Here is a 936,922-nt window from a genome sequence, read left to right as displayed (position 1 = left end):
ACTGATTTTTATTTTGCTTTTGACTGATTAAACTAGACTTGCGATATTACAACTGACTTTTATTAAAAATCTCTAAATTCACTTTGCTTTTCTTCTTTTAAAATGTCAACTCCATTGGACATTTTTTAAATGATGTGTCCCATATATTACATGTACATCTCCTATCTGGTTGTACTTCAGATCATTTAAAAATATGTGTTATTTGGGAGCCAGAGACGATAACAGTTCTAGTAGGAATTCCTGTCACAAATCTGTATTTGCTTTCCCATGAGCCATCTTTAGATTTTATGTCAATTTGATAGGAAATCTCTAAAATTTTTTTCCCTGTGTTTATGAACTCTAAATACTTAATGACAAACAAATGTACCCTCGCCTCAACATGTGAAAGCAAGAGAAACTCCAGAGAGAGCAACAAATCCTTAGCTGAGCCTGTTAAGTCTAGACTCCAGATAACATAGTAATTTTACTGGAAATCTATAACCACAGCAGGCAATACAAGTCCAGTGTTTCTTAAAATGTTTGCAAAGTAAGATTTAAGAGTAGTTTAGCACTCGGAAAACTAAGTCGTTTCACTAATAATCATGGGAAAAGCATTTCTAAAATTCAGGTGTCATTTTGAACCTTAATCTTTAACTTTCCATGCCAGCGATTGCTAGTTGTAGTATTTCACAGATTTGTCAAATAAAATGTTGGCAGATCCTTGCGAGCCAGGACTTCTGGTCATTGAGAAAGTAGTTTGAAATGATACTTATTGATCTTAAGTATTTCAGAAGGTTGTGGCCTTAATTTGCCATAAAACTACAAATAAATTGAACAGTCTTCATCTCTTTTACAAGAATCCATTGAATGCACCAGGTGCAGAAGTAGTCAATCTTTTCTTCTTATTCTAAGATTAGAGAGTCAACCTAGAAGTTCATCCTACAATACTGGTTTGGGAATTAGGAAGAAAGGAAATATTTACTCAGAATATACTGTGCACCAGGCCGTAAATTACCTAATAATAAGACCTTAGCATAGTCCCTCAGGGTGTAGGCTGCCATGGTCTAAACATTTGTGTCTCCCCCTCCTCTGCCATACGTTAAAACCTGAATCCCAAGGTGATGGTATTAGGAGGTGAGGCCTTTGGGAAGTGATGAGGTTATAAGAGCAGAGCCCTCAATACTGGAATTAGTGCTCTTATAAAAGAGACCCCAGAGGGCTCCCTGACTCCTTTCCATCATGTGGAGACACAGTGAGAAGTCAGCAGTCTGCAACCAGGAAGAGGACCTTTGTTGGAACCCACCCATGCTGGCACCTGGATCTTGGGCTTCCATTCTCCAGGATGGTGAGAAGTAAATTTCTGTTGTTTATAAGACACCTAGTTTGTGGTGTTTTCTTACAGTAGCTTGAGTGGTCTAAGACAGTGGCCCTTGTTCATGCGCAATGAACAAGATACCAAAGTGAGATTCCCACCCAAGCATGTGATACCAGAGCCTTGCTATATACAAGACCACGTGCACCTTTCTGCAAACTCAGATCATACTACAGAAACAAATTATCGTAATTCAGTCTTAGAGTCGAGGTGCCATACAATTTCTAGGTGGTGGGGGTTTTGCCATCTTCAACAATTGGAAAAAATTTGAAGAAAATATGGACCTGGTATTACATGGGAGACCAAACAGCACTTCTAATCTTAGACGTGACCCAACTATGGAAACCTATCACTTGGAAGACCCCTGAACATCTCTGCATTTCAATACTGCAGTAAAAGGGGCCATTAATTATTCCTAACAAATTCCACAGCAATTTGTATTTTTTCTTTCTTTTGTTTCAAGTTTTTATTTAAAATTGTAGTTAGTTAACGTATTGTGTGTAATATTGGTTTCAGGAGCAGAATTTGGTGATTCATCACTTACATACGGCACCCAGTGCTCAACCCAACAAGTGCCGTCCTTAATGCCCGTCACCCATTTAGCACATCCTCCCACCCCACCTCCCTCCAGCGACCCTCAGTTTGTTCTCCGTCATTTAGAGTCTCTTATGGTTTGCTTCCCTCTCTTTTTTTTCTTCCTCCTCTTATATCTATCCATTTTGTTTCTTAAATTCCACCTAATGAATGAAACCATATGGTATTTGTTTTTCTCTGACTGATTCCACTTAGCATTATACTCTAGCTCCATCCATATCATTGCAAATGGCAAGATTCCAGTCTTTTTGATGGCCGAGTAATATTCCAGTGTGTGTGTGTGTGTGTGTGTGTGTGTGTGTGTGTGTGTGTGTGTGTACACCACATCTTCTTTATCCATACATGGCAATTTTTAAATGTCTCTATAATAAGTTGTGTGTTAAAAAGAGGTATGTCCATAGTCGATATTGACAACAGTTGTACAAAAAGCCCTACCAGAGGATCCTGACCTACCTATGCACTTTATTTCAAGGTAACTTTATAACACCATCAAGATATCCCTTCTGTACGAGGCTCTCTGGTATGTGGGGTGGAATCTCTCATGCCATAGGGGCGCACCTCGTGTCCTAAAGGAGTCCTGCAGCTATCCTCAGAGGAGATCCAGAGCAGAATATAGCATAACTATATTCTGGACCATAATTCTGTAAGTTACATCACATCTGGTATCTCTTAGAATTGACACATTCAGGGACTCAGGGGAGCCTGGCCTCTGAGGACCTGCCCTAGTAGACGTGCATTTCCCTACACCCAGACACCCCTGGGGCGCTGACTGGTTCCTTGCGCCTGGAGCATGGCCCCTCCCCTACATACCTTTCTCTCTCACATTCCACCATGTGCACTGGTAATGTGGGTTGGGGTAAAGAACTTACCCCAGTTTTGCCAGACTTGCCCTGTTTTAAAACAGAAAGTCCCATGTCTTGGAACACCCGCAGTCAAGGGCAAACCAGGGCTGTTGGTCATTCGAGCTTTTGTGCTCGTGCTAAATTTCAGCGGCAGATCTCAGGCATTACACAGGGCCAGTTTAGCCCATGGAAATGTTGGGCTTGGGGAGCAGTGTTTTCCCTGATATACAGTGGTCCTTTTAGAAGAGATGCACACTCGACAGTCTGAAGAATCTTCACCACTCTCTATGGCTCTCACACCCAACCGTCTCCACTCATTCCCTGGTGCGGAAGCATGTGAGTGATTTAAACCAACTGCAGACTTCCTTTTACATCTTCAAACATGACTTAAGGTACGTATGCCTTTCTCTGAAATAGTCTTATGCATAATACACTTTTTGAGAGGATTTTTTTTAAGTTTATTTATTTATGTTGAGAGAGCATGTACGAGCGGGGAAGGGGCAAAGAGAGGGAGAGAAAGAAAATCCCAAGCAGGCTCCACACTGTCAGCAAAGAGCCCAACGTGGGGCTCGATCCCACGAACCATGAGATCATGACCTGAGCCAAAACCTAGAGTCAGACGCTAAAAGGACTGAGCCACCCAGGCACCCCGGGTGGATTTTTTAAAAGGGAAATTCCTAAATTTTAAAAATCTTTTAATGTATCGGAGCCCCACAGGACCGTGGAGGAAATAACGTGATCATCTCTCTCTTACCTGTTTATAAATCCACATAGTCAAAGTTGGGGGCAACCCCAGCTGTTCCGGATCTCCAGGTATCAGGGCTTTCAGTTCTGGTTACAGAAAAAAAAGCCTTACCCAATCACCTTGGCATCCTTTGGGGCTGGCGTGATTCGTAATCCCACCCTCCTATCACCCCCTCCTCCCGCACAACATTGCAGTCTAATCCATCTTTTTAAAAATTGGACGGGAGGTCACAGTTCAGGATGACAATCACGTCCTGCTTTGCAGGAAATTTAGACCTCCTGAGAAATTCTGTCAGGCTATGCAACAGCAAGGTAACAGATGCTTTACAGTTGGTGCCACCGAGAAGTACCCCACCAGATTCTTCTACTTAATCTGTAGTGCAAGAACAGTACAAAGGGGCAGAGAGAGGTCATGCTCGCCTGGTACAGCCTCCCTCTGCTGAGCTTGTCTACAAGTAAGATGATAACATTCTTCATTGTTCAGTCTCCCACTCGAAACTGCTGGTGAACAAATAAATGAAGATGGCCACTACCATGAAACTGGACAGTTTTCGTCTTTGTCCTTTAGACTGACAGCTCATGACTTTATGTTCACCAAACATGTCCCAGCTGCCACAACTTAAAAATCAAAGCAGCTTGTGGACAGTTAATCAAAACCTATGATGAGAAACTCCAGAAGCTGTTATGAATCCCCAGGAGACCCCATTCGCTTTAAACAATAACGGGGGAATGATTTTAAATTCAAGCGTGATTATGCATTTTTACGTAAATGTAAAACATCTGTCCCTATTAACGAATCCCAAAATTCTTGTGTGTTCTTAGTGGTGTGTAATAAAATGCCAGGATGTACTTGTCAATCCAGATTTGAGCTGTTGGACTTTGGATGAAAGGTAATGTTCTTGTTTGGGATTTTTTTTAATAGTTGAATAAAATAGAGTAAAAAATAGGTTTAGATAAAAAATACTGCTTCCTGGGCACTGCAAAATAACATAAAGACTGTATGTACTAAACTCCATAATGTTTGCAAGCTCCTTGATTTGTTTTATGGGTTAAGAGGTCAAGAAGCAAGTTGCTAGGTCAACAGAGTCCAGGGAAATAAAAAATGAGTGCACTAGTTAAGAACAGAAATTTTGTCAGAATGGTAATATTTTTATTGATAGCAAGAGATTGAGAGTGTAGCTTCCATTTAAGGAAGATGAATAGGGAACTACAATTCTTTCTGAGACCAAGCCTATAAATTATCCCTAATACCCATTCTCTCTTTCTTCCCTTCATAAATAGAACCATCAAGTTTTGGCTGGACACATGACCACCTAACTAGGAACTAAATTCCCCAGTCTTCCTGTGATACATTCATTATAAAAAAGGGTCCCAATTCTCAATCCTTCTAGTATCCACATTTTTACAGCTTCTTCCATGAAGAAATGGAGTCTTTTTTTTTTTTTTTTTTTTTTTTTTTTTTTTTTTTTTTTTCACCGCTTAAATCAGAGCTGGCCTCATGACTTGCTTTGGCCAGTAGACTTTAGTGGAAATGATCTTATGCTAGTTTCAAGCCTGGGCCTCCAGAAGCCATGTGCACTTCCCAGCTCTCTTGGAACCCATCCATGCCCTGAGAGTAAGTCCCAGGCTAGGCTGCCAGGAGACGAGAGACCATGTGGAGACGAGCTGAGATAATCCTAGACCAGCCCATCCACCAATATCCCAGGTTGTCCAGGCAAGATCAGCAGAACCGTATACTCGGGGCTGACAGCAATTGCATCCATCAACCCAACTAAGACCAGATAGCTGCCCACCTGATCCTTCTACTTGTGAGCAATAATAAATGGTATCGATTCCAGCCACTTAGTTTTGAAGTGTTCTGTTATACAGCAGTAATTAATGCCAATGCCAAAGGAAGTGAGCAGAAGCGACAGGAGCAAATTCCAGATCTCGTCCTGTAGGAGGGAGCTGCTCACCCTCCACTGCCTCTTTGCACTTTCCGTGGTCTGGAGTGGAGGTGTGCTAGTGAGCCAGCTGTGACCATGTCAACAAGGGCCACACCCAAGAGAGTATGGAGCAGGCAACAAGCAGAAGCTCAGTTTGGAACATGTTGAGACTGGAGTGCCTCGGATACATCCAACTAGAAATGTCTGGCCTTCGGACACGTGAGGCTCACATTGAGGAAAGCTGAGTGTCCCGGATGTAGCTATAAAGTTGGGAATCCTTGTATGTGACTCTAGAAGAGGATGATACCGCTCAGAATGAGTGTAAAATAAGAGAAAGAATGCCAGAAACAAACTTGGTGGATGAACCACGCGGCTTACCAACCGCCCTGACCCAAACGTCCAGAGATGACACTTTAACACATTTACTTTAAAACATTTATTTTTGGGGGGGGTGGGAGGCCGGGGAGGGTGGGTGATGGGTATTGAGGAGGGCACCTTTTGGGATGAGCACTGGGTGTTGTATGGAAACCAATTCGACAATAAATTTCATATACTGGAAAAAATAAAATAAAATAATTTTTTTTTTTAATTTTTAAAAAAGTTTATTTTTTGGGGGGTGGGAGGCCAGGGAGGGTGGGTGATGGGTATTGAGGAGGGCACCTTTTGGGATGAGCACTGGGTGTTGTATGGAAACCAATTTGACAATAAATTTCATATATTGAAAATAAAAATAAAATAAAACGTTTATTTTTAAAACAACATCTATACTACTGGTGGAAAGAAAAAAAATGCCATCGGCAGACGAAATATTCCGAGGTTGACAGAGCAGCTGGAATTATTGATGGACGATAAGCAGAAGTATAGGCAAAGTAGAACTCACACAAGGGAAAACTCTACAGGGTAAGAGCCATTCCCGAGTTCGACTTCCTTCCTGCTGCTGAAATACAAGAACCGGGGCTGCTACCATAGCCTACGAGAGGATGGGGCCACGGGATGGTGGAGCCTGTACCGTAGAGCACTGGAGGACAGTGGACGTCCTGCCAGACTTTCATGCAGACAGAAGTCAATTTTTATCTTCTTTAAGCCCTGCCGTGTCCGGGTTTCTGATGCTTGCAGCTGATCCGAGCCTAAAAACATGCACACCAACCTCATGCTGATGGCTGCCTTTGAGGAAGGGAAGGAACAACGCTGGGGAGACAGACGAGACTTCAGTTTTACTTCTCATGTTATGGTTCTTTTTTGTATGGAGCTAGAGAGCCAATAACTAGGACAAATGTTAACACACGTTGGGTGGTTGAAAACAGGGTGTTTGTTACAGCATCATCTGTACTTTGCTATATGTAAATATTTTTCCGAATTAAAAAAATTAATGTGAAAAACAGATTGTAAGTAAGCTTTACATAAGAGGGGATAAGTGTAATATATTTTGGTAAGTTTAAGTTTTTTATAGTGGTATTGCCGTTGAAATCAGAAGGAAAATAAAGACATAACAAAGGAGAGAAGAGTTGGAATGGGTATCGGCAGCCTAGGTAGAAAATCCCTTCAATAAGAATTGTTTTGAAAAGATAAAGAGGGGCACCCGGGTGGCTCAGTCGGTTGAGTGTCCGACCTCAGCTCAGGTCATGATCTCATGGTTTGGTTTGTGGATCCGAGCCCCGCGTCGGGCTCTGTGCTGACAGCTCAGAGCCTGGAGCCTGCTTCGCATTCTGTGACTCCCTCACTCTCTGCCCCTCCCCCTCTCGTGCTCTGTCTCTTTCTGTCTCAAAAATAAATACGCGTTTAAAAAAATTTAGAAAGTAGAAAAAATGGGATGGTAGTGTGAGAGAGAGGTTTGATCAATGGAAGGGATTTGAAAATGAAAGATGCCAGAGCCTCCTTATGATGATGAAAATGACCAGAAAAAGAATGAAGGGAGAAGAATTTAGTCTTGCTACTCCAAGCACTGGCAGCACCTGAGAGCTTGTGAGATATGCAGAATCTCAGGCCCAGACCTGCTGGATGTGACAAGTTCCCCAGGTGGTCCACGTGCACACTGAAACAGAAGCAACGCTGAGCGCAGGGGGACAGCCTGTGGCAGGAAGGGCACTTGGTCATAGCGGGGGAGGATCCCAGGGGCTGGTGCGGACGAGGGAAGATCATGGGTTTGGCAATGGGGAGGTGAGGGAGTCCCCACCTGACAGCTTCTATTTTCCGAGTAGAGAATGAAGCAGAATCACCTAGGAGGCAGAAAGGGACCGTGGGAGGTTTGAGAGGAGAGAAACCCTGAAAGGGTCATCTCAGAAAGGAGAAAGTGACCAACCAGTGTGGAGCACCGCCCACGTAGAGATGGGAGCTCTGAGCTAAAAGAAACCAAAACGACTAGTCGTCCAGCCCGGATGGCTTTCTCCAGCACCGTTCAGGAACGGGAGGCAGACAGGCAACCAAGAATGGACTGTGCTGGGCCATGTAGGCAGGAGGGAGAGGGAAAGGCCAGAGAATTAAGGGCACTCACAGGGAACTGATTAAATGATGGACCCTGACATCCATCCTGACAGTGGGGTCAAAGGCAAGGGAAGGATGGAAAGTGGTGATTACGTATTAGTAACGGGCAGTGTGGCACTGAGACATGTCACCGTGTGACTAGTCTCTGAGGTTAGTTATGAACCACATAGTCAAGTTACTGTAACTGGAACAGATCTCCTGTTTTGAATGCAGGGGTTTGCCTTCCACATGATTCGCGTTTTGTGGGCAGTTTGGATATGCGTGTCACTTTCTGTCGGCTAGTGTCGAAAATGGCAGTAATCTGTATTCTGGGTTTACTGGTAACGATAACATCAGGTGCCCTACGAAGGGGAGGAGAAGAAGTATATGTTCTACTCACACCTCTATCCCTAAGATAAGCCCTATAGGAGAGGCATAATCACCCCCAGTTTACAGGTGAGGAAACAGACACAGAATGTTTATGTAACTTGCCCAAAGGTCACCCAGCGAGGAAGTAACCTTGTCAGGATTCTGAACCCTTCCTCTCACACCTTCCTGCCTCTCCCTGTAAGAAGAGTGACTTTGTTGGTGATCACGTGTTCAAACAGGTGCACCCGGCCCAGCGCACACGTTCCATGGTTCTTGCCACATTTTGTTCAACTAACAAAGTAACAAGAAACCCTGGGCAGTACATTCTTGGGTGATGATGTGACTTGCTGAAGGTGGGGGTTCTCAAGAATATGGTAACATTTCTTATTTGTAGATTTTTTTTTTAAGTTGGCATTGCGATTAGGGGTGAAACTGTTTTAAAAGTACTAATGTCAGAGGCTTGAAATTCTAGAAAGCTGAAGACTGTGTACCTTTGGGCAACAAAAGTAGATTTCTGTGGCAGGATATTTCGGGCTGCTTTTTCTGCTCTTTTGGCTTATTTTTGCTTTATGTTTAATGAATAAAAAGGGTAATCTATTGGGACAAGAGTCTGTATTACTATTACCATCATCATTGTAATTATTACTAACACCATAATCACTACCAGAATCACCACTATGCAAATATTCAGCACAGGGCATGGAACACACTATATAAATATATATGTATGTATGTGTATACATATAATCTCATTTAACCCTTTCTACAATCCCCTGAAGTGTGTATTATCTTCATCATATGGGTGTGGAAATTGAGACCCAGAGGTTTTAATAGATGCAAACACATATTTGCTGCTCTCAAGCCCGGATGAGTGTGGCTGCAAAGCTCATGGGCTAAACTACTGTGTGATCCGATCTCCCAATCCAAGGCAATTTGAGAGCGAAGCATTGGTGGTTCAGTGGTAGAATTCTCGCCTCCCAAGGCAACTTGGTATGTACATAATTACAAGTTCACTAGTTGATGATGTAGGAAATTACTGGGTTTATACAACCAAAACCCAGGTAAAGCAAAATATTGCATGCAGCTCCGTTGAGTTTAATAGCCCCTTAAGTGGAAAGCAAGGAGAACAAAGCAGGAGGAAATGTGAGTGATCCTTATAGTCTGGGGTATTTGGAAGAAGGCAACGGAAATCCGTTCCAGAGAGCACGGAGTCACCCCTGCGCTTCACAAGCCCACCAAAGAGCACTGTGGCCATTTATTCTCTTCCCTCTGGCAGGAAGTTTCTACTTTTCCTCTTTTCTTTTTTTTTTTTTTTTTTTTCCTTCCAATCCCCGTGGGAAGATTTCTACTCGTTTTATAGCTGAATTCAGTAGAAAAATAATGTTTATTCACTTCACAGCCAATTTGGGCAGCACACATCTCTATTCCGTAACATAATGCATTGATACGTTTATGATTCAGAACTGCAGGCACATTCCTTGCGTTTCAGGCTGGATAAAATTAAAATATCACTTTCCTCTTTCTTTCCCGTGGATTCACTTGAGGTGCCCTCATTAGGCAGAACTGGTGCACTTGGGAGAAATGCCAGGCTTCAGAATAGAGGCTGGTAAATCCAACCTCATAAAGTTGCAGCAGGCCAAAAACGAGACACGAGGTGAACATGAACACTAACTGGGCTTCTCTGGCTCCCTCGTCCTTCTGCCCGCCTCTCTCTCACACACAGTCTGGCTTCCTTCCTGCCACTTTCCCCACTCACCCGAATGTCACTGCTCATCAGAGCCAATGGTGTCTTCTCAAAGCCCATCCTCAGGCTCCAGATAGCACACTCCATGTGGGCACCCTCCTTGCCGAACTTCTTTTCTCCTTGGCTCAGGTTTGAATCCCACAGGCCCCGATGGCAGGCTTTCACTCACTGAATGTATCTGATCCCTGATTTTCTGTCCTTTCTTCTCGCCTCCCCGCCTCGTTGGATCATCTCATGTGTTCTGGTGACTTCTAAGTCCCTCCCCTGGGGTCTCTCACAAATGTCAGCTCCAAATCGGCTACTTCCCACTAAAACTGGGAATCCCAGCAGCACAGCAAATTCTGTATGTTTTTGAGTTGAACTCATGCACTCAGTATGCCTTCATCACATCCCTAGACGACGTACGGCAGCAGGAGGACCGCAGACGCAGACACAGCACATCCTGCAAAGGACCAGATGTGCCCGTACCATGCTTATCTGTTCCCCCAGGGGAGTCACGGGACTGACCTGCCTCAGCTCCTGCTCCAGGAGGAAGCACGTTCGAGAAAGCTCCGGAACCGTACAAGCTGGGACTTAGGCAAGTTATGTAACCTCCCGCACTGCTGCGTGCCTGTCCACAGACTGGAAATAAAACTCCCGCCTCGTGAGGTTATATTTTCAAATGCCTGTCCAACAGTGAGTGCTGGATACATGCTGTTACCCACCTTCTATCCCTTCCCGAAACGTCATCCTGCCAAAATCACTGGGTTGTGCAGCCAGAATCTGCTGTATGAGCCAAAGGTATGGCCGAAGCTGCCTCCCTTCCCCCTAGCCTGGATTCTTAACCCAGGGACACAAAAGGGTTAAAATTTAATTAAAAGAGGAAGAGAAAAGAAAGAATGTGAGCTAAATAGGAGGCGGTGTAGAAACACTAGATCAGGGGAGATTGAGTGGTTTTTCCCAAAGTTATTAATTCCAGCGAAATTTGTTTCAGGTATTTCATCGGTGCTCATGGTTAAGCTACACTCCACCTGCATATCTCTAGAAGGATACCTGAGAAACAGTAACAGCAGTTGTCTCTAGGGAGGGAATTTGGGATATTATAAATTAGAATTATAACTTTTTATCACTTCCTTTAATTTTTTAAATGTTTTTTAACGTTTATTTATTTTTGGGACAGAGCATGAACAGGGGAGGGGCAGAGAGAGGGAGACACAGAATCTGAAACAGGCTCCAGGCTCCGAGCTGTCAGCACAGAGCCCGACGCGGGGCTCGAACTCACGGACCGTGAGATCGTGACCTGAGCCGAAGTCGGACGCTTAGCCGACCGAGCCACCCAGGCGCCCCAGGTACTTTTAGCATTATGTGAATTTTAGCCATATGTAACTAAAAAAAAGTTACCAACATGACAAACAAAATTCTCTCCAGCAAACAGTTTGAGGGTAATTAAGAGAAATGTCTTCACCCAAAATGTACCTTTCTCTTTTGATAACAGCAAACCAAAACTAATAAAGACGCATGACGGCCAAAGAGTGTGAAAATACCTGGCTTGTCCTCGTCATCCACAAGTCGGAGCTCAGTTGCAATGCAAACCCACTTTTGATCGAATGCAGGATGCGAAGAAATAGGCCCTAGCCCTGGGCGTTGAGACTCCAGAGTACCGAAGGGTTAACTAAACTCACGAGGCACTGGGAGGTCAGAGGATCCGGTTCCAGCCTTGGCCCTGGCACTGACCAGCCTTCACCTCTCCCTGTCTCCTTGTTCTCTTCTATAAAATGTGATTTGTAAGGTCGCCGTGATCTGTGGTGCCGCAGCAGAGTAGTTAGACCTTGTCCTCCTGCGCAAGCCCCAGCAGACCACGCTCGTCTCTGCTCCCACCCCATTAAAGTGCCTGAAATCCCCGTGCGGAGAGTGCCTTCTGAGCTTCCCATGTTTCTAGAAAGGCCTCCCAGACCCTATCCAGATGAGATGTATGTGTTTCCCTCAGCCAGAGGGACACGAAAATGATTTGGGGCAGTATCATGACAAACACTTGTTGTAATAGTCACATACTTGTCTTTATTATACCGTCTGTGTTTAGACGTGTGAATTCCATGTATGACGCTTACTATTAACTCCCCTATGCTGTGTGACATTAGGTGTCCACTATGGTCTTAGATGAAGATACAAGAGGTAACAGTATAGGTGGCATATTATTCATGAGAACAGTCGCAAGGTGGTTTAAAAAATGACTAAAGTTTGAAGAACACTGCTAGGGGTTGAATTGTTTTCTCCCAAAACTCATATGTTAGAGTCCTAACCGGTGCCTCCGAATGTGACCTTATGTGGAAATAGGGTCGTTGCAGTTGCAGTTTGTTAAAATGAGGCCAGACTGGAGGAGGGAGGCCCCCTTGTCCAGGGTGACTGGTGTCCTTATAAAAATGGGAAATGTGGACACAGACACGCACACAGGGAGAACGGAGTATGAAGACATAGCCACAGGCCCAGGAACCTCCAGAAACGAGGAGACAGGCCTGGAACATGGCCTCTCCTAGGGCCTTCAGAGGGGGCACAGGCCTGCCCACACCTTGATCTCAGACTTCCAGCCTCCGGAGCTGTGAGACGATAAATTTCTGTCGTTTAAACCACGTCATTTATGGCACTTCATCCTGGCAGGCCTTGGAGACGAATACAGTCACGCAGAGCATTGCACGGCCCTGGGGAAATGCAACACAAGAAAGATGTGCAGGCTGAACCACCTTCAGGAGTGTGGGGTATGAGGTAGGGCTTGGAGATGTCCCCACACCGCCAGACATCCTACCTGCCTTGGTGACCGCAGCCCCAGTGAGGGCGTCTATGTCCAGGATTGGAGAAAGCTGCTCGCTGCAGGGGTCTCACAAGATGTTGCTCCTCCTCTGGGTTTGATTTCAGGACGGTGCACCTCCAGGCGGGCTTACTACCACCCTAAAGAAGCTTTCTCAAGTTTCCTTTCCAGGAACTGCTGTGGTAGGCCTAAACTGGAGTTCTTTTTTTTTTTTTTTTTAAGTGTATTTATTTATTTTGAGAGAGAGAGAGAGAGAGGCTGCGTGCACGCAAGCAAGCAGGGAAGGGGCAGAGAGAGAGAGAGAGAGAGAGAATCCCAAGCAGGCTCCGTGCTGTCAGCGCAGATCCTGACGCGGGGCTCGATCTCACAAACCTCGAGACCATGACCTGACCTGAGCCGAAATCAAGAGTCGGATGCCCAACCGACTGAGACACCCAGGCGCCCCCTCAACTGGAATTCTTTAGAAACTTTTTTGCCGCATCCCTAACTTTGCCAGGACCTCACATCGAGAACCATTCACCGTTTTGAAAAGCGTTTGACTAAGCTAACGACAACTGCCCATGGACGTGAGGTCTGTGACCGTGCTCTTTTCTCGCGGTGATCACTTTTAGATGCCTTTAACCTCAGCACTGCCTTCCCCAATCTGAGTTACTACCGAACACCAGGACAGCATCCTCCCTCATTAGTGCCTGGATGATGCAGAGAAGGAAGCCTGGCCGGGGGGGCTCATGCTGGCTGTGGGACTTTGTACAATCCTCCCTCTCTGTACTCGGTCTCTTCATCTATCACAAGCAGGTCAGGTCCCTTTAGTGCCTCAAATTGGTGCTGTGAGGATCTATGGAGATTTTCTACATGAAAGGGGCTTTGAAATTTTAAAAACAGTAAGAGACCTTCACCAAACACTTGTTGAGGACTTCCTAAGTGGATGGCAGGGAGGGGAACCCAAGAGTGCTTAAAATCCTTCCCCTCTTGCAACATTCCCCATTGAAGGTAACACCTGTCAAAAACAACCACCAAAGATTTATGTGTGTTGAACAAAGTCAAGTTGAATAAAGAGCTAGAACATTGAGACAAGGGAGGAGTCACCGCAGGCTAGAGGGTCAGGGGAGGCTCCCTGGCCTCATGACAGGGCGGGAATGGGTAAGAGCGTTTCATATAAAGAGACTACTGTGACCAAAGAGTCAGAGCTGGGTAAGGCCAGGCATGAGCCTGAACCACGAGAATTCCAGGTCAGCAAGAACGGGGAAAAAACCAGATTGAGAAGAAGCCTGGATATCAGCAGGAGGAGTCTAAACACAGCAGATTTGGAGGCGGTGGGACTGGAGGCACCATAACCTTGAGAACGCAGAACCCACCGGGAAACCACTGAAGATGCCCGGGTGAGAGACGGCAGGGCCTGCCCTCGGCAATGCTGGAAGATGCCGGCAACTAGAGGGGGCCTCGGTACCAGGACTGATGGAACCCAGAGGCCAGGGTGTGGGGGTGTCTGAGGAGGAGGGACAGACGAGGTCAGGTCACCGGGAAATGTGAATGGGGACACCACTGAGCACGTGAAAGCTTCGATGAATGCCCTTAAAATTGCTCAGGGAAGAAGAGGAACCTTACACTTGTTCGCCAGTTACTGAGAGCTTTGTGGGCTAACATGGGCCCGTTTAATGTTCACAACACTTGTGAGGTAAGTACTGTTTTTGCCGCTGGTGAGAAAACGGAGGCTAAGGGAGGATAATTACCTCGCCTGCGTCCTCCAGCTGGGACCCAGTTCTGGAGCCAGAATTCGAACCTAGACCCTCCAACCCCAAAGCCTGTAAAGTTTATCCAAAGACATTTAATAACCATTTAATGTAAGGTGCTCTTGAATTCTTTTTTTTTTTCCCGCTTATTTCAAACATTCTTAAACATGCAATGAAAATGCACAGATCTTGGATGTTGAAGTTGATGAATTTTGACAATTACACACATCTGTATAACCACCATCCAAAACAAGATACAGAACATTTCATTCATACCAGAAAATTCCTTTATGCTTCTTTCCTGTCAATTCCCGCCCCGACCCCCGGGGAACACATTCTGATTTCTATCTCCGTGGACTGGTCTGCCTGTTCTAAATTCCATATAAATGGAGTATGTGTTCTGTTGTGTCTGGCTTCTTTCACTCAGCATCTTTTGGGCATCCAGCCGTGTTGTGTGTATCAATAATTCAAAGCACTGTTTGGGGCGCCTGGGTGGCGCAGTCGGTTAAGCGGCCGACTTCAGCCAGGTCACGATCTCGCGGTCCGTGAGTTCGAGCCCCGCGTCAGGCTCTGGGCCGATGGCTCGGAGCCTGGAGCCTGTTTCCGATTCTGTGTCTCCCTCTCTCTCTGCCCCTCCCCCGTTCATGCTCTGTCTCTCTCTGTCCTAAAAATAAGTAAAAAACGTTGAAAAAAAAAAAAAAAATTCAAAGCACTGTTTAACTCTGATCCCCTGAGAAACAGGTAAGTACTATGTTGGTAATACTTCGGAAAGTATCGATAGGCTGTTCTCTTTTGGCTTTCCGAGACCCTGACGTTCTCTGGAGTCCACCTGAAGCACCCATTCCCCTGAAAGGAAAGTAGCATCAACTGCTGAAGAAAGTCAAGAGACTTGCCTCATGTAATGACTGTGGAATTAACTTATCGACATAAAACCACAGTTTTGGACGAGGGCTTATTTTTTTCTCTCAGTACAGTAACCTTTAATCCAAAAGCACACTAAATAAATATGTTAAAGGCAGTGATATCTTGACATCCAGGCAGGCAAAAACACACTCGGCAATTTAGTCAATACAGCGGCGTCTTGTCAAAGAAAATCACATGGAACGGATTTGAATTGCATGCCGTGTCTACATGAACCCAGTGTAGAGCAGGCAAGGGACGTGGAGAACCAGCACTTCCTAGGACTTCAGCTGGGACTGTGGCTGTACCAGCAAGCTGTACCCTTGTGCTGTTTCCACGTTTACAAGAACTCTTGTGCTCAGCCTTTATCTTTCCCTAACCATGTTTCTCTGCAGTGCAGCATGAGAGCAAAATACTCGTGAGCCCAAAGGTTGAACACTTAGGAAAACACAAGGAAAGAAGATGTAACCCTCTCTCCCAGCCCTCTTCCATCAACCACTCTTGCGCCCTTGGTGAGTTCAAAACAACCTTTGTTGTGTTACATTTTATGTATAAACTAGATTCATCTACCTTCCTGTTGTTATTACTTGCGCGAACTTAGTTTCATTGTTCAACTGATAAGAGTTTTGTCTGTGAAAACTACCGAGGTATCTGGGGTTGGGAGAAAACACATCATCATCTTTTCATGAGGAAAAAAAAAAAAAAGTGTTTTCATTAAATGACTCGCCCTTTAAATGAGATTGGGCGCATTCAGGGTGGTATGGCCCTGGACTAAATGACTTGTCCAAAATGACTAAATTACTTAGTAGCAAAACTTGCAGGAGTGAATTAGGTTAAGCAGGGATAGGTAGGTTTAGACTTCTAAACTTCAAGAACAGGATTTTTCAGCAAGAAAGCACTCTTGAATCGTCTGCATCCCATTATCACTCCTGTGGTGTATCAGTGGGTGGGGATTTACATAAAAGCAGTCAGGACAGAAAGGGAAACAGAAGAACAGCTGGTCCCTCCACCAGCCCAGAGGGAGGAAGGAAACGGGGAGAGAAGAAAGGTTAAGATGTACAAAAACGGCAATTTCCTCTCACAGGCTTTTGCTGGAAGAAAGTGACAGTGGTTCCAAGCAGAGAGGCCATGTGGGCCTTAGTTCCATTGGAGAAAACCAGGCAGGGCCGGAATCAAGGAGGCCCTTGTGGTCACCCTGAGTCACCCTCAGATGCCATAGCTGGAGCCCGGGGGGCCCGTCTAGAGCCCATGTTGGCAGGACCCCTAGGAGCGTGCTGCCCCAAGCAGGGCCACTGCTGGACCCTGAAGTTTCAGGACACTCAGTTAAAGTGGCCGCAGACCTCTGAGGACATTTCCTCAGCAACCCAGAAGGGGAAGCCCTCACTGTGAGGACCCTGCCTCCAAGGCAAGTCCGCAGACGCTCCACAGAGATCCACAACCTTGCTTGGCCCTTTCTCGGCCCCCAGTCAAAGCCCTTCGAAGCCCAGAGGGGCTTCTCTAACTCGAACCCAAGTGCCAGGGCTAAGGGAGCATGAAAGGAGAGAGGGGGTGTGACCAGCAAAGTACAGGCTCTAGAGACCCTACAGGGCAAGTGACCCAGGTACTTCAACAGAGAGAGACTGGGGGAGGGGGTGGGGGAGATATAAATTAACAGCAGCCCAGGAAACAAACCCACCATTTGCAGTACCTGGACCTTATTCTCATTTTAAACAATCTGTAACCAAGAAATGTCTTAGACATTAAGGACAATTTAATGATTTAAGGAATTGTTCGTTGTCTTTGGTATGATAATAGCATCATGTGGGGGTTTCTTTAACCTTAATCTGTACACCCAACGTGAGGCTCGAACCCATGACCCCGAGATCAAGCATGGCATGCTCTTCCAACTGAGCCAGCCAGGTGCCCCAGTATGATAGTGTGTGTGTGTGTGTGTGTGTGTGTGTGTGTGGTTTGCTTTGTTTTGGTTTTTTTCTTAAAGAATCCTCAGAGACACATCGCGAAACATTCACGCATGAGATGATATAGTATCTGGGATTTGCTGCAAAATGATCCCATGGAGCGGAGTCAATAGAATTCCACTAGCCGTGTGCTCGTATAGTCAAAGCTGGGCAGGTGTCACACAAGGGTCTGTTGTGCTATTTCGTCTACTCTTGAATATGTTTGAGGTTTCCCGTAATAAACTGTTAAAGAAAGGCAGGAAAGAGGGTGGGTGGGAGGGAATGCAAAGCCCGAAGTGGGGGACATCTCATAACCACTGGGGGAAGTGTGTCAGGCCATGAGGGAGATGGTATCTGTTGGGTAGGATTCTGACCACAGCGGGAAGGAAGACAGGGCAGGCTCTCAGGAAGGGAACAGAGCCCATCAAAGGCCTGGGACAGCACGTTTGGGGGCTGGGGGCCCAGGCTGTGGTCAGCTCGGTCCCATTCCATTGGGGTTGGTTCTGGGAGCCGCCTGAGTGCAGGCAGAGCCTTGGAGCTGGGCAGTCATCCCACTGCGAAACACAGGGCTGGGGGGGCGGCGCCGTCCGTTGTCGGTCCCCCTACCTGAATCCGTGCGGCAGTTTGGTCTGAATTACCCACATTATTACGGGCACCTGCTGGTGCCGCCAGAGCCAAACAGATGTAGCCAAAGAAATGAAACAGAGATAAAGATTTACAAGGCCTGCAGGAAAATTAGGTACAACTACAAAGGCTTGGAGAGACTGGGGGCGGGGCAGGAAGGAGGAGAGCGGAAATAGCAGAAGGGTGGTTAATTTCGCTCTGAGGAAACAGCTCCCTTGATGGAAGCACAGAGCCTAGAAGTCAGGGTGTGTTGTTGAAAACTCCCGAATGGACATCTTGCATCTGGATCTGTTTTAAATACAGCCTGATGAGGAGTTGTCCTGTTTTGGTTTCTGCTATTTATAGACTTAAGATTCATTCACTGTTTCTATTAATAGAACAGAGTATTAATGTCAATGATGATCATGATGATGTTCACAAATATGCGAATCATTTAGGCTCCACGGAGTTTTAAATATCAAGATAGCAGAGAAAAAGAAATTAAGGGGGAAATTGTTTTTCCATGTACATTTTATCCAGCCTGAAAATGTACAGCTCAAGAACTTGAGGCTGACAGTGAGAGAAAGTAAGCTTGGGAGACTCCCCCCTGCCAGAGACGTCACAGGCATCCCCTAAACACATGGGAGAGAATTCTTGCAAGAAGGGGGTCTGAGTTCCTAAAGTAATCCTGAGTATCTACTATAGGAAAAGCAGACTTTGCTTTTCTCTGATACCAATTTCCCAATTGCATGATTTTCTTTCTGACGCTTAAAAGAAAGTGACATTTCCCTTAACCTTTGACTTGAAGAGGTGGGCACGTGGCTTTGCCGTGTCTCTGTGCACAGGACCTCACTGACAATGACAGCCCTTCAGTAGCCAAGGGCTTGAGGTGTAGCAGCCTTTCTAAGCTCAGTCCTCTGGGGATTTGAAAATGCGGAGCCCCGAGGCCCTTCTTCTTATTCTTAGGGCCCCAAACCCCCAAGAGAGAGTCCTCACTGGGTTTTAAATTCCGAAAAGCTTTCTAGCTGGCATGGGTTTGGGGTGGCTATTTAACCTCTATGAGTTTACGAGGACTCAGTGAGAAAATTTAGGTTAAACATTTAGCCCAGGGTCGGGCTCATGTTGAGCGCTGGGCAAATGAGATCTACTGTTGTTATTATTACCCGTTGTTATTATTGCTAGCATTATTATTTTATGGGCGAACGAATGAGCTGGCAACACGAGTGCAGACTCCAGCCAGAATTTGACAAGGACAAAATAAAACCGGACCCAGCCACCCCATGAGGGAGCCTGTGCCTGACAGGCCTTAAGAATTCATTCCCCAGCTGCCGCGGGCCTGCCCTCACTGCTCCTCTCCACGGCTTTTGAATAAAGCTGCTTTGAAGCCCGTAACTCACTGCTGTGCCTCAAGGAAGGCACAGCGCCCAAAGGTGTTGTTTCTTAAATTGTTGATGGACAGTCTGCAATATACAAATCAGCCAGACTGTGTTTCTCTCCGGGCTTGCCAAGGAACGCCCGGTTCCGTCCTGTTAAGGAATCGGGTGGTCTTGCGTTGGAGAAGGGGAGCTTACATCAAGGCCAAGCAAGTGGGTGTGAACCTTTCTGCCAGAGTGGGGGAGGAGCCTTTTCTGGAGGTTTGTCACGGGCTGCCATTTTATAAGCGTATAAAGGAGAATCTGGTGGTTTTACTTCACCGAAGCCGGGAAACCAGAGCTGATGGATTGGGGTTGGAGAGGGTGGGGAAAAGGTATAGCTGGATCAAGAGGAAAAACATCTGCCCCTCCTCATATGTCAGGGTGGGCTCAAAGCCACGTGGACATTCGTGCTGCTGCGGCTCTCCACGTGTGGCTGGTGCAAAGGAACTGGGAGTCCGAAGCAGTCAGGAAGGTGTGGGGAGTCTGCCAAAGGTCCCCCCTCGCCCGCTCAGAGGACACTCCTGGGTCCCTCAGGCAGAACACATCTCGGGGCTTAGGAACAACCCAGCCCCAAAGGAGCACATGGGTAGAGCCCACTCCCAGCTGGTGATCATTCAGAGAACATCCCAGGGCCCTAAACCCTAAACTGGCTGCCTCTCCTCAGAGCCAGAGGGAAAAGCCAGACGAAACCTCGTCTTTCTGTGCCACAGTGTTTTAAGAAAACCATCGTTCTAATAATTGGGTTCTGTTCAAAACAAAAAAAAGAGAGAGAGAAAGCGAGAAAGGAGAGAAGCCTGAACACAATTCATGCTGGGAGAACAGGCTCACACTTAGCTTGTTTTAAAGGTGTACAAATACAACTTCTCAAGCAGAAATTTCGGGGGGAAAAAGAAGCTTCTGGCTGCAGCATGCGGTGTGGGGAGGGAGCAACACCAGATAGGAACGGGTGGGTGTAACTCCTGGTGTCCATTCCCCCCACCCCATCGGCCTTCCCCTGCGATCTACCCCGTCAGCCCTTTCCCTGCCATCTGACAGCTCTCCACCTCCTTACCGGGAAGTGAGTTTATTTCATTTCAAGCTCTCACAAATGAAAAGAAACAGGGCTATAACCCTTTTATGGAGTGAGTGAAAAATGTTTTGTGTAGGGTAATTTGAGCACAAACTGGAATTCACCAGGTGATTTTATATCATTTCCATAAACTTTTATTGAATTAAGATAATAGTGTTTTGAATTTACATGTCACATTTCTTTAGAAGGAGCAAAGCACATTCACATATATTTCCTTGCTTTCCAAAAATCCCTGTGAAGTAAGACCTAGCAGGCACTGTCACTCCTATAAAATAAAATCTACATGCACAATGCCTTGGGGCCCCTGGGTGGCTCCGTTGGTTAAGTGTCTGACTCTTGATTTCGGCTCAGGCACGATCCTGGGGTCTTGGGATCAAGCCCCGAGTCAGGCTCGGTATGGAGCCTGCTTGGGGTTCTGTCTCTCCCTCTGTCTCTCTCTGCCCCTACCCCACTCACGCCCTCTCTCCCCAAAAATTAAAAAAAAAAAAAAAAAAGCTTTTGCCTTTCCCTTTACTCCACCAAGATTATGGTTGAGTCCTTTAAGAGATTCTTGCATGCACACAAGGGTCTCCTCATAACAGTCACAAACACTTTTATTTTATGATGTGATACTCTGCTTTATAACTCCTGTACGGCTTCATGAATTCCAGCTTTGAAGCTGCAACTTCTGAAACCCTCCTTTCTCCAGTTAAACATCAGTTTCAAAACTAATCTTTTTGGATATTTAAAAGATCAGAGGAACTGTTTCAACCCCTCTTTAAGGCAGGCGTATGATTGAGTGACAATCCCCTTCTTCAACAGATGCCCCAAACTATAAAAGAAGCTTCTTGCCTTTTTATTATAAAACAGCATTTATTATACACCATTCCAATTATTCCAGTGAGCAATTTAGAAGGCGCAGTGTTTTTCTTCTTTCAGGTTTTGCCAGAGAGGGGGAGAGCATATTATGGAAGACACAGCTATCATCATCATCAAAGACTATGGGAGCCGGGCTGGAAGTTTGAGAGCAAATGTGTTCTTTTTTTTTTTTTTTTTGAATGTTTCTTTATTTTTGAGAGAGAGAGAGAGAGAGAAAGAGAGACAGAATACGAGTGGGGGAGGAGCAGAGAGAGACAGAGACGGAATCCGAAGCGGGCTCCAGGCTCTGAGCTGTCAGCACAGAACCCGACACAGGGCTCAAGCTCACAAGCGGTGAGATCATGACCTGAGCCGAAGTTGGAGGCTCAACCGACTGAGCCACCTAGGTGCCCCGAGTGCAAATGTATTCTTAAAGAGAGTGCCTTTTTAAAATTAAGATACAATCACAGACCATAAAACTCACCTTCTTAAAGTGTGCAATACAGCTGTTTCTAGTATGGAGTTGTACAACCATTGCCAGTAATTCCAGAATATTTTATCACCCCCAAAAGAAACTCCATACTGTTAGCTGTCACTCCCCATCCACCCTTACTCCCAGACCCTGACAATCACGAACCTATTCCCTGTCTCTCTGGATTTGCCGATTATGGCCCTTTCATAGATGGAGAATCATGGAATATGTGGCCCTTTACGTGCAGCTTCTTCCACTTAGCATTTCCATGCTGTAGCATATGTCAGTACTTTCCTTTTTATGCTGAGTAATATTCCATTGTATATTTTAGTTATTCGCCAGTTTGTTATTACGAATAGTGCTGCCTTGAACGTTCACATGTAAGCCCTTGTGTGGACATGTTTTCAGTTCTCTCGGGCACATACCTGAGAGTGGAATTGCTGGGTCATACGCTAACGCTGATTAACTCTTTGAAGAAATTCCAAACCGTCTTCCATAGTGGCTTCACCAATTTACATTTCCACCAGCAACATATGAAGGTTCCAATTTCTCCGCACCCTTGCCGATACGTGTTACCTTGATTTTAGCCGGCCTACTAAGTACAAAGGGTTACCTCATTGTGTAAACAGAGTGCCCGCTACAGGATCATCAATAAAGGTTTGCCAATAGGACGTCATTTTTCTGCCCAGGAGACCAAACAGCTGCTATTTCATGGTTACATAGTCTGTAACTTATTTCTAAATCCTGCATCTTAGCTGAGCGAGATATGTCTCCTGTGTGGGTTTCAGTATGGATGACGACTGAATAATGAGTACTCGATCGCAAGAATGACTGTCCTCTCAGGGACCACCTCCTCTGTTCCCATCTTACCTGCAGCGATAACTAAACTCTGCCAGCCCCATGCACGGACAGCTGTGGCTGTCCCAGGGTGGCCCGGCATGCTCCGCTCCGCTGGTAAGGGCCAGAGTCAGATCAGTGCCCTAGCCTAGGCCCCCCAGCTCGGCTCCACATCAAGCCAACCCTGAGAGCTCGCTATGTCTGCCCCGGGGAGCGAGGGGGCAGAGGGCGGAGGAAACAAAGGCATAATTCAAATCTCTGGTAGTTATTTGACCCTCATCAAGGTTAGGCACTGAGCTCTCTCACCTCTGGGCTTTTTTCTTCTTGTTGCAGTTCCCCTTTGATAGCCCTGCCACACCCCAAGACCTCAACCCCTTCCTAAAGATGTGCTACTGTTCCTCCGCCCACAGACATGGGATCTTAGGTCACCCCAACAGCTTTAAAGGTGAAAAACCCCAGAGTCAGCAAAGATGGAACTGTCTTCGTTTCCGATTAGAACGAACTGAGCTTTTCAGCCCTCATTTCTGCTGAAGGTGGAAAACTTCATCGCATCAATTCAAAACAATTAGTCGCTTCTAATTTAAAAATCATGCCCTTTTGGGTAACCTCGGGGGGACAACCTGAGATTCTCGTGACCCAAGGGCTGGGAGGCTCCATAAAGTGTGCCCGGCTGTCCCCGCTGGCCTCTGGGGGGTGGGACCTGCGTGGCCTTGCCTGCATCTCTTCTGATGTCCTGGCGGTCAGGCGCCTGCCCTCCTTATCCTCCTCTTCCCCTACAGGCCCGGGCTGGCCCACCCCGCCTCTCCCCGAGGAGTGGGAGTTCGAGCTACTCGCCAGTGGCCATACCCGAGCCCTAAGGCCCTGAGACCTCACCTGAGCCCAGCCTTCAGGACACTACCAGGCCCCAGGCTCCAGCATCCTCCAGGAGGGCTCATAATCCGGGCGACACGGGGAAAGGTAGGCAGCTGCAGTCTGCTTTCCAGTCCCCTGACCTCCTTCCACCTCCACCAGCCATTTGGAGCTTGCCCTGAGGCAGAGTCACCCAACACTGGCCATTTCTCGGGGACCCCCTACCTCAAGGCTCTGGTCCTGTCCACTGCAAGTCTTTTTCCTTTCCCCTCAAGTTAGCCTCTCCTCCAAGGCAGAAAAGCTGAGCTTTCTTCCTCACTCGTTCCATGCTCTAGGCCAGCGTTCCGCTCTCTGGACCAGCAGCGGCACCGTCTAAGGACTCAAGAGGTCCATCCCAGACCTGCCGAGGCAGAGGAACGGGTGGTGTCCTGGGACGGCATGGGTTAACCAGCCACCAGCTGCTCCCGGCCAGAGTTTGAGCAAAGCTCTAGTCCCAGTGTCCTTCACCGGCCCATCCAACTGTTGAGAGTGAAAACCACGTGTGGGATTCAGAAGGCTCTTTTCTCTCAGGCACCAGGCTTTCAAAACTTACCTGATTGAAATATTCATAGGCCCACCTGAGAGCTAGCTCAACAGCCACACTTTATTTTTTAACAGCCTGATTGAGAGATAATTGACTGCAATCAAAACTTCATATATATAAAGTGTACCATTTGGTAAGTTTTGACTTAGGTATACATCCGGGAAACCATCGCCACAATCAAGATAATGATCACCACAAGAAGTTTCGTGTTCTGTCAGGATTTGCTTCTGGTTTTGATGGGTTTCTCCTTCCGTGGCAGAACAAGCCTCAGCTTCTCTTGTTTTCGTGGTGAAGGGTTGGGAGGACGGACGGGGCAGGGGGCAGGAGGAGTTGCCAGGGAAGAAGGTCCTCCGGGTGAGAATTTAAAACATTATCTCGCTACAGAGTCACTCTGCACGCCCTATTTTGGAGGGGAGACTAGATTCTGAGCACCAGGCTAGGAGCTAGGGGTACCGGGACGAACGAGACAGACACATCCCTGAGCCCTGAGCTCAGGTCTAGCTAGGAGTCCGGGCATTTGTAACCACTAAGAAGTATCTCAGCAGAGCGTGTGCTGAAGAGAGCCAGCCTGGGAACTGGAGAGCAAGCTGGGCATTTCAACGGAGACCTGCAGTGTAGGTCTGAATGGACGGGGTGAGTTCCAAGCAAAAGAAACTCTGTGTGTGTGTGTGTGTGTGTGTGTGTGTGTGTGTGTCTGCCAGGGGCTGAGCGGCTCGAGGAGGAGGCGCCGGGCCCCTAGGAACTGAGCAGAAAGCCCACTGTCCACTTCTCACCAGGGGACTGAATCTGCCAGGGCCTTGATCTGACTTCCAGCGTCCAGGCCTGTGAGAAAGAAATGTTTGCTGTTTGAGTGTATGGGATTCTGTGAGAGCAGCCTACCAGACTGAGACACTGACGGTGACGTGTGAACTCATCATCAGCGTCAACAGGTCCTTGACTATGGGAGGGCTCTGTCACTCCTGCCCCAAGCGTGGACACGGGGTCTTTGTGAGCCTGGAAACCCAGAGCTTCCTGGCTGCACCCGGGAGCCTCTCCCTGGGGGCCCTGGGGTGAGGAATGGTGGACCCACTCCCCATCTCTCGGACTCTCTCCGTAGGCCAGCCTTTTCCACTCCCTCCATCCCCTTCCCTCTGAGCCGGCTTCTTCTTCGTTACTTCCCCTATTGGCTTCTCCAAGTGAGGGTGAGACGCTGATGCCTGTGTTTCCTGAGGGGCTCCTTCTGTCCTCTCTCCCTCAGCCGGTGCACTATTCTCCATCCCGGCATACCCTCAAAGGGGTGTGGTGCAGCTGGCCTCTCCCCTCAGCTCCCGGGCTCTGTCCTAGTTGCTTCCCCAGGACAGTAACTCCCACGGGCCAGGGGAGAAGCCTGTGGAAAGGTGAATCTTCCACTTCAGGAAAATGGCAACCTCCTTGAAGGATCTCCTTCCTTCCTGCCCTGTGTCTCCTGCAGGCTCCGTGTTGCCCGGGGAGAAGCACTTGTCTTCAGCTGGAAAGGCCTTGAAGGAGGACTTGGGCTGGACACCGCTCGTCTTGCTCTCAGAGCCCCACAAGGAGTGGGAAGTGTGGAAGTCGCTCGTGATCCGCTCGAATCAGAGTATTGGTTGACTTGAAACTCTTACCTGACTTGTATTCAGGGCCGGTCTCTCCATTCCTTGAGGTCCACACATTGGGGTGTCTGTTTTTAGAGAGGAAAACGACTGTACAGTCATAGAAAGATCTTCAGTGTCCGCACAGATAAGCAGTAAGGGGAGTGTGAGTGAGCACCACCCGCTCCCTACCCCGGGGCTCCACCACACACAAGGCCTTCGCTGGGCACGTCCCCAGGCCCTACCCTGTCCCACATTAAGGGTCCACTCACCTCCCTGTGCACCGCTGTGGCTCACACCCCTCCCCACCACTCGCTCTCTAATGGTTATGCCCAAACCCTTTACCCAGCACACTTAATATTTGCAGGAACCAGCCACATGCACGTGAAGGGACTCTGATGAATCCCCCTCTGACTCAGAGTCGTTTAATGGGATCCTTACTGTAATCTGGTTTCCGCCTCCCATTTTACCTAGAAAGAAAGGGTCCAGGGAGACAAAATGGCAGATGGGTCCAGCACGGTGAGCACTTCCCCGCCTGGGGCTCCCGCAGCAGGCTTTGCCAGACCCCTGCCCACAGATGTGGCCAAGTCTGAAGATCAACCAACAGAAGTGTACGGGGCACCGCCTTAGGTGGGGTCCCAGAGGCAGTGAGACCAGGATCATGGACAAGGGATTTACTACCCAAGTGCTCCCAGGAGACGCCTGGAAGGAATGAGGGACCAGGACGGGTGAGGAAACCACACGTCAGGAACTTCCATCCCAGGCAGGCTGTGGGGTGTAAGCTATTCTCAGTGTATCTCACCCCGGGTCAAGGGAGCCAGCCCTCACCTCACCTCCCACGTGGGTCAGTTATTGGGAACAGGCCCCCCAGGGGACATAAACTCCCATGTGGAGGCATAAGGCATAGACGGGCACATCCATGTTCTCTACTGTGTGCTATGTCCCACTATGAGTAGAAAAGAGGCATCTTCAGCTCTCTGTGTATTTGGTAAGGGCTCCAGTGGCCTCTGGACAGTCCCTGAAGAGGATCACAGCTGTCTGATGTCAGCAGCAAATCACATGGACTCCTGGAGTCCAAGGAGCTTGGCGGGTCACCAGCGGGATCACTGCAGTCACTACTGTGGGCCAGCCCTGTTCCAGGTGCTTCCAGACATTGGCCATTTAAGCCTGACAACAGCAACAGAAATGAGAGCACTGAGAAGTTAAATCACTTGCCTAAAATGCTCAGCTAGTGTCAGGAGATTTCCAACGAGAACTCCACTCTAGACTGTCAGCTTCTGGCGACTCAGCAAGTCTCAGGATGGTGCTCTGCGTGTCCCTTTGGTAAAAGAAAACACGTATTTATATGTATGAATGTGTGCATGGGGAGGAGGTAACCAAGCAGTGCTATCTTATACAAAAGAATACTGTGTGTGTGTGTGTGTGTGTGTGTGTGTGTACAAACATTCACTTAAGTAAAGCTCTAGAACAGGCCAAACTAACCTAATCTGTGGTGGGAAAATACCAGCACAGTGGTTGCCTGAAAAGGAAGGCAGGCAGTCTGTGGGTTGATGTTTGTGTTTGGCTTCTTACTTCTGTCAAAACCAGCAAATGTACACGTAAAATCTGTGCATTTCATTGGATATAGATTTTACCTCAAAAGACAAAAAAATGTAAAGAAATCGTAACGTCTAGCTAGTGATTTGCATGCTGAACTATTGGGGGGAAGTATCGAAGAGGAAGTAGGAGGGGGAAAGTGCCGATGTCTGCTGTTTATCCAGAAACACATACTAAAAAGAAGGAAGAAAGATGGATCGATGGGTGGATAGAGGCATGGAAGATGGGCAGAGATGTGATAAAGCAAGAATAGTAAAATGTGAATTGTGGGATGTAGGTTGAGCATACAGGTGCTCGCTGCAAAATCGTTACTTCTAAAGATTTGAACATTTTCATGACAACATGTTGGGGGAAAAACGTAGCCACTCTAGAGAAGCCATGGAGGAGATTATGAGTGGATGGAAGGGGACCTTATTTTACTCGGTATGCTTCTTAATTGTTTCATTAAGCAGGTACTATTTTTGTAACAATTTGTTTTAATTTAAGAACTTAATAAAAAAAGTGCCATGAAATATGATCTTTCCCTCGTGGAGTTTCTGGGAAATGTGATGGGAAATTGAAGACATACACACACCTTTCATTGTATGGCTGTTGCCAAAAGAAATGGCCTTAACAATGCACATGAATTGGTGACCCACCATGAAGGCCAAATGTGCTTTGGTCCTGCTCTGTCATCCACTGGCATTATGACGTGAGCCTCAGTTTCACAGGGTGTAAAACAAGGGGGTTGGTTTGGGTGTCCTGGGGTGCCTTCCAACTCTGCTCAAGACATTCCTAGGAGACGTTTGCACGAATGGTGTCTGTAATGTTTGACGACATCAGAGAAGGAAAACCGCTGAACACAGGAGATTTATAGACTTACACTTTAAAAATAAATGTAATTGTTTGGAAGCAAAAACCTAGGGCAGATTATGCTCTGGGATTACTGTGGAAAGGGATTCTTTGTGCTCTGCCAGCAGAGGCAATTTTACATCAGCCTGTGATTCCACACGATTGTGTCTCAGTGCGACTCTCTACGTGGGGCAGGTAAACTGGGACCCACCACCTGCTTTGTAAATAAAGTTTTTTTAGAGCACAGCTGTGCTCACCTGCTTCTGGATCGTCTCTGTGTGCTTCCTGGTGACAGTGGCAGAACTGAATAGTTGTGACAGAAATACCCTGGCCTGTAAAGCCTAAACCATTAACACTCTGGCCTTTTACAGAAAAAGTTTGCCAACAGCAGCTCTAAACATTCACTTCTCCTCTGCTGTAATTAGCGGTGAGTTTATATTTTTTAGTGCATTTTGCCGAACATTCCTGTGGCTGACAGAGCTGATCTCAGCCCATCACTAAAACGCTGGGGAGGCTGTAGGTGCGCCTGAGCTACGGCTGGGCACGTTGATTTTCTGACTCTTATCACACACAGCCTCTTAAATCTCCAAGCAGAAGCGCGAAGTCACCTCCAGGCAGCTCTGTACATGAACTGTCGCTGAACACGCACAGGAAGCTGGCCTTTGCGCTCCTGGATGGCGCGAACCATAACACCGTGCCGAACAGGTGAGTGTGTTTGCTCCATCCAGACTCCACAGTGGTCAGCGCACCAGCCTTTAAAAATGAAACGGGGGCACCTGGGTGGCTCGGTCGGTTAAGTGGTTAACTTCGGCTCAGGTTCATGGGTTTGAGCCCCACGTCAGGCTCTGTGCTGACAGCTCAGAGCCTGGAGCCTGCTTCAGATTCCGCGTCTCCCTCTAGCTCTCTGACCCTCCCCCTGCTCATGCTGTTTGTCTGTCTCTCTCTCTCAAAAATAAATAAACATTTAAAAAAATGAAATGACATAAAATACTAAGATGGGAGCAGAATGCAGCTGTCTCTTCCTCAGTGGGACAGAAGAAGAGGGCTTCTTCTCTTTCCCTCTCTTCATTTTAAGTGGTTTTTCCATTTGGCTGCTTACATGGTGACCAGGGCTTTGAAAGCCACAGAAATTGCCTCCGTGGCTGGCAGTTCCATTAGTTCTATTAGTGACCGACGGCCCAGGTCAGCAGAGGCTGTGAAGTCAGGAGGGCAGGGTGCAGGGAGGTGGAGACCACACCAGATGCAGCAGCCGCAGAGGGACCGAGGGGACCTCTGGCCAAGGACCACCGGAGGGATCTATCCTCTGTCACCAGTCCTGAAATACTCCCCACACTGAGACCCTGGCCTGAGCCTACAGCACAGCCGTGTGGAAGACCAATGACTCATCTCCCAAATTACCCGCTCTTAACATAAAAAAATAAGGCACAGGGGCACCTGGGTGACTCAGTCGGTTACGAATCTTATTCTTGGTTTCAGCTCAGGTCATGATCTCATGGTTTGTGAGTCTGAGCCCTGCATCGGGCTCTGTGTTCACTGAGCAGAGCCTGCTTCAGATGTTCTGTCTCCCTCTCTCTGGCCCTCTCCTGCTCGCTTTCTGTCTCTCTCTCTCTCTCTCTCTCTCTCTCAAAAATACATAAATGTTAAAAAAAATTTTTTTTTGAAAACAATAAAAATTAAGCACCGACATTTGTCCCGTGTACTACAAGGGGAGACGAGGATCCTGGGCCAGGCGTCCATTTTGTTTCCATTTTGTTGTCCTATTTCCGTGATGGCTTTCTCAGTCTCCCCATAGTCCGTGGGAAGCCACAGAGCTGTGTGTGTATGGAGAAACCACTTGTAATGGGTATGGAGCTCACAGGACCAGGGCTGTCTCCTTCAGTCCTCAGTCTTAGGTGCCTCTGAGGTATTGCCAGAATCTTCTCCCCAAGGTGATAGACAAAGGAGGTGATCGGCCAGAGGAAACACAAATTCAGCTAAACGAATGGGGCTCTTTTGTGGCCGCTTTCTGTTTTCTTTCTTTACACTAGTAACATCGACCGATGATTTCTTATCGAAGCCTCCAAAGACAGAATTGTGAAATAAACTCAATCAGACTTCAGTTCAGTGAAGACTTATTGAGCAAAGTGCAAGTCGGTGGACAACGCAGGACACAGAGGTGCGTAAGATGTGACTCCTGTCCTCAAGCAGGGCACAGTCAAATGTGGGTGGGGGACAGACACTACAGGGGTCTGCTGAGAGCTGTAAGAGGGGTGCATGGTGCTGGGGGCTCCAAAGAAGGAAAGAGTCACAGTCAGTCACAATGAGGGTGTGCGGGAGAGGGCAGAAATGGCTGGGGGAGATGGGCTTTAAGGCAAGGCTGATAAATGATGCCCTGCACACCCCCAAAACTCGTTCACGGGTCTGCAGGTCAGCTTGAGGTTGGCTGATCTCAGATGGCTTGTTTGGGCGGCTCTAATGCATGCTGAGGGCTCTGCTGGGCATGGCTCAGTCTGTTCCACGTTTGTTCAGTCTGGGGCAGTGCTTACACCCTGCTGGAGCTTTAATACTGAATAAGTGAATACCTGAAGTGTTGGCACTGTGACTAACAATACTCTTGGAGACAGTTTCTTTTAGCGTGTAAAGTGCTGTCTGAACTCTTACATGCAGGGAGCTTTTTGATCAACGCTTCATATTACAGTTCAGACGTCCAAGGAAAGCTACCCCAAATGACTTCACTGGGTATGAGGACATGAGTACGTAAAGGCTCCTAGTATGCTTTCCGGATGAAAAGGTTGGGTGCAAAGGGCATAGCCTTTCTTTCTTTGTCCCTTCTTTTGGTTGTGGATGTGAGTGGGATGGCAGGAGCTCTGGTCACCCTTTTGCAACCATGGGGGAAAACCGAAAGGAATCTCAGAGTTACCAATTGTGTCAGTCTAGGTCCTTCAAGAAGCAGGTGCCTATGACTCTTGATTTAGGCTCAGGTTATGAGGTCCGGGTCCGTAGGATTGAGCCCCACACCTGGCTCTGCACTGATAGCACAAAGCCTGCTTGGGATTCTCTCTCTCCCTCTCTCCCTGCCCCTCCCCAGCTCATGTGTATTTGCGCTCTCTCTCTCTCTTTCTCTATCTCTCTCAAAATAAATAAATAAACAAAGTCCAGCAAAGCCATCAGGAAGTCTTCAAACTAAAGTTGGCTGTCAGAGGAGTCCCAGATCCCCCAGAGTGGGTCTGCCTCGGTATCCCTGCTGAGTCATCATTAGTTGCCACGGAAGGCAGAGCTTAGGCACAAACATTGTGATGGATTTTAAAGAGAAACGGTTGGAGCCCTTGTTCAGTTATGCTCCCTGTGGCGGGAGGTCCATGAAGCATACCCCAACACCAATCTTTACACTGATGAACCATAGCCAAAAACTAACCTCCTTGAAGTACTCACTGTCAGAGGAAAAAAGCTATTTGTCTCTCTACACCCTTGCTGTATAACTTGTTGCTGAATGAGTTCCTAACCTGCGCCCTTCACGGGTTAAAGCCCAGCCTCCCACCATTTCCCCTTTCCTCTTTCCTTTTCCTCCTTCTTGTCTCCTCTCCCCGCTTTCCTCCCTTCATCTCCTCATGCAGAGAAGCTTAATTCAGTCTCTTTCATACTTGAACTCATGCCAGCACCCAGGCCGCAAGATCCCACCTTCAACCCCAAGCTGAAGTGGCTTATCAAGTTGTTTTTCCAAAACAAACACATTCTCTCCCTAAAAGGAATTTGGGATCCAGGTGGTAAGGTAAAGATTTTGGCTCAACATGCACACATATGTACATACACGTGCATGCATGTGTGCACCCATACACACACACACACACACACACACACTGACTATTCTCTAGGATAGGTTACTTATCTTCCTCCCTAACGTGTGAACTATTCTAGAACTGATACCTTATCTTTTTATGTATAATTTAGTTTTACTATAAATTATTTTAAAAAAACAGAAAAATATCAAGAATAATACAGCACTCACAAAAACATCCCATGGATTTAACAAATGTTAACACTTTGCCATATTTGCTTTGAGTCTTATTTTAAGCAACAAATTATTACAGATAACAATTATAATAATACTAACACTTTCACAGTGCTGACTATATGCCAGGCCCTGTTCTAAAACTTCGTGTGCATTAACCCCTTTAATCCTCATAAAATCTGTGAAGTAGATATTAATGTTGTCTCTGTTTACATTCAAGGAACCTGGGCACAGAGAGGTTGAGTAACCTGCTAATAAACAGCCAAAATTTGAACCCAGGAAGACTAGACTAGGTACAGTTTTGGATCATATTTGATTTATTCTTATACTTAGCTTGAGTAATAATTACTCAATAGCTATTTGTTAAAGAAAGAAAAGAAAAAGAAAGAAAGGAAAGGAAGGGAAGGAAAGGAAGGAAGGAAGAAAGAAAAAGAAAAGAAAGAAAAGGAAGGAAGAAAAGAAAGAAAAGGAAGGAAGGAAGAAAGAAAAAGAAAAGAAAGAAAAGGAAGGAAGAAAAGAAAGAAAAGGAAGGAAGGAAGGAAGGAAGGAAGGAAGGAAAAGAAAGAAAAGGAAGGAAGAAAAGAAAGAAAAGGAAGGAAGGAAGAAAGAAGAAGAAAAGAAAGAAAAGGAAGGAAGAAAAGAAAGAAAAGGAAGGAAGGAAGGAAGGAAGGAAGGAAGGAAGGAAGGAAGGAAGGAAAATTCATGTAGGGTATAAATAAATACATGACTGACTTGCATTCTGGGAAAACCAAGCTCAATGAGACCACAACTCCTTTCTGAGATATTGTTATCTTGGGTCCTAAAAGTGTTTTTAATTTCCCTGCCTAGTGGCTTCCTACTAGGAAGAGGATAGCTCTTGTATTGGTTACCTATTGCTGCCTGATGACTTACCCAACACAAAATGGCTTAAAACAATACTCACTTATTATCTCACACCGTTGCTGTGGTTCAGGGATTCAGGGCTGGAGATGGCTTGTCCCTGGATCACAAGGTCTGGGGCCGGGCTACAAAGCTCGAAGACCAGAGCTGAGCTCATCAGGTCAATGTTCCTTCACTCACATGTCTGGCTGTTGTCTAAGGACGTCAGCCTGGGAGTCCTTACAACATGGTAGCTGCATTCCAAGGACAAATAACCCAGGGAGGGAGTCAGGCAGAAGCCATATTGCCTTTATGGCCTCAGAAGTCACACAGTGTCACTTTCACCCCATCCTGTTGGTCAAGGCAGTGATGAAGTTTGGCCTGGTTTCGAAGGGAGGAAATACAGATCCTTCCTTTCTTTGGGGGGGTGGGAGGGTGGGGGGGCATGTCAGTGTCCTATTGTGAGGAAACCAAACAGGATGGGGTAAATGTATAATCTACCACAGACCCTAAGAAACAGACATGTAGTAAGTATTCTTTCTATTATGGGGGGACAGTTATTTCTTTTTAGCCAGTTGGATCCCACTAAAATGTATGAGAATGGACTCTACCAATGTGTCCACTATGAAAGCAGAGTGAGACCAAAAATCACTGTGCATGTCAACGATTGTACCAATTACCATATTCTTTTCTTTACCTGTTCCAGTGTTGTCAGCCCTTAAAACACTGAATATGCAAGCACTCTTAAAAATCTAACCATGTCTTAGGGTGCCTGGGTGGCTCAGTCGGTTAAGTGTCCGACTTCAGCTCAGGTCATAATCTCATAGCTCGTGAGTTCGAGCCCCATGTCGGGCTCTGTGCTGACAGCTCAGAGCCTGGACCCTGCTTTGGATTCTGTGACTCCCTCCCTCTCTACTCCTCCCCCACTCACACTCTCTCTCTCTCGAAAATAAACATTAAAAAAAATAAAAAGTAAATAAATAAACATTGAAAAAAAAATTTTTTTTAATCTAGCCACATCTTGGGGCACCTGGATGGCTCAGTCAGTTAAGCGTCGGACTCCTGATTTCGGCTCAGGTCATGATCTCACGGTTTGTGAGTTTGAGCCCCCTGTCAGGCTCTGTGCTGCCAGTGCAGAGCCTGCTTGGGATTCTCTCTCCCTCTCTCTCTCTCTCTACCCCTTCCCCGCTTGCTCTGTCTCTCTCTGTCCCTCAAAAAAAAAAAAAACAAAAAAACTTTAAAAAAATCTAGCCACACATCATTTTCTAAAATTACAAAGTGGGTCAGCTCCTCTCTGTGCCTCACTTTGTCTCATGAACCCACAGTCTACAGGTCAGGAAGTGGCAGTGGGTCCCTTGGCCCCAGCTCCCTCCACAGCAGCACCAGTCAGCTCCCCCAACTCAAAGCAGGTCTGACGAAGGTGAGGGGGTGCTGTGTTATTCCTGCATCCTCGCGGAAGGAACTACAGTGTGGCTGGTTTACATTCCTGGAGCAAAGCAGATGTAATTCATACCTTGAAGACATAAAGGCCAGATCCTATTTGACAGTTCAAATGACTTATTCTCCCATCCTCGTAGAAAATATCTACTCCTAGAACTGAGCAGAAAAATGTAATAAAGTGGAAAAGGCTCGTGAAGAAGAGGTTATGGCATCTTTGCTCTGAAAAAGAATGGCAGGTCACTTTTAACGGTCACATCACACACACCGCGTTCTTCTGAGTGGCGGTAAATCGAGCAAACCCTTAATGTTTTCTTCACTTGTAATAGGAGAAGGTGTGTGAGGTGCTGACTGGAGGCTCCTCTCCTGCTAAGGTTTTCAGTCTCCTGTGTGTGTACCAAACACCAGGGCTTGTGGGCAATTCCTGCCGTTTCCGCAACTGCTCCTAGAGAAAGGGGTGACATGGCCGCGTCTCCAGGACGTTGTTCCTTCTTCTTTGTTATTAAAGAAAATCAGCCTCCTCCCTGTCCTGTGACCACTCAATTTCCACTGTCACTCCATAAATAGCTCTCTGATTTGGGCCATATTTTTTCTAAGGAATGAGTTACTGAAGTCATCTAATTTAATCATCAGGAGATTATCTTCCTACATCGATTTAATAAAGGAAATTAAAATGTGTTTTCTTTTTGTTAGTATCCTCAACTGTCATCTGCTTAAAAATGTGGATATAATCAGCCACTGGAAAGTATAAGAAACAGATCATGGTTACAAAGGAGTTTCTCTCCTTTTAAAAAGCATGTGAATAAAATTTTGAAATCCCCATGAGGAAACAAAACAAAACAAAAAAAATCTGCCAGAATTTTTAGTTGAAAGAGATTTCATTTCATAGCAAGAACTGGTAATGTAAAATGATCCCTCTAAATAGAAACCCATGGCTTCCTGGTAATTGTGTTATTTTTAAGACTAATAAGGTATTTTTTTCTAATTTATTGTTTTCCAGAAACCCTTTTTTTCTTTTTCTTTTCTTTTTTTTTTTTTTTTTTTGCAGTCCCTCTGGTAACACTCAGTGGGACTAAATCGGCCACCTGTTTCCATTGGTTTTCAATCTTACATATCTGGAAAGTCTCTCTAGTCATCTTCCCCAGTGAGGATTATTCTGGAAAAATAAATACTGTTTTTACATTGGTATGAATGTGTTTTGAGTAAGGGGTATTAAGATTGTTTAACTGCTTGCAAGATTGACATTAGTTTTTTATCTTCATCAAGGAAAACATACATTGATTTTTTCTGAACAGCTTTATTGAAATACAATTAATATTCCATGCCATGCACTCAGGTAATATACACAATTCCATTTTGTCAGTACATTCACACGGTTGTATATCTATCATCACAATCTACTCTTAGAACATTTTTGTCCCTCACAAAAAAAAACCCTGTACCTTTAAAGCAGTCACTTTTCATTCTTGCCCCCGACCCGCAGCACGGGTATCCATTAATATACCTTCTCTACTGATTTGCCCTCTCTGGACATTTCCTATGATAAGATTCATTGGAAGGGCACCTGGGTGGCTCAGTGGGTTAAGCGTCCGACCTCAGCTCAGGCCATGATCTCACGTTTTTGAGTTCGAGCTCAGCCCTTGGCTCTGTGCTGACAGCGAGGGGCCTGCTTTGTATTCTCTCTCTCTGCCCCTCCCCAACTCACACTTTCTCTAAGTAAATAAACTTTAAAAAATAAAAATAAAAAGATTCATTGGGGTGCCTGGGTCGCTCAATTGGTTAAGCATCTGACTCTTGATTTCGGCTCAGGTCGTGATCTCATGGTTCATGGGATCAAGCCCCTCTCTCTCTCTGCCCCTCCCCCCCCCCGCTCATGCGTGTGCCCATGCACATGTGCTCTCTCTCTCTCAAAACAAACAAATAAATAAATATTTTAAAAATAATAATAAAAATTAAAGGATTCATATAACATGCAGTCTTGGGTGACCACCTTCTTTTACTTCGCATGATGTTTCTGAGGTTCGTCCAGGTTGTGATAGGTATCAGCACTTCGTTCCTTTTTATTACAGGATAACCTTCCACTGTTCAACTAATCCACGTCTTACTTCTCCACACATCAGTTGATAGACGTTTGGGTTGTTTCTGCCTTTTGGTTATGAGTAATGATGCTATGGAGTATTCATATACAAGTGTTTATGTGAATATATGTTTCAATTTTCTTGGGCATCTAGGAGGGGAATTGCTGGGCCGTATGATAATTCTATATTTAACGTTTCGGGGAACTGCCAAAACATTTTCCATAGTGACCGCGCCATTTTACGCTTCGGCTAGCAATAGGTGAGGGCTCCGATCTCTCCATATACTCACTAACACTTGTTATTGCCTGCGTTTCTCACTACAGCCATCCTAGTGGGTCTGAAGTGGTTGGTGTCTTATTGTGGTTTCCCTAATGACTAATGATATTGATCATGTTTCCATGGGCCTATTGGCCATTCATATATCTTCTTTGGAAAAAGGCCTACTCAAATACTTTTTAATTGGGTTATTTGTCTCTTCATTATTGAGTTGCAAGAGTTCTTTATTTGCTCTTGGAAACAACTCCTTTACCAATGTATGATTTGCAACCATTTTCTCCCATTCTGTAGGTTGTCTTTTCACCTCTACGATAATATTACTACATGCAGTAATGTTTTTAATTTTGATAGACTCCAACCTATTTTTTCTTTTGTTGGTTGTGCTTTGGGTATCATAGCTAAGAAACCAGTACCTAACCCAAGGTCACAAAGATTACCTCTAAGGGTTTTATAATTTTAGCTCCTACATTTAGGTCTAAGATCCATTTGCAGTTCATTTTTGTGTATGGTGTCTAGTAGGGTTCCAAATTCCTCCTTTTGCATAAAGATATCGAGTTATTTTAATACTGCTTGTTGGGAAAGACTCTCCTCTCCTCATTAAATTATGCTGGCCCCCTTATTGGGAATCAATTGATGATAAATGTAAAGATTTACTCATGGATTCTCAAAGCCACTCCATTGATTTATGTTGCTATCCTTATGATGACTGATAAATTACAGTAGTTTTGTAGCAAGCTTTTAAATCCAGAAATGTGAGTCCTCCAGCCTGATCTTCTTTTCCAAGACTCTTTTTTCTGTTCTGGGTCCCTTGCATCTTCGTATGAGTTTTAGGGTCATCTTATCAACTTCTGCAAAAAGCAGCCAGAGTTTTGATAGCAAATGCATTGAATTTGTAAATCGATTCGGGGAGCATAGCCATCTTAGCGATAGTAAGTCTTCCCATCAATGATTTAGACCATTCTGATCCACTAATTTAGGTCTTCAGTTTCTTTCGGCAGTGTTGTGTAGTTTTCAGTATGCAAAGTGTGCATTTCTTTTACATATTTTATTCTTTTTGATGCTATTGTAAGTGGAATTGCTCTTTTTTTTTTGAGAGAGAGAGAGAGAGAGAGAAGTGGGGCTCACCCAAAGCGGAGCTCATGCTAACCTGATATGGGGTTCGAGCTCCCAATCCATGAGATCATGACATGAGCCAAAGTCAGATGCTTAACAACTGAGCCACCCAGATGCCTGGAAATTGCTTTCTTAATTTCAGTTTTGGAATGTTCATTTTTAGTGCATAGAAATAACATTGACTTTTGATGTTCATCTTGCATCCTGTAACCCTGCTGAGCTTGTTTTTTAGGTCTAATGGTTTTTTAGTGAATTCCTTTAGATCTTCTACTATAAGATCATGTCATCTGCAAGTCGAGCTTTAATTCTTCCTTTCTAATATGGATGCTTTATTCTGTTAACAGTATGTATTAAGATGTTAGCTAATCTTGTATTGTTGGTATAAATCCCACTTGCTTGTGGTGTAAAATCATCTTTAGGTGTTCCTGTATTCTGTTTGCTAGTATTTTGTTGAGAATTGTTGTGTCTATATTCATTAGGGATATTGATCTTTAATTTTCTTTTCTTGTGACGTCTTTGTCTAGTTTTGGTATCAGGGAAATACCTCAAAGAAGGAATTAGAAAGTGTTCCCGCCTCTTCTGTTTTTTGGAAAAGTTTGTGAAGAATCAGTGTTACTTCTTCTTTGAATGTTTGATAGAATTCATCAGAAAAGCCAACTGCTCTTGGATTTCCCTTTAAGGGAAGTTTTAAAATGACTAATTTGATCTCTTTGCTTGATATAGCTCTATTCAGATTTTCTGCTGTTTCTTTAGTCAGGTTTGCTAGTTTGTGTCTTCCCAGGAGTTCTTCCATTTCATCTAAGTTATCTAATTTTTTGCCATACTATTTTCAAGGTATTCTCAGAATCCTTTGTAAGATCGGTCCTATGCCCCTTTGTTCATTCCTAATTGTGGTAATTTGAGTCTTCTCTCTCTCTTTTTTTTTTTTTTTTCTTCCTAGTTGATTTAAGCTAGAAGTTTGTCAGTGTTGTCAGTCTTTTCAAATAACCAGCTTCTGGGGGCGCCTGGGTGGCGCAGTCGGTTAAGCGTCCGACTTCAGCCAGGTCACGATCTCGCGGTCCGTGAGTTCGAGCCCCGCGTCAGGCTCTGGGCTGATGGCTCGGAGCCTGGAGCCTGTTTCCGATTCTGTGTCTCCCTCTCTCTCTGCCCCTCCCCCGTTCATGCTCTGTCTCTCTCTGTCCCAAAAATAAATAAAAAACGTTGAAAAAAAAAAAAAAAAAAAAAAAAAAAAAAAAACCAAATAACCAGCTTCTGGTTTCATTGACTTTCTCTGTTGTGTTTCTATTTTATAAATCCCCACGCTAGTTCTTATTGTTTTCTTCCTTCTGCCTGCTTTAGGTTTCGTTTGTTCTTCTCTTCCCAATGTCTTAAGGTAGGAGGTTAGGTTATTGATTTGAGAGCTTTCTTCTTTCTTAATATAAGCATCTACCTATATAAAATTTCCTCTAAACACTGCCTTAGCTGCTCCCAGTGAGTCTTAGTGTGCATGCCTTCATTTCATCTCAGAGAATTTTCCTTTTGATTTCTCTGCCAGCTCAAGTTTACTGTTGAACCCTTCTGAATTTCCCATTTTGGTTTGTACTTTTTAGTCCAGGATTCTATTTCGTTCTTTTTTTTTTTTAATTTAATTTTATTTAAAAAAAACCTTTCTAAATGTTTATTCATTTTTGAGAGACAGAGACAGAGTATGAGTCGGGGAGGGGCTGAGAGAGAGGGAGACCCAGAATCCCAAGCGGGCTCCAGGCTCTGAGCTCTCAGCACAGAGCCCAACACCATCTCAAACTCATGGACCCCAAGATCATGACCTGAGCTGAAGTCGGACACTTAACCGACTGAGCCACCCAGGCACCCCTCTGTTTGGTTCTTTTTAATCGGTTTTCTTTATTGACATTGTCTTTTGGTAAGACGTTGTCATTATACCTTCCTTTAGTGCTTTAAGCATGGTTATCTTTAGTTCTTTAAACATATTTATAATAGCTGTTTTGAAGTCTTTGGCTGCTAGGTCCACTATTTGGACCCTTTCAAAGTCAGTTTCTGTTGTTTGCTTTTTCCCTTGTGTATGGCTCACGTGTTCCCGTTTCTCTGCATGTCTTGTCACTTTTTTTGTGGAAAACTGAACATTTTAGATACTGTTTTGTGGTGACTGGATACTGACGCCACTCTTGGGGGTGTGGGTGGGTTGTTTGTTTAGGGACTTGACTGCAATAATCCTGGGAAGTCTAGTTCCCCCAGTGCACAGCCTCTGACATCCCTGCTCACGTTTCTCTCACCTTGTTCTCTTCTAGCCTGGCCATCTAGGAGTCACTTCGGATGGGTGTAAGCCATTTATTGGTCAAAGGTTGTGCTCAAGCCCCCTTAGCCAGTTAGGTTTTGACCCTTTTCGGTGGCACACGTGTACGGCTTGAAGTTCAGAGTATTTACTTTTTTGTCCCATGTTCTAGTATCTTAGAGTCCTCTGATTGCTCCTGTCTGATTGTTCCCTGGGTGGGTGCAGTCTTGGCCATGCACAGTCTTCCAGATTGTCAGGAATGACTGCAATAACTGTTTTAAAACCTGATCAGGTGTCCTGTGTCAAAGTGACTTAGTTTTCAGTCAGTGCTTGATCAGAGGTTGTATTTAAGCCCCTCCCCGTGCTGCTGGGTCTTTTCGAGACTCGTAGGATGCTTTCAAGTCAGCTCCACTGGCTGCTCTGATCGCTTCATCGGGTTGGAGGTGGGGGAGCAAGGCGGGAGGTGCTAGGCAGCCCCCCCCCGCGCACAGCTTTCCCAACCCCCTGAGTTCACTGTGACCCCAGGAGGGCTCTCCTTGGTGGTCTCTTTCCTGCTTCTCTCTATTAAACTTCTGGCTGCTCTCTGCTTATCGTGTATCAGAATCACCAGCCTCTTCATTTCCACCAAGACCTCCACTGTTTTTGACAACACTTTTAGGGATGGAGCTCTCCACTCTGTTCCCAATAGGCGCCTCAGCTGAGCTACTGAGCTTGTTGTCTTTAGCGCGAGCCTCCACCCTCCCCACTATCCCCCCGACCTCCCCCTCCCCACGGCAGAACTCCTGCACCACTGCATGGGCAGTGCGGTCAGGGACCCGCTCTTCCAAAGGGTGATAAACGCCCCTCTCTATAAGCGTGTACCAGGGGTGGGGGCTGTGACAGTGCCTGGTCGTCCTGGCTTATCTCTGGCACCATGGAACCTCCACCCTCCTAGCCAGGGCACTGGGCCAGGGTTGGGGGTGTCAGGGCCCCAGGACTCTCATCTGGAGTAGAGCTTCTTCCTCAGGAGCAAGCTGGCTATGCTGTCCAGAAGACAGCTTCTGCCCCTGGTGGTGGGGGTCTGGCGGTGGTGCTGAGCCTGCCCCTACAAGAGTGAAACCATAGCCTCAGATGGTTGCTGGGGTAGGAAGGAACCCCCATCTTCTTGGCCACACCTGCCCACAGGAGAGTGCCCAGCGGCACGTCCCTAATCAGGAGCTGGCCTGAAGGGGGTAAGGAAACAGGATGTGACTCAAATACCACAGACACTGGCTGTTCTCCCTCAGGTGTGATCGATTTTCTCGAGTGACTTTTCCTCCATGTGCTGTATACCCTTCAAACAATTTCTGGAGACTTTAAATTCCTGCGTTTTAAATAATGTTTACCAGTTAAATTATGGTTTTGCTAAAGAGGGGGTCTGCTGAGCTCCTACTTCCCCGTTCTGGAAGTCCTGGCCTACACTGATTTTTTGCTTTAAACTCTATATCTAATTGGATTGATGAGCCCTTGACCTCTCCATATGGGAGGCTTGGGATGGGAAAGGATATGACCTGTGGATGTTCCCAGAAAACAGCAGTGGCTTAATGCAAACTCTGGTCGCCTTTTGAAATTGCAAATGATATCCTGCATTTCCTCCTCCTCTCCCTCATAGTTAGCAAGCAGAATGCTGGTAGCTCACTTTCATTTTATATCAGGAATATGAGACAGACTACATTTTCAAGTTGGAAGCAGACCTCAAATAAATGAGGATATAAGTCCCAAGAGAACAGAACCTGCTATTCCAGCTTTCCAATTTTTGTATGAAATAGGAAATGGTAGTCAAACAACAAATGATGTCTTTAAAATGGTATTTTCAAACTGAGTACTGCTTCTGGATGGCACAAATTATTCATAACCCAGCAGGGTCACAGCAAGCTTTATATTCTCTGCAGAATGCATTTTGTTTCCCCAGACACAGGGCCCAATGGACAAAGGGCCGAATTAAGACATTTCCTTACGTCAGCGGCAACTGTGAAGTTTCAGTGTGAAGAAGAAGAATACAGTTTGAGATCTAAGGGCACTCAAATGTGACACTGCAAACTGTTAAGTCTCCACTTAAACAGTTATGTCCTTCCTGTTAAAGAAGAAAATAATCATATTTAGGAAATATTGTGGGAGGGAAACAAAACCACAGCACTCAATAATCTATGCCACGCTTGTTCCACTGAGATAGTGGTGCTTCAGTCTGGTAAGTCGTGAATTAATTTTGTTAAATATTGAAATAACTCTAATAGTGTGCTTTAATATATTTCCATTCACAAGAGGTTCCGGGTTTTTTTTTTTTTTTTTTTTTTGTAATGTTTATTTATTTTTGGGAGACAGAGACAGAGTGTGAGCAGGGGAGGGGCAGAGAGAGAAAGACACAGAATCCGAAGAGGCTCCAGGCTCTGAGCTGTCAGCACAGACCCCGACGCGGGGCTCGAACTCACGGACCGAGAGATCATGACCTGAGCCGAAGTCGGACACCCGACCGACTGAGCCACCCAGGCGCCCCGAGGTTCCGTGTTTCGTTTTGTTTTTTGCCTCGATGAGAGTGTGGTATATAAACATGCTTATAGTTTTACTGAAGATAATTTTAATAATTTTGCCCATCCCCACAGCCCTATGCATGACAGCCACAGGGGTCTGGGTAGCTGTTTTTTGATGCCTTACCAGGATTCTATAATTCACCAGAAATAATAGCATTGTAGGAAATCATAGAGTCCTAAGGTTCTAACCTCCTGGGAAAGAGACACAAAGAAACTGATGCTTCCCGAGACCCGGAGTCAATAGTTGGTAGAGATAAAATGAAAACTCAGGTTCTCTCAAATTCCTGTGAATGCCCTTACCCTGTGTTAAGTGAGCCATTATATTCTGCAGTGATAGGAGAATGCGAGATAGACAACAGGACATTGAATAATGATAATGCCATTTTTTATCTTTTCACTTCATAGAGTTTTCATGTTCCTTTTCAAAACGTTTTCTTCACGTAACCCTTCGAAGTAGAAGGCAGTGGTAGCCGGTGTAGTAGGAAGAGTATTGACAGTCTCCGTGTGAAGAAGAGGAAATTGAGGCTTCTTGTACTGATCTGAGTAACATCGCATAGCCAAGGAGTGGGAGAACCAGGGCATGAACCCAGATCTTTTCATCCAAGTTAACGTTTTAAACACCCCGTGAAAAGTCAGCGGGACTTAACACAAACCAGGGTGTCCCAGGACCCATCAAGATGAACAAGGCCTTGCCCTCAGGCCATTTGCATGCCAAATAGTGGCCCCTCACATTCCTTCCTATTACACACAATGTCTACACCATTAAGGACCTGACTCAATATTGACACCAGGCATCTAGTAGCCTTGGGCGCCTGTGGGGCTGGGTGGTTCGTTTCATTGAGGGTCAGACTCTTGATTTCGGCTCAGGTCATGATCGCACTGTCCATGGGGGTCCGTGGGATTGAGCCCAGCTTCAAATCCCGCATCAGGATCTATGCTATCAGCACAGAACCTGCTTGGGATTCTCTCTCTCTCTCCTTCTCTGCCCCTTCCCCACTGCTCGCTCGCTCGCTCTCTCTCAAAATAAATAAACTTAAAAAAAAAAAAAAAGAATCTAGTAGCCTCCTTGTAGTCTGCCAGTGTTCTGACTTTGAGTAAGTCATTCAACCTCTCTGTACCTTGGTTTTCACTTTAAAAAACAAACAAAATGATGGGGCGCCTGGGTGGCGCAGTCGGTTAAGCGTCCGACTTCAGCCAGGTCACGATCTCACGGTCCGTGAGTTCGAGCCCCCCGTCGGGCTCTGGGCTGATGGCTCGGAGCCTGGAGCCTGTTTCCGATTCCGTGTCTCCCTCTCTCTCTGCCCCTCCCCCGTTCATGCTCTGTCTCTCTCTGTCCCAAAAATAAATAAAAAAAAAAAAGTTGAAAAAAAAAATTAATAAAAAAAAAAAAAAAATGAAACACCTCCCAGTTCTCAATATGATACAGCAAAGGTCAGCTGACTACGTAATAAGTATGAAACTTTATTTATTTTTTATTTTTTTTAATGTTTATTTACTATTGAAAGAGAGAGAGCATGAGCAGGGGAGGGGTAGAGAAAGAGGGAGACACAGAATCCGAAGCAGGCTCCAGGCCCTGAGCTGTCAGCACAGAGCCCGACCCAGGGCTCGAACTCACAAACGTGAAATCATGACCTGAGCAGAAGTCGGACGCCCCTAAATGTGAAACTTTAAAAGCAAAAGTGACATAGGGCGCCTGGGTGGCTCAGTCGGTTAAGCGTCCGCCTTCCACTCGGGTCATGATCTCACGGTTTGTGAGTTCGAGCCCCGGGTCGGGCTCTGTGCTGACAGCTCAGGGCCTGGAGCCTGCTTCGGATTCTGTGTCTCCCTCTTTCTCTGCCCTTCCCCACTTGCGCTCTGTCTCTCTCTCTCAAGAGTAAACATTAAAAGAGAATTTTAAAGCAAAAATGATATGTGGTACTCCCAACGGCACCCTTTCTCCCAAGCATCTTTGTGTAACAATGATTTCCATGTTCTCAGAGATGGACTAAGGGAGCAGCACATTGTTAGTCTAGTTACAACACAAACGTCCCACCCAGTCTTTGTCTGTGTTCCTTGCACCTCCTATATAATCCTCTTACACGGTGTGTACACAGAACACCATTAACTTAAGAATAAAGGCTCGGAGGGCAAGAGAAGACACGAACTGTAAAAAATTTCCCATGCGGCTTCTGTTCTGCAAATCAATTCACCTCTCTTTCATATGAAGGTCATCATTCCCTTTCCTAACATTGAACTGAGAACGGTGATTGGAATAATGGGGAAAATAGTACGAAGAACAGGGGAGGTCTGTCACTGGGAAGAGATGTTTCAGTATTGCTGCATAAAAAACCATCCCCCAAACTTAATGGCTTAAAAGCACCATGCTTGATGATTTCTCACTATTCTGTGGTTTCGCCTGGGGTCACACGTGTTACTGCAAGCAGCTGTTGGCTCGGCTGGGGCAACAGCCCTCCACATGGCTGTTCTCCTCCACATGGCTAGCTTGGGGCTCTGCACCCCATGGTGGGCTCAGGGTTCTTTTTTTTTTTTTTTTTTTTTTTTTCAACGTTTTTTATTTATTTTGGGGACAGAGAAAGACAGAGCATGAACGGGGGAGGGGCAGAGAGAGAGAGGGAGAGTGGGCTCAGGGTTCTAACAGAACAAAAGTGGAAGCGGGGCTCCTGTGGGACAAACCGGCAGGGCATTCCACTGGTCAAAGCAAATCACATGAGTCAACTCAGATTCAAGGGAAGGGCAAGTACACTATGCCTCCTAGTGGGCGAAGGGATGTGCCCATTCAGCAGTGGAAGCGATTGTGGGCGGCCAGTGTGGGAGCAAAGTGCCACCGAGGACGTCAGGGGATCGAAGGCTTGAGACGTGTCTTTGGAAATTCCAGATCTGCAGAAAAGGTGGGTGAAGTAGGAGAAGCCGTGTGGAGTGGTCTGAGGGTCTGAGACAGTTCTGAAGAGATCAGTTCAGTGGTCCAAGTGTGGGGAGGGAGTGATCTGGTCTCACGTCTTCCAGAGACATTCTGCTCTGAGCACACGCCCATATTCCTCCTCCCCTCACCTTTGGGGACCAATCGGGAATTGGGGCAGGGCTGAGGCAGAAGGATTATGCACTGAATTATGTCCTTCTCAAAATTCAGGTCAGAATATGACTGCATTTTGGAGCTAGACAAATTAAAGGGGGTAATTAAGTTAAAATGAGGCCTTTAGGCTGAGCCCTTATCCACTCCAACAGGTGTCCCTACAGAAAGAGATGAGGACACAAAACACACACCAGCTCCTGCACAGTCCACCCTGCACTGAAGGATGACTATGTTTGAATTTTTTATTTATACTTGAGAGACAGAGAGAGAGAGACTGTGAGCGGAGAAGGGGCAGAGAGAGAGAGAGAGAGAGAGATGGAGACAGAATCTGAAACAGGCTTCAAGCTCTGAGCTGTCAGCACAGAGCCCGATACGGGGCTCGAACCCACAAGCCACGAGATCATGACCTGAGCCGAAGTCGGATGCTTAACTGATTGAGCCACCCAGGTGCCCCAGGGTGACCGTGTTTATTTATTTATTTTTTTAATATATGAAATTTACTGTCAAATTGGTTTCCATACAACACCCAGTGCTCATCCCAAAAGGTGCCCTCCTCAATACCCATCACCCACCCTCCCCTCCCTCCCATCCCCCATCAACCCTCAGTTTGTTCTCAGTTTTTAACAGTCTCTTATGCTTTGGCTCTCTCCCACTCTAACCTCTTTTTTTTTTTTTTCCTTCCCCTCCCCCATGGGTTTCTGTTACGTTTCTCAGGATCCACATAAGAGTGAAACCATATGGTATCTGTCTTTCTCTGTATGGCTTATTTCACTTAGCATCACACTCTCCAGTTCCATCCACGTTGCTACAAAGGGCCATATTTCATTCTTTCTCATTGCCACGTAGTATTCCATTGTGTATATAAACCACAATTTCTTTATTTGTCAGTTGATGGACATTTAGGCTCTTTCCGTAATTTGGCTATTGTTGAAAGTGCTGCTAGAAACATTGGGGTACAAGTGCCCCTATGCATCAATACTCCTGTATCCCTTGGGTAAATTCCTAGCAGTGCTATTGCTGGGTCATAGGGTAGGTCAGGATGACCGTGTTTAAAAAGCAGCAGCAAGAGGGCATCTATTTGCAAACCAAAAAGCTGTAGGGTTGGGGTCTGTGGACCCCAAAAGGAGGGGGCCTGTGGACTCCAAAGGAGAGAGGCCTCGGGAAAAACCAATTCTGTGGACACCTTGATCTCAGACCTCCCGCCTCCACAATTCTGAGCAAATAAGTTTCTGCTGTTGAAGCCACCAGGTGTGTGGTATTTTGCAATGGCCGCCGGGGCAAACAACTATAAAGAGGGCAAGCCCGAGACTGCTGAGCTCGGGAAAGTAAACCGCAGTGCTACCTCGAGGCCTCCAACACCAGGAGCAGTGCGGGGAGCCCCCACCAAATCGGAGGCCCCGGAGTTGGGTTCAGACGTGGCTCTGGAGACAGAGAGGCCAAGTCCTGGAGAACCCGCAGCCTGGTTGGTGCCCTGGCCACTTAGCCTCAGGTACGTCTTGTGGAACCCACTGTACCTCTATAGAGATCGTAATTAGCTGCCAACATTTAAAAATCCGGAGGTTTTGCTCTTGAAAGAAAAAAAAAAATAGGGTTTCTAGCTTTTCTTGAAAAATTAGATTTGGCCACACAGCCCCACACGTGTTCACGGTCAGAGGTCAGGGGCTTGGTTTTTCATTTGAATCCTGGTCGTCTAAGCGCATTTCCAACGCGAAGTTTGGTGAATAACAAGTGAGAAAAGGGACAAGCAGTTCTCCCAAATTGCAGCACTTGGAAATGCAGGGATTGAAAGTCTTTATGGTAATTTATGTCTTGTCATTACCGTAAAAAGCGTGTGATTCACCTGCTCGGCTCTGTTCATTGTGATTTACGGTGGAGGAAGTTCTATAATTGGCCGTAACCAGAAGAGGTGGAAACTTCTAATATCCCAGGTAGGGCTTTTAAAGGGTTTTTGTGATCTTAAACTGAGTTTTTATAGGTGTTTCTATTTCCGGAAGACATTGGAAATAGCTTGAAGTGTGCGTGTGTGTTCAAGTAGCTTCTCACTTGACACTCTTAGATAGGCGTTCGCAGCTTGTAAATTCCTGCTTTGGTGTAATGAAAAATCTCGTTATAATTTGCACATCAAACAAGAAGGGCTGGTTACTCTAGCTGGGGGAGACTTGATTGAATTTCTAGGCTTTTGAGAAACTCCAAACGCTCCCAGTTGTTCATGTTCTTTATACATAATATCGGAGACAGAATTAGCAACAGAATTACTGCTCAGATCTGGGTTGCTTTTCTTTCTTGCAAGGCACTTTGCATATTTTAGAGGGTTCTCCCTGTTCCTGTGTTAAATTAGGCACTCAGAGGCTGCAGTCTCTTTCCCTGGGTGCTGGCACTTTATCTCCACTTGGAGCACCTGATTCTAGAACAAGGATGATGCCTGGTTTTTCACACCTGAACCTCATTAGGGCGTGTAGGCACAGCCTCCCCACTGGGATGTGTGAAGAACACCCCCACGTGTCTTTGGCACCCCTGTATCCTCAAATCCTCTTGTAATGACCTCATCTTGCACCCACCACCTCCACAGACCCCAACCCTACAGCTTCTCAGCTGTTCAAAAGGGAACATTGTGCCTCTCTGGAAAAATAACCTTGGTCCAAACTTTCCCCCAGTTCCAGCAGTCATTGTGTTAAAACTGGCTGTTCTCCTCTGGCCAGTCTAGTCCAAGATCCATCAGTGATGTTCCCTCGATACATCAGTAATCATTGTTCTTGTGTCACCTTGTGGAAGTCCCGCTTTAGTCCCCTGTGGCCGGAATCCGTGCGGGTTGGCACAGACAATAGGGTGTGCCTGCTGTGATAATAAACCATAACTAGCCTTTATAGAGGGCTTGCTGTGTTAAGGGTTTTCCAGAGCTAGCTCACTGAACCTTCACCTCTACTTGCTGGGGTAATATTCTTATTCTGTCCATTTTGCCGCCATTGAAACTGAGGCACAGACTCCTACAAAGTTACACAGTGGGAAATAACAAAGCTGTTGAACCCAGACAGCCCGACCCCCAAGCCCTAAAACTCTACTCCTGTATTTTTTAAACGTTTATTTTTGAGAGAGCGTGCGTGCGTGCGAGAGAGATCACAAGAGGGAGAGGGGTAGAGAAAGAATCCTAAGCAAGCTGCACGCTGTCAGCACAGATCCTGGTGTGGGGCTCAAACCACAGAACCACCAGGTAATGACCTGAGCCCCAAGTAAGAGCCATACCCTTAAGCAATTGAACCACCCAGGTGCCCTTCTACTTCTGTTTATATAAATGACAATTATCCAACCCACACCTCGTTCCAGAAAGGATCTATGATAATTTACAGAAGTGTATAAAGAGCAAATAAAGTTTAAAATCGAGGGTGGATCAAATCAGGACGATACAAAGAGAACAGGAAAGAGCAGAGGGAGCCATCAGTGTCTCTGTGCAGAATTAGAGCCTGTGGCATTGTTTCTACACCTCTGGCTGGCAAGTCAGGACCTGCCATCAAAGTCCTCTTGGAGCACATCTCGGCACCACCGACCTAGTGGCTGCTTGAGGGCAGAGTGAGCCATGGCTACAGGACTGTGATAGTGGAGGGTGCATCCTCTGTCTTTGTCCCTTCCATCGTCTTAGTTCATGCAACAAGCTTTTCTACTTCTCCAGCGCCCTGGAAAAGTTGCTCCTAGGAGCCTCCCGCAGGATCCACCCTGAGGAAGAGCAGTCCCACCGACCGCAGGAGGTGATGGAGGTGCCCTGTGAGCCCACATGACCCTGCCGGGTGGGGCCAGCGCTACGAAGGGACCCTGCTCCCCCATGCATTGTCTGGCCCTCCTTGGGCTCTCAATCTTGGTGTTGATGGCTGGAGTCTCTCATCCCCGCAGGCCCTAGTCCTGGGGGTGGGGATGGGGCGCTGGGAGAGGTAGGGATGTGCAGCAGGGGGTGTTGGAAACTGCAGTTCCCCAGCTGTTGGGAGTGCACTTCAGTGAGTATGAATTCAGTGGAAAGTCGTGGCCATTTTGGCTTCAGCTCCAGCTTTTGCGGTAATAGAGTGGACCTTTTGATCACTGACTTGCACATCTGTTTCTCAACTTAGAATGTAGAAGGAAAGAGTCTTTTTTTTTTTTTTTTTTTTTTTTTGACCCTTAAAAATCACTTTGCTTTTGGGGCGCCTGGGTGGCGCAGTCGGTTAAGTGTCCGACTTCAGCCAGGTCACGATCTCGCGGTCCGTGAGTTCGATCCCCGCGTCAGGCTCTGGGCTGATGGCTCGGAGCCTGGAGTCTGTTTCCGATTCTGTGTCTCCCTCTCTCTGCCCCTCCCCCATTCATGCTCTGTCTCTCTCTGTCCCAAAAACTAAATAAAAAACGTTGAAAAAAAAAAATTTAAAAAAAAAAAATCACTTTGCTTTCTCATAATCCTTTCTGTTGTTTTAAAAAAAGAAACAAAATTTAAGGTTTATTTTGGAGAGCGAGAAAGAGAGCCAGAGAGCACAAGCAGGGGAGGGACAGAGAGAGTGGGAGACACAGAATCTGAAATAGGCCCCAGGCTGAGCTGTCAGCACAGAGCCCGACGTGGGGCTCAAACCCATGAACCATGAGATCGTGACCTGAGCTGAAGTCAGATGCTTAACTGACGGAGCCACCCGGTAGCCCCGCATTTCTGCCCTTAGAATAGGGATCTTCAAAGAGTCCGTTAGGAAAGCTTGTGGTAGCAAGTGATGGAAGAAGACTACCATGGCTGCATTTTGGAGGGCTTCTGAGGGGCAGCTGCCAAGACAGGAGTAGAGATGCCAGAAATGGATTGGAGCGGTGCTGGGGGAGGATCAAGAAGAGGGGCCGGAGAAGGTGAGGAAAGACAGGGATGCAGGTCTGATGTGAGCAGGTAAGATGGAACCAGGGAAGGAAGGAGGGGGAGTAGACAGTGTCACACTGCAGGGCAGCTCAGCTTGACGGGGGAGTCCCCGATGCAGTGTTGCCTACTGAAGGGTCCCCACGTCTCTCAGGAGTGAGCCTGTGCCGACCCGGTGGCCTTGTTCAGTCACCGGCCGGGAGTAGCCTGTGGGAAGTGGGCCTCCCAGAAATGTGTTGGTGGATCCAGAAGAGAAGCAGCAAAGCCTTGCATTATGCTCCTTGCAGCGGGAGAGCCGAGTGGTCCTGTTTGATGGCCAGCACGGTGGCTTGACCTAGTAAAGGTTTGAATGAAGGGGGTACCTGCTGGTATCTGGGCTGGTGTCCCTGCTATACCTTGGGTATGCCACGTGGTTTAGAGATCAGTGCAGCACCGCCCCCCCCCACCCCCCAGCTGCCACATCCACAGTCAGCGGGAGAAAGGCGGAGAGGAGCATCACTATCAAGAAAGCCAGATCGTTCCCAAGAGCCTCACAGCAGCCTTGTGCCTCCTGACCAGGGCCAGGTTGTGTGGTCGGGTGGCTTAGAGAAAGGAGTGGGGTCAGCCCCCGCGGTCATATGCCTGCCACAGACCTAATGGTGAGCCCCAGCTGGAAGACCTGAAAGCTGGGTTTGAGTTCCGCGCAAACTCTGTTGGGCAGTTCAACCTGGACCCCGCTGTGCCTCCCATAGAGGCTCCCGGGCGTTTCTGGCCAGTCATGTCTTCATGTCCTCCGTGGAGGGGACCTGGACTGCTTTCTCCTAGCTCATCCTGGTGAGACCAACCCTACAAATGCTAGAGTTCATTTCCCCCCTCATCGGAAGGGGAGGGACTTTTGTTTGGCCACCACCCCACCTGCGTTTGTGTGTGTCCTCTTGTTTTCTCCTCCTGGTGAACTTGTGTGCGAGGTAGATGTTGTTTCAGGTACCAGGGTGTCTCCTTCTGTCTACCCGCCCCCCTCCTGTTGGGTGGCAGCCGAGGGGTTTGGGACGTAGACGCCAAATCCACTGGGTGGTCTGGATTAATCTAGGCCAGTCAGTGCAATCCCCTCCCCCTGTGAATGGTTCAGAAATGGATTTATGACCAGTTTGGCTCTGAGATGCAGGACAAGGTTGCTGGGGCTTCTGGATTTGCCCCCTCCCCTTTGGTTTGGAGAGAAAGCCACAGACCGCCAGTTTGTATCTTCAGCTGGATATGAACAAGAAGACCAGGATTGCCTGTGGCTGTCATTGTGTGTGATGCTGAAGGGAACCCTGTTAGAATGTGCCCAACGCTGAACAGCAGCATGGACTCAGAAAGAGTGGATCCTTGAGGACATGGCTGAAAGGTTGGACCAACCACCCTGAAAACCTCCTAATCTGTAGACTCACTGGTGTCTGAGCCCATAAATTTCCTTATTGTTGAAGCCAATTTGGTTGGCTTTTTTCTGTTACACTGAAAGCAACCTAACTGTTCCAGATGTTACACCCATTTTAGAGATGAGGAAACCTATATCCAGAGGGATTAAGTAACTTGCCCAAGGTTGCACAGCTAGTGTGGCAGAACTGGGCTTGGAACCAAGGTCTGACTCCTGGTTCCACACCCTGCAATTAATCTGGCTTTTCCCCCCCAGATAGCTGATTCAAAGGTTATAAGAACAGCTTAGACATGCTGAACTTAGTTTTAAAAAAAAAAAAGGAACTGGTCTTTGACTTTTTGTTTCCTCGATGAGTCCAGAGCTGGGCTGTTTCCTGTGTAACAGGGATCTCCAGAACATCAAAAGACTTTTATGAATCACACTAAGGCCAAATCAGGCAGATTTATGACCAGTTTTCAGGGTGACATCAATACTTTACCTTCATTTGTTAAAACAGGCTGTACTAATGACAGAGTGTGAAACAAACACATACAGGTAGTGGCTTTTAAGCTTCTCTTATCATAGTTGACAAATGCCCCACACCTGTGGGAACGGTGTGGGTGGAGAGTAGGCACTGAATTGTCACTGAATTTTTATACTGTGGGTAAAAGGACTGTGAATGCAGCAGTCTAATCCACAAGTGTAAGACCCTTCTCTAAAGCAACTTAAAATCTTAGAATTGGGTGGAATTGGGAAGGTATCTGGTCTAGTCTCCCACCCGTGGAAGACAGGAATCCCTTCCTGGATGCCCCCTTTGAAGGGCTTTCCTTTGAAAATGTTTCAGGATGGGAAAGCACTCTTGTCTATTCCCCTTGCTAGGAAGTTCCTAATGCCGCATTGACTTTGTACTTCAGTTTCGTTATAGAACTTTTTCTTGGGAGCATAATGGATACCACCTCCTTAAAAAAACAAATGGTGAAATGGGGCACCTGGGTGGCTCAGTGACACAGCTGACTCTTGATTTCATCTCAGGCCATGATCCCAGGGTCATGGGATCAAGCCCTGTGTCGGGCTCCACACTGAGCGTGGAACCTACTTGGCATTCCCTCTCCCTCGGCTCTTCTCCCCCACTGGCTTGTATGCTTGCTCACTTTCACTCTCTGGCTCTCAAATAAAAAATAATGACAGATGATCTTGGTTACTTCTTTTTATCAAGAAGATATGATGATGGGTCACCAGTAATCTGCCCCCTCAACAGGGTGACCAAACCCACTTAGCCCTTTCTCTCCTAACTTGGGATAAAAGAGAACACCCATCCGGTCTGTGAATTTGACGTAGCCCAAGATAAAGACCAGGGGTAACTTCGAGGTTTTATGTAGCGAAAGGGTGACCTTTGAGAAGGAGGGGTGGATTTGATTTTTGTTCTCAAAGCACACATTCTGGTTTTGAGTTAAATAGCGCTACAAAACTAAAAATCAAACACAGCAGTCTCCTACCCTTCCTATCTTTAAATATTGCTTTCCAGAGGCAAGCGCTTTGAAATCTTGGAGCTATTTCTTAGAGTATTTATACTTGAATGTGTTCCTTTTTTTTTTTTTTTTTTTTTTTTTTCAGTTTTAAGTATCCTTTAGTTCCTATAGCGGAAAATTAGGCCTTAGCGTGGCCACACCTTCCCTTCCCTCCTGGTGCCAACCTCACCACTATTTACACACACGCTCTCCCTCCCCTGTCTTCCCAGTAGGGTTATGTCACAATTGTGGGTTGAGTCAACTTTTAGTTTTGACATTTTTATGACGAAGTAAATCTTGGCGACAGCTGAGCTGTGCATTGAAACCCAGAAAGAATAAAGAAGCATATCGCGACCTCCCTAACGGAACTTGAGTGTGACGCAGGGGTGCCAAAGCCCCTCCGGGAGTGTTCGAGAGCAAATACCCAGGCTGTGGGCAAAGTATGACTGGGAGTTAGTTATCCTGTTTCTACACTGGTTCAGTCAAGACCACCTCCTGAGGTGGCAGGTGAGATTTTCCGCAGCAGAGCGGAAGGATGGAGATAGTGTTCAGAGGCAAAGAGGGCATCCAAGTCAGGAGAACCAAGCTTAAACTACCTTCTACTCATGTGGGAACTTTTTTGAAGAGGTTTTTTTGGTATTTTCTTTGCTGGTTTGTTTTCTTTTGGCCTCTGGAAACATTCCTGTTAGGCATCCTCTTTAAATGCTTTTGTCCTTAGAGTCTGTCCTTTCCAGTTCTTCATAACCATTCAGTGATTCACAAACCACTTTGTGTTGGTTAGGAGTTGGTGTTAAAAGGATGAGCAAGGGACAAGGCGGTCCTGTCCCCACTCCAAAAGCATCTCCTTTTCTTTGAGCATGGCCATCCAGTCACATCTCTTTGATGGTGGTCATCTTGCCTCTGTCCTCCCCTAGCAAGGCTGGGCCCCCAGTGTGGAGAATCCTGGTCACAGGAGCGCTGGGGGGCGCCATTGCATGTAGGGAAGGAGGGGCTTCTGTGTGCCCTCACTCAGGAGGGGGAAAAAAAAACTGTCAAGCTGATTCTGGTTTTTTTTTTTTTTTTAAATGTTGCTACTTTTGCACGGATTGGGAATTGAAATTGAAACTTCACTTTCTCCCAAATAGAATGGAGTCCATCTTTTAAGTCTTTTTTTCTTTTTGCAATGGAACCAATCTCTAAGAAGCTCCCATTTTACTAAACTTCAACGTAGGCATTTATATAATGGCACAGACCATATATCTATTGTTGTCATTTCTGCCGTAAGAATTGTCCTTGTTGTCACAAAGTTTTTAGTCCGCAGTTTCTTAGTGGAGAACAAATCACTTAAGCGACTTTAATTCTCTTTCAGGGGTTATTTTTTAATATCTATAGAGAGGAGCTGAGCCCAGGAAAACCTCATTGCTTTTTTTTTTTTTCCATATTGATGGAAAAGTTCAGATGAGTTACACAAAATCAAATGAACAAGTACCTTAGTGTTCTTCTACTTTTTCAAATGTTCAGCTTCAGTTTCTACTCCACAGAAAGCCCTCCATTTCTGAAACTCTATCAGTTACTTTTCTAAGCAGCTTCATTTGAATGGTTCCCTTCAGCTGCTTTCTTTTATGGGTCTGTAAACTTTTGAAGATTCAGTTATGCAAAAGAGGTTTCAAGTGCTGTCTTCAAAGGAGGGGAAAGCCAGAAATGGATGTGAAAACAGGCATCTGCAGCATTGGGGCTGTTTTTGGAGAAGGACGACCTTCCTCTTCATTAGAGATTAATATTTAGTCACGACCTGTCAGTCTTCCAGCTTAGCCTTTGCAGTTACTTGGGCTGGACCAAAACCCAGCCAGCAGCAGCAGAATCGATTTTTAGATGTCCTTTCAGGCCATGTGATAATCATGGCTAGCAGTGAGATTTTGCAGCCTGCAAAGGGCTTTTACCCTTTTACTGAGAATACTGAAAAACTGGATCCTTAAAACAACTGGGTGGTGGGGAGGATGGTTGGAAAGATTCCCCGAATCGATACTGTGTCACGTCCCGGTTGTGAGTTTTACATGTATCGACTCTTGATCCATAGCCTGGTCTTCTGAGATCAGTATTAGCATCTCCTCTAATCTTCTCAGATGAGAAAACTGAGGTCATGTGGCTAACAAATGGCTGAACAGGGATTTGAACCCAGAGAACCAGTTTCCAGGGTCTATCCTCTTCACCAGTACAGGACCATCTTCCTCCCACCCCACCTCAGTGGGAGATCATCCTGTCCATGTCACAGCTGGGAAAGCAGAGACCCACAGCCTGTCTCCTGAGGCTCACAGCGCTAGTGACAACGGCAGAATAAAGAGCTAAAACTCAGGTGTTCACTTCCAAGTCCTTGGCACATCTAGCGTTACACCACCTCCCTTTGCTGTCCTTCTGACCCAAGCAACTTTGGGGTGGACGGTCTTTCTGGAGGGCCAGGACTAGGGTACACAAAAATTTAAGGGGCCTCTAAAAAAAACCTCAGGAATAATATCTATGAAATATTTTTCAAATAAAAATAGAAAAATCCATGATGAATAATAATTACATGATTGCCAGTTCTAGCCTTTTTCCTGATTCCAATTCCTTCATGCCTTGCTCTTGAAGAAATACTCGAAAGTCTTGAGATAGTACTCATCTATTCCAGGGATATTGATATTTCACACCTCAGGTGTAAAGGAATTAGATGCGGTGAGGATTGCCAGAACTGGAGGAAGGGCTCGACAAGGAAATGGGAGGGACAGGGACGGTCTTGATTTAAAGTGTTGAGACCCGGTTCATGACAGGTTTTTATATTTCTGATGTTTTTCAAGTCGGACTTATTTGATGACTAAGTTGTCTTGAAACCTGTTAAATTTTGTTGCATTTAGTACGGGGACTGGAAACGAGTGAATATGAACAACTTTCAAAACCAGAGGAACAACCAAATAGGAAGTTTCAGTGGCTTGGCAGGAGGGAGCAGGTGTGTAAGGTCGGAGCAATGCTCGGTAGGCTCCCAGAAATAGCTGGACACCTACTTGCATGACCATTCTGTGAAGTAATAAGTGTCTTGTTCAAGGTCAGTAAGTTGCCCAAAGCCAGGCAGCTAGCAAGTGGTGAGCCAAGATTTAAATCTACTTTTTTTTTTTTTTTTTTGGTTGCAAAGCCCTGGACAGCAGTCTTTCTGCAATGAATCTAGAGTGAACAGAGAGCATGGAGGTGGGGAAGAGACTACTCAATGTGTGTTATGAAATGCCATTTGATGGCTTTCAAATAATCAGAAAACTCAAAGGAGACAAAGAGCTTCTTTAGGAATAAATACTACATCAAATAATTTTGAACCTATACCTTAGTCCTTTAACTTGAAGTATCCTTGAGGAATATAAACTGCATATAGTCAAGTATAAAATTTGGTACACATAAACACCTGTGAAAGGAGACCCACATCAAGATAAAACTTTGATCACCTCCCAAAGTTTCCTTGAGCCCTTTTATAATCCATCCCTTCTTCTATCCCTGTCTCCAAGTAGTCACTGCTCTACTTTCTGTCACTGTGGATTTGTTGGCATTTTCCAGTATTCCATATAAATGGGTTCATACGATAGAGTCCCCTTTCATTTGGCTTCTTGCAGTCAGCATAATTGTTTCAAGATTTAGCCCCACTCTTGTGTATATTAATAGTTCACTCCTTTTTACTGCTGAGCAGTGTTTCATTGTGTAAATATAGGACAATTACTTTATCCATTTACCTGCTGATGGTTGTTTGCAGTATCTTAGTTACCTTATGCATACAAGTAGATTTTTAGATGCATTTTAAGTTTTACTTATTTGTAAGTAATCTCTACATCCAATGTGGGGCTCAAACTCACAGTCCCAAGAACAAGAGTCACATCCTCTTCCTGAGCAAGCCAGGAGCCCCTCCCTGAATTCCTAATTACACTGATAGGGGAGGGGCAAGCCTGTGTGTTCACCTAACCGTGCTTCTTTGTGTTCCCTCCTGGTAACGTGAAAATACACTTGGCACCCCTTTGCATGTAGATAGGGTGTTCTGGCTAGCTTGGGCCCAAACAGTGTAAGCAGAGAAGGTGGGTGGTATTTCCCAGTGGGGCAGCAAGAAGCTTCCGTGTGATTATTCAGTTTCTCTTCCCCTTGGGCAGGGAAAGTGGAGGCCATGATTGGCCGATGGAACCACGTGACAGGAACAGGTAGGGCCACTGAGTCACAGGATATAAGCAGCTGCCGTGGGGAGCCCCATGCCCCTACAGTAAACTACATGCCGTGAGAAATAACCTGTTCTGTGACTTGGGGTTGTTTCTGTAGTAGAAGCCTAGCCTGTCCCTACTAGTGCCCTTGAGCTTAGCAAACCTTCCCTTTATAGATATGCCAAGACTCCACTTCTGCCAAGGCTGATGAGAGTTGTACTATTTAGAATTGTCTAAGAAATCAACTAATATTGTACAGCCGCAGACCACCTTTCCCTTCGGTGCCTGGGAAAGAAAGAAACATAATCAGAAGAGGAGCATGGGGGGAGGCGATAAAGAAGGGAAAGAAAAATAAAACCTTTCGCTTCATCGTGTACCAGCAATTGAACTGCTTTAACTTACTTCGTTGTCAAAACTCTAAGGAGATATTTATAGTCCCATTTTTACAAAGGAAAGAAACTTAACAAAGACACAATGAGGTTCCCAAGGATACACAGCTGGTAGGTAGCGGTTCAGGAATTAAAATCTAGGTCTGCCTAGCTCCCAGCTACCTAAGGGCTAGTCCCATCGGGTTGGGAAATGCAGAAAGGTGTGAGGAAAAAGCGCTCCTGCCCAGCATCCGTGCCACCCCCTTGCTAGGTGTGAAGTCTAGGAATGGGTGAGAGGTGGGTGGTCGAGCAGGAACGACCCACAGCCCCAGTGATAGACGGCTGGCCGTAGCACATGGCCAGGGCCGGCCAGCCAAGTTGATGCAGTGACGTAAGGAGGTAGGGTATGGACTGAGCAGGCCTGGAGTCTCAGTTCTGGACCTGAGACCATCTTCCATTGCTGAGGTGCTATGACCTAAGGCAAAGTCCACCTGTTCCGCCTTCACTCCCCAAACGTACAGCAGAGAAGGTCTATGGAAAGCCAATGGCAAACCCTAATGTGCCATATAAGGGTGGGCTTGTCTGAGGCTCTTGACACCCCTCCCGGGTGACACAGCACAGCACCTGCCATACGAGGCCTGTGGTGTGGATAAGGTAAGCCTGAGAGATGGTCTCCCGGCTCCCCCGCAAAAAGCAGTATTGACATGATGTTGCTCTGAAGAAGAGCCTGCTCTCCATTCCAATCACTTGACACGTTCACCTTGTGCAAACATCAGGCCTTCAACTATTACCAATAAAAAATAAATTAAAAAAAACACTTGAGAGAATCTTCCTGGGCACCTGGGGTGGCTCAGTGGGTTATGTATCCAACTCTTGATTGTGACTCAGGCCATGATCTCATGGTTCATGGGATCAAGCCTTGGATTGGGCTCTGCTGGTTGTGGAGACTGCTTGGGATTTTCTGTCTCTCAAAATAATAATGAAAAAAGTATAAGACCTTCAGAGACCGCTTCATCCTAATTCTCAGAAGAGTTTTGTCTCCTGGTTAAACTTCTCTCACAAAGAATGGGAGTCGCAGTTGGGCCAGGTCCGAAGGCCATTCTATATTATCACATACAGTGAAGATTTGTCCATTTTTTTTTTTTTGCAGGTGAAGCACCCCTTAGAGCTTGGGAGGGAGCTTTGTGTTTGTCAGCCATGAAGAAGTCCCAACTCTTCTGCTCTGGGAGGATCCCCAGCCCAGGGTACAGGAGCTGAGCAAAATATGTTATAATTAACAATTAACCATATTGCATTTATGGACTCGAGCCACAGCTGTTTTACATAATATTGAATACATGAAATTGCTGCCTTAGTAGGTTCAGATGGTTCCACCTACTATATTTTATCATTTGACACGTTCCAGGAAGGAGAGGGTTCTCTTGATAACTTTTAACACTTCTTTGTCTGTTTTTCCCTGCTTTTCGTTAAAAGCATCAGGTATGAGCAAAAAGCTAGGTGCAACAAAAATACACCCTTTAAATCTTCATCTTCTTAATAAATGCAATGTTTGGGTTTTTATATTAGGTCTATGGAACTGTGTTAAGAGCTGGATAGGAAAAGGTGCACATCCATAGCACTAAGCCTTTTCTCAAGAAAAGGCGTTGTTTACTACATCTGAAAAAATTATGAGCAACTAAAATTAAGGATGACCTCTTCCCCTCAAATCCCTACTCTGAATTATCTGTAGAATAGAACTAAAGATATTTAATTATGTGATAAAGGTCCTGGTGTTTGGGTATTATTATTGGGTGTTACCCCATAGAAACAAATCATGGGTCAATTACAAATGTACTGAAGCATAAGCTACTTGATTAAGGCTGTGCTTATTCAAGTATGCTTTCTGAAGACGCTGCCACCTTGATAGGTTCATTCTCAGTGCCTTTAACTCCATCCTCCGTGGCGCCTCTAAGCTATGCAAGTAGTTAGCATATCCAAGTACTTAATAACAAATTATTGGATCTATTATATTCTTAAGTCCTTGGCTATGACCATGTAATTAGATCCCTAGGTCCTTTAAAGGAAAGGCACTTCATATAAATAGAGATACAGCAATAAAAGAGCGTTTGGGGGCCTGCCGGCATGTTACATCTACACTACATGTTCCAGAACCCAGCGGGCACTTAAGGGATGCTAGTGTTGATGATGGGGCTTTATTGGATTCACCCAGCCTTGCTATAAATCTGCATAAAAGAATTTCCACTATAAACTGATGACCTTTTAAGAAACTCTGAGGTAAAATAACAGGATAATTTTATATGAGCTGCCATATAAAAATCCTGATCACAAACTCCTAGAGGTAAGGAAAAGGAGGCATCAGACCCAATTACTAAATGGCAAAGAAGGGAGAAAGTAGTGAAACCTTCATAACAGACTGTAGGAAGCAAAGCTATGGGTTACCTGTATGAACAAATGTTAATTAACTACATGAGGTTGAGGCCTACAAGCAGAGAGGTGGCCTTTGGGCTCTGGGTCCCCCTCTATGGCATTGTCATTTCTGGAATCTCACAGTGCTGCCAGGGTACGTCCCCCCTCATCAAGCTTTTCTTCTTCTTCTTCTTCTCCCTCTCCTGTCTCATTTCTTTCCTTCGGTTCCCCACCCCATCCCAATTTCTTAATCATTTAACATCCCGTAACTATTATGAACTGAATTCTATCCAGAAAACCTCAAACTTCATCATGCGTTCTCAAATTTCCATTGCCCTAAGTGATACTTTCTATTTGCTTGAAAACAATTTCTAAACAAACCAGAGTAAAAACCTTAACATGCACCTAAAACGAACAAGCAAATGTTGACATTTTGTCACGAAAAAATAATTAAAAGGAAAAAGAACAAATATTATAGGCCCACTGAAACCCTCCTTCCCTCCCTCCCCAAGGCATGCCTGGTCATCATCTTTGTGTTCTTCTGGTTTTATACTTGACTGTGTGGATATAGGTCATAAACAGAGTACAGAGTTGCTAGGTTATCATTTTGCATGAATGTACATCCTTCCAGAAGCTGCTGTTTTCACTCGGTTGTGAGCTGGAGTCACATGAGCACAAATAGTCTTCCTTCATTTCTGGGGTTGCCTTGCAGGGTTTCATCATGAGCATTCCTTGGTGTATTTATTCCCAACTTGATGTCCAGTCAGGTTGATTCCAATTCTTAGATATTTCAGACTGGCTTGTGATTTCCTACCGCACAGGCGGATTCACCCGTTCTCAGTCTTGGTCAGTTGGCCTGCAGAGTTGCACCGATGAGGTGACTGCCAGGGTGTCAGCACTTCTGTCTTCCTTTCCTACATCCTCTCGCTTGGTTTTCCTCCGACTTGTTGATTGCCACTCATCTGATGGCAGATCTTTGGAGTTGTAAATGTTATTTGTTTCTCTGATAATTTAAGGCGGGAGCATGTCCTTCACTGGAGATGCTGGCCATCCAGACATCCTCTTTTGTGCCCTGCCTGCCCTTGTTTATTGCTGTTTTTCTGTTTGTCCTTTTTTTAAAATAATTTATAGTTCTTTGCATATTCCAAATGTAATCCTTCACCTGCTTGTCTGTTGCAAATATGTTCTAGTCTGCCGTTCATTTATTTTTTTATTTTTATTTTTAAAAATTGTCTTCATTTTTTTTAACGTTTACTTTGAGAGCCAAAGCAAGCAGGCAAGGGGCAGAGAGAGAGGGAGAGAGAATCCTAATCAGCCTCCACACTGTCAGTGCAAAGCCTGATGTGGGTCCCGAATTCATGAACTGTGAGATCATGACCTGAGCCCAAATCAAAAGCCAGACACTTAACTGGCTGAGCCATCCAGGTGCCCCTAAATTTTATTTTTTTGTCTCTGCACCCAACAGGGGCTTGAACCTGCAACCCCGAGATGAAGAGTCGCACTCTCTACTGACTGAGCCAGCCGGGCACCCCTGCTGTTGGTCTTTTAATACTTTTTCATGATGCTGCTGGAGTACAGATGGTTTTCATTTTGATGAACTCAGATGTGTCCGCCTTTTGAGTTCTGCATTTTTGTGTGTCATTGCTAAGAGATCTTTGCTTGTCCCTAAGGTTATGAAAATATTTTAAAGTTTTGCTTTTCGCATACAGGTGTTCGGTCTTCTCAGGATGAGTGAGGTGGAGATCTAATTTCATTTTGTTTTGTTTTTTTCCATTTTTTCCATTTCCATTTTTCTCATTGGGATCGCCAGCTGTCCCAGCATTGCTGATTTATAGAGACATTGCTGTCACAACTTGAGCCCCCAGTGTATCTAGGACAGTTTCCCAGCTCTCTATTTAGTATGCTATTTTGTATCTGTTTCCTACTCATTCCACTCAGTTTACCTACATGGCTGTTGGGATATATTAAGTCTATGAAATGGCTATTCAACTTGATTAAAATTTACTTGGAAAGCCATAAGTATTTTTTTTTTTTTTTGGCCTAATGAACGAGCACTGGTGAAGGCTGAGCCTGACCTTCTGTGTGGATGGAGTTTAGTAAACACTAAATACAACAAGTAACTAGATTAGGAGGGGTTAGGGGTGGGAGAAAAGAACTCAAGTTTGTCAAGCACCTAAAATGTGCCGGTTATAATTCTGGGTTTATAAACTCCTTTCAGATTGTCAATAGCACTTTGACTTAAGTTTTGCACTCATCTTCTAGATGAGGAAAACTGGAAACTCAGAACAGTTTCCTAACTTGGTCAAAGTCACATGGTGAGTGAGCAACAGAGTTAGGACTGACCCTTTTGCCTTTCGGCCTCCAAAGACCTTGACCTCTCCACTTGGCCACAAAGATTAAAGAATTTGTTGCTAGGCCAGGCCACCTCAGTTAGGAGGAGTCCCATCCCCCCATTTCACAAAACCATTTGAGATCAGGGCTGGGACTAAAGCATAATCTTTTGCTAGGTTGCTATTACTATGCATCAGGTCATTTGCGTGCATGATCATCTTATGTTCCATCAATCCTGCACAGTAGGACTTACTCCACAGGTGCAGATGAGAAGCCTGAGCTACAGAAAGGGTGAGCATTTGGGACACCCGGGTGGCTCAGTCAGTTGAGCATCCAACTCTTGATCTTGGCTCAGGTCACTATCTCATAGTTGGGGGTTTGAGCCCCTTGTGGGATTCTACACTGATAGCATGGAGCCTGCTTGGGATTCTCTCTCTGCCTCTCCACTCCCCCTACCGTCTCCCCTCATGCTTTAAGGAAATAAACAAACAAACTTAGAAAAATGGGGTAAGCATTTTCCTAAAGTCACTCTGCTACTAAAATAGACTACCAGGGTTGCTGGCAGGGAGCCTGTATGCCTTTGTGTACATGAGATTAAAATAAAACACAAAAACAAAACAAAACAAAAAAAACGTGCTCTTCCCCTCCCCTCCTTCCCACCCCAGGGTAGACACAGCCCAATGTAAGGAGCTTGGCTGGCAGAGTGCAGGCTGGATCTCAGCCCCAGGAGCCCCTCCACACCATGACCCTGTGCAACTGCAGCCTGCAGATTGGAAGGTGGAGACCCTGAGAAGGGCTTGACCTTGGATGGGTCTGACTCCAACAACCTGCCCTATTTTTCCTATACCCCATTGTTTTAGACTAGTGCTCACCAACTTTCCTGGTTTCAGACCATTTGGCTGAAACAAAGGACTCCAATGCCCCACGCATTTCAAACTCCCTATGAGGCAGCAGCTAGGTAAGAGCAGAAAATTGTTACTTGCACGTAGGTGTATGTTTTATTTAGCTGTGGTTAATTCACGTTTGAACCACAATGCACACTAGGTCATAAAATCTATTCATTAGGAAAAAAATGAGTCAAATTAGTGATGCCAAATGTTGTCATAGCTGGAACTCTTAGGGGAAGACAAAGTATAATTCTCTGCATACTCCAGTATGGTGCTTCTTTTAAGATTATAGATGAACAGTAAATGGCGCTGAGTGGTACATACAGATACAAATCGGTGACAGGAGTTGCACTTTTGGATTAGTTCACAGCCACTAGAGATCTCACTTGGAGAACCACTTCTTTAAACAAAAGTGACATTATGTTGGGTTTATCAAAATTCTCAGACACCCTAGTTTGGGAACCTTCTGCAACATGTATTAGTAATGGCATACCTGAGCCATTCCCCATGCTTAATCCCTGAAGTGTCCACGTGTCGTTTATCTAGGCTCACAAACTGCAGACACAAGTCCAAAATGACAGCAGTCCCTTTGCATATTTAAAAAGAAATAATCCGAACATAGAACTGGAAGGGCCTATGAGGACCAGAATCAAAGTATCCAAGAAGGAAGGATCAAACAATTGTTATAATTGTGCCAGCAATATGATAAGCTAGAAGGAGTGGAGACAAATGACTTTATTGAAGTTCTAGAAGAAAAAAAAATGGTTTCCACGCGTCCTAAATCCAGATATTGTTCTCAGAAGACCATGTTTAACAGCTGAATGAAACAAAGAACAAAGTAATACCCTTTAGGGAGAAATAGAGAAGCCGAAACCAATAGCTGCTTATTCTACATTTATGACTTTTCCTCACCGAGCAGCTATTGGCTCAAACTTAATCAAGTTAAGACATTTGCTTCCACATTTGCTTTTTCCCTGGCCTCATGTCCGCCTCCTTTACTCATTTCTTCAGAACCTGTCCTCCAGGCAACCCTTGAATAAAAAGGGGCGGCGAAATGACAAACTGTGCTTTACCCTTCTGGGAAAGAAGTGACCACTTGATTCGCTTTTTTTGAGATCGCCTCCCACTCTGGTCCACACCAGGAGGAAAGCAAAGCCTGCGGCACCTGAGTTGGGTGATTCAGATGTCCTGTGAAGCTGAATTCAGGCCTCAAAGATTCCCTTCTTTCTGGACTGAGCGCCATCCATTTCGTTCTCAGGAATAAATGTCCCTCTTTCTGGTTCCTTTTGGCTGCTTCTGGTTTTCCTCTGCTCTCATTTTCCAATTCGGTCTCTGTCCCAGCTGTGTTCTCAACAATACCTCAACTGGATGGGACTTGGCACTGACTTCTCTTAGTCACTGGTGTGTTATGAATCAAGCTTGTGAAAGCTGCTTCCTTGAAAATCGTTAACACAGTCTCATTCCACAGGCAGAACGTTGCAGCCCTTTGCTACCCTTACCTACAGTAAGGCAACCGAAGTTCCAAGTGGGCCTTTATTCACCAGTCTGCAGTAAGTTGCCGGCAATGAGGGCTCAAGTTTGCTTATTCCTATTAGCCAGAAGAGTTGGGAGAAAATAAGTCTTTGACTTTGTTCCTACCCCGGAACTTGCCTAACTTGCCAAACTTGCCAAAAGTGGAAAAGAAGTAAAATCTAATTCATTTCTCTTAACCTAGGCGACTAGCAGCTTTACTGTTTTGGCTGAAGAAATCCTCCCATTAAAGAGTAAACAGACCAAATAAGGAAATGATTCATCTTGCCAGGTTCACTGACCATAATTTTGTTGGCAAGCGTTACCTGACATGGAATAATGTAATTTCAACATTGGAAGAGACTTGCGAAGTCCTCTGGTCGAAACGGCCAATGGATGCTCAGATGTCCTTTACGCACCAGTGGCTCCAAAGCCTGGCTGCACATCAGAATAAGTGAAGGCACTTGTTCAAAATAAAACTCATTTAGCCTCCCCCCAGCGAGATTCCGATTCAGTAGGCCCGGGGAGACCTTTTTGAATAACACCACGTGATCCTGATGCGGCCGTGCCACGGAGCCGTGTTCCAGAACCACCCTATGGCATCGCGGTGTTTGGGAGTCGGCCAAGTGACCAAGCCTTTGCCTGGTCTTGTCCCGCACCCGGCCCTCCCTGCTTTCCACGGTAGCTGAATTGGGGCAGCTATGAAGGCTGAAAAATTCTTGCTCGATCTCCCTGCAAATATTTTTCCTCACCACTTCGTCCTCCTACTGTCCTCCTCCCTTAGAGCTACCCAGAATCCATCTGACCACCGCTGAACCTTCAGATATTTGAAAACGGTGTCTGTGGTTTGGCCTGAGCTCGCTTCTCTACACTAAACACCTCTCAGTCCTGTAACAGTTGCTGTGTGGCTTGGTTCTGACCTTCTCCCCACTAGGTTTTCTCTCTTGGGGGGGGGGGGCCTACCTTTGTGCTTTAGAATTCAGTAAAGGTAACTTCTCCTCTCAGCTCTTGCTCTCCCTAGCTGAGTAGTTTGGGCTCTTGGTGATACTTAGCCTTTGTGAACCTGTGCACTTTGTCATCTGGAAAGTGGAGATGATACAGCTCACTGCTCAGGGCGGTTGTGGGGTCAGGCACAGAGCCTGTCACCCGGTTGACCTCAAAGGCAACCCCTCCGCCATGTTGGAAGTAGCACCATCACAGAGAAATGGAATGGGACCATGTCTCTCATTTTAAGTTTTGTGGCAACCACGTGGAAAGAGTATACAAACAGGTGACATTCATTTAAACATTTTTTTTAATGTTTATTTTCGAGAGTGACAGAGACGGAATGTGAGTGGGTTAGAGGCAGAGAGAGGAGGAGACACAGAATCCGAAGCAGGCTCCAGACTCTGAGCTGTCAGCACAGAGCCCAATGTGGGGCTTGAACCCATCAACCATTGAGTGAGATCATGATCTGAGCTGAAGTCAGACACTTAACCAAATGAACCACCCAGGCGCCCCAAGAACCACTGTTTTAAGCTCGCTAACACTTTCCTGTGTTTCAAGTACTGTAGGTAACAAGATGATCAGTCATTCGAAAGCAGGCGAGCCACATGTGGAGATGGGTTTGTATATCGGGGCAAGGAACACAAAGCTTAGCAAGATCACTTTATTGCCGACAAACTCGGATGAGAAGTATTCTTCCTTAATTATGGTTACAGTTAATAATGGTGTTATATTTAATTAACATTCGTTCATTCAGGTAACCCAGAACTTTACTTCCTACAGTCTGTTACAAAGGTTTCACTTTCTTTCTTCTTTACCATTTAGTAACTGCGTCTGACGCCTCCTTTTCCTTGCCTGTAGGAGTTTGTGATCAGGGTTTTTATACCGAGACTGAACACTAGGAGGGTAAGGGTGGAGACAGAGGGAGACACAGCCAAAGCCCGCTCCAGGCTCCGAGCTGTCAGCACAGAGCCTGACGTGGGGTTCGAAGCCATGAACCGTGAGATCATGATCTGAGTCAAAGTGGGACGTTTAACTGACTGAGCCACCCTGGTGCCCCTCTGACACATCTGGTTTATTTTATTTTATTTTTCTAATGTGTTTTGCTTTTGAGAGAGAAAGAGAGTGTGGGAGAGGAGGGGAGGCGCAGAGAGAGAGAGAGGGAGATAGAGGACCCAGAGCAGGCTCTGTGCTGACAGCAGAGAGCCTGATGCGGGGCTTGAACCCACGGACTGGGAGATGCTGACCTGAGCCAAAGTCAGACGCTTAACTGACTTTGCCACCTGGGTACCCCTCACGCATGGGTTTTTAAATCCCAAGCGATTAACTCAGTTCCTCAGTAGCGGCTTGTTGAGCACCAATACCGGCTAAGGGCTTGGGCTGCCGGTTCTTGTCCTCAAAGCACTTGAATCTAGTTAAGAAACATACCCCTACAACTATAAGGTCAAGGCAGCGCTATTATGTCCATAAAGGCATAAATATATTGAGACATTTTATTAACCACTGACAAAACGATTCCTCTTAGAGGTTGTTGGCACTTTGGTCATGTCGACTCCCCCCCCCCCCCTTCACCCATGTTCCCAGGTCTGTAGCGGACCACACCCACAGATGTCTCCTGTGCATCAAATTTTACTTTGGGTGGGTGTTGGGATTCAAAGATGTGGCGAAACCCATGGAGTGCCAGCATGTGCTATGAGGAAGGACCCCCGAGAAAGAGGTGATGGCGAGGACGTGCCCACGTCCCCACCCCTGCCCGAGACGGTTTCAGAACAGAGATCTCACGGGAGGCTCTGGAATTTCCTGAGGCCATGGGACAAGGACGGAGTGACTGTGCTAAGCCAGTGGTTCTCAAACTTTGCTGTGTTTGTGTAGTACAGTCACTTGGGCAGTTTATCGAACTCTCCCTTGTCAAGCTGGCATCTCAGATTATTTCATCACAATCCCTAGGGGCGGGACCCAGAGGTCAACATGTTCTAAAACTCCCTCAAGAGATTGTAGGGCAGCTGAAGTTGGGGACCGGTGATCTTAAGTGCTTCTGAAACTTTCGTGTCTAATACAAGTCATGTGGGAATCTCCTTAAAATGCAGATTCTGAATCAGCAGATCTGGGTGGGGCTAAGATACAGCATTTCTAACCTGCTGCCAGATGAGGTCTATGTTCTTGTCTACAAAACAGCAAGGTCTAGCTTTCAAGGTGCTGGAAGACGCTGCTTTGTTGCTGGGCTAGGTGAAGTTCTCTGAAGTTCAGAGGCTGGAAAGTTGACTGCCTGCTGGGAGGACACGAGCAGGCAGGCCCCGGGGAGAAGAAACGGTAAAGCAGGAACGGGAAGGACAGGTGAGATTTTAAAAGCTGAGAAGGGAAGAAACAGATTTCAACAGGAAAACAACCCTGTCTTGTCCCCAACAAAAGGCCTATGTTTGGGGAAAGGAGCTCCCTGTGCAGGGTAGAAACTAACAAGACAGCCAGAAGGAAGCACTGAGCTAAGACAGTAGGGGTGGGACTCTGGCTTGAGAGGCCCTGGAAAGCTCAAGTTTTTGACTTGGACCACAGCTTTCTGAAAACAACTAGTGACTTATCCGTGCAACTAAAATAGCTAAGGATAGGAATACACCCAGGCAGTCAAGCCCGGAGGGCCTTGCAAACAGCGGACATTTGGGTGTGAAAACGGATTAAGTCGAGCCAGATGGGTTTTGAAAAACACTGAGGTTCTGACTTGAGCTACTGCTCCTAGAGTAGGGTTGAGGAGAAATGGCGACAAACCCAAAGCAGCAAAAATACTAACACTTGCTCTTCTTGGAAAGAAAAATGTAACTTCTCCTGTCTTATCTCCCCTGTTTCGCTATCACCATGTACCAGATCCAAAATCCTCAGCTAACGTGTCTGAGCAATTTGGCAGGCCCCTGAATTAGAGCCCGAGATCTTGTGATTTTCCCCACGTCCCCTGAATATCAGTGCCCCCGCCTTTGAACCTTTGAGCGTTTTTAGGATTAGAGCACCCCATCTTGTTCCAATCCTATCTGCCACCAGCCCTCCATGCTGGCTGTTCTTTGTCATCCAAACAGATCCTGAGCACACAGACCACATCTCCGTCCCTCCTCATGGCCCCCCTGAGGTTGTAAGGCAGGTGCTGGCTCTTTGTAAACCTGTTTTGGCTAACCCTGACATGCACAGCTTCCTTCCACTCTCTGCCCTGCTCGTTCATGCTGGATGCATGTACAACATAAACTCTTAGTCTTTGACTTCGTGGTTTCTTTGGCTGGCTGTTACCCGTATCCCCTTCCCAAGTTTGGGGAATTTGTCACTGTATGTGTCTGGAAGTCCCGAGAGTCCACCTCCCTTGACAGCCAAAAAGGATGAATTCTAAGCTGCCTTCTTGACCCCACTATGCATTTGCGGACACGTAGCTTGACTTAGCAAATCAGATGCCCCTACCCCAGGTCTCCGATTTCAAGGTAGAAGAGAAAGAGGACTTTCTTCTTTCAAAAAATTCCTTTAAGTTGATTAGAGCCGGTTTCCCTTCCTTCTCAGGTCGGGATGTGGCAGGTTTGTGCCAGGAAGGCAGGCAGGCATGGGTGCAGTCCCCAAGTCTGTGTGGTTGTCAAGTTGCCACTGCTCTGTGCCTCCTCTGAGAGCCCACACCAGGGCCACTGGCCATCCTGGTTTTCCTGGGATGGAGGGGGTTTCCCGGCATGTGGGACTGGGGGAGCTAAAACCGGGACGGGCAAAGCTGAATGGTTGGTCAACGCGGTCTGAGCCCTGGGAACCTAAAAGAGTTTGCTGTTCCACTTGCCTGTAACTGAGGATACATCAATATGTCCTGGAGGAAAGAAGGATCCCAAAAACACACTCCCCAGAGAGAGCTTTCTCAAATCCAGGGCTCTCTGCAGGAAGTGCTCAGCGATTTTCTAGAGTGGCTCAAAATATTTGATGGGAGCAGAGGTGGATTTGCCAAGAAGCTACTGAAGCTTGGGCTTCAGAGGCCTTCACTGGCCCTAGGAGGCCCTGGGAGGGACCCAGGGGGCATTCACAGCATATGTTTTGCTGTGTTTCTGTTTTTTCATAAAAGTAAGATTTATTTTTAGTGTCGGCGGTTAAGGTGCCTATCTCTTTCCTTTCTGACTTGCCCTCCTGTCAAGAGCGGGGTGTGGAGGGAGGGTCCACGGTTGTTGTTGGAAATTCTGCCAAGAGGAAGGAAAGCTGAGACACATTTAATTTGGGTGTAGTGGGATGTGTTTATGTAGTCACTGTCACTTCTTGTGTAGTTGAGCTGTTGCTGGCAGAGCTGGTGTGGAAAATGCTTATCACTCATATGGAGAGTTTTATCTGATGCCTTGCCCAAGGTGCTTCTTGAACGCCCAGGAAAGAAGTGTTGAGTTATCCATACCTTCCAAGCCTGGAAGTGGGTGTGGGGAGGGATTAATAGAAAACCCTGAAAAAGAGGAGAACTGCCTTCAAACACAAGCATGGGTCTCTCGTGAAGGAAGAACCAGATGAGCAATAAATGAATTCTGTCTATACAGAGAGGGGCTTTGGGGAGCAGGTGCATTCCTCTCTTGGATGCTTTGTTTTGGACTCGATTGGTTGAACTTGAAACTGCCTCTTAGTTGGGCCATAGAACAAGTCTGGGAGCCTGAGAGTATAACAGGAGCTACATGTGAGATGAAAGTTTGAAGAATGTACACGGTAGGATGCAACATCTCTGATGTCAGAGGTTCTGCTCGCAGAGAAGGCATGCTGCAGTCACGGCAGGTGCCCTCCCCCAAATGAGCTCATGCTTCTAGCACAATGCCCGGTTTACCCCGGCACTGCTGATAAAAAACAGCACCTTCCATAGTTCTGGGTTTTGCCGCCTGGGAACTCCTCAAGGGCAAGGTCTCATTGATGAGGATTCTATCAGCCGCACCTGGCAGGGTGCCTGGATCCCGAAGTAGGCTCTCAAGAAGTGTTTGCTGAATTCGGTGAAAATAACCATGCGACTTCTATGACCGCAACAGCACCCAGTGCCCTGCTAATGAACAAAGGTTAAGAACGTTCAGGTGCTCTTAGAGTGAAAGGATTCCGTAGAAAACCAGCTGAGGGTGTTCTGGCACCACAGGTCCTTTCCCCTCCCAATGCCAGGGAATGTGGACAGACAACTGTATGTGCCCAAGGCTGGGGTCTCTGTGGTCAGGATGGAAGCAAGGGTAGCAGGACTTGCCGCACCCTGGGTAGAAGCCAAAAGAAGAGAGAAAGGTGTTGCGGGAAGTTAGAAGCAAAAGAGGAAAAAGAAAACCATTGCACTGAAATGAAATGCACGTATATTACTGCAATTACACATTTGAGTAAGATGGTACATAAAGATGTAAACACGAAACGATTTTTAAAAATTTCTAATGTTTACTTTTTTTTTTTTTTTTTTTGAGAGAAAGAGACTGAGCACGAGTGGGGGAGGGGGAAGGAGAGGGAGGCACAGAATCCAAAGCAGGCTCCAGGCTCTGAGCTGTCTGTCAGCCCAGAGCCCGACGCGGGCATCAGACTCCCAAACCGCGAGATCCTGACCTGAGGGGAAGTCAGATGCTTACCCAACTGAGCCACCCGGGAGCCCCACTGCATACCAATTTAAAAAAGCTCTTAAATCAGGGCGCCTGGATGGCTCAGCTGGCAAAGTGTTGGAATCTTGGTTTTGGCTCAGGGGATGATCCCACCGTTCATGGGTTCGAGCCCCTCATTGGGCTCTGTACTGTTGGAGCCTGCTTGGGTTTCTCTGTTTCCCGCTCTGCCCCTTGCCTGTGTTCTCATTTTCTCTTTCTCTCTCTCTCTCTCTCTCTCTCTCTCTCTGAAAATAAACTGAAAAAAAAATTTTTTTTTAAAAAAAATCTCTTACAGCTGCGATGCTTAGGTGGGTAGGTGGTGACAGCCTGGTACCATGAACACCTCTGGGTGCACTGCCCGGTTTGAATTAATGTATAAAACCAATTGGGCTACAGCTGAGGACAGACGCTGTTGTGCTACGCTCTTCCAGGTGAAACACTGAGCAGTGAGGGGCCAGAGAAGGGCTCTAGAGCCTGGCATACCTTACTTTGAGCCAGAAGAGGTGTCCAATAATGATCATGTCAACCTGCAAACGGAGAATGGAGTTTCCTGGGACTGGGGACACTTTGCCCAGTGAGCATGAAGGCACCACGAAGGAAGTGAGAAGTTCTGAAGGGCCACGGAGGAAACGTGTGCGATAATTATGTGTGTGAGGAAACCCCCTGAGGAAGGCCATGAGATGGGGTGTACCATGGACAGTTGAGGACCACCCCTTGTTTAAGTCAACATGGTAACTTTCTTGGCTTCCCTGGAGTTTGTGTGTATGTGTGTGTGTGTGTTTCCCCCTCCATTTCCCCCCTTTCACCCTAACTTCAGAAATGATTTCAAATTTTCCGAGACGTTGCAAGAATAGTACCCAGGTTCACCAGTTATTAGGGTTTTGCCACATTTGCATTACCGATCTAAGTACATATGTTTTCTTTCTACATTATTTGAGAGCAAGTTGTAGGCCTCCTGTCTGCTTTACCCTTACATATCTCCACATATTCATCCAGAGATAAAAAACTGTTTTACATAACTATGTTATATGGATCAAAATTAGGAAATTTAATATGGACACATGTTACCCAATATATACCTTGTATTCAAATTTTGACGATTGTCCCAATATGTCCTATATATTTAGCACTGTCCGATGGAAGCTTCTGCCATGATGGAAAAGGCTGTTGGGTGCTTAAAATGGGCTTAGTGTGACTGAGGAAGTCAAATTTTAATTATATTAATAATTAATTATATACAATTTAAATTAGTTTTAATTTAAATAGCCACACGTCCCAGTGGCTAGTGGCTAACATGCAGGTTCCATCGTCCTGGCTTTTAAATGTATAATTCTGAAACCTGAGCACTATCAAGAGAGTTCCCCTTTCTCGGAGATCACAGACTGGGGGTCCACCAGCTGAGTAAGGCCGTCAGATGTGTTTTGTTTAGCCAGCACAGTGCTTTCTTAAAAAAGAAGTTGAATGAGTTGCCTACATTTAAAAGCTCTGCAGTTGCAAAAAAAAAAAAAAAAAAAAAGGTTCTGTAATTGCATACGACATTTGGAATGCCTGGCTTCGCATGAAAAATCAGAAGGCCTAGTGACACGGCACCTCCTTCCTACAGGCCTGCTCCTTTCCGTGGGCCTGTGGGCCTCAAGGTGCCTCCCAGGCCCACCCCAGCAGGGTATCTAGATCCACCTCCCTGGGGTGTGATCCACAGGTGCCTTCGCTGGGACCTCATTGCTCTCCCCAGGGTCCCACCTCAGGGATGAAGGTGGGGGCAGGCTCTGCCAGCCAGACAGAAAACGCTTCTCCGTGGGTGGTACCATTTTCCCTCAGATCTGTTGCATGATAGGGACAACGTCGCATTCCAAAATTCTTTTCTCTGAGGAGTTTCTTCTCCCTTGGGTGAAATTCCAAGGATTCCCTGTGGCATGGGTTTGCCCATTGGAAATGGATGAGAAGTCATGGCTTGACACCTTGAACAGATGAGAGTAGAACTTCTTTTCTGAACCACTGTGAGGTGGTCTGAATTCCACCCCCACAGACTCTGCTCAGAGCCTCAGCTACTCCAGGTGTTTGCCTGGTGGGCCTGCAAGTTTCCCCTCTGAAACACAAGCCCATGCTCTGGAGAGGTGTGTGTGTGTGTGTCATCGTAATGAACTTTTAATTTTTTTAAATGTTTAATTTTGAGAGAGCGTGAGCAGGGGAAGGGCAGAGAGACAGACGGGGACAGAGGATCCAAAGCAGGCTCCTCGCTGACAGCAGTTGGGTCGATATGGGGCTTGAACTCATGAGCAGTGAGATTACGACCTGAGCTGAAGTCGGAAGCTTAACCGACCGAGACGCCCAGGCGCCCCTGAACTTTTAATTTTAAATCATCTAGAACTATTGTGACAGTAGTACAGAGAATTTCCACATACCTGGCACCAACATCCCCCTCAACGTTTTACCTCAGCAGGGTGCAGTGATTACAATTAATATTGATACGTTATTATCAAAAGTTCACACTTGACTCAGATTTCCTTTATTTTTACCTACTTACCTTCTTCCGTCCCAGGATTCCATCCCGGATACCATGTTACTTTCAGTTGTCTGTTTAGGCTTCTCTTGGAAGCGATGATTTCTCAGACTTCGTTTTTTGATAGATTTGAGGAGGGCTGGTCAGGGATCCTGCAGAATATCCCTCGATTGGGATTTGCCTGACGTTTTTCCCACGATTGTACTGTGGTTCTGTGTTGAGGGGGTGAAGACCTCAGAGGTGAAGGGCCATTTTCTCACATCCTATCAAGGTTGTACTGTCAACATGATAGTATTTTGTCATTGTGGTGCCCGGCTTGAGGCAGTGTTTGTCGGGTTCCCCCAACAGTAACGGTAGAGTTACCTTTTCCCCTCCTTTCCATACTATACTTTTTGGAAGGCAGCCACTCTGTGCAGCCCATACTTAAGGAATGGGAGACTATGCTCCAGACCTTCAGGGTAGAGTATTGACATAAAATGGTTGAAATTCCTCCTCATGAAAGATTCTCTATTCTCTCCCATTCATTTATTTATTCAGTCGTTTATTTGTACCAGTACAGACTCATGGATATGTAACTTATGTTTTGGGTAATAAGCCAATAATACTACCGTATTTTCTTAAATTGTTTCAGCTTTGGCCAGTGGGAGCTCTTTCAGTTGGCTCTTGTGTTCATTTGACATCCCCTTCTCCTCACGGGATTGTACAGTTTTGGGTTAGCACTTCCTTACTTTCTGGCCTTCTAGATGTTCCAAGATCATCTTGTATATTTTCGGCCCCAGTCCTAGAAGAACCAAAGGGCTCTAGTTCCTTTTATTGGGGAATAATACTAGAAACCATGATTTGGGGGTGTGGGGGGGGGGCACCTGGGTATCTGGAGCCTGTTTCAGATTCTGTGTCTCTGTCTCCTCTCTCTCTGCCCCTCCCCTCCTCATACTCTGTTTCTCTCCCAAAAGTCAATAAACATGTAAGGAAATTGGAAAAAAAAAAAAAAGAAGAAGAAGAAGAAGAAGAAACCAAGATTTGGGTGCTAGGAGTGTTTGTTGGGACTAGGGTAACTTTGCTTCTAGGCCCTCTTAGCTGACAGAACAAGGAGCAAATATACAAACCTGTGTATCTGTATGAAGCTAAACGTGAGTTCATGCTGTTGTTATCAGCCCTAATCCATTGCTGCATGGAACATTCTAACCTCCCCACTCTGATGGATGGATCCCTCCACCTGCTATCCGCTTACTTAATGTTCAATTCCAATATGCGTGTATGGCAATATATATACATTAACCCATGGTTAACCTATACCCCTCCCCCCCATAGAAACAACCTTATTAGAGAACAGCGCTCATGGACAGTTTCTTTTGCCTTTAGCCTTGCAGACTGCAGTCATTTCCAAAGTTACTTAGGTCCCTCACTCCTTCAGTGGGGTTGTTCATATATTTGTAATATAATTTGTTTTGTTGCATTCTATCGTAGGATTTCCCAGCTTCCTTAAGGGATCTGTTTGCAGCATACATTAAGGTTCATTCTTTGTGCTATAAAGGTCTGTGGGTTTTGACAAATAGTGTCATGTATCCACCACTCTAGTATCATATGGAATGGTTTCGCCCCCCCCAAAAGTCCCCTGTGCTCCACCCATTCAATCCTCCTTTCCTCCTGCTGACCCCTGACAACCACTAATCTTTTTTACTTCTCTATTTTTGCCTTTTCTGGAGTTTAATATAATGGGAGTCCTAAGGGCGCCTGGTTGGCTCACTTGGTGAAGCGTCCAACTTTGTCTCAGGCCATGATCTCTCAGTTCATAAGTTCAAGCACCGTCTGCTATCAGGACAGAACCCACTTCGGATCCTCTGTCCCCCTCTCTCTCCCTCTCTGCCCCTCCCCAGCTCACACTCTCAAAAATACTCAAATAAATCAACTTTTAAAAATGGGAGTGATAAACCATGTGGTCTGTTGAAACTGGCTTTTTTCATTTAACAACATGTACTTAAAAGTCATCCATGCATTCTTGTGGCTTGGTAGCTCGTTATTTATCACTGAGCAATATACGTATACCACAGTTTGCCCATCCGTTCTCATTGTGTGTAGCCTTGTAAGAAACTATCGCTGTCTTCCAAAGTGGCTGTGACATTGTGCAATCCCACCAGTAACAGATGAGAGTTCCATTGCTTCACATCCTTGCCCGCAATTGGTACTGTCCGTTTTTTTTTTTTTTATTTTGGTCACTTGTAAGTTACTTTTTTCACCATTGTAAGTGTACTTTTTAATCCCCATCCCCTATTTCACCATCCCCTCACCCACCTCCCTGCTGGTAACTATCCATGTGTTCGCTATATTTAACAGTCTGTTTCTTGGTTTGTCTCTCTCACTCTTTTTTTCCTTTGCTCATTGGTTGCTTAGATTCCATATATGAGTGAAATCCAATGTATTTGTCTTTCTCTGACTGACTTATTTCACTTAGCACTGTACTCTCTAGCTTGCAAATGGCAAGACCTCATTCTTTTTTTGTGGCCTAATATTCCATTGTGTATATATACCACACCTTTATCCATTCATTTACCGATGGACACTTGGACTGCTTCCATAGTTTGGCTATTGTGAATAATGCTGCTATAAACATAGGGATGCATGCGTCCCTTTGAGTCAGTGTTTTTGCATTTTTGGGGTAAATAGTAGTATGATTGCTGTATCGTAGGGCAGTTCTATTTTTAACTTTTTGAGGAACCTCCACACTGTTGTCCACAGTGGCTGCACCAGTTTGCATTTCCACCAGCAGTTCAAAAGGCTTCCTTTTTCTCCTTCTTGCCAACACTTGTTTCTTGTGTTTTTAATTTTAGGCCCTGTGACAGGCACGAGGTGATATTTCATTATACTTTTGATTCGTATTTCCCTGATGATAAGTGATGTTGAGGGGCACCTTGGTGGCTCAGTCAGTTAAGCATCTGACATCAGCTCAGGTCATAATCTCACAGTTTTTGTGAGTTTAAGCCCTGCACTGGGCTCTGTGCTGACAGCTCAGAGCTTGGAGCCTGCTTCTGATTCTGTGTCTCCCTCTTTCTATGCTCCTCCCCTGCTCACTCACTCTCTGTCTCTCTCTAATATAAATAAACATTGAAAAAGTGATGTTGGTCATTTTTTCTTGTAGACACAAGATGTTGGCCATCTGTAGGCCTTCTTTGGAGATAAGTCTGTTCATATCTTCTGCCCTTTCTTAAATTGGATTATTTGTTTTGTGGGTGTTGTATCAGTTCTTTACATATTTTGGATACTAACCCCTTTATTGGATATGTCATTTGCAAATATCTTCTCCTATTCAGCAAGTTGCCATTTAGTTCTGTTGATTGTTTCCTTCACCGTGCAGAAACTTATAATTTTGAAGTAATACCAATAGCTAACTTTTGCATCTCTTTCTCTTGCCTCCAGAGACCTATCTAGAAAAATCTTGGTACAACCAATGTCAGAGACTTTAGTGCCTGTGCTCTCTTCAAGGATTTTTATGATTTCGGGTCTTACATTTAGGTCTTTAATCCATTTTGAGTTTGTTTTTGTGTATGGTCAGTTTCACTCTTCTGTATGCAGCTGTCCAGTTTTCCCAACACTATTTGTTGAAAAGCCTGTCTTTTTCCCATTGCATATTCTTACCTCCTTTGTGGAAGATTAATTAACCATATAATCATGGGTTTATTTATGGGTTTTCTATTCTGTTCTATTCATCTATGTATCTATTTTTGTGCCAGTATTGTATTATTTTGATAACTACAACTTGTGTATCTTAAAATCTGGGATTCTGATACTTTGTTTTGTTCTTCCTTTTTCAAGGTTGCTTTGGCTATTTGGGGTTGCTTGCGGTTCCTTAGAACTTTTAGGATTATTCTAGTTCTGTGAATCATGCTGTTGGTATTTTGATAGGGATTGCATTAAATGTGCAGATTGCTTTGAGCAATATGGTCATTTTAATAATATTCTTCAGTCCATGAGCATGGAATGTCTTTCCATTTCTTTGTGTCACCTTCAGTTTCTTTCATCAGTGTTTTATAGCTATCAGACTATTGGTCTTTTACCTCTTTGGTTAAGTTTATTCCTAGATATTTTATTGGTTTCGGCCAATTGTAAATGGGATTGTTTTCTTAATCTCTCTTTCTGCTGCTTCATTATTATTGTATTGGAATATACAAATCTCTGTACCCTAATTTTGTATCTGTGACTTTGCATCCTGATAAACTGATTTATTTATTAATACTAGTAGTTTTTTTGTTGGGTTCTTTAGGATTTTCTATATATAGTATCGTGTCATCTGCAAATGGTGAGAGTTGTACTTCTTCCTTACCAGTTTGGATGACTTTTATTTCTTTTTGTTGTCTGACTGCTGCACTAGGACTTCCAATACTGTGTTGAATAAAAGTAGTCAGGGCCACCTAGGTGGCTCAGTTGGTTCAGCATCTGACTTCGGCTCAGGTCATGATCTTGCGGTTCGTGAGTTCAAGCACAGCATTGGGCTTTCGCTGTCAGCACAAAGCCTGCTTTGGATCCTCTGTCCCCTCTCTCTCCACCCCTCCTGTTTGCATGCTCTGTCTATCTCTCTCAAAATAAATAAACTTACACAAAAATTGTTCTTTAAACTAGTGAGAGTGGACAATCTTGTCTTGTTCCTGACCTTATGGGAAGAGCTTTCAGTTTTCCCCCATTGAATATGATGTTAGCTGTCAGGTTTTTCATATAAAGCCTTTATTATGTTGAGATATGTTCTGTTAAGACCTACTTAGCAGAGGGTTTTTATCGTGAATGATGTATGTTGTACCTTGTTGAATGCTTAATCTGCATCTATTAAAATGGTTGTATGGTTTTTATCATTTCTCCTATTGATGTGATGTATCATGTGGGTTGATTTATGAATATAGAACCACCCTTGCATCCTGGGAAGAAAGTCCACTTGATTTTGCTGTATGATTTTTTACTGTATTGTTGGATTCAGTTTGCTGATATTGTGTTGAGAATTTTTGCATCTATATTCATGAGAGATATTGGCCTATAGTCCTCTTTTTGTGGTGTCTTACCTGGTTTGGTATCAGCATGATACTGGCCTCATGGAATGAATTTAGACGTTTTCCTTTCTCTTCTATTTTTAGAATAGTTCGAGAAGAGTAGATATTAAATCTTGTTTAAATGTTTGGCAGAAACCAAATAAATGGTCGGTAGAATTTGCTTGTGAAGCTATCTGGTCCTGGACTTCTGTTTTTGGGGAGTTTTTTGATTACTGATTCAATGTCATTGCTGGTAATCGGTCTGTTCAAATTTTCTATTTCTTCCTGCTTCCATTTTGGTGGAGCTATATGTTTCTAGGACTTTTTCCATTTCTCCTAAGTTGTCTAATCTGTTGACCTATAATTTTTCATAATATTCTAAGTGTATGTCTGGGGTATTGGTTGTTATTTTTCCTCTTTCATTGGTGATTTTATTTGTTGATCTCTCTCTCTCTCTCTCTCTCTCTCTCTCTCTTTTGATGAGTCTGGCTAAAGGTGTATCAATTTTGTTGATCTTTTCAAAGAACCAGCTCCTGGTTTCACTGGTCTGTTTTACTGGGTTTTTTTTAGTTTCTATATCATTTATTTCTGCTCTAATCATTATCCTTTCCCTCCTTTGATAGATTTGGGTTTTGTTCTTCTGACTTGTTTAGTGTAAGGTTAGGTTGTTTGAGATTTTTCTTGCTTCTTGAGGTAGATCTGTATAGCTATAAATTTCCCTCTTGGGACCACTTTTGCTGCATCCCAAAGATTTGGACCATTGTGTATTCATTCTCATTTGTTTGCATGTAATTTTTAATTTATTCTTTGATTTCTTGGTTGACCTATTCATTGTGTAGTAGTATGTTATTTAACCTCCATATATTTGTGCTCTGTCCAGATTCTTTCTTGTGGTTGATTTCTACTTTCATAACATTGTGGTCAGAAAAGTTGCAAATTTTAGTCTCCTAATAGGTGTATAGTGGTAACTTGTTTTAACTGGAGTAATTTTTAAAATGTAGTCCTGTATGCCAAAAAAGGGAGGGAGAGATGGCTCATGATATTAAATCCTATGAAAATAGGTTATAAAAATAATAAGAAAGCAAGTTAAAATGAACAAAAAAAAAACCAGGCATTGCCAAATAGCTGGAGTAGTTTATTTTCTTAAAAAATTTTTTAATGTTTATTTTTGGGAGAGAGAGAGTGCGAGTGGGGAAGGGACAGAGAGAGAGGGAGACACAAAATCCAAACCAGGTTCTGAGCTGTCAGCACAGAGCCCAATGCAGGGCTCAAACTCATGAACTGTGAGATCATGACCTGAGCTGAAGTCAGACACGAGCCACCCAGGCACCCCTGGAGTAGTTTATTATTGTGCTTCTATAGTAAATTTAGCTTTAGATTGTAAACAGTTTCTTTTATACATGAAAAGCAAGCACACACGACTGCTTAGAAAGACAAAATTTTTCCTGCCTCCAAATTTAAGTAGAAATTTATCTTGTGAGTTTTGCATAGGCATTGGATACCATAAAAGACAGTGTTGGCAACCAGTTTTACAACTGTAGCAACTTGCTCCCAGCAGAATTTCCTTATATCTTCCTCCGGTGGAAGCTGAATTCCATCACCCACCTCTTCCAAGAATTACAGTTTGCTGAAATGCATGACCGAGAGCATCATCTGCCGTTCTCTAAAGAATTTTACAACAACAGACGTGGCGATACAGACATATTAAAGCCTGCTAAAAACTTGTGAATTAAATTGAATGAAGACAGTGTAGACACCATCCGATCTGGTGATAGGGGGTTGGTCTGTTGGGTTTCTCCTAGTGGTTCCCAAACCTGTGATGATTCTCCTCTAGTGGCCAATATGAGAATTAAAAAAAAAAAAACAAACCAACAACAACAACCGTACCCTAACCCTGGAAGGTTTCTCTCCATTCCAGCCCTAACTTGGAATTTCTTACTGTTCATTTTGCTATTTTTTAGGTAAGAGTCTTTCAGTACCTTTTCTTAAAGTGTAGTCGTGTTCTTCCACTGGATGGACATACCTAGATTGGAAGGAATCTCTGAAATCGTGATCTCCTCACAGTGGTTTTATTTTGCAAGGGCTGTGTGTGCAAGAGTTATTGCTAAGCAATTACTATTCATCTGACAACTGTGGAATGGAGTCAGGTATTTTAAATGGATCAGTACATTGAGGCATAACTCCTTTACCTGGAATTAAAAGGAGCAAAAAAGGTTCTTGATAATATTTCAAGTTAATTTTCCACAGTATCCCTTGAAGACAAAGCAGCGAAAGGAAATGCAGCGGTCTGTCAGCCCATTTGTCTATCTCAGCTTCGAGATGCAGAGAAGCAGGTGAACTAATACCGCCCCTCACTCTGTTTTTATAAAGCCACTGTGCAGAGTATACTGTCCAAAAAGAAAAAAAAATGGGAAGAACCAAGAGTGTCAGTAGCTATTTAGACGGAAAGACAATAATGCTCTTTCTAGAGTGTCCATTAATGCCAATTTGCTGTGAAACTTTCCAAAGCTAATGAGATATTAAATGTGTTTTGTCAAGGGAAGAAGCTGATTAGTCTTTGGTTTGATTTTTTAAATGTAATTGGCAAGGAAAAGTACATGGCTTAAATTTTGGAAGTAACCTTCATTCAGAGCCCTGTCGAAATATGACTGGACTTATGAAGGAAATGAAGACCCCTTAGCTGGGAACTTGACAGCAGTTATGAAGCATGACTTCTCCTCTGGATGGGGTTGATCATAGGACTTTTCTTGGTATTTGTAGGGATCCCTGAGCCCCTTGTGTAGATGCCTGAACATTTTATCTTCCACGCATCACTGTCATGGCTTTCAAAGACCGTTTCATTCTGAGAAGGGTTTTTAGAACTTAGGGCTTTCCAGATAACCCTTCACACATGGATTAACCCGGTAATCAATAGTCAACCTGTTACAAAACCTACAGATAGCTAATATGGAACACCATGTAGTATAACACACAGATAATGCTCTAGTTGGTGTAAGGCATTTGGTATTATGGAAGCAGGAAATCTTGGAACTGGTGAATTGTTCATTTTTTAAATGTTTATTTTGAGAGCAAGCGTGGAGAAGGGGCAGAGAGAGAGGGCGAGAGAGAATCCCGATCCCAAGATTGGAGAATCTCCAATCTATGCTGTCAGCATAGAGCCAGATGCAAGGCTCGATATCATGAGATCATGACCTACCCTGAAATCAAGAGTCAGACAGCCAACTGACTGAGCCACCCAGGTGCCCCCTGAGTTGTTTATTTTTAAACTGCATCAAACCGAATTCTTATTCTCCTTGGGTGAACTCTTGCTCTCCCTTGGGTGGGGAGACAGTTTGAAGAGTCCAAGCTTGGTTCCACCTGGGTGGGCTTGAAAAGACAACTCCACAAGCTTAAAGAGTACTTTCACACCAGTTTCCCAATATCCAGCCATATTTAAGATTGTTGTATAAGGTATGATAACCTTAAAAATAAAACTGTCAGTTCTTTTACCGGCAAAAACAGGTTTATTTGGGAATAGCAGCTGCAATTTGAGACATGCAAGCTATGACAAAACCATAGGCAAATCTGGAAAGGAAAGGAATATTCTTTTGTGAAAAAAAAAGGAGGTATTGGGAGAGCCTCTTAAGTCCCCTGGAATAAACTGGGAGTACTAAGTTTCATGGCTTTTCATTGGCTGAGCTGTGACGGTCTCTCATTGGCTGGGCTGTTGCCAGGCAAGGAGAAAATCTTTGTTTCTCCTGGTGGGGTAGTGAAGCGTAGATGTGCTACTTCCTGTGGGGAATGCAAGGTCCTTCTCTTCCTGTTGCTTCAGCATTTGAGGACTTGTGGTGGGGTGTGAGGGCTCCCCCTTCTGGCCTCCTGACTCCACTTTAAATGAGGTTTCCTTTTATTCATTTTCACAGGCTAAATATCTTTGTATGTAAAAGTCCCACTTGTGTGGGACAGTAGCTACTTAATCCACACATAGGCTAGGGGCGCCTGGGTGGCTCCATTGGTTGAGCCTCTACCTCTTGATTGGGACTCAGGTCATGATCTCACATTCGTGAGATGGAGCCCTGTGTCAGGCTCTGCACTGACAGTGCGGGGCCAGCTTGGGATTCTCTCTCTCCCCTTCCCTTCCTTGTGTGTGCGCTCGCTTGCTCTCTCTCTCTCCTCTCTCTCTCAAAATAAACTTGAAAAAAAAAAACAAAAAACTGGCTAGATATTCCCCAAGTTCCTGTCTTGTCCTTTAAAATGTAGCTAGAGAGGTAGATTGTTATATAACAGATTAATCAGGTAAAAATAGCCACTGCATCTATGAGAAAATTAAAATACTTTCTCTTTTTTTTTTTTTTTTTTTTTTTTTTTAGCATTTATTTATTTTTGAGACAGAGAGAGACAGAGCATGAATGGGGGAGGGTCAGAGAGAGGGAGACACAGAATCCGAAACAGGCTCCAGGCTCTGAGCTGTCAGCACAGAGCCCGACGCAGGGCTCGAACTCACGGACCGCGAGATCATGACCTGGGCCGAAGTCGGCCGCTCAACCGACTGAACCACCCAGGCGCCCCGAAAATTAAAATACTTTCTAACCAGTGAACATATCTACAAATCCGGAGTGGTTGTAACTATATTGGTAATTACAAATTATAGAATTCAGGTGGAAATACGTAGTGCTTCACATCCAACAAGGTCTTGAAATGGTTAAAGCGGAGAAAAACAGGAAAAGATGTTAAACTCTGGCATTCAAATGTAGGAGAGACAGGCAAAAATCAGATGCACTCTTGAGTGAAACATCAATGTATAAAGTAACAGGGTGAGAAAATAGGAATTAGAATGGGCTAGAAGGGGCTGGCTCAGTGGGTAGAATGTGAGACTCTTGATCTCAGAATTGTAAGTTCGAGTCCCACATTGGCTGTGGAGATCACCTAAAAGATAAAATGTCAAAACCTTGGCAAAAAATTAAAAAAAAAAAAAAAAAAAAAAAAAAAATCACTGCCCAAGACTCCTCTACGGGATGGGTGAGGTCCATGAGCCGCCAGCTGAGACTTTGCGAATAGAGGAATAGGCAGTAAAGTCAAATGATCGGGTGAGGAGTAAAGTCCTGTAGGCCTGTGTTCAAAAAGTAGTTTTGCCACTCCCTGGCCAAGCCACCAAGAGCAAATTACAGGTCTAACAGCGACCCGTCTAGAATTGTGGCTAATACTGATAGCCAAATGATAGTCATTGTGAGGATTACGTGAGAGAATATAGACGAAGCATTTAGGTTAATATCAACAAAAACCAAACTTAGTTGGTGATGTGGAAAAATAAAACTTTATTTTACTCTCTGGTAAAATTCTTCAAGCAGACCGAAGGTGAGGTTTTAAAAAGATGCTGAAAATCTCCGCAGATAGATGACCTTAAGGCTGTGAGGGAGAGAAGCAGAGTATAGCACGAGCTACCCAGGAGTAAACAGACGAAACTTTCCTTCCCTGTCGAAACGGAAGGAAACTCTGAGGCATCCTGAGGCATCTTCCTACTGTTTAGTTTTCAACCAAGGCCTAAGGGTTTACAGCAAACATGTCTCCGGGCTAATTAGCACACCCAGACCTGGCTGGTGCCTCATCGAATCACTTAAAATGTTGCTGATTCAGAAACAAGAGGACCGTTTGTTTGTTCAGTGACGGACGAAAATTGCAAAGGCTTTGTTTTAATATTCATTAAAGTGAAGTTCAGCTAAGACAGGCATCAGAGTTTTTATCAAAAGTCCACCTTTTCGGGGCGCCTGGGTGGCGCAGTCGGTTAAGCGTCCGACTTCAGCCAGGTCACGATCTCGCGGTCCGTGAGTTCGAGCCCCGCGTCAGGCTCTGGGCTGATGGCTCGGAGCCTGGAGCCTGTTTCCGATTCTGTGTCTCCCTCTCACTCTGCCCCTCCCCCGTTCATGCTCTGTCTCTCTCTGTCCCAAAAATAAATAAAAAATGTTAAAAATAAAAAAAAATAAAAAAAATAAAAAAGTCCACCTTTTCGATATTGTTGAGGCAGGTTAAGTTCTATGAGGTTTTGAGCCCCTAAATGATTGTACTTTAATTGTTTTTAAACGATGATTTCTGGAGAATGGTAAAGGGGTCCTTAAGTAGGGGGTACCATTTTACCTAAAAAAGTTGATACGCTGTGTTGTAGGTTAAACTGTGGTGCCCCAAAAAGATACGTTCAAGTCCTAACCACTGGGGCTTGTGAATGTGATCTTGTTTGGAAGTTGGGTCTTTGCAGATGTAATCAAACTGAGATGATGAAGTAGGGTGAACCCTAATCTAGTATGACTGGTGTCCTTCTAAGTACAGAAAAGATACAGATACACAGGGAGAATACCATCTAAGAACAATGGTAGAGATTGGAGTGATATGTATACCAGCTAAGGAATACAAAGGATTGCCAGAAATTCCAGAAACTAAAAAAAATGGATTAGATTCTTCTCTGGAGCATGGCCCTGCCAATAGGATTTCTATGTTCCAGTCTTCAGACAGAGTTTGCTCTGGAGAAGGAAACCTCAGTTTTTGCTTGTAAGGCCTTCAACTGATTGAACGAGGCCCACCTGTTTTATGGAGGGTAATTTGCTTTACCCTGATTTTAAAGGTTAGTCACGCCTAAAATTCTGTCACAGCATCTAGACTGCGGGTCTAGCATCACACAACCGGCCACCCTAGCCTAACCAAGTTGACATATAAAATTAACCAATACGCTTCCACACTTCATGCATTCTCCCTGCTCAGCCTTTCTCTCTGTCTCTGGCACCTTAAAGCCTATGCTTACTCTATTCCCTTTGCCTGTGAGGCTTTCCACCTCTCTCTTCACATGGTGTCCCAGCATATGCAGAAAAGCCCTCTCTGATTCTTCCAACTTAGGACTCCTTAACTGGTATGATCCTACCCAGCTTCCTATATTTTCTTTCCCATTTTTTGGGGTGTGTATGTGTGTGTGTTGCATCTACGTAATTAATCGCTCCATGTCTTCCCTCTTGGCCTGGAAATTCCTTGTGGGATACTTACTGTTCCCACAGTGCTAGGTATAGAGTAGATACTGATGAAAACCTTGTAGACTCTCTGATCGATGTAGAGAACTGGAGGGTACTCAGCTTTGTGTACAGGTGAGGCATCTGATGCCCAGAAAGGTTAAGACTCTTACTAGGGTAAACAGGATTTAGACCCAGGTCATCTTCTGATACTGAGTCAAATCTTCTTTGCACTTGAACCCGCGGCCTCCCATTTCAAGGCAGAACGCCAAGTGTCTCATTCTGAGCTGGCTGACTTCTTCGGTCTTTACTAAGAAAGTCTGCCTCTCTGACTGTGGTTTCCAAATTCGTAAATGAAATCCATGGGAAGAGGATGCTTCTTCTCATGAGCTAATATGGAGAGACCAGTGGGTTGAAGATGGATCCCAAGAGCAACAATCTCATGCCCCGTTATCCCCGACTCCTCCCTGTCTGCTTCTTGGTTTTATGGGAAACTTGGAAGTGTAGATAATAACGAAGGCAACTATGTATGAAATGCTTACTGTAGACCCTGTTCTGTGTGCTTCACGTCCATGTTCTCAGTCAAGCTTTCCCCACCTTTATGCTAGTATTAGTCCCATCCTAGACATGTGGAAAACGAAACACGGGTAGTCTATGTGACTTAACCAGGTCTTGCAGCCAGATAAGGGCAGATCAGGGATTTCAGCCTAAGCCGTCAGGGTCCAGAGCCCATGTTCTCAATCACTCTGCCTTAGGAGAGAGGAGACTTGAATGTCTCTAAAGTAGTGCTTCCAAGGAAACAAAACGTGAACCACAGATAAGAGTCACGTGCGTACTTGTAGTCACCTTTCTAGTAGTCACATTACAGGTCTGAAGCATCTCACTGTCGTCCTGAGTCACTGAGCTACCTGGCCATGCTCTTATTTCCTGTGCATTAGAGTCCCCACTGCCCCAATCGGGAACAGCCAAGTTACACCCACTTGAGAATTCCAGTTGGTTATTGGAATGCATGGGCCTCCCTCTCAACTCAGCCTCCAGGAATAGGAAGGTTACCACCAGCCTCATAAACTGCACGCATCTTTTGCCCTGTAGACAAAAATTCCGATTCCGCAGTCCTCGTCTAGATTGGGTCTGCCTCTGGCTGGGCGGGCCATTCTGTGGGCTCACCCTGAGCCTCTCACTCTGTCTCTACCTGGAGAGGGTCCAGGTTGGTGAGTCAGGGCATGAGTTATGAGTAACCCAGAAGGCCCTGGAACAATTGTCTTCCTGACTAGCTTTTGAATCACCCGATCCTCTCTGGGATCAGATCAAGTTGGGAAAATTGGTTCTGCCCAACCAACCAGGGCTCCCTGCCAAGATTTCTCACATCTGGTCCCTCCTTTCCTTCTTGGCTCCCAGACAGTCCAGGCATTTGGCAGAGAGAGCTTGAATTTTCTGGAATTGCTTTTGCAGGGAATTTGGCATAAGCTAATCAGCCCCTTCACGGGGCTTCCAGTCTCTCAACGTTTACTTTATTGGTTCCCCACCCCCTGTCCCCGCCCCTTTCGTTAAAAAAACAAACAAACAAACAAAAAAACCAAAAACCTTAGCCATTAAAAACATAAGCTAACTCAGGAAGCTGAAGGAGTGGTTTCAATAGGATGAAAAATCGAAAGAAGATTCTGGTTATGGTGTATTAGCAACTTCTCACTTGACTGAAACCAGTCTCCATCCAAATCTTCCCCAGAAAATCCTGCAGGTTCTACTTCAGGCCCCTCTGCCCGGAGATGCTGGCAGAGACTTCTGGACACGGGAGCAAGATTTAAAATGTTTGCAAGAGAAAGAAGTGCTCCAATACTAGAGGGACTCTAATGTTGACACCAAAATATAACAATGCAGCTAATTAGCATGGCATGGCTCACAAACCCCCCTCCAGGGGCTGCTCCTCGGATTTAAATCAGGGCTGTGCAAGATGGAACAGCTCCCGCAGAGAGACCCCTTCTACCAACAGTCCTGCCCGCTGTTTTTCATCCTTCTCCTTTGGCTCTGGGAGGAGCAACAGCTGAGCCTGGATCAGTGGGCAGCATTTACCAGCTGCATGCTAATAGTGCCCGGCCCCAGCTCCTGCCTGGCCTTCCCCTCCACCCTCTGCTTCTGAATTCAGACCTTAACCCTTTACGTTCACACTTAGCCCAGGCCCCAAGAGGCTGCAGGCATTTCCCTGGCGGCCTGTAGGAGAGCTGGGACCAAAAAAGTCCCAGCTCTCCTCTCTCCTAGCCAAAGGAAGGGCATTTCCTGACTGACCCTGGCATTCTTTCGCTCTGATGATGAACTAGATGCTTCATAGATTCCCTGCATGCTCACAACAACCCCACTGGTAGGTATTACAATCCCCATGTTTACAAAGGAGGAAGCAGCCTCCAAGAGATTGCTGTTAATAGGGTTGAACCAGTATATAGGGTAGACCGGAGATTCCAACCCAGATGTGTCTTGCTCCAAAGCCCTATGCCGGGAATACTGTTCCTCGTCTCTCCCCGGGACCCCAGTGGTGGGGATGCCATGCTAATGATGACAGTAATGGTAAAATAGGAGTACAAATACTTGGTGACTGACTGCATCTTGCAAAGATGGACAACTATAAAAATATAATCCAGAAGGTGGTGGTGGAAGGAGCTGCTCTGTGGGAGCTGTTTTGTCTCACACCCAGACCCTGATTGTGATCTGAAGCGTTCTTCAGGGGGTTCAGAGCCACGCAGTGATATGTTCATGTGTATGTATGTACACGTGTTGATACATAAATATACATATACATATACATGTGTACACGTGTGTGTATCTCATCCCGAATATTCTTACAATGAGACTGACATTCCTTCCACTGAGACGGTGGACTGTTTTCCCTCCCCTTGACCCGGGTGGCTTCCCACTGCTCCAAACAGAGGAACCCAGTGGAAGTGATGCTGTGTGGCTCTTGAGTTTTGGTCACACAAAGGACTCAGGCTCTCACACAAGGCTACAAACACCTGCAGGCTTGACTGGAGAAGGGCCCTGGCCCAGCGCACCTATATACCTCAGGACCTTGCTGTTGGCCAGAGACCTCAGTTCCTTGCCCCATGGGCCTCCCACGGGACCACTTACAATGTGGAAGCTTGTTTTCCTCACAAGGGCTCTGAGGCAGAGAGAGATGGAAGTCACAGTCGTCTTGTAACCTAATCTCAGAAGTGACATCCCGTTGCTTTGTCATATTCTATTCGCTAGAAGCTGGTCACCAACTCCCGCCCACGTACAAAGGGAGCAAACAGGGCCTGAACACCAAAAGGGAGATCCCCCTGGGGCCGTTTTAGAGGCTGACTGCCACATCCTCCTTTGTTGATCTTTTGCTGTCTTGGGCACTGCAGGCACGTACACACTTAGGCACATGAGGCTGAGTGCCTTGAATGGGGTTGCACAGGGCTAGCATATTTCCAACTGAATATTCTGGCTGCTCCTGCTTGTCAGGAATTTCAGTTCCAGGACTGACAGGCTGAAAAGAACACGGAATCCCATTCAAGTATTTTAAACTGTGAATAACTTTTCCAAATTAACTTTGCATTTAGTTATAAGGGTCTGTGTTTATAGAGTCCTGAGCCCCACTGTCCTCTCCTCGTTTTGAGGCCATGAAGAACGCTGGTAGAATTTCTGAACTTGGTACTGCTCCTCCTCCCTGTCTGCACTTGAGAATGCTCTGCGGAGGTTTAAAAAGTCCAGTTGCCCAGCCCACACTCCAAGCCTATCCCATCAGAATTGCTAGCGTTGGGCCCCAGGTGCTGAGACGGTCTCTTGAAAGCTCCCCAGATGATTCCGGTACGTAGTCACCCAGGGATCTTGGGAGAATATGGATTCTGATTCAGCAGGTCCGAAGTGGGACCACGCTTTTAACCAGCCCCCAGGTGACGCTGCTGGTCCACGGGCCACATTTTGAGCATCACCAGGTTAGGGCAGTGGTTCTCAATCCTGGCAGCACATCGGCCTCGCGGAAGCCTGAAAAAGGCCGATGGCTGGCTCTGTCCCAGAAATGTTTAGTCGGGCTGGGACAAGGTGCGAGCATCCCGCACCCCCCGAGTGAGTCCAGTGTGCAGCAGTTGCCTGCTGTCCTGACACTCCCGGGGTCTTCTTCCGCGCTTCTCTGTCCCCAGCCCCCCAGCCCCCCAGCCCCCACTCCTAACCGATGTCCTCCCCACCCCCTTTCCTCGCTGATGTCCTTCCTCGTTGAGAGGCTGTCTCCAGTGTGGTTTCAGCCACAGGGAAGGCATCCAGGCTGCCAGACCTGTCTCTGGGTGCACCGGGTTCCACCATCAGGGACTCCTCCCTGCGTGTGGAGCACCACTCTTGCCTTGGAGGTCTTTTAAAAATACAGCATTCATGAGAGTGGTAGCACATTAAATCTCTAATAAATCTCTCCTGGACTTCCTTTTTTTTTTTTTTTTTTTTTAAGTTTATTTATTTTGAAAGGGAGGACAGGAGTGGGGGAGGGGCAGAGAGAGAATCCCAAGCAGGCTCTGCAGTGTCAGCACAGAGCCCGTTGCAGGGCTCACACTCCCGAACCACGGGATCATGACCTGAGCTAGAGTCAAGAGTGGGACACTCAACCAACTGAGCCACCCAGGTGCCCCCAGAAGGCTCTTTCTAAAATGCAAAATCACATTCTACCCTTGGGTACCCTCTCCCATTCTTCCCACTGCTTCCTCTAGGATCCCGTGCCTTTACCAGCTACATTTCTGCTACTGGATTCTCTGCAGTTCCAGAACCTGCCCAGCTCCCCCGGCCTTTGCCCCTGCTCCTCCCTCTGCAGTGCTCAGCTAGTTGGCCCCTCCTGACCCAGCAGTCAAGTGAGAGCACCCCAGGTGACAGTTCTGTGTTCCCCACAAATCTGACCCAGCACCTAGCTGTGCCCACAGCACCTGTGACATAACTACTCACAAAATAGGAAGGAAATAACCTGGGCTCTTGAATGGGTTGGGGTTGGAAGGGCAAGAAATGCCTAAAGGAAGAGAAGAAAAGGGGATGGGCCCTCTGCCCTATATGTATACCTTAGAGTGTAGGGTCACAAGTTTATAGGGTCATTCTATTCCGGGTCTTCAAGGTGGCAGTAGCCAGTAGCTGTGGCCGGGGCTCCAGGTGTCATTGAAGGATTGCTAGAAAGTGGAAGGGTGATTGAACAGGCTTTCTTGACCAAACACATCCTTTCCGTTTGGTAACTCTGAAAGACCCTCGTGCTAATTCAAAAATAATGACTCAGTTTCATAAAGATTGGAAAGGGGTGCCTGGCTGGCTCAGTCGATGGAGCACACGACTTTTGATCTTAGGGATTGTGAGTTCCAGCTCCATGTTGGGCAGGCAGCCTACTTAAAAAAAGGCAGCGGGGAGGGGAGGTTGGTTGGGGGGGGGGGGGGGGTCGGCGCCTGGGCGGCTCAACTGGTTAAGCTTCCAACTCGTGATTTCAGCTCAGGTCATGATCTCACGGTTCCTGAGTTCAAGCCCCCACACTGGGCTCTGTGCTGGCAGGGCGGAGCCTGCTTGGGATTCTCTCTCTCTCCCTCTCACTCTGCCACGCCCCTGCTCCCTTAGTTGCTCTGAAAAATAAACTGGAAAAAAAAGGTTGGAAACCCTTTTCACTGGACACAAACATGCATGTATCCCACTGGGATGGGGAGACCATTGAACCCCGACTTAGGAAGGCTATGTCTCTAAAAGGTGGTCTTTCCGTCAATCGGGAGTTAAATCCCAAAGGAAGATGAAGCGAACACGATTTCTACTGTGACCTTTCTCTCTCCCCTCCTCCTCTCCACTCCCCTTTTCCTCTCCATTCTGCTGGCTGCTTTTCAAAGTGTCTTGGTGTAACTTGACTAAATTGGAGCCCTAGCCCTGTTTTTACACATGACCACAGGTCCAGCTTTGGGAGCCCCCGCCTGGAACACACCCTTGTCCTTTCTAGGTCAGCTTGGTTTTGGCCTGTTTTTCTGCCCAAACCACCGAGATGGAGGAGAGTCTCTATCTTGCCCTCCCACCAGCGCACTCAAGGCTGTGGGCTGATCCTTGTGAGCCTGCTGTCATGCAAGTGAGTGAGAGCAACATTAAAGACCCTCAAATACACAAAAAACAAGCCAGGCTTTTGACAACCACAATGTTTTGATTCTCATTAATAATAAACAACTTGTTGCAATAAAAAAAAAAAAAAAGAATCAAAATGCATCCATGTCGGGGCACCTGGATGCAATTAAGTCTGACTTCGGCACAGGTCATGATCTCCCGATTTCCTGAGTTCAAGCCCTGCATCGGGCTCTCTGCTGTCAACGAGGAGCTGGCTTCGGCTTCTCCGTCCCCCCCCCACTCTGTCCCCCGCTTGCATGTGGCACGCGTCTGTGTGTGTGTCTCTCTCAAAAATGTTTATTTTTTTTTTTAAGGAAACGTTTTTAAAAAATTCATTCACATATTCTAAACCAGAGGCCTCTTAAACTTTAACATGTATACGAAACACCTTTGAAAATGTACTTTAGGGGCACCTGGGTGGCTCAGTCGGTAAAGCAGCCGACTTTAGCTCAGGTCATGATCTTGCGGTCTGTGGGTTCAAGCCCCGCGTCGGGCTCTGTGCTGACAGCTCAGAGCCTGGAACCTGTTTCAGATTGTGTCTCCCTCTCTCTCTGCCCCTCCCCTGTTCATGCTTTGTCTCTCTCTGTCTCAAAAATAAATAAATGTTTAAAAAAAAAAATGTACTTTAATTCTGTACTTCCTTTGGTGAAGAGGATGTTCAGGGACTTAGTGGGGAGAGACATGGCTTTAAAATACAAACATTTTCAAGGTTTTAGTACAAGGTAGGTGGAGGATGTGCTTCCTTATTGCAGAGAATAGTAAGGATTTATTTAATAGAACACCTGATGAAGTGAAAGTAGCAGGGGGCATTTTCCCCAGCTGTCACACACCATTGTCGTCTGTTGGGTTCTTGTCTTACCTATGAGTTCCTTAGAAGGCAGTATAGTGCCTGACACACAGTAGGGGCTCAATAAATGTTTATTGAACTGAATTCCTTGTCTGATGGCTGCGTCAGTGAAGCAGATGTAAAAAGAAATTGCCAGCTCTGAAAACTCCCTTTGGATTTTAGCCAAAACTCTATTTCAGCAAATACTATTAGGATTAAAGATACACTTATTCACAGGAAAAAATAAAATGGGAAGTCACTCTCTTTTTTTCTCATCATGTTAAAAAAAGATCTTTTGAAATCATCCTCTGCCATTTCTTATCCATCAGAATTACATTAACATGATATGTTGCTGTGAAAACGCTTCCCTTAAACACATCAAATGGATTAATGCTGGCACTTTATCAGGTACAATTTCTGTTTCCATAAAACATCTTTAGACACATAAAAACTACTTGAATGAGAAGGAGAAAATCCTTGCCTTCTCACATCATCCAGTCGGCTCTGTGGAAAAAGCTGACATTTCTAGAGGCCCGGCTTTGTTCCCTCCTGCGGGAGCTGTTGCTTTGTGAAGGGGCCAGCCTCTCCCCGGGAACCTGCCTTCTCCTTAAGCCTGTAACAGCCTGGGGAGCCCAGCTGGCTGACTATGGGCTGCAGCCAGCACAGACCAGGTGGAGGAGGGGACCTAGACGGCAAAGAAGGGCACAGGAGCTGAACAAGCTTGACTTCTTGCAAAGCGCATGGAAAATCTTCCTCAGTCCTGTCCCTTGGGGAACAGTGGAGACATAGGACATAGACTTGGGGTCATCATACTGGACATCTCAGAATGCAGCCCAGGACGTCTATGAAAGCCATTGTTGCCCGGAGCCTTCCCTCCCGCCCCTACCCCTCCCTTTCTTAATTTTTATCTTCTGAGGCACTAGGCTTGTGGTTCTCAACCTGTGGCCCCCTCATCCTCAACCAGCAGCATCACCTGGGAACTTGTTGGAAATGCTCATCCTTGGTCTAAGACCTACTGACTCTGCCCTCTGGGTATCAATAAGCCAGCCGGGGAATTCAGACGCATGTTCAAGTTTGAGAATCACTACATTTGGCAAGCCCTGGAAAGGAATCTTTCTCTTTTTCAGCTGGCAAGGATTCCCATCAGTTCTCCAAATTCCCTTCTAAGGTTCCCACCAGCTGAGTGAGGCCTAAACTCATCATTTGTTAGAATTCTGAAGGGTTTTCAAGAGGACGGAAAGAAAATAGCTTTTATTGAGTGCCTGCTATGTACGGACACCGTCACAAACCTGTCAGGTGCCTTGTTTCTTTAATCTTCAAAGCAATCCTTTCAAGTTGATGTTACACCACTATAGGCTGAATCCTGTCGCACCCAAATTCACATGCTGAAGTCCTAGCCCTCAGTACCTCGGAATGTGACTGCATTTGGAGATAGGGTCTTTACAGGAAAAACAAAAAACAAAACGATTGGTTAAAACAATTCCTTTAGGCTGGGCCCTACGCCAGTCTGATTGGTGTCTTTATAAGAGGGGGAGATGACAACCCACAGACCCCAGAGTCGTGTGCACACAGAGGAAAGACGACGTGAGGAGAAGGTCACCATGGATAGGCCTCAGAAGAAATCAAACCTGCCAATACCTTGATCTTGGACTTCCAGTCTCCAGACCATGAAAAATGAATTTCTGTTGTTTAAGCCACCCCGTCTCACCATGCAGTCTGTGGTATTTTGTTAGCCCAAGCAAACTACTAAAATGGGTAACAAAGCGTTTCTCCGGAGAACCCTGACTGATACAAGCATTAAGAACACAACCTGGACGATAAAGATGGCCACACCTGTTACCCCGTACGAGTAGGTACACCGCAGTAGCTCCTTTCATTTTTACAGCGTCCTCCTGTACGTCCCGTCCAAAGCCCCATTCTGCAGATGAGGCACTGACACAAGTGATTTGCCCAAGGTGGCCCAGCTGCGGAATGGCAGAGGCAGGTTCTGAAACCAAGCATTTAGACTCTCGGGTTTATGTGTTAACCACCACTCTCCACAGCCTCCCTGCTCCAGGCCCTGTGGTGAGTGTTTCAAGTTCATTGAAGCCTCACTGGAACGCACGTTATCCCATTCTTTCGGGTGAGAAAACTGAGGCTTACTGAAGATAAAGAGGAGTGCCTAGGGCCATACAGCTAGCCACTTGCAGAGAGGAATTTCAGCCTACGGCTTTGTTCCCTCCAGGGAACTCACTCCCATCAAGGAGGCTTTCTTTTTCCCCAGGCGTTTTGTGTTTCCATTGGAGACCCCCCCCCCCCCCCCCACAAGCCTTTAAGACTCCAGAGAATGCACCTCTGATGGAGAATTTTAACAAGAAGCAGAATATGGCTCTCAGGAATAAAACAAGAACATTGATTATAATGTGTCTTGTGTCTTCTGTGTGCCCATCCTGCTTGAGCCTGGTTCTCTCCCACGATGTTACTTAGACACAAAACAAGCCACTCGCGCAATCTCTACAGCGGTAGAGAGGGGCAGTTAATGATATAAAGGAGCTCAGCTACCAGGCAAATGCTGGCTTCCTGGCTCACTAGCTGAAAGACCTTGGACAAGTTGTACAGCCTCCACATGCCTCAGTTTTTTATCTGTAAGATGGTTGTGACAGTAACAGCTCCCAGGCTTGTCGTAAGGAGCAGCTGAGTTAATACAGGTAAAGCGCTTAGAGTCATGCCTGGCGTGTGGCAAAAGCTTTTGCAAGTGTTTCCTGGTATTGTTATAAAAAAGACTGAAGAGATGCCCTTAGTCCCTTATTGGACAAGTTCTCAGGAGTCTTCATGTCAGCCTTGGGTTGTCTAGGAGAACTGTTTGGTCACTAAGGATGAGCTTTATGAAAGTCTGTGTAAGTTCATTTCTAAGTACTGGGGGAGGGGAACTGTAGAGAAATGGGCTTCGTGACCTACATGGTGTGTCCATGAGTATTTCTTGCCAAACCCAGCCTCGACAATTAGTAAATAGTGTTCTATCGAAATGAAGCCACAAATATCCCCATTTTTTCCCTGCTGCTTTCCTGCCAAGCCACTGTCCTCATGCTCAGTCTCAATAACAGTAGCAATAATAATAATAATGTATATTGCCCAATATGTGTTAAAACCCTAGGCCAAAACAACAGAACAGGTACGTTTTGCGAGCATCGTGAGTGTGTTGGGTTGTAAGAGGTGTTATGGACGTAACTGAGGAACAGATCCAATCTCCCAGGAAAGGGGGACAAGAAGAGAAACTTCAGAGAAATATTTGGACACGCACCAAGACCTAAGTCCAAGGGTATTCATTATCATGGGAGCACTGCCGGCGACCTAAATGCCCAGCAATCTAGGAGTAAATAAAATCACGGTACATCCATACAGTGGAATGAGATGCAGTCAGAGAAAAGAACAGGATGGATGTGATCATGCTGACATGGCACTGAGATAAATGATACATAAGAAAGCAAGGCACGCTTTAAAGGGGTGAATTGTATGGTATGTGAAATACCTCAAGAGAGGTGTTGAACATTTTTTCCTAAAAAGGCGTAGGAGCGCATTGTGTGCTACCATTTGCCTTTTTTAAAGTGCACACAAATACAAATGTGTGCCTCTGTTGACCATCTGGATGGATGCTCCTGACACTGACATTCTTGGAGAGGGGAATGACGGGTAGCAATCAGAGGGAGGGTTTCTTTTCACTGTAATCCATGCCACGCGTGAGTTTAATTTTTTTAAAAATCACGTTCATGGGGCACCTGGGTGGTTCAGTGTGAGACTTCGGCTCAGGTCATGATCTCGCGGTTGATGAATTCGAGCCCCACATCATCGGGCTCTGTGCTCACAGCTCAGAGCCTGGAGCCTGCTTCGGATTCTGTGTCTTTCTGCTCCTTCCCTGCTCACACTGTGTCTCTCTCAGAAATAAATAAAACATTCGATAAATATCATGTTCATGTATTTCCTACTCAATCACTGAAGACAACCTTTTCTAAAACAGAGGAAGGGAAAAGGGAGAAAGAAGTATTTTTTGAATGATACCGTGTGCCAGGCACCGTTCCAAGATATCAGTCCTCATTCTACACTCACGAGACACATACTGTTATTATTCCCATTTCACAGAGGGGTTAAGGACCTTCCCCAAGCTCTCACAGGAAGGGGGTTTGACCAGGGAAGTCTGCTCTGCTGAGCTTCACTAGCCCCCTTCCCCAGCTTCCTTGGATTTCTGAAAGCTTAGAATTTGAGATTTCCCAGGGGAGCCCTGCAGGAGCTTTGTCAAGATCAAACAGGCTGAAGTGTTTTAAAACGTAAAAACAGCTCACAAATAATTCTAAAGCCCCGGGCAAAAAGGTGACCCATCTGCTCGAAACGGGGTTTGCTCAGGAGATGGCGCTCCTGGCCCCAAGAGGTCATCCTCACAGGCTGGGTCTCCCCAGCGCCCCAGGAACTTTGGAGGCAGGGGGGGAGGGGGGGGGAGGGGGGGGGCTGACTCTTCAGAGGAATCTTATCAGACCCACAAAGAAGTTTGCTTGAAAATTGATTGCAGTGATGTGCAGCTAGCCCGGGCTTTCCCCAGGGCTATAAACGGGTGTTTAATTACAAAGCAGGTGGAAAAACTTCAGAATGAGGGGTCAGGCATTCCACTGTTTGTTTAACTTCTTTACATGAGAACCGTGAGATTACACCTCAGATTGGCTGCTCGTCGCGCAATTTACATTTCCTCTGCTAGAGCTCAGTTGCCACAAGGTTGAGAAAGAAGGGACCAGTTTGCTTTTTTTTTTTTTTTTCTCTTGAAAAAGGAAATACCATGGGCCAGAGCTGGCAGTAATTCTGAGAAAGTACAGTTTATCACTCAGTGGTAATGTTTAGAAATTTCTGAAGGAAAAGTATGTACTGAGCTGGGATTATGGAGTTTTAGGGTAATTTTTAGAACAGACGTTCACGTAGGACTTACTATATGTCAAGCGCTTTATATAGAAGTTATGTCATGGGGAGGCTGGGCGGCTCAGTCGGTTAAGCGTCCCACTCTTGGTTTCCATTCAAGTCATGATCTTGAGGTGTGTGAGTTCGAGCCCTGCATCGGGCCCTGCACTACCAGCGCGGAGTTTGCTTGGGATCTCTCTCACCCTCTCTGCCTCAACCTCACTCACTCGCTCTGTCTCTCTCAAATGAACTTTAAACAATTTTGTACTAAAAATATAAGTTATGTCATTTGATCCTCATGCTTGTAGGGAAGTGTTAAGGAAATTGCTGCTTTCTTCAGATAAACCACCTGGGAGTTCCCAGGTTGATTCAGGACAGAGGGGGCACTGCAGTCAGGATTCCTGGCTCATTAGCTATTGTCACCGGTGTCCTGGTATCTTCAGAGGTAGGGGTTCCTCTAACCCTCAACCTTTATTACCCCGTGGCACTGCTGAGACACAGTTGGAATGTTTAAAAAGAATGACGAAGGCTTTGGGGACAACAAAAGGAAAACAGAATAACATGAACACAGAAAACGTGGCTCACAGGGTGCAGTCTCTTTCCTGGAGCTCTTCAGTCCCCTCTCTCCACGTAAGATGCCAGGAAAAGTGATCCCCGTTATATTCCCTTCTGTTTCCCTCTTGGGTGTCCATCTATTCATTCGTGCATTCATTTATTCAGTAGAGAGTTATTAAAGAGCTAAAATGTGCCAGGCACTGACAATACAGCCTTGAATAATTCAAGGAAGCAAGCTCCTGCTCTCCTCGAGCTTTCATTCTGGTGGGGGGATAAGGGTATAAATGTATACATAAAATAATTTCTCATGGTGATAGGTGGTACAGAAACTACGGTAAATAAGGAATCCCCGAAAAGGCTTTATTAGCCACTTAAAGCAATGTCCTCATAAGTATATATAATTATACCCATTTTATACACGAGGAAATCGATGTGTAGGCTAAATGACTTGGCCAAAGTCACAGCGGTAAGGCTGGATTCATGGGCTGTCTCTAGAGCCTACTTTTTCTCACTACATCCTCCTGTAGAGATTGTCTTGTCAAGGTGCATTTGGACTCCTCCAGCTCTGTGGAACACATAGGCTGGATTAGCATATGGTATCTGGTTCATCTATTGTCTTAGTCTATAACCAAATATCACAGACTGGTATTCACAAATATTCTATGACATTCTGCTCCAAGTCACGTTCTTTTGGCACGTGAAATACATTCATTCTGTCCAAACGGCCCCAAAAGCCTTAACTTGTTCCAGTATCAACTCCAAAGTCCAAGTCCAAAGTCTCAGCTAAATATCATCTCAACCAGATTCAGCCTTAACTCCCAATTTGTCCTGAGGCAATTCCTCTCCAGCTGTGCACCTATGAAATCAAACAAGTTATGTGCTTCCAAAATACAATGGTGGGCAGATACAGGATAGACATCCCCGTTCCAAAGGGAGAAATAGGAAAGAAGAAAGGAATGACAGGTTCTGAACAAGTCCAAAGACCAATGAAGCAAACAGCATTAAATCCTGAGGCATGAGAGTAGTCTTCTGTGGCTTGATGCTCTGCCCTCCATGCCCACTGGGGCAGAAGTCTCCCCTTCTGGACCTACTAGGGTAAAGCCCCCCTCCCTGCATCTTTTTCAGGCAGGACTTGGCCCCCATGACTTAACCTAATGGCCCCTCCCCCAGCTCTGTGCCTGGGCATCCTTTGAAATCTGGGTGTCAGTAGCCATGCCCCCACAGCTCACGCATTCTGCAGAAAGTGCCATAGAGACACTGACAAAGTTTGCGGGTTCCTTCTGGAGGGGTGACCACAGTGCCCTAGGTCCACAGGAGCCACGCTCGGGGCAGCTCAGAAACAATAGCACCCCGCCCCCCCATACCCCCACCTAATTTGTGGGAAGCAGAGCTGGTGATCTGAAGCAGCCCCACCAGCAAGACGGAGGTAATGTGAACAGCAGAAGCCGCTCTGGTGACCTGTGAGTTCCCTCAGGTGGTGGTTCTTCCACGTCTCGGATAATAGCTCTAGGCTTCTGTTGAGGTGGCTGATTCATAGTCTCCTTATCAGCTGTGGTTAGGCCACATCCGCAGTGTTCTCTGCCCATCACCCTGCGTCATTTTTTAAAAAATTAATAGGCTGAGAATTTTCCAAATCTTTAACTTCTGCTTCCTCTTTGGTGAACGAGTCCATCTTCAAGTCATTTCTCTCTTCTCGAATTTAATTATAAGCAGTCAGGGGAACGCAGACCTTTCCTTCAACATTTTGCTTAGAAATAGCTTCAGCTGAATATCCAAGTCACCACATGCAGATTCTAACTTCCAGAAAACACTAGAACCTGAGCACAATTCAGCCAAATTCTTTGCCACTTGATAACAAGAATGGCCTTTCCTCCACTGTTCAGTAACATGTTCCTCATCAGAGACCTCACTGGGATGACCTTTAGCCTGCATATTTCTGTGACATTCTGCTCAAGATCACTCAAGTATTCTCTAGCAAGATTGAGGCTTCCTCTCTCGCTCTCTTTTTCTTTCTGAGCTGTCACTAGAATTGCCCTGAAAGCTTCATTCACAGCAGTGTAGGCTTTCTCTAGCACAAGCCTCCAATCTCCTCCAGCCTCTGCCCAATACCCAGTTCCAAAGCCACCTTCACATTCAAGGGGCACCCCACTTCTCAATACAAATCTCTGTCTGTGTGTTTGGGCTGCTATAACACAATACCGTAGACTAAGTGACTTAGAAACAGCAGAAATGTATTTCCCCCAGCCCTGGAGGCTGGGAAGTCCAAGGTCAAGGTCATGACAGACTCATTATTGTTTGGTGAGAGCCATTCTTGGCTCATTGAGGTCGCCCTCCCATGTGTCCTCACATCACAGGAGGGGTGAGGGAACTCTCCGGGGCCTCTTCTGTAAGGTCACTAATCACCTCCCAGAGGCCCCACTTCCTAATACCATCACACTTGAGATTTGGTTTCAACATATAAATTTGGAGGAGACACAAATACTCAATCCGTAGCACCTCGGCACAGTGACATCAAGTCTCTTGTTGGTGGCAACACCTGCTGGAAGCGTGTGCTATCCAAACACTGAAAAGACTGGCAGCAAGACTGAAAAAGTCAGACCCACAGACACAGTAACACAGCTCAATCCAGAGCCTTACCCACAATCCAGGTTCGGTCAAAGCGGTCATGTTGGTATGTTCCCTAACGACAGCCATCCACCTCGTCCCTCCTGCCTCCTAATAACAAAATAACAGATTGTGCTTTCTTCTTCTTACCCTGAGCCCATCACTGCCACCTACAGTGACGTCCAAGGGCAGAAACCCAACCCAGCCTGACATGCCAGATGCTCTCTCCTAGGAATCTGAAATGTGAGTGGTGGTGTCCAAATCTCTAAAGTGGCTGGAATTGTGGGAGGACTGAGAAGTCCTATAGGGCAGGGGGTGGGGTATCCATCGTTCTTGTCCTTGCAGAGGCTGGGGTGGGGGGGGGGGGAGGGGGTGGGCAGTGTTGTTTTTTTTTTAATCATACAAGCTATTCCTCTTTTTATAGTTTAATCAAGGCAGAGAGGTTTTCTGTTGCTTGCAACCAAAAGAGTGCTGAATAATATATAAAGCTATATTCTAGTGGCCCAGCAAGCAGAGAAATCAATATATAATTACAGAATGCGATAAAGTGCCAAAAAAGGGAAGAGTGGAAGCTGGGGGAGACTGACACTGGAGACCAACTTTAGCCTCTGGGGTCAGAGACAGGAGCTTTTGGGAAATTGTATTTAAGTTGGAACCTTAAGGATGGACTCAGCCATATGAAGAGTGGAGGAAAGACCATTTCAGGCAGAAGGAAAGCTTGTGGAAATGCCCGAGAGCAGGGAAGAGCTTAGCACATTCCAGAGACTTAAAGGAAATTAGGGAGGCTGGAGCAAGTGGAGAGAGATGCACTTTATTCTCTGAGTTAAGTCCAGTGCAGTTTTCTTCTTCTTGGTTAGAGTGGTGAATGTCTGTAGTTTCTCCCTCTTGAAAATGGGCAAAATACGTGGTAACATTTAGCTCTACCATTGTGTGTGTGTGTGTGTGTGTGTGTGTGTGTGTGTGTGTGTGCGTGCCATAAAGGGGATTCCATTTGGAATTGACAAGTTTATTCTCTGTTTCACATGATTTTAGCACCTGCTTACAGGATCTGCTAGGCTAAGAACTTGATTCCTTCAGGATTAACTTGGATAGATCAGATCGTAGAAAGTGTACCCTAGGCTTTGGTAGATCCTTTTTTTGTTTGTTTTTTAAAAATGTATTTATTTTAGGAGAGAGAGAGAGCAGGGGAGGGGCAGAGAAAGAGGAAGAGAGAGAGAGAATCCCAAGCAGGCTCCATGCTGTCAGCACCGAGACCAGTGTGGTGCTTGAACCCACGTAGCATGAGATCATGACCTGAGCCTAAATCAAGAGCTCATTGCTCAACTGACTGAGCCACCCAGGAGTCCCTAGGCTTTGGTGCGTGTGCTTTCTCTCACTCTCTCTCTCTCTCTCAGAATAAATAAGTAAACTAAAATTAAAAAAAACAAAAACAAAAGAATCTTTCCTTACGGCTGGCTGCAGGAGTAGGTCTCCATTTTCCCTTGCTGTCACATGGGAACCACTCTCAGCTGCACGAGCCCACCCTCTCTGGCAAGGGCTCACATCGTGGATGTTTGCTTTCTTCCAGGCCAGCAGAGTACATCTCGATGATGTTCTCTTCTGCTACGAGTTGGAGAAGACACTCTGCAGTCACAGGGGTCATGTGACTAGGTTAGAGCCGCAGGGACAATCTGTTCTAAAACCAGTTGATGAGTAGCCTTAACTACAGCTGCAAAATCTCTATGCCCTTCGAAGTAACGGCCACAGGAGAAACACCAGGGAGTGGAGATCATGGCCATCTTAGAGTGCTGCCTGCCACAGGATATCATTGCTGTTTGCCAGCTCGCAGACTCTTTGCACAATGACAGAAGGTTCTGGCCTCCTTGAGTATGCAGTTAAAAAATAATTTCCTTCTGTCTCCTCCAGCCCATCCAAGATGCCAAAAGGAAAGAAGGCTAAGGGGAAGAAGGTGGCCCTGGCCCCTGCTCTCGTGACGAAGTAGGAGGCCGGGGCGCCTGGGTGGCTCAGTCGGTTAAGCGTCCGACTTCGGCTCAGGCCATGATCTCACGGTCTGTGAGTTCGAGCCCCGCATCGGGCTCTGTGCTGACAGCTCAGCGCCTGGAGCCCGTTTCAGATTCTGTGTCTCCCTCTCTCTCTGCCCCTCCCCTGTTCATGCTCTGTCTCTCTCTGTCTCAAAAATAAATAAACGTTAAAAAAAAATTAAAGAAAAAAAAAAGAAGTAGGAGGCCAAGGAAGTATCAATCCGCTGTTTGAGAAAAGACCCAAGAACTTGGCATCAGATCGGACATCCAGATCCAATAGGACGTCACCTGCTTTGTCAAATGGCCCCGCTATATCCAGCTGCAGCAGCAAAGAGCCATTCTTTATAAGTGTCTAAAAGTGCCTCCCACTATTAACCAGTCCACCTGGCCTTGGATCACCAACAGCTAGTCAACTGCTTATGCTGGCCCACAAATACAGACCAGAGTCAGAAGAAGCTGAAATCGTTGGTCCCAGGCTGAGAAGAAAGATGCCAGCAAAGGGGATGTCCCCACGAAGAGGCCGCCTGTCCTTCCAGCTGGGGTTAATACTGTCACCACCTTAGTGGAAAGCAAGAAGGCTCAGCTGGGAGTGTTTGCACGTGCTGTGGATCCCACTGAGCCGGCTGTCTTCCTGACTGCCCTGTGTCGTAACATGGGGTTCCCTCCTGCGTCATCAAGGGGAAGGCCAGTCTGGGGCATCTGGTCCACAGAAAGACCTGCACCACTGTCACCTTCACACAGGTTAACTTGGAAGACAAAGGGGCTCTGGCTGAGCTGGTGGAATCCATCAGAACCAATGACAATGACAAATATGATGAGATCCGCCATCACTGGGGAGGCAGTGTCCTGGGTCCAAAGGCAAAGGCTAAAAAACTGGCCACCAAACTGGGCTAAGTGTATGCTGTTGAATTTTCTGTACATAAAAGTACCAAAACATTCTCTTTCTAGTAGTAACAACAATAATAATAACAATGATAATGATGGATGAGACCCTTCCGCTTTTGAGTGTTCTTTTTGAAGTGTAAAAACAGAATTAGCTACAGGTCTCACCTGCCCTTCTTTTCCCCTTTGATACTTTCCTATCTAAAATAATAATAATAATAATAAGGGATGGGACCCTTCTGCTTTTTTTTTTTAATGTTTATTTTTGAGAGAGACAGTGCGAGCAGGGGAGGGGCAGAGAAAGAGAGAGACGCAAAATCTGAAGCAGGCTCCAGGCGCTGAGCTGTCAGCACAGAGTCCAACGCGGGGCTCAAACTCATAGACCATGAGATCATGGCCTGAGCCGAAGTCAGACACTTGACCGACTGAGCCACCCGGGCACCCAGATCCTTCTGCCTTTGAGTGTTCTTTTTGAAATGCAAAAAGAGTTAGCTATAGGTCTCTCTTGCCTCTTTTTTTTCCCTTTGATATTTGACTATCTAAAAGAGTTATTATTATTATTATTATTATTATTATTATTAGGTGTCAGTAGAGTCACATTTCCTACTCAGACTTTATGGAAGTTCCTTGCCTCACCTGGTGGCGACAAACGTTTCTCAGCTCCTGGCGGCATTACTCTGGTCTCTGCCTTTGTTTTCTCTGTTATCTCTTCATCTGTGTGTGGGTCTGGGTCAGAACTTCTGTCTCACTGTTGGAAGGACACACATGCTTGCATTTAGAGCCCTCCTAGATAATCCAAGGTAGATTCCTCCTCCTTAACTTAATCACATCTTTTGCTGTATAAGATAATATTCACAGGTCTGGGGATTCGCTTGCGGACAAATCTTTGTGAGACCGCTTTTCAACCAATCACACCTTCTGTCTCCATTCCCATGACCTGGGTACCAAGTATCCAATTGTCAGATGACCGGTGTTTATGACATCTTCACCCACTGCTCACACTGGGATGTTAAAGGTGATTTGTTTCAGACTTTGCCATGAACAAAATAAAACATTTAGTACCAGACGTGAGGTGTATGCTCATGGCTACAACTACCTCATCTCGCTGGCAGTTCTGAAGACCGCTGACCTCAGGTTCTAGGTTCTCTGCCTCTAGAGGCTTCATGAAACCTCCATCACCTCCATGGCAGGTTTATACCTGGGCAGCAAACCAGGTGGACCATGCAAGGTCTTCACGAGGTGCCTACATCCCAAAGGGAGACTGGGGGATGGGATGCTTCTGCTTTTGAGCCTTCTTTTTGAAATGCAAAACCAGAGTTAGCTATAAGGTGTCTCCTGCCCCTCCTTTTTTTTTTTTTTTCCTTTGATACTTTCCCATGTAAAGTATCCATTGTGGTTTATGTTTCTTCTGTTTTCAAATTTTTATTTAAATTCTATTTATATTCATAGAATGTATTGTGTTTTAATTTAAAAGCTCTTTCTTAAGAATAAAAAAGCCCTGGGGCACCTGGGTGGCTCCGTTGGTTGGTTGATCAGTTGATCTTGATCGGGTTGATAAGTTGAGTGGGGGACTTTGGCTGCAGTCATGACCTCCTGGCTCATTAGTTGGAGCCCTACATCGGGCTCACTGCTGTCAGTCTGTCAGCTCAGAGCCAGCTTCAGACCCTCTGTCCCCTTCTCTCTGCCCCTCCCCCACTTGTGCTCTCCTAAAAATAAATATATTTTGAAAAAGAATAAAAAAGCCCTAAAATTCAAATGATGCATACAGATTACTTTTCAATTCATCTTACAATATGTGAGTTGTAAGCACTCTTAAAATGTGATGATTCCTGGTTAAATTTGGGATCCGATTATCTTTACCTACAGCTAGAAAGTTTCTGTATAAAAAACTGTTGGAATAATGAGAGAAATGAACCCACATTGATTAATCATCGTGCTCTGTAAAAGCAACAGACTCTCTTTATAAAAGGGATCGCTGCAAGGAATTCTGGAAAGGATGCGGGTATTGTGTGAAATAAGGACAGGGTGGTCTTTAGAAAGAATGTTCTCTGTCAGTAGCAACTGCCTGTCCGTTCATCTGACATGGTATCATTTTCAAAGCTCAAGACATATTTATTTTTATTACAGACTTGAAAATATGGTTTGAGAAACATACAAAAAGTGTATATAATGTATATTGTGCAGCTTAAGATTAATAATAAAATGAACATAAAGCATTCTTTTCAAAGAAAGTAGCAGTACGCGTAGAAAGGCTGAGTATCGCCAGGGTATGAAATATTTGACATTCTATTGTGGAAATGCCAACACACAAATTACCCTTGTTCATTTTTTATTGCCGTAGTTCTATATTTCCCCATATAATGCTGTGCAAACATTTTATCAGAAACGGTGGAGGAGAGAAAACCCATTGTTAACCACCGCCAATAAAGTAATTTGGCTGCTGATATTACAGCCTGTGCAGTTGGATGGTTATGTTGTTTTCTACATTCAACAAGGGGCAAGAATAACATATCGAGGGTGGTTATAAAGAAGCAAAGTGGAAGTTAAAGAGGCAATGTGCCATAATATTTTCACCTCCCTGGCTTCTTCCATTTGAAGCCCATTATGAAAATATTACAGCGGCACAGCCCACGGCTGATCGGCGACTTGAACGCGGTCCGCGAAGCTCCGGGATCCCGCGGCGCTGGAGTGGGCCGGTCACACAGGGAGGCCGCAGACAGGGTTTGGCCCAAGTGCAAATCAGATCCTGAAGCCTCACTGCTTGCAACCTGACGCAGTGTGGGGAAATAAGAGAGCGGGACTAGCTGGCCGTGAAGCCCCACTCTCTGCCCCACGGGGCTCTGTGAACGTGGGAGCATCCTCACCCCTCCTCGGGCCTCGGTGTTTTCACTTGCGGCAAGAGGGGAATAATGAGAGGAGCCTACCTTTGTTGTGAGGATAAAATGAGTTAGATTACGTAAAGCCCCTGAGAGTATCTGGGCCCCAGAGATGCCAGGTCCCTGGATGAATATTATTGCAGGATCCTAGCTCCTTACCGCGGCCTGAGGGACATACCCGCCTGGCCCGAGTGGGCCTCCTGACTTTATTTCCTGCTCTGCTCCCCTGCTCACTGCACTCCTCCTCCTTTTCCTCAGATGCGTGTGCCAACTTTGTCCCTGTTCCCTCAATCTGCAACATACCTCCCTGGCTCCTGGGGCCTGGGTTCAGAGTGGCCCCCTCCACCCTGCTGTCAGCAGAAGCCTCCTCCCAGCCCCCAGCCCCCAGCCCCCACTCAACTGGTATCACATCAGCCTGGTTATTTCCTTCACTCCATTTATCACTATTTGAACTTCAGGTGTTTATTTGTGTACTTGTGAATGGTCCGTCCCCCTGCGTGGGTGACCAACGTGTCCCAATCTGATCAGGCCCTTCCCGATTTTAGCTCTGAAAGCCCCACACCCTGGGAAGCCCTGTGAGGGCAGGGACTCTGCCCTGCACCTCCGTCTCTGACCCCTACACTGCGCCTGGCACGTGGCAGGCCCTCGGTACCTATTTGTGGCGTAAGCGAACGAGTCACCCAGTACCCGGGTGCAGAGGAAGCAGAGTGGCAGAGCCCCACTATAGAGCTACGGTCACCTCGCTGGAGAAAAGAGAGGCCTGGGAATCCTGCTTTCATCATTTACAACACATCCCGACAGAGCCAAATCGGCCCGCCAATGCTTTCCTCCTCAGACAGGCGCCCGCTCCCTGACATCCTCATCGACGTTTATGTTCCTGTCTCCATAGTTACCGAGACGCCTCAAAGGCCAGCAGCTGTTTTGCATCCCAAGATCAACACACACAAGTGTCTGGAGACCCTGGGTGATCAAGGCCAGGTGGAAGTTTTGGAAGCTGACACGGCTGCACATGTCACTTCCTCACGGACTGAATCCCTGGAGGCGGCTTGTCACAGAAGGAGACTTAGCTTGTCGGGGCTCTGAGCTCTCCCTCAGCCTGTAAGCTGCAGATTCAGAAAGAACTTCCAGAATCATTCTAAAGAGCAAGAGAGATCGGAAGGAATAGTCCTGAAGGGAAGAAAACGGAGGCTACCGGATATTTCGCGGGGGGGGGTGGGGGGTGGGGGGGGTGGGGGGGGGTGGATTGCAAAACTAGATTTCTCTTTCCCTATCATGACAAAGAAGTCCCAGCATTTGGCTTTATGGCTAAGAGAAATACACATAGAGGGATGCAAAGGAAGCCTGGAATTCATCCTCTAGCTAAGGAAACCGTGCGAGGATGATCCTGTTAGGATGATCTGGGGAACACATTCTTAGGCTAGGAGTATTTCTCTTCAGTAACTGTGAAAACTGTACTCCATTTCCTCCATTTATTAAGTGGGAATGGTCATTTCTACCTTGACTTCCTCAAGAAGATGTTACATTATTATGTGATAATCAGCCTGATCCTATGGGTTGAATGAAGTAAACTGCTCCCTCTCAGGGGATGTGTTAAGTGGCTCGGGTCATTCCAGTTGAGCGAATAAATCGATTTCACTTGACAGGTTGGTTTGCCGCTGCTCCAAAAGTTTTTGCAATGGGGAGAATTTACATTATCAACAGAGACAGGTGGAGCTCACTACGAAACTACTTGAGATCTTCTAAAGAAACAGCCTAAGGAATCGTGACTGTAACTTAACATCGGTATATGCAAGATTCATCCTTGAAGCTATTGGGGTAAACTGTTTTAGAATCTAGCTTTCCAAATAAGAAAGGAAGGGATGGGCTTTGGGCTATGCCCTGGGAGTCAGAGACCCCACCACCATCTGGGGTCCAGATGGGGACACAGACCAAGATCTGAGTGTTCCTCTGAGGGAGAGCTTCTGAGGTTCTGACTCCTGTTACAAACCCTCCCTCCACAGTTTTGTTCCTCCTGGTGCCTAGATTTTGCTGACCTCCCAGAGGTCATTACTGAAGCCCTTTATGGCCCAGCTCCAATGCTGCCTCCTCCATGAGACACCCCCCTCCCCCAGCCTTTCCTGCCAAGGGACATCTCTCCACATCCCCTGTTCCAGTCGCGGCTACTACTATGCAGGTCCTTAATGGTCTCTTCCCACACTGCAACAATTTGTAGATCTCCTTTCCTTGGAAACAGCAAACTCACTGAAGCTAGACCCTGTGCATTATTAATTATTGTATTCCTCTGGAGCCTAGCATGGTGTGATGAGCACCATAGGGGCTTGATACTTATTAACTGAATTGAGTCCAAGCCCGAGGGAGTCTATGAAATCTACAAGCAACATGTGAGTTTGGGGAGAGACTGTATGAAATCTACAAGCAACATGTGAGTGGGAGCCTGGGTCTGCAGAAAGCTGAGAAGCCGTCCTGTCAGCGATCAGGGGCAGCATTATCAGTGGTTACGTCAACCTTGGTGCTCAGATGAGTGAACTGTGGTTTATGTCAAGACCGTTCTGCACTGATGACCGCATTATGCACGTTTGGTTTTCATGATGTCATTTATCAGGGGATGCAAAATTTTAGCTGGCCAGCGTCCCTTTCAGAAATCTGTCTTCGACCAAGGCCACGCGTGGGTGAGCCTGGTGCCCGTGTCCCGACCAGTGCTCTGGAGCAAGGCCTGCTGTTTCAGTGTCAGGGGAAAGGGAACCAGGAATGAAAGTAAAGAGCCATAAGGATTTGCTTAATCATGAGAAATCAAATGGAGAAAAAGTCTCACATCTCCATGGAAAAACTGACACACTTCTCCAGCCAGCTGTGAGTGGAGGAGTGATGGGGAAATTTGTAATAATTTGCAAGTTTGCCCAGAAGATGAAGTTGTTTCATTTGTCCTGCAACAGTCATGGCTGACAGCATGGAACTCCTTCCTGGATTGAGTTGGTGATTATTCACAAAGATGGCCAATTAGGCTGTGCAAAACCCAAAACGGTGACTGGCCCCAATCTGCTAAAGAGAGATGGAGGTGGAGGGTGGACTGAGTCCCCCAGGCGGCTTTTCTGCACTCTGGCCTCTTTAGTGTTCGATTTCTTCTTTCTGATTCATCCAGCCCTGCTGGCTTCACTGGTTGCTCCCTACTTGCCTGACCTCTTCCCAAACAGTCCTTGGACAGTCCCTTCCGGGGCCTGGGCTGCAGCCCTTCTCTCCCTGCCCCCCGCAGCGCCTTTCCCTCGCAGGCACCTTGGAGACAGATGGTGCAGTAACCCGGGAAACGCGTCCTGGATCCAGCAAAAGGGATGCAGGTTTCAGGTTGGGAGGGATGCTTGCTGTCGTATCATAGACCGCTGGAACCAGCCCTCCCCATGAACCCCCAGTTTTAGAGTGGTTAAATAGCAAGGCTGAAAGAGACTTTCCCCAACCACTGGCAAGCCCACCCTTTCCTAGTGTTTCAGGCAGCTTTTTGTCTGATTCCGTCCCTTTAGGAAAGGCTACGTGAGAGACTTAAAATCTGCCATGTACATGTTGCCTAATGGAGGTGGGAGGAGGTGACTTCTTATTTTCAACTCTTTTTTTTTTTTTCAATGTTTGTTTTTGAGAGAGACCATGCGGGCCAGGGAGGGGCAGAGAGACAGGGAGACAGAGGATCCCAAGCAGGCTCCACACTGGCAAACTCATGAACCACGAGATCGTGACCTGAAACCCAAGTCAGATGCTCAACCGACTGAGGCACCCAGGCATTTTTTCTAGCTCAGGCCCATTTTTACACACAAGTGTTTTCTACGTGATGTGACTCTTGCAAATGTGCCAGAACAGGGTCGCCAGATAAACTATAGGATGCCTAGCTAAATATGTCATTTAAATAAACAATGAACAATTTTTTTAATGTAAGTATTTCCTAAATATTGCATGGGACATACCTATACAAAAAAATTATTTGATGTCCATCTGAAATTTAAATTTATCGAGGGGGATGACACGGACGCAGAGTAAATGAATGAATAACCTTTATTTGCTAAATCTGGCGACCCTAGCCAGGCAGACCATGAGCCTTTTCCTTACTCCCAGCTGTCAGTCATCCATTTATTTATCTGGATGGCAGGCATTTTTAGCGCATGGTATTCAGTTCATTAATGCTGCGAAAACTGCATAACCAACACCTCAAAATTTAGTGGCTTAAAATAACATTTATTCATCTGGATTCTGTGGGTCGGCTGGAGGACAGCTGACCTAGGCTGGGGCGTCTCTGCCCCATGTGTGTCCCATCCCTGTTCTTGAGAACTGTGGGCTGGTTTAGGCTTGTCCCCATTGTTGTGATGGCAGAGGTGCATGAGATCAAGACCCAAGTCGTAGGTACTTTCACGACTTTGGCCACATCACGCATGCGAATGGTCCATTAGCCAAAGCAGCCACGGTCAAATGCAGTAAGAGGACGTGGAAGTGTAAAGAGTGTGGACACAAGGAGAGGTGAGGAATTGGACCAAGCAATCTCTCACACTGAGAAAAGGCACAGTCAGAGGCCAGGTTGGCCTAGGGCCTGACCTCACTTTGCCACCTACTAACTATGAGACCTTGGAAAGGTCTCCGAACTGTTGTTTCCTTTTTAAGACAGGCCTGTGGCACAGGTTGGGGTGATGTGATTGATCACTAAGTGGTAGCTATCGCTGTGGTCAAGAACAGCCATGGTTTCCAGTTTCCAGACGCTCACCCCTAAACTCCTGATTCTGCTCCAGAGTTTCCTTAAGGGGCTACCCTGAGGAACTGTGGCACACGGATCCACGGTGCAGTGAGCCAGGCCCTGTGCCGCGTCCTCTGCCCCTCAGCCCTGGAACCCCCTCAGGCTCATCCCTTACCTCCAGCTCTACCCTGCTGACTTTCTCACCGTTCAGTCTGCATCTGAAATCAGCGTTCTTTCCTTCTCTAGAGAGGGAACTGATTACGGGGACTGACGTCTTCTTTTCTAAGAGCTCTGGCTCTGGGTTCGACTCTAGACTTTTCCGTTTACCAGCTGTGCCTTGGAGACATTATTTAACGCCTCCATAAAACAGAGTAATAGAACCTACCTCCTGGGATGGTCATTTGGAGGACTCAGTGAGTTAATACATACACAGTCCTATTTAGAAGAGGGCCTGTCACATTGTACAGACTTAGTAAATATTGGGGTGGGGGGCAAGGGAATAGTGTCATTTTGTTGTTATAATATATCCTAGTCTTCTTTCATGGTTGTGATATCTGACTTTTTCCATTTGAAGACTTAATTCTTTTTTTTTTTTTAATTCCCTTCTGTTTCCTATTGTTTTGCTTTTTCTGAGTTCTTTCTTTTTGTTTTGGTCTCTTTTTCTTTCTTTTTAAAAATATTTATTTTTGAAAAAAAAAAAAAGATGTTAGAGTGGGAGAGAGCCTAAGCATAAGAGACTGTTAAAAACTGAGAACAAACTGAGGGTTGATGGGGGGTGGGAGGGAGGGGAGGGTGGGTGATGGGTATTGAGGAGGGCACCTTTTGGGATGAGCACTGGGTGTTGTATGGAAACCAATTTGACAATAAATTTCATATATTAAAAAAATATATTTATTTTTGAAAAAGAGAGAGAGAAAGAGAGAGAGAAAGTGAGGGAGGGGCAGAGAGAGATGGAGACACAGAATCCAAAGCAAGCTTCAGGCTCTGAGCTGTCAGCACAGGGCCCGATGCGGGGCTTGAACCCACAAACCTTGAGATCATGATCTGAGCCGAAGCCGGACGCTTGACTGACTGAGCCACCCAGGTGCCCCTTTTTGGTCTCTTTTCAAGTGAAAAGTTTTCCTGGTGATCATCATCTCTATGTTCATATTAAAAAGTGAGACATTTAAAGAGATGAAGGAGATTTAGTGGCCGGCCTTCAAGATGACACCCTGTGGTTCTCACTGCCTGGTATTTGCAACTCCTATGGAGTCCCCTCCTGTATGGAGTAGAGGAACCCGAATCACCAGGATAATACTGCAGAAATGGTGGAGTGTGACTTCCGAGGCGAGGTCATAAAAGACATTGTAGCTTCCACCTGCCGTCTGGGACCACTGGCTCTGGGTAAAGCCAGCAGCCATGTTGTGAGGTTACACAAACAGCTCAGTGGAGAAGTCCATGCGGTGAAAGACACTGCAGCTCCTTGCCCACAAACACTAACTTGCCAGGCATGGGAGTGCGCCGTCCCCATAGGAGGTCGATCCTCCAACACCAGTCAAGTCTTTAGGTGGCCACGGTTCCCACCAGCATCTTGACTGCAACCTCATGAGAGACCCTGAGCCAGAGCCACCCAGCTAAGCCATTCCAGAATTCTTGACTTACAGAAACGGTGAGGTAATAAGTGTTTATTTTTGCCTTAGGCCCCCAGATCATGAGGTATTTCATTATGTAGCCACAGATAACTAATACAGGAAGGGTATTTGGCTGACTGGGTGAGGGAAGGGAATCTGGGTCTAACTGCTCCTCAGTTCAACTTTCAGTCAACTCCTGGGGTTAGCCCCACCCTTTACTCAGTGCTTAGAGGTCCTCCAAATCCTGTGTTCAGCCAAGCAAATATGCCTCCTGATTTATAAGAAATAGGTTTCAATTTCTTTGTTCTGTGAAGGCAGTTATCATCTTTCCATCTGCTTTCACTTTTCTAAGGTTTTATTGATATTGCTCATCTGCTGCCAACTCCTCTTTTGTTCCCCTTTTCTTGTGGCTTTATATTGTTGTTTTTAATTTACTGTCATTTAATAGGATGTGGAGAAAGGGCAGAGTTAATGTGTTTGTTCAATCTGCCACATTTAGTCAGAAGTCAGAGGTGGTCTTTCATTACTTGCAAAACCTCCTTGCCTGCCTCTCATAGCTGGAGACCACAGCTATGGCCACTCCACTTTTAAAAGGTTGGTTGTATGGGCAAATCGAGCTGAGAAAGTGTTTGAAGGACGGAGCAGATCCCAGAAACTTCTGCAGATCCTTGGAGCTATGATAGCGTAGATGATGGCTTGGGGAGGGGAGAGGGGAGGAGGGGGTCTCTGCCAGCCCTTTGAGGAGGAGTCATGTAAGACAACTGAAAGGAAAAGCCTGGGCAGATGCTAAGAACAAAGACCATGTAATCGGAAATGGGTTGAAATGTGCTGTAGAGTATGTGGAATGAGGGTGTGCATGTGATAAAACTCCCATCAATTCCATCCTCAGAATGTTAAATACAAATCAGACCACACCATCCTCTACTTCTACGGATGATAAGGAAGAAAAATGAACTACATATGACATTTTAAGAGTACAGTATTGAAAAGGAGTGATGAGAGGAAGCACCCTTGCCTTGTTCTTTTTTAACGGTTATGTTATTTTTGAGAGAGAGAGAGAGAGAGCATGCGCGCGCAACTGGGGGAGGGACAGAGAGAGAGGGAGACACAGAGTCTGAAGTGGGCTCCAGGCTGCAAGCTGTCAGCACAGAGCCCGACGCAGGCTTGAAGTCGGAAGAACCGGGAGATCATGACCTGAGCTGAAGTCAGATGTTTAACGGACCGAGCCACCCAGGCTGCCTTGTTCTTGATCTTAGCAGGAAAGCTTCTCATTTCTCACCATTAAGTGTGATATTTGTGATATGTTTTTTGTAGATGTTCTTTATCAAGTTAAGTTCCCTCTCCATTCCTAGTTTACTGAGAGTTTTTATGCGTGGGTCTTGGACTTTGTCAAATGTTTTTTCTGCATCCATTAACATGATCATGTGATCTTTCTTCTTTAGCCTGTTGATGTGATGGATTACATTAATTGATTTTCTAATGTTGAACCGGCCTTGCATATGTGGAATAAATCCCACGTGGTTGTGGTGTATAATTCTTTTTATACATTCTTGGATATGATTTGCTTTAATTTAATTATTTCTGCTCTAATTCTTACTATTTCTTTTCCTCTGCTTACTCTGGATTTGATTTTTTGGCTCTTCTTTTTCCAGGTTCCTGAAATGGAAGCTTAGGTGACTGATTTTAGATCTTTTTTTCTTTTTAATATATCCATCGAATGCTATAAATTTCCCTGTAAGCACTGCTTTTGCTGGATTTTTGAGAAATTTTGAGAAGTTGTATTTTCCTTTAACTCACAATATTTTGAAATTTCTCTTAACATTTTTTCTTTGACCTGTGTATTATTTGGAAGTATGTTGTTTAATCTCCAAGTATTTGGGGATTTTTCTTGCTCTCTTTCTGTTATTGATTTCTATTTAATTTCCTTTGTGGTCTGAAAACATACATTGTATGCTTTCCATTCTTTTAAATTTCTTGAGGTGTATTTTATAGCCCAGAATGTGGTGTATCTTGTATATTCCATGTGAGATTAAGTAGAATTTGTATTCTGATGTTTTCGATGAAATCATCTATAGATGTCAATTATATCCAGTTAATCGATGGTGCTATTGAGTTTAGATGTTTTAAATTTTTATAAAGAGAATATATTCGTGGATGGCATGTGATGTTTCCGTAAAATAACAATGCGGCAAAACAAAAACAAGGCATGCAGTTTTTTTCAAAGCAATAATACGCCAGGGCGGAAGGTGTTTGTGGGAGCAACTTTGTCGTCATCGCTGAGGGCTCATCTACTCATTCTGCCAGCCCTGCCAAGTCAGATGAGGGTATGGCAACCATGGCAACCGAGGGTCTGGACCCGCTGCACTGACCACAGTCAGTGGCACAGTCAGTGCCAAGGGATGGGCTTGGGCTGGGGAGAAGATGATGTATCTCTGAACCCCTCCCAAACGCAAGCACAAACTGCTGGTGATAAATGACTGAAGTCCAGCCAAGCCTGTTCAACTGTGATTATAATAAAAGGCACGAAGTTTATGTTCAGGCTCTAGGCTTGTTTATTTGATTAAGCAATTGGAGACTTATGTCATATTTGCCTTCTGTTTGGGGCTGGGCGTGAAGCATGCCAGTTCACAGAAGCAGAGGTACCGACCAGAGAAAAGGAAGGCATCGCAGATGAAATTACAGTTCCAGCCTTTTCTTAGGCAACTGTCACCGAACATGTTACACTTCTTTGTTACACCACTCCTTCTTTCGTAATGGACGTGAACTATAGGGAATCTCAAGTTCAAAAAGAAACCACAGCAACCAAAAAACGTCTAGTAAGCGAATTTGGACACTTGAATGTAAATAGCTAATGTTGCTGCCAGTAATTCTGCCAAAAGTTCTCTCCTTTGTCCCTTTCTTTATGGCAACTCTCGTTCTTCAAATGGAAGAAGTCCTCTTATAAGGAAAGGCTCAGTGCCCTATGAAGTCACAGAGCGGGGTGCTGGAGAAGTATGCGGTGCTATTTTCCAGTTGTTAATATGTTCATCGGATTTTATCGAGGTATTCAAAATTAGTTTCTGGATATCAACCACAGAGAAACTTGATTTTATAAATATAGCAATTGTGACAGGTTAGCTTTAAAACAAACATACGGGGCAGGAGGCAAGGATATAGGCACACTTAGCTAAAAAATCGTGATAAAAGTTCCATTGTCTTAGGCACAGGCAGTTGGAAGTACTGTGAATTTCACAGTATTTCTGGATAATTAATTTTGTGTGTGTTTGTGGGTTTTTTCAAAAGTTTATTAGAATGTAAGATTAGAAAGTAAGAATAGTAGGAAAGCTCTCTTTCCAGAAAGGGGGCATGCGAAAGTGAATGCCCCCGATAATTAATTTTTTTAAGTTAGAATAACCTAAAATACTCTAAAACCTTTTAGCCCAATATCAACCTGTGTGAGAAAGAGCAAGTGATTGTGTCCATGTGTGCATATATGCACGTGTGTATATGTGTATCTTTTTGGAAATATGTTAGTTTACTATGAGATAATGATATCATTGGTAAGGACAAAGCTATAAAGAGAAAGTTTAATTTATATAACTGTTCGTGGAACAAACGGTTGAGCCTCCAACTCTTGATTTTGGCTGAGGTCGTGATCCCAGGGTCGTGGGATGGAGCCCAGCGTCAGGCTTTATGCCCACTGTGGAGATTCTGTCTCTCTCTCTCTCTCTCTCTTTCTCTCTCTGCCCCTCTCCCCAACTTGTGCTCTGTTTCTCTCTCTCTCAAAAACAAAAAAATAAAAATAAAATTATGTACCTTTTTGTAATAAACTCATGGTTCATGGGAAGCAAAAAAAGTTTCATAAATCAGTCTGCCCACCTGTTATATACAAGTTACAGTATTTGGAGGAACAATGGATTTTATTATAGTTGTATGACACTTCTCAGTGAATAAATTTCTCTAATCACTTATAAATGTTAGAGCTTTCAACTTCTAAATTCAAAAGCAATTTCTTTATAGATTCTGTAAAAAAAAAAAAAAGTCAGTGGTTTTAAGAGAAGAGTTCAAACTTCTATGTAATTATTCTGGAGAAGACCAACTTTTTTTTTTTTTTTAAATGGTAGGATATGAGGAATAGTTGTTTTGTGAACCTGCATATAATTTATAGGCTTTCCAAACACATGTTTGCCTGGATCTTAGAAGTAACAGATTAACTTTTTTTTTTTTTTTTTTTTTAAATGCTTATTTGTTTATTTTTGAGAGCAAGAGTGGGAGCAGGGAAGGTGCAGAGAGGGAGGAGAGAGAGAATCCGAAGCAGGCTCCACACCGTCAGGGCGGAGCCCAGTGCAGGCCTCCAACCCACAGACCATGAGGTCAAGACCTAAGCCAAAGTCAGACGCTCAACCCACCGAGCCACCCAGGTGCCCCAGTAACAGGTTAGCTTTTATTGTTCTTCTCATGACCGTGTCCAAGTGCTTACACGTGGCTGCCCAAAGCCAAAGGATGCAATGGGTACATTCCTCAGAGTCCCTGCCTGTATCTAGGTCTACACAGAAGAGTTACAAGACTCCAAATTGTACTTCAACCAGTGCCATGATGCTTCTTTTGGGTAACACACTGTGTTTTCTGGTGTCCTTTTATAAGTCCAAATACGCCTGTGGGAATGGGTAATCAGACTGCTGGCCTCCTAGCCTGCTTTCCTCAGTGACTTCTGGGATGAGGGTGGATAAGTGAAGGTTGCTTCGTGGATAATTGTCAGTGAAAGAAGGAGAAGAGGGAAACTGTAGATTATGTATCAGTCGGGATTAGACTTAGCTGTGTGAAACAGAAGAATCAAAGAATGGCTTAAACGTGATAGAAGCCTATTTCTTCCTTCTACAAAGAAAGTGCAAAGGCAAGCGTCCAAGGATGATGGGATCTAAACTCTGTATTACTGGGGCTCCATCCTGTTTTGTAGCTTCTGTCCTCCAAGTGACCTCAGGGCCCAAGATCAGCTGCTGGGGCTGCAAGCCAGGAGAAGAGAAGTAAAGGCAAGAAGGGGCTCCGCCCTGCTGAGTCAGCTCCCTTCACACTGCCTTGCTGGGCGTCCCGCACAATTTATCTTACTGGTCAGAAGCAAGTCACATAGACACATCTAAAGGCATAGGAGGCTAGGAAATCAGTGTTTTTCTCTTGGTCACAATGTGCCCAGCTAAAAATAGGGGCAAGTAAAGAGGAAGCAAGGAGTAAAGCACAGAAGGGATCCTGGGGGTGGCAACTAGCCATTTCTGCATTTGGCAAGATGTGAAGGTCACGACTGGCCTTGGAACGACGTCTGGGCGGACGTTGTCGTAGGCTCTTAAGAGAATGCCTGTTTTGTCTACACTTGCCTGCTTCATCTAGGCTTTTCCTGGGTGGGGGACAAGCCTAAGGGATGGAGTAGCCTAGTCCTGGCAAGTGTGTGTGCCCAGAGACTTCAGGCCTAAAATCAACACAGATGCAAAGAGATTCGCTGACTACACTCCAAGTGGCCACACTGATGCAGGAGTAACGCCAGGGATGGGGGGCAGATGGTGTGCTGCCCTTCCCCGAGTGGCTTGTAAGATGCGAAGGCAGTTCAGGACACTGCTTCTGAAAGTGCTTCCCCCATGTGTAGCAGACCAATGTGCGGTCTTACTCGATGACCACAGGAGTTCAACAATACCCAACACAGGCCATTCCTTGTTGGAAACGACCAGTCCTCTGATCACACACTTGAGTGTCACCCTGTCAACCTGCTATAAAAGTGCTCTACATGTTTATTCTGGTTCAGGGATGGGAGCTCATCCTGCCGACGCAGCCAACCCACTGAGGCAAGCTGCCTTCTGAGCCTCCTGACTTCATGCCCTCTTTCCCCCACCTCTGGGATTCCATCAATTCCAATAACTCCCCTTCTTGTTTACTTTAGGCAGACTTGGTTTGCATGCTTGCAAACAAGGCCAGTACTGATGCTGTGGGTATTATCCCCATCGTACAGATAAGGAAACCAAGGCCCAGGTTCAGTGACTCTCCTGGGGTTATGGCAGAATGAGGATTAGAACCCAGTCTCAGGGCACCTGCGTGGCTCAGTCAGTTAAGCGGCCGACTTCGGCTCAGGTCATAATCTCACGGTCCGTGAGTTCGAGCCCCACGTCGGGCTCTGGGCTGATGGCTCAGAGCCTGAAGCCTGCTTCCGATTCTGTGTCTCCCTCTCTCTCTGCCCCTCCCCTGCTCATGCTCTGTCTCTCCCTGTCTCAAAAATAAATAAAAACATTTAAAAAATTAAAAAAAAAAAACCCTCAGTCTCAATCCATGCAAAGGGAGAGACAACATCAAGCCTGATTTTGATAACACCAGCATCACTCTTACCCTGTGACTTTGTCTCCCTCCTTGCAGCCAGGGGGCTACATGGCCGCGCTGTCATGAAGAGAAATGCACGGGTCCCTTCCACAGCCCTCTGCTTCCCTTGACAGCATAAACAGGCAGCTTGAGATTGTTGCATCTCAAACCTCTGGCATCTCCGACCTGCCAAATCCTATGTCTACCTCACTCACTTAACCGTTTCTTCAGATCAGAAATGAAAACCCATCCCAGAACGCAGTACAGTCTTGCATGCTTTTCTATGGCTTAGTTGAGCATTGCCTTTAAACCCTGGTTCTGATCTTTGTTCCGTGTTTTCAGAAGTGGGTTCCTTTTATTCCTTTACCCCCCCCCCCCCCCCCGTGGGAATAATCCCTTGGGAATTTAAGCTTTTAAAGAGCAGTTCCTTGGATTACATGAAGGCAGCCTCCTCCTCCTGCAAAGAGGGGTTCTGAGGCTGGCCCGGGGCTGCATGGGGACACACACCTTGAGGCAGCATCGCAGCATGGGGAGGGGCCAGCCCAGGCAACTGGAAGGAAAGGAGTTCTGGCTCTCTGCTCAGATCTGGCCTCTCCCTTCCTCCGGCTTCCCCTCCATTCCATGCCAGTCAGCACCAAGAGCAATCTCGAAAAAGAGGAGGGAGGGACAGAGTGGGTAGAAGAAAATGATGCGGAAGTGTCACCCGCAGCCAGAGAGGGGAAGGACTGTACCATAGTCAGCACACCCAGGGCAGGGCCTCTGTTTCTCAGGATTCCCGGGACATTGAAACGTGAAGACGGCTGAGAGGACTCACCGCCTCCGGCTCCCTCTGCTGTCGCTCAGCTGTTAGGAGGAGGACTGTCAGTGGACAGCCTCGGCTGTCAGCCCCTTCAGGGGTCACCTAGACCAGGGTCACTCCTCCAGAGGTGGTCGACATCCGGTGACCGAGGGCGGCGGATGGTCTAAGGGCCTGGTTGTGTCGGCTCAAATCAGGATAATGCTAAAAGGCGTGGGGTCACCAAGGCTGCTGTTGGGTTGCATCTCAGCTGCCACTTCTCGATGCCCTTTGCTCCCTTCCCCAGTCAGTGGTCCCCGGGGTGATCCCTGATAAACATCCCGCTCACAAACTCTCTCTGAGTCCACGTGGTTCCCAGGGAGCCCAGCCCAGGACGCAGAGACTGTTGACATGCAAGTTAATGTCCCCGACACATGAAAATACTTTGCACCTAGCGCTGACGTCGGCAGCATATATGCTAAAACTGGAACAATACAGACAAGATTCTCCTGGTCCCTGTGCAAATTCATGAAGAGTTCCATATTTTTACAAACCCAACTGCACCACAGTTTTACTTCCGCAGGACGATTGTAAAATCAATCGTTAAAATGTTGATTCACTGCTTACGGCATCAGTGAATTCCATCAGGCTTCGGTGTGCATCTTTGTGTACATTACGTGGAGATAAAAAGTCCTATGAGGTAGTTGCTATTATTATCCCACTTTACAGACGAGGCAAGCAAGGATCAGAGAGGACCAACAATTTGCCCGACGTGGCATAACTCATGGCGGAACCAGAACTTGAACCAAGCAGGCTGGTTCCAGAATCTGTGCTCTCGGGCACCACATTCACTTTCCTCTCAGTACGTTGTCTGTCTCTGGACTATTTCTTCCTATAGGGTTGGGGCATGAGGTCAAGGATTGTGTTTCAATCTCAAAACCTGTCAGGGTCAGGAGGGTAATAATAATAATAATAATAATAATAATAATAATATATTGGGGCGCCTGGGTGGCGCAGTCGGTTAAGCGTCCGACTTCAGCCAGGTCACGATCTCGCGGTCCGTGAGTTCGAGCCCCGCGTCAGGCTCTGGGCTGATGGCTCGGAGCCTGGAGCCTGTTTCCGCTTCTGTGTCTCCCTCTCTCTCTGCCCCTCCCCCGTTCATGCTCTGTCTCTCTCTGTCCCAAAAATAAATAAAAAACGTTGAAAAAAAAAAAAAAATTAAAAAAAAAAAAAATAATATATTGAGGAGGGCACCTTTTGGGATGAGCACTGGGTGTTGTATGGAAACCAATTTGACAGTAAATTTCATATATTAAAAAATTTAAAAAAAATCTTTAAAAAAATAAAAAATAAAATAAATAAAATGTGAAAAAAAAATAATAAGTGTAAGAATACAAGAGAAAAGAATAGCACAAACTTGAACATAAATGACAAATCTCAAAGTAAAATTTTTTAAACTTCAAAATATGATTCTTGGGGTACCTGGGTGGCTCAGTCGGTTAAGCATCCAACTTCAGTTCAGGTCATAATCTCGCGGTTCGTGGGTTCAAGCCCACGTCGGGCTCTGGGCTAACAGGGCGGACACTGCTTGGGATTCCCTCGCTCCCTCTCTCTCTGCCCCTCCCCCGATCACTCTCTCTGTTTCTCTCAATGATAAATAAACTTAAAAAAAATATATATGATTCTCATAGAAATGTGAAAGGAGCATATGCCAAATGTTTGTCTAACTGATCGTATCAGTGTCCTAAGGCTGCTGTAACACATTACCACACACCAGATGGCTTAACCCAACAGAAGTTTGTTTTTCTCACAGTTCCAGGGACCAGACGCCCCATATCACGAGGTCACCAGGGCTACGTGCCCTCAAAGGCTCTAAGGGAGACTCCTTCCTTGCCTCTCAGCTTCCAGTGACTTTCGCATTTTCATAGCCTCCTTGACTTGTGGGCACAAGTCTCTGCTCTCTGCCTCTGTCTTCATTCTGCTGCCTCCTCCTTCTTTTCTCTTCTGTCTCCTGTAAGGACACTTATCTTAAGGCTCACACAGGGGATCCAGGACGACCTCATCTCAAGACCCTTGATTTAATCATACCTGCAAGGACCCTTTTGCCAAATAAGATGACATACACAAAATCAGGGATTTGGGCCTCACCTGTGTTTTTGAGAGCCTCCGTTCAATCCACTACATGCACTAATGAGGGAACCAGCAGGACGGCAATGTAAATTTAAAGAAAAATTTGAGAAACAGGCTTCTCTGGTCAGTCAGTCAAGGCATGCCAAGATAACTTCGCTAAGTTAGAGCGAAAAAAATTGAACAGTTCATGTCTCACAGGGCAATGAAACCGTAACTGTAACCTGGTGTTATCTTTTCCCACAGAAATCTATTTGGACAAAATCTATAAGTTAGCACACGACTTTATAAGTTCACTAATTGATTATAAATGGTCAATTAAGCCAAGTAGATCTCTGAGACCAGCACTCTCTTGACAGAACTTTCTACAGTGATGGAATATTCTTTATCTGGGCTGTCTAATCCAGGAGCCAGTAGACACATGTGGCTAAGGAGCCCCTGAAATGTGGCTAGTGTGGCTGAGAAGCTGAATTTGGAAATTATTTAATTATAATTAAAGCTTAAATAGCCACAGGTGGCTAGAGGCCACAGTATTGGACAGTAAGGCCCTAGAGAACTAAACCCCTGGCAGGGCCTGAGAGGTCATCTTCTCCTGCAACACTGAACGGATATGCTATCACCTTATTTCCAACTTTTCGTAGTTTCTCTTAAGACATTAACAGTTGAGCTTAGACCGAGCAGACTATGGAGAATGGTGGGGACTGGAAAACTGCTCGTTGCATGTCTGTGTAATCAGGAAAGCACATCTATTTAAAGCCCCAATCACGGGGCGCCTGGGTGCATACATCAGTCATTTGAGCGTCTGACTTCAGCTCAAGTCACGATCTCACGGTTTGTGAGTTCAAGCCCTGCATTGGGCTTTCTGCTGACAGCACAGAGCCTGCTTCGGATCCTCTGTCACGCACCCCCCCCACACACAAAATAAATAAACATTTAAAAAAGTAAAGTTCCAATTAATCACTGTCCTGTTGCAAGAACTGTTCCTCTTTAAGGAGAGGCCAGGCATGTGGGTTTTTATGCAAAATCACAGATCAACAAATATTTATAGAGCACCTACTGCATACCAGGGACTGACCGGGAAACAGGTCAGTATAAGAGTGAGTAAGACACTGCCCTTGCTCTCACAGGCTCCTCGTCTGACGGGGACACCGCACAAAGTGCTTTATAAAGTGCATCGTTGGAGGCGAGCATTGGGTGCCCCAGGAGTCAGGGCACACCTGGCTCCAAGTGGGCAGTTAAGGGAGAAGAAGATGGCCACCCAGCTGAACCTTAGGTAGGAGTTGACCAGGTGAGGGGAGATGGAAGGGACATCTTGGGCAGAGGCATCAGCGGGATGAGACGCAAGAAAATGTGGTCCTGGGCACAGTGTGGCATGTGAGGGAAACAGAGCAGTCAGAATCATTAGAGCTTAAAATCTGAGGCCAGAAGTGTCAGGAAGTAAAAGGATAGAGGAAACAAGGGTCAGATCATAGAAGGTATTACAGTCTGTGAAGTGAAGGGCATTTTGACATTGAGTTATCAAGACCATGGGATGGTCGAGCGGATGAATACCATCATTTAGCAAATAGTCTCCAGTAGTTGGCGCTGAAGACACTGGGGATATAGGTAACTAAAATAATGGGGTCTGTCTGCTCATGGGGTTTACATTCTACCTGGGTAAAGCAAATGGTGATAAGGGAATACATACCTAAATAAGATAGAGTTCTAGATAGAATTTTGGCCTGGAAAAGAGGAAACAGAATATGGGGGCGAATGACTGGAAGCTGGGAAGGGGGTAATTAGGTGGCTTCTCTAAGAATCACTTGGTAACATTTTTTGTAGTCAAAGTTTTTAAAGAATCTAAATAGGAAAACAAATGGCATTTGAGAACAGAAGAGAGAAAAATCTCTTGTAATCATACTACCTTAACATCACCTCTTTTTTTGGTTAGAGTGAATTGCATTCAATCTGGACCCACATACATATGTATTTAATATGATTGATCATGATCAAATGTATACACAATTTTGCAGTCAGCTCTTTTTACTTAACTTTATAAACAATTTCTGTGATAACTATAGTCCTGACCATTATAATTTTCAACTTCTGCATTATTGTCTGTCCAGTGGGCCTCACGTGCAGTATTTGTCCTACACATTTAGGTTGTTTTATAAATTTTCATGTTTATGAGCATAAACATCTTTACACATACATATTTTTCCTCTTCTTTTTTCGAATAACTTCCCTAGGGCAAATTTCCTAAAGTGAGAGATTCCTATGTCAGAGGAATCTTAGTCTTAGCCTTAGAGCTTATGATAAAAGTGGCCAAACTGTTGTCCAAAAGGAGTAAGAAGGGAGATAGTGATGGGGATATGTGCGTGCGTGCATGTGACAACATGAGCCATCATGCTCTGTGAGGGTAGCAGCCTGCTTGGCTTGTGACTGGTACACAGTAAGAGCTCGATAATGGGATGAATGACTGACTTCCAAGCTCAGGTTTTGCAGCTCAGGGTTTGCGGCCGAATCTGTCGTTGTGCTCCGAAGGTTAGAGATGTCCCTGTCAGGAATGGATATTTTGCATCACCCTGCTTTCTGTAGCTTTGGCTTTTGATTAACAAAACGAAAACTGGATAGATGTTTATGGAGATTGAGCTACAAAGGCAGACTGAGGACAAGTGTCAGCTTCCCCTTCCAAATTTCTAGAATAGACTTAAAAGATACATATGCCTTATGTTAGATACCCATTTGCGTGCGCACGCGCGTGTGTGTTTACATGTCCCATTCAGGCCCTCCCTGTCCCTGGACCCAACTGTGGTGAACTACAAGATTCACAGAGAGCCCCGCACAGCCTCCACGGGAAGATAGGCACAGTCTTCCGCTGGGTTCTTGTAAACAGCTTCTGAGACAAAGATTTGCGGGAAGCTGATTTATAAGGAAATATTCCCAGGAAGAATGGAGGGGAGAGTGGGGAAGAGGGACCAGGAGGGGAGAGTGGGGAAGTGGCACCAGGAGCAGAGAAGGCCATCCACGGGTGTCGTAGCAAACAAGAGGCCCTCAAGGGATAACTTTGGCCTAATGCAGGGAGCTCTGGAGACAGCACAGGTCAGAACTCAGAGTCGTCCCCATCAAGGAGCGAGGGGCCTGGAGGATTTATCTCTCCTGTACCCATCCGTACAGAAACTGTCCCCAGGGACATTAACTCCCAGGCATTTCTGGCTCTTGGTATGCACTGGCAAAGTGTGGTCCAGCAGGCTGCAGCCTGGCCAGCAACAGAGATGCAGGTGCCCGCTGTTGGGGGTGAAAGCACACAGGAGCCTGTGTAGACAAAAATGGTCAAGAGACCCGAGAGCAGGTGGATGGAGCCCTGCCAGGTCCTGCTTCAAGCTCACAACAGTAATCGCCATGAAAAACAACCCCATGAAAGCAGACATCAAATTTAACAACTAAAAGAGCAAACAGAAGGTGAAGTTAATCAAAAAAGACAGAAGAGGGCTCTAGAATAAGTTTAATCAGTATCCTCGTGGACACAGAAGCAGACAGTGCATCTGCTATATTAAATGGAGGTCCTGAAAATTAACTTTTTGATCACTGACATTAAAAAAAAGTAGACGGGGTGCTTGGGTGGCTCAGTAGGCTAAGCATCTGATTCTTGATTGCAGTTCAGGTCATGATCTCACAATTCATGGGATCGAGTCCCGCACGGGGTTGTGCGCTAACAGCACAGAGCCTGCTTGGGATTCTCTCTCTCTGCCCCTCTTCCACTTGTGTGCACACATGTGCACTCTGTCTCTCTCAAAATAAATAAACGTTAAAAAAAAAAAGTGGATGTATAAAATAGCAGAATGGGAACAGAAGAGGAACAAGTCAGTGGGCTGGAAGATTAAACTAAGGATTTCCCTGAAAAGAGATGAAAAGTATGAAAAACAGTTAGGAACATGGGAAAGAATTCCATAATTATCCACATCTAGCTAATAGCATTTTCAGAATAAGAAGACAAAGAGGAGAGATGGGTGAAAATGCTGAAATGATAATAGAAGAAAATTGCCAAAGTTAATAAAACACATGAGTCCTCAGAACAAAAGTACCCAACAAGACCCAAGCAGGAAAAATGAAAAATGCCACAGGTATAGTGCTGACATCATCGTAAAATTTCCGAACACCAAGGATGAAGAGAAAGTCCTAAATCTTCCTGAGAGAAAAGCAGATTATACACAGGATTAAAAACAAGAAGAATATCACACTGACCTCATACTTCACATCAGCAGTAGGTGACGGTATGGGGGGGGCGGGGCAGGGAAGCTAGAGCTTTAAAATCCTGATGATGGAAAAAGGTTGTGAACATAGACTCAAGTGAAAATATCATTCACATGGGGAACACATCTAGGTAGTTCAGATAAGCAAGAAGATGAAAAGATTCACAAACCCTGTTTGAAAGGATTGCTAGAGAATGTAGTCGACAAAGCAACAGAAATTAATTTTTTTCATTTTTTAGTATGAAATTTGTTGTCAAATTGGTTTCCATACAACACCCAGTGCTCATCCCAACAGGTAACAGAAATTAATTTAAGAAGAGCAGCAGAGAAGCAATAATAAACTAATGAGAAAATAAACTCGTGAAATGTACTGTTAAGAACATTTTATTGAACATTTATTGTGCAAACACTTATAACGTGGGCCACACCATGCGACTTTGCTTGTGATCATCTTCAAAGGAAGTGTCAGGCAACCAACATTTCCAAACTAATAGTCTCTGTAACATCATAATGAACTTCATTGAAAATCGGTAAATGCACGGAGACAGGGCCACCACAGCCATGACCTGAAGACTCAGTTTATATGGGAGTGTGAAACGAAGGTCTGGATGGAGCCTCTTACCTGGGTATTTGTCAACTAGACCAACAGTCTTTGTCCATCGAAAGGGCATCCTGGATGGGGCACCTGGGTGGCTCAGTCGGTTGAGCGACCGACTTCGGCTCAGGTCATGATCTCACGGTTTGTGAGTTTGAGCCCCATGTCGGGCTCTGTGCTGACAGCTCAGAGCCTGGAGCCTCTTCTGATTCTGTGTCTCCCTCTCTCTCTGACCCTCCCCCGCTCATGGTCTGTCTCTCTCTGCCTCAGAAATAAATAAACATAAAAAAATATATAAAAAAATAAAATTTTGAAAGGGCATCCTGGATAATACACACTCCCCGCTGGTTTGTATTCTCTCTTCTCAAACCACAGGTTCTCAAAATGAATTTGTATAATTTGCCCTTCTGTTCTTTCTATTAGAGTGCTTAAATTATTCCACTGAAACCTGCCAAAAGCTTTCAAACCTGTAGCATTGACTGGGGGGTGAAATTGAGTAACAAATGAGCTCAAGTCATCCCGGAGCTCTTGTGCAAAAAGAAAGGACAGAGCTGGGGCGCCTGGGTGGCGCAGTCTGTTAAGCGTCCGACTTCAGCCAGGTCACGATCTCGCGGTCCGTGAGTTCGAGCCCCGCGTCGGGCTCTGGGCTGATGGCTCGGAGCCTGGAGCCTGTTTCCGATTCTGTGTCTCCCTCTCTCTCTGCCCCTCCCCTGTTCATGCTCTGTCTCTCTCTGTCCCAAAAATAAATAAAAAATGTTGAAAAAAAATTTAAAAAAAAAAAAAAAAAGAAAGGACGGAGCTGCCCTTAAATGGTTTTGCTTCAGACCCCCTCACTTATAACACCTCTTAGAAGCTGAGAACTATTTGCTTTTCTTTGATCGACTTGATCCTTTTGGAGTTCTCTCCCTCTTGCAGAGCAGGCTGTGACATGAGGGTGGCTGCCTTTGTTTCATGAGTCCTGTCCACTGGTTCAGACGCTGCATTTTGTTTCCATATCAGGAACTTCAGTGATCTCGCTCTCCTAGGGGATTAGAGATTGTTAATTACTTTCTGTGAAAGAGGGAGCTGGCAGCACTTCAGCTTGGCAGGTTTGCTAAAAATAGAGGCTATAGGTTATTTTTAAAAACCCTCATCGAGAGATCATGACCATGAGTCACATTTATCTCCAGAGTTTGCCGGCTGAAGGAAAACCACATGGCTCTGTAGACATTTAAAACCCTCCCTAAAACACTGCCACCTCGGCAGAGCAAACACTCACACCGACCCACCCAGGAGGAAATGGAGAGGAACTTGTCCACGTGGAATTTTAAGACCCAGTTTAGTCTAAAATAGATATTCCATGCCCCAAGGATGAACACTATTTTCTCAGCACTAACTCTTAACTAATGTGTGCCATGCTGCGGTACAGCTCTTTCCACTTCTTGTTAGCTTTTTTTCTTTTCCTTTCCAAGGAATGTTCATAATCTAATGAAGAAATATTCGCTGCAGAGAAGTTCCATGGCATGGGAGGTATCAGTCTTCTCTGAGACATCAATTTCACTTGCTTACAGAACATTAAAAAGAAATTTTAAGTGATAAATGCATTAATCTACAGCTACTTAGGATTAGGCTGTTCGGGCTAAGACGGAATACATTATCTGTAAGACATCTTTCATACTCCCAAGGCACTTTAAAATAATGAAAACATATAAAATAATATCTAAGTAATTAAAGTAATGGCAAATAAAAACTTAGCGTTATATGGAATTGCCTATTGGAGTAATATATCTCTTTTTATCAGCCCTTTGTGATATTGCTATTAATTTTTAAGTAACAAAATATTGCTTTTGAACCAAAAATGGGATATTAACTAACACACACACTATTAATTGCTTTGCAAATGCAAAGTGCTGAATTCTCATTTATAAAAATGAACCTTTGAGGTTATCTAATAAAATCCATACACAGTGCCCACTTCTGAACCATGAAGGGGTAGAGGAGACTCTGCATATGGAAAGCATAGAAATTGCTTCCTGAGACGCTGTATCTCTTCTGCCACTGATCCGTGCACATCCCAAAGCCTTGTATTATCCCCCCTTTCTTCCCATCTCACACTGTCATTCTGCCTCTTAGCCTAGTGCCTTCCCTGATGACTCAGGCATTATTTTCCCAACCCCTTTCAGCTAATGGGTTTTCTGAGCCACAAGTAGGACACTTCTTAAAACAATGTCAATTCTTGGGGTGCCTGGCTGGCTCAGTCAGTGGAGCGTGCAACTCTTGATCTCGGGGTTGTAGGTTCGAGCCTCATAGTGTGTATAGAGAGAACTTTAAAAAAATAACAAAATTCTTAAAAACAAAACAAAACAAAAAACGATGTCAGTTCTTATAGATGACATTCTGTCCCTAGACCTGCCTGTTCTCTTGGCAACCTCCTGCCATCATGATGTCTCTAGTGCCACATGTCCCGTGGAATTGGACTGATGACCCGTTTTGTCTTTATTGACCACAGTGTGATTGATTCAGGCAACACGTTCTGAGTTACCCCATCCCAGCGGACTCATTTCTCTGGGGACCACACTCCGTGCCCCACTGTACCTACCACTCATCCCACGGACAGGGCAGGAGCTTGGGCTGCATGACTTAAGGAGACACTTACCCTTGGATTCAGGTAAGTGCAGGCTCAGCATGTAACAACCCCAAGAGTGAGTGCCTCCTTCAGTTGTGCCCGAGTGCCTCACTGCTCACCAGAGTCCTGACTTATTCACAGTCCAGCTTTTCCAGCCCCCAAGGTCCAAGTAGGATTCACTGGAAATAGCAAGCAGCAGCAGAGAGGGGAGGAAGTGGAAGATCACTTTACACTGGATACAAGTCCCCCTTTTGCTCAACTTCCCATGCTTCCCAGCTCTCTGCAAGAAACAGTGTGTCCCTGGAACCAAGAGAATGGGCTTCTCAGCTTGTAAAACAGATGATTTCTCACCAGCACCTTCCATAAACACTTAGAGGGAAAACAAATGCTCTGTATGCATAAAATCATGACACTTCCCACCATTTTTCAAAGTTTATTTATTTATTTTGAGAGTGAGAAAGAGAGAGAGAGAGAGAGAGAGAGAGAGAGAGAGAGAGAGAGAGAGAATCCCAAGCAGGCTCCACACTGTCAGCACGGAGCCTGATACGGGAATGAACTGAACAGAAACCAAGAGACAGAACCTTAACCGACTGAGTCACCCAGGCACCCCAGAGTGCAGAGGCACCCCAGGTTCCCCCAGAACCTCATCTGGGGAGTGGGAGGCATCTGTTAGTATCATACAGAGCTAATGTTCTGAAACCATAATGAAGTAGATTATGCTTTGGATTTAATACAGGAGATGTGGATTCAAAGCCTGCTCAGGAGTAATGGTGAATGCTCCATTCACCCTGTCCCAGATCTGTAAATCGAGGGGGTGACCAGATGAACCTTTCTAGCTGCAAGATGCAAGTGTCTTACAGCTTATCACTTCCTGCCTTCACTGGTGACCACTGTCCCTTGCTGGGTCCCAGGGGAAGGATCTTTATACAAAATAGTGTGGGGCCCCAGATTGCCATTCTCAGGTGCAGCCGCTGTTCTCAACGAACAGCTTTGAGGCGGTATTTCAGGAGGATTCAGAAAAGCGGTCTCAACCAGCAAATTTGCTCCCCTTAAATGTGTCAGAAACACTTAGGTAAAATGTAACAATGGGGTCACTGAGTAGGGCCATCCCCTCAGCTTTTTCACAGGCTGAGAAGAAACCCAATGCCAAACAAAAAATACCAAGATTACCAGTAACTGCAACTTCCTAACCCTTTCAATAATTAAAAAAAAAATTTTTTTTCAATGTCTACTTATTTTTGAGAGACAGTGAGAGAACAGGGGAGGGGCAGAGAGAGAGGGAGACACAGAATCCAAAGTGGGCTCCAGGCTCTGAGCTGTCAGCACACAGCCTGACCCGGAGCTCAAACTCACGAACGGTGAGATCATGACCTGAGCTGAAGTCGGACACTGAACCAACTGAGCCACCCAGGAGCTCCTACCCTTTCAATAATTTTTGATAGGTTCCAGGGTTTCAATTCTGCATCAGAGTTTAGGGACTTCAGCTAATGCCAACTTCAAGCTGACTTTGGATGTTAACACTGATTAATTGCCACCCTAATCTTTATTCAAATATATCAATATTTTTAAAACCAACATAAAAACGCAAATATTTGCCCCTTTACTAAAGTAACCAACTTTTAAATAATAAATAGACTTTGCTTGAATCACTAATAACTGTTCTTTATCAATTTCCCCCCACAGTTTTGAGAGATCTTGTATAGCAAACTATATTTACCAAGTAATTAATTTGTTTTCCCTTAAAAAATTAATCCAAAACACATATCACTTGGCTGTCTTCCCAGCCCAAAGCAAAGCCACTTGTTATAGGAGTTATATTTATTTGTTCAGCTTTAAAATTTGTGTTGATTTTGTCTTGCCGTAGTTTATGTTTTAAGTAAATGTACAGAAATTCTGTGATTCTATTTAACAAAATACCTAATGAATACGAGCGAATGCTTGCAGTGCCTGAGCGGCTGCTGACAGGGGCTTTATAGAATGGAGTTCAAGCACATTTTAATTCACCCACTCACTTGCTTTTCAGTGTACAACTGTGGGACCTTTCCTCAGGAGAGTTCGTGTCCCACTGAAATTTCTTATCCTCGATGTAATAAACCTGTCACCAAGATCATAAAAAATTGGTAGGGAGCGCTTATTAAATGCAGATCCGTGGTGCTCGGTGATAACCCTACCCCCAGCACTCCTCGTGCTCGGGGGCGGCGGGGTGGGGGACGGGGGTGCTCCAGGCTCTGCACACAGCATTGCAGACTCCATCCCTGTCTTTCAACTCCCCAGAGGTGAGGGCCCCCCCTTTCCCTAAGGCAGTGGGGTACAGTTTTGACCTCTTGGGGATTCAGGGTTTCCTTTATAAAGAACAGACTCTAATGGGTCTGGTTTACTTTGTCCTAGAACTCACTAAGGATATGTGCAAAGATAAGGAGGCTTAGTCCCTCTTTCCTAGGTGCCCTGCCTTGGAGAAATGAATTTCAGTACCATCAGATTGCGTTAATATTTCTGGGCTAGCCATCTTTATCCCCCTCCCAGTCTTGTTTTCTGCCCACCCCACCCTTTCCCTGGACCAGTTCAAGCCTGTTGAGCAGCTGTGAGCTTATTATCCCAGGGGGTGGATGTTCCTGGGCAGAGCAGAAACAAAGAAAGCTTCACTATTTGATCTCCAGGAGGCCAGAAGCCAGCCAAACATTTGTAGAAGCAAAATGTTAGAGAGAATTGATGTTCGAGGAAAGAGTTCCCAGGGCTAGAGAGAGGAAAGACCGGGGTGCATCTGGGGAGAGAAGCCGTATGTCCTCCCTCCTAGCAGAACCCCAGGTAGGCAGCAAAACCGGAAGGAGGTTTGTTAAGACCTGAGGGCTGGGGGTTCTGCTTCCGCTCAAGCCCCACAAAGGTGGCAGAACCCCGCAGAGGAAATGGGGTTTCTGCTCCATGGGAAGACACAGGAACAGCAGAATGAGGCCTCTGGACCAGCACAGGACCCAGTGCGGCAATTTGGTGTCTTGGAGTGACCCAAGTGAGGGATGACCAAGAAATCAATGATCCCCTCTGATGTGTTGACGATGCATGAGTCGCAAGAGGAGAGATGAACACTTGATTTAGGTTAACCTTCCGCCACCTCAGGAAGAATGGAAACTTAAAAATTAGTGACTTGTTTTAAAAATTGTGTTTCTTTTCTTTTTTTCTAATGTTTATTTTAGAGAGAGAGAGAGAGTGCAAAGGGGAGGGGCAGAGAGAGGGAGAAAGAGAATCCCAAGCAGGCTCCCCACTATCAGCACAGAGCCCCATGCTTGGCTTCATCTCATGGTTTGTGAGATCATGACCTGAACTGACATCAAGAGTCTGACGCTTGACCGACTGAGCCACTCAGGCACCAAACTGTGTTTCTATCAGAGTTCTGGGCTGAGATTTCTATCCACCTCCTGTCCTGGGGAATAAGGGAAAAGTGACCTAGCCCTCCAAGCACAGGCCCCCTGTTCTGAGTTTCCTGCTCTCTTCTCCCCACCCCTCCCACCCACCCCCTCAGCAGTCTTCCCAACTTGGTGAAACTCTTGCTCTCTGAGAAGCCAAATGCTTCCTTCTCCAGAAGGCAGGATCCCGCAAGTGATCGGAGTGAACATCAACCTGAGGCTTGGGAAGAAGGCAGGATAGTCTGACACCAAGGACTAAATTCTAAAGACCATTGGTAAATTGACCGTGAAGGAGACCAACAGGGAGGGGTTCTCCAATCCTGGAGCAAGCTGTTTGGATGAGAGTGTACAAAGGGATAACTGAAGGTGAGGACAGGTGAATGGGGAAGCCTGCCTTTTCCCATTTGCCCAGATTCCTAGTCTTTTTTTCTTTTCTTCAAGTTTCCCGTGGCAACAAATTGAAGGTAACCAAAGAAGAAAGGTTTAATTTGTCCCATCTTTGAACACATTATCCCCCCCACACACACACATTTCCCCTACAAAGATAATAAAAATTATGCACACACACCTACACCCTAATAAAATTTCAAAGTCAAGGAGGCCAAGCTCATCTTTTTCCAGAAATGGAAAAATTAATACTATAATTTCACTAGAATCCAGTACTCAACAGGTCTGTTTTGGCAGACCACTTTTCTTTGGAGAGGAGAGAATACTTTATAAAGCCCAGAGGTCTTAAATTTAAGATTTGGCCTGCATCGTTCCCTGTTGGTTATAGAGCCCCTGCCTGCCATCCTCTCTCTGTGAAACCCACCAATTCTTGAAAGAGTAAAGTGAAGACATGAAGAACAATGGTGTAAAACTTGATAGCTCTGGTGCAAACCTGCCATAAATTGTCAAACTGACCCAACTCCTTGCAATAGAAGTTGACTAGGAGGACCCGATACCAATTCTTTTGGGTTTTTTATTGAATTACCATTAACATACAATATTGTATTAGTTTCAGGTATACAACATAGTGATTCGATATTTTTATATATTACTAAACGATTACTCTGAAAGGTCTAGTTACCATCCGTCACTACACAAAGTTATTGCAATATGACTGAGTATATTCCCTGTGACTTATTTATTCTATAACTGAAACTTTGTACCTCTTAATCCCCTTCACTTGTTTCACTGGTGCCCCCCCCCCCGCCCCCCGGCAACCACCAATTTGTTCTCTATATCTAAAGGTCTGTTTATATTTTGTTTTGTTTTTAATGTGTGTGTTGTTTTTTTTTTTTTACTTTGGTGGGGGGGATGCCAGAGAGAGAGGGAAAGAGAGAATCCCAAGCAGGCTACCAGCTGTCAGTGCAGAGCCCGACGCAGGGCTCCATCCCACAGTTCATGAGATCATGATCTGAGCTGAAATTAAGAGTCTGAACCTTAACCAACTGAGCCATGCTGGTGCCCCAGTTCTTTTCTTTTCTTTTCTTTTCCTTTCTTTTCTTTTCTTTTCTTTTCTTTTCTTTTCTTTTCTTTTCTTTTCTTTTCTTTTCTTTTCTTTTCTTTTTTGGGAGAGAGAGAGAACGCTTGCATGCAAGTGAGGGAGCGGTAGAGGGAGAGAAAGAGAATCTTAAGTATGCTCCACACCCAGCACAGAGCCTGACTTGAAGCTCAATCCCATGACTGTGAGATCATGACCTGAGCCAAAATCGAGAGTTGGATGCTTAACTGACTGAGTCACCCAGGCACCCCTTGTTTGTTCATTTTTATTTACTTGTATATTGGTTTATTTATTTAGATTTCACATATGAGTGAAAACATACAGTATTTGTCTTTCTCTGTCTGATTTATTTCACTCAGCATAAAATCCTCAAGGTCTGCCTATGCTGTTGCAAATTGCAAGATTCCATTTTTTCTGTGCGTGTACCTGAGTAATATTCCATTGTGTGTATAGCACATCTTCTTTATCTATTCATCTGTCCATGGACACTTAGGTTACTTTTCATACCTTGGCTTCTGTAAATAATGCTGCAATAAACATAAGGGTGCACGTATCTTTTAGAATTAGTCTTTCCTTTTTCTTCAGGTAACTACCGAGAAGTGGAATTGCTGGATTACCTGGTATTTCTATTTTCATTTTTTGAGATAATTCCATACTGTTTTCCATAGTGGCTGCACCAATGTACCTTTCTCCCTACAGTGCATGAGGATCCCCTTTTCTCTACAACCTTGCCAACACTTGTTATTTCTTTAGCTTTTTTTGGCAGGGGTTGGGGCGGTGGGGGGCAGATATTAGCCTTTCTGACAGGTGTGAGATGATATCTCATTGTGGTTTTGATTTGCATTTCCCTGATGATCAGCGAAGTTGAGTAACCCTTCATATGTCTGTTGGCCACCTATGTCTTCTTTGGGAAAATGTCTATTCAGATCCTCTGCCCGGTTTTTAATCAGGTTGTTTGTTTCTTTATTATTGAGTTTATGAGTTCTGTATGTATTTTGGATATTAACCTCTTATCAGATACTGTATATCACTTGTAAGTATCTTCTCCCATTCTGTAAGTTGCCTTTTCCCTTTGTTGATGGTTTCCCTCATTGTGCACCAACGTCAATTCTGGTTCTCTGTCTTTTCCAACCCTGACGTCAGCCTTCATCGGGTCCCACTTCCCTCAGGTCATTTAAAAAAGGAAAATTTTCTTCATAAGATCCAACTCTCAATAACCCACCTAGCCAATAAAAAAATGTGTATGTGGAAACCTGAGATAATGCAAATAACTAATTCCGGCCATTAATTTTAGTCTTCTCCCTCCCTAACTAGGAGACTCAAGAGCTGCTGAAACATCAAGAAATAAATTATTGAATTGAGTTTCACTTCTCACAGCTTACCATCTGGTGAAGGTGCTAATGAGCGATGATGTGCCCCACAGGAAGGAAGAAATTAGGGGAAGTAGGAGTGGGGCCCGAGTGCTACATGAGCTATAATCAAGTCCTTGGTGACTCAAGGTTGCCTGGACTTTTAAGCAAATATGGTTTGGGTTTTACTTCTCCAGGTTTTCTTCATCATTAGAAAGGAAAATTAGACTCCTCCAGAAAATATCTCCTGGCCGGCCAGCCTTCCAGCCTGCCTGCCTTCTATCCTTCCTTCCTTCCTTCCTTCCTTCCTTCCTCTTCCTTCCTTCCTTCCTTCCTTCCTTCCTTCCTTCCTTCCTTCCTTCCTTCCTCCTCTCTCTTTTCCTTCCAGTTCAGCAGCAGTGTTGAGTGTTTATAGAGTGCCCATCATACAGCCAGTTTTACACTGGAATGCCAAGGGTCTGAAAGTGGAAATTGCCACCGTTTTCATCACATATTAGAGCTCTGGGCTCAAACTAGATTTCTGGAGGAAAAGACAGCTCAAAACTGGCATAATTTACCTTTATTGGTAACTATTATTAATACACAGGTTTTAACAACCAGAAAGCCTATGTTGTCTCCACTCAAATCTTGATCTTGTCTCTTTCAATATGGTCACTGAAGAACGAGCAAAGTAGGACTGCTTTTTCAAAAAGGTTTTTTTACCTAAACTTTGTGCCCAGCATGGGACCCGAATTCCTGAACCCCACATGCTCTACCACCTGAGCCAGCGAGGTGCCCACAATAAGTGTTTTCCCGAAAACAAAGGTCAGTGAGTGGGAGAGAGGACACTAAATGGAGATTTCTTCAGATGACACCAGCTGAAGGATTCTTCAACCTAAGTTAGGAAGTGCAGAATTATATAAGGCATATGATACAAGGGGCATTTGGCAATTTTGTTCCAGAGTTAATATGCAAGATAATGAGAGATTTGCCTTGCTGTAGAAAAACCCATATACGGCGTTTCCAGCAATATTTTGATTTCCACCCTAGCATTTTATTATCAGCATCTGTAACTCTGAAAATGTGTTAGAGTTTGTTTTGTTTTGTTTTGTTTTGTTTTTTTTTTGCTTAAATGGAATAAAAGCATTGCTTCACTAGAGCATGGGTATAAGAAAAATAAATAAATAATCCTGTCCAGTTTTATAAGCTGAAGCTGTATTAAAGTGATTGATTAATACTCTGCATGTCTTTTTCTGGGCCTCTTGTAACCCTAATAACATTTAAACCATTAACTATTAAGATAATTGCCTTCTGAAAGGAAAGGAAAATGTGAGGACTGTTTGCCTGTCTTATTCAATTCAGTGCCAAATAATAGTATTAGAACTAGGTTCTAGGAGCTACAGCCCTGGAAATATAGAGCCAATGTTAGGTGAAACCAGGAAATGTGTTTCCTATCTCTCTCTCCTTCAAAAATAAATAAACATTAAAAAAAATTTTTTTTAAATATTTGCAAGCTGGTTAAACCTATAAAAATTAGTTGAGGAAAAAAGAACATCAGGCAGCAGAGAAGAAAATCAGCTTCAGGAGTCCGTGAACCTGCATGAGAATCCTAGCTCTACATTTAAATAGCTGTGTGGCCTTGAACAGGCCCTCTAATTTCTCCGAGTCCAAATTATCCCATCTGGAAAATGGAATAATATTATTTATCACATTGGGTTTGTGGTAAGAATTAAATAAGACAATGTCTTTTATATAAGACGTCTGGTTCTTGCTCAGTAAGTGGTTTTCTCTGTTGAGCCCATGTAAGTTAAGGTTTAATAGTTCAATGTGTTGTCACTTTTCATATGTAATTTTTTTGCTTTCACATTTTTATAAGACTTTCTTAGGCATTAACTCAAAAGAGGAAGTCCTGTGGGAATTTCCCCTGTTGTGGCAGATCAATTGGGAAAGACAGACTTGAGACATCAGGCCTTCGGGGAGTGTGCTTACGTGTGCCCAATTACGCCACCAAGATATTATAAGATATAATCCTATATGTGTCCAGGGCTATACGGACCAAAGAACAACTGGTTTCTCTGTTTCTGTCGGTAATGTCATTTGTGCTGTCATTTGGGCAAATGGTGGCCTGAGTCATGGCACTCAGAAATCTAGGGATGAGATGCCTCTGAGATCTAGGCCATGCCCTTCTTGTAACATTCTCACAAATAGGTCAGAGGGTTATGAATACTGGTCTAGGACAGTGCTAGTTCACCCCCGTTGTCCCTGAGTGATTATTAATAGCACCTCCTCCCTTTTTCACTCTTAAAATGATCCCAGTTTGGACGGCAAATTAGATGGCTACCTTAATCAGAGTGAAGTGTATGTGGATAAGAACAATAAATTACAAAAGGGAAAATGATGAGGTACTATACTAATTCATAGACTCTGAGAAGCTTAGATGGCATTAAAGTTTATTTATTTATTTTGAGAGAGAGAGAGTCTGCATGCGCGTGAGTTGGGGAGGTGCAGAGAGAGAGAGGGAGGGAGAGAATCCCAAGTAGGCTCCACACTGTCAGCACGGAGCTTGACATGGGGCTCGAACCCACAAACTGTGAGATCATGACCCTGGCCGAAATAAAGAGTCAGACGCTTACCTGAGTGAGCCACCCATGCGCCCCTAGATGACATCAGGTTAAGACACACTAACATGTCGTGTACCGTTAACAAAGAAAAAAAGCCCACTGTGTTAGTTTCCCAGCACCACCATAACAAAGTACCACAGACTGGGAGGCTTAAACCACAGAGATTTATTGTCTCACCGAGCTGAAGCTAGAAGTTCAAAAATAAGGTGGCTGCTGGGTTGGTTCCTTCTAGAGGCCACTCTCCTTGTTTTGTTTTGGTTTTTAAGTTTATTTATTTATTTGTTTGTTTATTTACTTATTTATTTAGAGTGGTTGGGAAGAGCGTGCAAACAGGGGAGGGGCAGAGAGAGAGGGAGAGAGAGAATCCCAAGCGGGCTCCATACTGTCAGCACACAGCCAGATGTGGGGCTCAAGCCCACGAACTGTGAGATCATGACCTGAGCCAAAATGAAGGGTCAGTCGCTTAACCGATTGAGCCACCCAGGTGCCCCCACTCTCCTTGGTTTGCAGGTGGCTGTTTTCTCTCTGTGTCTTCACAAGCTCTTCTCTCTGTGCCTGTGTGTGTCCTAAGCTCCTCTTCTTCTAAGGATACCAGTCAGATTGAATTAGGGCCCATGGTGAAAATTCTGTTTAACCTCATCACCTCCCTAAAGGCCCTCTCTCCAGGGGTGGCTCCGTTGGTTAGGTGTCTGACTTCGCCTCAGGTCATGATCTCGCGGTTTGTGGGTTCGAGCCCTGCGTCGGGATCTGTGCTGGCAGCTCGGGGCCTGGAGCCTGCTTCGGATTCTGTGTCTCCCTCTCTCTCTGCCCCTCCCCAGGCACACTTTGTCTCTCTCTCAAAAATAAATAGATACACGCATACATACATTCATACCTTATCTCCAAATACAGACACATTCTGAGGTACTGAAGTTAAGACTTCAACACAATTCAGCCCATCACACCCAACAAATGAATTCTGGCATGCCATTAGTTGTTAGATGTATCTTGACGTCAGAGATACGAACGTGTGAACAAGTGTGCGTGTCAGAACCACACGGTTCTAAAATGCGGTCAGTCGGGAAGGGGGACTAGAACCATTCTGTGTGCTTCGGCTAGTGTGAGTGTGGAAATTTATAAACCTCGTCCTCTGAAACCATCGGTATCTCCCCTCCACCCTCCTGAGGGACCCGGGAGAGGAAGGGAGCGCGTAGCTATCCAGATTGTGATCTTGATTGCTTCCCCTCCCTGGTGCCTCACTTCCTGCCAGTTCTCCTTTTGTAACACTGTCCGTGACTGCCCCTTCCTTTCTCCCTGCCCACACCCGCATCAGCCCTTAGCTCATACCTGGACAGTTTCCACAGCTTCTGAACTGGCTCCCCGCCTCCCTCCCCTTCTTTTCCCTCCTAATCCACCCTGACACAAGCATTGGTCTGCAAGGTGACTCTCAAAACTGCAGCCTGGGTCATGCCACACCCCTGAGAGAAAGTCTCAACGGGCCCTTCGTTCCTAAAGAATAAAACCCAAATGTGCTGTAGCCGAATGCTTAGGTCAGGCCCTCCATGCCCAGTTTGGCTCCTAGCCTCCCATCCAGCTGCATCCTGTGACCCTCCACCACGGCCAGCGTTCCCACCTCCTGGCATCTGTACGTTCCGTGCCCCTAGTCTGGCGGGCTCATGCTCTGGGCCTGTCTGAATGCCACCATGTAATTATTACACGTAGTTATTTATGTCTGACTCTCCAACTAATAGCCAGCCAAATTATCAAGACTGTAACGCACTCCATTAACCACATTGGTTGAGAAAGGATTTGTTTCTCCTTGGTTCCTCCAGAAAGAATGAAAAGTATTTCCCCCACCCCCTTCTGTCTCCCTCCCCTGAGAGAAGGTAGCTGGGCCTTTGTGTCCTGGAAGCCTGACTTCCCTCAGCCCCAGGGAGAGTTAACAGCCTTTTTGTGTGTTTTCTGTGGGAAAAAGGGAAGCGGCCTGGTGGGATGGCCTCCCCCTTTGTTTTCTGAGGTCTAGGCCACGGGTTAAAATCGGTGGCTTGGGATATCTTTTATTTGGCCTGGAAGTATTTTCACATGAATTTTAAATATGAGTTGCAATTTTCAAAAAGTAGGAGATTTCCCACGAAAACCTAAATTTCTGGGTTCTTTAAAGCAACGACAACAACCACCACCTCAGATTTCGCATCTCTGGGTCCCTATTTTTACTTGGCAAAAGTTGGCAGGATCCGAGTATTGCTGGTCCCTTTTCGACAGGTCATGTACTTTCCAATTTACCACAATCTCCACCATTCCCCAAGATCTTACACGACTCACATCGTTCCTCTATGTACCTGCCTGTTTTTGTGAGCATCTGAGTTCTCGGCCCCTGCTTAGACCCAACAAGGGTATTCATCTGAAGCATTAAGGGAAAGGAGATGGTGACCATGAGCTTCAAAAGTGAGAGAGAGCACGGACATTCTGTAGGTCTTTAGAACCTATAGAACCTTTAGCCTCTGCTAACCTACCTTCCTTTTTAAAATTTGTATTACGTTTTTAATGTTAATTCCAGTATAGTTATATTAATTTCAGGTGTACAATATAGTCATTCAACAATTCTATGCATGACTGAGTGCTCATCTTGGTAAGTGTGTTCTCAATTCCCACCATTTATTTCACCCATCCCCCCACCCACCCTAACATACTCTCTTGAAGGAGCAGGATGAGGGATAGAGTTGGCTGAGTGGGTGCCTCTGAGGACTGGGCTTTAAATGTTTTCACCTTGAGGGGGCCTGGGTGGCCCAGTCGGTTAAACGCCTGACTCTTGACTCTGGCTCAGGTCATGATCTTATGGCGCGTGAAATGGACCCCCACAAAGGGCTCTGTGCTGACAACACAGCGTCTGCTTGGGATTTTCTCTCTCCCTCTCTCTCTGCCCCTCTCCTGCTGGCACTCTTTCTCAAAATAAATAAACTTTAAAAAAAAATTATTTTCACCTTGACAATGTCAAGACAACCTGCCAGGGCTGAGCTGGGCCTAGAGAAACCAGAGCTACCCTCACAACCACCCACAGAGATACCTGCCTTCAGTGGGCCTGCCCAAGGAGCAGCAGCATCAGGGAGCATATCAACCAAAGAGCTGACGTATCTCGATTTTCCTGCCTAGCATGATCCCCCACAGTTCTTGTGCAGCCTAAGTGGGGTGGGGTTGGGTGGGGTGGAGGGCGTTGCAGTACAAGACAACAACCCTTCATAACCCTACACGTTTTCTATGGAATAATTCCTCCTGTGGTTGTTCAGTGCACAACCTGAGCGAGTGTGTGTGTCTGGGGGGGGGGGGGTGGGTAGCCTCTCGAATTGACATTTGACTTGTCACCAGCCTTGACAGTGAGAGCCCAGAACTTTAATTTAATTTTTTATTGATTGATTATTTTTTTAAGTAATCCCTACACCCAGCATGGGGCTTGATCTCACAACCGCAAGACCGAGAGTCAAATGCTCCACTGACTGAGCCAGCCAGGCATTCCTAATTTAATTTTTTAAACAAATGTAATATGTCTTACTCCTAAGTGTGGTTTAGTGATTGAATTTCGTTACAAAAAATAACTTTCTCGAGAACAGAAAGCATGCTTTGTTCTTCTATACCCCTCCCATAGTGTTTTGCAAAATAAATATCTGTTGACTCAAACTACAGTTCTTAGCACAGAATTTCTCTTCCTGGTAAAACTTAAGTTTCCCATTTTCCTGGGTCGTAGACAAAACTGGCTTTTGTCACCCAAACTCGTTTGAGGCTAAAAGTCACTTCCATGATTTGCAGTGAAAACGTTTTTTTGTTTTGTTATGATTTTTAATTAATTAATTTATTTTTGATAGCACATAGGAAGGGCGGTGGGGGCAGGGAGAGGGAATCCCAAGCAGGCTCCACACTGTCATTGCAGAGCCTTATGCGGGGCTCACATTCATGAACCGTGAGATCATGAGCCAAGCCAAAATCAGGAGTCGGATGCCTAACCAACTGAGCCACCCAGGTGCCCCTGCAAGGAAGAGTTTAAGCAGCATATGAGTTTCCCTTAATATACACCAGCCGGTGTGTAATCTGTCCAGGAGAGAATTCAAACACAGCTCTCTGCCATTAGTACTCTGTCCACAGCCTTAAAATTTTGAGCCCCTCTGGTAAGAAATTTCACTTCTAGGAATTTATGGTAAGAAAATAATCAGGAGATATGAGCCAAAACTTGGGTACGTAGATGTTTATTGCAATATATTAATGACAGTAGCAATGATGGGGAGCAAGCTCAATGTTCCCCCGCTGGGGGGTGATGAAATGACATTCTGATATGGACATTCATATGGTGGGGTACCAGGTAGCCTTTGAAAAGAATGTTCTTGGGTATTAAAGGGAATGAGGAAATGGTTGGTTATATATATTCCTAAGACCTCTAAATACCTCTAAATAGGTTGTTAACATTTGGAAAAGGGTATAACTATTAATAAAAAACACTTACTCTCTTCCCCAGCCCTTGACTGGGGTTCCTGTGAGATTTGTTGTAACTGCCGGGATATAAGCAGACGTGATCCTAGGGGAGGACTGAAAAGCAATTGTGTGATTTGGCTTGCTCTCTTGGGCCTCTCCCACTGCCATGAGAACATACTTAAGCTAGCCCACTGGTTCTAGAGAAGGATGACAGACGTGCACAGCCAAACCCAGCCATCCCAGCTGGGTGCAGTCTGGTTCAGCCAACCCCAGTGAACCCTCGGATCCAAGAGAATGGAGTATGGAGAATCCACTGATGGGCGTTTTGTGGCAATCGTCGACCGATACAGGAAGAAGCTACAGTCCAATGCTAGAAAGCTCTTTTCTCCGGTGATCAAGCATACACAGACTTGCGCAGATAGTCCTCTACTTTTCTCTTCAAGTGCCCGTTTGATCCATACTGGGTCCGCCCGGGTTCAAGGGGAGGGGACATAAACCTCAGTGGGAAGAATATCACATTACAAAAAGAACATGTAGGATGGGAAATAATTTATGGCCTTCTTCGGAAGATAGAATCTAACCATCTAAGATTCTCAGAACGTTGCTTTCTGAGCACTATATATGTGTTAGCTATTTTCATTCAACTAATATTTACTGAACACCTACCCCGTACCAGCTACCGTGCTACAACCTGGAGATGAGCAGTGAACACCTCAGAGGTGGTCCCTGTGTTCACAGGCTACCCAAAGAAAAGCAGCAGGCTGAAACCCATTGTAAGACCCCCCTAGTAACTGACCAGATGAGCTGTTGAGCTGGAGGTAATTTTCTAGTGAGTAGGCCAGCCCCAGAGGACCAGAAAATTATCCTGGCTATAGATGCATTTTGCCTGTGTCTGCTGTGACGGAGCCTTTCCTGGCAGCTTCTCTGAGTGTAGAATGCAGAGGCCAAAGTTCTCAAAGGGCTTAGAGTCCGATTCCATTTCATTCAAGCAGTTACTATAGCTTTAATGCAAAGCAGGTGTCGGGCTTGTTAAAAAAAAAAAAAAAAGGAACTAAAGGCACCTGGCTCAGCTTTGTAGTAGCTTGCAGCTCAAAGTCTGATCTCGGCACAAAGCGTCCTCCAATTGCATGGGCCTCACCTGGGAGTTGTATGGCCCTCTCAGGCCCTGCCCCTGAACTTCTGAATCAGAATCTGCATTTTTAAAAACTTAACTGTGGTAAAATACGCGTGTAAAATTTATCATCTTAACCATTTTTTAAGTTTATTTATTTATTTATTTAGAGATAGAGAGGAGGGAGGAGCAGAGAGAGAGGCAGACAGAGAGAGAATGCCAAACAAGTTCTGCACTGTCAGCACAGAGCCCGACGCGGGGCTCGAACTCACGAACTGTGAGATCATGACCTGAGCCAAAGTCTGACATTTAACTGACTGAGCCGCCCAAGCGCCCCTTCACCACTTTTTTTAAAGTTTTTTTTTTTTTTTAAGCAATCTCGACACCCGTCATGGGGCTTGAGCCCATGACCCCCCAAGATCGCGAGTCACGTCCTTCTGACTGAGCCACCCAGGCGTCCCTCATCTCAAGCGTTTTTAAGACCACGGTATAGTCACATTGAGTACTTTCACACTGCTATGAGCCATCACCACCATCTGTCCGAAGAACTCTACATCTTGCAAAACTGAAACTCTGTACCCATTAAACAGCAGCTGCCCATCCCCTCCCCCCCACTCCTGTCTCTATGAATTTGAATACACCAGGTGCCTCATGTAAGTAGAATCATGCAGTATTTGTCCTTGTGCAACTGGCTTATTTCACTAAGCATAATATCCTCAAGTTCTACCCATGCTGTAGCAGAATCTGCATTTTGTCAAGATCTTCAGGTCATGTGCGTGCACGCGAAGGTTGGAGAAGTCCTCCTCTACTGGATTGCTGGCAGCTGAGACAGGGGAGGAAAGAATGTCCAAGAGGACTGGCCTCGCTGGGATTCAGCTTTCCTTACTCCTCCTCCAGCCAGGAGGGATCATCTTCATAGTCACGTGTCTGAGGGCAACTTCGGATTCCTAAGATCAACCAATTGGGCTCCAATCGGTCAATAAATGGATGGCTAAGCCGGCCTCTGGGCATCAGAAGTTTCTGGCCTACGGGGAGTAGGCTTGTGGAGGTATAACTTGTATATCACTCACAAAATAGCAAGGGCAATTAGATGTCTGTGGCTGGACTGCACAGAGTTACCAGCCCACTTAGATTCCCATTTATGTAATAACACATACACTTATATAGTGCCAGCCACTATTCCAAGTAGTGAGCAAATATTAATACCTTTAGGGCGCCTGGGTGCCTCGGTTGAGCGTCCAACTCTTGATTTTGGCTCAGGTCATGATCTCGTGGTCTGTGGGGATTGAGCCCCACATCAGGCTCTGCACTGACAGCACAGAGCCTGCCTGAGATTCTGTCTCTCCCTCTCTCTCAAACAAATAAATAAACGCTAAAAAAATATATTAATACCTTTAACCCTCAGGGTGCTTGAGTGGCTCAATGAAGCGTCAACTCTTAATTTCAGCTCAGGTCATGATCTCACGGTTTGTGAGTTTGAGCCCCATGTCATGCTCTGCGCTGATAGTGAAGAGCCAGCTTGGGATTTTCTCTCCCTCTCAATTTCTCCGTCTGTCTCTGCCTCTACCCTACTTTCTCCCTAAACAAACAAACAAACAAACAAACAAACAAATGTTTAGCCCTCAGACCAATTCTAGGAGTAGGAACTACTATTATCCCCATGTTACATATGGGGAAACTAAGGCACAGACTGGTTAAGTAACTTTCCAAGGTCCTATGACTGGAAAATGGTGAAGTTGGGGTTTGAACCGTAGAAGTAAGACTCCAGACCTTGATGACTACACTATGCCTCCTCCCTTGTAGTGGTTTGACTGAGTCTTCTGTCAAAACTGAGCACGAGGGGATTATACAGATTGTGGGTGTGTTGTGGGGAGGGGTCTACGTTAGCCACAGGGGTTAGTTTATATGTAAGAAAAAAGCCAGCAGATGCTAGGATGTCTGAAAGTAAGTAGGAAACCTTTGCGAGTTGGTGGATCTTTTTCTCATTAGGGCAGAAGAAAATTTGTGGTTCACGTTCACACTACTAAATACTCAGACTGGCTCCCCTCCTACCACCCTAGCCACTCTTTCTGTGCCTCCTACACAGGCTCCTTCCCCTCCCACATGCTCTCCCTCACCAATCTCAATTGCCCTCTTAGCTTGCAAGCAAATGACCCCCAAATCCATGTTGCCTACTGTGATCTTTCTTCCTGGTTCCAGATCGTATTTCATGCTTTGCGGTGGCTCAGTGAGAATGTCACACTAAGATCTCCAACTCCACCTCTGGGAAGATGAGCCACATTGATTGACAGCTTGGAGATCAGTGAGGAGCCCGATGTCACAGGCAGACTGCTCTCATAGCAACATCCCCAAACAGCACCCATCATCTCGCTGCCCCAGAGCATTCCCCCAGACTCCCAACTCACTGCTGGCCCCACATCATTCTCTCTAAGAAGCTTGAAACCTTGCTCCTCTTCTCCTCCTCTTCCCCAAAACGTAAGGAGTCTCCCTCCTCAATGGGTCTCAAGTCTGTCTTCCGCTTTGCATGTTGTCACCGTCAGAGCTCAAGCCCGGACATCTGCCTCCAGTCTCCCTAGCCCCCTCTGCCCAGCTCCCAGGACCCCACCCTGCACACAGCTGACGGCAGCTTCCCAGAGCACAGCTCAGTGTGTGCCACATCTTGGTACTGCCCTTCGACTCCATCCCTGGAGGGATGGGGGAAATTTGCCGACCGCTCCGCAAAAACAACCTCCTTCTTTGCGCTTTTCAATAGCAATCTCAACCTTACAGAAAAGGTGCAAATACAGTACAAACAGCACCTTTGTTCCTGAACCATTTGAGAGTAAACTGCAGACATGATGCCCTAAAAATTTGAGTATTTACTTCCCCCCAAACAGGGACATCCTCCTACATACAGAGTACACTTTGAAAAGTTAGGAAATTAACATTGATCCCTGGTTACCATCTAATCCCCAAGCCAACTATCCCCGTAACACCATTTTCGTGGCAAAAGTCCAGAATCACACGTGCGTCAGTTGTGGTGTCTCTTTGGGCGACTTCCGTCCAAGCAACTTCTCGTTCTTTCCTTGGTTTTTATGCCTTTGACATTTTTGAGGACTACGGTCCAGACCGGAGTGTGGAGTGTCCCTCGATTTTGTTTTGACTTGATTATCTCCTCTTGATTATAGTCAGGTAGGAAGAGCGCATCTTGGTCAGGAATACTGCAGAAGGGATGCTGGGTTCTGCCCACTGCATCTAACTGCATGTGCACGGTTTCCGTTTGCCCCAGTCCTGGTGATGTTCATGTGGGTCCCTTGACTAGAAAGGCGTCTGCCAGCTTCCTCATCAACAGTGACAGTGACTCTTTTCCCTCTCGTAAGTATTGTGCGGAAACCATTGAAACTATGTAAATATTTCATCCCTCATCAGACTTTCAATTGAGTCATTTCTTTATGAATATCAGAATGGACCAGTGGTTTTCTATCTTGTTCAATGTGTTCTATATAATCTGTTACCGTCCTTATTTTCTTACTCTCTCTCATCCTACTACAACGGCCTACATAAAGAGGTTTTTAGCCATGTTTTTGGCCACAGAGCCTTGTGTTTATCCAAACTGCATGCTTCATTCCTAACAGAGGATGGTTTTTGTTTTTTTTTTGTTTTTTTTTCAACGTTTTTTATTTATTTTTGGGACAGAGAGAGACAGAGCATGAACGGGGGAGGGGCAGAGAGAGAGGGAGACACAGAATCGGAAACAGGCTCCAGGCTCCGAGCCATCAGCCCAGAGCCTGACGCAGGGCTCGAACTCACGGACCGCGAGATCGTGACCTGGCTGAAGTCGGACGCTTAACCGACTGCGCCACCCAGGCGCCCCCAGAGGATGGTTTTTATCTGAGTATTTGTTACCCAAATGCCTACAGTTATGACTTGCTTATGAAGCAAAGTTGTCATAACATGAAACCCACGTGCTAATGGACCATAACACTGTCTACACTCAAATAAAGTCTCTCCCTGTTTCACACTAGCAGACATCCCTACCCATCAACACCTTTGTGGTTTGCAGCAACATCCAAAATTATAATGCAAATTCAATGCAAATAAGTTCATAAGGTGAAACTGCAAATCTTACAGAGCTGCAGGGTTTCCTGAAGTCTGTGAAAATAACTTTGCAGGACTGCTCAAAGCCTTGAGTGAGGCCACTTAGCAGCCACCAAAAACAGAGAAGGGCGAGACAATGTGAATAACGAGGATTTAGAAAAGACCTTAAAAAGATTGGATGGGGGCACCTGGGTGGCTCAGTTGCTTAAGCATCTGACTGCGGCTCAGGTCATGATCTTAGGTTCGTGGGTTCAAGCCCCCTGTCAGGCTCTGTGCTGACAGCTCAGAGCTTGGAGCCTGCTTCGGATTCTGTGTCTCCCTCTCTCTCTTCCCCTCCCCTACTCGTGCTCTGTCTCTCTCTCTCTCTCAAAAATAAATGAACATTAAAAAATTTTTTTAATTGGATGAAGTCATCAAATATTTTGTAACCCTCTTTATGAAAGTGATGTGAAAGTCAAAACTGAAGTAGAGAATACCGTAAGGTTTTATCAGAAAAAAAAGTTTAGATTTTTGTTGTTGTTATTCTCAGGATTAGCACATGGCTGAAGCCACAATCTAAATTTCATTAAAGGGATAAACTTATTGTCATAATTTCGATGTCTTCTTTTTTTTCAGGATAAGATGCTAATCAAGTATTTTCCTCTTTATTTCCTGTAATGTTCCCATCCCTTCCGTAAATGGGTCCCCTTTAAATGGCCTTGTCTTGGTGCCAGTTACTTGCAGGTCACAGCCCCTCCTGCACACACAAAGGAAACTCAAAGCTGCTGTGGCAAGAGTGAGCCTCTGTCCGTTTCGATGCCTCTTACAAGTGTCACCTTGTTTCCCCGTCCTATGAACATCTCCTCTTTCTCTCCCCACCTTGTCTCCCCTGCCCCCATGTTTGTTTTTTTACTTTCTGGTCTCACTCTCTTCATTTATACCACTATTTTTTTTAATTTTTAAAAAAAATTTTTTTATGTTTATTTATTTTTGAGACAGAGAGAAACAGAGCATGAGTTGGGGTAGGGGCAGAGTGAGAGGGAGACACAGAATCCAAAGCAGGCTCCAGGCTCTGAGCTGTCAGCACAGAGCCCGACGTGGGGCTCGAACCCACCAACTGTGAGATCATGACCTGAGCCAAGGTTGGATGCTTAACCAACTGAGTCACCCAGGCGCCCCATCCCACTATTTTTTTTAAATTTTATGTTTATTTTTTAAAGAGAGAGAGAGAGAGAGCAGGGGAGGGGCAGAGAGAGGGGTTACAGAGGATCTGAAACAGGCTCTGGGCTGACAGCAGAGAGCCTGATGCAGGGCTTCAACCTGTGAGGTCATGACCTGAGCAGAAGTCAGGTGCTTAACCGACTGAGCCACCCAGGTGCCCCTGCCACTATTTTTTTTTTTTTTAGATTTATATATTTTGAGAGAGAGTGAAGGAGAGAGAGCAGGGGAGAGGCAAGGAGAGAGGGAGACAGAGAATCCCAAGCAGGCTCCATGCTGGCAGCACAGAGCCTGATGTGTGGCTTAATCCCATGGACCATGAGATCATGACCTGAGCCTAAATCAAGAGTCAGATGCTTAACCAACTGAGCTACCCAGGTGCCCTCACTTTCCTCATCTAGAAAAGAAGAAAATATCTCAGCCTCATCAACTTCACAAAGGGTTGTTCTTATAGTCAATGAGTTCATGGATAATAATAGCAGTCACAACATGTCTTCAACATGTTTATTCTATGTCTGACCATGTGCTAAGAGCTTAACGTCTATTATTACAATGAACTCTCCCCAAACTTGTGAAGGTAGAGGACATTATTATCTTGCATTTTACAGATAAGCAAACCGAGGCTCCAGGAGGTTAAGCGATTTACTGAAGCTTCCTTAGTTATTAAAGGACTGAAGATTTGGGTCCAGTAGTTCAAGCTCTTAACTGCTAGACTATCCTGCTTTGAGGACTGAATGGTGCTCCGTGAATATAGACATCATTATTATTATGTTTCCTGTGTATGCTCTGGACTCTGGAAGGCTTTGAATGATAGAGGAGATATTACCAGAAAGCATTCCTTTTGTGTGTGCCTGGTAGTTTGGGCCCCAAAATACTTCACTACTGGCACCCAGTGGCATCCATTGGCATTGCCTAACCCCACACAGACCAACGAGCCTAATCTATATGCCTTGGAAGACCAATTTGCCTCTGAGTAGCAAAACAGAAGCAGACCAACTCATCCCAAAGGACATTGCCAACCCCCTCCCTCCTCCCAGCAGCTGTGGCAAAGGCTAAACTTGGTCACTCTGCCCTAGCTTTCTTCGGCCTGGCGGGGGGGGGGGGGGTTGGTACCAGGCACAAGGACCTAAAAGGACGTTTGGTTTCTCTTTGATAACAGAGGTATCAAGGTATGCGTGGGGTTCTGTGCTGGGCACCAGAATTTGCTGTTGGCAAATGCAAATAGGCATGAGAAAGACTCTACGCACACCAGTCAGTTCTCAGTACCCCCAGGTAGGATTTACAATCCAGGGTTGTTTCTCTCCTACGGATACCTCCCTTTAGTGGTCCTCCTTCCGCTCAAGCTGTGAGCAACCCACCCCTTGGGATAGAAGTCCCACTGCTGGGCTTTGCTTTTGGTTCTTCCAGCCGGCTTCCGCAGGGGCTCAGGTCAGTGAGTGGGTGCTAATTTGCCTAACAGGCATAGAAGGGGTTTGTGGGTCACCAGTGCTGCAGGGGAAGGAAATTACAATCTGAGCATACCCCGGAGGTGATGGCTCTGACGAGGCAGTAAAACCACCAATTTCACACAGCCGAGGAGACCTGCTGAGGGGAGGGGGAAGGAAGAACTGTATTTGTTGACAAAGGCAGTGGAAGACTGGGAGGAAAGCAAAGATCCCCCCAGACACCAGAGTGTCTTCCCAGTCTAGACTTCTGGTGGGAGGGCAGGCCACTGGGGAGGGTCCTCTTGTCCTACACATGAGGAAGCTGAGACCCAAAAAAGCGTCAGGACTAGAGTAAGTCTGCCCAGATGGTAAAGGACAGAGCTGGTCATCAAACCACGTCTGGACTCTTCCACTCCCGCACACCCTCTACGAGGAAACATCACACAAACCGTGTGAACAAACGTTAACTTGTAAAACAGCTAATGCATATGCGCTTGTGCGGAAGCCTTAGCTTAAGCGTATCAGGCAAGAAAACTTGGGACGATGGGTCTCTTTTAAGATGATTCGGGGTGGGTGTCCGGGACATCTGCCGGTTTCGCCCACTACCAGTGCCACTTACTTACAGTTGTTCAGGTGTCACACTGCATAAGAGCATCCTGCCCAGGGGGAGAGCGGGCTAATATCCAACTTTAGCTCCATTTGCTCAACCGTGTGTCTTGAGCGTGGGGCTACTTTTGCCCCACAGAGGCTGGAAGGTAGGTGCCATCCACTCCCCAAGCAGTGGGCACACAAGGCTGCATCAGCCAGGAGGGGATGCCTGTGTCCAACTCACAAAGGTCCCATATGGGCTAACTACCTCTTTCTCCATCCATTGCCCCTTCTTCTGAAGCTAAAACGCAATTTTCTTTTGTGGAGCCAATCCTGACCTAATCTGAGTCCTGTGTTTCGTGGAGCTGACCCCACTCACGTCTTCAGGTGGACCAGTGACTCAAGCCATAATCAGTTTAAGGATGAGCACCTTACTCAGTGAGAATTCACTTCTAAATTATTGCTGCAGCTATTAGTTATTAAGGCAACACTTTCCCTGGGGTTGTCAATCTTGGGAGAGGGAGAAGGAGAGGACAAGAGGATGGAACTGTTTGAAGCTTTGGAATCTGTCGTGTGACCTGATTCACCCCCACCCCCCCAGCACATTTCCCACTTACAGGAACCAGTTCTCCTTTTTGCTTGGGCTGGGTTGTGTTGAGTTCTGTCCCTTGTGACCAAAAGAATTCTGACCACCACAGGGAGAAAGAGCTTCATCGTTTACATGAAAGCAACTTTACCAGACTGGTCAATAGAACTTGCTGTATCTGAGCCAGTTCTAATCGTGTGTCCCCACCCCACCCAGGGCGTGTTAGAAAGACTGGGGGGGGGGGGGCGTCTATTAACACACACCTGTAATACCTACCCCTTCTCTTCTCCTGGTTCTGGAAGAGCTGAAGCACTTATCCCTCAGGTCACTAATGGTACTGTCAAGCAAAGACCTGCATTTTAAATTCCATTTAAGCTCTTTCTGCAGAGCTGGGTAACCAAATGAGACAGCCATGGAAAATATATGACTTTCATTATTATGACATGGAAAGCAGAGCTGTCTAATTGCTTTTGTCCACTGGTGTATAAAGATTGAGACCAGATGTGTTAAAAAAAAAAAAAAAAAAGGAAAAGAAAGAAAGAAGAAAAGGCTTATGTTGGCCGTTGCTTTGAACAAAGCAGTCTGATTTCCTCTCTCCCTCTCTAAGGGGAGGAGGACATAAAAGTGTTTTAACTGCTTGTAAGTTTTCATAGCCTCGTTGATTTTGCTTTTCACAGAAGATAAAATTGTGAAATTGGCCTTGAAAACTTTATTTTCGCTTTCCTCAGTTCAAAGGGACAATCGTGGTGCTAAAGAACCGAGCTGCGGGTCGGACCCGCGAGCTCCTTTCTCTCCGGGCAGCTGCCGCAGCCGCGGGCGCAGGGGGTCGGGGGAGGAGTGGGTCCTGATCCAGATGAGACCCCACCCCCGCCCTCAGCTGGCTCAGTAGGGGAATAAAGTCTCCACATGGAAATCCACGGGAAGGGATGAGATGGTGATCATCTTTAAATAGAACCACCCAGGGCCCAGCTTCTGCGTTTCATTTTCCACCAGAGCCCCTAAATCTGCTTCAACATTTTTTTTTTAACCTACCCGGTTATTTTTAGCACACCCAGCCAACAGCGCCCAGCAGGCCCATGGAGGTCTTAATGACGTCCCAGAGTTGGGCGGGTGGAGTTAGAATCTCCTTCCGCAAAGGTGCATTTGAAGCATGCAAAAAAAAAAAAAAAAAAAAAAAAAAAAAAAGGAAGAAAGAAAGAAGAAGAAAAAAAAAAAAATAGTGCAGACCCAAAGAAGATAATGATACAGAAGCCAGGCTGCATGGTCCTGAGCCTTCTGGATGGAGCCGGGGTTGCCCACTGGAAATACACTTCATTTAAAGATTATCTCGTTATTTTCAAAATTGATTTTTTTCCTTGAAAAGGAAGAGTGTCTATGGTGAACTGGGAAAAGAGAAGGTTCCCAGAGCGGCCGTTTCTGGAAGGCCCGGGTGCCGTGAATCATGGTGTTGAGCCAAACCTGGGAAATGGGAATGAGCGGAAGGCAGGCTCTTCTGTAAAAACTCAAAGCGGCTCCTTCAGCCCCAGTTCCTGGTAGCCAGCTCATCACTTTCTCATCTCCTAGGGAAAAGGAGGTTGGTGGTTCACTGCTCCCCTAGCGCAGGGATTCTCCTTCCCCTTCCTGGCTCTGAAGCTGTGTAATTGCATTTCCCTTATTTACAGGGATCCCATAACTCCCTGGGGGTCTTTTCCACTCCCTGCTGGAGCCCCCCACAGTTAATCCTCAGTTGGGGAAGATAAATAACATTAATGAATGTCCTTCATATGTTGTATAGGCAACAAGCCCTCAGTGATAATACCCGAAGAGAGAAAAAAAATGATTGAATGAATATGAGATATTTTTGCTGGAGTGGGCAACATTCCCCAGCACTTACATTCACACATCCATCTCTCCTTCCTTACATTTATTCTCATTCCAAATGAGAGCTGCTCTCTTTTCTAAGATGGTGTCCTTGGCTTTCAATTAATTCCAACCTGATTTCCAAAGGGAGTGACTAATGTGTGGCATTAATGAAAACAGCCATTACGGAGAAATTGCAGTGAAGAAGGCTGTGGACTCATTCTGGTGCTGTACTTAGAAGCCAGGTGACCTTGGGCGAGTAATTTAGCTACTATCAGCCTTGATTTCCTCCTCCATGGCAGGCTGGCAGAGCTAAGGACTCCTTGCCTCGTTGTTACAAAGATTAATGAGAAATGCAAGTGCCCCGTGAATGGGACTGCTATTATGATTATATCATTACCAGAGCCTCCCTTATAACACAACCCCAGGATTCCTGCTGTACGTCTCCCCAGAAATGTGGCTGCCTTATAAAAAGGAGCATGACACTTCGATAAATGGAGCAGAATCTCAGGTACAGCATGGAACCTGAGATTCCACCACATTCTTCTCCAAGGGCTCGCACAAGAGATGTCTGCTCAAATATCCTCCTTCTAAGAGAAGTTGTTGCTCCACTAGATCCACCGGAGAGGACCGAAGGAGTAGACGTGGGAGGCTGTGTTCTGACTCATGTGGCTGTGCTGTGCCCCTTCCCCACCGCCTCAAGATCTCCAGTGACTGAACCGGAGAAAGACACCTAACCTGAGATCAGCCTACGCCCAGACTGGCCAACAACCTTTCATTACTTGGAAATTTGATTGGGAAACCTGGAAGGACCTAGGCCATGGTAATGGGATCGTGAGGGCGTGAAGTTGGGAGAAGGGAGACCATGAAAAGCAGGGGCACCTTGAACAAGAACCACGGAGCTGACCTGTCCTCTGGTTCCCTTTCCTGTCCACACGTCTCCTTACCACAAAGGACTTTTCTCCCGGGACAGAAGAAATGAGAGACACTCTATGCCTTGTGTAGTGGGCTGAACTGTGGCTCCGGAAGAAGACATGTGCACATCTTGACCCCTGGAACCTGTGAATAGGACCTCATTTGGAAAAGGGTCTTTGCAGATGTAGTTAAGGATCTTAAGATGATATCATCTTAGATTATCTGGAGGGGGGCGGCTACATCCAATGACAAGCATCCTTCTAAGAGACAGAAAAGGAGAAGACACAGAGAGACATGGGGAGGAAGGCATAGGAGGAGGAGGATGATGGCAGAGATTGCAATTATGCGGCCTTGCGTCAAGAGCCACCAGAAGCTGGAAGAGTCAAGGAAGGATGTTCCCCTAGAGCCTCTGCGGGGAGCACAGGCCCGCCCCCACTTCACTTGTGGACTTCGGGCTTCTAGAGCTGTGAGTCAATTAATTCCTGTTGTTTTAAGTCACCAGGTTTGTGGCAATTTGTAACAGAAGCTACAGGAAACGAATACATCTTGCAAACCAAAACTGCCTGACGACAGACATATCAAAATTACGGGCAAGTTTCTCTTTGAGGGATGACGCCTACTCTAAACAAGTCGGTACCACAGGCTAATAGCTGCTTAGTTCTCATCTTTAAACTTCTTTTTTTTTACTTCTGCCCCTACAATAAAATAATAACAGAAATAGCTACCATCAAATGAGCGCGTACTATGTGCCAGGAAATTTATTGTGCTTTATACTTTAACCCTCACAGTTTTTTCTTTAATCCTCACAGAACATCCTTTCCTTTAAGACTGCCCTAAAGTCATTCCCATTTTGCAGTGAAGGAAACTCAAGTTCAGCAAAGGGAGATAGCCGGGACAGGGAGCCAGACCAAGCCCTCCAGCCCAGAAGAGCAGGAATGTTCTCTGCTTCCACGTCCCCAGTGGCAGAGGCAGAAGAGAAGGAAGGGTGGAAGGAAGCCAGGTGGGAGAGGTCTCGGCAGGCTCAGGCTGGATTAGGTATATACATGAAGGGTCCAGGCCGCGTGGCATCATGGCAGGCCGAAAGAAACTGGCCTGAATTCCAGTCCTAAAACTAGTTCCTAGCTGAGGGACACTGGGCCACTATTTACCCTCTCAGAGCCTCAGTTTCCTTTCCCCAGCCATAGAGATTAGTATGGTCCTTTCTAGCATTAGGATTAAAGTAGAAGAACATTGTGTTCAGCAGGCGGCAGAGTCTCAGGGAAGCTTGAGCTTCTTAGAGAAAGTGTCAGACCCTGAGGCTGATAGTCCTTCCTGAAGCCCCCAGGCGTTTCGGAATTCCTTGAGCTAATACTCAATCCTCCTAAAAGATGCTTACAATCTCTGTCTCTCTCCAGCGGATCCAGTTCCCCCTTTGTCTGTAAAACTATGCCTTTAAAGTATTGCATTCTACAGTTATCTGACCAGGAGACTCACCTGGAGGCTTGTTAAAAATTCACATTCCAGGGTCTCTCCCTAGACTCACTGAATTAATCTTTACTGTGGGGGGCATGGGAAAGTGGATTCTTTAATAACCAGCCACAGATGGTTGTTCAAATTAGAAAAGTTTAGGGGCACCTGGGTGGCTCAGTTGGTTAAGCATCCAGCTTCAGCTCAGGTCATGATCCCACGGTTTGTGAGTTCAAGCCCCATGTCCGGCTCTGTGCTGACAGCTCAGAGCCTGGAACCTGCTTCAGATTCTCTGTCTCCCTCTCTCTCTGCCCCTCCCCCACTCACGCTCTGTCTCTCTCAAATATAAATAAATATTTTTAAAAAATTTTTTTTAATTTTTTTTAAGGGGTGCCTGGGAGCTCAGTCAGTTAAGTGTCTGACTTTAGCTCTGGTCATGATGTCACAATTTGTGAGTTCGAGCCCTGTGTCGGGCTGTCTTCTGTCAGCACAGAGCCCCTCTTGGATCTTCTGTCCCCATCTCTCTCTCTGCCCCTCCCCCATGCTCTCTCTCTCTCTCTTAAAAAAAATGTTTTTAAGTCACATGGCATATGATTCCATTTACATGAAATATTCACAATAGGTAAATCTGTAGATACAGAAAGAAAATTGGTACTTGCCAGGGACTCAGGGGAGAATGGAAATGAGATGTAATGCTTAATGGGTATGAGGTTTTCTTTTGAGATGATGAAAATGTTTTGGAGCTAGATGGAGGTAGGAGTTGCACAACATTGTGAATGTATTACATGTCACTGCATTGTACACTTTTAAATGGTTAATTTTATGTTACGTGAATTTTACCTCAATTCTTAAAAATTGCACTAAGGCTTATGGAAATCTGTATTTAAATACATCTATATACTTCTTTTTCTGAACCATTTATGCCAACCAAATATCTCAGCATGTGTCCCCTCAGAACAAAGACATCTTACATAACTCTGGTAAAATTATCAAATTGAGGAAATTTAACATTAATGCAATACTATTATCTAAGCTACAGTCCACATTCAATTTTTGCCAATTTGCCAACAATGTCATTTACAGCAATTTTCCTCCCAATTGAAGATCTAGGATTGTACAATGCATTTAGTTGTTAAGTCTCTTTATTCTCCTTTAATCTGGAACCGTCTTTCAACCTTTAAATTTCTTTTCCTTTTTCTTTTCTTTTTTTTTTTTTTTTTTTTTTTTCGTTTTGGTCTTTCCTGACATTGCCATTTTCGAAGAGTATAGGCCTGCTGTTTTTTAGACTGTCTCTCAGTTTGGATCTGATGTTTCCTCGTGATTCAGGTTATGCATTTCTGGCAGGAATAGCCCACGAATGATGCTGTCCTTCCAGATGCATCATATCAATTTGTCCCATTACTGATGATGTCCACATTAATCACCTGGTTCAGGCAGTGTCTGCCAGGTTTCTCCACTGTTAAACTACCATTTTTCTCTTTGTATTTAATAATAGCATATGGTGTTTTTAAGGTCTAGCAAAACTAATTCATAAAATCATTTTTTGGTGCCCATTGCTATTTTTGTCACCCATTCATTCAATCTCTACTTAGTCCAGGGAGGATAGATATAGATAGATAGATAGATAGATAGATATAGATATATAGATATATACACATATATATGTTAATATACATTAATATGTATATTATATATATAATTTATGGTATCATATATATATATACATATATATAATTTATGGTATTTTTTCCCAAAGAGCTCATTGTTTTTTTGGGGTGATGGGTTTCAAAGTCCCCAAATTCTGGAATGCTGATTCTGTCCATTATATTAGCTACTTCTTTCATCAGTTTTGTAAGCTGAATGCAAGAGAGAGCGATACGAGAATCAAGGATAGAATATGATCATTTTGACTATGGAAACCAAGCAGTTGTTAAACTCTTACAAACAGTAGAGCTAATGAATCTAGAATATTCAACTGCAGAGAACTGAAATGATATACAGGCTAATGCACAGGTTTTTGTTAGAAAATCTGTTTCAATATTTTGTGCTTTTAAAATGATAATTGTGTGGCACCTGGGTGGCTCAGTCAGTTAAGCGTCCAACTCTTGGTTTCGGCTCAGGCCATGATCTCCCAGTCTATGAGCTCGAGCCCCGAGTCCCGCTCTGCACTGACAATGGCAGGGCCTGCTTCGGATTCTCTCTCTCCCTCTATCTCTGCCCCTCCCTCACGTGTGTGTGCGTGTTCTCTCTCTCTCAAACAAACTTAAAAGAGAGAGGAATAAAATAATAATTGCTTTTTCTTTAGTTGAATATTTTTAATGGACTGATTCTTTGGATTGTCGGAATAAAACTTGAATTAAAAGGAACTGAGAGAGGGTGCCTGGGTGGCTCAGTTGGTTAAGCGTCTGATTTTGGCTCATATCATGATCTCGAGGTTCATGGGTTCCAACCCCGAATCGGACTCTGTGCTGACAGCTCAGAGCCTGGAGCCTGCTTTGAATTCTGTGTGTCTCCCTCTCTCTCTGCCCATCCCCCGCTCACACTCTGTGTCTCTCTCTCTCTCTCAATCAATCAATATTTTAAAAACTTTTTTTTTTTTTTAAAAAGAAACTGGGAGAGTAATGACAAGTAAGTACCCATCCTGGAGGCATAGTTAAACTGTGCTATGTGACTGTGAACTTACTTGTTTCCACTCATTCGCTTTCCCTTATGTGATTAATCTTTATTGTCCCCAGTGTGAATTGTCAAAAAGAGGGGGGGAAAAGACACACGGACAAAAATATATTTCTTGTGTAGCTTCCAAGTATTTATCACACTGTCACTTTATTAATTTTGAGTGCTAGAAAAATGATAAAATATACAGTTAAAGAATAACATGTTTATGGCTCGGATATTTGAAAGGATAATTTCCATTCCATTATTTATTTGATTTTCATAATTTCAGATTGGTTTCACTATTAAAATTACCTATTTTACTACCAGAAAAAATTTTTTAAATACCCAACAGAATGTAGGCTCAGTTTCTCACAGGTTCACAGCAGCTTGGAATAAGTGCACTGACCAATCATGTTTTCAGTACCCTTTTCTAGAAAAGACAGGCCACCATGTACCTGACAAAAACACATGAGTAGGCAGCCTGAGAAGGGTGGTCAGTGGGTGTTTTAGGTCATTGCTTCGCAAATTAAAAAAGAAATAAAGCGTATTTGCTCTCAACCTGCCTTCTCTTAGGTCTGGTTACATTTCTAGATCTGCCTGCTGTGATGTAGTTTTAAAAACAGTTATTATTTTATACTATTTAAGTCATACATGTTCACCCTAAAGAAGGTAGAATATAGCACATTAAAAGCAAAATCCAATGCAGAAATAATTATATATAAATAATTGTGTGTGTGAAATTTTAAGGCATGTTGAGTTCCCTTTTATATGGTGAAATTTATATATATGTAAATTATAAATAAATATATATGTGTGTATATATGTATATATGTGTGTGTGTGTGTATATGTGTGTGTGTACACACACACACATATATACACACACACACATACATGTATATATACATGTATATATGTATGTATATGTATGTATATGTATGTATATATGTATATGTATGTATATGTGTGTATATATGTATGTGTGTGTACATATATACACATATGTGTATATATGTACACACACATATATACACACACACACATATATACATATATACACACACACACACATATATATACACACACACATATATATACACATACATATATATATATATATATATATATATATATATATAAAATACACACAGTTGATATTTAAGCCAAGGTTTTGTAACTGTGCTGTGAAGAAACTAGTGATACCGGGGCACCTGGGTGGCTCAGTCAGTTGAGTGTTCAACTTCGCCTCTGGTCATGATCTCATGGTTCATGAGTTCAAGCCCATATATGGCTAGCTGCTGTCAGCGAAGAGTCCACTTCTGATCCTCTATCCCCCACTCTCTGCCCCTCCCCTGCTTGCTCTCTCTCAAAATTAAGAAACATTTAAAAGAAAGAAAGAAAGAAAGAAAGAAAGAAAGAAAGAAAGAAAGACAATAGTGATACACAGAGCAAAGTAAAGCCCACCTTTACCCTGCTTCTCCCCTTTCCCTGGCCAAACCCCTGTGTGGGTTCTCTAAGGCCAAACCAATGACACGGTCTGTTGTTGGGAAGCAAGGAAACTTTTCCACCCTTTGATTTCCCAGTATGTGGGCTGTTCCCACTGGCCTGTTAGCAGCACCTCCCCCATCTCGAACCCTCGGCAGGCGGAAGCCACCGCTTGCTGGTCACTACCTGGATTTTTGACTTGCTGCATCTCAATTCAACAAGGTGGCAGTGATCTCTTTAAACCTGGGGACAAATAAAAACAAGGTGCAAGGTTCTTCCCTTTAGACCTGCGTATTTGTGCTGAGGTACAAAGCCTCGGGGACTCCCAAGGAAATAAAAGAAATGATGGAACTGTAAACAGAATCCTAGGGCAAAAACTGCTAAGCTGAGTGGCCCCAGTAAAAACGGCCAACATTTCACAAGTGCTGCTACAGGATGCTCGCTCTACTAGCGACCCAACATTTGATGTCATCCATCCTTTCAAGATAAAAGCTGTGATTACACTCACTTTTCAAAATAAAACACGGTGCTCAGAGGGTGCAGCAAACGCTGCCGTTGCGCCTCCCATATCCCCTGAACATTTTGGTGCACCCCAGACTGGCTCCCAAAGGCCAGTATCTTCGTATCTTTGTGAGCCTTTGGGTGCAAAAATCTACTTTGCCCGTCGACGTGACGGGCCAGAGACAACTGAGAGTCAACTGCCCCCTTGGGAGGCTCTTAACATGTGCCTGACATGTGTGGGTTATAAATAACGCAGCTCCCTCCACCTCTTGGCCAGGATGATTTTGAGCTGTGTGCACTATACTGCTTTCTGGACTTCCCCTGCAGGTTGGAGCTTCAGCTGCCCGCTGTGGTAGCTGGCTTAATAATGCACCTTTAGGGGCACCTGGGTGGCTCAGTCAGCGGAGCACTGACTTCGGCTCAGGTCATGAGTGCACAGCTCGTGGGTTCGAGCCCTGCATTGGGCTCTCTGCTGTCAGTGCAGAGCCCACTTTGGATCCTAAGTCACCCTGTCTCTCTGTACCTCCCCTGCTCGTGCTCTCTGAAAAATAAATAAACATTAAAAACATAATATTAATGCACCTTTATTGGCTGCTGCCACAGACTAAATATTGGTGCCCCTTCCCCCCAAATTTATATGTTGAAACCTCATCCCAATGTGATGACATTTTGAGGTGGGGCCTTTGGAGGCATTAGGTCATGAGGATGAAGCCCTCATGAATGGGATCAGTGTCCATATAAAAGAGGACATAGATACAAACGCCCAGGGATAAGAGAAATCAGTCCTAGGCATGTAATATACGGCACGGTTAACAATATAGTCAACAATACTGTGTTGTATATTTAAGAGTTGCTAACAGAGTAGACTTAAAAGTTCTCACCACAAGAAAAAAAAAATTGTTACTATGTATGGTGATGGATGTTAACTAAAATGATTGTGGTAATCACTTTTGCAATATTTATCAAATCTTTACAGGGACGCCTGCATGGCTCAGTTGGTTAAGTGTCCAACTCTTGATTTTGGCTCAGGCCCTGATCCCAGGGTCATGGGATAGAGCCCCTTGCTTGGCTCTGCACTGACCGTGGAGCCTCCTTAAGATTCTCTCTCTCCCCTCTACCCCTCTCTCCCACTCGCATTCTTCCTCTCTTAAAAAAAAAAAAAAATCATGCTCTACAACTAAAAGTAACAGAATGTTATATACCATTTATGTCTCAGTTTAAAGAAAAAAAAAAAGCCCCAAAGAACTTCTTCACCCCTTCTGCCATGTGAGTCCACAGTGAGAAGACAGCCAGCCATCTATGAGCCAAAAGCAGGCTCTCACCAGACACTGAATCTTCAGGCACCTTGATCTTAGGCTTTTCAGCCTCCAGAAACTGTGAAAAATAAGTTTCTGTTGTGTATAAGCCACCGAAAAAAATGGTATCCTGTGATAGCAGCCTGAATGGACCAAGAAAGCTGCCTGCCCTCCCCTTTCTCAGGCCTGTCCCTGTACCTCTCCGAAGCCCTAACTGCCCTGACTCTTCCCCTGAGGGTAGGCTTCTGTGGGGGCAGAAAGAAAAGAAAGTTTGAGCAACTTGCCAGAGGCTACGTGGCGTAGTAACTAACAGAGCCAAGATTGGAAATGCAAGTCTCACCAGAGCCAACTCTCGTCACTTTTAGATGAACTGCCCGCGGAGGGAGCTTGGGGATGCCCACGGGGATCGTCAGCCTTGGGCCAGTGGGATCAAAGAGGTGCAGGGAGGAGGTAGCTTCCTCAGGCACTGTTACAAAGGCCCCACGGCTCAGCCCACAGATTTGCCACCATGTCCCGGCCACCCCAGCAAAGAAGGCACTCCTTATCGGCCCCAGATAAGGGGTCAGACCTCACATTGGTTTAACCTCATTCTACTGTACCGGAATGCCCGGAGTCAGGCAGTCAGACAGAGGGCGTTTGGTGACCTGAGGCGCACGCCTAGGCAGCGCACTGGCTGCTTGAGACAGGCGCAATGGCTGTCTTTGTTCGTAATCAGCGTTCTGTTGCCTTAGGCCGGCAGAAGCCGGGGCTTTGCCCTCCGCGCGGCAGATGGGCAGAAAGTTTGGGCAGTCTGCACGCCTGGCACAAAGCCCCAAAGGACACACAAATGTCTTTGTGGTGGATGCCAGGGCTGAACCGTGCCACAGAGAGCCGTGTGATGTCCTTTTAGAAAGGACAAGGCATCTTTCCTTTCAAAGGAAAACCCATGTTTTGGAACCACTAGGGAGTAAGTAGCCAGACAACATGAAACCATTATCCTTTGTCCCTCTGGGACTGAGTGTGAGGTTGCATATTTCCCAAGGAAAGCATGTGATTCCTCTCTGCAAAGCATGATTCATTCCAGAAAAGTCCACTTTGTTCTCCTGGTGACAGACAATTAGAATCAGTATCTTGCACATATAAACCGAGGAACATCCTCTATGCTCACATAACAAAAAGAATTCAATTTTGTAAGACTGCAAAGTAGGAGGAACGATGGCGTTCAGGGTTTCCTGAACATTACAACCTCAGATTCTGGGAAGAACAATTTTATGTAAACATCTCTGTTTTATGTTAATATCTACCGTAGCCCTCATCCGGAACCCACGGACCATTACCTGGACTCTTGCGGCAGCCAGGAGCCTGACATTAGCTTCATCTCTTTTTCACGGGGGCTCATCTGGATTTGCGGGAAGGACCCAGGTCTGCATGGGGCATCAGCCCTCTCAGAGCCCACGTGCTGCCTGGGAGGTCCTGACCCCGACCCTCTTCAGGATAACCTCTAGGGGTAAGGTACCCAGGCCTTGCTCCTGCAAAGAGGCCTTGTCTCCTTTACTTTGTCCTCAGGGCCCAGCACCTAGACACTTTCCTTTCCTTCCAGCACCCTAGTCTCCACTCCCTGCCTCTCAAGCCTGGAACTGTCTTCTCAGCTCCCCTTTCCTTATCGCTCTTATATTTTAATTAATCAATTAATTAGTTAATTTAGTAAACTCTACCCCCAATGTGGGGCTCAGATTCATGACCCCAAGATCAAGAGTCACATGCTCTATTGACTGAGCCCGCCAGATGCCCCTCCTTATTGCTCTTGTATTGTATTCTATTCTAATTCTATTCTATTCTATTCTATTCTAGTCATGTATTTATTTAGTAAACTCTACCCCCAACATGGGGCTCAAACTCACCACCACAAGATTTAGAGTTGCATGCTCCACCTGCTGAGTCAGCCAGGTGACCCTCCTCATTGTTCTTGTAGACAAGCCCATGCACCCTTTTCACAGGTCGCTTTTACCACTAATTGCGGGGAGACTGACTAGAAGAAAGAATATCAGCAAATATGGGAAAGAAGTCTTTTTTGACAATCACAACATTGCTGAATGGCTATTGTGTGGATTAAACGAGGTCATATAGAAAAAGTATCCAGCCCAAGGAAGAGAAAGAAATGGTAGACTTAGAAACATGGGACATGCTAAGCTGAGCTGTCTCAGTAATAACAGCAATCCCTTAATGTTCTCACACTAAGGGTCTAACTCGGAACTGTCCAGCGGAAATGTAATGCAAACCGTATGTGTAATAGTAAAATTTCTAGCAGTCGTAATTTTAAAAAAGTAAAAGGGGCACCTGGGTGGTTCGGTCGGTACGGCTGCGGCTCAAGTCATGATCTCACGGTTTGTGAGTTTGAGCCCCGCATCAGGCTCTGTGCTAACAGCTTGGAGCCTGGAGCCTGCTTCAGATTCTGTGTCTCCCTCTCTCTCTCTCTGCCCCTCCCCAGCTTGCTCTCTCTGTCTCTCAAGAAATAAAAATAAAATAAAAATAAATTTAAAAAAAAAGTAAAAGGGAAGAGGTGAGCTTCATCTTAATAACATTTTTAAACCACATTAACATTTCAACATGTAATCAATGTGAAAACCTAATGAGATGGTTTGCAATCTTTTTTTTTTTTTTTTTTTTTTTAAAGGAACTCTGAGGGAAGTCTGGGTGGTTCAGTCATTTAAGCGACTCTTCGACTCTTGATTTCAGCTCAGGTCATGATCCCAGGGGGCTGTGGGATCGAGTTCTGGCATTGGTTAGCAACGAATAGAGGTTTTATTATTAAACAGAATCCCATTTGAATCCTGGCTCTGCCACTTCCAACGTCCAGGACCTCTGGCAGCTTGCTTAAAGTCTCCCAGCCTCAATTTCCCCATAACTAGAATAAAAGATAAAATCATACCTACTATTAGAGTGGCTGGAAGGATTAGAGATCAGGTATGTGGAGGCCTACCAAGTGGCTAGCACATCAAAAAAGCTTAATAAATACTGGTTATTCTGGTACAAAGGACTAGGCAGATGTCTCTGCTCAGGAGAAGTGATTACTGCTTCCTTGGGGCTGTGAGCCGAAAATGGGCACTTCCTCCTCTTACCAGTCTTTCCCCTGCACCTTGCACCCTCATGCATCCGGTTGGCGGTCACAGACCCAGACTGCCCAGCCCACCACATTCCTCCCTCTGGAGCCAGGAATCTCTCTCCCCTCCCTGTCTTTTTCCCTGTGAGTTTTGCTTTCTGCTGGGTGATCATTAAGCTGATGGAATCTCCATATGTCTGTGCTAGCTACCTATTACTGCATAAAAATGACCGTAAAACACAGGGGCTTATCACAACATTTATTTTGCTCACAAATCTACAACTTGGGCCTAAATTAAACTGCCAGATTTGAGAGGCGTTTTGCGTGCCTCTTGGGTGCCAGGCGCTATGCAGATTCTGAGGACACAGAAATGAATGTGATTGAGTCCCTGCCTCTCAGGGAGCCAAGAATCTGGGTAGAGTCGTACAGAGGTGCCTGCCTACTCTTTCTCCATCAGCCATTCTACTCCTCAGGGAGATCATGCCTTGGGAGTTCCGTGTCAGTTTGTGGAGCGTAAGTTTTAATCCAGGTAGCATGAGTGTCTTCACCTTTAGGGGCTTTCAAACCCCTTCACCTTTAGGGGCTTTCCCTTTCCCTTCCTAAGGCAGGGAAGACTATAATGTAGATAAGGGTCTGGGTGGGACATCTGTTTCGGAAATGGCCAGAAGGAATTCCCACTACGTAATTTCATTTTAATTCTGAAGGTGGATTTTTTTTTTTTTAAACTTAGAAAAACTTCACTGGGGTTATTTTTCTCTAAAATTGTACTTAAAAAAAAAGTTTACTTATTTATTTTGAGAGAGAGCATGAGCAGGGGAGGGGCTGAGAGAGAGGGAGGGAGAGAGAATCCCAAGCAGGCTCTGGGCTGTCGTCACAGAGCCCCACGTGGGGCTCCATCTCATGAACTGTGAGATTATGACCTGAGCCGAAACCAAGAGTCAGAAGCTTAATGGACTGAGCCATTCAGGTGCCCCACCATAACTGTACTTTTACAAAACCAGTGCTCTAACCCCTTAGCTACAAAGCCAACAGCTATCAATGTACTTTTTTTTTTTTAATGTTTGTTTATTTTTTGAGAGAGAGAGAGCACGCAGGGTTGGGGCAGAAGAGAGGGGGAGAGAAGATCGAAAGTGGCTCTGTGGTGACGGCAGAGAACCCCATGTGAGGCCTGAACTCACCAAGCACAAGATCATGACCTGAGCCAAAGTTGGATGGTTAACCGACTGAGCCACCCAGGCGCCCCTGTAAATTGTACTTTTAAATATTCTGTATTCCACTTTAAGGAAAAACAGTTACATTTGCAAAGTGCAACATCCTTTAGGGGCTTTTGGTTCATGATTGCTGACTAAACATGTGTTTATATCTCACCCCTACCTAAATCCCACTTAAGTGGCGGAAGACATGTAACAATCATATGAACCTTGTGCAGTGTTGGGAGCTGGATGGGGTGCCACCAAGAGATGAGAGCAGAGAGGAATCTTGAGATGAGATGAATTGCAAAATCCTACAAAACTGAAGGACCCAACCTTATATAACCCAAACAAAGTGTCTTCCCCAAAAGTGAAATTTCCCAAAAGAATCATGGACAATCCCCAAGGAAAGAAGACAGCAAGAGCCAGGACAAGGACTGAGCAGTGGATGATCAACTTGATCATTTATTAAAAGGCAGAAAAACTAGGCTTTGCTTGTCAGAGGCTGACTCTGGTTTTCCCCTCAGGAAAGCCTGTCGGAACCTGGTTGTAAAAAGCAAGGTTCCCTGAGGGAAACTACCTGTGAAGGTACAGGACCCACTGGTTCTTGGGTAATGCCCCAGGTAAGCTCTGTTTCCACGAGGAACAGGGAGTTCCATGTCTAGGAGACATTGGAAAGAAAAGGCCACCTGGCTGCATGTGCTACCTCCTGCCCCTCTCACGATGACTAGAGCGAGAACTCACCTTGTCGGAACATGCACTGGCTGGCAGGGATACAGGGAGCGTCCTGTCCAATCTAGGCCATCATCTACAAATATAAACAAAATGCCAAACATTGCCAGATGCTTGAGGAAAATCACAAGCATGAGAGAAAAGAATCTAAATTGATACAAGAAGCAGAAGAAAGCCTTAATTATGTATTGTGAGTCTCCTCAGAGAGTCAAAGTTCGCAGACCAATAACAGACAAGGAGAAAATATTTGAAAGTCATGTAATGAAAGGCTTATTTTCCGTGATATGCAAGGAGATTCTATAAATCAATAAATGAAAAAACAAATATCCTGATACAAAAAGAAACAAAGGATAATAATGGGCCGTTCATTGAAAAATTACAAGCGGTCTCTAAATGGAAACGCTCAGTTTCATTGTTAACTAAGGAAAGACAAATTAAATGAGATGTATTTTTGTTTACCAAATTGGCAAATTTAGAAGGTTGGTTACATACGTTTTTGGCGGAGATGTGCAAAAGCAGGAACTCGCATGATGTGGGCGGCAAAGCTCTCTTTGGAAGGCAATTTGGCAGTACCTACGAAGATTTTAAATGCGCCTGGCCTCTGACCTGGCAGTTCTACCTTAAGTAATCCAACCTGCAGAAATACTCGCGTGTATGCACAGAGGTACACGTAGAAGAAAGTTTCTGGTCTCAGTCTTTTCAGGAGTAAAAAGCAAAAGAATAGAAACCCGAATGTCCTACAAGACAGGCGCGTTTAAGCAGACCACAATGGTAGACACAATGCTGTCATATTCTTTTCTGAGTGGCTAGTCTATATGTTCTGACACAGAAAGATTTCTAAACTGTACGTATGTGGTAGGAAACAAAAACGTCACAACTAAATATATCTAGTGTGGCCGCATTTCTTTCATTCATTCAGCAAATGTGTTTAGCAATGTCTATGTGATGGGCCCTGGAATAGACGCTGGGGATTCCACATAGAAGGTAACCTTCTAGTGGCCATGGTAGACAATAAATAAATACATAACAAGACAATTCAGATTGTGATGAGCCCCATGAACGAATAAAGTGGGGGATGAAAGAGTGATTGGGGAAGAGGTTTCTCAGAAGAGGTGACATTTTTAAAAAATGTTTATTTATTTATTTTGAGACAGAGGATGAGAGAGATGGAGTAAACGGGAGCAGAGAGAGAGAGCGAGAGAGAGAGAGAGAGAGAGTCCTGAAGGGGTACTTGAAGAAATAATAGCTGAGAACTTCCCTGAACTGGGGAAGGAAAAAGGCATTGAAATCCAAGAGGCACAGAGAACGCCCTTCAGACGTAACTTGAATCGATCTTCTGCATGACATATCACAGTGAAACTGGCAAAATACAAGGATAAAGAGAAAATTCTGAAAGCAGCGAGGAATAAACGTGCTCTAACATATAAAGGGAGACCTATAAGACTCGTGACTGATTTCTCTTCTGAAACTTGGCAGGCCAGAAAGGAATGGCAGGAGATCTTCAATGTGATGAAGAGAGAGAGAGAGAGAGAGAGAGAGAGAGAATCCCAAGCAGATTCTGTGCTGTCAGGGCAGAGCCTGAGGTGGGGCTCTGTCTCACGAACTGTGAGATCATGACCGGAGTTGAAATCAAGAGTCGGACGCTTAACCCACTGAGTCACCGGGGCGCCCTGAAGAGGTGACATTAAGAGACACTGAAGGATGGGAATGACCCAGCTCAGTTAGAGGACCTCCTCTTGGGCAGAGGGGAAAATAAGTGCAAAGACCTGGCAGAGGGGAAGGGCTTAGTATATTCAGGCAGGAGACAGAAGTTGCAGAGGGAAAGGAATCATGGTGTGAGAGAGAGGAGGTTGGAGAGGATGTGAGACACTGGTCCAAGAGCAGAGGGTTTGGAATCAGCCTTCGGAGCAGTGATGGTGCTGTCAGCTGAAAGCTGCAAGCAGGGGAGTGGATGGTGGGGAGGGGTGACAAGTCACTGACGAGCCGGGGTACTGAAAGACCCCTGAGGCGCATGCTGCCAGTAGCAAGAAAGAGAACAGGAGTCAAATGGAGAGGAAGACAGTAAGTGGGGAGATTAAATCCTCAATGAATAAAGTGCAGCAAGAAGGCAGCTGGTTGATGGCTGCATGGAGCGATGCCAAGGGGTAGAGAGAGCTGTCAAGACCTTCCAAAGTCATTTAGGTCTTTGAGAGAGAAGGAAGGTAGAATGGTTTGGCAAGAGCTCTGGCAAGCAAAGTGGACCTCCAGTCCCCTTCCTGTCCTCATGCACATGTTTTGGGATGCATAGAGAATGGTCTGGAATGATATCCACCGACCCAGAAATGTGGCTGCTTTGGGTGTGGAACTTTCTCTTTTGACTCATGTGCTTCTGTTTAGTTGGTTGGTTTGTTTTTAATAATGAGTGTCTATGCACCCAAAAATTCATTTGTGGGTGTTTTCAGGGCGCCTGGGTGCCTCAGTGGGTTAAGCATCCGTCTCCTGACTTCGGCTCAGGTCACGATATCACAGTTCATGAGTTCGAGCCCTGCTTAGGATTCTGTCTCCCAATTGCTCTGCCCCTCTCCTCCTTGCTCTCTATCTCCCTCTCAAAATAAATAAAAGTAAACCTTAAAAAATGCATTTGTGAGGTTTTTAAGTAGTGAAAATGAAGGATGGGATTAATGGGGGGGGGGGAGGGGGAGCCAACATAAACATTATACGATCCCCAGCACAGCTATTAACAGAATAATTTTCACAGACAATGTGTCTCGGGGTATACAGGTTGGCATTACAGGGCTCCCCAGATCGTATAAAATCAGCCACTAGACTTCTCTGATGGAGGAGTTATGCTCACCTTCCTATCACTGTTCTAATACCAGAAATGAGCAATAAGAAACCATAATGGGTCCAAAGGGGCCATTATAATTGATTGGATAGTCCAAGATATTCTCAAATTTTAAAAGGAGGTGTCATTATGAATTTATCATCCTAAAACTTATCTTGACAAGAGTAAAAAGAATGATCTCTTAAAGCTGATCATCAAAAACAGGAGAGTTTGTGAAATGTTGGGTTCTTCCCAGTCAGTCTCTATTTAAAGTGCAATTTCTTTTGGGGGGCACCTGGGTGGCTCAGCTGGTTAAGTGTCCAACTTCGGCTCAGGTCATGGTCTTGCGGTTTGTGAGTTCAAGCCCCGTGTCGGGCTCTGTGCTTCCGATTCTGTGTCTCCCCCTCTCTCTCCCCCTACCCTGTTCACGCTCTGTCTCTTAACAATAAATAAACATTAAAAAAAAATTTTTTTTAAAGTGCAATTTCTTTGGGTGTTTGCTCCTCCTCAATCCCCTATCTGCCCTCCTTTCTGGTGAGATTCCTTTCTTGCTTCCCAGAACATTCTAAGAACTGTCTGAAGTCACAGTCTTTGAGGAGATGCTGTGTCATGGCAGCATTTGTGGGTTTTAAATGGGGATGGTTCTTGCCTGCAGGTGGTTTACAGTCTAGCAATGTCCCTCAGGAGGAGGCTAACTCACCTGCTTCCAGAGTGGCTTTACAAGGCCACTCTCAGCTTCTCCCCAAATGTAATGAATTAGGATCTTTGGGGGTGGGGCCTGGAAATCTGCAGACTTTTAACAAGATTCTCCTGGTGATTTTTTTTTTTTTTTTAAGTAGGCTTCATGTCCAGTGTGGAACCCAACACAAGGCTTAAACTCATGACCCTGAGATCAAGACCCGAGCTGAAATCAAAAGTCAGGGGCCAACCGACTGAGCCATCCAGGCACCCCCCACCAAGGTGTTTCTTTTCTGCTTAGTGAAGTTTGACAAATACTGATGTAGGGGCTTGACTGAAGTAATGAAGGGTCATTCCAGAGGCATAACCATCAACACACTTGCAGGTCATGAAATACCTTCCCTCCTTCTTCTTGATCATGTAGCCTGACACATGCCATTCATGAAATTGAGCTATGCAGTTAATAAGTATAAAGATGTAAAAGAAACCGTCAGGCCAAACTTGTTGCATTGTCATCGAAGTTACACTTTTTTTTTTTTAAAGTAAGCTAAACTGAAACACGGCACATCTATTATGTTGAATTTTACATGAAATAATGGATTTTCAATTCTTTTTTGAAGTCGAGAAAAGTCATCTCTCAAATCTTTGAATGTTCTGAACCCTGGCATTTAATCTTTATACCCTGTAACCTGTCTCGAAGTCCAGTTGAAACCTGAAAAAACAATGCCAGATGTTCTCCGGTATACTCACTTATGATATTTGTCCCTCCTTAAAATAAGCCAAGAAACTTGAGGCACACGAGGCAGAATCAGATCTCAGCAATTACACAGCCTTGTTTGTGGAGCAAATGAAAAAAATCATTACATGTTTTATTGCACCTCAGAATCTATTTACAACTGCCTAGTCATTCTGAGTTTAGATTTTTCTTTGAAATGAAAAGCCCTGTAATAAAAAATAATAGAGAGGGATACTATATTGGAAAACTAGTAATGGAACTGTAAAAAAGAAAAATAAATTATACCATTGCTGTTCTTTAAGATTCACTCAATAGTCACTAAAAAACAAAATGTAGGATCCAGCCAATGCTCTAGACACTCAACAACAAGCAGTGAATGAAACCAAACAGGCATGTTTGTTCTTATGGAGTTTTTATTCTGGTTGGGAAGGAGACAAATAAATAAATATAGAGAGCATCTTGTGGTGAGAGATGCTGTGAAGACGATTAAGGCAGGGCTAGAAGGTACAAAGTGGGAGAAGGTTTTGGGGGTTTTTTTCACAGGGAGAGGGTATAACTAATTTAGATGCAGTCAAGGGAGGCCAAAGTGATGTTTAAGCAGAAACCTGAAGAGAGGGAATAAGACAAGCAGCTAGACAAGGAGCAGGGCGGGGAGGCTGGAGGTGGGAGCATGTGGATATGTTCTGGCAGAGAGAACAGCAAGAGCAAAGGCCCTGAGGCAGAAGTGTGCTGGGTACATTTAAGGAACAGCTAGGAGGCCAGTGTGGCCAGAGTAGAGGAAGCGAGGGGAAAAGTAACATGGGATGAAATCAGAAAGGTGACTGGGAATGTCAGCTCATATAGGACCTTGTGGATTTATTTTGATTCAGATTTTGATCAGAGCTGGAAAGCCATTGGAGGGTTTGAAGCAGAGAAGTGACCTGATGTGATTTTTGATTTGTAGATGCAGAATGCTAAGAGGTCACAGGTGGAAGCAGAGAGGCTAATTAGGAGGTCACAGCAGGAATCCAGGTGAGAGGTGAGGACAGTTGACTGGGAAGGTAGCTGTGAAGGTGGTGAGAAGTGCTTCCTCTTGGTTGCCAACAGAAGAGCTGACTGGGAAAAGATTTCTCTGTAAACACATGACCTGGAGCAAGCCCATGTTTACCGAGCCCCCTTCTGGTCAGGTGTGCCCTCTGCCCTGTCCGATTTAGCTCTTCACTAGTCCTTCCAAGAGAAGTCTCTGGGTGGTGAGAATCATGCTCATTCCCAGCCATTCTTGCCAAGGGAAACAAGGTCACCTCCAAAGACCTTTCACTGGGAAGATTCCATTGACCCTTCTACTCTCTATTCCTTGGGCTTGTAAAGGCAAAATCTCCTTGAGAAAAGAGCCTTGATGAAGACATGATATTTGAATATATGAAAGGACAGAGAACTCAGACAGCTGATTTACCTAGAATATTATTGACTGTGGCAAACTGTAGGAAAACTCTTTCCTAAAATCCCAGCGTCAGCATATTTGCAAAGGCTGTTAAATGAAACAGGTAGTCCTCCCAGGGATGCTTGTTTTAGCGAATACATCCCCTGGGGCACCTGGGTGGCTCAGTCTGTTAAGCATTTGACTCTTGATTCTGGCTCAGGTCATGATCCCACGGTTTGTGAGTTTGAGCCCTACTCTGTGCTCTGTGCTGGCAAAGCGAAGCCTGCTTGAGATTCTCTCTCTTCCTCTCTCTGCCCCTTCCCCCCTCTCTGAATGAATGAATGAATGAATGAATAAATAAATAAATGCAAAAAAAAATACACCCTCTGAAGACTGCTGTAAAGAAATAATCTCATGGTAGAACCTGAAGCATAGAGAGGACATGTTTGGGGCCAAGGTGGGAGTGAAAGGAGATATTCGATTTATATTATTAGGCAGCCGTCCATCTTCTCCGCTGATTCATTTATTCATTCGTTAACTCATTAATTGATCCATTCATTCATCCATCAGATTTACTGGATACCTACTATGTGCCAGGCATAGTTCTGAGCACCGGGGTACAGAGACTTAAAAAAAAAAAAAAGCAAAACAAAACCAGATAATTCCAACTGTGAAGGAGTTTGCACAGCTGGGATGTCACCTGTTATTCTGTGTCCCAGCATGGATGTGCGTCCTCTGCAGGGCCCCAAAGCCACTGAACCCTGGCAGTCTCCTTCATCTGTCTTCACCCCCCCAACAAGGCTTTCTCTCCAACACACGGGTCTACCACTGAAATCAGCTTCAGTGCACAAGGCACAGTGCACAGTGCACAGTGTGAAGCTTCCGCTTCACAGGGCAGTTTTAATCTTAATTCTTAAGTTCCAGTGGAAGGAATCAAAACTAGATGGAAAGAACTTTCTGATCCAGAGACTGAGCCCTGGAAAGCAGCTTGTGTATTCGCTGGTTTAAAGTATTTTAAACAGGCCCACCATGTAAATATGAAGAGAAAAAATTCAGAATGCAAATACATACAGATAGAATGATCCCTATTTGGTAAAAAAAAAAAAAAAAAAAAAGTATATTTATACATACACACACATGTGAAGAGAAAATACGGAAAGGAAACACAACTGAATGTTTCTTGGGTTACCTCAGGATAGTGGATTCACAGGAGAATTTTTGTGTTTCCTTTACCTTTTCTTCATTTCCCAAATTTCCCATACTGAGTATTATTATTCAAAAGGAACTTTTTGTAAATTAGTTTTTAATTATTGCTACCGCTTATGGAGTGTCGTTTACTCAAACTTCAAAAAGCCTCTAGAGACCTTTGTAAAGCGGCTGGTAAAGTTCCTTGAATGCTCAGCGATGTTCTTCAGCCCATCTTCATTTTACTGATGAGCAACTGAGCCTCAGGAAGGTAAACATCAGGTCCCGGGAGGCTCAGAATGAGAACGCACGCTCGGGGCAGCAATATCAGTGGTAAATCCTGAGCAGGACTAGAATGCATGCACCCATCACCCTTGCTAAGGTGCAGATTAGCACACGTGCCTGGTGCTGCTGGTCCACAGACCACACAGGAGGAGGCAGGGTCTGGAGTCCGAGGCCTGTGTTAGGTTCCTGGCTCTATGACTGATTAGCTGGGAGGTGCCTTACCTCTCAGTGTCTCCGTTTCCTCGTCTGTCAGTGAGTCACGAATGCTAGCGTCTACTTTGACAGGTGGTTATGAAAGTAAAATGAAAAGATGTTATCTGTGGAGCATTTAGCACGGTGCCTGGTCCACACGAGTGCTGAGTAAATGTTAGACATTTTTCACAAACCCAGTCCTCGTTCCCCGAGTTACACCACCCTTACTTAGTCTTCAATATCCGCTAGCCTTACTGGAATCTATCAATGCCTCTCTTATTCCAACTGCCCCAAGCACAGTCTCAACTCACCCACACATAGATGTAAATATTGTCTAAGGGGCCTCTGTTTGCAAGAAGGCCCAAGAAAATACTAGGTCTTTCTTTGCTACAGAAATTTGCACTTTTTTTTAAAAGGTAAGGGATCTTTGGTTGAAATGTTTGCTTGGGGGCTGAGTATTAAAATTTATGTTCCTGAACCCACCAAAATAATTTTCTGTGAAAATTTCAGTTTTAAAAATTAGTGCAAAGAACCTTGAAGGAAGAAAAGGGGGGGGGGTCGGTTTGTTTGTTTCACAGATACTTCAAACGGTTTCCTCTTAACACAGATGGAAGGAGAGGGTGGTGACAGGGAGCAAAGAGCAAAGGGGGAGGAGAGAGTAGGGGGAAGTAAAGAAGACCCACGAAAGAAGCCCTGTTCCACTGACGCACTTTCTGCCTCATTACGTTAATTCTCTGAGATCCCCCAGCGTCAGAGGAGCAGAGCTTCCTAGGCGAATGCTGATTGTCTCACTTGCTCAGGTAAAGATCAACAAAGAGGAAGAGACTAATTAGGATGGATCAGAGACCAGTCACCTGAATTTTGTTTTCCTCTTCTTTGCCCCCATAAAGGATGGATGAGGAGGGAGAGGTGGGACACTGCCTCCTGATGGTTACTGAAACGTGCCCACCTGGCCACGTGCTCAAGCCCAGCTCTTTTGTAAGTGATGACTGTCTCCAGGGTGACTGAATGGCTTAATTCTATTATCTGGCTGTTGGCTGTCAGTCTAGACAGAGTCTTGGCCAAAGCGTGGCAATGGCTGCGATGGAGATAAAGAAGAGCAAGGAGATTCCAAAGGTTTCCGGGGGCTTCCAGGGGCCTTTTCTTGGATTCCCTGAGGGTGTGCTGTGGCTGCTGGCCTTCCTTGCTCCATAGGTCCACCCATGGGAGCCTGGCTTCATGAAAGTCCTTCTCTGGCTATAGTTTGTTTTGTTCTGGTGGGGGGCATCAGGGACCCCTGAATTCTTTCCACAACACCACCCTTCTCGTACAGCACATTTAGGTCCCCCCACCGACTAGATGAACACAATAAATAGCAGGGGCCAATAAATGCCCCATGATGACAGCACCAGAAAGCACTGTACAGTTCACAGAGCCCCACCCCATGTGACCTTGTTTGATCCTTAGGACAACCCGTGAGGTATGACTTAAGAGCATCATTTTATAATTGAGAAAACAAGGATCAAAGATTAGGTGACTGGACCCAATCCCACAGAATGTGAAGTGTTGACTAATAGTGAGGCAACCAAGTACGAAATCGGAAGTAAATAATATATATCTAACACAGAATACATAAATGTTCCCCAACTGAACGGTGAAGTTTGGTGAGATTTACCTTCTGGTCAAGCTGAGGCTATTTTGGGCAAACAGCTTACTATTTATGCACCTCTGTGTACTTTTCCATCTGTGACTGGTTTGACAGCTGTTTGTTCATTCACTCATTCATTCATTTATTCATTCAACAAATATTTATTGATTGGCTGCTGGGTGAAACCCCAGAGGATGGGAAAGAAGACGCACTGACCACCAGAGCTTTGAAGGGGAGGCAGAAAGGGGAGGGATGCCAGAGCGGCTGTGAGAGTCTTTGAGAAGAATGTCCACAGGCTGTTCAGGAGGGTGGGGAGGAGAGCCTTCCCCCCGCCCTCCCCCCACCGGGGAGTGGTGAGAATCTTCTTCTGCTGCTGGTGAGGAAATGTGACTCTGGGTCCCCGCTTCGAAAGCTGCGTTTTGCGATCCCGTTTCTCTTGTTGGATTGTTCGAGGTTCGGCGCAAAGCATTCTACTCGGTTACGAGTTTGCACGTTCTTAGGGTTTGAAATTCAGCTGAGGAAAATTGCAGTCATTATTTCTTGTCATCTAGTGATAGCTGGGGAGGTTGGGCTCTGGAGTCAGTCCTGAGTTTAAATTCTGGCTCGGCCACCTAACATCTGTGTAACTGCTCACAGTTACTTACCTCTTTGTAAGACTACATTTTCTCATCTGTAAGTAGGTGATAATAAATGCAGCTACCTTAAAGAGCTGTTGCAGATATTAAATGGAATCATGCAAGTAAAGCGCTTAAGACATAGTAAGCAATCCATACATTTTTCCCCCCCAAAAGATCATCTTTAGGAACTTTGGAGTGGAAATAGGTTATGTGAGATTTTTGAGAGGTCATCTTTTTCTTTTTAAAATTTTTAAAATATTTATTTATTTCTGAGACAGAGAGAGACAGAGCGTGAGCAGGGGAGGGGCAGAGAGAGAGGGAGACACAGAATCGGAAGCAGGCTCCAGGCTCTGAGCTGTCAGCACAGAGCCCGACTCCGGGCTCCAACTCACAGACCGTGAGATCGTGACCTGAGCTGAAGTCGGACGCTCAACGGACTGAGCCACCCGGGTGCCCTGAAATCATCTTTTTCTTTTTAGTACCATCCAGGTATGTTAAAAGACAATTATACCTTTTTGATTTTTTGATATAGTTACCTTACCACTGTTTGCTATAATTTTGGTGTCCCTCCCCCACATTGGGTTCATGTATATATTTTTAAATCTATTTCAAAGATCTTACTGGCTTTTATGTAAATATAATAAATATTTCCAGGGTGAAAATTATTGCAGCTACCAAATAACATTTTGTATCTCTGGGGTGCCTGACTGGCTCAGTCAGAGGAGTGTGTGACTCTTGATGTCGGCGTTGTGGGTTTGAGCCCCATGTTGGGTGTAGAGATTAGTAAAAATAAACAAACTTTAAAAAAAATAAACATTTTGTTATATCTGATATTTGAAGCAGAATGGAAAGGCAGGGGAAAAACCTCCTAGTGACTTGAGTGGCAAAGATGTTTTGAGGAGTACACTCAGTTTACATAGCTATCTTTATTGTGTGCAGACATAAAACATGATGGGTCTCGTGTTGAGCGTTCTGGGGGTTAGAAGGCTGTTTGCCAAATGTGATTTCACACCTTGGAGAGGACAGATGCTCATCTGAAAGGTTTCACTCAGAGGACTCACTGATGGCCGTGCCTCTTAAAGGTAGCCTTAATCATAGCCTTTAAAAAAGAAATCATATGGTCATTATGTTTGGGTATGTTTGGGTATGTTTGGGTATATTTGGGACCAACTAACTCTCTTGATTCAAAAACGCTGAGAAAACCAAAACATTTCTTTTCTTTTCTTTTTTTCTTTTTCTTTTCTTTTTTTTTTTTTACAGAAACAGCAGAACAGATCCTTCCGGAAGCTACATGGTCTGTTAATATTGTTTTAGGACCAAGTAAGTGAAGCTATTTGGAAATCAATATTTAAACATTCTTATGAAGTGAGCCATATGTCAAGTAAAATGGGACAAAACGAGTAGAATCGTAAAAAAGAAAATACAGAATATCTGTTTATGGTGTTACTTCATATGTCTATTTCCCTCTAGGCAAAGTTTTTTATTATTGTTGATGTGATTCCTTTTATTCTGTTGTCAGTACCACCAGAGCAGGTAAGTAATAAATGATTCTGATTGTTGTTTTATATCCATATTGTACATCTTCCCCTGTAAATGCCTATTCATTTCGTGGATATGAAAGTGACAGAATAACATCAGTGAAAGTCTGAAAAAAGAAAAAGAAAAAAACAAAACCAGAAAACATCCTCTCAGTCTCCTAACACAACGACTGGTATTTCTGTGTTGATACTTCTGTGTAGTACTCACGGTGATTTCCTGCCCAGGCTCTGCGGTCAGGGGGGTGGAGCTTGCGTCCCTCCTCCTCCTCCTCGTAACAGTGGTTTGACCTGTGCCAAATCGCTTCACTCTCTGTGCTCAGTCTCCTCACCTGCACAATAGAAATGCTAATAATAATGCCTACCTCTTGTGGTTAGCATGAGGATTAACCGGAACAGTAAATGGAAAACTCTTGCATGGGGCTTGACATAGTGATTGCTCAATAAATGGTAGTTATTCGTGCTGTTACCATTATTTTCTCCTGTGGTCCTTACCATAACCCTGTGAAGTTAGAGAGTCAGTATTGGTGTTATCTCTCATAAGAGAACTGAGGATCTGAGAGGGTAAATGACATTCACAGTTCTGGTCCAGTGGTGTTTTTTAAGACAAACGTGAAATGGTACATGTTTCTGCTTCTCAAGAGATTCCTTTTAAGGGACGAGTTCACTGCCTCCTGATGTGATGCAACGGGAGGTACAGTGTCACCTGTGACTTCCTTGACTATCTTGCCAAAAAGGTTTAACTGGAATGAATCACATCTTTCTATGACACCTCAAACTTACCGGGCATACAAACGGTAGAGGGGTTATATTAAATGGTACTATGAAGAAAAACAGTCAAGCAAATGCATAATGTGGAACATTCTACAATACAAACTGGCATGTCTTTTCAATGACTCAATGAAAATGCCACAAGGAATAAAAAGGGAAAAGAGGTGAAACAGTTGGGGGATTGTTCTAAATTAAAAAAAGACAAAGCAGGGGTGCCCGGGTGGCTCAGTCAGTTAAGCCTCTGACTTCAGCTCAGGTCATGATCTCATGGTCCATGAGTTCGAGCCCCGCATGGGTCTCTCTGCTCTCAGCACAGAGCCTGGTTCAGATCCTCTGTACTCCTCCTCTTTCTCTGCCCCTCCCCTGCTTGCATGTTTTCTCTCTCTCTTTCTCAAAAATAAATAAACATTAAAAAAATGAAATGCGGGGCGCCTGGGTGGCACAGTCGGTTAAGCGTCCGACTTCAGCCAGGTCACGATCTCGCGGTGTGTGAGTTCGAGCCCCGCGTCAGGCTCTGGGCTGATGGCTCGGAGCCTGGAGCCTGTTTCCGATTCTGTGTCTCCCTCTCTCTGCACCTCCCCCGTTCATGCTCTGTCTCTCTCTGTCCCAAAAATAAATAAACGTTGAAAAAAAAAAATTTTTAAATAAAAAAAAAAAAAAAAAAAATGAAATGAAATCTATAAAAATAAAATAAAATAAATAAATAAAAGAGACAGAAGAAACGAAAGCACTTTAATGGTCTTTAGTAGAATACTGATTTGAACCTAAAAGGAAATTAGAGGATTGAATATGTATGGAATATTTAGACAATAGCGGGGAACTATTGCTAGTTTTGTCAGGTGTGATAGTGGTATATAGTTATTTTTTGAAGAAGCAAGTTGAAGGATTTAGGGGCAAATTGTCTTGCTGTCTGTCATTGTAAATGATATAGCAAAAAAAAAAAAAAAGATAAAGTAAATATGACAAATATTATCAATTCTTGAATGTGAGTGATATGGTGGGTATATGGGGATCTTTGCACTATTCTTTCTCTTTTTATGAATGTTTGAAATTTTTCCTAATAAAAAGTAAACAAATAAAACAAAAGGAGACTTTTTAGAAAGCAGAAGCTGTAGGGGCACCTGAGAGGCTCAGTCAGTTGAGCTTCCACCTCTTGATTTGGGCTCAGGTCATGATCTCACGGTTTGTGGGTTCCAGCCCCATGGTGGGCTCCGTGCTGACAGCATGGAGTCTGCTTGGGATTCTTTCCCTCTGTCTCTCTGCCTCTTCTCAGCCCCTCTCCCACACACACTCTCTCTCTCTTTCTCAACATAAAGAACTAAACGTAAAAAAAAAAAAAAAAAAAAAAAGCAGAAGTATTAAAGTATTAAAGTTGTTCTGGAGTGCCTGGCTGGCTCAGTGGATAGAGCATGTAACTCTTGGCTTGTGGTGGTGACTTCAAGCCCCACATCAGGGGTGGAGTTAAACAAACAAACAAACAATCAAAGTTGTTTCAGAGACAGCACAGTACCACATCCAAATGTCCTCTCAGGGACAGTAACATATGGCACAGCTTTGCCTTCACATCTTACACAACTGGGAATTTCATGTATGTTTCATAAGGAAACAGCCAAAAATCCTCTATTAAAAACAAAACAAAACAAAACAAAACAAAACAAAACAAAACCACCTTACACTCGTAAGGAAATCCTTGCTAGCCATTCCTATAGAGGGCCAAACCTGAATTATCTAGTTTGGGCCCTATATAACATTTAGATGTGCAATAAATAAACAATGGGATGCCTTCAATAATAGTGTGTTTATAATATAAACACACTGGAGCTGTATGCAGATTTTCTTTTTAAGAAGAGGATGGTTGGTGATTTGGGGAAAGATCAATCCATACACAGGGACAGAGCTAAGAAAAACCTATAGAATTGGAATTCCATATTCTGGGCTCTGGGCTTTCTAAGTCACTCATTTGCAAATGAGACAGTTTGAGGAGAGTAAATGTATTCACCTCCAAGTTCATAAAATCTGTATTTTATTTTCAAACCAAGTTCAAAGGAATATCACAAGTTTTCATTTCATTCTCTAGCAGTTTCTAAAAATAACATCTTAAATATATACCTCTTAGACCAACCCACTAACCCAAGGATTTATTTTAAGCTAAGACACAACTGGAACTAAATAAACTCTAAATATTGGAATGTAAAACTCCTAATCTCCCCACCTATATTGCTCAAGGACACAGTGGTGCCAAGGAGTGACCCAGAGCTGTGCATAAGTGGCAATATTCGAGGGTTTCTGACTATAAATCTTTATGTAATTATATGAAAAAATTGTTTTCATAGACAAGTTATGGCTCTCAATCCCTGAATATAATAAAAATTTAGATCTCTAAGAAAAGGACAAATATCCCCTCAAATCGTGCAGTTCTAAATCTTGCCCCTAGAATGGACTTAAAAACCTGAGCCGATGTTGCAGAAAATGACTTTTTCAAACAAGAAGTGATTGCGATAGTTTTATTCCTTCTGGGAGTCCAGTGTGCAAATCTTATAGGGGAAAATAATCATGTTAAGGAGCCTAAACATTTTCACCAACATTTTCCACACTTGCCCACACTGTGGTTGACAGATTTCCCAGAGAGGTTCTTCGTGTTTTAAACTTCTTTGGAAATCCCAACCTGTCCACAGCCAGTTTTCTTTTAGATCTCTTCATTTAACACTTTTAAGAGGTTGGACTAACCATCCATCTAAAGAGAAAGGGAATTCCGTGTAATAGACACAAATCCTCTGAAACGACCCTTCACCTGACAGTTTTCCAAACAATTTAAGTGAAAGTGTCACATACTTGGGCCATTCTGACTCACTCATTTAGAGAGCAACATTTCTGTGCAAAACCCAGATGTTTTCTGACTTACTTGTTTGTTCATGCTCTTTCGGAGGCTCTTGCCACGGTAACGATCAATCAACAGGTGGTTACTCAGCTCCAAGAGCTTGGCATTGGGCTGGAGCTGGAATAGAGCAAGGGTCCTCCCCTCCCTTTGCTTACGGTTTCTTAACTGAAAGAAAACAATACAAAATAGTATATAACTGAGGTTTATCTGCATCTACTCTTCTAGTTTATTTATTTATTTTTTCTTCTAGTTTATTAACTCTGGAACAGCCAAAGAAAGTCTGCAGTCGCTGAATTGAGCCTCGAAAAATACATTAGATTCAACTGATGATAGCTACCATTTATTGGGCACTTGGGCCATGCCAGGCACCTGGACTAAGCATTTTACAGACATTTCTCACTTAACCTTCAAAAGATCCTATGAAGTGAGCTTTATTATTTCAGTTTTACATATGCAACAACAAAGGTTCAGCAGATTGAGGAACTTTCCAGAGGTCATGCTAGTAAGTGGCAGTGCAGGTATAGAAACAGGTCTGTTCAATCTCTTAACTGCCCTGAACCATGCTCGTCCCTTAGATGGGGAAGTAGGGAAGAATGAAGCAGTGGGAAAACGGGGCAAGGATGTTCTCCAACTTTCAGCCCAGGTTGGGAGACAACCTGTGGGAAGCCAGTGCTGATGGGTGTAACCTCAGCCACAAAGCCAAAGTGGTCATGCCCCACCATTTTCCTGTTTTTCCTCTTCACCAAGATCTAAAAAGACTTCTCAAGGTGAGTAAAGTCAGGGATAAAGAAGGGGATATAGGAATCTCCACTTCTATTCTTACAATCACACTGGGCAAATATCTGTCACCATTGCACTGTAAGATTCAGGATTGCTTTCAATTCAGTGAGTAATTTAGGAAGCAAGAGGGGTGTGTGTGTGTGTGTGTGTGTGTGTGTGTGTGTGTGTGTGTTTGAGTAGTAAATCTGGGTCCAGTCTAATATACAATGTGGAATGGATATCAAAGATTCTGACACAGCCCAGAGCCATAGAAAGCAGTGCTGTGTAGACAGAACATGAGCATGCTTGCCTTCATAGGCGTTACCTCTGGCTTCTGTGGCCTCTGTCAGTTGCTCCATGTTTGAGCGGTAGACATGTAGATTCTATAAGTTTCCACAGTCCACTTGGATTCTTCCAAGGAAAAGGGCTTCGTTCTGCTGCTAATTAGTTGCCTGATTTCCAAAAACTCATCTCGCATCTCTGGTGTTCAGTTGCCTCATCTGTCAATAGAACAGGGCACATCTCATGATCTCAGAGCTCTTCCAGTTTGGAATTCTGTAACTCTGATGTCAACACTGTATTCCTGTCCGCCCTTGGGGCCTGGGAGTCACTTTAGGCCTCGCCCTCGGGTCACTTCCCCTGGGAACAGCCACACAGACTCCACATGCCCCAGTAGACCGCTGGGTAGTGTAATCATACATATGTGAATGATGGAACATCACAGGAGGTGGGAAAAGGGAAAATAGTACTGTTAGAGACAAGGATGGTTTTCTTCCCATACCTCAGTTAATCTTTTATTGTGTGTCTACTAAGTGCTAAGCATTGTACTACATAGTTCTAAGCAGACATAGTTTCTGCTATCACGGGACTTACATTCACAGAGTTTTAAACAGTGATTAATTAAAGTAAGCTCAGAGAATTAGGAATTTGGAGCTGCTTCCTTACGCCTGTACTCTTCAATAGCTTCCTCCTGGTTTCCCTGACTCCTTTCTCTCCTTTCTGGCTTTTCTATCAAACTAATCTTCTTAAAATACCCCTTAGGCTAAAATGTCTCTAATGTCTTTCCCTGGTACCTTTTTATCCTGTAATGAAATCCAGGCTTCTTAGCTCCCCATGAAGCCCCTCTGCAAAGTCAAGGTACCCACTTTTCATTCTTCTGTCATCCAATCAACTTTTCTGAGTCCTTCAACCAAACTAGCTTATTTGTGGGCTCCCCAATCACTTCTTGGGGTTTTCTGCTTCCCCATATATTTTTGTTCTTTTAAAGATTTAGTGGGTAGGCGTGCCTGGGTGGCTCAGTCAGTTAAGCATCCAGCTTCAGCTCAGGTCATGAGTTCGCCATTCATGAGTTCGAGCCCCGCGTCAGGCTCTGTGCTGACAGCTCAGAGCCTGGAGCCTGCTTCTGATTCTGTGTCTCCCTCTCTCTCTCTGCCCCTCTCCCGCTCACACTCTGTCTCTTTCTTTCAAAAATAAATAAATATTTAAAAAAATTTTTAAAGATTTAGTGGTTAGATTTAAAATGTACTTGGGGCGCCTGGGTGGCTCAGTTGGTTAAACATCCGACTTCAGCTCAGGTCACGATCTCACGGTCCGTGAGTTCGAGCCCCGCGTTGGGCTCTGGGCTGATGGCTCAGAGCCTGGAGCCTGCTTCTGATTCTGTGTCTCCCTCTCTCTCTGACCCTCCCCCATTCATGCTCTGTCTCTCTCTGTCTCAAAAATAAATAAACGTTAAAAAAAATTTTTTTAAATGTACTAAAGTAATGCACACTTATTTTAAGAAATAAAACAATACAGATATGAAATGCATTAGTAATTTCTTCATCCCCCTCCATTTCATTCCCTCTGACAGAAGCACATTATTGTTTCTCTAAATTTAAAGAAAATCATACAAGTAATAAAGAAAACATCCATACACCCTTTACCCAGATTCACTAATTTGTAACATTTTGGCACATTGGTTCTGTTCCCTCCCTCCCTCTCTCTCTCCACCTCCACCCCAGCACACATTGTTAATTTTTTTCTGAGTTATTTAAATAGTTTACACACATCATGCCTCTTTACCCCTTAATGTCCCAGTGTGTGTTTCCTAAAAACAAAAATATCCTCAGTATAATTATCAGTTTCAGGAAATTTAACGTTGATACAACACTTTTATCTAACTTCCATACTCTATTTTTTTCAATGGATTCAATTCTGTCTTTTACAAATTTTTTTGCCCCATCCTGTACAGAATCTGGTCTAGGATCACATATTACATTTAGCTCTCATGCTTCTTTAGTCTCCTTTAATCTGGAATCTTGTTTTTCTTTGTCCTTCATGCCAGTGACATTTCTGAAGAATGAAGTCCAGTTTCATTATTTTATAAGTTTTTAATAATAAAATATTTTCTACTCTATGATTTATATATATATTTATATTTTAATAATAAAGTATTTGGAGTCTGGTGTTTTCTCTCTCTTTTTATTTTTATTATTTTTTTAAAGTTTATTTATTTTTGAGACAGAGAGAGAGCATGGGTGCAACAGAGGGAGGGGGAGGGGCATCGAGAGGGGGACAGAGGATCCATGGAGGGCTGGGACTCACAAACCCTAAGATCAGGACATGAGCCAAAGTCTGACCTGGCTTAACCAACTGAACCACCCAGGGGCCCCTCCCTCTAACTTTTTAAATGTCATTTCCATCCCTGTGAATGCCTCTTTATCCACCCAAGTCCTACTTGTCCTTCAAGGCTTAGTTATAATCCCTTTTCCCCTGGCCCTTGCTGGAGGCCAGAGAGTACCTCTTAGACTTCTTTACATCTGCCAAGACACCCAGCACTGTGCTTAGTACACACAGGGCAATTAATAAATATTTGTTGATTAATTGATTTGTGGCTGACACATGAGTACTGTCCTCTGCAAAGACAGAACTTTTCATGTAGGCTTAGCAAGTCAAGATTGGTATCTTTGCTGCCTCTTGCTTCTGGGGTTTTGCAATTATTGAGGTAAGTTTTGGATTCAAAACTGGATCCTTGGCTATAGATTTGGCTACACCATGGAACTGCGGGGGAAATGATGTTTAAAAAGTTTCTCAATAGATAATTAACAGCATGAAATAAAAGTAATTTTCCCTACTATTTCATTCCTCCCAAATTTTAGTAAACTGAAAAAGTGGTAAGTTAAAAAATGTTTTTAATGGTTATTTATTTTTGAGAGAGAGAGAGAGAGAGAGAGCGCGTGCGCACGCGTCAGGGAGGGGCAGAGAGAGAGGAGGAGACACAGAATCCAAAGCAGGCTCCAGGCTCTGAGCTGTCAGCACAGAGCCCGATGAGGGACTCAAACCCACGAACTGTGAGATCATGACCTGAGCCGAAGTCGGATGCTTAACCGACTGAGCCATCCAGGTGCCCCATGAAAAAGTGATAAGTTTTGAAAAAGGTTTCATAGATCAATGAACCAAAACTGGTTGAATTGCAATCCAGTATATTTCAATATAGTCTGTCCTTATGGTATCAATGTATAGGAGGTTGAAGAAGGCTGGTTTATTTAGAGAATAGGCTGTACAGAGGAGATAATAAATTATAAATTGAGAGAATGCTTTCCTACTAAGCGCTATCTATTTGCCAACATCATACAAATCTTTTTGCCCTTGCCTGAGAAAGCACTAGACTCTTATCAAGTCTTGGTAAATTTTGAAAATCACATGGTTGTTCAATGCCTCCATGTGGTAGAAAAAAATAATTTAGCTCTTTCCAGCTTCCTGTGATAGCAACCTTTAAGACCAGTAAAGTCTAACAATGCTTAGGGTCCTTCAAAGGGATCAGTGTTTTTTTAAAAAAAGACCTACAGAAAAATGGCCCAAATTGAAGATAAAAGACCCAGATCTCATTAGGCTTCATGGAATTGACCCTTCTTTTTGAACCTTCCTTATCTTTCTGTATAAGAAATGGTATTTTTCAGGCAAAGGAGCATCATAAAAGAAAACAAGTGGCCTGAAATCTGCAGTGAGTCCATCTTTTCAGAAAGTCTTTATAGAAATTCTTTTTAAATTCCAAACATAAGATTTTTTTTTCTTTTGACAGAAAAAGGAAATCCTTTCTATCCAGCCACAAGGTAAGTTGAAAACCCCTTATTAACAAGTGTTAATTTGTTTGACGATTCTTTAGATATGAAATTGGCCAAAGAGAATGGTCAGCTTTATGAAAGACTTGAAGTTCAATTTAAGCAACAAGCCAAAAATAGGAGTGCTCAAAAGTTAGACAGGGTCTCTTTCTTTTGAATCAATGATATCATTTCACCTACTAGGGATCAGTCAGCACCTTGATCTTCAAGTGCTTCTACTTAAAAGTACTTAATACTCTAAAGATGGCTTGAAGAAGAGAGTTGGATTATTCTGAGAATCAGGAATAGGCATTAGTAAAAACTGAAGCCTACTTTCTCAAAGCTCGGGGATATCACGGTGTTGCACCACTTGGGCTTCGGTAACTGGATGCATCTTTTAAATGTAAATTGAGCATTCCTATCAAAGCATCCAATGTATATGTATGCATTTGCTTGTGTTAGCATAGCCAACCATAGAGCTGGGGGGGGGGGAGGGCAGAGGGATATTTTCCAGGTGTACCTTTAGATTTCTTTAGAACATTATAGCATGAGAATGTATTACCTGTTTAAGATGCATCCATAAATATGAAATAAACAAACAAGAAGGATTTTTCTGAGAATGGGGAGATGGGAACTTTGGTGGTGGTCATTATTTGGCTTAAGTAAATGTTATAAAAGCAGTGATTCTTTAACTTGTTCCCTTTTTTTCACTTTCCCGATTGTCTTGATTGTTAATATGGTCTTGAAAATATTATCTGACTTTTTTTAAGATTTTATTTTTAAGTAATCTGTACTCCCAACGTGGGGCTTAAACCTACAACCCTGAGATCAGGAGTCACACACTCCACCGACTGAGCCAGCCAGGTGCCCATAGAGTTCTTTTATATTTAATACATATATTGTATATTAACATATATATTAATATATAATGTATACATTATATTTAATACATATGTTAATATATACTGTAATGTTTGTTTAAAATTTTTTTAATGTTTGTTTAAAATTTTTGAAAGAGAGAATGAGAGACAGAGCACAAGTAGGGGAGGGGCAGAGAAAGAGAGGGAGACACAGAATCCAAAGCAGGCTCCAGGCTCTGAGCTTTCAGCACAGAGCCCAACGGGAGGCTAGAACTCCCGAACCGGTGAGGTCATGACCTGAGACAAAGTTGGATGCTTAACCAACTGAGCCACCCAGGTGCCCCAATACACATTTTTTAACTGAGGCTTCCCCCTCTACCACCGCCCCTCCCCCCCCCGCCCCCAAATTGCCAAAACTGACAAAATCATCTGCAGTCAGCATGAGCCATAAACCACAATTTTGCCACCGACTTGCTGCATGACCTTGAACAAGACCTACAGGCTTTGTCTTAATTTCTTCACCTAGAACATGAGGAATTTGAACTTGATTATATCTTAGGCCCCTTCTAGTAAACAAAATTCTATTATTCCTTGACTCTTTCTTTCTCTTAGGAGGTTTTTTATATTTGTCATCAATTCTAAGTCCTAAAGACTCAATGTCCTAACAAATTCCTGAGAATTAGTATCAGGGTGGGATTATTAATAATTTACTTTGCATAACAGCTAACAAACCATCCTTATTTTAAATACACATTGTTTTTTCTAACAACTCTGCCAGTGGGTACAGCACAGGTAGTCTTTCTCTTTATAGATGATGTAACTGAGGCTCACAGAGGTCAATTTAACTCTTTAGGCCTTGTAGTTAATATGTAAAACTGGAAGGTTGCAAATGAACTTTTAGTTTTTTTATGATTCAGACAACTGTATATTTCAAATGAGCTGATGTAATGATTAGTCTTTGAGAGCAGTGAATTCTTTTCTAAACATTTTGGGGTTTTTAATTCCCCCTCAGTAGGTCATTCTCAAACCATAAAGCACTAGCCAGGGTTAGAGATAAGGACTAGTAACACAAAAGAGGGCTAGTATCCCTCTACGACTGGTGGTTGGGAAAACACTTACAGAGAAGGAGCCCTTCAATTACATGATTTATTTCCCCAGGGTCCAACCCAAGCATCAACAGTGAAACACCAACTATCGTTTTCAGGTTTTTTGGTTTTTTTCTTTAAATATTATTATATTTAGTATCCAAGTATATGATATATGCAAACAAAAAATAAAGAAAAAATTCACCCACTGTCCTAGCCATATCAATGAATCAAACATTTTATTTTCCTGTCTTCACTGCCAGCTCTCTTCTTTAAAAAAAATTTTTTTTAATGTTTATTTTTGAGAAAGACAGAGACACAGCACAAGCGGGGAAGGAGCAAGAGAGAGAGGGAGACACAGAATTGGAAACAGGCTCCAGGCTCTGAGCTGTCAGCACAGAGCCCAATGAGGGGCTCGAACTCACAAACCCTGAGATCATGACCTGAGCCAAAGCCGGACACTCAACTGACTGAGCCACCCAGGCGCCCCTCTCTTTTTTATACATATATATTTTTTTACTGGTTGTACTCATAGTGTGTACATGGATTTTAAAGTATCAGAAACTCAAATTTTTGTAAGAGGAAGTCTCAATTTTAATAACTGTTTTTAGATTATTTCCTTCATCCCAACTCAGTTGGGATGAAAATTTCACATTTGCTTATTGTTTTCCTCTGAATTTATGTATTTTTCATCAGAAGCACAAAATATATACAACCTGGTTTTAGAAAGATTTTTTTGGTTGCTGTTTTCAAATAACATAGAACAGGGAATGTCATTTCAAAAACTATATATATTCTACCAGGACTCCTTAAACCAAACACATGTGTGGGGATCTTTCAAAATTTCTATGTATTTGAGTGACTGAGGGATAGCTCTGTCTGAAGGTAGGAGGCTAGAGGCTGAAATGATGACTTACAGATTTTTCCCACATTTTGGACTTCTTGATTCTATGACAATTCCTGGTAGATACAGGTTTCCTGGTAAGGGTTAAGAAGCATGCACATATTACTTTATGAATCATGATAAAGTTGGAGTTTTAAAGTTGAGGACTAGAAAGGCTTTAGGTGGGTGGTAAGAAGGCTTGTTTTCCAGGTTAGTGGATATGCCCTAAGCTTTATCACCTTGTTGTGTTTCCCTGTGGTAACTGAAGTCACTGTTGCCATGATAAAGGACGGCAATTTGAATGAGATCATTTAGAATGGCTCCTGGAAATCTGACATGGTGGTCTCCTTAATGTACCAGACCTTATATGTGTGGCATTGTATATACATCTTCAGTTTCCTTCAACTGAAATGACAGTGAGAAACGAATCATAATTTGAGGGGTTAATCTTTTTTTTTTTTTTTTTTTGGAGGGGTGGCTTAATCTTAAAAAAATTAATCTTGGTAAAAATACTAAGCAGGAATAGTTAAGAATTACTGATTGCTTATTCTAAAGATACAAAGATTAGCTGAATAGCATTTGTATTGTTGAAGCAGGTACTGGAGTTCCAAAACTTTTGATTTAAAATTTCCAAAAAATGAAACTTTCTATTTGAAGTAAGCTGACACCAAAAATTCTAAATCCAGTTTAATTCAGTAGTAAAGGGTTTATTCCCAGTGATTTCTCACATTTGTAAGCCTGTTACACGTTGGTTTTACCTGTCATGAATCCTTTCTATCACTTTTATAAAACACCACCACTTTTTATAAAAAGTGACCAGAAGAATATAAAATTGTAAAATTGCACGTGCCTGAGCAGAAAACTCCTACTTTTGAGATTTTTTTCACAGGCGTGCCTAAACCGACCTGTGCTCTTAGCAGGTAAATTGCCAGAGGGAGAAGCCAGTGTCAGCTCAAAGGAAAACCCTGTTGTGGGATTTCTTTTTCCCCCTTAAACCGATCACTTTTTAGGGGGCGTTTCCACTGCATTCTCTAGTCCAAAGTCCTTCCCACCAAATTACTACTTTCCCCACCAATTTGTCACCCCCCCCCTTTCCCAAAGCCCTTATTGGAAAGAACTTCCTCTCGTGGCCACCCTATTCCATACAGTTCCCAGCGCCCCCCATCTCGGAACGGCTTCCCCTCTCCAACCCAGGATCCAGGTCCCCAAGCCACTTGAGAGAAAATTCCCACCTCTCGCCCCCTTCCTTGGCGTCCCGAGGCGGCGGCGGTGTGGGGGAGTGGGTGGGGAGGGGCAGGGTTTCCCGGGGTCCCCTGTGTCCTCCTCGCGCCCCCCCGGAGGTGTGCAGGGGGAGGGGAGCGCGGGTGGGTGGGACCGGGCCGGGTGGGGGAGGGGTAAGGGCGAGGAGGAGGAGGAGGAGAAGGAGGAGGAGGAGGAGTGTGTGCGAGCGTGTGTGGCTGGGGGAAGCCATTGCCTGTTTAATAGTTGCTGTTGCTGCACTTCCGCTTCTCTCCCAGCGAGAGAGAGACACGAGTGGCCAGGCCCAGCCGCAGCCGCAGCAGCAGCCGCCGCGGCGGCACGGAGGAGCCAGACACAAAGAGAGGTACGGGGATCCCCCCCGCCTCCCGCCGCCCCCCGGCCGCGTCGCCGGGCCTCGGGGACACCCCTCGCCGCCTCCCCGGACCCGCTCCGCCCGGACCGCCGGGCACGGGGCTGAGGGGGGGCGGAGAGGGGCCGAGGAGCCCCAGGGGTCCGGGGCCCGCCCGCGGGGGATGGGTAGGGACCCCGGGCCGCGTGGGGTGCGGGGGCCGCCCGCGTCGGGGGTGGGGGGGGGCATTGTGGCTCGAACTGTCAGCGCTGCCCTGGGAGCCCCCCACTGGCCGCTGAGGGGGCCGGGAGCGGGGGAGGGGGAGGCGGGGGAGCCCCGTTTTCCCCAGGGGCGGGGGCCCGCGGGGATTAACCCCTCCGGGGCGGAAGGGCCCATTGTTATTCCTCCGCTGTGGAGGCCGAGCCCCCCCCTCGCACCCTCGCCCCACCCCCACCAGGGGTGGCAGTCGGGCGTGTGCTCGGGACCCCCGCCCCAGCCCCTCAGCCCGAGCCGGGCGGCCGAGACACCGGCCTTCGGGGAGAGGCGTCGGGGCGCGGCGCCGGGGGGCCTCGGGCCTCGTCGTCCCTGCCCCCCCGCCGGCCTCTCCCTTCCCCCACCGGGCACCCGCTCCCCGCCTCCGTCCCCCCGTTTCGGCTTCCTCTCTTACTCTTCTCCGCCCCTCCTCTCTTCCCGATCTCGCCGAACTCCACTCCTGGCCCCCGCTGTCTCGCTTTGGCCACCCGCCCTCCGCGACCCCCGAAAAGCCGACAGAAACAGCCCCGAGGCCGGCACACCGCCGGGACCTTCCCTCCTTGCCCCGCCGAGGCTCTCCGCGCCCCCGCCCTGCCCTCCTCCGGCTGCTCGGCATCTCCCCTCCCAGCCCCGAGGGGAGCCCCGGGGGGCGCGGGAGGGGCCGCTCGCCTTGCTCCGGACCGTTTTCCCACCGCGTCCCCCACTTGGGGCCAAAAATAAACAAGCCGCGTCCGATTTGCAAAAGCCTTAATGGGCCTGTAGACTTTGAGAAACGAGTGGAGGGCGGTGGGCAGCCGGGTGCACCCCTGGCCGAAGCCCTCCTGACAGCACCCGATTTCCTTATTTATACTGACTGCATGGTTTGTGTGTTTCTGTTTTGTTTCCCTCCCCTTGCAGGGGCTGTTTGCGGGGTGGGGTGGGGGGTTCGCTATGTCGGATGACGATTCGAGGGCCAGCACCAGCTCCTCCTCATCTTCGTCCTCTAACCAGCAAACCGAGAAAGAAACAAACACCCCCAAGAAGAAGGAGAGTAAAGTCAGCATGAGCAAAAACTCCAAACTCCTCTCTACCAGCGCCAAGAGGTACCGTACTCCACCCCCATCCCCCTAGGCTTCCTATTTTCCGAACTGCCTCTTGCTGCAATTGGTCTGTCTCCCAATGAGGGGTCGCTTGAATGCTCCTCATGGTTTGTGTGTTCTTAAAAATGAAAAAAGGGTCTTGGAAGTTTTAATTATTTTACTCTATTGCTTCTGTTTGTTTTTTTTTTTTTTCTTTTAATCGTTGTCCACGTGCAGCTGTTGTGGCTTGCCTCTCCCATTTCTGGCTGAAGTTTGTAAGAATCCTTGTTACTTTTATTAGTGACCCCCAAATCTGATTTCAGATTACTTGTCCTGTTAATCACTAGCTTGTGACCCTTGTCAAGGCTGTCATCCTACTTAATTACTAATACTTGCCCGGACGATTCTATCAAAATGAATTCTATTACCATCTTGTCTCCTCACCTGTTGCACGTATGATCTTTTTTTGAGTAGAGCTTTCTTCACAAACTGCATAAGGAATAAATAATTCCTATTAATGGAGTAAAAAATTTAATAGGTGGAGACAGATGTTTTCAGATGGAATTTAAAGAGGTTCTTCTGATTGGGAGAGTTGAGGCAATAAATGATGTAAAATGGGTATTCTAGGTTATTTGGGGGATTTTTTTTTCTCTTCTAAAACTTCCAATTTGCCAGATTTTAGGGAGACTCATTTTTTTCCATGCTATTTCCTCTCTTATGCTGTAAAAATCTTTGGTTCTTTTTCCAAGCTGAAGTCAACCAGTGACTCTTCTTTACTCTTTTCCTCTTATGTCTCTAGAAGAAGCTACTTTTTTACCTCGAGCATCCTTCAATAATATTCTCTGATCCCCATGACCCTTAAAATAATCTATAGCATATTCCTGGGAACCCGTGTGCCCTTTCATAAATCCTGCTGCTCTCAGGTGGACAGTCATTAAACTTTAAAGTGGCAAACCAGAAAGATAGTAAGGAATACAAATGGTGGGTTAAATAGGGGTATCTTTCTTAAATGAATGTAAAATAAAATGGAATATGAGTCTTTAGATGTCTCCACTGAGTAGTGAGCCTATGGAACTCAGAGTTTGAAAGTTTGCTCTTTCTCCCAGAAATCTGAAAAGTTGGTGAAGTGCTTTGGTGACCTAATCATGGGGGGGAGGGTGAAAGAGTGATTTTAGCTTAAATAGTGTAGAGGTCTAGGGTTAAATGGCAAAATTGCCTTAGCAGGATTGTTCTTATTTTCAGAGTGGTGGTTTGAGTGCAGGTCAGCTTCCCAGGAGTTCTAACTGGCCCTCATTGATGAGCCCGTGCTGGTTCTCCCAGAACCTGTCATCTACCCTGCCCACTTTAGATGGGGCTTTCCTTAATCTCCCCAACTTCCTACCCCTTTCCACCCCCATCTGCAGTAGCTGTGCTCCCTGATCCATGCTGGAGCAGCTTTTGACCTGACCTAAGGCAGGATATTTGCTTTAGGTCATTAGTATTTTTTGTGCACCAGGATATCCCTGGCACACATGAATATATTTGGGGGTAAAAGCACAGGTGTCAGATAAAAAATAGCCTCCTTTGTGTCAGCAGATTACTGAGGTGTATTTTTCATTAGACACAACTTGTCCATTTATTCTAAGTAAGTTAAGTTTTTTGGAATTGCCTGGGAAAGAGATAGTAGGTGTTAAAAAAAAAAAAAAAGGTGAAAAGCTACAAAGGGTTATTTTACCTGTAAAGTTAACATCAATTTTAGCTCCCTGGACATCTTGCTGAAGGAGTGTTAAAGCAGAGCTAAGATTAATAGTACAGGCAAAAAATGGAGAGGAACAGTGTATCCAGGAAAAAATAAGGGGGAAATTAATGTTAGTAGGACCCTGTAGAAGCTGCTCTGTGAAATACATTGACTTGGAAGGTGAGTGTTGCCTGTGGACTTGGAAGGGGCACTATAGCAGGAGATAGAATAAAAAAGAAGCCTGAATTGGCAGACGTAAAGTTACTTAACTACATATTTGATGGAAAGTGGTTTCGTTTCTAGTCCACAGGTAGAGGAAATGCCCCCACTGAGAGTGGTCTGGACAAGAATTATTCTGTGGAACATATATGAGTTACTTCACAAATCTTGTGCCAGTAATTCTGGAAATGGTGCAAATGTTTGTTGCGGGGGTGAATTGGTAAAGCTGTTGGTATTATGCTTTTTAGGTATTAAAGAAGTAACTATTCAGTAAATATTTTATGGTAGAGTTGGTATTGACAAGGAGAAGTGAGGTCAGTAAGTATTTTTATACAAGTTGTGCTCAGGTGGAGGTTATTTTTGCCTATATACCTAGGTCTTAACATACAGTCATTTCAATAGACGCAGATAAAGAATCAGGAAACTGGAATTTCAAAGTTTTAGTCTAACATACAACGAGTCAAACAGTAGGGGTGTTTGGGAAGGTCTCAGAACTGAAATGCTTACTGGTAGCAAAAGAATTTAGCAGGACGCAGATAAGTAGATGTCCCTAAAGACAGTGAGCAAACAGCTTCCTAAAACTGACCAGATTTGTAGGGGACAGGAAATGTCCTCCAATAGGAAGGTTTAAAGAACTTCCCCAATCACCACCCTTAATTTCTCTTTACTTACACTTGGAAAAAACACTACCTTCTAAAACCTATTCTCCATTGCATCTAGCCAGCTCAGAAAACCTTTGGAAAGAGAAAAGTTATTCATTGCGATTTCTGATCGCCTTTAGAATGTGTGTTTAGTTTTTTATTACTGTGCTGCCTCCGTGTGATTCTTAAGTTGTAACATAGCCCTTTAGGGTTTTACGTGATAGGAGCAAGAAAGGTTATAAAAATAGAAGGCACCATTTAGTAGATGGAAGACACTTAAAGGCCTCAAACTTTGTCGTATTAATTGATGCTCTAAGCACCTAGGTAAGCAGAAGACAAAGGCCAGGGCTTGGTGTGAACTGCCTGGTGGCGTCGGCCTAGGAGTGGGGGATGGGGCTCTTTGTGAAGTCGTGGGTTGGTGAGGAGATAGAAGGGGGGGGGGGGCGGAGGGGTCCCGGGTTCCGTGTCCGTGGTGGGATGGAGAAGGAAGAGAAGGAAGGGGACAGACCTAAGGAAAATTAGAGGATGTCCGGGAAAAAGCAGGTCCGGAAAGGGGGAGCCGAGAGACCGAGCGGTGTGCGGGACAGAGGCCGGGTGCACCTGTGCGGGCCGGCTGCTGGTGTCTGGCCTAGCTGGAGGGGTCGGCGGGGGTGTTAGCGCCCTAGGCTGCGCGCGCGGCGTCGGGGCTGGAGATCCCGGGACGCGGTGGAGGCGAGCCAGGGAGTCGCGGAGAGCCCCGGCGCGGGCTCTCCCCACCCCTGGCCCGCAACTTCACCCGCTGGGCTGGGGTGCGCCGCCCGAGTCGTCGGGCGCGCGGGGACTAGGGGCGGGAAGCCCGGGGGGCGGCGGCCCGGGGCGGCCCAGCGGAGAGGGCGGCCTTGTGGCGCACGGCCTGCGCCGCGCCGGCACCCCGCGACGCGGGGCAGGTCAGTCAGGGCCCGAGGGGCCTCGCGGGGAGCGGCCATGTTGGCTTCGTCACTGAGAACGCGGGGCGGCCTGGCGGGGGCGCCCTGCCAGGGCGGGCCGGAGGGCGCTCGAGGTGCCTGGGTGACCCGGGCAGAGACCGGGGAGGGGGGGGGGCGGGGGGAGACGGGCGGGCGGGGGCGAGCCCTTCCCACCCGCGCGGCGGCTTGCGTTTGTCGGTCCAGGGGAGAAGACATGCAGCGCAGAAGTGAATGTGTCCCGGCACATTCTAATGCAACTTAGAAAACGAGTCGGCGAGTGAGAAGCTTTACAATTATTTCCTAAATGGAAAACCCCGAGAAAAATAACTGCTTTAGTGTGCGAGGCAAGACTGGAACCGAAACATTTTAGATGATCACAAGAGACCCCGGACCGCCAGCTCACTGCGGTGGGAAAAAAGTTTTTTCTAAACTACGGACCTGAAGCTTTTGATGTGTACTTTCCTCCTCCCTCGGTAGAACCCAGTTATCATGGCAGGCAGTTAGAACACAACCCAGTTATCTGCCAGACCTGTGCATGACCAGTGGGAGGCTACCAACGCCTTCATGTTTCTTGTGTTTCTCTCTCACTTCCCTGACTCCAGGATTCAGAAGGAACTGGCAGACATCACTTTAGACCCTCCACCTAACTGCAGGTGAGCTTCCTTTCACATTTTTTTCTTTTTAAAATTCTTCTAATCTTTATCTTGGGAGTTTTCTTTTTGTTATTAAAAATTTCTGCTTTTATTTTTTGGTTAATGCTTATTTTGGTGCTACCATCAAGTAACCGCTGAAATTGATTAACCTGAGAGTAATGTTTTGATGAGTCTCTGACAGTTTCAGGGCTATGCTGAAGAGAAGTAATGGATTTATCTGGCGTGAACGCTTTTACATATATAAAACAGAACTGTAAAATGAATTTAAAGATGTACTTTTGCCTAATGGTGGATTTTGGATATGTCATTAAGGATGATGTAAAACCTTTTTAGATACTCAGGTACATTTTGTTTTAGAAAATTGCTTTGTTGTCGCAATCTGTTATTCAAGCTCTCTATTAAGCTAATATAGCATAGAGTTAAATCTCACAGTGGATCCCCAAACTTATTTCATTGTATATACAAATTTTGTGTTGGACTTTGGCAGACCAGGAAATAATTTGCGGCTTTGATTAAAAAGGTTTTTTAAAAAATTTGATAGATTTAACTCTTTGGTAGGGGTGTTTTTTCTCAAAATTGCTTCAGACTGTATACATATGTGTGTTTCAGTTTGGAAACAATTTGATACCAGCTTTTCAGAGCCTTGTTAGTCACTTCATTTTATTTAGAATAGCCATTGTGATACTGTTGAGGCAAGGTGGAAGACTTGAATTTTATTAAATCAACAGTGACTTGAGGAAGGACTTACTATATGTTGTAGTAGAGTCATGTATTTAAGGGGGATTAATTCAATTCTATTACTCCCATAGTTTAAAAAATTAAGTATAGCAATCTAATTCTCAGTTCTCAGGATTAGTACTGGAATAGGATGTGACATTTCAGCAGTGTTCTAAACTTAAAGGTAGAAGTAGAAGAAGTTACCAACAAGAAAATATTCAGTGGCCACACACAGTTTAAAAGAAGTATGTGGAGATATCAAGTTGAAAACTAAATGTAATGTTTTGCTTATTAATGCTGAACTTTCTAATGTATGGTTAATGGAAACTTTAATATTGGCATTTTGGTTGTATATGTTCTTAATGTTGGTCAGGTGTGGGATATTTGGTAAAATTTTGTCCTGTTAGTAAAGAAAGTCGTGACTCTTAAACTGTTTGTAACTGAACTACTTAATTATTCTTAACACTTTCTCTCATGGCTTTTAAGAATCTTTTCACACTGTTGAGAAAGTGGAGAAATGGGTAAGGGTTAGGGCTGTGACATCTTTTTATTTTAGTGGACTCGTTCAGATTGAAGCCTAAGGTTCCCTTTGGTTGGTTGTGTTGAATCCTTGGGCATTCCCCATGGTAGGTGTGTGCTGTTGTGGTTACTGCTCCTGTTTGGTATCATGTCTCTTCCAAGTGTGTGTGTTTCTTGTGAGTTCAGACGACTTTAGCTGATGAAATTACAAGGTTTTTAAAGCATGATTTCAAAACTAATAACATTTATCAAAACATATGGATTTCTGGGGCGCCTGGGTGGCTTAGTCGGTTAAGCTGAGACCCAGGTCGTGATCTCACGGTTCGTGGGTTCGAGAGTCGTGTCGGGCTCTGTGCTGACAGCTTGGAGCCTGGAGACTGCTTCGGATTCTGTGTGTCCCTCTCTTTCTGTTCCTTCCCTGCTAGTGGTCTGTCTGTCTTTCTCTCAAAAATAAAGATTAAAATTGTTAAAAAACAAACAATGGCTTTGTAAGCAATTTGAGGGTTTTCGTGGGATTAATAACTTTTAAAACATAAGATAGATATACTTTAGTTTCACACCATTTTAGCTGAGTTCTGTGTGATTTGTGCTGCTGAACATGTAGAACTTTTATCCTTAGAAACCACCCTAATTACCCCTTTAGGGTGAAACCTGTGAGTGTTGCGGGTACTCTGGTGAAGCACCAAACTGGATGACTGTTTTATGAAAAAAAAATTGCTGAATTTCATAGAAAACACCGGCAACTTTAATTTGTGAGAGAATGTATATTATGTTGACTTTTAAGAATAAAGGTGGCTTTATTTCCTGAAAAACTTTTTTAGAGTGGCTGCTTCTGTTATATGAATTACAGTTTTTCCTTTGTCTTGGCTTACTAGAGTTAGTGACTAAATGTTACACAGTAGTCTCAATATTCAGCTACTTGAAATAAATTTGGTTTTGTTTTTGTGTTGGTACCTTATGGGATTGAAGTATTTAATATTTTAATGTACATTATTTGAGATGGAAAATGATAATTTAGTTTGGGGATACTTTTTGAAGTTAAAAATACGTGAATTAAATGACCTTGAATGCATGTGTTTATTTATTTATTTTTTTTTAATTTTTTTTTCAACGTTTTTTATTTATTTTTGGGACAGAGAGAGACAGAGCATGAACGGGGGAGGGGCAGAGAGAGAGGGAGACACAGAATCGGAAACAGGCTCCAGGCTCCGAGCCATCAGCCCAGAGCCTGACGCGGGGCTCGAACTCATGGACCACGAGATCGTGACCTGGCTGAAGTCGGACGCTCAACCGACTGCGCCACCCAGGCGCCCCAACATGTGTTTATTTTTAATAAATTTTTCCAATAATTACTCTCAGCATGAGAGCTCAATAGCTTGGTTCTTCTGAAATTGTGGTTTCATCAACTATAAATTATATTTTGAGTGAGTTAAACAATTGACTTTCAATTAATGTGTGAGTGAGGGGCAGAGAAGACAGAGGGGCGGAGGATCCGAAGCAGGCTTTGTGCTGACAGCAGAGCCTGATGCAGGGCTGGAACTCACAAACTGTGAGATCGTGATCTGAGCCGAAATCAAGAATCAGATCTTAACCAGATGCTTAACTGACCGAGCCACCCAGGCACTCCTCAATTGATGTATCTTGTATATTAATCCTTTATAGGACTCCCTTTCTTCAGTCAGTATTCAGCCTGTGGTTTTAAATTTAAACCATATTTATTAAAATATAGCAGTGGCAGAAAGTAATCTCTGCAATAATCAACTGTGTATTGAGATCAGTGGAAGAATTGCTTCCCTTGAAGGTGCACTGCTTGCATTCCAGTAATTTTTAGCACTTTACTTGGCAAACTTCAAAGTTACTGAACTTAAACTTGTGTGAAATGCAATTGCTAAATATGTTGTAACGTGTGAGCACATAAAGTTAAATCCTCAATGTTGTATATTGTGTCGAGTAGATTTTTTTTTTTTTTTTAGAACACTGCAGATTATATTCAGTGTCCAGGTGAGAAGTATTTTAACTGAATATTTTAAAATTTCTCTATGTTGCTGTATAAATCAAATTCTTTGGTATTTCTGAACTATTTGGTTATTTTTATATATACAGATGAAGTAATGGTCTCCGAACTCATGTATTGTGCATTTGGTTGGATTTTTTTTCCCTGCAGTTTGTCTGTCTGTTTAGGAAAAAATACTGTCTTAAGTACTGTAATGATTTCTTAAAGCATGCCCTATTTTGGATTGTAAAATTATGCCTTTTATTTTTTTGAGTTTTAAATGAAATTATGCCTTTCAGATAGCTGGTGAACTCTGAGCCACTAGACTCAGTTTTGCACCTGCTGTTCATAGCCTAGGGCTCAAGCTTTGCTGAATTGACTAGTTACAGCTATATAATCTGTAGACATTAATGTCTGTAAACAGTATGGTTACATATAATAAATGAAATTTTGTCCAAGTCCTTTAAACTTCAGATTTTATTTTAAGAAAATACTGGTGTTTTGAGTAAACTATTCATACAGCGACTTGAAACTTAAAAATTCAAATTGTTTTAGAGCCAGTATGTTAAGATAAAATGTCTTCAAGAAGTCATTAAGCATTTCAAGCATGGTGAAGAATAAAAAAGTAGGTTTTTGTTTTATATAACTTTATTGCATTTTGATGATTATTTTTGTGTTTCTTAAATATGTAAGCCCAACTAAGTAGATACTTTTTATTTTTGAGAGAACTGTGTAATCAGATACAGTTGATTTTATTTTATTTTTTAATTTTTTTTTAATGTTTATTTTTGAGAGAGGGAGGGAGAGGGGCAGAGAGAGAGAGAGAGAGAGAGGGAGACACAGAACCTGAAGCAGGCTCCAGGCTCTGGGATATCAGTACAGGGCGGGGCCCATCGAGGGGCTCAAACTCTGGAGAGGTGAGATCATGACCTGAGCCAAAGTCTGATGCTTAACTGGCTGAGCCACTTAGGGGCCCCCAGATACAGTTGATTTTGAAGTTTTACAGCTAAACCTTACCTTTTAAAAGATAATTTTAAAGCTGAAGTGAAGAGCATGTAAAAAATATAATGCAGTTGTTGGAAGAGGTTAACATTTTTTTAACCTTTTTTCTCATTTACTAAAACGGCCAACCATCTGACTTGCCTAACTCCTAGTATTGTAAAGTTGAAATGAGATTAGAGTTTTCTGTATGTATTGTTAGAGTTGCCCATTTAGCTCCTTTTAATAGCTAATATTTTTCTCTTTACTAACATTGCCTTTTATTGCTTGCATTTTAAGTACAGTTTTAAGCCATTATACAACAACATAAGAGTGAATGTTTTTGAAAAGTTGAGATGTAGAAGTTGTGTAGTAAAACGTGAAAAATTCTCCTCATGATCTGTTCTGATGCTACCCCTTTGCACAGAGATGCTCCGTACTCCAAGCTAGCTTGCACTTTGTGTGTATCCTTCTGGATAGTTTCAGAGAATTTACTGAATATTGTGGTGTTTCTTTGGTTTTACAAAATCTGGATTTGGTGGTAATAATGAGATGTCAATTTAGAAATCCCAGGCTGCTAACCTTGGAATGAAGAGATCTTTTCCTTGCAATAGTCAAGGCCTCTACATCTTGTCCAAGTTCAGCATGCTTTAGATGGTTGTTTGGGTGTAAGAAATGGTTTCAGCAGAAGTCATCCTTTACAAAATCCTGTATCTCACCTGAAAAAACTCTTTTTATGTATCTTTCATTCATCTGGTGTTACTAAATGCATTAAAGCTAAATGTGACCAGCATCTGAACAAGTTTTCATTTGGAGAGTTACCAGTTAAGTGTGCTTGCCTTTAAGTGCATAAAGGCAGTATTGAAAGATAGTGAGAACCAGGAGACTGGAATGTCAAGACAATCAAAATAGCCTCTGAACCAGGGTCAGGTTCCTGGAAATTAAGATCATTAGCTGGGGCCTTGAGAAGGTAGGAAGGAAGGAAGTCTATCCAGAAGTGAATTGCTTACTAAGGGAGTAGGAACTTTTGTGGCTGTTGTGTTTACCAAAAGACCCTGTTTCTGGATTGTAAAACTATACTGCTGTTGTTCCTCAGAAAGCTAACCAGAATTATCATATGACCCAGCAGTTACACTCCTAGGTATATACCTGATTGAAACAGGATTGAAAACAGGGAGTCATGCAGATTCTTGTCAGTCAGTGTTTATAGCTGTTCATAATAGCCCCAAAGGGGAAACAACCCAAGTATCCATCAATAGATGAATACATAAACAGAATGGGGCATTTACAATGGAATATTATTCAGCCATAAAAGAGAATGAAGTTCTGCTGTGTGCTACAGCATGAATGAACCTTGAAAATGTTACACTAAATAAAATAAGCCAGACACAAAAGGACAAATACTGTGATTGCAGTTACATAAAATACCTAGAATAGATAACTTCATAGAGACAGAAGATGAGAGGTTTCCAGGGCTGGTGTGGGGGAAGGGGAAAATGAGGAATTATTTCTTAATTGGCATAGAATTTCTTTTTGGGGTGATGAAAATTTTGGAAATAGTGGTGATGATTGTACCACATTGTGAATATAATTAATGGCCTCGAGTCTTACCCTTAAAAATGGTTAAAATGGCATAGTTTTTTAAAGTGTTTATTTTTGAGAGGGAGAGAGAGAGAGCAAGCAGAAGAGCGGCAGAGAGAGGGAGATAGAGGGTCTGAAGCAGGTTCTGGGCTGATGGCAGAGAGCCCAGTGTGGACTGAAACTCACAAACTGTGAGATCATTACCTGGGCTGACGTTGGATGCTTAACCAACAGAGCCAGCCAGGCACCCCTAAGATGGCAAATTTTACACATTTTACCACAAAAGAGTTAGGAAAACCCCTGTACCAGTGTTAAAATGTATCTTGAGTGTTAAAAATGCTTTTAGCTTACAAGACACATTTCAGTTTTTAGGGATTCTTGTGAAAGATACTAGTATTAAATACTTGTCACTTCCCTTGAGTCCCTGTTACACATGAAAGCTGCCTTCAAGGAGTTCATTGTCTAGTAAGGGTGGTAAGAAATGCATGTACAGATTTTGGATAGTACTTGGAAACATGAATATTATTTGGGAAGTAGTAAATGCACAGTATGTGTTATGAAGGTTCAGAGCAGCGAGAGATTGCTTTGACCTGGGTGTGAGAAGTAGTGTCTGCAGCACTTCGAGCTCTGGGAAAGCTTCATGGAGGAAATGAGAAGTGGGGTAGAAGAGTAAGAGGCATCTGTAGCAGAGGAAAGGCCAAGAGGGCGCCGTTGGGCACTAGTGAAACCTACGACTAGAGAGGAAAGAGTGGGAGAATAAGCAGTAAGAGATAAAGTTTATGTTCCTCAGTGTCAGGCTGAGGCTTTGAATATCATTATACAGTTACTGGAGAATCTTTGAAACTCTTGAGCTGGAAGTATAATCCAGCTAGAGCTGAGTGTCTGGAAAGACACAAAGCAAGAGTTGAGTGGAGTTGTGTGGGAACCGAAAGACTTGGGAGAGCTGCAGTAGTCCAGGAGGGAGACCAGGTTAGCAGGGAGGCAGGCAGCAGCATCGAAGTGGAGAGGAAAGAGAGATGCAAAGCAGTAGGATCTGGAGAACTCCGTCACTGATTTTAGAGATGCGGGACTTGAAAGGAGTCAGAGCTTCTCTGGGTATTGGGGGAAATTGTGGTGCCATTAACAGAAATCAGTAAGGCTGAAGATGAACTAGTTTGAGAAAGCAGAGGGATTAGATAGATCCTCCTTCCAAGGTTTAAATATTTGTCTCGTTGACCGAATACAATGCTCAGTGTATTGCTGCCACTTAGTAGGCTCAGTAAATATTTGCAATTTGATCATATATTTAAGTTTATTATTAATTGGTCATTGAACTCTCACATCTACCTGGTCTAAGATTAGATTAGATTAGACAAATGGATTATAAACTTCTTAAAAGGCAGGAAGCATGATTTTTCTCTTTGATTCTGATCTTATGTGTTTTTTCCCCCAACTTTTTTAGTTTACAGAATTTCAAAGCTTATAGAAAAGCTGAAAGAATAATACAGGAACATCCATCTAAGCCATCAGCTGTTAAAATTTCACCACATTTGCTTTGTCTCTCTTTTAAAAATGTCTAAATATTTATTTTGCAGAAGCTTTTGGGAGTGTGCTGCAGGCATCATGACACATCCATGTGTTTAGGGTACATGCACTGAACCTGAGGTGGGCTGGCAGGGATGCTGAGGCTGGAACTGGCTTTGGGGGAGTACACGTTAGATTTGAAAGTTTGGATGATGGTTGAAGTATGCCTGATGGCCAAGGGGAAGAGAATTGAGAATTGTGCCCTGTGGGATGTCTACAAAGGAAGGATGAGGGGAAATAACAAGGACCTGGAGAACAAAGAAGCAATGTAGGTAGTGAGCTGCAAGCTCTAGGGGAGGTCAAGGAAATTTTTTCATTAGCCTTTAAAGTGTAGAGTTAAGAGTGTGCTCTCTAGGCTGAGAAGAAGTAGAAAAAAAAATGAAAATGGCAAGGAGGGAGATACTGTAATGTTTTTAAAACATGATTGTAGAGAAGGTGATAGAATATAGAACTGAGATCATAAGTGGAAAGCATATATTTAGAAAGGTCGGAAGCCTGGAACTTTATGATACAGTGACAGTTTCTAGAGGATTGGAAGCATTTTTTTGTCCTTGAATAACACTCCAGCTACTTGCATAGAACAGAAAGAAGCAACGTCTGTCCCCAGTGTTCTTTGGTTCTTTCTGGATAGACTTTAAGTTCCTTGAGAGCAGGAATTCTGTCTTTGCCATCCCTACCTTGTCCAAGAAAGAGTAGATAAACAGTACATATTTGTTAAATTAAAACACCGACACAAAAACCTAATTTGAGTCTGAAGGCTTAATGGAATATCTTCATTACCCTCTTCAGAAAATAATGGAAAGAGCTGTGGAAATTGCTGTCACATTTTACAGCTGTCTGTTGCTGGCAGTCTTTCTGAGTTGGCACCTGAGCAGTTTTGGCAATTTTCACCTTCTCGGAATCACGGAGGAGCTCTGGACCACAGTGTTCTACAAAAGACAGGATCAGTGCTGTGGGCTAGATTGAGAAGACATATAAAGAAAATACCAGTACCTTCGATTACCATGTTTTGACTTGATAAGATTAGTGTTTGCCAACAAGTAAGCGTGGGTTTAGGGGTGCTAAGTAAATTGGACTTCCTAGCGATGTTCCCCCAAATCCTAAAGCTATTCCAGATAGTTAGGTTAGAGATGCTGGCACCCGCCTGAGACATCTGACACATTCCCCATCATCAGTGGAGTGAAACAGGGTTTCATAATAAGCCCATTCTTATTCAGCCTCTCTTAATGCAGCCATGCTGTAAAGTGAAACAAAAGACCCAGTAACTAGTGTCAGAATATGGCTCTAATCCTCTGGGAAACTTCCTATTCTATGGGCTGAGAAGCTCATCAAAGCTCTTTGCTTGAAAATTGTAATCCAGGAATTGCTGTATGCTCGTGGGTTTTTTTCTTGTAACATACATGCGAGTGATTATGGATTACTTTGTAGAGTCTGTGCTGCGCTGCACTGCATAGATGATAAACCTGTGGAAGGCAAGGTGGTGGCTCAGCCCAGTCAGCAAAGGCTTAGGAAGCCAACAGTTTTCGTATGCAGAACGTAATTGAAAGTTGTCACTGGGTTTTGTTACTTGGGGTAGCATACTATTCACTAATATGTCAATTAACAAAGTAGTCAGAAACAATTCTGTCTCTTTCTTCTTTTTTTTCCTGTCTGCTTTCTAAAGAACCTGAATAGGACAGAGGGAAATGCCAGGCCACAATAAAGGGACTGTATTATGAAGTTCTTAAATAGCACTCAACATTGCATTTGCTACAGGTGTCACATCTGACTTATCTCTAGTACTGACTTGTGTCAGCATTAAATTTTATTTTTTATTATTTTTTTATTAAAAGTTTTTAACATGTTTTAGAGAGAGAGAGAGAGAGAGAGAGAGAGAGAGAGCGCGCGCGCACGCAAGCAAGCAAGGGTGACGCAGAGAGAGAAGGAGACACAATCCGAAGCAGGCTCTAGTCTCTGAGCCGTCAGCCCAGAGCCCGATGTGGAGCTCGAACTCCAGAACAATGAGATCATGACCTGAGCCGAAGTCAGGTGCTCAACTGACTGGGCCACCCAGGTGCCCTTTTTATTTTTTAAGTTTATTTATTTTTGAGAGAGAAAGCATGAGTGGGGGAGGGGCAGAGAGAGAAAATCCCAAGCAGGCTCCTTACTGTCAGCATGGAGCCCAATGCAAGGCTCGAATCCACGAACCATAGAGATCATGACCTGAGTCGAAGCTGGACCAAATGAGCCACCCAGGCGCCCCTAAGTTTTAAATACTAATAATTGATGGAGGCTCAGTAGGGTTTACCAGTATTGAAATGATGATCATTATGTGTAATACCAGGAGGACACTGGGTATTTGTATCTATTTTAATTGATGGAAAATTGATGTGGGATAGATCTTAATAAGTTCTGTAAGAAAAGACATAAAGCACATTTTCAGATAGGAACAGAGCAGTTTAGAATGATTTTACTTAGAAGTTTTAGGTAGGATACAGGTCAAAAGGTCAGGATTGGGGTGCCAGGGTGGCTTAGTTGGTAGAGTGTCTGACTCTGGATTTTGGCTCGGGTCGTGATCCCAGGGTTGTAGGATTGAACCCTACATTGAGTTCCTCACTGAGTGTGGAGCCTGCTTAAGTTTCTTTATCTCTCCCTCTGTCCCTCTCCCCTGCTTACGCTCTCTCTCCCTCAAATAAAAAAAATAGTCAAGATTATAATCAGGAAGCAGTGTTGTACAAGAGTGACAACAGCCTGAGTAAATCAAGTCATATTCATTTAAAATATTAGAGTCCTCTGTGCTATGTAGGTGACTAAAACAGACCTGGCCTCTGATTTGTGGAATTTGAGTTTTATTTTATTTTATTTACTTATTTTTATTTTTATTTATTTTTCTTATATACTTAAAATTTTTTTTTTTTTTTAATTTACATCCAAGTTAGCATATACCGCAACCATGATTTCTGGAGTAGATTCCTTAATGCCCCTTACCCATTTAGCCCACCCCCCCACACAACCCCTCCAGTAACCCTCTGTTTGTTCTCCATATTTATGAGTTTCTTAGGTTTTGTCCCCCTCCCTGTTTTTATATTATTTTTGCTTCCCGTCCCTTGTGTTCATCTGTCCTGTGTCTTCAAGTCCTCATATGAGTGAAGTCGTATGATATTTGTCTTTCTCTGACTAATTTCACTTAGCATAATGCCCTCTAGTTTCATCCACATAGTTGCAAATGGCAACATTTCATTCTTTTTTTTTTCTTTTTAAATTTTTTTTTCAACGCTTTTTATTTATTTTTGGGACAGAGAGAGACAGAGCATGAACGGGGGAGGGGCAGAGAGAGAGGGACACACAGAATCGGAAACAGGCTCCAGGCTCCGAGCCATCAGCCCAGAGCCCGACGCGGGGCTCGAACTCACGGACCGCGAGATCGTGACCTGGCTGAAGTCGGACGCTTAACCGACTGCGCCACCCAGGCGCCCCAACATTTCATTCTTTTTGATTGCTGAGTAATATTCCATTGTGTGTGTGGGATATGTGTGTGTGTGGAAGATGTGAAGACCACATCTTCTTTATCCATTCATCCATCGATGGACATTTGGGCTCTTTCCATACTTTGGCTATTGTGGATAGTGCTGCTATAAACATTGGGGTGCATGTGCCCCTTCAAAACAGCATACCTGTATCCCTTGGATAAATACCTAGTAGTGCAGTTGCTGAGTCGTAGGGTAGTTCTATTTTTAATTTTTTGAGGAACCTCCATACTGTTTTTCCAGAGTGGCTGCACCAGTTTGCGTTCTCACCAGCAGTGCGAAAGAGATCCTCTTTCTCTGCATCCTCGCCAACATCTGAGGATGTTGCCTGAGTTGTTAATGTTAGCCATTCTGACAGGTGTGAGGTGGTATCTCATTGTGGTTTTGATTTTTATTTCCTGGATGATGAGTGATATTGAATATTTTTTCATGTGTCAGTTGGCCATCTGGATGTCTTCTTTGGAGAAGTGTCTATTCATGTCTTTTGCCCATTTCTTCACTGTATTTGTTTTTTGGGTATTGAGTTCGATAACTTCTTTATAGATTTCGGATACTAACCCTTTATCTGATATGTCGTTTGCAAATATCTTCTCCCATTCTGTCGGTTGCCTTTTAGTTTTGCTGACTGTTTCCTTCACTGTGCAGAAGCTTCTTATTTTGATGAGGTCCCAATAGTTCATGTTTGCTTTTGTTTCCCTTGCCTCAGGAGACGTGTTGAGTAAGAAGTTGCTGCGGCCAAGATCAAAGAGGTTTTTGCCTGCTTTCTCCTCGAGCATTTTGATGGCTTCCTGTCTTACATTTAGGTCCTTCATCCATTTTGAATTTATTTTTGTGTATGGTGTAAGAAAGTGGTCCAAGTTCATTCTTCTGAATGTCGCTGTCCAGTTTTCCCAGCACCACTTGCTGAAGAGACGTATTCCATTGGATATTCTTTCCTGCTTTGTCAAAGATTAGTTGGGGAGACATTTGTGGGTCCATTTCTGGGTTCTCTATTCTGTTCCATTGATCTGAGTGTTCTTGTGCCCGTACCATATTGTCTTGATGATTACAGCTTGAAGTCCGGTATTACTGTTTTTATTTAGTGTTTTTTTTTTTTTTGAGGGGGGGAGGGTGGAGAGAATGAGTGGGGGAGGGGCAGAGAGAGAGGGAGACCCAGAATGTGAAGCAGGCTCCAGGCTCTGAGCTGTCAGCACAGAGCCTGATGTGCAGCTCAAACCCATGAACTGTGAGATCGTGACCTGAGCCGAAGTCGGAGGCTCAACTGACTGAGACACCCAGGCACCCCTACTTACTTATTTTTAAAATCACTTTCTGTAATATGTCAATACATATGTAAATACATGAGACTCGAAAGCAAGAAAGCACTCAGTCCCCGAGTTGGTAGTTTAGGGGAAATTCATGACAACGAGCCTTTCCAGTCTCCCAGGGAAAGAAGGGGTTGAGAGGACACAGTATCACTAGGCCTCTGGTGAACTCAGTGCTGGGGCCACGCATGGCCTAGTTCTCCACCAAGTTTGGAAAGTACTAATTGTCCTGGTCCTGCTCCTACTCCTACACGTGGCCTCCAGCTTCCAGAATGGCCTCTTCCTTTAGTTCTGTGGCATTTTCACTCGGGAGAAGACCGCTTACCCTGTTGTGGTGTCAGAGTTCTGGAGGACTTGTCATCTAATAGGATGATGAAGGGAGATCTCGTTAGTACCTTGCCATTCGCTTTCCATCTGTGGTACTTAGAACCTCAAGATCGGGGCACCTGGGTGGCTCAGTTGGTTGCGTATCCATCTCTTGATTTTGGCTTAGGTCATGATCTCGCAGTTCATGAGCTGTAATCCTTTTTTGGGCTTCCTACTGACCTGTGAAGCCTCCTTGGCATTCTTTCTCCCGCTCTCTGCCCCTCCATGACTTGTGCTCGCGCATGCGCATGCATGTGTGAGTGCGCACGTGCTCTCTCTCTGTCTCTCTCTCTAAGTAAATAAACATTAGAAAGAAAAAAAAAAAAACTAATGGTCGAGGAGTCTCAGGGTCTCTCAAGGGTTCGTCTGAGCCCTGGCTGGCCATGGGGATTTCTGAGGGCTGTCCTGCTTCCGCCTTGGAGAACACCTCCTCTCCCTCTGACTCTCAGATGGCATCTGGTTCTCAAGGGAAAACTGGGTGCCCAGAGGGATGTCCAATTCAGAAGATGAAATTGCCTGTAAGGGCAGAACAGGCTCCGGGGGAAGATTTGATTTGGGGGCTTCAGTCTCAAATACTTCACTCAGCTGTTTCACCACTGGGCTTGGGGTCTCTCTGCTGCTGGTCTTCAAGGTGTCTGCAAGGCTGAGGATAGGAGAGCAGGGATCTGATCAGAACCTTCCAACTGCTCCCCTGTTGGTAGGTTTGGCTGTGGAGAGCTCTCCGCCTGGATGGGAGTGTGTAGGATGCTGACACTAGGTAAATGGGAATCTGCCTCCAGGGCCAGAAGCTTGTGCAGTGGAGGTCGTGCTGGAGTGACTGGGGTGCTCTTTGCAGAGCCCCGCCTGGGGCAAGGAGGGGATGCTGGGCCCCTCCTCCTCTTTTGGGTGCCCAGCAGCTGGAGCCTCATCTGAAACAGCCCATGCTGTTTCAAACTTCCCTGAAACTTGAATTTTAGTAGGCAGTACAGACAGTAACCGGTAGAAGGATAGATAACTACAGGTTGAGTCCGCTTGTAAGAGAAATTAACAGCGCATTGATGGAGAATAATTGGGGTAGGGAGGTTATTTGGAGAAGGTTTTAAAAACACATTTAGGCAAAGACCTAAAAAATGAGAAGGAAGGAGGAGTCCTTGTGAAAAGTACAGGAAGAACGTCCCAGACTGAAACACAAACACGGAGGCCCTGAGGTGGGGAGAACCATGTGATGCAGGATCATGTAGACCAAGATAGAGAGTTTGGATTTTCATTCTAAGAAGAGTGGGAAGCCATTCAAGGTTGTGAAGCAAGACAGTGATATTATTTCAGTAGTGATTTTCCTACCCTACTTGCTGTGTGGAAGATCACTGGGGAGGAAGGCACAAGTGGAAGAAAGGAGACCAGAAAGGAGGGTATTGGTGTATTCTAGGCAACTGGTGATGGCAGTTAGTATTAAGATGGTGGCAGTGAAGATGGGATTAGATCACCTGGACCTGTTGATGGATGGATTGCATGTGGGAGATGAGAGAAAGGACCAAGAACGGCTCCAAGTTTCTGTGGTCTTAGATGACGGCCTCATTTTACTGAGAGGAACAAAACTGGAATAGGATCTCTATGTGTTTTGGGATGAGGACAGCATAGAAAATGAGTCTTTGGGGCGCCTGGGTGGCTCGGTCAGTTAAATGTCTGACTCTTGATCTCCACTCAGGTCATGATCTCACAGTTTGTGGGTTCAAGCCCCACGTTGGGCTCTGTTCTGACAACACAGAGCCTGCTTGGGATTCTGTCTCTCCCTCTCTGCCCCTTCCCCACCCAACTTCTCTCCATCTCTTTCTCTCAAAATAAGTAAATAAACTTAAAAAAAAAAAAATGTGTCGTAACATTTCTGGGGGGGGGAAGAAAAAAATGAGTCCTTCTTTGTGGGTATGTTAGGTTTCAGGTAGATACTAATGAGGCATCCAAATGAAGGTGTCAAACAGAAGTTAGATATAAGAGGGGCGCCTGGATGGCTCAGTCGGTTGAGCGACTGACTTCGGTTCAGGTCATGATCCGCGGTCTGTGAGTTCGAGCCCCACATCGGGCTCTGTGCTGGCAGCTCAGAGCCTGGAACCTGCTTAGGATTCTGTGTCTCCCTCTCGCTCTGCCCCTCCCCTGCTCATGCTCATGCTCTGTCTCTGTCTCTCTCTCTCTCTCTCTCTCTCTCTGTCAAAAATAAATAAACATTAAAAAATTTTTAAAAAGTTAGATATAAGTAATTGGAACTTAGAGGAATGTTTTGAACTCAAGATAGACACATGAGCTTGAGCTACATGTACATTTGGGAGACGTCCAATATGTAGAAGCTCTTATCTGGCGAATGCCTCAAGCTCACCTAGAGAAGAAAGGTTTAGTGGGAAGAGGGCCCGGGATGCAGACTTAAACCTGTAGCATTTAGAGGTTGTATGGCCTGAAGGAGAAGCGAGCAAAGGGGACTGACAGCAGGAAAATCGAGCGCGTAGTGAGTGGAAAGCATTTTGAGGTAGAGTGGTCATCAGCTCTGAAATAACACTGTGAGGTCAGGAAAGATGAGCAAGTAACCTGGATTTTACAATTTCAAATTTTTGGTGACCTTTACAAGACAGATCTAATGTAAGAGATGTGACACAAAAGAGGGGATGATTTTCAAGAAGGAAAAGATGTTTGTGTTTTTCTTTCCAGTTAGAAGATTTCATGGTGTTTATTCAGGGGAGGTACATTAGTATTATCAGATTTTTATACTTTAGGGCAGAACTTTTTTTAACATCATGTAATTGTTTTCTTTGGGAGAGTGTTTCTCATTTTTGGTGTATTCTCAAAGGATTTTTGAGATTTGGGGCGGGGAAGGTTCCTCTCGCCACCCCACTAGAAAAAAGTTAACTTCCTATTTTAGTAGATTCAAGTTCTTTGTGATCTTTATGGCTTCCATTGTAGTATGGATATCATATGTAAGTAGTGCTGGGTCCGTGTATCACATGTTGATGAATACCCTTAGCAGGGCTTACTTTGAAAATACTAGGGAGTGGATTGAAAATACTAGGGAGTGGATTAATTGGAAAATCAGTAAATTGCTGCTGCCATCCTTAAATTTTTTTTACACGCTTTGATTTGTGTCGACCTTTTGTATACTTGTGGATGCATGAGAATGAGTGGGCACATGTGTATACTTTTAACACAGTGTAAATTGTTCATCACACTCAATTTTTTCATCCTTTTAAGATTGGCTGTTTTGTTCAAGCTTTACATTGAAGTTACCTGGAATTCTTAAAGCATCATCGTATAAGCATCCTCATTCCAATCATTTACCAACCACATTTTATTTATTATTTTGTTTTATATTATCCAGGTAGTCTTGGTCCTGTGTAACATGATAATTAAAGTTGTCCCTTTTTCTGAGAGTGGTCTTCTAAGACACATGCTTGTAAAGTACACGTAGGAAGCCAGGCAACAGTAGGACAACTAGAGTCATTGTTAAATGTGGGTAGTAATAGTTTCATATAAGGAAATGTCATGATGGAAATGTTTATCTTCGGACTTCTCATTAGAACAGTATGTGTACAAAGTAGCTTGTGTGTAAAAATTCAGATGCCAGATTCCCATTCAAATGTGGGTGTGAGGGGTTTGGGGGAAGTGATAACGGTAGACATTCTAAGTGGCTAGTTGTGGTGTCCTTTTACTCATGTCATCACGAAAATTACCAGTCAAGTACTTTACTACACTTTTAGTCTTAAAAACATAGTATATCTCATTGACGTTAGCTTTGTTTAAAAGTGGGTTCTTAGCGTTATGATTGATACTTTTCACATTTTCTAACCATTAGAGGTTCTCTTCTAGTGTGCTTGTACAGTAAATGAGTATTTGGAGGAGAAATTATTTGTGGTGTGTCTTATTCAGATAACTTTGACAAATTTCTAAATTAAAATCGATGACCTAGAGAAATGGTTTTTATTTGTATAACATGAAGCTTCAGGCTCAAATCCTGGTACTGGAGGTCACTGGGCAAGATGAAGGCAGCCTGATTGTGCTGCTTGGTGAGGTCAGTGACTCGGATTGTCTTATAGAGGGATACAGAGTTCTGGGAGCATTGAGGGTAGACTTCAGAAGTTTTCGGGATTGGAAGACATTCTTACAGTTCAGATTGTTAGTTGGGATCACACAAACGTTAGTAGGCACTGCCAGAGGGAATTGATGATAACTTGTGGAGCCACAAGTGTTTGGCTATATAGGAAGTTTGTTCCGCCAAAAACCTAAGTTTCTCCTTCCTCCTCTATGGGAATACGTCTCAGCTTTTCAAGGTAACTTATTGGAATTGGCTTTATAAAATTTTATTTCTTAGTAGACTTTGCTGGAGCACATTTATCCTAAAGAAAGAGATGTTGAATTGGTATACATCAAAGACTGTAAAAGAAAACATTTGTTTTATAACAAGCACCCAGGAGGATATTCTTCTAAACATGAAAGATAACTTTCCTCTAACCTAAGTAAATATTTCAAACCAAATGTATGTTAAGTGATTATAGTAATGTGTGAGCAGAGACTAGCAGTAAAGATAGCAATATCATACATTACTTAATAGTATGTGATACTTCTTTGGCTTTGGTCCTTTTTCTGAGCGATTGTTTCTATGAGAGTCCTCAGGATGCATAGATTCATTTTTCAGCTAGACTGGTAGCCTTCCCAGAAAATGTTTCTTCTCTGTAGTTTAGTATCCTGAGATGTTTTCACATCTGAAGTGTTTATTACATAGTAAACACTGTCAAGTGATATGGACCAGTCCTAAAATAAACCATATGCTGAGGACACAATTCTTGTTAGAACTGAAATTGGAAATTGGTTTCTATTTTCTCTGGCAGTACTGCTAGATTCTATGTAGATGCAGGGGGTTGTACTACTACTTTTACTGCAGCAAGTTCACATTTACGTATATTGGGAGGAAATTCTATATTGTAGTACCTGCAAGTTAAAACACTGTGACTGTGGGGGTGGGGGAAGCTATTAAGATCTTGGAGTCCAAATTAATGTTTGTGATGGAAATTTTATAGCTAAATGGATTGGCTGCTCCCTTCTCTGTACTCTTCTCTTGTGTCCTAATTATTATGTGGTGTGTATTGATAAACAAATTTTTATCCATTCTCCATTCTGTTGCTAGATTACTGCTATGTTCTTCTTTTTCCAGAGCCGTTCTTGAAACCTTTCTACGTGGGTGTTTGTTACACTCCAACTCTCACTGCTTTCCAAAGACTTAGACTCCCCAGCCTTTTCAGTAAGCCCCTCCAAAACAGTTGTCTTCAGTTCTGAAGCTTCTCTGATCTCTGGCAAGCCTCTATCTACTGTAGTGTGTGGTTTGTGTGTGTGGATAACATATACACATTGTCTTTGACCTGGAGATTCATAAAAAGAAATGCTATCTTGAGGCGCTTGGGTGGCTTAGTCGGTTGGATGTCCGACTTCAGCTCAGGTCGTGATCTCACGGTCCGTGAGTTTGAGACCCCCGTCGGGCTCTGTGCTGACAGCTCAGAGCCTGGAGCCTGTTTCAGATTCTGTGATTCTGTGTCTCCCTCTCTCTCTCTGCCCCCCGCCCCCCATGCTCTGTCTCTGTCTCTCTCAAAAGTAAATAAACATTAAAAATTAAAAAACAAAAAAGATGCTATCTTGTTTAAGGGGGTAAGTCAAATCTCAGGATACCTAATGACATTACTGCAGGCTTAATTTGCATTTTCCTTTCTGGATAAACTCTTTGTCAGTTAACTCTTGCATTTTTGGCTTTCTTACACCCAGGTGTGCCCCCTTCCCTTACTGCCCCTTCTAGAAAAAAAGGATTAACAACTTGGGTGAAGTTTTCTCAGAAATTTCTTCTGGACATACTCACTTGAGTAAAAAAAAAAAAAAAACAGTTTGTAGACACTTGACTTTTTGAGGGAGAGATACAATTGGGTACATCCAGACTATATCTATGAATTGTTACTGGCCTAACTTTGAAGGTATGATTCATTCCGTAACAGGTATTTATATGGAGTCTAGTAGGGCACTAGTTATGTTCCTCGAATGAGTTTTTAAAATATGTAACCTACTGAACACACATTATTTGCATCATGAGAATTGTCTGTACTTATTAATAACAACAGATTTTTGTTTGTTCCAGCTAAGTCTTCGTACTAGTTTTGCAAGTGTATCGAGGCCTGGCAGGGTTATCTGTGACTCAGCCGGGGTGGGCGGGGCAGTCTCCTACCTGCTCCATCTGTGTTCTCTGCCTGTTTAACTGTGAGCCAGGCTGAGTAGTTCGCATCATTGAGCGGACTGCCAATGCTTAGGTCTCTGCCTGACCTGGCCTGTTCCATCGTAGAGCCCTTTGACTTAAGATATAGCTGTAACCAGCTGCTCCTCACCGTATTCAGTTCATTCTAACATTTACTGAGCATTTCCGGTTGTGCCAGGTCCTGGAGATAGAGCAGTAAAAAAGACAATGTCCCTTTCCTAACGGGCCTTACATTCATATGGAGGGAGGGACGATTTAAAAATGTACAAAAGTAATTTCAGTACTAAGGAATTAAAACGGGGTAATGGCATAGTGAGCGACTAAGCTGATTGGGTCACTGTTTTAGGGAGGTGGCCATGAATGATGACCAGGACTTAGGCATGAGAAAAACATTTTAGGCAGAAAGCCAGAAAATAGGTGCTGCGTGGGGGAAGGCCAGCGCGGCTGGATGTTGTGCATAAGGATGAGAGTGGTAGGAGATGAGGTAGGCGAGAGTCAGATGATACTAATTTCAGTAGAAAGCCATTGGAGAGTTTTAAGTAAAGGAATGATATACCACCACACTTAGCCTGTGCTTGAATATTTCACATAAAACTTCCAACTTATAAAAAGCTTTTGGAGGTATTCTTTGTAAATATCTTTTTCTTTTTAACGTTTATTTATTTTTGAGACAGAGAGAGACAGAGCATGAACGGGGGAGGGTCAGAGAGAGGGAGACACAGAATCAGAAGCAGGCTCCGGGCTCTGAGCGGTCAGCACAGAGCCCTACGCGGGGCTCGAACTCAAGGACTGCGAGATCATCCCCTGAGCTGAAGTCGGCCGCTTAACCGACTGAGCCACCCAGGCGCCCCGTAAATATCTTTTTTTAATGGATGGATTTACTGACATTTTCTTACGTAGAGTTTCTTTTACATCTGGATATAATTGATATGTCTTCATACCCATTATGTCTAGATATCTGTATCTATTATATCTAGAAATTGTATAAAAATTAGAGACCTGCTACCCCCAATTTGTGTCTAAACCTGTGAAGGGAAGTAGAACAGTACTTAGCGCGTCTTGACGTAATGGATGGGTGAAAGTGTGAATGCTCTGTAATGCACACGTAGCGTTCAGAGCCAACAAAAGCAGCTTGTCAGTCGTCTTTGTAATCTCTTCACCTGGCTTCCTCATTGTCCGTTTGACGTGCAGATAGCCTCAGTAGGCCAGTGTGGAAGCATCAAGAGTTTGGCCTTGTATCTCTTTAAAAGCAGGAACAGCAAATGAGAGCTTGAGGAAGCAATGAAGAACCCTCAGTAGTCTGGGAGGCAGCTTGCCAGATTTCTTCTAGTCCCCACATGGTTATCTGTGATACTGAAAAGCTTTATCTATGCATTGGGAAGTCCCAAATCTTTGTGATATGACCATATAGAGAGAGTGCTTTCCAGTTTCTTTGATTTGGTAAATGCTTTTATGGAATAATAATTTTGTCGTAATTTTTAGTTACAGTAGCCGAGATATTTGGAGTAAAGAGGACATGTAGGCCAGACACAGGTTAAGGCTATAAAACAGATTGATAATGATATAAACGTTTTTAGATGTGTATTTGAAATTTCAGTTAGAAAAAAATAAAACAAAAAACAAATTCTGTTACTGCAACTCTTTTGATTAGTTTTTATGCTATAAAATGACTTATAAAATGAAATGTAATTCCAGGGTATCTTAATAAACAATTACAGGGGGTTTGGGGTTACATTGATAAGAAATTCAATCATTTCATGATGAAGGTAATTTTTCTTACTGAAAGACCCGTTTTTTTGTGATTATTTTTTCCCCTGAGCTAATAATAAACAGCTAAGAGAGAGGCCCTTAGGAAAATTGTTTTTCACTTATCCATTATAGAAAAAAATTACACACGTCATTCTCAGAATTCTTGAGGGGACGAAATTTCAGTGCAAACATGATGTAGGAGTTTACTTAAAGGGAAACAGCACCAATAATACAAAATAATTAAAATGCAAAAAAACTTTAATTTGAATTAGACTTTGAAATGAATTTTGGTAATTATATTGTAAAATGATATGAATATGTTCAGTACTCTGGGTATTCACTTTATACAAAATACTGAATAATGGAAAGCCTGATTTGTGATATTTTGGACAACTCCTTAGACTTACAGTACAAATCTTAGCTGCTTCTTGCTTCATATTCTGTGTTGTAGAGATTCTAAAAATAGAATAAAACTTTAATAAAAATGATAGCAGCTAACCTTAATGTGAATATGATTGTTCTCATTTTACAGATAAGGAAAAGAGAAGCTTAAAATGGTTAATTAAGTAGCTTGCCTAAGGGCACTCTGCTCTTGAGTGGTGAAGCTGGTACTTAGATCCTGGCCTTCAAAGCCTTTATGCCTAACCATGATACTCTCCTGCCTCTTACAGTACCTCTGTGAATTGTAGGCCTTACATCGAGTTGTTTATTGCTTGTTAAATTTTATTCAGCAGAAATGTATGTAAATTTGAAAAAGTAAGGGGCACCTAGGTGGCTCAGTCGGTTGAACAGGCAACTTTTGATTTTGGCTCAGGTCCGTAATCCCAGGATTGTGGGATTGAGCCCTGTGTCAGGCTCCTCACTGAGTTTGCAGCCTGTTTAAGATATTCATTCATTCTTTCTCCCCCTCTCTCCCTCCCTCTCTCTCCCTCCCTCCCTCTCTCTCCCTCTCTCTCCCTCCCTCCCTCTCTCTCTCTTCCTCTCCCTTTCCCTCCCTCTGCTCCTCTCCCCAGCTGGAGAGCACACTGTCTACAAAAAACAAACAAACAAACAAAAAAACTCTTTAAAAAGGTAGGCTTATTTCACATCATAGCTACTGAGTTGCTGATGCTGTTTCATCAGGCTGGCCATTTACTTCTACATGTTCTCTGGCGTAGGTTTGATCATCATGGTATTCCTCTTTAAAAAATTTCAGGCCTCCAGTTGCCTTTAGAATGAAGTGTCTGAAATTGCCTTTTATGAGATATAAACTTCTTAACAACCTGATTTTAGTCTACTGTATTCCTATCTTATTGTTTAACCTCCCATTATTTACTATATTCCATCTACTCCTTGGAATATTCCCTCTCCCAGTTTCTATCCTTATTATCCTTCAAGACTCAGATAAGACTGATTCACTCCACACTGTCTCATCTGTGTCTCATGACATGTACTTCTTTATAACATTTACCTATTCATTTATAGTCATTTGTGACTGTCACTGCAACAGATTAAGTTCTTTAAAATGTGATTGTTCTATTTCTTGCACCCAACATCAGGAGATAACCTAAAAAATTTGAAGGATTACTGAAACAAATTACAGTATTTGATTAGTACAGTAGTTGTGTAAATGTTATCAGGGCAGTTCTTTAGATGTTAACGTCAGTCACTGAGAAGGTATAGTCAAGTTGAAGTGACTAAACCATAGAGTCAGTTTTAATTTCTTGTTGGTAAAAAAAAAAACCAAAACCATTTCTGTTCTTTTATGTTAAATATAATATTTATCCTTAAGATTTTAAATATAGGTTTAATTTTTAAGAAAATACAGTATGTATACCTAGTGATTTAAAATTTAGATCAGCTTTACAAAATGAGAAAATGGGATCTTTATTTAGATATTTGCTTATGTTACTTGAAACATTTGCTAGTAAAGGCAATGGAATTGCTGTTATAGATAGACATAAGTTACTTTTGCAATAAAATATTAGAGTAATAGCTACCATCAGGAAAAAAGACTTGAAAATTTTTGACCGAAATTAGAAGTTGAACATCTATGTATCTGCGTGCATAGTACTGAATTAGAATGTGTGGAGATAGAAAAGTGTCATAGATGCTCTCAACATAGAATGACAAAGAGTGAACAAGACACTGTGCATTAAAGCTTATTAGTGACTAAGATATAAATTTATGATTTTTATTATTTTCTTTCATCTAAACTTTTTGTCATGTGATTGCTCTGACTTCCAGTCCTGTCCCTGTCCCAGCACTCATGTGAAGAGAGAAAAGCCCACTTATAACTGGGGTTTACTAGTGGTTGGAGGGAGGGGAAGAGAGGTTCCTGAATTTGCCTGGGGGGGGGGGGTTGGACCCTCCAGCAATTATGGCAAGCCCAAGAAAGGGGTTGAGAGTAGCAGCCCCTGCCTCTTTTCCTTGAGGTGAAATGTGGGAAAGAAGTAAAACGGGGGAGGGTTTATACAGATTGAGGGAGCAAAAGGGAAAGGTTAGAGGCCTTTGGAAGAACTGAACTGAGCTAATGAGAGAAGGCAAAGGAAAAAGAACTGAAGAGAGAAAAAGGGTCTAGAGAGAGCTTACATATTTCTTGAGGTTAGAAATGGGGTTGTGTGTGTGTTTCTCCCCCCAGGCTTAATTTGGTACCTTGTACAGATAAGAAGTATCTGAAAGAGAAACAGAAAAGGAAAGGAGATACCTCTCTCCAGAGAGTTTGAGACCGTTAGCGTGGATTGGTTGGCTCTGCTGGTCCTGGGTTCCTAAGACAGCAGCCCCCCAGAGTTGGCCATTGTTTCAAAATGTCTGTAGAGAGGCCCTGGAGTTTGTTAGAATATTAACATGCTACATGTTCTCCTTCTTTCTCGTTTCCTTTTTATTACTTAGCTTGCTACACACCTGGAATTTTGGCTCCAGAATAATTTAAAAGATGATTTGCTAAGAAAATATCTTTGGAAAAAAATCATGCCTATACAATTCTTTTAAAACTACTCCCTGGGCCTTTGGAGGACCCTCTATTTCTTCTTTTTAAATTTTTTTTTAATTATTATTTTTTTTTAATGTTTATTTTTGAGAGAGAGGGAGACACCAAGTCTGAAGCAGGCTTCAGGCTCTGAGCTATCAGCACAGAGCCTGATGAGGGGCTCAAACTTGCGAACCAGGAGATCATGACCTGAGCCAAAGTCAGATGCTCAACTGACTGAGCCACCCAGGTGCCCTTCTTTTTTTTTAGTGTTTATTTATTTTGAGAGAGAGGGAGTGCTTGCGCATGTGAGGGAGAGGGGGCAGGGGGGTGGGTGGAGAGAGAGAGAATGAGAATGCAAATGAATCCCAAGCAGGCTCCATCCATGCTGTCAGATCAGGGCCTGACTTGGGGCTTGGTCTCACAAACCGTGAGATTGTGATCTGAGCCAAAATCAAGAGTTGGACACTCAACTGACTGAGCCGTGCAGGCACCCCTCTTTTTTTTTTTTTAATTGAGGTATAATTGGTATATTCTATTAGTCAGGTGTACAACATAGTGATTCAGCGTTCATGTAGTTGACCCTTGAAAAACACAGGTCTGAAATGTTGTGGGTCCACTCGTGTGTGTGTGTGTGTGTGTGTGTGTGTGTGTGTGTGTTTTACTGTACTGGTAAATATATTTTCTTGTTCTTATGATACTCTTTTTTTTATGTTTACTTTTGAGAGAGAGAGCATGAGTGGGGGACAGGCAGAGAGAGGGAGACAGAGACTGAAGCAGGCTCGAGGCTCTGAGCCGTCAGTACAGTCTAACACAAGGCTTGAACCCATGAACAGTGAGATGATGACCTGAGCCGAAGTCAGACACTTAACTGACTGAGTCACCCAGGCACCCCTTCCTTATGAGATTCTTAATAACATGTTCTTTTCTCTAGATTACTTTATTTGTGAGACTACAGTATATAATACATGGAAATGTACAAAATAGGTGTTAAGCAACTGTTGAGGTTATCAGTAAGGCTTCCAGTTAACAGTAGGCTATTAGTAGTTAAGTTTTGGGAAAGTGAAAATTTATATGTGGATTTTCAGTTGTGTGTGGGAGTGGGGAGGTAGATATCCCTCACCCTTATGTTTAAGGGTCAACTCTGTTAAATGATCACCACCGTAGGTAGTTACCATCTGCCCACCATGACAATTCATTACAGAATTTTTTTTCCAGGTACCTCTTTGAGGGCTACGTTCAAAACTTGCTCACCTACTATTTGTTAGTTTATCTGTTTGGTAGCCATAAAAATACCTACATTGACTACCCTACTGGGAAGTCAGCAGAACCAAAAAAACTCTTTGTTCCAAGGAGACGTCATCTCTACTTTATTCACGGTTTCTATTACACCTGGTACCGCTGGGCTAGACAGACAGCACCTCAAGCATATGTTGACAGTGCTTTTACGCTGTTCTACAATCTACAAAGATATGAGATATAATGAAATCACCTTACATCTGATCCTTTAATTGCTCTTGCGTCTTTCTTTACCCTTTCCTATTCTCAATTGTCCTAAATTCATCTCAGTTGCTATTTCTTTTTTTTTTTTTTTTTTTTTTTTTAAATTTTTTTTTTCAACGTTTTTTATTTATTTTTGGGACAGAGAGAGACAGAGCATGAACGGGGGAGGGGCAGAGAGAGAGGGAGACACAGAATCGGAAACAGGCTCCAGGCTCCGAGCCATCAGCCCAGAGCCTGACGCGGGGCTCGAACTCACGGACCGCGAGATCGTGACCTGGCTGAAGTCGGACGCTTAACCGACTGCGCCACCCAGGCGCCCCCCTCAGGCAATTCTTAAACACACTAACTTAACATCTTTCCATGAAATAGCAACTGAGGGGCGCCTGGGGGGCGCAGTCGGTTAAGCGTCCGACTTCAGCCAGGTCACGATCTCGCGGTCCGTGAGTTCGAGCCCCGCGTCAGGCTCTGGGCTGATGGCTCGGAGCCTGGAGCCTGTTTCCGATTCTGTGTCTCCCTCTCTCTCTGCCCCTCCCCCGTTCATGCTCTGTCTCTCTCTGTCCCAAAAATAAATTAAAAAAAAAAAAAAAAAGTTGAGAAAAAAAAAGAATTGCCTGAGAACTTTCAAAAAGCGTAAATTACAATGAAACATCCACCTGTAATAAATTACTGAATCTTCATACACTGATTTTAGTTGTGTGTGTGTGTTAGTATACTTTGCATATACTTTGAATGATACAATGACTATATTTTAAGAAATGTTTATTTTTACAATATCTATTTTTATGTGTGTGTGTGTGTGTGTGTGTGTGTGTGTGTATTATTGTCTCTTGGTGTCACTGTCTTTAACCCCTTTAATAACAGAACCCATAGAGATGGACACATATCCCAGTCCTCTTGTGCAGTGGATGTTGTTACATGACTAAGTTTGAGTTAAAAAGATGTGAAGAGAAATGATGCATGTAACTTCCAGGTCATGTCCTTCAAAAGGAAGCTCTGTATACTGAAATTTCCTTTCCCACTGCTGAGAATTTGTGACAGTGTGAACAGAGGTAGAAGCAATATGATGAGAATTGAGGACCACCTTGGCAGAGCATCTCTGGATGTCCTCCCTGTTCTGAGCCACGTGCCTTCCTGGAGATAAACATAGATCTTTTACCAAGCAGCTGAATTTATAGGGTTTTTGTTTTAGAACATCTTAGCCCATTACCTCAGAATACAACATGGTATCTATAATTTCTTATGGAACAGAAAAGCATTAAATTAGCACCTACAAGAAATGCCATTCCTTGAATAATAAAAACAGCAATCAATATTCCTCTCTACCCCATGCCTGGTCCCAAGGTAGGTGGTGGAGATGCTGTTGAAGTGAGAAAAATTGCTCTCTTGAAGCTCCAGACATTTTTTTTTTATAATGAGATATAATTGATGTAACATTAGTTTCAGGTGTATAGCATAATGATTCAGTATTTGTATTACATTGTGGAATGATCACATAAATCTAGTAGCATCCATCACCACTTGGTTATAAATATTTATGTGTGTGATTGGAACTTCTAAGATCTGCTTTTTTAGCAACTTTTGGTTACATAACACGGTACTGTTAACTGAGTCACCGTGCTATTACATTACCAGGGCTGACTTATTTTATAACTGAAGTTTGTACCTTTTAACTTCCCACCCCCTGCCACTGGCAACCACTAGTGAGTTCAATTTTGTTTTTTTTAATTCCACATGTAAGTAAGATCAAATGGTATTTGTCTTTCTCTGACTTAGTTCTCTCAGTATATAATGCCTTTAAGGTCCACTAATTGTTGTTGCCCATGGCAAGATTTCATTCTTTATTACAGTTGAATAATATTTCTTTTTTTTTTTAAACATTTATTTAATTTGAGAGAGGGCTTGCCAGAGAGGGACAGAGAGAGAATTCAAAGCAGGCTCTGTGCTGTTAGCACAGAGCTCAGCATGGGGCTTGATCCCATGAACGGTGAGACCTGAGCTGAAATCCAAAGCGGGGACGCTTAACTGACTGAGCCATCTAGGCCCCCCGAATAATATTTCATTGTACACACACACACACACACACACACACACCATTTTCTTTATCCATTCGTCCTGTGATGGACACAGTGTTTCTGTGTCTTGGGTGTCACAAATAGCACTGCAATGAACACGTGGTACAGGTATCTTTTTTGAGGTAGTGTTTTCGTTTTCTTTGCGTAAATATTCCATGTGTTGGCTGTTGTAAACAATGCTATGGTGAACATAACGTCTTTTCAGATTGGTGTTTTCATTTTCTTTGGATAAATACCCAGAAGTGGAATTCCTGGATCATATGATACTTTAATTTTAATATTTTAAGAAACCTCCATACTGTTTTCCACGGTGGCTGTACCAGTTTGCATTCCCACCCACAGTGTACAAGGTAGAGCCCTCTATTTCGTAAATGCTTGATCTTAAGTGCTGGGTCTCTGGGCCACGCTTGGTCCTCATTCAGTAATAAGCCTTTCAGGATGATGTTCAAATCTATTCTAAATCTTTTATATGAAGTCTTCTACTATCTCCTTGATAGGACCATTGGTCATTATCATATAAATAGGTTTAGGATTGGGTGCCTGGGTGGTTCAGTAGGTTAAGTGTCCGACTTTGGCTCGGGTCATGATCTCGTGGTTTGTGAGTTCAAGTGCCACTTCGGATTCTCTGTCTCCCTCTCTGCCTGTTCCTCCCCCACTCGCACTCTGTCTCACTGTCTCTCTCCAAAAAGTAAGAAAAAAATTTTGTTAATAAGTTAAGTTTAGGATTCACAAATGTCGGCCTTCTTTGTCCAATCCCCATTAAACATAAAAATCTAAATCACAAATAATGGAGAATTGTAATGTTTATAACAGCAGTTTTTCTTGACAAGCTGAAATCCGTTGAATCTAAAAACGTGCAAAAATATTTCGGTTTAGAAAAGCAGAACAGAGTAAGGAGCACTGTGAGTGAATCTTGGAGTGGGGCAGCTTTGGAGTTTTGGACATACAGAAGCTCTTCCTGAGAGACCAGCGCAGTGCTTGGAGCAGTGGGTTAGCTGCTGCTTTTTCTCGTGCCCTTACTTGTGACCTCTTCTCCATTCACCGAGATGTGGAACCTCTCGCTGCCTGCGAGTGATGGTTGCTCTCTCTCCCTGTGTCCTGCAGTAGGGAATGGGTGGAGCCAGATGACCGCTCACAGTTGGAGCACCTAAGTCCCAGCGTTAGATCCCCCGCGGAGGTGTTGGTCATGGAACCACAAAAGCAGTAATAGCGGACTCCCAACTTCTAGGCTGTTCCTGTGGGTCAGGCTTTGTTATAAGGGCTTTAAATGTAGAAACTGATGTAAAATTTAAACCATTCCTATTAGTGGGTAGTACTCTCACCATTTTACAGTGATGAAATGCGGTCATAGGTGATATATATAGCTAGTAAATGGAAGAATTCAGAGAGGATCCCAGCCAGTCTTGCTCTTCTAGGGCCTGTGGCTCTCAACCCCCTGCTTTGGGGAGAGTTAGGGAGTTTATAGTCTGATAGCACTTTTGTTATTAAGTAAGATGATGTTGCAAGTAACAGAACTGTAATTCTAACTCATTTAAATAAGAAGAGGAGATCATTATAAGGGTATCCAAGGATGTGACTGATCACTCAGAACTGAAATGTTCTGGGTACCAGAAACAGCAGAAGCCAGGGATTTCTCTCTCCTGTTTCTGTCTGCAAGTATGTATTATTTTTCTCACAATGCAGACTGCTGCTAGCTGTGCCCCACAGCCTGACTGGAGGAAAAGGCAGTTACCAGAGAGGGACAACCAACTTTTTTTTTTTTTTTTTGCCGGTTCTAAAATTTCTGGGTATGGGGCCAGTTAGTAAGTTAGTACACCTTGATAGATTCTAGACCAACCCCAGCTAGTTTGGTAACTAAAGTAAAAGGGTCCAAATGATACTAGTGTTGATAGTTACTTTAACAAAATAGATATTGGTTTCTGATAAAAGAAACCTATTCACTTAGCTTTTAATTACTGGCTGTTTGATTTTCTTCAGTACTTTAAGCTCTTGAGGGTATACACCATGCCAGCCACCTAGCACAGTGCTTGGAAAATGGCAGCTGCTCAAATGTTTACCGAATAAATGAAGGAATAAATGAATAATTTTCCTCAAGAAGGAATACTTAGAAAAGTAGAATTCAGTTTTCTGGTCATTGTCCAAGAAATAGCATAGATACAAATAGTCTGTTGGAATAAAACCTACATTTTTTAGCAAGGAGAAGGGACTGTATTTTTCCTGTGGTGTGGAAACCTATAAGGGAAAATATAAAATATTAAAGTTAATTTTAACTATATAGTACGACATCTCCTTTTGTTGTTTTGCTTTTTTTCCTCCCCTTTTTCCTCAATGTCTTATGTTTGTCTTTCGGAACTTCCTTTGTGTATAACTCCTTTATCTCTCTCAGCAGAGTATAAAATGGAGGGGTTTTTTTTAAGTTTTTTTTTTTTTTTTAAAGTTTATTTATTTTGAGAGAGAGCGAGAGAGAAGAGAGCAAGCGGGGTAGGGGCATTGAACTCATGAACCATGAGATCATGACCTGAGCCAAAGTTGGATGGACACTCAGCTGACTGAGCCACCCAGGTGCCCCTATTTTGTATTTTTAAAATATAAGTTCTGTGCTTCTTGTTCCTAACCTAGAAAAATGAGTGGTATATGGTGTGTGCCTTCCTTGAATGTGAACCATTCAATAGTCATATATAAGAAAGTGAGAATTTAATAGACTATCCCACTGGGGAAGATTTGTTTCCTAGACACCTTTGGAAGCAGCTACATTAATGAATTTAATTTGGTTTATTATTTTAGATAATAAATTGTTTCCCCCCATTTTTAGAATATTAATACAGAGTTAGGTTGGAAGATACAAATAAACAGTGATTCAGAAAGCCACATGAGGTCTGAAAGCCATCCTGAAGCAGTACTTAACAAAGGATTAAATTTAATGCATTAGAGAGTATGTTGGAAAGCAATGACAACATTAGCAAAGCAGGAGGGAAAGTAATTTATTGTATTTTCAGCAGATTTTGTTGTCTGTATAAAGAAAATTATAGGCATGACAAGAAGAAAGAAGTTGTTTAAGACGCCAGAAGTTTTATATCCAAAAACTTCAACTTTTGATAGATGACTTAACAAATTAACTCTTGGTCCACATGCAGACATTTTTTGAAATGTCCTAGGGTAAGGCCTTTACAACTTCTTCATGAGGCCCACAAGCTTAATTATTACGTAGCTGTGCAGTTATCTTTGCTATAATAAAAGCTTGATTTTGAGTATCACAAATGTGAATTCAGATCTTCACTCTGATTCTGACTCCTACTGCTACTGCGGCTGCCGCTGCTGCTGCTGCAACCTTGGGCAGATCCCTTCACCACTCCCTGTATTTCCTCATCTGATTAGGGATAATAACCCTCATCAGATTCTTCCTTCCCATAGCTCTTCTTTTTTATTTTATTTTATTTTATTTTGTTTTGTTTTATTTTTTAATTTTCTAATTTTTTAATTTTTTAATTTTTATTTTTTTGAAATATGAAATTTATTGTCAAATTTGTTTCCACACAACGCCCAGTGCTCATTTCAACAGGTGCCCTCCTCAATGCCCATCACCTACCCTCCCCATAGCTCTTCTTTGTTTCCCACAGTGTCCTGTTCCCTTTGAGATTAGAAATTGGATCTTTGTCTTCCTACAAGTTTACTCTGTAAATGTTTTTTAAATTAAAATAATATAATGGGAGCTTCCACTTAGGGGAAAATTTCTTTAAATATGATAAACTCAGTTTGGGAGCAGGTAATAATGGTTAGATACAGTTATTGGTTTTACATTTCCTTATAAAGTCATCTTTGATTGCTGCCCAGTCTCTTAAAGTCTTTAAAAAAGTAATGCACGGTCCCTTTTCTCTTCTCTTAAGTTAATGGAATTTCTTTTTAAAATTAAAAGGACTTTATATTGAATTTTAAGACTTGGGGTATTCCCTGTAACGTATATACAAATCAGAGTGAGGAATCACTGCACCAACTGGTCATATTTAAAATTCAGAAAAAGAACAGAAGACTGGACTAGTTGTACAGTGTTTTAGCCTTTTTAAGGTTTTGCATATTGAGTTATTTAGTTGAAATAATCACTTACAGCAGTCTTGCAATGCGTGTTTTATGTTTAGTGCAGTGGTTCTAGACCTTGATTGCTGTTTCAATTATATATAGTTTAAAAAAAATAACAGATGCCAGCGCCCACCCCATTGAATCATCTTCAGGGGAATCTCAGGCATCTGCATTAAAATAAAATGCAGAAGCCAGGGAAGTAATGCGTATTTTGCATATTGTATACTTCTGGTCAATTGCTGTTTTTTTTATGACATCATCATAAATTATTAAAGAAGACAAAACAGTCATTCAATTTTGGAAACTTTAATTTTCCAGATTTTTAGAAGGAAAATCTCAGGGTCAAAATAAGTATAGCTTTGAAGAACTTTGGTGAATTGCGACTGCATTAAATTTCAGTGTGTTCTGTGCATAATCTTCAGAAATCCTCAAAATAAAAGGTTCATTTCAACATGTAATGGCTTTATACTTAAAGGCATTAGGAAGAAAGGGAGGGAAGGGTTCAGCATCTGTTTCTTCTGAGTTTTAAGCTATTTCTAATACCTCTTTTCAGCTGCTGCTTTTATGATTTAGTTGTGTAGGAAATACCAGATAGATATCTCAGAAAAAACTTTTGAGCTTTTACTACAGATGCTGAGGTTACTTTTTACGTTACATGGGCCTTCTGGAATAAGAGCTATTTAGGATATAGGTGAAATACGTGGAAACAGTCAAGAACTAAAGCATTTCAAAGTCTTGTGAATTCACAAGTGTTTCAAGCACAATTTTTATAACTAAAGTAAATAGGAATATCCAAAATGAGTATTCAGGTAATAAAATTAGCAATTCATTCATGGAATTTAGGCAACAGCTGATTTACAGTACTACATAAAAAAATAGGTTCTCATTTCACTTATTGCTTACAAGTTTTCAACTATAATGCATTCACTTGTTTAACATCAGATACCTTTCACATGTCAGGAACTGTACTGGGGGATATGTGTAAACAAGACAGACTAGGGGCGCCTGGATGGCTCAGTCGGTCAAGCTTCCGACTTCGGCTCAGGTCATGATCTCACGGTTCATGGGTCCAGCCCCCACGTCGAGCCTGGAGCCTGTTGTGGATTCTGTCTCCCTCTCTGCCTCACCCCCACCTGCGTGCACGTGTTCTCCCTCCCTCCCTCTCTCTCTCTCAAAAATGAATAAATGTTAAAAACAAAACAAACTCCAAAAACAAGACAGACTATGTCCAGTCCTTATTGGAGCTCTTAGTCTGGGAGAGCAAGAGATTTTAAACAAATAAAGGGGCTCTACATGTTACTCTGAAAACTACAAAGTGCTTCTGTTCTGGTCAAAGGCAGTTCTCTGGTTCTTTCTCCAAAAGAGCAATATTGGCTTTTCTTGGAAATTTTAGAGCTGAAAGGGAACTTAGATTTACTTCACTTCTTCATTTTATAGATGAGAACACTCAGATCTAGGGAGGTGATGTGACTTTCGTAAAATGGCACAGCTGAAGACTGGTATGGTTGGGGATAGAACACCAGTCTTCTGATTACTGCCCATGCAAGAGTAAGTGACATGTGGCAAACAAGATCATGCACAGAATCTATTCATTGATCTGCTTTATGTTGTCTTTGCGCTAGATTGCTGAGATTACTCAAAATGAAGAAGATAAAGTTTTATAATTAAGTAGTTCACATTCTAGAGTGAAAGGCAGTTTTGGAAAGAAAAACATCCGTGAGGGAGTTACTTGTTTGTTACTTGTTTAGTGTATGGATTAAGATGACAGGTCCTGGGGACGCCTAGGGTGACTCAGTTGAGCATCTGACTTCAGGTCATGATCTCCTGGTTAGTGAGTTTGAGCCCCACGTTGGGCTCGTTGCTGTCAGTGCAGAGCCTGCTTTACATCCTCTGTCGGTCCCCTTCCCCATCTCATGCTCTGTCTCTTTCTCAACAATAAATAAACATAAAAATAAAAATGATAACACATCCTGGAATCAGATGGAGTTAAGAGTCATAGCTCTCTCCTTAATAGATAAGTAAATTTGAGAGGACCACAAATCTTTACCTCAGTTTTCTTATCTGTAAAACGGAATTAAGAATGCTTACTTTGTTCATGCTCTGTCTCTCTCTGTCCCAAAAATAAATAAAAAACGTTGAAAAAAAAAAAAAAAAAAAAAAGAATGCTTACCTTGGGGAGCCTGAGTGGCTCAGTTGGTTAAGCCTCCAGCTCTTGATTTCAGCTCAGGTCATGATCTCACAGTTTGTGGGTTTGAACCCCATATTCGAACTCTTACAGTGCAGAGTTTGCTTGGGATTCTCTCCCTCCCCATCCACCCCTCTATTTGTGTGCATGCTCTCTCTGTCTCAAGTACATAAGCCTAAAAAAAAAGCGTCATTATAAAATGTGTGTGTGTGTGTGTGTGTGTATACATATATATAAATAAAATAACTTGGAGGAACAATGCCCTCATCATTTTAAGTACTCCATACCTAATAACTGTTATTACTGTAAAAAGCATTCTTCAAAAAAAATTACACTATTATTTTCTCCTTCTGTTTTACATATGAGGAGGTTGAAGCATAAAGAAGTAAATTAATTTGTCCATGATCACACAGCTAGAAAGTTTGGGAGCCAGGATTTAAAAGCAGGTGCTCTGTTTAGATTTAGGGGGCTGAGCCAGAGAGTGTATTTCAAACCTACTACCAGTTCTAGGAAAGCTCTCAAAATTCTAAGCATCCCAAGATATTGGTGTCAGACAGATAGTAAAATGTTAATTATAAAATATTTGTTGGTATATTGCTTTCTTCTCAAGAAAGGAGGGACTAAATTTTGGAATGTTGCCCACTACATCCAAGGCCCACTTACTCTGTATTTTTATTTTTAGCATTGGCTGATCGTACCTTGAAATTTAAAGCTTAAATAATATTTGAGTGAAAATTGTTTGATAAGCACCATTTTTATCAACCTCAGTCTTTTGAAGAACTTTGGGCATAGAGGGAATTAAGCAATATGTGATGTATACTGTCTTTTTTTTCTTTCTTTTTTTAACATTTTTTTAACATTTATTTATCATTGAGAGACAGAGAGACACAGAGCATGAGCAGGGGAGGGGCAGAGAGACAGGGAGGCGGGGATACGGGGAGACACAGAATCTGAAGCAGGCTCCAGGCTCCGAACTGTCAGCGCAGAGCCTGATGTGGGGCTCGAACTCACAAACCATGAGATCATGACCTGAGCCAAAGTCAGTCACCTAACCAACTGAGCCACCCAGGTGCCCCTTTTTTTTCTTTTTTTATGAAAGAGAGAGAGAGAGTGTGTGAGCAAGCAGGGGAAGGGCAGAGGGAAAGAGAGAGAGGATCTTATGCAAGCTCCAACGTGGGACTTGATCCCAGGACCAGACTGTGATATCAGTGCCTGAGCTGACATAGGAGTTGGATGCTTAACCAGCTGAGCCACCCAGGCACTCCACTATATACTTTAAAGAGAAGATAGACTCTGGTAACTTGGAGAATTGAAAATCTTTATGATTTTGTTGGAAATTTCCCCTTCTGGGGCATCTGGGTGGCTCAGTCAGTTAAGCGTCTGACTTCATTCAGCTCAGGTCACGATCTCCCAGTTCATGAGTTCAAGCCCTGAGTTGGGCTGTCTACTGACAGCTCAGAGCCTGGAGCCTGCTTTGGATTCTGTGTCTCCCTCTTTCTCTCTTTCTCTCTTTCTCTCCCTCTCTCTCTCTCTCTGTCTCTCTCTCGCTCTCGGCCTCTCCCCTGCTCATTCATTCTCTCCCTCTCCCCTTCCCTCTCCCAAAAATAAATAAAACATTAAAAAAATTTTTTTAAGTTGCCCTTTCTTTCCTTGGTATTGCTTTATTCTATAAGTTGATAGTTTCTGTTTTGTTTTTATTTTTTTAAGTTTATTTATTTTGAGAGAGAGACAACACGAGCAGGGAAGGGGCAGAGAGAGAGAGGGAGAATCCCAAGCAGGCTCACGGGGCTCAAGCTCACAAACTGTGAGATCATGACCTGAGCTGAAACCAGGAGTTGGACGATTAACCGAATGAGCCACCCAGGTGCCCCTCAAGTTGATAGTTTTAAGTTCCTGTAGGAGAAGCTTTTCATACTGATTAGTGATTTGTTAAGTGATAGCTGGTACATGCCATTTTAAATATTTAATATGGGTTTTATTGTTGTTTTTTTAAGCAGCGTATAGTTGGGACTTGCTCTTTTCCAATCTGACAGTCTGTCTTTAAATTGGAATGTTTCAGTCATTTACATTTAATGTTACTGTTGATGTGATTAGATTTAAATTTTCTGTCTCTACTATTTGTTTCTGACTGTTCCATCTGTTCTTTATACGCTGTTTCCTTTTTTCACACTTTTTTTGGGGTTCAGGTTTGTTTGTATAGTCCTTTTTGTTTTATTGGATTAGTAACTATAACTTTTTTGTTTTTTTAGTAGTTGGTATAGAGTTTATAGAATACGTCTTTGACCTATCGCACCTTCAAGTGATATTATGCCCCTTCCTTATAGTACAGGATCCTTCAAATTTCTTTCTCTCAGCCAAGGTGCTTTTGTTGTCATAAATTTTGTTTTGTGTTTTAAACACTACAGTATTTTGTTACCGTTTTTGTTTTAGACACTTATCCTTTTTTTTTTTTTTTTTTTTTAAGTTTTATTTAAGAGAGCGAGTGAGCACAAGTGGGGCAGGGGCAGGGGCAGAGGGAGAGAGAGAGAATCCCAAGCAGGCCCCTCGCAGAGCCCAGTGCAGGGCTCAACCTTGCCAACCAGCAGATCATGACCTGAACCTAAATCAAGACTCTGATGCTTAACTGACTGAGCCACCCACCCCTTAAACATTTATCTTTTAAAGAGATTTAAGAAATAAATAAAAATTTATGTTTCTTTAAATTTAATACTACTTCTGGTGTTCTTTATTCTTTTATGTAATTCCATATATATATACACCTCAGTTTGTTCCACTTGAGAGACTGCCTTGGACATTTCTTATAATCAGGTTTGGTGATGAATTCTTTCAGTTTTGTATGCCTGAAAATTTTTTTTATTTTACTTTTGGTTTTGAAACATTTTTGCTGGGTATAAAATTCTAGGATGACAATTTTTTTCTTTCAGTACTTAATGATGTTGCTTAACTGTCCTCTGGCTTAGATTGTTTGCTGGGAGAAGACGTGTGTGTGTGTGTGTGTGTGTGTGTGTGTGTGTGTGTGAGAGAGAGAGAGAGAGAGAGAGAGAGAGAGAGAGAGAGAGAGGGAGGGAGGGAGGGAGGGAGACAGGGTGCAAGTGAGTGAAGGGCAGAGAGAGGGAGGGAGAAGGAGGGCTCGTGTTTTACTTGTGCTCACCTGTTGTGGGACTTGAACTCACAAACTGTGTGTGTGAGAAAGAGGGAGAAGCGGGGCTCATGTTTTACTCATGTTCACCTGATGTGGGATTTGAACTCTAAAACTGTGAGATCATGACCTGAGCCAAAGTCGCACACTTAACCATCTGAGCCACCCAGGCGCCTCCTTCATGTATTTTTTCTGTCCTTCTCCCTTTGTATGTTTAGGCTGTTTGAAGTTGTTCCACAGCTCACTGATGCTCAGTTCCAACATTTTTTTTTTTTTGTCTGTTTTGAGTAATTTCTGTTCTGTATTGCATGTTTATTCATCTTTTTTTTTGCAGTGTGTAACATACTGTTAATACCATCCAGTGTATTTTTCACCTCAGATGTTGTATTTTTCATCTAAAGGTTTGATTTGGGTGTTTTTATAATATCCGTGACTGTACCTAACACATTCAGGCGTTTGTCTATCATTTTGAACTTAACTAATAGTTACAACAGCAGTTTACTGTCTTTATTGTTTCTGGATCTTTTTATGTTGATCGGTTTTTCTCCTCACATTTTTAAACTCCTTTCTATATCTGGGAATTTTTTATTGAATACCATACCTTGTGAATCTTGGTGTGACTAATGTTTGAATTTTTATTTTATGGGTTTTTTTTTTTTTTAGAGGAATTTAGCTGATTTAAAAAAAAAAAAAAAGTATTCTGAAAGAGCAAGCAGTGGAGGGGCAGAGAGAGAGAGGGAGAGAGAGAATCCCAAGCAGGCTCTGTGCTGTCAGCATGGAGCCTGACACAAGGCCCGAACCCATGAACCGTGAAACCCGTGACCTGAGCCAAGACCAAGAATTGGAAGCTTAAGCAACTGAGCTGCCCAGGTGCCCCTGTATTTTTAAATATATTCTTGAGCTTTGCAGTTAAGTTCAGATGGATTTAAGTTACTTGGAAATAGTCTGATTCTTTTGAGACCTGCTTTTAAGCTTTGTTAAGAGTGATCAGAACAGTAATGAAAGCTAACTCTTCACGTCTCCTGAGGCAGTACCAATCTGAGTATTTTACCCGATGCCCTGGGAATAGTGAGATTTTTCTTCTGTAACAAGTAAGAACACAAACTATTCTTAACCCTGAGGTAGCCCTGGAACTTGTTCTCACTATTCCTGCTGGGTATTCTTTCCCTGGCATTGGATAGTGTTGTGTCTTCTCATGCATGTACTGATCAGTACTTAGCCAGATACTTTAGGGGGGAACCCTTTAAGATCTCTGGAGTCCTCTTGTTGTGCAGCCATTTTAATTTTGTTTATTTTTAAAATTTATTTATTTTTTTAAGCAGATTTCATGCCCAGCGCAGAACCCACCAGTGGGCTTGATCTCACGGCCCTGAACTCAAGACCTGAGCATGAGATCTAGAGTGGGAGCAGCTGCACAACTGACTGTGCCATCCAGGCACCCTTATGCAGCTCTTGCTTTTCCAGTACTTGTGAGCTCTAGGCACTGTGGTTGCCCTTCCCTGTACTGCAGGGGCAATTGTAGGTCTCCCTGTGTTTGGTTTTCTTTCTCAGTAATCACTGGCCCGAGTTGAGCTTCTTTATGGCCACTGTCTACAAACTATTGTTTTATGTATTTTGGGTTTTTAAACTCTTTTTTTTTAACGTTTATTTATCCTTGACAGAGAGAGAGAGACCGAGCATGAGGCGGGGAGGGGCAGAGAGAGAGGGAGACACAGAATCCGAAGCAGGTTCCAGGCTCTGAACTGCCAGCACAGAGCCCGACGTGGGGCTTGAACTCACAGGCCGCGAGATCATGACCTGAGCCAAAGTTGGACGCTCAACTGACTGAGCCACCCAGGCGCCCCTACGTTTTGAGTTTTTATGGTTTCTTTTTATTTTGTTGTTTTAAGGTAGTAAGGTAAATTTGTTCCCTGTTATTCCATCTTGGCCAGAAGCTGAAATAACTAAAAAGACCCATGACATTTTTTTGTAAATAAAAATCAGTCATTAGAAAACAGTATTTTTGTGTTATTCTAGCTTTTATACATTTATAATGATAATATTTACTTTCAGAAATGTTGGCAAACTGAAAAGATTGAAAGGATATAAGGAGTTACTGGATTCTTGCTATAATGAGTGTGGGCAGGAATTAAACTCAAATGTTTATGTTTCACATTTTATGTGCTATAAATGAGTAAGATTTTATTTAAAATTCACGTTGACATTTGGTGACTGATAACTATTTGTGGCCATATCAACTGCACTTTGTAGTTAGAATTTTTAATTGTTTTAGTCTTGATTTTTTTTTTAATCCCTCTACTCATACTGGTTTAGGATTAGATGTGTGTTGAGTACATATTCTAATATGATATAGGTCAAGCCACATTAAAAGAATATATTGTGTTTGTTGATTATAGTAGGGTTTAAATGGCTACATTGTTACAGATTACGTTTCTACTTCAAATCTCTGTTGGATTTGCAAATCTATTTTAAATCTAATAATTTTTTCATTTCTAAAAATTGCCTTTTCTAAACCAATGCCATTCAGTTCTGGGATTCTGGAGCCACCATTTATAGTCACCATTAACCAAAAAAGCCATATGACTGAGTCTTTTGAACACAGTGTTGCCCTGTACCATTCAGACACAAATTTGAAATCTTACGGGTTGGTGAGCGAAAATACCACGTGCAGCTGCAAGTGCCAGTTTTCTGTCATTGTCCTGGATCTTTTTGGTTTGTGAAAATGTGTTTGGGTGATAGTGGTTTGGAGTTCTGGTAGGAGAGGAGTGAGGTGGGTGGTGAGGGGGTGCTGTTGGAAGGTAAAAAAGAATGTAACTTTTAGTTTGACTTAGTTAAATGGGTGGTAAATCTCACATATCATAGGCTGTATGTTAGGGTCAGGTAAGAAGGTAGATTTGAACTGTTTCATGGCCCACTGAGGTTTTTTTGGTCTTGCGGTGCTTTTTTAGAATAGATCTTTTCATTTCAATTATCTTGTATCTCCTTTAAATATTCCCAAATTCTTTTATAATAATTTGAGACAGGCAAATGATGTTTTAGGCCACTTTTGTTACATAAACTGAATTCAGAGCTTGAGGAAATAAATGTGAGTCTATTCTTATATATAGTTCTGTATCAAAATCTAATAGTAGATTTGCGATATGAAATCTCATTACCATGAGTTACAATTGTATTTTTAGATTTTTAAAATTCTGACCTTTTAGGTTATACATAAGATGTTACACTTTTTGAGAGAATGGAAATTCCTCATTTTGGGGCACTAAATGGGATAGACATTTTATAAACTTCGACTCTTTTGGAATAGATACTCACATGCTCATATTTCCTTATTTGATATCTAACTTTGACCTCTGAGGAGAGCAGTGCCTTATTTTATTTAAGTGAGAACCATATAAAAGTATAGTTATGGTATAAGTTTACCATCTACTATTATTGTATTGTTTATATACTGTTTATATAAAAGTATGTATATATAGGGGCACCTGGGTGGCTCAGTCGATTAAGCATCTAACTTTGGCTCAGGTCATGATCTCATGGTTCATGAGTTTGAGCCCTGTGTTGGGGCTGTGCTGACAGCTCAGAGCCTGGAGCCTGCTTCGAATTCTGTGACACCCTCTCTGTCCCTCCCCTGCTCACGTACTCTCTCTCTCTCTCTCAAAAATAAATAAACATTAAAAAAAATTTTTTAACAGCATATGTAATACCATTTACTAACGTAATATACCACAGTATATACACTATATATTCTATATAAATGAATATTTAGAAATATATCTTATAGCAGTATATAGTATGATCTAAAGCTGTTTTTCTGGCAAGAACATAGTTTGAAGACAACTTCCTTCAGATTTCTAAGATTAAAAAAAATTTTTTTTTAACGTTTTATTTATTTTTGAGACAGGGAGAGACAGAGCATGAACAGGCAGGGGAGGGTCAGAGAGAGGGCGACACAGAATCTGAAACAGGCTCCAGGCTCTGAGCTGTCAGCACAGAGCTCGACACGGGGCTCGAACTCACGGACCGCGAGATCATGACCTGAGCCGAAGTCGGCCGCTTAACCGACTGAGCCACCCAGGCGCCCCCAGATTTCTAAGATTAAAATGGACTTTGGGAAGCCATCTATCGCGTCAGACTAGGTTTTGTTTGGGGGTAAAGAGAGGGACAGGGGAGGTTACCATAATACCTTGATTTGGTCTGTGTAATTATGAGGTTGATACCAGTCTTGTTGACTACAGGATATGCAATTCTGCTAAATATTTATTTATGGACATTCTGAACTGTGCACAGCATTGTGCTGTTAATAAAAATGAGAGGGCCACTGAATTGCACAACTCTCTGGAGCACCATTCACATAATGACCCTATAAATTTTCTCAGGTTTTTTTTTTTTTTTAAGTTTATTTATTTTGAGAGAAAGAAAGTAAGCCAGGGAGGGACAGAGAGAGGGGGAGAGAGAATCCCAAGCAGGCTCTACACGCTCAGCACAGAGCCCGATGCGGATCCCGAACTCACGAACCTGAGAACATGACCTGAGCTGAAGTTGGACGCTTAACCGACTGAGCCACCAGGCACCCCAACACATAGTCTCCTTTCAATAAATGAGAGCTATAATGATTTACTGCATATCTTCTCCACTCTTCCCTTCTAGTCATTTTTATCTCTGCTTCCTGTTAGTTTATTTGGTCTTAAATCAGCATCTTTCCACTTTCCCTAGAGCATTCATGTCATTAGCACCTCGTACATCTTCCATGCCACGTCACCTTTAATAAATATGTGGCATTTGCAACGGTGGACAATCTAGATGACTCTCATATCTATCTACAACCATCCTCGACTGCTCTCTGGAGTCAGTGTTGTCAACCAAACACTGGAACTTAACAACAAAACATGTCTAAAGCCTAGTTCCCTTACCCAAATGCTTTTCTTGTGTTCATCTCTTTAATGGTCATCGTAATGCCATCTTTATCATGCTTTCTGGTTGTACCAGTTCAAGATGTCTTCTTGATATTTCTTTCACTGTTTATAATTTTTTTATGCTTAGGACTCTTTTAATGTTAGATGTAAAACTGGAGTATATAAAAATAATCAGTGGTAGAGCTGTGTGTGTGTGTGTGTGTGTGTGTGTGTGTGTGTGTCTGAAAGGAGGGGGGGGGTCTCTCCAAGGCTACAGTGGCTAGGTTGGTGTTTGTTAGTGGTACCTCTACCAAAAAATAAAAATTGAGACTTCGTGTAAACCAGCTTCCTTTTTCTCCTTTTTCCTACTTACTCCATTTTATCCTCATTTTCCATTCCAATTAACCCCCAAAGCACTCATTCTAATGTGTTTCTATAAGTTATTTATATGGGTTCTTTCCAGTGTATTTAGTGTATTTGTATTTTTAACTTCTAGAAGTGATGTTATCTCATTTTGTTTCCCACTTTTTTACTCAACACTGTGTTTTAAGCTCTCCCTGTTGCTCTGCAAAAGTCTAATTCATTGCTGTGAACTGCTACACAATATTCCATGAGGTATACATCCATTCTGTCTGCAGAAGTCTGGGCTGCTTCCAGCCCTCCATCACCACTGGCAAAGCAACAGGGAGTATTCTAGCATATGTTCTTTTATGGACCTCTAAGAATTTAGCCAGATTTTAGGGAGTCATAGAGTGCACCTAAGTTTAATTGTATTTAAGTTGTGCCGCATACTTCTCCAGAATGGTTGTATTCTTCTCTGTGCCTACTAGTTGCAGGGCATGAGAGTTCTTGTATCTCTCTATCTCCTTAGCACGGTCTGATGTTCAACTTTTTATCATTCTGTAGGTATAAAGTGGTATCTTTATAATTTGATTTGTATTTCTTGGATTATACCGCTTGTTATGTTAGTCTCTTATACTTGTTAGATTCTTATGTATCCTATTCTGTATATTGCCTAATCAGATCATTTGCCTACTGTTTCTACCAAAGTTCTATTTGGATATGTTACATATTTGTTCTAGATTTTGCATATATCTTCTCCCTCTCTGACCACTATCTGCTAAGCTTATAGTGTATAGGTAGATGGTATTAATTCTTTGTTATAAATTTAATTCAATTCCAATCTAAATTCCAGTTGGGTTTTATTTTTTGAGGCAACTCTATAAACCATTTCCAAATTTAGGTCTGGAGAATGTGTTCGGGAACAGCTAGGTCAGTCTTAAAAAAAGAAGAGTAAGTTAAGAGGGAGTGATTGTTGCATTACCAGATATGAAGTTGTGCCCCAGTAGTACACTTTTTATTGCCCTGGCCTTGTAGTAAGATAGACAAATGAGGTAGATTTCAGATTTCAAATGAGGTAGAGTGCTCAGAGATAGACACATGTTAATTTGGATTTTAATATATTACCATGGTACCAGTAAAACAGTGGGGGAAAGGATACATTGTTTAATAGATGGTGTAGGGAAACTGACTCACTAATGTGGAGGTATTCCTACCCTATGTGGAGGATTCCTACTCTAATAACCATATATGAAGAAAGTTCTAGATAGATTAAAGGTCTCCATGTGAAAGGTAAACTACAAAGTTAAAAAAGAAAACGGTGTCTTTTTGGTAGGGGAGGTTTGATGTTAAAAAAGAAAATGTGACCCATAGGCTAGGAAGGACTTTTTAAGCGTATCTTCAAAAACACAAATCTTAAGGTAAAATGAAATTAATTTATCACATGAAATTAAAGTGTTCTGCGGTGCCTGGGTGGCTCAGTTGGTTAAGTGTCCGACTTAGGCTCAGGTCATGATCTCGCGGTTTGTGAGTTCGAGCCCCGCGTAGGGCTCTGTGCTGACCGCTCAGAGCCTGGAGGCTGCTTCAGATTCTGTGTCTCCCTCTCTCTCTGACCCTCCCCCACTTACCCTCTGTCTCTCTCTCTCTCAAAAATAAACATTAAAACAAGAAAAAGAAAATACTATTTTCTTTCAACTTTACCAGTTACTGAAGAAATGTAAAATTTGCCATCCTTAGCTTGTTGACTGAACAAAACAAGCAGTGGGCCTGATTCGCCCCATGTGAGTCATAGTTTACCAGCCCTGCTCCAGAATGTCCCTTAGTTAAGTGAAGTTTGAAAATCAGTGCTCCAGATTATCTGATATAATTGTTCTCTGTGTAATTTTGGGAAATTTCTTGATTTATAATAAAAAACTTCCAGTACTTACAAGAGAAAGTAGTTCTCGATGATCAAGAAGGAATGATTAAATAAATGTCTTACAGTCTAATGTAACATTTGACTTTTTAATTGCTTAAATATGTTCAAGAATGGATAATGAAAAGGGAAACTGGAGTATTTAAGTTATATTTACTATATCCTGAAAAATACCACTTAAGATGGAATTGTTAGAGTTGAAAGATAGAAGTGGCCTTTTTTTTTTTTCTATTTAAGGTAACAGTAGTGCAGTGTCTGCTTGTTGCTGCTGCTGTTGTTTTGTTTTTTTCTTTTGCAATGATTTATCAGGATGAACAAATAACTACCAATTTGAAGTACTCTGAGGGCAGGGGCCAGGTGTGCTGTGTGAGGTCAAAATGTTAGTCATGTTTTTATACCCTTCTTGGTACTTCCAAAGGAGGAATTTGCTATAAAAAATTGTCATACTTTTTTCCCTCAGTTGATGGAATGGTTCTCCTGATTGATGTTCCAAGAAGCATAAAGCTCTTTTCCCTTTGGTCCATTAGTAGAGGGACCATATAATTATCATTGGTAATTATGCCAGGACAGTAGGCATAAAGCAGGATTTTGGGCAGACCAGATGTGTAGTCACTTCGTTCACCAAGCACATACAATACTAATTAACATAAAGGTTGGTGAGTCTTTTAATTTCCTACATGAAAAGAAGACATTCAGTAAATTAGTGTCATGTTTCAGTAGAACATGATGTCAAAATAAGCACTTTCAAAGAAAGTAAGGGTGGTGATAAATATTAGTAGGATAATTACAACTGAAATGAAGTTCTTACCTTAATATTTTAAAAATGTATTTCATACATCTGTATGTGTTTGGGTATGTATACATGTAATTTTTTAAAGTTTTATTTTGGGGGCACCCAGGTGGCTCAGTCAGTTGAGCATCCTCTTGATTTTGTCTCAGGTCATGAGCCCTGTGTCGGGCTCCTTGCTGAGTGAGTGTGGAACCTGCTTAAGATTCTCCCCTCTTCCCCTCTCCCCTGCTCACACGCGTGCGCTCTCTCTCTCTCTCTCTCTCTCTTTCTAAAATAAAAACTAAAGGGGCTCCTGGGTGGCTCAGTCAGTTAAGCATCTGACTTGGGCTTGGGTCATGGTGTTCTTATTGGTGAGTTTGAGCCCCACGTCAGGCTCAGTGCTGACAGCTCAGAGCCTGGACCTTACTTTGGATTCTGTGTCTCCTCTCTCTTCCCATTTCCTGCTTGTGCGCCCTCTCTCTCCTCTCTCTCTCTCTCTCTCTCTCTCGCTCTGAAAAATAAAAATAAATGCTAAAAATAAAAATTAAAAAAATAAATTTTTAGAACTAGTGATGGCACATGATAGACAATTCAAACAGTAGAAAAGGGTAAAGAGAAAAATAAGTTTTCCTGTTTCCAGCCTGAAAGGCAATTGCTGTTGTCAATTTGCTGTGCAAGTTACTTTAGGTATATTTAATCTGTAGAAACACAGACACACACCCCATCATCCCCTACCTCCATTTTTCTATCAACACAGTTTGTAATATGTTAGAGACACTGTTCCACACCTTGCTTTTTTAACTTAAGGTATCTTGAACTTTTCCTTCTGTTTTTACAACAGGCCTTTATAGTAGTAGCATGATTTATACGTGAAGAAACTCAAGCTCAGACTTTAAAACTTGTTTTAAGGGGCACCTGGGTGGCTCAGTCAGTTAAAGTATCTGACTTCGGCTCAGCCATGATCTCACGGTTTGTGAGTTCAAGCCCTGCATCAGGATCTGTGTTGACAGCTCAGAGTCTGGAGCCTGTTTCGGATTCTGTGTCTCTCTCTCTCTGTGCCCCTCCCCAGCTCGTGCTCTCTCTCTCTCTCTCTCAATAATAAATAAACTCAAAAAATTATTTAAAAAAACCTTGTTTTAAGGTAATGTATATTAAGTATTTAGCCAAGCAGATACCTACTAAAATGTTAGGTCTCATCATGTTCTCTTGCCCCAAGTATATCTTTATCCTTACAGAGCTCAGAGGAGGGTAATCACAACACATCTTCAAGAAAAATAACAGGACAGTTAATTAAATGCCCAAATATGTGATAAGATCACTAACTGCCCTGGCAGGTCACACATGAGAGAAATAAAAGTGCAGTCAGAGAAAATTTTATAGACCTTTAGGAAGATTGGGGAAGGATTTAAACGGAAGGCCAAAAGGGGATGACATTTTGAGGAATTGCAAAACTGTTTTCCATAGTGGATACACTATTTTGTGTTTCCATCTAGCCAACACCTTGTTATTATCTGTGTTTTAGTATAGCCAGCTAGTGGGTGCAAAGTGGTGTCTCATTGTAGCTTTGATTTGCGTTTTTCTAATAGCTATGATGTTGAGCATCTTTTTATGTGCTTATTAGCTATTGTATATCTTCTTGGGAGGAATGTCTATATCCTTTGCTCATTTGAAAATTTGCCTTTTTATGACTGAGATTGAAAAATTCTTTATATTCCATATAAAAGTCCCTTTCAGGAACATGATTTGCAAATATTTTCTACCATTCTGTGTGTTGTCATTTAAAAAAAATTTTTTTTAATGTTTATTTTTGAAAGAGAGAGAGAGACAGAATGTGAGTGGGGGAAGGGCAGAGAGAGAGGGAGACGCAGAATCTGAAGCAGTCTCCAGGCTCTGTGCTGTCCGTACAGAGCCCGACACGGGACTTGAACTCATGAACCGTGAGGTCATGACCTGAGCCAAAGTCAGTCATGTAACTGACTGAGCCACCCAGGCGCCCGTCTCTTCATTTTTTTTTGACGGTATTGTTTGCAGCCCAAAAGTTTGTGATTTTGATGAAGTCCCAATTTATCTATTTTTTCTTCTGTTGCATGTGCTTTTGAGTTGTAGCTGAGATACCATTATCTGACCCCAAATCACAAATATTTGCTCCTGTTTTCTTCTAAGAGTTTTATACTTTTAGTTCTTACATTTAAGTCAGTGATCTATTTTGAGTTTGTTTTTGTGCGTGGTATGAGGAAGGGATCCAGCTTCCCTTCATTCTTTAGCATGTGGCTTCCTGGGCCAGCACCATTTGGTAAAAAGACTGTTGTTTCCCCACTCAGTTGCCTTGGCAGTCTTGTTGACAGTCAGTTTACCGTAAGTGTGGGGGTTTATCAAAAGCAAAAATGAACTACTGGGACCTCATCAAAATAAAAAGCTTCTGCACAGTGAAGGAAACAGCAAAACTAAAAGGCAACCGACAGAATGGGAGAAGATATTTGCAATGGACATATCAGATAAAGGGTTAGTGTCCAAAATCTGTAAAGAACTTATCAAACTCAACCCCCAAAAAACAAATAATCTAGTGAAGAAATGGGCAAAAGACATGAATGGACACTTCTCCAAAGACATCCAGATGGCCAACCGACACATGAAAAAATGCTTAACATCACGCATCATCAGGGAAATACAACTTAAACCCACAATGAGATACCACCTTACACCTGTCAGAATGGCTAACATGAACAACTCAGGCAACAACAGATGTTGGCGAGGATGCGGAGAAAGAGGATCTCTTTTGCATTGTTGGTGAGAATGCAAGCTGGTGCAGCCACTCTGGAAAACAGTATGGAGGTTCCTCAAAAAATTAAAAATACAAGGCCGCCTGGGTGGCTCAGTCAGTTAGGCGTCCGACTTTGGCTTAGGTCATGATCTCACAGCCCATGAGTTCGAGCCCCGCATCAGGCTCTGTGCTGACAGCTCAGAGCCTGGAGCCTGTTGCAGATTCTGTGTCTCCCTCTCTCTCTGACCCTCCCCCGTTCATGTTCTGTCTCTGTCTCAGAAATGAATAAACGTTAAAAAAAAAAAAAAATTAAAAAATTAAAAATAGAACTACCCTACGACCCAGTAATTGCACTACTAGGTATGTATCCAAGGGATACAGGTGTGCTGTTTTGAAGGGACATATGCACCCCAGTGTTTATAGCGGCACTATCAATAGCCAAAGTATGCAAAGAGCCCAGATTTCCATCAATGGGTGAATGGATAAAGAAGATGTGCTATATATATACAATGGAGTTTTACTTGGCAATCAAAAAGAATGAAATCTTGCCATTTGCAACTATGTGGATGGAACCAGAGGGTATTATGCTAAGTGAAATTAGAGAAAGACAAATATCATATGACTTCACTCATATGAGGACTTTAAGTTACAAGACAGATGAACATAAGGGAAGGGAAACAAAAATAATACAAAAACAGGGAGGGGGACAAAACATAAGAGACTCTTAAATATGGAGAACAAACAGAGGCTGTGGGAGGGGGGGATGGGCTAAATGGGTAAGGGGCACTAAGGAATCTACTCCTGAAATCACTGTTGCACTGTATGCTAGCTAATTTGGATGTAAATTAAAAAAAAATTTAAAAAAAGTAAATGTGGGGGTTTATTTCTCTCAGTTCTCTCCCATTGAACTGTATGTATAGCCTTAGGCTAGTACCACCCTGCCTTAGTGTCTGTGGCTTTGTAATAAGTTTTGAAACTGAGACATATGAGTCTTCAAACTTAACTCTTTTTTGAGATCGTTTTGGCAATTCTGGGTCCCTGCATTTTCATATAAATTTTAGCATCTGCTCATCAATTTCTGTAAAAAAAAAATCCAGCTGGAATTTTTATAGGGATTGCATTGAGTCTGTGGAACAATTTGGGAGATACTTCTATCTTAATACTGAATTTTGATCTGAAAACCTGGGGTGTCATTTCAGTTCTATTTAGATCTTGTTTAATTTCTTTCAATGCTGTTTTGTAGTTTCCAGTGTACACATTTTGCACTTCTTTTGTTCTTTCTTTGTGATGGAATTATAAATGGAATTAAAATTTTTTTATTTTGCCATTATTCATTGGTAAAATGGTACATGTGGTAAAACCAGCCTTTTTCTTTTCTAATGTTTATTCATTTTTGAAAGAGAGAAAGAATGCGAGTAGGTGAGGGGCAGAGAGGGAGACCAGTAATGCCAAGAAGCCTACATGCTGTTAGCACAGAGCCTGACACAAGGCTTGAACTCATGAATTCATGAGATCATGACCTGAGCCAAAACCAAGAGTCAGAGGCTTAACCAACTGAGCCATCCAGGTGCCTCTATAGTCAGCTTTTGTATATTTTGATTTTGTACCCTAAAACCTTTATCAGCTCCTTTATTAGTCTAATAGTTTTTTAGTGGATCACTTAGGATTTTCTCTCTACAAGATCATGTTATCTGTAAATAGAGATGGCTTTACTTCTTTTCTGATCTGAATGCTTTTTACTTCGTTTTCTTGTCTAATTGTATTGGCTAGAACTTCCAGTACAGTATTGAAGAGAAGTAGCAACAGTGGACGTGTTCGTCTTGATCTTGGGGGGAGAGCACTCAGTGTCTCACCCATAACATACGATGTCAGATGTGGGTTTCTCAATACTGTCTTTTTAAGAGCTAATCTAAATTTTTTAAATATTTATTCTTTTTTTTGAGAGAGAGAGAGAGAGACTGAGTGCAAGCTGGGGAGGGGCAGAGAGAGACGGAGACGTAGGATCTAGAGTGGGCTTCAGGCTCCAAGCTGTCCGCACAGAGCCCGACACGGGGCTTGAACTCACAAACTTTGAGATCATGACCTGAGCCGAAGTCGGCCACTTAACCTACTGAGCCACCCAGGTGCCCCTAAACTTTTCCATTTTTATGAAGTTCAGTTTGTTGGCTTTTTTTCTTGTATAGTTCATACTTTTCTTGTCCTAGGAATTCTTTTCCTACCCCATGATTATAAAGATTTTCTCCTGTGCTTTCTTCTTGAAGTTTTACAATGTTAACTATTAAATTTCAGTCTGTTACACATTTGTGTTCATGATTCTGCTTTTAAGATTAAATGGGTAGAGTAGAGTTGGCAGGGGAAAGGAAGCATTTGTCAGTGTAACTACTTGTTTCTTGATAAGGAGTAAGTTATTGAGAAAAACTGCATGTAAACCTGTAGTAGTCCTGCTTTGTATAAGTTTTGCATTTGATAGTCTGTCAGTGCTCCTCAGAAATCCCTGGTGGTAGTTTTTGAGGAACACTACCCCATGGCCAACATAGTTATTTGTTCACCTAACATCCCATTAGGGTACCAACACCCCTCATTTTATAATGACCCTTTTCATTCCATCAAGAGTCTCCCCTGGGGTGCCTGGGTGGCTCAGTCAGTTGAGCGTCCACCTCTTGATTTCAGCTCAGGTCATGATCCCAGCATTGTGAGTTTGAGCCCCATGTCAGGCTCTGCACTGAGCATGGAGCTTGCTTGAGATTCTCTCTCTTTTCGCCTCCATCTTTCCCCCACCCCCACTCAATGTGCTTCTCTCAAAAAAAAAAAAAAAAAAAAAAAAAAGTCTCTCCTGACTCCAAGAGTGGTACATGACTCAAGCCCAGCCCACCAGAGCTTCTACCAACAGTGATCATTTTCAAGCAGTGCATTTAACCTAATGGCAGTAGTATTGAGGAGGGCTCTTCAAAAAGGGAAGGAAAAGCTACCCTTTTCCTGAGGTAGCTGTGCGTTGTGTATGAGTCTTAAATTCCTCATGTCTGTCTTTTCTAAGCCATCATGTATGGATAGCCAACCCATAGTTGAGATGGTGAACTCTTAATGACACTATTTATTCCTTTCGGCCCTCCCTTGGTGTTTTTTATTTTTATTTTTATTTTATTTATTTATTTTTTTAACGTTTATTTATTTTTGAGACAGAGAGAGACAGAGCATGAACAGGGGAGGGTCAGAGAGAGAGGGAGACACAGAACCCGAAACAGGCTCCAGGCTCTGAGCAGTCAGCACAGAGCCCGATGCGGGGCTCGAACCCACGGACGGTGAGATCGTGACCTGAGCCGAAGTCGGCCGCTTAACCGACTGAGCCACCCAGGCGCCCCAAGGTGTTTTTTAAATTATGTGGGCCAATAAATCCTTCTTTTGGCTCAGGCTCATTTATGGTAGGTATCTGCGCTTCTAACTGAAAAGATCCTAACTAATAAGCTATTAACCTTCTCAATTAAAGGTCTACATAGGAATTTCAAGTAAGTTAGGATCTATTTCATTAATAGCTAGTAAAAGAATAATAACTTTTATGTGTGTTCTGTGGAAGGAAGCAGCACCTCGTGGCTTTTACAAAAGCTAGGAAATTCTGTTAAATACCTAGGATCATGATACTGCTTTTAAATGAGATTTACTAAGAAGTAAATTTTTAAATGCCTCCTTTTAATATGTGGATTAATTACTCCTCTAACTTCTTGGTGGTATTTTATGGGAAAGTTAAATGCATGATAGAGGCTCCACATTTATGAAAGCAAATTGTTCTCTGAACCAGGTTAGGATTTTCAAGTATAATTTTTATTACTTTAGAGTAATTATTTGTGAGACTATAGCTTTGAAATTAAATTGAGGAATATTTTTTCAACTCACAGATTCACAGAGCAGGTATGTATCCAATACAGAAATATAGAATCCACTGTGTAGTGGTGAAATTAAAGCATTCTTAAAACAGTCTGGGCTTAAAAAGGTAGATCTCTAAAATGTCTCTTAGTAAGGGTTACAGATTTGCAGTCTTCTGTAGGAAGCACTTCCACCATTCTTACAAGTTTATGTTTTTAAATTTTAAATTTTATTAAATCAGTCCATACCTTAGTAATTGATATGATTTTAATGTTTTTATTTGATGTCAGTATAATACCTTCGTTAGCTTTCTGGAAGGAATTTTGCCATATTAATTTGATCTTTAAAATGAAAAGATTAACTTGATTATTAGAAAGCCAAAATGTAGCTTTAGATTTCTGTGATAGCTGTTATTAATACTCAAATAAGCCATCATTACTTCTCTGGAACATTTAGCACTTATTGCTTTAAAAATAATTGCGTGGGTTAAATAGTGCTGTAGGGCTCAAAGCCACTTTACTTGCTTTGCTTTTTCACAGTTCAGTGAGGTGGTGTGAGGATATTACTGGCTACACTTTCCACATGAGGAAACTGAGGGTTGAACTGGAATTTATTTGTACGCTGTTCTTATTTTCAGGTTCCTTGTGTGTTTAGTTTTATCATACTATTAAGTGTACTTTGAAAGGTTTTGAAAGCATTATGACCCTTTCTTAAAACAGATTTCAGGGAAATGAAGCATTTAAAATGTCACACAGCCTTATTCCTCCATCTGGAGTATGGTTTGAAAGTCACTGCTTTGTAGCAGACATTATTTTTCTAGTGCATTGTCAAGGTCTAAATAACTGTTTAGATGCTAAGCTAAGATTACCTACTAAACTTGTATCAGATTCTGACTTTGCCTTCTCCCTTTCTCCTTCCATTGTCCCTTAAGGCCACTCTGGACCTCACACATATCCAAACCTTCCCATAAAATACAGCTCTCTCTTTTTATTAATTTTTTTTTTTTTTTTTTTTTTTTTTTTTTTAAAGCAAGGGAGAGAAAACATGAGAAGGGGAAGCGCAGTGAGAGAGGGAAAGAATCCCAAACAGGCTTTATGCTGTCAGCGCAGAGCTTGATGCAGGACTCCATCCCACAAACCGTGAGATCATGGCCTGAGCAGAAGGGGCAGGGATTTGTCTCTGTGCTCTGACAGATTAATAGGGAGAGGCTTTAAAAAGGGGAGAGGGAAGTTCAGAGGTACAAGGGGAATTAAGCTGAAAATCAGAGAATTAAGGTCATGATTGGCAAGTTTTAGGAAGTGTTCTTGATAAAAAGGCTGATGAAGGAAGTCAGAAGTGCCATTTGATTTTGAGATTGGAACGTCATTGGTACCTTTAAGAGAACAGTTGATTGGAATATTGAGGTAAAGCAGGATTGAACCTCAGGTGCAAGGGTTTGTATGTAGATAGAAGCAGAAAGTTACCTCTAAAAGGCAGGAGAAAGCTGGACTGGCAGCTTGAAGGGGTAGAGGTATTTGGGAGTGTATTTAGGAGGAGACTCTGTTTAGTTGTGTTTCTCTTTGCATGGCAGAGTTTGAACTTTTTATAACCAAATGCTAGATTCGTTGATAAAGTGGGAGAGGAATTTGGTGGACCACATTTGTCTTGGAAAGATGTACATCTAAAATGAAGGGGGGAAAGAAGGAAAAAGGAATTGAAGATAGAAATTTTCATGTGGGAGAATTGAAGTTTGGGGGAGGAAGGGATGCCAAGGTAAATAAAATGACACATTCTGTGTTTTAAGACGTTCTTTCCAAAACGTGTACCTTGTTGGTTGCCCATCAGACTGGAGATGTGTTCCAGCCAAGACAAAGTTACACCGGATTTATTTAGGAAATAGTTTGGCACAAAGAGGTTTCACTGCACCTGCCACTTGGGAGGAACTTGTCTCTCATCAGTGCGGTGTCTGGTGAGAGAGTCGGGACCTGCTTGTGGTTTGGAAGCAACTTGTGACCCTTCTCTGCACACGGAAGCTGCCGCCAGTGTGTGTTCCTCTCAGGGACGGGTGTGCGTGCTAGAGGGGCCAGTGGGATGTGGGAGGGTGACAGCAGCCTTGCCTGGGTTCTCTGGAGAGAGGCTGGGAGCCTGAGGACACTTGCGAGGTGCTGGGCTAGCTGAGCCCCAGACTTGGGACCAGTCCTTTTCTCTGTGGAAATGCTGGGGCAGATACCACCCAGGGCTACAGGCAAAAGCTGTTAGTACAGTAATAAATTTGGAATCTCAACCCACAGGGGGCTGATACAGGGTTGCTAATTTTATTTTGTCTTGCAAGGACGTTGAAAACAAAATCACCATCTACTATCATCAGCAGTTCACAAAAGGAAGGATAATTTTATCACAAAATAGGAAGAACTTGATCATCAAAACCGACAGGACTTTTTATTAAATAAATTAAAGTTTATGAAAAGCAAATACTGTACCCTTTTCCCCTTATTCTTTACATTTTGGTGGAAGCTTGGTTTTGGACTTGTAAGAATCACTGACCTACTTCACTGAGGCTGTTCATTTTGGGAAATGTGTTCTAAATACTTGTCCTCTTTTCTCCCACTTCACCTCACAAGTGAAAGAAAGGGAGCTCTTGTGGTTGAAAGCTGGCATGTTTGCATGCGTGTGCAAGAGGGAAGGGAAGAAAGAGGATTTCCCATTAAGTTCATTTTGGCCCATTTTGAAGCCACCCTCACTGGAGTTCACACCTGTACCACTTCCCTTTTATCCTTCTAACAATCCGCCTTGTATTCTAATCATTTGTTGTTGACCCTCATCTTAGAGGGGAGTTTTAGGAGGATAGTTAGTAACTTGTACTGTGTTTGTGAATCTTGTAAGAATTTTCTACAGAGCGTAATGTTGAACAGAAGTGTGAGTGGATTTTTTTAATTGGCTTATTGTAGTATCCTAAAACACGTGTAGATTTATTTTATATGCTACTTTCACTCTTCCGTGTCCATCAGCCACAACCGCCAGAGCCACTGAAATTTTCCTTTACTTTCCTTTGAGGAGGTGATTCTTCTCCAGAACCATGTCCTGTGTGTACATTTTGTACAAAGCAGATGTGTAAGTGTCCCTTGAAGTGAAGGATGGCTCTGATTAACATTATTCTTGCTGACGGACGAAGGCTTTTTGCTCTACCAGACTGGAACTCAGGCGCATTCCTGTGTCAGCCTGCCCGCTCTAGCAGCTGTCTGCTCCTTGGCTTCCGGGTGCTTTCACCTTGGCCGCGCGGATGAACGTTCTGTCCTCTGATCAGGTTTCTGGGGGGTTGGTGCTGCAGCTGCTCCTCCTCCGTGCTGGTGACTGTGCCTCACTGACGGTGTTGTTTTGCTAAACAAATCTTGACCGCTCTGATTTTGTTTTATCACTTTGGCCCTGTCTTAGTTAGTACGCCTCCTCGTGGCTCTGTGTGGCGCACAGTGTAAGCGCACGTTAACAAAACACTAAAATGGCTAAATATTGACAATGCTTTTAGTTAACTAAATTCTGGTAGAGGTGTAATTAGTGGTTAAAAATCCACTGGATTTTAGTGGCTCGCCTGAGTTTATGTTGGAATTCATTTTACCTCATGCTTATGTGTCGTTGAATGTGCTTGTTTGTGAGTCTTTATAAACTGTGAGCCCTGGTTCTTTTTTTTTCTCTTTTTTCTTTTTTCTTTTCTTTTCTTTTCTTTTCTTTTCTTTTCTTTTCTTTTCTTTTCTTTTCTTTTCTTCTTTTCTTTTCTTTTTTTTCTCTTCTCTTCTCTTTTCCTTTTCCTTTTCCTTTTCCTTTTCCTTTTCCTTTTCCTTTTCCTTTTCCTTTTCCGCCCTGGTTCTTAAAAGAAGCACAATCCCAGGGGCACCTGGGTGGCTCAGGAGGTTAAGCATCTGACTTCGGCTTACTTCATGATTCCAAGGTTCATGGGTTTGAGCCCCGCTTCAGATTTTGTGTCTCCCTCTTTGCCCCTCCCCCACTCATGTGCGCGCACACCCTCTCTCTCTCAAAAATAAACAAAGAAAGAAAGAAAGAAAAGAAAAGAAAGAAGCAGCACCACTCAACCAAGCTGCCAGATAAACCGATTGGGAGATAGGTTTCTTTCTAAAATACTTCCATCTTTATTTGCTATAAGGCCTAAATCCATTTAAATAAAGCCATAAACCTATTTAAATGGTGTTTTTCAAAAGAATATTAAGCCTAATATTTTTAACTTCTTAAAGAAACCTAGACAGTACCTAAAATAGCATGTACATTATATTTTTTAACTACTGCATATAACAACAAATACCAGTTAAGCATATAACTAATGATAAATATTTTCTGAACTAAAATCGGGGTAGTCAGTTTGATAGTTTTTTGTAATGTTAATACTATGTTAAACGTGCAAGATTATGTACATAAGCTCACATTTTGTTTATTTAGCAAATGAAAACTAAGTGCTACATTTATGGTGCTGTTTGGCATATCTGGTTGATGATACTGCTGGGAGATTAGCCAGGCCACAGAGAGACCCCTCTGGTCTCTTCCTGCTCATCGAGAATTGGATGTAGGCATCTTATTTGTGTATGTATTGATGTCAGAAGATCTTTATTGATAACCCTTGAGGATTGTGACCGTGAAGTACTTATGATTTCCTCCTGGATAATTTTGTTTTTACTGTCCCTGCTCTAATAATCCAGGTTGTTGGATTTCTATAGTACCCTAATTAGGCTCTCTGCCTCTGCCTCAGGCATTGAAGATTGCGTTTGTAGTTTCCTATTTCTGAATAGGTTGATGTTTTGGTATTTAGAGTTGTCTACTTTTTTTTTTTTTTTTTTTTTTTTTTTTTTACATTTATTTTTGAGAGGCATAGAGTGTGAGCAGGGGAAGGGGCAGAGGGAGAGGGAGAGGGAGACACAGTATCCGAAGCAGGCTCCATCCTCTGAGCTGTCAGCACAGAGCTGCCCGACATAGGGCTCAAACCCACGTACTGTGAGATCATGATCTGAGCTGATCGGATGCTTAACTGACTGAGCCACTCAGGCGCCCCTAAAGTTGTCTACTTCTTAAATCAGTGACTGTTTCTTCGCTTCACTCCTGTAGCTGCAAAGCTGCTAAAATCTAAATGGTTTGGTAGGCATTTAAGGCCCTTTGTGATTTATTCCCATTTAGTCTTTCCAGTTCCATTTTCAGCTACATTCCTGCAGAAGACACCCATGTCCGTAACAGAAAAATTGTGTGTTTTCTCTATTTTTTTTTTAACCTTTTTTTCTACTTTTTTGGGGAGATTTCAACTTTACCCTTCATTGTATTTTTGAAAAATTTTTTGTTCATGGTGTAATTGAAGTATTGTTGATAAAATGTTAATTGCAGATGTAGATTAGTGATTCCAGTTCTATACATTATGTAGTGTTTACTGTAAATGTAGTTACCATACGAAGTTATTAAAATATTATTGAATATATTCCCTTTGCTGCACTTATCTCTGTTACTTGTCTTATAATTGGAAGTTTGTACCTTTTAATCCCCTTTGCCTATTTTGCCTATCCTCTACTCCCCTCCCTTGTGGCAACTACCAGTTTTTTTTTCTTTTCTTCTGTATCTATGAGTCTGTTTTCTGTTGGTTCACTCATTTGCTTTGTTTTTAAAGGTTTCACATATAAGTAAAATCATACAATAATTGTCTTTCTCAGTCTGACTTATTTTACTTGGTGTAATACCCCCTAGGTCCATCTGTGTTGCCACAGATGGCGAGATTGCATTCTTTTTTATGGCCGAGTAATATTCCGTTGTGTGTATGTGTGTGTGTACACACACACACACACACACACACACACACACACACACACTCCTTTATATATATACCACTTCTTTATCCGTTCATCTGTCAGTGGACACTTAGGTTCTTTCTGTGTCTTGGCTGTTGTAAATAATGCTTCAGTAAACATTGGGGTGCATGTATCTTTGCAAATTAGTGCTTTCTTTTTCTCTGGTAAATACCCAGAAGGGGAATTACTGGATCATTGAGTATTTCTAATTTTTGAGGAACCTGTGTACTGTTTTCCACAGCGGTCACACCAGTGTACATTCTCACTTACAGTGCAGAAGAGTTTCCTTTTCTCTACATCCTTGCCAACATTTGTTATTTCTTGTCTTTTTGATGATAGACATTTGACTGGGGTGAGGTTGTATCTCATTGTGCTTTTGATTTGCATTTCCCTGATGATGAGTGATACTGAGCATCTTTTCATGTCTCTGTTAGCCCATCTCTCTGTCTTTGGAGAAATATCTATTCAGGTCCTCTGCTCATTTTCAAATCAGATTATTAAATTTTTTGGTATTGATTTGTATGCATTCGTAAATAATTTGGATATTAACCCCTTTGGATAATCATTTGCAAATGTCTTCTCATTCTGTACTTTGCCTTTTCATTTTGTTGATAGTTTTCCTTCGCTGTGTAGAAGCTTTGTATTTTGGTGTAGTTATATATATTTTTTTTCTTTTTTATTATTTATTTTTATTAATTTTTGCGTTTGTTTCCTTTGCCTGGGGAGACATATCCAGAAAACTGTTGCTAAGGCTGACATCCAAGAGATTACTGCCTATGTTTTCTTTGAGTTTTATGGTTTGTTTCTGATCCTTACAGTTAGGTCTTTAATCCATTTTGAGTTTATTTTTGTGTATGGTGTAAGAAAGTGGTCCAGTTTCATTCTTCTGCATGTAGCTGTCCAGTTTTCCCAACACCATTTATTGACAAGACTTTCTTCCCCCTTTATATATGCTTGCCTCCTTTGTTGTAGATTAATTCACTCGTGGGTTTATTTCGGGGTTCTCTATTCTGTTCCATTGATCTATGTGTATATTTTTGTCCCAGTACCATACTGTTTTTGTTACTACAGCTTTGGAATATAGTTTGAAATCTGGGACTATGATACCTCCAGCTTTGTTCTTTTTTCTCAAGATTGCTTTGGCTGTCCACAATCTTTCGTGTTTCCGTACAAATTTTAGGATTATTTGTTCTAGCTCTGTGAAAAATACTCTTGATATGTTGATAGGGATTGCATTGAATCTGTATATTGCTTTGGGTAGTATGGGCATTTTAGCAGTATTCTTCCAGTCCAGGAACATTGTGTGTTTTTCTGTTTGTGTCATCTTCAATTTCTTTCATCAGTGTCTTATAGTTTTCAGAGTATAGGTCTTTTCACCTCATTGGTTAAATTTATTGCTGATATTTCATTATTTTTGGTATAATTGTAAAAGAGATTTTTTTCCTAAGTTCTTTTTCTGCTACTTCATTATTAGTGTATAGACGTGCAATAGATTTTTATGTATTTACTAATTTTGTATCCTGCAGCTTTACTAAATTCATTTATTCTGTGACGGTTTTTTGGTGGAGTCTGTAGGGTATTGTATATATAGTATTATGCCATCTGTGGGTAGTCCGTTTTACTTCTTTCTTAACAATTGGATTCTTTTTATTTCTTTTTCTTCTCTAATTGTGGCGAGGACTTTAGTACTATGTTGAATAAAATGGTGAGAGTGGATATTGAGACCCTCATCTTTTTCCTGATCTTAGAGAAAAAGCTTTCAGTTGTTCACCATAGAGTATGATGTTAGCTGTAGGTTTGTCACACGTGGCCTTTATTATGTTGAAATATGTTTGCTTTCATTTTTAGTTGCTAAAAGCTCCTCTCCCCCCCCCCCATTCTATTGAGATATAATTATAACATTGTATTCGTTTAAGGTGTAGAACATAATGATTTATGTATATATTGCATAATGACTTTACCACAATAAATTTAGTTAACATCTATCACCAGACATTGAATTTTTTTGTGTGTGAAGAGAACTTTTAAGATCTACTCTGGTAGCAGCTTTCAAATATGTGATACAGTGTTAACTGTTGCCACCATGCTGTATATTACATCCCCGGAACTTATTTATCTTACACCTGGAAGTTTGTACCTTTTGGCCACCTTCACCCACCCCCCTTCATCCCACTTCACCCCACCTCCTTTTCTTTTCTGAATACTGTTTTGTTTTGGCCATATTCTTGTTTCATTAGTGCAGTATCTTCTGTCTCTCTGGATATTAGTAATTCAGTTTATTTTAAAATCTTCTTTGTAATTTGTTTTCTCTAATTGACTGTCTTGTAGTTTGTTTTGATCTTTGCTGTTTTAGAGAAGAACCATGTTTCTTGGTTATCTGTTACATAGGGGGCCTTTAATATAAGTTTACTGAGGTCTTTCCTCTGAGCTGTTAACATTCCCCAAAGGAGACTGACTGCCCAGAGGGTGAAGGCCAGGCTTTGTTCTGGGCGCTGAGGAAGAAAACTGGGGATCTTATTGTTGGGCATGCGTAAGCTCATTGTCAGTACAGCACCTCTGCCCTCATCCATATTAATGTCCCCTGGTTCAGAGACCCCAGTTTTAAACCTCTCCAGAAAATAAACCCCAGTCTGGCAGGATTTCTATTGCTGTGTAACAACCCACCACAACTTTAGCAGTTCAAAACAATACCCACATTTAGAACGTACAGTTCACATGGGCTAGGAGTTGGGGTGCAGCTTAGACCTCTGTTCAGCGTCTTTTCAGGGCCAAAGTGAAGGAACCAGCTAGCCTGTGCGCTCCTCTGTCGCTCAGGGTTCTCTTCTGAGCTAATGTAGTTGTGACATGGAGTTCCTTTCCCTGCAGCTGTAGGACTGAAGTCAGTTGCTCTTAGGGGCCCTGGCAGTTCTCTGGCCCTCTCCACGGGCAATGTGTATCATAGCTGCTTGCTCCCTTTTCTCTCTTTCTCTCTGTGGTCAGCTAAGACTGAGTCTTCTAGAACATAACATTTTACAGAAAACGTAACCTGATTCAGGGAGTGGGGTCCTATCAACTTTGCCTTTTTCTGTTGGTGAGAAGCAAGTTACAGCTTCCGCCCATGCTCACGTGGAGATGATTTAGGGGGGAGATCATCATGCTGCCCATCCTAAAATTCTGCCTGTCACACAGGGTCTTGGAATTGGACTTTTCACCAGTCCTTATTTTAGAACCTTCCCCTTCCTGATTCTCAACTTCCACAGCACCATAAATTCCTGTCTTTGGGAGGGTTATATGGTGTATCTGGCTTGATTTTGGCTTTCTTCACAACCAGTTTATGACTCGGTGTCTTCAGTGTGTTGGATGTTGAGTCCTTTAACCATTTGCTCATTTGCCTCCCAGCTTCTGAACTCGTGTTGATATTGTCTCCTTTCCTTTTCTTCTCATCTTTGTAGGTTTATGCCTTAAAATATCTTCAATGTCATGTCAGAGTTTGCAGAAGGAGTAAAAAAAAAGTTGGCATATGTATTCAATCTGTCATGTTTATGTATGTGTTTGGAGATAGTTGTCTTTCCCCTCTGGTCCAATACTTAAATCAGGGTTGGGTTTTGTTGTTGTTGTTGTTGTTCTAAGAAGGGGGAAAATCAGAGATTAAAGTTTCCCCACTTACTTCATTATTCGTATCCTCTTTTTTAACCTTATTTTCCAAGCATGTATGTGGGCTGTTAGCCACATTTTGTACCCCTCAGCCAGACTCCTCACCTGAGGCTTGGAACAACTGCCCCCTCCTCTCTTCATGAGAACTTTTCTTGCCTTTTGGCTTTTCCCATAAAACTTACCCTGAATAGGTGTATACCTTAGCTGTTCTTGGCGAGCGTTTTTCATGTTTTACAAGCTAGAATGATAGCTGGTCAGTGGCCACTGGAGAAGGTCATGTGTGTCTGCTTACCAGTGCTAGGAGTAGACTTGTTAGACTTGGGCAGCTGGGAGATGTCACATGGGAGTGCTCCACCTTGGGCCTCTTTAGCAGCTGCTGCAGCACCTAGCTTTGTTAAAACCGCTGTCTCCACTCCTCAGCTAGAAGGCTGTGTGTAGACAGCAGGACGGAGATTTGGTGAGGAGATTTAGCAGGGAACAAGGAGCCAGAGCAGACCCTCCCCTCCAAGCGTAGCCTGCATTGGACACACAGGGCATAGCCTCCCTCATTCACACGCTCAGCCCTTTGCAAATATAAACAGCCTTCTCTTTTCTCTCCTGGCCAGCTGGGGCCAAGAAAGAAGGCAGTGACTCTCCAAGTGCAGTAAATAGCTCTCCTCACCTCCTGACCCTGTTATTTCCTGGTGGTTCTGCGCTGTAGATCCTGCGATGGAGAGGGAGGGAACCAAGAGGTTGCAGAGGCCTCGGCTTCACAGAGCATTGAGCAGTGGGTGATATTGTATCCTCAGGCAGGGGTTGACCTCCATTTCAGTGCAGGTCATTCCAGTGATGGCTGGACCTCCCAGTGCCACTGTGGACTAGAACGGAATGGAGTGGAGTGGACCACTGTGACTTATTAGCTGGGGAAGTTGGTGTCATGTTTTATACCTCCTTTTTAGCCTGTTTTTTTTTCTCTTAGCAAACACTTGGTATTCGGTGGATATGTCTGCCAAGTAGGCTACCAGATCCCTCTGCCTTGTTTTGAAAAATATTTGTATGCTGTTGTTGCAGTAAACGAGCCCCCTTTTTAAAAAGTTTGTTCTTTTTTTAATTGTGTTTCTTGTTCTTTTTGCAGTTTAAGAGCATAACATTTGGGCTCTTATTCAGTTGAACTGATGCTTGTTTCCCAAAACCCATCTTTGGTTTTCATTAAGCTTGGGGTTCTCATCATTTTTGCAGTTATCACATTATAATTAAATCCCCTCTCTTCCACACTAAGTCGTACTCTGTGTGGTATGTATTTTCAGTTAATTCATTTCTACAAAAAAAAACTGAATTAATTTTTAAGAAGTTTTAATAACACCTCTTAGCAGGTCACAAGATTTTCTTGTTTCTGTTTAATCCCAGTTTCCATCCAAATGTAAAAGAGAAACGGAATAATGAGGTGGGAAAGGCGGAATAGTAAATGTGATTAAACAAAATTGGTGGGGAGTCCGAAGGCAGATAATATTATTGGAAACTCTTTGGATGTATTGGAAAAAAATCTCACTATAGGAAAGCCTGGATTGTATTGGCTAGAAGTGTGATTCCCTAGATTTAGGACTTTGTTACAAACCTACCACTTAACCTCCTGAATGTGTCCTCATCTTTAAAATTGAAATAATGTTACCTCTCCTGATATAAAGGATTTGGGTAAAGATTAAAAAATTCATTTGTTTAAAAAAAAATTGGTTTTTTGATGTTTATTTATCTTTGAGACAGAGGGAGACATAGCACAAGTAGGGGAGGGGCAGAGAGAGAGGGAGACACAGAATCCGAAGCCGGCTCCAGGCTCTGAGCTGTCAGCACAGAGCCTGATGTGGGGCTTGAACCCACGAACCGTGAGATCATGACCTGAGCCGGACGCTCAACTAACTGAGCCACCCAGGCACCCCTAAAAAATTCATTTATGAAACAACTATTAAAAATGATTTATTTCTCTGGGGTGGCTCAGTTGGTTAAGCATCCAACTTCAGTTCAGGGGCATGATCTCGCCATTCACAAGTTTGAGCCCCGTGCAGGACTCTGTGCTGACAGCTCAGAGCCTGGACCTTGCTTTGGATTCTCTGTCTCCCTCTCTCTCTGCCCTTCCCCCATTCACACACTGTCTCTCTGTCTCTCAAAAATGAATAAATGTTATAAAAAAAAAAAAAAAAGATTGATTTCTCTGCAAATTTCTCTGCTGTATCTACTTTTTCTCTGCAAATTTCTCTGCTGTATCTACTTTTTTAAAAAGTTTATTTTGAGGGGCTCCTGGGTGGCTCAGTCGGTTGGGCGGCTGACTTTGGCTCAGGTCATGATCTCGCGGTCCGTGAGTTCGAGCCCCGCATCCGGCTCTGTGCTGACCGCTCAGAGCCTGGAGCCCGTTTCAGATTCTGTGTCTCCCTCTCTCTGACCTTCCCCCGTTCATGCTGTGTCTCTCTCTGTCTCAAAAATAAATAAACGTTAAAAAAAATTAAAAAAAACAGTTTATTTTGAGAGAGAGAGAGGAGGTGAGTGTGCGCACAAGTGGAGGAAGAGTAGAGAGAGAGGAAATCCTAAGCAGACTCCATGCTGTCATTATGGGGCTGGAACTCACGAACCATGAGATCATGACCTGAGCTGAAATCAAGAGTTGGATGCTTAAACTGACATGAGTCACCCAGGCACCCCTGCTTTATCTACTTTTAAGGCACAATTTACCTACAGTTAAATTCACCCACTTCAAATCTTTTCATGTTTTAACTATTAGATAAATTGACTATTAGGTATCTAGACTATTTAGATAAATTGAACAGATCATCTTAGCAAACAGTTGGTATTCTGTCTGCTGAGTAGGCTTTCAGATCCCTCTGCCTTGTTTGTATGCTGTCGTTGGAGTAAACTTGAGCCCCCTTGATTTACACTGTTGGAGGATTTGCAGTCTCTTCCTGGATTCACTCTGTCTCTCAGCACCATATCTGGGAGCATGGTAGAAAAGGAGGTTAGGAAAGAGAATCTGAACTGAAGAGAGACGAGAGGAAGTGGCAGGACAGGGCAATAGTCAGTAGAAGCTTTTATATAGTAGTAGGGCCCAAACTGTCCTTTAATGTGGCCACAGGACACCTTAAACCCCACATAGTTACTAGTGGCTTTCACAGAGCTGTAAGTTGGGGATGGGAGCAGTATTGCATTGTATACTATTGTATGGTTGTACCACAGTTTAACCTATCTCCTATTGATAATTTAGCTCATTGCAGAGATTTTTGCATTATACATAAGGTTCTTATAAATATCCTTATAGCCTTGTGCAAGTGTCTACTTATTTCTTTGGAGTAAGTTTTGAGAAGCAGAATTTCTGTGTCAAAGGGTATTTATATTTATATAAGTTTTATATTTGAATACATTATACCTAATCACAATCTAGGATTACTAATTTACTCTCCCACCAGCAGTGGAAAAGAATGCCTATTTCATCACACAGTTAGACCCCAAAGATTTTCAGTCTTTTACATTTTTGCCAGTCTGATAGGTAAATGTGCCTCTGTGTTTAATTTGCATTTCTTTGAGTCTGAGTAAGATTGAGAATTTGCTAACTGGCCATACAAGTTTCTTTTGAGGAATGCCCAAGTCCTTTATCTATTATTGTTAGTCTGTTTAAAGTTTTTTCGTAGTCAAGATATTAACCTTTAATCATGTACTGCAGTTGTCTTTTCTCTACCCTTTTGTAATCTCTTTGTCTTCCTCCTACAGATTTTCAGTTTTTATGTAATCATATCTGTTCATCTTTTCCTTTGTGTGTGTTTTACTTCACTGGTGTCTCAGCTTTGCCTTCCCCAGAAGGAGACCCTTAAGTTGAGAATTCTAATACAGGTTTTTAGTGGTATAAGGAACAGAAGTAGTGATGGGAAATAAAACAAGGTAGGAAAGACTGTCAGTAAAGGATGCCTTTTATTAAGCCAGGTTCCCACAGTGAAAGTTGCCTAAGGTGAACTCTGGGGAACTGGACAAAGCCCTTGCCTCAGAATTGTCCCACCCCACCATCAGCTGTTGGTTGAAGGCTGTTCTCGGGGAGTGTTCCCATTCTTTATTGCTGCCTTACAGAACGTCCTAAACTAAGTGGTGTAAAATAGCAACCACCATTTATCATAACCTCTGGTATATTTGAGGGCTGACTAGGGCTGGGCTCTCGTGCATTTACACAGGCTGGGCCTGGAATTATCTGAAGGCTTTACTCACATTTCTGGTACCTTGGGTGGAGAAGACTTAAATGACTAAGGGCTAGAACACCTGGGGCTTCTCATTCATCTCTCACTTTTCATTTAGTCTTTCCACATGGTCTCTCCTATATAGGTAGTCTTCAGGGTAGTCCGACTTCTTACATGGTATTTAGGGTTTCCAAGGTGTGGGGACTTGGGGGGACAGGGTGATGAATAGCTTCTAGTTCCTGTTTAAAACTTTGTTTTGTTTTTTAATATCTGATGGGAATAAGAGTAGAACACTTTTTAAAATCGTTGGCTAGTTATGCTAATATTGTTTTAAAATAACCTGCCCAGCCATTCTCAAACCTTTTTTGTTTCAGGACCCCATCGTGTACTCTTAAAAATGATGGGCGCCTAAGAGCTTTTGTTGATACTGTTAATTATTATGGATTTTTACTGTATTCAAAATTAAAGCTGAAACATTAAAAAGATTTATAATTTGGGGCACCTGGGTGGCTCAGTTGGTCGAGCGTCTGACTCGATTTTGACTCTGGTCATGATTCAGGGTCATGGGATTGAGCCCCACATCGGGCTATGCACTGAGCGTGGAGCCTGCTTGGGATTCTCTCTCCCCACCCCGCCCCTCTCCCCCGCTAGCAGGCTCTCTCTAAAATATATATATTTCATTTTAAAATAACAAAAACAAGGGCGCCTGGGTGGTTCAGTCGATAAAGCGTCCAACTCTTGATTTTGGCTCAGGTCATGATCTCACACTTAGTGGGTTCCAGCATCAGGCTCTGCACAAACAGCACCAAGCCTGCTTGGGATATTCATTCATTCATTCATTCATTCATTCTCTCTCCCTCCCTCCCTCCCTCCCTCCCTCCCTCCCTGCCCCTTGCACACGGCACTCACTGGCTCTCTGAAAATAAAGAAACTTAAAAAAAAAAATAAGCATGTTAACATATTTTTTAATGAAAATAGCTTGTTTTCCAAAACTAAAACACTTAGAAGAGTGGCACTATTTTACATATTTGCAAATTGCTCTAATGTCTGACTTAAGACAGCTGGATTTTCTTATCTGCTTCTGCATTATCTGCTCTCCTATCTCATATAAAGCTCAAGAAAACTTCACAGTGCAAATGTGACAGAAAGAGTTAAAAAGGCAAGTACTGTTTAGAATTATGAAAGTAGTTTTGACCTGTGGGCTTGCTGAAAGGGTCTTAGAATTGCTGATCTCACCTTTCCTGGATGTGAATACCAGCTCTAGCACAAAACGTCTTTATCCTCCAAATCCATGTGAGTTCTGTACTGAGGGAAGTTGTAGGGAGCTGAACCTAGGATGAGAGATCCTTGCTTGGGGTGTCTAGTCAAATCCCTGGAAGGACGATGCAGCTTGAGGACGAAGAATCTGTAAAATTGCTAGAATTGAGAGATTGGCAGGGAGGTTCCAAGCTGATTGGGCAGTGCAAGAAGGTGTTCTGAGATGCCCTCATAAACAGGTTAACCATATAACATCCAAGTTGGAATATTTTTAGGAGCAAAATGGGGCAGTAAAAAAACCTTAATTTTTTGTATTAAATAAAAGCTTTATCAAATAACAAAATAGGGAATTCGTACCACATATTAAATGACCCCAAAAATCACGGCAGCAAGGTAGTGCAAGCAGCTTTCTCTGCTCTGTGGCAAGATGTTGAACCTCTGTTTCTTGTGCATTTACATTTGTCACTTCTCACCTTTCTGCCTAACCACACACACCACCCTCTGCTTGCCTCACCTGCAGTCTGAGATTGGTAGCAGTTGCAGTATGGAGGCTGTGCAGGTGAGTGTGAGTGACTAGGAAACCTTCGATGGTCATTTCATGGTCAAAGACACGCTCTAGAATCATCTTAGAATTGAGTTAAAACCTGATAAATTCATTTTTGAGAATTTTGGTATCCCTTAAATAGCTTTCCTTGGGACACTGTTGCTTTTGAGAATCAGCACTAAATGTGTGCAGTGTTTATTTGTTACCACCTGTACCATATTCCTTCCAAAAGTCTATACAAGAGATTCTGTTTTCCCCCATTACTCACTTACCACAGTACAACCAACGATCATTCCAATAGAAGAGTTGGTTGTGCTTTGTAGGCCCTGTGAACTGATTAGTGTAAGAACCAGACACTAATAATTGATTTCTATTTACTCATTTAGATACCAGTTTTATATTCACTAATATAAGCATTGTGCTAAAAAATCAGGACTCTACCGCTTGACTCTTAGGCAGATAACCTGCTCTGGATTATTTTAGTGGCAGTAGAGGAGTAATCACCGTAGCCTTACACTTGACTCTATTCCGACCCTGTTTTTCTAACTTCTCTGGGGAAAGAGCAAATTAGAATTGTTCTTAGGGGATGCCTGGGTGGCTCAGTCAGTTAAGCATCCAACTCTTGATCTCAGCTCAGGTCTTAATTCCAGGGTCATGAGTTCAAGCCTCATATTGGGCTCTGTGCTGGGTGTGAAGCCTACTTTAAAAAAAAAAAAAAAGGAATTGTTCTTAAGCTTGTGTAGCTTCTATATAACCTAATATAGGAAAACTAATTTTTGAGACAAAAGAGATACCGATCTCTTACTTAATTCTCTCTAATCATTTCTATGGGCCTTTCTCTACCCTTCCCTGCCCCTGTTTCTTTTAGGCCCTTGACATTTGACTAGTTTGCATTTCACTTGCTTGGTACCTTACCCCCCACTTGTATATCTTGTATATCAATAGTCCAGAAGTTAAAGTGGGATTCTTAGCTTAGTTACCAAACACTCTCATTACTCAGCCATCCCTCCTTACTAGTAAGGACCCATTGATGTCCAGTTTTCTAGGCCTGCTGTTTCACTATCCCTATTGTTGCTCTTGAAAGTAGTTTTCATTTTAAAATTGTGTCCTTACTCTGTGCACATCTAATTTTTTTTTTAAAGATGGGATTGTAGATTTCCAGAAGGCTGGATTATTTTCTAAAGCAACAACATATAAGGTAAAACTACAACTGAGTGGCTAGCTGAGTAAGAGCTTTTGTGGTGTTTTGTTATTTTACCTAATTGGAAACACTGTTGTGTAATTCTAAACAGTGGTACATATTTTGGCCAGCTAATTAAATAATGTTAATTACTGGGGCGCCTGAGTGGCTCAGTCGGTTAAGCATCTGACGTTGGCTCAGGTCATGATCTCACGGTTTGCGAGTTTGAGCCCCACGTCAGGCTCTGGGCTGACTGCTCAGAGCCTAGAGCCCGCTTCAGATTCTGTGTGTCTCCTTCTGTCTCCTTCTCCACTGATTGCACTCTGTCTCTCGCATTGTCTCAAAAATAAACATTAAAAACAAATTTAAAAAATAAAAAAAATACTCCCACATAGTATGTTAGAAAATCACTGTTCTCTAGAGACTTAAAATCTGATCTAAGAGAGATGATATATCCACATGGCTGTAGCAGTTTGTGTAAAATACCTACAACTATGTTCTTTCTGGTTTGGAACACATTTCAAAAATGCACTCTAGGTCTTCCATAGGCCAAAAATCAGCCTTGTGTTTCTTGAAAAGTTGCATCAAATCCCTTTGAAGATATATCCCCTTTCTTCTGGAGGAAGACAGCACACACCATTTCCTTAATGTTGTTATAATACGATTTGGGGGGACTTTGTGAGAATGCCACTGTTTGTGAACACGGATCATGTTGTTTTAGGTCTAGAGTGTCTGAGCCAGTTTTCCTCCCATTTGTAGGGAAATGTAACCCCCTAATTTGGGCCCACACTGTTCCCAAGTAACTGTTTAGATACACTGGATACCACTGATGTGAATTCTTATGTAGGCACCAGCTGTTTTGGGGAGTCCTTTAGGTTGGCCCTTGAACTGTAAGTCCTTTCCACAGAATGGTGACCTGAATGGCACCTCCCTAGCAGTACCACCTTGTAGGAGGAGGCCTCTCTTTGTTATTAGAGTGGCTGACTCACTTTTCAGTAGCCATGTCACTTCACCAAGCCATGTAACTAATCTGTTAGTCAACTTACTGAGGTTTTCTGATTTTTCAAGTTGCTCCTGCTACTCACTTCTAGGTTACAGATGGCTACCGTTTTCTGAAGGGATGGGAGGACAAGAAGCTTTTTACTTTTTATAAAATTTACTCTCCGTGTGCTGTGTAGATGTCATGGCGAAGACAGCTTTCGTTCCCTGGAGAGCGTGTCTGTTGGGTGATGATTGTGGGAGAGGAGGATTCCTTCAGGTAGATTGCAGCATTCATACTCTCTTTGAATTTATTAGCAGAATAAATTAAGAATGGATTTTGAATAGTATGTTGTAGGGAATATAGATTTGATTGTGGATCTCTTCCTATAAGCATTTCCTAAGTTCTCTGGTTATTGTTTTTATAGTCTTAACACAACTAAGCATTACCAGGGTTGATACTTGTATCTTACTGCAAAGAATTATAGGCAGTGAAGGAGAGAGCTAGATAATGTAAATGGTAATTTAAATCTAGAAGTTTAAAAGGTAGAGTTGGTATTCATTTGCCACTTAATGTCTTCTATAGCTAGCTTTGCAAATTCTGATGTATTAGGTGTGGGGGAGAGTCTAAGTCTACTTTTCTAACAAACTTCCAGAAGATGCTGATGTTATTTTTATTCTGTCCAGGGACCATACTTTGAGTAGCAAGAGTATAGAACAGTTAGGGCAGGGGCGCCTGGGTGGCTCAGTCGGTTGGGCGTCCGACTTCGGCTCAGGTCACGATCTCGCGGTCCGTGAGTTCGAGCCCCGCGTCGGGCTCTGGGTTGATGGCTCAGAGCCTGGAGCCTGCTTCCGATTCTGTGTCTCCCTCTCTCTCTGCCCCTCCCCCGTTCATGCTCTGTCTCTGTCTCAAAAATAAATAAATGTTAAAAAAAAATTTTTTTTTTAAATTAAAAAAAAAAAAAAAGAACAGTTAGGGCATATGCAAATGTAACTTTTAATAACAATAACCCTGTATATTGAATGTTTTTTCTGTACCAGGCACAGAGCAGTAAAAGAAAGATAAGAGGATTGGCACTAGATAGAGTCTGACAACAGGGATTCAAACTGTGAAGCTCTCTTACCTTTACTAGCTCAACCTTGGGGTTGAGGGAATTCTTTGGTGTAGAAGGCTGTCTGGTACTTTGATAATGTTTACTTAGCAGCACTCCTGGCCTCGACCCCCTAGGTACCAGTAGCACACTCCCTCCGAGTTGTGACATCTAAAAATATCTCCAGACATTGCCAAATGTCTCCCTGGGGGACAAAATCATCCTCTATTGAGAACTGCTCTAAGGCTACAATTATAATGTGTGAATTGCAGGGATTTTAGGCTATTAATACACCTTCTATAAGCAACCGGTTTGCTTTATTGTGAAGCTTCTACAAAGACAAGACATGGACTAGCCAATCAACTGTATTTGCCAGTGCTTTATTTTTAGGAAGCATTAGTCATTGTACCGTGGGAAACTATCAGAGATTACTTGGGATTTTTAGGTGGGTAGAATGAGCTTCTAACTGAATTCATCATGAGTTCCTACTTTTTTTGAAATATGCTGGCACGTTTGCTAACTGTCCCATTTTCACTTACTTCATGCTGTTGCTATTCAAATGTTTGTAGTGTACTTCTTATCTTTTCATCTTTCCAACCTCTTACTCTCAACGTTTTCCTCTAGGATATGAGAGCAGATAACCAAGGTTTTTAGAATTAAGCCTAAAATAAGACCTGAATTATGGCTTCTGTGTTTGTAAACAAGGGTCATCTCTCCCAATAATAATGTGAAAAACTGATCAGATAGAAATATAATCTTTAAAAGCACTGATTATAATTTCACCTTGCTTCCAGGATGTTCTTTAAAAATTGAAATGCATCTTCAGTTGCTGTTGAAATGGAAGAGCAGTAGTCTATATAGTAAGTTAGTATTGAGGATGGGAATGGGGGAGGACTTAAAAAACATGATTTTAAAACAAAGTAAGGGGAGCTTGGGTGGCTCAGTTAGATAAGCGTCTGACTTGATTTCACGTCAGGTCATAATTTCATGGTCGTGAGATCGAGCCCTGCCATTAGGCTTTGCCTTCAGTGTGGAGTCTGCTTGGGATTCTGTCCTTGCCCCTTCCCCACTCTCTCTCTCAAAATAAATACACATCAAAGAAAAAAAAAATGAAGCTTAAACATTGCTTATGTGATTGTCTTAAGTCAGTCCAGAGAGCACATCAAATTATACATAAGACTGCTCTAATGACATTTTTTTCTAATTGGGTTTATTTTTTAAGGTTAAATGGCTTGTATTGATTGATTCCATTTTATGCTGTTCAAATTCTGTTAAATTACCAATTTAGTCTTTATAAGGCACAAGAACTATGATCTGTAGCTGCCTTGTCCCATGGTCACTGGAGGGAACATGGGTTTCAAGGATCAAGGGAAAGGCCGGTGGAGATGAGAGTCCTTGTCATTGAGTTACTTACTCAAGGGGTATGGTGCCCATCAGTCAGCAGGCACCTGTACTGTCACAAGAGTGTTATGATTCATGACAATCCCTGCCACTAACGTGAATGTGTCTGACGTCAGAAACCATTACAGAAATAAGAAAATACTGTGTCAAGAGTAGAAATGACTATTTTTCTTTTTTTAAAGTAAGCTCTATACCCAATATGGAACTTGAACTCACAACCCTGAGATCAAGGGTCGCAAGCTCTACCGACTGAGCAAGCCAGGCACCCCGATTATATTCCTCAAAATGTTTGCAACAGCTCTATTTATTTTGACTAGAAGGAAAAAAGACTGAATCAAGGGCAGAATTTTTTTTTTCTTTTTGCCTCATATAAGAGTTCTGTGTATTATACATTTATTTTGAAAAGTGTTTTTGTTACAAATGAACATTAATTTTCTAACAATCTGAAAGGCATGGTCTCCTTTCACCTTCTCAGTCTCAGCCTCATGCCAAGATTCTAATCACAGTCATGTTGCAACATGTTCAGACGGGGACCTGTATTTTTTGTTTGTTTCCATCTCACCTTAATTTCAACTCCATCTCCCATACTTTCTAATTACTTAAATTGATTAATAATTTAAATCACGTGCCATTCTCAAGGGCAGTTCAACCAGTGTTAGAAACTGAAGTCCTATTTTTTTTTTTTTTTTAAATTTTTTTTTCAACGTTTTTTATTTATTTTTGGGACAGAGAGAGACAGAGCATGAACGGGGGAGGGGCAGAAAGAGAGGGAGACACAGAATCGGAAACAGGCTCCAGGCTCCGAGCCATCAGCCCAGAGCCTGACGCGGGGCTCGAACTCACGGACTGCGAGATCGTGACCTGGCTGAAGTCGGACGCTTAACCGACTGCGCCACCCAGGCGCCCCTGAAGTCCTATTTCTTACTGTGGAACTAAATAGTATCTTATAAGGGTGGGGACACAAGGTTGATAAAAGAATATACTGACCTGAGGGTAAAGCTAGTTAGTCATTTTATAGAGAAAAGGGTGGGGTGCTGGAACAGACCTTTCCCTGTACACGTGTCTCACGCATTCTCTGGCTCCCAGTTCTTCACAGTGGCCCTCTGAGAGTTGTAAACCACTCTCTCTACTGTAGGTCTCTCTACCCACCTTCCAGACCAGCAGGTCTAACTTTTCAAGTGAGAACCTGGAAGGGAAAAAAAAGGCAAAGGACTTGCAGGCCCCTGTAATTTTTGTTTCATTCTATGGTTAATAAAATGCTTATGACAAAAAGTTACATGAATTCCTCCAGTAACAGCTTTAAAGTAAGTATCTAAGGTGTTTATTAGGCAGCAATGCTTCGTCCTTCCAGTGGATGCTCAGATCCTTCACTAGACCCACCAAGTCCCCTGGTTGAGGACCTAGAGGTTAGGGATCCATACTTGTTTACTCTTCTCCAGGGTTCCTGTTGCATGCTTTACCATTTTATGGTATAAGTAAATATGGGGAAAGGGATAAATTAACATCTCAACTGTAATATTTAGAGAACCTGATTATAGAATTTTATATATTGAAATGCAAATTGAGTAACTTGTCATTGGATACATTGTCATTCTTGTGCTCCTCCCACTCAACATGGTTTATAATGTGAAAAGTACTGCAATCCGTCGGACTCCTTTTAGGGTAAGATTATGGAAATAGAGCAAGGAACAAGAACCCCCATCAGTGGGTCAGAAATGAAACTTTGCGCTTAAACTGGTCATCAGAAATTACTAGCTATGAACAAAAACAACTAATATTTCACTAATTTAATTCTGTGTGCTGAAAAGTGTTTCTTTTTAAAGTATCATTTACATTTTTTATGATGTATTGAGGAGAGGGTTGAGAATTGAGGAATTTATTGTTTATCCACAGCCTAAGTAGGCTTAGAATGGTTTAAACATTCTTTATCATTCCATTTACTTGACCTAAGGCTGATGGGTTTGTTGCAGTCCAGAATCAGACTGTCCGAAAGACACTTCTGTTTGGTGGAGGGAATCCACACATTAAAACAAAAAGGAAGAGAAGAGGTCATCTTTTTTCCTTAAATATCCTCTAAAATTTGGATGGTGCCATACTATCTGCTTACCTTTTGATGTATTATTTCACAGTGCTGGTCCCAAAGGCGATAACATCTATGAATGGAGATCAACCATTCTAGGGCCTCCAGGATCCGTGTATGAGGGGGGTGTATTCTTCCTTGATATCACTTTTACACCTGAATACCCCTTCAAGCCTCCAAAGGTAAGAATTTCCTGATTTATATTCAAATTTACATATTCCCATGAGAAACTATTGAAGTGTTTAAAATTGAGTTTTAATCACAAAAGAGATTTCTGTTGTATCTTAATGAATCTCTAAGTACATTAGGATGGACACAAAACACTGCGTGGGGGGGGGGGCAGCTTCGACACTTGGCAGAGACCATTTCTAGAAGTATGTGCTTTGTTTTGATGGTGCTTAAAATCCTGCTGTTTATAGTGACATAGCAACTCAGAATTAATTTCGTTTTCCACTCAACAGAAAAGAAGTTACTGTCAAAGTATCCATGTTTCTCGTCACATTCTTAATCTCCAGGCTTCAGTTTTCTCATCTAGGATCCTATCTCCCGTGACACTCTATAATCTATGATTCTCATTTACTAAATGATAATTTTTACTTTGGAATTAGGAAACCAAAAAAAGCAATCCAGGCTCCCCTGGCTTGTGTTGATTTGTCTACTGCTGTGATCCTTGCCCAATTCTGGCTCCTCACCTGTTGAGACTCCATTATAGTGAATTCTGTGACCTAGGTAGACAGGATATATGCAGGATATAATGTAAAAGTCAGAAAAAGCAGAAGTAAATCTCATCTTCAGTTTTCTTAACAGCCTTTACAGCTAAGAATTTTGTTTATGTTCCCACTATGTTGTCCCTCAGTTTGAATTTATTATACAAAGCTTACTTTGAGGCCATGTAGTACTACCAGCTAACACAAGAGGTCAGCAAACAGCTATTTCAAACTTGAAAAGTTAGGAAAATATTTAAAACACTGAAACTGCTAAAGATGAATTTGGAAAATATTGAAATTACCTTTTTGTTGATTAACTTTTGACCTGACTGTGATTGTATCAATGAACACTCTCTAATCTCAGATTTATTAGTCTTTTAATGTATCTTCTCAGCTTTAAACTCTTTATTCGTCTTTTTAAAAACGTCTGTTTCTTTAAAAAAATTTTAATTAGGGCCACTCAACTGAAAAAGTAATTTAGTAAAAATTTTCATTCTTTGCTGTTTAAATTTTAACACGGTTTTATTTTTTAGGTCACATTTCGGACAAGAATCTATCACTGTAATATTAACAGCCAAGGAGTTATTTGCTTGGACATATTAAAAGATAATTGGAGTCCAGCACTAACCATTTCTAAAGTTCTTCTTTCTATCTGCTCCCTTCTTACAGACTGTAATCCTGGTAAGGTTAATAATTTTTTATTGTTTTTCTTCCTCACCTGAAAAATACTTGTTTTTGATAAAGTTTAAAGAGCTTTCAAGGGACAAAAACTGATCTTTTTTCAAAAAATGTTTAATGTTTATTTATTTTTGAGAGAGACAGAGCATGAGCAGGGGAGGGGCAGAGAGAGAGGGAGACACTGAATCCAAAGTAGGCTGTCAGCATATAACCCCATTCGGGGCTCGAACTCACAAACTGTGAGAGCCCAAGCCAAAATCAAAAGCTTAACCTGCTGAGCCACTCAGGCGCCCCTGATTTGTGTTTTCAAAGAAAGTTTTAATCAAGAGAAGTTCAGTCTAGGGGCACCTGGGTGGTTCAGTTGGTTAGGCCACTGACTTCAGCTCAGGTCATGATCTCACAGTTTATGAGTTCGAGCCCCGCGTCAGGTTCTGTGCTTACAGCTCAGAGCCTGGAGCCTGCTTTGGATTCTGTGTCTCTCCCTCTCTGTCCCCTCCCCTGCTCACACTCTGTGCGTCTCCTGTCTCTCAATAATAAACGTTAAAAAAAAAAAAAAAGTTCAGTCTAAGAGTGGAAAAAGGCAACCCTTCTATGCTGTAGGAATGAGGCATTTTAAAATTAAGATTTATATAAGTTTGCCCTTGGTTTTCACATTTTTCATACAGTTCTCTTAAACTACATACTTTTAAATGTTGAGTCACCTGCCTCACCTCTCCTGTGCCTTTTGGTTCACTGAGTTCACTTGCTCCGTAGCTGGTGTTCAATTTTGAAAGTGCTACTTTGCTTAAATAATTCTTATCAGACTGATTTGGGTGGGGGGAGGGGCTTAATTTCCTTTTATTAAAGATTCTATTTAGGTTTCAAAGCAACATTACACGTGTTGAGGTCCACGTTGTGACCTGGCAACCTGGTTTTTTCCGGGTAACGTGTTACACTGCAACAGCCCAGAGGACCACAGTATTGCCCTGAAGGAATAGTCATGTGAACACAGCTGGATGTTCGTCTTAGCCTTGAACTTTCCAGTTTTTATTGACCTTCCCCTAACACATAAGAGCAAAAGCACTTCCAATTAGGTGGTGGTTATTGGGAGAAAAATACAATGAACTAAGAAGGTAAAGCCATACTGGTACTAAAAGCCTGAGCATTCTGTTTTGTTAAGAAGTCCCCTCCCCCCGCTCCACCCCCGCAATAATGGCTTTTAGAAGAAGTACCCAGGATGATGGAATGGCATTTCAAAACTGTATTTGTTTCCAAGCTGTCACTAATTTATTTGCTAAATTTTAAAACTTTCTTTCCCTTTCTCCAAAGTAATCTACATTCTTTTCTTCCAGCTGACCCTTTGGTGGGAAGTATTGCCACTCAGTATATGACCAACAGAGCAGAACATGACAGAATGGCCAGACAGTGGACCAAGAGATACGCTACATAAATTGGGTCTTCACAATTCTTACATTATTTGTCTGTCACAGAGAGAGCTGCTTATGATTTTGAAGGGGTGGGGGAGGGTGGGAGTTGGTAAAGAGTAGGGTATTTCTATAACAGATATTATTCAGTCTTATTTCCTAAGATTTTGTTGTAACTTAAGGTATCTTGCTACAGTAGACAGAATTGGTAATAGCAACTTCTAAAACTGTCATTAGTTCTGCAATATTAGCTGAAATGTAGTACAGAGAATAGACATTTGGGTTCAGTTGCTTGTAGTCTGTAAATTTAAAATAGCTTAATTTTGTACAGGTTATACACATGGCCATTTATGTAAAGTCCTTCCAAGACTACACATTTTTTGTTCAAAAAAATTGGAATTTGTTTTTCCTTCTTGGGAGGGAACATCGATATTTAACAGTTTTTAGAGACTGTCATCTCATATATATAAAATGGATATGTGGCTATAAGACACCATATAGGAAATGAGTAGTTATGTATTTTATTTTATATACCAATCTACTTTATTGTGACAAGATGAGAGGTTTGAATCACGACTTGTGAAAACCTGTAGTAAAATACCTTAAGCTGTTAACTGTAAGGTGTGGAATAGGAGTTGCTCAGTGGATTGGTTATATGTTGTGGACTGCTTAAGTCTGCATTTGTTACTGTGCTAATAAACAATATTAAAACCACCACCTAACACTGCTGTATTCATTTACTTTATCTTGTCTGTCCGTGGTTTGCAGACTTAAGTTTGTTTATCTCGAAGAGGGGTAGGGGTGGGAGAGAGAATCCCAAGCAGGCTCCATGTTGTCAGAGCAGAGCCCAAAGTGGTGCTTGATCTCAAGGACTGTGAGATCATGATTTGAGCCAAGATCAAGAGTCGGACACTTAACCAACTGAGCTACTCAGGCACCCCACGCAGATTCAAGAGCTTTGCTACTAAACAACCTACAAGGAATGCAGACTGCATCATTATCAAGGACCTAGGTTAGGATTGGTATGCTGTCAGCCTTGCGAGATAGATTTTTGCGTGGGCAGGGGGAAGGGGGGGTGGTGTTTTAGAAAAGGTTAACTGAACTCCCCATCTTTTGAAGATGGATCCTCATGGCTAACTTAATGCAGCTCCCTTAGAGGGCAGTTTGGTACCGAAGTGTACATACATCCAGCAGTTGTTTCTCTGCATCTACTGCAGAGAAATGCTATTTTTAAATCACTGTAAAAGTATCCATCTATGTAAAAATACACAGGAAAAAAGCGAGCAAATCAGCCTTACTGGGAAAGAAAACGGGCAATGGCTAAACCATTATCTGAATAATTTTTTGGCAAAAAAAAAAAAAAAAAACAAACACATTTGTGATAAGGAATTTTAACTAGTAGCAACACTAGCTGGTTTACAAGTTTTGTATCTTTTATATGCAGTTCTTGGCTTGAACTCACAGAAATGAACCAACTGACTTTAAGTTCACTGAGCCCAGCCTTAGAAGTATTCCACTTAACAAGTTACAGTTCATGGGTATCTGGCTGGCTGTCAGTAGAGCATGAGACTTGATCTTGGGGTCTTCGGCTTGTGAGTTCAAGCCCCACAGTGGGGATAGAGTTTTGTTTTTTTGTTTTTTTTTTAAGTTACAGTTTACTAGATGTGTTAATGCTGAACAGCTTATTTCATATTTTACATTTTTTTTAAGTTTACTTTGAGAGAGAGAAGAACAAGGGAGCATGGGAGGGGCAGAAAGAGAAGGAAAGAGGGAATTCCAAGCAGACTCTGTGCTGCCAGGGTGGAACCCCATGCAGGGCTTGAACTCAAAAACCATGACATCATGACCTGAGCCAAAATCAAGGGTTGGACCCTCAACCCACTGAACCACTCAGGTGCCCCTCATATTTTACACTGAAATCAAATAGCTGCTTTCCCAGTCAAAACAATAGCTTGCTTCCTACTTTTAAAATTAGTTACAATATTGCCAACTTGCAAAATACAGTTAGTCCCAATGCTCGGATATTGCCAGAATTTTCAAAGAATAACACAGCACACATTCAGCTATCTAACCAGAAGACTACCTGCAGTCCAATATTTTTATGATACATTCTATTCCACATGACTAAGTATCCAGAGCATGACTGCAGAAGGGACAGCATTACTTGTGGAAAATGGAAGCTTGAGTGTCCTTAAGTGCTTATTAGCAGTTTTCTAAAGAAAGCAAACACTTTAAACATACTTACACCACCCCCTACCTCAAGTCATGCTAAACATATAATTTGAACAAAGCTAAATCACAGGTAGGTTTTGTTACAGTTAGCAAGGTCTCCACAAGATAAAATTTAGTTTAACACCCAAGTTTACTGTTTGATCTAAAAATGTCATTTTATGTTTCTAGACATTAGAAGATTAATGACCTTAAAAACAAAGTTCTGTTTGAGCTAAGAAGTGTGCATAAAGTTACACAGAAAAATGGCTTCTGAAACAAGTTAGGGGTAGCGGAGCTACTCCTATCTGCATACTACCCAAACTTTATTTTTCTACTGTTTTGACAAGTGCAACAAAAATATAAATACAAAGGTGCTAATTTCAGGGACAAGTTTCAAGCAATGACAATGCAAATATTTCCTATCAGACAATAAACTTAGCCCAAATGATTTAATTGTAACCTAAAGTGCATTAAATTAATTCCTTAAAGGTTGCCTAAGAGCCAAAGGTAGATGCAAATGGCCTATTTTAAATATGTTCACAAACACTTAAAGGCAATCACTATCCAACAATTGTAGCATTATTGATTTTTAGTTCTCAGAGCTAGAGTTCCCTTTGTTTTTCCTCCCAGGCAAAGGAAAGCTTGATTTGCTCTGGGGCTGGGAAAGTTTGCTGGCTAACAGAGTGAATGGTTCAATCAGAGTTTTCCGATCCGTAACCGTTACCTCCCACAGTCGCACTTTCTCACTTCTTGCCCATTGCTGTGCCACCTCAGCATCTACTTGTCTCTGCTCAGAAAGGTCGATTTTGTTTCCTAACACAACAATCGCTACCTGAAAGGAAAATATTAAGATTACACTTTGCCAACATGCGTTGCCAGACAAAAGAGAGAAATCAAGAAAACTCCCACTGAACAGAATGCTTCTTCAAAACATCCTCAGATGTGACTTGAATCATCAAGTTAGTCAGGTATTAACCTCACTCTGCCTTAATGCATTTTGGTTAAAAACGCAGGTGCTCTACAGCCTGCCAACTATGAAACATTTTAAAGGAACAGTGGGTGAAAGTTACTCAAGTCAGGTATGAATGGAAGCTAGACTTGGGGATATTACTATCTAAAACTCCAGGGGCACCTCGGTGGATCAGTCCGTTGAGTGTCTGACTTCAGCTCAGGTCATGATCTCACAGTTGGTGAGTTCGAGCCCCTCACCGGGCTCTCTGCTGTCCATGCAGAGCCCACTTCGGATCCTCTGACCTCTCTCTCTGCCCCTCACCCATGTTGTCTCTCTCCCTCTCTCAAAAGTAAACATTAAAAATAAATTTTAAAAATACAGGTAATAATTTGAAATGTGTCTGCATTTCAGTGGTTATACCTGCTGTTTAGGAAATCAGCATTACATGTTTTAAAAACTACGGACTCTTGGAGCTGTGAGAGTTCACCCCTAGAACCTAAATTCCATGAGAACAGGAACTGTTATTCTGTTCACATTATTTCTGATCTTAGACAAGTGCCTGATGCAAGCACTAAATAATCTGTTGAATATATGGACCAATGGGAGCATTTTACACTAAATGTAAGGCAGTCAATCATGCACTTAAGCTTTAAATGCTTAATGCACACCATGCAATTTCAGACCACCAGTACACAGCAGTCGCAAGGCAGTCAAAGCACAGTGGGGAGGGGAAGGGAGATAATATCCAATTTTCAGACCCTTGACTGTAAAGACAATAAAACAAGATAATGAAAGGTAGAAGAGGAGCAGTAAGAACTGTTAGAGAAGGTACCTCTAAGGAACAGCTTTGAACTAGGACATTTAAGCCACTGCTGTGTTTCTGCCTCAAAGCTGAGTGGGCTCCCTGCGCTCCAGTTAGACTATGCCTTCCTGGTAGGATGGAACAGCAGGCCCTAGAGCTTTGGGGTTTTGGCAAGTCTCCTACTCCTTCATTTCTCAACAGGATCTGTCCCTTCAGGCCCTCCTGTCATTCTTCATCACCCAGATTTTCATCTTCACATGTATCTCCTAGTCTGATCTCCCATCTCCCTCTCCTGTCCAGTTGTAGAAACTGTTGCATGTCGCCCCGGATTTTAACGAAGTCTCCTTCCTCCATTCCCATCTCTGCTTTCAATGTTCCCGTCACCCTGCCTACTTGAAACAGTACTCTCACCACCACGGGGGGCACAGGGGATGTAAAGGGTATCCTCCTTATCCCTCACTGCTGTCTCCAATAATGTCCTTCCCGAAGAACCCTGAAAGTGAAGGCTGGTGTTATTAGTCTGTACTATCGACTGCCTGTTTCCCACCCCCACCTTGTTGCTACTCATTACAGAACTGGTCCACTGTCACTCCCACACTACTTTTATCGTAATTCCTAGTGACTCACTAGCCACATGGATGACCCTTCCAGTAACCTTTTCTCTCCATTCCTTGACTTCTCCAAATAGCCTAACCATCCTCCTGACTTTGGCCATCCACTCCTCTACACATCCTAGCTCTTGCCATTATAATCACTCCCCTTCGTGGTCTTTAATTCCAGGAATCCCAATCCCACTCTACCTTTCTAGTTCGTGCCTTACACCCTAAACTGCAACAATCCTAAACACCAGAAGGATCTACAGTCCACTGGCTCTCCTACCTTTATCACTGTTCTTCAACACTTCTGTCCTCAGTTCCCGGCCCAGCTTACATCATCATCCCATTGTATTCTCTTGGTCACCAACCCCCCATCCTAAATGTAAATTTTTTAAAGTTTTTTTTTTTTTTTTAATGTTTATTTATTTTTGAGAGAAACAGAGAGAGAAGGGGAGGGGCAGAGAAAAAGGGAGACAGAGCGTGAGCAGGGGAGGCGCAGAGAGAGGGGGAGACACAGAATCCAAAACAGGCTCCAGGCTCTGAACTGTCAGCACAGAGCCCAATGCGAGGCTCAGACTCACAAGCCATGAGATCATGACCTGAGCCGAAGTCGGATGCTCCACCAACTGAGCTACCCAGACGCCCCTAAATGTAACTCTTAACTGAACTGTGCCTATACCACTTACTGAACATGGAGAGAAAAAGCAGCTCTGCTGACTGGTCCCAATTCATAACCACTGACTTTAAGTGAGCTAGTGTTCTCTAGTAAATACATTAATATTCCATCCATATATTCTGTAACTAGACAACAGCTCCTACCTTGGCTCTCTTCTCCAACCTCCAACATCTCTGCCTTCCCACACCTTACTCTCAGCTGATGTCTATACTATTTCAGTAAGAAGATAGAAGCAATTAAAGGAACTTTCACTTGCCTCCACCAACACATCCAATAACCTACCATCTAGACTCCATCCTCTTTACCCTGGACAAGATGTCACTACAGCAATTAACCCCCTCTCCTATATCATCCATTTTCTCCTCTCTATTGAAGCATTCCATTGGCATATGAACACTAGCTCTCATCTGGGGAGGGGGGAAAAAGCCCTCTTTTACACATCCTTCTCCAGCTCCTCTGTACCCCTTTGTAGGACAATATATTTACCCTTGACTAAAAATTCTCAAAGAGCTATCTTTGCTGTGCCCAGTTCTTATATCCAGTCCAATCAAACTTCATCTGTTTTGCTGTAACTGTTAAGACGTCCCAAGTTAACTAAGGGCTGGCCACTTCTGTGTCTTCAGCTTTTCTGACCTATCTGCACCATGACATAGTTTCATCACTCCCTACTTTTTGTTTAATTTATTTTGTTTACTACTTATTTTGAGAGAGGGAGAGCATGAACTGGGGAGGGGCAGAGAGACGGAGACAGAATCACAAGCAGAGTCCCAAGCAGGCTCTGCGCTGTCAGTGCAGAGCCTGAAGCAGGGCCTGAACTCCTGACGATGAGTTCATGACCTGAGCCGAGATCAAGAGTTGGACACTTAACTGACTGAGACACCCAGGCAACCCTCCCTACTTTTTAAAGTGCTGACTTTCCCTTGCCTTCTGAGACATCACATCTCTTGGTTTTTCTATCTCACTGGCCACTTCTTAGGCTCCTTTGTTGGTTTCTTCTCAACTCTCCAACTGGTAACTGTTTTAAGTGCTCCAGAACAATTCCATTTCACAAAACTTGCTTCTCACCTTGTCCCCTATGTCGTCTACTGTCAACACAGCAGCCAAAGTGAATATTTTAAAACAAGTCAAAAGATGCTTAGCCTTCCTTATTCATATTAAGGAAAATGAAATAAAGTACCATCTTCACCCAGGAGTTTTTTTTCAAAGTTTATTTATTTTGAGAGAGAGAAAGAGAGCAAATATCCCAAGCAGGACCTGCACTATCAGTGGCACAGGGCTCAAACTCATGAACTGTGAGATCATGACTTGAGCTGAAATCAAGAGTTAGATGCTTAACTGACTGAGCCACCCAGTGCCTCTCACCCAGAAGATTCACAGGATCCACAAGCACACACTGTTGTCAAGACTGCAAAACCGGCATTTCGATACCATTGATATGGAAAGTAATTTAGCAATGTATCTTTTGATTCAAGAGCTCCATTTCAGCTGATCTTACAACTATACCCTAAAGCATACAAACTAATAAACGTGAGACATTGTTCACTGTACCATAGTTCATAATAGCAAATGATTATAAAATAGCCCCAAGTGTCCACCAATTTGGAACTGGTTAAATAAGTATGATGTATCACACAATGAGTATCCATCAGTTTAAAAAAAAAAAAAAAAAAAAAAAAAAAAAAGGAATCTTGAGTACTGATATGGAAAGGACTCCAAGATACATTACATGAAAAATGCAAGGTGCAGAACATTATGCTATCTTTGGTGTAAGAAAGTCGGGGAGGGGATTATATGTATATTCCTATTTACTTGTATTTATATAAAGAAACGTTGAGGGGCACCTGGGTGGCTCAGTGGGTTAAGCATCTGACTTCAGCTCAGGTCTGCTCTCGTGGTCTGTGAGTTTAAGCCCTGCATGAGGCTCTGTGCTGACAACTCAGAGCCTGGAGCCTGCTTCAGATTTGTGTCTCCCCCTCTCTCTCTCTGTCCCTCTCCCGCTCACACTCGGTTTCTCTCTCTCTCAAAAATAAACAATGAAACATTAAAAAAAGAAAGAAAAAAGAAATGCTAGAATAAAGCCCCAAAACAAGTGGTAAAATATTGAAAAAGCATACTTGAGGGATGCCTGGCTGGCTCAGTGGAGCATGCGACTCTTGATCTCGGGGTCATGAGTTCAAGCCACCCATTGGGCATAGAGTTTATTCATTATTCAATGAATGAATGAATGAATGAAGAGAATGCTTGAGATAAAGAAACTTGATGATTGAGGACAGAAGTGGGAAACTAGAGCTCACAATGGCCCTTTTTATAGATCATTTTTATTTCTGAGCCATGAGCAAACGTGACCTATTCAATTTTTTAAATCAAACATGAAAATAAATAAATGCAACCTAAGCGAGATAGGTCTTTCCTTTGCTCAAAACCAATGGCTTGTGATGCTAAGTGTTGCCCTCATCTCCTCCCATACTCCTCCTAGCCCACTCTGGCCTCACAGCTGTTCCTGAACATGACATGCAAACTTCTCCAGACCCTAGCCCCAGCTAGTGGCTCCACCTGGAGCACTCCTCCTCCAGATGGGCTTGGCTTCCTCTCTCACTTCCTTCAAATCTCTGCTAAAAGTCACCTTATCAGGGAGGCCTTCCCAGATCACCTTACAGAAAATAGTACCCCTTGGGGCGCCTGGGTGGCTCAGTCAGTTAAGCGTCCGACTTCGGCTCAGGTCATGATCTCGCGGTCCGTGAGTTCGAGCCCCGCGTCGGCTCTGTGCTGACAGCTCAGAGCCTGGAGCCTGTTTCAGATTCTGTGTCTCCCTCTCTCTCTGACCCTCCCCCGTTCATGCTCTCTGTCTCAAAAATAAATAAACGTTAAAAAAAAAAAAAAAAGAAAACAGTACCCTTGCATCTCGCTCTACTTTACTTTTCTACACAGCATCACTCTTCATAATATATATTCACTCACTGTCTTTCTCTCTCCCACTCCCAAATCAGAAGGTTTATGGGAACAGGAACTCTATTTTGCTGCCTATTGTATTCCCTGCGCCTTACCTAAAACAATGCCAGGCACACAGTAGTTGTTCAATAAGCATTCACTGAATGAATGTCTTTTAAGTTTATTTATTGAGACAGAGGTAGTGCCAGTGGGGGAGGGGCAGAGAGAGAGGAAGACAGAGAATCCCAGGCAGGCTCACACTGTCAGCCAGTGCAGAGGCCAAAAGGCAGGGGACTCAAACTCACAAAACCCTGAGATCACGACCTGAGCTGAAACCAAGCGTCAGATCTTTAACCGATTGTACCACGCAGGTGCCCCTGTATGTGTTTCTTAAAGCTCCCTAACAACCATCTGAGAAAGGTACTATTATTATCCCTATTTTATGGTTAAGGAAACTGAGGCAGTAAGTTGAGAAGCAGAGCCAAGATTCAAGTATCAAATAGGAGTGCACATTGAGCCACTCTTTCAACTTTCGGAGGGCAGGGAGGAGAATATGAAGGATACCGCAGAAAAAAAGTAACAGAATTTATCTGTTTAGATGGGAAAAATGGGAAACAGGTGTGAGGACAGCATTCATTAGATGCCTCTATGTCTTTTGAAAACTGAACCTAGTGATTATGATCTATTCACAAAGCAAATAAGTATTCAAAACAATAAAATATCAACCCAGGTGTCCTTCAACAAGTGAATGGTTAAACACACTTTGGTACATAAACACCCTGGAACATCACTCAGCAATAAGAAGGAATGAACTACTTACTGATACATGCAATAACTTGGACGACCCTCCAAGAGAACTATGCTGAGTGAAAAAGGCTGATACCAAAAAGTTACATACATATCATTCCATCTATGTTAACACTCTTAAAATGACAAGGTTATAGAAATGGAAAACAGATTAGTCAGGGATTAAGAGGGGGTGGGGATGGGAAGAAAGTGGGTGTGACAAAAAAGGATAACAGGAGGGATCCTTGCAGTGATGCAAATGTTCTGTATCTTGACTGCATAAACGGTAACTAGTTTTTGGGAATGCAAGCTGGTGCAGCCACTCGGAAAATAGTACGGAGGTTCCTCAAAGAACTAAAAGTAGAACTACCCTATGACCCAGCCATTGCACTACCAGGTATTTATCCAAGGGATACAGGGGTGCTGTTTCGAAGGGACACGTGCACCCCCATGTTTATAGCAGCACTATCAACAATACCCAAAGTATGGAAAGAGCCCATATGTCCGTCGACAGATGAATGGATAAAGGTGTGGTATATATATATATACAATGGAGTATTACTCAGCAATCAAAAATAATGAAATCTTGCCATTTGCAACTACGTGGATGGAACTGGAGGGTATTATGCTAAGTGCAAACAGACAAAGACAAAAATCATATGACTTCACTCATATGAAGACTTTAAGAGACAAAACAGATGAACATAAGGGAAGGGAAACAAAAATAATATAAAAACAGGGAGGGGAACAAAACAGAAGAGACTCATAAATAGGAGAACAAACAGAGGGTTACTGGAGGGGGTGTGGGAGGGGGGATGGGCTAAATGGGTAAGGGGCACTAAGGAATCTACTCCTGAAATCACTGTTGCACTATATGCTAACTAATTTGGATGTAAATTTTAAAAAATAAATAAATGAATGCTAACTAGTTTTATACAACGTTAGCATTAGGGGAACTGTGTAAGGGATCTCTATAATTTTGGGTTTTTTTTGTTTTCAATTTCTTTTTAATGTTTATTTATTTTTGAGAGAGAGAGCACAAACGGGGGAGAGGCAGAGAGACAGAGAGGGAGACACAGAATCTGAAGGAGGCTCTAGGCTCTGAGTTGTCAGCACAGAGCTTGACATGGGGCTCGAACTCACGGACCACGATCATGACCTGAGCTGAAGTTGGATGCTCAGCTAACTAAGCCACCCAGATGCCCTGGATCTCTATTATTTCTTAAAATTTCTAGGTTAAGAACATCTAGCCAGTGCTGCTAACATTATATGGTTCCTTAGATGATAAGGAGTCAGCTAAGTGAAGATATGGAGAAAAATCTACCTGCAGATAAGAGTTCCAGGGAGGGGAACCAGCAACTGATTAACAAGGACTTAACAGAGAAACAAAATCATCATGTGGAAAAAAACAAAAAGTAGACCAGTGTCCCCGGAGTGCAGTAACAGGAACAAAATGATAAAGATGCAAAGGATACACGTAAGCCAGACCTTGATAAGGATCTTACTCTAAACAGTAAATGAGTAGAATCCAATCTTTTTTTTCCATTTCTTTCTTCTTCCTTTTTTTTTTTTTTTTTTTTTGTTTTAGTGTTTTTTTTTCTTTTTGTAAGGCAGAAACCAAGAATCCTATTTAGCCAATGAGACAAAGAGAGCCCTAGGAAACAGTGATTCCAAACAATATGAAGTGAACTATGTAGTACTTGAGATATAGTGTCACTAAAATTCAGCCTGCACACAGTAACATGCAAAAGCAGAAAGTCAAATGCAGGTCCTGAATGAACTCATTTAATCCCATATTTTCTGGGCCAAGAAAAAATATTATGACAATTACAGATACTATGAATACAATTTTATACTATTAAAATATTTTAACTGCCCAAATGTCCAAGCTACAATTTAAATAGTATTGCAATTCATAGTTAACATTTTTAACAAAACTACTTACCTCTTTTTTGTCTTTAAACTTATCAATTTCTTTCTTCAGAAGCTCCACTCTTTGAAAAGATTCAAGGTTATTCACACTGTACACAAGAACAAAGCCATCAGCAAATGAAAAATAATGCTTTGGGAGCTCCACACCTTCCTGTAAGCCTCTGGTATCATAAAGATGTAACTGTTCCTTTACTCCCCGATCCGTTTCCACTGAAGCCATATATACATCTTCCATCGTTTCACAATCTTCCATTCCTAGGATTAAAAAGAAATCACTCTTTTATTGAACCATTATACTGTACACCTGAAATTAACAAAGCATTAAGTCCAATATACCTCAATAAAGAAAAAATTATTCTTTTTGGAGAACTCAGTACCAATTGGGTATTTTCTTATACTTTTATTAGTTGGCTTTTTAGAAGTTTCCCTATTTACTATATGTAAGAATCATATTTCCATTTACTAACTTCTTTAAAAGTAAAAGGTAGTTGTTATACTGAATGGACAAAGAGGTATTAAAAAATATTTCTTCTGTATAGAAATATAACTAGAAATAAAAATTTGGCAATGACATTATTCTGTATTTTAATTTTTTTAATTTAAATTTATTTTTTTAATTATTATTTTTTAAATTTACATCCAAATTAGCATATAGTGTGACAATGATTTCAGGAGTAGATTCCTTAGTGTCCCTTACCCATTTAGCCCATCCCCCCCTCCTACACCCCCTCCAGTAACCATTTGTTCTATTTATGAGTCTCTTCTGTTTTGTTCCCCTCCCTGTTTTTATATTATTTTTGTTTCCCTTCCCTTATGTCCATCTGTTTTGTCTCTTAAAGTCCTCATATCAGTCAAGTCATATGCCTTTTGTCTTTCTCCAATTTCACTTAGCATAATACCCTCCAGTTCCATCCATGTAGTTGCAAATGGCAACATTTCATTCTTTTTGATTGCCGAGTAATACTCCGTTGTATATATATACCACATCTTCTTTATCCATTCATCCATCGATGGACATTTGGGCTCTTTGCATACTTTGGCTACTGTTGATAGTGCTGCTATAAACATGGGGGTGCATGTGTCCCTTCGAAACAGCACACCTGTATCCCTTGGATAAATGCCTAGTAGTGCAATTGCTGGGTCGTAGGGTAGTTCTACTTTTAGTTTTTTGAGGAACCTCCATACTGTTTTCCAGAGTGGCTGCACCAGCTAGCATTCCCATATATTTATTTTTAACTTTTATTTATTTTAGAGAAAGAGAATGTGGCGGGGGGGGGGGGGGGAGGGAGAGAGAGAGAGAGAGAGAATATCCCAAGCAGGCTCCACACTCAGTATGGAGCCTGATATGGAGCTCAATTCCACAACCCTGGGATCAAGACCTGAGCCAAAATCAAGAGTTGGATGCTCAACAGACTGAACCACCCAGGTGCCCCACAATTATGTACTTTTTTCTTTTTAATGTTTATTTATTTTTGAGAGAGAGACAGAGCACGAACAGGGGAGGGGCAGAGAAAGAGGAGACATAGAATCTGAAGCAGGCTCCAGGCTCCAAGCTGTCAGCACAGAGCCTGATGCAGGGATTGAACCCACAAACCTCGAGATTATGACCTGAGCCAAAGTCGGATGCTTAACCAACTGAACCACCCAGGGGCCCCCACAATTACATATTTTTAAAAACTAACTGTTGGGGCGCCTGGGTGGCTCAGTCAGTTAAGTGGCCGACTTCGGCTCAGGTCATGATCTCGCAGTTTGTGAGTTGGAACCCCGCGTCGGGCTCTGTGCTGACAGCTCAGAGCCTGGAGCCTGTTTCAGATTCTGTGTCTCCCTCTCTCTGACCCTCCCCCATTCATGCTCTGTCTCTGTCTCAAAAATAAAAAAATAAAGTAACTGTTACCAAAGAACTTAGTACCAAAATTGGAGAATTTAAATGATGATTTTATTTATTTAAAAAAAAATTTTTTTAATGTTTATTTTTGAGAGCAAGAGAGACAAAGCATGAGCAGGGACAGAGAGAGAGAGGGAGACACAGAATCCGAAGCAGGCTCCAGGCTCTGAGCCATCAGCACGGAGCCTGACGCGGGGCTCAAACTCACGAACTACAAGATCATGACCTAAGCTAAAGTCAGTTGCTTAACCGACTGAGCCGCCCAGGTGCCCCTAAATGCTGATTTTAAAAATAGCTTGAACAACTAAGTAGCTCCATTTTCTTCCCCATCAGAGCCAAAGACTGGACCTGGGGTAACTGTGCTGCCTTTTTTCTGTAAAACTTCCAGTATTTCCAGGGTCTGTTTAAGGGACTCAAAAATTGACATGTCCAGTCTAGGCCTGAGCACCAGGCTTTAGTTCCCAAATACGGAGTGGGCATTTATATGTGAATGTTATGCAAGTACTTCAAACTAACAAAACTTATCTTTCCTCCCCATACCTGTTCCTCCTCCTTGCTTTCTTCCCTTGATCCCATCCACCTGGGCAGTCTTCAGAGTTCTCACTTACCAAGGAAAGTGGGTGAAAGTTATTAAAAAAAAATTAGCCACTCTCTGCCTAAACACCTGCTTAATCGGTTGCCTCCTTCATTCCCATTGATTTATCTTCATCTGAACTACTAAGCTCAATAAACACCTGGTAAAAGACCTTGTATCCTTCCTAGACTTCATTGAAATGTCTAATCTGTGGATCTCTTCCTGATTATCCCCTTCCCAACTTTCTGTTTCTGCTGGGCCTTGTGACTTTATACTTAAATCTTTCCTTATCTGTCTCCTCAAAAGCTCACAGAGTGTAAACTCTTTGAAAGCCAGGACTGGGGCTAATCTGTCTTTATAGCTCTGAGGACGAACAAAATTGACTTATAGAAAGCCCTTAGTAAATGTTTGCTGAATGAATGAACTCATTTCATAACTGATGTCCTACTTTCTGTTCTCTTCTGGCCTGAGTGATCCATTCATTCATTCATTTTTTTAAATGTTTTATTTTTGGAGAGAGAGAGAGGGAGAAAGCAAAAGCACACATGAATAAGTGGGGGAAGGGCAGGGAGAGGGGGACAGAGGATCTGAAGCGGACTCTGCACTGACAGGCTGACAGCAACGAGCCCAATGCAGGCTCGAACTCATGAACCATGAGATCATGACCTGAGCTGAAGTCGGATGCTCAATGTACTGGGCCATCCAGGTGCCCTAATCATTTATTTATTTTTAAGTAGGCTTCACACCCAACATGAACCTTGAACTCCCAACCCTGAAATCAAGAGTCCAATGCTCTACTGAATGAGCCAGTACCCCTGGCCTGAGTGATCCTTTTAAAATGCAATTTCCGGGGCGCCTGGGTGGCGCAGTCGGTTAAGCGTCCGACTTCAGCCAGGTCACGATCTCGCGGTCCGTGAGTTCGAGCCCCGCGTCAGGCTCTGGGTTGACGGCTCGGAGCCTGGAGCCTGTTTCCGATTCTGTGTCTCCCTCTCTCTCTGCCCCTTCCCCGTTCATGCTCTGTCTCTCTCTGTCCCAAAAATAAATAAAAAACGTTGAAAAAAAAATTTTTTAAAAATAAATAAATAAATAAAATGCAATTTCCTTCACTCCATTTGTGCAAGTTTTGTCTCTTCCAGTAGCCTAGGACATCCTTGAGAGAAACGAACCATTCTGTGTACACAGTCAGTATTCAAGAATCATTTGTTGATAAGGGAACTAAGGGAAGATAATACTTTGTATGTTAATGAATAGTAGAAAGGCTTTTAGGGTAGGTATGGTAGGGTCCCAGGAACTATCTTCATATTTAAATATGAACTATATCCATAAATAAAATCATGTAGATAACATCCTATCCCAATAAAACATACATACATTACAGACATATCCTGGAAATATTGCTGGTTCCATTCCAGACCAATAAATAAAGTTGGTATCACAGTGGTGCCTGGGTGGCTCAGTTGGTTAAGCTCAGTCTTGGTTTCAGCTTAGGTCAATTATGTCAGTTTCAGGAGTTCTGCCCTGCATCAGGCTCTGTGATGACACCATGAAGCCTGCTTGGGATTCTCAGTCTCTCTCTCTGCCTCTCCCCAACTCTCTCTCAAAATAAATAAATCAACTTAAAATAAAAATTTGAAGGGAAGGGCACCTGGGTGGCTCAGTCAGTTACACGTCCGACTTCGGCTCAGGTCATGATCTCGTGGTTCGTGGGTTCGAGCCCCACATCAGGCTCTGTGCTGACAGCTCAGGGCCTGGAGACTGTTTCAGATTATGTGTCTCCCTCTCTCTCTGCCCCTCCACTGCTAGTGCTCTCTGTCTCAAAAATAAATAAACATTAAAAAAATTTGAAGGGAAAAAAATAAAGTGAGTATCACAATAAAGTCAGTCTCATTAATTTTTTGGATTCCCCAGGGCATATAAAAGTTATGTTACATTATTGTGTGAACCAGACTAATGCCATCTTGGACAAATCTATCACGACCATTCTGTGATCTGAAGCCTTCTAGAGCAGTCTCCCTACCTCATTCTTTTTGCTGAGCCACACGCTTCACACCTAAGTACACCCTTGGGTCATAACAACCTGGATCTGCTCTGGAGACATGATTCTCAAAACATTTCTTCCCAGGTGGTCTCCCAGCCTCTACTCCTCAGCCTTTAGGACTATAAAAGCAGGTCTTATGGAAGGTGGAGATGCAGAAATCTATTTGTCTTAGAGCCACCGAAGAGGGACTACTCTTCAGAAGTCCCTTTAATAAACCATTTTTTGTCAAGCTGGACTTGTTGGCCTTTTTCTTCGGTCTTATGGCTCCGCTAGCCTTTGGAGATCATTTTGCATATATACTTCCCTTTCATAGAACAATTGGCAAGCCAGCCAGGAGCAGCCCAGAGACCGAAAAATGGGCAAGGAATGAAGTTTTTGTTGGGGGAAACCCTGGGGTGGGCAACCACATCGACGTGGGAAGGCATAATTGGTTTGCTTGATGCCTGTGGACTGTTGAAGGAATACAGGGACACCCTGAAAATGCCAAATGGATTAGAGCTATTAGAAAGTCACATGACCCACTGAGGTAAGGAAGGCCACCAAGCAGTGGCTGTGGTGGGTTGGCCACTCCTCTGGGTCCTTCGGGGTGGCCAACAATGCCTAGCTAGTGGCAGAAAGGAAATAAGGCAGTTGGAAAAAGAATTACAATTGGAAAAGGAAAGGAGACTATCCACATCCCTTTTGGCTTCTAACTTGGTAGATAATATCTAAACCCAGGATACACAAATCAAGCCTTCACTGTTATCACTTTGTGTGTCTTATGGGGCATAAAATGCAGTGACCTAAGATTATAGCCATCATTTGAAGCCAGACTGGGATGCTAAACCACGGAACTCATGGGAAACATTTTTGTATGCCAGTAACGTAGGATGTGTTTTCAGTAGAAGGTATGAGAAATGGAGACGCTTTTTTGTTGGAGAATAAAAAAGTAATTTTGTCCTAAAAAGCATCTAATGGTCTCAAGAGAAAAAAATGACAAAATCATAATGTAGAAAGTTGTAGAAGGTTTGTGGAAAAGAATATTTGACAAGGAATTGTGTGGTCAAGCTGGCTAAGACTAAAATGAATTTACTTTAATATCAAAAGCTGGTGCAAAATTAGAATTTGGTTTTCTCGCTGTTAAAAGGACATACAAATCTTGTGGCACCTGGGTGGCTCAGTCGGTTAAGTGTCCAACTCTTGATCTCTGATCAGGTCTTGATCTCAGGGTCTTGATCTCAGATTTCTGAGTTCAAGCCCCAAATTGGGCTTCATGCTCAGCCCATGAAGCTGAATGAACAAATAAATAGACATACAAATCTTAAGTGTCTTCTCCAAATATAAGTGGAAAAAGTTTAAGCCATCTAGACAGGTTACCTTACCTTATTCTATCTACCAAAAAATAAATTTACCTCCTAGATTTATGAGTGAGTTTTGTACCTATTTCATGACAGTCATTTTAAAACAGAAGCTATAAAGTCTCTGTGTGTATTCACATGTATCTATATGTATGTGTTATGTGCTATTTTCCACCTCTGGAGAGTATTGCTAAAATTTGTTAAAAAAAAAAAGTTTTAAGTTAGTTGGCTTAATTACAACAGGCATATCCTTAGAGTTTTCAACATCAAAAAATTTAAATAATCAAATTTACTAGTTAAGTTCATGTTTATCTACTGTAGTTTGTCAGCAAAAATGACTTAGAATGATGGTTGATTTTGTCTGATGTCTCATGAAATTTTCACAGGTAATCTAGACATAATTGGTAAGAACAGACAGACTGAGTAGATAAAAAAAATTTTAGGTAGGGGTGCCTAGGTGGTTCAGTTGGTTAAGTATCCAACTTTTGATCTCGGCTCTCATGATCTCACAGTTCGTGGGTTTGAGCCCTGTGTTGGGCTCTCCACTGACAACAGGGAGCCTGCTTGGGATTTTTGTCTCTCACTCTCTCTGACCCTCCCCCGCTTGCTCGCTCTCTCAAAATAAATGAATAAACTTAAGAAAAAAAAAGTTTTAGGTAAACTTTTTAATTAGTTTCCCAAATCCACTTGGTACCTTGAAACCTTAAAGTTTTGCTAAGTGATGAATTAAGTTAATTTCATCAAATATCTAGATCATTTGCTAATAAAATAATGAAACATTACTAAACACAGGTTTATCTACTTCTGGCTTATTCCAGAGGAACTAAAAGATGTGTTAATGCTATATTGAAAAGCTTAAAAGGCACAAGCTTCCAGAAATTATAAAATCATAAATTTAAATTTATATCATAAATTTAAAGAATGCTGGTATAACAGCTCACAATTGCTTACTTCTTAAGTTTTTATTAGAAATTAAGGTTTCCGAGGGTTAAAAATTCTAAATAATATATGCAATTAAACTTATCAGAAATAAGAAGGTAGGGGCGCCTGGGTGGCTCAGTTGGCTAAGCATCCGACTTCAGCTCAGGTCATGATCTCACAATTTGCGAGTTCGAGTTCCCCGTCAGGCTCTGCTGACAGCTTGGAGCCTGCTTCAGATTCTGTGTCTCCCTCTCTCTCTCTGCCCCTCCCCTGCTCACACTGTCTCTCCCTCTCTCTCTCTCTCTCTCTAAAACAAATAAACATTAAAAAAATAAATGAAAAAAAAATAAGGTTAATCTAAAACAAAGGCACCATTAGGGTAACCCAAAAGCAAACGTGGCATGACCTACAGGCAGTGGGCATAAACCGAGAAAAGACTGCCAACCAAATGACGTTCTAGTGGCTTTATGGAAGAAATTTACTCCTGCTGAGCAATTTAGGCCATTGCCCTCCATGCCACCTCTGGAAGAAAAAAAAAAAAAAACTAAGCCATAGGTGACCTTTTTAAATTTAAGTTTATTTATTTACTTATTTTGAGAAAGAGAGCATACCCATGCACTCACTCCCAGGAGAGGGGCACAAAGAGAGAATCCCAAGCAAGCTCCACACTGTCAGTGTGGAGCCTGATGCAAGGCTCAAACTCACAAAGTGTGAGATCATGACCTGGGCCAAAATCAAGAGTCGGATGGTCAAATTACTGAGCCACCCAGGTGTCTGGCCACAGGTGACTTCTTACAGGGGCTGGGAACACCCCTGCCTGAGAGACCAGGGTTGGGACCAAGATTGCTTCCATGTGAGAGCCTAGGGGGCAACCAGAGGCCCCAAGTATAGTTCACAACTTCGTGGACACCAAAAAATAAGCAAAAAGCCATGGCCTCAGTGGATATCAGAGCAGAATGCACCCTAATTTGTGGCAATCCAGAATGTCACTCAGGGACCTAGGCAGTCACTGATAATTATAGAGGGAAAAGCGTAAGGGTGATGGGCACAAGAGTGCGCTTGAGAATATAAGCACAACTGCTCCATATGAGGTTTTCAGTTTTGCAATCAATACTGGAGACCAGATTCGGCATAGATATTCTCCTGGGAAAAAACACTACAAAACTCCATAGGAGAATTTCACTTTCGAATCAGGGTAATTGAAACTGTCTTAAAGGGAAATTCAAATTGGGATCCTGTGTTACCCCCTCCCCAAGTTGTCAATGTAAAGCAATACTGGTTGTTAGGAGGATTTGAGGATATACCTACCACTAAATAATCAAGCCAGCACGAAATCCCTATTATAGGGCTGTATGGCTTGTGAAGAAACCAGATGGCACCTAGAGAATGACCACTGATTATAAAGAACTAAATACATGCTGCTATCCCTAATATTACCCAAATCGCTGAATGGTATACGGTGTAGGCTCTTACCATATGGCTTTGGATTCAGCCAACACTTTTTTTGGTTGTTTATTTTTAAATGTTATATTTGAGAGACAGAGAGACAGACAGACAGCACAAGTGGGGGAGGGGCAGACAGAGAGAGGGAGACACAGAATCCTAAGTAGGCTCTAGGCTCTGAGCTGTCAGCACAGAGCCCGACAAGGGGCTTGAACCCATGAACTGTGAAATCATGACCTAAGCCAAAGTCAGATGCTTAATCAGACTGAGCCACTCAGGCACCCCTATTTATTTTTTAGACAGAAAGAGAGAGAGAGAGAGAGATCACACAAGTGGGGGAGAGGCAGAGAGAAGGAGAGACAGAATCCTAAGCAGGCTCCACACATCAGTGCAGAGCCCGATGTAGGGCTCCATCCAACTCACAAACCACGAGATCATGACCTGAGCTGAGATCAAGAGTCAGATACTTAACCAAATGCAGCAGTCAGGCGCCCTAGCCAACACTTTTAGTATTCCTTCACATCCCGAGTCACATGGGACGGTTGACGATGGGCATTCCGGGTATTGCCACAGGATATTTGTACAGCCCCACCATCTGTCATGGTAAAACTGCTCATATTTTGTCTTTATATCGACCACTATTCACAGTTAAAAGGTTTCATTGTATGAACGATATCACTCTAACTCCTGAAAACTTCTGTTAGTCTTACCTGAACAATCTCTACACTCATGTGAACAAGCAAGGATGTGCCATCAATCCACAGAAAAAGTACAAGGCCCTGGACCAGCAGTAAAGTTCTGGCAGGTTACTTGGTCAGGTTAAGGCTTCTTATACTGGGCTCTGTGACTGACAAGATTCAATAATTTCCCATCTCTAAGACATTAAGCAACTGCAAGTGTTCCCAGTGGGGTACTGGAGGGCCTCTAGCCCAATTTAGCAAAATGCCTGCACTCTCTATACCATCTGGTAAAAAAGGAAGCCCACTGGCATCGGGTAGAACATCAAGCTGGCTTTGACCAAGCTCTTAGTTGTTCAAGCACAGGCCACAAGAAATTACTTTACTAGTATTTCCATGCCCCTAAACGTGACCACTAAATGGGATGAGTTGGGCATTTTGGCAGCATGGGAAGTTAACCGTTGAACTTTGGGTCACAACTCTGCAAGGGAATAAAGATACAATATTTTCCTATTGAACAACAAGTATGGGGGGGGGTTGTCTATAAGGCCCTTCAGCAAGTAGAGCCCTTAACTGCCACTCTTCCAGTAACTGTCCAACTGGGTTGCCTATAAAGGGAGGCTAGATGGTACATTCACAAGAATGAAACTGCCGTAACACAAGCCCCTACATTGCAAAAATGGCATGCTTACCTACAACAACAGAGTGTCCACCCCACTAGTCCCCTAGGAGCTGAATCACATGGTATCATGGAGCCAGTAGAATATGAAACCTTTAATGATCCCCCAAGAGCCTCCTACAGAGAGACCGCCAGACAAGTAAAGGAAAGCACAAAATTTATTCCTGAAGCTGTTTGGTGTATGGGTGGCTCCCCTACAAGGAATCCTAGTCACTGAGCTACGGTAGCAATCCAACCCGACTGATACTATCCTGTTTGAGACTGGAGATAATAAAGGCAGCCAATGGGCTGAACTGACAGCTGCCTGGATGGTATGTATGCATGAATCTTGACCCCTTACCCTCTGCATGGATAGCCGGGCTGTCTATAAAGGCTCAATGAGCTCGGGATGAATGGAAAATTTTATAGAAACCATTATGGCGGGGGTTATGGAAGGATATGTGGAATATAGGACCCTGTTGCCTCCCAAACTATTTTCCATGTCTCAGCACATAGGCCTGTCTCACCCACTAGGAATACTGAGGCAGACACCTCAGCAAAAACCAGGGGCCTTACCTCCATACAAAGTTCAGAATTGGCCCTATGTATTTATAAACACACTGGGCATTGCAGTGCTAAGGTGGGTTGGAACCTAGCAAAGGGAGCTGGCATGCCCCTTTGCTATATTGACATACTAGCAGCCATCAGTAACTGACTGATCTGCTCCCATGAGACCTAGGACAGTTCCACACACAGGACACATACATCATGTGATCCAAGTGGTTTTAGACTGCCAAATTGGTTATATTAGCTGTCTACCCATGAATCAAGGGAAAAACAACACTCTAACTTGTGTGGATACAGCCACTGGACTCAGGTAAGCCCTTCCCTATAAAAGGGCCAATCAAAATGCCACCATCAGGGGTGCCTGGGTGGTTCAGTTGGTTGAGTGTCTGAACTCAGCTCAGGTCATGATCTCACTGTGAGTTGGAGCCCTCACATTAGGCTCACTGCTGTCAGCAGAGAGCCCACTTGGGATCCCTCCCTCTCTCTGCCCCTCCCACGCTCACACTCTCTCTCAAATATAAAAAATAAACATTTTTTTTAATGCCACCATCAATGCCCTAGAACTCAGTGTCATGTACAGATATCCTCAAAGGATAGATTGTGATAGGGGAACACATTTCACTGGACATGATATGTAGGACTGGGCTTATGAAAATATACATTGAAAAGATGCTCAACATCGCTCCTCATCAGGGAAATTCAAATCAAAACCACACTGAGATACCACTTCATGCCAGTCAGAGTGGCTAAAATGAACAAATCAGGAGACTATAGATGCTGGAGAGGATGTGGAGAAACAAGAACCCTCTTGCACTGTTGGTGGGAATACTGGTGCAGCCGCTCTGGAAAACAGTGTGGAGGTTCCTCAAAAAATTAAAAATACACCTACCCTTTGACCCAGCAATAGCACTACTACAAATTTACCCAAGGGATACAGGAGTGCTGATGCATAGGGGCACATGTACCCCAATGTTTATAGCAGCACTTTCAACAATAGCCAACTTATGGAAAGAGCCTAAATGTCCATCAACTGATGAATGGATAAAGAAGTTGTGGTTTATATACACAATGGAATACTACTTGGCAATGAGAAAGAATGAAATATGGCCTCTTGTAGCAACGTGGATGGAACTGGAGAGTGTGATGCTAAGTGAAATAAGTCATACAGAGAAAGACAGACACCTTATGTTTTCACTCTTATGTGGATCATGAGAAACTTAACAGAAGACCATGGGTGAGGGGAAGGGGGTGGGGAGAAAGAGAGGGAGGGAGGCAAACCATAAGAGACTCTTAAAATCTGATACTGAGAGTTGATGGGGGGTGGGAGGGAGGGGAGGGTGGGTGATGGGCATTGAGGAGGGCACCTGCTGGAATGAGCACTGGGTGTTGTATGCAAACCAATTTGACAATAAATTTCATATTTAAAAATAAATAAATAAATAAATTAGGTTAAAAAAATATATATACATTGGTGGTTTCATTTACCCTACAATCCACATACCACCAGGCTAACTGAAAGAAGAATGGCTTTTTTTTTTAAAGTAGGCTCCATGCCTGGCACAGAGCCTAACGCAAGGCTTAAACTCACAACCCTTAGATCAAGACCTGGCCGAAGTCGAGAGTCACATGGTCAGATGCTTAAGTGACTGAGCCACCCAGGCACCCCTTGAATGGCATTCTTAAAGCTCAACTCAGAACTCTCTTACAGATACCACAGTTGCATGGATGGACAAGCCTTGCCAGAAGCTACACACTTGTTAAATTTGACAGAGACTAGCTGTAGCACCACCCCATACTCATGGTTAGGTACCAAAACCAGCATGCCTAGGGCTAGTGCCATCCAGAAAATGAGGCCTGAGAGGCTGGTTGCTGAGTTCACAGCAGCCCAGAGACAACTGTGGCTCCAGACTGCTCAGCCCATCCTCCTGGGCAAAGGGACACTTGAACGGGGTTAGAATGACAACTTTCCCCAGAATGGATAGGCTATTTCTTATTAGAGTGTGGGAAATGTCTCAGACAGCTGAAGTGGTCCCTGTTGATCCTACTGGAGCTGGGGCCAAAACAGTCAACATAACAAATTCCAGACAGGCACTATTACCGAAAGGCACTCTAGTTAGTTACCTAACATGGTTGTTTGCAGCACCTTGAATTTTACATGTACAGATAGACTCTTTGGCCCTTGGGCAACATGTCTGATAGGTCCCTCCTGTTCATGTACCTCAGGCCACCTCTGTGCTCCTGACAGAGGGCAAAGGTACTAGAATCTTCTCAATAGAGGGAGAGGATCTCCCCAGACAAGTACCTACTAAACATTTATTCTTTTATCCTTATCCTGCTGCTTCTCTTGTCCTGGTGAAGGAAACCCTTTTCTACAATGGACATGGACATACATGGACGGTTTACAATGGGATTCATGCTATATACGTGGTTTGCTCCCCTTTCATAGGTCTCTTCTGTTGCTGTTTGCTGCTGTGGTTTAGGTCTTCAACTTGAACACAGTCTGGTAAAGAAACCTACTGCCAAGAGCCCCTCTCTGATGGCTCAGGGAATACTGCAAAAGAGGTGGGCATGGGAGATTATAAGAGCCAGACTGGAGAGGCGCAAGGTGTGAACCAAATTAACACCATCTTGGACAAATCTGCCATGATGACCGCTCTGTGATCTGAAGCCTTCTTAAGCACAGTCCTCCCCACCCCCCACGCACACTTTTTCTATTTAACCATATCCTTGGGGCATAACATCCTTGATCTACTCTGGAGATACTACTACGATTCTCAAACATTTCTTCCCAGGTGGTCTCCCAGCCTGTACTCCTCAGCCGCTAGGGCTGTAAAAGCAGGTCTTATGGGAGGTGGGGTTGCAGAGACCTACTTGTAGCTACCCAAGACACATTTCTGTCTGCTAGTCCCTTTAGTAAACAATTTCTTGTCAAGCTGAACTTGTTGGCCTTTTGCTTCAGTCTTCTGTCTCCTTTGGCCTTTGGAGATCATTGTGCATATACAGTTCTCTCCCTTTCAGAGAACTGTACAATGGTCAATTAAGTGTGCAATAGCATTATGTCTAAAAAAAGTTTACACTTTAAAAAATACTTTCTGGCCAAAAAATGCTAACCATCACCATTATAGCTCAGGGAGCTGTAATCTTTTTGCTGGTGGAGTGTTTTGCCTCAATGTTTATGGCTGCTGACTGATCAGTGTGCTAAAGGCTGGGGTGGCTGTGACAATTTCTTGAAATAAGACAACAATGAAGTATACCACATCAAATGGCTCTTCCTTTCACAAAGAGTTTTTCTGTAGCATGCGATGCTGTTTGATAGCATTTTACCCACAGCAGAACTTCTTACAAAAATTGGAGTCAGTCTGGGGCACCTGGCTGGCCCAGTTGGTAGAGCATGCGACTCTTGATAGCAGGATTGTAGGTTCGAGCCCCATGTTGGGTACAGAGATTACATAAAAATAAAATCTTAAAAAAAAAAAAAAAGGAGACAGACACACACACAAATTGGATTCATTCCCCTCAAACCTTGTTTTTAAGCTGTGTTTTGTTTTTAAAATTTTAACATTTATTTGTGAAGGGAAGAGAGACAGACAGACAGACAGACAGATAGTACATGAGCCGGGGAGGGACAGAGAGAGAGGGAGATACAGAATCCAAAGCAGGCTCCAAGCTGTCCGCATGGAGCCTGACACAGGACTCGAACTCACGAGCTGTGAGATCATGACCTGAGCCGAAGTGGGACACACAACCGACTGAGCTACCCAGGTGCCCCTGGTTTTGTTTGTTTAGTAATCTCTACACCCAATGTGGGGCTAAACCCACAATGCTCAGATCAAAAGTCACACACTCTTCCAAATGAGCCAGCCAGGTGCCCCCTTGCTGCTGCTTCTATCAGCTCAGTTTATGTGATACTCTTAAATCCTTTGTTGTTATTTCAACAATCTTCACAGCACATTCACAGAAGTAGATTCTATCTCAAGAAACCACTTTCTTTGCTCATTCAGAAGAAGCAAATTCTCATCAGTAAAGTTTTACCATGAGATTGCAACAATTCAGCCCCATCTTCAGGTTCCACTCCTAATTCTAGTTCTCTTGCTCTATCACATCCAGAGTTACTTCTCCCACTGAAGTCTCAAACCCCTCAAAGGCATTCTTGAGGGTTGGAATCAACTTCTTCCAAACTCCTGTTAAAGTTGGTATTTTGACCTCTTCCCATGAATCATAAATGTTCTTAATGGCATTTAGAATGGTAAATCCTTTCCAGAAAGTTTCAACCTATACTCTGCCCAGATCCATCAGAGGAATCATGACCTATGGTAGCTATAACCTTACAAAATAAATATATTTCTTAAATAGTAAGACTTAAAAGTCAAAATGACTCCTTGATCCATGAGCTACAGGATGAATATTGTATTAGCAGGTATAAAAGCATTAATCTTGTTGTACATTTCCATCAGATCTCTTGGGTGACTGGTCAATGAATAGTCAATGAATAATATTTTAAAAGGAGTCTTTATTTTCTGAGCAGGTCTTAACAGTGAACTTAAATTATTCAGTAAACCATGTTGTAAACAAATATGCTCTCATCTAGGCTTTGTTTTTCCATTTATAGATTACAAGCAGAGTAGATTTAGCCTAATTCTTAAGGGCCCTAGGATTTTCAGAATGGTTAATGAACATTGGCTTCAACATAAAGGCCCCAGCCACATTAGTCCCTAATGAGAGTCAACCTGTCCTTTGAAAACTTTGATGTCAGGCATTGACTTCTTCTCTCTAACTATGAAACTCTTAGACGGCATCTTCTCCCAACATAGGGCTGTTTCATCTACGCTGAAAATCTATTGTTTTTTTTTTTTTTAATTTTTTTCATGTTTATTTATTTTTGACAGAGAGAGAGACAGAGCATGAGTGGGGGAGGGACAGAGAGAGAGGGAGACACAGAATCCGAACCAGGCTCCGGGCTGTCAGCACAGAGCCCGACACGGGGCTCAGACTCACAAACCGTGAGATCATGACCTGAGCCGAAGTCAGACGCTCAACCGACTGAGCCACCTAGGTGCCCCTGAAAATCTATTGTTTAGTGTAGCCACCTTCATTAGTTACCTTAGCAAGATCTTCTGGATAATTTGCTACAGCTTCTAGAACCACACTTGATACTTCACTTTGCACTTTTATGTTATAAAGATGGCTTCTTTAACTTCTTGAACCAACAACCTCTGCTAGCTTCAAACTTTTCTTCTGCAGCCCCCTCACCTTTTCTGTCTTCACAGAATTGAAGAGTTAGGGCTTTGCTCTGTATTAGGCTTTGGCTTAAGGGAATGCTGTATGGCTACTTTGATCTTCTATCCAGACCACTAAAACTTTCCCCATATCAGCACTAAGGCAATGAGCGTGTTCACTGAAGCAGCAGGTTTTTTTTTTTTTTTTCACGTTTACTTTTGAGACAGACAGAGTATGAACACGAGAAGGGGAGGTGAAAAGGGGAGTCAGAATCTGAAGCAGCCTCCAGGTTCTGAGCTGTCAGTACAGAGCCTGATGCAGGGATAGAACTCACAAGCTGTGAGATCATGACCTGAGCTGAAGTTGGACACTCAACCAACTGAGCCACACAGGCACCCCAGCACTTTTTTTAAAAGTTTACTTATTTTGAGAAGAAAGAGAGAGTGCAGAGGAGGGGCAGGCAGAGAGAGAGAGAGAGAGAGAGAGAGAGAGAGAGAGAGAGAGAGAGAGATGAAGAAGAAGAAGAAGAAGAAGAAGAAGAAGAAGAAGAAGAAGAGTAGGAGGGGGGAGGGGGAGGGGGAGGGGGAAGAGGAGGAGGAGAGAAAATCCCAAGCAGGCTCCACCCTGTCAGTGCAAAGCCCAACACAGAGCTCAGTCCCAAGAACCTTTGAGATTATTACCTGAACCGGGATCACGACTTGGCACACTTAACCAACTGAGGCATCAAGGTGCCCCTGGAGCAGCACTTTTAATTTTCTTCAAGAACTTTCCTTTGCATTCATAATTTGACTAACTAGTGCAAGAGGTCTAGCTTTCAGCCTGTCTCAGCTACCGCATGCCTTCCTCACTCAGCTTCATCATTTCTAGCTTTTAATTTAAAGTGACAGATGTGCAACTCTTCCTTTCATACGAACACTTGGAGACCACTGTAGGGTTATTAAGTGGCCTAATTTCAATGGTGTTGTGTCTCAGAGAATAGGGAAGTCTGAGGAGAGGGCAAGAGATGGGGTAACAGCCTATTTGGTGGAACAGTCAGACCACACACAACATTTATCTATTTAGTTCACTGTCTTATATGGGCACCGTTCATGAAGTACCAAAACAATTATAATAGTAACATCAAACACCACTGATTGTACATCAAGATAACAAAAATAATAATAATGAAAAAGTTTGAACTATTGTGAGAATTACCAAAATGTGACACACAGACACAAAGCGAGCAAATGCTGTTGGAAAAAATGGCACCGATGGACTTGCTCAGGGTCACTACAAACCTCAAATTTGTAAACAACACGGTATCAGCAGAACATGTCATCACAAAATGAGGTGTGCTTGTATAGGTTTTTGAAAACTCTTGCTATAGTTTTCCTAAACAACCTAAATACTGTTGAGTGATTTGTTAAAGGTTCCTTACATAAAATGTCTGTAAGTATTAAAAAATCCATCAAGTATTAGATTGAAAGGAATATCAAATAATGATAAACAGATTGGAACAGGAGAAACCAAATACTTTTATCACTATCATTATTTTTTTCTTAGTTTATTTATTTATTTTGGGAGGGAGAAAGCTCAAGGGGAAAGGGGCAAAGAGAGAGAGAGAGGGAGACACAGAATCCTAAGCAGGTTCCACACCACCCTAAGCCACCCAGGCATCCCACTATAATTCTTTATATTAAGGAATGTGTTTAAAGTTTAATAAGGAAAAATTATTCATAGCTTAGAGTATATGTACAATCCTGTGATAAATTAAGCTACCTTAGGGAAATTAAAGGTTATTCTATTAAGACACAAACTTATTGGGCTTTGATTATAAAAAAATTTAACGGCAAACTTACCCAGACTTTTGTCATGGTGGATGTTTTATCCACCAAAAGTCAGGCTGGTCCTCCTCCCCCACCCTCCACCTTCAAATTTAAGCCTTTTAATATTTTGTACTTTATAAATCAACTGAAGCCATAACTCTTCCATCCACTCGATCTCCTCTCCCACTCTATGCTACTGCGCAACTACCCGTCCCCCCACACCAGCAGAAGACTAAGGGAGCAATCTCTGGAGAAGGTGAAACAGAGTATGCCTGGACTGTAGGATAGAGGGTATTAGTTCCATAGTGAAAACGGGGCAGTTGAGTAACATGCTCCCTTTACTCCCAAAATATTGGCAGTCAGGTCTTTATTCTTTAGGTACAAGAATATGGCCAGTAAAAAAGGAAAATACCTAAATATACTAATATCCAGGGTTCCCCGAGCAAATGCGCCACCCAGATCACCTTATAGTGAAGCTCCAAGTCATAACCCTATCCACACACTTAGAGCTTTCATTTAGCTTTTTAGTTCTCCATTCTTAATTAAGAGCAGATAACCAAGAATTACCAGACACTCCAGGAAAAAAAGACCAAAAATCAGAAAAGAGCACCCTAGGGGTGCCTGGGTGTTGGGTGTCTGACTGTGGCTTAGGTCATGATCTCGGTTTATGGGTTCAAGCCCTGTGTTGGGCTCTGTGCTGACAGCTGGGAACCTAGAGCCTGCTTCAGATTCTGTGTTTCCCTCTCTCTCTGCCACTCCCCAACTTTTGAGTGTTTTCTTTCTCTTTCTCAAAAGTAAACAAACATAAAGAAAGAAAGAAAGAAAGAAAGAAAGAAAGAAAGAAAGAAAGAAAGAAAGAAAGAAAGAGCAGAACACCTTAGAGGGAAAAGACTATGCAAAGAAAACAAAAACACTACCCAGTATTTACTAAAAGGGATAAGACAGGGCATCCATGAAATAAGAACAGGATTCTAAGAAGTGCAAATTCAACAGAAGGGCTGCAATATAAAGATGAGGAATATTCAAAAAGTGAAACAAAATATTGAGAGATGGAAGACAGAAGAGAAACTTAAAAGTTAGAGAACCGGAAGGTCCAGCATCCAAAAGAGAGTTCCAGAAAAGAGAACATAGAGGAGGGAAAGCCTCCAAAAATAATTCAGAACTTAAGAACATCCATTTCCATGTTGCAAGTACCCACTGAGTGCCCAGTACCATTGGTGAAAGGTAATTTGATACACTACTGTGAATTTCACAACACAAAAAAAGGGCCACAAAAGCTTCCACATCCAAAGCGTCAAGAATCACAATGGCTCCCAGCTTCTCAAAAGCAACACTGGAAGCAAGAAGAGAATCTGGTAAAATTGAAAACACACATCCTCTATGAACCAGCAATTTCACTCCTACATATATAAGCCAGGAACTGTCTATATAATAGCTGGGATAAGTGTACCAGACTGTTTATAATGGCATTATTTCTAATAGCCCCAAACTATAATTAATCAAAATGTTCACCAAAATAGAAGAGATAAATTTACGGATACTCATATAATAAAATACCATAATTTATGAAGTTTAAACTACAGCTACCTACAACAGTACGGATGTATCTTACAAATATAATGCTGAGCAAAAGAAGACAAAAACTGAAGAATTGTATACAGTATGATTCCACTGACAAAGTAAACAACTGGCAAAAATAAACTATATCGTTTAGTGATACATATATAGATGGAAAAACTATAAAGAAAATAAGGAAATGATTAACCAAAAATCAAGGGAAGGGCTGAGTTGTGACTGGAGAGAGAAACATGGGCAGCTACTGAAGTGCCTCAATATTCTACTTTTTGACCTGCATGGAAATTACAAAGATTTGTTTGATAATTATTAAGCCATACATATGTTTTATGAATTGTTCTATGTGTATGATGAATTTTATAATAAAAGAAGAAAGATGATAATGGAGCAATGCTTGCAAAATTCTGAATGGAAATTATTCTCAGTTTGGAATTCTATATCCATCAAAATTATAATTTTGAGAGTAAAAGGCATTTTCAAACATATGAAGACTAAAAAAACGTATCATGTATGTTTCCTCAGGTAACTATTTGAAGAGGCTTTCCATCAACATTAGCGCATAATCATAAAGAGGAAGACATCAGATCTAGAAAACAGACCCTAACACAGAGGTACAGGAAATCACACGGACAACAGTAAATATCATTATTCAGAAGCCCCAGGATTACTACCATGTACCAGGCATAGAGGGCATTTTAAGGGCTGTCATGACCCGATGCTCCATTCCTTCGTACAACCTCTAAAACCCATATAAAGTCCTGAAAGATATGCTTCACCAAAACGGCATAAACCCAAAGAAGATGACAAGATACCTAAGAAACAGGAACTCAAACCCAGGAAGAAAGAAAGGTAAAGAAAAGCTCCACAGTGATAGCTGTGTAATAGGCCTGGATAAGAGGATCACTAGCTCCTGGAAGGATATGGCCAAGGGGAAAAAAAGAGAATATCTGGTATAGCTGACTTTGTAAAAACTGAGAAACATCTACACATGTAGAAGAATTAGCAAAAAGTATAAACAAAACTAAAGAAATAACAAAGCAAATATTAGCCTCCAGAATAACAAAAACAAAGAAAAGAAACAATCATAGTACAGAACATTGCTCAGCTAAGAATATTTACATGTGCCAGCAGCTCTTGAACTATGGTCTGAAGATCACTTGATGTCTCCTTTCAGGGAATCCATGTGGGCAAAACTATTTTCATAATGATCTAAGACATTTTTCTTTTCCACTGTGTTGACATTTGCACTGATGATGCAAAAGCAATGGTAGATAAAACTGCTGGCACCTTAATACAAATCAAGGAAGAGCACCAACTGTATTAGTTGTATTTTTCACCACATTTGCACTTTGGAAAAAAAAAGCCAATTTCACTTACGAATGCCCTTCATGAAGCATGAAGGGACTGAGCCCTGCATCAGGCTCTGTGCGTGGAGCCTGCTTAAGATTCTTGCGCTCTCTCTCTCTCTCTGCCCCTCTCCCCTGCTCATGTGCTCTCTCTCTTAAATAAAAAAAGAAGAAGAAGAACAAGAAGAAGAAGAGGAAAGAAGAAGAAAGAAGAAGAAGAAGGAATGACAGGAAAACTATGTTATTTGGGGGTATTTAATAGACATTTTCTCAAAAATGAATTAAGGAAGGGGCACCTGGGTGGCTCAGGTTGAGTGACTGACTCTTGATTTCAGCTCGGGTTCAAGCCCCAAGTCAGGCTCTGCACTGACAGGATGGAGCCTGCTTGGGATATTCTCTCTCTCTCTCTCTCTCTCTCTCTCTACCCCTGCCCCCAAAAATAAACATTTTTTTTAATAATTAAAAAAAAGAATTAAGGGAGCCTATGGTTTTCAAGGAAAATAACTGACACTATTTGTTGTCAATGATGAAATGTGAGCTTTCAAGAAGGTGAAAATAAGAACTGTATCTATCCCCATGAACTCAGTAGCTTCCCAGTACTGATAAGACTGGTGATGATATTAATAAATGTTACCTGGAAGATCCGCTTATCTCAGTCAGCCAGGATTTTTCAAATGGCCCATTTATGATGTTAAAAAACCACTGTTGGGTAAAAATCCCATTCATTGGGGTGCCTGGGTGGCTCAGTCGGTTAACTGTCCGACTTCAGCTCAGGTCATGATCTCACAGTCTGTGAGCCCCCACAGCAGGCCCTGTGCTCTGCAGCCTGCTTCGGATTCTGTGTCTCCCTCTCTCTCTGCCCCTCCCCCGCTCATGCTCTCTGTCTCAAAAATAATAAAAACATTAAAAAAAATTTTTTTTAATTCCATTCATAGTCCAAGATAGATCAATGAGATTTTAATGTAAGAGTGGGGATAGTTCACTGATGTGGTTTCGGATTCCATATTGCAATAACCTTTGAGTAACCACCACGTGTTGAGTTTTAGTGAAATACCAAAAAAGAATATCCACGATAATCTGGAAAGGCTATTAACATACTACCTCTTCCAATGATTTATCTGTATGAGGCCAGGTTTTCTTCATATATTTCAACTAAAAAAACATACCACAACTGATTAAATACAAAAGCTAGTAGACATAAATCAGCTGCCTTCTAGTAAGCTGGACATTAGATTTTCAAAAAATGTAAATCAGGGGCGCCTGGGTGGCTCAGTCGGTTAAGTGTCCGACTTCGGCTCAGGTCGTGATCTCACGGTCCGTGAGTTCGAGCCCCACGTCAGGCTCTGTGCTGACAGCTTGGAACCTAGAGCCTGCTTCTGATTCTGCGTCTCCCTCTCTCTCTGACCCTCCCCCCCCGTTCATGCTCTGTCTCTCTCTGTGTCAAAAATAAACGTTAAAAAAATTTTTTAAAAAAATGTAAATCAATGCTCATCCTCACACCAAATATTTGAAATATAATTTTTCACAAAAATGTTATCTTAGCATGTAATAAATGTATTATCTAAGAAATTTTAAAATTTCTCAGTTTTATTTCTAACACAGTAAAAATATTGAACAATAAAACCTAAACAAAACCTGTTTGGGTTTTTTTTTTTTTTTTTTTAAATGTTTATTTATTCTTGAGACAGAGACAGGGTGTAAACAGGGGAGGGGCAGAGAGAGAGGGAGACACAGAATCTGAAACAGGCTCCAGGCTCTGAGCTGTCAGCACAGAGCCTGACGCGGGGCCGGAACTCACGAACTGTAAGATCATGACCTGAGCCGAAGTCAGACGCTCAACCTAGTCACCCAGACGCCCCCTGTTTGGGGTTTTAAGAGGGTCAAGGGATTTTCTCCACCAGACATAATTTATTTTGGCACAGGCATAAATTAGAATCAGGAGGTAAAATATTAAGACTCAACAGCGCAGCATTTGTGGCAGGAGAGATTCTGAAACCAAAGGGTTTCAGAACTGCTGGCACCAGCATCATAATAAAACCAAAATTGTTAAATATTATTTTGGGAAGGTAGAAGAGAAGCAGAGCTCATCAAAATGGTTAATAAAAGTACGATAGAAATGTGCTCTGGGGCACCTGGGGGGCTCAGTTGGTTGAGTGTCCAACTCTCAATTTCAACTCAGGTCATGATCCCAGGGTTGTGGAATTGAGCCCCACATCAGGCTCTGAGTGTGGAGCCTGCTTAAGATTCTCTTTCTTTCTCTCTCTCTCTCCCCCCCCTCCCCTGTTTGCATGTGCTTGCTGTCTAAATTAAAAAAAAGTTTTTTTAATTAAAATAAAAAATGAAATAAAAAAAGCCAGGGATACTGTCCTTTTCACCTCTGTACCCTCACAAAGCCTCATCACAGCCGTATTTAGTAATCATTTAACTCAATGAATGCATAAATGAATGACATAACCCAATTCACAAAATTAGGTCATATTAGAGCAAACAGCTATTTCTCCCATTTTTACAACTTATACAACAGTACTGGGAAGTCATGTTTGAAACCTGAATGAGAGATCATTCAGTCTGTTCTCAAGTCAGTGATTCTATGACTCTGAGACAACTATTCATTACGTAAATACACAGGAAACCACATATATAAAAGGTTACACACACACACACACATTTGTTTTCTTACCTGTTGTAACTTACAGCAAATACTCTTGAATTTCAATAACTAAGATTTTTTTTCTCTCCCCTATTTCCCCCCATTCCCCTGGCTTTCAATCTCTGTTGACTTCTACTACCCTTTACGTCCTTCTGGATTACACCTCACTTTCGTGTACCATCATGCACCTTTAGGTTAGCACGACCAACAAAAGACACCAAGCAGTTCCAAGAACCTACAGAGAAACCAGACAAAAAAAGTCTTACCAATAGTATGATTCCCATAAAGGAGCTGCTCCAAAATTGCTGTTTTCCCCACAGATAACAAGCCACAAACCACAACCTTGCAGCCCTTTCCCATCTTCTCTCAGGATGTCACTGTGAAGAGAAGAGAAGATCTGTGAAACTGTATACTGTTCAAATCAACCTTTTTCTTTCTATGTTTAAATAAGTCATACATACAGAGGGGGGAATTTCAAAAATAAATATATATATACATATATATACATATATATATATGTATATATATATATATATACACACATACAGTAAAGCATATGCTTCCAAACCCCACTCCTAGTCTGCCATTTGCTCCTTTAGAACAATCAGTTACCAGTTTCTTAAATATTTTTGCAGAGCTAATCTAGATAAACACAAGAATACATGTAGATATAAATACATGTTTATTTTTTTAAAAACCCACATTTTATACAAAGAATACTTCAACATTGATTATGTCTACAGGAATCTGAGTCAAATCCTAGATGAAACCAGTTCTTGAAAGATACTTCCTGCTCATCAAGATTTACCTGGAAAAATCAACATTTAAGCAAAACTTTAAGGAGACATGAAGACAAAAATTTGGATAGAGAATGATCCTAATTTTTTAGAGAAACATTAATGCTATTAAGTTCATCAATTTTTATGAAGAGAGTGAGAAACTGGATTTTGGTAGCCACTTGGTCATACTACTTTTTGAGTCACACTTCTTAATGCTAGAAAAATTGCTCGGGCACTTTAAACCAGAAAGAAAATGAAAAGTCCTTTCTCCTAGCTTCTTGACATATCCAAGGAACAGCAAGACCAGGTAATATTTTCTTCATTCTCCTCAAAGCTTTGGTTTCCCAGAAGTCAAGGCATCAGAAGCCAGGGCAGAAAGGGAAAAAAAAAAGTTCACTGAATACAACAGAGTAACTTGAGAAAGGAATTAAAATTTCCACACTGCCTTCTGCCATCTCCACCACCTTATTTCTCCCAATTCTCTTGTTAAGAAGTACAGAACATGCAGTAACTCAGACTAAAAGGGATGCCACGACTCCTTCAAGGCAGAAACAACTACGCCAAGAAAGTACACGTGAGCATTCAAAGGGTTGCCAGGTACCTTTCTGCGTGTGCATGTGTGTTGCGCATCACTATCGTGTGTGTGTGTGTGTGTGTTGTTGTTGTGTTTTACCAACACAATATTAAGCAACAAATATTAAGCAACAAATGAACTTCCTATAACTCTTCTCTATTTTCTCAGGTCTATAATACTTTATGACCCAAATCAGCCACGACACTAATCTGCTGACAGGAACAATTTTAATGCTACGATTATTGTAGCAGTGTAATAACACAGCACTCATTTCCAGAGCAGTCCATTACATTTTACTGGTAGAGAAATAATCATCACTTATGCGATGCAACCGTTATTTCCTAGGTGGCATGCTTGGGATCCTTCCAAATCTTCCCAAGAATATTTATCACTTGTTTCCACAAGAACTATGTCTCTTAAGGGACTTTTTTTTTTTTAATGTTTATTTATTGGGGGGGGGGGGAGATGAGAGGGGGAGGGACAAAGAGAGAAGGACACAGAGAATCCCAAGCAGACTGTGCTGTCAGTGCAGAGTCTGACGTGGGGCTTGAATTTAACAGCCCAAGATCAAGAACTGCATGCTCTACCAAGGTAGTCAGCCAGACGCCCCTCTTTTTTATAAATATGTTTTCAACAAAACTGCAATAGAAAAATTCTCAGCCTTTATTTGTAATTGGAGAGCTTTGTGTAATATAGATCATCTATGGTAGGTATCTCCTATGTCAGCAACTATGGCCTATTGTAAAACATTTTTTACACATACCTCTAAATTTATGACTAATCTAATATCATCTCATTTATCATAGGATTCTACACTTTCTGTATATTGTGGTCTCCTCTAAGTTATGATGCCACTGAATCTTTAACGTTTTTTAATAAAGGTTTTTAGTGATAATAGTGAAAATTCAAAGGGAGTTGCCACTTGACCACATGTCACCAAAAGGATAAAAAATAAATCTGACAGAAGATAAGAAAAATGATGGCAGTATCTCCACAACAATTCTGTTGTCAGAAAAGGTTGCTGTTGGAATCTAAATTCTAATTTTTCTATTATTATTTCTCTTCCTCTAAAAATGTCTCAGTCCCAGCAGAATTTCTAAATACCAATACTTACCTTCTCTCCTCTTCCTGTTCAATATGAAAATGTCCCTTTACCACACATTATATCAATCTTCAAACAAATACAAGTTGTTTAAAAAGGCAGGTACATACTGTAGTTAAGTGAACCAGGCAGTTAAAAGGAAAAAAAAATTATTAATAGCAACAGACCTCCCCACCCATCCCCCCCACAACACACACACTCCGTAAAATGGAGGCTAATCCAAGTTCTGGGGACTGTATCAAACTGGGAAAATGCTGAAACCAACAGAATCCTGAGAAATTCAGAAATTAAATATATCAGTCTTTGGAAGTGGTTTTAATATATCTGCTTTAATTTTTTTTAATGTTTATTTTTGAGAGAGAAAAAGAGCATTAGCGGGGGAGGGGCAGAAAGAGAGAGGGAGACACAGAATCTGAAGCAGGCTCCAGACACTGAGCTGTCAGCACAGAGCCCCACGAGGTGCTCAAACTCAAGAACCAGGAGATCATGACGTGAGCCAAATTCAGACACTTAAGTGACTGAGCCACCCAGGTGCCCCAATATATCTGCTTTAAGAGTGGCATACTACAATTGTACTTTCATCACTCATTGATATTAGGATTAATGGATGAAGTGTGTTAAAAATACCCATTAGTTTGAATTTCTGTGTGTGTGTGTGTGTGTGTGTGTGTGTAAATAAACTGGGGAAGTTGTTTAGGTATATCAGAGAATCTCCATCAAGGGCAAACAGTACAAATAACTGAATAGAGGTTACTCAAACACTAGGTATGGATTTTAAGATATTTTACAAGGAAGGAAACAAGATAAAACAGAGTAAACCATGTTAAATATACCATACCATGAAAAACAAAACAAAGATGAAAGAATAGATGTCATTAATCAAAGCATAGCTGAAACATTCTAAGTTCTTCAAGTGACCTGCTACCATCAAGTATGAATTTATAAAACAAAATAACATTCGTATTTAATGTAAGGCTTTGAACAAATAACATTAAACATTCACACAAAAACGATTTTCTATATATGATCATGATGGTGGGGACTTACATTACATGTATGGAAGTGGTTCTCACACTTTTATATACTCAGATTTACAAATGAAAAACTACTAGCAGCTTAGTTCTTTAAGTATTATAATGTATCACAATTCCCAAACATAATAAATATGCACCATTTCCTTCCAACACAAAAAGGAGGTCATCTGCAGTACCCTGAATGGGCAGTAAATCACATGAATAGATCCTGGGGGTGGCCAAGCCTCCTTTGTAAATATAGGTTTCAAGTGTTTGAAAGGCTCCAGAGCAGATGGATGACCATTAAAGTTCCTTTCAACACTCTGAAGCTATGACAGCAGAAATTGCTTACCCAGAAACTGCATCTGAGATAATTAATACTGAGATTAGTACAAAAGCACTAGTTAGAACTACTTGGTACAGTCCACACCCTAAGTAACTGCTGGACAATAAAATTCAGTCTGTGACCTATTCATCTTCATCTGATACAAATGACTGGAGAGAACATGCTTAACAGGCAAAATTCAATGCAGTCTTAACTACTGCTTTGCTTTCCAGGCTAATCAATAATGTTGCTAGAGAATAAAAACATGACCTGATCCATTCCTGTGTAAAACACTGAGCTTGGTCAATATTCCCTTTAAAGAGCTGTCAGAAACCACTGCCCCAAACTGTCAGTACTTGCGTTTTTCTAGGGAGATCATTCTACTTTTGTAAGTAAAACACAAGTTTTTTCATGCTACCAAAATAATATTAATACTGAAACAAGATCATACATGTTATAGATCATATTATGAAGCTTCATGTAGGGAAAGCATCTACACTATGTATTTATCTATGCAAACATCATGTACTGTGTGCAACACTTTTACTTACCCACATATGAAAGCATTTCACATAAACATACATTAAAGTTTTGTAAACAATATTGCAAATAAAATATAATAAGCAGATTCCAGCCTTCCATTCTTTTATTCATTCAGTAAATATTTACTGAAGTCTTACCAAAATGCCAGGCATGAGGGACAAACTAGGGGGCAAAACCAGAAATGATACCTGCCCTCAGGAATCTTAAAATCAATTGGAAAATACCAGTCCAAATCTTGCAAAACTGCTAGGAAACAAATTAAGAAACAAAACTGCAAAAGCTAATTAAGAAATTAGCGATTATTTGCATTGCCAGAACTTCTTTCCAAATAATTCAACCAACTTTGTAGTCTAACATGGCACTCAAATTCATGACCAGGAGATCAAGGGTCACATGCTCTACAGACTGAGCCCTTTTTTATTTTTATTTTATTTTATTTTTTTTCAACGTTTTTTATTTATTTTTGGGACAGAGAGAGACAGAGCACGAACGGGGGAGGGGCAGAGAGAGAGAGGGAGACACAGAATCGGAAACAGGCTCCAGGCTCCGAGCCATCAGCCCAGAGCCTGACGCGGGGCTCGAACTCACGGACCGCGAGATCGTGACCTGGCTGAAGTCGGACGCTTAACCGACTGCGCCACCCAGGCACCCCTCCTTTTTTTATTTTTTTATTAAAATTTTTTATAATCATTCTTTTTTTTTTTTTTTTTTAGAGAGAGAGAGAGAGAGAAAGTACATGTCATTAAGGGGCAGAGAGATGGGGGGAGAAGAGAGAGAAAAAGAGAATCCCAAGCCGGCTCCTCACTCTCAGCAGAGAGCCTAAAGCTGGGCCCAAACCCAGCAACCGTGAGATCACACCCTGAGCCAAGGTCAGATGCTTAACTAATGAGGCACCCAGGCCCTTATAATCAGTCATTCTTGACTCATTTTTCTCACACCCCACATCTGCTCCATCAGTAAATCCTCTACCTTTGAAACACATCCAGTGGTCAGAGGCACTATCTTCCCTTACCTGGTCTCTCAATGATGCCTATGTCATAATCCCCAACACCTGCGAGTATTTTATTTTACACAGTAGAAGGTACTTTGTGGCTGTGATTAAATTAAGAACCTCAAAATGGGAGATTATCCTGGATTATCTAGGTGGACCCAGTATAATCACATGTGTCTTTTAACAGGGAGAGAAGTTTGTCAGAGAGAAACAAAGATACGAAGATTCTAGGGGCGCCTGGGTGGCTCAGTCGGTTAAGCGGCTGACTTCGGCTCAGGTCATGATCTCCCGGTCCGTGAGTTCCAGCCCCGAGTCGGGCTCTGTGCTGACAGCTCAGAGCCTGGAGCCTGTTTCAGGTTCTGTGTCTCCCTCTCTCTGACCCTCCCCTGTTCATAATCTGTCTCTCCCTGTCTCAAAAACAAATGTTAAAAAAAAAAAAAAAAAAAGATATGAAGATTCTATCCTGCTGGCTTTGAAAATGAAGGGGTCAGGAGCCAAAGAATGCAGGTGGCCTCTAAAAACTGGAAAACTTGGGCAAATGGATTCTCCCCTAGTTTCTCTAAAAGGAACACAGCAGGGCACCTAGGGGCTCAGTCCCTTAAACCCTGACTCTTGATCTCAGCTCAGGTCATAATCTCAAGGGGTTGTGAGACAGAGCCCAGGGGCGACTGAGCCCCTGCATTGGCTCTGTGCCAACAGTGTGGAGCCTGCCTGGGATTCTCTTTTGTCATCACTCTCTGGCCCTCCCCTATTCGTCCACGCCCTTTCAAAATAAATAAATGAACTTAAAAAAATACATAAAAGGAACGCAGCAATCTGATTTTAGCCTAGGGAGATATCTGACCTGTGTAAGAGAACAAATTTGTGTTGTCTTAGCCAGTATATTTTCTGTAATTAGCACAAGGAAACTAATACAACCTCCTAGTCTCTCTGCTTCAACTTTTTCCCCTCTTTTGGCCTCAGAGCTGCAATCCAAATAATCCTTTAAAAAATGTAAATCACAAGAAGTCACCCGTCTGCTTGAAATCTTCCAATAGTTTTTGGGTGCCTGGCTGGCTCAGTCAAAAGAACAGGTGACTCTTCATCTTCAGCTCCTGAGTTCCAGCCCCATGTTGGGTGTAGAGATGAATAAACTTAAAATCTTCCAATAGTTTTTGAATTCAGACAGTGTGAAAACCCAAAGTCCTCCTAAGAACCTTCACCTCATATCATAGGCTAGTTTCCCTTGTGGCAGATTGCTGTTTTTGTATGAATCCAGGCATGCTCTAGCCTCCAGCACTTTTCCTTTTGACTAAAATCAGTCCCCACATCTCTAAGGCTTACATCCTTCAGGTCTTTTTTCCCAAATGTTATTTTTCAGGAAGACTTATCCTGAATATTCCTTCCAAAAATTTTGACGCCCACACTTACTATCCCTTCCCTCCCTTAAATGTTTCTTTAGTACTTAGCACCGAATATAATACATATCTGATTTACGTTTATTGCCCATTTCCAAGAAAGCTAGAATTTTCACGTTGACTACTGCTGCATCCCCAGAAGCTGGGACACTACCTGGCACGTATTAACCACTTCATCAATATTTGCTGACTGAATCAATGACCCATGTGAGGATTCTTGGAATGGTAAAGCTACGATTAATAAACAAACAAAAAGGTAATAAGGGGGGGAAATAACCCAAACAGATATTAAAAGGTAAACTACGTGACTGCATCAAAAATGAAAATATTCTGGAGACGCAAAAAACTGGTAAACAATTTTTCAACAAAGAACGCAGCAAAATGCATTTTTCTCGGCATTTCTTCCCGAAACGCTCGCACCTGCCAAGCAGGTCTTGGCAAATAAATATTTTGCCTTTCTATAAAAACTATGATTCTGACGTAGCAAATCTGGGAGAAAGTCGGTACAGAGGAAAGGCACGGTCATGGAAAGGCGCCCAGCCGTCCGTGCTCCCCTCCCTAGCCCCCCAGTTCCCCACCCTCCCACCGTCTTTAGGGCAAAATCCCTCCGAACCGGGGCCTGCGGAGGCTGAGGCCGGAAGGCGAGACGCGCGCCCCCACCCGCGAAGCCCTGACACCCCGAACGTCTTATTTGGTGGCTGGGGCAGCGTCGTGGGGGTCTGCCACAGAGCCTCGGGCAGCGCCGCGAGGGTCTGTCACACAGCCTCGGGGCTCAGGCTAGAGGGAAAAAGGGCACGGACAGCGCCGCACTGGGGAACTCGCCCCGGATCTCAAGTGGAAAGGCTACGGTGCGTGAGGCGGTCGCTCGGACCTCAAGGCACAGACCTGTACACCTCCGCAGACTCCAAAAGCAGCGGCGCTCGGACAGCGCGGCTCCACCACTGGCTTCGGCCACCAGAGCCCCGCCCCCAACTTGCCCCCTCCCGGCTGCAGCACGGTCACGGACACTCGCCGGCAGAGGCCCAGCCACGGACTCTCGCCCCTTGAGCTGCCCCTGCCTCTCAAACTCAAACCCTGAGGCACAGGGGGCGGGACAATAGGGGAGGCTGCGCCCAATCCCGACCGAACTCCGCCCACTAGGCTCGCTGCCGGAACTACATGTCCCATAAGGCCACGGCTTTTCACCGGAAAGAGGCTCGCCGATGTGGGGGAGGAGCCCAAAAAGGACTGTGGGAGAAAGGCTCTTTCCTTTCCGTCTGGCGGCAGCCATCAGGTAGGCTGTGTTGGTGGTATTCGCTGTTTCATCCGCCGCTGATCTCCCTTCGACTCGGCCATCCAGACTCGGGGACCCTGCGTCCTCGGAGCTCCTCCTGTCTTCTGTGTGGCGCGAGTTCGATCAGGATGCGGGGCTGCGCGGGCGTGGAGAGGCGGCCCCCGGAATGGGCTGGGGCGATGATGTGATGGCGGCGCGAATTCGAGCGGGGCCTGGAGCGTGAAGGGAAAGGAAGCATGGGGCTGAGGGATGGGAGGCCGGGCCTAGAGGGTCTTAAAGCGAGGCCTGCGGGTTGGGTGGAGTAAGGGCTTTTTCCTCAAGAGTTAACCTTGGAGGCAGCGGCTATAGCACTTTTCCCTGTCGTGTCTGCGAGCTCTCTTTGCAGGCCAAGCCCTCGGGGACGCCGCCTGCCGCAGCCCTCAGCCCCCATCAATGCCCAAGCCTAATGCCATTCATGTGTCCAACAAAAATGTACCGATTACCTCTCTGCGCTGCTCCGTGCTGGAGTCGCAGAGGTGACAGCGCTGCTTTCCTTGAGCGCGGAAGTGGGGGTTGGGCTGGCTAGCCTTTGCATTTCTTGCATAGCCATTTTCAGCCAACGTGGTTTCCTTCTGGCCGGTGGGGAACTAAGATGGACGCAATCTTGCCATATTTTAAATGCATGATGTTTTTTAGTTCAAAGGTAAGCCAAGATGGGCGCTTACAAGTACATCCAGGAGCTATGGAGGAAGAAGCAGTCCGACGTAATGCGCTTTCTTCTCAGGGTGCGCTGCTGGCAGTATCGCCAGCTTTCTGCGCTCCACAGGGCCCCCCGCCCAACCCGGCCCGATAAAGCGCGTAGACTGGGTTACAAGGCCAAGCAAGGTGAGCGGACTCTGCGTGGATGCTTAAATAAAGTTTGTTCTTGGGGAAATTCTAGAAACCGGTAGTTAGAGGTATATGCCCCAGTGCCTTCCATCACTTAAGGCTTTGCTGGTAACTGCCTTCGGCTTAGCAAAAAGCCCGGAAGTTGCTGACGGGTAAACCCTGGACAGAGTCGTCTAAAGTAGCGAGAGTGTCTTAGATTACAAATCTGTAGGAGTCTGGACTGAAGCAAAACAACAGCATAAAGTGGGAATGAGAAGTTAATCTCCCTGTGTGATCAACGTAGAGTACTTTGAAAAACCCTGGAATGTGTTCATTTTTAGAATAAGTCTTAGATGGGTATTTGTTTTACTTTCATCGGATACATATGCGGCTTATGATCTGAAATACATTTGATGTTGCAGCATTTAGTGGCAAGTCATGGAGTCTTCCATTCTTACGTCTTTTACAAGGCCACTGTAAATTTGTTTTTACAGGTTATGTCATATATCGGATTCGTGTGCGACGTGGTGGCCGCAAACGCCCAGTTCCTAAGGGTGCTACCTATGGCAAGCCTGTCCATCACGGTGTCAACCAGCTGAAGTTTGCCCGAAGCCTCCAGTCTGTTGCAGAGGTAAGTGGATCTTTCAGTAGCAGTTGTATCGATCACCTGGAGATAGTGGAGGACTCTGATTGATAACTTGAGCCCCGTTGTGTTTAAAACGCGGTTTGTGATTTTTACTTCAGTCTTGGTAAAGTGTTGCTGTCCCAAGAGTCTTTGTTAACTAACCTGTCTTTGTGTATAACGGAAAGTGTTTTATGATTAGCGTGAACCTTGGAACCTGAGCTTTTGAAAGGCGGTAAACTTTTGTCTTAAAGAGCACATTTCCCAGATGAGTTTAAGCTGTGCATTTATTGATATGGCTAATTTTCTATGTTCCGGTCATAAGTTGTCTTTCTCGGTTAGTAAATGAAGCTGTACTCTGTCCCAGAGGTTGACCTAACAAGGGCCTTGTTGCCCTCTGTAAGCTAAAAATGTTTTATTTTTGTTTTTAAAAGAAAAGGCAAAAACGACCTACACTCGAGACCATTGTGGCCTGCGAAGCCTAAAATAATAGGCTAAATATTAAGTTTCACATGAAAGGTTTGCTGATCCCTCAGTTGTGTTAGGAAAAGATAAGGTTCCTAAATTTTGTTGGCCATGTATCGGAGAGGGGGATAATAGACAACAGTTTCAAATCTTAAGAATGTTTACATGGGTTAATTTTAGTAAGTCTTCCTTATACCTTGGGTCCTAGCCTCTGGGGAGATGCTTAGTAAAATACTTGACTGCTTAAGTGAACAGCCCATGCCTTTGTCTAGTGTGTAAATTAAAGAGACTTCTTCCTAATTTCCTACTATGGGAAATGGAAGGCTGACCTTGGGTCTTTTTTTCCTATTCTAGGAGCGAGCTGGACGCCACTGTGGGGCTCTGAGAGTCTTGAATTCTTACTGGGTTGGCGAAGATTCCACATACAAATTCTTTGAGGTTATCCTTATCGATCCATTCCATAAAGCTATCAGAAGAAACCCTGACACCCAGTGGATCACCAAACCAGTCCACAAGCACAGGGAGATGCGAGGGCTGACATCTGCAGGCCGCAAGAGCCGTGGCCTCGGAAAGGGTCACAAGTTCCACCACACTATTGGTGGTTCTCGCCGTGCGGCTTGGAGAAGACGCAATACTCTCCAGCTCCACCGTTACCGTTAATACAAGTAATGTTTGTAAAATTCTTACCTAATAAACAATTTAGGACAGTCATGTCTGCTTAAAAGTGTTCTTTAATTTGTCTGTTAAAATTAGTTGTCTGCAGATTGTTCCATGAATGCATTGTCAAATGATGAAAGTTAAAGTGCAATAATGTTTGAAGACTATAAGTGATGGTGTATCTTGTTTCTAATAAGATAAACACTTGTGTCTTTTGCTTTATCTTATTAGGGAGTTTATATGTCAGTGTTTAAATGCTGTTTGGTATAATAGGTGTAAAATAAATTCTGTAAAAGTGGAATGCAGAAGCTAGCCATGTAGATTTGTTGGTGCATGTAATGAAACCTACAGCTTCATTGGGGTGATGTTATGCTCTGCTGGTTTACTCTCAAATGTTTGTTCTTAGGGGGTTGGTAAGAACAAGCTTTTTAAATTGGATTTTGCTTGGAAACGTGAAGAATATCCTAATCTTTTATCGTGATGATATGCAGAAAAATGTTAACTGGGAACCACATTTTTAGGTTGAGTCCAATATCCGATTCACATAACTGCTGCTTCTGAAAGAATAGTTAAAAATGCCACCATTTTTAGGTGAATTGAATAAACCTGTTGCAAGAGGATTCTCTTAGAAATGAAAATAAATCCTGCTTAACCAAAGCAAAATTGCCTTGGTCTACACAGTACCATTGAGTGAGTATCACATAAAAGGTGGAGGCTCCTGGTTCTATTCCATGACTCCATGGGATCTGTAGAATACTGAATTTCCTACAAAGCAGTCATTAATGGTATTTACGCTGATTTACATTAAAACTGGTGGAAATTGATCATTGGGTAAATGAGAAGACTTTACCTTGAGATTTGTAAGCTAGTAACCCATCTAATGCTAGGATTGGGAAACTGGTGGCCATCATAACCTTTTAAGTGTGAGGGTAAAAAAGTTGGCTTAGATCAGTTTTAAATGCTTTATCATTTAAATGGTGTTAATTGGTGTTCGTGACCATTTTGAACCCATTAGCAAAGTATGTTCTCTTGGGTTAACCCTCCTTACCCACTCCCACAGGCTACTGAGAAAAGTCCTGTAGTTGGTGTCAGTACAAGTTTATAGTTTACAATCTCATCCTTAATGTGTTGTCCACAGTCACTTCTCATCTTTGCTCTAACCCCTCGAAATCATTGTCATTCCATAAACACGCCAAGCCATCATTTATGCCCAGCTTGATGTTAAGCATACCACATTCTTGTCTTCCAGTAGATGAAATTTGTTTCCCAGGGTGAGCTTGAGTGTGTAGCAAAGAGGAATTGCCCCAGTTCTAAGTTTGTTGATTGAATCTAGTATGATTTCAAAATCTAATTGCTGGTTGTCTTCGAACCAGTTTTTATTTTTTTTCAAGGGTTTAAGGCTGAGGTGATTTCCAGAAAACAGGCTTAAAACCCCTTGAGATCTGAATTTTTTTCACTCAGAAAGAGATCCTAAACCATACCTAACTTTATGTGTAGAGGTGGTTCGACTAAAGGAATAAATGTTTATTAAACTAACAAATGGACCTGTTATCTTTTGTCACCTAATAATACACTTAAAAGGAAACCAAGTACCGTAATCTACCAGAAATTGTAATGGCAGAAACAGTCAATTTGAGAGGAAATAAAATGTATAGTATTTAGTCTTGAGAATTTTTTTCTCTTGGTTCTTTGGTCCTTGCATGAATTAGAAGAACATTTTTAAAAATGTTTTTTAAACTCTGGATGCTAATTTGGGAAGGAGAGGGAGGGTTCAAGCTAAATATTGGTGTGACAATCTCTAAAACGGGCTGGCTTCTATTTTGCTATGCTACGGTTTTCTTTCCATACTGTACCTAGAGGGATCTTGTTAAGTGTCATTCCAGTGCTGGAAGCAGCTGGAAGCTGGAAGTTTCCATGATCTTCCTACTCTTCGCACCACTGGACTGCTGTGCAGCTGCTGTCTTCCTTTGGTATTGCAGCTTCCGTGTTCTTTAGAGAAGCCAAGCACTCTCCTAAAGCCTTTATGATGAGAAAACTCCCAGGTACTAAATGTCACCTTAGAGGCTTTCCCTGACCAACAAGCTGTTCCTGTTGGCTTTAATATTTCTAGATCAGTGTGATTAAAACATACCCAAATCAATTATAATTTCCTTTAGAAATAGAGCAATTGGTTTCTCAACCCTGCAAGTGCAGGCACTAATAACTCCCTTTTGCTAATGGACACACCGAGACTGAAAGCTGAAGCAACTTGTCAAGGTCACACAGTGGCAGTCTGAATTCATACCCTCCCAATAAACTTAAAATTTTGAATAGGTAATATATTGACATGACTAAAAATTCAAAACGTTACAATAGGGTTTGCAGTAAAGATATCCCCCCTCAGTTCCCCTTCTGGAGGCAATGCGATTGGTTTTGTTGGTTTGTTTGTTTTATCAGGAGATTCTTTCATATGTGTGTAAGCAATACATATTTTTTTTATCCAAATATTAAAATGTTCTACATATTGGGGATTTTTTTCATTTAGTTGTGTATCACAGAGCCTATTCTATATCACTTCATGAAGAGCTTCCTTATACTTTTTTATGACTGCATGGTATTCCATTGTATGGATACATCATAATTTGATGCAGCCCCTTCTGATGAACATTCAAGATTTCCAATCCACCCCTTTTACAAAAAATGTTTGCATATATCTTAGTTCATCTATAGGATAAATTCCTATAAGTGGAATTGGCAGAGATTCTGCTCTGATAGGCAAAATAGTATTGTTATCTAGCTTCATTTTTGAACTTCTGAGTGTGGGAGAGGCAACACCATGGCCTTTTTTATTTTCCCCTGGACACACACCTAGATTGTGTTTTCCTGATCCTTTATACATTTAGGTAGGAGCCTAACAACTTATTCTTGCCAGCATAATGGGAACACAAGTGACATATTACTTCCTCCAAGGCAGTCAAGGGTTGCTATGCCAGAGGAGACCAGTGATCCAAATAGCATAGCTACAAGATGGAAGAAAGCTATTCAACCCTTATCAGACTGGGCAAGTGAGAAAACTTTGTTTTAAGCTGTTAGTTGTGTTCTTTTTTTTTTGTTAAGTTTTTTATTTATTACTTATTTTTGAGAAGGGGTGCAAGCAGGGGAGGGGCTGAGAGAGAGGGAGAATCTCAAGTAGGCTCCATGCTGTCAGCGTAGAGCCCAACGTCAGGTTCAAACTCACTAAATTAAGAGCATGACATGAGCCAAAATCAAGAATCAGATGCGCTCACTGACTGAGCCACCCAGGCACCCCTTAGTTGTATTCATTCGTATGGCAGCCTAGCTTGACCTTAACTAATTTAATAAGTAAAGTCAAACTATTATTTGTATGTCTAAGAGTCTCATGTTTGCTTTACAGTGACCTTTCATTATAATCCTTTGTCCATTTTTCTATCAGAATCCATACACTCTAAGTACCATGCTGTATTAAATGGAGGGTGGCTACTACCTCATTTTTACTAACCATAACTTCTCTGCTCTTAAGATTCTTATACCTGGACCACTTTCTTACACTGTACACAAAAGCAAACTCAAAATGGATTAAAGACCTATATGTGAGACCTGAAACCATGAAAATTGTAGAAGAGGGCACAGGCAGTGATTTCTCTGACATTGGCCATAGCAATATTTATCTACTCAGGCAAGGGAGACAAAGGCAAAAATAAACTCCTGGGGGGCGCCTGGGTGGCTCAGTCGGTTGAGCGGCCGACTTCGGCTCAGGTCATGATCTCGCGGTCCGTGAGTTCGAGTCCCGCATCGGGCTCTGTGCTGGCAGCTCAGAAGCCTGGAGCCTGTTTCGGATTCTGTGTCTCCCTCTCTCTGTCCCTCCCCCATTCATGTTCTGTCTCTGTCTCAAAAATACATAAACGTTAAAAAAAATTTTTTTTAATAAATAAATAAACTACTGGTACTATAGCAAAAGAAAAACAAAAAACAAAAACTGCGCAGCAAAAGAAACAATCAGCAAAACTAAAAGACAACCTGTGGAATGGAAGAAGTTATTTCCAAGTGATATATTGAATAAGGAGTTAGTATCTAAAATATATAAAGAACTTATACAACTCAACATCAAAAAACAAAATAATCCAATTAAAAATGGGCAGAAGACATGAACAAACATTTCTCCAAAGGACACAGACATATGGCCAAAAGACACATGAAAAAGAGGCTCAGCATCACTCATTATCAAGTAAATGCAAATCGAAACCACAATGAGATACCTCCTCATATCTATCAGAATGGCTAAAATAAAAAACACAGAAAACAAGAAGTGTTGAGGAGGATGTGGAAAAAAGGGAACCCTCAAGCGCTGCCGGTGGGAATGCAAACTGATGCAGCAAACTGGTGGAAAATAGTATAGAGGTCCTCAAACACTTAAAAATGCAATTACCATATGATCCAGAAATTCCACTCCTGAGTATTTACCTAAAGAAAAACGAAAATGCTAATTTTTGTATATGCACTGCTATGTTTATTGCAGCATTATTTACAATAGCCAAGTTAGGGAAGCAACCCAAGTGTCCATTGATGGATAAAGAAGGGGTGGTATATAAATAAACACAATAGAATATTATTAGGCCATAAAAAAGAATGAAATCTTTCATTTGCAACCACACGGATAGAGCTAGAGGGTATAATGCTAAGTGAAATAAGTCAGTCAGAGAAAGACAAATACCGTGTGATTTTACTCATATGTAGAATTTAAGACATAAAACAAATGAAATAAGAAAAAAGAGAGAGAGAGAGGCAAAACAAGAAACAGACTCTTAACTATAGAGAACAAATTTGTGGTTACCAGAGGGAATGGGTGAAATAGATGAAGGGAATTAAGAGTACACTTCTCATGATGAGTACTGAGTAATGTATAGAATTGTTGAATCACTATGTTGTACATCTGAAACTAATATAGCACGCATGTTAACTATACTGGAATTAACATAAAAAAAAAACAAAAGCCATTCACTGTTTTATTTATTTTTTTCTTAAAAAATTTTTTTTAATGTTTATTTATTTTTGAGAGAGAGAGACAGAGTGCAAGCAGGAGAGGGACAGAGAGAGAGAGAGAGGGAGACACAGAATCCGAAGTAGGCTCTAGGCTCCAAAGTGTCAGCACAGAGCCAGACGCAAGGCTTGACCTCAAGAGCCTTGAGATCATGACCTGAGCTGAAGTAGGATGCTTAACCGACTGAGCCCCCCAGGCACCCCGCCACTGACTTTTTAAATAAAACAAAAGTTTAATCTCAAGGGCTTGTAGATTTGGAACAATTTCTTCTTTTTTTTTTTTGTTTTTAATATGTATTTATTTTCGAGAGAGAGAGCATGTGAGGGGGCGGGGGGGCAGCGAGAGAGGGGGACAGAGGATCTGAAGCAGGCCCTGTACTGGCAGCAGCGAGCCTGACATGGGGCTTGAACTCATAAACCTTGAGATCATGACCTGAGCTGAAGTCAGACACTTAACCAACCCAGCAACCTAGGTGCCCCAGATTTGGAACAATTTCCAAGTGGGATTGGGTTAGCTAGACTATTCAAAATTCCCTTGACCTTCTCATAGTGGTCACCACTGCCACCACCATGACCTCCCCTTAATACTCTGTAGTGTAGCTGGGACCAGGGGAAACTATTTAAAGAGGATTTTAGAAGAATTGAGAAGGTAACAGGAAGGAAAAAACTAGGCTCACATCCAACGAGATAATCTAGTTTTGGGGGTGCCTGGTTGGCTCAGTTGGAAGAGCATGCGACTCTTGATCTCAAGGTTGTGAGTCTGAGCCTCAGTGGATGTAGAGATTACTAAAAATAAGTAAATAAATAAACAAAAAAATTACGTAATGTTTAAAAAAATAGGTAAGCTAGTTTTTACTGTTTGGGACTCACTCTGATGCCTCAGGCAAGCTTCTTAGTCTCTCTTGTGCTTGTATCTCCTATTATAAACATGAGAGAGGATGCTGTGTGTTAGTGGAGTAATACTTAAAGACAAGGATGCTGGAGTACGATTGCTGGAGTTCAAACTCCTGTACTCCCATCTCCTGGCAGAGATCATTTGGAGCAAGACAGTGGCTTCAAGTTCATATGTAAAATGGGTAAAACAATAAATCCAGACTTTTGTCAGTATTTTTCCTATTCTACCTGGGGGAAGGAGTACTCTGAGAGTCTTGATGTCTAGTTCAGACTTTTTAGAGAGAAATATTTCTGTAGTGGAACACAGGGATCTACCAGCTCATGATGGTTTGAGGGACATTTCTCTTAAGAGCCAATTTCCTGCTCTCTAATTCTCCATTTCCCCAAGCAACCACTTAATCAATAATTTGGTGTTCCAACTGGGCCAGGAACAGCTCTTTCTCTGCAGACCCTAGGTCCGGATTGTCAGTTTATATATCACTCCTATAAATGGTCTTAATTGAATACTATTAGTGTTCATTAACCTTTAGGTCCCTAATAATTCCTTAGTGAACTAATAATATTAAGTTTCTGAATATATAAACTATATTTAATTCCAATGTAGGTCATATTTGATTTGTATATAAAAATAAATCCTGTTGGGGCGCCTGGGTGGCGCAGTCGGTTAAGCGTCCGACTTCAGCCAGGTCACAATCTCATGGTCCGTGAGTTCGAGCCCCGCGTCAGGCTCTGGGCTGATGGCTCGGAGCCTGGAGCCTGTTTCCGATTCTGTGTCTCCCTCTCTCTCTGCCCCTCCCCCGTTCATGCTCTGTCTCTCTCTGTCCCAAAAATAAATAAAAAACGTTTAAAAAATAAAATAAAATAAATAAATAAATAAAATAAATCCTGTTGCTTCCTGACATGATGCAGGAAAAAAAATTTTTTTTTTTAATTTTAGAGAGAGAGAGTGAGCAGGGGAGAGAGGCAGAGGGAGAGGGAGAGAGAGAGAGAGAGAGAGAGAGAGAATCCCAAGCATGGAGCCCAATGTAGGCTCAATCCCATGATCCCAGGATCATGACCTGATCAGAAATCAAGAGTGAGATACTCAACCTAATGAGCCATCCAGGTGCCCCTAGAAAAAAAATTTTTTTAATTAAAAAAAATTAGTGTTTATTTATTTTTGAGAGAGAGAGAGAGAGAGAGAGAGAGAGAGAGAGAACACTAGAGCACTAGTGGGGGAGGGGCAGAGATAGAGGGAGACACAGAATCCAAAGAAGACTCCAGGCTCTGAACTGTCAGCACAGAGCCCGACGTGGGGCTCAAACTCACTAGCCATGAGATCATTACCTGAGTCAAAGTCAGATGTTTAAACACCTGAGCCATCCAGGTGTTCCTAGAAAAAAATTTTATACTATTTTTTTTTTTCCTAGAGATGTTGTAATTTGAGATAATGATACGTATAGAAACCGACTCCAAATCAGGGATTCCTGTGCTGGTGGTTTATCGCACAAGTCCTTTTAGGAGAATACTGGCGAGTATTCAGAGTTTGTTCCAACTCCCGGCAAAGAAACAGGGCTTTCACATTCCTTGTATTAGTTGGGCTTCAGGTCACCGGAGGAGAGTGTGAACTCCCAGGCACTGGAATGTAAACTAGCAGGCAAGTGGCACCTGTAGTTCAAGGACACAGGTGCAGGCCCTTAGACACAAAAGCACTCAGCCGAGGAGGGCGGGCGACATAGAAGAAGTGAAAACATCTGAAATGTTCTGGCTGAGCACTGACGTCTGTCTTACAAAATTACAGCGATTTCGTGATCTTCTCTCTAGTTTTTTTTTTTTTTCTCTTGAACGCATTTTCATTATCAATAATTTCTTCAGCCAACATTTCAAGTATAATAAAATCAAGGAACAATTTTGCATGAGTAACTTAGCCCTCAATGTTTTGGAACTGTTCTTAAAACGTAACCAGTTTTAGATAAATATTTAAATGTGGTGTTCCAAAATACATTTGTGCTTTCAGGGGAGGCATAATTATTTAATTATATGTAGTATCTTCTATCTACAGTGATTTTCTTTATATATATATGTATATATATATAAACGTTTATTCATTTTTTGAGAGATGGAGAGAGACACAGAGTGAGCGGGGGGGAGGGGCAGAGAAAGGGAGACACAGAATCCAAAGCAGGCTCTAGGCTCTGAGCTGTCAGCACAGAGCCTGAAGCCGGGCTCAAACTCACAAACCTGTGAGAACATGACCTGAGCTGAAATTGGCCACTTAAGTGACTGAGCCACCCAGGCGCCCCTGATATTCTTTTTTTTTTTTTTAAGTTTTATTTATTTAAGTAATCTCTACACCCAGTGTGGGGCTCAAACTCATGACCCTGAGATCAAGAGTTTCATGCTCTTCCAACTGAGCCTGCCAGGTGCCCCCAATGATTTTCTAATAACTAAATATTGTAATTTCTAGGCCAAGTATGTTTCAAAATTTTCACATATCTTAAAAAATAAATGAGAGCGTTCTTAACAAGCTTACCCTAAATCACTTTTAATTTTAATTAGTAAACATGTGTTTGACTTATTGGCTATTCAGGTGTTCAGAGTATTGCAAGGAATAGCAACTTTAACTTTTTCACATCATTTAAAGTCATGTTTAAAATGTACATTAAAATTAACTCTAAAAATCACCTTCTAGACTATCTATACAAATTATTTCTATTTTTTTAAGTGTTTAAAAAAAATTTTTTTTAATGTTTATTTATTTTTGAGACAGAGAGAGACACAGCATGAGCAGGGAAGGGGCAGGGAGAGAGGGAGACACAGAATGTGAAGCAGGCTCCAGGCTCTAAACTGTCAGCACAGGGCCCAATGCGAGGCTCAAACTCACAAGCCATGAGGTCATGACATGAGCCGAAGTCGGACGCTTAACCGACTGAGCCACCCAGGCGCCCCTCTATTTTTTTAAGTTTATTTATTTTGAGAGAGTGCAAATGAGGAAGGGGCAGAGAGAATCTCAAGCAGCCTCTGCAACCTGGTGTGGGGTTTGAACTCACAAACTGTGAGATCATGACCTGAGCTGAAGTCAGTTGCTTAATTGACTGAGCTATACAGGTGCCCCAAATTATTTCTATTTTTAAGCATGCTTAGAATGTGTGGGTCTCTCTCTCTCTCTTTTTTTAATGTTTATTTATTTATTTTGAGAGAGAGAGAGAGAGAGCACGAGCAGGGGAGGGGCAGAGAGAAAGGGAGAGAGAATCCCAAGCAGGGAGGGCAGAACTCGACGTGGGGCTTGAGCCCACAGACTGTGAGATCATGACCAAACTGAAATCAAGAGTCAGATGCTTAATCAGCTGAGCCACCCAGGCGCCCCCACCGTGGGACTCTTTTTCTTTAAAGTAATCACAGGGTGGGGCGCCTGGGTGGCGCAGTCGGTTAAGCGTCCGACCTCAGCCAGGTCACGATCTCGCAGTCCGTGAGTTCGAGCCCCGCGTCGGGCTCTGGGCTGATGGCTCGGAGCCTGGAGCCTGTTTCCGATTCTGTGTCTCCCTCTCTCTCTGCCCCTCCCCCGTTCATGCTCTGTCTCTCTCTGTCCCAAAAATAAATTAAAAACGTTGAAAAAAAAAAGAAAGAAGAAAAAATGAAAAAAAAAAGAAGTAAAGTAATCACAGGGTGATTTGGTGGCTCAGTCAGTTAAGCCTCTGACTCCTGATTTTGACTCATGTCATGATCTCACGGTTTGTGAGTCTGAGCCCCCCATTGGGCTCTGCACTGACAGTGTGGAGACTACTTGGGATTTTCTCCCTCCCTCACTCTCTGCCTCTCCCCAGCTCTCAGTCTCTCTCTCTCTCTCTCTCTCTCTCTGTCAAAATAAATAAGTAAACTTAAAAAAAAATAATCTCTTCACCCAACATGGGGCTCAAACTCACAACCCCAAGATCAAGGGTTATATGCTCTACTTACTGAGCCAGCCAGGTGCCCTGTACTTTCAAACTTCTTTAAACATAATGCTAACAAGCAAAAAGTCTCTTTTTTTTTTTTTTTGTAATTACAGAAAATTGGAAAACACAAAACATTAAAAAAAATTTTTTTTTAATGTTTAGTTTTGAGAGAGACAGAGACAGAATGAGAGTGGGTTAGGGGCATTCTCCATGTTTTACTTATTTATTTATTGTTTATCTTGGTCACCTTCCACCTCCAGAAATCTTTTTTTTTTTTTCTCATTTTTATTTGAGAGAGAGAGATTGAGAGTGAGCAGGGGAGAGGAAAGGAGAGAGAGAATCTTAAGCAGGTTCCATGCTCAGCACTGAGCCCGACCTGGGGTCGGTCCCATGACCCTGGGATCATGACCTGAGCCAAAATCAAGAATCAGATGCTCAACTGAGCCACCCAGGTGCCCCACCCCCAGAAATCTTAAGTCAGTCAGGTTTCTGTCTGTTTTGTCTACTGCAATTTTCAATAAATAGCAATGAAAGGGAGGGAAAAGTAAGGGGAAAAGGAAAACAAAGGTAAAGGAAGGAGAGGGAGGGAGTGAGGGAGGGAAATAGGGAACCAGAGTGGGATTCCAAAAGTTGCAAAGGGGTATAAGACTCAGATCTGTCTTCTTGCCCTCTACTAACCAGTGAGTTCAGAAGTGCATTGGCTGTTGCTCTCTTGCCCCAAAGACTGTCTCAATTTTCCTTTTTCTGAGCTGGACAGACACAGAGTTTTCTATCTGGTCTTTATCTGGTGCTATGATACTAGTTATTACTCAGTGCAGCCTACCCGTGTTTTTTAAAGTTTTTGTAAATTGAGAGGTTAATTTTGAGGTGAGAGTTGGTGAGAACCTCTATAAGCCATATTACTCTGAAGCCAATAGACTATACAGATGGTTGGAAACGAACATGGCTTGGAGCCTGTGATCTCTTTATAATGTGGTACATTTATGAAACCCAAAAACTCACAACTAAACGGAAACATCAAAAGTGATTATGGATACAGAAGACTTTTCAAGGGATTTTTTAGTCACAGGAAGCAGGCTTTAATAACAGCTATTGTGAGCATGCCTATAAAATAGGGCTAAATAAACAGATGTTCAATAAACAAAGATAACACACTGTGAAATTCTAGTCATTTGTATAAATGGCTATACCAGCTGATATCTGGAGGTCTCTGTCTTCACCAGTGATTTCATGAGCTGACGTATACACCTTTAACAAAACAATCCCACATAAGGACTATATATTATTACCTACCACAAAATAACTTCCATCGTTTAGAAAAAAACAGGGAAGATTGCAGGTGCCTCTCCTTGGAAACAGAAGGAACTGGTAGTATGTTCCACTTTTGTTGTTCTGAAACAGGTTTTGTTTCATTTTTTTCCCCTATGGTACAAGTCAGTAATACGAACATTAATGGGATCATTCCATATGTATTTGTAGTAGGCAGAATAATGGCCCCTCCAAAGATGGCCATGTCCTTATACCTGAATTCTGTGGATATGGTAAGTTACAAACCAAAGGGGAAATAAGGTTGCAGGTGGATTTAAGCAGCCGACCTCGAGATGGGGAGATTATCTGGCGGGCCCAGTGTAATCACCAGGGTTCTTTAAATATGAGAGGGAGGCAGGAGAACATGAGTATCAGAGAGATGGCCACATGAGGAGGATTCACGTTGACATTATTGGCTTTGAAAATGGAAGGGGAGGACAATCCAAAGAATGTGGGCAGCCTCCTAATGCTTTCAGCAAAGGCAAGAAAGCTGATTCTCCCCAAGAGCCTCCAGAGAGGAACACAGCCCTGTTAACACCTTACTTTAGTCTAGTGAGACCTGTAGAACTATTAGATAATAAGCGTGTCTTGTGTTAAAGCACTACATTTGTGGTAATTTGTTACAGCAGCCATAAGAAACTAATACAGTATTCTGCTGTCTGCATTTGTCATTTAACCTCACCCACAGAAGTTACTCTCTGCTACCCCACAACTCCAGAGTTATAGTTCTTCTTCCTATTTTCAGTTTTAAATCACTCTATGCTAGTGGTTCTCAATGGGGGCAATTTTGCAACCCCACCCCCGGGGACATTTGGTAATGTCTGGAGACAGTTTTGGTTGTCACAACGGGGGGGCTGGGAGGTTTGGTACAGGCATCCAGTGGCTAGAAGCCAGGGATGCTGCTAAACATGTCCTGTAATGCACAGGACAGCCCCCCCCAACAGACGATTATCCAGCCCCAAATGTCAATTGCACCACTCTTGGGAAAGCCCTGCTCTGCACACATACCAACTTATACAATATATGGGGTTGAGGGACAATTGCCTATATTCAATCAGTTCTTATATCCCCCCTTCCCACTTTTCCTCCCTTCTCCTTTACTCTTTTCCCAGGCACCCCAGCCCTCACTTTTCTTGGTCTTCCTTTCTTTCCACCATGAATTCTCAAAAGGATGCCCCCTGAAATGTGAAAATTGTTTTTTAAGGGGCAAAAATACAGATATTACAATAGTTTGTGGCCCTTAAAAACTCAACCCCACCTGAATGAATCTAATGAACAAATGTTTTTGCAAGCTCATAAAATAATTTTTAAGTTTGCATCCTTGTGAATTTTTAAAAATGTACTTTATAATGATGTACAGGGGCGCCTGGGTGGCGCAGTCGGTTAAGCGTCCGACTTCAGCCAGGTCACGATCTCGCGGTCCGTGAGTTCGAGCCCCGCGTCAGGCTCTGGGCTGATGGCTCGGAGCCTGGAGCCCGTTTCCGATTCTGTGTCTCCCTCTCTCTCTGCCCCTCCCCCATTCATGCTCTGTCTCTCTCTGTCCCAAAAATAAATAAAATACGTTGAAAAAAAAATTAAAAAAAAAAATGATGTACAAAATTACGGTTCGACTGCTACCACCTGCTTTAGGATGTTTTGCTCTGTTTGCTTCATTTTTCCTAGAACAGATCATTAATTTGAAGAAGGAAAATCTAGTTGTGTGCCACAGTCATGAATATATAACCACAAGTAATAGAAATTCTAAAATAAAATATGTGCTGGGCTCCTGGGTGGCTCATTTGGTTAAGTGTCTGACTTAGGCTCAGGTCATGATCTCACAGGTTCATGAGTTCAAGCCTCGCATGGGGCTTGGGGCTGGTAGCACAGAGCCTGCTTGGGATTCTCTCTCTCTCTCTCTCTCTCTCTGTCTCTCAAAAAAAAAAAAAAAAAAAAGGAATGTTTAGTTTCACACTAATGTAATGCTTTTTAGGTTTTGTTAAGCAATACTTCCAAGTGGTTAATAAGGTGTCTACTAGAAGCCTAACATTTGTATGAGAGTGCCATTTTTTGCCTTTTGAAATTTACATATTTATATTATGAATATTAACAATGTTTATGAGAGATTTCTAAATCTAGCTCATCCAAGAATGGCAAAGTAAAGACCTGACTTTGATATTAATCCCAAAGAAATGGGGAGGGTTTGTGTATGTGTTTATCATTGGCTCCTTCCTTCCTTCCTTCCACCATTTATGCGCAGAAATTTTTTTTCCACAAAGAAAAACTAAACATCTTCTCACCTTTCCTCACCCCCAAACAAAGCACTCCAATAAACCCAAACCAAGCACCAAATGTAATTGTATCCTTATGTTTTGTCCTGGGTGTAAAGTAAGAAAGAAACATCCATCCTAGGCAGCTGTGGGTCATGCTGTCATAATGACATGTCTTTTAGGATATTGGTTCTTTGAATGATTAAACGATCATTCGGTTATTTGAATGATGTCATTCTGTTGCAGTTCCTCTGGCTATTTTGCTTTCATACTGCAAATGTGTTAAAAATTTAAGTCCCAGCTTGAACTTTTATTTATGCTGAGATCAGCCGTGTGGATTGCCTCATTATACAGTGCCTCCAGGGTGGCTCTTCTGGGCGGGCAGCCAGCACTCTCGGGTCAGCAGGAACTATTTCAGCTCAATTTATAAAGCAAAAGAAAGGGATCTTGTTGACCTATAAGGATCAACTCCATGAGAATTAATGCTAACCACAATGGGGATTATTCACAGCTTGCCCATCTTCCTGAGAAAATAAAACATTATTCAGAGATTTTTTTTCTCTCCTTTAAATGAAAGCATCCATTCTTTCTCTCTAGTTTGGAAAAAAAAAAAATCCAGAGAAAAGCGGAAGACTTATTATCTAATAGGTTTTTTAGAATCTATAAAAGATTGCTTAAGGGCCCCATGTAATAAATGATTTCTAATTCCTGAAAGGAGGACAAGGTAAAACAGTGGTGATTACTCAGCAGTCTCCTTTCCAATCTCTTTCACCCACTCTTTCTCTTTGTACTTTGAAGGTGATCTTAAAGATGTCTCTGTTGTTCAGGTTATTTTCACATGTTATGCAAACACAGATGAACTGTGTGAATTCAGCATTCCAAGAGAGGAATTCAGCCTCTCCACTTTTACCAAACTTTTCTATCCACCAGTCTGTAAACTCAAACTACCAGGGAGCTTTGTTTTTCCTTTACGCATTTTACCTGAGTGACTTTTGTGGTGTCTATATTTGTCCTCAATTGCTTCAAGTTACCACAGATATAGTGTCCTATCACAACTTTTATTAACATACAGGTCTGGATGTCAGAAGTCCAAACTGGGTCCCTCTGGGTTAAAATCCGGGCACCACTAGGGCTGGATTCTTCTAGAGTTTGCCCACATTTCCTGTCCTGTGGCCACCCTTCCATCTTCAAAGCCAGCAAAGGCCTTCATGGTTTTTCTCAGCCTGCATCACACTGACGCTGACTTTCTGCCCAGCTCTTTTACATTTAGAGGACCATTGTGATTACATTGAGCCCACCTGGCTAATCTCTTTATTTTAAGGTCAGCTAAATAACAACCTTAACCATCTGCACCTCAATTCTCCCTTTTCACGTAATGTAAGATGACCTCAGGTTCTGGGGAATCTCGTCACAGAATGCGGACATCTTTGGGGGGCATTATTTTGCTTATCATAGTGTCTTTGTCAGGCGGTAATGAAATAACTCAGGTTTCAACCATATTGATCTCCTCCTTCCTCAGGAGGAGATCATTTCTTCCTTTCTCTCTCTCTCTCTTTTTTTTTTTTTTATTAAATTTTTTTTTTCAACGTTTCTTATTTATTTTTGGGACAGAGAGAGACAGAGCATGAACGGGTGAGGGGCAGAGAGAGAGGGAGACACAGAATCGGAAACGGGCTCCAGGCTCCGAGCCATCAGCCCAGAGCCTGATGCGGGGCTCGAACTCACAGACTGCGAGATCGTGACCTGGCTGAAGTCGGACGCTTAACCGACTGCGCCACCCAGGCGCCCCTCTCTCTCTTTCTTTCTTTTCTTTCTTTCTTTCTTTCTTTCTTTCTTTCTCTCTCTCTCTCTCTCTCTCTCTCTCTCTCTCTTTCTTCCTTTCTTTCTTTCTTTCTTTCTTTCTCCTCTGCACAGACTTCATCTTTTAGGATCTCTTGTGCCTTCATTTCATCTCCATTCTTCCACTTGGCCCCCTTCTTAACTGCCTGCTCTGTACCATCTGAATTTCTACTCATCTTCCAGACAAAACCTACCTTTGTAGCGATGGCATTTCTGAACCTTCCAAGACACATGTATTCTAGCTCTTCCTACACATCATTCATTCATTTCACAAATATTTATTGAGGAACAGCCATGTGTCAGGCAAATGGAAGACACCACTGAACGTAATGGATAGGGTCTCTGCTTCCATGTATTCCATATTTTAGCAGAGGGGACAGCAGACAAGTAAACGAATAAAATTATTTCAGAGAGTGACATGAAATTGTGGGGCAAGGATAGAAAGGCATTAATGGGGATCAGGGAAATCTCCAGAAGGAAATAGAGATAAAATGTGGATAAAATGTGGCTCCATGTGATGATCTGAGGGAAAAGCATCCCAGGGAAGAAGGAACAGCAAATGTAAAGGCTCTGAGCTGGGAGGCTGGAGGAAAAGGAAGGAGGCCGGTGAAGCAGGAGTAGAAGTTTAGGCCGGGAGAGAATGGAGGGAGATTAGGTTGGAGACAGAGGCAGGGACCGGGTCAGGTGGCATCCTCTAAGCCATGGGGAAGCCTTGGGTTTTATTCTATATGAAATGAACAGGTATTAGAGAGCTTTAAGCAGAGAGGTGACATAATTTTAGATTTTTAAAAAGATGACTTAGAATGGATTGTTGAGGGGCCAGATTGGAGGCTTGAGGTCAGGATGGAGAAAAATGAGGTGGACCAGGGAAGTGGTTAGAGGTGATGCAGCACTGTAGTTATCTGCTTAGTGGCCAAGTCTTAAATATCTACTATGGCAAAAGATTAAATATATCCAATTTAGCCAATGCATTAAGTATATCCAATTTAAGGAGCATATTATGAAGACTATAATAGTCCTTCTCCTTCATTAGATGCCCTGGAGTTTTTAGGGGTAGAGACTAGCATTTTTTCATCCCCAGGACTTACAGTGCTTGATATACAGTAAGTATTTTAAAAAATTAAAAAAAAAAATTTTAATATTTATTTATTCTTGAGAGAGAGAAAGAGAGACAGAACGTGAGTGAAGGAAGAGGCAGAGAGAGAGGGAGACACAGAATTCAAAGCAGGCTCCAGGCTCTGAGCTGTCAGCACAGAGCCTGATGCAGGGCTCCAACGCAGGAACAGTGAGATCATGACCTGAGCCGAAGTCGGACGTCCAACTGGTTGAGCCACCCAGGCACTCCTAAAGTAGGTATTTAAAAGTGATGATGATAAATATTATCTTGTCATTTCTAGTTATTTGATTTTTATGAAGCAGGACACTTTCATTGGGCATTTACTTTTTTGCTTGATCAGCAGCTTGGAGACGAGGTTCAAAATGAGAATAACGATTAGTACGTTTGTTCAAGATTGGAGTGGCCCAGTCATGAGCTTTGTACCAATACTGAAATATCTGAGGAGAATTTATGACATTCTTTCATGAGTTAGATTTTTTAAAAAAATCAGAAACCACCAGGTTTAAAAAAATCAACTGACAATGACTAAAACTAAACATGGTAAGATTTGTTGTTGACTCAAAAATAACAGAATTAAATCCTGGCAAATTGAAAATCTGCAAAATTTGATAAGGCAGATGGACTTGGAAGAAATAAGTTCTTGATATAAAGCCTAATGGTTGAAGCTCTGAGTGGCAAAATAAAAAAAGAAAAAAGAAAAAGAGAAAAGGAAAGTAAGAAAGAAAGAAAGAAAGAGAGAAAGAAAGAAAGAAAATTGATAAACAAATCAGCCCTTTTCTATAAAAATTTGAGGGAAAAGTTTGATATTTGTGAAAATAATTCCAACAAACCAAAATAAAAATGGGAACTACTTGAAATAGTTTAACTTTACTGTGTAAAAAAAAAAAATCATTTATTGATCTGTTCAACAATAAATTTTTCAAGTCAAGTTGGCCTAATGGTTTTCCTAGTTAACATTTTTTTTTTTGCTGAAAATTTATCACTGTTGGGATAATTATGGCTAAAAGGTTTGTGTTCATAAACTTGTCAGAGTCAACTATCTACAGATTTGAAATCACTGGCATTAAAAAATTCACTGAGTAAAAACAATAAGGCCAAGTTGGCAGCATCAAAATGGTAAAGTCCAAAAACATTTTAACATAAATATTAATTTTAATTCATATTTTCAGGTATTTTCATTACAATATTAATACAAAAATATTAAAATCTTTTTGGTAATACACAAAGTAAAAGAAAAAATATCATCTATAATATCATCATTGAGACAAAACCATTGTAAAGCCTTTTCATGTATTCTTCCAATCTTTTTTTTCCTAATGCATAGAATTAAAAATATAATTGTAATATTACTTCATATGCAATTTTCCATACTGATTTTTTTGCTTAACATTAGATTATCAACATTTTCATATAATTGCTTCTTCCTCATAAATATTCTTCTTGCTTAAAAAAAATTTTTTTTTGGTAATGTTTATTTATTTTTGAGGGAGACAGAGGGTGAGTGGGGGAAGGGCAGAGAGAGGAGGAGACACAGAATCGGAAGCAGGCTCCAGGCTCTGAGCTGTCAGCACAGAACCTGCTGTGGGGGTCGAACCCACAGACCACGAGATTGCGACCTGAGCTAATGTCGGATGCTTAACCAACTGAGCCATCCAGGTGCCCAGAATGATTTTTTGCTTTTAAAGTAATTTTTATTTTCATCAAACTGATAAATTCACACAATTTTTTTTAACATTTTTTTTTTTTTTAACGTTTATTTATTTTTGAGACAGAGCATGAACAGGGGAGGGCCAGAGAGAGAGGGAGACACAGAATCGGAAGCAGGCTCCAGGCTCTGAGCCGTCAGCCCAGAGCCTGATGCCGGGCTCAAACTCACAGACCGCGAGATCATGACCTGAGCTGAAGTCGGACGCTTAACCGACTGAGCCACCCAGGCGCCCTGGAAAATGAGAATTTAAATAACACTTCCCTGTCACACACATTCCTTTTTCATATGTGTAAGTGTGTCTGCACACCTGCATGCTTGTGCACACATACACACATAACAAGCACATTTCTCTTCCCTCTATTTTCCTATGTTATAGCACCTTAGTGAGTTTCTAAGAAAAGAAGTGTAGAAGGGGAGTTGTTTGGACACTGTCTGAAAATATCTCTATCCTACCTTTGCACTTGACTAATGGTTTGGCTGAGTTCTGAGATTAGGGCAAAATATTTTTATCTCAGAATTTGGAAGGCATTCCTGAGACATTCGGTGTGGCGATTAAGAAGTCTGATGAGGGGCACCTGGGTGGCTCAGTCAGTTCAGTGTCTGACTTCGGCTCAGGTCATGATCTCACAGTCCGTGGGTTCGAGCCCCACGCTGGGCTCTGTGTTGTCAGCACAGAGCCTGCTTGGGATTCTTTCTTTTCCTCTTTCTGCTCCTTGCCACCCCTCCCCCATGCTCTCTCTCTCTCAAAATAAATAAACTTTTAAAAAAAGAAAAAAGAAAAAAACCCCAATCACTTCTAATGTCCATCTTTTCGTTCTGCTTAATGGTGATTTCTTTGACTTCTAATGCTTTTTTTTAAGGTTTATTTATTTATTTATTTTGAGAGGGAAAGAGCTCAATAGGGGAAGGGGCAGAGAGAGAGAGAGAGAGAGAGAGATAGAGAATTGCAAGCAGGCTCTATGCAATCAGTGCAGAGCCCAATGTGGGGCTCTATCCCATGAACTACAAGATCATGACCTGAGCCAAAACCAAGAGTCAGAGGCTAAACTGACTGAGCCCCACAGGTGCCCCAACTTCTAAATTTTCTAATACTTTTAAAATTTTGTATACGGCCTTTAATTTTCTTTCTTTTTTTTTTTTTTCAACGTTTTTTATTTATTTTTGGGACAGAGAGAGACAGAGCATGAACGGGGGAGGGGCAGAGAGAGAGGGAGACACAGAATCGGAAACAGGCTCCAGGCTCCGAGCCGTCAGCCCAGAGCCTGACGTGGGGCTCGAACTCACGGACCGCGAGATCGTGACCTGGCTGAAGTCGGACGCTTAACCGACTGCGCCACCCAGGCGCCCCAAGGCCTTTAATTTTCAAAAACTCTTCCATGTTCTGTTCCTTTTTTGTAGCATCCTGCTTTCATGGGTGCTATGTCTTCTCTTATCTTTCCAATAATAAAGAGTATTTTTCTTGCTTCTTGTATTGTTTCTTAGTTACTATTTTCTTTCCATTGTGGTAGAATCTTCCCTCAAAAGTCTAGTGATCCATTGCTATCTGTTTATATTAGAGTGAAGCATTAAAAAAGCTGATTAGAGGGTCACTTGGGTTGTTCAGTCAGTTGAGCGTTAGACTCTTGATTTCAGCTCAGGTCATGATCCCAGGATCATGAGATCAAGCCCCGTGTCTGGCTCTGTGTTGAGTGTGGAGCCTGCTGGAGATTCTCTGTCTGTATCCCTCTCCCCAGCTTGTCCTCTCTCTCTCTAATAAAAAAAAAAAAAAAGCTGATTAGATACTGTGTGTGTGTGTGTGTGTGTGTGTGTGTGTGTGTGTGTTGGGGAGCTCTGGGGAGCCCCTTGACTTCAAAGTTTCACCGTTGCTGGGTGGGACCTGCTGTTTCACTTATGCCAATTTTCAATCAGTCCCACTGTTTTCAGTCTCACTGTTCATCTTGGACTCAAAGAAAATCTCTTTTCCTAGGTATTTACTCTGCCTAGGTAGTGTTTATCTAACCATCTGTTAGGTCCCTGTGACTTCAGGGGAGTCTGGATGATATTGAATTTTTGATGTTACTGATCTGCTGGGTCCCACTCGTTATTAGTCATTCGTTGCCGAATAACAAACTATCCTAAAACCTAATGACTTAAAACAACATTTGTTACTTCACAGTTCCATCTGTGGGTCAGAAATCTGCATGCAGTTTAGATGGGTTCTCTTCTTCAGTGTCTCTCAACCAAGGTGTTGGGTGCGGCTGAGGGAGTCTCAAGGCTCAGCCGGGGAAAGATCCACTTCCAGGTTCATGCATGTGCTTATTGGCAGGATCCTGTCCCTTGCAGGCTGCTGCAGTTCTTCAGGGCAGCTAAACCACACCGCAGCTTGCTTGATCAAGGTAAGCACGTAAGAAGAGCCAGAGAGTATGAGCAAGATATGTGGCAGTCTTTTATAACATAATCTCAAAAGTGACATCCCATCACTTTTGCCATATTCTATTTTGAGAGGTAATTCATAGGCCCAGTTCACCCTCAAGGAGAGGGGATTCTACAAGGGAGTGAATATCAGGAGACAAGCGGGGACATCTTGACAAGGCCGTCTACCACATTCCTCCAGAGAACACTCCTGTTGCAAAGCCTCTGTCTCCCTCATACAGTAGAGCTGGGCTTCTCAAACTTCTTTGTGCAGATAGGTCACCTGGAGCTCTTGTTCCATGCAGATTTTGATTCACTAGGGTGGGGCTTGTGATTCTGGCTCCCAGGTAACCCTAATGCTACTGGTCCAGGACCACACTTTTTTCAACGTTTTTTTTTTTAATTTATTTTATTTTTATTTATTTTTGGGACAGAGAGAGACAGAGCAGAGCCTGACGCGGGGCTCGAACTCACGGACCGCGAGATCGTGACCTGGCTGAAGTCGGACGCTTAACCGACTGCGCCACCCAGGCGCCCCAAGGACCACACTTTTGAATAGTGAGGCAGTAAACCACCAATGTGCCTCTTGGCTTCATCTTTAAAAAAATTACATGTGGCTTCTCTTCTAAGACTGAGAGAAGACGCATACATAAAAGATCATCATTAGTTCAAAAGTCTAATATGTCAGTCACAAATTGTAAAGTCTCTGGACCTCCCAACACATTGCCTTAAAACAATGGAATCCAGACATAATGAAAAATCAGTATGCAGTCTGTTGGTTATGCTATAAGTGGTAAGGTATTCCTTCTCCAGTTTTCTTTTTAAAAAAAAAAAAAATTTTTTTTTTTAACATTTATTCATCTTTGAGAGATAGAGAAAGACAGAGTAGGGGAGGAGGAGAGAGAGAGAGGGAGACACAGCATCTGAAGCAGGCCCCAGGCTGCCAGCCGAGCCCGACGTGGGGCTCAAACTCATGGACCGTGCGATCATGACCTGAGCCAAAGTTGGAAGCCCAACCAACTGAGCCACCCAGGCGCCCCTCCAATTTTCTTTCACAGAACTGCATCAGGAGGAGGAGGAATGAGTTTTTATATGAATTTAGAAGGTAAGAGATGGTCCTGGATGTTCACTAAGGTTTAAATGGCAATCTTATTGTTATCATTATTAAAACATTTTGTTTTTTCTGCACAGCCAGAAAGAAGGGTCTATGCTTTAGGAATATATTTTCTAGAATATAGATAAGTAAATTTATAGGTAATTAGTAAGGACTTGCTAGCAATAAGCATACCAATTAATGAGAAGAGCAGCTTACTCCTAGAGTCTGTGGGCCGAAATTCACCCAGGCCTGTAGGAAGAACTGAAATCCAAAGCCCAGGCAATGTGGGCTTTGTGTTTAGAATCCTACCCTGCCGTATTACATCCTGTCATATTATATACAGATTACAGGATACAAATCCTGCTCGCTTGGAAGCATGGTGCAGAAAATCTGGAAAGAGGCAGGCGCTAGCCTCATACACTTAGTCACAGGGTCCTATAGCCCTGAAATACAGGACTAACCAACTCTCTGGCGGTGGCTGATACTGGCTTTGTAGGCAGTGTTTTCAAACTTGAGAGCATCAAAATCACCCGAAGGGTTTGTTAAGACACGAATCGCTGGCAGCACCTGCGGTGTTTCTGGTTCATTAGGTCTGAGATGGAGCTCGAGAAATTGCATTCTAACAAGTTCCTAGGTGCTGCTGCTGCTGGTCTAGTGACCACACTGAGAATCACTGGTCTGGGTTAAAGGGAGACACCTGAGTCTCTAAGGTCCCTTTGAGTGTTGGTGACAACTGGGGATAGAGAACCTAGAGGAGATTGTTCAGTTAATGGGGCTCACACTAGGACAGATTCCATTGCTGGGAGGGATTCTCAATTTGATGAGTTTTCAAAAGTAGGAAGATTGGATGGGAAGATTAGTGAGAAAGTCAGCAATATGTATTATTCCTTTAGTGAGATAACATGGCCTGTTGTTAGGGCTAGCTTTTTTTTTGTTTTTTAAGTTTACTTGTTTTTGAGAGAGAAAACACACGAGTGGGGGAGGGAGGGAGAGAAAATCCCAAGCAGGCCCCACACTGTCAGCGCAGAGCCCGATGAGGGGCTCGAACTCACGCAACTAACTACGAGATCACGATCTGAGCTGAAGTCAGACACTTAACGGACCCAGCCACCCAGGCACCCCTGGGCTAGCTTTTTGTATTTGACGTTTTTGTCTTCTTATTTCCCCCCCGAGGAAGAAGTATTGCAGATTTCTTTTTCAAGCTGTGATGAAGAGTACTGAAGATAATCAAGCATTTCTTACAGTATTTTAATTTATTGAAGAGCCAAGCAACTTGTTCTTCTTTATTTCCATTCTTACTCCCTCCCCCCTCCCCCCCCCCCCCCCCACATTTCTGTTTAGTGTGTTAACTAAGTGGAGCAATGAAATTCAACCAGGGCTTCCAACTTGCATTGGATATTTTCCCACCCTGTTCAATGAGGCATCTTGGCTAGATGGTTTCTGTTGTGGATTGTCCTGGATTTTTGTGTCATGTTGTATAGATTGTACTCATTACGTGTAGACATAACCCTTTTCCCTACTAGATTCTCCTCTGAGGGAGCGGTCCCATTCCAGTGCCATAAGATATTATTGAGGTTGGAAAATAAAGGACTAAGAACAGACAAGAGACTGGGTCTGTATTTGAAATGTCATTCTATTGACCTTCAGCTGCACAGAGAATAAACTAATACAACGGAGTGGAACCATTCTGTGGACTGCGGGCCCTTCTGTACCCACTTGTTAGCTGACTCATTCCTTCCTCTAGAGCATCCTTTCTCCTTACACCAACACTTAGAAGATGCTACCAGGCAGACGGGATGAAAATGTTTACCTTGAGAAGTACATCTTAGATCTTTGATACTATCACACGGTATTCAGAGTAAGGTGGATTGCGTATGTGTGTTATTCTTGAAAACTGTTCTGTGTCCAAACAATCGTAGCTGAAACAATATAGTCCATCTTACATGCTATTCAAAATATGATCTTGATACTCCTCTTATGAAGAGATGAGGTCTATGTGCCCTATATTCCAATCTGGGGATGCTTGTTTAACTCCCTGGCTGCAAACCAATAATGCAGCAAAATTGATGCTGCCTGACTTCGGAAGTTTGGTCAAAGAAAAAGTGATGCAACTTTTGCCTTAGTCCCTGGAACGCTTGTACTGGAGTCCTGGCCTACTCTAATAAGCAGTCTGACTGCCCTGAGGTCAACATGCTGTGTGGCACCCCAGAGTAGCCTATCTCCAGAGACGATATGGAAAAGCTCTGCAACTACTGAAGAGAGAGAAAGGCTGGGCTGGCCCCTCGCTGCTCCAGCCCCTGCTGTTCTCACTCTGCCCACTGTCTAATTGCCAGTGTTGAGAGACTCTGAGCCAGAAATGCCCAGCCAGGGGCTCCCCAAATTCCCGACCCATAGAAACCACCAGAGATAGCAAAATGATTGCTGCTATTTTCTTTTTTCTAAGTTTATTTATTTATTTTGAGAGAGAGTGCATGTGTGTGAACAGGGGAGGGGCAGAAAGAGGGGGGGGGGAGAGAGAGAGAGAGAGAGAGAGAGAGAGAGAGAGAGAGAGAGAGAGAGAATCTCAAGCAGGCTCCTGTGTTGTCAGTGAAGAGCCCAATGCAGGGCTTGAACTAATTGTGAGTTTATGACCTGAGCTGAAGTCAAGATTTGGATGCTTAACCGACTGAGCCACCCACGTGCCCCTATTTTATTTGATTTTTAAGTAATCTCTTCACCCAGCGTGGGCTCGAACTCACAACCCCAAGATCAAGAGTTGGATGCTCCACCAGCTGAGCCAGCCAGGTGCCCCATGATTGCTGCTCTTTTAAATCACAAAGTTTTGGGGTAACTTGTTACACTGCATGAGTAACTGGAGTATTCCCTATAATAGGTCAGTAAGAGTAAAATCAGTTGTACCAGTGATGTTTCTTTAGTTATAAGAGAAACTGGCTCTGGCCAACTGAAAGCACAATTGATGTGATAAATGTCCAAATTGAGAGGTTAGAAAAATCACATTAAAAGTGAATGGGAGAAGGGAGATCAAGATAAAGAGTAGAAATTTGTGAAGTTGGAAACAAAAATAATGCATCAATAAAGCCAAAAATTCAATCTTTGAAGAAGCTAATAGATACATCTCTAGTAGGACTAATTAAAGAAAAGTACCAGTAAAATTAAGAATGAGAAACTATAGAATTGACAGAGATTAAAGAGATAATAAGTGAATATGAACACTTCTGCTTCAAAACATTTAAAAACTTATGCAAGATGGGCAGACTCCTAGAATGGTAATTTATCACAGTGACTCAGAAAGAGGAAGAAAGGCTCTAAATCTGTAAAGATCCAATATGGTTGCTGTTAGTTATATGTGACTTTTGACACTTGAAACATGGCTAGTGCAACTGAGGGGTTAAATTTAAATTTTATGTCATTAAAAATTTGTATCTAATTTTAACTAATTTAAATTTTAAAACTGGAACAGTGTAAAAATATTTTTCTGTTAAACAAAGCTGACTCTTTTGGTAGGACTATATTTCACTTTAACCATTGTATCTTGTAAGATATTGTTATTGTATACTAGTGCGTACTGGATGTGTGCATTGTCTCTATATTGCACATAAACACATCCCTGATCTTGACATTTTTTCATGCACAGATAGAATATTTATTTGAATATTTTATGAAGACATAAAATGAGAAGATAGGATTCACCTAGTGATACATATGCAAGGCATAATTGGTATTTAAGTTGAATGTTTATTATTTAGTTATAATGTAATTAAGTTACTTTTCTAGTTAAAAAATAAGTATAGACAAATTTTTGAATTTAGAGTAAATGCACACTTTGATACAGAATTGAGGGACAATACAGAAGCTTTGACCGGGATGGTAAAGAAAAAAAGAGCCTGGAAGAAAGTACATCACAAATATCACGATCCCTAGCAATCGCAATTTGCTGTGGCAGAGGAAACCGCCAAAGTTGTTGACACGTGATGATGCCACTGCTCTGTGACATGTATGCTGTGTATGCTTGTGTTTTAAGCATTTGTTTTGATTTCTAATAGGTGAATATGGATAAATGTACCCCTACAAAAAAGCCCTTTGTGGTCTTCAGTCATTGTAAGAGTGTAAATCAAAATGTTTGAGAACTCCTGAACCAGGACATAGAGGAGGTGAAGTGGAATGTTATTATGGTTTGGGAACTTGCAGTATTCTTTAGAACATTTTATTTATTATTTATTTATTTATATAAAGTTTATTTATTTTCGAGAGAGGGTGAGCACAGGAGAGAGAGAGAGAGAGAGAGAGAGAGCGCACACATGCGGGAGGGGCAGAGTGAGAGAGATAGAGAATCCCAAATAGGTTCCGCTGTGTCAGCACAGAGCCCCAGACCCAGGGGGGGGGGGGGGGGGGGGTTGGGCTCAAACAAGAGCCTAAAACAAGAGTCGGATGCTTAACTGACTGAGACATCCAGGTGCCCCATCATTAGAACATTTTAGAATTAGGAATGACCTTAAACATTTTTAACCGGCTTTAACTTAGGGCGCCTGGGTGGCTCAGTCCAGTCACTTGATTGTCCAACTCTTGATTTCGGTTCAGGTCATGATCTCAAGGTTGTGGGATAGAGCCCTGAGTCAGGTTGCTTGCACGAGCACGCACTCTCTCGCTCTAAAACTAATTAGTTAATTAACTGGCCTTAACTTAAAAAAATTCCATCTGTTTTTTCCTCATAACTCTCCTTCATCAAGGTCCTCATACTGTAGTACTTCACTTGGTCTGTATTACTGGATCTTGGGACTAGAGGATTCTAATATTTAGGCTCTTCTCTTCCCTCTCCACGTCCAGATTGACCTATCCTGTGTTTAGTTTCCTAGGACCCTGGTGATAGTGGACTATAAGGATTAATGAGGAAGCTTTCACAGGAAATAACTTGCATTTTTAAAAAAGAGTCTAGGGGCGCCTGGGTGGCGCAGTCGGTTAAGCGTCCGACTTCAGCCAGGTCACGATTTCGCGGTCCGTGAGTTTGAGCCCCGCGTCAGGCTCTGGGCTGATGGCTTGGAGCCTGGAGCCTGTTTACGATTCTGCGTCTCCCTCTCTCTCTGCCCCTCCCCCGTTCATGCTCTGTCTCTGTCTGTCCCAAAAATTAAAAAAAAAAAAAAAAGAGTCTATATTTTAAAATTTTTAATGTTTTTATTTATTTTTGAAACAGAGAGAGACAGAGCATGAGCAGGGGAGGGGCAGAGAGAGAGGGAGACACAGAATCCAAAGCAGGCTCCAGGTTCTGAGCTGTCAGCACAGAGCCCGACGCAGGGCTCGAACTCACAGACCATGAGATCATGACCTGAGCCGAATTGGACGCTCAGACTGAGCCACCCAGGTGCCCCAAAGATTTTATTTTTTTAAGTAATCTCTCTCCCCAACATGGGAATCTACAACCCTGAGATCAAGAGTTGCATGCTCCATTGACTGAGCCAGCCAGGTGCCCCCCCAGTTTGCATTTTGAATACAATTTTGAAGACACAGTTACTTCATTCAGCAGAATTATTATTTTGGTCAGAGGAATGAGGAAGGTGAAGTAGGTAGAAATCTAGGAATAGTCTGAGAATCCCTACAGACTGAGCCACAGACTCCACAGGGTTAATAAGTAAGTTTCCTTGGAATGACAGTAGCTAAAGGCAATTTCCACTGCAGCTACAGCACTCTGGGGACTGCCCAACCCGGATGCTGTTCAGCATCCTCCTCTGGCACTGACAAACCTAATGTTTCCCGTGGCCAGTGGTGTGGCCGGTGACTGACCAGGGTTATAGCTTTATAACCTCTGATAGTTACCCACAGTGCCTCACAGGAAAGAGGTAGCCGTTTGAAAACATGAGGCTCATACACAAAGATTTTATCTCATAGACATTATGGAAGACAGGGTCTTATTTCCTTTGCAATAGCTTATTTTCAATTCCATTCTTCTCCTTTTCAAATTTAAATGGTAGTATTCTCTCTCTCTCTTTTAAAATGGGCTTTATTTTTTAGAGCAGTTTTACATTCACAGCAAAAGTAAACAGAAAGTACAGAGAGTTTTCATATCTATTCTGTCTTCATGAACACACACAGCCCCCACTAGTAATATCCCACACCACAGGGGTACAATTGTTACCACTGATGAACATATATTGACACCTCATAATCATCCAAAGTCCATAGCTTATATCAGTGTTTACTCTTGGTTGTACATTTAACATGTATCCACCACTGTAGTATCATACAGAACAGTTTCACTGCCCTAAAAATCCCTCTGTGCTCTGCCTTTTCATCCCTCTGCCTCCCCAACCCCTGGCAATGAATGATGTTTTCACTCTCTCCATTGCTTTGCCTTCTCCAGAATGTCATATAGTTGGAACCATACAGTATGTAGGCTTTTCAGAGAGATATCCTCTTTTATGATTTCTTTTCTTCCTTCTAGATTGCTCATATTGGCCACAGAAACAGATGGTGGTTGATAAATAAAATGAAAAAGCAAGCTACAAAGTGTAGCCTGGGGAACTCTTGCATCAGCATCACATACAGTGATAAAGCCCTGAGGTGGGGAAGAAAATAGACCTTTGTAGTTAGAAAACAGCATTTAGAAGCTGGCAGGCGAACCTTCCAAAGAGAAGCAGGGCCTACAGTTTGTGCAGGGCTTTGCAAGTCAGGCTAAGGCAATGGAGTTTCTTCAAAGTGCGATAGGAAGCTTTTAGGAGGGTTTTGAGCAGAAAATGATCTCACTTCCTTTTTTTTAAATTAAAAAATTCTTTTTAATGTTTATTTCCGAGAGAGATGGGGTGTGGGGGGGGAGGGGCAGAGAGAGAGGGAGACATAGAATCTGAAGCTGCCTCTAGGCTTTAAGCTGTCAGCCCAGAGCCCAACACCAGGCTCGAACCCATGAACCATGAGATCATGACATGAGCCAAAGTCGAATGCTTAACTGACTGAGCCACCCAGGCACCCGGATCTCATTTTCATTTAAAAAATAACACTTTGAGAGGCAGAAGTGACTGTAGGTGGATACAAGGAACAGTCCCGCTCCCTGGTAGGGAATTATTACAGAGGCCCAGGCAAGAGATGATGGTGGTTCGGTCTAGAGTAATGCTATTAGTAATGCTGCTGGTGAGAAGCATAGAAATTGAAGACATATTATGAAGGTAGAATAGCTCAGATTTGTTAAAGGATTGAACAGGGTATAGAAGGCAGAGTGGGGGGTGGGGAGAGTATGGAAGAAATGCAATTTGCTGGTTTCAGGGACTGGAAGATTTACCAAAATAGTAAAGACTGAGATGGGGGAAGAAACAAGCATGTGTGAGTATGCAGTGGATGAGGGGGAAGAAGAAGGAGTGCTGCACACGTAAAAATGTTTTACACATTACATTTCCCCCAACATTTTATACTGAGCTTTTTTTTTTTTTTTTTTTTTTTTTTAATTTGAGAGAGAGAGAGAAAGGGGCAGAGGGAGAGAGAGCAAGAGAGAATCTCAAGCAGGCTCCATGCAGGTTTCAAAACCCCCCCATGCCGGCATCATGACCTGCACCCAAACCAGGAGTTGGACGCTCAACCCACTGAGCCATCCAGGCGCCCTTTACTGAACATTTTCAAACAGCAAACTGGAAAACAATTTTACAGGGATTACCCATATATAACATCTACAATTAACATCTTAATATACGTCTATACATTTTATCTATGCCTCCATCCGTCAGCCCATCTTACTGTTGTAATACATTTCAATTGCAGACTTCAATGCGCCTCCCTCTGCATACTTCAGCACACATGTCATCTATTTCCAGTTTCTTCTTTTGACATAAAATTTACATACAAGGTGAAATGCACAAATCATAAGTGTGCATTGAGTTCTGACACATGCATACACCTGTCCACACCTTAAATTTAAGATGCTTAAGGAACATCAAGCTGGCATAATCAAATGGGTCGCTGAAAGTAGAAATCTGGAGCTCAGAGAGGTCTCGGTTTGAAGTGTAAATCTGGCAATCCTCAGAACACAGGTCCATTTAAGCCATGCGATTGGAAGAAATAACCCAGGGGGTGCAGAGTGAAGAAAAATGGGATCTACCCTCAAAGACTCCAGCGTTTAACGGGCTGTCGGGTGAGAGAGCAGGACCTGTAGGGAGGTGAGGCCCCGGGTCCGGAAAGGCCGGTCTGTTCCGCGCCTCCGGGCGGTCCTTGGTAGCAATCGGAGGTGACCCGAAGTGTCATGTGGGGGGTTAGGAGGGGGACGTAACGGGGGGGTGCTCCCAACCCGTGGCGGGAAGGTCAGCCTGGAGGAGAGGGAAGAGGGGAAAGAAGAGAAAGGATTTGGGGAGGGAAATGGGGAAGGGGGGTAGGGGGACGAAGGAAAGAAGCGAGAAACGAGGGAAGGCGAGAGCAGGCGGCAGCGAGGGGGCGGAGTCGCCGCTGCGGCCGGCAGAGGGGCGGGCGGAGGGAGGGGGTGTGTGCGCGGGTCACATGGTCGCAGCTGCCCTCCCCGTCAGCCGCCCTCGCCGCCGCGGTGCGCTGGCTGCAGGAAGCCGCCGCGCCGCCGCTTTTGTTGTCAGGGACTCCGCGAGGAGCGCCGCTCGCCGGCCGCCGCCGCCCTTTCTCACTGCAGCCCGCTCTCCGGCCGCGGGGCCCGGGTTCCGGGCGTCCCGACCGCCCTGCCCATGAGGGGGCTCCGCGACCACCGCTGCCTCCAGCCCGGGGCGGCGCGGCGCTGAGGCGGAGGCGGCGCTGCCACCTCTGCGGGAAGCGGGCAGCTTCTGTCCCCTCCCGGAGGGCACCATGGAGGTGAATGCGGGTAAGAGCAGGACTGCGGAGGTTGGGGGCACGGCGGAAGGGGCGATCGGACCCCGCTGGGGCACTTCGGGGGACGGCGGCAGGGGTGGCCCCAGGGCTGGTAGGGTGGGCTGCTGCGCGGTGCGTACTGGCTCGCGCCCGGTCCCCGCGTCGCCCCCGGGGCCGCTCCACGGCCGCCCTCCTAGCTCCCTGCAACGCCGCAGCGCGGCCCGGCGGCGCCGGCCCGGCCCCCCCCTCACATGGCCCGGCCGCGCGAGCCACGTGCGCGCTGTGTTTACGTTCGGCGGCGCGCGGGCGCCGGTTGGCTGGGCGGGCGCGTGACGCGGCATTACATAATGGGCGCTGAGGCGGCGGCGGCGGGCGGGGACACGTGAGGCCGCTCGGCTCGGTGACCCACATTCCCCGGGGCCGCAGGGACACGTGGGGGCGGGTGCGCGCGCGCGCCGGCGGGGAGTGCCGCAGCCTTCCGGGAGGCCCCGCCCCCTTGGAACCCTCCGGGCTGTGACGTGGCCGCGATTCCCTCCTCCCCCGCGGGGTTGCACACTGCGGAGGAGGCCGCGCGTGCGCGTGCGGTGAACCTCGCGCCCGGGCGGTCCCGAGGCGGGCGCGGACGCCGCAGTGCCCCCGCTGCCGCTTTCGCGTCGGGGAGGTGACCCCGACGCGCGGAGCCGGGGCCGGGCAGACGCACCCGCAGCAGACCTTGCGGATGCTGAGGAAGAAGTGCGGGGTCAGGGCGCTCCGTTGGCCGAGAAAGGTTCCTCGGGGAAGGCTTCGTGCTTCCCAACGCGAGACGCCTTAAAGGAGCTCTGAGGTGCTTCGATGTCGAGCAACGCCGTGCACTTGGAACGACACTCGCCCTTGTGGTGCTGCTTCACTATTTCCAAGAAAAATGGTTTGCTCTAGGACGTGACCTATCTTACACACCCTAAGTCATAAAAATGTCTCGAAGATCCCCTAGGGCTGGGAGCCTATAGATCACACCCATAGCTTATCATTCAGATCACGTAGGGTCAGGATGACTCAGGTGATCCTAAGTGAGTCCCAGACTTTATGAAAGGCTCGTCATTGTTTATTTCAGTTAATTTTTTTAAACCCATTGGTTGCCGACCTTTGTTGAACCTGAGAAACAGAATTTGGCTTTATCAGTATTTTGGTTACATTTCCTGTTACAATGCCAGAGAACAATACCGTATTCCCTTCTGGCCTTGTGTCTGCCCTCAATGATGACCCTCACGCCTGAAGCCGGTGAGGTTACAGAAGAAGCCAGTTTATATTTTTTAAGTTATGTGCGCTAAAACCCATGCCTCGAAGACCAACGTGTTTTGAGTTTTCCACCAACAGTAGAAATAAAGTGTTTTCTGTGTTTTAATTACCTCTGAGTCTGCTTACCTTTTGAGGATATTTTTTTAAAAATTGGGTAACTCAATGGAATTCAGTGTTTGCTTGATAAGAATTTAGAAACTACCAGATTGAATTTATTTTAAGCCAGCCTTTAGCCTGAATGAATTTTTCCAGCTTTGCAGCCTCATAAGGTGGGCTCGCTCAGGTGACTAGAAAGTTTTTGTCTGGTTTGAACCTTCCTGGAACAGAATCACTGATTTGAATCTTGCCTTTCAGAGCTACAAATAAAACTTCCTTTGGGTGACTGTTGAACATACCAACCACCCCAGTCAACATACCACCCCACTCGTTCCGTTTTCAGTTCTCATTACTTGGTCCTTGCTCTGTGTTGTTTTGATCATCATCCTTGTTGCCCTTTGGGCTGTAGCACCCAGTAGTGAATAGCCTCCTGCGGAAACGGTTGGAACGTTACCAAGTTCCGAGTTTTGGATTCTGCTGCAAATGAATTCTCTGGCAGGCTGAGCTTTTGTGGCTTATTCGCTTTGCTGACTCACAGTAACCTTGCAGTAAACTAGAACCTTTTCACGCGAACTGTTTTGAAGCTAGGTTTCCTCCGTTGTGCAGATAATTGACCTGAAGTTGAGGAATTTGCAGTGACCTTATTTTCTCTTGTTCCTTTTGGCTTCATGTTCAACCTTTCTCAAGGTATTATCCAGTATACTAACGATTTCTGCCATATATCTGTTAGAGGGAGAATTGATAAGTTTTCCCTTTAACTTCCTTCAGGTTGTAAATGTTGACCAGGGCTGAGCCAAATCGAGTGCTGTGTGGCACACCTCTGACCCATCCCTTTTTGACATGATCGTATCAGTACAATACACATTCAACTAGTGACCATTTCATCTAACTGTCCTATAATTCATAACATAGTGTGTCCCTGTCTTATCCATGACTAATGTAGATGTGAAATAGTGAAGTGGCGGAAATTGACTCCATACGTTTTTGTCACAGATCCTGAGTGAGTATACCAGGTTTAAATAACTCACTGCACAAACTTCATAACCTTGGCTGTAGCTCACATTTTAAGAATTAGGAAAACATTCCCACATGGTTCATTCTTGTTTTTACAAATCTGTATTTCTCCTAAGTTAGAAAGAAAATGTCAGAGAGAGGTAATGGGAAAGAAGTCACTTGGAGAGAGAAAAATCAAGATCATGGGAAGACTCGGAAGTAGGAGGTTGCTTGACTAGTCAACGGAGTTAAGGGATTCTGAAGGTAGTGTAGAAATAACCTACAGGGAAACCACTGGGTCCGTATACCACATTCAGAATTAAAGGAAGGAAGAAAGGATAGGGAGGGTTAGTTTTCTTTGAACACTTCTGATTGAACTCTTCAGTATGATGGTAAAATAATAATCACCAGTAAATGTCAAGTACATACTATGTGCCAAGTCCTTTACGTATGTTACTACTTTGACACCTCATGTTAATTTTATAAAGGTACTGTTGTCACCATTTGAAGATGAAGGGCTAAGTCGATTGTAGTTAATTAACTTATCCAGGCAAGTGATGGAGCCAGATTTTGAATCCAGAAAGTCCACTTGGGGAGCACAAGCTACTTTATGCCTTATTAGGTTTAAGTCCACATAGCATTTGATGGTATATGCACAACTTGGTGGTCCTGTCCTCTTGGGGGTGAAGGAGATGGATCCACTTGGTTTGTAATGGTAGAGGGTCATCGCTGGTGGAAAATTCAAGACCCTACTTATTGTCCCCTAGCTTTGTTTGCCCCTCTTGATCTTTGCCTTCTGTGGTACTCTTGTGTGATCCTCAGTGGTTCACAGTTATTTATATGAAACAGTGCTCTCACATTGCACTGGAATGAATGGTTAACACAGCTCTTTCTTCAGTTGGTCTACAGGGCTTTTTAGGGAAGGGACCATGCTGTTCTCTGGAGCCCTGACACTCAGGACACAATGGGAAGTTTAGTGCTTCAATTAGATCTATTTTACCATCCTGTGAGTAGAAATTGTTAGTAACCTACTTTTAAAATGAGAAAACTAAAACTTCTTGATGGTTTCATTCTAAGTCACAAGGCACAGTCAGGAGTTGAACCCAAGCATACTTTCCAGGATGGTGGGCAGTGGGAGTGGGAGGATTTTGGTGATGGGCAAGCCTAGAATTGGGGTAAGAAAACCCCAATATATGGCCAACAGTAAGTGCTTCCCAGCAGTATAAAATTAGATATTGACTTCTAGCTTGTCTGAAGTTGACCACTGGGTAAGCCCTTGCCTGGGAACCTGGCTCAGCTCCAGGGATTTTTTTTTTTTTTTTTTCCCAGCTAAAAATAGAGAAGACTGTCTCAGCTAATTTTAGCTTGAGGCATCTAAGAAGTACATTCTGCCTGTTTCTGGAAGTGTTGGGACTTGCTGGTTCGGGGATTTTACCTTTCTTGCATTATCATCAAAAACCTTATGTGTAAAAACCACTTTAATAATCACCTTGTATGAACACTACACTTCATTTTAATCTTGTAATAAAGCTGGCAGATATGCCCATTTATATAGAAGGTAACTCAGATTTAGAGACAACGAAAGTGACTTGCTTGCCCAGGTCTTCACAGTAAGAAATGATAGTCTGTATTTTGGCCTGGGTCTCTACTCCTGGCTCTGCCACTTAGCAGCTGTATTTATATTACACCTTTCTGAGTTCTAAGTTCCTCATGTGAAAAATGGGATAATGGAAGTTAATTCTTGGGAGGTTGAAATGTGACATGAAATTGTGTCATTTTATTCTTGGCATTTGGTAGGTACTTTGTGACTTGTAGTTTTCACTTCCCTTCATTAGGCTGAGGAAGTATTAGATTAGTATTACTCTCTTGGAAATTAAAATGTAACCCATTTGGGTTACTAACCATCTGGACAGTAGGTTGGTGTCTGGTAGCAAGAGTAGATGCTAAGACAGCTAAATCAGTGTCAAAGGTCTTGCTAGGAGAATGTAGCTGCTTCTAGATGGGTCATCTTTGATACCATGGTGCCTGGCACAAATGCTTGTCGTAAATGATTGTTAAACTCCCTAAAGATAGGAATTGGATATTAACTGGATCGATACTAGCTCAGTAATTTTTCTTAGGTTTGACTTTGGAGGTTTTGAAAGGAAGGTGCATTTTGTGTAGTTAATAACAATACCTTCCCAGTCAGTGCTTTAATACCTTCCATTGCCCAGCCATTAGGGATAGCTCTGATTTCTGCAAATTTATTTCTAAGGTGAGGTAATCAGAAGACCTTGTGAACATACAAGGCTCTCTCAAATGCTGGCCCCAAGAAAGTCTTACTTTAAGGAAAACTATTAGTTTCTCATCTTGCATCATTTTTAGATGTAAGGAAGTGAATTTACCACCTAAAGTGGTAGTACTTTAAATAAGACAAATAGCTTTGAGACCTTCCTCTGGGAATTTATTGAAGACTAATATTTTCCTTTGGATTTAATTCTGGGTGTACACACGTGAAAAAAGTAGCAGTTTGCTAACACTTGGAATTTCGGATATGAACTTCTAAAGTTTTATGAAAACATGGTTTTACCCAGTAATACGACATTTGCTAGCTTTCCAAGTTAAAATTGTTTCTCTCTGGATTCACAATGTATTAAGGGTATTTAGGCAGTTACGTCAATGAAAACATCAACTTTAAAAACTATGAACCAATTTGTGCTTTAATTCAGTGATTGTAGCTATTCCTAAACTTCAACATTGAAACAAATTACCTAGGGAACTTGTTAAAAATTAAAAATGCTCATTCCTGAGGGGTCTTCTCTAGTTTCTGCAGGGCCTTGGAAACATGTATTTTGAAAAAGCACCAGGTTGTTCTGATGATACATATTTTACATATGAGTTTATGAGACTAAACTCAGAGTTAGGAAGCTTTCCTCCTTTATATTTGGTTTCTTAGGAGCTTTCAAAATTAGCAGTAGATGAAATTTCTCTTACTAAGATTACCCTTGGTTGTATTTTCTTCCACTGAGCACAGGTAAAGACAATGGCTTGTGACAGTCCCAGTTTTAGTGTGTAACAGCTTTATTGTGTATCAGTATCACCAAGAGGGTGATTAAAGTTTCTGATCGAGTAGATCTGGAGTGGGACATGAGAACTTGGATTTCTAACAGATTTGTAGGTGATGCTGAAGCCCTTCGTCCAGGGATCACACTTTGAGAATGACTGGTTTATAGGTGGGGAACACATTGCAGCTCTAATAGTAATCATAAAGCTCTGGTTTCACTCTGGAAAGATAAGCACATGCCAAGAGAACATCTGGGAGGTGGGTTAGTCTAGAAAGAACAGTCACTCCTCCAACTTCAAGACTCATGGCAGGCATGTGCTTAGTGAATGGAAAAGTGGATGGAATTCTCCACATTATTTATATTTTTGTCTTTAAAATTCAAGTACATTTAGTTGCATTTGTGTATAGTAAACTCTTCTGTTTTTCCTGGCATAGTAGGTACCATTTTAACTTCTCTTTTGGGTTGTGACCAAAATCCCTAAGAGTAATGGTTTTGCTTTACTTCTCAGGAGCTTCCCATTCTGGATATGTTTAATTGGTACTTAACTACACGTCTGGTACCTTATTTCAACACGACAGACTAAAAGTGACTCAATATTCCTCTGCCCATTTTTAAATTTTCTGTAAATGGAAATGTCTTTGTCTTTGGAATTGGTTTGGCCTCAGCATATTGTGTGTGTGTGTGTGTGTGTGTGTGTGTGTGTGTGTGTGTGTGTGTTTTGACTTATAAAGTGTGGCTGTTATCTAAAAATAAAAAGATCGGGGAATCACATCTCAGAGAAGGTTTTTATTTCAGAGTGAGTACTTAAATTGCAGTTGTTACTTAGGTAATGTGTAGAACTCTCCACTTATTACTCTGTATAGTTAGATTGTTGTCAGAAATGCCTTGTTTTGCTTATGACTTCCTAGTAATGCTTTATGCTGTTTGGGATCTGTCCATGTTATTAAATGTGGGCTTCAGAAAGGCAGAGAAGTAGGTCTTAAAAATATCTATGGCAGGCTTATTACCTGTAAAGCATGTATAGAGAATTAAGAGACACTGTGTACCTGCACCTAGGTGCTTATGGTCTAGGTGAGAAAGAGATGGAAACAGGTAAACAGTAGGTTTGTTTAAGAGTTCAAGACAGTGATAGAAGAGATAATTTTACCTTTATATCATAATGAAAAAGCCCATAAATGTTTGTTGATGATAGAGGAAAGAGGAAAAGAAACCACAGATCTTGGCAGAAGAGATAAGAATTAGTTGTTTGGCCTGCGACTTGGAAAAATAATATATTTGGCTATGAGATTACTCTTGCAGCACTTTGCATCTTTGAAGGAAGATGTTTGAAATTATACCCTAAAAAGAATTTTAAATCTTATTTCTTAACGTGGGAGGTTTACAGTCTCTAAGCGGGCAAGGCCAGTTTTCACAGGGGTTGTGGAGGTTATATTGGTGAAATTGTGAATGGTATTTTGAGAGTAGCTCTGTGGAGAGAGAATTAGCATCAGCCTTAATGTTATTCTCTTATAGCATGCATTCTTTCAGCCTCTTTAACATTTATTGTAAGTAGCGAGTCAGAAGAACAAGTGGCGAGTCTGGATTCCTTAAGAGCTGTTTACAGGTAAGTGTGTCTGCAAATCTAGTGGCAGAAACAGGTGGAGAAGGGACAGCGTGAAACTGGTGATCAGTGGCTAGTGGTAGAAGTCTTCATCAAAACAAAGATTCTGGTAGCAAAAGGATGAAAAGTTTCCCATTTTGACATAAATTATCTGGAGTTCCAAGTATTACATCTGTTTTTGGTTAACCTGTGTTTTAGCCAAGTGCTGGGGGAGGCAAATGCTGAAGTCATTGTTTCTAGGGTTGTGTCACACAAAGGTATAATGAAGGAGGCAAAGAGAGGACCAGAAATAGATTTCTTCATGGATGAAACAGATTGTTCACTCTAACCTGTGTAGTCACTCAGGAAGGTTTTTCATTCCTTTTAGAAAAAAAACTGGAAAATGAAAAGCTTTAGGTTCAGATCTTTCTGTGTTCAGAATAACTAAGCCAGTGAGAGCCTTTTCATTTTTTGAATCCGTGGAAGTGATACGTTCTTTGAACTTTGTGGAAGCAGGAAGAATTAATAGTAGGTAATAAGGAAATAAGTTACTTTCTCCTTTTTGGGTCAACTGACATTTAGTCAGCAACCTGTTTCTAAGGTTAGTGATTTTACTGTTCAGATTTCAAAAAGGAGAAAACATATGTGTATCTAATTAATCTGAATTCTCCCATCTTTTTCTAGGAGGTGTGATTGCCTATATCAGCTCTTCCAGCTCAGCCTCTAGTCCTGCCTCTTGTCACAGTGAGGGTTCTGAGAACAGTTTCCAGTCCTCCTCCTCTTCTGTCCCATCTTCTCCGAATAGCTCTAATTCTGATAACAACGGAAATCCCAAAAATGGTGATCTCTCCAGTATTGAAGGCATCCTGAAGAATGATCGAATAGATTGTTCTATGAAAACAACCAAGTCGAGTGCACCGGGGATGACAAAGAGTCACAGTGGAGTGACAAGTAAGTTACTTTAGTTTTCAAGGGTTGGTGCCATTAATTGCAGGTGGGGCTTATTTGATCAGTTTTTCATTTGAGTGTAATTTCACCCTCTTTTGGGTAATCATAGTTTAGTAGTTAGAGAAGAAATCAGTGATGATTTTAAACGTTACAGCCTAGGGCTGTCATAATTTGTTCTTGACACAGAACAAGGTACGTGGTTATGCACTCTGCCTGTGTTTCCTCGAGGGTAGTTCCTTTTACCACATTTTCACAGTTGCCTTTCTTCTGGACTCTTGGTACTGAATCCGGTTTCTAGAACAGAGTACTTACTCGTTGTAGGAAGGGGTTTGCTTTCATGAAGTTGGAGCTAGGAACATTTGGAATTAGAAAACAAAGCAGCATTGGGATAACCAAATGAGTGGTGGAATTTGGACCCCTGAGTGAGTGTGGAGGTAAGACTGGCTGATACAGGGGAGGAATGTTGCCTGTAAGGTGAATCGAACTTAGTATTGTACAGCAGCCTGTGGAGACATCTGTTCGCACCTTCTGCTAATTGACTTTTTGTATGACTTTTTAATTCTTACTGAGGAGAATTGTTTTTAGTTCTGGTTGCATATATGGTGTAAAAGTAACTCTACCCTTAACAAAATTTCAGTGTATGCTTAAAATCATCAGGAAAGGAAAAAACTAGCTCTCCGATATTTCTGGCAGTCCCATAAATTGTGTTTTATTTAAATTTTATTTATTTATTTTGAGACAGAGCGATTGGGGTGGGGGCAGAGAGGGGAGGAGAGAGAATCCTAAGCAGGCTCCACACTATCAGAGGCAGAAGCTGACACGGGGCTCCATCTCATGAACTGTGAGATCATGACCTGAGCTGAAACCAAGAGTGGGATGCTTAACCGACTGAGCTAGGTGCCCCCCATAAACTGTGATTTAAAAGAACACTAAGATTTCTTTTGGTGATTTAGTGTAAAGATATTTTTGCATTATAAAAGTAGATTTTGCATCTTTTTAAAGTACTTACAAATTGAATAAAATAAACTGGAATCAGTTGGAAAGAAAGCAAACGGTTGAAGTTTTTCTTCCAGCTTTATACTTTTATATCTGTTTGTGTCTTAGAATTTAGTGGCATGGTTCTACTGTGTAAAGTCTGTGGGGATGTGGCATCAGGATTCCACTATGGAGTTCATGCTTGTGAAGGCTGTAAGGTAAGCTACTGATTCTGGGAATAAAGAAATTGGAGTTAGGTTTGTCAGTTTCCACAGTTGATAACCTGGGATGATGAGAGAAGTCAGCAGCTACTCTTACAGTTTTAAGCATTTTAGGTAGTATATGAACATAACTTGTTTTGAAAAATATATTCAGCAGTAAAAGTATTTCTTTTTTCTTTAGGATTTTGATCCAAATAAATTTGCTCTTTCACTTAGTTAGGTTATGAAACCGAGTACACAAATTGTGTATTCTCTAATGCATCAGGCACTGTTCCAGGTGGTGGGGAAATAGGGAGCAAAACAGACAAGGCACTGCTTGTTGGAACTGAGTTTAAACCAAGCTTTGAATAGGTCTCCTCAAATATGATGACATTCTGATAGGTCAGATATTAGCAGTTGGGAATAACTCCTACAATACTTGTAAAAATGTGGTATCTTGAGAAGTAATGCCAAATGACTAAAAGAATCTTGAATATAAATTGATTACTTGGGAAACCTCATTTTTAAGTTCAAGTGAATATTTCTTGGTTAGAGTGTCAGCTAATTCCAAGTGAGATAGTTTATACCTCCTACTTATATCCAGGGAATCTTTCCCTCTTTTTTGAAAATCTGGCCCAGTTCTTTCTCCTGAGTATCAAAAATTAATATGACCGAGACATTTGCTCTTGCCAGAAGCAAGAATCCAATTTGGCAAGATATGATGGGTGAGCAAGATAATGAATATACGTGATGGAAGAAGATATATTTTCTAGCGTGGCTCTGAATGAATTGTGAGTTTGGTAGCCCTTAATGGCTGGGTCATTTCACAAGACTAGTCAGTATTTTATATAGAAGTAGCATTTTTCCACTGCTTTAAACATTCTGTAAATACTGTTTTACTCTTCTTAAAATTTTTATAACAATGTGAAATAATTGTAGAGCAGTCATTGTTCTCACTTTACGGCTAGAGAAAACGTACAAGCAAATGAGTCTGTGTATCTTTGATAAATACACATAATTGTTCCACACCCTTTTAGAGATTTGTCTAGTTCAGATATTCTGGTATCCAAGTATAATATTGAAGTAATAAAGTGTAAAAATGTTGTATTTCAAAATTACTAACAGATTCATGAAATGTGTGGTTAATTATGATACTCAAGGAAACTGCAATTTAAAATCTTGGTAATTGTGTTCTTGACTTTTCTGTTCTTCCTGGGAACATGAAGCTGGAGATCTTGGGAGACCTATCACAGAGCATGTGCTTAAACTGTGTTCTTCCTGGGAACATGAAGCTGGAGATCTTGGGAGACCTATCACAGAGCATGTGCTTAAATTGTTTGTGTAGTAAAGATAGTTATTTGTAGCCATATAGCTGGGAACGGTCTTTCCTTGGATCATTAGTTGCTCTGTGGGTGGTGTGGTGTCACACTTACCTATTGCTAACAAGTTGCCAGAAATATCTGGCACTTGTAAGTAGACTTTGCTGGTGTCATCAGGTAATGATCCAGGAAAGACCCAGCTCTACTAAGTAATCCTTGGTAGTGAGGGAATTACACCTGTGGAACACGTTTCTCTGTCAACTCTTTAAAAATCAGTCATTCATGTTTTAAGAGTTTTGGGATTTGTATGTAATTAAAGTTTGGGCTGGAAAATGTGGTTTGTGGCAGGGGCTGGTAACAGCATAAAGTGTAGTAAAGAGGTGCTTGGCAAGCTCCAAGATTCTCCAAAGGGAAGGAGCAGAAGAGTTTTATTGGGCTAGTAGGCATAGGTGCTTACTAATACCAGTAAGAATCCAGTTAAATTCTGTGTGTCAGTGTTCTATACCCCTGTGTTCTAAGCGCAAATTATTTCCCAGGTAGCTAGTGAAATACTTGTTAGTTGTGAGGGGGTGTGCGTACAAGGAGCCCATCTGGATGTTTTTAAATGAATGAATACATCTCCTTTGTTCCTAGGGTTTCTTTCGGAGAAGCATTCAGCAAAACATCCAGTACAAGAAGTGCCTCAAGAATGAAAACTGTTCTATAATGAGAATGAATAGAAACAGATGTCAGCAGTGTCGCTTCAAGAAGTGTCTGTCTGTTGGAATGTCGAGAGATGGTATGTTCCCACTTTAATGAGTGCTCTTCTTAAAACATATGGAGCTAGGCTTTTTACTCCTCAGCATAAACCAGACCTGTAGGCCAGTTACCAGTGGCCTTCTTGTGCTTAGAGTGAAGCAGATTTTAGAAAAACACATTTTGATACCTTGTAAGATGCCAAATTCATTAAAGTCAAATTTTAGCATTATCACCCTGGAAACAGCTTTTGGCTCTCTTTTTGGGGCTTCTTATAAAAGACTTTTTTGTATACAGTTTGAATACTTTTTTCCTAAAAAAGAATTCGTTTTTCTTGGTATAGGAATCCTTGGCTCTTTCTCCTTGATTTTTTAGCATTTCTGAGGAACCCATTTCTCCTATGTGAATTAGCTCTATGACTTTCTCAGCCCTAAGATGATAATGTGCTTTTAGGGACAGGTCTAAATATATTGAAAGGAGATGGAAAATTGAAAGAAACAGTAGGGTCTGGAGTGGAGGTGGTTGCTAAATTCTGGCATGATCCATTCCCATAAAAAATAAAAGTTAATTTGCAGGACTATTAGTATTTTCTGTGGATGACATCACTGGGAAATTTGACTCTTATGCTTAGGGAAATGGATAGTCTCATTCAGTTCTAAGAAACATAATAGAAGAGTATGAGGTTTTCCCAGGGACTAGTTTAGTAGGATTAATTAAGAATTGCAAAGAATGAACCTGATATTTATCTAGGGAAGGGTCACTTAAGCAATCCCTTAGGTTACTCTAATACATTACACAAATACTGTTTGTAATAAGGAGCTTCATGAGTAATGGATTTCAGCAATTGATGTTTTGGATTTAATTTGCCTAAAAATTTTTTTTATATTACTGGAAATATTAATGCAAAGTTGGTGGATATTGTGATTTCCTCAAAAGAATAAAAATGGCAATCATTTGTGAAGGAGGGAGTAGAGGTAGAGCGTTGAACATGATAAAACTGTCCACTATAGCAATAATGTCAGAGGCTACAATTAGATTAGGAAGGCTTTCTTGCCGGGTGGATATATTGGATTTTTATTATCTCTGTATAAATATTAGACTAGAAAGCTTTTCTGTTCTACTCCTCAGGGATAGGAATGTTGGAGACACGACACATTTTAAGACTCACCTCTAAAATAGTGGAGGATGCATTATTTAATTTTTATTTATTTTATTGATTTCAATTAAAGTCCAAGTTTTCAATAACTGCCTTTCTCTTGATTGTGTTTTTTTTTTTTAAATTTTTTTTTTTTTTCAACGTTTTTAATTTATTTTTGGGACAGAGAGACACAGAGCATGAACGGGGGAGGGGCAGAGAGAGGGAGACACAGAATCGGAAACAGGCTCCAGGCTCCGAGCCATCGGCCCAGAGCCCGACGCGGGGCTCGAACTCACGGACCGCGAGATCGTGACCTGGCTGAAGTCGGACGCTTAACCGACTGCGCCACCCAGGCGCCCCGATTGTGTTTTTTTTAATTAAAAAAAATTTTTTTTAAAGATTTTCTTTTTTAAGAAGCTGGAAAAGGAGAACAAACCATTTAATAGTTGGGTCTTGAGAATAGGGTTACAGAATGAATTGACAAAGGTCAGGTGTTCAAGGAATGCTTGTACCTACTAGGTTTCATTAACATTAATGTCTGGGTAGCTGAATGCCATGTGCCTTCTTAAAAACAGAGCCTTCAGCCTTATTAATAGGTGCTGTGTAGTAATGCTGACTGCTTCAATGTGATTTTCATTAGTTAATTTCAGATTTCTTAGATTGCTTATAAAATACCCAGGACCTAATAGATCTTCTCTTAGCTTTGTTTTGGGAGAAAAATGGAAAAAATTTCCCCTCTATTTCTTATGGTGTATCAAAAACATAACCAGCAAGTTTAGAATAATTTGGGCCAGAGACATACAGATACTCTTTACTTGTATCACTAGAGGCCATAGCTATTAGAGACAGTTTTGTGCTATTCTTTTGTATAAACAGGTCTTATTTAGAATATAGACCTTAAATATTTTTTTCTTCAATAGCTGTTCGGTTTGGTCGTATTCCTAAGCGCGAAAAACAGAGGATGCTAATTGAAATGCAAAGTGCGATGAAGACCATGATGAACAGCCAGTTCAGTGGTCATTTGCAGAATGATACATTAGAACATCATGAACAGACAGCCTTACCAGCCCAGGAACAGCTGCGACCCAAGCCCCAGCTGGAACAAGAAAACATCAAAAGCTCTTCTCCCTCTTCTGATTTTGCAAAGGATGAAGTGATTGGCATGGTGACCAGAGCGCACAAGGATACCTTTATGTATAATCAAGAGCAGCGAGAAAACTCAGCAGACACCATGCAGCCTCAGAGAGAACGGATTCCCAAGAGCATGGAGCAATATAATTTAAATCATGACCATTGTGGCAGTGGGCTTAGCAGTCATTTTCCATGTAGTGAGAGCCAACAGCACCTCAATGGACAGTACAAAGGGAGGAACATAATGCATTACCCAAATGGGCATGCCATTTGTATTGCAAATGGACATTGTATGAACTTCTCCAATGCTTATACTCAACGAGTATGTGATAGAGTTTTGATAGATGGATTTTCTCAGAATGAGAACAAGAATAGTTACCTGTGCAACACTGGAGGGAGAATGCATCTGGTATAGTGAAATCTGTTTGTTTGTTTGTTTGTTTGTTTTTTTGCCCTATTTGCATCAAGGAAAGCTTTGAAGGTTTTCTTTTATTTTGGGGGGAATATATCAACTTGAGGGGCAGAGGTGGTGTCAGAGAACCTGAGATTTATACAATCAATTTTGTGTAGTATTTTAGTTCAAATAGTTCTAATAAACATCATTTGTTGAATGACCTAATTTCACACAGAACTAGGTACAGGCATGTGATTTGATTGATACGAGGATTGGGATTAGGATTTTATGTAAACTGTGGGTCATGTAGAATTGGCCCTTTTTTTTTTTTAATTTTTAATGTTTATTTATTTTTGAGAGAGAGAGAGAGAGAGAGACAGAGAGAGAGAGACAGACAGAGTGTGAGTAGGGGTGGGGCAGAGAGAGAGGGAGACACAGAATCCAAAGCAGGCTTCAGGCTCCGAGCTGTCAGCACAGAGCCTAACTCCAGGCTCGAACTCCCGGATCTCAAGATCATGACCTGAGCCAAAGTCAGAAGCTCAACCGACTGAGCCACCCAGGTGCCCTTAGAATTGTTCCTTTAATTCTTAGAAATACCTTTCAAAATTTAAGTGTTCTGATTAATCACTACCCTACTAGCTTTGGGATTTTCTCAAAGGGGAGATCAATTTAGCTTGCTAAAGTTAGTAATCCTTTGATTTCGTTTTTTTTTTTTTATTCAAAAAAATTTTTTTTCTTCTAAGTTTATTCATTTTTGAGAGAGAGAGAGAGACAGAGCATGAGCAGGGGAGGGGTGGAGAGAGAGAGAAGGAGACAAAGAATTCAAAGCAGGCTCTAGGCTCTGAGCTGCACGGAGCCCAATGTGGGGCTCAAACTCCCAAACCGCAAGATCATGACCTGAGCTGAAGTCGGACACTTAACCGACTGAGCCATCTAGGTGCCCCAGTAATCCTTTGATTTTTATGGAAGAAGTTTTCTTTAACCATTATAGTACAAAAAGTTTTGAGTATAGGACATGGATAGGTGTTTTACTGTTTGAAAATTTAGGAATATTTTAATTTAATACACTGGTTTCTGTGGATTTTCTCAGACTTTATCTTAGGAAATGAGTTAGTGTTACTTAGGAGATGATTTAATGTTATTTATAAAATTCAAGTTTTTTTAAATTTTAATAAAATACAACAGTTTACATGAAAGTACAGTATTTATATTCAGCCAAAATTTCATCAAAAACAGAAGTACCACACCATTTCCAGTTTAAACCATTAGGTCCTTTGATATAGGCTTGGTATTTTCTATCCAGGTAATTAAAGTCTTCTTTTTTCATTTTCAAAATAGCTGACTCTACCCCAATTCTTTTGTTAGAATTTTCTTGTCACTTGCAGTTATTTGATTCCATGGATCTTAAAAGTGACCTTATATTTTATTAGACTTACGGGCTGCCTTAGGAGGGAAACATCTGTAAGCATTTAGGTTCTAATTTTGTGGTGTTCTCCATGGTTATAGAATCATCCCATTCCTGGATTGCCTATGGATTTCGCAAAAATTTAAAGGCTGATTTTACTAATAGATTATGCAATGAATTTCATAATCTTTTTATTTTATTTATTGTTTTCCTATTTTTTAAAGTTTACCTTGTTTTATTTTTTTAAATTTACGTCCAAATTAGTTACCATATAGTGCAACAATGATTTCAGTAGATTCCTTAGTGCCCTTTACCTGTTTAGCCCGTCCCCCCTCCCACAACCCCTCCCATAACCCTCAGTTTGTTCTCTATGAGTCTCTTCTGTTTTGTCCCCCTCCCTGTTTTTATATTATTTTTGTTTCCCTTCCCTTATGTTCATCTGTTTTGTCTCTTAAAGTCCTCATATGAGTGAAGTCATATGATTTTTGTCTTTTTCTGACTAACTTCACTTAGCATAATACCCTCCAGTTCCATCCACATAGTTGCAAATGGCAAGATTTCATTCTTTTTGATTGCCGAGTAATACTCCGTTGTATATATATACCACATCTTCTTTATCCATTCATCCATCGATGGACATTTGGGCTCTTTGCATACTTTGGCTACTGTTGATAGTGCTGCTATAAACATGGGGGTGCATGTGTCCCTTCGAAACAGCACACCTGTATCCCTTGGATAAATGCCTAGTAGTGCAATTGCTGGGTCGTAGGGTAGTTCTATTTTTAGTTTTTTGAGGAATCTCCATACTGTTTTCCAGAATGGCTGCACTAGCTTGCATTCCCATCATAATCTTTTTAGTGTTCTTCTCTTTGGCTTCCCAGTTTTTCCTCACCAATCCTTATTTAGAAGGTGCCCTTTGTGTCTCTCATCATTGTTTTCTAGTTGAACAAGTGGGGGCCAGTAGTCATACCAGTGTTTATGAAATAAATGGTCAATGACCTTTTTAAAAAAGTGAGGCATCTCACTATTTTCCCTTCTTTGAAATTATAACATTGTAATTGTGTGATTTAGAAAAAAGTGAGTTTGAAATATTAAGTAAATGTCGGGCTTGGGTTCTAGGCCTGTGACTTCTAGCTGTATTCGGATAAATCATTAAACCGCTTAGAGTCTCATTTCCTCATCTAAGAAATGGTAATTATATTATCTGCTATCACTAATGAATAGGATTGACAATCAAGTATGTGTGAATTTGTTTGAAAATCATAAAACCAGCATAAGGTGGCAGCAGTGTTACAAAATAAAGTTTTAAACTTGTGCAACAGGTTTTTTGAAATAGCTTAGGCTGCCTCTTTTATGGTAAGTTAATTGCTACTTAAACCAGGTTGCCATGAGGCTTTCTCACATAAGGCAAGTAGCAAGAAGAGAAAATGTTAATATTCGTAGATAGCACCTGTGTCTGAGAGTTCTTTTCAAATTGGGGTTTCCAAAGATTGAGATGCTACTTTTGAAATTTCTTTACCACCTCTCACAATTGAAGAAGTTTCCTGTTTTGTGCATACTAGGTTTGTCCAATGAGTAAGTCTCCATATGTGGATCCTCATAAATCTGGGCATGAAATCTGGGAGGAATTTTCAATGAGCTTCACCCCAGCAGTGAAAGAAGTTGTGGAGTTCGCAAAGCGTATTCCTGGATTCAGAGATCTCTCTCAGCATGACCAGGTCAACCTTTTAAAGGCTGGGACTTTTGAGGTAGGTTTATTTATCTGGAATATCGATGCAGGGTGTAGGTGGTATTTTATTCTCATGGACATTTTCATTCTTTTCTAAATAAGTATTTATAGTTTAGAGGCTGAAGGTGCCAACAAAAGAATAACAATCTCAGGATCTTGGGAAGAGATGAGATAAATACAGAGTTTCTTAGGACTTGAGATAAAACTGCTCTGTATTCCCGGAATACAGACTTCATCCAGTATTACTTTCAAGCGTGGACTGCAGGCAGGTTCTGCAGAGTGTTACTAGATACCTACTCCGAGCCTAGCCCGGTGTTTCAGCACAGAATACAAGGAGTAAATAGGATGTGGTTTTTCTCTTTTAGGAGATCGTAGAATATTTGGGGGATGGGTGAAACATGTCTTAGGTGCTATTTCATACCCTCTCCACCTCATCCAGAATCTGTGGCTACTTTTTCTACTCCAGTTTCTCTTGCTGTGATGTATTCTGCCCAGGCGCGGGGCAGCCACTGTTGCCAACTGGAGTAGGACAGAGTGCCTTTCTTTGTGCTGAGTTAGATGCCTCTGACCTGTCTTCCTCAGGGCTTTCCCAGTGCTGCTGAGGTGTGAAGAGCCTCAGGACTTCCTCAGAGCTTCCCTAAGCATTATTCCAAAATGTAGAGTGGTGGGTGGGAAGGTGGTGTCTAGTGGGCTGAATCTAATTAGTGGGTAAGAGACCCAGGGGATATATTTTGTCTCTTCCCTGCTGGTCCCATAAGACTGAGCTATCAGTTGTTAACGATATTGAGTGGTGGCCAGCTCAGTAATACATCCTCTGATATTTTCTCTCTTTCCTTCCTAGTCTTACTTCCTTTTTCCTCAGTTCTCTTTTCACATGGGGTAGTGCACACCCCACATAAACTTCTGCCTTAGGTCCTATTTTCTGGGGCACCTGGACTGGAATGGAGGAGCCATACTCATTAATAAAATAGCTATGGTATAGTTTAAAAGTAAAACCATTAGGTTAGGATTTTTGGAAAACATTAGAGTTAAGATTTAAACTCTGAATCTTAGAGGGATGTCAGTGATGAAGTTCAGTTTACTCATTTTTGAGGTTAGGTGACTATGGCTCAGAGAGGTGAAGAGATTTTTCTTGGATTACCAATAAATTCCTAACACAGGACCAGAACACAGATCCCAGACTCCAAGACTAGTGTTCTTTCCACCTTGTGATTTGTTTTGGGATTGCTGTATTCTAGAGTTAGAGCTGTCTTGGGATGCTTGGGTGGCTTAGTGGCTTAAACACCTGACTCTTGGTTTTGGCTCAGGTCATGATCTCACAGTTCGTGGGTTTGAGCCCCACCACGTTGGTCTCCGTGCTGATGGTGCAAAGCCTGCTTAGGATTCTCTCTCTCCCCCTTTCCCTCTGCCCCTCCCCTGCTTGTTTGCTCTCTCTTTCAAAGTAAGTAAATAAAAACTTAAAAAAATAGAATTAGAGCCATCTTCATAAAAGGTTCATTCTCTTTTGGATTGTCTTGAGTAAAACAGGTCTTTGGGGGATTTGCAAAGGGGAGGTATTTGTTCAGTATCCCTCTGGTTTTGAGAGAAGTATGTGGCATAGATGCCACCATTTACTGTAGGGGAGGGAGTGCTGTAGGTAAGCAGTTGTTGACTGATTTGTTTTGGGTTTGAATTACGACTTGGTGTCTGGAACACTTCTGTTATAGTTTTGTGTATTGTCTCTTTGGGTTATGGTTTCTTGAAATAGTCTAATTAGAGTGTATCTGCTACATTTGCCTTGGCTGCATTTGGTGTTTTGATGTCCCCAAGTGTTGCATTAAAATATTGTTCTTTTTACTTATGATTTAGGTACCATGTGATATACTTGGTAGTTTAAAAAGTTTAATGCCTTTGGCCAAGGCCCAGTTTCAGATTTCTTGGCATTATTGCCTACTTTAATTTTGTATTTGCATTTCAGAATTTTTATTAATAGAGTTTCAGAGTATCACAGGACTGAAGTGTTTTGCCACTAGTGGCTGGAATTTTTTTGATGTGCTTCTTCGGATATTTATTGCTTTGGTAGAGAATTTGCCTTAAGGAAATGGTTTTGGGTAAAAATAAGCTAAGTTTTTCTTTTACAACCTTGTTTTATATGTAGGCTGTTTTTTTCATTAAAAAAAATTTTTTTTTAACATTTGTTTATTTCTGAGAGAGAGAGACAGAGTGCGAGCTGGGGAGGGGCAGAGAGAGAGGGAGACACAGAATCCAAAGCAGGCTCCAGGCTCTGAGCTGTCAGCACAGGGCCCGATGTGGGCTTCGAACCCACGAACTGTGAGATCATGACCTGAGCCGAAGATGGATGCTTAACCAACTGAACCACCCAGGCACCCTGTATGTAGGATGTTTCTTAACTGACTTGAATACTGAATTACTTCTTAGTACTCCTTCAAATACACTTAAGTCTTTTTCTTTTTCCAGGTTTTAATGGTACGGTTTGCATCATTATTTGATGCAAAGGAGCGTACTGTCACCTTTTTAAGTGGAAAGAAATATAGTGTCGATGATTTACACTCAATGGGAGCAGGGGATCTGCTAAACTCTATGTTTGAATTTAGTGAGAAGCTAAATGCCCTCCAACTTAGTGATGAAGAGATGAGTTTGTTTACAGCTGTTGTCCTGGTATCTGCAGGTAAGCAAGCTGGTTCAAAATTGTGCCACAACTAGAATACAGTGACCTAGTGGGGAGAAGGTGGAACTACATTCCAGCAAGCTCTATAGAAGGCAGGAGGGACTTAAGACGTTTACTGTGTGAATCTGTTATTTTTGCATAATTAATTTTTTAATCATGACATTAGAAGTCAAAAGTGCTATATAGTAATAAAATGATGTTTAGATCGAGGCCTCACATTTACCACAAGTCTTAGTCTTTAGCTTTTTGTAACTGTTTTGCAAGTCTAAACTGTTATTTTTGTGGATTTAATTTTTAGATTAGTAGGTTTTTCTGATAGGAATCTATGTTTTAATCAAAATATGTGTTACTTGAAAATGTTAAAAGTAGCAAGATACATTGTGGTTTGTAACAAAAACTGATGAATTATGAGTAGGCTTTTCCCCTGCTTTGCCACTGAATTTTCTCTGTGATTGCGTAAATAATTCTATTCTTTTGGGTCTTGGTTTCCTCATCCTGTGAAAGCAAGGGATTGTACCATGTGAACCAGCCTGGAGTCTGGCACAGAATAGGTATTTAGTTACTATTTGAATGAGTGATCAAGATTTTTGAGTTCCTAACATTTAATGTTTGTTTATATGAGTCATTGATGATTTCCAATTTCCCTGCAACCCTGCATTTATATTATAGTTATTTCTGACCGAAGTATTTCAATTTCAATAATAGCTATTAAGATAATAGCAAATGGGAAATTGATACACAATGACTTTCCTGGAGATGTGTAAGTACCAGCCATTTTTTGGTATCCACTGACTATTTTAAAACATTTGTTGAGAATTTTAAAGTATTTTGATAGGAGTTAACTGTAAGTTTCCCATTTGCTTCCTACTGTGTAAAAGCCATTCTGTCAGGCACTATGAGGGTTATGATCCCTGTTTATGAAGCTAAACTGTATATCAGTAACTCCTAAGGAGAGTAAGTTCTTTGTATATCTTAAAGGGCCTATACATCAGTGGTATAAATAAAGATTTATGCCATTTGGAAGCATAACGTGGCTACCTTTTCTGATCAGCTCTACCTGGGTAGCTAAAAATGCCTTTATGATATGGGATAGTATGAAAGTACCATGTTAATAAGGGATACCTATTTTCTTAGTAACCTTGTAATTAATGTCTCTTGCACTTTACCTACCATTTCACAGTCTCTTGAGAAGTAATTATTAATGGTTTGAGTTGACATCAGATTAATAAACCTATTATTGTGAAACTAAAGTAATCCATGCTTGTTTCTTTATCTGATAAATATGCCTTATGTGCTAGGGGAGACAGAACAGGCATTAAGACACAAGCTTGCTTTCTAAGCATTTGTGTTCCATTTGGAGAGATAAGACTGACACAAAAAGCTTATGGTACTAAGCTGTGTGGTTCTGACTGAGGTAAGTAGGAGTTATAGGAAGGAAGATGAAATTACCTGAGCAAACTTTGTGGGGAAGCTGGAAGTGGAGCTGAAGTTTGAAAGATGGGTTATTAGGTTTTCCCAGCAAAAAAGTGATGGAGCAGTTTGGGAGAGCACAAGATAGGGCAGGGGCAGGTGGCTGAAGCCTGATACGTTATGTACATCGAGGAGGAAAGGGACCGAAGGCTTGTGAGTTAAAGGAACACCGGGTTATGGAATGGCCACCATGAGAAGAAATATGGGACAGTGGAAAGTGAGTGTAGGGGAGTGATCAGGCATGAACAAAGTGATGGTTTAACGTTAGGTCTACATTTTTATCTTGGGTAGATTAGATAAGTGAGTCATTAGAGCTGGAGCGTCAGGTTGAGAGGCTGTTGAAATCACTTCAGGTTTGAGGCACTGGAGTGAACTCTCCTGAAATAGGTGTGGTAGTGGAGGTGGAGAAGGAGGGACTGTGTCCCAGAGATGGTTCAAAGGAAGAAATGATGTGAGGGGAATGAGGGGAGCTCTATGCCAGGAATTGTGCTACTTCATTTATATTTTCTACCAAGAACATGATTCTTTTTAATTAAGCTTTTTTTTTTTTTTTTTTAATTTTTAAAATTTATTTATTTGGGAGAGACAGCACACAGGGGAAAGGCAGAGAGAAAGGAGAGAGGGAATCCCAAGCACGCTCGATGCTGTTAGCTCAGTTCTTTGCAAAAGTAGACAATATTAAGATGAAAATAAAGATAATATCATTACCAAAAAAGATCACTATCAACATTGGTGGGGGGGTCTCTATCTATTCAATTGTCCATCCATTTACCGTTTCCTGCTTATTGATTTATGGTACATAAAAAAATGTTTGACATACTAAGTCAAAAAGACTGATTACAGAAGAATATAATGCATTCTTATTTTTGTTATGTCTGTACATATGAAGAAGGTACACAAACAACACATATACATATGTAATTTCATATATTTTTTAAAAGTATGTTGCTTTCACTTAAACATATGATAGTGTTCACTGAAGACTTATATCTTTACCACCTAAAAAAGGACTATTGTTATTTTTAAAGCAGTATTTAGACCAGAAAATAAAAAGTCTTCCTTCTCCCAGCCTACTCTCCAGAGAACTCTCCAGAGATTTCTAACCGTCTTTCTTTTTAATTTTTCTGATAGTTGCCCACCCAACTCTAAATACTGTGTAGAGTTGGACTTTTTATTGAGTGGATACAACTGATTAAAGTATCTTCTTACTTTTTATAAGTTTTATTCTTATAGTTTGATTTAAAATTTTAATATGCTCACATTCTTTGATCTTTCCGTTTTACATAAATCTCTCAGATAGTTTAGATAGAATCTTTTCCTTAGACAGGGACACAGTATCCTTTTACTCTATATCCTGGCTTCTTTTGCTATACCATTTCTTTTACATTGTCAAGAATGAAAATATTTACATTCTGTTCTATAGGTGTGATTAGTTTCTGTCCTTTATCAGATAATTCTAAATATTGAAAAGCAAAAATTCTACATTTACAGTATTATGATTAGGTAAATAGTGCTCACAGTACTCACACAGTGGGGTTGAAATTGTAGACAAGGCAGTGTAAATCGTGCCCTAAACCTGTGCCACCCAAGGGGAGAATGTTCCAAGTATCAGATAACAAATGGATTATATATATATTCATTATTAAATTGCTTAGAATAAGGCAACATTATAGTTTGCATTATATTTAAAATCACTTTGTTTTTCTTGGAACCTACACTTGCCATCTGGGTTTTGGTTGTCAGAAGAAATGCTAGTTAGTTTCTAGATCTCATTATATAATTTTATCCTCACAACAGACCTCTGATGTGAGCCAGGACACAGAGAGGTTAAATAATTTGCCCAAGGTTGTGCATTTTTAAAAATTGGCTGAGCATGCATTTGAACTCCTATTAAGTCTCTGAAGCTTCAAAGCCTTTCTGTTGTATTACTTGTTAACAGAATAGCTCTAGCTGCTAAGGGAGAGAGAAATCTCAAACATGATACTTGCCTGTGAGGTTGGAAAACTCTTGATACCACGGAGAAAAAGGGAATTATAACTGAAAGGTAAAATTTTCTTGAGATTGTGTGAAATGGCAGCAGTCACTTGCAGTTGAAGATGAGGGATGGGCATATAACTGTGAGACCACAGTTCATCTAGAAATAGATTTCAGTTGTCTGTGGAAGGAATTTAACTTCCATCTTGTAGGAAGTGAATATGAAGAGAAATTAGGTGAGGAGCACAGGCTTCGGAGAGGGATGAAGAACCAGCTAAGAAAGTAGAGCACAGATGTAGCATGAATTAAACTATACAAGTAGTGTATAGCATTTAGTAAATCATTTAGAAGAGAAATTTCCATTTCAGTCTGTACATTCTATTGTTACAATTTCTAGAGCATTATTGTTTATGATCCAGCTAGATTTGTAGATAGGTTATTTGGCCTTGAAATCATGAAACCATGGTTTTAGAAATTGAGATTTTAGAAAAATTTAATACACTTTACATTTTTAGTTATAGGAATCCCTTCCCTCAAGCTCTGAGTTGTGTAGAAGTGCGTAGGTCATCCCAACACAAAATACTCACTGAAGGACTTCTAATGTAAATATCTTCATTGCCTGTGTGTTTCTTTCTTTGCCTATTTAGATTATTTTGTTTGTGGGGCTATCATTCTTAACCGGTTGTTGGTATTGTAAATTACTGACGATATGATGTCAACCAGGTATTCTGCTTATAATAAGGGCTCTCTAAAGGAAGGAATTTTGGTTTATGTTCACTGCTAATTACCTAGCACCTATTACAGTAGCCACACACATTCAGTAAGTGTTTGGTGAGGGAATTAATAAATTGCAAGGATGCTGAAGAAAACAATTACTTGAGGGGCGCCTGGGTGGCTCAGTCGGTTAAGCGTCCGACTTCAGCTCAGGTCACGATCTCACGGTCCGTGAGTTCAGGCCCCGCGTCGGGCTCTGGGCTGATGGCTCAGAGCCTGGAGCCTGCTTCCGATTCTGTGTCTCCCTCTCTCTCTGCCCCTCCCCCGTTCATGCTCTGTCTCTCTCTGTCCCAAAAATAAAAAAAAAAAAAATAATAAATGTTGAAAAAAAAATTAATTAAAAAACTTAGTGGCTTTTTATCTCACAGTTTCTGAGGGTTAGGAATATGGTGCGGCTTTGATGGGTGCCTCTGGCTCAAGGTTTCTTAGGAGATTGTAGTCAGACTTGGAGCAGGGCTGTGGTCAACTATGAAGGCTCAACTAGGTAAGGATCTGCTGCTTCTAGGCTTATTCATGTGGTTGTTGACAGGATACATTTCCTTGCAAGATGTTGGACTGAGTGCCTCAGTTCTTTGCTGGCTGTTGGCTAGAGACCACCGTCAGTTCCTTAGCACCTGGGCCACTTCCATAGGCAGTTCACAACGTGGCATCTGGCTTTTCTCAGAGTAAGTGAGCAAAAGTATGCTAAAGATGGAAGTCAAGTGGTTTTTTTTTTTGTTTTTGTTTTTGTAATCGAATATTTTATTCATTAGTAGTGAATCAGTAAATCTAGCCCACTCAAGGGGAAAGGGATACACAAGGGCACGGATACCAGGATGAGGAAATCATTGGTGGCTGTTTTAGAGGTTGCTTGCCACACGTGGTAACATACAAATGTGGATATATTCCAAATGAAGTAAAATTATATTTGTAAACTACATGATTCATTTTATTTTCTCAATGAGAAGCAATTGAAATTAGCAGATGGCATCTAATTGTAAAAATCAGAACCTTTAGTTTTGTGAACAAAATACTAAGCACTAAAGAGTTTTGATTTATCAAGTATACTGTGTGATATACATCTTTATAATATAATCAACCGATACAAAAATTTGCCATTGGGATTTATAAAATTTTGTCAAATATTTATTGCCTTTGTTCCAATGTATAAAACCTTGTTTTAAATTCATTAATGAGATTGATGAGCAAGAATTATATTTCTAGTTAATGTTTTCTCTTAATTGATAATGTTAATAACATGTCCTCTCATTCATGTCTCTCTCTTCCTTACTATTAGATCGATCTGGAATAGAAAATGTCAACTCTGTTGAGGCTTTGCAGGAAACTCTCATCCGTGCACTAAGGACCTTAATAATGAAAAACCATCCAAACGAGGCCTCTATTTTTACAAAACTTCTTCTAAAGTTGCCAGATCTTCGATCTTTAAACAACATGCACTCTGAGGAGCTCTTGGCCTTTAAAGTTCACCCCTAAGGCCTTTGTTAACTTAAACATGAACTGACTCATGCTAACTGTACATTTTGTGCTAATATGCTTATTTATATGTGTATACCATATGTGGAGATAGAAAAGACCTTTAAGACAATACAAGATTGTAGGCTGTCTCTGTAATCATGCGGTAGCTGTTTGGATTGAGGTTTCTCCAGCCATGGTTAGACATTGACCGCATTTCCCCTATAGACCAATCAGCTGTGTCGCACTTAAACTGGAGAAGTTACACTGAATTATAGTCACACTGAATGTTAGACTTTTCATCTGCCAAAACCAAAAACCATTTTGATCTCCCTGTGGTATAAATATAACGCACAATCACAAGTATATGAGGACTTAAAAATTAACCTTTTGTGGTAGAAATTTTGTTTCTATGACGAAAACTTGATTTCACCACAAGCCATTGGATCTGGTAATTGGAGACACTGCAAGTTGGGTGATCTCCACGTGTGTATTTTGCTCTACTACCACTGTTAAAGTGTATGATCCTGGGCAGGGTTTGTTGGTTGTAGAAAATGAAAATTGATAGTGCTCTCAGTGTCCCACCTCACAGATACTAAAAAATGTCTATAAAGCATATTTACCTCTTGGGAGATAGGCACTATGTAAATAAGGTAACATTTTTGTTATTATAATTTTCATAATAATACTCTTTTCTTATTTCTAAGCATTTCTGAGAAATCATTTCATAGTCCACGCCAACCTATTATTCAGGGTTCCTGCATATGTGTGGGTATCCTCTTGGCACACACATATTCAAAGTTTATGGGTACATCAGATACATAGTATGTGTACATAATATCTCTGTGAACATAGTTATACATAAACACATTTCTTCACAATATTTTAAACTGTGAAGAACTTTATCATTCAATAAACTTAAAACAAGAGGTGTCAAAGACTCAAGTTAGGTGCGTTTTACCTGTTGATGACATAACCATTGCTTTAAATGTTTAGACAGTAGAATATTGAATTTATGCTCTCTTTTTATTTAAGCAGCATTTAATGTAAAAGTACAACAGGCAAGGGAGTCCAAATTTCAAAAAATAATGTGTTTTAGAGTTCATCTTTGGTAAGATCTTAAGTTCAGGGTACTAGTTGTTTAAAAGTTCATTCAGATTCTTACCTTGTACTAAAAAAGGTTACAATGCCCCTTAAACACATGCTGCAGCTTGATGAAAAATATTTTGATCCTTTTTGGAGAACCAATCAATGTTTAAGAAAACTGTTTAATATGTTGGCTGTGCGTGTGTGTGTATGCATGTGTGCGCAAGTGTGTTCTGAGTCCACTATTTTTTTTTTTTCCTAAGTAACACTACAGGGATTTTGTCAGATTAGATTAGATTTAATCTAGAATTTGAAAAAAAAATCATTTAGTGTGTGATCTACAGGCTTAGAAATGGTACAGAGACATTTCATCCACATTTCTAATATTGGGCTTTATTAAATAGAGAAAATCAGCCTCTGTTGATGGCAGTGGGAGAAATAGCCAAAGTTGAGGATTTTATGTGTCTTTCTGTTTCCCTGGAAAATTACAATTAATTGGAATTTTTTTGGAAAAGATTGCCTTCTGTATAATTTTGGGATTATATAAAACTTCAAGAATGGAAAGAGCCTGCTTTACTATACTCAGCCTGTTACTTTAATGATATGTGAGCAGAATGCCTTATTTTGTAATCTTGTTTAACTTGTTGCTACTGGGACTTGAATTTCTGTGGCACTTGTTAAGTAAGTTAAAAAAAGAAGTTAAATCCTCTCATTATTAAAGAGGAAAGGTGATGGTGATGTCTGTAATACAATATAAACCATAATTGTGATTTACCTTACATTGGTAAGACTTTTATGGGATATACAGTATAGTTTTTGTGAATTATTTACACGATAGCATTATCTTTTTATAATTTTTTTCCTATGATAAATGCATAGTTTTCTTCTATGGGGGATAGAAATGGCTTTTTGAAGTAATCCTGAAAACCTCAAAGATCATGTTTATTCTTAATTTTTGCCTTTTGCATAATCCTCTTTATATAACATGTTATCTTCAAAACAATTACTGTCTTTAGGAATGTGTAACGAGAAGTATGTTAGTATTGCTTATAAAACTTTAGTTAGGTTCAATATATACATGTATACATCTATATATAGGTATGTAGGTTTGCATTTTGTCTTGTAAAATTTTATTTGAACAAATTCTTCCTGTAGGTAATGGGAAACAAAATTAATAGTTCATATGCCACTTGTAGCATCTCTGTATTTGAAAATAGCCCAGTATTAAAACTTCTAAAATTAAACCAGCAGCCTATTATAAGCACATTCTTTGATTGAGTCATTGGTTATAAACTTACTACATGTGGAGAAGACAACCAGTTTGGGAAACTTCTGAGTCGGTGGGACACTGGCGATTAATTGATAATGTACTGTATGAATTAAGTGATGCTTTAACTCTGATTTTACATTTTAAACTTCAAATGTGGGCATTATGTCAGCAAACTTAAGGGCATTATGTCAGCAAGCTAAAACGTTTTTTTTTTTTTTTTTCCTCTGTGCTTTTAATGTATCTCTTTACATGATCTGAGAGAGGATTCAAGCTTTTCAGAGAGAAATACCTGAGGGAAAGGGGAAACATCTTCTTGAGTTGAAGCTTTTCCTTCATGGCGATGGTTAATTACAGATGAAACTAGAAGGCAATTTCAGTGGATTAAGTGTATAGCTTTTGTATCTGCATTTCAAGAAATTACCATTGTAACTTGATAAGAAATGATTTATTTTATGTAAACATCATTGCAAAGCAAGGTGTAGAAGCTCAGCTAGATTTATTACTGTGCACGAGAGTAAATACCTATCTCAATTATTCTTTTTCTTTTTCCAATATAAAGTTTGCTGAATGTACAAGAAGAGTTTATCACTTAGGATATAGAATTTTTTTTAGGGGTTGGGGGGATGGGATCTGTCAGGAAATCACCTATAAACAAAGATTGTCTTGATTTGATTCAAAATGTAAAACTTGAAGCTATTCTTGAACTAACGTGGAAAAATGGCTATTGTTTTAAAAATGATAGAAATATATTGTCAAGATATGAATTACGTTTATTTTCTACAAACTGTTATTGATGAGGACATGGGTAATATCTTCATGTTTCTGAAAAGTAATCTGTACATGGGGGGAGGGGATAATAAATATTATTTCTAACCAACTGTGGTTTTGGTATCTTTCTGTCTTGATGTTTTTGTAAGACTCTAATTTAACTTTACTACTTTCCCCTGAGCACAGCAGGATGTCTTACCTAAATTTCTGATTCAGCATAGGGGAACATATATATGCAGGGCTCTTTTTAAAAGATTTTAGGGGTGCCTAGGTGGCTCAGTCAGTTAAGAGTCTGACTCTTGATGATTTTGGCTCAGGTCAGGATGTCACGGTTCATGGGTTCAAGCCCTGCATTGGGCTCTGTGCTGACAGTAGAGAGCCTGCTTGGGATTCTCTCTCTCCCTCTCTCTCTCTGCTCCTCCCCCCCACAAAAATAAACTTAAAAAAAATAATAATAAAAGATTTTAGTTTGTTTAGAGAGTCCAGCAAAGATTGTTGCTGTTTTCTATAATGCCAGATGAATAGTAGTTTGCTGTATCTGGTAAGGTAATCTTTCTTAGACGGAGATGGTAGAGAGGAAAGGGGTGCTTGATCTAGCCAAGACAGCCTTGGCCGTGAATGGGATAGAGTGCCTCAGCAAGACCACTACCCCTTTCCTAGGGTGTGTAGCCATGCTGGCAAAGTTGAGGCAGTTACTGAAATCACTCCCTGCAGTTGTTTTCCAGACCAGCAATATCTACTACTTTTCTATGGATGTTAATTGATATTAGGTGGGAGAAATGGGCTCATTGATTAAATAAACTTGGAAATGCTGGGTTAACAAGGTTACTGAGATGTCTTTGTCAGTCCTGTTCTCTAATGAGCAAGTGTGTATCGTGAGTTTTTCGAGGAAGTGTTGGTGTGGGATGCAGTTTTTTCCAAACTTCCTCTGCCAAGTAGGCTCTCCCTGACCTTTTTTTATGTGTTGAGCACTTGTTGGGACTCCTTGGAAGGTGTGATTGCAGGAGAAAAAACCTTGTTAACCCACTTTGGGTGTTGATAAGGATATTGATCACATTCTGTGGATTATTGTACAGATTTGTAATTTGCCCTCTTTTTTGCACAGTACAAGAAACAGCTCTAAATAAATGTGTGGTTGGGGGCGCCTGGGTGGCTCAGTCGGTTAAGCGTCTGACTTCAGCTCAGGTCACGATCTCACGGTCCTTGAGTTCAAGCCCCACGTCGGGCTCTGGACTGTTGGCTCAGAGCCTGAAGCCTGCTTCCGATTCTGTGTCTCCCTCTTTCTCTGCCCCTCCCCCGTTCATGCTCTATCTCTCTCTGTCTCAAAAATAAATTAAAAAAAATAATAAATAAATGTGTGGCTGATGGAAAACAATAGATTAAATTCCTTTTGAATGTTGGAAGTGTTGCATGTGAATAAATGAGTAAAGACAGCCAATTCATGGATCTGGTTTTAGTTTTCACATTCACTTGGGCCCGTTAAAATTTGTCACATTTGCTTTTCTTCATTCTTGGTCTGTCTAAATAAAGGTTTAGCAACAACTATGGCCTCTGTTCCAGTAGCCACATCAGAGTTGCTCTTCACAATGTCAAAGTTGGTGGAGGAATCATAAGGGCAGTCTCAGAGGAACTCACCTCTCCAGAATGTTTTCTACGGGGGCACGGTCGTAAGAACGAAAAGATGTTCTCAAAATTAGCATTTCCCCTACATTTTAATATAAATTACTAAAGAGGATGAGATCAGTGGTTTAAATAAGACTCAAATACCTGGGACAAAAATGGTGTTTTTAAATGTTTTTTTCTGTTTTCCTACTGGTGTCCAGAGAATTGAATATGATTTCTAATAAGTCTCTAAGGTAAGTTCTGTGTTTTCTACAGTTTCATTTTTCTCTCAATTCTCCTTATCCTTAGTCCTCCTGCCCCAGTACTTTGTTGCTTTGCTTGTAAATTTTCATTTATTTCCCCCGCCCCCAATAGCCATTTCATTTCCTGTTCAGGTTCTGCAGTTAAATGCAACTCAGGTAGTTTCCAGAGTGGAAAGCACCTACCCTTTCATGCTCCCTTGATCGTCTTTTTGTTCTCTACAGTTAGGCTGCTCTCTTTCTAAGCTGTTTTATCCAACAAGACTTTTGAGGAATAAACTGATGGTGTAGTTATTCATTACTTAAACACATTTACTGAACATGTATGTCTCAGGAATTTTTAAAAAATCCAAATGCAAAAAAAAAAAAAAATCCAAATGCAAAATGAGTTTCTTGAAAATCCAGGGCACTAATCCAGACAGTGTTGTGGAAATTGTGCACACATGGAGCAAATGGCCACCAATCATAGCATCTTAAGTAGTAATTGCCAGCAAATGCTGTTCCAGCCATGGTGTGCTGGGGTCAGCTTATAAGGTCCCTTGAGGTCTCACTGTTACACTTCCAGGAATTTACAGAGCTGGTTGTTAGAAACAGCCATTATATAAGCTTGCAATTGAGTTTTATTGGAGAAGATAATACTCAGAACTCTTCACTTCCTAATTATTTTACGTTTTACTGTTATTTATGCTTTTGAGGCTCAGTACCTTTATTTTTATGGATATGGCGGCAATACTTTATAATGGCATGTGCCTGCATATCTCTACCCAACTGCCTAAGTGATGGCACATTGGTAGCTCAAAATTGGCTGTGGTAGGATTATTTATACGATGGAAAGCTCCAAATGCTATGAATCAGAGCTTGATTTATTGTTTTTTTTTTTTTTTGATTGTCTAGATTTAGGAAAGTGATGGAGAAAGTGAATACAAATTACACTTACAAGTGCCCCATGCCTGTAGCCATTAAACATTGCAAATAGAAAATTGACAAAATGGTCCAGTATTTGAAAATTATTACCTGATTCAGCAAAGAAGTTGTTCGCATCATTGGTAAACCAATCAAGTTCTGACTTAATTTTTGTTTCATTGTTGTTTCACGAATACACTTAAAAATCTCACCATTCATGTCAGAACTGTACTTGTTTGTCAGTTGCAACTTCAGCAAAAATAATGGAATGCATTCTGTGAAAGATTAATTGGTTATATGGAACTTAGGGTAAAGAGTTGTACATTTTATAAGTTGTAAAATTAATACTACATATGTACACACGGCATTCATACATACATTCAGCAAAAATAATAAATACATACAGACACACACCTTCATAAGGTATTTTCCCCCAGAGTGGTAGTTAAATGTTTACCACTACTAACGCCCAAGAAGTAATTGTTCCCTAGATAAAGGAAACCACGGCTCAGAGAGTGTAAGTAATTTGCTCGAGGTCACACCGCTACCGAGTGAAGAGTTGGAATGTAAAACCCAGATGTCTGGGCAGAGGGTTTGTTCCACGCGTAACAGAGGAGCACTGGGTCTCCTTGGCAGAGCGGTTTTAGTAAGTCTACTCTGATCTGTATATACATGCAGCGCTTCCGTTCACGGGTTTGGGGGTGGGTGGAGGGGAAGCTCTTGAATCAAGGATTCAATGCAGAATAGGAGTTTACTGTTATCCTCCAGCCCCTACACGAATTTGTCTCTTACGTGTAAGAAGCATAAACTGCTTCAAGTGGTTGCAAGACTAAACGAGCTGTCAACAGTGAGCTGCAAACAGTGAAGTCCTATGCAGACGCGAGGTCATTGTTTTTCCTTAGGAAATGCAGGAAGTCGTCTCCTGGGGGGTAGCGAGTGCGGAAAGCAGGGCCCTGGACGAGGTTCTCCCTGGGTCAGTGTCTGGGGTGCCGTCCCTCACGGGCCACTCAGGGCTGTGAGGTGGCAGTTTCCAATGTAGGCCTGTCTCCGCGGAGGACTGCTCTGACAGTTAAGACCGTGGTGACCTCGACCTTCAGACACCGATTTCCAGTAACTTCCTCAGGAGAGGCTAAACAAGCGACAAACGATGACCACGTCGGCATCCCATATCCAAGCCCCCAGACGAGAATGCGGTCGTTCTCCCTTACCCGCAGTTTAGCTTCCCGTGATTTCAATTACCCGCCCTCAGCCGCCGCCGGAAGCCAGGGACCCTCCTGAAGGAGGTAGGAGCCCAATGCTACGTCACAAGGCCCGCCCACCACGTTCGCGCCACGTCACCACGTGGCTTTTTGTGTGTCGGTCCTCGCGGGGAGAAGGGTGAGTACGGTGCAGGGAGGTGTTTTCAGAGAGCACGTTCATATACCTTTTATTATAGTATATTGTTGTATTGTTCTTTGTTATTAATCTCTCACTCCGCCTAATTTATAAATTAAGCTCCGTCATCGGTTTGTATGTCCAGGAAAAGTCACGGCATATATCTAGGGTTCCGTTCTTCCACGCCTTCAAGCATCCACTGGGGATCTTGGAATGTTTCTCCCTACAGCTAAGGGACACTGCTATGTATAAGGAAGGTCTTTAGTATTCTGGTGGATGCTATCATCGTTTAAGGTGTACATCTATCACAAAGGACAGGAATAATCGGGTCAATGTCCCTTCATAGTAAAAATAACAAGGAATTCCATGTCTTTGAGTTTTGAATATTCTCACCCTTTATTCTGGATTGAGGATACCTTTGTGGTTGCGGTTCTGCTCTTCAGTGATCTTGAGAAGATCCGTTCACCTTCTGAGTTCAGCTCCCCTCTGTAAAGTGAGGGAATTTAGCTATGTGCCCTCCCAGGGCTAACATACAATGTGACACAATGATCGATAAACAAGAGAGTTAAAAAAGAAAAGAAAGCCAGAGGGTGAAAAATTAATTGCGTGTGGGGGGAGGGGAGGGGAGAGCAGAGACACAGAAACATGGTTCCTGTAGCTAAAGATTGACAGATCACACTTGTCTTAACCTGATGTGACATTGCACCCTGCTGGCCATCTGTCCATGGTCCTTGTGTGACTCCTTGCTCCCTCATGCCTTCCTCAGTGCTCAGTGGTCACAATACCCTTAGCTCAGAGTCATCTCTCAATGTCAGGAACAGGAAGTGTGCTGGGGGAAGGCGGGGGTGAGTGTCGAGGAATTTCATATCCCCTAGGGTTCCCAATGCCCAGTGGAAAGGGCAACTGAAACTGGAGAAAAGCACAAAGCACAAGGAACGCCAGAAACCCCCTGGCCCAGTGGCTGCGCTCTAGTAGGTCCTGAGTTTTTAGGTGAAAGTTTCTATTCAAGCTGAGACCTTTCCTGCATCGCAGCACTTCCCAGTTTTTGATCACAACAAAAATGTAAGTCTTTGTAGTTCAAGTCTGAAAGAGTATAAAGTTTTTTTTGTAGTTGATGATTCTGTCTCTTCCCCTAGATCCTCTTAATTTTATTCCAGCCCTCAAGGTAGTCAGGAAAATGTTCACCATAGAAAACCAGAACTTCAACTTATTGTCACTTTCCAACACTCTTAGCTGGAAAAATCAAAATTTTATAGTGAACACCCAAACACCTGCCACCTATATTTCATCTTTCACATTTTATTGTACTTGTGAATTACAGAGCTATCTATCCTTCCATCCATCAATCCATCTTGGGATTTCTTAAAATGCATTTCAAAGTAAATTAAAGTCCTCAATAAACTTCCCCCTAAATTTTTCATCTTGTATATTATTTAGTAGAATTAAATATTGACTTATAGTTTTTTTTTTTTTTTTGATATACAATTTATAGACAATGAAATGCACAAGTCTTTAGGGTATATCTGCCACTTTATTTGCACAAATGCATTCTCACTGTGTAACCCAAAACCTCTCTGGAGATATAGAAAATTAGCATCATCTCAGAAGGTTCCCCCATGCCCCTTTCTAGGCAGTTCCCACCCCTCAGAGACAATAGTTATTGTTTTGATTTTTTTCCACTGTAGGTTAGATTAACCTATTCTATAACTTTTTTTAAATGTTTATTTTTATTTTTGAGAGAGAGAGGGAGTGAGAGAGAGTGAGCGAGCATGAGTGGGGGAGGGGCAGAGAGAGAGGGAGACACAGAATCAGAAGCTGTCAGCACAGAGCCCGATGTGGGGCTTGAACTCAGGGACTGCGAGATCGTGACCTGAGCTCAAGTTGGATGCTCAACCCACTGAGCCACCCAGGCACCCCTAACGTATTCTATAACTTTATATAAATGGTGTCATTGCCATATGTACTCTTATATAATAAGGCTTCATCACTCAGCATAGTGTGTTTGAGATTTATATGTCATGATTTTATTCTTTTTATTGCTGAATAGTATTCCTTTGTATGGATGTACCACAGTTTATCCTATCAGTGGGTTTCTGGGTTCTTTCCAGTTTTGGGTTATTATGAGTAAAGCTGTTAGGAATACTCCTTTGTGATTGAGTTCCGGAAGATGGCGGCGTAGGAGGACGCTGGGCTCACCGCGCGTCCTGCTGATCACTTAGATTCCACCTATACCTGCCTAAATAACCCAGAAAACCGCCAGAGGATTAGCAGAACGGAGTCTCCGGAGCCAAGCGCAGACGAGAGGCCCACGGAAGAGGGTAGGAAGGGCGGCGAGGCGGTGCGCCCTCCACGGACTGGCGGGAGGGAGCCGGGGCGGAGGGGCGGCTCGCCGGCCAAGCAGAGCCCCCGAGTCGGGCTGGCAAAAGCGGAGGGGCCGGACGGACTGTGTTCCGACAGCAAGCGCGACTTAGCGTCTGGGAGGTCATAAGTTAACAGCTCTGCTCAGAAAGCGGGAAGGCTGGAGGACAAAGGGAGGGAGAGCTGCTGAGCCCCCGGACGGCAGAGCTCAGCTTGGCGGGGAACAAAGGCGCTCGCCAGCACCATCTCCCCCGCCCATCCCCCAGCCAAAATCCCAAAGAGAACCAGTTCCTGCCAGAGAACTTGCTCGCTCCGCGCAAACACCCAACTCTGTGCTTCTGCGGAGCCAAACCTCCGGCAGTGGATCTGACTCCCTCCCGCTGCCACAGGGCGCCTCCTGAAGTGGATCACCTAAGGAGAAGCGAGCTAAGCCTGCCCCTCCCGCCCCCGTGCACCTTGCCTAACCACCCCAGCTAATACGCCAGCTCCCCAGCACCACAAGCCTGGCAGTGTGCAAGTAGACCAGACGGGCCACACCACCCCACAGTGAATCCCGCCCCTAGGAGAGGGGAAGAGAAGGCACACACCAGTCTGACTGTGGCCCCAGCGGTGGGCTGGGGGCAGACATCAGGTCGGACTGCGGCCCCGCCCACCAACTCCAGTTATACACCACAGCACGGGGGAAGTGCCCTGCAGGTCCTCACCGCTCCAGGGACTATCCAAAATGACCAAACGGAAGAATTCCCCTCAGAAGAATCTCCAGGAAATAACAACAGCTAATGAACTGATCAAAAAGGATTTAAATAATATAACAGAAAGTGAATTTAGAATAATAGTCATAAAATTAATCGCTGGGCTTGAAAACAGTATACAGGACAGCAGAGAATCTCTTGCTACAGAGATCAAGGGACTAAGGCACAGTCACGAGGAGCTGAAAAACGCTTTAAACGAAATGCAAAACAAAATGGAAACCACGACGGCTCGGATTGAAGAGGCAGAGGAGAGAATAGGTGAACTAGAAGATAAAGTTATGGAGAAAGAGGAAGCTGAAAGAAAGAGAGATAAAAAAATCCAGGAGTATGAGGGGAAAATTAGAGAACTAAGTGATACACTAAAAAGAAATAATATACGCGTAATTGGTATCCCAGAGGAGGAAGAGAGAGGGAAAGGTGCTGAAGGGGTACTTGAAGAAATTATAGCTGAGAACTTCCCTGAACTGGGGAAGGAAAAAGGCATTGAAATCCAAGAGGCACAGAGAACTCCCTTCAGACGTAACTTGAATCGATCTTCTGCACGACATATCATAGTGAAACTGGCAAAATACAAGGATAAAGAGAAAATTCTGAAAGCAGCAAGGGATAAACGTGCCCTCACATATAAAGGGAGACCTTTAAGACTCGTGACTGATCTCTCTTTTGAAACTTGGCAGGCCAGAAAGGCTTGGCACGATATCTTCAGTGTGCTAAACAGAAAAAATATGCAGCCGAGAATCCTTTATCCAGCAAGTCTGTCATTTAGAATAGAAGGAGAGATAAAGGTCTTCCCAAACAAACAAAAACTGAAGGAATTTGTCACCACGAAACCAGCCCTACAAGAGATCCTAAGGGGGATCCTGTGAGACAAAGTACCAGAGACATCACTACAAGCATAAAACATACAGACATCACAATGACTCTAAACCCGTATCTTTCTATAATAACACTGAATGTAACTGGATTAAATGCACCAACCAAAAGACATAGGGTATCAGAATGGATAAAAAAACAAGACCCATCTATTTGCTGTCTACAAGAGACTCATTTGAGATCTGAGGACACCTTTAGATTGAGAGTGAGGGGATGGAGAACTATTTATCATGCTACTGGAAGCCAAAAGAAAGCTGGAGTAGCCATACTTATATCAGACAAACTAGACTTTAAATTAAAGGCTGTAACAAGAGATGAAGAAGGGCATTATATAATAATTACAGGGTCTATCCATCAGGAAGAGCTAACAATTATAAATGTCTATGCGCCAAATACCGGAGCCCCCAGATATATAAAACAGTTACTCATAAACATAAGCAACCTTATTGATAAGAATGTGGTCATTGCAGGGGACTTTAACACCCCACTTACAGAAATGGATAGATCATCTAGACACACAGTCAATAAAGAAACAAGGGCCCTGAATGATACATTGGATCAGATGGACTTGACAGATATATTTAGAACTCTGCATCCCAAAGCAACAGAATATACTTTCTTCTCGAGTGCACATGGAACATTCTCCAAGATAGATCATATACTGGGTCACAAAACAGCCCTTCATAAGTTTACAAGAATTGAAATTATACCATGCATACTTTCAGACCACAATGCTATGAAGCTTGAAATCAACCACAGGAAAAAGTCTGGAAAACCTCCAAAAGCATGGAGGTTAAAGAACACCCTACTAACGAATGAGTGGGTCAACCAGGCAATTAGAGAAGAAATTAAAAAATATATGGAAACAAACGAAAATGAAAATACAACAATCCAAACGCTTTGGGATGCAGCGAAGGCAGTCCTGAGAGGAAAATACATTGCAATCCAGGCCTATCTCAAGAAACAAGAAAAATCCCAAATACAAAATCTAACAGCACACCTAAAGGAAATAGAAGCAGAACAGCAAAGGCAGCCTAAACCCAGCAGAAGAAGAGAAATCATAAAGATCAGAGCAGAAATAAATAATATAGAATCTAAAAAAACTGTAGAGCAGATCAACGAAACCAAGAGTTGGTTTTTTGAAAAAATAAACAAAATTGACAAACCTCTAGCCAGGCTTCTCAAAAAGAAAAGGGAGATGACCCAAATAGATAAAATCATGAATGAAAATGGAATGATTACAACCAATCCCTCAGAGATACAAACAATTATCAGGGAATACTATGAAAAATTATATGCCAACAAATTGGACAACCTTGAAGAAATGGACAAATTCCTAAACACCCACACTCTTCCAAAACTCAATCAGGAGGAAATAGAAAGCTTGAACAGACCCATAACCAGCGAAGAAATTGAATCGGTTATCAAAAATCTCCCAACAAATAAGAGTCCAGGACCAGATGGCTTCCCAGGGGAGTTCTACCAGACATTTAAAGCAGAGATAATACCTATCCTTCTCAAGCTATTCCAAGAAATAGAAAGGGAAGGAAAACTTCCAGACTCATTCTATGAAGCCAGTATTACTTTGATTCCTAAACCAGACAGAGACCCAGTAAAAAAAGAGAACTACAGGCCAATATCCCTGATGAATATGGATGCAAAAATTCTCAATAAGATACTAGCAAATCGAATTCAACAGCATATAAAAAGGATTATTCACCATGATCAAGTGGGATTCATTCCTGGGATGCAGGGCTGGTTCAACATTCGCAAATCGATCAACGTGATACATCACATTAACAAAAAAAAAGAGAAGAACCATATGATCCTGTCAATCGATGCAGAAAAGGCCTTTGACAAAATCCAGCACCCTTTCTTAATAAAAACCCTTGAGAAAGTCGGGATAGAAGGAACATACTTAAAGATCATAAAAGCCATTTATGAAAAGCCCACAGCTAACATCATCCTCAATGGGGAAAAACTGAGAGCTTTTTCCCTGAGATCAGGAACACGACAGGGATGCCCACTCTCACCGCTGTTGTTTAATATAGTGCTGGAAGTTCTAGCATCAGCAATCAGACAACAAAAAGAAATCAAAGGCATCCAAATTGGCAAAGATGAAGTCAAGCTTTCGCTTTTTGCAGATGACATGATATTATACATGGAAAATCCGATAGACTCCACCAAAAGTCTGCTAGAACTGATACATGAATTCAGCAAAGTTGCAGGATACAAAATCAATGTACAGAAATCAGTTGCATTCTTATACACTAACAATGAAGCCACAGAAAGACAAATAAAGAAACTGATCCCATTCACAATTGCACCAAGAAGCATAAAATACCTAGGAATAAATCTAACCAAAGATGTAAAAGATCTGTATGCTGAAAACTATAGAAAGCTTATGCAGGTAATTGAAGAAGATATAAAGAAATGGAAAGACATTCCCTGCTCATGGATTGGAAGAATAAATATTGTCAAAATGTCAATACTACCCAAAGCTATTTACACATTCAATGCAATCCCAATCAAAATTGCACCAGCATTCTTCTTGAAACTAGAACAAGCCATCCTAAAATTCATATGGAACCACAAAAGGCCCCAAATAGCCAAAGTAATTTTGAAGAAGAAGACCAAAGCAGGAGGCATCACAATCCCAGACTTTAGCCTCTACTACAAAGCTGTAATCATCAAGACAGCATGGTATTGGCATAAAAACAGACACATAGACCAATGGAATCGAATAGAAACCCCAGAACTAGACCCACAAACGTATGGCCAACTCATTTTTGACAAAGCAGGAAAGAACATCCAATGGAAAAAAGACAGTCTCTTTAACAAATGGTGCTGGGAGAACTGGACAGCAACATGCAGAAGGTTGAAACTAGACCACTTTCTCACACCATTCACAAAAATAAACTCAAAATGGATAAAGGACCTGAATGTGAGACAGGAAACCATCAAAACCTTAGAGGAGAAAGCAGGAAAAGACCTCTCTGACCTCGGCCGTAGCAATCTCTTACTCGGCACATCCCCAAAGGCAAGGGAATTAAAAGCAAAAGTGAATTACTGGGACCTTATGAAGATAAAAAGCTTCTGCACAGCAAAGGAAACAACCAACAAAACTAAAAGGCAACCAACGGAATGGGAAAAGATATTTGCAAATGACACATCGGACAAAGGGCTAGTATCCAAAATCTATAAAGAGCTCATCAAACTCCACACCCGAAAAACAAATAACCCAGTGAAGAAATGGGCAGAAAACATGAATAGACACTTCTCTAAAGAAGACATCCGGATGGCCAACAGGCACATGAAAAGATGTTCAACGTCGCTCCTCATCAGGGAAATACAAATCAAAACCACACTCAGATACCACCTCACGCCAGTCAGAGTGGCCAAAATGAAGAAATCAGGAGACTATAGATGCTGGAGAGGATGTGGAGAAATGGGAACCCTCTTGCACTGTTGGTGGGAATGCAAATTGGTGCAGCCGCTCTGGAAAGCAGTGTGGAGGTTCCTCAGAAAATTAAAAATAGACCTACCCTATGACCCAGCAATAGCACTGCTAGGAATTTATCCAAGGGATACAGGAGTACTGATGCATAGGGGCACTTGTACCCCAATGTTTATAGCAGCACTCTCAACAATAGCCAAATTATGGAAAGAGCCTAAATGTCCATCAACTGATGAATGGATAAAGAAATTGTGGTTTATATACACAATGGAATATTACGTGGCAATGAGAAAAAATGAAATATGGCCTTTTGTAGCAACATGGATGGAACTGGAGAGTGTGATGCTAAGTGAAATAAGCCATACAGAGAAAGACAGATACCATATGGTTTCACTCTTATGTGGATCCTGAGAAACGTAACAGAAACCCATGGGGGAGGGGAAGGGAAAAAAAAAAAAAAAGAGGTTAGAGTGGGAGAGAGCCAAAGCATAAGAGACTGTTAAAAACTGAGAACAAACTGAGGGTTGATGGGGGGTGGGAGGGAGGGCAGGGTGGGTGATGGGTATTGAGGAGGGCACCTTTTGGGATGAGCACTGGGTGTTGTATGGAAACCAATTTGACAGTAAATTTCATATATTAAAAAAAAATAAATTAATTAAAAAAAAAAAAAAAAAAAAAAAAAAAGGAATACTCCTTTGTATTTGCTCTTGCACTATAGCGTGACTTGACCCTGGGGTAGAATTTGTGTTGGGTTCCAAGAGCTGAAGAAGCAGAGTATAATGTAAATCATGAGAAACAGAGAATTAAATCTTAATCCTTTCTGCTTGAGGTGTTACAGAAAAAGCAGCTCATCAGTTAGAAGAAGCTTAAGAGCTAGTTAAAAGGGAGTTTAACAGTAAGAATACTTATTACTTATTTCCTGCATACAACCTCTAGGAGCAGGGCAATTCCAGGCTTGTTCAGTAGCTCCAAATGCTATTAAGAACCCAGGAGCTCGCCTCATACCCATTAGATTGGCCATTATTGAATGAACCACAAAAGAAAGTAACAAGTGTTGGTGAAGATGTGGGAAAATTGAGATAATTGTGCACTTGTGGTGGGAATGTGAAATGGCAGTTTTGTGGAAAACAGTATGGTGCTTCCTTAAAAAAATTAAAATTCAAATTACCATATAATCCAGCAATTCCACTTCTGGGTATATACCCAAAAGAATTGAGGGGCGCCTGGGTGGCGCAGTCGGTTAAGCGTCCGACTTCAGCCAGGTCACGATCTCGTGGTCCGTGAGTTCGAGCCCCGCGTCAGGCTCTGGGCTGATGGCTCGGAGCCTGGAGCCTGTTTCCGATTCTGTGTCTCCCTCTCTCTCTGCCCCTCCCCCATTCATGCTCTGTCTCTCTCTGTCCCAAAAATAAATAAAAAACGTTGAAAAAAAAATTAAAAAAAAAAAAAAGAATTGAAAACAGGGTCTTGAAGAGAAATCTGTACATCCATGTTATAGCAGTATTTTCATAATAGCCAAATGTTGGAAGCAACATTTGGAGTCCACTGATGGATGCAAAGCGTGTGGTTGATACATACAATGGGATATTATTCAAACTTAAAAAGGAAGGAACTTCTGACACCTGCTACAACATGGATGAACCTTGTGCTAAGTGAAATAAGCCAGTCACAAAAAGGCAAATACTGTATGATTCCACTTATATGAAGTACCTAGAGTAGTCACATTCATTGAAAATAGAGTGGTACTTTCTTGGGGATGGCAGGGGAGTGGTGGGGGGGTGTGTTTCAGAGTTTTAGTTTTGCAAGATGAAAAAGTTCTGGAGATTCGTTGCACAATAATGTGATTGTACTTAAACACTACTGAACTTGGTACACTTAAAAATAGTTCAGCTGGTAAATTCTATGTTATATGGATTTTACCACAATTTAATAAAAAAAAAAAAAACCCAACCCAGTCGCTTCTGATCCTTCTTTGTCATCTTGTGCATAATGTTTTCTCTTATGGTTGCAAGGTGGTGCCACTGTTACGCATCATAGAAGGACTGTGTCCAGAGAAGAAGACAGACCTTCGTTTTGTTTATTAGGGAGAAACCTTTCTCTGGTGGCCCTAACAAACTTCACCTCTGAGCTCCCATTGGCCAGATTATGTCTCATGCTACAAGGGAGCTTGGAAAGCGAGTATATACCATTTTCCAGCCTTTGTAGAGAGCAGCAGGCTCTTCCAGAAAGAACAAGTGGTTGGGGAATGGCTTTTGGGTAGGCAACCAACAATATTATCTTCTGAATGGAATATGTTAGGGAGAATGGGTCCTTCTTTGTGAGCTCAGCATTGATGGCCACTCTCAGTGGTGATCAGAGCAAATCTTGGTTGATACAGGGATTGGCTTACCTTTAATATATGCAGGGCCAGGGCAAGAATACAAATGAAGACCACCAGCTTGCCCTTGTTCTTTTCCCACTCCTGCTTTTGTCCCATAGTATGAAGGACTTCCCTCCCCCTCCAGGAATTTTGTGAGCCAGTTGACTTCATATTGGTATCTTGAAGTTGGCCACAGTGGGAATATTAATACTATGGAACTCAGTAAATACCACAGACTAGGGTTCTTTCCACCCCAAGTATCAGTGCCCTGCTGAACCTTTCACACAAGCTCGTGGACACTCCAGCTCTTTGGTCCAAGCTCTGTTCACCCCTTCTCTTTTACCATCCCTTGGGCCACATTCTGTGCATGCTGGCAATGTGGTCTGGCTGTGGGAGAACCGAGGAAAGAGCCTTGTGCAGGCATGGAAGCAGGCCCAGGGTCATTGGGCAGGGAGTTCAGGTACTGGGGCAATGTCTGGAACAGGGTATAGATTCTGGGCATATTTGGCCTGAGGAGAGGGGCGCAGCTTTAGGTTTGGAACTTCTAAAGTGTGACTTTAGGGCAGGGGGCCAATAGTGTAGGGTGGGGAAGAGAGGGAAATACTTTTGTCCACTCTCCCCAATCTTCTGCCTTTGCCTGGATGGGAGAGAACCCCCCTATCCTTTATATACCTGTCTAACTTCTCATTGAAGGGAGAATTGGATATCTAATTTTTCGGAGCCCAGTACTCATTCATGGGCTATGTTTTAGTAGTGGACGGGGCTTCTGTGTCTTGAAGTTCAGGATTTTCATAAGACGCAACTTTTGTCATTTTGTAACCGCTGGGCACCTCACCTGTGATGCACCTGGGTGTGAAGCTCAGGTTGGAATCCTTTCCATTTTAGATTCAGGAAGGAAGGAGAAAGGCCTCTTCACTTGAGTCTGTTAGGGTCAGATATGCAGCCTCTATCTTCAATTTGTACCCCCTAGAACAGTATTTCTCAAGAGGTAGTGCTCAGACCAGCAGCAACAACATCACCTGAGAACTTACTAGAAACGCAGATTCTAGGGTCCCTCCCCACACCTCCTGGATCAGAAATTCTGGAGGTGGGGCCCAGTAGTGTTTTAATAAGTCCTCCAGGTGACTCTGATGCAGCTGAAAGATCGAGAACCACTACTCCAGAAGAATAGAGCTTCGGGTAATCATTTGCCAGGGCGGCCGGAACAAAGTACCACAGACTAGGTGGCAGGCAACAGAAATTTACTTCTCACAGTTCTGGAGGCTGGAAGTCTGAGATCAAAGCGTTGGCAGGGTTGCGTCCTTCTGAGGGCCACGACAGAAAGCTCTGTTCCGGGCTTCTCTCCTTGACTTGTAGATGGCTGTGTTCTCCCTGTGTCTTCTCATCATGTTCCCTCTGTACGTGTCTGTGTCCAAATTTCCTCTTCTTATAAGGACACCGGGCTGATTGGATTAGGACTGACCGTAATGACCTTGGTTTAATTTAGTGACCTCTTTAAAGACCATATCTCCAAATATGGTTACATTCTGAGGTACTGCGTGTTAGGACTAAAACATATGGATTCTTTGGAGGATACAATTCAGTCTGTAACACTTGGGAAAACTGGCCATATAATTTATGTGTCTTTCTCCCCATTCCCCAGTTGTGAGCTTATAGAGGTCAGAGACTGGGTCTTCCTTGTTTTTGTAGCTTTAGTGTCTTACACGATGCCCAACAATCTTTCAATAAATTTAAATTAATTGGCTGTGGATGGAAGAGCTTTTTGATGTTTTATTGGGGTTATAATCTTAAAACACTTTTGTGTGTGTGTATCTGCAAAGCACACATCTCCATGCTTATGGTCTCAGGCCTTTTTTCAAGGAAGTCTGATGTAAGACTGGCTGAGGTTTTACTACCTCATGTTGCTATAGATTTTTGAGTTGCTTAATCCTGCTTTCTCCTTTTGTATGTGTGTATATGCATAGTGGAAGCATTCCTCTGGGCCCATAGATGAGGCTGACATCTAAACTCTCTCAGAAACTTGTTTGTTTTCTTCTCTTCTGCCTGAGAGCTTTTGAAAAGAAAAGAAAATGTTAGCCCCGCTTCAATCAAATATAGCAGAGGATTCTAGGTGTTTGTAGTTTTAAGAACTCAAAACCAGACTGTGATAAACAGATAATTATCATTGAGAGGTATCCCACTTTATTTGCTAGGGATTTTCTATTGTTGCTTTTCAATTTAGTAGACAGTAGAATTACAAGTTGCTATGGCAACCTACCCATTGCCCAAGTTGCCTGGGCCTTAAAGACACAGAAACCACGTTTGGTTTTATTCCATAGAGCTGACATTGTTGTAAAACAGAGCACAGCAGAGTGAATACGGAATTAGAGCAGACATCCTGCCCCCACTTCTTTTCCCTTCCCTCCCCTCTTGTGGTTTCTGTGTTTACCAGGCCCCTGAATAGCCCAGTGTTAGAAATTGTATAATTTGGTCTCTGGAGTTTTTTCAAGAAAACAACCGCATTGCTGTGTCCCATGCAGTTTTGCTACCTTTGTTGGTGACAAACTATGGGAGTTAAGAAGGTTTGGGGATGGTGGGCATATATGTAGTTAAACTCCCACTTTAATACAGTGTTTGACAAATGATAGATTTCTGTCATTTCTGGGACTACCCTTCTTTCCTTCAGGTGGGACATCCAAAGACCACTCCAAAGAAACTGAAGACTGGTTCTCGAGGCATTTCCAACTTGAAGAAAAAGCCTGGCAGATCTGGGGACCCATTCTTGGTTACGCCCAGAAGTAGAATTAACTGGCTAAGCTTGAGAAAACACTGGAACTCTGGCAACTGTTCTAAATGAGTTTTCTCATTCCTCTGAGCTTTGCCCATAGCCACTGTATGCATTTGTTGCAAAACTAATTATAAAAGATCTTGAGAGCCAAGGGAAGACTGATTCATCTGATAAGCTAATATGAGAGCATACCTTGGGCCTGGGTTGTAGTATACTTCCAGGAGGCATGATTGAGAAGTTAAAGAATAAAGGAAAACTCCTCAATAAAATAAAACTTCCCCTTGCCTACAGGAATTGCAATTACCCGAAGTTTGCTAGCTATGAAAGTTTAGATTTTACTGGGATGTATTTATTTTCAGTCTTGTTTAATTTCTTTTCAGGCCGTAAGCCATCATTCAGTACTGATTTTTATGGCTACTTGTAAGGGACCAAAGAGGGACCTCCTTTTTTGCTATAGGAAGTACTTTATTTGGAAAGTAGGATTCACTTATGAAAGTTACCTACCCAGTTACTGGGGCAGTTTTGGCTTTACCCTACGACTTCTTTGAGCACTCAGGGCAATCATAGACCTTGCCAGTTACCCACGCTTATGAACAATAGCAGGAATTTAGACTGGGGAGGTCATCTGCTGCAACAGTTCTCAACTTTTCTCTCATCAGGACACATATAATGGGTGTTTTAGTTTGGGTCCTCCCAAAAGCAGACTGGAGGACAGGAAGTTGGGTGCTGGACACGAGGAAGCAGAGGTGAGGGAGGAAGAGCTGGAGAGAGAAGGGAGAAAAGCCAGTACAGGAGGTGTTAATGAGCTGGCTGCTGCTGAGGCCAAGTGGCGCTTTGTCATGTTGGGCACCACTCTGACATGCCTCAGAACTGTCCTGCCAAGGGCTGAGGAGGTTGAGTATTATCCACTGATTCTGTTATTGGTTGCCGCTGAGGGCCGAGCTCTTCCCACATTACAGAGAAAGCCCTCAGGCTGAGAAACAGAGGCCTGGGCCCCTGAAGTGAGTCGTTGTCGGCAATCACAGGAACTGTCCTCGGTAGTTATAGGTGAACTCGGACACGGGCAGGGCAGCAATAGTGTCTGCTTCTCTCTGTGTGAGTATCTGTCATTGTGGTGGTGGTTTTAGAATCTCATCCTCAAATTCTTGACATGCTTCCCATTCAGAGATGGGGATCTATGGCTTTTTTTTCATGAATATAGGCAAGCTTGGGACTGCTTTGACCAGCAGGATATGATAAAAGTGATCTTACGTGACTTTCAAAGTTAGGTCATAAAAAGCCACACAGATTCGACCTTTGTTGCTGGGGTACTTGCATTTATTTGGAGCTTTGACCTGCTATGTAAGAAGTACAGTTACCGTGAGACTGCCACAATGCAGACTGCCACCCCCAAGTGAGAACTGTCCAGTCAAGCACTGTCTGAATGCCTGAACTTCAGAATCTATGAAAAAGATAAAATGATTGTTCTACACTTTTACACTTGGAGAACTTTGTTATGCAGTCATAGTAACTGCAACACTTACCCTGGGGAAACTGGTGGTATTGAGGAAATGCTCACAGAACACCTTTTGGGGTAGGGGTAGCCTGCCATTTTCCAGAGAAGTCACTGGAAGCCCAGGGAGGTAAAAATATTCACCTGAGTTCACATTAGCATTCCCCCCCGCCCCCCCCCCCCCCAGCTGTGGCATTATCAGTTCCTCATCTGCTGTCTGAGGATGCGGTATTACTGGAAGATGATATTTTGAAAAGGGCTTTGTGAAGAGTCTGGGAGCACCTTCCACTCAGACTGTGTGCCTTTTCTTTCCTTACTTTGGAATTCAGCAGTAAGATTGCACTGACTGCTGCTTCATAAAGAAACCATCTCATCCTCTTTATCCAGAGCAGTTAGAATCAAGGACAAAGGAAGGAAGGAGAATGACTTGTTTAACCAATCTAGAAATCTTTCCATCATGTGAATATTTTAAATTTGGACAAAAACTCTTAAAAACTTGGTGTTCCAGTGAGGAGTCATGAGTGTGGTTTACAAATGCTGGGACTCTTTGAGGGCTGGGAGAAGAAAGTTCTCTAAAATTTTAGCCTCAGAATCATATGAACTTGGAAGTCACTCCTACAAAAGGGAATGTCAGTGTTACACAGTGTCATTGCACTGTAATGAATGGAGTGTAAATGCATTCATTCAACAGCACATGGATTCCATTTTCCTTGATGATACACTTGGATTTAGAAATGAAGGAGAAAAGCCTTCAGAAAATAGGTTTTTGGTTTTTAACATATGTAATATTAAAAAGAATTTCAAAGCACCAAACTGTTCTTGACACCAGATGAACCCAAACCTCTGTCATATTTATGCATTTCTAGTTCAAACCCCCAAGGCTGATTTATTACCAGCCTCTTAGAGAAGTTGATCATAATCCTTCTTTATGTCAATGGGAATAGAAAATTTGAGATAAAAAATGGCCCTTCTGATGGCTTTCCCTGACTCTGTGTGTTATAGAGACTGTATGGCTGGGTTTCAGAGACTGTTAAAATGGCCCTAAAAATTTTTAACTGAAAAGTGATCAATTCACAGACTGCATATAGATAAATCTTCATCACAGCTGCTTTTTTTTTTTCTTTAATGTTTTTTTATTTTGAGAGAGAGAGAGAGCACAAGCTGGGAGAGGGGCAGAGAGAGAGGAGAGAGAGAATCCCAAGCAGCCTCCACTCTGTCAGCCCGAGCCCGACTTGAGGCTCAAGCCTACAAACAATGAGATTGTGAGATCATGACCTGAGCTGAAATCGAGTTGGATGCTTAACCGACTGAGCCACCCAGTTGCCCCTCTTCATCATAGGTTCTAAAGTGGCTAGACTTCAGCATTCCTCAGGATCCCTGAAATGCAACCTTATGTCTTCTGTTTACAGAACACAGAACATTGCTGGGACAATGATTTGATTTCTATTTTTTTTTTTTAAAGACTAATTTACGTTTTAGGCACAGTAAGGAGAACTGCTGGGAAAATGTGTACCCAAGGTTCTCAGGACATTCTGCAACTTAAAACACTAAAATAACAGTGTAAATTAATATGTGTGTAGAGTGAGCATAAGTGTATGCTTATTTGTTTATACCTGCCTCATCACCAAACAGAAGTCAGCTTGTTTTTTGTTTTTTTTTTAATCCCGTCTATTTCCTGTAAACTGGAAATTATTTCTAAAGACTTGATTAGATTCAAGTTAATTATTTATGGCTATAGTGCACTGTAGGTGATGTTGTGGTTTCATATAGCATCATAGCTATTTATTTAGCTCATGCTCCCGTAGGTTATTCTTTAATTTGGGCGAGCTCAGCTGGGAAGAGCTAGTCTAGGGTGGGCTTGGTTAGTCTTGGCTGGGTTTACTCTTGCATCTGGTCAGCTGGTGGTTTGTCTGGGTTGACTGGCTTATGTAGGCACACCTCGTTTTATTGTACTTTGCAAATATTGCGTTTTTTACAAATTGAAGGTTTGTGTCACCCCTCGGTCAAGCAGGTCTCTTGGTGCCATTTGTCTAACAGCTTTTACTCCCTTTGTGTCTCTCTGTCACATTTTGGGAATCCTTGCAATATTTCAAATTTTTTCATCATTATGCTTGTTACGGTGATCTGTGATCAGTGATCTTTGATGTTACTATTGTAATTGTTTTGGGGTGCCATGAACCGCACCCATATAATAAGGATGAACCTAATTGATAAAATATTGTCTGTGTTCTAACTGCTTCACCAACCAGCCATTCCCCTGTCTTTCTCCCTCTTTGTGGACCTCCCTGTTTCCTGAGACACAATATTGAAATTAAGCCAATTAATAACTCTACAATGGCAATGAAGTGTTCAAGTGAAAGGAAGAGTCAATTGATGTGGCAAACTTCATTGTTCTCTTATTTTAAGAAATTGCCACAGCCACCCCAAACTTTGGCAATCCTCACCCTGATCAGTCAGCAGCCATTAACATGGAGGAAAGACCATCAGCAAAAAGATTACAACTTGCTGAAAGCTCAGATGATGGTTAGCATATTTTAGCAATAAAGTATTTTTTTAAACTTTATTTATTTATTTTGAGAGAGAGAGAGAGAGAGCATAAGTGAGGGAGGGGCAGAGAGACAGGGAGAGAAAATTCCAAGCAGGCTCCACATTGTCAGTGTGGAGCCCGATGTGGGGCTCAAACTCATGAACTGTGAGGTCATGACCCAAGCCAAAACCAAGAGTTGGACGCTTAACTGACTGAGCCACCCATGCACCCTGCAATATTTTAAAATTAAGGTGTGTCCATTGTTTTTTAGACGTAATGCTATTGCAGACTTTATTAGACGATAGTGTAGGGTAAATGTAACTTTTATACGCACTGAGACACTAAAAAAACCTATTTAATTTGCTTTATTGTGCTATTCACTTTATTGAGGTGGTCTGGAACCAAACCTGCAATATCTTTGAGTTATGCCTGTAATGGATTCAGCTTGGATGGCGCAGATGAACGAGACCTATCTCCAGGTGCTCACTTGTCCTTTTCCTTTAGCATGATATTTTGGACTTATTCACATGGCAACTCAGGGTTCCAAGAGTGAAATCAAGAACACACAAAGCCTCCTGAGGCATGGGTTCTGACCTTGTACAGTATCATTTCCGTAAGAGAAAATCTCAACGCCAGCCCACAAGTGGAGAAAAAGACTACTTGATGGAAGAAACTACAGCATGACATTGCTAGGGCATAGGTACAAGGAGAAAAAGAATTTATGGTCATTTTTTCAATCTACCACACGGGGTTTGTGTTTTTCACAAATGGGCCAACTAGCGGGAAAATTTCCCAGGCTACTGTTGAAAATGTAAGTTTTTGAGAAACCGGGTATTATGAATGTGTCCGAGTAACAGAGAAGCCCTGAAAATGAGAATTTTGAGTTCAGTGTAGATGGCAAATCAGCAGTTGGTGAGGAGTTTTTTCTAAAAACTATTGTGGCAAAAACTTGCTGTGGCGTATATGTGTATATATGTATATGTGTGTATATGTGTGTGTGTGTATATATGTATATGTATATGTGTATGTATATGTATAAAATTTTGCCTCAGTGTCTCAACTATAGAATAGGGATATCCAGTTAGCTCGCTTGAAAGTGTAAGTACCAGGAAATAAAACCTGTAGGGTATAGAATATACTATGGACGGTTGCAAGACATAATAGTGCTGTGTAGAGTAGGATCACTTTAGAACAAAGTACCGTAGACTGAGTTGCTAAGGCAACAGAAATTTATTTCTTGCAGTCTAGAGGCAGTAAGTCTGAGGTCAGGGTGCAGCAGCGTTGGGTTTTTGGTGAAGGCTCTCTTCATGGCTTGCAGACTCTGCCTTCTTGCTGGAGAGGGGGAAGATTGAGAGAAAGGCGGCGGGGAGGGGAGAGAAAGCTCTCTTACCTCTTCTTAAAAGGGCACTGATCCTATCATGAGGACTCCACCCTCATGACCTCATCTAAACCTAATTACCTCCCAAAGGCCCCCCACCCCCAAATATCATCATCTTGGGGGGCGCAGCTTCAACATAGAATTTTGAGTGACGCATTTAGTCCATAACAAGTTGCACGCACAATCACATTTTCCTGGGTTATATTTAATGGAAAGCAAGCAGCAGTTTGAATGTTTAGGTAGATATGGTAGGATATTTCCAATATTTAAAGGGCTCACGTGTGGAAAAGTAATTAAATCTTGTGGTGTCTCAGAAGTAGAATTGGGAATTGCAGATAAAAGCTATGAGGATTATAGAAAGCTGACTTCGGTTTATTATAAGAAAGTCCATTGGAAGTATTTGGGCTCGCTGTAATGGGGGAAATAGCCTGCCATATGAGGTCACAGGTTCTATATCTTTGGTTCAGAGAAAGGTCCTGCTTCACTTCACTGGTTGTCAGTTCTATTCTACACGGGGCATTTTGTTAAGTATTTGGTAGATGGTGGGTTTTATTTTACTGTGGTGTAGTTTTGTTAGGGATAAGTATAGGGACTTCTGCAGGGTATTGAGAAGAGGGACTCTCAAGAATATGACACTTGTTGTTCGTGAAGAATCTGTACATCGGATGAGAAAATGGCCTCTCCAATCCAATAATTTTATCCTTTGCTGAACCAAAGGCTGTGTGACCTGCTAATCCTCATTTTCTCAGCAGGCGGCGCTCTAGCACCAGGGATTGCGTAAAAAGTATCACTTGAGCGAAACAAGGACTTTTTTGGTTAATGTTTGTTTTTCAGGCAAAAAAGGAAAGCTGTTAGGAAAAATAAACAGTTTATCAGGCATTCCGACAAAGACACTTCAGAGGGAAGACAAGCTGTCGCTTCAAGGACAGGAAGAAAAATCCCTGCGTTTGTAGAAGCATCAGACGCTGCGTTGAGTGCCTTGCAAGGAAAAAAAAATCGTAAAATGAGGAAGAAAAAACAGCAGAGATAATAGAGAAGATTAAGAAAATAGAAAACAATTGAAATCATCTGCAAGCAAGCATGGAAGAGTAGAGCCTTGGGAGAGAGATGTGGAGGAGTAGCATAGCCTTTGGAAAAAATGAGAACTACTTTAATATAATTGAGAATTATTCTAAGTATTCAGATGTACCATTTACTTTAGATGCCATATCTCCTGCATGATTGGTTTCAGCTGCCCAGCCCACATCCCTTTCTTGTTTTAAAGCTTTCAGTGTTTTCGAGGTCTTCAAGCACATAAATTTTTGCACCTAATGACAAGTGCGTGATTTCTGGATCGAAGTCACTTCACTGTTTTCCAGATTTTCAAGCTGGGAAAAGAGTAGATGAGTTAGGAACCCAGATTTAATGAAAGGGATTGGGGCAGGAAGAGTTAAATTAAAAGGAAATTGTGAAATTGGTTGGATTTCTGAAGTGCCATCTATGCTTACCTCTTCCTGGGATAAGGGAAGATGCTCCCAATTTAGTCTTCACTTCCTCTAGTTGGCCACTTAAGTGAATTTTCTCAGGAAGAACTTCTTGACATTTATCTTTTTGTATCAAATCAATAGCTTAGAGAATCTCTTTTTGTAAGGTGTTTAATGCAACATCATTTCACTTGGTTTACTCTTTCGCATAGCGAGGTTTAATCAGCAGAGTACATTACAGTAACCTGAAAATAATGCATAAAACCAAAGGATAGCCATTGTGAGATTGTTATTATGATCTACCCATGGTCTCTGTAATATTTGAGTGAAATTAATGTGATGGCAGAACTATTATATACCTGGTTCTGAAACTTTGGTGTGCATCAAAATCACCTGAGGGCTCCTTAAAATAGAGACAGCTGGGCCCTACTCAGAGTTCCTCATTCAGTAGGTCTGGAGTGGAGTCAGAAAATGTAAATTTCTAACAAATTTCAGCTGGTGTTGATTTGCTTGGTCCAGGGACCTCACTTTCGGAACCACTGACACATTTGCTGAAAGGTTCTATTTGATTTTGTTGTAACTTTGGTTCCCCACTCCCAACGTGATGTAAGCTCAGATCAGATATTTACTTAACAAAGAAGGAGGAGGACAGAGTGTGAGAGTGTGCCTTGTTGAATACCTCCTATGCTCCTACCCCTATTTTGAGTTCTTTTTTTTAAAAAAAATTTTTTTTTTTAACGTTTATTTATTTTGAGACAGAGAGAGACAGAGCATGCACAGGGGAGGGGCAGAGAGAGAGGGAGACACAGAACCGGAAGCAGGCTCCAGGCTCTGAGCCATCAGCCCAGAGCCCGACGTGGGGCTCGAACTCACGGACCGTGAGATCGTGACCTGAGCTGAAGTTGGACGCTTAACCGACTGAGCCACCCAGGCGCCCCAGTTTACATTCTTAATCTTCTCAGTTGATCTTCCCTATGATCATAAAAAGAGGGATTTACTCTTCCCCCTGAACATATGTAGAATCTAAGTCTTCAAGAGCTGAGGAACTTTCCAAAGGCTGTCAGCTAGCAAGTAGCTGAACTGGAATTTGGAGTCTGGTTGTGCTTGACTACAAAGGCTGCATTATGCAAGAGGACTTCAAAAGCATTCATCAAAGTTTGATTCATTGAATTTTTGCAGATTGCAGTTCAAACTGTCTGTACACGATTGACCACAGACAGACTCCTTAATTTCTGGACCTAAGTGTTTCCATTTCTAAGGAGATAAGTATCTCTCAGGCTAGTATGAGGATTAAGTGAAACAACGTATGTCAGAGTGCCTAGTATAGTATCTGGCATACAGTAAGTGCTCCTTAAGGCTGAACTCCCTTTCCTTTCCTTAGAAATGCATGTATTTAATCCAAGTTCATCTTAGAAATGAGTGAGAAAGCTTTGACTAGAATAGAGGCGCTCAGATTCCAACTTGTCCCAGGGAACTTGAAGTGCCTTAGTGGGGACGGAAGGCAGCCATTCTTTTGACAGTAGGCAAGACCGACCTGGGTCTTCTAGATTTCTCCAGATGGAGCCTACCTCTACATTTGCTTCTGATGATAGTGGGTGTCTGTCACAAATACCCTGTTCTCAGCAGTGCAAGCAAAAGGAACTGGACAGTCTCCAGGTGAGTTGTCCAGAAGCCCTGTGTATTCCACCCACTCTCTTGGTTTGGATTCCATCCCCTTCCCGCGTACCTTCACTTGGTAATCCCATTATCCTTGTTATTTCTGAGTCTGTTTCTTTTGACTAATCTTTCTCCTGGATGTGGATCATATTTTCCTGCTTCTTTCCATGTCTAGTAATTTTTTAGATGTTGACCTTATAAATGTTATTTTGTTGGGTGTTTAGTTTTTTTTTGTCTAAATAGAATGTTGATGTTTATTTTGGTAGGCAATCAGCTTACTTGCAGATCAGTTGATCCTTTCTATGCTTGTTTTTAAGTTTTGTTAGGACTGGTCTGGAGTACCCTTCACTCTGCTACTAAGGCATGACAATTCTGGAATTGCTTTGAATTTCCTCTATTTAATGAGTTGTCTCCACTCTGGCTAGGGGGACCTAAACATCTCCTAGGCTCTGGGAATTGTTCAGCTGCTTGCAGTTGTCCTGTTTTTGGCTTTGTGGAGTTTTTTTTTTTTTTTCTTTTTTAATGTTTATTTATTTATTTATTTTTTAATATATGAAATTTACTGTCAAATTGGTTTCCATACAACACCCAGTGCTCATCCCAAAAGGTGCCCTCCTCAATACCCATCACCCACCCTACCCTCCCTCCCACCCCCCATCAACCCTCAGTTTTTCTCAGTTTTTAACAGTCTCTTATGCTTTGGCTCTCTCCCACTCTAACCTCTTTTTTTTTTTTTTTTTTCCTTCCCCTCCCCCATGGGTTTCTGTTAAGTTTCTCAGGATCCACATAAGAGTGAAACAATATGGTATCTGTCTTTCTCTGTATGGCTTATTTCACTTAGCATCACACTCTCCAGTTCCATCCATGTTGCTACAAAAGGCCATATTTCATTTTTTCTCATTGCCACGTAGTATTCCATTGTGTATATAAACCACAATTTCTTTATCCATTCATCAGTTGATGGACATTTAGGCTCTTTCCATAATTTGGCTATTGTTGAGAGTGCTGCTATAAACATTGGGGTACAAGTGCCCCTATGCATCAGTACTCCTGTATCCCTTGGATAAATTCCTAGCAGTGCTATTGCTGGGTCATAGGGTAGGTCTATTTTTAATTTTCTGAGGAACCTCCACACTGCTTTCCAGAGCGGCTGCACCAATTTGCATTCCCACCAACAGTGCAAGAGGGTTCCCGTTTCTCCACATCCTCTCCAGCATCTATAGTCTCCTGATTTGTTCGTTTTGGCCACTCTGACTGGCGTGAGGTGATATCTGAGTGTGGTTTTGATTTGTATTTCCCTGATAAGGAGCGACGTTGAACATCTTTTCATGTGCCTGTTGGCCATCTGGATGTCTTCTTTAGAGAAGTGTCTATTCATGTTTTCTGCCCATTTCTTCACTGGGTTATTTGTTTTTCGGGTGTGGAGTTTGGTGAGCTCTTTATAGATTTTGGATATTAGCCCTTTGTCCGATATGTCATTTGCAAATATCTTTTCCCATTCCGTTGGTTACCTTTTAGTTTTGTTGGTTGTTTCCTTTGCTGTGCAGAAGCTTTTTATCTTCATAAGGTCCCAGTAATTCACTTTTGCTTTTAATTCCCTTGCCTTTGGGGATGTGCCGAGTAAGAGATTGCTACGGCCGAGGTCAGAGAGGTCTTTTCCTGCTTTCTCCTCTAAGGTTTTGACGGTTTCCTGTCTCACATTCAGGTCCTTTATCCATTTTGAGTTTATTTTTGTGAATGGTGTGAGAAAGTGGTCTAGTTTCAACCTTCTGCATGTTGCTGTCCAGTTCTCCCAGCACCATTTGTTAAAGAGACTGTCTTTTTTCCATTGGATGTTCTTTCCTGCTTTGTCAAAGATGAGTTGGCCATACGTTTGTGGGTCTAGTTCTGGGGTTTCTATTCTATCCCATTGGTCTATGTGTCTGTTTTTATGCCAATACCATGCTGTCTTGATGATGACAGCTTTGTAGTAGAGGCTAAAGTCTGGGATTGTGATGCCTCCTGCTTTGGTCTTCTTCTTCAAAATTACTTTGGCTATTTGGGGCCTTTTGTGGTTCCATATGAATTTTAGGATTGCTTGTTCTAGTTTCGAGAAGAATGCTGGTGCAATTTTGATTGGGATTGCATTGAATGTGTAGATAGCTTTGGGTAGTATTGACATTTTGACGATATTTATTCTTCCAATCCATGAGCAGGGAATGTCTTTCCATTTCTTTATATCTTCTTCAATTACCTTCATAAGCTTTCTATAGTTTTCAGCATACAGATCTTTTACATCTTTGGTTAGATTTATTCCTAGGTATTTTATGCTTCTTGGTGCAATTGTGAATGGGATCAGTTTCTTTCTTTGTCTTTCTGTTGCTTCATTGTTAGTGTATAAGAATGCAACTGATTTCTGTACATTGATTTTGTATCCTGCAACTTTGCTGAATTCATGTATCAGTTCTAGGAGACTTTTGGTGGAGTCTATCGGATTTTCCATGTATAATATCATGTCATCTGCAAAAAGCGAAAGCTTGACTTCATCTTTGCCAATTTTGATGCCTTTGATTTCCTTTTGTTGTCTGATTGCTGATGCTAGAACTTCCAGCACTATGTTAAACAACAGCGGTGAGAGTGGGCATCCCTGTCGTGTTCCTGATCTTAGGGAAAAAGCTCTCAGTTTTTCCCCGTTGAGGATGATGTTAGCTGTGGGCTTTTCATAAATGGCTTTTATGATCTTTAAGTATGTTCCTTCTGTCCCGACTTTCTCCAGGGTTTTTATTAAGAAAGGGTGCTGGATTTTGTCAAAGGCCTTTTCTGCATCGATTGACAGGATCATATGGTTCTTCTCTTTTTTTTTGTTAATGTGATGTATCACGTTGATTGATTTGCGAATGTTGAACCAGCCCTGCATCCCAGGAATGAATCCCACTTGATCATGGTGAATAATTCTGTTTATATGCTGTTGAATTCGATTTGCTAGTATCTTATTGAGAATTTTTGCATCCATATTCATCAGGGATATTGGCCTGTAGTTATCTTTTTTTACTGGGTCTCTGTCTGGTTTAGGAATCAAAGTAATACTGGCTTCATAGAATGAGTCTGGAAGTTTTCCTTCCCTTTCTATTTCTTGGAATAGCTTGAGAAGGATAGGTATTATCTCTGCTTTAAACGTCTGGTAGAACTCCCCTGGGAAGCCATCTGGTCCTGGACTCTTATTTGTTGGGAGATTTTTGATAACCGATTCAATTTCTTCTCTGGTGATGGGTCTGTTCAAGCTTTCTATTTCCTTCTGATTGAGTTTTGGAAGAGTGTGGGTGTTTAGGAATTTGTCCATTTCTTCCAGGTTGTCCAATTTGTTGGCATATAATTTTTCATAGTATTCCCTGATAATTGTTTGTATCTCTGAGGGATTGGTTGTAATAATTCCATTTTCATTCATGATTTTATCTATTTGGGTCATCTCCCTTTTCTTTTTGAGAAGCCTGGCTAGAGGTTTGTCAATTTTGTTTATTTTTTCAAAAAACCAACTCTTGGTTTCGTTGATCTGCTCTACAGTTTTTTTTAGATTCTATATTGTTTATTTCTGCTCTGATCTTTATTATTTCTCTTCTTCTGCTGGGTTTAGGCTGCCTTTGCTGTTCTGCTTCTATTTCCTTTAGGTGTGCTGTTAGATTTTGTATTTGGGATTTTTCTTGTTTCTTGAGATAGGCCTGGATTGCAATGTATTTTCCTCTCAGGACTGCCTTTGCTGCGTCCCAAAGCGTTTGGATTGTTGTATTTTCATTTTCGTTTGTTTCCATATATTTTTTTAATTTCTTCTCTAATTGCCTGGTTGACCCACTCATTCATTAGTAGGGTGTTCTTTAACCTCCATGCTTTTGGAGGTTTTCCAGACTTTTTCCTGTGGTTGATTTCAAGCTTCATAGCATTGTGGTCTGAAAGTATGCATGGTGTAATTTCAATTCTTGTAAACTTATGAAGGGCTGTTTTGTGACCCAGTATATGATCTATCTTGGAGAATGTTCCATGTGCACTCGAGAAGAAAATATATTCTATTGCTTTGGGATGCAGAGTTCTAAATATATCTGTCAAGTCCATCTGATCCAATGTATCATTCAGGGCCCTTGTTTCTTTATTGACCGTGTGTCTAGATGATCTATCCATTTCTGTAAGTGGGGTGTTAAAGTCCCCTGCAATGACCTCATTCTTATCAATAAGGTTGCTTATGTTTGTGAGTAATTGTTTTATATATTTGGGGGCTCCGGTATTCGGCGCATAGACATTTATAATTGTTAGCGCTTCCTGATGGATAGACCCTGTAATTATTATATAATGCCCTTCTTCATCTCTTGTTACAGTCTTTAATTTAAAGTCTAGTTTGTCTGATATAAGTATGGCTACTCCAGCTTTCTTTTGGCTTCCAGTAGCATGATAAATAGCTCTCCATCCCCTCACTCTCAATCTAAAGGTGTCCTCAGATCTAAAATGAGTCTCTTGTAGACAGCAAATAGATGGGTCTTATTTTTTTATCCATTCTGATACCCTATGTCTTTTGGTTGGCGCATTTAATCCATTTACATTCAGTGTTATTATAGAAAGATACGGGTTTAGAGTCATTGTGATGTCTGTATGTTTTATGCTTGTAGTGATGTCTCTGGTACTTTGTCTCACAGGATCCCCCTTAGGATCTCTTGTAGGGCTGGTTTCGTGGTGACAAATTCCTTCAGTTTTTGTTTGTTTGGGAAGACCTTTATCTCTCCTTCTATTCTAAATGACAGACTTGCTGGATAAAGGATTCTCGGCTGCATATTTTTTTCTGTTTAGCACACTGAAGATATCGTGCCAATCCTTTCTGGCCTGCCAAGTTTCAAAAGAGAGATCAGTCACGAGTCTTATAGGTCTCCCTCTATATGTGAGGGCACGTTTATCCCTTGCTGCTTTCAGAATTTTCTCTTTATCCTTGTATTTTGCCAGTTCACTATGATATGTTGTGCAGAAGATCGATTCAAGTTACGTCTGAACGGAGTTCTCTGTGCCTCTTGGATTTCAATGCCTTTTTCCTTCCCCAGTTCAGGGAAGTTCTCAGCTATAATTTCCTCAAGTACCCCTTCAGCACCTTTCCCTCTCTCTTCCTCCTCTGGGATACCAATTATGCGTATATTATTTCTTTTCAGTGTATCACTTAGTTCTCTAATTTTTCCCTCATACTCCTGGATTTTTTAATCTCTCTCTCAGCTTCCTCTTTTTCCATAACTTTATCTTCTAGTTCACCTATTCTCTCCTCTGCCTCTTCAATCCGAGCTGTCGTTTCCATTTTGTTTTGCATTTCGTTTAAAGCGCTTTTCAGCTCCTCGTGACTGTTCCTTAGTCCCTTGATCTCTGTGGCAAGAGATTCTCTGCTGTCCTCTATACTGTTTTCAAGCCCAGCGATTAATTTTATGACTATTATTCTAAATTCACTTTCTGTTATATTATTTAAATCCTTTTTGATCAGTTCATTAGCTGTTGTTATTTCCTGGAGATTCTTCTGAGGGGAATTCTTCCGTTTGGTCATTTTGGATAGTCCCTGGAGTGGTGAGGACCTGCAGGGCACTTCCCCCGTGCTGTGGTGTATAACTGGAGTTGGTGGGCGGGGCCGCAGTCCGACCTGATGTCTGCCCCCAGCCCACCGCTGGGGCCACAGTCAGACTGGTGTGTGCCTTCTCTTCCCCTCTCCTAGGGGCGGGATTCCCTGTGGGGTGGCGTGGCCTGTCTGGGCTACTTGCACACTGCCCGGCTTGTGGTGCTGGGGATCTGGCGTATTAGCTGGGGTGGGTAGGCAAGGTGCACGGGGACAGGAGGGGCAGGCTTAGCTCGCTTCTCCTTAGGTGATCCACTTCAGGAGGGGCCCTGTGGCAGCGAGGGAATCAGATCCGCTGCCGGCGGTTTGGCTCCGCAGAAGCACAGAGTTGGGTGTTTGTGCGGAGCGAGCAAGTTCCCTGGCAGGAACTGGTTCCCTTTGGGATTTTGGCTGGGGGATGGGCGGGGGAGATGGCGCTGGCGAGCGCCTTTGTTCCCCGCCAAGCTGAGCTCTGTCATCCGGGGGCTCAGCAACTCTCCCTCCCTTTGTCCTCCAGCCTTCCTGCTTTCTGAGCAGAGCTGTTAACTTATGACCTCCCAGACGCTAAGTCATGCTTGCTGTCAGAACACAGTCCGTCCGGCCCCTTCGCTTTTGCCAGCCTGACTCGGGGGCTCCGCTTGACCGGGGAGCCGCCCCTCCGCCCCGGCTCCCTCCCGCCGGTCCGTGGAGCGCGCACCGCCTCGCCGCCCTTCCTCCCCTCTTCCGTGGGCCTCTCGTCTGCGCTTGGCTCTGGAGACTCCGTTCTGCTAATCCTCTGGCGGTTTTCTGGGTTCTTTAGGCAGGTGTAGGTGGAATCTAAGTGATCAGCAGGACGCGCAGTGAGCCCAGCGTCCTCCTGCGCCGCCATCTTCCCTGAATCGGCTTTGTGGAGCTTTATGGAAGTCTTTATAGATTAGTATTCAGTTGAAGACTTGAGGAGACCCCATGCAGATTTCTTGAAAACTTTTTCTGCATATGAATTCCAGCTATTTTAGCCTCCCAAAGGGCCTGGCTTTGTATCCTTAACTCAAGTGAGTCTGCCAGGTTCTGTCTGGGTTCCCTTCCCTGTACCAAAATCCAGAAATTACTTCTAGGCAGAAAACCAGGTCAATTGTAGGAAGGGTTCACCTTACTTATTTCCTTTCTCTCAGAGATTACAGTCCTTCTCTGCCTGATGTCAACTGTTTCATATATTTTGTCCAGTTTTCTAGTTGTCTACAGTGTGAAGTTATGTCCTGTACCTTACTACTCCAGGAATGGATGTAACAATCTGTGCACCTTCACTTGGTGGATTCCTACTTGGCTCAGTTCTAAGGCTCAGTTCAGCCACCATCTCTCTTGGGAAACCTTCTGGATTCCTATCAGTTTGACTTAGGTGCTACATATTCACCTGCTGTTTATTTTTCCATCTGCCCCCACTCCCAAGGCTATGAGCTTCTTAGAGCATGGGTTGCAATATCTCAGCATCTTTAGCCCCGAGCATGGCACTTAGAACATAGTAAGTGCTCAATAAATGCCCAATGGCTAAATGAATAAATTACATTGATTTGTATTTTTTGACTTTAAGTTTTGCTAAGAGTGCTCCTCATTCATCCTTTATTTGTAAGGCTCTTCTTCCCTGGTCTTTCAAACTCGAGAACATGTTGCTATAAACAACCCGTGTCCTGCACAGGAAATATGGGGGAAGTCTGCTCTAAGTCGTTTGTATCCTATGGCATAAATGACTAACTGTACATCAAAATGTGTGACCTCTGCATAGATAGGGTTAGATAGTACCCCTGGGATAGGGTTGCTAGGTTTAGCAAGGAAGCAAGCAAGCAATTGTGAAAAACAAGACACCTAGTTATGTTTGACTTTCAAGTATAATATTTGGGACATACTTATACTAAAAAATTATTCTTTTTTTTTTTTTTCTTCCAAAATTCAACTTTAGCTATGCATCCTTTTTTATCTGGCAGCACTACTCTAGGAAGTAGGTGCTCAGTGGGGGCTCTATTCTTACCAGTGAAACATAGTGAGATGTGATGTGTAATTCATGGTATGTGTCACTGCCTGGTTAAGGTTGTTGAGGTGTGTGTTCCCCACTCTGTTTCCCCTTCTGCCTGAATGCAGAGGCCTAGGATGCCTGAGGGGAGGAGCAGGCCACAAGTAGGGAGAAACCTGTGTGCCTGCATTGCATATGAACGGGAGCTTCTCACAACCTGCTTTCGACTGCTCCGTGAATGAGAAATGAACTTCAGTTGTGGTGAGTCAGTAAAGCCGTGGGGTTTGTTTGTTAGTAGCAGCTAATATGGTTCTACTTCATGTTCTGTAGAAGAAGTGACATGTGACTATTTTCCCTAAGGTTCTATCTACACTGCCTACTTGGAAGCTGCAGTTGCATATCTCAAGATACCTCGAACTCTGTATGTTCGTTCAGACCTGAATTTGTGATTTCTCCAGCACCAAACTAACTGGTCCTGTGCTCTTTATCTTCTGTGAATGGCATAACCATCCACCCATTCTTTTTTTTTTTTTTTAACTGTTTATTTTTGAGAGAGAGAGCGAGCGAGAGAGCAAGAGTGAGCCTGTGGGCGAGCGGGGGAGGGGCAGAGAGGAGGGGCAGCGAGAGAGGGGGACAGAGGACCCAAAGCAGGTTCTGCGCTGACAGCCTCGAGGCTTGAACTTGCAAACTGTGAGATCAGGACCTGAGCTAAAGTTGGACGCTTTCTTGTGCCACCCAGGTGCCCTATCATCTACCTACCCTTGATGCCTCCTTTTCTCCCATCCTCAGTATCCAATCCACCATCAATCATGTACATTTTACCTTTTAAATAGGTAATCAGCACACCTCTTTCTATTTTTGTTGCTACCACTCTAGTCCAAACAATTCATATCTTTTGTATGGACTACTGCTGTCGCCTACATTTTGTTTATCGCCTGACCCAGTACAGCCTCTCAGACAATCCATGTGTCTGCTTTGCAGCCAGACGTGATCTTTTCAAAACCCAAATCTCCTCTTGTCACTCCTCTGGCTAAAACTCTCAAGGTATTCCATTGCTCTTAGGACAGCACCTCTAATGTGACCTCCCAGGCCCTGCAGGATCCGGCCTCATGCTCCCTTCTCTTTTCTAAATTCTAGTCCTCATAGCCCACCCCTGCTTCTTTGAATGCTCTATACATTCTTCTCCACAAGCCTTTGTACAGCTGTGCCCTTTGCTAGGTATGTTGCCTTCCAGCCTTTTGCTGAGCGAATCCTTAGTTTTTTCTTCAGATCTCAGGACTAAGTTCAGTCAGTTCCTTTCAGGGAAGCCTATCCTGACTTTCCTAAACTAATTACTTCTCTTCTGAGTTTTCATAACAGAAAGTAGCACTTAAAATTTTTTTTTTTTAAATTTTATTTTAGAGAGAGAGAGAGCATGAGTGGGGAAAAGGGACAGAGAGAGAGAGAAAATAAATTTCAAGCAGGCTTCCTGCTGAGTGTAGAGCCCGATGTGGGGCTCTATCCAATGACCCTGGGATCATGAGCTGAGCTGAAATCAAGAGACACTCAACTGACTGAGACGCCCAGGTGCCCCAGAAAGTAGCACCTTTTTTGTAGCCCTTACAACGATAGTGACTTTTATTTATATGCATGGTTCTTTGATTTAATACCTGTTTTCTTACCCGTTAGCTCTGCCACAACAGAAAATATTTCTTTTTGTGCTTATCACTCGATCTTAAGTATTTGTGTCAGGTAGAGATCCAACTTAAATGTTTTCTAATTTAGTTTCCAGTTGTCCCTAAAACACTTCTTAAATAATCCTTCTTTTTCCTACTGGTTTTAAATATTATATTTATCTAAATGTATTCTGACCCATAATGAGTCTCTTATAATTTCCTATTCTCTTTCATCTCTCTATTATTACACTAGTGACACCTTAAAGATCTTTTGATATTTGGTGGATTAAGTCCCTGTATTGCTCTTATTTTTAAAGCATTGCTTGACTGTTCTTGAATATTTTCTCATTCAGAGGGTATTCATAATCAGTTTGTCAAATTTCACCAAGGAATCATATTGGGATTTTGGAGCATTTGCATTGTGAATTTATGGGTTGATGTAGGAAGGACATAATGAGTTTTACAATAATGAATCTTCATACCCAGGGGCATGGAATGTCTCTCCCTTTATTCAGATCACATTTTATCATCTGGAGAAAATTTTTATAGTTTTATTCATGTATAAGTTTTGTACGTTTCTTTTCAAGTATGTACTTAAGCATTTTATAATTTTTTGTTGCTACAGTGAGTGGAATTTTGTCTCAGTATCAGTAAATTTTTATATATTCATTGTATTTTACCAGGATAAGAGAAGGGAAAAGGTTAGCATGTGTGTTACAAAATGGTAGCAAATAGGAAAGGAAGTACCTGGCATAGCAATACCAACCATCAAATAAACATGCCCCAGTGATGGGGTCTCTAAAGCCCAAGAGGGCTCAGTCTCCCGCAGTTCAGAAATGAGGGGAAGGGATCAGGGAAAGAGCAGAGAGGTACACACTTTTTTCTCCCCAGTAAATTCAAGATTTCACCCAAAGCTTTGGTTTCTAGTGGTAAACATGCATGGAGCTACATTTATCTATCTCCTATTAAACAGTCTTGTGGCCACTTTGACATAAGTTTCTTGCACCTGTATAAAATCCCTAATTGACTTGGATATACATTCATCTTCCTTTCTTGGTCTGTCCCTGCTCTCTACATGGAAGTCCCCCTTCTTGCTTCTACTTCTCTCTACTCTAGGTTTAGAAATTAAGGTAGGTTTGAGCCATCCAAATACAAGTGTGTTAGTATGAATCACATCAAAGAATAGTCTTGACACAGGAGATTGGGAACCAGGGATGAAATGTTCTTAGCTTCTTCAGGATTTTTGCATAAGTCATTTATGAGTCGTGGAGATACCCCAAATTAAATTGTATGTGTGTGGGCTTTTTTTGGGGGGGGGGGGAGAAAAAAGTGGGGTTAGGGTGAGAGTCAAGTTTTTAGGGCAGGAGATCTGGCCCAAAATGGGAAATAGGGGAAGAGGAACACAGAAGAAAAGATTGGGTAAGACTCCCACACTTTAAGAAGAGAGGTCATTGAGCTATGCTCCAGTTTCTTTTGCCTGGCACAGAAAATTTTGTCAAAGATGCTTTGGCTGTTTTTCTCAATATAAAAAAAGAGGTGTGTAAACAACAAAACCCCAAAAGAACATGGAGAAGACCAACACATGATATTTACACAAACTAAGCCACCTAACAGCCACCCAATCAGCTACTCATGCAGTCCTACAAATCCCAGACAAATAGGATAACTAGAGGTTGGCAGAGATTAGGGAAGACAGGGACTCAGGATCAGACATACATCACCCAGTGTGTTCTATTGCATTTGCCCCATTTCATCACGTATGTAAGTATTGTTTACATCTACATATCAATAATTTTTAAAAAATATTTATTTTTGAGAGAGACAGAACACAAGTAGGGGAGGGTCAGAGAGAGAAGGAGACTCAGAATCTGAAGCAGGTTCCAGGGTCTGAGCGCTCAGCACAGAGCCTGAGGCGGGGCTCAAACTCCTGAACCTTGAGATCATGACCTGAGCTGAAGCCGGATGCATAACCGACTGAACCACCCAGGTGTCCCCTACATGTACATATTGTTTAGTGCTGAACTGTAACTAAGGTTACAGTTCCTTTCTTTATTTCATTTTTTTAATCACGATCCCGAATAGCATTTTATGAATTTTGTAATTATTTTACAAAATCTAGTGCTCCACTATGGAGAGACAGTTTTTGTTCCTATTGCATTGAAGTTATTGTTTATATTGCTAGGAAAGTATTTTAATACTCCTTATATAGATTATGTGCGTTTCTTTCTTTTTTTTAAATTGACTTGCTTTATTTTTTTAAATTCACATCCAAATTAGTTAGCATATAGTGCAACAATGATTTCAGGAGTAGATTCCTTCGTGCCCCTTACCCATTTAGCTCATCCCCCCTCCCACAACCCCCCCTGTAACCGTCAGTTTGTTCTCCATATTTATGAGTCTCTTCTGTTTTGTCCCCCTCCCTGTTTTTATATTATTTTTGTTTCCCTTCCCTTATGTTCATCTGTTTTGTCTCTTAAAGTCCTCATATGAGTGAAGTCATACGATTTTTGTCTTTCTCTGACTGACTAATTTCACTTAGCATAATACCCTCCAGTTCCATCCATGTAGTTGCAAATGGCAAGATTTCATTCTTTTTGATTGCCGAGTAATACTCCATTGTATATATATACCACATCTTTATCCGTTCATCCATCGACCGAAATTTGGGCTCTTTCCATACTTTGGCTATTGTTGATAGTTGCTATAAACATGGGGGTGCATGTGTCCCTTCGAAACAGCACACCTGGATCCCTTGGATAAATGCCTAGTAGTGCAATTGCTGGGTTGTAGGGTGCTTCTATTGTTAGTTTTTTGAGGAACCTCCATACTGTTTTCCAGAGTGGCTGCACCAGCTTGCATTCCCAGGTTACACTTCCTTTCATTTTACTTTTTCCAGAGTTGTTAATCACATCTGTTTATTTTGCTTAGTTTTCTTCGTACCTCTTGCTAATTTATCCCACACCATCTGGCAGATAATTTACCAATCCCAACCTCCTGCCTTCCCGTATCTCCCTCCTGGAGTTCACCTTTCTGCTCAAGTCTGGACTCTGTGCTCCTGGGCCTGCTGTCCTCCTGGGACTTCTCCTCTTAGAAGTTTTCTGTCCTCTCTTCTCTGTTGGGTTCAGTTTCCTAGATTCTGTGCCTTCTTCTGCCTCGGTTATTTTCCTCCATTTCTCTCCGGGAGCTTTTAAAATCTCTTCTTTATTCCTGGTGTTCTGAAATTCCACAATGATGTATTGTGGAGTGTGTCTTCAATTTAATTGTGGTGGGTTATAAATGGCTGATTTCTATCCAGAGAGTCACATGCTCCAGTTCTGGAAGTTTTCTTTTTTTTATTTTTTAAAGTCCTTTTTCCCATCGCCTCCTCCCCCCCATCTTCATTTCTGGATCTCCCCATATTTGAATAGTGAATCTCGCAGATTGAACTTCTAATTATCTTACTCTTTTCTTTCCTCTTATTTTATGTTCTTTTATTTATCATCTGGGGGATCTCTTTTGTTGACTTTTCTAAACTTCCTATTGAATTTTCAATTGTGTCTGTCACAGGTTTAGCTTCCAGGGGCTCTTTCTCTCTCTTGTTCTTGATGCTTTTTAAAAATAGCAGCCTGCATTTGGTTCGTGGATGTGACAGTGTCTCCTAGGACTCTGTGTGTATTCATTTTAAGTGGTTTTTTTTCCCTACAAGTTGCTTTTTTTAACGTCCTGCGTAGCTCAATTTCTTCCAGTTCCTTTTCCTATTTATTTGCTTTGCTCTCTGTTTTCTGTTCAAGGCTTCCTTTAAATGTCAGGTATTGGTGAGACATGGGTCTGTTAGAATGAAGAGTGGGGCACAGAAAACTGGCAGATGTGTGTGTGTGTGGGCGGAGGGGGGGCAGGCTCTCTCACTGCTGGCCTCTATCCTAGGGTGGCCGAGTGGTGAACTGGCTTTTTCACTGGGAGATCCTGAGATTTTAGTATCTGTATGTCTTTTCTCTGGGGCTGTGCAGTTTCTCCAGAGAAGGATCTGCCTATCCTGTGCTTGGGGGTTTCCCCACCATGGTTATAGAAGTTCTGGGAGCTTGTCTGGGAAAGGGAGGGAGGCAGAGCTCTCACCATTCGGGAGGCAGAATTTCACTAAATCCACCACTTTTAATTCAGCACCTCACCTTAACTTCCCACTATTCCTGATGTTCCAGAGTCTGGGGCTTCCCTGAGACATTTCTCCAGAGGGTAGAACATTCTTGTCCTGCAATGGTCAGGGAGGGGTAGGACTGCGATTTGACTTTCAGTCAAAACCTGTCTTTCAGTCTGTGATGTACATGTTGAGGTGCCAGATCTCCCTTCAAGGAAGGACTTGCTGCCCCAGCTGCTGTCAGCAGGTAGCCTTCAGTTGTCATCCCCCTCGTGTGTTTTCGCTTCAGCTCAAGGTCATGCCCTTCTCTGGTGGCCCACATGCAATGATGGGTGGAGGTGAGACCTGAAGGCTGGGCCATGTTAGCTCTACATGGGACAACTCTGATGGGCCATCTTAGGTCCAGAGCTCCTCATGGGGTTGGCCAAGGTTATTTATTGGGCCTTCTTGACTTCTTCTTCTTCTGCCTGATCCCTTCCATAGCTGTTGATCCCAAAGAGGCTTCCTAATGTACATCCTGCCCTCTCAACACCATCTTGGACTCTGTTCCTGGGGATGCAAACTGGTGACAACAGCCTAGACTTAATCTCCTCCTCCTCGATCCTCTGCAGGAGCTGTGGCAATCCCTGAAGGGGCTGGCAGCTTGAGGCATTCTCAGCAGCTGGGCAGTAGGTCCTTCTGTGAAGGGGCATCTGGAAGGCACGTCCTCATGTCACACTGCCACATTTGATTCTCTCTACCCAGTTCATTGGGCTGGGGGGTGTTTTGTTTGTTAAATTAAAAAAAAATATATATATATATATTTTAATTTCCACACTGCCAGCACAGAGCCCGATGCAGGGCTCAATGTAGGACTTGATGTGGGGCTCAAACCCACGAACCACAAGATCATGACCTGTGCTGAAATCAACAGTCAGACACCTAACCCACTGAGCCACTCAGGTGCCCCGGCTGGGGGCAGTTTAACTAAGGATCCCATTCTCAGTGGTGGAACAGGGAGTGGCCTATTATAGGAGGAGTGGGATAGGTTTTGGAAACCAAAGGGCTGGATTTGTATAACTCCTGATGGGTCAACTGTGATTTTAGACAAGTTGCTTCACTTTTCTGGATTTTATTTTCTCTTGTGCAAAATGTGGAAAATAATGCCTATCTCTTAATAATGCCTACCTAGACCTGTTGTGAGGGTTAGAGTCAGTAACTCATGAAAAGTTCCTAGACCCTTTTGCTGCCATCACTGAAGTGCCACGGGCCAAAATGAAGTTCAATCCCTTTGTGACTTCTGACCGGAGCAAGAACCGTAAAAGGCATTTCAATGCACCTTCCCACATTTGCAGGAAGATTATGTCTTCCCCTCTTTCCAAAGAGCTGAGACAGAAGTGCAACATTCGATCCATGCCCATGTGAAAGGATGATAAAGTACAGGTTGTGCAAGGACACTACAAAGGTCAGCAAATTGGCAAAGTAGTCCAGGTTTACAGGAAGAAGTACATCATCTACATTGACTGAGTACAGTGAGAGAAGGCGTATGGCACAACTGTCCACGTGGGCCTTCGCCCTAGGAAGGTGGCTGTCACTAGACTAAAACTGGACAGAGACCACAAAAGGATCCTTGAAGGAGAGGAAAAGGGCAAATATAAAGAAGAAGATTATATTGAGAAGATGTAGGAATAAAGTAATCTCATACACAGCTTTAAATAAAGGCTGTTTGGGGGGCGCCTGGGTGGCGCAGTCGGTTAAGCGTCTGACTTCAGCCAGGTCACGATCTCGCGGTCCGTGAGTTTGAGCCCCGCATCGGGCTCTGTGTTGACAGCCTAGAGCCTGGAGCCTGCTTCCGATTCTGTGTCTCCCTCTCTCTCTGCCCCTCCCCCGTTCATGCTCTGTCTCTCTCTGTCCCAAAAATAAATAAATAAAAAACGTTGAAAAAAAAAAAAATAAATAAAGGCTGTTTGGGAGTTCCTGGATGGCTCAGTCGGTTAAGGTTCTGACTTTGGTTCAGATCATGATCTCACGGTTCATGGGTTGGAGCCCTGCGTTGGGTTCTGTGCTGACAGTGTGGAGCCTGCTTGGGATCCTCTCCTTCCGTCTCTCTCTGTTTCTCCCCCATTTGCATTTTCTCTCTCTCTCAAAGTAAATAAATTAAAAAAAAAAAAAAGGCTGTTAAAATGAAAAAAGAACAAAAAGAAAGAAAAGTTCCTAAGGCAGTGCTTGGCACATAATGAAAAAAAAATTTTTTTTTTCCCTATCTGGATGATCTTCCTTTCCCAGTCTGTGATTCCAGAATCTTCCCAGGGAAAGTATGAAGACCAAAGGAATGGTGGCATATCTGGCTTAAGGTAGATATCAGTATATGAAATGTAATGGGCCAGTCTGTAGGAATGTTTCTGGCAGCATGTCACAGAGCTCTGTCTTTGTCCCCAAAACATTTTTATTATTTTTAAAAAAGTTCTTAAAAATTTTCACAAACTATGGGGCGCCTGGGTGGCGCAGTCGGTTAAGCGTCCGACTTCAGCCAGGTCACGATCTCGCGGTCCGTGAGTTCGAGCCCCGCGTCGGGCTCTGGGCTGATGGCTCGGAGCCTGGAGCCTGTTTCCGATTCTGTGTCTCCCTCTCTCTCTGTCCCTCCCCCGTTCATGCTCTGTCTCTCTCTGTCCCAAAAATAAATAAATAAACGTTGAAAAAAAAAAATTTAAAAAAAAAAAAAAAAAAAAAAATTTTCACAAACTATAGAAGAAGATATTCTCATTATATATGTATGTATTTCGGCAGATAAAGCTAAAATTACTCCTGATCATCTCCCAGAGGTGATGACTGTTACCAGTTTGACGTGCTGTTTAGTTGTTTATTGATTTCTTTATCCATCCATCCACCTCTTGATCTATTTTACCTCAGAATTTCTTTACTAAAGGACATGTTTCACTGGTGTGGGAGGTGATTTTAGGTGGTACATCAACCCAACATAAAATAACTTTGAATCACAGAGTGAGAGTTATTCTCTTTTTTTTTTAATTTTTTTTTTTTTTGGTACAACATTTAAGTTCTCTGGTAGCAAATTTCAATTATACAATACAGTGTTTTCAACTATAGTCACCATGTTTTACATTTGATGCTCAGATCCTATGTCTTATAGTTGAAAGTTTGTACCCTTTTACTAACCGTTTCCTATTTACTCTATCCCCCTAGCCCCTGGCAACCATTTTTCAGATTCCACATGTAAGTGACATCACACAGTATTTGTCTTTTTTGGTCTAGCTTATTTCATTTAGCATAATGTTCTCAATTGTAGCACGTGGTAGGATTTCTTTCTTTCTCATGGTTGAATAATATTCCATTATGTGTGGCAGGTCTTCTTTATGGCTCTTTAAAAAATGCATTTATGTAATATACGGATATATAGAAATACATAGTTTTTGCTTTTACAAATATGCTATCACACCGTACATGTTCTGAAAATTGCTTTGTGCTCTTAAGTCAAGCTCATATTAAAGAAAAAACCCGTCCCTCCCTTTCTCCTTCCTCCTTTTCCTTCTCCTCTCTTCCCCTCCCCTCCCCTTTATTTCCCCCTTTTGCTTCTCCTAGGGGAGGCAATAGGGGAATCATGCCTGTTGTTTCCTCTACCACAAACAGAGCTCTGATGATTCTCTTTATTCCTGCCATCTTGTGGACACGTGCCAGTGCTTCTCTGGTGTGGGTCTTGAGTAATGGGATTGCTGGATCAAAGGATAAGCTCATCTCAAGTGTCAGTGCGTTCTGCAAAATGGCCTCACCAACAGTCTGTAATCTCACTAGAGTGGCGAGTTTGCCCCATCCTCTCCAACATTCAATATTATAAAACTTTTCGGATTTTGCTAATCAGACAGACGGGCCTCAAATGGATTCTCATTGTTATTTAATCTGCATTTTCCTGATTACTAGTGAAATTCAGTGCATTTTCATATGGCTATTTCTCATTTGTTGCTCTACTTCTGTGAATGGTCAGTTCATTTATCATTTTCCTGTTAGGTCATTCCTTTTATTTATCTGTAGAAATCCTTAGTATATTCTGGATATTACTCTTTTTTTATAAACGTTGTAAGTAGTTTCTATAATCAGTTTCTGTTTAAACTTAATTATGGTGTTTTTGTGGCATAGAAATGTAAAGTTTTTATGTAGTTAAATTTATTAATATTTTACTTTCCAATTTTTATTTTTTATTTCAGTATAATTGATATGTAACATTGTATGAGTTTCAGGTGTACAACATAATGATGTGATCTTTGTATATACTATGAAATGATAATCACAATAAATGTACCATCTGTCACCATACATAGTTACAAAAATCTTTTTTTTTTTTGTGATAAGGACTTTTAAAATTTACCCAGCAACTTTCTTTCTTTTTTTTTTACTTTATTTATTTATTTATTTTTTTAATATATGAAATTTATTGTCAAATTGGTTTCCATACGACACCCAGTGCTCATCCCAAAAGGTGCCCTCCTCAATACCCATCACCCACCCTCCCCTCCCTCCCACCCCCCATCAACCCTCAGTTTGTTCTCAGTTTTTAAGAGTCTCTTATGCTTTGGCTCTCTCCCACTCTAACCTCTTTTTTTTTTTTCCTTCCCCTCCCCCATGGGTTTCTGTTACGTTTCTCAGGATCCACATAAGAGTGAAACCATATGGTGTCTGTCTTTCTCTGTATGGCTTATTTCACTTAGCATCACACTCTCCAGTTCCATCCATGTTGCTACAAAAGGCCATATTTCATTCTTTCTCATTGCCACATTGTACTCCATTGTGTATATAAACCACAATTTCTTTATCCATTCATCAGTTGATGGACATTTAGGCTCTTTCCATAATTTGGCTATTGTTGAGAGTGCTGCTATAAACATTGGGGTACAAGTGCCCTATGCATCAGTACTCCTGTATCCCTTGGATAAATTCCTAGCAGTGCTATTGCTACCCAGCAACTTTCAAACATGCAATACAGTAGTATTAATTATAGTCACCATGTTGCACATTACATTCCCATAATTTATTCATTTTATAACTGGAAGTTTGTACCTTTTGACACCCTTCACCCATTTCACTCACTCCCCAACCCCTATCTCTGGCAACAACCAATCTGTTCTCTGTATTATGAACTTTTTTTCTGTTCAGTTTCCATGTAAAAGTGAGATCACATGGTATTTGGCTTTCTCTGACTTACTTCATTCCAAATTTTAGTATTTATCTAAGAATTTTGTTTAAAAGAGTCTTTTTGAATTTAAGATTATCAACACATTCTAAATTTTCTTCTTTTTCATGTTTTTTAACTTAAAATCTTTAATCCATGTGGAATTTATTTTTGTGAATGGCAGGAAATCTAATTACTTTCTTCCAAATTGGTAGTCATTTGTTCTAAAAATTATTTATTACATACTTCATTTTTTATCCAATGATTCAATATACCACACCAATACAATCATACACCAAATCCCTATTATATGTGTAGGTACGTTTAGGGTTTTTCTCTTTTTGTACTATTTATTTGTCTATTTCTGCTCCAATGCCCCCTTTAAAAATTTTACTGAAAGCTTTATAATATATATTTGACAATTAGTATGGCAAATACCCTTTCAGTGCTCTTTTTCAAGATTGTCTAGGACATTTTCTTTCTTTCTTTCTTTCTTTCTTTCTTTCTTTCTTTCTTTCTTTTTTTGTTTTTTTTTTATAAATAAAGTTTATTTATTTCTTCTGAGAGAGAAAAAGAGAGAGTGCAGGAGGGACAGAGAGAGAGAGAAAGAGAGAAAATCCCAAGCATGCTCCTTGCTGTCAGCGCAGGGCCTGATGTGGGGCTTGAACTCGTGAACTGTGAGATAATGACCTGAGCTGAAATCAAGAATCAGACGCTTAACCAACTGAGCCACCCACGCACCCCAAACATTTTTTATCCTAATAAAGAAAGAAAGAAACAAAGAAAGAAAGAAAGAAAAGAAAGAAAGAAAGATGTTTTTCTTTATAGAATTTGCTTGGGGATTTTAATTGAGATTTCTTTGAATTTGTAAATTAATTTGGGGAGATATGTTAAGGACTGCTTTTATGCAATAAATTCAGTAAATTTTTAGAGGTTTCTTTATGGAGATATTATATATTTCCTGTTTATAGTGATAATAGTTTTCATTGCTATTGTATATGGGATATTTCTTTTTTTCCCAATTCATTATTATTGGTTTATAGTAGAGCTGTTAATTTTTGTATATTGATCTTGTATTCAGCTACCTTGTTGCAGCTTTCGGTCAATTAATTCTCAAGGTTTTTCCTGTTACATATTTATAATACCTATAGAGCTTTTTTCTTTTACATTACTTACTGAATTGGCAAGGTCCTCTACTATAGTTTTAAATAGTAGCAGTGATAACAGGCATCCTTGAATTGTACCTGATTTGAATGGGAAAGATTCTAATTTTTGCCACTAAGTATAATTTTTGCTTTGAGTTTTGATGTTTCCTTCTGTTCTAGCTTGCTGATTTTTTTTAATGCATTGGATATTAACTTTTATCACCAACTTTTCTATCATCTATTGAAATATTTGTGTGTTTTCTTCTTTGATCTGTTAATGTAATTCAGTATATAAGATTTAAAAAAATGTAATCTAACATTGAATTCCTGGAATCAATAATATTTTTTCATTATTTAAATATTCTCCTATGTAAACATTTTTCATATATGTTCATACATGAGATAGATAGGCCTATATATTTTTTTCCTTGTGTATTCTTTTTCTGGTTTTGATATCAATATTATGTTAACTTCATAGTGTTAATTAAAAATCTTAAATTAAAAAAAATTTATTTTAGAGAGAAAGAGTATGTGAGTGGGGGAGAAGGGCAGAGGGAGAGAGAGAGAGAGAATCATAAGCAGGCTCCATACTCAGGGCGGAGCCTGATGTGGGGCTTGATCCCATGACCCTCTGATCACTACCTGAGCCAGAATCAAGAGTTGGATGCTCAACCAACTGAGCCACCCAACAGGTGCCCTTAATTAAAATATTTTAAACCTTTTTCTGTGATCTGGGCTTGTTTATGTAACTTAGAAGTTAAAAAAATTTTTTTTTAATGTTTATTTATTTTTTATTTTGAAATTATTTTAATTTACAAATACAAAACATTTTGGAAGACACAAAAAGAAAGAAAAATACAAAGCATATAGACAGATTTTTACTCCATGAGCTTCTCAAATCCTCACTTATTCACCAATCCCCAAGATGAAAAACCCTTCTAAAAGGGTATTCAGCCACCAACAATGATGTTATTAATAGGGATATGGATCAATTTCACAAAAAAGCCAATGAATCCCATTATAGCAAATCCTATTGCTGTTGCCATGGCAATCTTCTGGAATTCTTTCCTATCAGGTTTAGTGCACCTTTTGACCAGGTGAATTGAGTCCTTCACAAATTTCCGACTCAGCTCAACGAACTGCATTACCTGATCCATGATGCCTGCCCGCCAACCTCTCAGACGCCCTTAATGTTTATTTTTGAGAGTGAGAGAGAGAGAGAGTGGGGGAGGCGTAGAGAGAGGGAGATACAGAATCTGAAGCAGGTTCCAGGCTCTGAGCTGTCAGCACAGAGCCTGACACAGAGCTTGAACCTACAAACCATGAGATCATGGCCTAAGCTGAAGTCCAGCGCTTAACCAGCTGAGCCCCCCAGGTGCCCTGTGTAACTTGGAAAATTTAACCTTGAAAGCTTGATAGAACTCACCTACAAAATCAAATGGACCTGATACAATTTCAGGAAGGAGACATTTGATTATCTTTTATATTTCTTTTATGGTTAGTGTTATACTTAGGTTTATAATTTCCTTTTTTTTTTCTTTTACCCAGACATTTTTTGAGTTCACATTCACATTGAGGGGTTGGGAGGAAGTGACTATCAATTGTTTTGTTTTGTGAATTTTAAATTATGTTACAATATGATCTGCATGATGTTTGCGTTTTGAATAATTTCAGGTTTTCTTTGTGGCCTGATACATGGTTTTTATAAATGTGATGTGTGTTTGCTTACAAATTATTGACTGCAAAATTTTCTTTTTGTATCTTTAGTTCAAGTCTGATGGTTATTTTATTCAGATCTGCCATATTATTAATTATGTTATATCTATTTGTAGATTTCTAAGTAAGGTATCTAAAAGGCTTTTGTTGAATTGATTATGTTTTCCTTGTCTCCTTTCCCTGTAATGTCTTGGAACTTACCTGTCCTGCTTCATTTCTTCTGGAGGTTATCTTTACGTTGAAAATAATTGATTTAATTTACTTTTTTTAGAGCTACAGCCCACATGGTCCAGAACTATCTTTAGAGCCAGATGCTCTGACCCTGTATACTCTGGATGATTGTGACAGGAATAATTGAGTTCCACAAACCTTTATTTTCATTTTTTATTTTTAAAACTTATTTATTTATTTTGAGAGACAGAGAGAGACAGTGCAAATGGGGAAAGGGCAGAGAGAGAGGGAGAGACAGAGAATCCCAAGCAGGCTTCTGCCAGCACAGAGCCTGATGCAGGGCTCGAACTCACGAAACTGTGAGATCGACCTGAGCCGAAACCAAGAGTCGGACGCTCAACCAACTGAGCCTTGCAGGTGCCCCTCCACAAACCTTTAGTAAGAACCTGCTATGTGCTAGGACTTGAGCCAGGCACTGTGGCTATGAAAGATGAGTGAGTTGGTTCTTGCCCTCATGACATTCATAGTCTAGTGAGGAGGCTGACAAGTAAACAAATTATAACATCATGTGACAAGTGATAATAGAGGCATAAACAGAATAATGGAGTGTATGGAGGGTGAATGTCACAATGATGCTCCCTGTGAGTCATCCCTTCCAGTTTTGTGTAGTCCCTTCCACCTTGAATCTGGGCTGGGTAACCAACCTGTGATTCATTTCTTACCAAGAGAATGCAGCAGAAATGACACCGACTTTCATTTCATATTTTTAATCCCCTTGAAAAATTGTGCTGTATTCTGAATTTCTTGGCTTATTAACTGCTCCCCAGCTGCACCTATTGTGCTCTTTATTTTTATTGTTTTCAAGATCTAACTGGTTCTTTTCCCAATACTTCTTTTAATGTTTCTACCTGTTGGTTCCATTAACTTTGTTTCCTTGGGTGTTAGTTCTGTTTGTTGAGTTTAATACCTCCTTTTCCTGCTGTTAGTTTCATACAAATATTAGAACATTATTGCTTTTGTACTCATCTGGATAGTTGAGATTTCCTGTTGTATGCCCTATTGCCTGTAATGGAGAGACAGTTGACATGGTGCTGGTAGGATGCGAGTATCCAGTTATCTGATGGTGAGAATCCATGTTACGTCTGAGTTTCCCCAGCTACCCCAGGCACTGTATGGCCTCTTTCCTCCAAGCATCCATCCCTCTGCTTCATTCTGCTTGGCATAAATGGCATGGGATAAACCACCTGGCTGCATTACCTGTTAATGTCACCAGGCATGTGGGCGATTGCCTCTCCCCTCCCCTTTGTGTACCTTTTTTTGACATTTCCAAGCTTGGGCCTCTTTTGGGGCAGCTCCCACCTTCACAGAAGCCCTGTCCCGTTCATGGATTGTGCTGGGGTTTTCTCCTTTGACCTGACTACATCTGCTTTCTGTCTTTGTTCCTGGGATGTTCATCTTTAAGAAAAATGACTTGGGATAAAAATATAACCTGGGATTGAGAGCTGGCATGACAGATAGGAAATTATGATTGTTCATTTCAGCCTAGAATTTAGACCTGTTAAGATCATTTTGAAATTTGAGTGTAATATAAATAACAACTTGGAATTTAGCTTCAAAAGGGCAATTATACCAGGATAGAATGGAGAAAACCCAGTTTGGTATTAATTTGTGAAGAAAATTATAGGGCATCTGGTTTATTACAAGCATTAAAAGGTATGATACAAGGCTGTGGATGTGATTACTAAAAAAGCCAATGCAGGACGTCCTAAGATGGTGAAGTAGAAAACCCTGCTTCTGTCCCCCAGCAAAGATCAACAGTTTAGGCAGCTCTCCATGAACAAATACAGTTCTAGGAGAGATCAGGATTCCACTTAAACTTCAGCAACACAGTGAAACCAAAAGCCTGAGAAACACGTATCTCGATAAAGCTGGAAAAAAAACATAAACAAAAATGGCAATGCAACTTTAGGTTTTATTTATTTATTTTTTATTTTATTTTATTAAAAAAATTTTTTTAAAACATTTATTTATTTTTGAGAGACAGAGAGAGACAGAGAACAAACAGGGGAGGCGCAGAGAGAGAGGGATATATGGAATCTGAAGCAAGTGCCAGGTTCTGAGCTGTCAGCACAGAGCCCGATGCCTGGCTTGAACTCATAAGCTGTGAGATCATGACCTGAGCTGAAGTGGGCTGTTCAACCGACTGAGCCACCCACGTGCCCCAAGGTTTTATTTTTAAATGTGAAACATTTTTTTTTTTTTTTAAATTTTTTTTTTTCAACGTTTTTTATTTATTTTTGGGACAGAGAGAGACAGAGCATGAACGGGGGAGGGGCAGAGAGAGAGGGAGACACAGAATCGGAAACAGGCTCCAGGCTCCGAGCCATCAGCCCAGAGCCTGACGCGGGGCTCGAACTCACGGACCGCGAGATCGTGACCTGGCTGAAGTCGGACGCTTAACCGACTGCGCCACCCAGGCGCCCCTAAATGTGAAACATTTTTAAAAGAGATGTTTCACAACATTGATATATAATTTTTTTTACAAAGAAATATTTGTTTGTATCTTCTTCCCTTATTTTATTGGGATGTGATATTAAACTATTTTATGTTGATTTGTGAGGGCTTTATATGTATTGCCTCTTTGAAGTCACATATATTGTGTATGTTTTTCTAGTTGTGATTTCACATTTTGTGTATGATAACTTTGCTTCTTTTTTTTAAAATAGTTTTTAACCTTTATTTATTTTTGAGACAGAGAGAGAGCATGAATGGGGGAGGGTCAGAGAGAGAGGGAGACACAGAATCCGAAACAGGCTCCAGGCTCTGAGCTGTTAGCACAGAGCCCCACGCGGGGTTCGAATTCACGGACCACGAGATCATGACCTGAGCTGAAGTCGGATCCTTAACCGACTGAGCCACCCAGGTGCCCCAACTTTTGCCTCTTAAATGTTTAAAATTTTGATTAGTTTTTAAATCTGAATATTTTGCATCATGTTTAAAAGTGTCTTCCTCCTCTAAGATTATAAAATATCCTTCTGTATTTTCTTCTAGTGTTTTTGTAGTTTTATTTTTATATTGAAAGCTTTGATCCACTTGAAATTTATTTTTGGTCATGTGAAATCTGAAGTCCTATCGTTATTCTTTTCTTAATTTTTAACTAACTGCTCCAATGTCATTAGGATTTTTGTGTCGATATTTGTAGTTGAGATTCTTTTGTATGCCACCTTTGTCAGGATTGTGCTAACCTTAAAAAATGAATGGAGAGGATTTTTATGGAAAGTACAAAGGAAAATATACTCTGAAACAGAGTGACATGATATAAATCTTTCACAGTTCTCTGCTTAAAATCAGTGGTATTCCCATGCCCTTAGGATAAGCCAGCATTTCCTGGCTAGGCTTCAAGGCCCTTTGTATCTGGCCCCTTTTTCCCTGAAGCCTCTCTGCTTCCTCTCTGCTCTGTCTTGCCTCCTTCCTTCCACCAGGGTAGTCAGCATTGTGAAGGTCAGGATTTTTGTGGTGTTTTGCTTTCTGCTGTACCTCCAGCACTCAGAAAAATGCCTGGCACATTGTAAATGCTGGTAATATTAGTTATAGGAAAAACTTGCAATTCCTGGAAAAAGCCACTGTATCCTCCAAACTTCCATGTGAACTCACCTCTCTTTTGGGTACCTTCTCCCCATACTTCGTGTTTAGATAAACGTGTCCTTTACGACTCAACTTAGATATTACCTACTCTGCAAAAACCATCTCGAGCCTGGGTTAGGTACCCATGGAGCATCAGTATTGTGCTGCTAATCATGCTGTATTTTAATAGGAATTTCCTATGTATGGGGAGGAGGCTGGGAGGGACTCCCTGTCTAAAACTATCAATAGGGTCCATTTGGGGGTTGAACGTGATGCTAAGTCTCTCACAGTGTGCGGAGAGCTACCAATATTGGGTCTAAAAGCCACTCCAGGGCCTTCTGAGGAAGAGCTGACTCGGAAATGATGCCATCAGGCACATCGTTCTAGGTGCCAAATGACTTGGAAGGCTAGAAGGGGTCCATTTTCAGAATCGCAGGTGGTCAGCCTGGCAGGAAATGCTGTGGCTCTTTCCCACCCTTTCCCATGTTTGCTCTCTTTTTTTCCCTAAGCCAAGTGAAGATGCAACTCGAAGAGACTTGAATTCAGGGGCTGGAGGCATCTGCAAGAATGGGAGTGTGGCATCCCATTCCTCAGATGGAATACTGCTGAGGCAGTGGATTGGGATCTGGCAAAGGAGAACTGGAGAGAGATGGTGGTGTGACCTGAAGCAACTAGCCGGTATCCAGGGCAAAAGGAGTGCCTGCTGGGCAGTGGGACTCCAGCCGGAAGCTGCTGTGGGAGCACCGTCAGGGGCAGGAGCTAAAGAGGGGACCTGAAAGAGCTTGACTAGGGCTGGACCTCCCCTCAGGAACCCTGCGGTGCAGACGCCTCCCAGGGCTCCTGAAGGTAGCCTGACCTGGGGGAGAAGAGGGAACATTTATGTCAGAGTTTAAACATGGAATTTTAATAGCTAAAAGTGACCAGAAAGCTACAAGATCTGCCTGAGATGTGAGGGGAAAGAGTGATATAACACAACCGGGGAGAGTATTTGGAAACAAAGAAAACCATTTCATCTTTGTACTCTACTTGGTTCACAGGATTCAGTGAACTGGTTATACTTGTTCTCACGCTTGTCCCTATCTTGCTTTGGTTTGTAAGCTCCTCGCAGGTGAGACTTTGTAGCCTGGTACCTGTTACATAGTAGGTATTTCATAAATATTTGTTGAATGAATGAATAAATAAATGAGTGCATGAGTGAATATAGCAAGGTGGCTAAGGAAAGTGAGTCATCCCAGATAAAGAATTATTTTACATACTGATGTACTAAAACGTATTGAGGGATAAATTGGTCTGGATTCAGTAAAGGGAAAGAAACCATACAGCAATTTGAGCAGGGAAAGTTTAATATAGAGAATTATTAGCTATGACAGAGGATTGTGTAATGAAGCATTGGTAAGAAGTAGATCTCTAAATAATATAGGACCAGCAGGTATATGGAGCAGCTCCCACCCCTAGGGCTGAGGTCAAGTGCCCAAGGAAGAATTCATCCCCTTCAGCGCTGAGCTCCAGACCTTGCTGGAGAGGCCCAGGCCGTGGCTCACTGAACAGTTGACAGGTTGCTATGAGCTCTTCTGGTGGAATTTGCTGGAAATCTGCCAGGGAAATCTGTTCGTGGGGAGGTGTCTCACAGAAGGTACGCAGCTACAAAACTGCCTGGGGGGTAAAAGGGGAAGCTGGCTGCCAGGAGTTGGGGAAACCATTTATACTCTAGGAGCTATATTTGTAGTGCTAGAAAAGTGGCTCCTGCTGCAGGAGCCAGGTGCTGGATCTTCAAGAGAACACACACCAGGATGCAAGCTCCTTCCTGTAATCTTTCCAGTGCCCTCTACTGACAAAACTTAACATTTAGTCAGTAGACGAAGGAAAAATGTTTAAAGGGCCCAGATCCATTTTCATAGAGCAGGCAGGGAAGAGTAAATTTGGATCTGAAAGGCAACAGCTTGCTAAAAAATATGGGGGAATTTATATACATAAAGTGTGCTGGCCTGCTCTCTGAAGTAGAAGCTTGTGTACATAACTCTTTTCTTTTATATCCTCCCTTCCTCCCTTCCTTCCTTCCTTCCTTCCTTCCTTCCTTCCTTCCTTCCTCCCACCCTCCTTCCCTCCCTCCTTCCCTTCTTTCTTCCTTCCTTCCTTCTCCCCTCCCTTCCTTCCCCCCACTTCCTTCCTTCCTTCCTTCCTTCCTTGCAGTTGAGGTCATTGGCAGTACTTTTCTGCAATTTCTGTACTTCCTAATTTCCTGAATTCTAGCGGCAGCTTTCCCTACCTTTACTCCCTCAATACTTCCAATATCTAGAATGATTTGTTTTCCTGAACAAAATCATGGCTGACAAATTCATAACTTTGCTTTTGTTAATTACTTAGGAACATGGCTAAGAATGTACATTGCTGAGCAATAAGGTTATATTTTAAGTTTTACATCCTTACTTTAACACCAGGTTATTAGTCATCTTTTCTCCTGCCTTGAAAAACACTTGCAGCCTTCTTCCTGTGGCCTGAGAAAGCCAAGCCAGTTCACTGAGCTCTTTTGAAAGGCACTTCCACATACCTTATCTCGTTTGATCCTCAAAATGGCCTTGTGGCAGGCAGGAAGGCAATAATTTATGGATCTATCCATCTGTCTATGCATTCAGTAAATACTTATTGAAACACTATGGATGTACCAACTCTAATGGGATTAGAGAATTAAAAGATAAACCGCTTGCCTCCAAAGATGTGCAGTCAAAAAAGAAACTTAGTGTGATATGATAAGTATGATATGATAAGTGGTGAGATGTATTCTGGGAGCCCATATAGAAAAAAGAGACTAATTTTGTTTCCATCTTCAACCACAAGTGAATATTTGTAATACAATAGAAGGTCTGTATTTTGGTGCAGATATCTTAATTTTTCCCCTGGGTGTTCTTAGACTCCCTCAAGTAAATTTTCAGTGGTGTTCCTAGAGTCTGACTTAGGCAAAGTTGAGCTTAGAGGAAATTGGGCTTTATTTATGAAGCTTTTGGTTTTATATAAGCGAGAGATCTCATGCAACTGTCACAATCACCCTGTGATTTGAGCATTGTGACCCTACTCCATCTTTTATAGTTGGACAAACTAAGGCTCCAGAGAGACTAAATTTGCTCAACTGGACACACAGCTAGGACTAAGTGTCAGGGCTGGATAAGAACCTGACCTATTTCGGGGTGCCTTGGGTGACTCAGTTGGTCAAGCGTCTGATTCGATTTCAGCTGAAGTAATGATCTTGCTCATGAGTTCAAGCCCTGCATGGAGCTCTGCACTGGCCGTGTAGAGCCTGCCTGGAGTTCCCTCTTTTTCCTTCTCTCTCTGCCCCTCCTGGCTTGTGTTCTCTCTCTCTCTCAAAATAAATAAACTTTAAAAAAAAAAAAAAAAAAGAACCTGACCTGTTTCTACAGGCTTGAAGCATGTTTGCTGATGCCACAGGATCTCTTAGATGCTGCAAAGCCTTTTTTTTTTTTTTTTTTTTTTTTAAGAAGGAAACTTTGAAACTTAGTTTAGGCAAATAAGTGGCAAGTGATTTTGGATTGCTGATCTTACTTTTTTTGCTTTACATTCTTTTTCTTATTTTTGGCATGACTGCTTTTCTCATCAAGAAGAGGTTATCCTGTTTTTAGGTTTGACTCTTGAGCTAAGCTGAGGTGCTTCTTTGTCAGGCTGTGGTGCCTGGCCTGACGGCCTGCTAAATAGCTTTCTACCTAGGATCCTCCTTACTACAGATCTAAGAAGGCCTGAATTTGCCTAGAAAAAAAAAAAAAATATATATATATATATACGCATGCATATATATGCATGTATATTAAATATATTAAACATATTAAAATATATCAAATATATTAAAATCTATAATAAAATATTAAATGCATATATTAAATAAATATAAATATAAATATAAATATAAATATAAATATATGTAAATGCATGGAGATACTTGCTACGAGTGTGAAAAGGAATTGGACATTAATTAACTTTGGCTGGATTATGAGAACAGGAAACCACTTGAGAATAGAATAAGCCATTGTTAATCTGGTGAAACAGAAGAAGAGGTCCTGTGTTCCGAAGGAGGCATTTTCCTTGGTGTCAAGTAGATACTGAATGTCTTCCTTTTCAAAAAAGTTGCTAAAGCAAGACAAGAACCCTCCCTTTTGCCCACTGCGCACTGAATATAAAGTCTGCAGAGTGGAATTCTGCCTAATCAGCCTTGCTTTCTAAGCTTTCACACAATCAGTAATGTTGGCTTGTTCTGAGGTTTCATTTTAATCTTCATGGATTTTTGAAAACTGAAGCTTTGCCCAGACTGAGACAAGCAACCCTACTACCCTTTCGAACATTAATTTATTTCTTATTTTGGGTTGACTATTTCCAAACATAGACCACTTTCTGTACTGCTTGTCCTCGTAGAAGAGTTTATAATTCTCTCATAGAGTGTTTTACATGAAAATGCCCATATGTTATAGTTTTAGAAAAAAAATATTTCGAGCAGTGAAACAAGAATGGGTTATATCCAAATCCTGTCGCCGTCTGAGAATTCTAGTTTTAAAATGTGTATTAGAGTGGCTAAAAGTGTGGGGTCTTGTTAAGAAGACCTGAGTTTGGATCTCATTTTTGTTAATTCATTTTTTTATTAATCTTTACTGAGTTACTTTTCCTCCCTATGCCCAATTTTATTATGTGGAAAAGGGGGATGTAGCTGGTATCTTCTGTTGGTCTTGTTGATCTATGTTTTACCATAAGGTAAAAATTATTTTACAGACTCAGTGGCTTTCAGCACCTTTCCCCCTCCCTGGGAAAAGTTGCCTTGGCTGGTTCCTATTTGCCTTGCTAGATGGATTCTTCATTTGTCTCCTCCCTGCTGTGTGCTGTGGGGCCGAACCTTAGGGACTGTCTCCACCAGCAGGAGCAACACATGTTTTTGGGGATATGACATCGGCATATTAATACTCACTTTGCAGAGTGGTTGAATGAGATGATAAATGGAAAGCACTTGGTTTCCACAAGTTTACCATGGCCAGGAACCGTGTTCTTATGTCAGAATACGGTGACAAGTGTCAGATGTCAGAAGGTGACATTCCCCTCCTCCAATTTTCTCAGTCTTTTTTGTTTTCCCCCATGATATACGCTAGTCAGGGCATTTCTCTGTTCCCAGGAGTGGGTGATATATAGGTTTTCTCTCCTCCTCTTTCTCAATCCCAACATATAGTCCACAACCTCCATCCTTGTCCCAGCTTCCAAGACTCAAAAACATGTCTGCCAGAAACTAAGTAAGACATCTGTCTGTGGTAGTGGGGGGACACATTAATCCTGCTGTCATTCATTGGTGCCTGCTTTCGCCTAGACACTGTGCTGACATGCCTGATTTGCGTTTCATGATTGCACTATTTTATACATGTGAATTAAGTTGCCACAGACTGTACTATATTTCCAGCTTGTTACTTTAAGCTGGAAGGATATCCTAAAAAAGCTGGTGAAATATACTCAGAAGAATATTAATAAGTTTAGGAGAGATCATGATTAGTTAATAAAAGAAGACAACAAAGGAGAGGAGAGGAAATGGATTTCAACCTGAGTTAGACAAGGGACAGAAAAAACACATTTTGAACCTTGTGTACGTTCATTTTTGGCTAGAATTTTTAATGTTGTTTTTATAGTGATTATTTTGTTGTTTTATTTCCTAGAAGTTTTTGGGTGGATTGGATGATACATTATGAATCAAGAAAATGGAACCCAAGTATTGTTTGGACAGTTGATGCTTAAGAAGCTGATTTTTGTTGTTTTAAACTTTGTCTGAAGCACATTTTTACAACTGAATGAGGTACCTGTGGGGATTGATAGAAAACATTTGCAAAGTGTTTTGTTCTTAGAGCAAAGACTTTTTATTTGTGGAGGAGTTGGCATTAATGCACCTTTGTGTAAGACCTTAGTTTGGACCCATTACCTTAATATTGACCTCAGAATCTGTCATATGCTGGAATCTCCAGTAGCTTTTACACCAGGAATATTGGGCTTAATGAGCTTTTAACAAACCAGGCAGCATTCAGAGATGAAGAAATGTCCCTTGGCCCTTTGACATTTTCCCCAGGAGGCCTGGGCAGCACTGAATTCACCCATTCCTTAGCACTCAAAGCATTTCCAGCCTGCAGTAGCATTTTTAGTGCTCTGCTTTGAGCTCTAAAGTACAGTGGCCCATGTGTGGACTTTGGAATTAACAGTCTTGGCTTTAAATGTTGGTTCTTCCATTTACGAGCCGTGTGATCCTAAGAGGTCTCCTTAATCTCCTTGAGCTTTGGTTTACTCATTTGCAGTAAGAGGATAATAATGGCAACTTGGGAGCCTTGTTTTATTTTTATCTTTAAGATTAAAATATATATACAAATAATACTTTTATAAATATAATATGTATATTCGTTGTGTATATATATGTATATACATACATATGGAATGTGATTTTAATTCAAATATAGTTAACATACTGTGTTTATATTCATTTCAGGTACACAATATAGTGATTTAAGCAATTCCATATATTACTCAGTGCTCATCATGGATAAGTGTGCTCTTATTCCCCTTCACCTATTTTGCCCATCCCCCACCCACCTCCCCTTTGGTAACCACCAGTTTGTTCTCTATAGTTAGGAGTCTGTTTTTGGTTAGCGTCTTTTCTTTCCCTTTTTCATTTGTTTCGTAAATTCCACACGTGAGTGAAATCATATATTTGTCTTTCTCTGACTGACTTATTTCCCTTAGCATAATACTCTCTAGCTCCATCCATATTGTTGCAAATGGCAAAATTTCATTCTTTTTGGTGGATGGCTGAGTAATATTTGACTGTATATATGTATCATGTCTTCTTTATCCATTCATCAATTGATGGATTCTTGGGCTGCTTCCATAATCTGACTGTTGTAAATAATGCTGGAATAAACATAGGGGTACATATAACCCTTTGAATTAGTGTTTTTGTATTCTTTGGGTAAATACTCAGTAGTGCAGTTACTGGATCATATGGTAGTTCTGTTTTTAATTTTTGAGGAATTTTCCATAGAGGCTGTACCAATTTGTATTCCCACCAACAGTGCATAAGGGACCCTATTTCTCTACATCCTCACCAACACCTGTTGCTTGTGTTTTTGATTTTAGTCATTCTGTCAGGTGTGAGGTAATATCTCATTGTGGTTTTGATTTGCACTTCCCTGATGATGAGTGATGTTGAACATCCTTTCATGTGTCTGTTGGCCATCTGGATGTCTTCTTTGGAGAAATGACTGTTCGTGTGTTCTGCTCATTTTTAAATTGGATTATTTGGTTTTTGGATGTTGAGTTGTATACTTTATTTATATGTTTTGAATACCCTTTAATTGTTTATCAGATGTGTCATTTGTGAATATCTTCTCCCATTCAGTCGGTTGTCTTTTAATTTTGTTGTTTCCTTTGCTACACGGAAGCTTTTTATTTTCATGTAGTCACAATAGTTTGTTTTAGCTTTTGTTTCCCTTGCCTCAGGGACATATCTAGAAGACATATCTAGAAAGGTCTTGTTATGGCCAGTATCAGATAAATTATTCCCTATGCTCTCTTCTAGGATTGTAATCGTTTCAGGTCTCACATTTAGGTCCTTAATCCATTAATTTTTTAAAAATATCTATTTATTTTTGAGAGAGTGACAGAGCCTGAGTGGGGGAGGGGCAGAGAGGGAGAAGGAGACACAGAATGTGAAGCAGGCTCCAGGCTCCGAGCTGTCAGCACAGAGCCCGATGTGGGACCTGAACTCAATAACTGTGAGATCATGACCTGAGCTGAAGTCGGACACTTAGCCGACTGAGCCTTGGATATGGTGTAAGAAAGTAGTCTGGTTTCACTCTTTTGCTTGTAGCTGTCCAGTTTTCCCAGCACCATTTGTTGAAGAGACTTTTTCCCGTTGCATGGTCTTGCCTCCTTTGTCAAAGATTAATTGACCATATAATCATAGGTTTGTCTCTGGGCTTTCTATTCTGTTCTGTTGATCTATGTGTCTGTTTTGTGCCAGTACCATACTGTGTTAATCACTACAGCTTTGTAGTATGTCTTGAAATCAGATTGTGATACCTCCAGTTTTGTTCTTTCTCAAGATTTATTTGGCTATTTGGGGTTTTTGTAGTTCCAGACAAATTTTAGGATTGTTTGCTCTAGTTCTGTTTGAAAATGCTGCTTATATTTTGATAGGGATTGCATTAAATGTGTCTGTTGCTTTGGGTGATATATAGACATTTTACCAATGTTTGTTCTTCCAATTCATGAGCATGGAATGCCTTTCCATTTCTTTGTGTTGTCTTTAATTTTTTTTATCAATGTTTTATAGCTTTTAGAATATAGGTCTTTCACTTTGTATTTTTGTATTGTCTTCTACGCATTTATAGTGTTGCTTTTATCATAGAAGTCTTTAATTGAACTAGAATTGATTTTTGTGTTCATTGTGAAGTAGTAACCCAATTTCATTTTGTTCATTTGAATTTATTTCCAGCAACATTTATTAAAATAATTCATTCTTTACCCACTGACCTGCATGGGTCTATTTCTAGTCTTCATTCTGTTTCATTGATTTATTGGTCCAACCTGTTCCACCAGGGATAGAGGTGATACACATTTTATATTATACTGACCTTAGGTAATACATAGTTGCTGTTATAAACCCTTATTAATTTGAACAGTTTAGATGTAGATGGATGTTGAATTTTACTGGATGATTTTGTATGATTTTTATGCATCTACTGAGACAAACATATGGTTTTTCTTCTTTTATATTATAGCATGGAAAATTCTATTAATTTAACTTTCTAATATTAAACCAACTTTGCATCCTGGCATATATTCAGTTTGTACACTGTTGAATTTGAATTATTAATTTCATGTAGGATTGTAGTATCTAGTTAGATAATTTTTCCTTTTTTTATTGTCCTTATCAGATTTCTACATCAAGGATACACAAGTCTCTAAAAAGTGAGTTGTGGGGAATTCCCTCTTTCTCCTTTCTGAAAAATTTTATGTAAGATTTCAATGATCTATTCTTTAAGATATAAAAGAATTAAAAAAAAAAGGTTTTTGGGCCTGATGTTTTCTTCACAGGAAATTAAAAAAATAGGTTTAGGGGCGCCTGGGTGGTTCAGTTAGGTAAGTGTCCAACTTCAGCTCAGGTCATGATCTCATGGTTTGTGAGTTCGAGCCCCACGTGGGGCTCTGTGCTGACAGCTCAGAGCCTGCAGCCTGCTTCAGATTCTGTGTCTCCTTCTCTCTCTGCCCCTCCCCCACTTGTGCTCTGTCTCTCTCTATCAAAAATAAATAAATGTAAAAAAAAACATTAAAAAAATAGGTTTATAGGAGATCTTTTAGGGTTTCTAGTTCTTGTGGGTTAGTTTTTGTAAGTTTTATCATCTTAACTTTAAAATGTACTGGCATAGAATTGTTGACAATATCCTCTTAATCTGTTTAATTTCGGTAGCATCTGTAGTTAGGTGTTCTGTTTCATTCTTGACATTATTTATCTGTGCCTTCTTTCTTCTTGGCTAGGCTTGACAGACGTATGTTTAGTATCTTTTCAAAGAACTGATTTTTTTAGCTTTGTTGATTCTCTCTCTCTTTCTCTATGGGACAAAAGTAGAAAAAGTTATATATAGAGAGAGAGATATAAATATATATCTCTCTAAGATAGAAATATATATCTCTATATATATCTTTAGATATATAAATACATATCTCTCTATCTATATCTATCTATCTACCTATCTGTCTATCTCACGTTTCCTTATTTCATTTCCCTCCCTGCTGTGTCAGAGTCCTGTATTTTTGTCTATTACTTTGGTGGCTACCATTTATATTTTAACATGCCTATTTAATGAAGTCTAAAGTTTATACGTTTGGCTTCCTTCCTAACAGCACATTGACCATAGAATATTATACTTCTGATCATCCTCTATTATTTTATGTTACTGTATTTTTGCTATTTTAGTTCTATCCTGACTTCCCTCCCATCACTCATTATTGTTTTAAACCACTAATATTTATTATTTATTTACTCTCACCACTGTTATAGTATTGGAAGCCCTAGCCTCAGCAGTCAGACAACACAAAGAAATAAAAGGCATCCAAACTGGCAAGGAGGAAGTCAAACTTTCACTCTTCACAGATGACATGGTACTCTATGTGGAAAAAAACAAAAGACTCCACCAAAAAACTGCTAGAACTGATACATGAATTCAGCAAAGTCATAGGATATAAAATCAATGTACAGAAATCAGTTGCATTTCTATACACCAATAATGAAGCAGCAGAAAGAGAAATCAAGGAATTGGTCCTATTCACAATTGCACCAAAAACCATAAAATACCTAGGAATAAACCGAACCAAAGAGGGAAAAATCTATACACTGAAAACTATAGAAAGCTTATGAAAGAAATTGAAGACAACACAAAAAAATGGAAACATTCCATGCTCATGGTTTGGAAGAACAAATATCATTAAAATGTTGATACTACCCAAAGCAATCTACATATTCAATGCAATCCCTATCAAAAATAACACCACAGTCTTCACAGAACTAGGACAAATAATCCTAAAATTTGTATGGATCCAGAAAAGACCCCAAATGGCCAAAGCAATCCTGAAAAAGAAATCCAAAGCTGGAGGCATCACAATTCTGGACTTCAATCTGTATTACAAAGCTGTAATCATCAAGACAGTATGGTACTGGCACAAAAACAGACATATAGATCAATGGAACAGAATAGAGAGCCCAGAAATGGACCCACAAATGTATGGCCAACTAATGTTTGACAAAGCAGGAAAGAGTATCCAAGGAAAAAAGACAGTCTCTTTATCAAATGGTGCTGGGAAAACTGGACAGTGACATGCAGAAGAATGAACCTGGACCACTTTCTTACACCATACACAAAAATAAACTCAAAATGGGTGAAAGACCTAAATATAAGACAGGAAGGCATCAAAATCCTAGAGGAGAAAACAGGCAACAACATTTTTTACCTCAGCTGCAGCAACTTCTTACTTGACATGTCTCCAGAGGCAAGGGAAACAAAAGCAAAAATGAACTGTTGGGACCTCATCAAGATAAAAAGCTTCTGCACAGTAAAGGAAATAATAAGCAAAATTAAAAGGCAACCTACTGAATGGGAGAAGATATTTGCAAATGACATATCAGATAAAGGGTTAGTATCCAAAATCTGTAAAGAACTGATCAAACTCAACACCCAAAAAACAAATATTCCAGTGAAGAAATGGGCAAAAGCCATGAACAAGTACTTCTCCAAAGAAGACATCCAGATGGCCAACCGACACATGAAAAAATGCCCAACATCACTCATCATCAGGGAAATACGAATCAAAACCACAGTGAGATACCACCTCACATCAGTCAGAATGGGTAAAATGAACAACTCAGGCAACAACAGATGTTGTTGAGGATGCGGAGAAAGGGGAACGCTTTTGCACTGCTGGTGGGAATGCAAACTGGTGGAGCCACTCTGGAAAGCAGTATGGAGGTTCCTCAAAAAATTAAAAATAGCACTAACCCTACGACCCAGCAATTGCACTGCTAGGTGTTTATCCAAAGGATACAAAGATGCTGATTTGAAGGGACACATGCACCCCAATGTTTATAGCAGCACTATCAACAATAGCCAAAGTATGGAAAGAGCACAACTGCCCATCGACTGATGAATGGATAAAAAAGCTGTGGCATATATATTCAATGAAATATTACTTGATGACCAAAAAGAATGAAATCTTGCCATTTGCAACAACATGGATGGATCTAGAGTGTATTATGCTAAGAGAAATAAGTCAGACAGAGAAAGACAAATATCATATGATTTCACTCATAAATAGAATTTAAGATGCAAAATAGATGAACATAAGGGAAGGGAAGCAAAAATAGTATAAAAACAGAGAGGAAGACAAACCATAAGAAACTTCTAAATACAGAGAACAAACTGAGGGTTGGTGGGGGGAAGGGCTAAAGGGGTGAGGGGCATTAAGGAGGACACTGGTTGGAATGAGCACTGTTATATGTAAGTGATGAATTACTAGATTGTATTCCTAAAAAAGAGGAAAATTTAACTGGGCTTCATAGATACATTGATATTTATGGTACACAGAATTTGCAGAAACCACATACGTTCACACCCAGTAACAATTCCATGTTCTCTAGCTGCTTTTGTTTCTTCTTGTGTCATATGTATTTCCTATGGTTTTTGACCTTCTTTGTTTTCAAATAAAAATATTAACGCTATAAAAAATAAACAGTTAATATTTGTTTAGATTTCCTCATATATTTGCTAATATCTTTGACCACTATCTTTCTTGAATTTTCAGATTTTTCATCAGGGTTATTTTTCCTTAGTCCTGAAGTACATCCTTTAACATTTCTGTATCGAAGGCCTATTGGTGGTAAATTCATTCTGTTTTTGATTTTAATTCTTTCAAGAAATTGACTTTAATTATTCCTTGTTCTTGTTAAACCTTGTTCCTGGTTTCTCAAAGAAACCCAAGTTTCTTTGGGTACACACATCTAAAATGACAGTTATTTTCTGTGTGCACATGAAAGATATCACTTCACTGTCTTTTGGCTTTCATTTTTTGCTTCTGTGAATTCAGCTCTAATTGCCATTCCTATGCAGATGATCTTGTTTCTCCCTTTTAATGATTTTCTCTTTTTCTTTAGTGTTCTGAAGATTCACTGATTTGTCTCAGGGAAACGAAACCACCTTGACATGAAGATTGCTATCTTTCACCAATTCCAGAAAATTCTCAGCCATGGTTTCCTTGAATAACGCCTCTTCCCCATTCTATTGTTTCCTCCTGAAATTCCAATTGGACACAACTTGGATGCTCTTAATGTTATTCTATATGATTTCAAACTTCTATTTTACATTTCTATTTCTTTGTCACTTTGGGATGCATTCTGGCTCACATTTTCAAAGTTGTCTTTTTCTTTAAACACATAGAACATTGTTATTTTTCATTTTGTACTGTACAATTCTGGTATCTGAAGTCTTTGTGGGATTGACTATATTAGTCTATTGTTTTCCTAGCTCTCGCTCACGGTACATTGTTTCTCTGTGTTTTGTACTTTTATATGTAAACTGTTGGTTGTCGTTGGAACTTTATCTGTGAGAGTTTTCTGAGGCTTGGGATGATGATATTACTCCAATGAGGATTTCTGTTTGCTTCTGCCATTTACCTTGGCATATTGCTAACACAGGCATAGCTTTAAATTAAATTCTGTACTTGAGGGTGTGTGTGTGTGTGTGTGTGTGTGTGTGTGTGTGTGTGTGTTTATTATGTAGCTATCATGAATTTGGACCACAAATTTATGTGAGAGCTGTTCTGTGGTAGTGAAATTAAAAAAAAAAAACACCAACAACTTTTTCCTTTCAGGCAGTGCTAAGGATGAAATAGGCAAGTTTACTTTATTCTCCTTGTTTATGTTTCATTTACCGTTCCTCTGAAGGGCGTAGTCAGACTTTTCAGCTTGGGTGGCCCTACAATTTTCCTCCCTTGTCTGTATCCCTATAGCCCTGAGTACCAAAACTTCCTTTCCATTTAGGCCATTTTGCTTCAGTTCAAATATTTATTACCTTTTTCTGGCACTACTATAATAGCGACTTTGTTTCTTGGTCTCCAAGCCTTTCCCCCGTTTTTATTTTTATACTGCCATTTGAGTGATCTTTCTAAAAAATGAAATGGAGAATAAGATATTCGTACAGACAGAGAAGAAACATCTGGCGTTCCAGGAGCTTCTAAATTGTTTGTAGACTGCAGGTGGAGTCTCACCTCATCCACAGCAAAATCCCCAGCCACTCTCCTTACCCTCTGTATTCTATACTTAAGCCATACTAGATTATTCATCATTTTCCGAATACTCTTTAGCATCATCTTGTCTTTACACATGCTGTGAACCCTTCTAGGATACCTCTGGATCTCATGATTGGGACTAAGGTGAGGCAAGTGAAGTATCTAGGGTGCGGGATGTGAAGAGGCTCCTGGGTTTATGCAAGTGCTTTACTGCCTCTGCCTAGTGAACTGCCTAATGCAAATGTCAAAGCCAAGCTATTAGCTTACCTGTGCTCCTTCCTAAAAAAGGAATGTAGATTATGTTCAGTACCGTATCCACGAAGATGGGGACTATGTCTGTTTGGCACTGTATCACCAGTGTCTGGAATAGTACCTGCCACATGGCAGGTGCTCAATAAATATTTGGTGAATGAATGAATGAATGAATAGTTCTGAGTTTCTTGATGGCAGAAAATAAGTCATATTCTTCAGTTCCCTTCCATCTCATCATTTGTTCATACTAGATCTGAAAAGATGTTTGCTTGTTAATTGAATAACTAAAAGGGAGTTCTTTGTGGTCCTATCCAGGCCTGGGAAGTTTCTGGGTGAAGCTTACTCCTGTTACTCATGTGTTGCCTACTTCGTTACAGCCCCTGTCTTTTGATGCTTTATGGTGGGGTGTGGGTGCAGTTAGGCCGAGACTATCAAAGCTGGCTGGCCATCAAATCACCTGGAAGATTCTAATATACACATGAATTCTTGAATCCCTCTTACAGAGACTGTGGTTCCATTTTTTTGAGGCAAAATTCAGGAATCTGCATTTTTACAGAATCCCTTGGTTGTTTTTTTTTTTTTTTAATTTTTTTGATGTTTATTTATTTTTGACAGAGGGAGAGAGACAGCATGAGTGGGGGAGGGGCAGAGAGAGAGGGAGACACAGAATCTGAAGCAGGCTCCAGGCTCTGAGCTGTCAGCACAGAGCCCGACGTGGGGCTCAGACTCACAGACCATGAGATCATGACCTGAGCTGAAGTTGGACGCTCGACCGACTGAGCCACCCAGGCGCCCCTCCATTGGTTGTTTTGATAATCAGTCAGGTTTGGGGACCAAGCCACCCTGGTACCACCAATATAATTTTAATTTTCTATATATTTACATGAATGTTAAGAGAATAGTAATTGCCATAATGATTCCAGAATCCTGAGTGTTTTAAAAATACTTGCACATCTGCGAATATTTCTTTTTTTAAAAAAAAGTTTATTTTATTTTTTTTAGAGAGAGAGAGAGAGAGAGAGAGCGCACATGAGCAGGGAAGGAGCAAAGAGAGTGGGAGACACAGAACCCAAAGCAGGCTCTAGGCTCTGAGCTGTCAGCACAGAGCCTGACGTGGGGCTTGAACTCACAAATTGCGAGATCTTGACCTGAACTGAAGTCGGACACTTAACCGACTGAGCCACCCAGGTGCCCCATTTGCAAATATTTCTTAAACGTGCCACAGGTCATTCTGAAAGCATGGAGTAGGAGGAGAAGATGCAGCCACGAAGGTAGTATTTATATGGCTCATATCTGATCTCCACTTATTTTCCATCTTCGGGAAGATTCTAACACCATCCCAGATGATACCCTCCTAAATGGATGGACTGGAGAGTGTTGACCAGTGAAGAAGGCAGAAAGGAGGAAAAAGTCAAAATAATTCCAGTGTCTACAGAAAATCACTTTCTCATCAGAGAATGAATTCCATAAATAATTGAGATAGCTGATGGAACATTTTAAATAGCTGAAGGAAAAACAGACACATTCATTGTGAACCTCAAGCTGTTCCTCAATTCTTCAATGATATTTAGATCTGAGAAGTACATTGCAGGCACTTGGAAATAATGGATGTCATGGAGGCGTGATGTTCAAAGACATTAAAAATAATCCACTCCCTTAGAAATAAACACCTAACCTAAGCCATTAGGAATTCTCAGTGAGAGACAGAAATAGCTTCTGTAGTCCCCATTGCTCTCTAATTTCTATTTCTACCATTTCATTATTCATCATTCTGTGCAGTTCACTTTGTCTATTTATTTAAAATGTGATTCCAGACGACAGGCAACAGTCCCAGTGTTCTCTGTCTTACACAGCCCTTTCCGCCCCGAGAAACAGAAATTATATAACTTGTTTTCAATTGTGCAGCCCTGGGAGGATTCACATGTTCGGTTTGGTGAGCTTCCAGGAAATAATTTTAAAGTGTTTATCTGAAGTTTATCCAGACTTTCTTGATCTAGAAGTTAGACAGAAACCTAGCAGAGAATGGAAAGAAAGCAGGCTGTGAAGAGAGGGAACTCTAAGTGTAGCCAGAAGGACTGTGAGCTGTGACACCCCTTGGTATTCACACTTTGGAAGCAGGAGGCACCGTTCTAGGGCCTATGTGCTTGAGAAGCGGCATTAATATGAATATCTGCTGCCATTTACTATTGTTCATTGTTGTAGTTGCTATTGCCACATAACAAGCTACCCCAATATGTCATGGTATAACTGTTTTATTTTGCTCCTGGTTTTGTGGTCCAGGAATCTGCAAAGGGCTCAGCCGGTGGCTCTTGTATAGGTTACAGTCACATGTTCATTATCTGGAGGTTTTACTGAACTCGATGTCCCAACTGTGGCTCACTCATGTGGTTGGCAGTCTGTTAGCTGTCCAAGGGGGAGCTCAGCTGGGGCTGTTACCTGGAGCATCTGTATGTGGCCTCTCCATTATGGTGAGCTTAGGCTAGTCAGACTTCTTACATGGGAGCTGTTTCTCCCAGAGCAAGCATGCCAAGAGCACCAGACAGAACCTGTGTGGCTTTTCCTGACCTAGCCACGGAGGTCTTGTCCACTGTACTCTATTGTTCGAAGCAGTCTAAAGTTCACCCAGACTCAGTGGGAGAGGACATGTACTTCACCTCTCATTGGGAGTAGTGGGAAGGAATTTGTGGCCATTAACAAACAAAAATATATATGGATTATTTGTGGATAACGTCCTAGACTCCAGAGATAAGAGTGATGAACTAGCAGGACATCGTTGCCTTCATGGAGTTTACAGCCTAGATTGCGGGGTGCGGTGGCGGGGAGGGGCGGGGGAAGCCGCTAAATTAATCACACAAATAATTACTTAATTACCACAGTGATTAGTTTGGGCAGAGATTTATAGTTGCCCCCACCCCATCCACTTTCCTTTTTCAGTAATGGAATCTCCTGGAGTAGAAGCAGACATGGGGCTATAAACTACATTTCCCAGCCTCCCTTGCAGTTAGGAGGAGCCATGGGAGTCAGTTCAGGCTAATAAAAGTGATGTGTGTCACTTCCTTGTCTCACCCTTAAAATGAAAATTAGTTACCCTATACCTTTTCCCCACCTCCTCCTGGCCCACTGACAGGTGAATAGTAACTGAGTAGTACCTTGGACCTAGACAGACATGGAAGTTATCCATTAAAGATAGCCTTGCCAGAGGGAATTAAAAGCAAAAGTGAATTACTGGGACCTTATGAAGATAAAAAGCTTCTGCACAGCAAAGGAAACAACCAACAAAACTAAAAGGCAACCAACGGAATGGGAAAAGATATTTGCAAATGACATATCGGACAAAGGGCTAGTATCCAAAATCTATAAAGAGCTCACCAAACTCCACACCCGAAAAACAAATAACCCAGTGAAGAAATGGGCAGAACACATGAATAGACACTTCTCTAAAGAAGACATCCGGATGGCCAACAGGCACATGAAAAGATGTTCAACGTCGCTCCTTATCAGGGAAATACAAATCAAAACCACACTCAGATATCACCTCACGCCAGTCAGAGTGGCCAAAATGAACAAATCAGGAGACTATAGATGCTGGCGAGGATGTGGAGAAACGGGAACCCTCTTGCACTGTTGGTGGGAATGCAAACTGGTGCAGCCGCTCTGGAAAGCAGTGTGGAGGTTCCTCAGAAAATTAAAAATAGACCTACCCTATGACCCAGCAATAGCACTGCTAGGAATTTATCCAAGGGATACAGGAGTACTGATGCATAGGGCACTTGTACCCCAATGTTTATAGCAGCACTCTCAACAACAGCCAAATTATGGAAAGAGCCTAAATGTCCATCAACTGATGAATGGATAAAGAAATTGTGGTTTATATACACAATGGAATACTACGTGGCAATGAGAAAAAATGAAATATGGCCTTTTGTAGCAACGTGGATGGAACTGGAGAGTGTGATGCTAAGTGAAATAAGCCATACAGAGAAAGACAGATGCCATATGGTTTCACTCTTATGTGGATCCTGAGAAACGTAACAGAAACCCATGGGGGAGGGGAAGGAGAAAAAAAAAAAAAAAGAGGTTAGAGTGGGAGAGAGCCAAAGCATAAGAGACTGTTAAAAACTGAGGGTTGATGGGGGGTGGGAGGGAGGGGAGGGTGGGTGATGGGTATTGAGGAGGGCACCTTTTGGGATGAGCACTGGGTGTTGTATGGAAACCAATTTGACAGTAAATTTCATATATTAAAAAATAAAAAATAAAAAAAAAAATTAAAAAAAAAAAGATAGCCTTGCCAGTTTTTACCCCCTGTTGTCATTAAGATAGATTAACTTTTACCTTAAGATAATACAACAGGACTCATGAAAAAGTATAATGTGAGACAACAAGGAGATACCACAACACACCTATTAGAATGGGCAAAATCCAGAACACTGACAACACCAAGTGCTTGCGAGAATGTAGAGCAACAGGAATTCTTGTTCATTGCCAGTGGGAATGCAAAATGGTACGGCCACTTTGGAAGATAGTTTGGCGGTTTCTTACAAAACTAAATATATTTTACTCTATGATCCAGCAATCATATGTTGCTATTTATGAAAAGGAGTTGAAAACTTATATCCACACACAAACCTGCTCACAGATGTTTATAGCAGCTTTATTCCTAATTGCCAAAACTTGGAAGCAACGAAGAGGTCCTTCAGTAGGTAAATAGATAAATTGTGGCACATTCAGACAATGGAATAGTATTCATGTGCTAAAAAGAAATGAGTTATCAAGACATGAAAAGACATGGAGTAAACTTAAATGCATATTACTAAGTGAAAGAAGCCAACCTGAAAAAGGCTATGTACTGTATGATTCCAAGTATATGACATTCTGAAAAGAGAAAACTGGAGACAGTGAAAACATTAGTGGAGGGAAACATAGATGGACGATTTTTATGGTAGTGAAACTATTTTGTATGATACTATAATGATGGGTATATGTTATTATACATTTGTCCAAATCAATTCACCAAGAATGAACCATAATATATGCTGTGGACTTTGGGTGATAATGATGTGTCAGTAGAGGTCCGTAAGTTGTAACAAAGGTACAACTTTGGTGGAGGATGTTGATAATAGGGGAGACATACACGTGGGGGCAGAAGGTATATGGGAAGTCTCTGTACCTTCTGTTCAATTTTGCTGTGAACCTAAAAATGTTCTAAAAAGTAAAGTTTATTAAAAAAAAGTGTAGTGTGCTATACAAACATATAACAAGGAAGGCTCCCTGATTAAGGGTGAGAATGAACAAGTTTTGTCCTCTAATGGAAACAAATAAAAAGAGTTGGCAGAATAGGCAAAGCATAGTTTTTGTTTTTATTACTGCTTGCTTTAAAGATATCCTCTGGCTAAAGCCCTTTTCTTGCAGACCAAAAAGAGAGAGAGGGGGAGAGAGAAAACAAAACAAAACAAACAAAACAAAAAAAACAAAACCTGGGATTAGTGTTGCCAGATAAAATACAGGATGCCCAGTTAAATTTGAATTTCAGACAAACAATGAATACTTTTTTAGTATAAATGTTCCATGCAATATTTGGGACATACCTATACTAAATTTTTTTTCCTTTGTTTATCTGAGTTCAAATTTAACTCGGCATCCTGTATTTTTATTTGCTAAGCCTGGCAACTCCAGCCTAGATTCAAATCCCTGTGGGACTTGAGTAGCTAACTTCTTTCTTCTTAAGATTTATTCGTGTTTATATCCACAATTCCTGGCATATAGTAGGAGCTCAATAAATAATTAATTTTAGCCTCTGAGATGAACAGTTATAAATCACTAAAGATCATCTGAAATGTGAAACCAATAAAGGATCTGATTGTGCTTTCAAAGGTTTTAATTTGCCATGATCAAAGATACGTAGAGCTTTGATTTGTCCACACTTTGTCTGAGATTGTCAGTTCAGATGATCTTAAAAAATGGATTAAAATTCCAGTAAAGCTCATAATCAACCAGTATTATCCAGGGAATGAAAGATTGCACAAACGTTAGTTTCACAGATGATGAAAGCTTAATTCTTTTTAATGCCTTCAATTTAAATGTATACCTCTTAAAAAATAAAAATCTTAAAAAAATTTGCTTCTTGATTTTCTGCCTTCTTAAAGTAGAATGAATGAAGCGTCAGGAAAATTGGTTGACTAGATCAAAGCTCATGATTGTTTGGGGAGGTCATCCTGAGGTTGTGACCGCCAGTTAACTTCTGAGCTAGACCTAGGCCATCAGAGGTTCCTCACCTCCTTACCTGTCCTTGGAATGTTCTGTCCACAGTTCCCACAGTGGGAGCTGTTTCAAGGATGCAGCCTTGAGACAGTAAGGTGTTGCTGAGACCATCTGGATGGTACACATGACTGAACCCAGTTAAGGCTTCTATATTAAACTTTTCAGATTCTGGTAGGCGGGTGTGGAGATCTACTTGTCTTGCAGCTGCCCAAGACAAGCGTTGTATGTAACTTCTCTTGCTTATTAAACCTGCCACCTACCAATCTGGAATGGCCTGCCTCTTTCTTCTGTCTCTCCTTGCTTTCTGATTATGGGGATCAGTTTATGAACCAACAATGATCTTTCTCCTTGACCAGCCTTCTGCCATAATCTTTTGGTGATTTCGGCATTCTTTTTGGTGGCCCTTTTCACCATGAAGCCTCAACTCTATGTCTTATATCCCTATACTCTCAAGGGCAATCTCATCATCGCTTGAAATGGATTCATCCCTAGGATCTAAATCTTGACATTTTTCTCTTAATCATGGCTTCCTTTTCACTTCCCTCACTTCTGCTGGCTTTTTTTTGCATCCTCATTGTGACTTCTTCATCTTTGGATCTTTCCTGCTTTATTAGCCCATGATCTTTCTACCACTGTACCAAGTCAGCCATTTCACTGATATCACCATGCCCAGGCCTAGCTCCCTCCATTGCTGGCTTTGTCGGAAAGGGATATGAGACACACAGATTGGTTGCACTGTAGATGGTTACCTTCTGTGTTCTGGGGAGTTTGCTGGTCCAGCAGTCTACCACAGATGTCTTCTTGATGTCATATTGTATTATCCCCAGTGGCTTTAACAGACTTTTCCTAATTTCTGTGGTCATCCTTCAAAAGTTTGTCTTGACCTCCTTCTCTCTACCTTCTCCCTTCAATACCTACAACTCTTCAACATCAACTACTACTTCTAAGCAAATGGCCCTTAAATTTTCTGTTATTGGCTTCAGTCTTTTTTCTGAGATGCCAGCTCATGTTCACCATCTTTTTTCTTTTTTCACCCCCAAAACCAGCTACTTCTCCTTACTTCCCAATTTGTTAACTAATGTGTTGAATGGGCAGCACTTGTGGAGTATAAACTTAAGGCTTATTTCATTACTTAATGTTCCTTTCAACCCCTTTTGAAGGGGTGGTCCATCTTCTGCCAGGGGGTAAGGGAGATTGATAAGTCTTCTATGCATTCTTAGTAGAAAGCCCTAAGTTATAAAACACAGTTTGCTTTGGATTTTAGAATATCTAGTTATGGACACATCAGTTTTCATTCAAGCATTTCTTCCCCAGTGAGGGCCAGCTATAGGGGGGCCATATGCCTTTGGGGGTAGGGGTCACTATAAGCTTCTTTTCTCAGTTGTCTCCATCAAGTCTCACTAGCTATTGTTTCTCAATCCACCAGAATTGAAAGAGACTGGAAAGGAGAGTAAGAGAACAGTAACATTTTTACTTAATAGGTGTGCCGTGAGATGGCCTCATGCTTTCTGGGTGGGCAGATGTTTACATTTGGTTCTTTTTCTTGCAGGCATTTCTGTGGGCCCTTACATCCTGTTCTGGGCCCCTTCGTTACGCTGTGTGTGAATGGTGCCTCTCCATCAGTTGGCAGCTGCTGATCTGCTCTTGACTTCTGCCTCAGTATAAATTCTTCAGCCAAGTATTGTTGGGCTTCTTTGGCCTGGAAAGCCATCCTATAGGGCAAGATCCCTTTTTATAATGGCTCCAGGCTCATGTTCTTGCTGTGGTCCCCGGGATTCATGTATATATATATTTTTTAATCTAAGGAAGTTCCATCACTATCCAGCTGTAACTCTACTCTGAATGCTCTAGTTTTCCCCGGGAGAATCCAAACCCTGTGCCCTGTGTCTTTTACCTGCCAGGAATACATGTCAAACTGAGTGATGCCTTTAAAGCCCTTCTCACTGGGCTTAGGATAAAGGGAAAGCACTTCCTATCCCTTCCCTTAAATGTATGTCTGTGTTACAGTTGAGCTGGAAAACCAGATAAATCCTCACAAATTCTCAAATCTCCTTACTCTTGAGTCTTTTATATTCTTAAAAAAATTTTTTTTTAATGTTTACTTATTTTTGAGACAGAAAGAGAGCACGAGCAGGGGAGGGGCAGAGAGAGAGGGAGACACAGAATCTGAAACAGGTTCCAGGCTCTGAGCTGTCAGCAGAGCCCGATGCGGGGCTTGAACTCACAAACGGTGAGATCATGACCTGAGCTGAAGTCGGACACTCAACTGACTGAGCAACCCAGGCACCCTGAGTCTTTTATGTTCTTGATCTGAATGAGGATCCCCAACAGTTGCATTACTGATTCTTGGGTATTTTCTTTGAAAATTTGTATGTAGTCAGTCTACCTCACATATCTCTCCTTGGCATCTGATATCTCTCATTAGCTCAGGGCCTCAAAACTTGTAATTTAACATCTAGTTTCATATGCTTCCCCCTGTCATGCTGGTTTGAAATCTGAGTCATTTGTGAGTCACCCTTTTTTCTTAACTCCCACATTCTATTAGTGAATACATTCTACTGATTTACTTTTCAAACCCCCTGTCCCCTCTCACTGTGAACACTCCACCCCAGGGTTTCATTGTCTCTTGTTGCACTTTGGCTAGTGGAGAGGAGGCAGTGTGATCTGGGAGGTGTTTGTGCTCTGGGCCCAGATTAACTAGGTTTGAATTGTAGCCCTAATACTTGTTAGCTGAGTAACTTCTACTAAAGTTACTGAATTTCTCTGAACCTCAGTTTTCTCATCTGAAAAATGGGGATAACTGATGAATGGATAAAGAAGATGTTTATATATACAATGGAATATATTGGCAATGAGAAAGAATGAAATATGGCCTTTTGTAGCAACGTGGATGGAACTGGAGAGTGTTATGCTTAGTGAAATAAGTCAGGCAGAGAAAGACAGATATGTTTTCACTCTTATGTGGATCCTGAGAAACTTAACAGAAGACCATGGGGGAGGGAAAGGGGGAAAAAAAGAGTTAGAGAGGGAGAGAGGCAAACCATAAGAGACTCTTAAAAACTGAGAATAAACTGAGGGTTGATGGCGGTGGGGGAGAGGGGAAAGTGGGTGATGGGCATTAAGGAGGGCACCTGTTGGGATGAGCACTGGTGTTGTATGAAAACCAATTTGACAATAAATTATATATATACAAAAATAAAACTGGGGAAAAAATGAAAAAAAAAAGAAAAATGGGGATAATATTAACTACTTCATAGGGATGTGTGAGAATTACATGTGATAAAAAATGTAGAGTTCCTTGAACATAAAAAGGCTCAATAATTGTTAGGGAATGTGATTCTTGTTATAATTGTCTTTGAATTCTTGTCTCCGTGTTCAGTCTTACTCCTTTAGTTCATCTCACACAGTACTATCAATGGTATAATATTTGTAAAATTGCAAGCAAAATTCCCATCCCTGTCTCTAGGCTGTGAGTAGTCTCTGGGCTTGGCTACGTGACTTGCTTTGGCCAATGAGACAATAGCAAATGTGCCACAAGCAGAGATTTGAAAAATGTTTGCTTATCTCTTGCTACTAGGACCGTTCCTGCTACCATGGGGAAAAGCTTGGCTAGAATGTTGTAGACACATAATTCAGTGGGCATGCCAGCACCAACCACCAGAGGCAGGCCAATCTAGACCAATCAGCATATGCAGCTGATTGCAGCCACAGGAGTGAGCCTAGGCAAGAACACAAAAGAATTACCCAACCGAGTGCAGCCCAGATTGCCAACTCATTGAATTCTGAACTAATGAATTATTGCTGTTTTAAGCCACTGCATTTGAGATAGTTTGTCACATAGCAACAGGTAATTAATATAGTACCATGTTCATTATTTTAAAGAACAGCTCTGATTGTCTTTCTGTTCAGGTGACTATTCTGGTTGACATGTGATAGTCTTAATTTATATCTGATGTCCTTGCATTAATAATACCCTCTTTAACTCTTGAAATTGCTATTTATTTTTTAAAAATTTTTTATAATCTTTCATTTTTGGGGGAGAAAGAGAGTGCACGTTCATTTGAGTGAGTGCAGGAGGGGCAGGGGAAGAGGGGGAGAGAGAATTGCAAGCAGTTTCCATGCCCAGTGTGAAGCCTGATACAGGGCTCATCACCCTCATGACTGTGAGACCATGACCTGAAGCAAAATCAAGAGTTGGATGCTTAACTGAGTGAGCCACAGGTGCCCCTCAAAATGGCTAGTTTGGATGACACACTAAATAGTCACTCTACTTCTCAAAATTATTCCTATTGCCTGTTGTTTTAAGTGAACTCCTTGGATTAGTGTTCAACAACTTCCGTTAGCTGGTTTCAACTTATGTCTCAAGCAAAGTCTTTCTCCCTATTCCAAGCTTCAGACAAATTGGGCTACAGTTGGATCTCCAACATAACCTGTACTTTCCATTCCTGCAGCTATTACCTTCCTTATATTGTTTCCCATGTTTGCTGTTTTCTTCATGCATCTGAAACTCCTAGTACATCCTTGAAACTCCTTGTGAAGCGTAACTTCCATGACACCATGTTCATTTCCTTTAGTTGGATGTTGGATGGCTGACCCAATATCCATTCCTAGTACCCTCTCCCAAGCCATCTACATTGGTGGCTACAATGAACCTCATCTGATAATACCTTGGCAAGTTTATTCTCTCTTTGGGTAGTTTTAATCACCTTGTGCAGCACGATAGCAACTATAGACATTATGTAAATTGTCAGATCCTTGAAGGCAGAGAGTGTATCTTACTCGTCTTGTCATCTCCAACAGTGCCTAGTGGCCTAGTGTAGTACTAGAAATATAGGTAATCAATAAATGTTTATTGAGTTGATGGCAGTTTTGCTTAAGGATTGAGGCCAACATCAACTGCCGTGTTTCTCTGTACAAAGTCTTAGATCGAATTCCTTAGATTGGACACTGAGATGGGAATAGTTGCATACAGAAGATTGCTTTTGGGTGACACTCCTGAAAGGAAGTGAGGATGACAGGATTAGACAGAGGGAGTAGCTGACCTGAACATGGTTGCAGTCAAGCTTCAGTTAATCCTATGTGAGCTCTTGAGCAGGGTTGGCTTTTCAGAGTTGTCTACTTTTGAGGCAAAGGGATTTCCTAAGCCCACTTCTTTGATGGATTAATTTTAGGGACTCCTTTTAAGTTCTTTGGTCTTCTTCCTAGGTATCAGGCCAATAGTCTACTGCCCACTGAGGTTGGCATTCCTACCTTTTGGATATCTTCTCCCCACCATCTTTTGCTGCTTACAATCTGCTGTGGGTTGAAAAATATTATTTCTCATCTTAGAATCTGGTCTAACTTAGGAGTTGGCAAACTTTCAATGTAAAGGCCGAAGGCATTGTGGACCATACAATTTCTGTTGCAGCTACTCAACTCTGCTGGTATGTGCAATAGACAATATGTGAACAAGTGAGCATAGCTGTGTTCTAATAAAACTTTATTTACAAAAACAGGTGGCAGACTAGATTTATCCATAGGTTCTAGTTTGCGGACTCCTGGTCTAAATTAAGACTAAGTCAATTCCAAGTGATAACTTATTTCCCATAAATAAAGTGCAGTGTTTTTAGTGCATGGAGTTTGGGAATAAGTTTTTTGTTTCTCTGAGGGGTCGAGAGACTTCCTTCTCGAATTCTTTGTTCAGAATAGTTAAGATTACTGATGAAGCGACTTATCTCTAAAGAAGAAATGTAATTCTTTAATGTGTTTTATTTTTGTGCCTCTGCTTTTGTTTGGTGACAATGTTTCATAAAAACTTTTTTCTTCATTATTTTAACATTATTTTTTTTCATCTAAAGAGTAGTATTAGAATGTGTTTGCAACCTGAATATGAGTAAAAAATGATAATGATTTGTATTCAAGGTTGGTTCTAAACTTTCCTCTTTTTTATTCTTTTGTGAAAACACGAAGTCCTTTATTTGTGAAAAGCAAATTCATAGTTGGAATATTTCTTCGGGAAAGAAAGTCAGTTGTTCAACTCAGTAATTCCATGTTTAAAATCCAGTTACTGAAATGAAAGTTACACTTCCTGAAATGGGAATAAGGGTTCATTGCCTGGGGGGCTTCAGTGATGGGAATAGAAGAAAGAGGATGGAGCTTAAGCAAGCACATGATCATGGTTGACTGTTGATAAATGGAAACATCAGAGAAAAGTGCATCCTTAAGTCTTTCCCTTATGAGGACAATAAAACTACTTTCAAAAAATCACTAGATAAAAATAATTTGAAAAATCAATAGCCTATGCTATGAATGTGGCCACCTTGAAAGGCCACATAAGCAGAACTTTGATAGCTTTGGAGTCATTTTCTAAGGAGATTCTGCCTTTTATGGCTTTTCACTGCACAGTTTTGAAAATAATTTCCTGGCTTTTTTGAGTTGTACAACTTTTATTTGATTGTACAATATCCAACCATTCACTCTTCCTCTATTATATTGTAAGATATACATGAATTAAAAATTTGTTAAGAAAACTCTAGTACATCATTAGGTCAAGATTTTGTGGTTCACTTTCTAGTATGTTGAAGACATTGAATGGGTTATGTTTCTCAAAAAGGCTGTCTAGAGTAGTTTTTCTTAAGCTTTTTGTCTTAGGAACACTTTGTACTCAAAAATCATTAAGAATTTCAAAGAGTTCTTGTTTATGTTTATGTTGTATCTATCAATACATATTGTACTTGAAATTAAAGTTGAGAAAATTATATTTCTTTATTAATCCATTTAAAAATAACAATAAATAGGGGCGCCTGGGTGGCGCAGTCGGTTAAGCGGCCGACTTCAGCCAGGTCACGATCTCGTGGTCCGTGAGTTCGAGCCCCGCGTCAGGCTCTGGGCTGATGGCTCAGAGCCTGGAGCCTGTTTCAGATTCTGTGTCTCCCTCTCTCTCTGCCCCTCCCCCGTTCATGCTCTGTCTCTCTCTGTCCCAAAAATAAATTAAAAAAAAAAATTAAAAAATAAATAAAAATAACAAATAAATCTAATGTTAACATAAATAGCTTTTATAAAGGCAATATAGCTATATTTTTCCAAACAAAAACATGTGAAAAAATTTTTTTTAATGTTTTAACTTATTTTTGTGAGAGAGAGAGAGAGACAGAACACAAGCAGGGGAGGGGCAGAGAGAGAGGGAGACACAGAATCTGAAGCAGTCTCCAGGCTCTGAGCTGTCAGCACAGAGCCCTGTATGGGGCTTGAACTTGTGAACTGCAAGATCATGACCTGAGCTGAAGTTGGACACTTAACCGACTGAGCTACTCAGATGCCCCCCAAACAAAAACATTTAATGAGGGGAATGGCATTGTTTTACATATTTTCAGATATCTTCAATATTTTAATGGAAGACAGATGGATTCTTACTTCAGTTTCTATGTTGAGTCTGTTGTGATATTATATGTTAGATAGTTTGGAAAACTACATTCATGAGAGAATGAAGGTGAAAAAGGCAAGTAATGTAATATTATTATGAAAATAGTTGTGACTTTGAGGACCCCCTCTGAAAGGGTCTGAGGGATCCTGAGAGCTCCCTGGACCACACTTGAAGAATCATTGGCCTAGAGGGAAATTACTAGATCCCAGTGTTGCATGTTCTTTATTGCAGGGATGCTTCTCAGGTTCCCACTAAGAAGCCATTTAACCTTATTTCATATATAATCTCAACATACTTGATTATTTTGTTCTGGAGTCCCTGACAGATTAGAAGCTAGAGGATGTGGAGTTCTAACATCCTAGATCCTGAGGAGTGGTAGAGGACAGCAAGGAAAGAGACAGAAATACTTCAAAAACAGGCACTTAAAAACCCAACAGGCATAATATACTCTGTATAAGAAGGAAAAACAGGGGCACCTGGGTGGCTCAGTTGGTTGTGTTGTCAGACTCTTGATTTGGGCTCAGGTCTCTGAGCCCCACATCGGGCTTCAGATTCTCTCTCTCTGCCCCTCCCTCCCCTGCTGGCAGGCATGTGCACTTTCTCTTCTGTCTCTCTCAAAATAAATAAACTTCTTATAAAAATATAATTTATTGGCAAGTTGGCTAACATGCAGTGTATTCAGTGTGCTCTTGGTTTTGGGGGTAGATTCCTGTGATTCATTGCCTACATAAAACACCCAGTGCTCATCCCAACAAGTGCCCTCCTCAATGCCCATCACTCGTTTTCCCCTCTCCCCCACTGCCCCCATCAACCCTCCATTTGTTCTCTGTAATAAACAAACTTTTTTTTTTTTTTTAAAAGGAAGGAAAAACAATTACCTTGTTTGGGGAAGACTGCAGAGAGAAGTTTCTTCCTGAATAATCCCGCAGACCCTTCGTAGATTTCATGGCATTAAAGTTTCTGGAACTGGGGGTTCCTTCTCCTCCTAGCAGATGGTACTGGACATAAGCACGATTTCCTTAAGGCCTCCAGGTGCCGGGCAGCTGATTGCTTATGCCAGCTTTCCCCCAAGGGTGGCATCTAGACTCAGTTTGTCCCCATCACAAGACTGTTCCGTAGTTCCTCTGTAAAAGGTAAAGTAATGAAGGTCTGGAGCCCATAGCACAGCCTCAAGCTGTGTTCACTGTGCTTGGCCCAGGCTGTACCATGGGCTGTTGAGCAAATGAGAAACGGTGTATTACTTACCCTTCTGCTCGTGAATTCCAGTTGACACCAGGTGATGTCACTGGTGTTTGCTAGAGCCCTTTGCTCCATACACTGGGGTTGGAGGCAGCCAAAGCAGTATTCCATGGACTTTTAACTTAGGTGGAATTTTTCATGTTTCAAGGATCCTGGATAAATGAAGGATAGTAATATATTCTGTTGCTTAACTGGAGTAGAAAATCTCAAAAGCTAATGACTTGGACATTTAAACACATTGATTGCAAGTATTTGAAGAGTTCTTTTTCCAATACCCTCTTCCAGTCCACCAAATAAATTGGTGGTTAGATAAGAGGGGTAAAAGGAATAAGAGGTTCCAACACTTATATTTAATAGTTAAGAAAACATCTTATGCTTTTGAAACATTTTCAAAGTAATTTTTTTTTTCCTCTGGCTTCTAGACAGTTTTTCAGAATACAAAGTCCCAGCATGAAGTGCCTGTGCTTAGTAATGTTGCTGTGTACCTATTTAAAAATCTGTCCCAATCATGTTTGTCCTAGGTCAGAACTAAACCAAGTAGATTTCCAGCAATTCCCTACCTCTAGGTTTTCTGAAGTGTGCTCTATAATTTTTGATAAATAGCTCTAATTTCAGTGCTGCACTAGCCTAAAAATAGTGTTTAATCTTTTTTTAAATGTTTATTTATTTTTGGGAGACAGAGGGAGACACAGTGTGAGCAGGGGGAGGGGTAGAGAGAGGGAGACACAGAATATGATGCATGCTCCAGGCTCTGAGCTGTCAGCGCAGAGCCCGACATGGGGCTCAAACTTGCAGACCATTAGATCATGACCTGCGCCCAAGTCAGACATTTAGCTGACTGAGCCACCCAGGTGCCCCTCAAGCATTTTATTTCTAATGCATAATTTCTTAAGGAGGTATACCAAAATGAGGGTGGAAACCAAGACATGGAATCCAGGAAATGTGGGCTTCAGTATAGCAAATAAATAAAGAAAGGAACTCCTACTTTTACAAATAATGGGGTGTTAAGATGGTGGCTGTACATTAGGCCTGGAGAGCGACCAGTACATTTTGGAGCAGGAGGATATGGAAGACTTGAGGAGGTAAGTTTCTAGAGAAAATAGAATGGAACGAATAGTTAACTGTATTCATATGACCATGTGGAAAATAGTATTGAAAGGAGTCTTATAAATTTACTTGGGAGTTTGAGGGAGAACTAATGATAGGATATAGAAAATATAAAATGAAAAATTAGCCAATAAGCCAAAACTCTGTAAGTGGTACATGAAAGGGACTAAGTACAATGATTGGCTCGGTACAAATCAATGTTCACATAACTCTCAAAGGAAACAGTCAATGTTGATTTAACTGTATATTTGTTGTTAATATATTGTATGGGAGAAAGGAAAGGAATGAGTTATGTAAGAGATTGTCAAGGCAGGAAAGTTTAAAGAGCTAAAAATCTTACCAATCATAATAGAAATTCAATAGAATAGAGCTAAAATGGATAAATTCATTGATATCAACATGGGCATATCATTTGTAAAGATTGAGGTAAATAACAAGGAATTGCTGAAAGTGTTTAAAATGTTTCTTTGGGGGTGCAGGATTAAAGAATGAATGGGGTGCGACTGATGTCTCCTGCTTTATCTTATTTTAAAGCCAATTTCTGATAACTGATATCTGGATCATCTGTTGGTCTGTTTCTATCATCTGTTTTTTGCTCTCTTGAGCCTGTCTCTTGGCTTACATGAAAATTTTTGATTAACTGACAGACATTGTGTATGAAAAATTATAGTCACTTGGGTGTTGTTATCTTTGCCAAAAGAAGGTTTTAAAAGTTTCTGTGGAGCACCTGGGTGGCTCAGTCGGTTAAGCGGCCAACTTCGGCTCAGGTCATGATCTTGCGGTCAGTGAGTTCAAGCCCCGCGTCGGGCTCTGTGCTGACAGCTCAGAGCCTGGAGCCTGTTTTGGATTCTGTGTCTCCCTCTCTCTGACCCTCCCCTGTTCATGCTCTGTCTCTCTCTGTCTCAAAAGTAAATAAACGTTAAAAAAAAAAAATTAAAAGTTTCTGTCATGCAGTTAAAGTACATTGTTTTAATTCACTCACTGAGTTGATTTGAGATTGGGTGTCAGTTTGTGAAGTCTGGGCTATTTAAATTCAACCCTACTTTTAGGCTACAATCTTTTAGAGGTCCAAATTAAATCTGGGGATATTTACTCAAGCCCTTCCACCTTGATAGTTGTGAATTCCAGGTTTTTTGAGATCATTGATATCTCATTCCCCCCCTTCCCCCACCCCCCCACTCTCTTACGGGTTTCTCCTAGGAGAATTTTCTTAATAAGGAACCTACACCTGAATTTTTGGCAGAGGTTCTGCCTCTGGAAAATAAGACAGAAGTAAGACTTATGGACAAGTAAACCCATCTCTCCTTGAAAAAAAAAATTTTTTTTTGATATTTTTATTTATTTTTGAGACAGAGAGAAATAATGAACTGGGGAGGGGCAGAGAGAGAGGGAGACAGGACCCAAAATGGGCCCCACATTTTGAGCAGAGAGCCCGATGCGGGGCTCAAATTCATGAGCAATGAGGCCATGACCTGAGGTGAAGTCAGATGCTTAGCTGACTGAGCCACCCAGGTGCCCCTAAACCCATCTCTTGATTATACTCAGACCAAAACAACTCCCACATTTCTGTTTCTATCTTGAAGGCCATGAGAAACTAAACTTCATTTTATTTTACTTGTATGGTTTATTTTATAGCTTCCCATTTATTTCTGATTAAGCAGAAGTTGGGAAAGAAGTAAAGGAAGAAATGCAGGCTTAGATCAATTGTCAGATACTTTGGTTTCCCCTGTTTGGCTTAGCCTAACTCTGTTATGAGAAAGCCACAGTTAGGGCTTTCCATCTAAGTGTTTTCCTAAAGACACTGACTCCAAAACATTTGTACTTTTTACTCATAAGTTTTCAGTATGCTGTGCATATCTGGAATTTGCTTTTACATCCATGTAATTTTTTCTTCTTCATTTGGGCACAGCTCATCTGTTAGTGGGTTTCCTGGAGGGTATGAGACTCACTGATCATGATCTTGGAGCAATACTGGGGATCCTGTAAGTTCCAGGATATTTTTTGTATTATCCTTAGAGACATAATAATAATAATAATAATAATAATAATAATATAATATATGTATATAATATACATATTATATATATATTATGTATATATTATGTATGTAATATGTATATATAATATACATATTATATATATTATTATATATATTATATACATATATTATATATATATTAGAGAGTGCGTGCATAAGTGCACAAGAGCAAGAAAGGGGTAGAGGGAGAGGGAGAGAATATTTTTTTAAGGTTTTTATTTATTTCTTTTGAGAGAGAGGAGAGAGTACATGTGTATGGGGGAGAGTCAGAGAAGAGAGGGAGAGAATCTTAAGCAAGCTCCATGCTCAGCACAGAGTCTGATGTGACTCAGGGCTTGATCTCAATGACCATCAGATCAAGACCTGAACAGAATCAAGAGTCAGATGCTTAACCAACTGAGTCACACAGGCACCCTAGAGACAAAATAATTTTAGTGACTGTTTTCCTTCTACTTGCATTTTGATCTCAAGAAAAGCAAAATTATTTTCCTGACGATCCCTTACTCTATATTCATTGAAAGAGATTTAGCACAGAATATCAATAAAAGAGATTTAAAATAAATGTTGAGGGTGCCTGCGTGGCTCAATTGGTTAACTGTCTGACTCTTTTTTTTTTTTTTTTTTTTTTTTTTTTTTTTAAATTTTTTTTTCAACATTTTTTATTTATTTTTGGGACAGAGAGAGACAGAGCATGAACGGGGGAGGGGCAGAGAGAGAGGGAGACACAGAATCAGAAACAGGCTCCAGGCTCCGAGCCATCAGCCCAGAGCCTGACGCGGGGCTCGAACTCACGGACCGCGAGATCGTGACCTGACTGAAGTCGGACGCCTAACCGACTGCGCCACCCAGGCGCCCCAACTGTCTGACTCTTGATATGGGCTCAGGTCACGATCTTGCAGTTGTGGGATCCAGCCCTGCATCAGGCTCTGTGCTGGCAGTGTGGAGCCTACTTGGAATTCTCTCTCCCTCTCTCTCTGCCCCTCCTCCACTCGCTCGTGCACTTTCTCTCTCTCAAAATAAGTAAATTTTAAAAAATGTTGCACAAAAAATGTAGGTGGGATTCTATAGAATCAGCGCTTCACAGTTTACAGTGACTTCTCATTTATGGCTTTGGGACAACTTATTTTTGTAACCGTTTGCAGATGAGGAAACTTGGTTCAGAGAGTCACTCAAGCATTTGCCTATGGAAAAGCTGTGCCTGGAGGCCAGGGTTTACTGACATTTAATCTAGCTCTTTCTACCACTCATAAGCTAAGTGTGGAGGTGGTGTTGTAGATTTAGTGGCTAGAATCTGGGCTCTGAAATAATTCTGCATGGCTTCAGATGCCACCCCATAACACACTAATCATGGAGTCTTGGGAAAATTATGAAGACTCCCCAAATGTTAGTTTCCTAACCTTTAAATTAGGATTGATCTAAAATTCATATAGAAGATAAAATATAAATACTGGGCAGCATACTTAAAGATGTTGGAGATAGGGATTTGGTCTATCTGATAGTAAGTCTACTTAAAAAAATATTATATTAGTTTAGTATTAGCCTGAGGAGAGACCACCAAACTAAAAAAGCAGAATATACAGTCTAGAAACAGACCCACAATATGTGGGTACTTGCGATAAATCAAAGGTAGCATTACAAATCAGTGGGGAACACATAGATGGAGTAGTTAGTTAAGGGGGATCAGATAATTCACTGTCCATGTTGGATAAGATCATATTAGATAAGATACTTTACACTGTATATGAAGATAAATTCCAGGTATACTAAACCTTCAATGTGGAAAGAAAACATTTTGAAGAAAATACAGAAAATTATTGTGATACTGAGGTAGAGAAAGGTTTCTTATACAAAGTATAAAAAGGACACACATACATGGAAGGATTAATATAAATTTATTATTATTTTTAAAGCATGTATATTTATTATTTTTTTAATGTTTATTTTTGAGAGAGAGAGAGAGAGAGAGAGAGAGAGAGAGAGAGCACGAATGGGGGAGGAGCAGAGAGAGAGGGAGACACAGAATCCAAAGCAGGCTCCAGGCTCTCAGCTGTCAGTACAGAGCCCGATGTGGGGCTCAAACCCACAAACTGTGAGATTATGACCTGCACTGAAGTCGGATGCTCAACTCACTGAACCACCCAGGCACCCCTAAAGCATGTATATTTAAAAACAAAAACTTCTGTTCAATGAATGATACTATAAGGAGAGACAAGCTCATACTAGAAGATATTTACAGTACATATAACCGACAGAGGAATAGAATTAGAATGTATAAAGAACACAAATTAAGAAAAAGGCAAACAACTCAGTGGAAAAGTAGGCAAAAATATGAACAGGCATGTTTGAGAAGTCTAAATAGCCAATATGCATATGAAAAATATATAGACACATTTGCAGTTAGACTTATGAAAAATGAAACACTGTTTTTTTTTTTTATCGTTTATTTATTTTTGAGACAGAGAGAGACACAGCATGAACGGGGGAAGGGCAGAGAGAGAGGGAGACACAGAATCGGAAGCAAGCTCCAGGCTCTGAGCCATCAGCCCAGAGCCCGACGCGGGGCTCGAACTCGCGGACCGTGAGATCGTGACCTGGCTGAAGTCGGACGCTTAACCGACTGAGCCACCCAGGCGCCCCTGAAACACTGTTTTCATACCCATCAGATTGACCAAAAATTAAGAAGTTAGATAATACCAAGTGTTGACAGGAATGTGGAGAAACATTGCTCATGGGAGTGTAAACAGGTATCACTACGCAAATGATGGCCCCTAGGCTAAATCTGGCCCCCTGCCAGTTTTTATAAATACACATATAAATATAAACATATATATACACATATAAATAAATTTATAAATAATTTTTTATCAGAATGTGATGCTCATTCATTTATATATTTCTTATGGATGTTTTTGTTTGACAGCAGCAGAATAGCTGCAACAGAGACCACATGGCCTACAAAGCCTAAAATACTTCCTGTCTGGCCCTTCACAGAAAAATTTTTATGATCCTTGCTCTAGACTTCAGAGAAATTCATTTATATATACACAGAAACATGCATAAAATATGCTCCTTAGTTGTTTTTAATAAAAATTTGACATATCCTTTTTTTTCACCAATAAAGAATAGATAAATAAAATGTGTTTTCTTTATGTAAAAGCAAGTTTTAAAATACATCCATTTTTATAACCACTTACACCCCACTTAAGCCCTGTGAAATAATTATTTCATGCAATGATCATCAGTGAATGGAAACATCAGGTGAATATGGATGGAAACGATCACTATCTGAGTGTCATTGTAAATGGGACCACCAGACACTGGGTACCTCCTGATGTAATGCTTTGTAAAATACATTTCATCTATGAACTATTCTTAAATTTTTTTTTAACGTTTATTTATTTTTGAGACAGAGAGAGACAGAGCATGAACAGGGGAGGGGCAGAGAGAGAGGGAGACACAGAATCTGAAACAGGCTCCAGGCTCTGAGCTGTCAGCACAGAGCCCGACGCGGGGCTCGAACTCACGGACCGTGAGATCATGACCTGAGCCGAAGTCGGACGCTTAACTGACCAAGCCACCCAGGCGCCCCTCATCTATGAACTATTCTTTTTTTTTTTTTTTTTTTTTAACGTTTTTTTTTTTTTTATTTATTTTTGGGACAGAGAGAGACAAAGCATGAACGGGGCAGGGGCAGAGAGAGGGAGACACAGAATCTGAAACAGGCTCCAGGCTCCGAGCCATCAGCCCAGAGCCTGACGTGGGGCTCGAACTCACGGACCACGAGATCGTGACCTGGCCGAAGTCGGACGCCCAACCGACTGCGCCACCCAGGCGCCCCTATGAACTATTCTTGACAAAAAAGGATAAAACAGTCTAACCAAGCTCCTAGAATTAACTTCCAATTACAGAAAATAAAGGTGATAGAGGAATGAGTTCATGACACTAGAGGGGGAACAAATGGACCCAGTAGGGATGTGGGGCATTCTAGAGAACAGCTATAGTTACTATGGTTTGGTTTTTGCAAATCACAGGGAAAAGTCAAAGGGGAAAAAAGGTGAGTTCGTGCGTGTGTGTGTTTGTGTGTGTGTGTGTGTGTGTGTGTGTGTGTGTGTGTGTGTGTATGGCTCCTTTAGATGAAAAGAAACTCAAGAAAAATAACCAAATAACCAAAGTAACCAAAATAACAATAACCAAATGCAGTATATTGACCTTGATTATACCCTGATTCAAACCAACTATAAAAGGAATTTTTAAGACAGCTAGGGAAGTTGGATTATGGTCTGAGTTGATACAAAAGAGTTCTAGAGAATTTTCTTAGATGTGATGATGTAATTATATTTGTGTAAGAAATGCTCATATTTTTAAAGAAATGTATATTGTATGAAATTTGTAGCAGTGAAATGATATGATGTGTAAGATTTGCTTTAAAACACTTCAGAAAAAAAAAGCTGGTTATGCAAATGTGGCAGAATCCTGATAATTGCTGAATCTGGGTGATGGATTTATGGGAATTTTCTGTGTTATTCTCCCTGCTTTTATAATGTTTGTAAATTTTCATAATGAAAAAGGGCCTATCTAAAATCTGACCACTTTCTCATTCTTTGTGCTACTGTTATCCTGGTCCAAGCCACCCTCCTTTCTCTCTTGCAGTAGTCTTCCGTCATGTTTTCCTGCTTCTGCCCCTATCTCCCTATAGTCTCACCTCAGTACAGCAGCAAGAGCCATCCTTCCAAATGTCAGTCAGACCGTGACATTCCTCTGCACTAAACCCTCCAGAGGGTCTCATCTCAGAGAAATGTCTTATTGAAGCCATACTTGTTCTTCACCCTATGGCCAGCAGCACTCTCCCTCAGTACTTCACTGCCTTCACCCCATAGTCCTCTCCCAGTGGCTTACTCTGCATTAGCTCTGGCCTCCTTGTTATTCCTGGGACCCATCTAGCACCTCTTACTTCAGGGTCTTTGCACTTCCTGTTCCCTTTCTCTGGATTGCTTTTTTGCGGATGTAGGGGTGTCTTCCTTTCCTACCTCCCCTGATCTTTACTCAAGTTGTCACTTTCTCAATGAGGCCAACCCAGGCTATCATTTTTGTTTTTTAAAATGTTTATTTTTTATTTATTTTTGAGTGTGTGAGAGAGAGAGAGAGAGAGAGGTGGGAGGGAGGGACAAAGAGAGAGGGAGAGAGAGAATCCCAAGCTAACAGCACAGAGCCTGATGAGGGGCTCAAACCCACGAACCATGAGATCATGAGCTGAGCTAAAGTTGTAAGCTTAACTGACTGAGTCACCAAGGTGCCCCCAGGCTATAATTTTTAAAACTGTACTCTGTCCGCCCTTCCGGGGCACACTCCTTCCCCTTTCCCTGCCTTAATTTTCTTTATGGTACTCCCACCATTTGACATACTGTGTATTTTACTTATCTATTCTTTTGTTGACTTCACCCTCAAGAATGAGAAGAGAGAGAGAGATTTTGTGTGTTTTGCTCTTGACATTATCTTTGGAGCTTAGACTGTTGTCTGACACCTATGAGGTGTTTGATATTTTAAAAATCTTGTTGATTGAATCTGATTTATTTAATTTATTTTTTTATCATTAATGCAAGGTAGGATTGCCTAGGGCAAGAGAAGCGGTCTTTTTTTAAGATTTTATTTTTTTAAGTAATCTCTACACCCAAAAATGGGGCTCAGATTCACAATCCCAAGATCAAGAGTCGCATGCTCGACCAACTGAGGCGGCCAGGCATCCCAGGAGAAGGGGTCTTGATCCAGAGTGGCTTGGTTTGAATTTCAGATCTGCTGTTACCTAGCTAGAAATGTTATCTTAGACAACCATTTGTTTTTTCTGAGCCTCAATTTGTTCATCTCCAAAGTGGAGAGGACACTCGTTGCATCTACATCCATGATTATTATTAGGATCAAAGTGAAAATTACTATTCAAGTGTTAGGAATCATTACTAACAATTATATAGTGATACTTATCATATATTGGACATATAATATGCTCTAGGCATTGTGCCGATAGTTTATTTAATATATAGAGTTTACATATAAAATTTCATTTAATTGTTACAACAACTATGAGCTGAGCTTTTTTTTTCTAATTTAAATTTTATAGATAAGGAAACTGAGACTCACAGGATTTATGAGTGGTTTGTTCAAGGTCACTGAGGCAGGTTACTGTCAGATCAGGTATTTTTTGTAGGGAGACACTAAAAAATTTTTTTAAATGATTTTATTTATTTATTTATTTATTTTTTTCAACGTTTTTTATTTATTTTTGGGACAGAGAGAGACAGAGCATGAACGGGGGAGGGGCAGAGAGAGAGGGAGACACAGAATCGGAAACAGGCTCCAGGCTCCGAGCCATCAGCCCAGAGCCTGACGCGGGGCTCGAACTCACGGACCGCAAGATCGTGACCTGGCTGAAGTCGGATGCTTAACCGACTGCGCCACCCAGGCGCCCCGATTTTATTTATTTTTAAGAGAGAGACAAAGCATAAGCAAGGGAGGGGCAGAGAGAGGGAAACACAGAATCTGAAGCAGGCTCTAGGCTCTGAGCTGTCAGCACAGAGCCCAACGTTCAAGCCCACAGGGACTTGAACTTGTGAACCACAAGACTATAACCGGAGCCGAAGTTGCACACCTAACCGACTGAGCCACCCAGTTGCCCCAGGGAGATAGTAACTTTAAATCTGTTTTTGATGTAGATGGTATTATTAAATCCAGGTTTTTATGTCTCTGAAAGACAAGTGTTTCCCCTCTAACCAGCAAGCTGCTACTGTTTAATTCTACTTTTACTAAAAAAACAATTCAGCAGTCTTAGTATTAAAGTGACAAAGCCTTTCTCTTAGTGCCAGAGGACTAGTTCTCAAATATAAACATTTGAAGAAAAGAAGTGGTCAAAGGTGGAATGGTGACAAAGCTTCTTTTTGGCAATTCTTCTTAAAGCGTATTTAAATGTACCCTAACAGCAAGGACAGAGGGAAGTTCAAGGCCAGAGATGCTTCTCCAAAAAGAAATGTTCTCTTCTAGAACCAGAGTTCAATTTTAAGCGTGCAAGTAGATTTTGAGGTTTGGAAAATAGCAATGGTTTCATTCTTGCTGTAGCTGAAGACGGTCATTTATAGAAATCTGTTTCCCACCCCCTTCACTCTCTCCCATCAACTGGCTATGAGTCAGGTTATGGAAGATGACCAGAAATATGAAAGATACTTCTGTACCTGAGGAGACCTCATGTTTTCCCTGTCAAAATACTCTCTGTTGGAGCACAGGTGTGATTATCTTGCTCAGATTAAGAAAGCAAATCAAAGTCATCCTTCCCCCAGGAACAACCTTTTGCTTCATGGCAGGTGGGTGGGGAAAAAAGTGGACGACAGTGAGAAGAACAACGGATAGAAATGGCAGGAATCCAAAGAAATTTCACTATAGGTTATTGCTGCCTAACTCAAACTGTTTAGGCCAAAGGAGGAATACATTAAAAGGCATGTGTGCCCTGAGAAAGAGGCCTCAGGGTGAGGCCATGGCTCAGAAACTAGAGCCAGGGCCCTAAATGCCATCAGGGCATGCATTTCTCTAGCTCTCAGATTGACTTCCCCTACGTGGCTGGAGACAAGGCCACCAGCCTCGGCACGCCATGCCACATCTCACAGCTTCAGCTCCAGAGAGGGGTACGCTTATCTTTCCCCTCCAGCTTTTGAGGTGTAATTGTCATATAACAGCTATGTAAGTTTAAGGTGTGTGACTTGATGATTTGATACACATACATTTGTGAAATCACTATAACAATAAAGATAGTTAACACAGCTGTCACCTCATATAGTTACACTTGTTTTTTTTTTTCTTTAGTGAGAACTACTCTCTTAACAACTTTCAAGTATATGATACAGTGCTGTTAACTATAACCTCCATGGTGTACATTAGAGCCTCAGAACTTGTTCATCTTATAACTGAAAGTTTGTACCCTTTGACCCACGTCTCCCCACTTCTCGCTCCCCCTCACTCCCGGAAGCCACCATTTTTGCTGTCTGTTTCTATGAGTTTAGCTTTGTTTTTGTTTTTTAGATTCCACATATAAGTGAGATCATACGGTATTTGTGTCTCTGTCAGACTTATTTCACTTAACATAATGCCTTCAAAGCCCATTCATATTGTTGCAAATGTCAGAATTTCCTTTTTTTGGTTGAATAATAATATTCCATTGTGTATGTGTCACATACCCCATCTTCTTTATTCATTTGTCAATGGATGCTTAGGTTGTTTCCATGTCTTGGCTATTGTAAATAATGTTGTAGTGAACATGTAGGGTGTAGACATCTCTTTGAGATAGTTATTTCATTTCCTTTGTGTATATACCTGGTAGTGGGATTTCTGGATCATCTGGTAGTTCTATTTTTAATTTTTGAGGAATTTCCATACTCTTTTCCACAATGGCTGCCCAATTTACATTCCCACCAGTAGTGTACCAGGGTTCTCTTTTTCCCACATCCTTATTGGCATTTGTTATCTCTTGTCTGTTTGAAAGTAGCCACTCTAACAAGTGTGAGGTGTTATCTCATTGTGGGTTTGATTTGCATTTTTTTGATGGCTAGTGATGTTGAGCATCTTTTTATGTACATCTTCGCCTTCTTTGAAAAAACGTCTATTCAGGTTTTCTGCCCATTTTGAAATTGGATTACTTGTTCTTTTGCTATTGAGTTGTATGAGTTCCTTATATATTTTGGTTATTAACCCATCATCAGATATATGGTTTGCAAATATTTTCTCCCATTCCATAGGTTCTTTCCACTTTGTTGATTGTTCATACATTGTTTTCTTGATTTTGCTTAGTTTTCTATCTATGCTCACTTGTATTTTGTTGTTTCTTTAAGATGATTATTTTGGGGGTGCCTGGGGGGGTCAGTCAGCTGAGCATCTGACTTTGGTTCAGGTGGTGATCTCACAGCTTGTGAGTTCGAGCCCCATGTCGGGCTCTGTGCTGACAGCTCAGAGCCTGCTTCGGATTCTGTGTCTCCCTCTCTCTCTCTGCCCCTTCCCTGCTTGTGCCATGTCTCTCTCTGTCTCTCAAAAATAAATAAACATTAAAAAAAATTAAAGATGACTATTTTGAATGCTTTGGCAGATAATTTATGGATCTGCGCTTCTTTGGGGTCATTTACTGGAGCTTTATTAGTTTCCTTTGGTCGTGTCATATTTGCCTAGTTCTTTGTGACCCATGTAGCATTACATTAGTGTTTGTACATTTTGAAGGGACAGATACCACTTCCAGTCTCTACAGACTGGCTCCAGAAGGTAAAGACTTGCTCCTGTCAGTGCCCTGGGCTAATGGGATTACCTCCAGAATAACAGTTGTACTGGGTAGGAGTGGGTTTCTAGGCTGTTGGCTGGGTTTGCCGTGGGGTCTGCTGTTGGTGGGCTTATAACAAGTTGCTTGGGTAGGTGTGGATCCTCTCTGGTCCCTGGGTGGATGGTACTGCTTCTGGTAACTTGCTTAGTAGAGTCGCACTGGGATAAGCTTCTGTTCAGGGTTCACAGTTGGGTCCTCTTGAAGCCTGCTTACTACCAGTTACACAGCAGGTGGGGCTCCCATCTGGTCCCTGGAGGGCTATTGTCTGGTTACTGCAGGGGTTTCTGTGTAGGCAGCACTGCCCCTGGACGGTGGCTGAGAGGGGCTGGAACTCAGGCTCAGGGTTCTTGCAGGATCTACAGCCAAGTTTGAGGTCTGCAGACCTGGCTCTGAAGGCACAGGTGGGTGTGTCTCCTGCCAGATCTCTGGATATGCGAGACAGGTACCTGACCTGGAGGGGCCGGCACTTAGTAGAGGGCCTTTTCGGGATCTCTGTGGGTACAGATGTGAGTAGCTCCTTCCCGACCCCTGTGCCAACAGACTAACTAGTGGACTATAGCTGGGAAAGGCTGATGCCTAGTACAGGGCCCCTTCAGAATCTATAGTCTGTCAAAATTTGGCAGGCTTACTTCTGGGGACTCCCAGACCTCAGCTGAAAGGAGCTAGAGCTGGTTCATGGATCACTTCAGGGTCCACAGCAAGACCAAGATTCCTATGTCTGTTAATCATTGCAATGAAGGCAGGACATGTGTGTGTGTGAGAGGTACGACTCCTCCTAGGTCCCTTGGCATATGGTGCTTGTGATAGGACTGCACCAGACCAGGGTGTAGCTGAATATTCATGGGTACAGAGCTGTGTTTTGTTCTATAACCAGGACCTGAGACAGGGGAGTGTCTTCTGCTGGGTCCCTGTGCTAGCAAGAATATTTGCTGATTGTGGCTGGGATGGGCTAGAGCCTGGTTACTGGGCCCTTTCAGAATCTATAGTCGGATCGAGTTTGGTGGCTTTATCTCAAGGGGTGCTTGGATTATGGCTGAGAGGGGCTGGAGTCAGTTCACAGACTATTTCAGTATCCACAGCCAGGACTGAGGTCTGAATGTCTATTACCCATTGCTCAGGTGGGCGTGACTCCTCCCCATTTCCTTGGCATATGGTTATGGTGGCAGACCCAAAGCCAAATGGAGCTGTAGCCAAGGTCTCAGGTATAGAGTAGTTTCTGTTTCTGAAGCTGGGACCACCATCGTTGAGTCAACAGCCTGGGTGCAAGCCTGCCTTCTCAAAACAGCTCTCCTGGGCCTTGGATTGCACTGAGGTCTCACAGTTTCCTACCTGGATCCCAACATTTGCAGGAAGGTACTTTTACCCATGAGTGGATGGCAAATTATTGTTGCTGAGTGGGAATTACATGCAAGGGGCATCTTATTTAGCCATTTTGCTTATGTCATTCTGAGGGATGCTCTTCTTTCCCCTGGCCCAGTTTGAAAACTCCCAGGGAAAAGCCCTTATGTGGGAAGTCACATGCCCACCATCAGAACAACTGCTATGTGCTATAATTAATTGGTGGCATTTGAACTAGAATTACATGGTTGGAGTCGGGAGAGGGGCAACTTCGTCATAGAAGGAGGAGTTACACCCAAACCAGGAAAGGATACTGAGACATTAGTAAGGTGTTCCTTATAGAGCACGCAGTGCAGCCGTGCATGTGGTTTATTGATGTCATAACATATATTACTATCTTTGGATAGTCAGTTGCTTTCATTTATATAGCCGTTCGTTGTTTCCAGAGACTTTTTATAATTTTATCTCATTTGAACCTGTATCATTCTCTGAATTAGGTGGGGCAGCCATGAGTCTGGAGTGATTTGTCCAAGGCCATCTGTCAAGGTACAGGGTTTAGATCATTCCTGCTACCTTTGATCCATTCACTCAAAGGAAGTGAGCACCAGTCCACCAATGTTGCTCCAGGAATCCATTCTGAATTAATACTCATGTAATGCAGTGTTGTTCATGATAGCAAAAAAATTACAAACTCTCTCAGAGCTCATTAATAGGAGAATGGCTATTCTAGTAATAATATATGCTACACCCATTTGATGAAACACTATGCATATGTACTGATATGGAAGGATCTCCAATATAAGTTTTATTTATTTATTTATTTATTTATTTATTTATTTATTTAGAGAGCAATAGAGCATGAGAGCACGTAAGCAGGGTAGGGGCACAGGGGGAGGGAGGGAGGGAGGGAGAGAGAGAGAGAGAGAGAGAGAGAGAGAGAGAGAGAGAGAAAGAATCATAAGCAGGCTCTGTGCTCAGCATGGAGTCCAATGTGGGGCTCGATCTCACGATCCTGAGATCATGACCTGAGCCAAAATCAAGAGTCAGATGCTCAGCCAACTGAACCACCCAGGCGCCCCTCCAAGATATGTTTTTAAGTGAAAAAACAAGTTTCGAGGTGCCTGGGTGGCTCAGTTGGTTTAGCGGCTGACTTGGCTCAGGTCATGATTTCATGGTTCATGAGTGTGAGCCTGCATTGGGCTCTGCACTGTTAGCTCAGAGCCTGCTTGGGATTTCTCTCTCCCTCTCTCTCTGCCCCTCCGGGGCTTGCTCTCTCTCTGTCTCTTTCTCAAAATAAATACATAAATGAATAAACAAACGGATAAACAAAAATTTTTAAAAAGCAAGTTTTTCAGAACAGTGAATAAAGCATAATCTCATTTACGTAAAAAAAGACAAACTCTACACATGTATGGAAATATATCAAAAAGGGGTAAAACAGTACACTTTATCCTATAATGACTTACACTGGGGAGGGATATAAAAAGAGGAAGGAAATTTGGAGGTCTTTCATATTTTACTCTGTATAGTTATGTGTTGTCTGATGTTTTTACAAGGGTGAGTACAAGTACTACATACGTAATAAACAGTAAAATCCAAAGCATCCTCCAATGGACCCATTGAGCTAGGAGGAAATTTCTCTAGGTCACTATTCCATTTAAAACTTTGTGCATCCCTTATGGGTTAGCTCTAATCCCATTCAGTTTAGAGCAAATTTTCCTGTGCTCTAAAGGGAGCAGATTTAGTGGGAGGTCACTTAAAACATCCATGCCCCCGTTCTTTCTAAATATCTCCTACACACAGATCTGTGTAGCAAATGAGGTATAAAAGAAGTTTAAGGAGGGGGTCTCTGTTCTCAGAGAGTATACAATTGGGAAGGCAAAATATAGAATACAAAATAAATATTAATGTACTTGAAGGAGGTCTTAGCGCTGAAACTTTACCAGCCTTCTTTTCCACTGTGTAAAATGTAGAAGTTGGACAAAGATGATCTCTGAGGGGCCTTTCGTTCAGATATTTTAGAATTCTGTGATTTTTTTGTATGCTGTTCAAGATTAAAAAAAGAAAAAGTCGCAAGGGGCTATCTATATTGTATTCCAAGCCACAGGGACCCAGGACAGAATTCAGTATCCTTTTGCATTACTTGGAAAATATTTCTGTAAATACAGAAGACACTTGTATCCCCTTTGAATATAAGATTAAGGAAGTTGGAAAACTGCATTTTTGTATAATCCTCAGTTAAAAGCAGAAAGTACCAATGGAGAAAGAAAAGGAACAAAAACCAATCAGTAAACTCTGGAAAGCTTATGTACAATGAAGGCAAATGGACTCTTTGCTCACAATAGGACTCTCAATCCTTGGCCAAATACTTAAACAAACACTTGAGAGAAACTCAGAACCAGTTGCAAGATAAATGATAGAGAAGGCTTTTTGCCCACTCAGTTGAGCTAAAAGCTTTTGGACGAGTGCTCAAGGCTTAGAGATGAGAGAAAAGCAAGAGAGGGGGCCATGTTGGGCAATAGTTAAAAGCTGAGGCAGGGAGTAAACATGTTTTCAACAAGACACTCTTTATTGTTGAAAAGCCACTCAAAGCAAACCCTGCTTTTCACCTCCAAATCTCTGCTGCAGGAAGCTTTGGGAAATGAATAGGACCAGCAAATGTAAACACTGAACCACAGCACCTTTCACATAAGGGAATTGTGCACCCATTCCCTTCTTGCCATGATGTTTTAATCTGCAAGGGATATGCTAAAAAGATGAAAATAATGGACCCCTTCCCCATTATACGGTAGTACAAACTTGAAGAAATATCTTTGGAAGAGGCAGAACAGCAAAGGAGTTAAGGTCTGAAAGCAGGCAGGCCAATTGTGTACCCTGGGACATATAACTTAATCTCTGAGCCTCAGTTTTTTCATCTGTGAAATGGAGATAGTAATAGTAAGTAGTTTGTAGGGTTGTTATGATTCATGACAAGTGAAAATAATTCACTGGAAGTGTTTAGTGCCAGACATTGTAAATAAACTGAGTCAACAATAGATGTTATTATCATTATTTATTTTATTTTTATTTTGAAGACTGCTTTGGTGTAGAAATACAAGACAACTCTGTTTCAACAATTGCAGAGAATAATTTTTGGTTGCTTCTGTGACTTTGGGAATCTTTATTTGTTTACCTAAAAAAATTGTTTTTAATGTTTATTCTGTTTTGAGAGACAGAGAGCGCGAGCAGGGGAGGGGCAGAGAGAGAGAGGGAGAGACATAATCCAAAGCAGGCTCCAGGCTCTGAGCTGTCAGCACAGCGCCCGATGCAGGGCTCAAACTCACGAACCATGAGATCATGACCTGAGCCAGAGTCGGCCACTTAACCGACTGAGCCACCCTGGTGCCCCAGCTTTGGGAATCTTTACATGCAGTTAGAAAATCACCCCAGGAAGGACTAACTCAGGGAGGGCTCTTCCCTGCACCTGTGTCTCCTTTAAGGGCAGCCAGCCTCCTCACCTGTTTATAAGGGGACCATTTCCTTCAGCACCCCTCAGCCAGGATAGGCTATCCCCTTTTCTTTCAAAGCCCTTTGCACAATCATAATTAGGTGGTTATTGGCGTCATTATTTGTTGAATGTATAAAGAGTATACTTTTTGAAAAGTTAGAAACATGATTTTTGTCCAAATGTATATTGAATACATGTAGAAGATTTATTTAACTTAGGAGAGTAGCCGGATGACTGGCTGGTTCACAGAGTGTCAGTGGGGAAAGGCATTCTGAGACACGTTTGCTACATTACAGGTAGAAGACAATGCCCTAAGGGCAATAAAACTATAACCTTTGGGGTTACTTTTTGTACTAGACAAGAATCATTTGCATCTCTACCAGACAAAAGTCTAGAGTCTACAAGTTAACATGTAACTACACTGAAGCTCTTCCTGTATCAATGGTAATAAATCAAAAAAGGTACATTCTATTAGAGAATAGAACAGTTCCTGGAATTGGGTAAGGGCTGTTCAATAAAGCTTTGGTATGAAGTCATCCTTACGCCTTATTTCTGAAATTTGGTTTATTTTTCTTAACGGATGTCTATCTCCTCCCCCCCGCCTTTTTAAAACAATTTACTATTTATTTATTTATTTATTTATTTATTTATTTATTTAGAGACAGGATGAGCAGGAGAAAGGGGCAGAGGGAGAGAGAAAGAGAATCTTAAGCAGGCTCTGTACTGTCAGCACAGAGTCCAATGTGGGGCTTGATCTCAGGACCCTGGGATCATGACCTGAGCCAAAACCCAGAGTCAAATGCTCAACCTACTGAGCCACCCAGGCGCCCCTGCTCATTACTTTTAGTGGTAAAGCATTTCTCATCACAACCAAGAACAAGAAAGCCCATTTGCATATTACTGTTTAGAAGTTTTGGCCAATGAAATAAGATAAAAAAGAAAGCCTACATCAAGCCTCTGGGTTTGGGTGAAGCCTGTCATGTCTTTGTAGTGTTGTTGGCTGTACCCTCTGGGATTTGCCTTCTCCTCCTTACTGGAACCAATTCCCACTGCAGACTAGGTCCTCTAAACTCACATATTGTGTCCTAGATTTTATTTTGGATTTTTGTATTTATGTTCAAAAGCAAGAATGAGTTATTATTTAGTTTTTTCACGGCCACTTTAGGTTGTATGACCCAAACCACATTTACCTCCTAAAAACAAATTGCATGCAGTTTTCTATATTTCTAAAGTACCCAATACTTGGGGTAACAACAAGGGAGTACGTTGTATTTTGGAAACTTAAGACACTACTTTAGAGACTCCATTAATACCCTTTGTAAAAAACAAAGGGACAAAATTTTTATAAGTGTCTGTATTTCTTCTGTGACTAGCCTATTGTGTTGGTCTGTTTATGTTCTTTATTTTGTGATTTCTTGCTTTATTATTTCATACTTCAGCAGTTATCTATAGAGTACTGATAATGATAATTACTAATACATCATTTGGAGTATCATCCTTACCTTAAAACAGTCATTTCTATTCATTGCCAATATATTTCGTCTCACCCCACATTTTACTATTTTTAACAAATTTGTTTCTTCATTCTTTTTTGGGGGAGAATTGGGATTTGATTTTATAGTTTTTTGTCTTCCTCATTAATCTAGAAAAGTAAGTGTTCTTCTAAGCACTGCTTTGTGAGCACTCCATCAGTGTTAATATGGAAATATCATTTCAAAATATTCTGTTATATAGGGAATTTTTGTTTTGATGTAGAAAGTATTGAAGCACTTAACATTTTTATGGGATGTGGAGCTTTAAAATTCTGCCTGCATTTAAGAACTCTAGTTCATTGAGATATGATTTATATATAATAAAATTTACCCCCTTTCAACCATAAAATTTAATGAGTATTGACAAGTATATACAATTATGTGACAACCACCACAATCAAGATATAAGCCATTTCTATTATCCTAAAAACTTTCCCATGCTTCTTTGTATCCAGTTCCATATCCTACCCCCTGTTCCTGGGAAGTGCTGTTTTCTGTTGCTATAGTTTTGCCTCTTATAAAATTGCTATATAAATGCAATCAGCAGTATTAGTCATTTGTGTCTGGCTTTTTTTTGCTGAGAATATTTTTTAGATTCATCCATGTGTTGTGTGGATCAACAGAATGCTCATTTTTTTAAATTTTATTTTTAATTAAAAAAAAATTTACACCCAAATTAGTTAGCATATAGTGTAACAATGATTTCAGGAGTAGATTCCTTCGTGCCCCTTACCCATTTAGCCCATCCCCCCTCCCACAACCCCTCCCGTAACCCTTAGTTTGTTCTCCATATTTATGAGTCTCTTCTGTTTTGTCCCCCTCCCTGTTTTTATGTTATTTTTGTTTCCCTTCCCTTATGTTCATCTGTTTTGTCTCTCAAAATCTTCATATGAGTGAAGTCATATGATTTTTGTCTTTCTCTGACTGACTAATTTCACTTAGCATAAAACCCTCCAGTTCCATCCACATAGTAGCAAATGGCAAGATTTCATTCTTTTTGATTGCCGAGTAATACTCCATTGTATATATATACCACATCTTCTTTATCCATTCATTCATTGATGGACATTTGGGCTCTTTCCATACAGTGGCTATTGTTTTGTTTTGTTTTTTTTTCAGTATATGAAATTGATTGTCAAATTGGTTTCCATACAACACCCACTGCTCATCCCAAAAGGTGCCCTCCTCAATACCCATCACCCACCCTCCCCTCCCTCCCACCCCCCATCAACCCTCAGTTTGTTCTGAGTTTTTAAGAGTCTCTTATGCTTTGGCTCTCTCCCACTCTAACCTTTATTTTTTATTTTTTTTCTTCCCCTCCCCCATGGATTTCTGTTAAGTTTCTCAGGATCCACATAAGAGTGAAAACATATGGTATCTGTCTTTCTCTGTATGGCTTATTTCACTTAGTATAACACTCTCCAGTTCCATCCATGTTGCTACAAAGGGCCATATTTCATTCTTTCTCATTGCCACGTAGTACTCCATTGTGTATATAAACCACAATTTCTTTATCCATTCATTCATTGATGGGCATTTGGGCTCTTTCCATACTGTGGCTATTGCTGATAGTGCTGCTATAAACATGGGGGTGCATGTGTCCCTTCGGAACAGCACACCTGGATCCCTTGGATAAATGCCTAGTAGTGCAATTGCTGGGTCGTAGGGTAGTTCTATTTTTAGTTTTTTGAGGAACCTCCATACCATTTTCCAGAGTGGCTGCACCAGCTTGCATTCCCCCAGAATGCTCATTTCTATTGTTGAGCGGTCCTTCATTATGTGGATGCACCACAGGTTGCTTATCTATTCGCCAGTTAGTGACATTTGGGTTGTTAGTTTCTAGCTTTCATGAATAAAGCTGATAAGAATTTTGCTTGCACTTCTAATTTCATATTTTTAATATTGTGGAATATCAGATATTCTGGTTTCTTTTTGTCTTCATATAATGCGTTTTTATGAGACCTTTATATAAAATAATTTATTCTTTTATCTTTTGCGTCTCTCCATTGTCTATCTAATTGATGCTGCTGATCAGTTATGCAGTTTCTTTTATTAATTTGTTATTTACTGATTACTCATCTTCTGATTATTTCAGATTGAGAGGCAACATAACTAGGAGTACATTAGAATATGAGCTCTGGAGCTAGATAGACTCAAGTCTGAGTTGCAGCTTCACCTCTTATTAAATAGGTGGGTTTTCTTGGCAAAGACACTCAACTTCATTAAGTCCTACTTTCCTCATCTATAAAATAGGAGAACTAAAATATCACCTACCTCATGGAATTAATTCATGTGAGAATTAAGTGAGATAATGTATGCAGAGTGCTCAGCACAGAATCCTAGACACTTAGAAAAAGTCAGTAAGTGGTAGGTTTTGCTATTTTTATAGTGGAATAATTAGCTCTCTAATTTCAATTTATTTATGACTTTTCTTAAATTTACATTTTTTATTGCTATGTTCAGCTGTTGTTAGGGACATATAAATTCAGTACTGTTGGATTTTTATTCTTTAATTTATAGTTTACTATTTTCATTTAATGACTAGCTCCTCTCTTGAAGCTTTTTACTATGATACTGATATTAACTAAGTACTTTTTGTGATTATGATTATATTCTTTAGTGTTACCATTATGCTTTTGTAATTGCTGCCCTTATGATGTTCTCACAGGGTTAAGTATCCTCCAAATCAAATGCCTACAGAGAACCCACATACAGTGTAATTATGGGATGTAGACCAAGAGTAAGGCTGTCAGTGCTCAGCTACTTGCCTTGATTCCAAGCACATCACCTGACTTGCTGCGCTGCCTTTTAAGCAATGTGCCCATAGTCCACAGTCTGCATCTGTCACAACCTGACCAATCTCTGCACACCTGCCTCAGATCTTCCCCCTGAGTGTTGCCTGTCAATTAAAATATTTTTTAGTCATGTGCGTTTTAAATAGCCAACTGTTGAATTTATTATTTCATGCAGCCTACATGTAGGAGTGTGCTTGTTTATATTTATTGTTATAATTAACCCTTTTGTAGTATAAGTCAGTTGTCACTAAGTTTAGCTTAACTGTTGTTAGTATCTAGTTTTACTTCTACTTTATGTGTTTTTTGTAGTGTATTTTTTTATTTTTTATTAAAAAAAATTTTTTTTTAACGTTTATTTATTTTTGACAGAGAGAGAGAGAGAAAGAGAGAGCATGAGGGGGGGAGGGGCAAAGAGAGGGAGACACAGAATCCGAAACAGGCTCCAGGCTCGGAGCTGTCGCACAGAGCCTGACGCGGGGCTCTAACCCACGGACTGTGAGATCATGACCTGAGCCGAAGTCGGCCGCTCAACCGACTGAGCCACCCAGGCGCCCCTGTAGTGTATTTTTTTTTTTTTAATCTATGTGTTAGGGACGTTTTTTAAAATTGCACAAATAATACAAGGGTATATTACCATTGCAAAAGATTCTGTACAGAAAATTGTAAGAAGCCTAGAGCCTGAAACATATGCGAATCTCCATCATCTCCTTTCCTCCACCATTCTCACTCCTTTCCCTAGAGAAAATCACTGTCAGTAGTCTAGAGCCATATCTCTGCTCCTCTGTCCTATACATTTTAAAACATTTCTCTATATAACTATACCTATATATATAAATATTTAAACAATAAATTATATATTTTATACTGTGCTATGATACCCTTTTAAAAAATACTTAAAACTATGTCTTATATTGTTATACAGCTCATTATGTTTTAGAAGGTATGCAGATTTTTTTTTTAACTTTTAATGTTTGTTTATTTTTGAGAGAGAGAGAGAGAGAGAGAGAGAGAGAGCGCACGTGCGCAAGCAGGGGAGGGACAGAGAGAGAGAGGGAGACATAGAATCCGAAGCAGGCTCCAGGCTCTGAGTCGTCAGCACAGAGCCTGATGGGGGCTCCATCCCATGGACCACGTGATCATGACATGAGCCAAAGTTGGATGCCAACCAAGTGAACTACCCAGGTGCCCTGGTATGCAGAATTTCATAATAGGAATGTTCCCAAGTTTATTTTGTTTGGTTGGGAATTGGCATTGTTTCCAATTTTCTGGTATTACAGATTAGACTCTGTAGACAGCCTTGTGCCTGCCTCTTTATGCAGGAAGAACAGGTACCTACAAGTGGAAATGATTGGTGAAGTGGTGTGCACATGTAAACACAATGATACTGCCAATTACTCTTCAAGAAGGCTGAACCCATTGGTGCAAACACTAATATGCACATGAGAGTACGCAATTCCCACACGATCCTAAAATATTTATTTTTTTCTATTTTTATGATTTTCTAATCTGATGGGTAAAAACTGATATGTCACCATTGCTTTAGTTTGTATTCCCCTAAATATTAGTAACTAGGTCCTTTTCCATGTTTACTGGCTATTTGGGGGCCTGCAGTATGCATTAAAATTTTTTTCAAGTGTAATTTATGATGGGAAGGGGCATAGATCATAAATGTGCCACTTGATAACATTTCAACAACTGAACACACCCCCCAAACCATCACCCAGATTAAGAAGTAAAATATTTACCAGCATCTGGCTTGTGCACACTCCTACTCAACATCCCCATCGTGCATTGCTTCTTTTGTACTTTACATAAATGACATCAAACGGTATGTACCCTGTAGTGTCTGGCTTCTTTTGCTCAACACGGTTTAAGGGATTCTCCCACATGATTGAACATAGTTGCAGATCATTCTTGCTCATTATAGTCTAGTATGCCACAGTATGAATGTACCAAAATTTACTTATCCATACTGCTGTTGGTGGACAGTTGGGTTATGTCCCCTATTATGACCAGTGCTGCAGTAAACACTGACACACAGGTGTTAGGTGAACTTCTTCATTTCTTTTGGGTAACTGCTTACCAGTGAGATTGCTGGATCGAACGGTAAGTGTGTGTTTAACTTTATAAAGAACCAGCAAATTGTTTTCCAAAGAGTCTTTACTATTTGCATCCCCATCATCATTGCATGAGCAGCATCTGTTCAGCGTTTGCTATTGTACTTTTAAATTTCATCTACGCTAGTAAGTATGCTGTGGTATCTTGTGATTTTAATTTTCATTTCTTAATGCCTAAAAAAGTAGAATATCTTTACATGTACCTATTTGCCTTCTGCATAGCCTCTTTGTTAAAGTGTTAGTTAAGTAATTTACTTTTTTTTCCATTAAAAAATTTTTTTAATGTTTATGTATTTTTGAGACAGAGAGACAAGAGACAGAGTGTGAGCAGAGGAAGGACAGAGAGAGAGACACAGAATCTGAAGCAGGCTCCAAGCTCCAAGCTGTCAGCACAGAGCCTGATGTGGGGCTTGAACCCTTGAACTGTAAGATCATGACCTGAGCCGAAGTTGGACATTCAACAGACTGAGCCACCCAGGCACCCCCATTTTTCCACTTTTTTAAAAAAGATTTTGTTTTTAAGTAATCTCTGCACCCAAAATGGGGCTCAAACTTACAAGAGTCACGTGCTCTCTTGATTGAGCCAGCCAGGTGCCCCAGTAATTTGCTCATTAAAATTTGGGTTGTTTGGTTTCTTACTGTTGATTTCTGAGGGTTCTTTATATATTCTTGATATAAATTGTTTGTTGGATGTATGATTTGCAAATATTTTCTCCTAGGGTGAAGCTTGTCTGATTCTTGCTATTTTAACACTGTTCATGGTTTATTTGTGCACAAGAGTTTTAAATTTTTATTTATACAAATTGTCAGTCTGCTTTTTTAATATCTCTTGTTAGTGTATTTCTTAAGAAGGATTATTGAAGTTACATCCACTTTCCTTTCTACCCTTGGAAAAATAATATTAAAAACCATCAATGTACATATTAAATTCTACATTTTTCCTATCTGATATCTGCTCCTTTCTCTCAAAAACTGAAATAACTTAGCATGTCTTCACTGCTTTCTCTCCTTTCCTCATGTTGTGAGGTAATTCCAGACTGCTATCTCATATCATCTTTTAGGTTCATTTTTGGTTCTTGTTTTTATTTTCCTTGAGGCATGTTGTCTAGATATTTTTTTCCCGAGAGAGTTCATAGGTTACAAACTTTCTGAGTTCTTGAATATTACAAAATTTTTCCCCCTCATTCTTTTTTTGAAATTTTATTTATTTAATTATTTTTTTGAATATGAAATTGATTGTCAAATTGGTTCCCATACAACACACAGTGCTCATCCCAAAAGGTGCCCTCCTCAATACCCATCACCCACCCACCCTCCCCTCCCTCCCATCCCCCATCAACCCTCAGTTTGTTCTCAGTTTTTAAGAGTCTCTTATGCTTTGGCTCTCTCCCTCTCTAACCTCTTTTTTTTCTTCCCCTCCCCCATAGACATCTGTTAAGTTTCTCAGGATCCACATAAGAGTGAAAACATATGGTATCTGTCTTTCTCTGTATGACTTATTTCACTTAGCATCACACTCTCCAGTTCCATCCATGTTCTACAAAGGGCCAAATTTCATTCTTTCTTATTGCCATATAGTATTCCATTGTGTATATAAACCACAATTTCTTTATCCATTTGTCAGTTGATGGACATTTAGGCTCTTTCCATAATTTGGCTCCTATTGAGAGTGCTGCTATAAACATTGGGGTACAAGTGCCCCTGTGCATCAGTAGGTCCTGTGTCCCTTGGGTAAATTCCTAGCAGTGCTATTGCTGGGTCATCGGTAGGTCTATTTTTAATTTTCTGAGGAACCTCCACACTGCTTTCCAGAGCGGCTGCACCAGTTTGCATTCCCACCAACAGTGCAAGAGGGTTCCCGTTTCTCCACATCCTCTCCAGAATCTATAATTTCCTGATTTGTTCATTTTAGCCACTCTGACTGACATGAGGTGATATCTGAGTGTGGTTTTGATTTGTATTTCCCTGATGAGGAGCGACATTGAGCATCTTTTCATGTGCCTGTTGGCCATCTGGATGTCTTCTTTAGAGAAGTGTCTATTCATGTGTTCTGCCCATTTCTTCACTGGATTATTTGTTTTTCGGGTGTGGAGTTTGGTGAGCTCTTTATAGATTTTGGATACTAGCCCTTTGTCCGATATGTCATTTGCAAATATCTTTTCCCATTCTGTTGGTTGCCTTTTAGTTTTGTTGATTGTTTCCTTGGCTGTGCAGAAGCTTTTTATCTTCATGAGGTCCCATTAGTTCATTTTTGCTTTTAATTCCCTTGCCCTTGGGGATGTGTCAAGTAAGAATTTGCCGCGGCTGAGGTCAGAGAGGTTTTTTCCTGCTTTCTCCTCTAGGGTTTTGATGGTTTCCTGTCTCACATTCAGGTCCTTTATCCATTTTGAGTTCGTTTTTGTGAATGGTGTAAGAAAGTGGTCTAGTTTCATCCTTCTGCATGTTGCTGTCCAGTTCTCCCAGCACCATTTGTTAAAGAGACTGTCTTTTTTCCATTGGATATTCTTTCCTGCTTTGTCAAAGATTAGTTGGCCATACTTTTGTGGGTCCAATTCTGGAGTCTCTATTCTCTTCCATTGGTCGATGTGTCTGTTTTTGTGCCAATACGATGCTGTCTTGATGATTATAGCTTTGTAATAGAGGCTAAAGTCTGGGATTGTGATGCCTCCTGCTCTGGTTTTCTTCAATATTACTTTGGCTATTCAGGGTCTTTTTTAATTCCATACAAAATAAGGATCACTTGTTCTAGCTTTGAGAAGAATGCTGGTGCAATTTTGATTGGGATTGCATTGAATGTGTAGATAGCTTTGGGTAGTATTGACATTTTAGCAATATTTATTCTTCCAACCCATGAGCACGGAATGTTTTTCCATTTCTTTATATCTTCTTCAATTTCCTTCATGAGCTTTCTATAGTTTTCAGAATACAGATCTTTTACATCTTTGGTTAGGTTTATTCCTAGGTATTTTATGCTTCTTGGTGCAATTGTGAATGGAATCAGTTTCTTTCTTTGTCTTTCTGTTGCTTCATTATTAGTGTATAAGAATGCAGCTAATTTCTGTACATTGATTTTGTATCCTGCGACTTTGCTGAATTCATGTATCAGTTCTAGCAGACTTTTGGTGGAGTCTATCGGATTTTCCATGTATAATATCATGTCATCTGCAAAAAGTGAAAGCTTAACTTCATCTTTGCCAATTTTGATGCCTTTGATTTCCTTTTGTTGTCTGATTGCTGATGCTAGAACTTCCAACACTATGTTAAACAACAGCAGTGAGAGTGGACATCCCTGTCGTGTTCCTGATCGCAGGGAGAAAGCTCTCAGTTTTTCCCCATTGAGGATGATATTAGCTGTGGGCTTTTCATAAATGGCTTTTATGATGTTTAAATATGTTCCTTCTATCCCAACTTTCTCGAGCGTTTTTATTAAGAAAGGGTGCTGAATTTTGTCAAATGCTTTTTCTGCATTGATTGACAGGATCATATGGTTCTTATCTTTTCTTTTATTAATGTGATGTATCACACTGATTGATTTGTGAATGCTGAACCAGCCCTACATCCCAGGAATGAATCCCACTTGATCATGGTGAATAATTCTTTTTATATGCTGTTGAATTTGATTTGCTAGTATATTACTGAGAATTTTTGCATCCATATTCATCAGGGATATTGGCCTGTAGTTCTCTTTTTTTACTGGGTCTCTGTCTGGTTTAGGAATGAAAGTAATGCTGGCTTCATTGAATGAGTCTGGAAGTTTTCCTTCCCTTTCTGTTTTTTGGAATAGCTTGCGAAGGATAGGTATTATTTCTGCTTTAAATGTCTGGTAGAATTCCCCTGGGAAGCCATCTGGTCCTGGACTCTTATTTGTTGGGAGTTTTTTGATAACTGATTCAATTTCTTCACTGGTTATGGGTCTGTTCAAACTTTCTATTTCTTCCTGTTTGAGTTTTGGGAGTGTGTGGGTGTTTAGGAATTTGTCCATTTTTTCCAGGTTGTCTAGTTTGTTGGCATATAATTTTTCATAGTCTTCCCTGATAATTGCTTGTATTTCTGAAGGATTGGTTGTAATAATTCCATTTCCATTCATGATTTTATCTATTTGGGTCACCTCCCTTTTCTTTTTGAGAAGCCTGGCTAGAGGTTTATCAATTTTGTTTATTTTTTCAAAAAACCAACTCTTGGTTTCGTTGATCTGCTCTACTGTTTTTTTAGATTCTATATTGTTAATTTTTCTCTGATCTTTATTATTCCTCTTCTTCTACTGGGTTTGGGGTGTCTTTGCTGTTCTGCTTCTATTTCCTTTAGGTGTACTGTTAGATTTTGTATTTGGGATTTTTCTTGCCTCTTGAGATAGGCCTGGACTGCAGTATATTTTCCTCTAAGGACTGCCTTCACTGTATCCCACAGCATTTGGATTGTTGTATTTTCATTTTCATTTGTTTCCATATATTTCTTAATTTCTTCTCTAATTGCCTGGTTGACCCATTCATTCTTTAGTAGGGTGTTCTTTAACCTCCATGCTTTTGGAGGTTTTCCAGACTTTTTCCTGTGGTTGATTTCAAGCTTCATAGCATTGTGGTCTGAAAGTATGCATGGTATAATTTCAATACTTGTAAACTTATGAAGGGCTGTTTTGTGACCCAGTATATGATCTATCTTGGAGAATGTTCCATGTGCACTCGAGAAGAAAGTATATTCTGTTGCTTTGGGATGCAGAGTTCTAAATATATCTGTCAAGTCCATCTGATCCAATGTATCATTCAGGGCCCTTGTTTCTTTATTGATCCTGTGTCTAGATGATCTATCCATTGTTGTAAGTGGAGTATTAAAGTCCCTTGCATTTACCACATTTTTATCAATAAGGTTCCTTATGTTTGTGATTAATTGTTTTATATATTTGGGGGCTTCTGTATTTGGCTCATAGACATTTATAATTGTTAGCTCTTCCTGATGGATAGACCCTGTAATTATTATATAATGCCCTTCTTCATCTCTTGTTACACCCTTTAAAGTCTAGTTTGTCTGATATAAGTATGGCTACTCCAGCTTTCTTTTGACTTCCAGTAGCATGATAGATAGTTCTCCATCCCCTCACTTTCAATCTGAAGGTGTCCTCAGGTCTACAATGAGTCTCTTGTAGACAGCAAATAGATGGGTCTTGTTTTTTTATCCATTCTGATACCCTTTGTCTTTTGGTTGGCGCATTTAGTCCATTTACATTCAGTGTTATTATAGAAAGATATGGGTTTAGAGTCATTGTGATGTCTGTAGGTTTCATGCTTGTAGTGATGTCTCTGGTACCTTGTCTCACAGGATCCCCCTTAGGATCTCTTGGAGGGCTGGTTTAGTGGTGACGAATTCCTTCAGTTTTCGTTTGTTTGGGAGGACCTTTATCTCTACTTCTATTCTAAATGACAGACTTGCTGGATAAAGGATTCTTGGCTGCATATTTTTTCTGTTCATCACATTGAAGATTTCCTGCCATTCCTTTCGGGCCTGCCAAGTTTCAGTAGATTAATCCATCACTAGTCATATCAGTCTCCCTATATATGTTAGAGCATGTTTATCCCTAGCTGCTTTCAGAATTTTCTCTTTATCCTTGTATTTTGCCAGTTTGATTACGATATGTCGTGCAGAAGATCGATTCAAGTTATGTCTGAAGGGAGTTCTCTGTGCCTCTTGGATTTCAATACCTTTTTCCTTCCCCAGATCAGGGAAGTTCTCAGCTATTACTTCTTCAAGTACGCCTTCAGCACCTTTCCCTCTCTCTTCCTCCTCTGGAATCCCAATTATGCGTATGTTACTACGTTTAATTGTGTCACTTAGTTCTCTAATTCTTCCGTCATGCTCCCAGGGTTTTTTTATCTCTTTTTCTCAGCTGCCTCTTTTTCCATAATTTTATCTTCTAATTCACCTATTCTCTCTTCTGCCTCTTCAATCCAAGCTGTGGTCACCTCCATTTTATTTTGTAGCTCATTTATAGCATTTTTTAGCTCCTCCTGAGTGTTTCTTAGTCCCTTGATCTCTGTAGTAATAGATTCTCTGCTGTTCTCTATACTTTTTTCAAGCCCAGTGATTAATTTTATGACTATTATTTTAAATTCATTTTCTGTTACATTGCAAAATCATTTTTGATCAGTTTGTTAGCTGTCGCTACTTCCTGGAGTTTCTTTTTTTTTTTTTTAATTTATTTTTGGGACAGAGAGAGACAGAGCATGAACGGGGGAGGGGCAGAGAGAGAGGGAGACACAGAATCGGAAACAGGCTCCAGGCTCCGAGCCATCAGCCCAGAGCCGGACGCGGGGCTCGAACTCACGGACCGCGAGATCGTGACCTGGCTGAAGTCGGACACTTAACTGACTGCACCACCCAGGCGCCCCTGGAGTTTCTTTTGAGGAGAATTCTTCCATTTCTTCATTTTGGATAGTCCCTGGAGTGACGTGGAACTGCAGGGCTCTTCCTCTGTGCTGTCTGGAGTAACTTGTGTTGGTGGGCGGGGCCGCGGTCAGACCTGATGTCTGTCCCCAGCCCACCGCTGGGGCCACAGTCAGACTGGTGTGTACCTTACCTTCCCCTCTCCCAGGGGCAGGACTCACTGGGGAGTGGTGTGGCCCCTGTCTGTGCTACTTGCACACTGCCAGGCTTGTGGTGCTGCTTCGATGGGATCTGGTGTATTAGCTGGGGTGGATCCGCAAGGTGCACAGAGTCGGGAGGGGCAGGTTCAGCTCGCTTTGCCTTCGGTGGTCCGCTTCGGGTCCCCTCATTCTTAAAAGACTAGATAATTATTACAGGTCAAAAATAATTCCAAAATATTGTTCCATTGTCTTCTGCACTCAGTATTACAGTGAAGGATGCAATACCATCTGATTGATATGTACTGACTTATCTGTTTATTTTCTTTGAAAGTTTTAAGATTTTCTTTTTATCTTTGGGTTTCTTAAATGTCACCACAATATTCTAGGTGTTGGTCTTTAAAAACATTATTTTATTTTATGTATTTATTTATATATTTGAAATTTTTAAAAAATTTCCCTTGTGACAGTTTGTGTCTCCTTTCAATTAAAAAACCCTTAGAGAGAGCCAAAGCATGAGAGACTCTTAAAAACTGAGAACAAACTGAGGGTTGATGGGGGGTGGGAGGGAGGGGAGGGTGGGTGATGGGTATTGAGGAGGGCACCTTTTGGGATGAGCACTGGGTGTTTGGAAACCTATTTGACAATAAATTTCATATATTGAAAAAAACCCATATATTCTTGGAAACCTTATTCTGTTTATTTCTTGAAGTCAGTTATCTTTCTAATTCAATATTTTTCATATCTGCAACTCCTGTTATATGGGTATTGATTATTATGTTGCCTCTGAAATCCCCAGTTTTTAAATTTTTGCATATAAAAATGGCATCCAGCTCTTTTAGGTCCGTAAAATCTATAGGCAAGAAGGCTATAGGCTATTGTCATGGGTGTCCTTATAAATTAAGTGGGCTAATGGAACAAATAAAAAGAAAGCTTTAGTCTAATGATTTTGACAACATAGACAGTGTTAAGGTAACTGTCTAATACTATGGCTCTAACACTTGTTAAGTGATATAACTACTGAAATTATCTTCCTTAGTAAATTTAAGTTTTGTAACAATTGAGACCAAAAGACTTTTTTGGAGGATAGGGTAGAGTTGATGTGGAAGTCTGTTTAGATTTCTCAATTTTATGCTTTTTTTCTTTTCTTTTCTTTTCTTTCTTTCTTTCTTTCTTTCTTTCTTTCTTTCTTTCTTTCTCTTTTCTTTTTTTTTAAGTCTCCAAATAGGACTTCCACACTAAAGAAATTGCCTGGGGCAGGTTACTTATACATTTTCCTCACCACTAAAGTGAGCATTACTGGACTAGTGTGAAGTGAAAATTGGATAATAAGAGTATTTTTTAAATTGAAGTATATTTTTAATTTTTAATTTGGTTATTCCATTTTATGAACAAGGAGAATTTCTCAGTCTTTTCGTGAATTTATTCTCTGATACCATGATCAAATATCATCAGAATGCAGTCCCCTAGCTAAAAGAGGAAGGAATTGTGATCAGGCACTGACTTTTGGTATAGCTTTAAGTCAACAATTTACTGTGCATTTATAGTTTTTACCAGGTCTCAGTGGATTGCCTTTAGTATTAGCCTGATCCATGTAAGCCTCCTCAGTGAATATGCTGAGAACCTTAGACTCCTAGAAATGATTATAATAGCCAGAGTTTATTGAACATCAACAATATCCCAGATAAAGCACTAATAACTATGTATCCATTGTCTCAATAATCTTGATAACCCTATGATGAAGATAGTATATTTTACCCATTTTCAAGATGAGGAAAGTAAGGACCTTGCACAGGGCCCTATTTATTTTACACAGCAGTTAGGAATCGAACTCAGATAGTTTGCAGCGTCCGTACTCTTTAACATTATGCTGTGCTGACAGGCATTGATAATATAAGAAACAGTTTTTGAAATGAATATATATCATTTGCACAAAAACGTGAAGCTCTATTTATAATTCCTCAGGATGCTGGCAGTTCATCCTATATAGCATTTGAAAGCCCTTCAAAACAACAACTTTATAATTTGGCTTCATCCCACATATATTTTTTAATATTTATTTATTTATTTATTTATTTATTTATTTATTAATGTTTATTAGTTTTGAGATAGAGACAGAGAGCAAGCAGGGAAGGGGCAGAGAGAGAGGGAGACACAGAATGCGAAGTAGGCTCCAGGCTCTGAGCTGTCAGCACAGAGCCTGTTGTGGGGCTCAAAACCACAGACCACGAGATCATGACCTGAGCTGAAGTTGGATGTTTAACTGACTGAGCCACCCAGGCGCCCACCACATATATTTTTTAAAGTCTACTTATTTTGAGAGAGCGAGCAAGAGCACGTGAGCGTGGGTGGGGGAGGACGGAGAGAGAGAACCTCAAGCAGGCTCCACGCTGGCAGTGTGGTGCCAGATCCCATGAACTGTGAGATCATGACCGAGCGGATACTAAGAGTCAGAGGCTTAACTGACTGAGTCATCCAGGGGCCCCCTCATCCCGCGTATTTGCACGGTATTCCCAATGCTCCCCAGAATGCACCCTTTCTGTATTGTTGGGAATCTTTTCTGACATTCAACATATGATATGCTCTGTTGGCCACAGTGCATGTGAATCATCATTGTAGGTGATATGACAACTCGGGTTGCTTTTAGGCTACATGTGGATGAATTTGAATGGGACACTTTCTTGAGGGGATTTTTCTAATAGAATCTACTCTGAATACGTGACATGCGTATGTGGCCCATAGTTCCTGCGTGAGTTGGTATGTGTTTCCTTTGCTTGCTGATCCTGCAACGACATCTCACAGAAAACATTACAATTGCTCCTTTGGCTTCTCTGATTTAAAGCAGTTTTCTTCCATAGGGTACTGTGTATATTAAGCTTAGTTAAGAGGTCTGTTGGAAGAATATTCTTAGGCCTCTACTTTGTTTGCTTCAAGATAGGATAGAAGCCTTCGTTGGCACGAGTTCTGTGAAGACTTGCTAACTGATGGGAGCTGTGGTAAGCAAAAAAGTCCACTCAGTTTCTGGGGTGGAGACTGGATTAACTGCTTGTCAGGAGTTCTTGAGAAAGAATGGGTCACATACAGTTCATTTTTGTCATTAGAGAAGAGACTTAGGAGCCACTAACTTTTTAAAAAAGTTTTTTAAATGTTTTTATTTAGTTTTGAGACAGAGAGAGACAGGGCATGAGCAGGGGAGGGGCAGAGAGAGAGGGAGACACAGAATCTGAAGCAGGCTCCAGGCTCTGAGCTGTCAGCACAGAGCCCGACGTGGGGCTTAAACTCAAACCATGAGATCATGACCTGAGCCAAACTCGGACACTTAAGTGATTGAGCCACCCAGGCGCCCCTGGAGCCACTAACTTTTGACTGTTCTTCAGGGGTACTCAACACAAGGCCTTAATTGGTACAAAGCTTCTCTGTGATCCCTCCTTTGTCTGGTTGTCAATATGTGGATGATGAGATTACAGGACCCCAAAATTCTAAAACTAGTGAGTACTAATCCATAGGATACTCTGGAATGTGGGGTGACATGGTTAAACAGGAACATAATGATTATGTGCAGAAGGGGATGCCAATGAAGGTGGCAAGCTCATGGCTGACAGTAATCGGTCAGGGTTCTTCTGGTAGAAAAGTATTGTGATTTTCTTTTCTTGTCTCCTCACTTAATGTAGGTTAAGTTCAGAAATGGGGGAGGGAGTCCTGAGCTGTTGCCTGGCTTCTGATCTATCCTGTTGGCTCTTCTTCTCGCTCATGGGCTCTTATCTTTGTGTCTACTTGATTTACTCCTTATTTTGTGCTGCTTCCAAGCTCTTTGATGGTGGTTGCATTTAACATGTATAGAAAAAAAATGAGTAAATAAATGAGAAGAGGAGAGGATTTTGCTGGTCACTACCCTACAATCAGGGGTTCTTGGTCTGAGGACACATAGGTGGTTCAGCCTGTGGATGTTTTCAGTCATGAGCAGGTCAGGACTCCAGTCCAGACCAACTGATTCAGAAACTGGGTGGGGCTACGGCCTCTGCAGTTTTGAAATGGTCTCCAGGTGATTCTGATGTTCACGTCTGATTGGAAACAGCTGCCCTAGATCCATGGTTCTCAAACTTGGTTTTGCATCAGAATCACCTGGTAGGTTTGTTAAACCACAGATTTTGGGGCTTCACCCCCAGAATTTCAACAGACCTGAGGTGGAGCCCAGGAATTAGGTTTCTGACCAGTTCCCACGTGATACTGACCCTGCCGGTCTGGGGCCCCCACTCTGAGGACCATTGCCCAAGATTTTTGTAACAGCTATGATGAGAAGTTGTGTATTAACAGTACTCAGTAGTTAGCTGCACATTAAATCAAAATACTGATGCCTGAGTCTTACTCTCTAATCACAACTGAAATTCCATGGGAAGCGCCAGGGCGTCTTTTGTTTGTAAAATTTCCCCAGCTGATTAAGCACAGTGAGGTGTGAGAAATACTACTCTAGACCTTTGCTGCTCTGAGCGTGGGACCAGTAGCACTGGCATCATCATCACTTGGGAGCTTGTTAGGAATGTAGAACCTCATTCCTCCACTTGGACCTACAAAATTTGCATTTTGATAAGATACATGTAGACACATTAAAGATTGAGAAGCACTGCTCTAGAGAACTACTGTTCATCTTCGATGCTCATGGAATAATTTGTTTCTTATCTCTGAAGCTGGAATGCAAGTTCCCTAAGGGTTGGCTTCTTGGCTAATTCATCCTCAGCCCAGAGTACCTAGCATAGTGGGTTTTTTTGTTTTGTTTTTGTTTTTGTTTTGCACATGGAGCTGCTCAATAAATACTTTCGAATAAATGAATTTTCCTTTTGTTGGAATTTGACACCCATCCTCATCTACAAAGTGCAACCACACTCTTTCTACTGCGGGCTATGCTTTTGCCCACCTCTCAGATAAGGGCCCTCGCATTGTCATATCATTTTAATTGCCCCCAAATATCATAGTATTGAGAAAAACCTCATGGGCAGGAGTCATTTCAGACATTCCTGAAGCTTTAAGAAAAAGCAACTGGGATGCTTCCACACAGACTCCACACATTGTGACCCAGAGGTTCACTTTGTGGGCCAAAGTGAACCTTTGCTCTCACATAAACTAACATTCTTCTTGGAATTCCCATAACTGCACACAGTTACATGTACTGAGTGTCTTCCCTTAGAATTTCAGGAGTGCTCCTCTGATCACTTTTTCTGATAATGTGTGGAACTTGAAACAAATTTAAAGATAATTTATCACTTGGCACTGTTCATTCTCCTTATCTTGGCAGAGATTTCACATTTAGAAAAATTTTAACCTGGGAAATGGTCACACTGAACGACTTTAAAAATTACCAAATCTTGGGAGGTTTCTCCAAGTAGAGTGTGGTAGGAGAATAATGCCCCACCCCAAAGTCCTAATTGGTCTAGGTCATAATCCCCACCTGTGTAAACACGTGAATATGTCACTTTACGTGGTAAAAGGGTCTTTGCAGATATGATTAAAGACCTTAAGATGGGGAGATAATCCCAACTTATCCCTGAGAACTGAATGTGATCACATGAGGCTTTAAAAGCAGGCAACCTTCTGGCTACAAGGAACTAGAGAGATAGCAGTGTAAGAACTTGACCATCCAAAAATGAAAAAAAGGGGCCATGAGCCAAGAAATGCAGGTGGTTTCTAGAACCTGGAAAAGTAAGGAAACACATCCTCTCCTCGAGCCTCCAGAAAGGGACACAGACCTGCTGACACCTTGATTTTAGCCTGCTGAGACCAGTGCTGGACATTTGACCCACAGAGCTATATGATACTAAGTTTCATTTTTAAGGTACCAAATTCATGGTAACTTGTTACAGCAGAAATAGGAAACTAGTACAAAGAGTAAGACACTGTTTTCATTTCTAGGTATGTTAGGAGGTACAGACCAGGGTACAGGCATGTAATAAAGAGTCTGTTACATTCCTCTGAGTCATCTAAATCTTCCCAGTTATCAGAAAATACTTTTATATTTTGGCATAAACTCTATTTCTATTTCCATTTCCTTCCTTCCCCTCCCCTAATGTGAAGTTCAGAAGATTGGAAGAGGATAGATGCGGTCCCATGTCCTCAAACACCTACTGCCAATCCAGGTCTCAAATTTCCATTATTAGAGACCCATGGCTTACATCTCCTTCAGTTTTCACGTGTTCCCTTCTGTCCCAAGCACTTAGACCTCCAGAGAGGTACCAGCTGTAAACTCTTCTGGGAGAATATGATGACTTTATCACTGCATGTGGGAGTGATAGATTATGTGGGAAAAGTGAAGAGACGTAAAGGAGCAACCTCACTGTCATCACAATTTTGTCAAGAGCTATTTACCTAAAATAGTTAAAGAAATTTAAATGAGATGCTAAAGGGAAAATGTTTTTGTGCGTATTTATTTAGTGCCCACCCTGTGCCGTGTGCTTTATTTCGGTGATCTCATTTAATCTTTCAACAACCCTGTGAATTGTCACATGTGGGGTTTTATTTTACCCAGCTTTCAAGCCAGTAAGTTAATCTATTAATGTTGAAACTAGATTTTCCAGTGAGTTTTAGTCTCTTATTTCGGATGTTGGTAGATGAGACCTCTAGGTGAGAGACAAAGGATTTTACTACTCACGTTGCAGCAAACAGCATGAGCACCAGCATTTTGTGCCAGATCCCTTTGTGACCCAAGGTCCAGCGGGGCAAGCCAGTAGGGGTCCAGATGGATACTATGCCCACGGTATTTTTTTATCATAGCTGGGGAACCCTGAGCTCTAGGAATCTACCACTTTTATAGGAAGTAGTGAGTGAGTAATCATGCTCTTTGTTCCTGAGGGAGACACCTCCTCACCCCTCAAAGGTGCTTGCTGCAAATACAACCATGAGAAATTGCCTGGGTGAAGAAACAAGTTAGGGCCCAGCATTTTTGGTATACCCTACATGCCAGCTGTGAGCACGAGAGACTCATGGAGAATTGTCTTTTCCAACACAAAATTTGTATTATTATCCCCATCTCACAAACAAGACATTTGAGGTGAAAGAAAGTTGAACAGCTTGTCTAAGGACACAGATGTAGTGAGGACAAGATTCAAATTCATATCTATAGTCAAAAGCCCATGATCTTCCCATTATATGCTGCTGTCCACTGGGAAGACTACTGGAAAAATAATTACACCACAGAATTTTTTAAAATAATTTAAAAAAATGTTTACTTAATTCTCAGAGAGAGAGAGAGAGAGAGAGAGAAAGCAGGGGAGAGGCAGAGAGAGACACACATACAGAATCCAAAGCAGGCTCCAGGCTCTGAGCTCTCAGCACAGAGCCCAATGCGGGACTTGAACTCATGGACCACGAGATCATGACCTGAGCCAAAGTTGGATGCTTAACCGAGTGAGCCACCCAGGCACCCCACACCACAATATGTTTTAATCATGAATTAATAAGATAACAAAAGCAAACAATATTAAAAAAAAAAGACTACAAGGTAGTAGGATTTTTGCTGGACATGTAAATAAATTTATTCATTCTTTTACAAACATTACTAAAAACTTTCTGTGTATCTTCTCTGTGGTAGGAAAGGATGGAGAGCATGAAGAGAAAGCAGGAGAAAAATGAGGAAAAAGGAATGTTCTGGTAAGTGGAATGCCTCAGCACCACTTTGCACGATAGTGTTCTGAATTGCTGAACTCAAAACTCGAGACTGTAGAACTTCGACATCCAGAAAGGTTGCTTTTTCTGAACTCCTAATCACTTTAAATTGAAAGTCACTTCAGTCTCCTTCCTGTGGCTTCTCTGGATCTTTCGCTTCATTGAAGTGTAACCTGGGGAGTGTCTGTGGAAATTTATCACGGCATTAAACAAGAAGATACATTTGATTCAGAAATACCGAATCTTCTGTTTAAAGTCCAAATGTTAAAAGACACTTAGAATAAATTTTAATGTGAGTCGTTGGAAGGATTCTTTCCATTTGAACTCTGTACTCATGCAAAAGGACAAACTCATTAAGTTCTCAAAAGTCTCCAAGGAAGATGGTGATAATTGAGCGCTAAACTGTGGCACTTCCAGGTTTCTGTTAAAAGCTGAGAATGTAAAAACTATTTGATCCTTTGACATCACTTATCTGAACACATTATTATCATAAACAATTATGGTTGTAGACATTGGAGCAGAGAAATTCTCAGCTTTTGGAAAGCCTAGGGAAAATGTTAAGTGTGACGTCTTCTACCTACCCGGTTCCTGTCTTTTCTATTGACCTCATCTTTTGATTTTATATTCCTTTAGGCTTAACTCCTAGAGATCTTTGTCTGGAATCCAGTCTACATTGAAAGTCAAAAAAGCAAATAACATGCTTGTGTATCTGTGTGTATACAAATGTCTACAAGGATATTTATCTACCCAAATGTTAGCTCTTGGGTGTCACCGGGTCGTGGGGTCACAGGCATTCTTAGTGTCCTCAGCTGAGGTTGGGTTGCCTGCCATGGAGAAGGACTTTTCTCCTTGCCTCTGGCTTTCCATTTTGCAGTTTGCTTCACCCTGTGTTGTGTTCTTTCGTCCCACATACAGCACATGAGCGCCTCTTCCTCAGTGCTGATGTGTGGGTGTTTGGTGGTGAGAGAGGAAGGGAAAGGTGGGCATGTGAAAGCAACTGGGGGTGCCAGCCTGGGCAGGAGACCTTCCCTTACATCTCTTAGGGTGTTCGAAGGCGTAGGGCTGTCGTTTCTTTTGGCCTGCAGGCCTTTCTTTCTGTTAATTCATTTGACAGTAATTTACTGAGTGATCTCATATGCCAAGTACTTCCTAGGTACTAGGGATCTAGCAGCAAACAAAGCAAATTTCCTTCTTCCATGGAGTTTACATTCTAGCAGACAATCGAAAAATTTAAAACCCTAAAATATGATATGTCACATTATGATAAATGATGGGGAAGAAAAATAAAATGGGGTGAAGCAGATGGAAAGTGAGGGGGGGTGAAGGTGAAGGAGCTGTTTTCTATCGTGAAGAGGAAGAGCCTCTCTGATGAGGGGTTGAGTAAAGACCCGAAGGAAACAAGGGAAGGAGCTGCTATTCCAGGCTGAGGGAACAGCATACAAGGTCGCAAGGTGTGTATGTCCTTTGGCTCTTTAAGGAGCAGAAGATACGTTGATGTATCAGGGTAGAGTGAGTGTGCTGGGCAGTGTCGAAGAGGACGGAGTGGTATCTGGGTCTCAGGCCACGTGCAGCCTTGCTGTCCACAGTGTGGTGATCTATAGATTTTACTTGAGTGACAAAGAAAGCCACTGAGGAATTTTCCGAGGTGGGGTGGGGGAAGTGACCTGGTACACTTTAGAAGAACCATTTGCTATCTTGTCTACTACTATTTATTTGAATATGCTAGACAGTGAGTTCCAACACTTAATGACCTCTTTTTTATTAAGTGTTGAAGAAATACATCTTTTTTTTTTTTTTTTTTTAACGTTTATTTATTTTTGAGACAGAGAGAGACAGAGCATGAATGGGGGAGGGTCAGAGAGAGGGAGACACAGAATCTGAAATAGGCTCCGGGCTCTGAGCTGTCAGCACAGGCGCCCGACGCGGGGCTCGAACTCACAGACCGCGAGATTGTGACCTGAGCCGAAGTCGGCGCTCAACCAACTGAGCCACCCAGGCGCCCCAAGAAATACATCTTTAATATGTTACTGGGTGTATTTGAGAATTATATTCAGTGTTGCATCAGGAAGTGATGCTTTCCGAAGCAGAAAATAACCAGAGAGATGAAGGAGGCCATTGGCCCTTATCTAACTGATGGACACAAATCTTAGTTCTGAGTACAGGTGTGTGGGAAAGGTAACTATTTTCCTATAAGTATATGATAAACATACTCCTAGTATGATCTCCCTAATGCTGGGAGTTTCCTTTTATATCTGGGTCTCACATAAGTTGGAGGGTTAGGATGCATCATAGCAGCGATTCTCTGAGTGTGGTCGCCAGAGCAGCGATATCAACATCACCTGAGAACTTGTTAGAAATGTAGATTCTTAGTCCCCACCCCAGAGTTGCTGAACCTGAATCTGTATGCCAGCAGGCTTTCCAAGCGAACTCTAATGCACTTGAAAATTTGAGAATAACCCCATTATGTTGTCACGTCATGGGTAGGGCTTCTGGTCTGTGTTGTCATCAGTCCACAGGGGCATCACTGAGCCCTCTGGTGTTCTGTTGTGGATGCACGTGGGGCCCAGCTTTGTCCCTCATTCCTTCCTGACCTCACGCTCTTTCCAATCAAGTTCTTCCTCTCTCGGCTAATTTCTGTGCCGTTCTTAGGTACACTGCCTGCAAGGATTCTACTGCTGCTATCTCAGATTTGGCTATGGGAAATTTCGTGGTGTTATTGAAACTCAGGCTACTTAGGGGTCTCTCATCTTCACAAAATTATCCTGCCACTCCCTTTTTACTTTGTGTCTTGGGGAACTGGTCCCCACATGTCCATTTTTCTTAAGGAGTCTTGGTGTTTTCATAGCCTCAGCCCAAGAAGGGGAGTCCAAGTTTTCTCTATTCTCAGATTGCCCAAACTTAGCTGAATTTTGTGTTCCTGCAGTGGGCTCCTAGATGGGACACCTTCAGGATTTCGTCTCAGGATCCACTAGTGTCTGAGCTCATTTCACTTGCCATCTCCCCTTAGTAGTTGAGGAAATGCTTCCTAGGTTCAGGCAAGAAAATTTGCCTTGCTTTAGAAGTAACTCATCTAGGAGCTCCTGGGTGGTTCAGTCGGTTAAGCATCTGACTCTTGATTTTGGCTTAGGTCATGATCTCATGGTTCATGAGTTGGGGCCCCACATGGGGCTCTGTGTTGACCGTGCAGAGCCTGCTTGGGATTCTCTGTCTCTCTTTCTCTTCCCCTCCCCTGCTTTTTCACTCTTTCTCAAAAATAAATAAATGAACATTAAAAAAAAAAAAAAAGTAACTCACCTATAGTACAGGCCATCCATCATCAAAGTAGAAAAAGAGACTTTGTGGGGCGCCTGGGTGGCTCAGCCGGTTGAGCGTCTGACTTTAGCTCAGGTCATGATCTCACGGTCTATGAGTTCGAACCCTGTGTCGGTCTCTGTGCTGACAGCTCAGAGCCTGGACCTTGCTTCGGATTCTGTGTCTCCTTCTCTCTCTGCACCTCTCCTGCTCACACTCTGTCTCTCTCTCTCAAAAATAAATGAACGTTAAAAAAAATTTTTTTTTAAAGAAAAAGGGACTTTAGGAAAAGATTGCAAACAGGATTTTCTCTCCATCTTCACGGGTCCAGTGAACCATGATGCTGCCCTTTGTGTTCTGACTGCTTTATTTATTTATTTATTTATTTATTTATTTATTATAAATTTTTTAAAATGTTCATTTATTTCTGAGAGAGACAGAGAGTGAGTGTGCGCCTGTGAGTGGGGGAGGGGCAGAGAGAGAGGGAGACACAGAATCTGAAGCAGGTCCCAGGCTCTGAGCTGTCAGCACAGAGCCTGACGTGAGGCTCTAACTCACGAACTGTGAGATCATGTCCTGAGACAAAGTTGGATCTTCAACTGACTGAGCCATCTAGGTGCCCCAGGAATCCCATCATTTATATAGTAAGTCTGCTTTTTTGGGGTCCTCATTAGTTTGCAACAGTTAAAGTATATTAGGTATTGTAAGTATAAAGGCCTTGTTAACATGAATACAAATGAATGAATGAAATTTTGTATTTTGTTTTGAGCTGATCTGGATGATCAAAAATGATTTATGATAAGTTTTAAAATTAACTTTGCAACGAAGCCAAAAATTTAAAAAAAATAATAAAAATTTTGTTTACCTCTGAGAATAAATTTCAGAACCCTCAAGGGATTCTTGGGATCAACTTAAGAATTTATTTTTCTTTCGGGCACCTGGGTGGCTCAGTTGGTTGAGCGTCCAACTTTGGCTCAGATCATGATCTTGTGGTTGACGAGTTCCAGCCCTGTGTGGGGCCCTGTGCTGACAGCTCAGAGCCTGGAGCCTGCTCTGGATTCTGTGTCTCCCTCTCTCTCTGCCCCTCCCCCAACTCATGCTTTGTCTCTCTCTGTCTCAAAAATAAACACTTAAAAAAATTAAAAAAAGGAATTTACTTTGTTTGAATTTCTGGGGCCAGTAGTTTTATTAAAAAAAAATTTTTTTTAATGTTAATCTTTGAGAGAGAGAGACAGAGTGTGAGTGGGGGAGGGGCAGAGAGAGAGGGAGACACAGAATCCCAAGCAGGCTCCAGGCTCTGAGCTGTCAGCACAGAACCAGACGCAGGGCTCAAACTCATGAACGTTGAAATCATGACCTGAGCTGAAGTCGGATGCTTAACCGACTGAGCCACCCAGGAGCCCCTCAGTAGTTTTGCTTTTATGTGCCACGGAACCACATTCTCTAGAGCTGTGGCACTGCCTGCCCCTCCTCCCACCCCATTTTTCCTGTCTGTATGAAACGTATTTGTGCATTTTTTTTTCCAGGGGGAGAGTATAGTCTTATTTCTGGAAGGAAAGGAGCTTGTAGTTGGATGTGAAATGAAAGGGCTCCTAGGGAGGATGAGGCTGATTGAAGTTGAAAGCTTTTTATGACAAGTTGGATGTCATTAATCCTTGTAAATATGTGATTTGTAATCACTATTTTGGAGGAAAAAGTTACACCAGCTCATTTTTAGTCTTGCTGTAATCCATGGTAATTTGGAGTGGTCAGAATCTAATCATGTCCACTTCTGATAGACTTTCAAAATAAGGCATCTTCTTAGCTCTCAAGCCTCACGAGGCCCCCACGTAGAAGGAGCTGGGAACGTACAACACAACCTCAAAATACAAGTCCCCGTTCTGTCATAAGGCACCGGACTGCCCCATAATGTACTTTTTATTCTCCAGATACCTTTCCACAGTGGACAACCAGGACTTTCGCTAACATGAAAGCTGATTAAAAGTGTTTTGAAATGTAGGAGAGGGATTAATTCCTTGCAAAATATTTTTTAAAAGTTCTGTTCTTTTCTAATCTATGAATTGTTGGAGAAGCTTCTCAGACTGTCTCCTGGCTATGGGTTGTGTGTGTGTGTGTGTGTGTGTGTGTGTGTGTGTGTGTGTTTTGGCTACATCATTACTCAAGCCAAGCTGATTAAGACTAATTTTGGTTAAAATAAATTCATGCCTGGGCAGACAACCAATGTGCAGAGTCTCAACCAGAGGCAATTAAAGTGAGATTCATGTTATGATGGAGACTTAATAATAACAGCTGCAGTATTTGACATAATTGTGATGAACCAATGGCAACATAATGTTCCCAGTGTGTCAGACCATCCTAGAATTTATTTGCTATATTTTATCTCACTTTAGAGTTGCTCTTTGATTCTGACACATCATGCTCCCTGGTAATGGTTTCAGATCAGCCTGTCTGATTCATGGCAGCACGGAGAAGGTTTTCTCAGGAGCTAGTAGGATGATAGCTGAAAAAAAACACGGAGAGACAGATGGTAGGCTTTATTTTACTGGCTTATCTACTTTTGTGGAGAAGGATTATACATTAAAAGTAAGCAGCACCAGAAGTCACATCTAACTGAGGTTCATCTCACATATTTCCCTGTGGGGAACTTAAAATACAGCATGAGGGACAGCCTAAAACCAGAGCAGGTAGGGGGAATAGACCCCCGAGGATGTGTTCATGATGTGACGTGGGGCTGAAGTGGCTCTGAGAGGTCATTTGCTTTGACACATCTAGCCTTCTTGCTACCTTGTCGTCAGAGAAGAGTTTAGTCTTTGCTTAAGCACCTTAGGTGATAGGGAACTCTCTATTTCTACTTCTAGACAGTGTAACCGTGGCATAATTCTTCCTTCTTTTGAGCTGATATTGACTTCTGAGTAATTTCATTCATTAATCCTGGCTAGGCTCTTTGGAAATAACAGAGAACAAATTGATTTCCTGTTCTACCTGGCAAGTATCTTGAATCTGAGCTAGAATGACATGTCTTCCACAAGCTAAATGTTCCTTGGATCATTCCCCATATCAAATGATTGGGTCCTGGCTCATAAGCCCTCTGAATTAGAGGAACTTGGAAGAGACAGAAATAGTTGAGTTTAAATTTGCTTAACCCACTTACATGGCACAAACATTTTGAATATTCAATACCAGGCTGATAAAAATAAGAGTCTTGTTAACTTGGTTTTAAAGGATAAAGAAGGAGTAGGGGCAGCAAAAGGCCATCTCCCCCTTCTTGTCACAGGCAGCACAGCCTTAGGTCTGGGGCCCGTCTCTGCAGAACTTGACTAATACTCAGGAGTCTCAGTGGTTCTATCCTGACCTTTTAATTGAAGTTGACCCACCCATTTATCACTCCAGGCCAGGCTTATAAATGCAAACATTTCTAGAAGAGAGGTTTCCAGAACTCTGATGGAGGTTTAGTGATCTGTCAATCTATTGAGACAAGGATTTGCTTGGGGACTTTGGGGTGGGTGTGTGGGTAGACCAATTCAGCCCGAGCCTTTTCTCTCCTTTCTTAACATGTTGGAGTTTCACATTTGATATTACTGATTGGAAAAATGCTTCTGCAACTGGAAGACTGTTTTACCAACCAGGATGGTCTACCTCTTTCTTTTCTTCCCCTCGTCATCTTCAAGCCCTTTTTAAAATTTCATCTTTCTGGTTCTGAGGCGGTAGATTATGTCCCTCACCAGAATTCCATTATCTGATCATAGAAGGCCCATTATCACATAGGGGTGACTCAGAGAAGAGATAATAAAAAGATGATTAAAACCTGTCAGGTTTTATGAGGACCGCAGGTAGAGGGGCTTGAAGTAAGCTCCTCATTTCATGAGGGTTAAAATCATCAGCCTGTCATAGCCGTTCTCCTGTTTTATTTCAGTTTTGCTTCCTCATCTTTTCTACATGGGCACCCAATCAAATGTGCTTGATACGCGTGGGTGATAGGGGTCCTTGGTTATGTGTGACCCCATGTAAGACATACAGTGTTTCCTTTATGTGTGTTTGGAGTTTACATACATAGTATGGTGTTACAGGCCTTGTTTTGTTTCTTAAGTGTTTCGGTATGTAAATCTAGTCCAGTGTTTCTGATGCTGCAGTGATCCCATGATGGGCAGCCCTCCACCCAATATTCTTCTCCTCTTTCCTAGCCTGAACTCAACTCTTTGTAGGATGAGCATGCCTATAGATGTGTGTGAGTTTGGGGGTGTTCCTGGGAATGGAATCCTGGTTGTGTAGAGTCATCAGGTATAGGCAAGATGCTGTGAACCAGTTTGCACCCTAATTAGCAGGAGATGAGGTACTTGTCTCCTTACATTTTTGCTAACACTTGTTCTTTTCTGGCTGCCTAATTTTTGAGTATGAAGTGGTATCACTTTTCCCATTTCTGATTATAAGCGAGGTGGGGCATCTCTTTACGTACCTGTCAGCCATTTGGGCTTCTCCTGTGAATAGTCTGCTTTTTAATTGGATTTCTTGTCCTTTCCTTGTTGGTTTGGAAAGCCTGGCTGTATAGTCCTCATATGAATCCTGTGACATTTCAGACATTGCAAATATGGTAAAAAATTTCCATCTAATATATCTGGGTTTGGTTGCTAATGTTTTAAGATGTTTGCTGTCTTCCTTTAACTACAAGTGAGAGTGAAGTTTGGGTAAGAGAGGGGAGCCTGGCTGGCTTACTTGGAAGAACGTGCAGCTGTTGATCTTGGGTTGTGGGTTCAAGCCCCACATTGGATGTAGAGATTACTAAAAAAAAAAAAAAACAACCAAAAACTAAAAAAAAAAAAAAAAAAAAAGTTGGGTAAGAGAGGCTCTTATTGCCTTCCTGTGGAAAGTTCCACAGGGACCTTCAGTTTACTAATTTATCCCCATGCCTATGTGCAGTCTTAAGTAAATGTGTCTACCAGATGTCAGCTAAAGCCCCCTCCTCAGAGCTAGGTGAAATTGCTTTAAAAAAACTCCTCTCTCAATTTTTTGAAACCAGATAAAGTAAGACTCAGAATTCTATGAATTGTTGAATAATTATATTATCAAGATCCTCTTTGCTTTGGGGCTCTCCTGCTTCATGGCAACACGGTATGTTGAATGTCCCTTTTTATTTGTTTCCACAAGAAATTTGTCTTACTGTACATTTGTCAACTTCAAGTCGATTATCCGGCATTGAGGGAGTGATAGTGGCGGTGTCACATCTTGAAAGTTAAGTGCCTCTGTTACTTTGTTTCCTTGTCCTTTCCCCACACTTCCTCTCCCAACCTCTGTTGCTGTAAATTCTTTTCCTTCTGTTGTGCAGAGCAGTTTGGCTCTCCCCAAACCTACCTGCTTACACCCTGAAATGTTAGCAAAACAAAAATTTCCACCTGCCAGTTAGGTTATAAATAGGTCCTGTAAAGAGAAATTACTCTTCAATACTGTAACACCAACAAGTGGTTTTGCAACAGATAAACCTAATGATAGGTGAGGTAGCCTTTCTTCAACAGGCACAATTTTTTGGCATTAGGGCAGGTGAGCCTTTTGGGGAGGGGAATGGTAAACATTTCCAGAGTGGAGTTGCCATTTCTTTTTCTTCAGGGCCTAAAAGTTTGTCTTAGTAGTGCAGCTTGTAAAAAGAACATGGATCTTGGGACCCTATGTGCTCTGACATTTGCCAACTGTTAAATGTTGGAGAAGTTGCTTATTCACACTGAGCATCCTTTCTCCCATTGTCAGACGAAACTAATACCTACTTTACAGGTTTGTTTGGAGGGTTAGAGGTAATGTAGAGGGACTAATATGATTCCTGGCACAGAGTAGGTGTTCATTACAAAGTGGGCCATAACTGCGCGCTCCAGTGTGACAGTGAAGGAGTCTGGACAACAGCACAAACTGGTACGTCCTTTGGGATGGCTGCTGGGACTCTTGAGTGCCAGGTAACTGAGGAGTGGTGCTTTTGTCAGAGTGCTGGGGAAAATGAAAGTGAATTTTCTAAAATGTTCAATTGGATTCTCACAAGCTTACTTACCAATGAATGATCCTTTGTGGTCTTGGGTTCTTTATCTTATCATATAATTTATTGTTACAAAGATTCTATTTGGCTTTCACTTTAGGTAGTGCTCAAGACATTCTAAAAGCTCTGTTAGGGGCACGTGGGTGGCTCAGTCGGTTGAGTCTCTGACTTCTGCTCAGGTCATGATCTCACGGTCCGTGAGTTCGAGCCCCGCGTCAGGCTCTGTGCTGACCGCTCAGAGCCTGGAGCCTGTGTCGGATTCTGTGTCTCCCTCTCTCTCTGACCCTCCCCCGTTCATGCTCTGTCTCTCTCTCTGTCTCAAAAATAAATAAACGTTAAAAAAAAATTAAAAGCTCTGTTACAGGTTAAACATGCCTACAGGAAAAATCATAAAATCCTTAGAATTCAGAGATATCTGAATATCTGTAACAAATAAGATTGCAGTATCCTTCTAGGACTCAGGGTAAAACTGATGAGTAAACTTTCTTCTTTCTTTCTTTCTTTCTTTCTTGCTTTCTTGCTTTCTTGCTTTCTTGCTTTCTTTCTTCCCTCCTTCTTTTCTTTCTTCCTTCCTTCCTTTTTTAAATATTTATTTTGAGAGAGAGAGAGAGAGAGAGAGAGAGAGCACTCAAGTGGGGGAAGGGCAGAGAGAGAGAGAGAGAGAGAGAGAGAGAGAGAGAGCGGGAGGGAGAATCCCAAGCAGGCTCCACGCTCAGTGCTTAACCTGCTGTGGGGCTCAGTTTCACACCTGAGAGATCATGACTTGAGCTGATATCAAGAGTTGGATGCTTAACCAACTGAGCCACCCAGGTGCCCTGAGGAGTGTTTTTCAAATCTCCATGTCCTTTGGGATTTGTGGGCATAAGAATATTCAAATTTGCTAAACTTGAAGGTTTATTCTATATGCATTTGCCTCCCTCATTGCTATTAGTGTTATATGCAAGAAAGTTAAAAGAAAATAGAGGATATTATCAGTCTGTCTTGAAACTGAAGAAGAGTATTCATTGCAACTTCATCTGAGTGACGTTCTATATGAAAAAAATTAAAAATTCCATTGGCTTCTATAAAATTTTCAGCTAGATATTTATTTTAAAAGTTTATTTATTTTGATAGAAAGTGTGTGTACTTGTGCGCATCTGCGAGCAGGGGAGGGACAGAAGGAGAGGGAGAGAGAGAATTCCAAGCAGGCTCCATGCTCAGCACAGAGTCTGATGTGGGGCTCAATTGCACAACCGTGAGATCATGATCTGAGCTGAAATCAAGAGTTGGTTGCTGAACTGACTGAGCTCTCCGGGTGTCCCTCAGCTAGATATTTATACAGAAGAAAATTTGCCCTTGAAATGAGCCACCTGTAAAACAAACAAAAAACAAAAAAACCAACAACAACTGATAGAGTGTAATGAGAAGAGCAGTCTCTACACGTTTTTCAACCTCTGTAAGAAAATAGAGCCAAGTAGACAATTTATGTGCCAGTTTGTATTAAATTAAAAGCCTCTATACACACAAGTTCATGATATAGTGAAATACAGCTTCAATTTGTTGGTTGAGCTTCATGATTTTCTTTGGAACTTGAAAGGCTATGCTGTTTCTCCAGATAATCAGAACTCATTGGCTGGAGGCACCCGTGTCAGATCACTGACGATCCTCTAAGCTCCATTTATCTTTCCAGGGCCAGGATGACTTCTTCTACCCCATTCACCACCTGGTCTACCACCCTGGGCTCTGCCCAGCTGTTGGAGCGGACACTACTTTTCCCCACTTGGGGGATTGCTTTTGCTCCTCCAGCATGAGAGACCACAGGACCTGCTCTGTGGCCAGGCATATACAGTGCAGAAGGAGAGGGGTGTCAGTGCCAATTTTGATAATGGGAGATGAGTACCAGTAGATCATTTCTTATTTCCCCACTCTCAGATGAACTGTCCTGAGATCCCGTAGTTCATCTGCCCCCTTAGAAACTAGTCTTGCGTGACTGAGTATTCTGTTGTGCTTGGTGTGGCCAGCGCAGCAATGTGCCCGTGTATTTACTCTCTTCCCTACCCTGCCTCATGCTTTTTCTTCTCCACTCTTGTTTCCTGGGGGGCTACGATCTCTAATAGAACTGTAGCACATAAACTCTGCTTTCTGGGGAACTAGCTAACACAGCTTTCTTAATATAAAATACAGGCAATGCCATTTTACCAACAGACTTCACTTACTCATCTGTATATGGTGTAAATGGATTCTGCCCTTCAAGACTAAGAACATTTTTTGTTAGGTAGCCCATGTATTTTCAGAGATACACACTCAAAGGATATCTGTAACACTTGACATTTCAGTAGTTTTACTGACTTTTGCTTTGGTTCGAATAACATTTAATGAGTCAGATCTTGTGTACATGAACCCAATGACAATTCCACTTATTTACAAAGCTATCATGCCCCAAGAAGCTAAATATGAAACCAGAATGATCTGTCATCTTGAGGTAGGGAAGCAAACTAACGTCGTACTCTGTCTTCTCTTCTTTCTGGATTATTAGAATGCTCCAGGTTTTTGACATGACACCAGCTCCATAGCCCAAATCAAACTATTAGATATCACATTAATATCACTATTAGATATCACATTAGCTTTGCCTGTGTAAAGGGGTTAAGAGCTGAACCTAGCTGGAATATATATGTAAAGAACTCCCCAAAAGAAAAGGAATAAAGTAATTTTTGGGGGGAGGGAAATGTGTTCACTAGGGTGGAGTTGAAAGGTACATAATGTAGAAAAGAGAGAAATATAAGAGGTATACAGTCATTTGAATAGAGCTGGTGGGACTCAGGAAATGGTACTCTGAACTGATCTAGCCCAGGGAAATAATAAATGCTTGCTCCATCTTACCTGGACTGGCCTCCTTCATGAGCCAGCTAGGATATAATCAGACACTTTGTTTGGAAACTATTTATTTGGTTTATGTCCTGGCCAAATTGTGCTGAGCTTCCTCTGTGTTAAGGAGACTCCATTGTCCTACTGAAAATGGATGTACTTTAAGTCTTAACTATTGCTGTGAACATTTTGCTGCTTTTGCTTCCTTGCTGTTCCTTCCCACTTTTTATAGTAGCAAGACAGAATTTTCTTTGAGGCATCATCCTTGACCCAGCTGTCAGTCCATAGTGTAGACAGGACTGATTATCTTTTCCCCCACCCACTTCCAGGATTTTAGAGGACAAAGCTAATTAGCATGTATGTCCTCCTCAGCACAGTGATTGGCTCAGGAATGGCATTTGATTGGATTTGGGACAATGAGGGTCAGGCTCAGGATTTTTACTGGAACTGCTAGGGAAAAGAAACACTATTTCTGTTGGTTTGAAGATTTATGGCTAATCTTGGAGGTAATGCAGGCCACCATAAGATAAAAGGCTGTGTGAGCAGGAAATCTACATGGACGATATTTCTATAGAGGAAAATCTACACAGAGATATGAAAAGGGGTATCTCCTGACAATACTGATTGAGCACTCAGATCCAGCCATGCCTGAAGCCTGAAGTTTTCAGATACAGTAAATAAATTCCATTTATGCTTCAGCCAGTTTGATTTAGCTTTTTGTTACGCATCATAGAAATAGTCCTAATTAACATGTGTTCAGAGTAATGGGGATAGAGACCTATGTTGATAGCTGAGATTAGTATAATTCCATTAATAATATTTTGGAACATTTTGAGGTAAGATGAATATAGTCCTTGAGCTGCAAAAATTTATTTCTTCCCTCCTTACAGCATCTTTGTGGCCCCTTCAGAAAAGGCACTCCCCCATCTTCTCCCTCCTACCTCCATGCCCTCCTCCCAAGGAAATCTGTTTTTTTCTAGTAGGTGTTTATGAAATAAATGCCCTCATATCCCTGTTTTCTTCCCTTTGGAAGCAGCTGAGGTGAGAAGAGCTGGCAACCCTGTGTCTATTTAGAAAATAATATTTAAAGAAAGAGACAGGCACGTATATCGTTGTAAGCTTTTTCTTTTTTTCTTTTTTAGAATTGAAGCTTATGAGTTTATCTATGCCCACTATATTCATAATTACAATTTAATATCTGCATACAAAAGCTATGTAAAAATTCATTTTTCCCAAATATACAAATTTTCTTTTTGGATAGTTTAAAACATTTTGATCACAGATTTTAACAGAGTTTTAGGCTGAAAAAAATATTACCAACCTAGCAATATCACTTAACACTGTTTGCAAAACACATTATCTTCCAATGACTGTAAATCTTTTCCTATTCTGTAGCATTTTTCTGATTCTCAGGGCATGAAAACATTATGGGGGGGGCAGGAAACGTGTTTTCTCTGGAGAAAGCATAGAGGAATAACTTGGCCGTGTAACCAAATGAAAAATGCCAAGTTAATTAGGAAGAACCAAAATAAAGGAGTAATGTCAGTTCATTTATGCCCTTACATCTTTTATATCAATAATACCTGTGTAATTAAATAAAGTGTCTTTTGTCTTACGTTGTGCTCCGTAATTTACATGAGTATTGTCTGCATCCTGAGGAGGACAGATTTATATTTGATTGTCTTGTGCATAAGGTGGGTCAGCTTTAACTGTGCAACAGAAAGCCACAAACAGCGTTTTACCTGCACGATATTGCTCTTGAAGGCGGCATTAATTAATGTGGAAACACACTAGAAATGCACACTTTTTGCGTTTGCAAACATTTATACAGCACAGTAAAAATTCCGTGATAAGGCCAAACCTTTTTTCCCCCTAGTCTGGTTTTTTTTTTGTGTGTGTGTGTTTTTAATGTTTTTTTTTTTTTTTTTTTTTTTTTTTTTAAAGATTAAAGTAAAATGTTTCAATTGTAAAAAATACACACCGGGCAAATCCTTACCTGGATAATAAATATCTACATCACAGTACAATAAAATTTCTTCTCTATAAAATTTAAATATGGATTATAGTCTATCACTATCAAAAGAAACACTATGCTAATATTTCCATATTATTAAAATAACAGGAAAAATTACAAGCTTATTTTAGAACCTGATGCCGTAGCTGTTGGAAAGGGCAAAGAGATTCAAATGTCTGTAAGCACTCTCCTTCTGGAGAATAACTGCGGCTTGGTTATTCACTTAAATTCCGTTTGTGAAAAAGGTTTAGCCTTACAAACGCTGGCTACATTTCAAAAACCATAAGACCGATTTCATAATTTATGACTCATGCATCAGAAGGTCAATATGACACGAATAGGTTAGAGTTCCATAGAAGAAAAGTGTATCACTGACAATGACATGCTTTGAGGGTGCTCAGCAGTTCCATGGAGGCTGAGTCTGTTGGGGGCTTAGTGTGGTGGAGGGGCCAAGACTTAGGCACCTGTCCACAGAAGAGCAATTGAGAATGGCGTTGCTGGAGCAGAGCCGAGCCTGGCGGTCCACTCCGATGACTGACGACTGCACTGCCAACGGAAGAGGTGTCGTGTAGGGCAGGGGTGAAGGGGGGTATCACTGGGCTGAGGCATCAACACGGCAAGCACGTCATTGAGGACCGAGGCTCATTTGACTAGAAAAAGCTCTGAGGCAGCACGTAGTGTGTTCAGCAGAATCATAAAGAAGAAAAGATCTTATTTTTTTTTTCACTATTTCTGGAAATACTGCACATCTAAATTGAAGAGTAAAGTACACTTGAGGATTACAAACACACACACACGACCACCCACCCACACACACACCCCACACCACTCATCCCCCCGAAATTAAATGATTCATAAATAAGAATCCCAGTTATACAGATGTGTTCTCCTTCACTGGGATGTCTCCCCTCCGTGAGGGGTTTCAATCAGGTTCACACTTGATTTGAAAGCCCGGACAATATAAGAAAAATGTTTAAAAAAAAATCCAGAGTAAATCCCTCCTGATTGAGTTTTATGAGATGGAGTCTTGAGATGCACTAAGTACCTCAACCAGTTACAGAAGAAATGAATCATTTTGACCCCAGGGTCATGATCCTTAGAGTCCTTACAGCCTTTCCCTTCAAACTGAAGTACTTTAAGGAGCGTCCTGCTCAACACAAAGTATTCAGTCTTCAACAAGAGTTTCAGATCAGTAGTTTGCCTTTTTAAGGCAATCATTTTAGGAACTGAGGATCAAACATAAATTTACTTGGAGCTAGCTGGATTACTGTAGATACACTGTCCCATTTGGCCAATGCCCAGCCATGGTTAATCCCCAAAGCATTCAGATTTAGCCTTAGATCTGGCTCTGTACTTGTATTTGAGTCTGGGTGTATCTCATATACTTCAGAATCTCTGTCAAACAAATTGAGGAAGCTGTCCCCAGAGGGCTTGATGCCCAAGGGGTCTGTGAACCCTCCAGTACCCTTCCTATTTGCCTTCCTCCCATTCCCTTCTGAGAGAAAACTTGCCCCTCACCACAGAGCTTCTCAGAGTTACCCTGGAGCATAGAAGGTGATTCAGCAGTGTTTCAAAGAGTACTTCTCCAAGGAGAGTCAACAGAGGGAGCTGAATTGCTAACAAAGCAAGGGCTTCGGGAGACTGGCTAGCGACTGGCTTAGAGAAAAAACAAAACAAAACAAAACAAAACAAAACAGTCTGTAGATAAAGACAAACTTTATCCTCCCCTACTTCCTTTCTTTGCTTAGCTAGTTCCATAGTGATAGTCTTGTTTCCTCTTCCTGGGATGCCAGTAGCTTTCACACGTTAAACATATATTTTTCCTTCCAGATTATTCCCAGTCACACTAAGGTTTTTCAGTGCTGCTCCTCTCCTTTTTCCAAGGCCATCCGGCTTTTCTCTACATACTTGATGAGTAGTATGTCAAATTTGTATTTTGACTCAATACCAAATATGCATTCCCTAACTGTTAAAGGGCCGTAATTTCTAATAAAGCTAAAAATTTGAATTATGAAAGAAACCATCAAAAAGGAATAGATTTTCCCCCCCAGAAATCAGTACACTAGTAAGGATGGGAAGGATTTTAAAGTTCATGACTTTCTCTCAGCTGAGAAAACCAAGACCCAAGGTTACAAAACCACCAGTTTGACAGAGCACAAACTAGAACTCAGGTGTCCTGACTTCTGGGCAAGTTAAAAAAGAATTAGTCCACTTGGTTTTCACAGTGACTTGCATTCCTTTGTTTTTTTAGGTAAATCTCACTGATATGGCTTATTTTCCCCAATATTTCCAGGATAAGGCAGTTCAAGGCAGGTGAAGGAATAGTTTGTGTCTACTATGCCAGTGAAGAACAAGATACATTCAGTTGCCTGGGTACATTCTTTGCCCATTTTTTGAAGTTGAAATGATCAGGGATCACCATGGGTTTTCTGGGCACAACCTACTCCAGCATTTGTCATCAGGGAGGAGGGCTAGGTAGGGAAGGTGAGTGAGGTTCGTGTATGTGGGCTGCAGGTATTTTCTGTGAGATATCTGTCAGGGCAATGCTGTAAGAGAGGCAGAGTGGGTCGGTCTCCAGACCAGGCTTTGATCAGTGATAGTCAAGCCTGAGAGAGGGAAAAGGGCCTTGGAAACATTTGTGTGTAGAGCAAAGAGCTTGAGGATCTAAGACCAAAAGGAACCATCAGTACATGAAGAGACTCTCAGAACACTGCACTTCCTTCAACTCAGAATGTACGACACTAATCTTGCCTCAGAATTCCTCCAGAACAAGGCTCAAAATTCAGCTTGTTATCTCTCCTTGATTAGAAGATTTAATCCGTAGGGAAATCTGTTGTCAGCTCAGCAAAGATGCAATCAGGATTAAATAACTTCAGGAGTTTGGGAGATGACAGATCAGATGTCATTGAAAAGTGACAACACTCTGTAAATAGGTTTGATTTCTGTGGAAATTTTCTCTGAGCCTTAACTGTAAAGAAGCCTTCCTTACTATGAGGTAAGACTATGTGAATTTTTGGAAACTGTTGAGTCACTGACATTAGTTAAGTAAAGTTTTCTAATTTCTTTGGGCTCACTGAGGAAAATTGTTTCCCTTGTTGGCCTCAGTCAGTCAAATACCTGCATATCTTTGAGTCACACCCTTGTATAACTTGAATTAAATCATAGGATTATAAAAATTATAGTGAAAGGACAGCTGATTTTTCAGGAACAAATATTCCTATACATTCCAGGTTATGCTGCCAGGAGAGAATGAAGGGTGAGGAAAACAGCGTGCTCTTGAATAGATAAAAATAAGTTCAGATCTTTCCCTAGAAAGCTGAAAGCCACATCTAACCAAAGTTGGTCTGTGCCGTGCTAATTTGAGCCCTGCAAAACTCAGGGCTGGATCAAGATGACCATATTATCTTGGTTTTAAGGCTTCATTAGTCTTCTGCCACGCCATTTTGCTTGCTTGAGTCTCTGACCAGGGACAGATGGGAGCTGGTGATGGCTTGGTGCTGGTGAATTAATGATTGTCCCCACCCCACCTCCACAACTGTAAAACCTTCAAAGCATTCACATCAAAGGACTGGAGAACAAAATGCAATAGTTACAAGTACCCGCATTCAAGGGGCAATTTCATCCATGTCTATGCTAAGGACTACCTCCCTTTACCCCCAGTCTCTCCCAACACAAAGAAACAAAGGAACAAACAAAAAAGAGCTAGGCAATGGAATGAAATGACACCCAGTAGTGCTGTAGGAATTATGAGAATGAAGTCAGTCAGTCTAATCCTCGAACACTTCCAAGAACAATGGGGGAAAGAGTTCCGTGGGGCATTCCACCTTCATGTGCAGGAAGCGGCTGGCATGGCAGGCTCCAATCATCCTCAGGTCTGTCACCTTCATCAGGAGCTTTGGCCAAAAGTGTGTCACATGATGTTTTCGGTAATTGATATAGTGTTCAAAGGCCAGCAGGAAACTATCTTGGTATTTTTCTATTCTTTCAACACAGGCGAGCCCTGGGCGGTCTGAGGGGAAGCAAGAAGATGGATGTTAATTCAGAAATGGAAAGGAGAAGGTTTGCTTTGTCCATTTCAAGCCCTTTAGTGTGAAGTGGACAGATCTGGGGACCTATCAACTCCTAGGAATGAGCATGGATATAACATGAACTCTGGGGCATTAAGAACCAATGGTACCAGGGAAGTGTCACAATTTACATAAAAGGAGTCGATGCTTTGTTCAGATAAATATCTCTGGGTTAGCCACATCACCTCCTTGGTTGGAAATGGCTATGCCTCCCTCATAGGAGAAGCCTCACCTACAGAGTTGAAATATTGTGCATAATAAGGGAAAAATTTTGAGTTTCCACTGACTTCCTGGCAGAGAGGGGAAGACAAGCATGGACATGCAGAGAAGGGGAGATGTGAGAAGAGATTGGAAACATTGCAGGAGGCCTGAATGCCAAAGGAAGAGTGTCAGATAATAAATTCTCATGAAGACAAAGAAGTACAATCTCCAATTTTAGTTGTTTACCTCCTGTAATGAAACACTCCTTCCCTTCTCTAATACAGTTAATAAAACTGCTACCTGTAGCAGCCTTGTGTTGGGGTGTTTTGGGGAATTAAATGAAAAGAAAAGAAGCTAGCATTGCCCCGTGCGGAGTAAGGAAGAATTACATTGGGAAGTTGGAGCTAGAGGAGACCATGACCATGTAATGACCAAGAAATCTTCCCAAGTCTTGGGAGGACTGCTGGCCTTCCATAATATGTGGGGAAGGGACTCAAGGCAATTTCACACAAAAGATAAAGGGATGTCATGAGAAGGCTAGATGACTGGGGAACATCCAGGCTACAAACACCTAGGTTACAAAAGTGGGTACAGAGGGAATGTACCTTAACATACTAAAGGCCATGTATGACAAGCCCACAGCTAACATCATATTCAACAGTGAAAGCCTTAAAGCTTTTCCTCTAAGATCAGGAACAAGCAAGGATTCCCACCCTCACCTCTATATTCCACATGGTATTGGAAGTTCTAGTCAGAACAAGTAAGCAAGAAAAAGAGATAAAAGGCATCCAAACTGGAAAGGAAAAAGTAAAACTGTCGCTATTTGCAGATGACATGATATTATATAGAGAAAACCAAGACTTCACCAAAAAACTGTTAGAATTATAAATAAATTCAGTAGAGTTGCAGGATACAAGATCAATATACAAAAATCTGTTTTCTTTCTATAAGCTAATAATGAATTATCAGGAAGAGAAATGAAGGAACACAATCCCATTTACAATAGCGTCAAAAAGAATGAAATACATAGCAATAAAATTAACCAGGGAAGTAAAATACCTATACTGTGAATACTGTAAGACATTGATAAAAGAAATGGAAGGAGACACAAATAAATGGAAAGATATTCTGTATGCATGGATTGGAATAATTAATATTGTTAAAATGTCCATACTACCCAAAGCTGTCTATAGATTCAGTGCAATCCCTATCAAAATTTCAATGACATTTTTCAATTCCTATTTCACAGAAATAGGACAAACAATCCTAAAATTTGTATGGAGACACAAAAGACCCAGAAAAACCAAAGCATTGTTGAGAAAAAAGAACAAAGCTGGAGGCATCATGCTGTCTGATTTCAAACTATATTACAAAGCTATAGTAATCAAACCAGTATGGTACTGGTATAAAAACAGACACAAAGTTCAATGGAATGGAATAGATAGCCCAGAAATACACTCCTTAATATATGGCCAATTAATTTATGACAAAGGAACCAAGAATACACAATGAAGAAAGCATAGTCTCTTTAGTAAATGAGTAAGAAGTAAGTAAGAAGAGTAGATAGCCATAAGCAAAAGAATGAAACTAGACTCCTATCTTACACCGTATACAAAAATTAACTCAAAACAGAATAAAGACTTGAATGTAAGACCTAAAATGATAAAATTCCTGGAGGAAAACATAGATGGTAAGCTGCTTTACATTAGTCTTGGTGATGATTTTTTTGGATCTGACTCCAACAGTAAAGGCAACAAAAGCAAAAATAAAGTGGGACTACATCAAATGAAAAACCTGCAGAGCAAAGGAAACCATCAACAAAATGAAAAGGAACCTATGGAATGGGAGAAAGTATTTTCAAACCATATATATGATAAGGGGTTAATATCCAAAATATAAAAAGAACCCCTACAACTCAATAGCAAAAAACCCCCACAATTGATTAAAAACTGGGCAGAGGATCTGAAGAGACATTTTTCTGAAGAAGACATACAGATGGCCAACAGGCAAATCTAAAGTTGTTCAAGATCACTAATCATCAGGGAAATGCAAATCAAAATTGCAATGAGATATCACTTCACACCTGTTAGAATAGCCATTTATCAAAAAGATGAGAGATAACAAATGTGCACTATTGCTAGGAAAGCAAATTGGTGCAGCCAGTCTGGACAACAGTATGGAGTTTCCTCAAAAAAAAAAAAAATTAAAAATAGAATTACCATATGATCCAGTAATTCCACTACTGGGTATTTATCCAAAGAAAACAAAGCACGAACTTGGAAAGATATATGTACCTCATGTTCATTGTAGCATTATTTACAATAGCCAAGATATGGAAAGAACCTAAGTGTCCATTGGTGGAAAAATGGATATAAAAGATGTGATATAGATATAGATATAGATATATAGATATAGGTATAGACATAGATATAGATATAGCTATATCTATATCTATCTATCTATCTATCTATCTATCTATATCTCACATCTAATGGAATACTATTCAGCCATAAAAAATGAATGAAATCTTGCCATTTGCAACAACATTGATGGACCCTGAGGACATTATGCTAAGGGAAGTAAGTTAGAGAAAGACAAATACTGTATCATCTTATATGTGAAGTCTAAAAACAAACAAACAAACAAACAAAACCAAGCTCGTAGAAACAGCACAGATTGGAGGTTGCCAGAGGGTGTGGGCTGGGCTGGGCTTAATGGGTGAAGGGAGTCTAAACGTACAAACTTCTAGTTATAAGTCATGGAAGTGTAATGTACAGTATGATGACTATAGTTAATGATACTCTATTGCATACTTAAAAGTTGCTTAGAGAGTAGATCTTAAAAGTCCTAATCACAGGAGAGGGGTGCCTGAATAGTTCAGTCAGTTGAGTGTCCAACTATTAACTTTGGCTCAGGTCATGATCTCACAGTTCATGGGATCGAGCCCCATGTTGGGCCCTGTGCTGTTGGTATGGAGCCTACTTGCTATTCTTTCTCTTCCTCTATCTCTGCCCCTTTCCTGCTCACACACACTCCCTCTCTCTCAAAATAAATAAATAATCTTAAAAAAACTATTAAAAAAAAGCCTTCCACAGTAGAAAAAATTTTGTAACCATACATGGGGACAGATGTTATCCAGACTTACTGTGATCATTTGGCAATGTATACAAAGATCAAATCATTCTGTTGTACATCTGAAACTAGTACAATGTTGTATGTCAATTATAACTCAATAAAAAATGTTAAAAAATAATTTATAAACCAGGATGGATTCCTCATATAGCTCCAGGGAGCCCTACCGCCCTGCTGCCCAGTTCTTTCCAGTTTTCTCTTTGTGGCTCTGATCGAGTAAGTTCACAGTTTAAGTGTCCAGTTATTGAAGTATTTGTATTAGTAAAAATCAAAACAGGATTCTGCTTAATCTGAAAGGAAGGCTCAGCACTAGTGTCTCAATCCACTTCTGTGTTTAAACAAAATACATGGGCTTTTGGAATCCCCTATTTGGCTTGAAATGCAATCTGTGCATTTTTATTTTGTATCTTTTGTATTTGACGATGCTGCTTTGTGGATCTCCTCAATCTCTCTCTCTCTCTCTCTCTCACCCCTGTCTTCTCTCTTTCTTTGAGTATGCCAGAAGAATTCTCCACAGGATCCTTTACCTTTTGATCCAAGTAGAAAAGCAACATAATACTGCTCTGGATGTACTCCTTCAAAGGGAAAAAAATAACCCGGGTTTTGTGGCCTTAAAATTCTGTCCTTTGATAAGAGATAAAGATAAGGTGGTCATGTAATTGACACAGAGAAAATGAATGGACATTTTGATCATGTTCAAGTGGTATTAAGCATGTTTTTGAAGGAATATTTTAAAGGTCAAAGAGTGTCTTTAACTCTTTAAGACAGAATTTCTCAAAGCTGTGTCCTTGGGATCATGTCCATTTTAGCTCTCCGCTCATCACTGGAGGACCAAAGAACTTAGTGGTAGCAGCTCCTGGAGAAGGCTTTGTGGAAAAGCCCTAAGATACTGTGTCATTGTAATGCCAGACAAAACAATGGGGCTTAGAAGACAATACTGAGGACGGCTGGAGCCGTGGAGCACAGATATGTAGCTATCATTTGCCAACTGGAAAGTGTCTTGTAATATTTTTCTGGTGTTGGCAGTATTAATGAAAAGTTCCCAGGCCATTAGGGTGGAGAAGATTTTTAAAAGGTTTTTAAGTATGTCACGTGGCTCTCCAGCAGTGACAGCATCATCAGAATCAGAGGATGGGGAAGAATCGCCCAGTTAAGTGTTTGACAGGGTTTGGTATCACAATTTTTGCCTTCTCAAATACTCCCTTTATTTACTTTACTGAGATTATTTGTTTAACAATCTGTTAAAATTAACTCATTACAGGGGAAACATATTATTCAGTAAATAAAAATCCATTTGCCGTACTTAGAAGATAGCCGTAAAAACAGAGTGTGTGACAGAAACCTTTATTAAACTTATTTATTAATTATTTTTGTAATGTTTATTTATTTTTGAGAGAGACAGAGCATGAGCAGGGGAGGGGCAGAGAGAGAGGGAGACACAGAATCCGAAGCAGGCTCTAGGTTTTGAGCTGTCAGTGGAGGTGCCCCACCTTTATTAAACTTTAGCTAAAGATTCTTGCCGAAGACTGAGATCCGCTCTGTTATACAGGGAGGTCAGTAAGTGTTAGGCATTCGGGATAGACTGGCACCAAAATGAATCTCTCTCCTTGCTTTATTTAGAAGGAGATATAACTAGAAAGAAAACTGTAAAAGAAATAGCTTTCTCACTATGTGGCTCAATGTTATTTAAAATTCTTTGTACCACTACAATTTCACTAACAATTACCTTGAATCCCTCTCCAGAATATAATTCCCACTTATTTAGTTCAATTTCCTTATTTTAAGGGACACTGAAACCCAAAGGAAAGGGGTTACCCATTTTCTTTCTTTAAAAAAATTTTTTTTGTTGATTTATTTTGAGAGAGAGAGGGAGAGAGAGAGAGAGAGAGGGAGCATCTGCGAGCAAGTGGGGGAGGGAAAGAGAGAGAGGGAGAGAGAAAGAGAGAAAGAATCCCAAGCAGGCTCTGAACTGTCAGTATGGAGCTCAGTGTGGGGCTCGACTCACAAACCTCGAGATCATGAGTCAAAATCAAGAGTCGGATGCTTAACTGACTGAGACACCCAGGTGCCCCATCCATTTTATTTCTTTAGGACAAAGGGCCTGGGCTTCTCACTGGCTGTTGACTAGAGACTTCCCTCAGCTCCGAGAGGCCACAAGCAGGTCCCTGTCATGTGAGCTTTCCCAGCATGGCAGCTTACTTCATCTAGGCAGCAAGGAGAGTCTCTAGGGCAAGCCTGTTAGCCAGAGGGAATCTTTTATAACATAATGTAACCGAATTACATGGGGGTGACAGTGAATTCATTGTATTCTGTTGAAGCAAGTCACAGGTTCTGTGCACACTCAGTGGGAGGGGATTGTACAAGGGTGTAAACATCAGAAGGTGGGGGTCATGGGGGGCACCCTAGAGCTTGTCCACCACAGCATACAGCAGGGTTCGTTATGCTATTCTTTTCTTTTCTTTTTTTTTTTTTTTTAAATGTTTATTTATTTATTTGAGAGAGAGAGAGGCAGAGAGAGAAGGAGACAGAGAGTCCCAAGCGGGGCTTGGGAATCCTGATGCGGGGCTCGATCCAATGAACTGTGAGATCATGACTGGAGCCAAAGTCAAGAGTTGGATGCTTAACCTACTGAGCCACCCAGGTGCCCCCATTATGCTATTCTATACTTATGTTTATGTTTGAGATTTTCCATAATAAAAAGAATTTAAAAAAAAAAGTCTGCCATACCTAAATTTTTTGTAGCAAATAAATTTCAAGATGAGCTTCAAAAAAGAAAAAAGGAATTCTACTGAGTTAACTAGGAAGCATGGACTCTATAAAGGGTTCTCATGGTACTTGTGACTGATAATTTACCCATCTATTTAGTCATTTATCCCATAAACATTTTTCAAATTCTACTGAACACTGGCCTAATTGTAATTAGACATATTTCTGTCTTCAAGAAATAAACAGTCCAGAGGGAGATATGGATAAGTTAAGCTGACAGCTGTCGTGCAGAGTGACCCTCAGCTTAACTGAGGATGCTCTGAAAATGCACAGGGTGCCTCTGAAACTACCTTCTATTTAAAGACTAGCTTCCTTTGAAGAGTTTGCTGTATTTTGCATTTCTTATTTATTATGGCATGATCTCTGAAGAAAAAAAAAAGTCTCAGCATTATCATCTACTCTTTGTGGAAGGAGTCTGAGGCCTTGATCATGAGCTCTAGGCAGGTTAGAGCTGGTTGTAGATTCTTTGCCGTTCCTCCCATCTAGAGGTGGGCTCTTGACTCTGGACTGGTGCTGGGCCTTGTTTGGACCAACAGAATGCGGCAGAAGTGATGCTATATGACTTAAACCTGGGACTTAAGACGTCTGCAGTTTCTGCTTTCGTGTGCTTGGAGCTCTCCTTGGAATCCTCTAGCCATGTAGGAGTTCAGCTAGCTTGCCAGTGGAGAGGATACATGGAGGCCTACAGCTGTGTTTGATGTCTCAGCCCCAACCTCAGCCATCTTGGATGCTTGAAGCCACTAAATTTTCGGGTAATATGCTATATAGCAATAAACTTAAGCTGTAGCTAAGCCATAAACAAATTTTCCTCAACCAGAACTTAATACAGAATGGTGTAGTCACTCATACCCATACCCTGTGTAATAAACCAGAAGGAGGCAGAGTTGGCCAACTACCATAGGTCAGGCTGGGTAGCGTCTGTTGAAGGTGGATCATCTCATAGAGTCTTTAAAAGGACTCATTTGGGTCCTTCTACTACGCTGGGAGATTGCAGGAAGCATCAGATACCTGACACCCTCCTTCAGTTTCCAGTTCATTGGCAAATCCCTAATTGCTGAAAGAGAAAAAGCTATGATTTTGCAGCTAAAGCAGCGGTGGGGACGGGGCGGGGGGCGGGAGGGGGAAGGACTGGAAACTCATCAAGTGATTTGAATTAGCACCAGATAAGCAAAAGCTCTTTTGTTGCTCAATAATGAGTCTGGGAGTACTCACCTGAAGACATTAGGAGGACAGCCTGAAGGAGAGCTACTTCTGTGTCATCCAGGTTGAAAGAAGACAGTGACATGCCCAGGTCAAAGATGGCGTCCGACACCACCCCAAGACCCCCATTCTTCAGCTGGCCCCGCGTCACTGCCATTTCCCCATTCAAGGTTAAAGTCTCACTTTCTGGGTCATAGCGCACAGCAGCGCGAAGGGACATGATCTCCATGCAGCAGCCTTTGAGGAGGATTATCTGGTCTTCACATGGCAGCTGAAAAAAACCAGCCCACGTCAGCAAGAACAAGTGCACAAATGTCAGTAAGGAATAACATGCAGTATTTTAATAGCAACAGGGACAACATCCTGCGATCAATGTCGCTCCTGCACTCTTTGAGGCTATGGCTTTTCCCTTCCTACTTGGCTGCAGACTTTCAACAACCATTCTTCACACTCCAAATTGGTCACCAACTTTAACCTCAGTAGTTTGCGTTTCTTTTGTGATGGATATAGATCTCTAACTGGGATTACGGTCATGTGTGAGATTGTGCTCATAATCCCTTACTCTGGAGGTTTGTATCGTAACACCAACTGATAACTGCTTGAGAACACGGTTTATGTTAAACTTACCTAATTTTCTCATAGTTCTAACAAGCCAACAGCAGACTCTACTCTTTAGCTGGATTTGATTTTTGAAGCAAGTTTGCTCCTTGTAGGTCTCTCAAAAGGCACAAAAGGAAAAGGTTGCTTATAGATGCATGTTACCCCTGAGGCCCAGAGATGTAAAAGCTTTGCCCAATTTCTTATTTGACACATCCCCAAAGGCAAGGGAATTAAAAGCAAAAATGAACTAATGGGACCTCATGAAGATAAAAAGCTTCTGCACAGCAAAGGAAGCAACCAACAAAACTAAAAGGCAACCAACGGAATGGGAAAAGATATTTGCAAATGACATATCGGACAAAGGGCTAGTATCCAAAATCTATAAAGATCTCACCAAACTCCACACCCGAAAAACAAGTAACCCAGTGAAGAAATGGGCAGAAGACATGAATAGACACTTCTCTAAAGAAGACATCCGGATGGCCAACAGGCACATGAAAAGATGCTCAACGTCGCTCCTCATCAGGGAAATACAAATCGAAACCACACTCAGATATCACCTCACGCCAGTCAGAGTGGCCAAAATGAACAAATCAGGAGACTATAGATGCTGGAGAGGATGTGGAGAAACGGGAACCCTCTTGCACTGTTGATGGGAATGCAAACTGGTGCAGCCACTCTGGAAAACAGTGTGGAGGTTCCTCAAAAAATTAAAAATAGACCTACCCTATGACCCAGCAATAGCACTGCTAGGAATTGACCCAAGGGATACAGGAGTATTGATGCATAGGGGCACTTGTACCCCAATGTTTATAGCAGCACTCTCAACAATAGCCAAATTGTGGAAAGAGCCTAAATGTCCATCAACTGATGAATGGGTAAAGAAATTGTGGTTTACATACACAATGGAGTACTACGTGGCAATGAGAAAACATGAAATATGGCCCTTTGTAGCAACGTGGATGGAACTGGCGAGTGTGATGCTAAGTGAAATAAGCCATACAGAGAAAGACAGATACCATATGGTTTCACTCTTATGTGGATCCTGAGAAACGTAACAGAAACCCATGGGGGAGGGGAAGGAAAAAAAAAAAGAGGTTAGAGTGGGAGAGAGCCAAAGCATAAGAGACTCTTAAAAACTGAGAACAAACTGAGGGTTGATGGGGGGTGGGAGGGAGGGGAGGGCGGGTGACGGGTATTGAGGAGGGCACCTTTTGGGATGAGCACTGGGTGTTGTATGGAAACCAACTTGACAATAAACTTCATATATTGAAAAAAAAAAAGTTTTGCCCAAAGTCACCCAGTGAATTAGGGGTAGAGGTGGAACTAGAATTCAGACCTCATGGCTCCCAGGGGTGTATTCTCAGTACCTCAGGCACTGGAGTTACTCCACACACTGGAGTTCCCTGCCCGTTCTGTAATCTCATTTTAAGCATATTTGGTTGTCTTGTTAATTAGGATTTGTGATGATGTGATAGCATTTATAACAAACTTAAAAAGAAAAAGAACTTTGTTAGCAAAATAACAAAAAATCAGAATTTTACTTTCTGGCAGGAGAGAATGTTGAATTAAAAGCCACCATCAAAGTAGCTTGAAAGGCTATTAGTTAATGGATATTTTTGATGCACTGGGCATCATGCTAAGATTGACAGGTGTCATCTTATTTAATTGTCACAGCAATACCGCGAAGTGAATATTCTAATTTCAATTTCATTCATAAAAGTGGAAATCCAGGCACCGAGAGGTTGAGTAACATGCTAAGGGGTCACATGAGTATTTTGTGGGTGAGGCTAGGACTTGAAGCTAGATCTTTCAGAATCCAGTGCAAAGAAAGAAGAGAACACACTCTTTCGAAATACTTGGGATATGACTAAGCTACCATAAGCAATGAATGTGTAAATCACACATAATTTTTATCTTTTCATTAAATCAGGTACGAACTCTTTTGGGGCAATACTCTTGGCAACACTTGACTAGTTCAATTTAGGTTGTTACATAAAACTGAAGGTAATACTACTGAATTATATTTAAAATGTTGGGCATTTCATATTTTTTGTTAAGTCAGCCTAGCCACCTTACCATTTAACTTCAAATTACTTAGCTTTTTCTACAGAATAAAAGTCATTTCATATTTGGTTCTGGAATATATATACATGGGAATTCTCTCCTTCCACTCATTAAAAAAAAATGACTGTGATTTACTTTTATTTAGGTTCTAATTTGTATTCCTGGCCCAAGATCATGGTAGGCAATGGGAAACCCTGAGCTTGGATAGATCCTCCACCAGTAAGATGGAGAATTGGTCCAAGTGGGCACAGGCTGGCTTTAATGCCCACGGGAAATGTCAGCTTCATCAGGGTCACCTGAGGGCTTGTTAAATACATTGCTGGTTCCACCCTCCGAGTTTCTGCATTCTCCAAGCTCCCAGAGGATGCTCATGCTGCTGGTTCAGGGACCCCGCTCTTGAGAACCACTGGCATAGGATGGCAAAGAGAAATTGCTGATCAGATCAAACCACTTATTTTTTTAATCTGTCATAAAGAATGCAAACTTGGGCAGGCCGCGTCTTTGTAGCCAAGTCTGAATCTAGATGAAGTAGGTTTCTTTTTATAACTTCCTGTTAATTGGTTCAGATTTAAATAAAAGTTGAATAAGTATTTGTTAAGAATCAACCAACGGTTTAGAAACTAGGCCAGATGCCTTTTCCTTTTAGAAACATCTGTAGGTTGGGCGCCTGGGTGGCTGAGTCTGTTAAGTGTCCGACTCTTGAATTTGGCTTAGGTCATGATCTCAGGGTCGTGAGATCGAGAGCCCTGTGTTGGGCTCTATGCTGGGCGTGGAGTCTGCTTAAGATTCTGTCTGTCTGTCTGCCTCTGTCCCTTCCCCGCTTGTGCTCTTGTGTGCTCTCTCTCTCTCTCAAAAAAAAGAAGGGTTTGTAGGATGATGGTAAGATTTGTTTCAACATGTGGGCAAATAACCTCAGTCACCTGCCCCAATACTTTCATTGAGAGGCAGCTGCAAGAGGGCATGGCAGGCAGAGTTGCAGGGGCATTCCCAAAGACTCTCTGTCACCTTAGGAAAGCAGCACTCGGGCTGATTGCAAAGATGTCCGTGCCCTGCATCCCAGAAGTAATTCTTTTCTTTTTTATGTTTATTTATTTATTTATTTAGAGAGAGAGAAAGATTGTGAGTAGGGGAGGGGCAGAGAGAGAGGAGAGAAAATCCCAAGCAGGCTCCATATTGTCAACTCAGAGCCCAGTGCCGGGCTTGATTCCACGAACGCTGAGATCATGACCTGGGCCAAAATCAAGAGTCGGATGTTTAACAGACTTAGCCACGCAGGACCCTCAGAAGTGATTCTTAATGTGTGTTTTGGCAGCTTTGTCAGCAATGATTTTAGATCTTTTGAAGCCCTGGGTGTCCACCAACCTTGCTGGTGGATTGGCACGGATCTTAGCACAGAATTACTGTGCGCAGAATTTGAACAGCACATGCACCAAAATGCCTCTGGCAGGAAAGCTCTGGCTCTCCAGACCACCTGGGATCTCCAGCCCACTCCACAGGAAGCTAACGGGCCCACACAGTTCATTTCCTTCTTTGGGGTTCTAAAGAGAATGAGAAAGGGCTAAAAGTCCTCAGGAGGCCACCAACACCAGAAACAGATGTGTGTCGGCTGTTAAAGTAGCCCCTCCCCACCTTTTTTTTTTTTTTTTTTTTTTTGCAATTTGGAGACTACAAGAATCAGGGTTGGAGGAGAGATGGAATCATGACTTTGAGGCAGGATTAAGCTTCTGAGAGAACTTGGAGAAGCTTGCCACAGCTGTGCTTGAAAAGTTCCATGTGGACCCCTCACTCTTGCCATGGACACAAGTGTTTGTTACTAGCGGTGGAGATGGCTTCTTCCCCTTCTTCTTTCACTGAAATATCTCTCCATGGTTGGTGTACGTCCTTTTTACATTTTTCTAAGAAACATTTTTGGTGGGTATTCAAAAGGGAACATGTGACTAACAAGCTAGTTCGAGTTGTAGGGGTAGTGTACTCAGTAGGGTTTGTCTTCACACACCAAGGATGGGGGACAAAGGACACAGCCCAGAGAGAGAGAGAGGACCAAGAAAGGAAAACGAACTCAACCCTATGAACCAAAAAGAAAGATGACGCGCAGAGTCAGAGGAAACCAGCAGCCTTGGAACAGCTCTACACCCTTCTTGAGAGCAATTTGGCAACACATATCACAAGCCTTGAGAGGTGTATATACCCTACTCCTTAGACTCTACTTCTAAGATTTGCCCTTAGGAAACAGCGCAGTGAGCGGGGCATTGGCACCAGGATGCTTATTGTAGAATGTTTATATCAGTGAAGAATGGGAAATGAGCTGAAGATCAGTCAAAACAGGTGACCTAAATTCTGTAGATCTCTTCTTTAGTTTGTGGTCATTAAAACTTCGTCTGTGAAAAAACATTTAAATGATGTGTTCTGTGGCTGAAGGTAAAACGTTTGGTTTAACAGGGTGATGGCAACATTTCTTTCTTTCTTTTTTTTTTCTTTTTTTTAATGTTTATTTATTTTTGAGAGAGACACAGAGTGCGAGCAGGGGAGGGGCAGAGAGAGAGGGAGACACAGAATCTGAAGCAGGCTCCAGGCTCTGAGCTATGAGCACACAGCCTGATGCGGGGCTTGAACTTATGAACTGCGAGATCATGACCTGAGCTGAAGTTGGACTCTTACCCGACTGAGCCACCCAGGTGCCCCTATAACGTTCTGTTTCTTTATTTCAGTGTTAATTACATGGGTGTGTTGAGTATGTGAAAATTCATTGGGCTGCACCTTTATATGTGCCTTTTACTCTTTAACAAAAAGTAAAAACATAGTTTCATAAGTAGGAAGTACAATAAGGTAGATAAATATGTTTCATACTTCATATATATGTGGGTACATGTGCGCGCGCGCACACACACACACACACACACACACACACACACACACATAACTGAAAAAAGACTCAAATAGGCTCCAGAATGTCAGCAGCTTATCTTTAAGTGGTGTTATTATGAATCAATGTCTTGAATATGTTATTGTTAATAACCTTCCAAACTTTAATAAGTAATTTTTTAAAAAGATGGTCAGAGACATGGAAAGCTCCATACCAATACAGACACAAGTCAAAATCCCTTCTCTAGGACTCACCAGCTCCTCTGAGTATGAATAGCTCCCACTGCAGCCAGCATGTCAGGTACCCTGGCCCCATCACAGTGGGGGGATAAAGGGGAGGGAGAAGAGGGAGGCACGCACTCTTCCTCAGCTAAGTCTGGGGATCAGATATCTGCCTCCTGAAGCCCACTGCTCTGTCCTTCTACATATGGCTCTTGTGGAGGCTCAAAATAGGCAATGAGAAGCATCCGCATCAGTGTCTGAGGTCTCCAGCTGGGCTCCCACTATTGCAAACTCAAAGGCACAAATGAGCTGGAAGCCAAGGCATGATGGAATCATTCCAGGCGAGGAGACGGCTTCTTTCTAGGTGAGGCTAGGTTCACTTATCACTTGGGTAGCTTACCCCAGAGGCTCACAGCAGTATGTGGACTTCTCTATCTGATATCTCTCTGGGTCCCCTTGGAGGTGGGAAGAGCAATAGATTGGCACCTGATGGGGGTTTTCAAAGGGCAAAATTTTCCACTTGATTTAAAAAAGGCTAGAGACAGGATGGTAATGTGATAGAGGAAGTAGCAGCAGCATTAACAGCTAAAATTTATGGATATGCTTAGGACCAGGCACTATCCAAACACTTTATGTATGTGATCCCATTTAAACCTTGCCACAGCTCTGAGAGGTAAATACTATTATGATTCCCATTTTAAAGATGAGATAAGCAAGAGTTGGAGACACCAAATAACTTATGTAGGATTCTCGCCCATTCAGCTGACTGCAGGTCCCATGCCCCCAGGTACCACATAGTAAGACTCTGCTAAAGATGAGGTGCGCAAAAGGGAAAGCCTATGAGCTCTGTTGGGTGTGCTCTTCAGGGTGCCCTGAACATGGGGCAAGAAAGGGCGAGATTATAGGAAAAGGGAGGAGACTTAAGGAGTTATTAAGATCCTTGCTCTGTGAGGGAGCTCCTTATTGTTGAGGAGGAAACAACCACACAACTGTTTTTGCTGTGATGTGTAATGGAAAGCATATCGACTTCGACTCAAGCCATCGCTGTTTGCATAACTTCATGTCATCTCTTTGATGTTAGTTTTCCCCAATCACAAAATGGGCTTAATTAAAGCTACCCTGCAAATCGGTTACAAGGTTTGGATGTAATGTGGGCAGACTTGGGCATGGTAACTGGGACATCATAGGTGCTGAATGAATAGAAGTTATTGCTGTCCTATTTCCCTATGCCTGGAGTCAGTGGAAGGAGAGAATCTTCAGCCTCATGTGGACAAGCTAATGAATGATGACTGAATAGAGAAGGTAGGGAAATAAAAAATGAAACAGTGCATTTTCATTTTGTACTGACATTGCCTTCACGTGACCTAAGTCCCTACTAATTAATATTAAATTATAAATAATAGTCAGTATTCCTGGAAATTGATGGAACTATAACGAAAAATAATGCAGAAGGAAAAACAGTTTCCTCACCTCACAAAACATAGGCAACTTTTTGGCAAAATCCACCACTCTGGTAATTGCTGGTGTGATGATTTTTGTAAAATGGCTGAAGGCTTCCAAGTCAACCTTTCCACCTTCTGGGGCATTTACTATTGGTGCTTGTCCAATATCTTCTGGCTAAGGAGGAGAAACAAGAAAGATTTAAATGAAAAACCTGGAGGATCTTGATTTATCATAGTTCTCGTGTGGCAGAAAATCTCTTCTGAATTGACATACTATACAATTTCTAGTTTTCACTTTGCTTATTAACAAACTATGCAGTTTCACATGGTTCAGTTCTCTGAGCAAAGATATAGGTGTTGGCCATTGCTTTGAAAGCCGCCAGTGATAATGTTGACAGGAATGTTGCCGCAGAAATAAAGAGAGAGAAAACAAGTGAGAGAAGAAGGGAGCCAGAGAGAAACAACAGGAATTTGGGTTCTGCTTCTGAATGCGCAAAGGATGCCGGGTGACATATGTGCTTGGGGCTCTGGGGTAGCATTTTCAGAGCACTGAACATTCTGGCGTGTGTAGACCGTGATGAATGGGATGGGATGAGATGGGATGTCCTGGCGAGTAGCACCCTGTGGATTCATTCTTGCTTTTGACCCAGCTGCTGGGGCTCAAAGTTCCTGTCTGCTCTACAGACTCCAGTAGGAGGAGGTCTCAGTGGGCTGAGGGGAAAGACCTCTAAGTCACCTACAGGAACTGAATTGTGTAAACTTGGCAAACTTTGGGCAGAGTGGGTCATTTGCCAGTGTTTAGTGTCTCTGGAGCACTTCTGTGTCATTGACTTGCCCAAGAACAATCCATAGCCTTGCTACTCAAAGGGTGGTGTGGCAGGTTGGGTGTCACCTGGACACTTGTTAGAAACCCCCCCTCCCCAGACCTAATGGTGCAGAATCAGCATTTTAGCAAGCCTCCCAGGTGGTTGTGCTTGTGTTAGCCACCCAGTTGTCCATTGGCACCCCCTAGCTCCTTAGCAGGGCGCTCAAAGACCATCACGGTCTCATGTATCTGCTCTTGTCACCTGTGTTTCCTGCTAGTAATAGTCCTCTCTGTTGTCTTTTCTTGTTGTGATAATCATGACCACTATTTATCTGTGGCCAAGCAAGCCAGCCCCTTTTGAGGGAGCGCATTATCTCAAGCAGTCCTTACACAATCCTGATTGGCAGATAAGCAAACAAAGGGCTCAAGGAGGTTAAGAACAATCCCCTGAGGCCAGGACTGGGATATCGGTCACCCAGACTCCACACAGCAATCTGCCAGGAGCCCCACATCTACCCCCTACTTTGAAGTTTTAATAACCTGTACACTTTTGACACCAGGGGGCAAAATTCTACTCCTCTTAATATTCCCCTTACTAGCCTCTCCCACTGCCTTCCTGGAAGTTGTGAAGGTCATCAAAGGGATTAGAGATTCACGCCTACCCCACGACCATCTCTGTCTAGAGCCACAGTGAACAGACTAGAACCAGTCACCCAAGGTTGGGAGGTGTGAGACAGTGGGCAGAGGTGGGCAGGAGGAACGGGCACTATGAGTGAGTCAAGCAAAGCTGAATCCCTCACTTGCAGAGTGGTGGGGGCACATCACTTGTGACAAGACTGTGGCCTACCTACTGCCGTGGTCCTCAAACATCCCTGTATCAGAATCATTGGGTTGGGCTCCTGTGTCCAGAGTTTCTGATGCAGTAGATCAGGGGTAGAGTCTGGGAATAACCTGAATTTCTAGCAACTTCCTGGAGCAATGGTGCTGGTCTGGGACCACACTTTGAGAACCACCGGGCTGGCAGTAACTGCATCCAGCTCAGAGTAATCCAGTTACCATTTTCTTTTCACACGTCCCCAGTCATTGCTCACATCTAATTTTTAGCACAAAGAAAAGCAAAGGGTGATTCTTTTACTGACTTGTTTCCAGGGCACGAGGGTCAACAGGAGCAGCCCAGGGTTGCTTGGGTTATCCAGTAGGTTCTCTGTTTATTTTATTTTACTTTTTTGGGAGGAGGGTGGTTTGCTTTGCAGGCAGCAAGTGGGTGGGAAAGGGACCTAGTCTGTCATGTTATCACAGTCAGTGATGATGTTTTGGGGCAACTGTTGGCATGGGGAACCCATGGAAGGTTACTGTTCTGCTGGCTTTCTGGATGCAGACAGAATTGATGGAATAACCACACGTACAGCTTCTCTCTCTCTTTCTCTCTGTGTTTCTCACATAGACTGAGCTAAGGGAAAAGGCACATTTGGGCACTGCTGTTCCTCGTATTCTTCACCTCGTCGGTCTTTGTAATTTCTCCCACCCCAGAAATGAGGCTCATCTCACCTGCTTTGTCTGTCTTATGACTCTGTCATGAAGATCGACTGATAAGAGGGACATGGTCACACATGAAAAAAGAAACGGCGTTTTATACACATACACACACATGGGGTGAAGTTTTTTAGAAGTAACAATAAAAATATGTTAATATTTTTAATAGTTTGGCCTGGTTGATTCCAAATGTCTTGTCATTGAACATGATAGATCTAATCTGATTTTATTGAATGGCATTCAGTGTCCTTTGAAAGGTGTGAGTCAATACTGATGTTAAAAATTTCCATTTAATCTGTGAGTTCACGGGGTATTCGAATCATGCCTGTGATACCTCTAAAGGTTTGAGAAAAGGGGGGAAATTATACAAGGAAATACAGCAATTTTAATTAAAATTAACCCCCCAAATGTAACCACCTCACAAGCTTTTCTGTTGAAAAATAAATATCAGGATAGGAAAAAAAATGTATTTTTAAGTCTTTGAGTATTTAATGGAAAATACAATTGCTAGAAGTAAAATCATATACAAAGTAAAAAGCTTTTTATTATTATCAAGGGTTATCCCCATAATGGATCTTGGATACCGGAAAATATACATGGATAGATGGATAGATAAGTAGACAGACAGACAGACATAGTCTATGAATTGACCTGAGTTCACCCATCAGGTATGAAAAATTAAGGTTGAGCCATGTAAATTTGTCTGTGACATCCCTAAAGGTTTTTCACCCATATGGACAACAGATCATTTGCTGCAATATTTGGGAGATGTTAAAAACAGGAGTACAAATATTTGACATCAGCTGTATCTCATCAGCTATGTTAATATAGCTGGTAGCCTTGTAATCCATGACGTGAGTTATATTTGCTCACAAGCACACACGTGTCTGCACTGAGAGCAAACTCAGGTACTGATGATAAGCCTCGGGCTTGCAGCTTCACCAGCGTAGGCTGTGGGCAAAGCCTGGTTTTTGCCCGTGTGGCACACACTGCCTTAGCTTGCTCATAGGGTTGTTGCCAGTTCACCTTCTGACTGTCTTCCTCCTCGCCTGCCCTCATGGACCTCTTGTGCCAGCTGAGCCCACCTCTCGCCATCTGCTCCCCAGGTGGCTTTGCACTGCTGTGGTTTGGAGCTGCCTTTCCTCTGACTTGTACTTTCTCTGAAGTCCCTGCTTCCATCTTATCTTGGCCAATTCCCAATCCCACCCCACTCAAATTCTATTTTCTCCTTAAAGTCTTCCCAGATCACCTGTGTGAAATGATGCCTTCCTCACTGGAAAACATACGGTAGCTCATGTACATCACTCATATGGCATTTAGGCATTTATTACTATTATATTGCAGGTATATAGGCTCACAGCTAAGATATGGATTTCTTGGGTGGGGTGCATAAGCCCTTAAGTATCTTTGTCTCCTTTGTGGAAAGCATTGGGCTAAAAGGTGGAGGACAGAATGCTTGTTGGTTGGTTGAGTGAATAAATGTAGGTTTATACTCGTTCAACTATGCAGCCAGGCCTAGTTCTAGATGCTAAGTTACATCAGTAAACAATGCATCCTTAAGGAACTTTCACTGTAATTGAGGGAAGACAGGCAATAAACAAAAACAGTACTCTCACAGAAGAATTTCTGTCTGTGATTAGACGGAAGGTGACATGATGGTATGTAGGGGTCAGGAAGCAGATGGGCAGCCCAGGGTGAGAAGTGACGTGTGAGCTTTAACTGGAAGACAGCCCTCCACAGATCCAGGGGAAGAGCATTTAAGGCAAAAGGAAAACCAGTGCCAAGTCCCAAGGCCAGAAAGGAGGCCTGTGTGCTCAGAGCCCAGAGATTGCACGAGATGAAGGACAGAGGCAGGTAAGGGTCCTGTGATGCTGGGCCTTGTGGGCTGTGGGGAGGAGACAGGGTTGTGTAGTGCAGCTCCACTGAAAGGCTTCAAGTAGGGGTGCAGTGGGATGAGAGTTTGGGTTATGATGCAGAATAGGGATACGGGAAGCCAGAGGAAGAAATGGGCTGGCAGCAACAGCCTTTTGGGTAGGAGATGAAGTGGGCTGGACTACAGGGCAGCAGTAGAGATGGAGAGAAGCAGAAGAACTCCAACCTCTTCTGGGAGCCGGACACAGGGATTTCTGATGGACTGGATGTGGGGTGTGAGACAATGAGGAATCCAGAGTGTCTCTTCTTGGGCAGTGGAGGAGGTGGGGGGCCCAAAGAGAGAGATTCAGGGGTGTGCAGGGGTGAGCTTCAACTAGCTCAGTGCTAGAGCAGGCTGGTGATGCCCCAATGGAGACTAAGTGCCTTTCTGCTTGGACTGTTCATCAGTATTGTTCAGGTGAGTGGCAGATGCTGCCAGTTGACCTCTTTGCAATGGCTGGCCAGAGCTGAGGACCTCTTGGCTTGAACCTGCAAACTCTCTGGCACATGCAGAGTGGGATGGGGCCAGACAAGACTCCCCTTTCTCTGCTGATCACAGCGTGTCTTTTGCACCTTTGTAAGGAGGGGCAGGAAGACCCAGACAAATGGTGATTAAAGGTCCCTGGGCTTTGAGATATTACTACAGGCTCTCCATTTTCCTGGGATGAGCAGGGATGGGATGTGAGGACGGGGGTGGTAGGGATAATGCACATAGGCACCACTAATGTGGTTGTTTATGATATGCCAAGCACGTATATCTATAACTTTTATACCGTGTGGTGTAAAGTCACTTGAGCCATAGAGGTGAAGTAACTTGCCCAAAGTCACATAATTAAAAAGCAGCAAGCATATACATATAAAGCGACAGAGGCAAGCACTGAACTCAGGCTGTCTGGTTCCAATCTCCATGCACATTACTAGACAACCCTGCCTTCTTCTGATGTAGTTATCATAATCTCAGGTGTGACAGAAGCCTTTCTGACTTGAGTGCTCTTGTCTACATAGACCACATGTGGCCAGATCACTCATCCTGCCTGACCCTTCCGCTTATGCCACTTTTCTAAGGCTTTCCCAGTCATGCATGTGAAATCAGAGAGTAGCTCTGCCAGGGAAAAATAGGGCAGGCCTGCCCTGGTTCTAATGGTCACACTTTATACTTGTGTGGAAAATCCCTCCAAAGTCACATCTTTGCATGTGAATGAAGGGTGCAGAATAATAACACAATGTCAACAGAAAATATTGTTGCTGGTATGGGGTTTACTCCAAACCAAGTGTCTTCCCACTCTTGGGAGGTGTAGAAGTGAGTTACCCTTGGTGAAGAGACACTGCTTCCCTTGTTTGTCATAAGATGCCCCTTGTTCCCTTTTCAGTGCACTTTTTTTAAAAATGTTTATTTATTTTTGAGAGAGAGAGAGCACAAGCAGAGAGAGAGGTGAACAGAGGATCTGAAGTGGGCTCTGTGTTGACAGCAGCGAGCCTGATGTAGGGCTTGAACTCACGAACCGCAAGATCATGACCAGAGCCAAAGTTGGATGCTCAACTGAGTCTCCCAGGTGCCCCCACGCAGTGCACTTCTATATTTCGTCATTATTGTCATCACACCCAAAGGGTTATTACTTTGGGCACTTTTGTACCATTAGGGATTTGAGTGGATTGGAGAAAACCAGAAAATTATGATTTATTTAAAAAAAAATTTTTTTTTTAAGTTTATTTATTTTTGAGACAGAGAGAGACAGAGCATGAACGAGGGAGGGGCAGAGAGAGAGGGAGACACAGAACCGGAAGCAGGCTCCAGGCTCTGAGCCATCAGCCCAGAGCCCGACGCGGGGCACGAACCCACAGACCGCGAGATCGTGACCTGAGCCGAAGTCGGACGCTTAACCGACTGAGCCACCCAGGCGCCCCCAGAAAATTATGATTTAAATGCTTTTGGAAGTAGTTTTAAAGAATGGCTTTGAATTATTATGAAAATATGCATGGCTATTTAAGAAGTTTCTTATTTGCCAGTGACTGTCATTTTCACAGACATAAATATAGATTTGAAACCCAGGTCAAACCACCAGTCTCTATTTCTGACTTGAGTCCTGGTGTCAGGGTAAAAAATGATGAAGAAGTTTTTTTTGGGGAATAAATTACTTTCCTGCTCCAGATAAATGAATACTTCCAGCTTTTATGACAACATATAATTTTTAGTCCCTTATGATATATTACTATATACCATTTAATAGTCTCCTCAAATTCTTTTTCAAAATAAGATGGGCCATCATCACATACAAATAAGTGAAATAGTATATGTAGCAGTGTTGTAAGCAGAATAAAGGCCATAAGCCACACAGAACACAAATCCTAACATGTAGAAGCCTATTCAGACATGGATATCATTTAATGTCTTTAATGAAGGATTCGTAATGTCCTTGCAGGAATAATTTACCACTCAGTGAAATTTTTTTTCCTGAGCATAAATACTCAATTGGAGGCACTCTTCTGCAAGAGGTGTGTGTAAATATGTAAACTGGCTGAGACACAGGGCTTAACTGTACTGTCTCTGAGGATGGGCCAGTGGAACTGTACATTCTGTTTAACAAATATTTATTGAGTTCTGTTCTGGTTATCTACGCTGTGTAACAAACTACCCTAAAACTTACTGGCTTAAAACAACAAATTTTTACTGATGCTCAAAGTTGATGGGCTCAGCTGGGTGGTTCTCACTTGGGGTCCCTCATACAGTTGTCCTCAGATGGCAGCAGAGGCTGGTGTCATCTACTGGCTTTTTTACTCATGTTTCTGGTGTCTGGTTTGGCACTGGATTTGGCCTTAAAAGTCACTGTGCTAAAATCTGTTGCCCCCTTAAAAAAAAAAAAAATATATATATATATATATATATAAATATATATATAATACATATTATATATTTTATTATATATAATATATATTATAAAATATATAAAATATATTTCATATAAAATAAAATATTTAATAATATTGTATTTTAAATAATTTATATAAATATTTTAAATATTTTAAATATAATAACAATTTATATAAATATTTTAAATAATTTGTATAAATATTTTAAAAATGTTTATATAAAATAAAATATATAAAATATATTTTATTATATATATATTATATATATATAATAAAATATATATAATATATATATATATTTTTTTAAGTTTATTTATTTATTTTGAGAGAGACAGAGACAGCACAAGTGGGGGAGGGACAAAGAGAGAGGGAGAGAGAGACAATCCTAAGCAGGCTGTGCACCATCAGCATGGAGCCCGATGCGGGGCTCGAACTCACAAAACCATGAGATCATGACCTGAGCCAAAACCAAGAGTTGGACGCTTAACTGACTGAGCCACCCAGGTGCCCCTAAATACCGTTGCTTAAAGGAATCACACACCAGCCCCCATTCAATGAGAGAGAAGAATGGACTCCACATCTCCATGGGAGAGAATGAGCTGTATATATAGTCAAGAAAGACTCTAATGGCAGCCATCTTTAAGAAAAGCTACCGTACATCTCAACCATACGTGTGATAGACACTGAAGTCACAGTACTGAATGGAACGTGGTCCTTCCGCTGAGGAGATGTGGGGGTGATCCCAGGCACAGAAGAGGATTGGATGATAGAAATGAAGCTCATTGTAGAGACAAATGGGACTGTGGAGGTGTTCTGATCTACCCCAGCACCCCTGTGAAAAAAAAAAAAGGCCTAGAGAAGCAGTTCTTTATATTTGGACCAAGAGGGGCAATTTCTTGAACAGAACAAGGATCTACAAAATATACATTTCATGTCAGCTCCACAGCAGGAGGGAGATTGTTGGGTAAAACAGTTGCTCTGTAAATGTTAACTTCCTGAAGAAAACTCTTGTTCCTGGATAACCTCATGGCCCTGACAAAAAACTAATGGCAAATCATTTTGTGCCATACTTTCTTTGGTTCCTTCTGTAGACTGATGAAAAGCATAAGGAGCCTTTGAGCTAAAAGTGCAGACCTCACTGTTTTTAATCATTAGCAATCATGCCATCTTTGCTAAAGAGACCATGAGACACGAAGAGATCTGAGTGTATTTTACCCTACAGAGTTTGTTTGTTTCTTTTTTTAATGTTTATTTTTGAGAGAGAGAGAGCATGAGAGAGGGGCAGAGAGAAAGGGAGACAGAGGATCCAAAGCGGGCTCCACGCTGACAGCAGGGAACCTGACGAGGGACTCAAACTCACCGACCATGAGATCATGACCTGAGCCCAAATCAGACACTTAACTGACTGAGCCATCCAGGTGCCCCTACAGTTTGTTTCTTGGCTTTCAGATACAGCTTGTGTAACCTCCTCAGCGAGACCTTTCTGACCACCCTGTTGGGAGAAGTGAAGTCTCTCTCCACTTCCAATTCTCAATCACTCTGTCCCATCAGGATGTTTATTTCCCTCATTGCACATGCCACCACCTGCATTTATCTTTTTGGTTAATCCTTACTGTCTTTCTCCCTCCATCGGAATAGAGCTGACTTATTCACTTCCTGGCACACAGTAGCTGCTCAATAAATGTTTTTTAAAGTAAAAGAACAGATCTTTAGAGTCTGGAAAAAGCACCCTAGTGACCATGGAAACGGTTTAATTAGGCTGGTATTCATTCTCTTTTTGGAGTAGAGAAAATTGAAATGCAAAATTCCCCAGAAGTCCAGATGTGCCCCAAATCTTCCACTAAATTTACTTAGTCACTACTCTGAAATCAGGCCTGGAAGTGGTTTTCACAATCTCCTTTTATGGCTGACACATTTGGGGAGATGACAGATTTAGGATTGGAGTAGGCAGGACTATCTCTTGTAATGCCCTAAATATATTGGATTAGAATTGATCTATCTATCCAGAATTCATATTTTCTCATTCCTGGCAGATATACCAGAGTAGTCCTGAGGATTTAAGATCAAGGCACCAAGAGGTGGCCCCTCCAAAGACATGTCTCTTTCTTTTTTTTTTTTTTTTTTTTTTTTTTAAATTTTTTTTTTCCAACGTTTTTTATTTATTTTTGGGACAGAGAGAGACAGAGCATGAACGGGGGAGGGGCAGAGAGAGAGGGAGACACAGAATCGGAAACAGGCTCCAGGCTCCGAGCCATCAGCCCAGAGCCTGACGCGGGGCTCGAACTCACGGACCGTGAGATCGTGACCTGGCTGAAGTCGGACGCTTAACCGACTGCGCCACCCAGGCGCCCCAAGACATGTCTCTTTCAAAGGCTCTTTGGGTTTGGATAGGTGACCAGGTTGTACAGTGTGGTGATTAAGAGCATGGATCCTGGAGCTGGGCAGGATCCATCACCACTACGTACCTTAAAAGGAGCTTTGTAAGTTTCCTTTTAATTTTTTCTGCCTCAATTCTCTGCTTGGGAAAATGGAGATTTTACCCACATTTACCTACATGGTTGGCATAGGTTAATGTACAGCAAGCAGTTAGAATCGTACCTGGCACTTGGTAAGAGCCATCTAAGTGTTTGCTAAATTACTGTTCATGGATGCCATCAACAGAGTATGTGAGAACCTGCTCATGACAACAGTGAAAGTAATTGAGGGCAGGTAGCTTATGGGTAAGATTTTTCTTTTCAGTTATTTTTATACTGTTTTCATAAAAAGACTATCTCCTTATAATGGTGATGTTGAGGTATGAGGACAATTATACACTATACCTTCTTGTTCAGATGGGAAGGAATGCTAATGTAACCTGGAGATACAAATAGACCACAGAATATCTGCTGCCGGGGCTCAGTGAGGTGCTCATAAAGGGTTCACATTATAAATTAAGGGCAAGGTCAGACTCTGAGATGGTCAAACACCAGCTGATGGTGGTGGGGGCAGTCCATTTGGTGAGGTGGGTGGACAGCCTGGACTTCTGGGCCTGGCTGCCACTTCCTAGTAGTGTGATCTTGGGTGAACCAAATAAGGCCTTTGGCTTGGTTTGCACATCTCTAAAATGGGGATAGTAATTCTAGCCCAACCCAAAGCATTTTGAGGTCCAAAGGAGAAATGAATGAGAAGGACTTTCACAATGGTTAGTTTTTATAAAAACATCAAACACTGATCTTCCAAGGGTCTGGAGATGCCTGTGTTCTCTCTATATCCCCACTCCCAAACCCTCTCCTTACCCCCATTCCCTTTCTCTTCCTGGACTTGAGTTCTTTTATTTTAAGCTAAACATCTTGACTTCTACTGCCATACACATATATTTGAGATATAGGACACTTCATTCTAGGGGTTATTCTTTTTTTTTTTTTTTTTAATTTTTTTAATGTTTATTTATTTTTCTGACAGAGAGAGACAGAGCATGAATGGGGGAGGGTCAGAGAGAGGGAGACACAGAATCTGAAACAGGCTCCAGGCTCTGAGCTGTCAGCACAGAGCCTGACGCGGGGCTCAAACTCACGGACCGCGAGATCATGACCTGAGCCGAAGTCGGCCGCTTAACCAACTGAGCCACCCAGGCGCCCCTCTAGGGGTTATTCTAAAGGGGATATTCTAAAGGGTGAGTTTAGGAGACTAACTGTATTACATGGGCATCTGAGAGAAGAAATGGGTTTAAGAAGGGAAAGCTGGCAGGTAAAGAATGTTACTGATGAGTTGATTCAAGGCTGGCCTTATTACCAGCAAAAGCAAACAGATAATGTGCACTAAGAAACTGCTTTAGAATTTAGTGACTCACAAGCCATCGATCATAGGAATGACCTTTGTTCTCAGACAGACCTGGGTTCCAATTCTGACTCTGCAAGTCGCTTGACTTCTTGGAACTGCAGTTTCCAAGAAGAAACTGCACCAGCATCCCAGGGTAATGAGGACTGAGTTGAGCAGAAAACGCCAAGCACGCGCCTGATATTTAGCTGTGTGGGGGAGCCTTACCAGGAATTTCCGTTTCTGCTTCCAGTGGCTGCCTTGGGCATTGGTGGCCACGTGGGCTTCCGTGACAGTTTTGATGAGCTCCCACTCCTCGTCTGTGGGCTCTGGCTTGTGCCCGATGGATTTCTGCAGCTCTTCCCGTCGTCTCTTCTCCCGGTTCTCCTCAATCAGTTTCCTCTTCGCCAGCCTCTTGCTGTCATCCAGTACCACTGGGAGAGGAGGAAAGATGAGACAAAACACACGGACACTCCCAGACACATGGCAGACTGCGTGTGCACCCAGGAGCCTCAGGGGCGGGGACCACTCATGCATAGATGGCTTAGCGGGTCCTGCAGAGTGGGTCGTGTTGGGGTATTTTCTCCCCCCAGCAGCAAACTGCCATCAACTAGCTTGTCTCTGACACGAGACCTAGGGCCAGACTCCCAATGGCTGGCCGGCTTTTCAAGAAAAAGCTCTGGGGGGAGTTGGACACTGGGCATCCCAACTCCACAGAAGGTGAGCCTAAATAAGAATGAAGCAGAGGGAGGTAAAATCTGTTCTATCCACGGCTTCACAGATAAGTCCGTCTAGCCATTTATCTGACTTCACTCTTAGGGTCTCTCTGTTCCTCCTTTCTTTGCCTCAAGTGGCTCTTAGTAAAAAGAACTTCCTATTAAAGAAAAGTTCTGGAGCAGTAAACAGGAGGCTAATGATCCCCTTCCTCAGATAAATAGGGCTTTCTTAAAAATATATTTTTTTAGTGTTTATTTTTGAAGGAGAGAAAGACAGAGTGTGAGCAGGGGAGAGGCAGAAAGAGAGGGAGACAGAGTCCAAAGCAGGCTCCAGGCTCTGAGCTGTCAGCACAGAAGCCCGACGCAGGGCTCAAACCCACAGGCTGTGAGATCATGGCCTGAGCCAAGGTCAGACGCTTAACTGACTGAGCCACCCAGGCACCCCTCTTTGTTAGCTCTCTTAAGTGCTAATTGAAATGTGGCTCAACCTATCTCAGGCTGCACAGGTACTCACTCTGCTCTAGTCTCTACCTGGTCTATCCTCAATGGTGGTTAAAGAGCCCAGGCTTTGGAATCTAGAAAGAGCTGGGTCTGAATCCCGAGACTACCACATTCTAGCTGTGTGACCTCTGGCAAGTTGCTCAGGCTCTTGGAGCTTTTTCATTTCTTCCTGTATAAAACAGGCTCAATAATTCCCACTTCAGAGGGTGTTCAGTGTGATAATGCACTACATGTGGTCAGTAAATATAGCCATGACTTTTACCATTTGTGCAATGGGGAAATAAGAAGGGCAGGAAAAAGAAGCCTATATTTCTGGGGTTAATTTCCAAAACGAAGCCATTTCACCAGACTCTTAGTAACTATCAGTAGAATGGAAAGGCTCAGGTTTTATGCTACAGAGTCATAGTATTTAGAACTGGAAAGAACCTTAGGTATTATCTAGCCCAACTCCCTCCTGTCACAGAGGAGGAAGTTGATCCAGAGAGATCATGACTTGCCTAAAGTCACAGAGCAAGTTCATGGCAGAGCCAAGGCAAGACCCAGGACTCCTGATTCCAGTTCTACAACATCACTGTCCTAGAGCCATTTCTTGATGAAGGTGTGACCTGGTAGGAAAAGAAAAAAAGCAAACATAGCAGGAAGAAGAGAACCAAAAGTACTCAGCTAATCCACAAACAGAATAACGAATCCCAGATCATCTAGACTTGATTGGATCGTCAAAGTCAGGTGAGCAATGGCAAATGTGGGAAATGGGAATGAGCCCTGTTTAGTCATTTAGGTTCCCTTATTAAAGGGATTGTTCCCTTTAATAAATGGGCTGTACTCATAGCCCCATTTCCCAAATGCTTCCTCTGTGCTGGGGATTGTTGCATTTAACATGCATTATCTAATTTAATCCTGAAAACAACTTGCAAGGTAGGCAATAAATTTCACAGAAGGGAAACCTGAGGTTAACTCTGATGGTCACACAGCTAGTAAGTGGCAGATATGGGACTCCAACAGTTTTTCTGATTATAAAGCCTGAGCTCTTATAATGCTTCATAGGGTGCATTCAAAATTAATTTCCACCTAGTCCAGATTAACACTGAGCTTTTTTTTAACCTTGTAAATATTCATATCTTTAACTTCTCAATAAAACAATGAAATGGATACTCAATAGTAACAGTTCCTTATAGTGGCACATCTAAATATTTGGTTCTAGGTCAATCATTTCACATATCCCTATCAGGCATATTGTTGGCCGTGGCTAAAGTCTTTAAAAGATAAAGACAAAGAACACACTCAGCCCGAGGTGGGGATTAACCCAGGATTTCCAGCCTAAAGCTGTCACACAACCCTCCTCCTTTTTAAAGATTCCCCATTCTGTCTTCTCTAATGGGAAAACCAGGACATTTCACAGATTTTTTTGTTCTAGTGGAGGGAACCCTTTTTATCACATAAATGTGAGCCATGATTATTTCCTCTTTCATGAGGAAAATCCTCACTGCATTTTTTTCTTTCTTTCTCTCTCTCTTTTTTTTTTTTTTTGGTTTTCTTTCTTTTTCTTCTCTTTTTTAAAACTAAAAGTTAGAGACTTTCATTGAGGTGCAAACATTTGTGCCAATAGAAGTCATTAACCCTGACGCCTGGCAAAATGGAGGCCACACATTCTGAGTGACACAATTCTTATTTTATTATTAGATTAATTAAAAGAACTGGTGTAAATCCCTTGCACAGTGCGAGAAGAAGAGACTCCAATGGCTAATCTCACTGCCATATGCTGTGGCACTTTGAAAACTGGGTAGGAGGACTGGAGCTTAGAATGTTTTTATGGCTAAAAATATAACAAACACCCAACTGCAGGATGACTCATGCTATATAGCACTCAACCTCACATTCTTCAGAAATTACTGAACACAATGTTTTCTGCCAGTGCCCCATCTCCAAAAATGTCCACAAAATAAATTCTTGTCTCTTCTTTTGAAAAATATTAGGACTAGTCCACAAGGCTCTCACCACATGAATGTTGTGTGTAATACCACACCTCATCCAGGTGAATGGACAAGACCACTCATTCATACTCTCTTGCAAACAGAGTATTGCTAATAGTCCTGCAGATGTGCTAGGGATAATTCACTCACTTTCCCTTACCTGTCGTCTAGATACTTTGAGAGTTAGGAGTTGATAGGGAAGGGGTAGGATGGAAAGCACCCAGCAATGACTGGGAGTGAGGGGTCGCTGGGAGTGCTACAGGTCTTCCCTCTGTCCACATGAGCCTCTATTTCTTTTCTGCCCAGTTGATCTCCTTGAACCAAACCTTTCCCCAATCAACACTCCTTGAATACGAAAAAGAGGAAAAAGATTACTTACAATCTGTTGCCATGCCAACATAGATGCATTTTTTAAAGCGACATTCCTGGCACTGATTTCGCGTAACTTTGTCTATGACACATTTTCCTTCATATTTACAGGAATAGGATGGATGGAGATTTTTCTGAATGGTTCTCCTAAAGAAACCCTACATGAAAAAGAAAGACCAAAGACAACAGTTTCATATTTCCTAGAAATAAATGACTTCAGAATTTTGTGTCCACATAACTGTGATGGATTGTTTTTGACCTTTCCTATGCATGGGCTTGTACCTTTACCTATTCACATATAGGACAGTTAGCCCAAACTGAATCTAAAGAATTCTATATCTGAGCTGAAGGAAATGTCCAGGACTATAGAGTCAATATCTTTTTGGCATTTAGTAAGGAAAAGAGGTTAATGGGGAAATCTAGTGTTCATTTTTATTTTTTCTAAACATTGAGTAATAAAAATAAATCATATTCTTTCCTTTCATAGAGTGTCATAATTATGTTGTTAAATTAAGCTGTGAAGAACCTTGCTACACTTTGCGCTGGAGAATAAGAGCGCTGGATACTTGTTATACTCTATTAATTAATAATTTAATCATTTGGTGATTAAATGGATGCATTAAATGACCTTCAGAGATTTAGTTTAATTCTTGTTTTTGACTCTTGCAATGTCCATTACCAGCTCAGATAACCCTTGAAATAACAGTACTTGGGGAATAGAAAATTCCAGATTCTCTACCCAGATTTTCTCAGAGCTTAATGCATTGGGGTTTTTCCTTTCATAGTACTCTTTTTCTCCAGTATCAGTAGACATATACCCTGAAGATCAGTAGGTGTCTTCCTTTCTTAAGATATGGGAGAGTGCCACCATAAAGGCTGCTGAGCATGCCATTTAGTCCAGGTTTAGGTGACACAAATATCCTCAAGACGTGTTATAGTAGAACTTTCCTGGACATGATACTCCAGTCTTGGCAATGGAGTTTCTGTATTGTAGGCATTAATGGTGGTGGAGGGCACTTATCATGAGGGGTACATTGCAAAGGGCTGTAGACACCTTCCATATCCTTCTGTCTCTTCTAACAACCTTATGAAGTAGGTACTCTTAATATCTCCATGGTAGGGATTAAAAAACTAAGCCTCGAATAGGTTAAATCACTTGCCCCAAATCATGTGGTAAGTACGTTGTAGAACTTGGCCTAGAGCTCAGGAGTCAGACTCTAAGTCTTATTTACTTAACTGCTTATATGATATAAACTGAGTTCAGTTTTACTGTATTATTTAAATGAACAGATGAACAGATTATAAATAGTACCCCCCTTGCCTTCATTTTATCCGTTTTAGTAGACTAGCAAAGCAGAAACACATTTTGAAGGATATTATCTACTAAAGCTTAAAGGGACCTCTAATTTTGTTACGTAAATAGTGGGACTGAAATACCAGCTGACCTAGATTAAGCCCAAATTTGAATTATCCTGGTTAACTTTCCTTGGCTTTGATTATGTATACATACTCCTTGCATATTCATTATTCAGACATAAGAGCCCTTCCTTGTAATGAAAAGGTCAAAGGTAGAATTTTATATCGGACGAGACAGAATACAATGGAAAAATGACAACAATAACCGAAACTAATGGACTTGATTTTGGGGTATGTGTGCAAAATCCCTTATCATTTCTATTGCTCAAGTCTCAACAGGAAAACTGTCACATAGTTGGGTTTTGTGTCCTTAAACACTTGAATCCATTAGTTTGAATGATGTTGATATACACTGATATACTCTTATCTTATATAAGATTCACTCAATCACACATGGGCAGCTGTTTGACATGTCAGCAGTATCTCCCTGGGTATTCAAGGTGGGCAAATTCTGCGAAAGCATGAATTCCCTGGGCATGTCACAGAACTGAAAAACCAGCTCCCCTGTGAACCTCCCTATTCCACCTCTGCTACCCTCTGTCCAATCCACCCTTCAAGGGTTACGCCTGCCTGCAGAGCAAAAGAGACCTGGAGATTCCTGGCAAGAAGACATGTGTCACAGACAGGGAGGAGAGGGACTGGGTGGCATACCTCCTTCTGGAGGAGGCAAGGTCTCCCCAGAGGTGGCAGCACCAAAGTCCAGGGCATCTGGGGAGAATGATGCTCTAAAGATAGGAAACTTGGTACTCTGAAGTTAGGGAGACCCTTTTCTCACACACTGTGACATTGTCTCGTGTTTTAGAGGGAGGACAGCATACTGAGGAGTCAGATAATGCTAAGGAGAGGATCAGGTGTGGTGTCCCAGACACAGGGGTGACATTCATTTTTCCAAAAAAAGCTACTTTGTGAACTTTTAAATGGAGCGAATGAAATAATTTATACACTGCTTATTTTGGGAAAAGTGTTGGGGTAGCAGGCTCTGCTTTTCCTAGTGACATCTTCCCTGTGGCTTATCTCTGATGGCTTTTCTTGGGCTCTTCGTAGACCAGATCTCTTTAAGACCCCTAAGCTATAATGAAAGCATATTTGACACAGGATGAAGGGCCACTGGAGTGGAGTCAATGTAAATGTAAAGGTACTAGGTCCTTTAATTTTAAAAAGGGACAAAAACTAACTTCTGCAAGTGAACTGAATACAGAATGTTTAATGTAGTCTACCTGTAAAAAATCTTTTTAGAGGTGAACTAACAAAAGACGTGCCCCAGGGACTAGATAAGGACATACATGTCATTGATGATTTATTGGCGAGATGGGGTTTTGCTTTTAGAAGTCAACATCAGACGTGTTTCTCTCCATTTTGAGAAGGACTAGATCCTCTTATTAGTGGTCTGATATGATGCACTAATTAGTGTGATAAGGAGCTAAGTGTCATTCTGCTGGTTCAATATTTGGGCAACTTATAATAGCTGTGAATCTTTCTCAGAAAAATAATTTGTTGTGGGGAAGTATCACCATTCCTTCTGTAAGAGATTCATAAAAACTGGTTCATCAAGGGGCGCCTGGGTGGCTTGGTCGGTTAAGCGTCCGACTTCGGCTCAGGTCATGATCTCACGGTCTGTGAGTTCGAGCCCCGAGTCGGGCTCTGTGCTGACAGCTCAGAGCCTGGAGCCTGTTTCAGATTCTGTGTCTCCCTCTCTCTCTGACCCTCCCCCGTTCATGCTCTGTCTCTCTCTGTCTCAAAAAATAAATAAACATTAAAAAAAAAATTTTTTTTTTAAATTAAAAAAAAAAAAACAAAAAAAAAACTGGTTCATCAAGACAGACACAACAGCTCCAAAAGATTTTTACTGTCTTCAGGGGAAAAATGGGCAAAAAAAGTTTCTCCCCATATACACTGCAAGTATGGGGTAGAAATATTTTAAAGTTGTAGGTTTGAATAAACAGAATGTGAAGCATGACCTTTTTCATCTTTGGCCACTCTTAAAAACTGTTTCATTCAAAAAACTGTTGCCTTTTTCCAAGATACTTTGTCCTTACATTAAATGCATGATCACCCCAGGAGAGCTGCTTTCTGGTTTTATGATGGAGGCCATCCTAGAAACAGGATTCTGATCTGAGATAAAGGCATAGAAGCTGAAAAATCTAGCTTTTTGCTACATGATTTCTTTTAAGTAAACCTCAGTTGAATCAGGCTCTAAACATCCTGTGATCTTGGCAAAAGAGGCTAGTGGATTTCTTGATCATCATGAAGACATACATAAAGCAGGGACACAGGTTAATAGGCTTGATTCTCCCTTTGTTTAGGTCAATCACTAATAAGCATTAAGTTCTCTGCAAGGCACATTTAGAGTCACTTTGGGAGTTGAGTATTAAATGGAATTTTCATTAGAGTCTCTTCCAGAATTCAGAATTTACCATTAGTAACTGATTTTTGAAAGAGTCTCAATGCTGCATAATCAGATAGGCAAAGCTTTATGAATTGGGGCTAATTTAGAAAAAAGGCCTGTTTGAATTACTGAGCTTTCAGAATGAGAGAATATATTTAGACTAATGCAGTTTTATTACTTTCAAATCAAGCCAATAACAGTGTGCTTTCAAGAGACAGTCTGCAAGTCCCCCAAATTAATAAATAGTCAGGACTTATTTGTAATCAGTTCCGTTAAACTCCTTAAGACATTATTTTCATAGATGTAATAGCAATCTTTAGCATTGTCTTTGTTAAAAGGTACACATTCTAGATCAAAGGGGTCGGAGTGAATGAAAGCACACTACATCACATTACAAAAAACAGCCTTGCAGATATAAGGCCTTGGGAACTTAGAAATGCCTGATTCCAATGGATATATCATTTCATCACTTTAAGCAGGCTTCCGCTAAGGGTTTCCTAATTTTATGGATAAAAAATAGGGAATTTTCATGGAAGATCTTCCACTAGGGAAATGGGGCACCTTATCTTGAAACCAAGCTAACATGCTGATTTTAGGGGTTTTGGGTCAAAGGTTAGGAGAAAAGGGGGGGTTAGTTGGAGGAAGGGAAGAGAGAAGAGGGGAGGTGGGCAACATAGGAGGGAGGACCGAATTATTTTAGACAGTTTAATATAATCTTTGCCTTAGGGTTTACATCCTGTGATCATCTGGTTTTAAATACAAAAGTAAATAAAACATTCTACAAGAAAAAATTTAAGAAGTCTTTCCCTGACTTATTATACTTCCTCATTTATAAAACATTAGCTGAACGTTGGATGTAGCCCTGGGTTAAGCTTTATTTATTTTACAGTGGATTTTATTTTCGAGGCTAGGTTGTTGGACCAAAAGATATTTGCCAAAAAGCTCATCTTAATTTTGATGATGAAGAGTATAAGTAGGCAAATTTAGGCTCACTTTCGGGAAGTGAAGTGTTCATCACTGGTGTATTCTTGTCAGGTATTTCCTGAAGATGGGACTGTAGAGCATAAAATTAGCTGATGGATGCCCAGAATTTACTTATTGGCTGAAGGCTGTGCAGAAAGCCAATGTGAGTAATTTCAGAACACAATTGACTGTAAGTAGCCTCAAAGATATTCCTTAATGGAACCCTTAAAAGTGAACATATTTACTCAGATTAACAGCCTGGAGTAGAGCAAATCCTGTCTCTTCAACTACTGCTGATAAAAGAGGAGGAGAAATGGTCATTTCTTGGGAAAATATATTATAAAATATCTATGCATTTTTAAACTCAAAGTGAGAATATTATTAATTTCTTTTCATCTTTAAAAAATTTTTTAACGTTTATTTATTTTTCAGAGAGAGAGAGAGGGAGAGAGGGAGCACAAGTGGGGGAGGGGCAGAGAGAGAGGGAGACATAGAATCTGAAGCAGGCCCCAGGCTTTGAGCTGTCAGCCCAGAGCCTGACATGGGGCTTGAACCCACAGACTGGGAGATCATGACCTGAGCCGAAGTTGGACACCCAACCGACTGAGCCACCCAGGCGCCCCTAATTTCTTTTCATCTTATGAGTTCTCTCCCTGTCTTCAAAGCCAGACATTATACTCTTGCAAAACTTTATTTAGTTGTTTTTGATTTGAAAAAAAAAAAATAAATTCGTTTCTTGAAACTGCCAAAAAATGAGGAGGACAACCAGACACTTGGATGGTAACAGGCTGTGAATGTTGGAATTTGGTTCTAATTTCAACTTAAACTTCTTGTTGCATTCTGTTGGAATCCTGGGAGGGGACAGGAGCTGGGCTGGGTGCTGAGCTCACTGGTCCAAGGGCAGTTACCTTGCAGCCTTCACACGTGATGCAGCGGTAGTGATACCCCGTGGCTTTGTCACCACACACTACACATAGCTCGTCCTTGTCTAAGTAACTGGGGATGTACCCTGTGACAAGGAGAAAAAAGGAACGTGAGAAAACAATATCATGTTAAAGTCAAAGACACACCCTAGCTTGGAGGAGTGGAGGAGGATAAAAAGAGGACAGGAGGTAAGGTGTGGCAGGGAGGAGGCAGGATCAAACTGTTTCATACATTTGAATACAACTTTTGTATTGGGGTTTATATCTTGTGATCATTTAGTTTTAAATGTAAAAGGTAAATAAAACATTTAATGAGAAAAAATTTAAAGTCTTTCCCTGATGTAATATACTTGCTCAGTATCTTATACTTATCCACTATCTTATCTCACACATATAGAGTTGATACTAGGCCCAGGATTTCTGAATGCCTTAGAAATAGGTGTGACCACTCTTGCTGTGCAGGTAGGAATATATCTGAAGTCTGTTGGATCCAATAAATCATGCAGAGAGGGCAAGATTTGAGATGTCTGGAATGCTCTGGGTTCTGGAGAACACAATCTCTTTTGTAAGGCTTATTTCAGAACTTTTTCTTAGAAGACTGGATCGACTTTGGACTCAAGGTACCATGCAATAAATTCAGAAAACTTCATAGCTTGGAGATCGTCAAGTACTCTTGAGGTGAACACGTTTTCAGAAGTTTGCTTGGCCTTCCTAGGGGTCACACTAGAAATTAAAGCATAGATCTTCTAGCCAGATCTCCTAACTTCTAGTATAAGTGATGATGATCTTTTTCTAAAAATAGACAGTTAACTTTAAGTAGAATGAACAAGCCATCTAAAATTTTTATTTTTGGTTAGGGGCGCCTGGGTGGCGCAGTCGGTTAAGCGTCCGACTTCAGCCAGGTCACGATCTCGCAGTCCGTGAGTTCGAGCCCCGCGTCAGGCTCTGGGCTGATGGCTCAGAGCCTGGAGCCTGTTTCCACTTCTGTGCCTCCCTCTCTCTCTGCCCCTCCCCCGTTCATGCTCTGTCTCTCTCTGTCCCAAAAATAAATAAAAAACGTTGAAAAAAAAAATTTTTATTTTTGGTTAAACTTGTGACATTATGACACAAAACCCAACAACACTGGGTAGTGTGAAATAATAGAAGCTCTATTTATTAAGAAAAAAAGAAAGTCCATGGGGCACCTCGGTGGCTCAGTCAGTTAATCCTCTGACTTCTGCTCAGGTCATGAGCAGTTTGTGAGTTGGAGACCCGCGTCTGTACTGACAGCTCAGAACCTGGAGCCTGCTTCGGATTCTGTGTCTCCTCCTCTCTCTGCTCCTCCCATGCTCATGCTGTCTCTCTCTCTGTCTCTTAATAATAAAGAGACGTTAAAAAAAAGTTAAAAAAAATAAAGTCCAATTATGGTAACTGTCTTTGTTAGTGTCCTGTTGGTTTATTAGTTTAAATTCCTTGGCCCAGGAAACTAAAGTTTAAAAACACAGACAGAAGCAGCCCACTTCCCACTGGTCTTCGCCTCTTCCCCTTCACTTGTAGACAGTGTCCAAACACAAGAAACTGATTCTGAAGGGCAAATTCAGTTTCGTTTGGTATCAGTGGTTTACCACAGATGCACACAGCTTTAGATAAGTGCAAAAAGTCAAAATAAGGTCTGCTTTGTTGGGACGTGGAGAAGGGAGGGGCTGAGATAACAAAATAATTCCTTCCTTTGATCACGGCACCTTGTGAAGTTCTTTGACTTGGTAAACTCTTATTGGTTTCAATAAAGATTAGCCAGGTTGAAATGACAGATGACTTACTGTATGTTTTACCATGACATTTCATAGATTCTTTATTAAACTAGGTCCGAGAGGGCTTACTTTTCAGAAAAAATATCCATAAAGAAAACAGAAGAAAATGAGTCCTTTTCACAATTTCATAGAAATTACTTTGCTCAGATTTTATTTTAGAAAGATGGTCCCTCTTGGGAAGGAGACAAATGACTTCAGAGTAATCTGGTAATGTACAGGGTTATCTTCTTAAATATCACAGCTTTTCTTAGTTTACTTTTACATCATGCCAACCATGAGTCATCTGTTGAATTCACTTCAAGAGTTTGAAAAATCTCATCAGACATTTCTAAAAAGAGAATTCTGGGAGGGATCTTCGCAGACAAAAAGGGGGCTGGAATGAGGGATGTGCTTATTCAATCATTCATCTATTCATTAATTCAGAAAACAGTTATTTACCATCTACTAGGTGCTTAGCACAATGGTTGGTGCTAAGAATATAAAAACAAATTAAGACATGGTTTCTTCCTTTGGTAAGCATAAGTGTAAAAGACTGTGTTAAATTTCCAGTCCTGGTCATTCTTTGGTGTGAACAGAAAAGGTGAAAATGAAGGAAAGAACATGAAAGACGCTGAACATCACCGTACAGGAATACAGAGCCCAAACTACAATGAGACACCATGTAACATCCTTGAGGATGGTCATAATAAAAATGACAGACAATAACAAATGTTGATGAGGATATGGAGAAATTTGAACCCTTATATGTTGCTGGTAGGAATGTAAAATGTGCTTTAGAAGAGTTTGGCAGTTCCTGAAAAGGTGAAACATAACCTTACATATGACCCAGCAATTCCGCTCCTGCATATATACCCAAGAGAACTGATAATAGGTGTCCACACACAAACCTATTCATGAATGTTCAAAGTAGCATTATTTACAATATCCAAAGTTTGGAAACAACCCAAATGTCCATCAAATGGTGAGTGGATAAACAAAAGGTAGTATATTCATACAGTGGAATACTATTCAGCTGGAAGAAAGACTAAAGTACTGATACATGCTACAACATGGATGGAACGTGAAAACATTATGCTAAATGAAAGAAGCCAGACATGAAAGGCCACATATTGTATGATTTCATTTATATGAAATGTCTAAAGCAGGCAAGTCATAGTCAGGAAGAAGGCCTGGAGGGACAATGGGAAGTTACCTGCTAACAGGTACAGAGTTTCTTTTCAGGGTGATGAAAATGTTCTAGAATTGTATAGTGTTGTTGGTTCCACAACTCTGAATATACTAAAAACCACTAGAAACAATGGTTTTTCATGGATACGTTTTGTACACTTTAAATGTGTGAATTTTATTGGTATGTGAAATGTGTTTCAATAAAGCTGTTATTACAAAAACAAAGAAATGAAGTAAAAGAGAACAGTTCCATTTGACAAATATTTATGTGGGTATACAATGTGCTAGGCAATGTGCTAAGGGTCTAAAGATAGGCTAAATTTTAATTCTTTCAGATCAATAACAGATCATCTGCATATAATGTCATAGGCACTGGGTTAGGGCTATGTCCAGAATCACAAAGGGGAAACTCTTTGAGGAGCCTTCCTGTCTACCCCCCAGCTCAGGTCAAACTTGGTGCTCCCATAAACTCCTTGTGCTTCCTCGATAGTAGTCCTTTATAATCTACATTATAACTACCTTTGAGTTTTTTCTTCTCTTTGACCACAATCCTTGATTCACTATACGTTTGTACAGTTCCAGCTAGAGGGCAGGGATCAGAACATTCATGCTGAAACCCCACTGTCTATCTAGCACCTGCTTCCTCTGACAGATGGCATCATGGCTTTCAAGATCTCTGCCACTGACCAATGGCGGAGAAAGTAAGGAGGAGGGATGTATCTGGAACTTGCAGATGAGCAGACTTGAAGCCTGGAGGTATGCCTGAGAAAGCTAAAAGATCTCAGAAAAGATTTCTCAAAGAGGTGATAATGCAGAGGCAGGAGCCCAAATGTCAGGCCTAATGAAAAGTTCATTAGAAAGTTTGATTTTTGGTAAAGAAAATGAGATTCTACTCATTAAAACTAAGACATCCAGATTGACACTCATCCAACACTTAGTGATCTGGGGGATGCATGCCCACTAATCAACTGGACTTGGTCCTGCTTTCTTTGCTCTGATCACTAGGTTCCGTACAGTGAGACAGGACTAAAGAGAGCTTAAGGGCAATACCATTTTCTCACAATAGAGAAATGAAAATCACTATGACCAGGCATTAAGATGCCATCACCAAAAGAAGAGATTTGCAGTCTGAATTTTATATGATGTGCTCCACTTTCTACTTGGGGCTATATAAACCACTATCCATTAACTCAAGAGTGTTTTGCTTCTGGGTAAGTTTCCCCTTCCCCTTTACACAATCATTAACCTTAAGTCCCAAGGTTGTATATACCACTGTCTGCTAGGTAACTGATGGTGCAGTGGCTCAAATTTAATAAGAAATCTAACAAAATCTACAGGAAGACTCACTAGGTGTTGATTTATTCCAAACACAGTTTTGGGAGTCCCTCCATAGAAAGAAATAACACAAAATATTCCAACAGAGCTCTGTGCCCAGAGAAATAACTAGTTACCAAATGTGGGAGGGGGAGAGTCCTAGGGAAAATGGCTAGAGATAGTCTGGACTTAACTAACACCAATGGAATTCAATGGTCACTCTTTAGGAATCAAAAGCAACGTGTGTATAGTTTCTCATAAATTTTCTTTTTACATAAAAATTATACAAGTAGTGCAGTTCATGATAGAAAAAGTAAAAGACAAAAATGAACAAAAAGCAAATTTACCTATCAACTCTCCACCACAGTGATAAGAACTGTAGCATTTTGATATTTCTTCATCTTGGACTAGTATGTGTGACAGTGTGTGGCATGTGCTTGTGTGTGCACAGAAACACAAACTTCTAAAACACAAAGTAATGTTTAAACAACAAAGTAACCCAATTATTAAAACACACAGTCTCTTTAACAAATGGTGCTGGGAGAACTGGACAGCAACATGCAGAAGAATGAAACTAGACCACTTTCTTACACCATTCACAAAAATAAACTCAAAATGGATAAAGGACCTGAATGTGAGACAGGAAACCATCAAAACCCTAGAGGAGAAAGCAGGAAAAAAACCTCTCTGACCTCAGCCGCAGGAATTTCTTACTTGACACATCTCCAAAGGCAAGGGAATTAAAAGAAAAAATGAACTATTGGGACCTCATGAAGATAAAAAGCTTCTGCACTGCAAAGGAAGCAACCAACAAAACTAAAAGGCAACCGACGGAATGGGAAAAGATATTTGCAAATGACATATTGGACAAAGGGCTAGTATCCAAAATCTATAAAGAACTCGCCAGACTCCACACCCAAAAAACAAATAATCCAGTGAAGAAATGGGCAGAAGACATGAATAGACACTTTTCTACAGAAGACATCCAGATGGCCAACAGGTACATGAAAAGATGTTCAATGTCACTCCTCATCAGGGAAGTACAAATCAACACCACACTGAGATATCACCTCACACCAGTCAGAGTGGCTAAAATGAACAAATCAGGAGACTATAGATGCTGGAGAGGATGTGGAAAAATGGGAACCCTCTTGCACTGTTGGTGGGACTGCCAACTGGTGCAGCCACTCTGGAAAACAGTGTGGAGGTTCCTCAAAAAATTAATAATAGATCTACCTTATGACCCAGCAATAGCACTGCTAGGAATTTACTCAAGGGATATAGGAGTGCTGATGCATAGGGGCACTTGTACCCCAATGTTTATAGCAGCACTTTCAACAATAGCCAAATTATGGAAAGAGCCTAAATGTCCATCAACTGACGAATGGATAAAGAAGATGTGGTTTATATATACAATGGAATACTACTTGGCAATGAGAAAGAATGAAATCTGGTCATTTGTAGCAACATGGATGGAACTGGAGAGTGTTATGCTAGGTGAAATAAGTCAGGCAGAGAAAGACAGATACCATATGTTTTCACTTATATGTGGATCCTGAGAAACTCAACAGAAGACCAGGGGGGAGAACAAGGGGGGGGGGGAAGTTACAGAGAGGGAAGGAGGCAAACCATAAGAGACTCTTAAATACTGAGAATAAACTGAGGGTTGATGGGGGGGTGGGAAGGAGGGAAGGGTGGGTGATGGGTATTAAGGAAGGCATCTGTTGGGATGAGCACTGGGTGTTGTATGGAAACCATTTTGTCAATAAATTTCATATTAAAAAAACAAAAAAAACCCCCACTATGTTTGTTATTACTAATGTGTAAGTCCAAGACCATAGCTTTAGAATCACAAATTTATGGAAATAAACACATAAAGATAAATAAGCAAATAAATGAGAAAATCATAAAAAAAATAAAACACACAGCTTCCTGGAAAAGGTGGATGGAGTAAATATATCCATTTAGGAAAGCTATCTCCTGTTCTCTTATAGTAGAGGTTATGTACAGTTGATCAGAATGAAGACTTTGCAGTTCTTGGTATCAGGTGCACATGGTAGAGATAAAGGAGAAAGAGGCACAGGCCACTTGCTTCTCATGTTCAGGAACCAACTGTAATACAGTTGGACTCTGTGTTGCTTGTGGGACATGCCTTGGGGTGGGGCAGGGAATATTAACCAGAGTTAAGATGTAGGTCCCTCACCATTTCTCACTCTACCTCATGATTTGCCTGCTCTATCTTCTGGTGTTGGCAGTAGGATACTGAAAACTTCTCCCTCCCTATAAATTGTTGAATTATCATTCAGCAATTTATGTACATAGTTGAACTGTTTGACCTTTAGGTTTTTGTGAATCCTGGAACCCAATGATAATTCAATCTGTGAGTGGAATGGGCGTCTTCCATTTTCTGACTCTAGTCTGATAGGTGATTTGATTTGTTCTCTTATTTCTCCTAGATTATGTTTTTGGTGGGTAGATGAATAGGTGATTGAATATGTCTTTAGTAAAATCATCACGACTTTTACAGAAATTAAGTTGGTAGCAGTTGTTCACATGGTCATACCCGTGTACCCCACCCGTCTTTCTTTTCTCTAAAATATAACTCAGAACCATAATCTTTACCCAAAACAGCCACCACAGGCAATGATACATCAATTATTATGCATAAGTCCATTGTTCATCATTAGATAACTTCCATCAGGGAGTAACATCCCACACATAATTAATAGGTAGGTGAGGTTCTCTTAAGATTAGAGTATAGTTGACAACATCACATGCTAACTAATTCTCCCAGGGAACTTACCATTTCTTGCTCTCCTATTTCCATGTTCCCATCTTTTTACTTTTCCATGCTTATCAAATAACCCACGTGCTGGCCACTATGCCCTGCTAAGGAAAATGCACATGTAGTGCAAATTTTGTCACCAGGAATGGACACTAAATAGATGTCCGTATTTGGTTCTGTCTAGAAACAAATATGAGAAACTGAACCCTGGAAGCCATGCTGCTCATTTGAGAACTGCATCTGCACATTATCCCAAGTGACTGTTGAAAAACATGGTTACCAAACACCCCATAAAACAAGACCAATATGTGGTAATCCAAGGGTGATATGTTTTCCTCAGCTCTTACATGCTCAGATGTATTATTTTTTTAGACTAATAAACTATGCTGCCACTTTATCAAGCATATTATTATGAAAGCAAACTCCATCTGTTTGTTCAACAAAGACTTAGAGATTTTTTTTTTTTTTAGTTGACACTTGGCAATGTCTGCTTAATTGCCAAGTATTATCCTGCATGTAGAATAGGTTGACATGGTAAAATATTACTAACATTTTCAACCTATTTTGTTAGCAGCTTCATTAAGATCTAATTCACATACCATAAAATTCAATGGCTTTTTATATATTCATAGAGTTGTGAAATCATCTCCACAATCAACTTTAGAACAATTTCCTCATCCCCCAAAGAAACCCTGTACCTTTAGATGTCACCTCCATTCCTCCTATCCCTTTCACCCCCTCTACTCTAAGCAACCGCAAATCTATGTTCTGTTTCTACAGATGTCCCTCTTCTAGATATTTTTTACAAGTGAAATGATACATTTTGTGGCTTGTGTGACTGGCTTTTAACTTAGCCTAAGGTTTTCAAGGTTTAACCATGTTGTAACTAACATTAATTTCAAAAACTCGATTCTCAGAGGGACTTGGTGTGTGAAAAGGCAAAGTTGTGTATATTTATGCTGGAAATCATGCAACAGGCAGTAAGCCTGGCTTCTTGGTTTGCACTAGATTCAAGCCTTTCCCATGTATGAGTAAAATCAGAAGGCTGTCTAGTTTAATTCTCTTGAGTAAATTATAGCATCTCAGGTCCTTGGAGGAGAAACACACAACCCTTAGGGAATAGAACATAAGGCAGATTAATCTTAATGGCACAAGGTGCTGCCTGGGAAGGTAGATCTCACAGAAGGGAGAGGAGCAGAGTTCAGAAACCATTCCCCATCTGGCCAATTTTACCTTTGGTATAGGACCCTTTGCCAAGCAAAACTGTCTAAAAGGAGCAGTGGTTATCATTGGTGGTGGGAAATAATTTGGACAGTTTAGAGAGGTCCATGTTGCTGATTCATCTTGTGGAACTATCAACTTAAAACCATCGAAAGATCCTAACTAGTTTGGGTCAGGTTATCAAATAAGACTATATATTAACACCCCTAAGGAAGCTAAGTCTTTGGCAAGTTGAGTCATTCTTTAAATTTTATTTTATTTTATTTTAGTTATTTATTTTAGAGAGGGGGGAAGAGCAGAAGGAGAGAGAGAGAGAGAGAGAGAGAGAGAGAGAGAGAGAGAATCTCAAGCAGGCTCCATCTCATGAGATCATGACCTGAGTTGAAATCAAAAGTTGGATAAGTTGGATGGTTTACTGACTGAGCCACCCAGGAGCCCCCAATTCTTTCAATTTTATATTGAACCTTCTCACTTCATCCCACAGCTCAAATCCTTCTGATTTAAGCTTTTTCCCCCACTAGCACCTTCTTCCCCATGTCATTTCTTTATATACGTAAAAAATCTTGAATGGCTTATCTCTTCATCTTTTCCCAACATACTAATGCTGATCCTTTTACATTTAATTTTTAGTATTAAGCACCAAGTTTTGCATCATGTTTATTTTGACTCTCTGATAAACACAATATTAATCCATCTGTCCAGCCAGCCAGCCAGCCATTTATTTATTTAACAAACATGCATGGGCCTAGTGGGTAAGACACTGGGTACAAACATGAAATGGCATTAACTTTAAAGATATTCTTTCATTGCAGTCTGCACACTTCCAGCAGAGTTGCCCCAGAAATTCCCATTTCACCAAATCTTTCCCCAGAACAGCAACCACCTTTCCATGTTCCCCACTACCCTGATGGGATCCTTGAACATCTTTGCTTTCCTCCTTACCCTCTGGCTGGCTAGGCCCTTGCTACTGGGGGATGGATAACATGGAGTCCTAAGTCTTCCAACTCTAAACCACCGTGGGGAGAGAAGGGAAAAGGAAGCAGGAGGAGGACCAGATAGAAGTTGTTGATTCAGAAAAGGGGAGAAGACATGATGACGAGGGACTCTGGGATCCCACCGTCTGGAAATCTTAGCACAGAAAAGGGGCAAAGCAAGTTTCAGATTATTTCTTCTGACTCACAAATTCCTGAAACTAAAAAATATCCATTTTTAGGACCAAGTTTCATAGTCCAGTTTCATGTACAAGTCTCTAGCTAAACTTTCTTGTCCCTGTCTCTGAAGACTCAAGTAAAGTAGCTGACATAACCTTTTGATCCATAATCAGAGCTAAAACACTTGACGATGCAAATCACTAGGAAAGGGAATAGATTGGTATAATGAGTTTCAGTCAAGATTTTAATCAAAGGGGCACACACACTGGCAGTCCACAGTGTTTGGATTGTGGAGCGTTCAAAAATCTCAGCTAATTTTTAAAACCAGAACATTTCAGATGACATCCAGATTTCCTGCTTCATGTGCAAAATCAGAAGATCTGGCAATACTGAGTCCAAATTCGCACAGGGTGATGATCAACTAAACTGAGAAGGGCAGTCCATCTCTGAAGAAAGAGATATACTTTCTAGTTCATCACAGTCCACACCACTCCCTGTTACACCCCAACCCTGAGGCTATTTATGTTTATAAATGCCATTTGTGCTTATTGTATCTTTTTATAGGTAAAGAAATATTTCACACAGTTTTAATTTTTGTCAAAAATGGGAAGACAAAAGTAATTCAAGGAAAAGGAGAGAGAGTATATTTCTTTGTGAAATTTAAAAATATTTTTATCATATAACATACACAATATGTATATTGGTTAAAATTTTAAGTTCAGCAGTCTTTATAAAACAACTGTGCCTTTCTCTCATTAATATCAACTCTCTGGCACTTGTAGGCACTGGAGTTTTAGAACTCCCATACTAATGTGGTCTTTTCCCATTTTAAAAGAGGGGATGGGTTAGAAAATAGGAAGGTGTAATGTATTAGAAGAGTGGGAGGGGAGGAGAGCAGAAAGGGTCACCAGAAATGGGCACTAGTTGCCTCTGATTTTATACTGAGAGTTAATCTATGGCATTGGGCTTCCACAGTTATTTCAGGTCCTGCATGTTTGAGAAAAATGGGTGCCTTTTCTTCATCTGGAAATTGATTCAGAATGAGATTCAAGGTTATGGCTCTAAAAATGTGGACTATCAGCTCTTCAGACTGATGTTTAATCAAGAGGAATGAGTGGTTGCATTTGTCATCAGGATAACATCATTGTTGTGTAAACTCTACTGGTCTCCCTGCAGGTATGCCTCGGAGTCATGATAGATGTGTACTTCACAGAGTGTGAAGTAAAGGAGGTTATTGCCCTCATGGTGCCAATGATCTAGATAGAGTTATAAACAAGCGTATATGATGAAGAGAACCCAAATCCAGACTATAGGAATGAACTTTAACACATATATGTAAGTAGCATGTTGCCTATATATATGTATATATATGCATATATATGTATATATGTTCAAGTGTAATCCATTTTGAAACAACTCGGTGTACAAAAATCTAGACTTTTCAATATGAAAACTGAGGAGAGATTTTTACATTACAAAAAGATCCTTTTACTGCAGATATTCTCTAAATGTTATGTCCTTTAGTGCAGTGGTTCTCAACCAGGAGTGATTTTGCCCCAGAGGGACATTTGGCAATATCTGGACACACTGTTGGTTGTCACAACAAGGCGTGAGCAGTTGTATGCTACTGGAATGTCATATATAGAGGCAGGAATGCTGCTAAACATCCTACAAGGCATGGGTCAGCCCTACAACAATGATTGAATGCCAAATGTCCATAGTGCCAAGGTTGAGAAACTCTGGTCTAATATGTATTATGTAATTTTAAAAAAAAGTTATTTATTTATTTATTTATTTTTCCAACGTTTTTTATTTATTTTTGGGACAGAGAGAGACAGAGCATGAACGGGGGAGGGGCAGAGAGAGAGGGAGACACAGAATCGGAAACAGGCTCCGGGCTCCGAGCCATCGGCCCAGAGCCCGACGCGGGGCTCGAACTCACGGACCGCGAGATCGTGACCCGGCTGAAGTCGGACGCTTAACCGACTGCACCACCCAGGCGCCCCAAAGTTATTTATTTTTAAGAGAGAGAGCACGAGCAGGGGAGGGGTAGAGATAGGGACAGTGGATCCGAAGCGGGATCTGTGCTTTCAGCCCAGAGCCTGACGCAGGGCTTGAACCCATGAACCATGAGATCATGACCTGAGCCAAAGTCAGAAGCTTAACTGACTGAGCCACCCAGGTGCACCTATATAAAAACAAATTTAAAGGTGGTTTAGACAAATGATGCAGCACTATTGTATAAAACAAGGGATACCTGCCTTTGAAGCCAGGGCCAGTTGGGAGCTGGGGTATTGAAGAAATGTGGTGCTGGTTAGGTAGAAGAAGCTTATGGGCTGTGAGCTGAGTTAGCGACCTGAAGTGATGCAGGCTGAGAATGGCAGGGCACATACCGGGGTATGGGTGACAGTGGCTGGTAGCTGGGAAAAGACCATCATTGGTTTGGGGACGGATGGCAGAGAGAAGGATCCGTGGAGAAACTGGCCAAGATTTCTGGAGAAGAGGGTGTGGATAGAAGCACAAGAGCCAGAATCAAAATTTCCCTTTAGGGCAGGGAAGCCAGAATCTTCCCTGTGGGGAGGGAGGAGTTGGTGGAGTTAGTGTTGATCTAATAAGGCATGGAAAAGGGTTTGGAACTTTGAGGAGGAGCCTCTTGGTGGTTGTAGAGAGCAAGGAATCGTTGCCAGTGAGTGGCTGGAAGCAGAAGGCTTTGAGAAGGCCGGTGAACGTGGAGAGAAGATGACAGGGCAACATGGCAGGAGGTATCTGCAGATGAAGAAGTGGGGGGAGGGCGGGGTGACCACTCAAAAGCACATGTGTCCAGGAGAACAGGCAATTCTCTAAAGCAGCCAGGACAGTACAGAGGGAGTGGAGATGAGGGTAGTACCAAGGACAGCGCACGGAAGCTCAGCAGTCATGAAGATCTGGAAAAGGAAGAATATAGACACTAAGTGAGCACTGGTACTTAGTATCAGTATAAGAAGATGAAAGGTCGTATCATACAAGCTAGACCAGAGCAGGTGGTAGAGTAGAAGGCAACGGGACCTCAGGCTCAATGCACCGGAATGCTAAGAGCTGAGAAAAAAACTTTGAGTTTGTGGGAAAGTGTTTATAGAGGGATGCAAGGTGGTGGACATTTCCATATGCAGGAAATGAACAGCACCAATAGTTTCTCACAAGCCTGTCCATCATCTGACATCAGTTTCTCATAATGCCTTGGATTCCTGCTATTAGCTTTCATCGTGAGCAATCACAGTGGTTGCTGTAGGATGAGGTTAGGGCATCCGGTGAAACTTCTGAAGGACATGGCTTTTGACAAGACAGTTATCTAATTCTTGGCAAAGAAGGGAAAGGAAAGAAGAGTCAGCTCATGCTTTTGTCTGCACTTGGACTAGGTCTAGAAATTACTACTCTTCTTTACTTTGCTTCCAGTTCTAGACACTGAGAAGAGGCACTTTTATTTAACCTTTTTAACAGCAAATGTGCTTTGCGTTAAAAAACAAAATAGTAGTTCTATTGTTTTCTAGACCGGTGGTGTCTCTTAATAGTATACGGGTAGCAGTGCCTAATTTGAAATGCTAACCTTATGTCAACACCCCTACATTACATAAGCATTATAGAAAAATCTGAAGCATTAACTTCTTAAGTAATATGTTTTAAAGACATGATATCTCCAACACTTGTTGCACTGGGTGGACTAATCATATGTGTTTAAATTAAACAAATTAAACTAGTGGGGGAGAGAAGGGAGGAAAGAGAGGGGCAGCAAAAGAGAGAGTGAGGGAGAGGTAAAGGGGAAGTTGGGAGCAGGGGAGACAGAGAGGAGGTAGAGGGGCAGGAAGGGAAGGAGAGGGAAATGTTGAGAAAGAAATGGAAATAGTGTATGATCATCTCACATTCAGGTTTGTGGTTGGGAGTGATGATGTGGTTGGGAGACTCATGAATCTTCCCCTTGTTTGGTTTCCTTTCCTGCTTGCCTTTCCAGAGACTGAGTGTGATTCTAGGGCTTAAGGGTACCTGTTTCTCATGGAACATTTTTTTTTTTCTGGGCAGACTTTGGAATCTCCCCATGTCCACTCTACTGTATAGCAATCCTTCTCTAACTTTAAAAGAGGCCAAGGAAATTCTAATTAGAGATCATATTTCTTTGGGGCTTAACTCTTCTTTTTAATCCAGTCCTCTTGATGTGGGTCACTTCAAACATCCCCCACCTTACCATTTAATTTCCATTTCTAATGCCTACACAATTATTCACATGAAGTCAGAAGAACTACAGGACATGAAAAAAGGTTTAGATTCCTATCCCTGAGACAGAGGGGCTATGAAAACAGAATCAGAAAGGACAGTTCTATGTACAGTTTCTGCTTCAGTTATTAATTTTTTTCTGCAACACCAATATTATGACTTTACAACAAGAGCATGTGCAATCAAAAGCAAAACTGAACAGGACAAAAATACTCCATCTCTTTGATCCTGGCTCAAAACCAGGAATTTCTTATCCTCTTGGACATGATAACCAACTCTGATGCAAACACACCGGCAAATTTTCAGATATACAATGCCTGTAAAGATGGCACATAGAATGTCAAGCAAAGAATCCTGTGGAAGGGGTTGCACAGGACAGACACTCCAGGGAATGACTCTATTTAAACAGACCCAGAGTCTGACTGTGCTCCCCACAGGGCACCCAGACTCAAGCTGTTTGGGTACTTAGGAATGTAAGTGGAATTTCTGGTGGAAACAGCCAGCGACCCACACCCCCTTCCCCCAAAAGACAAGAAAAGATATCGACTTTTAATTATGCTGAAACCCTGGTCGCAAAGGAGAAGGCACAACACCCTGGTTGCCAGTTCCCTTCCCCTCTGGCTGATTTCCAAACCTACTTTTCCCTTCCTCTTGGGCTAGGGGCTAGGGTGAAGTGTGTGATCAGAACTGGCTGTGAAGGCTGATTTTAACATAACAAATCAAGGCTATGTTACTCGAAAGTCAAAAAAAAAAAAAAAAAAAGGAGCTGGTATCTTCTGTGATTGCTAGGGTTCTTATTGTCTCTAACTTTTAAAAAGTAAAAATGTATTTTCTCATATTCTTTACGAAAAATAAGACAGACATTACATTCTGCATTTCAGCCTTCCTCAATGTGAAAATGATATGGCTCTGCCCCCCGCCCCAATTCTTAAAGTTTTATTTAAAAAAACTTTTTTTCAACGTTTTTTATTTATTTTTGGGACAGAGAGAGACAGAGCATGAACGGGGGAGGGGCAGAGAGAGAGGGAGACACAGAATCGGAAACAGGCTCCAGGCTCCGAGCCGTCAGCCCAGAGCCGTCAGCCCAGAGCCGTCAGCCCAGAGCCGTCAGCCCAGAGCCTGACGCCGGGCTCGAACCCACGGACCGTGAGATCGTGACCTGGCTGAAGTCGGACGCTTAACCGACTGCGCCACCCAGGCGCCCCTTAAAGTTTTATTTTAAATTTGATTCAAGGAACTGAATTCTGACTCTTCCTTAGTTCATGTCTTCCATGCTTCAGGAGCTTGATAACGTTTCCCCCTCTTGGCTATAAATGTAAAAACAAAAACAACACAAAAAGAACTAAAAGTCATTCTGAAGCGTACCACTAAGATAACTAGTCTTGACATTGGGTTCTGTAGCCTTCCTTTATTTCATCTATGGGTACTTATAGTAAATTTTTTTTACAAGATTATGATCATTTTCTATTTACTAGAAACACAATTAAAGGCTAAAGAATAAGCCATCCTTAAAAAAAAATGAAAAAGTTAAGACAGCTGTGCTATTGAGTTTGTAGTGCTGTAGTGACAGAAAGAAACCCAGATGAAACAATTATGAATTTCATGAAAATAGATAAAAATCCAGTTGGAATAATGAGCTGTGCCCCACCGAACACCTGTTTATACTCTTAATTTTGCCTTAAGGAGATACTACTGATGTCCTCCAACAACAACAAAAATCAATAATGGATCAATATGGATAAACATGTTGGGCACGACCTTTTGTCCTAAGAGACAGTTAACAGCTGGGTTCAGTTTTACTGGGATTTACTTAAAGACTTGTAACAGTAAATAATGGCGCATTTAAGAATATTTGCCTGCTTTGATTTAGTGAGTTTGGCAGGTGGCAGTGGCCTTTCAATGGCATATGGCTTTGGGAAATTACATCAATATATGCATACAATGTGTCTTAGCCTCTAGTTCAAGCATCAAATTAATTAGCAAAGAATCTCTGGTTTAACGTTTTATGAGCAAATATTCTCCAGCACTGCTTGAAGAACACACTGTGAAAAGACAAAAGAAAACAGAGTAAAAGAGCCTGAAAAGTTTTGCAGGAATTTTTAAGAATAGCAGAATGCCCAAATAGAGGGGCAGACACCCTATTGTCTTGCGCTCCTACAACCTTATGAGAGGCATTTCCAGGCATGTCTAATGAGGCAGTGTTAACTTCTTTTCAAAGATAAGTTACTTATAAGTGTAATACTAAATGAAATAGAAAGCACACAATCAATCTATCTCAAATGTTCCCATTAGGGGACTTACGTGGTGTGCCCTTTGTAATCGGTGAGAAATTTGGGCATCCTTACAGGGGATATTAAGGATATCCTTGAAATTAAATGAAAATGGCAGACAATTACTCTGAAAATGTTTTATGTTGCAATTCCCTTTATATTTCATATTTGGAAGTTAGAGAACAGCACAGAAAATCCGAACTCAGTGTATGGTAAAAACTAAACAGGGGTTTGAGTTTGAGGTTTTTGTTTTTTAGATTTTGTTTTCAAAACAGTCCACTTTTAATTACGGAGTCACATTAAGAAAAGCAAATGATAATTTTTGTAGTAGCCATAATCAGCTAAGCCATATTCTGTTCTAAGATAATTTTGCAAAGAAATTCACCTTTGAGGATCAATGGGCATCATATTTTTGCTAATTACAGAAACCTGTAAATTTGATTTCCTATGCAATATCCTGTAGGTCATACACAGGGAAAAAACAGTTTCTGGCATATTTGTGCTAGAATTTAAGCTATTTCCAAAATATCTGGCAGAGGCCACTACTTTCCCTGAGTACTACCTGTTTGCTTCTTTTATTTTATTTTTTGGTGTGCAAGAAATGTTCTATTGATAGAAAATTAAGCAGCATTGTAAAGCCACAGTGTCTATTAAAATAACTAGATATTGCACTTGTCTTAACTTTGGATATTTTGAAGGATATTACACTTGCTTTCATGTAGAGAATTCATTTGACATGATTCCAGACATGTGAAACTTTAGGGACAAAGTGGCAATAGAAAGTGTATTAGTTCCTTTCTGAGTTTTATGCTCTTATGGCTTACTGTGGTCACAAGTGGGTTCTTTATAGCTTAACATGGGTAAGTAAATATACTAAGATGAACATTTATAAATCCCAACATATCAGTGTTATACTATTATCAAAAGTCACTAAAATATTTTATTAGTTAACTATAATAAACTTTGAATATGAAATACCAAGAAAAAAAAATTAAATGAGCTTTTAAACTGAACCTGAACTGGGGAGAATTAGCCTACTTCAAAAGCCAGAGTGCCTATCCACCAAGGGGAAGCCTTTTACATATTCTCTTTAGCAAAGAAACTGACCATATTCATTTTGAGATACATATATATATAGACACACTCACACACACTATACACACACACACACACAGCTTAAAAAATCAGCTCGATCCAGCTTTCATATATGCTTGGAAAAAAAGTGCTTGGAAATCTTTGTTGCTCACAGACCCCTCTCAAATCACCTAGCAACCTCTCTCTTTACTGCTGTTTTTAATTTCGAACATTCAGCGTTCAGAGTCAAAGATTTGACAGAGCTGATGCAAACTGTAACTTTAAAGCACAACAGAAACAGACGTGGAAACTTTTAACAAATTCAAGTAAAACGGTCCCTACCTTTTTTTTGAGAGTACGATGGCGACTGCACTTGAGAAAAAGTAGGCTTTTCTTCAGTGAAATATTCAGGTTGGCTGTATTGATTCAGGGCCATGTCCAAGTCAGAGTCCTTGCTTTTCAGCATGTTTCCAGGGTAACTACAGGTATAAGGCTGATTCACTGCCCAGGCCTGTTCCATATATATGTTGTTACTGGGCACAGCCTGAGCGTTGCAACCACTGTAACCCGGACTATCTTCGAAATACGTGTAATAATCAGTGGCCTGCATGTAGCAGTTGCTGCCGGCAGCCGAGTGCACTTCATATACCTCTTGCATGCAGTAGTTCATTTTGTTACCCCGCTTCAGTTTCTACTTTACATAGACACACACTCTACGCATGCATTCACCAGCCCCATACACCCTGAGAGCCGGGCATATACACCGAGAAGCGTCCATCCATACGCATGAAATGAGAAGGGAAGATGAATAAACACCACCACCAACACAGCAACTCAGCTTGCTTTACTTTGGAATAGCACCTGATGTGCTAAAATCCTATTTAGGTTGAGGTGTCTTTTGAGCTCTCCTGCCATTCAAACATATTGGAAAGCAGCTTTCTGACTATCAAAGGTCTTAAGCAGAGAATGCAGCTAATTCCTGGGGAAGATGGCACACAGGTAGGGATGACCGTCACTCAGCTGGAAGAGTGACAGCAAGAACGCTCCTGTTATTCCGAAGCTGGGAAGATCCATTTTATACGCTTGTTTTTAACCGCTTTTAACGCGATTAGAAAATGATTACTCATTGTGATGTCATTTTGGTTGACAACTTAAGCATGAAACATCATAAAGACATCTTAGAGAATATCCTTGGATACGCACAAAATCCTAAAATCAATAATCCAGTTTATTAGCACGACCCAGAGAAAATCCCAGTAGTAACGAGATGACTGACTCCAAAACATTAATCTAGTCATGCAAGTGCTACTGGTTAAATCTGTTGGATGTAACGGATGGGCTTTTAATAGCAGGATCCAACCATCTTCCTAATGACACGCAGGCCCTACAGGTTGTAGAAACATGCCAAGGAAAGCCACTTCTGAAAATGCTTTTCACGGGTGTCTGTGAATGAGTTCTGTTTTGTTCCTTGCAGCTGATGATTTTCTACGTCATTAGCACTAATCTACATGAGACCTAAAGCTTAAATTAGCTTTGCTCATTCTGCTTTTATGTTTTGTTTATGAGCACGAGGGAGAGTCTGTGCTGGTGCCCTTAAATGAAGAGCCTCTGCTCTAATAGCACTGTCCCCCCCCCCCCCCCCGTCCCCTCCCTAGTTTGTACAACAGCAGTCTTGGAAGTAGTGTGTAGATAGCTGTGTACATCTATCATTTTATTCCAGTCAAATCTGCTTTTGAGATTATTTTCGAGCTTAATTGTGATTTAAGTCATATTCACGTGCTTGAGGTTTAAAGACAGCGATCAAAAGAGAAAAAGCATTTTCTATAAGAATCACCACATCTTTTAACTGAGATGCTAACAAATATCGAATTACACCCTAAATGCTTGCTGAGATGATTACTAAGGGTTTTTCTCCAGGTGGATAAGCATGTGTATGTCCACCGTATGTGTGTGTTCTAGGTCATGATTCAGTAAGGGCCAAAGCTGCTTTCTTTTCTCTTTCTTCCAGAGACTCAGTGTGCAGGGCTGGGACTCAGGTGGTGACATTTACACCTTGTTTTATGACCTTGTTGGTATTTCCCTCCTAAGGGACCACAGACACTGCAATATTGTAATACTCAATAGTGAGACCTCCTCTTTGGACATGAAGTTCTAGTCAACTGCAACATGGGATTCTGGGACAGGGCTGTGTGACAGCCATTCAGCAAACACCTATGGGGTGTCTGTTAAGTGCACAGCAGGGAGGTGGCTGTGGCGGGGGTGGGGGGGAGAGCAGAGATGGTTGTCCCCAAATTTGATCCCACCCCTGCCACTAAGTAGCTTAGTAGCACATGTATTCAATATACAGACTGATACTCAAGGGAGTCTTTAAGCACTGGTGATTTTATAAACAAAGTAAAGGAGCCATTGATTCAAGGGAAGAGAATAAGCAAAAGGTGAGACAGAACAAGGGAAGAAACCCAGGCAGAGCTCATGGATGTTTCCTACTAAGACTCCTGGAGAGAAACTGCAACTGAACTATAAGACAAGCAAAGGAATTTTCTCCAAATTGATACATTTGAGTCAGGAAAGTGAACTGCAGTGTCCTAGACAGCAGGAAAATTACCATAAGGAACAACAAACATAGCTAACATTTTAATAGTGTTTTTACTCTCTGATTACTCTTAAAACGAATAAAAGATTTATTTGCAAGTGTTTTTAAGAACACATACACATAACATTACAATTAACATTTTCTCCCTACTGAAAATGTCAAAACACTTCATTGGAAGCAGTGACTGTTTTCCGAAAACCCCAGGAAAAAGGATCCGGGCCTTATGTGTTTTGTCTGATTTCATTTATTTATCTCAAATTTCCCCACACTAATCTGAAAATTAACCTTTCAGTAAAGCAGTTTTCTTTCCTGGCAAACATGCATGTTCTAAGTCCTCTCTCTTCTGGTAAGGAGCCGCATGTCAGATCCATCCAATTCCACAGTTTTGCCCACTACATTTCCTGGCTCCCTTTCTATTTCACCGAAGGCACAAATCCAAGCAATTTCTTGCTTTTCACCAGTAACGGTATCAACCAAAGCCAGAGCCTCAACTTTCATTTCAAAGGAACACTTAAAAACACCTTCCAGAAATCTCCAAATGTGCTTAGACAGATGAGTGTCACTCTGCCCCAGAACTGGATACACATACTGCAGAGAAAAAGGAAGGAATGGTTCTGGCAACGTTTTCTTCCTCGAGTTTTACAAGACACGTAGAAGACTTCCGAGAGTCAATGGCATTTTTACTGAATCAAAACAATCCTGAGTTGCCTCAGAAATCTCTGAATAGGAAATGAAAGTTCCAGACCATATTTAAGAGAACTCACTTTCTCACTAACTGTTATCTTTTGGAGAACACAGTACAAAATTTTCTTGAATGCACTCCTTGCTCCAAGTGGGGGATATTCTTTACGTGTAATAGGTGCACGAAACTCTCATTACCGTGAGTTGAAAATGGAGTCCAGCGCTCACGCTGAATTTGAAATATGGCCCCTCACACCCTGAGGAAAGCAATCACAGTGCTGTCACTTGTGATCGATCTGGCATGCTTCTTTGTGAAGTCGATAAAGCAATTTAAACATATTATGTGTCACAAATGAGGTGAGCTTTGGTAAGATTGTTTTCTTATTTCCCAGGCTGACTACTCTAATTTAGTTACTTAAAGGGAAGCTTAAATAAGACTTATTTGACCCATAGTGCATCAAACTGCCTGAAATAAACTTGGGAGGGCTTTAATAATTCTCATTAGAAGCGTTTCAATCAATAATAATTTATTATGTAAATACATCTCTGTCTTCAGCTGGAAGGAAATAACCTAAAAGGAAAAGACTAATAATATTGCTTGGAAAACCTCATAGGTAAACAACAAACCCTCAAGGTCTCTGAAGGAGGAAAGCTGCTTCCTTCGGTCTCTTTTCCTCTGTTGTCATCTGTGTTGATTCTCAAATAAGGCTGCACATTGGCGTCACCCAAACACTAAAAAACATTGATGCCTATGTGCCACGCTCAGAAATTCTGATTTGATCAGTGTGGGGTGAAACGTGAGCATCAAGATTTGTTTTAAGCTTATTTATATATTTTGAGAGAGAGAGAGAGCAGGGGAGGGGAAGAGAGAATCCCACGTAGACTCCACACTGTCAGTGCAGAGCCTGGTGTGGGGCTCGAACTCACGAAGTGTGAGATCATGCCCTGAGCTGAAATCAAGAGTCGGATGCTCCACTGACTGAACCGCCCAGGCGCCCGAGCATCAAGATTTTTTAAAGTTCCTCAGGTTATTTTCACAGGCAGCAAAATTTGAGAACTGCTGTTCTACTGGGTGTTCAACCATAGCCCCTTTACCACGTGCCAGAGCATCCTTCATACTTCTTTTGCGCATCTGCAGTTTTGCTACATATTTCCCTTAGTTCTTAAAAATTTACCGTCCACACCTCGACCTGACTCCACCTGTCCTTGAGTTCCCTGGACAAGCAGGGGCCACAGGCCAAGGAGACATACCAAGAAAGAACTAAATCCAAGGAAATGTGATAGCTGTTACATGGGAACGCGGGAACAATCTGCCTAGCGAGTTGGGCAGAACGTTATGGAAGAGGTGACCTGTGAACTGGCTTTTGAAGAGTACACAGGATTTCAACAACAGACGCCAGAAATACAAGACAGCTGAGGAGAAATGTCTTAGGGAGACTGTTAGCAACTACACTTGCAAAAAAGCACATGAAGATAATTAATAAACCTGAAAGCAATGTTAATGCTAGCTTAATAATTTTTCTTTCTTTCTGCTTTAGTAAGAGAATATCTAAATTTTAGTTGTGCAGTGGCCTTCGGGAAGAAACTTTTGTTTCCTAGTCTCCCTCACACATCGACGTGTCCGTGGGAATAACTTCTGGCCAATGAGATGTGGTAGAAGAAATGTTGTAAGGCAGTTTCTAGGAAACTTAAGAAACAACTGGTGCATCTCATTTGCTTCTTCCAACTATTGGAATGTGGACATGATGTCTGTAGCCCCAGCCATGATTTTGGCCCATTAGAATGACAGCTGTACTCCAGATGATAGAAGAATGAACTGGAAGGAATCTAGGTTGATGAACCTAGCACTTTCACAGAACTGCCATACTAGTCTAGATTGTGAGCCTCGCGACTTTTGTTTGTTTTTTTTCTCCACAGGAGACAGAAGTGAACATTTCATTTAGGTAGCTGCTTTCTCCTTTGGAAAATAGTGATAATCTTCACGATAACTGATGAGGTGGGTACCATTAAGAGTCAATGTAAGGAAAGCATTAACTTTTTTAATTAAAAAAAGTTTTCATTTATTTTTGAGAGGGAGTATGAGAGCGTGAGTGGGGGAGGAGTGCAGAGCCTGACACGGGGCTTGAACTCACAAACTGTGAGATCGTGACCTGAGCCGAGATCAAGAGTTGATTGCTTAACTGAGTGAGCTACCCCTAAGTAAAGCATTTAGAACAGTGACTGGCATGGTAAGTGATAGAATTATGTGTACGTGATAATTATTATTATCGGAGTGCTTTAGGCTCTGTCTTAGACTTCCTCTTCTCAGTTGACATTTTCACTGTAGGTTAGGAGTCAGCAAGCTTTGGCCAATGGGACAAATTTGGGTCACTACCTGTTTTGCAAATAAAGTTTTATTGAAACACAGTCACACTCATTCATTTACATATTGTCTATGGCTGCTTCTATATCTACTCTGCTACAGTGGCAGAATTGAATAGTTGTAACAGAGACCATATGGCTTGCTAAAAGTATTTAGTATGTTTTATTTTATTTATTTATTTTTCAGTATATGAAATTTATTGTCAAATTGGTTTCCATACAGCACCCAGTGCTCATCCCAAAAGGTGCCCTCCTCAATATAGTGTGTTTTAGAGAAAAAGTTTGCCATCGTCTGCTGTGGGTGATTGAACTCATCTTGTTTGATGGCTTTTAAAAAACAGGTAAATGCTAATGACATCCAAATGTATGTCTCCTCCCAGATGTCTCTCCTAAAACCAGAATCTGCTATCCAGCTGTCAGCTTGACATGTCCATTGGCACAACGAATAGGCATCTACAGTTTCATTCTTTCTAAAATCTGTTCCTCCTGCAGTCTTTCCATCTAGGTACCACCATCCACCTGGGGGTTTAAGCACAAAGCCTTGGTGCCTCCTTGACTCCTTACTTGCCCTCACTATCTACATCCAACCTATGAGCAAGTTCATTGTTTCTTCCTCCAAAATATATCCTGCCTTGGAGGGAGAGAGAAAATTAAGGGGATTTGTTCCAGGCCTGGGATTTGACATTCCCACCTCAAGAATTATAAAAAGACTTTGAGTTGATAGGTTCATGCCCAAGTCAGACCGTTTTGGAACTTTTTACTTCCTCAGTCCCAGGTACGTTAATTAGCATGAATCACTCTCCCCTTGAATATTTTTTACTTAAAAAATTTTTTTTTATGTTTATTTATTTTTGAGAGAGAGCACGAGCAGGGGAGGGGCAGAAAGGGAGGGAGACACAGAATGTGAAGCAGGCTCCAGGCTCTGAGCTGTCAGCACAGAACCGGACGTGGGGCTCGAACTCACGAACCATGAGATCATGACCTGAGCGGAAGTTGGACACTTGACTGAACCACCCATCTGCCCCTCCCTTGATTATTTTAATTGTGTGATCCTGACTAACTGGAAACCATGGCACTGGATTAACAGTCAGATGATGTTCCCAAAGTGATCCACAATACCACACAGTGTCCCAAGAGATGCTTTGAAGAAAAAGCAGTAACAAGGGGTTCTGTGGTCAAATGAGTTTGGGAAATAATGCATTGTATATCCCTCTTTTAGAGATTTGGAAAAGAAAAGTGCCAAACTTTGTATGACTTCACGTAACTCAGTATTTCCCAAACACATCTGATCATAGAACCCCATGTATCTGGTAACATCTGCTACAAGTGTTCCATGAAACCTATTTTGAGAAACACAGAATTCTGTTCTATGAATATATTGCTGGAAGCAAGACCATCTATAAGGATACATCACCTGGAAGAGCGGTCTTTTTTCCCAGATTGCACCGAGGGCAGACATGTTTTTGGTTTTTACAAAGGAGGAAAGCGACCAGCCAGAAGAGGTGGGCAGGACACAAGGTCATGCAAATCCCAAGTGGCCACAGAACAAGACTGGGGCCTTTAGGCTCTGGGATTGAGTCTGTTTGGCAGGAATAGAAGCTCAAAGCCCTCCTCTTTTAAAACAACTTGTACTCTTTGTTTCTAATTTTGCTTTTTTTCTCTGTTAGTATTTGAGAAAAACTTTTTTGATAGTTCCAGCCTGTTACAGCTCTTTACTAAAAGATACTAAGGGGAGGCTTTTGTTTGCAATCCATCACCAAGAACAATTTGCTTTTGCAAAAATGTGCTTGAAAAAGCAACAACATGGTTTACTAGCATAAAGGGAATGGATTCTGATCTGGTGTGGATTCTGATCTGGGAGAGAGGGCTCTGATGAGAACACTGAGGTGGGAACAACACACTCCTGGGGCCCAAGACGTCAAAAGCAGCCCCAGTAACTGAATTGAGAGCTGTCCAAGGATATGGAGGTTCTCAGAAGGCAGTCCTGGTGGCCTCCCCAACTTGGATGCTCTTTCCAAGCCCAAGGTCTGGAGATTGTGTTTTATTTCATTAAGGTGGAGCGGTTTCCCTAGCGTAGTCATGCAAAAGATACCACAAACACGGTTACAACAGCCTTCTACTAGATGAAATGTGTCAGTTTATAGACTGAGTGAGGTAAGCCCTTTGTAGTTCCACAAAGATTGGGTCAGGCCTTAGGCCAGTGGTTCCTGAACCAGCAGCATTGGTATCTCCTGGAACTTCTTATAAATGCAAATTCTCTAGTCCCACAGAGACTTTGTGGGGTGAGGCCAGGGATTCTAATGCAGGCTAAAGTTTGAGAACCAGGACCTAGACCAAATGAAAAACGTATATATGCAGAAGCGAATACAGACTAGCACCTGTAAGGCTGGGAGTTGAAAGAAAAGAAAAGCTTTTGAAAGATATTTTAGACCAATGTTATCAGCACTGATTCTTCTCTCTTCTAAGCCAACAGTGGAATGTTTGCTCTTTTCCACGAATGAACATTTGATTCAAAAGCAAACCTTTAATGGCTGATATAGTCTGACGAAGCTTGGGCATCATAGTCCAGAAAACATACAATAAAGCTTCAGTTTGGTGTGACTTTACTTAGAACCCTGGCTAAATTTATTATTTAGCCATAATTATTTAGCCTCACTATTATTGGTGAGGTCTACCACATGTTATTTTCATAACCAAACAATAAGACTGGTAGGCAAGTATTTCCATTCACTTTACAGAGTGGAAACTGAGAGGTTGGTTTTCTCACCCTTACGTAGCTTTTGGCTCTTGATTTGCTATTTTAGAACTTGCTTGTCCCACTTCTCCGCACTGCTTTCCTAAGAAGAAAATTATTTCAATGTTTTGAAAGTTCTGGGCCACTAATTATATGTTTCAACATAAATTCAAGGTCACTAAAATGACTTATCCGTTTTTCCATACAGGAGCCTAATTTAATGCCTCTTCGTATATTTATTTTGATCAATGTTTTCCTCTATCTCTAGAAAGAAAACCTCTTCAATATTTCACATTTTTATGAATATACTTTATGCTTAGCATGAATATCACATAGGCATTTATTATTATGTACTCTTTAATTAATGAAAGAAAGTAGATCCCTTTTGACTTAGCTTAATGTGCTAAGATGATGATTTCATTGAAACTCACATGGATGGACTTGATTTGAAAAGTTGAGTGGTCGTTTGAGTGGGGTGGTTTTGACATTTAACAGCTATCATAAACTTTCTTTATTGCAGAATAGCATGTCACAGGTTAATTTTAAAACAAATTTCCCTAATAATAGGAATAATGAATGAATGAATGAGGAATGATCGAGTCACCTGCATTTACTTTGCTTTTTCACCTTTAAGAACAACTAGTGCAAAATCTAGGCTCTGCCACAATTGATGTGGTTTTCGAAAGATTTATTCTTTGTTCTTTAAAGGCTCCATTCTTTCACTTGTATTTAAAAATGTTATGGAGGATAATTTAAAGGTTCAGACGGAGTAGTGATCCCTGCTACAGTGTGGATGGACCTAAGTGGAAGCGGACCCAGTCCGTTTGCATGCTTCCATTTCTGTGCAGCTCAGTAAAGGCACATCTATAGGGGCAGGAAGTAGATGAGTTGTGGCCAGGGACTGGGTACAGGAGTGAAGAGTAACTGTAAATCGGTTCAAAGTTTCTTTGGGGTGATGGAAATGTTCTAAAATAAGATTTTGGTGATGATTGCAAAACTCTGCAAATATACTCCCAATTATGGAACTCTACACTTAAAACAGAGGAATTTTATGATATGTAAATTATATCTAAATAAAGCCTTATAAAAATAGATGTGGGGTTACAAATAGCTTGAGCTAATTAAAACTGATCATCAAATAAACAGAGTTAAAAGTTCGAACCATTTATATATCAATATCATGTGTAGGAGGAAGACGTAGCCTTCCTCTGAAAATTGCAACCCAACTAAAAAGACATATCAACAAGCAGAAAACAGTATCTGATGCACGGAATGCTTCGTGTGTTAAGTGAACGTGGAGTGAAGTGGAATTATTACTTCTGAAACAACACCGGTTACACTCTTTCTTCCTCTTCTCTAAGACAAATGCCAGTCATCCGGTAGAGTATTGATTATAGCTTGGTCGTCAACACAGTTGCTGCTCATCTCCAGTCTAGACACAAAGCTCACCCAGCACGTCTAATTGGAAACCCCATGCTGGTCTCAGTGAACTTTTTATTCTCAACACATGGCACAGCGCTGGGCACACAGAATATGCTTAGGAACATTTTTGGGGTCAATCAAGATGATCCGAATCTGGTGAATTACCCAGGCATGTTCAGAAGCTGTAATAAGAGGTGGTGCATGCACCGTAAGTGCTCTAGTAACATCTCATGACAGCGCAAGGAAATAAATGATTCGTTCCGAGGGGGAATGGAGAAATAAGCAGAAAGGAAGTGATATTGGGGCTGGCCTTCAAGGAAGCAGTGAATAAAAGAGGCTTTGTAGAAGAGTTTTCAAAACTTGGATCTACCTCATGTTGGTACGCGGAGAGCCAAATCTAGAAATGGTTCTTCATTTTATTTCAAATACCAGAGTAGCCTAGAAAGATACATAGTTGCTATCAAGATTAACCTAAGATACATTCCAATCTTATTGTTTTGCAATGTAATAGGACTGGCCTGTGGAAAGAAAAGAATGTCCAGTTAAAGCATGAGAAGAGAATAAAGAGGCAGCATCTGTATCTGCTATCTTCAGAGATCTTCAGACTGCAGAGAATCTGCTTTCTGTCCCTACCACAAAGAAACGTGTCCCCCAGGTATCATACTGTCATGCCAACTTTAAAAATGTCATAAGTGACAGAGAAGCAAATAACTTTTACTCTTGAGAAGTTCATCTGTAGCGTATTGAATGGATGCTTAATAAGAGGGCTTCTAGAAAATACACTTCCTTCCAACCCAATGAGATAATGTACAAGCTTGTCAATAATGATGGAAACCTCTTCACATGAAGATGAAGGAGGTTTGGAAAAGTGGGAACTATTTCTGAATGACACACTTAAATTTTTATAGGAACAAACATCACATGGTACAGGTTTTTTGGTTTTTTTTTTTGTAGCATTTTGGTCAAAAGTACAGAATCTGATTCTAATCATGAGGAAACATCAGTCAAACCCAAACTGAGGGACGTCCTACAAAATCATAGGCCTGTACTTCAAACATGTCAATGCCACAAAAAAACACAGAAAGGCTGTTAAACCATTACAGATTAAAGCAGATAAAAGAGACACAAAAGCTAGATGAAATACATAATCCTGGCCTGAATCCCGGACCAGAAACAAAACTGGAATAAAGAACAATTGATCGTAGCCTGGATCAGCCCTGTCAGGAGGCTAAAGGAGTAGCATGGCTTGCTAAAAGAGCAAACCCACGAAAGCCTCCAGAGACAATCCTTTCTCCAGTCCTGGTCTCAGTCTCTACCCCCACTCCTGGGAGGGAAGAGAGGTGGGCACATTTTATGAAATTTACATAAAGTCTATAGATTAGATAATAGTATGCATCAATATTACATTTCCTGATTTTGAGCACTGCAATGTAAGTTTTCTTTTTTTTTTTTTTTTTTTTTTTAATTTTTTTTTCAACGTTTTTTATTTATTTTTGGGACAGAGAGAGACACAGCATGAACGGGGGAGGGGCAGAGAGAGAGGGAGACACAGAATCGGAAACAGGCTCCAGGCTCCGAGCCATCAGCCCAGAGCCTGACGCGGGGCTCGAACTCACGGACCGCGAGATCGTGACCTGGCTGAAGTCGGACGCTTAACCGACTGCGCCACCCAGGCGCCCCTCTTTTTTTTTTTTTAATAATTCTTTTTAAATGTTTATTTATTTTTGAGAGAAAGACAGAGTGCAAGTAGGGGAGGGGCAGAGAGAGGAGGGAGACACAGAATCCGAAGCAGGCTCCAGGCTCTGAGCTGTCAGCACAGAGCCCGACGCGGGGCCCAAACCCACGAACTGTGAGATCATGACCTGAGAACCAAAGTCAGATGCCCAACTGACTGAGCCACCCCAGGTGCCCCGTAATGTAAATTTTCCAGGAGAATTTCTTTGATTTTAGGGGGCGCTCTGAAGTATTTAGAGTTCAAGGGGTGGGTATGATGTCTGCAAGTTACTCTTGCCTGATTCTGACAAATACAAACAAACACATACATATATTCTCACACACACTATGGTAAGGTAAATGTGGTATAATGGTAACAACTGGTGAGTCCAGATAAAGGTTAAATGGGAGTTCTCTGCACTATCCAACATTTCAGCTGAGAGTACTTTAAAATCACACATAAAATTGAATTTATAGGTTTGCCTTAGCAGATCTTCCAAGAAAACATGCGACTCACTCATACTTGAAGATGGTCATTTTCTACCAGTTTTGTTTTTCCAATTGAACTCTTAAAAACTCTTTAAAAAAAGTAATCAAATTTGCAATAAAACAACAATCAAATAGCCTTCCATTCATCTAGGAAAAGTGTGTCATATTAATTATATATATATGTATGTATGTACATGTATATATATATATATATATATATATATATATATAGTGATTGCCAGTCTTATATTATTGATATTGCAAAACTTTTTTTTTTAAATCATAGAATGGGCATTTGTTTTCTTTGTTTGGGGAAGAGATAAGACTCAGACATAGAATGATCACTTCAAAGGAAAGTTAAGAATGAGCATATCATGTGTAACCAGAAAGGGATAACAAGAAAGCACTATTCCCTATGTTTGACCATAAATATTAAATAGGACGAACTCCTTGCAGATACCTGTTTCCCTGGAAACCCATTCAATTGAAAATCCTGCAAAAATTAACATGTATTTTTTTTTCTCCCTTAAACGGCAGGAACATCTTTTACTGACACATTTTTGACCTTTAGTTTTATATCATAGGCTTAGTATAAGAAGTTCTTTCCAGATCTAAGCAAACAAAGAGCCAAATAAATATCTTTTCATTAATTCTGAGGCTGGGCTTAAGATAGTAGGACCTGTATAAGCTGCAACGTGAGTAGTTGAGGTAAAATTTGCCACTCATCAAGTATTGCCATCTAGACTAATAGACCATCAACCTCCCCCCCACCCAACACTCTTAACTCAAATGCCAAGTAACCTAACAGAATAGATAATTGAATTAAATAGTCATACTTGCAGTACCATTCTATGTTTTCAGAGGCAGTAAAGTTCAATAAAGTCAAGTCCCTTGTATAAGTCAATACTGACAAATGTCATGGGGATAGAGGTTCACCAAAAATAACTCTGTTTCAGTCAATGCCATGGAGAATGGCTTTTGACCATGGAGGATTTCTGATTCTCATTTCCAAAGCCCAGTTGATTTTGGATTTCTGGTGTCTCTCTAGTGTGGATGGAGAAGTGGGATCCTATTTATTTCAGTCCAAGTTAAGGAGGATGAATTGGTCCGGAACTTGAAAAGCTGATCTCTAAATAGAACTCCTCAGTGGCATCAGCCACAGAGTAGACTAACTACGGAGAGAAACCATCCCTGTGTCAATATGGGTCGTAAGTACAGGTGAAATGGTTTCCCAATATCACTCTTGCCTATTTTGTCTGCAGTGTCACTATAATGCAGGCTACCTTTGGTGCAGAGTCTCTGCATTTCCAGGGGCTGTACTCAAACCCAAAGCCTCTGCCCTGGAGAGGTAAGGATATACTGGCCACCGATCCTTTCAGAGAATAGATTTATTATGGAGCATGAGTATGTCTTTTAGAAACTGACGGGGTAAAAGCCCAGACTTACTGGGGAATTGAGAATGGGCGTCTACGTAGACTGAACACTTCTGTGCTCCTCTCCAAGGGAGGTAAGACCACTGAAAGTGACGGTGCAAAGCAATTGATTGCCTAATTTGTCCTGGAGTTGCTATGTTTTTCTGGTAATCACAGTTTAGGTTTTGGGGGTTAGTACTGATTTAGTGTATTTTGTCCTGTTTTCCCCACAAGGGGAAATATGGTTATTGTATTGGAGTAGCAGATTAATGGTGCAGATTAATGTCCTTGGTTCTTTATGGTCAATCAATCTCTGATTATATTCTTTGCTGGAGAGAATTAGTGATTTGTCCAAGGTTAAATACCTGGTAAATGTCATACCTAAGAGCCAAACCATGGTCTTCTGTTCTCAATATTCCCTATGCGCCTACCAAATGCTGGGGAACATTCCTAAGATTTAATGCAGTAGGCCAGCTAAGTAATTTGAAGATTCTTGAAATAAGAATTTTTTTTTTCAGGGTTATTGAGGTACAATTGACAAATAAAATTGTAAGGTATTTAAAGTATACATTGTGGTGATTTGCTGTACACATACATCATGATGGATTTCTTCCATCTGGGTGATTTAACACATCCGTCACCTCAAATATTTTATATACATTTTTACATGCAATTGTATATAAATGTACACAATATTGTCTATATATAAATATATACAATGTATAGATACACATATACTTGTTGAGAACATTTAAATTCTCTTCTTTTAGCAAATTTCCTTAGGCATTACAGTGCTATCAATCTTGGAATATCTTGATAGCCCCAGATCAACATGCCATTCAAACATTTGTCCAAATTTTACTGGAACCTCTGTGTTCAGTGTCTTTTTTGGCAAGAGGTGATACAGGTGATGCGGTTCTTTAGAGCACTGCGTCACAGACTGAACCGTGGGTAAATGCCACCTCTACCGCCCAGCACACAACCTGAAAGCATGCACATGACAGTCCTGCTCCTTATTTTCTCCCTCTCTCATCCATTCCCTGCTATCCTCACCCCTTCATGGCTCCTTCCAGTCCATTCCTTCCATTGCCGTTATTGGATCCTGTCAAGGGAGAAAGGAATCCTACCCAGTTCATCCACTTGGAGACACTAGTGACTTGATAAGATATCCAGCCAGGAGGTTTGCATTTGGAAAGACCACAGGGAATTCAGGACAACCTGTGGGAAATGTCTGGAGCAGGGAGATTCCAGTGGTCACCTATGATGTCTTTGTAAGACTGACTCTCCCAACAGTACCTTTTCAACTTCAGTGCAAGCTCTACAAGTTAACCATCCACATTGTACATTATCTTGTTTGAAAACTACCCGTGGGAAGCATCCAGGGATTTGGCTGTTGTATCTGTTCCCCTTGTATCCATAGTATCCTCAGCATTAGAAACTTCAATTCTGTCATTATCTACTTAGCGGTTGTTCTCACATTGCGTTCTACATCCGTAACATCCAGTCTGCTTCGGGTCTTTCTAAGCTTCATTATAAAAATAATACACACAGAATCCCACAGTTCTGGGAGATAGGATCCCCGTTTTACAGATGAGGAGACTGAGACTAAGAGATTCACTCAAGGCTCAGTGGCTGATTAACAGTAGCACCAGAATCTGACCTTGGACTGTAGGACTAGATATGTGCTGAACCCCTCTGCTCCTGTCACGCTAGGTCTGACTGCCCTGCACCTTCCCCTGCATGTAGGCCAGTGTTTTCTCTGTGGCTTAGATTCTTTCCTTGGGCTGCCAGCAGTTTCTTTGCCTTTTTGTGTCATAAGGAAGTATAATGATGAAGAACTCTGGTGCTGGAGCCAGACTGCCAGAATTAAAATTCCAGTTCAGCTCCTTCATACTTTTCTTGGTTTCTTATTTAAATGAAAAAAAAATTTTTTTAAGTAGACTTCCCACTGGGCACAGAGTCCAATGTGGGGCTTGAACTCATGACCCTGAGATCATGACCTGAGCTGCGATCAAGGGTCAGATGCTTAACTAATCGAGCCACCCAGACACCCCTGAATTTTTAATTTTTGAAAGAGATTGAAAAATATCTTGGCTGTTGCTTAGACTCTTCTTTCAATTGTTGGTGCCTCTACTGTAGCTGTGTATGTGATGTTTTGTTTTGCTTCTCTTCATTTATGTTTATATGGTTGTCAATGTATTTCAAAGTCAGAAAGGGGAACAAAACTGGAAAAGGGGAGCCCGAGGCTGAAAGAATGTTTCTGTTCCAAGAATAGTTATGTAGTCTCTACTAAATGGCAGGTGCTATGCTGGGTGGTTTATACACATTAACTTTCATCTTTACAACAAATCTGAAAGCCAGATATTATGAGCCCGTTTAAAAGTAAGTAGACTGAGGGTCAGAGAGGTTAAAAAAATCTGCCCTGCAGTGGTAAATTTAAGAGCAAGAAGTTTACCTAAGTCTGTCTGACTATAAGCATATGATCTTAACTTTTAAAGAAAACGGTACAAGTTATTCATTAATGCATTCCTACTGTAAAAAAATCTTGAATGCAGTTGTATGTGGAGTTAGTATTAGCACCCTCCTTTGCTCTACTCTTTCCTTTTTAAGGTGCCTAGTGTCACTGGTTGATGTGTATCCAGGACCTTTTTCTGTGCACATTTGTGCACTCACAATGATACAGACTTTTAAAACTCTAAATGGGATCCGACTATACTTAATGTGTGGTTGCTTCTCTATTATGTATTCCTAAAAGGACCTCTTTTAAAGAATCTGTTTAGGGGCGCCTGCGTGGCTCAGTTGATTGGGTGACCGACTTCGGCTCAGGTCATGATCTCACAGTTTGTGAGTTCGAGCCCCGCGTTGGGCTCTGTGCTGACAGCTCAGAGCCTGGAGCCTGCTTCGGATTCTGTGTCTCTGGTCTCTCTACCCATCCCTTACTCACACTCTGAGTCTTTCTGTCTCTCAATAATAAATAAATGTTAAAAAATTTTTTTAAAAAAATCTGTTTATTTTTCTAGTGGATACTTTAGATATGCCATAATTTATTTGAGCATTCCCCTGTGGACGGACATTTGGATTGTTATTAATTTTCAACAACAACAACAACAACAACAACAAAAACAACAGAGGGGCAAAGAAAACAGGGTGAACACAGATCTTGGTCCGCTGTGAGTATTTCTATGGGATAGAGTATTGTCAGACGGACAGCTGGGTCAAACCATGTATGCATTTTATGCTGTGATAGACACTGCTAAATTGGCCTTGGAAAGCCTGTGGTCTATCCACTGCTCTGTGCTGTATCTCAATGAAAACTGAAGTTGGATGAAAGAGCCTTGAACTTCTGATGTTTCCCTTCTTTGCTATTGCCCTGTTTCCAGTTTTTTCCCCCTCCACTCCAGCTGATGGCTTTCCTTTCTTCTCTTGCCCTCTATTTCTGTCTGTCCTGATCTACTTACGGGGTGCTCTTTCCTGCACTTGAAGTATCAAGTCCCACAACTCCCCTGCACATACCAGAAGCTGGTAGGGAGCACTTATTCTCATGCTGATGGCTAAGGCTCCTAGAGTGCACTTGAGGTATATGAATCACACTGTGCTCTCAGCTGGGACTGCACACATGATGTATGGTGAGTAGGGGCAGAGTGGAGAGTGGAGATGGATGGAACAGATGGTCGTACTAGTGGAAGGGCTCAAGCTTTTTCATCCCCTAACTTCTAAAATACTCATTTACCTGAAGATGTCCTTGTATTTTACTTAAGGACAAAGATAGCGATCACCCGCTGAAAATGTGAATGTCTAACTTGAAGGATTATAATGCATACAATGGCTCTCATTTTTAGAACACTTTGTTATTTTCGTAAATGAGAATTATATATCATTTAAAACTGTCATCATTGATTTGATTCATTTTTTTCCCCTTATGAAGAGCATGAGTTAATAGTCTGGCCCTTTGCTGACATAAGATACTGTTTTAAAAATTACTTTAACTTGTCTAAATCTTGGGGACTGGCTTAAAAAATTAGGGTATATCTATAAGCAAGAATAATTTATAGCCAATAAAAGTCAGAATTCAGAGCAATACTTAATGACAAAGGAAAATGTTCATGATGTGTTGTTAAACATTAAAAGCTGGTTAAAAAATGGTATGCCAGTATGATCCCGTGTTTAGAAAAAATAGAGATGCATAGAAAAAAGAGATATACTGAAGATTTTAACACTGCTTGTCTTTGGAAGATGGAGTTAAAAGATTTATAAAAATTATTTTTGTTGAAATTTTCAACTTTGTACATGAACATGGGAGGATTTTATGATGAGAGAAAATAACTTGTTTGTAAAATTATTTTAACTCTTTTTTTCTTGTCTTCCTCCAATCTAAGACTCAACTCTTTTGATATTAAACATAGAATTGACCTACAGAGAACATTCAGTGAGATCACCAGATTGCTGTTCACTTTCTTCTGACGCAGCAGGGGAGGTGGGTCAGTCCTTGCCTCTCTCCTCCTACTGGGAGGTCCCTGACTGACATTGACCACAAACATCTAAGGATGGAGGTCTGATTGTCTGGATCCAAACCCTGCTGGATCCAGCTACAGGAGTGCACACATCCATCTGGGACTCATCCTTGTGGGACTGGTGAGACCCTGTGGTTCTGAAGAGAAGTTCAGGAAGGCATGAGAGGTCTGCGTGAAGAAGCCTTCTAAGTACTTAGAGGAGGATCAGGGCCCCAGCCAAACAGAGTGGGATTCTCTGAAGGGTTCAAGTCCCAGAGGGATGTGTTACCAGGCTGAGTGATTAAATAGAACATCCAGTTGGCAATTAAGACAAACCAGGCCCAGGGGCGCCTGGATGGCTCAGTTGGTTGGGCGACTGACTTTGACTCCGGTCATGATCTTGAGGTTCGTGAGTTCTAGCCCTGCGTCGGGCTCTGCACTGACAGACAGTTTAGAGCCTGGAGCCTGCTCTGTGTCTCCCTCTCTCTCTGCCCCTCCCCCGCATGTGCACGCTCTCTCTCTCTCTCTTTCTCAGAAATAAAAATAAATATTAAAAGAAATTTGGAAAAAAAAAAAAAAGCTAAACCAGGCCTAAAGGAAGTATTATCAAAAACAGTGACGTAGGTGGCTCTCCAGTCCCAGTCAAGAAAGGGAAGAAAAATGCACATTCCCTAAATGTCCACTAGGTGGCAGGACCTCTCCTATACTAAGAGTTTAAGAGTATGCATTCTTAGGCATTTCCTCCTGATTGTTTTTAACAATCACCCAGAGGGCTGGCTAAAAAACAGATTCTTGGGCCTCTTTTCAAAGCTTCCAATTCAGCAGTCTGGATTGAGGCCCGAGATTCTGCATTTCTGACAAGCTCCTGGTGTAGTTAGTGCCACTGGTTGGTGCACTTTGAGCACCACCGAATGTATCATCTCAGACTCTGGGAAGGAAGGAGGTGGGCAGGAGTAGGATGTGGTCCTTGTGCCTAATCAATCAGTTCAGATTGTGACAAAAACTCCAGGGAGGTGTAGTGTGGAGACAGAAGGGTGGCTTGGGGAAGGGAATGGGGTCGCTTGCTTCTGGTTGGAAATAGCTTCTGGTACTAGAGCAGGTTTGAATTGTGGGCTTTGCAGCAGAATGTTAGGTTGCCAGAGTTCTCATTCTAGTTAAATGTGTTACCAATTAATTTCTTTAGAAGGACTGTAGCGGATAGAAACACAGGTATATGCAGATGAAAATGAAACCGGTGTTCAGACCAAAATGAAAACCAAGACATTGAATATGTACCATAAATAAGCGACAAGAAAAACATCAATAATTCTATAAAGCATAATTATTTGAACCGAAGGACCATTTAAAAAATATCTGGTCCATTATAGCTCAATACGTGGTTATACTGCACACGACTGTGACATAGCTGTGGCCATGCATGGCTGACCAGGCAAGTTTGACAATTCCTGACTGGTCCAGTCTCTGTTCGGTGATGTGAAACCACTGATCATGCATTTGAAAGTCAGTGGTAATGTCAAATTGCTAGAAAAGTTTCTAATGCTTACTGTTAGTCTGTATTTGCATCAATAGAGAGTAACGGTGACAATTTGTAGAAGGGCACTCATCCACAAACCACCCTTGGAGATGCACTGATCTAGATGGGCTACTTACTGACCTGAGAGACAGGCTTATTGTGTAACTCAAGCAGGCAATTTGTTCTTTTGGCTCTTGCACTGTAGATCCTTAACTTTTTGTATCCTTCGGGACCATTTAGTTCTTGTTAATTCCATTTGGGGTCCTTGAAACGGGGCTCTTTGGATATACTTTCGGTCTTGATGCTATTTTTCATACTCAGACATCAAGGGTAATGTCCTACATATAGCAGGCACTTAATAAACACTGATGGGATAAACGCATGGAATTTTAGCCCAGGACTGAGATATCAAGCATGCTTGGGGGCTGGAAAGAGATAGCCAGGAAATAAATATCCAGCATAAATGGATATTAAAACAGAACTCTCCTCACAGTGATTTTATACAGATGGCAGACGGGCAGAGCAGAGGAAGAAGAACCAACTCCAAGAAGAAAAGAGCGACTAATCAAGTTGTTTCTCTGGCCTCACAGGTGCCTCCCTAAATAGAGTTGTCCACTGTGAATGAGTAAAATTCAGTTTATACGGTTCATGGGCCATGACAACATTGGCCTTCCTGTGGCATTTTCATGCTCAGCCAAGCCATTGACTCATGTTCATGCCAAGGTGAACCCTGCTGGTTACTGTAGAAACTACCAGAGATTTTTCCTTAGTTGTTTTCCTTTTTTTTTTTTATTTCTTATTTTTTATTTTTATTTTTTTATTTTTTAATATGAAATTTATTGTCAAATTGGTTTCCATACAACACCCAGTGCTCATCCCAACAGGTGCCCTCCTCAATGCCCATCGCCCACCCTCCCCTCCCTCCCACTCCCCATCAACCCTCAGTTTATTCTCAGTTTTTAACAGTCTCTTATGCTTTGGCTCCCTCCCTCTCTAACTTTTTTTTTTCCTTCCCCTCCCCCATGGTCTTCTGTTAAGTTTGTCAGGATCCACATAAGAGTGAAAAACATATGATATCTGTCTTTCTCTATATGACTTATTTCACTTAGCATAACACTCTCCAGTTCCATCCACGTTGCTAGTAGCTGTTTTCCTTTTAATACTAGAATCTTGGGGAAGGACTTTAATGTAATAATTTAATTATATTTTCTTATTAAATAGCTCTCTGACTTTCAGCAAAGGAGAGCTTAATGAATGCAAAATGGGTTATCAACCCTAATCCCCCCGATACGTCATGCCTTACCCCACACTCATCTGTCCTATTCTCCTTCTCCATACCTTACTAGGCACACAGTGGAGCACAAGGAATTTATGTGATTTAATGGTGCATAGCTAATAATACTGGTCACAGTAATAATGATAGCTGTCATTTAGAGAGCACTTATGAGAGGTACTATGCTAAATGCTTAAATATATTATCTTATTTAATTCTATCAACAATCACATAAACTTGCTCAAGGACAGAGCAGAAGGGCTAGAATTCTAGCCCAAACTTGTGACTTTAACCACTGTACCATAGTTACCGCCTTGGATCCAAATAGAGACTGTTTCCTTTTGCTTTTAAGGTATAACTACAAACTGAAAACTACAGTATTGGGAACTCTGGGTACCCAAGGCCAAGATTTTTTGTCAATGATGGAGACATAGATGGAGCCTATGAATGAATAAATGAGTGACTGACTGAATGAATGAGTATGGGTACCAACTGTGAATGAATCAAATTAGTTTGTGAGGTTCTTAGATGACGAGGATACTACAATTTCATGTTGGCATTTCACTGTAAACCAAGGAGTGACATGGTTTTGATGCCAGCTCATAAATTCTGAAGACACACTCTGGTTGCAAATTCTAAGACTAAATCTCAATTATTTCTCAAACAAATTTGTGTGACCATGCACACACACAGACACACATTCTTGTCCTATATGCTCTTTCAAAAAAAACCTTATTTTGTTCTTTTTCTAAATACCCATTCAGTTTCTCAAATCCCCAAATAATAGAGAGGCAGTTCAAACACAAATCTTCCCATTCAGAACATGTATAGTTTTGACTACACTCAAATCAGAGCTCATACCACTATTTTATTATTCTTAGATAATTCTATTTTCAGTTGAAACAATGTACACACTCAACTTCCCAGGTCAACTGGTAGTTCTAAGGAGATTATCATGTGTTCTCTGAAAAGCTAAAAGACCAGCCGTTTTTTGATAGAATGATCATGTATTTATCTTCAAGTTAAAACGGTATGTAAAAGTCTTTCATGGCTCATATAGAAGAGCCTTTACAGACTTTCATTAATATATCTTGCTGAGTGATTGCCAGATTTCCAAACACACAATCTAAAACTTAGTCATGAGTCAAAGTCCTTAAAGAAGAACCAAAAAGATCTTTTTTCCCCCTACATGCTAAATTGAAAAAGAATGGAAAGTCACATGAACGTGGACATTTAAAAGCACAAATGAATTTACAAAGCACACATTTTGGGGAACCCTAAGACAATAAAGCGATCAGCACAAAGACATCTGTCAGGGTGGAGGCAACCTGAGGTAAAGACCAGTTAAATCTAATGCAATCAGGAACTTAAGGCCAGTTTAACACTTTTTTTATGAGGTGACAACCTCCTAACACCATAATCTTGCCTTTCAGGAAGATGACACAAGGATTTAATGAGTAAAAGAAAACAACTTAAAACCTCTCTTTTGAGCATGAATTGTCTATTTGGGTTAAAGGTAGTCTTTGAGATCCCATTAGCCATTGGGAAAAGAAACACACACACACGTGCGCGCGCGTATCAAAGGCAAGTAGTTATAGAACGATAGCAATGTCTATTTCCACTCAGATTCAAAAGCAGAGTTAAAGCCAAAGCTAACAACCCATCTGCTAATTAGAGAAATAAAAATGTCTTCTCCTCAAGTGTCCAACACAACATGAAACTGAAATTAACTGCTTTCCTTTGGGACTCATTTATTTATGTTCAAAGGAAGATTTGGGGATAAAGAAACCCTGCAACGGAACAGTTGGGGAAAACACATGGACACTGTGCATTGGGATAAATGGAGCTGAGCACACATTTACAACAGAGATTTTTCTCTGCTTGTTGAAGAAACACTTGGTAGGGTCTAATAAAAATCAGGTTACCTTTACATTTCTTCTCTTCTGTTTGGAAGGTCTGGGCACTTGGGACACTCTGATCATTCACATCGTCATGGTCCAGATGGAATATTGAGCTAGTCCAAGTGGCCTGGATGAGATGTGGTGATGTCTGTTCATTTTTCAATGCGCTGCGCCTCTCCGCATGGCTCTTCCTATGTAGGCAGGCTTCAGACATTCCTACTAGCTTCCAGTCGTGTTCTCGGTCTGGACAGTGCTTTGGTTTGTCCCAGGCTGGAAGGCCATTTTCTGGAGGGTTGAAAAACACGAGATGACGAGCTGTTGGCATTGTCAAGATTTTGTTGAGATGCAGTTTTGGAAGGCAAGTTGTTTCTCAATTCTTTGGGGCTGACAGTATTCACATGCACCTCCACTTGACGGCAGTGATAAGATGCAGAATTTGTCAGCCTTGGGCATTTAGCCACCGCAGTTGGATTGCCTGTCGGAGTAATCAACACATTCCCCCTTATTTTTAGTGCCTAGAGAGACATTAGTTCCTCCATGGAAAGGCTGTGCTTTCGCCAGCCAGGCTTCCACAGCAATAGCCCAAGAGCAAGTTTACGCCAATTTATGTTACTACTTAGACGATCGTTTGAGGTCTTGAGGGTCAGGGCTGGCCATGTACACTTTTCAGATCCTTAGGACATAAAACATCCAGGATTCAGCCTTGTTTGACTTTGGTTTCATCACAGGCTGACCTGAGGGGCACCCTTGTTACTTAAGTGGGACATGCTCACGTGGTTCCTCAAAGAGTGACAACTCGGTCCTCCCTACCACCTTCTTCCCTAACAGCCTGATAAAAGGGACTGGATCTTCAAATGGATATTTGTAAATGTAGTCCCAAATAGGCAATGAGATCCAATGAAGGAAAGCAGACAGCGCTTTAGTTGTGGGGCCGATTAGCAGCCCTAATGATAGAATAAGCTCCGGATCTCTTTGGCTGAGGCAGAGGCAGTGAATTACTTATGTATATGGTGTTGTTCTTCCTATTTAATTTATAGGGACTTGAAAATCTACCCTCTAGAAAATAGGAAGAAGTGGAATAACATAATGAAAACTTTCTCACACTGATCTTCCCCGGTGGCAAACTTTACCTCCTTGAATATCTTTACTGTACATGGATATAAGGTAGTAAAAATGAACAGGCTAATGTATGTATTTGTATATACAAAAAATTAAAAAACATAACCCATCTGGTCATCCATATTTCTAGAAATTCTTAGGCTACTGTCAAAATGAGAAAAATACAATATAGAGTTATACTTTTAAATTGATCATATACAGTGATTGAAAGACTGTAATTTATAAGTGAATTTTCCTTTATGCAGAAATTACCAAAGGAGCAAAGATATCCATATTAGAGAGAAGAGTCCATCCTGATCTGTGCGTAGTATTGGGAGGTTTTTTTCTTTTTTTTAATGTTTATTTATTTTTCAGATACAGAGAGGGAGACAGAGTGTGAGCAGGGGAAGGGCAGAGAGAGAGGGAGACACAGAATGCGAAGCAAGCTCCAGGCTCTGAGCTGTCAGCACAGAGCCTGACACGGGGCTCGAACTCACAGACCGCAAGATCATGGCCTGAGCCAAAGTCGGACATTTAACCCACCGAGGCTCCCCAGTATTGGGAGTATTAAGTAAGCTGCCTTTCTCACATTTAAAACGACTTTTAAATTATTTAACGCAAGGGTTAAAAATGCTTTAGGTTTTCATAAGCACCCTCTCTAAAGGGCTAAACGTCTTCAGTTGTTGTTAGGATGGTTTCTCTAAAAGTGTGACCTACTCTCAGTCACTTTGGAGGCCGCATTTACCCTGTGAGATCTCAGGTTACTATGTGGAAATTCTAACACATGTACACTCTCTTTCTACTCCAGGAGGCGACTGTGAACATTGACAACAAATAATCAACACATGATTTCTTTGTCACAGTAAATGGAAATGCTGTGGCTTGAAATAACAAGGCCAGTAAGCAATAAGTCCTTGCAAAAAAAAAAAGAAAAATTCTACTGTGACAGCTTTTGGATACAACATTTGATCTTATTCAGAGAAGAGCCCTGAAAATTCACTGTATGCAAACGACCGTGCTAGGCATTGTGTGAGATCATGAGTCCTTTCTCTTTAGAGATTACGTGGCCTTATTCAATGCATGGTGAATCAAGAAATCTGGACTCAACCACAGCCAGCTACTGTGCAATTACAGGTACCTATTCTCACTATCCATTAAAAGAAAACAACAGATTAAAATCGTGAGAGATTGTATTGCATTCAAATTAAACATATCTATGTAGAATCCATTCAAGTTTATTATCCGGGAGGGTTTGAGGTTTTCATGAGCTAAATATAAAGCTACTGAATGCAAGGGTTAATTCTGGGCCTAAAGAGATTGATTTTATTTCTACATAGATAAAAAGGCTTCTGACCAATGCATGTTTCTATATGTCTTCTTTGTTTTCAGGGACTCTCTAAATCCTTGGTAAATTGCATCCTGTAAAGCTCCATGTTAAGTAATGCTAAAGTTATCACACTATTTTGTAAAGCCTCCAACATTTGATTTTTCTGCAGAAATTCTTAAAATTTGGTATCAATTTCCCTGATCAAACAGAAATTAAGAAATTCAGCCAAAGTGAGTAGTTACTGCTCCCTAGTGAAGGGAGCTAGTGACCACGCTTGGATGAGAGATGCTGAAAGGGACTCCACCCAAGGGGACATTCCTCCTTAAGCACAGCCTATTAAAGCTTGCTCAGCATGTCCCCTGGGCCAGCAAGAGCAGGGATTTCTTCTAAGCAAGGGAGGTTATGTTTGGGGTGAGGCAAGGGATAAGATTGCCATCCATTTTCCTAAGAAAAGAAGTTGAGATGGTTGGGGGAAAGGGCTTCATTCATGGGAGGCATTTACGGGCTCGTAAATTACTGTCTGTAATTACATTCATGATAATGATATTCAGCCGCTTAATTGGCAAGTTTATTGGTTGGGGCACCTGCTGGGAAACCTGGGGACTGAGAACTCTTGGTTGGGTCATGGGAAAATTTGAGAGGATTCTATTTAAGGAGGATTCTTGATTCTTATCCTTCCATGAACAGGGCAACACATACAAGTCCTATTCCATTCCAAAGGAGGGATAAGATACCCACTACACCGAGCTCCTTAAATTCTGTCCATAAGTTACCTCACGTGTGTTTGCTTGGCAGTGCTGGTGTTCAGGGGTACCCTGCTATTTCTATGTCTAACGCTCGTATCCTTTGGTTCCCCCCAAACTCAAATCAATGAGCCATATCTTCGTAGAGGGACTGAAATAGCAACAGATTAAGTCAACCATTCTCAAACCTTCGTGAGTGACAATCACCTGAGGCACTACTAAAGAACACAGAAGACCAGGCCTATTGAAGTGGGATGGGGCCAGGGCGTTTGTTTATTTGCTAAGTTCTCCAGATGATTCTGATACCCAAAAGAGTTGGAGATCCACAGAGTTCAGAAAACTGAAGGCAGGAAAACAAATTACTGGCAGGTTCCAGGTAAGGACATAGTCTCCATCTCACACCCTGATGTTTTTACACAGCCTTGAAGTAAATTTGCTTTATAATTAAACAATTCATCAACTGTTTTGGGATCAGCTGTGTGAAGCTTTAAAAGTCAGATGTTATGAAACTATTCTCAGTGCCATAATCATCAGGGAAATGCAAATCAAAAGCACAATGAGATATCACCTCACATTTGTCAGAAGGGCTAGAATCAAAAACACAAGGAACAATAAGTGTTGGTGTGGATGTGGAGAAATAGGAACCCTGGGGCACCACTGGTGAGAATTTAAATTGGTGCAGCCACTGTGGAAAACAATATGGAGACTCCTCCAAAATTTAAAAATAGAACTACCCTATGATTCTCTAATTCCACTACTGGGTACTTACCAAACAAAACAGAAACACTGATTTAAAAAGATATATGTATAATATATGACTTACAATAGGCAAGGTAGGGAAGTAACATAAGTGTTCATTGATAGATGAATGGATAAAGAGGTGCTGTACAAACACACACACACACACAGAAAAATTACACAACCATAAAAAAGGATGAGATGTTGCCATTTGCAATAATGTAGATGGACCTAAAGAGTATTATGCTAAGTGAAATAGACTGAGAAAGAAATACTATCTGATTTCACTTATATGTAGGTAAAATCTAAAAAACAAAATGAATGAACAAACAAAAAGCAGAAGCAGATAGATAAATACAAAGAACAAACTGATGGTTGCCAGAGGAGAGGAGGGTACAGGGTGGGTAAAATGGGTGAAGGGAAGTGGGAGACACAGGCTTCCAGACATGAATGAAGAAGTCATGGGGGTAAAAGGTACAGCACAGGGAATACAGTCAATGGTATAATAATAACGTATGGTGACAGATGGTAGCTACCTGTGGTGAGCACAGCATATTGTATAAACTTGTAAAATCACTATTTGTACACCTGAAACTAATGTGACATTGTGTGTCAACTATATTTCAATAAAAGGTCAGATATTAATTGGATATTATCTTATAGATGGTGGGTGCGGATGTAAATAAATATTCCCCTGAAAAGTCTGTTGCTCTGGGCATTAATTATCTGGGACATGATGTGAACAATAGCAGCAATACACTAAAATTTTTTTAATGTTTATTTATTTTTGAGAGAGAGAGAGAGCAAGCAGGGGAGGGGCAGAGAGAAAGGGGGACAGAAGATCCAAAGCAGGCTGTCTGCTGTCAGCAGAGAGCCCAGTGTGGGGTTCGAACCCACAAACCATCAGGTCATGACCTGAGCTGAAGTCAGATGCTTAATCAACTGAGCCACTCAGCTGCCCCGAAATACATTAAAAAAAATTTTTTTTTGTTAATGTTTTTATTTATTTTTGAGACAGAGACAGAGCATGAGCAGGGGAGGGGCAGAGAGAGAGAGGGAGACACAGAATCCGAAACAGGCTCCAGGCTCTGAGCTGTCAGCACAGAGCCCGACACGGGGCTCAAACTCACAGACTGTGAGATCATGACCTGAGCTGAAGTCGGACGCTTAACCAACCGAGCCACCCAGGAGCCCCACATTTTTTTTAAAGGAGGATTCTAGGAATGACCATATCTTGTTAGTCACATGCAGTGTGAATCCTTTGCTCTTTAATGGATTCTAGCTAATACCTGGCTTTTAATACTTCATATTCTAGACATCAAGACAATTAACCAATTTAATTTATCCAAGAAGAATTGGAGAAAATAAGTAGATAGGAGCATGTGAACTGCTACTTAAATAACCAGGCACACATTGGCCTGTGTTTCTCAAGAGCGTATAGATCGAGTGGCTGAATTTGTGTTAGATGTCTACAATTCTTGTGACTTTGAATGACACAACACCAGTCTAAAACGTTATTTTGTAGAAAGAAACAAATCTAAATCTCATTAATATAACTACCTACAGCCTATCTCAGGAAATTTCATTAAATAGGATCAGAAATAAATCTGTCCATCAAAAAAGGGAGAATTACATGGAAATATTCAAGTATTTCAGGACACAAAATCAAGCTGATACATTAGAAAAGCACTAAGGCAAAGGAAATAGGATTATGACAACGTGGTCAGTGAGGGTCAGCTGAGTAGGCTGGGATTTCATGGCACTCATTATAAGAGTGTTTGGTTTGCATTCAAGGCCATCAGTATTAGGCATTGAGACCCCAACCCATACTCTGTGGTAGGGGAATGTGTATACAGTGTGCTTTGCAAACCCAGGCAGTGTGTTGAATTATCACGTATAGCTCAGGATATTAAGTATGATGTCTCTAATTTCCATTCTAATTTTTTACTCGAGCCCATTAAGTTTTAGCTTTGCCTAATTCTCATACTATGTACATATCAATTGATTTTTATTTGTGGAGTCCGGTAGAACAGGAGACTAATGTTTGGCTGAGCATTTACTAAGGGCCAAGTATGGAACTAGGCATTCTTACTCATCTTCATGAACATCCAGGGAGGTACACAGTGACACTGCTTGATTTAAGAGGAACATTACATTCAGAGAAGCACTTCATCTGCTCTTTCATACCTTTGTGCTGTTAACAGATAATATTATCATTATTTGCCTTAGTTTGATGAGTAGCCATTAGCGTATTAATAGTTATCATTTTTTTAACAGGAGTAATTTATTTTATTTTTAAAAAATTTTTTTGAGAGAGAGGACACGAGAGAGGAGCAGAGAGAGGGAGACAGAGAATCCCATGAAGAGCAGAGAGAGGGAGAGAAAGTGGGGCTCACACGAAATGGGGCTTGAACTCACTAAGTGGAGCTTGAACTTACGAACTATGAGATCATGACCTGAGCTGAAGTCAGATGCTTTACCCACTGAGCCACCCAGGTGCCCTAATAGTTGTCATTTTATTCTTTCAAAGTTCTTTATCAACTATGTTTATTATTCAATTTTCTCAGTTACTCATTTTAATTTTTTTTAATGTTTTTTTTTTTATTTATTTTTGAGAGAGAGAGAGAGAGCAAGAGTTGAGGAGGGGTAGAGAGAGAGGGAGACACAGAATCTGAAGCAGGCTCCAGGCTCTGAGTTGTCAGCACACAGCCCAACATGGGGCTTGAACCCACGGACCCCGAGATCATGACCTGAGCTGAAGTCAGATGCTTGACTGAGCCACCCAGGCGTCCCTCAGTTACTTATTTATATTCACAACTCTGCCTGCTTTCATTCTAAGCCACCTACAGCCCACTGTTCACAGAGCAGGCAGAGTGAGCTTTCAAAAATATACACTACAGCCAGAAAGACTCCAAGAGATTTACCCTTGTCTATCCCACCGAGCTGCTCCCCTGTGGCGTTGGCCCCTTGCCTTTTGTCTTCTGGCCGTGTGGGCTTTTTCTAACATGTGATGCTTGCTCCCACCACAGAGTCAGCTCCTTAATCCTGGAGTGCCCTTTCCAACTCCATACATCACCTCCTCTTGATGTATTGAGAACAATTACTGGGATCACCAACCCCTGCCCCTTTTACATGAAGGTTGGATTTTCCCTTTTAAAGAACCTACCAGGGTTGCATTTCTCAAGGAAGATAATCGAAAGTAAAACCTAATGGTTTGGGGGTGCCTGGGTGGTTCAGTTTGTTAAGAATCTGACTCTTGATCTCAGCTCAGGTCATGATCTCACGGTTAGTGAGTTCGAGCCCCACATGGGACTCTGCACTGATGGCCTGGAGCTTGCTTGGGATTCTGTCTCTCCCTCTCTCTGCCCCTCCCCCACTCTTTCTCAAAACAAACAAACAAACAAACAAACAAACAAACAAACCCTGAACGGTTGGATCCCCATATCCACCTGGAGGCGACTCTGTTTTAGTGAACAGAGGAGAGAGGGAAGTTGGAAATCTGAGTCCCACTCTTTTAGTGGCTGAAGGGTCCAATTTTGGAAATCACTGCCACTTTCTAAGCCTCAGTTCTTTCCATTTGTAAACTGACCATATAATGTTGCTTATAGGATTTGATCTGTTCTCAGCCTTCAAAGCCTAGATCTATTCAGGTTTTCTTGAACCATCCCATCCACCCTCCAAACTTCATTAACACTTTCCATGTATCTTTCTCTGTCCATGTGCTACTTCATAACTCATGATTTATGGGGAAATAGGTTCTACTTACATAAATGGGTTAGAAAGAAGCTTAGGGCGGAAAGCTGTGACCACGGGGCAAAAGCGCCCGAGGTTAGCTAGCGAGATAGTGTAATGGAATCACGAGTAACTTGTTATATCACCTGCAGGAACTTACTTTCCATCTGAAGCCAATGTACTATTGTATTTTGATCACAAACTCCACTTGCCCCCGCTTTGGTTCTTCAACACACAAGTTAATAATTACTATCTGATTGTTTTCTCCACGTTCACGTGTGTAAGATCTTGTTTTCTTCACGTTCACCACGTGGGTAATATCTTGTGAGCTCAATAAATATGGAGATGAAAGGACAGTTCGGGCTCTTGTCTCCTCCGGGATGTTAGCGTTTTTTTTATAGTGAATTCTCTGTTTCCTTGCTGGCCAAAGCGAAAACTCCAGACTCATAGTCTGGGACAATGATTTAATCGTTTACTTTTTTTAAAAGAATTTGTTGAACGCGGTGCCTGGCACGATGCCTTAATTACCATCGTAACAATCTGGTAACTTTGCAAAGAGAAAACTATTTCCTAGGCACAGACTTCTTGCCTGTTTTCTTATCTAAAAGTCACTAATAAGTCCCAAGGAAGACTCAAAACTATGAAAACCACTTCAATGCAGATTTTCTACTGCCAATACGATCTTCTCCAGACTGCTGAGAAAATGAAAACTGTCTTGCTTTGTAGCGGTGGGGTGCCTGGGTGGCTGGGTCGGTTAAGCGTCTGACTTCAGCTCAGGTCACGATCTTACAGTTTGTGGGTTTGAGCCCTGCATCGGGCTCTGTGCTGACAGTTCAGAGCCTGGAGCCCGCTTCAGATTCTGTCTGTTTCTCCCTCACTCACGTTCTGTCTGTCTCTTTCTCTCAAAAAAAAAAAAAAAAAAAAAAAAAAAAGTTGCTTTTTAGAAGTAGGGTATAATAGTGGTTAAGAATCTGCACTCTGCTGATTAAGTTCAAATTCTGGCTTTGGCATTTATCAGCCGTGTGACTTTGGGCCAATTGCTCTACCTTTTGGATCTCTCTTGAATGTCTATAATCCTTGTCTGTCTCTCCTCCGTAAGGCAAGAACTTAGCATGTTTTCCCTGTATTACGGCAATGGGATCCATACTTCCCCTCCCCCCTCTATTGGACTCTGATCAACTTCTCCATCTCTCAGCTCCCACAGCACCAAGCACAGTGCTTTAACACGACAGGACCTGAATGAATATTATTTGGAAATAATTTAACATAATAGAGACAGGTCCAGATACTTCAGAAGCCTAACAGCACACAAAGACTTGCATCTATCCAGGGATCTTCTGCACTGAGCCATCACGCGCTCTGTGTGAGAGCTAGTCAGCCAGAGCTGGTTTGCATCAATGTTCTGCAACAAAAGGTAGCTTGCCCGTAATCAGATGCATGTCAGCCTTTGATTCATTCTGTGCACGGAGAAGACAGAAAGGGAAGCTAGACTCTGCTTGTCCCAGTCCTCAGACTGGGTGAACTTCCTGTTTTTACGTTGGAATTTGCTTAAGACAGGTGTAGCTTGTTTGCTGCCCAGACAAGTGGTGGAGAGCTTCACAAGGGACACCAGAGCACGGCTGCAGGTGTCAGTGCTATCTTATCAGGACCTCTGACCTAGGACTATCGTCTCATCATCTGGGATGGGTGGGCCAGTTACCAGAGGGCAGGCTGCTGGCTTGTTTGCCAGTGTCCTTGGATCCATCTAGGGTGGCTTTGCTTGGCCTGGAAATCTCAACGAGTATCCTAAGCTGTAGTGCCTGGCTCACCACGTTTTATGAAGGGCTTTGGGGGCAGTGCTTCATCAGCGGAATCTGTAAGACTTGTGTATTTGGAGTATTTGGGCAAGGGAGGGAGACTTCCCCGAAATGAGAGAAAAGTCAAATTGTTGATGGTTGTTTTTTCTGAATTTTTAATGCCTATTTTTGAAGGAGACAGAGTGTGAGTGGGGGAGGGGCAGAGAGACACACACACACAGAATCCGAAGCAGGCTCCAGGCTTTGAGCTGTCAGTACAGAGCCCGACACAGGGCTTAAACTCCCAAACCGCAAGATCGTGACCTGAGCTGAAGTCGGACGCTCAACCGACTGAGCCCCACCCAGGCGCCCCCAAATTGTTGACAGTTTTTAAGGGAAATTCACCATTACTCCTTTCAAGAATTGTGAGGAAAGGGTTACATGACTGCTGAGTCTTATTAGGAAACTGGGTGAGAATCCCTTGGCATTGGTGTTACGATTACACGAGCTAACGTATGTACAAGGTCTACCATTGAGCAGAAATATAATCAGTTTTTGAAGTGTTGCCTTCCTATTTTACACTGATAACTACAGAGAACAAGTCCATAATTCTCAGTGGGTGGGAAGGAACCTGGAGGCTCCATTCTCCTCCCTCCTCTTAACCCACAAAAACATAAGTCATCCCCTTCCCCTCCTCTGGGACTGCTATTCCAGTCAGTGGTGAGTTCCTCTTCCTTTGAAAAACATGTTACTTGTTCTAGTAACGTGTAATCATGTGTTGCTTCTGAGATCCCTCGGTGCATGTTAGCATTCCCAGTATGAGGAATGGCCCTTGACATTGTGACCAGCTATCGTTTGGTATTCTCCACAACTTATACCTGCAAAATGGAGTGGAATATTCTGGTCATTGTGGGACACGTGGGGGCATGGGTTACAGCTTGTGGGATAGTTTCCAGGCCACTGGCTTCTACAGGAATTGTGACTAAGGAGGATTAGAAAGGGAGGAAACCACATTTATTATCTACAGGGTACTTCATGTGTATGATAATAGTCATAAAATTCACTGAGGACTTACTATATGCCAGGCTACGAGAGTAGGCACCACAGATAAAAATTACTATTAGCTGAGTACCTATGTGCCAGGTAGCATTTCAAGCATTTTTCCTACAGTATCTAACTTGCATTCCGATGCGGAGAGATGGGTATTGTCTGCCACGTTAACCAATGAGGAAATAAACGTGGAGGGAAGTTACCAGATTCCTGTGTTTCTATTCTGAAGGCATTATAGTAATGCAATTATGAGTTCACTTGTTTAGACTGATGATGTCCTTGATAGTGGGGACCATGGCTTGTTTGATTTGTGCCCCAACATGTAGCAGGGGGCCTGGCACATTAATGAATGCTCATTACCTTGTGTGGAATTGAACTAAACTCATCCGCTCTCTATGGCTCCCTCCTGCTCCTCCACAGGCCAGTGGGGAATACGAAATGAGAGAATCCTTCTCCCCTTTGTGCTTTCTCACCCTCCTCCTGCTTAGCTAAGTGCTATTTCTCATGATCTTTTCTTGATCCCTAGACTGTTTCTTCAGAATTTCTCTTCCTTCACCTCCACCCTTTCCAAGTGCTAGATGTCTATGGATATTTCAAGATCTGGAGCAGAGGTCAGAAGGGAAAGACTCTGGGGTTTAAGACAATGATGACCTTTCACTTATACTTTCTTTGAAAAATTTTTAAAGGAAGTGAAATGTTAACATCGTATTTATGCATGTATAGAATGAAAGACACAGGACCATGAAATGTGCTCAAATATTCCAACTAGGGTGTACTCAATCTGGGCAATATCTGGTGCTTCACTCCTGAAACTTTATAAATGAGGATCTGCTGAGGCTGTTGCTTAGCCTTTGGTTACATGAAATGCATCCTCAGGAATATCATCTTGTAGGCGAAGTCTTGCAAAATCAGGCTCTTTGTTCAGATAGGCTGCCTTCCATTGCTATATGGTTTTATCTTTCATTTACGGAGCACCTGCCTATTGATTTTTCTTTGTGTTGAGACTGGACTTCTCTGCCCCTGTGTGCAGGTGAATTGAAGTTTGCTATCACTGTGGGTTTCTCGTGTTTCATTGGCAGGGATTCTCAGTCCATTAAGTGAGTGAGATCTGGGAGCTGCTAAGAGAAACAAATCTTTTTCTTATCTGGCTGCTTTTGCTTCTCCAGTTTTCCTGTATATTTCATTAGGCCATCATTATCCAAATGAAAAACAATCATCATAGCTATAGAAACCTCACATAGTTATTCTGAAACTAGAAACTACAATGATAACCTCTTGATAATGAGTTAAAACCATTAAATTTTCTTAAAGTGTGTTTAGAACCTTTTAAATGGGGTTCACATTAATCCATTTGGAAGTTTAGCTGAAACCAAGTTAAAAACAGCACAACAAAATGAGGTGTGTTCAAAGACCACAGTGGAATCTCCACGTGAAGTTTAACTGCATGGAAATGTGTCGGTGGCCATCTCACAATTATTTAACCACATAGGAACAAGCTGCCCTCTGGGGCACTGGCAGAGGCCCTAGAGACTTGGAAGGTACTTTCCAGAGGACATAGTGGAATCCTCCCCTAGGAACGGTCATTTGATTTTTCCATAATTCATCCTGGATTTAATCAGAATCCTCAGGTCGGATGACTTAAACTTTGAGGTGTAATTACTCTAAAGGCTACAGCGATTCCATTTAGGATATTAGAAAAGCTACAGCTGTTGCAAAAACATTCCTATTAAAGAGCCACAAATGCACATAAAAGGGAACAGATGTTTACTGCCAGGATTAGATTTCCCCTGTATGAAAGTTCAGATCATAATGTTTGTTCTCGTTGCCAGTCCGAACCCACACTGCTGAAAAAAACATAAGGTAGTCTGTAAGACTGTCCCCATTTTATGTTTCCAAACTCGAAATACCCCTTCCCAGGGTAGGAAATACCCGTGAATCCTTTCTAACTTTGCAAGCTAGGGCTGGGGTATAATTTGTGGATAAAGAACAAACCGAGATTTACAATTTCTCAAATAAAAAGGTAAAATGTGCCTCTTGGGTAATCAGCAAAATAGATGCTGGGGTTAAAAAGTAGAATAACACATAGAGCTGTGGATCCATCCTTCTCTGGGTTTTCATAGAATCTATCATTGTCCATATTTCTCTGTGAAAAGAAGCAACTAGGATCGAGATCAATGTAGATCTTTCCCTTATTTAGGGGGAAGCATTTCAACCTGGAGAACTTTGGTTTTCCCTTTTGTTCAGGGATAGAGGCCCTGCCGTGGTACTTGCCCCTTCCTTACTCTTGGTTATGCTAGCAGGCGAGATGTTTTAGATAGGACTCCTTGAAAGCAGATGCTTTGGGGATGTTTTCAGGCTCTCTGACCACTGTTAAATACTTAAATCCATTTCATTAAATGGGCCCCAGTGGTATGACACAGCTCTGCAGGGTACGTAATGTTCCCTGGGAGGGTCTGGCTGAGCACCTGTTCTTCCTGAGTGGAAATGGAGGGGAGAATTAAATGGCTTTCTACCTGCCTGTCTTGTGGAAGATAATTTAGCACTGCAGATGGGTCAAACCGCTTGGTGCAATCTGTTCTACAATGTTTTTTTACAGTGCAGGAAAACCAAGAGAAGTGGGTGGGATTTCTAACGTCTTCCTCACACCTTTTTGGTTTTTCTTAAGCTTTTCAGTTGCTTAAAACAGAGCTGGAGAGGGTGTGGGGCAATGAGGGTCTGCAGGCCCGCCCCTCTCTAGCCTGTGTGCCCCCAATGAGGGCCACGTGTGCCGCCACGACCCTTCCGTCCTCAGGTGGCTTGTGAATATCTGTAAGTGTGACCGAGGATCACACCGCATCTGCATCACCCAGGAGCTCGTTAGAAATGTGGGATTCTGGCCCCAGAATTGATGAATCAGAATCTGCATATTAACAAGATCCTTGTGCGATTCCCAACCACACTGATGTTTGAGACACTGTTCTAGGGGCACAGTCCCCATGTAAAGTACATAGAATTTGTTAAATGTGTGGTTACCCAATTTAAACTTTGGTAAGACTTAATATTTACTATGTAGAGATAAGGTTTCCTATTCACGAATCAGAGGGGGAAGATCTATTTGGTTACAGGCTAGGGCAATTAAAGGGAAGTGTGTCTAATGTCTTTATTTCCTAAATGGTTAGTTGGTAAATGTAGTACATGAGGTGGCAAAATCCAGACACCAAGATTCCCAGTTATAATTTCACCTTTGTCAGGTTTCTTTTCTAGAGACCGCCAACAAAATAATAAAAGTAATAGCTAACCTACACGCCGGGCACCTCTTCTGAGAATTTTACATTTATTCTTTAACTCGAGGAGATAAAAATATCCTCATTTTTCAGGTGAGGAAACTGGGGCACAGAGAGGTTAAACAACTTGCCCAAGGTCATACAGTCATAAAGAATAGAGTCAGGATCCACACCCAGCCAGCAGGTCTAGCTGACTCAGCCACACTTCCACCTGTTAATGGCAAGCCAGCACCAAATGCTTTAGATGATCACCACAGGCCAAAGAACTCCATTCTGTCCACTAAAATATACACAGTTAGAAGTTTGAAATAAACTAAAGCTCAGACTTGTTCAAGGTCCCCCAAATGGGGGAAGAACTAGGATGGGTCTTCTGATTCTTCCTCCCATGATCTTTTAGTTGAAAACATGTTTTTAAGTATACAACAATGATTTATTGCTCAATCTCCATGCTGTTTTGAATTCTGACATTTTCACTCTATACCTCAACCATTAAGAGCTGTTTTTCTAATTAAAAAAATTTTTTTCCAGCAAATCTACCAAATAAGAGACAGCTGTGCACTAAGGGATTCTGTTTCTCTTGCTGCTGCTGACTGTTCAAAAAGTTCGTGTTTATGATGCTGTGGGCTGTTCCTCCAAGTGGCCAAAAAACATAGAAGGCAAAAACCAAGCAACCAACCAAGTGAAATGACCAAGATAAGGAAGAATTGGTTTGTTTCCTAGCTGCCCGTCTGGAAAGCTAAAAGGCCACCAAATAACTGAGAACTGACAAAAGGATAATTTCACTTTGAGTTTATGATCTTGAGAGCTAACCCTGGGAGAAGGCCTGCTACATGCCAGGGGAAGGCACATGCTGTGTTTGATTTACTCCTTACAGTGATGCAGTGGGGGAGCTGGGGTTTATCAGCCCCATTTCACAGATGAGGAATCTGTAGCTGAGAGAACTAAAGATGTTGCCCGCAGTTACAGAACGCGAATGGAAGCTGTTCCCATAACCTCGATGCTACATTCCACAGATAAGGCCAGTACAGGCCAGAGAAGTAGAACCTTGGCCCACAGTCACAAAGCTGTGCCTGGAATCCTGCTCAGGATGGGCCAACCTGGCCTGATGACAGGTGAGAAATCCTATGGAATTACTGTGGACCTCCATCTCTTAGCATGAATATTCCTTCGAGAGAGGTTCATCTACTTTAGGAAACGAAATCTCTCCTCAAAAAGGATGGAGTCAAAAGGCATATTTCTTAAGTGTAGGAAGGACATTATGTTCAAATGAACAGGCTTGTCTGATTTCAGCCATGGAACAACAGTGCTGGAGAACGCTGATGCTTGGGAACTTGAAAGGCATGATTTTGGGGGGAAAAAGTCACAGTTTGAGATACAAACATCTCCAGCTTTATGAAAGTCTGGCTTGTGATACTTTCTGACCAAATAACCAAAAGGAGAGAAAATAATGTTCTGTAGGCAATTATCCTGTTTGTCTGGCATCTGTCTAGAGGTGACAGCTTCTTGAAGAGACAACAGTTCTACCAAAATGGCAGTGTCACAGCAGTCCACAACCTACACATGGGATGTTCTCTTGGGTATTCTCACTGTTACATTTAAGACACTGTGGCTGGCACATTAAGTGGCAGGTGTCACAAAATGATTCAAACTTACTACCTCAAGCAAAATGGGCACTTTACTTCCTGCCTTAATTCTAGAAATAAGTTTGCCTGGGAAGATGAGCACAGTGGGGAAGAGGAAGAAGTTGCCGAAGTGAGGAAGCTGTTCTGGAACAAAAATCCCACATGTCTTGCACATGACGGTTGTCTGAGGGTTATTAGGTGGATCCATATACGGACTCAGAAAGAGAGCCGGAAGTTACCGCGAGTGCTTAGAGGCTGCCCCTAGGCTGGCGGTCCTCACCTGGGCTATTTGCTTCCCTGAGGACAGTAGTCAATGTCTGGAGACACTTTTAGCAGTCACAACTTGGAGTGTGCACACTGCCAGCATCTCGTGGATATAGGCCAGGGATGCCGCTACAGTTTTTACAATCCCAGGATAGCCTTCTGCAGCAAGAATTATCCACCTCTAACGTCGACAGTGCTGAGGCCAGGAAACCCTGCCTGCAAAACTGCAAAGTGTGAGTGCGTTTTCTTGATAGCCTCTGATTCAGGGTGCTCTTACACTGACCCTGCCATTGTCTCCTCCCCACCAATCTGTTCACTGACTCCAGGAGGAGGGAAAGTCTGATTGAATTAATACACGCTAAGGTGTGAATGACTGATAGCACTAGCAGGAACACCTGTATTTTTATTTTTTTGTGGGTGTCAATTTTTTTTTTTTTTAATTTTTTTAACGTTTATTTATTTTTGGAACAGAGAGAGACAGAGCATGAACTGGGGAGGGGCAGAGAGAGAGGGAGACACAGAATCGGAAGCAGGCTTCAGGCTCTGAGCCATCAGCCCAGAGCCTGACGCGGGGCTCGAACTCATGGACCGCGAGATCGTGACCTGAGCTGAAGTCGGACGCTCAACCGACTGAGCCACCCAGGCGCCCCTGTGGGTGTCAATTTTTGAGAGCACAAGAATGGAGCCTGGAGGGTGGGGCAGAGGGAGACACAGAGTCTGAAGCAGGCTCTAGGCTCTGAGCGCTTAGCACATAGCCTGACGTGGGGCTCGAACTCACGAGGCATGAGCTCATGACCTGAGCCGAAGTCAGATGCTTTACTGACAGAACCACCCAGGCCCCCTGAAACACCTGTGTTTTAAGTGGCATGAATTTAATCTAAATGTACCTCCAGTCTGCGAAATTTTAGCGAGGGTGCCTTAATAACATGGACACTTATTTTTAGTGGATGGGGAAGATGGTGAAATTTATAAAGCACCGCTCACCTTCTAAAGTCATATACACATAAGCAAACCTGTGATGCGATGCCACTGGAATATAGTCATGAATACTTTATTACAAGCAACTATTTGCACTTAGTATTGATTTCCAGCAAGGGAAGAAACACTAGAAGAAACTTGCTGTGCCCCCAAACAAACCTTATTTACTTTCTCTTCACGGCTAATATTGACCTGTGGGTTTTGATGTGATAGAGCCCCTTTTTGTTAGGTATTTGAAATGTCCCTGTTCCCATAAATCCCAGGCTGTCTTCTCTCTGGGCTGCTGTGGATCTATATTTGGAGGGCATGCTGTATAGGCTTGTATTTAAAGCTAGTGAAGCAAACGCAACATGAGTAAAATAATTAGCAGTAGGGATGAGCTTCAGAGTCCCTTATTGGAAGGCTTAGAAATGGAAGGTTTTACTTTTCTCTATGCCAGTGTATGAGTGTATCACTTTATGCCAAAGTGATCCTACCTTGGCAAACTGGGGTGACTCCATGAATTGCTTTACTTTGTTCTCCAGACTCTGTTCTCCTGAACATCAGCCAGGGCCACGTGTGGTAGGTTGATGTGCAGCAATTTGCCGAGTTCCGGGCAAATTAACTGGCTCAACTGGGCTTTATCCAGTGGGCTCAGAGCAGCAAAATTCACAGAATAGTTGGGGCTCGAAGGGACCTTGGAGCTCACACCAGCCCAAAAACCTCTGGACAGTTACAACAAAACCATGCCTGACTGCTGCCCTTCCCCCTCCAAAGTGTGCATGTGATGTGGGCAGTGCTGAGACAGTCCGGGGCGAAACTGGGTGAAGGCAGATGGCCCTCATCCAAATGAAGCAACCTCCTTGTTTCTAGGACTCGCAGGCCCTGTCTTCCGTAGCTCTAACCCGGGCTCAGGATTAGGGCAGCTGTTGATTATTTAGGATGACCTCATACCGGCCGATGCATTCAGGTGGCTCCTTGTGTCAAGATAACTGGTTGACTTTGTCAACCAGTGCACCCCTAGGGACTGGCAAACGATAGTATTCTATAGGGCGGGGGCAACTCTGGCAACGTGATGTGATGTGCACAAAGTGGGTGGGGGACAGTGGTGAGAAGCTTTAAGAGTGCCAAACAGACCAGACCCGTAGATGGCAAGAGTTCCTGAGAGAGAAGCGGGGGGAGGAGGGGGGTGGTGGTGGTGAAGAGAGAGAGTTGCGGATGAAGTATGGTAAAATTATCACCGGCCCTGGGCCAACCCGTCCCAGGCCCAGGAGCTCCATACTCTGGCCAATTCAACTCCTGTCCTTTTGGCTGGTGCATGTGGAGATCAAAGGCGTTTCTTCAATGAATCTGTGGCACACGGAAAATTCCTGTGAAGGGTTGGGGCCTGATAGGGTCAGGAAGCACAGTGTATTCTTCATCTTGGAAATATTGAATCTTAAAGCAGGTCTCTAGTAATCCAACTTGCTCTGGACTGTTAGTTTGAAAGGAGAGGGAATCTACCATGGCTATAACTGCCCCTGCCTGGAAACAATTAGGCTCATCCCAAGCCTGGTCAATATTTCCTGGGCTCCTTTAAGACCAGGGATTGCATAAGAACCATGCGCAAAAGGATCTTTAGGAAATCCTCATCTGGAAAGTAGGGAGCAAGGCAGTTGGATGTATTCTAGAGGCAGGCCAGCAGCAAAAGGATGCTAGAATATTTAGGAATAGATTTTCAGTGGTGTCTCGTTCCTTGAAAACTGTCCATTCATTTAAGATATCCCTTCAGGATGTTTCTGGATCGCTGCTGGAAAGGACTGGGGGACCCATTTCTGACTCCCACCTATGATTCTTTACTTCTTGCACTGTGGAAAGGGCTGTTCAAGAGAGCTGGATGGCATTTGGTTGTGGGATGTATCAGATCCATCCTCTAATGTGTTTGAAGCAAGATAATAGGACAGTTGCATCCCCCCTAAGCCTTCCTGGCAGGAGTGTGGTGTATTTGGCTTGGAGATAGTGACTGGTAGTAGATGGTGGAGATAGCTACTGGTGGTGGTGACGGTATCTGTCATTTATTACTTGAGGCTCACGATGTTTCAGTCCTACTGCTAAGCATGTGACAGGATTTCTTTTTGACCCTTAACACTAATATTGAGATAAATAATGACCCTTTCCATTTCACAGATGAAGACAGTGCGTATTGAGAAAGGGAAAACAACTTGCCGTAGGTCACAGCGGAAGAGGCAAAGCCACACTGGATCCTAGGTGGATTTGCCCACAGGCCTGTGCGCTCGACCCCTCTATTGCGTTTTAATGGGTCAGCCATACGCATATGGTTTGGGGCAAGATGGTGTATACTTTCCTGGGTTAGAGACCTATTGTCCTCATTATTTGCCTGCTCCCCCCATCCTATTCTGCACTTAAAGAGATAAAAGCAAATAAAGAGAAGCAAAACAAGAACTGAGAGACCAGGAGTCCAGGAGGGCCAGAGGGGGAGGCTTCACCCCAGGTTGGGTGTCTGGAGAGAGCCTCAGCAAGAAGGCAAAGCCCTTGGCCATGACTGTGTGCAGATACCGTCCTCTTCCTTCTCTTGGGGGGGCCTTGCACGCTCTTCCTGACCTGTCAGCCAGCGGGAGGGGCCGCTATAGCCTTACCACTATGTGCCCTCAGGGACCTGGTCACCTCCCCAGAAGACCCTCCTTCTCTGGCTTGTAAAAGATGCTTTGCAACATAAAGGCCACCAGCCTTTGAAGAGGGCTCTCTGTTTGAGGAAACCTGTTGAAACTGAACAAATATTTGTAGCCCAAATCATTATATTTTAAGCCCTTGCTTTGTAACATGCTTCCTAGAATTCTCACCCTGTCAATTCACTTCCAAACGACAGGAACAAGTGAAACACTTTCCACTTGACCTCTCCATCTCTCAGATGCATTATTATTTATTAATGTATTCTATCTGGAATTTTGAGGGATAAACCTGTCTTCATAGCTTAGATGCACAGGGCCAAAAACAAATAACAAATTTGCAGAGTGTGCCGAGGAGGGTCCGAAGCCAGATCACTTCACGTTCATGGAGTGCCTGCTGGTGACAATGACTGTGCACATACTATTTATTGATCTAGACTCAGTGCTCTCCCCTTAATTGCTGCTGTTTCCTTAGAGTATACCCGCAAGACTTGTCACACAGGGGGCTCTCAATAGATGTTTGCTGACCGATTTAACTAGGTTATTGCTACAACTCCAGGATCCTTTCTGCTGTCTTTTTAAGCAACTTGCTCAAATTCACCAGGTCAGTAACTGGAAAACTGGGGATTTGAACCCAAGGACACATGACTCCAAAGTCTATGTTCTTTTCACTATATCATCATGCAAACTCCAAAAGCATCTAGAAGTGGTCAAAATAGATCATCCTAGCCCTGTCTGGAGATGCTGATATTACCTGGGAAAGGTTTAGAGGACTGTCCCAAACATCTTTAAACAAAAAGATGACTTCAGGGGTGCCTGGGTGGCTCAGTCAGTTAAGGGTCCGACTTCAGCTCCAGTCATGATCCCACGGTTCATGGGTTCAAGCCTTGGGTTGGGCTCTCTGCTGACAGCTTGGAGCCTGGAGCTGCTTCAGGTTCTGTGTCCCACCCCCCCACCCTCCCCGCCTCTCCCCTGCTTGTGCTCTGTCTCTTTCTCTCTCTCTCTCTCTCTCTCTCTCTCTCTCTCTCTCTCTCTCTCTCTCTCTCTCTTTCAAAAATAAACATTAACAAAAATGACTTCAATATAAAAATCCGGTCTTTCCTGACCTCACCTACTTCCATAATATTTTCATGCATTTGTATAGCCCTTTGTGGCACAGACTCATCATCGAAATCTGTGCTCTCTACTTCCTGGGCACATGCTAGGCTGCATTTCTCAGCCTCCCTTCTAGTCACACGTGGCCATGTGACTGAGTTCAAGCCAGTGGAGTGAATAAGAACATTGGGCACCACTTCCAGGCCTGGCCCGGCCCATAAAACAAGTCCATATATCCTTTCATTTTTCTTTTCTCCCTCTCCTGTTGAATAGAGAAAATTATGAAGTCCTAGAAGTGAATGGGCATGTAAGGAGGAAGGAGCCTGGGCCCTCAAATGACCGTGGGGAATGTTATCCATCCACCAACAATGTGTGGCACTGGATTTAACATGAATCAGATATAAAATTTTGTTGTATGAAGTCACTGAGATTTTGGGGTTCTCCTTGTGGTAGTAGAGAGCATCATTTTACACTTCATAGGATTCCAAATTGTTTTTTTAATCTTCTCCTAAAACTTTCACAAATGGAATCAGAGCCGATGGAAGCTCAAAGGAGGAGAGGTGTGAAGAATCATTTATGAGAAGATCTGAGACACCTGCACGGTACATTGCTGCATGGCTGTAAGCACATTACTTTGAGTTCATGGGCTTTGTTTCCCCACCTGTAACTTCAGGAGGTTGGAACAGATGGTCTGTAAGATTCCTTCTAGTTCTAAACCTCTGTAAGTCTTTTGAGTTGTTAAAAAATCGGTATTGATGTGTTCAGAAACTGTGATCTCTTGACTGTGAGCTTCTCCAAGGTAAGAACTATTTCTTATGTTTCTATGTCTAGAGTCTAATATCTTAGATGCTGTAATGTTAAATTTAATTAGAATTTTCTATTGAAAAAACTCAGACTTTGCTAATGTTCTGATTTATGGCAATGCTTTCTTGATCTAATTTGGAGCACAGTATCAAATGATTGAAATTCTCATGAATATTTTCATTATGCATTACTGAGTATGGTAGGCTATTTCATATTCATTTACATAGACTTAATCTTTGAAGAATGATTTTATAATAATACTGAAAGACTTTTTTGATTAAAGTTAGTGCCAGCAGTAATTGGTATTCTGATGGCTTCATTTATAGTTCTATTTAGCTAAATAATATAGGAGTATAATTCCTACTTAGAGTTGAGAAAATTGGAGTGCAGAATATTCACTTAACTTGAGGTCCACAAAAGTAGTATTGGGAAAGTATGAACAATCTCTAAAGTTCAGAAAGGCCCAAGGGAGACGATACAATATGAAACAGCCTATGCTACTGTCATGAAAAATCTTATGCCTTCTGGTTTTTCACAATTTTTTTTTTTTTGTATCTGTGTAGTGTGGGATCATTATTCATTTTATTCTCGTCAACAATATTCTATTACATACGTTTTGATCATTAAAAGCACGCAATGAATTCTATTTAATAAATGCTGTTTGGCAGGTAAAATATTTGGAAGCATAGGGTTCAAGGGAGATATGTGTGCGGAAGTCACAAGAGGGTCTTGGCAGAAAAGCGGGAACCACAATTTGATACTATAAACGTGGAAAGAAATATAATGATGGGAAACCCATCTTTGTTTGCTCTTTCTTTGTATTGGCAGCTGCAAAGGGTATGTGTCTCCCCCTCTTGTTTTCTGCTGTCACTTCCTCCTTATGTGCTTATGTTCTATATCCTGGGGAACGCGAAGCATGCAGGAAGATACTGTATTAGTGTGGCCCCTTGGTCTTGGGTGGCATAGGAACCTATGCCTATTAAGACAATGAAGTAATAATACCAGCAAGTGTTTTAAGATGCTTATTTTATCAAGGATTATAGAAAGGAAGAGCTTGTATTAAAAACTATGTACTTCCTTTTGTGCGAATTGTTTGCTTCAAATGTTATGTTTAGATTATTGCTTCATTAAAAATGTCTTTCCATAAGATAAGGAATGACAGAGGCATTTCTTGTCTCTCCTGTTTTAAAAAAAAAAAAAAAAAAGGCCTGTTGTATAGAAAAGTCTTTCAGGAAATCCTAAATAGGATGCTGAATTTGAATGAGACACTAAAGAGAAAACATGAATTATGGGAGTGAGCTAAACAAAGTGATAACACGTAAGCTTACCTGAAAAACAAACAAAAAAACTGAAAACATTTGTTTACATCTGTTTTTTACCCCCTATTGTAGTTCAGTTAATTATATGGGCCATTTTTCACAATTAACATTAGTGACGCCTATTATGTACCTGGCTCTCCCTCAGAATGTCTATGTTGTGTCCCAATGTGCCACACCCTGTGTTAAATGATTTCTATAAATCTAATACCCTCACCACAATCTTTTGAGAAAAGTTCAGTATTTTCAGCATGGGGATTTTTTTTAAGCTCTCCCAGTGAGCAGTCCAGACTGAGCACCATAACCCATAGATCCTGCTCACCAGAAAGCTACCTTCTTCTGAGGGCCCACATGGAAGTCCTTTAATTTTCTTTAAACAACCACCACCACCACCACCCTCCCAGGAAGAAAGTCCTTTCTTAACCGAATGTACCTTACAACTTTTAAACGACCCACTAAAGAAGAATGTCCAGTAAAGATCCATTTTTCTTTTTTTATGAAAAATGCTGCCCTAGGAGTGCACTCCTGAAGGACATTGTGATCTTTTAAACTGGAGAGGTTGCTACCCTAATGGACTTTTTAGATAAATGCCAATGATGGCACCCACCAGCCAAATGCATGGTTGCAGGGACGTGGGTCTGTTGTTCATGGGTGACAGTAATGGAGCACACCCAGGTAGTCATTGGGAGTAAAGCATCTTTAACTACATTTCTGTTTGTCATCGCGGCCAGGTTAAGCCTAGATTCACTGGTGACATCTTTGTGTGTGTGTGTGTGTGTGTGTGCGCGCGCGCATTTATTTATTAAAAATGTTTGTTTTTGAGAGAGAATCTGAAGCAGGCTCTGAGCTGTCAGCGCTGAGCCCAACATGGGGCTGACCCCATGAGCCATGAGATCATGACCTGAGGTGAAGTCAGACACTGAACCGACTGTGCCACCCAAGTGCCCCTTAACCGGTGATATTTTAGATGTCTTTTGTAGGTACTCAGATGAAGTGTTAGAATGAATGTTAGAAAATAAACATTTCCCAAAATATTTCCAATATGGAAGACAAAAACCCTCTAGATCAGTGGTTCTTAAACTTGTGTGTATCAGAATCATCTGGAGAGCTCAGAGAATCCAGAAGCTCAGGTATGTGCTGTTAGGTTGGATGGTAGTATAGAGCTTGTTTGGCCTTTTTTTTTTTTTTTTTCTTTTTTAAGCCAAAATTTCCAGTGATGTGGATACCTCACCACCAAGTTGAGAGACAACTGCTCTTTTCTCAACACTAGATGCACATCAGAATCACTTGATTTAAAGCAAACAAAAAACCCCCCCAAAACAAAAAAAAACCCAAAAACAAAAAACAAAGAAACAAAACCACTTGCCCAAGTAGAGTGGTTTAAAAAAAAAAAAAAAAAAAAAAAAAAAAAGAGGCTCCACCCTAGACCAAGCCAATTGGAATCTTCCAGAGTGGGTCACAGACACTGATATTTTTAAATAGTTCCCTAGTTTGACTGTATTGGGCAGCCTGGGCTGAGAATTTGTCCACCTTATGGCTTTCAGAATGGGTTGTGCAATGGAATCACCTAGACAGTTTTACAAGAATGCTGAGTCTTGTGTCTACCTAGAGATTCTGATTTAACTGGTCTGGGGTGACATGGGCATAATCAGGATTTTAAAAAGCTCCCAGGATAGAGGCACCTGGGTGGCTCAGTCGGTTAAGTGGCTGACTTTGGCTCAGGTCATGATCTCACAGTTTGTGGGTTTAAGCCCTGCATTGGGCTCTGTGCTGACAGCTCAGAGCCTGGAGTCTGAATTGGATTCTGTGTCTCCCTCTCTCTCTACCCTGCCCTGCTCACGTGCTCTCTCAAAAAATAAACATTAAAAAAAGGATAAAGGCTTCTGGGTGGCTCAGTTGGATGAGCATCTGACTCTTGACTTCGGCTCAAGTCATGATCCCCAGGGTCATGGGATTGATCCCTGTGCTGGGTGTGGAGCTTAAGATTCTCTCTCCCCCTCCCCCTCCCCCTCCCCCTCCCCAACTTCTGTGCCTGTGCACATGTGCATGTGCACGTGTGCTCTCTAAACAAAACAAAACAAAAATTAAAAACCTCACAAGATGATTCTAATGTACTGGCAAGTTTGAGCAGGTGAAGGCTAGGTCATCCATCAAAGAGGGGGTTCTGCTTTAATCAGTTGAGGAAAGACTGCTCACCTTACCTCCCTTGGCGGTGAGCATGAGGAAGACTAACAAAAAAAATGAGACCTATCACTACTTAAAGTCACTTAGCCCACAAACCATGAGATCACGACCTGAGCTGAAATCCAGAGTCAGACCCTTAACCAACTGAGCCCTTCAGGCATCCCCAAAAGAAAACTCTTGACTCACTGCAAACAAAATAACATCACATATTCATTAGGGACTCAATTTTTGTTGGGAAAAATTATTTTCAATTCTTCTGAAGGGTCTTGCACCTGCCAATGTGCCACTGCGCCGGACCTTCAGTGGCATTTGGGGGAATAGAGAGGAGGATAGTCCCAACACAGCAGAACCCTGCTAGGTTACGTTTGTTATTTGTTATTATGTTGTTTGTTAGCAGGAGCCAAGTAAAGATGTGCGGGGTGATTCTTGGTTACGGCAACCTTGAAAGAGGTAGAGATGAGTTTATCAGACTGATGACGGCTTGATTGGGGTGGTTGAAGAAACGGTAATGATGATGATGGTGATGCTGAGAATGGGCGCAGAGTGGGGAGCAGGGACGGTGGGGCTGGGGGTTAGGGCAGACCTCTAGAAACAGCCAAACAGTGTAAAGGAATTCTTCTTGAAAGAATACAGGGGTTAGTGATAAAGAAATTTTTTTCTTTATCTTGTACTTCCATCATTCATTCTCTGTAAAGCCCTGTCCCTTTGACATTTCAACTTCTTGATCACTTGGCTGCAGCTCAAACTTGGAAGGTGAAGTTGTTCTAGAATTTTGGGGGAAATTTTTCACTAATCTGGCTGGATTTGGTGAGATTTCATTACTCTCTTTCAGAAAGTTCCACACTTTTCAGTAGGAAATCTATCTTCCAGGAGAAGTTCAGGATGTTAAAGAGGTGAGAGATGGGAGGACAGAGGCCATCAGATTACAACAGGGCCAGGTTTTCTTTAGCTAGGATATGTGGCAAGGTCCGGCCCCCTTTACCCATTTGTATTGTGCAAAAGGTCACTGTGCATTCTGTTTACTGAGAAAAAAGTATTTGCTTTTGTGTCAAAGGGTGATGTGTTATTTGCACAGGAATTTGCGCTCCCTTTTTGTGGTTTTCTTGACTTCTCCCTTGTTCTGGTGGAAACGGGAGAAAATCTTGAACTGAAGTTCTGGGTTCCTTTCTTCCCCAGACAGGACACTATGGAGTGACTCGCTTCTACCAATTTGTGTGTGATGGGAGTTGGGGGGGGGGGGGTATAAAATTATAAGCATTTACGACTTTCCCCTCTCCTGCCTTCTAAGGTGAGTTCCTTAGAAAGGAAGATCTATTTATTCTGCTGAGTGGGGCCTTAAAACGGGATGTAAGTGGGAGAGGGGAGAGAAGGGACCCACAGCCTTCAGAGGAAAAGAGAAGATGGAGTTATGGGCTGGGGAGGAGGGAGGAGAAGAGGGAAGAGAATCCTGACTGACCTGGGGGAGGGGAAGCAGTGTGTTTAGAGCCACCACACCAGGATTTTTGGCCTTAGCGGGGAGATCGAGAAGAGGACAAGACATTTCAGCAGTTACCATTAGTAGTGATCGGTGGGAGAGCTGTCTGTGGAGGAGTTGAAAGATTTTCTGTGTGATGTGGGTACAGCAGCCTCCCTTCTGCCCTCAAGGCATTTCAGAGAAGACTGATGTTTCCTTTCTAGCCTTTCAGTGAGATTTTTGTTTCTTGTAGAAGTGACACCAAGCCGAGGAGGGAGCAAAACGGCCCCCATTGTTTCATGTGGTTAAATGCCCAAGAAATAAAACCAAAGGTCCTTTTTGTAATTGGCTCCACCAACGGGAGAGCTAGCTATTTGGGCGAGTTGGTATTTTTCCTTCTCCAGAACTATTTGTGGCAACGTTTGTCATGTGCGTAGCTGGCTCCATGAAATCCCAGGCCATGTTTTATTTTTGGCCACCACCAGGGAAACAGGAACTTGGAAGAATGTGAAAGAAGCCTCTAGATGCTCTTTCGGAAGAATTATGCCAGGAGTGCATAAATCAATATAACCTCTCCCAGCTCCTGTAGCAATATGGGGAAGGATGCAGAGCATCGTGTCTGGCTTCTATGGTTGTGTCCTTTGCAGAGGTAACCAGTACAAAGACTTGGGGTTTGGCAGGCCTGACTTGGGGAAGAAGGGACAGAAGGGCCTCCAGCACTGGCAGGCTCTCCCTCCCTGCCATCAAAGGCTCTGGTACTTTGGGTGGATGGTTGGTGCATAAAGGATAAATAAGAGAGGGTGTTTGTTGAGAAAATTGTCAACTGTGACCAGTCATCCTTGTCTCCTTAACGAGAACTACATGTTGAAATAGTAATGCTAACTCATTGCAAAGAACTCCTTGAGCTGTGTGTCCCTCAGTCCTCACCAGAAGACATTTCTAAGCTTGACAAAATCAAGCTTAGACCAGCAAAGGCATAAATCACAAAATGACACCTCAGTAGAGCTCACTGTGTAGAACCTAAAAACTTGTAAACATGATGGCATGGTATTTGTTGACGTATACAACTTATTTGTAAATGGTTCAAAATAAAAATTACATAGAGACATAGCAACAGGGACAGAGAGACCTAGAGAGTGGGGAAAAGAATTAAGCAAATGTGATAAAGTGTTGACATTTGAGGACTCTGAATCGAGGGTAGCTAGGGCTTCTTGGAACCAATCTTGCAGACTTTTCTGTTAGTATGGAATTATTTCAAAAGAAGAAAAAGAGAAATTTAAAAAGTTCAAATATTGCCAAAATGAAAAGAGACATATACTAAAATTGGAAAATAAGATAAAAACAGAGAGGAAGGCAACCCATAAGAGACTCTTAAATACAGAGACCAAACTGTGAGGGTTGCTGGAGGGGAGGGGATGGGGGTGATGGGCATTAAGGAGGGCAATTATTGGGATGGGCACTGGACGTTCTATGTAAGCGATGAATCACTAAATTCTCTTGAAACCAATGCTACACCGTATATTAACCAACCTGAGTTTAAATCAAGTTTTTAAAAAGAATAAAACAAAATTGGAAAATGTTTATAACATCAATCATTGACAATGAATTATTTTCTTAATGTGTGAATCATAAGAAAAAGATAGATGACACAACAGGAAAAGTTAAATGAGCAGGTAAGTTATAAAAGTCTTTTAAGTGGTCAGTGTGTGTGTGTAGCCAAATTATCAGTAAGAAAAATATAAAGTTTTAAAAAGGTGTGATAAAATTTTGTCTAATACTCAAAAATTAATTACCAAAAAGCTCCAAACTTGGAGGATTTATGATTAAATGCGTGCTGTACTGCTGATCGGTATCTCAATCCGTCTAATAATCTGGTGACAATTTGGCAACAGAAAAGGTTTTTAAAGATATTCAGTCCCTTTAACTTAGCATTTCCTTTTGTTTCCTTGAGATTAAACTCTACTATTAGAGCTGTGAAGGCATATACAGCGCAGTTGGTACTAACATTACTTAAGTCACATTATATTAAAAGTCTGGGGGCATTTGGGTGACTTGGTCATTAAGCATCTGACTCTGGATTTCGGCTCCGGTCATGTCACACAGTTCCTGACATCGAGCCTGGTGTGAGGCTCTGCGCTGATGGTGTGGAGCATGCTTGGAATTCTCTCTCTCCTTCTCTCTGCTCCTCCCCTGCTTGTGCATGTGCTGTTTCTCTCAAAATAGACCTTTTTTTTTTTTTTTTTAAAGTATAACATCAAGGGCCGTATCAGTGAATGATTACTAAGAAACCATGACCAAAATCCTATTTCAGAAGAGTATTGACAGCGGGATATGTTAACAGTAACACTGTTAACATTATCTTTGGATAGTGTCCTAATTTTGCTGTGAACAACCTCCTGATTCCGTGATGATGGTCTACTTAGGCTGTGGGACATAAACACAATGGTGATGATTCCCTTTCTAAAGGAATGAAACAGTTATAAGGAACATTTGAAAAGCCTAAGGAACACGTGGAGAGCCACCCCCTGGAAAATGCCATGGGCTCACAATAAATGACTGTTTTCCCAGCTTAAATGTTTGGTTTGACTCTGAAAAACCTGTTCATTAGGATAGTCTTAAAACACAGAAAACACTGCTCCGGGAATCCCTTTTTCTTCCAACCATCAATGTACCCATGCTCTACTTTATGAAAATGTGATTTATAAACGTTTACATGTGAAGTATAACCTAATTGTAAATGTAGAAGGAGAATTAGAGATGAACTAGGCTCCTCTTCTCATTTAATAAGGAATTAAAGATCTAGGGACATTAGGTGACATGCTTGGTTACTATCCTTAATATATAATAAACTTCTATAAACCTCGAGAAAAACAAAATCCACAATGAGCAAGTGGACCATAAATATGAAGTGAGTTACGGATGAAGAAATACAAGTGGCCAAGAAGCATGTAAAAAAAGGTCAACCTGAGCAGTAATGAGAAATGTAAATTAAGCAAAATGAAGAATTACATAGGTTTTTTTTTTTTTTTTTTTTTTTTTTTTTTTTTTTTTAAACAAATGACCCCATCCCCAAACATGCAAACAATCTGAAGATCATACAGTGGAACATTGGAGCAACAACTGAGAGCTGTCCTATCCTTGCTAACATCCCTCCCCTCGTGCCTGGGATACACTCAAGAGTAATAGTGAGAAAGAAAAAGAAAAGGGCAAACATCACAAGGATGTTTCTTTTTGACCAAGGCCAAAAGCCTCTAACTTTGGTATTTGAACTTTTAGGTATGTATTCACATTTTGGAACAAACTTTGCTGTGAATCATGGCTTTATGCAAAATAGAGCTCATTATAATGCCATAAATGTTAGCGGAATTCTCCTCAGATTACTTAGGAAGCAGTGCTTAATGCCAGATTAACAAAATACCATATTAAGGCACTTTCTGACTATCTCCATTAAGAGTCAGTATCTTTCAATGAGTGATTTCATATAGTCCTAATTTCAAATTAGGTAAAGCAACCAGAAAATTTTGGCAAGACTGGACTCCACTGTAGCTGATATTAAATAACCCTAGAAAATAAACAAATTTCCATGCAAGCTAATGCAAAAATAAATTTACTAAGCATTCTGGCTGAAAGAGATTGCATACCATCAACATGACTCTTATATGAAAATGTTGGTCTTTTTGCTTTTAGGAAAATAAATTCAATGTTCTTATTCCTTTTCATTTAAAGAATGGTTTTATTTTCAAAGAGATTAATTGATTTCCTGTACTGCATAACAGTAATATTGCCTATTATGTTTTTCAAAGAAGAAAATAATGTCTATTTGCCCTTTAAATTATGCTCCTAAAGCAAGCACTTAACTCCGATGACTTACATACAACTTTACTATGGTCTCCCACAATAAAACTCTTTAGATTTTTTAAAATAAACACATAGCCTGAGACCATAGCAAAAAAGCAAGGGGAAAGGATACTTTTTTATTTCATCCACAAACAAGAGTCTAAAGCGATAATTCTCTCAGCTGAGTCCATTAACATGCAGTAAACGTGTGTATGGAGTAGATTTCTTTTGCAAATAGTACTGTCAGTTTCTACACTATGAAACAAATGCCAGGAAGCAAAAACTCCCTCCTCCACTGGGAGGCACCTGGGGTTCCAGCTCAGTCTGCAAGAAAAGCATCTTGACTTCAAGATCAGCTGAAAAGCTGGCTCAATCTAGAATTGTCCTGGAGTGAGCCTAGATTCATCGCTCTGTCCTGGAGATGACCTGAGTTGACCTTGGGGGTTTTGCTCAACAATAAGATGGTCTGGACTCTATTGGACTCTAGACCAAGAGTTCACAAACTACAGTCCTTGGGCCAAAGCTGGCCTGCTGCCTGTTTAGTAAATAAAGTTGTGTTGAAACATGTTTATGTATACTCCATGGCTTTTTGTGCTACAACGGCAGAACTGAGTAGTCTGCAATGCCAGAGATATTGACCATCTGGCTCTTTAAAAAAAAAAAAAAAAAAAAATGCTAGCCCTGCTCCATAGAAACCTGGGATGGATGGCCACTTCTGGACTCTATCTGGAACCAACCTCGTAGCAATGGACATCCACTAAATTACCCACTTTTCTACCAAGTTTTGCCATTTTCATGTCTCAAAAGGTTACATGAGACTATCTTTGAGACTATCTTTGGAGTATTTTTCTAGTGGGCAAGTTATGGAGTATAGAGCCACTCATGTCACACTTGATCTTGCACTATCCTGTATCAGAGGGGGACACTTTCCCTAGGCTTTGCAGTGTGGCTACCTGTTGCTTGATATCTACGTGTTCACACATGCCTGTGCCTGCAAAGATTTATACTTCATTCCTTCCAGTTGAAATTCCCACACATAGGTAAACACAAAGGAGATCGCTAAGGTTGATGTGTGCCAATTTTCCACTGAATGACCGAGTTTATGACACAGAACAGGTGCAATTTAAGTGGGGAAGAATTTTGCCTTGTTGGAAGTGGAATAAAAATGGAGTGGATATGTTCTGATGACTGTTAGTGAGCAAAAAAAAAAAAAAAAAAAAAAATAGGAAATGGTGAGATGTGGTTCTGAGGCCCTCACTTCTTACTGGTGTGAATCGTTCTGGTCTGTTCAGGCACTCCATCTTTTTGCTGCCCCAGGAGCTCCAGGGTAGGTGGGTATAAAGGGAGGGCAGTGATGCTGAGGGAGGCAGTGTTATGGTCATTAGGAGGTCCCCAAACTTACAGAAGGCTGACTGGCAACTTTAAGTCGCTTCAGTTTCTCAGGTCTACTGGGGAATGGCTTCTTGGAGTACTTGTCCTGTATGTTTAGTTTGTCACTAGGGAGGTGACATGAATGGACTATCAAAGGTCAAGCTGTACCCATGACTCCCAGAGGTCTAGGAGTATCTGCCCTGCTGTCGTGGTAACCACAAGAACACGTGTGGGCTTGGTGCTAGGCTGGAAGGTAGACAGCAGAGATTATAAACTGGTAGCCCATGGGGTTGATTCCAGTCAGCAGACATATTTTGACTGGCCCGGGAGTCTTTGGTACTCTATTAAGTTAATTGTTAATATTTATGAGTGGCAATACTTCATTTAAAATCTGGATTTCCAACTTCTTTTGAAAAGTTGAAGTCTTTGGGCATTCTGGGCTTCTTCCCTACTGTATGTCCGTGATCACCTAGAGTGGAAGAATGGCTTCTCTTCAGAGAACCTGAGTACTCCAGTTTTGTTTGTTGTTTTCTCTTACACCCAACCTGTTCCCACGTTGGTGTCCTCTGCCTGGCCCCTGGGGCCTTTGAGTTTGCAACCCCTGCTCTGTGTGTTGCACAAAGAATTCACACTGTTGCCACCTTATGTTCCTTGGGGGTCATTCTGCCTCCTGTGTCCCTTGCAAGAGTTTCTACCTCACTCACCTGATGCGATCTAATCATATTCCATCCCAACTGTACTGCTAACTGGAATAAACAGCCCATTTTGGAGAAGTATGTAGAGCCATTTCTTATATTGACCTGAATGAATATAAAGAGTCAATGTGTCTCACGTGCAAGGGTTATCTTAGGACGGCTAAAACCAAGCCTTTCACTGTGAATTATCATTTCTTCACGATAGGTTTCTGCGTCTCATAGCTTCTGAAGATGAGCAAAACTCACTGGTAGGGATGTATTCCTAGGATATATCTGCATTTAGTCTTAGTTGATGGTTTGGAAAATAATGTTGTGAAGACTCTTACGTTGGTCTTCTAGAAACCCTGTATTTCTCTTCAGGTGGAACAAAAATGGAGACATGCAAAGAGAATTTTAAAAAAGAGATACCTGTCATACTGTTGGGAGTCATAGGTTAGTAATCATTCTGGACCTTTTTTTTCACTGACACCTCCTACAAAGAAAAAGACAAGAAAGAATACCCCAGGTTATAACCTGTATCTTCCGTAAGGTTTTTGTTTCAAACAATATCATGTGCATTAATTAGCTTGAGGCAATTTGTTTCTCTCAACTCACACCTAGGGAACTTGAAGCAGCCGTGGACTCTGTGACATGTGTCAATTTACAAGATGTTTCATTCTTAATCTCAGGGTTCCTTCCATAAATATGTATTGAACATATTTTATTCAAGATCACGTCTCTTTTTCCATCTCAAGTTTCAAGAACACTACCAGCACACTGACTTGCTGCTTTTCCCAAGAGTGGCGAAGATGTACTAGCATCTTTAGTCCAGATCTTTGCTTCTCAAAGTGAGAAGCATTAATCTCACATTTGTGCAGTGGCCTCCAATCCCTGCTTCCAGTTCTCCCTGAGACCAAGCTGTGTCCCTCCTGCCCCTTCAAGGGTTTGGTTCCTCAGTCCTTCCTGAGCAAAACTGTCCCTGTGTTTACATAAGCTGGTTCAAGTCCGGTTTCTGTCACTTGCAACCAAGAGTCTGGACTGATAACACTGACATTAAAATATAACATTAACACAAATGTGTGAAAATAGTTTTGTGTCCTTTGTATGATCTCAAAGATGAAACTATAAAATCTCAGTCATGTTCTTGCTATACCATCACTTAAAAATATCTTTATTTTCACAACTATATGGTCAACTAATCTTTGCAAAGCAGGAAAGAATATCCAATGGAAAAAGACAGTCACTTTAACAAGTGTTGGTGTTGGGAAAATTGGATGGCAATATGTATAAGAATGAAACTAGACTGCTTTCTTATACCATACATAAGAATAGATTGAGAATGGTTGAAAGACCTAAATGTGAGACCAGAAACCATCAAAATCCTAGAGGAGAATACAGGCAGCAACTTCTTTGACTTCAGCCATAGCAACTTCTTACTAGATGCATTGCAGAACGCAAGGGAAACAAAAGCAAACATGAACTGTTGGGATTTCATCAAGATCAAAAGCTTCTGCACAGCAGAGGAAACAATTAACAAAACTAAAAGGCAACTCATGGAATGGGAGAAGATATTTGCAAGTGACATACCTGATAAAGGGTATCCAAAATCTATATAGAATGTATCAAACTCAGCACCCAAAAAGAATGAAATCTTGCCATTTGCACCGATGTGGATGGAGGTAGAATGAATTATGCTAAGCAAAATAAATCAGAGAAAGACAAATACCATGATTTCACCTCCTATGTGGAATTTAAGAAACAAAACAGATAAACACATGGGAGGGGAAAACAGAAATAAACCACAAGAGACTCTTAATGATAGAAAACAAACTGAGGGTTGATGGAGGGGAAGTGGGTGTGGGGATGGGCTAGATGGGTGATGGGTACTAAGGAGGGCACTTGTGATGAACACTGAGTGTTGTATGTGAGTGATGAATCACTGAATTCTCCTGGAACCAATATTGCGCTGTATGTTAACTAAATAAAATTTAAATTAAAAAAAATCTTTGTTTTCAAAATTCTAATTGAATAGGCATACGAACTACAGAAAGGTGTATTGTGTGTGAAGTAGAAAGTATGAACCAGAAAAAAATCTTATTAAGGCTTTGTAAATATTGTCAGCACAAAAGTTAGTACTAATTTTCATACTTAGTACTGTTTTCCTTTAGTATTACCATTACTATACGATTGCCATTACTATAGCGTGAATGGTATGCTAGAGTTACTATTACTATAGTACTTCGGCATATGGTGATGTTTAGTGCTATTTTCCTTCAGTGACCTCTAGAGTCTTACAATGTAATTGCAGGAAAGTCTAAGAACCCTCTAGAGTAGACGGGTGTCTGGGGCCTCCTTTCCTGGCAGTCCTATGCTATAGCGTGGGGTCAGCGGAGTGCCCTGTACTTGAGTGGACACACGGAAGGTCTCCGAGAGCCTGGGGCTCACCAGCTGGTCATGGGGTCAAAGGAAAAAATGAAGTCCAAAGAGCTTAAGAATAAAGAAAGCTGCGGGTTTTTTGTTTGTTTTGTTTTTTTTGTTGTTGTTGTCAGGAAGGAAAACAAACTTGGTGAGGAGTGTTATGAGCAGGTGAGTGAGGAGGAAGGTCAGGTGGTGCTGTGTGGGAGAAGGCGTAGCTAATGAAGGACTGGCAAGCTGCTCTCTGTCCAGGAGGGGCTGAGTCACAGTCTGTATCATTCATTAAACAAGTCCCACCACTCACAGGGGAGGGAAGAGTCTTCAGTTAGACTGTGAGGGTTTGTGTCCTGAGGGTCTCAAAGTTGAAGGTCCTCTCACACCAACAGAGGGGAGAAGGACATTCAGTTTAGACACACCTAGGCGAGTGCTACTTGAATGAAGAACATTCCTTTTACGTGAATCATTCATTTGTTCGGTTGGTCAGTCCAGAAGCCTTGATTGAGGGCCTACTCTGCTCAGGCAGTCCCCCAGGCTTTGCCCAAAGACAACACCTTGGCCTCTCCATAAGGGGTTTCTTATCCAACAGGGAGAGAATAATGCAAAAGTGGATGCGGGTTTCCCCTTAAGTGTCTCTTCAGAGCTGACTGGGACACAAAGGAAGCAGAGGTCACTTCTACCTGGGGCTATCTGGAAGGCTTAATGGAGGGGACTCTGGACCTAAAGGGTCTTGTTTTTAAGAGGTCTCACCTTAGGTCATGATTTAATGCTTTGTTTTCATGCTTGTGCTTGAGGCACAGGGACTACTTTGGGTAACTCTTTTAAATTACGCAGGTTTAAGTGGGGGAGTGTTACTATCCAGCTTGGGTTTTTCTTAAATATTTATTTTTGAGCGAGAGAAAGCACACTCGCATGGGACCTATACCGTAGATTTCCTTAGATTGTGCTGATGGCACAGAGCCTGATGTGGAGCTCAAACCCGTGAACCGTGAGATCATGACTTGAGCCAAAACCAAGAGTCAGCTGCTTAACTGACTGAGCCACCCAGGCGCCCCTAGCCAACTTGAGTTTTTAAAGCTTCACAGCTACTGAGTCAAAGCAGACCAGTCAGAGGGCTATGGCAGGTGGAGGGGAGAGATGAAGGTGGCCAGAACTAGGGGGGTGGCAGCAGAGGATGAGGGACTCAAGTGACATTAAGGAAGCAGAAATAATAAGACACTGTGATGAATGTGATATGAGCAAACACTAGGGATACAAATAGGTTAAGACTAGAAGGCTCTTGGCTCTCAAGGGCTTTACAATCCATTTAACAAGCTGGCTGGGAAGGTGGAGCCCACTGGCCAGGAGCAGCTAAATATATAAGTCAGATGTGTGGTGTGCCAAGAGGCAGTGTGGAAAATCACTCAGGGCCGTGCCTTTTTCTGCCCACTTATTCTCAGTCCAATGCCATGTCCCTTAGGGAAAACCTATTCCCCATGGAAGAATGGAAAAGTGGGCATTCACCTCCAAAGCACTGAAAAATACATTTATATTTAAAAAAAATACAAATGATGGAGAAATGTATTGAGTTCTCAGAAACTGGAAAGTAAAAGGAATTAGGACAAACATGTAGGAAGTAGGTCTAGGGACTCTGGGAGATATTGGGCTCTATGCATCCCACCGTGAACTCAAAGACCATCTTGGGTGCATGGATGGAAGCATGGCCTATAGGACACGCCAGGCCATGTTTGGACTGCTACATTTTAAGAGAAAGACTCATGTAGAATGTCCAGGTTGATGGAAATCACGTTAAGGAACTGTTGAAGGGAACCTAGAAAAGGGAGCAGTCACATGAAGGTTAGATAAAGGTCTTCGAACATCTGAGGAGCTGTCATGTGGAGTTAAGTGTGTCAGTGGACAGGATGGCTGGAGAGATGCTGTGGGTGACCTTAGGTGGAAGAAGATGCACATTTCCAAGCAGTGTACCTTCTCCAGACCTTGGGCTGCATTTTGTTCTCAGGATAGATTAAGCCTCTCCTGAGAAGACCAGCGTCTTTATCCTGCAAGAAAGCAGGTGCCAGGTGTGTGATATGGTTCTGGGGACATGTTAAAGCCCTGCTCCATGCTTCCCCTTAAAATTCTTCTCTAACGCTTTATGCCTTTACCTCAGTGGATCTCAACTGTTTCGGGGGGCGGGGGGGGGGGCGGTCCAGTCTCCTCAAAGAATATAATGGAAGTTACAGGCCTCTCCCCTTGAAAGATGGGTAGAAGGGGATTCACAGACACCCTCCCACCCCCCCCCCCACACACACACACACACACTAAATCTGTGGGTGCCATATTAAGCTTTGGCTGCAGGTTCTGATCACTGTTAAAATGCAAAAGCTGATGGAAAAAACCACAAATTGATATAGATACAATCTATTGAAAAAAATGAAAAAGGGATGTGCAAGCTATTTTTGGTCAGTGGCAAAAAAGAACAGGACCTACAAGCAGTAGATCCCTTTGTGGGTAGAAGGAAGGTAAGTTTTGGAGAAGCAAGGCGGGAGGCTAAAGAAGAATCCTCCAATGCAAGGTCTGGGGCCACTCTAGTTAAGACATCAAGCCACCATTGCAACTCTGGATCATTTGAGATGAATTATGCATGTTGTCTGCCCCTAGGGGGCTTAGGTGATGAACAACTTGTACCTTCTGGGCAGAAGAATTGACTGGAGGGATAAGAGATCTCTTTTGAGGCACTGAGGAGAGTGTGATTAATTTTATCTGTATGAGGAGGACCCACGGTGATATTTGAGCTTGACTTCGAAAAATGAGTCAGGATATTTTCCAGCTGGAGAATAAAAACAGTATGGCTCATGAACAACAAAAGAACAAAAGGTATAGCATCTTGTGACAGGGTACGTGATTTGGGATGGGAGAAGAAAGAACATGGCCAAGAATGAAGCTGCGAATGTAGTTTGGGGCCACATGGTGAAGGGTCTTGAAAGGTTTGCCGTGGACTTCAGACTTTATCCTACGGGAAATAGGAAGCTAGGGAAGGTCTTTAAGAAGAGGACCCACCCAATTTAAGAGCGAGAACTCTGCTGCAGTGTGGAGGACGAATCCTCAGGAGGCTAACCCCTTTGGTGGCACCTCTTTGTGCGGGATCATTGCTATTTTCCTGTCTTAGTGTTCAAGCTAGAGTAGGGTCAGAGAGAACACCCCTACTTCGACCTTGTAAAACTCCAGTGCATTTCCCCAGATCGCACACCTCTTTGTCCTCTTGTGTTTCCTTTCCCCTACTAGAAACTACAACATTGAAGGGACAACTGTAAAAATCGCCCCTTGAAAAATCTTCCCATATGGACCCAGTGAGTCATTGCTTATACAGCCTGTACATAAATTAACACGAAATGCCATATCCCCCTCATGTCTTTACATCAAGGGTACCAGAGTATCCTGCATCCTGATGCATCAGAACTGTAAGATACACAGGGCTTATGTGCTAACACTTGAATAGGTACTTCATGGGCAGCCCGAGGAAGCCATGAGTGCACTGGGGGGGGGGGGGGGGTGGGGGGGTGGGCCGGGGTGGGTTGGGGCTAACCTTCATAAGCAAATCTCTTGATTCAGTTTAAAAGATCAGATGTCCAAGTGTTAGGTTGCCATAGGCTCTTAAGCTGAGACCATTAACATCAAGAAGGCTCTCAAAGGAGGACAGACCCACCCTCTTACCTGGCATCCAACCGACATAGATAATCTACTCTTCCTAAATAAAAGGGTTTTAGAGGTCATGGCAATAAGAGCGGAGGGCAATGCTTGGGGATGTGCCTTAAAGTTGTGTTTACATAGCAAGAAGCTGTTTTGACTAAGTTTAGTTGGTATTGTGGGGCATTGTGCACTGCTGGAGTTTATGGGATGGAGCTAGGGGTTCTGTCTGCACTTTGGCCTTACCACTACTCTGTCTCTGGCATCTGGAAACACATCCGGGTGAGGGCAAATGGCTGCCCTTGAAAGTGGGCCGCACCTCGTGCAAGGAGGGCAGTGAGGTTGTGGATCTCCATCAGGTGCCTTGTACCCCCCACTTCGAACATCCTCTCTCTCCTGGAGTTTCCCCTTCTGTCTCCTTCCCCTCGTGGGCAAGGGCCCATTTCCATCAAAACTTGGACTCTGACATTTGGGAAACATTTTTAAGAACAACTTCAAGACCAGGTATAGAGGAAGGACTCCAGGACCTGGCATCATTCTAGATGGTTCAGAGTCTCAACTCAGTAGGCCATCTCAGATAGGCGCCTCACCTCTCTGAGTCTCATTTGTAAAATGCTGTCATAATTCCTACCCTTCAGGGTTATGATGAGGACCGAGGGGATTTGAAAATGCTTTGTAGATTTAAAAGTAAGACATCAGCATAAGGTATTGGTAGGCTTTGTCATTATTGTAGTCACCATTCTTATGGTCTTCTCATCTCCTGGCCAGGCCCAGTCAACTCTAAGACGTGGGAAATTGGACCTATTATCTGGCGTTTACTTTGAGATACTGTGAGGTGGTAAAAAGACTCCTAATAACACAGAAGTCCACCTCCCTAGACCCCATCATCACCAAGATAAAATGGAGGTGAAATTTCTCCTCTCTCCTACCTGCCATTCTCCTCTTTGCAGACTTAATTTTAGTTTTGGGGATTTTTTTTTTTTCCCTCTCAAGGTTACCTTTCACATACATTTAAATTCGTTATGGAGAACAATGAAGGTTGGGTACCCAGGTGAATTTGTCCCTAGTTCTATAACTTCCTAACTGTCTTGAGGTCTTTGCATTTTAATAGTAAATCTTAGTATCCAATGAAGTGAATATATAATGGTCAAATTTATGATTATAATAATAAAAACTGAAATAGAAGAGAACAGAGGCAAGGTGTATTCAAATCATACCATGCTGTGATCCACTTTTTCCACTTGGTAAAGCTAACCCTATTGGGTAGTGTTATGTTAAAAAAATAAATAAATAAAAAATCAGTAAGAGGAAATAATTTAAAAAGCCAGCACTGTTAGACCGGGAATGGGGCTAGTTAAAAAGGAACACAAGGCTGTGATAAAGATGTGGAAAAACAGAAGCTCACCCTTGTGCTCTAGCCCAGATGTTCGTCTGAGTGGATCACCTCTAGGTGCAGAAGGCAGGGTCAGATTCCTCTGCTGGATATGGTGGGCCACTAGGGCTCCACACAGGAGACATCAGCAAATGACTGTTGAATGGCTAAAGCTCTAACTTCCGCTTGAGGCTTTCAGCAGTAGCCCTGTTTTGCCTTTGGGGAGTGAGACAATACAACCAGGATCTGTGACTGAGCTTGATTTGCTGTGGCTGATTTTGTTGTTGTTCTTGGTAAAATAATTAGCCTTTGTTTCCACCCCACCGACCCCTTTTCATTCAAATCCAGTAATCGTTGTGAGGCTCATTTCTGCTCTTCATTTTAACCTATGTCCTTGCCAAATCCTTGTCCCCCTCTCTTCCTCTTCTACTCTCTTTCTCCTTCTCTCTCAAAGTCCCCATGCATGGAAAGCATGTGGGCCCTGCCACTTACCCACAGAAGGACACAGGGGATGTTCAAAGTCAAGAGTCAATGTTCTCAGTGTGGGGACAAGGTCATCCACCTCACAATGGAATGTGACGCATGGTAATATTCTTCCCTCCTTGTGGCTAGGTTCTGGGGCCACAGCCTGAGTAAAATCCTGTTTCTGCTTTGAGGTCTGGGTTGGCAGTGATAGGAGTGGGGTTCTTGGGGTCAGACTGGGCTTTAAAACAAACAGAAAAGCCCCCTGTGAATCTCAAACCATCTGCTGTATTTACTTTATTGTCCCCCTGAATGGAACTTGGAACAATTTGTAACCACATAATGTAGTGATAGAAAAGTCACCAAGAAGAAACCCGCCAGTAAAAGTTTTATGAGAATCAACCTGACTGCCTGCTATGGTTACAGAGCACTTTCCTCTAAGCTACCTTTCTCTGCTGGCAGACCATCCTCTCCGAACGCTTCTAAGAATGGAAGCTAGTCTCTTAGGAGGAGGCAGACGGGTGGTTTGAGGAAACGTCTGACACAGCAGGAGAAACAACTTCAACAGAGACACTGTTGGCCAAAGCAAGCCGTTAAAACTGCCTCTACTGACACCTGGTGGAGAGTGGGGTCGCTTCCCTGTGCCAAGGAAAATAAAGTACGTGTGCACGCCTGTGTGTGTGTTGAGGGGGCTGGAAACAAACTCCTCACAGCAGGGGGATTAAATAACTCCTGAGGAATGAGGGTACCATGCAGAACCGCCAGATGCTCGAATATGTAATTGTGGTTAGGTGACTCACTGAGACACATGCATGAAAAACAACAAACGAGAATGTGAAAATAAAACATTAGGACTGAAGCAAACGATATTATTGATTTCTTAAAAGTGTTTGATGATGAATAAGACGACAACATCAAACAAGAACCCACTTCCTCTCCCCTCCCCCACCCCCCCATGTTGGATAGCTTTTGACACAGGGAGCATCTACACCCCAGGGGGATGGCATTACACAGACAGAGCTCACGCTCTGTCTCTGGAGTCTGCAGTGAGCTCTCTGCATGTGTTTAACACCCAGGGAAAAAGAACCATCTTCTAGGGCTGCCTGGGTGGCTCAGTCGATTGAGCATCTGTCCAACTCTTTATTTTAGCTCAGGTCGTGATTCCAGGGTGTGGGATCGAGCCCTGTGTTGGGCTCAGCGCTGAGCATGGAACCTGCCTAAGATATTCATTCTCTCTCTCTCTCTCTCTCTCTCTCTCTCTCTCTCTCTCTCTCAAATAAGAAAGAAGAACCATCTTCCCTAAGGGGGTATTATGAAGATGGATTTGCCTGTAGAATTCTTTGAAGATGAGAACAAAATTCTCCTAACAAATACCATTATAAACTGTTTACTACTTTTTAAAAAACATTTTTAATGTTTGTTTTTGAGAAAGAGTGAGTGTGTGTGTGTGTGTGTGGGGGGGGTTGGGCAGAGAGAGAGAGGGACACACAGAATCTGAAGCAGGCTCCAGGCTCCAAGCTGTCTGCATGGAGCCCGACGTGGGGCTTGATACCTGTGAGATCATGACTTGAGCTGAAGTCCAACGCTTAAGCGACTGAGTCACCCAGGGGCCCCTGTTGACTACTTCTTAAATTGCCAAATGGAGGGGGAGGGGAACTACATTACAAAGTTCCTACAGAAATATACTTCATAAACTTATTGTCTTCATTCTCCCCTTCGTTGGGTTCTTCTTGTTTTTTTTTCCAACGTTTTTTTTTTTTTTTTTTTTTTTTTTTTTTTTTTGGGACAGAGAGAGACAGAGCATGAACGGGGGAGGGGCAGAGAGAGAGGGAGACACAGAATCGGAAACAGGCTCCAGGCTCCGAGCCATCGGCCCAGAGCCTGATGCGGGGCTCGAACTCACGGACCGCGAGATCGTGACCTGGCTGAAGTCGGACGCTTAACCGACTGCGCCACCCAGGCGCCCCGGGTTCTTCTTGTTTGATACGACTCCATGAAGGTCTTTTTGGGTAACTTTATTGGTAAAGTCAATGGTTTCTTGTGAGGTGTCATGCACATAGTATAGGACACACACGGCTGGATTTTGTCTTTAACAATCTGTTTTAAAGGGGATTTTCAGGAATGCACAAGAGCGATTATTAGTTCAAATCTGTAAGAACGAATCCATGATGCTCAAGTCATAAAGGAAGGGCTGGGGCACTGAATGAGAATTTAGGTTGGTATTTCAAAAAAAACTACAGAAACCCTAGTTAAGGATTGAATTAAAATGGGCAGATCTAGGTAGGAAGGTAAGAAAGAAAAGCCCCGGAGAGATTCCAAGTAGTTATACTTTTCTTACGTTTTTTTTATTCCCTGATATTTAACTTACATGTAGAAGGTACATCTCCTTAAATGTGCTGGCTCAAATGTATGATTCTGACCAGAAAGGGTAGAGTCTGAATACACCTCCTCCTGGAGTCAGTGACTCTAGGACATAGTTTCCAACTTTCTCAGTTCGTGGCACCTTCAGTGTTTTGGTAATTTTTTTCATCATGACCCCAGGTCAAAACATAGAAAGTTTTATTGTATTTATAAGTAATTAGGTCCACCCTAATTAGTACTATTTGCATGGTTGTGGCTGTGTTTCCCTTGAAAATTCAAGTTACCCGTTGTGTAGGACCATAGGTCTGTCCTAGCACTCCCAGGATGCCTTGGTACAGTTTGGGAACCCTGGTGGTAACAGTTTCAGGAATCAGTGAAAAGTTCAAGGCTGTGGTTTATACGATCCCTTTTTACCCCTCACTCTTTGTGAGACCATGGCCACGTAATTTGACCTTTCATTTTAATGCTGCTAAGCAGGTCAGTCTGGCTTACTATCGTGGAGTAGAGAAGAAGAGAATGAGACCTAGGGTGAAGCCTTTGCAGGATTTAAGCCAGAGCTGGGAATAAATAAGATCTGACCAACACTAGTGTTTCCCGAGCCCCTGTCATAGGGGAGGTTATGATGAGGGGAGGTCACTCTAAAAAGTGAAAGAACACAGCCCTTGTATCATTTAAGAAGGGCAATGAAATAAGTCACATTTTCACTGGGAATTAGAGGGATGCCAAAGGTAGCTGAGAAGCTGGCCAGGTCCTAAGTCCTTAGGTGAAAATCTGACAGATGGGCATGAAATGTTAAACATGTTGGAACAGTTGTCTGCGTATCTCAATAGATCTATAGATGGCAGGCTGCCTGCTTTTCCATCCTGTTCTGTTTCTGAGTTACACGTGTCGGTGAAGCTACATACGAACGAAACTAGTGGTTCTCAGACTTTGGGGAGCACCTGGAGGGCTTCTCAAAATGGATCGCTGGGCTCCACCCCCAAAATTTCTGACTTAGCCAGTCTTGGGTGTGGGTCTGAGGGTCTGCATTTCTAACAAGTTCCCAGGTGATCTGACTATACTATCCAGGGATCGCACGTTGGGTGCCCCCAGCCTGCACCGTTTGGGAACATGTGAGAGAAATCGAGGTGCTACCTTGGGAGGCTGCCCAGACAGTGGGCAGGCAACCCCACTTCTCCATTCCTGACCGCGCAGTCAGCCTTGTCTAGAGCACTACCAGTGACAGGTGCTTACCAAGGCACCCAGCTCTGAGGGTAGAGAGTTACTGTCTGTGGAGGCTACTTGCGTTGGAAGTGGGCGCCCTTGAATCAGAGACACTCAAGGCTTGTAGTAATAAAGTGGCGACAAGACCTGGTACATGAAGGAGCTTTCCAAAGAGGTTGGCTTTGTCCTCTTGCTTGCGTTAAGGACAGGAAGTATGCACAGGCTTGGAGGCTGCAGGGGAAGTGGTTCTTAATCTCAAGAAGGGGATTCACCGCAGAGTCGGCTGAGAAGCCTTGCTCGCCGTCTCCGTGGCTGGGCCCAGGCGCGTGTACCTAGACGAGGCTTCCCGGCTGATTCTGCTGAGAATTTCTGCTCAGGAAAGAAGGGCTTGAGTATGAGCACAGCCGTGGTGGGAGCCCACCCTACTGTCACCCTCTTACTCCTGTAGCCATTTGCCTGCTGCTGTGAACTCACATGCATGCTCGTTGATTAGGAGTCACAGACGCACCCCTGCTGCAGTATGTCCTGTTTGACTTCACAGGCCCGCAGGGAACTCTCTACCCGTGCCTCTTACCTCCCTTCCCAGTGGTGGCAACATCACGGCCGGTGTGGTTTATCCAAAGCACCCTGCTAATCAAAACCCATCAGCTACGTACTAGAGGACACATTCAACGAGTGGGAACAAATTGCACCTTACGGGTGGGGCTTCTGCACTCAACCCACACTCCCCCTCTTCTCTCGGCCCATGTGCTTGTTTCCTTAGGTTCTCAAAGTGTGGCTCCCAGATCGGCAGCCTCAGCATCACCTGGGAACTCATGAGACTGTAGATGCTCAGGCTTTACCCCAGACTTCCTGAATCCGAAACTCTGAGGGTGGGGCCAGCAGTCTTGTTTTAACAGGTCCTCCAGGTGATGAGCCTGGTGCATGCAGGGGTTTAAGAATCACTCCCTGCTTTACAGAATCTCTGTACCTCCCTCCCCACGACCCCAGATTAGAAGTTAAGAGGGAGAGCCCACTCTCCTTCCTCTCCCTACCAGCTGACCCAGGGATCAGCACATAGCACACCCTCCAGAAGCATTTGTTAGCTACTGAAGCTAGGGCAGCTCACTTCCTGATCATAAGAGTGAATAAACACTCCCTTGGCGTGCCCCCCCCCCCCCCCCCCCCGAGAGGAAGCCAACGCTGCATCTAAATCATCTCGTGTTTCTTATGGGCTGTATTTTCCATATTTATAAATCAACTTTCCCTGAATTCTCTCCCAAGATTTTTACATTCCTTTCAGCTCAGGAAGCCAAAAACAAGATGCCATGTTTTAGCCAGTCAGTTTCCTGCTGGGGAAGGGGAGGGGGGCGGGGGGGGGGGAAGGGCATGTCTGCATGATTGTTAAATTCCATACTCCCAGCATTGTGATTATTTTCTGAACAATAGAATGGGATTGCTGATTCATGCTCAGCTCACGGCTCCAGGCATCTTTTTTTCCTGCTGTACTTGTGCCGATGCAACACAATAATGTTCTATTCATCCCTCTGAATTAGAAATGCCAACAGCTCAGATATGCAACCGAGGAGGAGTCCTCCCTCTGCTTATTTAAAGGCTTCCCACAAATAACACATTTTGAAAGATTATATGGCATTCACTTTGAGCAATTTGGCTTGGGCAAGGATGGTTAGACCTTATCTTTTTATCAGCTGCCCCTTGCACAATGCCTGGAACACTGTAATGGTAATTCTCAAAATATGCTTGTGGAGTGAATCACATACTCACTTCCGGAGGTTCAAGCACTATCCTTCTATTCTGCCCTGATAGGTGACAATAAGCCCTCTGTCAAGTGCAGGGAGAAAGCCCAGGTCTCACATTCAGGCTCGTGTTTGGATCCAGTCGAAGAATGGGACTGATGGGTCCAGGTGGGCTTCCTGCAGCCTCATCCTGGTCTGCACGCTGTCTGCTGTTCCAGTTCTGGCCCTCCTGTCGCAGTGAGCTCTCTGGTCCCCTCTCAGCACAGCTTTGCCAGTAGTGGCCAGGGCCAGTTGAGGGTTTTTGTTTCCCGGCTGCAAAGTTGAACCCGTGAGACTGCTTAGCACTCCTAAAACCCTAATGGTCAACCTGAGCCGTGTATCGAATCACCTGGGTGGCTTTGCAAAGTCCTGGTGCCCAGGCTGAATCCTAAACCAATTAGTGTTGTGACTCAGGCCTCAGCTTTGTAAAGCTGCCCGGGGGTGGTTCAGATGCGCAGCCAAGGTTGAGAACCACTGCTCTAAAGTGGCCTCTGAAATAGTGTCTGGGAGGCCTCCCTGTTCCGCTCTTGCTTTCTTTGGATTGCCTCTCAACATGGCAGTCAGAGTGGTCCCTTGAGAATATGTCAGCGGGCGAGCTCTGTGCTCAGAACCCCACTGTAGCGCCCATAATCTACCCCATTTGCCTCTCTGTCGTGGTCTCCTACTTCCCTCCCTATCTCGGCTTCATCAACCTCCTTGTTGTTCCTGGAACCTGTTGTCCATGCCCCCACCAGAAAGCCTTTGCCCTGGGATTGTTCCTCTGCCCGAAATGCCGATCCCCTGGACACCTGCTCAGGTCCCTCCTTCACTCCCACGAAGTCTTGCAAACCTTAACTTCTCAGGATGCCTACCTTGGCCACTCCAGTCCCTGCTGTAATCTTCCCCGTCCCTGTGCACTGCCTTCCCAATCCCCTTGTCCCGCTCCACTCTTGCTTTTCCCACAGTAGGTAGCCTGTCTTACCACGCGGCACAGTTCGCTTCTTTTTTTCTTGTGGGTGCTTATTCTGTCTCCCTGTGCTAGGAGGTCAGCTCCTTGAGGCCAGGGGTCTTTGTCTTGTTCACCGATTACCCCAAGTACTCAGACAGTGTGTGGCACACTGCAGGCCCTGGACACATGTGTAATGAAGAACGATTTTCTCCTCTGTAGGTGGTGGTGGAGACGGGGGCTGAATGAAGGAGGGAAGGCTCAGTGATGCATGAAGAAAATGAATTTTCTCAAAAATGACAGATTTTGAGGGAACACTTATCATTTGATTCTAATTATAAGTCAAGGGAAGGGACTGCCAGGCGATGTCTAGGTTAAAAAAAAATCACACAGATAGAAAGCGGATGAATAGTTATCTCGAGCTGGGCAGTGGGGGTGTGTGGCAGGTGTTGCAGGGATGGGAATGATTGCTAATGGGAACAAGTGATGGGTGATGGAGATGCCCTAAGATGAGATTAGGGTGATCGCTGCACAATTCTGTAAAAATACCAAAATCCACCGAATTGTACACTTTCAGTGGGTGGTGAAGTTTGTTGTGTGAATTATGTCTCAATAAAACTGTCAAAAATGTACACTTAACTGAAGCATCATACAGTGTCAAATCTAAATCCAAATAGGCCATTATTATTTCTTATCAGTCACCTGGAGTTTCTCTGGGTTGGAATTTCTCTGGGTTTGGAATCGGAGCTGGGAGAGGCTTCTTTAGCCCTCATTTGCTGCCTGAGAGATCTATTATTAAAGAAACATAACAACATTTTTGATCAAGGTTTAACTCAAGAGTGGTTTATTGGGGTTAAGTGCCTTTCCCTTAATAACTTCCACACCTATCCAAATTCTGGTCTTTTTTTGGGGACCAGTAGTTTTGGAAAACAAGCAGCCACTTTGTGTGAAACACAGCTTTGTATAGATTTGACACTCTTGAACTTATAATGCCAAGAAAAACTCTAGCCATGGTGACATTTACCATCTACTGATGGCCAGTTGTGCCACACATCACAGAGTTCTATTTTTCTTCAGCTGTGAACTGAGATGCTGCTTGGCTGGCAGTCTTATGAACCTTCCTTCAACTCTCTGACATCCTGGTTATCTAGTAACATGTATGGAACAATGACAGCACGTTACGATTTAAATCGTGGGTAGCAACAGCTCAATGAAGACCATTCTCCCTCCCCCAGGGAGCTCAAAAGCACACCTTGTTAGCCTATGAAAGGGGAAACCTTCCTTCTGCTCAGGGTTCTGGCTTTAACCAATTCACTAGGCAGTCCCTCAGATGGGAGCAACGCTGTGACATAGGAAGATTCTTGGGGACTACTGTGTCTCCAGGAAATTCCTAAGCACACAGCCAATATCTCATCAATAGGCAAACTGTTCAAAGGAAGAGACGCTCATAGGTGTTTTCTGCTCATTGATGAAACAGAGGGCTAGAGGGACAGAGAAACTCACCCTGTATCTCCCGGGTGGTGAGAGGAGTTGGGATGCAACCCAGAGCCAGTGTTCTTGATTGCTGAGACATATTGCTTTCCACCCGCCATATGCACATCACTCAGCTGGGTGCCAGCTGATGGGCACAGGGATGACTAAGCCCTTCTTGTTCCCTCTGCTAGCACTGCCCAGTAGAGATGACAGAACATACCAATATTAATTAGAGGATGTTGTATTTGGTACTCTAGCGGAAGTGCAAAGGGCCATGGAAGTGTGTGGGAGATAGAGTAACCAAAAAAACCCAACTCTCCAAAACAAAGATGCTCTGCAAGTCATTACACCATCCTTGTGATGGGGGTCATGCCAGTGTTCCTGGTCAATATCCAGCTGTGAACTGAGGGTCCTCCAGAATGTGGGTTGTACAAAGGGTGGGTGATTGGGCTAAAATCATGCTGACCATGCAACCTGGGTGCTTGGACAGAATATCTACATCAGCTTGTTTTAGTATCACTTGTACGTTTGTCCTATAGGAAAAAGCCAGTATGTCTCTTGAAGAAATGTTATGAAGGCTAAATGAGTTCGTACAAGAAAAGTGCTTAGGACAGTGCCTTACCCATAGTAAATGCTCAATAAATGTGAGTTGTTCTTGTTCTGCCTTGTTAATTATAGACTCTAGAGAACTGAGTACTCGCTACTAGGGACTTAACTGCATAGGGTCCTCGTTATTTTGTTGCACCATGAGAGGAGCTGGCATGTTAAGCTGTGGTCTCTTCCTGAGGTAGCTGAGATGGGCAGCAGGCGGTAAGGGAGTAGAGAGTTCATTAAGTGTCATTGTTGTCTGTTGAGAACTTGATTTACTCCATGTAGGGTCATAGTTTATAAAAAGGGCATGGTATTAGACATAGTATGTGTCAGGGCACAACAATTATTTTACGAAGTAGTTGATAATAGGGGTGCCTGGGTGGCTCAGTCGGTTAGGCATCCGACTTGATTTCGGCTCAGGTCTCGATCTTAGTTTGTGAGTTCGAGCCCCACATCGGGCTCTGTGCTGACAGTGAGGAGCAAGCTTGGGATTCTGTCTCCTTCTCTCTCTACCCCTCTCCCACTTGCTTTCTGTCTCTCTCTCTCTCAAAATAAAAAATTAAAATCAAAAAATCAAAACAAAACAAAGTAGTTGATAACATAGGAAAGCATGGGATTTCCATTCTCTAGCCTGATACTGTAAAAGATTTGATGAGAGGGTAACCTACTTCTGTGGAGACAGCAGCATTTGCAAAACAGACTCTTTTAAGCAGTGTTGAAATGACTAATGAGTACCATTTGGGTCTTCTCTGTTGGGACTTCAACTAATGCTTTGTTTGTGACAGAACATTTAAATCAATATTTTTCGCCGTATCTACTGTCCCTCAAAAACACAATTTGGTCTAAAAATAATAGTTCTAACGGGTGTGATTGTACCATCTCTAGAATGATGAAAAATCATGATTTATTGTAAACAAGACCCACTTGCCTATCCATTTTCTCATATGAAAATGAAAGACCATGGGCCTTGGTCATCAACTTGTATTGTTGATTTTATCTGCCATAGATGGAAATGAATTACATAATTTTTCAGGAGAAATAAATTCAAGTGATTTGAAAACAAAGATTTCAAAAAAAAAAAAAAACCAGTTTCTAAAACACCAGATAAATAATGAGATCCCGCATGAAATGCAGGAATGTGTACCAAAAAGTTATCAGGAGCTCTTCTTAGCTTCGATGCAAAGGCCAGCTAGACCAAACGTGAGCCTGGGCTTTATAGTGAAGTTGACAACAAATATAGTTTCTATTTGTGTTCAATGAAATTGGGTAGAGAAAACATATATTCACGTTAACATGTTAATATGTGAATCACCATAAACCTGCACATGTGTGTATGCTTCCCTAAAAAGTAAGGGTAATAATAAAGGCAGTAACGGTGAAAGTGTGTAACATTTATTGAGTGCTTACTACGTGCTTGCCATTCTGTGAAGTGTCCCACATATATCCTATATATACTGCCTCCTTTATTATTCTCAACAATTTACGATATAGGTGGTCCCATTCCTATTCTACAGTCAGGGGATCTAAAGAGATGTGACTCCTTTGCCCAAAGTCATAAAGGTTTTTAAATGGGAGAGCCCGGAATTGGACTCAGGTCTTGTAGATCCAGACTTTATGCTATGAACCATTGTAGTTGTCTGCCCTTTGCAAGAATAATAACGTTTACATGTATTCATAGCTCCTTTTTACCATTGGTTATATGATCTGGTGTTCACAACCCTCATTTTCTTATATCTTTTACAAACGAGGATGCTGAGGCTCAGATGTTAAATGTCTAAAGGTAAATACCGGCTTATGGGGAAGTCAGGACTCAAAGTTATGCCCCCTGACCCCTAAGCCAAGTTCATTTTTGAAGAATTTGAGCTGAAATCTTTTCTAAATGGGAGGTCCTGACAACAAATTGTCACTAGGGCTACCTATGAAGTCAAAAGCTAAGTAACCATTGCACCCGTGGGGTATTTTTTTAAAAACATAAAATTCCTAGCTCCGAATATTGGGTAGCTCAAATTGTAATATATAGAACACAGGGTTGGGACGGGTTGACACAAATGATTTGCAAAGTTCCCTCGTGATGAGTCTGAATCTCTCTCACATGCCCAGCACAGCATCAGTGAGATACATTTTACCAGAGTGGCAGGCAGACGTTTCTTGGTAGATGTGAGACGTTTTCTGAGTTCAGTGAAGGTTACGTGGTTGTTCAGACAATTAGAAGTTCTATTAATAATCGCTGCTCCTTTTGATTGAGGATATTGTTCCTATTATTCTGTGGTTGAGTTCAGGAGAATAAGCCTCGCAAGTATACCAGCCGGGTAAGAGTGTGTATAAATGAACTGCCCTTGAGTCCTGAACCCTCATATGCTGCCACACTCAGTCCCATGTTGCAGCTGCCAGAAAAGTTTATAAAGGGGTCGCCAATGAATAGCTCCTTAATAAAGGAAAGGTGCTTTTCATGAAATGCAAAGAGATATCTGGAAATGGGACATCAGTGGTCGTTCAAAGGGAAAGTTTGGCACAGTTCAATGAGCAAAGCAGGCTGAGTGGTCCTTGCAAAACCGCGGACTTTCCAACCCAAAAGCTGAGTGCCAGTCGGTTACCAGTTGCCCCTCAGCTCCGAACTCACCCTTCTATCCTCTGCTCTGTGATTCCCAGGCTGGGACTTGGCTGACTCTTTCTCATGGTCCCTTGCCAGAGGACGTTCTATTTGATTCTGCCGATAGGAGGCACTAGAGGGAGGGTGGAAGGTGAGAGGAGAGAAGGCACTTCCTTCTTTTTCATGCCCCTCCACGCCCGGGAGCATGTGCCAGCAGTGGCCATTGGCTGGACCCTCCTATGTCTTTTAGCGTTTCCAGAAGCAGTGTCTTTGTATTCCACAGAGGTTCTCGAAACAGCTGCTTGGAGCCCTTTCTTAGCACTCTGAGTGCCAGCTCCACAGGACTGCTCCTCTGAGTGGGATCCTAGTAACCCTGTATCTAGGGGGACAGCTGCTTTTTGCAGCTGGGTTACTCCAGTGTTCTTTTCTTGCTCTTGTGGTGCTCCCGTGCCAGTGCAATAACCAGCTCCTTGTACCAGATCCTTCTGTTTGAATTACCTAGTGTGGTTTTGTTTTCCTGCCTGTACCCTGACAGCTGCATGTCGACGGCATCCTTGCGGCATGCCCATGCCGGCAGTACGTGCAGTGCCCCCACAACAATGTAGTTCCGGAACCGGCAGCATTGACTGAACTCAACCCTGCTCCCGCTGAGGGTGAGAAATTATTATTTCCGGCCAAGAACTGAGCATGTGTGAGAAATTATAACCCACCCACCCCCCCCCCCCCCAGCTGAAGGGTAGTTAGAGTGGAAGACTTCAAAGGATTAAATGTCTTAAACTTTTTTTCTTAAGCATAAGAATAATACCTCTTCACGTGGAAATGTTTGCAAACACAAAGTATAAAGGAGAAAATAAAAATGAAAACCTGTCCTAGCGTTAACCACTGATATTTTGACATGTTCTTTCTGGTCTTCCCCCATGCTGCTACATATTTTAAAAGAACTGTTATTTTTAACTAACACTTGGTCTCTAGTATTTTCACATGACAACATGAGGAGCTCAACTCTCAGGGGAATGTGACTTTGCTTCATCACAAGGACAACTTGTCTTTTCTGCTTTGGGACTGGGTCTCTCCGGCAGAGGCTGTTTACCTCTGACCCAGAAACTAGACAATGGCCAGGGCCACAGGCTCCCGACTCCGGTATGTCTGTTTTGCCTTCTCAGTCAGGATCATAAAGTAAATAAGAAATCTGTACACATTCAGGAGGAATGCTTGTATATTATGAGCTGGCTCCTGGGGTGAGTCAGTGAGCAGTTTTGAAGGAATATGGAACGCAACAGTCTCTTCTATAAGGAGCGGCATGTTTGGACAGACAGGCAGGACAAATGCTGGTACTAATTATCCTGGCCTGTAATTTAGTATTTTGGTACTTCTGTATCCATGCATCCATCCACCCACGCATGCATCCATCCATGCTTCCATCCACAAGTACTTCCCAAGTGTTCACCAAGGACAAGGGCAGAGCACTGTACTAGCTGCTGGATATATACGCATGACACAATTGCTGCCCTTTCTCATAAATTCATAGCAAGAAGAATCAAACTCCAGGAAGAAGGGATTAAAATACCAAGCACATATATCCTCATGCCACTTTTCCTAATTAATAAAGCGTCTTATTATTACATGCATTTGTCTGTGGCTTACTCACAAGTACACCTGTCACCAACTCCCTACCCATGGAAAGTCTTTGGTTTGGAGATTTGCTTTGATAAACTGGGGATGGTATTAACCACTTGTTGGTCCAATGTTTCAGTGTCCATCTGCCTTCAAATTATTTGGTAGAAAATCTAACCATCAAGAATCTTTAGGCTTTACATAATAGCACTGAAAGTCATGAAGTTAAAAACTGCATAAAGTTTTTATAATTATAAAAAAGTGACCATTGTTAGGTGATGAATCTTCTCCAAAGTCGAAATAAGTAGAAATACTAGAGACAGAATAATGTTTCCATTATTGTTTTTTGTCCATTGTCTATTGTATTATTGTCCATTAATGTTTCCATTAATGTTCCATTAATGTTTCTAAGTTGCAATCAACTTAGAAATGCAAAAAAGAGGGGCGCCAGGGTGGCTCAGTTGGTTGAGCATCTTACTCTTGATTTTGGCTCAGGTCATGATCCCAGAGTTGTGGGATTGAGCCGCACGTCAGGCTCCATGCTGGGTGTGGAGCCTGCTTAAGATATTCATTCTCTCTCTCTCTCTCTCTCTCTCTCTCTCTCTGCCCCTGTCCTCTGTTCATGCTCTCCCTCTCCCTAAAAGGAAAACAATTTTTTAAAGAAATCTAAAAAAGAAAAACAGACCTATACAAAAAGAAAAACTGCAAATGATTGAAAACCAAGAAAGTCCTCCCCTAAATAATTCAAGAGGATATAATCATTGCAAATATATATGCACCCCACATCAGAATGCCTAAATATATAAAGCAAGTTTAACAGAATTGAAGAAATTAACAGTAACATGGTAATAGGGGAATTTACTACTCCACTTTCATCAATGAATAGATCACCCAGACAAGAAATCAAGAAAGAAAATTTCTCAACTATGTGGAAGTTAAACAATATGTTCCTGAACAACCAATCGGTCAAAGAAGAAACCAAAAGGGAAATAAAAAAGTACACTGAGATAAGCAGAAATGGAAATACACATATCAAAAACTTATAGCCTGTAGCAAAAGCAGTTCTGAGATAGAAGTTTAGAGTGATAAATGCCTACATTAAGAACAAGGAAAAAGCTCAATAAACAACCTAACTTTATGCCTCAAGGAAAAAGAAAAAGAAAAAACTAAGTTCAAAGTTAGCATGAAAGAAAGAAATAGTAAAGAGCAGAAGTAAATGAAGTAGAGAATAAAAAGACAATAGAAAAATCAACAAAACTAAGAACTGATTTTTAGACGAGATAAACAAAATTGGCAGAACTTTAAGTAGATTAAACAGAGGACTCAAAGTTATAAATGAAAAAAGAGACATTGTACCTAATATCACAGAAAGACAAAGGATAACAAGAGGCTACTATAAACAATTATATACCAACGAATTGGGTAGCTTAGAAGAAACTAATACTTTTTTAGATACTTACAACCTACCAAGACTAGATCATAAAGGAACAGAAAATCTGAACATATCAATAATGAGTAAGGGGATTGAAGCAGTGCTTAAAAACCTCCCAATAAAGAAAAGCCCAGGACCAGAGAGCTTCACTGGTGAATTATACCAAATATTTCAAGAATTAATATTCTTTGAAAATTGTCCCAAGAATTGAAGAGGAGGGGATACTCCAAAATTCATTTTATGAGGCCATTATTACCCTGATACCAAAGCCAGACAAGGACACCACAAGAAAAGAAAATTGCAGGCCTATATCCCCAATGAACATGAATGCAAAAATTCTCGACAAACTACTAGCAAGTTGAATTCAACAGCACATTAAAAATATCATATGCTATGACCAAATGGGATTTATCCCTGAGATGTATGGATGGCTTGAAACGTGCAAGTCAATAAATGTGATATATCACATTAAGGGAATGAAACAAAATCATATGATCATCTCAATTCAGTCAGAAAAAGCATGTGGCAAATTTCAATATTTTTTTATAATTAAAAACGCTCAACAACTTAGTAAAAAAGGAATGTATCTCAACATAACCATGCCATGTATGATTAGCTCATAGCTAAAATCATAGTCAACAGTCAATGGTGAAAAGCTGAAAGCTTTTCCTCTAAGATCAGGAACAAGACAATGGTATCCATTCTCACCACTTCTATTTAATACAGTACTGAAAATCCTAGTCAGAGCCATTATGCAAGAAAAAGAAATAAAAGGCATCCAGATTGGAAAATAAGAAGTTAAATTGTTTATATTTGCAGATGACATGATCTTATGTATAGACAACCCAAAAGATTCCACCAAAAAACAAAACAAAACAAACCTGTTAAAACTAATCAATGAATTCAGTAAGTTGCAGGATTCAAAGCAATATATAAAAATCTGTTATATTTCTATACACTCACAGCAACTATCTGAAAAAGGAGTTAAGAAAACAATGTGGTTTATAATACTATCAAAAGAATAAGATAGGAATAAATTTAACCAAAGGAGATGAGAGAGCTCTACACAGAAAACTAAAACATTCATGAAATAAGTTGAAGACACAAGTGGAAAGATATCCTATGTTCATGGATCAGAAGAATTAAAATTGTTAAAATGTTCATACTACTCAAAGCCATCTGTAGATTCAATGCAATCCCTATAAAAATTCCAATGGCATTTTTCACAGAAATAGGAAAAAAATCCTAAAATTCATATGGAATCACAAACGACTCCAAATAGCTAATGCATTGCGTTTCCTGATTTCTAAGTACATTACAAAGCCATAATAATCAAAATTAGCATGGTATCGCATAATGAAATCGACTGATTGGCTCCCAACTCCGGTATGTCTGTTATGCCTTCTCAGGATCATAAAGTAAATAAGAAATCTGTACGCATTCAGGAGGAATGCTTAGTATGTTAAGAGCTGGCTCCTGGGGTGCGTCAGTGAATAGTTTTGAAGGAATATAGAACACAACAGTCTCTTCTGTAAGGAGCAGCATGTTTGGACAGACAGGCAGGACAAATGCTGGTACTAATCATCCTGGCCTGTAATTTAGTATTTTGGTACTTCTGCATCCATCCATCCATCCATTTACAGTTTTTAATTGACTAATGGAATAGAATGGAGAGCTCAGAAATAACCCCACACATACATAGTCAACTAAAATTTGACAAAGGTGCCAAAAATACACAGTGGGGAAAGGACAGTCTTTTCAATAAATGGTGCTAGGAAAACTGGATATCCATATGAAAAAGAATGAAATTGGGCTCTTATGTCATTCACAAAAATTAGCCTGAAATGGGTTAAGACTTGAACCTGGGAAACTCCTAGGAGAAAACATAGGGAGAAGCTCCTTGACATTAATCTTGACCATCATTTTTTGGATGTGACGGCAAAACCACAGGCAACAAAAGCAAAAATCAACAAGTGGGACTATATCAAAATAAAAATCTTCTGTACAGCTCAGGAAACCATCAACAAAATGGAAAGGAAACCCATTGAATGTGAGAAAATATTTGTAAACCATGTATCTGATAAGGGGTTAATATCCAAAATATATGAGGAACTCCTACAACTCAACAGCAAAAACAAAAAAGAAAACAAAACAAAACAAACAAACAAAACCCCCCCAAATAATCCAATTTAAAAATGGGCAGAAGATTTAAAAGACATTTTTTCAAAGAAGGCATACAAACGACCAACAGGTACATGAAAAGATGCTCAGCATCACTAATCATGAGAGAAATGCAAATCAAAAGCACAATGAGATACCACCTCACAGCTCTTAAGAATGGTTATTTAGGGGCGCCTGGGTGGCGCAGTCGGTTAGGCGTCCGACTTCAGCCAGGTCACGATCTCGCGGTCCGTGAGTTCGAGCCCCGCGTCAGGCTCTGGGCTGATGGCTCGGAGCCTGGAGCCTGTTTCTGATTCTGTGTCTCCCTCTCTCTCTGCCCCTCCCCCGTTCATGCTCTGTCTCTCTCTGTCCCAAAAATAAATAAAAAATGTTGAAAAAAAAATAAAAAAAAAAAAAAAAAAAAAAAAGAATGGTTATTTAAAAAAAAAAAAACAAACAACTAGGTAACAAATGCTGGTGAGGATGTGGAGAAAAAGGAAACCTGGTACACTGTTGGTGGGAATGTAAACTGGTATAGCAATTATGGAAAAGAGTTTGGAGTTTCCTGAAAAAATTAGAACTGCCATATAATCCAGTAATATCACTTCCAAGTATATATCCAAAGATTATGAAGTTGATATCATTTTTTTCTTTTTTAATACTTATTTACAGAGAGAGAGGGAGAAGGAGGAGCAGTGAGAGAGGGAGAGAGAATCTCAAGCTGCATTTGAGAGAATCTGCACTGTCAGCAAGGAGCCCGATGCAGGGCTTGATCCCAGGAACTTTGAGATCAGATGCGCTGAGTCAGACACTTAACCAACTGAGTCACCCCACTGCCCCAATGAATCGATATCTTGGAGTATCTGCACTCCAATGTTTATTGCAGCATTATTTACAATAGCCAAGATATGGAGACAACCTAAGTGACCATCAATAGATGAACAGATAAAGAGAATGTGGCATGTGCACAATGGAATAGTATTCAGCATAAAAGAGAAAATCTTGCCATTTGTGACAACATGGATGATACCTGAAAGACATTACGTTAAATGAAATAAGCCAGACATAGAAAGCCAAATATTGCAAATCTCACTTATATGTGGGATCTAAAAAACTCATTAGAATCGGAGAGTAGAACGGTGGTTGCCAGTGGTAAAGAATGCGGAGCAGGGAAGATGTTGCCCAGTGGGTACAAATTTTCAGTTATAAGATAAATAATTTCTGGAGCTCTAATGTACAGCATGGTAATTATAGTTAATAATACTATATTGTATACTTGACATTTGCTAAGGGAACAGAACATAAGTGTTCTCACTGTACACACACATACACACACAGATGATAACCATATGAGGTGATAGATACGTTAATTAACTTGATTGTGGTAATCATTTCATACTGTGTGTGTGTGTGTGTATATACATATATATATATAGTCATAACATTGTACACCTTAAAGATCATATACAACATATGTATATGTAATTTTTACTTATCAATCATACCTCAATTAAGTTGAAAAAAAACCCCCAACATAAATACATCATGTATTTAACATTAAGTATGTTAGAAAAAGAACACACAGCAAAGAGAAGCTGAAAGAAGTCAGAAAGCTTATTGAGTTAGAAAATATCTTAACAGAACTGATGAATAAAGACATCCAAAAGTTAATTCTTAGGAAAAAACAAAGACAAGACAATAAGTAAATGAAGTATCAGCTGACCTAATTTGAAAAAGAGAGAAATAATAAATTCACAAAATTAGGAATAGAAAAAAGAATTCGTTACGGATGTTGAGGATGAGAACAATTATAATAGATGACTTAGAATGTCTTTCTGCAAATAAGTTGAGAACCTTGATTAGTTCCTTTTCTTGAAAAATGTAAAGTAACAAAAAAAAGTCAAGTCCATGCAGACTAATAATCATGGGAAAAAATTAAACACTGTCAAAGAATTCCCCTACCCTTCCCTGAAAGTACGAAATCCAGATGATTTCATGTGTGGATTATTCACTGCTTGTTCCTGAAAACTCAAAAACCTACAAGGAAGGAAGAATATATGAATATTATCTTGACATAATATTAAATATGTGCAAAATGATAGGGTTTTGTACCCTATAGTATATTAAAAATACTATGATTAATGTATAATGCATTTATGATTAAGACAGTGCAATATTGGGGTGCTTGGGTGGTTCAGTTGTTTAAGCATCAGACTGTTCATCTCAGCTCAGGTCTTGATCCCAGGATCGTGAGTTCAAGCCCCACACTGGCCTCCACGCTGGATGTGGAGCCTACTTAAAAAAAACAAAAACAAAAACAAAAAACTCTTTAAAACAATGTGGTATTAGTGATGATGAATAGATAATATAGCATGAATAGATAATAGATTAATGCAACAGGACAGAAGTTCAGAAATAGACCTTACTATGTATGGAAACCGAGAATATGATAAAGCTGACTTATTCAAGTCATGGAGATGGGGCAACCAATAAACCATCTAAGAAAAAAGTCAATGTTGAATCCATAACTCATACTTTATACCTTATAAGACAGCTTGGTTAAATACCAAGGAGATGAAAGATTTAAACGTAGCAAATGAAAGTCTTAGAGAAGTCCATGGGAGATTCCTTTCATAGCTTTTAAGTAGGGAGACTTTCTAATTGTGGTGCAAAATATAGACTACCACAATGTTACTTTTTAAACACCTGTAACACTCATATCTTAAACACTTATAAAAGGACACATGCAAAACATAAATATCCATCAACAGGGACCAGGTAAGTAAAGATTTGATAGTCACCCAATAGAATGCGATAGAAGTTAAAAAAAAAAATGATGGAACCCCTTATGAATTGACATTGAATAAACTGTAAAAAATACTGTTAAATGAGAAAAGCAACGTGCATAATGGTGTCTATAGTATGAAACATCTATGAATACAAAAAGAAAGAATATATAAATGTGTATGCAAAGAATATCTATGCATGGACACCCAAGAAATGAGCACCATTGTTGGCTGCCTTAATTAAGGGATGGGGGTTGGAGAGAGACTTCACTGCAGTCTTTTTATTATATTTTATGTACAGAATTTAGTTTGTGTTCAGAAGAATGAAATGCTACAGTACAACGGAGTAAATACAATAGAAAGGTAGAAAAACTTGAGGGAAGATTCAGAGATAACGCACATTTTACAATATTGTTGTGGAGAAGAGTAATTACAACACCATAGTGGCATAAATGAAAGGTATACATGGTAAAAAAAATGCTCTTGATTTTATACCTAAAATCTTCTTGTTTGCTAAGTATGACTGCAGAGGAGGAGTTGTAAATGGAGTGCCCACAGGGGCTAGACGTTTGTTCATTCACTCAGCAGATAGGCCTGAGAGCCAGCTCTGCCCCAGACACTGAGGATACGGCCGAGAACAAACACAGGAAAAAAATCCCTGCCCTCAAGAGCTTTCAATCTAGAGAGAGATGGCATGGGCAATTAAATAAACAAATGTCCTATAGAACAATAAACAGTGGAGGGGGTGGGGGTGCATCATAATTAGTAAGGCCAGGGCAGTGAGGGACGCAGGCCTGGCTGTTTGTTTTCTTTCTTTATAAAGAAGGAGGCAGGTATCTGGATCCAGGAGGGGATTGGCACGTAGTATTGTGGGGAGAGTTTTGCCAAATCTTTAGATTTTCCGGAGGACATCAGAAATCCAAATTTGTACTTGAAATCTCTTGATTTTTTAATCTTGACTTGATTTTTAAAGAAAACCAGCACATCGTCCAAATAAAACACATCTTGCTGGCCAAGGCTGGCCTGGGGTATGGCCAGTTCAAATCTCTAAAGAGATGAGATTGAGTTTTAAAACAAACACATCAGAACTTGTAAGCCCTGTCATCTGATGAAGCTATGTGTGTTTTCCATTTCTTCAAATATTTCTGGAAACTCCTCATTGAGAACCAGTTGGCTCTTTAGATCCATTTTTTTCATTCCTCACATAAGAAAATCTGTATAGTTTTGGATTTAAATCTTATTTGGATCAAATGCTATTACTCAGCTTGATCCCTGATTTTATTCACCAGATTTGATTCTTCATAACTTTGGATTTTTCTAAAAATCACATTCACTCTCAGAAGGTTGAGGATGTATTTAATAATATACTCTTGGCCTTGAAGGCAGTCCCAAAATATTCAGAGTAAGGGCAGTACCACTAAAATAAATATGTTCCCTTCTAAGGTAACTGTTGAAGAGGACTGTGCTTAAGTGTGTAGGGATCAACATAAATGTTCCACTCTCCTAGGCATCTAGGAAAAGGCTCAATAATTTGGATTCAGTTGATTGCTATAGGGTGTTGATTTGTTTCAGTAAGGGCTCAGTTCTTTGGACCTGACTGAATGCTATAAGGCAGTTCATTCTAGGGATCCTTGGCATGCATATCCGCCCAAACAAAGGCTTTGTGCCAAACACAACCAGCACACGCACCATTTTTATTTTCCTATGACCAATGGCTTAGTTTCTGTGGTTGGCTAATGATATTAGTCATGTAGAATCACAGTGAAGAAGAATGCAGAGCTTTTAGGAGCCCGTGACAGCTTGGATTTTCCTCCCTAACAACATGTATGAATCAGAAGCCACAAGTTTGCATTTTAGAAATATTTGTGGTAGTTAAGAAACACACACTGCACTTGTTATTATTATTATTATTATATTCCCATAGGAATAGTGTGTCCCTGGGAAGAGTGTAAAAGTGGTATGGACGTGTCCACCATGACAGTGACTCCAGCGAACCCATTGTTGTCAAGTGGTTATGTTTCCTTTGCTCTTAGTTAATGGAAAATTTGCACACTTTTCATCCCATCAGCCTGGGGCCTATGCTAAAGTGCATCTAAGATCTTTCTAAGATCAAAGATGTCATCACTGTCCATCTATCCACCCTTTCCTTCCTCCCTGTATTCTCTCATGAGGTATTTATTGAGTACCTACGCTGATTATCCACTGCTAGGCCACACAGTATAAAAAAAAAAAAATAATACATGGTATGTGTCCTTATGGTGCTTACTGCTTTTTGGGTGAGAACAGACATTAACCAAGTTAATTATGCAGTTCAATGTAAAATTATAGCTATGTGAAGCGTTATAAGAGGCTAAGATGCAGGCTTGGACTTAGTCAAGGGAATCTTCTTGAAGAAATAATGAGTGGGATGAGATTCCTGGAAATGCCCACAGGGATGTGACCAAAGGGTGAGTAGGAGTTGCCCAGGTGAAGGGGGAGAGAAGGGCAATCTCAAGTACAGCGATAGAGGGTGAATAGGCTCATTCTCTGAGAGGGGAGGGAGCCTGGCCCATGTAAGGGGTGACTAACAGAAGACTTGTGCAGGCTGAAGAGTAAGGGTAGGGAGCCTGGGATGAGATGGGGCCGGGGAGGCTGGCCAGGAGGCTGGCCTGGCAGAGCGTTTTAGGCAACAGACATAATGTTACATTTATCCTAAGTTAGTATAGGTTGAAGTCTCTTAAGTGGAGGAGGTGGAAATGGTTAGATTTGCCTGTCAAAAATCACTGTGGCCCTTTGTGTTGAAAGAATCAGAGGAGGCCTACATTTGTGTATAAATAAATGGCAACTGAAGGCATTGACACGGATGAGATGCTTTAGCATCGCAAATAGAACAAAAAGGGGAGGTATCTACAATCAACATTCTGAGGAACTCTCATATTCCTCCAGGTCCAGGGGAAAAGATGAGCTAATTAGGGAATCTGAGCAGTGGGTGAGCTGGCAGGAGGGTCTGTGAGATACAGAGAAATCCCGGAGAGTTTTGTGTCAAGGAATCTAAAGGAAGAGTATCATGTCCAGAAAGAGAGAGTGATCAGTGATATTGCATGCTGCTGGGAGGTCAAGATGAGGTCTGGAAAATGTTCACTGGATTTAAAGACATGAAGGTCATCTATGACCATAATGAGTGTTATTTGATTGGTGAGAGGGAACCTGAAACCACACAATCAGGTTGAAGAGATGGGACATGAAGACCTAGAGACAGTGCACATTGAGACACTTTTGAGAAGTTTGGCTGCAGATGAGAGAAGAAATAATTGAGAGTTATCTGCAGGGTAATAGGCTTTTAAAACATTTTTTTAATGTTTGGTTTTTTTTTGAGAGAGAGAGAGAGATTGAGCCTGGGCAAGGTAGGGGCAGAGAGGGAGACAGAGGATACAAAACAGGCTCCACGCTGCGCAGAGCCCTATGTGGGTCTCGAACCTATCAACTGTGAGATCATGACCTGAGCCAAAGTTGGATGCTTAACTGACTGAGCCACCCAGACACCCCCCTCCCTTTTTAAATAGGACATGTGAATAAGTTTAAAAACTGTTAAGAAAGGTGCAATATATGAGAGGTGGGGAACAAGAGAGAGAGAAGAGAAGAGGGGAGAGAGAGAAAGAAGGGTTGGTTGATAGAAATTCTTGGGTGGGATCCCATCCAGAGAAGGGGCAAGTCTCCCACCACAAGGGAGGATGAGCACAGACACAGGTGGGTTCATGTGTCTGGTGTCAGGACAGTTCAAGTTTGTGATAAATTTCATTTTTCTCTAGAGCAGGAAGTGAAGTTTTCGGATGAGAACAAAGGAAGACGGGGATGGTAGAAGTTTCTGGAAGATGAAGTCTGAAACCTCCATTACAGAAAGTGGAAGGGTATGTTGAACGGAGACACATAATAGGACTTCGGGGCAATGTTGAGGGCCCATCTGAGGTTGGCTATCTGAATTCATAGGAGCACTGAACAGCTCTTTTCAGTGACTGTTTGTTTGTTTCCTAACAGGGCTGGCAAAAGCCCTGGGCAGGAAGCTAGAAGCCCCAGATTATGGGTTGTGACAGCCATAACTTGCCATGTGACTTCAAGCACAGCCATCTTTAGTTTCCAGTTTCTTCAGCTTATCAAATAGATGAGAAGAACAAAGGCAAAAGAAATGTAGATAAAATTGAATTTCCTTGTAACTTGCAGCCCATTGACAAGTACTTGACATAGGCAGAGTACCACATTCCTCAAAGAGCTCACAACTGTCTTTTTTTTTTTAAGTTTTTTTTTTTCCTAATGTTTATTTATTTTTGAGAGGCAGGGGGGAGGGATGGGGACAGAGAGAGGAGGAGACACAGAATCTGCAGGAAGCTCCAGGCTCTGACCTGTCAGCACAGAGCCCAGCGCGGGGCTTGAACTCACAGACTGCAACATCATGACCTGAGCCGAAGTCAGGTGCTCAACTGACTGAGCCACCCAGGTGCTCCAGAACTCACAGCTATCTTACTGTCAATGCTTTGCTAGAGGCAAAAAGCAACTTTAGCTAGACAATAGCCAGACCTCCAAAATCCTAGAAGTCTTCTTTAACCTACAAAAATCCTTTTGGAAACTTCCTTTATCTCTGCCTCTCCCAACTTAAAAGTATATAATCAATCACTCTTCACAACACAATCCCAGCACTCTTTCTGCTTCATGCTTTAATAAAAACACCTTTTCCCCCTCTTTTAAAGTATGCTCCTCGCCCAGTGTGGAGCTTGAACTCACGACCCTGGGATTAAGAGTTGCATGCTCTAATTACTGAGCCAGCCAGGAGCCCCTAACAGCACCTCTTTTGCACCCAAAATGTCTCAAGAATTCTTTGTCGACCATTTACTCCTGGCCCACATCACATCACATCACATCACATCACATCACATCACATCACATCACATCACATCACATCACATCACATCACAATGATGAGATCAGATGAGATGCTACCTAAAGTCTCTTTCCAGTCCAGCCTCAACATTCATAAAGAGACCTTCATAATTTATCAAGATTTTTCTATTATTATCTTTGGTTTTAATTTAAAAATGAAAAGGATGTTTATAAAATCTGTATAAAATACATGCTTCATAGGAAAAAAATCTAGGCAATTTATTTTGCTATATTCAACGAATCCATCCTATCTGGTGTCTCTACATCTGAATCCGAGGTTGGCAAACCTGATCTGAATGGGTCCAGAAAGTAACTATTTCAGGCTGTGAGGGCCAAATAGTCTCTTTTGCAACTACTCCAGCATACCATGTAGTGTGAAAAAAGCCACAGATGACGCATATGTGAATGAGCATAGCCCAATAGAGCTTTATTTATGAAGACGGGCAGTGGTCTGGACTCACCCTCAGGCTGTGGTTTGCTGACCCCTGATCAAAACAGTGGGCTACTTCAGTTACTTTTATTGGGAAACATTCCATCTTAATTTGCCCCAAGAATGAAGCACTTTGCGTAACCGACATATGTGAATTATACAATGCGTTGAACACACGGAGGAAGCAAGCAAGTGAAGGTACGCTCTTAGGCACAAATGGGGCTTTTTCCCCAGCCATGACCAAGCCTGGGCTGTTAGAGCTGAGCCCCACATTCAGCGGCCGTCCATCCAGCTCCGACACTCTGCGCTAATGTGGCTTGGCATCTCAAACCCAGAGCAATACTTCCAAACCAGCCAGGGCGCCGACACGGAACTGACTGCGTGAAGAACCACGTCAGTAGCTTTCTGAGATCAAATAAACAAAACCCTCTCTTTGTATTAATTTATTTACCACAGGGTTGGAGAGGTGTGTTTTTGAACAGAGCAGAGTGGGAGGAAGAGAAGGTGAAAGGCAGCGTTCTAGGAAGCAGGCTTAGGCCCCAAGACTGGAGCTTACAAATCATCTGGGGAAAGATGGAAAACTTAAGAAGGGCACCCAGCGATGCAAGTGACGCCTGAGAGCCAACGGGGCGGAGGGTCCCGCCAGTCTGAGGCTCCGAGACAGGAAAAAGCTGAAGGGTCTGCTGCTCGCTTAGCTCCCCTGGGTGGGCCTGGTTTCAGAACCAAAGTAAACTTGGTAGAGCCAGAGGGGAGGAAGGAAAGAAACAAACAAACAAGGACAGCTTCAGCTTACGTTTCCTCCCAGCCAGCCGTCCCAGCCCTGAACTCAGCTGCCTGAAACTCACGTTCTCCTGTGTGTTGTCCGAGCCTTTTCTGAACTGTTGCTTTGTACTGTATGGCTAACAATCTCACGTATGCTGGACTAGAAGTGTGCGCTGGGCCGTCTCTGTTGCTTTTGTGTTGAGTTGTGCACAGACACACGGTTACCGTGAATACCAACAGCCTCTACTTTATCGAAGCCCTGTGGTGGTAACTTAACAGGCTGTAGCTAGGCAGCGGGTATGGTTCTTACCCTCTTTTTTGGCTGAAGGTAACTGGGGAAAACGGCGATGCTACAGAATTAGGATGAGGTTACTAGTAAGTAGCAAATCCAGAATTCCAACCAGGTTGTCTTGGCCCAGCTTTTCACCTCTGTGCTCACTGCCTTTTCTAGAGGTTAGAATTAGAAAGAACCCCAGAGATGCTTGATCCAGTCTTTATTTTTAGATGTGGAAATGGAAAATTAAAATGGCTTGTCCAAGGTCACAGAGCCACTGGCTGAAAAGCTGACTTGGCCTCCCGGTGCTTCCTTCATGCTCTGACTGCAAAGTCCTATGCTGCTCAATGAGTATCCAACAACTTCCATAAACATCTATCAAAAAATAGAGGGTGAATGATCAGTCACCCTCCGAATTTATTTTCGGATACTGGAAGACAAGACTGTGTGGTCTTAGGACTCCTCTTACACAAAGACAAATTGGCCAAAGTGAATGATTAAGGAGTCACTTTAAATCAGCAGGAACACGTGGTAAATAAGGGCCAGCATGCTTTAAAACAGAAGCAAGTTACATATTTCAACGATGGTATAAAAAAGAGTGTGCTTCCCTTGGCTTACAGCAAAGAAGATAATGCAAAACAAAGGACACTGGTAATGCTTAGCCATGAAGCTGATGGAAGGCAGTAACGAATATTTTTCTTCACAGCATATGCCCCTTAGAAACCAAAGAGGACTGAATCACCTTAAGACTCCCAGAGCATTTGTTTTGATCTGTCAGAGGATCTAGCCTTGAAAAGTCGAATTAATAGCAGCTTTGAGTCCAACTTTTTCACTGCAGAGTGGGAAATGGTGTTCCTTCTTACTTTCCTCTTTTTTTTAAGAAGGAAAAATAGGGGCGCCTGGGTGGCGCAGTCGGTTAAGCGTCCGACTTCAGCCAGGTCACGATCTCGCGGTCCGTGAGTTCGAGCCCCGCGTCAGGCTCTGGGCCGATGGCTCGGAGCCTGGAGCCTGTTTCCGATTCTGTGTCTCCCTCTCTCTCTGCCCCTCCCCCGTTCATGCTCTGTCTCTCTCTGTCCCAAAAATAAATAAAAAATGTTGAAAAAAAAAAATTAAAAAAGAAGGAAAAATAGCTTAACTCACAGAAGTTATTTTCCATATCAGAGACTAGAATTAAAAAAAAAAACATATCAGAAAGTTCTCAGCATTTGAAGGAAGCTCTTTTACTTGTTTAAAGATAGGTGCAAAAGGATTGAGTTATAGATTTAAATGATTTGGTTAATTTTCATTAACAAGTTCTTGATGTTCATCCATAAAAATAAGTAATTAAATGTGTGGGTGTGCAAATTTTTTTTTAAACAGCCTTCTTGCGATGTAATTCATAACCATATAATTTGCCCATATAAAGTGTACACTTCAGTGGATTATAGTATATTCACAGATACATGCAATCATCACCACAGTCAATTTCAGAACATTTTCATCACCTCAAAAAGAAACACCTTACCCTTTAACTATCACTCCCCTGTTCCGTTTCTCCCTGCCCCAATCAACCACGAATCAACTTTCTGTCTCTATGGGTTTGTCCATTCTGGACCTTTCACATAAATAGAATCATACACCATGTGGTCTTTCGTGACTGGCAGGCTTTTATTTAAATAAGTTTGTCCAAAAAGGAGAATATGGTGCACAGGAGAGTAAATGAAGAAACCGTCCTTTCTGGGCACTGTGGGGACACACTTTTGCTCTGACCAGTTTGCCACCTGACTATCCAGATGTAGCATCTAAGACTCATCAACTGGGAGATGATGGCAAGATTGCAGACACTCCTCTTTCACCAAGTTGTTTTTGGACCTCGAAAATAATGGGTAAGTTGGTCTTCAGGAAACAGTACAGTTTCCATGCTGGAAAGCAGCATTTACCTATAAAGCTGCCTTTATAAGATACTAGTCATTCTATTCATTTCTTCCTCCTGTGGATTTCTCTTGTATCCTATCAACTCCAGATAGGCATGGCCGGAGAAAAAGACACAAATTGACTGTCTCAGTGTAGGCATGTGACCAAGAGCTTCATATGAGTACTTAATATTTCCAGACACTCACCCTGTATTCCCTGGATCGCTCACTCTCCCACTCTCCTAGATAACCATTTCAAACCTTTCCTGTCCCGTCACATTTCCAACAACTTCTCCCTAATCCTCACTCTCCGCTAATGTCCTTTCTTCCTATGTTCCTGAGAAAATAGAAGCAACCAGAGAGAATTTCCCATGCTCCCAGGACCATATTTACTCCCTGACCATCATCTGTATCTATATATTCTGTTACTAAAGACCAGTGGTTCTCAGACTTTACTATGCATCTGAATCACATGGAGAGCTTATTAAAAAAGATTACTTGGCCCCAACCCCAAAGTTTCTGAATCAGGAGGTCTGGGGAAAGGCATGAGGATTTGCATTTCTAATCGTTCCCAAGCGACACCGATGCTATGGGCCTGGGGCCACATGTTGAGAACCACTGCAGTAGATGCTGTGCCATCATCCTCTCTAGGGTCTCTGCTTGTGCATTCCATCCCTAACCCTCCCCCCTCAGGGACATTGCTGCAGCAATTCTCCCCTTTCCTTCCTGCTTCATCACTTGTCCTTTCTTTCTTTTGGGTCAACCCATTGACTAATAAACCTGTTGTTATTTCTTGGGCCTTAAACAATCTCTCTCTCTGGACCCTGCTTCACTCTTCAGCTTCCACTCCATTTCTCTGCTCCCTTTTGCAGCAAAAGAGTTGTCTTTACTCCCTGATTCCAATTCCTCTCTGCCATTTTCTCCAACCAGCCTTGGTCCCTACCACTCCCACAAAATTGTCCTTGTCAAGGCAACCCGTGATAACCCAAATCACAAAATCCTATGGTCAGTTCACAAGCCTGACTTTATTTGATCTGTCAGCATCGTTTGACACAACTGATTACTACCTCCTCTTTGAAACACTTTCTTCTGTTGCCCTCTAGGATAAGACACTTTCCTGATTCTTCTTTTCAGTCTTTTCTGGTACTTTTTCATCTGCCTATTGAAATACTCCAAGACTCATTCCTTGGACATCTTCTTTTCTTTATCTGTATTCACTCCCTTGGTAATCTTGTTCTGTCTCATGGCTATAAATATCACATTTATGGGTATTTTTACACCCTAGACCTCTCTTTGCATATCTAATTGTATGCACTAGTGGACATCTTAATCTTGACAGGCCCGAAACTAGATCATAGACCTTTTCCATACCCCCCCTTAAAAAAAAACCCTCAAACTAACTTGTTTGTGCACTCTCTTTCTCATCATCGTAAATGATTCTCAATGAAAACATTCTTCCTACCTCCATAGTTACTGCCATCATCTCTCCACCCGGATCATCACAGAAGCCTGGTCTTCCTGATCTCATCTCACACACACACACACACACATCATGGAATATTACTCGGTGATAAAAAAAAAAAGAAATTTTGCCATTTGCTGCAATGTGGATGGAGCTAGAGTGTATTATGCTAAGCAAAATAAATCAGAGAAAAACAAATATCATATGATTTCACTCATCTGTGGAATTTAAGGAACAAAACAGGTGAACATAGGGGAAGGGAAGGAAAAATGAGATAAAAACAGAGCAAGAGCCAAACCATAAGAGACTCTTAAAATACAGAGAACAAACTGAGGGTTATTGGAGGGGAGGTGGGTGGGGGGATGGGTTAAATGGATGATGGGCTTTAAAGAGGGCACTTGTTGGGATGAGCACTGAGTGTTATATGTGAATGGTGAATCACCAAATTCTACTCCTGAAACCTACACTACACTATACATTAACTAACTTGGATTTAAATAAATAAATATTTATATAATTATATAAATTTATAAATATATATATTTACGTGTATGTGTGTATATAAATTTATATATGTATACATATATATATATACACACACACACACACACACACACACACACATATTATGTCACATGACTCCACTGGTTGAACTGTATGTCAGTTGATTTCTCCCCTCTGCACAAACTCTGCAATGGTTTTGTTATCACACTCCAGATAGCCAAAGTCCCCATGACCCCAATTTCATTGCTGCTCTTCCTCACTCCACTCCAGGCTAACTGACCTCCTTGCTGTTTCCCAGACATAAAAGGCTTGCTCCTGCAGGACCTTTGAACATGCTTTCGCTGGAAAGTTGCTCCCCCAAATATTCTTAAAGGTCTTACCCCCACCTTTTTAAAGTCTTTGCTCAAATGTTACCTTCTCAATATTATACTTAACCATCTATTTAACGTTATACGCCCCCCCCCAGAACCACTTGCCTTCTTTCTATCCATAGAGATTTTCACTTTCTAATATACTATTTGATTTACTTCTTTATATTACTTATTGCCTATTTCTCCCCCACTAGATTGTAAATGCCTTGACGATAGGATTTCCTCCCTATTTTGTTCATTGGTCTATACAACACCTGCAACAGTGCTGGGCACAGAGCAGTAACCTAACATATTTATTTGTAGAATTTATTTCTTGCAAATCTATTTTTAGCCAATTTAGATGACGGGTTAAAACTGAACACGTTTTCTAGAGCCCAGAACTGGGCCCAGAACTGAAAGACAACAGATATTAGTATAATATAGTGTGGCAAAGCGTTATGTTTTTTAGTTTCAAACATAATAGAAAATGATATTACTCTTCAGCTTTTTTTTTTTTTTTTATGACTTCCAGCCATTTATGTAGAACAACATTAAGAAACTTGGCCATTTTTGGCATTCTGCCAATCTCAACTTGCCTCCTGGACTGGTTCCAATTCTCCTTTCTCTCTTCCTGTTCTTTTTCACTCAGCAGCTGCCATTTACTGAGTGTGTATGCCAGACTCTTTGTACACATTATCTTATTTAATCCTTACAAAATCCCGGCAAATTAGGGAGCATTATCTCTGTTTATCAAGTGACGGGACAGATGTGCAGAGAGGTAAGGTGGCTTTTTCCAGATCACATAGCTAATAAGAGGTCAAAAGGAAATTTGTCATACCCAAAGCGGATGCTTGACTACCTATATGATACCACCAATGTGCATAATAAAACAAACGTACCAATTTCCTAGCACTTAAATTTTGGCATTTTACCTCCAAATTATTTTTGAAAATGACCGTGGGGATGATTTCATGGTAGTCGATTTCATGAGGACTGGGGTAACAGCTTTATCTTTTGCTGATACTTCCTCTGTACCAGCACCAGGGCAGAGTGGGTACTTAATAAATATTTATAGAATAGATTCTTGTTGAATTAAATATAGATGTAGATAATTATATTCATACATAGTTAATTACATTTAGAAACATATCTATTATTCCTAAGTTAAGGATTACCTATAGAAGCATGAAAGAAGGAACTCTGTTGCAAAACAAGACCAGTACTGACTGGCAGTTAACACACATGTAATACATACACAAGTCCTATGTCATCATCCAAAGTGATGTCTCAGATCTTAGGATTTTGTAGTCACCATTCCCGGGAAGGAGAAAAAAAATGATGTTTTTGGCTGAGCATAATTCTTGGACTGGGTTTTACCAAATCATTTCATACCCGGAAGGGCTCTCAACCTCATTTTACATTTGAGGAAACTAAGGTCTAGAGAAGACAAAGAAATCTCTAGATGACGCACAATAATTAGGGTCAGAGTTGAGTCAAGGCCCTTTTGGTGCTTAAAAAAACCTGCATTCAATCTTTTCATTTTTCTCCCCCTGAAAAGTTGCAGACAAACTTGGACACAGAGAGTCAGCTTTATTTAGAAGCTTAGGAAGGTTTTCTTTATATGTGTCAAATTGTCACCTTGTTTTCTCAGCAGACAGTGCTTAAACTAAATGAGCTAATACATGAAAATTCCTTTGCACATTGGTTGGTATTGAGAAAACACTCATGAACTTACTATTATGAAAAACAAGGTCATCTCACATGTTTCAGGTAGATGAAGTTATTCACGTACCTGAAATCAGTAAGTCTCAAATATTTGACAGTTGAAGTACCCCAGAAAACAAGAAGCCTGTGCTTGCAGAAAATGAATCCAATCTTTGTGCTTGTAGTAGCAATATCCTAAAAGTCCACAAGAGGGCAGTCGCCCTCACAGCAGAATGGCACCAGAGCGATAGATGGGTGGAAGGGAATTATGGGTGCAGAGGTAAGCTAATAATAGCATCAAGCAGAACCATTGTTTTATTATTATTTTTTAGAGCCATTATTATGATAATTTTAGGTAATAAGAAGTACTATGAAGAAAATAAAGCAGAGTAATGGAATAGAGAATGACTTGAGGGGAAAGCTAATGGGAACATTAGCTGAGCAGAGAATGAACCCTTGAAGGAGAAAGGGTCAGTGATGAGTAGATTGCGGCAAGAGTGTTACATTTGAAAGAATAGCAAGAGCCAGGTTGGATAAGATCTTGGCTTTCTTTAGAGACAGAAAGAAGGTCAGTGTCATTGGAACATAAAGAAGGAAGTGAAGAGGAAGGAGTGGGGGCAGGATCAGATCATGCAAGTGACACAATCGCAATTAGATCCCAGGTTTTTCTGACCCCAGAGTTTATGTGCTGAATCACTATGCTACTCTGAAAAAGTAGAAAAAGCCAGAGGGCACTGATCAAGACAGGAAAGTGGTACTTTTGGAAAACAATGAAAACAGTTTAGAAAATGCTTCAGTGGCTTTCATTAAATAATTCATTAGAATTCACATGATTCTAGACCTTGAATTTATGAGGAAAAAGCACTAGGATATATATAACTAAATTTATTTTAAAAATTACATCCCAAGAGTTAATCTGGTACAGGCTATCTCTTTATCTCCCTATAACACTTTATAATAACCAAGGTTTATAATGATTATTACTAACATGTTTTAAAGGAAATATATCCAGGGGCACCTGGGTGGCTCAGTTGGTTAAGTGTCCAGCTCTTGATTTTGGCTTAGGTCATGATTTCATGGTTTGTGGGTTTGAGCCCCGCATCAAGATGCACAGTGAGGGCATCATGGAGTCTGCTTGGGATTCTGTCTTTCCTTCTCTCTGCCCCTCCCCCACTCGTGCTCGCGCGCTCCCTCTCTCTCTCTCTCTCTCTCAAAATAAATAAACTTAAAAAAAATAAAGGAAATATATCCAAAGATTTATGCAGAAAGGTGTTCATCCCAGCATTAATATTAATAAAAACTGTAAGTAGCATAAATGTGCAACCATAGGGGATTATTTGAATATATCAGCATGCTTCCAATATCTTATTTGCAAAGAATATTTAAGGCTATGTTAAGTGCTCATAGTGTACTGTTAGAGGCAAAACAAGCAACTAAATAAAAGCCATATATAAAGTATGAATCTAATTTTTAAAACTACATAGATAAGCAAAATACTGAAAGAAAACACACCAAAATGATACGAGAATGAATGTCTATGTGTTCTTTAAAACACTTTCCTATATTTATTTTTTAAAGAATACATTCTTTTACAATCATAAAATCAGTAACAAAAATAAATATTTGGCATGGAACTTTTGATCTTCATTTAAAATTTTTAAAATCTGTGTAGTACTTTTTTTTTTTTTTTTTGGTATAGAAACTGATGTGGTTTTTGAGATGATAGGAGAGATCATTGTATAAAGTTGGATCATAGGGTCTCCCTCCTTCAATACTTAGGAATGAACAAAAACATATATTAAACAAATCCAAGCAAAATATTGCCAGCAGTCACAAAACAAAGTAAGGTATATAACTCCATATCCTCATCTTAGAAAGTATTGGCCACAGGATTAGGGCTAGCTGGACTGAAGCACTATAACTGCACCCTTCCTCTGTGACACTACAGAGGAAAGAAGGTGAATGGGCTGAATCCAGAAAATCTCTAATGACATCTTTAGACTTAGAAAGTAATGTTCTAAGGGAGGTGAAGAGGTAGCCCTGGGATAAGTCAAGAAAAACACCTTAGAAAATAGTAGGTCTTGTGTATGACATGGAATGTTGGCAAAGGCAGGGCTCTGATCCAGATTGGAGAAAGAGCTGCGATGTACAGCCATGGGGTCCACTGGATTTGGTGGAGGAGACCCTGGTTTGGGACATCTAATAGGATTTACAAGAGGGAGCTGAGCCCAGGTTCCAAAGAAAAGCAAACTGCCATATTGGTGCTTCCTCATTTTCATTTTCTTGCTTTAGAAAAGAGGTTGGAAGCCAATAGTCATCCCATAAACTGTACCCAGAGAGGAGGACAAAGGATTTTGGGATGATACGGGGAAAATGTCAACAAAAATTCACCTATGCTCTACTAGAGTAAAAAGAAGGTCTGGACACAGCTTTCCTATCAAGCATGAACAAGGATATGTCCTCCTATGAAAGGAGGGAGGGAGTTAGAGACACAGACACAGACAAAGAAAGGGAGAGAGAGAACAGTTTAGTATATAAAGAAGATATAGCCCATGAAAACTAAGAACATTTTCTGTAAGTATTCAATTTATAAGTGATTAAACAAGATATTAAAACAAATTTATAAAAGACTAGAGTAATTGAAAGGGACACACCAAAGCTAAGAAAACAAACTGAGAACCGAAATGCCATCGTGATAGAAATAAAAATATTGATTGGGGCGCCTGGGTGGCTCAGTCGGTTAAGCGGCCGACTTCGGCTCAGGTCATGATCTCGCGGTCCGTGAGTTTGAGCCCCGCGTCGGGCTCTGTGCTGACAGCTCAGAGCCTGGAGCCTGTTTCGGATTCTGTGTCTCCCTCTCTCTGACCCTCCCCCGTTCATGCTCTGTCTCTCTGTCTCAAAAATAAATAAACGTTAAAAAAAAATTAAAAAAAAAAGAAATAAAAATATTGAAATGGCAAGGATATAAAAATAATGTCAAGAAGAAAGATTTCATAAAAGAGAAGAGTTTGTAGCAGTTTGATAAGTGAATAAAGATAGCCAACAAAGACAATAGAACATAGGGATAATTGGTGCTTCCAGGGACTAGAAATGTAAACAGGAAAGGAACAGAACATTGGAAACTTTTCCTGAAATGAAAGACCTTAATCTTCAGATCAAAGGGACATGCAATGTTCCAGAAAAAACAAAAAACAAAAAACAAAAAAACTGTTCCAGAAAAAAAAAAACCAAACTGATAATGATAGACCACTAGCCATATCTAGTTAAGCTATGAGCTTGAAGGTGAAGAAAATAATTTTTAGTCAACTCAGGAGAAAAAATTCCCTCGAAAGGCAATAGTTTTGGCCGGCCTAAGATTCAATCTCAGAGACATTCAATCTCAGAGACAATGAGGCACTTATTTCCGAAGTACTGAGGAGAATTAGTGGACCCAGCCAACATCAATGAGAGGTAAAAGTCATGCATTCTGAAAGATGTGGGGACTTTGGAAATTAAAGCACCCCGGACTGATTCTTGAAAAACAAAAGCAAAAATACACTTGACACCGTATTCAGCCAAGCATGAGACTAGCATAGAGAAGCCAGGGTAAAAGGACAGTGGGTGAGCACCAGCAGTTTATATACAGGGTATGACAGGACAACTGGTGAAGGCAGAGCTAACTGCAGTCCACCCTGACAAAATACATTGACAAAACATCAATGTATTTGAGCATCGAAAAATTAAACAATGCTTTTTAACTTCTTAGAAATGGGTGGCATTTTCTCAGATTGGGAAGTGGAAAAGAAATATTTTTTAAAAATGTGATCATATAGATCAGCTTTTATATTTTGGAAACAGAAGGTAACAGATGGTTCTGTTGAAAATGGCAAAAAATTTTAAATTGCGACTTAGGCTGTATTGCATCTTTGTTTTTAATAATTTCTCTTACTTCACATTGTTGAAGAGCCAACAGGCCATTAAAAGCATCTATGACATGCTAGACACTTAACCAGGTTTATTACTGATTGGAGTAAAATTTTATTAAACTTTAAACACATTTTAATGAGTACAGGCATAGTTTGTTCCGCAAAACTACAATGAATTACTCACTCCCTGATTCACTTTAAAAACGAAATACAAGTGTCAGGTCAGAGCTGAGCTGGAAGTCCCAACTAATTATCAAAATAACAAGAATGTAAAGGGATCCATGTTGCCGTTTAGTCAAGTGAACCTGCAGTCTTGGGTGCTAACATTATGAGTATCTATCTATAACGCCATTACTCAGGCTGGCTAGAAATTAGATACTCCCCAGCCCTATTAAGCTGGGGCTTAATAGAAGCATTGCCAGCATCCATGCAATTCTTGCAAGGGTCTGCAAAGGAGCTGAGGTAAGCAGCTAACGATGGGTCAATTCATCAGGACACGGAGATTTAAGTCCGATGGTGTTTTGGAAATTGCACTGGATTGGCTGTTAGCAGATGTGAATTCTAGCCTCTGCCTCTGCCCCCAGTTAGCCAGGGGCTCTTTTTGCCTTTTGGATCCCTTTATAAAATGTAGAAGCTTGAATCGGTTATTTCTAAATATTTGTCCTTCTTTAACATCCTTTGGTTCTTAAAAGCATGAATTTTCACCTCATCTTGCACAGAAATGTTTAGAATAAAATGTGGAGAGGAACATAGCTCATAACTGTTTGAGATGGAGGAGGTCCTTGCATGAAGGAAAAGGACACACGGTGACCTCCTTAGCTTGTGGACACTTGTCCATACCTAACGGGAGAATACACTTACATGGAGCTGAAGCATTGCCCTTTATTTTCCTTCTCCCACCGGGCGCCAGTGTTCTGGCTCAATCAATGGTCACACACCAGAACCTTCTGGAATCAAGTGTAAAGTACAAGACAGGCTATCTATATCTTTGTCACACACATTTAGAAGGCTGTAGAGTCAAGTCCTTTAGCAAAATGGTGAAAGGCATAGATGAAAGCAAACTTCTTCCTGGGCTATAATCTGCATGTTAGATTCCCCGCTCACTGCCAGAATGAGTGGTTACCTCTGAGAGACACCCAAGAAGATATGCTTCCACTAAGCCAGTGTTCAAACAGGTATGATTCTAGAGAGACCCAGAATAGCAAGATTTGATCTCTGCTCAGCAGGGACCCAGAGGGGCACCAGCAAAAGGAGAAGTGATCACAACGGATAAGTCTGAAGCACAAATACAATGAAAATGGTAAAGGAGCAGATACTGAGGAGGGTCCATAGAATGCAGGCTACAACAGCAGGAGGGAGAGGGAGGATGGAACCACAGGGGAAAAAGTGCTATGATACTGTACCCTCAGAAAATTCCAATTCTGTATAGGCCAAATGAATTCTGAAGAGTCAAATAATTCTGCTGGCCAACTCTTTAAATCAAAAGACAAAATAGCGGGTGCCTGTAGCTGTCAGTTAAGTGACCAACTTCGGCTAGGGTCATGATCTCTCGGTTCATGGGTTCCAGCCCCACATCTGGCTAACTGCTGTCAACTCAGAGCCTGCTTTGGATCCTCTGTCTCCCTCTCTCTCTGCCCCTCCCCAACTTGCATGCTCTCTCTCTCTCTCTCTCTCTCAAATAAATATTTAAAAACAACAAAGCAAATAAAAAAAACCCTCAAAAGATAAAATGGGAGTTATTTTTAAGTGGGGTGTGGCAGTCAATGCCTTGTCCTCTTCTGCCTACAATCATCCTGGGCCCAATTAAAATCATCTCCTAGACCCCCAAGAGTGAAAAAACCCCCATCTTGAGAACAATGCAACAATATTGTAGATCACACATATTTTGGACTGAAGGAACAACCTCTAGCCTTTTTTAAATGGGGACTCTGACTCTTATCTCTAGTTGCTTTCAAGAAGTTATCACTGTGTTGGTTGTTCTTTGTAATATTTCTAGGCATGGATTTATTTTTATCCAGCTAAGGACTTATGTTTCTCAACTATTCGGGGAATTAACTGTGGTTATCATTTCGAATATTGTGCCTTGCCCATTCCATTTACCTTGCTTTGTTCTTTCTGAAACTGCTGTAACATTTATCTTGGGCCTTGTTATTCTGTTAGCTATAATCCCAATCTTTCATATTTTCCATGTCTTTATTATTCTGTGATAGATTCTTGTGAATTTCCATCTACTTCATAAGCTCCACTGTTTCTATTTAACCCGTCTATTTTGCAAGCTGATTGTAGGAGCCAACTTCAGAATGCCAGTGGCAATTTTCCATTTTTAACGTAAATTCAGCCATACATTAAAAACTTTTTGCTACACTTTACTTAGCTCATCTAGAGTTTCGTGACGTAAGAGTTTCCGTGTTAGCTAACCCTACCAGGTTCCTAGGACGAGAAGCAAGGCTGAGACAGAGAAGCTGAAGGACTCCATAAAAATCTGGGGTTCTTTTGCTCCTTTTCCTGCTTCTATTCTTGCTAGAACCTGCACCCCCACCCGACCTTACACATGTCTTGTAATCAAATAGCTCATGCCTCCTTGGAAGGGACAAGGACCTGATGATTTCTCTAGAATAGATCACATCTAAGAAGGACCAGGTGAAAATGACCAGCGAAATCTATCATATGCCTATTCCAGACCACTGGCACTAGATATCTTGATGCCAAAGTCCCCCGGCTCCAAGGAATAACACCTGGGCCCTCATTCTAACCTCCTGGATGCCTGAGAAGACGTTTACACCAAACCATCATCCTCAGTAAAAACCCCTAGACCCTGAACAAAGACAAGACTCGTGCTCCTTTCCTTTCCGAGTCTCCAGATACTCCATCTGTATCTGCTTTCTCTATATCTTCAATAAACTCTGCTCTCACTTCCTGTTGGATTGTGTTTGATTTCTACCCTACAAGAAGCCAAGAACCCTCCTGGCTGGTCCTGTGGGACCACCCCTGGGTCCCCAGAGCCAGCCTGCTAGCATCAATGCTGTATGTCCGATACTAAGAAAACTTAATGCTTGTATGTATTATAATTCTTGAATTGGCGAATTTTGCTGTGTTTACATTTCTTATTTTATATGTCTTCTTTCTTAATACTCCTCCCTATTTCTTATGTGTTTGTCTCCTGTCCATCTCTTGCATTCCCGTCTCTATCTACTGCTTTCCTCCTGCTCAATAAGTTTATTAAAGGATTTCTGTGGAAGCGACGGTCTTGTTACATGAACAATATTAAGAGGTACTTAGCTTTTAAATGTGGACAAGCACAGATTCCTTGGAAGGAGATAGTATTTGTGAGATATTAAACATTATCAATTAGAAGGTATCTTGTGCACTTACCTAGTTATTAGAGACATATTAAATTATATTTTTGCCTATATACTGAAGATAGTGAGGTGTGTTAGATGTTTGTGTTTAGAGTGCTCTAAATCAGAGGTTGGCAACCTTTTCTATAAAAGGTCAGATAGTAAATATGTTAGACTTTGCGGGCCATACAGTCCCTGTTACAGGTACTCAAATCTGCCATGATAGTGTGAAAGCAGCCATAGACAATATGTAATAATTCTTAGCCTTTATGGTCTTATTTCAAACATCAGTCTTAACAGGATATTTTAGAGCCTCTTTTCACTCAGCATCTTCCTACTAAATTGAATTTTAGATTTCCCAAAGCACCACACCAATTTCTAACACACACCAGAGTATTTAATGCATTTGTTGAATGAATTGATGATTTATAGCTTTAATTACACTTCTATGACAGTATTTTCTTACTTTGGTCTTTTCATATGCAGTCCTTGCTTAAAATAACTTATGTTGTATAATATAAATTCTCTAATTCTTGTGATTGGCAAAACTGAAAGTCTCATTATTTAAGATGTGACACAGTACAAGAAAACAATTGGACAATTAAAATCCCACAAATCTATTGCTGAATGAGCCATTTTAATAACCAGGTAAGAAAATAATGGCAAGTTGAAAAGCTGAGATGAACTGCTCTTGACTTTATGGGTACACTTACTGTCATAAGCAGTGGGAGAAGATGAAAACACTCAACAGAAGAAAATAAATTATAATAATTGGAATTTCTTGCTGTTGGGTATCAGTTACCTTTATGCCAGAGAGCCACAGATTTTTAGTGTTTCATGTGACCAGTGTGGCTGGAGGAGGGCAGTGTGGTGCAGTGGGTGATACATGGGTCAGATGGATCTGGATTACAACCCCACTTTGCCACTTACCGTGGTATAAACTTAGAGTTAATTAACCTTTTTGAATTTCAATTCCCTCAATTCTAAAATGGCAGTTTGTGTGTGTGTGGGGGTGATGACACCAACCTCATAAATTTGTAAGCTGAGTAGTATTTATTGTACAGTGCCTCGCAAATAGTAAATGCTAAGTGAGAGCCATTATGATTACAATAGTCAAAGGGTTGTTATGTTTAGAAGGTAATGGCTACTTACTAATGATTGAGCTCTATAATCTTTGGATGGATGGGATCATGGACCATTTAAAATTTCACTATACACTGGAGTTGGTATGTGCCTGCAGGATTTTGTCTTAGTTCTGAAAAGGACTGCCAATAATTTATGATGTGCTAACATGTTGTCTTTACTTAGAGGATACTGCCTTTCTCTTAGTTGGGGATGATTTCTTTCCTGGCAAAGAATTTTTGCTCATTTAATCACACTTATCAAAACCATACCGATATGAGTCAAGGGAAGACAACCAATTTAACTTCCTTTCTAGAAGTTACACTAGTTTCTTTTTGCCATCACATTTCGTCCAGCTGTAGTCATATTTTGTTGTGATCATGAAAATCAACTCAGATCCTTGGTTGCTAAGCAATTTCTTTTTAAAATTTCACTGAATTTAATTTTACTGAATTATTTCCATTGAATATTTTGCTGTATTCCTGGTCTTTTTTCCTATTAGAGTTGATCGACCTCTCACTTATTTTTAGACCATCTGGGTCCAAAATAGCAAAGGAAATTATTCTATCTTTAAAAAATAACCATCAGTACCAAATACTTATTTCTGTTGACTCAGGAGTTTCAGATGATTCAATATATGACCTCATTATCTTGAATTTTCTCATTCAAATTCTGTTTACAACTAAAGAACCAGTGGGAAGAACTCGTGTGTGTGTGTGTGTGTGTGTGTGTATGGTAGAAACATGTAGCAGATTGCTCTGAATTGAACACATACAAACACATGTACACTGTAACTTAACTCCCTATATCCATGAGCTGTCAGTGATAGTTTTAGTATTTGCATGGGTTTCTAGCTTGCAAATCTTTCATTTATTTAACAAATACTGAGCACCTATATGTGTCAGGCACTCTTTTAAGTGCTTGGGGTATATCAGTGAACAAAACAGACATCCCTGCCCCATAGAGTACATTCTAGCAGGTGACCATGTAGAAATCTCTTCAATAACACTCAAGTGGAAGATGAATTAATATTTCTCATCACCATAGGGTTATGGTTATAAGTGGAGAATTAGAAGAAATTAAATGATCAGAGGCCCAAAACACACTCCATGTGTCATCATTCCTAAACCTGTGCCCGTCAGTGAAGGAATGTTCCCTGCTTCACTGCCAAATGAGAAGATGAGAGCAATACTATGTAATAGATAAGAGCATAATTCCCTATTTGTAATTTCAAAATCCCAAACTGTCAAAAGTGTTTTCGTAACTTATTTGGTGATAAAAACTGACCGGATTTCATATGGGTTTTCTGTCTTTATTGATTCAGCTTAGTGTCAATCAATGTTTCTCTTCAGAAATATTAATGTGCCTCATATGGTATAGGATGTCCCCTCAGATGCCACAATACTATTTCCATACCTTCTATGACCCACTAACTCCCCCCAGATCTGAATTTTGGGACCTGTCTGGCAAGGATTTGGGATAAGGGACTGTTGACCCATATGCATATTTTTCAACCATATTTTCTTGGGAAGCCTATCCCTTCTTTCTGATACTGTCTTTCTTGCTTTTAGGGGTATTAAAATATTCTTTCTTCTATGTGGTGATAGTAGATAGTAAGTGTTGTTTTTTGTTTTCAAGTATCTTTATTTGGCAAAATAGGAGAGCTGGAAGTTCCCTATTTCTTTTTAAACATGATGCTCATCTGTGAAATGTGAAATTTGGGGTGATACTGACCTGGTCTACTGAGCCTGCTTGCTGGTCCTACTCTACCCTCAATCCGTCTGCCCTATTATTTAATTATTATAATTCTTCAAATTGACCCACCTAAAAAAACCTGAATTAAATTTTTTTTCAAAGCAAATATTTTATCACCACTGTAAATGAAAAAAAACCCCACAAACAATACCATTTATCGTAAACTTGAGGTCATTGCAAAATGATAAAAACCCAACAATATCCCTTGGTCCACCAAAAAACACCTGGGGATCTAGCCCATGCTGCTTGAAATGGGTCAGATAGAAAGTATTTTAGGTTTCTTCCTATCTGACTGTCCAACTTCATCTCTCCCATGACAATTTCAATTTCCTTATGTTCTGACTTGTAAGCGTAAATCACCAACCTCCTTCCAAGGATTTCATGTATTCCACAATGCTGATCAAATCCCATCTTGCCTTTTTCCCACTTGGGTGGTTGTGGTTCTACTTTGATCTCCACTGCTCCAGTGTAGCCTTGGGTTTCTATCACCGTACAAGGGTATTGCCCACTGCTTCTCAAACTTTAACATGCACTTGAATCCCCTGAGCACCTTGCTAAAATGCAGACTCAGGAGGTGTGGAGTGGAGTCTGAGATCTGCATCTCTTGCAAGCTCTGGGGTGATGCTGATGCTGCTGGTCTTAGGGTCACACTCTGAGTAGCAATGGTGTCTTTGGCAATGAGAGTGTCGGGACTGGCTGGATGGGTGGCATGGATTAGATTATCATTCTTCTTTGCCCTTTAATTTCAAGGAGTGCTTTTCTAAGAATGATTGGGAGGGCTTTAAGTTATTTTTATTTCCATTCAGTAATTGAGTCTGTGGCAAATTCACTTTTCCCAACCTCTAATTCTCTGCATCTGATGATACTTACACAGGCTTAATGGTATATACTACATTGAAATACTGTTTATATAGACTTCAATTATGGAATGCTCAGAGCAAAAACCAAAGGGATAAACAATTAAGGTTAACTGGGGAAGCAAATTAGTGTTAGTTATTTTAAGGTTTCTATGGATTCATTTGTGTTTTCTTTCTTTGTGGTTTACATACATGCATAATATTATCTTTTTTTTTTTTTAAGCTATCTCATGAAACCAGGAATGAATGTCTGCATAAATAACTTGTGAAGTCTTTGTAATGACCAGTTTTGATGACTCATTCCTTCCCTGTTTTCTTTTCCTCCCGTTCCTTCTTTCCAACTTGTCTATTTCTCTTATTATCACACGCACAGGCACTTATATCCTAATTGTGACATACAGAGCAGTTGACATTCACAGGGCACCTGCCTACAGAAAGTGAAGCAAAACTTCATCATATTTAGTTCACTACAAAAATACCCAGATTGTTGCTGTCTCAGTGAGGGGCTATTAGGTCATTCAGTTTTAAGAAACACGAAGCCTAACATAAAATTGTGCTAGCAGCAAAGGTTCCACTCAAATATCCTGTATTATTTGCTTTTCCATTTATTTTTCACTGAGAGAAGGTTCTTATACTCTGTTTGATTAGGCTTATACTTATAAAGTACAGAATACCTAAACTCTAAATATATGTGTATATATTAGAATTTGGGCATCAGTCTAGTTTTTTCTTTATCCATTCTTTATCGATTGAAGAGAAAAATGGGGGAGAGCAAGTAAGCTTGGGTTCTGGATTCACACGCAGCTTCTTCACTTGGTACAGCAACTGCCATCTCTTTGAGCACCTGCTTACTCATCTGTAACAGCAGAGGACCTACGTTGTTGTGGAATTACAAGATGTAATTCCTACAAAGCACCTGACACACAGCCCAGTTCACGGAGTTCAAGAAAATGATTAATCTTCTAATACTCCATGGGAACAGGTGCTCTTATTTCCTTCAGTGTGTTCTGGGGATTTCTTCTAAGGAAAGTGGGTGTTATTGTTTATAGAATCATGACTTGGATTTGGGGGAATGACTGGCTTAAAAAAATTTTTTTTTTACTGTTTATTTTTAGAGAGAGAGAGCGAGAGAGCAGGGGAGGGGCAGAGAGAGAGGGAGCCACAGAATCTGAAGCAGGCTCCAGGCTCTGAGCTGTCAACACACATCCTGATGCAGGGCTTGAACTCACAAACCGTGAGATCACGACCTGAGCCGAAGTCAGACGCTTAACCAACTGAACTACGCAGGGGCCCCGGGGAACAAATGGATTTTTAAAGGACAGAGTTGGTTTTTAAAATTTTCTTTTTCTCAACTTATATTAAATAACAGTGCAACTTTGGGCATGCCACTTTACCTCTTTTGGTCTAACTTTTTTTTTTTTTTTAATCTATACAGAGAAGGTATTGGACTAGACGATCTATAATAAGTATATATTGCATTGCAACACTCCCAAAAACAAGTTTCGTGAAACTCTACTTTACCTTTCTATGAGAGATGTATTATACAGCTTCTCTTCTAATCTATTGTTTTTCATGAAAAAGACAGGATATGATCCACTTAATTCATTTCATGCTCATTACTGGTTACAACGTGCAGTGTGAATAGCCTGGAGAAGATGATCTCCATGTTCTGCTTTGCCAGCAGGAACAATCTCCAATTCTAGAGTGACTGGAACTCTTTCGAGGACTAAAATAGCCCCAACTCCAGTATTCTTGAACCTGAATTTTAGTGCCAGCTCGACTTTCAGTTCAAGTTGCTCTGTTTGTCCGCTCTCACATAATGTGCTGTTTATGGATTTGAAACCCAAGACTCAAGGAGTCTAAGTGATACACTCTTATCAGAGTATGTGAAATCCTCCCAAGTCTGGTCCTCTGCTTTGCCTAGTAATGCCCTTGGTCCCCAACTGCACTTTCCTCTTCCAAATATGTTTGAAACAAGAAGTTTGCATATTGAGTTTTGAAACAAACATAAATGTTTGTTTGGAAAATGAATATAGAAAGTAATGTGTAACAGTCATTTTACATTCATATAAGGATAAATAAAATGGTTGGGTATAGCCTTGGACAGCTAAAGTTTTTGTTTGTTTTTTAAGTGTATTTTTTGGAGAGAGAGAGAGAGAGAGAGAGAGAGAGAGAGACAGCACCAGTGGGGGAGGGGAGAGAAGGAAAGAGGGAGAGAGAACCCCGAGCAAGTTTTGCGACACCAGCACAGAGACTGACGTCGGGCTCGAACTCACAAATGGTGAGATCATGACCTCACCATTTGGGCTGGAACCAAGAGTCGGATGCTCAACCGACTGAGGAACCCAGGAGCCCCTGGACAGCTAAAGTTGAATTTAAACACTGTGTTTAAAACCTGCTCTGACAGTTTGCCCAAAACATTAATAATCACTTCTAACTTTATGAAACGTTGAAAATTGAACACCACCACTGATCTCACTTTGTTAATCTGTTTAATGAAGGGGCTGAAATGGATAATCTCTGAGGACACGTCTGGCTTTTCTAAAGACTGTTCCCGTTTTGAAAGGCCAGCCTGCAGTTAGGCACCTGTGCTGCTACTTTATCTGCTGCTGAAAACGTTACTGTCTGATAGTTTCTCTTATGAGGAGGGAAAATTCAAGGAAAAAGAAACCGCCAATGATTCTGAGAGCCTTGTTCTATGGGTGTCATGGGGTCAAACTGCTTCGAGGCCACATTTGTATTTCTCCTTGGACTCTGTCTTGAGCAGGGTGGAAATGTGGGTTTTTATTTGGGTTTTTGAGAACAACTGACTGACTCTGACCGACTGTTGTGGGCTTCTTTTCTGTCCCCTTTTTTGGACTTTAGGGACTCCCTGCAAGAAGACAATGACCTGCAGTGGCTCTTGACCTTTGGTGCTCAGTTTAACCACCTGGGGACCTTAAAACACGACTCAAAAGACCAGGCTACGCCCTTTGAGCCTCTGATTCGCCAGGTCCTGCTGGACTGCCTGCAGCCCTCTACATTTTGAAAATGTGCTCTCCAGGTGATCTGATGTATATCAGAGGCTGAATAACTACCAGACTTAGACACATCCGTGGACTTTGTTCTCACCCCTAAACTGCCACTCCCCCAGAAACTGATAGGTCCAGAGACTGCAAAGGAAGAAAGGAGTCTGGGAAACCTCCCTATAGTCTTCTATTTCTTTTGTTAATCTCCTCTTCATGCTCTTACAGACAGCCTTCTGAGTTAAGTCACTATCATTCTTGCAGACTCCAGGCCAAATCTAACTGTGTTTATCGTATATGACTTTTCCAAGTAGTACTGTTTGGGGCAGTCTCTAAACCATTCTTCCAAATGTTGCTGGTTGGTGTATAACAATGGATACGGGCATACCTCAGAGATACGGGGTGTGGTACCAGACCAAAAAGCAACAAAAGGAATATCACAATAAAGCCAGTCGGCTTTTTTTTGGTGCCTGGGTGGCTCAGTGGGTTAAGTGTTCTTACTCTTGGTTTTGGCTCAGGTCGTGATCTCATGGTTTCGTGAGCTCGAGCCCTGCGTTGGGCTCCGTGCTGACAGTGCAGAGCCTGCTTGGGATTCTCTCTCTGCCTCCCCCACTTGTACTGTCTCTCTCAAAGTAGATTAAAGCTTTTTTACAAAGTTATGTTTATAATATACTGTAGTCTTTTAAGTGGGCAATAGCATTCCTGTCTAGAAAAACGATGTACCTACCCTAAAGAAAAACACCTTATTGCAAAAAATTGCTGACCATCATCCGACCTTTCAGTGAGTCGTAATGTCTTTGCTGGTGGTGGGTCTTGCGTCGATATTGACGGGGGCTCACTGGTCAGGGCGGTGGCCGCTGAATGTTAGGGTGGCTGTGGCAATTTCTGAAAATAAGTTTGTTGCATCCATGGACTCTTTCATAAACTATTTCTCTGTAGCTTGTGATGCTGTTGAAGAGCATTTTACCCACAGCAGAACTTCTTCTCCAAGTTGGAGTCCATCCTCTCAAACACTGCCGCTGCTTCAGCAGCTAAGTTTCTGGGATATTGTAAACCCATTGTCGTTTCATCAGTCTTCACAGCATCTGCACCGGGAGCAAATTCATCTCAAGAAAACACTTTCTTTGCTCTTGCAGAAGAAGCGAGTCCTCATCCATTCAAGTTTTAGCAATGGGATTGCAGCTTTTCAGGCTGCACTTGTAATTCCAGTTCCCTTGCTGTTTCCACCACACCTGCAGTGACTTCCTCCACTGAAGTCGTGAACATTCAGTTTGTAAAAAACACAGTATCTGCAAGTGCAATAAAGCGGGGTGCAAGAAAACGAGGTGTGCCAGTGGTACCACAGGTTGATGAGTGAACACTTAGGTAACTCATCTGAAAGCTTTCATCGTTAGCTTTAAATAATCAAGTCAATTATTCATTCATTCATCCGGCATTAAAGAATGAATGCATTTGCTAGACATTCAAGCACTTAAAATAGTGCCGTGATTAATAGCCTGAGATCAAGGTCTCCCTGGGTTCAAATCCAGCTCCATCGTTTCTTAACTTTTTGACCTGGAACAAAGTACCTAGCTCAGTAAATCTCAATTTCCTTTTCGGCAAATGGGAATAATGATTGGGCCTGCCCTATTGGTGGTAGAAGGAGAAAATGAACTTAAAAACATCTAGCACAGTGCCTAGGACATGATGGGTAAGATTAAGGACATGATGGGTAAGATTAGATGATTTAGAGAATAGAAGTAAGGAGTCAAATGCCAATTAATAGATGGAATAAATGTGCAGAGAATACCTGAGTGGATCCAGTGTCTATTGAGGGTAGGTTGGGGAGACAGCAGGGTGTGCTTAGGGAAGCCTCATGACACGATGCCAGAGTAAAGTTCTGAAGAAAGATTAGTAATCAAGCACACTTTATAAAAAAAATTAATTCTTTTTTCTTATTCGATTAATTGCAGACCACTTATAAAAACTATATGGAAACTTTAAAACTAAATATCCTCGAAATGTTTAAGTTTTCAGCAATCATATTTTTGGGGGGTAAGTTTATGAGTTCCGTGGCTTCTAAGGGGAGAAGGGAAAGAAAAGGAAGTATCTGTCCAGAATGCTGTACAGGAGATTCCTGTATCAGGCTTGGAGGGTAACCTAGAGCAGTGGTTCACAACAGGGAATGGATTTGCTCTTCGCACCCCTGCCCAGGGACATGTGGCAATGTCTGAAGACATTTTTGATTGTCATGATGGGGGAGGGGTGCTACTGGCATCTGGGGGGTAGAGACCAGAGATGCTGCACAGGACAGCCCTCCACAACAAAGAATGATCTGGATCAAAATGTTTAGGGTGCCAACCTGATCAGTGATTCTCAAACGAGTGTGCACCAGAATCACTTGGAGAGCTTGTTAAAACCCACATTGCTGGGCCCCACCCCCAGAATTTCTGATTTGGTAGGTTTGGGGTAGGACCCAACCATTTGTATCCCTAAGTTCCCAGGTAATGCTGATGCTGCAGGTTTGGGGGGCCCTACTTTGAGAACCACAGGTCTCTATAACGTCTACATTCATTTTCCAATTTAAAATCTCAGGGTTATGTAAACTTTGTTCATTTATACAAAATCTGGGTTATATTTATGTCATTTACCAACAAGGCCCAGTTTATCATAGAAATGTATAGAATGAAGCCAGTCGTAAAAATTTAAAAGTAGGTCATCAATGTGTTGTCCCAAAATTCAGCTGTTGCCTTCTGGTATCTTTTCCCTCAGTGGCTTTCTTGGCCAAACGTAATGTCACATTTAAGTTCTAGGTATAAAAAACTACTGGAACTTTCTCTAAAATTCAAGTTTGTTACAATAAATCAACCCTTTGGCGTTTACCAAATATATGGTAATGCCATTAATAATCACTTGCTAATAATTATGCTATATATCTGCACCATGAATGGATGCATTTTTATTAAGCTTTATTAAGCTTCTGCCAAGTAGGCAGAAGTCTCCTTCTATTCTTCTCATCTTAAGAGATGTTTAGGAACTTAAGGCTGGTGAAAGGAATCCATAATGATGTTGGAATACAGAAGACAGGCAGAAAAGTTAAAGGGGCTCGAGTTACAGAGCATAAAATAGAGAAGATTCAAGATGCCTTGCAAGTACACTTATTCAACCTTTTACTAATTCACTATGTTCTTATTTGCTAAAATATATGAAGTATATAAAAACTATTATGGTGTCTGGCTAATAATCTCCATTTCAGAACTGACAGAAACAGGCCTGGAGTTATACTATAAAGAAACTGGACAGGAGAAATGAAAAATAATTTGAACACTGTTAAAATTGCTAAGATTTGCTAAGAGAGGTTGTGTAATGTATAAACAATCAGGAGGATTTCATTCTATTAGAGAAGTTCAAGCCCATCTTGCCCAAAGGCAGAGAATTAGAAGACTGCGCATTTCAGCCCTACACAGCATCCCACAAAAAGCCCATTTTTGCTTCTTAAGTAGGCAGCATTATATTATACTGTGTATAGTACATGATGTACAAAAATACATTGTATTTTTCATTTTCCAAGTGAATCCAGAATTATGGGAAAGGGAACATATTATATCGTAACCCTCTATTTGTGTCCCAATGTTTGAGGACAAGTTTTTAAAAATCAGTAGTATAGCTGTCTTGAAAGTCTTTTACTGCCTCTAGATTCTTAACTTCCTGTGGGCAGGAACCTCATCTCGAGTCACTTATAATTCCCACAACCAGCATAGCATCGGATGTGGCCCTTGCTCAGAACCGCTCACAAAATGAATATCCACCACCCCTTTACATTACACCATTTAAATAAGCATTCACAGGACATAATTTAAATGCTCCCTTGATTCTTTAAGTAGAGAACTGGAAATATTTATAATAGGAAGAATGTAAATGTGGACTTGTCTGAGAGAAAACCAACAAACATCTGGAAGCTTCATAAGAGAAAGAAGCTATAGATTTTCCAGTTCCAGTTTGGTTGCTCTCAGGAGCTCTCCGCAGGCATTGCGATGGGCTCTGAGGCTACTTTGCGATCAAGCCAGAACCTTGGACTTCAACCCTACGTTGTCTTGTGAAACAGTAATTGTAATGCACTGAAAATTCTTTTGATTCCATTTGCCTTATCGCTCTTTTTTTTTATGCATCTTCTGGGCTTCAAGTATGTGGGTTTCTTAATCTGTGGTCCATGGACCATGGTCCCCCAAAGGGTCCAGGGGTGAAGCTCTATTTCAGTATAATTAGTTTCCTTTGTAATCCTTTGTATTTCACATCATACAGTAAAAGCAGTATTCTGAGGGGCACCTGGGTGGCTCAGTCGGTTAAGCGTCCGACTTCGGCTCAGGTCATGATCTCAGGTTCATGAGTTGGTGCCCCGCGTCCGGCTCTGTGCTGACAGCTCAGAGCCTGGAGCCTGCTTTGGATTCTGTGTCTCCCTCTCTCCCTGCCCTTCCCCTGCTCACGCTCAGTCTCTCTCTGTCTCAAAAATAAATAAACATTCAAAAAAAATTAAAAGCAGTATTCTGAGAAAGAGTCTATAAGCCAAATTAGATGGCCACATGGGTCCATGGCACAAAACTGGTCCTGGCACAAACACCAGGCTGTCTTTGGTGAAAGGTGCTTTTGTATTACCTTTCTCTCCTCACAAGCTATAGAATCCATTCCTCATGCCACATATATTTTATTTTCTTCCCAGAAGACCATCTCACCTTAATTTCCTGATTATTTCCTAGGTCTCAAGTGGAACTAATATGTCTCAGAAAACAGTACTTCTGCCAGTATTTAAACAATTGCTAAATTATGACCCACAATTAGACTAGAGTAAAAGTAATTTTACATTACGTTGACCTTTAAAGTATGAGGCTTTTTAGAAATTTTTAATGCTCATTGCTAAGGTTATACCTTGTTATGGGATAAAAGTTTGTGTCCCTTCCTCCCCCCCACCACCCCCCCCCCCCCATTCATATGTTGAAGCTCTAAGCCTAAGCCTGGAACCCTCGTAATGGGATGAGTGTCTTTATGAGAAGAGGAAGACAGAGAGATCTCACTCTCTCCAAATGCAGGCACCAAGAAATGGCCATGGGAAGACAGCCATCTGCCTACCAGGAGGAGGGCCCTCCCCCAGAGAGCAAATCCGCTGGCACCTTGATGTTGGACTTCCTAGCTTCTGTAACTGTGAGAAATAAATTTCTGTTGTTTAAGTCCCCAATCCGTGGTATTTTCTTATAGCAGCCCAAGCTAAGACATGCCTCTTCTCATTCACAAGCCTTTATCAACCACGTAGATAGAGCTCACCAGTACCAACACGCTTTTGTAAAAAAAGAGGCAACTTTCTAAAGAAAGCATTTTCTGATATCATTTTTTCGGTGTGGTTCAGTAAGATGCTTACATATGCAAAGAGGGAAGAAATCCTACACAGGCTGTATTTCTTCACAGCTCAACCCTGTTGCGATCACTAGCTAAGAGGCAAGGGAGAAATTCTGTGTACAGCTGACTTAATGCAGATGGTTTAATACTTTAGCCTCAACCTCTAAATATCTCAAAAACCTGCATTTGGACAAATGGCTGGATCGTTTGTAGACATAGGTGAAGCATGTCAACCCACTGTGAGGCTGAGCTCACTTATGTCAGGCTGAATGCATTTCATTAGCAGCTTTGTTTATTTACGTTGAGACCAGAACAGTTTCAAGATTTAAGATGATGGTGTGACTAGAAGAAATAGAAATTTTATACTGAGACAAATTTTTTTCATCGCAACATCTCTGTCTTCTCTTGTAACCACTGTTTTTCACACCTTGTGTTGACCTTTATTTTTCTAGTAAACAACCATGTTTCTATGAGGAAGAAAAATTCGACATTTCTCACACTAGCCAGGGTGGGATGGGATACAGAATCAGGAGGAACACAAGAATGATGGCCCTTCTTACTTCTGACTGCAGTCTGCTCCTGTAAGTTAGGATGTTGAAGGTCAAGTCCAACAGGAGTTGAAGTTGGGTAAATTCCAATAAACAGTATTCAATGTTCATGAGACGCAAGGCACTGAAGCAGCCCCTTAAAGGCCCAGCACTTGTGGTGAAAATCCAGGCTCTTCTGGAGAGTTTCTGGAATGTGCAGTATAACCTGCAGATGGAATGCAAGGGCTTGTACCTTAGCCAGATTTCCTCCTCAAATTCTTTCTTTTGCCCCTGAATACCCCTGCTTGGCTCCCCCCACCTGCTGCCCTTGGGTTAAGCTCCTCTTTTATTTAGATCTAAGTCCTGCACTTTCACCATAAAAAGCAGATACCTAGGGCTATGAGGACTTAAATATACAACTCCTCTCCCCAGATTAGGTCTGGACTGATGGAAAACAGAACACAGCATTTGGACTTTGTCACAGTATTTTTATGTGTATTATCTTATTTGATGGTCATATCTGCTCCACGGGCAATGTGAGCCAACAGTGGTTTCCTAGCTTAGAGAAGCAGAAAATCGGTTGTAGGGCGGTCTCATTTTTATAGTCTCCTGGTTTGTAGGTGAAATGAGAGTCATCTTCAGGGCTTCTGATGCCCTAGTGAATACTCTTCTGACTCTTCTTGCTCCATTTGAAAGACATAAGAAAACCAACTTTCAGTGGGGGGAGATGTCCCGGCTTTCTTCAGAATCCTCAATGATGCCCAAGAATCTTTATCATCAGGAATGTCTCTTGATAGCTTTAAATGTTTTTAAAATTTTTTTTTTTGAGAGAGATTGAGAGAGAGAGAGAATCCCAAAAAGGCTCCATGCTGTCAGCATGGAGCCCGACAGGGAGCTCAATATCACTTCATGAGATTGTGACAAGAGCCGAAATCAAGAGTCTGATGCTTAATCAACTGAGCTATCCAGATGCCTCTTTCTTTCTTTCTTTCTTTCTTTCTTTCTTTCTTTCTTTCTTTCTTTCTTTCTTTCTTTCTTTCTTTCTTTCTTTCTTTCTTTCTTTCTTTCTATCTAATGTTTATTTATTTTTGAGAAAGACAGAGACAGAGTGTGAGTGGGGCAGGCATAGAGAGAGAGGGAGACACAGAATCCAAAGCAGGCACTCCCAGGTGCCCCTTTTAAACCCTTTCTGAATGGTTGGGTAAAGTATGAAGGAAGAACACCGGCAGCGGCCCCTTTGAAGTTAAACTTGGTGTTGCATGGCAGGAAAACAATACAGATTTAGGCTCCTGGACTGATTAGATCTGGTCCACTTTGAGTTGTCCGCTGATAAATTCCCATCTTGCTTTGGCATAAGCTTAAAAAGGAAACATCCTTAGCCCAAGACCAGGAAGAGAAAGGAACATTTCCTCATGTAACTAGTGAAAACTGCCAAACACAGAATTAACTGTGCACTGATCCTGGATTTTCTCTACACTTACAGCTTTCACAAAAGCTGTGGCTGTGAAATTGTACCGAAAAGGATTCTGATTTGGTGGGTTAATACATTGTGGGATCAGAAACACCTAGTAGACTATTTCCTTCAGGTTTTAAGAACATCCTTTAGTTTGTCCCAAATCTAGAAGACAAGTTTTCACTCAGGTGGCCGGGGCAGAACACGTTGTAGCCCAAGGTAGTAAAAGAAAGTCTGGAGGATGGCCAGAAGATGGATGAAGACAGCCAGTGGCTAGAGGTCCCGAGAAGACTCCGTTCCTGGTCCCAACAGGAAACAAGGCATGACTGACAGTCACAGAGCCAGGCTTTCTACCTCAGCATCATGAGTTTCTTCTCCACTGCCTGCATCTGGAATATCTCCATTCCTTACTACCTAGAAAACAGGCTAAACTTTTTTTTTCTTTTTTTTTTTTTTTAGCCAGCTGTACTTGGAACCAAGGTTCTAGAACTGGAGTCTGTGGGATTCCGCCTATCTTCTGAGAGTGCATGGCAGCAATATTTTAACCCCTTGTTATTTTTTGGCCGGGACAGTCTTCCATTAATAGACTTAATACCTGTTTATTCTACTGCTATTAAAGAGGTCTTCTGAGAGCTGCCAAAGGATGTTTTCACCATGTTCCTAGCAATGAATAGTCCTGCCTTTTTCTGTCCATATAAGCAAGCCTGTGATTGACTGCCAAACTTAAAATTCTAGGGCTGAATCAAGTACACTAACACAGTGTTTCTCGAACTGTGGGTCCCAATCCATCAGTGGGTTGTGAAATCAATTTAGTGGGCAGAAAGAAGCATCTTTTAAAAAATTAAATAAAGTCAACTGGAAGTTCACTGCACTTATTAAGAGTAAGGATTGTTTTGTGGAACTTTTGTTTGAGTTTGTAGACACACACCACTTGTAGGCTTGGTAGTTATGTAAAATGTATTTTTTACTGGGGACTGTGGTCATCAGTTTAAAGCCACTGCACCAAAGCAATGCCAGAAACACTGAAAGAAGTGACTTGCTTAAGGAAATAAAGCCCTTCTGATTTCTGACTGTCGTCCAGAGTGCTGGCTAAGAAAAGGGAGGGGAGAGGAGACTCACGAAAAATGGGACAAGAGCCCAGTATGGGGTTTCAAGCCAGAGGCTTACTGGCCAAATGGGAGGGTTGGCAAGTGGACAAACAAGGGCTTTATTACTGCTGCTTATGAGCCACATGAAGACTGGGGAATTTTTAAAGAAATCAAGTACATAAGGATTTAAAACACCAATAAGATCTCCGGGTATGCGACTTCGCTTTGAGAAAGATATTTCATAAACTGTGTGGTTGATGGTTTGCACAAAGTCCTAAATGCTTAGCAAATACAAACAAAAGTTTGTGTGCCTGAAATGCACATTCTATCTGGTTGGAACATAAAACAGTGTAACAATCTGCTCATTTTAATTGCAGTTTTATATGGTTCTGACTTCAAAGGAACTGTATTCTAATTTTTGTTCAGGTAAAACAGCCACTATGTCAGTGTATATTTATTCATTCAACGGTTTTTTGTGGGGAGGATAGGGGCAGGGTGCTAAGGATTAAAATACAACTTGGCCTTTCAGAAGTAATACAAAATTGAAAATATCACTTAACTATTACAATCGCACTTAAAGAAAACCTGATTACCTCTGGGAGTTTGTTTCTTGGTTAAAGGGTATTAAATGTAGCCTAGGCTAAAACATCTATAAAATGACATCTCGGTAAAATAAAATGAAATTAAATATCTCTAAAATATTTTTTTATTTTTAATTTTTTAATTTTTTTAAATTTTATTTATTTATTTTTTTTAGTTTTAGAAAGAGAGAGCATGAGTGGGGGGAGGCAGGGGGCCAGAATCTTAAGCATGCTCTGTGCTCAGCATGGAGCCCAGTATGGGGCTTGATCACATGACCCTGGGATAATGACCTGAGCTGAAATCAAGAGTCAGATGCTCAACCGACTGAGCCACCCAGGAGCCCCTATAATATTTTTAAATACCCTGAGATTGAAATCCGTTTCCTTACACACTAGCATGACTCAAAATTCTCTATCTATATATAAACTCAGAGTATTGGGCTGTTCCTGATCATGCTGACAAATTTAAAACCTCCGCAACTTTACAGATAGATTTCCCCATCTCCAGCAACGACCTCTGGTGTTTTTCCTAAACAACTTCCTTATTTTCAAAGGCAATGCTTAGCTTCCTCCTCCTGAGTTTTAACTGTGGCAGATAGTATTTATTTGTCTGGATACTATTTCCTCGCAGAGAAGAAATAAACTAAGTTGTGCTTCCTTTTTTATTTCCTCAGCCGCCCAGAAAAGTGTCTGCAAGGCAATAAAGTTTTCCATAATGTCTGAGCTAAGAAAACACGAGCCAAGATAAACCCCACAACACTGGCAGAGAGAAAAATATTTGGTGCTTGGTTACGTTTCTTTTTAGATATGCAGGAAGGGAAATAAACCTTCCAGCCAGTTTGCTTTAATTAAACGCAATGCATGCTTCTCTCTTCATGGGTTATGCAGTCTCAGAGTGCTGTTGGTCGTGTCCTGGGCCCTTCTGAAGTGTCTGAACTGACACAAGAGACGTCTTGTAAACAAAATGTTCTTTCAAGTTAGCATCATGTCCTAGGCATGTTCACTATAAACTTCAAAAACTATGTTCAATAGTTTCAAACAGAATGATTATAGATCAAAAAAGTCCTCCGTTGATAATACTCAAAGGACTTAAGTCATTAAAGGTGTGATTTTTTCTTAAGACTTAATTCAGTTCCTGCTCCAAGAGGTATGATGCACCTTTAAGTGGTTAGAATACCCTAATTAACAAGAAATTGAAAAAAATTCTTTCTGATGAGAGGAGCCAGACGTTTCTAGCAATTGTTGATCCTGGGCTGGTGTTCAAATCAGTCACAGCAGCAGAATTGCCTAGTAATGACTAACCTTGAAACATTTTACTTGGAGATCCCAAAGCAGTCATCTAGGCCTAGAAGCTAATATTTTTCTATGCTCTGCCAGGCATGGGATAAAAGATCCTAAAATGATTCTTGAAATTTTTCTGACTAACTTGACCATAGGGAAGTGGCCTAAGTTATCTGAGATGAGATGTCCTGTTCCCACAAATTTCCATACCAAAGAGGAGCAGTTCAGGCAGATTAGTTTTAAACTGAGCTTGGTCTTAGGACTCCCCAGGACTGTGTAAGGACAGGGAGGAGGAGTCACCTGTCCTGGTCACCTGTGATTAATCTCACTTTCCCTCTGGAGAGCCTTACCTAACTAAGAGAGCCACAAAATAGGTTCCTGTTTTCCTTTTCTTCCCGCAACAGAGGATTAGAAGCCAAGTTGTACATGAACCCAAGGTTCAAGGAAACGCTTAAACTAAATTCCTATGACACAGCAGTTTAAAGACTTTAGAAGAAAGACTCTGGAAAAGGGAAGCATTTTGAATAGTGGCTCTGCCATTTTCTTTTATTAGCAAATGACACAGGATTCTGCGAGACCTATCAAATACAAGGTACAGACTTCTTACTTTCAAAGCTCCGTTAGTCACTGTGTGGATGCAAGGGTTATTGTCACATATGTTTCATGTGAAAGAAAATTGTAGCTCTCTTACACACTGTCAATAAAGTACAAATCAGCCCAGGATTTTGGCAATATCTGTCAAAATTCTAAGAGCATATATCCTTTGGCCCTGCAATCCCACCTCTTGGAATTTATCCCACAGACACATTTATTCATATAGATATATTCACTGTGGCCTGTGTAAATGCTCATCAACAGAAGGGGCACATGGGTGGCTCAGTCAGCTAAGTGGCTGACTTCGACTCAGGTCACGATTTTACGGTTCGTGAGTTCAAGACCACGAAGGGCTCTGTGCTGACAGCTCAGATGCTTCAGATTCTGTGTCTCCCTCTCCCTCTCTTTCTCTCTCTCTCTCTCTCTGCCTCTACCCTGCTTGTGTGCTCTCACTCTCCAAAATAAATAAATAAATAAACATTAAAAAAATGTTCATCAACAGAATACCCAGTAAATAAGCTTTGGTACATTAGTTATACTACAGACTAACATGTGGCTGTTAAAAAGAATGACAGGGAGTAAGGGTATACTTACAGTATTGCTTATACAAACAAAATCATAATACCTGTTACTTGTGAAATATAGATTTACAGAGAGGTATGGAAAGTTGTCCAAGTTTTATTATGATATATGGAGTGTGATCCAATTTGTGCAAAAGATATATTTGTGTGTATGTGTGTGTGTAGTATAAATGCTGTGCATACAAAATTCTGGATAAGGCATACAAAAAATTTTACCAGTGGTCACCTGTCGGGAGAAGGGCATTTTACATCTTATTTTACACTCTTTGAGTTTCTCAATGTCATTAAATTTTTTTTTCTTACTATAGGTGTAGCTGGGTGGCTCATTTGGTTAAGTGTCCAACTTTTGGTTTTGGCTCAGGTCATGATCTCAGTTTTGTGAGTTTAAGCCCCATGTCAGGTTCCGTGCTGACAGCGCGGACTCTCTCTCTCCCTTTCTCTCTGCCCTTCCCCTGTTCATACTCTCTGTTTCCCCCATAAATAAGATTAATAAAATACTTTTAAAAGAGTTCCATGGTCACAGTTTCTACAAGGATTATGCCTTTCAGCCCTTGGGGGCATCAGGGACGCAGGTAACCCTAATATTTGTATTTTGGATAGAAATGTCCTTTGAGTTCCCCATACACTGCCTTACGTACACCATGTTGCTGTGTGCCCTTGTCCCTGGGTGGGAGGATAGGCTCCCCTGCTGGGGCAGGAGCCATCTTGCCGTCATTAATGAATCCCTGGTTCTCACCATAGTTCCTGGCAAATATCAGGTAGCCAATGAACCTAGTTGATAAAAGAAAGTTTGTGGCCTCATCTCAACTAGTTGTAACAGAACCATCAAATGTTAGGTTTAGAAATCAATAAAGGAAGGAGAGCAACTTGCTTTTGAGCTATTTGCCAGATGAGCCATAAACCAAAAATTCAGAATGGAGGGGGTAGACTGGAGGCCCTTGAACCCACTCTCGGGTAGACTTAGCAGACTCTTGCTCTCATTTTCACAGTTCCTTCAAAAGCCTTCCCTCTGTCTTGTGTTCAAGGATAGCTACTCCTGTAAAATGTGTTTCGCTGATATTTCAGCCTGCTTGCTGGGGTTTTTCCAGAAATTCTGGAAAAAAGAATTTTGGTGAAACGTTCATTTAGTTTGATTAAATTATTCCCTTTGTTGAATTTGAAGGAGAGGGGAACTGGGGAATGGAGTAATCAGGAGCACACGGTAAATCAACTAAAGAACACAAATGCTCTCTGGAATTGAAAACCAGAAGAATGCTTTAGAACGTGAATGTCTGGCTTGGTAGCCCCAATTCTTCCAGAAGTACTGAGCCTGCTAAGCCAAGGCTCTCCCTGGCCTTTACCTGAGATGCAACATCTTGTAGTGACTTTGAAGTCAGGATATTCTGGGTTCAAATCCAACTCCATTAGTTACTAACTGTGCAACCTCAGGCAGTTCAACCTCTCTCAACCTGTTTCCTTATCAGTAAAATGGGATCACATAGTTCTGTCTCAGAGAGAGGTTGTGAAGGTTGGGGGAGGTATTACCTATAAGACATTTCGCATGGAGTACTATAAGGTCACAAGTGTTGTGAATTTGTGTAAATAATGTCAGTTACACTCTGACAAAACAATACCAGAATACCATAAACACAGGATTCTAGCTGCCAATTTGGACCGGTCCCCCTCTTCCTGGCCCTTTCACTGATCTGTGTCAGCGGCTCTCAGGCTACATAAAACATCCATGTCTCATAAACTACACTGGGGCATTTCAAAGCAAAACTGGAAGTTTGGCCAAAGTTAAATATTTTAATGTATTTAAAGCACACCCTATTTTACCTATTTTCTAAAAGAAACACCATTCAATAGAACTTCTTAGCTGCAAAATTTTTGTTTCTCATAGTTTTTTTTTTTTTTTTTTTTTTTTTTTTTTGTGCCTGCTACCACTCACAGGTCTGTCCCAGAATCAAGTATAAAATATTAGCGGATTTCACCCCAAATGAAGTTCCTTACCTTGAAAGTTCCCTGATGTGTTGTGTTGTGGTGCTCTAAAAGAATATCATGACTTCCAGATACCCTGACACCTGAGTGGATTGGAGAATGTTGAGAACCTGTTGTTAAGTAAGCTAGGCTGGTGAGCTTACCTAGAGTTTGGAACCATTTACACCCGTGTTATGTGGCCACACTGCTGAGCCTGCACTTTCCGTCAAATAATGCAAACGCTATTGATTTGTGACCCCAGTGACAGAGATGAAATGTCCCCTTACACCAGCTGTAGGTTACTTTCTTTCTTTCTTTCTTTCTTTCTTTCTTTCTTTCTTTCTTTCTTTCTTTCTTTCTTTCTTTCTTTCCTTCCTTCCTTCCTTCCTTCCTTCCTTCCTTCCTTCCTTCCTTCCTTCCTTCCTTCCTTCCTTCCTTCCTTCCTTTCTTTCTTTCTTTCTTTCTTTCTTTCTTTCTTTCTTTCTTTCTTTCTTTCTTTCTTTCTTTCTCTGTTGAACAGAGAGAATGGGGACAGGGGAGAGGGGCAGAGGGAGAGAGAGAGAATTGTAAACAGGCTTCACTCTCAGCAAGAAGCCCCACACGGGGATGGATCCCACAACCCTGGGGTCATGACCTGAGCCCAAATCAAGAGTCGGTTGCTCAACTGACTAAGCTACCTAGGTGCCCCAAGCTGTATGTTGCTTAGTAATAACTGACAGGCTCCCAGGAGGGTCATCTAAGGCTCGAAAGGAAACAGGATAGAGATGTTCTCACTCCAAAATAAGAAGATAAATTATCTGCAAATTCAAGAAAATCCCTGTTAGCTTTCTGAAAAACCATGTCCAAAAAATGTCCCTGTACCTATGACCTCGAAACAAATTTCTCACATAATCATATTTTAAATGTTACCCCAGGTCTGAAAATTCACCACTTTGGTTTCTGAAAACCCAATTTAAATATATAAAGAAAGCTGATATTCTTTATGGGAGGGCATACATGGGCACGTCATTATATTATGGAAACCAGCTCAAGATGTAAGAAAGATTTGAACATATGTAAGTATAAAAAACATTTTGAAAAGCCAAATAATTCACATCAGTGTGTAACGTGTGACAGCCCTAACCACAATTACGTATACTTAGAAGATGCAAATGTGAATTTTTTAGAGGGAATATTTTAATATGCAACAATATGTAATTACTAGACAAAGGCAGGCAGTTAAATAGCTACAAGTGTGTGCGTGGAGGTTATTGATTTGCATGCAATTTCCTTACTTCATAGAGTGTTGAGTGATTAGATGATGGTTTTTAAGACCACTTAGTGTTTTAACTTAAGTATGAGTTTTGTTCAGAAGTTTTCCATTTAAGATCACTACTATAACTGAATTTTTTTTTTTTTTTTGAGAGAGAGAGAAAGAGAGAACAAGCAGGAGAGGAGCAGAGGGAGAGAGAGAATCCCAAGCAGGCTCCACATGGTCTGTGCAGAGCCTGACGTGGGGCTCAATGTCACAGCCATGAGATCAAGACTTGAGCTGAATCAAAAATCAGATGCTTAACCAACTGAGCCACTCCGGTGCCCCTGTATGAACTTTTTACTTACAGATTTCTGTAAGTTTGCTGAAGTATAACAGCACTGCATGGCTACTTTGTACTTTTGAATTTAACTAAGATTTCCAGCCTTCTTCATTTGCTTTGACCCACCCAAATTAGGAGTGTAAGTGGGCAAATCTCACAGCATGGAGTGTTGTGAGGCCAGTCTGGGGTTCCTGAGATTTGGGTCCCATGCCTACTCCTGCTGTATGTCCATGGCCAATTTAACCTTTTCCACATGTCAGATTTCCCATCTGAAAAAGGATGGGGTTTATCCAATCATGTCTAATAGGACTTACTGTGATAATGGCAATGCTCTTTATCTGTACTGTCCAAAATGTGGCTATTGAGCACTTGAAATGTGGCTAGTGTGACGGAGGAAATGAATATTTAATTTTGGTTTATTTTATCAATTTGCATTTAAATTAGTCACCTGTGGCTGGTGGCTATAATATGGGACAGTACAGATTGATGATCTACATCCCTTCTTATCTAAACGTTATATACACCTCCTACCCCAACTTATCACACTTCATTTTCTCTTTTGTACATTCACCTCTCCAACTCCATTGTCTTTTTATTTCACTTAGATTAAAGGTCGGACATGCCTCCATCGCTATTCTAGTGTAGACTCGAGTGCTTAGAATTAACCTGCAGCATTAACCCACTACTTGAAATGGAGAAAAGGACCAGGTCTTAAGAGCTTCTTTGATCTTCCATTAGGGACCAGTGGAGACTTAAGGAGTTATTTGGATGGAATGAGAGCTGACATTTATCGAGTCAAAAGGCAGCATTGATGTGGCTTCCTATTTTAGGATAATGTCAGCTTCAGTTAGGAGCTTTACTGTCCAAAACTCCTGCTAATAAATATGGCCACACTGTCAGGATGGGCAATTCATTTGCCAAACATCGTCTACTGTAATTAGGGGGTGTGATTCCTACCATGTGTCAAGGCCTCGGACTAAGCTCTGGGGCTGGGAATTTGCGTGAGGTTCCCTCCTCTTTTAAGAAGAGCCCAGGTTTAACAGAGGAGCATGTCCAGGGCATAAATATTTTCTAACACACGATGACACGTCCTATAATCAGTATGTGAACCGTGTGCTGTGAGAGTACAAGGAGAGAGCAAATCTTCATCCTTAATTCCTGGCAAGCTAGGGGAAGTTTCAGGAAGAAGTCACGATGTGAAGGGTGAACAGGAGTGTATTAAGGCATTGAGGATGGAGGAGTGCATTTCTGAGAGAGAAGCATGGTTCCTTCAGGGATGCCCATTGAACACGGCTATCCAGAAGCTTCATGCTTAAGTTCATGAGAACAAAGTGAGACATCAGAGCTTATTTTCCACCTCTCACTAAAGAATTTATTGGCTAAATTATTTCTCCAATTGACAAAATGTTCCAAACTTTGGGTTCTGAATTTCTGCTTATTTCAAAGGCAACTTCTGCTTCTTTGGTAAATGACAAGACCCCTACCCTTTCCAATCCCACTTGGCTATACCTCTTGGACATAGTAAAGGAAATTCTAAGGCATATCTGAGGAAAGAAGTCTTTTGAAGGTAGTGAGTGCAAGGGAGGACCCATGGGTTAGAGAGGAGGCAAAGAATCAAGAAGTTGTACAAACGCTGAGTACAGTCATCTGGAGCGCTGAGTTCCCAATCAAAATAGAGCCATTTTTCATCATTGGAGTGACTGATCCTTGGAATATGAACCGTACTTGGGACAGTCTAATGCTACCCTCTGTGAAACCTCTTGTTCTCCCAGAAGCATTTGTTTCCTGCATTTTCTTTTCCTATAGTGAAGTCATTAGGGCAGATGAGATATAAAATACTGGAGTCTGCCTCCCTGGTGAGCGGCAGAAAGTAATTTCTGCCTTACTGTGGTTGTCTATTTAGTTGCTGCATTTCATTGCTTGTGCAAGAAGTTATCCCACCCTTGCTCCTGCCATTTAGAAATTTATAGACTAAGAGAAGGATGACGACTCAGACAGCATATTAAGGCCCTATAAACAAATACATACTCATTATAGAAACAGACCATAAATATTTTACTTATGTGAAAGCCACAGGCCAGGGTAAATGGTGGATGGAGGGCTGGCAGATTTGGCTTTCGGCAATTAGATGATGCTGGGGTTCCCTTGGTGTCTTCACTGCTGTTCATAAACACCTACAAGAGCTTTCCAAGCTCCTTCTCTCTGTTTTAGACAGTGGTTCACAGATGCTGTACATTGGAATCATCTGGGGAGCTTTAAAAAATTTGGATGCCCAGAAAAAAAAATATGAATGCTCAGGTCACTCCCCAGACATTAAATCTGAGGATTTGAGGGTAGCTCTGAGGGTAGAATCCATCACTTAACATTTTTTAAACTCCTCGGGTGATTCCAAATTGCAGCAAAGTTTAGGAACCTCTGCTCTAGACTTGAGAGCAGTTTTGGAGTTAAAAAATACAGAATCCTGGGCCCCCACCCCAAAACCAGTGAATCATAATCTCTAGGGGTGGGTAGATCTTGATGTTTACTTTAAAAAAAAAAAAAGTCCAAAGCCAGCCTGATGCCCACCCTCAGTTGAAAAGCCTCTGTTATAAAGCACTGATTTTGATTTCTCCTCTGATGTGTATATGAAGTATGAGAAAGATTAAAATAGAAAAATGAGGTCCATTAAAGACTATATAGAAGATATTTTTGGGGACATCTCTTCTTTTTTTGGTTTCCACTTTTTCTTAAAGTGTAACACACTCATAGACCCATGCAGGGAATGTAAATGTATGAACTACATAACCAGCATGCAGATAAAAACCTGAAGCTTACCAGGCATCCAGGATACTTCCCTTGCAGGCATGACCCAGGCCCCATGGGAACCATAGACCTGATTTCTAATACCACTTCTTCTTTTAATGTTTGTTTTTTTGTTTGTTTTTGAGAGAGAGAAACAGAGAGTGAGTGGGGGAGGGGCATAGAGAGAGGGAGACACAGAATCTGAAGCAGGCTCCAGGCTCTGAGCTGTTATGACAGCACAGAGCCCTATATGGGGCTTGAACTCACGGACTGGGAGATCATGACCTGAGCCAAAGTTGGACGCTTCACTAACTGAGTCACCCAGGCGCCTCATTACTTCTTCTTATTAAAAAGTTGTATTTGTTCCCATGATCACACTGAAGTGTAGTATTTAGATGCAACTCATTACTGAGGGATACTTAATAGGCCAATAGAGTATTTCAAAGACAAATTGCCTAATCTATCTCGTGTTGTTCTTGCGCATGGTTATTGAAAACAAGGAAGAACATGAGAAAGAAATATCGTCCTAAATTTTCATATATTGTTAGTTATTGGGTGCAATTTTCCAGCATTCTGTAATGTTAACCCTAAGTCTTGCAACAACTCTGCAAAAGTAAAAGTTATTGTCATCTCTACTTAACAAATGGAATGACAGAAACTTAGGGAGCACATTGGATCCCTTTTACACAGAAGGTCTTTCCCCCTGTGATGCACACTGTCTCTCACATTCATAACTAATTGAGAGTTTAATCTCCTATAAATATCAGCATGAAAAAAGGTCTCCAAACATTTACGCAATGAAATTCTGATTATGGATTGTAACTTCTTTGGCTGTTTCTTTAAAAATCCACTCCAAAAATACTTTATGAACAGTAATTCTGAAATAACATAGATGAGTTTTTAATTCATGTAGTTGTTTTTTTTTATGTTCACTGTAGAATAAGATAAACATATAGAAGAAACTACGAATCATGCATTTACCCACGTGCTCTTTAAAAATAAGGGCTTTCCAAAAATGAACTATTGGGACCTCATGAAGATAAAAAGCTTCTGCACAGCAAAGGAAACAATCAACAAAACTAAAAGGCAACCAACAGAATGGGAAAAGATATTTGCAAATGACATATCGGACAAAGGGCTACTATCCAAAATCTATAAAGAGCTCACCAAACTCCACACCCGAAAAACAAATAACCCAGTGAAGAAATGGGCAGAAAACATGAATAGACACTTCTCTAAAGAAGACATCCGGATGGCCAACAGGCACATGAAAAGATGCTCAACATCACTCCTCATCAGGGAAATACAAATCAAAACCACACTCAGATATCACCTCACGCCAGTCAGAGTGGCCAAAATGAACAAATCAGGAGACTATAGATGCTGGAGAGGATGTGGAGAAACGGGAACCCTCTTGCACTGTTGGTGGGAATGCAAACTGGTGCAGCCACTCTGGAAAGCAGTGTGGAGGTTCCTCAGAAAATTAAAAATAGACCTACCCTATGACCCAGCAATAGCACTGCTAGGAATTTACCCAAGGGATACAGGAGTACTGATGCGTAGGGGCACTTGTACCCCAATGTTTATAGCAGCACTCTCAACAATAGCCAAATTGTGGAAAAAGCCTAAATGTCCGTCAACTGACGAATGGATAAAGAAATTGTGGTTTATATACACAATGGAGTACTATGTGGCAATGAGAAAGAATGAAATATGGCCCTTTGTAGCAACGTAGATGGAATTGGAGAGTGTGATGCTAAGTGAAATAAGTCATACAGAGAAAGACAGATACCATATGGTTTCACTCTTATGTGGATCCTGAGAAACTTAACAGAAACCCATGGGGGAGGGGAAGGAAAAAAAAGAGGTTAGAGGGTTAGAGTGGGAGAGAGCCAAAGCATAAGAGACTCTTAAAAACTGAGAACAACTGAGGGTTGATGGGGGGTGGGAGGGAGAGGAGGGTAGGTGATGGGCATGGAAGAGGGCATCTTTTGGGATGAGCACTGGGTGTTGTATGGAAACCAACTTGACAATAAATTTCATATATTAAAAAATAAAAAAAATAATAAGAAGGGCTTTCAAGAGCTGGGCAGGGTAGGTCTCCAGGCAGAGTTACTTGATCTTTGGATGCTTTTCAAGAGATTTGATGTGAATAACTTATTTTTGAATATTTCTAAGTATTCTGGAGTTGACACAGACTTGATGCTCCCTGCTACATTTTAAAAAAATGTTTACTTATTTATTTTGATAGAGAGAGAATCCCAAGCAGGATCTGGATTGTCAGCACAGAGCCCAATGTGGGGCTCAAACTCACAAACCATGAGATCACGATCTGAGCCCAAATCGAGTCAGACACTTAACCCACTACTGAGCCCCAGGCGCCCCATGATGCTCCCTACTACATTGTATGCAAACAATTTGAAAGGATCAATAACTATTAGATCTCAGGCTTTCACAGATTACCTGGTGTAACTGCATTTACCCACAATTCTTAAAAAAAAAAATTTTTTTTCCTGTGATAAACACACATGTACACACACACCCCCTTTACTCTTTTTTCTACTTATTAATAGTATTGGCTTAAATTATGGTATTTAGAAATTTATCATCAGTACATCTGAATTCTTAATAGAGATTCCAGGAAGCCTTGAGTTTTCTGGGCAAGTGTGCCTTTTTTTTTTTTTTTTTTAAAGCAAACATACCAGCGTTTATACCTTTAAATGCATGTGGTTTTTTTCTGGAGGAAAAAGCTGTGTACCTTTTTCAATGTGTTCCCATCGCTCAAAATATTCTGGGGGAGTTACAGGAAGCAGCGCCAAGACATCTTTGAGAGGCACATCCCAACACTGGTTCTCAGTTCCTGGACTAAAATGGCACAGAAATGTTCTCACTTACTCAGCAGTGACTCTGTCGAAAGCCACTGATTACATCTCTCTATCTGTCCAGTCAAATCACAAAACCATATCCTCACTACGCCTCAGGGAGAGCAGAACCCAAACACTTTGCTTCTTCTGGAATTTGGCATCTACTCACAGGACCAAGGAGCTTGAGAGGTGTGCAAAGGCGGCCTCCCACCTGAAGCTGACGATCGGAGACTTGGGGCGGCTAGTGACACGTGACTTGGCTCAGCTATATCAAGAATTAGGGAATCAAGAGGTTCATAAAAGATTCCAGCCATTGTGACTCAAAAGAAAGAAATCTTTTCCACTTAAAACCTCAAACATGAATTCTAGCATGATCTACCAATCACTCTGCCCATAATAAAAGCTGAGACTTACACTGTCCATATATTTCTCAAATCTCACATATATGTGTATCCATGGTATTAGGTGCACCACAAGGTTTTTCAGTCATTCCCTGATTGCGGGGCATTCATTTTGTTTCCAGATTCTTCTTTCCTTCACCACAACAATGATGCAGTAATATCCTTGTATATAAAATCTTGCATACTGATGTTTTATTTTTATGGGCTAGTGTCCCAGAAGCTGAGTCATGTAGTATATGATGTGTGTGTGTGTGTGTGTGTGTGTTTGCATCAAGAGTTTGCTAGATTGTTTTTCAAAAATCCACAAGACCACAGCAGTGTATGAGCTCCACCTCTCTCCCATTTCCATCTCTCCATCGATCACAATGGTGAATATTAGCACTCTTTTAAAATGCTTACCAATTTGATAGCAGGCCTAGTATATTGTTGTAATGGGTGAATGGCAGCCCCCACAAAAGATATGTCCATATCCTCATTCCCAGAATCTGCAAATATGACCTCATTGGAAAAAGGGTCTTTGCAAATGTAACTAAGGATATCTTGATGAAATCTCTGTGGATTATCTGATGGACCCTAAATCCAATAAATATCCTTATAAAAGACAGACAAGAAAGACACAGGGAGAAAAGAGCCATATGGAGGAGGTGGAGACTGACATGATGGAACCACCAGCCAAGGAACCTCTGGAGACATCAGACACTGGAAGACCAAAGGGTGTATTGTCCCCTAGAGTCTTCAGGATGAGCATGGCCCTGACCTTGATTTTGGACATCTCACCCTCAGAACTGTGAAAAGAATAAACTGCTATTATTTTAAGCCCCCAAGTTTGTGGTAATTCACTATGGCAACTTCAGGGAACTAATATACTCATGGTTACCATCAACTTGTGTTTTTCTGAAAACTGAGGTTGGACATATTTTCATGTGGTTTTACTGGCCATTTGGATTTGCTTTCATGGGAATTGACTATTCAGATCTTTTCTGCATTTTCCAAAGTTTTTTTTTTTTTTTCCTATTCTTATAACCACTGTAAAAATGCAGATGTGGCCATGTTGCCTGTCACATGTTGTAAGACATCTAGCATATGTCTTTTGAGTTTGTTTATGATATGTTTGGTCATAAAATTAAAACAAATTACGTGACGCAGTACGTTCATCTTTTCCTTTATCCTTTATGACTTAGTTCCCTATTGATTATAAACATTTCCCTGACATCTGGGTTATAAAAATATTCTCCTAAATCTCCTTTAAAATGTTTGTGGTGGGCACTAAATGGTCCCCAAAGATGTCCATGCCCTTCTCCCTGGAACCTGTGAAGATGCTACCTTCCATGGCAGAAGGGACTACAGATGTGATTAAGTGGGGAGACGTGAGATGGGGGAGATTATCCTAGATTATCCAGGGAGCCCAATCTAGTCACACAAATCCTTAAGAGGAGAACCCTTTCCAGGTGTGGTCATAGGGAGATGTGACTACGGAAGTATGCATACCTAGAGAGACGCAACATTGCTGGCTCTGAAGATTGAGGAAGGGGCCACAAGCCAAGGAATGTGGACAACCCTTAGGAATAGCAAGGAACTGGATTCTCCCTCAGAGCCTCAGAAAGGAATGCAACCCTGCTGACACCATAGCCCTGTGAGATCGTTACGTACAGAATTGTTAGGTAATAAATTTATTTTCCTTAAGCCACTAGGTTGGTGATGATTTGTTATGGCAGCAATAGACAACTAATATATATTAATTGCACAGTTAAAACAAATGGGTACTGGGGCTCCTGGGTGGCTCAGTTGGTTAAGCATCTGACTCTTTTTTTTTTATTTTTTTAATTTTTTTTATTTTTTATTTATTTTTGGGACAGAGAGAGACAGAGCATGAACGGGGGAGGGGCAGAGAGAGAGGGAGACACAGAATCGGAAACAGGCTCCAGGCTCCGAGCCATCAGCCCAGAGCCCGACGCGGGGCTCGAACTCACGGACCGCGAGATAGTGACCTGGCTGAAGTCGGACGCTCAACCGACTGCGCCACCCAGGCGCCCCAAGCATCTGACTCTTGATTTTGGCTCAGTTCTCATAGTTAGTGGGATTGAGTGCAGAGCCTGCTTGGGATTCTCTCTCTCTCTCTCTCTCTCTCTCTCTCTCTCTCTCTCTCTCTCTCTCCCCTCTCTGCCCCTCCCCCACTCTCTCTCTCAAAATAAATAAATAAACATTAAAAAAAATATGTACCTTTATCTATAATTTACTTTTGAAGATGTTAGCAAGTCGGGGTACAGCTTTAGTTCTAGATGGACTCTCCAATCAGTATTGATCAGTTAATTGACTCCTTTGCCAATCTCCTGTTATTTTGATAAGGTTGCTTCAGTGTGTTCAAGTATCTGATAGGCAAGTTGACTTCCTCTTTTTTTCTTTTTTTGTTCTTTTGTTTTTTAAAATAGTTTACTTGGGTTTTTATGCAGATAATGTTTTATGCTCCTCAAATGATCATTTCTTGTTAAAGTTTATCCCTAAGTATTGTATAGTTTGTATTGTGATGGTAACGATTCCATCTACCTTTGTAATTGATAACTCTTATAAATCACACCATGTACAACCCCATCTCAAAGCCTTAAACCTTGCTGTTCCCTCTGACCAGAATGGGCTTATTCCAGTTACCTGCAGGGAAGGCTTCCCCATGGCCTTCAAGCCTCTGCTCAGATGCTCACATGTGTAACAGTGAGGGCTTCTCTGATCACCCCATAGAAAACGGCATACCGCAGCCCTCTGCCCACCTACCTGCTAAGCATTTGCTATACTTCGTTGGCTTTCTATTTTTCTCCATAGCAGTTGTCACCATCTGACTTATTATTTAGTCATTTGTGGTTTATTTTCCATTTCCTACAACTGCAATGTCAGCCCCATGAGGAAAAGTGTTTTGTCCCTTTTGTTCATTACTATATCCCCAGGCCCTAGTGAATGCTTGCCATTCATTCAATCAGTGTTCAATAAATATTTGTCAAATGAATGACTGAACAGAAGACCTATTGATTTTTCTACATTTACTTTTTAATCTAACTGCCTTGTCAAATATCATTACTAACTGTAGCAATTTTTTACTGGAGTCTTTTGACTTTTGTAGATATGCTATCGCATCATCAACAAAAAATGATGATATTAATTTTCTGGTTGCAAGAATTATGGCAAATATTTATTCAATACAAATGCACTGGAATGTCTGAAACTATGATGAATAACATTGGTGGAACCAGGGATTCCTATCTTTAGAGGATTACAAAGATGGTCTCAATTATCCCTGTATCCATGCTCTTTGCCATGAAACTTTGTGGTGCCCTCACACCCTGGGTCTAGGCTGAGCCACGTGAGTGCTTCAGTCAGTGGGATGTTAGCAGAGGCCTGAAAAATGCTCTGATGTTGGGCTTCTTCTTATTCCTGCTCCTCTGTCACCACCGTGAGAGCACGCCTGGGCTGGCCTGTTGGAAGGTGAGAACATGTTGTATAGAGTAAAATTTTCCCAGTTGTTCTAGCAGAGGGCATCTTAGATCAGTCCACAGCCAGCCAGCCCCAGACAAGTGCACAAGCCCAGTCATGATCCCAGAGCTGCCTAGATGACCTAGAGCGGACTACAGATACGCACAAAAGCCCAGGCCAGATCCCCTGATCCCCAGGGACTGTGAGTTAGTCATGTTTATTGTCATATGTCCCCAGAGTTTGGTAGTTGTTCTGAGGCATTACTGTGACAACAGCTCATTGGTACCGTCTCTTATACCTCAATTTAATAGAGCCTTAGAGTTTAACCATTTAGAATTTTGTTATTTGTTAGTTTTTGGTGGATAGTCTTTATCATATTTAAGTGAAACAAACAGAAATTAAGGTTAAGGTTATATTTAAGTAAAACAGAAATGGAAAGTAAAGAAGGTTTTTTTTTTTATATATATATTTTTTATATTGCTGAATTTTACAGATGCCTTTTCCACATGTATTGTTGTAATCTTCTTTTCCTTCCTTTAATTTATTGCTGAGACAAATTATGTTGATAGCTCTCCTGATTTTTAATCATGTTTGTACTCCAGGAACACATTCTTCTTGGTCATAAAGTATTATTCTTTTGGGGTCCTTCTGGATTATTTTATTTAGAAGTTAGCACCTACATGTATAAGTGAATTAGCCCATAGTTTTATTTTATTTTTTAATTTATTTATTTTGAGAGAGAGAAAGCACACATTCATGTGTGAGGGAGGGGCAGAGAGACAGGGAGAGAGAATCCCAAGCAGGCTGTACTCTGCCAGCACAGAGCTTGATGGGGGGGTTTGAACTCACAAACTATGAGATCATGACCTGAGCTGAAACCAAGAGTTGGAAGATTAACCAACTGAGCCACCCAGGCACCCCAATCCATAATTTTTTGGCCTCTATTTTGTTCCTTAGGTTTTAGAATAAAGGTAACATTGGCTTTAGGAAATGATTTGGAACTTTCAGAATTCATCAAGGAACCTAAATACAAGAAAGGACATAAAGATTTGAAAAACATAAGCCACATAATCTAACAGATTTCTGCACAGACCTTGCATCATAATGGAATATTAATGGAATAAATAAATCATAAGGCTGAAAAGAAAATTTTAACTTACTTTACAATGTAGATACTTTAATCTTAGATCATAAGCAAATAAAGTTGATATGAAATAATAAAGCAATAGCTACTCAGTTTTAACTACTTGGAAAATAGAAAACATCCATCTCAATAACTCTAAGGTTAATTAGAAAAACAATTTTGACTGTAAACTACCTAGAACCAATGAAGGAGAATATTTATTTCCTACTAAAACTTAGGGAACATAGCTAAAGCTGTATTCCAAGGAAGGTGTATAGCTTATAGTTATGATAGCTTTGTTACTGAGGACTTATAATAAATGAACACAGTGCTGATATCAAGAAACTGAATGAAGAACAAAAAGGATAAACCTAAGTATGAAGAAGGAACTAATAAAAGATAAATACTGAAATGAAGTGGAAAACAAAAATGGTAGAAAGAACAAATAAATTCAAAAGCTGTTTCTTTTATAAAATATAAAAGCATTGCATGACTATGATTAGGGAAAGAAGGGGGGGGGGAAATATGAGGATTGGAGAGAAGAAACACACACAAACATTAATTATAAGAAAATACCACAGTAAATCCTATTGTAATAGATGTGAAATTCTAGATAGAATGGATTATTTCTTAACAAAAATGGGAATTAACCCAAGAATAGCTAGAAAAAATTAAAAGAGATTGAAACAGTGATTAAAATTCTGTCATTTAAAAGGGTGTGTTGGGGCAGGGGGACTACCAGGATGAAATAATTTCACAGCTGGGTTCCAATTAACTTTTAAAGAACATATGATTCCAATGCTATTAAAACTATTCTGGACCATTTACCCAAACGACACAAAAAATACTAATTCGAGGAGCTTGGGTGGCTTGGTCATTTAAGTGTCCAACTCGTGATTTTGGCTCAGGTCTCAGGGTTTGTGAGTTTTAATACCACATTGGGCTCTGCACTAACAGGGCAGAGCCTGCTTGGGATACTCTTTCTCTGCCCCTCCCCTGCTGTCATGTGTGTGCACATGTGCACATGCTCTCTCTCTCTCTCTCTCTCAAATAAACTTAAAAGAAAATGCTTGTTTAAAAAATTACATATTCGAAGGGATATATGCACTCTGATGTTAATAGCAGCACTATCAACAATAGCCAAATTATAGAAAGAGCCCAAATGTCCATCGACTGACGAATGCATAAAGAAAATGTAGTGTATATATATGCAATAGAATATTACTCAGTCATCAAGAAGAATGAAATCTTGCCATTTGCAATGACGTGGATGGAGCTAGAGAGTATTATGCTAAGCAAAATAAGTCAGAGAAAGACAAATACTGTATGATTTTACTCATTTGTGGAATTTAGGAAGCAAAACAAATGAGCAAAGGGGAAAAAGAGAGAGAGGGAGAGAGGAAACCAAGAAACAAACTCTTCACTATAGAGAACAAACTGATGATTACCAGAGGGGAATGGGTGGAGGGATGGTTGAAATAGGTGATGGGCATTAAGGAGGGCACTTGTGACGAGCACCAGGTGTTGTAAGTGATGAATCACTGAACTCGACACCTGAAACTAGTATTACACTTCATGGTACTAATTGGAATTTAAATGAAAACTTGGAGGAACCACTGAAAAAGATGAAAAGCTCCCAAATTCATTTTTGAATTATATAGGTCAGTGGTTCTCAGAGTGGCTTCCTGGACCAGCATCATCAGCAACATCTGGAAACCTGTTAGAAATGCAAATTATCTGGCCCCACCTGGGACCTACTGAATCAGAAGCTCTGGGGGTGACAGTCCAGGCATCCAAGGCCCTTGTGTGATGCGGAAGTTTAAGAAGCACTGGTATCAATGTAGCTGGTATACATTTTACATACCAAAGGCTGCAGGTTGCTTCCTATTCAGGAATATGTCCTCAATTTACCTGCTTTCCTTTCTTTTCCTCAACATCATAATCTATCTTCCAAACACGTTATGTTGAACGAGCTCATAAAATTTTATCCTCCCACTATATATGTACACACACACACACACACACACACTTTTTTTTTTTTTTTTGCAAAACAATTCTCTTACATCTATAGCTACATACAGGCATTCACTTCTATGATTGATTACCTGGAAAATAATTTCTATGGATTGCGGAGGAATACACTAGTGTTGGGGTTTCTGCTGGCAACAGAAGTTGCACGTGTGGGATGAGGTCAAGGGCAATGGTACAGGTATCGAGATTAGTATCTGCTTATAGTGGTAACTGATCCCAAGCTAAGTCCAACATGACCATTTGCATGTTGCATTCTAATTATCAAATGAAAAGGAGTACGTTTTCCTTGTAAGCGCAAACTGATATCAATGGTCTGGAAGAAGAATTTTGATATGCTTTAATCCTGAGATAAAGGGGTATGTGATATGCATACCACAAAAGCCAAGTGTTTCACATCCATTATATCATTTCCCCTATATCACTGTGAAAAGTATTTATTGTGAGCTCCATTGTTTAAATGAGGAAAGAAAGAGTCCGAGAAGTTTGGGAATGAGCCCAGGGACACCGAATTCTATGCAAGATTCAAAATCAGGTTTGCTTTGCTCTGTTCCAGCTTTGGCCCCTCCTATTAAATCTTTTAGAACTTTTTTCTAAGACTGAGTTGGCGCCCAAGAAATCTGAGTCTATCTTGATGATGGACTAACTCCTTCAGAGTCTTTTCCAGCAGATAACATACTTCCTCTCTTTTTCATTTAGATGTGCTTCAAAGTTAAAGACCTTCCATGATGTTTTTATTGCTTTGGGCCGGAGACTAACAAATGGTTACACATAGTATATAAAAGAAACCATTTGAATATTAATAGTCCAGTCATTTGAGGATTAAAGGTTTGGGGTTTGCTTTGGCATGTAAAAGGAATATTAGTTACCTGTAATTCTGGTTTGGGGGAGGCTCATAGCTGTAATAGATAACAGCTCCCTGAATCTAAATTTCCTGGCACATGACAGGCCTTGGATGGAAAGCTCAGATTTCCCTGCCCCTGACCACCCACGGGGAGGAGGCAAGAATCTGTCAACAGTGTGGTCTCTACAAAGCTGCCTTCCACAGGAGGCTCTGGTTCCTCACACTGAGACACAGTGCACAGGCCAAGATGATTAGGTTGTCATAAATACAGACTCTCTGAGAGCAGAAATTATTAATGGGGCTGGGGGACAAAGGAAAACTTCACCAAAACGGAGGATCATAAGTTTCCTTAGTATTTGCCTGTGTGCAGCCTACAAACTTGGAGATGGCTCTACCAACCAATTTTTCTTTTTTTTTTTAATTTTTTTTTTTTATAACGTTTATTTATTTTTGAGACAGAGAGAGACAGAGCATGAACGGGGGAGGGTCAGAGAGAGAGGGAGACACAGAATCGGAAGCAGGCTCCAGGCTCTGGGCCATCATCAGCCCAGAGCCCGACGCGGGGCTCGAACTCACGGACCGTGAGGTCATGACCTGAGCTGAAGTCGGACGCTCAACCGACTGAGCCACCCAGGCGCCCCTACCAACCAATTTTTCAAGGTGATCAGATTGCACCTATCTCATTTTCCTCCCCCAAGGCATAGCTAATGGCTTGACAACTGGATGAAGAAATAAAGTGAAGAAGTAAATAAATTTTGCCAGTCTGTTGCTCGAAGTATTTGAATAGGCACATTTTTCTTGTAGATCCTAATATATAACCTTGTAATCGTGTAGACCTTTAGGACTAATGAAACTTCTAAAGACTTCTAAAATCTGTCTGCATTGTAAGTAGTTTCCTCTTTGCTAAAATTAATTGACAAAACTTAGTAATCAATTGGGGAGGTACATGATTTATTATTAGCTAATTACCCTATTACATCTGGTTCTAAAAAAAAGTCACATTTTTAAAACCAAGTGTGATTACACATCATTCTGTTTTTTTCTCATGATAAAGAATGCACATCTCCTATGAGAGTTCTTGTTTGTTTTTAGATATAGTTGAAATTATATCATAAATCCCAATTTTTATCCTTTTCTACCTAACATTGTAACTTAACCATTTTGCTACACTCTCTTTATATATAAATCTCTATATAAATCTCTTTATAAATAGCCCTTTTAGTGCCTACTCTATCATATAAATATAACAATATATATTTAGTATTCTCCTATGGAGAGGTATTTGGTTGATTTTCAAATACAAAAAAATGCCACAAATAACATTTCTGTGCCAAAATCTATTTCTGAATCCTGGATTATTTCCTTAGGAAACTTTTTAAAAAAGTAGCCCAGAAGAGTCTCAAATAATTGCCTCAAGGAACATGAACATGTAGTGGGCTCTTGATACAATTGCAAATTACTATGTCCCAAACCTTTTGCTGAAAGGATCCTTCAAGAATTTCCCTGAGACTTTGCTCTGTCTATACACACAGCTTTTACTAGATTCCAGTTGCCTTGAGCTAAAGCATGGAATGTTGTCTCCAATTTCCAGACTACTTGCCAATGGCCTGAGATCTCACAGTCACTGCAGTCAAGTTGGGAAGGTGGAGTATGTATTGGCAATCACTGAAATAGCTTTGTTTGCCATTGCTGCAACCTCTCTGAATTCCCTCCATCTGGTGAGGAAAGTGGGAGGTTAAATTTTGAAGACGTTGCAGACTCTAAGTTTTCAGGAAGGCAGGGAAAGGGCTGCTTGAGACTGTAAAAGGAGGTTAAACAGCTGAACTGAGTGAGATAGCAAGGAGATAGAGGGCACTAAAATAATAATGATAAAACCAATAACAACAATAGCAAATTTGTTGCAAACATGGGCATAACTACGATCAAAGTGTTGGCTTTAGAATTTGAGGTTCCGTAAAAGAATTTGGGAGTCTGAACTTGAAAGATTATAGTGTCACAGAGCTCATAAGTCCCTTTGCAAAGCTTTGTTTGAGGTCCTGGAGAAAAAATAACTGTTGGATACAGAACATCTCTATCTTCTGAAATATAGATCAGAGCAGATAATCTAATTCGGCAGAAAGCATTCTGTTACCTAATGGGGCGGTTTGGAGTGAATGAGATCTTTGTTATAAAGTCAAGTGGAGAAAAATAAATTTGGTGCGTGTGGAACAGGATTTTTTTTTAAAAAGGAGAATGGCTGACTTTTATTAATAAATAAATTATAACCTTTGGTCTTTTGTGTACATGTGTGCTTAGAACCCTACTCTTGCTTATCTTTAAATTCACCATCGTGTAATTGTCTGCCATGGTAAAATTTTAATGATTATTTGCTGAATTTTAGTTGAATATGCATTTTCTTCCTGTGAAGAATTTGGGGATTTTCCATGTCTTTGAAGTGAAACCTATCTGTGTTTCTGGAATAGGGTCATGCCTCTCTTTTGTTTTTGTTCTGTAATCAACCAAAAGTTCTAGAATTTTCCTTCCTAAGGAGGAAGGAAACTAATTGTCCATTTTCTTTTCCATTTAGGTTGTCACACCCCAGGTATTCAGGCCCCAAACAGAACATTTGCGCGAGTTATTCCCTTTGTCTGGAAGGCTCATCTACTCTTTGATGCTGGCTTCCTCTCCTCAGAGTGGCCATCGCTGACCACACAACTAATGTTGGTTCTGTCTCCCTGTACTTGACATGTTTTGTTATTTTCTATCTTAGCCTCTTGCCTTCCGTAGCATGCACTATAATTCAAAATCGTTTCACTTATTTCTGTATTTAAAAATTTCACTATTTTTCAAAGTTAAAACACATAATGAGAAACATTTTATATTGGTTCATGCCTTCCCCCACAACTAAAAGAACATTTTGATGAAATAACATGCTTACAAAGTGTGGCAGAATGAAGCCAAGTTTCCTCATTCTATTCTAGTGTGTTCATTAAAGAGACAATCACAAAAGCAGTTTGTGACTCACTAAATTGATCTCATAGGCCACTAATAGGATATGATCCAAAATTTGAAATATTATATTGTTTTCTGCTTCCCCTTGTCCACAAAAAAAAATGCAAGCTTAATGAGGTCAGAATATTTATTTGTCTTATTCACTGGTATGCAGTCGACACTCAATATTTTTTTTAACAAGTCAATACATGAAAAAAATGAATAATGAATGAAATCTTACTAAATTTATCTTACTTATTTTGGCATACATAGTAAGAAAAGAATAATTATTCAGGTGGAACATCATTTTCTTTTCCCATAAAATAATATTTGGAATCCAATCTAACATTCAGAGACCCAGTAGGCGTTTCTTAGAAGACACTGACATCACTGAACTGGTTAGCAACTCACAGAATTTGAAGACACTCTTGAACAATGGAACTTTCCTTCCGAAGTTTTAAAATCTGTAGGATGTGTTACAAAACTGCTACTTAAATAAAGCAGAAAACTCTACTCCCTTATTTAGTGGTGTTTTTGGTGGCAAAGGGGTGAGTGAACAAACAAATGAAAAGCTAAGGAAAAAACGAGGGAAAGTTTTCCCGTACAAGACATCTGCCTTGTCTTTCCAAATGTTAGCAAGTGCTGGGGCAGACAACTGGGCCTGTGGGTCTGAATGGAAGCTCTCTATCAACATTTCTATTCCACTTGCAGCAAGGTTTTCCATGTGCTCATTTATAATCTCATTTTGTCAATCTGATACTGTTTGATCTTTGTGGACTAAGGGGTGGGGAGAAATTCTGTTGAGAACAACAAACTTTTCATGTGGTTAAAAATTGTTGTGTATCTATAAGAATTTCCATGATAGAAGTTTATCAGTTATCTGATATAAAATGATGTACTTTCACTCCCTTTCTTAAAAGAGAAAGGAAAAGGGAAGAGAGAAGACCTTCCTGTATTCAAAATCTTTTCTTACATAAATAATAATTTCTTGTGAAACTTTAGTGACCATTCATTTGTTCTAGATGCATGCTCCCAAACTTTAGTGTATATCTGAATTATCTGACTTTTTAAAAAAATTATTTTATTTTATTTTTTTTGAGAGAGAGAGAGAGAGCACCAGTGGGGAAGGGACAAATGGAAAGGGAGAGAGAATCCCAAGCCGGCCTCATGCCCAGTGTGGAGACCAGACACAGGCTCAATCTCACAACCGGGAGACCATGACCTGAGCTGAAATCAAGAGTTGGACACAACTGACTGAGCCACCCAGGCACCCCCCATCTGGCAGGCTTCTTAAAACAGATTTCTTGGACCCTATATCTCAGTAGGCGTTTCTTTCTCAGTAGGTGCGGGTTGGGGCCTCAAAATTTCCATTTCTAAGGAGTTTCCAGGTGATGCTGATGCTCCTGGTCTGAGCACCACATTTTGAGAACTGCCGCTTTGAAGCAATGATTCTCAAGTAGGGGTGATTTTGTCCCCCCAGGTGGACATTTGGCAATATCTGGAGACATATTTGACTGTCACAATTGGGTGTGTATGTGTGTGGGGGTGTCTCTTACTGGAAACTTGTGGGTAGAGGCCAGAGATACAGCTAAATACCTTACAATGATGCACAGGACAGGTCCCCACAACAAAGAGTTTTCCAGCTCAAAATGTCAATAGTGCCAAGGTGGAGAAACCTTGTTCTAAAGGAACTCTCTGTGTCATTGTTTAATAAGAGTTTTAACAGCACATAAAACAAGAGCTACTCATTTCAGAAGACTTCAGCTAAAGTGAGATGATGTCACAGAAATTAAATTAATTGGATGGTGTCTCAAGCAGATATCTACTGTCATCTTCTTCTGGTCTGTTTCTCCCACATTCACACGTCCATTAAGCTTATAAAACAGCACACAGTCCAGACATTTACTCATCCAAAATGTAAATGAGGGCCTATGTATGGCTGAAGAGGGATGTGAAGCCAGTTGGGATGAGGAAACCCTTTTATTCCCCAAGGGGCTGCAATTGCCTTGTCCACAGCAGGTAAGATTCTGGACACACCTTGACTGTGTGTGTAATGTAAATACCAGGCACCACAGAATCACGGAGTTGGAAGGACCCTGCTAGTACCTAGTAGATCCAATATCCTCTTTAATATCGTTTATTCATGACAGAAGAACTTGCTTAGCATCTTGTCCAGGGCTCAAGCAAAATTAAAGAGGAGTTAAAGATTGTCTTCAGTACCTTCTGGTCTCTCCTCTCCATTTGTCACAGACTTTTCCAAACATCTATTTTCAGTATTTCCAGAGCTCTTACCAGAAAGAAAACCTGCTCTCAGATTAAAAAAAAAAGTATCTCACTATGAGGTATGACTTCTCCCCATCTTTGGGAGCCTCTTTTTTGCACCTGAGTCCCCATCTTAGCAAATGGTACCCTGGAAAGGGTTTCCCATAGTGGAAACATAGGAATTTCCGTTTTTGTTCTTTTCTCACTCACCCCTGTATTATCCAGTCCATCTCCAAAAGTCTTGCGGATTATCTTTGCTACATCTCTTTTCTGGACTTTCCCCGATCATTTATACCTCTATGTTAATTTCTATCAACATCTTTTCTCTTCTGGATTATAGAACAGCCTTTCAATTGGCCTGCCAACATCTGGACTTGCCCTGTCTTCACACTTTATCCAGAGGGAGCTCTCCTAAACACCTATCAGATCTTGACATCCCAGTGCTTAAAACCTTTCGTCTATTACTAATAGGTCCAAAGACCTTATGATGACTTGCAAGGCTCTATAGACACAGGCCAGTGCTTACTTTTCATATCTTGTTCTCTCCCTTCTCCCCACCTTCCTATCATGTTGCAGCAATTCTGGACTTTCTTGGTTTTCATTAAAATGTCACACTCTCCTTTAATACCATCCCTTTGCATGTGCTGTTTCCCCTGCCAAGAATACTTGAATACTTGCCCCTGCCCTCTGCCCCACTATTTCAGGTTTCAGCTAAAATGGCACTTCCCCTGGGAAGCTTTCCTTGACCTCCCGAGTCAGATTTAGGCACTCCACCCTTGTGTTCTCATGGTACCTTGTAAAACTTCGCATTTGTGATTATCTTCTGTTGTAACTGCATCTCTCGGTAGCTTGAAAGCACTAAGAAGGTAGAGTCTCATGTCTTTTTAAAATATTGTTATAGGGGCGCCTGGGTGGCGCAGCCGGTTGAGCGTCCGAGTTCAGCCAGGTCACGATCTCGCGGTCCGTGAGTTCGAGCCCCGCGTCAGGCTCTGGGCTGATGGCTCGGAGCCTGGAGCCTGTTTCTGATTCTGTGTCTCCCTCTCTCTCTGCCCCTCCCCCGTTCATGCTCTGTCTCTCTCCGTCCCAAAAATAAATAAAAAACGTTGAAAAAAAAATTAAAAAAAAAATAAAATAAAATATTGTTATAGCTACTGTACCTAGCACAGTACGTGGTCCACAGTAAATACTGGCTGTACTTCTTGGCGGGAATTAAAAATATACATATTACCCTGAAAAGAATTTAATGAAGCTCGTGGGGGAAATAAATGTCGTGATACAAAGGGAGCATTCCACGAGAGTCCTTGAAATGGAATCATGCCGCTGACAGTTTCTGCTTTATATGCCCACATTTGTGCGGCAGGATCATAAAACCAAGCTCCCCTGCTAATTTTGAGAAGTGATCTCCTTGGATAACCTTCAGCAATTTTCACATTAGTTTTTTTCTGTTGTACATCTGACTGGATCAAAGCATCAGAGGGAGGCACTGTGGCTGGGCCATGGCGAAGAATGGAGGTGAGAGCAGTGAGGCTGGGCCACGTCCCGCAGGGCCCAGTTCGCCATGGTGAGGAGTGAAGACTTTATTTTTAGCCCAATGGGAACATATTTGAGACTTTCAATCGTGGCAGTGACTTTCTCACTCTGGCTGCTTTGTGGCAGATGGGTTTGACGACGGGCCAAAAGCAGAAAGAGGGACCAGTTAACAGACTACTGAGGTGTGTCAGAGGGCTGATGGTGGCCCGGCCCAGGACAGTGGCAATGGAGATGGTGGCAGTGGGCTGACTCAAGATAGATGTTGCAGGTAGAAGATGAAGGAGTTGTTGGGAGTTTGGATTCTGGGGTGAGGGAAAGAGGAAGCAAGAACGGTTTTCAGGTTTTGGGACTGAATGCCAACAAACAATGGTGCCATCATTTACCAAGATGGGAAGACAAACTCCTACAAATCCTCATGGCACCACTCGGTTCTCACCTCCTCCTTGAAGCCTGTCATCGACTTCAAAACTCTCCTTCCTTTCCTCTCCACAACTTGGGAAATCAACACCTGCACCGCTCATCCTTTGAGGAGCATGTGCTGAGCTCCCCGAATCAGCGTATGTTCCTCGAAGGTGAGGGATCCCCCGCTTCACGTCCAGTGATGCCCATAGGAGCGCCACACAAATTTGCCGGTTGGTGAATGAAACACGCTTCACACTGTGGCCAATGCTCTGGAGCTGTTCCCTGAAGCTGTCAGCGGCTAAGAATATCCTGCCACCCATGGGACTAAATGTTTATATCCTCCAATCCATGCCCCAATTGGACATTTTAAAAAGCCCATTACAGGGGCGCTTGGGTGGCTCAGTCTGTTGAGCATCTGACTTCGGCTCAGGTCACGATCTCACAGTCTGTGGGCTCGAGCCCCGCGTCGGGCTCTGTGCTGACGGCTCGGAGCCTGGAGCCTGCTTCGGATTCTGTGTCTCCCTCTCTCTCTGCCCCTCCCCTGCTCATGCTCTGTCTCACTCTCTGTCAAAAATAAGTAAATATTAAAAAAAAAATTTAAAAAGCCCATTACCAAAAGCCTTTGAAAATTGTGTTCCTTTCTAGAATCTTAAAGACAGGCATTTAACTTCTATTGTATGCTCTATGATTATTTAGTATTATCACTTTTCACTTGATATATAGTTACTTTTCTTTCCTGTTATTAAGTATTACCTTAAAGTGCTACCTCATTTCCTCTTCTGTTAAATAGAAATTCAGAATAAGTTTCTCCTCACTGAGAACACGTTGAGTTATTTCAAGAACATTTCATTTCTACAATGCTTGTTCACACTTTGGTTAGAATGTTTTTTCAAAAAATAAAATTTGAAGATACCATAATATCACCTTTCAATTCAGTTTTAAAAGTTTTTTTTAATATAAATCTGGTGCATATTTGGAGTTACACATTTATTGTAACTTCCCACACAAAGCTCGAATGCTGTCTATAATATTCTTAGCAGTAAAAAAGGAACATAATTATGAGGAACTCATGCAGAGGCAGGAATTAGGCTTTTTCTTGTCCTTCCTTTAAACACATGATCTGTGGGGCGCCTGGGTGGCGCAGTCGGTTAAGCGTCCAACTTCAGCCAGGTCACGATCTCGCGGTCCGTGAGTTCGAGCCCCGTGTCAGGCTCTGGGCTGATGGCTCGGAGCCTGGAGCCTGTTTCCGATTCTGTGTCTCCCTCTCTCTCTGCCCCTCCCCCGCTCATGCTCTGTCTCTCTCTGTCCCAAAAATAAATTAAAAACTTTGAAAAAAAAATTTTTTTTTAAATAAAATAAACACATGATCTGTGAGAATTACTTAGAGAAGTTAACTTTTGTTCATCATCTTCCTCTAGTACTAGGATAGGCATTTTATACACCTTTTATCGTTGGATCATTCCAACCACCCTGTGATGAGTTGTGACCTCCATTTCCCAGTGGCATGAAGGGATATTTAGCAGGTTAAATAGTAACCCTGAGGATCCACGGCTGGAAGCATCAGTTCCTGCACTCAGATCCAGCTTTTGGTGAGTCTAAGGCTCACACGACCATTCGCTCAGGGCCCAGTGACGGGGGAGAGAATCTCCTTTTGAAAAACCCAGTTCTGTTGTAGCACTTGCCAAACCATCAGAGAATTCTTCCTGAGATCGAGCCAAGTCCTGAAATTCTCATTCACTCTCAGTCTTCCCATCCAAAACAGGAGTTCCTTACATGGACTTCATAAGGATCCATGAAATCCCTGATAGTGTGTGCTAATTTTGTGTTTATATAAATGCAATTTCTGGGGAGTAAGTCTAAGTTTGTTTTTTTATTATTTTTTTATTTTATTTTCATTTTAGAGAGAGAGTGTGTGGGGTGGGGAAGGAGCAGAGGGGGAGAGAGAGAGAGAGAAGGAGAGAGGGAGTCTTAAGCATGCTAAGTGTGGAGCCCAACGCGGAGCTTGATCCCACGACCCTGGGATCATGACCTGATCCAAAATCAAGAGTTGGATACTCAACCGACTGAGCCACCCAAGTGCCCCACTTTGTTTGTTTGTTATCAGTCCGAGTGTCAGAGTTCTGTTATCTTCCTTCCCAAAGGATAGATAGATTTCCCTTTTTCCTGGGGAAATACAGAGCAAATAGTCTCCTTACTCTGTATTTCAGTCCTTCCCACCTTTCTTGTGTAACATGGAAACATCTCCAAAGCCTCAGCCTCTATGGAATGTACTGTGGTTTTTCCTTCAAGCATGGCACTTGGAGGAACTCAATGCCCCTCAGAGTTTAGCACTGGGAACTGATTACAACTTTCTATTCCTCTATCCACTCAGTATTTTAAGAATAAGATGATTAATTTATTTTCCTCTTACAAGTCTCCTTTAAACTTTTCAAGTTTATAGAATTGTTGAATCAATATATTATACACTTGGAACTGATATTAAATGGTAAGTCAATTATACTTCCATAATCGGTTTTGTCAAGTTCAGAAAACACAGGATTATAATCTAAATCCCTTTATCATATCCCTCATTTCCCACTAAAAAAGTCTGAAATACAGGAGTTATATTCTCTTTGCTGTGTCTTTCAACTTCAATTCAGGAAGCATGAGTAATACTGGAAAAGCACATATGTGCAATCTCACCCTTAGCAATGATACATTAGGATTTTAAGAAAAGTTGGCCACTGGAAGCCCATGTCCTGAATATGGACAGGTGTTGACCCACACGTTAATTGTAACAAAATCTCTCTTAGTGTTCAGAGAAAGAGCATCACGGGGCTTGTCAGGCACTCACCTGGTTGTCCTGCCAGCCTCCAGGACTTGCTGACATCGCCACACCTTCCGCACGAGCCGCTCCTACTCTACTTCCAAGTCAGGTAGAAGGAAGACTTTATAAGCAAATAAACTGCCTGGGACCCAGCACCAACGTCCTGCGCTTACGTGGCTGAGCAATCCCAATTACACGTTCTGGAGATGCATCTTAGATGCCTGCGTTGACTGACACTGGGCTGGCGTCATGATGGACGGACTTGACCACATAACACACTCCCCAGACAAACAGCTCACGACTCCAGACTGCTTTTGCCCTGGGATTCCACACCATGCCTCCCGCCTGCTACCAGCAGCCAGTCTTGCAGCAGGAAGATGAGCAAAGCTTGTGGAAACCGAAACCCCTAGTGAAATGGGACTCCGATAACACCAGGAGGCTGCCTGGACAGCTAACGCCTGACATGCTACCTTATATCCACGTCCTCAGGCCCTGGGACGATGAGAACTTTTACTCTCGCCCTCCTCTACCTGGCCTCCTCATCATAATTGCAGAGAGAAATCATTCGCTCCGCTGATTACACTACTCAAAACTGGCCAAGAGGACGGGAATCATTTAGTTGGCTTGGGATAGGGTGCATGATTCGCACATAATTGAAGCTTCCTTGGATTTGAAGCCATCAAGGTTCGGGCTGGTGGGTCAATTTCACATGTCCTCCTCCTCCTCCTTAATCGCCTGCTTCTCCTCCTCCTCCTCCTTCTTTTAAAGAAAGGCATTATTCTGAAAATGTCCCATATAGCAGCACTCATTTGCTGCCAGGGTGCTTAGCAATGAACTTAGTTTGTTTTATTGCGCTCTTCAGATAACATGTTTCTGCTGGTGTATTAGGTCTGGAAGCTGTCTGCATGCCAAGGCAATGCCCCTTAAATGAAGTCTTACATAAGCCTCACAAATTATCTTCAGATAGAAGGAATCTCAATGAGCTATTACAGAGCCATGAAAATAGCTGCTGGTGACCCACCAAAACAAAAGCTGGCTGAGCAAATACATCAAAAAGCCTCAGTCATATGGGGATCTTGCCAGTAACATTTCACCATGAGATTTTTTTAAGGTCCTGGCACATTTTGTTTTCTTGCCTCCTCCTATGCTTTCCCCCCTTCTTCCTCCCTCCCTCCCTTCCTTTCAGCAGACACCATTCTCTCTCTCACTTTTTCCCCATTCCTTCCACCTTCCCTCCCTCCTGCTCTCACCTGTCTGTCCCCTCCCCTGCATGTCCCTTCTCTGCATGCTATGGTTCAGACTCTATATTTTATTGTTGCCCACCTGCTACTCCTAGATCACAAGAACCCTGCATGGCTAACTTTCACCCTCTCTTAGACTATAGCAAAGAGGATGGTTTATCACCTCTCTCGTCAACTTAACAACACCCAACAGCTTCTTACTCGTTCCAAGATGAAGCCCTACTCTTCAGCCTGCATCCAAGACCCCCCCCCCCCCAAAGCAGCACTGACTGCCACACTTCACCGGTCCTCACTCCCACATTTGCCACAGCACATCTTAACACCTTGCACCCCGCAAGCACACCTGACACATCCCAGACGTGCTTTGCCTTGTCCTAACTCCGAAGGCTGCCCCTTCTGTTTATTCCTTTTCACCAAAGCCTGAGCGTGTCTTTAAGGCTCAAGCCCTTGCACGAGTTCCTCAGGCAGTCAGTTACTTTCCTCCCTGGGTTAACATTGCATTGCAAAGTTTTGGGTTTTTTGTTTTTTTTTTTTTTTTCCTGTCTCCTCAAATAGGTTAAGAGTTCCTGGGGCAAAGGCGTTGCTGACTCACCCGCTAGGCAGTTACTCAATACATGTTTGTTGAATGAACTTTATTTCCCCGAATTTCTCCTGGATATTTCACAAGGGTGAAGAAGCAGCAGAGTGTAGTGTTTACAAGAATGAATGTGTGGGTTCAAATCCCAGCGGTGACTTGAGCCAGTTACTTAACCTCGTGCTGTCCCAGCTCCTCCACCTGCAAAGTGGGACTAATATCATCTAACTCTAGGTGAGTCGCTATGTGTAATGTAGTTAGAACCCTGCCCGGAAAATGGAAAGAGGTACGTGCTCCATGAGTGTTTGCTAACTACAGTGGTAGTAATTCTGATACCCCATGGCTGCCTCGGCTGTGCTTTAGGGAGAAAGTTTCAGATGTTATCAGGACTGACTTGATTTTAGATGAGTAGATCCTTTATGGGGAGTGTGAATATCTGCCTCGCTCCTCCAATCCATGAAAAGGACAGCTGCTAACACCAAGAATCAAAGTGCCTTCCGCAAGAAGACTCTCAGGGGGTTATGCCATGCCCGGGGCTATGCCATGCCCAGGGCTTGGGTCTGGATGGCATATCATAAAACACTTTGTTAAGAAAATACAATCCTTAGACCACTCCCTATGAGAAAATACACAGTGATTGCAAACTGTTTAACAGAAGATACGTTCGTGATAAAAAGTTAGAAAGAAGTTCAACCTCACGCAATTTAACATCAAAGAGTGAGTAAAAGTCAAAAGTCAGAGACAACAGCCAGAGAAAGTCTTGCTTCCTTTTGTTTGCAGGTACACCGAGAAGGAGATTTTCTAGGCTGAACTTTTGCAAAAGGTATTTTCACCAAGTACACCCTGCACAGTATGGCCTTGCAGACAATGGCTGTATCACTTGCAGGTGGCCTCCCGCATGAGCCTTGACGGGCTTCTGCCTGGGCAATCCTGGAAATACCCACACTGAGGTTACCTCCATGCCTTTTCATTGTGGCTGCCTTCCTTGCCTGGGATGCCCTCCCTTTGCTTTCTGGGTCATCACACTTCCTGGGAAGACTTCCCTTGCTGTCTCCAAGCACCTTTGCTCTGGGCCTCAAAGCCCCCTGAACATATACATTTCTCAAGGCGCTAAACATACTGCATCACACTTGTATGCTCACTTTTCTGTCTCCCTCACTAAATTGTGAGCCTTCCAAGAAGGGACTGTGTCCCTATGTCCCTGTTGCTTCCTCAAGGCTCAGCACGGTGCCTGGAACAAAGGAGGTGCTCAATAAATGCTCACTGGGCACTCATTGAACAGGCAGGCTGCTCCATGCCCGATGGCACAAGCCCATTGCCAGATGTCTGTGGCAGCAATGCTGGGTGCCCCCTGTGCACTGCTGATCCGGGCCACACCCTGGGGATATCGCATTAGGGGTGCCGTTGAGAAATTTTCACATCTAGCAAAGCTGGAATGATTGCACAATTAGGCATCAAGTCTCTTGTGAAGGAGAATAGGATTTCTGAAAAGGGTTAATAACTATTGCATATAGTATAGCCAGAGAGAAGAATTTAAAGCCTTCTTGGGACACCTGGGTGGCTCAGTTGGTTAAACGTCCGGCTTTGGCTCAAGTCGTGACCTCACGGTTCATGGGTTTGAGCCTCGCATCAGGTTCTGCGCTGACAGCTTGGAGCCTGGAGCCTGCTTCAGATTCTGTGCCTCCCTCTTTTTGCCCCTCCCCTGCTCACGCTCTCTCTCTCTCTCTCTCTCTCTCCCCCCCTCAAGAAAATAAACATTAAAACAATAAAAAATAAATAAAACCTTCTTGATGAACTTCGACGATTTTTATGACGCACTTATTTTAGGTGAAAATGTACATGAAAGCCACAGCAATACACTATGACAGAGCCATCAGAATGACCACATTCATAAAAGACTGCCATTCCGAGTGTTGGAGGGGGTAAGGAGCAGCTCGAACGCTCTTGCTGTGTTGGTGGCGGTGTCAGTTACACAACCCCTCTGGAGAGCTATTTGGAAGTTTCTAATAAAGTTAAACATACACTTACCCTCTGACCTAGCATTGCTCCTCCTAGATACACATCCAAGGGAAATGCATATGCTCACCAAATGACAGCCCAAACTGGAAATGACCCAAATGTCTGTCGACAGGAGAACGAATAAACAAGGGGTAGTATATTCACATAATCTCTGCTATTGCGATAACAAGAATAAAATACTGGTATGTGTTATTCTTACAGCTGATATATTGAGCAAAATGTGTCAGATACTAAAGAGTACATATCATGCAATTTTGTGCTTAAAGAGTTCAAAAACAGGCAAAAAACACGAATCAGTGGTGATGGAAATCGGAATAGTGGTACCCCTGGGATAAGTGTTAGGTTCTGATGGAGGATGTGGGGAGGGGGGCATGAGAGAACATTCTAGGAAGGTGAACGTGATTTCTTTTTTAAAACTTTTTTTCAAGTTTAATTTATTTATTTTGAGGGGGGGGGGCAGAGAGAAAGGGAGAGAAAGAACCCCAAGCACACTCCACGCTGTCAGCACAAAGCCTGACATGGGGCTCAAACCCACAAGATCCGTGAGACCACGACCTGACCTGATATCAAGAGTCAGATGCTCAACTGACTGAGCCACCCAGACACCCCCAGAAGTGTTTTCTATTTACTTCTGATTAGTGATTACATGTGGGTACACCTGTTTAAAAAATTAATCAAGTCTTACATTAGCATATGTGTGTTATACCTCACTAAAGTGTTATAGATAGATTGATTGATCCATGGATCGATCACCAGAAATCTAGATGCGTGGAAGGGAGGAAACAGTCCATCATTCATACAAAACTCCGAGAATGGATTGCATAACCCCTCTGTGGTTCAGTGAAAGAGATCATCACTGAACAATACCCAAGAAACATCTCAGCTCAACTGGCTTGGTTGTGGGACAGAGCATTACGGTAAACTCAATTTGTTCTGACAAGTAAGATCAAGGATGTGCCATTCCCAAGAGGTTACACCTATAGCATAACTGCCTTTTGGGGCTGGGTGAATCAAAAGTTCAGGTGAACTCACTATTGTGGGATTTTTGCAACACAGACCTTTTCTCAGGTACAAACCTTAAATCAACTCCTCACCTTGGGGTCACCCTGTCTGAAGGTGATTTCATAAAAATAAAGTTATGAAAACTTTATTTTTTCATAATGAAGTCAAAACTCTTTGGAGAGTGTAAGCATATGAATAACCAGAGAAGGGGAAATAAAGTCATTCTCTATAAAGTCTTTTTGCAAAGCTTTGCAGAAATGTGAGATAAGCCAAAGGTGATCAGAAACCTCAAATCTTTGGAAAACACAAAATGAAGCCTCAAATCCATAAAATCTATGTCTGCCACACCTGTCCAACCAAAAGGAAATAGATGCCCCAGGAAAATGCATTTTCCCTTTATTACAAAACAGGACTTTGCCCCCAAACCCAAGCTGTACCTGATCACATGACATGGGGACCTATAGAATGGCCATTACTCCTTCAGCATTTCTCAGCTAGGGTTTTACAGCGTTTGGGGCTACTTGTTGAAATATTTTGGATATTGAGTTGTGTAAAATATAATATTAAAATAAATTTCAAGGGGCACCTGGATGGCTCAGTCAGTTACGTTGTCTGATTTCGGCTCAGGTCATGATCTCACGGTTCGTAAGTTCAAGTCCCATGTCAAGCTATGTGCTGACAGCTCAGAGCCTGGAACCTGCTTTAGATTCTGTGTCTCTTTCTTTCTCTGCCCCTCCCCGACTTGCGCGCGCGCGCTCTCTCTCTCTCTCTCAAAAATAAATGAACATTAAAAAAATAAAATAAATTTCACCCATTTTATTTTTTAATGTCACTGCCAGAAAATTTAAAATTACCCATGTGACTTGCATTTGTGGCTCACATTACATTTTCAGTGGACAATACTACGTTACAGTATAAGGGCAGGAAAAATAAATTAGATCTCAGAAGTCCATGAGAAATTACAACTATGAATACTGCATAATATATTCATATTTCATATATATTTCATAATATATTTCATACATTTATAAAGCGTATTACCAAGCAAGACATGAATTTGAGGAAAAAAGTAAACTTTTGTAAAATGCTGATTTCCAGAGAAATAATGATATAAGTATAAATTTCACTTAATCATTTAGCCAAAATCATTTAACCAGTATTAGAAGTTGAACGTGGGGCGCCTGGGTGGCTCAGTCTGTTAAGCGTCCGACTTTGGCTCAGGTCATGATCTCGCGGTCAGTGATTTCGAGTTCCGCGTCAGGCTCTTTGCTGACTGCTCGGAGCCTCGAGCCTGTTTCGGATTCTGTGTCTCCCTCTCTCTCTGACCCTCCCCCGTTCATGCTCTGTCTCTCTCTGTCTCAAAAATAAATAAACGTTAAAAAAAATTTTTTTTAAAAAGAAGTTGAATGCTTTTTATCTTTTTAGATTAAAACCATAGTTTCCATAGGTTCAAACAGGATTTTTAAGCTCCTGGGAAAAGTAGGTAAGTGTGTTAAATGTCATTTTTTGTTGTTGTTGTTAATCTAATCTACATGCATCAAATCACAAAGAGTTTATTGTATTATTTGCCTTGGGCCGGGTCCAGCTTCCACCTCTGTCTTATGACCCCTCCTAGAGGTAATTAGAGTATATAAAGTGCTTTATACACTCCCTTTCTTTGCCAGGAGCTTCAGGAAGGCAGTTTTGGACTTTGGGTGGTCACATCTTGGGGGCGTCAGAGTCTCTCTTCAGCTTTTCTCTTTGATCTGAAAAGCTAATTGCTTCAGGGTATAGCTGTCTGCGTCCAAAGAAATATTACTGATTCCCCCCCCCCCCCGCCCCTACTGTTATTATCAAGGTTTCGATTCATCTAGAACATTCTACCAAAAGACATGTATTCCTTGTAGGAATTTGATGTTCTTTGCTGAACAATATCTGGGTATAATCTCATGTTCATTTTCTTACATAGTCCTTCCCCTAATCTATGACAGAAGAGATCCAAGCTGTTCACTCCACCTCATCTTCCTAATCTCCCTGCACCTTTTGCAATGCAAACACTGGGTGCTGATTAATGGGGCATTCTTGGTTGGCAGAGATACGGAACTCAAGGGGGAATTTCGCCCTAAGAGCATTTTTCTCGTGAGCATAGCTTTCATGCCCACTCATCTCCCCTTTGCTCCACTTCCTGTTCCCATCCCCAAACTTTAAAAAGGACTCCTACTGGTGTCCAAGATTTTCATAAAATCATGCCATTCATTTTGATGAGTGTTAAGAGGCCCACAGATAAAGTTACCGACATGTTTCCTGCAACAAGCTGACTTGTTCCAACAAACCCAGGCCCCAGGCAACCACAGTTCGTAAGCATATTTTTTGGATCCTGCATTTCTACCCTTTAAAATGGTAACTGCTTCTCTGGCCAAGACAGGAGCCCTTAATGGCTCGGTGTTGTTTTCAAATATTCTTAGGGTGGCAATGTAACACTCATACAATGCTGCAAGCCATTTGGGGTGCAAGGGCACTGAATATGGATTTAGCCTTCTCCCATTTTACTGTGTGTAAGTAAATCTGGGGATCTTTTTAAAAATGTGCAGATTCTGATTTGCTACAGCTAGAGAGACCTCTGTGATTCTGCATTTCTTGTTTTTTTCTTGTCTTTTTTTAAACGTCTATTTTTGAGAGATAGGGAGCAAGGGAGGGGCGGAGAGCGAGGGAGACAGAGGATCCGAAGCAGACTCTGTGCTAACAGCGGACAGTCCGGTGTGGGGCTCGAACTCACGAACCTTGAGATCATGACCTGAGCCAAAGTTGGACACTCAACTGATTGAGCCACCCAGGCACCCCTGAGATCCTGGATTTTTCACAAGCTCCCAATGCCAATGCCATTGACCCTAAAGCACACTTTGAGTAGAAAAGAGATCTCTAGGAAATCTTCCATCTGTAAGATTCTATAACTCTGTGTGATCAGAAAGCAATAGCTGACAAAAGCAGGGGCAGATTCTCCTTAGAACCTTTGCTAGAATACTCCAGAAGTCATAATACCAGTTATAGAAATTTATCTAGCTAGGAGAATTTAGAAATTAAGTCTGACAGTCTATCACCAAGTCATTTTAGAATCTTGCAGTGGATCGAAGCTACTATTAGTTCTTTCAAATGTGTATTCAGCTACTTTGTTCCTAGAATATCTCTCCAAATAAGCCCCTTTACACCCCAGCTGGATCTCTGATTATGCTGGATGCAAAACATCTAAGTTTGTTCAGTGACTAGTTACATAAAGCAGCTATCTTGAATCGTTATGCAAAGAGGGATTTTGCTAAATAAATATTTGCTACTCAATTTATCTATTCTATAAACACAAATGCTACAACATAAGGTTTGCTTAAAATGGAACATCTCTCTCTCGTTCCATATCTGATAAGAATGGGGAAAAAACCCAATTTCTTTTCGTAGCAAACACAAAAACTCACAGATGCTTCAATCACATCAATTGTAAGTAGGTACACCACCGTGTATTTGATGCTGATATTAAATTCCTTTGTGTGGGTAAATTCTAAAAAAATGATGTAGACCAAGTGGAAGTGAAAATGAAACTTACATATGGTCATTTTTATGTATGATTTTTCTGCCTCTCTCGAGTCTAGGCAGATGACCTTTCCCCCACATTAATTGAGTGCTATGCGCACACACTATGCCAAATACTATGCCAGGTGCTGGCAGGTGATGGGAAGGCAGTAGGGGGTGAGAACATAAATAATTCCGGTCTCTCCCCCAGCCGGCTCAACTGAGTAGGGGAAGATAGGCACTGAAGTATTTACAACATAATATGCCTGTAATAGCTGAAGCTAGCAATTATATAGCTCTTTTATCTGTCAAACACTCACCGTTCTAAGCATTTTACATATATTAATTCATTTAATCTTCATAGCAATCCTATGAGGTAGTAGCTCCATTTTATGGCTGAGAAAACAGGCAAAGGCAAGTTAAATGACTTCCTCAGAGTCACATAGAAATACATGGCAGAACTAGGTATGAACCCGGGAAATCTAGCTCGGGACCCACTTTGCCACTCAAAGTGTGGTCTGCTGACCATCATCATGGGCCTTACCCACGAGCTTTGTTAGGAATATGGAATCTCAGACCCGGCCCTAGATCCCTTGATCGAAAATCAGGATTCTAACAAGATTTCTTGGTGAGTGTGTGATTATTAAACCTTGAGATGCACGACTCTAAACTGGCATAATATGCAGCCTCTGATAAAAGACCAACCTCTACCTCACCTTCCACCTTGGCCTGGAAGGCTGATTCTGAGAGATTTCTACAATCCCCCGGCCACCTCAGACACCATTCCTGTGGGCACCTGACCTGCCTCAGTTTCTCCCCATGTTGACCTGAATCAAAAGTAGTTCTTTCTACAACAGACCGACTAGCTTCTTCACTGAGGATCTGAGGAGTCACAGAGAGGGGTCACTTCACTAAACTTAAAGCCTTCTGTCATCTCTCTCCCCCGTCCCCATCCCTGTGTCCCTCCCCTCTCTGGAGTAACGGCCCAAACTTCCCCTTGTCTCCAGCAAAACAGTTCTATTTCCAACCAGATCCCTTGGAGATTTATCATTCTACTTCCAAACACGCTGGTCAAGGCATTTTCCCAATTCACAGTTTCCTTCCTTAGACAAATTTTGTTGCTAGTTGTTATTAGGTATCATTTGCCCATCTTCTTACAGTTACTTCTGTTATAACCTCTTCATAACCTCTATTTTTTTTAATTTATTTTTTTAAATCTATTTTTTTTTTTTAACTTTTATGCATCCTTGAGAGACAGAGAGCATGAGCGGGGCGGGCGGGGGGGGGTGCAGAGAGAGAGGGAGACACAGAATCTGAAGTCGCCTCCAGGCTCTGAGCTGTCAGCACAGAGCCCGATGCGGGGCTCAAACTTGCAGACCGTGAGATCGTGACTTGAGCTGAAGTCGGATGCTTAACCGACTGAGCCACCGGGAGCCCCTTTATAACCTCTATTTTATTACAAAATACAATACACATACAGAAAACTCCATACATGTTAAATTTTACTTTCAACTTCTCTCTTTAAATTTTCATGGAAAAAAAAAAAAACCACTGCTCTCCATTAACAACGTATTAAATAAAAGTATGAACCATATAATTTAGTAAAATGGCCATAATTAGGAGCCCACAGGCCCAGGACACAAACGAACTGAGGCCAAGCTTCAACTAGAAGCCAAAGTCTATATATCCTGTTGGTTGCCAACTGGGATACAGTGGAATGTCTGTCTCTTAATCCCGATTACCAGAAAATCAGGTGGGTAAGTACTGTTAGAATAAATGTATTCCAATGCTGTGTCTACCTTGCTGAAAACTATATATTGTATTAGTTTTGATTAAATGGGAAATGTAAAATATGTATGATAATTGTTTGGATGAAGAGGGAGCATCTAGAGAAGGTGAATAAAATGGATGATTGCAGAGGGCTCCTTTTGAGTCATGGTCCATCTATTCAGACTGTGGATTAAACTCCTGCCTCCTACAACTGGCTGTCTGTCTTTGATCCACTTTCAGGCAGTGAGAAGAAGCAGTAAAAGGGAGAGAAGCCGAATATATAGTTCAGCAGATGAACTCTGTTATTTATTAATTACCCTCACAAAAGGTTTGGTGGAAGAAAAAGGTTATACTCGTTAGTTTTTTTTTTTTTTATTATTAAGCTTATTTATTTTGAGAGAGAGAGAGAGAGAGCGAGCGAGTGAGAGAGAGAGAGAGAAAATCCCAAGCAGGCTCTGCACTGTCATTGCAGACTCCAACAAGGTGTTTGAATTTATGAACCATGAGATCATGACCGGAGCCAAAATCAAGATTCAGAGGCTTAACCAACTGAGCCACCCAAGTGCCCCAGGTTAAACTCATTACTAAGTGGTGGTCTCCAGATGATGTGAGAGTAGCAGCTCCCTCGGATACATGGATAACTATTTGTTGTCATGATACCTGACGCATCGGATGCTTCCTCTTAGCAGAAGAAAACAGCACTGAAAGAAGTGATTGGACCATCCCCAATTCTTTGCAAATGGTTTTAAAAGAGCAGAGAGCATGCCTATTGCTGCCTTATGATCAGTCTAAATATAACTATCCTTGCTATATCTTCCTCACCGATTAGCATCAGCTTCAAAGCTTGGTTAGTGTATCAAATATTGCAAGTAGAAATAAAACCCTGTTTAGACATGTATTAATCCATAGCACAGCAATTGTCCAGTCATGAAACCACCCGTTGCCTACAACAACAGCAACAAGGAAAAACACAGAAAAAGACAAGTGCTGAATGTTGGCAATAGGTTTTAGGACTAGTGACCTCTCTCTTCCTTCCTCCTCCTCTGAAAAAGTCAAATCCTGCTTATTCGTCTAGGCCTAATCAAAATTCTAATCCCTGTAAGTAAAAGTTTCAGAGGTCACTGCAACCACCGTCACGTCTCCTCTTCTTAATATCTTGATGATGGAATCTGCCCCGTTCATTTGGCCAAAAATGTAAATAATCATGAAAAATGAAGATTAGTGTTTACCCCTGCCTGCATATGTATCTCGACTCCCCAGTTAATGTTATGTTTCTTTGGGGAAGTATAATTGGCTGTGCTTTTTGTGACTCCCACTGGCATTAGCATGGTGTTTTGCAGAGAGAAAAGCTTAATAAATATTTGACAACATTTTGCCCAAGGGTGCTGCTAACTAGCTATTCCATCTATTACTAACAGAAAGCACGGTCCCAAACCAGAAATTATTGTGCGTTGGTATGATTTTTGCGTCTCCAGAGAAAGCTGTCTGATCCGTGTGGCCTTCTTAAATGGTTGTCATTGAGGGTCTTCATGAAATGAGTCAACACAACACAGAAAACAACTGTTGCAAAAGCTGGTATTTAAAATAAACTAGGTAATTTGTCCGTTTTGTGAAAGAGATGAACATTGCTTGATAAGCTAATTTCTTCATCCAAGTGAAGGCTAAAGGAAGTCCTCCCCCTTTTTCGACCTCTGATGCATGTACTTAGGAATTAAAAAATTTGAGTTTCACTTCTAGTTCAGCCAAATACTTGCTATAAAACGGTAGGCAAATCCAATGGCAAGGGTTTAAAACATTCATCAGTAGATAATGGAACATTCCAGGTTCCAGTGAACTATTCTAGGTTCTAATGAGACCCTCATGTATGCATTTAGAATAGGATTTAAAAAAAAATTTTTTTTTTAACATTTATTCACTTTGAGAGAGAGAGACTGAGCATGGGGGCAGCGGGGAGAGGGAGACACAGAATCCGAAGCAGGCTTCAGGCTCCAAGCTGTCAGCACAGAGCCCGACACAGGGCTCGAACTCATGGACTGTGAGATCATGACCTGAGCTGAAGTCGGATGCTTAACCGACTGAGCCACCCAGGCACCCATAGAATAGGATTTTTAAAAAGTAAACTACAAACTAATGCCAGAGGGATAAAGCAGTTTAAAAAATGATTTGAAATTGACAGTTCTGGGGCAAAATACCTAGTTAGAGCCTCACCTCACACTATATACTCTAGTGGATCCCAGATGGCTTAAAGAGTAATTCTTTTAAGGAAATTTAAAAAATTCAACAAAATGGAGCAAAACACACAATTGATCTTTACAAGGGGAAAATCTTTAAGCATGAAAATAATGCAAGAGATTGCAAAGGAAAGACTAATAAATTTACATGAATTAAAATTTGAAACTCTAGGACAATAGATACAGGTATAAAAGCAATTAATACTTAGCAGATATTTATTAAGCATCTACTATGTGTCAGACATTATTGTAGATGTTTGAGAGATTGTATGTGTATATATGAACAAAACAGATAAAGGTCTGAATTTCTTTGCGGTCAAGGTACCTACAGTGTAGTGGACAGAGACTGACAATTAACAAAACAAGTGAATTATAGTGTATGTGAAAAGCTGGAAAGTGTTATGGGGAAAAAGTAAAGCCAAGAGTGGGGGGATCAGAAGTGCCAAGGGCTGCGCTTGTTGTGTGGCTGAAGGATTAAATATGGTGGTCAGGGTAGAGCTCAAGAGTGATAAGATTCAAATAAACATTTGCAGGAGGTGACAGAGGGAGCCCAGTAGGTACCTAGAGGGATACTTGAGGGTATTCCGGGCAGAGGGAAGAGTCACCTATTGTTAGAGCAGAGACCAATGAGAAATTGGAAAAACATATTTACAGCATATGCAATTGGCAAGGGATAAAATCCTTGGTAGAAAAAAAGAGTTCTTAAAAATCAGCTTAAAACAATCAATGTCCTATAGGAAATAGACAAATGCCATGAATAGATAAGATAATCTTTGAATAAAGGCCAGCGAAAAGTGAAATATTTCCAACCTGACAAGTAATCAGTAAACATTAAAGCAACTTCACTCTTAGGATATCCAGTTTGTGAAGGTGAAACAATGTTGGTGAAGAGGTGACAAGATAGATTCTCTTGTACAACGCTAATGGAAGCATGAAATGATACAACCTTTTGTAAAATAATCTGGTTATATTTATCAGCAACCTTTATCCTAGAAATATCTCTTATATAAATCATCAGACATTAAGACAAAATTGGTCTATATTTACTCCAGCATTGTTTATGATGATATATTAATGATTAACACCTAGATACCAAACTTAAGTTTCTAGCCCAGGATGTATATTTATGAGCATTCGATGCCTCCATATGAATGTGTCATAAACACTTCCAACTTCGAGTGTCCTAATCAAACTCACCTTCTCCAGCACCTACTCCAGCCCCCAAATTTCCTCCTTCTCTTCTCTTTCTTAGTTAGTGAATGCTTCCAACATACTTCCATTGTGTAAGACACCAAGCCATTTTTCTCTCTTGCTTTCTGAATTCCGACATTCCCATGTTTTGTCAATTCTGCTTTTGTAATATTTCTTGAACCCATCCTATCCTCTTTATTCCCTGTAGAACTGGTTCGGCTCTCATCATTTTACACCTGGGCTAATTAACAGCTGCTTACGTAGCCCGTAGTGGCCAAGTTCACTTCCATCCTATCTGTCACACCCTTGTCATAGGACTCTTTCTAAAATGTTAAACTAGATCAAATCACTACTTTGTTGACTTTTTAAAAATGACTCCCTACTGCTGTCAGATTAAAATTCAAACACCTTAGACAGACTTCCATGACCTGATCATCAGCTCTCTCGCCGTGTCAGCCTGAATTCTTCACTCCATCCGTAACAAGCAACTTACAAATTACATATCATGCCCGTGTCTTTTCATATGCTTTCTTCTGCCTGCCCCTCCCCACTATTACTGTTCCCCAGACAACTTCTTTTCCTTTTTTCAGACTCAGCTGACGTTGCTGCTTTTTGTTTGATTGGTCTAAGTTAGCATGTCTCGAAGTCAAGCGTGCATTGGAATCATCTCTCCAGATGATTGTTAAAGTTTCCTGGGTTCTACCTCCAGTGTTTGTGATTTGGTAGATCTAGGGTGGGGCCTGCATACTTGCATTTTAAAAAGTTCCCAGGTGATATGGATGCTGTTGTGAAGGTTCTAGAGAGTTCTTCATCAAGGCAATTAGAATTTGGTTGGTCACTTTTTCATTCATTAAACAAATGTTTGCTATGTATGTGTCTATTCTGCACTTGGTCTAGGCAAAGTATTCGGCATAGAGGTATAAAGATGGTCTCTCCCTGGTAGGAAGAAGGTAGGACTGACCTATACAATTGTGCAGGTTGGACACTGTGTAAATGGTGCTCACTGGAGTGTTTATAGCTCAGCCAGGGGTAACAGTCCTAGAAGCCTGAGAAACAAACCACTGGTTTACACAATAGCGTGACACATACCATGATACAAATATGCACAATGTTCTCCGAGACATGAGCGGAGCCTTCAAACTCAGATATGAATTGGGGGCAAGGAGACAGGCAAGGCTACCTAGAGGATGTGATACCAATGTTGAGTCTGGAAAGGTGAAGAGGAGTTATTTGGGGAAAGAGTAGAGGGGGGCAGGGAGAAGAAGTAGCACACGCAAAGACAGACACAGAAGGATTCCATGTGATTGTAAGTAGGTCGTTAGGATGGAGTAAAGAATATTGAGGGCTCCAATCACTTTGCCTAAATGAAAGGCATTTGCTGAATTTAAAATTTTTTTAAATTCTAAAATACTACATATATCAAAATGTATACAAAACAGTTATTACGGACACCCCTGTACTCACCATTCAGATTTGCTCTGTTTGCTTTATCCCTCTTTTTAAGGAATGAAACATAACAAAACGCTAATGACCTATCTCCCTTTCTTCCCTCTCCCTCCCTTCTCTTGCCTAGGTAGCCACTGTGTTACAGTTGGTGTGAATTTTTCCCCATGTGTGTTTTTATACTCCTACTCCATAACTGTATAGGCATTTGGTTTTATCTTTATTTATTCTTTATATTTAAAAAAAAAGATTTATGCATTTATTGAAGTCATCTCTGTACCCAATCTGGGACTCGAATTCAGGGCCCGGAGATCAAGAGTTACATGTTCCACTTCCCGGGCCAGCCAGGTGCCCCGGCATTTACTTTTTAACGAGAGATATTTTCCAGGATGTTATAGAAAAAATGACAACTTTGACCTCTGCAGACTTCCTGAGGAGACACCTAGAATGGCAGGCAGCCAGTGCCTCAGCAAACCTGCCCCTTTCCAACATTTGGTGGGGGCAAAGACAGGGTGTACATTAGCTTTACAAAACAGTCAGAGGGGGTTAAAATCAGAAAATCAAGTTATGCCCATTCAATGGGAGCGGATTCAAAAAGCTGAATGAAAACTTATTTTTGTTTTGTAGCCAAAGCTGTCAAAGACACAGGATCAAGAAAACTTGTACTAAGAAACTTGGGCAAAATGTGATGATGACCTGGAAGTTAAATTCTTTCTCATTTGGGAGGTCGTAATGAAAAGCCTATGAAAATATAGTCACCAAAGTTAGATTCTAGTCCTCCTAAAATTAAGGAAAGAAGGACATGGTGGAGGATGGGGGAGGCAGGAGAGAAGGAAGAAAGAAGAGAAGAAAGAAAAGCTGGTGTTCTTCCCCATCCTGACTTTCCCACTTTCTCTAGCTTGGCTTCTCATGGTAACGTCTGAGTCATCCTCACAGCTTTACAATTCCTTCTTCTCTCATTGCTTTTAAAGTCTATTATTTAGTCCCTTTTAATTTTTCCTTTTTCTTTTTTTAGGGATGCCCCCATTTGAAGATCATTGCTACTGGTGTCACAGATCCCTAGAAAAGTTTGTATGGCGTGTCTGCATGTGTGTATTGTATTTATTTATGTATGCATACAGGTAGGCTTTATGCATTGCCGATAGAATGCCTCACTAAATTCCCAACCAGTTTTCTGTATAGACAAACACCATGTAACTTTTTTTCTTTATTCAGATCCAGGTCACTGTTATTTGTATGTATATTCACATGTATATGTATATATATATGTGTATATTCACATGTTTATATATATATGCACACACACATATATAATGCATTTATGCACACACACTCCCCACATACATGTATGTGTATGTGTGTGCGCGTGTGTGTGTGTTTGTTGAAACACAGTTTTGAACTACACAGCTAATTAATGAATACATTCTCCTTGGTCAATTCATTCTTCACTATTCTTTCACATCCATCTTTTCTCTCCTGTCCCTGATGTATCCTCACTAATAACTGAAGTCCTCAAAGCTACTTTTTTATTGCTCCCCCTTTTATGTACTTGGCTAAGATCATTCCTATAAAGAACCACCCTGATCATTTCTCTCCAAAACTGAAAAGCTTCTTATAGTTGCCTAACTGTAACTAGGTCTGCTACGTGCCTTCATGATACTCTTTTACAACAAATCTCATTTTACTTCTGGATAGTAAAGTGCCCAACTACACTTTCCAGCTTCTTTTACAACTAGGAATTGGTAGATGAGACTGTAGGTAAAAATTGTGGCGTGGGAATTCTGGTAAGGCCTCCTAAGGAGGAAAAACATAGCTGGTAATGATAATGAGTGCCTTTCACTTCTCTCTTCCCATCTTTCCTGCTGCCTGGAATTTATATGTGAGGGCTGAAGCTCCAGGAGCCATCTTGAACCAAGAGGTAACTTTAAGGATAGAGTCATGTGCTAAGAATGGAAATACAGAAAGATAGAAGGTACCTGAGTCCCTGATGATTATAGAACTGACCCTGCTGCTGTGGAGAGAAAAATAAACTTTTGTGTGTTTGTCACTGTTATTTGTGGTTTTCTGTTGTGGGCAGGCCCCAAATGGTAGCTTATTCTCTGCACAAATGTAGCTCTTTCTCCAATTCAGCCAATATAATATTTTAATTAGCTTTGATCCATTGCTTCTCTTCTTAAGACAGGGGCTTCCAGATAGAAAGACCTGAGTTCAAGCCCAGCCCTGCCACTGTGACAATGATGTCTTTAGACATTGCTTATGTTCATTTTACCTTCATTTTCTTTTTCTGGAAACCAATAATAATAATAATAATAATAATAATAATAATAATATGCACATTGAAGTATCTTTCATCCTGTTTTCCAGTTATTATCCCAATGGCATCAATAGGAAAAATAACTGAGGGAAGGAAAAGGGGATAAAACTCCAATCAGGATGTTTCTCCAATTTTTTACAGCCCTTATAAGCAGTTGAGTAGTTAAAACTTCAGATTGCTGATTTTTAGAAGTCATTGGGAAAAAATAGATTGGATATATATATATATATATATATATATATATATATATGTTTGTATATATGTGTGTGTGTATATATATTTATATATATATACACATATATAAAGTTTCTATTTATTTATTTCGAGAAAGAGAGAGAGAGAGGTGCAGAGGGAGAGGGAGAATCCCAAACAGGCTCTGTATTGTCATTGTGGAGCCTCACGTGGGATTTGAACTCATGAACCTGTAAGATCGTGACCTAAGCTGAAATCAAGAGTCGGATGCTTAACTGATGCCACTCAGCTGCCCCTAGACTTCAGTGATCGATATTTTACTCTCATTCTCATGAATTACTAAAATCTGACTACATACATGTTACATTGTCCTAAGACCATTTGACCTATAGATTTATGCATATGTATCAATTTTAAGAAAGTTGGCTCCAAGAGAATCACTTTCTCCAAGTCACTGGAATGGAGAAGAGGACACACTTTCTGTCTTGTACTTTCCATTTAGACAAATTGACTTTCCATTTGACAAATTGATGTGAAGAAAGAGTTCCTTTCAAATGGGCATAAAATTGCGAAAAACGCATTTTGCCCCAACTGTTAGATTGTGTAATTTCATTTCTGCTCTTACGCACATTAAACTAAATTGTTTAAATAGAAATCTTGCTCAACTAAATTTGATTCAATTAGGAAATTAGTCTATATATGCAAAGCCTGGAACGTGTGGTTTGAAATATGTTCTAGCTATTTAAAATGTTATTTTTTATGGATGGTTCACTTTTGCCATAGCTTCATTAGTGAACTAAATTTTTATTAATGTGGATCAATCTTGTGGGTTAAATAAACCTTGGCCCTTCACTGGGAAATCGCTCAAGTAGTAGAGTTTTGTCCGCACAGCCTCAAAGGCTAGAATATTTGAGCATCTTCGAATCCTTTCTGCTCTGGCTCCGTGTGACCCTTTCTTACCAGTTGCTAACGCTGTCACCATTTCCTTTTCAAAAACATTTTCCTTGCCCCTTCCAGCTCAGTGTTCTCATCAGGCTCTAAAATGCAGAATTGTCTGCTGGGCCCCCTCTGGCCTGGCCTGTGTCCTTAGCTGCATTTTAACCTAAATAATTACCTTTCATGTTACTGTGGGACTTCTAAAACACACCAATGGAAAAGTTTCAGCAGGGTTGGCTCAAAGTATTTCAGGGAAGGGAAAGTGTTTTCTTCAAGGGTCAAAGTGCCTATTGCAAAGGTATAGGTACAATGCCAGTCATTTGAGAGCACCTGACACACTCCCAAAGTGGAAAGACTGAACCAGGAGTAGCCTGTTGTCTAGGTGGCACTTGAGGTCTGAATTCCAACCTCAGTCATTGGAAGTTCCACTCACCTAAGTTATAGGAAAAGGAATCTTGCATTTTATAGGTGATGAAAAAGCATTGAGATGAGGGGGCAAAGGATTAAAAGATGATGAAGAATTTCTGGAGCATTATCGATAGTACACGTATAGTCCATGTCAAAGTAATGCATGAATCAAGTGCCGTACTCAAGATTTCTATTCCCAGACTGCTCACGTATCACTTTTTAGCCACATTATAAGCTGCAAAACCCCAGAAGGTCTTTTGTGGTTCCACTGTCTATTCTCTGAGAAAATTTTTTTCCCTGTTTTTGTTGATTATTGAACAAAGAAAGTGTTAGAAGGGCAACAGGGTCTCCTGTATTCTGAAACTCTGCATAATGACCTTACACCCCACATAATAAATAGCACACATAGCTTTAAGGAAGTTTACTAGTATTTTCAGTATTTAAGGAAGTTCATCAGTATTTGTGTTTATTAAATGCTGAATTCATTGATTTTTTTTTTTTGGCCTCATTTTCCCTCTTTGTTTTCATTTTTTTAATGGAGGTAGAATTTATATACGGTAAAAAAGCACAGATGAATTCTGACAAATGCTGTGTAGCCTACACTTCTGTAAAGATATATATTTCCATCACCCCAGAAAATCCCCTTAGGCCCCTTCCCAGTCAATCCTCTCTTTTTCTTGGGGTAACTACTATTTCTATCACCTAGATTAGTTTTTCCTTTTCTAGAACTGTATAAAAATGGATTGATACAGTGTGGACTCTTTAATGTCTTAGTGTCTAACGTCTCATGTCTTAAGCGTGTTATAAAAATCGCCTCTTCATTTCCTTGTCTGTAAGCGGAAGGGATCGCCTCCTAAGAATGGTGTGCAAGGATTCTGAGGAGTTGGAGGTATCCTGGCAGGGGTGAGGGGAGCTGAGAAGTCGGGTGAGTGAAGAGGAAGCTGAAGAGTGGAGTTTGCAGCAACCCTTCTCCCATTCAGAAGAACAGCTGTACTTTTCCATGGCTTACAAACTGGGGTTCCCTGGGAGATTTCATCTGGGAAAAGGGTTTTGGTAAAAAAAAAATATTAGCGAGCCACACGTCCAGGTGATCCTTACTGATTCTTTCCCCTTGAACATTCTGTAAACTGCAAATAGTGCTTTCTGATAGGAGAGCTTTGACTGGTTCCCTTGAGGGAGGGCTGGGAGACACAGGCAGCCAGACGGGGGGCCCCCAGGGAGGGCCCGGGCACTGAGCACTGTAATATTAGTAGGAGTTACCATCAGATAGCGCCACCCCAACTGAGGCGCCTAGACAATAAGCCAGAGGCCCTGGGCAAGGGGAGGTACAAAGGCAGCATTCAAAAGACCTGACTCTCACAGCCTGCGAGCGTTTCTATAGAGTCCACCGGACCCTGGCCCAGCCGGAATGTCACCTGACAGCCAGAAAGCCATCTTTCACGGTTAGCTTTTAAACTGCTAAAAATAATAAACACAGAAAGGAAAGTGTGGACACAGTCTTAACTGCAGAGGCAAACGGAAACCGTTGTTATAATAACCTAAACAAACTGGGTTCCAAATTATAACCTAGCCTTCCAAACAGGCTGCTTGATATTACCAAACATCTGGGGACCAGAGGGAGAATTCAGAGGCCTTGCCTGAGAAACAAGGCGATGTGCCCTGCGCCCTACCCCACGTGCTCCAACTCATGGCTTAGCTCCTCCTGACACCTTTTTTAGCACTCCAGGAAATGACAGTCGGAGAGGGCTGCTGGATCTTCCTTGAGCACAATTTCCCCACCTAACACATGAAATACGGCTCTTCCCTCTCATGATCCGATTTTGACTCCTCTCACCCTAAATGAATTCTTGCAGCCTTCCTTTTCTCCATTCTGCTTTTCCAGCCAGCCCATTTAATGTTTTATACTTCTCCCGGATACCTACAGAGGTCAACACTATGTTAAATAGCCACAGCAGCAATGCCACCAATTAGAAGGTAATTCCCCTAGTGCTAAAAGTGACAATTAATCATAAAGACCACGAGTCTGCAAACAGCCGAGTCAAGGCTGACATCTGACCTTCTGATCCATTAAATCACGTGCAGAACTTGGCACCCACACAGGCCGGCCAATGGGAGGAAAACCGCAGATCTGGAAAAAAGGAAATACAAGAAAGTGAATAGACGTGTTTTGTTTTTCTCTTTCTTTCTTCCTCTCTTTCTCTTTCTTTCTTTCTTTCCCTCTCTCTTTCTTTCTTTCTTTGTTTCTAAGTTCCCCAACATTTGCTTAATCTGCAACTGTTCTTCTATGTTTAAATAGGGTCTGGTTTCAGAGTTGTCTCTGATTTTGAATAAATGCAAATGGACTGAGATAAAATCTCATTCCAGATGGTTTCAGAGAAAGGAACTTGAACACAGAAGTTTAGTAACACATTTTAGGCATGGGACAATGTTTGTACATCCCAAAGACCTACTTTGCTGTGGACAGGATTCAGGAGTTTTGGATTGCCAGCCTGGGAAGGTGGCTAAGAGGTCAAGGTGAATCCTAAACAGTTTACAAATTTTGTGCTAAAGAAGGTATGGTTGGTCTCAGAGGACAGTTCCCAGGACAGATCTTAACAAACCGAAGCGCCAGCCATGCCCCGTGGTGAAATGACGGGTTATTCATCAGGGTTATTAAGTATTTGAGCTTGGAACTACGGAGCTGTCTGGATTGTGTTAAGTGTTATTATACTGGGGACACTTCCCACCAGTATAAACAGATGAAAGAGATGGCCAAACAGACTGTGGCATCTACTTGTGCAGCACATGATGGCTTCGAGTGTTTGCACAATAAGTGAGAAGCTGCTTTTCAAGTGACCGTGGCCCCGCATGTTTTCTTGTTGTGGGAGCTTAGAACTCAGAACAGCAGAGCTTCGTAGAACAAATGTCAGGGTTCTCACTGCCTAGAATGGACAAATGCATGATTTTTGTCATATCTTCTTTTTTTTTAAATTAAAAAATAGAGATCATAGATGTAACCTTGATAACCCCGCTTGAAGGCCAGACCACGAATTTGTGTTTTTCTAGTCCACCCTTTTTTTTTTTTTTGCATTTACATACAATATGTGTATCCAGAACAATGAGCAGTGTTTGTGCATATCATCGTAGATGATATGAATCTCTGCATGTGTATCTATCCTTCCACATTTTTGACTCAACATTGTATATGTGTGAACATAACCATGTTGGTCTCTAACATTCCCTGTAGCTGCCACATTGGATGAATATGTGCTCACTCATTTCTTTTCATATCCCACATTTATGGCACCATAAAAGCACTCATCATGTCATTAAAATGATTGTTGGGTGTGTGTGGGTGTGCATATTCATGTGCATATAGGTGCATTTCCTCTGTGATGGATTCTGAGCTCCTGGAGATTCTGGTGCGTCTTGTTTTTCTTTTTTTTAATTTTTTTTTCAACGTTTTTTATTTATTTTTGGGACAGAGAGAGACAGAGCATGAATGGGGGAGGGGCAGAGAGAGAGGGAGACACAGAATCGGAAACAGGCTCCAGGCTCCGAGCCATCAGCCCAGAGCCTGACGCGGGGCTCGAACTCACGGACCGCGAGATCGTGACCTGGCTGAAGTCGGACGCTTAACCGACTGCGCCACCCAGGCGCCCCTGGTGCGTCTTGTTTTAACACTAGCTCCTCTACTCTATGACTCCATGCAGAAGGGACACTCGGTGTGATAAGAGGCAAAACAAAAATGTTAAAAATTGATTTGCTTATGGTTAATTTCCCTTCTTTTTAAAACGACGGAAGACATTGGGTTGTATTTCGGAAGACTTTGGGGTTGTATTTATCTATTTTCATAGTCTCTGTCCAGTGCTCTCATCATACGCTTTAAATCCCAAGCCATCAATGTCGCCTCATTGTTTGCTGGAAAATCAGAAGATCTGACAGTGTGAGTGAGGCTAAATACCAAGATATTTTTAAGAAGCATACTCTAAAAGCTTTCTCAAAGAATAAACTGACAAGGCCAGGAAGAACCCAGTGTTTGTAACTGTTGTGGCTTTATGGTGAACATGAGTAAACAGACACACTCCCCTTGACACTGATATTTAAAAACAAACAGTGCCTTGGGGCGCCTGGGTGGCGCAGTCGGTTGAGCGTCCGACTTCAGCCAGGTCACGATCTCGCGGTCCGTGAGTTCGAGCCCCGCGTCGGGCTCTGGGCTGATGGCTCGGAGCCTGGAGCCTGTTTCCGATTCTGTGTCTCCCTCTCTCTCTGCCCCTCCCCCGTTCATGCTCTGTCTCTCTCTGTCCCAAAAATAAAATAAAAAAAAAAAAAAAAAAAAAGAATATATGTGAACCTGACTCTGTGAAAACAACCTAAAAATTCTCACATAATGATTCATAATAATAAGCATTTTATACATAACCTTTATTCAGCACATTTTCTGGGCTGGGTTGTGCTAATCTTTTACCTAATTTCACTTAGTTTAATCCTCCCAATGATCATCTGAGGTTGGTATTATTAATAAGCTCATTTTACAGATGAGGAAAGGAGAGGCACAGAAAGGTTTACAATTTTTGCCCAAAGTCAAACAGTGAAGAAGCAGTTGGCTAGGAATCTCATCCAGGTAGGAAGATGTCATGGACCTCATTCTGAAGTACTAAGAACAGGCCCAGGTTTTAAGATACAACTGCAGAAAAGAAAATTGAAAAACAGTGTGCCTGCGGTGGCTTCGAAATTTTGCTGTAATACAAACAGACAGTATCCCTCTTATGGTATGCCTCAAACCAAGAACAAACCAAATTAGAGTACTCCAAGGAGACAAATTCAAAGTGATTTCTTAGTGATGAAGGAAATTTAAAGTAGCAAGGTCAAGCCCCAGACCTTTCCAACTTAAACATACCCATTTTTCATTCTTCTTCTCTTTAGAAACCTGGGGGCCATGACTTTGCTCATGGCTCAAAGGAGCCTGCCTGGTTTGTTTACGTAAGATTCAAAGCAAAAATGAGAATCACTCCCTGGGACAACTTTAGCCTAGAATGTGTGTTCTTTACACATTTTTAATTGGGACACAAATATATTAACAGTGTGGTTGTTTTGTATTTTCAAAAGAATCTGTTTTATAACTGATTCATATTTATATTTGGAATATATTTATTTCTAGGCATGAAACAGTTCATTTTGTTGAGCCATGTGACCTGAGGTGAGGTTGGCACAATTTCCCGTGACTGCTCCTATTAATGCAAATTCAAGGTTAAAGATAAATAAAGTTCCTTTATTTATATACTTGGTTTATTAATATGTTATTTATAAATGGCTCTTTTTTTTCAGTCACTAACTATGTACAAATGAGCTCTACAGAACAAATGAGCAAATACACAATTGTATTTTACGGCAAAGTTTTTATTTTAAAAGGGTTAATATGGCAAAAAATTGACATCATCTATCCATCTGTCTGTCTATCTATCTCTTTAGCCTCAGGTCTCCCATCAAACCTTATGAAGTCTGAGATAGACTATATCGCATTATGGCCAACATTCTTCACCCCTCCATGTACCTACCCTTTTGTAACTTTGCACTAAGGAGGCTGTATCTACCTTCCTGTCCCCTTTGAGTCTGGCTTTGGTCATGTGACTTGCTCTGGCCAGTGGAATGTTAGCAGGTGTGCTGCTTGTAGAAGTATGAAAACGCTCTTGCTTTGTTTCTGTGTTTTCTCTTGCTCCTCTGTCATGGCCATGAGAAGAGGCCTCAGCTAGCCTGTCATGGTTGAGAAACATGGAATGAAGTTGACTCACGTCAGTTGTCCCTGCCAAGGCTATGCTGGATCAACCTAGACTAGTCAAGTTGCAGAAGTATGAGAGCCCAGGCAAGATGAGCGGAACCATCCAGCTGACCCAGAGCTGCCACCTATGCAGGAGTGGACCCAGCCGGAAGCTGAAGAACCACCCAGCCAACTGAGACTCAGCTCAGACCCACGAACTTATAAATGCCAACTGTTTCTAACCATTGAATTTTGAGGTAATTTGTTACTATGCCAAGCAACCCCATTCAATGCTAGTGGGTACTAGATAGCTGACCAGGACATTTGCCTGGTTCACTCAAAAAAAAAAAAAAACCCATAGATGCCCACATAGAAGACGGTTTAAAATTAAGTTATTAATATTCAGCAAATATCCACAAAATGTCAGCTGTATCAGTCAAGGTTCAACCAGGAAAATAGAACTCGGTCTGAGTATTTAAACAGAAGGATTGCAATGTAGGAAATTCATTACGCAGGTGAAGGAAAAGATGTAAAGGCAAATGGGAAAAGGAGGCATCCAGGAGGTGAATGACTGCTGGAAATCCTGGAGTTCAATGGAGTGTTAATACTGGAACACAGGGGCCAAGGTCACCCAGCAAAAGCTCAGAGGGCGTCTCTAGTTGGACCTGTGTCTCCCTAGAGGAGAGACACAGCCTTCATCTAAGATACCGTCTGAGGCAGAGAGTGTGGGGAAGAAATACCCTGGCTTCTCTCTTCTTTCAGTCTTCCATTCTCCCTCCAGGGATTTCCAGGGTTGAATCCAATTGGGGGCCAACTGGGACCCAGAAAGCACAACCCTCAGGGGCAGCCTCTCAGTAATATGAGAGAGGGATTTGAAAGCAAAGGGGTAAATACAGCACCATGATGTGCAAGACGTTACACAAGGTGTTACTCAGGGCTGAAGGCTACATCCACAAAGATACTGAGAAGCAGAAAGACTGGGCTTGACGGTTAGAAATGACCTGAATAGGTAAAAGTGAAGGACAGGTAGGAGCGACTGTGGAAGTGAAGTGTAAGAAGTATTGGGGGAAATAGCAGGCATTCTGGTTTGGCTTAGAAGGTTGTGTATTTGGGAAGAGGGGGCAGGGGTGAGGAGGGGACGATGGGGCTACAAATTTGAGAGACTGAACAAGCCTGGATTCCAATGCTGCCGATGGGATTTCTGTTCTAAAGGTGGCAGGAAATTAGATGGTTCTAAGCAGAGAGTAACATAATCTAAATTGTGCGTTAGGAACATTATTCTGATAGAGTTTTGAGGGATGGAGATTGGAGGGAGACTGCTAGACAAGGGGTTATTACTTAGGTATAGACCTCAGGGAATTCCTAACCCTCCGGAACAAACGGCAGAAGTTTGTGTAAGCATTCAGTTTTTTGATAGATGGTATGTAGCTTTCACATGGCTTTCAGCGGAGCCCTTGACCCCGACCCTATCAAAAATAGTAAGCACTCCGGGCACCTGGGTGGCTCAGTCGGTTGAACATCTGACTTCGGCTCGGGTCATGACCTCATGGTCCGTGAGTTCGAGCCCCGCATGGGGCTCTGTGCTGACAGCTCGGAGCCTGGAACCTGCTTCAGATTCTGTGTCTCCCTGTCTCTCTGCCCCTCCTCCACTCATGCTCGCTCTCTCTCTCTCTCTCTCTCTCTCTCTCTCTGTCAAAAATAAACGTTACAAAATTTAAAAAAACATGGTAAGCACCAGCAGCAGGAAGAGATCTAGAAAGCTCCTATAATGAAGATCTTTTAATGAAGACAAAAACTGAGACAGTGGCAGTGGCAATGGAAGGAGTAAACAGACAAACATTTATGAGGGACTATCTAAACAAATAATCCAGATGAGTATGAACAGAAATAAAATGAGAGATGCTAAAAAGGTTTAACTCTGGGCTGTATCTGTCTGCTATTCCTTGCCCTCCCCCTACAAAACAGAGAAAAGCAGTCCATGCTTCCAAGTTACCACCTCTGTTCATCAGAGGTATCACTAATCAAATGTAACCTTTCCTTATTGCTGAGCCCAAACCCCATCTCCAAATCTTTCTCAAATAGCACCCTAGGCACCCACTGCCTTATTCTAGAGCAACTGTTTTTTTTTTTCATTGTATTGACTGTTATATAATTTCAGAAGGATGAAGTACCAACGAATGGATATATTTGGCAGAATGTATTATATACTGATATGATCTGTGTATACATATCATTTGCATATTTCCCACACTCGGGGAAACTTATATACAGTTAGGCCACTAGCTAGATCTTACCCAAGATCATGAGTCTACTTGGTGTTCATTGAAAGCAATGAACACAGATTTAAATAAAGCTGAATTGGGAGGGGCAAAAAAAAACTTTGATACACAAAAACTTATTTTATTATGAAATTATCATCATGAAGTTTTGAAATTAGCATAAGCCATTACAGTCAACTACTAGTAACTTCACTGTTAAATTCTTAACTCCAATCACAGGCAAATAGGTATATAGCATTATCATGAGCCATCCTCTTGTCAAACTCTGGTGACCTTTGGCTTGGTATTTGAATGGCACTATGGTGGTTTTCTCACCTTGGGGTGTTTTCTAGCTGACATTTGAAAAGAGGCATCACTATCAGAGTTGCTTTCTATATAGGACCATAATAAAGAATATTCAGATAAGCCAAATTTTTTTCTACCTGGAGTTTTTGTTTGTTTTTTAATTTTTTTTTTTAACATTTATGTATTTTTGAGACAGAGAGAGACAGAGCATGAATGGGTGAGGGTCAGAGAGAGGGAGACACAGAATCCGAAACAGGCTCCAGGCTCCGAGCTGTCAGCCCAGAGCCTGATGCGGGGCTCGAACTCACGGACTGCGAGATCGTGACCTGAGCCGAAGTCGGCCGCTCAACCGACTGAGCCACCCAGGCGCCCCTGTTTGTTTGTTTTTTAAGGAGATAGAAGTTTATTGAATACACTGCATAGGAACAGCAGGCAGGACAGCAAAGGAGAAACCGTCTGACCTTTTTCTACTTGGAATTTTGATCAGCAAGATTATTACTATCCCTGCCAACATGAAGACTTTCTCTGCTCCACTCAACCCTAAACCCCAAAGTTCTATCTGTTCAATGCCAAACAACTTTTGGAAATTTGCCTATATACAAAAATAGTCTGTCCGGGCACCTGGGTGGTTCAGTTGGTTAAGCGTCCAACTTCGGTGCAGGTCATGACCTCATGGTTCATGAGCTGGAGCCCACTTCGGGCTCTGTGTCTCCCCCTCTCTGCTCTGCCCTTCCCCCGTCATGCTCTCTCTCTCTCTCTCGCTCTCTCTCTCTCTCTCTCTGTCTCAAAAATGAATAAACATTAAAAAACATTAAAAAATACTCCGAGGAAAAAAACCCCATCTCTACATGTAAACATTCCTGGCAGTAATTATTTGACCATGACCCACAATAAAAAGTATGTTTTAATCTGGAACACATGTACATATATAAAGATGTATACGTGTATATCTAACTAAAACAAAAGTTCTACAAAATAATATTCTTACTTGTGTGTTGCATTTGGATATTTTCTATTCCACTCAACTCTTATTCTATTCTACGTTATATACTATTTCATTAAAGAGAAGTTAGTAATGACCTGCTAAATTGATTTCATTGCTCTCCAATAGGGCACAATTCACAGTTTGAAAAGCACTACTGTAGCAAAATGACTAAAGTACTCTAACTTTATTCACCGATGTAAACATATTCACAAAAGACCAACCCTGAGCAACGGCAGGGGAAAAAAAATCTCTTGGCTCTCTCTCTAGTCTCCTGGATGAAGCCAAGGTTTGCTGGGCCAACTTTTGTACTTCGTGGTTGACAATGACTGCAAACTGAAAGGCAGAGATCAAATCCTCACTCTCCTTCTCAACACATCTCTTCCGCTGGGTAAATTATACTGTGCAAGTATCAAGCTATTCAATTTTGCTGTCATTTACTGTTCTTTTTCCAACAGCAATGGAAACACAGGATCGGCTTACTCTTGTCTCTCTTTGGTAGAATTGGATTATTCTCCCTCCTGCCCTCTTAAACAAAGATGGCATTCATCACTCTGAGAACCACCCCCGGAGGATCTCCAAACAAAGCATGGCAGGGAAACCGCTACCCATGAAGGAGCAATAGCAGAATCTGGGCATTGAGGTTGTCAGTCCAGATTATATACCAGAACGAACTTTGTAGCGATTCTTTTGATTGAGTGAACAATTGTAATTGGAGCAACATAATTAACAGTAATAACAAAGAAAGAAACAATAAAAGGCTATATATCTCCAAATCCAGTGGTGTCTACTAAAAGGAAGTTATTTATTAAAAGAAGTAAAATCCATTTTCTCTTTCTAAAAGAAAAAAAAAATACTACAAAATCATCATATCAAAGATCCTTTCGAGGCTTTCTTGCCCGTACTCTGGTATTGGAATATTCTTTCTTCCATGTGACTTCTCTGACATTCATTCACCTTGAAGTTCATCTGCTTACTGTGCACCCTCCCCACACCCTTACCCAGTACTAGTAAAACATTAATGCGTGCGTTAAAAGCCACAGGTTTTTCAGGTTCTTTTATTCAGGAATTCTACTTCTCAGAATTTATCTTAAATAAATGAGTATGGCTGTATACAAAGCTAGAGTGACAAAGATGTTCATGCGGGGTTATCTATAATGGCAAAAGGCTCAAAGGGTACAATTAATTGCCGGAAGTTGTAAACATTGGGTGGGTGGAGTATTGGTGATTTCAATTTTAGTCTGTATGCCCACCTATATTTCCCAAGTTTTCCAAAATATAAATAAAAGAAAAGGTTGAAAGTAACACATCTGTGCTTAAGAGTGAGACACTGATGAATCTCCAGGTAGAAGATCTTCACCAAGCCAAAGAATGCACATGTTTGATCATGCCCTGAGATCAGTTCCTCAATGGTAAAATGGGAATAATAATGCCCAATTCATAAAGTTGTGATGAAGAGTAAAATCAATAAATCAAGTACTAAAATATGTAATGTGCTTCCAGCACTGCCTGGTACATATAAGCACATATAAGTGTTAGCTGGTGTTGTTATTATTTTACTGGTACAAGAAATTGGAAGATATTTCTTTAGTTCCATGTTGAACCTAATACAAAGGACCAGGAAAAGGTGGGTTTGTCCCAAATGCTCTCAAAGTTATGCTCTGCATTTGGGGAATAAAAATGCGGCATAAAGAAACTTTTGGTGGTAGTAGATATGTTAATTACATTGACTGTGGTGATGTTTTATCAGTGCATACATATGTCAAAATCTACCAAACTGTATATTTTAAATACACTTAGTTTATTTTATATCAGTCAGACCTCAATAAATCTGTTTAAAAATGAAGATGAAATTGAGACTTTTTCAGATAAGCAATCCTATGAGAATTTTCCACCAACAGACCAATACTAAAAAAATATGTATATATTAGGGAGAAGGAAAAAAAATCCAGGTGAGAGCTTGGAAATACAGGAAGGAATGATGAGCAATGAAAATGGTAAATATGCAGCAAACATAAATGCATATTAACTCTTTAAACAATAATTGCAATTTCTTGTAGTTTAAAAATGTATATAAAATTGAACTATAAGCAATAATAATACAAAAAGTAGAAGGGATAAATGGGATTAAAACGGTCTAAGTCTCTAAAATTTTCTGGAAAATGGTCAGTCACAATTTGTATTATGCTCTAATAAAATAATAATACAATTTGTAATTTCTAGTATAAGCACTAAAAAAGAGAGGAAAAGAATATATGACTAACAAGCCAATTGAGACAAAATATTTCATTAATTCAAAAAGGAACAAAGGAGAGGTAAAGAAACACTAAAGAGCTGGGGAGGAAAAAAAATCAAATAGTACTATCATAGGTTATAACACAAATATATCAGTACTTTCATAAAATACAAATAGAAGAACACTTCAAGTAATATACATGTACTAAGTTAACAAAATGCTGTTTTAGTGAGACACACTTTGGATATAAGGACACAAAATCTGAACGAGAAAAAGGATTGGAACAATACATATAGCTTATATTAATATCAGACACAGTAAAGTTAATGATAAGAGATATTGCTAGAGAAAAAAGGAAAACTTCATAATGATAAAATCCATAGGAAGACAAAAAATCTAAAATCCGAATGCACCTGAAGCAAGTCTCAAAATCTATAAAGCCAACATTGCTAGAACTAAAAAAAAAGTAAGCAAATCCACAATCTGAGTGGGAGATTTCAAGGTACCTCTCTTGGAATTGGTAGAACATTCTTTTTTAAAATGAATTAGGATAATGTGATTAATAAATTTGCCTTAATCTACTTAGAACATCGTGGCCAACAACTACAGAATGCACAGAATACACATTAAACAATTACCAAAATTAACTATGCTCTGGGCAATAAACAAGTCTGGAAAAATTTCATAGATGAAAAATCATGTAGAATACATTCTCTAACCACAGAGGAATTAAGCTAGAATTAATAATAAGACAATAACAAAAAAATCAAATATGTTTGAAATTATGCAATATACTTCCAATTACCCCATGGGTTAAGGTAAAGCACAATGAAAATTAGGCAATATTATAAACTGAAATATGAAGAAAACATGACATATCAAAATGTGTAAGCTGCAGCTAATAATGTCCTTGGAGGAGAATGTATATACTTAAATGTATCTATTAGAAAAAAAGAAAGCCTGAAAATTAATGACTTAAGTATCTATCTCGTCATAAAAATAACACCAAATTAAAGTCAACAAAGTAGAAGGAAAAAATAATAATTAGAAAATACGATATGGAAAGCACAGATGTAATAGAGAAAGTACCCAAGCCAAAAATGTCTTCTTGGGAAATACCAATAAAATCCATAAGCCTGTATGTAGCCAGGTTAATCAAGAAAGAAAGAAGGAGGCAAAAAATTGCAAATATGAAATTAAAAAGGGAAATCACCATAGGTTCTACAGATCTTAAAAAGATCAGAGGATATATGAACACTTTATGGCAATATTTGAAAATGTTGATGAAGGATAAACACTAATAAACTATTTATCCAAATAGGAAAATAACAATGCAAATGTGAATAGTCGTATCCTTTGAGAAACTGACTTTTGTACTTAAAAATTTCCTCACAAAAAATTCTCCAATCCTGAACTGCTTTATTGGTGAATTTTACCACATACTTAAGGGAATACCACACCAATCTTACATGGTTCATCCATAATACTGAAAAAGAGGGATTATATCTCAATCCATTACATCAAACTCATTTTATGAGGTCAGCTTAGCCTTGATCCCATAACTGACAAGAATGTTATAAGAAAGAACTTTACAAATTAATATCCCATATGAACTTAGGAGAAAAATACTAAACAAAATATTAACAAACTGAATCCTGAGATGTTTTTTAGGTGATACCACATTGTGAGCAAGAGGAATTTATTCTAAAAATAGAATGTTGGTTTAATATTGGAAAATCAGTCAATTTAAAGTATCCTATTAACAGAAAAATGGAAAAAAGCATACGGTTATCTCAATGGATGCAGAAAAAAGCTTTTGCTTTCAAATCTATTCATGACAAAAAACTCTCAGCAAACTAGGAGTGGAAGGAAACTTTCTCAATCTGATAAAACCTATAAAAAACATCTTAATGATAAATATTGAAAGTTTTGCTCCTAGACTAGGAAAAATTCAAAGGTACATTCACCTTCTATAATCATCTTTATTAAATATTATGCTAGAGGTCCTAGCCACTGCAATAAGGAAAAAAAAAAGACCAAAATAAAGAGATATAATCATGTTTATTCTCTGATATAATTTGTGTGAGAAAATACAAAATATCTACAAAGAAATTATGAAAACTAATAATTGAAGTTAACCAGGTCACTGGGTATAAGATCAATATATAAGGGCACCTGGGTGGCTCAGTCGGTGAAGTGTCTGACTTTGGCTCAGGTCATGATCTCACGGTTCATGAGTTCAAGCCCTGTGTCGGGCTCTGGGCTGACAGCTCAGAGCCTGAAGCCTGCTTCAGATTCTGTGCCTCTCCTTCTCTCTCTCTCTCTTTCTGCCCCTCCCCTGATTGTGCTCTCCCTCTCGCTCAAAAATAAATAAACTTAAAGAAAAAAAAAAGATCAACAACATATAAAATTCAATTGGATTGCTGTATAGCAACAACAAACAATTAGTAAATTCAGTGAACTATAACATTTATCTTAGCATAAAAATATAAAATACCTAAAAAGTAAATCTAACAAGAAAACGATACGAGAGACCTCTACACAGAAAACTACACAGGCTTACTGAAAATAAAAAAGAAGGTGGGAAAACATGATCCCAGATTGGAAGAATTAATTTTGTAAAGGTATCAGTTCTCCTCAAATTAGTTAAGGAGAATCCCTATCAAAATCACAGAAGTACTTTTTAATGGAAGTTGGTAAACTAATTTCAAAGTTTATGTGGCAAAGCAATGAGTCAAGAAGGCAATATTGAAAAAGGAAGATGAGAGGACTTAATACTACCAGCGGTAGTATGAAAAATCTCCATTAATTAACATAGCATGCCACTGACACAAGGATAAACAAATAGATCAAAAGAACTCAAGAGAAAGTCTAGAAACAGGCCCATTCATATATTATCATTGATCATTAAAGGTGATACTGCACTGCAGCAAGAAAGGGGTGGCTTCGAATAAATAGAGGGTAGTATCATTGACTTCATATGACACAAAAACATCAATTCCAGGTAGATTATTGGTCTGAATGTAACATAGGTAAATATTTTAATGATGTTTAGGTAACAAAGTGTTCTTAAACAGGACACAGAAACCGCTATCGATAATGGAAAAAAGAGATAAATAAAAAAGAAATGAACAAAAATGGAAATGAACAACAATAAAGGAAAAATAGGTAATTAGATTAAAGTTAGGAATTTCTGTTCACCATTATGAGAATGAAAAGTGCAAACTAGTATTCACAATAGATATGGCTGACAAAGGAATCATATTCAGAATATATATAGAACTACTATAAATCCTTAGGAAAAAGACAGGGCCATCCAATAAAAAATGGCCAAAGGCTTGGTATCCTCACATGAAGACGATATTCAAGTACAAACAGGCATGCAAAAAAAAATGTGCAACCACATCATTTATCAAGGAAATGCAAATTAACAAGGAGATAACTATACCCACCACCAGATAGCTAAAATAAAAAAAATACTGCCAATAATGAGTGTTGAAGAAGATATGGGAAATGGGGAGTCTTACACACTGGTGGTAAAATATATATAAAATCAATTTGTTTGACAGTATCTCCTGAAACTGAATAGATGGTTATGAAGCAGCAATTCCATCCTCAAAGCCAATGCAAGTCTGTATGCATGTTCAGTAATAACCTATACAAAAATGTTCAGAGCTGTACTTTTCTTTATAGCCAAAGGCTGGAAAAAATTAAAATGCTTATCATAGTTGAATGGATAAAAATTAAAATACACATAACAATGGAATGTAAATCCAGAGTGACGGAATGTTTCACAAACATAATATGGAGTAAAATAAGTCGGACACAAGAAATACGTTCTACAGGAGCCTTTTGTATAAAGTTCAAGTTCTAGTTTTAGAACTCAGGAGAGTTTAGCCTTTTGGGGAGAGCTTGGCTAGGGGCATGGGGAGAGTGTCTCCTTCCTGTCAGTGTTCTATTTCATGATCTCACTAGTGGTTATGTGGGTGTACATACTTTGTGAAATTTTATCAAGCAGTATGTTGATGATTAGTATAATTAATTGCAACACATTAATAGTCCACGAAACCATCTTAGTAAGTGACCACCATTTTTAATAGAACGTATGTGTGTGTTTTAATGTATGTTTTAATGGAATGTATGCATGTTCTGCTTCAAAGCATAAGTTTGTTTGTGAAAACTTTAAAAAATACCACATGTGTGTTTATTACTTAGCATTAATAAGGGCACAGACAGACATGGTAAGCAAGTGTGACAGGATGTAAAGCATACATCAGGGGAAATTTCAGACATCCTGTAGAGTGTAGACCAATGGAGTGGAGAAAGGGAGGATGCCAAAAGAAACAGTCTTAAGTTATCAGGGTTTTCTGTAAAGAATTTGTTTAGTATGTTACTCACTTTTTCTCTTTGTGAAGAATAGGGCAAATTGTTTTCCTCATGGGAGATGAGCAGCAAAAATGTGTAATTAACGTTTTCTTTCCTCTCCGTGGTTTCTAGAAAACCCAGCCCTAAAAATGTGCATACCTTTCGGGCAGTGCTTTTCAGATTTTCTTTTACTATGACCGCAATAAGAAATACATTTTACATGCTCAACATCACTCATCATCAGAGAAATACAAACCAAAACCACAATGAGATACCACCTCACACCTGTCAGAATGGCTAACATTAACAACTCAGGCAACCACAGATGTTGGCCAGGATGTGGAGAAAGCGGACCTCTTTTGCACTGCTGGTGGGAATGCAAACTGGTGCAGCCACTCTGGAAAACAGTGTAGAGGTTCCTCAAAAAACTAAAAATAGAACTACCCTACAACCCAGCAATTGCACTATGAGGTATTTATCCAAGGGATACAGGTGTGCTGTTTCGAAGGGACACATGCACCCCCATGTTTATAGCAGCACTATCCACAATAGCCAAAGTATGGAAAGAGCCCAAATGTCCATCGATGGATGAATGGATAAAGAAGATGTGGTATATATTTACAATGGAGTATTACCCAGCAATCAAAAAGAATGAAATCTTGCCATTTGCAACTATGTGGATGGAACTGGAGGGTATTATGCTAAGTGAAATTAGTCAGAGAAAGACAAATATCATATGACTTCACTCATATGATGACTTTAAGATACAAAAAAAGATGAACATAAGAACATGGAGGGGGACAAAACATAAGAGAATCTTAAATATGGAGAACAAACAGAGTTGCTGGAGGGGTTGGAGGAGAGGGGATGGGCTAAATGGGTAAGGGGCATTAAGGAATCTACTCCTGAAATCATTGTTGCACTATATGCTAACTAACTTGGATGTAAATTAAAAAATAAATTAATTTAAAAAAAGAAATACATTTTATATCATGACCCAATACACAAACACACATATAAATACGCAACATACATTTTAGTAAATAACGCCCTTACTTTGTGCAATGTCTTCTAATATATACTATTGTACTCTGTTCTAGTCTTCATATCCTATTGCATTAAAAATTGTGACCACTTACTCAATAGATTTATGGACCATTAATGTGTTATAACTAAGTTTGAAAAACATGTCCAGAGTTCCTGGCAAATATTAGGCATTCAATAAAACGTTATTAGATGCATGATGGCATACATTTTGCATATTAACCTAACCTCCACAGCTCATTAGTGTCTATCCTTGTTTTCCTTTGCCATCCTGTTCTTTTTCTTTACTAATTTATGTTAACCTGTTATAGTGTATGTATCTTTATAAGTTGTCATAATCTTTTCCAGAACAAGTCCTTAACACTTTCAAGTCACATTATAAATCAGTCAGAGGAAAACCAGGAGAGAAAAGATCCTCCAAAGGTGCCGGGTTGTGCTTCTTTGGGAAAAGGGAGCTCAATACCTGTAAGAGAGACACTTCCTGTCCCCCACAGTAACAATGTCTGCGGCACCAGTGCCCCTGAGAGCAGATGGCAACTGTGACTAAGTGACGGGAGCTCACCTCTAACCTTACAGGGGACCATATATACCCTTGCTTTCCACGAAGTTCTCTTGCATTTCCGACAGCTGGGAGAGAGAGCGTCAGCTCATTCTGAGAAACACAAAGACACTTTTTGAAAGAGGAACAAAGGGTTCTGCAACTGACAGTGAAGAATGGTGTGAGCATCTATGTGCATCACTGTGATAAAGGAGTTCATGGTCTTGAGTTTCCTTTATCTCCCTTTTCAGGGTGTAAAGTCTTTCTCAGGTCATTGAGACTGTGTGTCTACAGAGAGCAAGCAAACATGTTGGAAGGAGCTAGTCTGGGTTTATTAAAGGATGAACCTTATCTTTCTAACACAGGAACAAATTTCACCTTAATAAAACTTTTATTTTAAAATATTCTCTCAGGTCCTATTGAACAAAACCTTCCCTACAAAAGGTTCTTGGATCACTTTTGGGCAAGTTGCCATCCTGGCTTATCCTCCACGCCCAAAGAAAGTTAAACATGGTCTGGGCCAACCCCTGTGGTCCGATTTGGTAATGCTGTCCTTCTGAGGACAAGGATGTGGGCTAAAGAGGGATGTGAACCTGACTGGTTATTCCTTTAGCAAAAAAGAGTCACAGAGGACAAAGAATCTAACGGGGCTGAAATGGAGGACTTCTTTTCTAGGAAGTGGATCCTAAGCTGTGTTTCTGCTTTAGCTCTAAGAAAGCATGGATGCTTCCAGGGAAACAACCAAAAATACAGACTACAATTTTCAGGTACAGATGTCTACAGAAGTATTTGCCTACCTACTGATTTCCCAGTAATGTGGAGGGGCACAATATGGCAGAAGCAGTCTGTAAGTTCCAAACTGGGGGGGAGTACTTTTAAAAAGTTATTGCGCAGACGTTAAAGCTAGTGCTTTACAAATCACAATGTTAGAAATACAATAGCAAGTTAAATGTAAAAGCAGGTCAAAAAACTAAACACAACAAACTATGAATTCAACCATTTAAAAAAAAAATTTTTTTTTTAACGTTTATTTATTTTTGGGACAGGGAGAGACAGAGCATGAGCGGGGGAGGGGCAGAGAGAGAGGGAGACCCAGAACCGGAAGCAGGCTCCAGGCTCCGGGCCGTCAGCCCAGAGCCTGACGCGGGGCTCGAACTCACGGACCGCGAGATCGTGACCTGAGCCGAAGTCGGACGCTTAACCGACTGCGCCACCCAGGCGCCCCAATTCAACCGTTTTTTAAGCATGAAGGTGTATGTTTTATATGCGTAGAAAATGATTCAAAGAAACATTCCAAGATGTGAATATTAATCTTTTTTTGTTTCTCAGTTTCCACAGATTGCTTTTACAAGTAGATAAACAAAAGCTATTGTAAAAAATGGAATGATTCATTTCTTGATAAAGCCTAGTTTGTTCATTCATTGATTCATAAATTTCTAGTAACTGTGTCCATTTTCTCTTTAATGACAACTTCAGGAGTTAAATTTCTAACTTAGAGAACAGGAACACTGGATAAATCACTGAATCGTATGCAAAGTAAAAGTGAAACATGGTTCTTAGCCTCTGGACACATCTGCATGAAGGCAGACCAAGTTTGAAAACAACTTCTTTTTCTTATATACATGTATTTTCCACGTGGGCTGTCTGGACTCATTTTAAACTGTAGTTTATAAATAACACGAAAGCTTTAGATGGCGTCGCTGAAAGCCCACCCAGTTAATGTAAATGTCACACACATTTCTGAATTCCCTGGGCATAATTCCCTAGCCCTACAGCAATTAATGTTGCCCAGCTGGCCCCAGGCAAAAGTGAGCAACAGAGTAATCTCTGTAGCTGTTTGTAAAGGAAATGAAGGCAGTACAAAGAAAGGCTGCTGCATTCAAGCTAGGACCATAGTGTGGTCACAATTAGTTTAGTAGGCACGCCAGCCAGCGCACGAGCTAAAGCACCTTCATTTTTCATGTGGTTTCTTGCGACTTTGTCACTTTCCTGAACCATGCCTGTCAACGTGTATACAACGAAAGGCCCATCGCTGCCATGGCAGATGTAGAGGGGAAGAAAACAGGTTAATCTGTTTTATCATTTATTTCTGACTTTATATATTTGACAGACAATTCCATATTGTAAAAAAGAAAAGACAGTCCCCTCCTAAACCTTGCTATTAGCAAGCATTTAATTAAGAAGTCTGGTGGTGTTTTTTTTTTTTTAAATTCTTAACTCGAATAAAGCACAATCTAATAAAGCAAGTCCATGTAGCAAATTATTATAAATACTGAGACTTTGGCAATGAGGCTGCTGAAATCCCTTGCTAAACTTTGCTAAATTTTAAAAAATGATTTCTCAGTAACGTGGATGGGTATGCCACCTACAATAGGGCAGTGGTATGCCCTGCTCTCAAAGTTTCTAAATAGAAAGTTTTAAAGGAACTTCAGATGCTATCGCAAATTGGAAGGAAACACGTTTACTTTGGAAAAACACATAAAGCATAAAGAGCCACTAGGATTCACTCACTGGGTTTCCTGCTTTATAATGGGAAGGTAAACTTTCTCAACATATTGGAACAACTTCCAGCCCATAGCCTATTTTACTACTGCGGTTGGCACTGAAATTTGGGGTGTTGAGAGAACTACCCTGAGAGGGGAGCCTCAGTGGAAGGGAAGAGGGGCTTAAAGATGTGGTCTGTCTGGGTTTCTGCTCTCTGAGAAAGGATTACAGTGCCAACCTGTGAGTAAAAGTGAAGGCCAAATGTTCAGTTTAGATAAGGACTTTGGTTTTGGAATAAGATTACAAATCCCTGAGGCTGTGAAGACTTTCATGCTCACCTAGCCCCCCACGTCCCCACTCCAGGCAGCTCCAAACCCACTACATGGAGGCGCTGGGTGGTTCTCAGTGATTCTGGAATGGCAGGAGAGATCACAGAAGGCTCATGATATAAGGGTCAGGAATCTCTCCGTAAGTCCATACTGATAGAAATAAATACATGGATAAATAAACAAATAGGAGAAAAGTGAAAGCTCTTCTTTAGAATGACAACTAATAAACACAGAAGGAATGATAGAGTTGGAAAACCATCACTGGATGCTAATACTGGTGGGTAAAAATTTGAGGAGGAAAATGGTATTTGTATAGTTCCAAGATATTTGCACCTTAATCAAGTGATCAAAACGAACATCACCAATACTGGAATAAACTGACATCACGTGTCTCCTGATATGACTCACTGAGGAGGATACAAGATCACTACTGTGGTATTCCTTTCTCCCAAAAATACATCTCCTGAATCCAATATTGTGGAACCATCAGAAATCCAAGCAGAGAGATATTCTACAAAATAACTGACCTATACCCTCCAAAAATGTCAAGGTCAAGAAACATAAAGTAAGGCTGAGGAACTGTTTCAGAATAGAGAAGCCTAAGAAGACATGAAAACTACATGCAACATGATATTGTGGAATGGATCCAACTGGGAAAAATTGCTATCAAGAATATTTTCAGGGGGCACCTGAGTGGCTCAGTCGGTTAAGTGTCCGATGCTTGATTTCGGCTCAGGTCATGATGCCAGTGTCATAGGATCAAGCCTCGTGTTGGGCTCTGTGCTGAGCATGGAGCCTGCTTGAGATTCCCTCTCTCCCTCCCTCTGCCCCTCTTTCCCACTTGGGCTCTCTCTCAAAAAAAATGAAAATTAAAAAATTTCATTATTGGACAATAATGATTATTGGACAATTGGACAAAATTTGAATATGGAATGTGGACTGGTAGTATCCTATCATTGTTGAATTTCTTAGGTCTAATAACTATACTGTGATTATGTAAGAGACTGGCCTTGTTCTTAGGAAATGGTGCTGATGCATTTAGGAGTGAGGGAAAAACAAGACAGCAAGGTGGGAAACAGAGATCATGGTACCATTTTCTCTGCTCTGGAGTTCATCACCAGCCCTATCAGAGAGTAGAGCCAATTGGGATAAGCCTGACCCTGACTGGGAACTGAAGCTCGGTCCATTCGACTGGAGGGAGAAAGGATGTGCACAACACACACACACACACACACACACACACACACACACACACACACACACCAGGGCAGCTTGGGGGATTTGAGGGAGCTTCTATAATCTCAGCAATTATAATGTTGACAGCAGTCTTATTCGGAAACTCCTACACTTTAGCCTTGCGACTGACATTGCTGCTTTCTGGGATGAGGGGAATGTTGGTGTTTCTCGTAACTTATTTGTTTGTTTGTTTGCATTTGATACTTGGTTTGAAGATAGAACTCTGATGACATCTGTCCCAGCAGTCTATGATCCGAAGGGCTTCTCCAGGCCTGTGTCCTAGACCTTCCTACTTTAGGGCAACTCTCTAGCATGCTGAAAGATCAATATAATCTGACCCCTTTGGCAGGCTTGTTCAGAGGGTTTGTTTAGAATGGGATGCATTTGTTGGTGCATTTTTGTAACCTGTATGCAGATAATTCTCTAAGTGGTGCCTTATGGAAATAAAATGCTCTTATTTTAGAAGATATTTTAAAAATATTTTTTATTTAGTTTGAGAGAGAGAGTGGGGGAGGGGCAGAAAGAGAGGGAGAGAGAGGATCCCAAGGGGATCACTATCAGTGCAGAGCCCGATGTGGGGCTGGATCCCACCAACTATGAGGTCATGACATGAACCAAAATCAAGAGTTGAACACTTAACCAACTGAGCCAATCCAGATGCCCCTAAAATGTTCCCCTTGACTATGATCAACTGCAGGTTAACCGGTCAGAGAACTGGAAATGTGGCAAAGATGAAAACCTGGACTTGAGAGTTAATCCATTTTGAAATCCAGAGTCATGTCAAAAAGCCTTATTTTAATCAATAATTTCAATCCCAGTTAATCTAGGCTATGTAGGATCTCGTTAAGATTCAGATTCGAACTCAGGAGGTCTAAGTGGAGCCGGAGATTCCGTGTTTCTAACAAGAAGGTGCTGAGGCTGCTAGCCTGCTTCTCAAAGACCATGGTTTTTAGGAGCGAGCTATTTTAGCACCTTCAACCAGAGAAGTGAGGTATTATTAGGCCCATTTTCAAGATGAGAAAACTGAGTCTCAGCATGACCACATAACTTTCCCAAGGTACCGTGGCAAGTAGGTTAGAAGTAGACTTTAAGCTCCAGAAATGGCAGCCATCTGTCCACCAAAGGTCCTTCAATGCCCCATCCCCAACTTCCAGAGGGATGTGAAACAGGCATTCTTTTCTTGCTTGTTATGCAAGCACCTTCAAGCTATGACTATTGCTGAGGTAAATTCTTAAAAGGAGTTTTTACAACTCATTCAAAATAACTCGAAACATTATACAATAAATCGCTCTGCCCCTACCACTTAAAGATGATATTATCCATAAAAATTCAACCCAATGTGACTTCACGGTCGAAAAGTTATTAGAAGGGAGAGTCAGACATGATGGCATAAATCCAAAATGCAAACAAGAAAGAACAAACACAGAAGTACTTGAGGTTTTCCTTATCCTGAACTCATGTCAGACGCCTCACAGCAAAGCCTGCCTCTGAATGCCCCAGTCCTAAAACAGTTCTTCTTAGGAAATGGGGTATAGGAACACAAAGACATAGGGTAAATTATCCTTCGGCAATATATAGAGCTTTATATTAAGGAATTTGAGCATCTAGCTACTACTCTCAGTGACTTATTGCCAATAATTTGACTAAAATATAAAGCTTGTACTTGCTTTGCAGCACTTGGCTTAAAGATTGAAATCAAACAAAATGGGTTGGTATCCTTGAATTAATTTAATAGTTTGTTTTTCTTCTAGCTGCTTTCATTTTTTTTTTTTTATCTTAGTAGAAAATAATACACAAAGGACACCAATTTTTCAGGCTTGGAATCTCAGAGCTGAAATAATGTTTAGAGATGATGTCACTTAAATTCCTCTTTTTACTGATGGGGAAAGTGTGGAGCAGAAAGGTGAAGTGACTTTCTCATTCTTCAACTTGTGCCAGGACTGGACTCCCTGTATCTTTTGCTGTTAGAATAAATATAGAACATATGTGTAGCTTAAACATGTTTTTCAAGTTCAAGAGTATACCATGGAAAGTGAGTCTCCTTGGAGTTGACCACCACCAGTGAAGCCTGAGTTATCCTTCCAGAAATGTTCCTTGCATGCACATGTGTATATATCTATATATCTTTTATTTTCACAGAAGGATTATATTACACATCTACCTTGCTCATTAAAATTTTTTTTTAATGTTTATTGTTGAGAGAGAGAGGCAAAGAGTGCAAGCAGGGGAGGGGCAGAGAGAGGGGGAGACACAGAATCCGAATCCAAAGTAGGCTCCAGGCTCTGAGCTGTCAGCACAGATCCCAATATGGGGCTTGAACTCATGAACTGAGAGATCATGACCTGAGCCCAAGTCGGACACTTGACTGACTGAGCCACCCAGGAGCTCCCATTTGTTTCTTTTTCTAAAAACTTCCTATTTTAGCAACTACCCCTCATTCTTTTTATTTTTTTTAAAGATTATTTATTTATTTAAGTAATCTCTACTCCCAAAGTGGGGCTCGGACACATGACTATGAGATCAAGAGTCGCATATTCTTTAGACTAAGCCAGCCAGGCACCCCTGCTTCCCCTCATTTTTATCCTCTCTCGCTTTCTTTAGTTTCCTTTGCCTCATTTAATCACTACCTGAAATGGGATATATTTGCTGGTTCATTTTTTTTGTCATTCGTATCAGCCTACTAGAATGGAAGCCCCATGGGTACAGAACTTCATTTATTCATAAGTGTATCCTTAGCACAGACAGCAGCGGCTCCTGGTAGGGGCTCAGTAAATACATGACGAATAAATGAATGAAAGCTTTGCACGTTTTACTGTTGGATTATTGGCTTTTTTCTTATTGATTCATAACAGTTCTTTATAGAGTAATTAAATGAGCCTTCATTTTTCACTTGTGTCACTACGATATTTTCCAGAGTGGTGTTTGTTATTTGACTTTGCTGATGAATTGTTTTTTTTCATTTAAAGAAATGTTTAATTATTATAGACTCAAACATAACGTATCTGTCTTTTATGGCTTTTGAGTTTTGTGTCTTGCTTAGAAAGGCTTTATGCACTCTAGAGTTACTTTTAAAAACCTGTCTGGTACTTTCATGGATTGTTTCTACACTGGAATCTTTGATTCATTTGAAATTTATTTTGGCGTAAGTAGCGACTATGTATTCAACGTTGTTATTTTTTCCCCAGTAGTTAGCCAGTTGACCCAACATTAATTAAAGAGTAATCCATATTCTTCTGATTGTTCTGAATGCTATCTTTATCCGATACCAAATTCCCATAAATACTTACATCTATATCTGGTCTCGATTCTTTTCTCCTAATTTGCCTACCTTTTCCTGCGTTGGTACTAATTTATCTTAATTCCTTTTGCTTTATGGTGTATTTTAACATCTGAGCAATACTGGATCCTCCTCTTTGTCCTCTTTCTGCCATAACTTTCCTATCAATTCTCACATGGTTGTCTTTCCGTAAGAACATCGGAAAACCACCGAACCAGTCAAACCTCCCTCCAAAAAAATCCTCTTGCCATTTTATTGGGGTCAGATTACTTCATAGATTAATTTAGGAAGAAATAACATTGATACAAGAACCTAGCTTTCTTGACTTTTGAATGTTCTTTATTCTCTCTCAACTTCCTTGACACACACAAATAAAATTTAACTTTCTTCAATGGGAAGAATTAAGACAATTCTATCTATCTATCTATCTATCTATCTATCTATCTACCTATTTATTTATTTTTGAGAAAGAGGGAGCATGCTCCCACACTCGAGTGGGGGAGGGGCACCGGGAGAGGGAGAGAGAGAATTCCAAGCAGGCTCTATGCCCAGTGCAGAGCCTGATGCAGGGCTCCATCCCACAACCCATGAGATCATGATCTGAACCAAAATCAAGAATCAGACGCTTAGCCAGCTGAGCCACCCAGGTGTCCCTAAGATAATTCTTACACCCAAACTAAAACTAGTTCTTTTCCAGTTATCTGTTAATGTGAAGCAAACCACCCCAAAATTTCGTGGCTTAACACAGCAACCATTTTATTACATCTCTCGATTTTGTAGGGTGAGAATTCAAGCAGGTCTTGGTTGATTCGTCTGCTTTCATGTACTGTTAATCGAGGACACTCAGTGACATTCAGCTGGTGGCTGGGCTGGCCTGGAGGTACAAGATAGCTTCACTCCCAGGCATGACATCTTGGCAGGGGTGACAGGAAGGCTGAGCTAGCTGGGGCTATCTCCTCGATGTACCTCGATGTGGCCTTTCCAGCAGAGCCGCTTTGAGTAGCTGGAATTCTTAGAGGGTGGCTCAGGACCAGAGAGCGCATCTTCCAGAGAACAAAGAGGAAGCTGCATGGCTTTTTGTATTCTGCAAGGCCTCGGAAGTCACACAGTGTCTCTTCTACCATACACGATTGGTCAGAGTGGTCACAAGCCCACCCACATTCTCAGGGGAGAATTTAAGCCCACCCAGACATACCCCACCTCTTGTTGGGAGAAGGTCAAAGAATTTGTGGCCCTTTTTTTAAAACCACTGTATCTTATGTTAATAGAAAGCTGGACTGTTTTCTCATGTTAGTTTAATCACTTATGACTTTGCTGCAATATTCTTTCTCCTTCCACCGTGTCTACCTCTGGAAGCAATGACAGGATACAGAACTGGAAAGTGTTTCATTTTGGAAATGAAATTTTCAGTTGAGTTGCATTTTGTGCCAGCGTAGAAGGGGACAGCCACGCCCTCAGTGTGACTGGTTTTCTTCATCCGTTCTTTCTGCCTCCCCCTCCTGACCACCGTACAACTTGCTTGTGTCTCTACCAGAGGGTGGCAGGAGCAGAGAAAGTCAACTCTGATTTGTCAATTTTTAAAAACTTGTTTAGTAGCACCTTTGCGCAAAGGCAGAAGGGAGATGAAAATGTACAGTACATTATTTGAGGATTAATAGTGAAGCTCAACCAGTCATTCCAAGGAACGCCAGGCTGGCTGTTCTTTTTATCGATGGATGACCTTATTTCAAAGACCCCCTAAACACAGGCCCTGATAATTCCCTGCACGCCTTCCTCAATCATCCCCTTCTTTTCTAAATCCCAGTGATCACAGCAAGATATACTGAACATCTACTGTACTGGGTACTTCACACATGTTTATTATCACTGAGCCCCAACAGCACTTCAAAGGCGGGAACTGTTATGACCATATTCTAGCCAAGAACACTACTGCTCAGTGATGAACTGAACTGTGCAAGGGTCAGAAAGCTAAAATGCAGTACCTTGCTCTCTACATCCTTGAGGCACAAAATGTGTCCCCCTTACCAAAGACATCAGCATCACCTGGGCACTTGTTAGAACCTTGAGCCCCAACCCAGACCTAGTGCCTCAAGAGCCCCAGGTGATATACACCCCTCTTAAAGTCTGAGAAGCACAGCTCTTTTCCTCGTCTCTGCAATGATCTTGCATACTGGAATCCCATGAGGGAGCTTTAAAAAATACTGATTTCTGAGTTCCTTTCTCCTTTCTCAGTTCCAATTTAGTTGGTCTGGGGGACAACTTTGGCATTAGGATTTTTCAGAGCTCTTCATGCGGTCCTAATATTCAGCAAAGTTAGATACAAAGCTCATTGATACAAAGCATATCTTATATCTTGTATACCTGTTTATCATCATTTTTATACATGTTTGATGTCTCCAACATGAATATACTTTTTATATCAGCTCTCTTTCCAGGGTAGTTTCTTGCACAAAATATGTACTCCATCAGCATTGGCCATTGTTGTTATTGAAAACGGTGCTTTATTTGGTCTGCTGTGGGGCTGGGGCATCAGTATTTTTGAAAAAGGGCCTCGTGATTCTATTGTGCAGTCAAGGTTGAACACCATCGGGTTGGCTCCCACAGCTCCAGCTGATGGTTGCTATGGAGAAATTTGGGTGGAGGAGTGCCAAATGTTCTGATTTTTTAAGAAAAAACTTAAAACCCAGATTTTTATAATAAATATTGTCAACCAAACTAGATTTTTGAAAACACTGTGTGCAAGTAAAATAAATCGCATCTGCAGGTTGCTTGTGTGTGTGAGGGGGGCATATTTGTGTGCACACCTGTCTGTAAGTGTGTGCCTATTAAGGGACATAACACGTTCAACAGATTTAAGGTAATTTACTTGGAGCTCCATGACTCCCTAGAAGTCTGATTATTATAAATGCCACCACTACTGATGCCTTGGAAAAAACAAGCTACAATCATCGCACAACCAATTCTAGCTTATAAAAGGGTCCCTGTATCATTTCTGTCAATGTATATAATGCATAGCCCAAACTGGACATTGTCAAGCCTTGCAGAATAATAATCTGTGCCCAGTTTAGTGTTCTATCCAATGCATGGATGTGCCACCAGAACCAGGAAATGTGTACCAACAAGAGGGGGCAGAAGGCATTCTGAAGTTACGGAAAGAAAGGTACTGTGTAAGGACAGGGCACTATTGTCATGATTTCCACCCACTGCCTGAGCACCGTTTAGTGATGAAGGAAAAACAAGACATGGAGACTCAAGAAGAAAAGTGCGGACCAGAAATAAAGGTGTGTAAAGGAAGTATCATGGAGAGGAGAAAAGTCTTGCGTCTGGTTTTCATACCACCTATGACTCCTTATGTCTGAACTCATTTGCCTGCACCAATAGAGAGAGAGGGTTTCCCTGAAGCCACAGCCGGGTAGTTGAGGTACTGGGGATTTGAGCCACATAGCTAAGGAAGTTCCGCGCATGCCCCAGTTGTTGAATTTGTTGATGTAATTCGGGTGCAAGGGGATAGAAGGACCCAAATCTAATACCAGCAGCCCATGTCATTGCGTTTGTCTCATGGTGATTAAGGAGTCAGAGGCAGCCATCAGTATCAAAATCAATAACGATGATGATGATGGTGATAATGACAATGATGGTATTATCATCACTAACAACAGTAGCAGCGATAATTACCAAAGGCTTACACTGGGCCATGCCCTGTGCCAAATATCTTACATGTTGTATCCCATTCATTCTCAACGCAGCAACCACACTGATTCTTTTAAAAGGAAGCCAGGGAGGCCTGGGTGGCTCAGTCGGTTTAAGCCTCTGACTTCGCCTCAGGTCATGATCCCACGGTTGGTTCGTGGGTTTGAGCCCCGCATTGGGGTCTGTGCTGACAGCTCAGAGCCTGGAACCTGCTTTGGATTCTGTGTGTCTCTCTCTGCCCCTCCCCCACTTGTGTTCTGTCTCTCTCTCTCTCTCTCTCTCTCTCTCTCTCTGTCTCTGAAAAATAAATAAACATTCAGAAAAATTAAAAAAAAAACCTTTATAGATGACAAACCAGATCTAGTGCTCCTCTTCTAAAGCCTTTCAGTGGCTCCCATTCTACAAAGTGCAACAGACAAAATCCCTTCCACACGCTGTAAAGCCCTCCATCCACCAACTGCCCATTTCCCTTCCCTACTCTTTATCTCTCTGTCCGTCCCCTCCAGGCTCCAGAAACTTCTGTTCCTCAAACATGAAGCACGTGTGTGCCCGAGGTCAGAAACTCTCCTGTCCCAAATAGCAAGCTTCATTCCCACCACCTTAGCGAGGCCTGCTGAGTCCAGTCTGTTTACAATTGCACCCCCACTCCAACATCACCCCCTTTCCTTTCATTCTCTGCATCACACATATCGCCTTCTCACATACAGTGTTTTGCTCAACTGATTTTTTTCTTTCTGTCTTTTCTTTTTTCTTTTTTTTTTTTTTAACTTTCCATTATCCCCTGGAATGTATGCTTCATGAAAGCACAGGTTCTTTCCTATTTTGTTCATATCTATATCCCTAGTGCCTAGAAAATGCCAGGCACATAGCTAGCACTTGAGAAATAATTTTGGAATGAGTAAATAAATTGATTTAATCCTTGCAACAACCCTAAAAGATAGGTGCTGTGATTATCGCACCTTAATAAAATGCTGAGCATGAAGTTTAAAGACGTTGCATTCGCCCAAGATCACAAATGAGAAGCTGGTGGGGAGGAGACATAAACCTAGGACCACTTGACTCACAGTTTATAAAAATCTATGACCCGTTCTACTGTTGTTTTAACACTTTTGGACCTTTCTTGGGAAATCAGAATCTAGGAGTAGAGCTATATTGCATGTAATTGGAACTAAGGCAATTACTGGGAACCAGTGAGAAAGTGAAGAAACACCCCAAAGTCAACTGTTTTTGTTTCCTATGGTTACAGCAATTTTTAATTTTTAGAGCAGTTGATACCATTTCTTGGATGATCATTTGTTAAGGAGATAGACCTTCTAAAGTATTCTGGTGATGGGAAATAAGTCAAGATTTAGCAGGTCATATTTCGTTGGTGTGAGTAAATCAAGGGCCATCTTGACTTTAAACTGCTTAAGAAATTCATCCAGGGAGAGCCAAAGAATCTGAGAGTCCAAAGATACCACAGGAAGGGACCATATGTAACGCAAACATGTCTCCAGGACCCTAAAAAACTTTTGCAGTGAATGTGTTTTTAAGATCTCTCCAACATTCCCTCACCCAAGAATAAATTGGATAGAGTTCAGCTCATGCCAAACAGAATTCCTGAGCTGGCTGAATGTGCCTGAAGTCTAGGGAGCACTTGGTAAATATTAAACAACCCACTTGAGCCTGAGCTTTCAATGGGTCAAAGTGCTTAGTCCATTTGTATAGTGTTTGGTCAAACCAAAAAGCGAAGTTCAAGGAAGAAAAGATTAAAACATTAATTTCTGGACAAAAAAAGAAAGAAAGAAAGAAAGAAAGAAAGAAAGAAAGAAAGAAAGAAAGAAAGAAAAAAAAGGAAAAGAAAAAATGTATTCAAATACCCTTTGAAAACTGTCGGATAAAAGATATACAAGCAGAAAACATTTTTTGTAACTAATGAGGTATTTCTGTTTTTCTTTTAATTATGATTGTTATTATTATTATTTGAGAGTGAGAGACAGAGTGCAAGCTGGGGAGGAGCAGAGAGAGAGGGAGACACAGAATCCAGAGCGGATTCCAGGTCCTGAGCTGTCAGCACATAGCCCGACACGGGGCTCAAACCCATGAACCTTGAGATCATGATCTTAGCCAATGTTGCGTGCTCAACTGACTCAGCCACCCAGGCGCCCCAGTAATGAGATATTTCTTAAATCCTTAACATAATTTGAAGATAAGCAATAAATTGCTGACTTGAGATTTTAATCTCACTAATTTCAAATAATAAATTTTAGAATTGCCAGAAAAGTGCATATTACTACACGTATGTGTATATTGCTAGTGGAAGAGTCTGAACTTCCACACTAAGGACAGAGAAACTAGGAAAATGTGGCATTCTGCCTTCTAATATACATAAATACCCTTTCAGAAGTTGAGATTACTTTCCATGCCTTGTGTAAGTCCCCAGTTACCTACTTTGTTACTGAGGATGGATGGAGTAAGGGAAATAACACACGGTTCCATCCATGCATCCAGAATGAATGCTTGAATTGCAAACATGAAAATTCCACTTAGGCTTTATTTGAAACACAATAGATACTGGGTTCAGTTATGAAGGCCTGGCACTCTTAATGTAAACATGTGTTTATTTAGGATTACTTGGCAAACCGATATTTGAAAAGCACGTGATGGTAGGGAAAAAACAACAACAAGGAGATAGGGGGAAGCTTTGGCAATGGTAACAGAGGAGCTTTAGTAACAAGTGCACAGACATATGTCAAAGGTAAGTGGAGTGTTCCCTCAGTCATCTGACATGTGACTGGAGTAATGACTTGACCATGCCAACCTAAGCAAGTTAATGTAGTGGTTCGGGATGGAAGGAAATTGCCTTTTCTAAATGTCTACTGTTTATCAGACACTTCATATTTTAGTAAAGCCAATATTCAGTAGGGACTTTCAAGACAGAACTTCCCACAAAGTTTTTCTAATCTTTATAATCAGTCTGTGAAGTAGATATTCTTATCCCCATTTTACAGATTAGGAAACAGATTTGAAAAAACAAATTGTTCCATATTACCTAGTTACTGAGATGATTAGAATTCAAACCTAGTTCTGATTCTAGAGCCCCAGATCTTTCTTTGCCGTCTGCCTGAAGCAGTGACAAATAGTTTTATGTGACTTCCACTGCTCCTCAAGGAAAAGTTTATTGATAATGTTCATATTAAAAATTACAAAGAGGGCAATCAACGAGCGAGAAGAGCCACTGAGGTTATACTTTTTGTGACAGACGATAAAAGTAGGCCTTGAAAAATTCTGTGAAAATATTTTATGTATTAATTTTTTTAAAATGTTTATTTATTTTTGAGAGAGAGAGACAGACAGAGTGCAAGCAGGAGAGGGGCAGAGAGAGACGGAGACACAGAATCCGAAGCAGGCTCCAGGCTCTAAGCTGTCAGCACAGAGCCCGACGTGGAGCTCGAACTCATGAACCGCAGGATCATGACCTGAGCTGAAGTCGGATGCTTGACCGACTGAGCCACCCAGGCGCCCCGAAAATATTTTAAATATTAAAAAAACTATGTTGCTTCAGAGAAATAACAAATAAGCAAGTTACATCACTTTGCAGTGAGATGATAGCTTATAGGTCGATGTATAAACACCCAGATCCTCTGTACCAGAATGCCCACTTTTCCTAATTTTATCCACTCTGATATCTTACTTCCAGATATGTATAGAATATGCCCAAAGCGAGGGCTTCTCCATCTCTCGATAAACTGCCTCATTTAAAAACAGTTCTAAACCCTGTGTTTATAAGAAAAAATCATTTGCCAGCACCATTCATTAGCCTATTTTTTATCCAAGAGCATTATTTCCTGCTTCCTCACCAGGAGTTATTGGAAAGAGTGCGCCCATCCAGCAAAGAGCTACGGCGTGAGAACGTGGAGGTGCCTAGGGGCGTGCAGGACCAGGCAGAGGGCAGAACGGGCGCTTTGTCTGTCCGTGTTTGGAAGCTGACAGACTCCAGAGAGGAAATGATGAATGCCACAGAGTCTGCGGCCAACTTTATATCACTGGACTTTATAAAAATAAATAAACTAAGGCGTTTCAACCGACTAGAACGGCTTAGACAACTTTAATAATGTGGCGGCTTTAAAAGGTCCTGGGAAGCTTAGTCTTTGGGTTATAGATAAGATACTCTGTGAAAAGCAAATCCATTGATAGTGATTATTATAAAATGGATTGCTCCTTGGGGAATCACAAAGAAATACGGCACTTGTACACAAGATGATCAATTGTCCTATGAATAGTCTTTATCAGCTAGAAAAATTAATTTGATTTTTTTTAATAACCTTAATTTTATTTTTAAGAATTTGAACTTAGATTCAAAAAAAATTTTTTTTAACGTTTATTTATTTTTGAGACAGAGAGAGACAGAGCATGAACGGGGGAGGGTCAGAGAGAGGGAGACACAGAATCTGAAACAGGCTCCAGGCTCCGAGCTGTCAGCACAGAGCCCGACGCGGGGCTCGAACTCATGGACAGCAAGATCATGACCTGAGCCGAAGTCGGCCGCTTAACCGACTGAGCCACCCAGGCGCCCTGAACTTAATTTTTTTTAAATGTTTATTTATTTTTGAGAGAGACAGTGACAGAATGCAAGTGGGTTAGGGGCAGAGAGAGAGGGAGACATAGAATCCGAAGCAGGCTCCAGGCTCCGAGCTGGCAGCACAGAGCCTGATGCAGGGCTTAAACTCACGAACTGTGAGATCATGACCTGAGCTGAAGTCAGATACTCAACTGACCGAGCCACCCAGGTGCCCCAAGAATTTGAACTTTAAAAGCCTAAATATTGCATGGCACAATTACGTTACAGGAGTCTAATCTAATAACACAACTTATACTCACTAGGTCCTATATTTCCTTCCTTAGTGACTATTTTATATGGCTCCTGGAAGCTCATGAGAAATATAAATTCATTTAGAGTATATTTTTGTCTTCATCAGTAATCTCAATGCATTGGCAAATCAAGTAATTTTTGCCACATTTGGTAAACTCAGAAAGAAGAGAAAGAAATAAGCAGTTTTAATAAGGAGTATTTTGATCTCAACCACATTTATTGGCTAAAAACCTCTATAGTGCATTTGGAGGGTCAGAATTATATGTTTACTTGGCTACTTCCAATATTAATCAGTTGGGCTCGGTACACATTTAAAACTTAGTATTGCCTTTTCCAAACTAAAAAGCAAAATATGATTGACAAGTATAGGTATACTTAGAATAAAATGGGATGAAACAGTTGAAATTGGAACTGTTCTTGGAAAACCAGTCCATGTAATTACACGTACAGAGTCGCACTGTAATCCAGATTTGTCAGTCAATGCAGAGGTTAGCTTCTAAAGACAACTCTATCTACTTCTATCTTTTGGGAGGTAGAGATACATACAATGTGTCATGTGAACATATAGCTGTCAGCCATACTGGAGTCAGAACTGACTCAATCCATATAGAGTAAGTTATCTTCCATGGGTCCTAATGTAGTTATTATCTTAAATTATTTTCCATGCTGTGGACTTAGAAGTCCCAGTCTAGACCATAGCTGGGTGAACTGTGGCAAGCCAGAGTTTCTCGTCCATGTCACTTTTAGCCCCGAGCTTGGGAAAAGCCATGGCCAGGTGGCAGCAGTGGTGGGAGAGAGAGGCCAAGGCCAACCTCTGCTGCTTGCTTCCTTCACCCATGTCTTTGCTCACTAACCCATCAGTGTCTCCACTTCCTGGAAGCATGTGTACTCTAATCATGTTAAGAACCCAGAAATGAGGTTATTCGTACTGCCTTTCATCGGGTCTTTGGTTTCATTTTCATTATTTCAGTGAGTATACCGCAGCTGTCCCTTTTTAAATACTGCTTGTCAACATTGGCAGAACTGATGACACATTCGTAATTCTTTCAATGAACGTGTACTGAGCACCAATTGTTTGCCAGGAAGGGAGCTGGGAGCTGAGGATATAAACCTGACTCAGATATAGAGTCCTCACCTTCAAAGAACTTTCAGCTTTTAGGGAGGAAGGATATGGAACCAATCCAGAAGAATTAAAAGTGCTGCAGGCAGAGCTCAATGCAGACACTAAAGAGGGAGTGAACATTCACACATGGGAAGAGCACAGGGAAGCCTCCAGAACCAGAGTGGTGGTTAAACACCTGGTCAACTCAGAGGAATAAATGGCAAAAACAATTTTATATATCAAACGAAGATTATAATACTTCAAGTTGGAAACTGCAGTCAGGAGGGAAGACCCTGTGGGGTCTTTATCAAACACATAGGGATTAACAGGGACATGAACTAACCATCCCTTGGGCTGATTTCCCCACAGGGTACCTAGTACCATTCAGGCTGGATGTATCTGCTTGCTGTACAGAAGTACAGAAGTTAGCCTTTGGGCTGGGCTCTGATTGATGGGGTTCAAGTCCTGCTCTGAGGCAGCAGACAAGTTGCTTGAATTCCTCTTTTCTCATCTGCAATAGCAATACTAAGGCATGTAACGTGCTCTGAGGATTTCCCCTTCTGTTGGATATTCCGAAGGGCTTCTCCCAGCAATACAACTAGATTACAGCAAGCAAAATGTTTGATTGCTAGGCTTGTGGGCAGCATCAAAGGGGTATGATAAACAAGCAGGAGCGGTGGCAAGCAAATGAATACACAGCAATTGCCACGGGGCCATACGTGGGACCAACACTGGGATCTGAAGCATAAGCCTGGGGCTTAATACGAGGGGGAGTTACACATCAGACCTACTTTCAGCCAAAATCCTGAAAGGGGCTAACCAGGTTAGCTTAAAAATATGTTAGACTGATAACATCTAACATATGTAACTGCTTTATAATTTATAATATCTTCCCTATACATTGTCTAATTTGATCCTTATACAACTCCTATAATCTACGTCAAAGGCAGAATAGCTTTTCTCCTATTGGTTACAAATGTACCACTAATAAGACAGGAGGTACCAGAAAAAATTATCATTCGGTATAAACCAAAGAAGATTAGACACAATGCTATAACTTCACTGAAGGAGGTGATAGAAATGTTGAGGAAGAGTTAAAAGTGCTCTTTTGGGTGTCACTACTACCGTAAACCGAACTATCCACAAAAATCACATAAACTGTCTTGACCTAGTCGAGTTCTGTTTGCTTTCTTCCAGGTATGTATGTCCTTTACTGCAGACGTCAATAAAAGCTGTGATTAGACACACTGCTGATGGCCACCTCGATTACCCCACTTCCCTGGCAATGGCTAAGAAGAATAGAAAATTCATGTACGCCTGAGCTCACAATGTACAAGCATCTCCTCTTTCCACTGTGTGTGCAAGAATGGCTTCACTCGTCTAGGCAGCATTTACACAGCATTTTAGACCTGGACGGTAGCTCAGAAATTCTCTCATTTAACCGCTGCATTTTTAAATGGAGATGGGAGAGTTTCGGAAAGGATGGATCAGATTATAAATAGTGGTCATATATTAGTTGTTGAGTATGTAAGGCATTATTAATATCATGTAGATATCATTTTCAACAATCCTAATCCTATAAACACAAGAGCCCCGGCAGACAAGATAAGTGCCAACGTGGGAACAAGAGGGAGAAAGGTGGAGAGGGAGGAGGAAAGGAACATCGTATCTACCAAGCGAGGCACTGCGGTGGACATTTTCCATGCTACATCAGATTTAAATGTCAGGACTCTGCCACCAAGTTGTATTCCCATTTTGCAAAAGAGGAAGTGGGGATTAAGCAATGCATCCCAGGCCTGCAAGCTGGTTAAGTGGCAGAGCTGAGGTCTGAATTCTGGTCTCTACCAGCTTCAAATTGCCTTTTACGGGGCACACTGTTGCTACAACAGGGAGTTCTGCATTTGGGGAACAGCTACAGAAAGGAAGGATGAGCAGAAAATAGTAAAATCAACTTTTATTGCAAGATGTCAGAAGATAGAAGTCTGTCCATTTGTCTGAATCCAACACTGCAGCACAATTTTACCTCCAGGCTGGGTCATTTTTTAACACTGCTCTCCTCTAAGCATTTTTTTTTTTCCAGCACCAGTCATGAGACGAAACAAACATATTTCACGTTTCACTAAAATTTGCACTTACAGAACACAAATATTTCTCCTCACAGTGTATATACCCTATTTCACCGTTTTAAACACAAAAATTCCAGGTGGTCACAAACTTAAGCTCTGTTTTTTTTTGTTTTTTGTTTTTTTTACTGTAAAAGCATTGGGCTGTCATTGTTTATTTTTGAATCTATTTAAAAGCTAACTATGTAGTGCCCCAAGGGCTGGAGACATAAACTGTAGCCAAAGCTTCAAACATCATCGTTCAAGCCTTTAGGAACTAATTCTGGGAACTAACACGTGCCGCTGAGTCCTGTGTGCTGGGGCTGACCGGGGAACCAAGAGTTCGAATTAACTTGCACGAGAATTCATGTTCATCAAAAGATAAGCAATAACACGTACTAATTTAAAGCTGAAATGTATGTTACGTAGCAATTTCATTGCAGCAATTACATAGAACTTAGATCAACAAAATATATTTTTCAGGCAGAGTATTTTATTACTGAGATTGTTTAGAACAGTGCAGGATGTGAGTAAAAAGCCGACAGACTTTTCGTTAGTTTCACTATTGTTTTAAAATTATTTGAAGACGGCGGGTCCCCCTCATTGCCTGCGGTGCCCGGGACAGACCATTCCCACCATCTCGCTGTCGGCATGCCTCTGCCGTGGAATTTTTATTTTGAAAACAATTAAAAAATGTATGGATGACTCTTCTTTCAGGCATGCTCCATTACTTCACAGTGCCCTGGGCTCCTCTTTGAGCTCCACTGCCACTGGCTTCATTGTGGCATGGTGTCGAGATGATCACGTCAGGGTGTGCGTGATGTGTGCATGGGAGTGTGCACAAAGGAGCAGGAGGAGAAGATTCCCCAACGTGGAATGCACCACTCAACATAGCTTGTAATTCAGAGTGACTACTGGGAGAAACGACACTCTGCCCTTATAGAATATTTCGTAGTGACCCCATTGGTGTGTGGGGGAAAGCTCTCGCAAAACCCAAATGGATAATGACAGGGAGTGCTAGGGAATCTCACCAGGCTTAAGACACCCTTTCACCATATCTTCTCAACACCAGCTTTACTTCCGACAAGTTCAGACTGATTCCACGGGCTCCCCAAGCTGGGAGGTGGCTTGATTTTAGCTTTGGCCGCTCTGGCTCCAATTCCAAGACATGGCATTGCTGGTCAAGGTCCTAACTGAAGTCGTCATATCCTTTGGCTCATTTCTTTAAAGAGGTTAATGGCTTTACATTAATTAAACTCCGTTTGTATGTAATTTTCAAAAGAGCCCCAGGAAAGAAAGACTATTATTAGTCCCATTTGATGGCTATAGAAGCAGAGGCTTAAGGAGGTTAAGACATATGCACAAGGCCAGGGAAACAGTAGGTAATACTGGAACTCTAAGGCAGTTCTGATCCTTAAGCCCATTCTCTTAACCAGTACAGTATGCTCCCGAGCAATAAAGAGGTTAAAAATCCTAGCTACAACAAACACAATTTCAAAACGATAAATTTAGCTTAAGATTAAAGTACAGAGTACAGGTACAGGTTTGTCTCTGCACCACTCGTGAAAATACTTTTTTTTTTTTTTTAATTTTTTGATGTTTATTTACTTGAGAGAGAGAGAGAGAGAGGAGGGGAGGGGCAGAGAGAGAGACACACACACACAGAATCCGAAGCAGGTTCCAGGCTCTGAGCCGTCAGCACAGAGCCCGACGCAGGGCTCGAACTCACAGACTACAAGATCATGACCTGAGCCGAAGTCAGATGCTCAACCGACTGGGCCATCCAAGCGCCCCTCCTGAAAATACTTTTTACCCAAGAACCCTAGAGGCCGCGGGGTAATATCACCTGGTCCTGGTCCACAAAAAAAAAAAAAAGAAAAAAAGAAAAGAAAAAAGAAAAAGGTTCTACTGAATGTAGAAGTATTGAACATAAGATAAAGCTTAAGACAAGATTACTATCATGTGTTCAATCAAAAGGGGAATAAGATCATTCTTTGAAGTACACTTGATAGAAGTTGTATGTTATTATCTTACTAATGATAATCGTTTATCCATCCATTGCTTTATGCAGGGTTTTTCTTTTAGGGTTCATTTGAAAGCCCCTGTAGAAATTGCCAGCGGTGCTAAGATTATCCATGGCCACCCTTTCATCGAGATCCTAGTGTGGATGGATGAGTGTTACCTGTAAAGTCAGACACTGTCTGGCTTCTTGCAGCTTCCTTAAGAAGAAGAAAGCCATTCCCAGCCCCTCATCTGTACTGTGTCAGGGCTGAAATCAGGGCACTTTGGAAGCTGGTGCCCAACAAAATCCCTTCAGTGCCCAGCGGTCCTAATCCTTGGAAGTGCTGGAGGCACACATGCTTTATTAGTCTGTGGCTCCATTTTCAAGAATGACCTTAAATACATTTCAAGGTAGTTCAACTACATTTGATAGTTATGATTCTTTAAAAGCATATTAATTTTGTGTCTATCAGATCTTGTATGAGTGACACTCATTCCAACTCTTTATTAAGAAAAATTGGTTCAGTTCATGTTCATCATGTTCTCTCTCTCTGTCCTCCTAAAACATTGGAAACAAGGGTGCTACTACTCCTGTTGGCATGCATTATTTTTTAATATTTTTAATGTTTATTTATTTTTGAGAGAGACGCAGAGTGTGAGCGGGAGAGGGTCAGAGACAGAGGGAGACACAGAATCGGAAGCAGGCTCCAGGCTCTAAGCGGTCAGCACAGAGCCCGATGCAGGGCTCGAACTCGTGAATGGCAAGATCAGATATGAGCCGAAGCTGGGCACTCAGCCGAATGAGCCACCCATGCACCCCTTTGGCATGCATTTTTGTTTTCAAAGTTCTTTCACATACATTTGAATTTTCACAACAAATCTCGGAGACAGAGTGGCTATTGTCTTCCATATTTAACAGATAAGAAAACCAAGACTTAACATGTTTCTAAGGAGTACTGGGTCTTTAATTCAAATCCTCTAATCAGTGGTGTGCTGGTAACACAGATCTCAAAAAAAAAAAAAAAAAAAAAGCTCCAATTTATAGCCCTTGCGGATTTTCAGGTGCAAATAACCCCACTATAGCCTTTGTCAAGCTACCAACATGATGTCACTCACTGCATGCGAGTTGAGAAGACGTGTGTTAAGTTGGATCCCTTGAGATGGTACGAGGGATCTCCAATACAACATGGGATCCTTCAACTCTGAAGCATTCCCAGGATGCTTCCTATGGCATTCCCAGGATTCCAGTGCTCTGTATTTACCACCAGATTAAATATTTATGGTGTGAATTTAAATCCAGTATCTAGCCCAATGTACCGAAGAGGAAACTTCAATGCTATAAGCACATGTGATGTAGAGTTCCGTTACGGGAAAAGTAGCCATAGACACTTGGGCATACACTGACCCGCTCCAGTTTTGAGACGGTACAGTGGCTAAACCAAATGGACCAGAGAAGTGGTCCCTGAGTGATCCAGATCACTATGTAAACTGGGATGCATCAGAGAGCAACAGCTTCTTCAGTCCAATCCCACTGGTACAGTATCTTTGAGCAGACAATTTCTAGGCATATTTTATGCCTGCCTGGCCAGCCCCATTTTACAGACAAAAGAGGCCAAAGTCCAGGAAGTCAAATGACATGCTCCAGGTCACACAGTATGTTAAAACCTGCCTGAATCATGTTTGAGGGCCTTCACTACTACCCCAGGATGCCTCGTCCATCAGTGTGAAAAACAACATTTCTTGGGTGGGTCGGTCAGTTAAGCATCCAACTCTTCATTTCAGTTCAGGTCATGATCTCATGGTCATGGGATCGAATCCTGCTTGGGATTCTCTTTCCCTCTCTCACTGCCCCTCTCTCCCGCTAGCACTCTCTCTCACACACAAAATACATAAACACTAAAAAAATTTTAAAAAATCAAAAAAAGTGGGACAGGAAGGTTAGGACACCCATTGAAAGCAGAGATGGGAATCCTACAGGTCTGCTTTTGCAATTTTGCTCCAGGAGCTGCAAGGGGGGACATAGAAAGAGATCAGACCTAAGAGGGAAAGACTCTGGACCTTCTCACCCAAATGTGATATAAGCACTCCCGGGTGTCAGATTAAGATTTCTTTTGGCAAAAGGGTTCTATGACTTAAAAAAAAAAAGTTGAAAACCCCAGCAAAGAACAAAGTCTAGGCTGTTAATTTTTAAACAAGACTCCTCGGTGTGAGATACTGCCTCTCATAAACCAAAGGGAGCCTTCTGGCTGCTCTTTTCCCGTGATCTGGCAGGATAATATATGTGCAAACACACAGAAGAGAATGAAGTTGTATGTGGGCTAATGTCAACACAGGTCTTTTCGCCCCCGTCTGATCCATTTTAAGCAAGTAGATGCCGTTATGGCGACCTCACCAGTGAGTTTTCTATCTTGTGACCTCCCAAACAGCCCAGGCATGCCAGGTCCTCAGCTGACACCCGGGAGCCCAGCCACGACTGTGTGAACGAGCACACAAAGGTAGTACTCTTTCCATACTTGCTACGGTGAAAGCAACATGGGCCACAGAGACCTCTGACAAAGCCCTCTATGAAACAGACAAGGCATCTGGGAATTACCATAAATGCCAGGTTTTCAGACCTACAAACATGCAGGCAATTTATAATGCATTTCAGTTGGAAAACTGAAGAAACAAAGAAAAACATCTTAATTAGCCTAAGTAATTCAAGTATTTTAAGTAGACAAAAAGATACATAGAGGATGCACCCACTCAAATGGCATAAATTTAATTTGCACTGAACTGTAATAACTTTGGGTAAACTGAGAACAAATTATATACTAAATATTTTCTGAGACATTGTAAGTTTATAGGTAAAGAAAGAGAGACCTACACCGAAGCATGTATTTCTTAAAACAAATATTCATCCTGAAGCTACACTGTAAAAGTACATAGAATACATATGTTATTTGTTTCTGTTCTGCTTTAAAGTATTTAAGTATCTATGTATATATGTGTAATGTATTTAAATGTGTTTTTTATGTATATATATATATATTAATAATATTCTTTTTAAGACTAATAGAAGGTATAACGTCTTGATGAAATAAAGTCTTTAGGACTAATACTATTATTTAAAAACAAATAATTATAACGTTTTCAAACCACATAAAACAACTGTGAATTCAAACATTTGTGGAATCCAGGTCAGAATACTGTGTATATTTGGATGAGGATTCTTAAATTTTTACTTTTCTAGGTTTTAATGAGACTATAAAATGAACCCAAACAGAAATGAAAAGTAAAGGGGGTTAAAATTAACTTTCTGTTTATCAAGGGCTATGTATTTCACTGTCTTCTAGGAATATATGATATATGAATATATATATGAATAACAATATATATACGAATAAGATACAATGCTTGAATCACACTGTTTAGCAGACAGGGGTTAGTCTTTCGCTAGCAATCCAGAACACAGGCAGCGATGGAAAATATTCCTGTCTACTTAAATTTCACCATATTTACTAGGCATGTAAAAAAGTTGATTTTTAGCAAAGGTAATGTGCTTAAAATTTTCTATTGTTCTCCATACATTATAAACCTGGATTATTAAACTGTTAAACACTCAAACACACGGGATTCTTCAGCACACAGTTTTTTTTTCCTCTGCTTTACTTTTCTTTTTATGAAGATTCAGATGTTATGACTCAGGGATTAACAAAAAAGAAAGGAAAAGAAATGGAAACTACTATAAGGCAAAGCCAAGCGCTAACAGACATATTTTAAAGTGGCATACTGAAATTTCCTTTCAGTAATAATTTTGGATTGGGTTGCTTTGTCATATTGAAATAGTTGATCCTCAAACATTTCATTAATGTTATATTTAGCTATGTAGAAAAGAAAAGAAAACAGCTAGTTCAAGGAATGTCCATATAAAATTACCTAGTTCTAATTTGCCTGGTCCTCTATGCTGTGACTGATTTAAAAAAAAAAAACAAAAAACAAGAATGTGGAAAATTATTATAACAGCCCTGAAAAGTTGGTATTTTTATGCTAGTTTACGGATGACCTCAAGCACAGGGATGTCAAGGTCTGCTGGGATTTGAACCCATATCTTCTAAATTTAAGTCCATTTCTCTTCTCCTTACACCAAATTCAACAGAAAACCGTATCCTTGTTGAAAAGACAATAAGGAGATAAATGAATATTAGCATTTACAGAGATACAGATTAATTAGGAAATGATTATTCATTTTCACAAAGGATTCACCCCAGATTAAGGTGCCAGCTCCCATAACTCATTTAGAGACGTGAAGTTGTCCTCGGTATTTTCAGAAAAATTTCTGTGACTATGAAGCAGCCTTGCATATAGAGCCAAGCTTGGTGAGCGATCAAATCTATTTGTGCTTCAGTTACAGTATCACAAAAAAGGTTTTACGTCTGGCTGTAATGGATAAATGGACATAAGCAAATATAAACCTGGACAAAAGTTTGAAGCAACAGTTTTCAGGTATGGAACAATGGGCAGTACGTAACTGATCTTTGAGAGGAGGGAAACACAGGAGATGAGCTTCACATTCATGTTGGCTTTCTGCCAGGGAAGTGGAATCCAAACAGAATGCAGCTGGGAGGAGGAAACTGAGATCTGGCTGGCAGATATGGCAGCAATTTGTAGGGCAGGGTATTGAAGAAAAAGCTGCAAGAAGAGAGAACTCCAGAAACGTGCATAAGCCTTCCCTTGAGTCTTTAGCCGAATATTAAGCAGAGTGTATACACGGCTTAGCCAAAGCAGCTATGATGTGAGCAGAAAAGAGTTTCTGAAAGTTGCACACTGGAAGGAGATGGCGGAGTTCCAACCAACCAGAAAAAAGAGAACATTCCCAGGATTCACCTGAGACTTCAAAAAGGTAATGCCTCATAACGACTACTCTAGCCCTCGTGTAAGGACCACTCCAGATTTGCCCTAAAGCCCAGCCTCGACTAGCTCCGTTCTTTCTACCGGAAAGTTATACATTTGCCAGATCAAAATTCATCCCTTTCTAAAGGAAGACAATGATATCCCAAGTTTTAACACTGTCACATTCACAATGTCTACCATCAATGAAAAATTACTACACACGTAGCCTGATTGACGTCTGAACTGGATAGTCGTTGCTTCTGCCTGCCCAACATGTGTCTCTCTTCTAGGAACACAAATTGGTAGCAAGAGAATCTCTCCTTCCTGTATGGAACAGGTTCCATTTGGTTTAGCCAGGACCCTCTATTCTCACTAGTGGCCAAGCGACCAGGAGAGATAGAATGTCCCACCTATGGGACACAGGGATGGGCAATAGGACTCAAGTTGGGCCAGCTGATGGCATCGATACCATGAAAGCCTGTTTAGGTGTGCGGAAGAAAGGTGCAGCCATGACGACGTTGTTTATGCTCTAGGATTTAGTCATGCCAAAAGGACTTTGTAAACCTGGTAGGGTGGGATTCAGAAGCATTCTAGTTCTAGATTATCAACCAAGAACAGTGCGGACAGGGCCTCAGATGCTCAGGGTAGCGTGTATGCTAGACTGTGTAGACTGTGACTCAGAACATAACTGTCTGGTGAGAGAATCAACATTTGATAGCTGGAAATGGATAGTCCTGGCTCCTTGTTAAAGAGCTATACTATCTTGGGCAAATCTCTTACCTTCCTGCCTCCCCTCTCGGTAAACTGAGAAGGGAGACCTTCTAGGGCTCTTTCTAGCTACAAAATTTCATGAGTCGATGAAATAAGGGACCTTCCAAAGTCAGCCAGATAACATGTTAATGCTAATTTATAAAAGTGACTTGTTCAAGCCAACAAAGAAAGGGAGTAAGATGAGAGATACAGGAATCCAGTGACCAAGCTTGAAGAAAAAGCTTGTATAGCCTTCCAATGCTCTGATTTGCTGATTCTTAGGCCAGTTTTCTCCTCTTGTTTACAAAGTTGAATTAAGCCAGTTCTATTATTTGGAAACATGGACTCAAGAGAAACTCAGTGTGAATAAGACATAGACAAAACAGGGCAAGTGGACTATAGTTTTCCCTCAGCCCTGCTGTCTCTTAAGAATTTTGAACAAATCCCCTAATACCTCCTCTACTTTCTAATGCATAAAATTACACATGATGATTTAGGACTGATGTTATGAATAAAAAGGAGAAAAGAGCATGCAAATATTTGGATACATGTACTAAAATTATACTTATTTGTCATCTATGCATTTATTAGGATCATCTGAAATTCCCATTGTGAGCAAGTACAGGTAGCTCTTAATTTTTTTTAATGAAAATATATGTTTAGTGGGAAATTCCTATTGTACTTGAACAGAGACAATTCTATCGTTTAATCGTGTGAACAGGGAAAAGTTAGTTCTTAGAAGTAGAGGGAAGACTGAAATGTGAGTGAAGATAAAACTGAGTGATCTATAAAGACATTTAGTTTCTGACCCAATGGCCTGTCAATTCTTTGAGGCTGGGTGACAATGGTTCTAGTATAATAGGCCACTGGTCCTTACCTCCTTAGAAGGGAAAGAATTGAAAAAGGCCTTCAAGAAGCCAGGAGGGATGTGCCACAGATAGGAAATACATGAACTGAAAACTTTGAACTCAAAAACTCATTAGTAAACAGGCGAGAGTTTTTTCCTAATGGTAGCACTATCCTAAAAAAATACTAATAAAAAGATTTATACTTTTATAAAAGATTTATACTTACTAATATAATCTTTCTTATAAAGAATAACAGAGAAAATCTTGGGGGGAAAAAAGAAGTATAAAGAAAACAAACATTTCTCCAATCCCACAATCGAAATATAATTGCATTTTAAATTGGGTATTTTAAATTAAATTGTGTTTAATTGGTTATATATTATATGTGTATATAATATATATACATATATATATTATATACATATATATATATTTTCCAGTCTTTTGTTTCTGATGCCAGAAAAGCATTTTGTAATCATCTCATTTAACTCTACGAGGTAGGTATTATTCCCACTTTATAGATGAGTGTTGCACAGCCTGCCTAATTCCAAAGCCTGTGCATTTAAGTATTACATTGCCTTGGATGCAAATGTGTATGTGTACGTGTGTGTGTGTGTATAAACACATGCGTGTGTGTCTATACATATACATTTATATATGCATTTATGCATTCATTTCTATATTCACATATGCACAAATTTCATAATTGTACCCCAAATGTTATAACTATACATAGTACTTAGTGATTTATATTTGTTACAACATATCAAGCAAAGGTTCCCAATAAGGTCACAAAAAGCCACAAGCTGAGAGATAAGAAAAGGTCAACTGCTATTTGTCAGGGGTTGAGCTCCAAGAAAGGAGAGTCAAGGGCACAAAAACCTTAAGAATGTTTTCTGACTTGAAAAGGGACCCATGTCTAAAGCCAAGAGAAATACCTGACTCAGGATCCTTGAAGTGGAAAGGACCTAACAGAGTGTATCTGGGTGTTTTTTATTGTTTTGTCTGAGCCACTTTCCCCCTTCGAGGAATGGAAAGTACATAGGGTAATTCCTATTCAACACGAAGATTCTGTGGCAAGTCTCCCTAATTCAGCAAAGTGACTCAAAAAAAGACTTGGCATCTCCACTCTACCCCATGATGCTGAGCACAAGTCAAGGAATGTTTTTATTTTTTATTTTATTTTATTTTTTTAATTTTTTTTTCAACGTTTTTTAATTTATTTTTGGGACAGAGAGAGACAGAGCATGAACGGGGGAGGGGCAGAGAGAGAGGGAGACACAGAATCGGAAACAGGCTCCAGGCTCCGAGCCATCAGCCCAGAGCCTGACGCGGGGCTCGAACTCACGGACCGCGAGATCGTGACCTGGCTGAAGTCGGACGCTTAACCGACTGCGCCACCCAGGCGCCCCAAGGAATGTTTTTAAATAAGTGTGACATATAAACTCCTAAGCTTCATCATACAACTCGATGTGCAATCAATCAGTCTGAGTCCTCATTGGCTTGAACAACTTAGCTCTCAACAAGCTAATTCTTGTTCTCCTTCAGCCATGTTATTTCCAAGATCATGACATAACTCCGGTCCTTGGGTTTTTTTAATCACTCACCACCATTATCTCAGCTTCTCTGGTAGAAAATTTTGACCTACCATTTACTCTCCCATCTTCATTCCTTGCTCCCACCCTAATGCATCAAATTCTGTCAATTCTTTTTTATACCCTGGCATTGGCTCCTTCCTTTACCTGCCCATTGCCTCAACCCTACTCAAGATTCTAGAATAGCATTCTATCACCATTACTTCATTATAGGCAACACTAAGAGAAAAAGGGGCCACTATTAGTAATGATTCCGCTACAACAAGTTTAAACCTGATTGTTCTGGGCACACTAATGGACTTCCTCATGTGCTTTCTCTTCATATTCGTTTTTCCTGCATACCAATGCCACATAATCCTTAAACATAAAGTGTAAGCTTCCTGCTAAGGTTTTATTTATTTTTCAAAAAAATTTTAAATGTTTGTTTATCTTTGAGAGAGAGAGAAAGAGAGTGGGAGTGGGGGACAGGCAGAGAGAGAGGGAGACACAGAATCGGAAGTAGGCTCCTGGCTCTGAGCGGTCAGCACAGAAGCCAGACACGGGGCTTGAACTCACGAACCGTGAGATCCTGAGCTGAGCCAAAGTCGGATGCTTAACCGACTGAGGTACCCAAGCGCCCCATTCCTGCTAAGGTTTTAAAAACCAAACCCATGTTTGATACCGCACTCAGAATAATGCCCAGGTTTCTCAGCCAAGTCTTTGTGAAGTGACTCCTCCCTAACTCTGCATTTGTCCCCTCCTACTCTGGTCTATAACCCTGCTATTTCAATGAAATTGTGGTACTGGTGGTCTCTCAACATACTGAGAGAACTTGGTGGCATCTCAACATCCCCCATTTCTTTGTACCCTCCCTACTCCTCTCCATCACAGAGTTCCTATTTCTTTCGAGTCCATTTTACTTTCCAGCCCTACATGCTTAACCATACCTTCCTATCAACACATACTCTATCACTTTAGTGCTCAGAGTATATCATCCTAATCTTTACTTTTGTCTGTGTGTGTCCCATCTAAGCAAACAGTGGTAAGAATAACTTACACCTTTAAAGAATTTTACATCTCATGAAACACCATTTTTTTTCTATTTTTCAGCTTTACTGAGCTATAAGTAACACAAAATTGTGTAAGTTTAAGGTATACAATGTGATGATTTCACATGTGTGTATTAGCTAACACATCCATCACTTCACACGGTTACTTTTTTTTTTTAAGTTTGTGGTAAGAATTTTAAAATCTATTCCCTTAGAAACTTTGAAGTATATAATACAGTACTGTTAATTATAGTCACCATGTTCTATGTTACACCCCCAGAACTAATGACCTTATAACTGGAAGTGTGTACCCTTTGACCACCTTCACCCATTTCCTCCAAATCATGCTCCTGGAAACCTTGAATCTACTCTGTTCCTATGAGTTTATTTTCTTTTAGATTCCATATATAAGTGAGATTATACAGTGTTTGTCGTTCTCTGTCTTATTCCACCTAGGATAATACCCTCAAGTTTCACCCATGTTGCCATAAATGGCAGGATTCCCTTTTTTTTTTTAATGGCTGAATAATATTGCTGTGTGTGTGTGTGTGTGTGTGTGTGTGTGTGTGTGTTGTGCGTACAAACTTTTTCTTTATCCATTCATCCATTGATAGACACTTATATTGTTTCCATGTGTTGGCTATTAAACATAATGCTGCACTGAACATATGAACGTGGGGGTACAAATACCTCTTTAAGGTAGTGATTTCATTTCCTTCGGATATACACCCAGAAGTGGGATTGCTGGATCATATGATAGTTCTATTTTCAATTTTCTGAGGAACCTTCATACTATTTTTTATAACGTGTATACCAATTTACATTCTTACCAATGGTGCGTCAGTGTTCCCTTTCTCCATATTCTCTCCAATACTTATTTCTTGTCTTTTTGATAATAGCTATTCTAACAGGTATAAAGTGGTATTTTATCATGGTTTTGGTTTTTATTTGCCTGATGATCAGTGATGTTGAGCACCTTTTCATGTACCTATTGGCCATTTGTATATCTTCTTAGCAAAAATATCTATTCAGGTCCTTTGCCCATTAAAAATTTTTTTTTCTAATCTTTATTTTTGAAAGACGGAGAGAGACAGAGTGTGAGTGGAGGAGGGACAGAGAAAGAATCTGAAGCAGGTTCCAGGCTCTGAGCGGTCAGCACAGAGCCCCCACGTGGGGCTCGAACCCACAAACCGTGTGATCATGACCTGAGCTGAAGTCAGATGTTTAACTGACTGAGCCACCTAGGCATCCCTGCCCATTTCTTAATTGGACTATTTGTTTTTTGTTTTTGTTTTTGTTTTTGAATTGTATGAATATTTTGGATATTAACTCTGTATCTGACATATAATTTGCAAATATTTTCTACCATTCCATAGGGTGTCTTCATTATTTTTTGTTGTACAGAAGCTTTTTAGTTCAACGCAGTCCCACTTGTTTTGGCTTTTGGTGATGTCCAAAAAAATCATTGCCAAGATAATATTAAGCAGACTTCCTTCTGTGTTTTCTTCAGGCACTTTTCCAGTTTCTTGTCTTACATTTAAGTCTTTAATCTATTTTGAGTAACTTTTGTGTATGGGGTCCAGTTTCATTCTTTTGCACGGGGATATCCAGTTTTCCCTGCACCATTTATTGAAGAGACCATCTTTTTCCCCATTGAATATTACTGACTCCATTGCCAAATATTAGTTGACCATGTATACATGGATTTATTTCTGGACTATCAATTTTGTTCCACTGATCTGCATGTCTGTTTTATGCCAGCACCATACTGTTCTGATTTCTACAGCTTTGCAGTATAGTTTGAAATCAGGAAGTGTGATGCCTCCAGCTTTGGTATTCTTTCTCAAGACTGCTTTGGCTACTTGGAGTCTTTGTGGTTCCAAACGAATTTTAGGATTGCCTTTTCTGTTCCTGTAAAAAATGTTGTTGGGATTTTGATACAGACAGCTTTGGGTGGTATGGAAATTTTAACATGAACTTCTGATCTGTGAACATATCTTTCCATTTGTTGGTTTCTTCTTCAATATCTTTCATCGGTGTGTTATAGTTTGCAGTGTGAAGATCTTTGACCTCCTTGGTAAAATCTATTTCTAAGGATTTTATTTTTTTTGATGCTGTTGTGAATGGGAATTTTAAAATTTCTTTTTCAGATACTTTGTTGTTGGTGTATGGAATAGCAACTGATTTCTGTATATTGATTTTGTATTCTGCCACTTCACTGACTTTGTTTATTAATGTTAGTAGTTTTTTGAAGGAATTTTATGGGTTTTCTATGTATAAGGTCATGTTACCTGCAAATAGAAACAGTTTTACTTCTTTCTTTCCTATTTTACTGCCTTTTTTCCCCCCTTGCCTGTTAGGTTGTTGTTAATCACAAAGCACTTTCTAATAAATTATCTGATTTGATCCTAAAAAAACGGAAAGGGTAGCAATTATTTGTTCCCATTTTGCAGATAAGAAAATGTGATCCCCAAAGAGTAAAAGATATAGCCAAGGTCATGCAGCCAAAATTCCCATCTTCAAAATTTGGTAAAGTGAATAAAAATTTCAAACATTAAATAACAGCAACATTCACACAAAGGTAGAGATACAATCTGGCAAAATAATATCAAAAGGTGGTGATCAGGGCAAGAGAGATAGATCCATAAATAAGTGATTCTATTTCCAAAGCAGTGCTGGGAGAGCAAAGCAGTTCTGGGAGAGGTGAACAAATCTGGGGGATCTGACAAATGCCCCATAATTCCGAAGGCAGTACTCTGAAGGGTCAGGCAATGCAGCCTGCAAAAAATTTTTGTAGGATGGGCTATTAGAGTAGAAGTCTTGACCCACCACCATCACACTGACTCACTTAAGGTGAAAAGACTCTTTGGAAGGGGGAGCTGAAGCTGGGGAATTAAGTGCATAGAATTGCCAGTCAAAAGCAAAAGCTCCAAATATTCTTTTCAAATTACAGCATAATCTGCACCTAAGGGTTTCCATGGATAAGACTATGTCCCTTTTTGTTTGTTTATTTATTTATTTTGAGAGAGAGGTGGGGGGGGGGAGAGGCAGAGAGAGAATCCTAAGCAGGCTCAGCACCGTCAGCATGGAGCCCAACGCAGGGCTTGAACTCACAAACTGGGAGATCATGACCTGAGCTGAAATCGAGAGTCAGACGCTCAACCAAATGAGCCTCCCAGGCACCCCAAGACTATGTCCCTTCTTAAAAAAGTAAATACCAGCATAAAATGCTAAATAAAGCTGCAGAACAAGCAGCAGAGCCCAGATTCATCAACTATTCCTGTCTATGTTTCCCAGCTGAATCTTTCTCTAATTTCAAGCAATTGTAAAATCCCAGTAATACCCAGTCCTACACTTACATTCTTAGAGAAAAGAAACAGATTTTAGAGAAAACAAGATGAAAAATATGTTCATTGGATACAATATTTGAAAAAAGATGGTCTAGATAGCACTTTCCACATTAAATATGAGGAAGATGAGAACAAATGATATGGCAAATATGAAAAAGAAAAAAACATGAAGAAAGGAGAAGAGGAAAGAGAAGAGAGTAAGGGAGAGAAAGGTATCAAAGACTAATGAAAAATATATTCTAGACAAAAGGCCTTAAGAAACAAGAAAAACATACAACAAATACTGTGCGTCCGAGAAGATATTAAAAAGGATGAGCTGAAAGAATGAGGCAAAGACAAGATGAAAAGATAGTAGTAAACAGAAAAGGGAGACAAAGGAGCTCAAAACACAAAAAGGTGAATAAATTTTGTTAAATGCCTTTTTGGTATCTATGGCCTCTATGATAATGATTATATATTTTTATATAATTTCATCCTATTGCTAGAGAAAGGACTTGATATCTTTAGTAAACAAAAATCTTTTACAAATAAAAAAATCATTAGACATATGATGAATATTATGAATAAGATGCTCACATTAAAAATAAGAACTAATGGCCAATAACACAGATGCACTCAAATTTATTTTAATGGAAGGCAAATTATAGAATTTACTACAGACTGGCAAAAATTAAAAACTTTGTTAAAATTGTTAATGGAATGGGGACCCAAGCAATCTTACAGATTATTGGTAATGGCATAAAATTCTGTAATCTTTTTTTAGGGCAATCTGAAAATATTTATCAAATATTAAATATACCACCTTGTTTGTTAAACAAGCAGCTAACACTGGTAGGAATTTATTGGATCACATTTGCCCAAACTTGAAACTGAAATGTACAGTATGTTATTTCAAATTGCACTATTGCCTTAAATACCCACTCCCCCTTAAAAACAAAAACAGAAACAAAAAACAGAAGCAAACTCTGTATGTCCATCAGTGAGGTACTGGTGGAAAGAATTACGACACATTTGTACCATGAAATATAGTGAGCTTCTTAAAAAGACATTATTGAAAAGAGAAGGAAGAAATCTCCAAAACAATTTATTCAGAGAAAAAAAATGCAAGGTCAGAGGAATGAATAGGATAATTCCATATATACAAAGAAACAAAGAAAAACAAAGAAACAGAATATCTGTTTCTTTCTTCCTTGCCATGTACCTTCAATTGGTTACTAAATCACGTGGTCTTCTCCAAAAGACCATGAAATGTTTCCCTTTTTCTTCAACCATATACCAGTCCAAGTTGCCTTTATTCTTTGCCTTATATTTCTGTGACAGCCTCCTAACTGGATTCTGACTACACACTTCCCCTTTTTCTCAGTCTACCTGCCAGCCATCCCAGGCACCTTCAGTTCCTTGAACAAGCTATGGTCCTCTTTAAAAACGGTTTTTTTGTCTGGAACCTTTCCCTCTAAATCCAAGTCGGTGTTCTATTCTTCCTTCAGATTCCAGTGCAATTGTCACTTCCTCAGAGAAACTCACACACTCTTTTTCTTTGCATTTACTTATAATAATACATTTACGTGTGTGTGTGAATGAGCATCAATTTCCCTCTGCTGAACTATAATCTCTAGGAAAGTTGGTGATGTATCTATTTTTGTTCATCATTAAATCCTCAAGAAGGTAAGTGACTCAGAAATGGGATAAATAAATATATAATCACTCTAATCCATCCATCCATCCACCCATCTATCGATCCATGCTATAGCTGCATTAAAAAACATCTGGAAGAAACTAATAACCATGGTTGTTATCTAGGGATTGAGACTAAGGGAAATGATGGGGGTAAAAAGTAAAAATGACTCCCCTTTTATTTTAAGTATCTGAATTTGTTTACATTTTTACTAGTGTACTGAATAAAAACAAATATGTCATAACATATTTTGTTGATGACATGAGATCAAGGTTATCCTCAAAATGTCTTCAGCAGCCTAGAAAGGTAATTAAATAGTTTCTTGTTATCCTGTCACTAGGGCTATAATTGTAACTCTAAGAAACCTGCATATGAACACAATTCCCTTTTCTTGCCAACTCAATTCAGTTCTATTTCAAGCATAAACAGATCTCACACGCGTTCTTACGTGTGTTTACATACTCATGCAAACACTCATTTTTTCCCCTCATTAAAGGTGTTAGAAAATTCTCCCAGGAAATTAAGTACCATTGTCATAGTCTTTTCACAGAAAGGAGCAATGTGTAGGAATTAAGATTCTCTTTACTTTTGATTAAAGAACAAATAAATCTCGTTAACCTAATTTGACCTTCCCTTCCCTTGACAGAATTAACAGCTCCTGCAACAATTCTAGAAGGCAAATTCTCAACACTTAGGGAAGAATTTTTGGAGTTAATAATCAAAGAGATCTTTCTTTGCTTTTATTTCTCTGTAACCTCTTGCTAGTATCTCTCAGATGCCTTCTAGTCTGGAGGATTATCTCAGCAGCAGCAGCAGCAGCAACCTGGGCCACACCAAGATGTAGCTGAAGAAATGTGCCTAAGATCTTTTAAGTTAGGTTTCCTGACATTGGTCAAGTTTGGACTTAGAATATCATCACAGAACAAGGCCCATAGAACAGAAAGAAAAAAAAAAGGTCACTTAGCATTGTTTCCAGGGTTCTCGAATTGTTAAATGAGAGGGATGTTCTTGAATTGTCATTTATCAAATTCTGCATTCTTATGTGTTGGAAACTATCATAACCAGGAGAACTTCCAGAGTTGGAGATAAGGATTATATGATGAAGTATTATGAGGTATTATCAATTCTATTCTATACTATACTATACTATACTATACTATACTATACTATACTATACTATATAATTTTATTCGATGGGTACAAAGAAGTCACATTCAGATGATATCCACCAGCACACTTAGGCCTAGGGGAACAGTGAAAGGAGAGCAAAATTTAGCAGAGATCTGATTCTGTGAAAATCTATGACCTCCTTTAGAGGGCAGAATTTCATAAAATCATTCACTCAGTATAATTTCCACTGTTGGTATTATTCACCCTTAGTATAATTAGAGTATGCCATTTCTGATTGCAAAAGCCCAAGGATTATTCACTTGAATACAAAGAGTTCTTCTTAAACAAGTGACCTCTGGAAAGAAGTCAAGAGTACTTCCCAATATTCTAGCACACTCCAATAACTATGGTTCAGAATGTATTGATGTGTAAGTATTACACTTAAAACCTATGCATCACAGACCATTAGAGGTTGGTCACAATAGAGGTTACCTTTGCGGCATGAGATTGACAGTGAGGAGGAATGAGAGAGGGAGCCTCCTGGGTGCTGGAAATGTTCTATAACTTGATGTGGCTGGTGGCTTCACAGGTATATACATATGTAAAAATTCACTGAGCCACACATTTATGATTTGTGACTGATAAGATTTATGATTGCATAAATGTAATACCTTGATTAAAATAAAATTTAAGTAAAGGTATAATTTTTTCTGTAAGGCTTCATTGGGGAAGAGAAATTTTTTACCAAGAAAAATGGCACAACCTGATTGTCATTTTTAAGTAGACCTTAAATTCCTATTAGACATAGGAATTTCATGGTATGTCAAGAATTCTGTTATAAATGATGTCTTGCAGATGTCCTAAAGATGGAGCTCTATTAATAACTGCTGGAGAATGAGAATCTAGTTTGAAATGCTGAATTTTTATTAATAATTAGGGAAAGACAACTGGCCACAAGCCTGCTATTTGGGAGAATAAACTATGTTGAAAATTTCTGCAACAGAAATTTCTTTCCACTCTTGGCTTTGACATTCTCACTTGTGTCTAGGGGAGCACCCAAATTGCCAGATGATTCCCAGACAAAAATAAAATACACTATAATTTTTACACACACACACACACACACACACACACACACACACACACACACACACAGCATTTGTATGTACTGGAGGAGCAGAGATGGGCTGGTTGTATTGTCACACTCTTCAAATACTGGGGGATTGCTCCTTCCTGTTATATCTAACATAAAGTACCTTTAAATGTTGGGAATTTTGAACTATATATCATAAAAATGGATCCGGCAATTATGTTGTCATTAGAATAAAAGGAATAATCTACACTTATTCTAAAGTCAGAATTCAATAGCATCATATGATGGTTTAATAGGAGATATGTGTACTGAGTAGCCAACAAACAATTGAGACATTGGGACAACCCGACCTCACCACCCTCCATGGGAAGTCAGGGCTGTGTTCCCACATGGAACTGGCCTACTGAGCTTCTAGGAAATTTCACAACAAATCATCATGTGTTAATCTCACCTTTCTCCTGAAACATTTTACCCAATCTCAAATATTAACTCTTACCCTAAAATTACAACTTCACATATTTCTTTCACAGCCTGTGGCTACAGGAGCGTTCACTTATTTAATCATATGATGTACACTATGACTTTTTAAAAATCATCTTCCTTCGCCCTCTCTTTAAATGTAGACTTTCAGACTTCTCAGCCTAGATGCCTTTTCTTTAACCTCAGCCCCTATCTAAGCTCCAGGGTCCATCAGAACCTCTAAGGGGGGGTTCCCAATTCTCTGCTAGACAGAGCCTCTCTCTTGAGGCCCGAACTTCCATTCTTACAACCCGAAAGTGAGCTCATGTTCTCTCTGCACCCAACTTTATGTTCATCCTGTGTTCCCGACATCATAAACTCAAAACCTGAGCCATTGCACTCACCAAACCCTTTGTTTCCCGCCTCCTACCTTCCCATTTCTTCCCTCCATTCCTTCTACTGGCCCTGTCCTAGTCCTGCGTACAAAGTGCCTAGACAATATTCAGGGGCCTTCTCTGTAGCACTGCCTCCAGTATGTCCGTGTATCTGTCCACCTCTTCACAGAGTTATTGTTTCTGAATGCAGATCTTACCACTTCCCCTCCCACAACCCTAACTCCTCAGTTTGGTATTTAAGGCCACTGAGCAACACAATTTCATCTAATTTCCTGAACTTAAACTTCAAACCATGCTCCCAGCCCTGTATCTCACATTTGGTCATACCTCATGCATTTCTCCCCTCCCCACCCCTCAACTTGAAGTATCATCAGATCTTTGAAAACCAGTTCCCTTCAGTTGGAATGCTCTGCTCTCCCATGTTTATTTCCAGATCCATTTCAAGTGGGAGATAGTCTAATTTTGTGACAAGACAGCAGACTTTGGCTTCAGATAACCTGAGTTCAAATTCCAGGGCCACCACTTTCTTCTCATCGAATCTCTGAGAGCTCAGTTTATTCACCTCTATACAGAAAGGATGGTAATAGTGTCGATATTATAGGATTGCGGAAAGGACTAAATGAGTTAAGACATAAAAGGCACTTAACACAGTCCTCAGTACTTAACAATGATTCATATTAGCTACTGTTATCATCATCGTCATTAGCCTATTTCCAGAAGATCTTCCCATTTCATCATTTGGAGTTAATGCCTTCTTCCCCTTTGTCTTTCCATAGTGCACTGTCCATGGCTCTAATTACAGTTATCAAAATATGACAGATGTAAGAGTTATTAATGTCTGCGTGCCTTACTTCACAAGGAGGAATAAATTCCACAAACAGTTATTAAGCACTAAACTACATCTTATCGGTAGCTTATACCTTGTGCTTTGGATTTTTCTGTCTAGTTATCCCATCATTCATTCCACCTTCCCATTCTACAATCATGTATAAGCCTGCAACCTGGATAAGGTGTTAGGGTCCTCACTTCCTCACTCTACATTTTTGCTAATAATATTCACCAAATCTTGCAGAGACTATTTTCTTAACACATTTTATAATCTGACACTCTCTGGCCCAACTGGCATTGCCTTGGTGAATTATTGTTCACCAAGATAATTATAATTGTTTCTAACTACAGGTTTTAATCCAAGTGGCTTTCCAAGACAACTTTTGCGACCTGCCCTGTGACAGCACCTATGCACCTGCATTGCCAACCAAATACCAAACTGCTTGCATGCAGAAAATATATTTTGTTCAAAGTGGGTAGCTCAGTGCCTGGCACACAGTAGGCTATCAGAAAGCATATGTTGTAAATATGAGTGAATCATTACATTTCATTACATCTCCATATATTTAGGTTGAATCTTTATCTTTACAAATGCCGACAATATGTATTGTAGGCCACAACATTACAGCTCTGAGTTGAACCAAGAGGCTAGGAATTCCTCAGGGGGGTTAGGAATTCTGTTCCAATAGCTTCTGTAGGAGGTACACAGGCCAGCAAGAAGTGGGGATGAAAAAGAGGGAATGGGGGCAAATGATGCATATGAGATCATCTCTCTTCTCTAGGGCATGGTGTCAGATAAGTTCAAAGATGATTGAGACTTTGCCCCTCATTTTCAGGGACAACACGCCCATGTAGAAAAATCTACCTACCCCTCTTATGGCTGCTGTGATGCAGCATCCAGATCCCCCTTCAGAGAAGAAGGGCTGATTTCCCAGCTACTTGGAGTGCTGCTGGTCCTGATGGATATTTCTTTAGTCAAGAAGAGGCCATCATTCAAAGTCACACCCCTTCCCAAAGCACCCCACATCCAACGACTGGTCCATGCTGGGTATAAAGATCCTGTCCCCTCAATCAACATGGAGCAACTCTGAGGGATCATCCAGTTTTAGCCTTTTTGAGATTGGCCAAGACCTCCATTGAGACTGCATGGCAGTTCAACTTTTCTCTCTCCAGAGCTACTTCCTTCTCTTTCCCACTAAAGGTGTTGATCTCAAGAACACTCCCCAGTAAACCACCTCCTGGCTGAATTCTGTTTCTTTTTTTTTTTTTTTTTTTTTTTTTAACATTTTTATTTATTTTTGAGACAGGGAGAGACAGAGCGTGAACAGGGGAGGGTCAGAGAGAGGGAGACACAGAATCTGAAACAGGCTCCAGGCTCTGAGCCGTCAGCACAGAGCCCGACGCGGGGCTCGAACTCACGGACCGCGAGATCATGACCTGAGCCGAAGTTGGCCGCTTAACCGACTGAGCCACCCAGGCGCCCCCTGAATTCTGTTTCAGAATCAGCTTCCCGTGCAACCTAACCTGTGACAACCAATGACAATGAAAATGAGATGGAATTTTATAACAGCACATGCCATAACCCAGAGGGAAAAAAACTACCGGCCTATAGGCCACATTTGGTTCTTAGATTTCTTTTTGTATGTACCCTTTCAGGAGTTAGACCTGGTGAAGTACTTGTCAACATTAAAAAAAAAAAGTTTTGAAAAAGCTGAAAGCCTGGTGATAATGGGCCAGCACTTGCATGGCACTGACAGCTCTAACTGAGGGATGGTGTTCCATTTAAATGGTGCTCACATCCTCCACTGTGCTAAGGTCCTTACGGGCATCCTTCATTCATTTCTTTTACCTGTTTAGCCCCAAAGGCATTTGAGTTTGATGGGTCATAACCAACTCTAATATTCCAGTTTCTAAGCTCAAGGTAGGCTACCTGCTTGGTCAGCCTACTTACCTCAATAATGTATATCTTTCATCTGGCTTTTCCTACAAAATATAAGCCTCTTTGCAGGCTGGGTCTGTGTAATTGTCATCTTGGTAGCTTTCCCCCAGCAGATGCCCCAGGTTGGTGAACACAGCAGTTGTTCAAAGGATGCATGTTACACAAACAGAATTAAATAGAAGACCCCTTCACCACTTTGTGGTAAGGCAGTGTCTACTTTTCTAGAATATTCTAAAGGAGGCTCTGTGTCGCTTTGATGTATGAAGATATTTTCCTGACACACAGAAAGAAGTTGGGCTCTCCTCTTCAGAAAACATGACCATCAGTGTGTTTCCAAAGCTTAAGGAGGAAGACAGGTTATTGAAGTGGTTTAAAAACCAGGGGCAGTAAATAGCCCATATCACAGGCCTCATTTGTTTATCTGAAGCCACCAACAGGAAACCCCCAGAGGATCTGGCTATGCAGAACCGGTCCTGGCTGTGCTGCCCAAGTGCAGGTAAACGGCTTAAGTAATTGTGATCTTTGGGCAGTCAGTCAAAACGCAGAGTCAACACTATAAAAGGGCAAGTGCTCCCACAGAGGAAAAATTATCAAGTGCTGTTCGACAGAATAATAGGTGACTGCTGACATTTCACCTTTTATCATTATAGCAATACTTGGAGAAAAAGTGTAGTTAAGGTTGTCAGAATTTCATTTTAACCCCCTCTTTGAGGCTGTTAAAAATTCACTCCTGCTGAAACTTGCCTTTCAGGTTCTCAGCCAGATTTGTGCTTTGTTTTCAATCCGTTGTCTCTAATGGAATGCAAAATGTAACGCAGGGCGAGAAAGGTTTCTTTTCCAAGGATCTTTCTGCAAACTGCTTCCTACCTCAATTCCCCTTTCCTTGTTCACTCACTCTCTGCCAAAAGGTTAGTTTTAACATCCCAAACAACCCCAAAGATACACTCAACTGAGAGAAGATTTAAGGCTTTTGGCAGTGTTTATAAAGATCGCTGAAGCAATAAGCAATACTCAACAAGTAAGAATCTGTTCAGTGGTGTTCACTAAAGGGAATCACAACCTTTGAACACTGTCAGTGTCCATCACGGATGTAGTTGAATCAACAGGGATTTTTATAGCACTCACTGAATGAAAGATAACTAATGACAGGTCAAAAACGTCTTCATAGGCATGACATAGGGTGACAATCTCGTAGGAAGGAAGGGACGGCAAACATTGTCCCGAGACTACGTTTGTATAGCAAACCTGATTTTGTTTAGACTGTGTGCCCTTGGCACTCAAAACTTCCCAAGACCCTCTCCCCAAGTCATCTCCCACTGAGGGCAAAATGCTAGGAGAAAGGGAAAGAACTGATGACTTATTGGTCAGTTACTATATGACACATAGAATGCTAGGCACTTTATTATATAAGGTAGTGTGACGATACCACGGGGTATGACACACCCCTCATCCCTACCCTCCCACTGAAACAGACTTTAACTGTATCTACCTGTGTATACATGGCTTTAAAATGCTCCCAGGCTTGCTTTGCTTATCTTAAACTAGAGCGGCTGTCCAGCTAGACTTATTATGTTGATCGGCATATGAGATATCACCGTATATAATAGAGTATTTACTTTTGCAGACATCCACCAGTTCTTTGATAGACGTGTTAGGTCTTGTGTGTGCCATCCTTCCCATTACAGTAGTCCCAGAACCTGGGAAAGTGCTATAATAAGCCTTTTATTATTATAAGCATTTCTGCAATACTTTCCATTTGCAAACTGCTTAACAATCAACCCCCCTCTTTATGTCTCACAAGAAATCAGATAGCTCAACACTTGTTAGCTTTGTTTTACGGCTCTGAATCCTCAGGCCCAGAGTTCAAAGAAATCAAGGGTTACACAGCCAGCTCAGGCTTAAGACCAACACAGCTGCTCGGTCTTTATCCAGCCTCTCAGCCAGGCTGCCCAGCTGCTTCCCAATCCTTTTACCGAATACACACATATATATTTTTTTATTTTTAAACTCTTGGAATTAAGAAAATTAGAGTAAGAATATTGGCCCCGATTCTCCATTTTTAGCCTGAAAATCTCACAGCCTGGGCTTTTGCCAAGTGTTGCTGGAATAATTTTGGCGGATCTGAAATAGCCCACAGACAAGTTCCCTCAGCTGGTAGAGAAGCAGAGATGGACGTCTTTGGGGGCCATTTTGCCCAGCCTGTGTCAGTGGCAGAGAGGAGGGAAGGGGCATCCAAGGCAGAGTTCTGGCATGCTGCTCAGCCAGGCAGAGGAAGCCATGAAGCAAGCAAGTGGGGAGGTGAGTGGGCAGAGCTGGATGGCCTTGAGAAGCTTCTTGGGCGGGGGGGCAATGGCACCGCTCAGGGACATGGGTCACAGCCATCAAAAGGTAAGGCTTAGGTGGCCCTGGCTCTCCAGTATAGAATTTGGGGCCATTCTTTCAGAAAGTGGGCGGCAAAATTCAGTCAAAAGCATAAAGAATAAATACAGCTTTGCTCTGGAAAAAGGTCTGGTGGAGAGATGTCCCTCTCTCTGGAGTCAGGCTATTTTTTTCTACTGTTCTTGAATAATGCCGTCATCCCGTATTTGTGGCAATAAAAACGTTTATTATCCCACATCATCATTTCATAATGTCTGTGATACTTACTATTACATTCTTGTTAAACTTTGTTTTTAAACTGTAATTTTGTGGCTCCTTGATATATGTGCAATAACTGCTCAAAATGTTTCACTTTTAAATTAAGTGCTGCTAATAATATTTCTGCGAGTGTCAAGAAAGACAATTGTCTCAGCTTAGAATATGTACTTATGAACTGGGTATCCCTTTCCATTCTAATTCCAAACCTAATTAGTTTCTAGTATTCAATCCACTCCTCTTCAAGCAGCTTGGGTTAGCTGGTTATTCCCTCATTTTCAAAAACAAATACTTCCTCCTCTTGTACTCTCATCTCCCCCCCACCAAAAACACTCGCATCATCATCTCCCCATCATCATTACCAACATTAGCGGAGCACTTTCTATATGCCGGACATTGTCCTGAGAATTTTACATGTGCTGATTTTTCTTCATAGCAGTAATAGGAATTATTATGATCCCTATTTTACAGATGTGGATACTGGGGTGCAGAGAATTTGTACAAGATTTGGGACACATGCACTCTGGCTGCAAAGCCAGTCTCTTTACCGCCCTACTCTAAGGTCCCCCTCCTGGTAGCCTGCCGAGTACGTTGCCATTTCCAAAGCACTTTTCTTTTGCTCCTTACAACCATGCACAAGATTTTGTTTAAACTGGAAGACCCCTTTTTATTTCCTCCACATCTGGGGAAATTACATAATGCTTTACTATTGTTGAATTTATTGAAGGTTTAGCGAATTTTTTTTTCCAAATGTAAATTCTGGATTTCACCGAAAGTAACACTATGGGGCGCCTACGTGGCTTAGTCGATTAAGGCTCTGACTCTCGATTTCAGCTCAGGTCGTGATCTCAGAGTTTGTGAGATCGAGTCCTGTGCTGGGCTCTGTGCTGACAGTGTGGAACCTTCTTGGGATTCTCTCTCTCTCTGCCCCTCCCCCACTCACATTCTCTGTCCCCGTCAAAATAAATAAACATTAAAAAACAATAAAGTAAAACAAAAACAATAAAGTAACACTATGGACTTCTCCATCTAAAAAATGTTAAAAGTTGTTATCAACCAGAAATCGTCCTCAAATTATTCTCCATGGTTTCTTTTTCCCATTATAAAGTAAAGTCCTACATTTTTTCCAGGGGATGTGCTGAACTCCAGCAGAAATGGAGTATATTTAAATGTGTCTTAAGTTATAACTGACTGCATTTCAAAATCAAATACTTTAGGCTTTACATATTTATAGTTATATGAGTAACATTTGTACTTATATGTCCAGATTTATATATTCCAGGCCAAATTCCAGAAAAGGATTTTGAGGTTTGGAACGTATACTGCTTGGAATTTATATATACCTCTGTTCTCCTCTCTTGATGTGGAGAGTAAGTAGTTTATTCTACTTTTTAATATCTCTACTTATATTCACACAGTTTCTAAAAAGGACATATATGATAATGTGGCCTAGTAAAAATAAATGCTAAATTCCTCATTGAATTGTTTCTTTTCATGCCTACTCATTTATAGTTCTTAAATTCGTTGTTCTCAACTTTTGACATACCATCATTAAGGGGATTCTGAAAATTCTGTAGAAAGCAACTGAACTGAATTCCATAGGAATACAAATAACACAGATGCCAGTATCTGGATGTATGCATTGCTCTTGGGGCAAAGTCCTCCCATGCCTGTTATTTACTAACGATGTTTAGGACATTACAGGGAGGTCCACGGGAGAACAGATCAGTGTTTTGCCTGCCATACAGAGGCAATGGGAGTGCTTGAGAGGATTACACACCCCATGTCATTTGAAGAAGCAACCTAGGTTCCACGCCTCCTTATCATAACTTCCTCTGTCCAGGGCCTCACATGCGTGTTATGGTAAACGTCCCCTCCTACTGACAGTCACACAAATACCCCTGCTGAACAATGAACCTCCCCAGAAAGCATCTTAGGGAAGCTCAGGCTTAGTTTCAGCTTCGTGGCCCATAAATATCGGCATCAAACAAGCTCTAGGGACACCGGGGAAAGGTTAGTGTGCAGACCAAGGTCACAGCACATTCCAGTGCTTAACCTAACCAAAGGACATAGACCAAGAAAGCTTTTTCAAAACCAGGCAGCTCCATTTCATCTTTGCATATTCAGACCAAAGAAAATAAATACCTGCTGTTTCAAACAGCTGGGTAGTTTGCTGGAATGCTAATGAATCACCAAAGTCATGGATGGTAGTGATGTTTTCCTCAGGTGGCAGGAAGGCCCCATGAGGAGGAGTCCTACACCTTGCCAAGCTTTCAGACTACTGAAGGAACAGAATGATATAGGACGGGGATCTGACATGTTGAATTTTAAATCCAACCTTCATTTTAGATAATGGTCCTTTTAAATCTTTGGGTTCAAGGTCCCCCAAAATGAGCTTTAAAACTGGGAGTCCACCATATCTTTGGACTGAAAGGGAAATAGCACGAACAGATACTAACTCCTGACTTGAGGCAGGATTTTCCATTTTTTATCCCAGCTTATCCGATGATGGCCGTTAATAGATATTTTTATATTCCCATAACACAGAAGAGAAAGATGAGGCTCAAAAAAAGTTAAATACTTCACTGAAAATTACCCAGAGTATATAGCAGAGTCAGGATTTGGACCCAGGTCTGTGAGATCCTATGCCCATTTTCCTTGCTTCCTTCTTGGGATAAAAATATATTTTCCTCGGGGATTTATGGGAAGAGACGGAAGTTTCAATAGGATCCCCCAAAGCATACTTAACTTGCCTTCTCAGTGTAGAAAGACACTTGTCATTCATGTTCCCTTCCTGGACAAGTACACAGAGGCTATTTGTGGAAGATGAACCTGCCTGTACAAGAATCAGCACTTTGAGAGCTGAAGAGAGGGAAAAAACTTGACTTGTTCCTAACCTTGGACTCAGTCTGGTGGTGTGACAGATGGGGGTTTCCCTAATTGCTGGTCCTGCCTGCCACAGCAGCACAGAACTGTGGGTACGGGTGGCACTCCCCTTTTCTTTGGACTACATTTCACTCAAGGGCCTTCTGCTGTTTTCTTGAGTGCTTTCAAATAAGACAATAGCATAACCTTCTTGGAAGTAATTTGACTCCTAAGTTTCAAGGAGCTTCCTTCTTTCATTCAAATAGGTAAGAGCACAAAGCAATGAGACATCATCAATAGCACCAAGGCGTTCAGCCAGGCATCTCCTGACTTATAGGTCACACACTGCAGTTTAAGTGTGCGTATGTGTATTAGTGCACAAAAGTGAACACAACTCCTTTGGAAACCTTTAGTGATTGACATCACTCTTCATCTAATTTCTGAGTATCCCCCCACCCCTGTCACCCATTAGGGAGACCTCAGCATACTGATCAGAGGCTTTGTAAATGTGTTCTTTGGTAGTTCCAAGTGTGTGTTTAGAATTTCAACCAGTGTAAGGGCACCTGGGTGGCTCAGGTGGTTAAGTGTCCAACTTTGGTTCAGGTCATGATCTCACAGTTTGTGAGTTCAAGCCCCATATTGGGCTCTGTGCTGACAGCTCAGATCCTGGGACCTGCTTCGGATTCTGTGTTCTTTCTCTCTCTGCCCCTCCCCCATTAGCACTCTATCTCTGTCTCTCTCTCAAAAATAAACATTAAAAAAAAAAAAAAGAATTTAAACCAGTGTATGGGATCCCTGGGGGAGAGCAGAAAGAAGCTGGAACTCTCTGGCAATTCATTTTTGGTATAGATGCCTCATGCGGCATGCCCCATGAAGTTCATCACACAGCTGACTTTCAGCAAGATGTTCACTCACTATCAGTGAGGAGATTGTTTTAAAAATTCACTCCAGGATATCCACATACAAAAGAATAAATTTAGACCTTTTCTTCACACCATACAGAAAAATTAACTCAAAGCAGATTACAGACTTAAATGTAAGAACTAAAACTGTAAAACACTTAGAAGTAAATGTAGGAGAGAATTTTCATTACCTTGGGATATGCAAAGCCTTTTTTTGTTTTGTTTTTCATTTTTTGCATTTCATTTTTTTAAGCATAATTTGTCAAGTTGGCTAACATACATGCAAAGCCCTTTTGGATAGAATTCCAAAAGCACTGGCAACAAAGTAACAATAAATTGGGCTTTATCAAAATTAAAAACCTTTCTGCTTCTGAGGAGACCATCAAGAGAGTGAAAAGACAACCCACAGAATGGAAGAAAATATTTGTAAATTATATTTCTTATAAAGAACTCATATCTAGAATATATACAGAACTTTTACAATTCAATAATGACAAAACAAGTAACTCAACTAGAAAATGGCTAAGGATCTAAACAGACATTTCTCCCAAGAAAATATACAAATGGGCAATAAGCACATGAAAAGATGCTCAACTTCTTCAGCTATGAGGGAAATGCAAACCAAAACCACAAAGGGATACTATTTCATAATCACTAGAATGGCTATCATCAAAAAGACAGATAAGAAGTGTCGACAAGGATGTGGAGTAAGTGGAATGCTTACACCTGATGATGCAAAAGGAAAATGGTGCAGCTACTTTGGAAAAGTCTGACAGTTCCTTAAAAGTTAGACAGAAAATTACCAAATAACTCAACAATTCTACTACTAGATATGTATCCAAGAGAAACGAAAACATATGTGCACAGAAACACTCGTGCAAAATGTTTGTGGCAGCATTATTCATAACGGCCCAAATTCAGAACAACCCAAATATCTACCAACTGGTGAATGGATAAGCAAAAGAGGTTATTATCCATGCCATGGAACATTATTTGGCAATGCAAATGAATGAAGTCCTGACACATGTATGTATGAATAGAATATGTATGAACCCCAAAAATATGATGCAAGAGATTGAAGTCACTCACAAAAGGCCATAGATTATATGATCCATTTTGATGAAATGTCTAGTTTAGGCAGGTGTATAGAGACAGAAAGCAGATGAGTGGTGGCCTAGGGCTGGGGTAGGAGTGGGGGAAAAATCCATGCTAATGGATTTCTTTTTGAGCTGATAGAAATGTTGTAAAATTGACTGTGGTGATGGGGGCACAGCTCTGTGTATGTACTAAAAACCACTGAATTGTACACATTATAGTATGATGCTAATGCATTTTTGGGTCACTCTCCAGAAGAGACCAACTTTTATAAGAAGACACTGAGTGGGTGCCCTCATCTCCTGGAAGTCACCGAGGATGGACATTATACTCTACTCAATGGATGCTCGAATTTCTGATTTTCTTTTTGTTCGTAGGTAAACTGTATGTTTCGTTTTCTATGGCTCTTATTTTGGAATCTTTGTAAAGCAGGGTTCAAAAAAGGTGTTCTGAAATAAGATGCATGGAACTAAACCATTTACCTCATTACTTGAGGAGTTTCACTTTGGTTCTTTTCATCAAAAATCCCACAGTTTCAAAACTGCTAATTTATTGCTAGAATAGTTCATTGAATTGGATAGAAGGAACCTATAAATAGAAGCTGGGACTGCTGTTTTGCTTGTTATCAGTACTGTTGAATGACCAATTGCATTCCCTTTAAAAATGTATCAATTGGGGGCGCCTGGGTGGCTCAGTCGGTTGAGCGTCCAACTTCGGCTCAGGTCATGATCTCATGGTCTGTGGGTTTGAGCCCAGGGTCTGGCTCTGTGCTGACAGCTCAGAGCCTGGAGCCGGCTTCTGATACTGTGTCTCCCTCTCTCTCTGCCCCTCCTCCACTCTCACTTTGTCTCACTCTGTCTCTCAAAAATAAATAAATGTAGGGGCGCCTGGGTGGCGCAGTCGGTTAAGCGTCCGACTTCAGCCGGGTCACGATCTCGCGGTCCGTGAGTTCGAGCCCCGCGTCAGGCTCTGGGCTGATGGCTCGGAGCCTGGAGCCTGTTTCCGATTCTGTGTCTCCCTCTCTCTCTGCCCCTCCCCCGTTCATGCTCTGTCTCTCTCTGTCCCAAAAATAAATAAAAAAAAAAAATGTTGAAAAAAAAATTTTTTTTAAATAAAAAAATAAATAAATAAATAAAATAAATAAATGTAAAAAAAAATTTTAAAAATGTATCAATTGGTTCTTTACTATTCTTAAGCAGAAGTATGAATCAAAACACTAATTGATATCATTTAAAAAATAAAAATGACACATTCCCCAATCTAGAAGTCAGGAGACAGAGCAGCAATTAGAGAATTCAACATAGGTCATGATGAGCTCCGGGTGATGTATGAAAATGTTGAATCACTATATTGTGCACCTGAAACTAATATTACAGCATATGTGAACTCCTTGCAATTTAAATAAAAACTTGAAAAAAAGAAAAAAGAAAGCAACATACAGTCACTTACATTCAGTTTTATGAAGGAAAAAGCTGGATATTTTTAAACATTTAGACACTGTTAATATAATTAAAAGCTGTCATCAAGTTTTAAGTAAGTAGAATTTATTGAGGGCAAAAAGACAGCATTTGGGGGAGATTATGAACACTGGATTTGTAAAAGAAAAGAACAGTGTTTGAGGATTGGTTTGGCATTTTTGATGCTTTGAAAAAGGAGACTCGAGGACCCATCAAAGCAATTTATTATCTGGGATGTGATATGTAAATTGGTCATTTCATCACTTAGAGATTTGTTCTACGTATCTGAAAGTAGACTCATAATGTAAAACCACAGCCAGCCACCAGTGGGTACACAGAAACACTTTCCTCTGTCTCTTTTGCTCTTTCATACTTTGGCATGCAATAATGAGTAAACCAAGAAAGCATATATTCCTTGCAATCCCAGGGTAATTTTTTATCAGTGTTAGCCGGCACAATGAAGTTGGCCCCCACATGAATGTGCATTTTAATTTTAGCGCATTTGACAAGTCTCCTTTCATATGGAATTGACCTCGCAGCATTGGGGGTGGCGATTCTATCTGTAAAGGTGAAGAGGAGCTCATTTGGTCAAAACAAAGCAAGTTGCTGGTGGAGAAGTCATCTCTCTGTCTGTCATGCTATTGTAATTGTCTGTCATGCTATTGTAGCTTCTCCAGAAACATAACAACTGACAACAAAATGATGATTCAAAGCCACAAGTATCACCCTCTGTATTGTACTACAACTGATTATGGAGCAGTGGCAAAAAGGATGCTGGGTGGAGAGACTGGAAATGCCTAGTGATGAATACCAGTAATTAACCCTCATCTGTTAAAAAAATGGGATTGAACACTACAAAGATTCCAAAATATGAGTCACAGAAGCCTTGCATGCACAGTTTACCTGTGAAGTGAGAGGAAATCAGAGCTTCCAAGAGCCACCCGTAAGAGCATAATGTCCCTCCTCACGACAAGGTAGGGCAAAAGGAAAATGTAGACATCAAAAACTCAGGTCATTGAAAATAACCAAAAAATTTCACAGATACATTTTTGTCAACATTTTGCTCCCTTCGGTCTACCCAAAAGGTACAACGGTGGCAAAAGTGACCAATTTGAAGTTATGACTCCTTTTTTCAGCTGATTGACACAATGATAAGGAATGTATTGTCAAAAGGCAGGAAACTGTTACACAACTTGGTCCTGAATAAAATGAAAATGCAGGGCTCTTGTTCAAAAATTGTGAAGAATTTCAAGATGGTAACAGCAAGACCGTAACTAAAGCAAGCACAGGTTGCTGTCCATGCAGCCAGCCCGGCCAAAGGCTAGAAACAGAGAGATCTATACACGTCTGTTGTCTTCTGGCTAATTTAACTTCTTTTGGCAGAATGCACATATGTACAGACTCTACAGCTTAGGAATGACCTTGTGTCACTTTCTCATTTATAGAAACCAACACCCAGAGAAGCAAAATGACTTGTCTAAGGTCATGAGTTGCACAACAGAGCCAGCACCAAATCCCAGGTGTCCTGACTCGCGCACAGACATTCTTTCCCCTACACCAGGTTGCCAGTCTCCAGTTTAAATGTAAATAATTAGGAAACACTAACTACAAAAAGGGAGCACAGAGGGAAGGACATTACCTCATCAGAACTTCCTTTTCAACTCTTCTGTGCAAATAATAAGATGCGGTCTGAAACTCCGTTTCAAATTCCTTTTCTGCGTCAACTCTTCCACGTCCTAGGAAAAAGACATCATATGACAGCTTCAGACACTGAAGCAAATTACCTTTGCCGAGAGCTCACTTGAGCCCTTGGAGTTAACGATCACAGACCAAGGTGGTTATTAGTGGATGGTTATGAGGCAACACGTTAGTAAACTAATCAGTGTTCCTGTACAAATATTTAAAATAATTCTGAGATAATTTGAACTTTAACACTGAGCTAGCCAAACCCATTTGTAATCTGAACCCAAGGTTCTAATAAGTTACTGCCTTTTGGATGTCCTTCAACATGAGGGACATTTTTAGAAAGATTAGCACTTGAGTGGAAACAAAGACTGACATTTTCAACGTAAACATGAGACCTGGAGTCTGTTTAATACAAAACATGATGCATGTGTCTTCCTCACTCAGGTGCATGTGTAAATTTAGTACATCAAAATATCTGTTGCAAGGACACTGTCGTTAAAAGATACTGTACAAATCAAATATAAAGGGAGCTTTAAAAGCTTATGAAAAAAATTCAACCATGTGATGAAAGAGTTCAAGGTAGGCTGGCAACCGCATGATGCAATAAAAAAAACTGTCCAGAGAGGTAAAAGACACCTGCCAACCCCCCCCCCCGCCCCGCCCCCCTCCCCGACAAGGCATAGGTATTAGGGCCAGATAGATCTCTAGTTCAAATCCCAGCTTCACATATATTTTACTTCTGTGAGCCTTGGCTAATTCATCTGCAAAATGGGGTTGATACTAAAGCCAAACAGCTAGATCAGATGCTTTCTGGGTGCCTCAGTGATCTCTGCAATCTATGATTCACACACCTTTAATTATATCTTATTGAATTGCCCCTCAGAATTTTTACTGGGGGGATTAAAATTAGTTTTGCATGCCCAACATTTTCCATAACTTTACGGACTGTAGGTAGCAACAGGAAAAAACAAAATATTCTCTGGCTTGGATAAATTTTGGCATAATTATAGGTCTGGTGTGTGGAAAATGAGGGCCGGATGAAAATGGTGCAGAGACATGAGTAACCCAAAGAGTCTGAGGCTACAGCACTTACATCTCATTAACCGCCAATTACTGTATTTATAATTTAACACAAAAAGGAAAAACAAATGGGGTTTATTTTTTTTTCAACTTTTTTTTTTTTTTTTTTAATTTTTGGGACAGAGAGAGACAGAGCATGAACGGGGGAGGGGCAGAGAGAGAGAGGGAGACACAGAATCGGAAACAGGCTCCAGGCTCCGAGCCATCAGCCCAGAGCCCGACGCGGGGCTCGAACTCACGGACCGCGAGATCGTGACCTGGCTGAAGTCGGACGCTTAACCGACTGCGCCACCCAGGCGCCCCACAAATGGGGTTTAAAAAAAAATCCCTTTTATCTAGACTTCAGCTTATACTTGGCCGCTAAAGGCAGATTTAATGCAATAAGTTGAGAAAGGGAGTAGTTAGATTGAGAAACGAAAACACTTTTTGATAACATGTGAGGCTATAAAAATGGCTTGGCTGAATCTATTAACCAAAGATAAATAATACCCTGCAGGAGGAAAAGAAACAGCTTTTTCTGGATCATAAGGTCTGGCATGTTTTTTTTTTTTTTTTCTTTTTTTTTTTTTTATTTATTTTTGGGACAGAGAGAGACAGAGCATGAACGGGGGAGGGGCAGAGAGAGAGGGAGACACAGAATCGGAAACAGGCTCCAGGCTCTGAGCCATCAGCCCAGAGCCTGACGCGGGGCTCGAACTCACGGACCGCGAGATCGTGACCTGGCTGAAGTCGGACGCTTAACCGACTGCGCCACCCAGGCGCCCCAGGTCTGGCATGTTTTTAAAGACCTTGCTTTCACTAAAAATGTAACACATCCAATTTAAAGAGACATTTAAAAAATTTTTTTGTTTTTAATGTTACTTATTTTTGAGAGCAAGACAGAGCGTGAGTGGGGGAGGAGCAGAGAGAGAGGGAGACCCAGAATCTGAAGCAGGCTCCAGGCTCTGAGCTGTCAGCACAGAGCCTGACCTGGGGCTTGAACTCACGAACCGTGAGATCATGACCTGAGCCGAAATCGGATGCTTAACCGACTGAGCCACCCAGGCGCCCCAAAGAGTCATTTTTTTGAATTCGTGATTTCATAACACTTTTGCATCCGAGATCTTGTCTCCGTTCGGATGAGACCATGTTCAAGACTTTCATCAAAACATGGGAATAAAAATGGCCCTCAGTTATTTGTGTGATTTCATTATTAATCTTCCCATGATTCCTATTTCTATTATTACTGTTGCTATTCTCATTACCACTCCCCCTACTAATGCTGTTACTACTACTGCCTCCACATCTGCATTTCTAAATGGCCATGTGACGGGAATTCTAATGAATAACAATTGATTGTTCAGCCCCAGAGTCTCTGGCTGGCTCTCTCCGTGAGTCTATTTCTGGTCTGTATCTCAGCGTAGTCCATGGGCCAGAAGCTTTATCACCTGCGAGCTTATTACAAATGCAATCTATTGCATCCGAAGCTCTGGAGTGGGGGCCGGCAATAAGTGTCTTAGCAAGCTCACCCAAAGATTCTGATGCTCAGATTTGCAGAGGAAGTGACCCAAATGCCAGAGAACAGAGGAAGGAGGGATGGGAAAGAAGTGAGGAGGAACACCTGGAGCCACCACCTGCAGACTTGACCTTGTCTGCTTCAGGGCAGGCTGCCTATGCCAAGGAGAAGAAAGCAAAGTCTGAGGCAGCTCTGCAGGAAAGAGAGCTCCTTCCTGCCCCAGGATGCGGTTGCAGAGGCTCCTGCCTTCAGCTTCCCGCCTCCGAGAGGAGAGGCACCACCAGAACTTCCCCCAGCCATTGCTTGTCTCTTTTGCCTGCCAAATATTAAAAATGACAAGACTCCTTATTTTTCATCAATGTAGGCAAGTCAGATGGAATTAGCTACGGTTTCTGAATTAGTATTTCTTAAGGTGTGAGGTTTATGCGTTTCAGGGATGCAGTGATCCTCAGACCCACCGAATCAAAATCTCTGGGGGTTGCAGGAGGCTTTAAAAAACCACACCTATGCTGTGTCAGATGTGATCTACTGTTCTACTTTTTTGGCCTCACTTGAAACTTAGTTTGGGATGAGGTTTCACAATACATGCTCTAATCCATCTGTCTGTCCTCCCTCCCCTCTTTCTTTCCTTCTGTAATAAAATATTCTCAATAACACAAGCTAATTTAAAAAAAAATACACACAAAGAAGAAAAGAAAAAATTACCTGTACTTCCATCACCCATTTTGATAAAGTTATATAAAATAACACATATTGATTAAATAAAATTAGGATAAAAAAGGATTACATAATATCCATGAAGAGATAACCACAGTATATTTTTAACTTGTCACCTATTATTAAATATCTAGAAGATTCTAGATTTTCTACTTTATAAATACTCATAAACAACTCTTGTCAACAAAAAGTCTTTGTACCCATTCCTGGACAAATGACCTTCATGGTCAATTTTTACAATTGGAATTTCTGGTTCAAAGATTGTCTTCCCTTAGAGTATTCGACACACATTGCCAAACTGCCCCTAGAAAGAGAGTACCAGTTAAGAATCATACTAGGTTGTAAATTGATAAGGCCATGTTAAAAACAATTTGGCAATCTAGATACGGAGAACTCAGTATATGCCTACTTTTAGACCTGGAAAGTCCACATCATGGAACACAACCTAGAGTGACTCTTTCACAATAGTAAAAGTTGGAAATCTCTAAATATCTATCAATAGAGGAATAAAGAGAGAAATACAATACAGCAGTAAAATATATGAACTAGATCTATATGTATCAACCTACAGCTATCTCAAAAACATAAAGGCATAATGTTACACGTAACAAATCTTGGTCAAAGGATACATATAGAATGGAATTCTTTATGTGAAGTTTTAAACTTATTTGTCTTCTCCACCATGTTGCCTCTTGCACTGAAGGTGCAAAACCAGTGGCGGATGAAACTGGCAACCTGGCCTGGATCAAGGCAGCGGGGTCCAATGCACGAGTAGCCACTGTGCCTTCCACAGCGTGCACGCTCCAGGCTTACCAAAACCAAACAAGCCGGCTTCACTCAAGAGTGTCCTTAATGGGGCAATAAAAGTGAATTAATTAAATCTCAACACTTGGGCACTTTTTAAATAAAATACGGAGTGACAAAATAGTGTGAATATAGCACTTCTGTTGCATATGAAAGTATGATCACTGGGTTGTGAACTGAACTACGTGCTTTCTTCATAGAATATCATTTTTTCTTGAAAGAAGAAGAGGCAAATTATGGTTATTATGGGTGCTCGGCCGACTTTTTTCTCAACGGTGATGAAGAGTCTGCTACTTCAAAGAAAATGACTGACAGTATTTTTTGTTAATGATAAAATTTCATGCTTTCAAATGAAAATTAGAATTTTGGAAAACTCATAACCACCACTGAGGGCTTGACAGATCCCTAAAATCTAAAGACTTCTCTGAGATCAGTGGAGACGTAGTAAATAAAATCTTGAACATCGTACAACAAAACGTAGCTACAACTGCAAGATATGCATTACTCATCGAACAACTATTTTCTAAATGGTCAGTGCATGATGTTAGAAGACCACGAATGGGGAAAAGACCCACTCAAAGTGCAAGATAAATGAATAGATTTTAATGTAACGAAGTACAAAAAGTTCAGTGATATGGGTTTAGATTCCACATTTCAACTGCCTATTTAGAAACTACCACTTGTTGAATTTTGGTATACTATCAAAGCAGAATTTTTGGTTATCAGAAAAGGCTATTAAAATACCGGTCCCTTTCCCAACTACATAACTGCTTGAAGATTGATTTTCTTCATATCCTTCACAAAGAAAGAGAGGCACAACAGAATGAAATCAGAAGCAGATACAAGAATCCAGTTGATTTCTTTCAGGCAAGACATTAAAGAGATGTGCAAAAATGTAAAACAATACCACTCTTCTCAGTGATTTTTTTCTTTGGAAAATGTAGTTGTCGTAAAAACATTATTTATGTTGACATGTAAAGAATTTATTATTGCTCTTTTAAATGAATTATAAAAAGTTTAAGTGTTTCTTAAACACTGTTTAAGTGTTTAAAGTTAACTGTTTTAATTTCTAATGTGGTAACTATTATAAATATTAACAGACAAAAGTCCTTTGGGGTTCTCAATAATTTTTAAGAATGAATCCAACCAATTTGAAAACTGTCACTGGAGGGAGAGAATATATAAATCTCTTACATTATTTTCGACACTTTTCTCTATGTATGTAACTAAGGACAAGAGAGTAAAAAAGCCTACCAGCAGCATATGAGGATAATGCATGAGCCTATATTCTTACCAAACCTATGAATTATCATTAAAGAAACAAACATACCTTGTGACTTTGAGAGTAAGAAACTGTTATGTCTTGATTTTACTTTGTCCCTTTTTCATCACGTGAGTTTCAACAATTTCATATATTTTATTGTTGATTTTAATTTTTTGTGTGTGTTGTCCTATTTCTATTCATTTATTTACTTGTTCATTCAACATGTATTTGTTGAACATTTTATATACACCATGCTTACTTCTAGGTATTCCTGGAATATAGCTGTGAACAAAAAGGTCTATTGCAGGGGTTGATATACTGTGGTCTGTGGGCCCACTTTTTCCCATTTCCTGTTGTTGTAAGTAAAGATTTATTGGAATACAGTCATATTTATTTCTTTACGCATGGTCTACGGCTTCTTTCGTGCTACAAGAGCAGAGTTGAGTAGTTGTAACAGAGATTCTGGTGTCTGCAAAGCCAAAAGTATTTACTATTTGTCCTTTACAGAAAAGGTTTGCTGGCCTTTGGTCTTGTGAATTCTTCTTCTTCTTCTTCTTCTTCTTCTTCTTCTTCTTCTTCTTCTTCTTCTTCTTCTTTTCTTTTTCTCAATGTTTATTTTTGAGAGAGAGAGAGCTTGTGAGTATGCAAGTGGGGGACTAGCAGAGAGAGAGAGGGGGACAGAGGATCCGAAGCCGGCTCTGTGGTGAGAGCGCAGGGCTCAAACCCACCAAACAAACCCTGAGATCATGACCAGAACTGAAGTTGGATGCTTAACCAATTGAGCCACCCAGGTGCTCCTGGTCTTGTGAAGTCTATAGAAATACTGTCTCTTTCCTTCATATTTGTCAAGACTGCTTTATACATTAAAAAAAGAAAAAGAAAACACTTGTCCTGCAGATGTTTACCCATCATGTTTATAGTCTTTTAATTTTGTTTGTGATTTTTTTTTTTTCATTGCATAGAGTATTACATTTTATGTTGAAATTTGATCAGACCTTTTCTTTTAATATAATTGTTGTTAACCTTTTGGGAGCATTGATTTTTAAATAAGTTATTGGCTACTTTTGCTTTTCAATATACTTTGGATGAATTTTTAAATTATTTTGTCATCTTACTGAAAGAATCCCTGGGTGATTCTGATTTCAGATTCAGTCAATCGTTAGATTACATTGGGGAGAATTTAATGTCTAAAATATTGATTCCTTTTGTTGAGGAGTATAGAATATCTCCTTGTTAAATCTCATCTTTTTCCAGTTTTTTTAATATATTTTTTCCAAGGAAGTCTTATATATATTTATTTTTATTCCTAGTTATTTATTTAATTTTTTTACATTTTTTATTTATTTTTGAGAGACAGAGACAGAGGGCAAGTGGGGGAGGGTCAGAGAGAGAATGAGACACAGAATCTGAAGCAGTCTCTAGGCTCTGAGCTGTCAGCACAGAGCCTGATGTGGGGCTCGAACTCATGAACCATGAGATCATGACCTGAGCCAAAGTCAGATGCTTAACCGACTGAGCCACTCAGGTGCCCCTATTCCTAGTTATTTTTAATTTTAAGTTTGCTATTGTGATATGTGGGTTTTTTGTTTATTTTTAAATTATGGTATTAAGTACTTTATTTTGTGAATTTATATTTGTAAGTACTGTAGTGAAAAATTTTGTAATACTAGACTCTTGACTATTCTAATAGCTTTTATTTTCAGTTGATTCTCTTAAATTTTCAATATAGACGAATGGTGATTTTTTTTTACTTGCCCTTTCTAATTACCTTATCTAATTTTTTCCTTGTCACTATATTTGCTAGATTTTTATAAACATAATCAAAAAATTTGTTGGGGTGCCTGAGCGGCTCAGTCGGTTGAGCATCTGACTTTGGCTCAGGTCATGATCTTGTGGTCTGTGAGTTCAAGCCCCACATTGGGCTCTGCGCTGACAGCTCGGAGCCTGGAGCCTGCTTTGGATTCTGTGACTCCCTCTCTCCTGTGCCTCCCCGCTCATGCTCTGTCTCTCTCTCTCTGTCAAAAATAAATAAACATTAAAAAAAAATTTCTTGTTTCTCATTTTAACGAAAATACATATAGAATTTTATAAATGAAAAATTTAATCTTTGTTTCAAATAAATCTTTATCATTTTAAGAAAATAGACTTCTATGTCTCTTTCAATAAGAATTTTCATTACCGGGGCACCTGGGTGGCTTAGTCAGTTTGGCGTTTGACTTTGGCTCAGGTCATGATCTTGCAGTTCATGAGTTCAAGCCCTGAATCAGGCTCTGTGCTGACAGCTCAGAGCATAGAGCCTGCTTCAGATTGTGTCTCTGTCTCTCTCTGCCCCTTGTCCACTCACACTCTGTCTCTCTCTCCCTCAAAAATAAATAAATATTAAAAAAAAAAAAGAATTTTCATTATCAATGTATAGTAAATCAAGTACATTCTGAAGATCTATGACAGGATACAATTTTTCTCATTTAACCTATTAATAAGATGAATTATAACAAAATCAGATTTCTTTAATAGTAAAACTTCTTGTGTCTTTAAGAACCAACTATTTTGATCATGTTTTGTTATTGTTTTTATGTTTTGCTAGATTGCATTTGCTCATAAATTACTTAAGATTTTTCAATCTATAATGTTGATTTATAAGATTTTGGTGTCATTTTTGCTAGGATTGCCCTGTACTATAGAAGAAAAAGGAATTGGAATAGTCACATCTTTTTTCTATCCCCATAATAGTTTCCAGCCGTTAAAATTTAAGTCGCAAAGGGTACCCTAAGATCATGCTAATGAGATAAGGTACAAGTTTCCTCCACTAAATAATCTAGAAAGTTATCATATAATCAGGCAGTTAAAAACAGCAACAACAGAGTCAGATTTAGATTTTAATTTCTTGTCAAATGGGGGCAATCATGAAGTGCCCCTCACTCCTCCAAATAACTACTTGTAGATAAGGGATGAGGTTCTCCTGTAAGCACTGAATTAACACTTCTCCTAGGTCCATGGGAATAGCCACTGGATTGAGACCAATGACAGAGATTAATCCATGATATTAACACATCCGAAGAAAGAAAAGGTCAACACTCGCAGTATGGTCACTTTTATAAACTGAGCTCAGAGAAAACAAACTTTGGCAGTGGTAATTGGGTGCTGTTCACAGGGAGGAGACACAGAATCCAAGAGCTCTAAGCATCCAGTTATGAAAAACGTATTCCATAGTGGTGGTGTAGGCATTTCCTAAGGCCTCCTCATGCTCTGGAGAAATGTCCTTCAAGATTATGGTCTTTTGCTGATTCCATGTACACCATCACCTTTTGGCTTACGAGTTCAGCAATTTCTGCTGATTATAGAAAAGTTAGCAGGAATTGTCTAATCTGCAGAGCAAGAACTTTTTTCTGCTCGGAAACCTCACCCCTATGTTTTCATGCACGATTCATTTCTATGGGTATCTCTAAGGGACATGTAGGTAACACTAGACCCACCAACTGAAACTTCAATTCTTTCTGATTTGAAATGCTATTAAGTTAGTGAGGCATTTTTAGATGAACAATATCAAATACATCCTAATTTATGAAAATAAAATAATTTGTTAACATCAGTACTTTGAGCAAATCACATACAACATGTCTTGACAACCTATCCATGTGGATCTGGATCCTCTTACTGGACAGCTGGGAACTGTTGGGCTGGATAATTCCAATGGCATTTCCATTCCATGAATCTATAGATCATTCCATCTAGCTATGACTTTCTAACATGATGTAGGAGGATTTCTTAAAGGAGTTATCATTTCCCTGAAGTTATCTTTTGCCCATTAGCCAAAGGTATCAAAGGATCCTAAAATAATTCTAATTCCCATTCTTGGTGAAATTTGGTATTGATGAATAACTATTCTATCCTTGGCTCTCATAGGGGAATTTGTGGATAATATACTGAAAATATTTGACCCATACGCAAGTTATTTGTATCAGTAAGGCCCATCCTTAAAGCTATGAGTTTTTTACATGGTTAAAAACATGCCATCTTTAAAAAATACAGACAGAAAGATATCCTGAGAGGATAAAAATGAATACAGTATTATTCTGCCAAACCGAACTATATAAATTTATTGATACTAATTTTTTTGATGAATGATAGATTTTGATCTATAGGACAGAGACATTAAATATCAGCAACTTTACCTAATCTATCTCGGCCATTAAAGGTTCATCAGCCTATTTTCTCTAATAGAGGAGAAATACATCTATTAATTTACCAATGACAAGAAAGTCAGATTGAAACAAGTTGGTCTTATTTTTTCTCAATTATTCAAACATAATGCTTCTGAGAAGTAAATGACATTTGTTTTATGATTTTCTGTCATTTGGCTTCTCTTCCTGCATCATACTGAATGAAACAATATCGTACCATTCTGCTGTTGTGATCACACCAAATTTCGACATATGCTTAGTATTTGGCTCTAAGTGCCACTGTGTCACCAAATTCACACTTGGATCCAAACTTGACTGTGTGTGAGCACGTGCATAAGCACGTGTGTGAGCTTGTGTGCAATCACATTTGGACATTTGTTTCCTGATAACAGAAACCCAAGCATATGTGTGAGACCAAGCATCCCTTTCCTTTTGACACATTTTCTGTAATTAGATTAATTAAGAAATTTAACACCAGCATTAAAAATTGGAAGGGGCGTGTATCTGTAAACTTCAACTGTGGTTATGGCAAAGACCTTTATGTCACCCGAAATGTATCTTCTAGAGTCATGATCTAACCTACAAGACACATTTTCATTTACTTTAAAGCACAGTTTGAATCATTACAGAAGAAAAAAAATCTTTTCCATAAAGAAAATAAAGATGGGGAAATAACACGGCTTATTTGAACATTAAACTATCCTCTATAAAAATGTCAGCCTAACTGGATTACTTCCATCAATGTTGTAAAAATAGAATCGGCAAATGAGACTTTGATGCTGGTGGTTGAAACAAAATTTTTTTGGTATTTCATTCTTGTGGTTTACGAGGTTACTAAAACTCTCGATGTAATTATGGCTTGACACGTTCTATCATTTTTTTTATTTATAGTCTTCTAAAGGAAGTGGTGTAAATTGCATTCTTTAAAATATCATTGAACTTGTTTTAAGTACCCCAAATTTCATTGGGAGTGAAATACAATTACTCAAAACATGAACAAGTTTCTAGCTACGAATTTAAGACCTATGAATACCAGAGGGATGAAGACCTAACTGTAAGTTAAATTAGCACAGACAAGATACATTCTGTAAGAATTTGGAGTTCGAGGAACATGAAAGGCATTTGGGTATCATTTTTAGTTATTTGTTTTAAATCAAAAGAGAGAACAGAAATAAAATAAAATTATTTTTAGAAATAAAAAATAATACACATCTTTGTGATAATGACTTTCAGGAGACTGTACAGTGAGGCAGTTAGGAGTATAGGCTCTCGATTCATACAGACCAAGTTCAAGATCTGGCTGTGTCATGCGTTAGTGTTAGCTGTATGATCCTGAGCCACTGACTAACCTTTACTCCTCAGTTCCCTTAGCTGTATGAGGATAATATGTTGTGTGTGTCACAAGGCCATTGTAAAAGATTAAATTAAATAATCCATGAAAGCACTTTGCACAGTACCTGACACATAGAAATGCTAAATAAATATTCGAATTTTTAGAAAGAGAACATCATGTATATTGAAACCAGAGAGATTCTGAATATAGCACTGATGGTAACAGAGAGGCAGTTGGGAAAATGTGGTACTCATGCAGCTGCGACTGTAGGAATCAATTTAAAAAAACACACATGTTCCTGATTTCATTGATTAAAAAGCAATTCATGGAAACATCTGTAGACATTCTTGCATTCAAGGCTCAATTTGTTTGGCTTGTCCACTGCTATTCATTTAGGACTCAATACGTTTAGCAGACCTTTGATGAGGTGGAGTAAATACCAGGTTCTAAAAGCGATTTCCTCTATAGGCTACTAAAGTTGATTGCATTTTGATGAATGCATTGTGAATGGAAGAGCTTGAAATTGGATATCCGTTCATCGTCAGAATATAATACCGACAATGTTGAAAATTCCTATGGATCTCTTGATAAGTCAGAAGAAAAATTTAGGCACCGATGAGATAGGAAAACCATTATATAAATGATACTAAGCTCTAGAAGCTTCCTACTGGGAGAGTATGTCCAGAGATTGGATGCGTATGATCCGAATTCAAAGACCAGAGGAAAAGAGAAAGAAATTTACCTTGATGTTGGAACTGAGAACATAAACCAAACTGGCCAACATTCACCTGTATCCATTGTTATCTAGGCATTTTAACAGGAACAGTGCAAATATTCTAAAAGCAGAATTAAGCCCAATCTTTGCAATAAAGGGCAGATGTTGAGGGCCATGTTTCTGTGGACGTTACATTTTATACAGCACATAAATCAGTATTAGGGAAATTGCTGCCAGGGGCTCTTGTTAATACCCCCTGTGCTTATAGTGTTAAATGCAAGTAAATTCAATTTCCATTTTAATGCTTATAAAAGTCTTCTCATTCTAATGAAAAAATTGCCTGATGTAGCCAGTATATTTGCATAGTTGGAGATATATTTATGATTATAATGACCCTCTTAGTGAATGGTTAGAAAATAATTTCATGAGTGGATAAAACGTACTTAACTTTAAATATACAGTCAAAATTGCAAATTTGAAAACAAAAATAAAAGTTGCTTAAATACCTTTCAAAATTGCAGCTGTCCTATTCATTATTCCAAAAAAAAAAAAAAAAAATCAGGATAAACAAGTCTTTGCCTCAATGATCTACACTGGCTATCAAAGCAGCTCTGACTTCCAGGGCTGATTTACTCTTCATTTTGTGTTTCTGCAGTGAATTGGTGTAGGAATATAACACGGATGGGCCATCATCATCAATGAGTTGTGACCTTTGCTTGTTCAGGCTAAACGGTCCTGGGAGTGCTGAGTCGACAACATTCTCTGTTCTCATGTTCCTTTTGGCCATTGGCTGAGAGTGGTGGCAGGGGTTAGCAGTTCAGTCTGCTGCTGTGAAGCGGGGTTTTTCTTCTGTGAAGCTAATTGAAACTGCAACATTGGCCTCATTATCATCTTGTAAAACCCCTCTGAACTAACTAGCTCAGACAGCCATGGTTATATGCTAAAATCAAAGGCAAGATGATTCAAAGAATTATGGGCTTAGAGTTTGAGCCATTTTCTAAATATCAAAAAATACAAGATGAAAACTCAGGGCATAATTTCATTTACATATACCAATATGGTTATCAAATTGACAGCTTTTCAAATTTACCACCAACATAGGCTAAGTAGGGAGGTGAATACAAAGAGACCCTGAGATGTTTTAGTTTCAGCAATGATAATGTCACTCTTCTTACCATGGTCATGTTTCAGTCACATGGCCAAGCAGAATGCCCTAGAGTTGATTTTTTTCAAACCCAATAACAGTGAATCATTGTTTAACTCAATCGCCTTAGGTTCAACCTGATTGTATTACTAAGATTAATAATAATAATAATAATAATGACAATAATAATAATAGTAAATAAAAGTGAAGTAGGTTTATTATGCTGGATTCTCTCAGACTACTTTGATCTAAATCAATAGTTCTCAATGGGGGCAATTCTGTCCCCAAAGGGACATTTGGCAATATCTGGAGACATTTTTGTTTGTCACAGCTAGGGTGGGGTTATTGGTGACCAGTGGGGAATGCTACTAAACATCCTGCAGTGAATAGGACACAACAAAGCACTATTTAACCCCAAATGTCAACAGCGTCAAGGTTGAAAAACCATGTTCTAAATAACCAAATCAGATTGCAGGGATCTGGTATCTGGTCAGTTGAGTAGTATCTGGTCCTTACTGTTGCTGAGGTCAAAAAAAAAAAAAAAATCGGCATGCTAAGAGACGATTTATCAAGTAGTTTAAAAATTTCATTTCTAAACACAAAATATCTGGCAATGAGGTTGGGGACAGAATAAAAGCAGGAGAGGAGAAAATGTGAACATTTTATTTAGAGAAAGTACACTGTCATAATGAGTCAAAAAAAAAAAGATGTGCTAATTTACAGCAGTAAAACCTGATGTAAATTATTGGTAGGATAATCTATATGCTAGCCAGGTTGCTTTTACAACACGCAATGACAGCATTGTATTTAAGCGAAACGTTTTTCTGATTAGAGACGAATGATCATTCTATGCCCTGATTTACCTGTATATTAAAATATATCTTAAAATTTCAATATAAATCTCTCATGTTGACCAAAAACAGATTAATGGAATAGAATAAATGCCCTCCAAACAGACTCCGGTTTATATGAGAACCTTAAAAAAATGATCAAGAAACTATCACAAATCAACACTAAAGAGATGGGATTGTTCAACAAAAGTGATTTTAAGATAATCGTTTAATTCTTTAGGAGTTTGGAAAAACTTAGTCATGATCTCAAGTTCTCTCCACATATCAAAATAAAAATATGGATAGATTAAAGAGTTACCAAAAAGAAAAACTATAAGAAAATCAGATAGAGTTATAATATTAGATATAGTTACAATAGATAGCGGCTTTCTGAGTGTGGGAAAATCTTCTTAAATTCTCCTACTATAGCAGTAGAAGAAATATAAAAGGAAACCTTGATACAATGTTCCTATGTCAAAAAATTTTACACTTCTACATGTCAAAATCCTCAGAAAAAAATCCTCAGTCAAAAGTCAAAAAACATATCAAATAGGGGTGCCTGGGTGGCTCAGTCGGTTAAGTGTCCAACTTTGGCTCAGGTCATGATCTTAAGGTTTATACGTCCAGAGCCTGGAGCCTGCTTCAGATCCTCTGTTCTCCCTCTCTCTCTGCCCCTCCCCTGCTCATGCTTTCTTGCTCTCAAAAAATAAATAAACATTAAACAAAATGAAGACATAAATCAATACAAAGATTTGTACACTGACACTCACAGACATTTTATTTGTAAATTCCCCAAATTGGAAACAATCCAAATGTTCATCAACAGGTGAATAAATGAAACACATCGTGGTATCCATACAATGGAAACAACTTGGCCATAAATATTCATAGATTATTAATACGTGTAATCTCAACTAATTATGCTAAGTGAAAGAAGACAGACAACAAACATAATACATACTGAATGAGTCCACAGTTCTAGAAAAGACAAACTACCCTATAGTGACAGAGCACAGATCTATGGTTGCCTAGAAATGTGGGCAATGGAGTAAATGGATCAGAAGGGCACAAGAGAAACCTTGGGAGTGACCATAAGTTCATCATCTTGACTGTCACGAAAATGTCCAGGTATATACATATGTCAAAATTTATCAAACTGTATACTTCTAATATGTATATCAATGACAACAATTGACATTGTATGTCAATTATACTTCAATACAGCTGCTATAACAAGTTGTTCTTTCTATGCTTCAGTTTCCTCCTCTACAAAAGGGGATAATAGATCCTATCTCATTAGGTTGTTTTGAGAATTAAACTTGAGTAATGTTTACAAATCACTCTGTTCAGAGTCCCACACAGTAAGCACTTAAAATGGTAGCAATATTTACTGTAAAAATGGTATATAAACTTTTCATACTGAGTGAGATTCTAGTATGTTAAAAATATGCTTAGAAAAAAAGAAATATTCCAAGATGATAAAAGCTCTTTGATTTGAATTGTAACAATAGGGGAAAAATGAATTTGGGGGTGATTTTGTTTTTGTGATTTCCATTTCCTCCATTTTCTAGGATTTCTACAATGACTACATATTGTTTTTATTCAGCAAAAAAGTTTAAGAAATCATAATAACCAAAGCTCTGCTAAACAAATCAAATGGCACAAAGCGTATCTGCTTCCTGCCTATTTTGACACCCTGGCACCCCTATAAACTTGCAAATGCTGAGTCCAACTTGGAGAAAACAAAGCAGCATATGACTTCCAGGACGACAGGACAAACCTGGGCGTGCTCAGCTGCAAGGGTGAGCCTGGTTGGTCCTAAGCTGGATTCTAGTTTGAAATTGAGAAAGCCACAGCTGAAAGAGTCAAAAAAGACGTGGGACAAAGAAGCGGAGCAGGAAAACTTCTAGCAGCAATCCTGCCAGGAAGCAGCTGGGGGTGCGTGTCTCATCTGGGTGCTTGAGAGGAAAGTCGCCCTTTATAGATGGAAAGCACCACCCTAAGCTACCACCACTGCTACTGTGGTTCTTTTTTTTAATTTTTTTTATTTATTTTATTTTTTTTTATTTTTGGGACAGAGAGAGACAGAGCATGAATGGGGGAGGGGCAGAGAGAGAGGGAGACACAGAATCGGAAACAGGCTCCTGGCTCCGAGCCATCAGCCCAGAGCCTGATGCGGGGCTCGAACTCAAGGAACGCGAGATCGTGACCTGGCTGAAGTCGGACGCTCAACCGACTGCGCCACCCAGGCGCCCCTACTGTGGTTCTTATCCATCATCTCTTGTTTGGATGACTTGGGCCGCATCTTAACTGCTCTTCCTCTTTCCAACCCCATTCCTCTCCTTTCTATAGTCAGTGTCGGTACACACAGAATGCATGCATTTGTCTCTGGCCTATTTAAAATCCTTCAGTGACACTCCATAACCCTTTGTAGATAAGGTCCCTATTCTCAATATGGCCCATGTGGACTTGGGTGATGTGCCTCCTCCCTACCTCTCTAGCCTCATCTTGTCCATGCTTCTTCCCTCTCTCCCTCTATGCTCCTGCCCCATTGGCTTTTCAGGTTGTCCAAGTTCCTTTGGTCCCTCCTATCTCAGTACTGTCTTATCGTCTTTGCTTTTCATCATGAAATATTCCCTCCCCATTGCTTCTCACTTATCAATTTCCTTTTCGTTAAAGGTTCAGCTAAACAGAGAAGTCTGACATCTCCCATATACTGCTGCCATCTCCCATAATACTTTTTGCTAAAATTCAGTTAATTGGCCTAGGGTCTTCCTAGCTGGTGGGCAATCTGAGAGCAGAACCATGTCTGCGTTGTTCAAAGCAATAACCTCTAAACAAAGCAGACTAGCAGGCACTTGTTGCTGATGATTTTAAAAGGGCTATTCCAGATTCTCGGATAAAAGCATCATGGTAGAGGAGAAAGAACATCAAACCACTAGGACACTCACCTGCCAGTGTTAGCCTTGGGCAAGTCATTTCCTTCTGGTTTTAAAATAAATATTTGTAAAGCAGGCCTAAATTAACCCCTAGGTCTTCTCTAGATCTAAAATGTAATTGGGTGAGATTCAGGTCATGTCTCAATGAGTTACAATGATTTTTTGAGCAAATTAGTGCCCCCTGGTGTTCTGATTTCAACCAGCAAATAACAATTTAATGGTATAGAACACTAGAGCAGTATCACCAACAAATTGTCACTCACTGTTTAGAAGCTAAAATGTGAAAATGATGGGCTTCAGCTATTAACTATTCATAAAGTTTTGTTCCACCTACAAATATCCTAATCCTTGGCTCACCTCAATCTTTCACAGACAGCAATCAATAGAAACCCCCCAAAGAATGGGTAGCTTCAGTTTTGGTCACTCTTGAAATTGACCTTGTACATTCACTCAGCAGAGTGAACTGGGAAGAAAGCATGGAAAAGGGATGTTTGGGACCATCGCTGGACCAACCCTAGGACGAAAACATATCACCAGCTCTTTTTTAAAATCTTTATTTCACACTTGCCTTGGACCCCTATGGTGTATGTACATTTTAAGGTATATCTCAAATGGTAGGAAGTAGGAAGGCACTTGTATCAGCAAATGGAAACACTGAATTCCAACTCTACCTTGATAACAATGGTACTGGTGCTGAGAGGGAATTCAAGGAAGATACTGCATAAATGAGGCGAAATATACAGCCATGAAAATGCATCCTTATTAAGAGAAAACCAATGTTTCCAAAAACAAAAGCTGACGGTTGCCTACAAATCCTTTATCTTGATTCGGGAGACAGTAAATAATCACTCCTAGGATAAGTATGTCAAGTTTATATTGAGTAAGTTGATTCAACAGGAAGCCCAAAGTTAATGGTGAGAACTTATTTGTTATCCTTCTTCTTCTATATCTCCAGGCAATGCTACATGAACAGCACATATCTATATCTTAGGAGCTCTACAACACAGCCAAGGGAGGATGGGCGTGAACAATTGTGTGATAATTCAGACCAAGAAAAAGTTAAATGAGTAAAAGCTTTATCTTGGTTATCCAGACAAAGCCACATTACATGATATTAAGAAACAAACAAGGGGCACTTGGATGGCTCAGTAGGTTAAGCATCCGACTTTGTCTCAGGTCATGATCTCATGTTCGTGGGTTCAAGCCTTGCACTGGGCTCTGTGCTGACAGCTCAGAGCCTGGAGCCTGCTTTGGATTCTGTGTGTGTCTCTCTCTGTCCCTCCCCACTCTCTGTCCCTCCCCACTCTCTCTCTCTCTCTCTCTCTCTCTCTCAAAAATAAATAAACATTAAAAAAGAAATAAGAAAAACAAAGAAACAAACAAGGGGCACCTGGGGGCTCAGTTGGTTAAGCATCTGACTTTCAATTTCGGCCCAGGTCATGATCTCATGGTTCGTGCGTCTGAGCCCCTCATTGGGCTCTGCAGTGATAGTGTGGAGCCTGCTTGTGATTCTCTTTCCCTCTCTCTCTCTCTCTCTCTCTGCTCCTTCAGCATGCAGTCTCTCTCTCTCTTTAAAAAAAAAAAAAAGAAAAAAAGAAACGAACAAATACACAAACCAAAAATGTTGCTTCAGGGTATGCTTCAATGCTCCTAGAGAATTCAGTTTTGAATACTATCTTCCAGGAGACCTAATCATGTCACAGCCATATAATCTCTGTTACTAAATTATTACTTAGAGGGGGACATTATGGAATAGACAGCCCCTCAACTGTATTCTGGGTACAGATTCATTATATTAGAAGGAAAATAAATAAATAAAAAACACAAAGATTTCCATGAGTATTATAGCAATGACATTCATAAATGGTATCCATTTTGGTAGAAAGAGTGATTTACTACATACATAACTGTGTTAGCCAATAAGCATATCTAAAATGAAGTGGCATCTGTGAAAACCCATCCCTAAAAGACTCAAGTAAGTGTGCTCAAGAGCAAAGTGTTTTCGGGGCGCCTGGGTGGCGCAGTCGGTTAAGCGTCCGACTTCAGCCAGGTCACGATCTCGCGGTCCGTGAGTTCGAGCCCCGTGTCAGGCTCTGGGCTGATGGCTCAGAGCCTGGAGCCTGTTTCCGATTCTGTATCTCCCTCTCTCTCTGCCCCTCCCCCGTTCATGCTCTGTCTCTCTCTGTCCCAAAAATAAATAAAAAACGTTGAAAAAAAAAAAAAGAGCAAAGTGTTTTCTATTGGATAGTTGAGGGAAAATTCTCCATGGGTCTTTCAAGTTTCTGCATGTCTTATAAGCAAAAACGCTGACTGCCTTTGTTCCAGACTAGCGGCTCAAGGATGTTCACACAGTGAACAGACTTGGAGGGGAGAGACAGACTCTTGTTGCTTAGAGCCCATCAGAAAATATTTGGGTTCCCTAAACTCAGGATTCCTTCTAGTAATGCAATTCATTGCACATACAGGTGCACCCAAACCTCTGCATCACCTTATGGGAATTGGGACTTGAGTAACAGGCACAAAAAATGTTGATATTCTGGCTGCTGCTAGTGCTATGAGGAGTAAACTCTTTTATCTCTGCCCCAAGACTGTCATGTTTTCTGCCCTCATTCGTTCACTGTGACAAGCTGTTAGCCTGCGGTAGGGGGAAAAAATCTCAGACCCTCAAAGTTCTTGTCAGGCAAGAGTCTCATAAGGGATGTAATCCCTTTTGATTTTGAAGGATTGACTCTGAGGTTCATTTAGTGCTCTTTAACCAAGTTAATTGTTTTTGCCTAGTTTTGGATAAATCTTTGTTTGTCTCTCAGAGTAAGAGGCCTGGTTCCTAGTACTGCAGAAGTCTTCCTAGAGTAACCTGTGTAAATGGACCACTGATGAGATGAAGTCTTCAAGGCCTCAAGGGCCTCCCACATTTCACTTGGAGCTGCTTCTGGGAACTGTTCTTGTAGGGCCAAGTGCTAATGAGCAGCGAACAGGATTAAGCGGAGAACAAGAACCAGAATCTGTCAGTCTTACCTGGGGCTATATAAAGTGCCCTGTTGATAAAATACTAACTCAGGGGTTTAATTGGTTCTTCTTTAGCCTCACAGGGCTCTCCGTTCACATCAGTCTGATGCTTTGCTCTAATTCTACAACCTATTAACCTATCAACCTACAACCTATTAACCTCATCTGACTGAAAGGGAACCTTCCTACTCAGGAAGGGATAAAGTGGAGTTTTTCAAATTCTGATACTGACACCACTTACATCAGTCACTGGGTTGTTAAAAATGAAGATTCCTGGGCCCCCCTCCAGACCTACTGAATAGATCTTTTTATGTGCGCCCAGGAATCTGTATTCTAAATAAGCACACCCCTCCCCCCCCCCCCCAGTGGAACTGGATAATGGAATGGATTTTGAGACTCAGTGGGCTAGATAGAGTTTATTTCTATAGAGAAGTTTATTTTGGACCCTACTTTGCTCAGAATTTAATATTTTTGAGCCTGGGCTCAATTTGACCTGCAATTCCTTTTAAATAAGAAAGAAGATAACATTTCTTTTGCCTCAGAAAGAAAAAAGGTAGTTTCATGGGCTCAAAAGGCACTTCTAAATTCTACTTTTATGTGTGCATATGCATATTTATTCTTCACTGATTCATTTTATCTGCCAACACACACACACACACACACACAACACATACGCATACACCATTATGACTGATTTATCTGATTGGATGCCACCAAGACTGAAGTGGTATACTAATAAAGCACATTTTCTATAGCTACTAAAGAACAAATTCATTAAATATGTATCATTATGTGTTTATGCAAGTAGGCTTGAGAGAACACACTGCTTATATAAAGTAAATAAGAAAGGACAGAATGTCAATGTCATGATGCATTTATCCCTGCCTGGCCTCTAATTTCGAACTCCAGGAAATAGTACTTATGGTTTTTAACTTCTTGATTTTAAAAGATGGTTGAAGAAAAGGAGCTTATGGGAAGGTTTCCCATTACTATGTTGGGTTGAGTTTGCAAACAAAGTATGTCACCAGGAATTTAGCCATTTCCCCTTCTGAAGCAAAGATTTCTCCCATCCTCTCCATTAGTCTGCCATGATTAAGCTAATCTTTAAGTCTTGGATGGCACACTCATCAAGAACTAAACCGCCCATTGTCCACACACATGGATGAAAAATGGGGACAGATATTCACCTAGTTGCTCTTATTTAACCATCTGTTGTTTAGAGTCTACCTCAGTGAAAGCACTCTCCCTTTGCCTGGCATGGCTTCCCTGCTTGGAACCTATCTGGAAAACTGTATTCATCCTTCAAAACCAAATTCAAATGTCTTCACATCAGTAAAGTTTCCTCACCCCCTATTTCTACATAGTTAGTTGTTCAGACATAGTTAGATGTTTCTGTGGCATATAGATCAGGTCCACAAGCTTGTGAGTGACCACAGGCTGACTCCTAAGGATGGGCTCAAGTCAAAATATTTTTGTTGAATCAATTGATTGATTAATTAAGGTACGCTTTGGGATCATCTAACATTAGGGAAACAAAAAAATGGCTCCTTCCTCAGGGAGAATCTCTAGACTTCAATCTAATTCTAGAGGCTAGTGATGCTATTTGTAGAACCCTCTTGTCTTTATGATAAGACTTTCCTCACGTATGAATAACTGAATCTCAGTGAAATTAACTCACAGGAAAATGATTCCACATTAAAGTAACAATATTGATTATCTACACATCAAAAGAGAGAGCTGTTTTTAGCCTTGGCTCCTCTCAAACGGATTCCATTGAGTGTTTATTACATGCCAGCACCTCATATTTGTTTTCCTTATTAACTCTTACCCTATGTTCCTGGTTATATTGATTCTATCTTTTTCCAGTCTCACAAATGAAGAAACAGGGATCTAGAGGAATTAAGTAAGTTACCCATAATCACAGGACTAGTTAAGTGGTAGAGTCAGACTCAAACTGAGGTTGCCTGGCCTGAACCATGTCCTTTCAGAGATACTGTCCTGCTCTCACATGACTGTCTGCTGAAATTGGAATACTTTTTCTAATGGCCTTCTGAGCATTTGTCCAATATCTTTCCTTTTCTTCCCTGCTGTTACTGGTGCCAATTTACTGTTGTCTAATTATCTCTTAGAAGTTGGCCATTCTTAAAATAGATTCCACCCTTCTGCAATCCTATTCTCCTTCCATGGCTTGCACATTGATGTGTATGTACACACACACACACACACACACACATCAAAGATACGGGAATTCTAAAAAAAAGACAATATATTTCTGTGACCTCATCCAACATCATCAGCTTGAGTAAGCTACAACTATGAGACTTCCTAAAAAAGACTTTTTCTTTGCCCTTACATTTTATTTAGGTCCCCCACAATGATTACTGAATAATTTATTTAATAAAACTGTGTATTTATAACCCACTACTGAATTCTAGCACCATTTGCAAAGTGACTTCTTAGTTGAGATTAAGATGTGCTAAATGAAAATATTGCCAGTTTTAAAAATGCAATTTTTCACATCCAATCTTATCAGGCAATGGTTCTGCAACTTCAACACACACACACACACACACACACACACACACCCCAATCACTGAGGACATTGAAAATGCAAATTTCTTCATCTTATCCATACAAGGATTTTGATGAAGTAAGTCTTGAATGCAGCCCAGAAAACTGTACTTTAAACAAGCTAGCTAGGTGATTCTGATGCAAATATTTTGTGATCCACATTCTGAGACATCAAGAGAAAATTTTAAGTGAGAAACGTTTTTCACTTATATAGGACAATGCCCTAAATCTTGAATCTTCTTAGCCAACTTCTGGGACTACACTTTTATCATAGTTACAACAAAGTTAACACTGACAGAAGTGACTATCCAGTCACTTATTTCCATACGTCGGCAGTCTGCATTGAAGTAGGGATGACACACATTAAAGATGGGATGTGAGCCACAGCTATCATCCTCCATACGTCCATGTGCCCATGACAGACATCATCTATTAATCATAGCATTCCTGTTGGCTGAGCCTGGACCCGTGACTGTGAAACCACTCCCAATAATTTCTAGAGCAATTGCTAGGACATAGCCATTGGGTCCTTGCCCAAAGTGCATTGAAATAGAAAGAAACGAAAGAGCTAAATTATGATTGAGAAATACTAGTGAATTTAGAACTCCTCCCTTCTCCCTCCTCAGCAAGCATCCCACACTACCTCTCCCAGCTTGCTGGCACGTTCACTGCTATTGCAGGCAAGTAACCCTGGCTACTGGAGGCAGACAGAGCCAAAGCATGAACAGGGTGAGGAAGTCAGTCCACTCAAGGAAGCTTCACTGTGCTGGGACAGAGGGTTCTTCCTCACTTCTCTTTCTTCTTCCTGTTGCTGAGGGACCTCTCACTAAATGGGGAGCCAATAGGGCTTCCTACCGAAGGTTCTAGCTATGTTGAGCCTTTTTACTGTAACCATAGGGTTACCCCTTTCAATTAATAGTTGACACTCAAAGAAGTCAAATGACTTACTCAATGTTATTTAAAGTCAAAAGTAGAATTCAGGTGCCTGGACTCCTAGTTTATTGCTATTCATAAATTGAAGACCTTGCTGCAATTGGCTCATAAAAATAGCACTGCATAGTCAGGCCTTTGTCCAGTAATTCTGATATCACTCTCGATCTTAGTAACATATTACAGTTTCTATCTTTGAGAATCTTTCATTAGGCCAGGCTCAACCAGGGATAAATTCATATACTTGGCAGACAGCAACTCCACCTGATTGTAAAGCACACACCTTTAATCACAATTTATTTCTGCAGAGGTGTAAAGTCATAATAACACGCCTGTGAAGACCAGGTATTTCTGTATCTCAACCATGGAGCAGCCAAGAAGGGTTGAAAGAATAAGAATATTCAACTCAGACACACCTGGGCTTGAATCCCAGCTCAATCTCTACCCAGCTGTGTGGCCTTATGCAAAGACTTCTCTGGGAATCTGTTTCCTTACCTATAAAATAATAAACTCATTTCCCTCATAGGGTTGTTCTGGAGAAGGTATGAATTAATGGTTGTAAAAATGGCATGGATACATGCCTGGCATATAAGAGGGGCTCAGCAAATTTTAGTTGCCCATCCCCTTTTCTTGCTTTCTACATGTTAGCAATAAGGCAGTCTACTCTCTTTCATCCTTTCTCTCACCTTAGTGTCTCCCAGGGCTGACTACATTTGTAAGGCCCAGCGGAAAATGAAAAGGAGGGACCATTTGTTCAAAAATTATTAGGAATTTTGCGATGGTACCAACAGCCCAGGAAACTGAGCATGGGGCCCCTCTGCCCAGGTCACTTATATGCCATATAGCCAGTCCTGGCTACAAGACTATCTCTGTGCTGAACCTTCTCTCATCATCTCTTTCGCCTTGATTAGCCAGTGCTGAGGCTCCAGGTAAGAATGGGAAGTAATGGCACTGGCTTAAGAGTTAGTTTGATTTATCAGTTTTTTTAAAATGTGAAATTTATTTTGAGAGAGAGGGAGAGCACGAGCAGGGTAGAGGCAGAGAGAGAGAATGCCGAGTAGGCTCTGTGCTGTCAGGGCAGAGCCCGACGCGGGGCTCAATCCCACCAACTGTGAGATCATGACCTGAGCCGAAATCAAGAGTCAGATGCTTAGCCGGCCAAGCCACCCAGGTGCCCCAAGAGTTAGTTTGATTTAAATCCTGGATCCACTACTTATTTTCTAATGAACTTTCAGCGAGTCAACAATCTCTGTAAGGCTTGTTCTTCTCCTGTAAGTGGATCTAATAATAGCATGTTCCTCGTAAGGTCCAGATGCAGGTTAAATGACACTGAAGCAGGAAAAGGCGCTAACTCAGGACCTAATCCCGGGGACTCAAATGTTGGCTGTTGTTCTCATGTCTTTCTTTCCTTTGTACATCTCCCGAGTCTTCAGGCTTTACCAATCCAGTAGGGTCACAGTTAGCGATAATTTCCACAGAAAGGGCAACTCAGAGCCCTGTCACAGTAATCACCCCGGAGAGCAAAAAGGCTGCAAAACAGGCAGAATCTGCAATCTCAGACAATTCAGAAAGAAGCATAGCGAATGACAACAAAAAATGATGATGATGCTCTTAATAAAATTAACGAAGGTAAAATATCTGAAGTTTGTGGAGTTGATTTGTTTTCCATTACTTATATTCTATCATCTCATTTGACACCTCTTTCCCTACACACTGTCAACATATTACCGTCTACATTTACAGGTTCTTGTAGCTAAGTTTGCAAGTCATTTAGTAATTTGCCTGAAGATTCATGTGTATCTAATTATCTGAAGGCTCATGCTTGTTTGATTGCTAATCCAGTGTTCCTTCATACCTCCATTAACAAAGGTATGGTTAAAGTAACATTTATGTGTCTGTCTCTTCTATTCCTGAGTAGAGTTGTTTTACTACTTCAACTGACAATGATTATAGCAATAATTTCAGGTGGTTTTCAAAAAAGGAAGAAGTGGGGGTGCCTGGGTGGCTCAGAAGGTTAAGCATCCACCTTTGCCTCAGGTCATGATCTTGTGGTTCCTGAGTTCGAGCCCCACATGGGGCTCTGTACTGACAGCTCAGAGCCTGGAGCCTGCTTTGGATTCTGTGTCTCCCTCTCTCTCTGCCCCTCCCCTACTTGTGCTCTCTCTCTCTCTCTCTAAAATAAATAAATAAATGTTAAAAAAATTTTTTTAAGTAAAAAATTGAATAAGGTAGTAAATCACTCATTTCACATTTAAGTAAATTTGGGGGCCTTGGCCAATTTCATGAAGTATGAAATTGTCTCTGCCCGGAATTTATAATCACAAACATTGCTATCAAAATTTTTGTAAACAGTTGATCTTTAGGAAACTTGGTGGCATGGATGGATAATTGCCTAAAGACTCACGAATGAAAAATTGTGATGATTTGAACTTGGGAAGGGATATATACTGTATCTGTACAGTAATTCTGGACGAACTGCCATTTTCCAATCTCTTTTTGGAGGTGGAACAGTGAGCTGAAAGAACACGTGCCAGTCCCACACCGCCTGCCTTCAAACTTTACATGAGAAACAAACTTCTTTTTACTGCACTGTTATTTTGGGTTTCTGATACTTGCAGCTGAAACTAATCCTGATACAGCCACGCTCCTCAATTTCCTCCCCAGATGCAAACTTATATTTTTGACTTTTTTTTTTTTATGACAAAATGGGAGCTAAAAGAGGGATGTGCATGAATCCACCGTCCTTTTAGCTGTTGCTGAAGAATTTTTACTCCCCTGGCCTCCACTGAACTTACTTTTGGGGCATGACCATATTGGTGGGTTCTGCTTTGAAGAGTCAGAGCCCCACATCTCAACCTCCTCCAGAATCCAACGGTGAAGGAATGGTCTCTGAGACAGCCACCATCAATTTTTTCCTTCCCTATACACATACCCACCCCCACATTTGAACAGCTAGGGTCCATTACCCCTCACGTTTAAACTCAGGGTAGCTTTGTAACTTGTAATGTGGAAGAAGTGCTGTGTTGACTCCCAGGACTTCCTAGCCCCAGACTTAAGAGGATTGGAGGCCTTTTCTTCTTCCCTCTTGGAAACCAGCTTCCATGTAAGAAGCCCGACTACCCTTAAACCACCACATTGGGAGAAAGCACAAACTAGCTACAAGAAGTCCCATGAGAGGCACTAGGTCACCTGATAACTGAGTAAAACTTTCTTGGAGTTTCTAGCCCAGCTCAGCCATACTGAATCACGCTAAATGACCCCCAACCAATGCCAAGGGAGCAAAAGAAGTGCCCACTCAACGCTGAAGTCCTGACCCGCAGAATTGTGAGAAAGAGCAAATCACTGTTAGTTGAAGACACTGAGTTGTGGGTAGCTTGTCACACAACAACAAGTAGCTGAAATAGCTGGGGAGGGGTGATCTGCCTCAGAAATGAGAACATCTTTGAAGTAAAGGAAGGATTGGTGAGAAAAACCTACTTTGCTACCAGTTTTGCCTGGCCCCCGCTGCCCTAACTTTGGGATTTTTTTTTTTTAAAGGGAGACATGACAACCATTATATTCATAGCAAAATAAATTCTGCATCCCCAGGAATTAATCTGCAATGCACACTTGGAACACAACCTGTTCGGAAGTTGGCAACTTACTCAATGTACGTTAGCATTCATTCCTGACCTTCATGTGATGTAAATATCAATGTTGACTTCTGTGTCAGAATATTGCTTTGTATGTAAGGCAGATATGTAATACTAGGTTGATCCTGAGCAATTCCAAAGAGGTAAATCATAGTGCCTATATAATTGTCTGCATATTGTATCTAGTGTAGTGTATCAAGCAGAATTATGGGTAATTTTATGTTAATTAATGCTTGTTATGGCAATCTGTCTATGGAGTCTTATTCCATTCTAAAAGAAAAAATGAATACCTAGGTACCTAGGACCTACTCAAAGAGGCCTTTATTTACTTCATAACAAAAGGTTCTCAAAGGAAAATACTCTGTTCCGATCCAGCAGAAGACAAAATATTTTAATGAAGACATTTTGTAAAAGTGCTTTCCAGGGATATTCTAAGCGTGTCAATAGAGAATCATTTTACTAAAACTGCCTGCTTTGTTACTAAGGATCTTCGAAGTGTTTATAGTTCAGTTAATTTAAAACAAAGGGCTTCAGCTTTTTAACTTCTGAAATTAATACAATATTAAAATGGTGGCTTGAAAGTGTGGTGATGGGCAGTAGCTCTCAACCAAGGCCGACCACTAGAAGAACTGGGAATCCTTCTACTCTAACCTCTAGAAGTTTAGCTCAACTGGTCTGGGGTAGGCACCAGGCAAGTGGAGTTTTTTTTAATGCTCTCTAGGTGATTCTAATGTTGACCTAGGATTGAAAACATGGTTGAAACAGTGTGGGCTTTGGAATCAGCACTGGGTTGGAATTCTAACCATTACAAGTTTTATAACCTTGGGCAAATGGCAAAATCATCCTAAGGCTCTATGTCAGCGGTTCTCAAAATGGGGTCCCTCAATAAGAGGCATCAGCAATATCTGGGATACTTTTGGGAAATGAAAATTCTCAGGCCTCATCCACACTTACTGAATCAGAAAATTGGGTGGTGGGGCCCAGCCTCCAAAAGATTTTGTTACAGGCTACAGTTTGAGGACCACTGTACTGTGTTATAAGAATTAAAAGGGCTAATGACTATGTCCTTCATTGTTCTTCAATATTTAATTAGGTCTTTACAAATCTAACTCCTCCTCTACTTGTCAGAGTATCTTGTTTTTTACAGGATTATAAAAGTGTAGTAGCAAAATTCAAAATATTAAAATGTTTTATTTCTAAGTCTCTCACTTTTATTGCGTTAAGCTACAAAGGAAAAGGAGAAAGAATAAAAATAACTACACTATTTACACCTGAAACTATTACACTGTATATTAGCTAACCAGAATTTAAATAAAAACTAAAAAAAAAAACTACACTACTACTCTGAAATAAAATCATTAACATTTTGATATAAATTTGCTTTTATTTAATAAATTTTTAAAAATGTGTATTATTTAATTTTTGAGAGAGAGACAGAGACAGAGCATGAGCGGGGGAGGGTCATAAAGATAGAGGGAGATACAGAATTTGAAGCAGGCTCCAAGCTGTCAGCCTAGAGCCTGACTTGGGATTCCCAGGCGCCCCTAAATTTGCTTTTTATCTATTGTTTTATAAGATTTTTAAACTGCTTTTTCACCTACCACATCTTTTACATCTCAATATTCTATTAAGTATTTTAGACATCTTGGGGTGCCTGGGTGGCTCAGGTTAAGCATCCGACTTTGGCTCAGGTCATGATTTCACGGTTTGTGGGTTTGAGCCCATGTCAGGCTGTGTGCTGACAGCTAAGAGCCTGGTGCCTGCTTCAGATTCTGTGTCTACCTCTCTCTGTCCCTCCTCTGCTTGTGCTCACTCTCTCTCTCAAAAATAAATAAACAATAAAAAATTAAATATATTTTAGACATCTTGTTTTCAAAGTTGCCTTATTCCATCATACGAATATGCCAAATATATTTAATCAAACCTACTTTTTTCAGATTCTTGCTTTTATAAATAATGTTTTTATTATTTAAAAAAATCTTTGTTGGGGCGCCTGGGTGGCGCAGTCGGTTAAGCGTCCGACTTCAGCCAGGTCACGATCTCGCGGTCTGTGAGTTCGAGCCCCGCGTCAGGCTCTGGGCTGATGGCTCGGAGCCCGGAGCCTGTTTCCGATTCTGTGTCTCCCTCTCTCTCTGCCCCTCCCCCGTTCATGCTCTGTCTCTCTCTGTCCCAAAAATAAATAAAAAACGTTGAAAAAAAAAAATTAAAAAAAAAAATAAATAAATAAAAAAATAAAAAAATCTTTGTTGACATCTATGATGCCATTCTTGGGATCAAGTCCTAGATGGGGTATTGATAGATCAAAGTATAGATATATTTTAAGGGTACTGTTACGCGCTGATGAATTGTTCTTATAAAAGCTTATATGCTTGGGGCGCCTGGGTGACTCAGTCAGTTAAGTGTCCGACTTTGGCCCAGGTCATGATCTCACAGTTCATGGGTTTGAACCCCATGTCGGGCTCTGTGCTGACAGCTCAGAGCCTGGAACCTGCTTCAGATTCTGTGTCTTCCTCTCTCTCTGCCCCTCTCCAGCTCATGATCTGTCTCTCAAAAATAAATAAACATTAAAAAATTTTTTTAAATAAAATAAGAGCCTAAATCCTTAGTAGAAGAGAGTGCCAATTCCCTTGCACCATATGGTAATGTTATAGATTACCATTTTATTTAATCTTTGTCTCTTGAGTATCAGGATGGGTTCATATTGTTCTTCTTTAATGAGGTTAAATCTTATTGTCATTTAAAAAAATTGTAGCCCATTTGCATTTCATTCTTTGTCCATTTTTTAAAAATGCAAGTTTTCAGGTATTTTCCTATCAAAATGTAAAAGCTCTTATATATTACTACTTTCTGATATATTATTACTTTCACCAACATTTGGAGGTAATAATATATATATATATATCAATTATTATATGTATAGTATGTGTATATATATATATATATACACACACACACACACACACACACACACACACACATATATGGCAAGGACTCAACTGAGTAACATCAGTGAGTTAATTTCAATTTCTTGTTAATAAAAAGTAAACCACAAATAATTTGGTTGGATTACAGTATTGCAAATCTGTAAAGAATCAGTATATTCCTTTTCCTAGGACTGCACTATACTGAACTAAATTGAGTCCTCTAATGACTAAGGATTTTGTGGTGTGTCAGGGCATTTGTTCTGAATGTTTCATTGTAAAAACAGGATGAGATTCAGAAAGTCTGAGTCCTGGCTCCAAGTCTTGTTTTCCATCTATGGTTGATCTTACAGTGAGGCAAATAACTTAACCTCTTGATGCCTTAGTGTCCTTGTCCTTAAAACACAAATAACACAAATGATCTCTTCCTCGTATGGTAACTATGAGAAACAATACACACAATGGCGTAGCATACTGACTGCAGAGCCTTACTATCTCGATTGGAATCCCTACCATTTAACAGCTATAGGATTTGAGCAAGTTCCTAATCCCTCTGGGCTTCGGTTTCCTTATTTATAAAATGAGGATAGTAATAGAATTTACCTATTAGAGTGGTTGTAAGGATTAAACGAGTGAAGATATATACATAGTGTTTAAAACAGTGCCTGGCAGGTAGGAAGCACTATGCATTAACACCATAGTCATTATAATTAGGTAAAATGACACGCATGCTCTGTGCTCTCTTAACTAGAGCCCCACACAAATGTCAGCAGTGGGACCTATGCCCGCCATAGAGACCACCACAATCTTGGCAGGTGTACAGAATTGAGCTGAATCTCTACCAACCCCAAGATATACTCAGAAATGAGTTTCTGAATAAGGCTCTCTCATCAAGTTGGTTTTTGGTGATTCACCTCTTTCTACTAAATGTGGAGTGCAGAAAAACCAATCTGTTTTTTGTTAGCAAAAGCATGACTGTCAAAGCTAGCCCATGTGGGTCTATCACTTTGCTTCCACCCAGGAACTTACCTTCAGCAGACAAACCATAAAAGTGCTGTCTATACTCAAGATGCTCTAAGACAGGCCCATGCCAAGTTTCCTCTCACAAAGCAGAGTACGGCACTGATTTTTAGATTCATCATCTACAGTCGGGTTAACTAAATCCTGTGTTCTAATGTATGCTCTGTACCAGGTAACAAGGCCAGTTTGGGTCTGAACTCTTAATATGAATCATAATTAATACAGAAAATGATTCAAAGAAACTCCCAGCATTTTGGTCATCTTATCAGATACAACTCCTACTTTTGTCCCTATGATTTACACTGTGTAAAAGAAAATATACCCATACGGAATACGCTTGTGAATCAAAAACAAAGCCAATGCCCAAAATACAAATCAAAAACACTGCCTAGAACAACAGGCCTCAACTAATGAATTAAAATGATTGCTGGTTTCTTTAAAATATTAAGCCCATCGATGCTTGCCAAAAACCCCTTGGCTCGCTGAGGGATTCAAACTGCATTGTTCAGCTAGAGATTGAAATCCTTCCATTCATCATTGACATGTGAGAGACAAGACAAGGTTTTTGACAAAAAGGGGATGAGGCGCCAGATGGTTTCCATCTGTATCTCCATTGATCGTACAATGAAAACCCACCTTCCCTAATCAGAAGGCTATGTGATACATGGAAAATGAATACCCAGTATTTTTAAAGAAGCATAATCGCCCCTTCCCAACCATAGATGTATAAATATTAATGAACACAATCTGGATCTAAGCAAATTTAGCATGAACTTTTAGCAACCCTCCCTTGACAACTTCCTCCCTTTTTAACTGAATTAAACTCCTAAATTCTGCGATTAAAAATAGCAAACCCTGCACTGAAGTTGGATCTGTGACTGAGGAAAACCTTCCCAGCTAGTAATCAGTTAATATAGCTCATATCATTGCATACTTTTTATAACCAAAAAAGGGTCTCAATTTGAATGAATGTTTAGCGAGTGTGAATAGTGAGATATAGAATCTACACTAATAAGTTGGGAATTATTAATTGATCACTTATGCCATGCCTAGTTCCAAAAGGCTTAAGCAAACTTAGAGATTATTACCTGCAACACCAGGCGTTGTTAAGTTAATTTCTGCAAAGTTAATTTCTGTGCTACATCTTATATTGAACAATTGAGCCCCAGGAAAAAAGGGTTCTCTCTGTCTCCATCTGCCTACACACACACACACACACACACACACACACACACATAATCTCAACCTTTCTATAAACTTAGAGTGTTAACTTAGAGTATTAAAACCATCTTAATGATTCATATTCAAGAGAAAATACTAAATGTCTTTCTGAAATGTTTGTACTTACATCATTAGTATTACAATATCTCTAACCATGAAGATTTGGTAAGTCTTTCTTGTTGACACTCCCAAGAGGCTTTTATCAAGAATATCAGAAAGAGACAAAGATTTTAAATTTTCTGTTAATTTCTTCCTTTTCTTCCTTTCCTTTCAGTTCAAACAGGGAAGATGTGCATACTTGCTCTAGCTTATATGTCTTTAACCTTGAAACAATGCTTTTTCCAAGAAGTATATACTTTATTTTTACTAACATTTCTTGTAGTTCAAAGTGGTCAGAATCTTAAAGCGAAAAATGGCAAATCACCCCAAAGATAACGTGAAAAACTAAATCCATATTCTCAAGTCTCTCATGTGACTGGAAGGAAATAATCTTTTTTTCTCCTCTCCTCCAATATATATTGTTCTCATTCTGTCAACATATTTTTATTGAGAACTATGTGCTTGGCATTGGGTTGGGCACTGAAGATTAACACAGTGGACAGAATTGCTATTCTTAGGTACAGATGTTATTTCAGATCCATCCTTTAGATATTGTAAAAGAGTGTTCTTTGTCAAAGCGTAACAGCATCACATACAGAATTCACGTGTGTCTCCAGCTCAAGTGATCAAACTCCTCTCCTAGCCACCAATTCCCTTTTGGGAATAAGTGCTCAGTAGGAGTAATTGCCAGTGTCACCAGCAATATTGGTGTTTGTTTAAGGTTAGCGTCACTAGGTCTTGACAAGCTTTCTTTTACCTTTCCTAACCCAATTTGGTTGTCAGCAGCATGATCAGATGTCAGAATAACATCAAAAAAGCTAAAGTCAAGGATGAGCGGAAGCTTGCAAAGCAAATGCTCAATATGTAAAAATGCGTTTTCAGTTATGTTCAAGCCAAGAAGAACAAGGAAGGGAAACCCATGGCTTGAGCCAAACAGTGCAATGTGAGCATATAACAAAGAGGAAGGAAAACAGTCCTTCTCCCTGCTGCTTTTGTAATATCATCAAGAAGAATTATCTTCAAATTGTAAAGAAGAGGCCTTAAGTGGTTCATTTTAGTAGTAAACCGAAAAAAAAAATGAGAGAGTTTAAAGTGAGCGCCTAATTGTGTTCAAGTCTCTAGGCTCAGGGGCATCAGATCCTCAGAAGTAATGGAGAAAAACAAACAAGCAAGCACCAAATAAACAACATCATCATCATCTTCTTCTTCTTCTTCTTCTTCTTCTTCTTCTTCTTGGTATGAGAAAAGTAGCTTTTGTCCTGATTATCAAAGGAAGGAGCTGAGGGCAGTTGCAGGGAGAGGTGGGCATGGGAAGTAATATCAAATCCATAAAAACTGTAATTTAAACTTAAGAGCATGGTTAGTGATTACTATTGAAAAATTGATGAGGTAATCAATAAAGAGTAGCATGGGGTTGGGGAGGAGACATAAACAAATATATGATATGTGATACCTGATATATGGTACAATATATGTTATATGCTAAATTATATATATATGAAGGTATACCAGTGGCATCATATGCCTCTTTCAGCAAGGTGCTTGGCAAAGCACAAAATATTATGGGGTAAGGTCGTAGACTATGACCTAAATGATAAGGAATGAATAGATGATTTGAACAATTGTTAATTAATTAATAAATGCTGATTGAGAAGATGGTACATAAAATTATGATATCCAGCTCTCTCCTGTCAACTGTTATTACACTGATTTTGGATGAATATAGAGAGGATTATTCATTTGGATGAAGATAGGATTACCATCACAGTGAATGGTTGTGGATAGTTGAGATAATATAGTCATGTTTCAAAACTAATCTGAACAAATGGATCAAAATGAATCAGATAATATTTAGAGTGCAAAATATGAAGCACACATTTATATAAAAACAATTTGAGGGGCGCCTGGGTGGCTCAGTCGGTTAAGCGTCCGACTTCAGCTCAGGTCACGATCTCACGGTCCGTGAGTTCGAGCCCCGCGTCGGGCTCTGGGCTGATGGCTCAGAGCCTGGAGCCTGCTTCCGATTCTGGGTCTCCCTCTCTCTCTGCCCCTCCCCCGTTCATGCTCTGTCTCTCTCTGTCTCAAAAATAAATAAACGTTAAAAAAAATTAAAAAAAAAAAAACCAAAACAATTTGAGGGGCGCCTGGGTGGCTCAGGTGGTTAAGTGTCCAACTTCGGCTCAGGTCATGATCTCGTGGTCCATGGGTTCGAGCCCCGCATCGGGCTCTGTGCTGACAGCTCAGAGCCTGGAGCCTGCTTCGGATTCTGTGTGCCTGTCTCTCTGCTCCTCCCCTGCTCACACTCTGTCTCTCTCTTTCTCTCAAAAATAAATAAACATTAAAAAATTAAAAAAAAAACAACACACAATTTGGAAGTGTAGAGTCCAGGGTCCAGGGACATGAATGACAATAGTTTAGAAGAAAAGAAAATGGATCAAAGTGATATGGTGGCAAATATTAAAAACAACAACAACAACAACTATAGTGAGACCTTAGAGAGAGAGTAACTGAACATACTCTTTTTTCCCTTCATCCCCATGATCATCCTGGTGGGGGTGGGGACTTGATAACTTACTGGCATGTGTTAGGAGAGGAAACCACCATGAGCAAGAGACAGCCCTGTTCATTTTGTGATTGATCCACTATGGAGTCTATTAGGATGTTCCTAAGAAACTTGCTGACCTTGGACATAAGTGAATTATGGAATGAGAGATCCAGGATCCTCAGAGGAAGGCAGAAAAATGGATAATGAAAGAAGGAAAGGAAAGCAAACAGGAGGTATTGACACAAAAACAACTTGTACAATGAAATAGAATAGAAATACCAAAAGCAGTCTCACATAAATGAAAATTTTAATTTATGAAAGCCTTTGCACTGAAGATCAAAGGGGAAATCATGGACTACTCAACAAGTTATGCCAGCACAACTATCTTTCCTGTGAGAAAAATGGCACTGGATCCCTATCTCATGCTGTGGAACATAAAAATCTATTCTATATAAAGATAAAATTATAAAAGTAGTCAAAAAATAGAGAATAGGGAGGGCAAGGTTTCTCAGGTAAAAATTAAAAATTACTAACCATGAAACAAGATATTGATACATTGGATGACATTAAAATTAAGAACTTCTGTTCATTAAAAGATACCATAAAGTGGCAAGCCCCAAATTGGGAGAAGTGCTTTGCAACACCTAAAACCAATACAAAGGATTAGTATTTTCTCCTCTCTCTCTCTCTCTCTCTCTCTCTCTCTCTCTCTCTCTCCTCTCTCTCCACACACACACACACACACACACACACACACACACACACACACACCTATAATTACCATGAGTTAAGAGAAAGATGGGGAAAGATAGGAACAGTAGTTCACCAAAAAGGAAGCATCAATGATAAATAAATACATGAAAAGACATTCAACATCATTAGAAATCATGGCAATGTTTTTTGAACTGCAATGAGATATATTTTAGGTGGGAGAAATTTAAGAGCCTGACATTGCCAAATGTTGTCAAGGATGTGGAACAATAAGAACTCATACTGTTGAAGGGAGCTTCAATTGGTTCAACCACTTTGAAAAATAATTTTGAATCACCTAGCAAGGTGCATTTATTTTCTGACCCAGCAATTCTATTCATAGGGCAACTCTTACTCACATGAACTGAAAAAAAATGTGCAATAAAATTCATAGCAGCATTGTCTGTAACAGCAAATTACCAGAATAAACTCCTAAGCAGGAAATAACCTAAAAGTCCATCCACAGAAGTACAAATAAATAAAGTGGTATATTCACACAACATAGTATCATACAGCAGGGGTAAATGAACAAATTCTAGCTTTATATTCTGGATATATGAAAAAGCTAGTTGCAGGAAAGTATGTATATGGCATGCAACTATTTTTATAAAGCCCACAGACAAGGAAAAAAGGTGTTTTTCAAGCAAAATTTTAAGATACGTATTACTTAGGGAGATATACACACATGTAATACCAACATCCCCCCCAAAACTTACTGATAAATACAAAATTCCTAACAGTGCACCTCAGTGGAGGGAGGCAGGAGATAGGAACAGTTAAAAATGCTACATGTTCAATATTAACCATATTGTAATGTCCTACTTCCTAAGTTGGACATTGATTTAATGAGAGATTTATTTCATCATTAAGTTTCATAGCCTACATATATGTTATAATGCATAAATCTATTGGTAAGTAAAATATATATAGAAGAAAAAGACCAACCAAGGAAGACAGGCCTTCTTAACTCCACGAATCCTGAGTATGTAGCACTGAAGATTATCAAAATGTAAAGGAATATTTTGCTTCTTTCATTGGACTTGAAGTGGGTTATCAGCCAAGCTACAGCTTGAAATTAGTTTCTTTCTGGAAATGGGCTGGCCTGTCCAACTTTCCATTAATTCTATGTCAAAAGTGTAAGATTACAGAGTTACACTTTCCAGTTTAAGAAGGGGAACATTCAACTGTATACAAGACTGTTGAATATAGCTGCAATACCATAAGCAATCCTTGGGACCATACTTTATGAGAAGGAAATACTAGAGAGTTCTTAGGGGAAGTTAATGTAGACACTGGGATGTCAAAAGTCCATTTCATATGAATGGCTAACTAAATTTGAATCTGAGATACTCAAATGAGAGAAGGGAGAGATTAGGAGAAATACAATAGCTGACTTCAAAAATTAAAAAGAAATGCTGTCAAGTTCAAAAATGTTAGCTTCACTGCATTAGAGTGGCCACCCACTACCAATGGATAGAAATGTATTGAAGCTGATTTAAGCTTTGAAAATTTAAATATCAGCTCACAGCAGCTAGCAGGATGACTAAGTCTGGATGGTGGCCTATTATAGTCCAAGAATCACCTTGAGCTTATAAAGAATGTTACCCTTCAAAAAAAGCTTAGAATCTTTGTTTTTCTTATAATAGATTATATTTTATAATTGAGACCACAGGTTTAGTTTCTTTTGGGGGGGGGGGTCTTAAAAATATGATGCTAGGTCACATTTACCTTGAGATCAGTTATATCATTTATTTTTTATTTCTTCTAACTCAGTTCCAGAGATAGTGGTAAAGAATGAATGACTGCTCCTCAGTAACTACCTAACCCTATGGAAGTTTCTTCATCTCTCTGTACCTCAGTTTCCTCAGCTGTAGAACAGAACCTCTCTGTGGTGGGCTGAGTAATGGCCCCCCCCAAATACGTCCATGTCCCACTTGTGGGAACCTGTAAATGTGTTATCTTATATGACAAAAGGGACTTTGTTGGTGTTATGAAGGATTTCACAATGAAGAGATTAGGTAGGATTATTTGGTGGGCCCAGTATATTGTGTTGTTTTTCTTTCTTATTTGGTAGGCCTAGTATAATTGCACAGGACCTTGTAAGGGGGATGAAGAGGAATCAGAGATGGAGGAGAGGGTTAGATGCTGAGGGAAGAAGAGATTGCATGACATGTTTTGAAGGTGGAGGAAGACACTGCAAGCCAAGGAAACAGGCAGCCCCTACAAGCTGGAAGAGGCAAGGTACTGGCTTCTCCCCTTAGAGTCTCCAGAAGGAACTAGACATACAGATCTCTTGACTTTAGTCCCATAGAACTCATCTCTAAATTCTGACTGCAACAAGGGCAGACCTGACCTGACCACAGCAACAGAATACAAATACATCATCCATCTCACAGGGTTTTTGTGAGGATCACAATGAGATAAACCAGTAAAAACTCTTGGCTTCTATTAAAGTTATCATCCACCTAATTTACCCAAAATGAAGGCTCAATCTCATGAGTAACTGTATCAGTGTATCCTGCGTTATTTTCCCTCAAGGACCATTTTGTGCCTTCGTATATATTAACGAGGTGGGGAAAGGATTCTGGATAAGACACAGTTCACAGCCATTAATGGTGAGGGTCTTGACAGGTGCTTGACTTGCCCCGGCCTCGTTCCTCAGTTATAATTAGAGGCTAGATCCTTCAAGCTCTAAAATTCAATGACTATATACTTAAGTAGCCAGTAACTGCTTTCCGAGTCTACCTGCCCCCATCCCCTTTCTGGTTTAACCTGTAGCTAGTGTCTGAATTATCTAGTGCCAACTGCCCCTAGGTTATCTTTGCTTTGGGCACTGATTAACCAGGCAAGCCTAATTCCATGATTAAAATAAAAAGCAAGATGAAAGGAGGTCGAGCCATTCTTAGCTTAAATTTGTGCTTAAAAATTCAATGTTTTACAAAGAATGTTCTTAGCGAAAACTCCTAGCTTGGAGTTCTTATAGATTTCCCCTGGGTCCTTCTGTCATTAATTCAAGACTATCGCTTTCAAGAACAGATTGGCTGGCCATCACCACCAAGTGCTCTGCCCAGGCTCTTATCCTCCTAAGTGGCAGGACGTTTTGACACACTTTCCTTGTTGCTAAAGGTGTAGATAACAGTACCCCGGGGATCAAAAATGACCAAAATAGAACAGACACCAAAGGGCTGTTGAACACAACCTCCCTTTCATATCTCTGCTTTTTCCAACTCACCATGGAGAGAAAGCCTGTGAAAAAGTTTTGTCATCTATAAATTATTCTGCAAATGCAAAGAGTTCCTTTCCTTTTTAACCCTCAATATGGGGTTAGATGTCATGATAGAGACACAGACAACACTCAGCTGACATACAAAGGAGCTTCAACATGAGAAAATCCAGAAAACTTTATAAGGTAGTTCTGAAAGAATAGATCTTTGGCAACTAGAGAAAACGAGGACATTTTGAGGGAGAAAAGATGGTATGTGGAAAAGGCAGAAAACCGTCCTCCAAAAATAGTGAGAAGTTAGTGTGTCTGACACGTAGTGGGGAGGGACAGACAGTAGTAGGAGAGGGGGCCAAGGTCTGCCACTGCAGAGCTATGGGTGTCACGTCGTGCATCTGAATTTTATTGTGTAGAGTTCAGCGATCAAAAAGACACCCATTGCCGGGGTGGGGGTGGGGGGCACGTTCAGATTTGCTTTTTAGCAAATGAAAACCAACGCCAACATGTTGGAACAGTCTAGGCCTGAGATAGGGGCTACAGGATGGGGATGAATGGGAGCAGCATTTCATTGAAAATCACTCGGATGGTAGGGAGAAGTCAATAGTGACCTGGAGGTTTCCAGCTTGGATGATTAGGTGCCTGGTGCCACTGGAAGCAAAGAGGGAGGAAGAGAGAACAAAGTTTGGAACTACAAAAAGTAAAGTTAAAACACTGGGTAGATGGAAGATGAAGAGACAATCAGAATGCTAGAAAACCTTTAATGCCACTTAGGCAAAGTGAGGCAAAGGATTCAGGAGACGTGTGGGCAGAGGGACAGAGGAGGAGATAAATAGAAAGGTCGAAGGAAGCAAATGTAGAGAAATGAGCAGGGTGCTAGTCAGCTGTGCCTAGAGCCGGGATGAGGTCCAGGAGACAAAGGACAGAAATAGGTAGCACCGAGCCACAGCAAAACCCCAAGACACATGAGCATGCCTCTATGAAGACGAACATTTCTTCTCTCCATAACGTGATAACTCTAAACGTTCAGCATACGCCTTGCACAAGAGAAGAGCTTGGTGTGTTTGCAACAAGGAGCCAAGGGGAACGAGACCTTCCCATACTCTGAGGCCGGAATGCAGGGCCCAGCCCTAGCCACAACCACTCAAGAACTTAAAACAAATCAGTCCCCAAAGTATTGAAAGGGCAAGAGAGGAAACAATGAGGGATGTGGGCCCAGAAACAGAAGCGATGCCCCACAGCAATGTACGTATACGAGCATGCTTTGCTGGACTCCTCCTCCTCAGCCCCTCCACGCTGTTTAGGAAGGATAGATGATTATGCCCCAGTATGATTAATTCTCTTTCACAGAAGTCGGAATTAATTGCAGCTTAAGTGACTAGAGAAATCAAAGAACTACATGAGGGTACACATAATAAGCCTTAAATGTGCCCTTAAAAGCAGTGGGGGAACAAAGCCAGGACTAGAACAGAATTAAAAATGACACTTATGTACTGAGAAGGGGGTTAGACAGACCCCAGGGTGAGTCAGACAACAATAGGATCCCAGTTTGAGGGAAAAGAAGAGAAAGGGCTACTATCGGAATAACAATGTTGGCGTATATCCGGGGGTAAGTACGGGAAGCGCGCCTTCCCCACAATAAGGAATATGCGAAGGAGATCAGAAGAGCTACTGCTTTTCTAAGAAAACACGAGAATAGAAGAATAATCGCAGGAGACTGAGTCACAGAAAGGACAGCCTGACACTGTCAGCGGTGTAGAGACTATAGAAGCACCCCTGGAGATTCTCTGGGCCTCAGGGACAGGTTGGCAGGATCATGCCGTGTATAAACACACAGCAGTCAAGAGGGCAAGCTTTGATCTGCGACTTGACTTCTACACGGCGCCGTCCTGCCGACCTGTCCTGAGGCCCAGACAAAGAATCTGGAGTGGCTCTTCTATAGTTTCTACATACCTACTATGTATACATCTGTATATAGATATAGACAGAGATACGGATATATTTTTTGACATATATATGTATATACATCTATATGTATACATATATGCACATGCATGTATGTGTACGCACGTGTGTGTGTGTGTGTGTGTATTTATTTATTCATTTATTTCGGAAGGTTCACTCTGGGCCTGCCTGTCAAAAATAATACCAATTCAGGTTGTCAGGAAACCCCTGTACGTCTCTGCATTCTGGCACTGCCTGTGAGCACTGATTCTGAGGTTGCAACACCATGCCTGGAGCACCTGGCATCTCTAGGACGGGTGGCCTGGAAGATCACCTGTATCGAACTATTTCTATCCAGCTTCTCCAAGCTTCTCTAAGCACTGGAAGTATATTAATGATAATGTAGACCTGCTGTCGCTATGATAAAAAAAATCAGCCGATCGTTTCCTACAAAGAGATACATGTGGAAGCATTTCCAGCTCAGCGATCTGGCTGATGTATAAGATCCATTGGAAAACAGGCATTCTTAAGTCTCATTGAAAAGTATTGATTCTGGGGCACCTGGGTGGCTCAGTCAGTTGAGTGTCTGACTTCGGCTCAGGTCTTGATCTCACGGTCTGACAGCTTGGATCCTGGAGCCCGCTTTGGAGGCTGTGTCTCCCTCTCTCTGCCCCTCCCCTGCTCATGCTCTGTCTCTCTCTCTCAAAAAATAAACATTAAAACAATTTTTTTAAAAAGAAAAAAAAGAGAAGTATTGATTCTAAAAAGATTATTTTGCCTCTGCATCAATCATATATATATATATATATATATATATATATATATATATATATATGGACTAGTCTCTTTTCTCACTTAAGCATAAAAAGGGGTAACAGATTTTTGTTACTTCCCTGTTTTTATGCAAAGGTCCTGCTGTTTACAAACCCCAAGCCAGAAAGGAAATCCAAGGAAGAAGATGAACAAATGTTTGGGCCCAAAGAACAAATGTTCCCAAAGAACAATGAGTTCACCTATACAACTGTGTCCCTCCCTGGTGACATGGACCGTCTCCACCTTAAATAGTTTTTATGTGTGTTTGTGCCTCAGCACCTCAGTTCTCCTACTATTTTGCAAGTTCTTAAGGAGAGCTTTCTTTTTTCTTTTCTTCTCTTTTCTTTTCTTTTCTTCTCTTTTCTTTTCTTTTTGTGTTTACTTATTTATTTTGAGAGAGAGCACACAAGCACAGAAAGAAGTGCACAGAGAGGGGGAGAGAGAGAGAGAGAGAGAGAGAGAATCCCAAGCAGGCTCTGTGCTGACAGAGCAGAGCCTGACATGGGGCCCAAACTCATGAACTGCAAGATCATGACCTGAGCTGAAATCAAGAGTCGGATGCTTTAAGTGACTGAGCCACCCAGGCACGCCAATAAGCAGTAGTGCATTTTAAAATAGTATCTGAATAATAGCTCATGTCTGTCAACGGCTATATACTTTCATAGGATGCCCTGTCTCACTTGGTCTTCATGAGCCTGTCAGGTAGGGCAAGCTCATTCCACTCATTTCATACACGAGGAAATTGAGATTAAAAAGGTTAAGTGACTTGAAGGTTACATAGCTGTCCAGCGGAAATCCAGAGCCACGAATTGAGCACGTCAATCTAGACCCCAAACCAAGCCTCTTTTCCCCACACCAAGTTCTTCCTCCTCTTCTCCCACAAGCCACCTCACATGGCTGGTGATCACCAGGTGCTCATTCCTAGCAGGATGTTTGGAAAGAAGCGCAAAGGAGCAGAAACATAAGGCAGCTAAAAGGGGAAAAGGACATGGACACCAACTGGTCTTCACGTTTGTCTAATCTGACAAGTGCTGGAACACTGATGCCCCACAGGGAAAGCCTCCGGTCTTTTCATCTCCAAGAGAGGGTCAGGTGGCATCGTCATTGTCAGAGAAGAAACAAAGGAAGTTGTGTGCATGAAGTGTGTGTGTGTGTGTGTGTGTGTGTGTGTGTGTGTGTGTATACACGCGCACATTGTGTACTTTGAGGGATGAAGTGGTATTGTGAGAACCATAGAATCATTGATGCTCGGGGGGATGGCCTCTCAGAGGGCATCTCTTCCAGTGTTGCTGGAGAGGTCCTCAGACATGCCAGAAAGCGTGAGCCTGCTGGGTGTGGTTCTGGCAAAATGACCTTCTCTTCACCTAGTCCCATAATATAAACACAGAGGATGATATCTTGGCCCAGTTATGAGCACTGAGTAAGAGGGTAGATGAAAAGACAGAACCTCCTATAAGCAGAGGGGCAAGAAGTTATAAATGCCCAAAGAAAGGCAAAGGTAGGGGCACCTGAGTGGCTCGGGTCATGATCTCATGGTTCATAAGTTCAAGCTCTGTGTTGGGTGAGCTCAAGTCTTGTTTCTACCTCTTTCCCTCTCTCTCTCCCCTTATCCCCACGTGTGCTCTCTCTCAATAAATAAATAAATGTATTTTTTTTTTAAAGGCAAAGGTAGTGTCTCAGATAAGGAACCTTAGAAGCAAACCTTGAGATGACAATTCCTGCACAAGTCAGGGCTCTTAGTGGAAATGTATGAGGGAGCACAGGAGGCATGAGAGGGTAGAGGGCTAGACAACAGAGATGTGATGCCAGGAAAAGTCTAGCCTGATCCCACCAGGAGTGTAGATTACTCCTCAGAGGTTGTCCTGCACAGAGACAGGGGGACTAAGCCCCCATATCTCTGCATCAGCCGGTGATTGGCCATCCCCCAGGGATGGGTGCTGTAACCCCCCAGGCATCTTTGGATAAGGCAGACAGCATCAATCAAGGGCATTTTTAAAGGGGAGGGTGCAGATGTGAGAGGCTGGCGGCCAACAGCCACAGCAGCTGGAGCATGGGTGCACTCACCAGTGAAGGGGATCTGGGTGGGACAAGACCAGCATCTGCTACAGGCAGTTTCTCACACCTAGAGGAATCTGCATTCCACACGGGTGGCCCAATTAAGGGGTGGATACTGACTCTTGGGGAACTTTGGGCAACCTGGGGGACCCGATTCTCTGCCTGGAATTATGCTGTGTTACCGCCTACTGTATGAAACCACACACATAAGTTTCTATACTCTTTACCTTTAATGACATCTTCTTGCCTCTATATGTTTTGGTCTCTTTTGGTCCATCATTGTCTCACTGTGACAGTGTATTCAAAAGACCTCTTCGCAAATCTGCTAGCCTTTATTCGTACAGCTCAGGGACAATGAGCCCAACAGCTCCCAAAGGCCACTAAGTCTATTTTGTTAAGTACGTGTCAGTAATTACTTCTTTAATAAAATAAAAAATCTATTTCCCCATAATTTCCATTCACCAAGGTTATAGAAAGGAAGTCTAATCCTTCGATGTCTTTTCTTTCACGGACAAAATATCCACAACTCAGATTATTCCACAATATTGTACTCACATACTAAAATCTGCTCACTCATCTGGTCCCTGCCCAGTGGAGAAATTCCAGTTTGTCTATGACTCCATTAAAAGAGGTACCCAAAACTACCCCACCCTCTAGGGGTGACTCACATGGAGCAGAGGAGGACTATTCTTCTTGTTCTAGACACAGCAGTTCAATTAATAGAATCTAAAATTAACTTGATGATTCAAATAAGCTCAGCTTCAAGCCTTGATATACCACTGATTTATATTCACTTGTAAACATCTAATCTAAATATTTTTGCATATGTTGTCTGTCTTACCTACCCTATCCTTAGATTCTAGATTGATTTTCCCCCCTTAACTGTAGGGCTTTTTACACCTTAATGCCTTAAAGTTCATCTTGCTAGAGTTGGCCTGTCAAACCCACCTGAAATGGTCCTTTTGGATGCTAATTCTGTTACTCAAAGCATTTTCCATGCTTCCAGGCTTCATGTCAACCACAACTTTGATAAATATGCAATCTATATCCTCACCAACATTATTGATAAAAAACTAGTATCTTGAGAGGGCCAAGGGTGAATCCTCATAGCTTACCACCCTGTAGTTCTCACGCAGCTTAATTCATGCTCGTTCCAAGACCCCTAGTCTAAATTTGACAATGAATTCACTCTTTCAGATACGTATTTGGATATAGTGAGTTTTGAAGAATGCAAAATAACTAATTCATAACATATTTGCACTCACATTCATTTAACAGAATATAAAAACAGAATATGATGCTGGAAATAGATTTATGGATAAAAGTAATCCGAAGAGACAAAGACCATATCAAGAGTAAGATTTCAGAATTTAAAAAATCATGTTCTCCCACACAGAACAGGATGACAATTTCGGGGAGGCCAGAGGGATGGTAACTTAGCCCTGGATGGGGACACATGGACATCGTGGCACCAAAGGAAATGGGTGATGAGTGGAAGGCAATAACTGACTAATTGCATTGCTTTGCTATAGCTGCACAGCAAATTACCACACACTTGACACCTTAAAACAACAATATTTATCATCTGACAGTTTCCATGGGTCAGTCCCATGGCTTAGGTCAGCTTGGCCCTTTGCTCAGGATCTCATCAGGCTGAAATCAAGGTGTTGCTGGCACTACAAAGTCATCTGAAGCTCAAGGTTCCCTTCCGAGCTCCCTGGTTGTTGGGAGAATTCAGCTCCCTGGATTGCAGGACCAAGGGCCACCTTTTCCTGATGGCCGCCAGCTGGGGGCTGCTCTCAGTCCCTAAAGGCACCTGCCATCCTCTGCCATGTGGCCCTCTCCACAATACCACAGTTTGCTTCTTCGAGGCCAGCAGAAGACTCTCTGCTAAGATAGAGTCTTATGTGGTCAAAAGAGTGACAGTCCCATCATATTCACAGGTCCTGTCCCCAGCAAAGAGCAGGGATCGAAGAGGGCATGCACAGCAGGAGGTGGGCCCTCTGGGGGGGGCATCTGAGACTTCTGCCTGCCACAATGGTTAACACCGTGAGGCCTGGTGAAGAATGGTGGGAGAATATGGGTCTGGAGAGGCCTTCTCTGTGCCTGCTATGAAGTTTGAACTTTACCCCAAAAGCAATGGAGGCACAGTGAGGAAGGCCTCTCCCTTTGGGGAGGTACAGGAAGATGTTGCAAGCAGCAAAGGTTAAGAAAGTATTCTAGGAGGCACAGCACTCCAAGAGAAGATCATGGAATCAACGAAGGCAATAAATGTGAAGCACAGCACGATACACACACACACACACACACAATGGAATCGCCTGTTTGTAATTTAGCGCCTCACTTGCCTACGTGACATGACTGTCAGAGAGCACATCTACCCTTTGCCCCTGCTGCTGCTACGATTAGGTGCGCCCTTCACATACTGGGCAGAAAAAAACATGCATATTTTCCATCATTACAGAACCCTCTCCAAACAAACAGCCTGTCTAATTAAGATAACCTTGCCACCCCTCCCCAAATAATAATACTTAAGCCATTCCTGAAAATCGCTGGCTTCCTCAAGAAAACACCTTTATCTCTGACTTTTGGAATACAGCTATCAGCAGATATGTGAGGACCCACACAGACGGGAGAAGCATGTGAGGAACCCCTGCGTTTCTACCAATGTGGATTTTGAACAGATTAACTGTAACTTCACAGTCTGGTTTTTTTTTTTTTTTTTCTTCTAATACCTGGAGTATCTTTTAATGAGAGTGTCTGGTTCTTCTAAAGGCTGGACACCCTTACAAACATCACAAATAAGAATACTTTAATGTTAGGGGCACCTGGGTGGCTCAGTCGGTTAGGCATCCCACTCTTGATTTTGGTTCAGGTCATGATCTCACAGTCAGCGAGTTCGAGCCCCGCACTGGGCTCTGTGCTTGACGGCGTGCAGCCTGCTTGGGATTGTCTCTCCCATTCTCTCTGCCCTTCCCCACTTGCACTCTATCTTTTCTCTCAAGAAAAATAAAAAGAAACTTAAAGCAAAAGAATACTTTAATGTTCCACTTGTCTTAGAATTTTCCACTTACAACGGTATCTATAAACCGTAACGTTGAGAACGGCAGCGGTGTTGATTATCAAATATAAAATTGAAGGTAGCTAAAAGGTACTTCCTACATGCCAGACACTGTTTTCAGAGCTTCATATCCTCACATGCTGATGACAAAACTATAACATACAACATCTGAGGAACTTGCTGGAGATTACATGGGTTGTCAGTGTCAGAGCTGGGATGTGAACCCAGGCAGACTGGTCCCTAATAGCTCACAGCCTTGGAACGACACCAGCTCCTTTCTTAAGGGTGACCTTTGAGGCGCCCAAATGATCTCTGACTACCAATGACTACTTTCGAGGTGGCAGAGTTAACAGTATATAAAAACTAGGGTCTAATGACTACCATATCATGTTACAGAAGTGAGAGGCACTAAGACAGTAGGATAAATAAACCCAAGAGGTAGTTCTTTAAAATTAGTCAGATAAACCTCAGAATTATACAGTAAGCCAGGAAAAAGAGAGAGAAGCACAGATATAAAAAATCTTAGAAATTGTAAGAGAATACTGTGTTCAATCCCATGCTTATTATTTTAAAAATACTAACACAAGGACAATGTTTACGTACAATGTGAATTACCAAGATCAACACAAGCAGAAACAGACACGTTGAATAGAACAAATAAGGAGAGAAACAGACACCAACAAACAGAAAAAAAATCTTAAAAAGTTATAAAAGCATTATCTCGTTCAAAAAATAATCCAGGCATAGAAAATTCCACAGGAAACTTCTTTAAAATTCTCAAGAGAAATAGAATTCCCATTACATTTTTTTTCTGTTCACAGCACAGAAAAAAATAAAAACTTCCCAATCACATTATGAAGTTAAGCATCATTTTGATGTAAAAACTAACAAGACAACATAAAAATTCAACGTAAGACCAGCTCATGCAAATTGATGCAATAAACAACAAATATTGAATACAGCAATGAGTTATGAAAACATTTCATCGTGACCAACTAGGCTTTACTCCAAGAACAAAAAGATGATTAAATATTAGGAAATTTGTGATTATAGTATATCATTTTAATAGATCAAAGGCAAAAATTACACAATAATTTTTTTAATATGATACTCTATATCAAGTCTGGTGAAATGCAAACAATTCTCATTGGATACTCACAATATCCTTACAAGATATTTATATTATTATCCTCATACTACAGGATAAAAAACTGTAATTGGAAGAAGACAAATAACTTACTCAGTGTTATATACTTCTAAGAGGAAGATATGTAATTTGAGCTCATGTCTGTCTGGCCATAAATCCTATATTCTGGCTTCTGTGTTATGTTTTCATATAAAGGATAACCTACCAAAAATAAATCTTAAGGCATTTTACAACATTTCAAAACCCCTTTTGATTAAAAAAATACTTGCAGCTTATTAGGAATGCAATAAAATCACTTAACATGGTTGGAAAAACCCATCAGAAAGAAAATCAGAAACAAGATAAGAATAAATACAATTAAGTATATTTAACACTGCTGTGGAAATTCTAGTTTATACCATAAGATGTAATTCTGAAATATGAAGTATGCTCTTTAGAAAGGTAATAGAATCATTATTTGGTATAACATGATTGTTTACTAGGGAAGCTAAAAAGAACTAGGTAAAAAATAATAAATAGAATAAAAAACAAAATATAAAAACTGATCTTTCATATAACAGTAATTACCAATTAGAAAACAATACCTAACGTCCCAAATATAGCTAAATAAAAAGTATATAATGCTCAAGAATAACCTTCAAAAATATGCAGGACAGGGGCGCCTGGGTGGCGCAGTCGGTTAGGCGTCCGACTTCAGCCAGGTCACGATCTCGCGGTCCGTGAGTTCGAGCCCCGCGTCAGGCTCTGGGCTGATGGCTCGGAGCCTGGAGCCTGTTTCTGATTCTGTGTCTCCCTCTCTCTCTGCCCCTCCCCCATTCATGCTCTGTCTCTCTCTGTCCCAAAAATAAATAAAAAATGTTGAAAAAAAAAAATTAAAAAAAAAAAATATGCAGGACTTATATGAAGAAATAATTTTTCTATCACGTCAAATAAGACTTGAAAAAACCGAGGCATATTGTGAAATGATTGAAAATTGTAAAGATACAAAATCCTTCAAAATAATTCATAGTTTGTATATAATCCTATGCAGAATACACCAGGATTTTTATAATCAAAAATTAATTCCAACATTTGCCTTGAAGAATGCTCAGATGATAATTGCTAAGGCACATTTAAAACAAAATAATGAAGGGGTTAGGGTTTGCCATATCAGAAATGGATATGTGTTATAGAAAATATAATATGATTCCCCTATAATAATCAACAGATTGTAAAAAAATAAAATAAAAAGAATGGAGGGCCCAGATAGAGAAATGTATTTGCCAATTTAATCAGAGATAGATTTAATCACAACTCAATGGAGAAAAAAGGGATTATTCAGTAAATGGTGTTGGAATAACTACTTGAATAGTTAAAAATTATATTTCTACCTCATATAATATGTCAAACTAAATTATGGATGAATTACATATTAAGGTAAAAAATAAAGTTATAAAGGATTATGAAAAATCTAGGTGGTTATTTATTACATATTGGGCCAAACAAAGAATTTCCAACCATACGTCAGAAAGCAATAACATATTTGGCTGCAGTAATTAAACATGAAAAAAGTCATGTATTAGTACAATACTTCAAATTAAAAGGCAAACACCCAACTAGGAAAATAATTTCCAGAGATAGGACATATAAAGAGTTTAACACAGTGCATAAGCAAAATATTAACACCTCATTGATAAATGGGCAAGGAATATAGATGAACACGTTATATAAGAATTACTATAAATGTCCAACAAGTGTTGAAAAAATTTTTTAATGACTGATGCTTAATTCTACCAAGTGTGAGGAGAGACAGAAACTGAGACTGATACACTGCCAGTATAAGTGTAAATTAATACCTTTGGCCACATCTGAGAAGAACTATAAACATGTTCACATCCTTTGATTGCATCTACTATTATGTAGAAGCAAGAAAGAAAATGGCAAAAGATGAAATGCAAGGCTACATCATTTTTTCCAAGAGAAAGCATGAACATTCAGCTATAGTTGTACATCCAAAAAGTCCAACATTATACAGTCATTAAATAATCATGTTTTGAAGAGTATTTAATGCCATTGAGAAAATGCTCCCTGTCAAGTGAACACAGGTAAGATATAAAACTATACCTAGACTATGGTCCTGATTCTGTAACATAATAATATATACAGAGAAAACAAATTGGGTAAGAATGTGGCAAAATGTTGCAGTGGCTATCTCTGAATATTAGAGTAGTTAATCTTTATTTTCTAAAGTAAACATCAGAATGAAATTTATTTTGTAAAGAATGAGAACAAAACAATGATTGAGAAGAAAAACAAGAAGCTGGACCCATTGGACATAACCTCCTAAGGAAATAAAGAAGTCCGCCTTTTGTATCCCTCTCATTTTACGGCACAATCTCAGAGGGAAATGGTGGAGTGGGTATCTCATAAACCACCTTAGATTTTAAAAGGAATCATCCTAGAAGCCATCTCTCCATCAGCTCGGGCTAATTCTTTCTTTACTCTTTCGACTCTGGCCTTTTCCCATTTAACTCTGCCAACCTCCACTTTCTTCCCACTCAAAGTCTGGCCACAATAAAACAATCCCAACATAGGAAGCAGGTCTGGGGGGAAAGTCAGCATCCTGAGTGATTATTGAGGGGAGGATGTGTGTTTCTGCAGAAATGCATTTTGCCTCTGCTAAATTATCATTTCACAACACTATCCACCACGGAAAGACTTTTCTCAAAAAAAACCCTATACTCTTGAAAACTCCTGCAAAGCCTACTGCAATGATGGTATCAGAAGTCCATTTATTCTTTATCAGCATAATTCAGGGCGTTTACTAAAACTCTTTCATCCAATCTCTCAGTGATATTCAGCAGATATTTACTGGGTATTCTCTGGGGTTAGAGGAAATATTGTGGGTGTGGGAGGCTGAATAATGGTCCCCAGAAATGTCCACCTCCTCATCCTGGAACCTGGGAATTTGTTACATTACATGACTAAAGGAACTTTACAGATGTGATTAAGGTAAAGATCTTGAGATGGAGACCTTGTCCTGCAAAATCTGGATGGGCCCAATATAGTCACAGGGGTCCTTATATGGGAAAGAGGTGGGAGAGTCAAGAGAAGGAGATGAAAAAAGACAGAAGCAGAGGTCAGAGCGATTGCAGCACCATCAGTCAATGAATTTGAGCACCTGAAAGAAAAAGCAAGCAAACAGATTCTCCTCTATAGTCTTCCAGAAGGAATGAAACCTGGCTGACCTATTTTGAACTTCTTATTATTCACTTAAATCTGGAGCCTCTCTTTGTGTGGTCTTACAGAAAATTTATCACCATTAAAGCGTTTCTTGTTTTTGCCAGAATTTCCCAGTGTGTTACAATGAAGCAAATCCTGTGAGCTGTCCCACAATTCTAAAGAGTCCCCTAATCAAATGTACTGTAATACCCTCTTGGAAATCCACAATGTACTTTTGCATATTAAAGACTAAGTAGACTTTTTCACCTTGTTTAATCTGGAGTTTTCCAAACTTTGACCGTAGAGTTTTAAACCTCTATTTACATCAACATCATTAACAACAACAAATATTTATTGCTTTGTATAGCTGCCATGTGCCAGGCCCTGGTCTGGACCCAGGAACACAGAGAATGAGCCCATTCTTTAAACTACTTCATGGAGTTTAAACACGTTTAAACAAATTGATAGACTCTGCCAATCCCTATATACTTGAAACACACTGAAGTTTTTAGTTATCTTTATAGATGTGGTTTTTTATTTTTTTAATCTTACCCAACAGGAAGTTAAATTCCTAGAAAGCAGGTATATTTCTTTACAAGCCCATCTTCTGTAGCTCTTCCCTCAGGGAGCTAATATTCCAGTCAGTGAGATTTGCCTACATTCAAAAGAAAAAGGATATTTTGGGGAGAAAGATAGGGGATTTTTGTTATCTAATCTGACAAATAGATTAACATTGAAAGATTAAACGGATTGTCCCAGACGCGCCCCTTGACTATATGTCAGAATTTCCTGAACAGTATGAATTTTTAAAGCCATGAAGGAGCAGTCACACTTGGGGTAACCCAGAGTTCATAGATAGAGTCTCCTTCTTCACTTCCATCCCTCCACCATTTCCCTCCCCTCTGATCTTATTCCAAGTCTGAGGTCTTAATGGTGGTATTTCTTTGACTTATAAAATAGTCTAGTGGTACAGTGGATGTTTTGGGTCATCACTGCATAATATTATCATAAGTAAATAATAAGTATTGTAAGTAAGTTAAAAGAACTTACAAGTAATTAGAAGTAAATAAATAATAAGTAATAATGTTAAATAGTATTAATTACGCCCCTACCTTCCCAAAGGGAATAAGGAACAGTTCAATATATACTGCGTTTCAGGCTTCCTGCAAATGCCTGATACCATTGTTCTCCTTGCAAAGTATTTTTTGCAACATTCCAGTCTCCCGTGATCATAGGAAACACGATTGTGCAAATGTTGCCTCTCCTTTTATAAGAAATCAAATAATTTTAAAACAGAGGTAAATGAAAACTTTTCAGCAACATATATTTTAATTATAAAATTAGGAAGAATAGCATCCCCATTCCAATTACTTTTCAACTCAAATCAATAGAACTTCAATTAACTATGTTTTTTAAATTCAATCAAGAAAAAAAATCTGAAGCATTTAAAGAATGCTATAAATTATAATACATTACCCTGAGATAAACCCACTGATGCATTTTACATATTATTGAATATTCTTTACAATCTGCCATTCTGTAACAATTAACTAGGTTTAACCATTAAATAAAGAGAAAACAACACACACACACACACACACACACACACACACACATTGAACTCCTGAACTTAAAATGATCTCAACAAATCAGACCGGTCTAAGTGAACTTTAGTAAACCTAGGGAGAGAGCTTTCTCCTGCCATGGCTTTCTTTGCAGTAAAGGGGAAAGTTTAATCCTGGCGGGAATGTGTTTTGTTTTACCTTGTCCTGTTAATACATTAATTTTAAGTTCAATTACCAGCTGTCATTTTTCACTTATATAACCATTATGACACAGGGTTATCTTTATTTCTTCCACTTTACTTCTACTTATCCTGTGTATAATCGGTAACACAAAACCCCCTTCTTAGGATGAATGGTGGTGGTCCCCCTTAATGTAAATTTAAAGTGCTAAACACCAACACTCTAAGGACTGAGTTCTGGAGGGTAAAGGATGGGCAGGGATTGGGTGATAAATCACCAATGAAAGCCATTAGAACGTGTCAGTGATTAGTGCTCTGTAAATGGCAAGGGGAGTGGAAAGAAGGATTCATATTTCAGTTGTCTCCTAAATGGTATCACAGGATTTTGAACTACAAAGAGACAAAGAGTTGGTTCTTGCTGCCCAACAAGACTGCTACAGGTTTCAAAGAAAGAGAGTATTTGTCACCAAGACTACTTAATTCAGTAAGCATTTATTAAGTACCTACTGAATGCCAGTCACAAAGCCCTAGGGGAAACTATACCTGCTTGCTTGCTGGGTGAAACTCCACGGAAGAATAGTAGTATCAGCTTGAAGAGTATCAAGCTAGTACATCATTCAGATGACCCAAACAGGACATAAATAAGTCAAAGGCAAGACAGATTAGTCAGGTCTCTTTCACTGATGAGAATTAGAACCCCAATTTTCAAGACCTAATCAAAAAAGGAGCTTTAGTGGAAGGAATCTGAGGCATCCTCAGACCGTGAGTAATTGCGCGAATCAGGCTGCCAAGATGCCCACAGCACCTCCATCTCTCAACTCTGCTTCTCCCTATTTCTTTCTTTCTTCCCAGTGACAGATGGCGTTTTCCATAAATATGGCCAATTTCAACCTGGCTCCTACCTGCTCTGGTGAACTCACCAGAGAATGCCTGAGGCCCACCCCATCATCCCTAATCACATGGACCAGCAGAACGCTGATGTCAAAACACATGTGAACTGTGCTTTCCTCATAGTGCTTCCCAATGTGCTTTTGAGTTCAAACAAGTGTTCATATTTTTTTGTGCAACTTTTTCTTGTTTAAAGTTTTAGCGGCATGTATAAATAACATAACACAATGAAAGCCATGTAATCAAAATATGTGTAGGTCAAAGACACTAGAATTCTAAGTTATATTTGGGAGATGGAACTATAAGTGATTTTTCTAATTCGCATTCTCCAAACGTTCTGTAATATGATTAATCTAATGATGAAAAATATTATTGCATATTTTAAATTATTTTTAATGTTTATAAATGCCTAAAATGTGTCTAATTCTGAGAAGTGATTAATATAATCTACATTTTGGTGATGAAAATAGCAATGTTTGCTTATAAAAGTTTTCTCTCTTTCGAGGTAAGAAAATATCAAAGATATATCTTCTCCTATATGTAATAAAATATGAAACTATTATTAATTGTGAACACCTTAGGACTTTTGAGAATTTAAGGAAAATCAAATTAACACTGTCACAATCTAATTTCAATGATCATCAATAAAAACAAGGGTATAACCTAACACCTATTTAAAAAATACTTGCATGTATGAAATAATCAGCATAACTACAAATAAACACAAGTCAGGGGTCAAAATGCTGTTGCAAAGTTCTTTAAAAAGCGTTTGCTGGTTGAATGTTATTTAGCCTTAAGTAGGAAGGAAATTCTGACACATGGTACAAGATGGATGAACCTTCACAACATTATGCTAACTGAAACAAGCCAGTCACAAAAAGACAAACACCACATGATTCCATTTATATGAAGTACTTAAGAGTAGCTGAATTCACAGGGACACAAAGTAGGATGTGGGTTGCCCGGGGCTGGCAGGAGGGGATATGGGGAGTTATTGTTCAACGGGTATAACCTTTCAGTTTTGCAAGATGAAAACTTCTGATGACGGACGGTGGTGATAGTTGCACAGTATAAATGCACTTAATACCACTGAATTGTGCATTTATTTTTTTTTTCAACGTTTTTTATTTATTTTTGGGACAGAGAGAGACAGAGCATGAACGGGGGAGGGGCAGAGAGAGAGGGAGACACAGAATCGGAAACAGGCTCCGGGCTCCGAGCCGTCAGCCCAGAGCCCGACGCGGGGCTCGAACTCACGGACCGCGAGATCGTGACCTGGCTGAAGTCGGACGCTTAACCGACTGCGCCACCCAGGCGCCCCTGAATTGTGCATTTAAACATGGTCAGGATAGCAAAAGAGTCTCCAGCAAAATAAATAATTATTGCTCGATTCTGACAAAGGCAATACTAGCAAAAAAAGGTACAACAAAATGGAAATTTACAACATTGATAACATTAATGACCACCTGAGATGACTATATAATTTTCAGAGAAAAATGCTATCAAGTAGGAAAGCTAAAATACACAGATAAGCAGGTCTTTCCCTGGTTTGTTTCATCAGATGTGGGAGCAGCCTTAATATATATGTCCTTATTAAAAAGAGACATGTTGGGGCGTCTGGGTGGCTCAGTCGGTTGGGTGTCCAACTTCGGCTCAGGTCTGATCTCATGGTTTGGTTCATGAGTTTGAGCCCCGCCTCGGGCTCTGTGCTGACAACTCAGAGCCTGGACCTTGCTTCAGATTCCGTGCCTCCCTCTGTCTCTGCCCCTCCCCCGCTCGTGCTCTCTCTGTCTCTCAAAAATAAACAAACATTTAAAAAATTAAAAATAAGGGGCGCCTGGGTGGCGCAGTCGGTTAAGCGTCCGACTTCAGCCAGGTCACAATCTCGCGGTCCGTGAGTTCGAGCCCCGCGTCAGGCTCTGGGCTGATGGCTCGGAGCCTGGAGCCTGTTTCCGATTCTGTGTCTCCCTCTCTCTCTGCCCCTCCCCCGTTCATGCTCTGTCTCTCTCTGTCCCAAAAATAAATTAAAAACGTTGAAAAAAAAGAATTAAAAAAAAAATAAATAAATAAAAAATAAAAAATTAAAAATAAATAAATAAATAAATAAATAAATAAATAAATAAAAATAAAATAGACTCGTTTACTTACACCCCATCTTGCCAGGACCACAACCTGGAAGTTCATTTCCTGAACTGTGATACACCCCATTACGCACCCACTGGTCATGAGCATACAAAACTTATAAAAAATAAAAATCTTGGTCCTTGAACGTTCACGTTGTCTGACTAAATATATGTTGAAATGGTCAAGAGTTAACAAGCCCAGAGTACAAAAATCTAATATTTAAAGGTCCTTTCAGAGAAGAACAGTCCTGCAGCTGGCTTTCAGAGGGAAGGAGAATGCAAGCTAGCAGATGACAGTGAAGGATGATGTGCCACCAGTTAAAAATAAATGACAGAGGAGCCCACACAAAGACAGGCCAGTGAGGTATGAATTTAGAGAATGGTGAACAAACCAGCCAAAATAAGGTCAAGGACAAAAGTAAGACAGAAGGAAGTCAAAGCAGGTATGGCCTGAGTTTGAAGGTCAAGGCAGGTTCTGAATTTGGCAGAGGGGGAATGATGGGAAGGCACACGGCTGGCTACAGGAGCAACAAATCACTGGCTGCAAAGCCAGTCAGGGAAAAGCAAAGGAAAAGGACAACAGGGAACCAAAAAGTCCTGTAGAAATGATGATTTCACACTCTCGAATATAAGCTACCTACACACACGGTTTAGTAGAAATATGGTGAACGCTGTATACTAGTATGATGGATTTTCTTTGCTTTAAACCTCATCGCCGCTGTTTTCATGGGTTCACATATGCACGACCCATTTCTGAGATAAGGGCAGGCCACTCTCACATTAAAATTGAGCATGTCACACCAATGCCACAGCACCCATTCCCAGGAATGTGCAATGGCCAATTGATAGAAATGGGCTTTTTGACAGGGAACTCCCAGGACTCCCAGTAACTCATGATGGAGAACACCACCAGAGAAAAGATAGCAGTACTATATTTTAGCTCAGCAGGGAAAGTAACTCAATTGTTCTCCCTGATTATGAATAGACGAACGTTTCGTCCAACAGCTGTAGTTTGCAACGGAATGTCTTATGTTCTCTCCTGAAAACTGAGTCAGGTTAATGGTTTTCTGCGTGCTGCAGAAAACACACATTTATTTCACGTTTATTTTCACATTTTATTATTAGTATTTATTATTATTATTTTCACATTGTATTCACATTTATTTCAGAGAAGTAAGTAAAGATTTTTCAAAACGGGCTAGCCATTTTAAGAAATTTAAGACATTGGTCAGTTAAATAACACATATATATATATACACACACATATACATTTATATTTACATTTATATATGAGAATATCTTAAGTCAAATGAGGCTGAGATTTTTTGCATAAATGCTGGTTTTAGTAATAACTGTAAAAATGTGGAAAAAGAGAAGATTAAGTTTGGATGAAAAATAGGAGGTTAAAAAAAAGATACTAACTTGGCTTTTTGGTTCTTAGTTGCACTAACTGCTTTGATTCAAAACTATTGATTATAGACGTTGAAATAAGACAGACATCAGAAGAATAACTGAGCAAAGGAAGGAAGGGAGGAGGAGAGAGGGAGGGAAGAAAGAAGGAGGGAGGAGAATTAGCTAGCTAGGTAGTTACTTAGGAAGGAAAGAGGAGGAAGGGAGGAAAGGAAGGAAGCAGGGAGGGAGGGAAGGAAGGAAGGGAGGGAGGGAGGCAACTAGACCTCTTTGAACAAAGCATCACAACTTAGTATTTAGTATTCTTACTTACACAATTAAAAATTTTGTCTAATTCTTTAAGAAATAACTTCCATGGATATACTGTACAACTGCAGCTCAGAGACCTTGCAATATTTACTCATAGTCCAAATAGTCTTTGCATTCATTCTTGAGAAATGAAGAGGGGATACTCAAAAAGTGATTCCTGCAGAGGGGTGGGTACCCGGGCAGCAAGATCTACGTCAGACCCCGTATTTCCAGATTGGCAACCCTCACAAAAGCTGACTTGTCCCAACATTTACTCTGCCTTAAACTTTGAGTTTTAAGTTTCAGTCTGAAAATTACTTTCTTACAAAAAGTTATTTTACACTCTTACCTTTGTGCCTTTGTGTACACAGTCTACAATTTTTCTGCAGCATTCTTTACTTTTACTCTTAAAAGTGTACCACCTGATTTCTCATGGAGGTCTTTCAGTCTCAGTCATGCCAGCCCTGCACTCATTTTTCCTAAAAACTCAGAGATGGGTTTCTGTGTTCTGTAATAATGAACTTCATCCTTTTGTACAAATTAAATCAGGCATAATAAAGCAGTAGGTAAATGAAAAACTAGATTAAAAAACAAAAACAGAAACAACTGACCAATCTACAGCAGGCTCAGCTTTTTTGAGAGAGACAGAGAGAGAGAGAGATTAAGGTGCATGCAGGCAACTGGTATGAAGGTCACCAAACAAAATGTTGCAATCTTAAAGTGCCATGGACGCGTAGACCATGTTCAGCAGCAGCTCCTTATTCGTGTGACTCTCTACGCACTGTAATCATTCATAAATGTACATTATGATGGCATGCTACATTTGCAGTAACATGTTTTTAAAATTAGGCACATTTTTTCCTTTCAATTCCAATAAAAATTCTTAACGTAACTTTTTAAAATTTGGCTCCCCAGACCCAGCTTTCGTTAGAGGAGAAGTGACCTGCCAGCTCAAAATTCCATAAACGGTTTCTTCATGACAGATAGGAGCTTTGACAAATCTGTCCTTTAATTACTCACTATGTATCTGCTGACGGAGTTTAAATTACTAAATCGTTTTGGTCCGAAATTTTCGGATTTTCACAGGAAAGAGCTGAAAGTCAGAAGCTGCCACATGTACCGTATGTACCTTGAGCTTTCTAAGTCAAAGTCAGGAGGAAGCATTCCTTGTCCGGGGACCTCCATTCGTCTTCTGTCCGCTCCTGACCTGCTCTTTTCCTCTTGGCAATGACAGCTCCTTGCAAAGCAAATAGCTACCCACTCTGAAAGGAAATGCTCATCCTCTCAGTCCATATTGCAAGTGCTAAACAACCTTGAGAGTCATCTAGGGAGTGAACTAGGCTTGCAGCAGATAAGCACAAAGCCGACCTTTAAACCCCAGCCTTTAATAGAGCATTGGGTTATTTCACTGTGTGTTTGCTCAACAGTTTCAGGGTCACAAGGGTCTGCGTTTACTGAGGTGGGGCGAACCCGGGAACCTTGCTCCAGCTCCCACATTGCAACCGATAGAAGAAGGTTGGGGGCTGGGCTAGTAGAGGCCTCAACCCCCATCCCTAAGTGTACCCAGTATCACAGGCTGTTAGAACACATTTTTTAGCATCTAGAGATCATTGGAGGGCACAAGTTGGCTGACTGGCTCTTAGCTACCAACTTTAGAAAAAATGAGAAAGACTCTTGGGGACCCAGGAGTGGAAGATTTTCTTCTTTGCTTTCACCTTGTCACAGTGCCATACTGAGTCCTAGTGCTAGAGAGAAGAGGAGAAATCAGTAATACCTGTCCTATCTTTGTTAAAAATATGATATTTTATTCATCATGGACTTTTTTCACCAATTTTGACTTGTCAAAATAAGACATGGAAATGTTTATGTTGATTACTTAGTTTTTTGATGCCCAAGGTAAGTGAGGCCTTGTTCACCTCCCCCTAGTACTCGCCCTGCTCCGCACCTACCTCACCGTTCCTATCTTATGTCTGACTCTACAAATGGAAGCAGATCTAGGCAGGGGGTTGGAGATGCTTATAGTTGATGCAAGAAGTGGAGACGAGCCCAAAGCAGACAAGAAAAACATTAGCGAACATCTACCACATTCCAGGTTCTATGCCAGGCATTTATTTACATTCTTCCAGGTCCTCACCGGTGAGCAAGACATACTAAAATCCATTCAAGGAAGCTGAGGTTTTGAGAAACATGCTTCCTTCCACTTTCCTTCACCCCAGGAACTGGCCCTACAAATTACCTGGAATTCAAGACAGAAAACTGAGAGTTGTCCATGATCCTTCTTGAACCGATAGAATCTTACTGCCAACACTTCTGACTATCCGTGGCCACCCAGCTTGTAAGTGGGGGAGGAAAATTCAAAAGATGGTCTATTTGAGGACAATCTCCATAGTCGTTGCCGTATTTGCCACCTCTCCAAAGCAAGTCACTGAATGTTTTGATGTGCCATTGGCCAGTCCAGGACAAGGCTGGATCACTTTCAAGTGCTGACTGTTCTGCAAATTTACTCAGTACATTGTAGTTTGATCTTGAACACAAGCTCTATCTCTGGCCCAGGACACCACGCTGGGCACCAGATTTGAGTTTTCTCACATCTCTACTTGGATATCTCATATACATCTCAAACTCAGACATCTAAAACAAGATACAAACCATCATTTGGGAGCCTGGGTGACTCAGTTGGTTAAGTTTCCAACTTTTGATTTTGGCTCAGGTCATGATCTTGCGGTTCGTGAGATCTAGCCCTGAGTTGGGCTCTGCACTGTCCGTGCAGAGCCTGCCTCGGATCCTCTGTCCCCCTTCTTCTCTGCTCCTTTCCCACTTATGTTTTCTCTCTCTCTCTCTCTCTCTGTCTCTCAAAATAAATAAATGCACATTAAAAACAAAAAGATCCAAACCATCATCAAAACCTTTTCATTTACATAGCAGAAACAATACCAACACTTATTAAAGGGTTCACTATGTGACAGATATTCTTATGACACATATAGTGCATTACTGACTCATTTAATTTTCATAACAACACTACAAGAAGATTCTTATTATTATTTACATTTTACTACTGAGAAAACCATGGCATAGAGAAGCTAATTTGCCCATGGTCATATAGCTTGTAAGAGGGGAAATTCGTATTTTAACCTAATCAGTCAAGCTTTAGAACACACACTGTTAACCATTACACCATATCTTCAAAATAATTTAAAATGCATTCATCATATTGGTTTTCTAGCACCCCATCTTTGCCCAAGCTACTGTCACTGCTTGCTTAAGCAAGTTCAAAAGCCTCCTAAATGGTCATCTTGGTTCTCTTTCTACCTCACTTCCACACAGCAAGAAGCAGCCAAGAGGGCTTTTTTTAAAGTTTACATCAGATCATGTCATTTCCTCTGCTAAAATCCTCCAAATCATTCAACTACTTTCTGAATAAAATTCAAACTCCTGAATGTGGCCTACAATCTGTTATGTGAACTGAGGCTTCTGCCCTTTTCTGAGATATTATCTCTTACCATTTTCCACCTCACTTACCACCTGTCGCTCCCACTGGCCTTATCTTTCCTTGGACCCAGGAAACTCTTTCCTGCCTCCTGGCCTTTGCATATGCTGTTCTCCATGTTTGCAATGCTCTCCTCCTCCCCTGGCTGGCTTCATCTAATCCTCCATATGTCTCAGCACACTTCCCTGACCTGTTAGCCTAAAATAGAACTCCCTACTATTCTCTCTTAACACCTGTTCTTTTCCTTCACAGAAATTTAAACATGTTTAAGTCTAGATTTATTTGTATTTTTACTTGATTATTGTCTGTGAGCTCCATATGAGACAATCAAGGTCTGTTTTATCTACCACCTTACTGCCAGCACCTACCCCAGAGTCTGAAGTAGACAGTACAGTTAATTTTTAAATGAATGAGTTAATCCTGGGAAGCTCATAAATAATTAACATGATTGATTTTAGTAAGAGAGATCCCTAAAAAGAAAGAAAATATGTATGTATAGACATATATATATATATATGTCTATACATACATACACATACATATGTGTGTATATTATACTTCTTTGTTTCTACCATGTAAACAAAAATTATGAAGCCAAATATTCAATCTTTGGAAAATACATAGGAGGTAATAAACAAAAATTCTAAAGAATGATTTTGAAAGACCTTATAGCATATCTAGCTTTTTAAAAGTTCTTGTGTTGTTATCATGACAATCCCAGTAAGATGGGAACCAAACTCTCAACTTTTCTTACTTAATCAGAATACACAGTGGTGTTCTGTAACTATCAGTGATAAGCTATGGGAGGTTTCAAATCACATATCTTTTGATTACTTGTTTCTCTTCATAACTTAGAGACTGATTTTTGTCATTGCTGCCAAATCTATCATCAGGAAATAACTAATTTTACGTTGTATGTGATTTTCTGTGATCCTGTTGTGTCATAGATGTTTTAGGAATAAAGATAGATTCTTCATGCCTCTGTATAATAGATAATTATTTGGATTAAGATCAAGTTACCTGTTCTTTAGGATTCCAATGCTTCTAAAAAAGTAAATGAATGCATTCAAGAATGGAATTTGTATTTTATTCGGGACATATGGCCGAAAAACTTTGCAAATCATATATCTGATAGGGCATTTGATCTAGAAATATATAAAGAATTCAATAATATGAAGACAACACAATTTAAATTTAAAATAGGCAAAGGATCTGAGAGGACATTTCTCAAAAAAAAGATACAAAACTAATCAATAAGCAAACATATGACAAGATGCTGGACATCATTGGCCAGAAGGGAAATGGAAATCCAAATCCCAGTAAGATACCAGATAGTAATAGTCCAAAAAGTGGAAAATATTAATTGCTATTGATAATGTGGAGAAATAGGAAACCTTATATTCTGCTGACAGGAATGTAAAATGCTGCAGCACTTTGGAAAACAGTCTGGCAGTTCTTCAAAAAGTTAAAAATAAAGTTACCATATGACCCAGCCATTCTACTCCTAGGTAGGTATATACCTAAGAGAAAGGAAACCATATGTCTACACAAAAACTTGCACATAAATGTTCTTATCAGAATTATGCATAATACCCAAAAAAGTGGAACAACCCCAAGTTCATCAACTGATGGATGGAAAATAAAATGTGATACGTCCATGTAATGGAATATTATCCAGCAATAAAAAGAAATGAAGTACTGATACATGCTACATAACCGATAAACCTTGGAAATATTTAGTTAAAAAATCCAGTCACCAAAGACCATATATTATTTGATTCCATATATATGAAATTTCCAGACCAGACAAATTCATAGACAAAAAGTACATTAGTGGTTGCTTAGGGTTGGGGGTGAAATGAGGAGTGAGTGCTAACGAGTACCAGATTTCTTTTGGGGGTGGTACAAATGATCTAAAATTAGTGGTGATGGTTGCACAGCTGTGAATTTATTTAAAAAACATTAAATTGTACACACGCTTTAAATGAGTGAGTTGCACGGTATATAAATTATATCTCAATAAGGCTGTTAAGAAAAATAATGGGATACACTTCTTACTACTCTTTAAAACTAGACCTATGTTTGGAATTTACAAGGGTGGGTATGGCTTAACCAAACAGTATCTATAATTTGCTTTCAAGAAAAGAAGATGAGTTTTAGATGCAATTTAAGAATTTATGATCTCCCTCTCTTAAAATCCCTAGTCTCTCATCTGACACTGTTTAGAGGCAGACTTAAAGTCCTTGGTTCAGATATATAGGTTTTTAAGAGTGGGGCAAGATGTAAAAGATGATGATTTTAGAGTAAGAAAAAACTAAGGCCCCGAGTGAATAAACACCTTTCCCAGGATTATAAAAGTAAGGAGAAAGAGAATCAGAGCTTTCCAGAATGAAGCTTTATTTTTAATTTTTCAACAGCACTATATGAAATGCAGAGCAGTGAATGGCATTTTCCAAAATGGCACCAGCCCAAAGTTCTACACAACTAAGTCTCATATATGGAGAAGGAATTCCACTCAATGTATGAAAAGAGCAAGGATGAAGTCCACACAGTGACTGCTTCTTCTTGATTCATTCCTTCAATCAACTTTGACCAAGTGTTTGTCTGTGTTCCAGGCACTGTGGGGATGAGGACTTGACTTTGTTTTTAAAGACAGCAGAGACTAGGAAGTTTAGATTCTGGTCTCTTTCTTTGGCATTGAACACAGAATGGCCACCTCCATCATCCATTCCTAAGTAGGGTTGGAAGGCATCGCAAATGGATATTCAATTTGATTTTGAACCCTGTCTTCAATCTTCCCAGCAAAACCTTTCTTTTCCTCTTTTCCCTTCTTTAAACACTTACCTCTGAGATCCTGAGAGATCTCACCCAACTTGGGGGCTTCAATTATCCCATGTGTTCTGCCAGTGCAGGAGAAATGTGAATTCAAAAAGTGATTTGGTTTCTCAGTGTTGCTGAGGGTTGAGAATGCAGCATGACTTCAGTTAAATCATTAATTATGACTCAATTTACTGTGAGCACACACAAGCGGGGGAGGGACAGAGAGAGAGAGAGAGAGAGAGAGAGAGAGAGAGAGAGAGAGAGAGAGAAACCTAAGCAGGCTCCATGCCCAGCACAGGGGCCCGAGGCAGGACTGGATCCCATGACGGTGATATCATGACCTGAGCCAAAATCAAGAGTCAGTCCCTCATATGATGGAGCCACCCAGGCACCCCAATTATGACTCAATTTAAAACACTGGTATCGTCATGATACTTGGAAAAATAATCAGACTAGTCAATCTGTTAGGACAGAAATTTTGACCTTACAATTTTTTACTTCTATATGCCTTTGCTACCTCCCCCTTTCCAATTTTCCTCTATTCAGAAAATCTAAACTGCCTAAGAAAATTCTGGCTTCCTTCCAAGGGGATATTTTATTAACAGGCAGAGAAGAGGGAACTGTATTATAAGATTCAGTGAAATACAGGATTGATTTTTACTACTGCATTTCGTCTGGCTGATGAGGAGAAATGGATGTGCCAGGCCTAGTGCTGGTTTAAGTGCGATGGAGAATGTGGCAATGCTGTTTTGACATCACTATTATTGTTCTACTCTCTGGAATACATTTTTTTTCAAAGCATTCTATCAATCGCTTCACTGAATTTCTCTGCAAACTATTAACTTCTCGCGTTAAGTCGGTAAGAAAGAAAGCATACGGTCTTTTTAGATTCTCAGAGCAAGGCATTTAAAAAAAAGTTGAAAGTGTTCATAAAGCTGATAGGAATGCGTTCATTTAATCTATGTTGGTTGTCACCAGATAGAAACTATCTCAAAAGGAAATCAGTTTCCTCTCCGTTTTGTGAGACTATGAAATAGAGTTTTGTACTTAATAGTGATAAATGTGTATAAATATCTTCCTCTCATTCAGTAATCAGTTTGTATGCTCTCCAGTTGATTAATAATTCTCTTTCAGAGTTTTTATTCATTTGGCTCAGACAGAGCATTGCCTAGCCTACATAGAGAGTAAGGGGGCAAAGGCAGGGGATTGCGAATTCACTTAATTTCTAATTTGTCATTCTAGAAAGAGTTTTTGGAAAAAGAGGATGAAACTAGTGTAAATTGTGGGCTTTGAGGTTTTTAGGTGTCATAGATTTGCAAATCTCACCTAATTGTGTTACTAATCAGGCTTTATTGGACTACACAATATTTGGAAGAAAGTAGGGGAGAAAGGGAAGAACATCTCAGTAGAAAGGAACCTAAGATGCTTTCTTAGCCTATACTTTTCTAAACTAGCAGGACAGATTTCCCAGTGAGGAGATTTGCCTTTAGAGAAAGGTTAGGCACCTTTGGAAGCTACGTGAGATCATCAGGGTCTTAATGGTAGCAATTATTCAGGCATTGCTTCGGTGATTTAAATCAGAACTTCTCAGGCATTGACGAACCACCTGGGCAACTGGTTGGCAGATTCTAGGGAGAGCCTGAGATTCTGTGTCTCTAATGAGCTGCTCTGGGGCTGGCCCAGGGTCCACATCTCAACAGTGAGGTTCTGAGAAAATGTAGCAAGGTAAAAGAAAAGAAAACCACTTTACGTCTACACCACAGTGGTCATGGTGGGCTGGTAATACCTGCCACACAAATGATTTCACATCATCTTTCGTCCTAAAAGATGAAGCAGCTTAATTTGGTTGACCACTCAGCTGTCAAGCTCTCTTCAAGTCTGCTTAGCAGAGCTCAAGACCCCATTACTCTCATAGAAGCCTGAAATTATGGCTTGCCATTTATATTCAATTGCTGTTAGGTATTACAAAAAGAGTAGCTTTATTCTCCCCAAATGCAATATCTTTGCCTTTCTGTGAGTTCAACATTTTCAACTCTTTCAGACCAGTCAATAGGATACTAGTTCATACATTGACTGCTAATAATTTAGCCTATTAGTTTCAATATCCCCCATCAAACCTTTTATAGATGGTAAAAGTGACTGAGTCGAGGCATCTCCTCCTTCCCCCGCAGTGTAGCAAATGTTGTATCAGTAGCCTGCAAGAATGAACGTTCCTCTGTAAACACCCAACTTAAGCCCTGGGAGAATTAGACTCCTATTGGTCAAAAAGAAAGACCAAACTCCAAACCAATAACAGTGACATAACAAGAGAGAAGACATTTAGATGGAGCCTCAGATGTCCATGTGGAATGGCCTTTAATCCTCAAATATGTTGCATATTATAAATACGCTAAAAGAAAAATAATCAAGGTACCTAGTGTTGTTTTTTTTTTTTTTTTAATTTTTTTTTTTCAACGTTTTTTATTTATTTTCGGGACAGAGAGAGACAGAGCATGAACGGGGGAGGGGCAGAGAGAGAGGGAGACACAGAATCAGAAACAGGCTCCAGGCTCCGAGCCATCAGCCCAGAGCCTGACGCGGGGCTCGAACTCACGGACCGCGAGATCGTGACCTGGCTGAAGTCGCACGCTCAACCAACTGCGCCACCCAGGCACCCCCAAGGTACCTAGTTTTATAGAAGTACTCATAATGTAAGTATTAATTGAGAATGTTATTTATTTGAATTGTGGAGGCACAGTGCCACATTTTTACTTTCAAAATACACTTCAGTAAATGGAAGAAAAGCATTACATTTTAGCCATTCGATTCTGAGACATTTCAAACAACATAGATCACACGGAGACAAATGTCTTCCCAACTGTCCCCATTGCTTTGCTCCCGCTTCCCCTAAAAATTTAGAATGTGTTTCTATACACTTTAAGGAGATTCCATTTAGCACATGTTCCTAATGGGATTTTAGAATGTATTATCTGGTAAACTCTGTCATTCCAATAGCAAAATAGAAAAGTTAAAAGAACAGCCTTATCTATTGTGATTTATCTTTCCAAATTCAAGCAGAAGTTATTTCCTTTCTTGCTTTATATCACACTGGGGAGATAAATCAACTGTTTAAAATTATAAAGCTAACATCATCAGGAGCATCATAGAGTTTAGAGATGACCAGAAAAAATGCACTGAAAAACAACGTACCCTCAATTATTTGCATTAACGATGCGGGCAGAGACACAGAAAACTGTCAACCCACTGTGTGGGTTTGGTAATGTTCATGATTTTTTTTTTTTTTTTTTGCACTAGACTTCCAGATTTCTTTTTATCTTCTTAACATGTTATGCAGACTAATATTTATATAATTATCTTCTGTTCCTTTAACTTAATCTATTCTAAGTGGGAGGAACATGAATGTTTCACTCTGTATTTCATTAAGTAATTGTTGAGTATCTTGAGAGTTAGTTATTTGGCTGTGAGATCATGTCTGTGAAGTTATTTTGTAGTTAGGATTCAGTGTTAGTATTAAAATTTTTAGGGGTCCCCTCTAGAGCTGGCTGGTCTCAGAAACAAATGAGGAACAGGTGAAATGTGTAACAAATGCTTCCCGCCATCTCTGTTTCCATTTACTAATACTCTATTCCTGCAAAAACTGTCACAATTTTAGTTGGTAGGACTCCACGTGTTCCTCTTATAGGGTTATTGGAATTGCTGCAAAAGATTCCAGGAGATTGAACAATTATAAAGACCAAAAGGATACTGCTCAAGTGTAGGGGTTTTCAGGCTGCAGACTGTGACTTCTGAAATTGATTAAAAATTTGCATTTATTTTCAAATATACCATTTTCTAGGCAACGATATAGGTTCTCCAATGGTTCCACAATCCCTAAAAGGTTAAGAACCACCACTAACAAAGAAATTTACACAAGCAAGGAAAAAATCCATCAGAATCACTTCGGAGAGCCTAGCCCCAGTTTTTAGTTTTGAAGTGAGGCAGGTCTGGGTTCAAGTCTGTATTATGCCATTCACTACCTATGCCATCTCAGGCTACAGTTCTTTTCTCTATAAAGTTGGGATAAAACTGGAGCTTACCTCCTTGAGCTGTTGTGAAAATTAAGTGTAATGTTTGTAAAGAGCTTGGCACATAGCTGACACCCTTTACATTCTCAATAAATAGTAGCTACTTCCATTTTTACCATTATTATTATTTGTTTTATTGGCATTATAAAAGACAATGGGAAGGCAGAGGCTTTATCTGCCAAGCAGTAAGGCAGATTATTCTAACACTTCTTGCACATGGCTAATAAAACAGTGGTGTGGCTAATTAGCTTAATGATTAAGTCATCTTTGACCAAGTCAGAGATAAACAGATTTGTTCTCTAAAGTGATCTAATGTTATTTACTTTAACTATAGCATATCTAATCTAGGGACATGACTTTGGGCTTTAAAGACTCACTAAAAATTTTTCCAAGAATTGTCTAAGTTATAGAACAACCATGATTTCTACACTCAAAGGTTTTCATACAGCAAAATATTCAAAGATTTTGTATTCAGCTATGGTCAAGACAACATGCTTCTTGTTGAAAAATCGATGCTTTTCTTTTTTTTTTTTTTTTTTTAAATTTTTTTTTTTTTCAACGTTTTTTATTTATTTTTGGAACAGAGAGAGACAGAGCATGAACGGGGGAGGGGCAGAGAGAGAGAGGGAGACACAGAATCGGAAACAGGCTCCAGGCTCCGAGCCATCAGCCCGGAGCCCGACGCGGGGCTCGAACTCACAGACCGCGAGATCGTGACCTGGGTGAAGTCGGACGCTTAACCGACTGCGCCACCCAGGCGCCCCGATGCTTTTCTTAAATGAACATTAATGAGACTTAAAATATCATGGGCTATCCATAGCAAATTGATATGCAACTATTAAAAATAATTTTAAGGAATAATGTTCACTAACATGAAATAATGTTCATCATACATTAAGGGAAAAAAGCAGTGCACAAAATTATGTGAAGTCTCATCCCATTTTTTACAACGACACAGAAAAATGCCTGGAAGGAAATAAACCAACATTTCAATAGTGGGTGGAAAGATGATGGGTGAGTTTCTACATTAAACATCTTTGCTTTTGTGATCCAAATAATAATGAAAGGTATTCAAAATGAATGGTTAAAGATTAAAAATTTGTCAGCAGTGTGATATCCCAGGAAAGGTCCTAGATGACAAGGACTTGGGTTCAAGGCCAAGACATGGGCATACTGAAATGACAACCTTAGACAAGTTACCTCCCCTTTTGGGGGTTAAATATTGCTATCTGGAATAAAGAAGGTTTGAATAAATGATCTCCATGCCTCTTTCTAGTCTGACATTCTGGAATTCCAGAAGTATGGCCACATGTTGCAGAAAAGCTCTTTTGTTTTCCAAGCTAGCCCAGAGATGGTAAGGGGTGCCACAGGGGTGACATTGGAATGAGGCCCTTTTATTTTCAAACTTTCCTGTGTTGTTGATTTCTTTTTAAGTTTTCTTCTCTAAGGTCTTGTTTTGTTTTGTTTTGTTTTGAGAGAGAGAGACAGAAACAGCGCAAGAGAGAGAATATCCCAAGCAGGCTCCACGCTGTGAGTGCAGAGCCTGATGCCAGGTTAGAACTCACAAAACTGTGAGATCATGACCTGAGCTGAAATCAAGAGTTGGATGCTTAACTGACTGAGGCACCCAGGTGCCCCGAATTTTTTAAATACTAAGGATGTTATTCCTTTGATAATTGACAGAAATAAAGGGAAAAAATCATTTGAAATGGGTGAGGGGCTCAGCATACACATGGGCTCACAAACAAATTGAATAAGCTGGTACATAAGATACCTCCAAAATGGATTAACATTTTATTTGACCTAAACAAATCAGTAAGAAAAAAACCAAAAACACACAGAATTGATAGCTATAATTCTGGAATAGATGATTCAAGTAAAATAGAACAGGGGCGCCTGAGTGGCTCAGTTGTTTAAAAGTGTCCGACTTGGACCCAGGTCACGATCTTACAATTTGTGGGTTTGAGCCCCACATCGGGCTCTGTGATGACAGCTCAGAGCCTGGATCCTGCTTCAGATTCTGTGTCACACTCCCTCTCTCTCCTTCCCCTGCTTGTGCTCTGGCTTGCAAAAAATAAATAAACATTAAAAAATTTAAAACAAAAGTAAAATAGAACAGACTCTTGTTGTGAGAAGTAGATGGTTTTCTTAAGGAAAATCTCAGATATGAAATTCTTTTAATTAAATGCAGCTATCACAGCATTTTGGGAGCAAGGTATTGCTAACATCATGCCCCGATCCAAACTATTAAATATCAGGCAAATATCTATGTGATTAAAATTGTTTTACATAATAAGTAGCAAGGAAATCAGATTACTTGAAGCCTAAAAATCCAAACAGAACGAAACATGTTTTAAACTGCTACCTTTTGGCCGTGTGTCTAAAATGAATGTGCTAAATCCTACTTTCTATGAGCCCTGAAAAATAGATAAGGGAGAAAATTCTTCTTTGGTCCTGCCCAGATTCTTCCCCTGGAGCTAGCAGGTTCTTCAGCTGCCAGTGAGAAGTTTCCTCGAGGTGCTTTTTAAAGGGCATTGAAAAGCGGCAAGCAGTGACCCAGAAGCCTGGGAAAAATACCCAGTTTCTCAGGCTACCAGCCCCACCCCCTTCTGGGCAAGGCACCCAGCTGAGAGGAGCTCATACCCAAAGCTGATCTGCTTCTATGCATGAACAAGAGCAATTTTCCACCCAAACCGTGTAACCTGCTCCCGTCATTGCTGTAGAGTTACACAATTTGGCTTCTCTCCTGGACAGAGGGCAGACTCATCCCACATTATCTATTTGGGCCCTGCTATTGACAAAGAGATTGGTTTGGCCTGATTAGTAAGAACATGGGGCTGTTTTTTGTAGCAAGGGCCAGTTAAGAGGAGAAGTATCTGAAATCTTAACAGAATGTTAAACGGATTACGATTTCCACATAACTTCGTTGGTAGGAAAAGTGTTTGAAGGAGGGGTGAAAGGGCTCTCTTCACACCATCTCGTTTGTAAATTTAATAACAATCCTTAAAGACCTTGCTGATATTATATTTTAAAAGGCACCGGTGATTATGATACTGCTACATGAAGCAAGTTTAAAATGAAATCTGCTTGGACAATTTTCACTATGATTAAAAACTGGTTCAAAGTATATTTGATTTGGGCCTAGAATCTCATGGTGGACAAACTACTTCCCAAAAATTAGAAAGACAGACTTAGAAGCTGTGGATCAGCAAGAATTGCCAACTATTCTTTAAGTACTGATGAACACCCAGGGGTGCAGAACTGCTCATGTAGGTCATATTGCCACCATTTTGGACAATGATGCAGTAATCTGTTAAATGTAATCCTGTACAAAAGAGTTATTAACACTTCAACAATATGTAAAAATGCTCTTTAAAAATGGTTGAATTAACTTTATAAATAGGCACATTTCAGCAGAAATGCACAGATAAAGATAAACCCAGGTCATTAAATTTTGGCCCAACTGATCAATGATGCCAATATAGTCTTTTTAAAGGTCTCATCTTAATATCTTATTTTACCTAATATGGATGTTTTACTTCAGCTTATTTTTTGCATATTTACCTCATATAGCTGTTTCCATCCCGTTACATGTATAACGTTTTTTGAGTCACTATGTTTTAGGTGTAACGCTTGTAAACGATATGTCACCAGAGTTTGAATTTTTATGCAATCTGGCAATCTTTGTCTTCAAACTGCAGAGTTTAATTTATTTATCTTTATTGTGGTTAAACATATATTTGGACTTATTTCAATTGTCTTATTTTGTTGTTGTTTTCAACTTGCCACACCATTTCCTTGATATTTTTTCCCCTTCTTTCCTGCTATCTATAATATTAATCAATTGAATTTTTTTCATTCTCCTCCACCAGTCTGGGAGTCATTCTATTTCTATGGAGGTTATTCTTAAATTTGTATACCAACCAAATCAAAAAGACAAGAAACAGCAACTGTTGGTGAGGATGTGGAGAAAAAGGAACCCTCGTGCACTACTGGTGGAAATGTAACTGTGGAAAACAGTATGGAATTTCCCCCCAAAATAAAAATAGAAATACCATATGATCCAATAATTCTACTATTGTGTATGTACCCAGGGAAAACAAAAACACTAACTTGAAAAGATACATACACCCTCTGTGTTTATTGCAGCATTATTTACAATAGCGAAGACATGGAAACATCTCAGTGTCCACCAATAAATAAGTAGATAAGGAAAATGTGATTTATATACAGAATGGAATATTACAGTCATAAAAAGGATGAAATCGTGCCATTTGAAGCAAAATGGGTGGACCTAGAGGGTATTATGCTAAGTGAAATAAGTCAGACTGACAAAGACAAATATCATATGATCCCACTCATAAATGGAATCTAAAATAAATAAATACATAAACAAACAAACAAAAAAAACCCCAAACCATAACTATAAATACAGAGAACAAACAGATGGTTGCCAGAGAGGAGGGCGTGGGTGGGTGGGTAAAATGAGTGAAAGGGAGAGGGAGATCCAGGCTTCTGGTGATGGAATGAGTAAGTCACAAGAATAAAAAGCAGAGCATAAGGAATATAGTCAATGACACTGTAATGGGACAGATGGTTGTTATACTTGTGGTGAACAGAACATAATGTATATACTTGTCAAATCACTAAATTGTACATCTAAAACTAATGTAATATTGTATGTCAACTATGCTAATAAATTTCTCTCCTCTAGAATAATACAAAGACTGTGGAAGACATTACTTCCACTTCCTCTTCACCCCATGCTATTATGGTACACTTGTTAAGTCCTGTATTATTTTTAACAAACACATTAGAAGTAGTTACTACTAGCCAAGCTATTGAAGCAGCCCAAGTGCCCATTGATAGATGAGTGGATAAAGAAGATGTGGTATAGATATACAATGGAATATTATTCAGCCATAAAAAATGAAATCTTGCCATTTGCAACACGGATGGACCTAAAGGGTATAATGCTAAGTGAGATAAGTCAGTCAGAGAAAGACAAATACCCTATGAGGGAAAAAGAGAGAGAGAGAGAGAGAGAGAGAGAGAGAGAGAGAGAGACATCAAGAAACAGTCTCTTAGAACAAACCGATGGTTACCAGAGGGGAGGTGGGTGGGAGGGATGGGTGTAATAGGGGATAGAAAAAAAAGAGAAAAAAAAGTAGTTACTATTATATTTGGTGGTGTTTTACCAACAGTGCTTATTTAGATTTCCCATCATGTTTACCAGTTTCTTTGCTCACTATTTTTCCCTGCAACCTACATGTCTTCCTTGGTTCATTCTTTTCTCGTTCAAGTATATCCTTTAGCAGTTCTTTCAGTAAGGTTAATTAGCCTGGTCTTATTTATCTGAATTGATTTTCAATCTATGCTTAGTTTTGATTTCCACTGTAGCCAGTATAGAATTTGGGGTTCAGGATTTTGCTCAACATTTTGAAAATTTTCTGCTCATATCTAGCATCTAGTGTTGCCGATTAAGAGTTAGCTACTGCCTGATGCTTCTTTGCAAGTAATGTTAGTCCTAGACCCTTTACATTTGATTGGCTGCATTCTCATCTGGATGAGTTTAAGGGTGGATTTGCCTTTATTTACCCTGTGTATGACTTTGAGTTTTCCTTTAGTCGTACCTCTGTGTCCCAGCTGTACACGAGGTGATTTCCTCAGAGCTATCTTCAAGGCCGTCACTTTTTCCTCATCTTCTAGTCTGCTCTTTGACCAGGTTTCTTCTGCTTATTTTTTCTATTTTCTTTTCTTGCTATTTCTTTTATTAATATGTTGGGCTGACTAAGCTTACTTTTTAATTATCTTAGTATTTCTTCTTCTGCTATTTACCATCACCACCTTTTTCTTCTTTCTGGGAGACTTTCTCAACTTTACCTTTTACTTTTGACAATCGTGTTATTGATTGTTATGATTGGGGATAACTCAGGGTACCTCTCATTCAATATTGTTAGGCCTTTTTTCTTGGGCTGCTCCAATTTCCCAGAAAAGACTTTCAAACTACTGTCTTCAGAGTGAAAGCCTGGTTACTAGGATCCTGAAAACCCAGTAGGGGAAGAGATATGGGAGTCGTGTGTCCCCTGTGCACATGTTTACCTAATTTACACATGTATACACACACACACACACACACACACACACGCACACACACACGTATGCACACACACACGATTCTACCGGGCCAAATACTGCTAATTCTTAAAAACAGATCAAGCATCACCTTCTCTGCCAAGTTCTCTGTGATCTCCCACATAGACATCTGACTGAGCCCTTTAAGAAAAACCAGGGTTTCCCCTATCTTGGCACGTATCCCTTGCCTCTGTAATGCCCAGTTAGACATCTATCCTTCTCCAGAATCAGCTCTATCCATTTTTGATTTATGGGCTCCTGAAACAGCTACTAGCATGAAATAAGCTCAATAGATTCATGAGTTATTAATTAATTCCCGATGCAGCCCAGTGAAGGGAGCTGCTTGTACATGCAGAAGCCAAATTGGAGCTGGGAAAGCACTTCAAGTCAACTCCACTGTCACAGGCCGTTGGCATCAACATTAGTCCTACCCTTGGCTGTATGGCACCTCAATAAGCCAGCGCACCCCAGACAAGGTTTTCCCCTCCGATGCCTGGTTTTCCTTATCAAATTTCTAAGTGTAAATCAGGGAAAGCATTCAACCTACTTCACAGTAGCCTAATGAAATATCTCTGAAAATAATCATTATTGCTTTAAAATTTGAGGGCTTCAGATACAAGTGAAAATCAAAATACATTGGTGCTAAGGAAAACTGAGGTATAAGGAAACCAGGCAAGAAACAGCTACTGGATGTAAGAATAAATGTCATTAACTTATTTAGAGAAAAGTGTTGAAGAGCAACAGACTATGAGCAGGTGTCTGTGCTGCTGAAGAGTGAGGAATGAGGAAAGAATAGAAAATAGTTTGGGTAACATATTTATAACTGTCTTAACAGTGACAGGCAGAGTCTTAGAATCTGCATAAAGCTTCAAATCAGCAAAGGGAGAAATAATCAAACAGTCTGATGAAAACTGACACCTTCAAATGAATGAACTCAGTATTTTACAGTTGTAGAATTTTAAAGTCAGACTATCAGTTAGGCTAGCCTCCTTCTCGAGGTGTGAATGCTATCCATGACTGTCCTAATTTGGATTCCAAGTAATACTCTCAAAGTTGAAGCCGTGGTTCCATTTGTGGACCCCATAACCAACAGGTGGATTTTAAGACTCTTGAGTCATAGTGTGACCCCCACACACTAACTTTACCCACTGATTCCAGTTTTGGGTATCCCGGAAGTCTGCATAAGCTGGATGCTCTACAGATATATCTCTTTTGTCTCTTCAGAACAACCCTACGAGAAAAGGATTGTCTCTATTTTAAAGGTGAAGGAACTGAGTCACAAAGTAGTTGGAATGTCGTTAAGAACTCACAAGCAATAAGTGGAGAGGAGCCACCATTGGAGAGTGTCACATAGTATGTAAGAACATGAAATCCACATGACTGCCTGGACTTGAATCCCAGTTCCACCAGTTACTAGGTACGTGACCTTAGGAAAGTTGTTCAGCCTTTCTGAACCTACTTTATAGCTTTGTTTGTTATGAAGATTAAATGCGTTACTATGCATAAAGCATTTGGAACAGTGCCTGGTACTTAGTATGTACCATAGAAGTATTTATTAAATATATAAAAGATTGGCAAAATTACGAATCACGTCCAGGTTTATCTGGTCCCAGTGTATACACTCTTAGCCAAGCCACTGCACCATCCTGATCTCTCAAATGTTTGAAGGCAACTACCACACCTCTGAAGTTTTTCTCTTTTCCATAAGCTTCTCTTTCCTCAATCGTCCTCAATATTACCTGCTTTCTAGAATTCTTCCTATCCTTCTGGCTTCTGTCCTAACTGGAAAAGTAGGGCCCAAAGTCGCTTCAATACTTGAAGAGATCACAGTCATCTTCCTAGATTTAGCAAGGTTTTTTTTGTAGTGTAGTAGTTTCCATATGGGGTGCCCAGAGCAGAAGCATCCACATTACCTGGGAACTTGCTCAAGATGTAAATTGTCCAGCTCCAACCCAGACCTACTCAATCAGAAATGCTAGGGATGGATCCTAGCAGTCTGTAATTTAACAAGCCCTCCAGGTGATTATGATTCAGCTCAAGTTTGAGAACCATTGTGTTTTTTTCTTCAGTTTAATTATTTATTTTGAGAGGGATAGAAAGAGAGGGAGGAAAGGGCAGAGAGAGAGGGAGAGAGAGAATCCCAAGAAGGCTCCGCACTGTCAGCACAGAGTTATTGCAGAGCCCGACATGGGGCCGGATCCCATGAATGGTGACATCACGAGCTGAGCCAAACTCCAGAGTTGGATGCTTAACCAACTGAGTCATGCAGGAATCCCAAGAATGATTGTTTTAATGAAACTGAAGACCACAGTATTGGTTGAGGTACCTACACTGCTTGTTCGATCACACTAAACTGATCACCAACATTCTCCTAGAATTTGGGCCTTCAGCGTGAATCTAATGTAAGGTTGTGGTTTTAAATCTTCCTTTAGGTCTTCTTGATTTGGACCCACTGTTCCAGTCTCTCAAAATCTCTCTAAATTCATACTGTTTGGGGGCATATTGGCTCGCCCCTCTAGTTCGGGACTCCTGAACATTTGCTAAGCATGTCATTCATTTTTTCCATGATGTCACTCATAACGTCCACACGGAACTGGGGAAGAAGGCCAGAGGCCCTTGGCAGGTCAGCCTCCTCCAACCTGATGTCAATCCATGAAAACATCCCATGCATACAGTTGTTCAATTTGTGAAATTTCCTACTATCAGTCTGCACATCTCCATCTTGTCCAAGAGGACACTGTGAAAGACTTGCTTTGCTTTAAAATCCCAAATAAAACCTTAAAAAAAACTCAACCAATTCCTTATGAGCAGAGAAGGTGTGGATCTTCTTCTTATAGATCCCTTTGTTCTCCTCTTTTTCCTACTCCTCCTTCTCCCTCAACCAGGAGAAAATGACCTGTGACCAGGCATGCCCTCAAAACCTTTCAGATCAAAGGCACAGCTCCCTTAGAGTAATTCCTTTTAATTTTACACTATACCTTCTTTCCTAGGTATTCCCACTCTTCATCATAGTCTTACATGGCAGGCTTTTTTCTTTTCTTTCTTTCTTTTGTTTTACATTTTTACAAAATTGGAAAATGAAGCTCAGAGAAGAAATTATGCAACTTTCCCCAACATCACCTCAGCTAATTAGTAGGGACACCAAATTATATTCAGGTCTGTCTACCAAGGTTCATGTTTCATCTCCTATGTTATGTTACTACATTATATCAATACTATTAAAGCTGTACATGGCAGAACAAAAAAAAAAAAAGATGTTCAGATGACTTTTGAGATTCTCTTGACCCACCCTTCATTCCAGAGAATACTGAACTTAATTACTGATGATCAATACAACACACATCTCAGCTACCAGAATAGTAACAACTTGTAACATCTACAAGAATCTAGCATTTGGTCCCCTTTACAAGAATCCCCTAAGGTATGAAGACACATGTGACCACAAGTCATTTTGTCCTGAAGACCACCAGCCCCTAAAAAGGAAAGTCAACTGTGCAAATCATTAAAACACAAAGCCAATTGTCTCCTACTGCTCTCTCTGCCAGTGTTCACAGAGTCAAGTCCTGGACTTGTTGAAGAGGTGACTCAACTCTCTACGGAAAGAATGCCAAAAGCAACTGTACAAAAGATTCCTTTCTTCACGTCCTTAATTCCTGAGGACCTTATAGTTTCTTAGGGTAATATAAGCAATTATGAGCTTCCCGGTTTGGCAGACAGTTGAGTAGTAATGGAAGGGAACACTACTCAGGTCTTCTCACGGGCAGACTTCGAGGGGGCCCAGTCAAACTGACTGAGAGAATTCTGAGTCTGTTTTACTTGGTGGAATAAAAACACAGGCTTTGTTGACCTTCAAACTGAAGTTTTGCACTGTTGTGCCCTCTTTGCCAAATTCTTTTATCTTCCTATCTTGATAGACCCAGTAGGTGCCTGCCTGTGATCTCCCATTTGCCTTTTCTGCTCACATACAATCTATTCCTTCATTTCTCCATGTCAAAAGGCTGGCCAAAGCTTCCTAAGAGGATAAGTATTGTAATTGAGAAATAAAGTATACCCTGAAGTCCAAGTGATAAATCACACAAATAAATACAGTTTTTCTAGTTCACGGTGTGCTTTGTTTTATGTCATCTTACACTCAACTTGCCAATGAGGAAAGACTCTTTCATAGTTTCCTTGATTTACAAATGAACTTGCTGATTTACTATTGAATAGAAAATGAACACGGCTTTAGAACAGGTACAACACCCCTTCAAAAGCACAAAGTACAAAGCTTGGGGCAACATAATGGGGAAATCTTGAGGATTTAATCCACCATAGGTATGGACACAGGATAAGAAAATACATAACACTCAGGCCATTGCTTTCTAACTGTTCTTCCAACAACAGCAGATATTACTAATCGGTATTACTGTTAAGACTAGAGATCGCCATAAAATACTTCTCAAACACATCAGCCACATAAACCTACTTGAGTTGGCACAGAACTATTTGCCATCCTAGGCTTTGTGACAGACCTAACAGAATCTCCAGGGTTAATGACTATAATTTGGGTTCGGGTTTCTTATGTAGAAAAAAAAAAAGCTACAATAATTCAAATACACAACACTTCCAGCAAGGATTCTGTCTCTGAAACTTCATCCAAACAAAACAAAACAAAACTAATTTTTTGATGGATCAGAAGACTGCTGTAGACCATGCATGCTATGTATAGATAATTGTGGAACTGGAGGTAGTGGCAGGGGGTTAAGCCTCAAATATGTACAGATGAGCACAATTAATTCAACTGTGTGGATTTGGATCAGATGGGTGCATTGAAACTTTTACTTTCATTACTAATCTCAAAAGTAGAGGGGTGTCTGGGTGCCTCAGTTGGTTAAGCATCTGACTTTGGGTCAGGTCATGATTTCGAGGTCTGATGGGTTCGAGCCCCGCATCAGGTTCTGTGTTGACAGCTCAGAGCCTGAAGCCTGCTTCAGATTCTGTGTCTCTGTCTCTCCCTGACCCTCCCTTGCTCATACTGTTTCTCTCTCTGAAAAATAAATAAAAATTTAAAAAATTGTTTAAGTAGAAATATGAAATCTATCCAGTATGCTATAGATAGAAGGTCTTAATATAATAAACTCTACTTTTTAATTGAAAGAAACATAACATCCATGATCAATTACAAAGGAAAACTACACTAATCTGTGCTTTTCTATATAGCTAATTTTCTTAGAAAAAATGTCCTATTGGGCATGAACCTCAAAATCTGTCGTGTCCTCATTAGTCTTGAGGGCAACAGTGCTACTCCATATAACTGTAACAAGAAGCAAAAGCCTGAAACACGAAGTTAGGATTTTTTTTTTTCAAACAAGCCAAAAGTTGCTAAAAACACATCATGACAAATATGAATACTGCAAGTTGATATTAAACTCAGTGTTTTAATTGGTAAAATAAAAACACAATTTATGAAAAAAATCAAACCACAATATTGAGGAATTGGAAGTTATTCTAATTAGAAATAAATAAATGTAAGAGGCTATTTTAAGTGCTACCATTTATGTCTCTTCTTACTGACTTTCAAAAAATATACATTTAGTATATATTCAACATGTTCATGCTCAGATTATATATTTGAATATATATATGTTTTTCTCAAAGGCTGTATATACTAGCAAAAGGATTAGTTTTGGAAGAAAAAAATCAGGATAGTTTAAGAAACTAGGCAAAATCATATCCTTTAACACTTACATCTGAAAGTGAGAGAATACTAGTTATCTCACCTTTTATAGCATGTAAAGTTATTGAAAAATCTCCCCCAAACATGAGCCAAAGCATAAGAGACTGTTAAAAACTGAAAACAAACTGAGGGTTGATGGGGGGTGGGAGGGAGGGTAGGGTGGGTGATGGGTATTGAGGAGGGCACCTTTTGGGATGAGCACTGGGTGTTGTATGGAAACCAATTTGACAATAAATTTCATATATTAAAAAAAAAAAAATCTCCCCCAAACACATTCTCAAAGAATATGGACACCACCAATTTGTTTTAATTTTAATAAAGCAGAGATTCTATACAGCTCACATCCTTATTACAGCATAATGAAAACATGTTCACTGTTCCTTAAAAGCATATTTGAAATAATTTTAATAAAATGTTGCTTAATAGCTCACTTGAGTGTTTCTAAGTAAACACTCAAGTAAGCCTTCATCTCATCAAAATCAGAGGCTCCACAGAGGGGGAAAGCTCAGAAAGGGCTCTTAGGTTCACCCAGCTGCCGCTCTCACAGGGCAAAGGCACTTTGAAAGACAACTCATTGTGTGGCACAGATCTTGCCTGCGAAAAGCACTTCCCTGTAACTGTGTCTCATCCTGGCATTAGCACCCTCCTTCACAAAGCGCCTTGGTTTCACCCCTGAGGACTGGTTCTTTCCCACACGTGGTGAAATCTGACTCTCCACGTCTCTGCCTCAGCTACACACAGACCTGTGCTTCAAGAGTGACAAGGCTTTCCTGCCTTCTACAAGGTGTTATCTTCCGAAGGATTAACGCTACAAATTTAGACAAGAACACCTTTGCAAGTTTCACCGTCTAAATTTCTTTTAGGGGCGCCTGGGTGGCTCAGTCGGTTGAGCGCCTGACTTGGGCTCAGGTCATGATCTTGTGGTCTGTGAGTTCGAGCCCTGCGTCAGCCAGGCCCTGTGCTGACAGCTCTGAGGAGCCTGGAGCCTGCTTCAGATGGATTTTGTGTCTTCCTCTCTCTCTGCCCCTCCCCAACTCATGCTCTGTCTGTCTCTCTCTCTCAAAAAGAAATAAACAGGGGTGCCTGGGTGTCTCAGTCGGTTGGGCGACCGACTTCGGCTCAGGTCATGATCTCGCGGTCCGTGAGTTCGAGCCCCGCATCGGGCTGTGTGCTGAGAGCTCAGAGCCTGGAGCCTGTTTCAGATTCTGTGTCTCTCTCTCTCTCTGACCTTCCCCCATTCATGCTCTGTCTCTCTCTGTGTCTAAAATGAATAAACATTAAAAAAAAATTAATTAAAAAAAGAAAGAAAGATTAAAAATTTTCTTTTACACTGATTTTGCTCTGTGGATTTTGAAAAGTCAAGTTTTCATTTTAATGTATTATTTCCACTTGCCACCTTCAATCAAAGAGACTGGAACAAAAAATGAAAATGAAAAATTGACTTTTCAAAATCTGCAAAGTTAGGGTGCCTGGGTGGCTTAGTTGGTTAAGCATCTGACTCTTGGTTTCGGCTCAGGTCATGACCTCACAGTTTGTGAGTTTGAGCCCCACACTGGGCTTTGCACTGACAATGTGGAGCCTGCTTGGGACTTTCTCTCTCTCAAAATAAATAAACTCAAAATAATTTTTTAAAAAATCCGCAAAACTAAATGAATGTTGAAGAAATGTGAATGATTAAATTTCCAAATAATGTTTTTGTGGGTTTGTACTATTTATGCTTCTGAAGATATTATCACTTAAAGCTGCACTGCCACTTTTGGGACACCCTGGATCTCCCATAACTTGGAGAATTTCTCCTGGCTTCCAAATTATTATTCCCTTCAAGCTAACCTATGTGCTTTCATCAGCCTACAGTTGAATTTTCTTGACTTAAAATGTGCTTTTTTCAAGATTTTGAAACATTCTCTGATAGAGCATTGTTTTCTGAAATTGAGTGAAAAATTAAAGTTCTTACTGTCATTAACCTGCAGTTCAGAAAATTTTAACATACATAAATGCTATGTGAACATTTTTACTTATTCAGGAATCTGAATGAGAGAATGAAATCTCATAATCTTAGCTGAGAGAAAAGGGGCAAATCTCATCAAATGTGTATTACTGAACTTTTTTAAAACACTGAGCAATAGGGGTGCCTAGGTGGCTCAGTAAATTAAGTGTCCAATTCTTCATTTTGGCTCAGGTCATGATTTCATGGTTCATGGGACTGCGCCCCACATCAGCCTCTGTGCTGGCTCACGGCTCTGAGCCTGTTTGGGATTCTCTCTTTCTCTCTCTCTCTGACCCTGCCTCACTTGCTTGTGTGGGTGCCAGGCACATTCACACACAACCCCCCCCCCCCCCCCCCGCCAAATAAATAAATGAAACCTTAAAAAAAAACCCACTAATCAATATATATAAAGAGACATATTAATTCTTTATAAGTGTTTTTCAGGATTCTTTTTTTTTTTTAACTGTACCCAGCCAGCATTCCACTTTGTAATCATGACCAAGGGCATACATAATAAAAGTGTGTGTCAAAAAAAAAAAAAAAGTGTGTGTCTGTGTGTGTATATTTGCATTTTTTACCGAAACCAATGTTTCATGAACATGTGATATACTCTAATACTTTCTACTCTAGGCTTTTTTTACTTAAAATCCTTGTTGACTGTGACTCACTAGGTTGACTCAAGGCCACTAATGTGGTGAAAACCAAGCTTCAAAAGCAATAAATTAGGTATAATGGGCTTAATCCATACACGCCAGGGCTACGGCATTAACTCTTTCATACCTTTGGATTCTGCACATTTTTACCTAATGAGAAGTAGAAGGTGGATATGGAACCAAAGCCAGTCTCCAAGTCCTAGTGCACAGGAACCTCCTGGGGGACCTTGTTGAAATGCGGATTCTGGTTTGTCAGGTTTGGGGCTGGAGGCCGCACACTCCCTCAGAGAACTGAGGGAGCAGAAGTCAGTGTGAGGGGACTGAGAGGACCCGCAGGGCACAACCACCCCCTTACAGCTGACATCTGCTGGTGCCCGGGGCACCCTCAGCATTTCCACAGGCCGCAGGCAGCACGCTCAATGCGGCCAAGCTGGACGTCCTTCAGCGGATCTCCTGGTGACATCAGAGCCTCCATACCCTCTCCTCCTTCCTTTCTCCGTAACCAATGCCCAGCCCAAAAGGCTGGGGCCCTGCAACCCTGTGTCCAACGGCTTGGAAGCCCTTTTTAGGGAAGGGAGTGCCGAAAAATGCGGACAACTGTTAGATGAGGTAAAGCAGGAAAAGCAGAAGAGATTCTGGCACACCGAAGTGTGAAAGACTTACTAACATTTCACTTCAGGAACTCGCTAAACTGTGAAACCCGCTCATCCAGGTGCAGTGTGCTCATAAAATACTTCTGAATGGGACAGAAATAAATTCTATAGTTCAGGGCGTCATGTCCTAAGCCTGAACCACATAGTTAGACTTCCCAAGCTAGGAAACACTGAGCCAGTAACTGCAACTTTTCCTGGTACAATACTGGTTTTCTGTGCCTCCAGCTTCTAGAATTTAGGGTACACATGTGTTGATAAAATAAAAACACTCGTTTAGATGAGACTGCCTTTTGGGTTGTCACTTTTGGTATCTATCCGAAGGGATCAGGGAACGTGTTGCTCACACTGTACCCAACTCTGTACCTGACACATATTTGGTGCTGGATGAACGTTTGCTAAAAGAATGAATGAATGGACCTAATTTTAAAAATAATATGTTACATCTTACTATATACTTTGTTCGCTGATTTGCCATTAGCGTTTTCTTTACTGAATTGAGCAGAAGCCTTGAAAAAGCAGGCGGAAACGAAAAGTGGCATCTTCCAAATCGCAATCGTCTATGGTGCCAAGTGGGCAGAAGAGAAAGGAGGGGAGAAAAAAAGAGAGACCAGGACAGTGATTCCTTTTTTTTTTTTTTTTTTTTTTTGAGAGAGAGAGAGCATGCGCAAAAGCGAAAGCTGGGGAGATTGGCAGAAGGGGAGAGAGGGAGAGAGAGAGAGAGAGAGAGAGAGAGAGAGAGAGAGAGAGAGAATCTTAAGCAGGCTCCACATTCCGTGCAGAGTCCATCGCAGGGCTGGATCCCACAACCCATCATGATCTGAGCCAAAATCAAGAGTTGGACACTTAATGGACTGAGCCACCCAGGCGCCCCTAGGGCAGTGATTCTTGATTCCTGGTTAGAGGAGGGCATGGGTGAGAGATGGAGCAGGAGGTGTATGAGAGTCAACTGGGAAAAATGTCCACATTTCCCGGATTTGGGAATACCTCTCCCAACCCCTCCCTTTATGACTAGGATCGTAATAAATGGGTATCTATAATTGATGAGGACCTTGGGGGAGAGGGGGATTAAGATTTGGAACTAAGGTCTAAGGAAGTGGTTTTCAAGGGGGACAGTTATGTCTCCCAGAGGGCAACTGGCAATGTCTGGAGACATTTTTGATGGTCACAACTCAAGAGTGGATGCTAATGGCATTGAGTGGGTAGAGATCAGGGATGCTGCTAAACATTCTACCATGCACAGGGCAGCTCCCCAAAACGAAGAATTATCTGCCCCAAAATGTCAGTAGTACCCAGGTTGAGAAATCCCGCTCTGGGGGAAAACAGCATGGTACAGACAGGAACATAAAACTATCAGGAGAGAGAATGTACTCACCAGGACCCCTAGGCTAACTCAGGTGAAGAAGAAGTTCTTAGAGAGAATGAAGACAGTGTGGGAAAGAGATGATGGGGCCGAGCAAAAGGGTGGGAAATCTGGCTGTGCCTCCTGTTTCAATGGATCCTTCTCTAGTCAATCCTAGACCAACTGATGGTGCGGTCTGCTCCACTGCTCCCGCTAAAGGCAGTTTGCACGCACCTCTTGAGAACAAAGCAGAGTCCAAAGGAGAACAGTGATCCTTGGGTGGAAATGGGGACATAGGTTGCCCGGCCTGGTAATATGCAATGATGAAAACAGCTGAAGTGCAGTAGAGGCTGCTGCCACCCTAACCCTATACCCATGGGCACCACCTCAGGGCCCACCAGCTTGTCTTCTGACCGCCAAAACCTGCATTCCTTTGCCTTGAGGCATGCTCTTGGCTGTCCAAGTGGCTAGTTCTTAAACACCAGGGCATCAATCGCCTCTGGAGGGAGTCCTCAACTAATGCCTGAAAGGTTCTGGTGAATTAATACACTCTAGCCTGCATCTTGGGTAGGGTACCTATGAGACACATGTTCCACACTGTCTCCCAGAGTTCGCCAACGTGACTAAGCTTCAGGTGTCCACAGTGGTAACTGGTTTGATAACACGACCTGTTGGCTGCTATCTCTGCCCTGTCTGACTTACCCATCTCCAGTGGGCGTTTTCTTGATCTTCCCCCTAAAATAATGTGCACTTGAATTTTCATCTTAGGGCCTGCTTTTGGGGACAGAGCTCCTATGGCAAGTGTGTTGAAGGAATATTGGGCTGGCAGCCACCCCGATCCTCAGGTTCCTCTGATATAAGAGCTCTCCGAGTCCTCTGTTTTAGAGGGACCGATGTTTCCATCCTTAAGGTCCCGAGCAAAGAATCAGAGCTGTGGGCTCTGGTCCCACTTCTTTGAGACCATCAGAAACACGACTTTAGGCACATTCCTTTCTCTCCCATTGACAGAATAAGCAAAACCACATCTTTTGCTTAAGGAGGGCAGGAAATGCAAACATAATCCCTATTAGTTTCAAATGCCCCTAAAGTCAAACTCCTGCAAGAACTCAACTAAGTAACAAAACTTAACTCCGAGAAGGGGGTCTCCCTCTAGTGCTGGGAAGAGGCAAAGATGAAGAGCTGCCACCGCCATGGTTCAAATGAAACTTTAATGAATTACCGGTGGGGATTTACAACCACAATATAGCAAAAATGAAGCAGTTATTTCAAAACCCTGCTACACAAAGAAGAGGTCTGAATTGTAACCCCCCTCAGGGCAATGTTAAATCATTTATCCTCCATGTAATGGGAATTCTGAGACACTAAGATCTTAAGCAGAAAAAGTCCACAGACAAGCTAGGTGTTGTGAAAGATGCCGCGGAAGCAACATGCCCAAGGGTCATATCTCTGAATGTTTTCCCTGCAGAAACTTGAACCTATCACCGAAGGAAGTCCTTGCTGTTATACAAGTTGAGGAAGCAGGCCTTCAAGCTTGGGGTCTATTTACAGTAAGCCATTTTTAAGGATGGACGTTCCTTTACAAATCCCCAGAAGTTACTCTTCTTAGGTTGTAGGTTTTTGCTGGGTTTCGTCTTTGCAGAGAACATCTACTTTGGGGCCCTGATTTTTGGTCAGCTTGGTTGAGGAGATGGGAAGATCTTCTATCTCAGTTCTTATGTGTGGATAGTTTTTTTGTTTTGTTTTGTTTGTTTGTTTTGTTGTTGTTTTTTTAAGGGAAAAGAACAGCAGAACTTTTCCCTGTTAGACAACCTACTCCCTTATTTATAATGCAGGACAGCAGGGCCTTGTAAGTGTATATTCTGGTTCATCTGAGGACACACGGTTGTTCATTTTAAAATTAGATTCATCCTGATTATATGAAAACAGCCTACGTGTGATTGGTCAAAACAGCAGGAAAGCATTACTCAGCACCTACTTTCTGGGCCTACGTTCTAGACTCCACTAAACTTGTAAAACACCCAGTCCCTGCCCTCTTGGAACTTGAAATCTAGCAAAGAAACATCTATTTCACTGACCAATATGAGGTTTGGACATTGGACAGTGAAGAAATATATATATAGTAAGTGACTAACCATGTAATATTACAAAGGGACAAAGGGGTGAGAAGAATTGTCATTGAAGCGGCATGTTTCATCAGGGCAGGGTTAAAGCAAATTTGGATCTCAATCTTAATTAATCAGGGCAGGATTTTGGGAGTTCCTTGAATGAAGGACATTGGGAAGCTGGGTTAAAACAGAAGCAGGGAAAAATATATTATGGATTTTAAGTGAAGAAATTTGACTGTGGACAGTAGAAAAGTATTAGAATAAGAGAGAGGAGTGCCTGCTATGAAAAAAAGGAAGAGAGGTAATCAGCTTAGGCATCATATTCAATACACATGGGAGAGTAAAATGTGTGTTCAAGAGGCTGCAGTCCCAGACAGTTAACTGAACATCTATTATTTGTATTTTCTTCAAATCCTGAGGGTTCGCTAAATTCAACAATTAACCATCAAACATATCTCTTGAGATTGAAAAATGCTAGGTCACCTATAAAAAGAAGACCATTACCGATAAACACATCATAAAACTAAACGAAGAATGACTAATGATGCAAAATGATTATGGAAATTCGTATGTTAACTCCTGGGTCTCTGTCTTTGATTTCTTGTCTTTTGGGGGAGAAATCTCTCTATCTCCAGGGTGCAGGTTTACTTCAAGACAATTGATTTTACTATTTCTGCAATAACAAAATGATAACAAAAATTGTTTTCTATGTTTTGAGCACTCACCAGGCACTAGGTACTGGCTAAGCAGTGAATAATCATTATGTCACATAATCTCCTCCACAATGCTGTGATGTAAGCACCAGTATTCTTCCTATTGCACAGATGGACGACTGAAGCTCAAAGCAGTTAAGAAACTTGCAGGAGAGACCATAGGCTAGGAAAGGGCAAAACCAGACATCCAACTCAACACCTATATGCACGTCCGGCACCCCACATCCTGATCTCTCTTGCCAATGCCTCAGCTCTCAACCAGTCCAGGACCCAGGACCCCCAGCTTTTCCCTCTGCAGACACACTTAGCCAATAAGGGTAATGGCAGGGGTGGGTGTCTCTCCTCCCTGATCTGTGACAGGACTTTAAAACAAGACATTAATGGCACCCACACTGTGAGTTACCCTGAGCCCCAAAGACCCCAGTGATGGGCCAGTAACAAGTTAGGGGTTATTCAGATAATCATCTCCTCCCTATTCTGGAATATCAAGAATTAATTAGCTGGATTCTGTACCTGAGAGGAATTTATCAGGATTAACTTCTTAATATTGCAAAATTTAATCTTCAAGAGGTTTGCAAAATACTTCACAAAAATTGGCTTGTGAAGTTGAAGACAACCCCACCTACGCTAATATAAAGGAATACAATTATTTCTTTTTTCTTTTACATGTTCTCAGCATACTTATCACTGGTTGGCGTTATTTCTTAATAATCCAAAATGTATGTGTGCTTTGCATTTCCTTACTTCTTAAAATACGACATTTTAATAATAATTAAATAATAAGGTTTTCAGAAAGGTAAAATATGCATAGGTGGAAGGAAAAGGCTTCTTTGTTCTTTTCACTTACCTCACTTTTATTATTCATGCCCCTCTTACATTTCCTTCATGGGAGGCACTTCTATAGAACACACTGAATATTTGATAAAGCGCATTTATACTTTGGGAAGAAAACAAGCAAACACCTTTTTGCTAAAAAAAAAAAAAAAAGAGGGTTCCCTATTGCAGTAAGAAATGACAAATAGGATAAATATTAAGAAAATTGGTATTTTTATCCAAGATATTATGTAATGAGTCATTTATTTAAACAGTCTGAAGTTCTGTAAGAGGATACCAGGGAAATGGCTTCAATACCTCTGTCAACACATCAACAATCAGCACTGGCTTCTGCTCTCTGATAGCTCTACTCTAAATTTTAGTTTCCTTTAAAAAAATCGGTACTATCAGGATCGATTGGCAGAGTCCCAATACTATGTGCAGGGAATGACCCACATAGATCTATTAAGGAAATAAAAATGATGCTCAAAGACTAAAAGGAAAATTCAGGTCTAGCAAGATTAAAGATGACCCCATACGAATAAGGAGGAAGTGAGGAAAGAGAATTAGGTCAGACAGGATAGTGGCACTGCACCAAAAAATAGAAATGGGCTACCTCACAGCCGTGAAGATGTTTTCATCGCTTGCCAATGCCTCCAAAAGCAGCGAGACAGTGATGTGATGAAGGCCACATAAGAATTAAAAAACAGGGTAGCACAGTATGCAAAAGACAGCTCCCTGACCACCAAATAATTCTTCTTCTTTCCCGGGGAATAGAGTCATCACTGGAAAGCTGCCACAGGGACTGTTTCCCATCCCGCTTCATTTAGGTGGGGACGTATGATTTGTGATTTATGATTTGTTTTCACCAGTGGAATTTTAGCAAAATGGTTTTGTGTCACTCTCAAGCCTGTGTGCTTCTCTACTCTCTCATTGCCTCCCTGTGGTCCGATGGAATGAAGCCAGGATCTTGGTAGCCATGAGTAGAAGATGAAGGACCCCAAGACTAAAGGCACTTGGGACTCCCTTGAACGGCTACGGAGCATAGCCACCAACCAGTCAGGGACAGCAGTTTTCAACTTCACATGACTGAAAAATAAACAGTGTTTTAGCCACTGTGTATTCTTCATTTCAAAGCGTAATGTTTTCCTAACCAATCTATGTGGCAAGAAAAATAAAGTGTCTCACTTTAAATACTGCATATAACTTATTTTTGCATGGAATTTGGTAAAATCACACACTCCTAAGGCTATAGTCATACTGCCCAATTACAAATGGCTATTGAGCACTTGAAATGTGACTAGTCAAAGTTGAGATGCGCTGCGAGTATAAAACACACACCAGATATTGAAGATTTCATGCAAAAAGTAAAACATCTCATTGATATTTTTATATGGATTACAAGTTAATAATATTGTGAATATACTGGGTGAAATAAAGCATGTTATTGAAATTGAACTCACTGGTTGCTTTTTACTCATTTATCATGTGGCTCCGGTAAAATTTCAAACTACATATGTGGCTCATGTTATATTTCTACTGTACTCCTGCTGGGCTACCAGGCAGGGGCTAGCAAATTATAACCCACCTTCTGTTTCTGTACATAAAGTTATCGTACACAGCCATGATCATTTATTTACCTATTATCTATGGCTGCTTTCACACTACAGCAGCAGAGTCGAGTAGTCTCAGTGGAGATTGTACATCTTGAAAAAGCTTAAAATACTATATGGTCTATTATAGAAAATGTTTGCCAACTTCTGAGCTAAGGATAACTTTGAGATGGTCTAATTTATCTAGATAAATTTACTGTTTTATGACTATGAAATTAAAGCTCAGATAAATCAAGAGACTTATCCAAAAATTTTTTACTCTCAATTTGGTAATATTGCCATAATATCTCATTCATTCACTCGTTCATTAATTCATCTTCTCCATCCATTTCAATTTTGATCATTAAATAAAATCGCTATCAGTCAGAAAATCAACACTTAATACTCTATAATGAATCTCAACACACCAATGTCAATGATAATTCAATGTAGTTGTTCAGAAGTATGTTTGTGTCTGACTAGGAACTGTAGACATATGTATACAATAGCAGAAAAACCCTTGAGTAATATTCAGCTATGAATAAGCTGTGAGATGGTCTTTAAGCTTTATTTGAAAACATTCTACAGAGAATCTATCATGTAATCTGCTTTCAAATTAAACTTGAAATTCTCCCAAATGTAAAGCCATCTTGCTAAAAATATTCATTATTGGAATTAACTTAGAAGAATTTTGCCACATCTTGGAGAAAGTGAAATCTGTTCCCAAAGACATCACGGCAACATGTAACTGCCTTGGTTCCGGCAGCCATCATCTCTCGGTGGATTATTCAGAGAGTCCCTAACTGGGCTTATCGTTTTCAGTCTCACTCCCACTCAAGATCTATCCCAAATAACTCTGCTAAAATAAAAATCTGACTTGCTGAACATTTAGTTTCTTCATGCTATTAAGAAAAAGTCCATCTTCCTTACTGTGGCCAGGAAAGTCTTCACCATGTGACTCCTACCTGTTCCAACAGCTTCATTTATTGTCCTCTGATATTCAAAGGATTGGGCTCCATGCAATTTCCCAAAGGTTTCATACTTTTACCCCGCTTCACACATCGGTATATGGTGTTCTTGCTGCCTGGAACTCACCGCACGCCTGACTCTGGGTTCCCACTCCACAGTGTACTTGCTCCATCACATAACTTAATATTGTAACCGCCTGTTGAGGTATTAATTCTACTGCTGCTACAATATCTAATATTTAGGAACACTTAACTGTGGGGTCAAATGCTACATGATTCCATTTAATGAAGAAACTGAGCACATGCAACAAAGCCAGGTGAAGCTAGGCTATGAATCCACACATTCCCACTCCTCAGCTCTCATTCTTAACTCTATACCAGTGGTTTGCAGTAGGGATGAGTTTGCCTCCCACAAGACATTTGGCAATATCTGGAGACATTTTTGATTGCTGCAATTGGAGCATGGGTGGGGCGGGGGGAGGGCTACTGGTGTGTAGTGGGTAGGGGCCAGTGATGCTGATAAACACAGGGCAGCTCTCCACAGCAAAGAATTATCTGGCCCCAAATGCCAATAGTTGAGGTGGGGAAACACTGCTAGAGACCAAATTAATTTCTGTAGATTGCACCAAGAGTCTCTGAGCATCTCTACAGCAAGGATTTTCAAATGGGGGCACCTGGGTGGCTCAGTGGGTTAGGCACCTGACATCCGCTCAGGTCATGATCTCACAGTTCATGAGTTCAAGCCCCACATCAGGCTCTGTGCTGACAGTTTAGAGCCTGGAACCTGCTTCAGATTCTGTGTTTCCCTCTCTCTCTCTCTCTGTCTCTGCCCCTCCCCTGCTCATACTCTCTTTCTCTCTGTCAAGAATAAATAAACATTAAAAAAAATTAAATGTTCACCATGGTGCCTTGGCACCTACCATAGAGTCTGGCACCCAGCAGATGTCCAGTGCATATATGAGATGATGGATGGTGGGAGGTGGGATAGAGGAATGAATCATATATGGATTCATGGATTGTGGGAGGTGGGATAGAGGTATGAATGCAGAGATGGAAAGATGGAGGGATGGAAGGATGGACACAGTCAGGATAAAAAAAAATAAGTTTACTCGGGGCACCCAGCTGACTTAGTAGAGCACATGACTCATGATCTTAGGGTTGTGAGTTCAAGCCCCGTGGTGGGTGTGGTGCCTACTTTAAAATAATAAGTTTACTCATTTTAAGGCTTGGTTTTTGTGACAACCTCAATAAGGATAACTAAACATATATTCTTAGCAGTAAATGAATGCATGTAGAGTTCATTCTAGAGAATGCCTTCACCTTAACAACACCTTATGTTAATGAAGCTACAGAGCACAGATCAAATTAATAAGCCAAAAGCCTAGGAGGCTTTTTTTACAGAGTCCTCAGAGGGACAAGGTGTTTTTCAAAGCCCTTCTAACTACTACACTACAGGACAAATTGATATATTCATCATCCACATAGGCCATAACTGAAATTGTTTTTAAAAAGATTTTTCTGTGTAAGGTTTCCGTGGTTCCTTTTTTTTTAAAATTAAAGGACAAATAATACAAGAATATACAACATTATACTTCCCCTTATTGTAGCTACATTTCAGATATAAACACATTATTCTAGATCTCTATCTAAATGCTAGAATTGGAGCAGAAATTATGGTGGAGCTTAGGTGACATTCAAAAAGGTAAACAAAAACACACATGGCAAAAAGAAGCCATTCTCTGGCTTATGTAAATCAGCACATCCAGATCTCAGGAATAAAGTCAAGAAAAGATATGTTTTATGAGTATAATACTTTAAAAGTAATATCAATTTAGCATAATTTTTATATCATTGCAAAAGACTTCAGCAATGGCAACATTAGTCAGTGTTGAATACAAACTCATAAGCCTTTTTTTGTGTGAAAAACATCAAGTTTCTGCTGTGGGATTGATACTGCTCCTAGGAATCAGAACTTATTATAAAATGTAGTCAGCGGTTAAAACAAATGAGACTAATTTTTTTAAGTGTAGTGCTATGAACTGCTCCTCACCACCTCTTGCACTACACTTTAGCCATTTGCGTTTTTACACACACACACACACACACACACACACACACAGAGAGAGAGAGAGAGAGAGAGAGAGAGAGAGAGAGAGAGAGAATGGTGACCAAATAAGTTTTGTTACCTGCTCTCCCTCTTGGAGATTCATAATGCACACAATCATAAACACAGTCTCTGAAAAATTCTTGTGTTAAGATGTTAAACTCAGGATTTCCCAAACATAATTGATCACGGAGTAACATAAATAAACAGTAAACAAGTAAACAGTAAAATAATATGAGGATCTGCCGAAATACTCAGGAGTATGGAGAAGGACTAAAAGTTGATGACAGGGTTTTTAGCTTGGGACATCTGCGTGACGGTGGCATTTGTCACCATGGTTTGGAAGCGAGGCATGGGAAGTACAGTTGGAGCCAGAGACAAGCGCTGCCTTTTTAACTATATATAAGAACGCGAGACACGCTTGTCACAGAGGCGGAGTCTCCATGCACAGACATGCCAGTTGCTGAGACATTTATGCACATTGGGAGTGAAATTTGAAAAAGTTGACCACCCCCAGGAACATCATGATCGTTACCATCAGTCATTGTTTTTTGAGCACCTTTTCTGTACAAGCATTGTTGAAATCTGAGAAAACAGAGACTTTCCCCTCTTAAGACTCTGAGGGGAAAGGGGGGGAAAGCATATCCGAATCATCCTGAGAACCACTGAACAACGTGCATCACAACAGTCAGAATATTCAATGGGTTCCTGAAAGTCACGATCATGCATTGTGCCACTAAAACCACGACTATCCTCTCCACTCTTCCCATCACAAACATTCCTGAACCTCCAGAGAGTCACAAAAGTGTATTTCCCAAATTAAGAAGAAGACATACCTGCTGTCAGTTTGCATTCTTTTGTCCAAACTTTTGCTTTAATCGGCTTAACACTCACGAAATTCTGAGTATTTTTTATCACAGAAGAGAAACCATGATCCACGAGGCCTCTCGTCTGGAACTAAGAAGTTGAATGAGTAATTCAGTTCAGATCAATCCTTTCCTAGCCATTACATGTTACGCTCACTCAGCACACGCACCTGTATACGTATGTTATTTTACATGGTGTTAAACTGCTGTATACACACTATATATTATAATACATGTGTTGTATGCACAGATATGTAAATGTATATGTTAGAGTGTCTATCATGATGGAAAGGCTACAGTAAACTTCTGGGGACACAGAGTTAAGGATCCTGGGTCCTAATACCAGGCTCTCCTAACTTGCCATTTGGAAGAGATATCTAAGCTCACAGGAGAGCTCAGTTTCTCACTCAATAAAAATAGTACTGCACAAGAAGACCTGCCAGCACATAAACTCTCCAAAGTCCCTTGAAATTAGGACAGTATGGACCGGACAACATGAGCACCATTCTAGCTGTCAGCTGGCCAGATGGCTGAGAGAAGCGTATGGAAATACATTACTTGTGACTCAGTGGCTTGGATATTTCCCCCCTCCCCAACTTACTTGAACATCATAATTGGCTAACGAGTTGGGGAAATTAAGGCGAAGAGTGAACATCCTTAATCAGAGACTCACTGACCTAAATAGATTCAACTTCACACTGCTTGGATACCAAGAGAACCCTGGCTGAATCCCACTGCAATATACACTAATACACACAGGCTGTAGAAACCACAAAACAATTGCCTCCTCAGATTAAAAAAATAACTTTATTTCATCTAGGGGGCCATATGAGAGAGCCCAATAAGCATATCCATTCTATCACAGCAGATACCATTTCACAATCCCTTTGTATTAATATATGCATATCGTCTTATAGGTCACTAGGATGCATGCTGACTAGTGGAACCAGGCACAAATTTTTGTAGACTGAATGGGAAATCAAATCAAATAGTCAAAATGGCTTTATTTATTTTTATTTTTTAAATGCTTTTTAATGTTTATTTATTTTTGAGACAGAGAGAGAGAGAGCTCGTGCACATGAGCACGAGCAGGGGAGAGGCAGAGAGAGAGAGAGAGAGAGAGAGAGAGAGAGAATCCAAAGCAGGCTCTTTGCTGTCAGTGCAAAGCCTCATGTGGGGCTTGAACTCAACAAACTGCAAAATACGACCTGAGCCGAAATCAGATGCTCAACCCACTGAGCCATCCAGGCACCCCATCAAATAGTGAAAATGACTTTAAATAATGCAAGAGGTTAATTTGCCATCCATTGCTCAACCAGTTCAGACACTGGCACAAGCCCTACTAGCTGTGGTATAGATATCTAATGCAATTCAGGCAGCAAACATTCAGTTTGGGCAAAACTAAGTCAAAAGATGACACTTAATACCAATAACAGAAGAGAAGGAGAAGCACCACCCCTTTACCTATTCCCACTCAGTTTTCCAACAAGTATATCCCTGTGCCCAGGTGTCAAAGTCTTTGCTAAGTGCTGGGGAGGCCAGCATGAATAAACCCATAGCCCTTCATCACACTTTAGAGGGGGAGACAGAAATGGAAACAAAACCCAAACTGCCCCGCAAGGTGATAAGAGCTATACAGACTGAAGCACACAGTATCAAGACCACCTGTTCAGAAGGTTCATGGCTATCAGGTCATTTTCAAGTACCTGGCTGTCCTGTCCTCTCAGATTGCTCTAGTCAAAAGCCTGGCTGAGACACTGGATATTTGAGAAAGTCGGCCTAAAGAACATGTTAACCATTCATTCCTCTAGGTTTTCTGAGCTCTATTTTTGCACTGGGGACAATCGCCAGAATCTCCACGGCTGAACCACAGTAGCTCAGGCTCCCAAAGATAAACTCCCACTGGGTTACTTTTCATCATTTTGTCTTCTGCATTTTTTATTCTCATAAAAGGCATGACCATATAAAGAACTTTACTTCGCATTCTGTAGAATTGAAGTTCAAGTACTGGCCATTATATGATTTGATATTTCATGGAAGTATATACTAGGTGCCAGGCACCATAGTAAGCCCTCTAGAAATGTTATATGATGTATCTGTACAACTTCAATGCATATCTGCCACCTCCAGGCCCCCTTTTTCCTGTTAACTTGGCTACCGAGAAGCTTAGAGCTAAATTAAATAAAGCAGTAAGCACTTAGGATTTCAGTTTAATGATCTTTACTCCTGTAGAAAATTTTGATCTTTCTTCCCCTACCATTTTCACAAGTCTTATCACTTTGTGGGATTTTTGCTATGCATTTATGCAGACACATTTCTGAAAGCCCATACTCTATAAACAAAAACACATTACCATAATTACCCATTGTCGTTTCCTTTTTGTCTCAGTTATCAAGAGTTTCCATGAATAGCTAATTTGGAGATGACCCTTTGGGTATCACACCTAGGTCACTTGAAAACTCAGATAATGCAATACTTCGCACAATCATCTGGTTCAGAATCTGTTTATGAAAGTGTGAAAGGAGGTAAAGGGGGAAAGTTAAATGACTTCACTTACAACACAGCGTAACCAAATGTCCAAATTTGGAAATTTGGTTATTTCCAAATCTACCCCCAAGGGCGATTTCAATCTTGTATTGTATCCTGACAGTCCCATTTTGCCCCTTCCCCAGGAACTGCTACTTGTGTAGACCAGCTTACACCACAACACGCCCTTGGTCCCCTTAGGGCTGCCAAGGCCAGAGGCACTGCCAGAACCTGCTGAGTGAGAAGGCACTGCTATCATCCAGTGATGTCGGTTCCCTGGAATTTCACTCTTAGCACTGACAATGCCTCTGGAACTCGTAAAGATTCTGCTGATACCCAGAGAGTTGAAGGTCAGTGTCTTCAGGGAATCTGGGTAACCTGTTAAGGCAAACTGCTGAGGATTTGCATGTACTCAAGGCAAATGCCCCCAGGAAGAACTTGCAGAAATAATCCTCTGCAATGTCACTATATAGAATAGAATGGGGCTAGCTTTCATCTCAAAAAAAAAAAAAAAAAAAAAAAAAAGGGTGGGGGGAAAGAGAGATAAAGATGGAACCATATATTCATGGCAAACACATATACGCAGGCACAAGTCTTGACATACCCAGTTGGTACCCACTCAGGTTGCTTAGTCACATATTTTTAGGAAGACAGTGTTTGGGTGCAACCATTGCTTTATTTAGCCAAGATTTATCCAGCTCCTACTGCGTGCCAAGCACTGTTTAAGACGCAGGAGAATCAAGAGTTAATGAGGCAGTCAAGACTCTTTTCTCCTGGACTCTACATTCTAGACGGGTATTCAACAAGTACCAAATGAAATGACAATTCAGATTGCAAAGAAGACCAAGCGATGGGGGGGGGGGGGGGGGGTTGGGGAAGAAACTAAAAACAGTATGATGGTTCTGAGAAACAATGAGTCAAGTGGTCACAGAGGGCTTTTTAAGAAGTTGACACATATTCTTACACTAGAATGACAAAAAGGAGTTCAAGAAACCAATCGCCTCACTCGGATTTCTACCAAAAGGATAAGCTTGCTAAAACAAACACACAAACAAACAAACACCAAACTTGCAATCCCACGGGTGGCTCCACACATGCCATGCTTCAAACAACTTCAAAAATTCCAGGAAAGGATAGGAATCCACAACTCTCTCTTCTCTTAAGGAAATTTTAAGAAATTACCTTTTCCCAAAAGATGTTAGATTAAAAGGCAGTTGTCTTAATTCATCACTATGACAGAATAAAGAGGCTAAAAGGAGAGAGATGGAATGCTTATTCCTCTTATAAAGCCAGTTAGTCTATAAAACAACATTCCAATGTCAATAAAATTATGCCTTTGCATTATAATGCCAACAGGAATTGCTTCATTAAAAAAATAGTTCAACAGCTATATTTAGTAGAACTTACTCTCACTAAAAAAGAAAAGCAAATCATATCTACTACCAGATGGTCCCACTTCCAATATATATATATAACTTTGAAATTCATTAAAAATAAGATTTTGACAGTATCCATTTAACGTGTACAAATAATAAATGATTGTTCACCCATGTCTTCCCATATATTACCTTCAAAAAAATCACTTACTATTGAATTTCTGTTAGACTCAATTAAAACCCTTAGCCAACTGGCGTGAAAACTCCTAAAAATATCCACGGCTCAGAATACTTTTCATCAAAACACCTTTTTCTTTAATGTTTCCTAGTCTCTGACTAGTTTCAGAATAAGAAAGGTAAGCAGAAGTGAATTAGGGAGCAGATCAGTCACCAGTGAATATTCAGAATGAATCATGGAATATGTGAACTAAAATGCAATTTTTATTACTTTGTAATCTAGCACATGCTATATATTATTACAATGTAAATAAGCAGCATAAACTAGAACAAGGCCAAATAATGTAAAGATATTGCTCAACAGGTCTACGGGATCCAATGCTTTTACCATTATAAAAATTGCTGGGCTCTGTCATCAATACACCATCCAAGGAAGGCTTAGTTTTTGAACTCCAAAACTGGTCTTTAAAACTGCATCTCACTAGCACCTAAGACCAGTAACAGGCTACAAGGAAGACTTTGTTTCAAATTTATTTACTGATGAGTAGGCACAGTGTTTCAATCTTCACAAAATCTGAACGTGTGTGGAGACGGGAGGGTGGAGAGTGTTCAACTTGTTTGTTCAGGTTCACTCTTTTTCTTTGCTTCGGCTTAGGAATTGTTATGCTTCTAGACTCTTTTTGTAAAATTTCCCATTTGGGGACAAGTATACACTTAACCTTTAATAAATTAAAAAAACAACAACGACAACAACATCCTATGTGCCCTCCCCTCCAACAAATCAGAAGGCTTAAGAATTAGCACTAATAATCCTACAATGGTCATTGGGAAATCCTCCTCCAAAATGACAACTGCAGCTAAGAAGGACGCGATCTACTAGGGTTAAAAAACAAAAAAAAAACAAAAACCAAAAAACAACTCCCCCAAATGAGTCCTCCTCGGAAGGGGGCTGGAGGCCCGGGGGAGGAGAGCGCAGCTGGCACAACTCCTGGTTACCAGAACCAACTCGAGGCGACCCAGAGGAAGATGCTGCGTCAAAAGAAGAGCGAGGCAAAGAAGCGCGCGACCCAGCAGGGAGGCGAAATCGCCACCGAGTCCCCGAGGAGGCGGGGAGAAGCCAAGCCGCCAGGCACCGGCCACGGCGCACGCCAACATTCAAGATTATTCTCCCTTCCAAACCCCGGAGTTCCGGAGCAGGAGAAAAAGGGGGATGGGGGGCACCCACAGTCCCTTTAAACCGCCTCCCCGCTCCCCGCCCCCCCCCCCGGTGTCTGCCAACCTTTTCCGAACCCCCGTGTCACAGAACTTCCTCATCATGGAAACTTCCACTCGGTTCGGCGCTAAGGATGCCAAACTCCATTTCACAAGGAGCCTGTCAACAGCTGGGCTTGGGGGTTTGAGGAACAGAGCGGCTGCGATTGGAGGGGGCCCCCAGACACCCTGCTCCGCCACTGCCCACGCTGGGGCTCCCCGACTGCCGCCGCGCTGTGCCGGAGCACGAGGGGCACCTCCTCCCGGACCCGGGGTGCAGAAGCCCCGCGGAGGCAGGTAACACGGCGGCTGACACCCTCCACCCACGCCCGCCCGCGCGCCCGGCTTCGCCGCCCGCACCCCTCAGGCTCCCGCGACACCCCCGCCGCCAGCCGGCCCACCCTTCTGGACAGTCGGAACTGCCGCCCCCTCCCCCCCTCCCCCCCACGCCCCCGCCTCCGCGCGGTCCTCTCGCCAAATTACCAGTGCCCTCCAGACGGTTGGGTTGAGCGCCCCTGCCCGGGGAAGGCAGCCTGCGGGCGCTTGCCCCGAGCCCGGGGAACAGAAGGTCTCCTTTCCAAGCGCACTCACATTATTCATGCAAAGTTAATCCCCGCCGCGTCACGGCCGCCCGCCCGAGGATGTGCGCCTTCCTTGGCCAAGCCCCGCAGTCTCCACCCTCCTCCGCCCCCTCCTCCCGGCGGCGGGGTCCCGGGGAGCGCCGGCGACGGGACGTCGCGCGAGTCCTGCAAAATGTCAACTCCTTGGGCGAAGAGAGGCGGCCGCCGCCAGGGCCGCGCCGGCCCTCCCCGGCCACTCCACTTTTATAGGCGTAGGAAGCGAGTGTGGTCCGGGCACCGGAGTCCCCGCCTCTCCGGGCCCCCCTCGCACCCGGCCCGCCCCGGCCCGCTCCCGGGGCACTGCCTTACTCCGGGCCCGGGGCGCCCGCGCCGCGCCGCGTCCGCGAACCGGTGACCTGGTTTCCCCTCCAACCCTCGCGGCGGTCCTACTCGCGCGGCGGCGGCGGCCAAGAGCAAGCAAACCCGGCTCCGCCAGGGGCGCAGCGAGGAAATGGCCTCCCAGACGCTCGCGCCGCCGCCGCCGCCGCCGCCGCCGCCGCCGCCGCCGCCGCCCAGGGGCCGCCAGGATGGCACCCGACGCCCCCCGCCGGGCTCCGGGGGGGGGGGGGCGCTCAGAAGTGTCCGCCGCTGGGCGCTCGCGGACCCCTACCCCGCAACCCACGCGCGCACCGCCCCAGGCCGGCCGCCTCCGCACCTGCCTCCCCAGGTTCGGGCGCTCCCTCTCCTCCCAGTCCCGGCCGTGCCCTCCTCCCAGGGTGCCCTTCCCAGGGTGGCGATGTTGCGGCGGTTTAGGCGGCCGCGCGTCCACCCACCCGGCGGCTTGCGCACCGAGGTTCGGGTTTGGACGTCATTCCTCTGGTAGGCGAAGAGGAAGAAACGGGGGACGAGTGACAAGGAGGCGGGGGGACCTTCCAGAAGCACGGGCTTTTCTCTGCCCCGAAGGACCAGTGTGACCCCTGCCAGCGCGCTCCTCTCCCTTTTTTCCAAACCACTTGTGGCGCGTGTCCGGCGGACAGAGCGCTCTGGCTCCTCCTGGGGCCTCCCACGGGCCGGGCTGTCTGGAGTTCCCTTCACATCACCCGGCCCCCGCCTCCCTGCTCCCTCCCTCCCCCCCATAATTTGGAAAATACCTGGCCTGCTTTTGAGGGAGACACCCCTCCGCATAATTATGCATATCCTGGGAGATGTGTGCAGAGTTGAGACACTCCACAGGTTCCAGAAGGGCTGCCCTATTAATTTGCCTTGGCCCTGGGTATGTACAAATAAAACCCGGAAGACAAAAATAATGTATACTCTTGCAGCGTTCTGCCCCAGGCAAGTAAGAATTTCTGAACTGCCCCCCATCCTCCACCTCAAGTGTTGAAAGCCCAGGGTTCAGGTTAGGAGAAAATGAAGCGGGCAGCTGCATTCTGGGCTTGAAGAATGCTTGTAAAAATACGGAGTGCCCAAAATGCTAAAATGCAGTCGGTACGAAGGTATACTTGCAGCAAAACTATTCTGACGACAGGGTACAATTATTTTCTTATATTAAAAACAATCCCTACTTCATTATTGAATAAACGTATATATTGAATATACGTTTATTCGTACAACAATGGGATAGAGCTATGACGGTCTGTATCCTCAACTGTCTGAACAACGTATAGATGATTTATTGCAGAGCTTTCCAGATTTCCAGCCGGTGACGTGGGATTTAATTCCAGCTTCTTGTGAGCATCCCACGGAAGAGGGCGAGGAGCCACCACTCTGGCTAGCAGCCTTAACAGCCACAACTGTCCAGAAATTCGGGAACTGTTGCCTGCGCCTGGACGCACGGTGTTTCAGGTGCTTCCAGAGAGAAAGTCGCAGACGCCAAGGCTCCCTGGCGAGAGGGAGGGGCCTCCCCGTCAGAATCCACGGACCTTAAATCCCCTCGGTTCTTGGCGATAAATCCTTGCTGTAGTTTATTTTTCACTCGTGATAAGGCTATATACCATAGGCTTTGCAGGTTTTGTAGCTGGATAGAAGTTGTTCTCCCTTGCAGGGAAGTTCCTGGGCTCTGCTCCAGTGCTGCCCCGGGATGTTTTGGTTGCTTTGGAGGAAAGCTGCGGAGTCTGCACCGTTTGTTCCAAATAGGCGGCCCCCTGGTGGCTAACTGTGGGTGAAAAATCAGGCCACTGAGGAAAAAGCTTGGCTTTGACAGGCCACTACAGTTGACAGCCGGGTCTGCGCAGGGGCTATTGAGACATGCGAACGACTTTGTAATGGGGGGTTGGGGGGGGGCGGGGCATGATGCGAGTCTTCCTTCACAAAGGTGAATAATAGGCCCTGAAGCCTAATGGGACTTTGAATTTATTTTTCCTCTTCCTGAGTGTAACTTGGAGCTAGATTCCATCTTAAGAAGGAAAACATCACACGGAGAATGAAGTATAACAAACACTGTTGCTCCCCTTTGTTCAAATGGCTTTGCTTTTCTGATCTCATTTTGCCTGGAAACTTTCGAAATAAAAAGTAAATTACAGCATTAAATAAATAACATGGCATTATTCAAACAATTCATGAGACTATGATTGTAACAATGTTATATGACAATGGGAGAAGGCAATTTTAATGCAACGTTATTGAAACAACATGAATTATGAAGGATTCCATGAATTGGCCCTCTGAGGGCCGATTCCATGATGGCAAACAAGGATTGCTCTTATGTTTCACAAGGGGGCCAATAGAGCAATAGTTTTATGGGGACCTGACTGAAGGCAAAAATAATATTCAAACTTTAGACCATATGGCCCCTGTTCCAGTCTAGCTGATTTGAGAGGGCACATCAAACCTGTTTTCACGACCCATGCTCACATGCCACTGATAGACATCCTCATTACCAGGGTCGACAAATTTCAAGTTGCTGCCTTGGTTCAAGGAAGCCATTCATTCATATATTCATTCATTCATTCATTCATTCATCCACCGCTGGGGTAAGAAGATAAATGAAGTGTAAAGTCAACAGAACTGGGATTACACTGAAGCCACTGAGGCCAGTGGTGCAAATACAGGGTCTGAGCCTGTCTTTATTTAAAGTATTGATGTATTGTTCATCATGGATGATTGTTACGTTAATTTTTATCTTAAAAATAGTACATTAAAACACAGTTTCTCTTTATTACATTTTTTGATGCCCCTTAAATTTTGCACTCAAGGAAAGTGCCTCGCATGCCTCACCCAAGCCCTCATCCTTCTGTGCCTTCAATAATACCAAAGTCTAATCAGAAAAGTCAAATTCAAATAGATTTGCTCAGGGTCAAAGATAATTAATATATAGTAAGGAACTTTACGTCAGGGAGTTAGACATGGCAGGGAGTTGTGAGAGAAGGGGAAAGAAATCAAGGGAGATGCCACTGGATGAAGTTGAACCAGTCCATCAAGGATGGACTAGATTTTACTACTCTGGGAGTATTGGAACCAGAGGAAGTGCTATTCCAGGGACTAGGACCACTGATATTCTTTCTTTCATTCAAAAACTCCTTCTCAAGATGGTTGTACAGCCAAATGACCCAGCCCTGGAGATTCTCATTCTGTTTATTGTTAGTTCCTGGAATTTATTTTGCCTATGAGGCCTCATTGCTTCTGGTCCATGGCTAGACAGATAAGAATGCCAAGCCTGTCCCTGCCCTTCAGGAAAGACAGACTATTATGGGAGATGACATGTTCAAAATTTACTCTACTTTAAGAGTGCAATGAGAAATATATAAATGTAACTTTCTAGGTGATTGCTGGTGAGGAGGCCGTGGTAGCCCAGGAATTGGTGATGGTGGTGACGGTGGTGAGATAGCACTTCCCGCGGAAGATGACCAGGTAGAACTTGTGGGAGAAGTCATAGAGAGGGAAAGACACAGCTGCTACAATATTTGCAAGGCTTAGTACAAAATGAAAATGTGGGGCCCTTTATTCAAAAAGCAGGGGGAAAAAAGCACCATTACAGGTAGAATATATAAAGCTATCTCCTTTCTTCCACATTCTCTTCTTGGAATTGTCATGGTATTTTTTATTTGCTATTTAACATCATTCTAAGTACAGAAAATAAGCATTTTAAATTATTAGCACAAATTTCACTGTTCATCTTTATATTATGCCGTGGTAGTTTTAAATGCAAATGTAAGAGCATTTAACTCATATGTGAAATCAACCGAATTACACAATTTGTATTTTGTAGCTAGTTCATGTATTTTGTAGTTTGTATATGCATATGTGTTTTGTTCTTATCAGAACAGTGGAAACACAGCACAAACTAGCTCAACTGTTTTTATTTTACTTCTTGATATGTGCCCATTCTGCCAACATTCTATCTTAGACTTACATACCGTCGAGTAAGGAAGAACTCAAAGGAAAAGGAGCTATGGGTTGCCCTTTCCTTCCGTGTCATCATTTTCAGAGTAAATGGTTAGATAATACAGTGATGTAAAATGAGTAAGAAAGGACATGATAAAGTTTCTTGGTTGTTACTTTCTTTCTACATTCAAAGCAAGAATGGAATGGAATAGAATGGAGTGAGATGGAGTGGAATGGAATGCATGGCCTCTTGGGGTTGTTAGTGCTCCCACTTAGTCATAGATGTAACATGCTTATCTTATACTCCATTTGAGTTTTGCTGACCTCTCACACATTGCAGGGCTGTTGGACTTCTGTGCTCATGGGGCATCAGGTATGTTATATATAAGTGTTGGTTCACAAGATCCATGTGAATCTGAATCTGAATTCCAAGTGTAATCTGAAACTGGTCTCCAGCTTCAGAAACCAAAGAAAGAGTCAGGCCATTCCAGGTTGGTAGGTGGTAGATTAATGAGCAAGGGAACTCACATGTAAGACTGGTCTTGGGCAGCTGCAAGATAAGTAGTCTCCACACCCACCTGCCAAATCATAAATGTTTATATAGAGGCCTTGATGCTATTCAGTCACCTATACCTTCCAGAAGATCTCAACACCAACCCCTCTCTCAAGGGTGTGTCCTTGGGGTAGCTTCTGGGAACAGGGAAGGCAAGTGGAACCCATATTCCAAGGATAAGGGAGAGGGTGAGGAGACTCTAATTGCCTGGGTCCAGCCCGTAGATCAACAGGTGGTCGCATCCTCTCAGTGACCTCCCCCAACAGTAAGTGGAGCAGCAAAGAACAGCAATGGACATATATATTGTGTGTTTCTCCTCTGTTCATGGACACAAACTATTGTCCCATCAAATGTCACTTACAAAACACAAGTTCAAGGATAAAATCAGTAAGAATTTCAAGATGGTGAAAAGAGCATTAAACTAAGTGCCAGGCTGAAAGCAGGGGCCCTTCTGAGCGTGGAACCCTGTACAACTGCACAGATTGAATGCCCATGAAGCTGGTCTGGTGAAAATCCACTATTATTCTTTGTCATGGTAGAAGCCTTGGGCATATTGGAGATGCAATAGATGTTCTGGTGTGGCTGCTTATGGCAAGAAGTATGTACTATAGCTAATATTTATTACACATGCATTATTTCTAGGCATTGTCCTAAATACTGAACAATTTTAAGAAATCCTGTAAGAACTCTATGACCAGATGGGGAAGCTAAAACATAGGAAGATCAAATCATTTGCTCAAGCTCAGGCCCAGGCATTGGTGGCAGAGACTGTGCTCTTAACTAGCCCATCAGGCTACCATTATGTAGGAGAGGGACTCATGGGGTAGTCACAAGAGATGGAAAATATGAGCATGTCTGGGAGTCATGGGACATGTCCCTAACTCCTTAAGAAACTGCTATTCACTGGGAGGACCAGAAAAGGCCTGAGTAAAACAAGTATGTCACTAGCTTGAAACTTTAAAAATTACCTAACTACGTTCTCTTTGTTTCCCAGCTGGAGGTAGAAGATTCTGAGTCCTCTGGGCAGGGACTAGTAAGCCACAAGCTAGAAGGAGTCCGAGTCCCTTGATCGCCATATGGAAAAGAATGAGAACACTCATTTTCTTTTTTAAATTTTTTTTTTCAACGTTTTTTATTTATTTTTGGGACAGAGAGAGACAGAGCATGAACGGGGGAGGGGCAGAGAGAGAGGGAGACACATAATCGGAAACAGGCTCCAGGCTCCGAGCCATCAGCCCAGAGCCTGACGTGGGGCTCGAACTCACGGACTGCGAGATCGTGACCTGGCTGAAGTCGGACGCTTAACCGACTGCGCCACCCAGGCGCCCCGAGAACACTCATTTTCAAATGTTACAGTGATTGAGCAATCAACTTCTGGCATGTTAAGTCATTGAAATGCGCAAGTTTATTTGTTGTGGTAGTTACTGTTGTCCCAGTATACCCATCAGCCAAACCAAACTCCACCAAAGGATATTTTTTTTCTTTAAATAGATACAGTTAAATAATAAAATAGGCCTAGGTACATCAACATGGATATATGTTATGGATATAGTTCCATAACAAAAGGCTATGTTAAAAAAAAAGTTGAGAGCAATCATTTTTAAATGCAAGTGTAATTTATTTACAGTAAAATAGGCAAATCCTAAGCATTTAATTTGATTAATTTTTACATTTTTATACCTATGTGTAATGACCACCCAGAACAAGCTAGACATTTCCAGCAACCTAGAAAGTTTATCTGTACCTCTTCTTTGTCGATAACCACTCCCTTTCTAGAGGTAAATGATATTTTTACTTCTGTCATCATTTATTAGCTTTACCAGCTCTTGAACTTCATATAAATAGAATCACACAGTGTGTTCTCCTTTCTATCTGGTTTCTTTTACTCACTGCTATGTTTTTGAGATAAAGTCACATTATTGTGTGGATAAGAAAGTTGTTCTATTTTTAATTTCTATTTGATATTTAATCATACAAATACACTACAATGTGTCTATTCCTTCTCCAACTAACAGATATTTGGGTTATTTCCAGTTTGGGGCTATCACAAATGAAACAGCTTTGAAAATTCTTAATTCTTTTTGTGGATTCATGCATTCATATCTCCTGGGCATATACTAAGGAGTGGAAGTACTGTTCATATATTATTTCTTAATCATTCTACTAACGCTCTCTGAGGTACTAGCATAATTATGAGAAAGTAGAAGTTGAGCAATTAGCATTTCCGTTCATTCTTACAATTACCCCAAATAAAATATTCAACAACATTATGTGGAGTCTAACTTGAATGAATAAATATTACCCAACATCGTAAGTATGGAAATCTTCAAATCATCCATGTTCAGATCTATGATTGCCTTATGCAGCAATTACGAGCTTTCCTAGCAGCCACAAATTATTTCCTATGAACGAAGCCACAAATGAAAAGCCTATGCAAAAATGAAGGTGCTGATGAGTTACAGTGCATCCGGAAAAAGATGAATGGAGAAAAGGAATTTAAGAATACAAAAACACTTACAAATTCAATCTTAATTTTCAGCTCTCTGAAAGGTAGGTTTGAGGTGAGGTGAATAATAGCTAATTGGACTGTAATAACCCACGTTATTGTGAGCACACAAAGTATAGCACATTGCCAAACTCTTTGTCAATCACGGAAGAAATCTAGTGATTTGTGACACACCTCCCCAAAACATATCAATTAAGTGTACTTCCTTTTTTTGAGTTATGTTTCTATGCATCAAAAGTGGAAATTTAATTTTTAAAAATTCTGTGAAAATATCCTTTCTGTTTAGAAAGGGAATAAAGGTGGATCTCGCTCATTTTCATGGAAAGAATTCTAATTTGTCTAGATACAATAACACATAATATGATGCTGATGATTATGGGCTATTTTCAGATCCTTAAAAACCCTGAATGAGCCAGATCTGGAGTGATAGTCATAACTTCAAATTCACTTATTTTTGTCAGCTTAAATGAGATTCTCAATCTGAGGGCAATATCAGTTTACTGTCACTTTCTATTTTCGCGTATTATGGTTCTCTTTTACAATAAACTTGCCTCATCCTAAGTTTACAAAGCACTACGTAAAATATGGCTCACAGTGCTCCTTCAGATGCAACTGTAGAATGTAATTTGAACTTCCATAAATGATACATTTGGGGCAAACAATCAAATTTAGAACCGGCAGATAAAACAAGGTTTTATTATGGTTTGTGAGTTTCCATTTATGCAGATTTAGAGAAAACCTTCCACTGTGGTTCATATTAAACAATGGGCTGGTTAAGGATTTCAGTTTTGTGTCTTTGTGTCTTTGCTAATCATTTTGTGTGTGTCACCTATCTTCTCTACACCTCAGTTTCCTCATCTGTAAAAATACCATCTATTTCTTTTTTCTTCTCTCAATGTAGCAAATTACACATTGATATTTTGATGTTAAAATAATCTTGCATTCCCATAACAAATTCAATTTGGTACATATATATATACACACATACATGGATATATGTATATATATATTTTTAAGTTTATTTATTTATTTTGAGAGACAGTGGGAGAGAGAGGATCCCAAGTAGGCTCCATGGTGCTCCCTGAACCAAAATCAAGAGTTGATCACTTAACCGACTGAGCCACCCTGGCGGCCCCGATCCTATTTTTGTCTTTTTTATATATTGGTGGATTCTGTTAGCTAAGTCTAAGTCTAGAGTTTTTGTATTTAGGTAGTGGATGAGATTGGCCTGTGATTTTCCTTTCTCATCCTGTTAATTTGTGCTATCAAGGTTTTACTACATCATAGAAAGAATTGTTGAACGTTATTTCCTTTCTATTTTCTGGGGTAGATGTCATTTATTCCTTAAATGTTTGGTAACGTTTTCTGGTATAGATACAGATATCCAGGGACTAGAGTGGTTTTTTGTTTTGTTCTCTGTTTGTTGTTGTTGCTATTGTTGTATATATGTCTGTGTGTGTTTGAGAGTCATTTAATTATAGATTCATTTTAATGGTTATAGGATTAATCGGGTTTTTTATTTCATTTTTTTAGTTTTTGACAAACTGTAATTTTCTAGGGATTTTTTCCATTTCATCTGACTTTTTCAACTTATTAGCATAAAAGTCATTATTAATATCATTTTATCTTTTTTGGGGGCACCTAGGTGGCTCAGTCAGTTAAGTGTCCGACTTCGGCTTAGGTCATGATCTCATGGTTCGTGAGATCGAGCCCTGCATCGGGCTATTACTGATGGATCAGAGCCTGGAGACTGCTTTGGATTCTGTTGTCTCCCTCCCTGCCCTTCCCCTTCTCACGCTTTCTCTCTCTCTCTCCCTCCCTCTCTCTCTCTCTCAAAAATAAATAAACATTTAAACAAATTTTTTCAAAACACGCCTGATAAAAGACTGCTAGTCAAAATATACAAAGAATGCTTAAAAGTCAACCATAAGAAAACAAACAACCCAACTGGAAAATGAGGGGCACCTGAGTGGCTCAGTTGGTTTTGGCTCAGGTCATGATCTCATGATGTGTGAGTTTGAGCCCCCACATCTGGCTCTATGCTGACAGTGCAGAGCCTGCTTGGATTCCCTCCCTCCCTCTCTATCTGCCCCTCCCCCATGGGTGCCTGTGATTTCTCAAAATAAATAAATAAACTTAAAAGAAAAGAACTAAGAAGAAAAATGAGCCAAAGACCTTAACAGACACCTCAATGAAGAAGATACACAGATGATATGTAAACATATGAAAAGATCCTTCTGGCCTCATGTCATCAAGGAAATGCAAATTAAAACAATAAGATACTACTACATACCTATTAGAATAGTCAAAATCCAGAACAGTAACAACACCAAATGCTGGCCGGGATACAGCGCGAAAGGAACTTTCATTCACTTACCAATAGGAACACAAAATGGGACAGCCCCTTTGGAAGCCAGTTGGGCGGTTTTTTTTATAAAACTACACACAAACTTATCATATGATCCAGCTGTCATGCCCCTTGGTATTTATGCAAAGGAATTGAACACTTACATCACACAAAACCTGCACTTGTTCATACCAGGTTTTTTGGTAATTGCCAAAACTTGTAAGTAACCAAGATGTCCTTCACTGAGTGAAAGTATAAAAAACTAGCACCACCAGACAATAGAATGTTATCCAACACTAAAAGGAAGTAAGCTATCAAGCCATAAAAAGGCATGGGGAAGTCTTAATGCATATCACTAAGTGAAAGAAGCACATCTGAAAAGTCTACATACTTTATGACTCCAACTCTGTGGCATTCTGGAAAAGGCAAAACTATGGAGACAGTAAAAAAGATCAATGGTTGCTGGCAGGTGGGTTGGGGCAGAGATGAAGGCACCAATGATTTTTATACTTTTTAGACTTGTTTTGTGTTTTTTCCATTTTTTCTGAGAAATAATTGAATACATCACTGGATGAGTTGAAGGTTTACAGCATGATATTCTGATTTACATATCTCGTGAAATGATTACCACAATACCCTTTATAATGATGAATACATGTCATTAGACATTTGTCCAAATCTACAGAATGTACACAGCCAAGAGTGACCCATAATGTAAACTATAGACTCTGAGTGATAATGATGTGTCAGTGTAAGTTTATGAACGGTAACAAATGTATCACTCTGGGGGGGGGTGTGTTTTGATAGTGAGGGAGACTGTGTGCATATGTGAGGACAGGAGGTATAGGGGACATGTCTGCCTCCTTCCCTGAATTTGTCTGTGAAGGTAAAACTGATATAAAACAATAAACTCTGAAACAAATTATGAAGAAGAAAAAGAAGGAGGGGGAGGAAGAGGAAGGAGAAGGAGAAGGAAAAGAAGAAAAAAGGTGGTCCTTCATATGAGGACATTGGATGTTTGAGTTTTTAAAATTTGTTTTTAATGTTTATTTATTTTTAAAGTCTAGATTGTCTGATATAAGTATGGCTACTCCGGCTTTCTTTTTTGACCATTAGCATGATAGATGCTTCACTATCCCTTTATTTTCAATCCAAAGGTGTCTTTAGGTCTAAAGTGGGTCTCTTGTAAACAGCATATAGATGGATCTTGTTTTCTTATCCATTCTATTACCCTATGTCTTTTGATTGGAGCACTGAGTCCATTGACGTTTAGAGTGAGTACTGAAAGATATGAATTTATTACCATTATGATATTTGTCGAGTTGGAGTTTCTGGTGGCGTTCTCTGGTCCTTTCTAATCTTTGTTGCTTTTGATATATATATATATATAATATGATAATATATGATAATATATATGATAATATATATATATATATATATATATATATATATATATATATATATTATCTTTTCTCTCCTCAGAGAGTCCCCCTTAAAATTTCTTGCAGGGCTGGTTTAGTGGTCACAAACTCCTTTAATTTTTGTTTGGGAAAGTTTTAATCTCTCCTTCTATTTTGAGTGACAGCCTTGCTGGATAAAGAATTCTTGGGGCGCCTGGGTGGCGCAGTCGGTTAAGCGTCCGACTTCAGCCAGGTCACGATCTCACGGTCCGTGAGTTCGAGCCCCGCGTCAGGCTCTGGGCCGATGGCTCGGAGCCTGGAGCCTGTTTCCGATTCTGTGTCTCCCTCTCTCTCTGCCCCTCCCCCGTTCATGCTTTGTCTCTCTCTGTCCCAAAAATAAATAAAAAAAAAAAAAAAAAGAATTCTTGGCTGCATATTTTTCTGATTCAGCACATTGAATATATCCTGCCACTCCTTTCTGGCCTGCCAAGTTTCTGTGGATAGGTCTGTTGCAAACCTGATCTGTCTTCCCTTGTAGGTTAAGGACTTTTTTTCCCTTGCTGCTTTCACGATTCTCTCCTTGCCTGAGTATTTTGTGAATTTGACTACGATGTGGCTTGTTGATGGTCGGTTTTTGTTGAATCTAATGGGGGTCCTCTGTGCTTCCTGGAGTTTGATGTCTGTGTCTTTCCCCAGGTTAGGAAAGTTTTCCGTTATGATTTGCTCACATAACCCTTCTGCCCCTATTTCTCTCTCTTCCTCCTCTGGGACCCCTATGATTCTGATGTTGTTCCTTTTTAATGAGCCACTGATTTCTCTAATTCTTAAATCGTGCTCTTTTGCCTTAATCTCTCTCTTTTTTTCCTGCTTCATTATTCTCTATAAGTTTGTCATCTATATTGCTGATTCTCTATTCTGCTTCATCCATCCTTGCCGCTGCTGCATCCATCCGTGATTGCAGCTTAGTTATCACATTTTTAATTTCATTCTGGCTATTTTTTACTTCCTTTATCTCTGCAGACAGGGATTCTAATCTATTTTTGACTCCAGCTAGTATTCTTATTATCATGATTCTAAATTCTGGTTCAGACATCCTGCTTGTATCTGTGTTGGTTAAATCTCTGGCTGTCGTTTCTTCGTGCTCTTTCTTTGGGGACAAATTTCTTCATTTTGTCATTTTGAAGGGAGAAAAGGAATTAATGAGGTAAAAATTAAAATTTTAAAAATATTACAATTTAAAACAAATTAAAATTAAAATATCACATACACACAAAAAAATCAAATAAATGATGCCAGATCCTAGGTGTATTTTGGTCTGGGTGTTGAAAATGGTTTGACAAATTAGAGAAAAAAAAAGGAGGGGAAGGAAAAAAAAGGGCAATCGTTTGAGAATTTGAAAAAAATGAATACACTGAAGTAGACTAAAATGAGATAATGGGAGTAAAATAGAATTTGGAAATATTTATACAAAAGTAAAGAATATAGTAGCAAAAAATTAAAGAAAAATATTTTTAATAAAAATTAAAAATAAAAATGATTTTTTTCTCTTTCTCTATTCAAGAAAAAGAAAAGAAATGAAAAAGAGAAAAAAGAGAGGGTAAAAAGAAAGGAAATAGTTTAAAAATTTGAAAAAGTGAATACACTGTAGTAGACTAAAATAAAATGATGGAAGTAAAATAGAATTTGAAAAAATTTACATAAAAGCAAAAAATATAGTAAAAAAAATTAAAAAAATATTTTTAATAGAAATTGAAAGCAAAAATGAAGTTTTTCTCTTTCTGCATTCAATAAAAAGAAAAGAAATGAAAGAGAGAAAAAAGAAAAAGGAAATCGTTTGAAAATTTGAAAAAGTGAATACACTGAAGAAGACTAAAATAAAATGATGGAAGTAAAATAGAACTTGAAAAAAATTACACAAAAGTAAAAAAATATAGTAAAAAATTAAAGAAAAATAGTTTTAATAAAAATTGAAAATAAAATGAATTTTTTCTCTTTCTGTATTCGAGAAAAGGAAAAGAATTGTAAAAGAAGAAAAGAGAAAAGAAAAAAAAAAGAAAGAAAATTGAATAGATGAACCTGCTAACGGATTGAAGTAGGACTGAAATTGCTTCGTTTTCCCCTTCTCAGACTATGAAGCACTTTATAGTCCATAAACTAAGCAGGTGGTGAGACGTGTCTTCTTGAAGAGTGAGTTTGGCCCAGTTGGGCGGGGCTCAGTGTAATGGCTCCGCGCTCCACTAGATGGCGCTGTTAGCCTACAGGGGCGGAGTGTTGCGGCGCTAGTGGGTGCGTATGCGCATGCGCGGGAGCGGTTAAAATGGCGTCACCCAGCCACCCAGGCTGTTCTCCTGGGTCAGCAATCGCGCACCCGTCCTCTGTCTTCAGCTTTCGTCCACTCCCCGCTCTTTCACTCTCCGTGACCAGGCCCCAGGCAGCACCTCTCTCCCAAGTTTTGTCTCAGATGCGGCTGTTTTCCCTGGCCCCTTACTTCCGAAGGACCTTGGCTTCCACCCGTTCCGCCTCTCTGCGGGAGGGTCTCACTGAGCAGTGGCCGAATGAGCAAGGGCCTAATGCCGGCCGCACCCAGGAACGCTTGCTGGACCCTGCTGTTGCCGGTGCCCCGAGACTACGGCCAGGTGCCACCCGCCCCAGAAAAAGTTCACGAGACGGTGTAGCAGCAGCGTTTCAGGGATTATGGAAAATCACAACACACATTCGGCACCAGGCTTCACCCTTAACGACCTTGTTCCAGCACCAGTGAATGTGGCCGTTTTCTGGGGTCTGCCGGGACCAGGTGGCTTCAACAGTCTCTACCAAATGTCCTTCCAGCAGTGGAGCCGCTTTTCCCCGTGTGGCCTGAGAACCTCCCGGACCCCACTCTGCTCCTGGGGATTCGCCCTTCCCACCAGAGCACCGCCAGGTATGGAGCCGTGGAGTTGCAGACTCTGTGCTCCCCTTGTTTACAGTCTTAATGGAATTTAAACCCTCTCCTTTCTCCTTTCTCCCTTTTTCGTTTAGTCCCTGCAGCTCTTTCCAATTTTCCACTTTCTCTCCAGCTGCTTTGGGGGAGGGGTGCTTTTCCTGTATTCACCCCTCCATCTCCATCCTCTCTCCACCCGCAAAAGCCCCTCCCTTCCCGCGGGAGGTTCAGCCGGAAGGTTCTCCCTTCCCGCTCCCCAAGTTCACCTCTCCGTGCCGCCTACCTGCTGAATTCTGTGGTTCAGGTTGTGCAGATTGTTGTGTTAATCCTCCAATTGGTTTTCTAGGTGTGCAGGATGGTTTAATGTTGGTCTGGCTTTTAGGGAAGTTCTTGGGACCACATGCTGTGGAGGTATTGTAGGTCGAAGGTTCCTCAGTACCTGAGCGCGATGCCCGCTACAGCCTCCGGTGCGATGCGGACACGGCCCGAGGGTCCTGCTGTACTGGCGAAGTTTCCTACTTGTGACCAATCCTGGTGTTGACTAATGTTTATTTATTTTTGAGACAGAAAAAGACAGAACACTAGCAGGGGAGGGGCAGAGAGAGAGGGAGACACAGAATCTAAAGCAGGCTCCAGGTTCTGAGCTTTCAGTGCAGAGCCTGATGCGGGGCTCAAACCTGTCAACTGAAAGATCATGACCTGAGCTGAAGTCGGACCCTCAACCGACTGCGCCACCCAGGTACCCTGGACATTTGAGTTCTTTAAAGGATATGATGGCCATTTCCTCTAGGTTAATTTTTTTTAACTCCTTTTATCTGTAAGTATAAAAAGGTGTTGCTGACTCAAACTGTCCTTCCTATCATGTACATGCCCATGTCTCAGTTCTTCCTCTAGGCTTCATTGCCGTGTTGGAAAGAAGGCTTTGTGGCCCTTGAAGTTGGAGAAAACACCAGTGGTGATCACTCACGTTATTATCCTCAAGCCATTACCTTCCCTGAGCCCCAGTTTTTTGACCTACAAAATGGAGAAAAGACCCATTGTCAAGGGGATTAACTAAAATCACACTTTATTTTTTTTTTAATTTTTTTTAACGTTTATTTATTTTTGAGACAGAGAGGGACAGAGCATGAGTGGGGGAGGCTTAGAGAGAGGGACACACAGAATCCGAAACAGGCTCCAGGCTCTGAGCTGTCAGCACAGAGCCCGACGCGGGGCTCGAACTCACAGACCGCGAGATCATGACCTGAGCTGAAGTGGGCCGCTCAACCGACTGAGCCACCGAGGCGCCCCACTAAAATCACACTTTAAAAATATTGAATCAAATAGTTGAACCATGCCTGGATCTTGGGTGCTAAGTAAAGTTTAGTTTTCCTTTTCTTCTCACAAATGATCTTTCTTCTGAGTGAAGCCACCATTTTCATGGTTGATGGTGATGATAAAATGTAACCAGACATAGGCGGAGACCAGAGAGCCTCCCCTCAGGAGAGGCAGTGGCAGGAAAATGATGGGCTTGGCCACGAGGACCCTGCTCCACTATTTAGCACACATTGTCACAGCTTGGACATCAGTTTGCCTTAAAAAAGAAAAAAAAAAAAGGACCATATGAAGAGAAAAGAAAGAAATGGTTCTCAGTGTTGGCTTCTGCTAGCCCCAGTTTTCTCATCTGTAGCATGGGAGTAATAGTTTCTGCTCCTCCTGCATCATGAAATTAAATTGTGAAGATCTGATGTGATAAGAGATGTGTGAAAAGTGTCTCCCACACGTACAGCGTTCTAAAAAGACAATGCATTGTTGTCTGAGGACATCCACGGATACATAAGAAGCCATGTTGAAATGATATCCATAACCTGAGAAATCACAGACCTTCTACAAGCCAGAGACAAGGACTTGGGGATGTTATGTATTTGAGTGATATCCAGTGCTGGTGTCAGAACTGAAACCAGTGGACCTTTACAAACGAAACATGGCACATGAGCAGTTTCCTCTTCTTGTCTTGGCACATCATTTAACCCAAACTCCTCAGTACCTAAAGTTCCTTTTTTCTTATTAACTATTTCTAAATCTGAGTATAATCAGGAAGTCATTCAGCTGAAACCTCGACTCCAGTGGACCATGCAGGCCATGACCTTTGAGGATTGCCACCCATAATTCATGCTGTGATAGGTGACAAGGACCCTGGTCTGCTACCACATCAATGACTCTTAGGAAAATTAGTCTTCACTATTCTTCCAGTAGAATAAGATCAATTCTGCCTCAGGGCCTCTGCACATGCTGTGCTCTGCCTTCCACTGAAAATTCTCTTTCCAGATCTTCCCATGGCTTCCTCCCCCATTCAGCAAGGTTTCTGGTGATCACAGAGGTCATCTAATAGAGCAACTGTCTATCACTGTCTAGCTCACCAGTTTTCAAATGTGGTCCTCTCACCAATAGCATCAGCATCACATGGGAATTTATTAGAAATGAAAATTCTTAGTCCAGCTGAGTCCTACTGAGTCAGAAATCTAGATTTTTTTTTAATGTTTATTTATTTTTGAGAGAGACAGAGACAAAATGCGAGTGGGTTGGGGCAGAGAGAGAGGGAGACACAGAATCTGAAGCAGGCTCCTGGCTCTGAGCTGTCAGCACAGAGCACGATGCGGGGCTTGAACTCACGAGCTGTGAGATTATGACCTGAGCCAAAGTCAGATGCTCAACCAACTGAGCCACCCAGGCACCCCTAGAAATCTAGATTTTAACAAATCAGCCAGGTGATTCTGACACAAGCTGGAGTTTAAGAACACTGTTCTAGGCCTTGACTCTATTTGCTTCACAGTCCTTATCATGTGACATTGTATTAGCTATTTCTTTGCAGACTTATTGCCCACTTCTTCTACTAGAATCAAACTCTTAAGGAGAGATTTGGTCACTAAGAATAGTACCTGACACACAGCAGGCTCTCAAAAAAGATTTTGAGATGAATGAATGATTTGCCACTTCAGGGCTGGCACAACTCATCAAAACCAGAACACAATATGGAGCACAAAGTGTCAATGCATTATCTAAATTTCCAGCCCAAGTGACATAAATGGGTTGACAATAACCTAGAAGAGACTCAGTGTGGGAATAATGTCTCTCGTTTTACCTAATTTTATCAAATTAATTTTACCAAATTAGATTTGTTAAATGTCCTATAGTTTATAAACACTGTATCTTGGACCAGAATCTAGATCTCACAATTCTTGTCCAGTTGGCTTACCATTATGTTTGGACACGGGTTTCAGCAATGATGATAATGTCCAGACTGTAATGCCAAGAGGTCATAAAAGTTCAGGAAGCAGGAAGCGTTTTAAAATCTTTTAGCAAGTTTGTTTTCTTTTGCTGCATTGTTCCTCAGAATCTTTAATGTGCTAATTGGTGTTGCCAGACCCAAGTAGAAAATGCTTTAGAATTCAGTGATTTCCAAATTTTGGATCAGTAAGTCGCTTTCTATACCCTGGACAATCTTAGATGACAAGTGAGTTTGACAAACTCTGCCAAACTCATAGTTTATGGTCATCTGATATGTTTCCTTGACTAGTCACATAGTAATATGCTATCTGTGACCTCACTGTATCAGTTACCTTCTGCTGCCTAACAAGCCACCCCAAAAATTAATAACTGAAAGCAGAAATCATTTAGTTTTTTTCCTTTTTTTTTTTTTTAAAGATTTTATTTTTAAGTAATCTCTCCACCCAACGTGGAACTCAAACCTACAGCCCCAAGATCAAGTGTTCCAGGCTGTACCAGTTGAGCCAGCCAGATACCCTCACTTAGTATTTTTCACTATCTGTGGGTTCTCTGGACAGTTGTTTAATTTGGGGTTAGTTAATCTGTGGTCATTTCACTCAGATATCTAGTAGTTGGCAGGCTGATTGGCCTGGGAGGCCCTCGGCTATGATAGATAGATAAGCTTTGTTCCTGGTGGTCTTCTACCTTCCAGAAGGCCTGGGCCTTGTCATGTGATGGTCTCAGAGCCCAATCCAGCAAGAGACTAAGCCCCAAAGCAAAGCACTTTTCAAATCTCTGCTTACATGACATTTGTTAAAGTTCTATTGGCCAAAGCAAGCCCCATATTCAAGCCAGACTGGAGGGAGGAAAAATAGGCTCTACCTCTTGAAGGGAGGATTGACAATATCACATTGCTTAAATGTGACTGATGCACATGGCTGACGTTTAGAGGTACAAAGCCAAACATCTGACTTGAGAAGTTTTAAACAAGAACTTCTTAAGGTTCCTTTCATTCTCCTCTTAAAATTGAGCAACATCTTAAAGGACCCTTACCTATTCTGATGCTTTGCTCAGCTTAAGGGACTCATCATAATTTTTCTATGCCAAGACTAGCCAAAACTTTTCCATAGTGCTTCAGAGGCTGATATCCAAAACTATGACCAAAGGTCACTTTGTATGTGGGTATGAACTGGTCTGGGCATAACTATGTCAGATATGACAGATTTGAGCTCACCTTCATTTTATGCCACATTTACAGTGAAAAATAGACCAAGGCCAAATAATATAATGTTTTTGTACACAGCACAATGGGAGCAGGGTGTATTCACTCTATCACAGAAAATGGAAGGAAGCATGCTTTGATAATCTCAGTGCTCTTGGCAGTCAATTAACCTTGAGTGGTAGCTTTTATCTCATCCGTAAATATTTTTTGAGGGCAAAGTAGGGATCACGTGCCAGCATCTTGAGAGATTATGGTGGACAGTGTAAAATGATCCTTCCCTTTGTGGAACTTTGTCAAGTGAAGTAGAAAAGCATTTAAAAATAAAATCAAATGATTGATCGTAGATGGATAGACAGATAGATAGATATACAAAGAGAAAGATGAGTGAAGAAGGATGATGAGTGAAGGAACCTGATTTAGGTGGAGACCAGGGAAGGCCTCTCTGAAAGAGACATTTCAGCTATGTGTTCAGGAATGAGCGTGTGCCAGCCAGGTGAAGGGAGGTGGGGAGAGCATTTCAAGAAAAGGATAACAAAGCTTCTGAGGCAGAAGAGATGTCCAAGCAAGAACTCATGGAAGGCTCATGTACTATTTCCTTTTCATAAATATTTTTTAACACTTGTGCTGCGCTGTCACTCGCTTGGTTTGTTTGCAATTTAAATTGTTGCTCAATTTAAACAAGACTATTACTTTTCATGTTCCAAAGTAATAAATAAATCTTCTGCGGATGTATGTCTCCTTCAATGACTCTTTGAGCTATTAAAATATTACATGAACAGCCTTCATTCCCACAATTGCCATTTTGTGTGATTTTCTTTTCAAGGAGACAATCTGAATATTTTTTTGAAATATATCTTGATTTGCCTTAAAATCAGGAAGAAACTGTATTTGAAAAACGTTCCTTCAGAATTCTATAATTGTTCTTCACTGTGCCATTTTGGCCAATTAGGGGAATACTTACTCTCATTTAAATTCTGAAATAAGTAAGGGATGAGACACCAAATGTCTGTGTTATCATTGTGCGTGCATGTGGTTTTACCTGTGTGTATGGGTTTGCCTTTGTATGTCTGTTTGTGTGTGTGTAAGTTCCAGAAAGAACAGTTTGTTTTATCTGGTTTCTTCCCTGAGCCATTCCAAGAACCTAGAATAATACCAAACACAGAGAACATGCTTCGTAAATATTTGATGAATATATGGTTTCAAATTCCTGCTCTGCTCTTTTCAAAAGAAATAATAGCTGTACTTAATCAGCATCTATTATGTGCTAGACATCTCCTAAGCTTTCACTTATTATACACAAAAATCCTCTCAGAGAGATAATAGTAGTATCCCGTTTTACAGATGACGAAACAGACTGGTAAGAAATTAAGCAAATTATTCAAGATAATTTGCTTAGCCTCTAACCCGTAAGGAAGGGATTTATAGTACATGGCTATAGTGGCAAGATATGTTAAGGAAAGACTATACTATAGGCATAGTATACATAGTATACATATTAACAGAATAACTAGATCATTGTGATATCTATAACACCCTTTGCCCCGAAGCTCCATCAAGGTTTATCAGTGTTTTTCCTTTGTGATATTGCTGGATTTGAAAAAAAAAAAAAAGTTTTGAAGATTATCTGCTTTGTTTTCATTTAATTTTTATTTAAATCCAAGTTAGTTAACATATAGTGTAATAATGATTTCAGGAGTATAATTTAGTGATTCATCACTTGCGTATAACACCCAGTGCTCATCCCAGCAAGTGCCCTCCTTAATGCCCATCACCCATTTAGCCCACCCCCCCACTCAACAACCCTCCAGCAAAACTCAGTTTGTTCTCTTTATGTGAGAGTCTCTTACAGTTTGCTTCCCTCTCTCTTTTTAACTTATTTTTCCTTCCCTTCCCCTATGTTCATCTGTTTTGTCTCTTAAATTCCACATGAGTGAAATCATATGATATTTATCTCTGACTGACTTATTTTGCTTAGCATAATACAATTTAGTTCCATCCATGTTATTACAAATGGCAAGATTTCATTCTTTTTGATTGCCAAATAGTATTCCATGGTGTGTGTGTGTGTGTGTGTGTGTGTGTGTGTATGTGTGTGTGATATCTTCTTAATCCATTCATCAGTTGATGGACATTTGGGCTCTTTCCATAATTTATTTGGCTATTGTTGATAGTACTGTTATAAACATTAGAGTGCAATGCCCCTTCAAATCAGCATTGTTGTATCCTTTGGATAAATCCCTAGTAGTGCAATTGCTGGGACATAGGGTAATTTTATTTTTAATTTTTTGAGGAGCCTCCAAACTGTTTTCCAGAGTGGCTGCACCCGTTTGCATTCCCAATGGCCATGCAAAAGTTTTCCTTCTTTTCTGCATCCTCACCAACATCTGTTGGTTCCTGAATTGTTAATTTTAGCCATTCTGACTGGTATGAGGTGGTATCTCATTGTGGTTTTGATTTGTACTTCCCTAATGATGAGTGATGTTGAGCATCTTTTCATGTGTTTGTTAGCCATCTGGATACCTTCTTTGGAAAAGTGTCTATTCATGTCTTTTGCCCATTTCTTCACTGGATTATTTGTTTTTTGGGGTGTCGAGTTTGATAAGTTCTTTATAGATTTTGGATACTAACCCTTTACCTGATATGTCATTTGCAAATATCTTCTCCCATTCCATCGATTGCCTTGTAGTTTTGTTGGTTGTTTCCTTTGCAGGAAGCTTTTGATCTTGATCAGGTCCCAATAGTTAATTTTTGCTTTTGTTTCCGTTGCCTCCAGAGACATGTCTAGTAAGAGGTCGCTGTGGCCGAGGTCAAAGAGGTTGTTGTCTGTTTTCTTCTCTAGGATTTTGATGGTTTCCTGTCTTACATTTAGGTCTTTCACCCATTTTGAGTTTATTTTTGTGTATGATGTAAGAAAGTGGTCCAGGTTCATTCTTCTTCATGTCACGGTCCAGTTTTCCCAGCACCATTTGCTAAAGAGACTGTCTTTTTTCCATTGGATATTCTTTCCCACTTTGTCAAAGATTAGTTGGTCATACGTTTGTGAGTTCATTTCTAGGTTCTCTATTCTGTTCCATTGATATAAGTGTCTGTTTTTGTGCCAGTACCATACTTTCTTGATGATCACAGCTTTGTAATAGAGCTTAAAGTCCAGAATTATGATGCCTCCAGATTTGGTTTCCATTTTCAACATTACTTTGGCTATTTGGATTTTTTTATGGTTCCATACAAATTTTAGAATTGCTTGTTCTAGCTCTGTGAAGAATGCTGGTATTATTTTGATAGAGATTGCATTGGCTGTGTAGATTGCTTTGAGTAGTATCGACATTTTAACAATATTTGTTCTTCCAATCCATAACCATGGAATGCTTTTCCATTTCTTTGTGTCTTCTTCAATTTCTTTCATAAGTCTTCTGTGGTTTGCAGCATATAGATCTTTTACCTCTTTGGTTAAATTTATTCCTAGGCATTTTATGGTTTTTGATGCAACTGTAAGTGGAATTGATTCCTTGATTTCTCTTTCTGCTGCTTCATTATTGGTGTATGAATTGCCACTGTTTTCTGTACATTGATATTATATCCTGTGACTTTGCTGAATTCATGTCTCAGTTCTGGCAGTCTTTTTGGTGGAGTCTTTTGGTGGAGTTTTCCATGTAGGGTATCATGTTATCTGTGAAGAGTAAAATTTGACTTTTTCCTTGCTTATTTGAATGGCTTTTATTTCTTTTTGTTGTCTGATTGCTGAGGTTATGACTTCCAACACTATGTTGAACAACAGTGATGAGAGTGGACATCCCTGTTGTGTTCCTGATCTCAAGGGGAAAGCTGTCAGTTTTCCCCCATTGATAATGATATTAGCTGTGGGTCTTTCATATATGGCCTTTATGATGTTGAGGTATGTTCTTCCTATCCCTACTTTTTTGAGGGTTTTTATCAAGAAAGGATGCTGTATTTTGTCAAATGCATTTTCTGCATCATTGAGAGCATAATATGATTCTTATCCTTTCTTTTATTAATGCGATATATCAGGTTTATTGATTTGTGGATATCAAACCAGCCCTGGAGACCAGGAATAAATTCCACTTGACAGTGGTGAATAATTCTTTTAATGTATTGTTGGATTCGGTTTGCTAGTATCTTGTTGAGCATTTTTGCATCCATGTTCATCAGGGAAATTGGTCTGTAGTTTCCTTTTTAGTGGGGTCTTTGGCTTTGGAATCAAGGTAGTGCTGGCCTCATTGAATGAGTTTGGAAGTTTTCTTTCCATTTCTATTTTTTGGAACAGCTTCAAAAGAATAGATGTTAACTCTCTTTTGAATGTTTGGTAGAATTCCCCTGGAAAGCCATCCAGCCTTGGACCCTTGTTTGTGGGGAGATTTTTAATTACTGATTCAATTTCTTTAAGGGTTATGGGTATGTTCAAATTTTCTATTTCTTTCTGTTTCAGCTTTGGTAGTTTATATGTGTCCAGGAATTTGTCCATTTCTTCCAGATTGCCCAATTTGTTGGCATATAATTGCTCATAATGTTCTCTTATTATTGTTTGTATTTCTGTGGTGTTGGTTGTTGGAACATCTGCTTTAAATCATTAAAGGGTATGCTCCATAAGTAGAATAAAAAGCAGAAGACGGACGGGGTATAGTTTCACAAGTTAAAGACTACATCCTAAGTTTAGACACTATTAGAAAGAGGAAGAATAAGTTTCATGGTGTGTGGTGATGCCATATCCTGATTTTATAGCACAGTAAAATTAGGTATAACAAATCAAACAATTTTTAGAAACTCATGGTTCACTGTAATGGAGTGGTTCAAGCACTTGTATTTCTTTTTTTTTTTTTTTTTTTTTAAATTTTTTTCAACGTTTTTTATTTATTTTTGGGACAGAGAGAGACAGAGCATGAACGGGGGAGGGGCAGAGAGAGAGGGAGACACAGAATCGGAAACAGGCTCCAGGCTCCGAGCCATCGGCCCAGAGCCCGACGCGGGGCTCGAACTCACGGACCGCGAGATCGTGACCTGGCTGAAGTCGGACGCTTAACCGACTGCGCCACCCAGGCGCCCCAAGCACTTGTATTTCTTTTTTTTTTAAATTTTTTTTTTCAACGTTTTTTATTTATTTTTGGACAGAGAGAGACAGAGCATGAACGGGGGAGGGGCAGAGAGAGAGGGAGACACAGAATCGGAAACAGGCTCCAGGCTCGGAGCCATCAGCCCAGAGCCTGACGCGGGGCTCGAACTCACGGACCGCGAGATCGTGACCTGGCTGAAGTCGGACGCTTAACCGACTGCGCCACCCAGGCGCCCCAAGCACTTGTATTTCTTAATGAAATGTGGGACACAAAGGAAAAAGCGTTTCCTTTCTTACATCATAGGTTGAGTTCCTCTTCTAGGGTTGCTGCCTTCTTACCTTTGAAAAGGATCATGACCTAATATGTAAAGTGCAGACTGTCTCAATCACTTTCATTTCACTGATATTTAAAATAAGATTCTAGACCAGAGTTTCTCAGCTCCAGCACTACTGATGTTCTGGGCTGGGTAAATCTTTGTTGTGCTCTGTGTCATAGGAAGTTGAGCAGCATCCCTGGCCTCTACTCTCTAGATGCCAGTAGCACAAACATCCACCTAATCCTGACCCTTGCCCTTTCCCATGTTGTTTCAACCAAAAATGTGTCCAGACTTTGCCAAATGTCCCCTAGGGGGCAAACTCATCCCCAGTTGAGAACCACAGTTTCTACTTCCCGCTGTCAGAAAATTTGAACTTTGCTGCTAAAATGATTTTCTAGATTAAGAAATGCTTACTGGGAGGATTTAGCACCTTATAGACAATAGAGGTACATGTGGAGATTGTTAATAACAAATATTCTTTTTTTTTTTTTTTTTTTTTTTTAATTTTTTTTTTCAACATTTTTTATTTATTTATTTATTTGGGACAGAGAGAGACAGAGCATGAACGGGGGAGGGGCAGAGAGAGAGGGAGACACAGAATCGGAAACAGGCTCCAGGCTCCAAGCCATCAGCCCAGAGCCTGACGCGGGGCTCGAACTCACGGACCGCGAGATCGTGACCTGGCTGAAGTCGGACGCTTAACCGACTGCGCCACCCAGGCGCCCCAATAACAAATATTCTTTATTTCATTTCTACCCTAAGCAATTTAATTGAATGAAAAATTTGTTTTCTTCAAAATACAGAAAAAAAAATCTTCAAGTATGACATGTCAAGCAATACACTTCTCACAAACTGCCCAATACAGACAGAAATGAATGTACCAAGAAATAAGATGCTTTTTACAAAAGCTGCTGGGAAAAAAAAAAAAAAAAGCATACTTAGTAATAATTAATCACCTACAATTGTTTTGTTTGGCATGAATCGCCAGAAATGTAGCAAAGGAAAATAATCACCTAGGAGTACACAACACCCTGAGAATGCATCCCAATATCTTGTAATATTACTTTTTTCCCTTTAATGGATATCTCTGAATAAGACTCAATGTATTTAAATGTGTAATTCTATACTTTCTCCTACCTTACCCATATAATACTCTATCACTCCGTGGAAAAGTGGCAACATAAGCCAATTCATCGTTCCGGAATACATTGGCAGTTAAATCACCTAATCAAATTGAAAGGACTCTAAAAAGAAGGTTTATTTTCCCGGGCTGTAGACGAGATAAAGCGACACACGCTTACTGGTACCACCAACATCATGAAATAATAAGAGCAAAAAGGACCTGGTTTACTCAATGCAGTTTAGCTGTTCAGCGATGATAAATTAGCAGGGAGTTGTTAATGTGCCCACACGACCCATGACTTGTTAGCAAAATGTTTACCTCAGAAACAAAAGCCTAAGTCAGTGGAACATTTACAGGTCATTAGGGATGATAAATGAAAAACCTGCCTGACCCCTAACTAGCCTTGACTGAGGACACGCCCTGACTATGGGAGATAAGTGCACATTAGACCATCTATCAAATAAAACTGGTGCCTTGTTTAGAGGGTCCTCACTAATGTGGTGCCACCCAGGGAAGCAAGATGTGGAAGAAAGTAGTGAAATAAAATGAGAAGTATTTCTTTAAGTTTCCTCTGAACACCTTTCTATTTAAAAGCATTTCCTCACTTGTCATTAGGAGGTATCCCTGTGGCAATAGCGAATGGGAGCTTAGGCATTGGAGGGCATGTGTACGCATACGTACACAGAACAGTTGACTTAACATTGAGTTTGCAACCGTATCTAGTTGAACAACAGACACATGTAGGCAGAATATATAGCATTATGCTATTTCACCTTTTATTCATCTGTAAGTCACTCTTTAATAAAATGGACACAATTTGCTCTGAAGTGTAAATGATAAATGAACAGAGGGTTGAGACTTATTATAGTAACATACAACAGCTCTGGAGGCCAAAAGTTGGATAATTTCATTCCTTCGGAACGTAAATGTACAGAAAAGCACCTTCTGGGACCCTAAAGCCAAACCCAAAAATGGTCCCTTATGTTCTCCACCAGTCTGCACATGCTCATTACGTTCGTATTTCTCATCAAGTTTGGTTATCTGATTTCATATGTCTTCGTAGAGTTGAAATAGCAATCTAGGAACAGGTTAAAGGAAGAAGGCAAAAGGGGGTAAAAGTTGGGTGAGCAGCAAGAAGAATGTTCTTGGGAATTTGCTGTCATTCTGGTAGCAATGACCAAAGTCTCTAAGGTGGTTGCCTGGTTATGCTGAACATTACGCCACAGCGTGGTAGGGTCCTCTCCCTAGTTTCAAGGCAACCTGGTTATACCCATACGTGACAACATCCCTCACGACCTTGTAACATGAGACCACTTAATCAGACTGCATATTTGTGTGTTACCATATATGGGAGACAAAGAAATAGAAAAAATATAAAAAACTATGCCACGTGGCTTTTGGGGCTCCGTTCTTTTGGTACAAACCCAACTGAGCAGTGCCAGCATGAATAAAGTTGCTTCCTGCAAAGGAAAACCTTGATGTCACGACTCTGTGTGAGATTCCTGCTACAAAGGTACCATAATAGGTGACCATAACTATCAGAGGATCATAGAATTCTGGACTGGGTGGACCTTCAAAGGATACCATAGGCCTCCTTTCAGACTTCTAACCCCTTTCTCTAATATTCCTGTCAAGTGATCTGCTTGCCTGTGTTTTAACACCATGAGGAATGGTAATGTGTTATATTCTGGTTTGGCTTGCCTTCTGTGTTTTCATCTAAATGGAGAAAGAAAAAGATAAGCCTCAGGATAGAATCTCCTGGCCCACTACAAGAAAAATCTCCTAAGGATAACACCCATCCATCAGTCAACTCAACTCATATTACATTGCCTGATATTCCTGGCTGCATCTTTTCTCCAATGTACCAATCTAGCAATCATAACAATAAAGGATGTAAGGTTAGTATGAGATACTTATTCTCAGGGAACTCATGCTGACTGTAAGTTTCTCACTGTCTATTTTAGAGATCTATGACTGTCTCTTTAGGGATACATTCTGGAAATGTTCAGATTGATGTTAAGTTCATAAATCAAAGGTCTTTCTTTCCAGTCTTTTCTGAAATCAAGATGAACTACTTGATGGCTACAGTCAAGAAGAAAAGTTACATTGTATTTAAGAGACCCTGCCCACAGAGACAAGAATAAAACTGACACATTTTAGAAAAGTTTCCATCAAAAATTGATTGAAATGAGAAAGTGTCCTAGGAGGTAAGCCTCACCCAGGTGGAAAATTCACTTACCAGGGGTGCCTCATCCCCTAATGATGCCACTTATAGGAAGTAATTTTATAGATCAGTGGTTTTCAAAGGATGGTCCCCAGACCTGCTAGAAATGTGGAATCTTGGGTCCCACACAAGACTTTCTCCTTATTAAATCAGAGTTTGGGCGGGGGTGGTCGCGGGGAGATCCAACAGTCTATGCTGTAACAGCCCTCTAGTTGATTCTGGTGCTCATTGAACTTTGAGAACCACTGAAACTAAAATAGAACTGGGATTATAATGATCACTCTTCCAGGGCTTCTAACTTAATGATAATGGTGATGGTGATGATGATGAATGTAATGGATAAACCTTTGTGAACCCTTACTGTGCACTTAAACCTGTGCTTCATACTCTTGGTACTAACTCATTTGATTCTCTCAGACAAGAGCCCAAGGAGGTACCGTTATTCCCATTTTCTAGATGAGAGAATGACGTTAAGGAAAATTAAGCAATTTGCTTAAGGTCAGCCATTAAGCTGCCAAGCTGGGATAATAGCCCGTGGCTAGTTGTTAACACACACACCCATACACAGCCCAAACAAAAGCCCTCCCTCTTCACTATCATGCCATTGCTGCCTTCCAGAATCAAGAAAAAAGAAATCTCCCAATTTTAGTTTCCTCAAGCCTCCCTCCCTTTTTATCTCTACTTCTTAAAATTGCCTCTGTCTTGAGGACCACATCAGGAAATATCCCTGCTGGCACCTTTTCTCAGCAGACCATCATCTTCTGACTCCTCAGTATGTCCTGTCCTTCCCTTCCAAGATCCACTGAAACTCTAGAGTCATAATCCACAGAATAATTGAGACTAGTTTTCTTCTTTTTTAAAACAAAATCTTTAATGTTTATTTATTTTTGAGATCAAGACAGAGTATGAGGAGGGGAGGGGCAGAGAGAGGGAGACACAGAATCCAAAGCAGGCTTCAGGCTGTCAGCACAGACCCCAATGCAGGGCTCAGACTCACAAATCATGAGATCATGACCTGAGCCGAAGTCGGACATTCAACCCACTAAGCCACCCAGGCGCCCGGAGACTAGTTTTCTTAAGTGTACTTCAATCCTTTATCCCTCCCTTATGTACAGAAATGGGTCACTATCATAATTATAAAGTAGAGTTTTGAGACTGGAAGAGACTTTACCGGATATAGCCTAGATCTTTCTATGCTGAGTGTAGTACTTAGACCAGCAGCATCAGCCTCATTCCGGATGCTTGTTAGAAGTGCAGAATCTTGCTCACCACCCTCAGATCTGCTGAATCAAAATCTGCATTTTAGCAAGATTCTCAGGTGATTCTATGCACATTGAGTTTGAGAAGCATTACTCTATCTAGACGTAACCCCTCATCTCATCTGAGGAAACTGACATCTGAGGAAATTGAGTGACCTATCCAAGGTCACGAATCCAGTTAAATTGGAACTGATCCCCAGTTGAAAATGCTTTTCTCTAAATTCCTGCAGCTTTCAACCATGCACCATAAAAATAACGCTGCTGTTACTGCCAGTTGCAATCATTGAGAGCTTCCTATGTTGTGGACTTGTGCCAATCACTGTACATGGATAACCTCATCTACTCCTTTCCCGCATCCTATGGGTTCAATAATATTATCTGTCTCTCTCTTTTTTTTTTTCCTGACAGGGAACTTGAGGCCTATAGAGGTGTAAGGACTCACCCCAAATCATGCAACTTCCATATAGTGAAACAGAGATTAGAATCCATGCAGCCTGTCTTTGAAATCAGGCTTATAGTGCTGGCCTGCACAAAAATACCTTTCTCTTTTCCTGTGACTCTACAAGTTCCCGTCTGTCTATCCATCCATCCATCCATCTATCTGTGTTCGGTGGTCAAAGAGTGTGTAAGATGGAGTCGTTGTGGGGTGTGTGGGTGGGTCGGTTAAGTGTCTGCTGACTCCTGATTTCGGCTCAGGTCGTGATCTCGTGGTTCGTGAGTCGAGCCCCGTGTCAGGCTCTGAGCTGACAGTGTGGAGCCTGCCTGGGATTCTCCCTCTTTCTTTCTCTCCCTGCACCCCCACCCCACTGATGCTCTCTCTCGCAAAATAACTAACTAAATAAATAAATACTTAAAAAAAAAAGATGGAGTCATTGTGCTCCATGTCTCTTTTACTTTCATTAATCTTGGTGATAACAATTCTGCTCTATAGCTGTATAGAAGACAGAGCAAAATGTCCCTTACCATTTACCCCACCCTCTTATCCCTTACAGCTCAGTCGTCCTACTCATCAGGTCTTTCTTCTCTGTGACCTTTCCCAGCACCTCAGGAGTCTGGCTTAGCAATCACTGCAACTCACAGGTATGAAGGACCCAATTATGGAGGTGGAGGGGTAAAGAAGGCTATTGATTTCCCTCCCCAGAAGCACTCAAATGTTAAAGAAAAAAAAAAAAGTGTTTAGACACAGATACTACAGAGCCACACCTTAGATAAATGAGTTGCTTGTGTGCGTTCTTGAAAGCCCAGCATGTAGGAGATTGTTTCCAGTAGAAACTTTTGCATTCTAATCAATGTACCATCTGAAATGCAATCCGAGAGTGAATTGAATACAGTCTTTGTTATGTTCCAATATAATTATAAAAGTCGCACTTCTCTATACCACCTTTAAAAAAGTCAGTGGTTCAGAATAAAATTTTTCTTGCAATAAGCCAGTATATTTTCCTCATCCTGTGCATACACATGTTTGATAAGCAAAATTAACAAGTTCAGATTTATAAAAACACCTAAATTAGAACATGATATAATTTTTTTAAATTTATATTTGAATTAATCATTACGTATTATTAAGGTAGTATTCCATTTACACAAAAGCAAATTTTCACACAACTTCTCAGAACCTGGCTATCACATTTAGTTAGATGGACTACATAAACTTTTGTTAGGTTCACTGTGGATCTAGACAGTAAACAAATACGTTAGAAATTGTTGCTGTGTAAATTATCAATAATACATTTGCATAGATTTATAATATCTCCAAAGGAAAAATACTCTAGAATTTTACTTATATCTGGAAACAAACTCAGTCTGTTTATCGATGTTCTTCATAAACAATTTTACTTATACATTCACACACAACACACGCACGCACACACACACACACACACACACACACACACATTTGATTCCAAATATCTTCTATTAGACTCCAAGATCTGTGAGGTACGAGGCCTGCCTTATTCATGTTTTTATTTCTCTTATTATGATAACTTCTTTTTTTTGTCTTAATAAATGTTTGCTGAGCTAAATACCACACCTTAACTATACATATCGGGAGTTTTTGTTGTGAATTTTATTTAATGGGGAATGGAAAAAATTTGTGTTTTTTGTGGGACTATAATTTTCAATCTCCTGATTTTTGTGATTTTTCAGAGCTGGCCATAATGCTATATAGTTCTCTGATTTTATTTCTCTGGTACAAAAAAGCAAAATGAATGAATTGTGATTGAGCCATGGAGCCCAGTTGCTTGCATATGTAATAGGAGTTCTAAATTACCATATAAACACAGCTGCAGTTTTCTAGTCTGAAGGCTTTGAGAAGTATGCCGACTGGTAGTGTGGGTATTTGGAGCTCTAAATTTAAGAGCATCATTATGAGCTGCAACAGACAATCATCCTGCCTTATTTAAATCTCTGGGCAACTGTAAAACTAGAGTATGTATTGCTTAAATATTCAGTCTTCTTATCTATGCCTATATCTGAACAACCAAGGTTAGCTCCTTTCTTGTAAGTTGACAAATTATACTTTATGGCATATCATTGGGTGCTGCCTTTATGAAGTTACCAGAAGGTTAATAGTTTTGAAATAGCTTATATTTAAATAATCTCATTGTAAAAGTTATTTCAAAGTTCATACAAATTGATATAAATCGTGCTTCTTTCGCAAGGCAGATAGACCCACACAGGAAAATAGATGAAAATATTTACATCTGCCATTTACATATACACACACATAAGCACATGCACACACACATTCGTGCTAAAAGCTGCGTGCCTGAATTTTAGGTTGAGCAGCAATGAAGAAAGGTAAATTTTAAAATATATTTTCTTGCTAATTTTCAATCATCCTTATTTGAGGATAGAAGACATTCTAAAAAAACTAGCACTTTATTTGCTAAAATTGTTACTTAAATTAATTTAACAAGAAACATGTTTCACTGTTTAAGCAGTACTTTCACAAAATTTATATTTTCAATGTCTTTAATATTTTTAAAGAGGTTTTTAACATAATTAACCAGTAATTGATGGAAAACAGGTAGAATCCTTTCATGCCAACAGTTCTTTGAACTATTCGATTGTAGTAAAATAAAATCAGGAAGGTTTTGCATATTAAATGAAATGGGAAATATCACTGGACTCTAATACTAATCCATTAATTCAATAGAAAATTGGAAGTACAGGCAAAGTTATCATTTGACTTTTTTTTTTTTTTTTTTTTTTTAATGGCTAGCTAGATTTATGAAGAGTCTAGGGACAAAAGTCAGGACTGGATAAGCTCCATTATAAATTATCTGCTTTGTGGTGTAACCTTGGGAAATTGTACATCCAACTTCTTTTCCTATGGGTAACCAATGCTTGTATAGGTTATCTTCTCACTATCGCTTCAAGAAATTCAGCCTAAACCTTGGAGTGAACCTGAATAACATTGAACAATATACCCTATTATAACCAACAGACAAACAAAACCAGAATAGATGACCTCTTTACCCCAAATGTCTAAAATCAGATGGATGTGTGAGGAGGGTGATCATAATGTTGAATAATTCCTGATTGTTCAACACACCATTAATAATGTTTGTTATTAAGAAGTATTATTATGGGGGGGGTGTTAAATGGGTGACGGGCATTAAGGAGGGCACTTTTCAAGTTGAGAAATAATAATAATGACGATAATAATAATTCTTAACAAAACTTTTTTTAAGTTTATTTATTTATTTTGAGAGAGAGAGCATGCAAATAGGGGAGGGGCAGAGAGAGAGAGAGGGAGAGAGAGAATCCCAAGCAGCCTCCACACTCAGTGAGGAGCCCCACAGTGGGGCTTGAGTCCACCATCAAGTGAGATCATGACTGGAGCCAAAATCAAGAGTCGGGCACTTAACCAACTGAGCCACCCAGGTGCCCCTATGAAGAATTATTTTTAATTGAAAAAGTGTTTTCTTGTATTGTTTCAAAAGAAGGGATAATTAATCCCAGCATTTTCCAGGCCACATGGTTTATTCAAACAGCCAAAAAGAATTTACATTTTTCCACTGTTTTAGTGTGTTTTTTTTTTTTATTGTACACAAAACAAACGCATCAAATAAAGAGCTAGCAAGCATCACTTATGACTGATTCCACTTACTTGAACGTTAGTGAAGGGAATCATTGTAGGAAAGAACTGTATGTGTCTTTAGCAAAATGTATTTGTAGCAAATCAAATATAATCAATACTTTTGACAAATGAACAGTTAGAAAAGCCCTCATCGTAAGGGACGTGTACATTGAATCAGTACTTCAGACTAGAAGATATCATAGTGATCACCTGGTAGGATCCCTTTTGTTACACAGATGAGGGAAACTGAGATTTGAAAGGTGGTAATCACTGATCTCAAATTGTTGGAAGCCTTCAAAAGTGCAAAATTAGACCTGTGTCTAATTACATGTTGGTGGAAATGTGGATTGTTCCTCAATACCCTTTTCCCCGTACTCTTAAGAATTCCTACATGCACACACAGTTACCCCAAATGGAAAGTGTTTCCTAGCATCTCCTAGCTCCTTCTCTGGGACAGGTGAATACATCTGGGTAATGGACATAAACAGAAGTATTGTGTGGTTGCATTTGGGAAGTTTTCTTATGCTTTGTGCCCTGTTTTTCATTCTTCTCTTCTTCCTGTTGGCTGCAAGTATGATGTCATGATAGTATGTATAATGGCCAGAGCTGGAGCAGCCATCTTGGGGGACCTTGGTAATGGAGACCTTGGCTAGAGTAGCAATAAGGTCAAAGGATCTTGAATCCTAAGGATTTCATGGAGGAGAGTCTCGAGCCTCAAATTTCTAGACTTTTCAATGAGAGAAGATAGAAAAGAAAACAAACTTGTGTCTTGTTTAAGCCATGCTTAGTCTTTATTTATCTGTTACTCCTAGTCAAGCCCAATCTTAATTCTTATTCTTCTGTGCCATCAGTGCCTGGTTCGGCGGCCAGCAGGTAGGTGGTATTTCATAGATGTTTGTGGCAACATGGGAGGCATCTCCAACATCTGCTTCTCCTTTCCTTACATCCAAACCAGCCTTGGGTCCTTCCAGTTTCACCTCCTGACATCTCTCCAATCCATTCACTTGTCTTCAACGCCCACCCATAGAAGCTGAAGCTCTTGCCTTGTCTTACCTAGACTATAAATTTTTCTGGACAGTCTCACCCACATCTCTTTCCACTTAAAACTTGGCTTGTTGCTTTCCGTCCCATCTCACTTTTCCTAAATTAACATCTAGGTCTCCTTCAGGCCTCTCCTCAGCACTTCCCCAGGACAGACTTCCCTGACTGTAGAAAATCTCCCAGGATTCTCTATGGTACCACATAGTTCTGTATCCCCACACAGCCTGTCTCTCCCACTAAACCGTAAGCCCCACAAAGGTGGTGGCTTGGATATCTTGCCACTGTTATGTCTGTTATGTCTCCAGTGTCTAGCATGGTGCCTGGTACACAGTAGAGGCTTAATAATGTGTTTGCTAAATGAATAAAATGGTATTGAAAAATCCATTGTTGGGATTTGGAAAACCAGTGGGCTGGCAATGACTGAGATTTGTTTTTTTTTTTTTTTCAATATATGAAATTTATTGTCAAATTGGTTTCCATACAACACCCAGTGCTCATCCCAAAAGGTGCCCTCCTCAATACCTATCACCCACGCTCCCCTCCCTCCCACCCCCCATCAACCCTCAGTTTGTTCTCAGTTTTTAACAGTCTCTTATACTTTGGCTCTCTCCCACTCTAACCTCTTTTTTTTTTTTTTTCCTTCCCCTCCCCCATGGGTTTCTGTTACGTTTCTCAGGATCCACATAAGAGTGAAACCATATGGTATCTGTCTTTCTCTGTATGGCTTATATCACTTAGCATCACACTCTCCAGTTCCATCCACGTTGCTACAAAAGGCCATATTTCATTCTTTCTCATTGCCATGTAGTATTCCATTGTGTATATAAACCACAATTTCTTTATCCATTCATCAGTTGATGGACATTTAGGCTCTTTCCATAATTTGGCTATTGTTGACAGTGCTGCTATAAACATTGGGGTACAAGTGCCCCTATGCATCGGTACTCCTGTATCCCTTGGGTAAATTCCTAGCAGTGCTATTGCTGGGTCATAGGGTAGGTCTATTTTTAATTTTCTGAGGAACCTCCACACTGCTTTCCAGAGCGGCTGCACCAGTTGGCAATCCCACCAACAGTGCAAGAGGGTTCCCATTTCTCCACATCCTCTCCAGCATCTATAGTCTCCTGATTTGTTCATTTTGGCCATTCTGACTGGCGTGAGGTGATATCTGAGTGTGGTTTTGATTTGTATTTCCCTGATGAGGAGCGACGTTGAACATCTTTTCATGTGCCTGTTGGCCATCCGGATGTCTTCTTTAGAGAAGTGTCTATTCATGTTTTCTGCCCATTTCTTCACTGGGTTATTTGTTTTTCGGGTGTGGAGTTTGGTGAGCTCTTTATAGATTTTGGATACTAGCCCTTTGTCCGATATGTCATTTGCAAATACCTTTTCCCATTCCGTTGGTTGCCTTTTAGTTTTGTTGGTTGTTTCCTTTCTTTTTATCTTCATAAGGTCCCAGTAATTCATTTTTGCTTTTAATTCCCTTGCCTTTGGGGATGTGTCGAGTAAGAGATTGCTACGGCTGAGGTCAGAGAGGTCGTTTCCTGCTTTCTCCTCTAGGGTTTTGATGGTTTCCTGTCTCACATTCAGGTCCTTTATCCATTTTGAATTTATTTTTGTGAATGGTGTGAGAAAGTGGTCTAGTTTCAACCTTCTGCATGTTGCTGTCCAGTTCTCCCAGCACCATTTGTTAAAGAGACTGTCTTTTTTCCATTGGATGTTCTTTTCTGCTTTGTCAAAGATGAGTTGGCCATACTTTTGTGGGTCTAGTTCTGGGGTTTCTGTTCTATTCCATTGGTCTATGTGTCTGTTTTTGTGCCAATACCATGCTGTCTTGATGATGACAGCTTTGTAGTAGAGGCTAAAGTCTGGGATTGTGATGCCTCCTGCTTTGGTCTTCTTCAAAATTACTTTGGCTATTCGGGGCCTTTTGTGGTTCCATTTGAATTTTAGGATTGCTTGTTCTAGTTTCGAGAAGAATGCTGGTGCAATTTTGATTGGGATTGCATTGAATGTGTAGATAGCTTTGGGTAGTATTGACATTTTGACAATATTTATTCTTCCAATCCATGAGCAGGGAATGTCTTTCCATTTCTTTATATCTTCTTCAATTACCTGCATAAGCTTTCTGTAGTTTTCAGCATACAGATCTTTTACATCTTTGGTTAGATTTATTCCTAGGTATTTTATGCTTCTTGGTGCAATTGTGAATGGGATCAGTTTCTTTCTTTGTCTTTCTGTTGCTTCATTGTTAGTGTATAAGAATGCAACTGATTTCTGTACATTGATTTTGTATCCTGCAACTTTGCTGAATTCATGTATCAGCTCTAGCAGACTTTTGGTGGAGTCTATCGGATTTTCCATGTATAATATCATGTCATCTGCAAAAAGCGAAAGCTTGACTTCATCTTTGCCAATTTTGATGCCTTTGATTTCCTTTTGTTGTCTGATTGCTGATGCTAGAACTTCCAACAGTATGTTAAATAACAGCGGTGAGAGTGGGCATCCCTGTCGTGTTCCTGATCTCAGGGAAAAAGCTCTCAGTTTTTCCCCATTGAGGATGATGTTAGCTGTGGGCTTTTCATAAATGGCTTTTATGATCTTTAAGTATGTTCCTTCTATCCCGACTTTCTCAAGGGTTTTTACTAAGAAAGGGTGCTGGATTTTGTCAAAGGCCTTTTCTGCATCGATTGACAGGATCATATGGTTCTTCTCTTTTTTTTTTTTATTAATGTGATGTATCACGTTGATTGATTTGCGAATGTTGAACCAGCCCTGCATCCCAGGAATGAATCCCACTTGATCATGGTGAATAATTCTGTTTATATGCTGTTGAATTCGATTTGCTAGTATCTTATTGAGAATTTTTGCATCCATATTCATCAGGGATATTGGCCTGTAGTTCTCTTTTTTTACTGGGTCTCTGTCTGGCTTAGGAATCAAAGTAATACTGGCTTCATAGAATGAGTCTGGAAGTTTTCCTTCCCTTTCTATTTCTTGGAATAGCTTGAGAAGGATAGGTATTATCTCTGCTTTAAATGTCTGGTGGAACTCCCCTGGGAAGCCATCTGGTCCTGGACTCTTATTTGTTGGGAGATTTTTGATAACAGATTCAATTTCTTCGCTGGTTATGGGTCTGTTCAAGCTTTCTATTTCCTCCTGATTGAGTTTTGGAAGAGTGTGGGTGTTTAGGAATTTGTCCATTTCTTCCAGGTTGTCCAATTTGTTGGCATATAATTTTTCATAGTATTCCCTGATAATTGTTTGTATCTCTGAGGGATTGGTTGTAATAATTCCATTTTCATTCATGATTTTATCTATTTGGGTCATCTCCCTTTTCTTTTTGAGAAGCCTGGCTCGAGGTTTGTCAATTTTGTTTATTTTTTCAAAAAACCAACTCTTGGTTTCGTTGATCTGCTCTACCGTTTTTTTTAGATTCTATATTGTTTATTTCTGCTCTGATCTTTATTATTTCTCTTCTTCTGCTGGGTTTAGGCTGCCTTTGCTGTTCTGCTTCTATTTCCTTTAGGTGTGCTGTTAGATTTTGTATTTGGGATTTTTCTTGTTTCTTGAGATAGGCCTGGATTGCGATGTATTTTCCTCTCAGGACTGCCTTCGCTGCGTCCCAAAGCATTTGGATTGTTGTATTTTCATTTTTGTTTGTTTCCATATATTTTTTAATTTCTTCTCTAATTGCCTGGTTGACCCACTCATTCTTTAGTAGGGTGTTCTTTAACCTCCATGCTTTTGGAGGTTTTCCAGACTTTTTCCTGTGGTTGATTTCAAGCTTCATAGCATTGTGGTCTGAAAGTAAGCATGGTATGATTTCAATTCTTGTAAACTTATGAAGGGCTGTTTTGTGACCCAGTATATGATCTATCTTGGAGAATGTTCCATGTGCACTCGAGAAGAAAGTATATTCTGTTGCTTTGGGATGCAGAGTTCTAAATATATCTGTCAAGTCCATCTGATCCAATGTATCATTCAGGGCCCTTGTTTCTTTATTGACCGTGTGTCTAGATGATCTATCCATTTCTGTAAGTGGAGTGTTAAAGTCCCCTGCAATTACCACCTTCTTATCAATAAGGTTGCTTATGTTTATGAGTAATTGTTTTATATATTTGGGGGCTCCGGTATTCGGCGCATAGACATTTATAATTGTTAGCTCTTCCTGATGGATAGACCCTGTAATTATTATATAATGCCCTTCTTCATCTCTTGTTACAGCCTTTAATTTAAAGTCTAGTTTGTCTGATATAAGTATGGCTACTCCAGCTTTCTTTTGGCTTCCAGTAGCATGATAAATAGTTCTCCATCCCCTCACTCTCAATCTAAAGGTGTCCTCAGATCTAAAATGAGTCTCTTGTAGACAGCAAATAGATGGGTCTTGTTTTTTTTATCCATTCTGATACCCTATGTCTTTTGGTTGGTGCATTTAATCCATTTACATTCAGTGTTATTATAGAAAGATATGGGTTTAGAGTCATTGTGATGTCTGTATGTTTTATGCTTGTAGTGATGTCTCTGGTACTTTGTCTCACAGGATCCCCCTTAGGATCTCTTGTAGGGCTGGTTTTGACTGAGATTTGAAATACACACACACACACACACACACACACACACACACAGAACAAAACAGTTTTTATATTTACTTTATAGTATGGCTGTTTAACTCATTGGGTTAATCAAACTCTAAAATAATTATATTTATACAGTTGGATGGACTAAGGGTTTGAAGTCCATTGTTTGCTGATTTTGGTTCTGAGCCTGGAATTTAATAATTAGAATAGCAGTTCTCAGAGTGATTCAAAGACGCTTGGAGGTACCTGAGACCATTTCTAGGGGTCCATGAGGTCTCCCTTCTCTCTGTGGGTGAGGCCAGAACTTCTTCATATTCTTCAACCCTAACAACATAGTGTAGCAGATTGGATGCAGAAGCAGTTATGAGACTCCAGCTGTGGTCTATTAAACTAGATATCAAAGAAATGTACAAAATGTAAAATAATGGCATGCTTTTCACTAATACTTTCTTGTTTTAGAAAATATAGCTATTTTAAAAAAAATGTTATTTACATTAACATGTAATGGTTTACCATTACTATTTTTAAATGAATTTTTTTTAAGTCTTCAACATTTCTCAGTTCCAATTGTAATACTATAAATATCGATAGACATAATTCACAGAACCAAAGCTCTTTGGGGTCCTCAATATACTTGAAAATGTTAAGAGATCCTGAGATCAAAACACTTATGAACCGTTGCATGAAAGAACCATTTCTTTGGTTTGAGACTTGCTCTTCTTTCAAAATGTGAGGAAGACTACAGTAACAGAAAGAGCCTAGGTTTGGGGGGTTCATAGGTGCGGGCTTGTAAGCCCGGGCTGCCTATTTGTATGAACTTGGGCAAGTCAGTTAACTTGTGATAGTCTCAGCTTTTCCTCCTTTCAGGATAAAACTACGCCTCAACGGGTTATTCGGAGAATTAAGAAAAACATGTGAAAACAGCACAGTATGACACAGAACAGGTAGTGTCTGGCCCAGAGAAATGTTAAATTTCATTGTCAACTCTACATTGTGTGAGTTTTCAAACAGCTTTTAAAAGCGCAGAGGGGAGATATAGTGGTGTGTGGCAGAAGTTGCATAACTAACTCTCTGGCAGAGGGGGTGGCAGGAAAGCCCTGCTTTTTAGCATTTGCTGATTTCCATGCCAGTTGGGAAGAGACAGGCTCACATCAGCCCTTGAGCAGATATGAGCCAGCTTCAGTATAAAATGTTCTGGGGCTTTTACAAGAATAGGGAGGAGATGCATAAGGCGGCTGAAAGGGAGTCTGGGAGCCTGAGGGCAAAATTTATGCTAATTCAATATTTTGCCTTGAGTCAATCCACAATCCCCAATTCTCTTTTTGAATGGATTGGATCCAGAGGGCCACCAAGAGGGTACCATGTAGATTTGCATACCCAAATTATCTGCCACAGGCTTTCATAATTCCACGAGTAGAATACCACTTGGGGCGACATACTGCCTGTGGAGAGTTTGGTTAAAATGATGGATCATTGAGTAATTTAGATGTCACCTGGGAACAGGTGTAGTGCCCTGAAATGATGCTGCAGGGCATTGGATCTCAAAGGTGGTCCCAGACTCAGAGCCTTGTATCATCTGGGAACGTGTTAGAAACGCGAATTGTCAGACCCCATTCAACCCTGGGTATCGTGAACTCTGAAAGTGGGGTCCAGCAACGTGTTTTTGCAAATCCTTCAGGAGATTCTATAGGGGAAGTTTGGGGGCCATGGGAGCTGGGAAGACTGTTGTGTTCGGAGTGTGGTGATTCCTGAACATCCCGGATGCCCCACATGAGGTTGGGGCAAAGACAAACCACTACTGGGTGTAGTGGATGCTGTTGGTTCCCCAACTGAAGCCACATCACCGGGCTGGTGCCACTGTAGTCTTGGCTGGTAATGGCTCACAGATGTCCCCTTCTCTGGACTAATGCCAACGACTGGCTGAGAGTCAAGTAAAACGTCCTCCTCCTTTGTTTCACAGTGGGACTAATGCTGTGACGGAATTCATGTTCCTTGAGGAAGAGATTGAAGCCAGTCTCCAGCTAAGACCACATTCTAGTTCAGCTTTCCCAACTGCTCTATCCTGCTTCCGTCTTCTTCTCCTGAAAGCACTTTGTACAAAAATGGTTTCAACAAGAATCTTGGTTATATACTCTACCACTAGGGAACTTGACCCGAGACACTTAATTTTAAGACCAGACAATTCTGGATTTTTATCTGAATTCCCTCATTTGTATTTGTATCTGAATTAACTATGTGACTCTGTTGAACAGAGCTAATGATGCCCACTTGGAGGGTTTGTTGCAGGAATTAAAGGGGCACTGTGTAAAAGCCCAGCGCCTTGGAGGAAGGTGGTGTGAACTGTCCAGAGCTTTCTTTGATCTTTTCCTGACTTGCCCTTTGGCCTTGGGCATGTTAATGTTTTCATGCTGTCTGTTTCCTCTGTGGGAACTCTGTGTGTGTCTAACACCAGGCTACCTCATCAATAACTGGAAGTCAGAAGTATTTTTTCAAGCAGTAATGTACTTGGCAAAATGTGGAAGACAGACATAAAGCATAATGAGCACTAATTATACAACCGAGAATGGAAATGCCCTGGGAGAGAAGTGTCTGGGAGTTCAGAGGCCAGGAGAGATGGGTGGTCCAGCCAAAAGCCTTCCTGGGACTTTCTCACCTAAGTGGCTGTACTGTGAACATGAGCCCTTGAATCTGCAAATCTGGTCTCCTCCAGTCCAGGGGCCCCACTAAACTGGGAGGCAGGAAAAGGGGAGAGAGAGTTGGATCAGCCCCATGTCCCTAGCTGGTCTTCATCTTTCTTGTCTTTGAGGTCTGGA

At 41.4% G+C, this 936,922-nt stretch overlaps 6 protein-coding genes, 6 long non-coding RNA genes and 2 pseudogenes across 32 annotated transcripts; 8 read left to right on the top strand and 6 right to left on the bottom strand.

Annotated features, from left to right (window-relative positions):
• Window positions 1-68,071: 68,071 nt before the first annotated feature.
• Window positions 68,072-72,407, top strand: LOC131511753 (uncharacterized). Its single transcript, XR_009261712.1, has 2 exons — window positions 68,072-68,417; window positions 72,085-72,407. It is a non-coding gene; the product is annotated as an uncharacterized LOC131511753 (long non-coding RNA).
• Window positions 72,408-175,446: 103,039 nt separating this feature from the next.
• On the top strand, window positions 175,447-186,847 carry LOC131511752 (uncharacterized). The gene is made up of 3 exons (XR_009261711.1): window positions 175,447-175,531; window positions 178,058-178,117; window positions 186,801-186,847. It is a non-coding gene; the product is annotated as an uncharacterized LOC131511752 (long non-coding RNA).
• On the bottom strand, window positions 176,332-190,961 carry LOC131511751 (uncharacterized). Of its 2 annotated transcripts, none has more exons than XR_009261709.1 (5): window positions 190,880-190,961; window positions 183,066-183,240; window positions 182,006-182,146; window positions 178,544-178,664; window positions 176,332-176,694 (listed from the first exon to the last, which is right to left on the bottom strand). It is a non-coding gene; the product is annotated as an uncharacterized LOC131511751 (long non-coding RNA). The 2 variants fall into 2 exon arrangements; XR_009261710.1 differs by lacking the exon at window positions 176,332-176,694 and adding an exon at window positions 178,051-178,442.
• Window positions 190,962-191,067: 106 nt separating this feature from the next.
• On the top strand, window positions 191,068-273,356 carry UBE2E1 (ubiquitin conjugating enzyme E2 E1). 2 transcript variants are annotated; one of them, XM_058729753.1, is made up of 6 exons: window positions 191,073-191,250; window positions 192,385-192,569; window positions 196,669-196,719; window positions 269,904-270,036; window positions 271,095-271,242; window positions 272,571-273,356. In XM_058729753.1, exons 2-6 carry the CDS (start codon window positions 192,418-192,420, stop codon window positions 272,666-272,668), a joined length of 582 nt encoding a protein of 193 aa, XP_058585736.1. In that variant the 5' UTR covers window positions 191,073-191,250; window positions 192,385-192,417; the 3' UTR covers window positions 272,669-273,356. The 2 variants fall into 2 exon arrangements, with proteins under 2 accessions (XP_058585737.1, XP_058585736.1); XM_058729754.1 differs by lacking the exon at window positions 196,669-196,719 and having other exon boundaries at window positions 191,068-191,250.
• LOC131513002 (cell division cycle-associated protein 3-like) lies at window positions 204,108-210,217 on the bottom strand (annotated as a pseudogene).
• Window positions 268,769-314,025, bottom strand: NKIRAS1 (NFKB inhibitor interacting Ras like 1). Of its 6 annotated transcripts, none has more exons than XM_058729750.1 (6): window positions 313,828-314,025; window positions 306,485-306,595; window positions 285,951-286,013; window positions 283,539-283,780; window positions 275,578-275,685; window positions 268,769-268,960 (listed from the first exon to the last, which is right to left on the bottom strand). In XM_058729750.1, the coding sequence occupies exons 2-6, from the start codon at window positions 306,576-306,578 to the stop codon at window positions 268,949-268,951; spliced, it is 519 nt and encodes a 172-aa protein (XP_058585733.1). In that variant the 5' UTR covers window positions 306,579-306,595; window positions 313,828-314,025; the 3' UTR covers window positions 268,769-268,948. The 6 variants fall into 6 exon arrangements, with proteins under 6 accessions (XP_058585733.1, XP_058585732.1, XP_058585730.1 ...); XM_058729749.1 differs by lacking the exon at window positions 268,769-268,960 and adding an exon at window positions 271,790-272,279; XM_058729747.1 differs by lacking the exon at window positions 268,769-268,960 and adding an exon at window positions 306,761-306,860 and having other exon boundaries at window positions 274,986-275,685.
• An 81-nt stretch (window positions 314,026-314,106) lies between these two features.
• Window positions 314,107-318,476, top strand: RPL15 (ribosomal protein L15). The gene is made up of 4 exons (XM_058729752.1): window positions 314,107-314,215; window positions 314,891-315,079; window positions 315,556-315,692; window positions 316,503-318,476. The coding sequence occupies exons 2-4, from the start codon at window positions 314,908-314,910 to the stop codon at window positions 316,806-316,808; spliced, it is 615 nt and encodes a 204-aa protein (XP_058585735.1). The 5' UTR covers window positions 314,107-314,215; window positions 314,891-314,907; the 3' UTR covers window positions 316,809-318,476.
• Window positions 318,477-347,019: 28,543 nt separating this feature from the next.
• Window positions 347,020-375,668, top strand: NR1D2 (nuclear receptor subfamily 1 group D member 2). Its single transcript, XM_058729745.1, has 8 exons — window positions 347,020-347,149; window positions 354,808-355,074; window positions 356,176-356,264; window positions 358,199-358,343; window positions 360,359-360,978; window positions 363,931-364,116; window positions 366,555-366,765; window positions 372,260-375,668. Exons 1-8 carry the CDS (start codon window positions 347,134-347,136, stop codon window positions 372,454-372,456), a joined length of 1,731 nt encoding a protein of 576 aa, XP_058585728.1. The 5' UTR covers window positions 347,020-347,133; the 3' UTR covers window positions 372,457-375,668.
• A 2,119-nt stretch (window positions 375,669-377,787) lies between these two features.
• LOC131511742 (uncharacterized) lies at window positions 377,788-379,224 on the bottom strand. Its single transcript, XR_009261705.1, has 2 exons — window positions 379,117-379,224; window positions 377,788-378,599 (listed from the first exon to the last, which is right to left on the bottom strand). It is a non-coding gene; the product is annotated as an uncharacterized LOC131511742 (long non-coding RNA).
• A 444-nt stretch (window positions 379,225-379,668) lies between these two features.
• On the top strand, window positions 379,669-508,990 carry LOC131511745 (uncharacterized). The gene is made up of 4 exons (XR_009261707.1): window positions 379,669-379,701; window positions 434,880-434,913; window positions 492,836-492,894; window positions 508,905-508,990. It is a non-coding gene; the product is annotated as an uncharacterized LOC131511745 (long non-coding RNA).
• LOC131511743 (uncharacterized) lies at window positions 380,181-392,551 on the top strand. The gene is made up of 2 exons (XR_009261706.1): window positions 380,181-380,760; window positions 392,160-392,551. It is a non-coding gene; the product is annotated as an uncharacterized LOC131511743 (long non-coding RNA).
• Window positions 415,347-415,776, top strand: LOC131511740 (large ribosomal subunit protein uL24-like; annotated as a pseudogene).
• Window positions 421,280-421,595, bottom strand: LOC131511741 (protein transport protein Sec61 subunit gamma-like). Its single transcript, XM_058729744.1, has one exon. The coding sequence runs from the start codon at window positions 421,569-421,571 to the stop codon at window positions 421,365-421,367; it is 207 nt and encodes a 68-aa protein (XP_058585727.1). The 5' UTR covers window positions 421,572-421,595; the 3' UTR covers window positions 421,280-421,364.
• On the bottom strand, window positions 506,170-897,072 carry THRB (thyroid hormone receptor beta). Of its 14 annotated transcripts, none has more exons than XM_058729731.1 (12): window positions 895,820-896,177; window positions 848,088-848,190; window positions 796,854-796,950; window positions 729,837-729,908; window positions 617,787-617,850; window positions 585,413-585,673; window positions 545,775-545,875; window positions 540,112-540,259; window positions 536,774-536,979; window positions 525,662-525,808; window positions 518,453-518,711; window positions 506,170-511,083 (listed from the first exon to the last, which is right to left on the bottom strand). In XM_058729731.1, exons 5-12 carry the CDS (start codon window positions 617,806-617,808, stop codon window positions 510,842-510,844), a joined length of 1,386 nt encoding a protein of 461 aa, XP_058585714.1. In that variant the 5' UTR covers window positions 617,809-617,850; window positions 729,837-729,908; window positions 796,854-796,950; window positions 848,088-848,190; window positions 895,820-896,177; the 3' UTR covers window positions 506,170-510,841. The 14 variants fall into 14 exon arrangements, with proteins under 14 accessions (XP_058585714.1, XP_058585716.1, XP_058585722.1 ...); XM_058729733.1 differs by lacking the exon at window positions 895,820-896,177 and adding an exon at window positions 854,338-854,514; XM_058729739.1 differs by lacking the exons at window positions 848,088-848,190; window positions 895,820-896,177 and adding an exon at window positions 897,048-897,072.
• Window positions 897,073-936,922: the final 39,850 nt, after the last annotated feature.

Source organism: Neofelis nebulosa, chromosome 5, assembly GCF_028018385.1.
Source record: "Neofelis nebulosa isolate mNeoNeb1 chromosome 5, mNeoNeb1.pri, whole genome shotgun sequence".
Classification (NCBI taxonomy): domain Eukaryota; kingdom Metazoa; phylum Chordata; class Mammalia; order Carnivora; family Felidae; genus Neofelis; species Neofelis nebulosa.
This window is presented reverse-complemented; position numbering and strand designations above follow the sequence as displayed.

What these genes read in the sequence shown, in the direction of transcription:
- UBE2E1 (XM_058729753.1), top strand. Translation starts at nt 192,418, where the DNA reads ATGTCGGATGACGATTCGAGGGCCAGCACCAGCTCCTCCTCATCTTCG. An exon ending in CTCTCTACCAGCGCCAAGAG is followed by an intron (nt 192,570 to 196,668) that starts GTACCGTACTCC and finishes CCCTGACTCCAG; the next exon opens with GATTCAGAAGGAACTGGCAG. An exon ending in TCTTACAGACTGTAATCCTG is followed by an intron (nt 271,243 to 272,570) that starts GTAAGGTTAATA and finishes CTTTTCTTCCAG; the next exon opens with CTGACCCTTTGGTGGGAAGT.
- NKIRAS1 (XM_058729747.1), bottom strand. Translation starts at nt 306,578, where the DNA reads ATGGGAAAGGGCTGCAAGGTTGTGGTTTGTGGCTTGTTATCTGTGGGG. An exon ending in TTATGGGAATCATACTATTG is followed by an intron (nt 286,014 to 306,484) that starts GTAAGACTTTTT and finishes TTCCTTGGTAAG; the next exon opens with TGAGAACTCTGAAGACTGCC. An exon ending in AAAGCAAGGAGGAGGAACAG is followed by an intron (nt 283,781 to 285,950) that starts GTATGGGGAGGA and finishes TTTTAATCCTAG; the next exon opens with GAATGGAAGATTGTGAAACG.
- RPL15 (XM_058729752.1), top strand. Translation starts at nt 314,908, where the DNA reads ATGGGCGCTTACAAGTACATCCAGGAGCTATGGAGGAAGAAGCAGTCC. An exon ending in GGGTTACAAGGCCAAGCAAG is followed by an intron (nt 315,080 to 315,555) that starts GTGAGCGGACTC and finishes TTGTTTTTACAG; the next exon opens with GTTATGTCATATATCGGATT. An exon ending in GCCTCCAGTCTGTTGCAGAG is followed by an intron (nt 315,693 to 316,502) that starts GTAAGTGGATCT and finishes TTCCTATTCTAG; the next exon opens with GAGCGAGCTGGACGCCACTG.
- NR1D2 (XM_058729745.1), top strand. An exon ending in ATGCTTGTGAAGGCTGTAAG is followed by an intron (nt 356,265 to 358,198) that starts GTAAGCTACTGA and finishes CTTTGTTCCTAG; the next exon opens with GGTTTCTTTCGGAGAAGCAT. An exon ending in CTGGAGGGAGAATGCATCTG is followed by an intron (nt 360,979 to 363,930) that starts GTATAGTGAAAT and finishes TGTGCATACTAG; the next exon opens with GTTTGTCCAATGAGTAAGTC.
- LOC131511741 (XM_058729744.1), bottom strand. Translation starts at nt 421,571, where the DNA reads ATGGATCAGGTAATGCAGTTCGTTGAGCTGAGTCGGAAATTTGTGAAG.
- THRB (XM_058729729.1), bottom strand. Translation starts at nt 563,476, where the DNA reads ATGAACTACTGCATGCAAGAGGTATATGAAGTGCACTCGGCTGCCGGC. An exon ending in TCACGTGTGAAGGCTGCAAG is followed by an intron (nt 540,260 to 545,774) that starts GTAACTGCCCTT and finishes TTTTTCATGTAG; the next exon opens with GGTTTCTTTAGGAGAACCAT. An exon ending in TGTTGGCATGGCAACAGATT is followed by an intron (nt 536,980 to 540,111) that starts GTAAGTAATCTT and finishes CTCCTCTCCCAG; the next exon opens with TGGTACTGGATGACAGCAAG.